This window comes from Penicillium subrubescens (assembly GCF_028828155.1).
Source record: "Penicillium subrubescens strain IBT 31985 chromosome Unknown utg000010l_segment0_segment0, whole genome shotgun sequence".
NCBI lineage: Eukaryota > Fungi > Ascomycota > Eurotiomycetes > Eurotiales > Aspergillaceae > Penicillium > Penicillium subrubescens.
Genome location: NW_026643160.1, coordinates 1142028 through 2211455, shown reverse-complemented (window position 1 = coordinate 2211455; position 1069428 = coordinate 1142028). Strand labels below are relative to the sequence as shown.

At 48.7% G+C, this 1069428-nt stretch overlaps 360 protein-coding genes across 360 annotated transcripts in view; 167 read left to right on the top strand and 193 right to left on the bottom strand.

Annotated features, from left to right (window-relative positions):
- The window catches only part of N7473_011958 (Zn(II)2Cys6 transcription factor), a 1889-nt gene extending 1152 nt beyond the window's left edge, over positions 1 to 737 (bottom strand). Inside the window, exons 1-2 of the mRNA XM_057157897.1 lie at positions 517 to 737; positions 1 to 461 (exon numbers count right to left, since the gene is read on the bottom strand). The exon at positions 1 to 461 is cut by the window's left edge and continues 856 nt beyond it. Coding sequence (XP_057003747.1) covers positions 1 to 461; positions 517 to 712 — 657 coding nt within the window. The 5' untranslated portion in view covers positions 713 to 737. The remainder of the gene's footprint in view (positions 462 to 516) is intronic.
- A 530-nt stretch (positions 738 to 1267) lies between these two features.
- N7473_011957 (H(+)-transporting V1 sector ATPase subunit H) lies at positions 1268 to 2817 on the bottom strand (the record flags this gene model as incomplete). Its single annotated transcript, XM_057157896.1, has 3 exons — positions 1268 to 1880; positions 1947 to 2463; positions 2523 to 2817. The coding sequence occupies 3 exons, from the start codon at positions 2815 to 2817 to the stop codon at positions 1268 to 1270; spliced, it is 1425 nt and encodes a 474-aa protein (XP_057003746.1).
- A 558-nt stretch (positions 2818 to 3375) lies between these two features.
- Positions 3376 to 6082, top strand: N7473_011956 (M protein repeat protein; the record flags this gene model as incomplete). The annotated part of the gene is made up of 3 exons (XM_057157895.1): positions 3376 to 3565; positions 3620 to 5070; positions 5129 to 6082. 3 exons carry the CDS (start codon positions 3376 to 3378, stop codon positions 6080 to 6082), a joined length of 2595 nt encoding a protein of 864 aa, XP_057003745.1.
- A 245-nt stretch (positions 6083 to 6327) lies between these two features.
- N7473_011955 (dynamin family protein) lies at positions 6328 to 8832 on the bottom strand (the record flags this gene model as incomplete). Its single annotated transcript, XM_057157894.1, has 4 exons — positions 6328 to 6388; positions 6447 to 6537; positions 6605 to 6851; positions 6925 to 8832. The coding sequence occupies 4 exons, from the start codon at positions 8830 to 8832 to the stop codon at positions 6328 to 6330; spliced, it is 2307 nt and encodes a 768-aa protein (XP_057003744.1).
- Positions 8833 to 10292: 1460 nt separating this feature from the next.
- On the top strand, positions 10293 to 10839 carry N7473_011954 (uncharacterized protein; the record flags this gene model as incomplete). The annotated part of the gene is made up of 2 exons (XM_057157893.1): positions 10293 to 10557; positions 10604 to 10839. 2 exons carry the CDS (start codon positions 10293 to 10295, stop codon positions 10837 to 10839), a joined length of 501 nt encoding a protein of 166 aa, XP_057003743.1.
- Positions 10840 to 11919: 1080 nt separating this feature from the next.
- On the top strand, positions 11920 to 14713 carry N7473_011953 (uncharacterized protein; the record flags this gene model as incomplete). The annotated part of the gene is made up of 3 exons (XM_057157892.1): positions 11920 to 13847; positions 13906 to 14019; positions 14074 to 14713. The coding sequence occupies 3 exons, from the start codon at positions 11920 to 11922 to the stop codon at positions 14711 to 14713; spliced, it is 2682 nt and encodes an 893-aa protein (XP_057003742.1).
- A 1204-nt stretch (positions 14714 to 15917) lies between these two features.
- On the bottom strand, positions 15918 to 16427 carry N7473_011952 (uncharacterized protein; the record flags this gene model as incomplete). Its single annotated transcript, XM_057157891.1, has 1 exon — positions 15918 to 16427. The coding sequence occupies one exon, from the start codon at positions 16425 to 16427 to the stop codon at positions 15918 to 15920; it is 510 nt and encodes a 169-aa protein (XP_057003741.1).
- Positions 16428 to 23583: 7156 nt separating this feature from the next.
- N7473_011951 (putative nuclear localization protein) lies at positions 23584 to 27314 on the top strand. Its single transcript, XM_057157890.1, has 3 exons — positions 23584 to 23940; positions 24206 to 24316; positions 24503 to 27314. The coding sequence occupies exons 1-3, from the start codon at positions 23844 to 23846 to the stop codon at positions 26368 to 26370; spliced, it is 2076 nt and encodes a 691-aa protein (XP_057003740.1). The 5' UTR covers positions 23584 to 23843; the 3' UTR covers positions 26371 to 27314.
- A 3288-nt stretch (positions 27315 to 30602) lies between these two features.
- On the top strand, positions 30603 to 31372 carry N7473_011950 (uncharacterized protein; the record flags this gene model as incomplete). The annotated part of the gene is made up of 3 exons (XM_057157889.1): positions 30603 to 30844; positions 30955 to 31262; positions 31360 to 31372. Exons 1-3 carry the CDS (start codon positions 30692 to 30694, stop codon positions 31370 to 31372), a joined length of 474 nt encoding a protein of 157 aa, XP_057003739.1. The 5' UTR covers positions 30603 to 30691.
- Positions 31373 to 31961: 589 nt separating this feature from the next.
- On the top strand, positions 31962 to 32270 carry N7473_011949 (tetratricopeptide repeat protein; the record flags this gene model as incomplete). The annotated part of the gene is made up of 1 exon (XM_057157888.1): positions 31962 to 32270. One exon carries the CDS (start codon positions 31962 to 31964, stop codon positions 32268 to 32270), a length of 309 nt encoding a protein of 102 aa, XP_057003738.1.
- Positions 32271 to 33055: 785 nt separating this feature from the next.
- tpcF (glutathione S-transferase tpcF) lies at positions 33056 to 33748 on the top strand (the record flags this gene model as incomplete). Its single annotated transcript, XM_057157887.1, has 1 exon — positions 33056 to 33748. The coding sequence occupies one exon, from the start codon at positions 33056 to 33058 to the stop codon at positions 33746 to 33748; it is 693 nt and encodes a 230-aa protein (XP_057003737.1).
- A 693-nt stretch (positions 33749 to 34441) lies between these two features.
- Positions 34442 to 35574, top strand: N7473_011947 (uncharacterized protein; the record flags this gene model as incomplete). The annotated part of the gene is made up of 4 exons (XM_057157886.1): positions 34442 to 34730; positions 34800 to 34875; positions 34935 to 35024; positions 35079 to 35574. 4 exons carry the CDS (start codon positions 34442 to 34444, stop codon positions 35572 to 35574), a joined length of 951 nt encoding a protein of 316 aa, XP_057003736.1.
- Positions 35575 to 35722: 148 nt separating this feature from the next.
- Positions 35723 to 37505, bottom strand: N7473_011946 (cytochrome P450; the record flags this gene model as incomplete). Its single annotated transcript, XM_057157885.1, has 4 exons — positions 35723 to 35895; positions 35950 to 36919; positions 36979 to 37251; positions 37314 to 37505. The coding sequence occupies 4 exons, from the start codon at positions 37503 to 37505 to the stop codon at positions 35723 to 35725; spliced, it is 1608 nt and encodes a 535-aa protein (XP_057003735.1).
- A 617-nt stretch (positions 37506 to 38122) lies between these two features.
- Positions 38123 to 39855, bottom strand: N7473_011945 (cytochrome P450; the record flags this gene model as incomplete). Its single annotated transcript, XM_057157884.1, has 5 exons — positions 38123 to 38279; positions 38351 to 38520; positions 38577 to 39194; positions 39246 to 39731; positions 39793 to 39855. The coding sequence occupies 5 exons, from the start codon at positions 39853 to 39855 to the stop codon at positions 38123 to 38125; spliced, it is 1494 nt and encodes a 497-aa protein (XP_057003734.1).
- Positions 39856 to 40732: 877 nt separating this feature from the next.
- On the top strand, positions 40733 to 43564 carry N7473_011944 (Phyllocladan-16-alpha-ol synthase; the record flags this gene model as incomplete). The annotated part of the gene is made up of 1 exon (XM_057157883.1): positions 40733 to 43564. The coding sequence occupies one exon, from the start codon at positions 40733 to 40735 to the stop codon at positions 43562 to 43564; it is 2832 nt and encodes a 943-aa protein (XP_057003733.1).
- A 161-nt stretch (positions 43565 to 43725) lies between these two features.
- Positions 43726 to 44598, bottom strand: N7473_011943 (tyrosine-protein phosphatase; the record flags this gene model as incomplete). The annotated part of the gene is made up of 1 exon (XM_057157882.1): positions 43726 to 44598. The coding sequence occupies one exon, from the start codon at positions 44596 to 44598 to the stop codon at positions 43726 to 43728; it is 873 nt and encodes a 290-aa protein (XP_057003732.1).
- A 742-nt stretch (positions 44599 to 45340) lies between these two features.
- On the top strand, positions 45341 to 47057 carry N7473_011942 (uncharacterized protein; the record flags this gene model as incomplete). Its single annotated transcript, XM_057157881.1, has 4 exons — positions 45341 to 46352; positions 46407 to 46491; positions 46542 to 46600; positions 46660 to 47057. The coding sequence occupies 4 exons, from the start codon at positions 45341 to 45343 to the stop codon at positions 47055 to 47057; spliced, it is 1554 nt and encodes a 517-aa protein (XP_057003731.1).
- Positions 47058 to 48974: 1917 nt separating this feature from the next.
- grg1 (putative glucose repressible protein Grg1) lies at positions 48975 to 49315 on the bottom strand (the record flags this gene model as incomplete). Its single annotated transcript, XM_057157880.1, has 3 exons — positions 48975 to 48991; positions 49048 to 49231; positions 49301 to 49315. The coding sequence occupies 3 exons, from the start codon at positions 49313 to 49315 to the stop codon at positions 48975 to 48977; spliced, it is 216 nt and encodes a 71-aa protein (XP_057003730.1).
- A 1619-nt stretch (positions 49316 to 50934) lies between these two features.
- Positions 50935 to 51691, bottom strand: N7473_011940 (uncharacterized protein; the record flags this gene model as incomplete). Its single annotated transcript, XM_057157879.1, has 2 exons — positions 50935 to 51232; positions 51339 to 51691. Coding segments are annotated over 2 exons (459 nt in total), but the record flags the coding sequence as incomplete, so codon positions are not given.
- Positions 51692 to 52831: 1140 nt separating this feature from the next.
- Positions 52832 to 54072, bottom strand: N7473_011939 (phosphoglycerate mutase; the record flags this gene model as incomplete). The annotated part of the gene is made up of 3 exons (XM_057157878.1): positions 52832 to 53557; positions 53629 to 53850; positions 53926 to 54072. The coding sequence occupies 3 exons, from the start codon at positions 54070 to 54072 to the stop codon at positions 52832 to 52834; spliced, it is 1095 nt and encodes a 364-aa protein (XP_057003728.1).
- A 493-nt stretch (positions 54073 to 54565) lies between these two features.
- N7473_011938 (homeobox domain-containing protein) lies at positions 54566 to 57863 on the bottom strand. The gene is made up of 2 exons (XM_057157877.1): positions 57102 to 57863; positions 54566 to 57030 (listed from the first exon to the last, which is right to left on the bottom strand). The coding sequence occupies exons 1-2, from the start codon at positions 57438 to 57440 to the stop codon at positions 55258 to 55260; spliced, it is 2112 nt and encodes a 703-aa protein (XP_057003727.1). The 5' UTR covers positions 57441 to 57863; the 3' UTR covers positions 54566 to 55257.
- Positions 57864 to 61352: 3489 nt separating this feature from the next.
- On the top strand, positions 61353 to 61706 carry N7473_011937 (uncharacterized protein; the record flags this gene model as incomplete). Its single annotated transcript, XM_057157876.1, has 1 exon — positions 61353 to 61706. The coding sequence occupies one exon, from the start codon at positions 61353 to 61355 to the stop codon at positions 61704 to 61706; it is 354 nt and encodes a 117-aa protein (XP_057003726.1).
- A 2642-nt stretch (positions 61707 to 64348) lies between these two features.
- Positions 64349 to 64582, top strand: N7473_011936 (uncharacterized protein; the record flags this gene model as incomplete). Its single annotated transcript, XM_057157875.1, has 2 exons — positions 64349 to 64526; positions 64548 to 64582. The coding sequence occupies 2 exons, from the start codon at positions 64349 to 64351 to the stop codon at positions 64580 to 64582; spliced, it is 213 nt and encodes a 70-aa protein (XP_057003725.1).
- Positions 64583 to 66524: 1942 nt separating this feature from the next.
- On the bottom strand, positions 66525 to 67440 carry N7473_011935 (HAD family hydrolase; the record flags this gene model as incomplete). The annotated part of the gene is made up of 4 exons (XM_057157874.1): positions 66525 to 67006; positions 67078 to 67187; positions 67252 to 67273; positions 67344 to 67440. The coding sequence occupies 4 exons, from the start codon at positions 67438 to 67440 to the stop codon at positions 66525 to 66527; spliced, it is 711 nt and encodes a 236-aa protein (XP_057003724.1).
- A 386-nt stretch (positions 67441 to 67826) lies between these two features.
- Positions 67827 to 69585, top strand: N7473_011934 (GNL3/Grn1 family GTP-binding protein; the record flags this gene model as incomplete). Its single annotated transcript, XM_057157873.1, has 3 exons — positions 67827 to 67839; positions 67903 to 67997; positions 68095 to 69585. The coding sequence occupies 3 exons, from the start codon at positions 67827 to 67829 to the stop codon at positions 69583 to 69585; spliced, it is 1599 nt and encodes a 532-aa protein (XP_057003723.1).
- A 399-nt stretch (positions 69586 to 69984) lies between these two features.
- Positions 69985 to 70313, top strand: N7473_011933 (uncharacterized protein; the record flags this gene model as incomplete). The annotated part of the gene is made up of 2 exons (XM_057157872.1): positions 69985 to 70100; positions 70151 to 70313. The coding sequence occupies 2 exons, from the start codon at positions 69985 to 69987 to the stop codon at positions 70311 to 70313; spliced, it is 279 nt and encodes a 92-aa protein (XP_057003722.1).
- A 480-nt stretch (positions 70314 to 70793) lies between these two features.
- Positions 70794 to 72442, top strand: cbfA (uncharacterized protein). The gene is made up of 3 exons (XM_057157871.1): positions 70794 to 71199; positions 71304 to 71437; positions 71597 to 72442. Exons 1-3 carry the CDS (start codon positions 71047 to 71049, stop codon positions 72141 to 72143), a joined length of 834 nt encoding a protein of 277 aa, XP_057003721.1. The 5' UTR covers positions 70794 to 71046; the 3' UTR covers positions 72144 to 72442.
- A 120-nt stretch (positions 72443 to 72562) lies between these two features.
- N7473_011931 (putative SIR2 family histone deacetylase (Hst4)) lies at positions 72563 to 74820 on the bottom strand (the record flags this gene model as incomplete). Its single annotated transcript, XM_057157870.1, has 2 exons — positions 72563 to 74420; positions 74496 to 74820. 2 exons carry the CDS (start codon positions 74818 to 74820, stop codon positions 73045 to 73047), a joined length of 1701 nt encoding a protein of 566 aa, XP_057003720.1. The 3' UTR covers positions 72563 to 73044.
- A 1505-nt stretch (positions 74821 to 76325) lies between these two features.
- On the top strand, positions 76326 to 79689 carry N7473_011930 (mediator of RNA polymerase II transcription subunit 16; the record flags this gene model as incomplete). Its single annotated transcript, XM_057157869.1, has 10 exons — positions 76326 to 76462; positions 76533 to 76878; positions 76949 to 77192; positions 77256 to 77725; positions 77781 to 78006; positions 78065 to 78184; positions 78239 to 78349; positions 78411 to 78677; positions 78736 to 78867; positions 78953 to 79689. 10 exons carry the CDS (start codon positions 76326 to 76328, stop codon positions 79687 to 79689), a joined length of 2790 nt encoding a protein of 929 aa, XP_057003719.1.
- Positions 79690 to 80006: 317 nt separating this feature from the next.
- N7473_011929 (60S ribosomal protein uL29) lies at positions 80007 to 81350 on the bottom strand. The gene is made up of 4 exons (XM_057157868.1): positions 81174 to 81350; positions 80975 to 81114; positions 80465 to 80690; positions 80007 to 80279 (listed from the first exon to the last, which is right to left on the bottom strand). Exons 1-4 carry the CDS (start codon positions 81174 to 81176, stop codon positions 80274 to 80276), a joined length of 375 nt encoding a protein of 124 aa, XP_057003718.1. The 5' UTR covers positions 81177 to 81350; the 3' UTR covers positions 80007 to 80273.
- A 209-nt stretch (positions 81351 to 81559) lies between these two features.
- Positions 81560 to 82395, top strand: N7473_011928 (putative vesicle transport v-SNARE protein Gos1; the record flags this gene model as incomplete). Its single annotated transcript, XM_057157867.1, has 3 exons — positions 81560 to 81622; positions 81696 to 81809; positions 81892 to 82395. The coding sequence occupies 3 exons, from the start codon at positions 81560 to 81562 to the stop codon at positions 82393 to 82395; spliced, it is 681 nt and encodes a 226-aa protein (XP_057003717.1).
- A 360-nt stretch (positions 82396 to 82755) lies between these two features.
- On the bottom strand, positions 82756 to 83901 carry N7473_011927 (mitochondrial ATPase complex subunit ATP10; the record flags this gene model as incomplete). The annotated part of the gene is made up of 2 exons (XM_057157866.1): positions 82756 to 83389; positions 83465 to 83901. 2 exons carry the CDS (start codon positions 83899 to 83901, stop codon positions 82756 to 82758), a joined length of 1071 nt encoding a protein of 356 aa, XP_057003716.1.
- A 711-nt stretch (positions 83902 to 84612) lies between these two features.
- Positions 84613 to 86931, top strand: N7473_011926 (DNA-directed DNA polymerase IV; the record flags this gene model as incomplete). The annotated part of the gene is made up of 4 exons (XM_057157865.1): positions 84613 to 85048; positions 85112 to 85284; positions 85342 to 85713; positions 85768 to 86931. 4 exons carry the CDS (start codon positions 84613 to 84615, stop codon positions 86929 to 86931), a joined length of 2145 nt encoding a protein of 714 aa, XP_057003715.1.
- Positions 86932 to 87985: 1054 nt separating this feature from the next.
- Positions 87986 to 90365, top strand: N7473_011925 (uncharacterized protein; the record flags this gene model as incomplete). Its single annotated transcript, XM_057157864.1, has 5 exons — positions 87986 to 88469; positions 88539 to 89032; positions 89095 to 89206; positions 89262 to 90016; positions 90072 to 90365. The coding sequence occupies 5 exons, from the start codon at positions 87986 to 87988 to the stop codon at positions 90363 to 90365; spliced, it is 2139 nt and encodes a 712-aa protein (XP_057003714.1).
- Positions 90366 to 92129: 1764 nt separating this feature from the next.
- Positions 92130 to 92333, bottom strand: N7473_011924 (uncharacterized protein; the record flags this gene model as incomplete). Its single annotated transcript, XM_057157863.1, has 1 exon — positions 92130 to 92333. The coding sequence occupies one exon, from the start codon at positions 92331 to 92333 to the stop codon at positions 92130 to 92132; it is 204 nt and encodes a 67-aa protein (XP_057003713.1).
- Positions 92334 to 92917: 584 nt separating this feature from the next.
- N7473_011923 (uncharacterized protein) lies at positions 92918 to 93861 on the top strand (the record flags this gene model as incomplete). Its single annotated transcript, XM_057157862.1, has 2 exons — positions 92918 to 93122; positions 93194 to 93861. The coding sequence occupies 2 exons, from the start codon at positions 92918 to 92920 to the stop codon at positions 93859 to 93861; spliced, it is 873 nt and encodes a 290-aa protein (XP_057003712.1).
- A 406-nt stretch (positions 93862 to 94267) lies between these two features.
- N7473_011922 (uncharacterized protein) lies at positions 94268 to 95339 on the bottom strand. The gene is made up of 3 exons (XM_057157861.1): positions 95084 to 95339; positions 94631 to 95019; positions 94268 to 94523 (listed from the first exon to the last, which is right to left on the bottom strand). Exons 2-3 carry the CDS (start codon positions 94843 to 94845, stop codon positions 94388 to 94390), a joined length of 351 nt encoding a protein of 116 aa, XP_057003711.1. The 5' UTR covers positions 94846 to 95019; positions 95084 to 95339; the 3' UTR covers positions 94268 to 94387.
- Positions 95340 to 95887: 548 nt separating this feature from the next.
- Positions 95888 to 98453, bottom strand: N7473_011921 (uncharacterized protein; the record flags this gene model as incomplete). The annotated part of the gene is made up of 2 exons (XM_057157860.1): positions 95888 to 97705; positions 97779 to 98453. The coding sequence occupies 2 exons, from the start codon at positions 98451 to 98453 to the stop codon at positions 95888 to 95890; spliced, it is 2493 nt and encodes an 830-aa protein (XP_057003710.1).
- Positions 98454 to 99377: 924 nt separating this feature from the next.
- On the bottom strand, positions 99378 to 101688 carry N7473_011920 (uncharacterized protein; the record flags this gene model as incomplete). The annotated part of the gene is made up of 2 exons (XM_057157859.1): positions 99378 to 101213; positions 101283 to 101688. 2 exons carry the CDS (start codon positions 101686 to 101688, stop codon positions 99511 to 99513), a joined length of 2109 nt encoding a protein of 702 aa, XP_057003709.1. The 3' UTR covers positions 99378 to 99510.
- Positions 101689 to 104657: 2969 nt separating this feature from the next.
- N7473_011919 (uncharacterized protein) lies at positions 104658 to 105578 on the bottom strand (the record flags this gene model as incomplete). Its single annotated transcript, XM_057157858.1, has 4 exons — positions 104658 to 105026; positions 105083 to 105220; positions 105295 to 105323; positions 105413 to 105578. 4 exons carry the CDS (start codon positions 105576 to 105578, stop codon positions 104658 to 104660), a joined length of 702 nt encoding a protein of 233 aa, XP_057003708.1.
- A 1862-nt stretch (positions 105579 to 107440) lies between these two features.
- Positions 107441 to 107683, top strand: N7473_011918 (uncharacterized protein; the record flags this gene model as incomplete). The annotated part of the gene is made up of 1 exon (XM_057157857.1): positions 107441 to 107683. One exon carries the CDS (start codon positions 107441 to 107443, stop codon positions 107681 to 107683), a length of 243 nt encoding a protein of 80 aa, XP_057003707.1.
- Positions 107684 to 108666: 983 nt separating this feature from the next.
- On the bottom strand, positions 108667 to 113126 carry N7473_011917 (putative ABC multidrug transporter; the record flags this gene model as incomplete). The annotated part of the gene is made up of 2 exons (XM_057157856.1): positions 108667 to 110083; positions 110134 to 113126. 2 exons carry the CDS (start codon positions 113124 to 113126, stop codon positions 108667 to 108669), a joined length of 4410 nt encoding a protein of 1469 aa, XP_057003706.1.
- Positions 113127 to 115568: 2442 nt separating this feature from the next.
- On the top strand, positions 115569 to 116376 carry N7473_011916 (uncharacterized protein; the record flags this gene model as incomplete). Its single annotated transcript, XM_057157855.1, has 3 exons — positions 115569 to 115584; positions 115646 to 115984; positions 116306 to 116376. 3 exons carry the CDS (start codon positions 115569 to 115571, stop codon positions 116374 to 116376), a joined length of 426 nt encoding a protein of 141 aa, XP_057003705.1.
- Positions 116377 to 117211: 835 nt separating this feature from the next.
- On the bottom strand, positions 117212 to 118367 carry N7473_011915 (SRPBCC domain-containing protein). Its single transcript, XM_057157854.1, has 3 exons — positions 118179 to 118367; positions 117963 to 118112; positions 117212 to 117882 (listed from the first exon to the last, which is right to left on the bottom strand). Exons 1-3 carry the CDS (start codon positions 118236 to 118238, stop codon positions 117649 to 117651), a joined length of 444 nt encoding a protein of 147 aa, XP_057003704.1. The 5' UTR covers positions 118239 to 118367; the 3' UTR covers positions 117212 to 117648.
- Positions 118368 to 118618: 251 nt separating this feature from the next.
- On the bottom strand, positions 118619 to 119678 carry N7473_011914 (enoyl-CoA hydratase/isomerase family protein; the record flags this gene model as incomplete). Its single annotated transcript, XM_057157853.1, has 5 exons — positions 118619 to 118641; positions 118694 to 119206; positions 119259 to 119339; positions 119411 to 119561; positions 119616 to 119678. 5 exons carry the CDS (start codon positions 119676 to 119678, stop codon positions 118619 to 118621), a joined length of 831 nt encoding a protein of 276 aa, XP_057003703.1.
- Positions 119679 to 120274: 596 nt separating this feature from the next.
- Positions 120275 to 121372, bottom strand: N7473_011913 (uncharacterized protein; the record flags this gene model as incomplete). Its single annotated transcript, XM_057157852.1, has 2 exons — positions 120275 to 120345; positions 120403 to 121372. The coding sequence occupies 2 exons, from the start codon at positions 121370 to 121372 to the stop codon at positions 120275 to 120277; spliced, it is 1041 nt and encodes a 346-aa protein (XP_057003702.1).
- A 1231-nt stretch (positions 121373 to 122603) lies between these two features.
- On the top strand, positions 122604 to 125032 carry N7473_011912 (OPT family oligopeptide transporter; the record flags this gene model as incomplete). Its single annotated transcript, XM_057157851.1, has 3 exons — positions 122604 to 122817; positions 122881 to 123048; positions 123102 to 125032. 3 exons carry the CDS (start codon positions 122604 to 122606, stop codon positions 125030 to 125032), a joined length of 2313 nt encoding a protein of 770 aa, XP_057003701.1.
- A 311-nt stretch (positions 125033 to 125343) lies between these two features.
- Positions 125344 to 126574, bottom strand: N7473_011911 (3-hydroxyacyl-CoA dehydrogenase family protein; the record flags this gene model as incomplete). Its single annotated transcript, XM_057157850.1, has 6 exons — positions 125344 to 125668; positions 125743 to 125869; positions 125935 to 125955; positions 126021 to 126186; positions 126251 to 126436; positions 126491 to 126574. The coding sequence occupies 6 exons, from the start codon at positions 126572 to 126574 to the stop codon at positions 125344 to 125346; spliced, it is 909 nt and encodes a 302-aa protein (XP_057003700.1).
- A 1606-nt stretch (positions 126575 to 128180) lies between these two features.
- Positions 128181 to 130367, top strand: N7473_011910 (Zn(II)2Cys6 transcription factor domain-containing protein; the record flags this gene model as incomplete). Its single annotated transcript, XM_057157849.1, has 5 exons — positions 128181 to 128345; positions 128416 to 128576; positions 128642 to 128803; positions 128869 to 129875; positions 129940 to 130367. The coding sequence occupies 5 exons, from the start codon at positions 128181 to 128183 to the stop codon at positions 130365 to 130367; spliced, it is 1923 nt and encodes a 640-aa protein (XP_057003699.1).
- A 231-nt stretch (positions 130368 to 130598) lies between these two features.
- N7473_011909 (uncharacterized protein) lies at positions 130599 to 131695 on the bottom strand (the record flags this gene model as incomplete). The annotated part of the gene is made up of 4 exons (XM_057157848.1): positions 130599 to 131254; positions 131305 to 131329; positions 131391 to 131494; positions 131554 to 131695. The coding sequence occupies 4 exons, from the start codon at positions 131693 to 131695 to the stop codon at positions 130599 to 130601; spliced, it is 927 nt and encodes a 308-aa protein (XP_057003698.1).
- A 1221-nt stretch (positions 131696 to 132916) lies between these two features.
- N7473_011908 (uncharacterized protein) lies at positions 132917 to 134032 on the top strand (the record flags this gene model as incomplete). The annotated part of the gene is made up of 1 exon (XM_057157847.1): positions 132917 to 134032. The coding sequence occupies one exon, from the start codon at positions 132917 to 132919 to the stop codon at positions 134030 to 134032; it is 1116 nt and encodes a 371-aa protein (XP_057003697.1).
- A 467-nt stretch (positions 134033 to 134499) lies between these two features.
- Positions 134500 to 137064, top strand: N7473_011907 (uncharacterized protein; the record flags this gene model as incomplete). The annotated part of the gene is made up of 6 exons (XM_057157846.1): positions 134500 to 134585; positions 134645 to 134658; positions 134716 to 135071; positions 135183 to 135630; positions 135684 to 136864; positions 136921 to 137064. The coding sequence occupies 6 exons, from the start codon at positions 134500 to 134502 to the stop codon at positions 137062 to 137064; spliced, it is 2229 nt and encodes a 742-aa protein (XP_057003696.1).
- A 230-nt stretch (positions 137065 to 137294) lies between these two features.
- On the bottom strand, positions 137295 to 138290 carry N7473_011906 (uncharacterized protein; the record flags this gene model as incomplete). Its single annotated transcript, XM_057157845.1, has 2 exons — positions 137295 to 137410; positions 137471 to 138290. The coding sequence occupies 2 exons, from the start codon at positions 138288 to 138290 to the stop codon at positions 137295 to 137297; spliced, it is 936 nt and encodes a 311-aa protein (XP_057003695.1).
- An 804-nt stretch (positions 138291 to 139094) lies between these two features.
- N7473_011905 (uncharacterized protein) lies at positions 139095 to 140548 on the bottom strand (the record flags this gene model as incomplete). The annotated part of the gene is made up of 2 exons (XM_057157844.1): positions 139095 to 139722; positions 139800 to 140548. 2 exons carry the CDS (start codon positions 140546 to 140548, stop codon positions 139095 to 139097), a joined length of 1377 nt encoding a protein of 458 aa, XP_057003694.1.
- Positions 140549 to 141454: 906 nt separating this feature from the next.
- Positions 141455 to 142108, top strand: N7473_011904 (uncharacterized protein; the record flags this gene model as incomplete). The annotated part of the gene is made up of 2 exons (XM_057157843.1): positions 141455 to 141473; positions 141543 to 142108. 2 exons carry the CDS (start codon positions 141455 to 141457, stop codon positions 142106 to 142108), a joined length of 585 nt encoding a protein of 194 aa, XP_057003693.1.
- A 2316-nt stretch (positions 142109 to 144424) lies between these two features.
- Positions 144425 to 146280, bottom strand: N7473_011903 (permease of the major facilitator superfamily; the record flags this gene model as incomplete). The annotated part of the gene is made up of 5 exons (XM_057157842.1): positions 144425 to 144649; positions 144704 to 144827; positions 144878 to 145124; positions 145173 to 145783; positions 145841 to 146280. 5 exons carry the CDS (start codon positions 146278 to 146280, stop codon positions 144425 to 144427), a joined length of 1647 nt encoding a protein of 548 aa, XP_057003692.1.
- Positions 146281 to 150921: 4641 nt separating this feature from the next.
- Positions 150922 to 152007, top strand: N7473_011902 (uncharacterized protein; the record flags this gene model as incomplete). The annotated part of the gene is made up of 4 exons (XM_057157841.1): positions 150922 to 150966; positions 151030 to 151047; positions 151106 to 151787; positions 151850 to 152007. The coding sequence occupies 4 exons, from the start codon at positions 150922 to 150924 to the stop codon at positions 152005 to 152007; spliced, it is 903 nt and encodes a 300-aa protein (XP_057003691.1).
- Positions 152008 to 152749: 742 nt separating this feature from the next.
- N7473_011901 (recombinase RAD51) lies at positions 152750 to 154040 on the top strand (the record flags this gene model as incomplete). Its single annotated transcript, XM_057157840.1, has 4 exons — positions 152750 to 152836; positions 152908 to 152987; positions 153090 to 153157; positions 153229 to 154040. The coding sequence occupies 4 exons, from the start codon at positions 152750 to 152752 to the stop codon at positions 154038 to 154040; spliced, it is 1047 nt and encodes a 348-aa protein (XP_057003690.1).
- A 375-nt stretch (positions 154041 to 154415) lies between these two features.
- Positions 154416 to 158770, top strand: N7473_011900 (nucleoporin Nup120/160). The gene is made up of 3 exons (XM_057157839.1): positions 154416 to 155111; positions 155174 to 157321; positions 157382 to 158770. The coding sequence occupies exons 1-3, from the start codon at positions 154469 to 154471 to the stop codon at positions 158494 to 158496; spliced, it is 3906 nt and encodes a 1301-aa protein (XP_057003689.1). The 5' UTR covers positions 154416 to 154468; the 3' UTR covers positions 158497 to 158770.
- Positions 158771 to 159413: 643 nt separating this feature from the next.
- Positions 159414 to 165152, bottom strand: abcB (uncharacterized protein). The gene is made up of 7 exons (XM_057157838.1): positions 164765 to 165152; positions 164123 to 164660; positions 163837 to 164063; positions 161049 to 163783; positions 160911 to 160991; positions 160473 to 160847; positions 159414 to 160178 (listed from the first exon to the last, which is right to left on the bottom strand). The coding sequence occupies exons 1-7, from the start codon at positions 164990 to 164992 to the stop codon at positions 159947 to 159949; spliced, it is 4416 nt and encodes a 1471-aa protein (XP_057003688.1). The 5' UTR covers positions 164993 to 165152; the 3' UTR covers positions 159414 to 159946.
- Positions 165153 to 166719: 1567 nt separating this feature from the next.
- On the top strand, positions 166720 to 166968 carry N7473_011898 (uncharacterized protein; the record flags this gene model as incomplete). Its single annotated transcript, XM_057157837.1, has 1 exon — positions 166720 to 166968. The coding sequence occupies one exon, from the start codon at positions 166720 to 166722 to the stop codon at positions 166966 to 166968; it is 249 nt and encodes an 82-aa protein (XP_057003687.1).
- Positions 166969 to 171138: 4170 nt separating this feature from the next.
- Positions 171139 to 189946, top strand: nrps1 (uncharacterized protein; the record flags this gene model as incomplete). Its single annotated transcript, XM_057157836.1, has 8 exons — positions 171139 to 171657; positions 171800 to 172216; positions 172357 to 172659; positions 172765 to 184348; positions 184416 to 184798; positions 184850 to 185510; positions 185574 to 187198; positions 187259 to 189946. 8 exons carry the CDS (start codon positions 171139 to 171141, stop codon positions 189944 to 189946), a joined length of 18180 nt encoding a protein of 6059 aa, XP_057003686.1.
- Positions 189947 to 190492: 546 nt separating this feature from the next.
- Positions 190493 to 191535, bottom strand: N7473_011896 (class I SAM-dependent methyltransferase; the record flags this gene model as incomplete). The annotated part of the gene is made up of 4 exons (XM_057157835.1): positions 190493 to 190926; positions 190977 to 191230; positions 191294 to 191404; positions 191480 to 191535. The coding sequence occupies 4 exons, from the start codon at positions 191533 to 191535 to the stop codon at positions 190493 to 190495; spliced, it is 855 nt and encodes a 284-aa protein (XP_057003685.1).
- A 3072-nt stretch (positions 191536 to 194607) lies between these two features.
- N7473_011895 (uncharacterized protein) lies at positions 194608 to 195355 on the top strand (the record flags this gene model as incomplete). Its single annotated transcript, XM_057157834.1, has 3 exons — positions 194608 to 194839; positions 194860 to 195215; positions 195332 to 195355. 3 exons carry the CDS (start codon positions 194608 to 194610, stop codon positions 195353 to 195355), a joined length of 612 nt encoding a protein of 203 aa, XP_057003684.1.
- A 2544-nt stretch (positions 195356 to 197899) lies between these two features.
- N7473_011894 (uncharacterized protein) lies at positions 197900 to 199048 on the top strand (the record flags this gene model as incomplete). Its single annotated transcript, XM_057157833.1, has 1 exon — positions 197900 to 199048. The coding sequence occupies one exon, from the start codon at positions 197900 to 197902 to the stop codon at positions 199046 to 199048; it is 1149 nt and encodes a 382-aa protein (XP_057003683.1).
- A 939-nt stretch (positions 199049 to 199987) lies between these two features.
- N7473_011893 (MFS transporter) lies at positions 199988 to 201872 on the bottom strand (the record flags this gene model as incomplete). Its single annotated transcript, XM_057157832.1, has 4 exons — positions 199988 to 200833; positions 200886 to 201309; positions 201371 to 201392; positions 201482 to 201872. The coding sequence occupies 4 exons, from the start codon at positions 201870 to 201872 to the stop codon at positions 199988 to 199990; spliced, it is 1683 nt and encodes a 560-aa protein (XP_057003682.1).
- A 638-nt stretch (positions 201873 to 202510) lies between these two features.
- On the bottom strand, positions 202511 to 205676 carry N7473_011892 (TTC39/IML2 family protein). Its single transcript, XM_057157831.1, has 5 exons — positions 205130 to 205676; positions 204840 to 204916; positions 204700 to 204766; positions 203580 to 204646; positions 202511 to 203513 (listed from the first exon to the last, which is right to left on the bottom strand). Exons 1-5 carry the CDS (start codon positions 205215 to 205217, stop codon positions 202707 to 202709), a joined length of 2106 nt encoding a protein of 701 aa, XP_057003681.1. The 5' UTR covers positions 205218 to 205676; the 3' UTR covers positions 202511 to 202706.
- Positions 205677 to 206069: 393 nt separating this feature from the next.
- N7473_011891 (proteasome regulatory particle lid subunit SEM1) lies at positions 206070 to 206584 on the top strand (the record flags this gene model as incomplete). Its single annotated transcript, XM_057157830.1, has 3 exons — positions 206070 to 206184; positions 206270 to 206390; positions 206551 to 206584. 3 exons carry the CDS (start codon positions 206070 to 206072, stop codon positions 206582 to 206584), a joined length of 270 nt encoding a protein of 89 aa, XP_057003680.1.
- Positions 206585 to 207115: 531 nt separating this feature from the next.
- Positions 207116 to 208970, bottom strand: pgkA (phosphoglycerate kinase pgkA; the record flags this gene model as incomplete). Its single annotated transcript, XM_057157829.1, has 6 exons — positions 207116 to 207135; positions 207339 to 208097; positions 208165 to 208588; positions 208652 to 208730; positions 208793 to 208832; positions 208904 to 208970. 6 exons carry the CDS (start codon positions 208968 to 208970, stop codon positions 207116 to 207118), a joined length of 1389 nt encoding a protein of 462 aa, XP_057003679.1.
- A 689-nt stretch (positions 208971 to 209659) lies between these two features.
- N7473_011889 (Mpv17/PMP22 family protein) lies at positions 209660 to 210769 on the bottom strand (the record flags this gene model as incomplete). Its single annotated transcript, XM_057157828.1, has 6 exons — positions 209660 to 209731; positions 209796 to 209962; positions 210022 to 210361; positions 210440 to 210465; positions 210535 to 210625; positions 210704 to 210769. 6 exons carry the CDS (start codon positions 210767 to 210769, stop codon positions 209660 to 209662), a joined length of 762 nt encoding a protein of 253 aa, XP_057003678.1.
- A 556-nt stretch (positions 210770 to 211325) lies between these two features.
- N7473_011888 (TRAPP trafficking subunit Trs65 domain-containing protein) lies at positions 211326 to 213251 on the bottom strand (the record flags this gene model as incomplete). The annotated part of the gene is made up of 4 exons (XM_057157827.1): positions 211326 to 211497; positions 211570 to 212689; positions 212742 to 213014; positions 213077 to 213251. The coding sequence occupies 4 exons, from the start codon at positions 213249 to 213251 to the stop codon at positions 211326 to 211328; spliced, it is 1740 nt and encodes a 579-aa protein (XP_057003677.1).
- Positions 213252 to 213421: 170 nt separating this feature from the next.
- On the top strand, positions 213422 to 216061 carry N7473_011887 (snoRNA-splicing protein PRP40; the record flags this gene model as incomplete). Its single annotated transcript, XM_057157826.1, has 4 exons — positions 213422 to 213577; positions 213644 to 213813; positions 213865 to 214996; positions 215048 to 216061. The coding sequence occupies exons 1-4, from the start codon at positions 213437 to 213439 to the stop codon at positions 216059 to 216061; spliced, it is 2457 nt and encodes an 818-aa protein (XP_057003676.1). The 5' UTR covers positions 213422 to 213436.
- An 837-nt stretch (positions 216062 to 216898) lies between these two features.
- Positions 216899 to 218289, top strand: N7473_011886 (glycoside hydrolase family 28 protein; the record flags this gene model as incomplete). The annotated part of the gene is made up of 5 exons (XM_057157825.1): positions 216899 to 217147; positions 217212 to 217637; positions 217700 to 217829; positions 217894 to 217978; positions 218040 to 218289. 5 exons carry the CDS (start codon positions 216899 to 216901, stop codon positions 218287 to 218289), a joined length of 1140 nt encoding a protein of 379 aa, XP_057003675.1.
- A 647-nt stretch (positions 218290 to 218936) lies between these two features.
- N7473_011885 (WD40 repeat domain-containing protein) lies at positions 218937 to 221435 on the bottom strand (the record flags this gene model as incomplete). Its single annotated transcript, XM_057157824.1, has 4 exons — positions 218937 to 218963; positions 219013 to 219648; positions 219706 to 219871; positions 221380 to 221435. 4 exons carry the CDS (start codon positions 221433 to 221435, stop codon positions 218937 to 218939), a joined length of 885 nt encoding a protein of 294 aa, XP_057003674.1.
- A 38-nt stretch (positions 221436 to 221473) lies between these two features.
- Positions 221474 to 223896, bottom strand: N7473_011884 (ATP-binding cassette domain-containing protein; the record flags this gene model as incomplete). Its single annotated transcript, XM_057157823.1, has 7 exons — positions 223650 to 223896; positions 223563 to 223587; positions 223460 to 223471; positions 222998 to 223400; positions 222779 to 222940; positions 222627 to 222723; positions 221474 to 222569 (listed from the first exon to the last, which is right to left on the bottom strand). Exons 1-7 carry the CDS (start codon positions 223667 to 223669, stop codon positions 221474 to 221476), a joined length of 1815 nt encoding a protein of 604 aa, XP_057003673.1. The 5' UTR covers positions 223670 to 223896.
- Positions 223897 to 224304: 408 nt separating this feature from the next.
- On the top strand, positions 224305 to 229289 carry N7473_011883 (chromatin-remodeling ATPase CHD1; the record flags this gene model as incomplete). The annotated part of the gene is made up of 3 exons (XM_057157822.1): positions 224305 to 224311; positions 224731 to 229105; positions 229160 to 229289. The coding sequence occupies 3 exons, from the start codon at positions 224305 to 224307 to the stop codon at positions 229287 to 229289; spliced, it is 4512 nt and encodes a 1503-aa protein (XP_057003672.1).
- Positions 229290 to 230229: 940 nt separating this feature from the next.
- Positions 230230 to 231897, bottom strand: N7473_011882 (C2H2-type zinc finger protein). Its single transcript, XM_057157821.1, has 2 exons — positions 231259 to 231897; positions 230230 to 231178 (listed from the first exon to the last, which is right to left on the bottom strand). The coding sequence occupies exons 1-2, from the start codon at positions 231803 to 231805 to the stop codon at positions 230541 to 230543; spliced, it is 1185 nt and encodes a 394-aa protein (XP_057003671.1). The 5' UTR covers positions 231806 to 231897; the 3' UTR covers positions 230230 to 230540.
- A 484-nt stretch (positions 231898 to 232381) lies between these two features.
- Positions 232382 to 233484, bottom strand: N7473_011881 (aldo/keto reductase family protein; the record flags this gene model as incomplete). The annotated part of the gene is made up of 3 exons (XM_057157820.1): positions 232382 to 232862; positions 232923 to 233355; positions 233433 to 233484. The coding sequence occupies 3 exons, from the start codon at positions 233482 to 233484 to the stop codon at positions 232382 to 232384; spliced, it is 966 nt and encodes a 321-aa protein (XP_057003670.1).
- A 739-nt stretch (positions 233485 to 234223) lies between these two features.
- N7473_011880 (uncharacterized protein) lies at positions 234224 to 234864 on the bottom strand (the record flags this gene model as incomplete). Its single annotated transcript, XM_057157819.1, has 2 exons — positions 234224 to 234655; positions 234718 to 234864. The coding sequence occupies 2 exons, from the start codon at positions 234862 to 234864 to the stop codon at positions 234224 to 234226; spliced, it is 579 nt and encodes a 192-aa protein (XP_057003669.1).
- Positions 234865 to 235643: 779 nt separating this feature from the next.
- N7473_011879 (uncharacterized protein) lies at positions 235644 to 236804 on the bottom strand (the record flags this gene model as incomplete). Its single annotated transcript, XM_057157818.1, has 4 exons — positions 235644 to 235682; positions 235743 to 235835; positions 235904 to 236118; positions 236177 to 236804. 4 exons carry the CDS (start codon positions 236802 to 236804, stop codon positions 235644 to 235646), a joined length of 975 nt encoding a protein of 324 aa, XP_057003668.1.
- Positions 236805 to 237932: 1128 nt separating this feature from the next.
- N7473_011878 (uncharacterized protein) lies at positions 237933 to 238768 on the bottom strand (the record flags this gene model as incomplete). The annotated part of the gene is made up of 2 exons (XM_057157817.1): positions 237933 to 238108; positions 238174 to 238768. 2 exons carry the CDS (start codon positions 238766 to 238768, stop codon positions 237933 to 237935), a joined length of 771 nt encoding a protein of 256 aa, XP_057003667.1.
- Positions 238769 to 239689: 921 nt separating this feature from the next.
- Positions 239690 to 241246, bottom strand: N7473_011877 (U4/U6-U5 snRNP complex subunit PRP31; the record flags this gene model as incomplete). The annotated part of the gene is made up of 1 exon (XM_057157816.1): positions 239690 to 241246. The coding sequence occupies one exon, from the start codon at positions 241244 to 241246 to the stop codon at positions 239690 to 239692; it is 1557 nt and encodes a 518-aa protein (XP_057003666.1).
- Positions 241247 to 241264: 18 nt separating this feature from the next.
- On the bottom strand, positions 241265 to 241557 carry N7473_011876 (uncharacterized protein; the record flags this gene model as incomplete). Its single annotated transcript, XM_057157815.1, has 2 exons — positions 241265 to 241529; positions 241550 to 241557. The coding sequence occupies 2 exons, from the start codon at positions 241555 to 241557 to the stop codon at positions 241265 to 241267; spliced, it is 273 nt and encodes a 90-aa protein (XP_057003665.1).
- Positions 241558 to 241712: 155 nt separating this feature from the next.
- On the top strand, positions 241713 to 243802 carry clf1 (putative cell cycle control protein (Cwf4); the record flags this gene model as incomplete). Its single annotated transcript, XM_057157814.1, has 2 exons — positions 241713 to 243497; positions 243572 to 243802. The coding sequence occupies 2 exons, from the start codon at positions 241713 to 241715 to the stop codon at positions 243800 to 243802; spliced, it is 2016 nt and encodes a 671-aa protein (XP_057003664.1).
- A 2790-nt stretch (positions 243803 to 246592) lies between these two features.
- Positions 246593 to 248728, top strand: N7473_011874 (uncharacterized protein; the record flags this gene model as incomplete). The annotated part of the gene is made up of 1 exon (XM_057157813.1): positions 246593 to 248728. The coding sequence occupies one exon, from the start codon at positions 246593 to 246595 to the stop codon at positions 248726 to 248728; it is 2136 nt and encodes a 711-aa protein (XP_057003663.1).
- Positions 248729 to 249478: 750 nt separating this feature from the next.
- On the top strand, positions 249479 to 250837 carry N7473_011873 (GAF domain-containing protein; the record flags this gene model as incomplete). The annotated part of the gene is made up of 2 exons (XM_057157812.1): positions 249479 to 249994; positions 250055 to 250837. 2 exons carry the CDS (start codon positions 249479 to 249481, stop codon positions 250835 to 250837), a joined length of 1299 nt encoding a protein of 432 aa, XP_057003662.1.
- Positions 250838 to 250959: 122 nt separating this feature from the next.
- Positions 250960 to 252570, top strand: N7473_011872 (ATP-binding response regulator; the record flags this gene model as incomplete). Its single annotated transcript, XM_057157811.1, has 1 exon — positions 250960 to 252570. The coding sequence occupies one exon, from the start codon at positions 250960 to 250962 to the stop codon at positions 252568 to 252570; it is 1611 nt and encodes a 536-aa protein (XP_057003661.1).
- Positions 252571 to 254919: 2349 nt separating this feature from the next.
- Positions 254920 to 256112, bottom strand: N7473_011871 (aromatic ring-hydroxylating oxygenase subunit alpha; the record flags this gene model as incomplete). The annotated part of the gene is made up of 2 exons (XM_057157810.1): positions 254920 to 255373; positions 255436 to 256112. 2 exons carry the CDS (start codon positions 256110 to 256112, stop codon positions 254920 to 254922), a joined length of 1131 nt encoding a protein of 376 aa, XP_057003660.1.
- Positions 256113 to 257389: 1277 nt separating this feature from the next.
- N7473_011870 (putative C6 transcription factor) lies at positions 257390 to 259140 on the bottom strand (the record flags this gene model as incomplete). Its single annotated transcript, XM_057157809.1, has 3 exons — positions 257390 to 257788; positions 257861 to 258857; positions 258911 to 259140. 3 exons carry the CDS (start codon positions 259138 to 259140, stop codon positions 257390 to 257392), a joined length of 1626 nt encoding a protein of 541 aa, XP_057003659.1.
- Positions 259141 to 259705: 565 nt separating this feature from the next.
- N7473_011869 (uncharacterized protein) lies at positions 259706 to 262274 on the bottom strand (the record flags this gene model as incomplete). The annotated part of the gene is made up of 2 exons (XM_057157808.1): positions 259706 to 261429; positions 261485 to 262274. The coding sequence occupies 2 exons, from the start codon at positions 262272 to 262274 to the stop codon at positions 259706 to 259708; spliced, it is 2514 nt and encodes an 837-aa protein (XP_057003658.1).
- Positions 262275 to 263158: 884 nt separating this feature from the next.
- Positions 263159 to 265209, bottom strand: N7473_011868 (transporter; the record flags this gene model as incomplete). Its single annotated transcript, XM_057157807.1, has 9 exons — positions 263159 to 263229; positions 263283 to 263388; positions 263448 to 263781; positions 263836 to 263966; positions 264027 to 264538; positions 264593 to 264690; positions 264748 to 264830; positions 264886 to 265022; positions 265083 to 265209. 9 exons carry the CDS (start codon positions 265207 to 265209, stop codon positions 263159 to 263161), a joined length of 1599 nt encoding a protein of 532 aa, XP_057003657.1.
- Positions 265210 to 266456: 1247 nt separating this feature from the next.
- On the bottom strand, positions 266457 to 268228 carry N7473_011867 (glycosyl hydrolase family 79 C-terminal domain-containing protein; the record flags this gene model as incomplete). The annotated part of the gene is made up of 5 exons (XM_057157806.1): positions 266457 to 266975; positions 267033 to 267229; positions 267281 to 267333; positions 267404 to 267901; positions 267963 to 268228. 5 exons carry the CDS (start codon positions 268226 to 268228, stop codon positions 266457 to 266459), a joined length of 1533 nt encoding a protein of 510 aa, XP_057003656.1.
- Positions 268229 to 269766: 1538 nt separating this feature from the next.
- Positions 269767 to 271106, top strand: N7473_011866 (uncharacterized protein; the record flags this gene model as incomplete). The annotated part of the gene is made up of 3 exons (XM_057157805.1): positions 269767 to 269875; positions 270056 to 270589; positions 270646 to 271106. The coding sequence occupies 3 exons, from the start codon at positions 269767 to 269769 to the stop codon at positions 271104 to 271106; spliced, it is 1104 nt and encodes a 367-aa protein (XP_057003655.1).
- A 533-nt stretch (positions 271107 to 271639) lies between these two features.
- Positions 271640 to 272365, bottom strand: N7473_011865 (uncharacterized protein; the record flags this gene model as incomplete). The annotated part of the gene is made up of 1 exon (XM_057157804.1): positions 271640 to 272365. The coding sequence occupies one exon, from the start codon at positions 272363 to 272365 to the stop codon at positions 271640 to 271642; it is 726 nt and encodes a 241-aa protein (XP_057003654.1).
- A 566-nt stretch (positions 272366 to 272931) lies between these two features.
- Positions 272932 to 273282, bottom strand: N7473_011864 (uncharacterized protein; the record flags this gene model as incomplete). The annotated part of the gene is made up of 1 exon (XM_057157803.1): positions 272932 to 273282. One exon carries the CDS (start codon positions 273280 to 273282, stop codon positions 272932 to 272934), a length of 351 nt encoding a protein of 116 aa, XP_057003653.1.
- Positions 273283 to 273905: 623 nt separating this feature from the next.
- On the bottom strand, positions 273906 to 274862 carry N7473_011863 (L-xylulose reductase; the record flags this gene model as incomplete). Its single annotated transcript, XM_057157802.1, has 2 exons — positions 273906 to 274741; positions 274802 to 274862. 2 exons carry the CDS (start codon positions 274860 to 274862, stop codon positions 273906 to 273908), a joined length of 897 nt encoding a protein of 298 aa, XP_057003652.1.
- Positions 274863 to 275331: 469 nt separating this feature from the next.
- N7473_011862 (uncharacterized protein) lies at positions 275332 to 275745 on the top strand (the record flags this gene model as incomplete). Its single annotated transcript, XM_057157801.1, has 1 exon — positions 275332 to 275745. One exon carries the CDS (start codon positions 275332 to 275334, stop codon positions 275743 to 275745), a length of 414 nt encoding a protein of 137 aa, XP_057003651.1.
- Positions 275746 to 276548: 803 nt separating this feature from the next.
- Positions 276549 to 276813, top strand: N7473_011861 (uncharacterized protein; the record flags this gene model as incomplete). The annotated part of the gene is made up of 2 exons (XM_057157800.1): positions 276549 to 276626; positions 276679 to 276813. The coding sequence occupies 2 exons, from the start codon at positions 276549 to 276551 to the stop codon at positions 276811 to 276813; spliced, it is 213 nt and encodes a 70-aa protein (XP_057003650.1).
- Positions 276814 to 286238: 9425 nt separating this feature from the next.
- On the top strand, positions 286239 to 287078 carry N7473_011860 (C2H2-type zinc finger protein; the record flags this gene model as incomplete). The annotated part of the gene is made up of 1 exon (XM_057157799.1): positions 286239 to 287078. One exon carries the CDS (start codon positions 286239 to 286241, stop codon positions 287076 to 287078), a length of 840 nt encoding a protein of 279 aa, XP_057003649.1.
- A 3231-nt stretch (positions 287079 to 290309) lies between these two features.
- Positions 290310 to 292307, top strand: N7473_011859 (uncharacterized protein; the record flags this gene model as incomplete). Its single annotated transcript, XM_057157798.1, has 2 exons — positions 290310 to 290655; positions 290737 to 292307. 2 exons carry the CDS (start codon positions 290310 to 290312, stop codon positions 292305 to 292307), a joined length of 1917 nt encoding a protein of 638 aa, XP_057003648.1.
- Positions 292308 to 292908: 601 nt separating this feature from the next.
- N7473_011858 (adenosylhomocysteinase) lies at positions 292909 to 295144 on the top strand. Its single transcript, XM_057157797.1, has 6 exons — positions 292909 to 292963; positions 293030 to 293092; positions 293168 to 293300; positions 293354 to 293480; positions 293544 to 294578; positions 294643 to 295144. Exons 2-6 carry the CDS (start codon positions 293054 to 293056, stop codon positions 294653 to 294655), a joined length of 1347 nt encoding a protein of 448 aa, XP_057003647.1. The 5' UTR covers positions 292909 to 292963; positions 293030 to 293053; the 3' UTR covers positions 294656 to 295144.
- A 732-nt stretch (positions 295145 to 295876) lies between these two features.
- On the top strand, positions 295877 to 297041 carry N7473_011857 (sodium:calcium antiporter; the record flags this gene model as incomplete). The annotated part of the gene is made up of 2 exons (XM_057157796.1): positions 295877 to 296044; positions 296124 to 297041. 2 exons carry the CDS (start codon positions 295877 to 295879, stop codon positions 297039 to 297041), a joined length of 1086 nt encoding a protein of 361 aa, XP_057003646.1.
- A 98-nt stretch (positions 297042 to 297139) lies between these two features.
- Positions 297140 to 299328, bottom strand: N7473_011856 (transient receptor potential ion channel family protein; the record flags this gene model as incomplete). Its single annotated transcript, XM_057157795.1, has 2 exons — positions 297140 to 298881; positions 298980 to 299328. Coding segments are annotated over 2 exons (2091 nt in total), but the record flags the coding sequence as incomplete, so codon positions are not given.
- Positions 299329 to 303062: 3734 nt separating this feature from the next.
- On the top strand, positions 303063 to 304873 carry cbhC (putative cellobiohydrolase; the record flags this gene model as incomplete). The annotated part of the gene is made up of 8 exons (XM_057157794.1): positions 303063 to 303138; positions 303194 to 303262; positions 303321 to 303627; positions 303679 to 303932; positions 303984 to 304121; positions 304195 to 304452; positions 304523 to 304764; positions 304829 to 304873. 8 exons carry the CDS (start codon positions 303063 to 303065, stop codon positions 304871 to 304873), a joined length of 1389 nt encoding a protein of 462 aa, XP_057003644.1.
- An 869-nt stretch (positions 304874 to 305742) lies between these two features.
- On the top strand, positions 305743 to 307211 carry N7473_011854 (uncharacterized protein; the record flags this gene model as incomplete). The annotated part of the gene is made up of 3 exons (XM_057157793.1): positions 305743 to 306007; positions 306336 to 306562; positions 306621 to 307211. 3 exons carry the CDS (start codon positions 305743 to 305745, stop codon positions 307209 to 307211), a joined length of 1083 nt encoding a protein of 360 aa, XP_057003643.1.
- Positions 307212 to 310718: 3507 nt separating this feature from the next.
- On the bottom strand, positions 310719 to 312184 carry N7473_011853 (uncharacterized protein; the record flags this gene model as incomplete). The annotated part of the gene is made up of 2 exons (XM_057157792.1): positions 310719 to 311574; positions 311625 to 312184. The coding sequence occupies 2 exons, from the start codon at positions 312182 to 312184 to the stop codon at positions 310719 to 310721; spliced, it is 1416 nt and encodes a 471-aa protein (XP_057003642.1).
- Positions 312185 to 318393: 6209 nt separating this feature from the next.
- On the top strand, positions 318394 to 318824 carry N7473_011852 (uncharacterized protein; the record flags this gene model as incomplete). Its single annotated transcript, XM_057157791.1, has 3 exons — positions 318394 to 318401; positions 318466 to 318529; positions 318579 to 318824. 3 exons carry the CDS (start codon positions 318394 to 318396, stop codon positions 318822 to 318824), a joined length of 318 nt encoding a protein of 105 aa, XP_057003641.1.
- A 1170-nt stretch (positions 318825 to 319994) lies between these two features.
- N7473_011851 (uncharacterized protein) lies at positions 319995 to 324056 on the bottom strand (the record flags this gene model as incomplete). The annotated part of the gene is made up of 1 exon (XM_057157790.1): positions 319995 to 324056. One exon carries the CDS (start codon positions 324054 to 324056, stop codon positions 319995 to 319997), a length of 4062 nt encoding a protein of 1353 aa, XP_057003640.1.
- A 921-nt stretch (positions 324057 to 324977) lies between these two features.
- On the top strand, positions 324978 to 326541 carry N7473_011850 (uncharacterized protein; the record flags this gene model as incomplete). Its single annotated transcript, XM_057157789.1, has 4 exons — positions 324978 to 325862; positions 325933 to 326013; positions 326070 to 326445; positions 326501 to 326541. The coding sequence occupies 4 exons, from the start codon at positions 324978 to 324980 to the stop codon at positions 326539 to 326541; spliced, it is 1383 nt and encodes a 460-aa protein (XP_057003639.1).
- A 1790-nt stretch (positions 326542 to 328331) lies between these two features.
- Positions 328332 to 329763, top strand: N7473_011849 (uncharacterized protein; the record flags this gene model as incomplete). Its single annotated transcript, XM_057157788.1, has 6 exons — positions 328332 to 328515; positions 328574 to 328593; positions 328648 to 328684; positions 328738 to 328805; positions 328872 to 329347; positions 329418 to 329763. 6 exons carry the CDS (start codon positions 328332 to 328334, stop codon positions 329761 to 329763), a joined length of 1131 nt encoding a protein of 376 aa, XP_057003638.1.
- Positions 329764 to 330964: 1201 nt separating this feature from the next.
- Positions 330965 to 332936, top strand: N7473_011848 (uncharacterized protein; the record flags this gene model as incomplete). The annotated part of the gene is made up of 8 exons (XM_057157787.1): positions 330965 to 331087; positions 331147 to 331217; positions 331276 to 331299; positions 331350 to 331439; positions 331489 to 331571; positions 331624 to 332021; positions 332075 to 332404; positions 332457 to 332936. 8 exons carry the CDS (start codon positions 330965 to 330967, stop codon positions 332934 to 332936), a joined length of 1599 nt encoding a protein of 532 aa, XP_057003637.1.
- Positions 332937 to 333022: 86 nt separating this feature from the next.
- N7473_011847 (uncharacterized protein) lies at positions 333023 to 334933 on the bottom strand (the record flags this gene model as incomplete). Its single annotated transcript, XM_057157786.1, has 8 exons — positions 333023 to 333235; positions 333302 to 333602; positions 333656 to 333756; positions 333814 to 334077; positions 334131 to 334389; positions 334438 to 334497; positions 334558 to 334716; positions 334779 to 334933. The coding sequence occupies 8 exons, from the start codon at positions 334931 to 334933 to the stop codon at positions 333023 to 333025; spliced, it is 1512 nt and encodes a 503-aa protein (XP_057003636.1).
- A 535-nt stretch (positions 334934 to 335468) lies between these two features.
- N7473_011846 (M20 family metallopeptidase) lies at positions 335469 to 336941 on the bottom strand (the record flags this gene model as incomplete). Its single annotated transcript, XM_057157785.1, has 5 exons — positions 335469 to 335683; positions 335740 to 335879; positions 335934 to 336555; positions 336612 to 336798; positions 336849 to 336941. 5 exons carry the CDS (start codon positions 336939 to 336941, stop codon positions 335469 to 335471), a joined length of 1257 nt encoding a protein of 418 aa, XP_057003635.1.
- Positions 336942 to 337296: 355 nt separating this feature from the next.
- N7473_011845 (uncharacterized protein) lies at positions 337297 to 339486 on the top strand (the record flags this gene model as incomplete). The annotated part of the gene is made up of 3 exons (XM_057157784.1): positions 337297 to 337501; positions 337585 to 338969; positions 339025 to 339486. The coding sequence occupies exons 1-3, from the start codon at positions 337450 to 337452 to the stop codon at positions 339484 to 339486; spliced, it is 1899 nt and encodes a 632-aa protein (XP_057003634.1). The 5' UTR covers positions 337297 to 337449.
- A 498-nt stretch (positions 339487 to 339984) lies between these two features.
- Positions 339985 to 342216, bottom strand: N7473_011844 (DUF3433 domain-containing protein; the record flags this gene model as incomplete). Its single annotated transcript, XM_057157783.1, has 3 exons — positions 339985 to 340928; positions 340983 to 341117; positions 341172 to 342216. 3 exons carry the CDS (start codon positions 342214 to 342216, stop codon positions 339985 to 339987), a joined length of 2124 nt encoding a protein of 707 aa, XP_057003633.1.
- A 2588-nt stretch (positions 342217 to 344804) lies between these two features.
- On the top strand, positions 344805 to 347680 carry N7473_011843 (uncharacterized protein; the record flags this gene model as incomplete). The annotated part of the gene is made up of 4 exons (XM_057157782.1): positions 344805 to 345503; positions 345564 to 346402; positions 346467 to 347154; positions 347450 to 347680. 4 exons carry the CDS (start codon positions 344805 to 344807, stop codon positions 347678 to 347680), a joined length of 2457 nt encoding a protein of 818 aa, XP_057003632.1.
- Positions 347681 to 348428: 748 nt separating this feature from the next.
- On the top strand, positions 348429 to 348719 carry N7473_011842 (ankyrin; the record flags this gene model as incomplete). The annotated part of the gene is made up of 1 exon (XM_057157781.1): positions 348429 to 348719. The coding sequence occupies one exon, from the start codon at positions 348429 to 348431 to the stop codon at positions 348717 to 348719; it is 291 nt and encodes a 96-aa protein (XP_057003631.1).
- Positions 348720 to 349085: 366 nt separating this feature from the next.
- N7473_011841 (ankyrin repeat domain-containing protein) lies at positions 349086 to 351937 on the bottom strand (the record flags this gene model as incomplete). Its single annotated transcript, XM_057157780.1, has 2 exons — positions 349086 to 351298; positions 351658 to 351937. 2 exons carry the CDS (start codon positions 351935 to 351937, stop codon positions 349086 to 349088), a joined length of 2493 nt encoding a protein of 830 aa, XP_057003630.1.
- Positions 351938 to 352687: 750 nt separating this feature from the next.
- N7473_011840 (glycoside hydrolase family 2 protein) lies at positions 352688 to 354762 on the top strand (the record flags this gene model as incomplete). The annotated part of the gene is made up of 3 exons (XM_057157779.1): positions 352688 to 354075; positions 354146 to 354553; positions 354609 to 354762. Coding segments are annotated over 3 exons (1950 nt in total), but the record flags the coding sequence as incomplete, so codon positions are not given.
- Positions 354763 to 355799: 1037 nt separating this feature from the next.
- On the top strand, positions 355800 to 358061 carry N7473_011839 (uncharacterized protein). The gene is made up of 5 exons (XM_057157778.1): positions 355800 to 356291; positions 356391 to 356654; positions 356713 to 356961; positions 357019 to 357325; positions 357377 to 358061. Exons 1-5 carry the CDS (start codon positions 356085 to 356087, stop codon positions 357955 to 357957), a joined length of 1608 nt encoding a protein of 535 aa, XP_057003628.1. The 5' UTR covers positions 355800 to 356084; the 3' UTR covers positions 357958 to 358061.
- A 587-nt stretch (positions 358062 to 358648) lies between these two features.
- On the top strand, positions 358649 to 361044 carry N7473_011838 (uncharacterized protein; the record flags this gene model as incomplete). Its single annotated transcript, XM_057157777.1, has 5 exons — positions 358649 to 358857; positions 358919 to 359570; positions 359626 to 360038; positions 360089 to 360412; positions 360468 to 361044. The coding sequence occupies 5 exons, from the start codon at positions 358649 to 358651 to the stop codon at positions 361042 to 361044; spliced, it is 2175 nt and encodes a 724-aa protein (XP_057003627.1).
- Positions 361045 to 361426: 382 nt separating this feature from the next.
- On the bottom strand, positions 361427 to 361867 carry N7473_011837 (uncharacterized protein; the record flags this gene model as incomplete). The annotated part of the gene is made up of 1 exon (XM_057157776.1): positions 361427 to 361867. The coding sequence occupies one exon, from the start codon at positions 361865 to 361867 to the stop codon at positions 361427 to 361429; it is 441 nt and encodes a 146-aa protein (XP_057003626.1).
- Positions 361868 to 363186: 1319 nt separating this feature from the next.
- On the bottom strand, positions 363187 to 365026 carry N7473_011836 (purine-cytosine permease family protein; the record flags this gene model as incomplete). Its single annotated transcript, XM_057157775.1, has 3 exons — positions 363187 to 364314; positions 364364 to 364943; positions 364995 to 365026. 3 exons carry the CDS (start codon positions 365024 to 365026, stop codon positions 363187 to 363189), a joined length of 1740 nt encoding a protein of 579 aa, XP_057003625.1.
- Positions 365027 to 365551: 525 nt separating this feature from the next.
- On the bottom strand, positions 365552 to 367093 carry N7473_011835 (uncharacterized protein; the record flags this gene model as incomplete). Its single annotated transcript, XM_057157774.1, has 1 exon — positions 365552 to 367093. The coding sequence occupies one exon, from the start codon at positions 367091 to 367093 to the stop codon at positions 365552 to 365554; it is 1542 nt and encodes a 513-aa protein (XP_057003624.1).
- Positions 367094 to 368722: 1629 nt separating this feature from the next.
- N7473_011834 (GNAT family N-acetyltransferase) lies at positions 368723 to 369352 on the top strand (the record flags this gene model as incomplete). Its single annotated transcript, XM_057157773.1, has 1 exon — positions 368723 to 369352. One exon carries the CDS (start codon positions 368723 to 368725, stop codon positions 369350 to 369352), a length of 630 nt encoding a protein of 209 aa, XP_057003623.1.
- Positions 369353 to 369694: 342 nt separating this feature from the next.
- On the top strand, positions 369695 to 371247 carry N7473_011833 (casein kinase II subunit beta family protein). Its single transcript, XM_057157772.1, has 3 exons — positions 369695 to 369974; positions 370206 to 370451; positions 370517 to 371247. The coding sequence occupies exons 1-3, from the start codon at positions 369906 to 369908 to the stop codon at positions 371006 to 371008; spliced, it is 807 nt and encodes a 268-aa protein (XP_057003622.1). The 5' UTR covers positions 369695 to 369905; the 3' UTR covers positions 371009 to 371247.
- Positions 371248 to 371409: 162 nt separating this feature from the next.
- N7473_011832 (arylformamidase) lies at positions 371410 to 372481 on the bottom strand (the record flags this gene model as incomplete). Its single annotated transcript, XM_057157771.1, has 2 exons — positions 371410 to 372289; positions 372375 to 372481. The coding sequence occupies 2 exons, from the start codon at positions 372479 to 372481 to the stop codon at positions 371410 to 371412; spliced, it is 987 nt and encodes a 328-aa protein (XP_057003621.1).
- A 457-nt stretch (positions 372482 to 372938) lies between these two features.
- N7473_011831 (putative eukaryotic translation initiation factor 3 subunit EifCh) lies at positions 372939 to 374224 on the top strand (the record flags this gene model as incomplete). Its single annotated transcript, XM_057157770.1, has 4 exons — positions 372939 to 372946; positions 372999 to 373038; positions 373111 to 373580; positions 373645 to 374224. 4 exons carry the CDS (start codon positions 372939 to 372941, stop codon positions 374222 to 374224), a joined length of 1098 nt encoding a protein of 365 aa, XP_057003620.1.
- A 1181-nt stretch (positions 374225 to 375405) lies between these two features.
- Positions 375406 to 376098, top strand: N7473_011830 (putative mitochondrial carrier protein; the record flags this gene model as incomplete). Its single annotated transcript, XM_057157769.1, is given in 2 exon segments — positions 375406 to 375495; positions 375514 to 376098. The coding sequence occupies 2 exon segments, from the start codon at positions 375406 to 375408 to the stop codon at positions 376096 to 376098; spliced, it is 675 nt and encodes a 224-aa protein (XP_057003619.1).
- A 381-nt stretch (positions 376099 to 376479) lies between these two features.
- On the bottom strand, positions 376480 to 382233 carry N7473_011829 (uncharacterized protein; the record flags this gene model as incomplete). The annotated part of the gene is given in 6 exon segments (XM_057157768.1): positions 376480 to 376977; positions 376995 to 377846; positions 377914 to 378032; positions 378101 to 380462; positions 380486 to 381346; positions 381406 to 382233. 6 exon segments carry the CDS (start codon positions 382231 to 382233, stop codon positions 376480 to 376482), a joined length of 5520 nt encoding a protein of 1839 aa, XP_057003618.1.
- Positions 382234 to 384644: 2411 nt separating this feature from the next.
- Positions 384645 to 385695, bottom strand: N7473_011828 (HMG-box domain-containing protein; the record flags this gene model as incomplete). The annotated part of the gene is made up of 3 exons (XM_057157767.1): positions 384645 to 384752; positions 384825 to 385127; positions 385186 to 385695. The coding sequence occupies 3 exons, from the start codon at positions 385693 to 385695 to the stop codon at positions 384645 to 384647; spliced, it is 921 nt and encodes a 306-aa protein (XP_057003617.1).
- A 488-nt stretch (positions 385696 to 386183) lies between these two features.
- N7473_011827 (uncharacterized protein) lies at positions 386184 to 389916 on the top strand (the record flags this gene model as incomplete). Its single annotated transcript, XM_057157766.1, has 4 exons — positions 386184 to 386327; positions 386397 to 386717; positions 386778 to 389571; positions 389642 to 389916. 4 exons carry the CDS (start codon positions 386184 to 386186, stop codon positions 389914 to 389916), a joined length of 3534 nt encoding a protein of 1177 aa, XP_057003616.1.
- A 338-nt stretch (positions 389917 to 390254) lies between these two features.
- On the bottom strand, positions 390255 to 390712 carry N7473_011826 (uncharacterized protein; the record flags this gene model as incomplete). The annotated part of the gene is made up of 2 exons (XM_057157765.1): positions 390255 to 390416; positions 390494 to 390712. 2 exons carry the CDS (start codon positions 390710 to 390712, stop codon positions 390255 to 390257), a joined length of 381 nt encoding a protein of 126 aa, XP_057003615.1.
- Positions 390713 to 392068: 1356 nt separating this feature from the next.
- N7473_011825 (C2H2-type zinc finger protein) lies at positions 392069 to 393995 on the top strand (the record flags this gene model as incomplete). Its single annotated transcript, XM_057157764.1, has 5 exons — positions 392069 to 393359; positions 393417 to 393557; positions 393607 to 393683; positions 393741 to 393831; positions 393889 to 393995. The coding sequence occupies 5 exons, from the start codon at positions 392069 to 392071 to the stop codon at positions 393993 to 393995; spliced, it is 1707 nt and encodes a 568-aa protein (XP_057003614.1).
- Positions 393996 to 394532: 537 nt separating this feature from the next.
- On the bottom strand, positions 394533 to 395180 carry N7473_011824 (uncharacterized protein; the record flags this gene model as incomplete). The annotated part of the gene is made up of 1 exon (XM_057157763.1): positions 394533 to 395180. One exon carries the CDS (start codon positions 395178 to 395180, stop codon positions 394533 to 394535), a length of 648 nt encoding a protein of 215 aa, XP_057003613.1.
- Positions 395181 to 395775: 595 nt separating this feature from the next.
- On the bottom strand, positions 395776 to 397655 carry N7473_011823 (serine hydrolase domain-containing protein; the record flags this gene model as incomplete). The annotated part of the gene is made up of 4 exons (XM_057157762.1): positions 395776 to 396565; positions 396630 to 396891; positions 396947 to 397072; positions 397127 to 397655. 4 exons carry the CDS (start codon positions 397653 to 397655, stop codon positions 395776 to 395778), a joined length of 1707 nt encoding a protein of 568 aa, XP_057003612.1.
- A 1584-nt stretch (positions 397656 to 399239) lies between these two features.
- Positions 399240 to 400517, top strand: N7473_011822 (glycoside hydrolase family 7 protein; the record flags this gene model as incomplete). The annotated part of the gene is made up of 1 exon (XM_057157761.1): positions 399240 to 400517. One exon carries the CDS (start codon positions 399240 to 399242, stop codon positions 400515 to 400517), a length of 1278 nt encoding a protein of 425 aa, XP_057003611.1.
- Positions 400518 to 400771: 254 nt separating this feature from the next.
- Positions 400772 to 401751, bottom strand: N7473_011821 (uncharacterized protein; the record flags this gene model as incomplete). Its single annotated transcript, XM_057157760.1, has 3 exons — positions 400772 to 401107; positions 401149 to 401529; positions 401578 to 401751. 3 exons carry the CDS (start codon positions 401749 to 401751, stop codon positions 400772 to 400774), a joined length of 891 nt encoding a protein of 296 aa, XP_057003610.1.
- Positions 401752 to 402889: 1138 nt separating this feature from the next.
- On the bottom strand, positions 402890 to 404477 carry N7473_011820 (glycoside hydrolase family 6 protein; the record flags this gene model as incomplete). The annotated part of the gene is made up of 6 exons (XM_057157759.1): positions 402890 to 402934; positions 403005 to 403246; positions 403348 to 403605; positions 403679 to 403816; positions 403884 to 404137; positions 404212 to 404477. 6 exons carry the CDS (start codon positions 404475 to 404477, stop codon positions 402890 to 402892), a joined length of 1203 nt encoding a protein of 400 aa, XP_057003609.1.
- Positions 404478 to 405391: 914 nt separating this feature from the next.
- Positions 405392 to 406835, bottom strand: N7473_011819 (uncharacterized protein; the record flags this gene model as incomplete). The annotated part of the gene is made up of 2 exons (XM_057157758.1): positions 405392 to 406706; positions 406783 to 406835. 2 exons carry the CDS (start codon positions 406833 to 406835, stop codon positions 405392 to 405394), a joined length of 1368 nt encoding a protein of 455 aa, XP_057003608.1.
- Positions 406836 to 407450: 615 nt separating this feature from the next.
- Positions 407451 to 408416, bottom strand: N7473_011818 (uncharacterized protein; the record flags this gene model as incomplete). Its single annotated transcript, XM_057157757.1, has 1 exon — positions 407451 to 408416. One exon carries the CDS (start codon positions 408414 to 408416, stop codon positions 407451 to 407453), a length of 966 nt encoding a protein of 321 aa, XP_057003607.1.
- Positions 408417 to 410810: 2394 nt separating this feature from the next.
- On the top strand, positions 410811 to 411917 carry N7473_011817 (2EXR domain-containing protein; the record flags this gene model as incomplete). Its single annotated transcript, XM_057157756.1, has 1 exon — positions 410811 to 411917. One exon carries the CDS (start codon positions 410811 to 410813, stop codon positions 411915 to 411917), a length of 1107 nt encoding a protein of 368 aa, XP_057003606.1.
- Positions 411918 to 412929: 1012 nt separating this feature from the next.
- gcy1 (putative glycerol dehydrogenase Gcy1) lies at positions 412930 to 414234 on the bottom strand. Its single transcript, XM_057157755.1, has 3 exons — positions 414065 to 414234; positions 413602 to 413979; positions 412930 to 413502 (listed from the first exon to the last, which is right to left on the bottom strand). Exons 1-3 carry the CDS (start codon positions 414082 to 414084, stop codon positions 413007 to 413009), a joined length of 894 nt encoding a protein of 297 aa, XP_057003605.1. The 5' UTR covers positions 414085 to 414234; the 3' UTR covers positions 412930 to 413006.
- Positions 414235 to 415061: 827 nt separating this feature from the next.
- N7473_011815 (PSME3-interacting protein) lies at positions 415062 to 416003 on the top strand (the record flags this gene model as incomplete). Its single annotated transcript, XM_057157754.1, has 2 exons — positions 415062 to 415227; positions 415450 to 416003. The coding sequence occupies 2 exons, from the start codon at positions 415062 to 415064 to the stop codon at positions 416001 to 416003; spliced, it is 720 nt and encodes a 239-aa protein (XP_057003604.1).
- Positions 416004 to 416154: 151 nt separating this feature from the next.
- N7473_011814 (sugar porter family MFS transporter) lies at positions 416155 to 418018 on the bottom strand (the record flags this gene model as incomplete). The annotated part of the gene is made up of 7 exons (XM_057157753.1): positions 416155 to 416812; positions 416883 to 417139; positions 417204 to 417447; positions 417512 to 417703; positions 417760 to 417835; positions 417888 to 417933; positions 417992 to 418018. The coding sequence occupies 7 exons, from the start codon at positions 418016 to 418018 to the stop codon at positions 416155 to 416157; spliced, it is 1500 nt and encodes a 499-aa protein (XP_057003603.1).
- A 1226-nt stretch (positions 418019 to 419244) lies between these two features.
- N7473_011813 (alpha-N-arabinofuranosidase) lies at positions 419245 to 421136 on the top strand (the record flags this gene model as incomplete). Its single annotated transcript, XM_057157752.1, has 6 exons — positions 419245 to 419351; positions 419475 to 419669; positions 419727 to 419854; positions 419928 to 420016; positions 420070 to 420169; positions 420235 to 421136. The coding sequence occupies 6 exons, from the start codon at positions 419245 to 419247 to the stop codon at positions 421134 to 421136; spliced, it is 1521 nt and encodes a 506-aa protein (XP_057003602.1).
- Positions 421137 to 421267: 131 nt separating this feature from the next.
- Positions 421268 to 421809, bottom strand: N7473_011812 (uncharacterized protein). Its single transcript, XM_057157751.1, has 3 exons — positions 421634 to 421809; positions 421479 to 421561; positions 421268 to 421410 (listed from the first exon to the last, which is right to left on the bottom strand). Exons 1-3 carry the CDS (start codon positions 421745 to 421747, stop codon positions 421356 to 421358), a joined length of 252 nt encoding a protein of 83 aa, XP_057003601.1. The 5' UTR covers positions 421748 to 421809; the 3' UTR covers positions 421268 to 421355.
- A 651-nt stretch (positions 421810 to 422460) lies between these two features.
- Positions 422461 to 423483, top strand: N7473_011811 (uncharacterized protein; the record flags this gene model as incomplete). The annotated part of the gene is made up of 1 exon (XM_057157750.1): positions 422461 to 423483. One exon carries the CDS (start codon positions 422461 to 422463, stop codon positions 423481 to 423483), a length of 1023 nt encoding a protein of 340 aa, XP_057003600.1.
- Positions 423484 to 423999: 516 nt separating this feature from the next.
- Positions 424000 to 428062, bottom strand: N7473_011810 (putative VPS9 domain protein; the record flags this gene model as incomplete). Its single annotated transcript, XM_057157749.1, has 3 exons — positions 424000 to 427598; positions 427666 to 427915; positions 427985 to 428062. The coding sequence occupies 3 exons, from the start codon at positions 428060 to 428062 to the stop codon at positions 424000 to 424002; spliced, it is 3927 nt and encodes a 1308-aa protein (XP_057003599.1).
- Positions 428063 to 428699: 637 nt separating this feature from the next.
- On the bottom strand, positions 428700 to 429401 carry N7473_011809 (mitochondrial 37S ribosomal protein uS11m; the record flags this gene model as incomplete). Its single annotated transcript, XM_057157748.1, has 1 exon — positions 428700 to 429401. The coding sequence occupies one exon, from the start codon at positions 429399 to 429401 to the stop codon at positions 428700 to 428702; it is 702 nt and encodes a 233-aa protein (XP_057003598.1).
- Positions 429402 to 429698: 297 nt separating this feature from the next.
- Positions 429699 to 432124, top strand: tim44 (protein translocase subunit TIM44). Its single transcript, XM_057157747.1, has 2 exons — positions 429699 to 430641; positions 430701 to 432124. Exons 1-2 carry the CDS (start codon positions 429788 to 429790, stop codon positions 431374 to 431376), a joined length of 1530 nt encoding a protein of 509 aa, XP_057003597.1. The 5' UTR covers positions 429699 to 429787; the 3' UTR covers positions 431377 to 432124.
- Positions 432125 to 433784: 1660 nt separating this feature from the next.
- Positions 433785 to 434825, bottom strand: N7473_011807 (NADP-dependent oxidoreductase; the record flags this gene model as incomplete). The annotated part of the gene is made up of 1 exon (XM_057157746.1): positions 433785 to 434825. The coding sequence occupies one exon, from the start codon at positions 434823 to 434825 to the stop codon at positions 433785 to 433787; it is 1041 nt and encodes a 346-aa protein (XP_057003596.1).
- Positions 434826 to 444536: 9711 nt separating this feature from the next.
- Positions 444537 to 444797, bottom strand: N7473_011806 (beta-lactamase-like protein; the record flags this gene model as incomplete). Its single annotated transcript, XM_057157745.1, has 2 exons — positions 444537 to 444725; positions 444777 to 444797. 2 exons carry the CDS (start codon positions 444795 to 444797, stop codon positions 444537 to 444539), a joined length of 210 nt encoding a protein of 69 aa, XP_057003595.1.
- Positions 444798 to 447841: 3044 nt separating this feature from the next.
- Positions 447842 to 448179, bottom strand: N7473_011805 (uncharacterized protein; the record flags this gene model as incomplete). The annotated part of the gene is made up of 2 exons (XM_057157744.1): positions 447842 to 448053; positions 448095 to 448179. 2 exons carry the CDS (start codon positions 448177 to 448179, stop codon positions 447842 to 447844), a joined length of 297 nt encoding a protein of 98 aa, XP_057003594.1.
- Positions 448180 to 449393: 1214 nt separating this feature from the next.
- On the top strand, positions 449394 to 451101 carry N7473_011804 (N-ethylmaleimide reductase; the record flags this gene model as incomplete). The annotated part of the gene is made up of 6 exons (XM_057157743.1): positions 449394 to 449421; positions 449484 to 449774; positions 449824 to 450110; positions 450167 to 450289; positions 450331 to 450720; positions 450772 to 451101. The coding sequence occupies 6 exons, from the start codon at positions 449394 to 449396 to the stop codon at positions 451099 to 451101; spliced, it is 1449 nt and encodes a 482-aa protein (XP_057003593.1).
- Positions 451102 to 451572: 471 nt separating this feature from the next.
- On the top strand, positions 451573 to 452685 carry N7473_011803 (alkene reductase; the record flags this gene model as incomplete). Its single annotated transcript, XM_057157742.1, has 1 exon — positions 451573 to 452685. The coding sequence occupies one exon, from the start codon at positions 451573 to 451575 to the stop codon at positions 452683 to 452685; it is 1113 nt and encodes a 370-aa protein (XP_057003592.1).
- A 101-nt stretch (positions 452686 to 452786) lies between these two features.
- Positions 452787 to 454186, bottom strand: N7473_011802 (uncharacterized protein). Its single transcript, XM_057157741.1, has 3 exons — positions 454130 to 454186; positions 453078 to 454066; positions 452787 to 453017 (listed from the first exon to the last, which is right to left on the bottom strand). The coding sequence occupies exons 1-3, from the start codon at positions 454130 to 454132 to the stop codon at positions 452954 to 452956; spliced, it is 1056 nt and encodes a 351-aa protein (XP_057003591.1). The 5' UTR covers positions 454133 to 454186; the 3' UTR covers positions 452787 to 452953.
- Positions 454187 to 454420: 234 nt separating this feature from the next.
- N7473_011801 (RIC1 family protein) lies at positions 454421 to 457926 on the top strand (the record flags this gene model as incomplete). The annotated part of the gene is made up of 5 exons (XM_057157740.1): positions 454421 to 454744; positions 454817 to 456211; positions 456264 to 456531; positions 456592 to 457067; positions 457117 to 457926. 5 exons carry the CDS (start codon positions 454421 to 454423, stop codon positions 457924 to 457926), a joined length of 3273 nt encoding a protein of 1090 aa, XP_057003590.1.
- A 408-nt stretch (positions 457927 to 458334) lies between these two features.
- On the bottom strand, positions 458335 to 459243 carry N7473_011800 (translation machinery-associated protein 20; the record flags this gene model as incomplete). Its single annotated transcript, XM_057157739.1, has 3 exons — positions 458335 to 458725; positions 458848 to 458988; positions 459230 to 459243. The coding sequence occupies 3 exons, from the start codon at positions 459241 to 459243 to the stop codon at positions 458335 to 458337; spliced, it is 546 nt and encodes a 181-aa protein (XP_057003589.1).
- A 297-nt stretch (positions 459244 to 459540) lies between these two features.
- N7473_011799 (YchF/Obg family ATPase) lies at positions 459541 to 461186 on the bottom strand (the record flags this gene model as incomplete). The annotated part of the gene is made up of 3 exons (XM_057157738.1): positions 459541 to 460092; positions 460357 to 460914; positions 461112 to 461186. 3 exons carry the CDS (start codon positions 461184 to 461186, stop codon positions 459541 to 459543), a joined length of 1185 nt encoding a protein of 394 aa, XP_057003588.1.
- Positions 461187 to 461890: 704 nt separating this feature from the next.
- hir1 (putative histone transcription regulator Hir1) lies at positions 461891 to 465477 on the bottom strand (the record flags this gene model as incomplete). Its single annotated transcript, XM_057157737.1, has 5 exons — positions 461891 to 461988; positions 462065 to 464818; positions 464882 to 465100; positions 465215 to 465289; positions 465441 to 465477. The coding sequence occupies 5 exons, from the start codon at positions 465475 to 465477 to the stop codon at positions 461891 to 461893; spliced, it is 3183 nt and encodes a 1060-aa protein (XP_057003587.1).
- A 486-nt stretch (positions 465478 to 465963) lies between these two features.
- N7473_011797 (SPFH domain-containing protein) lies at positions 465964 to 467756 on the bottom strand. Its single transcript, XM_057157736.1, has 2 exons — positions 467196 to 467756; positions 465964 to 467115 (listed from the first exon to the last, which is right to left on the bottom strand). Exons 1-2 carry the CDS (start codon positions 467690 to 467692, stop codon positions 466317 to 466319), a joined length of 1296 nt encoding a protein of 431 aa, XP_057003586.1. The 5' UTR covers positions 467693 to 467756; the 3' UTR covers positions 465964 to 466316.
- Positions 467757 to 468967: 1211 nt separating this feature from the next.
- N7473_011796 (La domain family) lies at positions 468968 to 472051 on the bottom strand (the record flags this gene model as incomplete). Its single annotated transcript, XM_057157735.1, has 2 exons — positions 468968 to 469541; positions 469617 to 472051. 2 exons carry the CDS (start codon positions 472049 to 472051, stop codon positions 468968 to 468970), a joined length of 3009 nt encoding a protein of 1002 aa, XP_057003585.1.
- A 3338-nt stretch (positions 472052 to 475389) lies between these two features.
- N7473_011795 (nitrogen permease regulator 3 family protein) lies at positions 475390 to 477945 on the bottom strand (the record flags this gene model as incomplete). The annotated part of the gene is made up of 2 exons (XM_057157734.1): positions 475390 to 476774; positions 476832 to 477945. 2 exons carry the CDS (start codon positions 477943 to 477945, stop codon positions 475390 to 475392), a joined length of 2499 nt encoding a protein of 832 aa, XP_057003584.1.
- A 169-nt stretch (positions 477946 to 478114) lies between these two features.
- N7473_011794 (coiled-coil-helix-coiled-coil-helix domain-containing protein) lies at positions 478115 to 478990 on the bottom strand. Its single transcript, XM_057157733.1, has 4 exons — positions 478854 to 478990; positions 478712 to 478746; positions 478505 to 478619; positions 478115 to 478384 (listed from the first exon to the last, which is right to left on the bottom strand). Exons 1-4 carry the CDS (start codon positions 478901 to 478903, stop codon positions 478264 to 478266), a joined length of 321 nt encoding a protein of 106 aa, XP_057003583.1. The 5' UTR covers positions 478904 to 478990; the 3' UTR covers positions 478115 to 478263.
- A 166-nt stretch (positions 478991 to 479156) lies between these two features.
- N7473_011793 (GFA family protein) lies at positions 479157 to 480146 on the top strand. Its single transcript, XM_057157732.1, has 4 exons — positions 479157 to 479305; positions 479381 to 479426; positions 479512 to 479691; positions 479786 to 480146. The coding sequence occupies exons 2-4, from the start codon at positions 479419 to 479421 to the stop codon at positions 480087 to 480089; spliced, it is 492 nt and encodes a 163-aa protein (XP_057003582.1). The 5' UTR covers positions 479157 to 479305; positions 479381 to 479418; the 3' UTR covers positions 480090 to 480146.
- A 2240-nt stretch (positions 480147 to 482386) lies between these two features.
- On the top strand, positions 482387 to 483175 carry N7473_011792 (uncharacterized protein; the record flags this gene model as incomplete). Its single annotated transcript, XM_057157731.1, has 1 exon — positions 482387 to 483175. The coding sequence occupies one exon, from the start codon at positions 482387 to 482389 to the stop codon at positions 483173 to 483175; it is 789 nt and encodes a 262-aa protein (XP_057003581.1).
- A 662-nt stretch (positions 483176 to 483837) lies between these two features.
- N7473_011791 (VIT1/CCC1 transporter family protein) lies at positions 483838 to 484724 on the bottom strand (the record flags this gene model as incomplete). The annotated part of the gene is made up of 3 exons (XM_057157730.1): positions 483838 to 484079; positions 484156 to 484246; positions 484299 to 484724. 3 exons carry the CDS (start codon positions 484722 to 484724, stop codon positions 483838 to 483840), a joined length of 759 nt encoding a protein of 252 aa, XP_057003580.1.
- Positions 484725 to 485633: 909 nt separating this feature from the next.
- N7473_011790 (glycosyltransferase family 32 protein) lies at positions 485634 to 486981 on the top strand (the record flags this gene model as incomplete). The annotated part of the gene is made up of 2 exons (XM_057157729.1): positions 485634 to 486187; positions 486289 to 486981. The coding sequence occupies exons 1-2, from the start codon at positions 485756 to 485758 to the stop codon at positions 486979 to 486981; spliced, it is 1125 nt and encodes a 374-aa protein (XP_057003579.1). The 5' UTR covers positions 485634 to 485755.
- A 505-nt stretch (positions 486982 to 487486) lies between these two features.
- Positions 487487 to 489021, top strand: N7473_011789 (flavin monoamine oxidase family protein; the record flags this gene model as incomplete). Its single annotated transcript, XM_057157728.1, has 3 exons — positions 487487 to 487816; positions 487876 to 488188; positions 488264 to 489021. 3 exons carry the CDS (start codon positions 487487 to 487489, stop codon positions 489019 to 489021), a joined length of 1401 nt encoding a protein of 466 aa, XP_057003578.1.
- A 677-nt stretch (positions 489022 to 489698) lies between these two features.
- N7473_011788 (uncharacterized protein) lies at positions 489699 to 490189 on the top strand (the record flags this gene model as incomplete). The annotated part of the gene is made up of 2 exons (XM_057157727.1): positions 489699 to 489872; positions 489965 to 490189. The coding sequence occupies 2 exons, from the start codon at positions 489699 to 489701 to the stop codon at positions 490187 to 490189; spliced, it is 399 nt and encodes a 132-aa protein (XP_057003577.1).
- Positions 490190 to 490235: 46 nt separating this feature from the next.
- On the bottom strand, positions 490236 to 490475 carry N7473_011787 (uncharacterized protein; the record flags this gene model as incomplete). The annotated part of the gene is made up of 1 exon (XM_057157726.1): positions 490236 to 490475. One exon carries the CDS (start codon positions 490473 to 490475, stop codon positions 490236 to 490238), a length of 240 nt encoding a protein of 79 aa, XP_057003576.1.
- A 2116-nt stretch (positions 490476 to 492591) lies between these two features.
- Positions 492592 to 493697, top strand: N7473_011786 (aldo/keto reductase; the record flags this gene model as incomplete). Its single annotated transcript, XM_057157725.1, has 4 exons — positions 492592 to 492731; positions 492792 to 493053; positions 493115 to 493442; positions 493501 to 493697. The coding sequence occupies 4 exons, from the start codon at positions 492592 to 492594 to the stop codon at positions 493695 to 493697; spliced, it is 927 nt and encodes a 308-aa protein (XP_057003575.1).
- Positions 493698 to 494097: 400 nt separating this feature from the next.
- N7473_011785 (COPI-interacting protein CEX1) lies at positions 494098 to 496942 on the bottom strand (the record flags this gene model as incomplete). Its single annotated transcript, XM_057157724.1, has 9 exons — positions 494098 to 494860; positions 494913 to 495085; positions 495136 to 495339; positions 495395 to 495689; positions 495749 to 496122; positions 496181 to 496327; positions 496391 to 496501; positions 496572 to 496709; positions 496820 to 496942. The coding sequence occupies 9 exons, from the start codon at positions 496940 to 496942 to the stop codon at positions 494098 to 494100; spliced, it is 2328 nt and encodes a 775-aa protein (XP_057003574.1).
- Positions 496943 to 497263: 321 nt separating this feature from the next.
- Positions 497264 to 503393, bottom strand: N7473_011784 (putative PAB1 binding protein (Pbp1)). The gene is made up of 6 exons (XM_057157723.1): positions 502956 to 503393; positions 502429 to 502612; positions 502086 to 502359; positions 499136 to 502015; positions 498356 to 499079; positions 497264 to 497359 (listed from the first exon to the last, which is right to left on the bottom strand). Exons 1-4 carry the CDS (start codon positions 503114 to 503116, stop codon positions 499371 to 499373), a joined length of 3264 nt encoding a protein of 1087 aa, XP_057003573.1. The 5' UTR covers positions 503117 to 503393; the 3' UTR covers positions 497264 to 497359; positions 498356 to 499079; positions 499136 to 499370.
- Positions 503394 to 504956: 1563 nt separating this feature from the next.
- Positions 504957 to 508161, top strand: N7473_011783 (formin-mediated actin nucleation enhancer; the record flags this gene model as incomplete). The annotated part of the gene is made up of 2 exons (XM_057157722.1): positions 504957 to 505112; positions 505222 to 508161. 2 exons carry the CDS (start codon positions 504957 to 504959, stop codon positions 508159 to 508161), a joined length of 3096 nt encoding a protein of 1031 aa, XP_057003572.1.
- Positions 508162 to 509161: 1000 nt separating this feature from the next.
- Positions 509162 to 510556, top strand: N7473_011782 (putative GPI anchored protein; the record flags this gene model as incomplete). The annotated part of the gene is made up of 2 exons (XM_057157721.1): positions 509162 to 509813; positions 509872 to 510556. 2 exons carry the CDS (start codon positions 509162 to 509164, stop codon positions 510492 to 510494), a joined length of 1275 nt encoding a protein of 424 aa, XP_057003571.1. The 3' UTR covers positions 510495 to 510556.
- A 220-nt stretch (positions 510557 to 510776) lies between these two features.
- On the bottom strand, positions 510777 to 512042 carry N7473_011781 (uncharacterized protein; the record flags this gene model as incomplete). The annotated part of the gene is made up of 1 exon (XM_057157720.1): positions 510777 to 512042. One exon carries the CDS (start codon positions 512040 to 512042, stop codon positions 510777 to 510779), a length of 1266 nt encoding a protein of 421 aa, XP_057003570.1.
- A 431-nt stretch (positions 512043 to 512473) lies between these two features.
- N7473_011780 (putative C6 transcription factor) lies at positions 512474 to 514564 on the top strand (the record flags this gene model as incomplete). The annotated part of the gene is made up of 2 exons (XM_057157719.1): positions 512474 to 512812; positions 512870 to 514564. 2 exons carry the CDS (start codon positions 512474 to 512476, stop codon positions 514562 to 514564), a joined length of 2034 nt encoding a protein of 677 aa, XP_057003569.1.
- A 524-nt stretch (positions 514565 to 515088) lies between these two features.
- On the top strand, positions 515089 to 516922 carry N7473_011779 (fungal specific transcription factor domain-containing protein; the record flags this gene model as incomplete). The annotated part of the gene is made up of 2 exons (XM_057157718.1): positions 515089 to 515577; positions 515639 to 516922. 2 exons carry the CDS (start codon positions 515089 to 515091, stop codon positions 516920 to 516922), a joined length of 1773 nt encoding a protein of 590 aa, XP_057003568.1.
- A 3947-nt stretch (positions 516923 to 520869) lies between these two features.
- Positions 520870 to 521076, bottom strand: N7473_011778 (uncharacterized protein; the record flags this gene model as incomplete). The annotated part of the gene is made up of 1 exon (XM_057157717.1): positions 520870 to 521076. One exon carries the CDS (start codon positions 521074 to 521076, stop codon positions 520870 to 520872), a length of 207 nt encoding a protein of 68 aa, XP_057003567.1.
- An 816-nt stretch (positions 521077 to 521892) lies between these two features.
- On the top strand, positions 521893 to 522786 carry N7473_011777 (uncharacterized protein; the record flags this gene model as incomplete). Its single annotated transcript, XM_057157716.1, has 2 exons — positions 521893 to 522106; positions 522188 to 522786. 2 exons carry the CDS (start codon positions 521893 to 521895, stop codon positions 522784 to 522786), a joined length of 813 nt encoding a protein of 270 aa, XP_057003566.1.
- Positions 522787 to 522900: 114 nt separating this feature from the next.
- N7473_011776 (flavin monoamine oxidase family protein) lies at positions 522901 to 524940 on the bottom strand (the record flags this gene model as incomplete). The annotated part of the gene is made up of 1 exon (XM_057157715.1): positions 522901 to 524940. One exon carries the CDS (start codon positions 524938 to 524940, stop codon positions 522901 to 522903), a length of 2040 nt encoding a protein of 679 aa, XP_057003565.1.
- A 2218-nt stretch (positions 524941 to 527158) lies between these two features.
- N7473_011775 (putative plasma membrane ammonium transporter (Ato3)) lies at positions 527159 to 528240 on the top strand (the record flags this gene model as incomplete). The annotated part of the gene is made up of 5 exons (XM_057157714.1): positions 527159 to 527430; positions 527502 to 527602; positions 527667 to 527786; positions 527844 to 528019; positions 528076 to 528240. 5 exons carry the CDS (start codon positions 527159 to 527161, stop codon positions 528238 to 528240), a joined length of 834 nt encoding a protein of 277 aa, XP_057003564.1.
- A 510-nt stretch (positions 528241 to 528750) lies between these two features.
- Positions 528751 to 529804, bottom strand: N7473_011774 (vacuolar protein sorting family 37 protein). Its single transcript, XM_057157713.1, has 2 exons — positions 529449 to 529804; positions 528751 to 529389 (listed from the first exon to the last, which is right to left on the bottom strand). Exons 1-2 carry the CDS (start codon positions 529610 to 529612, stop codon positions 528903 to 528905), a joined length of 651 nt encoding a protein of 216 aa, XP_057003563.1. The 5' UTR covers positions 529613 to 529804; the 3' UTR covers positions 528751 to 528902.
- Positions 529805 to 530308: 504 nt separating this feature from the next.
- N7473_011773 (ankyrin repeat protein) lies at positions 530309 to 530968 on the bottom strand (the record flags this gene model as incomplete). Its single annotated transcript, XM_057157712.1, has 1 exon — positions 530309 to 530968. The coding sequence occupies one exon, from the start codon at positions 530966 to 530968 to the stop codon at positions 530309 to 530311; it is 660 nt and encodes a 219-aa protein (XP_057003562.1).
- A 443-nt stretch (positions 530969 to 531411) lies between these two features.
- N7473_011772 (tRNA ligase) lies at positions 531412 to 533892 on the top strand (the record flags this gene model as incomplete). The annotated part of the gene is made up of 1 exon (XM_057157711.1): positions 531412 to 533892. The coding sequence occupies one exon, from the start codon at positions 531412 to 531414 to the stop codon at positions 533890 to 533892; it is 2481 nt and encodes an 826-aa protein (XP_057003561.1).
- A 387-nt stretch (positions 533893 to 534279) lies between these two features.
- N7473_011771 (putative Golgi traffic protein SFT2) lies at positions 534280 to 536450 on the bottom strand (the record flags this gene model as incomplete). The annotated part of the gene is made up of 4 exons (XM_057157710.1): positions 534280 to 534432; positions 535231 to 535381; positions 535831 to 535951; positions 536216 to 536450. The coding sequence occupies 4 exons, from the start codon at positions 536448 to 536450 to the stop codon at positions 534280 to 534282; spliced, it is 660 nt and encodes a 219-aa protein (XP_057003560.1).
- An 863-nt stretch (positions 536451 to 537313) lies between these two features.
- N7473_011770 (uncharacterized protein) lies at positions 537314 to 537701 on the bottom strand (the record flags this gene model as incomplete). The annotated part of the gene is made up of 2 exons (XM_057157709.1): positions 537314 to 537485; positions 537559 to 537701. The coding sequence occupies 2 exons, from the start codon at positions 537699 to 537701 to the stop codon at positions 537314 to 537316; spliced, it is 315 nt and encodes a 104-aa protein (XP_057003559.1).
- A 6224-nt stretch (positions 537702 to 543925) lies between these two features.
- On the top strand, positions 543926 to 545485 carry N7473_011769 (basic helix-loop-helix domain-containing protein; the record flags this gene model as incomplete). The annotated part of the gene is made up of 1 exon (XM_057157708.1): positions 543926 to 545485. One exon carries the CDS (start codon positions 543926 to 543928, stop codon positions 545483 to 545485), a length of 1560 nt encoding a protein of 519 aa, XP_057003558.1.
- Positions 545486 to 546613: 1128 nt separating this feature from the next.
- On the bottom strand, positions 546614 to 548271 carry N7473_011768 (pepsin-like aspartic protease; the record flags this gene model as incomplete). Its single annotated transcript, XM_057157707.1, has 3 exons — positions 546614 to 547611; positions 547694 to 548015; positions 548092 to 548271. The coding sequence occupies 3 exons, from the start codon at positions 548269 to 548271 to the stop codon at positions 546614 to 546616; spliced, it is 1500 nt and encodes a 499-aa protein (XP_057003557.1).
- A 3761-nt stretch (positions 548272 to 552032) lies between these two features.
- On the bottom strand, positions 552033 to 553135 carry N7473_011767 (uncharacterized protein; the record flags this gene model as incomplete). The annotated part of the gene is made up of 2 exons (XM_057157706.1): positions 552033 to 552143; positions 552224 to 553135. 2 exons carry the CDS (start codon positions 553133 to 553135, stop codon positions 552033 to 552035), a joined length of 1023 nt encoding a protein of 340 aa, XP_057003556.1.
- Positions 553136 to 554491: 1356 nt separating this feature from the next.
- N7473_011766 (uncharacterized protein) lies at positions 554492 to 556726 on the top strand (the record flags this gene model as incomplete). The annotated part of the gene is made up of 1 exon (XM_057157705.1): positions 554492 to 556726. The coding sequence occupies one exon, from the start codon at positions 554492 to 554494 to the stop codon at positions 556724 to 556726; it is 2235 nt and encodes a 744-aa protein (XP_057003555.1).
- Positions 556727 to 557029: 303 nt separating this feature from the next.
- Positions 557030 to 558178, bottom strand: N7473_011765 (peptide alpha-N-acetyltransferase complex A subunit ARD1; the record flags this gene model as incomplete). Its single annotated transcript, XM_057157704.1, has 2 exons — positions 557030 to 557412; positions 557545 to 558178. 2 exons carry the CDS (start codon positions 558176 to 558178, stop codon positions 557030 to 557032), a joined length of 1017 nt encoding a protein of 338 aa, XP_057003554.1.
- A 1001-nt stretch (positions 558179 to 559179) lies between these two features.
- N7473_011764 (SUR7/PalI family protein) lies at positions 559180 to 560279 on the bottom strand (the record flags this gene model as incomplete). The annotated part of the gene is made up of 2 exons (XM_057157703.1): positions 559180 to 559769; positions 559838 to 560279. 2 exons carry the CDS (start codon positions 560277 to 560279, stop codon positions 559180 to 559182), a joined length of 1032 nt encoding a protein of 343 aa, XP_057003553.1.
- Positions 560280 to 561308: 1029 nt separating this feature from the next.
- On the top strand, positions 561309 to 562824 carry N7473_011763 (uncharacterized protein; the record flags this gene model as incomplete). Its single annotated transcript, XM_057157702.1, has 3 exons — positions 561309 to 561867; positions 561932 to 562531; positions 562604 to 562824. The coding sequence occupies 3 exons, from the start codon at positions 561309 to 561311 to the stop codon at positions 562822 to 562824; spliced, it is 1380 nt and encodes a 459-aa protein (XP_057003552.1).
- Positions 562825 to 564394: 1570 nt separating this feature from the next.
- Positions 564395 to 566780, bottom strand: N7473_011762 (uncharacterized protein; the record flags this gene model as incomplete). The annotated part of the gene is made up of 2 exons (XM_057157701.1): positions 564395 to 564736; positions 564804 to 566780. The coding sequence occupies 2 exons, from the start codon at positions 566778 to 566780 to the stop codon at positions 564395 to 564397; spliced, it is 2319 nt and encodes a 772-aa protein (XP_057003551.1).
- A 768-nt stretch (positions 566781 to 567548) lies between these two features.
- On the top strand, positions 567549 to 569692 carry N7473_011761 (WD40 repeat domain-containing protein; the record flags this gene model as incomplete). The annotated part of the gene is made up of 4 exons (XM_057157700.1): positions 567549 to 568014; positions 568097 to 568118; positions 568225 to 568720; positions 568782 to 569692. 4 exons carry the CDS (start codon positions 567549 to 567551, stop codon positions 569412 to 569414), a joined length of 1617 nt encoding a protein of 538 aa, XP_057003550.1. The 3' UTR covers positions 569415 to 569692.
- A 422-nt stretch (positions 569693 to 570114) lies between these two features.
- On the bottom strand, positions 570115 to 570847 carry N7473_011760 (dynein light chain Tctex-type family protein; the record flags this gene model as incomplete). Its single annotated transcript, XM_057157699.1, has 4 exons — positions 570115 to 570399; positions 570513 to 570587; positions 570680 to 570718; positions 570821 to 570847. 4 exons carry the CDS (start codon positions 570845 to 570847, stop codon positions 570115 to 570117), a joined length of 426 nt encoding a protein of 141 aa, XP_057003549.1.
- A 1007-nt stretch (positions 570848 to 571854) lies between these two features.
- Positions 571855 to 573915, bottom strand: N7473_011759 (glycoside hydrolase family 32 protein; the record flags this gene model as incomplete). The annotated part of the gene is made up of 1 exon (XM_057157698.1): positions 571855 to 573915. The coding sequence occupies one exon, from the start codon at positions 573913 to 573915 to the stop codon at positions 571855 to 571857; it is 2061 nt and encodes a 686-aa protein (XP_057003548.1).
- A 1966-nt stretch (positions 573916 to 575881) lies between these two features.
- On the top strand, positions 575882 to 577597 carry N7473_011758 (sugar porter family MFS transporter; the record flags this gene model as incomplete). Its single annotated transcript, XM_057157697.1, has 3 exons — positions 575882 to 575979; positions 576052 to 576377; positions 576441 to 577597. The coding sequence occupies 3 exons, from the start codon at positions 575882 to 575884 to the stop codon at positions 577595 to 577597; spliced, it is 1581 nt and encodes a 526-aa protein (XP_057003547.1).
- Positions 577598 to 578887: 1290 nt separating this feature from the next.
- N7473_011757 (uncharacterized protein) lies at positions 578888 to 580369 on the top strand (the record flags this gene model as incomplete). Its single annotated transcript, XM_057157696.1, has 2 exons — positions 578888 to 579251; positions 579315 to 580369. The coding sequence occupies 2 exons, from the start codon at positions 578888 to 578890 to the stop codon at positions 580367 to 580369; spliced, it is 1419 nt and encodes a 472-aa protein (XP_057003546.1).
- A 63-nt stretch (positions 580370 to 580432) lies between these two features.
- Positions 580433 to 582249, bottom strand: N7473_011756 (Zn(II)2Cys6 transcription factor domain-containing protein; the record flags this gene model as incomplete). The annotated part of the gene is made up of 4 exons (XM_057157695.1): positions 580433 to 581227; positions 581283 to 581357; positions 581407 to 582017; positions 582072 to 582249. The coding sequence occupies 4 exons, from the start codon at positions 582247 to 582249 to the stop codon at positions 580433 to 580435; spliced, it is 1659 nt and encodes a 552-aa protein (XP_057003545.1).
- A 735-nt stretch (positions 582250 to 582984) lies between these two features.
- Positions 582985 to 583579, top strand: N7473_011755 (uncharacterized protein; the record flags this gene model as incomplete). Its single annotated transcript, XM_057157694.1, has 4 exons — positions 582985 to 583098; positions 583165 to 583248; positions 583270 to 583364; positions 583426 to 583579. The coding sequence occupies 4 exons, from the start codon at positions 582985 to 582987 to the stop codon at positions 583577 to 583579; spliced, it is 447 nt and encodes a 148-aa protein (XP_057003544.1).
- Positions 583580 to 585394: 1815 nt separating this feature from the next.
- On the bottom strand, positions 585395 to 587227 carry N7473_011754 (alkyl/aryl-sulfatase; the record flags this gene model as incomplete). The annotated part of the gene is made up of 1 exon (XM_057157693.1): positions 585395 to 587227. One exon carries the CDS (start codon positions 587225 to 587227, stop codon positions 585395 to 585397), a length of 1833 nt encoding a protein of 610 aa, XP_057003543.1.
- A 478-nt stretch (positions 587228 to 587705) lies between these two features.
- On the bottom strand, positions 587706 to 589432 carry N7473_011753 (MFS general substrate transporter; the record flags this gene model as incomplete). Its single annotated transcript, XM_057157692.1, has 6 exons — positions 587706 to 587975; positions 588033 to 588125; positions 588178 to 588675; positions 588725 to 588937; positions 588997 to 589122; positions 589175 to 589432. 6 exons carry the CDS (start codon positions 589430 to 589432, stop codon positions 587706 to 587708), a joined length of 1458 nt encoding a protein of 485 aa, XP_057003542.1.
- Positions 589433 to 590252: 820 nt separating this feature from the next.
- Positions 590253 to 591511, top strand: N7473_011752 (TauD/TfdA dioxygenase family protein; the record flags this gene model as incomplete). Its single annotated transcript, XM_057157691.1, has 5 exons — positions 590253 to 590421; positions 590484 to 591001; positions 591054 to 591102; positions 591156 to 591287; positions 591336 to 591511. 5 exons carry the CDS (start codon positions 590253 to 590255, stop codon positions 591509 to 591511), a joined length of 1044 nt encoding a protein of 347 aa, XP_057003541.1.
- A 172-nt stretch (positions 591512 to 591683) lies between these two features.
- On the bottom strand, positions 591684 to 593643 carry N7473_011751 (fungal specific transcription factor domain-containing protein; the record flags this gene model as incomplete). The annotated part of the gene is made up of 3 exons (XM_057157690.1): positions 591684 to 592191; positions 592248 to 593590; positions 593641 to 593643. The coding sequence occupies 3 exons, from the start codon at positions 593641 to 593643 to the stop codon at positions 591684 to 591686; spliced, it is 1854 nt and encodes a 617-aa protein (XP_057003540.1).
- A 971-nt stretch (positions 593644 to 594614) lies between these two features.
- On the top strand, positions 594615 to 598874 carry N7473_011750 (hybrid sensor histidine kinase/response regulator). The gene is made up of 6 exons (XM_057157689.1): positions 594615 to 594782; positions 594848 to 596026; positions 596085 to 596813; positions 596865 to 597911; positions 597967 to 598373; positions 598436 to 598874. The coding sequence occupies exons 1-6, from the start codon at positions 594691 to 594693 to the stop codon at positions 598645 to 598647; spliced, it is 3666 nt and encodes a 1221-aa protein (XP_057003539.1). The 5' UTR covers positions 594615 to 594690; the 3' UTR covers positions 598648 to 598874.
- Positions 598875 to 599480: 606 nt separating this feature from the next.
- Positions 599481 to 600524, top strand: N7473_011749 (uncharacterized protein; the record flags this gene model as incomplete). The annotated part of the gene is made up of 1 exon (XM_057157688.1): positions 599481 to 600524. One exon carries the CDS (start codon positions 599481 to 599483, stop codon positions 600522 to 600524), a length of 1044 nt encoding a protein of 347 aa, XP_057003538.1.
- A 1450-nt stretch (positions 600525 to 601974) lies between these two features.
- N7473_011748 (uncharacterized protein) lies at positions 601975 to 603009 on the top strand (the record flags this gene model as incomplete). Its single annotated transcript, XM_057157687.1, has 1 exon — positions 601975 to 603009. One exon carries the CDS (start codon positions 601975 to 601977, stop codon positions 603007 to 603009), a length of 1035 nt encoding a protein of 344 aa, XP_057003537.1.
- A 1612-nt stretch (positions 603010 to 604621) lies between these two features.
- On the bottom strand, positions 604622 to 607753 carry N7473_011747 (NEDD4 family E3 ubiquitin-protein ligase; the record flags this gene model as incomplete). The annotated part of the gene is made up of 8 exons (XM_057157686.1): positions 604622 to 605255; positions 605313 to 605606; positions 605660 to 606902; positions 607053 to 607186; positions 607259 to 607364; positions 607449 to 607487; positions 607601 to 607623; positions 607734 to 607753. 8 exons carry the CDS (start codon positions 607751 to 607753, stop codon positions 604622 to 604624), a joined length of 2493 nt encoding a protein of 830 aa, XP_057003536.1.
- Positions 607752 to 608150, top strand: N7473_011746 (uncharacterized protein; the record flags this gene model as incomplete). The annotated part of the gene is made up of 2 exons (XM_057157685.1): positions 607752 to 607930; positions 608123 to 608150. 2 exons carry the CDS (start codon positions 607752 to 607754, stop codon positions 608148 to 608150), a joined length of 207 nt encoding a protein of 68 aa, XP_057003535.1.
- Positions 608151 to 609444: 1294 nt separating this feature from the next.
- On the bottom strand, positions 609445 to 610252 carry N7473_011745 (polyadenylate-binding protein; the record flags this gene model as incomplete). The annotated part of the gene is made up of 4 exons (XM_057157684.1): positions 609445 to 609588; positions 609655 to 609742; positions 609810 to 610066; positions 610184 to 610252. 4 exons carry the CDS (start codon positions 610250 to 610252, stop codon positions 609445 to 609447), a joined length of 558 nt encoding a protein of 185 aa, XP_057003534.1.
- A 465-nt stretch (positions 610253 to 610717) lies between these two features.
- Positions 610718 to 611911, bottom strand: N7473_011744 (vacuolar protein sorting-associated protein 29). Its single transcript, XM_057157683.1, has 4 exons — positions 611759 to 611911; positions 611663 to 611677; positions 611174 to 611587; positions 610718 to 611114 (listed from the first exon to the last, which is right to left on the bottom strand). Exons 1-4 carry the CDS (start codon positions 611813 to 611815, stop codon positions 610980 to 610982), a joined length of 621 nt encoding a protein of 206 aa, XP_057003533.1. The 5' UTR covers positions 611816 to 611911; the 3' UTR covers positions 610718 to 610979.
- A 758-nt stretch (positions 611912 to 612669) lies between these two features.
- On the top strand, positions 612670 to 614479 carry N7473_011743 (alanine--glyoxylate transaminase). Its single transcript, XM_057157682.1, has 2 exons — positions 612670 to 613254; positions 613327 to 614479. The coding sequence occupies exons 1-2, from the start codon at positions 613163 to 613165 to the stop codon at positions 614396 to 614398; spliced, it is 1164 nt and encodes a 387-aa protein (XP_057003532.1). The 5' UTR covers positions 612670 to 613162; the 3' UTR covers positions 614399 to 614479.
- A 378-nt stretch (positions 614480 to 614857) lies between these two features.
- On the bottom strand, positions 614858 to 615648 carry N7473_011742 (GPI anchored serine-threonine rich protein; the record flags this gene model as incomplete). Its single annotated transcript, XM_057157681.1, has 3 exons — positions 614858 to 615245; positions 615330 to 615428; positions 615503 to 615648. The coding sequence occupies 3 exons, from the start codon at positions 615646 to 615648 to the stop codon at positions 614858 to 614860; spliced, it is 633 nt and encodes a 210-aa protein (XP_057003531.1).
- A 1575-nt stretch (positions 615649 to 617223) lies between these two features.
- On the bottom strand, positions 617224 to 618757 carry N7473_011741 (uncharacterized protein; the record flags this gene model as incomplete). Its single annotated transcript, XM_057157680.1, has 2 exons — positions 617224 to 618115; positions 618216 to 618757. 2 exons carry the CDS (start codon positions 618755 to 618757, stop codon positions 617224 to 617226), a joined length of 1434 nt encoding a protein of 477 aa, XP_057003530.1.
- A 1037-nt stretch (positions 618758 to 619794) lies between these two features.
- Positions 619795 to 621849, bottom strand: N7473_011740 (uncharacterized protein; the record flags this gene model as incomplete). Its single annotated transcript, XM_057157679.1, has 1 exon — positions 619795 to 621849. One exon carries the CDS (start codon positions 621847 to 621849, stop codon positions 619795 to 619797), a length of 2055 nt encoding a protein of 684 aa, XP_057003529.1.
- Positions 621850 to 625258: 3409 nt separating this feature from the next.
- Positions 625259 to 627214, bottom strand: N7473_011739 (beta-N-acetylhexosaminidase family protein; the record flags this gene model as incomplete). Its single annotated transcript, XM_057157678.1, has 1 exon — positions 625259 to 627214. One exon carries the CDS (start codon positions 627212 to 627214, stop codon positions 625259 to 625261), a length of 1956 nt encoding a protein of 651 aa, XP_057003528.1.
- Positions 627215 to 628918: 1704 nt separating this feature from the next.
- Positions 628919 to 630887, top strand: N7473_011738 (general substrate transporter; the record flags this gene model as incomplete). Its single annotated transcript, XM_057157677.1, has 5 exons — positions 628919 to 629266; positions 629351 to 629488; positions 629560 to 630067; positions 630213 to 630581; positions 630643 to 630887. 5 exons carry the CDS (start codon positions 628919 to 628921, stop codon positions 630885 to 630887), a joined length of 1608 nt encoding a protein of 535 aa, XP_057003527.1.
- A 2715-nt stretch (positions 630888 to 633602) lies between these two features.
- Positions 633603 to 634799, top strand: N7473_011737 (uncharacterized protein; the record flags this gene model as incomplete). Its single annotated transcript, XM_057157676.1, has 1 exon — positions 633603 to 634799. One exon carries the CDS (start codon positions 633603 to 633605, stop codon positions 634797 to 634799), a length of 1197 nt encoding a protein of 398 aa, XP_057003526.1.
- A 75-nt stretch (positions 634800 to 634874) lies between these two features.
- N7473_011736 (putative vacuolar transporter chaperon Vtc1) lies at positions 634875 to 636129 on the bottom strand. Its single transcript, XM_057157675.1, has 2 exons — positions 635865 to 636129; positions 634875 to 635752 (listed from the first exon to the last, which is right to left on the bottom strand). The coding sequence occupies exons 1-2, from the start codon at positions 635896 to 635898 to the stop codon at positions 635406 to 635408; spliced, it is 381 nt and encodes a 126-aa protein (XP_057003525.1). The 5' UTR covers positions 635899 to 636129; the 3' UTR covers positions 634875 to 635405.
- Positions 636130 to 637695: 1566 nt separating this feature from the next.
- On the bottom strand, positions 637696 to 639777 carry N7473_011735 (GMC family oxidoreductase; the record flags this gene model as incomplete). The annotated part of the gene is made up of 4 exons (XM_057157674.1): positions 637696 to 638120; positions 638194 to 639199; positions 639258 to 639437; positions 639508 to 639777. The coding sequence occupies 4 exons, from the start codon at positions 639775 to 639777 to the stop codon at positions 637696 to 637698; spliced, it is 1881 nt and encodes a 626-aa protein (XP_057003524.1).
- A 1625-nt stretch (positions 639778 to 641402) lies between these two features.
- N7473_011734 (sugar phosphate isomerase/epimerase family protein) lies at positions 641403 to 642497 on the bottom strand (the record flags this gene model as incomplete). Its single annotated transcript, XM_057157673.1, has 1 exon — positions 641403 to 642497. The coding sequence occupies one exon, from the start codon at positions 642495 to 642497 to the stop codon at positions 641403 to 641405; it is 1095 nt and encodes a 364-aa protein (XP_057003523.1).
- A 1773-nt stretch (positions 642498 to 644270) lies between these two features.
- On the bottom strand, positions 644271 to 645528 carry N7473_011733 (uncharacterized protein; the record flags this gene model as incomplete). Its single annotated transcript, XM_057157672.1, has 3 exons — positions 644271 to 644649; positions 644743 to 645398; positions 645457 to 645528. The coding sequence occupies 3 exons, from the start codon at positions 645526 to 645528 to the stop codon at positions 644271 to 644273; spliced, it is 1107 nt and encodes a 368-aa protein (XP_057003522.1).
- A 1303-nt stretch (positions 645529 to 646831) lies between these two features.
- N7473_011732 (uncharacterized protein) lies at positions 646832 to 647875 on the bottom strand (the record flags this gene model as incomplete). The annotated part of the gene is made up of 1 exon (XM_057157671.1): positions 646832 to 647875. The coding sequence occupies one exon, from the start codon at positions 647873 to 647875 to the stop codon at positions 646832 to 646834; it is 1044 nt and encodes a 347-aa protein (XP_057003521.1).
- Positions 647876 to 649629: 1754 nt separating this feature from the next.
- Positions 649630 to 651711, top strand: N7473_011731 (nonribosomal peptide synthase; the record flags this gene model as incomplete). The annotated part of the gene is made up of 3 exons (XM_057157670.1): positions 649630 to 650787; positions 650853 to 651246; positions 651362 to 651711. The coding sequence occupies 3 exons, from the start codon at positions 649630 to 649632 to the stop codon at positions 651709 to 651711; spliced, it is 1902 nt and encodes a 633-aa protein (XP_057003520.1).
- A 645-nt stretch (positions 651712 to 652356) lies between these two features.
- N7473_011730 (nonribosomal peptide synthase) lies at positions 652357 to 652959 on the top strand (the record flags this gene model as incomplete). The annotated part of the gene is made up of 3 exons (XM_057157669.1): positions 652357 to 652444; positions 652543 to 652856; positions 652888 to 652959. 3 exons carry the CDS (start codon positions 652357 to 652359, stop codon positions 652957 to 652959), a joined length of 474 nt encoding a protein of 157 aa, XP_057003519.1.
- Positions 652960 to 653579: 620 nt separating this feature from the next.
- Positions 653580 to 655044, top strand: N7473_011729 (uncharacterized protein; the record flags this gene model as incomplete). The annotated part of the gene is made up of 2 exons (XM_057157668.1): positions 653580 to 654066; positions 654122 to 655044. The coding sequence occupies 2 exons, from the start codon at positions 653580 to 653582 to the stop codon at positions 655042 to 655044; spliced, it is 1410 nt and encodes a 469-aa protein (XP_057003518.1).
- A 340-nt stretch (positions 655045 to 655384) lies between these two features.
- N7473_011728 (Zn(II)2Cys6 transcription factor domain-containing protein) lies at positions 655385 to 657150 on the bottom strand (the record flags this gene model as incomplete). The annotated part of the gene is made up of 2 exons (XM_057157667.1): positions 656890 to 657150; positions 655385 to 656836 (listed from the first exon to the last, which is right to left on the bottom strand). The coding sequence occupies exons 1-2, from the start codon at positions 657025 to 657027 to the stop codon at positions 655385 to 655387; spliced, it is 1590 nt and encodes a 529-aa protein (XP_057003517.1). The 5' UTR covers positions 657028 to 657150.
- A 264-nt stretch (positions 657151 to 657414) lies between these two features.
- N7473_011727 (RTA1 domain-containing protein) lies at positions 657415 to 658433 on the bottom strand (the record flags this gene model as incomplete). Its single annotated transcript, XM_057157666.1, has 3 exons — positions 657415 to 657884; positions 657936 to 658178; positions 658259 to 658433. 3 exons carry the CDS (start codon positions 658431 to 658433, stop codon positions 657415 to 657417), a joined length of 888 nt encoding a protein of 295 aa, XP_057003516.1.
- A 654-nt stretch (positions 658434 to 659087) lies between these two features.
- On the bottom strand, positions 659088 to 660323 carry N7473_011726 (calcium-dependent phosphotriesterase; the record flags this gene model as incomplete). The annotated part of the gene is made up of 1 exon (XM_057157665.1): positions 659088 to 660323. One exon carries the CDS (start codon positions 660321 to 660323, stop codon positions 659088 to 659090), a length of 1236 nt encoding a protein of 411 aa, XP_057003515.1.
- A 378-nt stretch (positions 660324 to 660701) lies between these two features.
- On the bottom strand, positions 660702 to 661105 carry N7473_011725 (uncharacterized protein; the record flags this gene model as incomplete). Its single annotated transcript, XM_057157664.1, has 3 exons — positions 660702 to 660748; positions 660807 to 660945; positions 661013 to 661105. 3 exons carry the CDS (start codon positions 661103 to 661105, stop codon positions 660702 to 660704), a joined length of 279 nt encoding a protein of 92 aa, XP_057003514.1.
- A 799-nt stretch (positions 661106 to 661904) lies between these two features.
- On the bottom strand, positions 661905 to 663993 carry N7473_011724 (C2H2-type zinc finger protein; the record flags this gene model as incomplete). Its single annotated transcript, XM_057157663.1, has 3 exons — positions 661905 to 663733; positions 663802 to 663865; positions 663913 to 663993. The coding sequence occupies 3 exons, from the start codon at positions 663991 to 663993 to the stop codon at positions 661905 to 661907; spliced, it is 1974 nt and encodes a 657-aa protein (XP_057003513.1).
- A 1310-nt stretch (positions 663994 to 665303) lies between these two features.
- N7473_011723 (N-terminal protein methyltransferase) lies at positions 665304 to 666050 on the top strand (the record flags this gene model as incomplete). The annotated part of the gene is made up of 1 exon (XM_057157662.1): positions 665304 to 666050. The coding sequence occupies one exon, from the start codon at positions 665304 to 665306 to the stop codon at positions 666048 to 666050; it is 747 nt and encodes a 248-aa protein (XP_057003512.1).
- Positions 666051 to 667263: 1213 nt separating this feature from the next.
- On the top strand, positions 667264 to 669348 carry N7473_011722 (glutamate--cysteine ligase; the record flags this gene model as incomplete). The annotated part of the gene is made up of 7 exons (XM_057157661.1): positions 667264 to 667274; positions 667328 to 667400; positions 667446 to 667541; positions 667567 to 667679; positions 667737 to 667847; positions 667898 to 668405; positions 668443 to 669348. 7 exons carry the CDS (start codon positions 667264 to 667266, stop codon positions 669346 to 669348), a joined length of 1818 nt encoding a protein of 605 aa, XP_057003511.1.
- A 257-nt stretch (positions 669349 to 669605) lies between these two features.
- On the bottom strand, positions 669606 to 671634 carry N7473_011721 (putative isoamyl alcohol oxidase; the record flags this gene model as incomplete). Its single annotated transcript, XM_057157660.1, has 5 exons — positions 669606 to 670081; positions 670136 to 670947; positions 671039 to 671271; positions 671295 to 671531; positions 671557 to 671634. 5 exons carry the CDS (start codon positions 671632 to 671634, stop codon positions 669606 to 669608), a joined length of 1836 nt encoding a protein of 611 aa, XP_057003510.1.
- Positions 671635 to 671786: 152 nt separating this feature from the next.
- Positions 671787 to 673450, bottom strand: N7473_011720 (proline-specific permease). Its single transcript, XM_057157659.1, has 5 exons — positions 673220 to 673450; positions 672429 to 673056; positions 672278 to 672366; positions 672017 to 672224; positions 671787 to 671949 (listed from the first exon to the last, which is right to left on the bottom strand). Exons 1-5 carry the CDS (start codon positions 673267 to 673269, stop codon positions 671809 to 671811), a joined length of 1116 nt encoding a protein of 371 aa, XP_057003509.1. The 5' UTR covers positions 673270 to 673450; the 3' UTR covers positions 671787 to 671808.
- Positions 673451 to 673577: 127 nt separating this feature from the next.
- On the top strand, positions 673578 to 674041 carry N7473_011719 (uncharacterized protein; the record flags this gene model as incomplete). Its single annotated transcript, XM_057157658.1, is given in 3 exon segments — positions 673578 to 673639; positions 673857 to 673989; positions 674006 to 674041. The coding sequence occupies 3 exon segments, from the start codon at positions 673578 to 673580 to the stop codon at positions 674039 to 674041; spliced, it is 231 nt and encodes a 76-aa protein (XP_057003508.1).
- Positions 674042 to 675903: 1862 nt separating this feature from the next.
- Positions 675904 to 677133, top strand: N7473_011718 (Mg2+ transporter protein CorA-like/Zinc transport protein ZntB; the record flags this gene model as incomplete). The annotated part of the gene is made up of 3 exons (XM_057157657.1): positions 675904 to 676042; positions 676110 to 676804; positions 676873 to 677133. 3 exons carry the CDS (start codon positions 675904 to 675906, stop codon positions 677131 to 677133), a joined length of 1095 nt encoding a protein of 364 aa, XP_057003507.1.
- A 178-nt stretch (positions 677134 to 677311) lies between these two features.
- N7473_011717 (protein kinase family protein) lies at positions 677312 to 680198 on the bottom strand (the record flags this gene model as incomplete). Its single annotated transcript, XM_057157656.1, has 3 exons — positions 677312 to 677746; positions 677810 to 678196; positions 678258 to 680198. 3 exons carry the CDS (start codon positions 680196 to 680198, stop codon positions 677312 to 677314), a joined length of 2763 nt encoding a protein of 920 aa, XP_057003506.1.
- Positions 680199 to 680736: 538 nt separating this feature from the next.
- On the bottom strand, positions 680737 to 682217 carry N7473_011716 (MFS transporter; the record flags this gene model as incomplete). Its single annotated transcript, XM_057157655.1, has 2 exons — positions 680737 to 681762; positions 681813 to 682217. 2 exons carry the CDS (start codon positions 682215 to 682217, stop codon positions 680737 to 680739), a joined length of 1431 nt encoding a protein of 476 aa, XP_057003505.1.
- Positions 682218 to 683192: 975 nt separating this feature from the next.
- N7473_011715 (FAD-dependent oxidoreductase) lies at positions 683193 to 684593 on the top strand. The gene is made up of 3 exons (XM_057157654.1): positions 683193 to 683309; positions 683404 to 684114; positions 684180 to 684593. Exons 1-3 carry the CDS (start codon positions 683281 to 683283, stop codon positions 684496 to 684498), a joined length of 1059 nt encoding a protein of 352 aa, XP_057003504.1. The 5' UTR covers positions 683193 to 683280; the 3' UTR covers positions 684499 to 684593.
- A 110-nt stretch (positions 684594 to 684703) lies between these two features.
- N7473_011714 (oleate delta-12 desaturase) lies at positions 684704 to 685962 on the bottom strand (the record flags this gene model as incomplete). The annotated part of the gene is made up of 2 exons (XM_057157653.1): positions 684704 to 685846; positions 685900 to 685962. 2 exons carry the CDS (start codon positions 685960 to 685962, stop codon positions 684704 to 684706), a joined length of 1206 nt encoding a protein of 401 aa, XP_057003503.1.
- Positions 685963 to 689219: 3257 nt separating this feature from the next.
- nemA (Nem1-Spo7 phosphatase catalytic subunit NEM1) lies at positions 689220 to 690824 on the bottom strand (the record flags this gene model as incomplete). Its single annotated transcript, XM_057157652.1, has 2 exons — positions 689220 to 689362; positions 689420 to 690824. The coding sequence occupies 2 exons, from the start codon at positions 690822 to 690824 to the stop codon at positions 689220 to 689222; spliced, it is 1548 nt and encodes a 515-aa protein (XP_057003502.1).
- A 635-nt stretch (positions 690825 to 691459) lies between these two features.
- Positions 691460 to 693001, top strand: N7473_011712 (translation initiation factor eIF2B subunit beta; the record flags this gene model as incomplete). The annotated part of the gene is made up of 4 exons (XM_057157651.1): positions 691460 to 691557; positions 691638 to 691933; positions 691997 to 692852; positions 692929 to 693001. 4 exons carry the CDS (start codon positions 691460 to 691462, stop codon positions 692999 to 693001), a joined length of 1323 nt encoding a protein of 440 aa, XP_057003501.1.
- A 5492-nt stretch (positions 693002 to 698493) lies between these two features.
- Positions 698494 to 699978, top strand: N7473_011711 (alpha/beta hydrolase; the record flags this gene model as incomplete). Its single annotated transcript, XM_057157650.1, has 1 exon — positions 698494 to 699978. One exon carries the CDS (start codon positions 698494 to 698496, stop codon positions 699976 to 699978), a length of 1485 nt encoding a protein of 494 aa, XP_057003500.1.
- An 866-nt stretch (positions 699979 to 700844) lies between these two features.
- N7473_011710 (class I SAM-dependent methyltransferase) lies at positions 700845 to 701534 on the top strand (the record flags this gene model as incomplete). Its single annotated transcript, XM_057157649.1, has 1 exon — positions 700845 to 701534. One exon carries the CDS (start codon positions 700845 to 700847, stop codon positions 701532 to 701534), a length of 690 nt encoding a protein of 229 aa, XP_057003499.1.
- Positions 701535 to 701805: 271 nt separating this feature from the next.
- N7473_011709 (alpha/beta hydrolase) lies at positions 701806 to 702872 on the top strand. The gene is made up of 2 exons (XM_057157648.1): positions 701806 to 702330; positions 702397 to 702872. Exons 1-2 carry the CDS (start codon positions 701827 to 701829, stop codon positions 702745 to 702747), a joined length of 855 nt encoding a protein of 284 aa, XP_057003498.1. The 5' UTR covers positions 701806 to 701826; the 3' UTR covers positions 702748 to 702872.
- A 69-nt stretch (positions 702873 to 702941) lies between these two features.
- On the bottom strand, positions 702942 to 704375 carry rps23 (40S ribosomal protein uS12). The gene is made up of 3 exons (XM_057157647.1): positions 704281 to 704375; positions 703721 to 703995; positions 702942 to 703581 (listed from the first exon to the last, which is right to left on the bottom strand). Exons 2-3 carry the CDS (start codon positions 703977 to 703979, stop codon positions 703403 to 703405), a joined length of 438 nt encoding a protein of 145 aa, XP_057003497.1. The 5' UTR covers positions 703980 to 703995; positions 704281 to 704375; the 3' UTR covers positions 702942 to 703402.
- A 222-nt stretch (positions 704376 to 704597) lies between these two features.
- On the top strand, positions 704598 to 705386 carry N7473_011707 (uncharacterized protein; the record flags this gene model as incomplete). Its single annotated transcript, XM_057157646.1, has 1 exon — positions 704598 to 705386. One exon carries the CDS (start codon positions 704598 to 704600, stop codon positions 705384 to 705386), a length of 789 nt encoding a protein of 262 aa, XP_057003496.1.
- A 334-nt stretch (positions 705387 to 705720) lies between these two features.
- N7473_011706 (MICOS complex subunit Mic12 family protein) lies at positions 705721 to 706160 on the bottom strand (the record flags this gene model as incomplete). Its single annotated transcript, XM_057157645.1, has 2 exons — positions 705721 to 706074; positions 706140 to 706160. 2 exons carry the CDS (start codon positions 706158 to 706160, stop codon positions 705721 to 705723), a joined length of 375 nt encoding a protein of 124 aa, XP_057003495.1.
- Positions 706161 to 706292: 132 nt separating this feature from the next.
- N7473_011705 (mitochondrial 54S ribosomal protein bL17m) lies at positions 706293 to 707642 on the top strand (the record flags this gene model as incomplete). The annotated part of the gene is made up of 2 exons (XM_057157644.1): positions 706293 to 706772; positions 706908 to 707642. The coding sequence occupies 2 exons, from the start codon at positions 706293 to 706295 to the stop codon at positions 707406 to 707408; spliced, it is 981 nt and encodes a 326-aa protein (XP_057003494.1). The 3' UTR covers positions 707409 to 707642.
- A 638-nt stretch (positions 707643 to 708280) lies between these two features.
- N7473_011704 (uncharacterized protein) lies at positions 708281 to 708807 on the bottom strand (the record flags this gene model as incomplete). The annotated part of the gene is made up of 2 exons (XM_057157643.1): positions 708281 to 708580; positions 708643 to 708807. 2 exons carry the CDS (start codon positions 708805 to 708807, stop codon positions 708281 to 708283), a joined length of 465 nt encoding a protein of 154 aa, XP_057003493.1.
- Positions 708808 to 708815: 8 nt separating this feature from the next.
- On the bottom strand, positions 708816 to 710911 carry N7473_011703 (putative R3H domain protein; the record flags this gene model as incomplete). Its single annotated transcript, XM_057157642.1, has 4 exons — positions 708816 to 709740; positions 709798 to 709938; positions 709997 to 710805; positions 710861 to 710911. The coding sequence occupies 4 exons, from the start codon at positions 710909 to 710911 to the stop codon at positions 708816 to 708818; spliced, it is 1926 nt and encodes a 641-aa protein (XP_057003492.1).
- Positions 710912 to 711757: 846 nt separating this feature from the next.
- On the top strand, positions 711758 to 712724 carry N7473_011702 (zinc finger CCHC-type containing 10; the record flags this gene model as incomplete). The annotated part of the gene is made up of 2 exons (XM_057157641.1): positions 711758 to 711957; positions 712028 to 712724. 2 exons carry the CDS (start codon positions 711758 to 711760, stop codon positions 712722 to 712724), a joined length of 897 nt encoding a protein of 298 aa, XP_057003491.1.
- A 384-nt stretch (positions 712725 to 713108) lies between these two features.
- On the bottom strand, positions 713109 to 713702 carry N7473_011701 (CCDC12/cwf18 family protein; the record flags this gene model as incomplete). The annotated part of the gene is made up of 1 exon (XM_057157640.1): positions 713109 to 713702. The coding sequence occupies one exon, from the start codon at positions 713700 to 713702 to the stop codon at positions 713109 to 713111; it is 594 nt and encodes a 197-aa protein (XP_057003490.1).
- A 312-nt stretch (positions 713703 to 714014) lies between these two features.
- On the top strand, positions 714015 to 716351 carry N7473_011700 (pentatricopeptide repeat protein; the record flags this gene model as incomplete). The annotated part of the gene is made up of 1 exon (XM_057157639.1): positions 714015 to 716351. The coding sequence occupies one exon, from the start codon at positions 714015 to 714017 to the stop codon at positions 716349 to 716351; it is 2337 nt and encodes a 778-aa protein (XP_057003489.1).
- A 322-nt stretch (positions 716352 to 716673) lies between these two features.
- On the bottom strand, positions 716674 to 717168 carry N7473_011699 (protein kish; the record flags this gene model as incomplete). The annotated part of the gene is made up of 4 exons (XM_057157638.1): positions 716674 to 716697; positions 716760 to 716841; positions 716919 to 717028; positions 717166 to 717168. The coding sequence occupies 4 exons, from the start codon at positions 717166 to 717168 to the stop codon at positions 716674 to 716676; spliced, it is 219 nt and encodes a 72-aa protein (XP_057003488.1).
- A 37-nt stretch (positions 717169 to 717205) lies between these two features.
- Positions 717206 to 718221, top strand: N7473_011698 (putative transcription initiation factor TFIID subunit 13; the record flags this gene model as incomplete). Its single annotated transcript, XM_057157637.1, has 2 exons — positions 717206 to 717689; positions 717746 to 718221. The coding sequence occupies 2 exons, from the start codon at positions 717206 to 717208 to the stop codon at positions 718219 to 718221; spliced, it is 960 nt and encodes a 319-aa protein (XP_057003487.1).
- Positions 718222 to 718843: 622 nt separating this feature from the next.
- On the top strand, positions 718844 to 720205 carry N7473_011697 (uncharacterized protein; the record flags this gene model as incomplete). The annotated part of the gene is made up of 1 exon (XM_057157636.1): positions 718844 to 720205. The coding sequence occupies one exon, from the start codon at positions 718844 to 718846 to the stop codon at positions 720203 to 720205; it is 1362 nt and encodes a 453-aa protein (XP_057003486.1).
- An 83-nt stretch (positions 720206 to 720288) lies between these two features.
- Positions 720289 to 721143, bottom strand: N7473_011696 (uncharacterized protein; the record flags this gene model as incomplete). Its single annotated transcript, XM_057157635.1, has 2 exons — positions 720816 to 721143; positions 720289 to 720743 (listed from the first exon to the last, which is right to left on the bottom strand). Exons 1-2 carry the CDS (start codon positions 720943 to 720945, stop codon positions 720289 to 720291), a joined length of 585 nt encoding a protein of 194 aa, XP_057003485.1. The 5' UTR covers positions 720946 to 721143.
- Positions 721144 to 724045: 2902 nt separating this feature from the next.
- N7473_011695 (eukaryotic translation initiation factor 3 subunit F) lies at positions 724046 to 725213 on the bottom strand (the record flags this gene model as incomplete). The annotated part of the gene is made up of 3 exons (XM_057157634.1): positions 724046 to 724265; positions 724327 to 725039; positions 725112 to 725213. 3 exons carry the CDS (start codon positions 725211 to 725213, stop codon positions 724046 to 724048), a joined length of 1035 nt encoding a protein of 344 aa, XP_057003484.1.
- Positions 725214 to 725467: 254 nt separating this feature from the next.
- Positions 725468 to 727814, top strand: N7473_011694 (UTP25 family protein; the record flags this gene model as incomplete). Its single annotated transcript, XM_057157633.1, has 4 exons — positions 725468 to 725617; positions 725675 to 726200; positions 726261 to 726838; positions 726899 to 727814. The coding sequence occupies exons 1-4, from the start codon at positions 725496 to 725498 to the stop codon at positions 727812 to 727814; spliced, it is 2142 nt and encodes a 713-aa protein (XP_057003483.1). The 5' UTR covers positions 725468 to 725495.
- A 982-nt stretch (positions 727815 to 728796) lies between these two features.
- Positions 728797 to 729924, top strand: N7473_011693 (uncharacterized protein; the record flags this gene model as incomplete). Its single annotated transcript, XM_057157632.1, has 3 exons — positions 728797 to 728833; positions 728905 to 729500; positions 729562 to 729924. The coding sequence occupies 3 exons, from the start codon at positions 728797 to 728799 to the stop codon at positions 729922 to 729924; spliced, it is 996 nt and encodes a 331-aa protein (XP_057003482.1).
- A 736-nt stretch (positions 729925 to 730660) lies between these two features.
- Positions 730661 to 731466, bottom strand: N7473_011692 (glycoside hydrolase family 11 protein; the record flags this gene model as incomplete). The annotated part of the gene is made up of 2 exons (XM_057157631.1): positions 731119 to 731466; positions 730661 to 731057 (listed from the first exon to the last, which is right to left on the bottom strand). Exons 1-2 carry the CDS (start codon positions 731460 to 731462, stop codon positions 730661 to 730663), a joined length of 741 nt encoding a protein of 246 aa, XP_057003481.1. The 5' UTR covers positions 731463 to 731466.
- A 1111-nt stretch (positions 731467 to 732577) lies between these two features.
- N7473_011691 (lytic polysaccharide monooxygenase auxiliary activity family 9 protein) lies at positions 732578 to 733776 on the top strand (the record flags this gene model as incomplete). Its single annotated transcript, XM_057157630.1, has 3 exons — positions 732578 to 733071; positions 733142 to 733385; positions 733455 to 733776. Coding segments are annotated over exons 1-3 (897 nt in total), but the record flags the coding sequence as incomplete, so codon positions are not given.
- A 776-nt stretch (positions 733777 to 734552) lies between these two features.
- N7473_011690 (DMT family transporter) lies at positions 734553 to 736553 on the top strand. The gene is made up of 2 exons (XM_057157629.1): positions 734553 to 735113; positions 735228 to 736553. The coding sequence occupies exons 1-2, from the start codon at positions 734682 to 734684 to the stop codon at positions 736233 to 736235; spliced, it is 1440 nt and encodes a 479-aa protein (XP_057003479.1). The 5' UTR covers positions 734553 to 734681; the 3' UTR covers positions 736236 to 736553.
- Positions 736554 to 737214: 661 nt separating this feature from the next.
- On the top strand, positions 737215 to 738456 carry N7473_011689 (uncharacterized protein; the record flags this gene model as incomplete). The annotated part of the gene is made up of 1 exon (XM_057157628.1): positions 737215 to 738456. One exon carries the CDS (start codon positions 737215 to 737217, stop codon positions 738454 to 738456), a length of 1242 nt encoding a protein of 413 aa, XP_057003478.1.
- A 1292-nt stretch (positions 738457 to 739748) lies between these two features.
- Positions 739749 to 741435, bottom strand: N7473_011688 (choline-phosphate cytidylyltransferase; the record flags this gene model as incomplete). The annotated part of the gene is made up of 4 exons (XM_057157627.1): positions 739749 to 739880; positions 739965 to 740370; positions 740457 to 740807; positions 740921 to 741435. The coding sequence occupies 4 exons, from the start codon at positions 741433 to 741435 to the stop codon at positions 739749 to 739751; spliced, it is 1404 nt and encodes a 467-aa protein (XP_057003477.1).
- Positions 741436 to 742947: 1512 nt separating this feature from the next.
- N7473_011687 (PP2C family serine/threonine-protein phosphatase) lies at positions 742948 to 745168 on the bottom strand (the record flags this gene model as incomplete). The annotated part of the gene is given in 7 exon segments (XM_057157626.1): positions 742948 to 743284; positions 743300 to 743597; positions 743664 to 743870; positions 743985 to 744069; positions 744135 to 744208; positions 744345 to 744666; positions 745062 to 745168. The coding sequence occupies 7 exon segments, from the start codon at positions 745095 to 745097 to the stop codon at positions 742948 to 742950; spliced, it is 1359 nt and encodes a 452-aa protein (XP_057003476.1). The 5' UTR covers positions 745098 to 745168.
- A 1556-nt stretch (positions 745169 to 746724) lies between these two features.
- Positions 746725 to 747102, top strand: N7473_011686 (mitotic-spindle organizing protein 1; the record flags this gene model as incomplete). Its single annotated transcript, XM_057157625.1, has 3 exons — positions 746725 to 746811; positions 746886 to 746963; positions 747025 to 747102. 3 exons carry the CDS (start codon positions 746725 to 746727, stop codon positions 747100 to 747102), a joined length of 243 nt encoding a protein of 80 aa, XP_057003475.1.
- Positions 747103 to 747486: 384 nt separating this feature from the next.
- Positions 747487 to 748986, bottom strand: N7473_011685 (CUE domain-containing protein; the record flags this gene model as incomplete). Its single annotated transcript, XM_057157624.1, has 5 exons — positions 747487 to 747869; positions 747922 to 748206; positions 748269 to 748526; positions 748584 to 748914; positions 748966 to 748986. The coding sequence occupies 5 exons, from the start codon at positions 748984 to 748986 to the stop codon at positions 747487 to 747489; spliced, it is 1278 nt and encodes a 425-aa protein (XP_057003474.1).
- A 378-nt stretch (positions 748987 to 749364) lies between these two features.
- On the top strand, positions 749365 to 751493 carry N7473_011684 (putative ATP dependent RNA helicase; the record flags this gene model as incomplete). The annotated part of the gene is made up of 3 exons (XM_057157623.1): positions 749365 to 749589; positions 749645 to 751303; positions 751362 to 751493. The coding sequence occupies 3 exons, from the start codon at positions 749365 to 749367 to the stop codon at positions 751491 to 751493; spliced, it is 2016 nt and encodes a 671-aa protein (XP_057003473.1).
- Positions 751494 to 751787: 294 nt separating this feature from the next.
- On the top strand, positions 751788 to 752825 carry N7473_011683 (PITH domain-containing protein). Its single transcript, XM_057157622.1, has 3 exons — positions 751788 to 752024; positions 752099 to 752210; positions 752345 to 752825. The coding sequence occupies exons 1-3, from the start codon at positions 751883 to 751885 to the stop codon at positions 752763 to 752765; spliced, it is 675 nt and encodes a 224-aa protein (XP_057003472.1). The 5' UTR covers positions 751788 to 751882; the 3' UTR covers positions 752766 to 752825.
- Positions 752826 to 752987: 162 nt separating this feature from the next.
- Positions 752988 to 753852, bottom strand: N7473_011682 (ESCRT-III subunit protein VPS20; the record flags this gene model as incomplete). Its single annotated transcript, XM_057157621.1, has 3 exons — positions 752988 to 753212; positions 753271 to 753634; positions 753809 to 753852. 3 exons carry the CDS (start codon positions 753850 to 753852, stop codon positions 752988 to 752990), a joined length of 633 nt encoding a protein of 210 aa, XP_057003471.1.
- A 189-nt stretch (positions 753853 to 754041) lies between these two features.
- N7473_011681 (putative AAA family ATPase/60S ribosome export protein Rix7) lies at positions 754042 to 756375 on the top strand (the record flags this gene model as incomplete). Its single annotated transcript, XM_057157620.1, has 3 exons — positions 754042 to 754098; positions 754152 to 754397; positions 754462 to 756375. 3 exons carry the CDS (start codon positions 754042 to 754044, stop codon positions 756373 to 756375), a joined length of 2217 nt encoding a protein of 738 aa, XP_057003470.1.
- A 354-nt stretch (positions 756376 to 756729) lies between these two features.
- Positions 756730 to 758345, bottom strand: N7473_011680 (glycoside hydrolase family 76 protein; the record flags this gene model as incomplete). The annotated part of the gene is made up of 4 exons (XM_057157619.1): positions 756730 to 757320; positions 757397 to 757849; positions 757913 to 758160; positions 758246 to 758345. 4 exons carry the CDS (start codon positions 758343 to 758345, stop codon positions 756730 to 756732), a joined length of 1392 nt encoding a protein of 463 aa, XP_057003469.1.
- A 1662-nt stretch (positions 758346 to 760007) lies between these two features.
- On the bottom strand, positions 760008 to 760757 carry N7473_011679 (alpha/beta fold hydrolase; the record flags this gene model as incomplete). Its single annotated transcript, XM_057157618.1, has 1 exon — positions 760008 to 760757. One exon carries the CDS (start codon positions 760755 to 760757, stop codon positions 760008 to 760010), a length of 750 nt encoding a protein of 249 aa, XP_057003468.1.
- Positions 760758 to 761168: 411 nt separating this feature from the next.
- Positions 761169 to 762347, top strand: N7473_011678 (putative lipase/esterase family protein; the record flags this gene model as incomplete). The annotated part of the gene is made up of 3 exons (XM_057157617.1): positions 761169 to 761762; positions 761825 to 762194; positions 762256 to 762347. The coding sequence occupies 3 exons, from the start codon at positions 761169 to 761171 to the stop codon at positions 762345 to 762347; spliced, it is 1056 nt and encodes a 351-aa protein (XP_057003467.1).
- Positions 762348 to 762499: 152 nt separating this feature from the next.
- erb1 (ribosome biogenesis protein ERB1) lies at positions 762500 to 764839 on the bottom strand (the record flags this gene model as incomplete). Its single annotated transcript, XM_057157616.1, has 1 exon — positions 762500 to 764839. One exon carries the CDS (start codon positions 764837 to 764839, stop codon positions 762500 to 762502), a length of 2340 nt encoding a protein of 779 aa, XP_057003466.1.
- Positions 764840 to 764954: 115 nt separating this feature from the next.
- On the top strand, positions 764955 to 766388 carry N7473_011676 (Zn(II)2Cys6 transcription factor rglT; the record flags this gene model as incomplete). Its single annotated transcript, XM_057157615.1, has 2 exons — positions 764955 to 765138; positions 765199 to 766388. The coding sequence occupies 2 exons, from the start codon at positions 764955 to 764957 to the stop codon at positions 766386 to 766388; spliced, it is 1374 nt and encodes a 457-aa protein (XP_057003465.1).
- Positions 766389 to 766865: 477 nt separating this feature from the next.
- On the bottom strand, positions 766866 to 768333 carry N7473_011675 (Paf1-complex subunit LEO1; the record flags this gene model as incomplete). The annotated part of the gene is made up of 3 exons (XM_057157614.1): positions 766866 to 767861; positions 767918 to 768089; positions 768146 to 768333. The coding sequence occupies 3 exons, from the start codon at positions 768331 to 768333 to the stop codon at positions 766866 to 766868; spliced, it is 1356 nt and encodes a 451-aa protein (XP_057003464.1).
- A 279-nt stretch (positions 768334 to 768612) lies between these two features.
- N7473_011674 (Mob1/phocein family protein) lies at positions 768613 to 770778 on the top strand. Its single transcript, XM_057157613.1, has 4 exons — positions 768613 to 768690; positions 768985 to 769253; positions 769323 to 769437; positions 769504 to 770778. The coding sequence occupies exons 1-4, from the start codon at positions 768668 to 768670 to the stop codon at positions 770054 to 770056; spliced, it is 960 nt and encodes a 319-aa protein (XP_057003463.1). The 5' UTR covers positions 768613 to 768667; the 3' UTR covers positions 770057 to 770778.
- A 294-nt stretch (positions 770779 to 771072) lies between these two features.
- Positions 771073 to 772353, bottom strand: N7473_011673 (HNH endonuclease signature motif containing protein; the record flags this gene model as incomplete). Its single annotated transcript, XM_057157612.1, has 1 exon — positions 771073 to 772353. One exon carries the CDS (start codon positions 772351 to 772353, stop codon positions 771073 to 771075), a length of 1281 nt encoding a protein of 426 aa, XP_057003462.1.
- A 2477-nt stretch (positions 772354 to 774830) lies between these two features.
- On the bottom strand, positions 774831 to 775235 carry N7473_011672 (uncharacterized protein; the record flags this gene model as incomplete). Its single annotated transcript, XM_057157611.1, has 1 exon — positions 774831 to 775235. One exon carries the CDS (start codon positions 775233 to 775235, stop codon positions 774831 to 774833), a length of 405 nt encoding a protein of 134 aa, XP_057003461.1.
- A 965-nt stretch (positions 775236 to 776200) lies between these two features.
- On the top strand, positions 776201 to 776742 carry N7473_011671 (uncharacterized protein; the record flags this gene model as incomplete). Its single annotated transcript, XM_057157610.1, has 2 exons — positions 776201 to 776569; positions 776641 to 776742. The coding sequence occupies 2 exons, from the start codon at positions 776201 to 776203 to the stop codon at positions 776740 to 776742; spliced, it is 471 nt and encodes a 156-aa protein (XP_057003460.1).
- Positions 776743 to 778868: 2126 nt separating this feature from the next.
- Positions 778869 to 779357, top strand: N7473_011670 (uncharacterized protein; the record flags this gene model as incomplete). The annotated part of the gene is made up of 1 exon (XM_057157609.1): positions 778869 to 779357. The coding sequence occupies one exon, from the start codon at positions 778869 to 778871 to the stop codon at positions 779355 to 779357; it is 489 nt and encodes a 162-aa protein (XP_057003459.1).
- A 2133-nt stretch (positions 779358 to 781490) lies between these two features.
- On the top strand, positions 781491 to 782699 carry N7473_011669 (uncharacterized protein; the record flags this gene model as incomplete). The annotated part of the gene is made up of 1 exon (XM_057157608.1): positions 781491 to 782699. The coding sequence occupies one exon, from the start codon at positions 781491 to 781493 to the stop codon at positions 782697 to 782699; it is 1209 nt and encodes a 402-aa protein (XP_057003458.1).
- Positions 782700 to 784310: 1611 nt separating this feature from the next.
- N7473_011668 (uncharacterized protein) lies at positions 784311 to 786653 on the top strand (the record flags this gene model as incomplete). Its single annotated transcript, XM_057157607.1, has 3 exons — positions 784311 to 784341; positions 784434 to 786452; positions 786535 to 786653. 3 exons carry the CDS (start codon positions 784311 to 784313, stop codon positions 786651 to 786653), a joined length of 2169 nt encoding a protein of 722 aa, XP_057003457.1.
- Positions 786654 to 788288: 1635 nt separating this feature from the next.
- On the top strand, positions 788289 to 789925 carry N7473_011667 (putative amino acid permease; the record flags this gene model as incomplete). The annotated part of the gene is made up of 3 exons (XM_057157606.1): positions 788289 to 789156; positions 789200 to 789814; positions 789891 to 789925. The coding sequence occupies 3 exons, from the start codon at positions 788289 to 788291 to the stop codon at positions 789923 to 789925; spliced, it is 1518 nt and encodes a 505-aa protein (XP_057003456.1).
- Positions 789926 to 790452: 527 nt separating this feature from the next.
- On the bottom strand, positions 790453 to 791139 carry N7473_011666 (uncharacterized protein; the record flags this gene model as incomplete). Its single annotated transcript, XM_057157605.1, has 1 exon — positions 790453 to 791139. One exon carries the CDS (start codon positions 791137 to 791139, stop codon positions 790453 to 790455), a length of 687 nt encoding a protein of 228 aa, XP_057003455.1.
- Positions 791140 to 792113: 974 nt separating this feature from the next.
- Positions 792114 to 793109, bottom strand: N7473_011665 (sulfotransferase family protein; the record flags this gene model as incomplete). Its single annotated transcript, XM_057157604.1, has 4 exons — positions 792114 to 792183; positions 792231 to 792715; positions 792789 to 792964; positions 793019 to 793109. 4 exons carry the CDS (start codon positions 793107 to 793109, stop codon positions 792114 to 792116), a joined length of 822 nt encoding a protein of 273 aa, XP_057003454.1.
- A 1316-nt stretch (positions 793110 to 794425) lies between these two features.
- N7473_011664 (Tetratricopeptide-like helical) lies at positions 794426 to 797662 on the top strand (the record flags this gene model as incomplete). Its single annotated transcript, XM_057157603.1, has 1 exon — positions 794426 to 797662. One exon carries the CDS (start codon positions 794426 to 794428, stop codon positions 797660 to 797662), a length of 3237 nt encoding a protein of 1078 aa, XP_057003453.1.
- A 1796-nt stretch (positions 797663 to 799458) lies between these two features.
- Positions 799459 to 801485, bottom strand: N7473_011663 (triacylglycerol lipase family protein; the record flags this gene model as incomplete). Its single annotated transcript, XM_057157602.1, has 4 exons — positions 799459 to 800187; positions 800262 to 801042; positions 801102 to 801232; positions 801402 to 801485. The coding sequence occupies 4 exons, from the start codon at positions 801483 to 801485 to the stop codon at positions 799459 to 799461; spliced, it is 1725 nt and encodes a 574-aa protein (XP_057003452.1).
- Positions 801486 to 802254: 769 nt separating this feature from the next.
- N7473_011662 (60S ribosomal uL6 domain-containing protein) lies at positions 802255 to 804727 on the bottom strand (the record flags this gene model as incomplete). Its single annotated transcript, XM_057157601.1, has 6 exons — positions 802255 to 802305; positions 802428 to 802909; positions 803291 to 803459; positions 803748 to 804055; positions 804140 to 804545; positions 804653 to 804727. The coding sequence occupies 6 exons, from the start codon at positions 804725 to 804727 to the stop codon at positions 802255 to 802257; spliced, it is 1491 nt and encodes a 496-aa protein (XP_057003451.1).
- Positions 804728 to 805421: 694 nt separating this feature from the next.
- On the bottom strand, positions 805422 to 808635 carry N7473_011661 (alpha/beta fold hydrolase; the record flags this gene model as incomplete). The annotated part of the gene is made up of 2 exons (XM_057157600.1): positions 805422 to 806758; positions 806814 to 808635. The coding sequence occupies 2 exons, from the start codon at positions 808633 to 808635 to the stop codon at positions 805839 to 805841; spliced, it is 2742 nt and encodes a 913-aa protein (XP_057003450.1). The 3' UTR covers positions 805422 to 805838.
- A 1621-nt stretch (positions 808636 to 810256) lies between these two features.
- On the top strand, positions 810257 to 814262 carry N7473_011660 (uncharacterized protein; the record flags this gene model as incomplete). Its single annotated transcript, XM_057157599.1, has 4 exons — positions 810257 to 810550; positions 810644 to 812261; positions 812322 to 812435; positions 812497 to 814262. 4 exons carry the CDS (start codon positions 810257 to 810259, stop codon positions 814260 to 814262), a joined length of 3792 nt encoding a protein of 1263 aa, XP_057003449.1.
- Positions 814263 to 815153: 891 nt separating this feature from the next.
- On the top strand, positions 815154 to 816865 carry N7473_011659 (cytochrome P450; the record flags this gene model as incomplete). The annotated part of the gene is made up of 3 exons (XM_057157598.1): positions 815154 to 816416; positions 816480 to 816646; positions 816703 to 816865. The coding sequence occupies 3 exons, from the start codon at positions 815154 to 815156 to the stop codon at positions 816863 to 816865; spliced, it is 1593 nt and encodes a 530-aa protein (XP_057003448.1).
- A 291-nt stretch (positions 816866 to 817156) lies between these two features.
- Positions 817157 to 819373, top strand: N7473_011658 (RXT2 domain-containing protein). Its single transcript, XM_057157597.1, has 3 exons — positions 817157 to 817395; positions 817467 to 817847; positions 817914 to 819373. Exons 1-3 carry the CDS (start codon positions 817323 to 817325, stop codon positions 819053 to 819055), a joined length of 1596 nt encoding a protein of 531 aa, XP_057003447.1. The 5' UTR covers positions 817157 to 817322; the 3' UTR covers positions 819056 to 819373.
- Positions 819374 to 819999: 626 nt separating this feature from the next.
- N7473_011657 (uncharacterized protein) lies at positions 820000 to 820795 on the bottom strand (the record flags this gene model as incomplete). Its single annotated transcript, XM_057157596.1, has 2 exons — positions 820000 to 820308; positions 820364 to 820795. The coding sequence occupies 2 exons, from the start codon at positions 820793 to 820795 to the stop codon at positions 820000 to 820002; spliced, it is 741 nt and encodes a 246-aa protein (XP_057003446.1).
- A 1848-nt stretch (positions 820796 to 822643) lies between these two features.
- On the bottom strand, positions 822644 to 823523 carry N7473_011656 (bifunctional phosphatidyl-N-methylethanolamine N-methyltransferase/phosphatidyl-N-dimethylethanolamine N-methyltransferase; the record flags this gene model as incomplete). The annotated part of the gene is made up of 5 exons (XM_057157595.1): positions 822644 to 822716; positions 822776 to 823202; positions 823270 to 823286; positions 823355 to 823394; positions 823475 to 823523. The coding sequence occupies 5 exons, from the start codon at positions 823521 to 823523 to the stop codon at positions 822644 to 822646; spliced, it is 606 nt and encodes a 201-aa protein (XP_057003445.1).
- A 407-nt stretch (positions 823524 to 823930) lies between these two features.
- rgsC (putative intermediate filament protein (Mdm1)) lies at positions 823931 to 827706 on the top strand (the record flags this gene model as incomplete). Its single annotated transcript, XM_057157594.1, has 2 exons — positions 823931 to 826610; positions 826670 to 827706. 2 exons carry the CDS (start codon positions 823931 to 823933, stop codon positions 827704 to 827706), a joined length of 3717 nt encoding a protein of 1238 aa, XP_057003444.1.
- Positions 827707 to 828811: 1105 nt separating this feature from the next.
- Positions 828812 to 829658, bottom strand: N7473_011654 (uncharacterized protein; the record flags this gene model as incomplete). The annotated part of the gene is made up of 4 exons (XM_057157593.1): positions 828812 to 828967; positions 829086 to 829269; positions 829382 to 829433; positions 829493 to 829658. The coding sequence occupies 4 exons, from the start codon at positions 829656 to 829658 to the stop codon at positions 828812 to 828814; spliced, it is 558 nt and encodes a 185-aa protein (XP_057003443.1).
- Positions 829659 to 834399: 4741 nt separating this feature from the next.
- Positions 834400 to 835097, top strand: N7473_011653 (DUF3759 domain-containing protein). Its single transcript, XM_057157592.1, has 3 exons — positions 834400 to 834507; positions 834650 to 834796; positions 834862 to 835097. The coding sequence occupies exons 1-3, from the start codon at positions 834492 to 834494 to the stop codon at positions 835029 to 835031; spliced, it is 333 nt and encodes a 110-aa protein (XP_057003442.1). The 5' UTR covers positions 834400 to 834491; the 3' UTR covers positions 835032 to 835097.
- Positions 835098 to 836447: 1350 nt separating this feature from the next.
- Positions 836448 to 836627, bottom strand: N7473_011652 (uncharacterized protein; the record flags this gene model as incomplete). Its single annotated transcript, XM_057157591.1, has 1 exon — positions 836448 to 836627. The coding sequence occupies one exon, from the start codon at positions 836625 to 836627 to the stop codon at positions 836448 to 836450; it is 180 nt and encodes a 59-aa protein (XP_057003441.1).
- Positions 836628 to 837996: 1369 nt separating this feature from the next.
- On the top strand, positions 837997 to 839458 carry N7473_011651 (DUF3712 domain-containing protein; the record flags this gene model as incomplete). The annotated part of the gene is made up of 3 exons (XM_057157590.1): positions 837997 to 838214; positions 838279 to 838703; positions 838797 to 839458. The coding sequence occupies 3 exons, from the start codon at positions 837997 to 837999 to the stop codon at positions 839456 to 839458; spliced, it is 1305 nt and encodes a 434-aa protein (XP_057003440.1).
- A 125-nt stretch (positions 839459 to 839583) lies between these two features.
- N7473_011650 (adenosine deaminase family protein) lies at positions 839584 to 840681 on the bottom strand (the record flags this gene model as incomplete). The annotated part of the gene is made up of 1 exon (XM_057157589.1): positions 839584 to 840681. One exon carries the CDS (start codon positions 840679 to 840681, stop codon positions 839584 to 839586), a length of 1098 nt encoding a protein of 365 aa, XP_057003439.1.
- A 474-nt stretch (positions 840682 to 841155) lies between these two features.
- N7473_011649 (uncharacterized protein) lies at positions 841156 to 843108 on the bottom strand (the record flags this gene model as incomplete). Its single annotated transcript, XM_057157588.1, has 7 exons — positions 841156 to 841280; positions 841330 to 841560; positions 841613 to 841920; positions 841986 to 842255; positions 842308 to 842569; positions 842625 to 842843; positions 842898 to 843108. The coding sequence occupies 7 exons, from the start codon at positions 843106 to 843108 to the stop codon at positions 841156 to 841158; spliced, it is 1626 nt and encodes a 541-aa protein (XP_057003438.1).
- A 641-nt stretch (positions 843109 to 843749) lies between these two features.
- Positions 843750 to 845356, bottom strand: N7473_011648 (fungal specific transcription factor domain-containing protein; the record flags this gene model as incomplete). Its single annotated transcript, XM_057157587.1, has 5 exons — positions 843750 to 844548; positions 844604 to 844646; positions 844698 to 844825; positions 844877 to 845267; positions 845317 to 845356. The coding sequence occupies 5 exons, from the start codon at positions 845354 to 845356 to the stop codon at positions 843750 to 843752; spliced, it is 1401 nt and encodes a 466-aa protein (XP_057003437.1).
- Positions 845357 to 846048: 692 nt separating this feature from the next.
- On the bottom strand, positions 846049 to 848633 carry N7473_011647 (beta-glucosidase; the record flags this gene model as incomplete). Its single annotated transcript, XM_057157586.1, has 3 exons — positions 846049 to 846451; positions 846499 to 848509; positions 848561 to 848633. 3 exons carry the CDS (start codon positions 848631 to 848633, stop codon positions 846049 to 846051), a joined length of 2487 nt encoding a protein of 828 aa, XP_057003436.1.
- A 1900-nt stretch (positions 848634 to 850533) lies between these two features.
- N7473_011646 (uncharacterized protein) lies at positions 850534 to 851123 on the top strand (the record flags this gene model as incomplete). The annotated part of the gene is made up of 2 exons (XM_057157585.1): positions 850534 to 850583; positions 850814 to 851123. The coding sequence occupies 2 exons, from the start codon at positions 850534 to 850536 to the stop codon at positions 851121 to 851123; spliced, it is 360 nt and encodes a 119-aa protein (XP_057003435.1).
- Positions 851124 to 851482: 359 nt separating this feature from the next.
- On the top strand, positions 851483 to 853115 carry N7473_011645 (uncharacterized protein; the record flags this gene model as incomplete). The annotated part of the gene is made up of 3 exons (XM_057157584.1): positions 851483 to 851671; positions 851726 to 852034; positions 852090 to 853115. 3 exons carry the CDS (start codon positions 851483 to 851485, stop codon positions 853113 to 853115), a joined length of 1524 nt encoding a protein of 507 aa, XP_057003434.1.
- A 1060-nt stretch (positions 853116 to 854175) lies between these two features.
- Positions 854176 to 855245, top strand: N7473_011644 (uncharacterized protein; the record flags this gene model as incomplete). Its single annotated transcript, XM_057157583.1, has 3 exons — positions 854176 to 854244; positions 854330 to 854573; positions 854644 to 855245. 3 exons carry the CDS (start codon positions 854176 to 854178, stop codon positions 855243 to 855245), a joined length of 915 nt encoding a protein of 304 aa, XP_057003433.1.
- Positions 855246 to 855601: 356 nt separating this feature from the next.
- Positions 855602 to 856915, top strand: N7473_011643 (alpha/beta hydrolase). The gene is made up of 3 exons (XM_057157582.1): positions 855602 to 855868; positions 855930 to 856092; positions 856160 to 856915. The coding sequence occupies exons 1-3, from the start codon at positions 855635 to 855637 to the stop codon at positions 856816 to 856818; spliced, it is 1056 nt and encodes a 351-aa protein (XP_057003432.1). The 5' UTR covers positions 855602 to 855634; the 3' UTR covers positions 856819 to 856915.
- A 122-nt stretch (positions 856916 to 857037) lies between these two features.
- Positions 857038 to 859437, bottom strand: N7473_011642 (uncharacterized protein; the record flags this gene model as incomplete). Its single annotated transcript, XM_057157581.1, has 1 exon — positions 857038 to 859437. The coding sequence occupies one exon, from the start codon at positions 859435 to 859437 to the stop codon at positions 857038 to 857040; it is 2400 nt and encodes a 799-aa protein (XP_057003431.1).
- A 1152-nt stretch (positions 859438 to 860589) lies between these two features.
- Positions 860590 to 862610, top strand: N7473_011641 (uncharacterized protein; the record flags this gene model as incomplete). Its single annotated transcript, XM_057157580.1, has 4 exons — positions 860590 to 861215; positions 861274 to 861384; positions 861502 to 861793; positions 861996 to 862610. The coding sequence occupies 4 exons, from the start codon at positions 860590 to 860592 to the stop codon at positions 862608 to 862610; spliced, it is 1644 nt and encodes a 547-aa protein (XP_057003430.1).
- A 1184-nt stretch (positions 862611 to 863794) lies between these two features.
- N7473_011640 (uncharacterized protein) lies at positions 863795 to 864073 on the top strand (the record flags this gene model as incomplete). Its single annotated transcript, XM_057157579.1, has 1 exon — positions 863795 to 864073. One exon carries the CDS (start codon positions 863795 to 863797, stop codon positions 864071 to 864073), a length of 279 nt encoding a protein of 92 aa, XP_057003429.1.
- A 1710-nt stretch (positions 864074 to 865783) lies between these two features.
- On the top strand, positions 865784 to 866385 carry N7473_011639 (uncharacterized protein; the record flags this gene model as incomplete). The annotated part of the gene is made up of 3 exons (XM_057157578.1): positions 865784 to 865941; positions 866035 to 866162; positions 866246 to 866385. The coding sequence occupies 3 exons, from the start codon at positions 865784 to 865786 to the stop codon at positions 866383 to 866385; spliced, it is 426 nt and encodes a 141-aa protein (XP_057003428.1).
- A 1309-nt stretch (positions 866386 to 867694) lies between these two features.
- Positions 867695 to 868468, top strand: N7473_011638 (uncharacterized protein; the record flags this gene model as incomplete). The annotated part of the gene is made up of 1 exon (XM_057157577.1): positions 867695 to 868468. One exon carries the CDS (start codon positions 867695 to 867697, stop codon positions 868466 to 868468), a length of 774 nt encoding a protein of 257 aa, XP_057003427.1.
- Positions 868469 to 869357: 889 nt separating this feature from the next.
- sonA (putative nuclear pore complex protein (SonA)) lies at positions 869358 to 870539 on the top strand (the record flags this gene model as incomplete). Its single annotated transcript, XM_057157576.1, has 2 exons — positions 869358 to 869627; positions 869709 to 870539. 2 exons carry the CDS (start codon positions 869358 to 869360, stop codon positions 870537 to 870539), a joined length of 1101 nt encoding a protein of 366 aa, XP_057003426.1.
- Positions 870540 to 871275: 736 nt separating this feature from the next.
- On the bottom strand, positions 871276 to 873292 carry N7473_011636 (methionine--tRNA ligase MES1; the record flags this gene model as incomplete). Its single annotated transcript, XM_057157575.1, has 2 exons — positions 871276 to 873085; positions 873159 to 873292. The coding sequence occupies 2 exons, from the start codon at positions 873290 to 873292 to the stop codon at positions 871276 to 871278; spliced, it is 1944 nt and encodes a 647-aa protein (XP_057003425.1).
- A 190-nt stretch (positions 873293 to 873482) lies between these two features.
- On the top strand, positions 873483 to 874055 carry N7473_011635 (Yae1 family protein; the record flags this gene model as incomplete). The annotated part of the gene is made up of 1 exon (XM_057157574.1): positions 873483 to 874055. The coding sequence occupies one exon, from the start codon at positions 873483 to 873485 to the stop codon at positions 874053 to 874055; it is 573 nt and encodes a 190-aa protein (XP_057003424.1).
- Positions 874056 to 874705: 650 nt separating this feature from the next.
- Positions 874706 to 875882, bottom strand: N7473_011634 (MYG1 family protein; the record flags this gene model as incomplete). Its single annotated transcript, XM_057157573.1, has 2 exons — positions 874706 to 875723; positions 875794 to 875882. 2 exons carry the CDS (start codon positions 875880 to 875882, stop codon positions 874706 to 874708), a joined length of 1107 nt encoding a protein of 368 aa, XP_057003423.1.
- A 1130-nt stretch (positions 875883 to 877012) lies between these two features.
- N7473_011633 (ICE2 family protein) lies at positions 877013 to 878404 on the top strand (the record flags this gene model as incomplete). Its single annotated transcript, XM_057157572.1, has 2 exons — positions 877013 to 877534; positions 877601 to 878404. The coding sequence occupies 2 exons, from the start codon at positions 877013 to 877015 to the stop codon at positions 878402 to 878404; spliced, it is 1326 nt and encodes a 441-aa protein (XP_057003422.1).
- A 1360-nt stretch (positions 878405 to 879764) lies between these two features.
- On the bottom strand, positions 879765 to 880304 carry N7473_011632 (uncharacterized protein; the record flags this gene model as incomplete). Its single annotated transcript, XM_057157571.1, has 1 exon — positions 879765 to 880304. One exon carries the CDS (start codon positions 880302 to 880304, stop codon positions 879765 to 879767), a length of 540 nt encoding a protein of 179 aa, XP_057003421.1.
- A 1182-nt stretch (positions 880305 to 881486) lies between these two features.
- N7473_011631 (endosulfine family protein) lies at positions 881487 to 883203 on the bottom strand. Its single transcript, XM_057157570.1, has 3 exons — positions 882931 to 883203; positions 882791 to 882874; positions 881487 to 882664 (listed from the first exon to the last, which is right to left on the bottom strand). The coding sequence occupies exons 1-3, from the start codon at positions 882964 to 882966 to the stop codon at positions 882266 to 882268; spliced, it is 519 nt and encodes a 172-aa protein (XP_057003420.1). The 5' UTR covers positions 882967 to 883203; the 3' UTR covers positions 881487 to 882265.
- Positions 883204 to 883851: 648 nt separating this feature from the next.
- Positions 883852 to 885314, top strand: N7473_011630 (SAM-dependent methyltransferase). Its single transcript, XM_057157569.1, has 5 exons — positions 883852 to 884293; positions 884436 to 884453; positions 884540 to 884650; positions 884733 to 884851; positions 884914 to 885314. The coding sequence occupies exons 1-5, from the start codon at positions 883963 to 883965 to the stop codon at positions 884968 to 884970; spliced, it is 636 nt and encodes a 211-aa protein (XP_057003419.1). The 5' UTR covers positions 883852 to 883962; the 3' UTR covers positions 884971 to 885314.
- A 562-nt stretch (positions 885315 to 885876) lies between these two features.
- On the top strand, positions 885877 to 887859 carry kexA (serine-type carboxypeptidase kexA; the record flags this gene model as incomplete). Its single annotated transcript, XM_057157568.1, has 3 exons — positions 885877 to 886001; positions 886079 to 886439; positions 886507 to 887859. The coding sequence occupies 3 exons, from the start codon at positions 885877 to 885879 to the stop codon at positions 887857 to 887859; spliced, it is 1839 nt and encodes a 612-aa protein (XP_057003418.1).
- A 1384-nt stretch (positions 887860 to 889243) lies between these two features.
- On the bottom strand, positions 889244 to 890560 carry cia1 (iron-sulfur cluster assembly protein CIA1; the record flags this gene model as incomplete). Its single annotated transcript, XM_057157567.1, has 1 exon — positions 889244 to 890560. One exon carries the CDS (start codon positions 890558 to 890560, stop codon positions 889244 to 889246), a length of 1317 nt encoding a protein of 438 aa, XP_057003417.1.
- A 517-nt stretch (positions 890561 to 891077) lies between these two features.
- On the bottom strand, positions 891078 to 894014 carry N7473_011627 (IQ calmodulin-binding motif domain protein; the record flags this gene model as incomplete). The annotated part of the gene is made up of 1 exon (XM_057157566.1): positions 891078 to 894014. The coding sequence occupies one exon, from the start codon at positions 894012 to 894014 to the stop codon at positions 891078 to 891080; it is 2937 nt and encodes a 978-aa protein (XP_057003416.1).
- Positions 894015 to 896471: 2457 nt separating this feature from the next.
- Positions 896472 to 897458, bottom strand: N7473_011626 (uncharacterized protein; the record flags this gene model as incomplete). Its single annotated transcript, XM_057157565.1, has 3 exons — positions 896472 to 896974; positions 897026 to 897387; positions 897439 to 897458. 3 exons carry the CDS (start codon positions 897456 to 897458, stop codon positions 896472 to 896474), a joined length of 885 nt encoding a protein of 294 aa, XP_057003415.1.
- Positions 897459 to 898144: 686 nt separating this feature from the next.
- Positions 898145 to 900353, bottom strand: N7473_011625 (glycoside hydrolase family 127 protein; the record flags this gene model as incomplete). Its single annotated transcript, XM_057157564.1, has 5 exons — positions 898145 to 898393; positions 898449 to 898670; positions 898727 to 899152; positions 899201 to 899885; positions 899947 to 900353. The coding sequence occupies 5 exons, from the start codon at positions 900351 to 900353 to the stop codon at positions 898145 to 898147; spliced, it is 1989 nt and encodes a 662-aa protein (XP_057003414.1).
- Positions 900354 to 901383: 1030 nt separating this feature from the next.
- Positions 901384 to 903718, bottom strand: N7473_011624 (RING finger and CHY zinc finger domain-containing protein; the record flags this gene model as incomplete). Its single annotated transcript, XM_057157563.1, has 3 exons — positions 901384 to 901981; positions 902036 to 902400; positions 902459 to 903718. 3 exons carry the CDS (start codon positions 903716 to 903718, stop codon positions 901384 to 901386), a joined length of 2223 nt encoding a protein of 740 aa, XP_057003413.1.
- Positions 903719 to 904452: 734 nt separating this feature from the next.
- N7473_011623 (uncharacterized protein) lies at positions 904453 to 904937 on the bottom strand (the record flags this gene model as incomplete). Its single annotated transcript, XM_057157562.1, has 2 exons — positions 904453 to 904567; positions 904633 to 904937. 2 exons carry the CDS (start codon positions 904935 to 904937, stop codon positions 904453 to 904455), a joined length of 420 nt encoding a protein of 139 aa, XP_057003412.1.
- A 454-nt stretch (positions 904938 to 905391) lies between these two features.
- N7473_011622 (DUF2293 domain-containing protein) lies at positions 905392 to 908530 on the top strand (the record flags this gene model as incomplete). The annotated part of the gene is made up of 5 exons (XM_057157561.1): positions 905392 to 905523; positions 905581 to 905700; positions 905763 to 906053; positions 906133 to 908330; positions 908401 to 908530. The coding sequence occupies 5 exons, from the start codon at positions 905392 to 905394 to the stop codon at positions 908528 to 908530; spliced, it is 2871 nt and encodes a 956-aa protein (XP_057003411.1).
- Positions 908531 to 908769: 239 nt separating this feature from the next.
- On the bottom strand, positions 908770 to 909580 carry N7473_011621 (copper metallochaperone ATX1). Its single transcript, XM_057157560.1, has 2 exons — positions 909303 to 909580; positions 908770 to 909188 (listed from the first exon to the last, which is right to left on the bottom strand). Exons 1-2 carry the CDS (start codon positions 909388 to 909390, stop codon positions 909037 to 909039), a joined length of 240 nt encoding a protein of 79 aa, XP_057003410.1. The 5' UTR covers positions 909391 to 909580; the 3' UTR covers positions 908770 to 909036.
- Positions 909581 to 910294: 714 nt separating this feature from the next.
- N7473_011620 (uncharacterized protein) lies at positions 910295 to 913531 on the bottom strand. Its single transcript, XM_057157559.1, has 3 exons — positions 912100 to 913531; positions 911371 to 912043; positions 910295 to 911313 (listed from the first exon to the last, which is right to left on the bottom strand). Exons 1-3 carry the CDS (start codon positions 913400 to 913402, stop codon positions 910329 to 910331), a joined length of 2961 nt encoding a protein of 986 aa, XP_057003409.1. The 5' UTR covers positions 913403 to 913531; the 3' UTR covers positions 910295 to 910328.
- A 209-nt stretch (positions 913532 to 913740) lies between these two features.
- On the top strand, positions 913741 to 914577 carry N7473_011619 (kinetochore Spc25 family protein; the record flags this gene model as incomplete). Its single annotated transcript, XM_057157558.1, has 2 exons — positions 913741 to 913972; positions 914033 to 914577. 2 exons carry the CDS (start codon positions 913741 to 913743, stop codon positions 914575 to 914577), a joined length of 777 nt encoding a protein of 258 aa, XP_057003408.1.
- A 149-nt stretch (positions 914578 to 914726) lies between these two features.
- N7473_011618 (SKI complex subunit WD repeat protein SKI8) lies at positions 914727 to 915988 on the bottom strand (the record flags this gene model as incomplete). The annotated part of the gene is made up of 7 exons (XM_057157557.1): positions 914727 to 914910; positions 914969 to 915155; positions 915209 to 915302; positions 915353 to 915519; positions 915585 to 915845; positions 915897 to 915933; positions 915986 to 915988. The coding sequence occupies 7 exons, from the start codon at positions 915986 to 915988 to the stop codon at positions 914727 to 914729; spliced, it is 933 nt and encodes a 310-aa protein (XP_057003407.1).
- Positions 915989 to 916451: 463 nt separating this feature from the next.
- Positions 916452 to 916916, bottom strand: N7473_011617 (mitochondrial 54S ribosomal protein bL32m; the record flags this gene model as incomplete). The annotated part of the gene is made up of 2 exons (XM_057157556.1): positions 916452 to 916489; positions 916631 to 916916. 2 exons carry the CDS (start codon positions 916914 to 916916, stop codon positions 916452 to 916454), a joined length of 324 nt encoding a protein of 107 aa, XP_057003406.1.
- A 326-nt stretch (positions 916917 to 917242) lies between these two features.
- Positions 917243 to 918646, top strand: aspD (septin aspD; the record flags this gene model as incomplete). The annotated part of the gene is made up of 6 exons (XM_057157555.1): positions 917243 to 917381; positions 917450 to 917578; positions 917647 to 917728; positions 917814 to 917951; positions 918036 to 918249; positions 918308 to 918646. The coding sequence occupies 6 exons, from the start codon at positions 917243 to 917245 to the stop codon at positions 918644 to 918646; spliced, it is 1041 nt and encodes a 346-aa protein (XP_057003405.1).
- A 582-nt stretch (positions 918647 to 919228) lies between these two features.
- Positions 919229 to 920259, bottom strand: N7473_011615 (guanylate kinase; the record flags this gene model as incomplete). Its single annotated transcript, XM_057157554.1, has 6 exons — positions 919229 to 919389; positions 919467 to 919673; positions 919758 to 919822; positions 919888 to 919954; positions 920027 to 920110; positions 920244 to 920259. The coding sequence occupies 6 exons, from the start codon at positions 920257 to 920259 to the stop codon at positions 919229 to 919231; spliced, it is 600 nt and encodes a 199-aa protein (XP_057003404.1).
- Positions 920260 to 920453: 194 nt separating this feature from the next.
- Positions 920454 to 922847, bottom strand: N7473_011614 (putative Golgi matrix protein). Its single transcript, XM_057157553.1, has 6 exons — positions 922423 to 922847; positions 922243 to 922352; positions 921824 to 922189; positions 921050 to 921765; positions 920870 to 920976; positions 920454 to 920811 (listed from the first exon to the last, which is right to left on the bottom strand). The coding sequence occupies exons 1-6, from the start codon at positions 922454 to 922456 to the stop codon at positions 920570 to 920572; spliced, it is 1575 nt and encodes a 524-aa protein (XP_057003403.1). The 5' UTR covers positions 922457 to 922847; the 3' UTR covers positions 920454 to 920569.
- Positions 922848 to 924166: 1319 nt separating this feature from the next.
- On the bottom strand, positions 924167 to 924454 carry N7473_011613 (uncharacterized protein; the record flags this gene model as incomplete). Its single annotated transcript, XM_057157552.1, has 1 exon — positions 924167 to 924454. The coding sequence occupies one exon, from the start codon at positions 924452 to 924454 to the stop codon at positions 924167 to 924169; it is 288 nt and encodes a 95-aa protein (XP_057003402.1).
- A 1203-nt stretch (positions 924455 to 925657) lies between these two features.
- On the top strand, positions 925658 to 926179 carry N7473_011612 (uncharacterized protein; the record flags this gene model as incomplete). Its single annotated transcript, XM_057157551.1, has 1 exon — positions 925658 to 926179. The coding sequence occupies one exon, from the start codon at positions 925658 to 925660 to the stop codon at positions 926177 to 926179; it is 522 nt and encodes a 173-aa protein (XP_057003401.1).
- Positions 926180 to 928575: 2396 nt separating this feature from the next.
- On the bottom strand, positions 928576 to 929441 carry N7473_011611 (uncharacterized protein; the record flags this gene model as incomplete). Its single annotated transcript, XM_057157550.1, has 3 exons — positions 928576 to 929026; positions 929090 to 929224; positions 929284 to 929441. 3 exons carry the CDS (start codon positions 929439 to 929441, stop codon positions 928576 to 928578), a joined length of 744 nt encoding a protein of 247 aa, XP_057003400.1.
- A 223-nt stretch (positions 929442 to 929664) lies between these two features.
- N7473_011610 (glycerol-3-phosphate dehydrogenase GUT2) lies at positions 929665 to 931992 on the bottom strand (the record flags this gene model as incomplete). The annotated part of the gene is made up of 4 exons (XM_057157549.1): positions 929665 to 929747; positions 929830 to 931158; positions 931212 to 931471; positions 931562 to 931992. The coding sequence occupies 4 exons, from the start codon at positions 931990 to 931992 to the stop codon at positions 929665 to 929667; spliced, it is 2103 nt and encodes a 700-aa protein (XP_057003399.1).
- A 997-nt stretch (positions 931993 to 932989) lies between these two features.
- Positions 932990 to 933229, bottom strand: N7473_011609 (uncharacterized protein; the record flags this gene model as incomplete). The annotated part of the gene is made up of 1 exon (XM_057157548.1): positions 932990 to 933229. The coding sequence occupies one exon, from the start codon at positions 933227 to 933229 to the stop codon at positions 932990 to 932992; it is 240 nt and encodes a 79-aa protein (XP_057003398.1).
- A 3276-nt stretch (positions 933230 to 936505) lies between these two features.
- On the bottom strand, positions 936506 to 936853 carry N7473_011608 (uncharacterized protein; the record flags this gene model as incomplete). Its single annotated transcript, XM_057157547.1, has 1 exon — positions 936506 to 936853. The coding sequence occupies one exon, from the start codon at positions 936851 to 936853 to the stop codon at positions 936506 to 936508; it is 348 nt and encodes a 115-aa protein (XP_057003397.1).
- A 2699-nt stretch (positions 936854 to 939552) lies between these two features.
- N7473_011607 (DASH complex subunit DAD2) lies at positions 939553 to 940094 on the bottom strand (the record flags this gene model as incomplete). Its single annotated transcript, XM_057157546.1, has 3 exons — positions 939553 to 939674; positions 939755 to 939814; positions 939884 to 940094. 3 exons carry the CDS (start codon positions 940092 to 940094, stop codon positions 939553 to 939555), a joined length of 393 nt encoding a protein of 130 aa, XP_057003396.1.
- Positions 940095 to 940383: 289 nt separating this feature from the next.
- On the top strand, positions 940384 to 942473 carry N7473_011606 (shugoshin family protein; the record flags this gene model as incomplete). The annotated part of the gene is made up of 4 exons (XM_057157545.1): positions 940384 to 940432; positions 940506 to 940926; positions 940987 to 941504; positions 941572 to 942473. The coding sequence occupies 4 exons, from the start codon at positions 940384 to 940386 to the stop codon at positions 942471 to 942473; spliced, it is 1890 nt and encodes a 629-aa protein (XP_057003395.1).
- A 253-nt stretch (positions 942474 to 942726) lies between these two features.
- On the bottom strand, positions 942727 to 942951 carry N7473_011605 (uncharacterized protein; the record flags this gene model as incomplete). Its single annotated transcript, XM_057157544.1, has 1 exon — positions 942727 to 942951. One exon carries the CDS (start codon positions 942949 to 942951, stop codon positions 942727 to 942729), a length of 225 nt encoding a protein of 74 aa, XP_057003394.1.
- A 75-nt stretch (positions 942952 to 943026) lies between these two features.
- N7473_011604 (PPP1R11/YPI1 family protein) lies at positions 943027 to 943646 on the bottom strand (the record flags this gene model as incomplete). The annotated part of the gene is made up of 2 exons (XM_057157543.1): positions 943027 to 943337; positions 943439 to 943646. The coding sequence occupies 2 exons, from the start codon at positions 943644 to 943646 to the stop codon at positions 943027 to 943029; spliced, it is 519 nt and encodes a 172-aa protein (XP_057003393.1).
- Positions 943647 to 945401: 1755 nt separating this feature from the next.
- Positions 945402 to 945965, top strand: N7473_011603 (uncharacterized protein; the record flags this gene model as incomplete). The annotated part of the gene is made up of 1 exon (XM_057157542.1): positions 945402 to 945965. One exon carries the CDS (start codon positions 945402 to 945404, stop codon positions 945963 to 945965), a length of 564 nt encoding a protein of 187 aa, XP_057003392.1.
- Positions 945966 to 946005: 40 nt separating this feature from the next.
- N7473_011602 (exportin CRM1) lies at positions 946006 to 950898 on the bottom strand. The gene is made up of 9 exons (XM_057157541.1): positions 950337 to 950898; positions 950230 to 950259; positions 950051 to 950123; positions 949893 to 949964; positions 949049 to 949761; positions 947717 to 948959; positions 947416 to 947645; positions 946777 to 947327; positions 946006 to 946688 (listed from the first exon to the last, which is right to left on the bottom strand). The coding sequence occupies exons 1-9, from the start codon at positions 950400 to 950402 to the stop codon at positions 946448 to 946450; spliced, it is 3219 nt and encodes a 1072-aa protein (XP_057003391.1). The 5' UTR covers positions 950403 to 950898; the 3' UTR covers positions 946006 to 946447.
- A 2395-nt stretch (positions 950899 to 953293) lies between these two features.
- On the top strand, positions 953294 to 955899 carry N7473_011601 (uncharacterized protein; the record flags this gene model as incomplete). Its single annotated transcript, XM_057157540.1, has 3 exons — positions 953294 to 954407; positions 954586 to 955514; positions 955579 to 955899. The coding sequence occupies exons 1-3, from the start codon at positions 953537 to 953539 to the stop codon at positions 955897 to 955899; spliced, it is 2121 nt and encodes a 706-aa protein (XP_057003390.1). The 5' UTR covers positions 953294 to 953536.
- A 370-nt stretch (positions 955900 to 956269) lies between these two features.
- N7473_011600 (porphobilinogen synthase HEM2) lies at positions 956270 to 957898 on the bottom strand. The gene is made up of 2 exons (XM_057157539.1): positions 957588 to 957898; positions 956270 to 957527 (listed from the first exon to the last, which is right to left on the bottom strand). Exons 1-2 carry the CDS (start codon positions 957804 to 957806, stop codon positions 956625 to 956627), a joined length of 1122 nt encoding a protein of 373 aa, XP_057003389.1. The 5' UTR covers positions 957807 to 957898; the 3' UTR covers positions 956270 to 956624.
- Positions 957899 to 958615: 717 nt separating this feature from the next.
- N7473_011599 (stress-activated MAP kinase) lies at positions 958616 to 960053 on the top strand (the record flags this gene model as incomplete). The annotated part of the gene is made up of 7 exons (XM_057157538.1): positions 958616 to 958668; positions 958696 to 958879; positions 959015 to 959131; positions 959181 to 959534; positions 959605 to 959670; positions 959693 to 959948; positions 959980 to 960053. 7 exons carry the CDS (start codon positions 958616 to 958618, stop codon positions 960051 to 960053), a joined length of 1104 nt encoding a protein of 367 aa, XP_057003388.1.
- Positions 960054 to 1069428: the final 109375 nt, after the last annotated feature.

The window sequence follows — 1069428 nt, the reverse complement described above, 5'->3', positions numbered from 1 at the left end:
CTCTGCCAAACAGAGAGTTCGGGCTGTCGCTACCAGCGCCTCCGAGTCCTTGGACGATGGATTCTGTAACTCTTTCCGGAAGTGTTCCAGGCTGAGCGCCATCAGACGGGCTATGTCTGGCGCCGATTTGACGCTTTCGGACTGGTTCTGAAGGGCTTGGATGTGTATTGCGGACAATGCGGTGGTGGCGTAGAGTAAGGATGGGGTCTGAAGGGCCATGGGCACAATCATCCGACAGATGTCTTGCTGCATGCCCGAGTGGCTCGCGGTGATTTGGGACGCATCGTTGATGAAATGGTGTAAAAGGGCTTTTTGGTCGGGCGAGAGGGAGGAAAAGGGATCGACGGGCTTGATTAAGGTCAATTCTGAGGCAGCCTGAGCTTGAGCCTGTGCTTGCGCTTGTGCTTGTGCTTGCGCCTGCGCCGACTTGGTGGTATAGATGAACTCCCCAGGTGAGTACTCTATCGGGTTAAGTTAGCATGTGGATATCCAGTCAAGTAACCTCCGGCATCATACCCAGTCTCTGCATGTTTCCTGTGTCCACGCAGGCCCCGAATCGCGATCTCGAAAACGCACGTCCTCCCCACTGCAGCTGCATGGCGTACTTGCATTGGACGCCAGCGGACTGGCAGCGCCCACATATGGGTCTTTGCTCGTCACATTTCTGGCGCCGCGCTTTACATCTTGTGCAGCCGGTAAAGGATCTCGACATGAGTGCTGGGGGTGGGTGTTCGTGGGTGGTGTGGAGAGAGAAATTATTCTGCGGGGAATGCACGATCTCCGGTCGGTCGAGTCCCGCGTGGCGAATCCGAGACGGCGTTTCTCGGGGAGTAAATAAGAACAGATTCTTTGCTTCTATCAAGGAGAGATGAGGGGTTTGAAGAAGAGAAGAATTATCAAATTAAACTTGATCTCTGGTTCCTCTTATCGGGGATTACTCTTCATGATTTGGATCCCAAATGTTCTAACAGTCTAGCGGCCAATCCTCATGAGGATCCACTGATCAGCGGGGCTTTATCAGTACAGTCCAACAGTGTACTGGACTGCTAGTTATTCAAGCCTCACTGAGCCGACTACTACAAAAGACACTGTAAATCATGTAGACAAAAGCTGGTCCGAGAAAGAAAAAGGACAAATGTGCGCTATGGCAGAGAATACACAGTACATGCCACCAGAGTATATGTTCATCCCAACTCAGGGAACCCACGAAATCCCCGACTGGAATATAAGAAAAAGAAAAAAGCCAGCGTCTTTGTATCTCCCTTCTTCAACCATCAAATGTATACCGGAGCCATTCACCCACTGCCCGAAGACTCTCCCATCGCACCGATTCGTCCTTATCGGCCATCAGCTCCATGACTCGCGTCTTCAAGCCGGTTCGTTCGAGTTGAGTGCGACGCTCGGGCAGCTCCTTCACCAAATGCCCCACGTCGTTACAGGCAATGGCCAAAACTTGCTTGTCATTCTCCCAGTCTTTGGAAAGAATCTCTGCCAGCTTCTTGGGCAATGCGCCATTTCCTTCATCCAGGATTCGGCGAGCATTTTCCTTCCAGAAGGTCGGGTTCTTATGTGGGGGCGACCAGCGCAGGTGACCGGACTGGACTTCGGCGGCGTATTGATCGAAGGTAGTCTGGGTCTTTGTGTATTCGTCTAGCATGGTAGAAAGTCCGTTCAGGTCTTCGAGGAGATCAGGATCCGTCAGGTGACGACCGGCGAGGTTAGTCAGCAGAGCTGGCAGTCGAACAAACACAGCGACCGGCAGGAGGGTCGTCCGGTTGCTGACACACAGGTTGTAGAGAGTGGCGAGGAGAAGGCGGGTCGTCTTTTCTTTTGGTGAAAGGCGGAGGAGCTGGGTGTAGAGTTGAATAATTTCGTAGCTCCTGCAGAACGTCAGTGGCCAGGTCCGAGGTTACATTCCTTCCTCCCGCCTTGGATATATCACTTACTCTTGGAGCTCGTCACCAACGAGCGAACTCTCAAATGTGAGCTGCCAAATCACCAAAAGAACGCGGTATAGCAGCTGAAGACCCACGCCTCCAGCAAGACCAGGCTCAATGCCACGTGTGCTGCTTCCCGTAGTACTACCGTTATCCTTAGTCCCCGCCGCGGCGCGGAGTGTCTCGATCAATGGGTCCAGAGTTTCCTTTCGGTGGTTCCAAAAGATCTCGCGAGAGTGCTTCTTCCGCAGAAGCTCGGAGAATCCTTGGACACCAATATCCTGCAGCCCGCTGTCATGGTTCTTGGTCAGGGTAGAGAGATAAAGGTATAATTGAGGTAGGGCCTCCTCATCCCGCTGAGCGGGTTTGGATGAGGTCACAAGGCTGTGTGACACGAGAGCCGTGAGGAAGGTAGATGTGAGCAGCGGGATCGGGTCTTCGGCGTTGGTAGAGATCTGGAAGAATGGAAGGAATGGCTTGTAGGGCTCGGGGTGCGAGACGAGTGAGTCGGCCAGCGCAGGGACATCTTTTGAAGTAAAATTGTTAGTAGGAAAAGAGGGAAGCTCCTTCAAATGTAACACATACCCTGAATCAAGTCTGATGCTAGCACCAAGATGTACTGCACGATATCGGTTCTCCGAGAGGCCAACTCCAGAACACTCTTGCCCTGTGAGCCACCAGCCAGCAAGCTTGTATACCCAGCAAGATCTGCCTCTATCGTCTGAATGCGCTGCTCCTTGCGCACTTTATCCACAGCCTTGATCTTCTTGAGGTGGTCATCCGTGATGTTGCCCGCACGGACGGCGCCCTCCCATGGAATTGGCCGAGCGCGGATGTTATTCTGCAGGGAGCTGAGGTATGTGGGCGGCTCCAGCGACATGGTGATCAAGTGGTACACCGGGCCAGAGGAAAGGAGTGCAGGCCGGAGTTGTAGTGGAGGTTGGTGATCGAGAAGGGAGGAGCTTGGGGGGGTGGAGATGACGGAAGCTGGCGACGCCAAGACCACATGTCGGCCCTCCCAACGGATCGTGGCTCATCGTTCCATCGTCAACTCTAAACTATTTCCTCTCGTCTCTTGACAACCTTTCGTCCAGGAACACCGTATTACGGACAAAAGCCACTCTGTGTGCGCTTGTCGTTTCCGCTCGCTTTTTGTGCCAGGGCTTCTTGTGCGACGTCCTTCTTGCAACGGGGTTGCTGGCTTGTACTTCGACTTTCACATTGGATCGTACTCCAAGTCGTTCGTTTACACACTCGCTGATCCCGCAGAGTTCCCTTTCTTTGACTTAGACTGCCCTCTCGAACTTCCGAGTCTAACGCATCGCAATCGCCGAGAACACCTTTGTCTGAGCACAGCCCCCACCGGACCTATGCAAACTGAACACGAGGCATTTGCTGCCTAGAAGCCGCGCCGCCCTCTGACAACACACTCTCCAACATGGCGCAAAACTCGCAGGCCCCCAAGTCCAAATGGGGCGTGGGAAATTTCTTCCAGCAAGCCGTTGCGGGCGTGGAATCTCGGTTGGACAATATATTGATGGACCAGGAGGAAGCACAAAAGGCCTCAAATACGAAACTCAAGGAAGCGGAACCCACAGCGTCGCCAATTTCAAGATCGCCCGCTGGCTGTAAGGCGCACCTCAAGACTACCCAATTTGGTATTAGCTAACAAAGGAAATTAGCAATTTCGCGAAGTTCGTCCAATGCGCGGAGAAATGATCGACTCCAAGAGCGCCTGGCACGAGCCGTGGTCAAGTCGAATACTGCGAACCGGAATTCACAGTCTTCACCCGGTCAGGCTTCCTCGACCGCGGGTAGTCCAGCGCCGAGCAATGGTGCACGATCAAGTATGGACATTGATATTAGTCTTGCAGCCGCTTCGAGCGTCACAGATGATCTGAAGAGCCCTCCGCCAGATGGTGAAAGCGTCACGAGTCATGCAAGTGCGGCTAGAACAAGCTACTATTCGGAAAGATCTATACGCAAATCTACCGAAATCTCCGGGACAGAATCCTTGCCTCGGGCTTCGAATGAGGTAGATGAGCAGGGTTCAAAATTAGGTAGACCGAGCTTGGATCTACCTAGTTCGCAACGAAGTGACGTATCAGTTAGACGTGCATCCGGAGAAAGTACTCGCTTAAGCGTCGATATTCCGTCTGAGTCTCGAACGAGTGAAGAAAATGGAGCTGAATCCCTGTGGCAACAAGAGAGATATGAGTATATGGCACGGATTGATGAGCTCCAGAGAAATCTAGAGAACCTGGCGGGAGAAGCTGCCAAGTCTGCAAAGGATGCCGCCGCCGCCGCTTCTCCGGGGAGCCGCGAGAAAGAGCTCGAAGAAATCAGGCAGAAGTACGCTTTACTGATGAAAGAAGGTCAAAAGCTCGAATCAGAGGCGTCGAATTCCCGTACTGCTGTTAGGAGATTGAGGCAACAACTTGCGGAAAATTCGAAATCACAGATCGAGATGAAGAAAAAGACCGAAAAGTTGGAGAGAGATCTGCTCAACACCGAAAGCAGAGCCAAGCGGGCTGAGGCGGCAGAGAAGCGAGCAAATGATTCATTATCAACGCATACCAAGACGGCTAAAGACCTAGAGGCCGTGACGAATGAGCGTGATGCCTTGAGCCAAACCGTTCGCGAGATGAAGGCACAAATTGGCCGAGCGATTGCGCGCGCCGAAGCTGCTGAAGCCAAGGCCCACTCAGATGCCTTGGAAAAGGAGAAGGGCAGAGCAGATGAGCTTGATGAGGAGTTGTCAAACACCAAAATCGAGCTTGATATCATTCAGGCAAAGTCGAAGAAAGAAATTGCCGATCTGAAGGAAAAGGTTGACCAGGAGAAAGAAAGGGCTCGCTTGCTTGAAACTGAGTTGAAGGGAGAGCAATCTGCCTTGGAAAGCAAAATGGAAAGCTTGCGCGCCCGTGCGGAGGAGGCCTCTTCTGGAGCCACTGGAGAGACGCAGGCGAAGTTGCTACGCCAAGTCGAGACCTTGCAGACTCAATATTCAGTCGCCAGCGAGAATTGGCACACCCTGGAAGGCTCCTACATCTCCCGGCTCGACGCCGCGGAGAAGGAACGCGACCAGGCTGGAGACAGAGAAAAGGAGCTGCGAAAGAAACTTCGGGAAATGGTATGGCTTCAAAGAACACCCTTGGAAAGACACCTCGGCTAACAGGATTGTCTCCCAGAGTCTCAAAGTTAAAGAGCTTGAAGAAGAATTAGAGAATGCCAAGGAGGCTGAGCATGACCTGGAAAGTCAGCTTGAGGCGCGCGTTCAAGAGCTTCAGAAGGTGCAGCAAAAACTCGAGCATGCAACGGACGAGGTCTCCTCTGCGCAAAAGGAGCTCGTCGAGCAGAAGAAGGTGTGGGACGCAAACTGGGCGCAAAAGCTCGAGGAGGAACGTGCCCGTTGGAGAGAGCAACTTAATACCTTGCAACAGCCTCGTGGAATCTCTCCCGTTCCATCCACTCGCCGGTCAAGCAACCTCGACGCTCTACCCTCTATTTTGTCAGACTACCGCCCTGGCAGCCGGCGCTCGTCTACACTTCCCCCAGGTTCGCCGGACATCGGCACACCACCGCGCCAGAATTCTTACCCAACTTCAATTGCTCAAGGGACTCTCTCCCCTCCCCCGATTAGCACCACCATGGGTCCTCCATCCATGATTCTGGAGACCCCTTCAATCACCTTTGAACCAGATGAGTTCTTCAGCTCTGGCGACCCTGCCACACCATCCGCCTATGGAGGCACACAAGCAGGTCCTCCTCGCGGTATCAACGACATCATTTCCGAATCAACTGTCGGTGCTGGTCCATCTGTACAGTTGGTTGAGCGCATGAGTGCTACTGTCCGCCGACTGGAGAGCGAGCGCGCTGGGTCCAAAGACGAACTTGCACGCGTCACAACTCAACGTGATGAGTCCAGACAGCAGGTCGTCGACCTCATGCGCGAGCTCGAAGAGAAGAAGACCGCTGATTCTCGAGTGGAGGAGCTCGAGGCTAAGCTTGCTGATATCGACCAGCGGTACTTGACAACTCTTGAAATGCTCGGCGAAAAGAGTGAACAGGTCGAGGAACTTCAGGCCGATATCGCTGATCTAAAGAAGATCTATCGGGAGCTGGTCGATAGCACGATGAAATGAGTGTATAGATTTTTTCACCCCTTTGTATATAGAGAACTTCATTGCTAGTGAATTGTTTAGAACGCAACCCAGAATAATACCCCGAAAGATAATTGGCTACGCATGCTATGGAGTGCCTTGCAAATTTTGATGTTATTGTTATGGCCTAGCTTATGAGCTTAGATGATGTGGTTTGAACGTGGGCTGGAATTTGCCGGTAAACTTCAAGTACAATGTAACCAAAAGACAGGAAACCAGACAGAAACTCAATAGCCCTCTCCAACTTCAATCTGTTCTGAGTGGCTCGTTCTATATGAATATCCGTTACTATTTCTCAAGTCAGTATATTCTTGCCCAGGTTTAAAGTGCCTTCTCAAATGCTTACATTTGGATGCTGGGGGAATTGCCCCTTTGGTGAGCGCTGCTCGCTCTGCGGGAGGGAGTTGGGCTTCTCGATGGAGAAGTCAAATGAGAGTCTATTCCCAATTCTTCGTTAGCCTGTGCCTATGCAAGTGTATCTCAGATATTCATAACACTACCTACCAACAACAGATGCCCGGCCCAAAGCAAAAGTACCGAGTGTTCGCATGCCAGCTTCTAGCTTCTTCAATTCTCCGCTCAATCGGTCGCGCTCTTCTCGAACTTCCTGGGATTCTCCGGCAAGCTTTTCGATCTCTTTGTCATCCATGTCGTTGATGACTTGGTTGGAAAAGATGTGTTCCAGGGGACGAAGTAGACAATTCTCGATTGCAAGAATTGCAACATTGTCGATGAAGATCACAATGGCAATCTAGATCGAGATTATTAGCATGTATTCCAGTATGAGGCCCAATGTTCAAATCTTTTGAATGTTTTAAACTTACTTCGTAGTATGCCTGCATCTGAATGACTATGTCAGTAACTGCAAATTGACCGTGCGACGTCTGAATTTGGTTGGCAGCCCTTTCCAAGTCCTGAAAAGTAAATTTTGCTTGGTCCCAGTCACTCGAGTTCTCGAAGATAGTGTTTTCCATGACCAGATTTCTTTGTAAGTTCTCCAGTTGGTTTTCAGCCCGACGCTGCTGAACTCTTTCAAGAAATGCTCTCCCCACGGGCAGAGGATGGCCAGTTGTCGTATAAGAGAGCAATTCATCAAGCTTTTTGTTCAATGAATCTCTAAGTTTCTCCAATTCTGGATGGATAATCCCGACCAATAGTGCATTCTTGGTACTATCATCGGTAAGATACCCAAAGGCCAGTTGGACAAAGTCGTCGACTGACTGCCAGGCTTGGTTCAGATGATGCTGGGCGATATGTTTCCACGGCACTACCTGATCTCGGAATAGCTCTCCAACGAGCAGCTGGTTGGGATTTCCTGGAAATTCAATGCCACGATTATTTGCCGCTTGTCTCATCAAGTGCTTCATCAGATCGTCTGCAGTGACCTTTTCCGGCACCCACTGGCTTAAGTAGGATTGGAACTTCGGGTTTGTCGAGTCCGAGAGGGGCTCCGAGACATTTTGTGCGAGATCTCGGCGGAAACCGCGTGTCGACATGGCATCTGCGAAATATTCATTCAGTTCGCGGATGACGGCGCGTAGTCGACGAGGATCTCCGCTTTCCGGGGTCTCATCGCTCAGCCCACCAAAGAAATCCTTGGAGCCTATGCCATTTAAAGCTTCGGCGGTAATTCGCTGGAATTTGGAGCTAATATTGAGTAAAAAGCCTCGCTGATCCCTGGTGGTTGGGCGTGCCGTTCCAAGCTTATCCAGGCTTTGTTTCCGATCATTAATTTTTTGTTCAATATCCTTGATCAACGTAGGCAGGCTGCCAGCGACATGTTTGAGTAAAATGGTACTCAGGCGATGTCGGAGACGGTCAATTCCGACGTGTGCCCGTGGAAGGGAGGCCCATCGCCCCTTCGCAAAGTGGTTTCTCTCTTCCTCATCACGCTCAGCATCAGAGACGTTGCGTGTCTTATGTGAGCGGTTGCGTAGAGCGTGCCATCCCAGCTTCAGCTTTATGCCTTCGTTTCTGATGTAGTGTAGCCATCGCTCTTCCTCATCCGAACCCTCGTCAAGTTTATCGGTTTGAGTGACGATGGCAAGAACCCTTTCATACTCCGGATCATAACCCTTTGCTATATTCAGGACTTCTTGTATGTGATAGTCCACCTTTGCACTAATGACAGCAAGGATAATACTGCGGTCTTTGGCCATGTATCTTTCCGTCAATTGTCGAACAATTTGAATTCCCTCTATGCTCTGTTCCTCACTCGGAGTATTATACAGACCGGGCAGATCCACAAGGGTAAGCTCCGGCTTATCTGGTCCAGAAATTTCAATCTTGAGAACGTCGTCGCAGAATCCGGCATCTTGGGCAACGTTATCACTGATTCCCATGCAAGCTCTGGCTTGATCGATCAGGTCCTGGAGATTGTTGTCACTCGAGAAGGCCTCCGAAGTGAAGTCTCGAAGTCTCTGTCTTTCCTGCTCATTCGTTCTCGAGTCTCCAGGCTCGATCGAAACTTTCACTCTTGTCTGCGGCTTCCGACGGAGGATGACCTCAGTCGCAAATCGCGTGCAGAGAGTGCTTTTTGTCGGAAAGCGTACTCTGGAGATGGCTTCAAGCACTGAGCTCTTGCCACTGGACTGACTACCACAAACGATGAGTTGAGGAAGCTCGACAAGACCGCCAACTCCGATACCACGTAGCTCATCAATCTTGTCAAGCAACTCAGATTGTTGAGACTGCAGCTGATGCATGGCCTTGTCTTCTGGCTTCGAAGGCATGATGAATTGTAGTTGTTGAGACAAGCAGGACGGGGTTTAATAAAAAGAAGATATCTTGTTGTTGATAAAAAATGTCTCTCGTAGCCGGCCTACGTCCACGTATTTAAGCACTTTTCCAACATCGCCTCGTCTCTCTGGCCCCCTGTACACAGGGCCCAGGTATAGTACTTTTTGACCGCATTAGCTTCCTGCCGCAGCACCGCAGCACCGCAGTTGCCTCTCACTGAACTAATGATGCACAGCCGGAAAAGCTGCTATTAGGTAGTCTCCTCTTGTTGGGAGATATTTTTATCCTGCCTTAGCCCTCTTTTCGTCTTGACTCGGATGATACCTGAACAGTTTTGAGTGCCTCGGTTTTATGATAATTGAAGTGCGTTGATAGATATCGCATCCTAAGTGCTTTTATTTATATAGATGCAGATACTTCGTGGTCGAATCAATTGTGGGCAGCCGAAACAATCTTGAGAGATCTGTAACTAGGTCCGCAGCCAGCGCCTCCTGACACATGGTACACATGTTTACCTCACGGGCCGGGCCTTTCGATCAACCTTGTCGGCAAAGTGATGAACTACATATGCCAAGACACTAAATCTATCAAATGACTGGGGCTATGCTAATGAGAAGATGCATGTCAATCTTGAGTGGGGAAATATGTCGGAGATTCAAAGCGCTTAGCTGCATGGCCCCTAAGCTTAGCGAACATGGTTAGATGGATGGGGCGGAACACCACAAAGCAAGGGCATGTCAGAGACCCAACACCTAGGGGAGTGATTGATTGGCGTAAATTTCAACTGACTCGAGTCATGCACATTGCGCAAGTTTGTGGCGTAATACTTAGTTAGCTGTGCTCGAGGTGGCTAATACCTATGTAAGGCACTCCGCAAGGCATCTAGACTATGTACGCCCAATACAGGACAACTTCGATTGAATTTAGTGGCAAGTTTACTGCGGGTTGCCTCCTAAATTGGTGTCATTGAGGACCTGAGTCGGCTGAATGATTTTAAGTTCGTTGGAATGGGTGCCCTCGATCCTATCTTTTCATTGTATGTGTAATAGAAGAGAAGCGCTACCAGGTGCGTTGTTCGGCTTTGCAATGTCAAGATGCTTCTGAGGACCATAGAAACTCGGTCAATGAGTATAGATGTACATACTTAAGGCTTCGTCCTCTTGAGACTTGCTTCCCTAGGTTTGATTCCAATTTCCTCCTTCTCTCTATTGGATTATTTCTCAGCCCCATCCCATTCACTATCTGGGTTCAAGCTCGAGAACCACGAAGTAAAAGAGAGTCACTCCAATTCCGATTAGGAAATTTCGAGACCAATTTGCCAAAAGAGGTCATATTACTTCAATAGACATGTCAAGTGGAGCGGTGACCCCCCACGTCACGTACCGCGTTGCCCCTGAAGGACGCGTCGCGCAAAATTCAGTCACTGCCATTGATCCAACCTACACACACCACCATGCCTCAAGGTCCTAGTACGCTTCATGGCCGCGTCGCTAAGACCTTTGCAAATCCCAAATCATTGAATGTGTCCAACATCGTCGCCCTGAAACGAGAGATCAATACATGTTCCCGTGGCCAGTTGCAACAAGCGAACAACACCCTGCCTGGCTCGACTGCTTACAATGCGCCTCGTGGTCTCCCAAAGGACGCGATTATCCAGTGGATTGGAGAAGTAACAGAGCTATGTGGTCTTCTGACGGACCGCGAGCGACCCCAAGAGGGTTCTTTGGCAGACCTGGGCTTCCCAGTGTCACAAACGACTCCTAGAGGACTTAGAGTCACCGCAATTACCCAAAAAATCGCGCCTTGATACATCTGATATCAAGACCTTGCAGCATTGGTTCGGACTTTTAAGGGCTTTGATGGCCGACATCCCCCCAGCAAAGATTTATAGTGCTGGTGAGACCATCTTCCAGACCGGCCGGGCGACTGAACCGCCAGTGCCTGTCACCGCAAACCCTGGCCTACCGACCTCTTCAAACACAAATCACGTCAATGGATAACCTCGCTCGAATGCATTGCTGCCGACGGATCCGATACCAAGGGACCAATCTTTGTTCAAGATTACAAGGTTGAGTACAATACGCTTGCCATCGTGCTTGGCCGTAGAATAACTTACCAGGCTCGTTTCATCAGCGCCCCCGGCTGGTCGACTTACTGAGGAGCATGGGTTAGATTGGCTGCAACGCTTCGACGACAGGACTGATCATAATCTTCCATACGGTCAATCACGTCTCCTGCTCGTCGAAGCCCATCCCGCTTTCTTGACTTTCGAGTGCCTTGAATTTTGTGAAAGTCGCCGAATCATTCCATTCTGCTTTCCACCTGATATCGGGCATCTCATGCAGCCCTTCGATGTGGAACATTTTCAGGATTACAAGACTTTTAAACCACAGCACGACTGTCTCGAGCAGAAGAAGAAGCACTAACTCTATTATCATTATGGTCCTACCCGCAAGAAAAGCTTTACGCGTCCAATTATCAAGCAGGCATTTGCCGACCGGGGCATATTTCCATTCGATCCGTATAGATTGATTCAACCGCTACAGGAAGAGATGGCATCCCATCCTGCAGTTGATGAGGATGGCGAATGATAAATTATTACGCCGATATTCCATGCAGGTAGCATCAGCCAGGATGGACATTTTGCACGAATGGTCAAAATTTGGGGGAATAAGCTTGGCGCAATCAAGGACGGGCTAGGGTCAGGTACGAATTTGAGTTTCTGTAAATACTATTCTCTGTATAATCTTGAACTTGATCTCTGAAAATTAAAGAATGTCTAGAATCAGGGAGCTGGACTCCCAGATCATCGGGGGAAAGGGTCCCGACTAGTTGAGGAGTAAACAGCTTCAATACGACGCTGCGGAGGAAGTGTGGGGTAAGTGATCAACATCCCTAACAAGAAAGTAATTCTCCGCTGGAGTTTTCCCATCAATGACGATGCCTTAGATTGTCTGTGTCCGGTGGGAAAAGACTATTTCGCTGTCAGTGTGGTTTTAAAGATGAAGCTTTTGCCGAGGGGGCTATCCACGATTTGTGGATGATCAAACAAACCCCCGAAACTGGTCATATATCTGATCATGAAGTTGTGGAGGCAGATTTCTATTATTCTGTTTGCCCTTGTGGTAAATGGACAAAATGACACTCTCGGTCTCAGCAATGGGTACACATCAGTATCAACAGCCAATTTCGATATCAAGTTTGTCAAGGATTCGCAGATTCTTGCTTCGCTGAAACCGACAGGCGATGGCTTTGATTTCTTGCCATTCGATTATATCACCTACCGAGCTTCCAATGGTCAATATCATAATGGCGACATCACATTCCGCTATCGTATTGCTGGCGCTACCAAATGGGTCTCAGCCGACTCCTCGACAGCGAGGAAACAAGTCAAGAGCGTCAAAGGTGGTCTCGCCGCTGCAGACCTTTCTGCTACGTTACCATCAAGTTCACCCATTCGTGTGGTCCGAAAATGGTCCGATGTCGATGGAGACTTGGGACTGGCATTCACTCTTACAAACACAGCCAAGCAAAGTCTGGAAATAGGTAGCCTTGGGTTTCCTACGGAGTTCAACAGCATCTTTACCAATCGCGCCGCAGAAGAAATGGCGGCAAAGTGTTCTCTTACAGACCCTTATATCGGAATGGATGCTGGCTATCTCCAAGTTACTCCGACATCTGGAACGGGAGCTGCATTGATTGTGACACCTCTCGTCAATACTAGTACGCCACTCGAGGCGTGGAGAAATCTCGATGAGCCCAGTACTGATCCTCTTTACTATGGGAGTCAGACTTTTGAAGGCTTTTATGAATGGCAGACCCATAGCAAGGCGTATGCGAACAACGAATGGACCGGTGTTACACCTTGGAATGAACCAAGCTCCAAGACTTTAAAGCCCGGCGAGTCGGTTACCTATGGTCTGCGATTCTCCATTGTTAAAGACGGCATACGTGGTATTCAAAAGGCTGTTCAATCAACAAATACACCTCTTACCATCGGCATTCCTGGTTATGTCGTTCCTGTTGACTTGACGGCTCAACTTTACGTGTTCCACGGGGATATCTCCGAGGTTGTATCCGATAACAATGCATTCAAGATCTCGCAAGTCTCGAAAGGCACCCTCAGCTTGACTCCCACCGGATCTGTCTGGGGTCGGACCAAGGTGACAATCACATATACCAATGGCAAGGTCCAGACAGTGCACTATTTCATCACCGATTCTGCGCCAGCAGTCATCAGTAAGCTTGGTAAATTCTCAACCACTTCTATGTGGTTTGACGATACCTCTGATCCCTTCGGCCGCGCACCCTCAGTCATGACTTGGGATCATTCAACCGGAGCACAGGCTTTACAAGACCCGCGAGTCTGGATCTCAGGACTCAGCGACGAAGGCGGCGTGATTTACCTAGCAACTGCAATGAAACAATCCGGTCTCAGCAATGCCGCGGAAATAGCCAAGCTGGAAACTTTCGCGAGAGATGTGCTTTCAGAGAAGATCCAGAACCCAGACTTCACTGTTCGCAAGAGTATCTTCTTCTATGAACCTGATCTAGTTCCTGGGTACCAGTACAGCCAATCTATTAATTGGGGCAACTGGTGGTCGTGGAATAGAGATGCAGCTTATGCGACAGATCGGGCCTACGATTATATCCATGTCATTGGGGCATATTGGGCACTGTATCGCGCAGGACGAGCGGATGAGTCGCTTCTCAAGGTCAACAATTGGCAGTGGTACCTTGGTCAGGCGTACAATACAACAATCACCTGTTTTGCAACCGACTCGAATGGCAATGGTTTGATCGGGTACTCGCGGCTGGGACTAATGGGAGAAAGTGTTGTTGGAGAGCTGCTAGCTGATCTTCGTCGGGAGAGCTGGATTGGTGAGGCCAATGCTGTAGAAGCTGCCATGAAGCTCCGAGCAGATGCGTGGGACACTGAAGCCGTGCCCTACGGAAGCGAGATGGCATGGGATTCGACGGGCCAAGAGGGAATTTATTACTGGAGCAAGTAAGTTCTTCTTTCTCGAAAAGTGACCAATAGATCCTAACCAACAATTTACTGTCAGTTACTTCAATCTCGCCCAGACGGCAACGAAGACGATCAACAGTATCATCGGGTACATGCCTACCGTTTCTCACTGGGGCTGGAATGGTAATGCCCGAAGATATTGGGACTTCATGTAAGCTCTCCTCCGATCAACAGTTCAACCCTTTTCTCATCATCCATAATCTAGCTACGGTGGCAAACTACAAAGAATCGAACGCATGATTCACCACTATGGCTCCGGCCTCAATTCACTCCCACTCCTTTCCCAATTCCGCCAAACCCCCAACGACACTTATCTTCTACGCGTTGGATACGGCGGTATAACAGGCCCACTAAGCAACATCCGACAAGACGGATCCATGTACAATGCCTTCCACTCGTTCCCGGATACCCTTCGCGGCGACGATTATTCGGGAGACTACGGGCCGAACTTCCTCGGCATGATGATCGGATCTGGTGTGTATGTTGTGCACGATCCGGATGTTGGCCTGGTGACTTATGGTGGAAATATGGATGTGTCGGGTAATTCTGTCACGGTTCAGCCGAGGGATGCTATTCGTCGTCGTGTCTATATTGCGCAGTTGGGTGTTTATGTGACGATCAGCGCGGGGCAGATTGAGGAGTTTACGTTTGATACGTCTGATTTGACCTCTTTGAAGCTGACTGCCGTACCTGGTCCGGCAAAGGCGTCATCTACTATTGTTTGGGTGGAGACACCTGGTACCACTAATAATTATGTTGTTTCTGGGAAGGCCGTGAAGCAGAGAGGTGGATGGGCGATTGAGCTAGGTACTGCAGGCGCCGATGTGACCATCTCCAAGGCGTAAAGTGCCTTGCCGCCATATCGATTTCTTCTACCCTGGTCAATCAAGGCTACTTTATTATTTCCATCATTCATAAGGCTTGGACTCGATTTCGCAAGATATGTGCGTACGCATTCAATCCTCTCGAGATTCCCAAGATAGCAGTTTCGAGCAACATCCCGACCATAGCAAGAATCAATCCAAACATCAGACATCATTGAAACGACATCATCGCTCAATTGTACTTTTTTCAATCAATGTGAAAATACCCATGCCAGAACAATAGGCCTTGAACTCGGATGCTATCCCAGCCAATGAATAGTAGTTTTCGTTCACGCTAACGGCCAGGATCTGGGGAAATGATGCAGCGTGGAGAGCTTGGACCTGTGCATTGGAGAGTCAAAAGTACTGTTATCTACTCTATCACAATAGAAAACTGGTATTCAATGAAATAATTAAATTCACTTGGCAAGGACTGGGGTGTCTTTGCCGCTAATGATGAGTAGAACAATAACCTTATCTAATTCGCAGGCGGCGGATGCCGGACGACCTTCAGTTGCATGATTGCGGGGTTCGCAATATGTCATAATAGAAGACTATCTGAGTATAATTTCATCAGGGCTCTAAAACTATCGCTTCTCAATAAAGAAAACATGACGGGCATGATGACATCCGTCGGGATCGGCGGTCGCCACTGCCCTGGCGGTACTGCGGATGCCAGCCATACCCAGTTACACAATAATCTTAGTACTGGGCAGCTTCGTGGAGGATCCACTGTTATCCGTTATCCGTATTTCTTGGTTCCTTCCAGAATGAGTCCCCATGTATGACATTGTTAAATTGGCCACGGACGATCGTTCGCTATGTTAGTGGCGAGCCCTAATCAGCCACGTGATGTGGAACTGAGTCACGAGTTGCCGAATATTTCCGCGAGATGGCTGAGAAATTAACGGCGAGAATTGTAGGCAATGATTAAATCATTGGTTTAGTTGCTGCATTTTCTGTTACAAGAAACAATAAAGATTGGCCAGCCAAAAGCTTTGTCATTATGATAGTGTGTGTAGCTATGTACAGGATTTGGTTTGATTGTATTGTCATGGTCGTCGTTGCATCGTAAGTCATCATGTCGGTTTGGAGATGGTTAAGATGAGTGTCGGAAGAGTAGAGTAGGAGGTGAAAATGGTAATATGGTGGTGGTGAGAGTAATCGAAATGAGACTGATCCCAGTTTAACCTGCAATGGGAGAAACAGAGATGCAGTAGAGGTTATTTTTTGAGGTCATTTCAATGCAGTGGCTCTGATCTGGGAATAGCCCATTATCGAGAGGTAGTTGAGATGATTGAGATGTGCCAATGTCCATGTCAATGGGTGTCTCAGTTGCTTCGACTCGGACAAAGGCATTTTTTGTCTCGGGTATCTTGATTTCGGGAAGGTCGTTCTCATCTTCTTCGTCCGTCTCCTCAAAGTCGAAGGAGCTAATGCGAGACTTCATATCATTCTCAGTCCAGAGGACAGATCCACAATGTAACCGGAAGTGAGCCACGCAGCGGCGGAGGTCGGGATCAGGCGCGGTGGCCTCCCGAGTGAGCTTCTCCTTGGAGATGACGGTGAGCTTATATGGAAGAGCGTTTCGGTTTGCCATGGGGGGCCACCGCTTGTTGGTGTTCTTTGTGAAATTGGGCACAGCAGGTACAGGCTTAGGAGTGGCAGGAGTTTGGAGGCCGCGAGCAACTGTCATTCTCGTCTGATCTGTGGCGAAGAGTGGTGTGACAGTGGAAGTATTTTGGATGGTTTGGTAATTGAGGCGTCGGCCGAAGATTGTGGATGAAGATTATGTTTCTTAATTGTAGTTGATATCGGGATAGTGTATTTCGTTTAGAGATCGATTGGACGGGAAAAGAGAGGGTAGAAAAAAAGAGGGAGGAGTCCAAGCGAGTCTTATACGGGACCGATCTGCAGGTATGGGGAACCTGGCCCAAGCACCCACTTTCAACTTTGTAAGAACGGCGCTAAGGGCTTCCCTAAAGCCTCTAAGGGGCCCTAACGACCGCCAACACTGTTGGCAAAAAGTCTGCCGTGCGACCCAGTGGTGTTAAGTCCCTCCACTTCCCTCCACTCTCTTGGTCACCACCGGTTCTAGACCTGCCCGCTCTGAAGGCGTGCTTTGTTGGCCTTTGCTGCATGGTCCATTCTCCGGTGCTTTCGGCCTTTCATGCGCTGACCAACTGGCAACCCTTGTCTTGCGTTAGGTGAGTCAACTACTAGAGGATATTTTCTTCCGACAGTTATTATTCGGAAATCAATGATGTTATGATCTCTATAATGATTCATCACTACGCTGGAATTTGCCATCCAGTGATCTATTCCATATTATAACAAAATATTTTCATTTTCATTCATAGACTTAGTGTTAAAAAGTACACAATAATTTCCAGTGTCTTTGTTCAACTACAGATCAGTCTACGTTCACGGTCAATTTTGTTGTACCGTGTGGTGGGCCGGGTAATCGGGCCAGAAAAGAGTGGAGATTTTTGATCAGTTGATGCTTCGAATTTTTTTTCTGTGGAGACCCTGCGGCGCAGCTTATCTTCCTTTATTCAACACTGCCAAATTGCTGGCAAACCACAATCCTCCATCCACCGGGCACACTCACGATCTTCGCGGATTACCTATCCAGGAAATCCGAACATCCTCAACATCGTGACGAACCCCCGCCGGGCTCCACGATAGTAATCAATCACACAAGCATTACTAAGAGAATAGTCGGTCGCATTTGAGCTGTTCTTTCTAACATTCTCATTGCATCTAAATCGCTATACACTCATGATCTTTACTTAAATCAAAGCCTTCTATCATACCACTCGACTGTCTAGGGATTCTCTCTTTGACTAATGGCGAATCCTCACCCTTAGGACTGAAGAGGCCCCGCCTTACATTCCTGCCGAGGCTTCACCTACTCCTTCGAGTGTTTCCGTAGGCCAAGGTCCACGGCGGAGACATCGTGACTTTTAACTGATTCTAACTTGTCAAACCCCCCAAACTACTACTGTCAAACAGTTGTCAATTGCGCCCCAAAGAACACACGTTACACAAAAGCACATGATTTCTGGAAAAACTCGCCCGATAACAGCAACTGGCCTCTTTGTTTTCGGACTTACGCCTCCCCGTAGATCTTCTCGCCACTGCCGCCCACTACCCCCACTTTCCCTTGTGTCCACTGTGTTCCGAATTCGCAACACCTTGCAGTCACGATCTTTTTTTGGATATGAGAGTCTCCTACACTTTTAGCACCGAAGACATGTGATCCTCTACCTTTATTTTTTTGCAATCAGTAGTAAATCAAACGGTCTCTTCGGAATTTGCTTGATGTTTTGCTTGATTTTTGCTTCAGAGTGAAAATAAGTAGAACTGTATCTGAGAAATTCTCAAACCCAGATGCCGGTTATATCTTCTGTTAAGTCCGTAATACTCGGTAGTGATATTTCTACTTAAAAGTGGATGTTAATCAGTAGCAGACCTCATTCAGCAGTTCTATTTCTTTCATCATTAATCTGCAAACGTGCTGGACCTACTATGAGCATGAAGAGAGAGAGAAATAAAAAGGCGGAGGCGGTTGTATAAACATTAAAGACTGAATAAACAAATGCGGTTCATCTAATACCTCCGCTACTTCAAGCCAAAGCCATATGTGATTTCTGCAGGGTACCAAGGACAAACTAACGGAAGGGAGAATGAAAAGATAGCAACCAGAACGTAGAGCAGTCCCTAAGTCCAAAAAATGGATTATTTGATCCGCTTGACTTTCCATCATTGAAGCTTCTCCATCCCGGATCATAAGGGCTGAAGGAGTAAGCTTGAATAACAACTTGTCGATTTGAATTGTCGTATGACACCGTTTAAGGTAAAGGGAAGTATATGTGTTTGATAAAGTCTTAACTAGCTAATTTTCAGTCAATATCTAGCCAGTCTACGAGGAATTTTAATTGCTACAACACTTTACTCCAGATTTGAATGTTATTGGGCCAAAGTCTTGCTCGTTTTTGAAGCCCTTACATAGTGGTTCATCGCCTTTCACAAGGCAAACATGAATGGAATGCCAATTGCCTTTAACTGACGCATACAGCATTTCTGCCTCAATCTGACTGATATAAATTTCCAGTTTTCAGTCGTTTTCGTATTATCAATCGAAAATTCCCCGCCCCGATTGATGCCCAGCTGACAGCAACCAACAAAAACAACGGGCATCTACAATTCAGCTTGTCTTTGGTTTTTCACTCTTTTATCCTTTCATCTCCCGGGAGACTGTCGATCTTGAAATCCAGCTAATTATTCCAGCGGGAACTACTGCACGATCGCGGATGACTCGGTTTAGGTCGCAACGCTGCGGATTCCGATCTATCGGTCATGGGTTCTGCCCCGCGCGCAACGTCTGGCACTGGCTCATCCTTCTGCAGTCTGAAACATGCCTGGCTTCGACTAATGCAAGAGTACGACCGACAATACCATAGGGCAGTCCCCAAGGATGACCTGAATCTATAACAGGCATTAATCTACATACTACATCGTAACCTTCATTCAAAGTTCTTTTGATCGGCGTTTCAATCTAGATACTCCGCTTCTCGCCTTCCATGATTTTCTTCCCTGCTATGGCCTGTCCCGTCATACTCATTACTCAAACATCTCCCTTCTATCCTTGGAGGTAAGCATTCAAACCCAATCCACGTATTCGGACCGCGGCGGTCCAGGCCGCCCGTCACTGGGTTTATCGTTACATTCGAGGAATGGAAAGACAACGCCACTGTGACGGCTGTTTCGACTGATGTCTATCACTGTGAAAGGTTTCCCAAAGTTAACAGAGAGAGTTGTATTGATCTACATGCTGTCAAGGCTGATTGGGTCCTCGCACCCTATGGAGCCTAGTGAAAATGTCTCAGAATGTAAGATGTCAGTCAAACACCCCCGCAATGCAGGGTTCAAACTCGGCAGTCGAGCCTGTTCCATCCCTCAGAACAGCAATCAACGAGCGAGATGTGATGAATCAGCGGCTATTGTCCATCACTGCCTGGGTTCGGATTCGGATTCGCTATTCTTCAAAAGGCACGCTGTGCAACGCGTGGCTTCCCCCCCGACACACAACGCTCCGAGTAATCAGGCTTCCTCGTTATGGAAACAAAGAAAGAAGATCGGGCTAGACTTGACCGATTCGCGACTTAGGTGCGCGTGATGCGCATGTCCACATGCCTCAGCTGTGCAGCCGCTTTGTCTGATGCTGGTCGAATCAGGGCTGAGCCTGCTCCTTACACATACCGCCCACAGTATATCAGACGCTTAGGATAGGCTGGATTTTGGCGCCTTGAATGTTGTTGTAAATAGAGATCTAGCTCTTCAGAGCAGTGCGTTCGGGAAGGAAGATATGATCCCCATTTTCATGTTGAGATCTAGGTGATGAACTCCCCGGTGCTGCCGTCGTATTCAAAGAGCAGATTTCCAAAGCTCACGTTGAGGTTGAATCAGAAGAGGTCGAGAAAAGATGTTGTGTTTGGCGGCTGTCAACCCATCACCGCTCATTATACCGAGCTGACGAATGTGGCTGACCGTTGTCTTTGTTCGTCAGTTGAAGACTCAGCGCAAGTCTTGGAAGAGATTTCCTGATTCTAGAGATTGGGCATACCGTTATGACGGATCTGCCAATCAGAGCCAGGTCTCAACTTGGTCTGGAGATTACAGCCATTTGATATGTTCTTTTTCCAGAGCAGAAATAGGATAAAGGCAAGGACATCCATTATACTTTATGATCAAGCAACTGCTGTATACAAAATAGCCAACGAATAGCAAACCTTCTAAACTGTACGCGCGTGCAGAACTATCCTATCAGTAGCGCGGACTATGCAGCAATACGTATTCCAACGTCCTGATCCGTCCATCAGAAATCCCCACATCAGATAATGCGTCTGACATGGTGTTCTAACATACAAGTTGCATCCAAACCCGGGAGACGCGTTGGGCTGCCTTGATGCCAAACTGGACATAGAGCCCCTCGCACTGCTATATCCCCACCATAGCCCGAATAGGAGCTGTAGAACCGTGCCTCATTGTTCATTGTAGTCCATTGTTGCGCCTCGCTCGTTCTGTGTGACCAAGACAAGGCAGAGAAAGTGGCTATCGAGTTCGAGCGTGTAAATGGCAACATAGCACTCCGTCCTGCTGTGAGACCTGGTAGAAGCCTACTTTGGGACCATTAGGCTCGCTTTCCATTTTGGACGGCGTACATTGTGTCCTGGCCCTGTTAAAGTGGGCCTGTAGTCGGTATTGTGCAACTCTGTACATCGCCGCCCTTGTACAGCCGTCGAGGAAGGGATTCTGCTCTTTCTTCTCAAGGCATATCAGACCCAAGGACGATCGCGCGTCAGTGGTATTTTGGGATATTTGGAATATGGAGATTGAGGCGAATGGGCCGTTGATCTTCTCAAGTGATCGGGTCTGGGTCATTATTCCAAGGTCATCTGCTCTGATCTGAGGAGAACCCACTTGAACCCACTCAGCCCGGCGGGGCTCCCGTGCAGATTACGAACAGGACTATCTCATCCCATAGAGCCTGTAAGGCATATATCTAGTTACAGTATTGATTGATTTTCTTACCTCTTTTATATAAAGTTTGATTCAGATCTATATACCAAGGGTCGCAAGTCTCAAACGCTCGATCAAATAAAAATCCCATCTGTACCCCGCGACTCGAGCCTCTTGAATCTCGACGGCATCGGAGCGCACGAGCATCATATCATGTTCATTCGTAACCCGCTAGGTCTAAAACGTTGTTAGCTCGTCTCGTCCGGCTGACAAGATGCGGCCTGAGCTCTTATGACTACTCGGCCCTTTTCAGTCCATGAATCTAATCAGCCTAGAACCCCTCATTGCCTATTTTTTCCGATGAATTTCGGCCAGCCAGGAAGAAAGGGTCGGTGCAGAAAACAAGACATATGCTTCGAGGACTTCACCTGAGGAAATTAAGTCCCCTAGTTATAGCGCCAGGACGTTGATATGCTAGATTCGCCGTTGGGTCCGATATAATCCGATTTGCATGTCGATGTCTCGACTGGCTATTGGCTGTAACTCTTAGCGCTGTTCTGCAGAGATGAGGCTGGATTTATGTATATCTTATCGCTTTTTGTTGTGAATATGCATGGCTAGCAGGATAAGGACATTGTATTCAGTTCCCATGGGACCGTAGCTTTCTCTGCCAGAACAGTATTCAGAGTCACCAACTATATCACAGCCCCCTTGTGACTCTAGAGCCTCTTTTTCTATCCATGCCTCTTCACTGAACTCGATTCGTGGCTAGGGGTATTGTTCTAAGACACCTCAAGTTACACAATTCAAACCGACCGGGCACGATCAAAGAAATCTAGAAGGCCTATCAGATCAAGCTCATTCTCTCACTGTGTGATGAAGGTGTGAAGGGACAGGGCAACTCGAAGAAAGGCAAGGAAATTTATAGACCATGATCTATTCAAGACCTGGGATGATTTCTAGCTCTCTGATATTTAGTAGCCAATTTCGTAGCGTTTTTCTATCTTATATCTCATAATACACAGTACGGAATTTCCATGCTTGTATCCCATTCTCCCCCTCCATTCGAGGATCTCGTGATAAGCCCCGCGAATTCAATTTGAAATCCAACTTGTACGACTATTACTTTTGCTTCTTTCCCCCTTTCTACACCTTATTTCTCTACCTCAATAACACTAGAATATGCTAAGTGCATAACTGTATGCAATCTTTGTCCACGCTGTTCGTGCCTATTCACGCAGGGTCTGCTATCTTACCATCCCCATCGATCACTGTACTACCTCGGGAAAATCGCCTTCCGCTCGAGCCATTTGCTGCAGGAGCGCGAGAGCAAGTTATCCACCGCAAAGCCTCTCATTTGTCTCTCTCGCCACCAATCCTGGGAGCCCCCAACCCCTGCCCGCGCCGTATCCGCGACGCCCCTCCCTAAGAGGATCAAAAAGAACTTTCAGTCCTTTTCCCGTCAGGCCTCCCCTCCTCGATCTGATCCCTCACCGTTGGACTATATCCGATCTTCACTATAATTCGAGGAATTCCACAGCGGACAGCGCACTGTGGCCTATAGAGTTCTCCGATGCTCAAATGATCTTCTAGGCCGATTATCATTATTCTATCCCTTCTCCATTTTATAGCCTATGCATTGCGGCCCCACGGCAGATCCCGAGCCGGAGAACTACAGTGTTTGTTATCATCGGCAAGGTTCCATCCATACTACTTTTTTACGATTATTCTCTTTTCGGCTCAAGATATCTCTTCCTGCTTTATATTGGATTATCCTTCTAATTTGATTCGGCTGATTCACATTTATCGTTTATGGTCCTCGATTATGATTGACTGATCATAATCTTGGGTTATTATTACTTTCCTGGTCGAATTTCTCTCCGACAATTGGCTTTATACCTCCCCGGTCTGTCCATTCCCGTGACTAATCACGCGACGCTGCATTCCACTTGCACTTGCGCATCTCACCTTCTCCCCCCTTGCCCCAAATCCCGTCATCCATTTTCCTACACCCCCTTGAGACCCGTCGTCCTGGGTCAACCGTCATTGTCTGGCTTTCTGGATTTGTGGATTTCTGGGCTTTTATTATCTCGTCACTTATCTGATTTGGGTGGTGTAGTTTGGCGCCTGTTGATCACCTATCAACCGACTTACTCCGGTCCACCCTTTGGGGAGTCCTGCATAGCGCCATCACGTGGCAGTTGTGGTCCTGATCCCTCAGGCGACACACAGTTGAACGATACTACGGTCAAAAATCAGGCACCAACCAGGCAGACAAACACTAGGCACCATTCAGGCATCCAAATCCATCACCCTACAACTTGGCTCACCGCCTCGCCCCTCTCGCAACTCCCAGCGCATCCCGACTCCCGAAGCTCCATCGTTCGACCACATCTAACCCAACCATTCCCGCCGATCGACCTCAGAGGCCCGACTCACCCCCCATCTGCATGCAAGCCTAGCATACCCGCCCACTTGCGCCACCGACTTCTTGTCGCAACTCGTTCGCGACTCGATCTCAACCTAACCCCCCGGGCGCGTTCCCTTGACGCGCCATTTCGCGGCCTCGCCGTTGGATCGCTTGACGATGTATGGCACGCCTCACTCTCACGCGACAATGAACGGACTAGGCGAGGTGGTCGATGGCTCGGGGACCATCGACCCGGCAAACCTCAGCAACTCGGGTATGTCTGAATTTTTCTTGTCTCGCCGTCTTTCTCTCGGTCGCATGGTTATCATTTCGTCGCTTTTTTTATGTTCCTTGCGCTTGCGCAATGTGTGTTTGCTGGCTATCCCGGTTGCACCTCTCGTCTTGTTGCGCAACTTGGCGCATGACGAGTTTGGTATCTTGCGACCGGTCGCTAATGGCACTCGACATTTCCTCTTCCCTTTCTTCATCCGCTCTGTCACACTCCTAATCACCTTCCTGTAAACTAATACCCCTCCTAGTCTCTACTATGCCGGCACCATCCACTGCTGAGCCAAGTCCCCGTGGTGTCAAGCGTAGTCGCACTCCAGATCACAGTGGGAATGGACTTGCAGATGGAGATCAAGATGATGGTACGTGCGCGATAAGAGGTGGAAGAAGAGGGACGGACTCTGGTCATCCTTGTGTCTTTTCGCCTGTTTCCTCACGGAGGTTACCTATGTTTCCTTCGCTCCGCTTGCGCCATCTTTTCTTCCAATCGCACCTGCGTTGTGCTTTGTTTCCTGCAGTTAGCTAACCTCTTTCGAACTTGATTGTAGAGGACCAAGGTCGTCGCAAACGCGGTCGTCCCCCCAAAACCCCTCGGGCCAGTTCCAACGACCATCCAGCAGGTACCCCGGTTCAAACGCCTCAAATGCAAACCCGGCCTCTTCCTCATCAGGGCGCCGGGTCCCCGCCGCTTGCATCACCGCCCGACAAACCCACTCCAACAAAGACGCTCGTCAAAGCGCTCCCCACTGTCAGGGACCATACATCTGATCAATTGAATGATGAGGGTGATGAATACATCCCTAAGGAGTTTGATGATGCTGGGGAAACAAAGGTGGATTCTATGGGTTATCCCCTAGGTGGCCGCGAATACAAATGCCGCACTTTCCGTGTCCCTCATCGAGGCACCAAGCTGTTCATGCTGGCGACAGAGTGCGCGAGAGTGTTGAATTATCGTGACTCGTACCTGCTTTTCAACAAGAATCGCTCTTTGCACAAGATTATTGCTTCTCAGGTCGAGAAGGACGACCTTATCCAGCAAGACATTCTCCCATACTCCTACCGCTCCCGCCAAATCGCCATCGTCTCCGCCAGGTCTATGTTCCGTCAATTTGGCAGTCGTGTGATAGTCAACGGCAGACGGGTTCGAGACGATTATTGGGAGAGCAAGGCCAGAAAACAGGGCTTTACCGAGGAAGACATGGCCGGGGAGAAACGTCCAGGAGCCGCCAAGGCTCGAGACCCTCCGGTAGAGACTCAGTCTTCGACTTTGCTGCCACTTCCTCACAACGATGTCATCTTTAGCAGTGCGGTGGAGCCTCTGCCGCCTGGTTTGTCTTTGGATGTTACGGATTCTACATCGCTGGCTCAACTCCCGATGATTCATATGGCGACGACAGACGATCCTCGGCTGCGGGATTACAACTCTATGCCGCGCTCACGCCAAGAGCTGACCGGTCAACCGTACCAGGACAATACGCGAACTAGCACTGGAGCCGAAATCATTCATCAGGCTCAGACCGCTGCCGATTTCAACAAGGCGTTGAATGCTCAAAGAAGCTTCCGTCTCAAGGGACTGGATGAGTTCTATGCTAAACCTCGAGAGGTACCTGAAATTGAGGGACAGGCCACTACTGCCCTCGATTCCGGCTTGTCCGTATCACAGCCTATCCAGCCCGTCCAAATACCACCAGCCGGAATGGCAACCTCTTCCCACACTCAACACATGATTCCTCCTCAACCTATGGTGCCTGGACAACAAGGTTTCCCTCAGCAGCCGCATCAGCAATCAATTGGACAGTCCCCCGTCAGAGGAATTCCTGCCGGCATGCAACCCAACCTCATGCACCAGCGATCCAACCCATCCATGTCGGCTGGTGTGCCCCAGGCTTCTTACGCGTATCCTTCTCAGCAGCCACAGCAGATGTGGGGTCAACCACCACCACAGCCCCAGCCGTCGCCTTTGTCCTCTTCGGGACCGCAAGGGGTCGGGATGCCTCAGTACGGTCAGCAAATGCCAGCGAACCCGCAACAAGCACCTTCGCCACTGCACCACGGTCAGCAGCCCCAGCAGTCTCCTCGCCAACATCGCCCTTCGGTGCCCCAAATTCCCCAGCAATTCCAGCAAATGCAACAGCATCCCCAGATGCAGCAACAAATGCAACAGCAAATGCAATATGCAGCAGCAGCTGGTTCTCCCGCTGGGTACCCTGCCATGGCACGGGCAATGTACCCCTCCCCGCAAGGCCCTGGCGGTCAACCTTTCATGGCAGGCAATCCCCAGCAAGCGGGTATGACGATGAGTATGGGTGCCGGCGGTATGCCTGGCTGGCCCGCGGGCGCCGGTGCCCCGATGCAACCTGGTCAACCTCAGCCAGGTCAGTCTGGCAGCCCATTGGGAGGATGGTCAGGCTACTAGATCGTGGTTTGGCGTTAACTAGAGTGGCGTTTATGGGACTCATTTTGCAGCATCAGAGACGCCATTTCCTTCTTTTCGTTTGTCGCTTTCTTGAGGTCCTCACAACTCTTTTCCGCTCTTCTTTCTGCTCCCTCCATTTCATGTTACGGTGACCAATCTGTTTTAACCTCTCACCCCTTGCATCTCGTGTCTGCTTGTGTGACAACCCCTCATCGAGGGGTTTTCGATAATGTTAATCTGGGCCAGCCTCCCTATACCCTTTGTTGTACTTGGTTCGGCTCGGGTCTTGATTGATGTCTTTGTGTGCTATTTTTTTTTTTGATTTTGATTCTCCTATCATGTTCATTTCAGTGGTTCGGGGCTCTCCCGGCGTTTCTTATTGCTTGGCTTTCCCGGCGTTGATGCTGCAGCCGCTTTATTATTTGTCATTACCGTCTATGAGTATGTATGCTTTTTCATCTTTCTCCACTATTCTTCCCCATACATGGTCGATAGAGAAGTTATTTCACTGCCGAGCTTTTCGGCGGACTTTTTTTCCAGGGGATTGAGATTTTATCTTCTATATTTCTATCTTGCGTCGTCTGTTCCTCTCCAATCATGCTTCTTCCTATGGAGCGTATCCGACAGCTGCCTTTGTGAGATTCCACCTTGCGTGTCTGTTCTGCTTCTTTTGCCTGTATTACCGTCTGCAATTTTTTTCTCAAGGGTTCTCCTCGGATTCCCCCTTTCTTGCTTTGCTGTCTATTTCCATTTGACCGACTTATGTGAATGACAATATTGATTTTGGATTATCCTTCATCTCCAATTCTGCTGTTCATATTTTTACAATGTGTTATCTTCTTTCCGGCGAGTTTGGTTTGTTCTATTTTTGCTCTCGATGTGCTTTCATATTCCCCTCTCTTGCTATGGGTAGCTTCAAATTGACAATGATACCTTGCTCTGCCATCTTTGGTTTCCATATCTTGTTTTACTAATTTGGTATCATCTCATTGGCTTGATGTGTTTGTTAGTGTAATGTCTGAACCGCTTGCATGGAGACTATTCCAGATAATGCAGGCATTTGAAGAAAGGCTTATCTCTGCGTTGATGTACTAAGTAAGACTTTCGACAAAGCAAATCATGTCTAGGAGGCAATAATAAGTATCCACCTTGCGTTTGTTGGGCGGGTATTTCATTTTCATACACAATTTGTTCAGACAATGGAGGCAACCTCCTTTCCCACAAAACAAATTTATCACCGCCTATTCATCTCGACTTCCCCTCGACTTGTGAAATCTTCTTCCTCGTCGTATTCTTAGTTCAATGATTAAAAATACACCCCCAATGAACCTCCAAAACTAGCAAAAAGCTATGAGCTCCGTCCCCGGGAAGGCTCGAACTTCCAACCTCCTGATTAACAGTCAGACGCGCTAACCAATTGCGCCACGGAGACGATTCATGGAATGTGGCTTGACTCTTGAAAATATATTGTAATCTAGATTTTTCTGCCATAATTTTGGGAAGTTTTGTTTGAGGGGCAGGTCAATTGCTCAAGTGATCCGATAGGTATTGACTCCGTACGTAGGACATACTTAGTTAAGTTACCATTCATTTGCATATTTTTGAGAGCAAAGGTATTTTCCTATCTTATTGCATGACGAATGCGCTAAGAATTTTGCGGAATGTTTAACCCCATTGTCTTCTATCGGTCGGGTCATACGCATGCTTGGTTAAGGTTAAGATGATATATTTCAGGTCAGGTTGCTTCCATGTCAGCCCGAATCCATCTCAACGACTTCACGGCATCGGGGCTGACCAAGGCTACCGCCCCAAATACTCGTAGATAATAAAACCCACAGATACCCCCAAGCTTCACAATAGGTAGTGTATCCCACCCAGAGCATAGCAACGAGACCAAAAAAGAAGAAGGGAAAGGTGAGTCAAGCCCAAGCACAGAATGAATAAATCCAAGCCGACCTAGTACCCCGAATAAGCGCGTATAGCGAGGACCAGCTTACATAGATCTTCCGAAATTTCTTGTATCGCCAGGCGAGCAACTGGTAGTCTCGTCAACCTCGACCGGCCAGTTCTATTACCTCCAAAGAGTACCGAGGACTGGGTCCTTCGTCGACAACTTCTAGAAGCCCATCAAACCCGTTTCTTCCCCCGAGACGTGAGAGTCATCTATTCTTCTTCTGCCTATGAAACAATAAAAAAGTCCAGAGACCAAGGTGATGCTTACTCCATACCGTAAATGAACGGTAGCAGTGCCTGGTCAATAGATCCAGATCAAAGAAAGACAGGTGCTTTTAATCCTACGCCGCCGTCAACGCCAATCATATAGACCGAATGTACAGGCCTCTCCCCAATAGTTGACATGAAGGATTCGATATAAACTCGAACTCTAGTTGATTCTAGTTTACGATTGATCACAAATCTATCCGGAACCAATTGATTTGGTGGCATGAACGACCCAAAACTGATTTTCTTCCATTTCCACAAAAGAAATTGAGGTTTTCCAACCGCGGTCCCCACCCACAACGCAAAGATTGTGCCTGTCAGCAACCACCTTCAAGTTTTTATGAATTTAGAGAGCAATTAGACTCCAAAAAGACAAAAAGAGACGTCCCCGGGAAGGCTCGAACTTCCAACCTCCTGATTAACAGTCAGACGCGCTAGCCGATTGCGCCACGGAGACCCGCTTGTGGCAAACGAGGTGAAATTAGTGTGCTATGGTACAGCATCCAGGGGATAGAGTCAGGTCGGACTAGACACATATGTACCATAGTAGTATGATAACCAAATTGAAGAGAAAAGGCCAATTGATCAGGCACGAATAGGGAAAAGTCTTTCCGGCGTCAAGCTCGTTTAGTTTTGTTAGAACCACCAAAGGGCCCTCGCTTCTATGAGTATTTGATAGCCAACCTTTACGCTAAGGACTCATTTTGAAATCAAGGATGTCACTCAGATCTCTCTGGACTAGATATCAGATCGATAGGAACGAGATTCACATATGCCCTTACCCTAGGATGTAGTAGAATAGAATAGAACAATTCCTTGTAAAGGAGCAAAGTAGCAAGTCCTCACGATCTTCATTGATCTGGTATTAACTACTCACGACTCACGTCATTGAATATAGAGAACGACCTAACGGCTTCCACAATTGGCGGACACGGTGACACCGAATGAAGAAAAATCCTGATGACGCCCCGGAGAATGTGTCGTAGAGATAGCGGGAAGAAGTAATTCATCAAAGTTTCGCCCCAGCACTTTATCGAGCATTTCGAATGATATTAGCCTAGGACATATGTGCTCGACACATTTTTGGTATGATGTGGAGAGAAGTGTACTGGCCTCGTAGGAGATATCAGCAAAATCTCTTCTAGTAATCTCAGTACTGTTTCCGTCCATAGATCTCATAATAGTGTCTTTAGACGTAGTGTAATGCATCTTTTGCCTCACGGATGCACTGTTCGGCGACCTAGATCGCTTCTACCCAGCCTTGATCATTATGGTACTCACTCAGATATTAAATTTCGTCTCATCTGCAAACTAATAGCCGTCAAATAATCTCGTTCTGGCTGGCTCTGAGCTCTGACTGTGTCAGTGTCACCAAGCAAATGAAGCTGGAAAATTTATACACCTATATCACATATAAATTTAGCGGAGACATGTCTACTATCTTCGTGGATAAAACCTCTACGGCCGAGGGCTATGATAATACCCTCAGTGATTTACCGGAGACGGAATACCGATACGTGGTAGTAAATCTTAATTACGAGAACAACGGGCCAAGACAAGAAAATTATCTTTATAGTCTGGTAGGTTCTTTAATCGTTATCAATCCCTCTTGGCCACTTAGTAGCTATTGAGTACAAGGAGAAGCTATCAATCACATTATTAAATGCACAATACCAATGATCTCATTGTATATGTGAATTATGGAGTATTTCAGGTACCTGTTATACCTCAAAAGAGTCAGAGAATCTAAGCCTGGTCCTCATTCAGCACAAAACCAAACCGTCGTATTCAACAAATACGAGATGATCAGCGCTCTTGGCAATCTTGGCCGTAAACCTTCAGCGCTTGGTGGCCGTTGATTGGCAGATAGGAACGGAAAAAAAGACTCCAAGATCCAGCCCCAGCAGTCGGTGGTCACAGTGCCAAGTTGCAAACCCTTATAAGCTAGCTAGCCTTAAAACAATACAACCACCCTAGCAAAATGGAAGAATTAAATTCGCCCCTGTCACTCAGGAGCCTGTTTCCGGCCCCCGGCCTCACTGCAAACATCAAATATTTGAGGATAGCAAGTCGGCTCACGTATCATAAGGGGCTGCCCATAATGCTCATAAAGCGTGTATACAGCCTTGGGAGGATATGCATCCTAGGCCAGTGGTTTTTTACCTTCTGGGTACTGGGCGTAACAGCCCAGTCGCTCCGTCTGTCGAATGGGCTGCCCTCTATTGTCCCGATGCTCGGATATGCTGTGTCCAGCGTAAGTAGTGAATTCCTGCAGACGGGCGACATAGAAGACACTTCTACCCGAAGAGGAGGCTGAGAACTACGAAATGTTTCACCCGAGAGCTAATATGAAAGCTCCTCTAGGCCGCCATCCACGTCGTTCTGACTTACTTTTTCATAAAAACCACAAAACCAGCTCCATCTACGGAGTCTCGACCGTCTTTATGGTATATTCTCACCTACGCTGTATCATCTCTCATGTGGTTTGCCACCATGGCCTGTGTGGTCCTTGTACTAGTCAGAACCATGCCATTTGCGGATGAGAAAGATAGGGAAGGGGGCCTCAAGAATTGCGGCACTAAGTATAACCATCATAAATGCTACTATTCCACGGGCAACGCGCAGTTAAACACCCTTGCAAAGATGAACACGGCGGTTACCGGCTTTATAGTGTAAGTTTAGTCGAAAGGCCCCCAGTACCTTCTACGAAGACCTAGAAAGAGCCTTTATACTAACCTGTAGCGAATACATCAAGAATTTTCATTTTAGTTCACTGGTTTGAGATATACAAGCTCTGGTGGCAGGAATTTACACTGGAAGAGTCTGAGGAAGCCTATGCTTTGAACGGCCGATCATTAGTCGATTCTTGATGATCACCAAGGGAGTCCCGGGATGTTTGAGTCGGTACACATGTCTCTGCCCTGCACCTAATGCTATCGAAGAAAAGAGGTTCTGATCAAGGTTCAAATGAATTATCGGTGGAGATCTACTTGAAATGTTCCATAACGGATCCTGGAGGTGACCTTTACTCTTGGTTATCTGATTCCAACCTTTGAAGCAACTAGTTGAGGACTTCATCATCTGAAGATTATCCTGAACTGCCCATGCATGAGGTCCAGTGCCAGTGAGTGTAAACTTAAGGTGCGGCTCAACACTGGTACAAGCAACAGTACAGTACCCTTCTAATGCCAAGATGGATTCACCAGTCTACGTCTACATCAGGGGGTGCATACCGTAATCCCTCAGTACCTGTTTACTGTACCAGTATCAGAACAGCACGTTTCCTCAACATAATATGTACGTGACTATTTGCGGAAACTTGCGGAATTCTGGAACGGAGCAAGAGGCATTTCCCCAGGCGTCAGCCGTCAATGCATACAAAGCGTCTTCCGCCGCCTCGACTGCAGTTCTACTGGCCCAACAATTCCAGGACTTTAACCCCAGCTTATGATCTGGGTGTGCTCTACTATAACCAAGATAGGATCGACGAGGCGATACCGCTAATAGACCGAGCCCTGGAGGGATATGAACGAACGCGAGGTGACGAGGACAAGGTGACGATCCACGCATTGGAGAATTTAGTGACAGTGTATGCGTCAAAGGGGCAATATCCGGCGGCTGAAGCAATCTTGAAGCGAGTGGTGCAAGGCTACGAGAAGCTCCATTGTATCGGACCATGATGGGGTATCTCGAAAGAAAGGAAACCTAGCCAAGAGTTATGCGCGACAAGAAGGCTGCCCGAGGCAGTGCAAGATACATTTTGGTGGTAGAAACACCTGCTACGCTAGGATTGCTCTACGCCAAAAATAGATTGAACATGGCGGAATTTATGTCGGAGACGCCTGTGCGAGGTTTCGAGGACACCAAAGGACTGAATCATCCATCAACACTAGGCCAGCTGCACTACCTGGGACGTGCATATAAGATGCAGAGGAAAGTATTGAGCGAGCATTTGAAAGGGTGATGTGAACTTTGGGCCCGGATGGTCCTATAGGTCGAGATCTAGCCCTCCTGTACCGGAATCTCGGGAAAATGGAGAAGGTGATGCAAGTCCACGAGCGGCTTACGAGCTGACCTCGAAGTAACGGTATAACACTTGATATTTTAGCCTTTTGACTCCATTAGCCTATGTAAGCGAATCTGCACAACTGTGCTATGTAGGATCATAGATTGGCCCGTCATCGGTCGCTCCAAAGCTCCAAAAGCCGAGAGTCCGAGAATTGTACATTCTTCATAATCCATTCATTAATAATGCTTGGTAATAAACAATGCTTCGTCATTTGATTAGTAAATCTCATAAAAGGTCTTGTACACTCGATGTCAATATGGCTTCATGTGCGGTATAGTACTTTCTACTCGATGATATAATGCTAGACAAATTCCAGCCATTGAACATTACTTTCAATTCCATCAAGTCTTCTAATATTTACGCTTTGAACCTTCCAGTTCAATTTAGTTCCCCCTAATGGCATCCAATATCCTTCCAATAAAAGTGTGGGGTAAAGGTGGTCCCAACCCACCTAAGGTAGCCATTATCCTTGAGGAACTCGATCTCCCCTATGAGTTCCAGCCTATCACAATCGCCGATGTCAAAAAGCCCGAGTACCTAGCTATCAACCCAAACGGTCGTCTCCCCGCCATCTACGATCCAAACACCGACTTGACCCTCTGGGAATCCGGCGCGATCGTCGAGTACTTGGTCGAGCGTTACGATACAAGTCGCAAGATCAGCTTCGAGCCGGGATCCAACGAATCTCAGCTTGCGCGACAGTGGCTCCTTTTCCAAGCCTCCGGTCAAGGCCCGTATTATGGACAAGCGGTTTGGTTCAAGAGGTTCCATCCCGAAAGCGTGCCTAGTGCAGTGGAGCGCTATGTGAATGAGATGAAGCGAGTGTCGGGAGTTGTGAATGATTTTTTGAGCAAGCAGGACGTTGGACAAGGAGGTCCGTGGTTGGTTGGGGGTCGAATTTCGTTTGCGGATTTGGCATGGGTTAGTTGGTCGCTTACTGTCGGCATGTTTATCAAGGAGGAGGATGGGTATGATGTTAATGAATTTTCCTATTTGAAGAACTGGCTGGATAGGATGATGGCCAGAGAGCCGGTGAGAAAGGTTATCGATGAGGGCCGGAAGGTGATTGAGGAGGCTCAGAAACTGTGAGATGTCAGACTGCCTATTAATTTCTGTTTTCTCGAGGCTCGATGAATTGATTTTTGGTGTGGGTTCGTACAACTCATGACTATACAAGAATGACGTGAAATGGTCCAGGATACTTTCTCAGCCCGATACTATTATTTCTCTCGTAATCAAATCTTCTAGGCAGTGTTGAAATGGTTTCGATATACAAGAGGGGCTGAAAACGCGAACTGGCTATCTGATCAAGAACCCCGCCATCAGCAACAATTAGTGTCGGCAATGAACTAGCTCGGAACTGGAACGGACAGCTGGTAAGACAGTCAATACCGAAGTCGTTCGCCTATGTTTGATTCCATTGACAGGGGGCGGTAGGTGGATCCAATCAGGATTCAAAGATCACCTTGTTAGTCTACGTGAGATGGTAATGTTGGTCAGCGCTACCTGGCCTGGTATAAGCACCAGCGGCTGATTCCGGCACCACTGGTGGTAATTTTCCTCCTCACTTGTTTTTAATGTTTCTGACTTTGTATCATCAATTACTGATTATTTCCAATTGGATTTATTCTGGGGTGTACCAGACCATATATTGTAATGCAACTCTCCGATTTACTCAGTATCTAGGATCTTATTATGGAATAACTATAAAACAATTTCCCCCTGCAACTGAAGAATCAGATCGTTCTGAAAGATCATCCATTGATCATTGCTTAGCCCACCATGACTTTCGACTTGCAGGCACTCATCTCTGAGTATTCCTCATGGCCACCAGCGACCGCCTGGAAGGTTGTTCCGCCCTTTACTCTCCTGTGGGCTGCTTATCACATCAACCAGTATCTCAACACCCGTGCTCTCAATAATGGTGTTCAAGCCACCTTCGATTGGAAAAAGGAAATTGTGCTTGTGACTGGGGGCTCAGATGGAATCGGGGCAGCGACGGTCCTGAAGTTGGCTGAGCGCGGGACTGCTGTGATTGTGCTCGACATCCGGCCGTTGAAGTTTGATGCTCGTAAGGAAATTGATGCCCAATCTAAGACTCTTCATATCGGAGGTGCCGCTTACTGATTCCACGATCCAGCAAAAAATGTGCACTATTATCGATGCGACTTGACAAACCAGTCAGAGCTAAAATCGGTCGCTGAGACTCTCCGTCGGTAGGATTCATTCGCCTATTCATTTTATTTTAAAATTACAAGAATTAACTTCTCTCTAGAGAGGTTGGTACGCCCACCTGCGTCGTGGCTAACGCAGGCATTTGTCGCGGCAAACCATTGCTCCACGCCACACCACGAGACATTGAATTGTAAATTGCTTTTAACCAAAACCACCAAAGCTGGAGACTTACGTTTTTCTGTAGAACATTTGCGGTGAACAATCTGGGTCTGGTTTGGGCGGCGCAGACTTTCCTTCCCGATATGGTCGCGCAAAACCATGGCCACTTCCTGATCATGGCATCACAGACAGCCCATCTAGCCACGGCCGGAGTGGTAGACTACGCTGCAACAAAATCCGCCGCGCTGGCAATCTACGAGGGTCTTCAAACTGAATTACGCCATATCTACCGTGCACCTGCGGTGCGAGTTTCTTGTGTCGCTCCCTCGGCCGTGCAGACCAAGATGTTCCGTGGCATTCAGACACCTGCCTCTGTCACGCTGTTGAAGCCTTCTGATGTTGGCTCACTTGTTGCGGAGATTCTTTGGAGCGGAAGAGCGCAGAATAGGATGACACCTGCCTTGGCTTATATTTCGCCCCCGACCAGAGCACTTCCAGATTGGATGCGGGTGGCATTTCAGGATCTTGGGAAGGATGTCATGTCGACTCTTTCTCCCCACCAGCCGATGGATGAGGAATAGTTTGGCTGCAAGATAGAAGCTTGTCATTTCTTTTATCATTTCTATCATATCTGTAAATCACGCTATGGAGCTCAGAATATAAATCAAATGCTGAGAAAATATTTATCACCAATACTCCCCTCCCCATTCCCTAGTCCCTGACAGTAAGTCACACTCGACGAAATTGCACTCGTAGTCCTCCCTTGGGCCGAGATGTCAATCCTGTCTCGATGAATATCTCAGACTCCTCGGCCAGCGTCATCTCGAACGTACCTGCCAGTGCTGCGAGTAGACTGGCAAACTCACCACGAGCGAAGCCCTGTCCAATACAAGAACGCGGACCTAAGAAACGAAATGAGCGGGACTCAATGATTAGAAATATCTCATTGTACTCACCATGAAGGAATGTCATGAAGGAGAAGTTAGTCAGGCCGCCACCAGTGTTGGCTTGACTCGGCTTGAGCCATCGGTTTGGATTGAAGATGCCCGCATCAGGGCCCCAAAGTTCCTGCGACACGTTCAGGGCACGCGGAGAGATCACGATCTCAGTACCCTTGGGGATGAATTGGCCCAGGATTGAAGTATTCTTCACTGCCACTCGTCGCGTAAGCCCTGCAGGGGGATATATACGGAAGACTTCGTTGCACACGGCATGCAGGTATGGCAGACTATCCAGAAGCTCGGCCGTCATCGGTGCCGCTGAGGCTTCGTCAAGAATATGCGACAGCCGGCTGCGAATTTCATCACGCAGCTTTTTTTGGACATCTGGATATAAGCACAATGCGTAAAGAGCCCATGTCATTGACGTGGCTGTTGTTTCGTGTCCCGCAGCCAGAAAAGTCAAGAGATGGTTCTCAAGCATAGAATCCGTAAAGCTGTCCGATGCCAGTGCAACGGAGATAATATCAAGACCTCCACCTTCAGATTCTTCGGTGCTGACTTTGGCCCTTTTGCCGGCAATCAATCGGCGTGCTACCCCAGTCAGAGTCTTCGTGGCCGCGGAGATGCTATCATTGCGTGGTAGACGGAGCGCCGTTGTGAGTGCCTCGCGTAATAAGAAGAGACCCATAGCCAGAATACCTTTAGGAGGTTTTTGCTCAAACACATTTCGATACGCACTGCATATCTCATTATCCGGATTATGGAGCGTGTCAAACTCCTCGCCAAGTCCAGCTGCGCCTAAGATATCCAGTGTCGCCCGCGCCAGCCAGTCTGCTACATCGAAGACCTTGGTCGATTGGCCCACATTTTGCGTGATACTCTCTTCCAAAACTCTGGCTAGTGCGACTGACTTGTCCCAGAATATGGGGTAGAGGTTCTTGATATGTCGATGTGAAAAGGCAGGCATCAGGAGTTTGCGTTGTCTCTGTGAGTATGGTCAGATCCCGTCTCTTCACTCCCCACCAGCAGATAAAAAGGGCATACCTTGTGCTCGTTACCCTCAGCAACAATTAGCCCAACTCCCAGAATGCGCCCCAGTCCGAGTCGCAACTTCGCAGGTTTTGCGAACTCATAGCTCTTCTGAACCAGAACCTCCGACAGGCCCTTGGGATTGGTGACAAAAATCACCTCCTTGTTGAATCGCATACGATATCTGATCAAACCCGAGTTTGGTACCTCATTGATCCAATCCTGTAGGGGCATGCCCGATCGTTCGTTTGGAACCAGTTTCACATGGCCGCGCAAACGGTGGCCACCCTAGTATATTCATCAGCATTTTTAGTTTTGGATCCCCTCACTTCACGCAACAGCAAACTAACCGGTGGCTCAGGCAAGTTGCGCAGAGGACTGAACCACAATGGCCACAAATAAAGCTTCCAGGTGGCCAGAAGGAAGAGAGAAGTGACCACCGACCAGCCTGCTATCACGGCTGTCGACTGAGAGGGATACAGCCGGCAGAGAATTGACGTCTGCAAAACGCAGCTCAATAGCGCCACCTCTGCGGCAGACATGACAGAAATTGGAGATTCGCTGTCCCTCAAATTTTTCTCCCCTGCTCCTCCCTTTTGAAGGCAGTGACTATCCTCTGCAAGTCACCGCAAAAGTCCATGGCGCATGCATTTACATGTTTGATCTCCACTGCGGGGCTACGGTATGGTGTGGTATCACTCCGATATTTCCGTGTATTACATACATTGCGACACTATGTATTTATGGGGATGGCGTCGCGCTGTTTATCCTTTCCTAGTCGTTGCATTGATCCCCGCATGGATCAGGAATCATATCTGTCAATGCATGGCCCCCACGAAGGTGGGCTCGGTTACATCGCTCGAGATATGGACCCATTGATTTTACTCACACCTGATCTAGAAATAAGCACACGATGAGACGAAACGCTTTAGTGTCACCCGCTGCAAGAAGGATGACCGTAGTTGGCTTTTACTAATCCAGAAATACTAATTCATCATAGAATGGGAACATTTCGTGCCCAATTTCTCATAGAGTAATATACTAGCTTATCTCACGTCTGTTTAGGAAAATCCTTCAATCTGTTGGTGACGTACCCCGCCACTCACCCCTAGCCTGGTCAAAGGCCCCAAAGATGCCGTAGTCCTATCTGACAGGATACTCACTCTCGTGCCGTGATTCTGACTTTCAAGGGAATTTTCTCCCACGATGTATAGATGTATTGATCCCTCGGCCAATTTTGACACTCGGGCATCAGTTCGAAATCGTAATGCCAGAGCATCTTTGCCAGGATCAATCTAAGCTCGATGTTTGCCAAACTAGAGAAATAGGACCTCGTAAGCACAATTCTGCTTCAATAATTAAATATAGTATATGAGGGAATCCGTACTTCCGGCCAATGCAGTTTCGAGGTCCAAAAGAAAAGGGCTGGAGAGCCTCCCGCCTATCGTTGACATATGGACCATCCGTATCCAGCCATCGCTCTGGGAGGTAGAGCTCCGGGTCTTTGAAGTTGGCAGGAGAACGGAAAACGGCATACTGGGCCATGCCCATCGAGGTCTGTAGCCTCCGTGTTAGATAAAATTGGCTGAAGGAAGGAGAGATTGATTGCATACATTACCGGGCAGCCACTTTCCCATGATCTTGGCCCCCTCGGGCGGCGTGATACGTGGGTGGCTGCCTGCAGCTGGTGGATAGAGACGGAAGGACTCGTCAATAACGGCATTGATGTACTTCAGTCCACTGATTCGCGCGATGTTGATCTCATCACTCGAGTCAAAAGAGGTGCGGACCTCGGCGAGTAGCTTTTGCATTACACGCGGATGAGTGCAAAGGTAGTAAACAGTGCCTGATAGAATTGTCGCTGTCGTCTCGCTACCGGCAATCACCATGAGATTTGCATTGGCCACGAGGTCAGGAGTTGTCAATTTGCCCTTCTCCTCAGCCTGGATAAGGTGGCTCATGAAATCGATGTAATCAGGATGCTGTTGTTTACGGCGCATGACCTTTTCTTCAACCAGGCCGATATGCCATTTGCGTCGCTCAACAATCCGCTTGGGTAAGATAGCCAAGATGATTGAGCGGACGTCGATGAATCGCTGGAAGGTCCGAATATAGTGCACGTACATGATTGCGTTGAAAATCATAGACATCCACGGGTGGTATTCTGTGTTTTTGAGACAATCGAACGATTCATAGAAGGCCAGATGTCCGATGATGTCGAAAGTCACATACTATTGCATGGTCAGGGATATGCTCTCAATAGATCAAGAAACAAAACGTACGTTGAACCATTTCACGATGTCGACTGGCTCCCCCTTATCCACCACCTCCTGCAGCCGAGTCACGAGAAGATCGATGTAGTGCAGTAAAACAGGCTCTTGGCCCTTCAGCACTTTATCAGAAAAGGCATTGGACAGTAACTTGCGCAAGTCACCATGGGTCTTGCGATCAGCATTAATGATCGTTGGATGCCTTTTGTCGGCGTCTGTGTTCTCGCCCGGGTCCTTTCGATTTTCAGGCAGGCCACTGCGGAATCCATAGATTTCCTTCCAGGCATCCGCCCCCGTGAATGACAGCTCGCTGGGGGCGATTCGCACAATTTCACCATATTTCAGGTGGAGTTCATGCACAGTCAAGGGGAATTTACCGCGCACCTGGTGCCATGTCCACCATAGACGGGTGGCAGCTGCCAGTTTGGGGCCTGGATACTTTGAGAGCGGATGAAAATAGATTCGATAGATCGCCACACCAAGCACATAGCTAGTGATCTATATTCAGAGTTAGATTTGGAATATCAGTCAACATTTATGCACATCTTGGGCGACTTACCACGCCTAGAAACAGCAGAGCTGTCTGAAGCAAAGATAGACTGAATATCCACGACAGAGCCATCATGTAAGTGATACGTCCTCTATCACTTCCCGACTTTTGAAAGGATGATAGGTTAATCCGTGATAATTTCTTGGACACGGCAAAGTAGAGTTCAACGCTGCAGGCCCACGTGGACTTCGGCTTGTATCTCAACAATCAGAGCGTGTTTAAAGTAAGACTCGCCAGGATTCCGGGGCTCTTCTATCTTCCGAACAATGACCGACTGAAAGCGAATACGATGAAACTCTACGAGAGAATTATAAACCCCGGTTCTGATGCAGATACACTTTCCCTCGGTGACCTTTTCAGTAAATGATCAAGGCCGGTGTGAAATCCTAGCCGGATCACACCTTTCCGTCGTCTCTGGTCCAATCGCTAAGTGAGTCTACTGCAGCCGTCAGCAATCTTGGGATCACTCAGACCGGGAATTCTTGAAGTTTCACGGGAGTTGGGCATCCCTGAAGATGGAGTTTGACGAATGGCAAGGTTCACGGAATAGTTAGCGAATTTCATGACCAAAAGACCACGTAAATACCAAACGATACACTGAATATAGCGTATGACAGATGGTGGATGGGGCATGTCTTAATTGTCTCTTGGCGCATTGCTTATCGCTTATGGCTTACTTGCAGGTCAGCACGCCTGGATGCAACCACAAAATCCCCGAATAGATGCGGCCAAATATCGGGACTCTCCAGGGAGTCTAGATGATTAGTGGGGGCCAACTTCCATGATTTACTCGATTTGGGAATGGGTGAAATACCACGAGTAAGTGCGGGGGACCCTCAAGTCGAATCCAACTTGGAATAAATCGTATAAATGTTTAAGTAGTAATTTCCGGGATTTCAGAATAGAATAGGACCCGTCTTCTGTCTCTGGGAGATCTGCCTGCCATACGATGGACTCTAAACTTCTACACCGTTCGGCGGAGGTGTTGCTTGATCAATTAACAGAACATCTGGAAGATCCCCATGGACTGGGCTTTATGAGCCCTGCTATTTACGACACTGCATGGGTTTCAATGATTCAGAAGGATGTGGGTGAGCAAAAGACGTGGTTGTTCCCTGAGTGCTTCGGATATCTTCTGCAAAACCAGCTCGAGGATGGGAGTTGGATCACATACGCCTCGCAGATTGACGGCATTCTTAACACTGCCGCTTCTCTGTTGGCAATGAAGCGTCACTTTACAACACCACTTCATATCAGTACCATCTCACAGGATGCTCTTTCAATGCGCATTGATCGAGCCACAAATGCCTTGCAGCAGCTACTACACGACTGGGATGTAGAATCTACCCTACATGTGGGGTTTGAGATTCTCGTCCCTGCGCTGCTAGGTTATTTGGCGGAGGAGAGCATCACCTTTGAGTTTCCTGGACGTGATCTGTTATTTTCCATACGCGACCAGAAATTGGCTCGATTCAAAGCCGAGTTTCTCTATGCGCCAGTCCAAACCACGGCCTTGCATTCTCTAGAGGCTTTCATCGGACTTATCAACTTTGATCTCGTTCTTCATCACAAAGTGAATGGCTCATATATGGCATCGCCATCGTCCACAGCTGCGGTGATGATGCATGCCACTGTATGGGACGACGAATGCGAGGAATATATCCGCCATGTTATCCAACATGCATCTGGAAAGAACTCTGGGGGTGTCCCTAGCGCCTTTCCTTCCACTATTTTTGAGATCACCTGGACGCTCTCTACCCTCCTCAAGGCCGGGTTCGACTTGGACGCAAAGTCTCTACCATCCGTTGAGAAGGCCCGTGCATACCTCTACGATGCGCTCATTGCGGACAAAGGAACCGTCGGGTTCACGCCTCGGGTTTGTGCCGATGCCGATGACACAGCCAAGTCCCTTCTCATACTGAACTTGCTACAATCCCACATATCGCCAGATGCAATGCTGGCAGCGTTTGAGGCCGAAAATCATTTCAAGACCTACCCCTTTGAGCGCGATCCCAGCTTCTCAGCCAACTGCAATGTTTTGCTGGCACTGCTCCACGCAGAAGACCCGTCTCAGTATTCGTCGCAAATCGAGAAAGCCTCGAGGTTTTTGCACAAACATTTCCGGGAGTCGCCCGGCCTCAAAGTTCAGGACAAATGGAACCTATCCCCCTTATACTCTTGGATGCTCATGACCCAGGCCATTGCCCGTTTGTACCATCTATACCAGAGCTCCCAATTGCCCTCTCTCCGAGACTTCCTCGAGGAAGAGCTCTCAGTGCTCCTAAAAGACATGGCGATCTCTATTCTACACCAACAAAATCCAAATGGTTCTTGGGGTACCAGAAGCTCCAAGGAAGAAACTGCCTATGCTGTTCTCATGCTCACATATGCGGCGCAATGTGAGCGACCCGACGTATCGCATCAAGAAATAAAAGCGGCCGCTCAAAAAGGCTGCATTTTCCTTCGCTCGGATACAACAGTGGGCTCGGAACGTCTGTGGGTGGAGAAAGTCACTTATGAGTCGGAAATTTTATCGCAAGCCTATATCTTGTCAGCACTGAACAACGCGGCGGGCTTGCAAACAGAGGTAGAGACTGATCCTCAACCAGTCTCTACCAACGGTGTCAATGGACATCATACCGAAAATGGTGAGAAAACCAATGGCACAAATGGAATACACACCAATGGTCACAGTCAGGGAGTGGCCGCAACAAATGAAATCGAAATCGTTGAGCCCGAGTCACTGGCGCCTATTCCTGAGGTAATGCCAATTCCCGAAGTGGTCATTTTGGATCACCAAAAGAACGGGAACGGCCATGAAAAGACCTTGGAGTCCACGCCAACTCGTACCAATCATGGTTCCAACCTCCGCAAACGACGCGAATGGACCAAGGAACAAGAGCAGATTGTCCTGGGACCTTTCGACTATCTCGAAAGTCTACCGGGGAAGAACATGCGATCCAAATTCATCCAGGCTTTCAACACCTGGCTCCAAGTACCGCAGGAGCACCTTGAAGTTGTCGAAAGGGTAATCACAATGCTGCACAATGCATCGCTTCTCGTCGACGATATTGAAGATAGCTCGGTACTTCGCCGGGGTCAGCCAGTAGCCCACAGCATTTTCGGCGTGGCGCAAACATTCAATTCTGGCAATTACGTCTATTTTCTGGCACTACGAGAGATTCAGAAACTGAACAACCCACGGGCAATCGATATATACGTCAATGCCCTCATTCAACTGCATCGTGGTCAAGGCATGGATGTTTTCTGGCGCGATTCACTCATCTGTCCCACAGAAGAGGAGTACTTAGACATGGTCGCTAACAAGACGGGCGCACTGTTCTGTCTTGCCATCGACTTGCTACAACTCGGTAGCAGAGTCCAGGTGGACTTGAACCCTCTCGTCCAACAATTTGGGATGATCTTCCAAATTTGTGACGATTATCTGAACTTGAAGTCGACGAGCTATCTGGAGAAGAAAGGCCTCTGTGAGGATCTTACGGAGGGCAAATTCTCATTCCCCATCATTCACAGCATCCGGTCAAATCCTGGCAACAGGCAACTGATCAATGTCTTGAAGCAGAAGTCCCAGGATGAGGATCTTAAACGGTTTGCAGTTTCATACATGGAAACAACCAAGACGTTCGAGTACATTCGACGCTTTGTGAAAAGCCTCACACTTGAAGCCTTGGATATGATTGGGGACTTGGAGAAGCAGGGATTGGGCGAGAACATTCACGTGCGAAAAATTCTGGCTCGGATGTCACTGGATGATCAATGAAGTATTCTTGAGTTTGGAAGGCGTTACACTATACTGGCTCCTGGGTTGCTATTTGAGATTATGGATATATGAGTTTCTATAAATCGCATTTTAGTTCAGAAGGTTCTCAATTCTAGCCGTGAATCGTTTCCACTACTTTCTATCAAACTTCTACCATTCCTCTATTTAGTAGTCTTTGGTACCACAAGCTTGGTGATAACCCGATCGACTTCGCCTTCCGGTAGTCCGCAGAGGTTGACGAAGTAGTTCCGAGCACCTCCAAATTCCCCTTCCACTACATTGCTCAAAAACGCCTTCATGTCTCTCGGGTCACTGCTGATTATGGCTTCGGCTTGTTCCTTGGTTGTGGCCTCCCCTCTCTGCAAGAGCCGTTGAATCAAATGCTCCCGCCACACACCTAAGCCTTGCGTGGTGAGTGCATAATCAGCGACAATGTCCTCATCGGCCACCCCGCACAGCTTGAGGATCAAAGCCGAAAAGACCCCTGTCCGGTCCTTGCCCACCGTGCAGTGGAAAAGTACCGGGCCGGCCGAATCCTGCAGAATGTGCTGTATGATTGCACGGAAGCTGCCCGCTTGAGCCGCGTTGCGCGCAATGGCCTCGTAGGCCTTGACGAATCCCGGTCTAAAGGACTGATCATTCGTGGATTCGTCCGCGGTGACTCCATACCGTTTTGCCAGTGAGATGGGAGAGTAATCACCTTCTTGGAAGACCGGTACTGCATGGCGAGTTGTCCCGGGAATATCGAGGAGGGAGTCTGGATAGCGCTTAGACACAAGCTGAATCTCACTCTCTGACCGAAAGTCAAAGATGGCTTGGATAGCAAGGGTCTTTTTCAGGATCTCAATCCCTGCAGGGGTGATTTGGGATGGCTGTGCCGCGCGGAAGACGAATCCTGGCCGAATGCACCACTGTTTCTCTGGGGTTTCGTCGACATTCGAGGGCAAGGAGGATAAACCAGCGGGATTCCGGCATACATAGCCTCCGATATCGCGGAAGTTGACGACTCCATCCACCGAGATGAATGGCTGCATAGCTGAGGCAAATGAAGTGATTGCAGACTTCTTCAGGTTTGATGGGATCGTCAGATCCAGCGGTTGGCAAATATAATTAGTTCAAAAAGAACTAAACAGGGACCTCCGTTATTTCCCTACGATGAGAGATATCTGGTATTCAAGGTTGCATTGCAGCAGTGCAGGATTCCTGTAGGCTTTGACCTTGCAACATGATCAAGGTCATATTCCTCAATTTCTCCGCAGATATGGAGATCTCCACATACTCATCTTGCTTGATCGGGACATTCTTCTCCGTCGTGGTAAGCACTAAGTTGGCTGCATATGCATACGCCCCGTTAGCCTACAAGCTCCGGTATCTTTTGGAGCCGAAGCCAATCCGAGCTCTCTCGGGAAGAACCTATCAACAAAGCTTACCGTGGGGTGGCTGAGGTGGGGCGGAAAAGTTGTCGACAATGTTTGATCAGCGATCTCCGCATCAGCTTCATCGGGTATAAGCAAATTGATGCGCGCAGAATTGGCTGAGTGGTAATAACAGGTAAGAACAGTGTTCGAACCGGTTTAAAACAATACGGAAATACAATGACCGCAATTCCTTCCGTACAAAACTAGCTAATCATGAGGGGTAAGCTATCGATTAATTGATGACAAGTCAGTAGCTGCAAGATGCTAACCTCGAATTTAGTGATGATTTCTTTTCTGTTCCTCTCCTCCACATAGCTCCTATCCAAGTGTGGTGTTATCTCGAATTTTATTCGGCACGATGGGTAGAGCAGACGACGGATATGAGAGCGTCGAAGAAATCAAAGCATTCCATTCCACGCTTGTGAGCACGTTTCGAACGGGTAAAACCAAGGATATCGCCTGGCGCAAATGGCAACTCAAGCAGCTCTGGTGGCTAGTCGACGAAAATGAACAGGCTATCGTGGACGCCATCAAAAGCGATCTGAATCGACCTGGTTTCGAAACCTATCTCACCGACCTCGCCGGCATTCGGAAGGATATCTTATACCACCTTGAGAACATAGACGCCTGGGCAGCAGACGAGCCTCTGGGTGACAGTTTTGTCGCAAGACGACTGGGTGTGGCACGAATCCGAAAAGAGCCTCTTGGCGTGGTTCTCATCATCGGTGCATGGAACTTTCCCGTTCTACTTGTGCTGCAACCTCTCATCGCGGCTATCACCGCAGGTTGCTGCGCTATAATCAAGCCATCGGAACTAACAACAGCTTGTCAAACTCTTCTTCGAGAACTTTTCACACAATATCTCGATTCATCTGCAATCAGGGTGGTCTGCGGTGGCGTTGACGAGACGACGAAGCTACTTGAATTTCCCTTCAACCACATCTTCTTTACTGGCTCTGCGAGTGTTGGTCGACACATCAGTGCTGCTGCAGCAAAACATCTGACCCCTGTGACTTTGGAACTAGGCGGCCAGTCTCCCGCGATCATAGGTAAATCAGCGGATCTAGACCGTGCAGCCAAAACTATCGCATTTTCCAAGTTCCTAAATGCCGGTCAAATTTGTTTAGCTGTCAACCATGTATTTGTGGATCCGGCGGTACATGATACATTTGTAGAGAGGTTGAAACACTGGAGCAGTCAATTCCTACATGGGGAGCGAAAAATCACCACTGCCATCGTCAATCAGCGACATTGGGATCGGCTCTCTGGCCTTTTGAAGCAGACAAAAGGGACAGTAGTCTGTGGTGGAGGTGAAAGTGATGAACTCTGTCGGATGAAGCCAACTGTGGTTACAGACCTTGATATAGACGGTAAATTACCCTCAACAACTCCTTGGTTCGGATAGTCCTAACAAACGTCGCTAGACCCGTTACTCGCAGAAGAAATCTTCGGACCAATCTGCCCCGTTCTGAGATCAGACGTCCGCCAAGCGTGTCAAACAATCAATGAGTGAGTCTTCTATTTCTGCTACTTGAAACACCAAGCTTACTAGCGGATAGGAAAGACAATCCATTAGCTCTCTACATATTCAGCTCCGATAAATCAGAAATCCAAGAGAGTATGTACGCTCATCAGCCCTTTCAATTCAAGATAGTTTCACTGACGAGAAGGAAACAGTACTTGACAACATTAATTCAGGAGGAGTGACAATCAACGATGTCATTCTTCACGCCGGTTTCCCAGGTGCCCCATTTGGTGGAGTCGGAGGGAGTGGACATGGCTACTATCACGGTCCATACGGATTCCAGACCTTCTCGCACCTGAGGACTATCATGAGTCCACCGAAGTGGTTCGATCGTCTACTGGCTTTCAGATACCCGCCGTATAGTGCGGCCAACAAAGCTAAGATGCCGAAGACAAAGGCAACGTTCAAACGGAATGAAACAATACAGGATCAACGAGTTAAGAAGTCTAGATTCCTGGGGCTCAAAATTGCGACTGGTGTGGCTCTGCTCGGGATTTTCTGGTATTCTCGCTCTTACGTTAATGAGAGCTTATATGCCTTCAAAATCTAGGCAGGCCAGCAGTCAAATAAATGCATGAGACTATTTTCTTCTTTCCGTTACTCATGATAGCAATCTTTCTAGGATACTAGGAGACAAACGTCTAGCAAATCATATTACAAAATATCCAATGCATAATTTCATTCTAGATCATTGGAAGGCAATTCTCGTCAATAAATTAGATAAAGTATGAGTATGAGTATCTTTGAAGACACCAAATGGACTTCATCACAAATCTCATGTTGTTGCAGCGTTAGAGTAGTCTTACAAAGTCCGTCAGGAAATTCACAACCCTCACTTAGCGGAAACTTCCAATGTAGCAAAATCCTGGAAAAATACTAAGCATGTTCCACTGCTGCGATATGCATCTGGTATCTTGTTGAGTATCCCCTCACTCAGATCAGAGCTATGGGTTGAATTACTCAATAAATCACTCCAATTGGATATCTTCGGGGTAAGACAACTCCAACCGAAAGAACCAGGCGGACACTTCAGCGGTTCGGTTTCTCGAAAATCAACCGCTAGCTGCAGCTTATTATCGGCCTAAAAGCAAACAAAATGTAATTGCATCGTTTGAACCCCAGATTTACCAACAACTTTTGAATTCGGTTCACCGAGTGTCTTGAACTAGTATTATGGCGAGCGAAGGATCAAACTCTAGATACTAAGCCTGATCCCCCAAACATCCGCGGGCTAGTGCTGACTGAGGGGTTGGTCAAGGCTACAATTGCTGACACTCTGCATATCAAGACCCTTAATCAGTAAGATCCCGCGGAGTGAGACGCTTGTCACGATGTTACAGCCGCCCCCGGCCCCGCCCCCAACAACACCAAGCCTTCTGAATACATTACCTTACAAGCCAAACACCAAATACTCTTCTTGGCTTAGGCTTAGAGCTAGCAGCATTTTCGGGGCGCTGGCAGTGCCAGCTGTTCGTCATCAATCTTGAAGGGTTTGATCGGCTATTGAATACACGGCGCCATAGTACATCATCCGGGCTAGTTAGTGCTGACGTCGCTCATCGAGTGAGTTGTTAAATCTTGATCCAACCTCAAAAAGCGCCTAGTTGTCCGATAATTGTCCGGTCTCACTTTCAAGGCACTGATCGGGAATGAGGAACAACACCGATGAAAACAAGACAAATTAATATGTGTTATCAAAACATCGCACTTCGTTCCGGTCTTCGGCGTGGAGATCTGTGCGCAGGGTAATGTCTACCCGATAATACCCTGGTTTTTACGTTGAAATCAAGTTAACAATTCATTCCCTGGAGGAAATGAATCGTTCCCATATACATGCTTGCATTGACGAAGCCTACTCTATAAAGGGCCTGAATAGAGACGCCATTTATAGAGATCGCGCAGTGCCTCAGACATTGCGGAGTGAGGACCATCATACGGCATCTACCGTCGATCAAATAAGCAAAGTGAAGATCTCCAACGCTATCTGTACGTCTCAGATCTGTGACGACGCATGTAGGTGATACAGCAGATATGTTGATGCCTGGTTCCGCAGGCATCATTTGGAGATTTGGGGTTTCCTGTCTCACGCGACTTCTTCTTCCCCGTGCTGGGTATGTCTTCCGTAACCGAGCCGTGACAATAATCAGTTCTTAAACGTGGTTTGAAAGATACTTTGGACTGCAATAAGTTGAGCCATACCCATCATTACAATGAAACTTCAAATTTAGGTATACCTTGTGGAGGTCCACCGGCCCATGAAGAGATACTACGAGTGAAGACATCTTGGAAGTTGAATATGTGTATTTACTATATATATAACGCCCGAGTGCCAATTTATATCCGATGGGGTATTCGTAAGGAAAGAGACGTGATGTATAGGCAACTCTAGGGAAGAGCTCGTCCTAGAAGCACCGCGTCTAGTCCATCGTGGTCATTATACGCCATTTCGTTTCGTTGATTGGTCGACTTAGTGCTTAGCGGCCTCTGTGACTTATATTAGAACCTATGCAAACGTAGATGAGAACACATGTATGGCTTACCCTTGTGGACATCGGCCTTGGTGTTGTGGACGTGCTCGTCCTTCTTGTCACCGAGGGCGTCAACGGCAGCGTTGGCGCGAGTGCCGAGGCTGGCGTCAGAGTCCTTGGCGACCTCCTTGTTGGCGGTCTTGGAGGCCTGGGCACCAGTACCCTGGACGGTCTCAGAGACGTAGTTGGCGGCGTTCTATTTGCAGGTATGTTAGCATGCTGTGTATAGGGAGAATGAGAGAAGGTCTAATCGATAGTCACGAACCTTGATGGTCTCCATTGTGAATTTGAAGATTGAAAGTGTTTGGAAAAGTTTGTTTGTTTGGTAGTTTGGTTATTGAGATTGTTGATGAAGAAGAAAAGTGTTCGAGGGCGATTCATGGGCTATTTAACCTCGAATTCATCGCCTTGGACATGCTGTGATGCACTACGTCATGGCCATCTAGACCCTCAGTGACGATTGCGGTCTTGATTTAGTTATTGTGGAGAAGTGTTCCGGGGTTTTTTGAGTTCAGGAGAATCAAGATTCTGCTAGCGCCAAGCCTCCAGGCCTAGTTCTCGCAGGGATTGAAGTTCTAGACAAGGCCCGTCCATATCGCGGAACAAGCTTTCTAAACAGTATGTAGATGAAACGCCTGCTACGGATTCAAACACAAGTGCTTGCATCTTGTTTTATTTTATTTATTTCGAATTTTATTGTGCAGTAACTAATTCGAAAGATCTAGATAGAATGTTCAATGTCCGGACTAAGTTAGGTGGGAGGGGTTTATTTCGGGAGGCTCCGGGGTTTTCTTTTTTCAGGAGAGCGGCGATACAGTACTACATACTATTGGGTTTACTACGGTACTCTTCAGATCTATGATCTACCGATCTACTAGGCACGTGCATCTGTTGCCTGTCTAACCTAGGAGGTGAACCAGGTTGGCGGGGCAGGGGAAGAGGATCTCCATGTACGTCATTCTCGCCTCAGTCGCCCACTGGTTTGAATCACAATGCAAGCCTTGGCAGCGACAGAGGAAACTGGGTCAGTTCATGTCGTAGGTGTTGGAAATGGTGACTGTTGACGTAGCTTGTGCCACTTAGCTACGTCTACGCGTACGGAGTACATCTCGGACAGGAGCCATATGGATAGTTGTGCATGTGAACAGAAGGCCTAACGTTGTGAAGCTGACTACTAGGAATATATACTCTTTGCACATATATTTCTTGGGTCCGACTAGCTAGCTATGTTCTAGGTACATTCTTACTTACCTAAGGTGATGCCGCCACCTCAGGCATGCTAAGCGCCTAGTTCACTGCCAACTTTGCTCGGTTGGTTTTGCTCATTTGCTGAATTATTCATATAGCATTAAGTGGAGCATAGTTCCAAGTAGTTGTCTCCGTGGCGCAATCGGCTAGCGCGTCTGACTGTTAATCAGGAGGTTGGAAGTTCGAGCCTTCCCGGGGACGCTTGACTTAACTTTTTGCAACTTTTTGTTGACGTAGTGTAGTTATTCACTGTTACCTATTTTTCACTAAGTTACCGACTTATTATCTTAGCTTAGCTATATATCAATTTGGTATTAGGGATGTACCCTATTCTATTTAATCTCATGAATTAAGATCATTTCTTTTGTACCTTATAGGTATGGGTTGTTGGACTTTCCCATCAATATTAGTCAAAATATATTTTCGGACCTGTTAGGTTACCCGCTCCCTCGATCTGCGCGCATTTCACGAAAAATAAGATCAGATTCAAGGCCTCATAGATAAGAAAATCATCCGAGTCACGGGAATACACAAAATCGCAAGTGGTAGGTAGGTACTTGACGATATCTACCTCTACTAAGTGGACATATGGTCATTTCCAGATACAGTCTTCGGGCATTCCTTCAACAGAAGTTGTAAGGATCTTCCATTCGCACATTTGTAAGAGGAAGAGAGAAACCACAGGGAAGTGAAGATTGACGGCAGAGTAAAGAGCATGGTTCAGAATATCACGAAGTAGACCTCTTCCACACCCACGCCCCTTACAAGCCTATTCAGATTAAACATCCCAAAGTACACCCTGTTCCCTACATGGCAACATCATCTGCCACAGATCGGCCTCGTCTATGTCTCCGAGTGAACAAGGGTCAATTCAGCATCACCGTAATCTTCAACACCATCCTTCTTCATAGTCATATGAATCTTATCGCCCGTAACGGTCCCAACGAACCTGAATTAAGGAATTTGCATTAGTGATATAAAAAACAAATAAGGACAACAGACAACATCGTCCCTGGAATTATTCATAGTATGTAGTACGTAGGAGCAAGACTCACCAGTAATACTGATTTTCACCCAGGAATAGCTGGAACCTATCATCACTAACATCGGTGATGGTACCAACCATGGAAAAGTTCGTCTTGGGATGACCGGTATAGGACACGGTGAATTGACCGGTTACAACGGCTGTTGAGCCAGTTCGGAAACCGCCGTTGGTGATCAGTGTGATCACTTCATCTTTGGTAGCGTAGCTGGTGTGAGTGTTGAGTTTGCCCTTGTAGACGCGCATTGTGGTGGAAAATTGTAAGTGATAGAATAGCGAAGGCGGGGACAGACGGATATTATTGTTGATTCTGAGCAAAGAATTGAGCAATGAAGGGAAGATATATTTGAGAGAATAGGATTGTTGACTTTATATGCCTTTTTTCAATAGCTTTTTCCCGTTGTCATGGACGTTCTTTCCATAAATGTCAACTGGACCAAAGCCGCTTGCCTATTTCTACATGCGGAGTCGCCGAAGGACTTTTCGAGATACAGTAGTCGCATACCAAAACGACTTCTTCAGCTCAGAGTGGATCTGAGGAGAACAAATAGTAACCTTCTTACAACGCCACGTTGGCGTTTTCACGACGAACTAGTCTGTCAAACCTGCCTATTTAGCTCCGATCTAAGGAGATTCTCAGTTTTCGACTGAATCTTAACCCCCGTACGCACTCGAGTCGAGTATATCACTGGAGTATATCGTATACTTAAGCGTCTAGTAGCTACATAGTCAGTCGCTAGGAAACCCATCTACCTGTGATGTAAATCCATCTACTTGCAGTGTACTCTCTCTCATCCGTGGACCCACTGTACTTAAGACAGGCGAAGAAGCCAACTCAATCTGCATGACAGCATGCAAATGTCTATCCAATGCGGGGTTGACAAAGTTGCAAGACATGGATCCTCTTCAGCTAGCCATGTCCACCTAGCTTCATGTCTAGAAACAAACCGCCAGCGCCACACATATTCTCAGCTAGCCATATCTATTAATCCAGAATTCCGATCAGAGACCGCTATTGCTTCATGCGTAGAGAAAATATAGTCCCAACAGCCTAATCTCTCAACCCCTCTCTGCAATGCCTGATAAAGGTTGGAACGCAGCGCTCTATTCAGCAAGGATATGAAAAGGCTTGTTGTTTTAACAACGGAAGACCTCGACTTTCCCGAGTAATGTTCATGTAACATGCGCGAATTCAACTGCACATACAAGATTCGGGGTACATACTACATACGTGGCGTGGCGTACTAACAGTGGAAATCTCTGCAACCACATCATTTCGCAGGCAGGATAGGTAGTTTCTTACTGGCCCAATCAGTGATGGGTTTATACATCACCCAGCCATAGCTCTCAGAACTCGAGCTGAGCTTTTGACGCACATTGAATACTCAGGCAGCCACACTGATCCATCAACACTAAGGAGTCCTATAGCTACACACAAGAACGCCATATTCATACACAGAAATATTAGAACCAACCACCCCCCTCCTCAATTAAAAATTACATAATCTAAACATCTGTCACCAAAGGGGTGGTAACAGGCGCCGCACTCGACGGGCAAACACAAGCCGTAACACTGGTCACAGGCGGCACGGTGCAGTGAGGGCTAGCAGTCCACGACACAGTAGTGGTAGTAGAAGTAGCACCCTTGACCTTCTCGGCCTTAACAAGCACAGGGATAACAGCACCAGTCTTCAGACTGAAAGAGCGGTGTCCCAGAACACGCAGTATAGACGAAATCTCGCCGGAGTGGCTAGTCACACTAACAAAGGCCTCCTCCTTGGTGCTCTTCGCGAAGAAAACCTCACCCAGCGCGGTAGCACTGCGAGCGTCCTGAGCTCCGCTGGTCTCGGCGGTGACGCCGTTCCACAACTCGTCGTCCTCGGTGAAACCCTTCTCGATGGGCCAGCCGGGGAACAGGTTCTTGATGTAGCTCTTGCTGCGGCGGTGGTCGCAGGTGTGGATGCTGATGCCCTCGCGGAAGAGCTCCTTGACCAGGGGTCTGAACTTCGCGGCATTGTGGGGCAGGTTCAGGCCGTTGAAGGTGTAGTTGGCGGTTTGGAGGGAGCGGGTCAGCGGGGAGGTGAAGTAGTTGTCTGGGGTGTGGATGTTCTGCTCGTCGATCTGCTTCTGCCAGAAGTTGTGGGCGATGAGCGCTTGGTTGACGCCGTTGGCGGTCAGGGCAGCGTCGTGCCAGGTGGAGGTGCCGTTGCCGTCGAGCTCGGCCCAGTAGCACTGGATGCGGGAAGGTTCATGGTTAGCTGGGTGGTTCGTGGGAGATGCTGAGAGAGTAAGTGTAGACTCACGTTCCAGGCAGGAGTGCCGTAGTAGGTCTCCGCGGCGTTGTGGTAACCCTCACCATGGCGGCCAAGGAAAAGCACCTTGTACTCGACATCATTGTCAGAGTCGGTGTTCAGCTTCTGGACCTGGTGGTAGAAGCGCTCCCACTGGGAGAGGTCCTTGCCCTGGTGCTTAAGCACCTGGTCAGCGGGGTAGGTGCGGTTGATGAGGCCGAAGTTGACAGCAGTCTATACGCCAAAGCCAAGAGTTAGATCATGATCATTGAATTTCCCCGTGAATCATAGCAAAGTCCAGTCACATACGTAGTCAAAAGTCGACGCATCAGTCGCAGTCTCATCCTGCAGGAAATATCCCGTCACGGTAGAGTACTGGATCGAAGATGCGACAGCAGCGGCCTGCGCGGACGCAACAAGACCCAAAAGGGCCGGGCTCAGAGCGGAAACCTTCATGATGCGGATCACTTATAATTCCACGATACCGAAGATGCCGGGAAGGTTGTCAGCGAGTGAAATCCCGAAAAGATCGGCAGAGCCATCGCTTTTTATACCACACGAGCGTGGGATGGCAAGAACGTTGAAGCTTTCCGCAGTGGATCGAGCAAACGGGCAACGGAAGAGCGACGGCCAACGGAGCGGCGCACGTGGCAGGGCAACACTATACGGGCAAACTCCGGAAGAATTCGGCTGGCCACTAACAACAAGCTAAACGTACACTAATCGGCTACTAACCATATCAACAATACTCACCATCGGCTAATTAGGAAGCGACGCCGAATTAGTCGTCGATTTAAGACTCGATTGCGTCGCCGTTCCTGAGGTGCGGCCAATCGCGATGGCCGGCAGACGTCGTGCGTCGGCAAAACAGCCTTTGGCTCATCTGTAAGCGCAGGGTTGGTCGGAAATGACATGCGAATGAAGAAAATTTCTCGAGAGATACTATATTGCAAGTTGAACCATGGCAGACACTAAGCCCCCCTTTTGATTATGTGACAGCCCTGGAGCTAGAGAGAAAGAGTAGGTATAGAAAGATAGGTACATTTCAGTATGTATCAGATAGCCAGTTGCTGCCAAATATGCAAGTCCAAAACCCATGTCCAAAAAAAAAAAAAAAAGATCCCAACCCATCCGCAAAAGAACAATAGGTGGTGTAAGAATAAACGGAGATAAAAAGGTAACAGGTGATCCAATAGGCCACAGAGAAGGTAGAAAGGTCTCGAGCATCGACGGCTCGGAAGAATTAAAAAAGTCATATCAGACACCCAAATAGAATATTCCAAGCCAATAACACAAATGCACAAGATGCTCCAAGTATGTAAAACCCCCCGGTGGGGCAACACCGAATAATAGAGAGACAGAAGAAGAAAAAGAAGATATGTAAGAGACAGCTTTCAACAGTGCCTGGTTTTCCACGCGTGGAGGCGGGATTTGAAGATAAACAGGGACCGCCCGTAGGTGGGAAAAGGTGATGATCAAAGCGGAAAAAATCAAGGTGGAAAACAAGTCGCGCGTGAGACGAAAAGGTGCGTAGCGGATCGTCCCAGACCAACAAAAGCATATTTATAGCAGCACATTTCTCATTCGTAGTCAACCGCCCCTGGTGTAAGGGAAGGAAGGCGGTGAAGGGAGTCAACCCCATCATTGAGGGTATTGACCCTGGGTCGTATTGTTTGCAAACGTGTAGGCCTTCGCCTTGTGCCCCATGTGGTGGGCGGCAAAGCGAGGGTCGTGCTGCTCGTAGTCGTGCATCATAAACTCAGGCTGCTTCCGCTCAATGGTGTCTGCCGAGCCCGTCAGATCCGCATCTTCAACCGAGTAGATCAAGGATGGGGAGCCAGACACGGACTCCGTCACCATCCTGTACGGGTGTCCAGAGTGGTCAACCGCTGACTCAAAGCCAATGGGCGAGACTGTACTCGAATGAGACACCTGGAGACCACTCTGGAAATCGGGGGAGGAAATTGGAGCAGTGTCTGCCCAGCTCCGAGCGGTCATGGGCACCGGGTCACAGGTCACATACTCAGGGAATGTAGAAACCTGTGCCGGAGCTGACATGGGAGGGGCGACTTGCTGGTACGGGAAGGGAGAATAGATATCCAATGGCGTGGTTGGAGGCGACGCGATGTTCACTTGCATCGGCTGAGAGGAAGGGAAGAACTGAGTAGTGGAGTGCGCAGACAAGCAGTAGTTGCTCTCCGTCGGCGAGGCGGGCAAGAAGTGCTGGAAGTCCTGGGGAGTCAACGGAGTTGGCGGAGCCAGGGTCGACGAAGACACGGACGGACGCAGCATCTCGGCCTTGCTGGCCTTCATGGACCCGGATTCGGCGAATGTGAAGTTCAGAGGAGAGCGCTGGGCAGCGGATGCCTTGCGGACACCGGCATACCGGGTGTTCAGACATTGGGCGGACTTGGAGTGCCTCATCGAGTTACCGGGACCGGCAGAGCTTGGGACGCGACTCGTGGGGGAAAGGGAAGACATGGAAGTGGAAGCAGCCAGAGAGCGAGTGTTGGAGGTGCCAATGGCGGCAGGACGGGGGCGCTTGCGACGTGCGGCAAGATCAAGCTCCTTTCCAGCCTCCTTCCACGAAGCTCCTCCGACACGGCCCAGGGATTGCGGCATCCCAGACTCACCAGTGTGAATCCCGATGCCGTCCAGGGCAGTGAGAGCACCACATGACTCGCGTCGAGTGACGGAGATATCTGGGGTCTGCAGGGCCATTGGGTACTGCATGTTACCATAGTCAAGGCTGCCATGTCTATGCTGATTCTTTGAATGTTCCGCCCATTCCTCGTGCTGACCAGGGTACTGAGCACCAGCAAAGGCGTCCATATTCTGCGATATGGAGTGCGAGGAGCTAGGCACCTCGGAAATCGTTTGGCATGACGACGACACTTCGTTGTTCTGCCACTCTGAGGAGCCAGTACCGTAGGCGGTTTGAGCCTTGCCCTCTGACTTGAAAGTAGTGCTAGGAGGGGCCATGGAGGTGGGAGAAATGGCCTCGTCCTCGTGCGTCGACTCCTGCTTGCTGCCTCGTCGGCCTGTGAAGCGGTCTCGGGCAGCGCATGCAGCATTCAAAGCCCGTTGCAGGGATGCGAAAGTTGCTTCCCGGGCTGTTTCACTATTTGTCTTCTGGTGCTTCTTTGTCTTGGTATCCTTCTTGCTGTTCTCCGATGTGGAAGGGGTGGCTGCGGACTCGGTGGTGGTAGTCTCTGGCTTGGGGGTTGTGGACTCCTCCGACTCCTCCGGCTCCTCCTTGACGGCTGACGCCTGGCGAGACTCGGACAGTTGATCGATAGTCTCTGACTTTTGTCGTGCAGCTTCCTCGGCCTCAGCCTTGGCTTTCTGCATCTTCTCAAACTCCTCCTGGCGTTTTTGTTGCTTGGCCTTGGCGCGTCGATTTTGGAACCAGTTCTAAGACAGAGATTAGCATTGGAGTCCATTCTACCGTGACCACCAACGAGATTAACACAGCTAAGACATACCGCAACTCGGGGAAGGCTCAGGTTGGTTTGAGCCGCCAATTGCCGCTTGACGTTGCTGCTGGGCTTGGGGTGAGCCTGGAACTGAGTTTCCAAGGTCTCGACCTGCTCCTTGGTCAAGCGAGGACGTGAGAGGTTCTCTGTGTATTCGTCGTAGTCCATGATGGGTTGGTGGTAGTAGTCGAGCATCTCCATGGGCGGATGGGGGTAAAGATAGCCGTCAATGGGGTGGTGGTGCATCATGGGCGGCGGCACCATGGTCGGGTCATAGGCCATGGCGTGGTCCATTGGGAGACCCGGGTGGGCTTGGTAGTTCCATGAGGGGTGGTGGATGTAGCTCATGGCTGTGAATGAGAGACAGGTAGAGAGAAGAGGAGGGAGGTGTTGTTGTAGGAGGTGGAGGTGGAGGGAGATGAATGAAGAGGGCGAACGGGGAGTTCTAAAGGAATGAAGGTCGCTGCACGAGGAGGGGGAGTGCAGGTACAATTGAGGAAGGCTATATCAGGTACAGCACCAAGTGTGATGAGTGGCAAGCTTGGAAGGAGTGTGGGTTGAAGTAGATAGAAAAAGAAAAGAGCCAAGTGAAGGCATACACGGTTGTTTAAGGAGAGACGCAGGCCTAGAAGGAGCGAGGCCGAGAATAGTAAATCAGAAAAAGGAAATAAGAAAGAATGTATAGGGGGGAGAATTAAAGAAAGTAGTAGTGTAGTGGGGAGGGAGTGATGGAGGAGGAGGAGAGAGGAGAGGAGAAGAGGGAGAGCAAAGTGATGGAGTGATGGAGCAGCGATCGGGGCTCAGCCAGAGGAGGAGGGTCGAAAATGAATTCCGGAGCATTGGCGTATGGTGGTGTTGTGGTAACTGGTAAGGGGCGGTACGCAAAGACTGGGGGAGCTGCGGTACGAGATCTGGTACGATCTGGTACACGTATTTTTATTTTATTCAGGTACACAGCAGAACAGATATCTCATTATCTTAGACTATGATACTATTTTCTACTATCTTTTTTCTGAATTTCCCTTTAAACAATCCTCTTGTTAGCTTCCACGCCATCTACAGCCAACGCTTCGTACGCCACTCCTCTGTTTAATCTATACGATCCACCACTATCCGGCACAGCTCATTACTCGTGTTCGTGAACCGCCAGGTGCCGGTATTGACGGAAGTTAAGCCGGCGCTCGAGCATTTCACACGGCACAAGGCCAAGCGATCGTCTCCAACCACCAGTCAAAGACAGTCATGAAGTTCCGGTCCCACCCAGCAGGCGGTAATAGGTAATATATGTCCGTAATACTAGAACCACAAGGTTCCAAACTCTCCTTTGCACTCGTATTTCCCCCGTTTTCTCGTGATGGGCCCTCAACTGGGCTGAAAAACCGAATATAACCCCCCTCCCCACTTGCTAACTTCGTGGAGTCCGCGCTACCACCCGCGCGGTTTCTAGGGGGTGGCGGCCTTGCTGGCTGCCGGAGGTACTCGGCGGTCTTGCAACTGCTTGATGCGGGCTGCGAAAGGTCACACACACGGATATCCACACACCTCATCGGGGGTCCAGAGTGAAAATTCCGATCTGGCCTGGGCCCTTGAACGGACTGGTGAGCGTGTACTGCACATAAGTCTTGACAGCGCTAGTTCGTAGGACATCATGTATAGAGCATAAACAGGGTATCCAGTACATAGCAGAAGTATAAAAACCTTGAATATAGTTTGGGGAATTCTGAACAACATCCCATTTAGGGTAGACAACTAAGTTAAAGACTGGGAGACCACAGCTAATCACCATGACAGATTTTCTTCAAAAAAGTGGACTTTTCTCCTCCCCGAGTATCGGGGTCTATCGGCAAGCCCTTAGCAACAAAAATGGAGAGATCCAAAATGAATCGCTGGCACCAATCAGCAGAGAGGGTCCGATCAACCGCTGTTTGAGGTTTAGGCTCCACAATGATGCGCTGCCCAGCCTGAACTCGGTATTGACGTATGGACGTATTTTGCAAGGCCACGGTATTTTATATCTTACGCTCTGTATTTCTCCATATAGGAGAATTTCATGATTTGTTCCCCGTACACTACTGGAGTGGATGTCAACCTAAATCAATAGTTAAATTTGTTCAGATTTTGGCTGGTGAAGAACAAGTAGTTAATCTTAGTTAATCTACAGCCATTCTGTCTATTCAAAAGGGGGCTTGGCGCTAAATTAGATAGGAAGAATAAGGGACACCCGTGACCATGCATTTTAGTCAGGCACAAGGTTTCCAAGTAAACAAACGATCCATGGTTCCAGTGTGGAGGAATGATAACCTCGACGGGTAGCGTTCCGTGGGTCTTTTTCACGAGTCAGGCTTGTATGGCGATATCTACATATGTACTCCGAAAAGTAAATTGTACCCATCGAAGCCTGAAGAAATGCCCATTCTGTTTATCCAGCCTATCCGAGTTGATACTCGAATCCTGCATGAACGGGAAGAACTCAAGGATACACTTGGAACTTATCTGGGTAAATTTGAGAACATCCGGTATCAAAAAATACCATGTCCGCTCCAGACCGAACCAGCCGCCTGTTGGACAGTTCCTGCATTAGCGCCATGTCTGATCCCCCAAAGTGGCTCATCGTGGAGCCAAGAATCATTACAAGGGATGAAATGGTACCCCAGTAACGAGGTATCGAAGAGACTGGATCACAGCTTTTAGATTCTAGAGTAGTATTGAAATACGTAGTGCTATCTCCGACAGTATTCTGCATAGAATGTAGCTTCATAGAGATTGTGACACACGTATAAACCCCGAAGTAATCGAGATTAGAGACGCGATACTTTTTGACGAGACAACCAGATAAGAATGCAACTACTGCTTTTGACTTGTCTGCCAAGATAAGCCCCGCAAATCCTTCTCTTCAAAGGCTCTTAGTTCAACTTTTGAACATGGGCTGCCATCAGCTTGGTGGTCCTGAGTACAGAGTACAGTATACAGAGTACTGGAGATACGAAGCAGAGATACTTGGCCATGCAGACTTGCAGGACGAAAGGGCGCATCCACACAGCCAAGACAGGCTCTTTGCCAGTGTTTCGAGATATTTCCTCATCCCGGACCAGCCTGTTGGGTCGGGTGATCGGACTATGCTCCCCGGTACTCGATTTGTACTACTTCATTCACTACACTATAACCGTGCCTCTCGAGTCTCGAGTCTCTCCAGTGCTTGGCGGAGACAGCATGTCCTCCACGTGACAAATTGGATGGGAGCTGGAAAGGGGAGAGGGGAACCAATTCTCACGATAATGCACCCTGACGATGTCGTCAACGCACTATTGAGATCTGAAGCTGGCCCTGCGAGTTTGTTATTCGAGCTGTGGCAGCCCCCTCTCAAGCCTCAAGACCCACTCTTCTCCCCCAAAAACATGCTAGCGAGGCAGACATGGGCAGGTCCCCGCCAAGACCAGCTAAACATCAATAGTCAACCGATCATGTCGATCATTCAGGATCTGCCGAGCTTTGTTTTCTGCTTCTTTCTCCGAGTGAGAGAAAATCCACAAATCCACAAATCCGCCTCGAGGCTTGGAGAACTGGAGTAATCACAATTCCTCACTAGCAGTCAGGACTCAGAACAGGCTCCAGTCATTGTTGAACGATACACCCATTCGCACCGCCTCCCGAGACCCTGGTTGGCCCTGGTCGCGGCGCTAAACGTCCTGGTCAGAGAGGCTCCATGCACCGCGGATCACGAGGCTGACGCCTCAAATCCACCCCCTTTGCTTCGTTTTCCTCGTCAACTCGTTGGCTCTCCGCCGATTTAGGCAGGACTCGGAAACATCTCTTTTCCCCAGACGATCGGGAGATCAGAGGATCGGAGGATCGAAGCTGTTTGGATTCGGGGGATCTCCTGATCCTCAACTTGCAGGCGCGCACGTCCGAGCTTGCAGCTGTCCTCCGGGTGACTCGGAAAGTACAGATCTTGACCTGCCCAGAGCTTTGCTGCGAGACTGACCGGAGAATCTGGCTCTGGAACAAGCTGCCGCTGAGGCTGCCAGTGTCTGCTGCACAGTACTGCACCACCCGTATCAAATGCCTTCTAAGCTTGAGGCGCCAAAACGCTCGAATCTGCAGCATCGCAGACATTCAAACTACAAAATCTACTACATCGTTCTTACCGGATGATCTTTTTTGACACCTGCATACTCCATCTTCTCCTCCCCATTCTTCAGACTAAAGCATACGGAGTACATACGCCCAAAAATCCCCAGCTGTTCCTGAAAGTGAGGGGAGATGCCTTTTGCCAAGGGTACCAATGCCTCCTCTACGCCGCCACGCAGGATGATGTTCTTGAAGGAGCATCCAGACTCCGGACAACGAGTCATGCCATCGAAGCCAAAACGTTTCACAGGCGATCCCTGCTGGCAAACCCTAAGTTATGGGGTCCTTCTCGTTCCAGAAACACATGCCTATCTCAAAAACTTTGATACCGTCGTACGGACGCCCTCTGTCCCCGCCCTGGCTCTCAAAAATCGTCCCAAGGCGTCTCCGTACTCCATAGATACTGGCTATCCACATCGCCACGAGCAGGCTAATCAGAAGAACACTTCCGGACCACCGGAAGAAACTCTCGCTCTCGTTCTCTAACTTCTCTGCCCAAGCCCCAGGCGTGGCACCCCTCTATCCAAGTATTCATCCCACTTCGCGCAGTGATCGACGAAGCACATTGCCCTGTTGAGCACAGGATCTGACTCGACTGCGGCAGGGATGTCCAACGCTTCAAGATTTCCGGGCGATCCCCTTTCTTGAGACAGTGAGGATCTACTCTGGGGACCTGCAAGTGGAGAGCAGGGACCCCCCAATCAGCCTTCTTTCGCTCAATCGCCGGAGATATGTAATTGTCATTGCGTAGCGTGGCCGGCCCAGCAATGAGAGGATTGACAATGGGGGCCTAATAGCGTGGGACATGGACCACGACTGAGTTCTCCGGACGAACCGCTACGTACTTCTGTGTAGGCTGGAGACGGGATCTACAGACTAGGGCAGTTCAGGCTCCGCACTCACGTCAATCGTCCTACAACGTGGCGTGCTTCTGCACCCGACAAACCTTGTTATCCTGTACGGGCGATCGTGGATCTGAATAAGTGAGGACCTTGTTAGACATACGATACGGTCTGTCACTGTCAGGTAGAAACCCCCAAAAATGCCGCGTCTGGCCTGGTGGTTATGCGGTGCTGATCGTGTGTCATGTCATCACCACCGTCATCACCAGCCAAGGTTTTCGTGATGAACTGAAAAGCTTCACGTGCATCAAGGCGCTTATCGGGGCCGCCAATCACGAGTTGCGTTCCTGTCTATTTGACTCTGTTCATTTTGGACCGTGGAAACTGGAAACACAGTTCTTCTGGGTCGGCAGCTATGGAGGTGGTCTCCACCGCATCCACAGCGCACATGGCGAGAACCAAGAAAAGAGGGAACGGAACAGTTGTGGGAAAAACTACTGTATCAGGCGTCGATAGTTACACTCTAACTATTGGTTTCAGCCAAGCCGAGAATCATCCGAGAAGCTCGAGTTCCTTCGCCTTGCCCACATGTTCGTGGAATTCCCCCATGTGATGCACAGTGCCACAGAGGAGTAGATTTACTAGATCTACTAGTATTGACTATGGATAACGCCAGTCCAAGACGGGATGGTCCAGGATACTTAGTTAGACTTGGATATGGCGCGCATGGGACCAATTGCACCCGGAACGGGGCCGACTATGATCTCCGTCATCTCCGTAATACTGGTAACTAACGTTAAGTTGAATAATACTCTCACGATGTCAGAAACTGGGGTGCAAATCAGTCAGGAGTTAGTCAATCGTACTGTAGTTCAAGGCCAAGCACGAAATGATCGACAGTGACAGTCCAATTTTGGGCCTAACTCGACTTGGTCAAGTTCCCCCCATTTTATGATTTTAGTGCTCTCCTTTTGTTTCTCCGTGCCTTGTGTAATCCCTCCTATTCTCCGTCCTTCACCCGCCAAAAGGTGATGGGTGAAATATCCCTCCCTCATTGGTTGATTGAGCAATGCTTCAACTTGGAGAGATCTGCAACGCCTCGCACGGATCCCTTAGCCTCCATCCGACTATTGATTCGATCTGGCGTGAACCGTTGTGCCGGAACGAAACAAAATCTCAAATCATTTCTAATACACTGTTTCTCAAATATACACACCTCTAAACCTCCGTATACATACCATACAGCACACTAAACAGTAACACTTGTATGGTATGTATTTCTATCGGCAAAAAAACTGACAACAGAAGAAGCACACACCATCATCATCACCAGAAAATTCCCCGATTTTTCGGGTTACTTACTGATCGACGTGTGACGGAAGCCACAGAACTGTATAGTACCTTTTTTTTTTTTCGTCTTCCTGTCGCTCCATCACTTCTCTCCACTATCTGCCCCCCCCTCCCCCTCTCCTTAGATCGTGTGTCTCAAGCGCGCTGGGCTTGGCTTGGTGCCTGGGCATATGGCTGAACCCAAGGGGATCTGAAGATCGACGTCCCACCAGAGAATGAGGAGATCCTCTAGGTCCCCGCGTAACACCTGGAGTACACCCCCTGGATCTCCAGACATTGTGTCATAGACTCATAAGCCTTCAAGCCTGGTGGCTCTGCAGGTGGACCCTGACTCGTCAGGACGAGTAACCACCCCCCTGCGCTCAATGCTCATGCGATGCAAGAGCGGACTCGGAGAGTTTCGGTGTACCCAGACTGGCAGACTGTTCTCGCTGGCAAGAGAGAAGAAAGGAGTGAGAAGGAAGATGGTGGCTGACTGAGGCTGAGAGACATGTCCCGTCTAGCAGGTCTAGAGACGCATCGAAGCCACAAATGGCCCTCGAAATGTGACTGGTATGCTGTTGTAGTTCAGGGCCTGAACCTACACCTTCTCCAGTATCGATTCTGCCTGACGATCTCCCCCTTCTACTTGGTGTGGCACGGCAACTTTCAAGCTTAATCTGTGGCGGTGCGTGATGCCCAGAATCCATCCTGCAGGCAGAAATTATGACACAGGACGCTAAGTTATTTGTCAAGGACGTGGACCAATAGTTGCCAATTCAGGGCTTGGGCGAAGTGCAAGGAATCCTTCAACGGGGACAAGGTAATCTGGTCTTGAGACTTGAAGGGTCTGCATGTAACAGCTTGAAATGATCGACCCAGGGTTTCTTTCTTTTCTGCTGCTCTGAAACAGGCAAGAGGAGAAAGACCCGCCACGCCACTGTCGGGAGCACCATCATGCATGCATCGCGCGAGGATCAGGGGAGGGTTGCTGTCGTACCGTTCGATCCAGCACGTCCCGATGCTGTGGTCGAGATCGGAACCAGGGCCAGCTGCAACAAGAAGGAAAAAGAAAAGAAAAGCACAACTCGGCCGCCGTACTCGCCCTATCAGTATCTCGGCCTCGAGTCTTCATGTACGTGCTGATATTGCATAGCCGCCACTCTCGCCGTCACATATCCCCAGGACTAAGTTGGGACCTTTGAATCAAGCACGATCGAGAGGAGTTAGCCTCCTCTCATTCGTGCTGCTTGGACTCACGAGCACTCATCCCAGTCCCAAGCTGTTTCCCGGGCTCTTGGATCGTGATGCGAGCTCTGACCCGCGCACTGGATCTGACAAGGTACCCAGATACCCCCCTTGCAGGATTTGCACACCGGGACTCGCTGCAGCAATCCTATAGAGGAAGCTTGATCGCATGCATCTACCTCTCTTTCCCACCCGGCGGCTGTTCAGCCCTTGATGTGACCTGGGCAAGCTAGTCCCAACTTGTCTCCGGCTTTCTCGGCCGGACCAGTAGCCCTGTCTTGTACTACATACTCGGCAGCTTGATCTAGATCTGCAACGAATATCAAGTTGCGATTAGTTAATGTCAATCGGACAATACGCTCCCTTGCCAAAGGTAATCCCCCTCGTGAGCTCGCGCCCTGTCACAGTTGCAGCCGTGCAGAAAACCGGGTGCACGATGCAGCTTGCTCGCTTTGTTTGGTAGCTGTACTGCACTCGCCCTTTGCCTCAGACAGTGTCACAAGTCCCCCTCTCTACTTTGTCATATGGTCTCTCGCAACACGTCTAGATCTTAACATCGGGGGATGGATCCTGGCAAAATTGTTCCTTGGACTGGACCCGCGTGCAGCTGTGGCCAAATTTGCATGAACTGCTGTTCGCAGCAATTGGCCGGGGTTGGTTGGTTGCCGGGTGGGTTTGCTTGGCTAGACGTTGCAGCTAGATACTGCTGCACATACATACAGTACATCCAGTACTGTATGTATGTAGTAAGCATTAACAACACTCCAGAGCTACAGCAACTGGCCACGACCAATTCCCCATCCATAGCAATCGGGCAACCGCCACTGGTGGTCCATCCTGCAAGGATCATGGCCCCTGCTGCTGCTGCTGCTGTTGCTGTTGCTGCTGCTGCTGCGCGCCACCCGACTCCTCGCCCGCGACGTTGTTTCAAGGGTCTCGATTGAAATTGACTCACGGCGAAGAAACTCCGAGCCTTAGTCGGACCCTGGTCTAGTATCACGTACAGTAGAGTCCAGGGTCCAGGGTCCAGGGTCCAGGGCTGACACGTCGTCATCATGTGCGGAGTAGTAAGTACTATGGCATATATAGTATAGCATGGCTATGATTATGCGGCATTTGTAGAATTACGTCTGTCGGGGTGTCCGGTTGGGACGGGACTCTTGCCTATGAGGGTAGGAGGGATTCAGCGCGCCCTTTGTGAGGACTGCATTTCTTTCAGCTGAATCGTGTTCGTGACGGTGTTGGAGGATGTTATTGGCAGGGTGTGGAGATGTATAGAGTCGGACGAGCTCGGGCTTGATCTCGGGAGGCATTGAAGGGTCGGTCCCCGGTGTGTGAAGGGCGTAGTCGTCGTGCTACCCTCTGACCTGACGGGTTGGAATGAAATACATCGTAGGTTTGGTTAGAGGTGAGTGATGCGAGTTCCTAACTAAGAGATATTCTAGGGTCTGTGTAGGGGAAGAACATTTTACGAAGGCTGAGGAAACCCAACCTCGCAATTCGAAGTGGCCATCTGTAGGGGGCTTGTTCTCTATCATGAATTGTGCTCGCTTTAGCCTGTATAGTATGTTCAGAAGTGTTGACACAGAATCAAGCCGAAAGCACAAGATAAAGAAGGCAAGGCCAAGTAGGGTACTGTGCAATATCGTCCACGAGAGAGACCATAGATAGAAAATGTAGGTACTGTGCAAGTGTTGAGAGATACCAACGTCCAGAGACTCGGTAACATGCCAAAAAGAAACAGCACAGCTGCTGTGCAACCTGCTGCGCACGCTTATCTCAAGCCAAAAGCATCATCTCCTGCTGTACAACTCACTCAGCAGCAACCCAATCTCCCTGGTCCCTGCATCTGTATCCCCAATACAACCCCAAAACCACTCTATACCTATTGCAGCGCATTCCGAATCTCAATCTGAACCTGCCCATCCACAACACCCTTGACCGAGACGCTGCGCAAGTCCTCAACAATCCAGTCTGCGCCAGCTTCCCGGATCTTCGCGATAGAATGCGTCGTAGCCAGTGCAATCACCTTGTATCCCGCCGCCTTACCAGCCTTGATTCCACTCGGCGCATCCTCCAGCACGACAATATTCGTCGAGCCCTCTAGTCCGATCTTCTTCGCTCCGAGCTGGTAGCACCGGGGGTCCGGCTTGCCCAGCTCGACGTCCTCGGCGACGACGAGGTACTTCGGGTGTGTGAGGCCCAGAACGCCGAGCCAGCCGTCAATCAGGGCGCGAGTACCGGATGTCACGACACCCCATTTCGCGGAGGAGCTGTCGAGGGCGTTGAGGAGGTCGCGGCCGCCGGGGATTTCGACGGCGTCGGAGCCCCACGTTTGGGGGATGCGGCCTTCGATGTAGTTGACGTCTATCAGAAAGGTGTTAGAAGACATATAGGCCGGATGGTTCGGGCAGGCGTGAGAGGGAGTGAAAGCGTACAGTCCCAGTTGGCCTTGGTCTTGTCGTATAGTCCCATAACATCAATGCTGCGACGACCGTGGGAGGTGGCTAGGATAGTCTTGGGGTCGACGCCCAGTTCGGCACCGATTCTGGCTGGAGTATTAGGGAAATTCATTTTGTGTAGATATCGGCAATTGTTGGCGATTGACTCACTGGTGCCAGTGCTTCACGATTGCTGTTCGGGAAAATATAGTTAGCCTCTGTGTCGCAATGGGGATTGTAGCCATGAGTAGAGATTGTCATACCATCTGTAGAGTCAACAATGGTACCATCAAAATCAGAGAGAAGGCCATCAAAGGTGTGTACCTCTGCAGGGGCAGAGAATGTTTCTGTCGCAGACATGGCGGGGGAGGGGTTCTGCGGGGAGATGAATCGGAGAGATTGGTGTTGAGAAGAGAGAGTTCGAGAAAGAGGTCGAACAGCAGATGTGATAATTGTAGTGTATGAAGCGTAATCAGAAGAAGCCAAAAGAAAGAAATCTATGTCTATGTGATTAGAAGAAAGGGAATGAACGAGAAAGATGATTTCCAGTCTCTCTAATCTGAGGCGGTTCCCCTACCGAATGGCGTAGTGGTCCCGCCGCCGCGGATCGGTGATCGGCATTAGTGTTTATCCGCTTATCGAAATCTTGGCGCTCAACTTTTTCGACTCAAGTTTGCGGAGCACTAGACACTGTCCCGGTGTGCCCTTTTTCGTCTCTAGTCAGTGAGAACAGGTATACAGGCAAAATGACCAAGCTCGGTAAGTCTCCTACCTCACTGAAAGAGTATTGGACTCTTGGATCATGCTTCTAACGTCTCACAGGCAAAAGTTCTAAGCGGGTTCCCGTTCGCTTGAGACACAAGATTGAGAAGGCTGCTGTTGCGAAGCAAAGGAAGCAGAAGAAGCTTGCGAAGAAGGTAATTGAACCATACATCTTTTTATCCCCTGGAATATTTGCCTGGCAAATTTCTGCACCTGGAAGCGATACTTACACTTCTTTTCCTCTTTACACAGAACCCCGAATGGCGGTCTAAGATTAAGAAGGACCCGGGTATCCCCAACCTTTTCCCGTTCAAGGATAAGCTCCTCCATGACATTGAAGAGAAGAAGCGTCTGAAGGCCGAGGAGCAAGAGCGCATGCGTGAGGAGGCCCGCGCTCGCAAGGTCGAGGCCAAGCAGACTTCAGGTGGCCCCCAGGCCGCCGTCGAGATTATGGAGGGTGATTTGCTGGACGATGATATGGACGCCGATGGCGACGACTCAAACCCCATGGCTGCGCTGCTTGCTTCTGCCCGGGCTCGTGCTCAGGAGTACGACGACGAGAACGAGAGCGAGGACGAGGAGATGGACGAGGACGACGACGATGAGATGGATGAGGACGAAGAGGAGGGCGGTGTGACATTCGAGGACGCTGCCACGCTTGGCAGCGCACAGAACACTACCAAGGAGAGCTCACGGCGTCAATTCGACAAGGTTTTCAAGACGGTTACGGATGCAGCTGATGTGGTGTTGTACGTGCTCGATGCACGCGACCCCGAAGGCACCCGGTCGAAGGAGATTGAGCGGGAGATCATGGCTGCCGACGCTGGTAACAAGCGTCTGATTCTCATCCTGAACAAGATCGATCTCGTTCCTCCACCAGTTCTCAAGGCCTGGTTGATTCACCTGCGCCGTTACTTCCCTACCCTCCCACTGAAGGCTTCCAATGGCGCCCCCAATGCCCACAGCTTCGACCACAAGCAATTGTCCGTCAAGGGTACCTCGGAGACCCTCTTCCGCGCGCTCAAGTCCTACGCCCACAGCAAGCAATTGAAGCGATCCATCTCCGTCGGTGTCATCGGCTACCCCAACGTCGGCAAGTCCTCCGTGATCAACGCCCTGACCGCTCGTCTCAACAAGGGCTCCAGCAATGCTTGCCCTACAGGTGCCGAGGCTGGTGTCACCACCTCTTTGCGCAGCGTCAAGCTCGACAACAAGCTCAAGCTGATCGACTCCCCCGGTATCGTCTTCCCCAGCGCTGCCGGCAAGACCAAGAAGTCCAAGGAGAACGAGCAGGCCCGTCTGGTCCTCCTCAACGCCATCCCTCCCAAGCAGATCGAGGACCCCGTTGCCGCTGTCAACCTGCTGATCAAGCGTCTTTCGTCCTCGGAGGCCCTGATTAACAAGATGCTTGAGGTGTACGGCATCACCACCCTCTTCCCGACCGGTGACAAGACCACCGATTTCCTGGTCCAGGTAGCCCGTAAGCGCGGTCGTCTCGGCAAGCGTGGTGTCCCCAATGTCGAGAGCGCCGCGATGACCGTCATCAACGACTGGCGCGACGGCCGCATCCAGGGCTGGGCTAATGCCCCTGTCCTGCCCGTTGCCGGGTCTGCGGCTGAGACTGCGGAGCCTTCCACCGGTCCTGTGGACAATGTGCAGGTTGTTACGGAGTGGGCCAAGGAATTCCAGATCGAGGGCCTTTGGGGTAATGGCGAGGGTGATGACGAGGAGATGGCCGAGTAAAAAGAGGTCGTCTGCTACTGGATGTTGCGAGACCCCCGCGTCACTGCTCCTGTTACGAAGTCCTCCGTTCTCGTTTTAGAATTCATGGATACCAAAAAGTGGGCGTTTAATCTTCCTGGATGATGGATGGTCTTTTTTTGTTTTCTGTCATTGTTTCTTTGTCGTTTGTCCTTGTCGCAGTTCAGGCATTTTTCCATACTCTATCTATGAGAGAAGTAGCGAATTCATGACAACTATTCCTATTCTACCTGCTGTGATAGGCTTATGAGCCCTGGCACGTTTCTAGTCGCAGACTAGTAAGCAGCCACTTGAAATAAAGCCAACATTCATTTACTGACTATCTGATGAATCCTTTCTCACTCCCCCACCGTAAGCCATCTAGACTTCCATAGAGACATCATGGTCCGAAGAGACATAGTCCGCGGTCACAACGATGCAACATACGACATTGTACCTAAACAAGATCAACTCTTTAATGTCGAGTTCCTCGAGATTGCGCCAACGCCTATCATCGCGTAAGATCCCCTAATACAACACTTAATGCCATCCTCCTAACATCGCAAAGCGACCGCGTCTTTTTCGTCTACCTACGCGGCTATCTACCCGAATCTACTAACACCCTCGCACTCTACGACAAGGGCCTCGTCGACGCAACCCTCACAGTGAGCGGCTCTGTCATCTACCCGGATGGTCGCTACGAGGACCCAAGGTCCCTTACAATACCATGAAAAACAACGCCCGTCAATGATTTAGCACATCTCGTAATTCGCGATGCCAGTGGCGCCCAGACTGACTACCTACCGAGTACCGGCCGCGGCGACGTATTACTGGATTTCCAGATTCCTACGGTGTTTTTGAGGAGTGGGATGTGGACTTTTAAGGTTGATGCGAGACTTGGAGATGAAGATAATACGTGTCTGTTGGCTATGTCGTTGACTCAATGGTTAGAGGGGGGCTGTGATATTGACTGTAGGGTATTGGTTTCTTATAATGGGTGTATATCAATACATACATGGGCATTTCACAAAGGGTTATTCTAGAAGTCAATGTACTAATCTACTACTTGCGAAGGCCCTTTCGTATGTGGATTAGCCAAATGCAGTTTCTGTGTCTAATGTTAGAGGTGATTTATGATAGTCCCTATACGGAGTACAGTATTCTAGTTGCAGTCCCCACACCGCGCTCCCCCGAACCTGCAACTCGCGTCACGGATTTCGCGTTCTCATCAACCCGCCACCCATCTAACCACCTCACAACTCAACACACCAAGTCAATACAATCCCAGCGACTATCGGGGACTACCTAATCCCTGCCCGACCTGGGCACAGATCCAGTGCGACATATATTCAATTCCAATCCCAAGAAACCAACAGCCACGATTGATCCACATCACTACCTACAAAGTCAGGCTCGACCAGCCCAAAAAAAAGGACACAACGTCCACTCCACAGCCAAATCACCATGCCACCACGCAAATCTACTTCCTCGGTGACACCGGCTGAAACAGATGAGCCGTCACAGCTATCCCCGCAAGCGCAGAGTACCGTCGACAAGCCCATTACCGCGACGGAGCAGCAGATCAAGGCGCGGGCAGAGTTGGGCGTCAGCGTTGATGTGAGCAGGTTTATACCCTTGCCTCGAGTCTTTCGGAAGAAAAAAAGAATGAGGTATTGTTTTGGAGGCAGCAGACTGACATGAATCCTCTCTTCGATGTATAGGACTACCTCCTCCCTCGCTCACTGACAATCCGACTGGCGAAAGCGGTGCTCCCGCCCAACACGACGATTCAAAAGGATGCAGTCCTGGCTATCCAGAAGGCAGCTACCGTTTTTATCTCCTACCTCTCGTCACAGTACGTACACTCCAGCCAGTTCAATCACGCCTATTGCCTTTCTACACCTACAATGTCATACGTCCTTGATCGAATGGACAAAGGAATTCTACAACCTACCCCATCTACGATTCCAACAAAGAATCAACCCCAAGCTAACCCATCTCCTCCCTCCCCTAGCGCCAACGACGCAACCCTCAAACGTACCGTCGCCCCCGCAGACGTCTTCAACGCCCTCTCCGAACTAGAATTCGACTCCTTCCGCCCTCGCCTCGAACAAGAACTCGAAGCCTTCACGGAAATCAAAGCCGGCAAGCGCAAGACCAAGAAGACAGATGCCAACGGTAATGCCGGGGAGGGTGATTCCACCGCTGCAGCGGGTGGCTCTGCATCTCGCGGCGAAGACGAGGATGTCGAGATGGTGGATAACCCTGCGAAGCGGGTGAAGCGTGATGGTGATGAGGTCGGTGCTGCTAGCGCGCAGGTTGATGGGGATGAGACGCAGGAGGAGGATGAGGAGGAGGAGGCTGAAGAGGAAGAGGAAGAGGGGGAGAGCGAGGAGGACGATGAGGAGGACGAGGAAGATGATGGGCGTAGGGGTGATGAGGATGTTGATCGGGTGGAGGATTTGGATGCGGCGCCTAGACGGATGGATCCTGATGCTGATGAGACGGATGATGATGATGGGCCTGCGAGTCAGCTGCGGGATGATCTGGAACTTGGATAAAGAAGCCCGAGGGAGAGGGATTGTTGAGATGTGAGGGTTGTTGGGTCTGGGTGTGTCTTGTTTGGACTTGGTGGTGATGTCTTTTGGCACTGTGGGCGAAGTCTTTGGAGAGCTTCGCCGTTGCTATAGAGGTGGATATACATAATGACGAATTGATTCATGCATTTTGCTTTGAAGGCTGGATTATCTATTTGTCAGTATATGAACGGTGTAGATATGCCTAACTATAGCGAGAAAGGTGACTGCTGGGCATTGAACTTGACCTGGGCCTGGATGGCCAAGTGAAAGCCTATATCTCTCCTGTATAACATGAATGGATCGATCGTGATCGTGGGTGCCGAAGCGAGTATACGACACATACATGCCTCACTTCAAACTTACGAGAAAATGTATCCAGATCAACTAGAGAAAATCGGAGCATTCGAGCTCACATGTATTGTCACAGACGAAGACTACCTCGTAATGCATACAATAAAAAGGAACAGGCATCTCCCACAACCCCGATGCCCGAAGAAAAGCACCACCTGAGTAGGATATGCTAGCTCCACAGCAACAGCAGCACATCATGAGAACATCCCACGGCTACCTAATGCACCCGGTAAACATAAATAAAACAAGTCAAGTGACCTCCAGACTGAAAACGCCAACGCCACCTCATGCAACTAATCCGTAGTCTATCGTTGGTATCTTCGCGAAGGACGGATGAATGGTAAAATAAAAAAGGACCGCTCAGCTGGTCCCGGTGGACGAAAAGAGCGGTCTAAGAAGGAAAACCCCACAGCGAAGGTGGGAGAAGAAGGTCAACACCAGGGCGCCATTCATTATGCATCCGATGACGCTGAGAAAAATAGAGGGTGGAAGAAGAATAAAAAGTCGATCAGAGTCGAAGAAGATGTAAAGATTAGGAAGATCCGGTGGTGGCTTCCTCGAATTGGTGTGTTTCCACGCCGGCTTTGAGTCCAGGGAAGAGAGGACCTGGTTTGGCCGAGCCATTGCCTCGAGCAGCACCAAGTGGCAGAGAGCGCGTTAGCTTGGCCGGGTCAGAATTCTTGTCGACAGTGACGGTGACCTTGTTTGCCTTGCTGACGGTGGCGAAGGAGGAAATCGGCTTCATAGCCGCAGGTGCTGTCTTGGGCTTGGTAGCACGCTTCCTGGGAACGGCGGGTTTCGCCGCAGGCTTGCGGCCACCCTTGGCTGGTGCGGTCGGCTTGCTGTCCGAACTCTTGAGTAAGCTGTTGATACTCTTACCGCTGCTGGCTGGGTTGATGATCTTTCGTTGGGTGAGCTTCTTAACCACGGGTTTCTCGTCGTGAGAGGAAGAAGGTGTCATCAAGCCAGTGTCGCTGCGAGGACGCTTCTTCGGTGTGGAGGTGATAACCACAGCCACCTTCTGCTCGGAGTCTGATGCGGAGAGCTCCTCGTCGGAGGCAGGCTTGATTCCAAAGACAGGCTCTGGCAGCGGCATGGCGTATGGCTCCGGGTCCTGCCAGCTCTTGAGCTTGACTAGATCGGCTACCTCGTCCGTAGAACCTTGTACAATCAGATCGAAACAGTTGTCAAACTCCTTGCCGGCGGGCGGCTCGTTGTTGATAAACATAGTCACGCCGTCCTTGCGGCTACGAATAACCGTACACAAACTCTTTACAAGACGTCGAACACCGGGAATCTTCAAACTCGTACCAGCAACCACTAGAACGCGAGGGCGGGACTTGATATCGGCATTCATGACGGAGGTGATCGCCTCCTCGTCGGGGTTGTGTTCGTTATAGAGGACGATCCGCGGGCGCATACGCCCGACGCCGTGACTCCGTTGACCAGCTACAAAGCGAGCCTTGTCGTTGTCCGCACATTCGTCACAATCGGGCGGGTCAGCTTCACAGAACTGCTCTGGATCTAGGTTCTTGAGATAACGACACTTTTGGCAGACCATCTTGGTGATACTGCCGTGGAGTTGGATTGTGACAGGCCAGCGACCCTTGACGCTGAGGGGGATCTCGGTCTCTAGGGGCTTCATGGAAGTTTCGAGGCCGTCGATGTTCTGGGTATACAATCGCTTGAGCCGGTTCTCCTTGCCGAGACTGGCCAGCATTTCGTGAAATTTGGTAGGCTGGCACTTGGCCGCCTCAACCGACAGCGACCGCACCAATTCATGGAAGGGGCCAGTTAGGGCATCATCTTGATAGACAGCAGCATCGAACAGCAGCTTTCCAGAAGCCCTGAGGTTGTGCTTCTTCTGCAAAGACTTAAATAAACCATCGGTGGAGCGGAAATCGGGAACTATCCAGGGCTGTTAGCTTAGGTTTTGGACGAGGTGAAACTCGGGTATCGGGGCAAAATGGGTGAAAAACTTACTACCCGCCGATGTGGAGATGCCCGCACCGGTGATAGCGACAATGTCCTTTTGGTGGCGGAGAGTGTCGACGAGCAATTTCACCTGATCTGGTTGCTCATAGGAAGACTTGGACAGATACAGATACTGCGTGGTGCGTTCTTTGGGCAGGGGATTGCGTCTCCGCTTCTTCGCGGGAGGCGGGCAGTCTTGGCGCGTCGAATCCTCAGAGTCCTGAGATGACGGCGTCAGGTACCGTTCAGGCGATGACCGCAGTGACGGGGGCGCGGAGCTCAGCTCCGTGAGCTCCGAGGTGTCAGACAGATCATTAGGATCTAGAGGTTCCATGACGGAGAGGGTTGTGAGTCTCCGTCTTGGAAGTAGGACGAAGTGGTAGGAGGAAAGAGAAAAAAAGGGTTGGGTGATGCCCGCCCTAGGGGAATTGGAACAGCTGGACAAAATCGGAAGAGGGGGGGCCAGAAGGGAGTGCGGATGGAAGGGATCAGGCCGCTCTTCAGAACACACAGATCGGAGTAATTGAGACAGAGAGAATCATGTAGAGATTTTAGAATCATGCACACGATCAATGGAGAGAATTCAGGAGACAGCGAGAGGTTGGGAGGTTGGTGGTAGAATGAAGAAGGGGAAGAGGGTAGAAAAGGGAGAAGTTGCAGCAGCAGACGATGAGGTCAGCTGTCGGTGCTCGATGATACTGAGGGAGTATCAGGAAATAGCGAAAAGATGGGGTAGGGGAAGGGAAAAAAAGGAAATGGAACACGGGCCCGTCGAGAACCACGAAAAAATTCCCTTCCTCTCTTTATTTTGGGACGGAAGAGTCGTACTGGTAGTTGGGAGCGGGGAGCAGTTGTGGAATGTGGTTGTTGCGAAGGAAAAGAAGATCACGGAGATTTGATTAAGAGAAAATGGCCCGGGATGGGCCAGTTGATGTTGGTTGTTGGTATGTGCTCACTACGACAGTACTACTACTCCTCCGGCGGGGACTCGATGATGCGCGCTTGTTTTGATGCACAGGCACATCGAACTGCTGGGGCTCGGGACGGGACTAGGAATATGACAGTGTTTCGGAGATTGGGGAGGATCAAGTCTCGGGGATCTTGGAGCCTGGTTGAATGAGATGCATATATAGATTATTATAGGAGATATACTTCGGATTTCCATTTGTTTTACATTTCCAGCCATCGATTGAAAGATTTCTATTTCTGGTCTGCATTTTCATTGATTTTTTGGCTGTGGTTTGTTTGTCGGGCGGCTCTTGTGTTTTCACTGCGTTGCTTTGTGCTTCGCCCGGCAGTTTTCATGTTGCAGACTGCTGATTGGCCTAACTGGATGTGGGTCTTATAGTCACTCTTGATTGGACAGAACTGGTTGGCAGGGCTACCATGATAGTCACGTGCTAAGTAGGTTACTTGGACCCGCCCGAATCTCGCTGAGTCAGCAGTAAAAGCCCGGCCGAGTCACGGGAGAGTCACGGGGAGGGTCACCACCCAAAATGGGCAGCAGCAGTGTGATGCTTCAAAGTCGATCAATACCAATCGGATCTGTACATCATCATCAGTCTACCTTGAGGAAACAGTCTCAATCTCCTCACTATAGATCTCAAACCTTACGCAGCCCTTGCCTGTGAGGGTCAATTGGGATCACTGTGGTCGGTCCCTGGCTACGCTTATTGATCCCGGTCCTCGCCATATCAACACCGACAACGGTCCCCGCAAGATATCGACATTCCCAGCATTGATCCCCTCTGCCATGCAGGGTGGGCTCCAGTGGCCCTCTGCATGATAGCTAGATCCTCTATAGTGGACCTTTTCCAAGTCTGAGAAATGCCATTGATCATGGAGGACGCTATCAATGTCGACGACCTCTTCGGTGAGGCCCATTCCTTGGATCTGGGGTTACCCCCGGCACCCGCCCCGCCCACCAAAGGGCTGGCCCAATGTCTCGACGAGATGCGCCTGCTGGGTTGTCGCCAGTAAGTGACTATCTGATGTATCTTTTGATAATCTTATCATCCAAAACTAATCATGTCTGCCCCTTCGCAGAAAGGTGGCCTGGTCCCGGCTAGGAGGCATAGCTTACATCGCCTCCGATGGAGTTCGAGTATTTGTGCGGAACCTTCAATCTCGTTCCTCAAATGGAAAATGGGTCTTGAGTGATGAGTTTCCACTGGGACCAGTCACTGAAGCTCACGGTGGCAATCAGCTGGTCCATCTTTCCTGGAATGATGCCGGGTCGGAGCTGGCTGTGGTCGACTGCCTGGGGCGAGTATCTATATATTCGGTCTTTATGGCCTTGAATAATATTACAGGCCTGCGTCAGGCAACGTATGACTCCAGTGATGATAGTAATCAGATTGTCGGTCTGATGTGGCTCAACCCTGGTCGTCAGGTATGTTCTGCTACTCGACGCTGATAAGCCCCTAGATGATCGGAATTATGTATTGACAGGTTCCAAATAGGTTCATGCTTTCCAACAGGCAGCAAAATTGAACAACAGATGGGCATATTCACCATTCCGATGGCGCCCAACCCATCCCTCTCATCCTGCCGGGAAAAGTTCACTCATTTCTGTCACCCGAGCAGGCCAGATTAAACTGATGTACCAAAATATGGATGGCAAGTGGGCAGAAGTCCCTGCAGAACTAAAAAATACCGGATATTCAGATCGGTTATTGACACATGCAGCCATGGTCGCCACACAAGGTTGGTCTCTCACGGTTTCTCCAGACCTTGACATACATGGAATGGCTAATAGATCCCACCTAGGAACCATTTTGCTGGCCACGTACTCTGTATGCCAGAAGATGTGCCTATACCGAGTGGAAGTCTCTTGGAATCCCAACAAATGGGACCCCGCCGCGATCAGAAGCCCTAATAAATGGCCGATCCCTTCCCTCCGCCTCCTCCATTACAAAATTGATATGCCGAGCTGCATCTTCAACGTCAACCCCGGTTCTGAAGAGCACTCAGATCACCCATTGCCATTCCCAAACTCTGTCTACACATTGACTCACCTCCAAGTCATCCCAGGACAGGTTGATAGTCCTACGGGCCCAACTACCACTAGTCCTTGGATTCTGGGAGTCTTCTCCAAACCCCTCCATGCCACTCCAGAACATCCAGACCAGCAAGGCCCTCTCAGTGTGATTGTTCGATGGCAATTAGATTCGGCACAGCAGACATTTCACCCCAAGTTCGACGAGGTTGCATCAAAAAAGATTAACGCACAGGCTAAGGTATGATACAAATATTACATTTTCTTGTGGTGAAATATACTAATAATCCTGATAGCCGAAAATTGAGATGCGTCGACTTGAAGACATTCATCTGCATAAATATATTATCTCGGTGGACCTGATGGAGCATGTTACGGCTCCTGCCCTGGCACTCACTCATGATGATAGTTCTGTTACCTTCTACGAGACAAAGACCATGACCATGTTCAATGGATTGGACGATGCCAACACGGTCAACTGCTTGGCCCAGGCGGGATTCCAATACCCAATGGATACACCAGGTATGTCCCCGCTTAGAACCAAGGCTCGTTTCACAGAATCTAAAGTTGATTTATATAGGACTTGCTATCGCGTTCTCTCCAAACTCCTGCGCTGCAGTGGCACTAGACAGCGAAGGACAGCCTCGATTGAGATGGATGGAACATACGTTTGGATCCAGTGGTGGTCTATACGATGAGAGTATGCAATTTCTATCGCCATCCACCGGGATCAAGTCTGACCAGGTACTTACAGGTAAATTCTCCGCCGCGATTGCGGCATTGACTCTGGCTTTCAGTCGAGGCTCTGGCAGTGATGCCAACACTGACGACATTCTGATGATCGTCCTGGGCCAGCTTTCTCCTGGTAATTTATGACACAATCCACCGAGATGGGCAGCCGAACAATCTTCTAACAGTGTCGACAGAAAACCAATCCACATTCCTCGGCGAAGTATATCGTGCATTGTCGGTCAACTGCAACTTCACTGTCGAACAGGAAAAGCTTTTGACGCATGCATATATCCCGCGAGCATTGAGCCTACAAGCGAGTCTGGGCTTCAAGGGAAGAAGCCATCCCCGAAATCTTTCCTCGGCTATTTCTTGGGCTATCCTGCAGCTCCGACATTCTTCAGTGCTCTATGCAGCCTATTTCCAGAACAGCAAGAACGTGCCCGCCGAGGCACATGATTCAGGTAAGCTAGGATCTAAGTTAATATCAATTGTACCGTCAAGTGTTAATATCACCTCTAGGAATTCTACATGCCCTCCTCGGAAACACGAGATGGGCTCTCGATTTCTCCCATTACATCCTAAGCGAGATCTTCGATCTAGCAGACGATTTCGAAAGTGTCCTACATGACTCGGAAGCATTCACTCAAAAGCGTAAGTCTCATACATCCCAAACCCCTTTATCTCTTCTATCTATCATCCCCAGTTCTCAACTAAAACCCCTCCTCTCCTTGTCCAGTGAAAACAACAACATCCCTCCCCCTCCTCATCCTCCTCTCCAGCATGTCCCGCGCCTTCATGCGCTTCATCTGCCGCGGCCTCCGCGGCGTCCGCAACGGCTTCGAACAACTAAACCCCGCCATGCTCGAACCCGAATCCCGCTTCTACTACATCGACATATGCCAAGCCCTCGAAACCTCTCCGGTGCGAGTAGACATCTACGAAAAATTCCTCGCAGGCGTCGACTCCGCCGTCAAACACGCCTACCAAGGCTCCGGCTTCGGCGACGCCGAACGACCAAGTCCCGAGAAAGAACTCCTCGTTAACGCGCGTATTCCGCCCGTGCTCATTTCCGCTGTGGAAACACTGCTCAGTCAAACTGTGCCTTCGATTCGAGCGGAGATTAATCGGAAGGATATCGTGCTTGGTGATTATACTTGGCTTGGGTTTGGGAATGATCCGCGGACGGCGGCGTATCGGAAGAGGAAGGATGTTGATATTTTGATGAAAATTCCGTTAAGGCCTGTGGCGCCTGGAGGGGATGCTTCGGGTGGTAGTGGTGGTGGTGGTGCGCAAATTTTGAGGAGACGGCGGTGTGTGCGTTGTTGTGAGGTTTCTGGGGATGGAGGAAGGCCTAGGACAGGGCCTTGGACGAAGATGATGCATCGGCTTAATTTGTTGAGGGCTTGTGCTTGTGGTGGTGCGTGGGTTATGGAGGTTCCTGAGCCTGGTGTTGAGGGTGGTCAGGGTAGGTAGGCCCCGGGTTGGGGTAGGGTTTACTTTTGGTAGACAGTAATAGAACAGTTAGTTTATGACCAGTTACGGAATCTTTGTGACTATTTCATGGGAGAATGTTACGATAATAGGTGTGGTGACACGATATAGAGATCACCTCTTGCATAGCCCTTAATTGAGGGTGTGTATCCTTGGACGGATAGGTAGGCACAACTAGGAGCCCGCCACGGGGACCCCCATAGTATACGACAATCCATTGTCAAGACAAGTCTAGACCAAATGGACCAGGGGAAAGAAAATTCAAGGCATCGAAGAGTCGGGGTACACCATTTTATACAGCCTCTACTCATTCACCGTACAGCAATTCCAGAACTGACCATCACAGCCCGGGGGAAACGAGAAAGACGTCTAAAGTGTCATGTCATGTCAAGAGTCGATTTGCATCGTTTTTTAAGATACACAATCAAGTTCCATTTTTTGGATGTAAAAAAAAGAGAAAATCGACCCTGCTCAGGTCCACACATCACACATCCTGCTTAATGTGTCCAAGGGCAAGCAACGTCTTTCCCCACCCACAAAACTCCAGATCCGATAAAGTTCTGCACTTAAGCCTGTTGATTGCCGAATGTTAGCGGAATATTCTGCGGATCACTGGCGTTCTTGATAAGGTGCAGTTGTGTCGAGTGTAGAATAGGCAGTGCACACTCCGTATCTGGGATGGATAGAAACCATCCATCCAGACAGGTAACAAAACCCACTCCACACTCGTCAACCACCGCCCGGATGTTCCTCATACCTTGACGGCGTACTTCCGCTGGGGGAAGTGGATCTGGCGCTTGCGCTGGCGCTCGGTGGTCCGGGTAGCCTCGAACTTGGTGAGACGGCGGCGGAGGTCACGGGTGAGCTTGGGGCGGAGGTCCAGAGGGATGTACTTCTTGTTCTTGTAGAACAAACGCAGCTGAGCGCGCTGGTTGGCGTTGATGACGGTGAGAACGCGAGCGATCGACTTGCGAACTTCGGAGCTGTAAATGAAAAAGAAATCACGGGTCAGTGTACGATCTTGAAAATTTTCGATGTTTTCCGTGGAGGCGAATTGCGATGGATTTTTTCTGTTTCTGCGACGTAGTTCCCGAGAGATGTGTGGTTGGTCGATGCGATTGTGTCGTCGGTGATTTTGGGCGTCTCGTGGAAATTTTCGTCGTGATCGTTCGTTGCCTTGATTCCTCCCAAATCCCGGTCGCTCGTCGCAGAAACCCATCCGTATAAAGTGTAGTGGTGTAGGGATGTCGATTATCGTTGTACGCACATTCTCTGGGTCTTGGTAGAAGCGCCGTTGGCGATCTTCTGGACGCGGAGCTGGTTAAGCTCGGTCTTCAACTCCTCGAGCTGCTTGGAGAGCTCCTCCTTGTTCTTGCCCCAGAGCTGAACAGCCTTGACCTTGGACGACTAGAGACGTAGATTCCATCAGCGCGAGTTTCACAGGGAGCGGTCGTAGTCGAACATACCATGGTGGCGTGTTGTGTGTGCTGGTTGTCGGCGTTGAGAATTGAAGATGTCCGATGGACCAAATTGTGGTTGTGGGACTAGGGCTAAGCGACTTGGTCGCACTAAGCGGGCACGTGATGATGGGCGAAAGTTGAAAAATTGTGTCGATGTCTGATTTTCAAGGCATAAACTTTGTGGCCCCTGGTGTTAAGGTGTCGAGGTGTTAAGGTGTCACGGCAGCCAGCCCCTTACCGGATTGGGTTAGCTCGCTGGCGGTGCACTTACGTCGACTGGCAGCGGGACCTTGTTCTGGCATGTCCGGGGTTTAAATGGGCGAGATAGAACGAGTGAATTAAGACGGTGTCGTTTTGATAGATTCCGTTTCACCATCTACCATCAAGACATCATGACGTCCACAGGTTCAGGATGGGCACAGCTCCGACAGCAGGCCCGATCGCTCGAAACTCAGGTACCGAATACCTCACCGAGGTTATGATCATATACACAAGATACGCAATACTAACATGAAATGCTATGACTAGACTGAGCAGCTCTTTCATACATACGCACAATTCAGCTCTCTCACTAAGCCACCACCATCTCCCACGGAGGAAGAGCTAAGGCTCGAATCCCAGTTGAAAGATCTCCTTGAACGAGTACGTCACACACCAGGCATCCCCCAAAGTCCAACTCCCTAAGAAGCGACCACGAAGTACCAGCGCTAACAATCTCGCACAGCGCGACTCCCTCATCTCACAACTCTCCCGCCTCCTCGACTCTGAAGCTACCCTCACCTCCTCCGCCCTCAAACAGAACAACCTCGCCCGCCACCGCGAGGTCCTAGCCGACCACCGCCGTGAACTCCAACGGTTGACATCCGCCATCGCCGAGTCGCGCGACCGCGCCAATCTACTCTCCAACGTGCGCTCCGACATCGATGCCTACCGCGCATCCAACCCCGACGCCGCCGAGGCAGACTACATGCTCGAAGAGCGGGGGCGCGTCGAGAACAGTCACAATATGATGGACGGCGTGCTCAGCCAGGCATATGCCATCAACGAGAACTTTGGAATTCAACGCGAAACCCTCGCCAGCATCAACCGGCGCATCGTCGGCGCTGCCAGCCAGGTACCCGGTATGAACTACTTGATTGGAAAGATTGGGACCAAGAAGCGGCGAGATGCTATCATCCTGGGTTGCTTTATTGGATTCTGCTTTTTGATGCTGGTGTTCTTCCGGTAGGCGGGCTGGGCTCGTCTTATGATTTCCTTCGTTGTCATTGCGCTGCTCTTCGTTTTCATTTTCATATATCTCTTGCGCGTCCTGCAGCCCGTACAGCGACTGTGTTTTATTTCTTGTGGTTTCATTGCGGCGTTTGAGGGTTGGGGCATCTCCTTGAGGACTCCCATGTTACAACGGGAATGAAGATAATACTTGCGCTTGGCTTTGCGGTGGCGTCTATGTTCTTTCTATTATACACATTCTCTATATATTATGTACAAATCCAATTTTTGAGAGGAGACTCCGTATCATACAGTGGTCCTTCGGGGCGTGAGCCCTGTTTGGAGGTCGGCTTCGGTTTCCGATTGTTGTTCGGTTGTTTTACTTGCGGCCGGCCATTTCAGCTTCATAAATGGCCTTTCTCTCCGCAATAAGCTTCTGCAACCCCGAGTTGAGTGTCTCCATTTCCGCTGGCTCGGCATTACCACTTCCAGCCCAGCGGATACGACACTCCGAATCCACAAGGTACACATAACCAACCTTGGAATTCATCATACCGACAGCTTCCTTGAGCGTCTCGGTAAAGCCCTTCTGCACGAGGAAGTACCGAGAGTGCTGCTGCTCGGGCAACTTGCGGCGCATGCTCCACATGAACATCTTCACCAGCGCCGCCTTCATCCGGTTCTCTTCCAGATTGATATCCACCATCTGTGCGAACTGCGGGTTCTTGGCCAGAGTCTCTGCCAGTCGGGGGTTCTGCGTGGGGCCTGTGAATGTTCCTACTTGGGTCTCTGCCCAGACGCTGGAGAACAATTTCACGACACTGATCTTGCCATACAGGGTTGATGTCGTGTGTTGCTTGTCTTTTGGCTCGGCGAGTGTAACGCCGGACATGTTGGGGAAGTATAAGGCCTTGTCGCCTTTGAAGAGTCGGGGGTTCGACAGGAATGTTTTACCTTCCAGGAATCGCAGGTTTGACCATTCTCGGAAGTAGGGTTTGGCGACTTGGCGAGTCCTATGAATTGGTTGGACTTATGATTAGCTTTCGAGTACCAATTCCGCATGCCCGGGGTAATAGACGAGAACGTACAATTCTTTCCGCCGCTCAAGATGCCGATCATAATCCACAAACTCGTCTCGTCTCTGCTTCAATGAACGTTTGTCCACTCCTGTATTCTGGCCCGCCATTGGAGGAGTGTTCGTTCCAATGGGACGGTCCAGCATCGGCGGTTTGAAGTCCGCATCCCCCGGCTGGGGCTTCATGTCCGGGTTTTGTTGGAACTGGGTGCCGCGCCGCACGGGCTGGGGCTCTCTGCGCGGCGGGGAGGTTATTGTCGCCTCGGAAGTGCTATTGCCGAGCTTCGATTCTTTTGCTCCAGTTGTAGAGGCATAGTGGCGTATCGCGGAGGTCTTCGCGCGGAGATGCGAAAGTGCTGCGTTGCTTCGGAATTGGCAGCTTAGACAGCGGCCACTGCGGAGGAGCGGGAGCTCAGACAGCATGTAGGTTGGCAATAATGACTTCCACATCTTGGTGGGTGTATGTGAGAGGATGTCTTGGTGCGACAGTTGAGTTCGGGCAAAAGCAGTCTTCGCCGGGTTCGTTTCATGATCTTCAAAATTGCCCGAATGGGGATGTTCAGGTCACATGACCTGTGTCTAATCCTGGGGTTGGACATGATCCAGACAGATTTTGAGAGCTGATGATGTAGCATTTTCAATCATGGATAGACATGGAGATTCAGTCAAATGCTGTAATCTATGTAATACATTCCTCATTGTCGAACTAAACCCTACGGATGAAATACATTAGGTATTGATGTTCACCGTGCATGCAAGCCGCTTGCTGAAATATATGTCGAAGGTATGAATGGAGTCTTCAGGTAGCCCCTACAACAACCAGGTATGTAATCTTGCTTAATTTCTAGTCAGCAAGTCTTAGCATGCAATCCAACTTGAAATAGATGCGTCTTCGCTATTTCTAATAATCCCGTTGCTCAATCAAATTCGGTTATATGGGCAGTCCCGTGACTTGGCGGCGTTTTCGCGCAACGCCGCGTCCACGGGTGCCTCAACTGTGGCTCCAGTACTTCACCCTGACAACTGCGTTGTCGGAGTTGCCTGAAGTAACACGGTAACTCTACCAATCCCACCAGACCTTGTACTTCCCTGCCAACTGCGATGACCCCTCTGTGGATCACACGCTGCTTTCGCTCTCGGGTGCCAGACTAGCCCGCCATCATGTCGGGAATGAGAAGCAAAGCAAGCTTCTTCCGCGCGCTTGATGACTTGGATCGCTCCGATGACTCCCAGGATGATGAAGACTCCCTGGAGCATCTTCTAGCTCGCGCAAAGCCCGCTGAAATTCCAAACTCGACTGCTGCCTTATCTAACACGGAGCGCATCACGCTTACCCGAGCAAATACGGCGCCCTCGCCCTCGTATACGGACAAAGAACTCCAAGAAGCCGTTGCTCAGGATGCCCATTCCAGAAGGCGACCACAGCCTTCTGAATCGAACCTGAGGACAGTGAAGCGCTCTCAAACTACCGGCACTATGCCCAGCACCACGTCAGGCCATAAGAGAGGAGGAGGCCCTGCTCTTAAGAAGAGGAGAACCAACAGTATAATCAAGCTGGTTCCCGAAGAGCAGCAGATATTCAAAGACCTCGTCTTCTGTGAGAAGCCTCTTTTTTATCAGCCCGACCTCACTTTGCTCCCTTACTAACCTCTTATACCAGTCTTTTTCCCAAATAACGATGTCTCTCCCTCTCGCCGACTGCGCATCCAGCGAGCCCGGGAATACGGTGCTCACTGGGCGCTAGATTGGACCGAGAACATCACGCATGTGGTTGTGGATAAGGATCTACAGTATTCGGATCTCATCAAACACCTCAACCTCGAGCCTTTTCCTGTTAGTTCGCTTCACCAGTGCCTATCTCAGCTCAGCTGATGCTGAACGTGGCTCTAGGACAATGTGGCTCTTGTCAACGAGACTTATCCCGCGGAATGCATCCGATTTCGCTCCATTTTGAGTCCATCCCAAGTGCGATTCCGCGTGGAAGGATCCACGACATTTGGACAGACAGATGCCCCGACTCCGGCTCCGGCAACCGTGCCAGCTTCGGCCGACTCACTACCATTGAAGGCACCAAGAAAAGAAAAGCAACAGACACCAGAGCTATCGCAGTCACCGATTCGGCAGGTTATACATGATAGTGAGCCTGCACCTGCGCCAGAGGTGGTTTCTACTCCTGCTGTCCCTGAGAACAGCTCCGAAGTGACTCGACAACGTGACGCCCTAGATGAGATAATCGCCGAGGCGAAAGCAACCAGTCTTTTGGTGAGTAGGACGCAATTTCCGCGAGTTTCATGATTCTCTAACGAGCTGGTCTAGCCGCTTGATCTGATCGATTCCTCCGACGAGGAACCTGGCGATTCTGATAGCGAGTCAGAATCATCAGACCCTGTCCCATCCCGATCAAAGCAAGAACCGCGAGGAGAGCCTGTCGTGGAGACATGGGCGCGCAATTTTGCCTGCATCCAAAAGTTCGACCCCAATAATAAGCACGACAATCCGAACAATCATACCATTGAAGTCTTGCAACAAATGCTGGACTACTACACGCGAACCGGAGATCTCTGGCGGACGCTGGCTTACCGCAAGGGCATCAACGCCCTGCGGAGGCAGACCAAGAAGGTCACGTCCAAAACTGAGGCACGATCTATTCCAGGCATTGGAGAACGGCTGGCGGACAAGATCGAAGAAATTGTGCTGACAGACCACCTGCGCCGACTGGACCATACCAACGAGACCGAAGCTGACAAAATTATCCAGGAGTTCCTTGGGATCTATGGGTGTGGCCTTGCCCAGGCATCCAAATGGGTGGCGCAAGGGTACCGCAGTCTCAGCGACCTTCGTGAGCGGGCACCATTGACCAAAAATCAGCGCATCGGCCTGGAGCGCTACCGCGACTTTGCACAGCGGATCCCGCGCAAGGAGGTAGAAGCCCACGGGGCAGTTGTGCGAAAGGCTATCCAGGCGGTGGACAAGGCTATGCAGGTGATCATTGGAGGTTCTTACCGCCGCGGGGCTCTGGACTCAGGTGATATTGACCTGCTCATCACCAAGCCAGATGCTACCCTGGAGCAGATCCGGTCGCTAATCCTGGATACCGTCGTGCCACAGCTGTTCCAAGACGGTTTCCTGCAGGTTGGTCTCCAGACCTCTCGCCGGAATGGAGACGGTTCTAAATGGCAAGGGGCATCTGTGATCCCAGGAAGCACGGTATGGCGGCGTCTCGATCTGTTGTTTGTTCCTGGAGCTGAATTTGGAGCCGCGATGGTATACTTCACGGGCAATGATATCTTCAATCGCAGTATGCGATTGCTTGCTCGTAAGAAAGGGATGTGCTTAAACCAGCGCGGGCTTTTCACGGATGTGCTGCGTAATGCACAGGTTAAGGTGAATCCAGGTCGACTGGTTGAGGGACGTGATGAGCGTCGGATCTTCGCATTGCTGGGGGTGCCTTGGAGACCTCCCGAGCAGCGGATTTGCTAGAAAGGAGAAAATTGCAGAATTATTATTCCTTAATATTCGGCATCACCGTTCTATGAAGCCACTAGAAAAGAAAGAAATTTAGGTGATTATGCATGTATGTAGACAATGGGATTGTATGAGGCAGCCAAAGTCAAATACCTACACTCCCAATAGAATGTACATAGTGTAGTTGCAAGGTTGCTGGAAGGTGCCGCCAGTCCGAGTGGTGACCTCCTGGGCAATTTTGACTTCTATCATCTTCCGTTGTTTTCTAATTCCTCCCCCTCGTCGCGGTGCCTTTTTCTATCTCCAGGTCCTCTTCGTTGCCTGGCTCTTCCCCTTTCTGCCTAGCTCCGTTTTTTTCCCTCCCGGTACTTTTAAACTTTTACAGACCCCGCCTTGTTCCATCACCGCCTTTCTTTTCTCCTCTCTTTTCCCACCGCCTTCGACTTCCCACAATTCCTCTTCCATACCATTTTCTCTTCACCGCCATCATCCCCATCAACCATCCTCACCGCCATCACCTTGCCCATCCCTCCATCCCCTTTTCATCATCTCCACCGCCTTTTCCATCCTCATCCATCACCGCCTTTCCCTCGCATCACCGCCTCGGGTGCGGTGAAGCCTCATCACCTTCTTTTCCCCCCTGCGACCGTGCAGACCGCCCTCTACTACTGCCCCCCCCTCAGTTTTGCCCGCATATCAAAAAAGACGACAACATCTGTAGGTCCCAAGTCGTTCTCGACGCCGACGACGACTCTGCACCTCGACTTGGGCTGTGCCTGGTTCCTTGGCCTGCCCTCGCCTGTCGAGGTCGTCGCCCCGCCACGTCGACCTGACGTGTTGTTGTGATCAGCTGGGTTTCTGCCTTTCCCCCTCTGATTCGTCCGGACCGCGTGCTGCTCTGTGGCCGAGGTCATCGCGCGTGTTACTCGATCACTGACGAGGACTCGAACGTGCCAACAAGGCAATTGGAGTCGTCGGTGAACGCTGGAAACTCACGCGTCTACGAACCTCATCTTTACCGCCCTCCACACCACATTCACCCAGTGACCACTCACAGTCACTCTTCAAAATGGGTCGCAAGCCCAATCAACTCATTCTCGAATTTTTTACTCGAGGTCCTAAGCTAGAGGACTCGAGCAACCGATACCAGCACACTTGCAAGGCCTGTGGCGAAAAGTTCCCCAAGGGTCGTATCGACAGTCTCACCAACCACCTGGTCAAGAAATGCCAGGCAATTCCACTTCGTGACCGCCAGCGCGTGCTCCTGCGCCTTCACGAACTTCCCGATCTTACAGAAGGCGAAGCCAACAAGGATCCAAATGCGCCTGCTGGAAAGAAGGGTGACGGTTCGTTCGGGAACCGCCCTAACTTCGATGGTCTCAACGTGCTTGCAGAGGCGTCCCGCCAGGTGGGTGCCTCGGATCATACCAAACGAGGCCCGGCATATACTCAGTCCGTGACTTCTGGTGGAAAGACCGTCGTAGTTGATCCAGCATTGGAAGCCGAGTTCACCGTCCAGTCTGACGTGAAGGAAGAGGACGAGAATGCACAGGGTAAGTGGCCATCAGGTCCTGGTTCGACTTACGACCAAAGATCACTCACTGACAAATGTTGTTCGCTAGGCAATGCTCAGCCTTCGGGTACTCCTACAATTCCTGCTCTGCCCAGCCATACCTCTGATCACCCTACCTCAATGTCGCCTCCCCTCGACCACTCCATGACCCCCGATTCGACCTCCAATGCGCGCCAGTCACAGCTCTCGATGATTGCCGCGTCAGCAAACGAGATGGTCCCTCAGGGGTTGACTATGGATGATGACGGAATGAAGATGGGTCAATGGAATCAGCAGCTGTCGACCCAGGAGCAGCTCTTGTTCGACAGTTTGCAGGAGCATGACCCGTCCCTGACCGCGGCCACACAGCGGGCTGCATCCTTCCCTCGACCCATTGCAATGAACCCCAATACCCAGGCCAAGGGATTCGTCAACGAATTTGGCAATTCCACCAAGCCTGCTAAGCCCAAGGTCCGGGGCCGCTTCTCTGCTGAGCGTCGCCGTGAGGTCCAAGAAGTTCGCAAGCGCGGAGCCTGCATTCGTTGTCGCATGCTTAAGAAACCAGTACGAAACCCCCTCTTTCAAACCCCCTGGTCTTTTCGAGAATATACTGACATTTCTTTCAGTGCTCTGGTGAGACCCCTTGTACCACCTGTGCTAGCGTCGAGAGTGCTCGTCTTTGGAAGCATCCTTGTATTCGGACTCGCCTGTCTGAAGAATTTGAACTTTACAACGCGAGTAAGTTTCGTCTCCTTCGGTATCTATTTGTTGACGTGATGACTGACTTGCAAAGACCTCCATGCCACTCTTGCATTCCATGACACCAATGCTATCAAGAGTCAGGTCAATTTTGAGCACTACGCTGGCCGCATTGAGGTCACCCACCTCGAGGAGACCATGGTCTATGTCACCATCAGCGGGCTGCAGGGCCACCGTGCCTCTGTCTCGGCTCTCGACCCGCAGCTTCAGGGCCTCGGTGACGACCAATTCTCTGCTCCTGCCCAGGAGATTTACCTCCTGGATCACGATGCCGATGACGTTCCAAGCAAGCTGGAACTGTACATCAAGAAGACTGCCCCTTTCTTCTTTGAGCGCGAGGAGTCCAATTTCATGAAGTCCACCCTGCAGCTGGCCTCGGAGCTGGGCCAGTCTAAGAAGGACACCCTGCTTGAGCGCGCTGTGGAGCTCTGGGTTGCTACTCACATCCTGGTTGACAATGAGCTTACTTGGAAGACTTTCTGCAACCCAACTCTTCCTCCCGCCTCGATGCACTCCCTGTCTCAGCCATCGGATGAGGGTCGTCTCCCCATCGAGGAAGCCTCGGACCCTGAGTCCTACGCCCTGCTGTGCAGCCAGCTGCGCGCTGCCACGGAGAAGCGTGCAATGCAGCTGAGCAAGTCTGTGATCAATGACCTCGAGCGTCGTCTCCTGCAGCGCCAGAAGTCTGGCTGGTTTGAAACCTTCCTCGTGGCCGTTGTCCTCCTGAACTGCATTGAGCGTACCTGCTGGCTGTTCCGGTCGTGGGATAACGAAACATTTGCGCAGCGTGTAAGTTTTGATCAACCTTCCTGGATTTGAGTATTCATTTGCTAACGTCTCACAGTGGCCCCTTGAGAAGCGTCCCCCATATTTCTACAGCCAGTCCGAGCGCTTTTCCGATATCCTGCACATGCTCCTCCGCATGCGCAGCCTTCCTCCCAAGTCCAATGTTCGCCCAGACAATGGCACCCTCAAGGCCGTCGATGGTAGCGAAGAGAACGCCATCCGCTGGTTCGATATGATCCAGGTCACCCCCTACTACCTCGAGGAGCGCACCAATGCTATCTTCGACCCCCAAGATTCGCGCTCGCTTGACCTTCGTCACAGCGCTGCCTTGCTCCTGCCACACAACGCCTAAACGCAAGAGCCAAACATCCAAGTTCGTCGCCAAGCACCTTGACAGGCGAGAACCTTGAGAATTGCCATGAGTGACAATGACTCGCTGACATTGTATGATTCAAGGAAATGGGAGGAGAATTGTAGAGGTGTTTTCGATTTTTGACACTGGTGGAATCCTCTACCGAGGGCTCTACCGAGGAGAAAATACCACCCGAAAAGAAAAAATAAAAATAAAAAAAGCGAAATTCATGTGTACGGATTCTGAGCGAGGAAGCGAATTTTGTGCTTTTCGAAATGGTGTCTCTGGGATGCAGGCGGTGTTTTGGGTTCGGGGGCGAATTTTGTTTGCCTAGGTTTCCTGTTATCTCTTGCTTCCTAGGATTATTTATTAGAATTAAATGTCCGATTTTTCAAACACGTTCTCCTGCAATTGATGATCGTAGGTCGTAAATTCTGGAAGAGATGGTGGCGTGTAAGGGCGTTTTGAGGGCATCTGGTATCACGTGATCTGATGTGCACCTACACCAGGAAAAACAAGCTGAGCATGGGAAGTGCTAAAACGACGATACAAGATGGTTGATCACACGATACACACCTATTTGGGGTTTAGTGCAGTAACTATATTACAATCTTCTAAGTAGGATATCCTGATAGTTGTTTAAAAGTACCAGTCTAGAAACCAGAGAAACGGACCAACTAGACATGCTTCAATTACTCTTTTTTGAAAGGTTTTCTAAATGTCTTTCGAATCATCTTTCTTAAGAGCATAGATACCGTTCAACTCGTTAGTGTAAGATGATTTTGAAAATTTGTTGGGATTTCAAACTAATGGAACCCCAATGTGGAAGAATGTAATACTATTACTACGCTCAACCAGAATAAGAGTTGTATCGTCGAATTAGCAATCGTGTATCATCGTTTTAGCAATTCCCGCTGAGCATCAAAGTTCTTGAGTTAAGTGATCGCGAGATTTCGAGTGGTATCAAATGCAACTATGCTAAAAATTGCAGGCGTTATATAAGGACGAAGCCGCCATTCAAATCCATCAACGCTATATCCTCATCCAGAGTCCCCAAAGTTGGAGACAGATGGTGTTCCTAGAACCGTCTATCCTGGATAAGTCCAAAACCCCAAAAACTCATAATAAAAAAAAAAAAAAAAAACCAGAAATGGGTATAGAAACTCCCAAGCCAAAACGAAAAACTCCGTGTCAAATGCACCACCAGTCCGTAAGTCACCGACTCCTCCCCGAATCGCTAATTGCTCATGTGCGGTTATCACCGTGGCCACGATAACGAAATCGCGAACGCGAGTCGCAGTGATGGCGCCCATTCTTCGACGATTCATGCCCAAGGCCCCGGCAGACCCGCTTTCTTCGACCATGGCTCGCTTCATCCTTCTTTGAAGATTTGGGAGTGCTGCGGCTCGACATGGAATTGGTATCCGAGCCCGAGCCCGATCCCGCGTTGCCTCGGGTACTCCAACCGCCAGAGGTAAAGCTTGTTGCACTCGATCCCCCCCTGGAACTACCCGGCCCGAATCCCAGCTGCTCCCCGAGTCCGATGACCTGGAACTTCCCGAAGTCGAAGACCTGGCGTGACTGCCGTTGAAGCTACCTCCGCTTGTGGTGGAAGAAGCCTCAGACGAGGAATGATTGAGCTCGACAAGGACCATGGCCTGATCGGTGTACCTATCTTGCCAGGTTTGCAAGAACTCACTAGATAATTGTTAGTGACATCAATGAAAATTTCGCATAAGAAGGAAGGAGGAGGGAAATAAAGATTCACAAGCCGTAGAAAGGACCGGATTCATTGTCCAACTTCTGGTCAATGGCTTCCATGAGAGCGGGTTGCATCAAGAGCATGTTGACCAAGCCAGAGTCAGCAGCGCGCGAATTGCGGGGCCATCTTTCGCCGGGGCTGTTGGTCAGGATATACTCGTCAAAGTCGTGGTCGTAGTTGGAGAAAGGCAGTCGGATGGACCGCATGGTGAGGGTTACTTGCGGAGACCTGGTGATCTGTGGCAGTGTTAAAAAATGTTGGAAAGTGATCAGTGGTGTAGGAAAGATTATAATGAGATCTTAGGGGATGTATGATGAGAAGGTAAGAGAGAGGTGAAGGATGATAAGTTTGATGGATGAGGAAGATGAAGCTTGATGAAGGTAGAAGATTGATGGAGGAAGAAGCTTGACGAAGGAAGAAGTTTGACCAAGGAAGGAACGAGAAGTTCGAAACCATTCCGGCTCCTGCCTTCTGGAAGTTTGCTGATATTCACATCCCACCATTCCATCTTCCTTTCTCTCCTCTCCTTCTCCTCCACTCTCAATTCTCATCCCATACGCCCTCCTCACATACCACCATATACACGTAAGAGACCATCTCATTACCTTACAACCTCGATTCTGACCTCTTAAGTCGAAAAGAATGAAGGCCCGCACCAACCAGCGTGGGGCCCTGACGACCCAGTCTCTCAACGAGAGCAGCAGTGAGACCGATACCAGCATGGACACCGACTCCTCCCAAAGCATCACGGAGAGTGTGGTTTGCTCTGTTGAGCCACCTTGCCCCAGTCATGGACGAAGGGCTCAAGCTGCCTCAAGGCAGTACCTCGGCCTCCACAGAGGATGTCGACTCCATGATCACCCTTTTCTCATCAAAGGCGGCTGAGCTACTTCAAAATACCCAGAGCCAAATTCTCGAGGTGAAGGAACTGCGTGACGAGATGAAAGACCTGGAAAACCGGGCTGAGGTCCAGGATCTTAAACTCAAAATCATAAGTTACAAGATCGACGCACACAATGCCTAGCTGGAGGCTCACCGTATGAAGCTCGAGGCACAGGGTGCCCAGTTGCGGACTCAGCAGTTCAAACTGGATACCCAGACTGCCCAGCTGGAGATGCAGAGTGCTCAGATCGCGCTCAGAATGCCCAGCTGGAGCTTCAGAACATGAAGCTGGATGCACAGAATGTCAAGCTGCAGGACCAGAAGAGCGAGATCACCGAACTGCATGGAATCGTCTTCCGCCTTGAGACCCGAGTTGACTCCCTGACCGAAGATTCCATCAAATGCTATAAGATGAGAATCCGTAACTTCCTCAGCTATGTAAAGGCCAAGAACATGACGCTCGATCGTGACTGCTTTTTGCAATTGAACCTCCTCAACCGCTTGGTCCATGGAGCGGACAGCGTCATTGATTCCAAGGCCATGCTGGAGCTCTACTTGCTCTCCGCGGAACCCGAGATGTCGGCCTTCATCCAGGTCTATGGACGAGTGTCTCATACCATCCTTGACATTCGTAAGTTGATACCCTACTTCTTCGATACCCTTCCCTTCTTCGATACCCTTCCCTTCTTCGATACCCTTCCCTTCTTCGATACCCTTCCCTTCTTCGATACCCTTCCCTTCTTCGATACCCTTCCCTTCTTCGATACCCTTCCCTTCTTCGATACCCTTCCCTTCTCCGATACCCTCCTCTTCTTTGATAACCCCACCCTTCTGCGTTTACTGGGGGCATAAGCTAAGATAATCTTGTTGGCGGAATGCTGCTCGACAGCAACGGCGGCGGGAACTACCTCTTTTGTTCTCCCGAAAAGTTGGACGCCGAAGAGATCAACATCCACAAGGAGATGCGCGACCTCGACTTTGGAAAGAGTAACCACGAGGCGATCAACAAGATGTGCAAGAAGTACTTCGGTGAACGAGTCTAATGTCGGTCATTAACTAGGGATAATCAATCCTTCAGTTTTGGTTCTGACTCTCGATTAAAAAGACATTTAGAAAGACATCTCAAATAACAGGAAGTGGAAGGATATCTAGTTAGGCCGTTTCTCTGGTCTCTAGATTGAGACTTTTGTACTGTCATAAACAGTGATAATATCTGAATAGTCAATATTTGCGCCAGAACTCAAATCTGTGAAATAGGAGATCGTACAGTCTTTATTCGCATGAATAATAAGACAAGAAAAAATGCATAATACAAAACCAGCCCTTCATAACCCGGATTCTAATCCCAATCGTAATTCCTATGTCTATGCCTACTTCCTCACGGCGACACAGTACCCAATTCCATCGTCCCTTGCCCCTGTACCTGCCCCGGCACAAAAGTCTGTTCCAAAACAACCGCATAGAACTTTCCTTCCTCGGATGTATCATGATAACGACCGGCCGAGAGAACAGCCCTACCAGCCAAGTAGAAGACTTGCGTTAGCTTGACGAAAAGATAGCAATGAAAGTAGCCCCCCGTATTAATGGAAGGAAAGGGAATATCCATGGATGTTGAACGTACCACCCCTTATACTTAGGCTGATTAAAAATATCCGTAAAAACCTTCAAGACACGCAACGGCAATTCCAAAATCGAGGGTTGATCTGGCCCATCGCCGCAGATGGGGAGTCCCAGTTTGTTGACGGGGAGGTAGACCACTTCGGCTGTGTTGTGCGGGTTACGCGCCTCCTGGAAGATGAGGAGGCGGCGGGATGGTTGGGGTTGGGATTTGGACATTGTGGTGATGGTGATGTATGATGAAAGATTGTCTCTAGGACAATATTGGATATTGGATATTGGATATCGGATATCAAATATCCCAGGTGGATGGATGTTGCGCGCTTTTCGATGTTTTTTTTTCTAGCGTCGGAAGTAGGTATTTCGCGCCTCGCGCTGGAGAGACTGGTTTATCTGTGAGATTTGTTAGTATATTCAAACAAAGCATCAACTATTTCATTTCTTCCTTATATCCTACCTTGATATCCGCAAACCCAACTGCCAGTCTCGTCGTTCAGAATCGCGATTCAATTCGCGACGAAGTTCTGCTTATCGCGTGGGATCGGCGTGGAGGGGAAAAACTGCGGGGCAAAAAAAAGGGGGCACAACAATGTAGTTTAATCTGCGCCACCACGAGGGAGGGGGTTTGGATAGATCGCGAGTAGATAATTTGGATCGCGGGGGGATGGAGAGATATTGTATGTGCTGTTGATGAGTCTCGAATTATGGGGGGCTGCTGGTGGACTGGTGCTGTGCTGCTGCTGCTGTTCATTTGCTGTACGCGTTTTATGGTGGTGGGGCTCCAGGGGGAGGGGGATATCCGCTATGAGCGCATGGATTCATTGATTGATTCGAGAGTGATTAGTAGAATAGGTTTCATATGATTTGGATCTTATATGCTGTGTGTATGCTGTTTACTAAAGCTCATCTGGAACACTGATTTTGATAGGGTATTATTGTGATACAGCCAGAGACGGAGATTCAAAGAAGTAGCTTCGACACAAATCGTTTAGTAGATAGAGAATACTATGGGTATGGATCAACCATGAATGAAAAAGAAAGAAAGAAAACCTGATAGATAGAAGAGAGAGGCATTGGGTATCATGGAAGGAAAAGAAGGTATCATGAAGGAAAGCAACAAGAAGATAACAAAAAAAGAATGGAACCCAAGTAAAATGTACAGAAGGGAGGGCTGCCAAACATCAGAAAAAAAGAAAGAAGAAACCTCAACACAGACAGTAATTACATAGCAGACATTATACTAAGATTAGATTAGTGTAAATCAAGCATCAAGCTCACCATCAAGAACTCTCCGTGCCGCATCCAGACGGCGCCGGAGTACACGCGCAGCCTTCAAATCTGGATCGGGTGAGGTCGTGATAGCTTGAAGATCGGTGCAGACTTGGCCAAGACTGGCAAAGAGTTGTTCCAGCATCTGGGTGTCGTCGTCGTTGATTCCACCGGAAGTGGGTGTTGCAGAGCCTGGGTGTGGACTGGATGCTGCACGTACTGTAGAGACAAGTGAAGAGACAAGAGATGTTGGCGTCGCAGAGCCGGCAGTAGAGCGGCTGTTCAAGTCGATACTTCGTGCGGGGGATTGCAAGACTCCAACTGGAGTGGCATTGCCATCTTCGCGTGGAACACGTGGTGTTGCAGAGCGGTCTTCGGCGACAGCATTGGCCTGGTGGCTATGGTGGCGGTGACGCAGTTCATGGTTGAACTTGCGATCCCAGTATAGAATATCGTCCTCGTCCTCGGGCATGGACTCGCCCTCAGTAGCCGTAGCAAATGTGGCATCCGTCGAGGCGGAAAGAGAGCTGTTGGTGCGCGAGTGTCGTACCGACTGGGTGGGTCGCGTCGTCTCAACGGAGCCATGGGAGCTAACACTGACACGACGCATTTGCTGCGAGAAGTTGCCCAGGGCACTGTGAAGAATGAAATGTTCATAGTCAAAGGCGTCTTCGCGTTCTTCATGGGGCGTGGCTAGGTCTGCATCGAGCGGTTCGCGTAGAATTTCATCCAGTGCTTCCCGATCAATATCCCCATCGTAATAGTAGTCGCCCTCTTCGGCATCCTCGTACATGGTCTCCGCAGCAGACTGGCGACCATCGTACTCGTTATGCTCATGTCCCTGCCATGATTCGCTCGTGTCATGCGAAAGGTTAGGGCTTTGCTCCACGGGGCTGTCATCCGCACGCTCTGGATTATAATGCCCATTCCGATCTTTCGAGTTTGTCTCCGTATACTGTCGAGACTGGGTCTCACGTGCATATTCCGCGCTCCCGTCCCGTCGAGGATTCGATCCACGACTGCTGCGGCCGTCGCGGACCTCCAGTCCATTCTGATACCAAGGGTCTGCGGCAGTCAAAGGACTAGGCGTCCGCAGGCTTTGCAAGCTGCGCCGCCGAAGATTGTCCTCTTGTGTCCGCACCTTAAGCGAGGAGATCTTGATGTGAAGACCCTTCATCTGGTACTGAAGGTCACGTACCTGCAGCTGTGACTGTGCACGGCTGGGCGGGCCGTACGAGCTGTAGACGGGGCTAAAGTCGCCCCCGTTAGATTTGGACTCGTCCTCCTCCGAAATGCCCAAGCCTCTTGGCGAAGAGCAGGACGAGCTATCTTCCCGGATCACGGGAGACTGGAGAACCGGAGATCCAACAGAGACTGGAGACTGTCCCGGCTGAGGCGATTGCATGTTTTGTAAATGCGGGGGTCGTATGGACGAGATCGATGCTCGATGCGTGAGGTATGACCGTGTAGGTTCATATTGGAAAGACCGGTCGTCATTGTGGAAATTGGAGCTACTTGATCCCATTGCCGACACCGATCGAGACACTCGCTTCGTATCACTCGACAAGCTTGATTCAGCCGGGAAATTGGTCTCGCTGTGCACGCGAGAATGCCGGTTGTTCGAGGAATCCTGCGCCGAGATGAAGGACTGGCGTCGTAGAGCGGATCCCTTGCGATCGGTTTTGGAAATCGACCGATACAGTCCGCCAGGGTGTAGACCCATGGGCGAAGTGCTGCCCGGCGCTGACGGCGAAGGCGAAGGTGTAAGTCGCACCGACGAGCGAGCACGATTCAAATTGCCTTCCATCAACTGCGAAACAAGTTAGCTTCTACTGGAACATTTCCAATGCTTCACCTCTATCTGGCGTGGGGTCTCTATATACCGTCAGACGCTTCTTTGCATTCTCAAGAATTCTCTCCGCCTCACTGCTCAAGATCGCAGACGAGAACTCCTCTCCAGGACCCTTGCCCTTGGCGGCAGACGCGACAATGCTACTATCAGGCACTCCCTTACCAACCTTAACCCCATCCCCACTACCACTCTTGCTTCCACCATCGACCGCATTGGAATTCGGCGACGACTCCGGCGCAGTCTGCGGCGAGGACGCCCCGGCCGAGGTGCGCCCGCTTCGCGCACTCACCGTCGAGCTCGAGCTACTACTCCACGCCGCATTGCCCGAATCCTGCTTCCCCGGCACAGCCAATTGATTCCTCGGCAAGGGTGACCCTGTCGACCCCTGCCTCTGCTGGAACTGATGCTGGCGCTGGTGCCGCGAAGCCTCAACATCAACATCGTCAAACTTCTCAGATCGCGCGGGCGACATCTCCTCCCCAATGTCCGACAGCCGTCGACTGGCATTCATATCGTCATGGGCGCGATGGCGGGAAAAATTTTTCTTGGGCCGACCAGAGCCAGCTTGGGGGTCGGCGGTGTTGTAGCGGGCGTTCAGGTTGGTCAAGTAGACGAGTTGGGAGGGTGGGGAGGGAGTTTGGGATTCGCGTTCGCTGCCGTCATACGGCAGGATCATGTCCGGGTCGGTCAGAGTGAGGGAGGGCATGCGTGATGATCTGGGTAAGGCCCGGGGCCTTCCTTTGGTTTCCAGTTGATAGGTGGGAGAGAGGAGAGAAGAGGGAAAAGGAGAAGAGAGAGAGGATATTCCCAGACTGGTTAATTATGAGTTAGTCTGTCGAGGCGGTTCGTTTGTTTGGTGGTACCCTGAAAAAGTGCCCCTAACGGGCGTGGTGGATGCGGTTTAGCGTGCTGTGATCATTGCCCGTTCGGGAAGAGTGCGTTTGAAGATATTCGTGTGCCGTTGGCTGAGACAGTTGGAAAGTCGGGTTTTTGGTGTAGATTGATGTGTTCGAAAAGCAGAATGGTTGGTGGGAGACGCAGATTAGGTTGTAAACAAGTACAGTTTGTAGTCGGCGGTGTGGTGGAGGGAAGGAGTAAGTATACAAGTCACTTTTTGGCCCAAAGTCAACCAAGTGAACAAGGCACTTGTGTTCGTGCAAGACTGTAAGAAGCTCATAGAGTTCTTAGCTCGTCCGGTGTTTAATTACACCTACCGAATAGAAGGCTAGGGAGTCTAGAGCGCCCGTGCTCTGCCTACAGTGGCCAATAGCAAATTGGAGTAGAAAGTGGTCATACCCCAGCTTCATACATGAGTAGCTCATTTATGGACTCAGGCCACAGTTGTACAAGGGGCGCTGCACGATGAACACCGCTTTACAGCTGCATACATGTTCCAAAAGCAAGGATTCTCTCTGTTTCAGTCATTGCTGGGCTCAATCTTCGGGCCGAAGAGATAATAACAACAATTGAATTTGATGGAACGAACCCCTGAGATCCCGCGGCTGCCATTCCACGGGAATCCACCAAGAAGTGGAGACTAATTTCATCGGGAATGATTGGAGGAACGAAAGGAAATGAACTACAGTTTTAAAACAGTGTCGTCCTGTCGGATATCATCAGAAGAGAAATGCTTTTATGATTTTGATTCGCGACTCCCTTTGTACATATTACAAAATAACATCATCCATGGAGAGAACAAAACGCCCTTCAAAACTGTAAATAAAAAGAGACATCATCAAGCAATGCCCAATGCCCAGACATATCTATAGCTTCTCAAGCAGCAGCTTAGCACCGCTAGCCGCAGGACCGGCCTTCTTCTCACCCTTACCAGACTCCGCGGCCTTGGTCAGAGCCTTCTTGTTTTTCTTCAGTGTCTTGAGCAGCTCAGCCTTGCCCTTGAAGTCATCGGACTCGGTCATGGCGACAATGACAAAGGTGTTGGGGCCAGTGGCCCATTCCACAACCTCGTCACGGATCTGCTCATACAGCAGATCGTGGAAGTTCAATGGTGGGGAGGTCTTCTCCACAGACTTGGTAGCTGGGTTATAACGACCGCCCTGCACCAGGGACTTGAGGAGGCGACCGAAGGCGGCAGAGTCACGCTGCTCGGACTGGGTCTTGGCGGCGTTGGCAACGGCCTCCAGGGCAGCGGTCTTGTCGCCGGTAGATTCGAACAGAATCTCACCGATAGCCTGGCAGCCGAAGGTGGTCTCTAGAAGAGTCTCCGCACGGGCGGCGATCAAGGCGAGGAGAGTGGGCGAGGCGACGGCAGCCAGCTCGCTGCGTCGAGTAGCGGGTTCCTTCTTCGAGGTCTCTTTCCGGATCTCACGAATCTCCTTCAACACCTCCACGTCGACCTCGGGCAGAAGCCACTTGACGCGGTCGCCGGCGAAGGGGAACAGGACAGCGACACGAGCGACCAGATCGTTCAGCTGGAGAAGCAGCTCTTCATTGCGAGCCTCCTCGCTGTCGTTCTGGTTAAGAAGTTCCGGGAAGATCGACTTGCCGCTCAGTTTTGTGTCGTCAATAACTTCGTATGCAGCGAGGATCACCATGTGACCGTTCACGTCACCAGCCATCGCCTTGATGGTATCTCTGTAGAATCGCAGAAGCAGCTTACGGTCCTTGGCGTTGGCATAAGCCAGACTCAGGGACATCAAGCGAGAGCCAGACGCAGTGAAAGCCAAGTTCTTCACCAAATCACCCTCCTCGTCACCCTTGAGCAGCTCGATGAACTCATTCGCCTCGGTGCTACCAGGCTTTGTGCTGAGGAAGTATTGCAACATGGCATCGTGCAAGAGAGTGAAACCGGTGGTCTTCTTCTGGACCATGTGGTTGATGAGCTCATGCAAGAAGTGCATGATAGGTCCGCGCTTCTCGGGGTGAGCCTCCAAGATCTTGGGCAGATCCGAAGTCTCCTTCTCATCCTCGAAGATGGCAAACTCGGGACCGTACCACTCACGCAGAATTCGTCGGCGCTGCTCCTTGGACGCCACTGTGCGGTAGATATCGTCGAGAATCCATGATGCCTCAGGGTGGCGGATCAGACGCTTGACGTGTCCGTAGAACTCGGGAATGATCATGTCGCGGGTCTCAGCATCACCGTGCACAATCAACTTGCCAACCAAGAACTTTGCGTAGCGGCTCTGCGCCAACTCCTTGTAGCTACCCTTCAACTCCTGCGCAATCAGCTTGCGCTGTTCCAGGTTACCGTACTTCAGAGCGGTCTGAACGACTCGCACGGAGTCGTGCTTGAAGACGAAATCACTGACACGACCGGTGATAATCTCAAACAGCTCCTTGATGAGCTTCTTACGTTGTTCCAGAGGGACGTGGGACTTGCGGCGGAGCTGCTCCCAGAGCTTCTTGGACCGGGCGATGGTGTCGGCGTTGGGCTTGGCGGCCTTGCGCTCCTGCTGGAGGATCTTTTGCTTTGCGTGGGATTCGCGAGAGTTGTTGTTATTGCCTATTCAGATAATGCGTGTTAGTCTCGTCCCAGTTCATTGCAGCAAGCATAACCTGTGAAGAAACATACTTTTCGCCTCCTCGCCATTTTGTTGCTTGCCATCCTTCTTGTCCGACTTGGCGCTCTTCTTCTCCTCAACCTCTTCACTGTCCTCGTCATCATCGCTCACATCATCCATATCAACATCATCGGGTGTGGCATCCAAGGTATCGAAGTCGTCGTCTCCAGAAGCCGAAGAAAGATCGTCCATATCAAAGTCGTCCTCGTCATCTTCAGACTCCTCCTGTTGAACCTTCTTCTTAGAGACCTTCTTATCGGACTTGCCAGATCTGGAGTCCTTTTTAGAAGAAGAAGCAGCACTCTTCTTGACCGGCGCAGCAGTGTTTGACTTCTTCACAGGTGCGGAGACCTGGCTCTTGCTCCGCTTTCCATTGCGGTCCTCAGCGGCGTCGACACGACGCTTAACACCAGCCATTCTCAATATAGATCACAGCGACTCTGTTTCAATCTCTGGGCCGGGTAGGGATTAAAAGGTGCGTGGGTTTCCGAGCTGCAGATGCTCGGCGTGCTGGTGGATAATTTTTTTGATTTGCAGGCGGAGGGAGATTTTTTGCCCGTTGTTTGCAGAGTTTGCACCGATAAGAGCCAACCACCGATTAGGCGGAATGAACATCAACCTTAGACATGAACAATTAATATTTGGGGAAATACTTTCTAAACTACACAACAACGCTGGGTAACTAGACAACGGTAGATTTGGCATCGAGAACGGCAAAACTTGACGCCATTGTAAGTGTTTTAAACCAAAATCTTGATCCTCGATCTCACACGTGATCTATCTCGGCCACTATTTCCGTTAAAGTGGTGATGAGAATTAACTGGACAGGCCATGACTACATGGGCATGAAAAAGTCAGGAACCCCCCAGTATTCTTCTTTATAAAAGACATTGATGGATGATTACATAGATACTAGCAATATCACCAACATAACTAGCTTGCTTACAGATCACGTTACTAAAAGTGCTAAAAGTAAGTCAGTCGCTCTAGTAAATATCCACCTTAGCACTCTCTGGATCGCGTCCCAGATGAAATCCTGAGGCTCATCTGCCTCTATGTACGTCGCCATGCAGTCAAATAGCTCGCCTTCATATAAATGCTGACTGATAATAATTAGCTTCGAGGCTCTGGACATGGCTCACGCAAAGACCTGTCGTCCTTCAGCCGGGTAAACCGCATCTGCTACAAGGCGGCGGCCCCAATTCTCTATCGGAATCTCACTCTCAAATTCTGGGACATGGAAAGCCTGCAGGTGGCCGTTTCGGAAGTGATACAGAATCCTTAAGGATGCTGTCTCACAGAACACGCCAGGAGATTATACATTATTTGTCTCATCAAAGGGGAGGGAAAGGGGCAGGAAAAGGCCTTTCAGTGGAAGTTAGAACCATGTGCACCCAGTCTAATCATCGACACGGAGCCGGCTACAAGAGATGGCTTTTTGGATTATTGGCTAACCACTTGCAATCCCTGTACAGGCGAGGCAGTTCTAGTCAACAACTCTGGTGGTCTTCGTTTCGACGAGAGAAACTGGGCACCAGTTGAGTCTCTTATCTCTCGATTGAGCCGCTTGGAACAGCTTCGCTTTGTCACGAGTAACGAGTCCACAAGTGGCCTACAGCAATCCATATTCAATCATCATCCTGATTGCAGGGTGAATATCGACTGGCGTCAGGAGGTGGCATATGGTGTGCTCGATAGAGCAGTTAAACACCAACTCCGCCCACATAACTATTGGGGTGAATATAATGCATTCGATGCCAAGATCCATCAACGACCGGGTCTCCATTCTCTCGCTGTTCAGCTAGTCTATCACGAAAGCCGATCAGCTGGACGTGAATATCTCGACGAGATGTTGCCTTTTCTCGTCAATGCCCAAGGGTTGAAGCATCTCGACTTACAGGACATAACTAGCACCTCTAGATTTCTAATATCTCGGTTAAGGGAAGAATGGCAGAACCTTACTCGCCTATCCCCGCAAATATCTTCACTAGAATCAGTTACGATTTCTGGCTGTGCACCGCATGAGAAAATCCTTTTTAAGTTAGCCGCCGCTGGCAATCTTTCTAACCTCCGCACACTCGTCCTTGCGCATGTCCATGATCCAGCGGGCTTAATGAAAATCGCGAGACTGATTCCTAACCTTGAGCGACTCTTCATACAGCCCAGTCCCAACGGTCGACCCTGGATGCATCTCAAAACCGATCACGACGACTCAATTGCCGCTATACGAGCATTTCCACCCTTGAGATACCTTTGTCTTCATAGTCTTTGTAGCGCTGGAAGCTTGCTTCGAATTGTCGAGCAGCACGGCCCGTCATTAAAGGGGCTCATTGTAGAGCCGTCTGGTCGGGCTCTGTCGGAATACCCTATACTCGATGTATCCGACATCTTCCAGCTAGCAGCTCACTGTGCGAACTTTGGAAGAGCTACGTCTCCAAATAAAGAAGTCAATGGGCAGCCGAGCAGAGTGTGAGCTATGCAACGCTCTTGGAAAGCTTACGAACCTACACAGCCTTGTGCTAGATCTTCATTTTGACGCGCGATCCGAGCCAGCACTGCGCCATGCCGACACGCCGGATCTAGTAGCTCTGCGGAAGATTTTCATCAATGCGGCCACTGATGATAACCTTGCCCTTGGGATTTGGAATCAAATCAAATACAATAAGTCTTCGTGCATGCAGTATCTTCGTATTGTGCCATTTGGAAAGGGATGGTTCTCTCGTGAAGAGAGTTGGCTTCTTGACTGTTTTGCGCGGTCAATTCTAGTCACACGATATAACTTTCAAAATCCTGGGTTACCAAATGTTGAGGAAATCGGAAAGAGGGCACGAGAGATACGACGGAATCAATTTGGATCGGTGAGACTTCCTGAGACTTACCCTGCTTCTCCATGATATTTGGCCACAACCACCGGGGAGAAACAACTGGTGGTGCTGTTGGACTAGCTATCCGCTTGAGGCAGAATCAATGTAAATGGGAGAACTCATCTTCTATCGCGAAGAGCTATATTATAGATAACTATTTTCACAATAATTAACTGCATAATCCATGTGGAAATGTATATAGCTTTCTAAACAAAATGGGGTGGAACGAGAGAACAAGGTCTTGCAGTACCGCCAGTATTCCCAGTCCTCGATCGATGAAGGAATCAAAAAAAAGATAGAATATACAAAGAAAGAACAAAACAACAAACGAGAGCTGTGTATCATCTCCCTCGATAGATACTTGCATCCATCAAGAACAGCCGCGTGCCCAGTGGTGAAACAAAGGAACATGGCGTGAGTCGATCACGCCGCCCGAATAACCTAAAACGCCCCGAGCGAACCATACCCATTGTCGAACCCAAAAAAAAGAAATCGTTTCATCATGCATGTTCAAGTCGTCCATTATTCACCATTCTCGAGAGCGGGCGCTACTGTAGTCGTCGGCGTCTTGACGGCGCCCAACTCCGATCCAACCCCACTCTGCCCACGCTTCCTACCGGGCATGTGGAACCCGAAGGATGTAGACGACTTGTTGGTGGATTGTTGCGTTTCATTGTATGAATCGCCGAACCGGGCAAAAATACTCTTTTTCTTCGGTTTGGCTTCGTCATTGAGACCGACATCCTCAAAAGCTTCTTCTTCCATGCGTTCGGGCCGGTCAAAACTGGTGGATCGCATAGAGGGGGAGTTCAGGCGGCAGAAGCGGGAGTCGAGGGATGTCCGGGAGGGCGCGGCTTCGGCGTATATGACTGGGGAGCGCGCAGAGATGTCCTGCAAGGAATTAGAATGGGTTTTGTATTCCGGGAATGGTCATGGGGAGCGTGTACAAAGGACCGGCGGTAGGAATCGAATGATTCGCGGGATATAGAGAAGGGCTCATTCTCATCGACCAGGTCACGATGGTTTGCTGATCGGGCTGAGCCGGGGTATCGGTGCCAGAAGCTTTGTTTTTCAGGGGGCGAGGGCTATGTGCTGTCAGTCGGTGTCTCTCTTCTACTTGGGTCTTGGTCCCATTGTTCGTGTCCGAGGAGGACTATACCGGAAGATAAACGCCGCTATCGTTCACGACTATAGGACCAGTAAAGATTAGCATGCAATTCTACCTGAGAGCATTGTTTGCTATCGCATAACGGAATCGGTATCCCATCGAGACGTACTACTCAATTTGTACTCGGGAGGCTGTTGGTCGTCACAACTCCGGCGCATCGTAATGGGAGCGGGCCGCGGGCGGTCATTCGGGGATAAATGGGCCTCGTTGAAGGCATCAGTGTCGAGGCCATTGGGCTGGGACTTGCGACCGAGAAGATTTCGAAAGGGAGGCATTGTGAAAACAGCACAAATCGGTTAAAGGAGGAAAGGGAAAAAAAGGAGGGAACCTAACCAGAGAATCGAGAGTCAGGGAACCCCGGAAAGAGAAGAGAAAGTGGAGGGGACCAACTGGACCAACTACCAACTGGAGACTGGCGGATTTCACATGATCTGCCCATCTGCCCGCCCCGATTTCTTGTCCCCAACGACGTCATGGCTGATCGTTCGTTTCCTTCTTCATTCGGCACTTGTGGATTTTTCTCCAACGAACCAGACTGCTTCTCTCATCATCCCCCGGTAATGATCGCAAATCAGCCAATCCGCGTGCAACTGGCTGTTCCTATCTTATCCCTGCTGTGGTCCGATGCCTCTACAATCCAGTTCCTGACTCCACCTTGTCTGTATGTACTCAGTACCTCCCCTCCTCCCCCACGATCCCCGATGAGGCAGTGCCCGCGTGAGCAACTGCTGATGCAATGCATTAAAGCTACGCTCAGGGCCGACTTCTAGTTCCTCTGAATGGCCAACTGAAAACTAGGCAAAAAAAGCAATTTGAGTAGTGAACTCCTAGCCAGTCTTAGCCTGATTGCTCCTACCAGGAAATCTCCCGACTTACAGGTACGTTCCCGGCGGGCAAAAACACTGAATTTTGTCCATATACGTAGTTGATCTGCTCCTCTACTTGATCGCATATATGTGAACTCGATTGCACTGCCCCAGTTGTTATTCTCAGGATCGTGACATCCTGAAGTATCCGGCGTTCGGTCGTGGGCACCTCGGCATGGTATTTGATCAACCGATGGATAAGCATTGAGGAGTCAATACAAAGCTCTGTGATAGTGTAGAGGCGCAAAATGTACTTTTACTTGACTCGGAAAATGCTATGGAGAAAAATGCTTCAGAAAAGCCTTTGCCCTGTATACTTCCGACATCGTCATAGTGTGAATGGTCGGATTCGTGGTAACCTCGTCCTTGGATACTGACAAGAGTGCTTAGTTCGAGGGAGAATATCTTAGGACATTCTATCTTGTTCTCATATTCCTGGAGGTCGATGGGCCTTCTACGACAAGAAGACCAGTACCTATAGCAGGGTTTGTTTTCCTTGCTTGAGAAGGAAAAGCTGTACGCGGTCTGTGGAATCAATAGCAGATTAATAGATTTTCTCTAGCCTAACTGGTGATGTAAACCATACCACTTCTATTCCTTTCCTAGAAGCAAAATCGCATGTATTAGGCAAGAACATGAGGCAGATGCACACCCCGACGCCCAATTCGTCTCGGAAAGGGGTATGAAGCCATGGATCTATATTCGGCTACGACCTCTTCTCATGATGAAAGCCTTTCCTTCCCAAGTACTCATAATTCTTCCACTCAACGTCAATATCTGATAGTCCTACTGTCAGTCCATTCACATTGAAAAGACAAAATGTGCGGAATAATCATGATGGATAACTCGATCGGTATACCTTTCAAAAGATTCTGGCAGGAGCTTAACACTGCACTCGCTAACCTAGAGATTTGTTAGACCAAGATCGTTTCAACCCTCCACCGTACCAACCACCCTCATATCCTCCATCCTACAAGTCCCGACCTTCCACGAGCAACTTACATGATACGCCCATGACTCAAGGAGCCACAGTCATTGATATCCCCACTGTTGAACCCCAGATCGTCACTGCCTTGGACTATGCTGAAACCAGGGGAAACCAAGGAGACGGTACATGTGCGATAATATTCTGTGGGCTGGGAAGATTCGTATGGAAAATTGTATCATTGCCGTGGAAGTTGCTCAAGGCATTGGGGAGGGTGTCATGTAGTGCATGGGTAGTGATCGTTATCATTGTTTTGTTCATCGGGGGAATAGGATTTGCGCTTCTGATGGTGGGATGTTTGTCGGCACTAAGTATCGTTCCCGTCGATCAATTCTCAGCGCCTGCTGCTCGTATGTGCCTGGTCAAGTCGGAACCAGTCGCAGAGGCAGTACCCAGCACAGAAGTTCAAACCGTCGAGGTCGAGGTCGTGCTCGTTGCTGAAGTGCCTGTTCCAAAAGTCCAAGAGGAAACTCCGAAGGCTCACGAAGAAGCTCCGAGCGCCGGCGAACAGGTTCCAATCGCACAGTAGCAAGAGCCTGTACAAGGAGAAGTACAGGAAGAAGACGAAGCTCAAATCACGCCAGGGCCCCCGCAAGATTGCTAAGTGTGCTTTACAACCTCGTGGGAAGTGTTTCCCACAGCACTTTTGGGTGAATACTCCATGATTATAGCTATATCTTGTTGACACCGCGACTAGCTTTGAGAAGTCTTCGCGATGCTTTGTACTATGAATTACGTTCCAGTTTGATTACTATGCCGTGTTGAAAATCCCGTTTTTGTAGTCTGCTCGGCAAATTAATTTAAAAAGACTGCTGGTTCTTTGGACCAACTTCCATTTACAAATTCAAAACCAAGCATGGAGACAAAGTCACAATGTAGAGTTCTAACGGTATCAATTCCCCAGCTTTTCCTGTCAAGGAATAGACATTTGACTGCATACCTGGGTTTTTGCTGATGTAGAGCATAATCAGACTGCCAATCGAATAGGGATGAGCAAACCCCTGCAGGTCTTCCACCGTATCCACCCTGTTCGCAGCCTCCATCGTACAAACCCAGAGACTCTACGCGCGGCTCGGTTATTTCATTATTTCACCCGTCAACCGAGGAACACACGGTCATTAAGATGCCCACTGTTGAGCCTCAAGCTACCACTGAACTCGAGCACGATGAGCAAAAAGCAGGTAGCTCCAATGAAGTGCTATGGGTCGACGTAATAGGGCCCATTTTTTGGAACCATTCTGGTCCTCGGAGTGCTGGGGTTTATAATTTATAAGATCGTGGAGGAGACCAATACCTATCCAGTCACGGAAGGATCCTCACTGTTCTTTAGTTTCATAACCATCATTTGGACATCCGATTGAGTATTTGAAAAGCATGGCTATATATCATTGACATCTCGATTCGCTGCTTCAGGAATCTCCCCCGGGATTGGCTTGTATAATGAAATGCGTCTCAAATTGATTGCTCTAAAATTCCAGTCTATATAGTCGATCCCAAAAAATTACATTCCAACTAAGCAGACTTCTGCTTCTTAGAACCAAAGTTCCACTTCTTGACACGGAAGCAGTAGTATAGTGCAACCGCAGCGGCAATGTCAAATACAATGTACACCCAGAAAATGCCGAAGTTACGCCATCGCTCATCCCAAACCATCCGCACAGAGCCCAGGTATTGGTCAGCCGTGGAAAGAGAGCAGTAGGCACAGGACTGGGTTGCATTGGGGTTCTCCAGATAACCCGGTGCCACGGAGAGATACTTCTGGAGGTATTGGCCACAGGTCACGCCAGACGGGGGGTTGAAAATTGACATCTCCGTGTCGCTGCACTTGATCTCCCGTCCATGCATTTGGTTGGCAGCGACACCGCCGACCCAGTATGTGAATGGGGAGGCGCGGTACATGAACTTCCAGAAGCCAGGGAGGGCGTCGGGGGTTTGCATGACACCGTTGAAAGTCAAGGCCATGGAGAACAAAAGAGTGACGATGGCGCCTGCGGTTTCAGCATCGGGTAAGGCTGCGATGACCATGTCTGCGAACGTGCCGGAATATACGAAGAATTGCAGGAAAAAGAGGAGAGCCAGTCCTTGTCGGGACGAGCTCTGTACACCATCCACGGCATAGTAGTAGCATGCATAAACGAGAATACCCATGATGATCTGGTATGGGATTTCAACCAGAATGGAGGAGGTCATGAAAGCGACCCAGGAGTACGTCTTTGAGGGACGTTCGCGGACTTCATATAGTGCACGCTGAGTGATGAACAGTGGAATGATTTGCTGGACCAAGGAAGAGAAGATTGCACAAATCATGAAAAGAGAGAAAATCTGGTTCTGCATACCCTGCTGGGAATGATCGGGTCTGAAAAAGGAGAAGCCGATGAAGAGGCCGGAGCAGAGACCCAGCATGATTTTCGCCATCACGTAGTCTGGCATACGCCAGTATTGCTGGAAAACTCTGGTGAAGACAATGGGCATTTGCTTCATGAGCGGCATGGCAAACTCAGACTGTTCCCTTGGGTCTGGGAGCTGATCCGGGTCGTGGGCAGGCTGGTTCTTCTTGCTCTCGTGAATACGATCAATTTCCTTTTGCACACCCGCGGCTTCGGCACTTCCATTCCAAAGGTCGAACCAGGTCTTACCTTCTGGGTTGGTGCCTGCATTGACAATTTCGAGCATATACTCGGCCGGGTTTTCGTCATCGGCACAGGTACGGGCTCCATGGTTTTCGAAGTAGTCGAGGAGAGTGCGAGAGTTGTCACCAATAGGTCCGAAATACACGGTCTTACCACCGCGAGCCAGGAACAGCAGCTGATCGAACTGTTCGAATAGAATGGCACTGGGTTGATGGATGGTGCACAGGATTGCTTGACCGGCGTCGGCGAGTTTGCGAAGGAAGTTACAGATTGCCCAAGAGCTTTGAGAGTCCAGACCACTAGATCCGGTTAGCAAGTCATTTCGAATGGAAGAAAAAGGTGGTCATACCTAGTTGGTTCGTCAAGGAAAAGCAGCAGCTTTGGTTTAGCAGCCAATTCAACACCAATAGTCAACAATTTTCTCTGTTCCACGTTGAGACCCTGACCCGGTACACCCACAACCGCTTCGGCGAATTCTTCCATGTTCAGCATTGAGATGACCTCTTCAACGTAGGCATACTTCTCTTCCTTTGAAACGGAAGCTGGTTGACGAAGCATTGCACTGAACCGAAGACTCTCACGCACTGTAGCGGTTTCAAGATGAAGATCCTGTTGCTGGACGTATCCAGTTTTCCGTTGGAAACTGGAGTCAAGAGGCTTTCCGTTGACGAACATATCACCAGTGATGACACCCATGGTGGTGCGGTGGGCTAGGACGTCCAGCAACGTAGTCTTGCCAGCACCACTGACACCCATCAGGGCAGTCAGTGTGCCCGGTTTGACCCAGCCGGAGACGTTGTCAAGTAACCTTCTGGGCTCGCCCTTGATCTTGATGTCATAAACCACATCACGCCAGGTGAAGAGATCTCGCTGCGGAGGCAGGTTTGGCAGATTGTATTCAGCCTTCTCATTAGCTGCCACGACCGATGTACCATTTGTGTCTTCTTCATCGACCCCACCGTCCTTCAAAGCCTTGGGCTCGTGTCCGCGCCGGAACACCAACACTTCAGCGGTACTCGTGGTCGATGAGTTGAGCTCCGTGCAGACGAAGTAGATTGCGAGGAATCCAATCAAGAAGGCAATCAGAATTCCAAAGTTACGCCAGACATGCGTGTAGGAATAGTGATAAGAATCCCAAATATACGCATCACCACTGACAGTAGTTTGACCAGCGATGGCACCTTTCGAGGAGCAGATAAATGTATCACCCTGCATGTTGGGGTATGCTGGGATCATCGAGGAACAGGCGAAATCGCGACCATGAAACTCGTTGGCCACTAGAATCTCAAATGCGTAGTAGATGGGGTTGAGATAGTGGATCCAACCAAACCAGGGATGCATGTATGGTACCGGCACGACGAATCCTGTGTAGATGACCAGTGCCAGAATCAGAATACCAGCGAGAGTCATGGCCTGGGAAACGGTTTTGGTGATGGCAGCCATAGTCCGGAAGACCGCACTCATGACAAACATGATGATGAAGTTGATTAGAAAGTAAATGAAAAATTGTGAGGGCTCTCGACGGAGATTGCTGAGGAAGTATAGAATGACGTTGAATGCGACCGCGAGCAAGAATTTGACGGGAATATCGCTCAGAATACCAGCGATGGCTTCAGTGAATGGATGGTAGAAAGCATACGTGTTATGCTTCTCGACAATCGGTCGCTGTGAGTATAGACTGTTGATTTCGGTCATGGCGGTCAAGGCGTTAAGAAGAACTGCATAGAAAAGCACGGCGCCTTTCTGGTAGAAGTTGCTCGTCTCCGACGGGGTGCCGTAGAAGACAGATCCGACAATCAATGCAATAATGCAATTTCCAATGAAACTGGTGATGGTGGATGTGCGCTCATTCCAGACACGCTGGTACGCACGCTTGGTGTTCATCTTAATCTGCATTGGAACACTAAGCAGATAGGGCGAAGCTGAACGAGTGTGATCTGCCTGCGCCTGAACCTTCTGCTCCTTGAGTTGGCGGACGTTGTTTTCCGAGTTCGAGGTGACTTCATCATTGTGCTCCTTCATCATGCGCTGAAGCTCTTGATATTCAGGGGAGCGATGCCAGTACGTCTCGAATTCATCTGGAGTTCGCGGGACTTGGCTCTCCATACCTTCGCGCGCTTGCCGCTCCACAGGGTTGGTGACAGAGGTTAGGAAATCGCCGGTTGTTTGACGGGACGGGCAGTACCAGCCTTGTCGCTCGAAGAAAGCCTTTGCAGCATTTGCAGGACCGAAATAGATTTGACGTCCTTCGTATAGAACCACGGTCTTGTCGAAGAGGTCATAGATAGCTTGACTAGCCTGGTAAATAGCCACAGCATGGGCCGAGTCGTCGATGTCTGCGGCAAGTCGTAGTGATTGAACGAAGCGCAAAGCAGTCGCCGAATCCAGGCCACGAGTTGAGTTATCCCATGCAGCGAGCGGAGCCCTCGCCAAGGCCATCTCTGCAATACTCACCCGCTTTCGCTCGCCACCAGATACACCTCGCACAGTGTCGTTGCCCACTTTGGTGTTGTAAGTATGAGAAAGTCCAAAGACTGCCATCATCACCTTGGTGAACGATCGGGCATATTCTTCGCGAGACAATCCCTCTCGACGAGCAGAGGGAGTGCGGGCGGCAGCAGCGAATTCAAGAGTCTGACCAACAGTCAAGTGAGGGAAATGCTTGTCTACCTCCTGATTGTAAACCATCTCACCCTTGAACTCCTTCTGCATTGTCTGCTGCGGAATGCCACTGTAGTGAACCTCGGAGGCCTCGTCCAGCTCCAAGCCATGCAACTCGCCGCATAGAGTCTTGAGGAAAGTACTACAGCCAGACCCCGGTCTTCCAAGCACAATGAGGAGCTCTCCACTGTCAAGAATGCCATCGAATTGCTTCAGGATCTGCTTCGGAGGTTTGGAGCCGATACTGAATGTCTCACGAGGGCGAAGAAGAGACGTGAAAATCCCGTCCACGGTCTGTTGAAGCTGCAAAGCAGCGCCTGTACCAGTGACATGGACATTGCGAAAATATACACTGGCTTTGGAATGAAGAATGCCTTCGTGATTCAGCTGACGCACAATATGGCGTAACCAGAGAGAGAGGTCGAAATCTTTGTTCTCGGGATCGAGTGCGGGATTATCGGCACCAATGACTCGAGATGCAATTTGAGATAGTTGCTGATCACAGCTCACCATTTGAGTGATAAATGCAGCATCAGCTGGGTCGATTTCGCCCCGTGGGCTAGTAGGAGATGCTAGGGTATCGGAAGAGGCTGAAGAAGAGGGCATATTGTGATGACCTTTTTCATTGTTGAGATGATGAGAAGCCCCCTCATGGGAGTCTTCCTCTTGCACGGCGTGCATGGTGAGGGAAAAGAGTGACGTAGGTTAGGAGTTCGGTAGAGAGTGAATGGAAATCTGCGTTCGGATGGGATATATTCGTGACTATATGGCCCGCGGGGTCCGCAACACTGGGATGCCTCGAATCCACTTTAAAACTATTGATATCCACCTGCCAGAGCTCTAGAAGGCTAGAAGGAATTGAGAAGGCCGATAATGGTGGCCTTGGATGCCTATTTAGTGCAGGGCGGATCCATATCACAATCCATGGCAAGAATTGGGAGCTTTAATTGACGCGGAACGGAAGGTAATCTTGACCCGAGCCGGAAGCCTTGAGGGGACGTGAATCACATCAAAACTTCTGTCATCATAATCATCGTAGATGTCAGCGAATTGCGTCGTCTGCCTCGTGGTATCAAAGCCATCTCGCAAGGTGTGGGCCGGACTAAAACTGGTCCATCCAATCGGAGACACGGGCTATCCACCGGTAGGATAACTTACTTGACCCGGCAAGGAACGATCGGTCTTGGAATAAATGGCCTTGGCAGCTGAGAAAACCTCGGCTTTCGGGTGAATAGTAATTTTCTCATAGTCGGATAACGTTAGCTTATTCACTAAACTAGATTGATGCATCACTATCTGCATAATAACTATCGTGAATAAATTGGGCTGACTAACAAATCTATGTCCGCCATGTTGGTCCTCAGTCGATGGGTCAATCGGGCTGATAATTGCTCCGTCGGCCAGACTCCACTAGAATTTTTCTCTGGGCATCCATGAATTATGACACTCAACAGATGTTAATTGATTATGCGCTCGCCACTGGTGCTTACCTGACGATATTTGCACCATAATTTAGGCTCAATCTCGCATCTTTGCATTTTTAGAGTTTAAATTTCGGGATCGGCTCTAGGATCTGCGCCTCTGAATATCATAACAATCGGCCGAAATTCGTCCGGAGCTGAATTTCCAATCAAAGTACATTAAACAGTCTGTCATTAGTAAAGCGCTTAGTTAACACAAATGCATAACTTGCGACATGTCTTGGCTATGCTCTCTAATCATGTATATCTGCACTTCTATCAGTACCGCCGTTTCAAGAAATCTTGTCGCATTCGGCTTTGAGACAAAGCTCTTGACGGGGTGCTTTCACAAGGAAGCCTTCGGTGGAATCGGATATGGCCGGGGTTCGAGCTTGCTCCGATCTCTGTATGATCTACGCTAGGTATTCAGCGTTCTATCGGCAGTGCCAAAGGTTGCCCGACAATCCGACTTTTTGAGCGAGGCGGGCCGAGACACATGGCCCAGACTCGAGTACATTCTCAGGCCGACAGCGAAGCCCCATATACGCAATCATTATCTTTAATCTTCAATCTCAGAGATAAAATGTAAGCCGAGGAAAGTTGTGCGTCCTTTTTGAATTTCGATAGGTAATAATAACCAATAAACTTGCCATCCTTTCTTGAATCAATGTCATGATAGTTGAAAAACGAAATGAGTCATTCAATTGGTTTGAGAATTTTGGGCAGTTCAGGATGTAGGCAGCTCTTCGAGCTACGGTAAAAGACATGCCCTTTAAGACAAGAGTTACATGTGATAGTGGGACCATAAGGGGCTGACGAAGATCTAAGGGAGACAACGTGCCCACCTTAATCTTGGCGATATCCTTGGCGAACAGTCCCACTGAATTATTTAGTCGGTCTAGGCGAGGTAACAGTGTACATACTCTGTTAGAAACACGCGGTTGACTTCGCCTATCATGAGAAGTTTATGATATGACTCCAAGAGACTGGATAGTCATGAAATAATAGCAAAGTGAGCTCTCGCGGTGCAGCCTATTGCCCATGTGATATTGAGACAACATCTGCTTTGGTATCTGATGGATTTTAAGAAAGAAATCGGTATTTTGTGCAGTCCGATATTCTTCCTCATTTTCCTCGGTCGGAGCATTCGTCTCATAAACAGAAGTCGGACTAACACCTCATAGATGATGCCAGGCTCTCGATTTGGGTAATACTAAGCCCAGATTAGATATTGCAACATTAATTTCCCAAGCGCAATGAATACGCAGCAAAAAGAAGCAGCATTAATGGGCTGATACTTTCTCACTATCGATAGGCTTTTGGTGTCCAATCGACCTACGTATCTAGCCCAAAGCAATAGTTGAGATGATTGAAAATCTGTGATTACTTTCTGCAATCCCGACATACTCCCATGATTCAAGTGACTTGAGGGTGACTTCCAAGATTGTATTGGAGTGGTACGAGATAGGAAAAGCTTTGTCCCTTTTGGGAAAGGCAAAAGCATCATGACCGTGGTTGTTGTGTCGAGTCCGTAAATGGACGCGGCCATGCCTATGATTCCCACGCTCTTTCTACAATCATTTCCCACTTGCAACCATCCAGGTTCCTCTCTGCGACCATACAAATTCCTCGTTGCTCCCAATTTCTGTGAGATTTATCGACCATGACCAACGAAAACAGTATGTTTGAGAAGCAAATGCCTCTTCCTTTCACTCGTTTCAAACGCTGATGTAGTATAAGGTATCGTCGACCTCGAGGCCGGAAATCCTCCACCACAGGAGTCGGCAGACGAGACTATCTTCGATATTGAGCATTGTTCAGACTTGGACGAAGAGAAGCGTACTTCACCTGGTGGCTTGATAGCATGCTCTATCTTCACCTGCACCGTTCTTTCAATTATCGCTGTCTTGGTTTGGGCAGTGGTCACCTCAATCCCCAAAGCAGATTCTGAGGGATCTGTTGAGCCAGCTGCGGCTGCTATGTACAATGTCACCACAAACATCTCCGATTCGACCCCAAACATGGTTGCGGGCGGAATTGGAAATAACTCTGCTACCAACTCCATGTTGAGCTTTGCCGGTACGGCAAATGTTACCACTTTCTCTTCTCCTGAGACGAGAGCCTTACCACCGACACGTTATTGTGACATCAATAAAGATTGCGACTGGGGCCATGTTTGCTCCGACGGAGTCTGCCAGCCCGGTTGCGATAACCAAGATGACTGCCGCCCTGGGCACCGTTGTAAGAAAGGGCTGTGTTATCGCCGAGCTTATTGCTTTCCCCGTAAATGTGAAAAGGAATGTTCCAAGCATTTCCATATCTGCAAGAAAAACCGGGAGTGCTGTTCGGGAATGTGTATGCGCAGTACCCGGGACAAAAGGTTTAAGTTGTGTCAGATAGGAACTCGTCGGGGCCGCAGGGAGGGAGTTGATGCCGAGGAGCAGGAGGAAGAGGGAGAACAGGTTGAGTGAGTGAGTGAGTATGTATGATTCGTTGTGTTTAGGTGTTTAGGTGCTGGAGTGTTGCTGTCTCGAGGCTGGCTTAGCTGTCTTCGGACATACTCTCTGTTATATTGTCAGGACTTATTGCTATTTTCAAGGGGTTTCGTTGCTCATATTTGTCTGTGTTGATTTGCTGTGATCGATTATTGTGGAAAATGAACATTATATGTTGCTGTGATGCGATCTCACCGGGTAGCCTCTACGGAATATATCGGCATGGGCTTTAACAGTACGTTGGAGATAATCAGTAAAAACGGGAAATCGTTTTAAAAGTGGCGTGAAATTCGAAGAACTAAATGATTTTGAAGTATTAACAGAGGAGATTCCCGAGACTATGTATACGAAGGGGATCATAAATAAACCAGTGGTGGTAGCCGGGTTCGAACCGGTGCCACTGAGATACCGGGGTAGGGGGTATAAAGGCAAACAATTTCTGAAACTCTTAATCTGTCATGGATAACCTAGTGGGAGGCCCACCGCCAAGCTAGCGACCTTGCTTCGACCTTCGGTCAGCGGGTACGCGTGCCCGGTACGAACCCTGGGGTCGCCGCCACACTCGTGCGAGTAATCCACGACGCTGTGAGGCGCTAAGCAATGGAAGTGAACCTTGAGGGAAGCAATTCTGCAGAGACACTTCCACCCTGGGGTGGCGTCGCCGGAATACATCGTCCCGTTACAGGGAAGCTGGCTGCTTGGTGAGACGACTGCACCTTTTTTTTCTTTTCTTTCATCATTTATAACCATATCTATCTCCCGGTTCCAGCGGTAAAATATTTTGACACAAATGTCTTTTACCTCTCTGCCATGTTTGTACTCATCGTGATCTTTCCACGGAGTGACATCACCGACGACCGATCGGTTTTTCATAATTCTCTATTTCTAACAAGTCATGTTCTGGCCTCTGCAGAGTGGAGAGCTAGTTTTTGGGGGCTGTAAGCTTCGTTGGTAAACAATCCTTGCAAGCCACAATTTTGAATGCTACACTCCTGAACAATTGTAAATGTAACATAAGTGGTATTCGCATTTATCTGAAAAAACAAAACTGCATTCAAAACGAACAGGGGCTGTTTTCAAAGCGAAAAACGTGAGGAGGGCTAGAAAATATATGCGACCGAGGTGCGTGTGCAGTAAATAAAAGATCGACGGGGCGTCTAGACCCACAGGCTTACAAGGCAATATGTATCATCATCCTCACAGACCGAGCTGATGGTGTCTGGCCTCGATGTCAGAGTCCAGTGCAACTCAAACGGCCTCTGCACGAGCCTTAAGATCTCTGTTGAACTCAGCAAAATGGGCCGCCATCTTCTTGCCCAGCAATGATGGGCCCATCAAGAATGCCAAGGGACCCTTGAGATCCTCCGACTGCGTGAAGATGGTGGCTGCTCCGTCCTTGGTGGGCTCGATACGGAACTGATGCAGGCCAGCGACGGTCAAGACGGGAGGACCCTGCCATGAGAACATGCCTTCGGAGTTTTCCTTTGCAAGAGAAGAGTCGTTAGCATTGGGTTGAAGCTGGAATAGTTAAACAACAATACGGCGCCAGGGCGGGTACCCACCCTGATCTCGGCGATGAATTTCCATCCTTCAATGTTGCACTCGACCTTGTCTCCATGGACGAGAGATTCGGATGTCTTGGACTCATCCTGGATCTTGATGCCCTTGATGAAATCGGTGTGCCATTCTGGGTAAGCGGAGAAGTTGAGGAGCTGTTACATGTATCAGTACCCAGGCTGTGGTCGCGTCGGATGGAAGACCTGGTGACAACGACGTACCACTTCTCGCACTTTGGCGGGTGGCGCAGATATCTCAATCTTGCTCTCGTTTCGAGGCATTTTGTCTAGGATCTGGAGTGAATGAGATGAGGTTGAGGGGGAGAAGGGGAGCTTCTGAAATTATTTGGAGAGAGGTGCGTATGCGGAAGGCGCGTTGCTTATCCAGTCCCACTCTCTAACTGTGATGGGCATCGAGCAGCGCTGATCGCAGCCTTTTTTATTGTCCAAATTGTTAGTCCATTTACCTATTTAGGCTATGCCGCCGGATTTACACTTTCGTTTCAGCAATTCTCACAATTTTTGACTTGCTGCAACTTTCCTGATTCCAAAGACATTTCGATTATGTCTATTGTATGATGTATTGCTCTCACTGAAGCTGCTGCTAATGCGCTACCATGATCAAAAAGCAAGATTTATGGAAATTTTCCAAACCCCCAACTTCAAAGCCGAGACTTGGATTTCGCTATCAGAAATAATTAGCCGGTGGACTGCACCAAAACATTATATTGTCATACCTTCAAGTTCAGCTTTCTTCGCTCGGAATCGCGCAGCTGGCGCTCCACTCGCAAGCCTCTCCGCAAGAGCATCGGTCGCATTGTAAACGGCCAAGATGCGCTCGCTTCTAAGAGGGAGATTTTGCAATCGCTTGGTCTCCATCATACTAATCCCATCGTTGACCTCGAGCTGCTTCTCCAAGAACTCAATGACCGAGTTATGGAAGCCTTCGACAGGGAAAACTCGGTTGACTAGCCCCCAATTCTCCAGTTCCTGGACTGTGAGCTTGCGACCAAACATTAAGAAGTCGTTTGCGCGATGAACGCCCATGTGTCTGGCTAGGTTGGTAGCCGATCCTGCTTCGGGAACCAAGGCCAATGAATTGAATGGGACTTGCAGATATGTGGTCTCAGATGCAAGGATGATATCGGCGAGGCCCTGGAACCAGGCTGCTCCTCCACCGACTCCGGGACCGTTCATGGCCAGGACAAACACCTTTTTGTGGTCGATGAGCGATTTCATTAATTCCATCACTGTCATAAGTTAGCTGATACCATGCTTCATTAGGAACGAGAGTCCACCTACTTGTAGTGAAGCGAGCCAAGTGGAGAAGCTTGAGTTGGATCTGCGTGAGATCGGCCATACCCTCGTCCAGTGGCCGCGAACCTACACTCCAATATTCAGCGACAGTGCCTCATAATTCTGGAACTATACTTTTGAACGAGGCTCAAACTGACCTCGCACATCAGCCCCGGCTGAAAAGAAACGCCCTTCACCCGTTAATACGGTGAAGACGGTATCGGGGTTTTCATCGAGTTCTTTCACAGCATGTAGAGTATCGACAAGCAGGTTCCCGCCAAATGAATTGAGTGATTTGGGTCGATTAAACTAATCCTCTGGTTAGTCACGATTACGAACGGGATCAAATAATTATCGACCTACTTTGATAACACCAATTTGACCCTTCATCTCCACTTTGATATCGGTATACTGGTAGGACGGCATGATGGTCTTGGTTCTATCAAAGTCTCATATCTTTCAACGCAAGGTATTCAGCCGCGATCTTATGTGATCTTGTAATCGGGATCACTCTGCGGGGCGCTGTGCTGTTTGCGGGTTATCAAATCGCATCGCAGGCTGGGTGACCCCGCACTACGGCCGTACCCGCAAGGCGTTTGGGGTTCACCTCGGGTGGTCCATTACAATATACTGCCGAGGTAAATATCCGATTAACAGTGACTAGGGAGTAGGAGAGAAAAAAACCAGGCGACTTGAATCGCCCATCATAAAGTCTTCTCGCTGGTACCGAGGGAAATGCTGTGAATTGCTCTCTCGCCTCTAGAGGCTGGCCGCTAGAAACAAGTGGTTACCTTTAGGTGGGCGAAGACTTTATTGTATATTGTATTCCCTTGATGTTAACAGGGAAGAAAAACTGAAGCCATAAGTGAGATAATTTGAATACGATGTGCATATTTATTCATGATAAGAACTGCGCGAAGTGGTGCTAGAGTAGATTATTTGACAGCATGATCACTGATAGAAAGCAAAAGTCGTCGCCCCAAGGCAATCCCAAATTCGATCAATGTGGCAAAAGTCTCAGATTAACCCAAGTTAAGTGGAGACACACAGGAGAACGAGGTCAACTGCGGAATCTTGAAGGCATCGACCAGACCTATTACAAAGAGTTAGAACTACGGAGAGAGGACTTTCAGCACAAAACACAACTTACCAACAATGGCTGCGTACATGCCTAGTCCACTCATGGCAAGAGCCGCTAAGAAGTATATAATGTGCCAGATGTTGATAGCCACTTGAAACGGGCCACCGGCCATGAATCCTCGGATCCAGCGTCTGGAGGCGGTATCAATCCTGGAAACGCGTCCAGTCACGGGATCGAACCCTTCGCCATCGGACCCCCGGAGAGCATTCTTCTGAATGTCAAAGCACAAGGCAAACAAGGGAGGAAAAGCGTATGTTAGGTTCAAAAGCATTGAAGCTGCGACAACACTGACAAATCCAAAGAAATCAGGAATGGCTGCAGCGATGATAAAAGCGATGATCCACCAAAGAGGAACCAAAGCAGCATAGATGAACTTTCCACGTGTAGTGGTAAGAGGAGGGACCTTGAAAATATCAAGCAAAACATTGTTGTAAAAAACCTTGATGCCAATGTTACCGTAAAGACCTCCTGAGATCAGAGCAGCCAGAAGGGAGACCATGTTACCCACAGTCTGCCATGCGTAAATGCTGACCCCTTGATAGCTCGGGTTGTAACTGTACTGTCCTTGAAGGTGATACACCACACAGCCAGACATAAGGTATACGGCATAAATAAAGAATTGAGCACCCCACATTGCCTTGATGAAGTCTCGGGGCCGTTTCATCTCAGCCAAAAACTCCACGAACAATTGGGCACCGGCATAGGCTGTCACACCAGAAAGCATGCCGTTGACAGCACCGATCAGCCCATCGGATGGGATGGTATTGTAGTGCATGATGGGAGGATAATTGCCCGCCTTGTCTGGCTTGATGGTTTCCGGATCAACTGCGCTACCGGCAGAGCCCAGGGTGGAGATGTGATAGTTGGGAGGCGAGTTGGCCATGACACCTATCGACATAAATATGACGAATAGATTCATAATATCCCTACCATAGAGGTACGACGAAGATGTGTCGCATCTAGCAGCCGAGTTCGCCATGGTTGTTGCTGATGCAGTTGTCTTCCGTTCAGGGTATGTGTAAGCGTTCTGTACATAACGCATACCTCGCTCATTGACCTCCGACATACTCACTAATATCAATGTGAGAAGGCACATATTTATGCTCCCCGTCGACGTTCTGGCATTGACATTCCAGATCAGTATGGCCTCGAAGACTGCAATTGATGCAAGATTCGGCAAAATTTACGCTGCTTTTGGGTTAGAGTTATAATGGCAGCAGCTATGCCGGGCTTTTGCTCACGCAACGATTGAGTGCCAATTCGGGGTCTTTGGGGGTTCTTGAGGGGAAGAGGAATAGTGGGGGTCATTCACGTAGATACGCTCGTTACGAAGATAGATCCTAGATCATGAACTGAATAATATGACAAGAATATGGCCTTGAACACATAGATTCAAACTCTAGAACTATCATGAGCTACGTATAGACGTGAGTATACTCGCATTTAAAAATGGTATTGTGATCCCGATCAACAGGCTCTGAAGCACCTTAGATGTAGGATTTATTAATTTACAAATGGGTGGGGGCACTGCTTGCTACTTAAGGTAAGCGTGAACCAGAAAGAAGTCATGACAGATAAGAGAAAATGCTATTGGAGACAAGCCTGTAACATTATACTGGAATAGGACGATGCAACCCAAATCTGCGGAGGTCATTCTGTGCCTCGAACATGGCCAATTGAGTGTAGTTAATTTTCCGCCACGTAAACCTCCCCGTTCTTAGCACGTTTTAAGCAGCCTGGGCGTTTTTAGTGTAGCTTTAGCGGCTAGACTGAGGTTTGGCTTTACTTCGGCATTGCCGAGCATAATTGCGCCATTCTCATTTGTCAAATCAGTGCACGATAACCAATCCATGCAGTTGAAAATGGCTGCGAGTCCCCAGTGTTCCAGTCTGCTTCGTTGGATTGGCGGCAAACTTTTCATCGCTAACGGAATAATGCGACCCGAGACAAAGCGACCGCTGTTAACTCACCATTGATGTTACAGATCGCATCATGACGCCTCAGAATAGCCGAGCCGAGTTGATCCATAGCAGACTAGATAAACTATAGAGCAGTCTCCTACGATGGGGATTTTTGTCACAAAAGATCCTGGGAGATTTCCTCCCAACTCATACCCCGCACCACCTGGCACATAGCTTAATTCGAGGCTTGGCTGGCGCTATTTGGCCCAAGCTCCCTTCGCAGACAGTCTCAGGCTTCCCGTCTGCAACATGTCAATTTCTGTGGAGGACAGCTCTGACAGGAGCGAAGTGCTGCAAAGCTCGGAAGGGAGTAAAACTGATGCCCTCACCAAAGACGCCTCAGTAACAGTGGGAGAAAAGCAGCGAGCCTCCTCACCTGATGAAGCAGAAGGTGATGGTTCTGCTGGACCTCAGGATGAAGCTGAAACCGTCTACGTCAATGGCCACCCTGTGATTGAAAATGGTATGACTACTACCGTGCTCAATAAATGATTCTTGCTTTCAGTTGCTGATCCAGGGAGAATAGGAGATGATGTTTCGAAATTCCTGATCTCCGATCGAGATGACGGCGATCCTTCGTTCACGTTTCGCTCGATAGTTTTGGGCACAGCTTTCACAGCCCTTTCTAGTGTCATCACCATGATCTACATCTTCAAGCCGACCATGATGCAAGTTTCGGCAGTTTTCCTCCAGCGTAAGCTAATCGCAAGCAAATATCCGGTGGCCTCTCATCTAACTCTATCTAAGTGCTGGTCTACGTCTTTGGCGAAGCGTGGGCAAGGTTCACCCCTCGACCTGACCGATTCAAACAGGGATGGGTGCAGAAAATACTTCGATTCCTTAACTCTGGACAGCCATTTGGAATCAAAGAACACGTTGTCGCGTCACTGATCGCTTCGTCAGGTAACAATGGTCTTTCCGGAGTCGAGGTCTATGCTGTTGAGCGACTCTTTTACGACCGAAGCGTTTCCGCGTCTACTGCTGTGCTAGCTACTTTCTCCATCTCCCTTTGTGGGTTTGTTGTGGCGGGTGTATTGCGACCACTCATCGTATACCCTGCAGAAATGGTGTACTGGAGCACTTTGCCACAAGTGGTGTTGTTCCAAAATCTCCACTTCGATGTCCGCGCGAACCGAGGCCGACTTATCAAGTTCGGCTGGGCCCTTGCTCTTGCTGCCATTTGGGAGTTCTTCCCATCATATATCATTACTTGGTTCAGTGGACTTTCCATCGTTTGCCTGGCGTCAATGAATGCCCCGACCAAGACTAGAACTATTCTCTCCACAATTTTCGGGGGTGCGTCATCCAACCAGGGATTGGGTCTGCTCAATTTCTCTCTGGATTGGCAATATATTCAGAGCACGTATCTATCCTTGCCCTTCAAGCAACAGGTGAACACTTGGATTGCGTATGTGATCTGGTACCCTGTCATGCTAGGTCTCTACTACAGCAACGCCTGGAATGCCAAAACCTTTCCATTCATGTCGAGCTCTCTGTTCAAGAGTGATGGGACCAAGCTAACCACGACTACAATCTTGAACGACGAGGGATTGATTGATGACGCCAAGCTTGCCAAAATTGGGCTGCCCTACTTGACTTCCAGCACCGTCTGGGGATATTTCACGCAGAATCTTGCAATTGGAGCTTTGATTACTCATGTTATTATCTTCTTTGGCAAAGATATGGTACTGGCATGGAAGCAGGCGCGAAGCAAGACTCAACCTGATCTACACTATCGGGCAATGCTCAAATACAAAGAGGTTCCAATGTGGTGGTACTTAGTTCTGTTCGTTCTCTGCTTCATTGCGGGAATCATCGTGACTGCCCGCGGCGAGACAACCCTTCCTGTTTGGGGTTATATTATCGCTCTTCTCCTTGGAGCATTCATTGCACCATTCTCATGTATTCTGTACGGACTCTATGGGTCTGGAGTTGGAACGAATCAAATCTCAAAGATGGTTGCAGGAGCAGTTCATCCGGGTCGGCCCTTGGCCAATCTTTACTTTGCTAGCTGGTCTCACCAAGTCATCCTGCTTGCAGTCAATTTGGCAAACTGGTTGAAGGTTGGACAGTACACAAAGGTGCCGCATCGGGTCATGTTTGGCACTCAAATATACGCAACTCTTCTGGGAGCTGGCCTGAACTACGCTGTTATGACCACCATCGTGACAAACCAGCGCGATATTCTTCTTGATCCTGAAGGTAACAGTGTTTGGAGTGGCTCTTTCGTGCAAAGTCTCAATTCTCAAGCCATTACCTGGGCTCTGGCCAAGGATATGTACGGTGCTAAGAGCCGATACTTCATTGTTCCCCTTGGTATTGTCATCGGTCTAGCTCTTCCAATTATCCACTGGGGCGTGGGTAGGATCTTCCCGCGAATTCGCAGGTGGCCTATCAACACTCCAATCATTGCTTTATATTCGGGCTACACTTATTATGGAAACACCTCCTGGATTTGGTCGTCGATTGCAGTGGGAGTCCTTTCTCAATTCTGGCTTCGCCGCAGACTGCCCCGAATCTACAACAAGTACAACTACCTCATCGGAGCTGCTATGGATGGAGGCTCTCAGATTGTCATTTTCATTCTGTCGTTTGCGGTCTTCGGAGCCAGTGGAACAGAACACCCATTCCCGACGTGGTGGGGATCGCCTTCTGGTAACCCAGATCACTGCTTATAGGCGAAAGCAAAATTCAGATGGATGGATTGAGATAAGTGTGAATGTTTGGGATAGCAATGCAGAGCCAATATGTTCGCTATGACGCGCTGTTCCGACTCGGCATAAACGAAAAGTCACTGTAGGTCGATGGCTGTCATGCTGGGTGATGGGAGTAGTGTTTCATCTGGCTCCAAATTACGAGCTGATCATAGTTCAAGACTTGGGTAAAGACTTTATTGAGAAATCAAGACACAGAAATAGGTTTAGTGCAATCGAGTCTATGTTCTCATGGCGATTCAACAGACAAGTATGGTATATGCAATCCAACCGAACTATAGATTCGGCGTACTCATCACATTGCAGGTCTCAGTAGTCTCGCTACCGTAGTTGTAAAAGCCTTCCCCATTCTTGACACCTAAGCGCCCATTCTGAATCATGTTCTGGAGGTACGCTCTCGGCTCGGCAGGGATACCCGCCCGGGAGTCGGCGTAGTGATTTTCAATGTCCAACACCACGTCGAGGCCAACAACATCCATCTGTTCACATGGGCCCTTGGGTGTCTTCAGAACATCCTTGAAGATTGCGTCAATCTCGCGAGGTGTGCAAACCCCTTCGGAAAGTGCTAGTAGCGTCTCACGCTTGATAGCGGCCCAAATTCTGTAAATCGAAATCAGTAAGCCTTGAACAAAAACCGGAATAAGCCCGGGTCATCTCAAAATTTTTCGTATTACCTGTTATAAATGTAACCAATAGAGTCTTTCTTCACATGGAATGGTGAGAAGCCATGAGCTCTGCATTGCTCCAAGAGTAGGGAAATTGCGGCAGGATCAGTGTTTTGATGTCCCATGATTTCGATTGCTGATAATTTCAACATTAGTCCTATGATATCCTGTTTGAATGAACTGCAACCCAGATTGATTTACCTGATGTCTCTGGAGGCCAGTCTGCATGAAATTGACACGTTAGTAAACATATTTCTAGCAAGTCGAGAAAATAGCGGGTCTCGTACAGCAATGTGCGCTCAATATCCTGTTTTTGTGCTTCAGATCTAGCCCCTCGATAATCTCGGAGATTCCATAACTGCTAGAGTTGGAAGCAATAATCGTATGTGCTGGAGCCAAATTGTCAAGCTGAGTGATGACTTTCTGCTTCAATGCCCAATTTTCGGGCACACACTTTTTTGCAAATGATGTTAGATCACCTTCACGGCGCAGGAAAACTTGAAAGGAAGGTTAATACCTCGACTACCAGCCATGCGTCCTGAAGAATGGATTCCAGAGAGTCAGGTTGGGAAACTGTGACATCACCCCAATTTCTGTCATGATCGACTGCTGCATTGCGAAGCTGATGCACATAACTTAGACCATCTTGCAATTGCTGCTCCTGGAGATCGACAAGACAAACAGAGCCACCTCTTCCCGACCACTTCGCATTGTTAGCCGAATGTGGCTGTTGGCAGGATTCGAAATATCTACTCACCATGAATGCAAGTCGTCTCCCTTGAGTTCCAGCACCGATAATGACCACAGACCCGGAGGGCCTTTGAGTAATGTCAATCGTCATCTTTTCACGGTAGAGCTTCTGCCAATTGACAAGGAAGAAGTCGGGTATCAAGCTTGTTTCGTTTGTTGGCAAAGAGAATTTGAAATAAGGGAAATTGCACTCCTCGCGTATCTATAACATGCGGCTAAATGTAGAATTCTTCAACACAACCGACCGAATGAAATTGCCGGCAACGGAGACAGATATAACATGACGGGCCGGTGACTCGGATCCGGTTTTTCCAAAAGTAGCATTTCGATCTGCAACTAACGACACGCCCTTAACCAGCTTTTGTCCGGCTTTGAACCCCTATGGGATGCTTAAGTCTCCACGCCATCTCTGTGTCGGCTCTGAGCCGAGGGACACAAACGTCTCTTCCTTTATCCAGCGAAAGGACTGGTTATTGGTGGAGATTGTACCCACATCGGATCAGAAGCGATGCCAAGGACAAGGGGCGCGTCATGACTGGGGATCTTGCGCTACCCCGGATCGTTTTCTAACTAATACACTCAAGACTTCTAGAAATAATGGATGAATGATAATCGACCAAAATCCCCGAGCAATAGGTACCGCATTCAAGATAGAAGTGGTGAACCCATATATGTCGTCGATTTTTCCCAAGCGGTCGCCGGTCGCTAGACAGGAGAACTAGATCTTCTGATAACATACAAATTAGGCATTGCAGCAGTGTCGACTCCATCTACTATCTATGAGCGCGATGGGCAGGCCCTACCTACTGACTGGCCAGGGACTAGAAGTTAAAATGCTTCTTATGGCTCCGCGAAGATGAGTAGAGGAGATCTCGCTGGTGAAGAGGAACAGAACAACAAGGACCCTAGGACGTGGACAATTAATAGAGGATTGAAGAAATACAAGAAGACCCAGTTGGCCTTGAGACCTGCAAGGTCTCCGAGGAGAAGTCCAGAATCCTCGCGATCAGATAAAGTGCACTAACAAGGAATCTGTTCTAAATAAACTTCTGGCGCCCTAACAGTCAAGGCATGGCCGTGTGCGCCTATCACCATTGTAAGCTGCAATGCTTCCACCAATTTGCCGAGCGTTTTGTGACTGAATTTAAGGTAGCTTAGTTAATGATGAAACTGGATAATCAACATCTTGGATGCTGGTGGGCCAAGACAGTGGAATTGGATGGCAAAGCCAGCTCTTGAAGATATTTGCTGAGTTCTGTCCGGAAAATCATACTAACCATGACATGATACTTCAGGCCTGAAAGTTCAAGTGTTAGATGGCATTCTCCTAGGGAGATATTGGGCGTGGTGGAGATACTAGACTGGGTTGACCGTGGTAGGGGAGAAGATATATGTAACCTCATAAAGTCAGTCTTGGTTAGGCGCTCTTCTTAGAGGCTTCCCCAGATTTCCAATCCCCCAGATTCTTTTCTTGCATGGAACAAATGAACTGTGGCATCTAGAGATCCGAGCGGGGAAGCTCGAAACGTCTCTATCGACACGGTGTGCCCAATGCCCATTCGTCCAACAGCCCGTGGCTCAGTGCCACTCGGTTAGCCTGCGGGGATGAGACCCTGACCCAGCCAATGCTCATATTACAGGGATGATTCCTCCCCCACAGCTGTATTCGACTTGCACTTTATCAAGCCATATTCATAATGCACACTGATCGGGTTCATCGACGCAAACAGTTTTCCAGCTGCGATGCATGTCGCAAGTCTCGCGTTGCCTGCGACGCTTTGCGAAGACGCTCTGCGACCGGAGAGTCGAGTGTCGCCACTTGTAGCCGCTGTGCGGCTCGGAACCGACACTGCAGCTTTGAGGTGCGGATAGTTGCTTTCACTGCGGTTGACTGCATATTTTAGGAGAGAAGCTGACCCAATATTTGTATAGTGGATGAAAAAGGTCGTTTCCAGAGCAGATGGGTCCAGTCCTTCATCAGATCGCTGGAATCCGCTTCTTTCCCCGCCGCCGTCGTATGGCAGGAGCCAGGAGGACGGATTCAATCTGTCTCCACATTTCAACGACCCTGGGGTAGATTCGCCTCGAACTGGGTAAGACTGTTCCCGCCATATTTTGCTTGTTTGTGATATTTATCGATTCTTGTTCATATTTCTAGTGTGGATGAGAGTCCAGTACCCGGCGACCATGGGACCCCTACACCCTCCGCCCGCTCCTCACTGATCAGTCTGGAAGTCTCGGACTGGCTTCGGTCAATGTATGAGGATGTATTTGAGCAGGTCTTTGGGTCTTGGCTGGGCAACTACAGCTGTCCATTCTCGTGAGTGACAAGCAGATCCTGAGACCGCGTAACATTTGTGTCGCCCGGGTACTAACCCAGGTCAGGTTCGGGGAGAACGGTCACTTAGAAGGCGGCGCAAGCGATCATCCAGGATTATCTCTATCAGTCAGCATTTCATCGCTGTGTAGACAATTCGACCAGTTGATGAAGGACCTGGAAAAGCAAGGGCCGACGGGTGCGAGGTCACACCCTCCAACACAAGCCGAATTGGTAAAGGAATGGCAGATCGAGACCACGCTGAACCAAGCAATTCAGACCTTTTCAGCCCGATGGCTTCCCTTGACATTTCACTCGACTGATCAAAAATTGGCGCAAACACCATTGATTCAGTCCCTCTGGAGGGAACTGAGACAAAACCTTCTCAAGTCCATGAATCGACCCTGTTATCGGTCTATGCTGAGCTTATACCTTTTTGCTATGGTCCCCGTACCGGTCGGAATACCCGAAGAAGAGGAGGAAAGTGGTGTACCGGCTCAAATATGCGTTCAAGCTGCTTTACAACAAGTGCAGTATCTTCGTGCGCGGCAAAGAAGTCTGGAATTCAATGGTTCGAAGGTCTCTCTTCTATCAGATCAAGCGACACCTATATCCACCCCGGAGCAGATTCGATCCGAGTTTATGCACATTGAAAGTATGATATACTGGGCTGCCATGACGTTTGATACTTCGTCGGCCTTGACTTTTAATACTAAGTCTGTCCTTTCCTCCGGCCTTTTGGGCTGGGAAGCGGAGTCCTCGTGGAGGATGGTCCAGACCTGCACGAACATATTCCATGAACAGTCTGAGAGATGGCGTACTCATGGAGTATTGGTCAATGAAGAAACAGCAAACCAAATCATTGGTGCAGCTCATTGCTGGAAGCTCCGTGTGTGGAAAATGGGCACAATTCTGAAGGAGGCGCTTCGCGAAGGTCATGGCGAAGACGCCGTATACCACGCACATACCTCCGCCGCAGAGGCAATCAGACAATTTAATGTCACTTATCGCCCCTTGCTGGCGGCGTGCGAGAGGCGACTTCAATTTTTGTCGCAGCATACAAAGCTTCGCTGGTGTGAGTTTATTCTCAGAAATCCAATCTGACCATGTAAACTGATGATACTAATTTGCAAAAACAGACGAGCTGATGGTGCATCACCACTTGAGCATCCTCATTATGATTGATGCCATTGAGATTGCTTCAAGAGAAGACATACTCGAGAAGATGAGTGTCACAAAGTCAGACGCACAGGGCAGTCTCCTCAACTGCCTCCAGTTCGGTCTCAGTAATCACTTCACGATTCCCACACGACAAGGCCAGGCCAGCAGTGCTGGCTCGTTCCCACTAGTGGCCATCGATCCTTATCCCCATCACCTTCTTGCTGGTGTCCAGCTATTGTGGAAAGGGATTGAACGAGACTTTGATGATGGTCAGATGGATCAGATGACGTGCGAGAATCTGCAGTCAATTCTTCTTCAAACGCTTGAACTTCTCCCACAGACGTCTAAGTCGGTTCGGAAAGGTACTGAGCAGGCTCAGCTGGCGTTCCTACGACGAGGACGATGAAGTTCATAGTCGAATAATAATTTAATTCTATAAGACCACTACTACTATCATCTTCAATGCCCGTCTAAGTCGAACCTGTATTTGTGTCGCAAAGAAAAAGACCCACCTGTTTCCAAAGAAAAAAGGAAACAAAACCGGAGCGGCCCATGACACCACAACCGAGGATGAACAGAACACATCCGTCGACAAATGAGTCTATGCGTTCCATTTGCAGTCAAACTTCCCTCATGATTAATCTCCACCACACTTGAAGATACGGTATATCCGCTTATGCTGCTCCAGTGCCACCAAGGTCGCAATGGTCTGGGGACCCAATCGCACAAAGCTAGGTGCCCAACCACGGAACACCCACCGATAACCCTCAGAGCGAGTCAAATCAGTCACAATCCTCAAAACCGACACTCGTTTGGAAGCACTCATCAGCTGCGTACGAATCACATCCATAGGACTAGAAATCGAAGTTGCAACGAGACTGGCCAATAACGAAGCAGAGATGTGAATGACCGGACTCTCTGCACTGACACTCGTCCATTTTCGCAGCAATGTCTTGAACGTATCATAAGATGCCAACTGACTTGCAGTCATGATTCCGCAGCGGAAGCAGTTTGGCCATAGCCCCTGGGTAAAAGATCTCCAACCTTCGTGGCGCTTCATTTGGACCCAGGCATCCAACACATGCTTGTAGTTCCGGCGATGTTGAATAGGTAAAGACCTGTCGTTTTGCATCCTGATATTGGCAATATCTGACGGTGTGCCGAATAGAGCTCCTACGAATCCCGACGCCGCTGCCATCATGGTTAGCATTGGTGTAGTGACAGGCTTCTCTGATTTCTTTGCTGAATATTTGAGCTCTTCGTATAGGGCGATACGAGAGGCTCCATATGTCACTGCGAGAATGTAAGGTTATTGTTTGAAGTCTAGATTTCTTAGTACTCACAAGATCTCATCAATCCAGCAGAAAGCTTAAATCGGTGTTAGTTTAGATGTATGCAAGTTCTAAATGTCACCACAGTAGATACTCACGCCGTGATAGAGACCTCTAACACCCTCATTCTGGATAATTTGTACTCCCGTTCGAACTGAGCCTTGTTTCGCACCGTCTGCGACAGTTTGCATGCGGACCTTAACTGCAGCAATTTTGCGTTAAATTGTCGTCTTCCTGAGATCTTGCCGAGTCAACACTTACTCAGATCAAACGGATGCGACACCATTACCGCCATGCAAGATGCCGAGCCACCGAACCATCTTGGGTAGCTGATTTCTGCTTGCTTTGAATTGGCTGGAGTGATGCGAGGCGCGGACAATGGAACTATCTTTGTTTCGGCCATGTGGTGCTGAATTATCTTGACGAATTCTGTTCGTAGAAAGGGAGCTCCTCTACTTATAACTCGGCAATTGCCGAGTGCTACTCTTATATCCGACTGCCGACCTTTAGCTGGCTGGTGATTACCCCAACTTTTGAGCTTCGGCGTGGGCTTTAAGAGCCCGAGGTGCTATTCTGCAGGTTTCGGGATAATCCTCAAGCGAGTTAATTGTCACCGTGATTCTTCGCTACCTTGGAACGGTTTACGTTATCAAGGACAATCTTCTTGCAAATGTTAGTCCTTATTTGGTCGATAAACAGAAACTAGGGAAGTTGCTCTATAGCTATCTAATCATATGAATCAATGGCCCTCCTGGTTGATCGTCCTCGCGGGGTCGCCAAGACGGCTATATGGTTACTTAACAAGCTTGGTTTAGTCCACAATATTCTCTCAGTCACTTGTCGCCTGAACTCATGTTCGATTTATTAGGCTGTTAGGGAGGATGCAAGATTTCGTTTTACACTTGAATACATCATCTATTTCTAGCCAAGTTTGAAATCAATCCCGACCGAATAGCATCGAAGATGTGCGCTGAAGGCCGATGAGGCCGATGCTGCTCCCCTAACTGAAGCTTGTCCAATTATCACAAAGCCAGAGTTGAACAGGATGGCTCTTTGCATCGCTATCATAGGAACATTTGGGTTTTGAGTTTAACAATATCCTCTAGAATATGCACGAATGCTTAGAGCAAGCCGCGAATTTTGGAAACTCCCGTCTGATGACCGAAGCCATTCCAACGATAGCGCATGCATGGAACAGCGATCCCACTTACAAAACAGCCTTGAAGAACGCAATGATCCCACTTCGAAGGAGAAATTTGTCCCAAGGGAGAATCATTTATGCATGAATAGAAATCGTGGCAGCCGCAAGGTGAAGAACGGAAAAATTTGACAGGACGCGCGCCAGCCAATCAGCATTTTTCCGACGGGTATTTACAGCGGAGAGATCCGCCGTTTACCTTGCTGTGTTGCTGTGTTGTCTCCTCGGCCTCAAGTCGGCTCGCGTCCAAAATGCAACCTACTGCCTAGGACCCAGAGGTCTATCGGATAAATGGCTAAGATTCGTAATGGGGGTAATGGGGGCAGCCTCATGGTTGCATTATTTGAATACATCGCACAATTCCCCGCGCTCTCCACGAAGCTTTCTACCACTCTTGTATAGTTTTCGCACAGACAAGTTCTCAGGATGAGTGTTGCCCAAGCCTCAACACCTTTATCGCATCTACTCCCTCCGCTCATTCTGGGTGGCGCTGGATTCAGTCACCAAATATACCGGAACCCCAACTCGGCACAGGCTCTGGAAGTTCTCAAGCGTGCTTTTCAATTAGGACTACGCGCCATCGACACCTCTGCGTATTATCATCCTTCGGAAATACTTCTTGGTGAAGCGTTGTCACATCCCGATATTGTGAGCCAGTACTCTCGCGACCAGTATCTGTTGATGACCAAAGTTGGTCGAATTACGGCGACACAGTTCGACTATTCTCCAACATGGGTTCGACAGTCAGTTTTGCGTTCACTCCAACGATTACACACGCGCTATTTAGATGTTGTGTTTTGCCATGACGTCGAGTTCGTCCCGGAAGAAGAGGTGATGGGGGCCATCGGGGTCTTACTCGAGATGGTACGCGAGGGCCATATCAGATACGTCGGTATCTCGGGGTACCGAATAGACATCCTCGCCCGAATTGCTCGCCGCGTTCAAATTCAATATTCTCGACCCCTTGATATTATCCAGAATTGGGCCCAGATGACTCTGCAGAATGACCGTCTTGCCCAAGAAGGCTTGGATGCCTTCCGGGAAGCTGGTGTTTCTTGTGTCTGTAACTCAAGTCCACTGGCTATTGGTCTTCTTCGCGCAAACAGCGTGCCAGTGGGAGATCTGGGGGACTGGCATCCGGCGCCTCCGGGTCTACGAAGTGCCGCTAAAGAAGCGGCCGACTATGTCGCAGAACAGGGAGAGTCTATGGCAGCGCTAGCGCTCCGGTATTCTATTCGCCGGGGCCAGTCTCTCTCAACTCCCGAGTTTCGTATTACAACCATCATGGGGATAACTTCCATATCTGAGCTGGAAGACAATATTGCAGCTGCTCGGCAGGTTCTACTCGTATCGACTGAGCCTCGCTGGCTTTGGGCAGACACTGGTTCGTCTACGGAGGTCAGCGTACGCAGAGCCAAGGAGGACGACCGACTCCGTGCCGCTGTTCACAACATTTTGGGGCCATGGTACGGTTACTGCTTCCCAAGCCCGGGTGATGACTGGGACGTGGCCACGAAACAGCCAGCTGCTGCTAGACTATGAGGCTAAATGCCATGAATCATGACGCCGATCACCCACAATAATACATGACTACCTGGACTCGTCCATCATTGCAAAGGCGCTAGTGGCAGAATTGGTTCAACGGATTTCTCCGAATTGCCTCAACTATCTGACTGGAGGTAACCTCAGTCTTCTCCGGCGCTTGCAAGGGATAGCTGTAAGTACATCTCCAATCAGTGGTAAATCAGCGTCCATGATTTCTTCCAGACGACAATATAATCAGTTGTAAAATGCTCGCAGGTCCAATTTAGGCAAAAAAGGTCGTAGATCTCTTAGTAAAGCCTGCAAGGGCAGGGTCGTAGTCTCGGATTAAAACGGTCATTGGCTGAGACGATCGGGGATTTAGCCTGTTGGTCGTGAGAATCCACCATATCTCCCCGCATTTTTGGTCTCCGCACTCGCGGCCCATTTTCAATCACTCCTGATTATCTGCAATGACAAGCCTCAACATGGCCCACCGGAGCCAAACTAGGGTCCTACGAGCTTGCGACTCGTGCACATACTCCAAACAAAGATGCGATGGGCAGCGACCATGGTAAGTGGACCAAGAGGGGGGATGTTTAGGCTTGTGCTAATTAGCCACGTCACATAAAGCCGTCGTTGCGCAGGTACAGAACAGATCTTTGGTCCATGTTCAAATTTGACCCACTGACCGATATTCTCAGAGCGCAAAGAAGAATGTCATTACACCAAGGCTGTCCGAAAGCGTGGTCGCCGTCCAAGGACAGATCCCGGTCGGAACCTGCAACGAGAGGACCAGGACTTTGGGAACAGTTCGCCTCAGAATCAGTCAAGGAGTCCTGGAGATACCGTGATTTCGAGTAATACTTCAAATCAGGATGCACCTTCGGTTATTTCTTCTTTGGAGAACAGATCGTACGGGCTCGATGCAAATGCAAATGCAAATGACACGGGGCATAACACAAGCCCTTCTAGTGCAGAGAAATTTGCGACCAACAATCCGCCATTCTCTGCGCAGAAAGATTCATTAAATACGCTTTTCCAGACTCCACTGAGCAATGTACGACTTGAAACAAGTCAAACAGCAATGTCCCCGAGTCGTGTAAGCCAAAACTCTTCTGGTTCTTGACTAGCATTCTGAGAATTCGAGCCGGCTAATCTTCGTTCAAAGATGTCACTCGATCATCGCGGTTCATTGGCAGGTCTTCATCAGAATCTCTTTGATGAAGTCCCCGGGTCAATGACGGACCAAATTTCAATGAAACCACCTTACCGCTGCCTCGATTCGATCCTCCCGCACTTGAATGGACTCCTGTCAGCAGAGGAGGCTTCAGAGATGCTCGAAATTTACTTCAATGAGAAGCACAATTCCATGTTCAAGTCAACCTCTCCCTACCTGCTTGCCCATGTCCTACACCCATCATCGGTCCTTCACCCTACTGATCCTCGGCCAACATCATCGGCTCTTCTCGCTGTGATTCTATTTTGTGTTGCGCAGACGGCCGACATGAAGATATTTGACACACCAGGAGCCCGAGAGCGCATGAGCGTGGATCTCTATCGTCTTTCATTAGACCTGCTTCAACCTGAAGATCCAGATAATTACTTTCGCACATCGGGTAAGCATTTTATGCACAGAAACAACGCAAAAGCACCTGCTGACTCGCAACAGACGGTTGGCAATTCCACCCCCATCCCAGCGGTGGCACACCAAGTAATTCACATTCAGCCCCAGATCGACAAGCGAGCGGCAAGGCTTTACTACCACGACAGCTAGGCTCCACCGATACGATTCTGGCCGTCACGATCCTGACGATAGTAATATCGGGTGGTCACTATAAAGCCGACTCGCTTAAATGGCGCGACAAGTTAATTCGGCTAGTGCGGGCTAGTGGACTCAGCATGGAGGACCAAGACATTGATCTCGGCCCTGTTTTCTATGGTCTATACAATGGTGATGCTACTTTCCGAAGATGGCTGGTCGCAAAGGAAGAGCGCAGGCGTCTGTTTTGGCTGGTCTACTGCCTAGACCGACATTTGGCTCTGTCTTTCAATATGCGAATAAGTATTGCTGAAGGCACTTTTTGCGTGCGAACGCCCCTGCCGGAGAAGCTTTGGCAATCACTTGATACGGCAGATCTGAACTGTATCCCGGCCTGTTCGTTGGGGCCTCCTACTCAAATATCGGGCTCTGGATTCTTTGAATATTTTCTGCCTTTGGCGAGAGTACTGGGCCATATCATCGATTTGCATCATGTTCGGGCCCATCCCACACTTGGACAGTTCATTCCCCATGAAGCTGTGCACCGTATAGAGACAATGATAGCACAGCGAGAGCAAGAGCTCGTTGACTTGGATGGTCAAGCGGAATCATATCTCGCCAATGACGGCGCCCTTCATTCTTTCTCTGGACAATCCAATGGAGGGCCCTCCCAGGGCGTGGACCAATTCGGTTCTCCCACGACAGGGACATCAAAGGATCCAAAGCTCCAACTTGTAAAGATCTACAGTACCTACCTACTGCATGTCTTCTACATATTGTTACATGGAAAATGGGACCCCATCTCAATGATCGAAGACAGAGACGACTGGATCACCTCCGAAAGCTTCTTAACCTGTGCCTCGCACGCCTTGAGTGCATCCGGGGTTGTTTCGCAAATTCTGACCATCGACCCGGAAATGACATTCATGCCTTACTTATTCGGAATTTACCTTCTCCAGGGCAGTTTCATCCTCCTTCTATTTGTGGATCGAATGCCAGAGCTTGGTCCAAATCGATCGGTGGAAGAGGTGTGCGAAACAATTATCAGAGCTCACGAGGTTAGCGTTGTTACTCTCGATACTACTTTCCAAGTAAGTTGATTTCTTGATCGCGGGTGGTTTGAGTCAAAGCTTATCATTTTCTGTAGAAAAACTTCCGCAAGGTATTCAGGTCGATGTTGTATGATGCCCAGCAGGCTGGGCCGCATTCTTGGGATGAGCATAAGGCTCGACGAAGAGAGTTGCTTTCTCTTTATCGCTGGACACCCTTGGCTCAGGGTTTGACCTATTGAAAAGAAAAATAATTTAATTGCCCAAGTAATACACCCCTGCAGATAATTTTGAAGCCTTTCACATAACGCCATGAAAATCGAAATGTACAATCAATCTCGCGTAAACAGTTCAGCCTTGAAAGATCATAAACGCGACCTCGCTCATCATAAACTCAAATAAAGAAGTCATATATACAATCAAGCACGCGCATGATAAGGGTATCTCAGTTTCGTTATTCCGTCAATCTCACTCAACGTGACTCAGGTAATTCGTGAACGAAGTTCTTCGACTGAGGATACCCTTCCGGTCTCTCAATTGTTGCAGGTAATTCCGCCGTGTACGATTTCCCTCGATAAGCCGATGGATCTAGGTTGAGACGTAAGCCAATGGCATTTCCGATCTCGGATTTCCCGCAACTATACATACCTATATTTTGCTGCGGATGATGGAAATCGGCAGGCAACTCTGCAGCGAAGCTCTTGCCTTCACCATACTGTGGCGGTGCAAGAGGGTGCTTTGATTGCGACGCCCCCGGCACAGAGCCCTGTCGCGAAGACACCGTCGGCGAACGAGGCAATTGGTAAGAATTGAGCGAGATTGTATCAGACTGTCTCCGGGATGCCAACGAGTCCGACCGGGCCATACTCGATAGATCGGCGGGATTAATCGTCTTAAGTCTCCCATCCTCCATAATCGCCTGCAAAACACCCGCATCAAGTAGCTCAGCCTTTTTAATCAGACGATCCACCAGCACCTTCGAAGCGGCCTTGAGCTGACTCTTGACGAAGGAGATCAACGTGATATTGCAGTTGATTTCGATATCTTCTTGGAGATACAGTCCGTTCTCGGGGGCTGCATCGTGGCGGAATTCATTGAATTTACGTTGTTCATCGGGTTGGTTGCCTGCAATGCGCCATTTGCTTTTAATATCGATTCCTAGCGGAACGAACGTATGCGTCTCCAGTCCCCATTCGGTATCGTGGAAACAGCCCTTGAAGCTGACCTTGCCTGATCCCATCTTGCCTAGACCCGGCAGATACTGGACGCGCTCGATGATCTCATACCACGTGGAGTAGTATTCATCTGCGGCGGCATCTCGTGGGGCCCTGATAGCGTGATATGAGAGCACGAGCGGGTTAAGCGTGATGATTTCGCCGTGGCTATGGAGAATGTCCAGGGCCAGTTGGCGGGGCACATTTGAGGGGATGGGTGTGATGTTGGTATAAGTTTCTTTCTTGCGCATCATCTTCGGGGATTTAAGTTAGGGTCAATCGGGGAATAAAAACAAGGATAGGTTGCAGTAGTGTGCAAAAAAGAGAGGAGGGGTGAGCGTCCGAGTGGATATCAAGATGGGATGATCAGGAAATAAGGACGATCATATCGGGAGTCGGGACTTTCAGTATTTCAGCTCTGCTTACGGGCGGGATGCTGACGCTATGACCAGAAAAAAGTATAATTGACCCCAGCAAGTTCCTAAAATAAAGTGAATTTGGAATTCACCGCTAAGTTCACCGCCTATCATTCGAGTGGCTGTGCACTGCCTGCTTTCATTATTCCCCAGAATATCAAAAGAGAGTTTGCACGTGGAGAGCAGTGCCGCATACACAGCCTTATACCGTTTTCTTTTTGGAAGCCTGGCGCTTGCTTACTATAAATATGCTCATGTCCTCACCACAATAAACTCAAGGTTGCTCGAGTTATCGAGCACCTAGACTCAAATCCAAAGGAATGGACTAGCCCCCTCACGTCAGCCTTGACTTGAAGGTCAAGATACTTCCTGGTGTTGTATAGTGGGGGGTTTAGGCGATGCTTAGACTTCAGGCGCCAAACCCAGCATCATCCTAGCCAATTTATGCAAAGGATGAATATTAATAAGATCAATCGTAATCCCCATCAGCATCAGTGGAACACAAATTGAGCAGTTGAAACCAGGATAGATTAAGTGCATCATCAGCACGATCCACGTGGCTCGGCTGCTTCAAGAGCCCTAAGCGTAGATAGCAAAAAGAAAAACCAAAGAGCTCGCTTTGATACCAGAATATTCACCCAATCAAGTATTAGCACCCCATCCCATGGTGAACCTCCAATCCTGTCCCACTTCGCTAATGCCGCGGGCCAATCCCACGACATTGTCGACAAAGCCACCTTCACCTCTGGCGACACGTCCCCGCCGCTCAAGCTCTGCCTCAGATTCCCGAGGGCGGAAGTTAATCAACTGCTCCGTGCTCATTCCCATCATCCGCTCAGCATCCAACCTCGTAACGAGATTATTGTCGCCAGACCGGCGCGTCCATGCAGCCTGCTTGACAGCTGGAGCCCACCATTCAGCCAGGGCTGACTCGTTGCGATGCTGCGCGTAGCACTTGACCAAGCTAGAGTCGGCTTGCGGGTCCAGCGAGGCGTTCCAACGCGCGAAGGCGATTTCGTATCGCTTTTCCATCAACCAGATAACTGGCCAGGTGATGATCCAGAGCTGAAGGAGGACCACAATCCACCAGATATACTTGTTGGTGCGTGCCCGGTTGATCCAGTGTGGGGAGTAGACGGTGACAGAGCTGTGGGCCTGTGTGAAATGCTGCTTGATGGTGCCACGATAGTTGAGCTCGCGGATGTGAGAGTCAAGGATATTCCGCATGGCCTGGTGATCGAAGCCCCTCAGCTCTCGGTAGATAGTGAAACTAGGAGTTTCCAGAAGTGTTAGTCAAGAATTGTAGAAATCCGAATTGGAGGATTCGGATGAGAGAGGAAGCCATACGATTTCACATGCGCTGGGTCGAGACAGAACCGCTCACACCAGAGCTTGAGGTTACCGCGGGCGCTCAGAACGGCCTCGCTTTCCTCCTCCTCTTCCTCCTCACCATCAAAATCAATGCCAGCCTCAGTATCCGGACCGAGAAGGGCAGCATCGCTATCCACGGCATGATCAAGAACCCGACGCGCCTTTGGAGCCTTGTACGCGCGCGACCGCAGAATCCCACCCCGGAACGCAGAAACTCCGTCTTCATCCCGGATCACATCGACTTCCATCCAATTTATATGCATGGGGCCGCCCTCCCATCCCGTCAGCATGGTCTCTGCAAGATCCAGGCGGAACTCAAAGTCGGTCACAGTGTTGCTCTTCTTCTGCTTGCCATCGTTGGAGGACTCGGAATGGGTGCCTTGGATGAGCAGCATGGGCCGCACAGGCAGATTCAACTGCCTGCGGATAACTTCGAAGAGCTCATCCTTATTGCTGGAGAGGTTCGGCGCGAGAGTCACGACACGCTTGTCGTAGGAGTGGATGCCCTTGGTGCCGGGGATCGCATAGGCTGCGTCGACGATGCGGAGGGGCCGGAATGTACCGGTCGGACGGGAAGAGGATGCGGCGATAGCACTGGAAGCAGGAACAGGATCAAGATCGGGCTCATCGGTGTAAGGAGGGGGCAGCTCGTCATCGTCGGCGATGGAATGCAGCGAGTGCGACGAGGCGGCGTCCGCGAGATCGTCGCGGTGGAGGCGGCCCATAGTTAATCCACGACGTAAATGGTAAAACGCAAACAAATACTCCAGGGACTCTTTGTAAGTAGATGGATATCAACTTTTCGGGTCTTCGAATGGGTAAAGGGGTTCCTGTGACGGAGTGAGATTTAGGAGAAGATAATTCTGGGGGCAGTGCCACAGTTGAGGCTCTAGGCTGACCCTCGTATCTCGTTTCGTATCCATCAGGCTAGATCAACTGTGGACCCTCGACTAGTAGACTAAGGGACTAGTCTGCCCAGCATCGGTTACAATTACCGGATGGTGCCATCGAAATAGACGGGACTAGTATAGAATATAACTGTCATCCAATATGCCATTGGTAGCAGGTAGATGTTGAATTGAGAATTGTATGGGATACGCGAAGCTGGACTAGACAAACGAGTTATGTCCGACAAGTTGGATACTTCTTTCTACAGACGCAATTAGCTTCAAATATTGAGTACAGTATGATCCATATAAGGACAAGCAGGTTGCAATCATGTTTTCGATAACTATTTTACTCAATTGCACTTCCTTTCTAAATCAATTCCCCAGAGCTAGACTTTGGTCATCTCTACCCACCAAGACAGGAGGACCGGAGACCCCAAAAGGGCAAGAAGGCGATTTTTCGACGCTTCAAGTAGAAATCAACACCCTTCATGTTTGAATGCCTGGCAGTAAGCATATTCAGTGCAACAGTGAAACGTCTTTCGTTGGAAAATCCCAGGCTTCTCGTTTGTCTCTTCCACAAACGCTCTTCAGTCATCCTCCTCTCCTCCCCCTCGCCAAGTTTCTTATTTCACCACTCAACACCCTTGTTTTCTTCCTTTCCAACCTTCTGCGCTTTGCAACGTCCGTCTACCCCAACTTCCACCTCTCCACACTCCCTGACTCCCGAACCAACCTCTTAAAATGGGTCGATGGGGATACCGTACGTCCCCCAACTAGCCCCCTTCTCATATCTCGAGCATCACTAACCTAGCTTCCCTCATTTCCCCAGGCCTCTTTGAGGGCGATATGGACATCGACCTTGCGTTCGATCTAGTCTCAAGTCTTGGAGTCAACACCAAGAAATGGGAATACCGCCCCGCCCAAACCGTCAACCAAACTGACATGCTCGCCCCACAAGACGCCCTCGCCCGCTACAAGACCGCGGACTATGCCAAGCATCTAGCCGATGTGATCATTCCCTCTGTCCGTGCCAATTTCGACAAGAACAATCTTGGCGAGCGTCTCAAGGCCAAGTCTCGAACCAAAGAGGGTAAACTAAATTGGGACAACCTCACCTCCGGCGAGTACAAGACCATCATTTTTGGTGCGCTCCTCATGGGTGTTGGAGCCAAGATCAAGGAAAAGGATCTTCAGCATTTCCGGGACTTGGTCCCTCAGGTTGTCTGTATTCCTGGAACGACCTGGGCCCTTGAGGATACTGGTTTCCGCAGCCCGGGTCAGGCTCAGTTCCTTGCTGCTCTTGACGCATATGAGCCTGGCAAGCCGCGTAAATCTTTTACGGAATATCCTTACGATGCATTCGGAATATCAAACCCAAAGGTATGGAACCTTTGAAGTCTGGTGGATTATCACTTAATCCTTTTAGAGAATCAAGGTTTTATCTTCAATTTCATTGCTTCCTATCTGCCCTATTTGCCTAGTCTCGCTCCAGGGAGCCACCGTTCCAGTCCATAGTTCATATAGGCTCAGTCCAATGCATCTCCATCGCGGATTCTCTTGTACCAAATCCATCCATCGACCTTGTAAGCATCCCGCCATTTAATTCCCATCGACTCAGCCTCTCCATCAATTCCAATACGAAACTCCACCGCAGCAAATTTATGCATCGATAGGGTCGGTGCATCCATCAAATCCATGTACATGATCCACTTCTCCGCAGACGCATGGAGGAAGTCGCACTTGATTCAGAATTTGGTGTCAGTCTTCTTTGCCTGAATTTCGGTAGCGAATCTCGCAGTCGCCGACTCAATGGTCACGATCTTCAAGTATTTGTATCCGGGGTGATAATACAGCCCGGCGTACTTTGACAGCCGAAGAGTAGGCTGTATGGGCCTCTCAGGACTCGTAGAACGTTGAATGGATTCCGTTCAGACCATTGCGGACCTTATGCTCAATTTTCTTCGCAAAGTTTGTCCACCTGGAGTGAGAACTTGGCGTTAGCAAGTCTTCAGGCTGCATTCTAAGATTGTATATGCGTACTTTTTCGTCCAGTCGAATCTTTCCCTGGGAGAAACACCAAGTCTGTTGTTAACCAAATGCCACGTTAGTATCTCAGCGACCGCATTGGTCGTCCAGGCCGTGTTCCCCATAATGGCGATCCCAAAGTCCAGTTCGGGGGAAAAGATGATCAATGCTCCAAAAGCATCCGTGCCTCCGCGCTTGGTCCAAAAGCGATGTCCTCGATAAGAAGAAGTGTTCCATGCTTGAGCACACATAATCGGCGTATCATAAGGGGTCGGATCTTCCTCTTGGATCACAATCCGTGGACGGCGAAGATTCCAGTGCGCTTCTGGGGTCAGTGGCTTCTCCTAAGGCAGAACAGGAAGGGAGAAGCAGAGGCCTCTTACAGGCTGACAGAACTGGACAAACAGGGAATCAGCCAGCCATCACGAGGGAATCTCCATCATAAACTCTCTATGTTTACCGGAATTATTAGGACTCTAACAAGATTATCCAAGGGTAGGTAAAGTTAACTAAACTCTTTTCTTCTTTTTTTCGCCTTTTCCTTTAACTCCGCAATGTTAAAAGGCCGGAGTCGTGGTGGGTGGCTTTGCATGCGGGAACAAGCTAACATTCATTTGGAAAGTGGGTATGGTTCGCAAATGACAAGAAACGAGAATCGAACACAAATTAAAACTCATGATGTTCACTAACAGCTTTCGAGCTCGTGGATGGAAATAAAAACTAGTGGCTTTGATTGCCCAAAAGCTCATCTCACGTTCTGGATGCCTTGATGGATTAGAAAGAAGCAGGTTATAGATCTGAGATACAGCACTAGCTCTCCTCTGGCTTCATTTGATCGGCTACGACTTTCTATAGGCAAAAGTCTTTTCAGATATGAAATTGAGGAGACTTTTGCCTCCTGTGATCTAAGTTGAGATAAGGACCCTGAGTGGGTAGGTAGTGGATGGCGAGAACCGTTGCAGACCAAGCTGTGGGTTCGAGCCAACACGCCAAATAATGAGAATCGCGATTAACAACGAAACCGCGTATTTTTTTTGGACTTCTCTTTTGCCAATTTTGAGATCGCATCATCAAGTCTTAGGTAAATTTGCGACCCTGTTTTCGGATTCATGATTCGCTTTTTGAATAATCCCTCGTGCTTTAGCCAACTCTCCCACTCGGCAAAGTTTCCCTTTGACTTTTTGGAAAAGCGGGCCGAAAGTATCTCAGACGGGCCGAGTGGGAACCGATCTTCGGGTGTGGCAGGGTACATATGGAGAACCCGTAGGGCGAAAGTCCATTTATTGCGGGTCTGAAATATTTGGCATGCATATTGCCACCGAGACCAGAGATTTGCAGCTCAATTTTTAGAGATAAGTGATGGGGGCAGGTCTGCCATAGGGCCACAGGGTGGTCTAGACAGTTCAGATTGGTCCAGTTCAGGGTGCACAAGCTTATCTGGATGGGTCGCGGTCGTGGTCGTGGGTCCAGCTCACCATTGACTTTATCTCCACTACGGGCACTTAGCAGTATCTGGCAGTACAATTCAATTTTTCATTCGTTACAGTGTGCAATGAACTTGTCGCGATTGTAATCAGGATCTATCCGTCATAAAAAGTGCCATAACCTCATTATCCAAACCAAAAACAACGCAGTCTAGTCTAAAATTGAATCAAAAACGCCAGTTGAGAATAGTTGCTAATGGTATTACAGGGCCACGGGGCCGCCAATCCTGTCCTTTGGACCAATTCCCCGTCGTCGGACGGCAATGAGCCCAATAATGAGACCAAGACCGGCAAGCCCGGTAGAGCACCAAAGTCCGGTAGAGTATTGCTGCGCGATGCCGTGCCCTTTTTCGATGTCGACTGCCTCTGTGGTGGCAGCAGAGATGGCCAACGCGACACCGGAGCCGATCTGGAATGCAGTGTTCAACTAAAGATGTGTCAGTTAACCAAGTTCAGCGATTCACAAGCAAAAATCGCTCACCATTCCACCACACAAACTTTTGACCTCGACTGGAACTGTCGTCAGAATTGTCGTGCTTGTCGTAACAAAAATAAGAGACACAGCAGAGATACTGATAAGTGACGTGGCAAGAACATTCACCCAACTGTTGAGGTTAGTTTCAAAAAGGAATGAAAGTCGGTTTGATGCACATACAAGTCGGTTGTTGAAGTCACAGTCAAAGCGCTCGGGATTGGGGCCACGACGGTGAGGATGAGTCCTGCTAAAAGCAAGTATTTTCCGTTCATGTACTCGAGAAGCTTTCCAGTACCAAGGGATACGATGAATCCAATAACACCCATCGGCAAGAATCGAAGCGCAGTATCTCCAGCGGATAGCTTATCCACTTGCTGGGCTGCCAGTACAATATAGTAAATGACGTTCTGATAACTTCCGTAGCAGGCTATGGTTTGTTAGTGAGATCCTCAATAAGTGTATAGAGACAACTTACTGAAGCCTGCGACCCAAAGACCAGCGAAGTTGCGAATCTTCCAGAGCGAAAGCGGCATCAACGGATTGCTGATGTATTTTTCCAGCAGGACGAACCCAACAAGCATGGCAACGGCAAGTATCAAAAGGACAATGATGAATGGCTGATCCCAACCATAGATACCTCCGCCAGAGAGAACAAACTGGAGCAAGATGAGTCCAGCTGTGGAAAGAACGGCCCCGAGGTAATCCATTCTAGCTCTCGCTTTGGTATTCACGCGATCGCGAGGCAGAACAATAAGACCTAACGTCCCCAAAGAGCCGGTGATGATGACAATGATGTAGAAGATATACCTCCATCCCAAAGACGACGTCAGGAAGCCACCAAAGATGAGGCCCGCACAAAAGCCTAAAGTACCAGAAGCGGCATAGATTGAGAGTGCCCGGGTACGGTCAACACCAGTGAAATAAGAACTGATGATCCCAATTGCGGATGGAACAGTCATTGCGGCGCCAATTCCCTGGATTCCACGGAAGACTGTGAGTTGAAAGAATGACTGTCCAAACCCAATGGCCAGTGTCCACACTGATAACCAGAATAAACCCAGACAAAGGATCCTCTTTCTGCCATAGCTACAGGAGGAAAGTCAGTTCTTGCTTCAGCATCATTGTCCGGGTTAGAAAACTCACCGATCCGACAAAGCTCCCGCCAACAAGAGGAAACCGCCAAATGTCAAGGTGTACGCAGAAATCATCCATTGCAAGTTGGAGCTAGTCACGTCGAATTCTTCTTGAATCGACGCCAGCGCCATGTTAGAACTCGTCATGAAAACGTTGTCAAGAAATTGGGAGCCTGAAGTCACCAGCAAGATCAAGGAGCCTCTCCAAGATGCCAGTCGGCCAAACTCCTCTGGAAGCTTCCCCAAAACTAAGGTTTGTTCACTCCCAGTAGGAGAAGCCACCGCAGTATTAGGAGTTTCTGGGAATGGTGTACTGGGACACGATGTTCCAGGAACAGAGAATACTGCGGGCTCAATAGTTTTGGGAAGAACATCCTTCGAAAAGTAGTCCTCGTCAGCCCGAGAGGCCTGTTGGCCACCGAATTGACGAAGCCAGCTGAAGATGGCCATTTCGAGTCTTGAATTCTTGTTCGATTGAAAGAAGTAACGATAGCATTTTAAACATTTATAGGATTCTTAGAAGGAATCTTAGGAAAAAAATCTGAACTATGGAGCAGGTCCAGTTTAAAAAGTGGGTGCGATTTTCTTCGGGTAGCGCCCACAGGTGGACCGGTTATCGCACGCAATGATCGAGACTTTTGAAGACACATGCAGTCACATATTTGAGGTTATCCTTGATTAAATTTGTCTTCTCTGGAGAATGTGCTGCATGAAAATGAGGTGGATTTAGGTATGGTAAGCAATATGCGCCTCGGGAGGGCAAAAACGCCGAAGTCCTACCACCAAGAGGCGAGGGGTATACCCATGAAAGATAAGCACCGTCTACTTAAACACGTGCGAGACGGCATTCTGATCTTCTCGGGATTCCTATTTGGGAATTTGAGACCCACGGTAGGGTCTCAGCGATTCTTAGTCGTAGATCCGAGCTCATCCCCGCAGAAAAATCTATTGAAAGGCTAGGAGTTCAATGTGAGTAGACCAATTTAGAATCTCTTATTCTGATCCACTACGGTATTACTTGGACTATCTCTATTCGATTGCATCGCAGTCCCAACTTTATATTGCGTTTTTATTCATCTATTGTTCTTCAAACGAAGCTCGGACATGTGTAGTGAGATTTTGGACGTCAGGACACATAAGTATCTTGGCTTTGGTGACCCAACTTGTGCATTGCTGTACTTGCTGAGAATCTTGTCTCGAGTTCTAGAAGGTACTGTTGAACACAGTTGAAATCCATCACTATCTACTGCTATACTGCTGTCGGTCCCAACTAAATCAAGGTGATGACGAGCTTTCTATCCCTGCGTGGCGTTCATCCACTGCGCTACCTTCCTCGAGCCCCAAGGATGTACTACCATATTCCCGGTACTAGTCTCCATGGCACTTTTGTAGAGTATGCCTCCCAGTATTTCCCATATTTCTTGGAGCATTTCGCCTCATCGCACAGACAGCGGTGGGTCAGTACAGCCGTCATAAGGATTGCATAGGATCACGGCAAGACATGGTTTAGACCACAGGTTGCGCACATGGCATACGACAGAAGCAGATCATCTAGATAATTGGGGTGTCGCGGAGATCCCCACCATCCTGATGATTTGGATATTTAAGTTACATCAAATCCTGTACACAAGGAGGCAGTGAGGTAACAAACCCGAGCATAGAAGAATTGCCTGGTGTATCTGCCCGCCCGCTGTTGTGTAAGAACACTTGATCACGTTCGATTCGTTCTATTTACCCCCTGATTTCCGAATGTTGCCTTTCTGGTTGTTGGCTGACCGGAATATTGCGTATCCTCCAATTCCTAGCCCAAAAATCAACACAACTGAAACAGGGTGTAGTTCCAGCGGAGACCGTACCAGGTATTGCGCTTGCAGCATGTACATAGTTGGCAGGATTTACGCAGCGGATCCCCAGGCAAGATAGAAACCGAAGTGGTCATGGGCGATATCGATAGTCCGGAGATACCATTCTCCGCATTAGTAAAGGGCGCCTAGAGGTCTCGATAACAGGGACGGTCATCTTTTCAAACAGTGCTTATGGTAGTGATGGTAAAGACTAGAACTGAGAAGCAAACTGGCTATTGCGCAGGATCAGAAAAGAGAAACAAGTTCCATCAGTGGAAAACAGCTACCAATAAAGATTCAGGATGTCAGTCTAACCAATCAGAAGCAACTAAATACTGGATTCAAAATCCCGTATATTACTGTAGTCCATACTGTATTTAACAAGAGATTTGCTACATATGCATGCATCACACAGACCTAAGATTGATCTGGTCACTGAGATACACATGGCAATATTGGACGCCACGATGGATATATCAATAAATCTGTGGCCACTGGCCAGGGACAGTATGTAAGATTTTGAAAGATTCATCGATTAATGAATAATCTCATCCAAAGGTGGATCAGTCTGCGAAGTTTAGCTCAAGATTCAAGTTTTCACACCGCTTGTTTGAAAAACTACAAATCTCGACTGATTCCACTTTTTGATCTGCACTAGCTATGTATCTACTGTAGTCCCTTCCCTGGCCTTAGAGGATGATCTCCCGATAAAATACCATATTTTGGACCCGCTTGAATCCCAGTTACCAGATCTATCTTACCGCTCTATGATGAATAGTAGACCCGCTGTCAAGTACGGGAAATCAAATTTTCAATTAAGCAACGCTATGCAGTGCACTGTGGAGTTATTGTATTTTTTGGCCAGAGAGGTTACAACTATACATGTATAGCGCATGATTTAACATATGACTGTACCTAGATCGAAGCAATAAACTGAATCAGGGTCTGACGTGAAGTCCATGTGACCCTTCTTAGGATTATATTAACCTTGTTAGAATCCTCCCTTTTGTCTCTGGTCCTTTCATACACTTAAACTTCTACCTCCGTTTCCGACCATGCGTTTCGAGCTTCCACTGCTCACGCTGTTAATTGCAGGATGTGAGGTTATAGCTAGTCCTCTGCTTGCACGTAGCGCCTGCTCAAAAGGAGCACTCGCATGCTGTGAAGGCGAAGCCTCCAATGGCCAAATTGATAGCAGTTTCTGTCAATTTAACGATGACCAAAGTCAATGTTACGGGATATCTGCATGTTGCCAAGGCTCTGAGGAGAGTCTAATCAGCTGCTAATTAGTAGAGGAAGATACCTAACGCTCTAGTAGGGCCAAATCAACACGGACGTCTTTTGCGATGTCATCTCTTGATTTTGTTCCGATACTTATCAGCCTTGTCGGGTAACATGGTCATTTCTCCATATTAATATCGCATTTGACCAAGATTTGGTCTCTATTTAGTGTACTTCCTACCCACAGATTGCAGAGCTACGTAAGGGATTGAGGACTGAGAGCCGAGGAGTAAATCGAAACGTTTGCACCGCAAACGCGAATTATCCTCGATTCCCATTTTGAGAGGAGACTGAGGCCACATTGCTCTGAATATCTTGAAGATTCAGTTTTGGTGCCCAGGACCCACTATGTTCTGGAATCTATCTTTTTTCTCGCCTGATCAAATGAACTCCCTGACTTGTAGATCCATAATAGCTGGGTAGCCATCTGATATCCAAGTTCAACCTGTGATCATCATACTGTGTCGATCTGTTCCAAAGAGGAACTTAAAGCGCCAGAAACAAGGTCGACGGCGTCTGTTGAGGCATAAGCTTCCGGGAAACATGCCTTTCATATCAAATGGGAATGAGTGAAGGGCATACTATCAGACCCTTCGCCGATTCTACCGTTGATTGGCCCATCGCTCTATACTCTTTACAAGTTTGTCATTACACATCAAGATATCAGTCCACGAAACCTGATCTTAAATCAACATGAAAATATGTGGTTGGTTGACAGGGCATATTCTGGGGCATATCCTCCTGGCTTTTAAAGTGTAGCATTGTTAATCCAACCGTCTTTCACTGATTTTAACGAAGCGGTATTATCCCTTATTCCACGTCACCGTGAGGAAGAAAGGCAACTTTTTCCATTGGATATAGGTTAACCACCGCGGCATTGGCATAATGGAGGCTAAAATGGAACCTTGGGCGCAAGTTTTTTGCACTCGTGGCGACGAAAATAGTTTGCTGGGGAATTTTCAGTTGGAAAACGATGATTATAAACTTTACCTCTTCGAAGAGGTCAAGTTCCTCGCGCACTCCGATATATGCTCATGATTTCAACTGACCCGGATATATATTTCGACAAAAAGAAAATGAATTATCGGCAAAACCACATTTGAGAAATATATATAGCACTCAAAAGGAATTATTTCCATTGAGGAAAAGGGTCCATTAAAGGGTTCTGCTCAGCGAAATTGACAAACGCTAAGATAAGTAGACAACAAGCTTCCAGTTTGGCATGAACAAAGTGAGATCTCCTGTTGGCCAAGAGACGACCGTATGAGTCAGGGTCATAAATTTAAAATCTGCGAATTCTTACACAGCACCAAGTGGTCGAGCGGTAACTCGGCTAATGTCTTCCTTGGTCTAGTGGTCATGATTTCCGCTTGTCATTAACACCGATAAGCGCGGGAGACCGGGGTTCGATTCCCCGAGGGAGAGTTTCTTTTTGTCCCTCTTTTTTGGGGAGGGGGCGCGTTGGGGGGCATTTCCTCGCTTGCCTTATCTTTTATTGTCCATTTTTGTCGTTCCCATATATGTACTGCCTGCCCATCTTCTAGAATTGAAACACCTCTGAATTGCCTGTCAATTTCAAACTGCGATCCGAAATGAACAAGGGTATCCAGAGTGGATGGTGAATGAGGCACTCAAACAAAAGGCAAACCGACGCCGGGGTTTGGCAAACAAAGACCGATTCTAGCATTGATGACATCACGATTAAATGCAAATTGTTTGCACCGTTATGGTCGACGGCTGAGGCAGTGGCCTTTGGTTGGGATATTTCCAAATCAGGCAGGCACTCCCTGCCATCAATCTCAAACCCTCACTATACCCATGAGTCCACATCAATCCTTCCCCAACAACGTAGCTACTCTCCTGAGACCTTTTTGGCATACACTTGCAGGCCATCAAAACCTCTTCCAAGTCCACACATTCTCCAGCATCACATTCCTTTTGGGGACGGGTAGTCCCTCAAGCTGCCATGGCGTTCTGGGTTGGCTGGGCGTTGTGGGAGCAGTTGAGCTTTGTATGTCGCCTGACGCCTGACTCCTTGGACTTCGTCTGCATGCTGACATTTGTTATGAAAAAGGTCCTGGCCCTTTTGATTGTGCGACAAGACCCGCTACTACGAAGAGATGGAGGGCAGACAGCTGACGGGGATACAGGTTGTTGTATTCATATATGCCTCTTTTGTTCTCGCATTCAACACCTGGATGACCCGCCGATATGCCAATGCCGAGTCGCGTCAGAAGGACCCAGAGGCAGAGCTTTACCCCATGCTATCGAAAGACGATGTGCCGTTTGGTGCCAAGGCTCTTGAACGAGGCGTGCAGGTCGAGGGCATCTGGGTCTCTAAAAACAACACTCCGCATTCGAGCACTGTCCATCCAGAAACCCCAATTACAGACCAACCACTCAGCCCTGACCTGAGAAAGTCCCCAGTTGCCCCCCCCTTTCCGGCCTCTCTGATGGCCATGGAGAGCGCAAAAAGAGAGAACCCTCTACGGGCAGATACTCCAAATACATTGAGTACCGAGGCAAGCCTTGTCACAGCTGACAAGTACGAAGAGAAACTTCATACCCCCGCTGAAGTCTACACTCCTCCGATGTCGTCCGAGGCCCCGAGCTTGCCCAGTACCTTCAACCGCCACAGCGAGGGCTTCGTTGGCGACAAGAAGAACCAGAAGCGTGCCAGTTTTCATTCCCGAATCTGGCATGCTGGCCACATCTTCGACACCAAGCCAGTGGCAAGTAACCGTGACCGAGATGAGTTGGGTTTAGCCCAAGCTGGCAATGTACCTGTTGCCCATTCACTAGACGAGCGGCGCCGGGCTTCACGGATCTCCAGTAAGTGCAAACCGCAGCCGGTACTAAGTCACTGGTCTAGTTGACCAACTCTGCAATCACAGGAGTTCTTCGCAAGCGGTCCTCCGAGGAGTTCCGACGAAAGATGAGCGCCATCTTCAACGAGCGAATCCACATGAACGAGCCGTCTGAGCGACTTGAGATTGATCCGATGTTTCAGAACACCCAAAGCCGAAACAAACGGAAGTCGATCCTCACGTAATCTCGTTCGTGGGACCATTGAGTTGCAGAGGATCAGAGCCGAGAGAAAAACGGGCGGGTTGAGGTTCTAGTTGTCATTCACGACATGATGGTTACTACCGGGAGATTTTGAGTGCATTATTGTTTTCGAGCGAAGGATGATGAAATTGCCTTGGGATCATGGTGGGCTGGAACGGAATGCTTTTGTTATACGTCATTTTCTGAGCGAGGTCGGTCATTAAGAAGTCTGGAGATTCGGGAAACACTCAGTAGATACTGAAATGCAAGCAGACATGTATTTATTATACCCCTGAAGATTAGCATTAGCACTGCCGTTCTTTGGAATGTCCCAATAATTAGCTTTCCGTATCAGACTTATCCTCATAGTTGTTTATGATTGTGTTGTCTCGAGCAACAGGCATCCCACTACTGCTTAGCCTGCTGTTGCCTGGTCCCTTTCAGTCGATGGGTGCCACGTGACCGCGCGACAGCCTCGACGCGTCTGGCACGAAGTCAAATGTTGACTTGTTGGAATAACACGGGTTTTGCCACAAACAAATCCAATTTGCAAGCCAGAGATTCCAGTGACTCATTACCTCCAAACCTTTGCTTCTTCGCCTTTCTGATTATCGGAAAGCACGGGAGCTGTGAGGGCCGTCATATCGAAACCGAACGCGTGCTGTCGTGTTGACAGAACCTCGCAAATCAAGACATTGCTTCGAAGAGCCTTGCGCTGCTAAAGGAAGACCGTTTCACTTGGAAATATGACCGCCGACACAGAGACCCAAGGCGAGTATGATGATGGTGGTTTGACTGGTCCTGGGGCTCCCACCCCGCTCTCTGCTCTGGAGGTGAGTAAGACCGAGATGTGAACTTGAACTACGGGCTTGATTTGGTATGGAGGGCTAATCTCACATCGCAGGGTATGGCCGGCTTGACTGCTCGAGATATCAAGTTGTTCCTGGATGCCGGATACCACACTGTCGAGCGAATTGCTTTCACGTACGTGTCGAGTCTTTCCTCCGCTCCTGCAGCCATTGCAACCGCATCAACAAATCCCTCATTCTTTGAATTGAAACGAGCTAACGCATGAAAAAATTACAGACCAAAGCGTCAGTTGGAGCAGATTAAGGGGATCTCAGAGCAAAAGGCTAGCAAGATCTTGGGCGAGGGTGAGTCACTGTCTGTGATGCTATGGGGCCCCCAACTCAGGATGAAAATGCTGACACTCTTCGTTGATTAGCCAACAAACTCGTTCCCCTTGGATTCACAACGGCCACCGAGATGCACGCCCGACGAAGTGAGCTTATCTCCATCACAACTGGATCCAAACAACTAGACACACTGCTTGGGGGTGGTATCGAAACGGGGTCAATCACGGAGATTTTTGGAGAATTCCGAACAGGAAAGAGTCAGATTTGCCATACTCTTGCAGTAACTTGCCAACTGCCCTTTGATATGGGCGGAGGCGAGGGCAAGTGTCTCTACATCGATACCGAGGGAACCTTCCGACCAGTTCGACTACTGGCAGTTGCCCAGCGATACGGGCTCGTCGGAGAGGAAGTCCTCGACAATGTGGCCTATGCTCGAGCTTACAATTCCGACCATCAGCTACAGCTGCTTAACCAGGCTTCCCAGATGATGTGTGAAACCCGATTCTCACTGCTGATCGTGGACTCGGCGACCTCGCTCTACCGTACAGACTTCAATGGACGTGGTGAGCTTGCATCACGGCAGACCCATCTGGCAAAGTTCTTGCGCACGTTGCAGCATCTTGCGGATGAGTTTGGCATCGCAGTCGTCATCACCAACCAGGTTGTCGCCCAAGTCGACGGTGGCCCCAGTGCTATGTTCAACCCCGACCCTAAGAAACCCATTGGAGGCAACATCATTGCCCATGCTAGCACAACACGGCTCAGCTTGAAGAAGGGCCGTGGTGAGACCCGTATTTGCAAGATCTATGACAGCCCTTGCCTGCCCGAAAGCGACTGTCTCTTTGCTATTAATGAGGATGGCATTGGTGATCCCAGTGAGAAGGATCTGGAGAAGGACTAAGCTCCTCCTCCAATTACTTATTCTTGACACGATGTTAGTGACGTTATGAGCCTGAATTGACCTGCTGTTTTAACCAATATCCTTCTTGTGGCTACTGTGGTAGCGAGCTATGTCTGAAATCCAGTTGTGAATTCTCTTGTTCATATGGTAGAATAATATCACTCAGCTCCAATTGTGTCCATTGAACAATCATTCTTGCCTAGACTTTCCAATACAGGTAATCGATGGTGGGGTGTTGTGTATTTTGTAGGTCCGAGGCGCTAGCAAACTGCCGTAGCTGGGTGAAAGAAGGTCGAAAGGTCGCGCGCCCGCGCCAAGACTTTGTTTTTTGAAGCTCCAGCTCTCCGCCCTGCAACCTTCCCGTCTGCCATCAGCCATGGAACTCTGAGTCGGCCCTGAATCTCGTACAGGCTTCGCAGTTGTTCACCATGGCGAAGATTTACAAAGACACAAGGGTCGACCTCCGGCCATTCTCGCCGGCCACGGTCGCCAACATCCAGGTCTCACCTCACGAGAGCGCGCCCCGTCGGACTCGCTTTTCGATCTCCTCCGCCACCGACCAGCCCGAAATTCCGATCGCGAAAGATGAAGACGAATTCGCCAGACGGTATCTTGCCACACAGGGCACAGTCTACTTCCGCAAACGCAAGCCTTACCCGAGGACCTTCGTGTGGAGGGTGGTCAATGACAACAAGGTGCTGGAGATCCAATGCGCGGACTTGACGAAAAGTGGAACTGAGCGCTTCGAATACAATGTCACCCTGCGACTGCACTTCCCAGAGCAAATTCTTCCATCTGGCGTGGCGCTGGCAGATGCGGAGGAGCATGAGATTCTCAGCGTCTTTGTCATTACGGCGTCCAAGCAGCTCCATACACTCTCACTTCGACCAGAGTTCTTCCGGAGGACAGAGTCAATCGATGACAATGTGAGCGAATGGTGCAAGACGTGCATTCCTGCACCTCTTTCTTTCTCGACCCCCCACAGACTTCACGCGAGCAGCCCGCAAGAGCTGTTCATCTCCCTTGATAACGGAGCGCTTCTGCGGTTGACCCGCCGAGCTGGAGATGATGGTAAGACCCTTGAAAAGATCTCGACAGTACTGAGATACAGGCTGACTTTGAAATTGAAACAGGCTCGCACTGGACACCCCTTACCTTCGACGAACGAACATGGGGCGCCTCCATTCGGGGCCTCGTAAAGTGGCACGCAACCTCCTCGATCAAGCACAATGGACGCAGTCTTGACTTGAATGTCGCCAATGCCATCGCTACAACCTCCGACGAGACCTACGTCTTCGCTATTTGCTTGAATCACACCTTGAAAATCTGGAACCTTGCTACGAACAAGCTTGCGGCGACAAAGGATCTTTTGGGCCGTCCAATGGACCCCGATGCGGTACCATATACCTTGAATCCTGCTGAAACCTCATTCATCCGGGTATTCAATGCAGAAAGGGCTATGGATGGTGGTCACCGGTTCTACGTCGTCACATACTCTCCATTCGAGGAAGGACGCTTTAAATTCTGGGCTGTCAAGGGTGGTTTGACGTCTGATCTTGTTATTGAGGACCTCTTTGCCGATGCAGTCTTCCGACCTGTTGACCCAGATGTGACGGGCAACATGTTCTGGAGCATTGCGGACTTCCAGGTCAAGCCGGTGGAGGAAGGAAAGGGAATGGAGTTGTGGGTATTATGGAGAAACCATGGTCTCTATCAACTTTATACCCTTCACTTTGATTTGCAAACCCTGGTGGCGGACTGGTCCAACAACTGGGTTTCAACAGCATTTGAAACTCACCGACAAGAGCCACTACCCGCGCCAACCCTTGAAGATGTCGAGGATCCGACAGAGAAGTGGCTTGCCTACCTCTTGCACCCAACTCGATACCTACCCGAAGTTCTCGAGACTGCTTTGGCGGTCTATCAGGAGGCGCTCAGGCCGTTGTCTTCAACCTCATCTGGAGTCCTGAAGAAGGATGTACCGCTGGCGGAGAGGCTTTGCTCTACCATTGCAGCGACCGTCTCCCTTCGCAAATACACCGAGGATGAGATGGACTATGCTCGATTCCGGATGGACACAGATGCCAAGTGGCGTCAATTCTGGCAAGTTGCCGAAGACCTCAACAAGCGCAGATTCGAACCTGTTTCCCTTGCTTACGACTCATTCAACGAAATGCCTTGGCTTCTTCTCTCCGATTCCTGCGCAGTGGTACGAGAGTGCAATACTGCCGAATTGCTCCTACACAACTCTAGCTCTGACCTACGCGAGGAAGCTCCCAAGATCGTGGATCGATGGAGACACCGCAATCTTCATACTGAGCTTGGCAACCTATATGAACAAGCTTCTTCATTGATGAAGGTGGCTGCGGAGTTCAGAAAGAAGTTCTCTGCGGAGCTCGATGCCGCATGCCGGGCTGCCCTCGAAGTCGAAATTTTCAGCGAACCCTCGTCATCTATTGTCGACCGCATGGATAGTTTCCGAGAGCGCTGCGAATTTGGTGACCGGATTTCCAACAAGACTTTTGAAGGTCTAGTTGCAGCGCTGAATGAGTACCTAGATGCTGAGAATTTGTCAGGGGACCCCTTCTATGCTATCATCGACACTATTCCTTCTGGGTTCAGTGCCAAGGACTCAGGACTTCTCTCCACATATTTCGGTTCTCGTGTCGCCGTGAGCGGTGCACTCGAGACAGTTGTGCTCACGCGTCAGATCCTCTATGAGTTGTTGATCTTGGTCACCTTTGTGGACGGCGAGATTGAACAGGGTGAACGCTCAAACTTCGACGCTGCCGATCTGTTTTCCACACTCATTCATTCACTCCGAGAGTACGAAATGATTTATTGGCTCATCTCGAACGTCCGGAAATGCCCGGACCGTGCCGCCAATACGGGCGCGGAGGCGTCGACCCCGGTCTTCTCTCTGAAGGAAAAGAAGTCAAACCAGAACAAAAATTTGCGGACGGCGACCATTTTGGAAGACCTCTTCGTCACAGACATCAAGCCACGTCAAGCGATTGGCGTGCCGCAGAGTTATACCCTGACTCTCGGGATCAGGGATGTCCTGGCTTGGGTTACGAGACCTGGTGAAGTGGCTTATCCGAACGCGTTGGCCTACATTCAGTGCGACCTTATTGCTAAGAACGATATTGATCTCGCATGGGACTTCCTGCGTTTCCAGGCAAGCACATCCTGGGCAACCTATGTCAAGGGCCGCCTGCATGTGGCGATGGCCGAGTTTGACATTGCAGCCATTTACTTCCGCAAGGCGGCTTATCTTCTGTGTAAGTTGAACTCCCTGGACCTGAACATGGATATTCCCCTTACTAACACTCCCTTTGTAGCTTGTGGCAAGCCCTTAGGTAACCTGCACGAAATGTCATCAACCCTCCTGGACCTTGTTTCCGTGAACTGCTTCCACAATGGTATCCCGAAGTATTACCAGCACATCCTTTCAGTCTTTGAGCAAGTACGCTCGTTCTCCCATGTCGCGGAATTTGCTAGCCTGGCGCTGCAGGCCCTCGATTCGGAGGCCTGGGCCGAGCACGACCCCGAGTACACGAGCATGCGAACCGATTTGCTCTCCCGCCTCTTCCACGCATCCATCAAGACCTGTCAGTTCGACCAGGCCTACTCCGCTCTGGCCCGGTACCAGGACCTTGCCCTACAGAGGTCCGCTCTAAGTTCTCTCATCACCAGCATTCTTGCCGTGTCTGGACCCGGCGCTGCTGGAATCAAGCAGATCCTCCGTTTCCCTACTGCGCTTGTGCCCAACATTGCTTCTCATGTTGATGAGGTTCTCGTCTCTCTTGCCCACAAGCAGATCGCTTTCACCTCGTGGACCGATATAGACAACAACGAGGTTGACGCCTCATCCACCGACTACACCCGCATCTTGCAAGCATATCGCATCGCGCGCAATGACTATCGCGGTGCTGCTGAGATTGCTTACCGGAACGTACAACGTCTGCGCAAGGCAAGAGACGCACCTTCATCCGCTCTTGTCCGCACAAGCAGGAGAGAAGTCGAGGTCACCGGTGTACCCGAAGATGACCTTGAGAGTAAGGAGATCCGCCACGAGCTACTGTCGCTGATCAACCTGCTCGCCTCCGTTGACAAGGGCGAAGCCTACATTCTTGTCGAAACTGGCCCACTCGCATCATTCTCTGCAGGCACGCCATCTCCACAGCAAAATCGCCGACAGGCAGATGATGACGGCAACGTCTTCATGGAAGATGCGGATGTGGCATCCCCCACTCCCTTTGAAGCTAGACGCAGATCCTCAAGCGGAGCCTCAATCAGACCCACCGTTCGCAGAGACAGTCGCTCCTCAATCAGCGGCAGACGCCCCAGCGTATCCTTCAAACCTCAAGTCGAGCCCCCCAAGAAAGGGTCATTGTTACCCTCGACCACCTTCGTCGCGAGTATCAATCCGAGCTCGACCGTGTCAGCCGTATAGAGCGCGGTGACTGGGAGTTTGGCCTTTTGGGGCGATGAAGACGAGGAAGTCGATAATGATGACACGATGGTTCTGTCATAGCGTTGACGGGGACCGCTAGGAGATTCTTTCCCATTTGTACTCTCTTTTCCTTTTTTGTCTTTTCGTGGCGGGAGGTCGAGGAGGAGTTTAGCGGGCATCATGCCTGATTAGTTTTTTGATCTTTTCTTCCATAGGGTAGTCTCATCTATACGGATGTGGTGCAAAATAGGATCTGGACTGTTTTCCCATCTTAGTTTTCTGTCTTGCCTGCCTAAATTTTTAAATATTTTACGCTAATGATTGAAGTATTCCTGCACCTACTGGTCTCCTAGGAGTCCTACCCAATAGGTAGCTCGGAGGTATTCGCCAAACCTTTTGGGTTAATTCCATCGAATGGAGATCCATCGAATGGAGATCCATCGAATGGAGATCCATCGAATGGAGATCCATTCCCATTTAGGTAGAGGCTGGTCGAGACTCGAGGCGGAATGCTAGTCTGTAGCCCTACGTCGGTAAGTAGCAGGGCTAGCCCATGTCTATCAAAATGCCATTTTCGCATTAGACATAAAAGTACATACGTTTAGACTGCTTCAATGGTACCCTGGTCCCTGGTGTTTGATAACCTGTGGGTCGATCCACTTAGATCGATTCCATGTGGTCTCAGTGGTAATGTGGTTGTGATGAGCCTGCATCCATGGTTCTGGTGCAAGATATATATCCCGGTGGTTCGGCAATACAGCTGAAGGCAGAGTGCCGAGTCCCCAAGCAACCAACATATTCTAGTTGAATGACCAGATAGTCAAAGAAACAAAAGCCTATAGGTAGAGGAGTCATCTTAATTCAACAACGAGAGAATTAATTTTTTTTCGACAGCTTTCTTGGCCAGCAGACTGAAAGCCTCATCCGTTGAAATTTGAAAATTGCAACCAAAAATTCCAAGACTACATCCACGTTGAGCTTAGACGTTTAGGAGATAGAACTTGAGTCGAATAATTTATTTGACATTCAAATTACTCCTTTGATTATCATTAAGAGTAAGAGGGCATGAGCATAATTATGCCTAATACAACGACAAACCACCCAATTCTATCCATCCGCCGTAGGTACGGCCCAAGTAAAAAATCAATAGGAGTCAAGGAGAGTAAGAAGTAACCAGACTTGCAACTGGGATGAACGAGAGTCAAGAAAAGGATCAAAATGATAGAAATCAAAAATAAGAGCATATAATCAAAAAGGCCTGGCAAACAAAATTCGTATGTTGAAGTCGATATGTACCATGAAGGATTGGAATTCGATAAGCGCGCCAGGGCAAACTTGGCCTTGGTCAATCAATGCCAAATGCTCAAACTGTGCAATGCAATGGGATAAAAGAGAGTAGACAGAAACAAAATAAACACAAGCCGAGGACGACTATCATTGGATCTACTTATTATGTGTCCTCGGTCGTAATAGAGCTGGCATATAGTCGACCGAAATGCGATTTCGGATCTGTGAGCAACGCGTATGGCTCTCCGGTCTCGACGATCCGGCCGGCATCTAGCACCACAACGCGGTCATAGTCGAGGATAGTGTCGAGCTTGTGCGCGACCGCGATGATGGTGTGGTTGCAGAACTTCTCGCGAATAACGCGTTGCATGATATCATCTGTTTTGGTGTCGATGCTGTTTGAAATTGACTTGTTAGTAAATTTCTTGGGTACCTGATGTGGCGTTGTTGTAAGGCTGCAAGGGGTGATCAAGGTACGTGTGCTCGACTCGTCGTCTCTTGGGTAGCGCGCCGTATAGTCGATCCGAGCGTAATGTGGCGCTCGGATCAGGCCGCTTATGCAGGGGGAGTGACAGGAGTGAAAAAAGAAAACAAGAAAAAAAATTCCGAAAAAAAGAAACAAGGTAGAGATGAGTCGATGCGAGGGAACCACGTCAGGGGGAAGATCAACAAATGGGATTTGTACTCACTTGCTGGTCGCCTCGTCGAGGATCAGGATGTTGCCCTGGCGAAGGAGCGCGCGGGCAAGACAGAATAGTTGTTTTTGCCCATGTGACAGGTAGATCTCATCCATGTCCGAGTCGAGGTCGCCCTTTTCGAGGATCACAGGGAGAAGTTGTACGCTCTTGAGCGCGTTGCGAATGTCTCGGTCGGTGCGCGAGCCTGTGGGGTCGGCATTGAGGCGAACACTGCCCTTGAAAAGCAGTGAGTCTTGCGAGACTCCGTTGATGCGTGAGCGTATTTCGCGACGAGGGAGGCTGGTGATGTCAACGCCGTCTACGGTGATAATGCCGCTTGTTAGTTCGATCATCCGGAAGAGGCTCATGATCATAGACGTTTTGCCGCTATAGTTTTGGTATAGTTAGGATGAGACAAATCGTGACTAATAGTGAGTAGAGGCTTCTTACCTTCCAGTTCGTCCACAAATTCCAACTTTCTCTCCTGCGGCGACGGATAGCGATACGTCATTAAGGACAGGCTCCGAGGGTCTAGATGAGCTGTTAGCATGATCGGATCTGACGAGAAAATTATGATGGAAAGCGTACCTGTAAGCCGCAGATACCGAATGGAAAGACACTGCTCCATTCGATGGCCAGTCGGGAGGGATATCACCGTCCTCTCCAGGCTGATCCTCGGAATCGACATTCTGAGTGAACTCTTTCACACGCATAATAGAGCCAATGTGGGTCTCCAAGTTGGTCCAGAAGGTCACCATCAGCTTGATGCTTTGACTGAACTGGATGACGTTGAGCAGGGCAACACCAACGGATCCAGCGCCTAGACTGGTTCCACGGAGGACAACCACCAAAACAATCAGCAGCACCGCAATACCGGCAACGACAAGATCCAAAGATAGTGTCAACCAGCGCTGGATCGCAAACATGAAGTAGAACGGCCGTTGCGAGTAATCCAGGAGCTCGATGTTTTTCATCTCCATGCCATGCTGCCAGCCAAAGGCTCGAAGTGTAACCAGGCCCTGCAGACAATCGGTGAAATGGGAGTACAAAGGCGCCTTAGCCTCAAGATCCAAGTAACGCAATTGCCGAGAAGTGCGCAGATACATCTTCTGGATGAGAAACAGAAGTCCAAGGACGAAGGGGAACGAGATCGCAGCATATTTAGAGCCGACGCCAATAAGGGCCATCTGAGCAAGACAGAGGAAGAAAGTGGCGACCGTATTGATGGCAGCAATCGGAAGTTCCATGTCGATCAGTTGCAGGTCCTGGCTGAATCGGTTGAGAATATTACCACTATCTGTTGTTGAGAAGAACAGCATCGGTGCGCTGAGAACAGTCTTCAACAACTTGCGGTGGAAGCTTTCACCAGACTTGGGAACCATGGTAATGATCATTTGCCAGCAGCCCACAATCAAAGCAATCATGGCGACACAGCCGAGCATAACGTAGATACCAAGGTAGAACCCAATGTGTTGCTTGGGCTCTGCAGTGTCGGAGTTGGCCCACCACTTCAGCCAGATGCTGGGGAACGAGATGCAGAAGACAAAGATGGCCATGGCAACCATGAAGACAAAAGCAGGTAGCCACCCAATTGCGTCGATGTAGTAAGTATAGATGGATAGATCGCCTCCACTGTCACGATGCTCAGGCTCAGGGATGATGGCCTCCTTCTCCTTCTCAACAGAGTCGACAGTGCTATAGCTCGGGGACGCGGAGAACCTCTTGGGCTTGTAGTCCCAGTCCGGTGCACCCAAGTCAAAGCTGGAGACGTATCCACCGGACTTGTTGAGTGCGCTGAAGCTGCCTTGCTCAGAGATGCGACCGGTCTTGTCCAATACAACGATGTGATCAGCATAGGGCAGACGCTTGACAGAAGATGAAGCGACGATCACAGAAGTACCGATCTCTCTCAAGAGACCCATGTTTCCGAACAGATGGTGGAAAATGTGACTCTCAGTCATGGCGTCAAGACCACTAAGAGCGTCATCCAAAATAATAATCTTTCTTCGGGCATAGACCGCACGGGCAAGCGCAATACGTTGGCTTTGGCCACCACTGAGAGCAACACCTTTGCTTCCAATGACACTTCGGTCACCACGAGGGAATTGTGAGAGATCTTCTTCCAGCGCACATGCTTGGATGACGGATGAGTACCACTTTGGATCGTATTCTGACATGGAGACAATACTGTCCTTGATAGTGCCGTTCATGTGCCAGGGCGTCTGGTCGCAGAAGGCCACGCTTGATGAAGTCAATTCCACCTTGCCTTCTTTACAACGGATCTCTCCCAGAAGGGCTTTCAGAAGCGTTGATTTACCACAGCCAGAAGGCCCAATGAGGATAGTGAAGCTGCCACGAGGAAGAGTCAAGTTAATGTCCTTCAAAATAGCCTCCTTTTCAGCATCCCATCCGAAGGTGGCATTTTGGATTATAGCGGCATTAGACGAGAAGGAAGAAGTGGAGCCGCGCTTCAAGGACTCAACTGAGCCGGAGTTGCTTGAAACCAAATCCAGATCACCAGATTTGGAAAGGAGCTTGGCATCGCCAAGATCTTCGAGAGATGGGATTTGAGGAGTATTGCGTCGCTGGTCAGAATGATCCTCCTTGTCGAGGAACTCCTGGATTCGAGCGAATGATCCAACTGAGCCTGCAAACGACATCAAGGCCATGACAAGCGTAAGAAGGGGATCAGACAGGAGTGAAAAGAGCGATAAGGAGGTGAAAACTCGAGAAACATTCAATGTAGAATCCGAGATGGCAACATACACGGCAAAGGTGAAGATCGGGGCGAAGATGCGAGTCAACCACGCGAAGCCCATGTTGTACACCAAAAGAGTACGGAACTTCTTCGAGATCTCCAGCTCGTCAATGCGAAGGCCGTGTACAAATTTCATGAATGAATCCTGCAGGCCGAGCATCTTGACGCCTTTGATGGAACCCAACATGCCCGAAGTAGACGAAATGCGCCGTTCGATGGCTTCGAGCCACTTGGCTTGTCGAGATACCACGAAAGACATTCCAATGAGAGATCCGACTAGTGCCACCAGAGCGACACAGACTGGAACAATGCAAGAAATTCCAAGTTGTCGCTCTAGCAGATAAATAGCCAGACCAATCTCAGCGGAGTTGGCCCAAATCTCGTGCATGGTCTGCCAGCCCTGAGTAATTCGTTCCACATCAGCGCTCATCAAAGTGAGAGAGCTGGCTGGGTCAGCTTCGTTGAGGTTCAGGCTGCTAGCTTTCTTGTAAAGCATCGTGACAAGGATACCACGGACCATGGTGATGCCTCGATACGTGTTGTGTTGGTATTGACCCATAGAGACCTTTTCATACTGTTAAGAACTGTCTATGAAGTGTTCGGACAGATAATACTCACAGCTAAGCCAGTGTAGACCAAGACGTAGGCGCCGATGAGCCCATATCCAACATTGTTGGTGGCGTTGTTCAAGGGCTCATCAAAGAAAGAGAGTGATCGAGCCAGAAGCAATGGCTGACAGAAGTTGAAAGCAACGACACATGCGCGAGCCGGAACAGCTGCCAAAAGGGGCGACTTGGCAGCCTTGAACGATTCGAATTGCAAGGTGTTTGGAGATTTGGATTTCACTGGAGACGGTTAGCCCACTTTGAATGATGAAATGTATCGATAGTCATATTGTCATTACCTTTGCTCCATCTCTCCTCAAACATAGCCAGAAGTCTCTCGGAGCTCAACTCCTTGTCCAGAACGAAAAGGTCTTCCACAGAAAGAATGTTGCTGAAGCCGTTCTTGAAGAGCGGGTTCAACCACCAAAAGAGCGATCGGTTGTAGAAGCCAGCTGTAGCTTCTGGTGGGTAACCGGCAAACTCAGTCTTCAGAATATGACGCTTCTCAATAGCTTCCAGAATTCCAAGAAGCAATTTGCATCCTACCGCAACGGTAGTGACAATTGCGATGACTTCATTAAACCCATCCGCAGCCCTGAGCCATAGCGTTCTGGCCCGCGCGATATCGAAAAGCAGACTGCAGAGCAGGTACGTATTTAAAATGAATGATGGTCGGACAGACCGCGTGTGCTCCGCATAAGAGAGAGTGCAGAGCATCAACGCCCCAACGGTGAGCACAGCATTAGTCGCAATGGAAGCTTTGCTTTTATCGGCGGTGGGCAAAGCCCACAGGACGGTTTGCGCAATTCCGAGTCCAACAAAAAACACCCAAGCGGCCTGCGACAAAGATCTCGTTAGAAATGCAATAAATCTCTAGATTGACCGCCACAAAGTTTGTAGGCGTTATAGTCTCAACCGGAATCAACAAGAGGCCGACTTACAAGTTTGATTGGAAGCAACCATGAGCCCACAACTTTACGTCGTTTCTGCGAAAGCTGCCATACTCGCAATGGAACCAGAATTGAGATCAATGCGATGGGAAGAAGACTGAGGATGGCCTCCTCGAACAAAAGCGAAAAGTCAAATCCCCCGCGACATGAACCCGCATCCACGCGCATTGTGTTGTCTAGATCGCGGCACGAAGGCCTCGAAGAACTAGAGGTGGCCATGACTATACCCTCCAGCTACCATCAATGCAGTCAAGAAGATGGGGGTTGGAGAGAAAGTAGTCAAAAAAGAGGGCCACGAATGTCGAGTAGTTAGATTAGTAGGATGGATGTTGGGTTGGAGAGATCATGACATTAGGGGGGTGAACTCGGGGAATCTTGGGGTCAAGATTTGATTCATCCAAAAAGGTGCTTTCTTAGGCACGGCATATGTACATAGGGACGGGCCAAGGTGCCAGGTCTTTGCTAGTACGCATCCCTCTGTGCAGGAGGAGCTTACTACTGCATCCAGGAGAATGGGTATACCTACGCTCCTGAGCTCCTATGGACCTTTCATCTCCCCTCCGCTCCTGTCTCGTCCTGGGTACCACTGGGTCCCTGCAAGCAAGTGGGCTTGTCCAGATGCAACCCTCTTACAATGTTGTTACTGGGCATGCCCTATGAGAGTCTCGAGGGTCTGGTCCCTCTGGTCGAAATCCGTGCCACCGATGGCATGGTTCCTACTTCTAATTTCCTTTTTTTACAATGGTGTAGTGCGTAATTCCATGTTATTTTCGCAGAAAACACCCGAGTGGGTAACCATTGGGTGTTTTTCTCATGCTAAATCATTCAAAGAACCAAGGTACTACTTTGATTTTATTTTTTTACCTTGATTTTATTTTTCCCATCTTGATTTTTTTTATATCATTTCGGGCAGCTAGTTCTGACCTTTCCCCTTTAGGGATGTGGGGGATGTAGCACCCTCAATAGAGCTTCGCCCCCTGGAGTCAAGTGAAAGCCCTCGCGACGCACCAGAGCGGATCGATCGACCGACCAACACGAGGGACAGACTGTGTAACATTACAGGGACAAATATACATAGAACAGAGCCAATGGCCTTAAAACGACTGTAAAGACGGTGAAATCTTTTTTTTCTACTTTAATTCTATTCTCCCTTTCGGGTTTACCCCCCAGGACCTACTGCTCCTCAGGCTCAAATGAGAACCTACCTTCATGCGAGGGCGCCTCCCATCTGTATGATGGAGGATCCCTGGGAAATGACTCTTGAAAGATGACTGCTGACGCGAATTTTTTTGAAACACTGCAGCTGACGGAAAATGATTCTTTTGTGAACCTTCCTTGACCGCATGGACTTGGAAGGGGAAGTCAGATAGAATGATGCCCAAGGCCATGGATCTGGCTGTCTGGCTGTACAACCGGTGAGAGACTTAGAGCTCATCTGAGATGGATATATCTTAGACTGCACAACGACAACTTCAGCCCTCGGGTAACTCGCAGACACGACATCTTGGACATGTAGGTCTCTCCTTGAAGGATAGTCTGGATAGGGTGGCATGTACGATATATTCTGGTAGTAATATGTTTGTTGAGAAACAACATTCCCGGCCAATGTCAGACTAGAATAATCATTGGCCTGTGGTAGTTTGCGGATACTGTCGTTATGTTGACGTCGGCCTCGCCTTCTACCATGCCTTCGTGCACAAATGAACTATACTTTAGTAGTGTATGCCCTCGGATCGTGTCCGGGCGCGTCTCCACTGGCCATCTCCACCTGTCATGTCCGGGTTTTGCTTTTGTCGCGACGGGAGAACTGACCACTATTTACTGGTTTTCATCCTCGAAGATTGGAGCCTCGTTGTGGGTTTTGCTATTTTAGTGTGAATATCGATGGATATAGCTCAATCGAAATGTTTTGCTGCTCGGCCACGGATCAACTCCTACTAGTCCAAATGCCTCCGGACAAGACCGTCGGACGAAAATTAAACCTGATCCATTTCAATGTCAACCGGCATGACGAGCGCCATGATTTCCTGACGACGTGGGAGGTTCCCCGTGGCAGTTCCCCGTGGAAAGTCAGCCCGCTGTGCATGTTCCAGGGCCTGTACCTACAGCAACCGTGCCGGAAGCAACCTGGCAAAGCGAGGGTTATGCAGCATGACCAGGATGAGCCGGTTTTTCTCGACAAGCAGCGAGGTTGATGGAGTGGCGAGGCTGGAAGTGGGTGCAGCTTCGTACTTTTTTTTTCATCCCAGAGGCCCAGAAAAAGACCCACCAGACACAGGAAATTCCAAATCTGCAATCCACAGCTTGCCCCTGACCCAGATTTTCTGATACCCTTTGAACAATGGAACAATATAAAGAAGGCTCTTGACCTATTTACCGAGTCCGCGAACAAGTTCATCTAATCAATAGCCGATAGCTTTAGCTCGGGTCGCGAACCGAGCGATAGATAGATCGGAGATGACCTGTCATGCTGGCGTGCCTCAGTCGATCATCATAACAATAGCATTTAGCGTCGGGCGCCTGCTGTCCTGTGCAAATTGTGGTGGTGCGCGACTAGTCTCTAGCTTGACTGGGATTCAGAGGCATTATTGGAGGAGCCCAACCGGTTGACGGGCATTAGACTCGTTAGTGGCGGGAGAGTCGGTCTAGTTGGCTTAGCTGGCGTTGGCCCTGGTCAGGGCTCGTCAAATTTGTTCTCTTTCCGTTTAGTTCGATCGTAGAGCCGGTGCCTCCACCGGAAATCCTCATCTTGAGTGGTTCATTCGATCTTGACGATTCACCACTAATGTCGGCGCTATCCTGGCTTAGCCCCCGGCAGCCACCATGGCACCCTCAGTGACTATCTCCACTTCTTCAGACAGTTCTTGAGTTTATCCGGTTGATGAGCGGACCCAGTGGATCGTGTTTGACCTGGCTCGGTTGTTCATCCACCGTCAAACGGCCAACCTGGCTATCCTTAGACGGTCGGCGTGTCTTCCCGGACAGGGGTTGGCCACTTTGCGGGAGGTAAATGGGGCTGGCATCGTTGAAGCCAATCATAGGATTCACAAGTGGGCGTTCTGGAACATCGGACCTTGTTTGCTTCATCGACGATCACACGAAGCGGGAAATTAGATCGTGAAAAACAAGGAAGCATGATCGATCAACCGGCAAACGATGGCCAAAAAGAAATACAAAACTACCGGCTGCCACACACATGGACGGAGAAATTTGCAGCGTATGACATTCTCTCCACTACTGAACCATGCTTTTGTCGCGTCTCTCGGAATGTTACGTGAAGAAGCAAAAACGATGGATCCCTGGTAAGCGAGGTGTTGCGACCGGGGAGAAGAACTCCTAGCTGCCCCGAGCTGTTGGGGCGGTATTGCTAGTGAGTCTTTAGCTGAATTAATCCTAAAGGTTTCACTGTTTACACAGTCCTCATAGGCTTACTCATGGGAAAATTTAAATTATAACTAATTGTAATGGACTATGGATCGTAGTGTGTGTATACATGTCCATTGTTCTGCTGTCATTTAGATCCCTTCACTAAAATGCACTATCGATTGATGGATAATCTGATAATCTGACGTGTAGTCCAAGGAGACCAGGAGAAACCATAATGCTAAAAAAGGGGGAACTTAGGCGTTATTGACAGACAGAAATCATGCGAGTCACTAATAATAATAATCATACTGTAAGTAAATGGTGCAAATTGATCGCAACTCAACAACAGCTTTCTCCACCACCCGAAGGTACAGTACTTGCTGCTTCCCCTTCGTCGACAAGTTTAGCATCCCTATCTGATAGGTCGATCCAAGCGGGTGGCCCCCATCGGATCGACCCGCGATCCTCCCTGTCTTGCCTTGACGAGCCCTTTTTTTGCTTTTTTCCCCTTGACCTCTTCCTTGGAAAATATCCCTTGCAGAATTCTCAACTGGGAAAGACTGGGCGCCACTGAGCAGTGAGCAGAGTCAGTGGCTTGAATACCTCCTCGTTTATGTCCGTTGGCGCCATGAATTTCGCCCTCATCTCCACCACAAAGCCTCGAGTCCATTGAGATACTACGAAAGAGACATGGAGACCTTGAAAGGCACAGGCGGTCGATATGCTTGAGAACAGTTGTATGAATCTAGATTTATGCTTTGTACTTCATTTGGTGGGACTAGCCCTCCACTCTGCCTTGGCACTGCGGCCAATCGCATTCATTGCTTGGCTTATGGTTACTTCATCCTGAATCTGATATCCTCCCAGGCTGGCTACATTATCCGAGTAATGTCCCGACTTGCTCGCCAACCACTAGTGTTGCCCCGAACCCGCTTTTGTTAGGGGCAAAAGAAAACATTACTGGATTTCGGCACTCGCTTTTCAACCCAAAGGAATAGACTTAGATCATTCAGAGTAACACTCCACTTAAAAATATCAGATTGCATCGCCGTATCGTATGTATGGTTCAGAAACACCCTAAAATAGAGAATTTTCATCAAGATTACAACCAAAGCCACGTACAAATCATCTCATCTAAGCGATTACAGCTCATGCTTACCGACTATCCACCGGTTTTCAGTCCGCACTGCAATTTCTCAGGCAGAAAGGGGAGGGAATGCGAGACAAAACGGAGACATAGCACGGAGCTCCCGATCGTGATCACCATCAGCCCCTCTTAACCCCGAGGCGCGGTGTGCGGAGTAGTAGTTCCTGAAATGCGCGGTAAATCGTTTGGTCAGTCTCCCCGTCCGGGCTCGAACCTTGCCGATTCTGATGAGCCTTATGCTTCGTGTACTGCACAGGCTGCAGCCGCAGCCACAGCAACTCTTGGGCCTGAAAGTCGCAGCTAAATTACTAATAAGCAAGTGAATGAGAGATCTCTGAGTTGGTGGAGGTTCGCCATGTGTGCAGGAATGCATCTTGGGCGCTTCCACCCAGTCGGTGTAACTTCAAGGGTCCAGGTAATAACCTCACGAGAACTCGTGAGGCCTCCCAGTGGACCCACGGACTGCAATGCAAAGTCTATATCAGACCCTGCTGATCGGGACAGGATGAGGTTATCCCGTCTCAATCTCGATCTCGAAGGAATGCTCTCCACGCTCAATGCCATGCACTAGCCGGTCTGTCATCATCCCTATGCGATCATCATCTGGCTGGCAATTACCGAAGTGGAATGAGCGAAGCACCCCTCAATTGCAAGGAAAATTTACCGATTCAGTAGAACATGCGGAGGGAATATTGCATCACAAATACCGCGCCCTTTGACATCAATTTTACGAGGCGGGTCCAATGGAGAGCGCGGCTTTGATGGCCTGGCAGAGCCACCTTGCTGAACCACGTTGGAGCGCCGTATTTAGGGCATCTGAATCGGGAAATTGCATATTGAATATAACTAATTGGAACATATTGGTGGCCAAAAGGATCGTAAAAAGGAACAAAAGTGTTCAGCGATGGTAGTAATCAGATCAGAGCCTGGCCCATGAAAAGAAGGCAGAACGTTCGCTAAACGGAACAGATGGAACTGTCCGTGTATTTTGCTTCTTTGGGCTATACTTCGGTATCATTTTCTCGGTGTAGGGCAAAGGCTGTCACTGGTAGTAGCAGTACGACCAAAAAGCAACCAGAGAAAACTTGTCACAAAAAATTCTCCTTGAAAAAAGAAAGAGAAGGCCGAGAGGATTCGTTCTGGTAGTGTCTGACCTGGTTCCACAGGGGGGGCCCAGCAGGATGAGATCCACTCAGCGTGGCGTCTCCAACCCTTCATCATCTAGATCCGAACCCATGCAAGGAAGATACATGGGGGATCCCGAAATTGCCAGTTGCCCACCCAGCGGTGTCATGCTATTGGGGGCTAATGAGAGTGATGTCTTGTCTGTATTACTGTAATGTTGCCCTCCCTTCGAGGCAATGTGCCCAACATGCACTGTATCTATTGGTACCTATGGTACCTGTACATCCGTAGACTGCGTAGCGACGTTTGTGAACGAGCTGGAGCATGGCCATGCATCTGTAGTCCCGATGACTGATGGCGTAACTATTTTGGTTGGCAGGCTGGGAAAAATACACCCGTCTGCTCTTTTAAAATATCTGAGACTATCCGACTTCGTGGGCCACTCAGTGCGAGATACCCTTCTTCCTCTTACTTGGATTTTTTTCTTAATTGATTCCTTCCCTAATTCCAATCTTAATTGAAGGCTCTCCACACGATTCCGTGTGTCTTTGTCCGTCCGTCTCTCGTTCTTGATCGAGCCACCGCGACGAACCTCCCTTTATACAGCGCTATCGTACAGCCAAAAGTCCAGACCGACCTTTAGCATTTTTCTTTCCCACACTCGCATTATTCTATCCGACAGCATAGCATCCAGCATTTATTTCTACGACTACCAAAAACCATCATTATGGCTAATTCTTCTCACTGCTATCTGCCTCGCTTCACTCCGGCGATCGACGGGCCAAAACGCCCGATTTCGATGAAGACGAGACCGACGCCTTCGCAACATGCGCAGTTATTAACCGCATGGCACGAAGGGCGACTGGAATCGCTATTGCAGACCACTTGGGCCCTGGTATTGCACTACTATATCCGCTCCGAGGATATCTGCTTCGGCTATCAACACATCGACGGCGACTCTATTTCTTCTCGACACCCTGTACAGCGGTCGAGTATCGCCAATCTGTTAGCTTTCCGGCTGGCCATCAACGAGAACGACTCCATTCAGGAAATTGTAGATAAAGTGCGAGACCACGATGGAGTCGACTCGCAGCGTGGGGGTGCGGGAAGCGATGAGGGCGCTTCTGAGGGAGGCTACTTGCCTTTCAACACCATCCTGATGCTGCGCACATATCGCAAGGCGAACGATACACCCTCATCGCCACTTTCCCAACAACCAATTTTGGCAACCGCTCTCCCCGACCAGGTTCGTTTGTATCTCTTTGTTTTTGATTGCTCATTTCGTGGTCGGCTTCCTGCATATGCTGGTCCGATATCGTACCGCTCCGATTCTGTATGCTGCATGTCAAGAGATCATATTTGCTAATCTTCGGTTGAATCGGGTGCAGTGCCAAGTTCGCCTCCATGTTAAGGTGTTGCGCCGCGACATCAGCCTCTTCCTGGAATGGCGGAACGGGGATATGTCTGGGGAGCAGATGAAAAGCGTTGCCAACATCTTTGAGCAGATGCTTGCGCAAGTGCTTTCACCTGGGAACACCGCTATTAGCCAGCTTAATTTGTTCTCGGAGAACGACTTGCAGCGCATCCGCCACTGGAATTCGCATACTCCAAAGCTGTACGATCGAACCATTCACGATGCCATTCATGACCAGGCCCTGAGCGGCCCTGATAGAGAGGCTGTGAGTGCGTGGGATGGAAGTTTGACGTTCTCAGAGCTCGATGGGTTGGCTTCGAAGCTCGCGTGCCATCTCCGCATGCAGGGTGTTGGCCCTGAAGTGCGTGTTGCGCTTTGCTTTGATAAATCGGTGAGTTCTGCCTTGGTTTTATCATCGTCGTTGTCATTGTCCCAAAGATCCCATGCAGGTCCGTCCAGAAGTACACAATGGGCTATGTGGGGGGAATATGTGTGTGATTGTGTGATGACTCGGGCGCTGACAGCTGCAAGAAATGGAACATCGTTGCGATGCTTGGCGTGATGAAGGCGGGCGGCGCCTTCGTCCCATTGGATCCGACCCACCCAACCTCGCGTTTGCAACGTTTAATTGAGTCTGTTAAGGCGGCAGTGGTTTTGTGTTCACCATCGCGCGCCGAGGCTCTTCGACCTATTGCGAACACTCTAATTCCACTCTGCGCTGATACTCTGGAAGGACTATCGGACCCTGCGGAGGGCGTCGACCTTGCATCGGGTGTTACCAGCCAGAATGCCGCCTATGTTTTGTTCACTTCCGGGTCAACGGGAGAGCCCAAGGTATGTTTTCAACTGGTTTCAGATATGGAACAGGATAACAAGATGCGCAGACCTCGTGAGAAGGTACATTTTTGAGGAACGCGAGCACTGACTTTGGCTTTGCAGGGCACCTTGTTGGAGCACCGCGCGTTCTTGTCAAGCGCAATGGTGCATGGCCCTGGTCTGCGTGTCTTCCGTGAGACACGAGCCCTCCAATTTGCGGCTCATACTTTCGACGCCAGTTTGGCTGAGTCGCTGACACCCCTGATCCACGGTGCATGTGTCTGCATTCCTAGCGAGGAACAACGATTGAATGACATTGTGGGGTTCATAAATGAGCACCGGGTCACTCAAGCATGCTTTACCCCGTCATTCATCGGCTTTATTGAAATCGACAGCGTGCCCGGATTGCAGAGTCTCGTTTTGGCCGGCGAGGCAATGTCCCAGTCCCAACTGGCGACATGGTCCAGAATCAAATTGGTCAATGGTTACGGCCCTACCGAGGCCAGTGTCGCATCCGTGCTGAACTCGAATGTCACACCTACCACCGATTGTAAAGATATCGGCCTACCCATCGGAGTTCGCTCATGGGTGGTCAATCCTGAAAACCATGATGAACTTGTGCCAGTGGGCTGTCCTGGAGAACTACTTCTTGAAGGGCCGACGCTCGCTCGTTGCTACGTGAACAGCCCCGAGAAAACGAACGACTCTTTCATCTACGATCCTGCCTGGGTGAAGCTTGATGCTGGAAGAGGGTCTAACCGCAGATTCTACAAGACCGGAGATTTGGTGAGGTACAACTCCGACACGGGTGCGCTCAACTACGTCGGTCGCAAAGACACCCAGGTGAAGGTTCATGGTCAACGAATCGAACTGGGCGAAATTGAGAATCAATTGAACAAGGACACTCTCGTGACGCATTGTTCTGTTTTCTTTCCCAAGTCCGGTTTCTCCAAGGGCAGGCTCGCAGCTGTCATTTCCTCGGTGGGGCTCCTTGCAGAACAATCGGACTCAGATTTAGAGCCCTTGCGTTTGCTATCATTGACACAGAAATCGAAAATCGTGCCGGAAATTCGCGAACGACTGTCTGCACGTCTACCTACGTATATGGTGCCCTCGGTCTGGCTCTGTGTCGAAGCCATGCCTTTGCTACCATCTGGCAAGCTTGATCGAAAGGGCATTGCAGGCTGGGTGGCCGAAATGGAGCAGGATCCCGATATTGCGCAGGCTGGTTCTGCGCCTCAACATCGAGGAGAATTATCTCAACCTTCTAATGAGAATGAAGAGGCTTTGGTCGCTGTCTACAGCCGCGTTCTCAATATCCCCCAGAATCACGTCAGCCTAGAAGAGAGCTTCCTCGCCATGGGTGGTGACTCGATTGCTGCCATGACTTGTATTGGAATGTGCAAGAAACGCGGCCTTGCTCTTTCAGTTCAAGAAGTTTTGCGCAGCAAGTCGATTCGGGATCTGGCGTCGCGGGCTCGAGCCATTGATCATGCGACCACATACCAGGAGGCTGTCGACCAACCATTTGAACTCTCTCCCATCCAGGTCCTGCATTTTGGTGTGCGGAAAGAAGGTCAGGGTCACTTCAACCAAGGCATTATCACTCGTCTCAATAAGCCTGTTGATGAACATACCCTACGCCAGGCGATTGAAACACTTGTCTCCCGTCACTCCATGCTCCGCGCTCGGTTCGATGATTCGGGTTCCGCAACGGCTTCAAAGCAGCGCATTACCCAAGACGTGAAGGGTTCCTTCCGTCTCCGAACTAATAGCGTCAACACCATTGAAGAGACAAAGACCTTCATTGCAAGCAGTCAAGGTTGCATCAACGCGTTTTCTGGGCCCCTATTGGCCGCTGATTACTTCCGCGTCAAGGGTCAGGAGAAGTGCCATGTATTGTCTTTGACTGCTCATCATCTTGTGGTCGACATCGTGTCATGGAGAATTATCCTAGAAGATCTGGAAGACTTCCTCGTCAATCCTGGAAAGGCCTCGAGCGAGAACGGATCTCTGCCTTTCCAGACTTGGTGCAAATTGCAGGAGGAACATTGCAAGGACTTGATCAAGGAGAGAAAGGCGGCAATCGATCAGCTGCCGGCTATCGACTTTGGATACTGGGGGTTGAAGAATAGCCAGACGACCTATGGCGATGTGGACTGCGCATCTTTCGAGATTGATGCTGTCCACTCAAACTCGATCATTATGGAATGCCACAAAGCCTTGAACACTGAGCCACTTGATCTGTTCCTGGCCGCGATGCTCCACTCATTTGGCAAGTCTTTCAACGATCGATCCTTGCCAACAATTTACAATGAAGGACATGGCAGAGAAGTCTGGGATCCCTCAATCGACATCTCTCACACTGTTGGCTGGTTCACTATTCTTCATCCGATCTTCATCTCGGATTACAAGCCGGATAGTGTAATCGACACTCTCATCCAGGTCAAGGACCTTCGCCGACGTGTCTCCGACAATGGCCGGGCGGAATTTGCTAGCCGTGTGCTTCAACTCGAAGGCAAGAAGAGTGGTCGCCACCCACACCCATTCGAGATGTCTTTCAACTATGTCGGCCAGCACCGTGACCTCCAGCGTACCGATGGGCTATTCCAGCTTGTGGATCAAATGGCCGGTGAAGCGGGTCAAGGTAGTGATGCTGCCGATTTCGGAAAGGACACGCCCCGGTTCGGTTTGTTTGAAATCTCAGCCATGGTTGTTGCTGGCAAGATTCGCTTCACCTTCTCTTTCAACAAGTTCATGCAGCACCAGAACCGCATCCATGATTGGGTCTCCAACTGCCAGCAGCAACTGGTTTCGCTGGCAGAGCAACTCACAGCAATGGCGCCTCATTTGACGCTGAGCTCTTTCCCAATGCTGTCTATGAACTACGAGAGCTTGGATAAGTTGCTGAACCAAAAGTTGCCTGCAATTGGTATCACTTCCCCAGATATGATGGAAGACATCTATCCTTGCTCTCGCATGCAGCAGGGTATACTCCTTGGTCGCACTAGGGACAGCTCTTACTATGCTGTGCATGATACATTCGAGATCCGTGGCAGCGGAGCAACTAAGCCAAACATGGATCGTCTGCTGGAGGCATGGCGACATGTCGTCTCCCACCACGCAATGCTCCGGACCATCTTTGCTGAGAACCTTACTCCTCGGGATCCCTTCTGCCAAGTCGTGCTGAAAGAGTATGATATTTCTCCAGTCATTCTCCAGTCTTCCAGCGAGAAGGATGTTTTGGCTACCTTCGATGCTCAGACACCCAAGGATTACAGTGAGATTTCCCCTGCATACAGGTTCAGTATTTGTCAGACCCCCTGTGGCAAGCTCTTCTGCCGCATTGAACTCAGCCATGCTGCCATGGATGGCAATTCGATTTCTATCCTGATGCGCGACCTGCAGCTGGCTTATTCTGGCAGGCTTGAGGAAAGCAGACGGCCATTGTTCAAGGGCTACATGCAATATCTGCTCGATGCGCCACAGGAAGCTAGCATTGATTACTGGCGCTCGTACCTTTCCGACGCCAAGCCGTGTCTATTCCCTGTTCTCACGGATGGCGAGAAGCCTGTCGAGAAGAGCCTCCGATCCGTTCCTGTTAACTTTGGCTCTCTGACTCAGTTGCAAAGCCTTTGTGAGAAGAAGGGAATCACGCTGTCCAATGTATTCAATGCGGCCTGGGGTGTCACCCTGCGTCTGTTCTGTGGCTCGGATGATGTTAGCTTCAGCTACATGGCTTCTCTTCGTGATGTGCCAGCCGATGGCGTTCAGTGGGTCGTTGGCCCTGTCATTAATCTCATGGTCTGTCGCATGAAAGTTTCCGGCGACTCCCTCCTCACGGATGTCCTGGAGCAAATCCAGAATGACTACATGGAGAGCCTCCCATACCGACACACTTCCCTCATCGACATCCAGCATGCACTTAAGCTGTCAGATGCGAACCTGTTCAACTCTGGCGTCTCATATCGCCGTCTACCTGGTGCCAAGGATGCTGTCAGCAGCGACATTGAGTGTGTGGAGATTGGCTCCATCCACGATCCAGCTGAGTTCCCGGTTTTCATCAACATTGAGGCGATGGACACCAATGCTCGGATTGACCTGAATTACTGGACTACCAATCTCTCCGATGCCCAAGCCAGCAATGTTGCGAACACATACCTCCGCTGCCTTGAGAGCATTTTGACCAATTCTGAGAGCCAGATCGGCCAACTCGACTGCGTCAGTGACTCCAACAAGGCTCAAATCCAGGCATGGAACAAGAAGACTCCCAAATACGTTGATCGGTGTACGTATGAAGTCATCCATAAGGTAGCTAAGCAAAAGCCGGACTCTTTGGCTGTCGCCGCTTGGGATGGAAATCTCACTTATTCCAAGTTGGACCAGTACTCGTCCAGACTGGCCAGCTATCTTGTGACCTTTGGAGTTGGTCCCGGAAGTCTGATCCCTACATGCTTTGAGAAATCTGTCTGGAATACTGTTGCCATGCTGGCTGTCATGAAGGCGGGTGGTGGGTGCATTCCTGTGGACGACATAAAGACCATGGGTCTCATCGAGAAGTGGGTTCTTGACAATGCTGTTCAAGTTGCTCTCGCCTCCCCTGAGAAGGCTCAGATTCTCGAGGAGACTATTCCATATGTCATCCCTGTCAGTGAGTCTCTTCTGGAGTATCTCAATGATGAGCCACTCCCTGTGACAGCTGGTTCGTCTGATCCGGGCTATGTTGCCTTCACCTCGGGCACTTCGCGCCGTGCTCGTGGCGTTGTGCTCGAGCATTGCACCATTATGACCCGCGCAGAGGCATTTGCATCTTGCCTCAACCTCTCGGATTCCTCACGGACCCTGCAGTTTGCTGCCCATACCTCAGATTTGTTCTTGCTTGAAACCATGGGAACTTTGAGCCGCGGCGGTTGTCTGTGCATCCCCGCCGATGTTGAGCCAGCCAACCTCGCTGCTTCTATGAGTGTTCTACATACCAACGTGGCTTGCATCACTCCAACTGTCGCCAATTTCATGACCCCGAAAGATGTTCCCAGTCTCAACACCGTGGCCTTTGTTGGAGAAGCAGCACCCGAAAGACTCTTGCAGAACTGGACGTCAGTAAGTCTCCGGGTCCATCTTCTGTATGGCAATACCGAAGCTTCAACGGCATCCATGCACTGCAAGGTTGTCGGCCAGGTGACAGAGGCTTGCATTGGATCGGCAATCTCTAGTGTCTCCTGGGTTGTTGATCCGACTAACCATAATGCCCTTGTTCCCATCGGTGCAATGGGCGAACTGGCTATCGAGGGCTCCGTTGTTGCTCGCGGCTACCTAGCTGGCACCAAGGATGGAGAGTCCGAGTTTTTCGAGAAGCCTGCATGGATTTCTGATTTCCCTGGTGCCAAGAACCGTAAGTTCCTCAAGACCGGTGACCTTGTCAGGTACAATGCCGATGGCTCTTTGGTCTTCCTTGGTCGAAAGAGTCCTCGCAGCATGTGTTCCGATCGCATGGTCACACAGCAAATTGTGGATGAATTCCTGGGACCAAAACGAACGTGTGCCGTGGACATCATGAGACTATCAGGAGATTCTTCAGACAGCATTGTCGCCTTCATCGGATCATTGCGATCCGCGACTGGGGCTCCTGATGAGGAACTCATCCCCAAGTCCGCGCCTGAGTTGAAGTCCATCATCGCCTCGCTGCATTCCCATCTGGCCAGCAAGCTCCCAGCCAGCAAGGTTCCAAGTGCCTATGTCCCTGTTTCCACCCTTCCCTTGACTGCATTTGGCAAGCTAAACTACCAGGCTCTGAGGGCTTCGCTTCAAGCTCTTCCCGACAGCGTGCTGCGATCATTCAGCATCAAACACTGGGCCGGCGTCAGGGCCGCAAACCGTGCATCCTTTGGTTCCGGCATCTCGAATAACCACATCAACTTCTGGAAAGAGTATCTCGCTGATGTCGAGCCGTGCAACTTCCCGCCCATCTCCCACGACACGACGGAATTAGAACGCTCAACCCGGACTCTCAACAAGCAGACGCAGAAGTTGCATGCATTCAGCAAAATGTCCGGTGTTCCTGTTCAAACATTGTTCCAGACTGCCTGGGGTATTGTCTTGCGATGCTACACCGGCTGTGACGATGTCTGCTTTGGCTTCTCCACGGAATCGGACGCACAATGCATCTCGGTCTGCCGTCTCATGCTGAGCAACGACCGTAAATTGGAAGAGACACTCCAGCAGTCCAAGGCCCAATTCGAGAAGGGTCGCGAGAACTTCGCTGATCTTGCTGTCATCAAGCATCACCTCGGTCTTGACGATGCTAGTCTTTTCAACACTCTCCTCACCTACCGCACTGCATCCTCCCTCCCCCAAGGCGATCCGGGCGACTCGGACACAATCAAGGATTTCAAGATCGCTGTAGCGGCTGTTGTTTCCACTACTGTTGCTGAGATCCATTTCACCTACTCCTCCGATACTCTCACCTCTGCCCAAATCACACACATTATTGATGCTTTCGACCACATTTTGAATGGCATGATGTCTTCCAGCCCCCGTTACCGCACCATCGGCGATCTGGATTTGTTCCCCGAAAGGTCCTGCCGTCAAATTCGTGACTGGAATGCTACTCTTCCACCTAGAATGGATAGGTGTGCGGACGAGCTCATCCAGCAGCAAGCTCTCCTTCATCCCCGCGCTGAAGCCGTTTGCTCCTGGGACAAAAACTTCACCTATGGCCAATTGGAAATAGTTGCTAGTCGTCTTGGACGCTTTTTGACAAACTCGGGAGTCAAGCCTGAAGTCTTTGTTGTTTTGTGTTTCGAGAAGTCGGCGTGGGCTGTTGTCGCTCAACTGGCTGTTCTGAAGGCTGGCGGTGCTTTTGTCTCTATTGATCCTTCTCACCCTGACTGTCGTTTGCAAATGTTGATCGATGAGATTGGCGCCGATCTCGTTCTCTGCTCCTCATCTCTTCAGCCAAAGCTTGCTAAGCTGTGCAAGAAGGCATTTGGCGTCTCCCAAAACTCCATCTCCCAGCTTCCCGAATCCCCTCTTGCTCTTTCTGGTGTCCGACCCACCCCCCAAAATGCCGCCTATGCTATCTTCACATCCGGTACCACCGGAAAGCCGAAAGCGACTGTGGTCGAGCATGTTGCCTTGAGTACGACCGCGATTGCCATGATGGACGCTCTTCACATGAACTCTGGCACTCGTGCACTTCAATTCTCCAACTATACCTTCGACGTCAGCGTTCTTGAGATTATAATGACTTTGATGACCGGTGGTTGTGTTTGTGTGCCCAGCGAGGAAGAACGGATGAACAACCTTGGTGGTGCCATTCGGCGCATGGAAGCCAACTACATGTCTTCACCTCCTGCAATCGTCAATACCTTGGAGCCGAAGACTGTCCCCACCTTGAAGACGATCATCACTGGTGGTGAAAAGATGCCCGCAAACCACATTGACCGCTGGCATGATCGGTTTGTTATCAACGCATACGGTCCATCTGAAGCCACTGTTGTCGCCACAGTCGGTGTCAAGGTCGATTGGGAGGGTAAACGCGTCAACGATGACCCAACCTCCATTGGTACCGCCGCTAACTGCAGAGTGTGGATTGTCGATCCCAACAACTACAACCGTCTGCTTCCCGTTGGTGCCGTCGGTGAGATGCTCCTTGAAGGAAGTAACATCGCTCGAGAATACCTTGGCAACCCAGAAAAGACCAAAGCCGCATTTGTGGATGATCCGACCTGGAGCCACCACAACGGGCTACTAGGGCTGTTTAAGCGCAAAGATCGCATGTACCGTACTGGTGATCTGGTCCGATACAATAGTGATGGTACTATTGCCTTCATCTCCCGCAAGGACACTCAGATCAAGTTCAATGGACAGCGCATCGAGTTGGAGGAGATTGAACACCAGTGTGTTCGCTGCCTGCCTGAGGGCTCTCAAGTTGCCGTTGACGTTGTTATTCCCCAGGAGCGAACCGTCGCTAAGGGTCTTGCAGCCTTCTTCACCATTCATGACCAAGATTCTTTCCAAGGTGGCAGCACCGATCAGTTCACTCCCACCATATCTGGCGATGATCCCCTCCTTCTGCCCATCTCCGTTTCCAACATGGATGCTATTCAGAAGTTGAAGAGCTCTTTGCCAGATCTTTTGCCTCAGAGTATGATGCCTCGCCTCTTCTTCCCTCTGCGAAACCTTCCGTTCACTTCGTCTGCCAAGATCGACCGCCGCAGACTGCGTGCCATGGTGCAGACCTTGTCCAAGGACACTCTCAAGTCATACATTACTTTCAATGCCTCCACCAGCCAAGAAGGGACCTCCACGGACGGTATCGACGCCAAGCTCCGCGACCTTTGGGAGAAGACCCTCGACCTTGAGGCCGGGTCTGTTACTAATGAAGACAGCTTCTTTGCTCTGGGTGGAGACTCCTTCTCTGCCATGAACCTCGTTGGTGCTGCCCAGGCGCAGGGAATTTCTCTCAACGTTGCCACTATTTTCAAGTCACCAGTTTTGATCGACATGGCAAAGAGCTGCTCTGAAACAACTCAAGCCCCTGTCCCCAAACCAGTTGCTCTTCAGCCCTTCTCACTTCTCCCATCATCTATCGACATCGACAGTCTCTTGGACGAAGTGACAGAGAACTGCGCCGTGTCAAGGGATACAATTTGTGATGTGTATCCATGCAGCGCTGTGCAGGAAGGTCTATTGACAATGTCTATTAAACACCACGGTGCGTACGTTGCGCAGCCAGTATTCCGCCTTGCCGATGGTGCCGACATCAACCGCTTCAAGGCTGCTTGGCAGCAGACGGTCGCAGATCTGGACATTCTTCGGACTCGAATCGTCCACACTGAAGCGATGAATTTTGCACAGGTCATTGTCAAGGAAACGCCCATCGAGTGGGTACATGCCGAGTCTTTTGATGAATTGCCCCACGATACCACTGAGCTTCCCAAGCACAACGGTGCTCCTCTGGCAGGATATGCAATAGTTCAGCCTCGAGGATCTTCAACTTGCTTCTTTGTTTGGTCAGTCCACCACGCGTTGTACGATGGCTGGAGTATTCCCCTTATCTACCGTAGGCTCGAGGAGAACTACACCGCCTCACAGAACAAGATGCCTGCAACTTCCTATGGCCTCTTCATCGAGTACATCAACAAGAAAGATATGGAGGAATCTGACGCATTTTGGAAGAATCACTTGGCGAGCATGTCGGCCACTCCTTTCCCTCAGAATAAGAACTCCGTGCCTGATGCTATTCGGGCTGGAAATACTCAACACCACTCCGTGGAGATTTCGCGACCAGCCAACAGTGTCGACTTCACTCTTCCAGTTCTTCTCCGCGCAGCTTGGGCCATCGTGGTCTCAACCCATACTGGCACCGGCGATGTATGCTTTGGTGAGACTTTGTCCGGTCGCAATATCGATCTGCCTGGGGTTGGTGACATTGCCGGACCCGTACTTTCAACCGTTCCTACTCGCATCATGGTTGACCAGGAGATGTCCATCGTCAAGTACCTCGACCAGATTCATCAATCTACTACCGACATGATTCCACATCTGCATGCTGGTCTTCAGCGTATCCGCTCGCTGAACAATGACGCCTCTGCTGGCTGCGATTTCCAGAACCTGTTGGTTATCCAGCCGACCGAAGGTGAGCTGAACAGCAAGATTTGGATTGATGAAAAACGTGAAACCAGCGAAGACTTTTTCACCCACCCACTGGTCATTGAATGTGGCATTTACAAGACACAAATTTCGTTCACTGTTCACCATGATGAGCTCGTCATCAATGGATGGCAGAGCAAGCACCTCACGGAGCAATTCGGTCATGTGCTGCGCCAGCTCATGGCAACCCCCAAGACCAGCACCGGCAAGCTTGCAGATTTGGAAGTTGTCAGCCCCGAGGACAAGATGGAGATTGCTCGCTGGAATCAACGTGAGATTCCGTCAGTTGACCGCTGTGTCCATGACTTCATCGAGGAGAAATGTCTGGCGACACCAAATGCGCCCGCAGTTTGTGCGTGGGATGGCGAGCTCACCTACAAGGAATTCTGGAGCCTGGCCTCTTCTTTCGGCAAATACCTTGTTTCTCGCGGTGTTGGCCCGGAGGTGTTCGTCCCTGTTTGTCTTGACAAATCTGCCTGGGCGATGGTGACCCTCATCAGTATCCTGATCGCTGGTGGTGGCTACGTTCCCTTGGATCCTCATCACCCCGTTTCTCGACATGAGGAGATCTTGAAAGATGTTGGTGCCAACATGATACTTTGCACGCCAAACTACACTAATCGGTACACTCGAGTGGTGAGAACAGTGATTCCAATCAGCAAGGACACTCTGAAGGCGTATGGCTCTCTCAATGTTCCAGCCAAAAACCGCACCAAGGTCCAGCCTTCCAATATGGCTTATACACTTTTCACTTCTGGATCGACTGGACGCGCAAAGGGTATCGTTGTTGAGCATCGCAACGCAGTCAGCAGTATCATGGCCTTTGCTCCAATGACTTTGATGGGACCCCATTCGCGGGTTTTCCAATTCGCTTCTCTGACTTTCGACGCCGCCATCATGGAAACATTGGCAATTTTGATGATGGGCGGTTGCATTTGTGTTCCAAGTGAGGATGAGCGGCTCAACGACGTGGCTGGTGCTATTCGCCGGTTGAATGTTACATGGACCTTCCTCACTCCATCGATTGCAAGCATCATTGAACCATCTTCGGTGCCTTCACTGGAAATTCTCATTGTGGGAGGTGAGAAGATGTCGCAGGAGGTCATTACCAAGTGGGCTAATGTCCTTCACTTGATGAATGGCTACGGTCCTACAGAGACTGTCGTGTTCGCTGTGGTTGATACTGCTGTCGCCGCCAGTCGTGATCCAGCTCGCATCGGTTATGGTATCCCCTGCACCTTGACTTGGATTGTCGATGCTGAGAACCACGACCGCCTCGCACCACTTGGCGCCGTTGGAGAGCTTGCGCTTGAAGGTCCAGCCTTGGCCCGGGAATACCTCAAGAATCCCGAGAAGAATGCAGAGTGTTTCATTCAGGATCCTGCCTGGGTCAAGGACTTCAAGTCCTCAATTCCATCGCCCCGACGAATCTACAAGACAGGCGATCTCTGCTATTACAACCCCGACGGCTCCATTGAGTACATCAGCCGCAAGGATCACCAAGTTAAACTACACGGACAGCGCATGGAGCTCGGCGAGATCGAGCACAGGCTTTCTGAACACGATGCCGTTCGCCACGCAGTTGTCATTCTGCCCAAGACTGGTCCTCTGAAGCAGCGCCTTGTAACTGTCATGTCCGCCAACAAGATCGCCGCTGACAACAAGTTGATCTCCGACAAACCCTGCGAGCTCCTTGACGAGGAAGAATTTGACAACAAGGGCCTGCCTATTCTTGTTGAGGTTCAGAAGACCCTTGAAGCCCAACTCCCTGTCTACATGGTTCCTCAGACATGGGCTCTGGTCAAGAAGCTTCCCATGCTCGTTTCTGGAAAACTGGATCGGAAGAAGATCTCCGCCTGGCTCGAGAACATTGATGAAGATTCATACGAGCGCATCATGCAAGATTTCGACCGGATGAAGCGTGGCGTTATCGAAAAGCCACAGCCAGAGCAGGACAAGACTGGCTCCCTCAAGATCATTCGTGAGATCTTTGCGCAGGTTCTCAACATCTCCCTGCAAAAGGTCAATGTGGATCGCTCTTTTGTCAGCCTGGGTAAGTTTCCAACCTGCATGCCCAAGTCCCAATCCAAATCGTGATTGACACTAACAAATTCATCCAGGCGGAGACAGTATTACCGGAATGGCCGTGATATCGAGAGCGCGAAAGCAGGGCCTGATTGTCACCCTGAATGATATCTTGCAGTCCAAGTCTGTCAAGGAACTGGCCCAGACTGCCACTTCAAAGACCCCAGCTGCCAGTCAGCGAGAGGAGAAGTCTGGGGAGGGCTTTGGGCTTTCGCCTGTTCAAAAGCTCTACATGCAGTCCTCAACATCTCTCATGGGTGCAGCTCGATTCAACCAGAGCATCACTGTGCGCGTCGCCCGGCCAGTTGAAGGCGAAGTGCTCCGCAGGGCAATTCAGGCTGTGACTAGCCAACATTCCATGCTGCAAGCCCGTTTCAGTAAAGGGAAGAACGCAATTTGGCAACAGAAAACCGTCGGAGTACGTACACCATCTTTCTCGCACCATTCCCAAGATACTTACAATACACAGGAGGTTGATGGATCTTACCGCTTCCGCGTGCACTCCGTGACCGACAGTCGTGCAATGGTCCCCAAGATTGCTGAAAGCCAGTCCTGCCTGGATCCGCTCAATGGACCTATCTTTGCAGCCGATCTGTTCAATCTCCGCAGTGGTGGCCAGGTTCTCTTCCTGGTTGCTCATCATCTGTGTGTTGACATGGTTTCTTGGCGAATCATCCTCCAGGACCTTGAGGAGCTCGTCGTCTCTGGATCCCTGTCTGATGAGAAGGCTTTGTCTTTCCAGAGCTGGTGCGCCATGCAGTTTGAGCGCGCAAAGACTCATGATTCCGATTTCTCTTTACCTTTCACCCCAGAGAAGCCAAACTTGGGCTACTGGGGCATGACCAATACAGCCAACCAATATGGTGACCTCAAAATCGAGTCTTTCAGCTTGAGTGAGGATACCACAAAATTCCTTCTTAACGACTGCCATGAGGTCTTCGGAACCGAGACTGTTGACATCCTGCTTGCTGCCATTGTTCACTCTTTCGGTCTGATTTTTACTGATCGCAATCTCCCTACCATTTACAATGAAGGCCACGGTCGCGAGCCTTGGGATGCAAGCATTGACCTTTCCAGAACCGTTGGCTGGTTCACAACCATGACTCCGCTTCTTGTCGACGGAAAACAAGGTGGGTGTTGTTCCATTTCCGACTCTAGACTTGCAGAATGCAGTTGCTCACAGATCTTGACAGGAACCGTTCTTGACACCATCAAGCGTGTCAAAGACACACGTCGCAAGATCACGGAAAACGGCCGCCCCTACTTTGCCAAGAGCCTTCTTGCATCCGATCAGCAGTCGTCTGATGATTTTGATGTCCCCTTGGAAATACTATTCAACTACCTCGGAAAGCTGCAGCAGCTTGAGCGGGCGGATTCTCTCTTCCGCCACCAGGGCAGCGTCTTTGACAGCTCGGACTTTGCTGTCGCTGGAGACATGGGGCCCGAGACAGACCGATTCGCTCTCTTTGAGCTCTCCGCTATCGTTGTGAAGGAGCGGCTCAACGTTTCATTTGCCTACAATCGCAAGATGTCCCGAGAGCCCCAAATCCGCCGCTGGATCCTGCAGTGCAAGCAGACGCTTGAAAAGGAGATGTCTGTCCTCAGAAATACCACCCCAGAGCCCACTCTCAGTGACTACCCTCTGCTGCCTATCAATTACAATGGGCTACAAATCCTCGCCACGAATACCTTCCGAAAGCTCAGCATTCGCAGCAAGAGGGAAGTGGAGGATATTTATCCTTGCTCGCCAATGCAAGAAGGTCTTTTGCTCAGCCAGCTCCGCGATCCCACCGCCTACATGTTCCACACTGTCTTTGAAATCACGGATACCCGCTCCGGAAGGGTTGATCCCGGCAGGCTTGCTCGCTCATGGCAAATGCTTGTGGATCGCCACCCAGTTCTTCGGACTGTCTTCATTGACAGCAATTATAGCGGCGGATCCTTCGACCAGCTTGTTTTCCAGAAACTGTCTGACAACGTTCTTCGTGTTGAGTGCCTCGATTCACAAGTCGAAGAGAAGTTGAAGGGCATCTCACTCCGGGATATAAACGCCATGCGACCAGCCAAGTTGTCACATCAGCTCACCGTCTGCAAAACTACCAGTGGGCGTGTGCTGGTTAAACTTGAAATCAACCACGCCATCATCGACGGTGGCGGCGTGGATGTTCTGCTCCGTGATTTGACTCTGGCTTATGATCGACGTCTTGCTGAGGGTTCAGGGCCCAAATTTAGCGAGTATATTCGCTACATCAGAACCCAGAGCCAGCATGCCGCCCTCGATCACTGGATGGAGTATCTTGGTGGTGTCCACCCATGCCACATTACTCCCGCGGCTGGTCTTCAAGCCAAGCGTGAGCTCAAGGGCGTTTTGATGGACTTCACGCGATACCCAGAACTCCTGAGCTTCTGCGAGCAGGCCTCGGTCACTCTGGCCAATCTGACTTTGTCGGCTTGGGCCATCGTTCTCCGAGAGGTCACCTGCTCCGACGATGTATGCTTTGGATACTTGTCCGCCGGACGCGATGCGCCCGTCAACGGAATCCAGGACATGGTCGGTATCTTCATCAACATGCTCTGCTGCAGAGTCAAATTTTCGGGTCATCAGACCCTCGCTGATGTCTCGAAGAGGGTCAACGGGGATTATATCCGCAGTATACCTCACCAGAGCTGCTCCCTCGCCAGCATCCAACATGCGCTTGGCTGGCAGGGCCAGTCTCTTTTCAACACTACCCTCTCCATTCAGAACCACACGGTCGCCGGTGGGAACAAGGAGAAAGGTCTGTCCTTTGAACTACAACATGCTCATGACCCTAGTGAGGTAAGTTTCGTCCCGGTTTCCTCTTTTCATCAATGCATTCCGCTGATTTTATTACAAAAGTATGCCGTTACAGTCAATGTGGACATCTCCCGAGGCGCCGAGGGTATCATGTTGCGCTACTGGAATGACATGGTGAGCGATGACCAAGCGCAGGGCTTGGTTGATAGCATTGCCAAGGTTTTCACCAGCTTTATCGAGTCGCCATCTGGAAGTCTTTCATCCTTGAAGCTCGGGAGCAGTCTTGTGGAGGAACAAAAGTCGGAATGGGCCAAGTCTCAGTCTACACTGAACGAGAAAGTGAAGTCGGGCATTGAAGGTTTGGACAGTGCTGCAATTCAGAAAATTATTGACAGCCGGGTGCATGAGATCATCGGTCAGATGTTAAGAGATGGAAAGTTGATGGTGCCGCATATGCAACCAGAGAGTTTGTCGCGCTATGGGCACCCTGATAATGGAGTTGATTCACCGTACCCATTGGAGGGTATTCAAGGAGCGGATGATTCTGGTGTTTGCTCTGCGACGTCGCGATCCAGTGAGGACGGATTTTTGGTGGATCTTGAGAGAAGATTATGGACTCTTTGGAGCACTGCCCTAGGCATCTCGCCGAACGTTGTCAGACATCAGGACAGTTTCTTCAAATTAGGTGGTGACAGTATCACTGCGATGAAGATGGTCAGCGCTGCCCGCGAGGACGGTTTGGTTCTTACTGTTGCAGATGTTTTCAACAACCCTGTTTTCGAGGACATGCTTGCGACCGTTCGTGCATCCAATGTCACTCAGCAAATCTTGGATGTCGATCTGAAGCCTCCTCACAAGGACGTCGATTCTTTCACCGACAGCAAACCCACCACATTGGCGCCAACTCCGTCTTCTGAAAGTATCTCCGTCCTGCGGCCGATGAGGGCTTTCGATGATGCTTCGGTGCAGACTGGTATCTGTCCAAAGATCGGTGTCTTCAAAGGTGGTATTGCAGATGTCCTGCCAGTCACCGATTTCCAGGCCATGTCCTTGACTGCAACTCTGTTCAAGTCGCGATGGATGTTGAACTATTTCTTCCTGGAAGGCAACGGACCTTTGGACCTGCGACGTCTCCGCGAGAGCTGCTTGAAGGTCGTTGACGCGTTCGATATCCTACGAACCGTCTTCGTTTGCTTCCACGACCAATTCTTCCAGGTCGTGCTTCGCAAGATTCGTCCCAGTATCTTTGTCTACGAGACTGACCGTGGAATGGACGAGTTTACGATGAACTTGCAGCAGCGTGACCGTGAATATGGTCCTCGCGAGGGAGAGCAGTACGTACAATTCTACGTCGTCAAGAAGAAGAACAGTGATGAGCACCGCATCATGATTCGCCTTTCTCACACCCAGTACGATGGTGTGTGTCTTTCAAAGATCATGTCCGCCATCAAGCTTGGATATGAAGGCAGCCCCCTCCCTCCTGTGACACCCTATGCTAGTTATCTGCGCCAACTTCCAGGTACAATCGGACCGGACCATTACAACCACTGGTCAAACCTCTTGAAGGACTCGCAAATGACGCAGGTTGTGCGTCGCAAGGGAACTTCCATGTTCCAGAATGTGGGTGCTTTCACTGAAATTCGCAAGAACATTGAGATTCCTCCCACCGCTCTTGGAAATGTCACTGTCGCAACTGTCATGCAGGCTGCTTGGGCTATCACCTTAGCCAAGCTGTCCGCCCAGTCTGATGTGGTCTTTGGCCTGACAATCAGCGGTCGCAACGCTACCGTTCCAGGCATTGAGACTACTGTTGGGCCCTGCGTCAACGTCATTCCAGTACGCGTCAAGTTTGATGAAAAATGGAATGGTCTTGAACTTTTCCGCTACCTTCAGGATCAGCAAGTTTCAAACATGCCGTTTGAGTCCCTTGGCTTCCGGGAGATTATCAAGCAGTGCACAGACTGGCCTGCATGGACGTATTTCACCACATCGGTGTTCCATCAGAACGTTGACTATGAGGGCTCCCTCGAGCTCGACAGCACAAAGTATCGCATGGGTGGTGCCGGAGTCAACGACAACTTTGCAGACTTGACTCTGGTTTCTCGTCCTGCAGACGATCGCAGCCTCAGCGTCACTCTTGGATACTCCGAGAAGGGTCCCATCATTCCAGCCTTTGCGAACAAGGTTCTCGACATGGTCTGCGAGATTGCACAGTCTCTAGTCGCAAACCCCTCCACTGCCCTGCCATCGCCAAGCATGTTGCGCTCTCTGCCCCCTCAGATTGTGGATGACCTACCACGGTCCTCGGATGAACACTTCCTCAGCGCTCACCTCAAGTCACGCTCCATTGCCGAGTTGCTTGTACACTCAGACATCTTGTCACGCTCATGGCATCAAGTTCTTCCCAGCCGTGCATCCACTATCACAGCGGATCCCGATGCTGGTGACAAACCCAATCACCAGGCTGCCTTCCAACTTGACTCATCATTCTTCGATCTTGGCGGTGACATCTTCAACATGGCTCAGCTCACATGGCTTCTCGAGCAAGAAGGTCTCAAAGTCCGACTCGAAGACCTTCTTGAGCATCCTTCATTCCTTGGCCAGATGGCTGTACTAGCACTACACAATGTAAAGCACCAGGATGACTTCCCTCCTGAGTTTGCTGCTAACGCAAACTCGCCTGACCCAGTCGCCAATACTCGTGGTGAAAAGAAGAAGACTTGGGAGAAAGCCATGATGCTCGCTCGCAAGCTGACGCGGCGAAACAACATGGTCTCAAGCCATGCCTGATACCATCGCACAACTTGGAATTCCTTCCAAAAAAGCGTTCCACATCCATTCCAACCAAAACACACAAACAAAAAAAGAAAGAAAAAAACAGCATCCTCCCACGGAAGGATCGCATATACAAAACAAAAAGTCCATCGTTGGATATCTCCTATTTCCTTTGTCTCTCTACGGCTCAATGTCTTTCCATATTTCCTTTGTCCTCAATTGGAGCTAATCAGGATATACGAATCTCGGTTAGATGTTCATGTCTTCTTGTATACTAATGTCATTGTGGTTGTCTTACCAGCCATCTCTCTTTCACTACCCACGCTCCCTCTCATGTTGTCATGTCGTGTTATCTAGTATAATGGAACTTGTCTGTACCAAACCCCATTCTTCCAGTCTCGCAGTAAGACGTAGTCATAATATCAAAGTAATCTCTTAAGCCGATACCTACCCTGCTTTAGGCCAGATTGTGTAAATTCCTCAGGTGGAAATTATTGTCTGCTTTCTCTAATCTTGAGCTCCCAATCAACCAACCAATCTCCCAACAGCAAACATTCAATTTCAAAGACGTGAGCTACGCAGTGGCTTCTGACCAACAACTCTCATCAATCTCAAAGGTGGAGAGTTTCCTTCATCACAGAGACGACGATGCTCCTCAATCAACTTCTTAGCTCGTAATGACGCCGTATCCTCATCAACCACCTGCCCGGATCGCAACAATAGACTTGCATAGAGGGTTTCAATGATCGCCGTCAGTCGTAGCTCTGTGTCAACACGGAGACTCATATTGGCGTCAGAGCTATATGCCCGTCGGATCACATCCAAGAACCCGGCTGCGATGCATTCGTCACGGACCTTGGCTGATGCTTGGAAACATTTACCCTCGGCTTTGAGTGATGAATTGAAGCATCTTCGGATCTCCCAAATGACGGGGTTGTTATTTGATATGTACGTTTCTTCGTCGATTTCTTCCCATTCAAGATAGCCTCCTGGCTCTGGAGGGGTGTTAGGATAGAAATACGATACAACGATATGGTGGACTTACTTAAAATCGAGTAGACGTTGGCTATGGCAGCTGGGTAACGCGTTTCATCGATAGCTGCGACCAGTAGCCTCACGTGGACCAGATCATACCGGTTCAAGTGTTCTTTTGGAAACGGCTTCGTGATATCATGAACAGAGAACTGGACGCGGCCCGAGTCTTTGGGGAATTGATCGGGTGAGATGTCAAACCCATGGTAATAACGCTGGATTTGGTTTGATTTTTCCAATTCCCGTGCGACATCTTTGAGCCAGATGCTTGTCGAATTGATCCGTTAGCTCTTTAGGAGATTATACGAGAGACACAGGCCACTGGCTTACCCAGTTCCCGTCGCTAAATCTGCAACCGAGATGATGTTCTCTTTAGGGATCGATGGGTGAATTAGGGTGTTTTGTGTTATTTTCGTTAGTAGATCGTGCTGCTTGTCGAGTCTGCATGTTGTGACGATCTGTTGATTAGATTTGTATCCTTTGCTTCTTTATTCATAATTTATGAATTGTGCTTACCGTTCTGTTTCCTTCGGACTTCTACCGAAAACGTATTTCTCATGAGTATGGAGCATGTTGAAAGTGGTTTCTGAATAATAGAGTAACGAAGTCGAAAGGTCTTGTAGTAGGCAGCTTCCAGATCTGGCGCGAATTCCAAAGCAGTAGCATAGAACCCGGACAGAAAGGCTGGGAGTGCTTATAAAATATCCAGGGCATCATAACAGGCTTCAAACCCCAGCAGAAATCATCCAGAGAAAATTGATGAGTTGGCATCCCCACCTCTTTCCAACGCTCAGGTCTTCTGAAAGGTGCCGAGAAGCCTTCTCGACTCCCATCTCTCAGAGGCAAGGGTCAGCTCCATCGGTGCATCCGAGCCAATGAGAGATGGACACTCAGCTGACAACTACCTTGCTCAAATATCATGATTTCACACTGTAGCAGATTACGGTGCTACTCGTGGAAGGAATCCCCCTCAAGCATCGGATATACCCCGTATACTCTTCAGCTTCTCGGTGCGACGCCACACCTACGCTCTTTGGCTAGCTTTGTTGCACCGCATTATGTACATAATGCAGGCTAGCCAGCCACATCAAGTTTTTCATCGGGTTTAGTTTCCATTCCCGGTGGCGTTCGTCAGTCAGATTTATCCTGGTTGATAGATTGAGAGGTGATTGGGCTGTTTGGTCGGGAATATTAACACGTAACGTGGGCTGCTGGTGTGTGGAAGAACTAGCATGCAGCACTTATTTGCGAGGATTAGCTTCAATGTACGGAGGTCCACGTGAAAAGAAATGAGCAGCGCATTGACAAGCAAAATTTTATCACTAGTCTTTTACCAAGCGAATACACACAATCTCTCTTATTCTCTCTCATCTCATTGCTTTTTCTACTACTACTACTACTACTACTACTACTACTACTACTACTACTACTACTACTACTACTACTACTACTACTACTACAGTACTACACGTCAATAATACTGCAAAGCAATCCACAATTGCTAAGCGCGCAACGGTAGTTGCCTTGAAATCCTACACTACCAAATGGTGTACCGAGATCACTATCCTAACAGAGCTATCCGTCCCCTCTGTGAATCGAATCTATGCAAAAGCAATCAAGCGAGGATTCGATCCGCATCGTACGGTGGTTGATAACGAATTCGTTGAAGATAAACCTCGTTCTGGTAAGCCTACCAAGCAAGATCCTTCTACGATTGATATTATCCTATCGAAGGTGCGCCTAGATCGATACGGTCGAGAAAAGACGTGCGCTGATCTAGCTAGCGATCTTAGCAAGCTAGAAATCAATATCTCTGCTTCCACGGTGCGCCGTATACTAAAGAAAGCTGGCTTTCGGAAGACGAAGCCGACGAGGAAGCCTGGATTAACGAAGAAGATGCGTGCTGAGCGTCTAGCTTAGTGTCTTGCACACGAGCTACGGAGGCTTAGAGCGGCCACCTCAGGAAATAATAATTATGAGCCGCCTTAACTACCGCCTATAGACGCCCTACATATCAAGCACGTCACTTCTTAATCGGGATATCCAGGCTGATTTAAAACAGTCACATTTTTCATCCCCTAAAATTAGCCTAAGGGGAAAGCTTGCTGATATTTATTATGTCTCACTGTTAATGTTACTAATATTGTTGCTTCTACTATCTCCAAGTAGGGTATCAATTGCAACTTATAAAGTAGTCGTTGATTCTTGTTAGTGATCCTGATTAGAAAATGGGCTAATTAGAAAACGGGCGGCGGTGTTATGATATACCCTGCATGAGGTTATTCCCAAGTGTTGGTGCCTCAGGCTTCCCGGACCTGATAAGCCGGCAGGCTTTCTGTGGAGGTTCGCTGGGGCTTCGTCATCAGTACGTGTACGAACTTCTGCAGGGAACACCCTTGACAGAGGTTACACAAGACCCCGCTCCTATCCTTCTACCAAGGATACATCTCCTTCCTGTTTGAGCGATGAGACTGTATATAAATTGACCCATGTTGAAGAGGTTTTACAATCCTCAAGAAACAGTCTTTGACCTTTCTACACTATTGACTTGGCTCCATTTCTCCTACCTGATTGACAGGCCTCTATCCTGACTTATAGAGTATATCCTTACAGAAACGAATATAAAGAGGGCAGGGAGAAGAAGCAGCAGGAGAGCGAGCAGGGTGATTGGGAGGATATGTAAGGTAACTAGTAGGGATTGGAAACCTCTAATACAGTATTTTAAATATTGCTGGTCAATGCGCTGCTCATTTCTTTTGACGTGGACCTCCGTACTGTGGTCAAAACGTTAGAAATCAAGATAACTTTTCTCATAAATCGCGTATATGCAGAAATGCTGATATAGTCACAGTCCAAATCGATTCTTCCAGCAAAAGGTGTCATGATGAAAGGCTTGGCAGTAATCAGTGAGAGGAAGGGAAACGTCCCGCACGTGACAAAAAAACTATAAAGTCTCGCGACCCAACAGACTGCCAAAAGTCCATACAAATTTGTGGCGAAATTCGTCCAAAATGACGATGATTGGCTTGTGTTATTCCCTATGATTGGATTTTGCGTTACTGTCTGATTGGTTCTACCTTGGCTTCACGCGCAAGTTTCCTTGCTTTCAGCCAAAGTTGGTGTGAGGATTGTTCTTCACTGCCATTGGCTTACTGAACCTGCCTTACTCTTACGTCGAAGATATTTTACTCTGGACTAATGTCGTGTGAGGTTGGGCCTACTTCCGTACTACTCACTAGCGCGGTGACTACTACCTTGTATAATCCTTCATCTGCTATGACGACGAACTAATAGTGATATGCTGTACTCCTCACTTACTATATTCACAACCTCGTATCAAGTTCGTGTCCTGTACGCTAACGATGCTCTATGTGCTTATATACCCTCTGGCTGTGAACATCTTATATTAAAGCTTCGTATTGCTCGTAACCTCTTAACTTTCATTTTCCACATCCTTATTTAATCTGTTGCCATCATGCCATCTCAGGCCAACTTGCCGGCTATTCTTCACTTAAGGGACTTTATAAACAGCGTGGGAACTAACACTTCTAACCCAACCAGGGACTTACTCTACAAATTGAGGCTTCCTTACACCCTCCGTTTCAAACGAACCTCTACTCCGACGATGTTGAATTGTCTGAGCTCTGACGACCATACATTTCTTTGCCTCGCCGGGGAATCCTCAACCCTACGGACCAGACAGATTCATATATGGTTGGGGCTCATTCTTAACTTCTGTCGATCAGGATGGGTCTCTACGTCTAATCTTGCACGCCCATGAAGTTGACTGGTACGATACGAATCATAACGACATCCTTGGTTCTCCGCTGCTAAATGATTCCTTAGCCATCCGGGCGACAATTCTGATTCTTATACGTATGAAATGCACTGACTAGAGGCCGCTCTCCCTACTGTTAGTTTACTAGGAATTGTCCGAAGCGGAGGGGGCCAGTTGAATAGTAGGTCTAATCTATTGCATTACGACCTCGAGACGAATGTCTATAACGTTTCCAACAAGGTATCTGTGACATTTACAGTTTCCATTTACTTCCGGAATGGCAACCGTTGGACAAATTTTCCCGTTCTTGCAAGGCAGTCCCGCATATTTATCACCGGACGCATTCTTGGTATCACAGCTGACACACCTCCACTGGCAATTGGCGTGGACGATGTTTACTTCATTCCAAATCTCGGCTCTATTACGACATCTCTAGTGACACCTACCTCTTCGGCGGGAACGCAGAAGCAAGCAGTCCGATGGAACAGTCGAGCTAACCCATTAACTCCAATGAAGAGACCACGGACGCCAACCTCCATCTCTGATAGCGAGCCACTAGACAACGGGCGCCAAACCTGTCCCTCTAATAGGTCCCACGCATCAGCAACGAATAGAAGCGGCAGTAGAAAGCAGGAACCATGGGCAACACAAACGAGAACCATATTGGCCTACCAGGGTTAGTCCTCTGCAACAATAGCACAGGCTTTGTCACGGAAGGTGCAAATGAAGATATTGAGTAATATGCTTATTCCTTTCTGAGTCCAAAGGAGCGTGGAAAAGTAATGAGAAAGCGTCGAAGCACGGGGTGAGATTGCACAGTAAGTGCATTGAAGTGCCATGAAGTGCCAGTTGTCATGAACCCAAAACTTTCCAAGTCCACATTCCGTCCCCATATTTTCCCACAAGCGATGCTGAATCCTGGGCCTTATAATTGAGCATCACAATGCCACGATCGCGACGAATAGCAACGACACCAACTATATACGGTACAAAATCGGAAGGCGGGAGTCATGCCATTTTAATTGGAAATTCTTGGGCGGTAGCTGAGTGTCGCGCCTTAATAGAGGCTCTGTTGTGGCGCGTATGGTATGCAGGTCGGTGGTTGAGCCCCTCTATTTCTGCAAGGTAAGTTCATAGGGCGAAAAATTTCCTATAGTAGGCGAGCACTAGGGAGTTCCCGCGCCCCCACCCATAATAGAGTTTATAGTTTCGAGCAGGCAGATCACATAATCACATCAATTTCACCGGAATTACGGAGTAGAAGTTTAAACAAGAAGTTGAGCTAACCGTGGTTCGCAGTCACGCAACACCTCCACTCCCAATAATTCGGTTCGGGTCACCCCGACTCAACCGTGCAGATCGTTTTACCGTCGATACGAGAGATCTGCCAAACCATTGGACAGATAAGTCTGATCCACGCTTCTAGCTAAATCATGGGATAACCCCAAAAATATTGCGTTCACTCCGAAAATGGGAGGGTATTCCACGGCAGCCCTAGATCCTACACAAAACAATGAGAGTGGGTCACTTAGTGTAACTCCATCTTCTTCCTACACGGCTGGAATACCTTTAAAAATGGGCTGGCCAGTGGTAATCACGTTTTCATGTTAGGTGGTTAATATAGCTAACTTTGTGATGTTTTGGAAATACGACGAAATGCGTGATGCGACCGAATGGTACATATGGCCAGATCTCAATCTGCTATGTAACTTCGAAGTCAACGATTCCACATAAGCGAGTTATAAAACCACGTACCCTGCGATCATCCTCATATTTTCTTACCGCGAACCGCGTGCCTATCACGTTTAGGGGCAAGGTCCATTTTGACCTAGAACCTTTTCAGTAATTGGCCCACAATTCAGCCACCAGCTCTGGGCCACGGCTGAATCACAAACTGCTCGACTCTGACACTAGTGGGGCACTTTTCTCTACATATGCTATTTTGAGCTAGTCAGTTGTAAGCATGCTAAGCTGACGCTGAACTAAGTAAACTAGTGAACTGGAACGCTTAAAGGAGACAATCAAGATCTGTATCCGGGGTTTAAAGGCTCACCCCATTCCCCAAACTTGTCGTCTATAGGAATTTCCTGATCTAAGAGCTCGCTATGATCGACATAACACAGCTCTTGATCCTCGGCGTTGTCGTAGCACTGAGGTACTTTTGTTTTTAATAGGTCGCAACACGATCCTCGTGAGCCACCGTTAGTTATTAGCGGTATTCCGATCCTAGGACACATATTTGGCATTTTGTGGCATGGAGTCGATCACAGGGGTAATCAGGCGTAGGTTTTCTCCGAGTTATCCGAAACGGTGGAGTTAGGATAATAACAGACGACTTGAACACCAAGGAAGATTGGATCGAGCTCGTCTGTATAGATATTATCCAATAGCCATCGCGTATTAAATACCGAGATCTAATAGATGAAGGCGTAAAAATGCTAGAATAGATTAATTTGCCGATTACTCTACGAATACATATTCGGAAACGGCTCCCCACTGCGCTGACCCGAGTTAACCCCCGTATACATCGCAAAACGACTACAATATATCGCGTTTAGTACGTGTTTTAGAGGTGGCCACTCGCTTGTGAAATACGTTATGTCATGACTATTTTCTTGAATTTTTGGGCAAAATTGCTTAACCGTCTTTCCTTTCTATCTGAACGTCCTGCTGCAAATCATTCTTTAACCTAAGTCATATTTCTGTTTTTCTCCCAAGCCTATATGCATCACCTCGGCTAGGATGTCCTATCCGCGATGTCGACACATTCCAAACCTTCCCTACATTGCCCGGTGTTCCTTCCGCCCTTCCAGTGCTGAAGACTTGCTATTGCTCTTCTGGCATTCTACAGTATTTCACGCACCGTAAAATCTATTGTGGCTTTAGAGAGTGCCCAGGCACACAAAAGGAACTATGTCAACACTAGACAACGATCCAAAACACAGCATCTGATTAGCCAAATGGCCAGCAATGGAATCTCTGAGCGACATGGGACAAGGTAGAGCGTCTCTGATGAATTTTCCCTAAATCGTATTTAATGCCCTCTGTGCCATACGCAAGCTCTGTCTATCCTCTGGAATCTAATTATCCACTCTGTCCCAATTTAACTGAGAACAAATCGCCTGGATTGACATCATTTCAAAACTGCGACAGTAGCTATGGCAGTTATATCTCTTCCCCCCGGTTTCCAGATCGAGCCGGTCCCATTCTTAGGGGAAGTGACTGCGCCTGAGCCACGATCGCGGCTAGGTGTGTTGGAGAACTTCAATGGAAGCTTTACTGGGTCAGGCTTCAACACAATCTTCCGCCCGCATAGCGGAACCAATACAACATTTCCCCGCGACAACATCTTGGAGCTAAATCTGATCGATGACGCCATAACGTTCTCCAAAGATTTTGGCGCCGTGCCGAACCGCGGGCTTATGTCGCAGAGCAACATCTTTCTGAATGGCATATCTTATGTACAGGCTGTCAGCGCTGTGACAAACGAGGAGACTGGGAAGGCTGATCATTCTCCCATTGGCATTCACTTCGAGACGGGATTGTGGATGAACGTCCCGCCCACGAACAATACTCCAGTTCTTGGTGAATCCCTTGTGCGCATGGGGTCCATTCCACATGGCACAACTATCAATGCTCAATGCCTGGCGCCTACTTCGAATACCTCAGGTCCACCCGAGATCCCACCAGCGAGTTTGGCGGTATTCCCTTTAAAGGGTGATGGTGGCGCAGTGCCGATTGATAGCGTAAATGCCTCAGTTATCTCCTCTCTTCGACGCCCGCAGGATCTCTCGAAATTCATTGCTGCCGGCACCATCACTCAAGAGATACTAGATGACCCGAACACCGTTTTGCGCAACGCCATCAAAGGACAGACTATTCTCCAGAACATCGCCTTCACAGTATCCACGGGGCCTCTGGTTCCGGTGTTCGGGGGTGGAACAGCGAACATCGCATTCTTAGAAGGCGACCCTGCTATCATGAATCCAAATGCTAATACAAGCCAAATGAATGCTACCTTCTGGATCGAAACGGTGCAACATAAGCTCCAAGTTCCAATCTTCAAGCGCGGACAAGCCCCGATGAAAATCTCCCCGGCTTCACCAGCACACCAGCCCGTGCCGGTGTTCCTCATTAGCCCACCGCATGACATCACTGTCCCCAAGACGATCACTGTCACTTCGATACAGATCCAGTACTCTCAAGTGGTTAATCTAGTATTCGACGGGTTGATCTGGCCGCATATATCAGTATCGACGCTGATTCCATCGGACCCAGTAACAGTACCAGACTCAGTCTGGAATTGAGAAACAATTGGAGCTGTAATGGGGATGTGAATTTTTGATAATTGTTGGATAGTGTTTTTGCTACGTATTAATACAAGATTTGTCGTCGTTGAATTGTGATGCTTTCACTGGCATTTGAACCACTTAACAAGCATACGACTACCCTACTGTCATATTCCCACGGGAAGGGTCGACCATTCCACGCTTTCCGTCCGTGCGCCCCATAATAGAGTTTTCGGTAGACTGCAGCGACCTGGTCTGCTATTACAGACGATTTTTCCGCGTCTCAACCAATCGGGGCGCTATATTTCCCGCTCTGCTATTCCGTACCATCTACTCCGTATTAACGAGAGCCTCTGGTCACAAGGTCGCGATCGCGTTCTCCCAAAAAAAAAAAGACGTCGCTTCATCCCCCGATGTTTTTTTCAATGATTTTGTATTCCCCAGCACTGGTGAAACAAGTTGAAAAGTCCACCTTGTCTTCCTTGTCGGACAATGTCGCTCGCTTACTCAGTACCTTCACCAAATGGCCTTCCCTTCCCATATATTTAGATTGGGGTGAACATGTTGTCATATGCACACGCTGCCAATACGCCATCTCCAGTGAAGGCTCCCAGCTGAGCCTTTACTTTCGAAAGAAACATGGCATTCCCCTCAGAGAAAGACAAGGGCTCGATCAATACCTTCATCGGCACCACTTCAAAAGCGGTAGCTTAGCATAGCCTCGGCCCAATGGATTCCTATGTCATTCTGCCCTTCGAATTCTCGACTAAGCTTATCCGTATCAGCTAGATCAGCATGAAACTTAGCTGCCTGAGGCTGTAAGGCATCAAATAGGCTATTAACTAGGGCTTTACTGCGGCAGAAGATAATCACCCTAGCCCTATCCCGCCGCCTAAAGGGCCGAAAGGCAGCCTTGAAGTCCTTAATAATTGCGTGAGGAAGCTAGGATAGTATACTCTATAGAGAGTCTCGTGACCACTTTCCCCGTGCTCGAATCCGCCTTCCATATGTATAGAACAGATATGGAATAGGAATCAGAGCAACGGAGATAAAGCCCAGAATACTAGCTGCCCAGGGTACACCAAGATTATGGAACATGGCGCTAGTGAACAGCGGGAAACAACCTGCGAAGACAGAGCGTAGAAAGGTGTTTGCAGCGATCGCACTGGCAGAAGCTTTCTGGAAGGTGTCAATCAGGTAGTTTAGTGCAGCCTGGAAGATAGTGAAGAAGCCGAAGCCCATCATGACGGCGCCGATGATAGGGCCTATCCAGTGTATATGCTTTGGGCTTGTCCAACCAAAGACAAACATGCCCGCGGCAAAGAGAACGGAACCGAGCATCATAGGTGGCAGTCTTGCCTCGGGGACTGGGCGGTTGTTGTTTGCCTTGAAGCGCTTGAGGTAGAAACGCTGGTTGGATAAGTTGATCACAGCGCCGATCAGGATGCCGACGAGGTAGGCGAGGAAAGGTAGTGCGCCGACAACCTGGTTCCATCCGCGGATTTCTTGGAAGACGATGGGGAATGCTGCTAGACTTAGGTAGAGGATACCGTAGACGAAGGAGGCATATAAGGCCACGAGGAAGCAGATTGGAGTGGCGAGGAGCTGGAAGGGTCGAATGAGATATTTGTTTCCCAGTTCTTTCAGGGTTACGTCCCACTCCTCGTGCCGGGCGTGGAGAGCCCAGTTGCCGCTTTCGAAACGAAGTCTTCGCGCCTTGTAGACGAGGAGGACGGGTGGGTAGCTCTCGTCGATGAAGATGAGGTCGAGTAGAAGGAAGAACATCATCATGATGCCGGTAATCTAGGAGTTATTAGAAGGAGAATGGAGATACAGAAGTAGAAGTTAGACGCACATATTCAGTCCATCGCCAGTGGAGGTAGCTCTGAACAATTGCACCGCCGACAATGGGACCTAGGACTGGTCCACCAACAACAGCCATAGCATATCCAACAATCGCAGCGCCCCGTTGCTCGGCTGTCCAAATATCGCTCAAAACACCACCAGTATTCGTCACAGGTGCTGAACCGAAGAAGCCCGTGAAGAATCGAGTCAACATGATCGTCTGCAGATCCTTTGCAGTTGCAGTACCGAACGACATGATCGCGGCAATGAAATAAGGAGCAAGCACAGCCGGCTTGCGACCATATACCTCCGACAGAGGTGCCCATACTAGGGGACCCAAGCCCAGACCGAAAAGTAGCAGTGAAGTTCCTAGAGTCGAAACCTCCAGGGAAACGCCGAAGTCATTGGAAATTTGTTGTTGGCCCGTGGAGTATCTATAGTTCCCTAATCAGTAAATTCTCACAGACACTCTTCCAAGTTCATGATAACTCTTACACAGAACTAGCCCACGTCGCACCTGCAATAGATGACTCCAATCAGTAAAGTCCTTGCACCTTTCGCCGCACGTAATTGGAGATAATGCCGGGGGAGTCCAATTCAACATACCCATCGTCGTCAACCCATACAACACCGTGGTCACAGCCTTCTTCCCAAAACTCCAATTCAACGGTCTATAGGGATCATCAGGACCCTCAAAATCAACAATCACATCTGGACTCGTCTTCGTATGCGTCAACGGATGCGTAAACTTGGCCGTCTGCCCTGGATCTCGACTGCGAATGCGCGATACAACCGATTGTGCGCGCTGCTCGAATACCGAAAGACCTGATGCCGCGGTACTTTGTTTCTCTAGCTGTGTAGAGGCCTGACCGATTTCCTCGTCAGCATGATGATGGTGCATATCGCGCGACTCGATGTCGTCCGTCGAGGTTGTAGAGTGATAATCGTGCTCTGGCTCGTGCTCTGGCTCGTGCTCGTGCTCTGTGTGCTCGGGCATGACTGCTGATTTCATGCGCACAAGTGCGACGAACTATGAGAATGTGGAAGATAGTTGTTTAAGAGTGAAAGGAATAGATTCTAGCTCCGACAGAAAAAAAAGTTGATTGCGACAAGAACTCCGAGCACCGAGCACGGGGATAAGGAATTGCCCGCCGATGAAGGACGCGGATTGGTACAAACTGGATCCGTGGGCCTGATTTAGACGTTTCAAAACGTCATGGGATCCATACACTAAGTCCACTGGAGATGCTTGGCTTGATGAGTCCACGAGATACGGGGCATATATGGAGAACTGGTTATTTTTTTTTTGTCGGGGTGGCGCCGATTGATTTGATCCTTTTTCTTTTGTAGACCTTTTAATCGGACGTCCGACGCCGACGAGCCGTCTTATCCGACGACGGAGCTGGTTCGACGAGATCGTGAGATGTGGGGCATCTTGACTCGGCGCTAGAGCCGAGCTCGGCGGTATAAAGTGTATGCCGAGAAGGGGAAGAGAGAGATTGCGGAGGACTGATGCTTATCTTGTAGATCTTGGGAGTGAAGATCGCGTTGTTGGATCTTCTGGTTGCAGTATCATCACTGTGCCATGACGAGCTACTGTCCTAGATTCTCATGAGCACCCAGAATGCTTGGCCAAGTCACTCTGCTGCTACTGTTATTACTACTCCGTGATTGACATCGTTGAAGAGAAGGTAAGAAAGAGGAGGATTCCATATGATCTTCCGCCCCATCTGCCAAAACGCCATTTAGTCTAATGGTTTTATGATACATCCCGCCTGGAGCTGCTATGAACAAATCAACGCCCCATATAAAACCCCCCATGAATAGCACCCTAGGCCGCAGGGTGCATATCCTCCCACTTCTGAACGGCCTCAAGAGCCGCAGTAACCTTCAATCCAATACGAGCATCAAGTTCGTAGCTCTCCCAACGCGCCGCATGATCCAGATGCTCCTTGCAAGTATGAACAAGCTTCCGGTCCTGCTCAGGCTTCTCAGAAACATCTGCCGAGAGCTTGTGCAGAGATTGGTACGTCGACCGCTCCATCCAGACATTCGCCGCCATTTCAAAGTGCGCAGCTGGAAGGACCCAGTCATCCTTCAGATTGCCCTTGAAGATGGACTTCTCATGGGTCAACACCTTGGTCTTGAGGATCTGTTTCGCGTCCTCGTGATTGTGCAGAGATCGTAGTACGGCGGCCCGGAGTAGCTCCAAGATAGCTTTCTCCTCTGGTCCCTCGCGAGACCAGGTTTTGTTCTCGCTGCTTTCACACCATGACAAGCAGCTTAGAGATTCTTCCAGCTGGCTGCGTGTCATGCGGCTATGTCCGTTCCAGAAGAAGATCATCTCCTCGATGGGGTCCACGCCAATCGCATCTACCAGCTCGACGTTCCATTCCTTGGCACGGGCTTCCCACTTGGCAATCTTGCGCGTGACGAACACGTCGAAGGGAAGTTGACGGGCCATGAAGCGCTTCTTGCCGGCCAAGGGAGGGGCTTTGCGGATATATTCTGCCGCCTTGCGCGCGTGCTCCTTTGCCTGTTTGGGGTCGTTCACGATAAATTGGCGGTAGAGCGCAACATGGCTGGAGCCGGCAATATAGTAGTACAGTGAGCGGGACCAGGAATTGAGATCCACGCACTGAGAAGTCAGCTTGGTACTGGGGCTGGTGCGGAGGGTAGAAGAAGCCGTGGACAAGAAACTTACCTCGATAAACGATGCCGAGCAAACGTCGTAATTGTGCAAGAACAGCGCATTCAAACTTCTCTCAAAAACGCACAGTGCCTCAACCTGCTTGAGAGCACTTTTGTTGTTTGAGCTAAGAAGGTTCAAAGCGCCTTCCAAATCCTTATTGGCACCCTTCATCCGCGACTCTTCCAAAAGCCAGAGACGACTATTCGGGAACCGGGATCGCATCTCGGTCAACAGTTCAGTCAACCTTTCTTGAGGGTAGCCCTCCACATCATCCTCGCCTGGAGATGGGTCAGGCATGATATCGCAATAACGTACAAACCCGTTATAATAGCCAAGCAATGCCAAGGCCGCCATGGCTCCGATAATATTGTGGAACTTGCTGGCTTGCCAGAGCATTCGCAGTCCGCGCTGCTTGTCGCCGTGGAATCCAATGATGGAGAGTAGCCTGCTGAAAGCAGGAGGGACCATGGAGATGAGGAGCAGAAGGATACCGAAGCAGAAGTTGGCGCCAGAGTGCACGAACACGTCGATCTCGTTCTGGAAGATGTCCGAGTCGGGGTCGTGGTTGATGATGTTGGAACCGCCGGGTGTGGAAGTACCAGATGCGAGCTCGGGCTCTGGACTCACTGTTAACCCGGATAATGATTTGGAGATATCCTTCTCATTGGGTATAACAGATTGAGCTGTCGCAGACGGAACCTTGTTGAGTACCTCGCTGGATGAGACTGGGGACTTGACGTCGGTGCTAGCACTACTAGCCGTGGAGAGGTCACTCGAGCTAGGAAGGAGAACTCGGCTAGGATCTCTCAATTCCATGAACTTCTCTTCCATCTTCAAAATAGCGTCCAGGGCAATATAAGCCTTGCGCAAGCGGTAAAAGGCCTTGATACTTTCCGTCAGACTCTCATTGAGGACACCCACAACGGCGCCCATCAGCTGTGCAATCGCCTGACATAGAGCATATTCACTACCCGCAGCATAAATCTCCGAGCGGAAGGCATTGGGGGCGTGGGAGTTATGTTGGGCGCGGTGTTGATCGCTGGCTGCTGAGGTTTCCGCTTCGCTCAATCGTTCGGAAGCTATGGACAGTTAGCGCGACGATCATCTCGCGATTCAATCAATTGTCTCAGACCTTGTCGCATAATCTCTTGTTCAAAGCCCAGCGTTGCCCGAACAAAAGCCACCATTCCTTTGCCCAGCTATTACTGATTGTCAGTATTGATTTCCTCATTCCTCCTGCGCTACGTCATCGCCTATGCCCGACACACGCACATTGTGGAAGGTAGAAGTTCCCTTGGCCAAGCCAGCTTCGGCGCTATCGACATCGTCGTTGAGGATGAACGTCGCCGCTGTTCAGATGATCATCCCATTAGTAAACGGCTCGGATAATCGAAGCTTTGGACATGGATAAGTTAGTTACCTTTCATCGCCTCATCCACTTTCCCGCTCGAAGAATTCACCGTCAGCACAAGGCACATCAAGGAAGAAGGGGCTGCGCCCGCACAGCCCATCTACCACATGGTATCTCCAAGTCCCATCCGCACTAGCAGGGTCCAACATACAGTCTTTCAACTCGGCCAGCGAGTCCAGCGATTGCGTCGAGGCATTGGCGGGCTTTTTGCCATACAACCAAGACCCCACTCGCAACATGATGATAGTCGCGCACCGCTAGGGTAGGTCGAAGAGGATTCACAAAGCCACAAAGACCTGGAAGATAATCGGAGTTGGCGCTATCGATATACTCTCCTCCGCCGCAACGACAGGCCAAAGCGATAGGGACGGATTGGGAAGAATGTCAACGATCCCATGCACGGAATCACAACGGATTACCGAGAACGGCCAGGTAGTGATAGCGCGGGGAGAAGGGAACCGGGGGAGGAAGAACGAGAGAAAGTGAGAGAGGAGAGAAGACGGAACTCCAGGATTGTCTCAGAATCAGGGAACCATGGTGATAACGAAATTGACCGTGGGGTAGAGAGAGCAAGACAAGTAATCGGTCGTGGAGTACTTGGCCCCAAAATCAGCAGTGTCGTTTCCATGGGCTTTTTCGTGGCGTGCCGATGGCTCCGGGAGGGGGGCGAAGCAGCCGCATAAAATGGGAGATATGCTCCTATGTTAAGGTCAAGGAGGAACTGGGAATAGCCGAAAAGGGTAGCATAATTAATGATAATACGAGAAGTAAACCCAAGCTCGTAAATCAACAACTAGTTAGTCTCATATTTATCGAATTAATATTTCATTGTCACGCTCTGTCTTCCACTGCGTAGTTATCTCCAATCACGCCGATGGCAGCCTGAGGCCGCCTCTCCGCCAAGGTGGGAAGCTCCCCATCCAGACAACAGCATCATCCATCACATTCCATCCTTCCCCCACTACTACCACCACCACCACGCTCTCCTCTCGTCTTCAACTCCCATCAATTCACGAGAGCATACAAATCCTCCAGGCAACCCGTGTCCTCCATCTTCTCTACACCCGCCCTCTCCATCCGCCACATACACCATGTCCAATTCCACCCAATCCCAGACCAAGGCCGATGCCTCCGAGCAGCCCCAACAACAGCAGAAGCCCCAAGTGCTCGAGGAAGATGACGAGTTTGAGGATTTCCCCGTCGAGGGTAAGCTAGGCCCCTCTATCCTGGAGTTACAATTCCCATGACGTGACAGAAGATGTGGACATGCCCTGACCGTTTCCCCCGCTAGATTGGCCCCAGGAGGAAGCCGAGCAGAACGCCGGGTCAGCAGCGAACGGGGGCAACGAGCATCTGTGGGAGGAGAGCTGGGATGATGACGATGCTGCGGAGGACTTCTCCAAGCAGCTGAGGTATGTTACAATCTACCCTGTTGGTGGCAACTACACTACGCCAGACGTGAGATACCTGGGACCTTGTCCAGCGTCGGGATTACATTCTCGCCCTGGCTGTGAAATCAGGATTTTATTATTATGTTTTGGACTCTGTAGCTAACCCTCATCCGTGTCACAGGGAGGAACTCAAGAAGGTCGAAGCATCGCACTAGACAAGATAATACAATGGAAAACATAATATACGAAAAGACCATCCCGCGTTTCCACACATGACATACCCCCTCCGAATCCGCTGAACGCCTCTCACGCTACAAACACTATACCCCCCTTGGAACCGATGGAAGACGATGTTGAACACAGTGGGCCCCGACACAAGCAGAGACGCCCAGGACTGCGGAGTGAAGCCGGGTCAGGTGAGATGATTAGTCCGGCTACCAACGCATTTGGTTCTACCTGATGATGTGGTAGAAGCACGTTTATTCGAGCAGCTTGTTTCATTGATGTCTGCGTTGCACTTCTGGAACTCGGTTATGGGCAACTGGGCGGGTGTAATTCGTGAAATGTCGAATAGCAAGTCGGTCAGAATAATGCAATTGGACTCTTGCTACACATTCTACAGCTTCTGCGCTTGTACATGTAGTAGCTGTGGTCTTAATCGTATATCTCGTAAAGCTAAGCATTCCACTGCAGTTACCTGCCACCAAGGTCTCCCTACATACCCTCATCTCCAATATCTTGCGCCATCAAAGCTTCGGTCTCGTATCTGACCAGAAACAGAGCTTAGTTACCAGTCATACATCCAAAGACAAAAAAACCGCCAAATTGAACGTAAAAATTTTGTGAATTTATATCGGAAAGGAAAATCTTGGCTGTGTACATTACAGTTTCGTGAAAATGTCGCAACTTGACATTAAAGGGGGGAGACGCAATCTTATTCTCTCCTCCGCTAGTATGCCATCTACTTACTGGACAGAGCGGCAACACCGGGCAGCTCCTTGCCCTCGAGGAGCTCGAGGGAAGCACCGCCGCCAGTGGAGACGTGGGAGAGCTTGTCCTCGACGCCGTACTTGGCAGCCACGGTGGCAGTGTCACCACCACCGATGATAACGATGGAGCCAGACTGGGCAGCCTTGACAGCGGCGTTGAGGGTCTTCTCGGTACCGTTGGCGAAGGGCTTCAGCTCGAAGACACCGGGGGGACCGTTCCAGAGGATGGTCTTGGCCTGGCCGATGACCTCCTCGTACTTCTCGACGGACTTGGGGCCGACGTCCAGACCCATGTAGCCGTCGGGGATACCCTCGGAATCGGTGGCAGCACCGACGGTGGCGTCTGCGGAGAACTTGTCCGCGGTCACGTAGTCGACGGGCAGGACAATCTCGACGTTGTTCTTCTTGGCCTTCTCGACGATCTCGGCGACGATCTTGCTGCCGGCCTCGTCGAAGAGGGAGTTACCAATCTTAACGTTCTCGAGGGTCTTCTTGAAGGTGAAGGCCATGCCGCCGGTGATGATCAAGCTGTTGACCTTGGGGAGCAGGTTGTCGATCAGCTGGATCTTGTCGGAGACCTTGGCACCACCGAGGATGGCAAGGAAGGGGCGTTGGGGGTTCTCAAGAGCCTTGGCGAAGTACTCCAGCTCCTTCTTAACGAGGAAACCGGCGGCCTTCTGGGGGAGGTCGACGCCGACCATGGAGCTGTGGCCACGGTGGGCAGTGCCGAAGGCGTCGTCTGGAAGGAAATGGAAGTTAGTATAAGGACTCTAGAGTTCAGCTGAAAGGACAAATTCGTCGCTTACTGATGTAGATGTCACCGAGGGCAGTCAGGCCCTTGCGGAACTCAGCAACCTTCTCCTTGTCGGCCTTGACCTTGTTGCCCTCGGCATCCTTGGAGGAACCCTCCTCCTCGGCGTGGAAGCGCAGGTTCTCCAGGAGGATGACTTGGCCACCGGTAGCCTTGTTAACGGTCTCCTCAACCTTGGGACCAACACAGTCCTCAGTGAAGATGACGTCCTTGCCGCCCAGGAGCTTGGAGAGCTCAGCAACGACGGGCTTGAGGCTGTACTTGGCGTTGACCTTGCCGTCGGGGCGGCCAAGGTGGGACATCAAGATGACGGCCTTAGCGCCGTTGTCAATGGCATACTTGATGGTGGGCAGAGCACCGACAATGCGCTGGTTGTTGGTAATGTTCTTGTCCGCATCGAGAGGGACGTTGAAGTCGACCTATGGCGGGGTAAAATGAGCCATTGACATCCATGACAAAGGGATTAGCATATTTTAACATACCCGGATCAGGACACGCTTATCCTTGAGGTCGACATCGGTGATGTTGAGCTTGTTAGAGAGAGACATTGTCGGCAGGATTCTGTGTCTGTGATGTCAGCGGGGGTGTTCTCCAGCTCTCAAGAATGGTTCACGCAGCAGTACCTCGACAATTGAAGACGGTTGATGCGAAGCAGAGACAGAGCTAGAGAGAAGGAGGGGGAAATACAGACAAAGAGAATCAGGAGTCTTAATCAGGCCACGGTGAGTCGCGACAAGAAGGATGGAGGGGCTCGTGGAGGGACGTGGTGGGGCTCGCCGGTGAAGAGGGCGACTGCCGCATTGAGCTGGGTAACAACGGGGTACGTTCCGATGATGTCTTCGAGTGCTTCAAGTGACTTGAACGTTATACTGTTTTCGTACAGCTTCTAGGTACTCCTATAGCTCACTCTACTTTGATTTTAGGTAACCCGACATCCTCCGGGCACATAGATCGGGCTGATGCGGGACTGATGTCAGAGCTCCCCGTCAACACGGAACAGTCCGGGCGTCCTGGGGTCCTCGATAGCCTCGGAGTCGGGGGATTCTGGGGATATCGCTAGACAATGGTGCTCTACTCGGATTCTAATTGGCTGGGCTGGAATTGTCCATAGCCGCTACGCTGATGACCGCGGGTGTTGTGATACAATCAGTTCCACTTGTGAAAAACGAGAGCTTCGTTGCAAAGCCGAAGGATTAAACACGTCAATATATCCCTAAGAAGACCTCGTTTGGTGATTTCCAAACACCCGCCGACAACGACAAACGAAAGAAAGTACTGTAAATGAATACTCCCAATGCGCAAAAACAAACCCAGTGTCCTTTTTGAATGCAACCATGTCCTTCCTCCTCGCGAAACGTGATATCCCCTGTACACAAAGCCAGAAACGATGACCAACCGAGACCAGAACGCCTAGACAGATAGACAGCGAGCAAAGACAATTATGGTGGCAGGGCAAATCATTAACGTGATATTCGCTGTCATGAGCGTACTCAAGACTCCTCAGCGGAGTTAGTGAGTGAGAGGTATGCGGTCCACGCAATACCAATAGACGAAACAAAAGGCTGGTTTGGATTGTCAGTACTGGGAAACAGTCGAAGAGACTGAAGAGGGAGTTTGGAAGCTCACAATTTGGAATTGAATGGGAATGACTCGGAAGTTGAGAATCTGTACTGCCGGCCAAAGTACAAAGTTGGCCTTCAACGTCGGCAAGTATACATCCCGGAACTTCTGGGTCAAAGCTCTCTTGCCGCCTCCTTCTGCAATGGTCATGAAGGTAAAGAAGCACGCCAGACCTAGAGAAGGCAGTGTCAGTTCGAAATTCGACTGGGGCGGCCGACAGACAAATCCATACCAAAAGGCGCAAAGATCAACTGGTCAAAGGCAACACGCTTGAACACCGGAACACTAGGGTTCACCTTGGTGAGAGGGAATGCCCGAGACAAGAAGCCAAACCACTGGAATTGGACTGGAGCCATGAAGAAACCGTATGCCATGAACCTCGTGACACGCTCAAAGTCGAATGGCGCCGGGGAGTATGTTCCAGCCCCAATCTCTCCGATCACAGGTGGCCTTCCCTTATCGAAATCGGGAATTTCTATCGAAATGAAGTCGTTCTCGTGGGACCGTTGAGCATTTCGAGACCGGAAGGCGGTAATCAACTGTGCAACGGTATCGGCGACGCCACCAAGCACCTATATGAACCATCCACCGTCAATCGTCGGATCCAATCATAGAGTATCGTGGGTATCTCAGGAACAGGGCGGGCTTACAGCGTTGGTGACCATCGTCGTGAGAACTATCGTAAAAAATTGGTTAGCACTCAACGTACATACCCTCAGGACCCCACGGGGGGTTGACGCCTTACCTGGCTTCTCAGCATAGTAAGAGTTGAATTTCGTGGCAATCCGCGTAGCAACAGCCATCTCGATGAGGAATATGATCGTGTGCAGGAGTGGCTATCATTAACGGAGCGGGTCAGCGCGGGCGTCTTGGAAGAGGACACACAAGCAACAAGATAGCGAGAGAAAACCAACCACGCGACCGTAGATATATCTTCTATTCAGTCCATCGAGGACTTTCCGCTTTGCAGAGGTAATCATGGCGACGGAGGGCGGAGTTGGAACCGGTTTATGATGGATGGGGTTGAAGGCAACAATTCCGCCGGGGAGGTGCTATCTCGCGTATGTATGACGCAAACTTCAAGTGAGAACCTGAAACGATGTTGAACCTGGACCGCCCGCTAGCCTTAAGTGTCGGAATACCCCTGGAAATGCCGATGGAAGAGGCGCGGACGGAAATATATCTAGTGAAGATCGAGGTCTACCCCAGATTGAAAGTGGGCAATCTTGACTCCGCTATGGCTGGACGGGAGAGGTTCATGACTAACGGGAATGGGGCCGAAGTCACGGGCTGCGGCAGACAACGGAGTCTTCGGGGGCGGTGACGTTCGGGCGGACTCAGCCTTGCGCGGTTAACTTCCACCCTATCATCTGTCTACTATAGGGTTGTACATCTTACATTTTGTTTCGTTCTTTTTTTAGACACCGGCTCATGGATTTTTGGTTCTTCAACCTGAACTGATTGAATTACAGCATATCGTACTCACTATACATACATACAAACATACAAACATATTTTATGCCACGCTCAATACAGTCATGCAGATACTCGAGGCTGGTCATCGGCTAGAATGTCTGGCAGGTCTCGAATATCGGTCGTTTCATTCGTATTCACATCCACGAGGCGTACCGCTTCCAACTGAAGGGGACCAGTCGCAAGGGGTAGGAGCTTGAGTTCGGTTGAGTGACACGTTCCAGGCAAGAGGGGCCTAATCGAGGGTGTTAGTTGGAAGTCGATCATCAATGATATATGATATCAAGAGCAGGTTAATAGAACTCACCCGACACGGATGTCAGTGCTCAAACTGATAAGTTCAGCCTCCTGGCCAGCAACACTCTTCTGCATCGCGTGCACGATATTGTCATCTGTGACAGCCTCCGCTACATGATCCTCCTTCCGGCTCGAGATGGATGATGACGAGGGGCGAGCCATATGGCCCCTCGGATCCACACGTTTCCGTCGGGGAATCGCAATCAGGGCAAATTTACGTGGGATGTTGGAGCGGTTGACAATGAAGACGTCCCAAGAGAATGGCGATCCAACCTGCACACGGGAAGGACCAGAGAATGAGATGGTGACTCCCACGTCAGTAACTGAATAAGCTCGCTCTCGCAGGGAGGACCGATTGTTAGGGTTCGGTCCTGTTTGAGAAAAGCCCTGAGGCATGGCTAGACTTGTAGGGCGGTTGCTTCTCTGTAATGCCTGGCTGGGACCGCCAAATGTTGGGTTAAGGGGCAACGAGAAATCGACATTGGTTCGCCATTGCATTGTGATGCGAGGCTTGCAATCGTCGGATAGGAGAATGACTGCTCCTAGCGAGATGTCCAGCATGCTCATCATGGCAGTCGATGATGGGTTGGTCTCGGGACCATATTCGGGTGTAAGTTTGTACATTAGGGTCACATCGTCTCGAGGCCGGCAGCTTATTGGGAGCTCAAGTCCTTGTACGGCCGACAGAGGCTCAAGCGTGCCCTCGGACAACTTTACATCCGCCTTATCAAAACAGACCTCACACATCAAAAATGGTGTCACTTCGAAGTCCAGACTGGCAACTGTAGTGGGAAGACCAGTGTAGGAATTCAATCGTGAGTAGCGAATCCTGGCACTGGCTGCAGGAACCACGCGAAAGGGGTGACCATGTTGCTGCTGGACGTTGTAAATGGGGTCCTCCTGATATGTTGTAGGCACGACCCGCAACAACCTTGATGCTGGAAGGAAGGGCTCTTTATGGGCGAGGGCTTTGTCTCCAGACAAGGGCTGGAACATGTTCGTCGACGCAGGGACGAGTGGAGGTAGGTAGTCGTCTTCAGGGTCTTCCTGTCGGCTTGATTCCGAAGGATTTAGGCTCGCGGAGGCGATGAACAGGAGGGATGGGTTCGGGATACGGTTTCGAGGGCGCTCTGAGGAATATTAGCATATGAGGTTTCCTGCATCTTCATATCGCGAACGCACTAAGGAATGTCTCCATGCTCCATATGAGGTAGACATGGTTGCCTGTCCCATCTTCGCCTTCGAACTCATTGAAGATCACCAATGGTTCCTCCCTTGTGTCCACAACTCCGGAGAAAATGATATCTCTAGCTGGAGTCGGATTCTCCGCCACGGTCTCTGCAGGGTCGACTGCGAATACATCTAATCGAATTTCGAGACGGGGTAAATTATGCTTCAAAATGGTATCTGTGCAATCGGAGAGGCGCAGGACAACGCGGACGGGAAGAGACTCGTCTGGAATACTATTAGTCAATCAATCCGGGATCGCAAATGGAAGCACAGAACCTCTTGCGTACCGAAAAATAGAAGGGACCTTTGGGGAATAGAGGAAAGTACTGAGGGTAGATCGTCTGCTCCGTCCTCCAGGGCCGAGGTCAATGACCCTTCAATATCGATTGCCGGAGCATGAGGCACCACTGTATCGAGTACAGCATGTCGTAGGAACTCGCCCGGGATTTCCAGGCCAGGCATTGCGACAGAGATTGTCGCATGCAACAGTTGTCAACGGATTCCCGCGTTTGGCGTGTCTGCGGGCAATAAGGAGATAGGACCAGTGCCCTGATAAGCTGATCGGTGCAAACAGCACAAACACCTGAGCTTAATTCCACGCGGATCTCTTTTTCATCTTGTCGACTCTTCACCCTTCAACAAGCATCATGAATCCAATGCCTGGCCAGCCGGGTGCTCCTGTCCTATGGCAGGAAGCCCGAAATGCTGAAGGAAGGGTCTACTATTACAATGTGCAGACCAAAGTGACGCAATGGGCAAAGCCAATTGAGCTGATGACCCCCGTGGAGGTTTGTTCCCAACTACAATCAAGCACAACTTTGAACTAAACTAACAATACTCCGGTGATTCTTTAGCGTGCCCTTTCCAATCAACCGTGGAAGGAATATACGGCAGAAGGAGGGCGCAAATACTGGTACAACACGGAGACCAAGGCGAGCACGTGGGAGATCCCTGAGGTTTACAAGAATGCGCTCGCACAGGCTCCAGCTGCCCCAGTGCCCGCAGCGCCGGCTCCTCCTGTTGCGTAAGTGAAATTGACTACCTATCTAGAAATTTCAGAACTAACATCTTGTAGCGCCCCCGCTTTCGTTGCAGGTGGTTTCGCGCAACACCCACATCGTGAGCGTGAACGAGACCGAGACCGAGACCACCGAGACCGTGACTACCGCGACCGTGATCGCGATCGTGACCGTGACCGTGACCGTGACCGTGACCGCGACGACTATGACCGGGGATATGGCGACCGTCGTGGAGGATACGGTTCCTATGATCCAAGCGGAATGGCAGCCGCCTCAGCTTTGGCCACACAGGCCGACCCCGAGTATGGCTCCCTTGAAGAGGCAGAAAGTGCCTTCATGAAAATGCTCAAGCGAAATAACGTTCAGCCCGAGTGGTCCTGGGAGCAGACGATGCGCGCGACTATTAAAGATCCCCAGTATCGTGCTCTGAAGAATCCGATTGATCGCAAGACAGCTTTTGAGAAATACGCGGCCGAGGTTCGCATGCAGGAGAAGGACCGGGCGAAAGAACGATTCGCTAAGCTCCGCGCAGATTTCAATACCATGCTGAAGCGGCATCCTGAAATCAAACACTACAGTCGTTGGAAGACTATCCGGCCCATTATCGAGGGCGAGACGACTTTCCGAGCTACCGACGATGAGAATGAACGGCGCCAACTCTTCGAGGAGTACGTCGTTGAGCTCAAGAAAGCACACGCTGAACAAGAGTCCGCAACGCGCAAGGCGGCTATGGACGAGCTCGTGAACATTCTCAACTCTCTCAACCTTGAGCCATATACGCGCTGGTCGGAGGCTGAAGCGGTCATTGAATCCAACGATAAAGTCAAAGCTGATGATAAGTTCAAGACACTGACCAAGTCTGACATTCTGACTGCTTTTGAAAACCACATCAAGACTTTGGAGCGTGCGTTTAATGACGCTCGCCAACAGCAAAAGGCAGTCAGGGCCCGAAAGGATCGCCGTAACCGTGAAGGATACTTGGAGCTGTTGAAGGAGCTCAAGTCCCAGGGGAAAATCAAGGCGGGCAGCAAATGGATGGACATTCGTCCCATAATCCAAGATGACTCCCGGTACCAGGCAATCCTCGGCCAGTCTGGATCAACCCCTCTTGATCTCTTCTGGGATATGGTTGAGGAAGAGGAGCGTTCTCTGCGTGGCCCTCGTAATGACGTTCTGGACGTCCTTGACGTAAGTTTACCCAAAGTTGAAATTATTCTTCAGATACTCATAAGCCTTTAGGACAAACACTACGAGGTTACTGCCAAGACTACGCTTGAGGAATTCACCGAGATCATGCTTTCTGATCGACGCACTTCTAAGATTGATTCCGATATCTTGAGTCTTCTCTTCCAGCGCATTCAAGAGAAGGCCGTCCGCCGTGATGAGGAGGAGAAACATGCAGCAGATCGACACCAACGCCGCGCAGTTGATGCACTTCGCTCTCGGATTAAGCGTCTGGAGCCCCCTGTGCGTCTGGCAGATACCTGGGACGAGGTCAAATCCCGCCTCGAGAAGTACGAAGAGTACAAGGCTGTGGAATCTGATGAACTGCGTGAGTCCGCGTTCGAGAAGGTCATTCGCCGTCTTAAGGAGAAGGAGGAAGACGAGAAGGACCGTGATCTCCGTGATCGTGATCGTGACCGCGACCGCGACCACAGCCGCCGTCGCGATTATGACCGCGGTGATCGCGACTACCGCAGCAGCCGTGGTGAGCGACGTGGTGGCAGTCGAGTCAGCCGTACTCCCGAGGCCGATGCGTACGAGGCCGACCGCCGCAAAGCCCAGGCGGACCGTGAACGATCCTACCGCAAGGTCAGCGCATTCTCCCCCTCTCGTGAGCGCCGTGAGGATCGTGAGCGTGATAGAGGAGACCGCGAACGCGAGCGTTACCGTGAACGTGAACGTGATCGAGGAGACCGTGATTTTGAGCGCCGTCCTGGCGACCGACGAGAAGACGAACGCGAGCGCCTGTATCGCACTCGTGGAGATCCCCGTGGTGGTCGCGACGAGCTCGATTACGGTGAAACTCGCAGCACGGCCAGTACAGATCGTCGTCGCCGTCGGGAGAGTGACTCTGAGAGTGTGGCGAGTCGGTCAACGAAGCGATATCGCCGTGATAGCCGTGAGCGGGATCGTAGCAAGGGTCCTCGACGCAGTGGGCGGGAACGCTCTGCGATCCCAGAAGAGCAGAGCAAGAAGGATGAGAAGGCTATTCACTCTGGCAGCGAGGAGGGAGAGATTGAGGAGGATTGAATTGGGTAGTGTGTATATCGACAGACTAGTTGGACATTTTCCCCTTGGATATGGTCCAGTACAGTTCAAATCAACAAGTATTGCCCTGTCCATTCATCGGGGTCCATTGACTTTCTTCCATCCCATGGCACTTCTGTGCACAAGTATCCTGCGTGTTCACAAACAACATAAATCACAGTCAAAGTGGCCGGATATCGGATGTGGGAGTTGTCTGTATACGACTACGGACTAGCAGTTTCAGACGGAATAATATACTCCGGAGGCAAAGATCTCCGCCTTGTAGAAACCAACCAGGTGGACCGTCCCCACGCCATCGTCCTCCTGTGCAGAATAATTCCGAGACTAGACTCCTCGGATGTGGAGGCCCAAATCTTATTTTCAACCTTGGAAACCCCGGTTCCTGCCCTGTAAGGGTATGGTGAAACGTATAAGTCCTGAAGAGTCCCTGCGCTAACCTAGAATGTTCAGGCTGATGAACCAAACATCCTGGTCTCCAAGGCATGAGACCCCTTTTCTCTGCCGTCGATTTCTCCGTCATAATGCGCCCCACGGAGTGATTAATCCTCGACAAAGTGCGGAGAAGAACCCCGTTTGCCAGGATGAGCATGACGATGGGAAAACTGCCGATTGGAAGGCATTTGAGCATGCAGCACTATGTTGGACCCTTTCTGATCCTGTTCAGGAATAACGTCCGAAGCATCATTTAGCTTGTTTCTACCTATGGAGCTGAGGAGCTCATATAAAAGGGAGCTCTTTCGTCGGTGGAGAGTGTCAAGAACTCAATCAAGGCTTTGAACATCAAGAAAAGATTCTGGAAATCGACTTCACACCATCAGCATGCCTCAAATTGTCAACTATCTCGCTATCGCAGCTCTGGCAGCTTGCGCGGCGGCCACGCCTGTTGCGGAGCCGGCCATCACCGCTGCTCCCAGTCTTGAGAAGCGTGCCACCTGTACCTTCTCCGGCTCCAATGGTGCTGCTTCTGCCAGCGCTTCTCAGAAGTCCTGCGCGACTATTGTTCTCTCCAACGTGGCCGTCCCCTCGGGTGTCCCATTGGACCTGAGCAACCTGAATGATGGAACCCATGTAAGATCTTTTGATACTCCAATATCTCCTTTATTAGCACATGGACTCATTGTATTCGCTTTAGGTTATCTTTGAAGGTACCACTACTTGGGGCTACAAGGAGTGGACAGGTCCTATGCTACAGATCCAGGGCAAGGATATCACTGTCACCGGTGCAAGCGGCGCGAAGCTCAACCCCGACGGTGCGCGCTGGTGGGATGGCCAGGGAGGTAACGGTGGCAAGACCAAGCCTAAGTTCTTCGCTGCCCACAGTTTGACCGGCGCGTCCGTTATCAACAACCTTTACATCGAGAACACCCCCGTTCAGGCCGTCAGTATCAATGGCTGCGATGGATTGACCATCAATAGCATGACAATCGACAACAAGGCCGGTGACTCCGCAGGCGGCCACAATACCGATGGTTTCGATATCGGTAGCAGTTCCAACGTTGTTATTAACGGTGCTACCGTGTACAACCAGGACGATTGTGTTGCTGTCAACTCTGGAACTGTAAGACAAGACCTGGCGAGAGAAGAACTTTTTGGGCGTGTAATTTCTAACTACATCGCTAGGACATCACCTTCAGCGGTGGTTACTGCTCTGGTGGTCACGGTCTGTCCATTGGCAGTGTTGGCGGCCGCTCGGACAACACCGTTGACAACGTTACCTTCAAGGACTCTACTGTCACCAAGTCTGACAATGGTAAGCACCCCTTATCACTGCTATTACGCGTAGGCGTCGACTCCAGATCTAACGAGGTTTCTAGGTATCCGTGTCAAGGCTACCGAGGGCACCACCGGTACCATCAAGGGCGTTACCTACTCTGGCATCACGCTGTCCTCTATCGCCAAGTAAGCTACACAACGCCACGACCTACTCCTATTGAATCATCGAACTAACAATTATCGATAGGTACGGTATCCTGATCGAGCAGAACTACAAGGGCGGTGACCTTAAGGGTTCCCCGACCAGCGGTGTCCCCATCACCGGCCTTACTATCTCCGGCATTTCCGGCACCGGTGCTGTCGCCTCCAGCGGCTATGACATTGCCATCGTCTGCGGCAGTGGTGCCTGCTCTGGCTGGACCTGGAGTAACGTCAAGGTCACTGGTGGTAAGACCTATGGCAGCTGCCAGAACGTTCCTAGCCCGGCTAGCTGCTAGATATCTCGATTTTCATTAGTCTTTAGAGCTAGTGGGTCAGAGGCAGAAGGGTAGATGGGCGCTCGTTTATCGCTGATTTTTTGTACTATTTCTCGAGTTTGATTGCGTGTGTTACTTAGTTTGAAATTATTTGTAGGAAATTAAAAGGCGGGCTTTACCTTTTTCCACGAATGGAGCAGAAGAACAGTAGACCACATTCCATGCTGCAGTCTTCAATGTGAAATACGATCTCAATCTAATTACGCCATCATCAAACCATCCATTTCATTTGAATATTCGTACACAAGAGTCTCTACCTCCCGTAGCAACCACACACCGCAACCCCGTTGCAGCTCCGTCTTGAGCTTCCAGATTGGGAACCCAACGAATGCAACTAACAAACCTCCTATGCGTCTGCTCATCCGTCATTACCAATCTTGCATCCTGGGATAAATCCCAACACCGAACAGTACAATCATCACCCACGCTGAGCAAGTACCTCCCGCCCGGATGAAAAACAAGATCTTGAACCCAGCTATCATGGCCAACCAAAGTCTTGATCAACCTGCCTCTGATATTCCACAGTTTCACGGTCTTATCCCGACCACCTGTAGCCACAAATTCTGCATCCGTATTTTTTCCAGGTGATGAGCTGACTTTCACTCCACTCATTGCAGCCAAGGATTGATAACTCGCTGCTGGCGCAAAAGCACAACATTCGATATGATGATCATGACCGCGTACAAGTGCTTTAGCCTGACCAGATGCAACATCCCAGATGGTCGCAGCTTGATCCCGACCACCCGTAACCAGCAATTCCCCATTTACAGAGGGCGAAAGACCATATATCCAATCGCCGTGCGAGTATATCGTCTTGATGCAGTATCCCATTGTCACATTCCATATCCGAATCGATGCATCTCGACTAGCTGAGACGAGACGATTCTCACCAAATTTCAGAAATCGTACAGATGTAACGGGTAGATCATGGCCTGCAAGAGTTCGAATATTGGCGTAGTCGTTGCTGGGGTCCCAGATTTTGATTTTCAAGTCATCTGAGCTCGATGCAAGTAGTATTTTGTCCTTTTGGCCACCGAAGTCGAGGTCTGTCACGGTTTGTGAATGGCCCTTGAGTGTTCTTTCGAGTTCGCCGAATTCCCAGTCCCAGATTTTGATAGTGCAGTCTTCTGATCCGGATGCTAGGGATGAGTGGACTGGATGGAAAGCGATGCACGTGATGGCTTCTCGGTGGGACTCCAAGGTATAAGTTGGAGTGCTTGGAAGCCATTTGTTTGGATCTTGAGTTGGTCTTGTGATAGCTGTTGAAGGGGATAATAGCTCTGACTCTAGACGGGCCTTTTCTACTACCAGCTTCGCGATCTGATGAGAGCGGGTCAGTATAGATATCTTGTCACTGTCGTGGTATTTTCAATTCACCTGAGCGTTGAGCTTGGTGACGCATGTCCATTTTGACTCCAATACCCGCTCGTACTTTTTGATCGATTCGTCGGGAAAGCAATCTTGTAATTCTAGCTCTTTCCACAAGATTTCGACACATTTCGAGGCATCGATCAATGATAGGTAGCCTATCATCGCTTTATGGCTACAGACCATATTAGTAAAGCATCGGCAAAAGAGTTCGAAGCAAGTACAGTTCGGTAGCCTGTTTTTTAGCCAATACGCTCATGACAGCGATCAAACATATAGTTCATTGATACACTTTGGTTTGGATCGCGGAATGTCTCCTCATAAGAGACGCATCCCTTTGTTCCTCTGGATCAGTGCATGGACCTGAAGCGGCTGCATGGAATCACATGATTAAGAGGTACAATGCGAGGAGAGACATATTGTTGAGTCACGCTATTGGAATACCTGCAATGATAAAGTCCCACCTATACCTACCAGGGAAGTGAGATTCTATCTGACAGCTTGTCAGACTGGAACCTAGAATTCACCTGGTCGCCCCGACCCGGCTAGGTCTCTGAGGTGGTGCGGGCGATCAGGATGCACATCCTTTGATTGTGAAGAAGTCCAGATTACTTTCTATATTTCCTCAGAATCCCCGTCCTGTTTCGCCTGATAGGCGATTATGGGGCAGGCTACTAGAGATTCTATTGTCTCGGTGGTTCATTCGTGGAAATAATGATGCAGGATATATATCTAGGGGCGGGATCCGCTGCCTCTTGGTAACAACCTCCAACCTCAATTCTGGCAAAACCTGAACGTCGCGTTCAAAATGACCAGTACCTAACTAATTATCCAGACTAGGTAGGTAGTGAGAGTCCTCTTTGTTGCAGCCTGATTGAAAACGGGAATGTCTCCTAGAATCTGGCCGACCTCCAGTGTCTTAAGAAAGGTATCTAAGTCTAGCCAACCTTAGGTGAGCTTCCTAACGCCACTAGGGTGAAGTAGAGACATCCATGGATGGCATCAGCTTACAAAATGATGACTGGGGGATCGTTTTTCGAGGAAAGATAACAATAACAATTTGCAAAAAATACTAGCAGGTCTGAAAACCATGTACATGATGGATCGACCAGATGCAAGAAAAACCCCAGCTATTCAACAATGACCATCTTCCCTCCTACTTGGCCTTCAACCACAACCCAAGAAGATATCCACCTCTATCAATCATCAAGTCATAGAAAGCTTTTTGGTAACCGAACCCTCAGCCCAGAATACAAAAGAATTAACTCCGATGAAAACAACCATGCCAATCAAAAAAGTCCCCCGACCATGTTATCGTAAAGAAAAAGTGTTGGGCGAGATCAGATGGCTGGTGTTCCCGTCTAAACGCCAGAAACTTCGGACCTAAACCGAAATCCCCAGAGCCATGAAAACGGAGAAAGGGCGGACAGATGATGACGAGGTGAAATGATGGATGATCTCGGGATGCGGAGAAGTACAGTGGAGCGAAGACTAACGGAACATGCCACTGTCTCCTAACCAATGTTCTCGTTCACATCCAACCCTCCATCATCCATCATCGTCGTCTTCGACATTCAAAAAATCCTCTCCATTCCCAGTGGAAACCCTGACCGGGCGACGGAGCTTTCTACCCAGCCCCGTCAAGGTCCTGCAAAGACCGGGAAACGCCATTCGCCAACTGACTCTTCTGTTGCTGCGTCGCCAGTTGCGCCGCTGCTCAGAATCGCGGCCATCACCATCGTGATGCCGGCGTTGGTGCTTGTGAGGGATGCCCTCTTCAGTTCTCTTCCTCCAGGAAGTAGAAGTTGCCGGCCAACTTCTGCTCCTGATCCATCTGACTGTTGTACTTGTTGATACGGGGACGGTAGCTGTTGGGGTCACGACGGAAAGTGACATCCAGATTCTTCAAAAACTTGTTGCAGCCAGTAACCAGAGACTCGGGAGTGTTGGCGTGAGCGTCCACGGAGGGCTGTCCGTCGAAGACAATAACGCGGTCAGCCAGGTAGGTAGCCATGATGAAATCGTGCTCGACGATGAAAGCAGTCTTCTTGGTGTGCATAATGAAACGCTTGATGACACGGGCAGCAACAATACGCTGCTCGGAGTCCAGGTAGGCACTGGGCTCGTCAATCAGGTAGATATCGGCGGGGATACCAAGGGCAAGGACGATGGCAACACGCTGCAACTCACCACCAGACAGGTTCTGAACCTCCTGGTCAATGAAGTCATCGAGCTTGAGCGGCTTGTAGACATCGGTCTGGAACTGCGGGGAAAGGAAAGCAGCCTTGATACGCTTGAAGAAGAGCTGGCGCACGGTACCCTGGAACTTGGGAGTGATCTTCTGGGGCTTCATGCTGATGTTCATCTTGGGAACCGAGCGGTTACCGTCGGGCTTCTCGGCACCAGCCAGCATCTTACAGAAGGTGGTCTTTCCGGTTCCGTTCTCACCCATCATGACGATAATCTCAGAGTCGGTGAACTGGCCAGCCTCGATGCTGAGGTGGAAGTTGCCGAGAGTCTTCTCCATGGCAGGATAACCATATGCGTGGGCCTTGTCGGCAATGAAATCGTCACCAGCCTCGGCCAGGCGGAAAGTCAGGGACTCCTCACGGAAACGCAGGTTCTCAGTGGGGATGTGACCGTCGAGGAAGATGTTGATACCCTCACGAACGGAAGAAGGCAGAGTAACGACACCATAGACAGCAGGACGACCGTAGAGAACGCAAATGAAATCGGAAAGATAATCGAGGACCGAAAGATCGTGCTCAACGACAATGACGTAATCATCAGGACGGAGGAGGCCACGGATGGTACGGGCAGCAGCCAGACGCTGCTTGACATCGAGATAAGACGAGGGCTCGTCAAACATGTACCTATAATTTCGGTAAGGGGGCGGTCATAAGCACAACTGGGGGTTCTCGTAAACTTACACATCAGCCTTCTGGACACAAACAAGACCAATAGCGAAACGCTGCAGCTCACCACCGGAAAGGTGGCCAATGTCACGGTCCGCAACCTGGTTCAGCTCTAAAATTTTTGGATTAGTTGACGCTCTAAAGCAGAGGGAACTCGAAATCCATACCGAGCACATCCATGATCTCCTTCATGTTGTCCAGCTGGACACGGGCCTTGATGATGTCCTTGACACCCTGAACGGGGCCCTTGACAGCGCGGGGAATCTGATCGACATACTGAGGCTTGACAACAGCCTTCAGGTTATCCTCCAAGACCTTGGTGAAGTAGTCTAGTTGTTTGGTCAGTCATGGCCTTTCATTGATCACATTTGTTTAGTTTCACGCACTCTGCAGCTCGGAACCACGGAAGTACTTCAGAATCTCCTCCCAGTCAGGAGGGTTGTCGTAGCGGCCCAAGTTAGGCTTGAGCTTGCCACTCAGAATCTTCAACGCGGTACTCTTGCCGATACCGTTGGTTCCGACGAGACCGAGGACCTGGCCGGGGCGGGGCATGGGCAGACGGTGAAGCTTGAAGCTGTTGGCGGAGTAACGGTGGGTGACCTGGCTCTCGAGGTTGGTGGGCAGGTTGATAATGTTGATGGCACCGAAAGGACACTTCTTGGGGCAGATACCACAACCGATGCAAAGGCTCTCGGAGATGAAGGCGATCTTCGACTCGTTGGTCACTTCAATGCAAAGCTTACCCGTGCGGACCACAGGGCAAGACTTCTTGCACTCCTGACGACATTTCTAGAGCAGACCAAATCAGCCATTGGAACCAACTTCCGTTTAGTTATCCAGATTCATACCTTCGGTTTGCACTGTATATCGAGGACGTTTCAGGTAAGCCGGTCATGAACGAGAGGATTCGAAGCGCGAGAAATGCAGTTAGCGGGGTAGTTGGAGACGAACCTTGTCACTGTTGACAATGGCAATACTAGAGACAAGATCACGGTTAGCATGGCGCACATTTTCTTTGACGAAGCTATCCAAACGTACCGAGTAAGCTTGTCGGACATGGTGGCGGCTTTGGGTTTTGAAAAACCACAATCAGGTATCAAAGGCGGGTATCAAGAGTTTGACAGCGAAGGTTGTCGCGTGCAAGAGCCGTCAGGTCGGGCGGAGAAAACCGGCGCAGACAAGAGAGTTGGGCGCAAAGTAGCACCAAGTTACTGCGCAGGCTCGAACTGACGTGTGAATGACAGGACAATCGCGACGACGAGAGGGGCAGAATTGAACGCTTCCTTTCTTATTGTGGGCTGGGCTGCCTGAGGCCAGCTACGCATCGACCGCCCTGAATGGGCGCATTATTTCGCATGACGCTGATTGGTGGGGCATTTCGGAGTGGAAGAAAGGTTCCTCCGGGTTCAACTCGAGCTGGTCCGACAACGTGACTCGGGACGGTCACGGGACTGCCAGCTGGTCAAGAAGCGAAGGCGCTAGTACCAAAGAAGACGAGGCTTGCTGCCTGAGGGCCGAGGCCGCCGAGCCGATCGTTCTGCAAACCAAACCAAACCGAATCAAACCTCCCCCAACTCTTCTCCCTCACTCGTCGTTACCTTCCACACCCGCTCGCCGTCATCGCAGCTTCCCACCCACCATTTTCTTTCCCACGTTGATACGCTAGTCTCCCCTCTTGCGGGGTCACCACGCTATGGAGTGTAAGTGATTTTTATATGCTTTCCCTCAAAGCGCGGTTGTATTGCTTGACCGGGTTGCCCGCGTACTTCTCCGCGTTGCTCGACCCACTGTCAGAATCCCCGATTTCACTATTGTCTCTCGGGATCGAGGGCGTTTTTTGACTCGGTTGACGCACGTCGGATGGGATAGTTCTCTGAGAGTGGGTTGTCGGATTCAATCTCCTCGTGGCTGCCTCCTCAGTCCTGCTCATGCCCATCCCACCCCGTTATCAAAAAACCATCGATCTTCATCAATCTGTATATGCTACCTGACTCCACCGATATCAAGCTCAATTGCTCTGCGGTCTGAGTCGCGCATCATTTCTCTACCGTCTCCCGTCTCTTTGGCGTGTCTCCCTCACGGAATTGAGCTTCAATGCTGACTGCCCCTCTCGTCATAGCCTCCAGCATGGTGATCCCATCGGGTCAAGGACCTCTTACTTCCTCAACAGTGCCAAATGGCTACTCGCATTCCACGGCGGATGAAGACGCACCGGCCGAGTTCGATATCACCACCAAAAGCGAACCCAATCCGTCCGAACTCCTCGAGTCGCATCCCGTCTCCGAGTCATCGTCCGAAGCCGAAGCCGCAGACGACTCATACGAGGCCGAGTCACAAGCTTCAGATGGAGAAGATGAAGATGTTGTGATGGAAAACAGTGGTGATGAGTTCGGCCAGTCTAGCCGTGAAAATTCTTCAGCACAAGAACCAGACCGCGGCGTCAAGCGAAAATCGTCGCCGCCAGATGAGGTCGAGTTCATGCGCCAAAACCCCGATCTGTATGGCCTCCGTCGCAGTGGTCGCGCGCGCCAAACCCGTCATCTTGTCGACTCGTCTGATTCCGATTCCGATGTAGTCGCGCCTCGCTCTAAGCGCCGCCGCAAGGAGCCGTCCCAACAACCCTCCAAGACCTCGCGGTCGGCCACAAATTCGTCCTTCTCTGAAACTGATAGTGACGAATATGGTGGAAAGGGCGCCCGCGCAAACAAGGCACGACGGCGTCGTCTAAAGCAGGCTACAGCCACAGAACCCTCTTTTGCTGAAGTCCGCTTCTCCACGCGAAACGCCTCGAAGGTGTCCAATTACAATGAAGATGAAGATGACGGGATCTTTGAGGAAGATGCAGATGAAGTCATGGATAACTACTGGGCGCAGAGCTACGTGGAGGACACCCGCCCTGCAGTTGATGTCGTTCTGAACCATCGGCTAAAGGAAGGCGTGGATCCTAAAAACCCAGATGTCGATCGCCAAGACTTCGAGTTCTACATTAAGTGGCAGGACAAGTCTCACGTTCATGCCACCTGGGAATCAAACGAGTCCCTCGCCAACTATCGCAGCACGCGTCGCGTGGACAACTATGTCCGCAAGGTGCTCAATGAGGAGCTTCGCCTGCTCCATGACCCTGACGCACCTCCAGAGGACCGAGAGAAGTGGAACCTCGATCGGGAACGAGACGTTGAGGCCATTGAAGACTACAAACACGTTGAACGCGTCATCGGTGTCCGAGAAGGCGAGGACGGCACGACCGAGTACCTCGTCAAGTGGAAACGGTTGTTCTATGATTCATGCACCTGGGAGGCCGAAGATCTGGTCAGTGATATTGCTCAGAGCGAGATCGACCGTTACATCGACCGCTCAGCTCGCGTGCCTGTTTCCGACAAGAACGAGTCGAACCCAGCTACGCGCCGGCCGTTTGAGCGCATTCAATCCTCGCCAGACTTCTTGCAGAATGGTGAACTGAAGGATTTCCAGATTAAAGGTCTGAATTTCTTGGCGTTCAACTGGGTCAAAGACCGCAACGTTGTGCTGGCAGATGAGATGGGACTTGGAAAAACGGTACAGACAGTCTCTTTTATCAACTGGATGCGCCATGTTCGGCGACAGCAAGGCCCCTTCATTGTCATTGTGCCGCTGTCAACCATGCCGGCATGGGCTGACACCTTCGATAACTGGACGCCGGACTTGAATTATGTTGTCTACAATGGCAGCGAGAAGGCGCGCTCTGTACTACGCGATTACGAGTTGATGGTGGATGGCAATCCCAAGCGGCCAAAGTTCCATGTCCTTCTCACTACATACGAATACGCCATGAACGACTCTCCATTCCTGGGTCAGTTCAAGTGGCAGTTCATGGGTGTTGACGAAGCTCATCGTCTCAAGAACCGTGACTCGCAGCTTTACGTCAAGCTCAACGAGTGGAAGTGTCAGGCACGTCTTCTTATCACGGGTACTCCCATTCAGAACAATCTGGCCGAGCTGTCTGCTCTTATGGATTTCCTCAATCCCGGCATGGTCCATGTGGATGTTGACATGGATCTTAACTCGGAGCACGCGTCACAGAAGTTGGCTGAGCTAACCAACGCCATTCAACCATTCATGCTGCGCCGTACCAAATCCAAGGTCGAGTCAGATCTTCCTCCAAAGACGGAGAAGATCATTCGTGTTGAACTTTCCGATATTCAGCTGGAATACTACAAGAATATTCTGACGAAGAACTACGCTGCCTTGAATGATGGTGCCAAAGGCGTGAAACAATCATTGTTGAACATCATGATGGAACTGAAGAAAGCGAGTAATCACCCGTTCATGTTCCCCAATGCAGAGGCGAGAATTCTGGAAGGTAGCACAAGGCGAGAGGACATCCTTCGTGCCATGATCACCAGCAGTGGCAAGATGATGCTGTTGGATCAACTACTCCGCAAGCTCAAGACTGACGGCCATCGTGTCCTCATTTTCTGCCAAATGGTCGGTATGCTCAATATTCTTAGTGAATACATGGAGTACCGTGGCTACAAGTATCAACGGCTCGATGGAACCATTCCTTCTGCTGCTCGTCGCCTGGCCATCGAACACTTCAATGCCCCGGAGAGTACCGATTTCGCTTTCCTCCTCTCCACGAGAGCCGGTGGTCTTGGAATCAACTTGATGACCGCTGACACCGTCGTTCTCTTCGATTCCGATTGGAACCCTCAAGCCGACTTGCAAGCCATGGCGCGAGCTCACCGAATTGGGCAAACCAGACCTGTCAGTGTCTACCGACTTGTATCCAAGGATACTATTGAGGAAGAAGTCATCGAGAGAGCTCGGAACAAGCTCATGCTGGAATTCATCACAATCCAGCGTGGTGTGACCGACAAGGAAGCATCCGAGATGCAGAACAAGATGGCTCGCGTGGTCAACGAACCCAACTCCACCGAAGACATATCTCGCATCCTCAAACGTCGTGGCCAGAGGATGTTCGAGCAAACTGATAACCAGAAGAAGCTTGAGCAGCTTGATATTGACTCCGTTCTTGCCAACGCTGAACTGCATCACACTGAGCAGGAGGAGTCGATCCAGGCGGACGGTGGTGAAGAATTCTTGAAAGCCTTTGACTTTGTCGACATCAAGGTCGATGATCTCACTTGGGATGACATTATCCCGCAAGAGCAGCTTGACGAGATCAAAGCGGAAGAGAAGCGCAAGGCTGATGAGAAATATCTCGCGGAGGTCATCGAGGAAAACCGTCCCCGAAAGCGCCACGCGCCCACTGAATCAAAAGAGACTCGCGGGGAGCGCCAAGCCAAGCGCCAGGCGAGGGCACAAGTCGCCATGGAAGATGATGAAGACGATAGCAGCTCCCTTGATCCAAAACGTCCACTCGAGGAGAAGGAATACCGCTCTCTTTCGCGAGCCTTCCTGCGTTACGGTGATTGGGCAGATTGCGAAGAGCTTATCGTCGAGGATGCCCGACTGCAAAATCGAGACCGGGACACGGTTTATGCGGCTCTCCGTGAAATCACAGGCAAGGCCGCCTCACTCGTTCAAGAGAATCTGGCCCAAATGGAAGCTATCAAGCAATCCGGCAAGAACTTGACGAAGAAAGAACAAAAGGCTGTCCTCTTTGACCATCACGGCGTCAAGCGCCTCAATGCCTGGACCATTGTCGACCGACCGCCCGATATGCGACTCGTGCGCAAAATCACAAGCGCTCTGCCCGATTTCAAGACTTTCCGTCTTCCAGAAGCTACCAAGTTGGCTGACTACAGCTGTCCATGGGGCGCTCGTGAGGATGGCATGCTTCTCGTCGGTATTGCACGCCATGGATTTGGTGCTTGGACTCAGATTCGCGATGACGTCGATCTGGGCCTTGGTGATAAGTTCTTCCTGGAGGAACACCGAGTGGAGCGAAAGACTCAGCGTGCTCAAGGAGAAGGGAAGACCACCAAATCCCCTGGGGCCGTTCATCTTGTCCGCCGCGCCGAATATCTGCTCTCTGTCATGAGGAACAAGCACAGCAATGGCAGCAATGTCAACGCGAAAAGGGCAGTTGAAAACCACCACCGGAACAACAAGCGGACATCGCGCGTTGGCAGTGGTAGTGTTTCTGCGTCTCCCGCTCCCTCTGCTCGCAAGGGTCACCGTGAGGCTGACCGGTCACGACCCCGCTCCTACACCCGTGATTCTGGTGACCGGCATCATACTCCAAGCCATGACCGGCACAGGTCAGGGCAGGATGGTGACCGTCCTCGGCACCGTCCCTCCGACGCTGCCGATGACCTTCGTCGCCGCAAGAGCCACGAGAATGGCAGCTCAAGCAAGGAGGACATGGCCAAGGTGTTCTTCCGGCCTATTGTGCCGAACCTCAAGCAGGTCTCCATGATTACCGCGAAGAACTATCCCAACAAGCATGAGCGAGCTCTTAAGCTCCGCAACACGATTGTGAAGATTGGGAAGTTCATTCGCAACACGCTTGAGGGGGAAGAATCCATGCCGTCCCTTGAGAGACGTCTATGGTAAGTATCAATTCATTCGATGTTGCTGGGTGTAAGATGCTGACATGGATTTAGGGACTATGTTTCCGCCAACTATTGGCCCAACAAGGAGGCCAGCGGATCCAAACTCCAGCTGATGTTCGACAAGGTCATGGAAGCCACCAACAAGGCCGAGAGCGAGAAGAAGGCTTCCAACGGGTCATGATCCTGAAAGATCCGGCCGCTCAACTACCTAGTTGGGCTTATCTCTTGTTTTGTTCGTGGATAGTGATACCACGATGAGCCTTCCGGCTCAAAATGAAGTGCATGTTCCCCCGGGCCCTCGATCTCTGGCACACCCGGGCCACCAGCTCCCTCCTTTCTCTCCCTTTCCCTCTCCCTCCCTCCCTCAGCTAGGTAGGCCGGTGTTAATCAACCAGATGAAATGTCAATGACCTCTCTTTTTGATTAAAAGTACAGTACATATGGATGCGAGGAGTTGCATGGCATTGCGACGGCGTCGGAATAGGTTGCCATTCGCGGAACCAAAAATGCTTACACGGCCCGAAAAGAAGATCTCCGATTTGACCTATCTGAATATGATTCAAACGTCAAGACGATGTTTTGCATGGCGTGCTTGGTGCTCTGTTTCTTCTAATTCCCTAGGAGTTGTTTCCTATTTCTTGTTTCTCACATTGCTTTCTGTTGGCAAATTACAGCCCACCCCCGACACGGTCTCTGCTGAGGTCTTGCTGAAACGGGTTAAACATGATCTGCCCTCAGTAATCTCTTAATTTCTTTTCTTTCTGGTTTCTGATTGTTCTCACATTTAAAGCATGGCCTGGTGCGCGTTTGAGGCGATGTTGTTATCGAGCCACGGCCGTTTCCTTTTCTTTTTCTGTTGCTTCTTTTTCTCATTTTCCAAGCACATGTATCCTATGAAGTGGCCGCCATGGCGTCGATTGACTTCTTTTATTTTAGCCTCTATAAGATCATTTAGCTGGTGGGAGCACTAGTCGTCTTTTACAGTTTGTTCATTGTCTTGTTAGATCAAATTGAATCGAGACTGGCTAGAGCCTTGCCGTTAGGTCTCGGCTTGAATTATCAACTCCTTCCTAGTTCTCTTCTAGATCTGGTGCTAGCATTCTAGTGTAGACTGGAAATGCGGCGGTTTGATTCAGTCATTAAGGAAATGCCCACTAAGTGACAGATAGAGCGAATTATATGGTCATTGGCATCGTATCCAAGAAAGATAAAACTTGACAAGTAAGAGTCCACGATCCAATGATTCACTAGAAAGCACATTCCCCGAAAGATATGGAGAGAAAATAAAGGATATATTCGTACAGATGTTCGTTCCGCTTTCCCTTCGCACTCCATTTTGAAACAGAAGCAGATATCAAAGGCTATCCTAACGCCAATCACGCCATAAGTAAAAGATTAAAAGAAATAGGAGACTCAGTCAGAGCCAGGAAGGTCAAGCAGCAGCATCGACATCACCTTCAGCAACCTCCGCCGACTTGGCCTGTAATTGCTCCTGCTGCTGCTTGAAGTGCAACTGCTGGTGTTGGAGCTTTTCCAAACTAGTAGCCAGGTTGCCAGGTACCGCTGAAGGACCGCTGATATCACCAACAATTGCGCTGAAGAGCCGCAGCTCAGCTTCAATCACATCGTCAAAGATAGCTTCCTTCTCCAGCCAGGCCTGTTCCCGCTTTGGTCGAAGCTCGTCCCACTCGGCCTTTAGCTGTGCGGTCTCCTTCTCTGCCCAGAAGATCTGGCGTCGCAGGAGCCGGTGTAGATCGCGTGGAGGAATGGCGAGCTCGCGTTCGTCGAAGCCGAGCTCAGGCCCGAACTCCGGCATGCTTGTGTCCTCGGTGTCATCGTGTGCGGTGATGGTCGTCAAGACGGGCTCATTGGGGTGCTCTGTTTCGCTGCCGGGTTCTCGTGCGGGCTGGGAGAGCTTGAGTCGGATGCGTTGGAGCTTCGAGGCTGGGGTACCGGTCACGCTGCCAACGGCCGCGGCCTTGACCTCGGTAGGGCGCAGGTTGTCGAGTTCATGGACAGAACGCATGTGCTTTGTGAGGGCGTCCGAGCGGGTGAAATTGCGGTCACACTCTATGAACGTATGTTAGAAAGTAGATACTAAAAAAAGGAGGTCATAGATCCCAGTCAGGAGGTGGTTGACGGTCACGTACCAGGTAGGGTACAGTAGAAAGGCTTCTCTCGAGTATGGCTCCTCATATGCGCACGCAAGGCATATGCGCTGGCATGCGTTTGACCTTTACGGGAGCAATCCATCCACTCGCACGAGTACCGCTTCTGCCGGGTCCCGATATGCTCGTTATGGATATGTTGCACCAAGCCATCCATATTGCCGAGGTCACCTGCCGTGCATCCATCCCACATACACACGGTTACTTGATCGCCGCTCTGGCCGCTGTAATCATCCTCTTGGGTGTTTCCGCCCAGCGCAGCACCAAAGAGGAGAGGCGAGTTCGGGATCTCACCGGAGGTATCGGAGGAGATGGAGGCTGTTGGTGAGGGTGGAGGAGGGATTTCATCTTGAAGAGAGGACATGGGGGTGTGCCGGTCCCAGGAAGCTACCCCTGTGCGACGGCGCTTTGATGGGGGCATAGTCGAAGCTGACGGCGATTGAGCGCGGCTCTCGTGCTTAACGGAGTCGTGATCTGAGTCGTCGGCGGTGCCGATGGAGGACAGGGGAGAAGCTTCACGGGATGCCATTGTGACGGTAGTTGACTGGAACCTTGTGTGTGTATAGCCAAGTCACCGACGGGAAGAGTCTAGCAATTGCTGCAACAATCGGGTGGAGAGAGTCGCGCAGGTTGTCGTCGCAAGGCGAGGGTCTGGCGATGGAAGATCACGTGAGGGTACTCCGAGCTCCAGTCGGTTTTCTTTTCTTGTTTCGTTTTCTCTTCTTCTTCTTTACCTCTCCTCCCCACAACAGGCCAATTGCCGGCAAAAATGGAGGAATCTCAACTAACATACTCAAATTGAGTCTAGGAGACTTTCTCCGAATATACTCTTATGGTAAGCCATCGCCTCCCTCGATCCTCCTTTTTCCCACAACCACCTCTCCTCTTAATGATGAACAACAAGAAGAATTCTGCAATGCAGACAATCTCCGTGCATTTCTCTCGGGTCTTGCTTTGTGAGATTGGTTGTTGACTCTTCTACACTTGATCTGACATATACAATACATACAATTGTATTCATGACATCAATCGCTATCGATTTTCAGAGCTAGAGCTGTTGGCTAACAAACTCTGAAGTATTTATTTATCCAATTAGGTCCTTCTCTTAATAGCGCGGCCCAGCAACCGTATGCCGCTTCAAGATGGCATCAATCTCAGCCATCTCCTCATCCGTGAGCTTGTCCACTCCAGTCATGTTCTGAACCAGCTTGTCAACAGTCGTACCGCCGGGAATGGGGATGATGGTGGGCATGCCGGGCTTGTTGCTGAGTGTGCGGATCCAAGCCAGGGCAATCTGGGAGGGAGCAACATTCTTGCGAGAAGCCAGGCTGTTGACCTCGCTGATAAGCATCAAGTTCTGCTGGAAGTTTATCTCTTGGAAGCGCGACATGTGTCGACGGATGTCACCCTCGGGAATGTCATCCAGCGAGGTCACTGCGCCTGTCAGGACACCGCGGCCAAGAGGCGAGTAGGCGACGATGGGGATGTTAAGCTCAGCACAGGTCTTTGCAACGTCATTCTCGAGAATGTCGGTTGACCAGAGGGACAATTCCACCTCGACAGCGGCAATAGGATGAACCTTGTGTCTAGACACGTAGTTAGCATATAGAAAATCCCCATCAGTAGAGCAAGATATTGCAACATACGCTCTCCGGATAGTCTCCGCATCCACTTCACTCAGACCAATGCCACCAATCTTGCCCTCCTTCACATACTGCGCAAGAACCCCGATGGTGTGTTCAACGGGATACTTGCTCTCTTGACGAGCGCACTCGAAAATATCAAGTTTCTTCTTTCCATCCAGCACACGCAAACTCTCGTCAACGCTGCGGCGGATATTCTCTTCCGAGCCATCCGGAATCAGCTGGCCGGGCTTCAATCCACCCTTGATGCTGAGAACGACCTTGTCTGCATTCTCAGGGTACATGGTGAAGTACTTGTTCAACAGGTGCAAGGAGTTGTACTCTGGTGTGCCGTACAGCTCACCACCGTTCCAGAAGTTAGCCCCGAGCTCGAGGGACTTGTTGAGAGTCTCGAAGCAGACTTCCTGGCTGGGCGGTTGAGCCTGCCAGGTCATTCCTAGAGTGATGTTAGTATGGACATACAATCTGATTCCCTGGAAGAGTCAATGGAAGCTGTGGAGGAAAAAGCCATACTCATAGTGCCATAGCCAGTGGGGCCGATCTCTTTTCCAACAAGGGTAGGCATTTTGTGCGTTGTAGGTGGTATTTAATGGTGTAAATCTAGTGAGGATCGAGGATGATAAACTTTGGCAGAGCTTGTTTTGTGGCGGGCGGGTCTCGTTTATACTTGAGAGTCAAGCTCTTCCCGACCCCACCCATGAACAAATAAGCACCTTAACCCCGTCTCCTGCAGAATCTCCGCTAGGGCCGTTCATATATCCCACCGGGGGAGAGATGAATATGCCCGTTCCGAATATGCTTTACGGGGTTATTCAGTGCGGTTTCTGCGACCATAGTGGGGACAAAGGTGACATATGTTATCGTAGATTGGTGCATCGGAGTTAAGATGGCGTAGACCGATGACTTCACCGACAGTTGAGCACCACCAGGGTGGGGATGCCGTCTAGATTTCAAATCCTGGGGACTACGGTGATAACCCTGTGGAAGTCGGCCTTTGCATCATCCGAGGAGAATATTGCTGACGATTCTTGAATCTTAGGGTGTTCTATACATAGCTGTCCTCAATCTTGCCGCTCAGATGGCTCGAGCTCAAATGACGTTCTTCTCTCGCTAGAAGCCAGTCTGATATTCTATCAAAAAGAACGTAGCGTAGGTGGACTAAACCAGCGACCATAAGGAGCTGATAAAATGGCTAAACCATCAAATATAACTTCTGTCAATGATTCAGAATGGCTAGGTACGCTACAGTAACTTCTCGTAATAAATCACATCCTATCATTTCCCTTTTCTTCCCTTTTCCCAATTCAAAAAGCAAATTCATCATCCAATCCAAGCTCATCCGAACTATCAATCACATCCCGCCATCGAGACGCAATCTCAGTCTCCACGGCAGCAAAAATAATCGGCAAGTCCGAGGCAGCCAGCTTCTTTCCACCATGATAACCTGATCCAATCTGGATGTTCTCAATAGGCTTCTGGTTTCCGTGCTTAATCGTAGCCGAGTAGGTAACACCACTGCCACTGACGACTGGCGTCGCGTCGACGTTTATCGGTTGCCCATGCTCGGCCTTGACAATGGGGCTGGGAACGCTAGTAGCAGAGGGTGTTTCTGAGGGTGTTTCTGAGGGTGTTTCTGAGGGTGTCTCTGTTGGTGTTGATTCTGTGGATTTTGGCTCTGTAACGCCCAGCAGATCGAAGACCTCGGAAAGGTAGTGTTCGGTATCGGGGATGAGTCTCTGTAGGCGAGAATCAGTATGCGCTGGGTATGATGCGAACAATAGGTCTAGGTTCAACACACCGGATCGCGAGGTAGTACAACAGGCATGGGTCGGGCTTGTTCTTCCATTGTCGACTCCTGGATTGGATGCGCGTAAACCGTGGAGATGGCTAGAAGTGCCATGACCCCAATGATTGACCAGGATGGCCTCAACGATGGTAGCGACATTTTGTAGAGTATTGATTTTTTTTTTCAGCCCTGATGCGCTTGAATTGTCTATTGATGAATCCTTTGGAGATGGGACGCGATGGAAGTACAGGACGGCTCGAGAGTCAAGTGGGATCTTCCGCACGCGAGGTAGATCAGGATCCACTAGTGATTCATATACCCTTATCCTTGAACCAGTGGAGCAATTTCCGTCCTCGTGTGGAATGAGGGCTTGCTACGCTAGGATGCCAATGTTCGGATAGTTTCACCAATTTCCAGCCCTGTGAATTTTGAACAAGCTCTGCTACTCCGTTTAATTCGCTGACTTGCCCTTAAAGTTTATCAACGCCTTTTTATTGTTACCATGGCATCTTCATCAGTTACTACATCTTGAGGGGGACATCTGCTCGATCTAGGGATGCCTCCGCGGGAGCGCGGATCCCTGGGAATGACAGTCTAACATTCCAGGAGTCAAACACGGCCCTGAATATAGATGGTCCTTGCTAGGTCATAATGACAAGGTTAGAAATGCATCAAGGGAAACTATTTTTGAAATGGCCAGAGTTCAAACAGACCAGGAATGATGGGGAGGCCCGCCTCTATGCGTGATGCAATCTTACCAGCAATAGGATAGACATCACGGCACAACGCCCCATGATTTTTCATCAAGACTTCATCGGCTGTGATTGCATTTAGAAATTATGGATTCCTGTGCGGCTGATATACTGAGCATCCTGATAAATGAATCTCCAATAGTAACATGTACAATCGTGTTTCTCCAAGCTATGAACTATTTGCCCTTATACACCATCATTGAAGCTGTAGTGGTTCATCCATCTCTGTGGTGGAGTCCTGTCAGTCACACTATAATGCAGTAAACACAAGCGGGAAGATTGTACCTCATCAAATGGCTTTGAGGAGTCGCAGAAACGAAGGTCAGTCGCCAGGCGAATCACATTATCAGGATCATGGTTGATAGTGGAAGCATGAATCTAGAACGTATATTTGTTAGCACAAGTCCAATCAAGCAATAGTTGACCTCCTAAAGTAGGATACATACCATATGAGGCTTGTGCAGAACAACATCACCAGCCTCATAGGCCGAGACCAGCCAGCGCCGGTCATGTTCCCGGGCAAACCCATCCGGGAACTCTGACAGCAGCCCCGTTGCCATCATGTTGGAGTTAAAAGCCGACCGTGCTTCCTCATCGGTTAACCCAGACTCCTTCGCCTTAGCGAAGAATGCTTCTTCCATCTCGACTCCGATGCGGTCACCTGTGGCACATAACTTAGAGACAGCCGGTAAATGCCAGGTTCAAAAGCGGAAACATACCATCTTCCAGATAGATCAGGCCTCCACCGTTTAGTTTAATGTCTCCCATGGGTACCCAGGCTGTAACACTGGTAGGGTCTCCATAGCGCAGGAAGATCTGGTCATAGTGTACGCCAATAGGCTTGGAGCCGGGGATGTTATTCCTCAAGAGAGTTCGGCGCAGATTGAGCGTGTTTTTGCCCCAGTCTGTGAATTTGGCGACGAAATCGTATAAAGCTGGGTGATTACAGAATTTCTCAGCATACCAATCTTGATAGTGGGCGTCCAGGGCAAGGTCGACGAAGGCTGCTGCACGATCACCTCCTGGCCTTCCGTTACCACCGATGTGTCCTGCGCCAATGCTGGGGTAATCTTCGTGAGACTTTGCTGGGTCAAAAACACCCTCCACGGGCTTGGTACCGGGCTTGAGAACACCGGTTGGCTCTAGGGAGGAGAAGTATGATTCACGGGCGGAGAGAACATCTTCGCGGGGGAGAACATGCTTGAGGAAGAGGTATCCGTCTTCGTCATATCTCTTGCGCAATTCTTCTAGGGGGAGTGAAGGGTCAGATGGGCGCAATAGAGCAGCATTCTCCGAGTTCAAAGGGCCGTCATAAACGGCTAGTTGATCTGCGATGATAGCGACCATATCTGGCAACTGTTCCAGGATACCAGGTTGGACAGATCTTGAAAATATTGACTGAAGTAGGAAAATATGTTGTAGGACACAGGGTCAAGAAATTTATATCTCGTCTGCGATCGGGTCTCTACGACGGCGGGGTAAACAAGGACCAATCTAGAGGCATGTCCAACCAAATCAACAAGATTGTCAGCTCTGCCCCGCATATCCAATATGTCCGGCATTGATCGTGGGCCCTGTGAAGCTCATGGGACATCTGATGACTGCATTATGTCTCGATGGTTGGAGACATTAGGCAAAAGTAGCAATATTCCCCGCATCTGGCGCGGAAAATATTTACCCTTTCGGGAGGAGTGGGGTGCAGAAGTTGGTCCACTTGCGGAAAAGAATACTCTTTCTCTTCTTGTAATGGCAAGAGGACACCCTGTGTGTAACGATAGCTCGAAGATTGTTTTTACTTGACCCCGTGATGATTGCGAAGTGTTATTAGCTTGTGTCGTGTTCCTGGCTACATAGGAGGTATATTGTGGATTGCATCCAGCCGGAAACCAGAATGGGAAGAAATGAATAGAATCATTGGAGTTGATATGAAGACTTTCGAGTGTAGTGATAAAGCGAAAACTTGTCTAAGGACATTGTAGTGGAATTAAGCTCTTTTATCTCTGTAACCCAATATGAGACTCATTATGGGCTAATACTAAGAAGGAAGTATGCCGAAGTCCATTCTCTACACCGAAAGGATAGAAATAGTTAGATTGCAGATTATGCTTTGATCATAAAATAAAATTTTTGCACACTTGCATTGCATCCAATCTTTAGATTCTCGTTCCTTTTGAAGGATATGGAGTTGAACAAGGACACGTCAGAAGCATGAAACTGTCTTGGGAGGTCTCTCAGCGTTCGTTCAATTGCGCAGCTTCCAACTCCATTCAAGATATCTGCAAATGTCGGCTCATTGATTCTGCTTTGTCAGTACATACCAACGAAGTGTCTATAAGATCAATACATTCAGAGGACTGTGTTGTATTCAGTACATCTGATTAGGACGTCTATGAATTTCAAACAAACAACTGCGGCAAATAAATAATGGCTCGATCGCTAACAAATGCAAATCAAATGGACTCAAAAAGACTACTTTCATGCGTGTCCATCTTTCCACTCGCCGATATGCCAAGACTTGACGCCATCCTCAATAACCAATTCCATCGTAGAAAAGACAATCGATTCATACAACTCCCTCGCCGCAGCTCTCGCCTTCGCATGCCAAGGTCCCCGACCCCCAAGTCTAGCGTCTTCTCTGGTGCGCCAAATGCCTATATCAAAATTAGCATCATTCTCCATCAAAATTCCCATTTCAATCAAGATAGGGAACACGTACAAGTTGCCAAATTTCGTCTCTCCTCATTCTTCGTACCGAACCAATACTTCAGCAAGCCCCCACTGGCAATAGCTTCCTGATGCGAATACGCGTCCAAAGCATGAAGATGACCATTATCCACGCCCGGCTGAAGTTTAGATCGGAAAGAGACAACATAGAACGACTGTCTCGTCCAGACATGACCCTCTGCTTGCGCAAAAGCTTTCACCAGGTCGAAGACCTCGTTCCAGTTGAATGACTCAAGATAATCACCCGTCGCATAGTCGTCTCGGACAGGTTTGAAAAATGACAGTGCTAGTGCTAGGAGACGACTCTGGGTGTCTAGGGTCTCTACATCTAGGAGATGGGGGGCGTCGTTGTATGGAGAGGCGATGAGTCGTGTATCTGCGATTGTTGAAGGGGTAGATAGCTGCTCTTCTTGTGACCATTGGAGTTGGAGGGATGCCGCGGCGTTGAATTTGAGGTCGTCGAAGTTTGATGAGATATGCGTGTGAGGTCGAAGGTGTTTAAGGTCCTTTTTCGTCTTTGATTGACCTTTGATAGGGCCGAAGTTGATGGATGCCTTGATGGCTGGAGTGACAGTCTCGACGGTCATGTTTGAAGAGGTGATAGAAAAGAACTGATTCTTCAAGAGTCTATCACAGTAATATGGACAGTTGGAAGTGGTGGCGCGATATGAGGGTATGCAATATAAAACAAGAAAGATTGCTGGATGCCAGGTACAGAATTGAATGCAGGGTACGTATGAAGTCAGGACCAAAAAATATCGAAAAAGCTCGCCACAGGATCAATCCTCTTTATAACATATATAAGAGCAAAGAAATTCGTGCTCACCGCTACCACGGTCTCTCCTTTTTGTACCACATTCCATCAGATTGCGAAAGAACCGCTGAGCAAAAGCTACGGCTGGAGCACGCCATATGGGACCGAGTGCCACCGCGGGCCCCCGAAGTTTGGGTCGAACAAAGATTTCGAAAAAAAAAAAAAGATAAGAAACTTAATGAACTCCGGGTCTCCATTGAAAATTGCCGGATACTCGACAGCATCGGAGGAAGATTGTACTCCGAACGATCTTTTTTAAAGTCAATTTCTCATTTTCAATAAATGAAGCCCACTTTCGTTGACGTGGTACTCCACGTGTATTGTTCATAGCGTGCAAACCCTAATTGAGATTGTGGCGCCGGGCGTGGATCAGGGGAATCGGTGTAGTATGAGGGTGATCCTGCAGGTCCAATGCTACGTCGATGGGTAAGCAGTTTCTTATATGAGCAAATATAATCCTGAATAGACTAAGAATGTTGTTTCATTTAGATTTGAATATCTTTGATTGGTCCTTTGTGGCCGATCTACTGTACAAGAAATGGTATCACGTGCTCGATGGAGTAAGGCAGCAAAATCTGCCTGAAAGCTGCTCTCCCCTGATCGTCACTCCCTTTTTAAACGCCCAAAATAAATGCTCAGACCAGCAAGTACATAGCAAAAATGAAAATCATGATGATGCACAATGAAACCCGCCTCACGGCTTGGGGGTTGGCCCCATCTTGCCATCCCCGGTGTCAACCTTCTTCTTAGGCGGAAGAGCGGGCACCTTGAATCCGTCGCGATCCTTTTGAATGTTGATGCTGCTCTGGCCGCCACCAACCTGGGTGAATGTTCCAGAGTTGAACCAGCGATCTTCATCGGCTTTGCGCTTGCGATTCATCTCAGCCTGCACCTTAGGATCGACAAGTTCCAGGCCTTGGACGGGAGTGAAAGCAATCGTACTGGCGGTACCTGCAGTGGCGGACAAGGATCCGACGCCTGATGAGCGGAGACCCTTAGATTGTAGCACACTAGCGGTGCCAGAGGGGCCACCCTGCCCAAAGCCACGCAGGGACGAGGCAGTGCCGCTGGAAGGGGTGGCAGTACCCCATCCCTTGTTGTTTTTGCTGAGTTTGGCACGGGTACGCTGGTCGATCTGTGTTGCGCGAATCCGGCCGTCGTTTTGTTGGCCGAGCATGCCCAGACCCACGGTACCTTCGCCAGTACCGTATCCAACTTCTGCCTCTTCCTTGCCAAAAGCAACACGATTCTGTGCCTTTCGTAGCTCGGTCATGGCGACGGCCTCCTTGGCCTTGCGTGCACGTCGTCCACCTCGTTTCCGAGATGGCTTGTCGTCTGGTGCAGGAAGTGCCTTGACTCCGGAGTTTGGTGCGGGCTCCGTAAGTTTCTCTAACCGCTTGAAACACTGCTCTTTAAGTTCCTCGCCCAGCGAGCCATCCTTGTTGTAGTTGGCAATATCCGCACGTGTGGCCAAAACCATCTTGGCAGCGACAATCCGAATAGCTTGTTTTTTCAGGTCGTTTGGCACCTCTTGGATAAGCGAAGAATCGTACAAGAAGCCCTGTGACCGAATGCCGATATTTGTAGCAAATCCAAGTCCTTCTTGCCTCCGTGAACCCTGCGCGCCCAAATTACACGCAGGAATCTTGGCAAGTTCGCGCAAACCACCGGTTTGATTTAGGAACTGCGCAGCCGTATGGGCCCCAATAAGCGCGGCCAAATTAGGTGCAATGGAGTTCACACGAGACCGAATGCTCTCCGTGAGAGCAGTGCGCTCGCGATCAAGCTTGAGAATCCTCTCACAGGTATCGAGGACAACCTTGAGCTCGGAGTCGGTCATCTCCCGGCCGCGAGTTGTTGTGCCCTCCACCGCAACGACCATGAGTGTAGGTCCATCCAACACAGACTTGAGTGGCTCGCCGGCCATATTGTCCGCCGAGTTCGAGATGGCTTTAATATCATCGAGGGGTCCATTTTTGAGGATGGCGACGGTTTTCGCATACTTGATCGAATTCGTGACGAGGGTTTCTAGTTCGGGGAATCGAATGGAATAGTGATCGCGCAAGACTTTGTGTAGACGGGTCAGTTCGTCGGCAGTCTCGACGGAGAGATCGAACTCGTTCGACGGCTTTGCGGCTTCTTGTGCGACTTGTTCCTCCAAGAGGTCTTCGTCCTGTTCGATCTGCTCGTCGTCCTGGAAGTCTTCTTCATCGTCCTCAAAGTCGCGCAGAAGCTCGTCAGCGGCGGACATGATGGCGGTAGCGTTTGATTATGAAGTAAATGCTGCGTTCACAAGATAGTGAAGTGTACCCAAGACGCCACCCGAGCCAGACGCAAGTTGGGATAATAATCGGAGCAACGACCGTGAAACTGCGGCAGAACAGCTGCGCTTAGTCATGGGAGAGCTTGAAAGTTTGCGGGTGGCGAGTTGGACCACAAGCGCAGGCCCGGCGATTTCATCGGCGACTCTTGGGACAATCGCCGCCGCAGCATCGATATCACTCAGTTCGGGTTGAGAGGGGCCATTGTGAGTTCTCTATCATTAGGAGCTTACCGTGACATTGTGCCCTCAAGATTCTTTTCTTGACTCTCACTGTCCCACCTCACGACTCAGTTCGGAAGCAAATCCCAGCTAAACCTCTCCAACACGATCTCCAAACTGCGGCACCTTTCTACGCAATCTTTCAAGTCGAGACACTCCAACAACAACCTTCACCATGGAGGCATCAAGAGGCCCTCCTCGGGTCAAAAACAAGGCCCCGGCGCCCATTCAAATCTCTGCAGAGCAGCTGCTGCGTGAGGCTGTTGATCGCCAGGAGCCCGGTCTTCAGGCGCCGACCCAGCGCTTCGCAGATCTCGAGGAATTGCACGAGTTCCAAGGCCGAAAGCGCAAGGAATTCGAGGACTATGTGCGGCGTAACCGCATTAACATGAACAACTGGATGCGCTATGCCGCCTGGGAATTGGAACAAAAGGAATTCCGTCGGGCGCGTTCGATCTTCGAGCGCGCACTGGACGTGGACTCGACCTCCGTCGTGCTATGGATTCGCTATATCGAAGCCGAGATGAAGACCCGCAACATCAATCATGCCCGCAACCTCCTCGACCGTGCCGTGACGATCCTACCCCGCGTGGACAAGCTTTGGTATAAGTATGTGTACATGGAGGAGACTTTGGGCAACATCCCCGGTACCCGACAGGTCTTTGAGCGGTGGATGTCATGGGAGCCCGAAGAGGGTGCGTGGAGTGCATATATCAAGCTGGAGAAGCGATACAATGAGTTTGAGCGAGCGCGCGCGATCTTCCAGCGCTTTACTATTGTTCATCCCGAGCCGAAGAATTGGATCAAGTGGGCTCGGTTTGAGGAGGAGTCTGGCACAAGCGATCTGGTCCGCGAAGTCTATGGGTTGGCCATTGAGACACTGGGAGAGGATTTCATGGATGAGAAGCTCTTCGTGGCTTATGCCAAGTTCGAGGCCAAGTTGAAGGAATATGAGCGTGCGCGGGCAATCTACAAATACGCCCTAGATCGTCTCCCACGGTCCAAGTCGATGACCCTACACAAGGCCTATACCACCTTTGAAAAGCAATTCGGTGATCGGGAAGGTGTGGAGGATGTCATTCTGTCCAAGCGCCGTGTTCATTATGAAGAGCAGCTCAAGGAGAACCCCCGCAATTACGATATCTGGTTCGACTTTGCACGACTTGAAGAAACGGCCGGCGACCCAGAGCGCGTACGTGACATTTACGAGCGAGCCATTGCTCAGATTCCACCATCACAAGAAAAGCGCCACTGGCGCCGATACATTTATCTTTGGATTTTCTACGCCATTTGGGAAGAGATGGAGGCCAAGGACATGGACCGCGCACGGCAGATCTACCAAGAATGCATCAAGCTGATCCCTCATAAGAAGTTCACCTTTGCCAAGGTGTGGCTCATGAAGGCCCAGTTTGAGATTCGGCAAATGGAGCTTCAGGCTGCGCGCAAGACGCTGGGCCAAGCGATCGGTATGTGTCCAAAGGATAAGCTCTTCCGCGGCTACATCGACCTCGAGCGACAATTGTTCGAGTTCGTGCGGTGCCGGACCCTGTACGAGAAGCAGATCGAGTGGAATTCCTCCAACAGCCAGGCCTGGATTCAGTATGCAGAACTTGAACGCGGGCTGGATGATTTGGAGCGGGCGCGGGGGCTCTTCGAACTCGGTGTCGAACAGCCGACGCTTGACATGCCTGAGCTTGTGTGGAAGTCCTACATTGAATTCGAGGAATACGAAGGCGAGTATGAACGTGTGCGCGCGCTATACGAACGCCTCCTCGCCAAGACCGACCATGTCAAGGTGTGGACCAACTATGCCAGATTCGAGATCAACATCCCCGAAGACGAGGAAGAGGAGGAAGAAGACGAAGAAACCCGGCCGGTCAGCGACGAAGCCAAGCGTCGGGCACGGGCAGTGTTCGAGCGGGCGCACAAGGTGTTCAAGGACAAGGAGCTCAAGGAAGAGGTATGTGCATTGCTACTCTATTTCAGTCATACATGCTATGATTCGTCTGGACTCAAGCTAACTTTTAACAACAGCGAGTGGAACTTCTCAATGCCTGGCGGTCCTTCGAGCACACGCACGGCTCACCCGAAGACATCGACAAGATCGAAAAACAGATGCCGCGGCGGGTCAAGAAGCGTCGCAAGTTGGAGGACGACCGGTACGAGGAATACATGGACTACGTGTTCCCGGCCGACGACAAATCCGCCGCGAACCTGTCTCGGCTGCTCCAACGGGCCCACCAGTGGAAGCAGACGCAGGGTTGAAGGGTGGAGGAGGGAATGGGTGTGTTTGTGTTTCGATATGGATGGTTGGATTTGGATCTGGGCCAGAATACTACTACTGTACTCGTTTGGTTCTGGGTTTGTCCTCCGTGTGTTATACCAAAGTAATTTCCGACTGCTTGGCAGTGCTTCAAAATTCGACGGGTTCTCCCGTGTTACCACTGCTTTGGATGAACGAGTATTTCCCTGGATTACTCTCTGCTTACCCCATGAATACCCTTCGTAGGATGATGGCTGTTCTCGATGACCATTTCTGAGGTTGCTTGGTCCCCTCTGAGATAGTAGTCTCCACCGGGGCAATTTAATCTGTCCTATGAGAGATACAGTAGTACTGCAGGGATAGTATGATGTCTATCCCCGCAACCCAGTCAAACTACGAGTACCATGCGTCAACACTATTTGCAGAATAGTACTGACTCGACTCGATCGTGATAGATGACCATCCGTTATCCTACAGTATTAATATGTATTAATATACCCTAGAAGGAAGGAATATGGACTACTGTACCGAGACCTTTGATCTCCACCTTCTACGTCGCGTAGCCCCCATGATCCATCCCCAAACGCCCGAACCGGGACCAAGTGGAGGCAACGAAACCCTTTTGAGGATGGGGCGAAACACGGGGGCTTGACTTCCATGAAAATTCTATGGGCCTAGGAAGTGCCGGGATAACATAGAAGATGATAATCGTTTACCTAGTTGACTATATCCCATCAAGTGACTATATAGCTCTCGTATGAGATTCAGCAATGGACGTATCTCGCACGCGATAGGACCGTATTTAGACGCTGCCTACAATATCATCATGTCAATTTCTTCAGCGTATCGAATGGAATTTCTCCGTTTCCCTTTTCGTCGGGCGATCGGCGCACAGGCCAAGTGTGATGGATTTGTTTCCCACTTTCCAAGGTTTCTGGCTCTCCACCGCGACCAACCGTGGATCGCGAGGGAGCGCAGAGGCTGGGAGAGAACTGGGAAAAGGGGGGAAAGAAGGGTTTGTTGACATTATTCAATGGATTGTGATTGATGTGTCTTCTGTGTATGTATTCCGTAAGGAGGGAGGAGGGTAAACCTTGCATTTGGATAACGTAGTTCCCGGCTTACCTGATAACCCGGTTAACCCGATAACCCCAAAACACCATACTAAATGGGATTTTTCATAATTTCATATTTCAACCCCAAAGGCCAAGAATGTCATCTTAGGGATACCGTAGTGTTTGATATACCATGCTAAGTATATTTATTAGGTCGAGAAATTTTTCCAAGTGGTATAATATTAATATATATATCTACATCACTGGACCGGAGTGTAATTTTGGTAATATAGGTAATTAACCCTTTTCAAAATATTTGAGTCATGCTACACCGTTTTTAGTGCTCAGAATTTATATGACACTAAAAATCAAAGAAAGAAATGCTTCTAGTTGTTGATATGCTATGACCTAAAAAATTGCATTTAGTATGGTGTTTTGGGGTTATCGGGTTAACCGGGTTATCAGGTAAGCCGGGAACTACGTTATCATTTCAGTCCAGAAAAGAAGAAGAAAAAAAAAGAGGGGAGCATGAGGCAGTTGGGCTGCTGTTGGTTCGATGGGTTGGTTCCTGCGCCCCACTAGACAAGGGGGCAAGAAGACAGGGGGGTTCGAGTCAGGAACAGGAACAGGAAATCAAACATACGAGTAATAGTATACGAGGTATACACTATACCGAGTATAAGAGATTAAGAATTTACCATAGCTATAGAGATTAATTAGATAGTAATTCTTCTATCTTATAGAAGTACTTGGATAGTATAGAATAAACAAACAATCATATCAACACAAATCCATTATTATTCACCATGAATCATGGTCGATCCATTCAAAAAGGAACTGAGCCCATGACGAAATGGGCGGGTTCAGGGGGGACGACAGTACGGAGTACTGTTAGTACAGTAGGTGTACTCCAGTACTGTACAGTGTAAAGTGACTTGGTGAACCTCCCGCCTGTTAGCCTGTTAGGGGGCTCAACGGGTGTCTTACCTGGTCTCCTGCTACGCTTCTCCCTCTCTTCCTGCTGCCCTTCCCTCCCCCCCCCCCCCCCCCCTCTCGATCCTGCTGGCCTTGTTGTTGTCATTGTTTTCAAATCTGTGCTGTGCACTCGTTCATTCGGTCAGTCTCTCCAGTTGTCTCTGATTTTCTGTGATGCTGTCCAATACTCATCCTCGTCCGACACAGCTTCCTGTTCGCCGCGACCTATCGCCTACCTCGTTCGCTACCACTCACTTTACTGTGCTTGCAACAGCTGATCTCCAATCATTCTCCCCCTCGACTATCGAAATCGCTTGTCCGATTCATTTCTGTGACTTTCGATTCCCATCAGTCGACATCATCCCGAAGCCAACAACCCAACCCACTCCAAGCCTCCCCCGACATTCCCGAGCTGGATGACTCGCGACAGCCCCGATATTTGACTTTAACCCCACAAACCACATTCTTGCACAAAGGAGTGACATCTATCGGATCTTTAACCAACATACCATACGTCAACTGCATTATCAGCCTCATTGGAATTGCGACCAACACTCACCGTTCCACTCCGGATGCCGGCATCTTCCAACGATTTTTCCCCAGCCGAAATGAGATAGTGCTCTGGTAGACACCCTCCATTCTCTACCCAGTGGTTCTTGGTTTGATTTAGGAATACCCTTCCTCTTCCCTGCCGGCTGGCCATCCGCCTTCTCTTGTTGGTCTGGTATCACCATTTTCGTTCATTTTCCTCACAACTTCGTCATGACCGTCCCCCAACCTCTAATCAACCTAGAGGGGCATTGCTCGGTGATTTCGGGTAACACACTTTACGTCTACACGCCCACTGGCTTTGTATCGATTGACCTAAAGGTCAATGGTACATGGAATCCGTTGCCCTCCGGCGTATCCGTCTCCAACCCGGTATGTCTGAAAGGCGGGATAGAGGGCAGCCAGAACGAAGACGAAGCCCTGTATGTGGTTGGCGGGACCACCACCAACTCAACCAGCCCATATACCGGCCTCCAGCGGTTTTCTTTCAAGGATTCAAAATGGGAAACTCTGGGATCTGGAACAACCTTGATGACCGACCTGACGGGCCATGGTGCTGGTTTTGTCGCGTCGAATTCTTCGATCATTATTTACGCTGGCACCACAGGCGCGAGCACCAGCACCGCGCTCTCTTCCCAAACCTATCTCATCTCGACTGTATCTCCCTATGTCTCGACTTCGGTGAACAACCAGGGAGCTCCATCGCTAAATAATCCCCAAATTCTCCACTGGAACTCGACTCACGTTGGCATGTTTAGTGGTAATGATGGCAGTGGCGGCAACAAAGCTGTCTGGACGTACAATCTCGCAACAGGATGGGAAAGCTCGCCTGTCAGCCTCCCGTCCGCCATTTCAACTTCCACTCCGCTCTCTCTCCTGTCTGGGTCCAGAGATAGCAAGGTGCTGCAATATTTCGACATGAATGCCTCTCCCAACTCTGTGACCAATCTCGAGCTCATCACCTCTGATGGAACGCCCGAAAGCCCTGCTGTGGCGGTCGGGTCTTCGTCGAAGAAGCGGAGCACGGGGAGTTATCCAACTTACAATGACACCCTTGCCCCCAGCTACAAGTGGTCAGATTATGGCCTGGCCCAGGGAAGCAATGGCCTGGTTGTTCTTTCCAGTGGCAAGAGCAATGACTCGCTCGCCATTTTCAACCAGACATCCAATAGCTGGGTGAATTCGACGGAATTGTTTTATGGCAAGAGTGTACAGCACGTTCTGACTACGAATACCACCACATCGACCACCATGACCCCTACGGCGACACCAACTCCTTCGACATCAACCAGCGCTACCCCTAGCTCGACTACCACTGCCGCTGCCGCTGCCGCTGGTGGTTCTGGCACGGACGTTAAAGTGATCATTGGTGCTGTCCTTGGTGCCGTGTGCGGTGTTGGTATCATCCTACTTCTGCTTCTCTGGCTGCTGAAACGCGAAAGAACAAAGAGAGAGCGAAACGGCCAGTCCCGTGGTATTGACAAGGACCGACTCAGCTTCCAGGACCAGGGTATAGAACCCCTGGCTGGTGGTGCGTACCCCATGGCAAAGAGTCCTGTTCCTGTTGCCTCGATGTCAGCCGATTCCCTCGCAATTATCTCAGGCAAGTATGCAGGAGAGAAGTCTCTCATGCCTCCTTCAAACTCTGGCTATGGCCTTTCTGCCACACCTCGCAAGAGCAGCCCGCTCTCACCGATTCCGTCCAGCGGTCTCGCGCCATCAAGCATGTACTCTGAAAGCGCGTACCGCGACAGCACCACCCCCTCGGAGCTGGGACATAAGCCTGGTGATCGCACCACCGATGAAGGCTGGGGCAAGTACTTCCAGGACAATAACACCACGAATCTCGGCGGAATGCCTGCGGACCGCTCCACCACCAGCTCGATTTACACGAAGTCCGACTACCGCGGCAGCGCCTGGCCCATGTCAAACCTGACACCGCTGAACCTCGGCTTCCTGGATCAGCCCAAGCCCCTGGGCCGTGTCTACAGCGGCAGCCCTACAACAGAGCACGCATCTTCGAGTCGCAGTCTCGCCATTCCAGAAGGGCAGAGCGCGCGGATCTCCAGCGCCGACTCGATCAGCGTGACCAGTGACGATGACCCACATGATACGAACTGGACTGGCGCGCATACCAGCTGGCTTGGCCGCCCGGCTAGCAGCAACTATAGTTTCTACAACAGTAGCTCGCGCGACTTGCCCAGTTCGAACCCGCAGTTCCCTCGACACTCGAAAGGCCGCCGCTCGAGCGTTGCGATAGCCGATGATATCGATGAATTGCCGATGCCGGGCCGCAGCACTAACGTCAACTCGGATATGAGCTGGTTGAATCTTCAAGCCGAGCGGTAACGCTAGGCCTGGCTATCTTGCATTGCATTGCATTGGCACACATCTCACTCTCTACACCATTCCCTACCTTGTCACTCATCCCCTCACCCTCCTTGATCTGTTCTACTCTCTCTACCATCTATTTTTCATTCCTTGCATGGCGTCCCGGCTACCGGTGTCTGTAAAAGTTGCGTGGCTTCGGGCGTTGCATCTCCTCTGCATATCGCTTTCTCATCCTCGCATCTATCGGACCAATATCTATCTCACCCCGCGTCTGTCTGTCAATCTTTTTCCTTGTCCTGTTCTGTTCGAGTGCAAGTCATTCTCATTCCCTAGCGTTGCCTCATTTTGGAATACCGTCTTGTCTTGTCTTGCTACGCGCTTGCGCTGTGCTTAGTTTGGCTTTGAAGCCGTCCTGTTTCGTCACTATTTCTATTGGACTCTTGTCTGTGACTTGCGAGTGCTTTTGTACATACTCCAATTTCATGGGTGCCTGGTTGCCCTGATCTCCGACCTTAAATCAGTGTTACTTCTTAGTTTATGGATGCTGGAGGCGAATTGGGTAAAATTGTAGAAATAAGGAACAATGACTACGGTCTAGACCGGCCTTTCTACCCGTCATCCACCTTGGCATCGTTCTGAACCCCAGAATCATGACTATGTCACGTGTTATGAGAAATGTCCAAAAACCGGTTACTGAGCCAGACAGACAAGGTGAGATTCTGTTTGCTCAGGAGGAATAAGAGGCTACGCGCCTTCACATAGCAGAAAATGGCATGCAGTATCCTTGATCCCAAGATATCCTTCTTCCCAAAGGCAGACGGGACAATCCTGCGATCAAAACATGTTGCACCGCCACCACTTTCACGCCCACAGACCGTTGGCCCGATCTTAGATCGGGACAATGTCGATCGACCGATCCAGGCCTGGTCGTCGAGCGTCAAATCAACATTTTACCCTAACACAGAGGCTAATGAACCCTCTGTGGTTCCGGAGAAGCCGCCTGATTTTGCGGAAAGATATGTACGCGCTTTTTTGGCGGAGCATGAGAGGCTGAGGCTTTCGGTGCTTTGGTATTATACTCGTGATGTGCTGCTAGAAGACGAGTTTTTGGCTGGGTTGCAGGAGAAAGCACAGTTGGCGCAGGAATCGACGGGTTGGGAGTTTGCGGTTATTGGCATTTTGGATGTGGATGTTTATGTGAGGTTGGCTACTGTTGGACTTGAGTTGGGGATTTTGCCAAGGGGGGAGACGCTTTGTGCGCATACGGTTACTCAACCTCCAGGTGTAAGTATAGGTAGTTCCTGTGCTGGGATATATCCATTTTGCTGATGATCCTGCGTCTAGGATGTGTTTCTCTTGCCAAGTCTTATGGAAGACTGGAGGTTTCAACAATGCCCCTATCTCGAGAGTGGTGGGCTCTATGCGTATGCTGGGGTACCGCTTCGCTTGAAAACAGAGTCCGGGCACACTGTTGGTCTTGGATCACTTTGTGTGGCTTCGAGTAAGAGCGAGGAACCATTGACGAAAGCACAGCATCAGGCGCTTGTTCGTCTGGCTGATTGGGTTGTTTCGGATCTCGTGCAATGTACGAGAGCGAGGCGGCAGCGAGAAAGACATCGGATGTCTGAGCTTCTTGCTAAAGCGCAGAAGGAGACTAATCAGGCCGTGGCTATGGAGCCAGTTCTCGAGATTTTGAAGACTATCTACCCCGATGCGATAATTCGTCTACAACCATCTAGAGCAACGCATGTCGAGTTTGAGGGATGCGATCCGATTCCGGTCTCTGAGCTTAGAGATGGTCTCTGGGAAGACGTGCAATACCTCGATGACTTTATTACGAATTCGAATCACCTCCCCACACCGACGAATAAACCAGTGCGCATCGTCGCTTCGCCATGCGAAAGTATATCAGGATCATCTCTACTGATAGTTGCAACAAAAGACTTCCACCTCGTCTTCGACGACGCAGATGCATGGTTCATTCAAGCCTGCGCAGACCTCATCTCCCAAATGTGGCGCCAAAGTCTTCTCGCAGAAGCAATGATAGCCAAAGAGAAATTCCTCCGCGCATTCTCGCATCACTACGAACTCCAATCCACGGCATCCTGGGTTCCGTGGAACTTCTAGCTGAAGAACTCAAATCACGGACCTTGAGCGAAGGAACCCTGCCTACGACTGTCATTGAAAAATCAGCAGCTGACTCGGAGATTAATTCGCGAGAGCCTTTCACGTACCTCAATATTATCAAGATGGCAGGTCGTGATCTCACGTCTATCATCAATAACCTGATTGCCCTTAACAAATGGTCTGATATTGCCATGGCAGAACGGCATTACGCTACGCATACCCTCGACGAACTGGAGACGGAAATTGGAAATGAGATTGCCAAGGTGACAATGGGTGATACGCGGTATAAATGTTCGATTTTCTTTACGCAAGACTCGGCACCTGTTTGCGAGAAGATTTGCATTGATATTGGTGTCCTTCGGGATACACTGCTTCCATTGGTGATTAACTCGATTCAGCATACCCCGCAGGGAAATGTGTCTGTTACCGCGTCGATTCAAGCAGATCGCAAGCAACTGATTGTTGATGTTGAAGATACGGGTCGTGGTATTCATGTCAATGATCAACAGCGCATCTTTGAGGCGTATGAGAAGGTTGATCCGCATTCGGCGGGTGCTGGATTGGGACTTACGCTTGCTTCGAAATTTGCGTCACTTATCCACGGCTCCGTTGAATTGGTTTCTTCGGAGATCGGTCGCGGTTCACATTTTAGAGCTATATTCCGTGAAGTCGAGTGTGATTTCTCGTCGCAACCGCCGCAGTCTCTAGCTGTGAAGTTCGATAGCCTTCCCTCGCGGCTCTTCAAGTTCCCAGCCGTGTCTGGTTCTTCCTCACTGAGTGACTATCTTGCATCGTTCCTAATTCGCAACGGCTTTACTCGCTCGGGAACAATAGAGAACAGCCTGGTCATTCTGGAAGCTGGACACGACATGGAAGAGCACCGTGAATCCCTCTCACAAATTCCGTCCGACCAAGTCGCCATCTGCCTCGTCCCAATATCAGAAGAGAAACACTTCCTCCAACAAACCGAGGATAACATCCTGTACATCAACGGTCCATTCTTAACGTCAACATTCCACTCCGCTCTCAAAAAAGTACACGACTTCCTCAAGAGTACCTCCAAACCACCTTTACACGAACCAAATGCACTCGAAAAACCCATCGTCACGCCAATAACGATACAAAAAAACCCAATTACAGACGAAAGCGCCGCACCAGTTTCATCAACTATCATCACGAATCATATCAGCACGAACACCACAAATTCACTAACACAAGCAGACATATCGGTTCCTGTCGAGATACAAATACCCAGCACATTACACCCACCGCTCCGGACCTCCCCACGACCAATGACATTGATAGTAGACGATAACGCTGTCAATCTGCGCGTGATGGAAACATACTGCACGAAACGAGGTCTACCCTATCTCTCCGCTATGAACGGCCGCCAAGCTGTTGAAATCTTTACTAAACATCAAAAACAATCAACCTCATCCTCAAACTCAAACTCAGCCTCAGACGAAATCACAGATTCCTCCATCCAACTAATCTTCATGGACCTCCAAATGCCCGTATGCGGCGGCATCGAGGCCACACAACAAATCCGGGCCCTTGAGAAATCTAACAATTGGCGAAATGCCTTCTTGTTCGTTATGACAGGCCAGGATAGTTCGGCGGATAGAAATGCTGCGGAAGAGGCGGGGGCTGATGAGTATTTTGTTAAACCGGTTGTTATTAAACAGTTGGATCGGGTTGTTAGGCAGTATTTTCCGGCTTTTGGGAGTGGGTAGGGGCAGTATGTATAGTGATAATGGTGTGTGTATAGCTGTGCTTGGCTTTTGACTTGCCGTACGCGTACTACCATGATAAATATTTACTGACTCTCATGAGTCGTTCGGCTTAGCGGTATTCCCGGAATATATACGATCGGATCCTCTTGTTTTCAACAATACTGTGTATTGCACTTGTAGATACCCTTGTAAATGCCAATGTTCTTGAAGGTCTTCATTTCCTGGATTCCCACACTACCAAAGGTCGGAAAGTCGAGGTCGTATGGGCCTGGGGATGCCAGTAGTGTAGCGAGTGACGGCTTTAGATGCCGAATTCTCATAGATGCCAGATTTAGAAAAACCTAACCGCATGTGTGTGAAGAATGAGGACTTTTGCCCAGATGCTTAGAGATGGTAGGAAGCGCTCCGCGCAAATAGCAATTTTTCAGACATCTCACGTCCAAGCAAATATTTGATAAATTCAGAAAATTCCATTGGCCTTCGCAATTCCGCGAAGCTGCGAGAGAATTGGACGGCGTCTGCGGCGAAAAGAAGTAATGCAGCCACGATCCCCCTGTGTCACTAACGTTGATGGTTCCTTGCTGCATCTGTGTAGATAATTGCTACAAAATTTCATTTCGGATTTCAAGCTCTAGCATAGCCTTCACTGCTGTGTAAGCTAGGATGGGTTCCGAGGGCTGAACGGTGTGAAGCATTTCTCGGTTATGGTTGATCCAAGTAATATAGCGCATCCAGTTTGAACCCGAGATATCATCTTCGGCATTGGTAACGTCATCAGCTCAGCGCACAAGGAGTGATACTTTCCATATGTAGGCCTGGGGCTGGGCTGAAGCAACAGTCTGGAGTCTTGCGGTCAAACTGGGTATGTCATGGACAAGAGATCCGGGGGAGGTTGATCCAGCAAGGGAGGGCGTGGTAGTAACATTTGAGGAAGCCATCGTGTTGACAGTGAGATGAGGATGAGATAATGAAGAGGCAGAGTGGAAGAAGAGAAAGAAAATATTGGGGGTGGAAAGTTGCGCTGGCGGTGGGAAAACAGCTTGCCTTCCTAAATGGGAAATTCCAGGATGGTCACGACACAGTCGTGTTCCGCCGTGTGTCATGTAGTTAACCCAGATGTTCTATCTCTTCCTTCGGAGATTCAGATAGACAGCTTGTGGAGTTGACAGTCAGCATGTCTGATATCACAACTCGTTCAAGGACCTCCGGGGTGTGGTGAAGAGAAGCCTTTATAGCTGTAATGGAGAGCAGTGGGTTCAAGGAGGAACACAGAGGAACATTCCGGAATGAATCTCAAGGTTATGACCGGTCAAAAACCTCCATTAATCAAATACAGCCACAGGTGGTGTAAGCTGGTAGCACGCTGGGTGTAACTCCCCGTTCGAGAGTCCCTCACTCGGAGACCCTTGAAACCCAACAGAGGTCCAGATTCGAATCCTGGCCTGAGGCGATTTCTTTTTTGTTCCTTTTTTGTTTATTCCCCTCTACACTTATATCCCAAATGTTTTTTTATACATCTCATCTCCAAGCTGGTTCCGTTGATCATCATGATTGCCCAGGCAGCTGATATATCAACCTTGCGAGTCTCCACTTTAAGCTGCGTGCGGGTGAGGGTCCACTGTGGTATAGAGATGAAATATCTGGATCGGTATTTTCTACATGGTGTAAGCAATGACTTGAGATGTCTAGGATCCTGACAGCGAAACTACGCTGCTACGCACAGGAAGCCAGAAAAGCGAGGGAACTTGATCATTCTTGGAATCTATAGGGATCTCTGGAGGAATCTTTTATGACGCAGAAGCAAAAGAAACAAGAAAGGGCCTTTTGAAGAGCCGATCCAGTAGAACAATCTAGAAAACAGGAGAACAACCAGGGAAATCCGGTCAACAATCTGCACGGAGGTCTTCTCGAGGGCGACCGAGGAATCTCCATCACAATGGTAGTATATTGAACATTGCTCCTACTTGAACCTCTCTAGTATCTGCCGACACTGACATACTCAGTACAGTAAGGTAGCATGGCTGATCTAGATACAGAGCGTATCCAGCTGAGTCCTCCCACAGAACTGGAAAACATAAGATTGTGCTACAGGATTTACACAAATAATCAAGTCAAGGTAGTCAAGGGCATCGATATAATAACATCTATCTAGCTATTAAGTAAATATAAATCGCCAAGGAAAAGGCAAAGAAGCGAAAAATCAAAAGCCAAAGCCAAAAAATGTCTTGTCAATCTCTACCTGTGAGGTCTAACAAAAATAATCCAACGCTAATTAACCAAAATCCAGTGCATCAGCACATTATACCCAATCTCAAGGGCATTATATCCTCCCAAGTTCCATCCAATATTCTAAACAGCAATCGCGGGGGCAAGGTTACTCGCCAACGACTCTTGCAAATTATCCGCATCCGCATAGGTGTCCATCCCCGTCCGGAACGTGATATCAGTCTCATCGACAGCCGCAGCATCAACGGAAACTGGTGGCTTGGCGGGCCAGATTTCATGGCCGGCGGCTTGCTCCTTGTTGAAGTGCTGGGTAACGACCTCGCGGACGGTGCTTTGGAAGTGCAGTGGGCCCTGCTCCATGTCTGGGTGGAGGAGACCGTTGACGAAGACGCCGGCGTTGAGGTTCTTCTGTGTGTGGATGCAGAGGTACTTGTCCTCGGACATGATGCGCTTGTACATGTCGCTGATGAGGGTGAAGGCCTCGTCGGTGGCGTCCTTGTGGCGGTAGACTTCGTAGCGCATGACGGACTTGGTTGGGCTGACAGGGGTGAAGCGCTGCATGAAGAAGAAGTTGGGACTGGAGGTGTGGGTTAGCTGATTATTCTTGATCAGAGTGGATAAATGTGTGGGAATACTCACGAGACGTTACAGGAAGCGTTGGGCCAGAAGTAGGTAGTGGCTATCCGGAAACCGTTGTCGATCTGGTCCTGGCGCTGGGCGCCGTAGTGCTGGATGTGGCCATCCTTGGTCTTGACGTAGTAGGAATTCAGGTCGGCGATGGTCGGGATATCGGGGTGTGCGACTAGGCAGTGGTAGCACTCGTTGTAGTTATCGGCCAGAATCTTCCAGTTGAAGTCACCCTCCATATCCCAAGTGTGGTCGAAGACGTATTCATCGAAATTGTAGTAGTCGAAACGGGGCTGTTCATCGACGCCATCAAAGTCGTCGGTCCAGGCGACCTCGGGGGTCTCGTTGGAGTCAAGGTTGACCCAGATGAAGCCATTGCGGTCGATGTGCACATGAACGGGAGAAAGGTTGTTGTCATGAAGGTAAGCCTTGATGTTTCCCTGCTCATCCTGGGAGACGATGAACTTGAAGCCAGCAGCATCGTACTCGACCCAGTCGCCGGCGTTGGGGACGCGGTGCTTGTGTGTAGTGAGGAGCCATTTGCGAGAGAAGATAGATCGTCGCTCAAGCTCGTACATGTCCTGGGAGGTATACCAAGAAGCAGGAAGGGCGCGAACAGGCGTCTTCTGTTCCTTCTGGACCTCAGGGGCCGTGGTGGTAGTGCCGAAGAAATTCCTCAGGAAAGACATTGTGAATACAAAGATATCTTGATAACCGGGGGTTATTAAGAAGAGATGAGAATGCTTAGAAAGTCTCTAAAAAGCTAGAATTCTTTGATCGTTGTCTGAGACCGATACCGACTACAAAGCTGGCGAAGGCAGCTTTTTTATGAAGCTATCGCGATCACCCCAACGCCACAGCTGACCACGGTTCACGGCGGACCCAAACCACGTCCGAACGATGTCAACGGGACGTAAACCTTCATGCCCGTTAGCCCACGATATTTTGGGAAGCACAACTACACAACTGCAAGCAGGTGGCCAACTGAAACAGGAAGTATACCTGGGGACCGGTCACCTGATCGGCTGGGCGTCCCCGTCGGGTCCGGATGGCTTCAAGCTTATCGACCTCACTATTCCGTAAATAGCTAAACAAACCAGCCTTCAGCCCGACCGCGTTTGTGGCAAGCTGACCAGCCAATGGTAGGTTCCACAGCAATCCACGTTCAGTCTAGAACACTGATATGTCTGAACCGTTCCAGACGATTCTTGAATTTGGGCTTTTCGAACCTGAATCCCTGAGAGGTGCTGGGCAAATAGGTCATACAAAACCGAGCCGACCCCAGAACCGACGGTGGAGTCGGTTATCAAGTCCGATATCTGGTCTCGATCCCCACCATCATTCACCCCGGATTTTGTAATTGAGAGGCGTTAAGCCCAGGTTCAATAGAATGGCCTTTACAGTTGTCACTATGACGTTGAGCAAGTTGGATATATGCTCGAGCTAACTAACTGCGTGAAAAGAGTCTGATCGGCGAAAATGATGAGAACCATTGTCCAATAGATAGCACGAGATGTCTGATTGAACGATATGTATATCACATGGTCGGCCCTGCACCACGATAGAACGGGGCCCGGGGTTGAACGGATAGATAAGTGGGTCGAGAACCCACCAGCTAGGCTGAAAATAGTTTGAAGCTCCTGATCTTATCACGAGGACGTTGTACAATTGAGCTTGTCGCGTTATTGAAACTAGTGGCGGTGGAAGTTCTCCGGCTGAGCGAAACCGAGAGCCTTTCACTCAAAACCACCCAGAGTCCCTCCGTCTCACCAAAGACTGATGGCTTGACACTTGACCAATGGGTGTGAGATAGGCAGCATGACCAGCGCCAATCAATAAAGGATGCCCCGGCGTGATATCTGAATCCAGTCCACCTGCCGGGGTTGCATCAAGCCGCTGAATTAACGCTCTTGGAGACACGGAATGCATGTAAATAGAGCGCAGCTTTTGGGTGATATCTCTCTGATCATGGCAATTGCTCCAATCTCAGATCATCTTCTAAAAGCCAATTCAGAGCGCTATTCACGATTGCCTCACCGCTCATGCCTCGACCATCTAGAAGTTGAGACAGGTCATTAAACTCCACTGCTGGATCCAGGGTAGGCTTGGTCCCGATAACCCCAGATTTGCCAGCAATTTCCATCTGGGAATCAGAGCTACTCCCAGATGGCACTCCGTCGTTGAGTCCAGATTGGTATGAAGATGGTTCATCAACACGGGCGGCGGGTGGATGAGCGCTGTTATCGCGCCTCTCCGAGAGCGCCGAGGAATGCTCGGTGAGGAATCGGGCCATCCAATTGTCCAGGACGAAGGCATCGGACATGGAGTCCCTACAATAATTCTGGAAGGATCGTAAATGAGTCACCTACAGAGTTAGCGATATTAGCAACGAAGGAAAGTTTGAGCTTATCTATGCGAAAAGCAAATGAAAACTTACATAATGTTCAACCACCGACCAGTAAGACTTCAGACCCATGAGAAACTGAAAGTTAAAAACAAGACGCTGTCGTGCCGAACTCAGATCTGATTGATCATCGCTGCAGAGGAGTGTATCCAGGTGGACACTAGAGCTGACGACCGCAATATGCCCATAAATGAAGTATTCCATCTTACACTGCGGTGTTGTTTGGGAATACTGTAGAATATCCGAAACAATAGTAGCGCTCTCCTTGCACTTGGCCGCTCGGTCCCGAGTAGTCCACCGTGCAAGTCGTGTGTCCAGGAATGGGAACAGGAGCATCTGTCGGAAATGATAATACCCGATATGCATGGACAAAAATGTTTTGCCAACTTTTTTGTCGATCATGAGCATGAAGTTGTCGTACGAATATGTCAAATTAGGCGGGAGATTTTTCGCCCACTGGTCAAGACCATGCTCCAGCACAGCAGCTTCCTTGCAAAATTCTTCGAAGGAGATTGCGTTCTGACTTAGACGCCGCAGTAAGACATTGATCCTCGTATATATATTCAGCGTCCGACCCATCTGGGCCCACATATCGCATCTTGAAGAAGGCGAAGTCCTCGACTCGACGAGCTGCTCAGGACCGAGCGTCTGAAAATCGGCGTCATCTATCTCTGGGAGAGGCGCCATGTCATGAAAGGGAGAGACAGGTTCTACTGCCATATCGGACGCAGACCAATGTACGGCAATGTAAATTGTGAGCCATGTCCGGCGACGTTCCTCTCGAAGAACCACCGTCGCAGTATCCGCAGGAGACAAGAGTTCGGCATGTAGGCGAGCCAGGCCTACGTATACATGCTTTCCTCGAATATCACCTTCGCCGCCAAAATAAAACCCGATTAAAAGAAAGCCTTGCACAGTTTCTAGGCCCCTGGCGACCATGTGCTGGTGGCATCGGCGGATTGCTTCTGTCGCATATATCTTCCCACGAGCGCATCGGGCAATGTTGTTGAATACCCGATTCTCGGAATATCTGCCAGCACGTCATTAGAGCTATTGGCCCAGAATAAAATAAAAGAAACTAACCGAGCAGCAAGCGCACACATCGCATAGACATGTGTCATAGATGCCTTGCCTTCATGAAGGCGATGCAGAAAACTCGGCTCATGAAAAATAGTGTGGGCAATGTTATGCACATATTGGAAATATAGGGGAACAAGTTCGAGCAGAACTTCCTGCGCGCCAAAAGCACCGAGTACATTCTCTTCGGCGCGTCGAACATTCTGTGTTGCTTCTTCTGGATTGGGCGTGGTCATGTTTACCCGCCGGCTAGGGCCTCGCCTTAGCGTGCATGGGATTGACAGTGCTTGACACAGCCGACATCCGTCCGATGTGGAAGATGGAATGCAACGCCTTTTGCGGGTGCTGGTAATATATCAGTACGATAATACATGATTGATCCTTTGAAGAAGCTTGACTCACCGACAAGCCGCACAGGCTCCAGCTCGCGCCCTTTTCGAGTCATTGGGTTTACTTGTCATAGGCGCCGGCAAATTGCCATGGAGTGGTGAGACCGTGAAATGTACTCCGAACGGTCGGGGAACCCCGGAAATATGGAGTATTGCACGTGACTGTCATAAGGTGGTTAGCCACAACGAATATCCTCAAGATGTATGATTAGGGGAGCCAGGATTCAAAGTAATCTATGGGCTACATTACCAACGAGTGCTTGGAATATGCAGAGAAGGATCACGGTGAGCGCTTATTAAGGCACTGGGGGGCCCAGGCTGACGTCAACTAACTAAGAAATGAATACAGTCATGGATGTCATTTAGAATGAAAAAGTGGCATGTTCCATCAAACATAGATATTAGTTACACATTAGTAGAGTTTCGCCAAAAAAGAAGATCGCTTCGAGACCCGACGAAATTCATCAATCGCCGGACTAATTGCCTTCATACTCCCACTCCCATCCTCAACCTCCATCTGTTCAGGCCCTTGATACGCCGTAGATCGAGCCTCCGTGTACGGGGTCTGTCCATCCTTTTTGGCTCGAATGTAATAGTGCGCATCAGCCTCGTCCATACCAATATACCATCTCTCCTTCATTTGTCGGCCGACAGGACCACCTCCACACGCCCCTTGCAACTGCGAAGACTGAGGGCTATTCACAGCGATCACGAACAGGTTCTGCGGCTCGGTGAAGTCTGTGATTTGATGGCCGCGCGCTTCGAAGATGACGAAACCCAGACAAATGAAAGAGGTCAGGAAGGCGAAGACGAGAATCACGTAGAACACCCCCTGCCAGCGCTCGGTACCGCCTGAAGCGTATCCTACTTCTTGCAGAGAGGCTGGGAAGTATTGATAGACCGGTTCGGGGAGAATGTCATCGGGAACAGTGTAATTGAAGTCGTGGATGAAGGGAGCGTTTTGGGAGGAAAGGACGAGGGTGCTGCCGGCCATTACGGCCAGAGCTTCACCGATGGAAGGAAGGGATGGATTCAGAGAATACGTTTTGGTTTGCGAGTCGTATGCGGGCATCATTTGCATGAGTAGACGCTCGTTGCTAGCTTGCGCGTTGGTAATGCCCGAGCCTAGACTGAGCGAGTTTGCCCATTCGCTGGCAACATTCTTCCAGTCCGCTTGCCAGACACCTTCAACGAAGTCTTTTTGCTTGCGGCTGTACTGAAGAAGATTCGTGCTATTCTCACAATTAGAGTTGAGGAATGCTCCGCTGGACGCTGCAACATAGCGTGTTGAGCATACTCCAGTCTGTTTGGCACGAATGGCACAGAGTACATATTCAGGATGCGACACGCTTGGTTTGCCGAGCAGGTAAAGTGAATTCGCTGGCCAGAGACCGGTCGTGTTCAAGATTGTATTGTTGGATCCCGGATACGTGCCGAAGATGGGAGGCCGCTGGCCATATTTCTCGCCAAATCCGAAGATGTCATCGACGACGGTGCGGTTGAGCCAGGATGGGGTTCGAGGAATGTCGTCTGGTGGTGTAGCACTCCATGTTGTGGCATTGAATTGCACATTTGGCCATGTAGAGTAGATCAAGGGTGAGAGCTCGGATTTATTCATGCCTACACAGAGAACGTTGACCGCGGGTGATGGCACTGAGGCCTCCAGACTGTATTTCCCCTCGCCCGAAGCATCCTGTGGTTGGCGGATATCATTATTCTCATCCATAGCCGCAATAGGTATTCCGCCATGTGGCATTGCCATTGTGATATTGTTGACCATACGGCCATGCTTCTGAGAAAGGTCGGTCAGGTTCATCGTTTCAATCCAGCTGCCTGTAATGGTGGTATTGTCCCACATCGAGCCGGTTGGCTTTGGCCGGGAGTCCAGACGATTCGACGTGTCGTTCCCACTGCCTATGAAATTTGTCCATGCAGTGATCCACTGCTCATAGTTGTGGTATGCTTGACCGACGTGAACCATTTGCAGGCAGGTCTCGTTGCGGGCCCAGGGGTCCATTGATTGTGGTATTGGGCTTTTGCAGTTCAACGAAAGATATTCAACGTTGCCAAAGCTGGTGTACACCTTACCCGAAAGAATGGTGTTCACTTTCGGGCCCATCGAGAGTTTTGGTGATACTATGGGGTAAAGGTCAGAACTGCAGAATCTTTTTATTTCTGCTCACAGACTTACCCAAAGCTTCAGCTGCCGTTGTGTAGAGCATTGCCACAAAGGTTGCAACCAACGCGATAGCGCCCAAGAAAGTCAAAGCCGAGTACCGAAGGGCCTCCCAATGCACGATCATTGATCCGGGCTGCATGATCCATGCTCTCATGTTCATGTCCGATATGCTGATTCCCCGCGAATCCTTCATCAAGGCCCGCCGGCTCAAAACCTGGCCTAAGAATGCGACACATATCGTAACATAGGCCAGTTCAATCGTTTTGGCAAAGAACGCGCACAGCAAATTAGCCGTCGAAGGGGCCAGGGATCCATCACTGCTGACATTGTTCCACCTCGGCTTCCGAATCGCGATGGCGAGGTATATGCCAGAGAAAACAGTCGCGTAGAAAGCCAGAACGAAGATAGTCACCGGGACCCACGAGAATCGGCTTTGAAGGACCGTCGCTCGAGTCGGGCAATTTCCCGGTTCATGGTGTGAATGTAAGATAGCTGGGGTTCCTTGAGGCGTTTTCAAGAAACCTGGAGTGGTTGTAGTAGTCTCGCTCTCAGCACTCGAGACTGAATCGCGTCTGCTTTGGGTAGGCAGCGTGTCGCCGGAGGGGTCCGTGATACCCAATCCCACCTCACGAAACACTTCCTCCGAGAAGCTTTCATGTGTGGAGGGTGGCGGAAGATAGGCGTACTCGCTGCTGATAGAGGCGCGACCGCCGAGTGGGTTCCACGAGCGCTGTGGTTTCGCAGTGACCAAGTCTTCCTCCGAGGGCAAAAGCGAGTGTTTTGACTCCCGCGACTCGGCCATGGTGGGGGCGATGAGAGACGGGGAGATCGTTGGGGAGAAGCTCGAAGGAGTAGGTGAAGCTGCCAGTCGCCATTGACTGGCTTTGACAAGGTGTGAAACTCGCCATGCTCCCCCGTCTACCGCGCGGATTTAAAAATAGGCCGAGGGTACAACACAGAGCGCGCTTCATCCCCTCATGCGGCTGTTGATTCTCTCAGCTCATTTTCCGAAGGGTGACAAGGGTCTGAGGGGCTGAGTAGTTAGGCCTAACCGCACTTCTTTGTCCTGCCCGCCGCTAAACCCTTAGCTGCTTTAGCGGCATACTTCGCCTACTGCGATTGGCGTTGCTCGGGCATGTTCATTAGTTCGTACGGCACTTCAGGGTAAAGCAGATCCACTCTCACAGGGTTCGCTGGCACAGGCTTGTGAGGTCGAATGGCCAGGGTCGTTGAGTGTTGGGGTACGAGAAGATCCAAATAAGGCTTGAATCTTGATGTGCCTATAATGCGCTCACCCGGCAGGAATCGCAAATACCATATAATAAGCACTAAAGCCGCGCTTATTTTCAAAGAACCAGACTCAAGTCCTATCGCGACCGAGTCATGGCGCCGACGGCCCCCACGGAAGCCCTGCAACGCTAGACAAGGATGCCACCTGGTCCCTGGTCGTAGGAATCGTTTTGATTGAGTGCTCTGGATTGAAAAGGACAAAGCTAAACAAGAAGAGATTACAACTACAGAGATGCCTTCAGATTGGCCAGTCATTTTCGCGCTATTCATAACGTTCAAATATGTGCAAATCACTTTTGTTCATACAAGCAAGGTCCATACTTGACTCCGGGGAGACGCGTGAAACACCTCGCTCGTGACGCGAGAGTCCAGCAAATAAAAAACAAGACGCGGGAATTATTCGAGAGATCGTTCGGGTAAATAGCAGAGGATCGGTAGAACCAATACCATGCTAATCGAGGTCATGACTATCACCCAGTTAATAGGAATGTAAAAATCGGTCCTGACGCTGAGAATTTACCTGGGACAGCCCTAAAGGCTTGGAAGAAACTGTCTTTCACCAGTGTTTGCAACGGTTCTGGCAAAGAAAATCCGAAGCGACTGTCACTCAACACATGATGGATGATCTACAGCATCAGATTGGCAATTAGCATCTTAGAGACCGGATATATCCAGGGAACCTCACCTGAATCGATCCGGCAAAGTCGGCAAGTTTCCGCTCAAGATATTCTTTGAATACCATCCGGCAGGTCACAGAGGTTGCGGTGATGCCCATCATCATTCCCAGCTGCTGCGCCAAGTAGTACACAGTCATCGCAGTGGCGGACATCTGATTGGGAATCGAGGCTGATAGTCCGACAAATGTTACGGAGAAGAACCCTCCCATGCCCACGCCTATGATGATGGTAAAGAGGATCTCCCAGTAATAAGGAGCTTGGGGCAGGCGGATTACTAAAAGCATATTTCCCAGGATCATGGCCATGCAGCATTTGATCGAGAGCGATTTGTATTTCCCCGTTCTGTGAGCCACGTTAATTGTCGATCCCACTATCTCGAACAGTGCAGCAACTTACCGACGAACAATGTTGCCGACTATCAGCCCACTCACGGTACTAGCCGCAGCCAGAGGAAGTATCGACAAGGCCGCTAGGCTAGCGGAGGCATTCTTGGTCCGGACCCAGAAGTCGGCGAAGTTACTGGAGAACTATAGCAATTGTCAGCTCGTGGGTATTCAACAAGCCGGAAGGCTCAAGGCAAAACTGACTCCACAGAAAGTGAACATCGCCAGGAACTGAGCGATATATGCAAGGCCGATGCCATTTGTCTTGAGGAGATACATCGGAACAAGAGCAGTTTTTGCCCAGTAGCGTTCGTTCAAGCCAAACAGAACTCCTCCGATGACGACTGTTGCGATTGCTAACGTCATGAGAATATCCTTTTGAGGCAGCTCTTCCGACAAAAGCTGGCATACTCCCATGATCGCGGCGATCACAGTACCCAACAGTGAGATGCCTGGCAAGTTGAGTTCTGGCTTCTCGTCGTCCACTTCCCCTCCTTCTTTCATGTCTGAATATCCATTGTTCGTAGCTGAAGGCAATCGCCATGCGGCCATAGCGAAGCAGAATAATCCCAGTGGGACTTTGATGAGGAAGGACCATCTCCAACCCAATAGATCGGTTAAGAGTCCACCGAGCGGCGATCCTACGGTGACACCAACAGTTCCAGACATCTGTATATAGCATCGAAGGACGGCGACTTCTCTCAACGGGGCCATTTCTGGAATAGGAACATCAGCAAACTTGATCTATCTGCACGCAGCGTTTAGTTTACCAGTGATAATCACGCTGATCAAATCGGTCATGCCAGCGCCACCGGCACCAGCAATAAATCGACCAGCGATTGCAACTCCGAGATAAGGCGCCAAGCCACTATGCAAAAGGTTAGTTGATTTCACTTGAAACCTTCTCAGGGTGGTGATAGGATACCTAATGACGCATCCAAGAGTAAATACAAGATAGGCTACCAACAAAGTCGTCTTGTAGCCATAAATCTCACAGACTCGTCCATACTGCGACTGTCAGCCTTCGAATCATTCAGCTTAGGGGAAACAAATCGCAACAAACCAGAGGAAGCGTGACAGAGTATCCCAGATTGTACGCCGTGATGAGCCAAGGTCCAAGGGAAAGACGGTGAAAGTCCGACGCGATATGGCCGCTGGTAGTGAAGACGAAGTATTCGTCGCCGATGGCAAGAAATACGCCTGACAATTTTCATATTAGTCGTGTCAGGACATCTGCATGATTGATGAGAGGCGCATTACCTAGAATAGCAATCACAAAGAAGACCATGTCTACTCCAGACTTGGTTTCGACTTTTGCCTCGGACAGCCTCTCGGGGTCATCCTCCGGTCGGCCGGACGACCTGATCAACGGTGTGCATTCATCCATGGCTGTCGGGTGCCGTCAAGATGTTAGAGAATCAGGGTCGTGGAATGCAGGCTGAGCGGAGAAATAAAGAGTCAGAAAAAAAGACTGCCAGTCTGCGCGAGAAAATTTCGGCAGTAGATCGATCGCATCGATCGCATGAACTATGATCGACATGGCAGGCCAGCCGCACAGGCTAGTGATGTATGGCTGGCTACGCCACTCGATGGAGCAATCTGTTCATACAATAACAATTACGGATCCTGCTTTCCGTCACCAATCATCACTGGCAGGCCTACCATATCGTGACTACTTTATTGATGGAATCAAGGCCATTTGGACCATCCTTGCATCGAGTGGATCGTGTTCTGCAAGTCGCCCCTTCTTTCTGTTTTGTTTCCCAGCGTGTAGGGTCGGGACGATCTCGGAGGGAGCGACCCCAGGACGGGGATTGCCTCCATATTGTCCCAATTGTATGGCAGCGATGCGTGGATCGTAATCATCGATCGTAAAAGTGGCAATTATTGGCCAATTTCCTGTCTCATTGGGGGGTTCCTCAGCTTCTCGTGGACCACGGCGCAGCTGGGTGTTGTTACACAACAGATCCCGCTAGTCCAAGTAGGTTAGGATCGTCAGCGCAGAGGTTTTGGTTGGAAAGAGATGACTGGCCAGTGAACTGGCCATGAACGATTCCAAGTATGGGCAGACAACCTTGCATTGTCATCACTCCAGGTTGCATCGATCCATGTGATGAGATTCCCTCTAGTTTTCGATTTGCATGCTTTCTTGCCTCCCGACTGGACGAACCCGTACGGGTCCACATTCTTATCCGAGGTTGTCATTCGTGTGTGCATCGGGGCCTTATATGTCGTGCTGGAGACATTGTGTAAAAATGCCCAATCGCTCGATTTTCCAGTGACTACATAGTATACCACTCGGCTTTTGATAGTTCCTCTCTCTACGAAGATCCTCAGTGGGGCATAGGCTAGTCAAGGGCTATCGGAGTGGTGGGGGTAGAAGGTGGGGACAGATCGTGGTCAGGCCTCCGAGCTCACGATGACATCCCTTGACAGGTCGCATCAGAGCTTATGGACTTGTGGCAAATTGGTGCAATCCAGGATTTCAAGTCACAAGACTTCATGCGCAACATAGGAAGATGTCTCAATTAAGCATACACATCTGCCTGTTCCAGGAAGCATAATTGACATGATTATTATTCTTTCTAGCGACTACCCCCTTCACTAATCCGCATCCAAGGTTCCCAACACGACTTAGGATATTGTCAACAGCACAGCAGAAGAGTCAGCAACACTGATCCGGAGTACCCCGTGATCTATGATGGCAGTATCCTCCTTCTCATCAACAACCACTGGCTTTCCCTCCAGGAGCTCATAATCGAACGAGACACCGCCGAAGGTAATGCTCTCCGCAGAATCGCTGCCTGGCGCAGACAGAATGTCTACTTTGGCATGCTTAAAGTGTTTCGGAACTTTGAACTCATACTCCCGACTGGGTCGGTTCCTCGACGCGGTCTGGTTGTAAGCACGGAGATTCAGGACCACAAGCTTGGATAGCACCTCTCCGTGATAAATTCCATATGCAGCCTCTGTGTCCTCGGTCAGTGGAATGTTCGCGATGCGAGTGTCTTGAGCGCTGCCAATCGCAGATGCGACCATGATCTGGCCGTAGTATGGCGCCCTTGTCTTCGGTGGTTGCCCCTTGCTGGCAATCGGTTGCCATGATGCATATCGATAGTTCAGACCTTGGTGGAAATGAAGGCGCTTGATGTTCTGTAGACCCATATTAGTGGTTTTTTTATACACTTGGTGTTGAAAATGAAGTCATACATTCGCGGCAGACCAAAGAGAAAAGTCAACAAGCCATAGAGCATCACCAAAGACATTGCTCTCCCCATTGCGGCCTTGGTTTGCGATCGAATTGGTCTCTCCAAGGGTATAGGGATGACCCAGGTAGGCAAGGTTCTTTGCACGCTGGATATGAGGTGCCAAGCTTTGCATAATATTCGTGTGGTTCATGAGGACGTCTAGTTCAGTTAGCTTTCATACACTCCAATTTTAGACAGAATGTGCCATACGTTGAAGGTCATAAGACACCGGAGCCAGGGGCGGTGCGAATACGCCCATATAGCTGCGAAATAAAAGGCGGTTAATCAGTATTCTGACAACATACCCAAAAGTGAGTAAATTGGCAGACTCACTTATGGAATGACAGATCCTTTGTCAGATTCTTCGGGTCATAACCAAGCTTGAAGAGTGCTTCAGCAGTCCAGTTGCTCTTGATTATATCCGCAATAACAAAGCTGGGTGACATGAAACCTAGGGAAGCACCCGGGCATGCCTTTTCGACAGCAGTCTTGATGGCTGCAGTCTTGTAATTCCATTCATTGACATAACTCTGAAGCGTATAGTTCGCAGGCCGATACTTTGGTGCCTCCATGTTGATCTCATTGCCCAATTCAAAAGAATCCAGGTTGGTACCCATTGAGCGGCAGGCAACCACGGCTGCATCCGTAAGTTGCTGGATAGTGCTATTTTGCTTCATGTTCAAGCCATGAATGTAATTCATGTCACCAAAGGCTTCGTATGACTCAAAGAACGCGGGGCCATAATTGATCTGGCTTGGCTGGTCGTCGGTTGGGTTTTTAAAGACAAGTTCAATACCGTCTTTTTGGTCAGAGACGTAGATAGAATTGTCTCTGCGATAAAGAAAAGAATAAGCAAATTTTCTTCCTAGTAATTGAAGGCAGTAGCTCATACTGGGAAGTACCCCCGACTCTGATCTTAGGGTAAACACCCGTAAGGTACTTGAAGTTTTCCATCAAGTTTTGAGAGAACACATTTGGAGAGGACTTGTTGCCAGCATAGTCTGGAAAGAACGCAAATTCCAAGGAGAAAGATTGCAGGTCCTTGGGAATAGGTTCACTGTTCTTCGCCGGCAGCGGAATAGCTATGGGATGGCTGGAACATTTGCCCACGGTGACATACAAGGCACTGGTGGCCAACAAAAGGGGGTAGGACCGCATATTTCCCAATACAGATCTTATTCTGCGATACTGATATCCAATCTAAAGTCCGGGGTCCTGTTCGATCTATTTATCCCATCCAAGTCATGGCTACCCCTATCATGTCGGCATTTGACCAGACTTTACGTGGAACCTAATATCGACAACAACACTCTCAGTCGACGCCAAAGCTATCTTCGCACACTCAGCGTGTAACGGCAATCGGTTCTCAAAAGCCGCCGACCTCTCGCCTGGCATACTAATGAAGCTATGATTCGTCTCTTAGTAGCCGATGTTATCCCGGTTCCCTGGACCCTGCCTCCACATTTCCCCCACGATACGTCCCCGCAAAAGGCCAAACTTTCTGGCTCCCCAATTCATTCAAAACACTGACAAGGCAATCTATAGCGCCCCTCCATTGATCGATCGGAAGACGTCTTAAGTTAGCTATCACAACCAAAGGTATAGTTAGAAATAGTTCAGGAGATCACTTTGACAGCTGATCGCAAGAATAATTAACGTGATCTAATGACTGTCGGGCTCCTATAGTGATGTATAGTCGCCGGGATGTGGTCCATCGAGTAAAGTCAGGCTCCTATAGTAATGTATAGTCGCCGGGATGTGGTCCATCGGGTAAAGTCTAGACTAACCAAACTAGGCCTCTTTCAACATGCAGACTTTTCGGGCTCCAACTACAGTGTGGGTAGAAGAGCACCCTGCTAACAAAGGGACTATGACGATGCTAATGTGTGCACACTAAAAAACCTACTGTATTTCCTATGCTGTTATGTCTCTCCATGACGTTTTTATACCCGCGCATCCCAACAAAACACGTTAGATCCCGCTCTGCTAGAATTATGTTCTAGGACAATCACTAGAGCCCTGGAGACAGCACTTGATTGAGTCGATGGGCAGGTAGAACCTAGGATGTTCCCAGAATCTATGTTCATTCGTGCATAATTAAAGATAGTGAGACCCTCGTCAGATTTCCCGACCATCTGTTGCTTTACATACAAACCTCGGCCTCCCCCGCATGGTGGAGCTTGGCTGAGACATCAAATGAACTCCACCTGGTCCGGGGCTAAGAGAATTTGTTGGCAGCATACTCAAATCTTAATGAGGCTGGAAATTTTTCAAAGGTGGAGATGAAGAGAGCAGTAGCGAGAAATGATCAATCAAATGGGCAAGTCGTGCCTTCTCTGGCATCATAATGCCTTCCTGGACAATCAATTAGGAGGGCGAAAATTATGCTCGAATTTGAGTTATGTCCCGCCCTCATTATGGCAGTTATGCGGTAGAAGGCGGTACAGTCTATGGAAGGCGGTAAAATAATAAACAGGCAGAATACTTCCATCGCTTGATAAGATAGTGCTTATCAGGGTGCTTTCAATCAGCCTGTCAACACTGTTCCACAACTCCTAACACCAAGTGCACCCGTTCGTTCAAGAAGTTGTGCAGGTTTGTCTATCTGTTTTCCAAGAAAAGGCTGCTCCATTCTACATGCTGACTTGGTAAAATTTGCTAGACACATCTCAATCAGGCTATTGTTAGCTACCGCGATGGATTCCAGCTCAGGGGACACGGAAACTTCCGCACCACCACCCGCACGCCTAAATCCTGCAGAGAAAACTTTCCATTCCCCTCAACTCGATGTCTTACAAGAAGAGGGTAAATCACACGGAGCATCCTGTTCCCGAAGAGCTCACAACGAAGCTTCTATCGCTCTTGAGAGCATGGACTATTCTGCGCTTCGAGGAATTCTCCAAACAGCTATTGAGACACATCCAGATATACGGGATCTAGTTAATACCATCGGGTTTCAAGCCGAGGGACAGAAATAGCTGACAGCGGTGGACTTCCCTCCTAGACCGGAGCTGATCGAAAAGCTGCGATCCTTGCCCAAACCCGGCACCCATTTCGAACAGGACAGCAAAGTGTCCAACGTCAGGCACGAGGTCCACGAGTACATTTCGACAATATTTGGGCAATGTTTAGAGCTCCCTAACCCGAAGACCCGTTCCGGTGCTCTACTCAGCCTATGTGATATCATCAGTGCATTGGCGCAGTCGCCAAATAACACGGTCGGACACCTGGCATGGGAACGGTTCGATGACAAGGATAAAATCGTTCTGATAATTTGGCATATCATCAGAGCCATGACCCCAAACGAGAAGAGTGAAATAATTCAAAGTTCCACAAACCCAGACTCTTTGATGTCGAAACTCCGACAGCTGGTTGAGCTCGGCCACCACTTCGACCCAGTACGACAGGCGCTGGAGGTTTTGAGGAACCTCAATCGGGATGAAGATCATGATGAATGGGATTCGTATGACTGGCAAGATTGGCGAGAATTCAATGAAAAGATCAGAGACAGAGAGACAGGTCCGATTTTGACCACCAATTCAGATCGACCTAGTTCCGACTCAACTCATACCTAGACAACACAGCGAGCGACTCCGAACTGTCCAGAAATGTTATTCAATTTCTGGAACATATTCAAGCAGCCATCAAGGCCATGGTGGCAAGGTGTGTGAAATTCCCAGTCCAAGGCACATTTTACGGTGCCCTCTCAACGCTCTGCAAGATTGGCGAGATGCTCGCAACCTCATCAAGTTCTTTGGTCCATGTTGCTGTGAGAAAGTGGTTCGCGTCCAACACCGTTCTCGAGCAGGCGATTTTTGACATCACCAACGCAATCGAGCTTCCTCAACTCGTACTGATCTTTGAGGACATGACTAACCAAGACGCTCTGGGACCCAGACTACGCGAGTTAGAGACTCTAGGAAGCAAGCACAACTTTTTCAGCGGCCTTGGGTCATTCCTGGATGGCGTGCTCAATGTCATGGATGGAGGTGCGATGGTGACCGTGCAAGTGATGGCGGAGAGGGAGGCTAGTTGATGGCATCTCGCTGCGTGAGATGCTATTCGCTAACCCGACACTTCTCCCCGAGGTTGTTGCTGGCTCACGTGTGAACTACAGTCCGGATACAAGCTGGCGAGGCTAGTTCCCATAGGCACCAAAACCAGTCACGTTCAATTTTTAGACTATCCTCTCCAGTGAACTAGTTATGGCCGACCATTGGTAAGATAAGAGGGGAAAAAAACAATGGCCATTTGATGAAATTCCGATTCCAAGCCCTCCTAGCAACATCCTGTCATGCCAGTCCTCTCATCACGGTTCGTCATGTATCGGAGTATCATCGTCGGTCGAGCTGCTTTGTCAACATGTCACGCTCGGTCATCTAGTTGTCATTTGGAAATTGATCAGACGCCGCGTGCATGATGGTAAGGAGAAGGCGAACAATGGCGATTTTCCGCTGGTCCCCTTCGCCCCGGCCCGGTAACCACCCTCTTCATCCTGCGCAGCATGTTAACTTTCCGCTTCGACAAACAGGTAAGCAAAGCCGTCTTCATACTCACTTCATGAATGCTTCAATTTTCATCGTCAGGTTCGTCGTCATCCGGCAGCGACGTGTCATGAAGGGCTTCAATCACCAAGTGCATGTTGTCGTAGAGCATACACCATCGGCCTTCATTTTGTAGCTCTTGGATCTTCGACAGCAGTGGGCTGTCATCCCATCGATCCACCCGCCCATTACAGATAGCCTGCTTTTCCACGGGGGTCATTTGGTCGACTACCCCCAGCATCGACCTTTCGAGTGCAGAGTTTCCATCAAAGTGGCCCCGCACTCGAAGGCCCAACTCGGTAGGCCCAGCCCATATGATCATATTTCCGATTTGGCGTAGGGCCGAGAGAGCTTGAAAGTGAGTCTCTGGGTTGGCATGTTCTTCACACAAAACGGGAATGATTCTGATGGTAGCCATGATTTCATTCGCGACTTCTTCGGCGAGCAGGAAATTTTCGTCAGAGCTGATGCCTTCCGATGGGCGGCCATGAATGGACTGCCAAACCGCGTTGATAAGATTGCGAAAGGGAGATGCGGATAGGCGGTTTCCCTCGACGCGGTGGATGGAGTGCAGGATCATGGCGCGGAGGTCAGGGTGGACCTCGTTTGCGCAGGCGATGAGGTATTCGAGGGCCATGTTGTCAAGACCGTGGATGCCGTCGAGGGCTTCCTGGCGATTCCGAGCTGCGGTGTAGTGAGCTTCCTCGCCACCAGGGTTTTCTGGAGCCTGTCCGTCGTATTGGGACGACATTTTCGGTGAGCAAAGGAGAATTTCGTAGATACTGGTGGAAATCTGAAGAGGATTGAGAAGAAACTGGTGGAAACCTGAGGAGGGCTAGTAGAGACTGGTGCAATGTAGGAGAGATGGCTGGTGAGCACGTCTCTAAGTGAGGTGCAGTGTGAAGAGGAAAAAAGAGTGGAGATGAAGTTGGAATGTATGAAGGCAGCCAGCAGGTTTTCAAGTGAGGTGTTGTGGGTGGAAAGAAAAGAAAGAGTGGAGGAGGAGTGTCAGAAACAAGAGAAGGCCGTAGACTTAGAACTCTGCCTATAGTGCATTTTTGCTCGAGCGGTATTTTGCCCCGGATTTGTTTGACAAGGAGAAATGGCCTAGGTGAGGCGTGCAAGACCGGAGCTACCTACGTGGCATAACGTCTTTCCTATTCTTCAACTAGATAACCTCTACCCAACAATGCCCGTTGTGAAATTTCATTGACCTGCGTCGTATATTAACTCTGAGGTTTGGCAGGAAGGTTATGCCGATATTCGTTACACATACCTCACTTCAGCTTCAATATCCAGCATCATCTGAGTGGTCGTTTAGGATGCATCCGATAGGTTTTGGAGTGCCTTTACCACCCAATGCATGTTATCGTAGAGTAGGCAATAGCGCCTTTCCTCCCTCAGCCGTAGTATTCTTGCCAGCACCGGGGGCTCATCTTCATAGATTGCGAGCTTTTCCTCTGGGCCCATCTCGTCCACGATCCTGAGCATCGCCCTCTCCAGTAGCGAATTGCAATCAAATTGCATCCGTACTTGCAAGCCCAGCTCGGTGGGTCCCGCCGACGAGATAACGTTGCCAATCTCTTCAAGAGCTGTGAGGCCTTCGAGTCGAGTCTCTGAACTGGGATGCTGTTGACAGATGATCGGGATCCATTTGATGATGGCCATGATTGCGTTGGCCACTGCCTCAGCGAGTTGGAATCTGGTCGGTATTCAGGTCTAGCGAGCCATACCCATGGATGAAGTGGTGAATCAGGTCGATGAGACGGTCGAAACGGAAGGCTGCCTGGTGCTCAGCAGCTGCCACATCGTGATTTTCATCACGGGCAGGGCTTGCAGGAATTTGTCTGTTGTGCGGAGGCGAGCGACATCTTCGGATTAGTTGCTGAGGATTGTGACTATGCAGAGACAGGTGGTATGCGTGGGGAGGATCAGCGGGCAGGTCTCTAGGTAAGTTGTGGTGGGATGAAAGGAGAGAGAGAGTTGTGAAGCAGGAAAAGAGCAGCGCAGATATAGGTGGGAAAACTTGAAGTAAGACGGAATGGGGAAGGAGAAGGAAGAAAGAAGCGGAAAGAGGATGGCAATTGGTTTGAGCCTATTCTAGGAACTTGTGGATGTGATAGAATGGCCGCGGGGTGGATCAGGCAAAGGACCGCAAGGCAAAAGCATCTTCTTCTACGAGCCTTGATCTTCTTTCCGTATATCCGTGGACCACGGAACAGTTCGTTGGAATCGGTTGAGTTCATTGCGGTAACTATCTGGACCGTTTTATTAATTTCCATGACGCATGCTCACATAACCATCTTCATGCCACCATTGGCGCAGACCAAGCTTCCTGTGCACCACTGGCCATCAGGAGTCGTCAACATGCCCACAACACCAGCAACCTCGCTGGTGAATGCCGGCCTCCGACCACCCATCTTCTCCTCGATCAATCGCTTCTGTTCATCGGTCAAGCGAGCCGTGGTCTCCGGGTCCGTCAAGTCCAGCTTGCTGCCAGGAGTATTATCCTGGAACCCTTGGATGTCCCGCCAGAAGTCCTCGCCCGCTGCAAAGTACATATCACCGACTACGGGGCCCGGGTTGACGGCGTTGACGGTAGCACGATCCGCCAGCTCGCGCGCCCAGGTGCGAGTCATTGACTCGAGCGCGGCCTTGGTACCACCATAGATCGACTGTCCCACGAAACCCATTTGAGACGAAACACTGGAGATATTGATGATGCGGCCGCTGCGATCGGTGGGCAGGTAGGGGGCGACGCCCTGTGTGAGGAGCAGTGGAGCAAGCACGTTGATCGTATAGATCCAGTTGAACTGCTCTGTACGGATAGGGCCGCGGACAGGGTCGTTCAGGTTGTTATCGCCTGCGACACCGGCGCAATTGATGAGAATATCGATTTGGAACTTGTTCGATGAGCTGAAGCTCTTCTTAGCCGCATCGAGAATGACCTGGGTAGCCTCCTCGGGCTTGCTCAGGTCGGCCTGGACATTATCGCAACGAATGCCATGTGTCGAGGCCAGCGAGGCGCTGAGCTCTTCTGTGTGTGCGCGCGAGGACTCGGATGTGTAATTCAGCAAGAGATTGCATCCCTTCGCAGCGAGATTGTGGGCAATGGCCTCGCCAATTCCTGTAAAAAGGGCGGTTGTTAGCGGATACTTTCTTATCGCAACCGAGGGGGTCTTCTTACCCCGCGATCCACCCGTGACAATGCCGAATTTGCCCTCCAACACACGATTTTGGTTTGCCATTTTGAAGGATATGTGAAGATGTCCTGGGAAGATGAAGAAGTGGAAGGAAAGCGCAAGCCTTTTTGTAACCACCTATGCTACGTTGTACTTCCAGAAGCAAAAGCTAATTTAGCCGACAGGCGACTTCGGAGATTCGGTCCTTTTTCTCCAGCTTGACTGCTTTCCCCCGCCGCTCCACTTGCGGACCAAACTTGCCCGTTGCGGCACAAATGGGGAAGCCCGGTTAAATAACTTGGGGCGCGTGACGTTGGATCATCCGGCAGTTCGTGGGGTTTGTCCCTGAGGGGAAAGAAAAGATCCCGATTGTTTACGCCTATCGCACCCTCAACCGCTTAAATTCCGCCCCATTCTCCTGGATTGCCATCTCCACTGGTAGCCGCTCTATACTGCTTGCTCCGAAGAATCCATGCACTCCTTTGGTTCTTGATAGAATATACTGCGCGTCTGATGGACGTACAATCGGCCCGCCATGGCAGAGCACCAGAATCTTTGGGTTAACACTGCATGCCGCATCACGAATCCTTTACCGACTAGTCTTCGCTCCAATCGAGCCAGAGGTTATGAAACCTGCATGAGCGACAACGATATCTGCGACAGCTTGGGCGATTTCGATGGCGTCTTTGGGAATGGAAACGGGCGGCGTGGCGACCTGCCCTTGCCGATGTGCGATCTTGATCGTTTCGACCTCCCGACAATAGCCCATATCTCTTTCTTCCAGGTGTTGGCGAAATTGATCACCGATCATACCAACAGTCGGGAAGTTCTGTATCCCGACAAAGCCGACTTTCTTCAATTCGGCAGGGAAGACAGGCAGGTCCCGGAAGGGATCGTTTCTGCAAACACCAGCGAGAACGTACAAGCCTCATGGAAGCCGACAAAATGAAGTTCCAGGCGATACGCCGACGATATGTATAGGCGGCTATGCATGTCGCGCGGCTAGACCAGGGGCAAGTACGTTCCCATCCATTGTATCCTTAGTAGGTATGAATTGAGCTAGGGCTAGAGAAACTGAGGTAGGACCTAAGCGCCGGGCGTGGCCTAGGTTTCAAAACACCAAGGGGATCTTCTGACAAACTATACAAAGCCTGTCCCAATCTTTTCCATCCGCGAATGACGCCCATGTCCCATTTACATAATTATGCTCTCCTGAAACTACTTGTCAAGAATCAGTTAGCGGATTTCAGGCCTTTGCCGCCGGCTTACAAAGTTCGTGTTTGTACCATAGATGGAGGCTCTATTCCAATGGAGAGAGGATCTGGGAGATATGAGTGAAGTTACCCTACCATGTCGAACTAATGTAAGAGCAGGGAGTTCGTGAGGGCCAATCTAACAGAATGACAAGTGATGAGAGGAAGCGCTGGACTATTTATTTGGTGTTACTTATTCCCACTTTTCTCATCCAAAATTTTCAATCGATCAATACCTAAACTCTCGAGATGGCCCAAATCTCGAATCTCATTCGTGACTCCCAACTAGACACTTATTTCCTTCCAGACTCGACCGTCCATACCTATTGCGAGTCCGACCCTACAGGTCAACAACGAGTCATCAATAGGTCAGAGCATTGGCAGCAGGAAAGGGAAGATAGTAGGAGGTGATTTTGGGGCCATTTGGTTGGGAAAATGCATCAGCGGCGGACAACCGGATGGCCCAATCCGAAACGGCAGCCTGCGAGCCGTGAAACAGATGACCGTGGACCAGCAATATGGACCCATTGACTATCGTCGTGAGCTGGAAGCCATTGCCAAGTTTTCGCACAAACGTGTTTGTCTCATGAAGGCACGATCTAATCAATTGACTTTACTGATTTGGATAGTATGAACGATGCTTCGTCAAGTCGTTTGGGTGGTACAAGGAAGGCGAGCAGCTGTATGTCGCCATGGCATGGCTTGAAGACCGCGATCATTTTACGTTCCTTTATAAAAACCGCACCTGCCAGAAGCCGAAGTGAAGGAAATTGCCTGCCAGATTCTCGAGGGATTGACCATGATGCACGAAAATGGGTTTGCCCATCGGGATGTAAAGCCTCACGTGAGTGTGATATTTTCTTAGCTGTTGGATGCGAGCAGTTGAACGAGAGAAAGAAAGGAAAGAAGCCTGCGAACTCTGACTTTCTGGAATTCATAGAACATTTTGATCAAGTCGCACCGTCCAAGCGGATGGTGGATCAAGATTACCGATTTTGGGATCTTGAGGCGTATTGAAAAAGGCAGTAGGTCTTCCATGACAACGTGCGGCACACAGGGATACATGGCCCCTGAGATCTACGGGCTTATCAAGCGAGAAAGTGTGTATACAACTGATATTTTGGCGCTTGGGGAGATCATATTTGAGCTTCTTACCAGAAAGCCAACATTCAAACACATTGGATCGCTTGCAAACTACGTGGCACATCCGGATACCTTTCCTTCTAATGGACTGGCAAATTTCAAAGTCAGCAGCCCGGCTGGGTATTGAGTTTGTCCTTGCACTTATGCATCCACAGCCTGCTGGGCGATTAACAGCCCCATCGGCATTGTCACACAGATGGGAAGAGAAATACAGAGACGGCAAACACATCTATGGTCAAGAGAAAGACAGAGACATCAAGCACGCCTAAAGCATTTGATATTCCACATACCAGCATGAGGGGAAAATCGGAGGTTTCCATAGGAGAGAGTTTTGCAGCTTGGAGCACAATTTCAATTCGCCGAAAAACAGAAAACACAGCTCCTGGCAAGAGGAAATAAAAGATGTTCTCGAATGGAAACAGCGCTGACAAAAGAGAAGTGCCCATACAGCGACTCATAGATGGCCTGAAACGGGAAGATTTTCGTTTGAAAATGAAATTCGAGACCCACGCACTCGGAGCTACATTTACACCAGATCGCACCTTGGTTGCAATTCCTGGGCCTAATCAAGATGTTCAGGTCAGGAGAGTTGAAGCTGGAAATTTACTCTATAAACCCAAGGAAACGTATTCCCCGGTATTTTCCCTGAATGGAAAATATCTGGCAGTCCTGAGCTCCAGCGCCGCACTGATCTTGCACCCTCGTAACGTGCCGCAGCGCAAGACCCTGCATTTCCCCCTCACTCATGCCAAATATCGCAGACCATGTCTGTACCTGACAGGCGTTGCCATTTCATAGCCTTCTCTCCGGGTGGTGAGCTTCTGGTGGCAGGCGGTTGGTCATCCCAGAACGATATACAGCTCTGGCACACCTCGACTGGCGAGGTATATACAAAGTTGGTACCCCGTTCAATAGTGCAATCACACGAGCACGATGAAATGGTCGGGCTGGCTTCCAGCTCTGACGCCTAACGGGTCTTGTGTGCCACGACATTTCATACATGGAGCTGGGATATTGCGACTGGCAACCTCGCCGACAAGCCTCCAACTAATGAAATGGGCAACCTGCTGAAGAAGGATACTTGCAAGTTCTCCTTGGATGGAGAGTCGATCGCCTTTGAAAGCCCGATAGGGTGTATTTACATTGGAAAAAGCTCAGGTGGCCGCATGACAAGATTGCAAGTCTGTGATAACCCGGGGCTTTGGGCATGGACGTTATCACCAGATGGAAGGGTTGTCGTAACCGTGACTTCCGCCGAAAGCAGGGAAAATATCCTCAAATTCTGGGATGCAATTTCTGGGAAAATTCTTTACTCGACCAACATGACCTCCGACTCTTTGATACGTGAAAATTGGTAGCTTCCCTTTGAAAACATCAAAGGCTTGTGTTTCTCGAACGACTCGCCATGGATGGCATTCTTTGGTCCTACTGGAGTCAGAATCGGTCCGCGTGGAGTAGAGGATTGTTGAAAGATCTGTATATATCACACCTGATGAACAGTGATCAGGAAATGTCATAATGCCTAGCTAGTCGTATCTCACTGTTAGTTCTGAATCATTTCTTGTTTGTGAGATATAGAGCAGAATGGTATTTTCATCGAACTACCAGTGTCCTTCAGGTGTTTGAACAAAGTCAGCTTTATATAGGTATTCGATTGAGGAGATATCACAACATAAGATCTCAACTACACCTTCGATGTCATTTCCCTATAGCATTTCCCATCATTGCTGTACCTACGAGCTCAGTATACATCGAGGATTTGAACTTATGGTTGTCTTGCTCAACAATGAGATTCTGCAAGAACTACAAACCTCCTCTTCAAATCTTGAAGCACCTCGCTTGGTTCTATGCGAGTGAAAAGCACGAAAGGAGTCACTCTCTGCGCAGAAACCGCTAGACCTAACTTAGCCCTATATCTTAAATTCACTCGAGATTAATCTAACAGTCCACGCAAAATGTGACATCCTTTATCGTATGAGATATCAGAAACTATTTATCTCTGCGTTCTCGGTCAGAGAAAGGTGATCGTTGTTTGCTCAAGTATAGCGGGTCTAATGCCTGTGACCCAGCACATATTGCCTCCACCCGCTATTCTGAGAAGCCCGCGCTGCTCGCATATGCAGGTCAACGGAAGTCCTCGAGACTTGCAACTCCCAATCTCGAATGTGCTTATGCGGTCCAATGTTCAAAACCTCTACCAGAAATGCAGAAATGCTCCGGTTTCCTATCCGGCAACTGTCCTGCCGCGAATAGCAGCCCCCATTCAAAGGCACACTCCACGTAATAGGCTTGTCGAAACCCTCACATCAATCCACTAAATATGCAGGGGCCAACCTATCAAGCCTATGGGTAATTTCCCACGGCTGGCGCTTAAATGATATATTGATGAATCGCGTGAAAGCCTGATAGTCCGACCCCCAATATGACGTTTCCGCTTACGCAGCCTTCATTCAGCACTGGACTCGAAAGAACTTTCGATTTGCCCAAACCACTCCCCACAGCGACTGGCCTAGACCATTGACAATAGCCTATTCGTCCATTTTGTTACGATTCAATTCAATATTGGGCCATTCGTGTTTTGTAAATTCCATGTCTGTATCTTTCAAGCTCCGTCAGTCCGTTTACATGCCTCGCCTTGCTCTTTTAATGAAACTTTACACTGACTCAGCCACATCCACCGAGTGGCCGTCCCAGATGGCTCTTGTTTGAAGGCTGGTGAAGTACGCACATGGCCTCGTCACCAGCTATATCCAGTTCCTGCTCTGCCACACAGGGTGCCGGGGGCGAAGTCTCTTCTTCCCAAACCTTCCACATCATCCCCACCTCCTCCACTTGAGCTTTGCTTCGGCCGGACCCTATAGGTGTTGGTTTAATCTGAAAGGACTCGTGGGCTCTTGGCATAGAATGATAGCAAATAGAGAGTGGATGCTCCAGAAGTCTACCAGTACCGAGGCAATTGTTGAAGGGACTGGAAGGCCTAATTTCCCTTCTTAGCCATACAAAGTGAGGAGTGCCCAGGCTAGCGATACATGGCTTGACCTTCTGATGAAACCAAAGCTGCGTATGTATCTGATAGCGCTTGGAGATCACTCGCTTCCAGCTCTTTGGCCCCACAAAAGACGTATGTATGTATTAGATCCAATCAATAGCTGGGTGCTTCCACAAAGTAAACTAGGGTCGTCGTACGTGGACGGTAACCCTGGGCCCATCAATGATGGCTGGCGATCCATTGTCTAAACGAGAATCAGGGCATGTCCTGCATCTGTCAGCGGCAAGCGTGGGTTTAGGGAAGGGTGCAATGCGCAATGCGTCGAACCAGGGACGGCGAAGCCCGAGTAGGTTCAACTATACAGTAATGCACCCTAGAAGGAAATGTTGCGCAGGGAAACAGATTAAAACACAACAGGTATGGGACGCATCTTCGATTTTGTCGTCAGCTCCTTGCAAAAACCCACAAAGCATATTATCGCCTAGCAAAGGGTCGTGAAACGTGCCACCGCGACGCAATCTGGCCGGCGGGAGCGATAGATTGATCCATTGACTAGTTAACCATAGCAACCTACGCAGTGCGAATACGTAGGCCGTCGAAAAAGCACTGACTTAAAAACGACAGGATCTTGATCGTGAACGAGATAGTAGGCGCCACGAGGAGATCGAGATTGAGTGGTGATGTATGCAGATACAGTAGTAAGAAGCTTGCATACGCAGGACGCCGTCTCATAAAAACCAATGTTTTGAAGGTCGGAGAGTCGGCTCCCGGATCGCCGATGGAGTCTCCAAAGTGCCGAGACACCTTGGCTTCAATAGTTTGGCGGGGTGTCTTCTAGAACTGCTAGGCAACACTGAAGAAAAGACGGGGCTGTGGCTGTGTCCGCTGTAATGCCATGCACAAAGCAGGATGAATGCTAGAGTATTGTGGGTGCCTAGAGAACGACTGGGGCTTAGCTAGTTAGTTGTGGATGATAGATCCAGTCGATGCAAGGCCTTTTATGCAGATTGTCGGTGATTGTTATCTCCGGTGTTGATGACAGCAGGATAGAAGGGTACGAATACGGAGTAAATAATACGTCGCTTGGCTAAAGGCAGCAGTAATTAGTGATGGAACCCCGACCATAGTACTGGATATTAGCAAGCTGGGTCCAAACTTCCACCACTACGGAGTACATAGCTACACCGAGGAGTCAGGCCAAATAGTCTCTGGACCCCAAACATTAAAAGGTCAGGATGACAAGTCAAAGGGCCATTCGATAAATCCCAAGCCACCTCGATCCTACCACAGAACGGTAGATAGCAAGCAAAAAGGCCGCGTGGGCTGGCGTGGCAAGTGCAGCGGTCGCAGCAGCCACAATTTAGTTGACCCCATCAGACTAGGCAGAATGAAGGTCTAGCGAGCGCCGGGACTAAGCAGTTGACGCCAAGCTAGGCTGCTCTGAGTATGCGGGAGGGGACTGGCCGCGAGTCCCTGCATTTTCAGGGTAAGATGGCTGAAATGGCGAAACCGAATCCGAGAAGGCGAGCTTCGGATTATCCGAACCAGAAGTTACAAGGAAATAGGCTCCGTGGGTAGGGATGTGCTCGCTAAAGGTGGCTGATTTACACACCAGAGGCCGACAACTCAAATACCAAAAAAAGAGTCGAAAGGGAAAGTAATCCAAAGAAACGAGGGAGAAAAAAAGGGTCCCGCCACCGCCGACCAGGAAAGTACACTAAGTCAAACCATAACCTTCCGTAGAAGTTAGACTAACTAAAACGAAACTACGGAGTAAAAAAAAAAGAAAAAAAGGGCCTTGAGTCCTGACAAGTTAAACATGTGGCATTAATCTCCCAGAGCCGGGCCATACGAAACCACGAATCAAAGGCCCCCGACCTAACCCTAGTTGAACCTAGTCAGGCTAAAGCCATGAAGCATAATCACTAGATCGGGCGCGGCTAGTCCCAGCGACGGAGTGGATATACGTAGACTGCATACGTATGCCCCGTCCCTCGTCGACGAAGAGCAAATCACCGCTCGGCTAGATACACCTTCCTTCCTTCTCTCTCACCTAAACGGTGCACGTCTTGAAAGGAGGGTCATGCACGAACCACAACCTTGCCGGTCAGGGTCGAGATCGGGATTACAGAAGCTTGGCTGATCGGCGTAGACTTCCATGTGTGGCTGGCTTATGGCTGATCGGGTGGTCAGCTTGACAGCCAAAGAAAACAGACTGTAACCACGGGATCCTGTTACAGTAGGAAGAGAGGGGAGGGGGCTGGCTGGCAGGAGAATAGAAAAATAAGAGTGGAGGCGGGTCTTATGGCGCTGTTCTGGGGCTTATTTCGAACATGGTAAAGCAGGCAGCGTTGGCTATAGACATAGGTTTGACTGGGGGCGTAGACGCTTTGTTCTTTCATACCATCATGGTGATGTTCTTTAAGGGGAGTGAACAGGGACGAGATGAAAAGCATCACTGATCATACGTTGCCCACTTACGTACGCTGGGCGGAGAGTCCCCGCGCGAGTTGATTTTCTCGGGGCGGGGCGGCATTGGACGCGTACGAGTACGAAGGGTTGCACGGGTGGCCCCCTGAGCCCTAAATAGTTTGTTGAGTTGTTGTTGGTATAACCATTGTAACTACGGAGTACAGTGTTATTGTTATGATCGATGATACAGAGGGATACAAGACGTAGGAGTATACGCCAGCAATATTAAGAGGACGCGGCAGGACTGGTATGTAACAGTTTTGTGGCTAGTACCGGGTGTATTCATACATTTAGCAGGGTTGGATTTGAGATTTATCTACAATTCTATCTTACAATAGTGTCAGAATCTAAATTTGTGTCCTAGTAGTGTGACCTTCAGAACTCGGTGCCGAAAGAGGTTTAAAGCAGATGCTGCGAAGATCGGGACGTAAGGGCGCCACGTTTTCTTGTCATCAAGCACATTTAGAGTTCCCTGGGCTGGACGGTCGAAAAAGGAAAAGAGATTAAGGGTTGCGAATTGAGGGGGAATAGTGCAGGGGACAGTCGACAAAGAGTACGGAGTAGTTGATCACTGGACGATCGATAATTGGGTATGTATTGAAACAGCTGATTTTATCTGATTTTTCCGACATTAGATTAATTCCTGATTTCTTGGCTTCTGATGCTGATTTGCGTGATCCTTCGCCCTACGGCCGCACGGCGATCTGGCCAAGGAGTCGTAATTAGAATACCAGAACAGAAACATACGTTGGCTCTGTATTATTACGCTTTTCACCACAGCCACAGGGGCTCTTAGGCTCTCAGGTATTTGTACCCTAAAGTACGGAGTATATCAATCTTCAATCAGTGGTTTATTACTCCCTGAATACTGACCATACCAACCAGTCATGACCTGTCAGTCATTAACAAAGGCCCTGCCAGAGCTCGTTCTTCGACGATTGAGAAATCAATTCTCCACCGCCTTAAGCTCGGAGCCGGAGGTTAGTTCCTAATGAGGCATAGCGACGAGCGCAACATCATCACTTACGTATGCCCCCAGACTCTGGCGCCTCGCCTTACGGCACTGGCCACAATTGATTCGACTGATAGATGGTTGACACTATTTACACGCCTTCATTTTCCAGTTGTATCGACGAGACTCGGTACAACGTATGTACCACGTCGAAGGTTCACGGGTTGATCAAGTGGCTAAAATATAGTCCGATCGAGTGGATTCCAAACAGGAAGTCCCTGCGCCGCTTAGTTAGCATTTCCTGGTTCTCAGGGTCCATGGATCCAGTGAGAAAAAAAAAGAAGTGGATGGTATAGACTAAATCATTTGCCCTGTAGAAGTTTGTCCGTAGTTTTACCGATAAGCTTGTTAGAGACAGGAAAATTTCTCTAGATTTTTTGCTTTTTTTTCACCATATCTTCCGGCTTCAGGTAGAGTGGAGTACATGTACAAGTTCGCTTTGGTCAACCGAAGCCCTAGTCACAGTGGTAATCCAGGTACATAGCTGGCCCAGTGGGAATTGGATACTGGCCGATTAATTGAAATAGGTAGCAAATGCCGTGCCAAGTAAAGTACAACGACGCGCTGCTCCAGAAGATTGCTTCAGCCACAATTCTCAGGTACCGCGTGGAGAGCGGAAAAAAAGATGAGGAGTAAAGGCTTGGATGGAGCGTCGTAAATCACTGGTTTCGAGGCATGAGATTACGAATAATACCAGACTAATTCCCTTTGTACCTCCATACAGAGCTCAGAACACGCCAGAGGAGATCTGGCTGACGAGTCTGTCCCCGCCAGGGTCGTGATGGGGCGGGCCGGAAGGAACGGAGCCCAAGAAAACGGGTCTGCACAGAAAACGCCGTAGTCCCAGGGGTGGATAGTCCGGTAGGGGTCCTCTTGGGATGTGAGCTCCGTATGGGGTGGGCACTGGGCCAGTGACTGGACTGATGGGACTTACGTGGTTTGTCGTTCACTAACAGTTTTATAAGATTGGATTTTTACAATTATTATTCTTGTGGCCATTGAGAGGGTCGGACTGCTGATGCTCATGAAGTGACTAATCGGAAGATTACAGTTCTGGGCGGTACATATACAGGTTTGGTACTCGGAGTACGGTACAGTATGTCTATAACGGAGTTAAGTACAGTTTATTCTCTTGATTCATGATTGATGGATTCAATTGCTTAATTAAATACCTCGTTGATATAAGTCTATCAGATATAACTCCAAGATGCTAGAATACAAGTAATGTACGGATCATAATCTCAATGACGCATTCATAATATCCAAGGAGAACTCAAAAATAATCCCAATAATACCCACGATGGAGTCGTGATAATAATAATTCTACGTGATCCGCCCGAGCTCCACTTCAACGGCTAGTACGATAGCCAACGCGGTATCGAATGGAAAATACCCTACGTCCTACACAGAGAGCTTGTGGGGAGCCTCGCCAGAGACAGACCCTGGAAGCTTGGCTTCGCATATTTAGTATGTATTCGTTCCTCAATCGGACTTGGCTGCGAAACTCGTCATCCTTTTTCTCCCCTTCTCTCTTCCTCAAATAACGTCCCATTTGTATTCTCTTATCTCTTAGGGTCTTTTCCCTCCAATCCCATCCTTTCCCATTTTCTCTTCAATTCTTCCCATCATTGAGGGCGCTCTTGAACTTTGCCTTCCAAACTCGACACGGGCTAAACTATCTCCCCTCCTGCCCCCCACCTGACGATCAATCATCTCTGTGCTCGCATCTCTTATCAAATATCGCATCATTTTCAGCCGGCTTTCACCAAATCGAGGAAAGGAGTTTAGATTCGACCTGGAACTCGCCAGCGACAAACCCCCTTTTACATTTGTTTAACAGGACCATACACAACAGTCCTGCCTTGTTCTCTGGAAGACGAGGTTACTAGTGTACCCGCAGAGAGTGGACGACCGGTGTTGAATTTCGACACACCACTCTACTTTCCCCTCCTTGGCCCCCTGGAAATTTCCCCAGTCCAGTTTGCAACTGTCGTAGACGATTGTGCTTCCCAAGTCGACTACTAAGAGCGCGGAACGAAGCACAGGAATTTCAGAAAGGAATGTTCTGAGAGGAACCAACGGTGTGGGAAGAACCGATTCGTCTCGAACCATTCAGCATCACTCCGACAAACCCTAGGGAGTCCCGAACCTTAAAGAGTCGTCTTCTTGATTATCGCCACTTTTTGAGGGGGCACAGGCTCGAGTCATCGGGCTTCTGGCAGATCTCTGGGCAAGTGCCAACTTAGGGTCTAATGTTGTCGACTTGTTACACAACGCGGGCGACAAACATCTTTCAAGAGCCGCTGGTACGTTTGCTGTACTATCCCTGGGGATGGACTGGAAGAGACCAGAGCTTTGTTCCTCTGTCTCTCTCTCCATTTTTCCTATTTTCCCCTTCTCTCTACACTTCAGGCCGTCACCCTCCCGGCTCAACACTACCCTATCAGCATGATCCCGCGGATCATTTCAAGCCTCTTCACCCAAAGCTGTAGGCAACCCAGACTGACCTGTGAACGTGCCCTTCTTAGTATAACTATCCAGCCTCGGTGACCGCATTTCGAGGCGTCGAGGAAATGTCTGGCGGTATGACGAGCATTGTATCAATCCTAAACAATGACGACCACCCGTCGTTTGCAGTCCGGTCCAATCCGAGACTGACCCGGACCAACACCTCGCCTTCGCATTACCACCAACAACAACATCCCCATCAACTTCCTCTCCCCATCAACGACCAGCAGTACGCCCGTCCGCATACTTCATCCAAGTCACCATCCGCATCACCACGAGGCACACAGCATCTCTTCAACCCTGTAGCAGAATCCGTACAGCCCACATCACCAGGCTCCTCGGACGGCTCAGCCTACGACTATCCTAGCAGCCAGCCCTCATCTTCAGCTTACCAGCCGTACGCCCGGCAGGACCTGCGACGGGATCCATTCCGCTACCCATCTCGCGGACCAGCCGGCCCACAAACACCACCTGAGATTCATGCAAGCACAGCAACCGACGCAAAGTCCTCGCACTCCCAGCCCGGTAACTCGCGCGGAACTGGGCGCAAGAACAAGTACCCCTGTCCATACGCCGCGAGCCATGGCTGCTCAGCGACATTCACGACATCCGGCCACGCAGCCCGCCACGGCAAGAAGCACACAGGCGAGAAGAGCGTATACTGCCCTATCTGCAAAAAGGCATTTACTCGCAAGGACAACATGAAGCAGCACATCCGCACTCACCGTACACATTCAGACGATATGCGATCTACACCTTCAGAGCCTGATGCCGAGTCTCGGTGGACACTGCCTCGACCTGATTCGGGTTATGCGCCCCAAGCTCATAGCCGGACGGTGAGCCAGTCTACAGACGCCAGTACGATAATACCTCATCCTAGCCGTGGGTCTCAAACGCCTTCGTGAAACGGGCAGGAAACGGAAAGCTGAAAACATTAAAACCAACTGGGCCCCCTCCGAGAGATGGGTACCACATGGTGGCAAATGCTTGCCGTAGCCCCGGAAACCTGTCTCTATATGACATGTCTCTTGTCTTGCATAGCGATGACCATTTCGATGACCCGCGCATGGCCCTGACCACTGCTGTGCAGTGAGCTGTATCATCATCAATTTTACAGCGCCCCATATTTTTGAGGAACCGTCGATACGACATGCACCAATGACCTGAATCAGGGCCATGGTATTGATACATCATGGCCCACCCCTCCGGATCCCATCTCAGAATTCGACGCGAGGTCGGCTCTAGGAGCCCTCAATCATACCATTTCATCCATGTCTTCTTTGTATTTTTTGCCATCATCCATGTTCTGTCTCTATCTGCATTTTCTTGTCTTCAGTTGTATACTCCCCCATGTATTAATGCACGTGCATGTCTTTGTTTTTTAAACTTAATCTTGCGAACGTCTTGGGTCAGGACCAAGACGTTTCGATATGGGGCGTGTCTGCCAAGTACCTACCTTTTTGTATAGTACTTAACTTGAGGAGGGATCTCCATGAATGGGATGACCTTGTGAATACTTCTGCTCTAAGTGTAGAGTTAAAGGGCGGTAGATATCCAAGTCAGGGCTGGTGGATGAAGCTGGGGGAACCCGTATAACGTGGCAGTTGCACGTTGCACATTACGTTGTAGATCTTATCAGACTTGCTGGTCCTGGGAATGGTAAGAGAAAAAGAGTTCTTGGGGCGACCTACACTCATCTCGTGTCTCTCTTGGCCCGCGGCGGTAATCATCATGGTGGTTTCATGTCAATTCCAATGTCAGTCACGCTCACCTCACTGAGTTTGGGGTATTCAAAATTTGTGCTCCATCGTATTATGTGGGTTTTATAGGGAACATTTGTGAGCCCGCGAGGCTCAATAAGCGAATGTTTATCCTTCTCATATCCATAGGAGTATATTTAAAATGAAATTACCGATCCTGTTGCCTATGGATACTCGAAATTCAATGTATTTTATACGTGATGTGAAATGTGATGAACATATGTGTGAGGCTTCATAAACTCCAAATTGTATGAAACCAGAGCTTTGCCTTTGGCCGAGTCTAGATCTATCAGTTTGAATCTAGAGCTGGTCACCGAGAAATTATTTCAGGGATCGGAGTGCGACTGTTCTTACAAGAAGTTTCAAGGCTACTGTTTCTGAGTTAAATACGGAAGGCAAATGTATCTCTCAATCGGGCCGGTCGAACACAGTCCGCGAGTGGAAGCTTCAAAGAGTGACTTGATCTTAACCAATTTCGTGAGACTAACATTCGCTCCATCATAGACCCCCATATAGAAACATCAGGGCCTCTCAGAGCTTGTTATCATGGCAAGGTATGCAAATTATTCCTCGCTGTGCACCATCGTTGCTCTGACTTAATTCTCTCATTTTACATGATCATTTAATCCAAAGGAGCATTTTTTCCGGGTATTCACTGAACCTCTAATGCGAGCACTTTTTATCTTGGAGATCAAATTGCATTCCTTTTAATTTTGGACTCCATCTCACTGATCAAAGTCCAGGGATGGTCAGGACCTCGTGGATGCCAGAAGTACTGCTTGCACTCTCCATGCGACGTTGGCTCCGCCTGGGATTTCGTTGGTGAATAAAGGCTACTTATGCCCCCTATGAACATGCTGTGTCAATTTTAATCATAAATAGTTAGTCTTACTATAGTCTTTTGTAAAATTCAACAATATTGTCAGAAGGAAAGGGAGCCCGGGTGGATAGTTGTGTTTTTTCAATCCACGTTGGTAATACTTCAGCTCATACTCGTTTGTTCGGTCCAGTCTGACACAACACCGAAAAGGTTTGGGGTTGGGTAGACATGTGGTTGTAAAGTCAAAACTTGCACCGCTAGAAAGCTACTGAGCGATTAAAAGGGGGAGGGGGGGGGGGGGGGGGGGGGTTGGTAATTTTGAGCCAATGCCCATAGGGCGTGCCATGCCAGATATAGTTTTCTATCCAGGCTCAAAGACTACGAATCAGTCAGTGAGGACAGCCACCGCCACCACCAGCCACCAAAGATAAATCGAAGAAGAAACAAACAAGAAAGATTGGCAGTGCTAGGGTATGGCTTGGTTGATGATCAGGCTGACCGTTCAAGGCTTGTTGGACTTTGGCATTGTAACTAAAGTCAGTCGTTAGTTGGTGTGCCTGAGCGGTCTCGGCCCGGCGATGAGTAAAGGTCCCGATCCATTCCATTCGATTTTCTGGGTTGGATGGAGACCAAAACCAAAACTCGACCCTGCCCAGCCCCGCGGGGCCAGCCGAGTCTTGACCCGTGGAACCTTTGTTGACTGTTGATATCAAGATGGAGAGAGCTGTCTTTCTAATAAAAATACACTCACTACCCTTCGACCGGGCATTGCAACCCCTCAGAATCATATCAGCGGTCAAGCGACCCTTCTCCGAAGGGTGCCAACGTGTGGCGTCTAGGCCCGGGCGCCCATGGTGGAGGGGTGGTGGAGGATACGTAGGGCTGGTCCCCTTTCCTTGATGGCCCATGCAACATGACGTCGGGCGCCATGACATGTTGATAGAACAATTCACGACTCGATCCGAGCGCTCCTCATTCGAGGGTAGAATTTCTCCCCCGGGGTTCCCTTGCGGACGCCAGCCTCTCCGGTCGTAACTCGTAAGTGGCACAACGTCATCGCGGAGACCCATACGGTTCATTATGGGGTAAAGAAGGCCAAAGGGTCAATATATTATAGAGGACATGGGCCCTGCGAGGGGAAGGGACTTTGCTGTAACCTTCTCCTTAACGATGGATGGAAGTTTGTCTTCAGCTCTCACCTCGTGTCTCTCAGCCACTGCCAAGTTGTCCTCAGCCTCACCAGATTCCTGCCTCTAACCATTCTAGTAATCGATTCTCTGCCTGTCTGTGTCTGTCAGTCGGTCCTCTGCTCTGCTCTGCTCCGCCCTTCTCGCCCCGTCGCCCGTCACCCAACGACGTCACGCCACCCTGCCCCGCCTCGCTCACTCCAGAAAGTCTCCCTGTTGCCTCATTACGATCTTTTCTTCTCCAACAACCTTCGTCCCCGTGAACGGTAGAAAGCTCACATAAGTCGACCTTTGATTTGATCTTTGCCTTTTACCTCCTCCCAACCTTTCATCGGTCTACGCTCCCATCCATTTCCCCCATCGCCCACGATGGCGTACTACGACGATCGTCGCCACTATGCGCCCCGCGACCGTGGCCGTCCAGCCGCCGGTTATGCTGCAGATTACTATGACGATCATCCACGGGGATTTAATGCAAGGAACGATCGAGAAGTCTACTCCCCTCGAGGGGGTGAGGGCTCGGTTGAGGAAATCCAGCGCGACTATCCCCCAGGCTCTGATTATGTCTATGAGCGCGGCTACGACTCTCGTCGCTCGCGACGCCCGGTCTATGAGAATGTGCGCCGCGCATCCTCTGTCGGTGGCTACGATCCGTACTACGATAATGGTTACTACCGTTCCCGAACCCGGCGAACCAGGCAGTCTGATGATCACCGTAAGTGGTCCTTCTTCCTCACGGAGGCTCTCGCCTCCTGTGCGACGCACTTCATCCTGGGGATACTAAACCCTGTCGCAGGCCCCCGTCGCTCTAGATACTCCTCTGCTTCTTCATCCAGCCCATCTCCATCCCGTCATAGACGCCGCAAGTCATTTGGCGAAACTGCCCTCGGCGCACTTGGCCTAGGCTCCGTTGCTTCCAGACAGTCAGACCGTACAGACCGCACAGATCGTGGCCGCGCCCGATCCTCTTCACGTCGCCGTGGTCGTGATTACTCGTCATCTCGATCTCGTAGCCGCAGTCGTGACCGTGATCGCAACCACCGTCAACGCAGTGAACAGCGCCTTGCTCAGGCCGCACGCGCTGCCTTGACAGCCGGTGCCGTGGAAGCCTTCAAGTCTCGCAAGGATCCGGGCGACTGGACTGGTGCCAAGGGTAAACGCATCCTCACTGCAGCTGTCACTGCGGCCGGTGCCGACGGTCTCATCGATAAGGACCCCAAAAAGCACTCTGGGCGTCACGTCGTGGAATCTACCCTCGCTGGTCTTGCCGCTAGCCATTTCGTCCGCGGTGGTTCCTCCTCCAAGGGACGTGATGGCCGTGGCCGTTCCGGCAGTGGCCTCAAAGACCTCGCCGCTACTGGCGCTCTTGCGGCTGCAGGCAAAGAGATCTATGACCGTATGTCGCGCTCGCGCTCTCGACCTCGCGGCCGAGATGATCGTGACCGAGACAGCGACGATGATCGACGTGGATCCAAGAAGCGCAGCAAGAGCGTTTCGGAGTACATTACCAAGGGCATGGCCGCCCTGGGCTTTGGAGAAGAAGCATCCGACCGTGGTCGCCACGACCGCAACCGTGATCGAGATGATGAGAGCCTGAATTATCGTTACGATCCTCGTCGGGAGCGGCGTCATCACCGGGACAGAGACTCACGATACGACTCCTATTCAGACTCAGACACAGAGACCGACTACCGCAGCAGGAATCACAGGCATGGCAGAGGCTCGAGAGATGTAGGTCGAAATCGTTCCTTGAACGGCAACAAAGCACCCCCCATTGCACCTACTAGTGCACCCCGTGGCGAGATGAAGGGCTTGGGATCTTCCAACCGGGGATCCCACTCTAGCTCCGAAAGTGATTCTGACTTGGGCGACAGTAGTGATGAAAAAGAAAAACGCAAGAAGCTGAAGCGGGACATGTTATTGACCTCTGGTCTGGCCACCGTGGCTACAATCCACGCCGCCCACGGAGTTTACGGCGGGATCCAGAAACGCAAAGAACGCATGCAACAGGTGAAGGATGGCGAGATTACACAGGAGGAGGCGCGCAAGCGGCGCATCAAGGCGAATACTATTGATGCGTTTAGCGTCGGGCTTGCGGCGCTGGGTATCAAGGGTGCGTACGGGGAGTGGAAAGAGGTTAATGAGAAACGCAAGGAAACGAAACACTTCCGGGATGAATGTGCGCAGCGTGCTATTAAACGGGAGATGCGTCGTTGTCGCAGTCAGGGTTCCGCTCCAAATAGTCGTCGCCGGTGGCCTGATGAGATTGAATACCCGGACTCTCATCATGGTCATGGCAGTGGTTTTTCTTATAATGATGGAAATCCTTATGGGGCAACGAGTGAGGCACCGGCGATCTCCTATTAGTGTTTTTTTTTTTTACCTACCCCTCCTGTTTTACCTTCATTCTTGTTTTTCGTACACTGGATGACATTTACGACTATTATGATGCATGATGATTCCCTTTCTCTATTCTCTCCTAGGATGGAAGTGTCTTATCTCCCTCTCCATTATTCTCTGCTTGTTGCTTATTACCGTCTCGGGGATCCTTTTCTAGCTAGACGGAGTTCCGATGGGGCCCGATGGGGCTGATCGGTTCTGCAGTGTTTGTTTTGCTGGGGCAATTATTGAAAGGGTGCAGTCTCCGTGATTTGATTCTTCATCGAAATAGAACTGAGCATATGAATGTGATATTACAGATGAGTGAATTGTTAAGTTCTCTCTCTTTCAGGGTCCTCAAGCATTCCCATCACCTCCAATCAATCTAGTCAACTCCTCCAAGGTCCCCGAGATGCGGCAACCGTAGACTGCCGATGATGATCTGACTAAGCGACCGAGTCCCACGCCCGACCCCGCTTACCCAAGATGACTAAGCCAGCCAGCACTGGCCGACCTGTGAAGTTGTGAGGTGGTGCACCGTGAAAGGCAGTAGGTGGGGCCAGAGACTTTTCCCCTCCTCAAAGATCTGCTTCTCCCTCCTTTTCTTTTCCTCCTTCTCTCATCTCTCTTATACCCCCCCTTTGGTTCGTTTTCCTGATTTCATCTTCTACAATCTTCATCATCCTTCATACTGACCTTCCTCTGCACAGTCTCTCTAATCACTTCCATACACAATGGCTGCCCCCGCTCAGAAGTTCAAGGTCGCTGACATCGTATGTATTTCCACCAAAACTCCATTCTGGTCTTGATTTCCGTGGTCAATGGCTAACCTGTCTCCTTCTTTCTAGTCCCTGGCCGCCTTCGGTCGCCGGGAGATCGAGCTCTCCGAGGTTGAGATGCCTGGTCTCATGGCCATCCGTGCCAAGTACGGTGCTGACCAGCCCCTCGCCGGTGCCCGCATCGCCGGTTGCCTGCACATGAGTAAGCTCCATTGATACAGACCACGTATGAGCTTTTTCTGATCCTTTCAATAGCCATCCAGACCGCTGTCCTCATCGAGACCCTCGTTGCCCTCGGTGCTGAGGTCACCTGGACCTCCTGCAACATCTTCTCCACCCAGGATCACGCCGCTGCCGCCATTGCCGCTGTCGGTGTCCCTGTGTAAGCCAAAATCACCTTATCTTTGTACCTGGAATATGCTTTTCTGACTTGTTTTATTTACAGCTTCGCCTGGAAGGGTGAGACCGAGGAGGAGTACCAGTGGTGCCTTGAGCAGCAGCTGTTCGCCTTCAAGGATGACAAGAAGCTCAACCTCATCCTCGATGATGGTGGTGACCTGACCTCCCTCGTCCACGCCAAGTACCCCGAGATGCTCGAGGACTGCTACGGTGTATCCGAGGAGACCACCACCGGTGTCCACCACCTGTACAAGATGATGAAGGAGGGCAAGCTGAAGGTCCCCGCCATCAACGTCAACGACTGTGTCACCAAGTCCAAGTTCGACAACCTGTACGGTTGCCGTGAGTCCCTCATTGACGGTATCAAGCGTGCCACCGATGTCATGATCGCTGGTAAGATCGGTGTCGTCGCCGGTTACGGTGATGTCGGCAAGGGTTGCGCCCAGGCTCTCCACTCCATGGGTGCCCGCGTCCTCGTTACTGAGGTCGACCCCATCAACGCCCTCCAGGCTGCCGTCCAGGGTTTCGAGGTCGTTACCATGGATGAGGCTGCTTCCCTCGGTCAGATCTTCGTCACCACCACTGGCTGCCGTGACATCCTGGTTGGCCGCCACTTCGAGGCCATGCGCAACGACGCCATCGTCTGCAACATTGGTCACTTCGACATTGAGATCGACGTTGCCTGGCTCAAGGCCAACGCTCAGTCCGTCCAGAACATCAAGCCCCAGGTTGACCGCTACCTCCTGAACGGCAAGCACATCATCCTGCTCGCCGAGGGCCGTCTGGTTAACCTTGGCTGTGCCACTGGTCACTCTTCCTTCGTCATGTCCTGCTCTTTCTCCAACCAGGTCCTGGCTCAGATCGCCCTCTACAAGGCCGAGGACGTTGCCTTCGGCAACAAGTACATCGAGTTCGGCTCCTCTGGCAAGAAGCCCGTCGGTGTCTACGTTCTGCCCAAGCAGCTTGATGAGCAGGTCGCTCGCTGCCACTTGGAGCACGTCAACGCTAAGCTGACTGAGCTCACCCCCGTCCAGGCTGAGTACCTCAGCCTTGACGTTAACGGCCCCTACAAGAGCGAGATGTAAGATCTACCCCCTTTCTTTCACCCCTCTCTGAGAACAACCTTGCTAACTTTTATTTCACAGCTACCGCTACTAAACAAACCACTTAATCTCTTCTTTTCCAATTGCGTCCGATATTCCATGAGCTTTCTTCTTGAGAAATAGACTTTCAACATGATTCGACGATGTTACGATTGGCATTTCGGGTTCTTTATCAACTTTGAACCCTAAAAGTGGTTGTCCTTCAACGGCATAAAAGTGGTCTCCACACTGGGAGTGGAGAAGGTGTGCTTGATGTGTTTTTGTTTCACTGGCGTGGGTCGACCTGGAATCTGGTCTTGCATTCAACACTGCGTACGGATGGGAATTTCCTTTTTTATTTTCTACGATTCTATTCTTACTTGATACCTTATCTCTGTGCTGGCTCTGACCTGACCTTTTGCTTCCTTTTGGAATGGTTAATACTGTTCCTGGGGTTGAGTGGCTTGCGTCGGATGTCTATGTGTAGCTGCACAGTTACTAAAAATATAATGACGCCGGGCGCGAAATTTGCTCTGCATCTTGTGGCATTTAGTGTAGACTAATGGACTTTTTGAGTTCATTTCCTGCGAAGTACTTGCGGAACTCTCTTTGATTCAGCCTTCAAAAACGCTGTCCGCGGCATCCCGTCTCGGTCACCTTCCAGACGTTGAGTTCTGACGAGGACCCCTCCTGCTTTGCAGGCCATACTATTTATTTAGCACTGTATTCTAGCCTTCAGTTCAACGTACCGTCCCTCTCATTTGATCAGAGATGCCGCTTAAGGTCCAAGTCATTCATGTGGTCCACCTAGCACCCGAGACTGGGGACACCTTGAATGAAACATTTGTTGTTTTTATTATCAATGCTGTGTCTTCGGAAAACCTGTGTACTTTTGTGAATGGCTAGCTAAAGGCTAGATGAGTCAAGTTTTCTTTCTAAATGGTGAAGCGTACCTCAGGGTATCGGTCAATCTGCCGGGGATATATCAAGGAGTACCTCCCCAGATGGACACGGGTGAAAATCAGCGAGATCGATGAGGAACATAGACCTTTGTTGAATTTGTGAATACAATTGAGCATCATAATAGAAGCACCCAATGGCCAGACAGTGAAACAAGCCAAACGATATTTAATTCTCAACTCTAGATTTCAAAATAGCCAAACACAATTAAGCTTTGATCATGTGACCGTCTCTGCCAACACCCAAGGCAGCATCCCTTTCAATCTACAAAGCTTGATTAACAGCTTGGCACTCACAGTTCGTGCAGGTATTCTTGATTCCATATTATCCCTCAGCCATGAATTGGGACAATATCTGCTTCAACGCCGCAACACTGATCGCAGGCGTTTTCGTCCTCGACTACGGCGCCGACAAATTCCTCGACCACACCGTCATCGTGGGCCAACGATTAGGCATTTCACCAACTCTAATTGCACTTTTAACAGCCGGTGCCGAATATGAAGAGGTATGCATCTCTCCTCCTCCTGCCTTCCAGTATTAAAATCAAAATTCTCCCAAACTCCACCACTGACGCGTATGCCAAGCTTGCCGTTGTCGTCGCAGCAATTGCGCAAGGCCACAGTCCCCTCGCGTTAGGCAATGTAGTTGGATCTGCGATTTCGAATGTCCTGGGCGCTTTCTCATTGGGTATTCTTTTTCATCCCGGTGCGATGGAATTTGATCGGAGTGCGAAGATTTACGCGGCGCTTTTGCTTTTCATCACGACGCTTTTTGTTGTCTTGGCGTTTTTTGATCAGTTGAATGTGGTTACTGGTTGGCTTCTTATTGGCGGGTTTGTGGTTTATATACTCTCTATTGGGTATGCGATTTATAAGGGTGTTACTGAAGCGCCGCAATTGTCGGATAGTGAGAGTGACAGTGATAGTGATGATGATCTGCCTATCGCACGCGATGATCGTGCGGTTGGCCAGGACGGGATGTCGGAGAACTCTCCACTCTTGCATGATCCAAGCTCCGTCCTGGAAGGTCATACTGTGAAGCCTACGATGTCACTCTTCTACCACCTGTGTCAACTGCTCTTCGGGCTCCTCGCACTCTCTCTATCCGGGTACATCATCGCACATAGCGCAGGTGCCCTAACCCAGTCTTTGGGGCTATCCGGTACTGTCTTCGGTTTGACAGTAATCGCTTTTGCGACCACCCTGCCGGAGAAGTTCATCTCAGTGCTAAGTGGTTCCAGAGGACAGGGTGGCATTGTGGTTGCTACCACGGCAGGAAGTAACATTTTCTTGTTGACTATCTGCATGGGGGTTGTTGCTGTTACTGGAATACCGGTCAACCATGCAGATAACTTTGTTCTGTTTGAATTGGCGACGGTTTGGGTATCTGCGCTGTGTTTGGTTGGTATTGTCTTCCTTGGATCGAGTCGAATTGCGGGGTTGGCGCTTCTGGCTGCGTACATTGTGTTTATAGTTCTTGAGTTCACGGTGTATAAACGTTGATTTCGTGAATAGTCAAGGGGGAAGCCGAATTTATATCAAAAAGTGATGGATATCCTTCGCTAGAAATATATTGTTCATAGGCCATGACGCAGTAAAAATCACTCCTTTACCCGACGGCCAGAGATCCCAGAACTGCTAGGAATCAACGGCAGCGTTGGTTCAATCGGGTCGTCAAACGGCGAAGGTGGCGCCGTGCTACGTCGCACATTATAGATACTCCCATCATGTCCGTGGTCGATATTCCAGCGCGACTCCGAGGACATATTGTTGCTCAAATCCAAATGAAGTCCCGAGCTTGATTTCGCACTGCCACCTAAGGGTGAGTATGGACGCTGTTGCTGATGGTACTCTTCCGCCGTGGCCACCACTTCCTGAAGAGCGAGGAGTTCATCTGGTTGTCGATTCTCCATCTCGATCAGTCCTTTTGTGGATTGATAGGAGGCGCGATTGTCGTAGAAACGCTGGGATCCTGGATTCGGTTCCTTGAGCCGAACGGCGTAGAAGAGCCCAATCAGCAGGAAGATGGTGAGGATGAGGGTGAATATCGCATTGTAGAGGAAGAATAAGACGCCCATGATCCCGGTCATGAGATCTGGCTGGTTGAAGATGTCGGAAAAGACTAGGATGAAGATAGCGTTGACGAAGTTGATGGCAGCGGCGGTTATGGCGAAGGTGTTGGATTTCTTGTCCATGTATGGTCGGATGACTGCAGTGCTGGCGAGGAATCCAGCCTCGAAGATGAGAAGAACTATGGCCTGCACCATGGCGTTATGTTGTGCAAATGCGATGATCATGCCTTTCACGATCGTGTAGACTAGAAGAGGAATGATGAAGTAGTACGTCTCGGCCTTGTAATGGACGTACAGACAGCCCCATTTCGTGAGGCACGCCGGATCAAAATAGAGCGGGTAAGTAAGGGTTCCCGACAACCCTTTCGAAGACCGTACATGTTGGAACACTCTGAATGTTGAACTGCCGAGGATGATAGTCAAGACGAGCCATATGGTGATGGCGAGGACGACTTCGGCTGCAGAATCTCGTCGATATAGTTCCCACATGCTAAAGACACAGAATTGGGGATAGCTAAGATATGCGATTCGGCAGAGGTTCCCTCGCATAAAGTTCTGCCAGTCAACCTGGGCACCAAAGGTGTGACGGGACTTTACTCTATTCGTCTTCAAAATTGGAGGCAAACCGAACTTGAGAGCCATAGTTGCCAGGAGCATAACTAGAGCAATAAAATAAAAGACCAGATATCCGGTCATAAAGATGTTGGTAGACTCAATGCCTGCAACGTATCCCATGCGAATGATGCCATAAAGTAGGACTTCTGAACCACCATCTGTTGTTGGCTCGCTTCTCTTTACGAGCATTTTTGTGGACCGTTTGAGGAGACCGACCGAAATATCGCCGGCTTCGGAAAATAAATCCGCGGCTGTACCTCCTGTCGCACGCTGAAACCAAGTCGTGATAGTGTTCAGAAAGTCTGCATGTGCAATGCTCATAGTCCATTGAAAATTCTGGGTCCAATTCTGGACCAGCGGCTTGAACTCCACCGCAGTGAGACCCGCCATGGCTTGACTCTGCATGAAGCCCAGAAACAGTAATGTGCGGAACGAGATTTGTGTCGCGATGTTGGAATAGCCGATAATCGAGAGGATTGTGCTTGCAAAAAGGGCCAGCCCGGTGATAATCGCAAGTGTCCAGCTTACTCCGGCCTGGTAGACTGTTGTGCTGTTGATAACGCGGGCCTCAATACATGTGACACTTTCATTTGTTGATTTGGATAATATGGTAATTCGGGCGACGGCATCGAGATCGGGGATGCTATACGCGATACCTATTAAATTGGTGCGTGTTAGCCAGAGCATCTCCCCAAGAGGTAATATTCGCTTCTGAGATTCACGCCTGAATCAAGAAAGAGAGAGAAAAACTCACTGGGAATGTCTGAGATTGTACTGTTTGAAAGGGAGAGAGTCGCAGATGGCACTGTCATATTTTCTGGTACCAACGGACAAAACCCAGATAATGTGTTGTAGTTGCACGGATCTACTTGCGTAGTCAAGAAACTGTAGCCGTAGACTAACAAATCAACATTCATTATGATTTTTCCGGAGTAGTTAATCTCGCCGTCGAATTCGATCGCAAGGCTGTAATTATCCGGCGTCAGCGTCATCTTAAATTTGTTGGTTTTGATGATACTGCTATCGGAGCATGGAATAAGGGCGGTAGATTCGAGTAGCTTGACGGCACCGATAAGCCGGGCGAAGTAAAGAAAAAGCAAGCCATCTCAGAATCGGCATCTTTGATGGGCAAACACCTCACAGTCAAAGCAATGCCTGTGGTGGGATTTGATGCTGATAACCGTAGAGATGGAAAGGCCATGTCCCGCCAGGAGACGGCGCCCCGCAGAACAAGGCAACCTAATTATTTTTCTTACGACCGGATAAGGAAGGATAATGGATATAAGGGGGTGGGTACATAGCTTCGTCATGGAATACTTAGTTAATCCAGTCATATCTCAGGTTATTTTTGACACTGCCACGATGGGACCGCGTTTCAGAAAGCGCGAAATCTCAGATGTGACTCCCGCTTCTAGGGATGGCTGATTTTCGACAGTATACAGGTAGGTTGTCTGATAAAATTACGTTGACTGTCCAGATCAATCGCAAACTTGGCAGAGCATATACCAGATTTGTATCCTTCGCTTCATGTACTGTGCACTACTGAATCCCTAATGTAGCTAGCTACACGTAAGACTGGGTTTTCACTTACGCGGGACACGCGGCATTGGAAATTTTTTGTTCAAATTCTTCTCTGCGGTATTATCCCCCTGGTGCCATGAGCTTCGGGTATATAAGTCGCTACAACGGCTCGGACAATCTTCTCGGTATAAATATTTAAGTAATGTTGTTTTGACCTCAGTAGTCTATCTGCAAGGTGGTCACCTAAGTTGGCGCCTACAGTTCATCATCACGCGAAGCTAACTGGACGACCGTGTTTTTTTCTTCGGATGTGCGCGGCATTACAGTAGTACAATAGTACATAGATGGATGTAAGATGCAAGTCTATCTTACTCTGCATAACGCCCGTGAAGGAGACTTCGAGTTTCAATGTCGCCAGTTGAGAGAGAAAATCATCGACTGGATCCGCTGAGATTAGCTTTCGAGCTTTCCAATATTATAGAGTTAGTCATAAAAAGCTTCCAGAATTGAGGACAAGCAATCGGCGCCGAGAGCGAGGAACGCCGATCTAATCCACTCGGAATGGCCTTTGAGGGGCTCTAGACCAGACAAGACCGGCGATGTGCTCGCCCGACTTACGGCTAGGAGCCGGCGGCCGGAAGAGCAGAATGCCGATAGGTGACAAGCATTTGAGGATCCATGATTCGATAGTGTGAATTCTGAGCAATAACTGACTCGAATGAGCTCATTGTTGTAGGCGGCGTTCCAGCAGTGGAAAACCTGGGATGCGTAGAATCCCTACTTCTATTCGCAACCTTGCTGGATGGACCTCGAATGGGAGTTGCTGGTATGCAAAACGAAGCGCTTGACTGATGTTCGCCGCTCGAGGAAACGGACGGGAAGAGGCAGGTGCTCTCTTGATATGTGAAGAGACGCATGTCGACATGAAAGACTCGCATTTCCTCCCAATTGAAGCGCATTAAGTTCTACACATAAGGTTATGTTTTCCCCTTTGCAAACCGCGGCGGGGAAGTTTACGCGTCCCGCCAAGAAACAATTCTAATTGCTCAAGTACAAACCCATCCTACCAGTCAACAAGGGGCGACCTGCTTCTGCACCAATCTGGAAATCGTTAGATGCGCCTTTTACTCTGTCATGTCGCTATCGTCGCTTTCATTGACTTCCAAGTACAAGAAACTCATTTCGGTCATCTACCAAAATTTATTCTTGCCTTCCTTGTACCAAAAACGTCCATATTCCTAACGAGCATCATGAAAGCTACTTGAGGAAGCCAGCCAAAAAGTAAACACGGAACCAATGGTAGGAAGCATCTACGGCTTTAAACCGTCCGTGGCGACTGCCATCTTCTGTCATATAGTTTCACTTGTGTGAAGACTGCATACCTCATTCAGTACCCTCGACTTTCCTTCCCAACAATAATTAGAGAGGGAGGCTCTTTAAGAAAGAATATATATTCAAAGACGCTCAGGTACCACCAAAATTATCCTCTCGGCGAAGTGAGCCTCGGCAGTCGCTAATAGGTACAAACGAAATAGAACAGATCAATCACGCGGTTTAGAATGTCAAATACTGCTAATATCAGCCAATTCTCCGCTCCCTGCCCCTGGCCGCTCGCGAATACCTGAGCAGGCGATCTGCCCCACACTCTCGAAATCCTCACGGTCGGCGTCCTCGATTCATGAGACCCTACATCACTACCCCGCTGATGCGATTTCGAAAGGTTAAAATCTTCAATGCACGGTCACCAGTTAGTACTCGGCAACCTTGACAATAGAAATTCCTCGGCAAACCAGATCATCGCTTGAATCATGTTACATTCACAGCAGAATATATATCTACACTACTACGCTTGCTCCTGGACGGGTTTTCAGCTTCGGTGTGAAAAGGAATCCTGACACGGGATACTAAAACTAGTCACGACAATATTTTTTTACTCGCATGGAGTATGAAACCGACGAGAATGACCCTAGTAGAGCGGTATGATCGCCATCGAAGCAACCCAAGCTCAATGAATCAGGGATTTGGGGGCTGATAGCCTTCACAAGCGATGTCACATTTGACTACCGGCCACAACTCCGCTCCATTTACAGTAACCCCTCACTCAAACAACAATGTTGGCGGCTAGGCAGTTCTTTCATTTCGTATCGAGGTGTCAGAATTTAACTAAAGTCATTTTATCGAGGGGTTACAGGACTGTATCCTTCATTATTCTTGTCGGGAGGCGCTCCGCCCCCGTGGCACCTGCAGAAATGCATCAGCCAGTCAGCGTAATGCCCGCACTTTGTACAGAGATTAGAGCCACCCTGACCGGAGAGTTTACCTGCTCCAGCTTTAACTAGAGCACATTATTATGGGTGGTTGGCACTTAGTAATTACTAAGTCACAGAACTTAACCTACATACTAGCGGAAAACTTGAAGAATACTCTTCGGAGAACGCCGCATTGTACAGGACAAGTCAAATACTACTTACACTGCCAACAGGACCCGAGAGCAAGATCAAGTTAATCTTTGTATGATACCCGGTTCCCTGAATCAGTCAAGGTGACTTTAGCTTTTAATGTGAAACGCCTAAAATTGTATAGAACTAACAAGGTGGACAGATGATTTTACTAGCAACTGTATCATAAAAACTTTATAATCATTACGGGATTCGTCCCGTAGCAGTAATACCCGGATGATTAGGCTATGTAGATCCCTCGAGTATGAGGATGGCTATACTATTGCTTGGTAGTGAAGAACCGGTGGTACTTTTTGGACTAGTGGCAAAGGGGTTCCGACGAGCCCTTCTTCCCCGCCTATCACACAACAAACTTTACCCTGCAAGCCGGGTGAAGAATGCCGGCTCCTCGTTTTTGGTATATACGCTTACTGCTTTCGACCTCCCCGTGATGTATAGGGCTTGCTCGACCGTGGCAACCACCCCTGATGATCCTGGGGTAACTTACAGCCATCGAACTGCCGGTAGTAATAAAGTCTTTGTTACCGGTAGGGGGTGCATGATTTGAAGTAAACCGATAGGTTTAACGATAGTTGATAATTTAACCAGTCTTCCACTCTGACGTAGTAATACAGTTCATCTGAAGGATACCTCGAACTAAGTTAGCCTGAAGACTCTCCATGTTCCGCGCCATTTTGAGATGTTGTTCCGTGGCCATTGCAGCTTTGAGATCCAGTATCATCGGAGAACCGGGTGACACTCCCGTCACATTCTAGGTCTCGTACGTATATATTTCCTTCAGAATCTCCTCTTTGTTCCTCTAGCACTGCATCCCAGCATTCTCGAGACAACATCAGAAAACCAAAGCTTCAGTTAACATGCAGCGTACATCAGGTTGGGCCTTGTTGGTCCTGGCTCATATCGCCACTGCTCAGCAGACTCTCTGGGGACAATGTAAGGATTGCTATTGCTGATTCTCCTGGATATAACATGCTCATTGTTTCTCTAGGTGGCGGTAGTGGATACATGGGATCGACGGTCTGCACAGCATCGGCAACTTGCAGCACTCAGAACCCCTGTATGTATCTTGGTTCTTCTCTTTGACCCCCAAAACAGAGCACTGATCTCTTGAAAAGACTATGCCCAATGTATCCCTGCCACTGCAGGAGGTGCAAGCACTACGAGCACCACCAGCACATCGAAGACTACTATGGTGACTACCACAGCCACCGTGACCACCAAGACATCTACCGGAGTTACCACCACAGCCCCGACTACCACAGCCCCCACTGTTACCAACAGTGGCAATCCCTTCAGCGGCTATCAGCTCTATGCAAACCCCTACTACTCCTCCGAGGTTATCAGTCTGGCGGTTCCATCCCTGTCAAGCTCTCTGGCGGCCAAGGCTAGCGCCGTCGCTAAGGTCCCATCTTTTGTCTGGCTGTAGGTCTGGGTAATGGCTCCTATACACGCCTTTACTAATACCTTCGTTAGTGACACTGCTGCCAAGGTTCCAACCATGGGAACTTATCTTGCCGACATTGAGGCTAAGAACAAGGCCGGTGCTAGCCCGCCAATTGCTGGTATCTTTGTGGTTTATGACTTGCCAGACCGTGACTGTGCTGCGCTTGCCAGCAATGGCGAGTACTCTATCGCCAACAACGGTGTTGCAAACTACAAGGCCTACATTGACTCGATCAGGGCTCAACTTCTCAAGTACTCTGACGTACACACTATCCTGGTTATTGGTTGGTGCCCCATGCCTTGATTTAGAAACTCACCATGCTAACTTTCACCAGAGCCCGACAGTCTTGCCAACCTTGTTACCAACATGAATGTGGCTAAATGTGCTAATGCTCATGATGCCTATCTGGAGTGCACTAACTATGCATTGGTCCAGCTGAACTTGCCCAACGTGTCCATGTATCTTGACGCTGGTATGTTTTTCTCCCATGGAGATCTTGGTTATTGATGGATGCCAGAGGATATGCTAACTTGAGGTGTGTCTAGGACATGCCGGCTGGCTCGGCTGGTCGGCTAACCTCGGACCGGCCGCTACTCTCTTCGCCAATGTGTACAAGAACGCGTCTTCCCCTGCCGCTGTTCGTGGATTGGCCACCAACGTTGCCAACTATAATGCCTGGAGCATCAGCACCTGCCCATCCTATACCCAGGGTGACTCTAACTGCGACGAGAAGCGTTACGTCAATGCCATTGCTCCTCTGCTCTCGGCTGCAGGTTTCAATGCCCACTTTATCACCGATACCTGTAAGTACTACATCCTTTGTACTTTTGTCTCGCGTGTAGGTGAAATTGGGATGTACTAACCTCTTAATAGCCCGTAACGGTGTCCAGCCAACCAAGCAACAGGCCTGGGGTGATTGGTGCAACGTCATTGGCACTGGATTCGGTGTTCGTGCCACCACGAATACTGGCGATGCTCTCGAGGATGCCTTTGTTTGGGTCAAGCCTGGTGGAGAATGTGACGGTACTTCAGACACCTCCTCGGCACGTTATGACGCCCACTGCGGATACAGTGATGCCTTGCAGCCTGCTCCTGAAGCCGGAACTTGGTTCCAGGTGAGCTTGAACCCATGCCTCTTTTGATGGTTATCATAAATGTTCTGTTGCTGATACTTTACAGGCCTACTTCGAGCAGTTGCTTTTGAACGCCAATCCCTCTTTCTAATGAGGTTGATGGTAGTGAAAACCCTTCCTCTAATTGAGGAAAGTCTTTTATAAAGCTTGAAAAACGAGATATGTGCGTGGTACGGTCTATGTTTAGAACTGATCAGTTACTACTGTGACTTTTCTAGCTTCTTATACAGAGATCAGAGTTGAGATTGAAGCTCTTAGTGAAAGAATTATTGAATTAAATTCAATTTAGCCTTACAGCCCTGTTGAGACTGACCCTAGATCCTAGCTGTCTTTAAGTTTATAGAGCTTTCAACTAAGTAGAATAAACTAAAATGCAGAATGTGTAAGCGAATCTCATTGCCTATTCAGAGTTTGAGCGATATTTACGTCGTTTGACAAAGCTTCGGAATCTAGCTAATATTGCACAGATTTGCCGCGCAAGAGCAGTTACATGTCCCTTGGGCCCCACTATCAGATTAACTAAGCTTCGGTTTGCCAAAAGAGGCGGATCAAGTCATCCAGTCTATCTTCTGCCCAAGATAGCTGACCAATCACAAGCTGAAGCAATCTTAACCTTAAGGAGACAGGGAAAATCGCAGCCAATCAAAGTCAATTACTATCAGCCACAGAGGCGCTAAGCCCGATACGGAAAGGCACCTGCCATTATTCTGTAGCTGTGGTGCGCAGAAAAGGCATAGATAGTACACAGGCAAAGAACTTCCATCTCACCCTCTCCATATTTTCTCTCCCCTCAATCTCCATATCATCAACCCTCATCTCACTTTTTCTCCTTTAAACCTTACAGCTCTGCCTTATCAACATGGAATCGCCGCGGTCCCTTCTTGCCCGGAAACTCCCAAACTTGATCCAGCTTCGAGGCGCCGGGCCATCGGTTTCAATAAGACACTCTGTGCGAGCTATATGCACCAGTGGCCCGGTTTTGAATCCCAAGTGTTTGCGGCATTGAGCTCGTTGACCTTTTCGGCCGATATCAGCCTGACGGACGAAGCGGAAGGCGATCGATATTTTGTTGGGAGCGAGTTGAGATTGACCACTCGATTTGTCCGTCACGTGTGCGATCCAGTCGCCAAAGCCCTCTCAGTTTCGAACATGCCGCTTCCATTTGGTGATTTCCGGGCGATTCATCCATACCACTTCAGTGTTCCCGAACTGACTCTGACAATGTGTGAGCATGGGGACTCATCAGGTTCAGAATCGGCCACCCTCGTGGCCGCTGGGGAGCTAAAGCGTGGTGGACCGTGGACCTGGGGACCGTCATAGTGAGGTATGATTTAGACGGGCGTGCGTACCTAGAGCCATATATCGGTATGTGCAAAGTGTGCCGATGAAATTGAGTTCTTCTAATATACAACCAACCCTTCACTGCTCACTTTGTCTCCGAGGTGCATTGCGCCTCAAATTCTGCTTTCCAGCTGTGTTTACAATCTTCTTCTACTTAAATTCTCCAAAGGTCTCACTAGCGCATGCCAGAAGACCATCTAACAATCTCAAAGGCCAGGTTGTCTCGTACATGCGATTGTCAAAGCTTCGTTACGGGTTTATATCTACCTTCGAGCCCACTGTGTTTATCAAAAGAGACCAGAATTATGCCTTTCACCTCTCTATGCCTACTAGCAAGGATGCCTCAACTACATCCCCGAGGGAATGCTTTGCGGGCTTCGCATTTATTGCTGCCCATAACCCAAATAACGAAGAGAAAGTGGGAATCGATTTAAGACTGGTAAGTGTACGTTCTGTCAAAATTGTACAGAGAACAGACATTAATGCCAAAAAAACAGCTCCACTCCCGAATTGAACCTTTTTTCAACGCTTCTCAGCCACCTTCAGCATATCGGAGCAGGGTCGGCGACTCGACCAAGTCACTTATAAACATCCGCGGCCTCACAGAAGACACGATCATTTTTGGTGACAATGGGGTGGCAACTGGCTTTGTTACGTGCACAACCCGGCTTTCAACCTCTACTTTGCGGCGGCAGGGGAATGCCGTGTACGAAGTTCAATCTGGCCATTTCCGGTATGTCGCAAAATGCTGGTCTCGCAATCATGAAATGAGGTATGCCGCGTCCGTTATCCGAGGCTTTTGGGATACTGATAGGAGGTTTGCAAAAAATAGTTTGCAGTATACCAACGGCTCGACCAGCTTCGAGCGGACGAATCCGGGCTTTTCCTTCGGATTTGGAGAGCAGCTGTTCGTGTTATGGAAGAGCCTGCCTGACATCTGCCGAGAAATCCCACATCTACAGCGAGTGCTCAAGGGCGATCCGAATCCTACAATCCCTCTCTATTCACCTAGTGGATCCTGGCAAGCACAACGTGATGTACGATCGGGAGACGCGGGCGGTGACTTTGGTGGACTTTCAGGCAGTTGAAGAGGTGAAATCAAATGAGCTAGCTGTGTCCCTACAACCAGATTTTGGTGCGATATTTTGGCCGGCAGATCTTAAAGAGTTTAGCACTGACGGATACCCTGGCCGCTTGCAACACTTTGCTCACATGTTCATTACGAACATACTGCATTTGTCCATGATGGGGGCTACTCGCCGCCGTATTTGGTAAAGTACTATGGTAGTTCCTTTCTAGAGCAAAATCTAAATCTATAGCACGACAAAACTGTAAGAGAAATAAGAAGCTCACTGGCTCCCCCATGCCGAAAGAATGGACAATCCGCGGTCACCGTTCCCAGCTATGCATAAATATTGCTATACATTAACCCGTGGTTTCGTTAGGATACATATCACTAGAACTTCCTCACCGTCCCCTTTGGGAGCAGACTACTACTTAACTGGCTCACCTCCTTTGATGTCGGGATTGACTTGCTCTCGAAAACTATGAGCCCTCACCAAGCTCCCGCTTGTGCCGAGTAATTGATTGGCCCGCAGAGTAGCAATGAGAGGCATTGGGCACCCTTGCCAAGCCTTCGCTATGACAAGATTCATCTTGCTTATCCGGAACTCGCTACCTGGAACTAAAGTCGTCAATTTACACTCAGTTGGAGAATGAGAACCAAGTAACCGACGTCTAGAGCTCTGCTCCGTTCGTGATACAGATCGAGGCAGAACAAGTGTCGATAGACATGTTGTCTGGCGCTTGCTACTCTCATCAAGACACAATCCCGTCAAGAATCGGTGCCGGTACTTCGGTCCGTCAAAATTGTCTCCGGGCGGAATATTGAGATTCCACTCCTCTTGCTCGGATGCAATTCTTCCAACCGCAACCCGCGTATGTTCAAAAAGCGAAAGCTCTTCCTGATACCGATGATCTGACCCGAGATGCCCCATGAATTCATCAAATGAGTCAAATGCCGGGGTGTAGGAGATCATCCCTCGTTGCAGCAAAATATACAGCCGAAGGATACAGACGAGCCAGTGTCACCAACTGAGACTTGCCTCTTACACTTCAAATGAGACTTGGCCAGAAATAGCCAGCGGTATCGGATACCGGTAGATTTGTGCACGAAAGCTTCTTGGCTGTACCTGGGGCCATACCTGTCACCTGATTTACTTAGTGGCATAGTGAAATAGCAACCGGAGCACTGCCATCTTGATACCATATAATTATAACCGATTGGTTCACTTCGCACTTTGAAACTCCCTATTCCAATGCAGAGTTTATAGGCCCCTTTGCAAAAACCTGAGTAGTTGTTGTCAATACTTGGAGGCCAGTTGCATTTGCTAGAAGACTGCGTTGAGCTATTTATGCTCATCGATGACCTTAGAGAGCCCCATTTGCTAGTACGAGATGACGACACCGATGATGTGTCGAGAGAGGGACGAATGAACCCTTTGGTCTGTGACATGAAATAATTAGTCACGAGAGTTCTTTGTGGCAAAGATAAGGGGGCTTGAGTTCGTTCGATGGGTTCGCCCTGTATCAGACTTTCCGTCTTCAGTTCGTGCTCAACCTCAAATCGGCCCTCGGAATCAAGAATTCCACGGATTTTCAGTTTGTGACAACACTGTTTCATATTTTTCAACAGGAAGCTTTCCTTTTCGTGTATCTTCATCCTTAACCTGTTTGGATGTAGGATCTGATATCGCGGAGGGCTTTGCCGATGGCCGCACGGTTGGGAAGTCGTCCACAAGCCGTAAGATAGATTCAACTTCTCTCAAAATATCTTTAAAAAGCTGATGGGTCATTCTTACATGCAAATTGTCCACTGAGGATTCTCCCTCGGGAGGTGGGAATAAGTCGGCCTCGGAAAAATACTCGAGTCTGACCAAGGACCAGCTTCAACAGGCCAGTGCTTGGCATCTGTGACCTGTAAAAGGAGCCACCCTTGAATGGTTCGAATTTGATTCTCGATACTCGAAGAGAAGTTGCTAGCGGGCAGACTCGTGGACATATCAAAGGAACTCGGAGTGCTCAAAAGTGCCACCTGCTCGAGACGCAGGCACATGTCACTTATGACCTCGATTGCACGTTCACGGCTAATATCGAAGGCCACTTTCAAATATTGCATTTCGCATATTTATTTTCACGATCGGAGTTGTGTAGATAGTTTCTGAGCTCCAGCTGCAGTTGCATAACAACGGCTTTCATCTGTTTGCGGGCGATAGCATCCCCCCTCATCAACGCCGGATACCCTCCGACTAGCATTTGTCCCCTGGGTGAAATATCCCCGGACCCACGTATCAGAGTCCACTCAAGGTCGCGAATCGAAATGTTTCCTGAACCAGGGTCTTTAACGCTGTCTCTCTTACCAGTCATCATAAGACGGTGTACATGCGATAGAGGCAGATGACTGTAGAGGGTTTAGCTTCTGAGTAGACTCCTCATAGACGCAATGAACTTCCAACATCTACCTACTGGCTGCAACTGACGTGACGAAAAGGGTATCACCCGCACCCGACATTCTCAGCCCGAGTCTTGGTTGACAACCTTGGGAATGAGAAATGAGGTCGGTATAATCGCTCTCCAATAACACCAGCTGGCAGAAATCAGATAGTGGAAGGATGAAAGGATACCCCAATAGAATAATCATGATCGTAGGATGCAGCCGATGACTTGAATGTGGGGCAGTGCCTGCGCCCTCGACACAGCCATCACAAAAGCCATTCCCGTAGCCTCAGGTGCGACAGGGTTGTGATTGGGCCTTTTTCCTGTGGCGGTCAAACTGTGAGGCTGGCGGCACCCACCTGACTACCTGCCGCACATAAGCCACACACACGCTGGCCAGTTAGTAGAGGGCGACAGTCGCTTCATCCACGTGGAGCAGGACCACAGGAAGCTGGCGCTGTCGATGTCGTTGGTTTCGCGTGAGATGGATGAACCGATGTTTTGTGACTCGAAAGTTGGACCAGACTGCGACACCCATCGAACGCTCGTGGACTGACCAGTTAAAGGACATTCGTACTCGTCCTAGCAATGGAATCCACTGTCCATGTTGTGTAGTTGTCGGCCACAGAGAAATGAGAATTTCATTCAGGAATAGGAGATAGCATCAAACTTTGCAGCTAGTCCTGCATACTCAATAGCTATCCTATCCTACTGGAAGATGTTCACGAGGGTCGACGCCCGTTGCAAGGAAGAAGAAGTATTAACTCATCGGATATAGATCTGCGAGATTCTTCGTCCTTGTGTTTTCCGCAGAGAAATGGTTCGATCCCACCGTTATAGGCGCCTTCAACATCTCGCTAGTCAACTAGTTAAAGAAGTATCCAAACATTCTTCTTAGCCTCACTATGGAGCAGAGTAGACCAATCACATGTCATTGTACTGTACGCAAAAAAACAAAGAATGAAAGAGAAAGACAAACACCTCAAGTCTGAGCTACGTTCGTCTCAGCTAACCTTCTGGACTCCGACCTTACCTCCAATACCCTGAGCTGAAACCTAGGCAAGAGTTCATTATCTTGTGAGATCTGAAATGCCGTTGCCTTAGGTTGCTGAAATCTTTGCTTTCCTGCGATTGGTTCTTCGTGCTTCCTGGCGGGCTCGGCGAGAGGAAATGGCATTTTCTTCACTTTTCGCAGGTTGCATCTGTTCCTCACTCAGAGCAAAACCTGGCCGCAAAAGTTCCAATTCTCCGGCTTCGGAAATAAAAAATGCAGGCCATACGACAAAGTTAGTTTGCATCATACTCAGCTTCGCCTCAGCTTTTTTCGGGTCTGGATCTTGCGGGAATTCCACATTGTTATTCATCGCTCGCTTTGGAAACAGGAATAACTTCCAATCACCAGCATCGTCGTTCAACTCAAAGTCTGGCTCTACTGCTGCCTCCAACTCTTGGAATTGCATCCATTGCTCGGTAATTTTCTTGCAAACTACAAGAAGGGCATCTTCAAAGAGGACCTGTCTTTTGGCCGATAAAAGTGGTTTCGTAAGCTTCAAAACCTCGGCTACAAGCCTTTTGGTACGTTTAAGGCTGTTTTCCTTTTGCTCCGTGATGAGAGATCGAAGGAGAACCGATCGTAGGTAACTCCCTTGGTTCCAGTCGTAGGACTGTAGCGCATCGATGAGTTCGTGGAGTTGACTTCCGTCCAAAAGATAGGTAGATTGGAAGATGTGCCGCGACATTGCTTCTGCGCAAATTCCAATAAGAGCAGCTACTCGCATATCCTTCGCAGATGTTGTATTTGATAAAGGCAAAGGAACAATACGCTTCAAAAGATCGTGGTTGCGGAGGTTTTCCCAAGTGGTTTGGTCTTGAAAAGCCGGATTTTCCAAATCATGACCGAAGAATTCAACAATCAGGCTATGGACAAGCTTGAACATATCTTGCAATTGATCTCGTCTATGCTGGTTAGCAATGTCAGTTATATACTTTTGCATGCTTGAACATACATTATATCCCTGTCCGGTTTTCTTAAGTCGACGGTGAACTGATTCAAACATTGCAGCCTTTCCGAAAGAGTTGATATCTCTCTTTTCAGCAGCGTCAAATCATGCTCAGTGGCTATTCTCGCATCCTTCTCTGTTTTGGAGTTCTCTCTTTCTTTGTTAAGACATTGCTTGAAATTAGCAAGCTCCGTCTCTCTCTGCTTCAAGTTTGCTGCAAGCTTAGTGGTTGACTTTTTATTCTCACGCAACTCTTCGTCCTTGATCTTCATGTTTCCCTGAGCATTATTGAGTGCGATTTGTAAACGCTGAATTTCCTGGGTCAAACCATCGACTTGGGTAGAATACTCGGCAATTTGTTCGGTTGCAGTCTCCAAGTTTTGCTGCAAGTGCCCAAGCGTCTTGAGATTCTGTTCATTGGTGATGTTAAGGTCTCTTTCATGTTGTCTTAATATGGCGTTCTCCTTAACAATCAATAACAACTCGCTGTAAGCGTCGCTTGTCATGAGCCGTTGGAGCTGTTGGATGAGGTCTTCGCACGAAGAAGCGGAACTCAATGAATCCATGGCTTTCTTTGGTGAACAATTTCAAATTAAAATAATTGCAGTTTTGAAGGAATTGTGCCGCATGAATATTCCAAAGGATCGAAGATCTCTCAATTAATTTATATAGCTCTCCCCTGGAACAGGTTATCTTTTTATCTTATCACAGAATAGGTGGCTTTAATGGCCCCAGTCTCCCAGAAATGGCATACATAATGCAAATGTTTAGATTCTCAGCTTTGTAGAAATGATAGGTTGACGCATCACCACGTCACTATATTATGTGCGTCGTTGCAAGAAATCTGCGGGCCGTCAATCACGAGAGCTTCGTGCGGGGCTGGAACCAATCACAATCATATAACTAGTCCAGAACAACACTGCCACATATAACACACTAACTTGGCAAAAGCCAAGCGGGTCGGGACGGCGGTGTGGCACCTACAGTGGATGGAAGCAGGCAATTTTGAGCATCTCGGTTGAGGCTCCTTGACTCAGCCTGACGGACCATCAAGCACGGAGCGTAAGTACCACCAACTGGGTTGGCTGCCTCATTGAGGCATGTAGGAAAAGAGAACGTCTTGAGAAATGCCTCGATGAGGCGGAAAACCCCCAAATCCTTCCTCATTGTCTACATGGGTCAAAAATTTGCCGCCGTCCTGATAGGTTGCCTCAGCATTCAGAGCCTCCTGGTGTTTTTTGTAGAAGTTCGGCAGGCTACCCCCATGGATCATCTGATTATAAGTTTTGTTGAAGCAGGTTCAAATGTAACCAACGTTAAGTTGACTTGTGGCTCGAATGTAAGGCTGGTCCCAGATCTGGAAATTTTATTTATGCCATACACCCCTTCCCCAGAGTCACTGATTGGTAAACACACTAGCTTTGGGGACTCGCATACAGATCAATTTTCTAGATTAGTCTTGCCTTCAATAAGATTGGCTCAGTATATTGGAGCAAATGCTATGAATCTGATCATCTGTCTTTCGTGGTTTTCCCTATCTATTGCCTGTCCTCATTGCTGAACCGAAGACCATTGCTCTTCAGCCCTGCGTCCCCATTGAGTGGTTACTGGTGCTTCCCACCCGATCCACTATCGAAGCATACTAAACCCTATGACAACCAGGAATGCTTTGGAAATGATTCATGAACTGAAAACCAAATAAAATTATTGCAAATGGGATCCAATTAATACGAGTATTGGTGCATACAGTTTTCTTATCGCCTGTTCTGTTATCTTCCTACAAAGAAAGCTGACTGTTAGTCTTCTCTACGATGTTGTCAACTTCAGAGCGTCCACTAGTCTTGCATGAAAATTTGTTAATTATCGACTCCATCTTGTGAGGTCTGCAAGCATCATTAATGCGAGGTCTGTAGCCTCAATCCAAGGCAGCCTTTATCATTTCGCGCTATATTTCAGCGTATCTTTCTCTCCAATCTTCAATGAATGCCTTGGCTTGGGCCATCGTTCTAAAGGGTTTATGGCATGAGCCTTTCTCTTTAGTGACTTCTTTCTCGGAGCCACTTTGGCCCCTAAATCTTGTAAGGTATCCTGAACACACCTGCACATCAGGAGACTCGGAATTATCTACGGAAAAAAGGGATAGGTGCCTAGGCTTCCCCATTCGCAACAGCATAAAATCCCTCCCCACATAATAGAATAGTTTTTCCCGCTCTAGGCTTAATAACTTCCTTCACTTTAGCAACTCTCATTTGTTCCATACAGGTGTGTGCTTCTTGAAGGGTCCTACAGCCTTCCATTCTGATTCGCACCCGGTTATGCGAGGATGAGCATCTCCCCTGCCATCTTTGGCAGATCAAGCTCGGAATTGTTACAGTACCAGTGCGAGGTTGAATCACCACGACGAATAAATTGTGGGCTCCTTGACACGCCCTGTAACGATCGCGTAGTGCTCTTTGTTCCCTTTCTGTCCGGGCACAGCTCGATTTGCCTGCCTGAAGCGCCTTTCTGAGATATGTTTTCGATGAGTGAGGACACTCTTATAATGAAAATAGGTTGTTAGCGGTAGTGCCCCGATCGGGTCAAACCTGATTGAGATCAGCTTGCACTGATGCTATGTATGTAAGACTCACAGAGTCTGCAATGCATCCACCGGGATAATTTCCGGGGCTTTTCTCTACGCGACATTTAAAACTATGAAGCTCCGCCGCTGTCAACTTCAGACTCCTAGGCAATAGAGGAATTTTGGAGAGTGGAACCAAATCAGCGGTGTTCGTTAATACAAGGCAGGCTGACCAAGCAGAAGCCAGTGCGCCACTATCCTGATCGGAAAGCGGGAATCAGACCGCATATTCTCGCCATACCTTGGCATAGTACTACATTAGACTCTTCTATATTCAGGCTGACCTATTCAGAGGGTGAGGTCTCTTAACTCCAATTGATCTTGGTAAAATCCTCACTTGGTACTTCGAGGTATTTATCACCCGGCAGGCGCGTCTGCGAGTAATGACTGTATACTTGAGACTGAGATAATTGTTCTTATTGGCTCTCGGGCTTTTTGGGTATTCATGCATCTAAGTGAGGCAAGACGGGTCACGCGCGTTGAATATGTCTCTGTCATGTTTTTCAAAGAAAACTTCTTCCGCACTCATAGATATCCTTTCAGTGTCATACATCTGATTTATCGCTATTCTCAGTATGGAAAAGACTGATTATTTCATCCGTTTCCCAGCCTTCAAGAGAAGCCCCAAGGTGTGTTTGAGTTCCGAATTCCATCTTCTCGCACGTCAAATGCATTGGAAAACAGACTCGAGAAAGTATAGAAAGGAAATGTCATTATTTCTTGCTTCCGAGTTCAAAGTCCATTATGGTTCCCATGCCACAAAGCTAGAAAACTGGCAGGCACTATGCATTGAGCTGGATATTTGTCGCTCAATTGAGAGCATCTCTAAATGCCGCAAGGTATTGCATCTCGCCATGCGTACCCCACAATATTTTCTGTTTATATGTCTAACTTCATAGGCACTTGCCAATGTGCACGTCAATCTGGTTGACTTAGTTGATTCTCGGCGAATCGGCAAAAAAGTCGATCAGTATCCAAATGTTACAGCTCTTCGGAACTATACTAGGGAAACAAACAAAATTTTCCCTAGATCGGCTGCTAAAGAAGATGGATTCCTGAAGGCTCTATTACGTGTGATATACTAGTTCATCGTGTGCTCTCAAGAGCACTGGTGAGGGGAGGTACATTACAGTAACATCGGGCCTATTTCGCAATTTGACTTCTATGCAATGAACACAAAGACATTAAATTTTATCTTTAAATAAATATTGTTCCCCAAAGATATATAGGAGTATGCGTGAAATCCTTTATCCTATTTCCTCACGGAAGATATGCAGGATACAAAACTACATATCCGTGTATATACATATAGAGTGTTCTAGTTCCTGAAATCGAATTTAGACCCTCGCCAGGGCCTCGTAGCCTAAATGCCGGTCCTATTGTTAAGCTGCCCTCCTGACACGCAACCGCAAAACCTTTGTGACGCCTCAGCGAAGTCCCACACGATTTTGACCGTCCTGGCTCGCGAAACGGGGTCTGGTTTACCTCTCTCACCTTGTTTTGCGCCTCCTAGCAGACTCGACACTCTATTGAATGCGTCTCCAACTTCTCTTCGTAACTCCCTTCGAATATCCCTTAAATACGCTTAATCCACATCGGTCACTGTCTCTTGCGCGCTGTATACGCACTCGAGATCGTTACTGTAGCTAACCTTCTTGCGGTAGCTAGATAGCCAATTGTGGACTGTGCGCAACTGTATTAAGAGGTATACTCGGTTCCGCAGGTTCCTGTATAGCCTCCTTATGTAACTAGCTGGTAGTGTGTTGTCGACTTTCCGTAAGCGGTTACTTGGTGGACGATTTCTATTCTTGCTCCCACTAAGCGTACATGTTCCGACGGATAAGGGCCCTCTCTCTAGTGAGAAGCGGGCGGAATGGGTGGGTTTTGCCCGGGCTGGTGGCGTTCTTGGCTAGTTGGTCGGCAGCGTTATTTCTAGGGTCGTTATATAATCTTGCTGCGGACGCCTTCACCTTGCAACAGCGTGAAATTTTCTGTATGTCGCTATTTTAAATAGCCTTATGTCTATCCAAAATGAGGTTTGCTGGAAGTTCCTTTACTAAGATCTGTTGAAGCAGCGATGCATTTCGTATCTTGATTCACCGACGTTTGTTCAAGCTTCAACCCTGTATCAACGACTACTATTTCAACACTTGAAACGATTCGTAGCGGATCACCGGTTTACCTCGATAGCGTGCTCTATTATCACCATCATTTTAGTTCTAGCACTAGCTTTATAGTTTGAAACTGAGACTGATAAGCGCGTTGTATTCTGAGTAAGTCTACGTCAACCCGCCCTCACTTGTTGAGTACGGTCGCGCGTGGATCTAGTTACTATCCATAGAGTCACCTCTGAGTGCACCTGTACTATGTTGGCTGTACAGTAGAATTGAGGAACTTGAAAGCTCCACTCTTGATTTTCTCCTTCGCCGGAAAGCGTCGACTATCGAAGATGAAGGAGTTGTATAGCCAGAAATGAGACTCGACGTGACGATACCATAGAGATACATTCCGATATGTATAGGAGCCGGAGACCAAGACCCATACGAACGATGGACTTCGGTACCCCCTTCCTCGTTGCGAGCAAACTCTTCGTAGATTGGGGTGGAGCCCCACACTACTTTAGGAGCCCCAGGGCTCATCCAAACTTAGATTCCTCATAGCTTCAATATCATCCAATTTTCCTGCTACTGCTTCACATTAAGACAAACATCGACGCTCACAAAGGCCCCTTTCTTCGACCGAGATGCTGCTCTCTCCGGTATAGCCTCTCACCGTTACTCATTGCGAATGTTTGAGTGAACCCCGAAGCCTGACGCCCAATCTCTGCATAGCCCACCGCTCTATCTTTTTCTATACAAGGCGTAGGCTTGGAGAAGAGGGCAGACACTCAGATTTGTGGCTTCTGCGGCCGTGCGAATGGGAATTGATGAATTCAATCATAAAATAGGATAACCTATTTGCGGCACGGTCGGTTTTAGGATCATCTTAACTAGCCCCGGGAGCTGCAGCGGTCCGAGAACGCTCATTCAAGATCCCAGGGCCAGATTTTCGCTTTTGAGGATCTAGGTGAGGCATTCCTGCTGCGGGGATTTTTGATTTACGCGCAGGCTTCCGGCCCGAGTGCGTTACGAGACGAAGGATCCTGGGATCTCAATCAGTGATCCTGTGAATGACTGATCCGAATTTGGGAATGCAACCACTTACCCTAGGAGCTATGTTACTCTTGGGGCTCTCGAGCTAGATCGTGGAGCCACTGTTCTCGGTCCCGAGGCAGGGAATGTGCTTTCGGGGATTCAAATAGAACAACTAGGACAGGTACTTTAAATCCCCATCCCGGCTTCTACGAGATTTCTAATGATTTCCTTGTTATTATCATACATGAAGCCTACAGGGAGGATGGAGATATGATATACGTGGAACCCACATCGATCATATGGTGTTGGCCCCTGAATATTCTTGTACCTGATATCTCTGTTCGACCGTACATTATCTAGGGGGGCACCATTTTACGGGCCATCCTCGTCGCTAGAGAGCCCCGCTGCATTGATCCCTCGCTCGTCCTGGCTGTTCGATGTGTAAGTTCTTGTTCCTGTTCTTTTTCTTACTCAATCTGTTGCAGGTTTGCCAGCCTGAAATTGGTATTTTCTTTTATTCTTAGCACGGGGTGCAAGTTCTGAATCTGGCCCAGCTACGTCTAAACTCGGAATGAATGCCGCCGCATTGGTCACCACGTTTGGCCTTTTTGCAAAACTATAGGTAGATGATTAGAGCAAGGCTCTTGAGATCCCTTGCAACATGGAATCAATCATGATGGAGAGATCCCTTCGGTAGCCCCCGAGAGAATTATGCAGGGCCAGCATGCAGATTATCTGCAGCTTATCCTTTCGTGCAGATTGTTGGCTGGAAGGTTCCTTGTTGCAGATTGTGGGCCGAATTGTGCCTTTCGATTCCTAGATACGAGATCTTATCCTCTCAATCTCGCTCCCACTTTGCAAACCTCGCATCTCCCAATCTTTTTCTATTCTGCATCATCTTGATCACTATTCTTTCCTTACTTCTTTCCAATCAAGTTTCCCCTTACAGCTTTACCCTCATCTCAAATTCACGTCATCTGTCCTTCTCGTTTTCGTTGACAAACATCCAATCTGACCAACCATGGCGGTGTAAGCTACTGCGGTTTTCCCTGGCTGTCGTCATAAAAACTGAAGACTGACAGAACATAAGCAGAAATGCCTCTGGCTACGAGCCTTCCCCCACCTGCTACCAAAACCAACCCAGTCGTTCTCGAGCCGTAACTCACCCTACCTGCCTGCCCTCTGACTTCAAAACTAATCAAATAGGAGCGAAAAGCTGCCGTTGAAGACTTCATGGGATTAGCTACGGCCATCCCTGCCTTAAGCACCAGCTCTTCCCTGACCCCGGCCGGGCCATGGGCTACATCTGTGAAGCGGTACAGGTCCGATGTTGCAGAAATCAATCTACACTCCAATACACCCCTTCTAAGGGAGCTTTACAAAAGGCGCTCTCAGTGGGAACTGATGATCCGCGTCAAATATGCAATGGACTGGAACCCCGTCTCCTTGTAGAACAGATGACCCTATTCACTACCAGAATGGAGGCCAGCTTCATTCCAATCGTTAGAACGCCGCAGCCAATTTCTTGTACTTAGTGTGAATCTGAAAACGGTATTTTTGCCCACTGCATCAGGGACCCTGCCACACGCCGGTGTGACCCTGGATCAATGCTTGCGCGAAAATTTTGAGAAGCCGCTGTTTTTTCGGGCAGCTTTCGCAAAAGACCCTCTCATTCCCCACCCCGAAGTAGGCATCGATGATTTATAGGAACAAAGCCTGGAGGAGGAGAACCCAGAGCAGCTAGTTGACGTCTATGACTCCACAGAGGCAGACCTAGACAATGGCACTAGCCAATGGACTTTGCAACTGCACCTAGCTCGGACTTTCCTGCTCGTTGGACCCGGATTCCGCCCCAGTACCTCTCAAGCGGACACGCATGCGTCACATCTCATGGAAAGTGCTGAAAAGCATAATTGAACACTTTGAAAGGGTCAATAAATTACGTAGGGTCATTCGAGCCCAACGGCGCGGGCTTGTCGCGGAGCGTCGCCGGGTCTCACAGAGCAACTCCGCCACCTTCCAATGCATGGCCGCCCAAAATTCGATCAGCAAGCCATCGATCTTGAGCGCCGTTTCTCCAACTACGAGTAGCTGCAGCAGGAACTTGAGGTTCTCAACCAGCTTGTGGACGAGTCTACAGGCACCTTATTGCTGACCTCGATACGATCTAAGGGCCCAACCATGTTAAATCATCATCGGAGAAGAGAAATACAGCAGGGTCGAGATGCGTATCCTGGTGATCCTTAAAGATTGTTTCATCAATTTTGGTACTTCGCTAGAAATGTTTGCAAATTCCACCTATTGTTCCATGACGCCATCACAGAGATCTACTCGCAGTGAGCAGTCATAGTTCGCATCGCAGTCTGCCTGTCCTTCTTAAAATACAAAAAACCACATTATTATCACAATTCTTTCTACTATTAAACCATCACAAGTAACGAGCGAGCATCTAGGTAGACTTTCGGATGCTCACCCCTTACAGTGGATTCATACTCCCAATCGATACAAAGCGATAGGCGGTATAATTTACACGCAGTGTGGATTTTCTCTCCCCACTCGTTTTTCCAATCATCATCTTCATGTCGAGTTCTTTTAATTCAACTCTACTCTTAGGTAAAATTTCTATTCAATCTTCCACCCTTTCTGAAATTTCATATCGGCGTACCACGTCTTGACATACTCCTTTCCTGCATGCGGCCCATAAAGTTCGACGTCCCATTGAGGCGAAGGGGGAGCAAGCCCTGTCTCTTCAAGGCATCTTTCCCGCAACTTCTCGATACTTCCACCACGATCATAAATCGAAAGATTACCCGACTGAGCACGCTCAATCTGCATCCTGGCCCGGAGCTGTTCAGTTGCTGAGCAGTCCACTGTAAAGTCACTATTCACAACAACACCGTACCCGTGGCGCGCTCCATCCAACGTAACAAGCTTTCGATGGACTTCGAGTGCGACCTTTTCAGCAGGTCGTGTCAAAGGATCGCCCAGCCCGCCTCCACCCCAAGTAACCCACTCGAGGAGATCACCAATGTCAACGCGGATGTGGTCGCATTTCGATGGAAGAATCTCAATAGGTGGATTTTCAGCTGAATTTGAGTACCTGTATAAGGTCTTTCGTGATCTCTGGCCTGGTTTGCCACCTTTCAAACCCCATGGCTTGGTGAACCACCGATCGTCGTGGAGACTGAATTCACCACGGCACAAAAACCGATATTCAGTGCGTTGGGCATTTCCACCCCGGTAGAACCCAGGACCGCCACTGTCGGCGACGCTTTCATTTGCTTCGATACGCAATGGATAGTTGAGCTCGATGCTTTCCGTGGGGATGGACTTGATCGCAGGGAAAAGGCAATGGCAATCAGGACCATCACCAGCCTGTCGTGCGGGGACGCCCCCGAATCCGATCTGGTAAAGCTGGAACCATTCGCCGTCAGGCTTGAAGCCGGAATAGAAGAAGTGAGGGGAGTCGCTGAATCCTGCTGCGGCCTGATATGCTTCGTTCTTCTGGCCGATCAAGGCCTGGATAATGTCCAGGGTACGACCCATGAGATGAGTGCGACAAGAGATTGGCGCAGGCCGGACGGGCTTGAGCACAGTGCCTTCGGGAATATACACATCAATAAGGTCGTGGAATCCGTCATTGATCACAGTGCCCGGTGCAGCAGCCGCGATGAGATAATACCCAATGAACATTTTGAACATGGTCTCCGAGAGATAAAAGTTGATACTGTGTTGACTTTGCGGAGAAGTCCCGTTCCAGTCAAACCGTAGCCTGTGGCCGTCAATCTTTTTCATAGAGCAGCAGAGAGCCCAGGGTCCAACTCCGTGACCATCGTCGTCAACAAAGTCCGTGAACTTGCTCTCCTTGTCGTCGAACTGGCGTTCAATGATCTTTGCGAATCCAGCACGATTCCGGTGCAATAGCTCATCTGAGGCAGCTAGGTAGACCTCACAGCCAAACCGAGTAGCCAATTCGCAAACTCGTCTAGCGGCCATAGAGCATGCTGCGACAATTGCTGTTAGGTCAGAGCGATACCAGTCGGGCTGACGAGAATTCCTGCACAAAAGCTCTACTAGATCAGAGTTCATGACACCGCGACTGTAGAGCTTAAGGCAGGGAATCTGGACACCATCATCGAACACGGACGTGGCGTTGATAGACATGCTTCCGGGAACAATACCACCGACGTCCGTGAGATGACCAAACTGTGAAGCCCAGCCAATGATTCGATGCTCGTAAAAGATAGGCAACAAAACGATAACGTCATTTAGATGGCTAATGGCCCCCTGCACCTGGTAGGTATCATTGGTGATGAATACGTCTCCTTCCTCGATAGTCCCTTTCCAAACCTCGAGGAACTGGGTGATGAAACTGCCAAACTGGCCAACCAGCATCTGTCCTTTGCTGTTCGTTATGACATTGAATTCGTCTTGTTGCTCTCGAATGGCTGGCGACATGCTGCACCGTAGCATCATCTTATCCATCTCGCCTCGGATAGAGGCGAGGGCAGCAGAGATTAGGGTGGGAAGCAGGGGAGTACTTTTGACGAGATCACTAGCAGACTGGGTCGTATGACTGGTCGCATCCGAGGACTTCTCTAATGGATTGATCAAAATGTTCCCCACGCTGTCAATCTCTCCATAATAGCCGGGGAGAATCAATGTGTTGCTGTCCATCTCCGTGATGATGCATGGTCCTGTTACCCGGACACCCTCTTGGCTGATCTTTGAGCGATCCCACAATATAGATTTTTGCTGTTGGCCTTGCACGATAACGGTCTGCTCCCCAACTTTCGCTGTCGGGGGTGGGTCATTGGATAACGCCTTTGCAATTTGTGGAACATCAACGACTGGCGAGTCATCAATGAGAATAACTCCCAGCCGGATCAGTTCCAACTCAAAGTTCGGTAGGCAGTAAGTGAAAAGTTGCTGGTGCTGGCGGTCGAACTTCTCCCGGAGCACGTTATGCCACGCTTCAGTGCTGAGAGCTAACTCATCTGCCTCCAGATCGACCGTAATTGTCAACGCTTGGCCCTTGTACCTGAGGTCTGCCTGGTACTGTGTCTTCCATGTGATGGACCAAGATGTACTTGTTGATCTCCCAAGGGTTTCCCGACCCCGTTTCTCTAGCAGAGAATACTGATCTCGCGCTATGGCTGCGGTCGTTTCGGACACTAGGTGGATAAAGGTGGCGGATTTTTCAAGGGTCATCTTGGTAGTGACATCACCTTGGGCGCAGAGAATACCCGGTGAAGGAGGGATAATTACTGGCCATGCCCCCAGTAGTTCACCAACGGCATTCGCATGCAGAGGTCCCGCACCGCCGAAAGCCACCAGAGCAAATTCTCGAGGGTCATAACCCTGCTCCACGGAGACGAGGCGGAGTGCGCCGTAAATGGTCTCGTTAGTGAGAGCGATGATATCCTCTGCGACCTGTGAGACGGGAAGGTTCATTTGCGATGCGATGTTCTCCATGGCCGCAATTGCCGCCTTCATATTCAACATGAAGTCTCCTCCCAACAGCGTTTGGGGTAAATACCCCAGCACTAAATTTGCATCCGTTACCGTCGCGTGGTTCCCGTTGTTCCCATAGCAGGCAGGTCCTGGTGATGCGCCTGCACTTTCGGGGCCCACACGTAACGTCTCTGTGAGTTCCATATATGTCGCGATCGAGCCTCCACCGGCTCCGACAGTGTGGATATCCACGGCAGGAGAGCGAACAGAGATGTTGTCGATGGTGGTTTCCCGTCGTAGCTGAGGCTGACCGTTGTAAATTAAAGCGCAGTCTGTCGAGGTGCCACCCATATCCAGAGTGATCAGGTTCTTGTACGGCGTACCACGAGCCACCACGTCCGCCACTCCAGTCACTCCTCCAGCTGGTCCTGACATGAGAATAGTGACGGGTAATTCACCGGCCAGCACCAAGCTTGTTAAGCCACCATCGCTTTTGAGTACCCGGATAGTATCACTTTCCACGGTGAGCTTATCGACAAGATTCTGAAGATATGTCTGGACCACCGGCTTGACGAGCGCATTTGTGCAGGTTGTGACTGTGCGTTCGTACTCGCCCACCTCGGGCAACACATCCGCAGAACAAATAATAGCCACATCGGAGCCAAGCTCCTCGCGAATGATTTCCTGGACCACGCGTTCGTGGGAGGCATTACTGTGTGAATTCAACAGTGAAATAGCAATAGCTTCGGGATTTTGACCTTTCAACACTCGGAGGCTCTGTCGAAGATCCTCAACATCCACTGCCTTGACCGGCACTCCATGCACCGACATCCGCTCCTTGCATTGTACTACCCGTTCTAAAGGTACGATGGGTTCTGGTGGTGTAAAGTGTAACCAGGCACCGAGACCACCGGGGATTTGAGAGCGACGTAAAGCCAGGATATCTTTGTGACCAGCCGTGACTACCAGCGCGGTACGGGCGCCTTTGCCTTCTAGGACAGCATTGGTGCCTGTCGTAGTACCATGGTGAATAAACTGGAACTTTCCAGACCAGTTGAATTGGGCTTTGAGTGTTTCGCGTGCTTTCTTGATGCCATTTTGAATACCAATGCTTTGGTCTGGGGTTGTGGTTGGGACTTTGGCTCGGACGGTTTGACCGTGGGGAGTGAGGACATATACATCGGTGAAAGTACCACCAACGTCAACACCGAGTTGGTATCCTCGATTCATAGCGACCGACTTCTTCGATGTTTGATGAGGATAAGATGGTGCTAGCTATAAGTCAATAAAGGGTTGGGGACTGGGATTTGAAGAAAGGATGAGGGGTAACGACTGTAATGAATAGGGTAGGCCCGTTTATCAGCGTTTCATCAGTCTTCGACCCCCTCCACCCTGATGATGACATAACATGCTACCAGTTTGAGCATTGTCCTCCAGATTGATTATTCCTTAAAAGTATATCCTGTTTACTAAACTTAAGATATTATATGCCTAGATAAGCCGATCTCTGTTTCTCTAACATATATCTGTACTGCTTCATGATCCCTAGGTTTCGAGGACACAATCTACACAAAGTTCGCGGGTGACTGGAAAGATATGACCAAACCTAGTCTTAGGAAACATCACACCCCATATGCCAAAGATGCTAAGACGGGCCAAATCTAATTGTTAGATTTCTCCCGTTGGGGATACGTGGAAGGGCGCTGAAGGTACGGAGTACAAACACCTTCCCACGACGAGCAAAATCGGCGAACGAGAGGATCCAGGGGGAGAGTGGCGACAGTCATTAGCATCGGAACAAAAGGTGGAGTACCGTAGTGGAGGGTGTTAACTCTATCCATGCAAGTGCATGTAGCTAGCCCTCTTTGGGGCCGAACAACGAACAAATTCGGGCCACGCGGGCGATCCCGTCGACCACCAAAAAAACAAAGCCACAAACAAAGAAAAGAGTCGGGAAAAAAAGCAAGGCGAAAATTCCAAAGAAATGCCCCTTTCTCTACCAATTCATGAGCAACAGGCTATGATTCCAATTGGTGCATTGACGCATGCATGCACCCCACCTAATTCACATTGCGAACGCAGAGTTGTAGCTTCCCTCCCTGGTTCAGATTCAATCTGGAAATTGTTCTGGAATTCTCAAATCATCAAATAATGACCAACAAGGAGCAAAGAGGCCTTGATACCTCCGATGCGGAGCATGCAAGCATTGCGGACTCGGCTGAAGAGTTTGAAGTCTTCAAGAAGACCGCAGATGGTGTGAGTTTTCGCGATGTGGGTTGGTTCAAAGCCTGCATTCTGTTTGTGAAAGTTCTTTTTGCGACAGGTGTGCTCTCTCTGCCTTCAGCACTACTCTCCCTCGGTGCTGTGGGTGGTGCCATCAGCATTGTGGCCTGGGGCGTACTCAACACATATGCCTTTGTGATCCTTGGGAACTTTCGCCTGCGTCGCCCTCACTGTCACTCCATTGCAGACATGGCAGAGGTGGTGGGCGGCGTGGTCGGCAAAGAAATCACTGGCCTATTATTTATCATCGGCTACGTTTTGGTCACAGGCAGTGGAATTGTTGGGGTATCCACGGCCTTGAACGCCCTCTCACATCATGCCGCCTGTACTGTCTGGTGGTCATTTCTGGCCATGGTGGTAGTGATCGCGACAGCCTCAATTCGCAAACTTACTCATGTTGGATGGCTCACATATGCCGGCTTCATCTCAATCTATGCTGCTGTGCTGATTGTGGTCATCGGTGTCACCACACGAGACCGACCAGCTGCCGCTCCACAGACAGGCCCCTACGACCTTGGTTATGTGGCTATCAACAACCCAGGTTTTGCTGCCGGCATGGTCGCATCCAGCACAATTTTCGTCTCCTCTGCCGGCACAAGCGCCTTTTTGCCCGTTATCTCGGAGATGCGTAACCCAAAGGACTACAAGAAAGCGCTGTACCCTTGCATGGTGCTAGTCACCGCGTCATATCTTGCCTTTAGCTTGGTTGTTTACCGTTGGTGTGGCCAGTGGGTCGCCAGCCCTTCATTAGGGGTAGGTCACCTTCATCTACCCCCTGCTAATCCAATCTTCACTATGTGAACTGACGAGAATTTCTGTATAGAGTGCTGGTCAAACGATCAAGATGGTATCCTACGGAGTCGCCTTACTAGGACTGATTGTGAGCGCCACGATTTATCTTCATGTAAGAAAATCTCCATTCCCCTCTATATGGACATTTGAGCTAAATTTAGTATTTAGGTTGGAGCAAAATATCTCTTTGTTCGGATTCTAGGCAAAACTCGTCACTTACAGGCAAATTCGATGATCCATTGGGGGACTTGGCTTGCCTGTACGGTTGTTCTGGGCGCCATATCTTTCATCCTCGCTGAAGCTATTCCCATTTTCAATTACTTGATCGCATTAGTCGGATCTCTATGCTTTGCGCCGCTCGCTATATCCCTCCCCGGGCTACTCTGGCTACACGACCATGGTCACTACTTGAAGGGATCTCTTGTGCAGAAGGTCAAGTTCGTCCTCCATATAGGAATGATCCTTCTCGGTATATTTTTCCTTGTTGGTGCAACATACGGCGTCATCATTCAAATCAAGGCGGCCTACGCCGATGGAACAATCGGTATGTTAGACATCTGTGGAGCACCACGCCAATTGCTAATCAATATCTACTAAAGGCTCAACATTCTCCTGTGCCGACAACTCGAATTCCTCCTGAAATACAAAGGTGCCTCTAGCAAATGATTCGTCGATAGATTGATAGACTGAACTGCAATCTCACAGTGATAGTGTGATATTGTGATGATTACTCTAGAGTGGAATCAGCACGGAAGCATAAAGGGGAGGCAATATGATTGTAGACCGAATAGGCGCCGAAGCCGGCATGAATCGGTCATAGAAAACGCCAAGTCCGGTCATCCACATCTGGTAACTCAGAGCCCCTTCCATTGGCTATCGTCTCAGTTTAATGATAGCATATTTTCCGAATTCGAAAAGCGAGCTTCGGTTAGCACGAAGAAGACCATCGCATGCACAGAATTAACTTTTCTATCCCTGTTGTTAGCGGAGAAGCCGCGTGCGATGGAGACCCACGTTCGGCCCCTGCAGGGGTCTAATACTGGAACTTGATTGAAAGAAACTCTTAAAGCATGCACAGCAGGAACGCGTTGAGCATATTTCAGCTCAACTCCCACTCACTGTTTGACGCGATAGGCTAACGCTTAAGCTCGGACGGCTAAGGAGTAGGCAACTGCCTACTGGCTATCAGCAACGCTGGGCAGCATCGACCCGCATCGTTCCCACCGTTGACTCGATACAGGAACTTCTCTCCTCAGTGGGAATTGCTGCCACTGCATAATCACGATCAGTGTTGCTCCACCGGTGAAAAGGTAACATCCGCTGGAAATTTTCTAAGTAGTTCGCCAAAAACCGCCCTACAATTAATGTGCAGTGTGCAGTCAGTGAAAGTGAGATTCGATGGAAAACGTTGCTTCTTCAAGCCTTTATCTCTTCCCCAGCACTGCGCACACATTATAGCCACTCCTAATTAGGCCTTCGACCTCGGCACCGAATGTCCAAGGTCAGCGAGAATCTCATCACAAACGATGAACCTTTCAGCCCGCTGTGGGTCTCCGGTGGTAAACTTTTAGGGCAAGGCTCGCTCGGCTTCGCTCCGCCCCGGATGATCTTGGACCAAGCCAGGCTGCCAGCCCCACTGGCTAAATTTCGTGATTCCTTCGCTGAACTTAATTTTTGCCTTAGTGGTGTAGCTCTGGGCACTCATTCACCCTCCAATATGAACTGGGTTGTGGCATTTAGTCATGGCCGGCCGAGCTCAGCTGCATCCATCCACTTGCGACTCGATAAGTCCGTTGTTGGTGGATATATCTCCGTCAAATCAACATCTTCGGATTTTGCTTCGTGTTGGGTCGTTCTAAGTTGCTCCACTCCCGACAAGCAGCTCTGGTCATAGAAAATTATGAAACTACTGTCGCTTGTTCTCCGCTAGGAATGTAACAACAAACTTCTAGCCCGCTGTGGGTCTTCTCGAGTACATTCTATGCGGACAAGTCTCGCGCGGCTTCGCAACGCTCCGAACTCCGACGATCTTCGACCTAACTAGCCTCCAGCTGGTCAAGTTGATTCCTTCGCTGAACTTAATTTTTCTGATAGCACTGCAGAATTAGCAGATTCCTCCTTTATTGATCTTTATCACAGCCGGGGCCGCAGATATCACCCTCAAGATGGAGGAGCTCAAGACAATGATATCGGTATTTAGCATACTCCGACCTACTTTAAGTGACACCATGGACTATCGAAGCCAATTGTGAGTGGACCCACTACCTGGTCTTCTCTGGCTTCTCCCTGGCCTTAGTTTTTTCAGCTATTCTGAACTGCTAATTCAGTGTGGAAGCTTCAAGGCGGCGTCAGGGTATTACATTGCTCGATTACTTCTATAGTGAATAGCCGACAAAGCTCAACCTACCACAGAAATTGTGAACTACGCGAATGACACAGCGACCAGCCGTCCCGCCACCGGAGGGGCAGAGTTCTAACTTTGCACATCCTAAAGATGTCTTGCACACAGTGAATCTCGCGACTCAACTGTTGTGTATTGTGGTCGTCACGATATTCGTGGTTATACGGATATGGATCAAAGCCCAATATCATCGAAACCTCAATGCAGAAGACTGTAGGAGGAGTCTTTCATCACTTTGAAATCCGTTCTGATACTGACTATCCTCTAACAGATTTGACAGTTGCTGGATGGGTATGGCTTCCTTCAGCCTTCTGTTGGTCGGTTCTAGGGCTGACTACTTCTAAGGCGTTATTTATGGGGTTTTGCGCATGCATGCTTATACGTGCGGATTTATTTTCCACGTAAACGACGTCGTCATTGCTAATCATAATATAGTCAATTCCTACGGTGGTGGATATAATGCTTGGGATGTCCCTGAAACCGAGTTCATCAAGTTCCAAAAAGTCTGAATGAACCCCTTCACTATCGTTTCTGCTCGCTGACTAGAAAGGAAATCATTTCGAACTCAGGCTTCATACGCAACTACGCTGATTTATGTTCCGATGGTTTTCATCATCAAGGTCGCGCTGCTAGCTGTCATGGGAAGAGTTTTCGCTCCACATCGCCGGAAGATTAAAGTCATCTACATCAGCATTGTCATCATGCTGTGCTACTACATTCCAGCACTATTTATCAAGATCTTCTTCTGTGAACCTATCTCAGCATACTGGCTGGGTACACTCAACGGCGGCAAATGTCTCGACCAGCGGAAGGTTATTATAGCCGACTCTGTTATCAGCATCGCTGGCGATTTATGGATTTTAGTCTTGCCCGTCCCATTGATCTGGTCACTCCAGATGACATCGGCCAAAAAGATGCGAGTCATTGGAATTTTGGGTGCTGGGGGACTTGCTACGGGCTTCAGTATTTGGCGACTGGTGATCATGGTGGTGGAAAGCAACACGACGAACACAACATGGTTTTGGATTCACTGCGTTCTGACTGCGTAAGGATGATCTATTCTTTTCCCGATATTTCCTATCACAGAGTCACCACTAACCAAATAGTTTCAATAGTAACGCCGAAGCAGGTATCGGTTTAATCTGTGCCTGCCTACCTGCGATGAACCATTTCTTCACCGCTGTGAAAAACATGCGAAGCAACACCAACAATACCGATTGTTCTAAAAGCCATGAGCTGGGAAGCTGGCAAATGCATTCCGGTCGCTCTGCTGCCCAACGAACTCCCGAAAACTTCTTCCTGCCTAGCCAAAACGATCAAGCACATCTTATCTCCACTGCTGCTGGTCCCGAACACCGCCAGAACTCCATTTCTAGTGTACGCTCTGAGCCAACTAGCACCAAACTGGATGGAATCAGCAGGAACGTCACTGTATCGCAAGTATTTGAGATCGTGAGATAACGATACCCCGGGCAGTACCTGCGCGGACTTTTGTTGCTGTCGTTACCATTTCCTTGTATCTCATATCAGCCGATGGACTTACAAGGACATGGTTGGACCGGTGTTGAAATTTGTCAACTTCCCAAAGACGGTTGGGCTTGTTACTCAGCTCAAAATGTTCCAAGTATCGTCCCAGAAACTTCAAGGTCGCGACACTGTTCCTTACGCTATCCATAATTGCGAAACACTTTACATTCCTCTTTTTTAAACTGATCCGCCAGCGGAATTTGCTGTCGCCTGTGAGTCGAGTCCCCACCGAGAGTGGGTGTTGCGCGAATTGTCAAACCCAACACTCATTAATGAGAATTGAGGTGTTTGTCTCGAAATTAGCGATTTCGAATGCGTTTCTATGTTGCCTTTCTTATTGCAAGCGGCTCCCATACAAGTGCAGGATTAGGTCCTGGAGGGAACGCAAAGGTTTCTTCATGTTAACGACCACAAGCAGGGGTTGAGAAAATTTTTGATTCCGCCTATTTCGAGTCAATCGAGCTCTAAATCCATTTTCCACGTGCCATAATTGCGGCCCCTGAATCTCCTTTGTATTATGCCCTTCTCAGGGGTTTTTTGCGCTATGTTAGGTTTTGAGATAGCGTAGGTCCAAAATCAGGTCCCCAATGTGACCATATGATTCAAATTTCATATTGCTTATTCATGACCCTAGCCACCCAAGCGGCGGACGATAGGTGCCCTTCAAGCTGACAAGTAATCCCTGTATAAACTCAGGTCAGCTCACTCCGGCCTTGCCGAGCTTGGAATGTGACCGCTTGGGGTACCGCCCTTACTTTAACCTTAAATCATAAGCATCACAGTAGGTTCACCTTCCTGATTAGGAAACTCATGCTAACTTTGGCTTACTAGCTGAACGGCATCACAAGCTGGTCACAAACCTCTCCCCTCAATCTGACCTCACTCTACCAGTCATCAGCAAGGTATAGTCTAGATGGTTATCTTCACAATAGTACATTTTGTAGTGGTAACTGCTAACTTGCCAAATAGTACAAGTTCCGGGATCATGCAGAAGCGAGCTCGGTCCTAGCCTAAATTCCCCTCTTTTCGCCCAGTCTCTTTGTTCTTCCTTTTTCTTCGACTCTGTTCTTTCACTCTCCCACGAAATTTATTCTCCCATTCTGTGAATTGAGTAAAAGCCAAATTATCTGCGAAAATGGTGTCTGATGATTTGAAGAATGCGCCAATATACAACGATCATGAGGCTTCGGATTGTCCTTCTGTTCGCGACCGAGATAATCTCCAGCTTCAAAGGCTAGGTAAAAACCCAGTGTTAAAGGTACGTTTGACTCTTGTTAAGAGTTAAGGTGATGGTTAATTACTGATTATACTCGGTAGAGAACTTTCGGTATTCTCTCCATTTTGGGTTTCAGCTGTACAATTATAGGAACATGGGAAGGAATCCTCGAGTGAGATGATCAACGACCACAACGCTGTTTGTGCCTCTGAAAGCTAACTATTCTATAGCACGTTTATCATTGCTTTGACTAAGTTCGTGCTGTTTATTGTTACCCTTACATTTCATCGCTGACAGAGAATAGTGGCGGTTCCGCGGGCGCTATATATGCTTTTATCTTCGCCTGGGTAGGAACTATCTCTTGTTTCCTGCTGCTGTCGGAACTGTCCTCAATGTAAGTTTTCCCACACATCAAAATCATTTCTTGGCTGACCCTAGTCTAGGGCTCCCACGTCTGGAGGCCAATATCATTGGTGTGCGATGCTTTCACCACGCAGTACGATGAAGTTCACCAGCTATATTACCGGTAAGCGTCAGATAAAAGTCTTCACTTACCTCCATATTGATAGATTCCATAGGTTGGCTGGCTGTCATTGGATGGCAAGCGGCGTTTGCATCGACGGCTTACCTTTCCGGGACACAGATTCAAGGCGCTGCAATACTTGCACACAAATACTACAAACCTGAGGCCTGGCATGGTACACTTATCATGTGGGCCAGTCTCCTTCTTGCGCTTGCGGTAAACTTAGTCGGAGGCAGGTTTTTACCACGAGTCGAAAATCTCATCTTGGTCGTTCATATTCTGGGATTCTTCGGTATTCTCATCCCGTTGACAACTTTGTCGGATCACAAGACAAAGGAAGAAGTTTTCACAGAATTCCTCAATGGAGGTAACTTTGCTAGCCAAGGTCTGTCCTGGTTCGTGGGCATGACTGGCTGTGTTTTTGCTTTCTCTGGCGGAGATGCTGCGGTACATGTAAGTGATAAGATTCCAGAGGTCCACTTGGGCAAAGACTAATGGTATTATAGATGGCTGAAGAGGTTTCCAATGCTTCACGAGTAATTCCGCGCGCTATCATGCTCAGTGTAGCAATCAATGGGTCTCTCGGATTTGGCATGTTGATAGCAATGCTTTTCTGCCTCGGTAATATCGACGATGCATTGAACACTCCGACCGGCTACCCTTACATCGAAATTTTCTATCAAGCAACGAACTCTATACCCGGGGCTTTGGCTATGGTCTCGATCAATCTTATCATGGCCGTTTGTATAGTTGTTGGTATGCTCACTGCAACATCACGCCAATTTTGGTCGTTTGCGCGTGATCGAGGTGTCCCAGGGTGGCGATTGTGGAGTCGGGTGAGTAGGCGCAACTGAGCTATTAATTTGGCACCAACTAAACTTGTCTAAGGTCTCTTCCAAACACCTTCCCGCATACTCCGTCTATCTTACCATGACCGTCGCCTGGCTTCTCGGCCTGATCAACATCGGCTCAGCCGTTGCGTTGAATGATATAACCTCAATGGCCGTGTCTGGTCTCTATGCATCATATCTTATCGTTGCAGTCCTACTTCTCTATCGCCGTTGTCGAGGTAATATTACCGAGTATGGTGAGAGTGAGGTAACTTTGATCAATGTTCCAGGCGCACCACTAGTTTGGGGACCGTTCCGCATGCCGGGTCTCCTAGGTATTTTGGTGAACATCTATGCCTGCATTTACATGGTCATAATCATCTTCTTTAGTTTCTGGCCTCCGTTGATGAATCCAAGCCTCGAGAACGTGAATTTCAGCGTGGTAGGAACCGTTGGCGTTGTCATCTTCGCCATTGCGTATTATGTTTTACGGGCTCGGAATGTATACCAGGGCCCTATCATGGAAGTGGCGTTGTGAGAAATTCATAGAATATATAGGGATTGAGCCTGATCTATGTATGGAAAAATATCCAATATTCAGAATTGATCCCTTTCCACGCGACACTAGTACACATAGCGGAACTCCACATTCTTCAAATCTGTGGTATCCATCAACTCCCTCTGAGTTGCTCCGCCGTACTTCTCCTCGTTACCGGTAGCCACGGCACCCACGCTCTTCTTATCTCGCCGACCGTTCTCCCATCGCAGATAAAACAGCAAGGCAAGTCCAACGATGACGCAGATGACGAGGCAGATGATTATAGCCATGAACCCGCTCTATAATGAACTTAGTATGAACATTCAGTGCAAAAAATGAATTATTGCTGAAACATATGAACTTACCTGGTATTTTGGGGCCTCACGTGCGAAAAAGAGCTGCGGTCCGACGATATTGCCAGTGCAATACATGATGAAGTAGATAGCGCTGACGGTTGTTTTTTTCGTGAAGCCACCCACGTTAGAACTGATCATTGCCAATGATACAGGCATACTAGCGGAGTAAACGCCCATCAGAAGAAGACCAGCATAGCGTGTGGCAGTAGAAGTCCCAGCATAGACCAATGCGCTTCCAAGGATACTGATCATTATCATGCCAACCATGACTAGGCATCGACTGTTGGGTACTCTTGAGGAAACAATGCCCCTACAATGATTGATGAGTAATTCTCGTTGGCAGGAAATTATAGATAAACTTACCCCAGCAACACGAATACAAACACAATAAAACCCCCAGGAAGTCCGAGTAGCAGTGTATGGAAAGTGTCGAAGCCAAACCCTTGCAAGACCAATCCGCTGAACTGAGGTCTCTTAGATTTTGATCTGTAGAAATATCTGAGGCGTGTAAAGTCACTCACAGTTGTGAACCCGCCATTGGGAATATTGCAAGCAAGAATCAAGGCTGCAAGGAGCCAGGTCTTAATGTCTGTGAAAGCTTCAACAATCTGACGGCGATCAATTTGTGAGTTTTTATACCCGGTTTGGTTTGCTTTCATCCGCTCAATCGCTATCACCCTCTCTTCTTCCGTTAGGAATTTAGCATCTGTAGGTGAATCCGGAAGTCGGAAAAGCATCAGCGTGCCCCACAGAAAAGTAGCGAGCCCAAAGATGATAAAAAGCCACTACGAATGGAATCAGCAAAGTTCTCACGGTTTTGAAGAAGTATCAAACACACTTGCCATGCCTTGAGGCTATTCTTAATTTGCAAAATACCGACTGCGATGAGGTTCCCGAAAATAAGAGAAAGCGAGTTTCCACAGAACCAGATACCGGCACGAAGGGGCTGTTCAGATGTGCGATACCAGAGAGAGGTGATTAGAGTGAACCCTGGCGATAAGCTTGCTTCAGTACATCCAAGCAAAAACCGAGCTACCATCATAGTGGCAAAGTTCTTCGTAGTCGCATGACAAGCAAGAACTATGGCCCATAAGATACTGTCATTTGTTAGCAAAGTTCAAGGCAGGGCTATGGAGAGGACCAACAAGTTGACGGCCAAAAATTTTCCCAGAGGAAACTTGATCATGAGCAATGAGGCCGGATATCTATTGGACCATAAACGTCAGAAACCCGTGACCAGATGAGGAGTGTTAATGTTGACTCACGAGAAAAACAGATATCCGAAATAGAAGATTCCAGATGTCCAGCTATACTGATTTCCAATCAAGTGAAGATCCTTTCGAACCCCCATGAGCGCAGCATGGCTTAGCGTCTGTTTATCCAAGAAGGCCATCATATAGGCCACGAGCATGATCGGGAGAATTCTGTTAAAAAACAGTGTCAGTATAGATGGGATTTCGCAGGCTTCTAAGGTATAGGTACGAACGTGAAGTCAATCTTACGCACAAGTCTTCTCTCTGCAGCAGAGGAGAAATGGGGTGATGAGGATTGGAGTTGCTCAAGCGCTCCATTGTCAACGCTTTGTTGGTCCATTTCTCTACCGGAAATGCCAAATTCCTTCTTAGCGAGTGTTCCTGCCATTGTCTCAGTCAACTATTTCATGGAGTTTTGAACAAGATGAAAGACTTAATTTCTTCAAGGAACCTGGCTCCCAGGGCCTTATTTATACATCATTAAGCTTGGACAATCGGTATCTCCTCATACCAACGTGACCTTTTGCTTGGCTTCCAAGATAATCATAGAACCCCGCAAAGTCAATCCTTAGATAAAGGTCTGTGCTCATGACTGGTTTCCTCGGGTCCATCATCATTGGTTCGGTCGGCAAGGCTACTTGTGGCTTGGCGAGTTTAAAGCCATGGCGGCCACGCAGATAGGGAGAAATAGATAGTCTAGGCTAGTCGTTCTGATAAGTTGATGGGGTCTAACAGAATTTAAGCTGGTTTCCCCAGATAACAAGGGTGGGTCTTAGGTAGCTCAGGCGGCTCCATTTGATGGGATCTTTTCTCATGTCTGGATCCTTAGATCTGATTATCAGGACCTCGGCCGGAGGAAAACTTGCACTATCAATTTCATTTGTCTCAGATTATCGGCTACACAGCTACAGTAAGTTATCCTATCATTCACGCTGGAAATCCTTCTTGACTGCCTCGGCAAATTTGTCATCAACCAGCACCTGGCATCCGACAACGGCCATTCCAGCAGCACAGGCGATAGCCCTTTCAAATCCCTCCGGGGAGCCCGCCCCACTTGTGAACTCGGGGGTATGGTTGACGCCCTTGGCTGGGATACAGAAAACGCCATGGAAGCCAGGTACGACATACGATACATTGCCTAATGTGCTGTTAGCCGCGGTAAATCAGAAACCCGGGGGAAGGGGGTTGACGAACCCATATCAGTTGAACCCCCCGCGAGTGCGCCCTTCTGCTCAGAGTTATCAAGCAGAGTGTGGTGACCCATTGCCCGCATTGCTGAGACATAGCTCTCACAAATGGGCATATTGGCCTTCAGGTCATCATACCCAACGCCCCTTAAAATTTCTATTAGACGAATGATAGTTGCTGATGATGTGTGGAGTTCATACCATTCATATTCCACTTTGCAGCCTGTCGCAGTGGCTGCAGCCTCAAAGCATTGCATCACCTTCTCCGTCAAAGGCTTCAGGGTTTTCTTCGTTGGAGAACGAATGTAGTAATCCACAGATGCGGACATCGGGATGATGTTCGGGCGAGCACCTCCATTAACAATGACACCGTGGATCTTTTGAGATGGCAAGATCTGTTGTCGGAGAAGAGAAATGTTCACGTATGCTGAGACCACCGCATCAAGGGCGTTGATTCCTTCCCAGGGCGCCGCTGCTGCGTGCGACGGTTTTCCAGTATATGTAACTTTGACTTTGTCGTTGGCCAAATATCCTCCTTCAACGACGGTCGCAACACCATGCACGTCAGGGCGATTAGGTGACATTGGAACTGGGTGCACCATCAGGCAAGCGTCTACGTCCTTGTAGGCTCCGGCCTCGATCAATTTCACTTTACCACCGCCAGATTCTTCAGCTGGAGTACCCAGAAGACGGACGGTGAATCCCGAGATGCCGGAAGACTGTGCCTGTGCCTTCATCGCCTCGCATGTTGCAATAAAAGCTGCGATAGAGCTTGTTGCAATCAAGTTATGGCCGCAGGCATGACCAATGCCAGGGAGGGCATCTAACTTGTGTCAATATATATTGGCCTGTTTGGGATGTTGGTCCAAAGCTCCCTACCATATTCCGCATTGTACACAACAACACGTCCGCCACTTCCGTGAGTAAACTCAATCTCAAGAGCCGTCTCGAGACCGTATGCCTTGGGACGGACTTGATAGCCACTCGATTTGAGGCTGTTGAAGAGCTCACAGACGTGATCGTGAGCCTGGTATTCTTGGTAGGCAAGTTCAGGATTCGACCAAATCTAAACGAGGTTAACTGTCAGGTAAGTCTACTTCCTACTGGACTGCATACCTTGTGGTTGATATCTTTCAGCTGCTCATCGTAACGTCGAAGTGCTTCCTGAACACTCTCCAGGAAGGGTCGTTGCGCCTCGGGAACATGCATTTTGCGTACTTTGATCAAAGTTGACAGGGATGAGAGGTACGCGCAATGATAAGATTGCGGCGTATAATTTTATAGGAAGGAAATGCTGGACTTATCAGGGTCTCGCGTTTGACTTTACATAATTTGGTATCTTTGAGCTCACCATTTCCCCGCTTGGCAGTCCAGTTCCACTCGGCAACGGCAACGCTTCGCCTTTCTTGATATGGTTAGCGATCCGTAGCCGACACAGCCAATCGGCAGCGTTGGTTCGGCAACTCTCTTTCTTATCGTCGTTAATTTTCAAGTCTGGTTGCCTCCACTCGGCAGATAAGGCACAGCACTTCCCTGGCCTCTACTGGACCATTTCTCCTTCGACATCTCCTGAAAGTGCCAGTCACCCTCCACTTTGGCGATAGGCTCGCCTAAGCTCGCGCAACAGAATTACCCCAGACTACTGAGCTGCATACCCGATATTGCTGAACGGACCCATAAAGATCCTCTAGCACCAGATGGGGTCCGGACGGCTGTCATGGTCGGTACCCAGAAGATGCATACGCAGGGCAAGACACGTTCCAAGACCGGTAGGGATCCACACGCCGCTTATCCCTTGATTAACCTTGGAGATTGTCCTTTAGCGAAGGGTATAGCTGATAGATTTGGCTAGGGTGCCGAACATGTCGCATCCGTAAAGTGAAATGCGACGAGGAGAAGCATCCAGTCGAAGGCCAGGAGCCTCAGTGCCGACGATGCACAGCAGCACGCATCAAATGCGAGTGGAAAGGCGGACCTATTCCGCGCAAGACTTCCTCTCCTGCATCATCCTCGACTTTGAGAATCAACCCCGAGAAACCATCCCCGCGTGATGCTGGCCGGTCCGACAAAGCTGGTCGAAAACGACTTCCCCCGCAGCAATCTGTCAATTCCTGCCAAGCGCCACTTCTTCCGTTGCATAGAATAGGAAATGGGGACCGTAATCAAGTCCTACAAGCGGCAAACTCTTTGACTCTATCTGCCTTTGACCGAGATTGTCTCAGTTACCTCCAAAATTCAACCCTCGTCATCGTCCTCGGCAAGCATTGGCCATGGTCTACGATCTCGTACGCGTACCACCGAATCGCCGTCAATGAGCCTATGGTCATGAGTATGATGCTGGCGAGTACTGCAAGGGAGGTACATCGATCACGACTTTATGATCAGGAGGCGCTTTCTATCAGCAGTTTGAACTCAGGTTCCGGGGCTAATAATGAATCCTGTGAGCTCGACGGGCGGATGCATTACGGTCGAGCATTATCAAGCCTTCGTCAAGCCCTGAGATCCGGTGTCAAATCGCCACAGAAAATCGAGGCTATTTTCATTACTTTGTGGTTGATGATCGACTACGAGAATCGCTTTGGAAGCGGTGCTGCGGCGATCAACATCCATATCAGAGGCATTGAGAGCCTCCTTCACAATCATGTTGTCCCATTTCTCAGGGGCCGCGCTCAGCAGCACTACGAACACTCTGGACCCCTGCAGAAGTCATCTCCTGCCCTCACCTTCCATAATGGGACCTCTTCTGTCCGTCCACCAGCGGATCTTATATCGCCAGCCACCGGTGAACAAGCTGCTGAAGCCAGCTCTGGTCCACTTATTTCACAGCCAGATTCTGCCGAGGGGCTTGGATGTACCTCAGTACCTCTCTTTCTCCTCTGGACGTTATATTTCTTCACCCCAGCAGCATTATTTTTCGGGCCTACGACTGGGCGTCTGGACTCGGATATATTTCACTTTTTCCTGGGCAACGACACCGATGAAACAATACCCTTGACACTGGCAGAACTATATCGAATTAGTAGACAGTCACCTTCTCGATTCTGGGGCGAGACATACCCAATGTCTGCCCGATTGGATGACATGGAGAATCTTCCGGCACTGACCCTTTACCATCGGAGTCATGTCATGCAATTCAAGATCACTGAACAATTCAAGCGAGGCGCACCTACTGAGACAACAGTGGACGAAGTATCCCCCTACCAGAAAATCATCAATGAGATCAACGTCATCGCGCTGGTAGGTCACCACCGGGCCCACACACCTTTCTTCTTCAGCATCTAACCAGTGACAGGAATATGACACCGTCCTTACAACCGTCAGATCTTCTCAGTCCTGCGATATTGGTGAAGTTCGCCGGGTTTTGGAGACAAGCCACTGGGCTGCAATTACATTCTACAGCACCATTGTCCTCTTCCACCTTTGTTTCCAGGACATCATCAACAAACATCCGGGAACTCAGGTCCACACCAAACTGATACCTCTTTCTTCCGCAGTATCGCTGGTTCTCGAGTTGAGCCTAAAGCTACATCGCTCCAGGCCGCACCTGATTGTTCGCATTACATGGCCTTTATTCCTAGCTGGCATTGCAACATCAGACCGAATATACCAAGATTGGGTGTCGATCAGATTGAAAGAACTCGGTCGCTTTGGACAAAACTATACTCGAATCGGTCGCCGGTTTGATGAAATCATACAGGGCGGGCATCCGTATGTCTCTGAAAAGGATTTTCACTTTCTGGCGAATGCGGAATAGAAAATATTCATCTTACTGTATCTTTCTATGAATTTTCAGCACCCGTCTCTCAGTAACATACAACACGTTTACGTTGATTTATATTGTAGAGAAACTATTACATGACCCAGAAGAGGTCTATCAAAAAGTCACCTTTTGTGGTACGGTGCTCTCCGAGCAGTAACTGGGCGATTGAGAGATCGACCAGAACCAGACAGATTGCAAGCGCCCATGGTATCTTAGCGAGGGTGTTCATATTTAAGATTTTTATGTATTTCCCTATGCCACCTCGCCTTTGCCTGGGCAGCTTCATGATAGAAGCCTCAGTTATAAAGACTGGGCGAGAACCGGTGTGATAACAAGTTGAATATACCATGAATATGACTAATTTCCTATATTTTCCATTCCTAAAATATAGTGACATATACCTGCAGTGATGTATTGCAAAGCGTAGTGGCCGTATATTCTAATGAAATATATTACAGGGGAACCCAAAACAGAGCCCACAAGTCAGAGGATCTATTCTCCATCTGAATATGACACATTCGGATATCGAAACCAGATTGGCTTGCCTGAAAGGTATATAGCCCTCCCAGGCCGAATCCCATATACCGGGGACACACCATTCTCGATCGCCTTTTCACTCGTTGCATCAAACCCCAGATGCCGTCTCCCATCTCGGCCCAAATAGAGGCCGAAATGATATTTGCGCTTCGCAAGATGCACTTTCGAGACAAGGTGGATTTCACGGTCCGACGGGTCCTGGGCATAGAACTCGTTGCTGTTCATTATATGACTATCATAGCAGAGGGTCAAGAGCTCCGCTAGAGTGGGGATAATGATGAGGGTGCGATACTCCGGTGGCGGTCTAGAGAAAACGAGGGAGATGCAGTAGACGACCAGCACGGCAAATAGCGTGTAAAAGCTGGCTGGGGCGACGGTCATATGCCAGCCACCGGGCGCTTCCTTGGCTGTAAATGTGCCTGCGATGAGGATCGGCGGAAGGCTGGATAGGGTGGCGAGAAGGGTAAACCATGCCACGCGCCAATGTTTGTTCAGTGTGGCTGTTAGGGTGACACTGGCTGCGTTTGGACCAATATAGTCGAGTAACACGCTCTCCTCGGCTGGGACAGGGGTCTCCATGCTGGCTATAGGTTGTAGGCAGCGGTAGAAATAGGACGAGGCATACATTTCCATGGAGAATAAACTGAAAAGTACGGAAGGCAGGAAGGCGAAGAGGATTTCTCGCACCAGTGCAATGCCGGCCATGGGGGCTGGGGGTGTGAAAGTAAACCCATCTTGAATGATGCCTCGAGACATGCCGAAAATACAGATGACGACAAAAGCCAACCCAATGGCGAGTATCAATGCCAGTACACTATCGATGTGATTTAAGTAGACGGTTCTATAGCGAAAGCGCTCTGGGTGGTCAACGTAGTATCCATCGGCGTGAAGTGGCGCTTCTGTATATTGTGAGTTCAAAATTATTCATTATTTGTCCAGATCTGTACTCTGACCATCGATGTTACGGGAGAACGTGACATTGTAGTCCCCCAGAAATGGTGATGCACTTCCTCCTTCCTCGTGTGTCCCTCGCTGTTCCAAGGTTGGGGTTTCAGCTTCGTCTCGTGGAGTTGGAGGTTGTTCAACGACTGAAGATCTTATCAGCATCTTTCTACCATTAATGATCATCTGAGTGATTGCACCTTCTGGTTTGTAGAATCTGACACCATGCCATATCGTCTCTTCTCCGTTGCGGAGAACCATCCAGTAGCCGAGACGCAGCACGCCATACTCCACATGCCAGGATCCCGCAATTCTGTAGAGGTGACTAGGGTCCTCAAATTCCAGTCCATAGAAAGGTTCGTAAATGTTGGAACCCTGCACGAGCGCCAATTGAGAGGCAATTGAGCTAGCCTCCCACTTCAAACCTGTGCGCACCGACCACAGCCGCACCAGTATGCTGATGGTGGTTCCCATTAGCAGACTGTATACCGTGATAGCAATATAGGCGACTTTATTTGAAACGGTGATTGACCATCCCGCGGGGTCTTGCGTGGTTTGGAACAGGGCGTTTTTCAGCGGCGTGAGAAAAGGGATCACCAGAAACGACGTTGAGAAAGTGACCATGGTGAGGATATGGCGTTCCTTGATGAGACGGGCCAAAGCGGCTGGTGTTGGGAAAAAAGCCAATAGATTGCTCACAGAGCGCAAGGTGAGTAGGCCTTGCGGCGCTCGGCCACTAAGGCCAGTCGATGCAGATGCCATGGTGATGTATGGGATGAGGCGGAGGTAGGATCGAGCCACGGACCCCCACCACACTGTCGTGACGGTGCCTGCGGCTGCGGGCACGTAGCGAAAGGCGAGCCGGCTAGAGGTCTGGGCAACGTGCAGCATTTCGGGTGCGATATTGTTTAAACAGACGATAATTACCAGTCCGGTCATGCATGCCCCAAAAAAAGCGGTGGCCAAAAAAAGACACCAGTTTTGTAGGACGAGTGGTTTCCAGTCTAGCTCCGGATAACCTGAAGGAGTCTCTTCCAGCGGTATGAACTTTTCCTCTTCTTCCTGAAATGAAATCCGAGTGTTTGTCGCATCGGGTCGCTGGTACGCAGCGTCCGTCTCATCGGCCGGTGGAGTCTCTTCTATTTGAAGCGATTGCCTTGTATCGTTTTCTTCCCCATGATGACAGAGGTCTTCTTGACTTTGCGGTGTTGGGTCATGAGGTGAAGGGATTTCGGTGCTCTCCATTTCGGTAGAAAGTGAATAGCCATGGGTTACCCCTGAGTATGCCTAGGGTCCTTTCTTATACGTGACCTAACCTTAGTGATCGAGTCATGCTGACTCTTCTTGTTATATCAGCCTCATCTTTTGTGGTACAGACTTGCTGAGGTGCAGAAGCTCAGGTGCCGCGCAGCCTCTGGCACAAGATGTGTTGTCCCAATCAGAGGATCTCTGCAACAGGTTGTATGCAAAGGCTGAGACCGGGCGGCTAATCCCTTCAAGTCTTGAGATCCACTTTTTTTGCTCTTTGCTTTGTCTTTTGAGGTATAATCATCGTGGGTGATTCGCCGACCGCATCCCAGCTCCTCTCACTGCTACTCACAGCCTCACCCACTGCACACCCTCTGCACACCATCTGCACACCCTCGGATCACCTTCTCCAGGCCCTTGTCGATCGGCCATGTTGGTATTTGAAGATTGGACCCCATAAATAGGCAAGAATAGTAGCAGGTGACACTATACCAGTTGCGTTCTATATTTGGCTTCCCGACGCGCTCGAAGTTCGAACGCTCATGGTCTTCTCCATATAACCCCTTGATAGGGTATGTCGGAATTTGCTCGACAAAAGGATCAAATCCAAGAGATAGAATAGTGATAAGAGCACCGATAGTCACGACGGAGTCGCCTTTATGCTGAATCAATATATGGACACGTCCGCGCTTCAACGGGGTGCAGGGCGTTCAGGTACAGATACAGAATAGAATGGTTTGTGTTTCAGACCGCTCATTTTGAACGCACTGAAGGGACTGGAAGGATAGGGCAGCAAGGGCACCGAATCCAACGAGTAAAAAAAAAGATGAAGCTAGACAAACAGCCGCTTTGGTTCTATCGAACCTGCATCTCGTGTGGTGGCTGTGTGTAAGTGCCAAGACTGGAGACTGGTTTTTTTTAGAATGCACAAGGCGACCAAATAATAATAATAAGAGTTCAACTAAGAGGGTCAGTGCGGCGGTCACGGGACAAGTGGTGTGAGCGAGGGTGAGTGCACAATAGACAGGGTGAAATGAGGGGTGAGAGCGGGTGAGACTGGGTGAGACTCACCGTCTGTCGCGCGACCATATTAAGAATTGTGATTTGAGAACATCCTACATTGGCCTGGTATGCTGCATTTATCCCTTTACATGGCCTCAGAATGAACCCTAATTTCGTTCGGCCGCTAAAGTGTGTAAGCCCGCTCTGAAGGCATTCCCTAACACGCTAGTATAGGGCAGCTCGAAATCAAATTCCACCGCTTTGCTCTTAAAGATCCTTTTCTGGAACCCTCTTTGGAAACACATAATCATGCTGCAGTTAGACTGCCACTGACCTCATAGTCTTCTTGCGTGACAGCTCTGTCTCGTGTCTTTATCAACATGGTGTGACGCCGCTTTGTATGCAGAAAGATGTGCACGTGAATAGGTTGAGGATGAATTGCTCGGTGGTGAAGACAGGCAAAGGACTCTAGAGTTTTTGCGAAAGTTGTAGGGAAGCATATTGATGGAAGACCAGATTGGACATTAAGGATTACATCCTATGCGATGGCTTTTGAACGAGCTAGTCTTAAATATTCAACAGAACTTTACCAAGATTATTAGTACTATATATCGTCGCAGGAAACTATTCAGAAGTAGCTCCGAAACTACTATAGACAACGTGGTGATGATTGCTAACAGTGCCGCGGGGGCCGAGATACTTTGAATAGGGGCATTCGGGCCTGGCTCGGTAATCTCGGAGCCGTCCTGGGGAGTCATGGTATATTACATCCCCGTAAAGTCCATGAATCTTACACTGAAAACGATGGCCGACTTCTCAACCGAACTGCTCAGACAGAACAATAAGGGCGAAGGTGCCAGGATCTAGTACTGTATATTGGCTGAGTGACGCGACCGGATGTTCGGGCTGAGGGCTCGATCCTGATCGAATTCGCCAGCCCAGTCGTGGTCAACCGTGCTATCATCACCGGTGTGGTATAGGAGAAGTAAATCCACAATACGTGGCGCTTTTGCCGCGAAGGCCGGACGAAGCTTTGCAGGAAATACCAAAAGCCGGGGCATATCCAGTCACACTGTTCCAACGTCTTCAAATGTGGCCACTTTGCAGTCGAGCACCAAGGTATAATTTGCTTTTTCTACACCTGGTCTCGCCGAACGCATTTAAAGCTAACTGCATAAGCAAACACGCTTGCTTGGACTGGGTATAAGCTGCGCCGATCAAAATGTTGTGGCTTTCTTTTTACACCCAGTAGGTCTTGGCACAGGAACAACGAGGCAAGCTAATACACCACCGTATGATATTCTGGTTGCCTTCGAGCGCCTCAGCTGCCCAAGGCCGGAGAGAGACGTGTGATGCAGTAAGAATGCTGGTCTATTCAGTGCACATGTGTGGCGCAAGGCAGAGCGTACTTTAGGAACTGGCCCATAAATAGAAGTACCCATATGGAACGGGCCCTAGCCTGTACTATGTAGCACAGTGGGTATATTGATGGAATACTTGGGGTATATAATCCTCAAGTACATGCCGCTGACTTCGACTTTGAAAGCGCGCCCCTCCCCCACCCCCCTAAAGAGGATGACACGATGAACGCCGGCCGATATTATAGTAGCAATATTTCGGCCATTGGGCTGCGAGCACGCGAGCCAGCACACGAGGAGGACGCGCTCCTTGAGCCTCCCAACGAGCACATTTACCATGATACCGACCCAAGGCTGGTAAATCTAGCAGCAACCCAAGAGCAAAGAGAATCCATCAGTACAATAAACCCAGGCGAAGATGAAGGGCCCCATACCAATGAGTCTACCAAGGGTTCGAGCCCGCTTTGCTACAAATTCGCCAACAAAGCAATGCTTGGTCAATACATTCCCGAGCTTGACGAGGCATCACCGCGGTCCAAAACACGGAAGAACGAGGCATCAAAAAGAGCGAAAATGGTCCGAAACCAGTTGATCACGGCAGTCGCTGTCAGTATCACCAACATAGTTGTGCTTGTTTGTTTCTCTGTTCTTTTCCCTCCAGACTCACTGGGTGTGGGGACCTTGCGCATAGGTGACTGCACCGACATTCGAACAATCGATAGTTCTGCACACGTCTTTCTCAATATCCTATCATCTCTTTTTCTGGGTGCCGGGAGCTATTGCATGCAGATCTTGGTGGCTCCATCCCGACGGGAAATGGATGCCGCACATACTCGTGGAGTCTCGCTAGACATTGGAGTACCGAGTCTGCGAAACCTGAAATACATAACAAGGGGCCGCATTCTTCAGTGGCTTGGATTGGGGGTACTTTCAGTATGCTTGCATTTGTTGTGAGTTCTGCTTTGTGACGTTGGGTCAATGAAGACCGCTGACCTTGGGCGCGTGTTCACTTCCAGTTGGAACTCTGTCATCTTCACTTCGACACCCGTTGTTAGCTATGCCCGAGCCATTCTTACAAGTGACTTCAGAGAGGCAGGTAGAGACTGGTCTCTAGACCCTTTGCCAGCGGTTCTTAACGGTAAGAACTGGGCCTCAGTGCATGCTCTGTACGCTGAAATGGACAACTTCACGCGACTGGACAAGCAAGGTTGCATAGATGCCTACATCGATCCGCTCACTTCCAAAGGTTCACTGGTTATTGTCGCCGCCAATATCACATCCGCTCAAAATAACAACAACACTCTCCTCCACGGCTGGAATACCGGTTGGGATGTGTGGAGCCGAGCACCCTGGTGGATCTGCGAAGCTTATAACCGAGACGAGATGACTTTGTTGTGTACTAGCGAGTGGGCAAACACACTGGTAGATGATTGGACGGTTTTTGCATGGACACAACACAAGGATCCGGGTTGGCCGTTCAGGGTCCAGGTCGATTACTGCATAGTCGGTGCTCAGAGCGACATTAGTCAACAATGCGGCTTGCACTATGGAGTGCAAGTACTCGCTGTCGTGAGCGTGTGCACATTGATACAATGCTTTCTCATCTCCGTGGTCTGGTTGGCATCTCGCTCGACCTCAGGACGATCCAAAGTGGAAAGAACTATGGTTTTGATGGGTGATGCCGTTGCGGAATATCTAGAGCATCGCAGCGATCTATCAAACCACCGGTCTGTGTCCGTTTACCCACAAGTCTGGAACCCTCGGCATCGGATTTCGTGGTTCAAGAGTGTGAGCAAGAAGGTGTGGGCAGTATCACTGTTATTGTGAGTGCTATAGGATACCTTCGACACTGTATTAAAGAGCCTAAGCTGACTTTGGTAACGCTAGATTCATCATCGGAATACTCGCCCCTTTGGTAGTTCTCATCCAAGCGGTGGTATCATGGAAGGCACGAGGCGTTGACTTAACTCCGCTAACCATCGCCAAACAAGGCTTTGGCGTCAATGCTGGCTTCCTCGGGATGAACAGCGAGAAGGGAGACTACAGTCTAATCACATGCGTGTTCCTTGCCAACATTGTCCAGCTTCTCGTCAGTTTCCTCTACCTTCTTTACAACAATATCTTGACACGCCAGCTTGTCGCCGACCAGTGGGTACGCTTTCTGAGACCAGATGGGAAGAAGCCACTACGTGTGTCCTTGCCCAGTGGCATGCAACGATCGTCCTACATACTCTCACTACCATTGACCTACTCAATTACACTGATGATTATCATGATTGTCTTGCATTGGCTCGTGTCTCAAAGCCTCTTTGTGGTTCAGACCATCGGCTTCGACACTGCAGGCGAACTGGTGCATTTTCCATCCTTTAATGGCTCAGCTGTTGGTTACTCACCGCTTGGAATGGTCTTGGCAACCGCTTGTGGAGTCATCATGATTTTGGGTCTACTTATTAACTCCTTGGTGCGGGGGCATGAGAACGTGCCAGCCGAATTCCCAACCTGGGGATCCAGCAGCGCGCATATCGAAGTTATGTGCCAGAGACCAGATCAGGATATTGATGCCCACTTGTTTCCTGTTAGTATAGGTGTCGTTTCGGACACTTCGGCGGGCTCAGATTCAGATAGTCTATCTAGCCTATCCAGGATAGCATTCTCAACACAGGTTGGTTTGCGACCTCCTGAGGATAAAGAGACATATTTATTCCCTGTAGCCCATAGGCATATCTAGGTAGCTAGGGCTAGCCACTTTGATTCGAACTTCCTTGCTATTTCCTTAACAGATCAAGAAATATTTCTTCTTCATACTGACAGTCTTTTGACTATTCAGAACACAACACAGCCTTCTCATAATGTCTTCTAATGCTCAAAAGTCTTCTACTTTTAATAGCGATGGCCTTCGGAGCTTCTTTAAGCAGTTTGCTGTGCTGGTGTCAAGTCCTGAAACCAAAGCCACGTCTGTCATATTTGAAGAAATCGATCATCAGCATGTGCAAATCCACGCTAGAGATGAAGAGCTGAAGAAAGCTCAAAATGAAATCCTCGATCTGAAGGAGAAAAAGCGAGTCGCCATTGGGGGAATGTCCCCTTGGATTCACGTTTAGTGTATTCATGTTTAACATAACTTAACTAATAAAGTGGAGAAGCTCAAGGCAGCTTGGTCGGTACAGGCAGGTCGAGGCACGAGAGAGAATAAGGGACAAAAGCTAGCCAGAACAAAACAACCACCAACAGGAAGCTGCCGCGACAGGAATGACTCCAAATTTTGCTGTCAGGCCTTGAACTCTAGAATAGACCATCCAACTAATGCTGTAGCACAGTACCACTACTCGTAAATGTGGGCGTTGGACCTATATATCCTTCAAACTTTTGAGATGAGGGGATAGCATCTAGGAGGAGCGATGACATACATGGAGTAATATTGACGATGTCTAAAGTAATCCCTGAATAGAAGCGTGCTTTATACACATCCCTAACTGTCCACTTTACCATATAAGACTTAGTGCGTCTCAGGGAGGATAGCAAGATAGTCATTAGAGTCCCAGTGGCATTGAAGCCTGCTGACACAAACTTGACGAGCGCTTTTCGATTTTGCTGCTGCCAAGAACGAGCTACAAAGAAAATCTATAGACTTGGAATAAGTAAGCTCCTGATGCAATACACCAAGACGGTATAAGACGGTTTCTTAAGCGCCAGTCCAAATATACCTACTGCCGTGGGATCACATAGGCGCGGTAGTCCTGAACAATCTTCCACCTCCATCGCAAGCAAGCTTTATCGGCACGGTGCCTCTGCACTGTGCATCATGGGATGGCCATTACGAAGTCTTCGAGTCTTTGATCGATCGCGACGATGTCGGTGTTAACTGAGTCGACAATGAATGCGGGCTGGACACCTTTGATGTGGGCGGCCTGTAACGGGCATGATGACCATGTGAAGTTGCTCTTGGCGGAATCTCGCGTCGACATCAACGCTCGCGATCACCATGGGATTACAGCACTGAGAGAGAAATTTGATGGGAAATGTCAACGCCAAGAGCAGAGTACGAGTGGCTGCCATACAAAGTTTCGCTGGACTGTCAGCATCCACTGGGGTTCGACGGATGCCTCCGTATTTGAGGATTATCGACTATACGACAACTAAAAAGTGATCATGCATACACACACCTGCAGACGCTGCGAAGTCAATATTTGGTCGTGATGAAGAGGAGAAATTATCAGGTTCAAGATGTTGACTAGAAACTGCAGCGGTAAATACATATTTTCTCACGCCACAAACGCCTAGATGGGACGAAAATAAGAAATGGGAGAACGGGTAGTAGTATAGGATGGTAGTCCGCTTTGTATAATTGGTACACATGGTGTGCGTAGGAAATCGTATAAAGAGTTCAAAAAGAATCTGGATTGTCTGGGCCGTGGCTGACCAATTCCCATAGAATATATGGTGTAGGCAGACTATGAAGCGAAGTCTGCTTGAAGAATGTACAGAGTATTGCCGCTGCCGTTCCCTTCAAGAAGCCTGAAGGGCATTCGCGTAAAAGCCATCCTGAGCGTCCGCATCGGCTCCATGGTCTCTCAGCATTTGTGCAACCTTGTCGTGTGTTTCAGAACAAGCAGCCTGGAGCGCATTCCCGTACTCTCCACCTTGGGCGATGACGTCAGCTCCAGACTCCAGCAGCATTCGCACAATCTCGCCGTGTCCTTCAGAACACGCCGCCTGTAGCGCATTTCCGTAGTAACCACCCTGGATATTGACATCGGCTCCGCGCTCTAACAGTAGCTGGACGATTTCATAGTGCCCTCGTTCAGAGGCAGCTTGGAGGGCATTTCCATACCGTCCACCTTGGACGTTGACATCGGCTCCTTTCTCTAGCAGTAGCTGCACGATATCATCGACCCCTCCAGAAGAGGCAGCTTGGAGAGCACTTCCATACCATCCACCTTGGGCGTTGATGTCGGCTCCTTTCTCTAGCAGCAATTGCACAATCTCATCATGTCCTCCATAAGAGGCCGCTTGGAGAGCATTCCCATACTCTCCACCTTGGGTGTTGACATCGGCTCCTTTCTCCAGAAGCAACTGGACGATCTCATCGTTTCCTTCGTAAGAGGCGGCTTGGAGGGCATTTCCATAATATCCACCTTGAGCATTGACATCGGCTCCTTTCTCTAGCAGTAACTGCACGGTATCAGAGTGCCCTCGTTCAGAGGCAGCTTGGAGGGCGTTTCCGTACTCTCCGCCTCGGGCGTTGACATCGGCTCCTTTCTCTAGCAGCAGGTGAACAATATCATCGTCTCCGCCGGAAGAGGCAGATTGGAGAGCATTTCCAGACAATCCACATCGGGCGTTGACATCGGCTCCTTCCTCTAGCAGTAACTGCACGATCTCATCATGTCCTCCATAAGAGCCAGCTTGGAGAGCATTTCCATACGCTCCACCTTGGGCATTGACATCAGCTCCGCTCTCTAGCAGTAACTGAACGATCCCATCGTGTCCTTCATAACAAGCAGCTTGGAGGGCATGTCCGGACCATCCACCTTGAGCGTTGACATCGGCTCCTTTCTCTAGTAGTAACTGCACGATATCAGAGTGCCCTCGTTCAGAGGCAGCATGGAGGGCGTTTCCGTACTCTCCGCCTCGGGCGTTGACATCGGCTCCTTTCTCGAGCAGTAAGTGCACGATCTCATCGTCTCCTTCGTAACAGGCAGCTTGGAGGGCATTTCCAGACAATCCACATCGGGCGTTGACATCGGCTCCTTTCTCTAGCAGTAACTGAACGATCTTCTTGTGTCCTTCATAGCAGGCAGCTTGGAGAGTATTTCCATACTCCCTACCTTGGGCGTTGACATTGGCTCTATGCTCTAGCAGTAGCTGCACGATCTTATCATGTCCTCCATAAGAGCTAGCTAGGAGGGCATTTCCATACTCTCCACCTTGGGCATTGACGTCGGCTCCTTGCTCTAGCAGTAGCTGCACGATCCTTTCGTGTCCTTTGTAAGAGGCAGCCTGGAGTGCATTTCCATACTCTCCGCCTTGGGCGTTGACGTCTGCTCCATGCTCTAGCAGTAGCTGCACAATATCATCGTATCCTTCGTAGGAGGCAGCTTGGAGAGCATTTCCACAGCGTCCACCTTGGGCGTTGACGTCGGCTCCTTGCTCTAGCAGTAGCTGCACGATCCTTTCGTGTCCGTCGTACGAGGCGGCTTGGAGTGCATTTCCATACCGTCCACCTTGGGCGTTGACATCGGCTCTATGCTCTAGCAGTAGCTGCACGATCCTTTCGTGTCCTTTGTAAGAGGCAGCTTGGAGGGCATTTCCATACTCTCCGCCCTGGGTGTTGACGTCGGCTCCTTTCTCTAGCAGTAGTTGCACGATATCACAGTAACCTCGTTCAGAGGCAGCTTGGAGGGCACTTCCATACCATCCACCTTGGGCGTTGATGTCAGCTCCTTCGTTTAGCAGCAGTTGTACCATCTCACTGTGTCCTCGAAAAGAGGCAGCTTGGAGGGCATTTCCACACCGTCCACCTTGGGCGTTGACATCGACTCCTTCCTCTAGCAGTACCTGTACGATATCACAGTAACCTCGTTCAGAGGCAGCTTGGAGAGCATCTCCATACCGTCGACCTTGAGCGTTGGCATCGACTCCTTCCTCTAGCAGTAGCTGCACGATATCATAGTGACCTCCTTCAGAGGCAGCTTGGAGAGCATTTCCATGCCGTCCACCTTGAGCGTTGACGTCAGAGAGACGTGTAATGCAGTAAGAATGCCGGTTTATTCAGTGCACATGTGTGGCGCAAGGCAGAGCGTATTTTAGGAACTGGCCCATAAATAAAAGTACCTATATGGAACGGGCCCCAGCCTGTACTATGTGGCGCAGTAGGTATATTGATGGAACACTTAGTGTATATAATCCTGTAATTCTTGTCCACGTGCTGTAAGCTTTATGAACAATTTCAATTCGGGGAAACATCGCGTAGCTCTGAATAACGCGGGGACCAATCATGGAAGCAACGCTTAATTCAGTGGGAGATGAATGAAACATGAGACTGGCCAATGACATAAGGAAGGTCAAGGGTAGGTACCATTAAACGGCCCTTGTTCTAATTTAGCTTCGGCTTCGGCTCTTGGTTGACGGTCATCGGGGGACGTCGGCATGATTATGAACTTAGGGTCATTGTTGAGAAAGATAGAGTCCATCTCGTTAGTCCAAAAGACATCCATTTTTCCCCGCGAAGGAATCCTGAGACGCTTTTGCGCGAACCCATCTCGGCCGCGTTCCGGGCCGTCAGGCCGAATGATGGCCTTGTCAATCCATAGGTCATAGAATCGGTATTGGGTGTATTTCGCAACGTGGGGCTTCATAGTGCACGGGTGTCTCTCGGGCTATTATCGGGTAATTGACAGCCAACTACGCCGACGGTCCCCGTACTCTCGTTCCTCGTTCCCCGCATTTCTCAAGTAAGTGGAGCCTTTCTGGGGAAAATGATTTTGGAATGAGGGCTTGTGACACGAGTCCGAGACAAATCAAACAATTCGCGTCGATGAACATTGAGATTAACGCAAGTTCTAGGTATTAGGCGCTCTCCGCGATTATTCCTCACTGATCCCTGCGGCTCGGTATTTCACGTCTAAAAGCACAAAAAGCCGGATAATTTTCGGCACTCGATCACTCCACCCGCGCCCCCATATCGGCTCTTGCATGACCACACTTGAGGTGGTCGCTTCTCCTACTTTGGCAGATTGAAGGTACAAGAGGCATCCCCACTACCCCAGTTGCTATGTGGAAGCTAGGTGGTCAATCTGTGGTCGCATGGTAGGACAAGGGAATAATACAGCCCGATGCATTGTTGGTGGGCCCCGGTCCACAACGGAAGTTGTGCTCTGCCCCGACGTTCCCCGATATTTGGGCCTACCATATCTGTAACTTCTGTTGGCACATTCTCAGCAATTGAATGACATTCTGGTAAATTATCTAATCAAAGATTTAAACGTAGTCTGCCCTTCCAAGCGCATTTATCTTCTTTCAATAACGTTCTAGTCATTTGACTTTTCCTTGTTTGATCAAACATCTCCCATCGCTCGTTTACCACGACCGTCTCAACCGCCACCAAGGCCATGGCATACCCACGACCCGATTTCGAAAGGAAGAATCTGAACTGGGCCTCCCTGAATGGCGCATGGAACTTCATCTTCGATGATTCTGATCTCGGTTTGTCAGAACTCTGGCAACTGAAGGGAATCCCCTGGGAGGCGGAAGCTCACTCTAAACGGGAAATCCAAGTCCCTTATGCATTTCAGACCCCTGCATCAGGAATCGACATCCAGGAAGCCCATGAGGTCCTTTGGTACGAGCGCATGATCAAGGATATTCGAACGTCGGAGGAGAAGGATAAGGGAAATCGTCTGGTTCTGCGCTTCGGAGCAGTTGATTACGAGTGCTCTGTATGGGTAGACGGAGAGCTTGTCGGTAGTCACCAGGGCGGACATGTTCCGTTTGATCTGGACATCTCAGATGCAGTTGCCGGCAAACACGAATGTCGTTTGACTATGCGCGTCCGCGATTCACCTACCGACCTTACCCAACCGCGCGGAAAGCAATACTGGGGTCCTGTTCCAGAGTCGATCTACTATACCCCGACCAGTGGAATCTGGCTCCCTGTTTGGTTGGAGAGTGTGCCTATCACCCGGCTAGGTTGCGGTAGCTATGGCACTGTGCTTCGCTCGGATGATATCGAGAATGGCCAGCTTCATGCGCGGGTTGCAGTGGTGGGCAAAAAATGGTGCACGGCTACATACCGGGTTGAAATTAAAGCCAGCCTTTCTGGTGTCCTTGTTAGCCAGGCCACAAGCGACGTCCCCGCCGACAAGGACTCTGTGAACCTCGACCTTGATGTGAAGATCCCGGCGTCACTGAAGCAAGAATTGCCACATAATTCCGACAAGTATACGCGTGATGGTGTTGCCCTTTGGGGACCGGATCACCCAATCCTGTATGACTTGACGCTGCGTCTGTATATCGGCGATCAACTGGTCGATGAAGTTTGCACCACAACAGGCATGCGAAGCATCTCCTGGAGAGCAGGAAACGGTACATTCCAAATCAACGGGAAGCCTTTCTTCCAGGCTTTAGTCCTCGACCAAGGTTATTGGCCCGAAACTGGAATGACACCTCCAAGCCCGGACGCATTGAAAGCCGACATAGAGATGTCGATGGCGATGGGCTTCAATGGCTGCCGAAAACATCAAAAGGTGGAGGACCCCGTCTTCCTCTACTGGGCGGACAAGTTAGGCTATCTAGTGTGGGGAGAAATCGCGAACGCTTACGAGTTCACGAACCATGCCGACCTTTTCAATAACGAATGGATCGCTGCCGTAAAAAGAGACATCAACCACCCGTGCATTGTGACTTGGACTCCCGGCAATGAAAGCTGGGGTTACACTTCGCTGAAAGATAGCGTTGAGCAGCGCAATCACATGCGATCCATATATTACATGACGAAGTAAGTAAGCTACTTGGGATGATTTCCATTGCATGCTTTGTCAATTCTCGGAGCTGACTATGGCACTTAGGACTCTTGACCCCAGCCGCCCAATCAATGACAACTGCGGTTGGGAACATGTCATAACTGATCTTACCACATATCACGACTACGCAGACTCGCCAGAGCTAACCATGTCATGCGCCAAGATGGAAGGGGGTATCCTGGATCAGAAGGCGAAGCATGACATGTTTACCCCACCAATTTACGAGGGGTCGACTCTTATCGATGCCGGCACCCAGCATACGCCAGGTGCTCCAGTAATTTGTACCGAGTTTGGTGGTGTCAATATTGCACCCCCGGATGGTACAACTGCGGGTGAACGGGATTGGGGTTATACCACCGCCACTGACTCCAAGGATCTTCTCGATCGACTGGAGAAGTTGATCATGGCTGTTGTGCGCGGTGGCCATTCGTGTGGATTTGTGTACACTCAGCTGTAAGTTTTTTTTGGACTTCTCTCCAACCTCGTCGCACGCTAACATCTGAGCCAGGTATGATGTGGAACAAGAGGTGAACGGATTATACTCTTATGGTCGCAAGGCAAAGATTCCCGCCGAAAAGGTCAAAGTGATCATTGATGGCGCGCAAGCGTACTATTATGCGCACGTCGTGCCTAAAGAAGCTGCGTTGGAAAACGGACATTAAGACAGCATACAAGATAGACTTTGACACGCGATCGGAATACATTCAGTCATAGAGTTTCTACTTTTTTTGTGATTGGCCATAGCTTCGCCGAGACTAGGTAATGCAAATGCAACATCTCGCATTCTGCTAGTATAGTAAATTCTGTAGATATTAGAGCTTTCGACACCCTTGGCCCAAACAAGGTGATTTTGAGTGAGATAGTGCGGGTTACAGCGTGGCGTGGTTAAACTTCTGGCTAGTCACGAATTTTTTGCACCGTTTCTAACGATGCTCAGCTCTCTATGTCCACTGGAACGTGGTTGTGAATATTTTTCATTAATGATCTGGGTTAAACTGTACTTATGCAATTGGTCCTTCGAACTTTATTGATGCTTTTCACATACCAGTATCTAATATAGTTATGTCGATAATCATACAATAGAACTCTTTTTGTTTCATGTCTTTTTTTATTGATTAAAACTACAAAACTCCACTCGGTCGCATAATTATTTTATGTCTTACGTCTCGAATATGATCGGTACAGATGAAATAAACATTCTTTTACCGCTAACCAACTAACTTAAGCTTTCAATATGACTTGATAATCAAGGATTTCTGGGCGACCACGGTAGGATTAAAAATCTGATCGTGGTTAGAAAGATAACGCTAGATTTGTAAACAAGCAAAGGTGTGATCATGTTACGCCGTATCCCTAATAGTGTCACTAACTTTCAATTCCACCGAATCATAGAGCGACTTTGCTTGTTCTAGGGAATTTGCTCCCATCAAAATCCCCTAATACAACGTCCCTGTCTTCTGAGAATGCAGAAGCCTCTTCGCTTCCAAGTGTAATGTAGTATGTCCAAGATCTGCTCCCTAGGGCGTCTTCTCCAGATTCGCATCGGGGAACGTCGGTGGCGGGACGTGTCGGGGAACGTCGGTGGAAGGCTCCGAAGAGCTAATGTATGTCGGCTACCCCCTTGGCGCGCTAAAAACGCCTTCTTTTTCTAACCCGCCACTCTTTTGCTGCTTTTGATTAATCGGATACAACCGTACTTTGCAATCCTATGTACTGACCTTGCCGACTAATCGGCTAGCTTAACCGGCCGCTGGAATGAGATGGACCGTCCGACCATGGCAGGCTGGCAGCCAAACAAGCTCCAATGCCAGCCCCACCCCCGACCTCCCCGCAGTCTCGGTCCTGGGGAAAGCTAGATGGTTCAAGGGTTTTAAGTTATCACTGGGTCGCCTCATATAAAATCTCCCAGCTGGCTTCGTTTTCACCGGGCTCAGTACCTGCTCCACGTTCACACATTGGATATCCCTGACTGCCACCCATCAAAATGTCCACGGACATCCAGAATACCCCCGACTCTGAGTCGGTTCGGGGCGAAAAGCACCATGTTCTTCATTCTGAGAAAGTGACCACCTCGGATCTCATGGGCGACGCCTTCGACGGTGAAAATCGCGAGCATGAGATGGGCGTATGGGAGGCGGCCAAAAGCCACCCTTGGGCTTGCTTATGGGCATTCGTTATGTGCTTTACCATTGTCCGTTTCCCTTCCCAGCTTTCAGGTTTGTCTTGCAGGGATTCATACTGCATATCATGGACGAAATATATGACATGAGTAAGCGCTGACTCGTTGCAGGTCATGGAGTCGTTTGATATGTTCCTGAATGGCAACTTTGTCGCGCTTGGCGCATTTCAACGGAAATACGGTGTCTTGCTCGATGCGGCAACCGATACTTACGCCATTCCCACTCGATGGCAAAGTGCTCTCTTCCAGGCAGGTCAATGCGGAGCCTTTGTCGGTGTTTTGGCCGCTGGACCCATCACGGACCGTCTCGGCTATCGCTGGACTACATTGCTGGCATTGGTCCTCATGAATGCGACAATCTTCATCTCCTTCTTTGTAAGTAGGGCGAGGCACCTGATGTTCCGTGGGCGATTTTCTAACCCAACTTTTCTAGGCCGATTCACTGGCTGTTCTGACAGTCGGACAAGCATTAGAAGGCGTCCCATGGGGGTTCTTCATTGCCAACAGTCCAGCTTACGCCAGTGAGATTGTGCCTCTTGCTCTTCGAGGTGCTTGCACAGCGACTCTGCAAATGAGTTGGTCAATTGGTGGAATTATTGTTGCTGCTGCCACCTATGGTTATAACCAGCGGAACGATGAGTGGGCTTGGCGAGTGCCTCTTGCTTTGCAATGGATCTTCCCAGTAAGTGATTAATTGAACGGTCTAGTGTAAGGGGATCACAATCACTGACCCGTTTAGACCCCACTTATGATCCTAGTCTTCCTCGCTCCAGAATCTCCCTGGTGGCTGATTCGTCATGGACGCAAGGATGAGGCCCTTCGTTCTATCAAACGTCTCGGTACTGGTGACCCAGAGAAGGCCCAACAGACGTTTGCCATGGTTCAGCGAACCGTTGAAATTGAAGCTCAGATGGGCGGCAATGCGAAATTCTTCGACATGTTCAAGGGTACTGATTTACGGCGAACAATTATTATCTGCTTAATGTACGCGTCGCAGAATTTGGCTGGAAACCTCATTGCCAACCAGGCAACATTTTTCTTCGAGCGTGAGTAGAATCCTGTTGTGAATATAGCACAGATAACTGACTCCCTTCTAGAGGCTGGAATTTCGTCCAATCGCTCTTTCGAGCTCAGCCTGATTAACTCCTGTTTGGGATTCGTTGCCAACGTCTGTTCGTGGCCTATTACGGCCTGGTTTGGCCGTCGAACTATCTACCTTTGGGGCACAGCTGCCAACATCCTTCTGCTGATTATTCTCGGCATCTGTGCTTCAATTCCGCAGAATTCTTCGACTAACTACGCTCAAGCCTGCCTGGGTATCATCATATCTTTTGTGTTTGCCGGTACCCTCGGTCCTATCTCGTACACCGTGATTTCCGAGACCTCATCGGTCCGTCTTCGAGCTTTGAGTACCGGTCTTGGACGTGCCGCTTACTATGTCGTGGAAATCCCTATGATTTACCTGGCCTCGCAGATGCTTAACACTACTGGTTGGGATCTTGCTGGCAAGTGCGGTTACGTCTGGGCCGGTACTGCTTGCGTCTGTTGGGTCGGGGCCTACCTCGGTCTCCCTGAGCTGAAGCATCGCACTTATCGTGAAAGTGACATTTTGTTCAACCGCAATATTTCTGCCAGGAAGTTCAAGTCGACGGTCATCAGTGTTACGGAGAATGAGTAGAGAGGAAGAATTATATGGTGGAACGCTACAATATTGTAGTAGGAAAGCGGGGAAGAGGAGGAGCCTGTAGACTATTCTAATTATTGCAGAGACATACTATGACGTGATATCAATGCAGGATCTTTAACGAAGAAGTAGATATGACAGCATCTTAGCTGTAGCTTTAAAATCAAAGTACTGAATTACGTCGCTGATTTGTCCTTCTAAGTTCGGCCCAAATAATAGTTTCGGAAGTAGGACTAGAACCTTGCGAATAGTCTCTAGAGCTCTAAGCCTTAACTGTTACGCTTACCAGATCCTTGTCTCTGTTGATTCTCGCGTGGCTTGCTTAACTACTTATAGCTCGTACACCGAAAGTCTATTTGAACTTTATGCGTTCAAATTGTTTCTGCCTATGGCTTTTCTGGTTCCAACCTCCCTTTTTATTCTACATTAGGAAGATTTAACATGCTCGCCACCTCCAGTCCAGGCACGTTTTTATATCACGTGACGATGTTTCGTGCCACGGGTGGCCTCCGCAGTATTTAGTGCTGCAGTCTGTAGTTCCCCCGATGCCGTCTCGTTGGTCCACGTTTAGTCGGCCCCGCGGCCTCCGTCCCCGCTCCCCACGCGATGGGACGTGTTGCTCGGTGAAGGCATTCGGACTGAATCAAGCTCCACGTCTAATTTGTCTCCTGTCGTCTCCCCTGAGATGGAGGAAGCACGCTCTGGGCGGAAGCGCAAATCACCAGAGAATGGTATTCCTGCTCGAGTTGCCGGTTCATACCAGCGCACCAAAGCAGGCAATGCCTGCTTGATTTGCCGCGCTCGAAAGACCAAATGTGACAATGTTTGGCCTGTCTGCGGCTTTTGCAAAAAGACCGGTGGAGAGTGCACTTATACCCAGCCAAGTCCTCAAAGGCAAGAAGAGCTACAATAGACCCTCTCTTATGTTTTGACATACCTGCTGACTGAAATATAGGTTCGATCAGGCTAGTATTGAGATACTGAAACGATTAGACAGCCTGGAAAGAGCGGTCTCAAATCAATCCCATGACTGCTGCGCTCGTCAGCTTTTGGAGCATATTAGCCCTGAGCAATCTGGGAGCTTCGGCTCGAGTGTTCATCAATCTCAGACGACCCAGCATGATGTCGTATCGCCGGTACTGCTAGACCCTGTTTCAAATCACTCAGCTCATCATGAAAATCTCCCCATGCTTTCGACGACCTCAAATCGAACTTCGCCAGGATCTGGCTCCAAAAACTATGTAGCAAGCATTCAGTCATTGCTTGATGTCCCTCCCGGGCCGGACGTTATGTATCGGGCCACGGAAGAAATGGGAATCGAGGCTATGTTACGATGGCCTGTGTGCAAAGAATCTCTTGATCAGTTAGGGATCTCAACTTCTGCCACCCTGGTGGAAATGTTAGGTCAAGTGTCAACTCACATCGCGCCTGCTACGCTGGGCCACGATTCCCAGAGTTTCAAACGGCAGACTATTCTTCATTTGGTGGAGAATTTTCTGATACATAACAATGTCAAAAATCCCATTATTGACCCTGTGGAGCTTCGACGTGACGCTGAGGAACTCCTGGACTCCTCATATAGGCATGGGGGGAGATTCTGTCGTCTGGTGAGTAAAACACCAATCTGCATGGAGACGAATCCTGACGGCCTGCTATTACAAGCTCCTTGTCCTTGCTATCAGCAGTATCTCCATATCTCTCACAGACCATGCGCCTGCAGGCCAAGTTATGGTTCCACGCGACGCGCCAGAGTTTCGATCTGCGGATCTTTACTTTCAAGGGGCTCAGCATCACATGGGCGCTCTGTACTGTGAGAACTCTTTGATTTCCGTGCAGTGTGCCTTCATGTCAGGTGTCTACTTGATGTATACCATGCGCATCATGGCAGCATGGAAAGCATTCGTCCAAGCCAGTACCCAGTGCCTGGGTTACTTTGCCTGTCGGCGACGACTCGGGTTTTCATACGAGCCCAATGCAGAAAGTGGAAACGGGGCCTTCGAAAACGGCGAAGACACTTCCGCCAACATGAGGGCTTTGGAAGATTCACTTTATTGGAGTTGCTTGAAGAGTGAGATGTAAGTACACTATCGTGGTTGGTATAATGGTGCTTACTTTTCCTTTTCAGTGAAGTTCGCCTGGAATTGGGACTCCCAGGATCTGGTATCAGCGGTATCCAATATCCGAATATCTTCCCAACTGTTCCCAGTTTCGATTGCTCCGAAAATAGCGCTCAATTAGGCCAATCACCATCAGAAGCTGATAGAGGATTCCTAGTCAACGGATGGCTTTTTTATTTGGGGGAAATTGCGTTGAAGAGAATGCAATATCGAGTCCTCACTTACCGCTATGATCACAGTGATGGCGGCAATGGTCAAGTGAAAAATACATCTGATAGAAACTCTGCTCTCTGGCAGAGCGTCATCGAATTCGATCTGCAGCTGCAAGAATGGTAAATTAGTCTTCATTCAAACAGGCACAAGATGTACGCTAATCGAAGAGTATAGGTTGCGATGGTTACCTCCCTCCATGCGTTTCTCCCCAACGTCTACAGAGCCTCTGTACGACATCTTGCCCTGGGTTCTGCGTGGACATCATATCGATGTTATTGAAATACTCCGCTTCCCTGCCATTTCAGAAATCCTGAACAACCGCCACCCCAATCCTTCAGCGGTGATCCCAAACCTATCATCTGTGTCCTCCGAGCCCACCTCGCAATTGTCCAAAGAGTACCTCGAGAATGCAGTCCGTCGAATCGAGGCAAATACAGAGGGACTTCTCCACCGGCATCAAGGTAGTTGGTTAACAATACGCAGCTGCACGCGTAGTGCCTTGGCTTTATTAGCTATGAAGCTGCATTACCAATCAGAATCTCACTATGGAAACAATGTACCAGAGGACAACCGGGCATATCAATCGACGCCCTCACCAGGGTCTTTGCAGGCTGACTCTAACCTACCATCTCGATGGAGAGACGCTGTAATGCTTGTGATCTCAATGCTGAAGGGGTGGGAACCAGAAAGCCCTGATATTTACCAATTGCGGCTGGTGGTTGAAGGATTGCTGGGTCTTTGCCATGTGTGATTGGGGTCAAGGCCTGAGAAACTTAGTGTACATTTTTACCTGGTCGCAGGTTTGGTAACAGGCTTCAAGGGTTTGTTGTCTGATTCGGTCCAGTTGCAGCTATAATAATAGGTGAGTCTATTAACCAGACTGTTGAGCCTAAGGCTACAAATTATATTCCACTCAAGCTACATTCTTTATATTGTAATTGTCGGAACATTTGCATCTGATTTATTGCGTATATTATGTCGCTGTGGGTTCAGCCTTGGCAGGCTCACTAATTATGTACACTTCAAGATTTGTGCAGTCCGTCAATCCAAAACTGGACGCCACAGCCGAAGATTCTCAGTGGGTCCCTCGGATCTCGCTATCCCAGTTCTGACTTTGTGATTATTTTGATCATTTAAGGGAGAGCAGCGGGGGCATAGCTCTGGTCAGGAGTGACAACATTGCCACCAGCAAGCTGCTTGTCGGTATAGGCGGGCCAGATGATCTGGCGAGACTTGTTGTTGACAACGGACAGGGTAGTGAAGCCGTTGCCTGGGCCGAACTGGCCACTCCAGCCAGAAGTAACGGTGTAGTCGCCGCATGATGAAGGACCGCCATTGGCCTGGGAGGCAGTGTTGGCAGTCACGACGAGTTTGCAGGCAGTAGCATCGCCGGAGCCGGGGTAGATGCCGAAGGTCCAGGTGCAAGAGGAATCATTGGTAGCGCAGACGCGCTTCATGCTCTGGATAGTCCACTCGGGACTAGCAGCCATCATGGACACGCTGGAAGCGACCGGGGCAGCGAGGGCCGCGGGAGCGGCGAGGATGGTGGCCAGAAGGAGCTGAGAGAGTTGCATGGTTGCGATTTTGTGGTTTTGGGTTGGAAGGTAGAGAGGTTTGTAAAGGGTTTGAATGGGATGGAAGCTGTTCTGTGTTGATCTAATAATAATGGAACTCAGAGGAGGAAGTATTGAAGCTATTTAAGGTATTTCTTAACACTCTGAAGTCATTGATCTTGGCCTCATCCCAACCGATTCAGCTCGTCGATCATCAGAGATGTTGCTCAAAACGGATGTTCCCTAAATTAGCAAATGTAACTGTACAGCATGACCTGGTGGCCTGGTAAGAAGACCGGAAGCCTACTCCTCCTCGGTCTGTTGGGCATGTCTTAGATGTGTATGTGTAAGTGAGACATCACCTGAAGAAGTGTTCAGTTCGGTGGTGACAACCCCACATCTACATTTAAGACATTTTCGAGACCCGTCCAATCAGATCCCGCTTGCTGCAGGGCTCCCCGCGTTGTACGCCCCAAGATCCACGTGCTGCCGAAAGTTACCAGGTTCTACCGTTATACGAGGGATTGTGGGAAGACATTAGGCGGATAAATGATTCTGTTAACGTCATGCCACCGTAGCTCGAGAAATCGGATCAGGCAGGATACATCTCAAACAAGTCATCTATTCTCGGCATCTCTCCGCCAAGCACCACATCTTCTTAATGCTACCTAATCTAATTTTAGATGCCATTGAGATGCGACTTGGGAAGACCCTCGTAGTTACATACTGCAAGAAAGTAAGCAACTTCGAAAGGCAGCGATCTAAGAATTATGGTGAATGTCCAACATTTGTTCGCTACGTATCAGTGTTTTCTCTCTCTTTCTCAATACTATATTCAACTTAGTGATTAAATAGTTAACTAAGTTAACTATCAGATCTATAGTTTAGTCATACCGAGAAATAACCAGAAAACCGGTTATGGGCCCTGTAGATCCCAACAAGGTGTAACAGAGGGAATTCCAATTCCCGATAGGTCAAAACACGGCTATGAACTCTGGGTTCAGAGGCCCTTCCACATAATTCTGAAGTCAGACACAGCCAGAGAAAAGATATGTTGGTAGTTAATCCAGGTTGTTCATCCTTGAGAGTGATCATCTAACAGACTTTGGACCTTTTTGCTTCGGATTAGACGCCCGTATTCATAGAATATTCCATGATAAATATAAGGGAGCTATAGCAGGGTATGGCTGTGGAGGGCCGCCACCCGGGCGGGAAGGATCGTGGCTGTTCTAGACTGGGCTAGGAAACTGAGTATTTTAAGACTACTAGCATCGCACAAAGAAGCAACATATAATGCTCCTCATAATATAGGACCGTCTATGTGTAACTACACAAACCGATCACCGGTGAAACCTCTTCAGCTCCACCCATCGGAGCGGCGGGTACACCAGCATCGCCCAAGCGACACCAACCCAAATACCCATGTCCGAGCCATCCTCGCCAACCATCTTCGCAATCGGTCCAACATACCATACCTGGTCCATCGATACAATAGCCCCAACCCAACCAATCAAAAAGGCCAACAGTGCCGCAATGCCGATCGGCAGTTTGGCCGGATCTGCCCACGCATCCCAGTCAAATCCAACCGATCGGCGATAAATAAGATGTTCTTCCACGGCGATGACTAGATAAATAGTCACCCAGTATCCCATCAGCGCTAGCCAATCGTCGAAAACTTCGTATAAGTGATTCCGCCCACCGAGTGCGCATGCTGTGTAGATGACAACGCCGACACAAGAGTAGAACCATCGCGGAAGCCTTGCCAGATGACGGCCCATAATCTGGAAGCCTAGGGAAGCTGAGTATGTACCGGGGATGTTGTTTGCAATAAGGCCCAAAGCGACGAGGACGCCCATAAATTTTCCGAATCCGCCAAGGCCCTCATAACCAGCGAGGATCAAGGCCCCCGATGAAGTGCTGTAGGCGTCCCCCCATGATGCATGGGTCAGAGTGCCTGACGCGAGCCCGACCCCCATCACGTTAGCGATGGTAAGAGCCAGTCCCACGCCCAGGAATGTCATTAGAAAAGTTTTCCATTTTGACGTGGTAGGCGGGAAGTAGACGTAAAAGTCTGCGCCTGCAGGTGCCCAAGCCACAGAAGCTGAGAGACAAAGTGAAAAGAACGACAATCGGTTTCCAGCAATGGTTTGAGATGAGCCGGTCGAAACAATCGAAGTGTCAAACTTGGGACCCGCACTACCGACCAGTACAAATACAGCGATGATCTGTGGGATCCACGCCCATCGCTCGTAGACATGGAACAAGCGCATGCCGAACAAAACTACCACCCAGGTAACGACGGCAATGATTATGATGCCCACGATGACGGTCATACGACCCCCGGCAACGGCAGATAGAACTTGCCCACCCACTACACAATCTATCATGCCATAACCTAGCATGATGATGATGTTCAGAAGACAAGCAATCTTGCTTGGGTAGTAACCCATGAAGTATCGTGCCACAACCTATTTCTTGTCAGCTGATGATATTCTTCCTAGCCACTGATTAACTTACCATGGTCCGATTTCCACTAGCTGGTCCAAACGTGCCCATATAGGCCACACCCGCAGCCCCAAGCAACGCGCCAAACGTTGCACAGAGAGCAGAATCAACAAACCCCAACGAAAAACCCAGTGGGCCCAGCATCCCGAGAGCCATATTGTTCGCCGTAATATTAGTACTGAACCACAGCAGACTCATCTGCAGGTAATCAGAGGCCTTAACTTCATGGCGTTCATGAAGCGGCACACGCTCGATACCACGAGACTCGAACAAATTCAGCGCTGTAAGACGCTCATTCAGCCGGCTGAGTATATTGCCCGACTTGGATGCTGGGGGGTTTGGAATGGATGGATCTCCAGGCGCAATGTCCGATGAAGATGATTGTACATCTGGAGAGAATCGCACCCCCTTCTCCTCGTCTCCCAAAGGCTGGGCCATGGCTGTGTGAGACTCGACAGTGTCCAGGGAGGAAAAAAAATGATCTTCTGGTCTGATGGGCGGGAGTGCCTCCACTACCCGGCCAATCTTATCGGGTTCGGCATTGCTTGGCTTGCTTGTCTCGCGCTGGCGACCCACCCAATTGGACTGTTCGCTAATGCAAGGCGACCAACGCAATCAGTCGGTTGTTTGCCTGTCAATGGACCATTGATCAGGGAGGGGTTGAGATTGGTGCATATGGTGGGACTAGAAATCGAGTAAGCCGAGGACTCCAGGTCTAGCAATGCATTATCGTAAGTTTATCCGCGACGAACGCCGGCGTCAGGGGTTCCCGCGTTGGTTTGGCAGGGCGGGGAGCATCCACTAATCAAACCCACTTATCCACATGCAGTGCATATAGAGCCCGTCCTAAATCTGCAGCTCTCTTTCCCAGCGTTCAATTCATCTGGTATCACATATGATAGGGCGATTTGCTCAACCCAAGCGAGTACCGAAGTGAGCGGGAATACAGGGGTGGACACAGCCGCAGAGACACATACACCGCTCCACGGGCACACACCCGCCCATACACATTGATTGAATCGACACCACACCGAGTCTTACAAAATATTGAACCTACACAGCATCTGGTCGCAGCTTAAAAAGAGGTCATTAAGTACTGCGGGAGAAGAAACTTAATTATTTGATAAATAGGTAATGAAGCCCTGAGAGAGACCTCGGTGATACTTTGCTGCCTTCGCAGCCTAGTCTTGGACATGGTACTTATTTTCCAAAGTACTTAAGCTCCAAGTATCTCGCCGGGATATAGCTCAGTGCCGTCACCACAAATGTAAACTCATTAGCAACATCACCGCCATAGTCACCAATCAACTTGGCCAATGGTCCAATGAACCAAGTCTCATCCATTCCCACAACCCATGCGATGACACCGAGAGCAAATGCCACAGATGCACCGATACCCATCGGGAGTCGTGCCGGGTCATTCCATCCTTCCAAGTCATAATTTTCAAAGTTACCCTTGCGGAAAACAAAGTGCTCCTCGAACAGAATCACGGCGTAGCTGGTGCACCAATATCCCAGTAAGCTCAAGAAGTCTTGCAGGTACGTGTTCAGCTTCTGCCGACCGCCAATGGCCAGTGCGAGAATGCAGACGAAGCAGAAGATAGTCCAAATGAATCGAGGAACCCGAGCAAAGGGGCGCGAAAGTTGCTGGAACGAGATCGCGGAGCTGTAAATACTGATGACGTTGACGTTGATTCCAGACAGGACAAGAAGGGTGAGGAGGAATTTGGCAAATCCACGGGGGTAGAGCATATCTTGGATAAGATAGCCCAATCCCTCCTCGTATGAGCTGGACCATTCGGGCTTGCTGTTCAGAGCAGAGGCGACAACGCAACCGGCCACCATACCGATCGACGTAGGAATCGCAATGCCGAAAGTGGTCATGAGGAAGACCTTGACACGACTCACATCGGCAGGATAGTGAACATAGTAATCACTTGCCATAGTGCACCACGATGCGCTGGATCCGTAAACAATAGCGATCAAGCTGAGAACAGCACCGGCAAAATTGGCACCGGTGGCAGTGGCCGGAGCCGCGTTATCCGCATACTTGCCAGTCTGGCCGAAGATGATCATGAAAATCACAAAGAAAATGATCCAGGCCCATCTCTCGTAGAAGAGAATAGCCTTCAATCCCACGAAGGAGATGACCAGCGCCACGACAGCCAGGATAACGATGCCGAGAATCAACGAGACATGGCCGTCAGAAACAGCAGTGAGCGCAAGACCGCCCGTGATGCATGAGACGGCAGCCCATCCCATCTGCTGAATAGCATTGAGTAGAGCGACGAGCTTGTTGGGCCACCAACCAAAACTATATCGACTAACACTGATCTGGCGCAGACCAGTCACAGCTCCAAAAGTAGCGCAGAATCCGCTAAGCGTCGCAGCCAGAATCGAGGCAAAGATGGTGATCAAAATGGACTGCTTCAAGCTGAGACCAAATTCCCATCCAAGGAAACCAGTCGCAAAGCAAGACGTGTTCATTGTACCACTAGCCCAGAGCAACGCCATTGATAGTTCCTCAATCCAATGCACCTTTTTCTTATCCTCTGGGCGCTTGCGAACGATAGCCTCCGACTCGATACCAAGTCTCTTGTCCATCCTGGCCTCCAGCGCCCGACACTTGGCCATCATGCCGGTTTGGTGCGAAAGGGCGGCATCGTTGTCGACATCCAGCGAGCTTTGCTCTGCTTCGGGGTACTTGGTCTCGGCAAGACCTTTCTCGGGATCGTACGCCATGCTAGGCTATCCGGGAAGCGTATAGCTAGGGAGAAAAAGAAGAAAAGGGCGATCGGAACGACCAAAAGGTAAACGGTGGGGACACTGGGGATTTAAACAAGGCTGTGGGGAAAAGATAAGGCTTGTCTTGTCTTGGATTGAATTAGTTATTAGTCTTGAATTATTACCTCGGAAATTCGCATCGGATAAAATGATAGGCGGATTAGAAGCGTAGCGTATGTCCGGCCCTGCTGAAAAGGCTGAACCAGTATCTACTTTCCTGTTCAGGCGATGGATTCAACGCAAATACACGCCACGCGAAGAGCCCATTGGATGGCACCGGGGTATCTGCGGAGTCCGCCTCCTAAAAAGTTAAATAGTGTAAAAGCCCACGTGAGCCGGGGCTAGAAGAGAAGGATTCGAAGAATTCTCTCGCTATTACGGAGTAGAGTTTGAGGGAACCGTCTGGTGGTCAGATCTTGGTGCCACGCCGTTTGTACCGCAATCGAGTGTTAAAAGCCAAGGTTTGCCCAGAACGCTTGGAAGAAGCTTCTTCCCATGTCCAGCCGGACCCGGAAAATATCCATCACAAATTGCAATGAAAATATTGACCAACGCGTGTTATACATTCTAGGTTCCCTGTTAATTGCCACTCTCACCTTCACGAGAGGTATAAATACAAATCTGATGATTACAATTTCTCCCAGTGTGCGTTGTGCCCGGTCGGAAATTTCCGTTGCTGGAGTCGGACTGACCTTATGTAAAGTTAGGTGATCTGAACCCATAATCGAGATAAGAGTGTAGCACTGGTTCAAACCAAAGGAACGGGGCGCCGGTAGGAAATCCAGATTTGGGGGGGGACGGCCGGGGGGCTGGGACTGGTGATAAACTTAGGCGATTCCACTCTTAGGAGTGATTGGCTTTCTAGGGGACATTGAAGGCTCACAGGTGGTATCTCACCCGCCACCTGGGGCTGGCAGCTGACTGAGTTGCCACACAATCAGTTAGAAGCCGATTATCAAATGTGAGATGTCGTTATAGAGTACTCTACTCCATAGATTTGAGTACATTTTACCACGAAAAACTATACCGTTTTTTTCTTAAGTTGTTAGAGTTTCCAAACCCGTTTTGCAAGAGGCGGAGTTTAAACAGATGTGCTGAGACTCAAGGCTCTAGGAATCAAGTACCAAGTACCATAAGGGTCGAAAAGCATGAGTTTAATTTTGTCTACCCCGGTGCCCGTGATGTATGCTTTAATAACTTGAACCAAAATTATCACTTTCTACCCTGGAGGTGACCTAGGGCTAGAGTAAGAACAGAGGAGAACGGAGTAGGAATCAAAGAGATCATTCAAAAAACGATTAGCAACGACAGTAGCAACAATCCAGGCCTTTCCAGTATCCATAGATCAAGCTCAACATCGGTTTGCTTATCAACGCTTATCAGTACATATAGAAGAATATTACGGAGTATTTGGTAACTGTGAACGCTGTTTTTCCAGTCTCTCATTTAGGTCATTCTGGCCCCCACTCCCGAATTATGGGGGTATATTTCCCCTCAACTACCATAGCATTCGGGTAATTCTCACCATAGAGGCAAGGTTTCGTAGACTAAGCATTGTTCGCACCCCTACACACTCATACAATAGCCATGACCACCGAGCCAGCCTCCTCCCCGTTCCCTTCGGAGTTTGCCATCTCGACTTCACGCCTACGCATCCATCCTTTTGACCCTGACAACCTTTCCCACTGCGAATTCCTGGTTCAATTATGGAATACAGATGACTTTACCAAATCATGTGGTCGGACCGGCATCGACACTCCCGAGAAAGCTGCGGCCTTTATCCGATGGCGCGTTTTTGCAGACTATGCTCGTAACCGACATGGCCAGTTCCTCGTATCTCTCGTCGAAGCCTCTCAGGCCCCGAAGCTTATCGGATGTGTCTCTCTGATGAAGGGAGCTCCGCCTGGCCCGCATTATCTCGCTCCGGATATTGGATACACGATACTACCTGATGAGAGTGGGAAAGGGTATGCGACTGAGGCGGCCAAGGGGCTGCTTGAATACGCACGGGTCGAGCTAGACATCCATACTGCTTTTGGATTCTGTTCTGCGACGGATTTGCGTAGTCGCAGGGTCTTGGAGAAAATTGGCATGGACTATCGAGGGGTGGCTGCTTTGTGGGTCTTTGGTGGGAAGGAGAGTGCCGTGTATGCTCTTCCTGGGATGGACAAGGATCTAGGTATTTATAATCTTACGGAAGACCTTCGTGATAAATGAGGGAGTAGTAAAAGCTTCGAGCGATTCAGATACATACAGAGATGGCATTGTAGAGAGATCCCTTTTGGATCTCATTTCAGGATATATTGACATAATATGCCATAAAAGGTCAATATGGTAGTAACTAGGAGCCCAATGAGTCCAACTCGACCAAAGTTACCTGGAAGCAAACTGCAAATAATCCTTTTATAAGTAGCACGGGAGAGTCAAGGATGCGAAGCCTCCAGTATGGTCGACCCCAAGGCGGTCAACCTCCACCAGCCCCAATGCCTGCAGAAAACGGCCCACCGCCCAGCCCACACTTTATCGAACGGCGGGCACACTTTAACCTTCCCCTCGAATCAGCTGCTCATCCACCCCCACCTTCGTCCACCGAGGATCGACCGTGAATCTCTGCTTGTCGAGATAAAACTCAGCACCTGAATTGCCCAGCCGTGTTGCAATCGGGGCTTCCAGCACCCCGGGGTTGATCCGCCCGAATTTCGGCGCTGCCACCTACCCACCCTCCGAAAACGAGGAAGCAGCCTGAGCGGATCGCGTCCCGACATACCCTATGGTCAACATGATGGAGGACTTCAACAGTGAGACTGATAGTGATTACACAAGCTACTGGAGAGACTGGGTAGGTTGACCCCCTTCTTGGATATTGCGCGATGCGTCTTCCGCCACCCCCGCAGGACGGTCTACACGTGAAACTGCCTCGTCGCCAATTGTTCCTTCGATATATGGCTTGACCATGGATTCTCGGCGTCCGGTGTACCAGTGGAAACTATGAAATCGCATATTAATTGAAACATGGGATCATAATTTCGACTTTTAGAACACCGCTAATCTGTCATCTCTTATCGTTTAGTTTGTCTCGTCGCGGGGAAATGAATACTTCTGCGAAATCGATGAGGATTACCTGACAGACCGGTTCAACCTCACGGGCTTGAACACCGAGGTCGCCTACTACCAATATGCTCTAGACCTGGTGACCGACGTTTTCGACCTTGATGCCGACGATGACCTGCGGGAGCAAATCGAGAAATCGGCTCGTCATCTCTATGGCCTAGTCCATGCTCGATACATCGTTACTACACGCGGTCTTGCAAAGATGGTAAGATCTTCCGCCTCTAGAGACTAGCGACGAATGCTGCAGGACCTCAATTAACACCTCTCTAGCTTGACAAATACAAGAAATGCGACTTTGGCAAGTGTCCCCGCGTGCTTTGCGACGGACACCCTCTCTTGCCCATGGGCCAACATGACCTCCCCAACATGAGCACTGTCAAGCTCTACTGCCCTAAATGTGAAGACATCTACAACCCCAAATCCTCCCGCCACGCCTCCATCGACGGTGCTTACTTCGGCACGTCCTTCCACTCCATCCTATTCCAGGTGTACCCTGCCCTCAACCCTGAGAAGAGCCTGCGCCGCTATGAACCCAGGATCTACGGCTTCAAGGTCCACGCCGCAGCCGCTCTCGCGCGCTGGCAAGATTGCTGCCGCGAGGACATGCAAGACCGCCTCGCTGAATTCGGCATGGCCCACAAGTTCGTCGAAGAAAGCGACAGCGAGGAGGAGAACTTCGAGTATGGCGAGGAGAACGAGCCCGTCAAGACTGAGAAGATCGCTGGCGACGCGGCATCGGGTCGCATGGATCTGGGCAACTGATTAGCGGCCCCATCATACAGTGGTACTGGATCTTACACGAGCAAACATTTTGGCGTAACGAGGAAATTCTTTTTTCCTGTGCTTTGATCTTCCGTGGTATGCTTAACGATTAATGGCGTTTCCAAGGCCCATATGGCGTGCCTTGTAGTTGTTCTTCCCGACAATGTATCTACATCATTCCCCCTACTCTTCCGTGTAAGCTCCCTTGTGGAGATACGAAATAAAGGAAATAAAGGAACTAAACTCAGACGGTATCTTCAGTAGAGTTCAATGCTTCTAAATGCTATTCTATATCCGGAAAAGGTGCCAGCTTTGAGAGAGACTCGCCGCTGACAACCATGTAGGTCTGTACATGATTTAGGGATGCTTTAATCTCAATTATTGCCACCCAGTAACTGAGACTAAGGCGATAATCCCATCTTCCGCAGCTCCTCAAAGGCGCACCTAACCGCACGGGCAAGTTCCTCGCCCTTGGACCAGGCCTCATCATGCTCTCCAGTAAGTGAGAGGACTTGCACACGGCGATCATTCGAAGTCAACTCTTGTTTCGAAACCTGCGCCTTCCTGTCCTCCCATGCACGAAGCGCCTCCCGCATCGTCTCAAGCTGACCTTGATCCACCAACTCATCATCCTTTGAATGCGCCAGCACAACCAATCGCCCAGTCTTCCAACCACCCTCTACCCCCCTTGACCCAACCATCTGAGCCGGCGACACCGCATCCCAAAGCAACTCATCCGCTCCAAAAGCCCCCTCAACAAACCTACGGTACTCTGAGATATCCCGGTGTGTTTCAACGATCTGCCGTAAGTCATAGATACCCGCGACACCGACGATAGCTGTTGGGTGCGCAGACAGACGCGGCGGAAGGGGTTCTGGAGACGAAGTCACCGGCTCGGTTTCTTGGTCGCTCTCATCTGCACTCCCGTTGAATAATTGTTCCCGATGTCCTGCTACCGCGCCCATGACCGCCTGGAAAGCTAGTGTTGCGCCGCAGCTGTGTCCGACAAGGATGTACCGCTGCCCGAAGTTGTATGTATTCTGCAGGAAGGCTAGCGCTGCTTCCACATCGCGGATGTGATCGGGGTGTTTGGCATTGCGGTATTGTTCGGGGGGTGTTGTGGCTTTGTCTTGGGGGTGGTTTGGGTGTGCACTGAGTCGGTACTCGATCGAGGCCAAGCCTGTGATGGGGAGCTCCGGTGAGGCTTGGAGATTGGATTGGGTTGGTTCAATTGATTCTGCTGTGATGGTTGGATCACGCCAGGCGCCACCGTGGATATAGCTGGAGTATTGGTATTATTAATAGCTGTTGTCTTGTTTTCTGAGATTGGTTGATTGCGGTGCGGGGATCGGATTGGAGGTCATACATTACCCAGTAACCATCTTTATGTTGCTCGAGAGGTGTTGCGGTGATGGTCTGTAGGGAGCTATGCCGTCCGTAGGTCAACGTTCTTTTGCTTGTCTGGGTCGCCATGGTGGAGTGTGTAGTTGTGTTGAGAGTTCTATGATGAAGCTGGGCGATGGACGCTTTCTATCGGGTCGGGTCATATCGATAAGGCGGCTCGGAAGTGGGACGGTCTCCGCGATTTATTACCAGGAACAGTTGGGAGAGACAAGCCTATCAGAGTTGTTCTAAGAGAATTATTTCTAGTTAACTAAGTGAAAGTATAGCTCAAATTAGTATATGCCAACCCTTTCTACTAAGAAGAGTGATAATACAGTATGGGTTATGGTCAAAGATGTAAGACTGGTAAAACCATTGTATCTGCCCCTCGCCGCCACTATTATCACCATACAGTATTACCACATCATTCATACGACGCTAAACCTAAAAGGAAATTGTTCGACGGGCTCCTTTCACACAAACCGTGCATCCGCCCCATCTCCAAGTCTAACCTCACCCCCTCCACACGGTGCAACCACCTTTCAATATGGCCGAGTATGTGATTTCTGATCTCTATATTGTTATGCTAGTACTAATCTCTCAATAGAGCACAAGCCCCCATCGCGGCCGTCAAGGTCGAGGCCTTGGTACGATCTCCCCGAATCTTGAAAATCTTCCCTACCCTCGCCAGCGAGAAATACTCATGCCCGACGCTTTAGGTGGTGATGAAAATCATCAAGCACTGCTCCCAGACTTTCCCGACTACCGCGACCGGTTCCCTCGTCGGTATGGATGTCGACAACACCCTTGAGATCACCAACACTTTCCCTTTCCCCGTTGTTGAGACGCCCACCGAGTCGCACTTCGATAACGCCGCTCCCAACCCGGCCGCTGCTGCCCCCCGCGCCAAGTCCAACGCCGCTTACCAGGCTGAGATGGTTCGGATGCTTCGTGAGGTCAACATCGATGCCAACAACGCCGGATGGTACACCAGCGCCAACATGGGCAACTTTGTCAACATGAACGTGATCGAGAACCAGTTTTTCTACCAGAAGGAATTGAACGAGCGGACAGTCGCCTTGGTGCACGATGTGTCCCGCAGCGCTCAGGGCAGCCTGAGCCTGCGTGCTTTCCGCCTTTCGGCCAAGTTCATGGAGGCGTTCAAGGATAACAAGTTCAACTCCGAGGAGTACGTTGAAAAAGCGCGCCATATACAGATACTGGCCGGTTATAACTGACTCTTCTCTCTACAGGCTGCAAAAGTCCAACCTCCGCCACCAAGATATCTTCGAGGAGCTGCCTGTCGAGATCCACAACTCCCACCTGATCACTTCGTTCATCCACCAGCTCCAATGCCCTACCCCTGCGGCGCCCACCGAACTCCCTGCCTCGCTCAGCGCTCTCGAGGCCAGCCCCTTCTCCAAGTCCACCACTCTCACCCCCAACCTTGACAACCTGTCTCTCAGCATCGACCCCTTCCTGGAGAAGAACTGCGACCTCCTGCTGGATAGCATCGAGGCCCACAACACCGAGGTCAACAACTACCAGTACTACCAGCGTGTGCTCGGCCGTGAGCAGCAGAAGATCAACAACTGGAAGCAGAAGCGCGCCCAAGAGAACGCCACCCGCGCCACGCTCAAGCAGCCCCTCCTCCCCGAGGACGAGTGGCAGCGTCTGTTCAAGCTCCCCACCGAGCCCAGCCGGTTGGAGAGCATGCTCAACACCCGCCAGGTGGAGCAGTTCTCTCGCCAGGTCGACAACTTTGTCTCCGCCACGACTGGCAAGATGTTTGCTGTGAAGGGCAACCTGCTGCCCGGGGAGACCGCTAATTAAATTACCAACTTCTTGATTTGGGTAGTGTGAGTGTGAGACGGGAGGAGATGAACCCTGACCGACCTCAGGGCTTTTGGGTATTGCATGAAACCTTATTACGGCGTAGGGAGGGAAAATGTTCTCTGGGATGTTAATACGACTTCCTCTTTTGTTTTCTTTGTTATCCGTGACGAGGTCGAGTCCGTTATGTGGTCGAGATATGGACTCGCCATCCGCCCATAGAACACAATGACTTTTCTAGACACGACTTTGAAAATACGTTCTTCTTTATGCGAGTTCTTTGAGATCTATTTTACTGCTTGTTTCCTTCGTAGCTTCACTTGCATCTAAGCTGATCTGGACCTCTCCTTTATCTAGCCCTAATCAAGATAGGGCAGAATATATCACGTGCGTACTATATGACCTCATGGGCTCATCATGGCATCCCGATTATCAGTTGCAGATAAGATCGCATTCTGGGCAGCTGTATAGACTGAGAGCTTTCTAAAGGGTCATTCTGCATTATCATTTGCATATACCCGGTATTGCCTTGACTATACTCATGTACAACACTCATTCAGATATTTGGGTAGTAAGTCTTACCGAGCTATATATCTTACCGCTGGGCAAAGCCTGTAAGCAAGTTCATTGGATTTATCCCGAAAAGCTTTCGTCTGGTCAAATCATCACGTACAAAAGTAGTAACTAAAAGTATTTCTCCAGGCTGGCGCATTTGCTGCAGTTGTCGTCGACTTCATCGTCTACCCAGTAGACACACTCAAAACTCGCATCCAATCTCCGAACTATGAGAGGATCTTCAAAGATGCACGTACAGGCGCGGTGAGACAAGACGTTCTCTTTCGCGGATTATATCAAGGTGTTTGGAGCGTTGTATTTTCAACAATACCCTCTTGTCAGTTATTAGCCACTCACTGACTGACGTACTCCACGTCGGGCTCTGTCATGGATGTCTGGAAGCTAACATCCATCACAAAACCATAGCGGGAGCATTCTTCACCACATACGAAGCAATAAAATGCGCATTACACGATTCATCCACGAGAATAAAACCCACTAGCGGCAAATCAGAATATTTCACCCAATCCTCAAAGACAGGCTTCCATCTCCCATTCACGCACTCCCTCCCAAGCCCGATTATCAATGGAATCGCCTCTTCAACCGCCGAGGCTGTATCATGCTTCATGCTCACGCCCGCAGAAGTACTTAAGCAAAATGCGCAAATGGTCAGCACTAGCCAAAGTGACTCAAATGCCAAAACACAAGGTACTAGTGTAAGTGCCATGCGTCAGGTATTTGCCCGATTTAAGGGCCATCCGTGGAGATTGTGGAATGGGTATTTTGCGTTACTTGGACGGAACCTGCCTTTTACGGGTATTCAATTCCCGATGTTTGAGTATATCCGGTCACATGTTATTGAGAGGTATAGGAGGCGCAAAGCTGTCAAGGCTGGTGCTGGTGCTTCTGCTTCTGCTTCTGCTTCTGGTGCTGGTGGTAATAAGGATGCGTCGGGCCAAAGAGACCAGCTCATCGAGCGAGCTGGTTTAACCGGGCTTTCAGCGTCTGTATCTGGATCTATAGCATCGGTTATTACCACACCTATAGATGTGATTAAGACGCGCGTTATGTTGTCTGCGAGTGACAATACAGGCGCAGAGTCGGTGCGACGGGCTGTGAAAGACTCGAGGAAAGGTACTTGGGCTGTTGGGAAGCAGATTGTACGCGATGAGGGTGTTCGTGGTTTGTTTAGGGGTGGGATGATTCGGGGTGTTTGGACGGCTGTGTCGTTGAGTTTGTATCTTGGGTTGTATGAGGGTGGACGGTTTTATCTTGAGAATCGGCGGCGCAGTTTGGAAGAGGGTGCTGAGCGTTTATAGGAAGATAATAGCCAGGAACATGGAGGGCTATTTAGTTTCAGGTCTTTTCATAGATAATTGATCAAATTAAGTCTCGGTTCAACGTGATTCATTTCATTTAGTGAGGGAGGTCATATAGTCATATCTGTCGTCAGAGTAGAGTAGGTGTGCTGGAGCAATGCATGTGCAGAGCCCTGTAGACAAAGAGAAAATGTAAATAACATAGAACAAAACAAAACAAACAATAGACAACGCTCCAACCGTTTACAAGGACTCACCAACCAAGGAACAATCTCCCAGCTGAGAGGTTGGAGGAATCCGTCAAATCAAAATGGTCAAAATGCACCAAATCAACTAACCCACCAAACAATTACCAGGCACCATTTATCCATTCCCAGTAACTTAGAAACTCGTAAGCTTCTTAAACCAACTCGACTTCTTCGCCCCCGAACTCGGCGGCGCAGGAGCTCCACCATGCCGACTCCCATGCTGAGACCGCATCCCCCTCTCACGCTCATAATCCCCACTCCCAGAACTACTCTTCACACCCTCGCGGCGCGACTCACGACGTCTCGAGCGTACATCATCAACCACCTCCCCATCGGGCATATCACCATACTTAGCTCTCTGGCGAGCCCTCCTCCTCGCGGCACGGCGCGCTTCTTCGTCCGAGGATAGCGAGTGAGCGTTCTCGGCGGCTGTGGCTGCGTCCGGTGGCATGTCGATGACGGTGGGCATGATGGGCGGCGGCTCAGGGGGTTCTTCAGCTTGTGAGTAGACCCACGTGGAGATCTTGTCTTTCTTGGGCCCACCTGTATTCCCATGATTGAGGCCACCCGTCATCAACGGCGCCCGCGTCTGCTCTGCCGCAGGCATAGCCTTCGATCTCCGTCGGCGGGCCTTGTCATCCGTAGTACGAGAGCCGCGACGGCCGTCGGGCTGGTCATCTGGTGCGTAGCCGTATCCGTCGACCGGGGGTCGTCAGCGCGGGAACGGCGGCGTTTGACTTTGGCGGCCATTTCTTCTTCGCGCTGGCGGCGGCGTTCGCGGCGCTCCAAGGCTTTCGCTTCTTCGGCTGCGGCGGCTTCGCGGGCGGCTTGTTCCTCGCGGGCTTTGCGTTCTTCGCGTGCGGCGCGGCGGACTCGTCGCTCTTCTTCTCGGCGTTGTTCTTCTTCTTCGCGGGCTCGTTGCTCGCGTGCTTCGCGCTCGCGGATCTTCTCTTTACGTCTGGCGCGTCGCTCTTCGGCCTCGCGAGCTTCGGCTTCACGGACTTCAGCTTCTCGTGTCTCGGATGGGGCTTGTCGGGATGTGCGCTTCGCCCGACGAGCTGCCCTTCGAGCTTCGGCGTCTTCGGGCTCGGTTTCGCCGCCTGCGGCAGCGCCAGCGGCGTCCGTGGTGAATCCTTCAACATCAGTATCGGGTTTCACGGACCGCCGGCGTCGATCATCACGGTCACGGTCACGGCGCACTCGGCGATCATCACGCTCTGGCTCGGTCATGTGTCTGGCCTCTTCGTCACGGTAGGAGCGAGACTTGCGACGGTCTGGCATCTCCGGACGCGCCGGTTTTCGCAGTGAACCAAAAATACCCATGAACCCACCGGTGTCTTGCTTCTTGGGTGTACTAGGCGGCGGGCGTTTCAGACGTCTCTCTCGAGGAGGCGCATCGACGAAAGCCATATCATCTGGTCCTGAAAGAAGGTCTGGACCACCGCGAGCTAGGTCAGCATCGACCATGACGGCATCGTCCTCCTCGGGTTTTGTGCGAGACTATATTGAGAAGAAAGGTTAGTTTGCTCTGCAAGGTCCCGATATGTTTGAGCTGCATGCAACGTACCTCTCTTTTGGACTTGCGCTTTGACCCTCTCGAGCCCTCTTTGGGTGACTGGCCATCAGCAACTTCCATATCGACCAAGACCATATCATCATCATCAATCGCATATGGGTCGCGGGGAGCTACATCAATACACGGTTAGTCAATAGTTCGGGGGTGGATACATTGATGCCTGGTGTTTGTTGCTTACTAGACTTCCGGCGCTCAGCACGTGGGCGGTCGCGTTTGGATTTAGACGCGTTGATGCCCATCAACTTGGCTGCCTTATCGGTTACCTCGAGTGTTTCATCTGGAGGCGGCGACGGCATGGCAGCTTCATCTTCCGGGTCAATCGAAGGACGCCGGGATACCGGCTTGGAGGAAGGTCTTTTGGATGAGGACTCCGGCTTGCGGGATGACTTGCTTCTTGGCGGGGGCTGACCAAATACGAAGTTGGACAGGGTGGTCGCACGCTGCTGCTTAGAAGAGCGCGCTTCGCGCTCTCGCTCTCGTTCTCGCTCACGCCGCTTTTCCCGGTCAGACGAAGATTTCTCAACCTCAGCATCTGATTCTTTGGGACGCGATTTCGTAGATTTGGAACGAACGGCTGCTACAGGGGAGCGGTCGCGATCCCGTTCACGTTCACGTTCACGGTCGCGAGTTGATTCCTTTCGCTCCTCTTTCTCCCGTTTCTTGGGAGACTCAACTTCCTCTGCAGATTTGCTTTCCTTGTCCCGTTTCTTGGGAGACTCAGCTTCCTCGACCGCTTTGGTTTCCTTAACTTCCTTAATTTCCTTGCTCTCCTTGCTCTCCTTCTTGATGGACTTTTTCGGTGGAGGTGCTGCGCCCCAGAAACCCCAACCAGTGCCGCTAGCAGCACGATCCACACGAGGACGTTCCTTTTTAGAAGATTTTGGAAGTTCTTCCACGTCTGGTGGTGGTGTTGGAGGCGCACCAGCATCTTCTGGCTCAGCCTCAGGTACAGGCTCAGCTTCGGGTTTAGGTGCGGGTTGGGGCTCGGCTGGCTTTTCAGAAGGAAGTTCGAAGTCTTTTCCAGGAATAGGGAGGCCCTTCTGGATCAATTTCTTCTCGCGCTTCTTCCGGTCTTTAGAGGAGAGATCATGCCAGTTTTCGTATAGAGGATCGTCGTGCACGGGGGCAGGTTCGGGAATGGGCTCGGGTTCAGGTTCAGGTTCAGCTGGGACTTCGATCTCAGGTTCGTCAGGGAAACTCCCGGGAACGGAATCTCTAGAGATATGCTTTCCCGCCTCAGGTTCGGGCTCAGGCTGGGGTTCAAGTTCGGGTTCGGGCGGTTTATCAGATGGTAGCTCGAAATCCTTGCCAGGAATGGGAAGTCCCTTCTGAATCAGCTTCTTCTCTCGCCTCTTCCGGTCCTTAGATGATAGAGTATGCCAGCCGTCGTAGAGAGGATCATCGTGAACGGGGGCAGGTTCCGGTTCGGGCTCAGGCTGGGGCTCAGGTTCGGGTTCTGGTTCAGGTATAGGCTCAACTTCAGGTTCAGGTTGAGGTTCGGGCTCGGGCTCGGGTTCTTTGGTCTTTGACTTAGAGCTTGCTTTGGCCTCTTTAAGCTTTTCCTTCTTGTTCTGCTCGAGTGCCTTGATACGCTCAGCGACAGATAGTTTGGCCGTAGACTTCTTCGATGACTTCTCGGGGGGAGGTTCCTCTTTGACTGGCTCTGGTACAATTTCAGGCTCGGGCTCGGGTTCTGGCTGAGGTTCGGGTTCATTTGGAGGATCATCTCCAACGTCGATGAGAAGATCTTCCTCTTCTGCGAGCGGTTCTTCCTTCGATTTGGATTTCTCCTTTGTTGACTTCGTTTTGGCAGCAGAACCTCCGGTTAACGATGCCCAGAATCCCTTTGCGGCTGGCTTTTCTTCCTTGATCGATTCGATTGCCTTTGTCTTCTTAGTACTCTTAGACTTGGCACCCAGGTCAGCCCAGATATCATCAGCGTTATCGAGGATCTCGGGCTCCGGAGTAAGGCCTTGTGCTGGAGGAGTGGGCGCAGGTGGAGGTGGTTCTTCAATGCCCTTCTTCTTTTTCTTCTTATCCTTAGTCGTGCCCCAGACACCTCCCCAGGCGTCATCTTCTGGCTTTGGAGGTTCTGGCTCGGGCTCGGGCTCAGGAATAGGCTCGGGCTCAGGTTCAGGTTCGGGTTCAGGTTCAGGAGCTGGGGGTTCGGGTTCAGGTTCGGGCTCGGCTGGCTTGTTAGAAGGAAGTTCGAAATCCTTTCCAGGGATAGGGAGGCGGCCCTTCTGGACTAATTTCTTCTCGCGCTTCTTCCGGTCTTTGGACGAGAGGTTATGCCAGTTGTCATATAGAGGATCGTCATGCACGGGGGCAGGTTCAGGTTCGGGCTCAGGTTCGGGCTCGGGTTCAGGTTCAGGAACTGGTTCGGGTTCAGGTTCAGGTTCGGGTATGGGCTCGGGCTCTTTGCCCTTTTTCTTCTTCTTGTCCTTAGTAGCCACACCCCAGGCACCCCAGGTCTCTTCGGGCTCCTTAGCTTTAGGAGGTTCCGGTGCCGGTTCTTCAATGACTAGTTCGGGTTCTTTCTGGGATTTCTTATCTTTCTTACCAGCAGTACCCCAACTACCTGCCCAGTCATCCTCTGGTGGAGGGTCAGGTGCAGGTGCAGGTACAGGCTCGGGGTCTGCCAGCAGATCGATCTTTTCTTCTTCTTGTCCTTCTTCGAAGGAACAGCCCATCCCCAGTCATTATCAGCTTCGGGTTCGGGTTTTGGAGCAGGCGGATCTGGGGCAGGTGGAGCTTCGGCCTCTTCTCTGGCTTTCACTGCCTCGTCGTAGGCGGTTTGTTTGGCTGCGTTGGACTCGCGGACCTTGGCAAGCTCGTCTTCTGCGTCTTTCACCTTCTTCTCCCAGTCCTTTTTAGCCTTGCGCTGTTCCTTCTTGGAAAGACCGATGTACCAGGCTTCGGTAAGGATAGACCCAGGGACCTCGGGCTCGGGCTCGAGATCCAATTCAGGTAACGGCTCTAATTCAACAGGCGCAGGCGCAGGTTCAGGTTGTGCTTCAGGGTCGGGTTCGGCGGCAGGTTCAGGATTAAGCAAGCTTTTCTTCTTCTTATCCTTCGTTGCGACACCCCAAGTGCTCCAATCGTCATCTGCTTTAGTCTCCTCGGCTGGAGGGGATCCCAAATCGCCAAAGTCGAATCCGCCTGCGGTGGTCTTGGTCGATTTTTTCTTAGCGGCTCCCCAGGGGTTGTTGTCTTTGGGTTCCTCTTTCGGGGGTGATTCTCCGATGGCTCCGAGGCCCCATTTGCTGGCAGCTGGAGCACCTCCAGTGCTCCAGTCTTTGCCCCATCCACCGAAACTGAAGCCAGTTCCTCCGGTTTTGGGACCAGTTTCGAAATTGAGATCTAGCTGGGGAGCTCCGCTATCCAGGCTTATATCCTGAAACGCTCCTGGAGGTGCCTCATCCTGCAAGGTAGAATAAGTATAAGAAACTTTGTAGAATTTCCGGATATATATGTACTTACCTTGCCTTTCTTCTTCTTTCCTGCTGTGGTAAAACCATCCCAGTCGTCGCCGCCGCCATCTTCTGCATCATCAGCCCAGCTGAGAGTGTTTTTAGCAGCCGCAGACGCCTCGGCAGCTTTTCGCTCTTCCTCTTCCTCCTCCTCCTGCTTCTTTGTCTTTTTCTTGGTGCTGGCGACGGTTCCCCAAGTATTCCAGTCATCACCGCCGCCATCACCACCACCACCTCCTCCATTTCCACTATCATCCCCGCCTCCGTCTCCTCCGCCTGCATCACCACCGCTGTTTGCGTCACCGCTCGCCTGATCATCTGGAGCGTCGTTCGAACTGCCTCCAGTATCAGCCGGAGGTGGGGGTGCAGTGGGTTTCTTCGCCGCACCGGCTCCACCACCCTTTTTCTTCTTGTGCTCGCGAACCCCGACCGTGCTCTCAAAATCAACATAGACATCTAAAGACTGATCTTTAAACAGCGAGCGGGACTGACTTCGCGACTTCGTAGCAGGTGTCGGCGGCGCAGCAGGCGATAGCGCAGTCTTGCGCTCCGCGAGCGGAGGTAGTGCAGGGTATTCCGGAGGCAAATCGTTCACGGCATCGTCGTAGGAAGGCGGAGGTTCGATGTACCACGGGAGCGCGGGGCAAAGTAAACCCAATTTCTCAGCACGTTTGTCCTTGCACGTCGTATCGAAGCCCGTCCGGCCTTGAACGAGAACCGCCCAGACATCGTCAATCAACTTTTCCACGGCATGTTCCCAGCGCGCGGGGCGATAGGCGATTTCCTCGGCGATCTTATCCACGCAGGTATGACAGGCCACGGGCGCGAGAACCTCCATTGTAAAAGCGCATGCGCTGATTCCACGGCTGGCCCGATCAGAGACCCGTCCACTGAATTATGGGGAGAGAACACATGGGGTTGCGGGTTGGTATCGAACCCCCCGCAGGAGAACGTCGCTTGGAGGTCGTAAGTCGAGTATAGCCCCGCGGCAAAGCAGAGGGATTGCAAGATAATAAAGGCGTGAATCGCTTGAGGATCGAGTGGATGTTCCAAGCAATCAAGGCGTTGAAAAACAAATTAACCACCCAACACGACCGGCGCGATTTCGAGGGACTCGAGTAGTAGATTCGGGAGAGCGTAAAACGCGGGCGATAGGAACGGCGATTAGATGGTTCGAGGTGGGTTGCGTTCAGGGATTCTGTGAGACTCAGAGGTTCAAGTATAGTGAATCACAAATCCTTGGAGAGGGAGAAGAAGAAGAAAGGATCTAAAGGAAAAGGGATTAGCTGGTGGAGGCAGGGATGGGAAAAGCATGGGGCGGTGGAGGGTAATCACAGATCATCGGTGATCTTAGCCCGCACTTCTGCACTTCGTACTCTGTACTCCGTACATACTTCTGTTCTCCGGTTCCTCCCTTTGCTATTGAATGTTTTGCTCTATAATGTAGGAGCAGTCGCGCAGGATTCTCTCCCTTTCTTCAACCAGTTCTTCGCAATGGTAGTTCCAGTCACTCACTCACTCCTGTTCAAGGCGACCCGAGATAATACCAATACCGCGAGAAAGAAAAAAAAAAAAGCTGCCGAATCAGAGAAAAGAAAAAGGCTGGGACGAACGACAGCGGGTAATCCGTATACCTCGCAATTATTCCTCCCCCACGCAGAAGAAAAGAAGAGAAAACATAAAAGTTTTTAGAGCAGATTATGGTTTCTTATTTCGTGCAATTTTTACTGACCCATGTGCTCACCTATCGATCTCCTGCAACCACCAAAGCACCGCACATCCCACCAACCAGTTACAGTAGGCGATTAGGAGACCGTAGCGCACTGGCAGACTTGGTCACTCCTATAGTTCTGACTATGTACTCATGTACTGTACATCCCTTCCCCCATCATTCACTACGCACAGGCGGCGTTGCCCCCCCCCCAGCCTATCGATAACCCGAATCCCCCTCCACCAGCGCACGTCCAAAGCAGGGGGATCGGAGTCCCGCCTCGAGACTGGATGGTATACGCCTGCATCCTGCATTCTGCAACTCTTTTTTCCTTTACTCTGGGCATAGGGGTTGTACACTACCTAAGAGTAAACTCGAGGTACTCCGTACATCATATGCAAATATGCAAAACAAACAGTATTGTATTGATTGTGTACAAATTGCCCATTTCACGGCATCAAGCCAGGGATCAACTGGCCCCTCAATCCACGGTACACCTCGTGGGCTTGATGGGGAAAATCATACCATGACCATGGATGCCCGACGAACTAGTCCACGGGTAGGCCCGTCTGCATACAATCCAACTACAATGAGTGCAGCTTGCAGCCGAAATAGTGGAGAGAGCGAGGCTATTGTATAGAAATTAGGACTATGTATAGTCCCGTCGAATCTGGCGGCCCAACACACCTACATAGAAGTATCGCCACTTGAATACTTACAAATTTACATACAAAGTACTACATTACCACAATGTATTCACTGTACGTACTTCTAACCATCTGCACGGGACTAACATACCTCAGGCAGTCCCTCCTTCAACATATAAGAGCCGCTTCATGCTCTGGCAGCTGCAATCACAATTCCTTATTCCCAGAGCAACATATTTCTCCCCATAATAATCCTAGCATCCAGACTGGGCAGAAAACCAAGTTCAAACATTCTTTTACCCCCTAACCCCCCTCTGCAGGGAAAAAAGGGTCTGTTCTGTTTTGGCGCCCTGCACGCCAAAAAATGCATCGGTGGTTTTTCTCACCGCCACTTTGCACCGGAGGAAATCGTCCACCCAGTGCGGGGAGGGGGCTCCGCTGTGGAGGACTATGTGCCCTTGACTCATAAGCGTGACCATCGAGTTTGGGTAGAAGAGAGTGATGGAATGATCGAGAAGTTCCGGCCTAATTGTGGAGGAATACAGTGAATTGGTAGTGGTCGTGTCCACGTGAAGAGATGACTCAAGCCAATCATTCTCTGGTCTGCTGCCATCTACAATTGATAGGAAATTCTCGAATTGAGTGTGAAATGGGTGGCATTGGGTAAACAAACACAGTACAATGGCGCATGGACAATAAGCTACAATACAGTGACAAAGGAAAAGGGAATCGAGCGACATAGGGGGGATTTCGAAACAACACAAAGACATTGGAAGGCCATACCAATCCAGATCCAAACCCTTTTCCATCCCAACCAGTTCTAAACACCATGACCACTATCACAGAATACACAGGAGAGAGCTCCCTTAGGTATACACATGACTCGAGCATCTAGGTGGACGACGCCTTGGGCTTCGGCAGAGGTGCGTCCTCACCATACGCCTCTCGGTATTCCTCGCGATAGCGCTCTTGGTCACGCTCGGCCTTCTCAATGTAGGGCTGTAATTGTGGTCAGCCTGTCTCCTCCCTACAATCGTGCCATGCATTGAAGGATGAAAGGGAAATGCTTACCTGCTTCTCCAAATCGGTCAAACCCTTCCATTCCTCAGCGATCCGCAGCGCCGCATCCTTCACGGGGAGATGCTTGAAGTCGCTGCTATCATGGCGCTCCTTCAAGAAAAACATGTAGGTATTGAGGGGAGCCTTGACCAACCGCTCATCTTGGATACCATAGAACTTGGAATGGCCCAGTCGGCGGAGGTGTTTGCGAGCACTGTTTGCCTGTTTGATCTGAAGAGGCGTGTATTCCTTGAGCCATGCTGCATAGGAGGCTTCGTTGGCTGCTCGGTTTTCCTCGGCTTGGTTGACATATCGCTGTTGCAGTATATTAGCATGACATACTCCCAATTCAAAACATTCTGATTTGACATACGTCAGCCTCGGCCAGTCGCTGGGAGTTGACCAACTCAACAGCCTCCTTGAAAATCTCCGCCTGAGGGCGCGAAGGGTTCTGCTCCCGAACTTCCTTGAGCTTGGCCTGGGTAGCAATAGTGCGGGCCGTTTGGGCCAGCTTCTTTGGTGGTTGGAGAGCAGTCTCCTTGAGCTGTTTGACAAGCTCGCGGCTCTCCTTCTTCTCCTTGGCCTCCTTCTGCTTCTCCGTCAACCCGCGCTTGGGTTTCTTCTTCTCCGCTTTGGGCTTCTTGGTTGTTGACTTCTTGGTCGACTTTTTAGGACTAGCGGTTTCTGTCGCAAAGGATCGCGACTGTTGAGAAGTAACAGCAGAGATAGATCCGGCCAGCGGAGTCGAGAATCGGGAATTGGTGGCGAGAGAAAGACGGCGAAGCTGATTCTGCACTCCGATCACGCGAGTCTGGTGAGACAAGACATCGCCGAGGCGCAGGTGTCGCAGCACATTCGCGCGAGCGACCCGTTGGAGAGACATTGTCGGCGATTGTAAATTTAGCTGTATTGAAAGTACAAACAAAGAATTTGCCTGCTGATGTACTTGTAAATTGACCGAGGGAGAAGCACAGATGGAGGTGTGGAAGGGGTTCCTGACGCAAGCGGGTAGGGGAGGCTGGAGCCACTTGGGTACTTGGGCGGGCTAAACCAAACAGCCAAAACAGCGGGCGCAACAAGCATGTCTGAGCTTCGTTTGGGTCCTCGCCGTTTTGGGGTTAGTGCCATGTCAGGTGATATTTAAGATCCGCCCCCACGTGACAGCGATCACCCCAGTCGCAAAAAGCGTAGCACAGTAGGAGCCTCACTTCCAAGTTTCAGTGTATTATCTCCCGACGACCACGACGGTGCCACTGACCACTCTCGAACGAGATTTCATGGAAGCGCGGTGATCCTTTTTAGGCTCTTTGTGCTCTAACGTCCCGGTGCTCTTGAGTTTCAGTAATACTCACTCATCGTTGGCCTGTGACAATGGCTCGCCACGGGGATCCTCGCTCACCATCTCCTGTAGGCAGCACATACTCCTCGTCTCGCCGGAATCGCAGAGAGGATGATCGCTTCGACAGAAACAGACGGGATGAAGGACGGGGTTATCGCAGGTCCCGCAGCCCAGAGGTGGGTAACACTCGAACTTACAAGCTATCATCTTCAGCTTCATCTCTAACCCATTTCTCAACGATGCAGCGGCGTTATCGTGATCGCGACCACGGCCGTGACAGAGATGGCTATCGCCGCCGAGACCGATCGATAGACCGACGCGAAGAAGACAGTTACCGCCCCAACCGACGAGATCGGTCTCGCGAACGCCGACGGTCCAGAGACAGAGACGATGATCGCGATCATCGCCGCAGGAGTCGCGACAGAGATTATCGACCTAGGAAAGATGATTCACGCGACCGAGATCGCAGGCGCACAGATGATTCTGCTGATTTGAAGCACAAGGCTAGACGGGGTGACAGCCGTGACCGTGGCGCCATTGGACGGTCCAGATCCCGCACTCAAGAGGTACGTTCCCATGACCACCCCTTCACCAGCGGAACGCATGATGCTTATTACGTTCGGCAGCCATCCAAACCCACTACCCCTGCCCCGGCCCCCGCCGCCCAGACAGACGAGCAGAAAAAGGCCGAGCGACTGGCAAAACTTGAACTGTGGAAGGCGAAGCAAGCTGCTGAGCGGGAAAAGAAGCAACAAGAACAGGCCGCAGCCGGTGGTGGACGTGGCATTCTGGATGAGATTGATCGGAGATCTGGCTTGTCTCCTGCCGTGGGTTCGCCACAGGCTCCCGTGACACCGACCGACACGGCGTCCCCAGCACCTTATGCTGGCAAGTTCGACCCCAAGGCCATTGCGAAGAGTGCGGCCTCGAATGGGACGGCAGTCACACCAGCTGTACTTGGAATTGATGTCGCGGTTCCGCAGACCACAAAGGCTCCGGTGCGACCACTTGCAGCGCCTTCTGCCCCAGCATCCGCTCCCCTAAAAGCCAAAGGCAATGTGAGTGGATTTGGTCTCGGTTCCAAACTGGCTTTTGAGACCGATAAACCCTCGGCTACTCGAACTCTAGGCTTCGGTGAGGAAGAGTCAACTCGCAAGAAATTGGAGAGGCTTCCAACTCCCCCGCTCGATGACGGCAAGGACACCATTGTCGGTGCGGATGACGCCGGTGATGACGATGATGTCGATATGCAAGACGGTGACAACGAGGAAGAAGCTGCGGCTGCTGCGCGCGCAGCCGCCGAGCGACGCGAGGAGCGACTTCAAATTCAGCAATCCGAAATGAACGCCGATATCCACATGGAAGATGCTTCCAACCAGCAGGCCGAGTCTACCGAGATGGAGGTTGATGAAGATGTTGATCCTCTGGATGCATTCATGTCAGAGCTTGCAGATACCGCTCCCCCGAAAAAGAAGATTGGCGCAACTTACGCTAAGAAGAAGGCCACGCAACCCCAGGCAATGTTCAGCGACGATGACGATGTCGATCTCACAGCTGTCGGTGGCGAAGATGCAGACGACGTTCTCGCCATGGCAAGCAAGAAAAAGAAGAAGGAAATCCCGACAGTCGACCACGCAAAGGTCGAATACGAGCCATTCCGTAAAGACTTTTACAACGAGCCCTCACATCTTGCCGATATGACTGAAGAGGAAGTGGCAAATCTACGCCATGAGTTGGATGGCATCAAAGTACGTGGACAGGATATTCCCAAGCCTGTACAGAAATGGGCACAGTGCGGATTGGGCGTGCAAACCTTGGATGTTGTCGAGCGCCTGGGCTACGAGGGCCTCACATCTGTGCAAGCCCAAGCCATCCCCTGTATAATGTCCGGTCGTGACGTGATCGGTGTTGCCAAAACTGGTTCCGGAAAGACCATGGCCTTCCTTGTTCCCATGTTCCGGCATATTAAAGATCAACGGCCTCTGGGTAACATGGAAGGTCCTATTAGTCTGATCATGACACCGACTCGTGAGTTGGCTACGCAAATCCACAAAGATTGCAAGCCGTTCTTGAAGGCACTCGGTCTTCGCGCAGTCTGTGCCTACGGTGGTGCTCCCATCAAAGATCAAATTGCGGAGCTGAAGCGTGGCGCCGAGGTTGTTGTTTGCACTCCCGGTCGAATGATTGATCTACTCGCTGCAAACGGTGGCCGAGTAACGAATCTTCACCGTGTGACTTACGTGGTTCTCGACGAGGCTGACCGTATGTTCGACATGGGCTTCGAGCCTCAGGTCATGAAGATCTTGGCCAACGTTCGACCGGATCGCCAGACCGTTCTTTTCTCGGCTACATTCCCCCGTAACATGGAGGCATTGGCCAGAAAGTCACTCAAGAAGCCTATTGAGATTGTGGTCGGCGGCAGGAGTGTTGTTGCTCCTGAAATCACCCAGGTGGTTGAGGTGCGCAACGAAGATCAAAAATTCGTTCGCCTCTTGGAACTGCTGGGCAATCTGTACTCTGACGATGCAAATGAGGATGCGCGGGCGCTGATCTTTGTCGATCGTCAGGAGTCTGCCGATAACCTGCTGAAGGAGTTGATGCGAAAGGGCTACCCGTGCATGTCTATTCACGGCGGAAAGGATCAAATCGACCGTGATTCTACCATTGAAGACTTCAAGGCTGGTATCTTCCCCGTCCTTGTTGCCACCTCGGTTGCTGCCCGTGGTCTCGACGTGAAGCAGTTGAAGTTGGTTGTCAACTACGATGCACCAAATCACTTGGAAGACTACGTCCACCGCGCTGGTCGGACTGGCCGTGCCGGAAATACCGGTACTGCAGTAACGTTCCTCACAGACACCCAGGAGAGATACTCTGTGGACATCGCAAAGGCACTCAAGCAGAGTGGACAGGAGATTCCCGAGCCGGTTCAGAAGATGGTTGACAACTTCCTGGAGAAGGTCAAGGCTGGTAAAGAAAAGGCCAGCGCATCTGGCTTCGGTGGTAAAGGTCTGGAGCGTCTTGACCAGGAACGAGAGACTGCGCGTATGCGTGAGCGCCGAACATACAAGACGGGCGAGGAGGGTGAGGAAGATGAGGAGAAGGATGAGAAGGAGAAGAAGGCCGATGACGAACGCTTCAACAAGGCGCTCTCTGCGGTGCAGTCTGCCGCTGCTCCAGCACCAGCACTTCTCGTCGGTGTTCCCAAGGGTATTGATCTGGACGGCAAGATTACAGTTCACAAGACCGAGAAGGATCCCAATGCTGCCTCGAAGAACCCTCTGGACAAGGTTGGATCTGCCGTGGCCGATATCCACGCTCGTCTCAGTCGCGCCGGTGTGATGAGATCAGGTGTCCCCATCGACAATCGTGGACCAGATGCAGGCGCATTCCATGCTACATTGGAGATCAACGACTTTCCCCGTAAGTTTACTTTTACCCCTAAACTCCTGATTGTTCATGAACTCTTACTAACATTTTTTTCCATGAACAGAAAAAGCTCGTTGGGCCGTTACCAACCGCACGAATGTCGCCAAAATCCTGGAAGCCACGGCCACATCTATCACCACCAAGGGCAGTTTCTATGCCGCTGGCAAGGAGCCTGGTCCCAACGAGAACCCCAAGCTGTACATTCTGGTTGAGGGCGACACTGAGATTTCCGTCACCAACGCGATGCGTGAGCTCATGCGTCTGCTGAAGGAGGGTACCGTTGCCGCTGCTGATAGCGACGCGCGTGCGCCAGCCAGTGGACGTTACAGCGTTGTTTAGGACGAATTTCGGTGGGCAAGGATTAATGATTGCGCTTGTGGTAGCTTGTATGAGGCGGTTGTATCATAGCATGGAAATGTGAAGCTTCTTTCCGAAGGGTCTCTTTTCATTCCCAGATAGATAGACCAATGTGAAACAAGGGGCGCTGATAAAAAGCGTCCTCTGTCATGAACGAAATGGAAAAAATAAGATGTAATCCAAACTGATCAATATATGACCCTAAAAGCATCGCCAAGCTCAACGCTCAAGAAGAAAGGTCCCGTGAATATGCAAATCCCAAACGCCAGCAACAATTAAAGCGCCGACAGCTACAGCGCACAGGCATGTACTCAACATACTCAATTCCACTGTCTCGCCTCCTCCGCCCCATCCGCATCCCGCACGGCCCGCTCCGTCTGACTGACCTCATTCAAGGTCTGCGTCTGAGTCTTGGCCTTTTGCGCCGCGAGTTTAGTGCCCAGTTTCCCTTTGCTGGAGGCGGATGCAGCCTCAGCTCGTTTCTGCAAGAACTAGTTTTAGCCATTGATCCATTACAATACCAGTGTTCAAATCCATAGTTCTTAGAAGCACGACTCACCTGCGCAGCTATCGCAGCATTAGACCGCGCCTCATCACCACCCCCTTGTTGCGGGGAGGACTCGCCGAGTGTCCGCCCCGGACTACTTTGCCAATTCCCTTTGGCAGGAACTGAGGCGCGCGGTGCAGTCGATTGGCCAGCTGGCGGGGCACCGACGACTCGACCGGGGCCCGCGAAGGCCTCGGGCTCGTTGGAGGAGCGGGAGCAGATGTTACCCATGTTGCTTTTGTTTGTGAGTGGGGTAGGTAGGTATAATTAGATGCAGGCAGATAGCCTTTTGGTTTTAGTCTTGTGCGGGAAGATAGCAGGGCAGAAGAGGCCTCCGGAGGTAATTGCCGAGTTGTGGGCTTGAGGTGAGACCAGCTCTGGTATGCACCTGGCCAATTTAAAAGGTGGTTTGGTTGGGTTGGTGATTTGAACTGGCCAGCGCGGTGCATGTTGGAATTAGCGTTGCGATTGCGATAACGCGATAGCCGGGGATGATCCGGGGCACGTGGGGTTACGTCAGCATGTACTTTGTTTGCGACTGGGGAAATGGCCTAAGGTTAGACGTGAGTTGGGATAAATTTCATGTTAGTGTAGTCGCATTTCTCATGCGATAATCATCTCGCTTTTTCCGAGTCTTCAAATATTCTCACTGCTTTGATATGCCTTCATGCTAGGATACACCAAAGGCGGTATACACGGGCAGAGCTATGTGTGGGTCGAGGGGTCTTCCCTTAGTCATCGACCAAATCGTCCAGATGGAAAACGAACAAAAAGAACAAACTTCCAATTCCACGGCCAGACCACATCGGAATGCTGGGGAATATCTTCTCTCGCGTGGTCCATTACCCCTCGGCCACAACTTGAATAAGCCCAGCTATGTTCCCAACGAGACCCGCCTTAACTGCTTGCCAACGAGCACATTACCATTCGCCGGCAGATCATGACGCCTAACCCCCAAGGTCCCCATCCTCCATCTGCGTCCCCAAAGGTCCTCACGAGAGTTCTGACCGTCCGCATAGGCTGCTAGCAAACCCCCCTAAACGAATCGCCCACATTTTCGACTCCCTCGCATATTCGCAAAGTCAAAATATTGCCTTGAATACATATCCTCGCCCGCGACATCTCACAAGGTCCTCGCTGCTCCCTGTTGAAATCTTGTGCTGCATGACGATCGTTCGCCAATTTCTCCGATTGCGTCGGTGATCCCCCGGTCAACGTTGTACACTCTCCTTGCCCACGGGCTTAGCATATGACACAATTGTGAGACTATTTGCAATTTACTGGCGCTTGGACCAGCGCTTGTGGAAATTCTACAGCGAAAACGGGTACTTCGTGGAGGGAATACGACGGCATTGAAACTTTTGCCGGTTACGTGATTTACTTTTGTCGAGGTAATATCGTTCTTGGCGGCCAACAAGTCTACCTGCGGTCGCATACTTTCCTAGGTCTCTCGGCTATTCCTCTTTGACCCTGGTTCCCCATCTCGGCGGGACGATATCGGATCCTGAGGTTTCTTTGCCGTACCAGAACGGACCCTTATCTTTCCTTTTTATTCCCCGTGGTCGTTCGCCCTGAACCGTGCCCAACATGACATCCCAACCCCAAGTAGGCGACTTCTGCCTTGAGTGCCGCTGGGAGGATTTACATATCGATACCAAGGCCCCTGAGGATTCCTCAGTCCCTCCATGCGAGCCCCAATGGGATTGCACTGATGTTGAGCATCATACATCGCTGGCTCGATGTGAGGTTGACGAGACCTGCTGTGATGAAGACGCCTGTGCCGATGACTGCCATATAGACTGTGGGTCAATCTGTGACGGCTTCGTGGATTGCGACGCCTCGACCGTGTGCTCCGTTGCGAATTGCGACGAAGACCATTGCGAGAGCACGGACCCCGTCTGCTTCGAGGATCACTGTTGTGACAGTACTGCCGACCAAGATTGCACGTTTGAGTCTATTTTCGGACTGACAACGCCGCTGTCGCTGGATACCTCTAGTATCCTACCGTCGGCCGCGATGGGCCATCATCCTGTCGGCGAACTCGGGAAACCCGCAGAATATACCTTGCCAAACATGATTGATCCATGCTATCAGTACGACTTCCTCTCCTCGTACCAGGCTCACGCAACCCATTGTGATGAGAATGTCCCCAACCACCTCGGATGTCAGGACTTCCGGAAAGATTGGGAGGGCATGCTCACGCATCAACACCAACCAATTCCTCAACCAGCAGATGTAAACCCAGCAGATGTCTTTCACATGCTTGGAATGTGCTCTGATTTTGCTGTCTGCCACGACCAAAACCTCCCCACACATCATCATCATCACCCACACCAACAACCTGACCTTAATACCATCGAGCAACCAAAAGAAGATCCTTTGAACTGTTTCCACACGGGGCACCATCATGTCCACAGCGAATTTAAAAACCCTAATGACCTCGACATTCACGTCCACGGCCCTCATCGGAACCACCACCGCTGCCGAGCCCATCACCACCACACTCATCCCTACTCCCCCTATTCGCGCCACTCCAGGTCCAGCGTTAGCTCGCACTTCATGTCAAGTCCGAGAGAGACACCTCCACCTCTAGAAAGAGACATCTCGTCAGTGTTGACCACACCAGAATTCTCTGCTGAGGATAACGAGTTGCACGTCTGCAAGTGGGTAACGTCGATTCACGGGATTCAAGCTCCCTGCGGCGCTACATTTGCGGATTCTGGCGCTCTTCAAGATCACCTTGTTTCCGCGCATATGAATACCGTTGATGGTGCGAAGGGTAATGGATACTATTGCTGCTGGCAAGGATGTCACCGTCCGGATGAACCTTTTTCACAAAAGTCGAAGCTTCAAGGCCATTTCCTGACACATAGTAATTGTGAGATTCCCACTGGTTATTCGAGAATTCGCATCACGCTAATCAATGATGAATTAGATAAAAACTTCAAGTGCTCTGTCTGTGGAAAGACCTTCGCCAGACAAGCAACCTTGGATCGCCACGAGCGCAGCCATCGTGGAGACAAACCATACAAGTGCAAAGACTGCGGGAAAACTTTCACCGATAGTAGCGAGCTGAGTATGTTCTTTCGCCCCTCTATATCTGTGTCGATTACTAATGACCTCAGAAACGCATTCGCGAACTCATACCGGCGAAAAGCCATTCAAATGCACTTATCCTGGATGCAAATTCGAGACTGGCGATGTGAGTATTCCAGATTGAAATTCTTGCGATAAGTTCGATCCCTAACAAACTCGACAGTCATCAAACATGTCCAGTCATAGGCTCACTCACGGCGAACGGAAACACAAATGTCATTACCCCGGCTGCACAAAAAGCTTTACTAGGCCTGGTATGTACGCCTGCTTGTTTCTCTAGTGACTTACGCTGACTCGCGTCTCCGCTTCAGACCAATTGAAACGCCACCAACGGACAACACACAAATCAGACATAACCTCAACACTCCCATCCCCTAGCCCCGACCATTTTACTCTATCTTCTTTCGCTGTTGTTTAACGAACCACCTGTCAAGAACTCGGATATTATACCCGACTATTATGTTTTTCACGACCTTGCGGCCTACGGCGGCGCTAAGGCGCAGCTCATCCTTCCTTGGATGGAAGGCAATTCAAAGGAAATTTGTGATGCCCCATGGAATTTCCCCCGGTGACTGGCGTTCTGATGATACGAAAATAAAACCAATCATTGATGCTGTCTGGACTCTGCTTCTCCGGACATATTATTACCAAATTTAATCTCTCACTGTTTAGTGCGGTGTGGCTCAGTGATGGTAGTTTATGGCTGAATCTAGTGCGGCGAGGAATTTCGCGCCTATCACTTCATTTTGATAGAATCATAATCGAATTGAATCCATGGTTAAAAACAATTCTAATTGTATTTACTGCAGTAGGATAATATTATCTTGACTATCTGACAGATGCTTGATAGCACTGAGTGATATATCAATCCGCCATCCATGGTAAACCCAAGTCTTAAACCCCCCCCTATGATACAAAACCCACATCTATCCCTCAACAACCCAGTAGGTACTCCCTACTCAGCATGAGCCCTCTCCTCAAGAACCTCAACCGCATTCCTCAACTCTCTAATCCGCTGCCCAACCCTCCTCCTAACCTCATCACGCACGTCTTTCCCAACATCCTCCGGATTAAAATTCGTCTCAACGACAGTTCTATCCTCCCCGGACCCATTCTCTCCCTCTCCTTCATTCCCAGCCAATCTAACACCACTATCAACATCCTCGCCCGGCCGAGCCGTGTACAAATGATACGCGGCGCAGAGCTGGTTCAACGCATCGCGCGCAGATTCGCGGTCCGACGCGGCGTAGATTGTTGCACCGTCTGTGCTGTCGGTGGCTATTTCGAATTCGTCTTTGGCGATTTCGTAGAGGTCTTGGATTTCTTCGATTAGGAGGTCTGCTGTTGGTTTGCGGGGTGTGCTTGAGTATGCTCTGGTCAGGAGTGGTTGTGGGTTTTGGATTGTGAGGGTTTGGAATTGAATAGAAGGGCGTGTAGTTTGGGCATTGCTTTTTCTGGTGCTATTTCTGCCAGTGTCCTTGGCCAGGGCGCTAGAAAGAGCGCGAGATGGTGCGGTGATGCGGGTAAATCGGGCTGATTGTAGGCTGCGGAGGCGGCGGAGGCACAGGGCAGGCGTGCCGGCGCGAAGAGAGATGTATACCATGTTTGAAAGGGTAGATATTTGCAATTGAGGAATAAAGACTGGGTATTAGAGAGCTGTTCAGTTTCTGCAAAGGTATTTGAGGAATGGACATCTCGGAGCATCTTGGTGGCCCCGGCCTCGGAGCTACCGATGACGTAGGGTCACGTGGCGATAAGAAGTATTGCTATATGGTTTGTACTGGCTGGGGTTTGTTTGAAAGTATCATTCGTTAATTTTGTGGAATAGAATAGTTGATTTGTTGGAGACTCGTTGAAATTGGTTTGGGTACATCAGTAAGAGTTTGCTCATTAACCTTATTGGAGAATTTCTGACGTTGCCTTCGAAGCTGTTAGTTAAATGAGCACAACATGGGATTCCATCTTCTCAATTGCTCAGTTGGTTTTTCAACTCTAGGATTGAGCTGTAGCAATCGTATGGCGGCTTTCAAATTTTCAGATCATAAAATAATTGTAATTTTGATCAAGATTAGAGTAAAGGGGGTAATAGTACAGAGTGACCCGCCCTCCTGCAGTGAGTCACAAAATTAGGTTCTTATAAACAGATGCGCTGCTCGTCAAGCAATGGAAAGACGTTCCATCGGAAGTAAAAGTATCATCTAGACCTTTGGAAGCGTAATGCGCAGCGCACGAGGAGTAACGCTGACCACATCACCCTCCTTGTTCAAATTGAACTCAAATTCCGGCATACCGACATTCCCATAGATATAGGAATCAAGCTCGAGCCAAGTAAGGCAGGCGGAAAGCATAGGTCCAGATGTTGTTTGTTCGCTCAGACCTTGAATGACTGCTGAAAATGAAACTCGGCCGGGACTTTTGAGACTGGTAGGTTGCAGACGCATACTAAGCAGAGAAGGGGTGTCCTGCAGCCCCGCTTTAGCTGCAAAGGCTTGACCCATGTTCACGGAATTGCTGATCCATTCTGTAATCTTCAATCCTGGTTCATCATCCGTAACAAGAGTGATTGACGAGTTGGAGATACCATCCTCCAGGGCATATGTCCCTGCGAACCTCTGGCCGGCCTGATTCTTGGCCATCTGCTCGAAGGCAGGAACCATAATGTCGACAACCTGCTCACTCAGCTTCAATGGTAATGAAAAGCTACCGTTGCCCGCGGTAAGAATCGCGAAGCCGGCATTGTGGTCTGGAGATAATGCCATGATGGAATTATACATTCCGATATTTCCAGCTTTGGTGTAGAGGTCGACAAGACGAGGCTCGTTAAAGGACATGATCTCCCATGGGTGTCCCACGGAGACTTGTAAAGATGCAGTATGGGTTGCCGGCTTCAGCCATCGTCTCGTCATGGCGGGGCTAACTAGAGTATTGGCTAGAATGGCGCGGCCAAGCGTGGAAATGTCTTTTGGTGAAGAGTAGATACCACCAGCGCTGATACTGCATTAGCAAGTCCTTACTCAGTTTTCTCAGAGAGAAAGGAAAATCCAGAACTTACGGAATTGCATCTCCAATATCCAGATTAAATTGACTGGAAGTCAGATCCGAGGGGACTACCGCCAAAGTTGGATTAGGCATGCTGTGACTAGAACGGGACAGGCTAAGGGGCTCGATAATACGCTCCCTGAGAATCTCATGGAAGGGCTTCTGAGCGATTGCTTCTAATGCATAGCCCAGAATCTGGTAGCCGGCATTTGAGTACAGCGGCGTAGAAGAAGTTGCCGCAATTGGCTGAGTATCAAGAATTCCGTTAAAAAACTCTGCATAGCTGTCAGTCAGCAAATCCATAGACACCATCTGACTCGATAAACTCACGTTGCCTGTTGCATGGTGGAAACGGAGCATTTCCACATGGTAGTCGCTCAGACTTGGGCAGCGATGGCAATCCCATTCTAGAAAGAGCCTGGGGAGGGGCCATTGCTGCCAAATCCATGAAAGCATCTGCAAGATACAGTCAGTAGAGAATTAGAAAAAATCAGATGGTGCGTAACCCACAATCCCTTGGAATACCAGCCTGGTGGCTAGCAAGTTCACCAATCGTTACTTCATCCCAGTTCACATATTCGATCTGATCAATCTGCTGGGAGCTGTTGTAGGGGCTTCGCAGCTCGGGCACATATTTGGATACTGGCTCTTCGAAATGTTTGGTGCCATTGAAGGTCATGTATAGCAACATGGTCCATAATTTCGAGATACTCCCAACACGAAATATAGTATTTTCGTCCACTTCCCGCACTCCGACGGATCCATTTCGCACCGAATGATCCGTGTGGGAAAGGCCATAAGCAGTGTATGAATCACTTCCACTGAATATTTGCACGGATATTGAGTTGCCAGCCAGTTCGCCAGATTCAATGGCTTGTTTTATTTGTGCAGTCAAATTTTGTGTTGCTGCGATGAATGTTGGGTCCCTGCCGATCTCTGTGGGAGCTGGGAAGGCTGGCCCGAGGATAGGACAGGCATTTGGTTTGGCCGTGACATACGCGCCCAAAGAAAGTAATGACAACAAGCATAAAGAATACATTGTTAAACTTCCGATATCTTCTGAAGTTTTTCAGAAGGAAGATTTCACCCAGACTCCTAATGAAGGGCCGAGTCGCGTACTTATAAGATAGCATTCCTAACCCTCTGGTCCCAAATTTTTGACAGCGGCATGGACATACGAGCCTTGAACGCGAAAAAGATCGCAAGAATCCAGTGACAGGTACATCTTAAGCTGTGAACCACATTTCCTTGGTTTGGCATATTACTTAGTGACTTGGCTCCCAAACTACATGCTCTCGACTGGGGCTCTGGTCTACAGCACCTCAACAGCGCTCAGGTACGTATACAGGTAATTTGCGTAACGTCCAATATTTTGAGAAACAACTCACCTTACCTCTAATTGAATAGTTCTTTTTCTCTCTAGTGGTGATTAACTAGGGATTTCGTAGTGTTTACGCCAGCCTTATTCCCAGACATCGAACTACGGCGAATTTTCACAATTCCTCACTCGGGCGCAACACGAAATCCATGTGGGTAAATCTCGGTCAACAAAATTTTTTTGCCTAGGTATCACGACCCTAGAAAGGCATTGATTATGCTCCTTCATCGTTGAATCCCTTGAGTGGAGAAACCGGCCAGTTGTTCGTGTTTCTGTGCCTACCCAGGGTTCAAGCGTTGGGATAATTGATCACTGATTTAACTACTCCCATTACTACGTCGATCCGTCTGATCAGTCAATCCCTTTTTGCAATGGATAGATATGGAAATCGAAAATATACCCTTACGGTTAGTGTACTCAACTGTCGGCAAAATTCAGGCTGAAATGGCAGGGACAAGAACCAGGGGGAGCACTTGTTAGAACTTGGCGCCCTTTCCCCCCTCTCTTCTCCTGCGGGGGATGCCATGCCAAGCGCGATATGGGGTTGAATAAACGTGTAAACATGTTATTTGTCCTCTCTAACCCTTGGGAAATTTCTACAAGCGCCTTTTTCATCTGTGTAGAATCTTGACGTTGATTGCTACACATGGGGTGTGCAGCGAGAACTATATAATCACTCGACCACGCTGAGGTTCAGGATAGGAGAATTCTTTCACCAGATGCAAAAATTACGGTACCTTCCAAATTTCTAACATTTGCTCTAGCATTGAAATGATCTACAGCCACAGCTTACAGAATTGTAATAGATGTCCTCTCTGAAAGTAGTTAGGTGGTGGACCCTGAGGCGGAAATGGGTGGATCTACTCCGTACGCGTTTTAAGGCGGCTAAATTCTTCAGGGGCATCCCGAAATGCGGGGGGAAGGAGAAGTAAACAGATCCTCGTTTCGGTCATTCCTCCATTCATCATGCTGAGACGCCTTTAGTCGGAGTATTGGCCCGTAATTTTTAAAGGATAGCGCATTTTTTTCCCTCGTGATGGGCCACTTGAAGACAGGCTCTATTCGAGCTAATGCCCCTTTTTCATTAACTTGAAACTGTCATCCAAAAGACTATTTACCCGCAAGCTAGAGGTTTAGCTATCGAAACCGTGCATTAGCCTCATATTCATCATCCATGATCTATATAATGATCTGAATTCTTCAACTCAAATCAACACTTCAATTATCCCCAATGCGATTAACATCATGACTCGAAGTCTTCTGGTCGCCGTCGCGGTCCTGGCCCAGCTAGCTGCTGCGCAACGAATTGGGTCAATTCCCGAAGTTCACCCGAAGCTGCAAACATGGAGATGCAGCACAAAAGGGGGCTGTGTGAAGCAAGATACCTCAGTCGTCTTGGATGCTTTATCGCACCCACTGCATCAAGTCGGAAACAGCAGCGTCTCTTGTGGAGACGGGAGTAATGGATTAAATCCAAACCTTTGCTCGACTGAAGAATCGTGCGCTAAAAACTGCGAGCTGGATGGAGTCGACTATGCATCTCACGGAGTGACTACCAAAGGGGATAATCTGATTCTCCATCAGTATTTGAAGTCCAATGGGGCTATCTCCTCCGTATCGCCTCGAGTGTACTTGCTCGACGAAAGTGGGAAGAACTATGACATGCTCAAACTCTTGAACCAAGAGCTGAGTTTTGACGTGGATGTGTCTTCCCTGGTGTGCGGAATGAATGGCGCCCTTTACCTCTCGGAGATGCTCAAATCTGGTGGTCGGAGCAAGCTCAACCCTGCTGGCGCACAATATGGTACAGGATACTGCGATGCACAGTGCTTTACGAACATCCCCTGGATCAACGGTGTGGCCAACGTTAATTCGTCTGGTACATGCTGCAACGAGATGGATATTTGGGAAGCCAATGCTCGTTCTACTAGCTATACGCCACACGCCTGCGATATCACTGGTCTCTATGAGTGCAGTGGCGATGAATGTGGGGGCAGTGGTGTCTGCGACAAGTCTGGTTGCAGTTTCAACTCATATGCACTGGGTGCACACGACTATTATGGATATCGGAAGAAGGTCGACACTACCAAGCGCTTCACCGTGGTGACACAATTTGTGACCGATGACAATACTTCGCGAGGCACACTGTCACAAATTCGAAGACTGTATGTGCAAAATGGAAAAGTGATTCAGAATGCCGTTGTCAACGTATCCGGCAGCGAGATCAATTCAATCACCGATGGGTACTGCGCAGAATCCGCCAGCTTTTTCCAGGAAAAGGGCGGCCTCAAGCAAATGGGCAAAGCGATTGGTCGTGGAATGGTTCTGATATTTAGTATTTGGAATGACTCCGGATCCTTCATGAACTGGTTGGATAGTGGGAGTGCCGGACCGTGCAATAGCACCGAAGGTGATCCCGCACTTATCCAGGCCCAGCATCCAGAGACTTCGGTGACTTTTTCGAATATCAAGTGGGGAGATATTGGATCTACCTACTCACGTTTGGACATCGATATTGAATGAAAACTGGTGGCATTTTCTTCGCAATGCTTTCTTTTAGCGATCAATAACTATTTCCCTCGCCATATTCCCAATTCCATTCCCATGCCAGAAGGTTTTCAACATTAATGAGCGTATGCAGTTCGGGTAATCATCAAAACATAAACATCAGCAACAGCATAAAAAGCATTAACAACCCCCACCCCCCACTGTCGTGTTCATCAAACTCAGTCTCCAGTCAATGTCATTCTTAATCAAGTCTCTGTTTGAAAATATATTCACTCCAACTTTTCATCAGTAGCATCGATGCCCTTGTCCTCGTGGTGATCCTTATTGTGGTGGTCATCATCATGGGCCTCATCGTTATAGTTTTCGACAGGGTTGGCCTGAGGGACATTGTGGTTCCAGCCATCGTTGTCGTTGTCGCTGTTGTTCCAGCTGTTATGATGCTGGGGGTAATTGCGAGCTACAACAGGACCGGGGAGCAGGGCAGAGGTAACGTCTTCAGCGGTTTCACGGTCCCCTTCATGCTCCTGGTGATGGTTTGCCTCCTCTTGCTCACAGTAGTTGTCATAGTGGTCAGGAGCGCCAACACCGGGAACGATATCGCGCTTCTGGTTCGCGTGCCACTGGTCATTGGCGTCAGTCCACCCACCCTGGTTTTGTTGTTCTGGTCGCTGTTGGAGTTCTTGTGCCACACACCATTTGCATCGGTCCAACCGCCTTGGTTGTTCTGATTAACCTGGTGCCATTGCCCGTTGGAATCAGTCCAGCAATCCTGGTTATTGTTTTGATCATAGGGCCAGTTGCGAGCATGAATGCCAGTACCGGGAATGTTCACATCAGGAGCACCGAAATTAGGATGACCGGATCCAAAGTTCCCGTACTTGCGAAGCTGATCGTCATTAAGAGATTGAGAAGGCAGAAAACGACGCTGCAAGTGGTTGTTGTTCTGACCATTGCGATTCCTGTCATTGTTCTGGTTCCACTGGCCATTTTGACCGTTCTGACCGTCTTGCCAGTTCTGACGATTCTGCTAGTTTTGACCGTTCTGGTAGTTCTGGCCGTTCTCATTCCCGCCAACTTGGTTACTGCCCTCCTCAGGGATGAAGTGGCCGTTTGAATCGTAGTGACCCTTTCGGTATTGGCCACTAGGATCCCACTGTCCACCTTGATTGTTGGGGTCGACAGGAAGTGCGAGGGACGTGAAAGGAGAAATGGCCAGAAGAAGAAGGCCGTTGATCAGAGTGTAGCGCATTTTGAGGATTGAACTTGAATGGAAAGGATGATTGAATATTCAGATTTGCCTTGAGCTCAAGATCTGTGAGTCTTTAGAGATGCTTTGGCTTGATGAAGAACAGTCAGAGAGGCTGCATTGAGCTGGTATTTCTATTCGAGCTGAGCTGAGCTCAAGAAGCTCCAAGACTGTGAGTTACGTATGCTACCAGAGCTCATCATGAAGCTCTCTCCAAGATTCTTGATTCTGATGTCTGATCGCGGCTTGTAAATGGCATCATTGAGCTTTGCTGAGGAGTATGTAGTCACTCATTGCAAGGGTCGATAGTCGAACGTGCAGTTCAGAATCGTTCTGCCTTGCGGTGGATAGAAAATCTCACGATGATTAACCCACAGTATGATTTCATTGATTCCGTGAAGATTGTATTTGTATGAGCGAAATTAAATTCCTTGCACGGGATCTTGACTAACCATGTCTCAACTAACCGCGCTTTGACTTCAGTCGGTGGATAAGACGAACCTCGCATGAAGCTGCATAAAATCGCCTGTCGGTCGATCATCCCTGGAAGCGGTTTAAGCGCATTCCAAGTGATCTTCTGTGCTGTGAGGTGGCTAGATCTCGCAGATCCTAGGGATTATGACACGATATTCTCTTGTCATTGCGAGTGTGAAAGTCGATTGTTCGCCCCGCGAATTTGCATGGCTGGCACCTCTCCGGGGGTGGCTTGCATCAACCACGCACCACGCTCTCGGCATGCACATGGGATCAAGAAAGAAAACGTGTAAGATATGCAGAACAAGATTGCGTCAACAGTGCTTGCAATGCTTGTGAGCTCCCAAGTGGATATTAGACATCAAGCTCAGCTGCACTGAGAATTGCGGTCTGGTAACTAGGATTTTTATGCAGAAATCAATGCACGGGTGATGTCCAGACACGGCTGCATTGATTGATGCTCCAGAGCGAACTGAAGATCATGGCCTTCTCAATCAATTCACCGCAAGGGCTCCCGTATCTACAGTAGAGATTCCTTTTACACTGAGAGAATATCAAGAGCGATGGCTTCTCATGAATTGTATGTAGCTCCCATTGATTCGAAGTTGTAACCAATATCCTCCCCCTCATCCCATCAATCCCTCCCAACCCCAACCCTATCACCCGCCTAGAAAGAGGGATTCGCATTCTCAACCAACTGCGCGAAATAAGCCTGCCCAAAAACCATTAGCAAAATTCAACTCACTCACACCCGTATTATCCAAGATTCTTTCTTCTCTTACCTGGAACCAAGTCCCCGCCTCAGGCGCCGGCTGAAGCGCATCACTATACCCACAATGCGCATCATACCTCGCCGAACTCGAATCCGAAGTCCCATCACTCTCACCACCGGGCTTCACCCACACAAAAGCGTCTTCGAGGGAGTCACCCGTGTCAGTGGTTGGTCTGACACCGAAACCGGTGCCTTTTACGTTGCACCAGTCTCCCCAGGCGGATTGTTGGGTTGGCTGGACGCCGTTTCGGCCTGGAACAGGAACATAAGCACACGTTAGTTTATCATCATGCTAGGGAAGAGTTTTTTGTGTAATGCGAGTCAAATCAAAAGATAGGGGGTTAGTGACGTACCGGTATCAGTAATAAAATGCGCATCCCAACCCGCACTCTTCAGCAAAGGGGCGATCGCATTGACGTATCTCTTTTCGTCACAGTTTGAATCACCGGATGTATATGACGGGCACGAAGACAGGGACCAGCCGTTGTAGTTTGCGACGTTGGTGGCTAGACCGCGGAGGGAGGCGGGTTGGGATGCGTTGTTGTAGACTTGGGCGAAGAGGGTTGCTGCAGGACTGAGGTTTGCGTCCCAGCCTAGCCAGCCGGCGTGTCCTAGGATGAGAATATTAGAATGGGGTGGAATCTAGCTTTAACAAGTGTCTGTAGGTATGATGTGTATGCTTACCGGCGTCAATGTACATAGCCACATTAGCAAGATTAAGTTGTGTCACGGCGTAATTGACGCCTTCGAGGTACGCGTCATGCGCATTTGCGCACTTAGCGACATTGAGGTTGGTGACTAGGTTAGCCAGACTGTCGGGTTCTATCATATATGTTAGAAAAGAAGATCTCCAACCGCAGGCAACGTTTAAATGTAATAAGATTCTCACCGATGACAAGAATAGTCTGAACATCAGAGTACTCCGTAAGAACAGCCTTAATACTATCAATATAAGCCTTATACTTCTCAACACCACCATCCGCAATCGAGTATTCGCCGTTACTCGCCAGCGCAGCACAGTCACGATCGGGGAGATCGTAGACCACGAATTGACCGGCGTACGGTGGACTTGCTCCCGCGGCGTTCTTGGATTGGATGTCAGCGAGGAATTCGCCCATGGTGGGGACTTTGGCGGCTGTGTCACTGCCATACAGAATCAGAATTAGCATAAAGCATGGGCTGGAGGCATTTCTATAGTAAAGGGTTATAGGGCATACAGCCAAAAGAAAGACGGAACAACAGCCGCCGAACTCGCAGCAGCCTGCGCCGCACCAGTCATAGATGGAATAGCAGAGGCATAAACCTCGGATGAATAGTAGGAGTTGGCGTAGAGTTGGTATCCAGAGAAGGGATTACCAGTTGACGCAGCAGCAGGGGCAGCAGTAACCGCTGCATTCGAGTCTGTTGCGCTTGCCCTCGCTTGGATTACTCCTGCTGCTGCCGAGTGGGCCAGCAGGGGTATCAAGGAGATGAAAGATTTCATGTTGGTGGTTGGACCGCCAGCGGAATGGATGAATGTACTGAAGGATTGTGTGTTTAGCTTCCAGGCCTGAGGCTGATGTGTTGAATGGAATGGATTTAAGGTGCTTTATATACTTCCACAATCCATCATGGCTTGACGCCATGCCGCCCGGTGGCCGACGCCCCCATGCCTAATTCAATCAGGGTTTAACGCCATGTACATCCATCCATATGTCTGGCTAAATTGAAATTGGGGTTAGATATCCTGCACAAGCATAGAACCTACATATTACTCAGGTACTCACATCTCATAAAACCCCCCTCTCCGAGACTAATAACTGAGCACGTTTCACGGACATACCTCCCCGCCGCAAAAGTGGACATATCCTGTCGATCTTCATCAGTTCTCTTGGCTACTGAAGAGGAGGACAAACATCAAGGCGGACAGGTGCATCAAGCACGGCGTATGGCCCGAACTGAGGAGAGTTTAGTCACGGAAAAACTCACAGTTATTGATTGTTTTTGTTTCAGGTTGTGTTCTACCTTAGATGTGACCATTCTATCTGCAGAGCGCCATGACTGCGTGGCTGGCGAAGTGGGGAAATCCGGGGAATTAGTTTCTTCAGGGACTTGAGGATATGGAGATTGCTTTGTACTGTACTGATTATTGGTGGGTCGTTACAGGGGAGATTTATTAGGAAAAGATAGGAAAGCTTTTGTAAATGTTTGGTATTTATCGATCACTGAGATAGACAGTTTAAAAAGAAAATATTCAAGGGAGTGGAGTGGTATCGCGCTACAGTATCATCAAGGGGGACCGGCCTAGCTTGAATCACAACAAAAAAACCAAGTAAAATGCAGTAAAGGCAGAAAGAAAAAGAAAGAAAGAAAAAACGGATGTAAAAACCCCAGACTCAAGTCTGAGTGTAGACCTCCTCAGCGTCGCGCACGTTCACATTCAGCCAGGAAATTGTAGATCCCCTCAACGTCATACTCCACCATAGCCTCCCGCTCCGGCAGACCCGCGCTAGAGATTTCTGGGAAGAACGGCCGATCCCCGAGCTCACTAATGTTAATGCTCGAGTAAGCAGAATGCGAGGATGTCCAGGGATTGCTGCCGAATAACTCCTTGTCTTCAAAACTGATCGCAGGTCCGGAGTCAAGGCCCGAATCTCCAGTGAAGGGGCTGCCGAATTCCGGTGTGAGCATGCCATGCCAGTCAATGTCATTGGATGGGTGGGTCTGCGGGTTGGAAGCCTTCTCAAAGAGATACTCTGTGTCTGAGGATGCGGCTACGCTGGGAGCGAAGGGGAATAGCAGTGCTAGATCAGCGCCAGTTCGAAGATTGAAGTCTTCGTCTTGGGTGATCCGGCCTCGTTGAACGCCGACTTCATCGCAAAGGCGTTCGACGGTCTCTGCATCGCAGCCTGGGAATCGGACTCGAATTGTTGAGCGATCGTGCAGGGAGATTGGCAAATCACCCAGCGTTGAGAGACGCTTCAAGTCGTTCAACACGGTAGCGAATTCCTTCAGAGCCCGCGCAAAATCAGCCGACAGCAGGTCCATGAGACAATCCGAGGTCAGCGTTTGAACAGCCTCAGATCCAGACTTCTTGTTCAAAGCGCTGAAAGCGCCGAACGCAGTGATGGTAGGGGAAAGCTGGAAATCAAGGCTGGAACCAGACACATTGCGAGGGACAGCGGTCATCTTGCGACCAGCCTGATCCTGCAAAACACTAACAGCCTTATACCGCTTCTCACCCGTGTTCGGATCAACCCCATCAAAGCGGACTTTCTGACCCGACAAGAAAAACGCACGAACACCCTGGGAAACATTCTGAATCACCTGAGCCGGGGCCGCAGGTCCATGAGAGAAATACCGGGCACCACCGAATCGCCCAGCCCCGATGGTATATCCACCCGCCGTACGACCCAGAGTTCCCCCCGTCAAGTTCGGACGAAGCGTAGACGCAAACGGAGCACGGCTGGTAATTTTGCTGATATTCGAAGCAACTCGGGTAGTCTTGTACGCATTGACATCGGCCTGGATACCAGATCGAATAGCAGAGACAAAGGCACCAGCGGCACGGGTCGAGAAGTACCGGCTGCGTGCCTGTCGGATAGCCGCGGCTCGATTGATGGGCTGGCGGGCATTGATGCGAGCATAGACAGGTTGGTATCGCAGTGAAGCATTTTGTGCCGGTTCTGGTAATTTGGCTCTTATAGCCTTGGAAGCCTTTTCATAGGCGAACCTGAAGAGAGTGATACGGTGTCAGCGGATGACTCAGATCGTCATCGGAGGGGTCCAGGGAGGGGTGAAGAACGTACCTTGCTGCTCTCCATATTTTGGGGAGCAACAGGTGCCCATTGGCAGGCGCCATACTGATGGTTTAATGATGGATGGACACGCTGGAGTGCGTGAAGAGGGATGGAAAGAGGAGATGCCTGATGACGAGGAGTCGGGGCTTATCAGGACGCCTCAGGCAGGATACCCCAGTGGCGGTGCATTGCCACACATGTGACCCCGCATGATTGGCGGAGTGGCTGGTGAGGATCCACTGTGGGTCAGCAGTATGGAATCTACGAAGGAGAGAATGTGGGAGTGAGATGAGGTTGGCGACTGATATCAGAGTTCCCATTAGAGGGTAAACTTGGAAAATGTGAGTTTGATGGGATTTACAGTTATTCAAGTTTACAATTCTCATCAAAATGGCAGGTTGTCGTTACCCGCAGACAGCCGTCAAGTCAAGTGTTTCTGTTATGAGGGACGAGATGAGAGCATTGACAGGTAAAAATCAAATCTCCTCGAGTCAATCTACTCTCGATACAAATTCAGACTGGTCTCAATTTTATGATAGTCAAAAGAAAGATCATTCATATCACATATCACGTATCAATACATTCCATAAGGGTTCACTAAAAAGGTAGACATTAAGTCATATCATTATTTCTCAGATAGATCATCTGCACCATATTCACAAAAATCCCCAACGCCATTATTTGAACGTATTATTAATCCTGACAACCTGTGTCCTAGGACTCCTCAACGTCGTAGTATCACAAGACTCCACTCGAGAAAACCCGCCATAATCCGTCAACTCATGGCCCAGTCCATTCGCGGCCCGAGGACTCGGACTCGGTGAGGGCTGCCAGTAGTCATCTGAAGTGACCTGATCAGGCCGAACCAGACAGATGAGGCGGTTGAGAACTGCAAACTCAAGTTTAAGTTTGATGCTATACACCAGCGACTTGAGCGCTGTTTGAATGGTGTAGCGATTGGTGAACTCCATGAGGAGGAGGACCACGTCCAAGAGGATGAGGAAGACGTTAATGGCCAGCACGTAGTAAAGCGTCTTGCGGTGGACCTTCTGGATGCGAGAATTTGGGGGTACGATGCGCAGGTTTCGAATGACCTGCACCACGTAGAGGTAAGAGATGACCATCTCTTGCACGGAAAAGCCGACGAGCTCGATGCGTTCCATGATGTCGTAAGCATGCTGCCAGACGGCATTATTTGATTTGGCGAAATTTGAGCCATAAGTGAGGATAGTGGTGGGGACGTGAAGAATAATGGCGTTTGTGATAATCATGATCAAGACGCGGCGCAAGACTCGAGGATCATTCACCAGTAGATTCAGCCGTGAGTAGAGCACGATGGCTTGGCCGGTGACCATGAAATACCAGCCGATAGTCGAAAGAGTCAGAGAAAACCATAGTGGCGCAAGGACGAGGTCTTTCAAGAGGAAGCTGACAGCCTGTGGAACCACGCCGAGCAAGCCGCTCAGCAGCAAACTCCAAAAGTACAGACCGTGCCAGTGTCGAAATGTGCAGAGGATGAGAATGACCAGCTCAATGGAGTTGTAGATGGCGAGACCGAGTAAAGTCACGATACTTAGGATCAGCACGAGATTTTGCCCCGAATAGGTGCCGACCCCATCATCGGCAAGTGGAGCGATGGGCATGGCGAGAGACGAACCAGGACGGTCGGATCCGATCAATGCCGAGTGACTGGGCGATTGGGCTCATGAGATGCGACGAGTCGAGATTTATCAAAGAAGCATATTTCGAGTCTGGGGGAGGGAAGGAGGGGGGTAAAAAGAAAAGCGCAACAGAGTAAGAAAAGAAGAAGCAGATGGCGCTAAAAAGGTGAAGGTTTAGAAAAATGGCCGCGTGTGAAAATACGGGGGGAGGGGAAGAGAGGACATAGTGGGATAGTGGGACAATAGTGGAATAATGGGGAAAGACTCAAGAGGGAATAGGGTCAGACCAGACTAGAAAGAATCAGAAAGTCCGAGACGGACCTTTCCACACGAAATGGGAAACTTGCCTCTTTGTTTTCCCTGTCAGGCCAGCTTCGAGATCTGACTCGCGCTGATGTCCTTTGCTTTTTCTCACTGCCTCTCTCACTTTGTCTCTGTCAGATCTGTGTAACCATTTCTCTATCCAGATACTGTACTGCATCTCTCTTCATGTTCCTCAAGAGTGTCAAATCCGATTTCCAATTCCCGCCTCGCTTCTTTTTGCTTTCGGGGACACTTCCATCCTAAACCAACAAAACCCCGCTTCCCTTCCCCAGCCGAGGCCTTTTAACTGGACGAGCGACCGACGGGGGGCGTTTAAATCGTCAAATCTCTGCGGCCGAAAACGTGTTCCCCCGCGAACCACGGGCCTCGTTTTAAATTTGCCATTCCCAGTTCCCAACCGCTGTGAACCAGATGTGGTTAGCCATTACCGTACCAGGTAGTTTAACAGAGTTTGCAACCCATATGGCCGCTTGTCAAAAGGGCTCTCCAAGCAACCGAGAGTCTAAGCGGATCCGGTGAGAGAGTTTCTTAGGCTCTCCGCATACCCGAGAAGGTCCGTGATGCAAAGGGATTCCTTAGTCTCTTCCCCTGAGACGGAAATCGGACATGACATCCAATCAGCAAGAGTATAACGAGCTCGCACTTACTTACCGAACGTGCTGAGGCTGGTTCTCCTTTCATGGATGTCAAGACCCCCATTTTTACCCCAGCTTCCCTTGCACGAGCAATCGTCTTGGCAAGTTTCGAACTCCAGACTAGTGATGCTATTTTCTTTTATCATCTGGGGAAGATCGCCTTTGTCTTTGACACAGACGCGACCAGGCGGAAAGAATGGCCCACTCTGACTCTGGGGGCTTGGGGGAAGCTCTGAGCTTTGAGCTTTGTCTAGACCTCCCCGATACTCCGCGATGCCGCTCGAGTCCTGTAGGCTGTAGCTCTCGTAACGATAATCCAATATGAAGGAGATGAGGCCGCGCATTGTCAGCCACTTGGTTCCCCCGCGCGAGTTTGTCATGTGAAATTGGCTTTTTGTTCACATTCCCTTTCTCATTTCACGGAAGTGTCTCCTGGAACAGTCACGCTAAAGGAAAGCCAAAAAAGGTTACATTAGTAATTGCTAATTGGGTGGATATTCCACGGTCGCATTCGCATCTTTAGTTCTTTTGGTCAGGTTCAAAGAGTTCAAACGCACTTCCCCCGTATTCTCGGGAGTCAGATCGATCCCGTTCAGTTGGTCCCTTGGCATTCCCTGACATTTGAGGATTTGGCCAGTATAGGTCCCGTGCATCACGGCATACATTCTACATCCTATGATATTGTAATCTCACTGGATGGACGGCCACGGTACCAGCCGGGCGAAAGCTCGGTACCCCTGGATCCACGTGGATTGGACAGACATCAGGGATGTGACTACGGAGTATTTTAATACAGCAGACCCTTCTAAGCAACTCAACGCACGGCGAATAATTCTAGTCTCAGCAACACCTCATGCGACTCGTTTGGTACATAACCTAGTGGCCCTATTCTGGTCCATTTGCCCATCCACTAATAAGTGACTAGCGCGAAAAAAAAAAGCTGAAAGCACATCCCGAGTTCCCTCCCCGGCCGATTCTATGGTCGGTGTTTTCATCCGAGAAGAATTGTTCACACTTGGCGACCCGTGTCTTACCCCCCGAGTCTTATAAGAAGGGAATCCAGCAATCTAGGCCGATGAAGACTACATTTTTCGCCACTCTCCCTACAACCGAGTCTCTATATCCTGGACATCGTGATGCATTATCAGCATGACCTTTGGCAAAATGGATCATTCGCCCAAGAACTAATCCTAATCCGGTAAAGTGCGGCCTGGTTTCTGGCATAAGTGGCGAGTAGCCGCAGTCGAGGCTTCGGCAGTCAGTCTATGTACAACAAGTTTGTATTTTTTTTTCTGAGTGTATATAGAATGATCCCAGAATCACCAGTAATGGAAATCTTTAGGGATTTGGATTTGGCTACGGCTCAGTCTTCGGGTCTCTGTCTCCTCCATTCCCCCATCCCCGATCCCCGCCTACCATGGCCGACGAATTCCAATTATTCCCTACTCTACCCTCCGAACTCCGCCGCATGATCTGGAAAGAATGTCTCCCGAAAACTCGCGTCTTCGACATCATGCTCCCATGCCTCGTCTATGAGGACTCCCGCTGTCACGGCAACAGCTGGGCATCACGGGAAAGTTGGAAACCACCTGTGGTCACGCGTGTATGTCGGGAATCCCGAGCCGTGGCCCATGAAACGGGCCGAGTGGTTTTCAAAGACGAGGACCCTAATGTCCCCGAGTACATTGAGAGTATGTGGTCTGATGCGAGCACGGATATTGTGGCGCAGTATTGGAGTCCGGGTCTTGATGATGTGATGTTTTGGGGTTTGGAGAATCCGGATCTGTATTTCTTTCATTATGCGGCGCAGTATCGGGGGGCGATGATTGCTGAGACGAGGTTGAGTAGTGCTTTGCGTTCTTCGTTGAGGGGTGATGATTGCGATTGGAAGATTCTTTCTCAATTGAGAGAGTGTTACGTTTGTCTGGAAGACCCCGTCATGATCCATCTATCCCGAAAAGAAATGCTTCTCTCAGGGTTATTCGGACACATCGGCGAAGAATATATCCAACTCGTCAATCCCACGGACACAGCCACACTCAAGAAATACGCTCACCTCGCCTTAACATCCAGCCAACAATTACCCGAAACACACACCTTCTTCGAACAACTCCACACATCAACATTCCAACACAAGATCCACAATTGGACCCGCGATACCATGACAAGATGGGTGTATCGGGAGTGGCTGAACGCCAAAGAGTCTAATTCTACATTCGCGGGGATCCCCCATCCAGAACGAATCTGGTTTGGGCCACGAGCTCCGGGGATAGATGGGAAACCGTTTGATCCGCTTGCGCCGGCGTCTTATAATAAGAGTAATTGGAAGAGTTTTGGCTTGGCTGTGGACCCGCTGCATTTCTCGTATAATGAGAAACATCCTTGGGTGGAGGAGAAGATTGCAACGGCGCCGAGGTTTTATCCGAGGATTATGATTCGGCCGTGTATTAGACGGTGTTGGATTCCGAGGACGCTGCCGAGACGGGGGAGACCGAGGGGGCATTACCGGGCTGGGTGGAGGTGAAAGATGTTGAAGTTTATGTTAATGCCGTCTCTCACGTGGGGTCGGAACACTCCACTGAGATGGAAATGCAAATAATGCCAATCATGTTTCATAAGACCTCTATCAAGTCCAGCACTTTGCTGTGCTGTTCATAATAGTCAGAGAGCATCTTCGTTGCTGAGGGGGATACTCGAATATAGAAACTCGAATATGTGGTGCTGTACAATGAAAGCCCCCAGGCCCGGTAAAAGCCACATGTATACACTTACACAGAATGCATCCAGGGGATAGCCTTTACCTTCCTTCTTCTATCTGGCAGTGAGCTATCTCTATCCAACTGGCCCCACACGCAAACATTCCAAAACTCAACCTGAATAAAATCCCCCTACATCCATGAATCAAACCGCCAACCTTGCCCTCCCCTATATACTTCACCTTGTTACTGCATCGCCATCCCCGCACATCGAAGAACATCGCCATCCACCCCAGTACCGCACTACAACCCACTTTCACCCTGTAATACTGCTTAATAAACTATTTACGAATAAGAATTAATATGTTATAATGGCCTTCGATACATCTTCCCATTAGAAAAATGGTATTACCGAAAAATCTCCAAAAAAATAAACTCCCCCCGCCTAGGGGTGTGCCCGGCCGTTCGTGGAGCTTCAAGCGTCAACACTGGCCCAGTAACTTTTCCTTCTTGTTTGCCCAATCCTCCAGGGCATACCAATGGTTCACCAATTTATGGTGGATACCAACTAGGCCATCGGAGGGGGGTTGATTGTTGGACCTGGAACCCGGTGATAACTTTGGGTATTGCCTAATTGGGATTCTGATATTAAGCTTGTACCTGATTCATTTCCTCCCTCTGTGTACTTGATTGTTCTAGTAGATCCTCTACTTCCTCTAATCCCTCTGTGTACTTGATTGTTCTAGTAGATCCTCTACTTCCTCTAATCCCTCTGTTTCTTCCACCTATCCTGGTGATTCGACCAATACTACACAATTGAAGATCATTAACCAAAGCTTTCTTCTATCAGAATCTCTTTTCATTCTCTATCATTCATAAAACCCATAATCAACACGTCTTATCCGCCCTCTTCTACTCTACTCATCATCCCCAAAGAAAACCTTAATAGGCAACCAAGCATCCCCACAAACCTTGAACCGATCCTTCAACCCATCCAACTGCTTCACCTCCTCCTCCTCCAAGCTCCACCCATCAATCTCAAAGTTCCCATCAATCCGTGCCTTGCTCACAGACTTGGGAATAACACTCCACCCCTTCTGAATACCCCACACCAGGAGCACCTGCTGCGGCGTCTTGCCCTTCTTCTCGGCAAGCGACAACAGCGTCGGATCCTTGTAGAGTGGGGAGTTGGTTGAGCCCAGGCAGGAGTAGCCGGTGGAGTGGATGCCCTTGGAGGTGTTGTAGGCGACTAGTTTGGGGGAGGGGTTGTTGGGGTGGAGCTCGATTTGGTTGACGGCGGGGATGATTTTGGTGGAGGGGTCGTTGAGGAGGATTTCGAGGTTTTTGATGCCGAAGTTGGAGACGCCGATGTTGCGGACTTTGCCTGTGGCGGGGAGTTTTTGGAGTTCTTGCCTGGAGGAAGGGGTTAGTGGCTGATTCATTTTGGTCTGTGTCAGGGAGACACCAATATGTGTTCGATGTATCTGTGTAGGAAGGGAGGTAGGTATTTACCATGTCTTGATAAAGTTCCAGTCAGGCAAATGCTTAGACTTATCCTCAGGATCAGTCGAGCTAGGCCAGTGCATCAAGTACAAATCGACATAATCAACACCCAAATCCTTAAGAGAAGACTCAATGCCCTTCTCAACCTGGTGGTGCCAAGTGTTGTCCAGCTTGGTGGTAAGCCAGATCTGTTCACGGGGCACGCCCGAGTCGCGAATACCAGCACCAACCTCGGCTTCGTTGCCGTAGGCCAGAGCTGTGTCGATGTGGCGGTAACCCTTCAGCAGGGCATTCTTGACAGCCTCGCGGACCTCATTGGGCTTGGATTGCCAAGTTCCCAGACCGATGGCGGGGATCTTGTCACCGGTGTTGAGGGTGTATGTCTTCCTGGAGAGGGGAAGAACGGGAAGGGTTAGCGATGGATCGCGTGAGCGGGGACTAGGATGATAACAGCGGAGAGAAGAGGGCTTACTTGGTGTGTTCGTTAGACATTATGGCGGTAATAGGTGGAATTGGGAGATTGGAGAGTAAAGTTGAAGGGAGGAGGTAGGAGGATCCATCGATGAATTTGCTGGCAAAGGGTCTTTTATGAGCAATGTATGGACCCTACAGCAGGTCAATCCGGGCATTGGTAAAGTGGGCAGGTCCAAGCCGCGATGATGTCGCAGTGGAGGGGCAGATCGCAGTCAATCACCGCAATCATATCAAATCAACGCGAGGCGTTGGTATCGGAGTGGGGAAGGGACTTGACCCATTTTGGATGCTTTTGGAGTATATTGCACGAATCAGACACGGGGTGTTAGGCGGGGAGTAGCGGGGATAACAGAGTAGGAAGGTGTGTAGTAGTATGACGATGGAATGGATTCGGTAGTTAGTTAGATTGAGAAGATTGATTACCAATATGAAGCATAATAACTAATGTAGGCTTTTTTTTATGCGTTCCACGTGTCTTATGAACTATACTGCTTAGCTATTACCATAATCATCTACTCCGTATGTATCCTCCAGTTAAGCCCGGGTAAATCCAGGGACCCAATCAACCCGATTCCGCCAAGATTCAATTGGCCCGACCTTCTCAACCTCTCGACAGTTGACACAATTCTGGAACAACCTCCACCATCCTCAGTCCCGACAAAGTTCAACTCCTCCTCCATCTTCTCTTCCCGAAATCACCTGACTCTCGGTCTCTCTCGGTCCAATACCTCCTCCCCGAATACACGCAACTCCCCACCGATCCTCCCCCGCCATTGCCTTGCGGATAATTCTTACGCGCGCTCCCCGAGCTCCCCCGACACATTATACCCGAGCTCAAGCTCAAGCTCAAGCTCCAGCTCACGCGCCCGGAGCCCCAAGCTCCTCCATCCCTCGGGAAATATACGAACGCAGATCAAATCAGATCAGATCAGATACCCCACACGCCACGCGCCCGCTCCCCTGCAAGTTCCCCGGCTTACTTTCCAGACCTCATCATGTCATCTGGTTTCGTGTCCGCCGGGACAAACGACGAGCCCGTGGAGCGCGATGATGCCTGGGTAAGAGCGCAGAAAGAGTTGGAGGAGGAGCGGCGGAAGAAGGCCGAGGCTGGGCAGCAGAAGGATGGGAAGAGTCTTTTTGAGGTGCTGCAGCAGAATAAAAGTGAGCTCGAACCTCTTCTTTGCTTCTCTTTTCTTGGCTCTCCGTGTGGCATTGGGAGTGGTGGTGCCCGGAAGCGACACTCTCGCCTACGGGTACGAGTCTTGGTCTACTGTACGGAGGAGTACCATGCCATCAGCTAGATGCTGGTCGAGGAGGAATGAACCGGAACCTTACACTAGGAACGCGCGGCTGACATGTCAGGATGACCTTCGTGATGGACAGTGGCGAAACAAGAACAATTCGAGGAGAAAATGCGATTGAAGAACCAATTCCGCGCGCTGGACGAGGACGAGGTGGACTTTCTAGATTCGGTCCTGGAATCGACTCGTGCACAGGAAGAGGCTGTGAAAAAGGATACAGCCGATCAACTGGAAGTCTTCCGGAAACAGCGCGAGGAGGCGGAGAAGGCCATGTTGGGGTCTACCACGTCGGAGTCGACACCTGCGCCTGCGGAGGAGGAGGATTGGGCGATTTCTGCAAGGAAGAGGAGGAGGGATAAGGGAAAGGATTTGTTGCTTCCGGGGAAGAAACGTAAGGCTTCGACTACGGAGGAGAGTGCCTCGCCGAAGACTGAGGGGGTAGCTACTAAGTCTACGTCTTCACCTGTGAATGATGCTCAAAGCGCGAAGGCGGCTGAAAACGCTGTCAAAAGTACATTGGCGACGCAGACACAGTCGAGTATACCGGATAAAACCACAGAGACCAAACAGCCAGGTAAACCAGCACCTGCAGGACTCGGACTGGTAGGATATGGATCAGACTCCGATTCAGATTGATTTGAAATATAATTCAATTAAACAACACTCTTATTCCATATATTAATCTCGTCAACCACAATCCAGACACCAACTCTCTCATTCCTTCCCTCCCCCTCATCAAGACCTCCACCTCAAACCTCAAACCCCAACAAAACAAACCCACCCTCATCTAATCATAATGCACCGCATTCTGCTTAACCTCCTGCTCCTCAACCTTCCTCTCCAAATCATGCGGCAAATAATCCTCCTTCTTACTCCCCGGCACAAACCAAGGCGCATGCGAGAACATATAATTCATCTCCTCAAGCGGCACCTTCTTGGTCTCCGGCAACAAGAAATAAAAGAACACCGCATTAGTAAAATTGCAAACCACAAACACAAAGTAATAATGATACTTGATATTCTCCATGGCGATAGGCGTAACCTGACCGATCATCGTGTTAAACGCAAACGAGATACCCGTCGCGATAGAAACACCCTTCGACCGAGTCCGCGTGTCGAATACTTCGGCCGGAATGATCCAGGACAGCGGACCGCAGGTTGCTGAGAAGGAGAAGTTGTAGAGCCAGGTCATGATGATGAAGCCCCAGTGGGCGCCGGAGTTGCTGGTTGTGGGGGGGAATTTGGCGAGGAGCACAGTGGCGATGATGAAGGTTACGCAGTTGCCGAGATTACCGCCGATAAGGGTCCAGCGACGGCCGAAGCGGTCGATGAAGAGGATGCAGAGGAATTGGGCGACGAGGGCGATGATGGAGTTGATGGCTTGGTAGCGGAGGGTGGCTTCGCCGGAGATGCCGATTTGCTTGTAGATGTCGACGGAGTAGTATCTAGGAGATGTTAGTGTTGTGTCTTGGGCGATAGGATGGACTAGGCATTGGTAGACTGGGATAGACTTACTGGATAGCAGAAACGCCGGTCATTTGCACGGAAGCCTGAATAGCACAGCAGAGGAAGAGTCGGCGGAAAGAAGAGCGGTTGGTGAACAGCTCAACGTAGGACTTGGCCTCGTTCTCGTGCTCAAAGGTGATGCTCTCCTGGATCTGGGCATACTCGGCCTGCACCCAGGGATCCAACTCGTTTCCGTGAGCGTGGAGCTTAGCAAGAGTCTTGAGACCCTCATCCGGGCGATTGTGGTCAATCAACCAACGGGGAGACTAGAAAGTGTTAGAGACTCGAGTATACATATACACGCTATGTAAAAAGGCAATTGATACATACCTCGGGGAAAACGACAATCAGCACACCCAGGCAGACAGCGGGGATAACCTGGATACCCAGGGGAACCTGCCACTGAGCATTGTTGGTGGAGGAGAACCCGATATAAGTGCCGTAGGAGATCCACGAAGCGCACAGGGCGCCGACACCGAGCATGAACTGCTGCAGCGCGGTGACTCGGCCACGGATCTTGGGGTGACAGATCTCAGCCTGGTACAGGGGAATAACCATGGTCAAGAAGCCGACACTGCGAAAGCAATTAGTTATGCTCATCCCCAAGATGAAAATATCCGATTGAAAGAAATGCTTACCCGAATCCAGCAAAGAATCGACCGCTGTAGAGATAAGGCAGGGTTCGGGCACCGGTTTGCAGAGCGCCTCCCAAGCAAAACATCAGACAACCCAAGGAGATGGTCTTGCGTCGTCCTAGGTAATCAGCACTGGGACCAGCGAAGCCAGCACCAAAGAAGGCACCGCAGGTAAACATGGAGACAACCAGACCACTGTTTGGATTGGTTAGTAGGAGGAATTGAGCAAAAGGGGTATACTGGAATCTGACCTCTGCGTAGAGTTGGCGGTGAACTTTTCAATGAAGGAGTCACAGGCGATGACCTCTGCAATAACACCGAGATCGTCTAGTTGGTGTGAGTATAGGATTTGACATGTATGGAGTGCGGAGGTACGTACATCCATAGAGGAATGAACCGAGGGAGGCGAACACGCCGACCAGGAACTAAATCATGAATTAGATCGTGGATAAAGATGATTGGAGATATAGTATGATCTCATACCTGGTACCACGACGGCGAGAGACGCATGTTGAACGACTTGCTCGTAGCACTTGATAGTCGAATAGTATAAATTCCACCAACACAAAGTAAAGACCCACGATCAGCAAGAAACCGGGGAGGGCAAAACAATCTGGGGAATCTCCACAGATAGCTCAAAGCTGAATCAACACTCCAAGAGGAGGGAAATAAGTCTACATATACTCACTCCTCTGCTCTGCCGCTCACCCGTTGCTCATCACATTGGGGAACTTCGGAAGAATCCCATCTTGCAAGCCACCATACTGATCCATCGCGTGGTCCACGCCCCCGACTAACCTCAACTAAAACCTCCGACCAACGACAACTAACCAAACCGCCGAACGTTTAATTCCTCAAACTCCCAAATTCACGAGTCATCGCCAAGGGTCTGGTCTGGGTCTCCAGATTCCCTCCAGTATCCCAAGAAACTGGGGCGGCTCGCTAACTCGGCTTTCCCGTACTTGTCTCTATGTGGGGAGGGGGAGGAAAGCACCAGCCAACAGCCCACTTCTACCACGCAATCACGCATGGTGATTGATGGGAAAAAACGCCCCGCCCCAATTCTACCATACAGATACCAGCCCTGCGAATTCAACTCATTGGCGAACATCCACCGTCTCTCGTTAAGCGTGGCTCTAAGCGGATTACTATTCCCGACCGGGTCTGGTGGTACAAGATGATATCCTCGGCATGATGGGGTCGAGACTCTGCCCCGCAGGAGATTTACTATTTCTAGGACTGCGAGCTCAAGGGCGTGAGATAAATTGGCAGCTGAGGTCGTGGGAAGCTTGGAACGAACTAGGACTTTTTGCTGTTTAGTTGTTCGACCAGTATTTCGCTTTGGCATTTTCGCCCTTTGACTCCAATTTCTCTTTTTAACCATAATCTAATCTCTCCTCGGGAGTGACAAAGTGAGTTGTTGGTTACTTTTTGCTATTTAACCGTTACAAGCGATCGGCTGGTTTTCTTTTTGGCTCTTGGCTCTTGGGGCGGGGCATTGGGTCTTGGTATTCGGGCCTTTAGCTTCGGTTGCTCTGTTGCTCGTTGCTCTATAAGTGGAAGCTAACCGGGGATTCGTGCTGTAAACCGGGACAAAAGATCCATTACTACTGAACGGACTTTTATTTTTTGTTCTCTCAAAGTAAAAAAGGATCGAAACTAAATTTTTCTACACATCTTCAAAGGATTCTCTCGTCTCGTCTGGCTTGGAATAGCTCTAGCCCCCCATCATCATCATGACTTCTTTCACTAAGCTCGGCGACCATGAGACCCCGGTCATCGCCGTTCATCCTTCTCGTCGCGTCTCGAAGATTAACCCCAATATCTATGCTGGCTTTACTGAGTGAGAATCTCCCTTGTCCTTTCTCAGAGTCTATATGGAGTAATGCTTGCTACTTGCTATGCTCTGCCGGAATTGATACTTCCTGGGTCCATTGGACAATGAACTAACTCTTTTACTCCATAGGCACATGGGCCGATGCATCTACGGCGGCATCTACGACCCCGGTAACCCACTGTCCGACGAGAATGGCTTCCGAAAGGACGTCATGGGTGCGCTGAAAGACCTCAACATTCCTGTTGTTCGGTATCCTGGAGGCAACTTCTGTGCTACCTATCACTGGCTCGATGGTGTTGGTCCTAAGGACCAGCGACCCTCGCGGTAAGATCCATGTCTATTGCTGCTTGATGGAAGGAAGGATAGCTGACCTATGATTAGCCCCGAGCTTGCCTGGCTGGGCACAGAGACCAACCAGTTTGGAACGGACGAGTTCATGAAGTGGTGCGAGGAGCTCGGCACTGAGCCCTATCTCTGCTTCAACTTTGGAACTGGTACTCTGGACGAAGGTATGCAGCTCTACAAGACACTCTCATCCTTCAACCTCCTTGAGAGATGTATAACTGATCATCAATATTGCAGCTCTTGCTTGGGTGGAATACTGCAACGGCACTGGCAACACATACTATGCCAACATGCGCCGCAAGAACGGCCGTGAGGAGCCATACAATGTATGTCATCCCCTATCATGAATCAGAGATCCCATCGTTAACCCACATATCAGGTCAAATACTGGGCCCTCGGAAACGAGGTTTGGGGTCCCTGGCAAGTCGAACAGATGACCAAGGAAGCATATGCCCACAAGGCACTGCAGTGGGCCAAAGGTGAGCCTCCTCCGTCTACACGATGCACCTATCTTTCGTTATATGCTAACCCATCTCTCTTCCAGCTCTCAAACTCCTCGACCCCAGCCTCATCCTCATCCTCTGCGGCCAAGACGGCACCGCAACCTGGGACTACTACACCCTAAAGCAATGCCTTCTCCCCGCGCACTCCGCCCTATCAACCAGCGCAGTCCCCCTCATCGACATGCACAGCATCCACATGTACACCTGCTCAAACAGCCACCTCCCCAACGCCACAGCCCCGCTGGCCGCCGAACGCGCCATCGAAATAACCTCCTCCCTCATCGACCTCGCCCGGATCGAAAACGGCGTACCCCCCTCCCAACCCCGCCCCACAATCTGCTTCGACGAATGGAACGTATGGGACCCCATCCGTGCCGAAGGCAGCCGCGGCGCCGAAGAAAGCTACACGCTCTCCGACGCACTCGCCGTCGCAATCTGGCTGAACGTATTCATCCGCAAATCCCGCGATGTAGGCATGGCTTGTATCGCGCAGACCGTGAATGTTATTTCCCCGCTTATGACTACTCCCGAGGGAATCGTTAAGCAGACGACTTGGTGGCCGTTGTATTTGTTTTCGCGGTTTATGCGTGGGTGGACGGTTGCTGCGCATGTTTCTTGTGGGACGTATGAGGGGGAGACGGCGCCTGTTTGGTTGAGGAGTGCGATGGAGACGCCTTGGTTAGATGTTAGTGCTTCGGTTGGGGAGGATGGGCATGCTAATCTTGTTGTTGTGAATATTCATGAGGAGAAGGGCTTTGAGACGAAGGTTGAGGGGGTTAGTGGGGAGGTCGAGGTGTTTACCGTTACTGGGGATGGGGTTGCCGCGACTAATATGAAGGGGAATGCGGAGGAGGTTGGTGTTAAGGAGTCGAAGTGGGATGGACAGGGGAACTATACTTTCCCTAAGTTGTCGATTACTTTGATGCGGTGGAAGGCCGAGTAGGGGATTACCTAGGTTTGGGCCTGATTGGGTTGTGGCTGGGGCAATTATAGAGGTTTCTGTGAATAGATTGAGATATTTTGAATATGTGAGGTTTTTGAGAGGATTATACATGGGTTCAATGAGTTTAATGAGTAAAATTCAAGAGTTATGCATTAGATCTAGATTATATTCTCGTAGCATCATGGATGTGGTCGAGATGAACAATTCTATGCCCAACGCTTAGCCGTAGGTCACATCTCGGACGGTGCCGTCGTGGTCAAGGTGGACATTCAATCTAGAAGATTTAGAACTCTCGTGTTAGATACCATCTCTGTCCAAAATATACTCCCAGGCTCTGCATACCTGTCAGGGTTATGATCCATCGTCTTCATATCATCGGGCTTCAGCACACGGTGGGACTTAGGAAGGTCTTTCTTCGCAAATGACTATTGAAAAGCAGAATCAGTGTTCAGTACACCCTGGACCTTTCTTGCTTCAAACAGAATCTCAAGACTTACCACCTCATCAGTTCCACCTTCGCTGATCTTCTTTCCCATCAGCTTATTGACCCACTCGGACTTATCGCCCATGGTAGAGTTGATACCGGGAACAACGAGAGGCATGGCGATCATTCAAAAAAGTCTAGATAATAAGAATAATTAAAAGTGATAATATGTTTGATGGTGTTGGAGCTTAGCAAGATGAATCTGCTACGTCAAGGTGGACAGGCAACTATATAAGCCCAGTTGGCCGATGACGTAGGTGTCCGATAAGGAAGATTAGTCAGTTTTGAACCTTTGGGACTGGAAGTGGAAGAGCCACTCAGAAACCGGGGGAGTTTATTTACAGATTAATGTACAGACGCATTAGCGGGGTATTCAATTGGTCTTACTGTGTCGTGTGCTCGGATTCTGGTTTCGGTCGTGCTTGCTCGTAAAAATGAGGCTGTGGCGCCACCATGCCTTATACTTCATACCTACCCTACGCAACACTCTGCACGTCATAATCGAAGATCGGGTCCATCGAGGGACGTACCTGCCATAACCATCTTTTATGTCAACATTGTCAGAAAACACACAACGGCAATCAGCTGAAGGAAGTTACAATGGGGCGCTATTTGCCGGAGCTGGGTAGGCAACTACCCTGCCATCGCTCTCGCTGCGCTGGTTTCCATGGCTGCCGCTCTTCCACCTTTGATTTCGTCAAGTCAATGCCTTGTACTTGATTCTCGAAATCACACCACAGGAGCTGTTGGTCTTGGATCACCAAGGACGGCACTGCAATGCCCCCGATCTTGCCCGCGCAGGCCTTGGCTAGGCCACAGCATCATGGAGTGTATTCAAAGATGGTGACCAAGATCGGGGTTGTTCTTAAAATCATCTGGCAGCCCGAGAAATCAGAACCGGACAAGACAAAAGAACCTGGAATCCACAATGGACAAGATGATCACCCCTTGAGCGAAAGAGCGTTCAAAGTCATCGCAGACCCGTCTTCGGCAAGAAACCCACCCTCAATCACCAGCAGATCCCCTTCGCTGTTCAACGGTAAACCCTCCATTGCCGCAGCCACCGTCCTGGGCGTCGTCACCTTTGCCGCACTACTCTTCCTCGCAATATGGTACATCCGACACAAAAGACGACACCGTCAACACAAATCCTGGAACCAAAACCAAGACTTCGGGCAGTCGGAGATAACTCTCGGCGAAGACACCAGCAAGACCTTGGACTATTTCCTCATGAAAGATATCCCGCACGAACGAACCTCGTTCATGTTCAGCCGCAGTGAGTCGCCGTCCATCACGTTTGTGGTTGAAGAGGCGGAGCGTTCGAGCTTGAACAAATGCTACAGTCCTTCGACCAATAGCTTGAGCAAGATCGAGACTATTACTCGGATCTCGACTGATGGAGCTCGGCCAAGTTTGCTTTCGTCGGAACTTACGGCGATGACTTCCTTGCAGAGTACAGCGGCGAACGACTCGTCGTCCAAACCGGCGTCGGCGACGCCCCGGACATCGATGTCCTCGTCGCAGCTGTGGACTACAATTACCAGCTCAACCGAGTGTCAGTCCCTGACTAGTCGGGAAACAACCGTACCGCCCACGGCTGAGTCGTCGCAGCTCTGGACAACAACTACCGGGTCAACTGAGACGGGCTCTGTTGCCAGTCGAGAGACCCAGTTTCGTTCGTCAAATGGCTCTCGGGCTTCCAGTCGACTGTCCGCGCAGGGACCAGCGCAAGCTGGTGTTAAGTTGAGTCAGGGTGATAACACCGGCTTGAGACGTTATCATGCTCGTGAGCGGAGCCAGTCTTCGCAGAGTACGGTTGTTGGGTCTCCAGTTGCTGAGTCGGGGTCTGACAGTTTGAGTTAGTTGCCTTCCGTTCAGTCGACTTCATCGGCTGTGTTTCGCTTGTTGGAGGGTTGATCGCTTTGGTTGGTGCTTTGGGGGTGTGTCTTTCCTCATTGATTATGGATGGTATGGTGTATTTTGGGAATCCCCTTCCAATGCCTAGCGATGCAGGATCGGTCGGGTTCGTGTTGTTCTTGGATGAAGGTTGTGAATGGGAGATATTGTATACACGGGTCAAAGTATATTTTCGATACTCGACCCTGCCAGTGACTGATTCTGTGTTTGTTAAGAGATAACCTATCATTGTCCAAACAAGGTATATTTCGTTTCATGTTCCTCTCCACTATCCAAGTATTGATGTCAGGTAAAAGAAGTAGAGTCATGAAATGTACAACGAAAAAAGCCAAGCACAAAGAAACCGATCAACCCACAACGAATCACGCTAAAAATGAAATATGAAAAGCACAAGTATCCATTGCAGATCTATCCAAACATGTCATGCCGAGAAGAAAAAACAAATAACCGCTTGGAAAAGACTCATGACTTCATCTCACGTACACTCCGCAAACAACGCTCAATTCTCTTCCCCCGCTCCCTTTCCCGAACAAGCGTATCCTTGACGAAAGCGCGGATCGCATCACGGCCAACCTTCTCCCGCCACGTCGTCCACCCAGCTAACTCGCCGACAACAACGTCCTTGTTCCAGGTGACTTCTTTCGCAAGACGAGAGGATTGGAGCTCGCCGTCACGGATCTTCTGTTCGAGATCGCGGACGGATTTTTGACGAGACTCTTCGAAGCCTGGGAGGTTGATGTTGAATTTGCGTGGGAGCGAGGATGAGAGGAGGGAAGAGCGGGAGCGGGAGATACTCCTGTTTGTGGAGGTAAGGGTGGACATGAGGGTAAGTGGGCGGGAGAGGGATGTGAGGATTGCGGCGGTGGTGTTGTCCATTGATGTGAGTGCGGCCAGGAATTGGAGGAGAGGGGAGGAGTCGGAGGTTGAGGTTGAGAGGTAGGAGCCGTAGCGGATAAAGGCATCTATGTAGGTCGAAGGAAGGGCGTTGGTAGGTTCTTTGAGGGTGGAGAGTACGCTCGAACAGAGAGTGACTGCATCCGCGAGGTCGGAGGCACTGTTTTGTAGTGCATGACCCCGTCGAATTAGGCTACGCGTGTTGACGTGTACACCGCGTACCATATCTTGGGCATGAGAGATGAACTGCTCTGTGTCGCGCATACCCTCGAGAGAAACGGGTGCGTACTCGTCGGCAATCGTCTCGGTGAGGACGGCTGCCTTGCGTCTGGATCGATCGGCCATCATCTCGGGTTGTAGCTCGGGGACTAGGAAGAACTCCCACAGCATTTCATGTGTGGAGAAGGTTGGATGGGTGAGGAGAATTTTCAGGAACCGATCTAGCTTTTCCTGAAGGTCGTGCAGGACGGAGCGAGATGGTTTTGAGTGGATTTGGAAGGGGTTGCGGAAATTCGACAGAGATGGCACATAGGAGGCAGGGTGCTCTACGGCAAGCCATTTGGCAAGATTCTCGAAATCGTTGAAGCTGCGACGACACGTGGTGACTGTGTATGTTGTCGAGCCTGGACGCGATGATGCTATTGATTCGGATGGTGGATAAGGTGCGCCAGACTTGAGGATAAAGCGTACCGTGGCATCTTCGACGAAGAATGATCGAACGACGGTAGTCACCCTGCCGGAAGGATCACCACATGCGGATGGCGGATGGGATAGCAGGATTAGATCATCGATGCGGTTCCGTACTTCATCATCCTTTGCCAGTTCGACGGCAGTCAATCCTCGGGCCTCCTTGACATGGACATCGACTCTGGGATCCATAAACAGTATGCGAACTTGATCCACTCGCCCGTATTTACTAGCCATCATCAATGGCGTGAACCTCTTGTCGTTAGTTGCATTCGGATCACAGTCGCTCTCTTGAAGAATCCGCGTTGTTACATCTGGATCGCCGACAATATGTAACAATGTGTTGCCTTTGGCGTCCACATGGTCATCGAGCTGAAGAGGTTTTCCATTTCCCTGGGCTCTCTGTGCTGCTGTCAAGCCGGCTTGAACCATCATTCTGTACTCGGGGTGGTCATATGACCGACAGAGAGCGAAGAGTGGAGTTTGGCCATGCTTATCACGCTGTCGCCAGGGAAGGAGTCTGCCAAGCCGGGATAGTAGAGAAGGCGTGCTGAACAAGTAATGACCCACTGTGCGACCATGGACATCAGATTTGGTCAGGTACTTGGCGACTACACTTTCGTCAGTCTTGCTGAAGAGAAAGTCGAGGATAACTTCAACACTCTCAGCATGAGCAAGCTGCACAGCTGCATTGAGAAGGGTTGTTCCATCCGCGTTTGTGTCTTCGAGAATGTCCTCCAAGGGGTAGAACTCTTCCAAACTGAGTAGATACTTCAACGACTCGGTCTGGCGGCTCTCCACTGCCATCATGGGAATTGAATCTCCGGCCGGATCCTGTGTTTTGGTCAGAGTCTCCAACGACGTATCGCCTTCGATGTTACTTGTCATCGATCCAATGGTGGGTGTTCTGGAAAGAAAAGAGACAGCCGATGACTCTGATAGACTGCGGAGATCCATAGAGACCTTCTTGATTGGCCGTTGGTAGTCCTTCGTAGGTGAGTCGCCACTCCACGTCTGGAAGGGGAAAACGTGGGCGAGAGGGGGCGCATCGGAGTCAATGGCCTCCTCCGGGATTTGTTGACCATTGGTGAAGAACGAGTGGCTGTACAGGGATGATGTCTCATGAGGTGATTCCTCTGGCTCTGACGAGCTATCAGTGCGGAAAAGCACAGACTTTCGCTCAGGCTCACGCGGGACAGCTTCGTCAATTGACTCATGATCTCCATTTGGTTCAAGGATGCTCCTCATATCAGATATGCGGCCTGCCTTGGTGGCTTGCCATAGCCGCCTATTTCGTGTACTCGCGCGATGCAGACCAGCCGAGTCGGTCACAAGGTACATCAAAACTGCTTCGAACGTGCTCAGTGCATACCCCATCTCACCACTATCCACATCGTCAATGTAGATGAAATGCTGCATGTACAGCAAACGAGCTTGAAGATGTCGAATCTGGGATCGAATGACCACAACTAGCAGCAACGAGACCAAGACATCAGCATTAATCGTCAGAGGAGATCGACCCTTCTCAGAGGCTGGCCCATCGACATTGTCATAGCTTCCGGGGTATGAGATCACTTTGACTGTCTCTAGCAGGGTATTAAGCATCTCATGAGGGCTCTTCGCATCAGCCATTTTGCGAAACTCTTCCACTCCACGTCCAAGCCGCCGGATGACTTCTCGTTTGCCTTGTTGTCCACCCTCCACTGAAATACCAACTTGGGTGACGTCAATGCTCTCCATATGCCGAATTCTAGAGTCCAGCTCTGAATCCTCCGGTTGTCGGAAAGCGCATAAGCGAGGGAAGAGAAGCGGTTCGTGTACTTGCTCTGCCACATATCGCTCAATGAGCCGCTCAACTAGAGGACCCGTAAGATCAGTAGTGGCTCCGAGAAGCGACAGTTGCTGTTTATCAACGAGCCTGAAGAGATCGATAGCGGCAGTCACTGCGGTCTCCAGGCTACGACGCATGAGATCCTCGTCATCCTCGAAATATTCTTCCGAATTGAAGGGCAGACGGCCTCGACGGGATGACCAGCTGCGGATAGACGAGCTTTCATCTTGTAGGGTGTGCACTCTGGACAGTCTAACTTCCGATTCGCTTCCGGATGCAGAAGGCGAGCGACATGGTGGTGGAGGTAACGGTTTGCCAAGCTCCTTGCCAAATTCGCGAAAAAGCCTTTCCAGCCCCGGCTGCATCTGCCTCGCAATCATCGGAAAGTTTGCAAGCAAATCACCAAATGACTTGATCTCCTGCTTCGGTGGCGTTATCGATCCTCCATTTGTCGCTCTCTTGTCGGAAGGGGTCGGTTCTATCTTCTTCACCATGGTCCCTGGTACTGCGGCCGGAATGACTCTGGCGGGATCGTACGACCCGACCAGTGGGCGCGAAATGTAGTAAATAAGCCATGGCCGGGACTCGCTTGACGAAGTATAGTACAGCGCATCCGAGAGAAGCTGGGCCTGGGTAAGGGACTTGAAGCCTGAAGAAAAATTGACTGTTAGCCAACACAATGATTTCCATGACGTCTCTATTCCGCTTATGCCCACCTTTGTTGCTGTAAACTGAGTTCTCTTTGATGATCACAGTCCTCCCATTAAACGTCGTCACTTGTTTGGCCTTCCCCCTGTTATCGCGCACATTGGATTCCTCCTTCCCATTTGTTGAGCCGGGGTTGATCGGGATGCGCAGCACATGGCTCCCTAGGAACTCCTCCGACGCGACAAGGTCCGAGTAGTACAGGCTGGACTCCCGGTCGCGTGAGCCGGTAAGGCATTCCGTCGTGGGAACGAGTAGAACCTAGGACACACATGTTAACATTAGTCGGCCACTCCGGTCGATCCGAAGGGGTGCAGGAGCTTGACTGACATGGTTCTCCACGGGTATACACTGCCCCGGAACAGTGCTTCGGAAGAAGGCACGGAGGAAAGGGTTTAGAGGGTGCATCCAAACGGTTTTGGACGGCCCGGTATAAGAGCTCCGGCAATCATCAAGTCGTGCGTATTAAAATGGAGTCGTGGGGGGAGATTGGTCTTCAATGTAGATGTTTCGCGGGGAAGAGCTCCGGCGCATTCAGCTGCAGGCAGCAATCCGGGGTAATCGAGGCGCCTGAATCTGCGGCTGACAAGTGGATGGGTGGCAATGCCGGTTTCTTGATGTCAATCGATAGCAGCAACGCAAGAAAAGACCACAGAAAGGAAATGCACGACAGCGGCGCAATGTGAATCGAGTAGAACAGGGAGTTCGAGAACGTGATCGCTGCGGGAGCTGGCAACGCTATGCCGTTTTAGGCAATACTAAGACATGTTCTATCAGCCAGGGTCTGGGCCTAGATGCCTTACAAACCGTAACGAATGAACATGGAAGAGATCAGAGAAATACATTTGGTATGCTTGTTGAGTAGTTAAACACATTTTGGCTATTGTACAGAGAATAATTCGGCAGACATGTATGCCGGTAAGACAATGGGGAAGACGATCCTCCGCATGCGATATACAGCGCTCCACATGAGAGATCAAAAAGAACAAGCCACACCTATCCCCTCCAATTCTGAAGAGATAAGAAGAACGGGAAAGAATTCCAATCAACCCAGTCTGCGAACCTTGCGGCTACGAGTACCACCAAACTTGATACGAGTCGAGTCGGTCACGCGGCTAACAAGACCCCGAATGTTGCGTCCCTCGTTACCAAGAAGCACCTTTGTGAATCCATCACGGCCCTTTCCAAAGCCCTGGAAGACAATCTCTAGCCGCTTGATATCCATCAGGAGGCCTCGCTCCTGGATTTGCGAAAGAACGTGGGAGGACAATTGGTATGCGGGATCGAAGCCAGCACGACCACCCTTGCGGAATCCAATCTGACCAGTTCCCATAGACAAGATAGGGTTGCCATTTGGCCGTGTCAGTGTGAGAATGGTATTGTGCTTGTGTGCGTAGACGTGGAGGTGGTGAGGAGGGGCGCGGTCGGCGTAGGGGTTCTTGATCATGTCGGCTTCCAGGCTTTCGGCCAGTCGAGCGTAGTCGGCACTGACACGCGAAGAGGAAGAGGATCGACCGCCAGTCATCATCTTGGAGATGGCAGAGAGGGGAGAAGAGTTCTCTGCAGATTCGGGCTGGCGATCAAGGATCTGGTTCTCAATTGTCCTGGTCTTCTCCTTCAGGCTGGAGGAGTCTTTCGGAGAGGAGGAGAAGGGTCGGATAGGACCCAGAGATGCAGTGCGCGGCTGACATTGTCGGCATACCGCTGGCAATGTCTTTGCGAGGGCGTTCATCGAGAAGGAGTTCATTGCGGCAACGGGGGCCGGTGCCGCGGCGAGGATGAGGCACGCGGAAGTAGGGACGCGGTGAAAGAATCGACCAGGAGTGTTCACTCCGGAAAGAAATATCACAATCGATTGAATTGATTCCGAATAAATCAATTGAGCAGAGTAAACGTCGTAGCCGGCCGGGAAATATCGCAAGAGCCGTGATCGGACCGACGTGGCGGAAAGGAAACACTGGAAGTTTTTCGAAAGTCTTGGCATTTCTCGACTTTTTCCCTTACTTCTCTCCTCGGTCCAACCTCCGCTTTTCAACTATCTCACCCCGAACATCCGGGCTAGGCTGGATATCTTTTGCTCTTCTTATTCCTGTTTTTCATATCCGTTTCCTTCGCGACAATTATTTCTAGAGCATGATTTCCGCCAAAATGTCCACCGCCGCGCGGGCGGCGACTTTGCGCTCCCAGGTCCCGGCCTTCAGAGCCGCCTCGCAAGGATCTCGGGCTCTTTCATATTCGGCATTGTCCGCTCAAACCTTGAAGCTGTCTGGTAACAGCCAAAGGAACGCTCTTCAGTTGACCCAGCTCGTCTCGCCTTTCGCCGCCATCCCCTTGACCCGATCTTTCCACGCCGCCACTCCCCTCTTCCAGCAACAGCAACAACCCAAGGACGAGAAGAAGACCGACGAATCCAAGTCCGAATCGCAAGGTGAGAAGGAAGAGTCAGGCAAGGACGAGGAGCAGAAGGAGAAGAAGGAAGAGGCGCCTCCACCACCCCATGGTGACAAGTCGCCCTGGCAAGTTTTCCGTGAGACCCTGAACTCCGAGTTCAAGGCCTCCAAGGAGTGGAACGAGTCCACCAAGGCACTGGCTTCCTCAGCACAAGAGTTCTCTGAAAATGAGAACATCAAGCGCGCACGTGCGGCTTACCAGGCCGCCTCGGGAGCCGCGACTAGCCGCACATCTGAAGCTCTCAAGACAACCGGTCAGGTAATTGGAAAGGGTGCTGCCTGGACTTGGAACACTCCTGTCGTCAAGGGTGTCCGCAAGGGTGTTAACGCTACTGGTGCTGGACTCGAGAAGGCCACCCGACCAGTGCGTGAGACCGAGGCCTTTAAGAGCGTGAAGGAGGCCATTGATGATGGCAGCAGCTCGCGCTACGGTGGATGGATTGAGAAAGAGGAGCGTCGCAAGCAGCGTCAACTCCGTGAGGAGATGGAGCTCAAGTCTGGCAAGCGCCCTCTGCAACCCATGGAGGAGGATCCCAAGTAAGTTTTGAATTATCATTAGACCCAGTTGATCTTTCACTAATCAATGATTCAACTAGTGCCGGTACCAACATTACTCTTCACAAGGATGCCGCTTGGAAGGAGTCATGGAACACTTTCCGCGACTCCAACCCTATGATGCAGAAACTCTTTGCCATGAGGGATGTCTACGATGAGTCTGAGAACCCGCTCATCAGCACTGCTCGCAGCATTACCGACCGGATTGGTGGATTCTTTGCTGAGAACGAGACTGCAATGGTTGTCAAGAAGTTCCGTGAGATTGATCCCAACTTCCAGATGGAGGAGTTCCTGCGTGAATTGCGTGAATACATACTTCCCGAGGTTCTGGATGCCTACGTGAAGGGTGATGTCGAGACTCTGAAGCTCTGGCTCTCTGATGCTCAGTTCTCCGTTTACGCCGCTCTTGCCAAGCAATACACTACTGCCGGTCTCAAATCTGACGGCCGTATTCTGGACATTCGCGGCGTCGACATTTCCAACGCCCGTCTGCTGGAGCCTGGCGAGATCCCCGTGTTCGTCGTCACTTGCCGTGCGCAGGAAGTCCACGTGTACCGCAATGTTAAGACCAGCGAGCTTGCCGCTGGTATGGAGGACAAGGTTCAGCTGGTTACCTACGCTATTGGTCTGACCCGTATACCCGAAGAAGTTAGCAACCCTGAGACCCGGGGTTGGAGATTGATCGAGCTGCAGAAGGCCGCTCGTGACTACATCTAAGCTTCTCCAGCGGATCTCCTCTCACTACGCGATTATCCGCCATTGTTCCTCCCAAGACTATATCCTCCAGTTGGGGCCATACCCTTTTCCCTACCACCTCTCACTTCTCGCCCTCTCGACTGTACAATATGACTGCTTGAAATCGAAACAGGCGGGATCTGGCGCTTGTTTACGGTTTGCCTGCCCACAGATGCCACGGTGTCGGCCATGTTCCCTTGCAGCCTTTTTTTCTCCCTCTTCATGTATTAATGTTCTTTTCTCCTTGTTTCATTATGTTTCATTACTATCTTGTGGACCTGTTGCTGTTACTGACCGAACGGATCTTGCAAGAAAAAAACACCCCTTCCATTTCCATAGACTCGGACTCGGCTGCGTTGGATTTTGAGCTGATCTGATGGGCATTTGGTCTTGAGGTGTTTTGTGGCGTCTTGTGCTTTTGCATTTTCACTCTCCCCTCGACACTGTTTGATTTGCATGTGGGCCATTCGGTTTGGCTGTTTAGGATTTCGTTGGCTGTATGCACTTGTACGTGATCTGTGATCTGGCGGGTGCAGAGATCAGCCAGATGGAGTTGCATCAAATTATGTGTAAATATCTCAAGGAAGAATATAATCTTCGCGACTGCCTATGATCAACAAAAAAATGTTGATTTTGTTTGTCTAGCGGGGTCCTGAGATTCTTGGCATGGAAGCTGGACTGGCCTCTTCTGATACTAGCCTGAAATACCATATCGTAAAGATCTCGTGACTAGCATGATCTTATACTACCAATGGCATGCTAGAGAGCCCGTGACTAGGAGTAATTTTATGTGGTATATTCAGAGTCCCCATGCTAGGAGAATGGCCTCGGCTGACCTACATGTGGCCTTTATCTGATTTCGTTGCTCTGCTTCATTCGCTCGCTTGAGCCTCTAACTTATCATCTATAACACTTTCTTACGACTTTTCGTATAAAACTTATCAAAATGCTATGCAAAGACCGCTACCTAACTAGATACTCTAGGAAAGCTAAGGCAAATCGCACGCCAACTTGTGCATTCGCATGACAGACTAATCTACTTTCGGATACGGTGGATAACAGGTGCACCAAGTACCTATATATTCTTATAATATCTACTAAGCCCTTCCCCGAAGCTATTAAAAATCAGTTCAAAAGACATGTAGAAAGACATTTAGAAAGACATTTAGAAAGACATTTAGAAAGACATTTAGAAAGACATTTAGAAAGATCTTTGATAAAAAGGCAAGTTAAAGTATGTATATTTACATTGTAATATTGGGACCTGTGACTTACTGAATCCGGTTAGTTTTGCCGTTCCCGGCCTAGCGACACACCCAGTCTTAAGTAGGAGATTCACTACCGCTGCTTGACTATGTTGAGCAGCTGCGAGCAGAGGTGTCTCACCTTTAGAGTCCCCGATATCCGCTTAAAGAAGTTCACTTTCTAGTAAAATTTGTACCACAGCCTCGTGGCCTTATATACAGCCCAGAACAGCGGTGCTCGGCCGTGAATATCAGTAACCTTAACATAACCTCTATTGTTTGATACTGATAACAGCTGTTGCCTCTATCCCCTGTTCGGCCGCCTATAGCAGAGCGGAACTTTCTTGGTTCAAGGCATTCTGCCGATAGAGAAAAGCGACGAGAGAGTTATAGCAGTAATTACAGGTCCGAGCTAACGAAGCGATATCCGTATCTACCTCCAGAAAGCTTGTAAGTAGCCGAAGTAATTCGTTCGGTAAATGAATCAATGTTACCGTATTCCCACTTTTGCTAGCCCGTGGTCGCGTGGTGAAGAGGAAATCTTGATTTATGATATAGTTCCTTAAAATCTATTTGCGAAGCGTCGACCGAAAGATTCTTGGAGACTTTATAATCGGGTTCTTAGATATCGGATGGGATGGTCTGGTAAGCGAAGAACTACGCCGGGTATAAGGAGATTACGCAACAAATCTTACTATCTAGCTTTGCCTATAAAATCTGGCCTGAGATAGACAACCAGGCAGCGCCAGTCCCTGCACTGAAGCAACTGAAAGAGGAGGAGAGAAGTTAGCGATTGCCAACGGTCGCCTAGATTGCTCAGTTTGTATAGAACCTAGTTGTACCGCCCTCTGGTGCTACAGTACATAGCATCTTGTATTCGTACCCGTATAAAGAAGGGTATTATTACTACGTACGTACGAAACACGAAACAAAGGCTTATAAATACTAACACCAAGCTGTCTTACACCTTTCCTTCACCCACCGTACACAAAAGTAGTCTCAACATTTGATCAGATCATCACATTTTTATATTCCATATCGCTACATGATTCAATTGGTTCATTGAGTGGCGAATCGACCCCGTCCTTTGCGTCTACTACTATAGCCTCTCGTCTCCACGGCCCAACCTCATCTACAGCCCGGCCGTCATGTCGTGATCTTGATCACCACCTTGCCCTTGGCATGCCTCGTCTCCACCTTGTCAAACGCCTTTTGGAAGTCCTCAAACTCTACGGCGCTGTCGATCCACGGCTTGCCTATACCCGCGTCGACTACCTTTGCGATCTCGGCGAGGTCGCTACCGCGCGGCTGGACGAGGAACCAGGTCGCCTTAGCGAGTTTCTTGGACGCCACGGACGCGGGCCTGACGCGGTCGGGCGAGTCGGAGACGCTGAGCAGCACGCCGCCCTCCCTGACGGCAGTCCAGCACCCGGCGAGAGAGTCGCCGCCGACGCAGTCGAGCGCCATGTCACACTGCGTCGAGGACGGGTCCTGGGCAGCCCAATCGGCGACCGACTGCTTAGTGTAGTCGATTATATCTGTGGCGCCGGCCTTGCGCACGTCGTCAACCTTGGAGGGCCCAGACATAGCGACGATAGCGCCAGCGCCTGCCGCGGCAGCGAGCTGCACAGCCCAGCTACCGACGCTGCCGCTCGCCGCCGTGATGAGTACCCTCACCTTGCCGTTAGCTTCACGAGCCTTAGCGTCGCCGCCCTGAGTGACGATAGCCCGTGGGTTGAGCAGGCCGTGCTCAAAGAGCCCCTGGTAGGCGGTCAGGGAGCTTAGCGGCGTGGCGGCGGCCTCGACCCAGCTCTGCGACTTAGGCTTGAGGGCGAGGCTGCTCTTATTGATAAGCGTGTAGTCGCTGAGGCAGCCACGGCGGTCGGCATGGTTGCGGAAGTAGACCTCATCGCCGGGCTTGAAGGGGGACCTAGCAGGGGCCGTGACGACGACGCCAGCGCCCTCGGTGCCGGGGACGCGCTCGCGGTCGGTGGTGAAGGCCTCCGGGAAGTAGCGCTCCCAAGTGAGCTCGCTGAGGCAGGGCGACGTAGCCTTGATCTGCACAAGGTGCTCTTCGGTGTCGCCTTCCTTGGGCATAGGGAGGGCCGTCTCGGTAAGGATAAGGGTGTCGACCTTAGGGTCCGGCTGGAGGACTGCTCTAACATTTTGGGGCAGGTTAGTAGCCATAGTTGCTTTGGTGTGGCCTTTTTGAGGGTGTTGGTGATATATCGCCGTTTGTTGTTCCGCCCGCCTCTACTGGTTGAGGTGGTCGATATGCTCGTCTGCGTGAGGATTGTTCCACTAATCCGGTCAACCCTTCCTTTCTATAGGAAAACAAGAAAAGCTCCAGGTCGGCCATCGGAGGTTACCATCACGCCGACGGTCCCGTTTTCGTCGTGTTTGGTAATAAAGACTGTGGCCGAACTGACAGCCATTACGGAGTATACGAGGCAAAGTCGGCGTTGTCGGAGGTCTGGACGCCGAGCTATACGGTAGTGACTACTCCGTACGGTCATACAGTTATTGACTACAAGTATTTGTACCGTAGTACATTTGCGTCCAGACCGCCCGATCTACACCGCCTACACACTATAGCGCGCTACGCATATAATTGATCTGGTTATACGAAGTATTTTATCAATCTACTGTAGCCTAAAGCTGTAAGGGGTTAGCCCGGAACTAAGATACGAAATAAGACCAGAAGCTGCCGTCCACTGACAGGTGATGCGATCACGAAAGAAATCTTACTGTCGAGCCTTAACTATCAAGATGACCTGAGATAAACACCCAAAGTTAGTCCACTATATTGCAGAACAACCCTCTTTCCCAGTTAGCTGCGTGGCGACGGATGATATGCTGCAGCGCGCCTTCATCTCCAGGGAGCATTACAGAAATGAAGAGGTAGTGTAGGATAAGCAACAGCTAATAGATCGTCCGCGGGACTAGACCTCGGCAGGAGTCGCGTGTTAGGATATACGCTATAAGTCAGGATAGAGGCCTGTCAATCAGGTAGGAGAAATGGGGCTAAGTCAATAGTGTGAGATAGTCAAAGACCGTTTCTTGAGGATCCTAAAACCTCTTCAACATGGGTCAATTTATATACAGTCTCATCGCTCAAACAGGAAGGAGATGTATCCTTGGTAGGGAAATGGGAGCGGGGTGAAACACGAGGCTTGTGTAACCTCTGTCAAGGGTGTTCCCTGCAGGAGTTCGTTCACATACTAATGACGAAGCCCCAGCGAACCTCCACAGAAAGCCTGCCGGCTTATCAGGTCCGGGAAGCCTGAGGCACTAACACTTAGGAATAACCTCATGCCAGGGTATATCATAACAACGAGAGAACATATCCGATAGGTACTGAAATTAAGGATAGTGGTAATACCTTGATACCAGCCGTGGGATTATATGATAAGCAGAGGTATCTCCGTGCGGACTAGTATTCATAAAAGCAATTGAATTGCTTAAGATGTGTGTAGGTGTAAGATCTATTGAGAGACTTCTAGTAGACTGCTAGGCTGTGTTACGACGCCGTACTTCTGAGATACTCCAGGGCGCTTTGCGGTTATTCTGCAGGGCCAGGCGAGATCCAGTATTACAATATCAAATGATACTATGCTACACATCACGTTCGAAAAGCTAAAGACAAACGTCTCTAAGAGCATGATCATTGTGGCTCCGAGATTCCTATGAGAGAACAGCAGAGGACGACATTACTTTAGTTATATTTAGTTTGTCTAAAGCTTAGCTGCCCTCTCCCTTTGGGAAGTGGGGGATATTGAAAATGGCGTCCATGGCTACCACACATTGTTTGCAGAGTTTGACTATCGCGCTGGCCACTTCTATACTACAGCATGATGTACTATGGAGCTATTGGTCAGGTACGGATCCATGGTATTCATCGTGACTATGATTTGCATTGTGGCACAGCGGCACAGGTTTAGTTTTCGAACTATCTTCTGGTGAAAGATTGAGTCTCTAGGTGTGGGAGAAATAAAATGGTTCAAGTTCTGCTTTGGGACGTTGCGTGGCGGAGATAGTCCCCTGGAAGTTCGGAATAGTGCTTCGAGGTCAACTATCCAGCTTTGGGAAGAAGTAGCAAGGGACACAACAACTTCCACGCCGAATCGAATTTTTGAAATATCTCAGGAACCACGCCAGTTGGCAACTTCTAAGCAACGGCAAATTCAATTTAACTCCCTGCGCTATCGTTTGATACCGGTCTCGAGCTTCCTCGACCGATATTGCCATGTTGCGCGCCTCCAGGGGGGTTGGGCCGGCCCCTGGGGCCTCCGGCGGTCCATTGAAAAATCTGCCATCGAACAGAGAGCGCGTACTGAACGTCAACCACGGCGCACGCGACCTTCTCAAAGAGCTGGGAAGGAGTCAGAATACTGCAAGACTAGCCCCTAAGGTCGTCAGCTTCCTCCGGCAGGTGGAAGATCTGACGAAGGACCTCCTGTCGACGCCATTGACGGATTGGCAGCAGGAGCTCGAGGCTCTACGCAGAGACCTCAAGCAGGAGATCACTACGGCCGTCAAAGCGGCTGTCGAGCCTCCAGCTAGACAGACGATTCGATCATTCGCCGAGGTAGCTGCGCGCGCGCCAGCGCCAGCGCACTTCCAATCCTCCTACAGCTCGTCGAGCAGCTCCCTAACGCGCCCGGCGGAGGTAGTACGTGACCGCGAGGTCGTGGTGTGTCTTGGCGATCGCTCGCAGGTCAGCGTATTCCGCCGTCTGACGAGCGCCGAGCTCACCAAGCGTGCGAACCAGGCCCGGGCGAAGGCGGCCAGAACCACAGATACGCCGGCCCTCGTATCGGTGAAGATCCTTGTATCGCGCCAGCTGAAATCAGGCGATCTCCGATTCACCGTGTGCGATGCGAAGGAAGCCGAGATCATGCGAATCTATCGAGAGAAATGGGCGAAGGGTCTCTGCAAAACGGCGTTCGTCCGTATGCCGACATAGGGTGATATTGTACACGATGTCAATGTGAGATCACTCGGTATCAATAAGGCCTCGGAGGAGATACTATAGGAGAGAGTCATCAAGGATCTCTTAGCGAACAACGTGCAGTCCTGGGGAGATAAGGCCGATATCGCGAAAGTTAGCTAGCTGCGTATCCCGTCCGGGAAGAGTGGCTTACTAGTCATCGAATTTACTTCTCTAGTGCTGGCTAACGTGGCGATTGATAAGGGGGTCCTCTGGGACTGTGATAACTTGGCGGTTGAGGTCTACGACCGATTAGCTTGTGTGCGGTAGTGCTTTAACTGTTAGCAATATAGACACATAGGAACCACCTGTGCTAACACCGTTAAATACGTGTACTGCGCTGAGGGCTATCAGTCTCGGGATTGCCCTCGCAAAGATACGTCGGAGAACAAGTGTGCTAATTGCGGGGGCGTATACGCTGCGTGGAGTACGGAGTGTGAGGCTCGTCAGCGAGAGGTGGAGCGTATGAGGGAACTATCGAAGTACCGTGGAAGATATTATTATGTCCCGGCCCTATACAGCATCGACTAACCGCAGCCGTCCTTATATTCCTCGTCCGCCAGCTCGTGGGGAACACCGAGGGATTTATCGAGCGAGGAGCTTACTAGCGGCGTCGAGAGTAGCGGTCTCGCGCCGGCCGCACGCCCTAGCAACGGGGGCAAGGGCACCGGCCCTACCACAAAAAGAACTGGGACTAGTATGCAGACTAGCCAGTATACAACTAACGAGAGCGATAAATCGGTGATAACAGCGTTATCCGGTAGGAAGAGAGGGAGACCACGAAAGGCACAGAGGTCTAAGCCTTAGCCGATAGAGACTAGCGAGGATAAAGCCTTACCGATAGAGGGCCGCTCCTAGAAGCAACCGATCGTCCTCGATTAACCGACAAGGGAAGATCAACCGATATTCCAATTTTCGACCGAACCGAGCGCGTTTCAATTCTCTGCAGGAAGCACCTTCGCCCTACTACCAACCGATACGATCAACTTCTAACCAGAAGGCTCCTAGGCTACTAGCAGTAGCACCCAGTCGAGAGCGGAAAGGGCTAGGGCCCGCACTGCTAAGGCACGCGAGGCCAGAGCTAGGAATATCGCCGAAAGGAAGACTAGCAGCAGTGACAGCAATAAGTCAGCACGTATGACGGAACTAGCGGAAACAGCGAGCCAGGAACGGGTCGAATCAGAACTTAGCTCCGAGCTAGATGAGGTCAATATACGAGACCTTGAACGCTAGCTAGAAACCCACAAAAACGATTAAGACTACCAGCCATCGTCACCGCTAGCGCGGGCAGGGGATAGGAAGCGCAAGCAGCCTCACAGTGAGAATCTATCTCTTAATATTCGCGCCGGCGGAAGACGCAGGGTGTATAGCAGGAAATCTTCTAGATCGAACCGCTAATGAATTACTACGACCACCGCTAACACATACTAAGGAAACCGACGAGCCGCGAGCTTAAGATATACTAGTATAACGTACACAGGTCGAAGGACATGGTTATAGCGCAATTCCTGCGTAAAGAGGAGGTTATCAGCGCCGATATTATCGCTATCCAGGAGCCCTGGGAGAATCCCTTCCAGGACAACACCTACCACCCGCTGAAACAGACGTATGAGCTATTGTATCCGGCGGCTGCCGAAATAGGCGGCAGGGCGAGGGTGTGTATGTTTATTTCGAAGAAGATAGGCGAACACACTCACTTGGCACACTCTCGAGACTGCCAGGAGATCCGTATTAAGACCGAGCTATCCGGGGAGCTTCGAATCGTCAACGTCTATAACGATCAGCAGCAAGGAGTAGCTCTCCGCCTGCTACAGGAGACGCTACCACCTACACGCGAGCAAAAGGGGGTTTCTTACCTAGTTCTTGGCGATTTCAACCTATATCATCTAGCCTAGGGCGGCGATGATACACCACGCGATGTGGGAGCGGAGGATCTTCTAGATCTTATGGAGATAGCCGGTCTAGATAACTGGTTAACACCCAGCACTGTTATACGCGACTAAGCAGGCCATCAATCAACGATCGACCTCGTTCTGGCGTTATACTCGCTGCGAGAGCAGATAATAGCGTGCGAGGTTGATGATAGCGTACACGCTGATTCCGATTACCTTCCAATACTTACCTTGCTTAAAATTAACGTGCCACCGGCCGCAGACCCTGTTAAACGGAGGAATTGGAAGGCTATAGACGTAGAGAAATTCCTTGCCCTCGTGTCAGCGAACCTCTAGAACAAAGGCTAGATGCGTTAAACAACATCCCCTTATGATATTGATCGTGCTGTTGACCACCTTCTCGATATCATTCAACAGGCCGCCTAGGTATCAACACCCTGGGCAAAGCCGTCAGCGTAGGCCCGCTAAGGCTGGACCCCCGAGTGCACAGAGGCAATCGGGGCGTTACGCAGGTAATATCGGTATTATATGCGAACGCACAGCGAGGAAGACTGGGATGAATATAAGTTAGTGAGAAACGCGAAGGGCAGGGTGATCGGGAAGGCGATGAAGCAGGGCTTCCGCTAGTGGGTACGTGATACGATTAATAAAGGCCCCCGTGGCCTTTGGAAAGTGTCAAAATGGGCCTGAATAAGGGATCAGTTAACTAGCAGCAATATCCCTGCCTTATACGCACAGGAAGGCCTAGCAGAAACGAACTAGCAGAAGGTCGACCTGCTCCGTCGAGTCTTCTTCCTATAGCCCCCGCAAGCCGACCTCTCGGATATCGAATTAACCTTACCTCCGAATCAACTTACCTTCCCAGCGATCTCACAGCAAGAGGTTACCGATGCGATTAAGCGTGCGCTACCTGATAAAGCGCCTGGCGAGGATAGTATCCCTAACCGCGTGTGGAAGATACTAGCAGATAACTGTTACGACTTCGTGGCAGTTTTGACGGCTATCTTCGATGCGTATATGCGAACGGGCTACAATCCTCGTCACTTTTAGGCCTCTATCACGGTGACGCTTCGTAAGGGCGGCCTACGCGATTTTCGGCAGCCGAAGTCGTATAGGCTAGTTGCCCTACTGAATACCCTTGGCAAGATCCTTGAATCTATTACCGCTACGCGTATTGTATAGGCCGTTGAAGAGTACGGGTTACTGCTAAAAACCTACCTCGGCGGCCGAAAGGGGATATTAGTAGATCATACAATCTAGTTGATTCTCGACCGCGTGCACTGCGTATAGGGGCGAGGCAAGAAGGTGTCGATGCTACTACTCGACGTAGCGGGTGCCTATAATAACGTCTCACACGAACGGCTACTAAATAACATTAAGCAGCTCCGGCTAGGCTAGTTCGCGCTATAGATTGCATCGTTCCTTCGTAATAGAAGTATACGCATTAAGCTACTAGGATATCTCTCGGACAGCTTCCCTACGCCCACCGGTATCCCACAAGGATCGCTAATCTCGCTAATCCTGTTCTTACTATTTAATGCCCCTCTGATTACTGCGTGCGGCCTTAGAACAGGTATTGCGTAGTCTGCTGGCTTTAGCTAGGTAGACGACGTGGCTGTCCTAGTCGAGTCGGAGTTATACTACAACAACACTATAACACTAGAGAAAATACTCGGTAAGGCGAATCGATAGGCCAGACGCTATACAGCAAGATTCGCACCCGATAAGTTCGAATTAATTCACTTCACTAACCTGAATAAGAACGAGACAGCCTAGGGGCCGGCGGCTAATAATACAACCTATATTGGATCCGATATCCTCGACTACGCGACACAGCACCCCGAGGGTAACGACTAGATGCCTGTCCAGTACAACGAATTATCAATACAACCGACACAGTCTGCTAAGTACCTAGGGGTTTGGCTCGATAAACACCTCGATTTCGATATACACCGCCGAAAGTTACTCGATAAGGCTAACAGTAGCCTGGAAGCCCTCCGGGCGATGACAGGGTCGGTTTGGGGTGCCTCACTAGCGGTAATGCGAAAGGTCTACTAAGCAGTCGTAGTGCCACAGATGCTCTACGGAATATCTGTATGGTACTGCCCTGCGGCTAGATCTATGCCTGTATAGGAGATAAAACGTACAGTCAACGAATTTACTAAAGTTCAACGATATACAGCGATTCTTATCAGCGGTGCCTTCAAATCCACTAGTGCGGCAGCACTCAACGTGGAGCTCTTTATCACACCAATACACCTACTTATAGACCAAATCATCCAGGAAACGGCAATACGAATCTAAACAGGAGCCGCGTGGGCTTAGCTAGACTCCCTTCGCTGTGCCCCCCCGATCCTTACAGGAGCGTAAGAAAGGTGGATGGAGCCCTCTCGAAGCCCTTAGATGGAAGAAAGATAGTATTTTGGACCCTAAAGGAAGCGTGTGGGAATCACGTAAAGCGCTCGTTCTAGCGCTATGGGAGGCACGGATCCTATGCGTCATCGACAAGAATGCAGAGGCTGCGCGAGCCTTGTATGACAAGATTGAGATAGAATCTCTGTTCTAGCAAGCCGCACTAGACCGAACCCTGACGGTCTTATTCTTCACAGATGGAAGTGGATATGAGGGTATGGTGGGTGCCTCGGCTGTTACCCCGCGTGAAGGTATCTTTAACCGAAGGCACCTTGGAACAACCGACGAATCCACAGTGTACGTTGCCGAGCTCAACAGTATTGAAATAGCGATCGCTAAATTCGTCGAACAACAGCAAAACAATAACAACAGGCCTACAAAGCTTGTTATTTTCTCCGATTGCTAGGCCGCTATCTAGGCGGTGCAAAACCCAAAGCGATCGTCGGGCCAGTTCGTGCTCACTACAATATACGATCACGTACGGGCCCTTCGATCGCTAACGCCTACGTTCGATCAGATTCCTATCGAGATCCGTTGGATCCCCGCACACGTGGGCGTTCCTGGCAATGAGACTGCCGACGTTGAAGCAAAGTTGGCGGCAACGGGAGGTGTGGAGAACGGAGCGGAACAACCCTACCCCGAGGGGTCCGCCGGTCGAGTCCTTCTAGCAGCGACCGCAAAGCGTCGAGTGCGGCGGCGCATTAAAGAGAGATGGGCACAAGAGTGGGCAAAGGAGCGAACTGGCAAACCGAACTAGCGGCTAGTCAAAGCTCCAGACAAGAAGGTACTTCGGCTATTCGAATCCCTTTCGAAGCCTTATACTTCAATTTTGATTCAAATGCGATCAATGCGCATTGCACTGAATCACTTTCTGTTCAAAATCAAGGCGGTCGAATCAGATGAGTGTTACTGTGGAGAAGGGTCTCAAACCCTGAGACACATCTTGATGCAGTGCCTGTTGTACGCTGATTTGAGGCAGACCTTCCTTGACAAGATCCGGATGACCGATCTTGGGGATTCGACCGATTACGATGCAATTGTATCGCACTCGCAGGCCACCCGCTACGTGGCCGAATTTATGTTACAAACAGGCCTCTTAGGGCAGTTCCGGCACGTCGAAGTCGAGCCAGAGCCGCCGAATGGAGGCAACGAAAACGATCTACCAGGATGATCTGGTAACGGCACAGGGGGTGAAGACGCTGGGTAGGAGGAACGCCAAAACCACGGCCGACCGAGAGGTCGTGGAAGAATACATCCAACATCAACAACGAACGCCACCAATTGAGAACGAAGCAGGAGAGATACCGGGGATGGAGATACTGGGAAGACAACAGGCCAATGTGAGGGCGAATTGAGTGATATATCGTGGGACTGAGGGCTTGGAGGGCGTTCTGATACTGTTTTGGACTGATTTTTGGGCTGATTTCTATGGCAAGACGCCGTTTTCCTATGTATTTACTGTTTCATGCGCGGGTCTGGCGTTCGGATCACTCTTGCTTCCGCCGGAGGGAGCGCCTGCATAGCCATTACGCCACTAGTTAGGCTGCAACAGGTTAATAGAGTGTTGATTGATTGATTGATTGATTGAAGAAGTAGCAATATGTTCAATATGAATTCAATCCGAACCATGTTGAAAACGAATAGGCCTCTCTATTAGACTGCCCCAGCAGAAGCGTCACATGGACATGCTTCCTTATAGTTTCTAAGTTGCCATAAAGCAACGCAGCATTTGGAAGAGCCAGTTAGTAGTTATTTCTTGCCGGATTTTTCTTATATCGATCTTGGGGAATAATGATTGTCGGCCATTTGTGGGAATGATGACGAGCCTTATTGCTGATTGGCAGCAGCTCAGCTCTTGTCCTAGTCTCCATCGATCCGAGGAGTATGGATGCTAGTTTCCAGGGCCTACGTAGAACCCAGGAACTTGCACACAGCTTTTAGGAAGGCACAATCGTTTTCCAGGACCCCGGCTTATGTTCCTGGAGACGTCATCTACGCGCCTGGGAATATATCTGCTGGCCCTGGGGGCTTCTGGGAATCCCTGCCTTGCATCCCTGGGTTGTTATACCAGAGGATCTATTGGAACTTGAAGAGTTATGTATATAGCAGGCAGCTATAATAGAAGAACCTGCGATACCAGAGGCCTGCACCACTATACGAGGTTGTTTTGAAGACGAGGGGGTTCAGCAGTTTTCTCCCTGGCTTCCTTGCGCGATATCTTGTATACAGCAGGAAATATAGTTCTTGACTCTGATTATTCATTTTGATGCTACTGGCCTCTAACAGACAATACAGGAGGATTTCAGAAAAAATTTCTGCTCCTGAGAGGCGATGCATAGGTACCCTAAACTGTATTTAAGGGCCTCGACACAGAATTTAGCCTATTCCCGATAGGAAATTGATAAGGAAGGAACAAGACAGGGCACTTAGAGGACAAATTCTGCATACACTGCTAGGGTAGCCACAGAAGAGCGGCAATTTTCCTAGTTGGTTTAAGAACTCTGTTCAATATAGGCCAGTATGAATTAGGGCTGCAACTGCAAATTGAATACAAACAATTAAAGAAAAAGGGACAGAAAAGAGGAGACGAAGTTCAATAGGCGGCTAGACTTCATTCAGCAACGGATGCTGTAGATGACCAGAAGCCCTAACAATGATTTTTGCGCTTTCAAGGACCATGGCTTTGCTGTTGCCTCTGATCTCTTGTCCTAAGAAGGCACCATGGGTATCCTCGAAGTCAAGATCCTTGATGGCTTTCCAAATACCATATATCTCGTCTGGGGCAAGAGGTATCTGCAACATAATTAGCTACATGTAATGCGCGGGTGAAAGAGGACAACCCACATAATTTGGATAGGACCACATGAACGTAAAAGAAGAAGTACCGGGAAGGCGATCGGTATGGTAAAGTCCGCTTGGAACAATCAAAATCGTGTCGGCAATAAGTAACTTCTTCATAGACTTCCACCAGAGAACGGAACTTCCGGGAAAATGCCCTCCCGTTTTAATCACAATCAAGTCCGATCCATGTGATATATCCTGAGCACAAGGGATATGGAGTTTATCTCCTTTCCAAAGTTTTAGCCTGTTATTGTCACCCCTATTTCCAAGCCATTGCTCGTCCTCTGCAGATATAAATAGGTCACAATTGAAGACCTCGGCCCATTGAGCACTGGTCGAAAAGTAATGGGGATGCGAAATTACAATTGCTCGGATACCGCCTAGTGCTTGCAGGTGTTGAACGGTTTCCTCGTCAAGATAAGTAATACAGTCCCACAAAACATTCCCAGACGCAGCATCCCCGAGACATAGGAAGGCTCTTTGACCGATTGCAAGCTTTGGGACGGTATGTATAGTAATCAAGTTAGGGTGGCTTTGATCAGTAGAGAAGACATTCCGATATTTCTCCGTCGATGACTGTAAGCTCCTAAGTGATGTCCAAGATTGGCTGAGTTCTACATTAGCTCTGGAGTAAATGGCAAAGGCAAGACGTATTCACCCGTTTGGAGGAACGTATTGACGTGGATCGTCACAGATCTTGCATGAGTTCAACCCTGCGCTAACGTCATACTGAACACCACAAGTAGAGCAAATCAAAAGATCTAGCGTTGAGAATTTCATTGCCGAGAATTTTCCGACAGGATGCAATAGGCTTGTTTGCTCGGCGCGAAGCTCCTCATTTATACACGGTCATCACTTATAACGTTCGTCATCACGTAATAGATGTGAGTCACATGCTGACGAACTCTGTAACGTATACGGTCGCTGGGTCTAGATCTAGATAACGTTTAACCATTGGCTCATAAAATAGAGCCACTCCTCGTGTTCGGCTTTCTATACAGTCTACACTCTCACCTCCACAAAAGCCATTACCGACTAGCACGTGAGAGTGGGAAGAGGATTTGAAATATCCAGGCTTCGGTCTTCTGAGACTTTTCGTCGCAGCCGACCCTGGTGATGATCCTTAATACTACGCTAATTAAATACGAACCCGTCTATTAGCCGACCACCACTGGGTACTAGAGTATCGTATTTGTTATCGCAATTTCTGAAATATGGTTGCAAGGTATTAGAGCGGAGATGCCGTCAAGAGCACTTTAAATCTACAGGTTTCATGCTTATATGGTAAAGCAAAAGCCTCGCCATCGCTGTACAGTACACTTAGGAAGGATAGGTCAGGGTTATACCCGTGGCACTGACCACCCTACCCCTACCGGGTTAGGGTGGTCCAACTTCCAATGAAAAAAAATCTTCCCATTTCCCACAATTTTTCCCTTTTACCAACCACCAATATGACCGATTCGTACGCTGAACAAGAGGCTCGCATCAGTCGCGCTCCAGAATACTATACCAGCGGTAAAAATCATAATTTTGAATGTTAGACGCACTAGTCTCCAAATTACCGGAGTTTTCTCAACAAATGTTCATAGTGATGTGCGAATAGTACTATATGTGCTGTATCTACATTATTTATCCATTTGTTCCGTCGGCCCGACTCTGTTGTCTCCTGTGGCATACTTTAAATGGTTGCTTCACCGGTGACGTTGAGCCCTCATGCAACAGCGGCTGTCCCCCAGAATTCGACACGCTGGTAGAGCACAAAACTACAGAGATTTTAGACAAAATGTCAGATATGTGAATGCATATGTATAGGAACTCGCGAATAGAGAGGGGAAACACGAGTGAATTGTCTTCTAAGTAAAGAGTGGAATGCGAGCCGGCGCACAAGGACAAACTGAAAGCCGCAGTACCTGCGAGATACTGGACAGTGTTGTCGCAGGATGCCAAAGTTACATCCAGAAAAAGCATGGAGTTACAAGAAGCAAAGAAAGATGGGGAGACGGAACAACCGAAACAAGTTACCCGCAAGTATCGGCTCCATCCCCTTGACATGTGGGTGCTCGATGAATAAGCATGTTGCTAGTGGTAACTAAGATACCACTCCTAAGTTCGACAATTTTCTCTATGTAGAGCAGGGACCCGGTCACGTCTTTGCCTGGCCCTCTTTCCTAGGCCTCGACCATGGGAATCAGCCGATTGTTGGAAAAAACCACCTGATTGCAGACAACGCGGAAGCGCCCGTCGGCTCCCGGGACGGACAAGCTAGGCCTAGGAGCTTTGTTGCCTCTTGTTTTCATGCAACAGGTATAGCTCAGACTGGTATTGCTCAGGGGCCCGGTTGGCGCCAGAACGTCGGAGGTGCGAGAAATCCTCCATATCTGCCTCTCAGAGATCCTCGAGTTTTTGAATGTCGATCTCACTCTGCCCTTCTATTCTCAGTTCAGCCCGTATGTGTTCTCGCCCGTTCTCAAAGTGGATCAGAAAGTTGCGAATGTCGGTATCAATCCAGCCTAAACCGCGGAAGCTATCGCATATATTCTGCTGGAAAGGAGTCAAGTTGGAAAGATATGCGATGACCTCGGGGGATGTGACGACTCGATCCCTTTGACCTCAAAGGTTTGCAGGGTTTGTCGTCTTCTTTGGCCCTGCATAAAGCAGGCCGGTGATTTCCTGCCAGGTCTAGGCCTGTTCCTTTCCTTTGTGCTTCAGGGCCTTATAGACCCTATTCTGTTCCCTTCTGCTTCTTCTTCCTTTCCTAGTCGTCTTCGTCTTCCTGTTCCTAGATAGACCAATTGACTCAGTCTCCCTTCTCTCTTCGCTTCCTGTGCCAGCAGCGCCGTGGGCGCTGTCAGGTTTGCTGGAACCGGCTATATCATCAGGAGGGGTTCTAGCTTTACGATCCAGTTGCTCTTGGGAGACAAATTTGAGTTTGAGGTGATTTCCTCTGAGATTGGGGGCCTTAATTCCTCTATCTGGCTCCTTTGATTGAGCGTTGGGAGCATCTATAATGGAACTGTCGAAGGCTAGACCGTTGAGTTGAGGGATCTGACTAGGGACTCCCTATGTCACTACTTGCTTGAGAAACCGTTGAAGAGCTGTAGGAGTTGCTCAGACACCTCAAAATCGACGACTAGTTGTCGTCCAATACCGAGATCTGCAGCCGCATGATCGGAGAAATAAAAGTGTCCTTGAGAATCCGAAAAGGAGACCTGCTCTAGCCCTCTACAATAACCGTTGTTGAAATAGTCGTCTGTTGAAGGATCACCCTTCCACGGGTCTCCTGCAGAGTGTGTCCGCTGGAACGTCATCACCAAGCCGAACCGTAGGCCCCTTCAGCAAAAAATGCCTCGAGAACATCGTAATACTCGTCAACTTCGCCGCCAGTAACTTTTGCAAGTAGATGCATTGCGGTGAGGGTCCTGTATTCTGGAATTCTGATTTTATTCCTAACTTTCTTGCTGATTGTGAAGGAACATAGACCAGTAATTCTCAAAAGCCAGGAGAGTAGGAAAATCGGAGGCCAATTTTTGCTTCAAAAAGGGGAACTTAATTCAGCCTTTCCCATGACACGTATTCATTATTTATTCGGTTTGACTCGTATACGGCCTCGGATATAAACGTTCCTTGGATCCATTTCTAAATTAAAATCATTAAGAAGGGTCCCAAAACAACCACGAACAGCTTCCAAACAAAAGCAGATTTAGAGTGTCCAATTTCGAAGGAGTTTTTTCATCAGGGACAGGATGAGATTGTGCCGAGAGATCACCCAATTTAAATGTTCAGGACATTTACGGTACTAGCTAGGAACACATTCTGTATCACGGCAGGCCGCAGCTTGATGTCGCAGGCCCACTGAATGACGCCAAGGCTACTTGGCAGTTGGGGCCACGAAAGAAAGTCTCAGTTAAGTAACTTATCCGTGCCTTCCAGCGCACCCATCTGCTTATACGAAAGGTACATCTATTATGAAAAGGTGGTTATGAAGATCGTGTGGCGCAGGAAGTGTATGGGTGCGCTGGAAGGCATGGATAAGTTTCGAGTATCACGGCACTCATCAAATTGACGTGGAGCGTTTCCAACACCCAGCGCCCCAATGGCTTCGTGTCGGAACTGAAGGAAACCATGACTGCGCAGAACAGAACCAAACGAAGAAGGATCAATCTTATAGTTGGTGGTTTTCTTTTGTTAAGCTCCCATAGCTACTTGATGTTCAGATTTCTTAGATACCTATAGTCCTTCAATCATTAAATCCAGAGGAGACATAGAAACTTTTGCCCACGGCGGGGTGGGGCTTCCAGATATGGCCCGAACAGTAGCTCGCATCTTAAACTTTGACATATCTCTACTGTGACATTTATTTGATCTCTATTTCTCTATTCCTGCATTTCGAAGATCGCCCCTTCTTCGTGCTAAAATATCCACTCGATGTGGTATCTAAGCAGTAAGCACACAATTCCGATTTGTAATCAAAAACCTACCGACGATCATCCATTCAACGCATCTCAATCAAGGTATGACCTTCGATCTTTTCTACAGTGAATGTGTTTTGTTTTGTGGGGGAAACTGCATTCCAGTACCAATAAAGGTCGCCCATCAAGCTCTGAGCGCCATTCCATTACGATGGTCGGTCCCCAGAAGCCCGGTATAGGTAAGTCAAAGCCGCAAGCCTTCAACGCCTAGTGTCCCACCGCTAAAATATTTACTGGGAAGGAGACCAGTATCATTTCATCACCATACATGATCCGCATGACCGCACAGCGAGTCGTCTAGCTCGATCGTATGCTGTAGCCCGAGGTCTCGAGAATAAGCGAAAGGCGCAGTCAAAACTGGGTGACAATTTTCGCATAGTATCACCCAAAAACGATAGTGAACGACCTATAAAAAGACGGGAATCGGAACAAACTCTTGTGAATCAACCAGGCATTCCCTGCTCAGCCCCACCTAGCTTTTTCCATTGGCTAGCTGCGGAGTCACCGAAGCTAAATGAATTGCTAAATCGAGGTAAGACGAGCTTTGCAAACACTCAACTTACACATGTCAATATTAATAGACGATGTAGAAATAACCACACCAGCTGGAAACGCAGTATTGAGTGTTCTGGATGAGCTTGTGCTCCAGAATTTCCGTCCAATTCTTCGAACAGGGCCAGATGATGATGTTCTCCTGAATGCCATCATGCTCACATTTTCCTTCTCAATTGCCGCTGGTCACTTGAACAGGCAGTGTCTTGAGTATCAAAGTGCAGCTTTGAGTTCCGTTCGCAAAAGGATTAATTCTCCGAACAAGTCTACCATGGAGTCGACGATGGGTGCTATTCTACTTCTCGCTGGTGTAGAGGTAGGTTGGAACGTAAATCCATAACAAGCAACGACCAAGATTTCTAAATTCGATAGGCTCAAAAAGGAGTGCCACGTCAGGTACGGCTTCACATGGGGGCAATCTATCAACTTCTCGAAATATGCCAAAGAAAAGGCGTTTATCTGAGCGACGGCATCAAGCGTGCAATATTCTGGTCGGTAATTCAATACATACCTATGCTATACTTCATTAACATAAGTCCAGGTCGGACTTGAACTCTGCAGTTATAGCAGGTTCGAGCCGGGTTTTCGATCACACAACCTTCTCGGAGCTTCAGTGGAGAAGAGACCCTCTTTCCCCCAAATTCTTCACATTACCACCTGGCTTCCAACCCCTATCTCATTTACTAGACGAAAGCTTTTCCGAGATACTCAAGGATATCCATGCCTTGCAATGCATTCGGGATTCTGCCCTATTTGGCGCAGTGGATGTAATATCGATGGCCCATATCGATAACCATCAGGCTTCTATCCAGTCAAGGCTAATAGATTTGCCCGATGGCTCACCGATCTCGGATTGTTGCCATATCGCGGCATATCTCTGCTCAACGATGCTGCGCTGCAAGGTTTGGCGCACTTCGACTATTCCTGTATGTGAATCACCCCAGTTCCATTATATATTGCTCTTCTGACGTTGGTAGTCACACCTTTCCTTACAATTACTCAGCAAGCTTCAGAAAGCAAAAGAGGATCCAACATGGAATAATCTACGTGAGCTTCTTATCTGGCTTCTGCACATCGGCGGGGCTTTTGCCCCCACGGGATCAATACGAACTGCTTACAAGAAACTGTTACATCTGAGCCTCAGCACCAGACTCGCAGGCCTGTATACCTCTTGGGCAGAGCTGTGTGCTATTCTTCGGCAGTTCATCTGGTCAGATAAAGCATTCATGTCGCAGATTAGGGCATTTTGGGAGGAATGTATTGTCGAATATAGGTTGGAGCAGACAAGTCGCACGCCAGAAGGTTAATCAGGCCTCTCCTAGCTCTAAGATTGGCCGAAACTTGCTGTGATTACCATGATAAAAATTTCCCATCTTATTGTGCTCGATTTGGATGGTAACAGAGAGAGTGCAATCATAGAATTAGCATAGACCCGGTCAACTGCTTCATACTGAACTATTTGTAATCGCCCTTCTTGAGCCTCTGTACCCACTCACCTGAGCAAGCCGTGTTGTGATTGGCCACATACCTAGTTTCCTGTCCCAAAATGGAATAGCGTACTGAACTAACCTTAACTGGAAGCATCTCATTTCCATTCCGGGAATTATCTCTGTGCCCTAAATGTACAGAGCAATTTACCAAACATCAACCAGGTGCCGAGAGCTCCCGCTTTGCGTTTAATGATGGCTATAAATACTCAGTTCAACTCCTGGCTGAATGAAAAATACTTCGCTCTATATTCCACATTTGAGACCAACTATCTAAAGAACCCATCGACTATGACTCCTCAATCCTGTCTTTTCAAGCCCCTCAAGATAGGCGACATGGACGTCCAACATCGCATCGGGATGGCTCCACTCACTCGCTGCCGTGCAAGTCATGAACGAGTACCGACGCCATTGATGAAGGAGTACTACGCTCAACGGTGTGCAGTTCCCGGAACCCTGATCATCTCCGAGGGAACCTTCGTGTCTCCAAATTGTGGTGGCTTCCCTTCCGCACCGGGAATTTGGCGTGAAGATCAAGTCGCCGCTTGGAAAACAATCACTGATGAAGTCCACAGCCGTGGATGCTTCATATTCTGCCAGGTTTTCGCAATGGGTCGTGCTGCGGATATTGAAGTAGCCCGCAAAGAAGGCATCGAAATCGTAGCACCTAGTGCTATCCCGATTGAAGAAGGCGCTGCAGTACCCCGTGCTATGACCATTGATGAGATCCAACAAATGATTCGAGACTTCGTGGAGGCTTCGAAGAATGCTATTCGCGCGGGCTTTGACGGCGTCGAAATCCATGGTGCCAATGGGTATCTCCTGGATCAATTCATTCAAGATGTCAGCAACAAACGCCACGATGAATATGGAGGCAGTGTGGAGAACAGAACCCGTATCCTCGACGAAATTATCAAGGCTGTCGTCGGTGCTATTGGTCTCAAGCGTGTTGGGCTTCGCCTGAGCCCTTGGAGTACATTCCAAGGTATGAGGATGGATGATCCGATTCCGCAATTTAGGGACGTCATCAAGAAAGCGAGTCAGTCGGATATCGCATACCTTCATCTCGTGGAGTCTCGGACATCCGGCGCTATGGACTCTGATGCCCACGATTCACTGGATTTTGCATATGATCTCTGGAATGGTCCTCTTCTTGTTGCTGGTGGCTATACACCTCTAGAGGCACAAAAGCTTGTGGATGAGAGTTATCCAGAAAAGGACATTATCGTCATCTTTGGGCGATTGTTCATCTCAAATCCGGACCTCATTTTCAGGGTGAAGGAGGGCCTGAAGCTGAGTCCGTATAATAGGGAAACTTTCTATGTCATGCAGTCAGCGGTGGGCTATGTGGATTATCCCTTGAGTAAGGAGTACCTGTTTAATGGACAGGAAGTGGCTCACTGAGTTTCAGCATGGAGATGCTCGTGCTTTTTTGTGTCCATTAGTTCGTGATCAGTGCGGTGCAATTTCAGTATATCGGTCAGACTTCCTATTTTCTCGTCACGGGGCCCGGTAGTCATGTATGCATAGAGATCAATAGGTATCGTTATAAGATTCAGTATAAGAATAGTTCATTTCTAAAGAACGCTGCTGAAACTTGGCATCGCCACAATAGCATCAAGATCGTGTCTTTTATTTTCAAATGTCATCCATTGGTCGTCCAAGCCATAAATTACTGGCCACGGCCAGCACCACCAGCACCATCAGCACCACCACCGCCCATCATGTTGCGAGCCCTAAAACCATTCCATTAGCATACTGCGGAGTAAAAATTCACCACACAAGACCAAACTTACATCTCAGCAATGTTGGGGTCGCTCATGAGGCTGGACATGTCGGGCATGCCGCCACCCTGGCCGAAGCTCTCAGCCATCTGACGAAGGCGAGGGTTGCTCATCAAGTTGCCCAGCATATCAGGGTTGCTCATGAGGTTCTGGGCCATGCTGGCGAACATGGGGTTGCTCATCATGGAACCCAGGTCGGGCATACCACCGCCACCGGCACCACCGCCCATCATGCCCGCCAGCGAAGACAAGTCGGGCATACCGCCAGCACCACGGGAAGCACCAGGAGCAGTATCCAGATCCTCCGCTGGGGGTTCAGTAGCACGGCTGGCCTCCTCGATCTTCTTGTTGCAGGTCTCCAGACCACGCTTCATAGCCTCACTGCCGCCGGTGCCCTCCGCCTCAATACCCTTCTCGTAGGCCTCCTTCGCAGCGTGGTAATCGCCCAAGTCGAAGCGAGCAAGACCAAGACGGCTCCAGGCCTTCGAGTACTTGGGATCAACAGCAACGGCCACCTCGGCATCGTCGGCGGCCTTCTCGTGCTGGCCAGAGGCGGAGTAAGCGGCAGCGCGGTTGGAGAGGTAGATGGGGTTGGCCGGAGCAATCTCGAGGGCCTTGGAGTAGGCGTCAATGGCCGCAGCGTAATCCTTCTTGGCCATAAGAGAGTTGCCCTCGGACTTCAGCTTGTCGGACTCCGCAGTAGGCGCACCAGCCTTGGGCTTCTGTTCCTGTGATTCCTGGGTTCCCGCGTCAGCCGCCTGGGGGGTAGACTTGCTTCGCAGCTTCTCGTAGACGCTGTAGATGTTGGCCAAAGACTGGCCACCCACGGCCTCCTTCACGGCGGCCTCATCACTGGGGTCGACCTTGAATGTATCCGCGATGCAGGACTGCGCGATCTCAATGGACTCGGCATCGTCGGCGGTGAGAGTGCCGTCCTTCAGGCTGGAGCCGAGGAAGTCGATGATGGCCAGAGCCAGGCGCTTCTTGCTTTCTGTGGGGGCCTACGAGAGTATATCGGGTCAGCTTGAAAGGAGCGTATACAATACGGGTATGCGAGTCCTTACCATGATGGCAGTTGTCTATGAAGAAAGAACAGAATGAGAATGGAGGGGCTGTCTACATCTCAGGGGAGGAAAAATGACAATGCGGGGGAGAAGTTCCTGCACGTGATACAGCTTATCGTCCCCGTTGACCAGACTGATTGTCTGTTTGGGAACTGCTCCTTTAGATTGTCTTCTTACTTTACCTCCGCGCCGGTGGAGTCTGGCCTTGAATTGCGACGGTTTATGGAGCGCAATGACTCCATGTGAGCTTCAGCGCCGGTCTTAATTCTCCCTCCCCCTGCGAGCCGAGCCATGTACTGGCCTAATGGAGTGCCCCGGGTCTATGCGGTCAACGGCCCCAACATTGCCCATGTCTCGGACGACGTGAATCGCCAGGGCAATAGCAATCCCTTGGCGGAAGAGCAGAGCTCTACAGATTCCCAAGAACCAACAGATGGCGCTCGCGAACGGGAGAACCCAGAAGGCCGGGGTGATGATCTTAAACCCGAACAACCCCCGTCCCAAGAGGATGCTTCCCACTGGGAGCAAGAAGCAATTGGTGGCCTGTGTGTCTCTCGGTCAGGCCATATGTTTGCGACCATAACTGAATCTTCAATTTCATTATGGCAGACCAGGGTATGTCTTGCAAGATGTCCATTATAGCTTGAGGTATTCGATGTTAAACTCGGTACTAAACTCCTTCGGCAGCCCACGGCAGTAGTAGCCGCGGTAGCTCGGTCCGCATACTCCATGACAACCTACGGACCAAATGTGGCAGTCCTTATGCATCCCGACTCGACAATCCTTGTGGTACAAACCCTCAATGGATATCTCCTCACCTATTCGGTCGCTTCGGACCCTGCGACGCGAGTCTACCAGCAAAGGTTCGACCACTCCACACATCCCCGCCGGCAGCAACTGGCACATTTCTCGGCCGTGGAAGAGGCGAACGTGGTTGGGGATATCAGTATCAGGTTTCGAATGGCGATTAAGATTGAGTCGGGGATTGTCAAGGCATTAGCGCTGGACCAGGAGCTCATCGTTGCCACGGTGAAGCCCCCTGCGATTCAGTGCATTCGTTGGGCTCCAGAGGCCAGTGGAACACAGACAAAATCCGAGTTGCTGACCCGGATATTGAATGTACCAAAAAAGGTCTCACTAGTCGATATGGTCTATGACCGCGCCATGAACCTCTTGATCTGGCTCACCAGCAACGGTCAGGCATATGCTGTGCAACGAGCACCTGGGGGTCAAGAGGAGTCCGAGGCGCCTAAAAAGCTATTCCATGGCCACTGCTTCCATGACCCCAAGAGCGATGGGGAAGAGGCCCTCAAAGTAGCAGTCAATGCTCGGTTTTCCTTACTTACAGTCAGTTGCGCAAATGGCGAGGTCTTGGTTTACACTGCCAAAGATTATACAGGGAACGTGCCTCTTTCCCAGAAGCTGGACCTTCCAGCATCTCCTTCATCAACCGGAGCATTGACATTCATGAACTACTCTCCTGATGGATATTGCTTGTTCGCCGGCTACGAAAATGGTTGGACAACATGGAGCGTTTTCGGGAAGCCTGGTGGTAACAGCTTCTTTGTTGACCCCAATTTGGCAACTTCCAATGGAGAGAACTGGCTCACGGGTGTCTCAAATGGGTCCTGGATAGGTGGTGGTTCCGACATCATTCTATCAGCACGAAATGATCGACGTCTTTGGATCCTAGAGACGGCGCGCAGCGCGTTGACAGGATGTTTTTCCGCCGCGAATTTGGCTCGAGGGTTGCTACAAACAGGGACTGAGTTCATACTGTATCGTGGACATGACTTGCCTGATCTGATGACCATCTCTGGCAAGGACTCACTCTGGCATCATGCCCAGTATCCTCCCGCATACCTTCACTCGCAGTGGCCGATTCGATCCTGTGTGGTGTCTCAGGATGGACGCTATGTGGCAATCGCGGGTCGGCGTGGATTGGCACATTACAGCATCAACAGTGGCCGATGGAAAGTCTTTGAGGACTCTAAAGTGGAAAACTCATTTGCGGTGCGAGGAGGCATGTGCTGGTACGGGCATATCCTGATTGCGGCTGTTGAGAGCGATGGCTCCTACGAGGTTCGTTCATCAAAACTTCAGTTGCATCAATGAATCTAACGGGCATAACTAGCTGCGTCTTTACTCGCGCGAAGATGCGCTGACCAACAGCTCTATCATGCACATCGAATACCTCCCGTCACCAGTGGTGTTTATCGGTCCCTCGGGGGAAGACTCACTCTTGGTCTACACCTACGACAACATTCTCTACCACTATATCATCAACTCAATGCAGACACAGATAACTCTTGTTCCAGTCGGACAGATTGCCTTTAACGGAATTGTCAGGGCACCTACTCGAGTCCGAGCAATCAGCTGGGTCTTGCCCGAGGATCAGATGCGTGAGTCTTTTCGTCATACGGCCTTTTGGTCTACGCATTTGTATCTAACATATTGAACAGGGAATGGCGATCCCTCGCAGGACGTGAAGGTAGCGTCAGTACTCCTACTGGTCGACGGTAACCTGGTTCTCCTCCAACCCACCGTGACGGAAAGTGGCGATCTCAAATATGACATGCGTGTCATTTCCCATGACGTGGAGTACTACATCTTGATGCGAGACCAACTCTCCTTCAATTTCTCGTCTCAAGTCGACGAGTCTCTACCGTCCAGCCCGTCGGCCGAGATGGCCCTCGAGCCATCATACAGCAGCCTGTCACTTCGGGACTCCTTGTGGATGTTCCGAGGTAAGGATCTTCTGGCTTGGAATGACGTTCAGGACATTCTGCAGCAAGAGACGGTGCCGACTCCTCTCAATATCCCGTTGGACTTTTATCCTTTGTCTGTGATCTTGAATAAGGGTGTCGTACTCGGAGTGGAATCCGAAATGACACAACGGCGAGATGTCACCTTCACCAGCTTGAAATTCGCCATCCGAGTATGTTTCGCTTGTCTTCTGTCCTCCATTATCCACTAACCCGTGACAGACACATCTTTTCCTTCCATACTTCCTACAGTACTGTCTCGTCCACCTTGGAACACCAGCTGCGCTCTCCTTGTGTCGACACTTCTCTCACTTATCCTATTTCGCCCACGGCCTCGAAATTCTACTCCATCACGTCCTAGACGACGAGGTAGACAACGAAAGCCGTGCCAACAAGGCCGATGGCCCGATAATCCGCGAAGAACCCCTTCTCCCCACCGTCATTGCCTTCCTCCAGGCATCCCTCCCCACGCCTGAATACCTCGACATCGTCGTACAATGTACACGCAAGACAGAACTCCGATTCTGGCGCACCCTCTTCACATACCTCCCCCCACCAAAGGTCCTATTCGAGCAAGCCCTCAGACTCGACGCGCTCAAGACAGCCGTCGGTTATCTGCTCGTGCTCCAGGCCTTTGAAGACGAAGAAGAACTTGGCCACGATGGGCACATTGAAGAATACGTCGTTCGTCTCATCGGCCTAGCATCTCAGAAGGCAGACTGGGAGCTTTGCGGCGAGCTTGCCCGATTCTTGATTGCACTTGATTCATCTGGCGAAATGCTGCGGCGTGCAATTGGTCGTGTTGGCTTGCGGCCTAGTCCACGACCGTCGCCCAATGGTGGCCATTCAGGCTTAGGTTCGAGAACTGCGTCGGCGGCAAGTGTGAGGGGCTTGGGGCTAAGTCTTCCGGTGCGCACGCCGTCTTGGTCATCTCTTTCTCCGACCTCGTCGCTCTCGCCACGCCTGAATGGGCGTGATGGAGAGGTGTCTGATGAATACGCGCGGTCTGTGGACAGCCGCGAGGGCTCATGAGTTACTATCGAGCATAATATCCCATCACCATGTCCGTTGGACTCTTTTGTATATAATTTTAATCTAGCGCACTATTCTGTTCATATGCCAAGCTACCTACCTACCCATCATCTTAGCTTGACAATCGAAATCAAGAATGCAGCCCAAACGACTAATGGGATTTGTCTTGGACCCTAAGAGCTATTGCCCTTGACCAAACTACACAGAGCCGGCCTCCTCTCCGGCACTTCTAGACCCTATAACATTCTGCACCAAACACATAAGACAATCCAATAATTCATAGCTTTTCTCATTTCATACCAACATAAAATAATCATCACCATCGGGGGTATATTCAACCAACCGATCCCAAATCCCAAAAAGTCATAACACATCTCTCCCATCCCATCCCCATTCCTCTCCCACTCTTTAATCCAACTGCATCTTCCAAAGCCCATCCCCCAAATAATGCCCCTCATCCATAACAACCCCCTTCCCCTTACTCTTCATCTCCTCCGTGCCCACCTTGAGCGCACCAACAAGACAAACCTCCTCTTTGCCCTCGGCCTTAACAGCAACGACCTGTCCCGCCTCAAGCGCATGCTCTGCATCAGGCAGGCGGCCGCCCGGGGACGTCAGGCCGGGAGCCATGAGTGTGGCACCCGAGAGGACAAAGCGGATTGCGCCGCGGTCGATTTGGATGGTTGGGAGGGCGGTGGGGTAGGCGTGGATTAGGCGGAGGTGGGGGATTGGAGGGTCGTCGAAACGTTGGAAGAAGAGGGGGGTTGATTCTATTGTGTAGAGGGTTGCGCGTTCGGGGCTGGTTGGGGATTAGTTTGATTGTCTGGTTTGGTATTGGGTTTGGGGAGGGCGGGGAGGTTGCTGGTGTAGGTTGACAAGAAAGGCTTGAGAGTGAGGAGTGAAGGTGCAAGGGGGGCGTACAGCTTGACAGCTTCCAGAGAGGCCTTCTTGGGCATGATCTCTTCAATGTAGGGCTCGAAACCGGGGTAAGTCTCCAGCAGCTTTTGCCGCAAGGCGCGAGCTGCGGAGGACTTGACCTTGGAGCGGTTGCTTGGTGGGATACTGCGAGGGAAAAAAACATGTCAGTAAATATATTCATTCAATTATTGAGGGTAGGGTCTCAAAGCTGCACACGTCGAGCATGCATGTATCTCTGGTGTGCTGAATAGCTGTCTTCGGAGATTGTGCTCTTGTGTGAGAGCTCTGATATTCCATTGCTCTGCCTTAATGGGCGGGATAGAGTCCGTGGACAAGACTGTAGTAGCTCCGACAGGCTAAATCGGGCCTCAAAGGTACCACTTACTCTTTCTTGAACATGATGCTAGTTGTTGGAGATAATTGATTGCTCCGGGTGGGTGAAGTGGGATGCGCGGTGAGAGTCACGTGATGGTGTTTACTGAGCGGCGAGAGATTTCGAGGAAAGAGGGAGGATGAAGGAGATATTGGATACCGAGCAAGGAAAATGGCCAACTTAAATGCAGAGATTGTATTGCTTTATGTAAGACCGAGCAGCATGAGTGATCTACTAAGGAAGAATACTCTTTACAATGGAAGGACTCATGTAGTGATGTGTACAGTGAACAAGATATCATTTATTGAACTACTGAAAAGCACTTAGGACTTGGCAGCACCAGCCTTGATGAGCATGATGTCACCATCCTCAACGACGTAGTCCTTGCCCTTGGTCATGACCTTACCGGCAGCCTTGACAGCAGCCTCGTCGCCGAGTTCCTTCAGGGTGCTGTAGTTGTACACAACAGCCTGAATGAAGGTCTTCTCAAAGTCGGTGTGGATAACACCAGCAGCGCTGGGGGCCTTGATGCCCTTGCGGATAGTCCACTGGCGAACCTCATCGGTACCGGTAGTGAAGAAGGAGGCCAGGTTTAGAGCCTGACGCATGGTGGTGATGACCTTGGGCAGACCAGAGGCGGTACCAAGCTTCTTGCACTCCTCCTCAGCGGCAGCGTCATCACCCATCTGGGTCAGACGCTCCTCGAACTGGGCAGAGATGGGCAGAATGGGCGAGTTGGGGGACTTCTCCTTAACCCACTCGAACAGCTTGGGGAGGTACTTGTTCTTCTTGCGGATGAAGTCCTTCTCGCTCAGGTTGACGAGGTAGACGACAGGCTTGGCAGTCAGAAGGAACAGAGGGTTGATGACTTCGACCTGGAGTTCAATTCTTGTCAGTATGAAAGAACTGAAAAGCGATTGAGATGATTTTTGGTTGTAATCAAAAAAACTCCAATGTTTTTTTTCAGTGCAGTACTTTAATTTCAAGATGCCCTCGAACGTGATATAAAAATGAGGGATTCAACGAGCTGGGATTATCGCGCTAGGCGCTTATTCATCATAAAAACATTGGAGTTTTTTTTTTTTTTTGGGGGAAGGGGTGGATGTAAGATGTGGGAAGGAAAAGATTTTCAAACGTACCTCCTTGGGGCCCCATTCACCCTCACGGATGTCCTTGCCATCCTTAAGCCACTCGAGGACCTTAGCAGTAGTAGCCTCCTCCTCCTTGAGCTTCTTCATCTCCAGCGACTGACCACCACGGCGGGTCTGCTTGGACAGAGCCTCGAGAGCCTTCTCGACGAACTCGATATCCTTGATGCGCAGCTCCTCACTGATGATGGTCAGATCACGGACAGGGTCGACGTCACCCTCGACGTGGATAATCTCGGCATCATCGAAGCAACGAACGACCTGGAAGATGGCATCGACGGCGCGAATGTGCGACAAGAAGGAGTTACCCAGACCAGCACCAGTGGAGGCACCACGGGTCAGACCGGCAATATCGTACACAGTCAAATTGGCGGGCACCTGGGACTTGGGCTTGTAGTGTTGGCAGAGCCAGTCGAACCGCTCATCGGGGACGATGACGCGGGCCTCTTCGGGGTCAATTGTGGCATAGGGGAAGTTGGCCGGGTTACCCAGAGAGGACTTGGTGATAGATTGGAAGAGCGTCGACTTGCCGACGTTGGCAAGACCAACCTAGATAGATCACATGGTGAGTCTTGGTTGTTGTGTGGTTGGGAAAGTGTGAAGGGAGGGAAAGAAAAAGAGAAGGGGAAAAGGGCGGAAGGAGGATTAAATAGTTTTTCGTGGAATTAAAAAGTGGACTGTGCTGTGCGAAAAAAAAAAACGACCACAGGGGGAAAAAATAGAGGGTGGGGTCGCTGCTCACATACGATACCGCTCTTCAAGTTGTTGCCGGGACGGCCCAGCAGGACCTTCTCTTGAACTTGGGCCTTCTTGGGAGGCATTTTACTGGACTTCTTCTTCTTGCTGGAGTAGAAGCGACAGAAGAGAGGTGGGAGGTGGGGTGAAGAGGAGGAGGAGTAAAGGCGGAAGCGGGCGCAGGGATGGCGCGCGGCAAAAGCAGGACCAGCTGCGGATCGATCGACGATACGAAGGAAAAAAACGGAAGAAGATGAAAGAGACGTGATGGCGGCGCCCACAGGAATAGTGGGCAAGGTCAATTGGCTTGGAAAAGAGCTGGAAACAGCAACAAAATGTCGATTGATCGCGTGGAAAAGGAACAAGCTACAGCTATTCATCCAAGTTTTCTGCCGGTCTGATATTAATACCGCCCACGTGATAATTGAGCCCTGCCCTTTTTCAACGACGTCACTACATCAACTAAAAGCATAACGTGGAATAGGACATGTAGAATGAAGACACCACTGCTAGAACGAATTCATATATTTCCTTTTTGGTAGAAGCATCCAAGCCCATCAGGCGCAAAGGAATAGGTATAATAAAAATACATAGCCTAGCAAGAAAAAGCCCACCTCACGTCCTGCCAGTAGTGGTAGACGCCCAGTAGTGGGAAAGAAAACAATCATGCAGAACAAAGCCCACCACCGTATCCAACCCTCAGAGCCCTAAACAAATCCAAATATAAAACGCCAATGGCAACATAGAGCATCAAGGCAAAGACAGAACCACAGGACGAGACAAGGTAACGTTATAGATCCATCGCGTCGCCAGCTTCAGACACGGTATCAACCATGTCCAGAAGCTTAGCGTAGGGGACCGTGACCCGCTGAAGTTCGCGATATTTACCTGCAGACGTACGTTAGTAAGACAAATCACCAAAAGGATGCTATGCTGTACGCATCAAAATAAGGAAGAAACATACCAAGAGCAAGAATGACCTCCTTCAACAAAGTCTCCCGTGGCCAGCCACACAAGTCATCCGAACCCTCCCGCCAATTACGACCCTCGCGCTCATTAGCCTGCAACCTGGAGGCAGTCTCTGACCCATCCTCATCGTCAAACAATCCACCAATCAACCCCTTAAGTAACTCTTCAACCTTCCCCTTCAACCCTTCCGCACCAATACGCTTGGCATACATGTTCAGGTACAACCGGAACTCCTCCTTAGCACCTAGTGACAGAGCAGCCGCCATGCGGTTCTCAAGATGGGCAATGGACACGCTGGACTCGAATGTTTCGTAGCCCTCGCGCGAGAGTAAGACCTTGATAAGACGTTGGAGGAAGTACGCACGGCCACGTAGGAGGGTTTCGTTGGTAGTGTTGCGTTCCAGGAAGGGGATTATACCGGCGGAGACGGCTGCTTTGGCATCTTTGGTATCTTGGTTGGCTTCTCTGGCTTGGAGGTTGCCCACCGGCGCATCGGTGGAGTTCCAATATTGGCTGCCGACGGCCCACCAAGCTTCTGAGACGCGTTGCCATGTGTACATTGCTGGTGAGTAGGAGTAGCCTTCGCCGTTTGTCAGCGATACAACTATCCGACCTTCGGAGTTGATGCGCGCGTCTGTGACGGCGGGGCCTGCGGTAGGATTTCCGCCGAGTGTGTGAATGGCCGCATCAAGAACGGGTTGCAGGGATACAGGTGGGTGGGGAGAGGATAGGTGCTTCACGTTCCAGACATAACACATTCCAACCGAAGAAATGCAGAGAATCCAGGGACCATTGCACTCCAAAATAACCGGCTGTGCTTCCAGGACCAGCGCGCTTACCAAGCGGCGACCTGCCGGCGTCCACAGATAGATAGAGCCATCTTCGCAAGCAGCTGCCCACAAATTCTGGTTACCCGTGACAAGGAGCACAGATTTGGGCAAGAAGTCTTGCCACAATGGCTGCTCGCCGCGGAACAAGGTCAAACGAACAGGCTCACGGTCCACTGCCCGTCCAGTCAGACTAGCCGGCGAGGGATTCCGCGCTTCAAACACGACGTCAATGCGGCCTTTATCTTTAGCATTTGAGTCACCAGCTTGGGCCGGCGGTTCTGTAGGTTTTCCATTGGGATCAAGTGCGCGCAAAATATGACTGCGAATCTTGGGCACCGCCAGCCGGACCTGACTAATCGACATGCACGGGTTCGTAACTGCAGGTCGAATAAAATCAGGAGTTGGTTGTTGGCCAGTAGCTGGGGGTTGCACGACTGCTGGAAGCAGGCCATCGAGAGTGTTTGCCATGATGGGAGTAGCGCCATTCTGACTGGCAACAGCCACACGCTTCTCGACCTGCCCTTCTTCATCGCCTTCCAGCTGTGCAAGTTTGCGCTTGTTTCCGAAGAGTAGAGCAGTCAGACCACCCTTTGGTAGGCCATCAAATGGTTTGGAAAGGTCAACGAGTGACGTAGGAGTATCTGCCTTCACCTGACTACTGACGGAAGCCATCAGTCGAGCCTGGGGGAGTGATGATTCTCCAGCTCCAGCTCCGGAAACGAGCAAAGGCGCAATACGTTTCTTGCCCTCTTTCGTGTACGTCGGCCGTTGCTTCAACCTCTCCAACTTTGCTAGATAAGGGTCTGGTTTCGGCGCTTCTGTGGCCGGCGTGGAGGTTCCATTCGTCTGAGTCTTGGTCGAATCTGGAGCTGGCGATGGGACTCGAGCAGGCGTAGTGCCATTCGACGGTTGTGGAGCGGATACTCCATTCACAGCGGGCTCTGCATGGCCATCACCCATTAGCGCGCCCATGCGGCCCTCAACGCCCTTCAGTTCACCAGCCTTGCTCTTCTCTTCTAGAAGAAGCCCATCGGTAGTCTCTGTGATACCGGCACCCTTGCGATTCGTTCCGAACTTGGTGAGCGATTTCTCGTTCTCTTCCATCTCCGCAGCCCAGCCTAGCTCGCCATCCTCGAAACGCACCGCCACAATAGCGCCGTCCAGGGCCGTAGCGTAGAGACACTTTCCATCAGGACTCCATGCCAGATCCGAGATGGACTTGGCCGCCATCTCCTGTGCAACCACGATTGGGCGTGCATTGCTCGTGATCCAGACACTGAGTGACTTGTCTGCACCTGCGCACGCAATCACAGTGATATGGTGCTGTGCGGCGTGGTTGTCGGGCTGATTTTTATTCACCGGCTCACGAGAGTAGAGGCGAGGAGAAAATGAGCAAACCTCGACGGGGGCTTCGTGACCAATGAGGTTGATATCTCCATCCCAGGACCCACGATTAATGATGGCCACGGAGCTGACCGGACCGTTGACGGCATTCGCAGCAGCAATATGCATACCGTCCGGTGACCACGAGCAGCGGCGGAAGTATGCAGTCAAGGGAGAGTTGGCGAAGGGCGCGGTGATGGTATGTTCCAAGACGAAATTGTTCATTTGGTCGTGGGAGGTGGAGTTCGGGGCAGGGGAGGTGAATCGGAAGATGCGCACAGTGCGATCATCGCTTGCCGTCGCAAAGTACTTATTCGCCGGGTCGAATGTGATTCCCTTGACATGACTCTGGTGCACAGCTATCGTCTTCAGCTTCTCGAAAGTATGACCCGACCATACGACGACCTTCGAGTCGAGTCCGACAGAGACTAGAATCGAAGAGTCGTGCGACCACCCAAGATCCTGCACATCATTATCGTGTCCAATCAATCGCCGAATCGTGCGCCAGTTCTCAACTGGAGGTGCCTCGTCTGAACCTGTATTTTTCAGACTCCATTAGTGTTCTGCCTGCCAAAAATCTCGCCAACCGCAAAACCTACCGAATGTGGAGTGTGTGGGAGGATTCGAATCAAGCGTGTACACGCAGACAATCTTGTCATCCGCCCCTGAGGCAAGGTATTTCCCATTTGGCGAGAAGCGAACCGTATGAATCGTGCCGGAATGATTGCTCATCGAGGCAAGCTGCTTAGGCTTGCTCGCGAATTCCGGGTTTCCGGTGTTGTGAATAGCCTCCGTGGACCAAATACGAACGTATCCATCTAAAGTGCATCGAAAGCGAAATGGTTAGCATCAAGCCTCGTCCTTCCGCCACCTCTTCATATAGCTTTCGTCCGAAGATGTTCCTCGTCCATCAGATATCCGGTAAATCTCACCTCCAGCAGCGGTCACAAGCCTCTTCCCATCGGGCGACACATCGCAACTGTAGACCTCGAAATCTTTCCGTTCACCTATCGAAGCACACGAGTTAGTCCCCGTATTCTCAAAAACTCTCCCACGGACTAGCCTAGCGGTAGCTCAAGTCTACCACCTAGCCCTCCAAGCCATCTTTCTCATTCCAAATCCCAACGAAAACCGATTTCGCCGAAGAGACAATCGTACCTCCATGCGTGAGCCAGACAGGCTTGATAATATGCATTGCGCAACGCGGGCAGTCAGTGCTGCTCCCTTATATCGTATGAAAACAATCCAAGTACAAAAACACGGCTCGTTATCGAAGATCCCAGCTCCAGATGAGCGAGCGGCAGCGGAGAAGGGTCGGTTGCGGATTGGCGGCAGTGTAGGATGAGCGTTAGGTGTTTATCAGGCTGGACATCGCAGGGCAGTCGGACAGCACCAGCACAACCCCTGTGGTGTTGGATCCCGGGCGAAATTGGGATGTGGCGGTGTTCAAATTGGCGCGGCGTCCGCAGATACCTTCGGGGTGGGTGGGAGGGATGATGATGGAAGTTGAGGTCCAAGGAGAGCGCGCCCGTTCGAAAAGTCGCGATCTCCAGATTTGGCGCCGTGGCCCGAGCTCCCTTTCGCGTTTGACTTTAATTCGGGTACAGAATTATCCCGCGGAGGGCACTATCTTCACTACTGTAATTCTAAACAAAAGATAATAATGTCAAGAATTGATTTACACACTTATCATACACTGGCCTTGTTTTTTATTTTCCTCTTTGGCTTCCCTGTCAATGCCGCAATACAATATCCTTATGTACAAGTACAAAGACCAATCGGGTTATCCCGCAGCGCAGACCAGAGACATCAGTGCGATTTTTGACCCCATGGGAATATGCCAAACGATTCAAATAGGCAGGCCAGAAGAGGAATATTCAACTGAAGGGAGTAATACAGCGGTAAAAGAGAGCCGGTTGGGACAGGATGCAGAACACAAGGGAAGAATGATATTAGCATACATCAGGAGAAGAGGAAGAATGAAAGGTGGAGAGAGGGAGAGGGGGTTGATCGTTTCGTTTCAGATGCGCTTATTTATTTCTTCTTGCTGGCCTCATCGAATCCATCCAGCACGCTCTGCGCAACACCGTCTGGCGACAGCTCATCAGCGATGGCCAAATCGACATCACTCTCCACCTCCTCAAACTCGTCTGACTTCCTGCTAGGACGGTTCTGGCCGAGAGCCTTAGCAGCGAGGCCCTTTGCCTGGGTCTCGTTGATCTTGCCATAGACGGACATGGCCGAGGCAATCATGCCACCCATGTCACCAACGTTACCAGGAACCACAACGGCAGTACCCTCGCGAGCCAATTTGGAGAAGGCATCGACGTACTGCTCAGCCACACGCAGGCTAAGGGCACCCTGGGCACTCTCCTGGCCATCCTGAATGGCGCCGGCAACCACCTCGATTCCGCGGGCAGTGGCCTCGGCCTTGAGCTTGATCGCCTCGGCCTCACCAGCAGCGCGGTTGATCTGCTCGGCGCGCAGGGCTTCGGAGGCAAGAATCACGGATTGCTTACGACCCTCGGCGATGTTGATCGCGCTCTGGCGCTGACCCTCGGAGTCGAGAATCTCGGCACGCTTCGATCGCTCTGCAGTGACCTGACGGTGCATGGCAGCCACGACGCCGTCGGGTGCGTGGATATCCCTAATCTCGTAACGCAGGCAGACAACGCCCCAGTCCTGCGCGGCCTCGTTGATGGCCTGAGTGATGTTGGTGTTCAGCGTGGCACGCTCCTTCAAAACGTGGTCCAGTGTCAGTTGACCAATCTCGGAACGCATCGTCGTCTGCGCAAGCTGGGAGATGGCGTATTCCGCATCCTCGACGCCGTAGCTAGTTGGAGCAGAGGCATCGGTTAGTCAATGGCCCATAACATCCATCCATACAAGCCATTGTTCACTAGAGCTACTCACCTAGCCTTATACGCATCAAAAACCCTCGTGTATAGCACACCGTCCAACTCCAAGGTAACGTTATCCGCCGTAATAGCATTCTGACTCGGAATCTCAGTAGCCGACTCCTTCAAACTCTTAACATAGGCAATCCGATCCACAAACGGAATCAGAATAGCAAGACCCGGTTCCAAAATCCGATGGAACTTTCCCATGCGCTCAACAATCCACGCCGTCTGTTGCGGAACGAATCGTACGACCGTGTTGGCAGGAAGAGTCTGGCGGTTTGAGAAGTAGGTAGTAGGACCGAGACCGGATCCCTGCGAGCCACCAGCTGCAGCAAAGTTGCTAAAGATGGACTCTGGGGCGAGATTTCGCGGGGAATTCGAGACCGCGCGGGTCTGTGTCGGTGTCACGCATGGTGCGGTGGTTGATCGGGGAAGGCGGCGCTGTTGGGGGAGGAGGCTGGCACCGCGAGACCGGAGCAGCCTTGATGTCTGGCGGGATGCACCCTCCATCTTGAGAGGTGTGGGGTTCGGGACGGAGGAGTAGGTATAGTGGAGGGAAGGACGAAGAGTAAGCTGGTTACGTCGAGCTGTCCGGACCTTGGCGAGGTTCGGGCTTTGTCGTTGCTCCGAGTGGATGACCTGTGGAAGCCTGAGGCATCAAGGTCACCTCCACATTTGCAGCTTGCGGCCAGGCACAAAAGAGCACATATTACATACTGTAGTGGCCAGTATTCATACTTGCGAGGTAACAGTCCGTCCTCATTCGCATTTAATATTTGTCAACTAAAAAGACCTAAGGCTTTAAACCTCCTACGCTGAGCCATAAAATTTTGTACTTAGAAATCCACACAATGCATGTCACATTTATCACATTAACCCCAGACAAAAGAACGAAACAACCTGATTTTGCACGTGAATACCAAACACTCCACATAAAAGACCCAAGCAATCCCAGCAAAACTCAGTACCCAATAAAGATGCTATGAAGATATGAACCTTCATCGAAGAAGTAATCAACTGGTCCGTGTATGCACCAGCGGCAAACAGCACGCCCTCCATGCAAGAATCCCCCAACTGCAAACGCATCCACCCAGCTTTGACAGCAGGAATGGACCAATTTAGATCTCAGGAGGAAAAAACGGTTGACATCATACAAGACACTTTTTCATTGCTGTTCTCGACCATTGCATTTGCTCGGGGTCGTTGCACCGTCATGTTGATAATCGCTGAGATCCAGGACAGAAGAGCCAGGCACCACCGGTCTGGATCAAAAGAATAGAATGGGCGAGAAAAGATAACAATAAGAAGAAGAAGCACACAAAGAATCTCTATGATCAGAAAGAATAACGTCATTTTTTGAGCCCGGGGTACCGATGGTATCAGGCAAGAAAGAAAGGGGATATTTGCCCAGTAATATCATGCCCGGACTCCGGATAACCATTTTGGTGAGAAAAACGAAAAAAAAAAAAAAAGCCCCATGATTTCGAAGCAAACAGCACGGATAGAGAGGAGACTCGCGATAAGAATAATAGATGGAAGAGAAGAACTCCGAGGCTTCGCGGTGAACCAGGAAACCCAGGGCGCCGAATTTTGAAATGGGATATGGAACCATTCGGCACTTGCGAAAGGAAGTGGGCGACAATGCATGCAAGACCTTTTAATCACAACAATGCTGATCATAATCTGAGACGAAACGCGCAAGGGGATAAAATAAAAAGATAAACAATATGACCCCAGAAAAAAGATAAACGTATTTGGAAACGAACAAGGAGACCGAGGATGAATTTAAGCAGTGAAGTTCCTCCACGCCGGTCGGCTCTGGCCATACACCCCCTTGTAGTAGTAGCCAAGCCTGCGACAGTTCGTGTCCTCCATCGCACCACTTGCCATAGACGAGCAGAGGAGTTCGAAAACCTCGTTGTTAAGCTTCGTTGTTCTGTCATCAGACAAGTTGACAATGTCGGAAAGGACCAGGTCGGGAGTAGGCATGGGACTGAGAAGAGAGGCTTCGTAGAAACTCATTAGAGCGTTGAATCCATAGTCGGTGTGTCGTGTGAAAAGATCATCAAGGGCTGATCGCCTAAATTCATTGTACAGTTGCAGATTGAAATCGCGCAGGAGGTACTGTGACCAGGTACGATAAGGGGTGCCGGTCTCAGCAGAATTGGCTGCTGGGGACCATCCCCAAGGGTGGTAGAATTGGGACATGTCGGGGGAGTAGTAGAGAGGTGGAGAACTTTTAGGGTCATAAGATCGCGTATCCTTCGCTTTGAACGGCCAGGCCTTCCTCTTCGGAAGCTTAATCGCTGAATGGGCAACGGAACTGGATGGAGAGCCCCATTCCTTGTCCATGTCAAAGCTAAGAGAGGAAAGAATCAAAAAGTCAGCCAACATTTGGAGCGTGCCACTTGCATGAACAAAAAAATCAACTCACCTAGAGGAAGGCCACTCCGTTTCACACTGAGGGGGATGCGACGTTTCCGGGGGCGAACTTAGTCCGCACGCTGAGGGATGATTGTCAATAACTGGGTTATCCATGGGGGGAGTAGAAGAGCCTGTCCACTGGGTGCTCTCTTCGGCGAGGGAGGAATGATCCTTGGGGAGTCCTACATTGGCAATTTCATTCAGTGCCGGCTGGAACTCTGGGGCAGTAGACGAAAGCGGCGTCCGATTTCCGCGAGATGCGGTTCCGTTGGGGACAAACTGGCGAGGTCCGTTGTGAATCGAGCTATTCGGGGCACCTTCGTTATGGTTGATCGGAGCGTTATCGTCGTTCTTGGCGTGCTTAACGACCGGAGCACCCTCATGCTGAGCCGAGGGGTCCCGCTGGTCAACGGGAAGAACCCACTGGGCCCAGCTCTCCTTCGGGCGGAGACGATCCACGCCATCCTCACCAATCTGGTAGTCGACGTTGCGAAGGCCACGGGAAACGTGACGGAGCATCTCAAAGTCCTCAGTCATGGACTTGACACGCTTGAAGCTGGCGATGACACCCAGAGGCACAAAGCCCTGAGAGTCCATGTGACGACGCAGGAACATGTCCTTACACATGTTGTCAACCGAGAAGTAGTACTCGAGTTGCATGGACAGCATACTCATGAGGCTGAAAGGCTCCATGTACTGCTGGTATGGCATGGCGCTCATAGGACCAGGAGCCACATTGGCAGGGTAGGAGGGGTACATAGTGTTGATCTCGGCGGGGAACTGGTAGACATTGTTGTACATGCCAGCAGTCGCGGGCAATGACGGTGAGCGCAGAGGAATCCGGTTGTTCTGTTGCTGACCGTTCGGAACTCCGGTGTGAGATCGCTGGCGGTCGTTGAAGCTGAACTTGCCAGGCACGAAGTTGTTGGCCATGGCGAACTGAGGGTTCTGAGCAAAGTTGGAGTAGGCTCCACGGCCGCGGTTGGCATTGCGGCCGCCACGCTCAGCGCGGGAGTCACCACGCTCGCGGTTGAAGTCCTGGAAACCAGAAGCATCACGGTTCACGTCCGCAGACTTGGGGCCCGACTCGACACGGCGCTCGTTAGCACGAGCAGCAGCCTGAGAGTCAACACCCAGGTGAGCATTCTTCGAGTTGCGGTCACCAGCCCGAGCATCCTGGTTACGTGGGAACTGCTTGCCATCACGTTGGGAGCGAGGGAAATGCTCGCCGCCGTTGACCTGCTTGCCGTTCGTGGTGGCATCTTCGGCACCACGGGGTCCACGGCCACGCTCTGCGGCCTGGCCCTTACGAGCCTCCTGGTTGGCAACGTCAGCGCTGGTGGAGCGTCTGGCATGCGCGGGAAGAGAAGCTGCGCGACCGCTGCCAGTCTCGTTCCGACCACGCTCACCGGGGGCCTGCTTGGCGGGAGCAGCTTGTCCAGAAGCAGTCTTGTCACCGGCGGCAGCACCGGCACCATGAGCACCTCCTCGTCCACCGTCACGTCCACCACGAGTGGGTTTGCGGCCACCACGGCCAGCCGGTGTTGGGAGAGGGGTGTTGAACACAGCAGTAGGGACGTAGTTGACAGGCATCCACTTTTCCTTGCCGTGGGATCGAGAGGCGGGGCTCTTATCAGTTCGCTCGGGCTTATCCGTCTTCTCTTGGGCCTTCTTCTTCTCCTCACCCAGAGCAACCTGGGGAGTCGGCCATGATGAAGCGTCCGCAACAGAGGACAAAGCCTCGTCACGGCCCTTGCCGTCGGACTTCTTGCCCTTGGTACCCTCAGATGCACCATCGGTACCCTTCTTCTTCGAGCTAGCCTTGCCAGACTCTTGTTGTCCCTCCTCGGATTTACCCTTGCCAGCAGCAGGTGCCGGGGTAGTCTTGGCCTTGGCTTCCTGAGCCTCTTTTCGTTGCTGCCAGATGTTCACGGAGGGGAGAGGAGCAGCCTTCAGCTCCTTGGGAGGGGTGGCCTTCTCGGCCTTCTCAGATTTCTCGGGCTTTTCAGACTTCTCTTTAGAGGTCTCCGAGCCATTCTCAGTCTTGTCAGCCTTGGCATCAGACTGAGCCTGCTTCTCAGAGGAAGCGTCAGTGGTTCCATTGGAGGTATTAGAGGCATCACCCTCCTTCGATTGTGCGACATTTGACCGAACACTTGGGGACGAAGTCCGGGAGTTGGTGGCCTTGGATCGATGAGCGTGCTTGCTGGTGACGGTAGTAAACTCAGCATCATTGTTCACACTTGTCGTGGCAGTCTCGGGCTCCTGCGGCGTCTCGGTCTCGGAAGCAGTGGTCACAGACTCAGTCGGGGCAGGAACACTCTCGCTGGGCTCCTCAGTCTTGGAATCCGACTTCTCTGGTTCTGTTGATGTAGACTTGCTGGGCACCACAGGGGTGGCAGAAACGCCCTTGGCGGCTTGCGCGTAGGAAAATGTAGCGCTCATTGTGTCTTTTGATGGGACGAAAATCGTCGATTTTGTGGTTGTGAATGGATCCGTTAAAGAACGGAGGTTTCCTTCGGCAAGTGTGGAGGTCTCTTCACACGCCCACGCGCGAGACAAACTCCAGCACCAGTATCACTTAAAGGAATTTCTTCCACCAAACGGCAACTTCCCGCTCACTCAGTGTTTGTCCAACGCGATATCGGTGATGTCCGGCAAATGAGCAGGATGGGACGAAACGGTAGGCGGAGTTCGGATGAATTTGAGAAAGAACCGAATGAACCGTCTAAACCACAGATCGCATCAGTAGCGTCGTTGGTGATGTATGGTGGAAGGGAGAGTGGTTTGGCAACGGAATGCACAAGACCACAAGCGGCGGAGGGTGAGTGAGGTGTTGGAGAAAACAAAAAGTCTGCGACGGCGATGGGAAGGCGCGGCCCTGTCAATGTCGTAACGCAAGCAGTGAGATATCGAACCAGTAGGTCCGAAGAGTCAATGCGCGTGAGAAGACGTGAACTCTGCGAAATTGTTCCTCGTAACTTGTCCAGACACGTTCGGTTCCTCCGACTTGCGGACTAGACGAGGAGATCTCGGGAGTTCGAAGGTAGGTAGAGGGTCGTGCACAGGGATGCGAACTGCACGTCGAGGGTATCGAACGTCGCGTTTGACCGGAATCTGAACTCGGGTGAGGCCCCTTGTGAGGTTCACAAAGTGCGGGAAAGTGCGAGTAGCGTCCGAGAACGGAATTGCACGACGCGGCTTCAGCGACAGACGATGAAAAATGTCTGTCACTCCGTTTACTCTGAAATCAGCGAAGACGAAGAGGTGCCGAGCAACGTAGTCCGAGGAACTTGCACGTGTGGGAAAAATCGCAGGTCGCGGGAAGGACGTCAAATCCACGGAGCAAATCCCGAGGATAGACACACGGCTGCAGATCGATCAGGTAAGCGTTAGAAACGAAGAAAATACGGTGGGAGGAGGGGGTTTGGAGAGTGGTAACGAACAGGCGAGAAGAGGGGAGGGGTTGGAGGTAGTAAGAGAGGGGAGGAGTGAAGAAGAGGGTAAGAGGAGAGGAGGAGGGACGGAGAACGCAAAATTATTATTTGGGTAATAATCAGGGCCAGGGTGTGGTAGCGGGGTGAGTCGCCCGCCTATAGTCCAGAGTCTCTAAAAGAGAAAGACGGGGAAGGTATTAAGGTAATGAAGGGCACAACGTAAAGATAGGTAATGGGTAATATGTAATTAAACATTCATAGCCAAGAATGGTACTTACTTGGACTTGGGTTTTCCTTTCCAAAAACACCCTAAGAATCGCAAGGAGGAGGGACTTTACTCGAGGAATTTCACGAAGGAAAAAAAAATCTCAACTATGGAGACCTTGTGGAATCCCTCGGTGCCGTAGCCGTACGCCCGCACGGAAAGATTTGGTCTACACACACAAACCGACTGAGGGCCCGCATCAAACGCCAGTCGCACAATGTACTGCCCCCCAAAAGTATAAGAGAGTATCATGCAGTCGTCGGCCAGCACTGCGTCTCTCTTCTTTTGGTCTAGCGGTTTGCTTCTAACTAACTACGTATGAGCTATATATCCCTAGAACCCTACAAATCTAGTCTGTTGCATTTATTACCGCCTGTTACTGCCATGTTATATACTTACCTGCAATCCTTAGTATAGATTCATCCACCATAGCATGATATAAGATTCACCGAGTCTGCATAAATTCCTAATGCTCTAATACTATCATAATTAAGATCCTAAGGTCAACGGTGCCCTCGACTCTACAACGAATGATAGCCGAACTATATCCGACGTCCAACCCGTAAACTTACACATGAGCCTCAACAATGCACTGATCCAATGGCATTATGACAGTGCCTGGAAAATAGACTCGGGCGTTATAACTGATCATTGATCCTCCCTACTTTATTCCATATACGGAGTACTTGATCACAGATAATCTGTATATAACCATCAGAAGTTGACTGGATCGTCCGTCACCGTATGTACTGTACTAGTTAGTTAGACAAACCGTTGGTGTCTAAGCGGCTGGTATCCGCTAAGAAGGCCCGAAGAACACTGTACAGCGTCCACGTCAGACACAAGAATAATTAAGAATAAATAACTGTACGGAGTACATCCGAGATTAATACCTAAGAACAATTCTCCTCCCCGGCACATTTTTTTCCTCCTTAATTACCATTACCCAACACCTGCCAACCCTCGCGGGGTCCACCGGAGTCGTGCTGCCCGACTATTGGTTTTCTGGGCGACACACTCCAGTCTTCTCGTTGGTTTCGGTGCAACGGGGCATGGGTTCGTATGATATGTTTTGCAGGACTGTCTGTCTATAGATGCATATTTTAGATCTACAATAAACTCTAGGTGCTACTAGAAAGAATTATACACAAACCTATTACTATGATGACATTTCAACGCCCAGCCGGTAATCTTCACATGTCGTGGAGAATTCGATATACGCACCATGAAAAGGTTCCTTCCTTCCTCGGGTACCTGACGGGGCCGTGCAAGATGGTCTTACCGGGGCCGCGGTATTCGTATTACCAGTTTGAAGATGAAGAGTTCCCAAGGTGGTAAGATGCTCCTTCCTCAAGGCAATTCGAGTTTGAAATATGATTCGCAGTATAACACGTGAATCTCTTCTTTTCTATCTGAAAGCAGGGACAACCTACAGTACCAGACTCCCTTGCTACCCAAGCCCAGTCCAGCCATCCCCGTGGTTATTCTGTGCAACTGCGACCGAAGGAATGTAAATGGCCCTGGCTTGGGCCTAGACCACGTGATCTGTCTGGCCCCGGCGCTGTCCGCAGCAGATCCGGAGAGAATGACAATGAAGTACATAAACCTACTGTCCCTAGTCCAGTATCAAGTATCAGGCCGTGGCCGAAACATTGGCGCACGTCAGATACGGCAGGCGAGCGATTAGGGCTGAAGGAGGGCACACGGAATCCATCGGAAGATGGGTGGAGATGGTAATTAAATTACAATTTACATTGAGCCATCGGGGTTTTGGGACTGGCTGGCCTTGTATTTGTATTACCACCAGCGTGCATAAGAGTGGAAAGAATGAGTTCTTATAGTGTATGCCCGTATTAACACGATTGTGGCTCGAAGTCACGGCCAAATGGATTGTCTATAATGTCTAGAATACTCAATTTGAAAGTATTACATAGTGGAATTTTAAGTATCAAAAACCCTGAGTGAGATGGTATACACATAAAATCCACACAAAGTCCTACGCGCCGACGACAAAATCCCAAACACCTAGCCCTTAAACCTTCCATATTCGCAAAGCAACCTGAATTGAAGCCAAACACCCCCTACCAATGTCTCACGCCTATGAGCACCTGTTCACGCGGATCCGGCTCAATAGAAATACCAGGCCCAGTCACGAACCCCAGCCGCATAAGCACCTGCCACACCAACTTTCTCTTCAAACTCTCCCGCACAGAAATCTTCTCCAACGCATCATACCCATTAAAGTATTTCAAAAACACAGGCCAATACCTCTTCAGCACGCCCTGGAGCTCATTCGGCGCAATATCTGGACTGGCACCTTCCAGTCCTTGCAAAGAACCCGGCTGATCCGGGAATCGGGCGACGATCTCATCGAGCCAGCGTGACTCGAGCGGGGATGCGCGGTGCGGGGAGAGAATGAGCGATGAGAGGCGGAGGGCGGTAGATCGGTCGAGGAGTTTGTGGGAGATGCGTAGGCGGGCGTGGGGGTCGAGACGACTGCCTGGGCCTTGCATGGGTGTCTCGTCGCCGCTGCCGTGGCTTGCGAGGGAAGAGGATGAGGAGGAGTTTGCGTCTTCGTCGTCTGAAGATGAGGAGGAGGAGTCTTCGTTGTCGGCGACGGAACTGACGCTGCCTTTGGCGAGGTATCGGTCTACTTCTTCTTTTCGGAGGGCCATTTCTACGGCTAGTTTGATTTCGGGCGTGACTTTGATGCGGGCGAAGGTTCGTAGTTGGGTTACCCAGCCGCCGCGGAGCAACCAGGCTAGGATGGAGAAGTAGGTTTCCTTGTGATCTTTGCTGGGGATGAAGCTGCCGTAGGGTCGAGGTGTGCCACTAAGAGCGGAGAGCATCTTTGGGAGACTGGGTAGCGTGGGGAATGTTGTTTGGTAGGCGATTGTGGCGATTTCGAGCTTGCTCAGGTCACAGTTTGGAGACACGATGTAGGTGTCTCGTTGGTGGATTGGAGGAATGGCACGGGCGCGACGCCAGTATACCAGGTGGCTTGCCAACATCTGGATCGTCGATAGTGGGATCCCTGATGCAGCTGATATTTGTGCAAATGATTTTGTAGGCTTGGAGCAACGGATGTAATGGGCTAGAGCGGGTGCTAGAGTGCCCCCGGAGGCCTCGACATCCTTGATAATCGCTGCTTCGCTGTCCAGGAGAAGCAAGGCAAAGTGCTTCGCAAGTACTTGGTGAGGAGCATTGTTTTCGTCGGTTCCGATATCATCAACTGGAGTCGCACTGTCCGCAGTTGTCAACCAAAGGCCGGGATATGCTTTGTCGGTAGGCCCAGCCAAGTACGGGGTGGAAGTCAATGGAGGAATCTGAAGCGAGATGGAGACATCAGGGCTGAGTGAAACCGATGCAATCTTTGACGCAGAGATGCTGGTGTAGACTGTGTACATTGCTCTAGCCAAAGACGATTGGTTAATCAACTCTGAATAGAGGTTATGAACCGATGTTTCTGATAACCTGCTGTCAGTACAAAGCATAACTATAAGAATATGGACGGTAGGCATACTCGTTTCTCGCGCTTTCCTCCTAACCTGCAAGATATGCTGCGACTCCCTCCAAACATAGTCAGTTCGAGCTTGTTCCCACTTCAGCGCCTTGGCAAATTTCTTAATGATATTCTCGTAGATCTCCTTGACTCGCATCGAGTACTCTAGCAGAGGAGGATCCATCACAAATACCACATTAAACATAGTCATTTGGTCCTTATCCTCCGGATCAAGACTATCTTCTTGCTGCTTGCCAAACTTCCCGCTCGCCGCTGAGGCCCGTTTAACCTCAGTAGGTGAAGCTGTCAGCGTCAACTCGGTGATCGTAGCAACACTTCCACCCAGATCAGGCGACATGGCTGGGTCTTCTTCACCCTGACCATCTTCAGCATTCTCATTGTGGCCCAGTTCCCCGCCATCCCATTCAGCACGAGGCTTCTTTTTCTTCTTGCGGCGCTGCTTACGCCATGTCCCATCTTCGCGCACGAATACCGGCCATCCGATCAAGGCGAGATCATTAATCCCAACCTCAAAGCGTCTCTTATGCCAGGACCGAGACGGGCTGAGTAGTTTCTCCCACACGCTACCGGGTAGGCCTAGAAGTGACTCCCAAGGCGGCCGCGACCCTCCAGTAGTCCCATCCTCAGGCCGATCCGATCCAGCATCTTCCTCCGGATCCGAGCATGCGCCACCCCTTTTCCTTAGCGAAGAAGCCCTGCCGGACCCCAAAGACCCGGGCCGTTGTGAATCTGTCCCACCGGGTGACGCAGCGTCCGGCGTAAGCGTAAGTGAGTCGATGCCGAAGTTGCTCGCCCGGCGGCCTAGCCCAGCATTCAAGTTCACACTCAGATTTGCGTTCGCGACCGTGTTCCCACCAACATGAGGTTCCCGCTCATCCTCATCTTCATCAGAGCTAAGACCACTCTCATCACTCGAGCTCGAGTCGGTACTCTTGGAGCCTTGTCGGCTGCGTGTGCGGGAGATGCGCCGGCCGCCCTTGGTCGTGGACTTCAAGCGGTTCTCGCTAAGCGGGTTCGGAGGGTAATGGAAAACGAGGCGCGGACCGGTGCGCGACCGAACGATGAGGATGATCGCGACTAGACAGGGGTCTGGGGGGCGTGCGATCGACGACATCGAGTGCGTTAGCAGTCGGGTCGGGCGCGACGTTGGAGAAGCTTGGTGGGAATGGCTGGGCGGAACCGCTTTCCCCGCATGACACAATTCAAGCTTGGAGATTCGAAGGCATCACGCCACGTGCAAGAAAGATTAATTGGAGGTTAATGCATATTTAGAGATGGTCTATTGAATGATGAGAATGAAATTGGTATATAGTACAATTTTTTATGTGCAATGCCCTCGTTGAACGCCAATATGAGGCCCCCGACTTATTGTCGGTGGGCTGATGTCTTCGGTATCGTACAAAGCCCTTCCACTAACTCTGTCTGCCTCCAATCAGCCTTTCTTTTCTGTATTTTGTGCCTGCGCTGTACTCGTAGTGGCATCATTGCCTTTTGGTTGGTCATCTTTGAATACCAGTCCCAAATTCTGGAAGTTATCGGGGGCCATAAGGTTCCTGAAGATAGAAGAGACTCTTGGTCAGTACGGTAATCTTCGACAACTGCTCTTTCTCCTCTCTTGGGTTTCGAGGGAGCCATTGTAGATATAAACTCGCGCGGGAATCGGCTGTACGTACTTATCCATTCGACAGGTGAGATATTCCTTAGCAAGCTTGCGGCACGCCTCGTCATTGGTGCCTCGATTGGACTTGATGCATTTCAAGTAACCGGAAATAATGTGTTTGCACTCTCCTAGACAGTGAGATTGATTGTTAGTCTTGTTCAAGTTCTGTGAATTATGCATCTGTGGGATAAAGCTGGATGTGCTGGAGTAACAAGCATACCTTCATGATCAAGAGGGAAGCTACCACGCTCAGGACTATATTAGAAGCATCGTCTCATCAGCAAAATATCTATGTCACAGATCCACGGGGCGCATCGCCGTCAAGTGGCAGGATAAAGATCACGGCACTGGCAAAGACTCACGGTGTGGGCTTGTAATTGACCGATCCACCTCCGGGGGCTCCGAAACTCATCTTGGGCAGTGACTTGAGAGCACTTCTGACAGGTATCGTTATCTCCTTCGTCAAACACTGGATTGTGCAGCACAGACAATTGCAACGATGGCGGAGTTGGATAATGTCTGTCGAGGCGATCACCAAAGTCCGAAGACAAACAGAGCAAAAGAGACAAACACATGCGCCAGCCAACCAGCGGGCGCCGGGAACGCAGGATGCTGCCGATGATGTAGGTCAATGGTCAAGTATCAGGACTCAAGCCTCTCGAGAAAGACAGTTGAGTGGACTAAAGATAACCGGAGCTACAGTTAAAACCGATCATTTACCCGTTCTTATTGAGACCTGCATGATTTGGGATTTTGCACTATTTGCTTCTTACGCACCAAAAGTATATATATCCGTGCGAGGTTGCTGGAGAGAGTAGGTTTCACCAACTCGTTTGTCTTTCTCCCACAGCTTCTACGAAACCCACCAAGTTGATACATTGTTGAAAAGCACTCCGCAAAAGGCCAGTCTGAAGATATTTCGCCAATATGCCCATGTAAGTCTGTTCTAAGTTCCAAACACGAACCGCACTCTATTGTCCATGATCTCCCCGCATCGCAACGCTAATACTTTCCCCACAGGAAACTCGACGGAAGCTGCCAATGTGGCGGCGTTGAATTCACCCTCCAATCCCAAACCCCAGTACCCTACCAGCTATGTGCCTGCAGCATCTGTCGCAAAGTCGGCGGCTATCCTGGCAGTGTGAACTTGGGCGGCATCGCGGATAGCCTGAAGGTGCTGAAAGGCCAAGACCTGATCAAGTATGCACAACCGCTTTCCACCACCAACCAACATCCAGTCTCCATCCATCCAATGATCGCCTATTGCAAAGCAGATGCTAACTCACGCCCGTAGGAAATACAATGGAATCAAAGATCGCGGAACTCCAAACGAGGAACGCTGCTCTTCCGAGCGCAACTTCTGCTCTAATTGCAGTACTATGCTTTGGCTATGGGATCATCATTGGCCGGAATTGATTCATCCATTCGCATCAGCTATTGATACCGAGCTGCCGGAGCCGGCTGAGATGGTCTGTATTATGGAGAGTTCTAAGCCGACGTGGATGCGGTGGCCTGAGGGTAAGAAGAGTACGCATACTCTTTACAATAAGGAGAGCTTGGAGGAATGGCACAAGAAACATGGATATTTTGTTGAGTGAAGGATGAAATGTTGTTGTTGGGGGTGTCTTTGAGCAAGGTCTTGGGAGAGTAACGGGTTTACGGGCTAGAGACGGGTGGGAGGGACTGTGTGGCTACGTTCTTTGAATGACTTCTGCTGGTAATATTGAGATATGAGCAATAAGTCTTGAGAAAAATTGTTTTCATTCAAATGATCTAGGCTAAAGGGTATCATAAAACCTGCATTGCGAATTAGCAATAGATCACAACGTATACTTAGTGAGACATTTTGTAGACAAGAACATAGATCAGTTCTCCAAGGTGAATATAATTTTTTATCTTCAATATGTATTCAGAAAGAACACAGCGAATAATTGGTGCTCATCAGGTAATGGGGAGGTTGGGTAGAGGAAGAACGGTAAGAACTTACACAAACGAATAGGGGTATCTACTAGGCAAAGTCGAACCTAGATGATTGATCAAGCGAGTCAGCAATGGCATTCATGGAAAATGCAAGCGTGAACATCAAGATCAAAACATGGCAACTAAGTCAGGCTTGTAGAAGTCAGCAAGAAAATTCAATGGTGGAGAAAACGGGTTCTCGAGAGCAACTCACCTCATTAAATCAGATTTTTGTATAAATGTTCATTGCCAGAATACCGAAGCATCCAGCTCAAACAGTGTGAATAACACATTCATCATAATAGATATGACCATGTAGAAAGGGGGGCATGCAATCAAGCAAGAAGAGAGCAGGATAGAATACCTAACACAAGCACAGTCAGACCAGGTTGTTCAAAGATTATCATCCAAGGCAACGTCAATGAGGTATGACAGTGGGCAAAGTATCAGGTGACGAATTCTCAACAAGTATTCCACCTCCCAGACACCCACAGAGTTTGTACGCTCTGGGTTTGTAGGGTGAAGGGACGAAGATACGTTTTGTCCGCCCGTTCGTTCAAGATTTCTTCATGCAAGGGACATGCCGCGACAGAGGGGAAAAGATTGACGAGGGAAGTTGTTTGAATTTACCTAAACCCGCAGCTTGTTAGCATTGAATTCACACAGGCAGAAAGCTGGTAGTATGGCAAAAAGTGATTTTTTGGTGTAGTCAGACAAGGCTGAAACTTAATAGTTGACAGATTCCACATGATAACTTCAGATTGAGGAATGCCTTTGCATGTCGTAGGGTCATCATCCAAAGGGGGAGGGGAGGGGAGGGTGCGTGTAAGAGGAAAATATGGCTTTGAGCTTACCTTTTGGGAAAAAAAAATTCAAAAGCGAATTTATGTCGAGGACCGAATGGCAGCATTAAGCGATCAGGTCCTCGACAAACGGCAGCCCGTTCAACGAGACATGCTGATTAGACACAGCCAAAGCTGCTCGTGATAAAATTGAGAAGAAAAAGACAGAGAAGGAAGGCTCAAAGCCCCCTGCTGTTGGACAAAAAGTCGCAGATATGGGAGAAAGAAAAAAATTTGCGGGTGGAGCGCGAAAATATAAATGGAGCTCCCGAATACGGCAGGCGCGGTGAGCTCCAGACGCAGTTTGTCGAAATAGCAAACATCCGCCCCACTCTAAGCTTCGCTTCTTTTCTGCTTCCTTCCTAAACAGAGTGGAGTATGTAGTCGAGCTGAATCTGTGCCGAAATAGATCTGACAAGTCGTTATTTTCTCACATAAAAATGGGGTAAGTGGGTCAGAGATAGGTTGGATATCAATAGCGGAATAGAGGACATCCAGGAAAGCTTTTCGCAGCTCATCACCATACTTTGAAGGCAGCTTCGGTCCCATTGACGAAGTTGGAAGATAGTCTTACTTGTAAGCTGATGAACCCCATGCTAGGCTTATTTAGTTTAGGAAGTTAAATAAGCTTTGTATCGTGACAGAGACGCCATATATTGACTATGTACTACATATCTAGTTCCGTTTTGGAGCTTCGGGACTCCGAACAGCTTGTTTTGAGATTCAAAGATTGGTTGTTTGACGAAAATCTTATGAATATAGCCCAGAATGATCGTGTAAGCCTATCAGCTTAGCAAAAATCCAGAAATGTAACGTTCCTCATAAATCAATCGTAGAGACAGGTCGCGTATGGTTAGCTTGCAGAATGATTCCAAACGATGGTCTCCACTGGCCAGGGCTACGGCTAGAACTGCCATCCACGTCACACAAGGCTAGAGTTGCCATCCTTCGCGGCTGGTATGCTTCGCCTTCTCCTCTCTAAAACCAGATTCTTAAATCAAAATTGATAATCAACAGATCACATATAAGATCCCAGTGCGACCCCCGAGAATTTTCAAATTAGAACTCATTGAGATAAACTCACTGCGATAAATATGACATCTTCTGTTCAAGGGCTTCCGGCTCTACCTGAGGTTGGCATTGTGCCTCCTTCATCCCCTCTTGCACTGAAAGCTTTCGAGTATGCAAAGCAACACTGTACAGAGACCGTCTACAGCCATGCTATCCGATCAGGCTACTGGGCAACCATAATTGCCAAGAAGCTTCCTGAATTCCGCGACAACACCAATCTTAGTCTAGAGATGGTGTTCGTCAGTTGCATTCTCCACGACATGGGTTGGGCAAATACTCCGGAGCTGTTGTCGACCGACAAGCGCTTTGAAGTCGACGGTGCCAACATCGCCCGAGACTTTTTGTTGAACGAGAAACAACATACCGATGACGGAAATCTCAATCAGGCCACTATACAGCGTATATGGGACTCTATCGCTCTGCATACCACCGCTTCCATCGCTCGTTATGCCGCACCTGAGGTTGCTCTCACTCATCTGGGTATTACAGCCGATTTCTTTGGCCCGAATTTTCCCGGACCTGATGGGAAGCCCTTAATCTCGCCTGAGGAGTATCGTGCCGTTATGAGCATATTCCCTCGTGCTGGGTTCAATACAGAGGGCTTCAAGAAAATCATGTGTGGGCTCTGTCGTACAAAGCCCGCGACCACTTACGACAATTTTGTGAGCGTGATAGGAAGGAAGTATGGCCTTGACGGAAATGGAGATGGAAGGGAGGAATATACCAAGGCTTGGGAAGAGTCTCAGACTCAGCTGGATAGCTTTTTGGTGCTTGGATTGGATGCACTGGAAGCGGCGCATGACCCCAAATGAGGGGGTTAGGGACGGGCCGTATATTGAAAACTAGTGGCTACGACTAGTACTCCTTGGAGTTACATTTTCTGAATTGTGGATGCGTTCTCAGAGATCATAGTCGTGTTTTGCATTTATCTAACGAGAAGGACTATTGATGCTTTTCCAACGGCTTCTCGCTTGTCCCGCTTTGTAGCCCCTCTCATTCGTCCTTTGTAATTCGACCCTTGTCTACACTGAGAAACCAGGGCAAGAAAATCCTCTTTTGTATATAGCTGACCCTGGTAGACAGGGATGACGTGTCATAACATCACGGCGTTGTCTCCGTTGGTTAGCATGCGATTGAACCCAAGTAGCATTCAACGAAGGTAAGCCGGCGCTCTCGAAGATTGTGATATGCATGGCATTCGCTATGTTTCTGCCTCCAAATCTTCGTATTGTTTCTTGAAAAAGAGGAGGTAATTAGCCGCTATATTGACTCTAGCCCGCAACAAGGCAAACTTTCCCTTTACCATCAAGAGACCTCATTATTGAATGAACCCTGGAACCAAAAAAGAAAGAGCATTTTCCTCGGCTATTTGGTCTTTATATTTTCCCTGGCCTACAATATCCTCAAAATACTAGCAGTACAATATTGAGATGCTTATGGTTCGTGTGCTGCCAATGAGTACATGTCTATGATTCTATGAAGCAAGACCACTATGATCTACCCCGTAAACGATACCATAACTCGTGCCCGCAGCAAGCGCACCCACGAGTAGTGTTTGTGCAGCGCCGTATAGACCTGCGCGTTTGGTTTTGAGGATCGCGTAATTCTTGAGGAAACCAAAAGTGATGCATACGACGACGGTGATGCCGATCGAAATGAAGAGAGCGTGGTTAGTATTCTTCGTAGCGAAGTATGGGATCATAGGGAGGAGGCCACCTGTTGGAGAGATTGAACCCAAGTCAGTAATGCAGGATTCATCTGGCCGGGAGAAGAGAAAAAGATTTTGAAATACCAATGAAGTATGAAATGCCCATGGTAGCTGCTGATATCCATGCTCGTGAGACGTTGGGCTTCTCAAGTTTCAATTCAAAGTCCATCATAAACTGCATTTTTGTGTTAGTGACCGTGGTCATCGACAGTTCATTCAGGACTTACCCGAATCCACTGCTCATTGTCCCGAGTGAGGCACTCAACCACAGACTGGCTTGCTTCTCTGGAGATGCCATAGCCGTCGAGAATCTCATAACACTCTTCTTTTTCCGCCCCGGGCTTCGTGAGAACTTCTTCTCGCTCGCGCGCTTCCTCACTTTTGTAGTGATCTCGGTCGGTGACAGCTGCTAGATAAGCACCAAGTCCCATTGATATAGCACCGCTAAACAATTCTGCGAGGCCACCGATGATAACAATTTTTGAGGATCCAAGACTTGATAAACCGGCCGTAAGGGCAAAAGGGACGGTCATGCCATCAGCAAAGCCAATGGTCATGTCCCGAATGATTGCACCTGATTCGGAATGGCGCTCAGAGGCTGCATGAGTTGGGATAGGAGCCTCGCTCATCGGCTCTGCTATTGAGGTAGACATCATGTAAAAGAAAAGGGTTTTTTGTTCTCAATGAGAGGAAAAAAGGGAAATAACACTAAGGTCATGAACTACCTTGGCCTTTAAAACAAAAAGCTTCTATGTGTAAAGTCCTGCCATACAAACAATACTCATACTTGGAATCCATGCGTATAGTTACCTTCCACCAATCAGTCCACACCTATTAACAATCATCCCAATAGTAAGCTCGACTTGCGCGATCCAGTTGTTGAATTGATACAGCCCACAACTAAGTAGTGGGACCAGAAATCTACAACTAGCCACTAGTGACTGACAAATTTCCTGGATTGTTTGGCAATCCGCCAATGAAAGAGTCTCCATTACTCATCGAGGCGGGAGATGGCAGTGGTGACCCTGCGTGGCAACAAGAAACGGGGTGGCTCCAAGCGCCTGTCATTACAAGGGCAGTTGGCACTGGAATCAGTTGACCTCCGCTCAGACAACAAGAACTTATGACGGATACGCCGCTGAGGTATTCGATTACGATCGATCCAAAACAGCCTGTATGTGGCTTCGGAGAAATGAACTGGTCTTACGATGGAAAGATCGTAAGACTACAAGGTCATGTGGGGCTGACCGAATTAAAGCTCATTTAGCGTCGCTAAAAATCCCCGATCTCATAGGGTCTTCCCCGAGCAAGCCTTTCCAAGAACCCGGAACGAGGACCATGGAGAGGATCCGCATCTGGGTCTACCAGTTAAAAGATTTGCCCTTCTTGAAGACCTTGGTTGACAGTGCTACCCGCCCCATATGAGGTTACACTACGGCCGCCTACGTCCACGATGACGCGTGCAGGACGACAAACGCCCAACTGGAACATGTTGAACGAAACTTCTATATCTCCGATAGAAATCTAGTGTGGTTCTCTAGGACTTCTGACGATGAATAGCTACGTGATCTGACATCTCCCCTTGATTGCTCGCCGAGTCGCCGCAAGGTCGGATATTCCTGGGCTACCCACTGGCCGATTATTCTGGGTGTCACCCAATGAACAATTGGTTTTGCAGGCGACCATGAGACCTTGGCAAGATCTACGATGGTCGTTATTTCCAGGCTTTCGACCTACCTATGATAAACTACATGACGAAGAGCGTCTGGATCACGAATCCGACTCCGGGTCAAATCAGCGACATGAAAGCTCTTGTAATGCATGGCCGACGAAAGCAACCGGATGGCTTGTCTTATTGGTGGTCAACTTGGCAATTGTCCTGCTACTGCTGCATACTTTGGAGCCTTTGATCACTCTGCTCCGCCTGAATGAGCAACTTTTCAGCCCTAGAGTCACGTTGCCAAGCCCTAGTATCCTATCTCATGGAAATGGAACAGCTCGGTCGAGTCGGATTCCTCTGATTCTACACCAGACGACCGCAACCGAAGAAATTCCAGAACGTTGGATTCAGCCGCAGAAAAGTTGCAAGAAAGCTTATTCGGAATTTGAGTATAAGGTATGTTTTTTTAGGTTCATTGCCAGTCGTGATAATCTACAAAGAAGACAATCGTCATCTATGCTTAATCATATTCACAGATCACTGACAGATACTTCTAGCTATGGACTGACGAATCAGCGCGCAACTTTCTGTCCGAGCACTACTCATGGTTCATACCACTCTGGGACAATTATGCATTCCCAATCCAACGGGCCGACTCGATTCGCTATTTTGTATTATATCACTATGGAGGTATCTACCTAGACATGGATACAGTGTGCAACAACACTCTTCCTCTGCACAGACTTGGATCCCCTAAAGTGAAAGACTATGCTCTGTTCAAATCAACACATCCCACGGGTATCACAAATGACCTCCTGGTCGCGTCTGCGAGACACCCTATCTACGCATCGGCAATCTCAAAACTACCCGCCTACAATGCATTGACTCGAAGCTGGGCTCGACTGCAACCATACTGTGCTATCATGATATCTGCCGGACCGTTGTTTCTAACCATGGTAGTGAAGGACTACTTACTTGAATCTAGTGCACTTCATTCAAAGGCCGCGGGGGTCGTCAATCAAACCGAGTTGGCCCCTTACATCACTGATCTTCAGAGCAACTCGTGGCACCGAGCAGATGCACAAATGCTCATGTGGATTGGAGAACGACCGTGGTTATGGTTCACTATGGGAACGTTTGTCCTCCTGGCAGGTCTTTACGTTGTCGATCGTCTGTTACTGCTTTTCTATAGTCATTTTCGGAAAGTTCCATCGGATATCTATGGTACCAAGTTGGATAAGGAGGCATAACCGTGACGTGACTCCATATTTGTACAGTAAGATCTTTTTATGTATATTCTGGAAAACGTGAATGTTTGCTCCATCTCCCGAGCCAGATGCAAGTATGTTCGAGGACTCGGCGAACTGTACCAGTCTCACATGAGGTTTCTCGTAATTCTATGAGGTGCAGGGTCCCAACCTTGGAAGTTCCCCGAGATTAATTTCTTTATGGATACCTTGCTCTTGATCTCGAAGCTTTTCCAACTGTTATACATAATTAGTCGAAAGAATTGAGTCAGCTCGCTGGGTAAATCAAATGCGGGGCCCCGATGAGCCTAACAGGGGTTCTTCGGTACCCGCGGGGCCGAGCCAAGCCACGATCGAGTGTAACATGGACACCCAACCACCTACTTTATTCGATCATCTCTCCTAGAACACCACCGTTGTAAATATCTTATGGCATACCGAAGCCACCCAATTAAATATTACATCTAGTGCCCCTTGTGAAATTTTGCCACGATTCTTGAGATACAGAATGACTGCCTCCAAGAAGGTCTATGACGTGGTCGTCGTCGGGGCTGGCCTAAGTGGCCTGCAAGCAGCCGTTGTAATTCGAGCTGCGGGGTTCACCGTCTGTGTTTTAGAAGCCACTAATCGTGTCGGTGGGAAGACACTCACTGTCCAATCCACTGAGAAGGGATACAATGACCTGGGTGCAGCATGGATCAATGACACGAATCAAAGCGAGATGTTCAAGCTCTTCCAAAAGTACGGCTTTGATACCGAGGTTCAACGTGCATGCGGGGATACGATTATTCACCTCGCTGATGGTTCTTTGGAGAAAGTACCATACGGTCAACTCTCGGTAAGTAATTTTTGGATTTCGACTTGAAATTACGATTCTAATGGTTCGGGCTTTTGAAGGGAGACCCGGAATTTCTCTTGGAGCTCGTGGGAATTCTAAGGGACGAATCCTCGGGTGTAGATCTCAATGATCCCCTCAAATCACACAATGCCGCTGAGATCGACCAATTGACTCTCAAGGAGTTTTGTGTCCAAAGAACGAAGAATGAACAGGCAATTAGAATTGCTGATCTCATTTCAACTGCGCTACTTGGGGTAGAAAGTGATGAAGTTAGCGCTCTGTACATGCTGCATTATTTCAAGAGTGGCTTTGGCATTGATAATCTCTTGTCGGATGGAAAAGATGGAGGTCAATATCTGCGGAATCGACAAGGTATGCTTCTACATTCCATATCTTGTGTAATCTGATCGCATTCGCCTATTCCCTGGAACCATGCTGATGAACTAGGAAACCAAACCATCTCGAAGAAACTGGCAGAGGAGCTTGGTTGGAAGTCTGTCTTTTTATCAAAGCCGGTTGCCTCAGTGAGCCAATATGAAGGTGGCCACGGCGTTGTCGTCGTCACCCAGTCCGAGGAATCCTTCTACGGTCGAAAGGCAATCATTTCTGTCCCTACAACACTATACCCGACTATCACTTTCAACCCTCCATTGCCACCGAAGAAGACAGCACTAAGTGATAACACCGTCATGGGTTACTATAGCAAGACTGTATTCGTCTTCAAAGAGCCTTGGTGGCAAACGGCCGGCCTATCAGGAATCATTGACTCGGAGGTCGGACCGATCAGTTTCACAAGAGATACCAGTATACCAGCAGATGACCAGTGGTCTATCACCTGCTTTATTGTCGGCGAAAGGGGTCGGCAATGGTCAAAATTGTCTAGGGCGGCTCGTCACAAACAAGCCTGGGACCAATTCAGCCAGACGTTTGGCAAGTATGTGAATAACATCCCTGTGCCGACAAATTCGCTCGAAATGGAGTGGACCAAACAAGGGTTCTTCCTGGGAGCTCCTTGCCCAGTCATGACGCCGGGTATATTGACCACGGTGGGCACCGAGCTTGCGACGCCCTTCGGAGATGTCCATTTTGTGGGTACTGAGACGTCGACTGTATGGCGAGGATATATGGAAGGTGCTGTGCGATCGGGTCAAAGAGGAGGCACTGAAGTTGTGAAGGAGCTGGTGGATGAGCTTTCGGCCAGTTAAAGTGCTGCATACATCAGGTTTTTCCCACAGTCAGCCAGATACGGGATATGGGATGCAGCCAAGCCCTGGCAGCTGGCTGCCTTTACATACTTGCAACATCCATGAGACCATGATGGATATAGAGGGAAGCCTCTTATTGTATGAAGCTGGGCTCGGAACATATGCTTTAGTGCTTGATTAAATCCCCTTTGAAGGATTTAGTTACTCGCACGACACGAATGTCAAGTCGACAGTAGGCGCGATTGTCTAATGTGCCAATACCGTGATCTCATTGATAGCAGAACAGTATAAATAACACAGGAAGAGCCATACAGAACTTGAATCAAAGGGTATGGATTAAGTCTACGATTTTTGTATGTCGGAAGTCCCGATACATACTCCAGAAGGACGACAGGCGCCGTGTGGGTCAGGGTTCCTCCCTTAAACTCCCATTTCTCCACCAAACAGATCCCATATATCTTCGACTGTATAGAAGCTATGTTAGAAAAGATTCCTCTTTACCCTCGTCGGCTTTTTTTTCTGTTCTTCTCGTCCCTTATTCTTTGGCTCGCTCCATTGAAAGGCAGCATTTATTTTCATATTCATTTTACCAACTACAGTCCTTCCTTATCCCCACCATGCTCACGACAGCGATCGTGGGGCTTCTAGCCGCCGCTGGACCGGGGTAGGGGTACACCATGGTGAACTCTGGGTACACCATGCGCAAGAATATCGACTCAATTGTACTGCCGGGCAGGTACACCAGCCACGTGCACAGCTTCTTCGGTAACGACGCCGTCAACGCGACCACTTCCACCACCGAAGCGCTTCTCGATGGCTGTGCCACGAACAGCAATCCGAAAGATCTGTCCGTTCACTGTCCGTTCTATCCCCAGTGCCCAGAGCGATCACCATCGCCTGGAACATACTTATGCAATCGTGCGCAGGGCACCCGACTCTCTAGGCCAACAACGGCACCGCCCTCGTCCCGATCGAGGCCCGATATTTCAAGGCCGATTACAATAAAATTGACACCGCGGAGATTCCCTTCCCCACCGACTTCAAAGTGGTGGCTGGTAACGCCAGCGCGACGGCGGCCGAGCAGGTCGATGAACTGTGGAACATGACCTGGTGGTGCGAGTATGGATCAGAGACGACGCCCAACGCCAACGGATGGCCCGATGCATGATGCAACCTGGGCCGCCTGCAGACGCAGCTTCGGTTTCCCGATTGTGTCAACCCGACAACCCTGGAGAGCGGGCACTCCAGCCGCGCGTGGCTGGTGAACGCGAACCGATGCCCTGATGGGATGAAAACGCATCCCCCAGTTGCGGTTCTCGGTCCGCTTTCGACACGTCCGATGTCCTGCCCGACGGCTGGTCTGGCGATGCGCCGCTCCGGTTGTCCAGCGGGAATGCATAGAGCTTCCATGGCGATTTTATCAACGGCTGGCTTTCCGAGGCAGCCGAGAACATGCTGCTGGCTACCGACAAGAGGGAGTTTTAGGTCGTCACTGGCCCACTCGTCGGAGCTGGCAACATGTGTCCCGAAGGACGTCGATCCGGGCCACGGGACGAGCGACTATGAAGAGAGCCTTCGTTTGATGGCGGCGGCCGTGATATCTGATCCCTCCCACGATTAGTCAATGTCCCTGCTATTGAGGTTCCCTCCAGCATCCTGCTCAGCAGCCCTGGTGGCTCCCAGCACGATTTTTAGTACTGTAGACCTCCCCAGCGTGCATGGCATGTAATAGAGATGAGTGAACAAACTGTACGTATAGGGCGATCTTGGGATGCCCGCGAACAGTCTCCTAAGTGGTTATCTAGCGTTAGTAGCAGGCATATAATGCTGCTGTATCCTTCCTTCTACATGTAAGACCGTAGTGTCCTCTCCAGGACCTAGTCTTTGAATTGGATAGAACGAGGTTTTTTATTCGAGGAATATGAATACGATGCTGATTCCTCGACGCATGTAATGTGAAACTTTCCAGAGTTTCTCCTCCATATACCCCCGCTAGCAAGAATAATGTAGCTTCATATTAGAGTGATAGTTAAAATCATTGTCCTCGTTATAACCAATCCCAATATCCACTCCCACAATAATCTAGCACTGAAAACAGTAGCCAAGAATCAATAAGGCATATCGAGCATAAACAAGGGAGTAGATGAATTAGGGACACGGTTAGCATCAGAATCCCAATTAGGCAATAGCCAAGCTTATCACGGGATTCCAGGACAAACAATCACCCCCCCTCTCCGATGGCCTAGTTGGTATCCACCATAAATTGGTGAACCATAGGTGTGCCCTGGAGGATTGGGCAAACAGAAGAAAAAAGTACCGGGCCAGTGTTGACGCTTCGAGCTCCACGGACGGCCGGGCACACCGCTAGGCGGGGGGAGTTCGTTTTTTTGTCGAGTTTTTGTTAAGAATATTATGTTTTTAATGGGGGCCTGTCTTAGAGGTTTAAACTCTATTAATCTTCATTCTTTAATCGCCTTTTTGACTATCTTAGAGGGTGTAAAGGGGGTGTTGTATATCAGGGGTAGCACTGGCGATGTTCTTCGGTTTCCGGGGATGGCGATCCAGTAATACGGGCGAAGTATATAGGGAACACCAAGGTTGGCGGTTCGATTTATGGGACTGGGGACATTTTTGGTTTTATCGGGATAGGTCTACCCATGACGTCCGCCTTTTCAGAGTACAGAATCTCTGGCTTTGCTGATAGAACTTAGTTCGCTGGCCATGATATACAAAACTAGCTATCACTATGCATTTCCTAGTATAGGCTTTCCTCGTGCACCAAACAATGGTTCTCTACTATTTCTATATCTGCGCGTTGCATCGTTGCATAGGATGATTGATTCGAGGTCAGAAGTATGGAAAAATAGGGTGGTTGTAAATATCTATCTGTTTAAGCAAGAGGATCAAAACACCCCACACAAACCCACACTTTAGCTAAAGCTGTGCTTCCAAAGATCGACAGTCATCGAACACACTTAGCTATAGGGTGGGGAAGTTCTTGGGAAATGACCTTGAGCGCTACTTTAGGAAAAAGATGCTTCTTTTAAATGCATCCGCTGTTGTTTGTCGGAAGTTGATTTCGGCTGGTGAGGCAGAGCGCAGTGCATCGTGGAGTATTGGAAACTTCCTGCAATCGAATGCCAAGATGGCTCCGTCGATTGAGTTGATTGCCTAACAATACAATGTGGATACCCAAAATCGAATGCTTCAGAAATACTCTCCTGCTAGTAGTACTATACTAGCTTCCCTCTCGCCTTGCCTCGGGAAGAATCATCCTGTGCTTGTCCAGAACATGTGTTTGTATCGATGGATGGATAAACTCTCGATCTTTCAAATGAATGGCCCATTTGAAAGTCTCGTTCTTTCAATAAACCCAGAGCTAAGTAGATCGACTTGTATCTAGGGTAGGACCTCATCTGAACGTCATCCCAGCTGTCCAAACTCAACTGGAAATCAACCTCGTCAACCTGACGTTTCATGAGACCCCCACTTAATCCTCTCGTCTCAACTGTCACTTACAGCTCAAAAACATCTTGCTTGATTCTCTGTGAGATGAGGTCTGCCATCAATATGCCCACCAAGTTCAAACTCAACACTGGCGCGGAAATTCCAGGCATTGGCTTCGGGACATGGCAGGACGAGGCGGCCCAGGAAGACGCCGTGACCGAGGCGCTCAAAGCCGGTTATCGACACATTGATACTGCACGAGTGTGAGTAGCCCTCTTTGAAAGAAATATAGATGATCTATAGCTTTATTAACTAAGCAACAGATATCTCACCGAGAAACCGGTCGGCAAAGCAATCAAGAAAAGCGGAATTCCACGTGAAGAGCTTTTCATCACGACCAAATTATGGAACAACAAGCATCATCCAGATGATGTAGCGCCAGCACTGCGGCAATCACTCGATGATCTGGCAATGGAATATGTGGACTTGTATCTGATACATTGGCCGGTCGCTTGGAAACGCGGAGATGAGCTCTTCCCCAAGAGGAATGGTAATATGATTCTTGAGGATATCGATATCGTCGACGTAAGACATACATACCGCTCTGAATTTGATCTCTCTTTGAGTTCTGCTGACCTTCTTTTAGACGTACAAGGCCATGGAGAAGCTACTCAGCACCGGAAAAGTCAAAGCCATCGGCGTCTCAAATTTCTCCAAAGCCGAGATGGAGCGACTTCTACAGAATACCTCCGTCGTCCCGGCAGTTCACCAGATGGAGTGTCATCCCTGGCTCCAGCAGCGTGAATTCACAACATGGCACCGCAAGAAAGGTATCCATGTCACGCACTACTCTCCGTTCGGTAATCAGAATCAGTTCTACGGGGAGAAGGGCTCGATTGGAAAGTTGATTGATGAGCCTGTCCTCGCTGAAGTTGGCAAGCAGTACAATAAGAGTGCTCCTCAAGTCACACTAGGTGAGTGAAATGGTTCAAAGAAGGCATCGAAATTGTGCTAATATTGGATCTCGTTCAGCTTGGGGAATTACTCAGGGTCATTCCGTCCTTCCGAAGTCGAAAACGCCGTCGCGGATTCAGGCGAATCTTAAGGGCGACTTTAGATTGTCGCCTCGTGATATGGAGAAGATTCAGTATATCGACAAGAAGCTGCGCTTCAACGATAGTAGTGGAGAGTTTGGGCGAGAGTTCTTTACGGACCTGGAAGGGAAATAAGCTCGACTAGCTGAGAAGTCTGCTTTTTACACTCACCTGCATATCTTCTAGGGTACCCTTTTGTCCTCTTCTAAAGACCACGTTCCTAGACCAATCGATAATTAATTCTGTGACATGGGCGCATTTACCTGCGAATCATGCTGTTTGGTTTCGAAAAGTTAGCCTCTTGGGGCATAGCCTGTCGAATGCCGGATGTAGCCAACTACCTAAGTTGACAAGCAAAGTCGGGCTGAGCGCTGTCCTCACCGATCAAGTGTAGTACAGAATATCCTATGAAATCTCCATACACATCAGGTGGCGGTGCTGGGGACTTTATATTATGTACGGCCCATCTCAAAAATCAAAATAACATCCCAAATCATCCAATCTATTACCAAAGACTCAACCCCAACTCCAACATCTAATCCCACGCATCACCCCACCCATCATCCTCATCCGCATCTTTGGGTTTCGTATCAATCTTCTTAGCTGGCGCCACAACCCTAGGCTTAGCAACCGCTTTCGCGGCAGGCATACTCTTAGTCAACCCCTTCGGTAGAGGATTCTTCGACTTAGCCTGATTCTTAGCCGCCAACCAGCCAGCGAAATCAGGTTCACCGCCGTCATCGTAGGGGACAGCAGATGCTTTGCTTGCTGTCGGTTCTGGCGAGGAGGGATTGGGAGATGTCACGGCTGCGGTGAAGGGATCGACGCCTTTGTCGTCGTCTTCGTCAATGGCGCCCCATGCGTCGAAGACATCGTCTCCTTCTTCGGCGTCGTGCCATTCGTCCTGGACTATGGGCACAGGTCTATCGGATTGGGATCTGGAGAGAGGGTGCGCTGCTGCGCGGAGGATTTTGTTGGTAGGCTCGGGTTGAATGGAGGGGGAGGATGTGGTGGGGCGTGGGACGGAGGCTGGACGGGGAATGTTTTCGGATGGCTTGTTGGCGGTTACTGTGGGTGCGATCTCGCCGTCTGCGGCGGCGAGTTTGTTGGTAAATGAGGAGATAGCCCAGCCGGCCCAAGACTTGTCGTTTGAGTTCCCGATGCGGGCATCTGACTTGTTGGGTTCGGGGGTTGAGCTGGTAGGTGGTTGTATAACTGTGTCGGCCATCGTGCCGCCGAATTTACGGACTCGTTGGAGGTAGAGATCAAGTGTTTTATTCGCTTGGTCGCGGACCAGCCTGTTTTATGGTTAGAAGTGGCGGTTGGAGTGGTCATCGAAAGAGTACTCACTTCTCCTTGTCCAAGAGTGCTGGGCAAATAGCTGGCAGGATCTTGCCAGCGCAATCTTCCTCCGTAAATGTATCGATTGTGGCAGCTAATGCGAGCAAACCGGCATTTCGAGCATGCACGAACGGATCCCTGATGGATCTCGTAAAGGCAGCAATAAGCACCTTGGAGCGGGTCTGAAGGAAGGTTAGCACAGAGCCTTCACCATCCAAAGATTGAGACTTACGCCTGGTCCCAGGTTCTTCGCAATCTTGCCCAGACAAATGGTGGTGTTAGTACGAATACCAGGTTGCTCATCATTGGCTGTACGCGCTAGGAACTTCAGCAGCTCTCCATTGACAACTCTATCACTTAGTTTGTTAACGACAGACAGAACAGCCTTGACCGTCTGTTCTCGAACTACGGGAGCAATATCCGTAAAGCCAGAGGTCTAAATAATCGAGATTAGTCGGAACAAACAATAATCAAGGTGCTGGGCCACTTACCATCTGCGGGAAGATCTTGTCATTGACAATCTTCTGTGGCAGATTATCAATCATCAACGGCAGGTTATCCAACAGACACACTCGCAGCGCACGGTCAGGGTTGCCAAAGAGCCGTACGATTACAGGTGTCAATTTGGCATTGAACTCGTCTGCCGATAGCTTTGAGCCAATCTTCAATGTGGCACTGAGGACCTTAGGCCCACCACCGCCAAACTCGACGGACTTGAGAAGCTCGGGGAGAACTTTCATTTTGAAGAAGTCTTCAGGGAAATCATCGGAGAGATTATCAAGCTCACTTTAAACAAGGTTAGCATTGATGAAAAGAAGTGGAATGTGCCACCAAAAGGATCATACTTGATAAACTCCTCGCGCTCAGCATCATCTTTAAGTCCCAGGCTCTCCATATCTTCCGTCAAGCGGATTAAAGGTGTCTGGAAGAAGCCACCCTGCTTCTTCCCTTGCTCAACAAAATGCGCCGCACTAAGTCGCAGCTTAGGATTTGCTGTGCAGAGACGCTTGTAGCTCTGCTGCATGGAAGGCGGTATATTCGTTGTCTTGCCGACTTGATCCCCGCCAGAGAAATGACCATTAAAGACCTCAAAGATCAAGATGCCGAGTCCATATGCATCAACTGCCGCCAGTGGGTGGCGCTTAATAGCATCCCAGCCACCCTTGACGACTTCTGGAGGTGTGTAGCGAGCTGCATCGGGCACTAGACTTCCGTAGGTCTGCTTCTTATTTAGTATGTCGTTTTTATTGATCGAGAGCTTTCCACATATAACTTACATATATGATAGCATCGTCTTCTTTCATGGAGCTCAGAATATCGAACCCGCCCAGCTTCCACTCTCCACTTTCACTCGTGTAGACAGAGGATGCGCGCACAGCGCCGTGAACGGAGGACGCATCGTCGTTGATGAATTTAAGAGTAGACTAGACATTTATCCCATATTAATAAACGCTCATTACCCAACGCCCAGGAATAAGAATTCTTACCGACACCGTGTATAACCCCCACTTCGCAGTTTCCTCGCTCAAGCTCCGTCGCTTGACATGCCACTCGAGAGGGACGACTCGCTCAGTAACGATATAAAGGTTCGTCTCATTCTGACAGATATCAGCATCAACTATCCAAACCGTAAAACCTCATTTAGCATCTCCATATCGCTGCGCATACCTCGATCGTATCCAAAACCTTGATCACACCAGGATGTCTCAACGTCCTCGACTTGCGCACCGCATTCTTCGCTAAGGGAAGTCGAGACTTATTCGCCGCAATATCGAATGTGAAAACACTACACGCCGAGCCGTCTTCCTAAGTATAGTAAAAAAGACCATGTCAGCACCTTATTCAACGTGTCAAGTAGTAACATCCACATCCCCACCAGAAACCTAACAACAAAACCACAAGAACTAGTGACATACCCTTCTCGTCCCATTATGAAGTGTCCATATCGAATCGCCAATATCCACTCTATCACCCATAGAAACGGGAAACGAGCTCCCCTTCGCGATCGCGGACGCGACGGCCGACTTGAGAAAGTCCATCGTGGCGCTGCGCTGGCCACTTCGACTCCGAGGTTTGTTTGTGAATACCACGCGGGGGCTTTCAGACGCTCAATGGCCGGGGTGGAGGGTTTCAAAGGAAGGCGTTCGAGGTAGATCAACGGACACTACCTAGACCCTAGCGAATTTCTAGGATCCGATGCTTTGAAGTTGTTTGGAACTAGCTGAACGGGGGAATTGCGGTGATTAATGCGGCCCCGCCTTATCGCGGAAGCCCTGGGCGGCCTCAGGCCTAAAGGGGGTCCACCGCGTTTATTTGGTGTTCAGCTGCTGCCGGACCTTACTCTACTTCACACATCTCTGCCTGTCGTGGTCAAGATATGGACTCGCCATGGACGGATAGAATTTTGACATTCACACCCAATAGCTTCGCCGAAGCTTTACTCGGATACACTCGAAAGGTAGGTGATCTCTTTTCTCACTGCTACACCCCCACACCAACAGACAAGCGCAACGCGCTCTCTCCGATGATGCGAACCTGGTAAAAGGTCAGACCGCGCACCCTCGAAGCCAACAACCCCCTCGCCAGCAAAAGCCGAAGGTACTCGTCTCTCCAGCTCCAGCATCTCTCCATGAGCACCAGCCAAACCAGACATCGCCTTAAGCAACACGTCCCCGACCTTCATCACCTCAATCCAGCCATGTCCAGGTTCCCAACCTGACCTCCAGCTTCCCAGCTGGGGCACTCAACACCCATCCACTCGTTTCTCTGATCCTGTCGACGCTCGACACCCCGTTCCACTCGGACCTGAATCATCCCTCTTCCACGCAGACACACGGCCAAGGCAAGAAGGTCTAAGCCCAAGACTATGGCTTCCCCCACCACAGGGCACAACACTCTTTTCCCACCCACGGAATCGATACTGTTATGACCTTGGGAACAAAGATGCACATTGCTTCGGTAATTTGTATCACCCGTGTGCACATCTACGCAAAACTATGGCGAGCTAACCATGGCTTGCTATGGGTATGCGCGGCCGTCTTCTGGGGTTCCTGGGCTCGCTTTGCCTCCATGAGGGCCTACTAGGAACCAATGGCAACGGTCGAAAGTGGGAATTTGTCTACTGCTGCATTGGAAAGGGGGTGCTTTAGGGCCGGCGCGGGGTTTGGATTGGAGAGACTCTTATGAGTGGATTGGGTTTTGTTGGGTGTGGATGGGCGGAGAGAGTTGGGGGTCGTGTGGACGGGTGGCTTTTGGTGTGTTTGGCGCGGTTGGTGTGGGGGGTTGTTGTTGGAGGGTTTGAAGCACCGCGGTTGGGCGGGGAGTGGGTGTACTTTTGGGGTTTTGGATGACGACCAATTTGAAACTGAAAAGACCTGAGGAGATGTACTTTGTTTTTGGTTCCCTTGTTCAGATGATGCCTATCGGATATGATGCTGATGATTATCCTTTACAGAGATACCGAAGTCGAACAGAAGGTTCGATTTGTACTTGTTGGTTGATTTATACTCCAGGTCATGACGCCAAGGCTATGGCAGGTCCCAGCTGAGCGTCTCCTGTCGAAGTCATGTTTATTTATCTATTTAGCGCATAATAGAAAACTACGCTACAGGTTGGAACTTTGACATTGAGTATAATCATTCATTGCATCCCGTAGGACTGTAGCAAAGACCAATCACATATCGGCCACAACGTCTCACTCACCCACCCTCGCAACAACCTCTCCACCTCCATATCCGATCATCCGATCATTCACTCATGTCAGTTCCTGAAGCGTAGCCCATCACGATCCCATACCACCCTGAGGAGGCACAGACGGAAAATGGAAAAAAAAGAAGAGGGAAAAGAAGCAGATGAATCATCTGCAACCTTGAAGGCGCTTGATGTCACAATTGGTAGAAGGCAAAACAAATCTCGAGCACGGCAGTAGAAAAAAAGGGAAGATGGGAATTCTGACGGAGGGCCTCGTGTCCAGATGCTTGTCATATTGTTGCAAGTGGAAGGGAATGCCGGTTTAAGGAAGCTCCGTTGAGGAAATGTGACCGATGTGGCAGTTCATGGGACGTCTAGGACAGTGGCTAACAAACAGAAAATCCGAGGAATATGTTTGTCAGGTATATCGCCAAGCCCAGAGTAGAGTGGTCAAAGACATCTAAATATGTCCACTCCTCCATTTTACTATTCACATGGGTGAGTAAACCATGAAATTATTGATAGACCAGCTGGAGTCTTACCTGCCAAGTATCGTGCCGACATGTCGTTGACCAAACGGTACACTGGGGGATGAATACCCAATGATAGCGGAGAGGTGAAGGCAGAGATAGATCGCGAATCCCGGGGATCAGACAAATGACGAGAGTGCACGCAAAGCTGCAAATCTCGAGTCACGGCGCAGGAGAGCGAGAATCATCTACATCGTAAACAGAACAGGACGCGCGCTCCGTAAATTCATATACGAATTGTGGCGGCTCATTTGCCCTCGTCGGAAGGCTCAGCAGCGTGAGAGCCAGCTCCAGCGTTGGCCGGGGCGTTGGTCGACATTTGAGGAGGCATCTGAGGAGTTTGGTTATAGCCGTTGCTAGGCGTCCGGTGGTTAGGCGGGAAATGGTGTGCCTGGTGGGGACTAGACGAGAAGTGAGGTTGCTGCTGGGGGTAACCACCACGACCCGTGGGCACTAAGCGAGGAGGAGAATGAGCGACGAAGGCGATCCCGACTGAGTGGGGAGACTCACTGTGGCCCGGTTGAGTCCCGAATCCGGGTTGTCCTGGCTGACCCGGAGACATGAACATCATTGGCTGTGGTGGCTGACCAGACTGCGAGTTCTGGTGCATCATCATGGGGGCGCCACGGCTGGGGCTGGGATAGCCGCTGTGGGGCTGGGGTGGGGGCGCATGCTGGGGATAAGCATGGCCGGGGGAAGGTGAGTACATCTGCATCTGCGGGGTATAAGGAGACATGCCCTGAGGGACACCCATATAGGGTCCGTTGGAGGGGTTCTGCACCATCATGGGTGCTCCCATGTTACCTTGCGGCCCAGAAAATTGAGGACCATTCTGATAATGCCTCATATGTCCTGGCTGAGGACCCCCGTAGAACTGAGGCATCGGCTGTCCGAAAGCTAGCTGAGCGTGAGGAGCCATGGGTGAGGGATAACCGACGTGGCTCTGGCTCATGCGAGGCGAGGGGAAAACCTGCGACGAAGATGCAGACAGCTGCATGCGATGATGGTCTTCCATATGAGGGCCAGGACCATGAGGGCCCTGGTGGACATGAGGACCGTTGGGAGGTCCAGAGGAGGGAGGCATGCCAGGGTTTCCTTGCTGGAAGTGGAAGGGCAGCTGATGTTGCTGGGGCAGGTTTGGGTTGCTAGAAACAGACCGACCCTGAGGCGAGACGGATGGCACACCACCCGGCTGCTTGAACATCGCCTCGAAGTTTTTCTCTTCGTTTCCTTGAGGAACATCCCATGTAGGCGCCGTCTTGTAGGGAGGGGGGATGCCTCCGGTAGACGGATAAGGCTTGTTCTCTGCAACTTCAGCACTTTCCTTCTTCATCCGCTTGATTGGGTTGAATTGATCATCGATGGACGGGCGTTCCGAGGCTGACTGCGGTTTTCTGATGCCAAAGAACGCAGATGGGGTGGTTGCGCGAGACACGGAACGGTTTCGAGAGAATGAACTAGGGCTGGCCGCACTCACAGCGCTAGCAGCGGCAGCCGGGGCAGTAGGAGGTGCAGGAGCAGCACCGCCGGGGGTGAAGGTGCTGGCAGCTGGGTTAGGCTTGAACTCCATGGCACGGACGTTGAATTTCGAAGCTGCAGCAGTGGTGGGAGTTTGGCTCTTGATGGGGCTTGTCACACGAGGCTGCTCACTAGCAGGGCCAGTAGGAGGGGGTCCACGAGCATCCTGAATAGGGAGGGGGGCAGGAACAGGGCCCATGCCTGCACCCTTACGCTGCTGGAGATTGTCTGCCAAACGATGGCTGAGCATACCAGTTCCCGGGCGACCTGCCTGCATGGGTTGCTGGGGGTATCGGCCACCTGGACCAGCGAGGGGACCCGTCGGCAGATAGCCCTGGCGGCCACGAGGATAGTTCTGGCGATCAGATGGAGCTACAGGGGAAGTTGTGCCGGTTGGCCCAGCGGGGCGCACAGGTGCCTTCTGCTCAGGGACCTGCGCAGCAGCCTTCGGGGAAGGCTTGTCGTCAGACTGGTGAACTCGGCTGATGATTGCTTCTTGCTTGTGAGGATCCTTGGCCAGAATAGGCACCAAGTCCTTAGGCACTGGAGTTGAAAGCTTGAAGTTCTTTGAGAATTTCATCAGTTCGTTCAATTTGACTGTCCGATCATAAGACGCCTGGTTCCGGCGGCGTTCCTGCATCTTCAACTTTTCACTGTTGGCGAACTGACGGAAGTGGTCGAGCACCTCTGTCTCGACATTGGCAGTGGCATTCTCAGGAATCGTGCGCTGTGGCTTGGCGACAGGAGCAGTAAGAGCAGTGGGGGCGGGCTTAATAGACTCGACCTTTTGCTGAATCTCCGAAGCAGCTTTGGGAGCTGGCACAGGTTGTTGCTTCTCCGCCGGGGGGACCTCGTTGGCCTGAGCAGCAGCAGCAGCAGGAGTTGTCGAGGCCTGCTTGGCCGGGACATTAGGTTGAGCTCCAGCCTGGCGGCGACCAGGAGGAGTGTATTTGTTGGGTTGCCCAGACACCAAGGGCGGGAAGACCTTGTTCTCACGTTGCACACCACTGTACTTGTCTTCCTCGTCTTGATCACCGGTGTCTGGAGCGACCAGACCTCGCTCCTCACGCATGTGCGCATTGTCAACATCAGTGCCCTCAATTTCAGCCGCAATGCGAGCTGCCTCGACCTGCTTTTGGCGGTAGGTTGGGTCCGAACGATCAATGCGGGTTGTGTAAATGTGCTCGTCATAGCTGGTCTTTGCGCCGAACAGGCGCTCGTTTGTCTCGAATTGGTCCCACCCCTTCGAGTCGCCAGCCGCACTCTCCAGAGACATATCCACCTCATGCTCGGCCGGCTCCCAGCGCTTCAAAGTGCGCTCTCGCATCGCAAGATTTCCAGAGATATCAGCATCAGTTCTGAAACCAGCGCCTCCTGCAAAAGAAAGGGTTGTTAGCCAAAGATATCTCCGTCGATGACGAAGTGATCTGAGAGCATCTCTTACCGTTTGATTCCTTGACAGTGACCTCGGCCGGGACCACCTTCGGCACAAATATATCGGCCACATCCTTGATATCAAATGCCATGCCGTGCTCTGGAGCGGACCCAACGTATGGAGTCGTCGTGTCACTCACACCGTTGGTCTTTCCCTGGTTCTCTTGGGAGATGCGCTGCACCATCTTCAGAAGAAACGAGGAATCACTCGCTTCCAGGCTGGAGGAAGAAAAGATACCAGTGAACTTCTCCCCGCTCTTAGTGGTGATGGTAGTGTTCAGGCCCTGTACATCAAGATATCCAAATCAGCTCTGCATCCCCCCTCATTGCAAAATTTCCCGGGTAGTCCTTACAATGAAGCTGGCGAACAAGAATACCAGTCGGTCATGAGCATGGCTGTCGGGGGTGTTGGACTCCTTCTGGCCCGGTCGAGGGGAGCCAGTCTGTCGAGTCACATTGCCATTCGGAGAAGCGTACGAGGAACGTTGGGTAATGGGGTTGGTCCCTTGGGTCCAAGCCTTGTGGGAGTTTGTGCGCCTGTGCAGTATCACATTGCGTGGGTCAGTGAGGGGTCCAACCAAGTATCATGGAATAGAGATAAGAAGAGCGATTGCAGCAACCAAATCCGAGGAAAACAATTGGTCCTTTCTGGACACACGATTACAAGCACAGCTGCGCTCCAGCTCGCGCAGCTTGAATGCACGTGCGCCAAGTTTACACATTGGCTGGAGAGGAGTGCGGAAAGGACCAAAAGGCAAACATCGCCCAGCTCGAGTGCGAACCAGGAAGCATTGATCCAGGCGGTGGAATGAGATCGGGTTTTGGGGGGCAAAAGAAGAAGAGGAGCAAGATGAGGGGGGCAGTTGTGGTTGATGCATACCGTTGACCACCATCCACGGGACTGCCAGACTGTCGGCGACCGTCCCCCTTGGAGTTGGCGCTCGATCTCAAAGAAGGTCGGCCAGAGTTCTGTGCAGAGCTGTTGACCGCATTGCCAGCGGCGCTGTTTCCAGCTGGCACAGAATTCAAAGTGGAAGCCATTGATTGACTTGGTGTGCGTCAGTCAGGGCAGGCTGGTGTCGTGGAACTTACACGGCGGAAAGCCGCGAGGATGGGCACAACCACAACACACCGCCTGCACAAACAGGACGTGGGAGAGGATGAGGGGGGAGGAGGAGCCGTTGACTATCAGCACGCCGATAGACAGCTCAAGAGTCCCGGATCAGAGATCGGGGCGGAGAAAAGGGTAAATGAGAAAAGGAAAGGACGATGGGAGGTGGAGAGGAATCTTTTGAGGAGTTGAGGTTGGTGAAATGGGGGAAATTGTTTGGGGAAAGGTGGAAGTCGTCACGGGGGTGGAGGTTTCAAGTGGTAATCGTACGGTACCGTGTGCGACCCTTGGCTGGCTGGTGGTTGACAGGTGTTCTGGACTCTTTGATCGATCTACAACTCAAATAAGACTTGATCTAGACAATGGATATCTTGTTTAATCTGTCTAGAGAAAGGTTGATACTTGATCGGAGTGTTTTATCTTTTGATTTACAATGACTGTCCAGAAACATTCTGTCGATCAACTTCATCTGTATAAGTTGCTTGCCACTTTCTAATCCCATAGATCAAACTTCTTATGTTCTCACTATTTGGGCCTCCAACCCTGCCTCAGCCCGGTTGTAAATGTATTATCGGTACGACTGCGCCCACCGATCAGTATTGTGCGTTACTGTTGCACTCCGTGGGCGATTGTGTGTGGTGGAAACCTGACTATACCTCAAATCGAGTATCTACATACTACGATAGGGTCTACTACTAGTCTACTTTGTACACTAGGGATCTTGATGATCTGTGGGGCGGTTTTTATCCGAACACACGATGGATCCAGGGTCCTAGACTTTGTCCACCGTATTATTATCTATCAACTCTGGAAGAGCCATCAGAGAGCAGAAAAAGAAAATAATTGACACAGTTTCCGAGACAACGCTCATGATAAGTATTATATCAGATAGGCACCTCGCATCACAACCACCTTGATTCCATTGTGGATATACCTATTTCCTCAGTCACTAATTTGATCTATAGCGGGCGGGCTTCAAAGATGTACGGGCTGTACAACTACGTGTGGCAAGGGTGTAGTAGCGAACCTTCCTTATTACCGATACAGTTACAAAGCTATGAATGAATCAAAAAATTCAAATGACGAAGAGTCGGTCTAGCTAGGAGCTTTGCAAAATTTAGAGGCTTGTGAGACTAGAGACGGTGACGCCCAACGGCTTTGAGTCGAACCTTGAGTTTATCCAGGGTACCCTGAGTTCGTATAGGGCACGGTGAGATAGCTAAGGGCCACTCATGAGTTGGGTATAGCAGGATATATAATTTGGATATAACGTCAATCATGCACCAGACAAAAAATGGAGGCGGGAACAGCCGAGGGTGAGCAGGCAATAAGAAGGCTTGCAGAGGCGCTAGAGATGAAGGGGGCAATAATCAGACTGACCTCAAGACTAGGTGGTGCTGTAGTCTGGTACGGATCAAATAGCGTTGCATAGTCGTCCAGTAGTGAGCAGGTCCCGTGCTTGCTGCAGTCAGTGCCTAAGGCTTGAACTCCAGAGGCCTGAGGCTGTAAATGACAATACGGTTTTGCCGTTACTGCAGATCCCCGACCTCCCATCAGTTCAATGTCATTTCGCTGTCATTCCCTCCCTACTAAGCCCTGTATGGATGGTTATGACGATACACAGTCCAAAACGATACCCTCAGTTGGTGGTTCGCTACCCCCCTACCACACTTAAGCTAAGTCACTAATTAACGCGCTGGGAGGCTGGGCGTCATCTGTTTGCTTGGCACCCAACTCTTCCCCCCATCACCTTCGCTTATCCACACTTCCATGCAGTCCCCTACAACTGCGCGGCCTCATCCACCCTTTGGAGACCCGGCCCTTTCTCCTCAACAATCCTCTACTGTCGCCAACTCTACCATGGCATCGGCTTCCGGTCGCAGTTCCTCCGCCGCCTCGGGGCGCTCCCAACCCGCCAAAAGTGTTGTAAGTCGTTTATCGGGGATCGTGGATTTGCTTCCAGAATATCCCTTCGCGAGCCAGTGTAACGCAAGTTGTCAACGCCCCGGACGCTAATGCTGTAACTCCTCTATAGCCCGATAAGCAAATATCTCAGATCGAAAAGAGTGTCACGCACCTCTTGGTAGCAACGAAACAACTCCTCGAAACCTTGACCCAGTGGTCGCGAAAGCAGGCCTCCGAGACCGACGTATCCGATGTTTATGTACGCCTAGGGTATGAGTTCAACTTGGCATGCCGGGCCTTTAATGCTATCGGTGTCGAAACTTCCGACCTCGGCCCCGTGCCCGACGTCCTGCGCAGCATCCTCGAGGACACTCTAAGCCAGGATGCATCCTCACAAAGCCTCGACCGGTACCTGCCGCAAATTCGGGATATCATTATCAACCTCCTACATGGCCTCAAGAAGAAGCAGGCTCGTCTACGGTCTCGACAGCAGCGGGAGGATGGTCGGGCTGGCATGCCGGGTCGACAGGCAAGCGCCGGAAGCTTGCCCAGCGGCCCATCAAATATTGGACAGTTATATGACGAGGCGGCTGCTTCGACGATACCTCAAAACACGGTGACTTCACCGAGGCGGTCGGCTCGTCGATATGGGAGTAACGGATCCCTCGAGGATACACCCGCGGGCCAGCGCGCCTCTCCTACGCATGAGCCACGGGGCACGAGTTACTCTGAGCGCGAGGCGTCCAGGCGGGAAACGCAACAGATTCTCTCTCAGCCGTCCCCCCAGGAAAGCGAACCGGCTCCACGACCCGCCGCATCTTCAGCCTCGTCAACTCCTACGGCCTTTCCCGCTCCACCACCACCCCCGAAGGAGGATGATGCGCTGGGCGCATTGCAGCGGAGCGGCGAGCTGGAACGCCGTGCATCTCGCCGATTCTCAGCTTATCAGATACAGAAACACCTAGGTACCTCTTCCAACGGAGTCCCTGTTCTCCCTACTCAGAACTCCCCCATTCCCAACAGGGGACGGGACGTTCGAGAGTCTCTCAACGCTGTTCGCCTCCGAGGCTCGTATACGCATACAAGGCAACGCTCCTCCAACCGTCCCCAGGAAAGTTCCAAAAGTGGTTCGTCGCAAGCAGCGGCAAATGTCCCCCAGGCGGTGGCAGAAGAACAAAGCACCCAAATTGAAACACCCGCGGCGGAACCCGAGAGCGTCCAACCACCAGCACCTTTGGCTGATCAACCTCCACCCCCCATTGAAAAGGAGCTGCCGGACGCACCGGCTACTATTGAACCAGCACCGGTCTTCCCGCAGCCGCCGAAGCGCCCTTCCCTTGGCGATGCCTTTGATCCCGAGAAAACTGCATCGCAAATTCCCATGCCGGTCCCGGAAACACCGAAAGGGGATCGCTTTGCCTCTGCCAATATCTCAACTCCCCCTTCTATCCCACACTTCCCTGTTGACCAGCCATCTCCCGGTAAGGAGTTGACCCTGTTCTTGCAGTACAAGAGCAAGATCAAGAAGTATGTGCTGCCCGAAGGTACGGCGGACCTGACTATTGGACGGTTGCAACTCGCTTTCATTGAAAAGTTCGCTTGGAATACTCACAACAACGGCGTCGACCTGCCTGAAATTTATATTCAAGATCCCATTTCTGGGATCCGACATGAGTTGGAGGACTTGAATGATGTTAAGGACCGTTCAGTCCTCGTTCTGAATGTCGACACTTTGGACGAAGTGAAGAAGCACTTTGATGAGAGCTTTGGTGGTGTGCGCAGTCTGGTGGAAGGTGTCAAGGAGGCCCTGGTGGGTCAAGGGACGGCCATCCAACGAGTTTCAGACCGTCAGCTTGAGGCTGCGAAGGAGATGGCTCGTCTCGCTGCTTCTCCGCCCGCATCTATTGCAGGCTCCGCCAGCGCCAGCGGCACCCCAAAGACCCCCATTGCTGGAAGTCGCACACAGATTGCCGAGCTTCAGAGTCTGCGCCGGGACCTTGCCGTACTTCGGCAGACCTATTCCAACTTTACGTCGGATATTACCAGTTCGATGACTGCCGTCCGCGCCAAGGCTACTAAGGTTAAGTCTGCCGCCGATACTGCCGCCAATGCTACCTATGAGGGCGATGCTGGCCGTGCGCGTGTTAACAAGGGCAAGAAGGAGCTTGCCGATGAGTCGGAGCGCCTTGTCTCTCGCGTCGATGACTTGCAGGATCTCGTTGAGGACCTTCGCAAGGATGTGGTCCAGCGTGGTGTTCGCCCCCTGCCACGCCAGCTGGAGGGTGTCAACCGCGATATCAGCACCGCTATGAAGGAGATCAAGAAGATGCAGGACTTCCTGGGTCGCGAGAAGCCCATCTGGACCAAGATCTGGGAGAAGGAACTCCAGCTGGTCTGCGAAGAGCGTGATCAGCTTACCATGCAGGAAGATCTCGCAGCCGACCTTCAGGATGATCTCGAGAAAGCTGCTCAGACTTTCGCACTGGTCGAGCAAGCTACCAAGGAGCAGGCTTTGGAGAAGGCTGCCAATCCAGGAGGAGTCACTTTGCGTGCTACCTCCCGCACTCTTGGTATTGACCCAACCATTGACCCTATGAAAGCCAAGGACAACCTCCTCGGTGAAGTGCGTGCACTGCAGCCAAACCACGAAAGCCGTCTTGAAGCCATCGAGCGAGCTGAGAAGAATCGTAAGAAAGAGCTTGAGACCCGGCGGATCGGCCTCTTCCAGAAGGAACTCGGCTCTTTCGTCCAAGAGGGGAAGCTGAAGAAGAGTGGTGGCGTGGAAGAGGCGGAGCGATTGCGCAACGCCAAGGATGATCGCATCCGAAAGGAGGTTTGGGATAGACAGCAAGCTCGCAATGCGGAGATGGAGAAGGCTGAGGCGGAAGCTGCCGCCGCCGCTGCTGCTGCTGCTGAAGAGAAGCCCGAAGGTGATGGAGCGGGTGATTCTACAGCGGCTCCGGATGCTGAAGCCGCTGCCACCCCCACCGAAGGGGAATCTCCCAAAGATGAAACCGCCTCGGCAGAAGTCGCGGAGAAGAAGGATGCCTCTCCTGACGAAGCCAGCTAATTCAACTGGTCCAGCCAGGCTCCATCTTCTATCGGCACGTCTCCCTCGAGACACCCCTCGACACAACCTCATGATGAAAGATTGACTGCTCTTCCCACTCGTGCGAATCGTTTTCAAATATCCTGCTATTTCTATTTCCCCTCACATGTCCCCCTATACCAATGTCCTGTTTTTCCTTACCATCTCTGTCTGTTTTTGCTTCGCTTTTGCACCTTGCATTCCGTATTTGATGGCACTTATTGACGATACCCTGCCACGATCTCTGCGGTGGCTTGTTTCCAGTTTCAATATGTCTTGCTTTTTGTCATATTTGATTCTATTTTGATTTTGTCCCTCGTTCTTTCTTGATCTCTCGCTTGCATATGTAGCATGGAGTTGGCCCGGGTAGGGTTGGACCATTAGGCAGTTGATAGCGATCTAGTCCTTTTTTTTTTCTTTTTGACCATTGCATTACTCAAGTTTTTGTATAGGATATTTAGAAGTAGATATTTTTTAGATTGTTAGAGAGGATGTAAGACTTGGGAATGGCTTTAAGGGTCCTTACAAACCGTGGGGAGATCAATCAGAACAAAGGTCGCTTTCGTTTGTCTCGGACGTCTCAGCCCCAGCCATCGCATTTAATCACAACACAACCTACCAACCTCCAACTTTCAACCTGTCACTCTTTTCCATTTCCATAAGTTATGATCGTCACGATCAAATCCCATTCAACGAAAATTCAAATAATTGTCGGGTTTACGTGAAAATACCAGTCGCAATAATTGGACTGTTTCAGCCTGCCACTATTCCGCCAGTCAGGCCCGCATCAGCCTCTCCAACTCGACTACCGACCCAGGACATTCAATTTAACCCACTCTTTGTACGACCCTGCTTGGGCCTTGCTGGTGCTTTATGCTGAGTGATTCAGCCCATGCTAATCAACTCCCAGGCCTCTACTCCGTATCTCGTTCCAGTAAAACCTCAGAGCAAACGACAGGTACTCTGGGAGACTTGCCAAAACATGCGGGTGTCTCAAGCGCTCGGGGCTTTGGCCTTGGCCTCACTCTCCACAGCTCTTGACCATGAAAACACAAATTCACAATCCGCCAACACCATTCAACGCCGCAATGCCGAGATCGAAGCGCGTCTCGCGGATGAGCCCGTCTACGGCGTGCGAAAGATGAGTACCGACCAAGGCGAAAAGTTTTACCTTGACTATTGGCATTTCGAAGATGCTGTGCAGGACGGGTTATCAGAGAGGCATCTCGCAGAGGTCAATACTACCACTGCGAGCGAAGGGAAAATTCAGAAGACACCCGTCGAGAATACGGGGACTGGATTTTCTCCGGCACAGTTCGTGGCTAGATCATACGCCTTTAATCCGTCCTTTGGACCTGCATTTGGAGTTCTTGGGAGTTCACTGGAATCGCGGGATTTCAAGTGTCCATCGGACACGATCGCGTGTACATCTATCAACCGATCTGATCGGTGTTGCAGCACGGGCGATACGTGTGTTATTGTGACGGACACGGGCTCTGGCGATGTCGGTTGCTGTCCCAAAGGGCAAACCTGCTCTGGCACGATAGGGTCTTGCCAGAGCGGATACACGACGTGTTCGAAGGCGTTGGGTGGTGGCTGTTGTATTCCCGGTTACGAATGTGTCGAAGGCGGATGTAAGTACCTTCTTCCCACCGAACAAACCATTTCCACATCTAATCGAATCCAAAATAGGTGCATATATCTCCGTGGTTACCGTGACGATTGACTCAACCGTGACCGTCTCTACAGTAACACACACTACATCCCAACAAACAACCCACTCTACATCATCCAGCTCGAGTCCCAGCTCCAGCAGCAGCTCAACATCAACTTCAAAAACCACTAGCACAGAAAGTCTCACCCCACCAGCCCGCGGAACAAGCATAACGACAACAACCCACTCATTAACAACTCGCGTCGACGTCTGCCCAACAGGATTCTACGCCTGCTCGGCCATCTACAACGGAGGCTGTTGTCAAACAAACCGAAACTGCGACACAACATCGTGTCCGGCGACGGCCTCGACGACTTTCACCTCTGATGGTAAAACGATAGCTATTCCCGTTACTACGGGATTGTCGGGGTCTTCTAGTCAGGCGGGGAAATGCCCGGGTGGTTGGTTTAGTTGTGCGGATACGGCGGGTGGGGGTTGTTGTCCGAGTGGGTATGTGTGTGGCGCGAGTATTTGTACTGCGACGGGGTCGGTGGCTACAACTGTTGCTAAGGAGGCGCCGACGAGTAATGGGGCTGGCGTTAATGGTGTTTCGGGGGTGATGCTTGGTGTTAGTCTGGTTGTTTTGATGTGGGGTTTGTGATCGAGTTACTTACCCCGGAGATGCATGAAATCTTATGGGTTATGTTGAATGAATTTATGAATGAATATGATATTCCAAATCAGTTCACTGAATGGATGTTGTTGATGTCAACTCTGATTTCAAGAAAAGGTGAGATTTATCTTTGCTAAGATTAGAACTAAATACACGATGTTAAACGTAGAAATACATGTAATACAAAGTCTCTCTGGCACTAGAACAAGACGCCAACATAAATACTGCACGTCTCTATCCCAAAGTCTCTCCGCCGAGCTCCCCAGATCATTATGGGAGATTCAATTCGGGATATTTTGGGAGACGCTCATCATGGTTATCGTAATCCCCTTTTTGGGACTGCGGGAAGAGTCCAGCGACCTTCGACACAGCCCAAATCAGATTATGCATAGCCCAAATGCCAAGTCGCGAAGATGGGAAGAGAGCCCCCATGGTCTTGGAAGAGAATTGCTGACACTTGTCAATGAAGGGCCGCATTTTTTCTTCATAGCATCTGAGCGCCCCCTCAACGTCGTTCCCCTGGCGTGCCAATTCTCCCGCAAGCACGTATGCACCCACGAGGCACAGGTTAGTCCCCAGGCCAGTGAAAGGACTGGGGCAGTATCCTGCATCTCCAAGAAGTACGACGCGGCCAGCGGATAGTCGGTCCAGTTTGATCTGCCCCAGCTCGTTTGCGTAAAAGTCATCGGAGTGCTTCAACCCACTAATGAACCGGTCGGTCTGCCAGTCCATATCCTTGAAGACCTCGACAAATGCCTCTCTTTGGTTTTCCACCGATTCTTTGTAAGATGCCTTCAATCTCGGCGATTCGTCCATGGTAAAAAGAAGTGCTCCCGTAACGGGACGATCGCTCGTCCGAGTGTAGATCATTTTTCTTCCTGGAGCTAGGTGACCTCTAGCCAAAGTGCCTTCCCCGTCAATTCGAGGAATGCTAAAGTATGCGGCGTGGACTCCAAGAGATTTGAACGCGGCATCGCTAACTTCCTGACCAAAGGCAAGTCGTCGAGTCCGCGAGTACTGTCCGTCGGCCCCAATGACGAGATCATATCGGTGCTCCCTTCCATCTGAGAAAGTAACGTCCACGCCCTGAGCGCTCTGGCCCAGACATGTGATAGTCTGGCCGAATAAATATGTTATCCCTTGGCCTGGACTCGCTTTGAAATCCGAGTTTTGCTTGATGCTGGCATCGTACAGGGCCCGTACTATATCCCCACGCATGATTTCATGCTCACTGGTCAAACCAATACGACGTTCGCCAGAGGCAGCGGCACCGAAGTAGGCTATTTGCTTCCCTGCGGAATCCACCACCTCAAGACCTGTTTCATTCACACAAAGTGCCTTGATCTCGTCTAACAGACCCATCTTCCTTAGGATATGGGGAGCTTGGTTCTTCAAGTCGATTTGCTGGCCTGTGGATCGTAACGTAGGAGAACGCTCCACAATCGTAATGTTGTGTTGTGGATTAGACCCTTGGAGAAGCATGGCGACAGCTGGGCCACAGACTCCAGCACCGACAATGAGCACATTGAGAGGCATTTTCTGTGATGGTAGAATTGACCGATTTGAGGAGCTGAGATTGCGTTTCAGGCCGTTGAAAGCTGAAGAGACTGTAAAAGGGTTTCCTAGATAGGATGGGTATTTTTCGAGTCGACGCAAGAGCATAACACAGGATCGAAATTATTGGCAGGGAAAAGAAATCGCCGTACAGCCAGGTAGACGTTGATTCTATTTTATAGAGGTTGAAGTATGGAACGGCTATATCGGGCGTATCGGGATATTCCTCGTTCGGCCCGAACCCGACCCAAAGCCTTCACTCTATTTGGACTCCCTCCCGCCAATCAACGTGGATTTCTGCCTCGGCCGTATCGGAGCAACCGCAGCTATCGGTCACGCCCGCTCCAAGGACTGCTTCGTCAATCAACCCCGTACTACTGATACAAGGCATCAGGGAACAACAGAAAGCCGAAATGGACTCTGAATTTCCTTCGGGTGTCCGAAAGCGCCGCCGTCCCGCCGTTTCTTGCATCGAATGCCGACGCCGCAAAGTCCGCTGTGACCGGGCAAAACCCTGTGGGCAGTGCACAGCTCACAATACGCCTTCGTGTACATATGAGGAACGTCCTCGTGCTTCCCAACATGCAGAACAATTCCCAGAAGTTAGTGAACGATGGCATAGAACTCCAGAACGAGCAATTCAGCCTAACGATGCCCTGTCTCGTACTTCCGCCGTCCCGACTCGGATTCACGGCGCCTTGAACAAGACTCGGGTTTTCGGCTACGGGCATTGGATGAACTCGATGTCTAAGGTATGATAAATATACAGATCTTGTTGGATCGTTCTCCCTCGCTAACAATTTAAACAGTTGGACGGTCTGCCGACACTAGAGCCTCTTTTGAAGTGCTATGGATCGATCTTTCACGGTGATGGCCACGGCGCACAAGATTCCGCTGCAAAAACTGTGGCTGAATGCAAGCAGTTGGCACGAGACGCGAAGAGGCAGCGTCCTAGTCGAAAGTGTCTCCCTCCTGACATCTACTCCTCGTTCCCTGACGGTGCGGTGATGGATGATCTGGTACGGTTATACTTTGCAACATTTGAATCCTGCTATCGCATTCTATACTACCCGTCTTTCATCGGAGAGTATAGGAGATATAAGGACGACCGGGAGAATGCAAAGAGTTCGTTCGTCGTTGAATTACTCCTCATCTTGTCTGTGACGGGTATATTGCATGCTGATGCTACCATCCGTGACGAACTCGCCACCAGATCGAGGGACTGGATTAATATTGCACAGACATGGCTCTCCGGTCCCTTGGAAAAGGATCGTCTCACTTTGAATGGAATCCAGATTCACTGTTTGCTCCTTCTTGCACGGCAGGTGATTCGGCTGGGGGCCGATCTGGTTTGGATCTCAGCGGGCTCTCTAATGCGCATGGCAATGCAGATGGGCTTACATCATGATCCGAACCGTATGGAGGAGATGAGTCTGCAAGAAAAGGAAATCCGAAGACGACTGTGGTACACTATCCTCGAAATGAATGTCCAGGCGGCGCTGGATTCCGGGATGTCGCCCATGATCTCAACAGGAGACTTCAATACCCTGCCACCATCCAGGATGAGCGACGAAGAGCTTGAGCTCGGAGGAACGCAGGTGGAAGCTCAGAGCGAAATACATGGGCCACCATCACAGAAACAACTTCTCCCTTTACTAGCCGCCTCTCTCCCTCTGAGACTAGATGTGACCAAGGTTATCAACAGCCTACAGGAGGAACCGTCATACGAAGAAGTCCTCCGTTTAGAAAAGGAACTAGCAACAGCCTGTCGCACTGCAACGACCGCCCTTGGCAGCACTCCGCCGCTCAATGTTATCTCGCACACCTCCCGATTTGCACTCAGTCACTTCACCCATCTCCTCCGCCGCTTCACACTCTGCCTCCACTTCCCTTACGCAATCCAAGCCAAGAAGAATCCACTCTACACCTACTCGCAAAAGCATTGCCTCGACGCTACCCAAGATATCGTCTCCATCATCGACGACGAACTATACGCTCGCCTTCTCCTCACCGGAGGTGGTATGTTCCGCGACCTGATCACCCGCGGCGCCTTCATCCTCTACCTAGAATTGACATCCGACATCGACGCAGATGCCTCCCTGGTCTCACGCAGCCGGAATCGCGCCCGGCAGGAGCCGATTCTTCGTGACGCTCGACGGGTAGCACAGTATGCAAAGGAGAGGATGCGCCATGGTGAGACCAATGTCAAAGGGTATGTGTTTATTAGTATGGCGACGGCGCAGGTTGAGGCCTTGTTTGATGGGTCGTCACCGGAGGAGGCGGCGATGAATGCGGCGAGGGAGAGTTTGGAAACGTGCCGTGAGATTTTGGAGGCGATGGCTGTGAAAGCTTCGGGTGTTGAAACTGAGTGTGGGGTGTCGGATGGGGCTACGCCTTTGTTTGGCGATCTAGATGGACAGTTTGACTTTTTGGATGATGGAAGTTGGGACTTTGATTTTGGGGAGTTTATTTTCTCTCATCATGGTGGGGAGGTTTCGTTGTAGTTATCGTTTCTTTCATTGGAGAGATCAAGTACAGCAGTACGTATATCATGTACTCGGGTATAGGATATTCATCGGTCATCTTCCTCCTGCTCTCGGTGCTTTTTATCTCCTAAGCTCGTACCTTAATTTTACCTTAATTTTCATAAAAGACACACTGAACTAGGACCCCGTTCAAGCTAGTGATATTAATCAAAACCAGTAGTGAAGGAGTCCTCGACTTTTGTAGACCCGTAAATTGAGGCCATGGAACGCTCCTTTCCCAGTCCATATTCAGCAACAATTCCAAAAACTCGTATATCAATCATCTATCATCATAATCAAAACCGAGATAACAAGACAACCGATCAATCAAAGAGGCGCTGTACATTTTGTAATGAACCTAAACTGATGCCCACCCCGCATAAACAACACTATGCCGAAAAGCGCCGAGGTCCGTCCACACACAATAGCCGACGGTCATCACGGTCTACCACTATTGATTTCCACATCACCTCTCGCCATCACGAGACAAGTCAAGTGCAACCATGAAAGAACGCATGGCCGTCACACGCCGGCCCACTCGGGGTATGACCCGAAAGCCCGGCGTCTTATCGACCTTCCCACTGGACAATCTAGTAACCGAAGTACATCGGTTATTAGGCCCGACGTGGGCCTTGCCTCCTTACAATAACATCTTACCATCCTACCTGCGCGAACCTTCTTCACGGCTGACTAAAGAAGATTTGGACTTCTTGGTGCTAAAGGGTGCTTTGGATATTCCGGACCCGGGGTTTGCAAGGGAGATTTTGAAGGGATATATTCGGCATATTCATCCACATATTCCGTTTTTGAATTTGGAGCTCTTTTCGAGGGCGATTTTTGATGATCAACATGACTCTCAAGGTTCGATTAGCTTGTTATTGTACCAGGCTGTTATGTTTGCGGGGGCGATCTTTGTGGACTTGAAGTTTCTTTATGCTGCTGGTTTTCTGTCGCGGCGACATGCATTGGAGACGCTCTTTCAACGCGTACGGGTGAGTAAAGCTTCTTGAGAAGAGGTTACAGAGGGCAAGGATGGAATGCTAATAATAGCAGGCACTCTACGACTTTGACGTCGAAGACGACAATCTCATCGTCATACAAAGCCTGCTACTCATGACATATTGGTACGAGGATCCCGACAGACACAAAGATGGCCGTCATTGGATTTCCGTGTGTATTTCCCTCGCATGCAAAACCGGTCTTCATCTCGACCATACCGAAGAGCCAAAACCAGACCATAAACTTCGAAACATGCTCTGGTGGAGCGTCTTCACCCGCGATCGACTAATAGCCCTGGGCCTCCAACAACCACCAGTAATCAAAGACGAAGTCCATTCACCAATACCCATGCTCACACTAGAAAACTTGGACATCACCACTCAGAAATACGCCAAAGCCTGTTATGGCATCAACGAGCGAAACCTTGCCCGCATCTTCCTTGAAAAAGTCAAACTTTGCCGATGCGTCAAAGACGACCTCTACTCATGGGACTGCCAACCAATCCACCACAACATACCCACCATCGCCCCAAAACCCCGCCAAACAAGTCTCTGGCTATCCAAACTCGAACTAGACGACTGGCTCCAAGATCTCCCTGAAACCATATCTTTCCGTCCAAAACCATTCCTCCCAGCGCACAACGCAGACCTGATATTCCACTCGCACTGCGCATGGCTGAAAATGGTTTATCTGGAAATATACTCCACAATCCACCGCCAACTAGACTTTCTTTCTGAAAAGTATAGCCCCAGTCAACCACTTTCACTAGACGGTCCCGAATGCCCCATTCTCCGCGCCGCCGTCGAAATCACCCTCATCCTGCAAGATCTCTACCAAAAACAGCTCATCTACTACCTACCCACAACGAGCGTGGCAATGATCCTGCGAGCGGGTATTATCCACATCCAAGAGATGTTCTCGGGGGATCCGCACGTTGGGGCGGCCAGTTTCCGCAGATTGTCGCAGTGTATCCTCGCACTCCAACAATTGGGGCGGAGGTATGGCTCGGCATTCTTTTTGGCGACGTTGTTGGGTGCGCCCAAGGGTTCTTCAGTCATAACTTGTTCTCCAGACGAGATTTTGGCGCATGTGGATATCGAGTCTTTGGATAAACTGACAGTGAGTTATGCTGAGTCTTCGGTTTCCACCATTTTGAAGATCCGGGAGCCGTATGATCGGGATATTATATCGGGATTGAAGTCGCGGAAGGTGGAGAGGGCTGGTGGTGACTGTGGGCAGAACGGATCTGGGACGGGGTCTAGTTTGAAATGTGATTCTTCCCCGGATGATCCTTTTGAGATTCGGGATCTGGACTTTGCGGACTACAGTCTGAAATAGAATGATAATGATAGAGTGAATGATGCTGCTCGCTTTGCATAAATTTCAGTTGATGATACGAGTAGCGTACAGTAACAACTAGGGCTACCCTTTAAAGGAAAGGAGGTAGAAATATCTCTGGCAGGGTGATAATGGCCACCCTTAATCCGCCACCTAATCACTTTGTAATTTTTGTTTGAAAGAAGTACCAAATCAGAAACCATAAAGGACGATGGTGATTGCTGATTCGTGAAGGGCAGGGTGCTTCCTGTCCAATCCTTTGGCGCCGTCCTCTTGAGCTGCATGAGATACTTGACTTCTATCCTAATGCACTGCCAGCACATACGCCGTGTGAGTGGCCCCTAACCCGCTGTAGTGTTCTCGACAGTTTAATACGACCACCCTTTCACCTCCTCGGACTCGCCATCTCTTCATTTTTGAGAGTCTTGTATTATCTTGAGTTAGAGATGGATAGGCCATCGCGTAAGGCCATTCATGAAGTTGCCAAGGTTGTTTAGGCATCTCATATTCTATCCTATTGGAATCCTTACACTACTCCCGTGTCAGATAAGCGGTTGCACCCCAAATATTCACCATCTGATGACGAGACAATCGATGACGACGAGGACGTTGATGATGACATCCCTGACATTAATAACACAAGTACAGACGCTGCAAATTTGGCACTTGGCGATGAATTCCTTCGGGAAAAGTTTCTAAATTGTATCAGTGAGCGACTTGCCCGCACAAAGCGCGGGAACCATGTTACTGCTGCCGGTTCAAGAGAGAAAGAGAATTCGACCGAAACACTGGTTTAGGTCCAAAGACGATGGTTATCTTTCCTTAATGACCAAGTTCCTTGCTAGGCGAGGCGAAAGTAAGTAATATATTACCGAGCAGTGAATTTATTGCAGGTTTTGACCAGCTGTCAAGGGGTTTCGCGTCAAAATGCCACGGATGACCACTATTTTCTGCGCGAAACGATAGTATATAATACTAGTCACTTGAAAGACAATATAGCAACGGCAGTGAAGCTTGTAAAAGGGTCACCGTTCCGTCCTATCTCTCGCTCATCTAGTAAAAGCCAGCCTAGAGATTCGACCTGTCTCCTTGGCTGCTGTTCCGAACCACACCCATTAGCCTTGACCGTGATTGAGCGTCTCATACCAGAGTTCCGTAATTTTGAGTCCAAATTGGTTCTATGAGAGACGGACGATGAACTACGTCAAATCGTGAAACTTGCAGCTCTCGCTCACACTGCACTCACCACAGCAAGAAACGATGTTTAAGCTGAAAGATATACTTCATTGGGCGAATCCACCTAAAGTCATGAAGACATGGCAAACTCTGGCAAGGATAGTGACTGATATTCGGATCCTATCTCACATTGCCCAGCTACTGCCTAGCCTTCGATCGGTCATCTTTATCAAATTGTCACCGCCAGATCCTGTCCGACTTGAAAAACGACATAAGCAAACGGTATTCCAAGCTTGGAATAAGCTTGAACTTCCGGATAATGATGGAAAGTTGCCCAAAGGTGTAGTTAAAAAGGATGACCAGTTAAAAAGTGATTGTTTTCTCCTTCCCTCAATTCACTGCGAAATACAGCTCCTGGCACGCTACGAGGCGGAACCTTCACTGACACCGATACGTTTGTACCTTGGGTGTAGCAAGAAGGCATGTTTTCTCTGTGAGCACTTTCTAGCTTTGTCGTCACTGAAGCTCAGAGTTCGTGGCTGTCACGGTCGGTGTCACCCTTCCTGGGGTATTCCCTTCCGCAGTTTAAGCATTATGCAACCGCGAATGAGGTCACTATGTGAGAGAATCAAGGAGAGAATAAAAGTACTTATGGAGCCAGCACGATGTCCGAAAACAGTTGCCGTCCAACAATCGTCAGCGGTCTCGGAGATGAAGTCTACCGATATGCTTGTGATCAGGCGGCAGCATAAATATAGAGAAAAATTCGAGAGACAAGGCCAGAAACTCCGGGAAGATATGCAGATACTGGATCGGCACCTATATTCTATGCTTTGAAGAGGGTACGCCTAACAGTGCTCCAGGCTAAATCCCAGATGTATCCGCGCACCGAAAATATTCTATCAAGACTTGAAGAGTCTTTGCGTTATTTGCAAAATGACCCGTCCCGAGGAGGGTTTGTGTTATCGCTGTTACTCTACCTGGTGCTGTTCCAAAAGATGTCGGGAACTGGACTGGCCAGCGCACAAGCTTTAGACAGTACCTTGACTTCCGAACTAACCGCCCATCAGACACGCACAAGATCGGCGTCTGGTTTCCTAGAGATGAAAAAGAGCCACTACTTGTATGGGTGCCTATCGTTTTGAAAATGGGCGAATACCATCCCGATTTCGATGCGTTTCTAGGCCCAAAGCATGCTGTCTTGTTCACCCTGCCGTTCGACGAAAATAAGAGGAGGGGTTTGATTTTGGACCACCTAATCACGATACACTATCAAGACTGGGACGAAAGACCACCTAAGTTCAACGAATCTATTCAGAATGCGGTAACAGCCTGCCACGGTATGCGAGTGCCTCAAAACCTCTGCGGTGATTATGTTGCATTGAGTGGCAGGCGTGGAGACCCACCATCTGGATATCTTGATCTAGACTGTGCCGATTTTCGACACATTCTCGATTCTTCAGCAGATATTTCGATGAAACTATCAGCGAGACACCCAGTGGCAGCTCTGTGTGGGCTGTCCAAATTAATTGCCCCCTTGAGCAGAAGCTCAAGAGCTGTGAACTGATTCAACCGGTTGTTGTCGATCGTGATTTCCCAAGCACTAGGATGGTTTCCGGCCTGTCCACGGTACTTAAAGATCCGGTATGGATATGTCACATCGATAATGATGAGCTGAAGGATGGAATCGCGCTACTGGATGAGCCGCCGAGGAATTCTTGGCGAAATATTCATGCTGAAATTCTAGCGACTGAGATGGATCCAGAATCTGACAGGTGGGGTACGTTTAAGAGTTCCCAATGATTCGACGGGAGCTTTATAGTGATGCGGCGATGTGGAAAGGATCTGGATGTCCAATGGGTGCAGCGTATATGCGCTTACTTTCTCGAGATTCTTCAACCACTCATTAAAAGGTCACTATTTGGGGAAGAACACGCGACGATGTCCTAGCAGAGGTTACACGTGAGAAGATAATGGCATGGAGACATTAGAAATGCATCATTCATTTATAGATATCAGGACACCACGTAAATCTTTTTGAAAGGTAGTGATGAGGGAAGAATTTAGGAACGTTTCGTATTATATGGAGGTTGTGCGTGGGATAGAAACGTCTGACGCAGGTGCTGAGTACCAGCTGCTTCTTCGAGTATTGCCCTCGGTATTCTCCCTCACTTAGGAGGTGACAATACGAACACGTTCTACATAGTATCCAGCAGTAAGGCCGCGAGCCAGGTCGAACCCGGAAAATCACGCTCGGTAATGCGGTAAATCATAAACCGGAGCACTAAAATACTAGGCAATTACCTCGCCGGTAGCATCTTGACTTCCAATGCCACAAACGAAGTCGTCCGGGGTGTGTTGAGCCCTGTGTCGCATCACACCAATAGTCTAGTTGCGGGCCTTCCTCTTTAGGTCATTCGCCACGGCATTCCATGTCATCCTCCCCAGGTTTTGTAAGATCTGAGAGTGGCGTTATATATCTGGCGTTGTCTAAAGCTGGATCAAGTGCCATGTACCGGACGTCGACGACCATGATCCCAATTGAAAAAGTTTCTGCCCCAATGATGATTTCCTTTTCTCCACCCAGCCCTTGCCCGGAACAAGAATGGGAAGCAACCATGACTGACCGCTGCAGTGATGTTCCCGTTGGAAAATAGCGATACATGCATCATAAAATTCACTAGGGCATAAAGAACTTCCGCCAACTCCCAAGGCAGAACCCGCACCTAGATCATACCTGCTGAGAGGTGCGGAGAATGTCACAGGCGACCTCACGGACGGTGTTTCCCGTTATCTTCTTCGAGCAGGCTGAGATACTCATAGAACTCGGCAGCTCCGTTCCACACCGGGGTTCCGGTAAGCCCAGTAGCCGGGACTTGGGTTGCGCGTGAGCAGGGCAATACGCTGGTGTTGCCTCGTTCGAATAGAATTGATGTATTGGCGCTCGTCGAGTACCACATGCTCAAACCAGTGGTCATAGACACTGTGATATTTCTGGAGGATCTTGGCCTTGAAATGTGTCACTTTGGCTTCAGGATTCTTGACGAACTCATCGCCACCGGTTTATGAACGGATCCGGCATCATTGAGGAGATAGGCCGTTAGGGGTCACGCTTATACGCAAAAAGAAGCACATATAGCAGCAGGTATAAAAAGAGCGAGCTCTGATCTATGTTCTCCCGAGAGAGATAGAGAAGGGAAGAGCAGGAGAGAAGAGGAAGTATATCGTATAGACCACAAGAACAAATGTTTGCGGTAATCTGCATTGCAGCAAGCGGAAAATACCACCAAGTAGCTTGCAAGGCCAAGCAGAAAGAGAAAAGACGGAGCAATCCGCAGAGGGAGGCATCTCCAACACGGTCTTAATTCCGTTGTATCATTCAACAGACTGCATAATAAGCGAATCAAAGAGACCTAGGCATCTTGCTTAGTCCACACCCATCGAAAAGATTCAATCATGGAGTAGTCCGATATCGAGTTGACCGATCAGCCTTGCATGGCCGATGGTTGCCACGACTGTCGTCGCATCGAGGGGTCGATAGATCGGCAATAAAAAGCTCCATCCAAAACGTGAGCTGAAAGCACCACAGCGCCAAGTTTTGCTCAAGAATTGTATCGGCAAGAAATTTCCGGCTGTGAACATGGCCTCGACGCCTGCGTGGTTCAGGATAGGGTATCCGTTAGCAGTTGATATCAATGACGTCATATTTGATACACGAGCATGCATACCTTAAATCGACCAGTCACTTCTCTACCCCTTCCAAAACCAAAATCCAACATCCAATCGGTCTTGATATGGCAGCAGCCACGCATGGATTTGCTTTAGTGACGCCCGCGTCTCGCGGAATAGGCTTTGCTTTCGCGCAGCAACTACTCTCGCAAACCAATGTCCCTGTTGTGGCTACGGCGCGGAAGAACTGTGATGAACTCCGCGGAAAACTACTATCTGGCAAGGGGGTACCTTCAGATGCGGAGAAAAGACTGCGGATAATGGAGGTTGATGTTAAAGGTAAACAAATTTGATTCCCTCCTATAATTTTGATCCTACGTTTTTCTACTTCAGAACAATTGATCTAACGTGCTGCCGCAGACGAATCAACAATATCATCAATGGCGGATAAAATTCGCAAAGAATTACCGGAGACACCACTTCGTCTAGCTCTCACAATTCCGGGAATTTTGCATGTCGAGAAATCTCCATCTCAAATCGACGCCGCCAATGCACTTGATAGTTTCAAAGTGAACGCGCTAGGCCCACTCCTTCTCATGAAACACCTATCCCCATTCCTCCCAACCAAATCCGCGTCTGGATTCCCAATTTCGGAAGGAAATCTACAGCTACCATCCCACGCCATCTATGCCATGATGGCGGCACGCGTCGGATCTATTTCTGACAACGCGTCTGGCGGATGGTACTCGTACCGCGCGAGCAAAGCTTCCGTATATCAGATTGCCAAGACGTTTGATTTGTATCTGCGTGGCCGCTGTACTGAGAGGGCTATTGCGGTTGCATTGCATCCTGGTACTGTGAAGACGGATTTTACGAAGGAGTTTTGGAAGGGGAGGGATTTGCTGGAGCCGTTGGATGCGGCGGATAGACTTTTGAGGGTTATTGCGGGATTGCGACCGGATGTTGATGGTGGGAGGGGGAGGTGTTGGGATTGGAAGGGTAAAGAGGTTCTACCATAACGTGGAATAGAAAAGGGGAATTCCCGAAGCAGCAAGGATGTGCTGATCATGTCATTATACGTGTCTATCATCATTTCTCCATAGAGACTATATACAACTCACGGCAAACGCCGCTTACAACTTGATCCACCTACCCATCCAAGTCTCCACGATAGACTTGGCCTCATCAACAAGGCCAAGGTCAAGCAGCAGCTGAGTCGTTCCACGCACCGCGGAGTCAAGAGCCGAAAAGATCCAAGCATGTGTATAACTCGTGTGCTCACCGATGAAGATTGTCTTGAACTCTGTCTGATAGTACGCCGGCAGGTACAGCTCCTGCTGGCCAACAAGCGGATCCGCCCAAGCACCAGCCTGATGACGGTCAAACTCCCAGCACTGTCGATCGTAAATACCAGTGAACTGCTCAGCAGCAATATCACCATGCACTTCGACCATGGTACGCTGAATGAGAGCGACGTGCTCTTCGGGGTTGAGAGCTGCGGTCGAGCGCGCCGCTGTGCCGGAGATATACGAGGCGAGAATAACACCGGGTCCGGTGCCGTTCATGTTGTAGGAAGGATAGCAGACACTTCCTACGCCAGAAACATCGACAGAACCGCATCCACCAAAGATGGGATTCTCCATGTGTTCCCAAAATCGGGTCTTGTACAGCAGTGCCATTTTGCAAGCAGGATCGTAGTTCAGCGAGGAAATGGCACGACTCAACAGGGAGGAGTATCTGGGCAGATCCCAGAGCCGGACCTTGCTGAATGGTGCTGCAACGACTGCGTAATCAAATTCGGCTGTTTTGGGGATCATCTGCAGCGGGTCGTCTCTCCATGCGACAGAAATTTTCTCGGTCGTCTCGTTGTAGATAAGACTTTGAATGGTGCGGTTGAAAGTGACCTTGTCAGCGACATGAGGATAGAAAGCACGAGGCAGGGATTCAAGACCCTTGTCAATGGTGCGCCACTTGGTTGCGGCAAAGTAGACGTCGTCGTAAAAGTCACCCCAAATGGGAGAGTCGGTGGTTCCTGCAACATAATCGCTGATGTTTGCGTTGTAACCCAGGGCATAGCGCAGATACCCAGCTTCAGACCAGTGGAACATGCCATCTTCCACGGCTTTCTTGTGAGCTTGGTACATATTGGTTGCGATTGCTTGGATGGTGGCACGATCTTCCAGTTTGGTATAGTTTGCATACGCAGCCTCGGCATCAGCGACGGCAGTTGCATTAGATGATGCCGCTGTGTATACAAGAGACGAGTTGGCTTTGACTTCTGCTGCAGTGGGAATACGGCCATTTGGTAGGCGATTGCCACCTGATGAAGCGGGAACATTGGGACTACTTTGCACCCAAGGAATGAAGTTGACTTGCAGATCAGGTCGATCAGAGTTCATCTCGTTGAGCACGCCAGCCAGCTGGAAGACCATGCGGTGATCCATAATCTCGAGGGTCTCGTTGGTGTCTGCATAGTTGATGCTGACAGGGAAACGCATCGGTCCCATTTCCTGGTATTGGTATTGGTCCGGCCGAGTGTTGTTGAGGTATTTGGTGCGAATACGTCCGCCAACTCGCTCCGAGGACTCGAAGATGTGCCAGTTGTGGATGCCGACGGACTCTAGTAGGTGACTTGTCATGAGGCCAGACATGCCTCCGCCCAGGATAGCAACTGAGGTGTTCTTTGCCTTGGTGATAAAGGCCTTATTATTCTTCTTGGACTTCATATAGGCGACACCGTCGAACCAGGGACCCATTGCATCGGCCACATCGGCGATACTCTCGCGCTTGGCGATGGGCGAGGCCACGCTGACTGGTGAAGAACGACCAAGCAGGGTCGATCCAGAGAATGCATGGAGACAGTGCGCATGAGGCGCATCTTCGGGAGTTATCCAGACAAAACGGTCTGGCTTTGCCTCTCGTTTGATAAAGAGGCTGCCAATGTCATGGTGACTGTGCATGGGACTTTCCATGCCACAGTCTCCATATACCAGCTTCAAGTGTCCCTCAAAGGAGTCATCGAGGAATTCGACATGAATATTGTGCAGAGAGTCGGCTGTCACAGGGCCAAGATCATGAAACCGGACGATCTCGATATCGCGTTGTACGGCAGCTGTGAGGCCAAGACCCGAGATGCTTAGCCCGACTAGGGCGTGGCCAATAGAGCCTCGCATTGTGAGATTATGCAGGGGCCAATTACTTGGTTATAGTGAATGATTGATAGTCAATACCATATCCCATCGCTTCGTATTCAAGCCTTTTATACCACAACAGATCGCTATCTCGACAGCATTGGAAGCCCATTGGTATTCCGGTCCTCATTCCGGCACTATCATGCTCTTATCACAACCATAGCACTGAATAGAGGCCAAAATAGGCCGTAATCACGATCCTCAGGGTCCTCGCTAAGCCTACGCGACATCGTATACGAATCTATGGCTTGATAGTTACGTAAATGGGAACAAGCGAGAGAGCAAACAGCTATCGCAATCAACAATCGCGGCCGAGCAAAGGAGTCGATAGGACTTTGGATTCGTCCAGGCAGCCGATAAAAGTGTTATCAAGAGTGGGAGGAGGCTATCTTATCAACAAACGAGGGGTAGCTCGACCGAAGATGACCAAGCAGCTCGTCTCGCATTTCTTCACCAGAACTGGGGGAATGAATTCCGGGGTATACACGTTGCTGCGGGATCAACCGCGGCCTCCTTCCTGATCAGGTTAGTCCCAGCTACTAGGTCGATGCCACTCGGCAATTCTGCACCCGACAGATAAGTAGAGCAGATAATCTATCTTATCGTCAACGGCTTTAGTTTAACAGGCGCGCCCTACGGAGTACATCCTTATATACAAATGCGACCACGGCTCGGCTAGTCAGTCTTGGCGGGAGATTCTTATCGTAGAAGCTGTCGGGGCTCGGGATGTTGCGCTAACTACCGAGAAACGCTGACTAAGTACCGTGGTTGATCGTTGCTTGAATTTTGACAGTTTTATGGATTTGCCGGGGGGGGGGGTTTGTCCGGGTCTCGGGGAACGACGATATCCGACGGAGTTAAAATGGTGTTTAAACCCGAACATAAAGACTGTCGTATGCATGATGACACTTGTTGGCCAGTGGGTTGTGCTCGGATGCATACTTTATGTATATATCCGGCCACGGATTAGCTCCGCGGAGGTAGTAGCGGGCATGACTCTTTGGAAACTACTGGCATTGGAATATGGTCGAGGCCTTGATGCATTTATGTTAGGTAGCCATGACGCTTGGAAAACGGAGTTAACCCGAAACTTTTCTGCTTAGTTAAGATGATTTGGGATCAATAAACGGTCCATCGTTGTATCAACTTCCTTCCTTCTATCCTTTAGAAGAAAGAACTGTGTGTGAGTTTCCAATAATTCTTGATCGTTAGGCTGAGAATATGGTTTGAACTCCGTCGGGGCTTGAACCTAGGTGACGCCACTGTAGATTTCTCCTTCCAACCGGCTAAGCAGACCGAGGTCCCTTTTCACCAGATTAACGCCAAGATGCATAGTCAATGAAACGCAAACCAGTGCGGAATGCCAATCTGCAATTTCGAGCAAGGCATAACTCGGAGATATACATATCAGACCAGAATTGTGCACTCATACCCAACTTCCTGAGACAAAGTAAGCAAGGCAAAGCTTTTCAATAGACTTTCGCCCAGCGCCACAAAAGCCATGAAAAGTTTGGGCGCGTTGTAACCTTTTATACTTCCAAGCATCGAACCACTCACAGAGTCAATCTCCCCCTAGAAGCCGAGGCAGCTAACCATGCAGCCGATTTGGCCCCCGAATAACCCTGCATTTCCTCGGTTCTCCGGGGTGCTTTCGCGTGGGGAGACCCTCTTCGGGGGGCGAAGATGACTAGTCCCCGCAGTTTATCTCCGCAAAAAAACGTGTCCGGGACCCGCTTGCCTCTGGAGGCGGGCTGGCGCGCTGGTGTATTGTTGCACTAGCGAATGATAGTGCCCAATGGCCTCCTTTCTTGCTCCATAGATGACTCTGATGTAGGCTATGCAAGGCACTTTGGATTGGATCTGGATCTCGGTTTGACTCTCGGGGCTGGGGCCTAGTCTAGAGGTATTCCGAGATTGGAATAGCTAGGGGTCCCGATTTGGAGTCTGGGGTCAAGATTTTGTGGGGATGGAACACGGGGGAATCGAATTTGGAATTGTTGAGGGGAGCTGGGGTAATGCTGGAATGAAAACCTGGAATATAAGATCGGGGTTTCCCCGATGTTGATCATGATATAATTGGGATATTCCAGGCTTCTTCTCTACTTTTCTTCGTTGCTCTAATACGGGACCATTTTGCGGTCACCTTGATTAACCCTTTTCACATATATTCTTACATTGGATAAATATTTCTTCGCCCAGTATGTCGGACGAGAACATCAGCGAGAAGCATGACGCCGCGACTGTTGAGATGCTGCGTCGCTACCAAACAGCTGAGAGTGTATTGCTTCCGATTCCCCGCGATGCCTTTGAAAAGCTCTATCTGAGCCCCAAGACACCGGCGGCCGGTAACCTTCGTCGTACCTTTGGTAACCCGACTCCCATCTCGCTACTGGGCTTCTTGCTCGCTGCGACACCGGCTGCGATGTTGACTATGGGCTGGGGTAACTCGGGCGGAAATGGCGGCGCTATCCTGTGAGTTCTGAAAATGACAGTTGCCAAAGGGGGTTTGAATATTTTCTAACTATCTTTGATCTCTTTGACAGACCCGTCTATATTTTCTTCGGTGGTATGGTCCAGATCTTCGGAGCAGTGGGCGAGTGGATTCTCGGAAATACCTTCTCGAGCGCCCTCTTCTTCACATACGGTATGTTAGCAATGAACTTTCACAAGAAAGGAGGACAAAGCAAGTATTAATTGAAGTTATGCAGGAACCTTCTGGATTGTCCAGGGTACATCTCAAATTCCCTGGTACGGCGTTGGAACCAATTACTCCCCCACTGGCAATTCCCTTGAGGGCATGCAGACACCGGAATTTGCTGCAACCACCGGTTCGTCAATTCTTGTACTTTCTTTCCATGAGAATCAGTAACTAACAATATATACAGGTCTGTACTATGCTATCCTTGCCATCCTAACATTCGTCTACCTCATCTGTTCCATCCGAACAAACGTCTGCCTCTTCCTCGCCCTATTCCTGCTGGTCATCACATTTGCCTTGACCGCTGCGACATTTTTCCAGATGTCCGTGGGCAATCTCGCTCATGCCGCAACACTAGAGAAGGTATGGAATATTCAAGTCTATTAATGTCTGTTTGTACTTGCTAATTGTTTGAACAGACCGCCGGTGGTTTCAACTTTGCTCTGTGTCTACCAATCTGGTGGATCTTCATTGCTCAGATCTTTGAGGCTGTCGATTTCCCGATTACGATCCCGGTCGGTGACCTGAGCACGGTGATTCTCGGAAAGAGCCAGAAGGCGAAGAAACGTGAGGCTGAGGGCTAGTAGTTGAAGTTGGCTGATCAGAAGTTGGAATGGTTAGTTAATGTTATGACTAGCCCGCTGGCTGCTGGACATCTAGGGCAGTGTTTATGAAAAAGAAATAGTTTCAGGCAATGACATCCAGTATGAGAGTCTGGAAAAGACGAGCAACGTTTCAAGACTTGGCAATAAGCGTAGATTTGGCAACTGTGGACTCAGTCATAGAACTGTAGTTGAATATGATCGATCAGCTGCATGCCCTTAAAGAGCGTCTTCACCACATCCTGGTTAAACCCATACTCGGGAGACTGGAAACCCTGAATGACCACCCTGTCTAAAGATTTATTCCGTAGGTCTTATCGCCGGTACTCGAATTTGAGCTTCACACAGTCTCCTCAATACTTGATTCTCGCAAATATCATAGGGGAGAATTGTGTCGGCCGGTGGATAGGGGCATCTACCATGGACATTCCTGGTTACAACCCCTAGTCCGACGATTATGATTAGTTTGAAGTCCCGTAAGAACGTGTTTGGGATCCCGTTCAGGACTCTACTGTTCAGTGACATAGTAGTGTCCTGGTATATCCACGGTAAATATAGATTCGGAGGCAACACGGCGTTACCAGAGAGCGAGGAATGATGAATGGGTATATCAAAGTTTATACATGACTAGTCCAAATATTCAATCACCGCCAACCACCAACCCTCCCCTCATCCCACCGCGCCTTCGCCTCCTTCCTCGCCGCCAACTTCGACGCCTCCACCCTAATCCGTCTCACCCAATCCGTAATCTCCTTCTCCGTCGCCCGTCCATGATGATCCTCATCCAAGAAACTCTCCTCCACAGCCTGACAAACCGCCTCCTGTTCCGTAATCGCCGCACTAAGCCGTTGATACAACGCCTTGGGCGACCACGGCGCCAACGCAGCGTCCATCTCAGTCTGCTTCTTGCGCCAGGAGACTTCCAGAGACTGGTGCGTGAGGAGCATTGTTTCTGTTTGGCTGCGTAGGTCGGATACGTGGGATTGTAGCTCGAGGAGACGGGCTGCTAGGTCTTTGTTTACCTGGAGCAGGGATTCGAGGTTTTGTTGGCGGGTTGTGTGGGAGGGGTGTTGGGCTGAGAGGGCGGAGATGAGGGTTGGGTTTTGGAGGATTGATTGGAGGTCGGTTGTTCTGGGAGGATAGAGTTAGGAGGATTGTGTTGTGGGGGGGGAGGGAGGGGTGCGTCTTACGATTTGTCCTTTACGATGTCTGGTAGCCAGCCCTCTTCGATTGTAGGCGGTGCGGGGAGGGATAGTTGAGCGTTGACTTGATACTGCGCTTGTTGACTGTTTGCTGAATGAGGATCGGGTCGGTAGCCAGGCTGTGGTTGTTGCGGCGTCGGCATAGAGGACATGTTCTGAGGGGTGCCTCGTCGGCTGGCTTCATGGCTACTTGGCTTGGGTGGTGGTGGGGGGAGGTGTGTCGGGATTAATGGATGGGTTCATGATTGTCGTGGTCGAGTAGAAGGAGGATTGCGTGGGATATGGGGAGGCTGGTTGAGACATGATGCCGGTGAGGTGTAGAACGTGTAGTGTAAGAAGTGTGGGGTTAAGAGAAAGTTGGAGATGCGGGCACCTTAAGTTAAGCTTGGCGGCTCGTTGATTAGACTCCTGATAAGATTAAGACTAAGCTTATCGGATAAAAAGAATGATTGATAGATGAACATGGATCATAGAAAGGAGAATACTCGTTAGATATCTTCTATATTGTATTTATCATTCATCTCGTTATATTCATTCTTCCACTGAAGCCCAGCCTTGCGAATAGTGCTCCTCGCGAAGGCGGCTAACAACAGGCTCCTATGCCGGTCTGCAATCCGACGCTGCTCCTAGATCTCCAATTCGCCAAAACACGGTCACCAGGGACTGCGTATTTGGGCACAATGCCCCGAATCTCAGGAATCCGGTTGAGTGTGATAGAGATCTCGAAGGCATGTCGGGCCTTGCAGCATGGCTTCATGAATTGTGGAGGCTCAGCTCGCAGGTACAAGTCCTGACGGAACGGCACCAGGGTATAGGAAGTAAAACCATCAAAACAACATGCCCTCCATCTACTCCGTCCTCCTCCGAATTTCACGTTCCACAGTCTCAATGCTGGAACCAGAAATGGCATCCATGACCAATGCCCGCAATTGCTCTTGTGTAGCAGCGCTGTTGAAGTCTTCGCGAGCTGCCAACTCGTCGATACGGCGTTTGAACTCGGGATCAACCTCCATTTCACTAGCATTGACTTCTTGCTCTGACATTGTACCAATGTTCACCTGCATGTTGCCAGGAATGGGCGGCGGAGCGTTCAATGGCCCCTCCGGACCGTCTGCGGGCGCTGTGGCAGGAGCGCCGGCGACTTCACGGAGGTAGGCGACCACTTGAGGGAACTCTTCATCGGCCTCCATCTTCTCATAGGCCTTGAGGCCATCATCGTTGGTCTTGTTATAATCCACGCCGAGTTCCTCGACCAGGCATCGCGCGATCCTGGGAACCTCGGCCACGAACAGGCAGGTCTCGCCGTCTTCGTCGAGGAGGTTGACATCCACATTGAACTCCTTCACTAGCGCACGGAGGAGATCGACATGGCCGTATGAAGAGGCGGCGTGAAGCAGGGAGTACCCGTTTTCGTCTTGGGAAGAAGCGATCGCAGGATTGGCACGCAAGAGTTCGAGTAGCGCTGACGGGTTGTCGCAGGCCAACAGGTAAGGATTAGGCTGAGCCATGCTTGTGCCCCACAATGAGTCACTGAAAGTTGTAGGAAGGGGATAGAGTGACTAGAATTGACGGTTTGAGGCGAAGTAACGAGTGGGCTGAGCTTTAAAAAAAGTTGCCAGGCGGAGCTCGAAGAATTTTGGCGGGGAAAAAAAGAGCGATAAGGCTGGCCGCCTTACCGTTTTGGCTCCCCGCAGGTTGTGACTCTTCACGAATGACTCGCTTCTTTACGAGCTTGGAAGTTGCTTGTTCCACCGCTTCGAGGCTGGTGCGATCGACTTCTTTGTTTAAAATACCTTGTTTGCCAGCTACCAAGACCAAGACATAACCAGCGCTCTTTGTCCCTGCCCTTTTCCTGCCGTCCACCACACCCCACCTCGCGTGTCCCCCCTCCATCTCACCCTCGATTACGATTCCTCCTCACACAAATCGCAACCACGATAAAATTTTGATCATGGCGACGCAGGATCCGTCAGTGATCGCACAGCTTGTGCGCGACCTCGATGACGCCCGCAAGCAGTCTAAGAGCGAAAAGAAGCGAAGCTACACCTGCAAAAAGACCACTTTCGATGTCGCGGGCGCTAAGGGCGTCACCGTAGATTCTTGGAAGTTCATGGACTGGGATTACAAACGACCTGACCTGCCTACATATGCCCGTGGTCTGTTCACAACGCGGCGGAAAGACAACATCCCCGAGATTGCGGTGCGCGGCTACGACAAGTTCTTCAATGTCAACGAGACCACCGACACACAGTGGCGAAATATTGAGAACAAGACCCGGGGTCCCTATGAGCTGAGCGTGAAGGAAAATGGCTGCATTATCTTCATTTCCGCTCTCGAGGGAGACAAACTGCTAGTGTGTAGCAAGCACTCTACTGGCGTCCGCTCTGATACCAACATGAGCCATGCTCAGGCCGGTGAGCAGTGGGTGGAGCGACATGTTGCGACAGTCGGAAAGTCCTCCAAGGAATTGGCCCGCACATTGCGCGAGATGAATGTCACGGCAGTTGGAGAGCTTTGCGATGACAGCTTCGAGGAACATGTCTTGGCCTATGATGAGGCAGCCGCCGGCATCTACATTCACGGCCTGAACTACAACCAGCCGGAGTTTGCTACCATGTCAGGAGACAAGGTCCACGAATTTGCAGACGCCTGGGGCTTCAAAAAGGCAAAGTTTGTGGTTTACGATGACATTGAGTCTGTGAAGAAGTTCCTCGAGGGCTGCGCGGAAACTGGTACATGGGACGGCCGCGAGACTGAAGGGTTCGTGGTTCGATGCCAGATCAGTGACCGTGATAGCGGCTACCGGGACTGGTTTTTCAAGTACAAGTTTGAAGAGCCATACTTGATGTACCGGCAGTGGCGTGAATGCACCAAGGCAGTTATCTCTGGAAAGCTGCCCAAAATTAAGAAGCATCACAAGATCACAGAGGAGTATCTCCAGTTTGCACGAAGGGAGTTCATCAGGAATCCTAAGCTTACAACGGAGTACAATCACAACCATGGTATCATCTCTCTACGGGAGAAATTCTTGCAGGAGCGTGGTTTGAAGGGCTCTGAAATCATCGCCATGGAGGAGGCGAACGACAAAGTTAATGGGGCCACCAACAACATTATCATCGCCCCAATCGCCTCTTTGGGATGCGGAAAGACAACTATTGCGCTTGCCCTGGTTCATCTCTTTGGGTGGGGTCATGTTCAGAATGACAATATCCCCAAGCAGAAGGGTAAGCCGAAGCAGTTTGCCTTTGAGATCACTCAGGCCATGGCGATGCATCCCGTTGTAATTGCAGACCGCAACAACCACCAGCGTCGGGAGCGCAAGCAGCTCATGGAGGACATTTTCCCCGTCATTGCCGAGACTCAGTTTGTTGCTCTGCACTACGTTCATGAGCCTAAGGCTGAGCTTCTCCCTGCGATCCAGGAGGTTACTCGGAAGCGGGTTCTTGAACGCGGTGACAATCACCAGACAATTCGCGCCGGCTCCAAAAACAAACACGAAATCGTCGGCATCATGGACGGATTTCTACATCGTTTTGAGGGTGTTGATGTCGAACGGGATCCCGACATGCACTTCCAGCATGTTATCGATCTGGACGTGTGCGCCTCCTCCCGCCAGAACCTCGAGACCGTCGTTACTGCCTTGCATGCCGCCTACCCTCGTGTGATCCCCACTATGCCTACCTCAGAAGAGCTCGACGCTGCCATCGATGCCGCCATCAGCAACTACGAGGTCATGGAGGATCTGAGCAAAGGCTACAGCACCCACAAACCCAACAAGCAGAAGAACCTGCCCGTGGCTGTAGCCCAGCAGAAGCCCGGGCCAGTGGCGACTCCCGCCATGCTCGCCCGCAAGATCGAATACTTCAGCATCTCGGTCCCAACATCTGAAATCACCTCCACCCTTAAATCCCTCTTCACCAACACATCCCCCGAGACAGCCCGCCTGTACAACCAACTTCACAACTCACGCCGAATCCAGGCAGCCTTCCACGTCACGCTGATCCACCGCGCCGCATCCAAAGATAACACCGAGATCTGGGACCGGTACGCGAAGCAGTACATCGACGTGTTGACCGCTAACCCCGGCAACGACCCCATCGCTACCCCACCTAAGCTCGGCCCTGTACGAGTCCGTCTCGAACGACTAGTATGGGATAACCGGATCATGGCGTTCGTCGTGCGGATCGTACCCGCCGAAAGCGAAAACGAGGGTGCCGCGGACTCGACCTTCCCGTGCGCGAACGCTATCCCTCATATCACTGTCGGCACGGCCTCGCCGGATGTCAAGCCCAAGGAGAGCAATGATTTGTTGCAGCGGTGGCACGAGGTTGGATCGGGTGGGGAGACGGGGATCTTTGAGGCGGAGGTGCCGGGTGTTAAGCTTGTTGATGGGTTGGTTGGTGTTGTTATGATGCGGGGGAAGCATCAATGATGATGAAGTGTTTGCAGGTATTAGTGATCGGATGGCTTTTGTGGTTTGAGTTTATTTTTTGCATTAGCATTTTAGCTGCATGCTTGTAGCTGTTGAATAATAGCTTTGGATAGCTTCTACATGAAATTAACGAGAGAAATATTGCATACTTCTATCCAGGTTTAGTACTCAGCTATCCTTCTTTAGATTGAAGATAGATTCACAAATCAAGTCCGATAATGCATAGTGATTAGACGGGAGTATTCAATTCTATCTACCATCAACCTACATATACAATACACAAACTCAGAGGAGAGACTGATCAATCAACACTCCCAGCCACCTGAATAGAATAGGGAATCCGAATCCTACTTTGTAGCTCCCACGACGTATTTACCTCTTCGGTGTTCACCCACTAACCCAAGCAGAAACCCGGGACACACCGAAGCGACCCATGAATTGCAATCCCGTGCTGCCCATGGGGAAGTAACTGACGAGATACCAGACGAGGGCGGCGAGTTGGAAGATGGATGAGATGAGGGTTAGGAAGAGGTTTTGGAGCTGGGAGGGGTGTTAGTATGTTTCTTGAGAAAAGACGGGACAGCAATAGTAATAGCGCGACGGTAGAAAGTGCAGAAGGCAATAACGGGGTAGGGGTATAGGGGAAGGGATAGGCAGCTGAAGATATCCGGTCTAATCTGGATTATTGAGGATCAACCTCGACATCGCTATCGACATCAATATCAAGATCATACACCACCGGCGCAGACAGCAAGCATAGAAACACTGGCAGTATCAAAGTATCAGATGCGCAGGTACAGTGAAACCTGTCTCAGGAGTGTGGACAGTCCCGCCTTACAGACGTAGCACGGCGTTGTTGGGTGGTGAGCCCATTCCATATCAGTCTCGCGGCTGTAACGCAGAATCCTGATAACGTTGCACGGAAGAACGGCAAGGTGATCTTGCGCCAATTGCCGGCTCCTGCATGGGTCTCTTTTTGTCTTGATGCTGTCCTGCAGGTATCCCTTTTTCTGTTGCTGGGTGGAGGAGGGGGTGGTGGTTATCAAGCTCATCGGGGTGACGGGTATAGTCACGTCGTACTGCAAGATGGATTTGCAGGATGCAAGATTCCCCTTGCTTTTGCTTTTGCAAGCTTTTACGGTGCAACCATCGTACTAGGATGATGATAGGGCAAGTGGCGATAAGGGGAGGGGGAGGGTGGTGTGGAACAAGAGGAGGAGAGGGAGAGGGCGAAGATGATCGACAGCCCAACTCGACTCGACGATACCAGAAGCAGATAATGGGAATAGGTAAAACTTCGAAAAAACGAAACTTCGAGAAAAAATTGAAAGTACATACCCCGATAGCAAAGTATAATGTCAGGGCAATCGACCCGAAATAGGCGGCCGTAAACGGCAGCCGTGATCCCGAGACCAAATGTCTAGCGTAGGACCAGGGTCCCATGAGGACCGCCCATGATAACAAAAACAGGACTGAGCCGACAGACCATCTATGCGAAAGAAGAAGGGAAACAAGTTAGTAAACAAGTTCGATCGCGAAGTTGGATAGAGGACGCGCGCATCTTGCGTGGATTTTGGGGGCTTGGCTTAAGGCGTAGGTAGGCGTGATGGTTCGATGAAGGCGACGAATAGAATGCGTCAAGCGCGGCCACACGAACTTGCACATGGCCCGAGCGAGACGGCGCGAGTGACCGGGGTAAGGGTGTCGGGATTTGAATGGGAGGGGAGAAAGTGTGGCTATGCAGGACAGAACGCGAATGCGAGAGGGAAGAACATGGTGAGATGTATGGAATGTATGGAGGTAGAGAGGTAGAGGGTGGCGATTGGGGGAAGGGGGATGGAAGGCTAAAGCGAGGCTGAACTTGATAGCACTAAGGGTAGGGTAGGGCAGAGTTTGGCTGAAGTGTGGGAGGTGAAAAGGACTAGCACAGACACTTACAGGACGGCGAATTTGCGAGGCTTGAGCGTAAGCACTGGGAAGAGGAAGAAGCAAATCATGAAGCAAACGGCGGCGCCCAGGTTGCAGGCGCCGAAGATGAGCATTCGATCCCATCGACTCACTGTATTCAAATCGGTTAGCCTGTACTCTATAGTAACGATGTATGATCGTTGCTCCTGTCGGATGTCGACACTGTGGACAAGCATGGTGTAGGTAATGGTGGAATCCTTCCCGGCGCAGGAACTGCGCGCTCGTCACCTGCATCTCATGTACAGACATGCTCAACGGTAAGATCGGGGGATGGGGTCACGAGTCATGCTTGACTCATATCAAATCAAGGAACAGGAAGATAAATGACCAAGAACAAACACAACATCCAACTTACAAGCAAAGAAGCCCTCTTCCTCCTCGCGTCGAGTAGCCGCAGGTAGCGGTGCACCGGGGCCTTCATTATGCGTGGGAAGCTGAACGTATCCACCTTGACTGAATGGGTTCAACGACTGCAGACGCGAGAGGAACGGCGTCTCCGCAGAGCTATTGTTAGTGCGGACGGGAAAATCCGGGTCTCTACGCGACCAGCCCAGCGAGTTGACCGAGTCGCGGAACGAGTTGTTCGCCATAGTTTCCTCAAAACTACTGTGACTTTGGGCTAAGACTTGGATCAACGGGTTTCCAATCGACCGGGAAAGGAAAAGTAGAGAGTAGGCAACGACGAGCAGGCAAAGCGTGCACGGCCTCAATCTATCGGCAAGACAGGCCCGTGGCTGAGGAAAGACCTAGAAAGAACAAATGGCGAGGAGCTGTACGACACGGCTCTAGCCAAAAGAGAAAAAACGTCTGCAGGGACTATGCACGATGAAGTGCAGGATGATCTGCGCCAGATGATGCGCGGCGGTCTAGCAGATTGGCTAGACTGGGGAAGCTAGCGACTAGACCCAAGCCTGTGAGGAGCAGATGACGCGGATCCGGCTTCCGACCTATTCCCAGCGTTCTGGCACAGAGACTGACTCTGCCTAGCGGGAATCGCAGGTACCCAGAGGGGGAGGGTGCTCGTGCCGAGTGAATACGGGGGTCTGAACGACCAACGTCAACGTCCTTCGCAGTGCCGTGATAGGAGGGACCGATGCCGATACGATGTGTGGACTGGTAGTAGGCCGCGTAGCTGAAAAGCGATTATGCGCGAGCCGATCGAAAAACCTTCTTGGTGGGCGATCCTCCCGATCAGCTCGTGGTTAAGATTCCTGGACGGTTGCCTTGCCCGATGCCCCAGACTGGATGCCCTGTTTGGCGCCTGAGCTACTCGGATCTTTCAAAGCGAGTTTCCGGTTAGGGCTAGGCTTGTTAGGGCGAGCTGCGATACTGCTGAAGCGGGGGTTATGCAGGAGGGTTTCTTTCCGATGCGGCAGGGGCGGATCGAAGAGCGTACGACGTCAACAGAGGGATGGAGGCGGCTGGAATCGTCAAGCGGATAGACGTTGAACCTTCAACTTGGAAGAGGGATGGAGTGGGCGATCGTAGCTGAGACAGTGGTTTGAAGTGATTGGACCAGGAAGCGCTGGGCTAGGAATGGTCGAAGGTTGAAGAGGGGGGGGAGGAGGATGGAGGGCGGATGACGAGATGGCGTGAAGCTACCGATGCGACCAACCCTGATCGGCCTGTGGGGGAAAGACGAAGCTGTCAGATGACGGTATTATCGGACCGAGCCAGGCCCGGGCTTTGGTTGATTACCTTAGTGTAGATGTTAGTGGTTGGGTCCTAAGGTGCTGGTATCTCTTGACTATGCGGAGTTCGATGAGAGAATCCGGAGGTGATGAAGTTGGGTCCAGGGGGTCTAAGCCGAAGCGGGGCACAGACCACTCCGCATTTCCCATTATTGTTTTGGTATACTTCAAATCCAGAGATACTCTCTACTTTCTTGTTTAACCCTGGAATACTTCTCTCATGACTGCTTGTCTATGGGTCATGGATTTTTTCTACATTATTACTTATCATGAGAACAGACTCTTTTCCTTTTCATTGGCCTCATTCCCAACTAGCGTCAACAGTTCAAGCTCTACCTGGTCGAGTTGCTCATGCGGTATGCCCAGCTGGGACTTTCCGTGCCCTCCACCTAGATTAAACCAATCATAGTGTCCTTAGTATAGAGTACTAAATTATACATTGTATTGTATGCAATATGGGTATCCCACTATCGATTTCAAACCTATCACACCCTCTCCATGTCGATCCTCTGGCTGGTGCACACCCTGTGGCGATCGGTGGAAGAATCACCGATGCGATCAACTTTCTGTTAGTCTGCAGAAGTCCATCTTATCAATATATTGCATGGAAAAAGTATATTGCAAAGTATATTACCACGTATACTATCGTAGATTATCTTGCCTCGCCCCTCTTTTCTTTTTCTACTTCCCCTCTCCCCCCATTACGTCCACTCCTCCCCGCAACTTCCTCCACCCTCGTATCGGAAACACTCCCTGGTTCTGCCTAGCCCATTCATCTAGACGCAGAATACTAAAGTTTTAGTCGATGCGTAGCCGATGTGATGTTGCATAAGCCCGTCCTGTAGCTACCCGACCTGTGCAACACTGTCGAATTGTCCGATAGCCGAACAGGGCTTGCCCGCCGCGCCGCGCCGCCCTTGGGTAACATCCTGCCTTCTTGCTTGACTGCTAGCCTCATTCTTGATTTCTTGCTTTTTTCCGCATTTTTTTTTTTAACTTTTTTGGTGAGATGGAGGGGTGTGTGGTTTCCTGGGAATGGGGAAACGGCGATATTCCTCCGTAGTATGTCTGATGCACATGCAGCCGGAACTCTCGCCTAAAGGATGGACCTGCTTACAATTTGAAAGTATTATATTGTGGTAAAGTGGGAGAAGTAACTTGCTTCCACTGCATGAGCGGCAACACCCGGATGCTCTCGACGTCATCGTAGGGCTGTGTACAATCGATGCGGCCGCGTTTAGGACCGTGTGGATGTGGATTTGGAATGGGAGGACGATGATATGCCTACTATAGTATAGTAGTACTGACCACTACAAGTGCTATCTATACATGCATGTGCCCTGGAGTGGATATCATTTCCATGCTCCCTCATCTTTCTCATCCACGGTCGAGCACCGAGCACCTCCTTGCATTACCATGGGAGTACCGGCGATACCCTCCGAACCTTGACGGGACGGGACGTGAAGTGATCCACGGCCTTTCTGCTTGTAAAAAACGGAGATCCACCGTGTTTATCATGCAAGTTGACGATTTAGTTACAATAGAAACGGACATTATGACCTACTCAGGAATGAAGCAAGTGTGTTAGCATTGGAGCTAGTGTTTAGACCTCCCGCTTAGCATGAAAGTCCTCGGATACTACGGCTTCGATTATGATAAAACTGCCAAGTTATATCATCATCCTCCCGGGATGGCACTAGGGTGGCTTAGACACATTCCGATGATGCGCATGGTGCATGGGAATGTTCTCGCGTTCTCTTGTGGCTCAGTCTTTTGCAAGGAAGTAAAAGCCAGCCAACCGGTTTTTGTATCGAGCTGCACTAAAAGAGTTGAAAAGGTGTGGTTGACAGACGCCATCTATTGGCCGCTCATCTCAGACACATTCCATCCTGACCCCCCTCCTCCTTCTTCTTTTCTATCACGCCGCCACATTCTCGGTATTCATTTGTGCCCGACACACACCTAGAAATATGTATTTGTCAACTTCAGAGTCAGGATGAAGACGCGGCAGCTACGCAGTCATCTTGATTTTTTATCAGCCCTCTAGGGCCCACTAGTGCAGGAGACGACATATCATGTCTTTTATCGCGTCACTGGAGCCTGCAGGTCACGGACCACCGTTTTGCGGCGTCAGGCTTCGAAAGGGTCGGGGCTGGAGAGTCAAATGGGTGAAACGGGTGGAAATGGACAAATAGGGTTGGCGGGGTTGAAACTTCCACACCCCCTCCTTCTTCTTGATGCTCTCTTCTGCTTCTCCTCTTCATCATCAAAGCTCAAGGGCTCCTGCGCCGGGCTGCACCTGCACGGCTGCACGGTCCAAGCTCTCGTCGATCCGCGCCCGACATGATCGCCACCACTCTGCACTCTGCAGTCTGCACGACATCGTCGAGCAGACTCGCGCATTGACGACTTGTAATAGCGTTGGTTTTTGTTCTCGCTCTCGCTCTTCATCTTTGTCCCGATTATCTTCAGGACCCGATATCCCCGTGCCGTTGATATTCTCCGGTTGATATATGCCCCGTGCTCCGTATTCCGCGTATTCGATTCTATATGTTTCGCCCGTCACCCAGATATGTTTACACTACAAGCACGAAGGCATCGAACAAACAATATAACAGACGTCATATCATATTGTCGGCATCTGAATATGTACATGAATATCCCGCAAGTCCTCCTCTAAATAACCTGTCGATCCCCCCCCACCCCCCACATTTCCGGTACCCTACCCCAAATTCACTATCTACTATACTACTAACTCCTCCTACTACTCTCCCGCGCTCTAGCGTCTCTAGTGCCCTTTGGTACGGGTACATCTTCTGCATGCCTGCGGGCGATCGTCCTCATCGTCTCCATCCACCTTTGCCAACCCACATGGTCTCATTGGCGGATCTCTCATCTGATGTTCTCCCAGGATGGTCAACCCCCCTTTTCGCTGGCTCATCGCTGATGTCAACCCTGGAACCCTCGGGGACGCTAATGCACCTTCAACCTGCGAGATGGATCGAAATAGGGTTTCGTTTCCGCACCGGATGACGGACTACTGGTAGGTCTCAGTGTGGTAAGATGGGTAATAATGGGTTCGGAAAGGGTGTAAGATGTGAAAGATTTGTAAATAAAAAGAAGAAATGTAAACTTGTACCCTACAGTAGCTCGCGTTAACTCCCTCTGTGTCTTTCGCTCGTGTCGCGTTTTCTCTGGTATGTCTGTAACCCTAAACCGTTCCAGCGCGGTTGGGGTTGGCATCTGATACATTCCTCTGGCCTGTGCTGCCTTGACACTCTTACAAAGTTAGGTCCTGGTTTTTGGAGGTTTCTCCTTCTCGTCTTCTGAGTCATGACTCGTGCACAGGTGACAAACACAGACTTGGTAACTAATCATGGGATTAGCCCGTTTTACTAAATCCGGCTGTATCACCCTTCCCCCCTTTTTGCTGTTTGAATCTTTCACGGTCCTGGTCATTTTGGTGTCTTGGGTCATTTTTCGTGTTGAAATGATCTTTCCAGATTATACAGACTGTAGTCTGATTATTGTTTTTATCTTTTTGATATCATCGGAATGATTAGTATTATCTTTTCTAGTCCCATCGTCATCGTCTTTATCTCCTTGTGATGCTTTTCTTCTTTGCTAGATTGGAAGAGGCTCGGGGGTTAAACCGGTCGCCACTTTTCTACTATCCCTCTATCTAACCCTAACACAAGCCAGTACGATCTACATGTTTACATTGGACTCTACACAATTATACTTCTCCCCCCTCCCATCCACCAGAGAAGCCTAAAATAGATCAATGACACAGGCAGCAAAATCCCAAGCCCTAGAATTCCCAGTCAATAAATTACTAAATTATTCAGAATCAAATCACGCTTACCCAAAATGAACTATCCAACCCACACCATAGACACCCACACCCCTCTGCCTACACCTACACACACTACACACCACCACCATCTGATCAACGTCCCAGCAAAAACAGGAAACAAAAACTTAAAAATAAACACCCAAAGAGTCAAGGATAAGAATAAATCAAATAAAAATCATTATTTATATTCATATTCTACATTTTCTATCTAAAATAAATCCCCCACACCCCCCCTTAACCTCTCCCAAAACAAGCGTAGTATGTCCGATGCCGAAGGCCGGCAAGCCTCATCGATTCCCACCGATCGACGGGCTGCATGACCGATGTTGTAATATATCAAATGAGAGGTGCAGGACGAGAGTCTGTGGGAGCAGAGTTCTTAAAGTCTCCTTCCCTCGCAATCTGCAAGTGCTTTTTTTGAATTCTTTCCCCCCTCTCTACGCTTGCTGTGTTGGCACTGCATCACTGGTCCATCGAGAAATCATCCGCTCTTCTAGGGCTTCGAAGATTGTTCTGTGCTGTAAGCTTCGCTCGACTCGACTCGTTCCACGTCACCGTCACGGTTTTGTGTCGCGCCTCATGATTCGCATAGCTTGGCTTGTGGATCTTGTAGGTTGGCTTTTACCAAGAGGATCGTGAGATCTTCTTCGATTCTTCTATTGCAGGTACGTATGTGGATCCTCAGTTGGTGTTCCTTGCCTTGACCCTTTCCTTTCCTCTTTCCCCCTTTCCCCTTCTGGTGCTTGTTCCTGCATGGATGATTGCTGCCTGCACGAGCTGGCTGCCACGTGCTGGGGCTCTGCGGTTGTTGACGTGGTGATATGTCGATGGACTGCACTCTTGCTTCTTGTCTTGATGCTGTTTACTGTTGAATGCCTTTGTGTTGATGCGAGGCCATCACATCCTATTGCTCGATATACTTTGGTCCTTTACTTGCAACGGTTGGAGAAAATTTCTAACACTGTCCTAGTCTCGGTCTCTCCGACCAGCAGACTATTGCTCAGACCTTCAAACCAGCCTTGAGAACAAACCTTGGAAGGTTGTTCAGCTTGGTAAGCCTACATTTCTATACTTTACTACACTTTGCCTTTCTACCCGAGCACCATCCCCATTTGTCTGCCCCAGAAAATCAAAGAGCAAAGGAGAGGAGAGAAGACAGACGAAGAACTCGATTACGTGGATGGCTTCGTATTCTGCATTGCAAAGCGAACGGTGGGGCCTCTGCTGTAAGACGACTATTCGGGGCTTGAGACCCGGGGGCCCTCCTCGGGAGCTGTGATCCTGTGGAGAGGCTGAATGCGCAGGGTCAAGGCGCACTCAGACCGGCGCAAAGGACATTTTCAGCCGAGGAGAGAACAGACACACTTTGGTCAGATCCAAGTTGGCAGGTTCACAGAGTTTCCAGCTTGTCCAGTGGACTGGTAACTTGCCAAGTGTGATTTATTCTATACTTTCATACATACCAACAAGTGAAAGTGTCAACCAACTGGTGAATCATCCCAGTGATCGCCACCACTCACCGCCCGCCCTTTTTTCTTTCTCTCCACCGCTTGTTTCTCCCCCCCCCCGCCTCTCTCCACTCTTCGGGTCTCGGGCACATCAAACTATCAAGCTATCAAGACATCGAGTCTCCTTGGGGTCTTCCCTTTTTGGTGCAGAATTGATACCAGCTGTTGATCTGAGAGAGGCAGGATAGTCATCTATCTATCTGAACTCCTCTTTCACTTCACCCGGGCTTCGTTGCTGTTCCACTGCTCTTGCGACTCGAGGCTTGATTCTCTCCTGCGCTGTTCCCTTGAGGGCCCGCGCTTATCTGCACCCGCCCTTTTTCCCCCTCTCCCTTTCTTTTCTGACTCGCCACGTTTCCGCATCTCCTACCCATCTGCCCTGGGCCTTTGGTTGCTTACAATTGGTGTCTTCTCTATTTCTAGACTGCACTATCTTATTCTTCCATTTATCTTCTGCGCGATCGCCTCAGCGTGGTTGCGAATCCGCATTCCCCCCCCCCCCGATAATTCTCCCCGAGACTGTCGACTCATCCCACCGACCCTTGGCCTCGAACTTTTCCCCTCCTGTCAACGCGAGCGCATATCAACCATAGACATCTTGTCGCTTCTCCTCCGCTCTTGACTCGGAAGGTATGAATATTCCCGCATTCTTTCCGCTGATCTCATCCCCTCAAACCCTCGTGGCGGGCCACCTCGGTTGCCTCGTTGCGTCTGGCTGGATGAAGCGAGCCAGCGCATCTTATTTGCCGACCCGATCCTCGCTGCCACCTACCTCTCCTTTCAATCGCATGTCGAGCTAACATTTCTTTTCACCCTCGCAGATATCATCTTATCTCCGATACCATCCATACTTGCTTTATTAATCCCGCATTGACGGCTGCCTGACTGGGCCCATCACTACATCAGAGAGAGGGTCAGTAATAATTCAGCAAGACGACCTCGTCACCCTTCCTCGCCAATTCCACGTTCGTTCCCCACACTATCTACTGGGTTAAGGTCTAGTCTGCACAATGGCAGGAGCAAGTCTCTTCATCAAGCACGAATCTGACGATCACAGCAACCCTTTCATGATGTCTCACTCCGGTTACATGGGTAATCACTTCGGGAACCCCAATGAGGGGGTTGACCCATCCGACTTGACGATGCAGCAGAGCGGTTTCATGCCTTTCTCTTACGGCTCGCAGCAGAACATGTCCTCCAGCTTCAACTTCGGTAACTCCGGAATCGACACCGATGAACTACTGGATCTCGAGATCAGCGGCCAGAACGGAGTCCAGCGTGACAACAACATCAACTATCTCCAGGATCAGTCCGGAGGCATCGCCATGAGTCACCAAAGCCAAATGTCACAGATGTACTCGAATACCCCGGACAACGCCCCGATGGCTAGCCCTTTCGTCAACAGCAGTTTCAACTACGAGCAGTTCCGCATGAACCAGCAGAACCATAACCATCACTTGCAGAATGCGAGCTCCTTTGATCAGAACTACTTGAATGCCAAATCTCGCCCGAGCTTGGCCAACATGGATCGTACTTCATCTGACACACGAAGCCCGATGACCCCGAAGACACCCGCCTTGGGTTCCTTGACTCTGGGTACCCCGGAATCCGGCAGCTTCCCCGGCCAGCCGATCCGAACATCCGGGATTCAGCACCGCCACCAGAAGACACTCTCCAATCAATGGGACGGAACCCCCGGCAGTGCACACTCATATGTCGAGTCTCCGATTGGATCACCAAACCATCACGCACAGCAGCTTGGCATTTCGGAGATTCTCAAGTCGGGCAAGCATGCGTCATTGCCTGCCAAGGTTGACAATCACCTTCCTGGTAGCGCCCAGGATCTCGAGTCTCAAGAGGCCAAGCGCCGACGACGCCGTGCGTCACACAACCTAGTCGAGCGCCGTCGTCGCGACAACATCAATGAGCGTATCCAGGACCTCTCCCATCTCGTACCACAACACCGACTTGAAGATGACAAGGTCCGCAAGCAACTCGTCAACAACACCGCTCTCTCCATGGCCGGCGCCGGCAGCAATGCCGCAACCTCTCTTCTGGCTGGTGGCAATGGCCGCCGCGCCACACCCGGCAACATTACGTTGGGCCTGCCCATCGAAGAGAAAGAGAAGGGCCCGAACAAGGGTGATATTCTCAACGGTGCAGTCAGCTGGATGCGCGATTTGATGTGGGCCCTGCACGTCAAGTACCAACAAGAAGCGGAGCTCGCCGAGATGATCAGCAGCCTAGGTGGAACATGGCCATTCGAGCCTACAGAGGAAGAGAAGCGCATGCGCAGCGAGATCCTTGACGCCCTCGAGAAGAACGACCCCACCTCCTTCAGCTACACCCGCGGGCCGGGCAGTGGTCTCCGCGTTCCCAAGCACACCAACTTGGCTGGCGACCCCGTCCAGGGTGGCAGTGATGGCTTGACACCACCCGGCATGAGCCCCTCGTTCCATAGCGGAGCGAGCAGCGCTAATGGTGCGGGTCAACCCCAGTACTGGAATAGCGCCGGCCATGCGGCTATGAGCTTCAAGGAGGAGGATGAGTATGGCATGGAAATGAGCTAGACTAGACGTTTTGTCTGGTTCTATTGTGCTATGCTGTGCTGTGTTGTGGCCGGTTGGATTCCTGGCCTGCATTATGGAATGACTTCGATTTGCATACTCGGCGTCTGGAGGAACCGATTACTCGGCGTATCGGGAGTGAGAGGGATGTCGCCTCTTTTTTCATAGGGATTTATTGTTATAGTTTTTGCATTGTTGTCATTTGAATCGTCATTTGCTGTGTTTTATTCCCTCTGCCGTGCTCTGCGAATCGATGCCGTGGCTGGACCTGACGGACTTGGATGTCATCCATTTCCTGTCCCCGTTCTTCGATGACTCGATCCGATCTTTGTCTTTTACCTGGACTTTTTGCACTGATCTCGGCTCGGATATATTCCGCTTTGTTTTATGATTTACTTTTCTCATATTCCATCGATACCCTGTCTTTCTTTTTGGATTTTTGTTCTGCTTGTCTCCTATGATTGAATCTGAACTTGTTTTCACCTACCCACACTCCGTTCTTACACTTGCTATCACCGCGCTTCTGTCCGTGCTTCTGTCCGTGCTTCTGTCCGTGCTTCCGGCCTTTGGATCATCTCTTTACTTGATGATTCTCTCGGTTTGAGATTGCTCACTTGGGCTTGAATTTTCTCTCCCCCTCTCCCCCCTCTGGTGTCCGTGCCATGTATCTTGGTCCAAGATCAACTCTGCCCTTGTGCGTGTGTTTCGGGCGCTTGTTTCTTTCTTTCCCTTGCGCTCGGCCTTTTACACTAATACCCCTCTTCTTTTCACCATGTTCTCGCATTCTGTTTGGCAGTTACTTGGTTGGGTTTTTTTGGTTGGCTGTGCAGGTAGTAATTTACTGGCTATGCCACTTTCCTCTTGTGAACCGGGTCTTGGTCCGTTTCGAGGTTGTAATGTAGAACCCCTGCGCTCTTGCATGGTGGCGTCGACTTGTATATCTTTCTAAAGGTCCTTTGAATCGCCCTACATGGACGAGTCTGCCGGGGTGGATTATCTACCCGTTACAGTAGATCCGGAAATTGGGTAAAAATTATGTCCATTAACTCTAAATCGAGCAATTGAGATACAAATGTAATCAAATCATTTCTCTAGGATACTGATGACCGGTAACATTGGCAGTCCCTTAACCTACAATGCCAGAAGCAAACCCGCACCCAAGAGCCCAGGCAACAGATGGCCAGGATTGCTAGTCTGCACCGCAGCCCATCCCTTCGAGGTACTAGTAGCGGCGGCACCACCCTTCGCCGTCCCAGTCGCCGTCCCAGTGGCAGTCCCAGTGGCAGTCCCCGTCCCAGTAACATAAATCGTAGTCCCCGGCGCCGCAGCCGCACCCCCAGTAGCAACAGCCCCATTCCCCGTCGCCGAAGTAACAGGATCACGCATCAGGGTCGCACCAGGAACCGCATCAGATCCCGTCCCAATCTCAAGAATATCATCATCGCCCCCATCGTAGTTAGTATTCGCGAGCGAAATCTCATTATTGGCCAGATCGTACACGATATATGCGCTACGCATGAACGAATCACCCATCAGGTTCACGCCCGGTTGACTATATGTCAGACCCAAGATACAATTTCCCTTGGGAAAACCGGGTTGAGCGTAGCCATCGAGCACGAGTTCGCTGAGCGGGACATTGACCTTAGCGCCGGAGAAGGAGAATGTCACGTTATAATCGGGCGTGGGCTTTGTACAGTCGATATAAGCGACATCATCACTCTTGGAATATCCAGCGCCGACTTCTTTCAAAATCGGATCGATTATTTCTTGCGGGAGCGCGATGAAGGCACTTCCGTTATCGAGTGTTACGGCGATGGGAAGCCCGGTTGCGAAATCCTTGGTTCCGCTGGATGTTTTCACGGATATATCTGTGAGCGCGATGGCGAGGGAATAGTATTTGCCATAGAGAGGTAAGACGGGGACGGTCTGCAGTTCGCCCTGGTATCTTGCTTTGTTTACGCCGCCGAAGAGGAGGTTTCCGGTGCCGTCGAATTTGTTTAGCCAGAGGCTGTAGGCGGGGGATTTGATGGCGCCGCTGTTGACGAGTGCTTCGGGGAGGTTGGCGTAGTTGTGGCCTTGGCTGGTTGCGGCGTCGGTGTTAATTGCGTAGCCGATTCCGAGGATACCGTCTGTACGCGGTTCATGGTTAGCACGCTAAAACAGATGCCACATTCTCACAGCAAATCAATTAAAAACCCCGATTGAACGTACGAGGATTCTGACTCTCCTCAGCAACCGCAAACTCCATATCCTTCACCTTAACACCCCCAATAACCAACGTATCGGTCGCATAGTGACCCGCAGCCAAAAAGGCACTGACATAGGTCGCGTTCATCTTATAATCTAATTGCTTGAAAGTAGACGAGTCTTTGCTGTTGAATAAGCCGGTCGATGAGCAGGGATCGTCCTTTGCGGAGCAATAATCGGAGCTGGGGACATTGACCCAGATGTCACTGCTGCCGATGTCGAGACTCAGGGAGAGATTTTGGGGTGGGGTGCCTATGGTGATGTTCACCATATAGTACAGGTTTTGCTATTAGAAGTTTAGTTTATCTCTCTTTTTTAATCATGTGTTTTGCCATTTGCGGCTGCTTGTCTTTCTCTCATACCTCATTGTATAAATCCGTGCTGGCAACTTTAGAACTCCGTTTCTGTAAAGCTTGGGACCGTTCACTACGGGTAACTGGGAGCGCAAAGACAGCCGGATCATCCCGCTTGTGTAGTGTAATTGCATTGGCGCATGGCAGAGCAGCCAAGGTAGCCAGGGACAAGATTGAGGCTCCCCACATCGTTGCCGTCGTACAGATTGCCGATCGTCGTGAAATTCTCCGGATCGTCACGGATCTGCAGCAGGAGGAGTGAACAGTGAAGATCGTTCGTATGTAATTTTTCTAGATGTAGAAAAAGATGAACAGGAACAGGAACAGGGACGATAATAGGGGTAATAGGATAAATAATAAGCGACCCTTTTACCCTGCTTGATCAGCCTCCTGTCCGTGGCCTGCCTATTATTATTTCGGACTTGAGTCATTACTGGCGCTAACGGCTCTTCTAATGATCTTGATCCTACCTTTCAGCAACCCTCCAGTGAATTTGTGGAGTTCGATGTCGAATTATCCACCACTAAGCGCCAATCACCGTCTAGCATAATTTCCCACGCCACCCTAGAGGCAGACTAAGACTCTGGAAAGTTGGAAACCCAGGAACTGCACGGTCCGTGCAAAAGCTTTTCAGTGTTCGGACGATCCTTCCACCGGGTATAATGGATTTTAGATCTAAGTTTACATACAAAGTCTAGACTCTGGTGTCGTTCATGTGCTCAGAGAAAAGGAGTTCGGAAGGAAATCTAAAATACATTCCGGAGTCTGGATGTGTAGAACTCCGGGGAGCCTACCCTAGAGGAGGATGGTACCCGAGGGGGACCGGGGAGGCTGAGCGTGGGGGCGAAATCATCTACAGCCTCTTCTACTGTAATAGCGAGCGCATTATTTTGTGTCTTGGTATGCACTCCGTGCACCACGCTTAGATCTTGTGGCCAATTGTATTGATCTATTCTGGCTTACTTGATTAATCATGCCCCGCTACATGCAAAGGCATGGGAATAACCTATCATCGTCGTCTAGTTTATAGCTAAACTAACCGGGGATTAATCCCTCAGTACATATAACCCCTGTCCTAGCCGTAAGTTGCCGCTCCATGACTCGACTGTCCTCAACTAAGGAAAAGGGTTCGGCTACTTTTGGAGTCCGAGCCTCCCAGGCTGTCTCTCCCTTTGCCGCAAATCTTGACCTTGAAATTGGCTGGTTAAGGTATTGAACAATTAAGAGGGCCCTTATGGCCTACACAGATTACCACGGACGTGGTAGAGGGACGCTTCGAGAGATGTCTGCGTTTGAATTATGAGTAGCAGCGTGAGACATCTGCCTGTGCGTCCGGGATGACAGCCCTATCTCATTTATGTGGATGATATTCTCATCATGAGTCCACAAGGTGCCCCGGAAAAAAGAGACGCTGTTACCAAAGGCCTTGATTATGGTTGTGAAATGCACCTTGCGGAGGAATAATATTGTTTCTGAGGTATTCGTATCCTCGGGCCAAACCAAAAAGGTTAGTGTGGCTACGCGAGGATACTCATCTCTCAGCCATGGCACACCCATCCCATATAGTTTACCTACAAGTTCAGACTCAATGATTCCTGCGACTTACCAAACATCATGCCGATAGAACATACTTACTAACTAGTCACCTAATCGTAAATCTTTGATGCTTAACTAATTACGAACGGCCTCGGGTTGGATTATGTGCCCATCCCATAACCATATTTTCGTTCGCTTTAGATAATTGAGTCTCAATTACGACACAACTAGAACGGCAAAAATACGGATAACAAATCTGCTTTGATCAGCACATTGGGTGCCTTGGCATTAAATTTAGGCAAAATGGAATCCTATGAGTAGAGGTTATCTAATGATGGTCTGTGGCCAGGGCCTGGGGGTAAAGTCCTCGGCCCATTCGTAGGCCCTGGTTAGGTAGAACCAAACAGGACTTCGCGCGAAGCCTTCGCTCAACCGCTTTGAAACCACCTCCAATTTTGTGTAGACTGCTAAATGCATTGGATTTGGATTAACCAAGTATTGACTCAGGGAAGAGAATAGCATCTCTTCTCAGAGCCGCCCAGGAGATTGGAGTGCGTCTTCTCTGAGTGGCGCGAAAGGTCCAAAAAGAGTCCACACAAACAGACATCAGGACAAGAAATGAGCGGAACTTCTCGCTGAAATTTTCGAGGGCTATACAGCTTAGTCTCAACTGTCTCCTTCCTTACAGGTCTATAGTATATGCCCACTCGGTGATCTATAATTAACGTCCTGTTTGAGAGGTTTGAAGAATTTGGGTGGTTCCACAAGCGGAGGGAACGTGCGGCGTTAGAAGTTGTCTCAACAAACACCCTAAATCTGAAACGAAGTATAGCGATCGCGAGAATTCCGGAATTCTCACCTCCAGTTCTTGATAACATTACTCGACCGTGCATGTTCTGCTATGCTCTAGTATGTTGGTCGCAGCCTGTCTCATCCCGCTAATTCACGGATACTCATGATGTTTGGGTTATGTCGTTTGTCCGTGCTTGCAAAGGAATCCTAATAGGGTGAGATACTACTCCTAAATCTTTCTAGTTAGACGTGACTTCAACTTCTGTAGCCCATAATGTCCGGATACAGATCCCCAAAACTATGCATTGAAGCTCTATCTCCAACTTGAAGATCAATGAAGGCTGTGTCCATAGACTGCATCATCCACGGTAAGTCAATAATGCTCGTTAATGTTCTTGCACCTGCCGTGAGATGGATAAGACTAATGCCGGATGAACACTTGATCAGCGAGAGATCTACAATAAACCCATTTCTCCTTAATATGTCTCGAACACCATGACCACCTAAAAATAAGCATCTTCTGCATAAATTGAGTTTGTGATGAACGGTTCGGTGTTCGGGATGCTCAGGCACTAGGGCGAACAACCCCCAGGACCCACTCGGCTAAACACCCGAAACGCCTCATTTTTCGGTCCATCCTGAGGCTGATCTTCTCAATTATTTCCGTACACTATTCAAGAGATATTTTCTGGGCTATATGAAGACGATTCAGAAGGCATTTGGAGAAATCTTGTGAGAGATAGGAAGTTGAAGACTCAAACTTTGAGACTACTGACTATAGTATAAAGTACATCTACTCTAACGCTGTATAATTTTTGATTCAACTTATTTTGAATCCTAGGATGGAAGCATTATCTACGAATTCCGAGCCATGAGTTATTTAAAAATAACATGGAATGAAGAGACAATAGGGGAACCGGTTCTGCAAATCGCGGCAAAATTGATTTCCCAGGTTTGAGTGTGAGACCGCTGAGCTGCGAGCCGTAGTCTTCCCCGGTTGAATACAGGGTGCTGGCTCTCGAAACCGACTAGTTCCACGAATATGCACATAGGTTGGTGGGCCCATTTTTTAGCTTATGGGAGAAGGGTGCTAAGCCTGGTTTATGTTTATGTACCTTTGGATATGTATGCTACTAACGATGTTTACCTCAACCTTCATGTTTGTTTGCATAACTTCATGATGACATACTAGAGATCCAACCTCTGATGGATGAAATTGATCCTTTTCGTCAAGTACCATGTCACCTTCTGAATCCTCGGGTACAGGATGATCGGAGTGAACGGGAAAATATGTCAACCACGGTTCCTTGAAACAGGATGCCATGAGACATGGGGACATTCGTTTCACTAAATTAGCACGACACAAAATCAGTTTCTTCGACATCACGTACAGGCTTAGATTTCCGAGCCATCACGGAATCATCTCTCAGACCGGGCACTTCGAGAACTATAAAGATGGTCATCTATCCACGGTCAATTGTAATCATCATCACCAACCGTCTTTCGCTTCAGTTGACTGGCTCAACTTGACAATCTTTCAATTTCTTTCTTCTCATACCTTCTTTCATTCTTTTCGATCTCTCAGAGTTGACTCTCGCTCTCTTCCCCTCAAATTTTATCTTTCAATCAACATGAAAAATACCGTCATTCTCATGCTCGCGGGCACTGCCCTCGCGATGCCCGTCACCAAGACCCTCGAGGCTCGCAAGCCCTGCCTGTTCCTTGATGGACTCCTCAATGGTGAGGGTAGCGGCTCTGGAAGCGCTGAATCTTCCGCGAGCGGTGGCCTTAGCGGTGGCCTCAGCGGTCTTACGTCCATCTTCGGCGAAGGCAGTGCCTCTGGAAGTGGCTCGGCTGATTCTTCTGGTGAGGCGTCGGGCGAGGCCTCTGGCGAGGCTTCGGCTTCCGGCTCGGGATCTGGGTCTGCGAGTGCTGGACTCAGCGGTGGTCTGAGCGGACTTGGTGGACTTGGATGGGGTGGTTTCGGCAGTGGATCGTCAGGCCTGGGCGCTACCGGGACTGGTTCAGTTGGTGCTAGTGCAACTGGTGGTGCCTCGGGATCAGGCAGCGCTTCCGGCGGTATTTCTGGTGGCGCATCAGGTGGTTTAGGCGCTTCGGGTACTGGCTCTCTTGGTGCCTCGGGGTCGGGAGCTGCTTCTGGCGGTGCTTCTGGCGGCGCATCCGGTGGCATTTCTGGAGGATCTAGCGGCACTACTACCGGTGGTGCTTCGAGTACTGGTTCTCTTGGTGCTTCGGGATCAGGAACCGCCTCAGGCGGCGCATCCGGTGGTGTTTCCGGAGGAGCCAGTGGCACCACTTCGGGTGGCCTGGGTGCTTCGGGCAGTAGTTCTCTTGGTGCATCTGGATCAGGCACTGCTTCAGGCGGTATTTCTGGTGGCTCGTCCGGCGGTGCATCCGGTGGTGTTTCTGGTGGAGCCAGCGGCACTACTTCCGGTGGCCTAGGTGCTTCGGGTAGTGGCTCTCTTGGTGCCTCTGGTTCGGGAACTGCTTCAGGTGGTGTTTCTGGAGGGGCATCTGGCGAGGCATCTGGCGAAAACTCTGGTGAAGGCTCTGGTGAATCCGGAGTGAGCGCAACTGGTACAGGTGGTGCTGAGGGTAGCACATCTGACACTGGCTCTCTCGGCGCGAGTTCTTCGAGCACCTCCTCAACCTCGGACTCCACGGGCTCCGGTGATTCCACCTCGGGCTCTGCTGGCTCTGGCATTTCTGGCTCTGGCTCCACTGGTGTTAGCGGTTCCGGATCTGGTCAAACTGGCTCAAGCGTCTCTGGTAGTGTAGGCGCTGGAGCCGGCACTGGTACGGGCACTGCCCCGGAGACATGGAGCACCAGCATCAGCATTTCTTTCCCTGGCGTGACGGGCTCAATCAGTGGTTCGGCATCTGCACAGGCTGAGGCATCTGCTCAGGCTGAAGCTTCCGCTTCTGCCAATGCAAGTGCTAATGCGAGTGCCAACGCCTCTGCGAATGCCAACGCTTCGGGCTCGGCCTCTGCGGATGCTTCCGCGAATGCCTCCGCTAATGCATCTGCGTAAAATTCGCGATCTCGACGTGGATATGCAGCTGTTGGCTTGATAATAAATTATCTTCAAATGAAACAGGCCGCTGCTTGGTGGAAATGCCCTTGGCAATCGATCGACCTTGTCTTGGAAGAATGTTTTGGATTTCCTGTTGGTTTTGTCACCGTGTATTTAGTATCAGATATTCGGGTGCGATTGACGCACATATACGCTCATTATGTTTTGCAAGTCAGACTGAACTAGTCTGCTCAATTAATAAATCATCAATTTTCTTCTTTGAGCACTGTGTTTAGTAGGGATCGGACTAACAGAGGGTGGGTGGTTATGGAGTATGAGGATGTCAAAACAGGGTTGCGTGGATTGATTGGTTGATGGGTTCTAGAAGGGCGGTCTGGAGATCTCCTTCCAGCAAATCAACGATTGGCCAATCAGGTGCCACCTGAGCAACAGCGGAAATTTGACAGGCAATTCGGCTTGATATCTTTCAGAGGATATTTCTAAATAGCTCTGATATTATCCTCGGGCTATCAGTCTACTCGGGACAAGTGGAACGAGCTTGAAGTTTTGTTGTGACATCAAACTTCTGGGGTAATTCTGCCGGTCAAATTATGCTTATATCCACATGGAATAGATCATGTGACTTTACAGATATCGACAATCAAGACTCCAATAACCATGTGAACTGATGCAATCATGTTCAAATTTCGTTTAAATCTGCATTGGATAAGAGATATTTACATGAGATTAAATACCCTTCAAAATCTCTCGCTAATTGCTGAAGATCCCTTCTTATGGTGTTTTATTTGATTTCGGACACCGCCAAGGGTGGAAATTCTGCTGCCTTCGACTCCAATTCCCCCCTCCACGTTATCTTATCGTCTTACTACCGTTTGAGTCTCGCCCATCTCACTCGACTATGGAAGATCCGCTGTGATTGTCGGATGTTTCAAGATTCCCGGCTTCCTCACTTGCTTCTAATCTAACCTTGGTGTCTCTGCTTGATCGACAATCTAAAGAGAGGGCCCCCTCGCGCCTCTCGCGCAATGGACCAAGAGGAGGCTCCACCGCCTTACTCGGCCGTTGACCCGTTGCTGGCGCCTGCGAATAGTCGCAGTGGCAACCCCTCGGCACCTTTGCGTGGGAATGTTTCATCTTCGCCAGGTGCTGGCAGCTCCAGCGCTAGTCAATCTGTAGCACCATCCAGGCCAGCTGTTGTGCCTACCCACTTTACTTCCGCCGTGACTTATTTCGAGGAACGGCCGCCAACGGCTTTGGACGAGACTCGGGATCTCCTCCACCATCATATGACGATATACCCCCGCAGCTCAGCAAAAGATTTTCCTCGACGGCCTCGATGCTGGACCTCGGGCGTGGACGATGTTGCCCAGCAGGACTGGGACACCTTCCTGCGATATCTGTTTCCTCCACAATTAGGTTTGGCGGCTGCCTCGCAGCATCTTCCTCGACAGCTGCGCGCTGAGATTCAGCGAGATCGCAAGGACCGACCGCAAGAGACAGATGAGCAGCGACAAGCCCGGATTGCAGCCGTGGTAGAGGAATGGAATCAATGCTTTTTTGAACCACGCGCCGCTCGCATTGACTTTGTCTATGTCGGCGAATCTGATGCAGCGCCCTCATCTGCTCTTTGTCCTCGGTGCTACCCAGCTGCAACTAGGGCTACACAGAGTCCTAGCGCTGCTGGGGTTCTGGAAGGCCAACATGCGGCGAATCCGAATGCGCCGTCACCTGTGCCAGGGCAGCACACACCATCGCCGACTGCCTGGCCTGTCCCTCCAAACCAACACTACCCTTACCCCCCGATGCCGGGTCACTATGGGCCATTTGGAGTGATGCCTCCATTCCCAGCACATGGTCCACCTCCTAATCATCAGCCTCCTCAATACTATCCCCCTCCACCGCCGCCACCTCCAGGTGTTCCGCCATGGCAATGGAACCAGTGGGCTTATACTCAGCCGCAATATGGTAATTCTGGAACACAAAAGACGGGTGGTCCATTGGGGTGGATCTCTTCACTCACATCACAGGCGCAAAAGTACGGTGAACGTTTCGCCGAGCAGGCTCAGCATTATGGGGACCAAATAAGTACACAGGCCATGCACTATGGCCGACAGGTCGAGGAACAAGCATTGGCGCATGGACGCTGGCTTGAGGAGCAGGCACGGCTTCATGGACGCAAGCAAGGTGTACAACCGTCGGCCCCGTACACTTACCAGCAGCCTCCACAGAACCCGGGCCACGCCACAAGCCCTACGCAAAACACAACACCTCCAAACAATCCAAGCCCTCCGGCCCAGCCCCAAGGAAATCAATCTCCAGCCCAAACACCAAGCCAAACCACTTTTGGCACAAACTCAAATCAGACCCGCGACCAGTCCAGCAGTGAAACCAAGGCCGATAACAAAGATCCTATCGTTGGTCGCTCCCGTCGTGACTCCATCAGTTCCATCTCTTCCGAATCCTCACTCAGCTCCATCGACTCCATCTCAACAACTTCCGACCTCGGCCCCTCAGATCTAGCAACCGTTCGTACGCAATTACAAGATCTACACGATAGGCACGACCGCACATTATACGAAGCAGCAGTCGACCTCCGACGACAGCTAGACATCCTGCAAGAATCCCGCCGTGAGGCCAGGGCATCTGGCCGGCAGAACTGGCGCAGTGTTTTGTGCCGACAGCAACCGAACGCCACAGACAGCACTGACTGGGGTCGCTGGGAATCCCCCGAGCAACAAGAACGTCAATCGACAGAGCGCCGCGCCATGAAGGAAGAGATGCGCGCTACCAAGAAAGCATTCCGCGACATCGTGCGTCGCGCGCGTGATGAACAGCGTGATAGGAGGCGTGCGAAATGGAATCATCGGCGCCAGGCCCTGGCTAGCGCAGAGAACAATGCGAAAGATAACACCTTGCTAGACAACCGTATGGGAAATTTGGCGCTTGCCGATACACCCAACCCACTCCCAGTCCGCTCGCAGACGGAACCTGTTTCCTCGCAGATGTCGCAACGAAATCTACCTTCTCGGCCCAATCTAAGCTCGGATGTCAGTGCGCAGGGTACTGTGAATTCATCATCGTCTGCATCGCAGCCACAGTCGCAAATTAGTGTGAACGAATTTTCAGCCGAGCTTCCTGGCAGGAAGGCTAGGCCGCAAGATCGGTTTAAAGAGATGCTGAAGCCGCGGAGTGCGAAGAAGCAGCACAAGCCTTCGGATTCGAAAGATGGGAAGGATTCGAAGAAGGATCCTAGTGGTTGAGGTAGAGCTTTTTGGCCTGGGAATTAATACTTTCTATCTTTTGTATGTATATATTGAAGCATTCGGCGCATATTACGTTTTTACGAGGGTAGGTATCTCGTTGGATGAATTGGGGTGAATGATGTTACGAGTCCATGGCAGGCAGATTGGTATAATCTTCATATTGCACATTCAGCATCATGTACTTCCATTTTTGTAATTTCAAGGTTCAGTGAGGTTCAGTGTCGCGGACATTGTATACCAGCACCATCCTAACTCCACACAAGCTCCCCATCATCCACAATAGATTCCCACACTCCAAGCCTATGACTGCTGACTCTCATTCCTCTCAACCAAATCACCAACACCCAACCCACGACCAACCTTAACCTTAACCAACTTCTCCCCCTCCTTGACATCCTCCTTCTTGCCCAACTCACCAACCTCATCACCCTCATCAGCGTTCTCGTCATCCTTGGCCTTGTCATTCTCCCGGTCCCGCTTTTCGATAGCCTTCCAGTCCAGCCACTGCTTCTGCAGGTCCAATTTCATGGCGTAGGCATCCTCGCCGTCGGCGTAGTACTTGCTCTCGACCTTTTCGACCTCGAAGCCCAGCGTGTCGCGGTATAGACGGAGGGCGGCGGTGTTGGAGACGCGCACGTGCAGGGAGACGTAGTTGGCGCGGTGGGATTCGGCCATTGCGCGCTCTGTGATGAATGTTAGTAAATCAAAATCAAATACCACTCGAAGATGATCTGAGATATGCACGATCAAGCTCGCAATAGCAATCGCAAGCCCCGCAACCCCAGACAAAAAAAAGGATCCGGAAAAAAACTCACGACTCATCCGCATCAACCTCTCCGCAATTCCCAACCTCCGATGCGTCCGCATAACCGACAAACTAGTAATATGCCCATGCTGCAACCCATCCGACGGTTCCTCCTCCATCTTCGCCAACACATACCCGACAACCTTAGGATACTGGCCAGAGATATCGCCCGCCATACCGGGCCCGGAGCCACCGCTCTTGTACCCATTCTTGGGCCGGACGACGGCGACAAAGCTCAGTTGCGGCCATGTCAGGGCGTGGTAGAGGTAGTATTTCAGGAAGTAGTTTTCGGGGAGGTTGGTGATGTTGCAAGTTTGGATGGAGGGGAGGAGGTCGATGTAGGAGGGGTAGGAGGAGAGGGGGACGATGTCGACCATCTTGGCGGTGGAGGTTTTTTGGTGCGTTGGACACGGGAGGGAGGGATTGGGTGTTGCGATTCCTCCCAGGTTGGTGGAGGGTGGCGGGGTGAGATTGAGGTTGGAGGGCAAGGGAGAGTAGGTGGTGTTGAATTGGAGGCTTTTGCGGTTTCGGTGGTGTTCCGATGGCCGCGGGATTATGGGGTCATGTGATTGGTGGGTGTGGGCTGAGCTTGTTACTGTAAGTAAGATAGGGTTGGATGGACAATACTTGGACTGTTTTAGCATTAATTTGATTTTCTTCTGAGAGTAAATTTTTGATTAGAAATGGGATATCCTGGACTAAATTCTAGAATATCATGAAATGGATCACCGGGTATCGTCTCAGGGGTAACAAATTTCAACCCGAGTCTATAAAAAAAATGCATCAAGTTCAGAGATATAACGCCTGGAATTAGTGACAGCTACAGCCGTCCATTAGTTGGGTGTCTCAAAATTTGCTCTCGTTATGGCAGAATCAAGATTTACTACGGAAAGCTTTGCAGTTATTGGGTTTATCCCGAGGAGGCTTCATCATGAAGTATGTATGTATCTTCTTTTGAGATCCATCATATTCACCAGATCCGGTGCCCCTACACATCAAAAAACGTAGCAATGGAGTCGATATAAAAAATTGGTCACCCGCAGGATTCGAACCTGCTCTCGCACCTGGCTAGTTCTCGGATCCTGCGTCAGGTACACCCGTCGCCGCAATGGCAGGAGCGCGCCTTTACCACTAGGCCAAGATTTGCTGAAAATACAGAGGTTTTGACCCCTTATAACCCCTCCCAGTTTCCTTGTTATGCTTCATCCTACCGAAGGAAGGACTAGAGCGGGTAAACTACACAGCACCTACCTCCAGGTGGAAGGGCCTAGACGAGACGAGACTGACAATGCTCCTTCCTGTATTGGAAGAATAAACGATAAGGTTGTACTGTAGTCGGTATGGCTTGAGGTAATATGATCGAACGATGGCTGCCACGCTAATTTCAAGTATGAATATGGTATGATTTTCTCTATGTATAGATCATGAATTTTGCACTTGGGTATGTATCTAAATGGAGTCATGAGAACTGAAGCCCATAAGAGGGCCGGCACGCTGTCAAACCTTGCTACCCAAAGAAAAACAAACATAAATCCAACCAAGAGGGAAATGGAATACACCAAACCTGACAAAACACTAATGGCAGACTCGACTGGGACATCACGTCGAGTCCGCAATTATGGACATGCACAAAAACCCCCAAGAATTAATCCCTAGTTATGGCGTGAGGCGCCTGAGCATCCACCGGTGTGTCAGAGGCACTGTGCTGCACAGAGCTCTTCTCCCGCAAATCAATACCCTGAGCCTTGAGCTGCCTCCGAGCCTTGTGACCACCACAGCACGCCGCACAGCAGGAGCCGAACTGAACGATGAATGCCACCAAGCTGAAGCCCGAGGCAATCCACATAAAAACCAGCATCTGCTTGCCGACGTGTGCCTTGATGTTGAGGCTGGGGTCGGCGTTGGTGAAGACGTTGGCGAAGATGATGAACATGACTGTTGCAACAGCGGAGGCGACGATAGTGACTAGCGCAGTGAAGAAAGCTAGAATTAGGAAGGGGAATGCTCGCAACAGGACGAATGTGCGACGTCGGTGGGGTGGGTTTCCTGAGGGTGTAACCTGGCCACCGGAGACCCATGACTTGATGGATTGCGGGGGTCGAGAGGAGACGGCGAAGGGACTGAGGAAAATCATGACAAAGTTTAAGACTGCTGCTGCAAGGAAGAGGCCGAACATCCAGTGTGATGCGACCTTTGCAAGGTGAAGAGGTTCTTGGATGTCGCTGGGCAGGGCGACTGTTGGAAGAGCGGTTAGCATCAATTGAACCTTTCAATCTCAAGATAGAAGATAGAAGTAAACATACTACTTGCGCCTGCCAGCAGCTCATTCAAAATAATATCAACCGGGTTAAATGCATACAGGGTCTTCGGTTTCGAGCAAGCAGTAATCCCCTCATCGTTATAGCCCTCGCAGAAACCCCACAGGCCAACCTGGTAGAAATCATGCAAGCCAATGGATCGGGCAATGGAATTGATCAAGACGGCATTGGGCACGGATAATGGGATAATGTTGGAAAGGTCGAGGTAGAGGAAGTATGTACTGCGCAAAACCGGCTTATTGGCGACATTGCCAATAACCACCAGCACCAGAAAGATCCAGGCGATTAGGTATAGCAGGGAACGTAAAGCGCGGTGCCAATGAACGGTAGATTGGCGTCGACGAGCCACGGGCCGATCTGGAGAGGCGCGACGGAAGAAAGGAAGGTGCCGTTTGCCATTGACGGGAGCATCCGTCCCGTCGGCCATGATTGAGTCGACTGAAGAGGACGGTGCGATGAAGAGCGAAAAGAAGAGAAGGGGGAGAGATTCAGGGAGAGTCTGCGATCGGTTAGGATAGTGGTAAAGAAGAAAAGAGGCAGTGATAAGAATGACGTTTAGGCACCCATAAACTTGGGAAAGCAAAAGAAGGTAAAGCGAAACAAAAAAGCCAGAGTCTGGGCCGGAGATTTTTACCAGATCGCAGCAGGCCAGCAGCCGCAGCTTCTGTATGGAGTCGAAAGTTTTTCACTGCCTTGCCAGCTTGCAGAGAAGAGGGCCCAGGTCGATCTGATCCGCAGCAAATCGTTACCCGTACGAGTACGGGTGTCGAGATCCACCAAATCCCTGAAGCCCAAAGCTCCCGTGGGATCGTCAGTGGCTTGTCGCTAGTCTCCGTATGCCCCGGCGATCATGCAAGCGTGTTTGCCGACCGGAGGCTATTTGGACCTTGTCGCAAGGACGTTGAATATGAATTGGCATAGAATCATAACAGAAATCGCTGGATCCAAATACGTCAGTAAGATTGACTCTGGGTAAACAGGGATTGCCGTACCTTTGGGTACCATTCACATGGATAATAACCCTTAACGCCGAGACCCCCAGAACATCTCCAAGGGAGCGTGTCTCAATGTCTCAATGCGCCGTGGTGGAGATCCGCAAGCCTCAACTCAATTGGCCCATCACCCAGCAACACTGGCTGGCAACGTCATCAAACACTGCGCCCTTCCCCACCAGACCCTGGTTGGGCCAAAAATTGGAGACTGGGTCGAGAGGGTTCCGCTGATAGTCCGGATTATTAGTTGTACTGATTGCACCTGGCAAGTTGTTGGAGGATCTGGGCGGAGAAAAGAATCAAGTCGGCACTTTCCTGCTCGCTAGGCAGAGAGACAAAAAAACATTGTCCATTGAAATCCTCCCACTCACTGGGAATATCACTCGCTTTCTTCTCTAGATACTTACCAAAACAATCCCTCCCCCTTCCGCCTCATTCTCGTCGTACACGCGACACCCTTCACCATGAGGTGGTCATCATTAGCCCTGGCCCTCCTCGCAGGAGTGGTCACTGCGGCCGACACAACAACTTCCGAATCATCTACTACCAGCAAGTCCGATTCTTCGACATCAATTGACCTCTCGAGTGCATCTACCGTGACCAACCCATCCACAGTCGCCTTGCCCTCTGGCAATTATATCACCTATAGCACCACAATTACCCTGGACAATGGCAATTCCTCCGTCCTGGTATCCACGACAGCCGCGCCGAATGCGACGACGACCTCGGGCAACCAAACCATGACTACCACATCCGACTCCCTCACAGTTCTGATAGGCGGCGGACACACAACAACCCTCGGCAATGGAACTATGAATGCGACGGCCACCGCGTCGTCCACCTCGACTCAGACACCAGTCGTCAATACTCGCCCGTGCAACAACTATGCCGAATTTTGCGCGCGCAACTATTCCAACATCACCATGGTCGCAGCTCACAACAGCCCATTCGTGCGCAAAGGCAATGCTGCCGCTAACCAGGAACTGGATGTGACGGCGCAACTCGACGATGGCATTCGCATGCGTAAGAATCCTCTCAAGAAAAGCTTCCCGACTTTCAGGAACTGCCCTTGCTAACATCTTCACAGTTCAATTCCAAACCCACTACCAAAACGGCACCATGATGCTCTGCCACACCTCCTGCGATATCCTCAACGTCGGCACCCTCGAAGCCTACCTCACAACCGTCGCCCAATGGATGCGCAAAAACCCCTACGACGTCGTCACCATCCTAATCGGAAATTACGACTACGTCTCCCCGCAAAACTTCACCGACCCAATCAAGAACTCCGGCCTCTACGATCTAGCCTACACGCCCCCCAAGATCCCAATGGGTCTGGACGACTGGCCCACCCTGTCAGAGATGATTCTCACCGGCAAGCGAGCCGTCTTCTTTATGGATTACCAGGCAAATCAAACAGCCGTCCCGTGGTTGATGGATGAATTCTCGCAGATTTGGGAGACGCCTTTTTCGCCGACGGATGCTAGCTTCCCGTGCACGGAACAGCGACCTCCTAATTTGTCGGAGAAGGATGCGAAGAGTCGCATGTATATGGCGAATCATAATTTGAATTTGGAGCTTAATTTGGGCTCGTTTAGCATGTTGATTCCTAACACTGCTACGATTAACCAGACTAATGCTGTGAATGGCAATGGAAGTCTGGGGTGGATGGCGAATAACTGTACCCGTGAGTCTCTCCGCCATCCTTCTTCTTCCATACACCCGTTCTTGAACCTGGTTTTTACTAACGCTGTTACAGGTGACTGGAACCGCCCACCCAACTTCCTACTCGTCGACTACTACAACTACGGCAACTTCAACGGCTCCGTTTTCGAAGTCGCCGCGGAGATGAATAACGTTACTTATAACCGTACTTGCTGTGGCCAAGAATCTGCCGCTGTGCCGGGTATGTCGACAGCTAGCTTCTCAACGATGTTGGCGATTGCGGCTGGTGTACAGATCTTCCTATCTGCATTCTGATCTTGGATGACCTTTTATGACATAATTTTTGTTTTCTTTGTGAATCTCATTTTTGGGTGGGATTGACTGCTCATTGGCGCTTGATTATGCTTTGGGACTGTGTAAATACATAATTTAGATTTGAATGTCGTGAATAACTTGGACTCGTCTTTTATTTTTTTCAATTGTGCCCAATAGGTATTAGGTTTAGCAGACCCAAGTCAACCGTTGTGGAGGCCATCCGAGATAGTTTTTGAGGACCTCGCTCTGGGTATGGCCGGAAAGAAACAGTGGCTGATTTGCAGGTGTGTTTGTTGAGTATGTAAATTCCCAAGGAAACTGACTGTCAATTGGATGAAGTAGGAATGGTGGTTTCATCCGTGGTTCCTGAAACGGGTAAGACCCATGGACGGACGAGATATGCACGTTCCCAAATGGGAGCTTAAAATAGGCAATGTGATTATGGGCCAACCTTATCTTCGATAACCTTATTACATTACCGCGCCGGTACCTAGTCTGTTGATAAAGATTCACTACATCAGCCATAGCAATTACTACGAGTGGCATATGCTGGACGCCCAAGTGTACCCACTGGTAGCCATGAGAGAGGACTGTGGGAGCACCCATATAAAACCAGTGGGTATAAGTCCGGGGTACACCAACCACCTCACGAACCACAATAAGAGCAACGACAATCCCTTACAAAGACTAATCAATATACAAAGTGAAGAAACAAAAAAAAAGAGACCCATCCAAATCCTCGAATGGCAAACCACTACCCCCTCAAAGAGGTGGCACCTGCAGGTAAACGTCGTGGCCCCAGGGACACTTGCGAACGGTCGTGGGGCCTTGTGCTATTAAGGTCTCGAATCCACGCCTACTTGGAAGGGATGATACATCAGGTACGTTAGGTATCAGCAAACCAAGCGCTCTCCCGTTCGAGCTTAGACTACTTGAGGGATTGGTTAGTATTTTGGGGGTTGTTGTATCGCTATTCTGTTTGATGATTGCTTATTTGGGAAGGGGTGTGTGTAAGACTCGATGTTTTGTGTTTTATGTAGGCCCTTAGGTCTAGCTTCGAGGGATGGGGGATTTGGGCCTATATTGAACTCAGGTTTTACCAGATATTGCTGATATTGTGGGTCGTAGGTAACGGCTATTGCTGTGAGATGTAATGGTAGCGCTGACGGTGAAGATGAGGCATATGTTGGGTTATTATCGCTGATTTTTCGCAAAGTATAGATCAAAGGTTCTAATCGATGGTACTACAAGCATAGTCTCAACATAATACTCAGGACCAGATGACTCGCAAAGTGACGGGATTGATTATTAGGTCGTTGTGCCCGCCAGAAGTGCACAACTATGGAGGATTTGCTATGATGCCCTTCCACCCTCTCTGTGCATCACGGTTGTCTTTTTGGTTTTTTTTTCCCCTTTGATCAAGCCTCCCTCCCACCCTCCCACCCTCCCAGCACAGCAAAACGATGACGAGCCTCCGACAGTATCCCTATCCCCCTCCCGCCCTCCATCCCTCTCTCCAGCCCGCTCCCCTCTCTTGTCTCCACCAGTCTCGACCCCTTCAAGCACCCCCCTACTCCGGCGTCTTGCCGCGGGCGAGGGACTCCTCCAGCATCCGAGCGAACTCATCAAAGTCATCGTCATCAGAGATGCTGTGTGGGGGAGTATCACTCTTGGCCTCGATGTCGGGGCAGGAAGGGCCCGAAGGGGGCGAGGTGGTGCTGTTGGCGGCGATACCCTCCTCCTCCGGGGTCTTGCCGCGGGCCAGGGGCTCCTCCAGCATCCGAGCGAACTCATCAAAGTCATCGTCATCGGTGATGCTGTGTGAGGGAGTATTGCCCTCGGCGGCAACCGGGGAAGAGGAGGGCACACAGGTGAGCGGGGACAACGGCCCCCCCAGGACCCAGCGCACGTGCTAGACAGAAAACATCTCAGGTTAATGCAACAAGATCAGACGAACACGGCGAACAGGACAAAAGTACCTTCTTGGCTTGGACGTGCCCGTAGCACTGTGCCCAGGTGGTCTCGACGAACTTCTTGCCGAGTTTGCGCTTGCGCTTGCGCGAATTGAGGGTTTTGCAGAGCGAGTCTGCAATCTCGTAGTCCTCGTCTTGGCTGTTGTTCTCATGGAGCCAGGTCAGCTTCTTCTTGCGGAAGCGGGGGCGGAAGTCGGTCAACGGGCTAGGGTCTTGGGTCAGCAGGGGGGTTGGAGATTGGGTATGGGATCCTTGGGGGCTCACTTCTGTGTCTGAGTCGCCGGTCAGGTCGATGACCACGATGTCCTTGGGAGGCACATTAGGAGCAGGCGGGGTGGCGGCGGTGGTGGTGGTGATGGCGGCGGTGGCAGGCGGCGAGGTGGTAGTCATGGTGGGGCCCGTTGCCTGATGAGAAGCAACAAGGTTCCGGGACGGCAGAAAGAAGGGGATGCCGGCCTGCTGTAGGAGGATGGCCGCTTCCTCAGGGGACATTGGCGGCAAGTAGCCGCGGGGGCTAGAGAGGATGGAGTTGGTGTAGTTGGTGGCCATTGTAGCGGGCTCACCAGGTGGAGAAGGAGCGGAAAGAGGTGTTGGAAGATTTGGTGGAAGGTCTTCCAAAAGAGTCGAGGGAAGATCTGTGGGACGATCTTCCATAAGAGTAGGTGGTGAGAGAAGAGGTGGCGCGTTGGTAGGTGGTGAGTGAGTAGGCGGCGCGAGAGTAGGTGATGAGACAGTAGGTGGTGCGGTAGGTGGTAAGCAGGTATGAGTAGGTGGTGAACAGGTATCCGAGTCAGGAGATTTTTCAGATTGTTCACAGTGGTAGGTAGGGGCTTTGAAGTTTTGGTTGCCAGATCTGAAGGTTTGGGTTGGAGAAGAGATGGAAAGAGGAGAAGACGGGGAGGGGATGGAAGTATTTGAGTTGGAGGGCCGGGTCGCTCGAAGGTAGGCAGCATACAAGACATTGAATGCCTGGGACAATTGCTCGTAGCTGCTTTGGATATTGTTTGGAGGTGAGGTGAAGGCAGCCGTGGGTACCTCTGGGGGTGCCTGTCCAGTGGAGGGTGGGGGGAACGTGGTCGCTTGAAGTGTTTGATAGTCCCGAATTAGGCAATTGTGAGTCGTTCCCAAGGCAGCGTATCTATCTTTCCACTCCTGAGCTTCTGCCTTGAGCTGGTCCATCCGATATCGATGATTCGAGGCCAGGCGACGCAACCGTAGGGCTTCTGACTCCAACTTTTGAACTCCCAGCATGCCAGTCTCAGGGTCTACCTGTTCGTACTTGAGCAAGGCATCACGGTACTTGTTCCGCTCGGCGATGACAACATTGAGGCGACGTCGGGAACTGTCCAGGCGGCTTTTGAGAGCTTCATTCGAGTCTGTCTCTCCACCAATCATGCAGTGTAGATTAGGTGTTGATGGATAATACCCGACAGGGGCATATGGCGAGATGTGCTTTGCACTCGACTTGCGTTGAGCGAAAGCCTCGACAGCTGCAACGCGAGCCAAACTCTCTTGGTTGAGTTTGAATGTATTCTTGATCGTAGAGCTAGCTGACGCAGGGGCTTCAGATGTAAGAAAAGGGGAATGGGATGGGATAGACGGAATGGAGCCTCGACTGGTGGGGTGAATATCGGGTGGCTGCGTGAACGTCTCTGCCGCCACCGAGACGTGCTGCTCCTGGTTCTGTCTCTTGCTTGGAGATAGCTCGATATCTCCTTCGAATGCCGCATCGCTGGTGCGCTTCTTCGAGGCATGTTTTGGATCTGTTTGGTGGGCGAGCTTACCAAAGTCGCTGAATGGGTCGAAGTCGTCATCCATCTCGAACAGGGAGGCTAGATCATCCACATCCTCCTCGTTGTTGTTGGAAAAGGGCACCGCCAGCTGAGGCTGAGACCCGGGGGAAAGTGTAAGCCCCAGATCATGATGTGGCTTGCTGGTGGGATCCAAGGAAATAGACTCACGAAGGCCCACGGTATTCTCCATCTTGAGGTAAGATCAAACAGGTGGCGCTGTAGCCGCCCGGCACGGTCTGATAATCAGAATGGTTGAAGGGTTGAATCAGAAGTTCATGAAGTTAAGAGAGGTCTTCAGGGTGGGTGTGTCTGAAAAAGTGTAGAGACGAGTAGGGATGTTATTGTGGTGAAGTTCATTAAGTCTAGCAGTTTGTCTAGAGGTAGGTTGCACTTGCCTGTAGTGATCTTTTTTGTTTACCTGCTCATGTTCTGCCAGCAAAAATGTTTACCGCCTTTACCGTTATCTATAGCACTAAATTGATGACTGGAGCTAGTTTTGAGGCATGATTCCTAAAACTAATGTAATGAACAGGGTTTCTCAATATAATACCATAGCTTGATCGTAGGCACATGATCTTGATAATATGAAGACCCTCGGCTTGCTTGGCAGCTCATACTTTTGTGAATTGTCGTGCTACGTGTATGGTGTATCTCCTTTTAACTGTCTAACCACGCCAACGCGGCACCACTGCCATCTAATATGATTTTACCTCAGCTATGCTACTACACTGCACCCGCCCTTTTTGGACTCATATCCCTTTAGCTACTTCCTATTTAGCTTACCGCCCACCTATTTAAACTGATTTTCTTTGGATCTGATCTTTTCCTCCTGCATCTACCTTACCGCCTCGCCGACCGCCTGCCCATCTAATCTCGGGCGCATTTTATCTAGTTTTATCTATACTATCTGCCCCACTCACCGCCTTCCACGCTTGGTCACGTGATCTCCTTGGCAAACATGGCCAACCCGGCAAAAAAAGGGCGGGATGTCCGCATGCTTGGTGGCTCGGCAAGTAACATCAGTTTCCCCGAGTCTGCTCCAACTCTCCAACCTCTCCACTCCCCACCTCCTGCTTCCGCTCCTTTCTTTGCCAGGCCTGCTCCGATTGACATTGTCACTCCTGCAGCCAACGCTCGTCAAGCCCGTCACCATTTGCCAGTGATTCCAGACCATATCCTTCGCAATACAGCTCCCTCCCGTCCTGATTCCGATTTCTACCTTCTTCCTCGTCGTCCAACCGAACCCTTCGACACCACCAAGCACTTCTACTCCCTCGTCGCGAGTGCTGTGGCTGCGACTGCTCCGATTCGTCGACCCGTCACTCCTGAACTCCCCGACGACCCGATCAAAGACCTTCTCGAGAAAACACCTCCAAAGTGCGAGGTGCCTTTCTGTCCCATCATGAGTGTCCTCCTTACTACCGGTAAGTTATCGCAACCGTATCCAGCGGACTTCACCTCCCCGCATTCCTTGCCGAATATTTGCTAATCCCTTGCGATCTGCAGCGGGGTACGACCATACCATCCGGTGAGTAATTGTTTGACAAGCTTACTGCTGCTACTCTTCGCCTCTCTCTCCTGTGCTTCAAAATTGTCACCTTTTACAGCAGCTAATCCGAGTTTGATCAAAACAGCTTCTGGGAAGCTCTCTCTGGCATCTGCTCCCGCACCATTCAACACCCGGACTCTCAGGTCAATCGACTCTGCATTACCCCCGACAAGAAGTACCTCGCCGTTGCGGGTCACCACAATGTCAAGCTGTTTGACGCCAAGTCGAGCAACCCGAACCCGCTCATGACTTTTGAGGGCCACACTGGCAACATCACCGGAGTCGCATTCCACTGTGAGGGCAAATGGATGGTCACTAGCTCTGAGGACTGCTCCATCAAGGTCTGGGACGTCCGCAGCGGCAGCCTTCAGCGCGACTACAGACACGAGTTCCCCGTCAATGACGTCGTTATCCACCCCAACCAAGCTGAACTGATCAGTGGTGATCGTGGTGGCATGGTTCGCGTCTGGGACCTGGGTGAGAGCAAATGCATTCACCAGCTGGAGCCTGAGGAGAACAGCTCTGTTACAAGTGTCAGTGTCGCAACCGATGGATCGTTGCTGTGCGCTGGAAGCAAGAAGGTATGATTCCTTTGGACATTGTTCGTCTGCGGGTCGAGTATTAACTAATCTCTCTCTCAAGGGAAATGTCTACATTTGGCGCATGGTCCAGACCGAAGAAAAGGCGCTGATGATCCCAATTGCGACCTTCCAAGCCCACATGGACTACCTCAATCGCGTCCTCCTGTCCCCCGATGTCAAGCACCTGGCTACCTGCTCCGCCGACCACACTGCCAAGGTGTGGAACCTTGACCCAGAATACCCTCCGGCCAAGGCCGCCCTCAAGGAGTGGAAGGAGAAGCAGGAGAAGCGGGCGCAGGCGGGTGAGACGGAGAACCCGAACGAAGCCCTGGCCGACGCAAATAGCAATGCCCACGACCTCCTCCGTGTCTTCGAGCAGGACCGTCACCTGCTACGCCTGACCGACAACGCGCCCCGAGAGGAGACCACGCAGCAGACCTTCGCTGCGCAGCCCGATGGTCCGCCCATGGACCCGGTCAACAACACCCTCTTCCTCGAGACCACCCTGGCTGGTCACCAGCGGTGGGTCTGGGACTGTGCGTTCTCGGCCGACTCGGCGTACCTGGTGACGGTGTCGAGCGACCACTATGCCCGCCTGTGGGAGCTGAGTACTGGCACCATCATCCGTCAGTACAGCGGCCACCACCGTGGCGCGGTGTGTGTGGCGCTCAACGACTACTCGGAGCCACGTTGAAGAGGTCTTTGTGGTACTGGGTTCGTTCTGGCTTTTGCCAGACCCTGGTTTTTCCATTTTTCTTTATTTTTGTTTTGTTTCGCGGCGTTTGGGGGGACATAGCGCGGCGTGGGACGGGCATTCGACATTTTTAGCATAGCGACTGGGCCCGGGTCGCCTTTTATGATTTATGGAGCGCATGAGAGATACCACTCAGTAGTGAATTCGCCGTTTGTCTCTTAAATCAATATCATTTACTCTCATGCATTGGTTACATTCCTCTCAACCTGGCCTTGAACGATCCTCTATCTTCGGGATTCGCTATCGCATCGAAAAATTGTTTAATTGTACCTCTCAAGTCTACGGCTCGCAGAATACTAAGCTCTTGTGAATGACTGCCTACATTAGACCAGACTAAGCAATTACTCAACGTTTGAAACAATCATAGACACAGCCCATCGCTCAAAAAGTTCACATGAAAACGATAAATCGGGTCTCAAAATACATCACAATAGAATCGGACCGATCACAGCAACTAACTCGAATCCATATCGGAGATACCCTTCCACTACCAAGAATAGAACGAGTTCTGCCGGTCCAACATCTGATCCAGCCTATACCCAATCCCTATACCATCCAATTTACCCATCAGTCTCACAAATTCAAATTCTCAAACCGCCAATAAAATTCAGAGTAAAAATGAAAACACATCTGCTTAGGCTTAGTTCACAGAAAACCACGTCACGCTAACAACGATATCCAATCCCCGCTCCTCAGCACCGGGGTACTTGAACGTCCACATGCCGTCACGGTTGACGTCCCAGAAAGCGCCGGAGGCGGAGTGCATACCGCGCTTGCCGGCGTTGCTCTGCGAGCCGTCTGCGGCGGCGGTCTTGTCGATGACGCCCTGCTGCACGATGGTGCTGTTCACGGTGAAGCGGTAGGGGGTGGGTTTGGTGGATTCGCTGGGGGCGGTGGCGGTGATGAGGGACTTGAGGACGCCGTTCTGGGGGTGGAGGGTGGTGTTAGTTTGAGATGGGAGGGAGATAAAGATGTGCGGGGGTGGTGTTGGTGTTGGGTTGGGTTTTAGGGGGAGGGGAGGGAGGGGAGTTTGCTTACGATGATTTGCGAGTTCCAGGTTCCGACGTTGTCGTGCTCGTACTCGGTGACGTCCTTCAGGGCGGCGTCGCAGGCCTATTTTATAGGTTAGTTAGGAACGGTCAGGTCATGGCTGGTGAGTGCAGGTCGGTCTGGATTGGGCGCATGGTCAGGGAGAAGAGACGTACATCAGTGATGATCTTGCTCAGCTCCGAGGTGGGAACAGGCTGAAAGTCGAGTTATATTAGCGAATGTTGTTCATAAGACTAGAAGTATCAAATTCGCAGCTGGACAGCCATAGTTTGCGACAGAATATCGGGTTCGCGTACGAAAACGGGAGAGGCCTCGACAGCCATTGTGCTTGATTCGTGGAGGGGTATTTATTTATAGTCTAGAAATATGAAGCCAGTCAGCTTTGAAAACACTGGTGGCATGTCTTGGTCAAGCCCAGTGCCCAATCGAGGCCGATATCGCGGCCAGGACATTCGTTGGCGAAGCGCGTTCCGGAGATAATGCGGGGGGTGTCGGGGGTGGAATGTAGGCGTAAGAGGCACGCAGCTTAGATAGACGACTGCCAAGAGGAGTGTAGCACTGACAGATGTGGTTATTTCTAGAAAGAGCTTCTTGAACTGGGAGAATGGGCGATCGTGACGACTGGCAGAGCGACTGATTGTTTTGGGAGAGTGGCATCATCGCGTGGGCGCAGTTGGCTCTGGTTGGTCGGGCCTTAGCGCAGTGCTTAGTAAGGGAGATACTGCACCGCGGTTATCGCGATAAACTTGTGACTTGGATGAGTAATCATGTTCATGTTGTGCTACAATTTTCTTGTGTCGAGGTAAGCAATGCATAAACTCTTATGGTCTAGAACAGTAACATTTCATTCTTCTACCGGGTGGTGGATGTAGCTTTTTAGCCTTAATCATGGAACGTGTTTATCTACTTCGATGTACTAGATGCTTATTTGGCGAGCTCTAATAAGCGCTGATTTAATTTTCGACCCAGGAATTCTTTGAAGAGTCCCATCAGAAATGAACATCCAGTTACTTTAGTATCCTTCGCAGGTTCTTCTGTTAAGCACGCATTTGTAGGTCAGAAGGTAATCAAGTACTTCGGATTTTGTAGGTAAGTAGCATTGTGGCGTAGAGGCGTAGACCCACTTCGTTCCAATACAAGCCAGTCTAACCGTACTAACTCGAGCAGACCAGACTGATTGCTACCACCAACATGAGAACACTTTCATCTCCTTACTCTTGGTTGACGAGATTCTCATGGAGATGACCTTGATCACATTTATAATTGTACCTTCATAGGGGATTCCGTCTCGAGATTGTTTCTACGATAATCTAATCCGTCCTGCTAAGTTCTAACACCAACTCGACCCCAAAGGCGTCAGTGAAATGCTATCAAACACAATATGCCCACTCGCTTCGATCGTAATGTCCTGCGACTCCTGGTACCGCGGATAGACACGCGCGCTAGTGACGACGCCATCGGACGAAAAAATCTCAAGCGTGCTACGGTCAAGGAAAATATCCAGCGACAACTTGCCGTCACTTCCGGGTACCACCACAGGCTGCCACTGCCCTGTCTGACCGTAGCCGGCGTTGGAGGTGTCGAGGGTGAGGATCCTCGTGGCGAAGTTGTAGGACACGAGAACGAACTCAGCGGATGATGAGAACAGCCGAATAGAGAAGGAGGTCGCGGAAGCAGAAGGGACATCGACGGTGAGTCGGAGACGAGCGGTGGTGGTATGGCCCAGAACGATTGCGGTATCGCCGACGGTCTTCTGTGTCCAGGATTTGGCATTTCCTGACTGTTCGAGGCTAGCCAGCTCGGGGATCGGGCGACTGCCCAGGCCACCGTCGGGACGGATGAAGAGCTCGCGGGTGATTGACTGCTGTCCAGCCCAGCCGTTCAAGCGACTCGGCCACTTAGAGGTCGGCCAGTTGCCCAGCCAGGTGATGGCGAGGTTGCGGCCGGCGGCGTCTTGATACCACTGCATGGCGTAGCTGTCGGGGCCGGCGTCCAGTAGGCCGCGTGTCTCGCTGGTGAAAGAGGTACCATTGTAGGTTCCTACTTCGAACCAGCCAAGGCTGCGGCCACCGTAGAAGAGCACCCATTTGTTGCCCACCGGGAAGAAGTTCGGACACTCCCACATCGAGCCTGTGAAACCGTCACCCTCAAACAGCACCCCGACGTACGTCCATGACAGCAGGTCCGTCGACCGGTATAGATGCACCTTGCCTTGGCTACCATCACCAGAGCCCACCACTAGCTTCCAACTGTTATCCGTCGGGTCATGGAAGACCTTGGGGTCACGGAAACCGTTACCAGAGTTTGGGGGGACGGTACCGATGACGGGGTTTTGTGGGTATAGAGAGTAGGATGTACCGTCGCTGCTTGTCGCCGTTGAGACAACTTGTTCCGTGGCACCAGGGTGGAATGCAAGGTCGGTGAAGTCTGTGAAGACGAGATGAAGCCGGTTCTGGCTGTCGTTGACGGCGCTACCCGTCCAGCGGCCGCTGGTATCTTGTGGATTGTTTGGATATGGTGGATACAGCGCGGCAGGGAGCTCGGCCCAATGTACGGCGTCTGGGCTGGTAGCATGAGACCAGTGCATAGGGCCCCAGAGGGGGGCATCTGGGTAGAACTGGCTGAAGAGATGATGCTGGCCATTCCACTGGATGAGACCAGCTGGGTCATTGATCCAGCCCTGGTAGGGAGTATAATGGTATTGGGGACGCACGACATCGGCAGCGTAAAGGTTGCAGGAGGGCGAGCTGCCCGTGGCGGGCTGGTTGGCCTCGCCGAACACCGTAAAGGTAAGGCCATTGTCGTCCTGGAGGGCATTGCATCCAGTGCGGACATCATCGATGTTTATGTGAGCCCACGATGAGCCGCTGTTGTTGTCGTACACGAGCAGATGCACGTTCTGGCCGGCCCACGCCGAGGTGTCCCAGATGATTCGAATAAGTGCTTCATCGTTCATACCAGTTTGGCTAACCAGAAGGGCCCCGTCACTGTCGCGCACTAGGCCAACGTAGAGATTAACGGGGTCATAGCCGCCGCCAATGAGGAAGCTGAGATACGAGCTCGCACGAAAAGATTCAGACCGGAGCTGCCCAATGGCAGGGTCCCCAGAGGCGACGAAGCTATCGACAAAGTACTTCCCCTTCTGGTTGAAGGGGCCTCCCCAGTACGAGGTCAGAGCAGTGACGGAGCTATTGCCAAAGGCGGTGCCGCTCAGCACCTGCCATCCAGTGAGATCGCCTGTCTCAAAGCTGGGGTTACTAGGCCCAGGATGCTGAGCCTGAGTACACTTAGTGGTGCGAGAAATTGGTTTTCCAAACACCCCTGGTGGGACAAAGGACAGCGATAACGCAGGAAGGATATACGATAGAGAAGAAGAAGTTGGACGCTTCATCTTGGCAGGTTCTGCTGGAAGACACAATGAATTTGTGGTACATATTATCATTTGTGCTTCCACAAAACTCCCCCTCTTATATACTCCAGTTGGGATTCTCCTCTCATCCATCGTACTACAGCATACTTTACTCCACAATTGACTGCCGTTAGTGAATGCGGGGTGACAGGAAATGCCGCGTTTAGACTTTTGAAATTCTAGCAAAAGGAAGACATTCCTTCCTCAACGGACCCCACGAATTCGTTCTCCCTTCGACGGACAAACACCAGGACGGACTGTCGGACTTGGCCCGAGAACCTGCTTACAAGGGGTCTGTGGCTTCTCTGGACCTAGGAAGCGGCTGATGTATGGTATTTCACGCTCTTCTTCCATGCATGGCGCTCGTATCTAAGTGCACAATCAATCTTAATGCTGCATATGCAACGAAGGAATCCTCCATGATCGATCCACTTACTCCGCACTTCCTCCTTCTTCAGACCAGCTAATTGGCTACAGCTGTTCATATCACATTCAAAGTCTGAATCAATTTATTAACCAGCCCCTTATCGCTGGCTTTATGAGGTTGGCCCTGCATGGCGCCATAAGACATTCGGATCCGATTGTATATCCCTGTCGAGGGATATCGGATGCGAGAAACTCTGCACGAACACAACTCCGACGCGGACGGTAAGAGCGTGCAACAAAAGTTCCACTTTCCCTGGACTTCTCTCAGACCATACGAGAGTTGACCATACGTTGAGACTGAGGTGGAGACATCGATACCACCCAAAGCGTCTTTTACGTCGAGCCTTATGACGGAGCTTTTACCTGTCAATGGACCGCTTCGTGGTAAACAATCACTCTATCTAACTATCCGATCACCGTATAGAATGGCGAAGGTAGGAGGTCGAAATCAGAGAAGGGCAGAGAGAAGCCGAGCAGGGCTCGGGTCATGGATCTACATTGGCCATTACAGACAAGGATTACGCCGGAGCAGTCTCATCCGTGCCTACTGCATGACAGCTGGGCGAAGGAGATCAAGTGTTACCAATAGAGCAGAGATCAATTCGGTACACAATGCCCATTTCAGTATTGCGGCATCATTGGGCGGACATGGCGGGTCGATAGAGCGCCGGACTAGGGTTCTCACTGAAACGGCAAGAGAAGAACGATGTTTGGAGCCTGCGAATCATGCCCAAGATGAACGAAAAAGCCCTCGGGATGTACTGTAGGTCCGAGCCATATTTCGGACCGGGGGCTGAATAATCCCCCTTAGGACAAGTCGGGCCGGGGGTTTATCGGCAGGGGAATACTTCGGCGATTTCAGGGCGCCACCAAAGCTTCCTGTGACCGGTTCATAGTTCACAGTCATGATGGTCAGCGCTAAATGCATTCTCCATGATCCATTCTCGAGTTCTAGCAAATTCATGAGCTTGTATATCGTTGAGCTAACCTCAGCAGGAGTGTCGGGTCCGCCAGCAAAGCATGGTGCCTTGGAATATAGCAACTTTCTCATTCTCATTTGTTCCTGGACCACTAGTCAGTGGGCAGTTACTGTAAGAAACTTTGAGCTAAAATCTGAATGCGGGGAATGTGATTACTACCCTGCGAGTTCCTCGCTCAGGCCCCCTCCTCAATACTACATACCCCAAGGGCTCACCGGTCTTACTCCGTTACCCCATGGGGCGTCCACACGCAAGACGGTGAGTTTCTGAAGGATTCACAAGAGCAATTGTCCGTGTCTGTACGAGCCGCCGGAAGAGAAAGTCAATATTGCTAGTTGCGCGTGGAAGATAACGTCGTTGGCGTCTATGGTTTTCGACCGAACGAACAACAAGGAAGACGGCTGGCGAGTCAGCGTGGATTTGTATAAATACCGCTGTCCTGCTATCCCTCCCCCTCTATGCTAGGATACCCTTGAAAGTGTGGTCCACCCTCGATACACAACGACTCTCCCGCTACATCCCTACCACTACTGTCCAAGACAATGGGCTTTCTGATTCAGAAGCCAGAAGGCACGCCAGGATCGGCATGGCCGGCCATTGCCATTGGCCTCTTCGTAGCCTTTGGAGGTGTCCTGTTTGGGTACGCTTCTTTACTTCTCTTGTGGCATGATCGATGAAATGATACTCACTCTGACCAAACCATCTATTGTAGGTATGATACCGGAACCATCAGTGGCATTCTCGCCATGCCCTACTGGCAGGATACCTTCTCCACTGGCTATCGTGACAGTACGGGCCATCTCAACGTCTCTTCGTCGCAATCTGCCTCCATCGTCTCTATCCTCTCTGCTGGCACGTTCTTCGGCGCACTGGGTGCCGCCCCAATTGCCGACCGCATTGGCCGTCGTTGGAGCTTAATCGCTTCCACTCATGTCTTTATTCTGGGTGTAATTCTTCAAACGGCCGCGACTGCGATTCCAATGTTTCTCGCTGGGCGGTTCTTTGCTGGATTGGGCGTGGGGTTAGTTTCTGCCTTGAGTAAGTCTACTCTCGCGAACAAAATAAGAGACAGAAAGTGCCCACTTCTTACCTACTAAATAGTCCCCTTGTATCAGTCGGAGACTGCTCCCTCCTGGATCCGTGGTTCCATCGTTGGCTCCTACCAGCTATCTATTACTATCGGTCTTTTACTGGCCTCGATCGTCAACAACTCCACCCAGAACCGCAAAGACACCGGTAGCTACCGTATTCCTATTGCTATCCAGTTCGCCTGGGCCATCATACTTATCACTGGCATGCTCGTGCTGCCTGACACTCCGCGCTATCTTATACGCAAGGGTGATCGCGCCGCCGCGGCGCAGGCTCTCGGCCGCCTCCGCCGCCTACCAGCTGACGACTTGGCAGTGCAGGACGAGCTGGCTGAGATCCAGGCCAACCATGAGTATGAGCTGACCTTGGGCAAGTCGACATACCTCGAATGCTTTAAGGGCAACCTACTTAAGCGGCTGGCAACAGGCTGCGGCCTCCAGGCCCTACAGCAGCTAACCGGTATCAACTTTATCTTCTACTACGGCACCCAGTTCTTCAAGAACTCAGGCTTCCACAACTCCTTCGTCATCAGCCTAATAACCAACTGTGTCAATGTTGGCTCAACATTTCCTGGTCTCTGGGCCGTCGAGAAATGGGGCCGTCGGCCAGTCCTTTTATGGGGTGCCATCGGTATGTGCGTGTCGCAGTTCATTGTCGCCATACTTGGCACCACAACCACAGGCCAGGATACAGCCGGCAACATCGTTGTCCATAACGAGCCCGCTCAAAAGGCCGCGATTGCCTTTATCTGTTTCTATATCTTCTTCTTCGCTGCCAGTTGGGGGCCTTGTGCATGGGTTGTCACTGGCGAAATCTTCCCCCTTAAGGTCCGCGCCAAGTCTCTTTCCATGACCACCGCAACCAACTGGCTTCTTAATTGGGCGATTGCATACTCTACCCCCTACCTGGTTGACTACGGCCCAGGTAACGCCAACCTGCAGTCCAAAATCTTCTTTGTCTGGGGCGCCTGTTGCTTCCTTTGTATATCGTTCGTCTACTTCTTCATCTACGAGACTAAAGGGCTCTCCCTCGAGCAGGTCGATGAGCTCTATGCCGAGGTCAGCAGTGCTAGGCATTCCACCTCCTGGACCCCGACCATTACCTTCCTTGCTATCCAGGAAGGCAAGGCTACTGCTGCGCATGAGGAGAAGGCTGCCGAAGCTGCTTAAGTGTTCAACCTGGTTTTGTGTGGAAGGAATAGGTTATTCCTGTAGTTCGGATCCTGATTACTTTATTCATTGGCTGATGACTTAGATGTCCGTCTGATTGGGTTCTTGCAAAGCTCTGGTAAATTCACGTGTGACTGTACCCACAGAGATCGAGCGTTAAATTTGAAAGATGTGGTGCTTTTGCGAGCGGACACAAGCTGATACAGAACAAATAAAATCCCTCGATAGCAGATCTCTGTTTCTAGTCTTTCGGCTCCACAGGTGGCGACTATTTCTTGCACCAGAGGCTGTTATTTTCTGCATCAATCCCACAAGTTCCTATATTCCAGTTGCAAACATCAAGCTTACCTTTGTCTTATAATATCATTGTAATAGCGAGCATGCAGGGGAAGATGTCATATTGAAGTAGTGTGTGGAGGACGTTAAAAGTCATATCGAATCTCAAAACATTATCTAACTATTCGGGCCATACGAAGAGCCCTAGCGGATTTCAATATTTTATTTTTGAATTATGACTTGGTCGAACAAATAGCTTGCTGATGATTTCCCATGGGCTCTGGGTTGAGATAAACAAGGCATCATTGGAAAGCAAAAGGGAAACCTCGTTTCACAATCGAGATAACACCCTTGTCTATTTACCTATCCACAGCAGCTCCATATTTCATTCAACGCGGTGCTGATGAATTATTCTCGTAGGTAGCATTTACCATATCTAGTATAGCGACAAGATAGGCTCTTCATTGGGCTCGATTAGGTTGAAGCCACGAACCTATCCCTGCGCGACTGTGATCAGGCGAAGCCCGGCAGTTAATATTATAGGCTGGATCTTGTCTATGTTAGGGCTGAGAGGCTGAGAGGCTGAGCTGGGCGTTCCATTGCATGAATCACACCCTGACAGGGCTGCTAGGTCTAGAAGTTTTGAAGAACCCAACCAGGATATTTCCCAAGCTTTGTGGAATTTAACGCTAAACCATTCTCAGTGCATTCCGCGAGCTGTAGATGCGTATCATTGGCTGTTGATTTGGACCCGTAATAGTGGGGCCTATACTTGGCACTTGTGGGTCCGTTGATCGCTCGCGGATTACACCAAAAACGGTAATTCGACTGGAGGGGAGCTGCGCAAACGCGAGATGATGATTTTTGAGGTTTAGTGTATTAAGGATATAAAAGGTAGCATCTCTGAAGAAATAGAGATACTCAGTGGATTGTCTCCGGTACAAAGTTTATTTCTTCTTCGTTGCGCTAGAAAAGGAAATGTCAATGAACGGTGATAAACACAAGTTGGCCACAATGGAGGCTGCATCTCCTCAATATGTGGTTTCACCACCGCCATACGAGGAGAAGTTTCAATCTTCCAGAGGATACCCAACACAGCAGAGTCTACCACCCATACACCACCAGCAGTCGAACTATACACCCTTCCGGCCCCGCGCCTACCCTCATCCTCCCTATGATCAGCCGCAACATCCATCACAGCCCCAGCAATGGAACATTCAATCGGCTTATACCCACTATAATCCAATTCAGCAACACCCTCAGGATCAATGGCAGCCTGCGCCGTATGTTGCTCCCTCGAGCAGTCAGCCATATCTGCCACCATCCCAGCCAGATACCCAACAGCGATCTCCTAGACAACGGCCATGTGTTATTCCCCGTGAGATAGCCTTTTCCCCAACGAAACGATTCTAGCAAAACAAGAAGTTCTGACAGGGTACAGAAATCATGAGCGTCGGAGGAGGTGAATACATGAGCCCCTTTGTTCGCACTCGTGCACCCGAACTCGAAAAACAATACGGCCTTTCCTCATCCGAGTTACTCGCATTCATTGATGGCCTCAACGAAGCATTCATGGCCAATCCAGCCTTGAAAGTCACAGATGCTATCGGAACGATAGTGGGCTTTGTTCCCCTGCAGACCACCCAAATTGTCGGCGCCAGTCTCAACGTTGCTGCTGGCATAGGAACTGCCGGGGTGTCCATTGTCCGAACAAACCGGTACATGAAGAAGGCGAATGAAACCATTTTCAAGCCAAAGGGCCTACATGCGCAGATATGCAAGACGGAGCGGATGCTTACCCAGATTGGAATGGAAGGCGATACTGTTGTTTTTGCGAAGAGCCAGTTTCAGGCGATGATTGGTAGTTCGCAGGCTCAGGAGCCTAGTGGGAATACTATCGCAAGAAGGATGGAGTCTCTAGGCGATCGGGTTATGAAGTTGTCGTTTGATAGTATTGCGGCACCCGTGTCACCAGATAATTGGGCGAAGAAGCTTGGCTCATATGCTGCTCAACATGCGGAAAAGAAACAACTCAAGGAGCTTGAGAAGAAACAGACCAAGGCCCAAGAAAAAGCCGCTAAAGCTGAGCAGAAACTTACGAAAGCTGAGAAGAAGCATGGCGTTGATGATGGGCAGCTTGATAAGATCAGGCGGGATATGGAAGGCGTTCAGAACCAGATACAATATCTGGATCTGACCGAACGGCGCTATAAAAAACATCTTAAAGAGCTTCAGCGTGAACATGGGGAGCTCGAGCGAAAACTCAAACAGCTTGATGCGCAGAGATCTCGCAAAAGTGAGCGGGTGGAGAAAAGTACCCGGAAGCGAGACGCAAAGAATGCAAAGCGGGATGTCAAGGAGGCGAAGAAGATCAAAAAGATCTATTGGATTCTCATCACTACCGAGGAGGAAAGTCCACAGGGCGATGATGACTGGGCCGCGGATGACTCGAACGAAGAGTCAATCAACAGTGATACAAAGCGTTATGAGCTTTGATAGGCGAATTTTGTAACGTTAGAGTTGTGCTTATAGATAGCGTGTATCGTTAGATTTATGGTCTTAGAAATCCACCCTTCCCATATTTCTCGAGAAAAGGGAACGCACCTTCACACTTTGACGTGGCATATTCTCCCTCCGGCCAAGCTCAAAACCGTGCAAGTCTGCAACAACGGATATTACAGCCTCAAGCCACGGCTTAATCTGACCACTATCTTGACTCAAATGAAGATAGGCAACATTGAGTGGGAATATGAGCATAAATGCCCCGGAGCTCTGACGGAACGCGTGAAGATGATAGTCTGCCATTCGGCATATCTCGACGGCAACATCATGTCTGTTCCCTTCCATGGGCAGAAGGGGATCACTGATTGGGATATCGGAAGAAGGCATGTCAATTTGTACACCCACCACCTCAAGGGCTCTGGTAGCTATCAATCGGATCACGTTGTAACTCATCAGCTCTGCAGCACGATGGGGACTGGTAAACCAGATGATGCTTTTGAACGGGCTCGGGGGTAGACGCAGAGATGTCTCGTGGTCGAGGTCCGCGGGTGAGATCAGGGATGTGGAACTGGGAAATTTATGCTCCCAGTCCCAGCGCCAGGAATAGAGTGCTTCCAGTGTTGCAAGGACTCGCGAGCAGAAGGATCCCTTGAACTTTTCCATTCCCGACTCATTCGAGTTCCACTTTAATATCCTGTCGGCATCTTCCGTAATCCCAGGAAGATCGCACAGGAAATCGTGAAGCTCGTCTGAGGGCGTTCTGGTGGTTAAGTCGCACTTGGCCCAGGGGATGGTTTTCCATTCTGGAGATTCAAGAAAGCAATGCTTTCGTTCGACGAGGTATCCAACGGCCTGCAGTATTTAGTATAAGCTCCTTCAATCTCAAGCTCGACATCATTTGACTCACAAAACATGGCCTTAGAGTCGGAAGTAACGCCAATGAAACGCCCGATTGGTGACGATATGGGCCTCTCATGGCTGTCTGAATTAAGTTAGCAGATGTGAAAGAGCAAAGAAACATAAATGTTTACCAGTCGTGCCAAGCCCTTATAATGATGCAGCCACCCTGTGGGCTGCGTGAAAGTCACCATCTCGTAGATGGACATACAAATAATTGAAACTATCAAATCATCCTCTAAGACGAGATTCGGGTCTTCCAAATCTGAACGAAGAGCCCGGAGCGCTCTGGAGTAGAAGCCCGCGCCCTTTCGCATCAGTTCACTGTTGTGATTGACCTTTGCAAAATAGGTTGTAGCCAGTGCACGGACCGACGTAAAAGATAGTGCGGCTTGGTCTTCTGTGCGTGAAAACAGTCTTTCGATCCACGATGCCGCCTGTGATGAGCTTGCATCATCATGCCAGGTGAACAATCTGCTCACCAAATGCGATGTGAAGATACTGTGCTCGTTCCATGCTGGATTGACTGATATGGGCATCACCGGTAGCTCGAGGACTGAGCCTTCCGAGCTCGGGCTGGCAGTGCTAGCACTGGGACGTAGGCTGGGCCCATTATTCCTTTTAGGTTTCAGCGACTCTTTGCCTGTCAATTGGCTTGTTACATCGACAAACTCGGCAAACTGTACATAGCCTTCGCATTCATAGCCGGCTTTTCGACAGCGCTCGCAGCCTGGCTTTGCTTCGTCTAAGTCATGTCAGCACAGCTTGGAGACGAGGATGGGGCATAATATGATCGCACCGCATTTGACTCTTCGGCGCCGACAGGTCTTGCAGCCCTTGCTACGACCACCAACACCTACCATTTCCTCGTCAGCGTAAAGGCCGAGGCGGGTGGCTTGGTACTTGCAGAAGCATCGAGGGATACGAGATCGCGCATTGGGACAATCTGCTGGTGGGTCAAAGTGGGGGCGAATCATGGGCCTTCTAGATCGGCTACATCGGGCCCTGATAAGGTTAGATTCTTTATAAAGCATGGCAACAAGATGACTGAGATGAGGAGCTTTATCAAATGTGTTAGGCGGGGAGGAAAAGTTGAGAATTCGGTTACTGAGAAGCAAAAGTGGGCTGATAATTTGCAGTGTCGTGTTAGATGTTTGTGGCCACTATTCCTCACCTTACAAGGGCATCCAGAATCTTAGAGTAGTAAATGACTTTTTTTTACTCGAACAGGTTGATTGTGGTGTGTAGAATGAGGAAAGCCAGAATGAATACTTTCCCTTTGTGTAGAGGGAAATTCCAGACCCAGTGACCAACATCCTCCACCTTCTTTCCATGTTTCCTTCTGCCCACTTCCCTTCTCCTTCCCGAACTCTCTCACCCATCTCCATTTCCTGACTTCTCATTACCTTTTCTTCCAACACCCCAAACCTCAGCCACCTCGCAAAGTTCTTTGGGTCCTCCGCCTCTCCGCATTTCACTGACAGCTGTGGCTGAGAGGAAATCAAGGTGCAGCCAACGCAGCCGGGCCTTCCAGGCCTGACTCTCCCATTAGACTACACCCCTGACACCAAGGTAAGGTGGACTGACTGGTCATGCAATATGGGGGGATGTGTAGTTGACCGGCTTTTCTTCTCGAAAACAGATCATGTTTCTTAGTGGTGTCGACGCAATAATGGTGAAAGAAGGAGCTTGCAAGTATGTGGCTGGACTGAATGCCGCCCATCCTTGTTGTTAACTTGATGAATAGTCGGTTCCATACACTTCGAGAGCTAGTCATGATTAGATGGATCAACTCCATTGCCGAGAAGAAGAACTGGCATGAAAATGTTTGTACTCATACAGAACTACCACAAGACCTTGACCGAATCTCACACATCACTCTTTAAATCCAGATCTCAAACGCTACGTGGGTTCACCAGTCCAAACAGTCATTCAAAAGCAACGAGAAGGATGTTACTGAATCTATGATCAAATGGGTGATTGATGAATATCGCTAGCGGGCGTTTCTTTTCAAGCAGTCGGGACTCACGCTCGTTTTCGACGCTATCATAAAGTCCGACGCCGTGATTTCGAGCGAGCTTCACCAGAAGTTGTAGGCGCTGGCTCTACCACTCGAGGAAACGAGGGACATGAGCCAGTCATCCAACAGCCAGAAGATCGTTGATCCAGACAAGACACCCCTTGGCCTACGGCGTCACGAGAGTGGTTCAGAACGAGGTTATCAACATGGATGACTGCCTCAAATCGATCGGACGAGGAGCTCCTCTGTCCTTGCATGAGGCGGATCCTCTCGCCGCACCAGAATAAATTAATCAAAGATCCAAAACCACACCCGAATGTCCAGGACCACCACAACCACCACCGAGGGTCGACCCATGTGGCAGCCCACCGGAACTTTCGCCCTACAGGTGGTGTGATGAGAAGTTCAATTTCTACCCAGTGACTTGTCACTACACCAGGATCGATGGCGTATCACATCTTACGTCAATGACTTGCACCCCGCCCATCATCGAGAGCTCTATACCGTAATAGAAGAGATCATCAATCAGTGTGTGCAGCCATGGAATGAGTGTCTGGCAGGACCGCCAGATGGAGTCGCATTCCACTTCGACGAGTTGTATTCCAGCCTCCGTTGAGAAATGTAGGGTACCAGAAGGCTTCTTTGACAACAGGGCATTGGACTGGATTGAGTGGAAAGTTGACAGGTGGAGAAAACGTCGATCTATCAAGCTCCCCGAGCCCGCCGAATTCGATAGCTCCAAATTTCCCCGACCAAAGCTCGATCTGGTTCAGTAGTCTGGGCCCACTGAGATTCAAGTTCTCGTTCGGCTAGAAACTGTTTCTCTTAACCCAGCGAAAGTCGGAGCAAAATCACACCTGGTCATCAAGAAAGATTGGCATTTACAAGGGCACATGGTGTGTCTTGCAAACCGAGCTTCCTTCTGCATGGCTCTCGGCAACACTAACTCCGATAGAACGAGCATATCTGTGCAACTGCCGTTTACTGCTACGGTCATGAGGATGTTGAGTTCTATTGCCTGCAGTTTCGGCAGCGATCCGATGAAAAACAGGGACTGTTCTCAATAGCGAACATACGAGCATCAACCAATCTGGGCCGATATTTGCCGAGAGGTATTTTGGTATCAGATGAAGCAGCAAAAGATTACTGTCTTCAGCGCCTCGGAAATGTCCCACTTCATGAGGGCCGACTCTTGGCTTTCCCAAACACTTTGGAGATGCGAAGCCTATACTCCATAAAGGATCAATTAGAGCCCGGCTGCTGCAAGATTCTCACCCTTTCGCTCGTCGACCCACACATGCGCATCCTATCTACCGCCAACGTTCCTCCCTAGCAAGTGGAATGGTGGACACCCAGACAACGACTGATCAACGTGTTTCTGCAATCGAAGCTCCCCCAGGAACTCGTGGATATGGTGCAAAATTATCTCGTTGAGCCAAGAGATGGCCCTTTGTCTCCGGAGGAACACAGTTCGCTCATGAACGACTTTAAGGCAAGAAGAGTTGTGGAGACGAACCAACGGCAGAATTTTGGACTTCCCCAAACGCATAAGTGGTGGCGTGATTGGTGCGAGCCTGACGGGGAAGGTACTTGGGTCTTTTGATTCACTTTATCATGATATTTATCATGATATTGATATATGTACGCGTTCCGTCACACATTCTAACAACATCAATATGGCTATGTTATATGAGTCGTCACAGATATGGGATACAAGGCGATGATTTTCTAGACGAGAATTGTGGAGATTGATGGAATGATATTTCTTAGAATCCTCCCAGAAACAATATGACTTAACTCAATCCTCCAAATTGCATTTTCTGCCTTGTAGATGAGATCTGCTAACTAAATATACATTCTTACCTGAAATTCCAGTTCCGCACCCATTAGTACATGAGACAGCAAACGTGAAGAACTTCAACAGGCAGTATGAAGGTAGTACGACAAGACAATGATGCCACTACTCCCTATCCGTATCGAGTCTAAAGTCAGATCAAGTCAATTTGGGAAACGATATTCTTTGGCACCATAAACTGCTCAATAATCCAGGTCTCCTTCTTCACCAGTAAAATTCGGACCAACCTCCATCGCTTGTTGAAAATCTATAAACGCATCTGCCCGGGCTTCTCAGAGCCCTCCATCAATGACAGAAGCTTGTTGATCAAGTCCACGTCTCCTTCATACGAGGTACCCTCCAGATTGCCCCGACTCAAAACTTGCAAGAGCTCAAGTCTCGTCAAGTGCACAGTCAGATTCGCTTCACCGTGGATGCCCTCATTACTGTCAGCTTCTCTATAAGTCAAGGCTCCATTGCTAATATTCACCCGCCACCATCGCTGGTCGTCTGTCAGGTGGAAGTGAATGGAGAAACACTCTTCAGCTGCCTTGATTCCATCCAACCGAATGGACAACAAAGTGAGCCATTGTTCAACACTTTGCTCCGGTCTCAGTCCTGTACTCATGCTCTGTCGAGGGTCGGGTCTGTTTCCTGCAAGCAAGGCCAGAGCACCGGTGAGATAGAAATTGCGCCAAGTGCCATTCTCCGAGCCATGACCGAGTTTTGTGAAGACGGACGCTAATGCTGTCTTTGCACCAGTATGTGATGGGTCGAATGTGACGGCATGGTCCAACAGTGTCGCTGCGAATCGCATATCGCCGTCTTCGGCAAAGCTTTTTGCTTTTTGCACGACCTCTTCAATTCCGCCCATGCACTCGACATATCTTTTGGCACTTTGCTTTGGCGGATGTTCCCAGAGATGAGCGGGGTTCCCGTCAAACCAGCCCAGGTACCGTTGGTAAATGCCTTTGACATTGTGACTAACAGATCCATAGAATCCCTGCGCAAACCATGACTTCTGCAGTGAAGGTGGCAGACTTAGGTGCTCCGCGATTTCAATGCCTGTCATGCCGTGATTCATCAGTCGAACCGTTTGGTCGTGGATATAGGCATACAGGTCTCGCTGATCCCCGATAAACTTTGCGATATCTTCATGGCCCCAGGTCGGCCAAGCATGACCAGCCAGCATCACATCTGATTCCTTTCCAAAGAGAACTAGAGACTCATCCAGATATTGAGACCAAGCTTTCGCATCCCGGACTTGAGCTCCACGCAAGGTGATGATGTTGTGTAGAGAATGCACTGCGCATTCGGCGATGTACAAAGCTCGGTGATCCGGGAAATAAAAGTTCATCTCTGAAGGAGCTTCCGACTCGGGCACCATTTGGAATACGATTCGTACCCCATCGACCACACGTTCTTCGCCGGTTTTATAAATGATCGTGTTTGGTGGGACCAAGGAATTGACACCGCTAGGAACACACATTCCAAGCCCACAACCAATTTGCCCAGCTGGGCCCTTTGGAAGCCGATTACCATACATGTATCCGGCACGCCGACGCATTGCATTTCCAAGATACAGGTTTTCACTGGTTGCCTCCTCCATAAAGCCTTCGGGGGCGATCAGCGGAATAGAGTGGGACTTCGCGACCGGGAGTATCCCTTGAGCACCACCAAAGTGATCAATATGCGAGTGGGAATAGATGACCGCGGTCACTTTGCGATCACCACGGTGCTTTCTATACAGTGCCAGGGCCGCGGCAGCAGTTTCCACCGAGGTCAGAGGATCGATAACAATGACACCCTCCTTTCCTTCGACGATCGTCATGTTGGACAGATCTAATCCACGGACTTGGTAGATACCATTGGTCGACTTGAATAGTCCTTGAATGCTGAGCAATTGACCCTGTCGCCAGAGTTTCGAGTTGGCCGTTGGAGGACACTCTTCGGCGAGGAAGTTGTATTCATCATTATTCCACACGACCCGGCCGTCGGCAGAGCGAATGATGCAAGGATCAAGGGCGCCAATGAAACCCCGCTTTGCATTTTCAAAGTCGGTTGTGTCGGCGAAGGAAGGTTGGAATTGTTGGGTTGCCATGACTGGGTATGAGGTTTGTTAAGGATGTACTAAAGGTACGGGTCAAAGCAAGGAAGGTTGGCTACACTTATATATTTTCAGGCCAATGGACGGAGCATCATCGCCGACCTTCCGTTAATTCGCCATCGCGACATCTACTCCATTTTGCCTAGTTCATACGGGCTCCACTTAGTCTTTTATTCAAACCATGTACGCCATTATCCTAGGTCTCCGTCTACGTTTATTGGTAAACTCCGACTGCCGATGGGCGTGTGGCAGTGTGCTAGTCTCCATCAGCTAGCCTAAGCGGCTGCGGGGGCGAATTAACCTCTTTAGGAAGTGGTTTCGTGGTCAGCCGAGGTCACGCAAGAACAAACTATCTAAGAGTCCGAGGCAAAGCAAACTTCATTCTATTGAGGTCAATGTTTCGTGATTCTCAAAGTTAATTGTGGTTCACAGCCCGAGCGCAATCTCTCCGCCATCGTCTCCCTCCGCTAATTTAGTAGGTATACCTGAACCCTGGAAGGTTTGCAATGACGATCTCACCACGAGCCATCTTTCGGTTCAGAATATAGAAGCGAATTGACAAGAGCGAGACCAGAATGATTACCAGACAAGATAGTCCTACACAGGTCAGAATGCCCGGGTGGTAGAATGGCGCATCTTGCGATCGGTATACTAAAGATCCAGTCATGCCGCCTGAAGCACCCAATCCGACGAAAATAGCGCTGCAAATGGCTCGTTTCCATTGGCCTCGAATGTTGTTTGCCTAAAAATTCCACGTCAGACCGGGAAGCGTCTTCGTATGGCTTTTATAAACACTCACCTGGTATGCCATTGCCGCAGGGACGTTTGAATTCGCGCCCATGGTGGTCAAAAAGGCGCCCAATAGACGAGTCCCATTGTTGGTTGTGAATCCCTGGTTGAAAGTCAGCTCAGATACCCTTCTTTCGTTTTGAGACGACACTGACCATCAAGGGCAGACCAATTATGGTGAGTATCGCGTTAAAAATCAAAATTGGGCCACGGAGGTGATATTTATCTCCAATCCATGATGTGGCGAACATGAGAATTCCAGCTGCAGCATAGGGAGGCGCAAACAAACACAGCGAAGCCCCCATGGAGAAACCCATTCCCTGGCGATAAATAATTGGCAAGAAGTAGGATATGGCGTAGGCAGTGGTAGTGGTAGAATAATAGATGAAGCCGAAAGCCCAAATGTTTATGTCCAGCCCAGCACTGAGGTATTTCTTTAGGTTGAAGGGTTCAATGGTAACATCGGCTCGATCCTTGGTGATTCGTCGGATGATGAATTCGTATTCGCCCTCTGACAAGAACTTTTGCTTGTTGTTTTTCATGCGATCAGGGAAGTCGATGAGAACGAAATAGCCAATGATGGCCACGACACAGGTAAGAAGTCCCTGGATAACATAGATCCAACGCCACGCAGTGAGGCCTCCAAGTCCGTGCTGTAACATGTCAGCTCGTTCCGCGGTGATTTATGAGCTCACTACTTACCATGAAGGTGATACCATAGGACAGGATTCCGGTAAAGGCTGAAGCCACACATCCAAGAAGGTAGAAAATGGCATATCGCTTCTGAATGTCATATCTTGTGTACCAAGTGGATATCAAGTATACCGCCGCAGGGAAGAAGCCTGCCTCCAGAGCACCAATGATCACGCGGATACCTACCATTTCAGTCCATTTCTTGATAAAGCCCGCAGATAGCTAAATCTGTTAGTAGAGTGCCCCGGATTTTAAAGTGGATACTGTCAGACAGGACTTACCATGACAACTCCCCACAGAAAACAAACTCCCGAGAGATACCGGGTTGGACCGATCTTACGAACTAGAATGGGGCCGAATATCTGCAAACAGATGTAAGGAGGGAAAAAGGCTACCGCGATTGTGCTCTAGAATGATGTTAGTCTCGCCCTCGAGTGGAACTGTACCCAGCAAGCCTACATATTGCGTTCCCCTGAGCTTCAGCTCCTTTTCCATTCCAGCCACAGATGCAGTACCCAGGTTTCCCCGGTCGATAAGAGAAACCGTGTGGAGAAATCCAAGCATCACTATCAGACGAGCATCGATGCGACGAATAATCTTGCGCTGCTCCCGATAAGAGTAGACTGGGTCATCGTCGATGTTGTTCAACATCGGCTTCTGAGACTCGACAGGCTCAACCTGAGCCTCCGAGATCTTTGAGTCCTCTACTGTGGTCATAATGAAATCAAGAGTCAAAAATCACAAAAGAGTTTGATTCATTCAGAAAGATGAGATATGGTCCTCGACAGGTAAATATAGGGGACATCGCTTGCTATACTCAAGGCCAAGATGGTGAAAGACAAAGCGGTTATGTTGCAATACGTGCTCTTCGCCAACACAACCGATCTTAGCGAGAGTTGGTGTGGATTTTGCGGGGAAGTTGATGAAGCTATGAAGCTCCAAGCTTGGATTTAGATTATGATAGTTACCATTGGTTGATTGAAAGTCTATTGACCCGCACTGCGGCGGGGATGGCGTTTCGGCCCATCGGCGTTAAGCTTGCTCACAGTCAAAATTTCTGCTATCGCCGATTTCCCGCGCCGCTTGGCTCAATATGAGTTTGAGGATGGAATAATAGACATTTTCCTGGGGAAGTCAATTGAACACATGATTCTGGGGATCCGCAGGCCGTTCAATCCATTCGTCTACAAAGGCATAGGAGAGTCTCCCGCATCAATTCAAGAGCATACCTCGGCGGCAATGACACACAAAGGGAATATGTTCTCATGAGTCCTTCGAGCTGATCTTCTCTGATGTGGAGCAATTCGCCCAGCACTTCTGCGTAACGCCGAAAGCCCGAAGGGAGACAACCATCACGATCCACTACCTTTCTCTTTGCGCTTCAAGATAATAAAAAGCCATCAGATTCGCAATATGAAGGTCAACTCACGACATCAAGTTTGGCTCGAGATTCAACTTCTTCGGTGTCCTTTCCAATTGATATATTTAGAGTGATACTCCAGAGCACTTTTATCCGACAACACATTGACCAGTCACGATGCATCCTCCGGCACGTCAACACTCAACAGGCTCACTGGATCAATTTGATCCGGTGATGGTAACTCCGGTCATCGGAAACGAGTTTACCAAAGGGAGCTGCAACATTGTCGATGACATCCTGCGCGCTCCAGATGCCGACAAGCGCATTCGTGATTTGGCCATCATGAGTATGGAGCACTCAACCCCCTGATAACAAGACAGCTAATAACTGGAAACAAAAATCTAACAGTCGCTGAGCGAGGTGTTGTCTTCTTCCGCGCTCAAGACAACCTTACCAATGATCTCCAAAAGGAATTGGTCCTCCGCATGGGTCAATTGACTGGTCGCCCATCAGACCATGGCCTGCACATCCACCCAGTTACCAATGATGCTCGCGAGTTCGGTGACCCAGACCCTGCGATCAGCACCATCAACTCCGAAGGACGCAAGAAGTTGTACAAAGGATCCAACTACACCAAGATGGCAGCTGTTTGGCACAGCGATATTTCATTCGAGCCAGCCCCGGCTGACTTCTCGTCGCTGCGGCTAGTACAGTTGCCGAAGACTGGCGGTGACACCCTTTGGGCATCGGGATACGAGGTCTACGATCGAATCAGCAAGCCTTATCAGAAGTTCCTGGAAACTTTGACTGCGACTCACGACGGCGAGGGTTTCAGGCGCATGGCTCAGTCTGGTAAATTCCAGATCTATGATAAAGAGAGAGGATCGCCTAAGAATGTTGGTGGGGACCTTTATGCAGTTCACCCTGTGAGTTTATCTGATTTTTTACTTCGGAGTTGCTCGACTGATGGAAATGCAGGTTGTGCGAACCAACCCTATTACAGGCTGGAAATCCATTTTCCCAATTGGTAAATATTCACGTCTTCACACAACGAAGCCCGGACGCTGATCCACTTACTAGGCTCGTTCCCCTCTTGCATTAATGGTCTCAACCGACGAGAGAGCGCAAATATGCTGCAGTGGTTCCATGACCTTATCACTTATGGCCACGATCTCCAGGTCCGCTTCAAGTGGAACTCGCCTAACGACATAGGTAAGTACAAGTCTCTATCTCAAATGGATTTCAGCTAACGGCCACTAGCTATTTGGGACAACCGCAGTGTCTTCCACACCGCAACAGGCGACCACGAAGGCTTTGGACCACGCAGTGGAAACCGAGCGGTCGGTGTTGGCGAAGTTCCTTACTTTGATCCTGAGAGCAAGTCGCGTCGGGAGGACTTGGGTATCGTGGAGGACCTTGCTCCTTGCCATTTGTAGACAATACAAATCAGTTATAGGAGTCTTCGATATGAATGTAGGGAATCGAGAACTACCGTGATGATATAGCTTGAATTATTCAAATTTTTGGGACAAGATATCTGTAAAAGTGTAATTCGTGTCTTTTATGACTACCATTTTGATTAGAATTTGCTTCGCCAAGCCAGGTAGATCAAGACCGCCATCCAAAACCATCAAAGGTAGGCAGATTAAATGCATCAGCAGCCCAGAAATCCTCTGTGAAGATGCCATGAAAAGGAAGGACGCCATCCATATCATTGCCGCACATATCGCCTTGTAAGTTGAGAATTTCGTGAAGATCCGAGAACATGTCTGCGTTGATCGAGTCAAACCGCTGGGTAGTTGTCTCAGGGAGAGTATTATCTTGCAATGGCTGCGTCTGAGGGCCTGGTCCTGGAAGTGGTTCCGTAGAAATGGCTGTCTCTGGCATCAGTCCGTGGTCTGTTCTTGGTGTGGGCAATCCGCCTTGGTTTGCTTGTCGTGGTACAGAGGCCTCTTGAACGTAATCCATTGCTCGGTTAATGATTGTCTCGAGTCCATCGCGGTATGTTTTCAGACGCGGATTATGCTCTGCCATGAGAAATAGCGCCGAAGAGCAGGCACGTAAATCGTTGGATACCGCGGGTGTCCACAAACCTGGAGACCGGAATAAACAATAGCTTTTATCATATTAGCTTTCAATCGTCGTCTCTCAACCCATTTTAGGGCGACCTACCACATTGTGATGCCAGCCATGAAAACCGAGTTCACGAGTAGGAAGGAAGATCCAGAAGATGTCTCCCGCTGCCTAAGCTTCTTGAAGAACTGACACATTTGGCCCGATGCAAAGAGACAGGTTCCTATCAAGCTATCTTGTGGATGCAAGAAACTGAGGAACGGCTGAAGTAGAATTCGAATCGAGTTGTTCCAATGCATATGCAGAAAGTCGCCTTCGTCCACATCAAGCGCTGCTAACGTGGCTTTGAATTCTTGCAGTGATGACAGCAAGGGATGAATCTCTGAGGTAAGGGCAGAAATCTGTGCGTCAACGCGGTAGATGCGCGTGTGAATCCGAGACACGATCCTTTGCAACTGAATCGAAGCGATAAATCTTCCAAGCGTTCCCTTGTGCGGCCTCCCACGGCCAACCGCCCGGTTTTGTAGGATCCTTTCAATCGCGGTGTCATTGGTGATGGAATCATCGATATTGGAAGGAGGGGCCGCATCGATTTCCTCTTCTGCAACGCTGAATGGTCTGCCCAGAGACCACGCTGTATATCTCTCGATAATATAAACACTCCAGAAAAGACGTCGTCGCAATTCTGTCTCGTGTTGTGATAGTCTTCGATAGCTTGTTTCTCTATGAAACCCGAAGTCCAAGCAGGTTCTCATAGCCAGACCAATCATATACCAAACACTTGAGTTGGAGGTGGTTCGTAGATTGTATAAAACAAGTAGCAACATTGCCTCAATACTAGCGATAGAGATTGACTCTCTTAGAGTAGGATCAAAATCCAACGCAGTCAGAAGAAATTGATTCGGCAAAGTTGAGTTATCACCGTCTATCGTTTGACGAATTGCGCTTCCGATCGCATAAACCATGAATAATTTGAATCGTCCAAATTGCGCCTCGGGCGTATTATTAGGCGATTCATGCCTCTTCGCATGCAATTTCAGGATCTCCGTACGATCGAGAAACGGGAGTCTCACATGCATATTCAGGAAATAGGCATCGAGAATTTGGGACCCTATTGCATCGTCTGGTGGCGCGGCCTTGGCCTGCACGGTCTCTTGCAGTGCTTCTGGTTGTTGGTTGTTGCCAATGATTGGCAATAGCCTAGACCCGACCGAGTTATGGACAATTCGACTGACATTCTCAGCCATAGAAAGCCCTGACGATGGTCCCAGATATGCCGGTTCGCCATTTCCATCGTGACCCAGTGTAAGAAAGCGAACCACACCCTTGAGATGTGCCTTTCTCGCGATGGAGGCTTGTGGGCTCTTTTGTTGGGGCGCTGTAGGAACGCACCGGGGTTCCTCTCCAGTGTCAGGTACTGTTCCCTCCAACGCAGTGGCCAGCTGGGCTTCTAGAATCTCGATCCTATGGACAAGCGCCCCTTTCGACATACCATGGTGCCATGACGGCGCGCTTTCGGACCGCGAACAGGGTTGATTGGCTGATTCACAGTTTGAGCACGTGGGGGACCCGACACATTTCTGTTTACGTCGGTGGCAGCGCCTACACGACTTCGGGATGCGCTTGCGGATTCTGAATTCTGGATCCATAGAGTTGGTGCATGATAGACTAGGGGGATTTGGCGCGAAAATAAAGCTTTTTCATCTTCCCCGCATCTTCTTAGTTAGGGCCGAGGTTCGCTTTATGGGCTTTGTGGGATTCAGTAATTGCGTTTGCAAAGCACGCCATACTTTAATTAGTACGGATGAAAATGGTATATGAACCACCACAACTTGACAATTTTATAGAGCTATGTATATGATCTGTTCAGGGTTGCTCAGATCTCTACTCCATCCAAGCCTCAACTTTGTTATTATGTCACGCATCAAAGAATATCGAAACCGTCCCCTGGTACCCGCTCATGCACTGCTAGGGTAGGTTTCAAGCAGTAGAGGGAGGGGTAAACAAACCAAGCCTATCAAACCGTGAGATTTGCTTCTAGCGTTTTCTCCATTGCCTTAGTTTGGAATTGCCAAGAGAATGAAGAACAGAACGAGGACCTATAAGAGCCTTTCAACAGTTTAGAACTTGGGCTGGAAAGCCTCTAGTAGACTCGGACGACATCTCCGTTCTGATCACAGGCTAAACGCTATCAAGAAATGATCAGAACAGTCATAGAACCACCGAGACTCTTCTCACCACGGTGACCACGCATAGTTGGGCGGCGCCTGGACCGCAACGGATCCCAACGTCCAAATCGGCTGATCTAGCCGAGGCCTTGTACAGTATAGTTTCCACCCATTCCGCCAATAGCATAGCGTCAGTGGGGGCCCGCGACGGAAAGCAGGTTTTTGGGCGTTTTTGACAAGTCGACTCGCTTGTGGCACGTTTCTCCGGGAATTTATCTCCCCTTCTTTTTGTATACCCTTCAAACATTCCATCTCACTCCGCAGTGTCACTCCACACATCAAAAATATACACCACCCTCTTTTTGTAGGAATGCATGGGACTCCAAGTCATGGATCAGCCGGGCTCTCTCGCCTTTCATCCGTCCACATGTAGTACTGAGCGCGAGAGAATCCGGGAATTATCCAGGTGAGAGGGGTTTATTGATGTTGATCTCCCCGCCGGTTTATTATTCGCTGACCGCTGCCGGGTAGGTACTACTGTGCCTTAGATCGCCCATTGACACTATCGACCCCGACCAACGATGATGATGATGATGATGATGGATTCGAGTGTGCTCAAAATTCCCCGCGGGGAGACGAACAGCAGTCGGTCGGCAATCTTTCTACCGATATTACTTTGACGGCACTGGCGCAACTGGGAGTACATCGTTTAGCGTGCAATCGGTCGTTTGTCTCCATAATCGACGGCGGTAATCAACACATCATCGCGGAAGCTACAGGATCGATGTCTCTACGAGATAAAGACAAGCATCTGCCCAATGACGGAATCTACCTTGGAACGCGAAGTTTAGACTTGATATGGGGGATATGCCCACATGCAATCAGTCTTTTCACGGGACGAGACATGTCTTACGCCATCGATAACGACAACATGACCGCCAATCGTACCCGCTATATTATCCGAGATCTTAAGCAAGAGGAAATTTTCAAAGACCGACCGTACGTGCGAGCATGGCCATATATGCGATTCTATGCGGAGGTACCGCTGTATAGTCCCTCCGGTTTCGTCCTGGGATCATACTGTGTGATTGATGATAAGCCTCGGACGATATTCAGCGAAGATGAAGTGAACACATTGAGAGAGGTTGCAGATGCTGTGGCTCGGCATTTAGAGCATGTTCGCATAGTCCACTGTCACCGTCGATCCGAGCGTCTGATCAAGGGATTAACGAATTTTGTGAAAGACCATGCAGACTTTGACCCGCGCGAAGTGTCGAATGATCACCGACTCGAAGCAATGGCCGTCGCATCCAACGTCAATACCTCGCCGCCAGATGATAGCCCGAGCCCTATGGAAGCCACATTCGACCAGCAGTTCGGCTTCGTGACGTCTTCCTCCACCAGCCTCTCGGAACAACCATCTCCGATGTTCTTTGCTGGCCCTGCGTCGGGGTCAACCGAGCCGTCATCTCTCAATTCCGACCGTCGTTCCTCCCCCGGAGAAGAGAAGTCCATTGATGAGGTTCTCAAATCCGGTTCTCAGCCGCTAGACGAGGTATCAAACAATGCCTCTCAACTTTCTCTGGCGGAAAGTACATCGTTGGGAGAACGTATCGAACGCATCTTCCAGAGGGCCAGTGTCTTGCTTAGGAAGTCAATGGACCTTGACGGCGTAGTTTTCCTCGATGCTGCCCGTACCAACCCTTCATTGTGAGTAGTCACCATCTCTTCATTGACCTTCTTGAAGATTTTGCTGACATTTAAGTAGTTTGCCTGCTGACGATCAAACTGGCTGGGAGCCCTTGCCCAAGACCGCTGTTCCTGAGTTTCCCATTGCACCATATCCTAGTCCCCTAGGCCGTTCTCCAACATCATCAAAGACATCGGAGTTGTGTTGCGATGTGTTAAGCAAGTCTTTGAAAGTACGAAAAGGCGAGACACTCGATTCCAAGGCCGATATCACGTTCCGTGAGGACCTTCTCAACTTGCTGGTCACTTCCTTTCCACAGGGTCAAATCTTCAACCTGGACGACTCTGTGGACAGCGACGATTACTTGTCTTACGAGTCCGGCCTGAATGATTCGGAGACCCAGAATAAACTGATGCAGATGGCCACGCGACAGCTCAGCCAAATCCTACCTGCCGCTAATTCGGTTCTGTTTTTCCCACTATGGGATCACAATAAATCCCGTTGGATGGCAGGTACCCTTGTTTGGACGCAAGACAACCACCGAGCTCTTGGCATTGAGGAACTTCACTACTTCAAGATCTTCGGTGATTCTATAGTCTCTGAAGTTTCTCGAGCGCATTGGGCGACAACCGAGAAGTCCAAATTTGACTTCATATCTTCGATCAGTCATGAGCTTCGATCGCCGCTCCATGGAATTTTGGCTAGTGCGGAACTCTTGCAGGCAACTTCCCTAGAGCCCGCGCAGGAGGAAATGCTCAAGATGATCGAAGCATCTGGGTTGACTTTGTTGGACACCACTGATCATTTGTGAGTATGTCCCAAAGCATGTTTCCCAATAAGGTGCTAATCAATTCACAGGCTTGAATTCTGCAAGATCAACAACCTGACTCAAGTCAAGATGTCTCGAAAGAAGAAGAGCAAAAGTGAAGAGTCCAGTCTGGTCTCCGACTTCCATCTTGGACAGTTAGTAGAAGAGGTTGCCGACATTTTGTATACGGGACAAAACGCCTCCGAAATTGTCTCCCAGACAGTGCAGACCTCTTCGCCCGATCGTACACGGACAAATCCATTCCCCCACGACAACCCGACAGAGATGTCCGTGGTTGTCCGGATTGAGCAGCGCAATTCTTGGCTCATTCGATCCTTGCCTGGGGCATGGCGGAGAATCGTGATGAACCTTCTTGGCAATGCCATCAAATGGACAAAGTCAGGATTTGTCGAAGTATCTTTGTCAAGGATGAGAAACCCGATCGAGCCGCGTACGCCAATTGCACATCTGTCAGTCACCGACACCGGCAGCGGTATTGCGCCCGACTTCCTTCGACACAAGCTATTCTCTCCATTTTCTCAAGAAGATTCCCTTTCTGAGGGAGTTGGGCTGGGCCTCAGCATCGTTCGTCAACTAGTCGCTTCGTTCAATGGTCATGTCAATGTTAGGAGTGAGGTTGGTATCGGAACACAAGTCGACGTCTACATTCCAGTGGATCTTGTTGACAGCCCAGAAGCAAGCCCAGCATCCTCTCCATCCCCTTTGAGGGCCCAAGGCGGCTCAGGGCCACCGTTACGGGCGTGCTTGGTCGCATTCAATGGATATCCGGATTTGCAAGAAACGCCAACTGGAATGCTGAGTGTTGAGTCAAAGAGAAAATTATCCATACAGAGCACACTTGCCGATGTATTCATGGCCCATTTCGGTTGGACTGTGTCTTTGGCGGAGTCTCTCGGCAAGGGAAAGGGAGATATTGCAGTGATTGAGGAGGCGGTTTTGAGAAAGGAAGCAGAAGGTCTTGAATCACTGGATCAACTGGCGTCGATGCATGGTTTCAGGTTCTTCATTGTGTTGGGAAGCAACGCTTCCTTCTTCGAAACTTTCCTCGCGCCGAATTTTGTTTGGGTCTCGCAGCCGTATGTTATTATCCCCCCACGGTGATTTCTGGAGTTACTGACAAAACGAAAATAGATTTGGACCGCAGAAGATTCAAAGCGCTATTCAAAAGATCCTCGACTTGGGCCCTTCCCGCCTTGAGTCTGCGCCAACCGCCACACCTCCGACTTCAATACTCCTCGGACCTCTGCTTTCCCGTCCTGAAGCTCAACCTTCTCCGACCCGCGACAATTTCCCCATGGCGATGCCGGTCTCTCCAGTGGCACGTCGCAATCTCGCGCCCTCCCACGCCCTTCCGATTAGCCCATCTCACGAGCCGCAGGATATCCACGTTCTCGTCGTCGATGACAACAACATCAACCTCAAGATCCTGGCCACCTTCATGCGCAAAATCGGCTGCAGCTACGATACAGCCTCGAATGGCCTAATTGCCCTAGAGAAGTACAAAGCCTCGGAACGGCGATTCGACTTTGTTCTCATGGGTTAGTCAATCCTCATCACCCTAACCTCAGATCCCCGGGCTCCAGCTGACGCCATATTTTAGATATCTCAATGCCTGTCATGGACGGCCTAGTTTCCACGAGCAAGATCCGCCAACATGAGAAAGAAAACGGCCTCAAACCTTCTTGCATCATGGCCATCACTGGTGTCGCCTCGGACGCTATGCAACAACAAGCCCTCGCAGCAGGGATTAACGACTATTTGATCAAGCCCCTTTCACTTCAAGAGTTGAAGAAGATTATGAGCATTACATGATACCATTTTAGTGCGTTTAGCGAATTCTAAGATCTTGATTTGAGACTCGGTGTTTTGGTGTCTTTGAGTTTCTTTTTTTCGATTAGTATTAATTTATATTGTGATCCCACAAATTCTAATGAAGAGATGTGAGGTTTATCAGACCAACTGTTGGGACTGAAACCCGTGTATGTACTTTGATACATCTTTGATGTCCTCCCTCTTGCTCGTTTGCTGGTTGTTAGTGCTCGCCGTTTGCTATATTACATTTAACAACCGGAAGAGTCCTTCCTGCCTTCTAGAAAATTATTGATTCTCGGAGATCAATTCGCTGTTTCTAGGAATTGTGGTAGGTTCTGGTACGTCCGTGGTAGACTTCCTCCGGCTCAGGCAGGCAAAGAGTGCCGGAATATTGCAGGAATATATCACTGAGATTTCAGGTAAATTCCCCAACCTTGATTGTCCTTAGGTTGGTTTTCCCCTAAGGCAGTAGGTAAGCTCCTGACTCCCCTTCCGACAGGTTCTTTCTTTTCAGCTTAGTTTCTCTTAGTGATGACTTCTGCCTTCTAGATACGACCCTTCTGCCTAGACGCCACTTGACGCACGTCGATCATTGCCACTTTTGTCAAATCCCAAACAGGAGAGCGAACTGCCCCAACCAAGCCCTTGCTTGCTTCTCACCCGACGTCTATATCTTCAAAGTCAAGCTTGATTTTAGATTCTTCCCTCCTCAACTCCAAATATCGAATCCTTGACTGATTCTGTTTCGGTGACTGATCGTTGCGATTTGGCGCCAGTTTGAACTCGTTTCCCCGCGCCCGAGGGTGTTATCGACTCTCTACATCCGCTCCGCTATGGCGTCACAGGTACAAACCGGTGTCTTCCAAACCATCGAGACGGTCGACAAAAACAAAATCATTATCAGAGATGAGCTTTACGGAGAGCATGTCATAGCCGAGCCCGTGCTCATAGAACTCCTCCAAAGCCCAGAGCTGTCGCGTCTAAAAGGCGTCTGTCAACATGGAGTAACAGGTCTCCTTGGCTTTGGCCCCAAAGTCACCCGCTTCGAGCACTCAGTCGGTGCATTCTTGCTCGTACGAAAGGTCGGCGCAAGTGTTGAGGAGCAGGTGGCTGCCCTTCTGCATGATATCAGCCATACTAGTCTCAGTCATGTTGTCGATTACGCGTTGTCTCAGCCCGGAGAAGACAGTTACCACGAGGTCCACAAGTCTCGATATCTGAAGACTACTCAACTACCTCAGATTCTCACTCGACATGACTTTGGAGATCTCAAAGCCCTTGACGAGGAACTATTCCCGTTGGTAGAACAGCCGTCGCCTCATTTGTGTGCCGACCGGCTGGACTACTCGCTCCGTGACTCACTCGCTTTTGGAAAATTCAGTCTGAAGAAGATTCACCAGGTCTTTGATTCATTGAAGGCAGCTCCAGATCCCACCTCTTCCAATCGTCTACTTGTCTTGGATAACCCCCAGCTCGCATTAGCTCTTGCTCGCGCGTACCTGGCCACCGATCGAGACGTCTGGTCAAATCGATCGCATGCAAATATTTACAAGAGGACAGGCCGAGTTATCAAAGAGTTGGTTGAATCCGGGCGCGTTAAGGAAGAAGCACTCTGGACTCTATCAGACGCTGATTTTTGGGTCTTGATGCGCCAGGAGGCAACCCCGGAGATTCTGAGTGAATTGGATAGGCTCGAGACAGAAGGCCTACCTGACGAGAACAGGCTACGGCTTCCTCGAGAAACCAGGATTAGATCGTTGGATCCAGATATCTGCCAAGGCACTCAAGGTGAGCCCTTGCCTTTGTCGGTCGTTCTTCCCGAGTGGGCTGCCGAGCGCCAGCAGTACATTCTTAGCCGTGAATCAACAAGAGAATAGTTGTCGCACAGGCTCAGCCTGAGCATTGCAATCAACTGTGATGGCTCAAGATATTTTTAAATCACGCTTTGAACCTACAAAGAATAGAGATTCTTCGTTTTGCATTGCTTTCCGTGGAGACTTGGGAATTTGTTTGCGGAAGTGTCTGAATGAGGGCACGAAATTCAACATTGCAAGGTGCGAAGTCATATGGAGCAGATTTCTTGTATGGTAGCTCTGATAGTTTAGTTATGAAGACAAAACCATCATAAATTCCCAATTTTCCAATTGGTACACATGGTATGGTCGAGCTGTACCACGTTGAAGGCAAATTTTGAGGACCGGCTCATAGAACGTGTAGCGGATAAGATATCTGAAAACCCGATTGACGCACGACCTATCAATGTGATCTATTGATCCAAGTCGATTGACTTTCAAAAGGGATCAGGAAACTGGAAGACTTGGAGGGCTCGAATTCAGTATGGTATCTCCCGCCGCTCCATTCTGTTTGCCATAGATATCATATCATATGACCCATGCCTAGGCCCCCTAGACTCCAAGATTTTTCTACTCCCTTCGTTCCTTTTCCTTCCTTCTACAATTCAGTGGCCGGTGATTTTCGCGATAAGAGATCATCCTGACAGATGCACCCTCCTGGCGGTCTTTAGACCCCAGTGACGGACGCGCTCTCTTATACCTTCTTACCTTGTCTAGTATCTCCACCAAGATTCGAGTTTCCTTAACACATAGATGTTCAATTCTCTCCCTGTGGACAAGCTAGCCACTGGAGAGACTCTCCTGCATGTCAGCTTTGACCTAATCTACCCCATATATTATGATTGTCCTCGTTGTTTGGGCTCTTCGTTTAGGTTGTGGTAGTTCCTCTCGCATGAAATAGGCAGTAGCTGGGAGGCTCTGGCTTTCAAAGTCGGACATTTCTTCTTGGCGCGCACTGCAAAGCCTCATCCTGGCGGGTGTATCTACAGATGAACCAACCTCGGATGGCACCTGTCCAGGACACGTTCTCCTCCGTCGAATAACCCGGTTTCCTTTCTGTGGTGAGGGCCAAAGCTGGGTCTCATCGCAGCAGGAGTTAATCAACACATGCTCGGAGTTTTTCAATTCAGGCTGGGTTTTGCGCATCCAAAACCCAGGCCCCTGGTGGCCTGGTTCTCGTGAATATTACAAGGGGATTTATGGAGTAGCTCGTGGTGCGGAGGTACTATCCCAAAATTTAACTTGTGTCGAGTTCTACGGTGGGTTCTTGTTCTCTGAGTTTGAGTTTCTGCTTCCTGACTTCTTCGAAACCCAGATATCACAGACTTTGATATACCAGAGCCTATAGTTCCTCTTGTTCTGCGCTCCCAACCCAAGTTGGAGAGACTTCTAAAAAGAGGTGTCGATTTTCGAGCAGAACTTGAGCTCTACACTGTGTGGCTAGAAGGGCTTGCAACGCTCCTTCAAGCAGGGTATGAGGCTGATGGAAGGACTATGTGGAGCGCCCTGTGATCAGGCTCCTACGCCTCCGTCAAGCTTCTCCAGGATACTGGGAATCTGGATCCCGAACAATGCGTTCCTGATCTGGCAGCCTGTCATAATTCGGACGTCAGGGAGACATTATTCAAGAACTGGCCGAAAGGCGAAGAAATTATGGGCTGTTGCAATGACCCATTTACCCCGGGAGACGATTTTACCGCTCAAAGTTCGACCAGATACTCTGTTGGGGTACAAGGCCGCCCAGGTTCATGGGCTCTTGAAAGACAACGGCATTGAGACCGGCGATGTTGATTGTAAGCAGGGATGCCTCGTTTATGGAGCTGCAGCTCTTGATACAGAGCTTGCAGATCAGTTTTGGGATATCGGGTTTCAAGACGTGGATGACACGGATGACCAGGGCCTAACTGCTCTGATAAAACTCAGATACTCCACTGATCATTCAAGAACAACGCCTTTCGGTCACCTTGAGATGGCGTCGTGGCTCATTGACAAAGGTACTGATACTGCTCTCTGTCCCATCATATACGACTTCTTGGCGCTGCATCTTCTGGGCGCCACCCTCGGCTGGTCCATAGCTGAGTGGGCTGAGTCAAGTTCTCAACTTACGTCGAGCTACGAGGCCGTGGTGCATTCGATATTTTTGGCCGACTCTCACGATTCATGTGACTGTCATTGCTCCTCCGGTGGATGCACTCCCCTCACGACGTTTCTTGGTAGGCTTATCGATACAGATCGTGATGTTGACTTCATTAGAAGAAGGGCCATCACCGTCAAGGCAAATGTGTTTGCAACGCTGCGATCAAAAATCCCTGAAACTTTTGAGAGAAAGGTCGTTCAAGAGGTACTTCGATTCGTTGCATCCAGGGCCCTAGGACTCACCGATACGTGCGCCCATCCTGAATCTATAGACTCGGAGACACTTTTATTCCAGCCCTTCGACCCAGAAGAAGCCAGGGAAGTTCACGAAGAAGAGAGAGATTCGATTCAAGAACTGAAATGCCTTGTTTGAGACTTCATTTCCGACTACCAGAGACTGTCTCTACCATTTGAAACATTCCTACAAAAGCACTGGTGTGTTCGCATGCACGAAGTTCTTTCGAAGAAGAAACCCCTAAGCGAGGAAGAAAAGAACGAGAACCGTGAGATTGGGTTGATCTTTGAGCCCGAGAGTGAGGAATGACCCGACTCGGAGACCGAGGCCTATATTCAATGACTGTTTGATATGTAGTAGTGCAATTGATGGTCTTAAATCATTTTATCCGACAAGATACCTGTCAGTAACTATATGGGGAGTGATGGTAGTTGCGTCAACTTACATGTAGACTTGAATGCTACCTATGGTTTCAAGTTAGGAGGAGTCAAGGGACCTTTTTCATAGCTAGTCGCTATGAAGCCGTTCCTGTTCTTCATCATTCCCGTTTACATAGACCTTTCCCAGCCCTGGAAACATCACACACTAGAAATCCCCTGCTTAAACACCCCAGCCTCAAACAAACGCCTATCCATTCGAAGCCCTGGAGGACAGCCTAGAACTAGGGCTATCTCAATCTTGACTTAGGCAGATATCTTCTAATCGATACCAACAATACCTCTGACGTCGACCACAGAAACCAAAACGGGCCCTCACTAGCAAACGAACCATACAGAACTGTCCCACAGAAAGAACGCCCGACACTAGCGCATCGCGAAAAGCGGAAGAACTTAAGAAGCCCGCAAAATGCAGCAAATGCCAATGAAAAAGACTATTCCTTCCGCGAACTCCGTAAGGCTGACCACGCTACAACGGCCCTACAAGGCTCAAAGCAGATACTCCCAATAGAATATAGGAAAGATCTAAAGTCAATACATGACAAGGAAAGAGACGACTAGGAAAGTAAGCTACAAAAACCCCGCTATCCACGGGCATAATTCAGCAGTACGTGCACATCACAGTTGAGGATGATACAAAGAAGAAAGAAACGAAACACACCCAACCAGCTCAAACTCAGACCTATGTACAGACAGACAGAGAACAACTTGCGCAAAGAAGAGAAACTGGAGTAACAAAAACAAAACCAGGCGGAACTATTCAACTAGCACTAAACTAGCACTAAACTTAAACACACAGCACCCACCTAGCACGCAATAAGCATTTGGAAAGGAAAAGAAAAGAGAAGAGAATCTGGTGCGAGCGAAAAGCAAGCACGCAACAAGCCAAAGCGAAGAGTAATGACGAGCAGAGCATGCATCATAGCCTCGCCAGTCACTGCCGCTAACGGACGGTGCGGTGTGGGCAGGAGTGGTAGGCGGAGAAAGGTAGGAGGAGCAACGATTGGAAGGACGGTGGGTGGAATATTTGGAATTGAGGATGAACAGACGCGAGATGGAGAGGTGAGAATGAGAATGAGAAGAGAATGAGGAATCGCGTATGATGGATAAGGATGAGAGGATGAGACCAAGATTGGTGGTGGTGAGCGAGAGTTGAATTGGAGGGGTTGGGTATTGGAAGGAAGAAAGAAGAGAGTTACTAGAGCTAGGCAGGGATGCAAGACGAGGAAGAAGCCCGGAAAAGAATTTATCTGCATTGCATTGTACAGCGGCGCAGAACGTAGTTGCAGGTTGGGGGGTAGGGTATCATCTCTCTATTCCTGTCCGAATCCGAGTGTCTCCTCCACGGCGATGGACATCTTGTGCTCCAAGGCGTCATGGGTCTTGTACGGGGGCAGATCCAGACGGTTGAAGCAAGTGTGCGACTTCGGCAGAGCCGCAGGGTCACCCGACTTCTCAATGGTGAACCGTCTGGGTCCATCCGAACCCTGCAGATCCTTGAAGCCGTTGACGGGGATACGCGAGGTACCAGTCGTGAACTGAAGGAGACGCGACTTCTGCTCGGCGTCCCAGCTGCGGACAATCTTCCAGAAGTTCTGAATGACCTCGTCCTGCTCCTGGTAACCACGGTAGTCGGTGTGCTTCTTCCAGTCGTCGACATCGATATCGGCGATACCACCAATTAGCAGCTCCAGTTCACGCTCGTCGAAGACGTTCACAAGGTCAGCCGGGATCAACTCGTTGAATCCGGACATGAATGCGTTGAATTGCTCCTCGACCCGCTTCATGATCTTCCACTCTGTCACCAGCTCGATGTACTGCGGCTTGTTCTCGTTGGTGACGGGAATGTCCCGACCACCGGGTATCAAATCAATAGTGCGACGCTCGCCGAACTTCTCATCATCCACGGAGAAAGTGAGCTCAACAATTCCCTCAATATCATTATCCCTGCGCCAAAAGTCAGTACCATGTCAAGCGTCAAATGTGAAAGGCAGTAAAGCTTACAAGGTCCACGCCAAGTTGCGATGCAAATCCTCATCGACACCCTCCATGTCTTGGAGAGTCACCTTCTTCCGCAACATCATCTTGTAGAAAGCGCCGATGAAGAAAGAATCCAGGAAACGACGGTGGAAAATCGCGAGACCGACTACTCGGCCGATGAACTTGAAGTAGTTCAAATGCTCAGGGTTGACGCCAGAGTGAGGATTAATTTGCAGGGTGTAGTTGTCGTGAGCGGAGTATTCGAAGAGACAGTAGAAGGGATTGAACATTTCGTGGGAAAGGAGGAAGAAGAATTCACTGTGAAAGAGTTAGAAGTCACACAACCAAGGGAATGCAGATAATTGACATACCGAGAAAGACCACCGTAGTCGAGACCATCTTCACCGTCAAACTTGATCATCAGACGCTTCTTCAGGTCGGAAGCACTCTGGCGCATAATCTCGGCATACGAGTCCTCGAAAATGTTATTACGGCGGACCTTGACGTGGCACTGTCCAGACATAATCCGCAGGGCAGGCTGAGAGCGGAAGTAGATCAACTTGCGACGGAAGTCACGCTTGTACTGCGGAACACCCTGATCAAGCGACGAAGGCAAACGGGGATCATCCCAAGTAGTTGTCTTGGTATTGTGATCCACAAAGTACACCCGAGCAGTATTGGTGAGGCGCATTTCCCAGCCGCTGGGCAAAGGTCCGAGCTGGGAGACAGGCTGTTGCTGGATCGTGGTGTTGTTTCCACCCTGGTTCTGGTTCTGGCCGTACATGCGGATGTACTGCTGTCGGCGAGGATCAACCCAGGTCGTGGTTCGTGTATTATGATCAACAAAGTATGCTCGTCCTTCGGGTGTATGCCGTTGTTCCCATCCTGGGGGAAGCTCTCCGGTGCCCGCAGTGGTCGCTCCTGTAGCCATCATGGAAACCGCGTTGGCATGAGAGCCTGCACCGCCGGCAGCACCAGCAGCGGGTGCGGCAGCGGAGGGGACGGCGGCACCAGGTGGCGGCGTGGAAGGCTGTTGGCTATCAGACGGGTTGGGGGAGTTGGCACCGGTACGGTCCTCGGGTAGCATTCGACTCTGGTGAGCGCGACGTTCCAGCTGCATGTTCGCTTCACGCTGATTGCGTTGGGTCTGTTCGTTGTAGTTGGCGGAAGGTCGCGACCAGGTTGTGGTGCGCGTGTTGTGGTCCACGTAGTATGTCCGTCCTAAGTTATCCTCTCGCCGTTCCCACCCTGCAGGTAGTCGACCTTGACTGTCCTCGAATGAACTCAAGTTGGCGCGGGAAGGAGCGTTAGCACCAGGAGGCGCAGAGCCGTTGGGAGCTCCAGGCGGGGGTTGAATTGCGGAAGACCGGTTGTTGAGCGAAGAGCTAGAAGCAGCGGCAGGTGTATCCAGAAGGCTGGAGCCAGGTTGCGGGGTGGAGGATGAAGCCGCAACCTGCGGCACAAGACCACTTGAGGTAGAAGACTGTGCCTGCTGACGTTGGAGGCCGTTCTGGTTCTGGGTCGTCGCGGTGAGGTTGGTCGACAGGTTGATGATTAGTTTTCCATGGACGACGAGGTTGTCGTTTGATTTTTTGAGGTCCCGGGTGAGCATCTCTAGAGTGAAGCGAGAGAAGGAGTTAGCCTATGCGTGGGTCCAGCTCGAAGATAAGATCGAAGCAAACAAATCGTGCTAATCTGATCGTAAAGATCGGATCGTAACAATCGTATCGTGGATATGAGATCGAAGGATTGGTCCCAACTTACCATCACCGCCCATCTGAAGATCAATGACATCGCCAATGCGCACATTGATCACACCCAGGAAACCCTGGTCCTTCTTCTTGAATTTCTTTTGGTCGAAGATCTGAATCGCAAGAATACTGTCCTCGTTGACTCGGCTGTACCAAAACCCGTTAATCAACACGATCTTTCAATCCCCAAACGAAAAGCGGGGTCGTCCATCAACATACAGGTCGAAAGGCTCATTCCAGTATGGGTTCAAGGTCTTCTTAATCACAGAGGTCGTATGAGTTTGCTCGCCACCGACAGTAGCCACAGCGAAGGGATCGGGGAAACCTATGAGGAGGAGGTGGACTGGGTCAGCAATGCAAACCCGCCTGAGACCTTGAATCAAGGCGCTTTGAAAGGAAAACCACATACGGAAGACATCGCGCTTGTAAAGACCGTCTGCAGCGATAACTATATCAAGAAAACATAAGACGTTAATATCATGTTTCGAGGGTTGCCGGCTGCCAGCCCCGCAACCATCCCGCCATGGGATGCAGGGCGACAAGGGAACGAGGTAATCTTACTCGTGACTCGGAGATTTGGCTGGCTACAATTCGTGATAATCAGCATTGAGCTTGTGTGTATAATTTTCCGATCGGAAAATGAAACAATACTTGGTATACAAGTAAATAGGGATTGTTGTTGTGAGAAACGTACGCTGGCAGATTGGACGCCATGTTGCTTCACAGCACACCGTTCGGTGCGAAAGGCCGATCAATCAAGCCCAAGCCGAGAGACGCAAAGCGCACATCCACAAGCGGTGGAGTGGCGGGGATAGAGTCGCAGGTTTTGGATATTGCCCTGGAGGGAAAAAAAGGCGGTGATGTAGACGGAGAGGAGGAGAGAGAGAGGGGGTGAGAAAGTGCGTGTGCAGTGGTGATGTTTGATGAAGATCGAAGGAGGAGGAGGAGAGGGAGGCTTAGCTGCCAGTGACTGGTAAGTTCTGGTATGATTAGTCGTACTTTGGCGTATTCGAGGCGTCTATACGCTGTGATTAGCGGTCGTATTAGTGGTAAGGTATGGTAATTGATACCAGTCTCCCGCAGGTACTCCGCCTACACTCCGCCTACGTAACGACTATGAAATGCGGCCGTATGAGGTACTTGACGGGTACATCACTGAGTTTTCAGTTTGATTATGGAGAGTAAGAATTAGTCAGTTCGTTTACTTGATGCTATTTGATCACTTGTACAACTATTGGGGCTGAGCAACGAGCAACAGAGGAGACTCCTCGCTATCGGCTGGACCAAGTTGGGCATCTGTCGAGTCCCGACTAAGCCACAATTGAATGCGATCTCAGCCACTGATGTAGCATCAAGATATCGCATAGCATGTTCTATGCATATGGTGTCCATGTATAACTACCCAAAAAATTCAAGATACATTGACGAGAAGCCTCTATCTTGCCCTAATTCGATTCCAAAAGTCTACGTACTTTATTAGGCTTAGCCCGCGGTCAGATCAGGATTCAAGGGTCACATTGACCGAAACAGAAAGTATCTGGTAACTAAGCATTTAACAATCTCAAAAACCAACCCATAAACATACATCATGAAGCAAATACCAGTTCAGTCTTCCTACGTGGAAAAATCAGTTCCGACGGGTGCGTGCGGGAAGAGCCAGTGGCAAGTTCTGATAATAATAGAGCAAATGCCATCATACAACAAACGACTTCGGACTTTTTCTTGTATGTACGGAGTACCTGTTCGGGCACTAGTTCGAACATAACAACTGAGTCTAGGCAGCGAAATTAAATGCTGACTACGAAATACCTACCACATCTAGCAGGTACTACTGATGCTAAGCGCCTAGACCAATTACTAGGTACTAGTCTCTTAACACCGATGACATGCAGTTAGATACTCGACTGATGATGATATCCATGTCAGCAAGTCACTACCTAATGTACCGTGGTCTACTCCCCGTGTCTCTATCCACATCCAAGCACAATCTAATCTCAGCTGATATATCTGATTGTCAATTATCCGATGCCAGAAAATAATGATAGAGAGAAAAAAAAGAAAAATTCCCATGATTACAAAACCTGCCAGCCCTCCCCCTAACTAGAAGGGGGCTGCGCTTGATGTGCACCAGGCGGTTATTGTACATCCCATTTGACCCACAACTCCAAAGCCGCGCATACACAACTCAGATGTGACTGTACCCAGTGGCAGACAGAAACCAACCAAATTCGTGTTCCTTTTGGGAAAGGTAGGAGAAAAGAGAAATTCGGAAGCCAAGTGCCGCGGGACATTCGGAAGAGGGTTGTGGGGTTCGACACGCCCGCCCAATCCCCATTTACCCCTGCGGATTGACGGCATCGAGATGTGGACTTCTTCGAGAAAGATGCATTGCTGAGCCACCGCGCTTAGTACGGAGCAAAGCCACGACCCCGACCGCGATATCCACCACGGTAGCTGCCACGGGGACCACCACGCCCACGGCCGCCACGGAATCCACCCCGTCCACGACCGCGGGTCATACCAGGGACGTTGGTGCGCTTAGGGGTAACCTATGAAGAGAAGCAGATATATGTTAGTCTGATGAATCATGGCAGCGCGAGCATCGCCGAACTCACCTTCAAGTTGCGACCACGGAAGACACTCTCATTCAAGACCAAAGCCTGAGCAACAAGACTGGGCTCCGCAAATTCGACGTAGGCATAACTGTAGAGTAAGAAGATCAGCTTCTGCAGTCTTGATGTAGCGTCTTCAATCCGGGTATAAAACGCACCCCTTCGGCTGGCCCGAAAACTTATCCAGCAGAATAGTCACACGGTTGATAGAACCACAGCTCTGGAAGTGAGCCTGGATCTCCTCAGGCGAAGCACCATAGTCCACATTTCCGACGAATATACTCCGCGCATCAATATCCTCTTTGTTTTCCTGGAGACCCTCAGTCTGCTGGTCCAGCGTCTCTTGCATGTCGCGCAACTTGGCAGCCTCGGATTCCATCTCAGCGACTCGGCGCTTCATCGCGGCAATCTCCTCCTGTGAAACGAAAATATCCCATGTCAGCTCATGCTAAAAAGATGGGTTTTTTGTGACGGAAGCATGGAGCTTCGTTGCGCCGAAGCTGCTGCAGAGCGGCGCAGGTTCTTCACGTACCTCATCGTCGACACCCTCATCGTGAGGGGGGATCTGCTCCGGCTTCAGCTCTGTGCTCTCGGTAGCCATATTGGCGGCGGTTGTATATGTGGTGAGTGAGGTGTTAGCTCTGCTGAAGAAAGCTTCTCGGAGATGAGAGAAGCAGTCGGAGCTCTAGGATAAGGCGATCGAACGAATGCGCAAGAGCTGGACGAGAAATTTGGAGCGTAGTAAGAATAAGAGAATAGAGGCAGCTCTAAAATGGACTGAACAAAGGATTGTCGGGTACAAAGAAGATTCAATCAATGGAGATATTTGCGGGGCGGAAGGAGATATGAGGCGCGCGGTGAAATTGGGACTTGGACGATTACCGCATCGGGACTAGTGGGACTCTGCCTGCTCTGTGACGAACGCCTACCGGCACCTAATGTCTCCCGATGAAACCAAACATGATTGACTCGGGTTGTGTATAAGGTCAAGACATTGAGATAACTAGAATCTTTTGAGTTTCAATTTATGGAAAACTGTATCAATTACAACGATAAAACACAAAACGAGCTATTTCCTAAGCCTACCGGCGCATCTCATGACAAGGAAGCCCAAGAGTAGATATCAAGATACACAAGGAATTCATATAGACAGATCTATAAATACTGGGGAAACCCAATCAATCTTGAGGTATCAGAAAATGGAATTGAAGCAAAGAAACCGGGCTTGCTAGAATGAAACAAACATGAGGGACGGATAGGAAGATGACTATATACACGTGAGGTAGAAGGAGTAGGGAAAGGTAAGGAAAGGAGGAGATAGAGTGAGATCAAGATACCGGCGCTGCTTCTGGTGCAGGAGCGTGGTTCTTGCGGTATGAGACCTTCTCAACTGACACGTTCTCGACGCCATTAGCATCTGTCTTCAGTTGATACACATAGAGCACCAAAACATCTCCCTGAATCTGTTTTCCTTTGTCAGCTGACACGCAATCACTCCACGGACACAGCAACTATCACTTACATCCATCAAGCAGAAGCTCGGGGTAGGTTCTTCGCCCTCCGGCCAGAAGCCCGGGCTCATCGCGCCCGTAGCACTGCCTGGATTAATGAAGAAACGGCCCTCCATCTCAAACGCCTCGAACCGGTGGGTACCGCCCCAAAGCAAGATATCAACATCCATCTGTCGCGCCGCAATCAGCAGCGCATCTGCATCGCCGGGCGGGATGATGGTATGTCCGTGAGTGAAACCGATGCGCAGGCTGCCGTGATTTACGACCTTGGAGAGCGGAAGGTTGGGGGAGTCGACATCGAAGTCGCCCTTGACCATTTGCAGGTCCGGCGCGACCTGGCGGAGGAAGTCATATGTATCGCGATCGGTCAGGTTACCCAGACAGAGGATTTGGCCAATCTTGCCGGGGGTTAGGAGTTTCCGGAACTGGGCAGGATAGCTGGGTCAGCTGGGTTTGAAGCGATTTTGATAGAATTATCATGGGAGGGTGTTGTGGTATACCTTGGCGGGGAGGTCCTAAGAGATATGGGTTAGCTGTCATTGTCTGGGAAGCTCTGATATCACGGGTGCCTGAGCTTATGAACTGGGGGAACTCACGGGAGCTCGGTCAGGGATGAACAGGTCACCAATGACCAGGACCAGACGGGCGGTCATGCTGGGGGTTGGTGGGGGGAGGGGTTAGAAGATCGGAAGTGATTCAATGGGCCATTCCAATTATGGGGGTCCAAGCAGATCGAAGCAGGTCCAGACAAGAGCAAGTGACAGGCGCGGCGATAACCTGACGGGGGGAAGCTTCGCGGGGAAGCCACGAGCCCAGCCCTGAGCCCTATGTGATGCCCCAATTGGGGATAGCGTCATCAACGGATGCTCTCCCGATCCGCGTGAAGCATCCCGATTATCGCTGATGCGCATTGGTTCGCGAGGCCGAATCTCTCGCCCGATTGCCATGCGGGTTGATTAGTCCAATCCACGATTCTAGAATGGTATAAAAGGCATGGTTTAGCGTTGATGATATTCCGTGCGGAGGTCGCCGTGTTGCTGGACGATAATTAGTAGGGTTGATACAGAGTAGCATCACATAATAGAACTGGGCAGGACATCGATTACGGTGAATGTTATAGACTGCAGAATGGAGTCAATGGCAGAGGAGGTCATACCTGGATATACTATAGAGCATCCGAACAACAGTAGACCCAGGTAATTAATCGATATCTAGTAGAATAGATACTATTCAACGGTACATATAACTAACTATACATTGTACTCGTAGCTTTTGGTCTGGACTTTGCACTGCTAAACCAAGTTGTATGGAATAGCTGCTAGCTGCTACAATTCAGTTCCAAAAAAGATCAAATTACTTTCCCGTTCTAGCTACCCCAGATTCAACCTCTCACCGAGATCTTCTCTGAGAATAGGCTCTACCGCGTAGGCTGTGGCATCCCCGTCCTCATTGTAGACTCACGAGAATCGCCCGGCCGGTAGGGTCCGGCCGTCAACTCTCCGCGACGGACAAAGGAAAACAAAAATTTGTTGAGGAGGCAAGAATAGCCAGGATCTCATCTTCATAAATATCTCCCCAGATTCCTCTCCATTTTGATCATCATCACCTTGAGATCCCACTTTCAAGCTACACTCCTCCTTCTATTCTTCATACCCCCTCTGCAGCCAATCGCTGCCCTCCCATCGATCCCCCTATCGGCGGCGATCCCCGAACCTTCAAGCATTCTACTGTGTTTCCCTCGGGAATTCACAAGCAAGCCAAACCCCCTCCAACCAGAATTGTAACCCCGCGGCTCACCCCGCCGCAAATCGGAAAAGCTGGCGCCCCCATCGACGACGCAGCGCCTCAGCCTGATCTCCAGACACCTGGACCAGCGCCTGCCGTTGCCTGAGCTTAACACACCCTTCTCGACCGAGAGAAACTCCCTGGCTCCTGACGACGTCGAATATAAACCCATTGATCGTTCCATTCCATCTTCTCCCACTACCAAGTCGCCCACCATGTCGTCTATCCAGGCCCCTCACAACACTCTGCTCATCCCGGGCCCCATTGAGTTTGACGATGCTGTTCTGCAGTCCATGTCCCACTATGCGTGAGTCACTAGTCGTTACTACTACTATTCAATATCAATTGGAACTAACCATTGCCCCTCTCTGATATACAGTGAGAGCCATGTCGCTCCCGGCTTCGTCAAGGTCTTCGGCGAGACGTTGACCCTCCTTCGCAAGCTCTTCCAGTCCACCAACCCCTCCGCTCAGCCCTTCCTCATCGCCGGCTCCGGTACCCTCGGTTGGGACCTGGTCGCTGCCAACCTGATCGAGCGTGGCGAGAATGCCCTCGTCCTGAACACCGGTTACTTCGGCGACTCCTTCGGCACCTGCCTGACCACCTACGGCGCCGAGGTGACTCACCTGCGCGCCCCGGTCGGTGAGCGCCCCTCCCTCGGCGAGATCGAGGCCGCCCTCAAGCAAAAGCCCTACAAGCTGCTCACCGTCACGCACGTTGACACCTCCACGGGTGTCCTGAACGACATCAAGGCCGTGACCGCGGTTGTCCGCCGCGTCAGCCCTGACACCCTCGTCATCGTCGATGGTGTCTGCAGTGTGGGATCTGAGGAAATCGCCTTCGACGAGTGGGACCTCGACGCGGTCGTTACCGCCTCGCAAAAGGCCATCGGCTGCCCTCCCGGTCTGAGCATCGTCTACTGCTCCGGCCGCGCCATTCAGCGCGCCCAGTCCCGCCAGACCCCTCCCGCCTCTTACTACGCCTCCATCGCCAACTGGCTCCCCATCATGCAGAACTACGAGGCCTGCAAGCCCTCGTACTTTGCTACCCCGCCCACCCAGCTCGTTCACGCCCTGCACACCACCCTCAGCCAGATCACCTCCCGCCCCATGTCTGAGCGCATCGCTATCCACACCGCCGCTTCTGATAAGGTCAAGGCTGCCATTGCCGAGCTCGGTCTGTCCCAGGTTGCCCCTAACCCGGACGCCCAGGCTCACGGCATGACTGCCATGTACTTGCCCGACGGCTTGACCCCGCCCGATGTCCTGCCCGGTCTGCTGAAGCGGGGTGTTATCTTCGCAGCTGGTCTGCACAAGGAGATTGCTACCAAGTATATCCGCTTCGGTCACATGGGTGTCAGTATCTCGGACCCTAACCGCAATGATATTGATAAGGCTTTGGCGGCGCTGAAGGAGGCTTTGGCTGAGGCTAAGCAGGCTAAGGGTCTGTAGATGGGAGTGTTGTGTATACCCGTGGAATTGTGATAGGTTACGTGTCCATAGATTGCAATGAATGACCTGACTATAGATCAACGTTTTATGTAATGACTGCTGCGTAGTAGACAAAAGATCGAAATAAGCTTCAACTGGCACGGATATCAACTTTCAGATATCGAGGTATTTTCCTGGCACAAGCATCTAGATGTCACGACCCTCTGTTCTCCATGAAGCTTTTTGTGAAATCCCATCAGTAAACTCACCAGTATATTGGAACCTCTACTTGACTACAATCAACCTTATAGGCTGGCACATAAAAGCCCGAGTACACCACAGTGAGGTCTACCTCGATCAAGAACCAGTTCAAATGCAACATTTAAATTAAAATTAACAGGCCCTATAAGACCCAACGCAATGCTATGCCCACATCCCCTACCCATTCCCTCCATCCCAATTACTCCAACAGATATTAATCTAGAACAAAACCCCCAACGCCAACCCCAAAAACGCAACCCACCCGCCAGCAACCCTAACCCCCTTCACCGCAGCACCCGCCGACGGACTCGAACTCGCCTCCAGCCCAGTCAACGACTTCGTCGGCTCACTGCTAGAGCCACTATCACTCTCCTCATCAGTGCTCTTGTTATGACTCTGCAGGCCGCTAGGCGTGCTGGTTGAACCGGACGCATACGCAGACGAACTGGCGGACATGCTGGACGAGTCCGAGTCCTTGTCTGTGGCTGTGGAGGAGGGGCTGGATGCTGTGGTGCTGGGGCTGTAGGCGCGGGCGTTGGCGCAGTTTTGCTGGCGGATTGTTTGGGCGCCGATTCGGTCGGGGTGTTCGGGGCAGTTGTTGTAGCAGCTATAAGGAGAAGGGAGGTGGTTAGATTATAGAGTTGGATGTTTGGAGTGATGGGGGTGGATAGTTGCAAGGGAAGAAACATACTCGACGACATTCGTGCTACTGATGCATTGACAGTCCCAGTCATATGTAGCGCAGTTTTCGAGTTGGAATTTCATGTTTTGGATGCATTGGTCGACGACCCTGTACATGACTTGTTAGCATCCACTCATACCCTTTCGGTGTAGATACGTTGGACTTGGGGATATCAAACATACTTTTGCGCAGCACATTTACTCGAAGAGCCCGGGCTAACAGAACCGGTGCTCACAGAGCCAGTTCCTGTAGTAGTCGGATCCTGGCCGACGACGATAGTGGCCGAGGCAGCGAGGAGGAGGGGGAGCTTTGTGGCGATGAAGCGCATGTTGGTGGTTGATGTAGAAGTATATGGAGTAGGTATAGATAGCTGGGATGGATAGACGATTGGATGGATTGATGGAGTGACTGTGAAAACAAAAGATGCAAAATTCTACGGAGGGGGAGGTGTTTATTATAGTATTCTAGGTCTAGTAGCTTTTTAGTTCAAGGGCAGGTTTAGTATAGTTAGACATTCCATTCCTAGTCTGTGGAAAAGAACATATAGCTACTTCTAGGTGATCACGCTTAATTCGGTAAATAGTTTGACAGGGGCTAATCCTGAACACATGGACATACACTCCGAATTTGTCCGTTTCTGGGAAACAGCTAGAATTGTTTATATCGGAATTTGCTACTTTTGCACATATTCATCAAAGTTATCGATGGGTGAAAGTAGATCAGGACGGGAGCATCAATGGCTAGGGGTGGCTGGTGATGTTGGATAGCTTCATTCTACCATGAAGGAAAGGGGAATTCTTTCGGACATATCTACGCGAGGCTGTCAGCTATTGAAGGGACCTCTCCAGCAGAGGAGGAACATGTTGGAAATTAGTTGTTCGCGTTCTTTAGACATTCCTAGATGAGTCTGGGGATTACATTCCAGAAGGGTTTTTACCCCTGGCTAGTCAACCTATGATGTATCTTCTAGACAGCCTTAAGAATGTCAAGCTCTGGACTACCAATACGATCGCAGGGAGCTAGATTCCAGTAGATAAATAAGATTGTACGGGGGCAATAACGCTTGCAATGAAGGGTTCCGCGGTCAGTTGGACCGAGATTGTTCTGAATGCGTGCACACCTCCGGATTTCTAGTGCAGTACCTTGACCTAGTAACTACACTTCAATACCACACAGATGGTGCATTATTAAGGCCGATTACAATATTCCCCCTCAATATATCACATAGAGACAGCTGGTGTCCTTTCCAGATCAGTTAGCTATCATAAGGGTATCGAGTTTCGCTAACCTCCACAAAGTGACTGGTGTGAGTTGACGGGGTTAGGGCTGGTTGACACCTCATCCCTTGCTAAGGTTCAGACCAAAATGATTCTTCCATTTGGACTCATCCAAGGACCACGAGTTTTCTATCAACATCTGTATGTAGAGCTCAAGGCATAGGGTTAGCCAATGTTACTATAAATAAGCACGTATCTCGGAGCAAACTTGTCGCCCATTGTTGTGATGCAAAATACGTAGAAACTTAGTAGAAGCGATCCCACTCGCAAGAGGTGTCCTTACTAAGATGATTGAGACTTGGGATGATGTTTCCTAAGCTGGAAATCTGCTCGGGGGTACGGGAGGAAAGACTAGTTCCAGTGGTTGGATTGCGAAAGACTATAAAAGACGGATATATCGAATACCTACAGTTTCACGGAACTCATACTTGACCTACTAGACAATCCAGAATCATTCAAGAAAGTGTGCAGATGATAACTCTACCAGACTATACTAAACTATACAAGACTCATCCACCAACAAATTCAAATCCACATCGATATCGATATACATTTCCACCATCCATCACCTCCCATCCCCCCATCCATCTCATCTCACCCCAATCCAATCCCCCTCATCTCTCTACCTACTCAACCTTCCTCCTCTTAACATTCCTCCCCCCATTAGCAATCTTCCTCTTCTCCTCCTTCTCCTTCTTCGTCTGCTTCTTCGCCGCAAGTTTCTTCTCCCCTGCCGCAGTCTCACCCGAAGCATCAGCCCGCGCCTTCTGAGCCTTCATCGCAGCATCAACGCGTGTCTTTTGCGGAGCTGCGGTTCGCAGGATATCCTCGGGATCTTGGCCTTCTAGGTAGCCCGAGACGGCGATGTTGCGGAGGACGTAGGCGGCTTTTTCAATGTCGTTGTGGGAGATGCGCGCCGAAGAGGAGGGAGAGGTAGAAGGGGAAGAGGAGGAATATGCAAGGTCCACGGCGCGGTTGAGTCGCTCGCGGAGCTCCCAGCATGCGTCCCAGAGTTTGCGGTATTCGGCGATGTTGTACCTGACGTTTAGTTCGCCGTTGGGACACTTGAATTTGGAGATTTTGCGCTTGAGTTTGAACTTTGGTGGGCGGGGAGTCTTCTTCTTGTCCTTGGTTTCAGCGTCGGCGTCGGCGTCAGCATCAGCGTCTGGCTGCTCCTCTTGCTCGGCGGTGTGTTCTTCTTCGTATTCCTCGTACTCTGGCTCCGGGAAGTCCTTCAGACACAACCACAGATACACATCGTCACTGTAGAAGGGGACCTGCTGCTTGGGATCGCCGGTAGCAGTAGCGATGGAGAGGATGAGCGATGCAGTGGCTACACCGACGCCGCGGAGGGGACCGAAGGCGTCGATGCTGGGCTTGGGGAAAGCTTCGTTTGGCGCGAGCATAGGGTCTTTAGTGGACAGCGCGGCCATGGCGGTGGAAGAACACTTGATCACGTTCTTGTCCTGGTTGGACTTGACCATACCCATGAGAGTTGGGCGGGGGATACCATGTTTCCTGGTTTGTTTTATATCAGCCATCGTCCCGTCCCATCCCATCCCATCCCATCCCATCCCATTCACAATGACAATTCAAGCAAAGCGAGAGCGAAACTCACGTCTTCCAATCCATAACAGTAATCAAATCATCCTTAGTCAACACCTCCCCCTTCCCCTCTTCCTTCACCCTCCTCTCCCCCATAGTTTTCGGCATATCCTCATACCGCCACTTATCCAAGTTCAAAAACTTCTCCGTCTCCTCCTTAATATACTTCTGCTCCGAAGCATTAAACTCCGTCTTCGTGAGCAACATCGCACCACGCAGATTCGCCGATGCGGAGCCCGCTTTTTTCTCAGGTTTACGCTTGGAACCCTTCTCCGGCTTCGGTTGCAGCTTTAGCATGGCTTTGCGCCGGTGCACTTGCTCGACTGTTGTTGGGTAGCAGGAGAGGAGGCGGCGGAATGTAGAGAGTGTCATGCGGTGGGGGTGGAAGATTTCTTCGTCGGAGGTTGTGTCTTCTTCGTCGGAGTCGTCTGAGGAGAGATCTGAGGCTGCCTCCATGGTGAAGTCGTCTGCGTCGCCGATGAATTCCTCGGCGGGTTTGATGGTTTTTTCGGGGGCATCAGCCTCGGCGGCGACAGAAGAGTTATCAATGGCCATGATGTGGGATTTTCTAATTTCAAACCGTGGGAGCTCGATGGTAGAAGATGTAGCAAAAGGTCCAGATGTCTAGTTGATCGCGACAATCCTAGGAAGTCTGATTGATCGCGTTACGGCTTGCCGTAGTAATTTGCAAGCTCAGTTAAGGCTGTTAGGGAAGTTCAATTGGCAATAGTTTCTAATTGACCGCCTCACGGTTGTGAGGAATCTGGAGATCGCGGTGGAACCAAACTCAGTACTCGGATGTCGCAGAAAAACAGCAGAGAAGATGATGTTATCGCGATAAGCTACTACCATCAACTGCAAACACTGCAAACTTGATGCCTCAGGAATCCAATACTCCAGCTCCACTCCCACTATTCTCACTATAACTACCGAGTTGGTACGACATCTTCAAAATAGAACTACTGGCACAGTGAATAGTGCCACGCATGAACAATTACTAGCTTACGTATTCCCTATTCGCATACTACCATACGCTAGAAACCCTCCCCTCAAAGAGAAGTGTTGGTAATCAAATCCTCTTAATTCTATGCCTCAAGCTATCAAATTTTGAATCTTTCCATTCCAAGTCTTCACCAGAGGAAAGAAAAAAACAGGGAAAATCACCTATGTACAAACCCCCGACCTCATCCAAACCATAAACCAAACCAGCCGTAAAACAGGTCTTCACGAAGAGAAAAGGTGTAGAAGGGGAAGAAAGGGTGAGGAACTCAGACAGGAAGGGAAAAGAAGTAGAAGAGGAGGTTAAGAACATAATATCAAAATACAGACACGTCATGAAGGGGGCAGTCAAGTCAGGGGGAAGTGTGTAGTCATCATCCGTTTCTCGCGCATGCGCTCTTTGCCAGGTCGGAACCAGCCATCGTCAAGATGGGGGTTGTAGATGACCAGGCGAGAACGAATAGGGAAATTAAAATCAACAAGTGTAATGGTGTAAACAGGGTTTTATCGAATAGAAATGCCGAATTCGCACGGTGTGTACCGCGCTCAGGGGCAGAGAGGGGAGTTTGTGGGTAAAGCAGTGCAGGACAGCATCACTGATTCGACGGGGGTGGCCTCTGTCCGTTCGGGCGCTTCAGTTGAGCATCCTCCTTGCTAGAGTGCATAAAGTTGATTTGCTGGTCATCGCGTCTGCGGTCGCCGAATGTCGCCACCTTGGACATCTTCTTGGATCGGCTTTGCTTCAGCGGGTTGGACAGCGTAGGTGCAGCTTGGGGGCCAGGGTTGGTCAACGAGGGACCGGGCTTGGGCTCAGTAGTAGTAGCAGAGGGAGCACCAGCACGCTCGTCATCCTCGACTTCGATATGCCGGAACTCTTGCTCTTCCTCATCAGCCTCGGAAGAGCTTGGGCTGTCCGAGTCCGAGGCCGCTTCGTAGTCGTCCTCATCGTCGCTAACGAGGCTGGGAGCCTGGTTGGACTCCAGCGCGTTCGGGCTCAGGTTAGCCGAGTGATCCAGGCTGTCACTTTCACGAGACACATCGGTCAGCGAATGACGAGGCCTACTACCAAGCGAGGAAAGGTCGAGGAAAGACTGTTGATAAGGCGGACGAGAAGGAGTCATGTCGGGCAGGTGGTGAGGACCTCTGTCGATACCCTTGCGACTCTCCGATCGCTGGAGGGCAGCTTGTGTGGTGGGCATGCGCATGGGCTGGCGAGCAACGGGGATGCCCTGCTGGGATGGTGCCTGGCTGGTTGATTCGTCGGCATCCGAGTCATCGTCGGAAAATGCACTCAGGTCGACGGGAGTCTTGGCCTCTGCCACAAGCTTGTCCATGTTCAGACCGAGGCCGCGATCGCGCATAAGCGCAGACAAATGCGGCGTGGCGGGCGAAGCGAGAAACGAGGGGTTCATCGTAGCCTTCACAGGCTCGAGCTGGCGACGGGGCTCGGGTGCGGGCTTTGGCTGGACAGTAGCGGGCGGGGTGGCAACTGCAGTAGGCAACTTGACCAGAGTAGGCTTCTGAGGGGTAACAGCCTCTTTTGAAGGAGTAGGAAGTTGAGTGGAGCGGTTCAGCGAATGCACCAGGCCGGTTGCCTGAACACTGCTCATCGACTCGCTGCGAGGAGCAGAACCTCCAATGATAGTACCCGCATCATCAACTTCAACAGGCTCACCCGAGGCCATCGCAGCGGCGTCATGACTGGCAAAGTTGCGGTTGTGCGCGATACGGCAGTGATTGATGAAACCCTGGGTGCTCGAGAAATTATCCCGACGACAGTCTAGACAAACCAACTTGACCAAGACCTGATCCGACTTGCGCCGGATGAGCATCGGTCCAGGCTTCTCCTTAGGAACAGGATACCCCGAAGACAATGACTGAAACTTCGCTTGGGGAGTCCCACGCGACGGCCGAGTCTTGCCCGCCAGCGAGCTGAAGTCCATTGGATTCCCACGCGTTGACCGACCTTCTGGAACCATAAAGCCGTCACGAACCGCCAGCGATCCCGTCTCGACCTCGCCACCGTCGAACCGAGGGTCCGGAAGGAGCCATCGCGCGTAGTGTCGGGAGTAGGGACCTTCCGCGACACCCCAGGGCGCAGGCGAAATCGGTGCTGAGCCATTTCCAGGAAGCAGCACCGATGCGCCCGTGCCAGCGCTCACATCGGCCGACACACCAGAGACTGCCGATCCCGGATAAGGAATCTCAGCGCAGCGTCGCAACTGTTCCAGCGCAACCTGACACTTTGCAATTTCCTGGTCGATCAGACGCAGCTCGTTGTGCTTGAGGAGAACCTCGAGGCTGAGCTGGGCGGTGATGGTCTCGCGCAGGCGATTCACATCGGGGCGCACACTCGCGACCGGCGCCGGCGCCGGCTCGCGCGCTGTCGTGACCGATGGTGGTGATGGCGCTATGGGCGCTGTCACAGGATTTGAGGCAGGTACGACGGTCGGAGTCGGTGTCGACAGCGTTGGCGCAACAACAGACGGTTCAGGGCGAGGCTTGGTCGAGGCGGGGGCCTCAGTCACGGAGGAATCGGAACGTTTTCGCTTGAGCAAGGGCGGTAGCGACTGCGATAGAGCGTTGACATTCATATTCATGCCCGGAGCGCAGCCAGCCGGGGCCAGCATCTTGACTTCCTCCGTCATTACCTTGTTCCCTCCTATGGGAGCGGGCCAGGGTAATAGGCGAAACATGCCATGCGAGGTGGGCAGGCGAACCGAGTTGGGCTGGGATGGGCCGAACGAGGGAGGATTAGTATCGGCGATAGACGACTGGGTCCATGCGCGAGGAGACGGTCGGTCAGACAGGTTGATGAGGTAAGGGTGTTTTTGTTTTGATTGGAGGTTTGTGATGGCAGTTGGAAAATGGTTTTTTGTTTTCTTGTTTCTGGAAATCTTTTTTGTTTGGTCGAGACAAAAACGGGAATTACAAGATAGTGGTGAGGGTTGTGGTTGGGGGAGAGAGAGAGGCCCGTGAAGGGGAAGGGAAAGGGGAAGGAATGGACGTCGACGACGAGGAAGAGTGTCGCGCGACCGTGTCAAGTTGGGCCAACTTGTGGAGTTGGGGCCTGGTGGAGAGGGATTACGGAAGGTGGCGAAAATCTATTAAGGGGAGGCGAAGAGGAGAGTAGAGGTGGAGGAGAGTAGAGGTGGAGGAGAGTAGAGGTGGAGAAGAGTAGAAAGAGAAGAGGAAGAGAAAGAAGGGAGGAGAGGAGAGGGTAAAAAGGGGGGGAGAGAAGAAAGAGAAAATATGAAGAAGATGAAGCTGGTAGAGAGAAGAAGGAAGGAAGGAAGACTGGAAAATGGGCAGACCAGCCAAAATGGTGCGAGTGCGAGATGGAGAAGAGTTTTGGGTGGTGGAAGGCGTGGAAGGTGTGGAAAGAGAAGAAAGGGGGGGGGGAGGGGAAGGGAATCCAAACACCCCTGGAGAGACTACGAGAATCATACGAATTACGGATTACGAGGACGGAGAACTCCATTCGTTAGTGCCGATAGGATCAAGACGATTCACAGGCTACAGTGCTGACGCAGTCCACTGGGAGGTGGAGCCCATGATGTGATTCACTGTTGAACTAGAAAAACTCTCCTATCAACTATCGATTCACTGTATACAAACTCCGAACGATTATCGAGACAGAGTTCTCACAGAGAGAGAATGAGACACATACCTCTTTCTGACGTGGAGGGCTCTCCATCTACGACACGTCATGCACTTATATCGTCCTTTTTATACTTTCAAAAGTACAGAGTAGACAAGATAGCCATATTCATCTTAAGTATAGACAAAATAACTACGATAAACAACAAAGATCTATGTAAATGACAATAACCATCAACCCACAAATCCAAATCCTTCCAACTACCTATTTCGGTCAAAAAATGATCCATCACAATGTGCATTCTTTGCTCGTCTTCTAACTTCTCTCCAAGCCGGATGCGTGCGGCTCCCACCCATGTCCGGGCGATGTATCCAGCCCACACACAAGAAAAGAAGAGACCCAACCCACTGAATCGTTAATCAGCCATGCACCAAACCAGTCAATGATCTCCCTTGCTAGACTTCCTGGCTCCACCAGTCGGTTCTCTTGCCCCCAAGACCTGCCAAGGATAAGGTGTGGTCTGGGCCTCACTCAAGCCGATCCGGCTCGTTGATTGGAGGGAATGCTGTTTGTATCCAATCAAGGGAGAGTTTGACCATGATGCTCTGCCGCGCGGGACTGGGAGAAGTCCCCCCGCGACCGGGGTAAATTGAAGATTGAGGGTGTTAGTGTCAGTGGCAAGTGCTGAATGGATGCCCTGTGTGGCAGTGTGCAGCTTCATGCAGATGTGGGCTGTGGGAGAGAGATTGGGCTGTGCTTTGTATCAACCCAAGAACAACTACTCCGTACTGTGGGAGGGACAGACTGTATGTTTTTCATCCACTCAGAACCCTGGTCGACATGCTCGGAGTGGGAGCCTTGTCTGGAAGCTGTGCGAAACACATGGAATCGGGTCGAATCGGTCGGACCCTGATGTCTGTGACGGCCCTGAGACGAGGAGACGAGGGTCAGTGCTCAGTCTCTGTTGTTGACTTGTCGTTGGTTGGATCTTTTGGTGGCTCTCGGGTAGTTGCGTTGGGTCTGGGACTTTGGGTCGTGGTTCTTGATTTCCTGTTTCTTGGTCGGAAGTGTTGCTGACTGTACTTTTTATCCTTTTTTATCGTGGAGCTTGGCACAGGGCTTGTCAGTTGACGATACAGTCACGTGATATACTGATATGTTGATATGTCGATGTCAGCAGCATCTATTGAACCGGAACTAAAGCTGGCAAGACTAGTGAGTGGGTAGTCATTGAAATAAAAATGGGGTAGCAGGATTGGAGATTGGGGAATTGATCTCTTAACTCCGGAGTTGATTTGAAATGATGTTTTAGGGTTCTCCTAGTAACAATCTCCATACTATATTTTGCGATAGCCCGTCTACTTTAACAGTCATGCATTTGATCTGAACTCACCGATAAATGGTATCAATTTCCCGGGAACTCTGACCCCTTGGTCTGGTGCTAACTTGAGCCTTACAGATTCTCCCAAAAAAAATACAATGTCTGATAAAAAACTCCAAATCCTCACAATCAGTCTAAGCCGCCATCTAACCGGCCACCCAATCAACGACATAATCACCAAAAATTGGTCCCAAGCCCCAGATAACCAAGCCAATCGCTTCAATAACGTTGGATTCGATTTTGATGGAAAGAATGTGACTGGGGCATTGGACCAGTTGAAAGAGACACTCGCTGGACATCCGTGGGATGGTATACTTGTCGGATGGTGTATTCGAGGGAAACCTGAGCATACGGCCATTTTTGAACGTATAATGGCTGTCTGCATTGGATTTAGTCGTGGGCATCCTGAGGCTAAGGTGTTGTTCTGTACGGGGCCGGATAATCTTGTTGAGGCTACTCTTAGGAACTTTCCTTGAGTTGAGGTAAATATAACTTCCAGACTATGAATTGAGTAAGAACCTATGTAAACATTTCATAAGTGGACAAAAATACGTCTATTCTTTATTCAGAGTACAGTACCGTGCAATGTCAGGATTGACTATGTGAGTTACTCTACTCAGGGTTGTGTTGTTGATAGATCACATTCTTATCACGAACCGTATCGGAAATCACTTTCTCGCTTAAAACACTCCAGCTGGCCAGTTTAAACCCCTCAATTAAGAATTGAATCCCGCTGCAGATGCCACAGAGGGCAAACATCTGAATTCGCTATAGATTCCCAAATGGACTCCCTCGCGGAACCTATGAGATCCACCCGGTTAAGGGATCAAACTCAAGAGCTGAAGTCACAAGAACCGAAGTTATTACCTTCCAAACCAAACTCCGATAGCGAAATCAAAGTTAGTCCTTGAATTATGCTCCCGTATTAATGTGCACTAAAATTAAAGGTTCCTTAATTTGATGACTGGCTCGATGTGTATCTGTTGCTATTTCGTCAAGTCACTACACTATATACAATCAATGCTCACGTCTTAAATGAACGACCATCAACCTATCCCTAAACTCCGCCGCGTATCTACTGACCCTCGTAAATGGTCGTAGCATTCGCCAAAAACGCATCAAACGACCCATCACCAGTAATAGGAGTGATCGAATTGGGGAGCTCCTGACCAGCATCATTGCGGTCATTGACAGTCTTCGCCTTGGTCTTATTCACCCACTCCTGAGCGAGATTAAACTCGCTATCAGCCTTTGTCTTGTCTCCGTCATCAATAGCGCCTAGCATGGTAATCAAGTGCTGACATGCCTTTGCCCACTGCATGGCAACGGTCGCCCAAGGTGCCACATCGTCAGCAAAGCCTTTCATGGCCATGCGTGGAAGGACGTTCGGAAGAGTCGTGAGCAGTGCGAGGCGTTTCTCTAATGCTGACTGCCCATCACCGGGTCCAGGTTTGATCTTGGAAGAAGCCTGACGGGCAGCCCAAAAAGCCGCAATGTCTTTGCTCAGCTCAGGGGAATGGACCTCCGGAGTGCGATACGGCCAGTTCTGGTTGATGTCGACGAATGCAAGAAGGGCGTCGTGAACGGTCTTGTCACTTCCCGAGAGTTCCCATAGAATTGCAGCCATTGAGTTATCTGCGTTATACTTTGGCCCATTCCACATATAGTCGCCGTAGTTGGCGAGCGCAGGCATGGAGGCGTACGCCTGCTCCATCGGATTAGATGTGAAACCGAGCAAGTACTTGTACAAGTCGGGAGAACGGCCAGTAAGCGGGTTGAGGAATAGACGGTTACGATTTCCATCGTTCACGGGGAAGTTATCCCACAAGAATAATTTGTCAGTAACATATGTCGAGTCTGCTTGCTGGACGCTTGTGTCATTGATCTGATCACTGAATACTCCTTCGCCTGTCCACTGGATACTGATATTCTTGTTCAACATGGTGCCGAATTCTTCCTTGTATGGGTCGGGTTTACTGCCAGCATAGTTGGTAGGGACAGTCTCGAGATCTTTGAGGCCATTCGGAATCACATATTCTGTTTGAATGCGATTCAGATAATAAGCCTGGGCGTCGGCAAGCCAGTGCCAGTTGCCCGTATCGATCCACTTCTGCTTGTCTGAATCACAGTGAAACTGAGTAGGGATATCATCGAAAGCAATATAAAAGCTCTGAACGCCGAGTTTGCGTGCCTGATCAAACTTGGTGATCGTAGAGTTAAAGTCGGTGTCGGACGAATAGCACAAGTCCAGACCAGGCGATAGAGCAAAGGTGAAATCGACATGGTTCGTGTTAGCAGTGTCGATGAGTTCCTGAAGCTGGGTCAGGGCATCACCTGTGTAAAGTGTGCGCCAATTTGCGCGTAGCAGCGGGTCATCCTTGGGGGTGTAGATGTATGTGTTCATTTTGTGCTTTCCATAAAATACAAACTGGTCCAGGCGTGCCTGGTGAGACCACGGTTCACCGTAGAAGCCCTCGATAGAGCCACGAATTGGCATGAGCGGCCAGTCACGTATCTTGATACCGGGGACCTTGTGACTGCTACCAAGCTGACGAAGGGTCTGGGCCGCATAGAAAGTGCCACGCTTGTCGACACCGTTGAGTACGATACTCGGCTGGCCTAGGTAATCACCAGATGCGAGGACGTACCCGTCGGCATCAAGGCCGTCCGCAGACTTGCCGGTAAGAACCTTTGCAATTGTAGTAGCAAGGTTGTTCTCGGACTCTGTGCCAATGACTATCTGCGTGCCATGACCGGTGGGTTTCGATGAGACAATGGCGTTTCCACCGGCAGCGGATACGATCGCTTTGATTGTATCAATCGTGGCCGAGTCTGTGGCATTGCCCGTCACGATGGTAACAGCTCCACCGGCCAGGGAGACTCCCTTGCCGGACGAGGAGATTTGTTGAGGGGTAGGTGATACAACAGGCAGGCTGTTGTCGGGGCCAGTAGGTGCAGCATTGACTGATCCAAGACCGAGGAGAGCTACAAGCAAAGCCCGGAGGCATGGGGTACAACCGGGATAGAACATGATTGTTGGATGAGTAGGTGGCTGGATGAATGCCGTGAGGACGGACCTGAGATCCATTATATATCGTCGTCCGATGCAGATTATGCTTGTGCCCCCCTTGCAGGTTACCATAAACGGTTACATCATGCTACCTAGAGACATCTATCACCGTATGATAATCCCAGAAGGCCCTAGCAATAGACAATAGGCAGGGGTAACATCAAAAACAAACTTCATCTTGCGGCTATCGTCCCGCGTGCAACGCTACCTAGGATCACTAAGCGTCGACGCGATAGCGACTTCCGGACCATCTTAACTAGCTTACTTCATGGAGGCACTTTCTGACAAACTATACGGATTTCTAGATTAACCGTGTGCTTGAAAGAAAGTGATCGCATGTCTTTACCCCGAAAGTTCATATTCCGGTTCAGCATTTCCAAGGGTATGAATCGCACCACCTTTCTCGTGGAACTCTGTTACCTCAAGAGGATCACCGACAATTCTTCCGAAGTTTTACCCAAGTGAGAAAAAGATCAACAGTTGCATTTTTGGCTAACATTAATTGCGGGCCCATTTATGACTTGGTGCGGGGTTCATGTCAAAGCCATCAGTCCCCGCACCTATACGCAGGATGCATCTTCATCAGCGGCTGCTCGGTGCAAAGCCGAAGATACATCAGCATGCAGCTTATCTACTCTTCTATTTTATTTCAAGATAGTTCTAAGGAATACAGTTGCATCTACCTGGTTTAATGCAAAATGCAAATGCCATTTACGGATTCTAGACTATCAATCGTGGTATCTAAATTGCGTAACCAATGACGAGATATTGCATGTTTTGAATGGTCTTTGGAATTACCCGAAGTCAAGCTTGAAAAATTTCCGAGAGATCAAATCTATGCAGAACGTGCTGGTCGGTATTTGCCGTACATTGCGAACGTTAGCGTCGGCAATTTCTTTCGATACCCGAACGTCATGGGCAGTGAGATCTTAGTTTGAAACTGTATCCGGGAGGCCTTGGAGAAGGTGACTGTAATGTGGTGAAGTTCTTCGCCGATGCAACTAAACATCAACTCTCAAGAGTGGACATTGCAGCGAGTTTCTTTGTGCTTTGTCTTTCGAGTTACCTCTACATTGGGGCATGGGGCACACTGTGATTAGCAAAGGGCCTGCTTTCAGGGCAACCTCGGAAGAGAGGAGATAAGCTGTCAAGAAGGTGTCATTTGTCTTCCACTATCTATCGATAGCTCGCCTCAAAGAGCTTCGCTGCTTGCAATCTCTGATTCATCCTTCATGTAGGCCCGGCATAGATTGGCTAGGTACGCCGTCCAGGTGGCCGAAATATATATTATACTCAACTTTGTCTTGAACGTCTTTCAATGTTACTTTGACAAAACCACTGGAGATGAAACCATCCTGATTCAAAGAATGCATACGCAAAAGGCTCATGCATAGAACTTCAAAAGGTGACAAAAATTGAGCCCAGATCCAGCATCCGCCAGTTCGGTAGTGGTAAAGCCCAAGAAACCTTAATTTGTGGCTGTCGTGGAGACGAATCAAAAACTGGACAGACGACACAGGACGAGTAGAATTCATCACAAGATATTTCCACGCACGCAATGTCGGAATGAGATACCGAACGAACGTCGCATGATGATATTTGTCTTCTCTTGGTGATTTCAACAGCCAACGGGAGAGCAAGCTCCTCTCCAGACCGCGCGCAACTATGAAGCCGTGGCTGTCGGGGCATCTCCACGCACAGAAGCGTATTCGCTCCAACGCCGAAGAACAGTGCCACGACGATGAAGGTTCCCAAGCGCTGGAGCTGGAGCATGTCGAGACTCCCTTCTACACACCGGTTTATTCGCGAAAGTATGTGTGGACCTGTGTTCTCTCCGCGTCAATTGGAGGTATCCTGTTCGGATACGACACCGGTGTTATCTCGAGTGCTTTGGTGTTATTCCGGACTGATCTGGGACATGCTCTCCATAATTCTGAAAAGCAGCTTTTGACGAGTCTCACTGGGGGAGGTGCTTTTGTGGGTGCACTGTTGGCAGCTTTGGTGACCGATGCGGTAGGCTGGCCTTTCATTGAAAATTATTGTCGCCCTCTAGCAGGAGATTTGGCTATAATACTGAATCTAATAATCTCACGATAGGTCGGACGAAAGATGGTGATCGGGATCGGCTGCATTTGGTTCACCGTTGGCTCGGTAGTTGCCGCGTCAGCATATTCGGTTCTTCTGATGGGTATTGCTCGGTTCATCATTGGAGTTGGGATCGGCTTTGAGACTATGGTATTGCCCCCGTTTAGCCAGGGATTTGAGGCTCTGTTTTATTAACCTCGCTTATGAGTGACTTGGGATAGGTCACACCTATCTACATCGCAGAACTTTCGCCATCTTCGCTCCGAGGTCGCATGATTACCGTCTACTCCATGGCCGTCACTGGAGGGCAGGCTTTGGCATACGCAGGTGGCACTGCATTCAGTCATGTTGAGCTAGGATGGCGATACCTTTTCGCGCTCGGAGCACTCCCAGCATTGGCACAGGTTGCGCTGTTTCCGGTGTACCCAGAGACACCCCGGCATCTCATATATCGCGGTCGCATTGAGGACTCAGTGGTGGTTTTGCAGCAACTCTATCCTCAGAGCCCACCGTCAGATATTCAGAGAATAGGCCAGATCATTCGTGATGATATCAGTTGTTCTGTTTCCTTTGATCAAGGGGCTCGCCGGCTGCTCTGGTCGTGGAAGCAGCTTTGGTTGATCCCTTCTAACCTTCGATCCTTGATATCTGCCTGCGGATTGATGGCAGTGCAACAGCTCTGTGGGTTCAACTCTTTGATGTATTATTCTGCGACACTCTTTGCAGCTGGTAAGATATCCAATCCCGACCACCTTTTTTGTCGAGTGATATATAAAGAAATAAACACTGGTGCAAGAGGCACAGACTGAAATCACACATACATTGGATTGGCTTCCAAGAATTAACTCGTGACATTTGATTACCGCTATTCTAGTCGGCCTCACCAATCCTACCGCCGCTAGCCTCATCGTCTCCGGAACGAATTTCTTCTTCACCATTGTTGCCCTTTTCTTCGTCGACCTTGGCCGCCGTCGAATGCTCGTATGGACGATATGGGGGCTTCCGATTTCCCTAGCCATGGCCGCTGTGGCATTCTCACATATCCCATTGAACGCGGATTTGGAACTGGAAGGCGAGGCACCATCATGGGCCAAGGCTCTCGCTCTTGCCTCTTTATCCATCTTTGTGTCGTTCTACGCTATAGCGCTGGGAAATATTCCCTGGACAGCGAATGAGCTTCTCGCTCTAGAGGTTCGCGCAGTTGGTACCTCTTTGCTAACAATGGTTTGCTGTACGTTGCCGAGTCGGGTCCCTCGCCAATTTTACAAGAAGCGCTGACAAACTGGTACCTATCGCTGATATAGGGGGCTGCAATATCATCGTATCCGCGACCTTTCTCTCTCTAGTAGGCAGCTTGACTGCTGCAGGAGCATTTGGACTATATGCTGGACTATGCTTTGCGGGTTGGCTGCTTGTTATATTCACTTATCCAGAAACTGCGGGACTAGGGCTAGAAAGTATCCGAGAAGTTTTCAAAGACGGGTTTGGAATCCGCTTTGCGAACCAGACGCAGCCCACAAGGCGGCACGGGTCCCATAGTCGAATGTGAGGTGAGCCGTGAGATGTTCAAGCCACCGTACGAGAAATGGGACTCGTTGGGATACAAGAACCACAGTCGTAGTATGAATATCGGGGTCAATACTTTTCAATTACTCTGTCTTTGGCCTGATAGTACCAAGTTGTTGGCCTCAATTATTCCTTTGCCTCAGCTCTGCCAGAGAAGAGGGTGGTGATGAGTTAATTCCACGCCCAAAGTTTATGAGCGTATAGAATCGCCCCGTTGGTTACTTCCCCGCAACGAGGATCCACCCAAGGGAAGGAAGTTAACGGTCACCAGTCTCGTGACTGATGACTAGTAACCGTGGGCAGGTTTCAGCAATTGAGCTATATTCGTGGCGGGAGACTTTTTCTTCTAAAAGCTTTTCCGTACTCATAACGATGTCATGCATACAATCTCACGAGATCAATATTGAATGAAGCAATGGAAGGAGGGCGCGAATATGTAAGATTTACTGACTAGCTTCATCAGTTCTATACGGCTTTCTAAAGGCATCTTTCTTCAAGGCGCTACTATGGAGCCTCTACGCCTTAGCACTGCTCCTTATCATCGGCCGCATTCACTCGCGTATCGCGATTCGTGAGGGATTAAAGATCGATGACTATTTCTCTATCCTGTCATTCGTCCTTCTTACGGCGCAGACAATTTTACACACTATAATCATTCCACCTTACCTTGAAGCACAGTCAGTATTTCACAGCAACTCTCACGTTATGGGGACCTGGATCGCGAATCCGTCTCTGGAAGATAGTGTGTCCACGGTGCTGCGCTATTCGTTTGTATGTGCAAATACCGGGATGCTCACAAGATAGCACAATTTCTCGTTATGATTACTGATGTGCTGATACGACGAATACAGGCATCGCTGGTCATATTTTGGCTTGCGGTATGGAGTGTCAAATTCTCCATGTTGTTCTTCTTTCGAAGATTTCTGCTGCCGATTCCCACTTATATGGAGGGGTAAATCTGCTTTCCGATTACACCAAACTCTGTGTGTTGACAGAACTTCCAAGAATAGTTTACTAATCCAGTCATTAGCTGGTATATCGTGTTCGGTTTCACGACAATGAATCTATTGGGTTGCCTTTTGATCCAGTTTCTGGGCTGTTTACCTTTTGCAGATAACTTTTCAGTCACTACAGGTAATTGAGCGGGTCCTCATGTTCTTCTCATAACAAACCAAATACTCACCGAGACTTTAAAGGAACTTTCGTTTTAGGCCAGTCGAGAGAGCTGGGGAAACTCGCTGGACCTACTGCCTTGGATATAGTCTCCGATGTTATGAGTAAGTAATCCCAGCACAGATACCGGGAAATACAAATTTCTGATCGAATCCTATAGTTGTCATCCTTCCCACACGAATCCTATTTGAATTGCATGCGACCAAAAAGCAAAAGGCGGGGCTTGTGGCTCTCTTTTCTTTGGGTTGGATAGTTGTATGTCTATATTCCCATCGAAGGAGCTGAACTAAATTCTGATTTTAGATCGCATTCTCTCTGATACGGGCAATTCATGCTTCGCTCTCTGGACGCAACCATCTCGGTGCTATCAATTTTGTGAGCCGATCCTCCCTCGTCTGGCGCAGCCTCAATGCTTAGTCTATTCAGTGACTGATAACTTTCTAGTCATGGCTTTGGATATGGAGTCAGGTAGAGTGTGTTGTAGGTTAGTCTTTCTTGATCAAGTATTTCCAGCTTGAATTGAATCTGATGATAGCTAGCAGTCAGTGTGGCTTGTTTACCGCCGATATGGGCCGGTTACAAGAAGAAAAGTCAAATGTCGCAACCTGCCATGTTGACAACTAGATAATGATGAAGTGAGCAGGAGATGGGATCAATGTCCCTATTTTTGGACTCAATAATTAGATCCGAGGTTCGCAAAGACCGCGGACATGTACTCATTAAACACGTCCACTGGAGATATTAAGCCGCGTAACCAACGGTAACGCTTAAGCTTCTTCTTTCTCCACCGACGTTTAGCCGAACTCGGGCCTCAGAACTTGACACCATCCGGGGATGTTCGTCAGCACACAAAAATGATGGATTCGGACACACTGATGAAACACTCCATGCAGTATGCCTTTATAACAACGATTATGAGAACAACAGCGAGAGTCAAAACGCAAACCTATCTTCTCTTCAATTGTCCGGGAGATTTACAAACTCGAAACTCTCGCAAGGCTCGCTTTCCCGTCACGGCATACAAGCATCAACCATCTCGGAATTCCCGACCGGCTCGGCTATTATTCGGCAAGCCAAGAACTCAATTCTCCATCACCATCACTCGCACCGTCAATCTGGAATGTCCGAGCAAATCAACTCAAAGTCTAACGGTCAACTAAATGCATTGCTCGTCATAGCGTGTTCCCCACAGGCAACTCTCCCTGCCACCCACCGGTTGAGCATGCCCCTTTTGCACGGCGCACATTCTCCATGTGGAAGCTGGGATATCCGGGGCGTCTCCACATTTTGAGAATATGGGGAAGACGAACCGGCGATGTCCTCCTCGGTCGGTGATTTGTGGAAGCAAAGTTTTTTTCCCTGGATTCGCCTGTCAGGCTGGGGGTATATAAGGGTGACAGTACCGGCAGGGATGTACCATCTACCTCCAGAGTGATCTTTGTTCGAGTTTGAGGGACATTCGCCATTCTACAACTCCCGCCAAGCATCATCTTATAGATCTATCTTCTTCTGTACCTCACACATCATGCGCTCCCTTACCTGGCTCGCCACCCTGGCGTCCCTCTCCACCGCCATCGCCTCCCCAGTCTCCTCCAACGGCCACGACTCCAAGAGTACTGGCTACACCAACTGGCGCACCTTTTCCGGTTACGGCGTCAACCTGGGCGGCTGGCTTGAGCAAGAATCCACCATCGATACCTGGTGGTGGGCGACCTATGGCGCCAATGCCTCCGACGAATGGACCATCTGCGAGAACCTAGGTTCCGGCTGCTCGGCCGTTTTCGAGGAGCGCTACGCAACGTACATCACCACCGCTGATATCGACAACCTCGCTTCTGCTGGTGTCTCCATCCTGCGTATCCCGACTACCTACGCTGCCTGGATTCATCTGCCAGGCTCGCAGATGCACTCGGGTCACCAGCAGAAGTACCTGCGCCGTATCACCGAGCATGCAACCCAGAAGCACGGCATGCGTGTCGTGATCGACCTCCACTCCCTGCCTGGCGGTACAAACGGCCTCGATATCGGCGAGAAGGTCGGGAACTGGGGGTGGTGGCATAACGAGACCGCGTTGGAGTGGTCGCTTCGTGCCGTCGATGAAGTCGCTGCTTTCATCCAGTCCTCCAGCAGTCCGCAGAGCTACACTCTCGAGCCCATCAACGAGCCCGCGGATAACCATGATCTCTCTCAATTCGGCACAGCCGCCGCGCTGACCGAAGACGGAGCAACTTGGTTATTGAAGTACTTCAACGCTGTCATTGCGCATGTGAAGAAGATCAACCCCAAGATCCCCGTTATGTTGCAGGGAAGTTTCAAGACGGAGCAGTACTGGTCTCCCCATTTCGATGCTTCGGAGAACATTGTCTTTGACCTGCACCACTATTACTTCCAGTATCCTGAGGCCACCAGTGCGAATGTTACCGAGTACATTTGCAAGGATGCCAAGGCTTCAGCTGGTGATGGCAAGTTCCCTACTTTTGTAGGTGAGTGGGCTATGGAGACTGGTGGGGAGAATAAACTTGGTCTGCGGAAGAAGAATCTGCAGGCTGGGTTGTCGGCGTGGGCTCAGTATACTCGTGGTAGTTCGTACTGGACTGCTAAGTTTTTGAGCAATGCTACTATTGTTGGGGAGGGTGTGAAGCAGGATTATTGGAACTTTAAGGAGTATATCGCGGATGGATTTTTGAAGGGGGATGTTTTGGTGAAGAATTATTGTCAATAGAGTGTCTAGCGTTATTGGGGGAGTGTAAGCTTGTGAATAATATCCTGTGATTATCATCATATACCACATTTTCAGGGCTGAGACTGAGAGACGTGACTGGCTTGACTTCGTAAGAAGGCAGTCCTATGCGTCGACCTTGGATCCACGCCGAACACTCAAAATTAGGAGTAGCTGGACCAAATTCCTACGTAAATATACGAAGTAACAACAAGCATGGCGAGAGAGGCATAACCTGCTTCAATTGAGGTATAAAAACCGTCAAATCTTAGTAACATATCACATGCGATAGATAAGTGACATCCCGATGTACACAAAACCCAAAGCGCCAGAATAAACCCAGTTTGGACGGATGAAAGTCATAGACAGAAGTAACAGTAGATAGCAGACAGCAGGCCGAAGTGATGACTGCTATGCGAACGGCAAACTGGGTCAAAAAAATCCGCAATAAGAAGACACGAAAAAAAAGAGATGAGAACGCTAGGCAAAGCGAGGTGACATATATGGGGCGGAGCAGGAGTGATATCGAAGTGGGTGGTAGATCGTTCATAGAAGGACAAGGCCAGAAATCTGGCGCAGCGAAAAACATGTGCCCAGCCAAGCTTAAGCTCAGTTCAGCTCGTTGTCACGCATGCGGAGGATAAAGTTGACCACAACGGCAGCCAACAAGGCAATAGCAAGGACTGTAGGTCCAAAGCGGTCGTCGAAACCGCTCTGCCCCCTCCGCCGGATACTCTGTGCACGCCAATGGAATGTCACTACGGCGTAGATCATGGCTGCCATGGCAATGATCGTGAACAAGGCGGCGGAGATACGACCGATACGGTCACCGAAGTTGAGCAGACCCACGGCGAGGCCGCCGAGGATCACGGTGAAGTTCAGCCATGAGAGGAAGGTACGCTCGTTGGCGAAGAAGACTTTGGGCTCGACGCGGGTGGGGAGGGCGATGCGCTTGCCTGGGTGAGGTGTTAGCAATGCAGTCTCGGTGAAGCTTTGCGGCCCCGGCGACCATTGGGAGGATTGGAATTGAATGCTGTGATGAGAAAAATAATGCAGTGTATCGCTTACCTGGGGCAGTCTGGAGGAGGGGTTGGCTAGACATGGTGAAGATTGAGAGATGAGGTCGGTGGCCGCAATTGGAACGGGCAGATGTTGGATTGGGATTGGGTGTGGAATTGAGGATCACGACGAGGCGCAGGGCGAGAAGAACAGATCAGCGATAACAGACGAGTCGGGCTCGAGGCTGGAAGATGTGAAGGATTTTTTTCCTCGAGTTCTCTTAAGGCTGTCAAGCGAAGCGAGGTCAGACCGAAGAGAAAAGAAGCGATCGAGGTGCAGTCGGGCGGAGCCAATAATCCCCCCGATGACGAGGGAAGTCGAGAGCTGCACGCTAATGTTAGCACGCTATCCCAAGTTCGGCCTAGGGCGGTGTAGCTCTGCCAGACACAGATGCACGTGCTTCGTTCGTTTGCTGCGATGCAACTGCAGTCACCTGACCATCGGCCAGACCCTCGAAAGTGTAATTCGGCGCCGTCAAACTCTGTCCAACTAAGATGGATCCATCCAACATCTAGAGCTCTTTTGAGCCTTGATACAGCTTCAAATCATGTTGCAACGCCCTTTGATGGTGCAAAATACTTTAAATTTCCACCATCTTTCCTGGTCTGAATCATACCTCGCACGCCGTTGCAGCATGTCACCCCCACAATGGAATTGGTCGAATTTCTCCCAAGCTTGCGGCTAGCCATTTAGACTTGAAACTAGCTCGCACCAATGGGAGAATCCACGGCTGAATTGACGAGCCCGCTATCACGACACGGCGGACACGCTACGACTCTTCCAGCCGACCAGGCGTCCAAAATTCAATATCAAGCAAGAGTTTGCGGTCTGATCACCAGTCCTTTATACTTACATCTTCGACTCCCTATGCACTGACGCATAATAGGGCTGAGCCACGTCCTATCGGGTGCCTCCCATCACCAAGCCTTTGTTTCTTTCGGGATGGTATTCGTGGAGTAGCGGCTGGTCGGTTCCCAATCTCCTCCACCCCCAAAGGGCCGCGGAGGGGCAACCGTGACACTTGTTACTGCCTGCCCAATCATGCTACTTTCAGTGTCGCCCACTGGCCAGCGGGCAGAGGCGGGTTTTCCGAAACCCCCACAATATCCCGCGAAAATTGACGGCCCCGTTGTTTGCCAGTGAGAGATGCTTACGATCGGGTCGAGACTTGGATAGAAGTGTGCCTTGGCCGACCAGTGCCTGCAGGCGGCAGCCGTGTGCTCGGACACCCAATATCGGACTCGGCATGCCGTGGATTTACCTCGATGCCGATATAATCGTTTTCCAGAGCAGAGGCCTCCTGATCGCTGAGAAGCTGAGTAGTATCATAGCCATCGGCGTTGTACAAGAGGCTGTGCTGCTTAGTGATGCTGATTACAATTGTTGAACCCACCCGGGTGGAGCCCTGGATTGACGGAAGATTGATCTGGACCACTCAAGGCCGTGGTTATAAATGCCTAAAATCGACCGTTGTCTGGGAAAGAGTGAAACACTGCAGGCAGCGACGAAATTTTCACATCGAAGGGTCTCGATCTGCATATGCTGGTCATGCTACGACATCGGATACACGTGGATGCTCGGCTAAAATTGCAGACTGCGAGTCACTAAAAAGCCGCACTCAACGAAATTCTGATTCATTGCTTACTTTTCAATGTGAGATGCTAACTAACAAGCATTAATACAACAGCGAAATCGGCACACATACAGTACTTTGCTTCGCTTCCGGCTGTGATATCCCCACTCACATCGTACCCGTCACGAGCCATCCTTCCTAATAAGGCAACGGGATAACAAACGCAGACAGCGAGAGAGGCAATGATTACATATCAAGCGCAGTCCTTCAAACCATTGTGTCTTTCAGCGGAGCAAAATCCCAGTCGGCCCTGATCATGTCCGCCGCCTTCTCCGCGACCGCATAAACACTGCTGACGATGTTTCCACTCACGTTGTTCGGGAAGACCGAGGCATCGGCGACCCGCAGGCCCTCAACACCCTTAACACGCAGTCGGGAGTCCAGCGCATCACCCATTGCGACAGACCCGCAAACGTGGTACTCGCCCAAGATAGCGTCATGCACTGATTCTTTGGCAGCAGCGATGTCACTGAGGTCGACGCTCGGCTCGGGGAATGATCGCTCCGCCAGAGATGATTTAAGATGCTCGGACTGTCGAACTTTGTCGACCCAGCGGAAGGCTGCGCCTAGGATGGTGACGTCTGCATCATGACCTCCATAGTTGGGTTGGATGACAGGGGGTTTGGTCGGGTCTGGAGGCAAGGTTAGTCTCCCATTTCACTATGTTTTGGAGGTTGTCAAATGTCGCGTGGGCAGGGGACATACCTGCACTGTTGATGTGTACATAACCTCGGGCTACAGGGTACTGCAAGCAAAGCGCGAATGTCAGACCCGCAGGCCTGTCTGCCGATGCGGGCGGGAAAATGTATTTCTGGTGCTCGATTCCATCCACATTCGCAGTCGCGGGAACTAAGACCACTTGGATATTCGCGGACACGTCACTCTCAATATGACTGATGATCTGCTTGAGCTGACGAGCATGGAATTCGCTTGTTGGCTTGATATCCCGGATACTCTGGACAACAGCCTCGAGCTCGGCTTCGGACAAGACCGATTTAGCCGGGAAGAATCCTTGCATCGTCGACGTGCAACTCAACGGACCGCCACCCGTCTCGACGTACTGCTTCTGTGCGCCCTGCATTATTTCCGGGTTCTGATAGAAAGAATCCAGCGTGATGGTGCCAGGCTGCGTCTCATATACGGCAAAGGTGATGCTGTGGTCCTGGAAGTTGGCGCCGATGGCCGGATTGGCAACCTTGCACTCCACACCTGCGGCCTTGAGAACTTCAGGGTCTCCAATACCCGAGAGCTCGAGGATCTGCGGTGATTTGAGTGTGCCACCGCAGACGACGACCTCGCGCTTGGCGGTGACTTCGTAGTCCTTGCCATCGTGTGAGATGCTGACTCCAGTGGCTTTGTTGCCGTCGAGGATTACCTTGTTGACTAGCGTCGAGCAGAGAACTTTAAGGTTAGGCCTGGCTTTGTTCGCCTCGTAGTATCCGCGAGCTGCATAGCTACGCTTGCCCTTGTTAGGGCCTGTTCGGATGATGGAGCCAAGAGTGTGGTAGAAACCAATGTGGTCGCCGCTCCAGGGATCAGTGGGTTTCTTCGTGAATCCGGTGACTTCGTCGCAAGCTTTGATGACATCGTTCTCGATGGGCAGGATCGAGTCGTTGAAGCTAGTTCGGACTGGTCCGCTGGTGCCGTGGAATTCGCCTACAAACGGCATGGTCGAGCGGTCGGTGATCGCTTCGTCGTAAGGCTCGAGGGTCTGCCATTGATGTTAGATGATTATAGAGCCAGTGGAGGTTTTCAGGGAGAGGTTTTACCTGGTGCTTGCGCATATATTGCTGCATGGTATCGGCAGACCAACCCTTGTCATCGACCAGCTCGGCCCAGTCATCGTAGTCCTGTCGAGATCCGCGGACATACATCATGTAGTTGATGCCACTGGAGCCACCAAGCAACTTTCCGCGGGGGATATGGTGAACTTTTCCTCGATTCCCTTCCTATTTTCGTAGCAAATATCGTCAGATTCGAGATTCATCCATACTTCCATCTTCTATCGAGCGACCTTACCTGCGGTGCACTATACAAACACCAATCATACTCCGGATCCTCAAACATCTGGAAGAAAGCCGCAGGCGTATCCACCAAAGGATCACCGATGCGATACTTTCCAGCTTCAACAAGACCAACAGTCACATCGGGATTCTCAGTTAGCCGCGCAGCGATGACACACCCCGCAGTTCCACCTCCACAAATAATATAGTCGAACGAGGTGTTCGTGAACTCCTCAATCGAGCAAGTAGGCGACTCCGCGCCCGGTGCAGGGCCTTGTTCACCCATGATTCGTATAGATAGATATTCTCAACAAAAAGCAAGTTAAATACTGCAATCACACAGGATCAAAATTCAAGCAACGAAGCGCAGGGGCGACGTGGAAATGTCCCCTCTTATTTGTACTCGCATTGCATATGCTGTGCAACATCATTGTTTCGAACGTGGCCAAGTTGGGCCTCCAGAGTGCGGGGGTTAAAGTCAAAAAGTGGTACGCCTGAGCTTGGCTGACATCTGGACAGGTATCTTAACCTGTATAAATGTAGCGACATCTTACGATTGGTGCATCGGTGTAGGTATCCATGGAGCTAAACATAGAGCTGCTTTCCCCGCTCCGCGGACCTCGGTGATCGCCTATGTACTCTAACAGCACTTGTCAGGAGTACGGACAAGGCTACACACATATAGTCTACAGGTGTAGGTGAAAGGTGGATCGGGCGGAATCTATAGGCTACGAGTGTGGAAGGCTGTGGTTGGTCTCGAAATTGGGTCGGGAAAATTTATAATTGCCAGCACTACAGCTACTAGAGTGTTTCTCTCTTGGTTGAAGGATCTTTTTCAGGTCCAGCCAAGAGACTCCCATCCCTTGTCCATTGTGAATTCGGGCCTTCAATGTTTGAGATACGTCTAGTAGTCTGCTTGACCCTCCAAGCAGCTCAAAGTTTTCCACGATGGGAAGTGGGCATGTAGCTGACACTATTCTTAACCACCTGCAGAAGGGGCGGTTACAGTTCAGAGGCAACCCCACTTTTTCCGACCCCTCACAGCTACGGTCGAGAATGCAAGAAGCTTGAAAGATAAGAATCGCGTGGTGAATTGCATAGACTTGCATACTAGAGAACAGATAATGAATACCTTTCTAGCACCTCTGAGCCTACGGTAGCCGGGCGAGCTTAGAAGTAGTGGGAAAAAATCGGTGGAGCCCCTCTGAGCTATAACCCGATGGAAAATATCTCTATACGTGGCAGCTTAGACGATCACGCAAGGGTAATTTCCAAGTTCCTTTGACAACATGACTAGATCATCCAAACTCCCGAAACTGGTGGTCCGGCGTATAGTAGTGACCCTATCTCCTTCTGATATTGGGTGATAGTTTGATTTTCGGCCTGCTAATCGTTCTTTTTCGGACGAATACCGGCATCTCCGGGGGTCTTTTTAGGCCGTTTGCCGGTGCCGATACAATCTTTTTGAGAAGTGTGATTGCTTCTGATTCATTCAAGGGTGAGACTTCTTTGAACCTTCCTAACTTCTGCTGATTGCTTCTACTACCTACGTCGATTATAGATAGCCGGTGCGAAGGGCTTCAGCTGAGTTGGTTTGATTATACTAGGCCAACATGCTTTCTACATCAATTTTGGAGAGAGGAAATGTTGGGCAAAGCGGTGGTGGGACAGGAGCGTGCGGGGAAAGGCTCCATTGCCGGGGCTTATGATAAGAAGTGAGTCTAAACCATTACAATATTAAGATAATTGGTAAGCGAATTGATGGGCTTGTTAAAACATTCATTCTGGATATATGCCGAATGAGCATCCACTCAAGCTCTAAAGGTGGGCTGAAATCGGCAGCGAAACTTCTCTGTACCAGAGTCCTCGGTCCACTCCACTCTATATCTCATGAGCCACACTTCCAACAAATCAAATTCTGGATAACTCGAAGCTATCAGGGCTTTTTAGCTGCTTGTTCTGGCGCCATTCGATCTGGCTGAGTAGTTGCCAAGATCGCCTTGCTCTCTCCGCATGCCTCGCTGGTGTCTGTGGATCACTGTCTGTCAATGAACGCGAGAATACCTCATAAGCAAAATACCCCGTCCAGCCAAGATCAAGTATAGTCTGGATTATACTGGTGACAGGCAGGAAGCCTCCACGGTCGTACTCGCAAGGGAAGAGCCGACAGTTACGAGACCAGGTCAGTCGACTGGGTTGGCCAGCGACGTACAAAGGGTGGCCTGGAAGAAGGGGCTGGCTGAGTCGCTCGCCATCGGCTATCTGGACGATAAAGAGTCTATTGAGGTCAATTGTAGAGGCCATGCGGCTCAATGAGTTGCGCAGATCGGCCTCGGATGTATGTGTAACGCGGCCGTCCTCTGTTGTGGGATCGGCGTAGATAGAACCAGCGATATTGAAGGTGTCGAGGGCGATACCTAAGTTGGACCGATCGACAGCCTGCACGATTTTCCAGGATTGTTCCCATGTGTTGACATGCGTGCCCCAGGCCAGCGCCTCGTAGGCAAACTTGATGGGAGGCTCGTGTTTGGCGCCTCGTGCGGCCAGTTCGCGGAGATCCTCGACGATAGTGTCGAAGTCGCCGGTGGTCTGAGGGAGGTCGGTCTCAGAGCTCGGAGGTAGAAAATTGGAAGGAACCAGAATCGTGTCTGCGCCAAGAATCTTGACTGCGTCGATCCATGTGGGAATGATTTCGTCAAGAATATGGTTGCGCTTTTCCCGATCAACGAGGCCCTCGTAAAAGCGCAGCGGTTGCAGGTTGAGAATGGTAACCTCTAAGCTGTCGCACTGCTGGCGGATCTGATGGGCGGCAGCTAGCAAAGCGTCACGGGAAGGGGCAGAGTCGACGGGTAAGTTGGCGTTGGCCCTGGCGAGGGACTCAAGGTCATCGATGAAAAGCTCGATCGCGCCGAAGCCATGTCGTGCGACTTCGTCAATTTTGTCGGTGATGCTATGAAAATTGCATGAACCAAAGGAGACGGTTGTGATAGCTGGCATGCACTCCATTTTAGTTTTCAATGGAAAGAGTCAAGCGATAAAGATGTCGGCTAAGGAAAAGATTAAATTACCACGCTCGAGGGGCATGCGCCGCGTCTATATGGCCTTCTAATGTGTTTATGAAAAACCATTGATTGCCCTACCTGCAGTTTGGACCTGGTGGAGATTGAGTGTTAGCTGAGCTCGCGTCAAACATCATGCAGCATGCAACTCGTATCACCTCCAGCTACACTTCTTGGCCACAACATTCCTGACATCTCCACCGTGGCGTCCAATGGCGCCACGTGTATCTCAGCCACCACATCAATCTTACCTCTCTATTATGCGTAGTAAACCCTTGTTAAGAACCATGAAATTTCAATAATTTTAATAATCCAATGACCATGCACTATTGGGCTATCAGAAACGTTTGGGCCAGATGGTGTATACGTCCACAACAACATTGGCGAGCTGAATTTAAGCAAAAGCAAAGAAATGTCCACACGATTTCTCAACCGGGCCGGGATCCGCGACCGGGAATCGCGTTACAGTATCCAGAATCCTGTATCCGAATTGGATCGTCACAGAGAGCGAGATTCTTATGACAATACGGGCTGTAACTACTCCATCCTGCAGGATGGAGTAGAGTTGAAAGTTTAATGCCAAAGCTTTAAAGTCTTGTGGGACCTCGCTACACACACTTCTCCCAGCCCTTAATCGACAGGCTTCTACCCTGATGAGTAGTCTTCTGCACACTACCCCCCTCCGAACCGCCTTTGTTCGGTTATCCTACAACGTGAGGTTCCTTAGTTCCTGGAAACTCAGTTGGCTCTCGGTGAGCTCAAGCATTCAATAAAATTTCATACCTACGGCGAGTCATAATACAATGACAGCGATTATTTCTAATCCTGCAAATCGTCAATGCTATGGCTTTTCTACGGGCCTATTGAACACTCCTATTGATGGATGATTGTGGAATTGGAAGAAGTAACCTAGTGATACAATATTGTGATCAATCTGGATGCTTCAGACAGAGTACTCCGAAGCTCTGCGCAATACACGCAATTGGAAGCCCTATGCAGAACGAACGGCGCGTGTACAAATTTTCGGCGGTTGATAGGAAAATTTATTGATTCGCTATTCGCTATCTTTTGATGTTGATTTAGGAATGTTAAGCCCTATGCGTATACCTCCAGAGACACTAGTTGAGAGGGAGGTGGTGAGATTAGTTATCGGAGGTTGGGTCCAGACTTTCAATAGGCCCTTTCTCTTCGCGTATTTAGTTCTGAGGTTCTTTCACCATGTGCCTTCATTGATCTCTAGATCAATCTTGCATTCTCCCCAGCTCAAGATAGCTTCGAGAGACATCAGGGGCCTGACAAACATGGCGGAGCCTACAAAGCCAGTTCAACCTGTTTTCCTCTTGTCGCATCCCGAACGGCATCTAACTTGCTCATGCAAATGCTTCGAACGCACCCGGAAATTGAGGCAATTGAATGCCCTTTTATCGACACCTACTACTTCAGAAAGGAGTTATTAACGCTCCGCCGCACTGCCCAGTTGGATGCCGCAAAACAGAGATTGCAATCTGACCCCGATCTTCCCCAAACCTTCCAAGATGCCTTTGATCAGATGGAGCAGTCAATTCAGAACATACAAGCAACGGTATGTGTCTCCTGTTTGTCTGTTCAACGACAATGCTGTCCTCTGACATTAACACATGGCGGGACAGGGAAAACCCCCCTTCATCAAGGAACACTCATTTACAATCATGAAGGCGGAAACGATTTCGCAGAATCTCTCTCAGCCTCGTCCGTTCATGAAGTCTCCGCATATCGAAACACGGACAGCCCGAGAACAGGAGGCAGTGGCCGAAAATACCGACAATGATGCTGTCAATGGTAAGCATGGCAAAAGAATATCAACGTTCACGAAGGTGCCCAAGGTCTCGCCGCACGCCACCACAAATCCGTAGTTATCTGCGAGTCGCCTGATCCGATCTAAATCAGGTGACGTGAGTTGTGGGTTACTGGGCAGCTCGCAAAACAACACCTGGATCCGTTCCCCTGCCACCAGTTTCTTTTCCAGATCGTCCAGGTCCGCCTCAGTTCCTTTGCCATAGAGGATCACACGGCCCCATCCACTGCGCTCGACACATTTCACTGTCTCGGCGTATGGCCATCTAATAGTTCACAAGACCAGTTAGTCATCGTCATATATGTTCTTTCAAGAGTACAGCGTGTAGAGGAATAAGATGAAAGGGATGACAACTCACCCGTAGATCACTACTTGTGATTCCGCCGCTAGACCGTCAGGGACCAGGCACCTGGCAACTGCATATATGCCACATAGCCCTTTGGGATACAGGAATACATCGCGTGGAAAAACAGGGGTCTGGCCAGGAATATCCGATGCCGCGGACTTTGCAAGCAGAGCCTTTATTGCATCTACCTCCTTAGCTGTAGTGGCAGCTGGCGGTAGGGATGGTAGGTCCTTCCCCAGCGCCTCGTCTTGGATGAGGTCGGGTCTTGCGCAAAATGAGTCATTGATACACCGGGACTCAAGAAATTGAAACCATTCAAGCGCGAATTCTGCATGGCGACTTGTAATTCCATCGCCTGTCTCGCGCCAGACACTCATTGCCTCATGTGTTAGATCACTGTGGTATAGCATAGCGTAGAATGTTGCCCAGCGGCAATCAGCATCATCTTCCTCCCGTCCATTGTTCTTATCGCGTGTAGCAGTGGAGGGAACAAAAAGTTGAATATAAGGGGACACAAAGTGGCCCGTACCCTTGACGGTCAAACTGGTGATCAAACGCTGCGCAGCAGGAATTGATGGCAAGAGCGCACACGCCGTATTAGTATTCAGCACTTGAAACCGTTCGAGAACTGATGCGCCCAACTCCTGAATTATTCGATTGATAAAAGTCTGGTTTTCGCCGTAAGCCTTCAATTCTATGTGGTCTGTACTACATAGAGGCACTTACCGTGGATAACCGGCGCTCATCTGTGAGACCACCCATGGCTCCCGTCGCGACCAGCTTACGATGGAATGCCATGTTGGAAGTGAGACACTCACAGCCTACTCGAGAAACCATCATTAACAACATTCTCATGATCTCCTTTTTTAGAGATGGTGAGGCAGCTGACATGATGTTCATTCGGGGTTGGGACACCCCAAGGGGAAGTTCGTGCGGTGAAGAAGGCCGCATCGGACTAAACAATTGAAGGGCTTCTCAAAATATTGTTTGTAGGGCTTTTCAAATGGAACCTCCAACAGGTTTATATTTAAAAGCTGGGTTCGTGCAAGGTTTTGCTGCGTGTATCTTGAAAGGTTTACCAGTCAACAAAGCTGCCACTTTTTTCGGGTTCATCTGTTACCTGCTAGCGAATCCCGACCTCCCCGAATAACCCCGAAAGTCCACTCATCGTATATAGCGCTCGCCTACTTACAGTACACAGTATTAGTAAAGTTTGAATATCATTTTTACAGGGTATTAAATACAGCGTTCTAAGTTGCTTGACATCAGAAAGGGTTTTAAAGTGTCGGCCAAGAGGGTAGATATCGACCCACTTTTGAGTACATAATGATCAGTCAGAGCTCATTCGTATCTGGTACATTAGTACTAATCAGGATCGAGTGGTAAGAAGCAAAAGTACTGTGTTTCAAATACTTCTGAATGACCGTCGTAAATACGCTAGGCTTCAGTTAGCGTATGAAGCACTGCAATAACACGCACTAACTGCTTGATAAAAATCCGGGTTCCATGTCGATCTGTCTTATATTCCCTATGTATGTATGTAGCAGTCTTGAGGCATATCATGTGCATTCCGTCAAAACTACCTGCCGTGTTCCCTCTGAAGAGATGTATCTAGCTCGGCCTCTTCCCATCCTCGTCACACCGCTGTTCCGTATTCCGGATAGCCTATTTTTTTCATTCCAGGCTCAAGTTGATCTTATCTGCGCATCACTTGGACGCTGGTAGGCTCCCATCCGTATTATGTAGCCCTGTTAAGGTAAGATGTCTGTAAGACCACGCATCGAAATATTATCTGCGATATGCTGCAGAATTTGCGGGGCATTGAAGTCGTCTGCAGGAATACCAAAACTTCGCACCAATGGGGTGATTGAGACTTTTTCCGCTCCTGAGACAAGCGTAAGGACCAGTAAGCTGAGACTCGTTTTTGCTTGAATTCCCTGCCTTTTTTGAGGAGTGCAAATAAAGGTAGACCTAGTGGTAATTATTAGAATTTAATTGATAATTTAGGTACATCAAAATCGTGAGCCATTAACAGCGGAAGCAGTCAAGGGCCCTCCTCACAAGGGTGTTTGTATCCCAAGTAATCATGCACGGGCTGTATTCATTCTCTTACCAAATCCACCGTGGCACAGTGGAAAGAGCCCCCGATGCTATTGACGTGTTTGAAAGGGCATCGAATACAAGTCATTCCTAGTTGCTCGTACCACTCGACTGTTATATCGTCACTGGCTTCCACAACGATGCGCAGCCCATCCAGCACCAGTGCATTGAGTGACAACCACGGGCTTGTCATGTAAAGTGGAGGCTCCGTTGGTTCTTGCGGGATGAAGGGATAAGGTCGCAGATCCCAGTTCTTCAGTACTTCATGCGCTCGGAGAGCTGCTTCGGTGATTTTTTTGGGGTTATACACAAGAAGACCCTTACGAAGGGGAAGGATGGTCGCATCGATATGCATGGCATTTGGGTCGTTGACTTCCAACATCTCGACCCGATATCCTTCCGGGAGATGCTTTTGCAGATAATCCACGCCAGCCTGATTTGTGACATGGCTGTATTGACCCAGTATGACTGTCCCAAATCGCATGAAATCCGCTGCGTCGAATGCAGGGCGGCTGTTATTGATAACCCATGGGCCTTTCTCATCTGATTCGTCCTCGTCGAGTAGAGTATTGGCAAATGTCTCTTCCGGTCGACGGACGATGCGAGCGTGGCTGTCCTCCGCTGCCAATTCCTTGAGGATATCTCCATACGCCAACTCGATCTCCCGCGACCGACAAGGCCAGGCGAAGGGAGCTTCAATCAGCGTTTTGCCCACGCTGATGAGTCCGTCTCGTGGCATGGCACCTGTGTAGCCATTCTCGGCCAACCAGTCAATGCCTTTGGGTGGTCGGTATACCCGAATACCCTCAGCCTTGAGGATTGCTGCAAAGCAGTCCAGCTCCGCCTCTGCCTTTTCTATGATGTTATCAGGGAAGGGTGATTTTGGTTTGAAGCGGTGGATATGAGCTTCAGGCATCGTCGCTGCGATCATAGCCGGTGGCGCTGCTGGAAAGCAGGCGCGACCTGCACGACCGACAATGACAGCCTTCAAAGGAGAAACTTCATCGTCGGCATGAACAGACGGTGTGCTCGAGGAGGGGTGCATTATTGCGAAAAAGAGTGTTATGTATTAAGAGAAGTGAAAAAAAAGTCTTTCTGCTTGTGTCGGTTCAATGTTGCTACTCCCAGCTTGTTAACAGATCTTATACCTTACGTTACATCCCACGGATTTGCGGTGAAGACCGAATATTTTTCCTATTGGATATTTCATGAATAAGTGTATTCGATATTCATTTCTCGAGGTCTGCTCACAAGTTACCTAATGGGATTGTTCAATTTCCTCTCGTAAGATAAGTGGGCCCTGCAGAGATACATACTGGAATGATCAGGGGTTGACATCCCGCTTGATCTGCAAACTACTCTGAGGGAACCAAAGAAAAGCGGAGCGACAAAGCAAGCTCCACATGACTAGGCCTCAGCCCCGAGCTTGACCGAACAAATAGAAGTAGAGACAGGTTTCACGGGGTCTGATGTAACTTAATGTACGCTCCCTGATACAGTAGACAGTTTGAGCCCCACTATGTTTTGCACTCCAAAAATCATCGTATTTTAAACATACTGTACCGAACGTCTCTGGCCACCCAAGGAACGGGGCTAAATACAATTTTGAGCTCTTGGTACATATATCAACAACGAGAAAGCTTTTTGACTTGGAACCCAGCCGTCTGTAGTTAGGTATTAGCCAAAAACAATTTCCAATGTCTAAAATTTACGTATGTCGAGTTGATTAAACACTGCTTCCACTAAAAAATACAGACTGACTGATCAAGGTGTATATGTATCTACGGTGTGATGCCCTGTGATATCTAACTCTCGACTAATAGAAATACCCCACACAATTTTCTCAACACGAATATATTCTAAGACAATTCATCACCTAGATATGAGTATTGAACTCCAGTATGAAGTTGTGAAATATTGGATTTGGTATAGTGTTTTGCGGAGCCCAGGTGGCCGCAATCATGTTACACAGCATTTGCCACGTCATCAAAAGCCTGTATCCCCGGCCGGGTACCTACCTACCGGAGACATTATTCAGGTCGTATTCAAACTTTTCTCTGCATCTTCTGCAGTATCCATTGTATGTACATACAACGGGCATACACCCTGGCAACAGGTGAGTTGATGTCCCTAGCGTGACGCCTACAGTAATAGAGCCACGTGTATCTTAGTTTTAGATCGATTGACTCTCTGGGTAAATACCGTGGACTTTCAAAAATTCCAATTATGCAGCACTAATGCACTGTGGGGTATCAACTCATGAACCTGTGGCCCGTGTATGTATGAGTAGACTAAATCTTACCATACCCAAAGATACTGTAATGTACAATAGCGCGGTGCTAATGCACTGTAGGGCGACATAGTTTGGCCCTCGCATGCACTTCCGGTACAGAAAACTAAATTCTTTACGGAGTAAACATTATCGGAACACGATTGACGAACATGAAGAAGGCGAATGACATATTTTTCCTTGGTCGTAATGCGGTACCGTCGCGACGATACAAGACTGCCAATTTCAAATCTTGTCAGAGTGCTAGGTCGGGTTTCAAAGGGCTTGCCAGTAGCAGTAACCCCTAGTGGAGTTCGAAGGTTAGGTAAGTTGGGCCATACTGGACCATTGGAGGTTTCTGTTGCTTGCTTGGTTGATCAGCGAAAGATACAAAACACTACGCACTTGTAAACGAGAGGCTGTGCAAAATAGGTAGCTCTTGAGTCCTCGACAATGAGAGATCAATGTGGATTTGAGGGCGATTTACCCTCAGGTCGGCAACGCCTCGACAACAAGTGCACCTCTATGCAATGGAAATCACTGAACCTGTCCCTGGAAATCCTGAGTGGCGAGATCAGGAAACTGCCGTTGCAGATATTGATCTTGTTGATGTAATTGAGGTGTTGTGGGCGATTGTGCTACAAAAATACACCGGATCTGATCGAATTGCCTTGAATCGTGTCGTTGATGGGAAGGAAGCGGTTCCTTATGTTTTGATGGATCTCAATCAAGACGAAGGAGCAAAATCATCAGACTTTCCGTGTCTCGCGTCTTTCATCGAAGCCAAAAGAGATGGCACACGAGAGCCGTTCATTTTAGGAGCGGGCAGCGATAACGCTAATTACGAGACGACAACCTGGATCACTAACAACAATATTAACGGCAATCATCCGTCCCCCACGACGGCAACTGCCTGCGATATCTTTATCGAAGTGAAGGAGGATACGCTAAAAAGTGAGACTTTGGCGACGACTTGGTACCGGTTTCCCAGGTTCAGTGACTGGGAAGTATACAATCTTTCTAGCACTCTTAAACAGAGTATGCGCTGTCTCCCTGCTGCCTACCACAGTGACATCCGTGAGCTTGATCTGTTCAGTCCAGAGAACAGAGAAGATCTTCGGCGATGGATGCCTTCGCGAGCTTGCTCGCAGGACCCAGCCTTGTCAGTGCCGGATATTCTGAAGAGAAAAGCGCAGACGCAAGCAAACGCGTGCGCGGTCAAGGCTTGGGACGGCCTTTGGACCTACTACGAGCTTGAAGAAGCATGTAAGTGGCTGGCAGTCTATCTCTATGAGGTGGGAGTCAGATACAGGAACAGAGTGCTACTTCGAAGAGAGAAGTCCAAATGGACCGTTGTGGCAATGATTGCTACCCTGATGGCCGGAGGTGTATGCGTACTTGTCGATATTCATCAACCAAAGGAACGAGTAAATTCTATCAACCAGTCAACAGGGGCTCGATTTCTCTTGACTAGTGAAGCTATGGCTCGGAAGGGTGATGCGTGGACTCCGACAACGTCAATTCAGGAGATTTGTGTGCCCGTCTCTCCATCGCTGTCACTTCAATCAAGCACGAATTCACTCCCAACCGTTACCCACGATACGATCGCTTTCATCTTCTTCACGTTTGGCAGCACTGGAATACCCAAAGGTGTTGTCCAAGAACATGGGCCCGTAGCCATGACGGCAGTACAGATATCCAAAGCTATGCGAATGAATTTTAACTCGAGAACATTCCAGTATTCGTCGTACAGTTTCGATGTCAGGACACCTTCGCCACATTCTTTGATGGTGATTGCCTGTGTGTGCCGTCAGAAGAACAACGCCTTGACGATCTCTCATGGACGATTAATACAATGAAAGCCACCCACATCTGTATCACCCCAACCATACTTGCAAAGCTGGCCCCTAAAGATGTTCCCTTCCTGTGCCAGGTGACAGTGGGCGGAGAATCGCTCACAAAAGAGCGATTGCAAGAATGGTGCCCTCGAATTGCAACAATCTACGGCACAACTGAATCGGTTATCTGGGATACATACCATGCAGATCTGACCGTTGATGACTCGCTAAGGGATATTGGGCGTGGCATGGGACCTACGACCACATGGATTGTCGATCCAAGGAACACAACAAAGCTGATGCCCGTCGGTGCAATTGGGAGCTCCTTGTTGGCGGGCCCCTCTTGTCCAGGGGATATCTAAACATGAGGATCGGACGAAGGTGGCGTTTCTGGAGAGGCCTTTGTGGCTCGAGGAATTTTTAGTGGAGGGCGAAGCAACACAGCTCTACCGAACTGGAGACTTGGTTCGCTACAACTTCGACGGTACCATTCAGTACATCGGGAGAAAAGACTGCCAGATTAAGGTCAATGGCCAGCGTGTCGAGCTCGGAGATATTGAATACGCCTTGCGACAAACCTTCCCGGATGGAACGCTTTGTGCGGCAGAGATGATTCATCCCGAGTTCCGCCAAGGCCCAGGAAGTACTGGCTGCTTTTATCAGTGTCCATCCTCCTGCACCGACAGTATCCAGTTGGTCGTTGGCCAGCGTCCGCAAGCGAATGTCGGAATTGCTTCCTATGTACATGGTCCCGTCTCTCTTCATCCCGCTTGAAGGTGGAATTCCCACTACATCAACAGGAAAGGTTGATCGATCTAGACTTCGCCAGCTAGGGTCCTCCATATCGCCTGCACACGTTCTACAGAGCCCCAAAGAATTTGAAAAGCATCGAGAGCCAATGACGCCAAAGGAGGCACTTGTTCAACGTCTGTGTGGTGAGGCGTTAGGCGTCACGGACTCTACCTCCATCGACATGAACTCCAATTTTTTCCAATACGAGAGCACGTCAATTCACGCGATGCATATTGTTGCTCTCGCCCGCAGCTGTGGCTGACATTCTACGGCCATCACTGGAGTCCATAACCGATGTCTCACGCCTTATATGATGGAATCAGCCTCGACACCCTACTCCAAGCCCTATCAGCAGCTATTGAAGGGAGACCATTGACTCCCAGCGGGTCACTTGCGTCGTTTATTCGGCATTCAATTTCAATCAAAAACGAGGCTTCTCGGTAATGGGGTCGACTCTTGGCTGGATCGTCAATGACGAAAATTTCTAGCGATTCCCCCGCCGACAAGGTCAGCAAAAGTACCCCACACATAGTTAGGAAAACCGTGAGCTTGCTTGCGCCTTTACCGAAAGGGATCACAGCGGCAACGTTTTTCACGGCTTGTTGGGCCGCGGTCGTAGCTTCCACGATGCAGCAAACCGACATTGTTTTCGGGCGTCTCGTCTCCGGACGAGGAGCAACTCTCAATATAATTACGGAGCCTGTCGCGGGTCCATGTTTGAATGTGATCCCTCTACGGGTAACATGGCCCAGGAACAGTGGCCACAAGTTGTTTTCTCCCCATGAGGTCTTCGCCACTATCCAACAGCAACAGCTCAATGGGATGCCGTTCGAATCCACCGGCCTGTCAGACATCACGTCGTGTGCCGACTGGCCGCAAACACAACCTTCGGCTCCGTTTTCCAGTACCAAAATATCGATGAGACACCTGAAGTCACTTTCTTCGGAGCACAGACTCACTTCGGTGTCATACCCATGGAGTTCCGACCTGAGCAGCTTTGGGTGCTGGTGAAGCCGCTTGGACACACAATTGAAGTGACCCTGTTTGGAACTACAGCCATTATGACCCAAGAGAACGCGCGATTCCTTGGGGATGAGTTTTGCAATTATGTGGCCATGGGAGGCATGGTAAGAGAAGGATAGATGATCATGTACGTAGATCGAAGTTCCTGCGTTGGGGCCAACGAAAACCTCGGAACTAGTATTCGCAGCTATTCTAGAGCGCACTTGAACAAACACACTAGTTGGCTCTGCATGTAACCCTGTATCTCCACTCCAGCTGATTTCAATCATCTGTATGACTCTTCATTCCAATCGAGATCGCAAGGGCCGAACTCGGCCCGATAGGCGAGATTTGGCCGGCTGAAAATTTGACTCACCCGGCCCGAAATATACGTGGCGGCAGGCGAAAATTAAGCTTGTTTCGCCACATGGTCGGCACCTCGAGAGCTAATCCCTGCAGCTGATGAAGGATACCGAGCTACCTTTTAACTAAATAACGTCAAGGAAAACTGCCATATCTTCGTCAAGACTTAATCTCCTTAGTTACATCTTGGCTGCTGAGCACTAGATCTTACCCCACTACTGTAGCACGCCAGGAAGCCAAGCGACTCCGCGAAAATAATTTCCCCAGGGCCTTTTGGACTTGGCATCTCGTAAAAACTTCAACACAGTGTCCCGAGCTGCGAATCACGCCATGGCCCCACTTTATCTGCTTACGGAAAATTTTCTTTTGAAATAATAATGCAGTAGTCACACTTGTATCTCTTTCCATATATCCTTGTTGAATTTTGAGCGCCATCTGCAGGTAGAATCCTTCAGTCACTAGGGTCTGCAGACTCCATCACGATTATGGCAGCCACAAATTCCCACCCGGAGGTGGTGGATGAGCATGAAGCTCGGTCAGTGGTTGAGTCAACTCAACCCAGCACTCGCCGATCGATCTTTCGATCAATTCCATTCCAGATTGCCGTTGCTAGCGCTGTGTCTTTCACTGCACCTGGTATGTGGGATGCCTTGAACAATCTGGGTGCGGGTGGTGCGGCAGAGCCCTATGCTGTTTCTGCAGCAAATGCTTTGGTCTATGGTTTGTTCGCGATTGTGTGTGTTGCAGCTGGAGCTATCAACAACCGCATCGGCCTCCGTTATGGATTGACGCTTGGAGCTATTGGCTACCCCATCTATGGTGCCGGTCTTTACACCAACAACAACTCGGCAAACACATGGTTCATGCTCTTCGGCAGTGCCTTGTGTGGTATCTCTGCCGGTTTCTTCTGGGCTGCTGAGGCTGCCATCATTATTGGATATCCTAGCCCCCACGAGCGTGCATTCTACCTTGGTACGTTTCAAAAATTGTCACATCGTTATCATTCTATAACTGACATCTTGAATAGCAATCTGGCAAACTGCAAAGGCCGCTGGCCCAATTGTGGGAGGTGCGATTAACTTGGGCCTCAACGCACAAACTTCGACAACAGGATCCGTCAGCTCCAGCACATACATCGTGTTCATCGTCATCATGTGTCTTGGATTCCCCATCGCCCTCCTACTTAGCCCTGCTGAGAAGGTGCAGCGCAAGGACCGAACCTTGGTCCTTGTGCACAAGCAAGCCTCCTGGGCTGCTGAGTTCAAGGCTGCGCTTTCTCTGATTGCTACTCGCCGTGTCCTCCTCCTCCTACCCTCCTTCTTCATCAGCTACTTCTACAACGGCTTCCTCAGCACGTGGCTCACCACCTACTTCACCGTCCGAGCTCGCGCATTCTCCTCCTTCTTCACCAACTTCGCCGGCATTGCCTCCTCATTCATCATCGCCGGACTTCTCGATCGCCAGGGTATCCACATCAAGACCCGCGCCAAGATCGCCTTCATCTCTATTGTGACCATTCTCACCGGCACCTGGATCTGGGCTTCGATTCTTCAGAACCAATTCTACAGTGCCCCCGAATCGCCCGTCTTCGACTGGTTCACCGGCGGATTCGGAAAATCCTACGCTCTCGTCTTCTTCTGGACTTTCGGCGGCCAGGCATTTCAACAATTCCTGTACTGGCTTATCGGTCAATACAGCACCGATATCTCGTCATTGTCCTACCACTGCGGTATTCTGCGTGGATTCGAGGCCCTGGGTCAAACTGTTGCCTGGGCTATGCAGTCTGAGGGTGGTGCCAACCACTTTGTCAGCATTGGTCTCAACTTTGGAATCACGCTTCTTGCTGTGGTTCCGACCTGGATCGTCTTGTCCGAACTTGAGCACAGCCATGAGGTTCAAGTGACAGCGGAGGATGTTAACTCCAAGATTCAGGATGAGAACCAAGCTTAGACGACTGTTTAAAAAGCAGATTTTTGCATGACTGCATACTAGCGATGGGCATTTATATAATTTCAACATGACTTATGACATACATTCAACATAATACAATTCTTCCGCTTCGTCTGACGACGAGCTGATAATTTTTATATACCGTTCATGGTTTCAGATTTCAAATAATTCTATCAGCTGATAGACTCATTAAGATTTTCAACGGTACCAAATGTCTTTTTTTGGCTAACGCCTGATGAATAATGTGACCCCGTGCCATTATAGAAGAGATTGATCTAGGTTTTGAGCAAGATCTTGGTATTCAACTTCAGTAGCCTATCTAACATGTCTTCGGATCTCATCACAGAATGACATCGATTGGCCATTCCATCAAGGACATAAGTCTCTCATCACCAAGACCAACAACAAGGGTATTAATCTTCTGGATTTCTATGTCCCATCTCTTCCCAAAGTACCAGAGCTCGTCCAGAATAGCGATAGGCACATACAGATGTGCCAAAATCACCAAGCTCACCCCCTGTAGCGTGTCAAAAGTCCCGTGCGAGTCCAAGGACGAGATGAATTCCTCCGAAAGAAGATGAGGCCAGCCTGAAACTGCTGCATCTTCGAGACCAGTCTGGAGCTCAAGGTCGGATGATGAGTGAGATTCGAGCGGATTCATTTGCATGACATAGAGGATCCTCATGTAAAGATCCTCGACCACTCCTATAGTTTGTCCGTATGTCTCCAGATAAGCCTTACTCCCATTGCCAGTTTCATCAGAGCGAGGGGTTGCGCTCGATGGCGAGCCCTCGGAGCCTTCTTCAAGATCACTGCGTAAACGGAGGCTTGCATGTAGGTCCCATAAATGCGAGACCGCATGATTGGCGCCCGTGGCGAACTCCCGCAGCCTCTTTGATCGGATATGCCGACTACGCACCATAATCGAGCGCACCTGTGCTTCACACATCTTCCAGTCCTCATTGGCATTGTTGCAAATTAACAGCGCCCTGAGGCGACATTTCCTCAGGGTCGGCCAAAATTGTTTCAGGATAGAAGTGACACCACGAACAAGGCGAAGCCATTGTATGTGGAGTATACCGACATCAGAGGGAGGATATGGTGAGCCAAGCCCAGAATTTGACGTATGCTGATGCGTAGGTATTGATGGATCCAAACCATTGATCCCCAAAGATGCAAACGCAAAGCTAACCACCAGCAGGGACCCAGCTAGCAAGGCTTCCGCATCTGGTTCACTGGTGGCGCAAAGCGCTTCCTGTAGTCCGGCCAGCCCTTGTTGATGATGTTCCACGATAGACTGAAGATGAGGTACATTTACAGACATGGAAGCACTAGAAGGATCTTGGGTATCCTGGGCACAAGCGTCTGCAGTAGTCAAAATATCCAAGCCAGCCAGGGCCAAGACTAGGTGCATCAAGAATTCATTTGCTGCTGCCATTTCAGGAATGACACGCTCCCAGACCACCGTTTTCATCTTGTGCAGTGTCATCTTTTTCGCGGTATGCAAGATAAAGTGTTGGAGTAAATTGAGATCAGTCATGTTGAGGCTGGATTTCGGTTGACCTCCAACATTTTGGGATTTCTCGGAAGGAGGCACATTGAAATTTAATGGACGAAACGGTATTTCCCGTATATTTTCACGCGCCTGGAGATGGATACTTTCCGACGATACTCTGTGTCGAAGGAAGGGTCGTTGTCTCCTTGTCTGGTCACGTGTGCCTCCTGGATTGGGGAAGACGCAGTCTTCCCCCCGAATGAGACATGAACCGCACGTTGGCCGCTCCTCATCGCACTGGTTGTGTCAGTCATGACCGATCGAGAATATCTCCTGGTGGAATTAATTACCTTCACGCGACGCTGCTTACAGGTATAGCAACCATTTCGCGACTTGGTGTGGCTGATTCGTTGCTTGGGGCGAAAGCGCGACTTGGCTGCGCTTCTAGACGGGTCCTCAACTTGTATCGGGTGTAGCGGCGTCATCATTGGCGATTTGGACGGGCAGTGGTGAGCTCACATAGTCTCCGGCACATATGGCTGTCCCGATAAGTAGGCTACACAATGGTAGGTGCGTAAAAGGTAGTGTAAAGTCAGGTGTGAGAAGCGGAGGGAGAATTTAAGGTTGCACTCGCGGCTGCAAATTCGGTGCAGTACCGTGAAAATAATTTACTCCAAATAGAACAGAACAGCTGAAAATTGTCATCTCATCCACTGCAAGCCTAATTGAATTTTTTGACCTACTTAGTTTTAGACAGTAGACAGCAGAGACAAAAGAAAGGTAGTGAATGCATTCTCTGTGGTATAATAAAATCTATATAGTTTCGCCCGACGCCATGGATGAGTTGCTATTATGCCGACATGTAGGCTTATTCTTCAAGCTTCATAATCCTTTGATCTCTGTGGTCTATAGCCTTCATCTGTAGACATAAGCTGGAGCTCACTATCTCGCTTGTTACCATTGCGACCGAGAAAAGAACCGGGGTAGATGACTACCAACACAATCCCACTCAAAGCCATGAGACAAGCATCGAAAATGTACAAGAGATATTCTCTTCTCATGATAAACCCATCATTTCCCTCGACAAATTCGGCCACACGGAAAATGGATCGAACCAGGATGAGGAAGCAAGCAGCGTAGAGAGCCCACATTATGGGTTCCCACTTCTTGCTATGCTCCAAACAATGTGAAATATTTCGCGAGTTTCTCTTAACGCGCCAGTGGAACACCGCGGAAACGATGACGAAGAACCCGAAGAAAAGAAGCTGAATAGCAAGACCGCCAATGACGATATTCGCACCGATATTCATGGCGGAAAGACTTCCAGCGGCCATATAGCCACCCCCTGGGACAAAGTTAGTGTCAATAAAAAGAGCGTCGTAGAACCGGCACATACCTCCACACTGGAGAAGGAAAGAGATCACATCTCCGACCACAAATATTTTTGTAAGAAATCGAACTGGTACGACTGAATACTGGTGACAGTTGAGTGCAACAATGACTCTGCCCAGAGTCATATAGATTGAGGCAGCGAAAAGTGGCGGCGCGACCAAAATCAGCATCGTCTGAACGATGTATGGACCGAGGGCTTTGGTGTCGAAGTGTGAGAAGATTCGGGCGATGTAGCCAGCGCATTCAACTATTGCATGTAAAATATTATTATTAGTTTTCCTGGCCAATTTCAGGCTGTTTCGAGCCACTGATCTGGGGGATACTCACAGAGTAGACCAATGATGAAGGGAACGAAGAAATAAGTGCGGTATCGCCATAGTTGAATACCATGCAGAATTGTGACAATTAGGAAAATCGCTGCAAAAACCACTGCCGCCGGAATCGAAGGAGTGTAACGGTAAAGAGCGAAGTCGATACCTCCATCACTAGTATTGGTGCTCATGGTAGGCAGGTTGACAAAGTGAGTACAAATTATGTAGGGACAACGATGTCAAATAAAGTTATTCTAAAGCATTGCGAAATGAGGCTTGCTTTATAGCGAATCCATACTGAAGGCAACATCGATATTATGCTGAAAATAGCTCTCTTATCCTTCAACATGAAATATCTTTCCCCCGAAACTTGGATCTGAACGACTGAGGGTCATGCGAAACCGGGGATGCGAGAATGCGAGAATGCGAGCGAAGAAATACGAGAATACGAGCGGGGCCAACCAAAAACCTTAAAAACTCTAGTTTTGGAGTGGCGATGACCTCGGGACTTCACCGAAGTCGATAATGGATTCCATGGTACCTATAATTTGTATTCTATGCCTACTATGTGCTCACGAGTTAGAAGAATTGACAGGAAGTTAGTGCTTTCATCTAATTTCTCACCAGTGAACAAGACTTGCTTTACTCAATTTTGTACATGTTACAGCTGACTGACGCTTTCTAGATCTGTTAGAGTATATGAGAAGAGCCAAAGACACGAGGGGAGATTCAAGAGATAACGGAGGATGGTGGGCAAGCTTCGGACTCCAACACGGATGCCATGCGAGTCAAGATGCTCAATCGCCGTCTAGCAATATACCCGATCCCCCAACATGATCACTCATTCAACTGCCCCTTTGACAAATGCTGAGGAATGGGGAAAATCCTCCCGCCAAAAACAACCGATTGGTTTGGACATCATGCACTGCCACCGTTGTTGTAGGAAGGAACTTGCCATCTCTATCTTCAATAACTTTGATGACCTCATAGTTATTCTCTCCCAAGCCCGCATGTTTCTGGTCTCGCTTCCTGACCATGAAGACGCTTGCCGCTGCAACTCGGTTATATGGGTCATCGGCAGCTTGCATAAAGCCCACTGAATGCGGAATAGCAGCAACCACTATGTTTCCTTCCTTGTCGACGGTAATATTATCAAGGGGAACATCCAGAGGAATCTTGTCAACTTCAACAAAGCCATCGTCGGAGTTTTCATGGACAGTAATCACGCCCGATGCCGAATGGGAGACATAAAACAGCCCATCTCGCCCACGTACGACACCATTAGGGAACGAGCAGCCTTCATTGGTGGCCATCTCACATCTGCCAGTATCCGACCGACAGTAGGTCAAGCTTCCGCCTCCAAAAAATATGACGCGATCGCGAAACATTCCAGCCTTCTCCTCGTGGTCATTCGTCACCAAAAAACCAACTCCATCATTATCGACCGCAATGTTATTAGGGGAGATAATCGCCTCGCTAGCGATAGTCTTAACGTGTACTAAAGTATTCGATGGTGCATCAAGATTGAATATTTCCACCGTGGAGTTTGCGCCCACTTTGCGGGGATCAAGCGGTTCTCCCGTGGCTGGATCCACAGGGGGTCGATGGTTGATGAGCCAAAACCGCTGTCGATCACCGACGCGACTAACATCAAAGCCATGCAGGTCGAGGTCTCCAAGATAATCGGTCTTTAGTTGGTGCAGCCCGTATAATCCATCAGGACCTGGCTCGTCGATATTCAGCACAGAAATGTGGTCTGTCCGCGACCTCGCGGAAACATTAAACAAGCTCCCGCTCGGATTCCATCCCGTTCGAGAGGTAAGGCTGGTGCATGCACCGTATAGCTTTCGGTTGTTGTGGTCTAGCCAAATATCTTCGCACCCTTCGAGAAGTGGGTGTTGAATGCGCTTGCAGTCCCAAGGGAAGTCCTCAATAGGCTGAATCACCCGGCCAAAGCCGAATATCAGGGCGAAAGTGTCATGGAGGTAAATACGGTATGCGATAGCGCTGATAAGTACTGCGGTCGCTAATGACAACAACCGGCGGTTGCCATGATTTGATGTCCCGTTGACCCGCGCCATGTCTGGTTGACGCATCTCAGGGAGGAGGTTAAAGAAGCTGCGACATGTCAGCCTTATCAGCGTAATTGTAGTCGGGTTTAGCTGTGCCTCCGGGGCCGACCTGTCCCGCGAACTCTGTTGGGCAGAACCCCGCCTACTACAAATGGATGGCGCCATTTCATGTGACGGGTCAAAGGTGCATCATAAATGCCACCATACGTTGTTTGTCAAGGATGAATGTAATCAGATTAGGATTTATCAATGAGGTGGTCAGCAATTACCATCTTCCTACGATTGTAAAAAGATCAAGGTACCCCAGGAATGGCATGTTCCTCTACCTAAGAATGGCCCCCACGAAGCAGCACGGATAACCCCGAAAAGCCTTCAATAATGTCTGCTTCACACAGGGGTTCCGTGGCAAATCTTCACATGTAAATCCTTCGACACTATTCAAAGTTAGGAATGATGCTGTAGAGTCAAATCGGAATAATCAACCGTGCTTACTTTTAACATCAGTCGCATCACATCCTGCCGACAGACAGGTGTTGAGAGCAAGCACGAAAGGATCACTGGCACATGTGCAATCGGTGTTAAGGTAAGTGCCACAGCCAACTTGCTCGGCTGCTTGCTGGTTGCATTTAAGCTACATTCATCCAGTCATTCAATGCTTCAGAATCCCGTACTGAGACTCTTTGATTGCGGACACATACCAAGCATGGTGTCATGTTCTCGGGATTATCGGGAGTGCCAGCTATAGCGACTGAGAGAAAAATTGCAATAGGGGCTAGAATCGAGGCTTTCATTTTGGGGATCCTTGTTAGACAAGGCAAGTCGATGGAAGTTTGGATGCAGAGCGTGTAGATACTAGAGCAACGAAGGCAAACTTCCGCCTTTAAGAACTAATTCCAGGTCAATAGACTGGCATAGACTTGATAGATTAAATCTACCCATGAATGCATAGATCAGTTACTTGATATCGTCTTACGTACCCTGCAGTCTCCGCCCAGATACCAATACCGTTATCTACATATCTCTCCGAGACCTGATTCTTTCAAGCCATATGTAGAAGTCTCACTGTAATAAAACATCTCATAGTTCCCTGTAACTTTGTATCCTGAGTGGATAAAGCGAACTAGTTCTGGCTTTCCTAGTTAGGAAGTAGATATGTTATGTCTTTGACATTCACCTTGGAAACGCCATCTATGTGGTATGAGGCATTGATTCTGCCATCATGCAAGTACAGTAATCATTGATCAACAAGCCCTGTTCATTGCATACTCGCTGCTCATAAAGTACCAATTAACCTGTAGTAACATCATCCGAGAAGCCCGAGAATACACAAGACATGTCAATGACATGCGGATTATCTGTATGTCTTTGATCCATACAGTTTTGAGTTTTGTGTGACTTCTAGAAGTGACTCAGTAGTCTAGAGCATAATTTCCCCAATAGTGTCAAATTCGCAACGCAAATATGCTCTCCACTATACGTTTAAAATTACCTGATAGTTCTGAAGATTGCATGAGGTGAAAGTTTCGCAACGTATGAAGTAGCATGGAGTGTCCTTAGACATTAGATTTAGAAGACGCAAATTCTAGCTCATTATTGCTTGACGCTAAACCCAGCCATCGTAGCTTCTATATCATCAGTTCCTCCCGTTGCACCATTGTTGGGATGGACTTGGAGTTGTTGTCTGAATGCAGAAATCCAGGCAGGATTATCCGCAATCGACTGGTTCCAAGAGTCCTCCGAATCATAAAGTAGCTTCCTCGATTCCTGTTGGAACATCTCATCCGTAGGAATAATACCAAGACTCATTTGCTGACGAGCATAGCGGCTGAGGTGTTGTGTCAAGATACCTGTAAAAGTATTCAATGGCACCATTGTCTCACCCCTCGGCGCCAATTGCAATGGAGGTTCCGGTACGGCTGATGGTTCATTTGGATTTTGAGCGCTCGCATTGGCAACAATCCAATCCGCCCGTGCAGAGATCTGAGCTAGGTGATCCTGGGCACTCCTACTTGATGCTGAGAATGGTACCATTGTCTTTGACTCCCAGCTCAGCAGATAAGGCGGTAAAGAATTTATAACCTTTGCTGCAATATCTGGTGGAAAGTCATGATCTCCGTGCCAGTCACTCATTGTCATTCCTTGGCGAAAATGATTGGTCAAATGGTCCGCTCTTTCGTCCCAGCTTTCGAGTCGTTGGTCACAGAAGCCGCAGCGCGAGGTGACGGTTGGGCCCTGGATTTTCCAGTCGTCTATCAGGGGTAAGGTTTCCAGGTTATGCACAAGCCTGAGATGCTGAACTAGGTGGTCTTTCCGTCGAAAGATACGAGTCGAGTCAGAACATTGGAAATGGTTGTGCCCATCAAGATGCTCGGGGGATGGCTCCAGAAAATTGCAGTAGACACAATGTAACCTTCCTGTCACAGTTGATACCACCGCACCTCCATGTGGAGAGCATGCCCAGCCTCCCAGGTTGAGATGTAGGGACTTTTCATGGCGCGACCAGTCAAACTTGTTTTTGAATGTATCACAGCAAAATGTGCAACAGAATATTCGGTCGCTTTCCAGTCCACTTGGTTTTTTGGGTTTTCTTTTGCTCTTGCCGACTCGCGTACTCCCAGGTTGTGACTGAGAATTCCTAGGCGTTGACACTGCAGATCGTGTTGAGGCCGAAGACTGCCATGATGATGCGCTGGTGCCACTCTTAGAACTTGCCAGTGAGGCTGGCCGGCGATGATGTCGGAATGAAATGTTGATTCTGTTCGAAACCTCTTCACAGAAAGACAATCCCTCCCCAGCCTGTTCCGACTTATTGACGGCCTGCATGATCGCTGATAATGATGCCGGTTCATCCTCCGGTGGTGATTCCTGCCATCTCTGCATTGGATCAAGAGAGTTTGTGATGTCTGGGCTATATCTTGGACTCATTGTCTGTCCGAGCCTGCCCAGAGAATAGCGGCTTCTTCTCCTGGGCAGACTTGAAGGACGATTCAAATTTTGTATTGGAATGACGTTTGTCTTCGGTTCCACCGTTCGCTCGCGGAACGATGACTCTCCACTGTCCAAAAAAGGCATATATGCACTCTCGTCCTGTTCGACTGGTTGGGTATTGTAGAGGGAAGAAGGCGATATTCCAGGGTGGTGCAGTTCAGTCTGGTCAAATTGAGCCTGTTGGCTGTCCAAGGGAGGTGTTAGGTCTACATGATGCTCCTTGAAACCATAGTTGGCCAATTCCAATGGACCCTGGAAATCATCGGGGACCCACGGACTAGTTGGCCAGTCCGATATGACTGGAAGTCCACCATCATTCATCGACGGGACGAACTCAAAGTTAGAGCCATCGTGTAAAAATCCTATTTCAGGATTTGCATTCCCGTCTTGAATGCAATCATAGTGGGCAATTCCACTCAGATCGTCGTTGACTGGCGGCATGTTAGTATTTCAACTTCTAAGCCTTGACGGCAAACTCCGAAGCCCATGATTGACTCACTAAAGGGTGAGGCTCTTTGGAGGTCTTCGGAGATCGGAAGTAGCTGGGGCGTTGGCGTGAGCGCCTGGAAATCCCAAGAGCGTCTTTTATCAGACATGGATCGATTCCCACGTATTGTGTAGCCTTTGGGTCTGGAGCGACTTGAATCGAGAAGGTGAGAGTGTCGTCGGGTTCGTCCCCGAAGTCGGCCATCGGACCGGTCGGGCCAATCTACCTTACTAAAAGGGTCACGGCGTTGTGGGGCAGCCCCCGTCCAGTCATATATACCAATCTTGACTTATAGGACATCACATCCTCACACGATTAGAAAGAATAATCAGAGATTTGATCAAAAGGCCTGTTTACACTGAATTCCTAGATTCAATACCTATCAATCCCTCCTCCAAATATGGAACCCTATACCTGCTAACCACTATCCGTAACAAGGATCACTATCTCCGCTTTCGCAGGGATAGTGGTTGTTCAGAATTGATCTAACACATTAAGCATCCACTTCGCTTCCTTGTGGCTGTCAGTTGCACGCTGACCCTCTCCTTGATCCATTGCTAGTAAGCTTCGAAGACCATCCATTCGTGTGTCTAGTTCTGGTGTGCCCATGAATAAAACACCGTATGTTGATTCCCTTATACTGTGGAGGTGTTTGAGAGACTCATCGCATAATAAGTTGGAGTAGTTCAGGGCCTATCAAACATAAATTAACACTGCTCTTCACAGGCAAAATTTAGATGCCAGGACCAAGTACATTCTTCACGATAGTGCCGCCTAAGCTATGTGTAACAAATATTATCGGTCGATTCTGGCTCTACGATGCGTATTAGCAAATGTAGATGCTAATCTATATTGGAGGAGGGGAGAGGGGGGCTGCTTTCAATACATTGGTCGGTTCTTTTGCTTGCCATAGCGCTGAAATCAAGTCCTCGGAAACCGCCTCTTGCCAGAACTTACTAGCATTAGTTTTCTCGGTCGGTGCACTATAGCCCCAGGTATAGATTCTCGAGCTAGGTAAATCAACTGGAAGTAAACTTCGAAGCCAATTGGTTCTATTTGGCGCTGTCCACGATTTTTTCGCGGTGGCCGTTCAGCCCATGCACAGCAACAATACTATCGACGATCGTCAGTAGGTTTTAGATTTCAATTTAATTCATTGCTCTTTTCATACTCTACTCGGGCATCTACTTCTTCATATAAAAGTTTCAGTCCTTGTTCACTAGGTCCCTGGGAGACATCACGGCCGGTTTTAAAAGAAAGTCAATAACAACGGTAATATCTCTTCGGCTCACCCTCTGACCCCGGCATAAAAGGCCTTTACATAATTTCCAGTCCTGGAATAGCGGCATTTTCCAATGTTGGTGATGTTTGCTTCTTGAGGAGATCAGGGACTCTCAACTATTGCGGGGGAACGCCCCGCCCGCCGCCAATCTGATTATGTAAGCATATCTTTATCATCAAAAATTTCCTGGCCTTTGTGTTTGATTCACTTCATCTCTCAAATCATTCCAATCATGTCTCAGAATACACAAAATCCCGATGAGGCCTCCCGAGATTCGTCAGCACCAGCCGACTCCAAGATCGACCACGCCGCTTCCATCAGGTACTGGAGCAGTCTTCCGAGCACCACTAGCAATATGTTAGGCATGCTTGGCACCTATCCATGGTATTCGCGCATTGAATTGCAAGGTTCCAAGAACTTCTTGAGCAAAGTTCGCCGCCTTGTACCTGCGCTCCAAACAGATGGCAAGTTCAGCCTCGGAGTCGATTGTGGTGCAGGCGTTGGACGCGTCACTGAGGGCTTTCTGCGTCACGTTTGCACGGTGGTAGACGCGGTAGAGCCGGTGCAAAAGTTCACTCAAGTCCTCGAGGACGGGCAACTCAAGAAAGATGGTGTCATCGGAGACATCTTTACCCTCGGCCTTGAGGATTGGTCTCCGGAGAAGAAATATGACTTGATCTGGACCCAATGGTGTGTGGGTCATCTCACAGATTCACAGTTGATTCAGTACGTGTCACGATGCCGTGATTCATTGACAGAGAGCGGAATCATGGTGATCAAAGAAAACCTATCCACCGACGCTGGCGATCAAGACATGTACGACGATGAGGACAGCAGCGTGACAAGGACAGATGCGAAATTCAAGCAGATCTTTGACCAGGCTGGAATGAACGTGATAAAGTCGGAGATTCAGACCGGATTTCCCAAACAATTCAAACTCCTTCCTGTCAAGTCTTACGCGTTACGGCCGAAAATATGAGAATCCTTTCTTCTTGGCGAATCCACTGGGATTCTGATTTTCATGCCCATCGTCATTGTCAACTACTTTACTTGCCAAGACGATTGTCTTTGCAAATCAAGCCCTACGAATAATAATTGCATATTCTTCGGAGTGAACCGACCTTGCATTCAACGGGTCCAATGCATAAACCGAAAGAACCAAGATATGTCGTCAATCCTGACCTGTCGGTCCCTGAAACCTTCGTCAGGAAGTTTATTTTTCAGGATCTACGTTGGTCTTCCAATGACGGCGAGCGGGCCGCATAATAAGCAATGGTGCTACATGGTCTGACACAGTGCCTTCCACACTTCCAACTGGGGAGAAGGTCAAGAGAACGGCTTCAATTGAGAGATAGTTCGTTCTACAGCAACCGATCTTCGGTTCTCTCGGTTAGGTAGACCTACGGGTAAATTTAATCTATCTGCTGGGGTTGTGTTGAGGGAATTGATTGATTGATTGATTAGCGACTTCGTGCTGACGAACATCATCATATTGAAAATCACAATCAATTTTGAAAATCAAGAAACGCTTCAAGGGATTATCTTCATCTGAGTCATGTGGAGATGAACGCGTGGTGCCTTGCCACGTCCATTTTTCTAGGCTTGGCACTTTGGAATTTATCATGCTATTCAACCACATGGTATACATATAATTTTTGGCTGCGGAGTTCGTAATGAGAAGATGTCTCTTCCTTTCATTATTTTCAGGTCTGCGAGATTTTTCTCGCCGGTTAGTAGTAAATTGGTACCGGGGTTGTGTGGCCATGTTCGTTTTTGGGACCCTGTAGATCTCCCGACAGATCTATATTTTGGTTCAAGCAGACCAATCTTCTTGGGATGTCTTCTATTTTGAAATAGACAACGCGCAATGAAGCATGAGACAAGGTCCACTTGCCAGATCAGCTCGCCATCCCTGGATTGCTGGCCCTTTGTTCTGGACTCACTTCCGAGAACGGGCGGGATGGAGAATAAGGTTAGCTAGAGCCCGCTGCTCCTAAACCAAAATCCCTTGCGTCATAGTCCATACCCCTGCCGATGATCGTCCTGCGGATCTATGATGATCATCGAAATTGAGGCTTTCTGAAGGGCTCGTGAAAATCTTTGTACATGATCCATCTAGTATTTAAACCGTCGAGGCCTGGAAGAGCGATTGAGTATTCCATTCAGTGTCAGTGTTTACTTTCATCGCGAGGATGGGTCGAGCGTGAGTAATGTTGTTACAAAAATTTCCTGTGAAGCAACTAATCGGGGTGCCAGGATTGACGGCTCCGCATTAAGCTGGGCTCAAGCCGAAGAGGTTGCTCCTATCATCCGCAAATGGGCCACAGAGGTATTTACCACTCGTATCTACCGATGTTCTAAGCTAAATGAATAGCAACTCCTTCGAGTATGGCATCAACAGAAGAATCGATATGACCCTGATCCATTGTGGGGGGATGAAGTTGGTTTTGACAAACAAACCTTGAAGAAGGTTATTTACTAACTCGATAACCTAGATCGAATATGCTTTAGTCAACTTGGACCGCAAGAATTCGCGGGCCACAATGTTACTGGAGCAAGAGAGGGTTATACGGCAGTGGGAAGCAAGAAATTGTTGCACAAGTGATGGGTACGACCAGAGTTCCTCATAAGAACCGAATAGCTTACAGCTAACAGCGTTTGATAGGGCTACGTTACAATGGGAGTGGGCAACTTATGTGGTTGAGACCACACCTGAAGCTCCGTACCACGACAGGGCAACAGATCTATTGGAAGTTGAAACAAATATGCGTCAAAGGTAATGGTGTCGCTTCTCCTGCCATAATATGAGCTAACAATCCGATTTAGGAGACATTTGATAAATCGGTTCCTCTTGCCTCATCAACAAGCCATGTCTCTCTGTGTTTTCCCTCGAGTCGGGGTGGAAGGCACATGGACTACTCCCAACCAACCCAATCGTCTTATTTGTCCGCTGCCTCGATATCAACTGTTGGCAAAGAATGTCCAGAGTCGCCCTCAAGGTCGAATGAGAACTTATTTCCCAATCTATCGGGATGTTTTGACATCAAGTCCATTTCATGATGACCCACCAACGGGGAAAGGAATTCCTGACCATATTTGCTTGGACGAGCTAGATATTGGCACCGGGTGCTGCAGTATTCAGACAACCTTTCAAGCCGCCAACGAAACCGAAGCACGATGGTTATACGATCAACTCATTCCTCTCGGCCATGTTCTTCTTGCCATGACAGCTGCAACCCCGATATGGAAAGGATATCTAGTTGATACAGACATTCGATGGCAAAGATTCGGAGACTTGGTGGACGATCGTCGACCAGGAGAAATGGACTTCTTGGTACGTGAATCATATCTCACAGACAGATACCGTGTAGAAAGCTAACATCGAAAAGCCACCTCGTTGGACATGGAATCGAACATACCTCTCTCGAGAGAAGCCTCCGATGCTGGAAGGGAGCACCCCTCTGCAGCCCATGGACAAAACCATCAAGAGCCGGCTACTCGAAGGTGGCATGGATGACGCACTCGCCGAGCATTTTGCATCAATCCTTACCCGCGACCCTCTCCTGCTGACTCGAGCAGATCTGGACAATCTGAATGACTCAAACACAAGACTCTTTGAGCTTCTTCACGGTTGCGTCTGGCATCATGTCCGCTTCAAACCACCTCTCACTGATAATGGTCCTGGATGGTGTGTGGAATTCCGACCGATGGAGGTGCAACTGACCGATTTCGAGAACGCTGCGTTCGCAATCTTCATGTACCTGCTTTCGCGAGCAATCACCACCTTCCATTTGAACTTCTATCTCCCATTTGACATGATCGGTGAGTCATGGGAAACGGCCCAGAAGCGCAATGCTGCGGTAGAAGGGCGCTTCTGGTTTCGTCGATCTGGGTGGTCTTCCAAATATCATCGGAATGATCATTCAGTCAAGTCTATGTGCAAGGACTCGGCCGATCATCAAGACGCCGAGAAGGAATGCAAACTCATGACTGTGGATGAGATCGTCAATGGCGAAGGAAATTCTGGAAGTTTCCCAGGTTTGTTGGCCATGGTTTGGGAGTATCTTGACTACACCAATGTTCCTTCAGTCGAAAAGGCCAAGCTTGCTCCTTACTTGGATCTCATTCAGCAGCGTGCGAACAGTACCAACCCGACTCCAGCATCTTGGATGCGTCAGTTTGTCCGTCAACATGAGGATTACCATCGTGACAGCTATGTCAGTGAGAAGGTCTGCTATGATATGATGGAAGAAATATCTGTTTTGAACAAAATATAGATTACAAATTCAAACTTCACTTTTCTTATCAATCGTGGAAAAACACCTCTGCTCCAGATCTACTCTGAGGTCCATTTCCACGGTCCGCATTCTTCTAATATCCAACCTATGTTGCTGTAGATCTGATGGAAATGAAAACATGAATCTCTTTTAATTTAGCATTAAACTAAACACTCGGTAAAGAAGAAAGAAACTTTTCAAATGCTCTTCCAGCAATATCCGAAATTGTAACCGCCTCGGCTGGCCTGACATTTCTCTCACGACTTGCCTGCTTGACAAAGCAGACCACTGTGTAAATCATACTGCCACTTTTCACTCCCAACTCCACTATAAGACCACAAACTCTCCGTTGGATCATACTTCTCTTTGATTTTTAGCAGCTTACCATACTTGTCACCGTAGAAGTCATGTTTCCAAGAGCGACTGAACCCATTTGCTGCATTCAGATATGCCCCGGCGTCTGGAGCCCACTTTCTCCAGACAGCTTCCTGGTTTTCCTCATACCAGTCTATTGCAGACTTCAATGCATTGCTGGCATCTTCAGTCGCGTTGATGTGCGCTCCCCACGCCATCGCCAGGACATACGCCTTGCGCCAGTACCAGTTTTCACTGGCCCGTCGTTCCTTAGGGACTTTGGCCGGGCCAGACCCAGCCTGGAGATCGAAGCGTAACATATTTCCATCATCGGGACGTTGGGCGACAAAGATTTTTCGAAGATACTTGTCCAGGTCTTCTTTTGGAAGGTCGGATAGCTCAGTTCACCCTAGTAGTCGCCCGCTGAAGACACGAGATGATCCTGCAAAATTCCTAGAGCGGAATTCGGGCTTCCCCCATGACCAGAAACCTTCAGAATATAGCTCTGTCACAAGTATACTCAGATTCCCCTTGCTTGCGTCTTCAATGCTGTTGACCAGCTTTCGAATTTTGTGTCGCATACTTTCGACGGTAGTATTAAAGGCGAAGAGCTTGGCTGACACTGCTGGACCAGCTACAGCATGGGGCAAGGGGAGGTATTTCTTAGCCATCTGCCCGGTCATCGTATCAACCGTGCCGGTCACGCCCGTGTCTATCAGATCTGGGAATTGCGAGGTAAGTTCAGCAATAGCCGCCCACGCAGCATCTTCCATAGGGCGGAATGAATCGCGAGCGTAGAAAGTCAACGCGGCGCTAACCGCATTCTCAGGCCTGGGTTTGGTATTAATGACAAGCTCGGTAACAACTCCGAACACACCACCACCTGCTCCACGAATTGCCCAGAACATGTCTTGATTTTGCTCGTCATTTACGACAAGACGGCATCCCTTGGTGGTGATAACAGTGGCTTGGTAGAGGTGATCCGACACAAGGCCGTGGTAGCTAGATAAAACACCGTGACCACCGTTGGTTAATTGTCCACCTATACCAACTGTGACATCCTCCGCGCCGACAACCGATCTATTTGCTGCGTTGGCAGCAATGTATGCGGAGCCCCAGTTGGTACCCCCACCGCATATCAGGACATTTGCCGTGTCTTTGCTTCCAGGGATACGCCAGTCTGGCTTGTGCTCAATGTCGCGGAAGTTGTGCGTCCAGATAGACAAAGAGTATGCACCGGTTGCCCTGGAGATAGTGCGGTTAGCATCATTTCATCGAGGTGATGGGACTGCCAGGCTGGTTCAATCACAGTTTCAACGCGTCAATAAATACATACCGGCCATTGAAGTCATGTCCCGTGGATTTGATGACAATACGAATGTTTCTCTTCGAAGCCCATTCCATAGCCGTCACAATTTGCTCCTCTTTCGTGGCATTGACAACATACTGAGGCAGTCCACCAATGCTGATCCTTTCTCCTTGGTGTACCCAGTCTCGCCAGGGGGAATACAAGAGTTGTTGGTGAACACATAGTAGCTGATCCTTTCCGGCTACGATGCGTGGAATACACTGAGATTCCATCGTTCTTTCACTTCAGTACAATTGTACGGCGAGTTCAGAGGGCTTCCGTCATAGCAGGATGACGCTGCGGGAGCAGTACGTATTAAACATCCGTCGATAGACTTGTTGAGAGCATTCCAATCGTCATGGGATGGCCATGTATCACTCTGTGGGGAGGATTTGCATTTTGGTAATAGGTTGGTGAATATGCTGGACTGGTGACGAGCGAAAGCGGAAAGGAAAGAGCATGAAGAATTAGCTGATACATACTGAGCGAAGCTCGTTCTCAATCACCGCAACTTGAGAAGTTTCTCTTGTTTCACGGATGTGGGCAAACTCTTTGTTCTGAGCCTGACGTGGAAAGTCACCCATATATTTGCTATCTAAATGGAATAATTATTCTTTATATGGTTTGACAAATAGTTCTTTGTCTCCTCTACCTTCTCGGGCTTGATGGCTTTGGCGTTTTGCTACTAGCAGCGAGATGAAGCTGTTCGTTGTTTATCCAGATAGATGGTTTTATTGGCTAGGAACACTTCAATCAATTTAAGTTTGTGTCGCGCCACGGATCTCGTGGAGCCTTTGCAATTTCTTGGCAACCATATGCCCATCAGAAAGATCTACGAAGGCCCATGGAGCCTTCCGGGCGATCTTGAGCAATATCCAAAGTCCGAAGAAGACAAATATCTAGAAAATAGCGACCAATGTTAGCGCCAATAAAGCGGCCACCAATCTACATAGTATGCGATCTTACAGTCAAGTAGGGAGCGAGAAAAGGGAGGCGATGGAAACCCTTCCATAAAGCAGCTCCGCCTGCCACGACTAGAATAAAAAGACAGCCAGAGAAGGCTATGTAAGCCAGGAGCGGCTGCCCATGACTGCGATATGGATATTCGTTATAATCATCACGCTCAACTTGGAACACACCCTTTTCCCTGAGGACGGTCTGATGGGTCGAGATGCTGCAAAGTTCCTCGTCAGTATACTAATCAAACGCCATTGGAACACGACTCACCAGTGATAATATCGAATGAAAGCCAGACATTCGCAAGCCCAGACAATAAGAACCGCCATAGAGGCCATTTCGCTCAGGACCTCAACAAACTAAATACAAGTGTAAGTTGCCATATCACACCGATGTCGTGTCCCGTGAAAGCAGGCCTTACCATATTGATAGAGTTACGGGTCTCGGGTTTTCCGATCAATTGTAGAAATAGAACCCACCAAAACGCAATAGCCGAGAACAGAACGGACCGAATGGGAACTTTGTGACGGTTCGTTTTTCCGAACCACGCAAGGATCCGCAAATACCAACGCTGTCCTTTGCCGCCCTCCAGTCCACTTGTGAGACCGAATAAAGTCCTCGAGGCGACGTAGAGGTTTGTGCTGGTACAAGTGAGGCAGGTGAAAATTAAGAAAACATTGAAAATGTCCGCAAGATGTGGGATACCTGAATTCAAAGCAATAGCAACGAATGCAGCTTTACTGCCAGGTGAAGGACAACGGTCTTTGACTTCCTTTGGCAGCCAACTCACTCGAGGAAGCTCACAATCTCCTCGGTATATGTCTAGAGTGACCAAAAATCCTGCAAGAGTGTAGGCAACTGCGGCAAGGATTGATATGAAGATTGCAGAAAATTTCACACTGTTTCCGATCAGGGTAGCATTCGGGCGAGGTGTCACATTCGACGGTGTTCTTGACCCTGGGCTCTGGTGGGGCCATTTAGCCTCCAGCGCAGATGCCGCGACGATCTCGATGCCGACATATGAAAAGGTCGAGATGGACATCCCCATTCTACAGATCTATCAGTCCGCCTGGAAACACAAAGATAAGCTATGTTACTTACAGCAGAGCAGTGAACCAGTTTTCGGCGGCATCAGAGTCAAATGCGGTTGGCGAGCTCCAATCTGCTTCAGTTAGTACTAGACATTAATGGCCATGACTTGACTTGACATACATTTGAACCCGAGTGGAGAGGAATTTTGTTGCCCAGCTTTCAAATGCCATGTTAATCTTCTTTTCGTGAAAGCAAGAAAAGGCTGGAGGCAGTAGCCAAATCGGTCCGCACTCACCACCTCTATTAATGGCAATCAAGGCGCATATTATTATCGCAAGACATGTCAGCTTGATGAACCCTGTGATGACTTCTATCGTGCCGTAAATCTTGATGATTATCAACACTGACTCTGCCAAGGTACTCAACGGATTGAAGATAATGATTGAACTGTACCTCGATTTTAAATGCATTGGCGCAGACGAGTATGAGAGGGATAAGAAGATACAGAATACCCGCGTGTATACCAGTACTATTGCTGATGCCAGGCCAGAAATTAAACTCGGCAGCTGAGGTTGCAAGAAGTGTGGAGAACGACATCGAGTATGTGAACCTATCAGAAATATGAGTGAGTTGACTTTTCCTGATCAAACAGTTTCTTTCTTTGCTACTTTTGAGCCGCTTCAACGAAGGTTTCCATACCAATATGCAACCCCAACAGCGATGCCCAATTCAACATCGACAAACTCGCTGACATAGACCGACAATGCGCCAGGTATAGGCCAGATGCAAAGCATCTCTGACACGCATTGCATGACAGACCAGGCGAGCAGTCCTACAAGGAGGAACGACAAAATGACGGCCAAGGGGCCACCAAGTTCAAGCACTTGGCCTCCTCGCCAATAGAGGCCAGTTCCAAGGACCGCATTTATCGTGATCATCTATATTGGTACGTTAGCTCGACTCTAGCATTTGTTCAAGATTTTCTGGGATGCGATGTTCTAAAGCGATCAAGTCCTCACGTGGAGACTAGTGACATACAAAAATGTGAATGCCTTTTAGACTGCGCTTCACAGTTCTATCAGGACTTGGAGTGACGGTGATCAGCTTCGGAGGCACTATGTGAAACTTGGTGGTTTCTGCTGGGCATGAAGAAACTGCTTGGCTAGAGACACTTCGGATATCGGATTCATTGTCGCTATGTTGCCGTGTGTCTTGCACTAATAAGGGTGAATCGAAATTCTCGGTCTGTGTGGATATGCTTTTGGTCTGTGGTTCGCTCAAGAGGATTTGCGGTGTAGGAGGGGTCAGTTGAATGGAAACTAGTCTTCGATTGCCGTTGCCCTGTTGTCCACCTTCAGAGGAGTCTGATGCTTCCGTCGATGGGCTGGTTAGGGGAATCCAGAAAGGCACCTGTAAGGCCGGCATTTTGTCGCGGCGAGTGCTCATTCGCCTTGGTTGACAGACTACAAAAGACTAAGACTAATCCCCATTTCAAAATGCAAGTTCTGAGCCGCATCAAGCGAGCGCATGTATGTGGAAATGCGTGCGCTTGAATCAAACTCTTCTGGTAGGCAACAGCAGCCTACGAGGTCCTTGAGGCGGCTCGGGCGCATAATGCCCTTAGATAGCAACCGTAATGTACCCTGAACAAAGGTACAAACCCGTGAAAAGCCTAATCGTGCTGTAATATCTGATAGGTGAGAGCTGCAGTGGCCGAACCTCGCCACGATGCACGCGACCGTGTGCAACCCCGTTACCCCTGCTCACTGCGGTCCGTGCCAGGGTTGTGTTGACGTGGTCATTGGCAAGTTGCTTCACATTCAGCCGCAGGACTGGAGCGGGGCAGTCCCAGGCCCCCTTTCTACATATCTAGGATGCAGACACTGCAGCTTGACAGATTCGATCAAAATATCATTCGCATTGCGTGCTCATATTCCACTTTTGGCACGATGGCTGACCAAGGACAAACCCCCCAAAACACCACCAAGAAATACCTCAAAAAGGAATGCCTTCAAGCACTGCTAGAGCGCTTGTTTCCAGGGCAAACAGAGTTCAATATTCGAGTACGGAATAGTCTGATGGGATTTTCTTTGCGCAGTATACAAGGCTAAATTCTGGGCACAGTTGAGAGAGGACCAATGGTACTTTGAGGCACCGAGGATGGTGAGCGATGTAAGTGTGGAGATATGTCTTACCAGCCACGGTAGCAAGCTTCTACTGACTGATAAAACTCGTTCTGAAGGCTGAGATCGAGTAAGAAGCGACTCGAGAGGGGGCGAGGGTTGTAACACCAGGTACTGATCGTCGATATTTAGTGCCGCCCGAGATTAGTAGCCGACCAATCGATTCAAAGTGCTAGCGCCAAGGCAATGCGAAGAATACGAGGCAGATTAGGATGATCTCACAGAAGGGGGCTGGGCCAGAGGATATGAGGCGCAGGGGGGCAATCGAATTTTCGAGGCATCTTCACAGGGTGCCTTGCGTTATCTGAACATTTGGGCTTGTTTATAACGGTTCACAACGGAACTAATTCCAATTATTTTTAGCGATAACGGACTTGAAACCAAACCCCCTTGCAATGTTGTCTTTAGATCACTGCCTTGTTAATCATTTGACCGAGGCTGTTCGGATTCTTGATGTCGGGTTAGACACAACGGCTACTTCCTTGGAAGTGCCTTATCAACGGGCGGAAATTTCAAACATTGAAGAACTCTCAGCGCATTTTCAAAGTTCCAGTCAAAACGACCAAACATGCCGTATTATGTTAGTGGTCCCTAAGGCTTTAGCCCACTACGGTTGTGGCTGATGTCAACAGATCAATCTGCCAGAAGAACTCGTGGCGCCCCTTACAAGTCACCCGGCCCATGCTTGATGCCGTTGTCGCTGAGTATGGTATTGATTCCTCATTTTGGGAAATTCCCTCTTGTTTCTATCAACGTAACGATGATATTGAGGAAGCCTTCTGTGTTCCATACACCTTCATTCGCACAGAATCAGTCATAGGTAGCGGGCCTATTCCCAAAACTCATCAGCATAAGGCATACTAATATTTGACATTCTGCATGGGCAGAGGTTTCATATACCCTAAGATACCCAGAATACAAAGAAAGTGAGGACAGATGGACCATCAGACAAAGTGGAATCTACCACCGGTTTGATATCGCAACGTCCAAAAGCCTATTCGTTCTTTTCAACCCCACACCTCGGTCTCGCGCACACGATGAGGTAGAAAGGTTCCTGCGTGGCTCTCCCTCATTGACAAAGAGAGAGCCCTTCTGGCTACATCGGATCCTGTTCTCCATATATACGCCGGCTTGGAGGGGTTACATCGGGTCATTAGAGCGTCGATTTCTGCCTATTGCCAACACTGCATTTGCGACTTTCATCGAGGAGCCATTGCGTCTGAACTATGATAATCTCAGCACACTGAGTAACTTGGAAATTCGCTTTCTCCAAGTTCCAGCCATGATTACATCTACGACAGAAGTCATCGACGAGCTATGTACACTTTTTGAGGCCATATCACGCCCCGATTTTGAAAGCCAGGACTTGCAGAATCATCGTCGCAAGTGCCTGGTCTCTTCTCGAACTGCGACACATCTCAAGGAGCGAGTGCAAACAATTGCCCGCTTGCTTGCAGATACACTGCTACTCCGCGATCAAATAGTCGCAAGGGAGCAAAACAAGAATATCTTTCAGCTGAATAAGTCGGCTGTCTTCATCACTACTCTGACATTGCTCTACCTTCCGGCTTCGTTTCTGGGCGTGAGTGTGTCTCCTCCAGCATTCATACAATCTGCTCTAATAGTCCAACTAATGGTTCTCCGGTTTAGACTTTCTTCGGTATGAATTTCTTTGCCATGGACCAAACCAATAATCGCATTGTCGGAACTCCTATGGTGTGGATATATGTGGTCGCTTCAGCTGGACTCACCGCGTTCACGTTCCTGTTCTACTACTGGCTATTGCATCGCGATGGGTTTGTGTTCCGCAAGCTGGTGCCAAAAGTTCCTGAGTGGAATATCCAAAATTTGAGACGGCAATGGACAAGTCGCATGAAGGGCGATGTTGAACTGCAAGGCTTTCAAATGTGAGGCTGTTGTGGGCTCCCTACCAATTTTGACGTCGCCGATATAAACCCGGATAATCCTCGCTATCGGTGCTTCAGCTTCATCATTCCGAGAATTTCTTTTCAAGTATCTGATTCAATGGGTTTATTTAAATCTATCTGTCCATGACTAACTTTATGATTCATGGGGAGGCACAAAAGAGTCACTTTATCTGTACTTTGTAAATGGCCCGCTGGTTGGCACTCATCAAGGCCGCAAGAAGAACGTATTTTTCCCCTTGTATGTTGCCCAGTGTCGCGACAAATTGGTCATTGTAGGAAAGACCCGGGAATTGAGCCAACTCTGTTATGGACAAATCACCAACTCCTGGTCCAGGCAAGTGTACCTCAAGTAGAATCATGTTATGACTCGCCACATGTCTTCCAATCGCAAACATTTTCCATTTATCCCACCCGGTCATCAATTTGAGTATACGATAACTCTTGATGTCTACCTGGATGGCGAGGGCGCGGTTTGCTTCTTCCAAGCCCTGTATGTACAGTCGCTTCTCTTTAGTTACAACTGCACATCTACTAGGCTGTTGGTAGAGGGGCGCAAAAGTGGTAAAAAGGCCAACATTGGCGCCGCTGTCAAGACCCTTTACCATGCAATTGTCAGGGTCGTAAGCATTTCAAGGCGGTTTCATAGAATGACCACTTACCTGTGAATTGATGATGACCGATTCTATCCGCTTAGATGCAAGGCATATATGCACAAGGGTGGCTCTTTCCTCTCGACTATGAATGTTGACTCTCGGGCGGATGACGAAATAAATGTCATGGTTCGTCGGGAAAGACAACTCGACGATATCTGTGGCTGGCCATTCGAGCTTCTCCATCCACGTGTACTGATCTGGAGTTGCGACAGGCGCAATGTACAATGACCCTGGGTGTTGTGGTCCCTCTTGGCTTTGCAATACACACGCCATCACTTTGCTATCAGACGAAATAGCAAGGTCCGCTATTTCCGGTAGTTTTGAGAAGTAACGCTTCCGATGGGCAAAGCTGGCATCCACCGATGTGCCCTTCTTCAAATCGAAGACATAACACTTCGGCCGATGCTACGTTAGCCAGGGAGTCTTGCCAAGATGAATATAGAGGACCTCTTACCTGGAAGGTGCCTCCCGACGTAGAAGCTAGTAAATGACGATTTGTCAATCGAATATTTTTCCAAAACCAGTTTGAGTCTTCCCTTTCTAAAGACCACTGGTCTTGCGGCCTTGCTTCGATATCTCCGTTCGTGAGCGATAGCGACGTAAAAAGCGTTAACTCTCTGTCAGTCCAGAACACAGCAAGAGACCCATCACTGGAAATCTCGCAATTTTTGAAAGGATTTGCCGTTCTAAGCATCCATCTGCCAATGAGTCTTCCGTTTTCACGAACCGCTCTGCGCCTTAAAAGACGGTTAAGTACTCTTTCCTTTATCGGTGGATCCTGGTCGGGCTCATCTGTGCTTGATATCAGTCTGTCGAAGTTTTCCAATATTGAGTAAATCTGATATGTTTCCCGCAGCATGTTCCCAACTTCTGCAACACCACATCGCTTAGATTGGTCCCGAAAAACGTTATCCTCGAGAAAGTGCAACATCCCTTTTAGAGCTTTTCCTTCTTGGGGATCCCGTCGCTTGGCGGACGAAATCAGACGTTCGTGCCAATCCTTGACGACAGGATGTCCATTAAATGGCCCAAATCCTTTATCGCGAAGGAAAAAGCGATCAACACCGTCTGCTTTGGCGTGATCCGACCGTGCCTCCGAGTACCTAGTCACACCCTCTGCGCCCGTCTCCAGGTAGACAAACAAAACACTCATCACACACCCAAGGGACCAGACATCACTGCTTGTCTTCATGGTTGAGATTGACGCAAGAGATTCGGGCGCTAAGTATGTACCCTCTCCATGCAAAGCCAAAGTAGGTGTTGGAGTCGGCTCAGGCCCAGGCTTCGAGCGCTTCACGAACCAACTGTTGAAATCTTTCTCCTTTTCAATTTTGTCGCCTTTTTTCTTCAATTTCGCTCGTGCCATGCCAAAATCACTTATCTTCCAAACCTTCCTGTCGTCCTCACCCTGAAATATCAGGATGTTGCTCGGCTTCAGGTCCATATGATAACAGACCAGGTCTTCCCCTTGTGGTGTCTTCATTTCATGGTGAAGGAAATGCAGTCCCCGAGCTAACCCTAGGGCAGAGAGAATGATTGCAGCCTTCTCCTGGGTAGTGCTGGGCTTGATTGGATGGTAATCCATCATGTACGCACTTAGGTCACAAATAGCAAGCGGCATGAAGAGGCTGTACTTTTCTGGGCCGATTGCAAGGCTGCCAAAATTTTCGACGATGTTCTCACACGATCTGTCAGAGGCGAGGATCTTCTCGAGGACTTCATGCTCCTTGCTTGCGGCAGGGAATTGACTGCTGATGACATAGTCCTTTCTTGCAACCTCCAAAGGCACTGAGTTTGATGTTCGATTGCGATGATCATGAAAATGTCCCTTGGCAATTTTGACCTTATAAACAGTTCCATAGCCTCCTTGTGCCAATCGTTTTTCCTCTAGATAAGGGAGGCGCCGTCGTCCCGTATCTTCAACGCGCTGTTCTCTTCCCTGGTGAATAACAACAGGGCAAAAGATAGATTGCTTTGCGAGAAACTTATCACGGGTGACTTTCTCCTTGAACAATAATTTAAGAGTCCGGCTTTGGGTAGGTAGGGCGAAAGTATCGGTCGCAAATGTGTCTTTGGCCAAAAACTCTGTGGCAAATGTACGCACGTCGTCGACAGTGCAACTGCTGAATATCAAAACTGCAAGAAAATCGAAGAGGTCTCTTTCATTAACTCTTTCAATTAGTTCCTCCTCACTGATATCACTCTCTGTGGGGTTCGACCAATCTAGACTCCTGAAGAGACAACGCAAAACATCAGGTTGCAGCACCTCCTTCGAGGTCCCAATCGGCGCAAATCTATGTTGATCCTCTTTCCGTCGCTCAAATTTCTTCAGAAACCTCAAATATAGATCATTCGACAGCTCATCGAAGGACTTTGGCGAGTCGGTTGTTGCCATAGTAGTGGTCGCTCTCGCGTGGTCGGATGGCTGCGAATAGGAGCATTCCGGGCACTCCTTATCACCAATAATCAGGATGAGGCTCGGCTTGCCGCCCTCAGTCCGCGTGACTCGATTTCTTCGGGCTCGATGATTAGCTTCTTCTCCTGCCTCGCATGCTCGCTTACATGAGTTACAGACGGCTGTGCGATGGTTGGCTGGATGGGTGCTTCGCCCCTGCGTTCTCACCCGGGCGAAGGGGGACCGAGCGCTAGCCGTCACTTGACGATCAAGGCGAAGTCATATTTGCTTTTTTGAATGCCATGCATTACAAATGCGGGGTTTCTCGATTCTGGTAGGTTTACCAGCCGGTAAGAGTTTGGCATAGACGACTTTAAGATAGACTTGCTTCGCGTCAGGAAGTTTGGGAAATATTGGAAGCGAAGGCTTCAAAGAGCTCATTGTCGGTATCAATTTCACGACGAACTCAAGGTGTCGCTTCTTCATATTTGAGCTTGCGCACAATCTGAAATGGCGTATCTAGTTATAGATTGTCTGTCTATTTCGCTTGATCGGCATAACTGCTCCTCGCTCGAAAACGTTCCCCGTATTTCCACAAGATGAACGGAATGGGACATCCAACGACCAATGCTACCAATGCCAAAACACTGTTTCCCCATCCATATCCTAAGCTCGAGTACATCTCTGGACTGAATAGAGGGAAACCGAACCCAGTCAATCCCCGCAGGATATAAACTGCTCCATTTGCACTGGCGGCATATACGGGAAAGGTGTCCAAGAGATACGCGCTGACACACTGAAAAACGATAGTAGCTCCCATCAATGGCAGGGCAATACCAAAATCGGGAATGATCCAGTGCGCCTTGTACTCTGCGCTCCATCCAAACCACAAAAGGCCGATCGGTACGAGCAAGGATGCGGGGACCATCATCGGTAGGCGGAACTCAGGCTTGCCGACACCGTTGTTCTTTGCCACTTGAAATCGGTAGACTCGGTCAGTAAGAAAAGCACAGACTGCTGCTCCAAATAGATAACCGATGCAGGGGGCAATGTAGTTGAGCGTGCCTATGCTGAGCTTGCTATGGTATTGGTCTTTCCACAAGTTGGAGAAGCTGGAAAGAAGCAGATACACAATCCCATAGAGATATCCGTAGTAACAAGCCAGGGCTTGTACAATGGGTTGGGTGCAGAGAAAGTAGAGAGACCTGAATAGTGTTCGTCGGTAGCGCTGTCCAAGAGTTTCGTCCTCTTTTTCATACGGAGTCTTCCATATTAGCTCGGTTCCCTCTTTCTCCCGTATATGTTCCTTCACTGCTTTCTGCTTCTTGCGCTGGAGAAGAACTGGAGCGTAGCTTTCTCGAGACATAGTGGCACACAGAACTAGAAATGACCCTGATGCAATGGATGTTGCGTAGAATGCCCAACGCCAGGTCGAATAGTCGGCAATGAATCCGCCAACTATAGGACCTAAGCATGATCCCAGAACGGGGCCCATGCTGACCAAAGCCACGGGGAGGCCACGCTCTTCCTTTTGGAAGACATCTCCAATCATACTCGCTCCGACCTGGAAAAATGTTAGCATTAAGACATTCACTTCACTTCATGGACACGTACCGCCAACGAAGCACTAGCACCCGTTCCGCTCAGTAATCGGAAGAGTAGGAGCTGGGGCATATTTCTCGAGAAGCCAGCTGCAAGATTGAAGGCAAAATAAAACAGGTTGCCTGCCTGTAGCACTGGCAGTCGTCCATAGAGTTCACTTAAGGGACCAAGAAGAATAGGTCCCAGGCAGTACATCAAAAGAAACAAGGATAGTGCTAGCGGCCCGGTGACAGAGGAAGTGACATTGAACTCTGCTGCAATAGCCTCTTCCGCGGGAGTAGTGATTGTTGAGGAAAGAGGCATCAAGAATAATGGGATAGCCACTGTGACCATGATAAGCCATTTTTGACCCTGTGGCCAATCTTGAGGGTGGTCCCCTTCAAAATCCACCATGACGATGCTTTTCTCGGATGACATATTGACTGGGCAGTCGAACGTGAAAGACAAACGATGGCAAATTGTCGAATTTCCTCAATGTCAGATAAACGGCATCAAATAAGGCTCGCGGGTACCTGCGCTCAACAGAGACAACTGGCAATCATTTGAGCCCTCCTTCTCCCTATATCTTGGCCGGTGGGTATAGAACACGTAAACCACCCGAGGGACATATTTCTGAGGCACTTGATTGTATTTGATCGACATGGATTTGCAAGATCGCGAACTTGGGGTGTACCTGAATTATGGGTCTCGTGAAGAACAGACCTACTATGCTTAATATTGAGATATGGGCGATATCTGGATCTGATGTCATTGTATGGGGGGCCCTTCGGACCCCTGCCTCCATCTGATACTCCACCTTACGGCGATAGTCAATACTGCGGGCCCTTGACGTGTTCAAGGAGCAGGATCATATAATGTATTTGGAATATTATTATCCCTTGAATTGACATGGCTCATGAAACAAAAGTTGCACACGCGTTTGTCGCAGTTCGGTTTAACTAGGCAGGTTATGATCGGCATTCTTCTGAAGGGCTCCAAGAACGAGAGCCATCAGAGTTCACGAGGAATGAGATTGCGCACTTGTTGAAGATTCTAGGCAGATACAAGGCAAGTTTATGGGCCTTATTTGGATGGTTAGTCGAATAGTCGAAGAAGAACAACGAGGCGTGTCCTTTGAGTTTCTGGATGAACGGAAAGTCTAAATCAGAAACTTGAGGCTCTGGGTTTCACTCCTGTTCTTTCAGGCATCAATCCAGCTTTTCAAAAATGACTCGTTTGTACGAGTAAGAAGCAGGATGTAGTCAAGGCATGACACTTCTGGAACAAACTTTTCGAGCATCATATCAGTATCGGTTCACCGAAGTGCAGGAAGTTTGCCCGGTCGCGGAGAAACGCTCGATGAGTCACTTGCATCATTAGTTAGTCAACTCGCCAGTATCCATCCCAATGATATAACAGACCCATTTTCCTTGACGGTACAATATTCTTCCTACAGATATCTTCAGCTTTGATTGATTGGGTCTTCGATCGTGCTATCACCATGAGTAAAAGCCATGTGATCATTGTCGGGTGAGTATACCCATACCTCGTTCTCAAACTTCAAACTAAACATTTACAACTCCGTACCAGCGCCGGGGTCTTAGGCCTCAGCTGTGCCGTCCAGCTATCTCGATCCGGTCACAGCATCACAGTCATCGCTCGAGATCTTCCTGGCGATTCCCACATCGACTACGCCTCCCCATGGGCTGGTGCCCACTTCCGCCCCTCCCCCCGCAAAAACGCCTGCAGAGGAACTCGAACAACAACTTATGCGAGATACATACAGCGAACTTGAGGTCCTGGCAAAGCAGCATCCTGAATCTGGCGTGAAGATTGTACCAGCCATCGAGTACTTTGACTCCGCTGATGCGAAATCATTTCTCGCCAAGGAGAACGGCTATATTGACTGGCCCGATTTTCGGATCCTAAAGTCGGAGGAATATCCTGCTCATCATGACTCGATCCAATTGGGTGTCACCTACCGCAGTTGGGTCTTGAATTCTCCTGTTTACTTGCAGTGGTGCCGGAAGCAGGCTGAAGAGCAGGGTGTCCAGTTTGTTCGTGCGAATGTAGCGTCCATGGACGAAGCAGTTCCCGTGTTCCAGCAAAGGGTGCAAGAATGTGAAAACAGTGACATCCGAGCTGTTATCAACGCGACAGGTCGTGGATTAAATGATCCAGACTCTTTTCCCTCTCGAGGTCAGTTCATCATTGTGTCTAATCAGTGCGACAAGACGATCAGTCACCATTGGGCAGATGACTCGTCGACTGTGATCATTCCCCGGCCTTTGGGTGGAGGTACAGTCATTGGTGGGACAAAGGAACCTAACAATTGGTCAGTCGCTTGTGTAGTTCCATTGCCTTATAACCTTAAAATATCTACATGACTAACCAGCGCAGGTCTGAGGACATATCTGACACTGCAACTGAAACAATCCTCAAAAGGGTTGCAGGCATCTGCCCTGAGCTAATCAACCAAGAGAACTCCGCTACTGAAAATTCTCATGGATTCGACATTCGGCAGGTTTATATAGCTCGTCGACCAATGCGACGAGGCGGTTTGCGCCTGGAAAGGGATAAAACGAGCGGAGGCATTCCTCTGATACACTGTTACGGTGCTGGTGCAAGTGGCTTCAAAATAAGCTGGGGTGTAGCCAGACAAGTCGAGTTCCTGGTTGCTAATACAGACCTGCTTGTGAACGAGCCCTTGGAGACATAATGAGCTTGCCAGCCATATCTTCCGCTTTCGTGCCATCCCGCTCGCTCCCTCGGGGTTACTCTATCAGGTTTGACGTTCTTGGATGTTTTTGTTTAGATCCAAATCAATTCTTTCGCTTCTAGCATCTATGTCTAAACTTCTAATATACAGCAAAGCTTTTGATCAGAGCACATCAACGCTCTCTCTAGATGATGGGTATCAAAGTCTAGTTCTGCTTCTTGGCTCCATCCTCGGGGAACTTCCAGTGCAGAACACCGTCCGAGTTGACGTCGGAGACAACCTTGCAGGTGGTGAAGGTGTCGACCAGGGACTTCAGGAAAAGGCCCTCGTCGAGGTGGTACTGGTCACCGAGGTAGGGGACGATCGCATTGGTGGCCTCCTCGGCGTGGTAGAAGGGAATCTTGGGGAACAGGTGGTGAACAACGTGGTAGTCGATGATCTCGTGGAAGAAGTGACGACCGATGAAGCCGAAGCGGCGGTCAACGGTGGAGAGGGCACCCTTGACGAAGGTCCATGCATCCGCATCGTAGTGGGGCACAGACGGGTGAGTGTGGTGCAGGTAGGTAATGGCAACAAGCCAGTGGTGAACCCAGAAGTAGGGCACAACGTAGAGCAGGGCAATCTTCCAAGCTCCCATCTGAGTGGCCAGGTAGTAGAGAGTACCACCGACAATCAGAAGACCAATATCAGTGATGGCAATAAGGTGAGCCTGGGAATCGGTGAAGAGGGAGCCGAGAGGGTCGAAGTGGCTGTTACGGAGCGGCTTGGGGGCAGACGCCTTCTCGGGCAGACTCTTGCTACCAGCGCTGACGTTGAACATCAGGTACAATTGCCATCCAAGAACCTGGTGGCCTAGAAGAGCGACGGCATTGTAGAAAGGAGTCTCCTCGAAGAGCTCCTTCAGCTTCTCAAGCACGGTGGGCACGCGGTCCTTGCGCTCCTCCTCAGTAGGAGGAACGAAAACGGTGTCCTTCTCAATGTGGCAGTGGTAACGGTGGTGTCTGGCGTGGCTGATCTTCCACGAGAAGTACGGCACCATAAGCAGGGAGTGAACAGCCCAGCCAACGACATCGTTCAGCATGGGGAACGCAGAGAAAGCACCATGTCCACACTCGTGGCCGATAATCCAAATTCCAACGCCAACGCAGCCCTGGAGGAAAGTATAGGCAATCCAAGCACAGACCTGCTGTGTGGTAGTCGGCAAGAGATCGATGTGAAGAGCTGCATAGACGAGCACAGCAGAGTAGACGAAGTCACGGAAAAGGTAGGCGAGGGACTTGATCGCAGAGCGCTCAAAGCAATGAGCAGGGATCTTGCTTCTCAAGAATCCATAGGTGATCTCCTCAGGCTTCGCAAGGTCAGCGCAACTGCAATTGACATTCTCGAAGTACAAGATCTTACCTTGGCTTCAGCCTTCAGGCGATATGTCACCGGCTCGACCGTCTGAATTGTTGACGATGCCATTTTTGCGTACAATGTTGCTTCAAACACAATTGAATTGAATCAACCGAATTAAATACAAAAGAGAACCTCGCCCCCTGTCAAAGAAAAAATTAATCTAGTACGATAAACGCATGGTCCAATGATTGGTTCCTGAATTACCCTAATCATGGAGCCCTACGCGGAGCCATATTTTGCCCCTTTCCAGACTGTGGCGCAGCAATTCCCATGGATGGAGTCAAGGAACGCACCAATGCGATAGGTAGACTTGATCACTTCCGAGACGCGTTCCAAAGACTCGCTTAGTGATCCAACAGAACCGTTGAAACTCGTTGAGTTTCGCGGAATTTACGTGGAAAGCATTAAATTCTCTAATCTTGGCGCTAAATTTAATTTCTTTTCTTGGGCTCCGATTGGATCCGGTCTGTCTCTAGGTTTGAGCCTAATCGCTAGCGTTGATGGAGACGCCTCAGTAGCGTTGGATTTTTTTTTCTTCCCCTTTTTCTAGATGAAGTTAGTCCATTGGTTTTGCTGATCCTGGGCTATTATTATTATTACAACAAGCAGGGATATAGTTACACAGTACAGTGCTATTCTTCCAGAAAGCCCAGAAGCTGTCTACGTGAAGTTGAGCCTCATGGCTCGGCCTACAGCCATTTTATGGCATTCTATTCATGAAAGGGTCGAAAAGTGGCTAGAAGAGAAAGACAAACGGCGGGGAAAATCGGACAGGGGGAATCGTTGAGAATTTCATTGAAAGAGGAAAGAATCCACCGCGGAGAGCTCCTGACATATGGAGAAACTAGTCCGGATGGAGCATGTGGATCTAGCCCCCGAACTCAACAATTGAAAAACGAACAAAAAAAATTGGAGACAAGAAGATCAATCGCATGTGAAAGGGGTATGTATGTGTGTTTCTGGAGTCAGGAACAGAAGAACATGAGATATCAAACTATCGTTCGTTCTACGGAGTACAATCGTGCCGCGTATCAGGCGTTGATTGTGTAATTCAGGCCCAAAGTAGGGGCTATATCAACCAATGACTAGGCCCCTCATCTCTTCTCCATGAACCAAAATTTCCACTTGAATGAAAAATGTCGTGATCCCTCGCGACGGGGATGCAAGGCCGCAGTGTCTCGTTGACCCGAGCAGCGTGAAAACATCTCCTTCGATGTTAGCCATTGAGATATCAGATATCGAAATCTACCGCCAATTTCCTGGAAGCTCCCAACTTGCCCCCGTGGCGAATGCTGTCCATGTCAAATCCGGACTTCTCGCCGTCTTTCCAATTCCATGTTGGACAATTAATCTGTTACATCCACAGTTTAACAATGCCTGGTTGTCATGATCCTGTGACGATCGTTGCTGCCCCAATTTCTGCACCAATCGCTGCTTTCATATCCGAAGCAGTGGACAGACCAGCATTCATCATGAATCTTCTTCTCTGATCAGGATACTATCATGACTGGGTGCTTGAAGCGGAATTGGGCCGTTGTGATGAGCCTATCAGGCTCTACCAAGATTCGAGGCAGATATTGTCTACCGAAAAGAATATCAAGGAAAACCGTACGATGGGAAAAAGAGAGATATGTCCTCGTCACAGAACTCGAGCCTTCCAAAATATTCAAATTCAACCCTCCTTCATCCACCTCCATTAGAGAGTCGAAGCTCTAGTATTTCCATCATGGCCACGATGACTGAGACATATCTTGTTCCCATGTGATCAGGCCTACAGGAGCGAATGCCTCCAACGCTAGTTCCAATTCGTAAGCGAAGGTCAACCAGGCTTGTTGCAACAGTCCACTTGATCATTGAACATAGCACCCTATTGGAGGAGCATCTTCTCCACCTAATCGTGACCACCATGAGATGCAGCTGCTACATACAGTACCGTAGTGCCTTACCATATACTCCGTACACCTGCCAAATATTTCGGACCCGCTCACTTACCCAGCAGTAGAAGTAGAGGGTCTGCAGTCACACGATAAAATGATAAAATGACAAAATGAGACTTACAAGATTGTTTAAGCGAGTGTAGTCTTTCCAGTGAGGGTAAACCTTGCCAATATCATTCGACTCGCAGTAACTGTTTTCAATCAACTTGTTTTGACATGCTACGTGTATGTACGAGCGAGACAACCCGATCAGGAGAATGGCTACGGAGAAACCTTTAAATTGATACTGTATCAGGGAGATTTATTAAAAAAGGACGGGCTAGTACCGGGAATAGATTTTAATTGATTCTATTGAATATACCGATCGATTTTGAGATAGTATCGCATTCTTCATTGTAACTCAAGAAAGCCTATCTCCTTGAAATAACTCTCTTATCGGCATCTAGTTTCAATCCTCATTGGACTAGGGTTGAGATCAAGGTCCGTATCAATGATCTATCAACCCGAGTAAGTGGATAAGTTCGGCGCCTTCCTAGGTCGTGCCTTCCCCATAGTTACGGCCCGAGAAGGTCGAGTACTCATAAGTCTACTTGAATTGGACTCTTGGAAGAATGTACTGTCCCTCTATAGATCCTGCGACTTCTTAGCCCATATAACGCGCACCTTTAAGGTGCACGGTATTCACTAGGATTCCTTACCTTTCGAGATATCAGAGTATTTATGTAGATCCTTCCACATGGTTCATGACAGCTTCGCGCTCCATTGTCAATTCAAACCGAGGGTTAGGGCTGGGTAAGCCTCAACTATAACGTACTAAGCGCTGGCGATTGGTCACTACATAAAAAGCCAACGCAAAAAGCGGCCCAGGTGGTCACATGCTAGTCAAAACACTAGCCGCTCTCTTCTAAGACATTATTGGGTCTTACTATTTTAGACCAATTCTGAGGTTGCACGGTTGACGAGTCCTGGAGGAAACTGGACCGAGGTGAGGGGCGGGTGTGATGGCCGATCAAAATACACGTGCTAATCTGATAAACCCACACTGAGATTACCTACGAGATGCTCACAAGAATGCAATAATGACTGCGTTCCACGGCCAATATAAACTCTATGCAGATTAGTATGTATGGAGCATTCGTCTCCAATAAACAAGACACCTCATGCCATTAAAAATAAACTGCGCTTCGATGATATAGCTTCATTCCTCGTCCGTATATTCTCTTCTCCAGTCCGCGTAACCAAGGTATAATTTTTTAGTCAATGGTCTCTCTTGTGAATTGGAACGTGGCTTCGCTTATTGAGGAACACTGGCAAAAATCATAAACTCCCTTTACACCTACAATGTGCATCCATAGTTACAAAGTGCGAATAAAAGACCGGTAGCGACTATGTCTCTGTCTCACCGCGACGAAGTGCCAACAGGGCCCGGACGTCGGTGACATACTGCAAAGCTTCCAGGACTGGTACTAGATGTAGCAGACCGTTGTCCGTGGGGTCGTTGATCCAGCCTTCGATGGGAATAGCGTTATCTAGAAAAGAATGTTAGAGGTCGGTATATAGAGTAGCTGCCATCGCATGTTACACACCCTCATGGAAAAGATAGCTCATCGGGCTATTGTCCAAAATCATAACCTTGCTCAGATCCGGTTCAACAGAACTCAGATCTTTGATATACGCGCCGTTCCGAAACGTGCAGTGCTGTCGGTAATACCGTGCCTGGAAGTACTTGCGTTCCTGTTCGAGCCAGTCGATCACAGGGTCGGCGTATTCCTGTACAGATGCGGTGAATATCACAAGTTTATACCACTTGGAGATCTTTCGCAAAAAGTCATCACAGTGTGGCCGCTTGTGAACATAGTACAGAATTGGGTGCTGCGGACCCAACGTGGTCTGTGGTCCTCCAGGCGTCAAAGCTGTGGACACGGGCATGGAGAGCTTCACCTCGACCATGTGCCCGCTAGACATGCGACCACCTTTGGCGAGAGAGTGGATGAGCGTCTCATCAAGATCCAGCACCAACGTCTTCTGCGGAAGCCTCGCATTGCGCGGTGCAGCTGTATATGAAGGCAGTCGCGGGGGGAGAAGAGGACGTGGAGGAGCTGGAGAGTGGGGGTATTTCGTAATGCGATGAACGGATGGGGAAGTGGGAGACTTCAAGCTATCCAAATTAACGGCCCCCTGGACTCGAGTCACGCCCTCGGGCATCAGTTGCCCCAGATCTGCGCTCTGGGTCCGTCGCTGTTGCCTCTGTTTTTTCAAAGATTCCTCGTTATGCAGCTTGATCCGTATCGACCGGCGCGGTGTATTCTCATCATGGTTGGGGTCTTGGTCGGGAGCTTGGTTGTTGCTTGATCGAGTCTTCCCGCTGGTGAGACCTTTAATAGATCCGCGGTCTGTCTCTGATTCGGATGTATTGGAATGAAGAGATTCACGAGATGCCTGGGGTCTGGGCTTGCGAGTGGAGCCACTTCGTCGCCGCGTTTCTACCCGAGAAGGCCCCTTATCCGGCCGATTCCTTGTATCAACAGACGTTCTCCAGATCTTCCTCACTGGGGCCAGAAGCGAATAATGCCCGTCACTGTTTTGGAAGCACTGAGCCACGAAGAATCCAGGGGCAGCAAGCGTAGATAGAATGAATTTAATCGTCTCGGCTATCGCATCGAAGATCCGTTTGGTGAGGAGCCGCCAAGTGCTCTTCGTTGCGAAGGAACCATCTTTATGAACACCGTGGAGTAAAGTCGTCTTCTCGTCAAATGAATTATGCGTGTCCTCATAGCCTTCGTCTTCCACGTACGGTGCAGGGTGCTCGTAGCTCGGCTCGGGAGTGGCGCTTGACCGGAAGTTATCTTCGCTGTAGGACCGGTGCTTGCCAAAGTCAAAGTCACCCCGCGCAGTCGCGCGCCGTTTATCGCTCTGGGATTGCGATCTTGGACGCGGAGAGGTGGAAGACTGCCCGATGACTCGCGAGGAGAGGATGTTCAGCGAGTTCATCTTCCCACGAGGCTCACGGGAGACAGGGGCACTGGGATTCTATAAAACAGGGATTATCGTGAGCGAATCGTCAAATTTACTTGGAGCGGTCCATCTGGGATGCGAATCGTAGGGTCGTGGGAGGTTCTCAAGGACAGGAGAGGGGCATCTCAAGGAGGTGTAAGCTGGATTCACGACTGGGTTCAACGGACCTCAATGCGCCAGTCTCACCCGTGCCTCGGAAGTATTTCCGCGCTCAACTCCAGACCGAATGTTGCTGCGGAACCAAGGGACGACTGCACGAGATCGAAGAGGACGATGGGTATCGGATTGAAGGAACAAAGAGAGCAACGTCACGGGCGCGAAAAGGAGAAGGAAGCAGGGCCGTGACGAGGACCCAAAGTGTGGGGAAGCGGACAGCCGGCGAACGGCAGAAAATCGAATTGAATGCTTTGTCGCCCACTTCACCCTCACTGGAGTCACTGTCAACTACAGCAGTTTCCTCTTTCCTTTCTCCTCGAAGATCTTCTGAATAGTAAGTTGGTCTACATGAAACCTGAGATTATCTTGCACTACCGACCCGGAAATCAGCTTGCTAATCCCTCACCTACAGACTGTTCTTTACTCCCATATCATCTCAGACATCCCACTTTCTCATGCCGTCGACGTCGCTTGCCCTGACGCCAGGGCTGGGGTCATTCCTCAAATCCCTCAAGACTCACCCGGTCGAGACCTCTATTGAGAACCTGATTTCGTGCGCTGCCCTCCGTCTTTCTTTTTGAGCTGTCCCCCGGCAGGTGACTCCGTTGCTAATACAAAGACTTCCGTTTTCAGATTGCTCAAGCGACGACAAATCCGCCATTCGCGATCATGCGCTACAGCAACCGCCTACCTCCTTCGCCATGTTGTTTCGGTGTGCAAGACATCCGACCCTCTGAAGCTCATTGAGCGGGTGCAGACCGTGGGAAGGCGGCTCGTAGCGGCCCAGCCGCGCGAGATGGTGGTGGGCAACGTTGTGCGACGAGTGCTCGGCCTTATTCGCGACGAGGCGGAAGATGATCATGAAGCTGAGTTTGCTCTGAGTGAAGCTGGATCAGAGAGCCAGCCTCAGACTCCTCGGGCTTTTGACGGTTAGTCTCCCGATCTTCATGACTCACACGATGTGATAGGTAACTAACCAAAATCTGAACTAGATCCGTCTTCGTCATTGCCCTTGGATAGAGATATGCTTTCTCTCCGTGCAGAGGGTGCAGAGCGCTCTTCATCTCGGCCTACTCTTCATTCCATGTTCAGTCTCCTCTCCCACCCCGAAGCAGAATTCTCGCCCATAAGCACTCCCGGCACACAATCTCCAAATGGGCGGATGCCCGGCCACGGTCCCGGATCCAAAGATGTCAAGGCCGAGGTGTTGGAAGGTATTGGTGAGATTATCGATGAGCTGGGTCAGGTCGACGATCAGATTGCATCATACGCGTTGGAACACATCCATTCCAACGAGATCATCCTCACACATACTTCATCCACGACGGTGCAAAAGTTCCTTCTCAAGGCCGCTACCAAGCGCAAGTTCACTGTCATTCACGCCGAATCCTTCCCCAACAACCATGAAAACACCCACGCCACTGTCAGCGGCAACCCGCTCGGCGATGATGACGAGCTGAGTGCCGAAGCATTCCAGAAGCCTCTAATTGCCCTCGGCATCACCGTCATTCTCATCCCAGACTCTGCCGTCTTTGCTCTCATGTCTCGTGTCAACAAGGTCATCTTGGGCACACATTCTGTCCTCGCAAACGGCGGTCTCGTCGCTGCTGCGGGCACGCGGGTCATTGCCCGCGCTGCCAAGGTTCACCAAACTCCCGTCGTCGTTGTGAGCGGTGTTTACAAATTGAGCCCGGTCTATCCTTTCGATTTCGACTCTCTCATCGAGTATGGTGACGCCAGCAAGGTCCTTCCCTATGAGGATGGTGATCTCGTCGACCAGATTGACGTCCAGAACCCGAATTATGATTACGTCCCAGCCGAGCTGGTCGATCTTTACATCACTAACTTGTGAGTTTACTTCCATACGATTTTCCCCTGATTTATCCGCGCATACCCTTTGCTAACGATTGGATCCTTCTCACAGAGGTGGACATGCCCCATCATACCTCTACCGCATTGTCTCCGACCACTACCGGAAGGAAGATATCAGCTTCTAAACGACAAGCTGGTTGACCTAAAAGTCATAATGGATAGAGCTTCCTGACTCTGTCATTGAGATGATGGGCCACGTTGAAAACGATACCCGAGGAATAGTGTGCCATGATCTTATGGAGGAGTCTTGCTAGGGTTTTCCATGTGGGTTAGATATAGAGATCAAAAACTTCATGATTCGACGCCAAATGACTTTTTCCGTGTAATCCTCGGAATATGAGAACCTAAGAAGTCTTGTCTGTCTACTGATCGCTAAAAGGGGTGCGCATAACAGAAACCGCCCTGATCATCTTAGACCTTAGACAGATGCTACCCCGCCAGGCGCGGTAGAAACAACGGTGGAGGCCCGGCGTAGTTAGGTCATGATGAATATTTCGAGCATAATCCTGGATCTCCATCACTGGGCATTAGGTACCGGATTTTCTTTGTCTGGGCAATTCTTGGCTTTTCCCTTCCGGATTGGTACTCAGCGGCTGGTAGATATTCATTACTGGGAACTCCAATCCCAATTAGGCAATAACAAAGGTTATCACCGGATTCAAGGTCAAGCAATCACTCCCCCCTCTCCGATGGCCTAGTTGGTATCCACCATGAATTGGTGAACCATTGGTCTGCCCTGGAGGAATGGGCAAGTAAAAGAAGAAAACAAAATACTGGGCCAGTGTTGACGCTTCGAGTTCCACGGACGGCCGGGCACACCCCTAGGCGGGGGGAGTTCATTTTTTTCGAGATTTTCTTAAGCAATGTTGTTTTTTTAGGGGAGATTAGTATCATTATACCTTTTTATATATTATTCCAATTGTTCAATAGCATTTTTGACGGTAGGAGGGTGTAAAGGTGTATATCGGGTGCGGGGTGGGACTGGCAATGTTCTTCAGTGTCCGTGGCTGGCGACGCAGTAACAAGACGAAGTATATAGGGAACGACAAGATTGAGGGTTCGATTCGTGGACGTGGAGAGTTTATCATTTTCATATTTTGGGGATTTCAGCCTACGGGCAGTTGGTAATGGCTCGATATCAGTGCTAGATATACAGACCTTACGTCGCACTCACACCGTTGTATCTACTTTAGACACGATGACGCTTCAGGCTTCCAGGCACACCGCATGGCGCTGCAAGAGATGCGCATGGCACTGCAAGATCCGCAAAGGGCAACTGGAGATGGCCGTCTGGCCCCTCTTCGGATGTTCCGCTTTTACGAGGTGGGTGTTTCTTTCTTGTGTCAGTCTGGGAATAAGGGTCATCATGCTCATGTTACAATATTATCTATGGCGCTGAGTCAAATGGACAGCGCCAGCCAAATCCGATCCCCCAGATCAATGGTTATTACGCCCATATAGACGGCATAATGGCCCTATTCATGAACAGAGGATACCATAAGAAATGGAGCGAGCCGGGAAGGTGCCTACTCGCAAGCGGTCGGATTGTATCGGTGCGTCTTCAACATCCAAAAGTATTTACGGACCATCTATATTGATCCTTCTACATGTAGTTCATCCGTGGTGCTGGCCGAAGGAAGCGTTCTCCTTTTAGTGACGCTCGATGGGTGACAGCTCCCTGGAGAGACGCTAAAAAATCCCCTCTGGAGGAACTGACCGATATTATGATCCAAATCCCGGGTTTATTGGAGGATCTGGACACCATTCGAGAACTTCCTGCTGCGGAACGTTGCCCAAACGCCTGGAACGACCTACTCAACCAGTGCTACCAAAAAGAGCAAGGATTAATCGCTTGGAAATTCGGAATGGAGGATGATCTACAGGTCTATGATTTCATTTATTCAGGCGATTCCCTCACGATGCCACTAGTTGATAGAGACTTCGCCGTGCTGCATGTAAGCTTCTTCTACTGGAGCAGCTCTATTGTGCTATATACTACTATTTATATGGCCGCAAATGAGGCGGATCGAGATCAACCAATTGCACGCCAGTCTCCGATTCTGTTTTCCTCGCATGGATGCCCCAACTACCGGGATGAACGGAATCCTACTTTGCACGCCGACAGAATCATGCACGCCATACCGCTATCATATACTGCGCACGCGGGTGGCTATGCAGCCCTTAGTTCCACTTTTCCCTTAGGCATAGCCCGTCGGTACCTTTTGGTGGCCCATCTTTTCCCACACGAGGGTGGCTGTCTGGGTGCACAAAGAAATTCTACAAAAGGCGTTGTTGCAACCATTCATGCGGTCATATAGCGCACAATTCATTGACCATTAGCACAAGGTAGACACACCCGCGGAAAGTCTGAAGGACTTGACAGGGTGGTGCGGCATGGAATTGAGGCCGACTAAATGGTGGTTTGGACCAGCATGCTAAGGAAATTGGAGGACAAAATAGAGAGGTCATTAGAAGGCTGGAGGGTGCGAAGTGGTATTACATCGTACCGATAAATCACGCCAAGTGGCGTATCTTGATCATCTACATTCAATTTAAGGGTAGATAACGGAGAGAGAGCATCGGGGAAGTACTGATAACTTTCTCATTCGCACCTGACTCGCTGTGAAATTAACATGGGTCACATACATCAGACAGAAGAGGAACATGAGCCGTAGTAGAAGGAGCGTGAATTATTCTATCTCAATCACTGATTCGTCAAACTATACGATCGAATCCCAATTCTGCTATTGACAACGCTCTTATGAAGTAAAAAGATTATTGTGCTCCCCGCTGATCTCCTGTGAAAAAAGATTCTGGGAGGCCTTGTATTTGATAGCATAGCTGTTCAATGCCTCCCATAACGTGTACCAGCACTTCCGTGATACGTTGCGGAATAACGAAAGCTTCGGCAGAATCAAAAAAATTCGTTTACGTTGACTAGTATGCTGGCGTGGCGATCCTTTTTGGGAAAGAATCAGTCGTAACCACCCCAACAGCAGCGTTTCCTCAAATACATACGATACAGCGCGAAGTTGCACCGACACAAACCCTCCAGAGTTCAAACACCTTCTTCTTTGTCAAGGGTAGATCTAAATATGGTAACCCTCTCCCCATCATCCATCAGAATGACTTCGAAGGGAACGGTCTACACCGCGTTCTCCCTTTGACTCGCAGACCAGGTACGTTTCTTTCTCCTCAGCGCAGACTTGATCCAGTAGGTGGTAATAACAGCCCAAACACCGGCCCAAATCCACGGAATCGACCATCCTGTCAGATAGAGACAAAAAGTGTCAGGTCGGGTCATGATAGTGACATGAAATAAGATTTGAGGGCTAATTCGGGGGTAAGGGGACAACCGGGACAATGGAATTGGGAATGGATCAATAATAAGCTTACCAAGTCCCTAAGCGAAGGTTGGGGCATGAACTGAAGAAAGGATACTTATCAACAGAATGCCCATAAGGAGTCCACCGAATCCCCAAAATCAATTCAATCTTTCAATCAGGCGTCGAAACTTCACACTGGCTGTATACCTCTCCATCAGGGCTGAACGATACAATATCCTCAATGATCACTCGCACCCCTGGTCGGAAAATTGCGCCTGTGGGAATGGAGGAGACCGGGAATGGCTGTCGTACACCATGTTTGGCCAAAATTCCGACAACCGCCAGGGTAAAGCCCACTTGTGTGAGAAAAAGAGACGGAGGCAAAGACTCCATTTGTACGCTGGGAGGCTCTTTAGTCAAGCCAATCACGAGTACAATCGTGACAAGTATAAAGCCCACAAGATAGTTCAGTGGAAGAAGTCAAACTACATGAAGAAGAGAGGAAATGAGATTTTGCGTTAGCATGTCGCCGTTCACCCTTCGTTCTTTTTCTGCCCCGGAAGCCAATGGGATGCTGGATGACAAAAGAAATAGAAGAAATGCCTAATTTCCAGCGGCTTTCAGATGTAAGTGGTCGGCAGTCCGATGTCGCTTTGAGCAGTCGCCATGTTCGTAAGCCTAGCGAATATACAGTCGTCACTCCCAGGATGGCACTTTCTACACTCAAAGCTGATCATAGATATCTCTGTCAGTTTGCATGATAGAAAGTGAAATATTTGGAAACGGACCAATCTTATCGGACAGATTCGCCCCCCAGTGGAGGCTTGGGTAGTTCACGAATGGGGCTATACAGGAAGTGAATAGAATAATTCCTCATTGCAGGCATATATGAGATTTGTGGTCATGGAGATTAAGAGGCAAGGCAGGGGGGCCATTGAGGCCCCCCCCCCCCCCCCCCCCGCTGATGACTGTCCAGGTCGATCATGTTGTAGTCCTCGCTCTGGATAGATTTGTCACCGGACTGCATGTTGAAAGGAAGAGTAGTTTGATCTCCTCAGGGTTGGTATATGGTCCCTTTTATACATGATAATTCTGCTTCTCATAGTAAGCATAGGATTGATTCCACCACAGCTATTTTTGTAGCTTTCAACACAATAAACTAGTGGAACTTGGTAAGCGATGTTGGATTCATACTCCATGCCAGCTGAACTATCGGATAGCGAAACTCAGCCTGTCCAAGCTATACTTGATCAGGGCATATTCAGCGCGGATTGATGAAACTTTACTCTTGGCAATTAATCCCCAGATATGATGCTAGGGTCCAAGCAAGTCATTGGATCTTCCCAAATAAAGTAACCCAACAAGCAAAAACAAACAGTATGCAAATAGTAGGAAATAGAGGTACATCTCAAAAATATGGCGATTCCCCTCAAGTGGCGAATATTCGTATTGTTTATTATATGGCTGTATAGTTCTATGTGATAGCGGTCACTACTACTAGATTCAAAAATAAGCGTTGTGAGGATTCCCATTGATCTGGGCCGGTTCATTCAGAGCAGAATATTCCTCGCTATGCGTTCTCTATCTAGATCTTACTGTGAGTGCATATTTCTATTTTTGTTTTTGTTGCCCAAATCCGCACAAGGAACATACTAAAGTAAATAATATACTTTCCCTCTGAAGTTCAAGTCAACCTTGAACGCATGGCGAACTGGTCTGGGACGGGAGCTATTCCTCATAGGGAATCAAAGTGCGCCAAGTTCGAGCTTGGCGGGTCGGGCGTACCGGCGTGGCGCAAAAGTATATGTCTCCACACATGCAAGTTCAGCCCCCAAGCCCACCGATCATCTCATTTGGATATGAATCATTACGCGGTGCAGCGCCCGGGGTCGTTCTCCGAGCCATATTCTGCCTTGTTGGGGTTGGTGCTGAGGATCTGATCGGCGAGCCAGGCGGCGGTCCATGTAACTTGGCCGATCTTCCGTTTACGTGGCTTCACTTTCGGGGGCCAACAACTCAATTGCTGAATATGGACTAGTGGAAGAAGTAGGCTCAGCGAACATCCCTCACGACTGGCCAATCAAATCGACTCGTTGTATTCATTTTAGGACATGAGCGCGAGCCCCAGATCCAGATTCCAAGGATCAGTAGCTTCGCCTTTGGAGGCGATCATACATCTATTGTTGCCAGAGAGCCCTATTTAATGCGACTCCTTTCCCGGAGATATCATCTTCCAGGTTATACCAGCTAAGACAGCGAGAAAAGTTTCAAAAGAGACTCCCTCGTCAGTCATGTTTTCATTACATATCTTCTCCGCATTGATGGCCATTCCAGCCATCTGGACCGTCGCTAATGCTCGCTCTGTCCCCGCTAGTACATCCTTTTCGCAAGTTCAGTTCGCGAAATGCCCATCCAGCTTCGGTGATCTTGGCTCTGGATTCGACTGCGGGGCTCTCGAGGTACCAATTGACTGGGACAACCCGTATGGCGAGAAGATCCAACTTGCAATGCTCCGCCATAATGCGACAAAACCAGAGCAAAGAATTGGTACCCTGTTCTTTAATCCTGGTGGACCAGGCTACAGTTCAGTTTCATACATCGAAGGTGCAGTCAAGTTATTTGGCGATGAAGTTTCCGACCGTTTCGACATCATCGGTCTTGATCCCCGTGGTGTCGGCATCAGTTCTCCTATCAAATGCGATCCCGAGTACTACAACCAGCGTGTTTCCCTCTGGCCATCCAACCAGATCGAATTTGATGCACTGGTCAACAAGTATGCGAGATTCGGAGAAAGTTGTTACAATATGACTGGACCCCTGGTGAAACACATGGATTCAGTCAGTGTTGCCAAGGATATTGAAGCAATTCGCCAGGGGCTAGGTGATGAGAAGCTCAACTATCTTGGTTTGTCGTACGGAACATTGATCGGTCAGACATACGCCGAACTTTTCCCCCAGAATATCCGCACGATGGTTCTCGACGGAAATATGGACCACAGCACCGATCATATTTCATACCTCACCGTCAAGTCATTCACCTATGAGACCGAGCTGGTTCGGTTTACTGAGTGGTGTGGCCCCAGCAAGGAATGCCCGTTCAATGGAACTTCTGCCGCCATTCTGAAGATATGGGATGATCTGCTCGCGAAAGCAGACAAGAAGCCCCTCCCTGCACCTTCATGCAAAGTCAGTGGTACCTGTCGTGCCGATGTGACTAGCGAAGAGATCCTCAACAGTGTCAACTCGATGCTGTGGTTCAAGTCAGGACCTTTCGAAACATGGAACAAGCTTGGTAAAGCTCTGTACTCTGCCACCAAGGGAGATGCATCTGGATTTTCCGACACACTTGCCTTGAACTCTTCGTCAACATCTTTCCAGGATCAGCCCGTCAGCTGCCTTGATTGGGACCATCCCGAGGAATCTCTGGTCGCCCTGAAGTACCAGCACGAGCTTGCCAGCTCCCAGTGGCCCCATGTCAAGATTGGCGATGATGGACGCAACAAGTGTATCGGATGGCCCTTCCCTGCGGTCAACAAAGTGCGGCGAGCGAACATTATCGGGACCCCTCGGATTCTCTTGATCAACTCGCAGTTTGATCCTTCGTGCTCCTATATCTGGGCCAATGGACTGCGTGATCAGATTCAGAACAGCACTCTTCTCACGCGGAAGGGGGATGGTCATACCTCATACATGGTGTTTGGGGAATCGAGGGACATTGCGAACAACTACTTTGTCAATCTGACTCTCCCAACCGACAACACTATTGTTAACAGCTAATCATTTGATATACTCGGAAGATCAACAGCTAGAGTAAGTTTATCTCGGTGCCTGTTGGAGAAATAGCTTTGGGCAACTGGGAAAATCACATAGCCTTGTCTAGTGTATAATTGATAGAACATGATTGTCTTTGAAATTAGTTCGTATTCATTGAAATGGGTTTATTGTAAGTCTAGAGCACTATGTGTCTTTCGCATCTGTTAACCGAGTAATTTAGTTGTAGTTTGTTCCACCAACAATACTTGGGTTTGCAACCATGGCTACTAGGCTACCCTGGTTAAGAAGTATAATCGTTTTTTTTTTCTTTCTTTTTACATTTCTCTCTTCTTCATATTTTCGAGGTGCTCCGAAATTATCGCTGCGAGCCTACTAGGGATCGTTGGCCCGTTAGCGGTGTTGGTTTCGGCTATTGCAGGCTTAATCTGGAACTTGACGATGGCACAACCTTCGACGAGTCAGAAGACTAATGGTACTTTTGATCCATTACACCAAGCCCGGTCAACAAGCCCATATCGCTCTAACTGGGCCATGGGCGACGCCATCCCCTCCTGCGCCACCTCGCTGTTGGAATTCATGTTGGTAGCGACTTGCAGGCGGGCAGCTATCACAATCTAATCCTATCTGGCTAATACTACCCGGCTCAGTGCAACTCCACCTCGAAAGTCATATCAACTCACTGGATCCCAAATCCTTTCATCTCCCCTACATCGAGTAGCGAAGACTTAGATACTGAGCTCATGTCAGCTGACTACCGATAAGGCGAGGCTCCAGTTAACAATCTCTGCACATCTCCACAGCCTTGTCTCCTACCACGATATATCAAATTTCTCCTTCCTGCCAATCTCTACTTCTGCTCCTCCGGAAAAATGTCTGACACGCCCGAAGGTATTATTGAGTATACCTACGACAAGATTGCAGAACAGTACCTGCAGTGGGTCGAAAGCCAGACACTACTGCGACAAAGATACGCCAAGATCCTCCTAGACAAACTACAACCATCACCTTCCATCCTAGAGCTCGGTTGTGGTCCCGGAATCCCAATTGTGAAAATGCTTCTCAACGAAGGCGCTCAAGTGGTCGGAAATGACCTTTCAACCAAGCAAATCGAGATGGCCAAGGCCCGTTGCCCAGGAGCCAAGCTGATTGCTGGTGACATGACTTCTCTCACTTTTGAGCCTGCGACCTTCCATGGCGTAATCAGCTTCTATACCCTGTTCCACCTTCCGCGGTCGAAGCTCAAGGCCATGCTCACCGAGATTTATGGCTGGTTGAAGCCCGGGGGTGTCTTCGTTTTCAATCTCGCGACTTTCGATGAAGAAGAAATCCATGGCGAACACTTAGGATATGGGATGTTCTGGAGCAGCTATGGCGTGGATGAGAATCGGACAATGATATCAGAAATTGGATTTGATGTATTGCAGGAGGATGTCTTGTCGGAAGAAGTATTGCCGGAGGAAATATTGCAGGCACGAGATGGGAAGCTGGAGGAGACTGATTCAGATGATGCCAAGTTTATGTGGGTGGTAGCACGAAAGAAAGAATTGCAAAGATTATGAAGTTAGGCGAATGTGGGCAGGCAAATATGATCAAATAATAGTTTCAAAATTCTCGAACGGAGATCTATCAAAAGATGCCCATCAAAGTCCTAATACCCTTTTCTTGTGTTTTTACACGGTCACGACAGAAGGCATCGAAGCCAGAATGGATATATCTATTGGACGGCCAAGTATGAGTGCATGTGCGGGCGGGTTAGCGCCAGTTAGCGCATGGTTAGCCTCTCAATACCAATTCTTTTCATTCCTCCTCCCCCCTTTTTCATCAATATCATCATCATCCTCGACTTCATTAATGTGCTCACGTGGAGCTTGTTTAGGCTATTCATGCGCAAAACACCTCTTCCTCAACCAATTCCATCTCTCCACGATGGTGAAGCCAATAATCCTGATCGTGCCAGGAGGCTTCACACTACCCGAACTATACAGCGATGTGATCACTCATGTCGCGAGTAAAGGATACCCCATCGAAGCTCTTCATCTCCCAAGTGTAGGCTATAAAACCAGCGTTCCAGGGACTATGCAAGACGACGCCGCTTTCATCGCTTCAGAAATCTCAAAGCATGCAGACGAAGGCAAGGACGTCGTACTTATCGCCCACTCTTACGGCGGTCTACCTGCTACAGAAAGTGCGAAGGAGCTGAGCAAAGCCGATAGACAGCGACAGGGCAAATCGGGCGGTCTAGTGAGACTAGCTTATATTTCATGCATTATTCTACCAGTTGGAGAATCTGATGCTAGCGTTATTATGCCGGATGATATGCTTCCCCGGGCTGCTCCGTTCGAGATTAGGATTGATGTCTGTCTTATCCCTCTAAGCCTTGCTTTATGAATTTAATATGTCTGGAACTAACATGAACTATAGGACGATGGATGGTTACATCAGACCGATATCTCGACTGCTGTTTCCTATGTCTTCAACGACTTACCGAAGAAACAAGCCGAAAAGTGGGCAAAGATGAGTACTCGTCATTCAGGCTCCACGTTTCCTGCTAGTCTAAGTCATGCTGGATTCAAAGATGTGCCAGTCTCATATTTGCTGTGTACGAAGGACCTTGCGCAGGAGCCTGAGCTCCAGAGAGCGAGTATCGCGATGATGGAAAGGCAGGGTGGTAAGGTTGATGTTACGGAAATCGATGCTGGACATGCGCCAAATGCATCTCGGCCTAAGGAAGTTGCAGATTGGATCATTTCTATCGCCGAGCGGTCGTCTTGAATAATGTCGATTGCATTTTGGCATGGCTTGCAAGAGTTTTGGTTGCGTAGAGCACGGTACCTATTGACAGGGTGATGACTTATAGGTACATAGTAGGTGGCATACTTCGTACCATTCGAACTTTATACAGATTGTCTTCGGCAGACATATCCATGTTGTAGGGGGGTATGAAGGAAGAGGAAGTTATTTCTTATGTCAAACGTATGATCTGAAACTAAACATCCGAGTCCAATGTAGCGCAGGTCGAGGTAGGAATAAGGATGCATAGACAGCCTTGTTGGGCGAAGCGAGTCAGGCAGGGTTCTGAGCTGGCCTGCGCAAGAGGCCGAAGCCTTTTAAGATACAACCGAGTTCACGTATACACTTCGAACCGGAATTCTACGTGTGGTTCGAATCACGAAGCTCAAAGCAGGCCATATATAGCCCTCAGGTAAGAAAAGATCATAGCGCCATCTTTTTGGAATTGTATCTCAAATCGTGTTAATTCGCACACATGAATCCAGACGAAAGCCCGCCCGGGATAGTTATTCCCAAAAAAAAGTTCTCATGAAATCCCGGCGCTGATGAAGACGGGCTTTCTGTCCGGCACCGACCCCGCAAGACTCCATTTCCCCTTCCCCATCCACCACATTTTGCTTTTGATGGAGCTCTCCGTTTAAGAGCGAGGCTTCTCCTTCTTCTCCTTCCACAGAGCGGCGAGACCGACACCGGAGACCTTGACGACCTTGAAACGGACACCGGGAATATCACCCTTGGCCTTGCCCTTACGACCGAAACCGGCCAGGAGAACCTCGTCGTTCTCGTCGATGAAGTTCAAGCAACCGTCATTGGGGACTGTAGGGAAGAGAAAGTAATTAGTGCGATGTTCTTGTTGGTAGAGATCGATTGCCAGAGAAACCATGTTGAAAGCGCGAAAGTCGCTCAAACATGGCCAGGCCTCGACCAGGCGTAGATTGAATAAGGGATTACCCACCGAAAGCAGCGACCTTCTTGCCGTTCTTGATGAGCTGGACCTTGACACACTTGCGGATAGCGGAGTTGGGCTGCTTGGCCTCAACACCGACCTTCTCCAGGACGATACCCTTGGCGTGGGAAGCACCACCGAAGGGAGAGGACTTGAAGGCAGTTCCGAGGAGGCGCTTCTTGAAGTGGAGATCGGCCCAGCGCTGCTCCTTGCGGTGCGCCTCGAGCTTGCGGGCGGCGTTGAGACCACGGGGCTTTCCTTTACCCATCTTGGATTATTCTTGTCTGAGGCGGTAGAAAACGAAGGTTAGTTTTGCGGTTCTGGGATAATTGTTCTCAACGATGGCGAGAGTGAATTTGTGCGGGCTCGATGGGATAAATAGAGGTGGTGATTGGGGTGATGATGGCTGGGATTCTGGAATTTTCGTGCGTGTTGCCGGGATGGTTGATTTGAGAGTCGAAGATTTGGTGTCGAGTCGCCCACAACCACCAGACAACACGAAAAAGAATTCCAGATGTTGTATGTGCGAAGAGGATCACAGGGAGAATGCTCAGGGGCCGAATACGTACCGACTGAGAATGGGTGTTGTCGAAAGGGTGAGCGTCGTGGGGTGTCGAAAAGTCGAAGGTTTCGGATTACCCTTGAACGCCGGCGCACTCGCTTGGATTGGGACTCTGCCTCACCTGACTTGTGTGCGCGTGCCCTAAGCGAGTCACGGGATCGGACAAACCCCACCCGTCTTATGTCATCTGTTTTGTCCCTCCCGTCCGATAAGATAACATGTTTATCGCTTATCGGCTGGTAAGCTGCAACAGCCACTTTTATCATTATATCATTGCTTTGCTACTCCGCCTTTCTTGCATTCATCCCCGAGGGCGTCCCCGCGATGGATTCCTCCAGGAAACCTCCCAGCTCTCAGCGGCTTCCGCCGCCCGCTCTGTTTCAAGGTCCACCATCCCATAATGCATCCAATATTTCCCTCGCCGTACCTCCGTCTGGACCGACCCTCCCCACTCCATCTGGTAGCCAGCCTCCACCCCTCCACCGCAATCGTTCTACTCGTGGCAACGATGCCGGCTCTCCAGATAACCGCAGCTCACTCTCTCCATTTCTCTCACGACGACCATCTAAACACGATGTTGATGGTTCCGACGTTATCTGGCAAGAAATGCAAAGTGCCCTGTCCGAGGTAGAACTAAGCGCGGTTACCAGCGAGCATGTCTTCGGCGAAAAACACGCCGAGGCTCTTGAGGATCTCCGCATGAAGCAATTGAGACTTGCTCAAGCATGGGCTCGCAGTGAGGCAGATGATGAAGTCGTCGGTTCCAGCAGCAATACTGCTGATGGCAATGCCTCCGCGACGAGTGCACAACGTCGAGGGTCGGGAGATGGCAACGCCACAGATGCCACGAATAATACCCAAGCATCTGGTAGAGACCGTGTCTCTTATCGAACTCTTGATGAAGAAACGGAAAAGGATATTATACTTGCGCGCAGGCGCCGTGAGGCTAATGACCGCTACTTTGATCGAGTCAACCAGGGTGTGCTGGATGTGGTCGCCAAGCTAGAGGAAGTCTCTCAGGCCATGCGCACAGTTGAACGAGAGAGCAAGGATATCTGGAGTGACTCGGAGAGTGTGACCACACCTGCACCCTCTACTGCCCACTCTGGTTAACGGGCATCGATAACTCGAAGGGTCCATTGTTCTTATTCCTTTGCACATACGCTATACGTCACGCCTTTACGAACCTGCGCTGGACGCTCTCATGACCTACGTTTGCATCGTACCTCAGTCCAGGTATCTTGAACCATAGCCATACTAATTCATGTATAATACCACAATGTCAAGAGAAAGCCGTTTTCGAGTAGATATAAAGCTCATTGAATGTAATATCAAAGGGTATCCTAACGCCGCTCACCATGCAAGGCCCAGTCAGCCATAATGATGCATCATAAAGAGACATCTCATCCATGCAGCCCAAAAATAACAAGATAGGCCATGGATATCCTCAATCCTTCTTCACCCATCGCATTATATCGTTCCACCCATGACACGCCGTCTCCTTCACACTCTCCCAGCGATTCCCATGTGCATTGCGAGCAAAGTTCCCAACCTCCTGGTTCCATCTGTGCTTCAAAACATCCTTAAGGGTGATCTGGTCTTCCTTCTGGCTTTTCCTTTCTTCGAGGCTTCGAGGCTTATGTTCTGGGAAGAAGCGTCGGTCGTATGCACCAGCAGAAGCGGCGAGCCAGTTTATTTGATCAACCTGTTCACGGATTTGTCGGCGCTGTTCGAGCCGTGTTGCGCGGTGGACTGTGATGGTGATGTAGAGAACGGAGGTAGTAAGGGCGAAGCCACTGAACTGTTTATTTGAAGAAGCGTTAGACAATAGCTTTCAAGGTGTTCGACCTGCCAACTTGGACATACAAATCCAGAAACGAAGTTCATTGCGGATACGGGTTGAACGGTGTTTCCCGCGACTGAATCAAGGAGAGCGTGTCAAATGAGAGAGGGATTATGACACAAGATATTCCGTGTAAAGCACCTCTGCTACTAGCAGTAGTAAGAAGACAAGAGCAAATGAGTGCGTCGCAAAGTGATTCTCGTTGTCGTTGCGAAAGGAAAAAGGGAAGTCGGACAAGGCGGTGGAAGCTCTCCGATTGGCTGGACATCCCCGTCGAATCTTTTGATCCGAACTTCCTCCCTCGCGACCTCCGACAGACTGACACTTGCAATTCCTGGGGACAATTGAACCAGCCTGTCCGAGATACCTGGCTCCAATTGGATCTCACTTTTGACTTCACCACCTACTTTCACCCTCCCCGCTTCACAGTCTCTTCCACCATGGCCGGCGGAGGAGGAAAATACCGGCACCTGGGCCGCAAGTCCTCGCATCGACAGGCCCTGCTCCGCAACCTGGTTACCTCGCTTTTTGAGAATGAATCGATCACGACAACATGGGCTAAGGCTAAGGAGGCACAGCGGTTGGCGGACAAGTTGATCACGCTGGGCAAAAAGAACTCGGAGGCTAGTCGGAGACGAGCACTGGAGATTTTCTATGTACGTGATTATATCCCCAGATGCTCCCATTTTCTCAGCCATCCAAGCCGTAATCCTGCTAGGAGGAGTGAATTGGACGGCCTCAGAACACGCTATATCTCACTACAGACCAATTACTAACCCCTTCCTACCCAGAAACCCCACGACATCCTCCCCAAGCTCTTCGGTCCCCTCCGCGAACGCTACGCCGATCGACCAGGTGGTTACACCCGCGTACTCCGCGTCGAGTCCAAGGAGAAATACGAATACTACTCCGTCCGCCGGAGCGACAAGAACGCCGTCCCCGAACGCAAGCCAGCCGACCAAGCACCCAGCGCTATCCTCGAACTCGTCGACGGACCCAAGGACATGCGCTTCGCGATGACGGCACGTGCGATCGCGCGCCAACGCGAAGAGGGTCTGAAAGAGCACGAGCTCACGGCTTTGAATAAGAAGAAGGTCACGCAGTTCCGGAAGGACGGCGTTGATGCGCTGGAGGCTGCTGTTCAGAAGTTGCAGATCCGGGACTCGGAGAGTGAGGGTGTTTCTGCCCTTGACGGGGAGGAGTCCAAGTCTGCGCAGGAGGAGGCGCAGCGGAGTGCGGCTCAGGCTGGACGTTTGGCTAAGAAGATTGGTGGTCTTAACAAGTCCACGTAGTGGGTGGGTAGTCAGGGTGGCTTCGCTTGCATTTCCTTGAGTTGATGCAAATGGATGGGGGGCTATTTGTGGATTTTGTTGGTCCTTGATTGGTGGATGACTATTCATCTCCCGTTTTTTCTTGTCTGTTCTTATAGGAGTTTTTTGCTGCTTTTGGTATCTTGTCCTCCATCCGTTGTGACCGCATCCAGGTGTGACATAGCCTGTGTACAGTATAAAATATTTCGATACCTCTTCTTCAACTTCTTCATCCACTAAAATTCGTACTTGGAGATAATTTAGTTTTTTATGCTATTTGAGATATCTGCTCTATATGTTGGTGTTCCCAGCGGAAGACATCGGCAGTCGAAGATATATCTTTACGGACACCTACCCACCCGACCACACTCAACATATGGAGGCGGTTAACGATGGTCATCCCCAATGTACCAAGCCTGCCAAATACATGGAACCTGGATCTGTCAGTGTTCATGGACCGGAGTATTTCAAGACACCTTCGATACCTAGACGGGAAGCTATCCATCTCTACCTATCTATTCCAAGGCCATCTACGGATATACTGACAATAATGCGGGCTACATCTATTTCAAAATACTTGCAGTCATTGTTTAATTTAGGTGGGAACTTATGCACCGGTGGTAGAGATTCAAATATGTAATTTCTTAGCTAACAATGAGCTAGACTTCGAGCGCCCAGATCACCATACGCCTTGCCAACTGTACAATCCAACCGGGCCGACACGCTTGAAGCTCTGACAAAACGCCTCTTGACCAATCCCAATCACACCTACACAGGACCCAATGCACAGATATGGGCTCAAAGAGAAAGGGGGGAAAACGTTTGTTCGCTGTGTCTAATCATCATCCACAGACCTAGTTCATCTTCGAAGTGGTCGTACCTCCGGATACGACCAGAGGCCCATTCTTGGGGGCGCTAGGAAGGCCGTTACTGGGGACTGCTGGAGCGGGGAGGCTGGCAGACCCGGCGCGATGTTTGATCTCAAAGCCAGAGGGGACTTCAGATGGAGGGGGTTTAGGAGGTAAGTGGGATGGGGTGCCCCATTTAGCAATAGAAGTTTGTGAGGGTGTGCTTGGGTTGCGAGCTGCATTGGTAGCCGGGGAGTGCTCGAAGGTGTGATTGGGCACAGACTCGGGGAACCTAGGCCAGTTGGGCTGGACAGTGGGAGGTCTATTTCCGTACGACTGCATAGGGTGCTGAGGTGGTTGCTGCGCACCTTTGCCTGGGTGCCGCTGTGGCCCAGCACCCCCGGAACAAATGAGCGTGTCTGGGGGTTGAAGTGGGACCTGGGGAAATTGCCTGCCATCGCCGGGTTCCCAACATTGTGCATGGCAGAGTTCATATGTTGCCCGGGGTACTGAGCATAGGAATAGGTTGCCATGTTGGGGGTCATGGCCTGGGGTTGGTAGTTGGGCCATGGTGCCTGGGCTTGGGTACGCTGATGCGGAGGTTGCTGAAAATTGCCGGGGAAAGGGCCCGAGTTCCAACCAGCCTGTTGGAATTGCGGCGAATGAGGGGGGGGAAGTTGTTCATCGCCGGCGAGGATTTGGTGGATGGCTGCTGGCCTATCATACCAGGCTGGTTCATGGAAGAGTAACCAGGGAATGGCGATTGCTGCTGTCCATTTGCGCCCTGCCATGGGGCAGCAGAGCCCATCTGGGGCGACATTGCCGCTGGAAACTGCGGCACGTTGTTCATGTTGTTCATGTTCATTCCTACCTGCCCGGAGTACATTGCGTTGTTCTGACCAGGAGGAGACATGTAACCACCGCTAGGAGGAGCGACACCTGGTCCAACCATGTACGGAACTTGCTGGGTATATGTGCCATCATTCGCAGATGGATTATACGCCGGGGAAACGTTGTTGCTGTACTGCATCCCGGGGTAGTAGGGATTGAACTGGGAGCGAGCTTCAAAGCCGTCATCATTAGGAGTGCGCTGTTTCTGTGGTTTCTTGCGTCCAGTGGTCGAGCTTGAACGAGACATGTTGGTGGTAGAGTCACCGCTAGCCTCTGATTTGGCACTTTCAGGGAAGTCACGGAAAATGCGCTCACGCACTTCTGCGTATTTGGCTTCTCGTTCTTCCCGTGTCATAGCCATACGATCCTTAGCTGACATTGAGCCTGCCGAGCCTGTGCGGTCTCCGTCTTGACCTTCATCGGTCTCCGATGCCGCCTTGGATGGGACAGATGAACTTGCCGCCACACTACCCTCGGCGGAGGGCCGTCCATCTGCCCGACGCATGATTTTTGTGGGCATAGGATGAGATGGTTTTTCGCTTGAAGCTGGAAAAAGTTCGGACAATGGTGTGGGACTAGCCAGGTTAGTTATCCAGCAGGACAGAGACTAGCAAACAAGGCAAGGGACTTACAGTCTGGAGAAAGGCGTTCGGTGGAGGCGCACTGAAGTCACATTGTTGTCCACAAAATGAGTCAAGTGGTAGTAATCTCCCAGTCTATGTGCGAGAAGTCGGCCATATGAATTGTTGGGGGGAAGTTCCAAGGATTGTTCACTTTATCGAGTCGTTAGTTGTGAGACAGTAGCTAGATAAGGGTGATGATCGGTCTTACCTAGAATATTGAATGAATGCGCGGACCTTGTCCTCTATCGTGAGGACCATCAATCGATCTTTAGGATTTTCCATGGCCGTTATGAGTTTCTCATCTGGATGGAGAGGGAATGAATGGAGACTCTGTGCGCTTTGCGGGTCATCAGGGTTGACCGGAACCACAAAGTTGTTCGCTACTGAGTCTGGAGAAATGATGACAGGACCTTGCAGATTGCTGTCGTTGAATCCAGGGACAGGCGTAGGAAGAATTCCACGTGGGCGTAGAGCAATGTTATCACGGAATTGGTCACGGAATGCACGACCACCGGCCTCCGAACCTGTCACGGAGTTTGGAGCGCCAGAAGCAGCCCCGGACAAAGACTCTTCCTCGTCAATAGCTTGTACACTGGCACTGTCGTCAGGCCGAACTGAATCTTTCTCATCCATAGCGAAGGTTGTCACTGAGGCCAAGCTCTTAGAGTCGAAGTTGGTCATTTTCGTAGAGGAAGTAGAGAGATGAGTGCGGTCATCATCGAAAGAGTTTTCACGCTTCAAAAGGCCATTTTCCTGACCATCGATTGAAGATCCAGATCCCTGACGATCCTTCTGTGGGCTGAGATCGAGACCTTGCACAGCTCTCGCCAGATCGTTGCCACTGGGGCCAGTGAGAGGGAGTCGCTCGTTGATGGTGTTCAGGTTGTGTGGACCAGGCCCCAAAGCACTGGGATCCAATGTTTCGGCATAAACGGTGACATTGGCGGGCTGGGCCGTATCATCCTGGTTGGATGCCACAGGCGAGTGGGGAGTGGGGGGTGCAGGCATGGCGGCAATCTAGTATTCGGTGTTAGGTCATGAAGCCAAGGAAAAGTCCACCGGACCAGCTCACCTTGGCAAAGGAGAAGTGTGCATCCCCGGCTGAGGTATTCTGAGACGCCATGTCCACTATACCCGGCGATCGTCGTCGGGAAGGGTGGTGCAACGAGGTAGGGAAGAATGCACGCGAGTTTCAAAAATCGAAGCCAAAGCCGCGGCAAAACTCAATACGTCTCCCGAGTCAGACGGATCGAAAAATAAGATTGAGTCGCAAGCAAGTCACTGGAGAATCCCGGTTCACACGAGCCAAAAAAAAAAGACATATCTCTGTTGCAGGGCTTTCGCCATCGGGAAAAGCTATGAGACGGCAACGTATTAGAAATGATTCCTCATGCAGCCGAAAAAGGCTCGTCTTCTTATGTTCCCACCACAGGCAGCTCTATCGGCGGGGAAATCGACTTGGGGGAAGCGGGTCTCACAGGATGTTAAAGCTGGTTCATAGTCAATGCAAGATAGACCTCAATTGGAGATAGGTGGCTGGTCCCGGACAGGGCGGCGAAGGACTAAGTGTACTGTATCGCTCTGTGAGTCGGTCACGAGTAAACCCCACGCCGAAGCCGAAGAGAGCCAACACGATTATTCTGTTGGAGAGAAGGAGCGTTGGGTGTCGGAGCTTCTGATTATTCTTCGAACGCCTAAAGGTTCGTGGGTACCATTTTGCCACGACCGACCGCTTTTCCCGCGTGCCTACAACTTCCTTTTCATCAGAAGAGCAGCAGAGAACAAAGCATCTTGCTAATCGCTGAGACCGACTTGTTAATACTGGATTCTGGATCTTTACTTCCGCTTGAAATTCATATCACCTTGATTTGGCCGATCCATACCCCGACAGCGCCATGAACCGTTATCGAAATGCGCCAGGACTCCGAGCCGGGCCTAGCACAGCTTCTCCGACGACTTTATGCCAAAAATGCCTGAAACGAGATATGTAACCCTGGATGATCTGTTGATCAGTAATTTTGCTGACTCCTTTGCACGACATTATAGCTATGAGTGCAAAGCAACGACCCAGGAACGGCCATATACGGCTCGGCCCTCAAGGACCCAACAATTGCTGAATCCCCGGCTGGTGCCCAAGCTCTCGGAGGACGTGCCTACCGATGTGCAGACGTATGTTTCTAACGAGTCTTTAATCAATTTTTTATTGGTACCATTGGATGAATTCTAACAACGTGACTAGGACCGGTATAGCAGACGAGATCCTAGCAAAACGCGAGGCAGAGCGTGGCCGGAAGAGAGACCATGATAAAGATGACGAAGACCGCTACGGCCAGTCTCCAAAGCGAGCAAGGTCTCTCTCTACAGATTCTGCAGATTCAATTTCAACAATATCGACAAATCGATCTGCATCTGCGTCACCAAAGCGCCACAGCAGACATAGCTCACGTGCCAATGGCCGCCGCAGCTCGGCATCACCACCCCCAGGTGAAACTCGCAAGAGGAGGTACAGCGATGCTTCGGATGGTTCTTCCGCAAAATCGTACTCTTCAGGTGATAGGCAACGATCGAGATCGAGATCCAGGTCCAGGGAATGGACCGAGGATAGGAATATTCGACGACGACGCCGGGAGAGCAGCCCAGAGGAACGCGGAAGGAACCGTGATTCAAAGAAGCATGAGCCTCGGAAAACCGACCGACGCAGCCAGAGCGCGGATAAGAGTCGAATCGCAAAAGCGCGCCGTTCTATGACACCGGATGCCACCTATGATCATTCGGAAAAACGCTCATACCGAGACCGAGAACCTCTACAAGGGCCATCTCAATCAGGACGGTCTAGGCAGGATCCCAGGGTTCGTGGAGGGCCACCCCGTGAACGAAGTATGAGTCCTTACAGCAAACGTCTTGCGTTGACGCAATCCATGAATCTGGGACGGTAGAACAGGCATCGCAAGGAGCGGGCCCTTCTCTCATTTCCCCCATTTGAAGCTTACGAGGATCGTTCTTGATCATTGATGCGAGCAAATATGGTTCGTGGCGAGCAGATATTGCCAACTTTCTGGTTTCATTGACCCCATTGGAACAACTTTGTATTAATAGCATATCCATGCATCCCAACGTGCAAACCCTTTTCAACGCCCCTTTTTCTGTCTGTAACAGTGCCTTTGGCCCCAAATCAGACGCCCCAGACCAAGACAACAGAAAACCAGCCTGACTTGGTAAACATAGTAGACAATCAAAATGAAAATCCAAGATAATCAAAAAAATTTACAGGAGCACGAGAGCCAAAGAATGCCGGTAACTCGGCAGTATAGGGTATCACTTCAAATCACATCCTCATCGTTGCTGACTTCCTGCTCCCGCATATGAATTCCCTCCACAAGCGCATCTCCCTCGATGCCGACTTCCTCCCCTCCTTCACCGTTGGTAGTTGCGCCCCGTTCCTTCGCCGCGCGTTGTGCAGTCTCTATCCGTTGTCGTACTAGGCGGGCAATAGCGTTCTCTGTCCGCACGTTGAGAATCTTGAGTTTCTCATCCAAATCCCGCCGAAGGTCCCAATTAGGCTTCTTCGGTTGCAGCTTGAATAAATCGACTGGTTGATCGCCATCTTCGTCCTTTTGAGCTTGTTCTTTCACAGCTTCTGCGATTTCGGCGGCTTGAGCTTCCACCGTCACTTGCCCCTCTTGCGGACCTTGCTCGAAGCCCAATTTTGGCCCGCGGGTTTCGGCATCGTAATTGCGGCCGGAGAGGAATTTTGTTGTCACTTCGGAAGTGGATTTGTCTGCCTTTTCACTATCGAGACTGGCATCTGTCGGTTCTTCGGGCTCGGGTTGTTTGCGCTTAAGTGCGGCGAGCTTGGCCAGGCGGGCTTTTCGGTCGTTAGAGGCCGCATCTAGCGAGGCGTGGTTGGAGGACATGGTGTGGGGTGGGCAGGAAAGAGAGGAAGGAAATGAGACAAATTGGAATATCGTATCGGGAGGGCAAATCGCAAAGGCAATGCAAGAAAATGACCCCAAAGTCCTCCGCGCTTTGAAAAAGTTGGAGGAGGGCGATGATGTTGAAGCGATAACGACGTGGTGCGCCACACTTCAGCCACAGCAAAATCGGGCGGTTCTCCGCCTTCAAACTTTCGAGATTACCGCGTTGTCCACCCTCAAGCTGCTCTCAACAACGTGCGCCTCGATATTTGCTCTTTCCAGTCTTCGATGAAGGCGATTACCGGATCCTGAATGTTGTTTTGTCCGCAGCAGCTCGTCCGAGCCCGTTTCCAGGCTCTGCTGTCGGCGCCATATAGGAGCCCCGGGCAGTGGCATCGGAGGTCGTGGCCACCGAACACTCGACATGCGCTACAATATGCTTTGAATCATACTTCAACAATCCCACAGCGAGGCGCCGACGAACACACAGTCGGAGAAACCGCCTCAGAACCCACGGAATGCGAACCCAAGCAAGATGCAGCTATAGACTGTTCGAACCAGGTGGCCAGCAACCCTCGCCGTTCTTACAAGAGTGCTGGCCCGCGGCAAGTGTCTAAAAGGGCCGTCAAGCGTGCCCTATTTTCGGAAGGCCTCAGACAGTCAGACGCAACGTCTGTGCATGAACGACTCAACCATGAGATTCAGCGCGAGAAGAGAACCCTGAGCGACAAATCGATCGCCATTTCGACAATCTCCCGAGGAAGGTCGATATACAACGCGAAGGGCAAAGGGCTTCAAGCGTGGCAACATGCCTATGAAGAATTCTACAAAGCCAAGCATTACCAGCGCAAAGTCAACGACCAAAGCATAATACCATCATTGAATCAATCTGGGGAAGCTGTTCTGGCAAAGATTCAAGAAGACTGCAACGGGACCTTTCGAAAATTCTGGGAGGGTACTGATCGGGAGTTCAAAGCTCGGCATTGGCAAGCCCTGGCTTTCTGGCTGCTCGAGAATGACCCAAAATTGTTTTTGAACTTTTTGATTGTCACAATGAAAGGTAAGGAGACGCCAGACTTTACAATGGTCGCGGATTGTCTCTTGTACGTGGACAACTTCTACTACGAGGAACTGAAGGACTGGACAACTGGTCCTCGCGCACATGGATACTCGTGGATTATCGAGTATTGCCTGCGCCCGGCCACATGGCCTATAGTCGCCCCGCCACACAAGGGTATCCGGCTTTACATTCGGCGCGCTAGGCCTTATGGTGTCCGCTTGGCCTTCCGCACGATGAAAGCTAGGGCGGTCCAGTGGAAGGCTGAAACGCAGTTGTGTTTCGTGAACCGGTTCGTTCAGCTTGGGGATATTGATAGGGCGTTGAATGCGTTGAAGCTCATTCCGCGTCTCAACGATCCCATCTTTACAATGAACTCGCAAGGAGTTCTCCGGCACTGCTGCAAACTGTTGACCCTGGACACCGTCGAGGATGGCGAATCCGGGCGCAACTTTAGAATCCTGCCACAACTTCTGGAGATGGGTGTGAAGCCTGATCGAGACATGATGAATGTGGTGCTTGCCAATGCCTATAAAACCGGCGATCACCAACTTGGTGCCGATATGCTTCAGTTCATGACAAATCAGGACTACGATTTTGACTCGTACACCTACGTCACTCTTCTCACTAATGCCGTCTCTCGGGGAGACCAAGCTCGTGTCCACGAGTTGATCCGTGAGGTGGATGCGCAAGAAGAAATTCGCAAGAATCCACACGTGGCAAACAAGATCTTTCACTCCCACTACGTCTTTACCGCCAAGCATATGGATATCGATGCCGATCCCACCGGTGTTTTCTATTCGATGCTTGACATGTACAATAACCTTCACGACATCACGCCCCTCAAAGACCTGCTCATCATCCCCCCTCACTACAAGGCGCGGGAAGACGGCGCCAAAATGCCTCCCACACCTATGGCACTGTATATTATGATTGCAACCTACTTCCGCTGCGGCAGCCGTGTTTCGAATGTGCAGCGTATCTACCAGCGTTTCCATGAGCTTGTCAGACAGGGCCATCCAACCATCGCCCCGCTGGCAGCGACAGATCACACCTACAACGAATTCCTCATTGCTCTCCGCAAAAGCTCACGTGCTATGCATTCTTGCGTTCGGATCGTTGAAGATATGCTTCAGCCCCCAGCCCGCTTGACCATCGAGCACGCCAAGCCGAGTTATCGCACCTGGGCAATTCTTCTCAGTGTTTTCATCTGGCACCGGCGACCCGCTGCAGCTGAGAAAATCAAGGAGATGATGGCGAAGCACCAGGTGCCCTATAACGACGTGACCTGGAATCTTATCATCAACGGTTACGCCAACGCGCAGAAAGTGCCAGAGACTGCTGCTGCTATGAAGGCGATGGAAGCTCAAGGATTCGCCCTCGACTCGTACACTATGAAGTCCCTACGGTATCTCCGTGACCCAGAGCGTCTCTGGGTTGCCGTGGATGAGCTTGACCGTGCGGCCCATGAAGCGGACTCTGTCCGATCCTCCACGACGCAGGATTCTGCCGCTGTCGAAGACGCCCTGCGTGATGAGATGATTGAGAAAGGTCTGCAAAAACTTGGAGACAAAAACAAGCCCAAGGATTGAGGTTGGATACCCTTTTGATTTTGTTCACTTTCGTGTATTATAGAACACTTTGCATACATGGCCCTTCTGGGCCTGGGGTTGGGAGCAAGCGTTGGTGTTACCATTTGCGTAAATTTTGGCGCTCATGTACTATACATAGAATCATTATGAATTTTGAAAATTGCCGTGCGCTGAAAGAATAGGTCATCGCTGCAAATGGTTCGAAGACCTCTGATCCGTAAACACCCAGTCCTATCACCCTTGGTAGGACTTGTCAACCTCTCTTGCTCTCAATTCATTTCTTCACTCCCTCTTCAAGCAAAGTGAGAGCGAGGCGAGACACTTAACCACCGAAGAAGATTGAGCACTGCGTAAGAGATCCAAGTGTCAGTACCTAATTGCATGAACAGGGCTGCGGGAGGATCTTACAGCCATCAGGAAGCAACATATGCTGACATATGGGCTTAGCCGTTCTCCTACTCGAGCGCATTTCCAAAATATCCCGAACAACCTATCACAAAGGGTCAGCCGTCTAGTTCCTTGCTCTTCCTACTCATCTCCGTGATCACCCCGAAGCAAGAGTCGTACCCATTCTGGTTCCGGTCCATGATACCCGGCATAATCGAGTGCGCATAGGTGCTCGTACAAATGATGAGCAGGATCACCAAGAGCAGTGACTGAAAGTTGAACAGGGCGGACTAAGGTACGTCTTGCGGTTAGCTATGATGTCGTGGATGCGAAAGTACACAGTATGCTGATATGGGAGAGGTAGAGGGGGAGCCCGAAACAGCTTTCTGCGACATCTTCCTCGAAATCAAAATTGTATTAAGCTTACCATCTTGAATCACGATTCGCGATTCCCTGCCAGCCTCGTAATGGGTTTCGAAAGAGGACAAGAGCTGGGCAGCGAGAGGGTTGTCCAGAGCCACGAGCTCGCCCGTATTCTGCCCGGGATGTCCGCCAGACGCACGGTTCGCCTGGTTTGGGGCTTTCCTCATCGCTCCAACAGGCGCCCGTCACCAAGTTCTCCGATCAATTCACCTCCTCCAACTCCACCGCGCCTTCCTCCTCGAAGGGCATCAACAACTCCTTCGACACCTTCAAGCTTATCGAACTCGGTCCATCTTCCTCCAGAACTCAGCCCGCCGTGGCCGTGGAATCCATCGGAAACACAGCTTATCCGCGCGGGCTATCAACCCGCCTACAAACCTCCAACACCTCCAACCCCAGCACCATCTCCACCCGAACCAGAAGCTTCCTCCTCCAAGAAACGCGCACCTAAACCCGAAAAGCCCGTCATGGCGGAACCTCGTGCCCGTGCCGCCCGGCACAAGGGTCAGATGAATTTCTCATCAGAGCGTTAGTCCCCCCCGAATCCCCATATCAAGACAAATCCAGCTAACAACTACTCCCAGTGCGCTTGCTCCTTCTTGCCTACGGCGACCCAAGCCCCCCCCCTTCATTCCCCTCCGAACCCCTCCCCGAAACAGTCCGCGTCCTGGATGAAATAGTCACAGACTTCATCCTGGAACTCTGCCACGGCGCCGCACAAGTCGCGCACCACGCGCGCCGACAAAAGATCAAGGTCGATGACTTTCGGTTCGCGCTGCGCCGGGACCCGAATAAGCTTGGTCGTGTGCAGGAGCTGCTTCGTATGGAGCGCGAGTTGAAAGAGGCGCGGAAGGCGTTTGATCAGAATGATGATCAGGTTGCTAAGGATGCGGGGAAGAAGGGTGCTGCGCCGCCGGAGGATCTTGATACGGAGAGTGTAGCTGGTACGACTACCACGGCGAAGAAGGGGAAGGGTAAGGGGAAGAGAGCTGCTGCGCCGAGGAGGGAGTCTGATGCCACTGAGGAGTCGGTTCCGAAGAAGAGGAAGACTATTGGATGATTGGGAATGGGTGCATTGGGTGGCTACAACACTTCATTATTGGCGTTTGGGACTTGGTGGTGATTGCTTGCTTCACTTTCGATCGGGAGTTACGGCGGTTGCATATGGACAGACAGGAAATACCCATGGATAATCTATCAATGAAATCAATTTTTAAAGAAATGACTTTGGGAGGAAGGAGCGGGTTAGCGCTGTGAATGAAGATCATGTTTGATCATAAGACACTGCGGTAAATGAGTACTATGTAGACAGTGGCTTTTGAGCTTTTGGCCGTCCCCCCTCAGCTTTGAATCCAAAATCCAAGGCCATAATCTGTCTGGCATGAAGGGAGAAAAGATTCTAATTTGAGGTTGACTGTACACATTTCTGTACTTGTACATTCCGGGATGCCATCTGTTTGGTGCCTTACCATGCACCCGGCTGCCTGTCGGCAAGGAGGAGTCTTCGCAGGTTCGTACTCGTCCAAAAGCCACCCCTCGCTTTGTACAAGCACTTCTTTCGGGGGTCTCACATGCCTTTTGCATTTTATATAGGACTGGATATCGACCTTAACCTTTTGACTGTCCGAATACAAATACCTTGCTGTGCTTAGGACGAAGTTTTGATTCCAGATTCAACTACCATGCATAAGCTGTCCATGTCAACACTGATTAGGAAACTTCATCTCCCAGCCTCCAAACCTGGAGAGTATACGAATCCCAAGAAGAACCTGCCCGCGAATTGTGCTATAATCGGCATGGAGACGCCATTACACGAACTATCACTCCTGTCAGCAGCTTCTACCGGCGACGACACGGTGGTAAGCCTGCTCCTTGACGCAGGTGCCAATATCAACGAGAAAGATATTACATCAGGGAAAACACCACTGGCATTAGCCGTCGAGCGAGGCCACAAATCCACCATAGCACTATTACTGGATAGCGGCGCCAACCTCGAATGCAAAGATTATCTCAGTCGTGCGCCGCTCTTTTACGCCAGACAGCCAAATATCGCTGAGCTTTTACTCGATGAAGGTGCAGATGTTGATCCTCGAGATATGAACGGCCGAACACCTCTATCAGTAGCAGCAGAATTCGGGGATGAAGAAATAGCCAGACTCCTCCTAGATCATGGTGCCAACCCTACCAGCAAGGACCTGTTGAATTGGACACCTCTAACATGGGCCTTCGAACAAAACCAAACCCATCTAGTCAAACTACTCCTTCAAAACGGCGCCGATCCCGAACAACAAGATACTTTCGGCCGAACACTATTACTAGTAGCAGCCGAGACAAAACGAGAATCAATGGCCGACGTCCTCATCACCCAAGGCTGCAATCTAGAAGTTCACGACCACGAAAACCGAACCCCGCTCCTCTGGGCCGCACACAATGAACACGAAGAAACGGCCAACCTCCTAATCCGCAAGCATGCCAACCTCGAAGCGCGCGATGAAAACGGCCGAACAGCATTATTACTAGCCGCCGAAGCTCGACACGTCACCATGGCACAGGTCCTAGTTATATCCGGTGCTATACTCGACGTCCAAGATGAATATGGACGAACACCATTATTATGGAGTGTCCAGTACGGCGAAGAGGGGCTGATAAGATTATTACTTGAAAAGGGTGCTTGTTTAGAGGTTGAAGATGGGAAGTACGGGCGTACGGCGCTTTCTTGGGCTGCGAGGAGAAATGATGTTGCTGTTGTGAGGGTTTTACTTGATTTTGGTGCTGATATTGAGGCGGAGGATTATAGTGGTCAGACTGCCTTGTCGGTGGCTGCGAGGGCGGGGAATGGGGATGTTGTTAGGCTTTTGTTGGAGAGAGGTGCTTGTGTGGAGGGGGAGGATTGTTATGGGAGGACTGCGGCGCAGTGGGCTTCTAGGGGTGGTTATTCGGGGATTACGAGACTTCTTGGTGGGTTAGGTGTTGGTAGGGATAGGGATGATAGGTTGGAGATGGGTGGGATAGCTAGTAGGACGGTGGTAGCTGGTAATTCGTAAATTGTAACTTTTAGTGGCTTATTAAGCATTATATAGCCAAAACATGAAAATATGTTGTCTCATTCAATTGCTTCCAAATAACCTCAGAACCGAAGCAGAGCATCAAGTTCCCAGAACATCCCAGCGCTGGTATTGCGAGCTATTGACATGATATCGTCTCGAGGTGTGATGGAGGACGTCACGTACGACGAGTGATTAAGAGCTGATATCGTGGCATCCGTCTCGTGTGTCGTTGTCGTGATACTCGATTCGTATGATTCGCGTTTAACATCTCCAGCTCGTATATCACGATCAGACAGAGCATTGCTGGTCGAACAACTCTTCTTCCTTTCAGGACTCTGCTCTCTCTCCGTCGAAACAGCCCGCTTCCTCTTATCCCTCATCTGATATCCTTCTGGAGGAATAAGTCTCAACGCCTCCGAGAACATCGAATAGATTGCGCTCCATCGTGGTACTTCGTGGTCGATACCTTGTGGCAAAGGAAGATCATATTTCGGGCGGGATTGTTCAGATGTGCTCTCAGGGATGTATTTTCGTACTGGTCTGTGGATTCACGAATAGGCTCAAGATTAATATTATTCTCCTGACAGGATGGTCAGGTGAAACATACCTAGCCGGTCGCTCTCTCGGTACACAGCGTTGACCTTCTCTGAAGCAATAGGTACATTGATGATGACTGGGGCTCGTAACGCATCGCTTCTTTCTCGCATAACAAGCTTGACAGGCTTGGAACGCGGCATTCCTTGACGGTGAATTGCAATCGTTGCTTGATTTGTGTACTCCGAGAGGCATTTTGAGTTTCCTCAATTCTTTGCGTGTTGTCTCCATACTGTCTCTGTGTATGACTGTATGTAAGTATAGCTAAACTGAGCTAGGCCGGGATTGTGTGAAGTAGTAAAATTATAAAAGAAGGGGAGTAAGATTCAAAAAGAAATATAGGAAACAATCCATTCTTTATTATTATGTATTATAGGGACCAACTTGAAACTCCCCCAATTAAGGTTTGTCTATTCGGGGGCGTAGCGCGCCTTTTCGAAGAATTCCTATTACCAGGGAAGTTACCTAATGCAGAGTTGGGTCAGACCCGGGGATGTCTGATTTATTTGCTTGGCAATGTACACTTTGTACAGTACGGAGTACATAGCAAAAGCTTCCGCGGGTTCTTGCGGGGCCCGCGGACGGAGTTCATAGTTGCCGCAAACTTCCGACTATAAACCCGCCGAGGTGTGTAGCCCCCGGACTCGGGATGATTATTAAATGAGTCCGGAATACGGGGGGTTAGCCCTTGACTATAGCATTGAAGTTAGGAGTAAGGTTTGAAAGTCCGACGGAGTTGGTGAGTATCCTCGGCATCTCGACGCCACATTTTATGTGGAACCTATCCAGGATCCACGATGAATCCGCTAGGTCAGTTCAGGGAATGTACCGCGGGGATTAGGAATATAAAGTGAGTGAGCGCGCTTGGAGATTACCGTAGGAATTTAAATTCTTATCGGTAATGCTATTAGCTCCTTAGCTAGGCTTCTTTCTGCGTTTGATGTTAAGTTTCAAACTTACCACTCCCGACCTTGACTCTGTCTATTAAAAACGCAACCTCAAGAAGGGTCGGTCCCTGTAAACTCTCGAAGGAGTAAAAATTTTAGGCAAATCCTTGGCGCTCTCTTTGTGTGTTCTTGCTCACCCCTCGAAGCTTTTGCTTATTGAGTAGAATTAAGCACGCCCCAGGAGACCTGAGCTGCCTATGCCTCAAGCACAGTACAGTAAGGCATTAGCAAGCTGTGCGATGAGGGCCAACTGGCAGAAATTAGAGCTCCCGTGAGCAGTTTGGACCACCCTTTTCTCACATGGTCCTGATTGGCTGAAAAAAAGAATAACGGAGCCTGACTAGCGGAGCCATACACAACTTCAGGTCCGATAGCAGTGCGAGATAGACCAATCTGTTTGAAATTATCCAATATCTCTTCACAACACTGCTTCAGTCTGCCCTCCGAGCAATCAAGGTTTTGTTATCCTGGTCCTCTCTCCAGACATATCCAGCGTCCTTGGGCTAGCAGGGTATACACCCTATCCAAGTCCCGAGTGACGGCATCCCTCAGCCCTACGAAACTCTAATCGCCATCCCGATCCCCATAAACACTTCCAATCTATCAACTCGTCTTGCACTATGCAATTCCTTCGCCATCACCAATATCGACGACATGTTCGTCTTAGCCACCTTCTTCGCAGAAGCATCCCCTAGCAAAAGTTACAACCCCGCTCAAAATTACCATCGGTCAATATATCGGATTCACAGTAATCATCGTCGTCAGCATGATTGGTTTCGGTGTATCGCTAGAGCTTCCCTCCGACCCTATCGGTTTCCTCGGCCTACTGCCAATGCTACTCGGAATATGGAAATTATTCGATCTTATTTTCCCGACTAAGGAAGAGGACTCGGAGAAAGTCCAATCTCGTCTTTCCGGGGCGAAGAGCGTATTAAAAGTCTCAATCATCACAGTGATGAACGGCGGAGATAATATCGGGACGTACATACCGTTATTTTCGCAAGCGAAGGGCGCAGAAATAACGGTTTATGTTGTTACATATTATATTTTACTTGGGGTGTGGTGTTTGATTGCGTTTCTGGTTATGAAGCAGAAACTTGTGCGGCTGGCTCAGAAATATGCGGATGCTGTCGTGCCTTTTCTTTATGTGGGACTTGGTGTGTACGTTGTTGTCAAGTCGGAGTGTTACCCGTGGCCCTTCGAACGGATTGATAATTCGGCCTCGAAACTTCCTGGTAGGACGGTCATGGCTCTTGTGACGAAGTTTTTGTTTTTGATTTGCATACTCGGTATGTTATGGTTCAAGCTGCGAAAAAGAGCAGCCCCAGCACAGCCTGCTCCTAATGACGAAAATTGTGAACCAACCGTTGAAAACGCGGAGGCTTCTATTTCGGATGACGCTTCCCCTGAGCAAAGGCATGCTTTAGCTTGATGGGGAGGATGCTCCGCTATATGCTCTATATTATATATCAGAAGTCTCTGAGATATCCCCCCCCACCCTTTACTTAGCCTTAAATTAAAGGAGAAGACAAAATAATGGTTCGAAATGATACAGAGTGATCTATCGGTACTATTGAACTTTTTGGGTACATTTTCGTCCAAGTCCGACGGGTTCATAGAGCCTCACTCTGTGACTTAGGGTAATGGAAAGGAGCTGACGAACGGCAGTATTCGATCGACTTTACACATACCCTACAATTCTGTGAAACAGCTCAGGCTCTAGCATTTTTATGTCCATTTCATCATAACTAAACGCCGCGCCCAGGTAAGATGCGACTTCGTGAGAACCGGGTCTAGGCAGCCCGGATAATCCTGCCTCTCGAACATGTCTTCTGCAGCAGGCCAAATCTGCTTTTTCGTGCAGTACTCCAAGCCCCATCTCCACCTCCCAACGACTGATTCTATCTGAGCGAAAGCCAGATCGACTCCGATGCGCCATAGAGCTTTGGATTTTTCAGACACATAGCTGCCCGTGGAAATCAGACAGCCTGGGAAACAAAGACAGAAAATGCGAGGGAGAGGAGAGAGGGCAGATGGTGTGTATGCTCGAACTTTTTTTTTCTGTCCTGTCTCGCAAAGGGGGGAAGAATATAGGGAGGAGGGAAAAGCATGCGAGATAGAAAAGTGGGAGAAGAGGGAGGAAAATGGTAGATAGAGAGACAAAACGAGAAAACGAACCCAAAAAAGTGTCTGAAAGGAAGAAAAAATGAGACATAAGAAACATCAACGGGATAAGGTTGTGGCTTTACGGGAAAATTGGTCACATCATGCATCATTTCTCCGTCGTTATTACCCATTATGCGCGGGCCTCCTCGGGAGCAGCGCGCTCCTGGCGCTGCTGACGGCCACCCTTGCCGCCGCGCTGGTTGCGCTGGTTGCCCTCGCCGGAGGCACCGGTGGCCTCGCCGCCGCCAAGGGTGAGTTGGGCGGTTGCTAGCCGGTTGGACAGCTCCATCTGTGTACGGACGGTGTTGGCCAAGTAAGAGACGACCAGGACGTCCTGGATGTGGTTGTTGCTGCGAGAAGTCAGTCAAAAGGGATCCAGAGCGCAAATGTGGTAAATGGGACGAAACATACAAATCCCGCTCAATATCTGCGGGCTCGACCTTGGGAGCAAGAGCTAGGGCGTTCAGCAGGAACTGACCCATGGCGGTGGAGGCGGGGGCCTCCTCATCAATAACCGCCTCGACATATCGCGACACACGGTCAATCATAGCCAGAACCTCCTCAATCGCGCGCTCGAGCGCCTCAACGTCAGACATCACGCTGGTAGAGCGCTCCTCGGCATCCTTAGCGTTGGCAATGGCCTCGAGACCGCTCTTATCAGCCTCGCCATATCGGAGTTCGTAGGGTACGGGAATGAAGGCGGCGCTGTCGGCAGCCCGCTCAGCGGTGACACCGACGGGGGCGGAGATGTAGGCCCGGGTCTCGAGATCCTTGCCGGCCTCGGTGGAAACGGTCAAGTGAACGGCGGGGTGAGGCCATGTGCCGTCACCCTGGCCGCTGTAGAAGTTCTGGATCAAGGCGGAGAAAGTGTTGAGCTCGGAAGCGGTGGCGTACCAACCGACAAGAACCTCGCGCGGGTTGGCCTTAAGGTGCAGGGCGAGCATCTGCTTGTGGTATTCCATGTCGACCTCGACCTGGTCCTCGGCCTCAGAGTGGCCCACGGCGAACGCGGAGCGCACTTCGACCTCACCTCCATCCTCCGATCGTGTTCCGAGCAGGGTACCGATGACACGTTCCTGGTCGGCGTTGCGGCGCAGCGAGTGGTCGAGAATAGAGAAGATAGCCTGTCAAAGGAAGATGAAACGTTAGGAGGCTACCTTGAAGTAGAAGATATATGATCGCCTTTGAGATCGTACCTGCGGCTGGATGACCACGTTAAGAGGGGCAGTGGTGGGAGCGGTCCCCACAGAGACGGGGCCCAGGGGACGGGCGAGGTGCAGGAAAGAATCTTCGGCCATGATGGAATTAAGGAGGGGAGGGGGGGAGAGGGGGGAGGAGGAGGATTTGAGAATTGGAGGTGATGAGAGGCTAAGACTCTCTCCAAGGGCAGACTCGACTTCGGAGGGACAATTTTTCCAGCGAAGAAAGTGGAGAGCCCGCGACTGATGGCCGATTCTCTTTGTGTGTGGGAATTTTCGCGCTAAGATAAGATAAGCACTCCCGGTCACTTTTTGCCTGCCAAAAAAAAAGATGAGAGAACCAACTCCGTTCAACTCAAACCACATTCATTCACTGCACAAATGGCTCCTCCACGAGGAAGAGGAAGAGGAAGAGGACGTGGTGGTCGTGGAATGAGAGGTGGGAGTGGCCGTGGATTTGGCAGAAGAAATGATTTCGCTGCTTCGCGACTGCGGGAAGTGGAGTGAGTGCACTGTGGAGAGCTGCGCAAACGGGGGAAGTGAAGCTAACCATGATACAGTTCGGATGAATCCTCTGGTGAAGATGCGCCCATCAATCAGGAAGTTGAGGATGTTGACATGGGTGACGATACCTTGATGGGTGATGCTTCATCTAGCAGCGACGAAGAGGAGAGTGCTGGTCGCCCGTACAACGAACTACTCGAACTACTACACGCCAACTCCGACTCAAAGGGACCCGCTCGAAAGAAGAGAAAGCTTGCTAGTGATAAAGATATGGAGGAAGACCCTGCAACTATCGAAAATGAAGAACAGGTCGACGATGCGCTACAAGATCGAGCTCCATCCGACGACGAGGAAGAGGCACAGGAAGCTGACGATGACGAGGATGAAGTTGTTGGACCGTTCGAAAAGCACTTCAATCCCGCCGAAGGTGACCTCTCCAAAAAGATTCAGTCCATCGAGTCTAACAAGTGGACATCGGTGAAGAAGGAGGTCGATGGCTTGCGAGTGGTGCAATCCATTCCTGAAGTAGGAGACTGCAAGGCGGCACTGCTCCCAGCGATGAAGAGCACGGCCAACTTGAAGGTGAACTCCATCTCAACCATCGCAACATAAATACAACCACTGACAATGATGAAAATTCAGCTCAAGAATAAGCTGAAGCCCCGTGCAGCAGAGCTCCTCCCCACCATCAACGGCCCTGCCCAGCAGGTGGCTCCATATGTATTCGACTATCAAGATATTCTCTATGGCGCGCGCACTGCATCCATCGCAGAGGACATGCGCGATATCATGGCTCTTCACGCCGTCAACCATATTATCAAGACCCGAGACCAGGTTCTCAAGAACAATGCACGCCTAGCAAAAGATCCAGACACCGATGTCGAATGCCGTGACCAGGGTTTCACTCGTCCCAAGATCCTGTACATCCTCCCGACTCGCCAAGCATGTGTGCGTGCTATCAATGCGATCACCCGGTTCTACCAGGTCGAGCAGCAGGAGAACAAAAAGCGATTTATCGATACCTTCTCCGGCCCCGAGGATGCAGGGTGGGAGAACAAGCCCGAAGACTTCCGTGACCTGTTTGGTGGCAATGACGATGACATGTTCCGACTAGGATTGAAGTTTACTCGCAAGACTGTCAAGTACTTTGCGCAATTCTACAGCTCTGACATCATCCTATGCAGTCCACTTGGTCTGCGGACGATCATGGACCAATCTGAGTGCGTTACTCTTCCAATGGATGTACCTTACCAAACATATCTAACTAGTCTCTTTTACAGTGAGAAAAAGCGAGACCATGACTTCCTCTCCTCCATTGAAGTCGTCCTTGTCGATCATGTCGATGCTCTCCTCATGCAAGTCTGGGACAACGTCCCCTACATCTTCAAGCACCTCAACCTACAGCCCAAGGAAGCCCACGGGTGCGACTTCAGCCGTGTACGCAATTGGTACCTCGACAACCACGCACGTTACCTGCGACAAACCATTGTGTTGACCTCTCACATCACCCCCGAGATCAACTCCCTTTTCTCAACACAGATGCAAAACGTAGCCGGCCGGATCAAATTCACACCAACATACGCCGGCGCCATCACCGAGCTCCCACTCCCAGTCTCAGTCAAGCAGACCTTCTCGCGCATCGACAGTCTATCTCCCGCAAAGGACCCCGATGCCCGATTCAAGCACTTCACCACAACGGTCCTCTCCACACTCGTCAAAAACATTGCCAACGGCCGTGGCAAAGGAGGCGCCGGCACAGTCATTTTCATCCCCTCATATCTCGACTTTGTCCGCGTGCGCAACCACTTTGCTCAATCCGCGCAGACCACGAATGTCTCCTTTGGTGCAATCTCCGAGTACACCGAGGCACGGGAAGTTAGCCGGGCTCGCAGTTACTTCATGACCGGTCGCTACTCGGTGCTGTTGTATACCGAGCGTGCGCATCATTTCCGCCGATACCAGATTCGTGGTGTCCGCCGGGTAATTATGTACGGTCTACCCGAGAACCCGACGTTCTATGGGGAGATTGCAGGATTCTTGGGACTGGACCCTGCGGCTGTGGTTGAGGCTGCGGAGGGTGGTGTTCGGGCTCTGTTCTCGAGGTGGGATGCGCTCAAGTTGGAGCGTATTGTTGGGACTTCGCGAGTTGGGAATATGCTGCGGGAGAAGGGGGGTGATACCTTTACCTTTGTATAGAATTTGGCCCATCTTCATAGAGATGGTGAAGGCTATCTTGGCAGATTGTATTGTACATACTACCTTCCTCAGGAAGCTCACAAAGTTCAATGTGGAAGTTCGATTCAAAGTTCGTTACAAACGGTCAAGAGGATGGCAGTGTAACTTTGCCTTCCCCAAATTAAAGTCTAGGTGTATTTGCTCTCATCTCGGCCTATGTGATTCGTTGCTATAGGCCCGATTGAGACTAGCCAAACCCTTAGTGTAAGCCAATGAGGCTTTCCCCCTCTCTTGTCCAGGGCCCCTTGATCTCGCCCTCAACCATACATTCATTCCCAGGCAACCTTCTACGATAAATGTTTGTTCCAACATGTTTGAATTGAATCTACACTTATGGTATCTCGTTGTCCACGAAGTAAGCCTCAATGAACTCACACCGCAATTGCACTACAAGTATCTCTCCGCTAAGAGCATCAAATCATAGTTAGATACCCGTCATGACTTGCAGAATGCCTGTTTAGTATCAAAGTCATTCAATGAACTAGCTACGCCTATTCTCTACAGATCGATTATCCTGCGCACTCCAACGCCCTCCAAGGAATGGAGAAGAGGAAAGGGCTGGTTCAGGTTTGATTATGAGTGCAAAGTTCTTGAAAGAGATGAGATTCTGTTTTCCTACAGTCTGCTTGAGCGCCTTCTAGACGATTCAAACGTGCAACTGCGAAGATACGTACGCGAAGTGATATTAGAAAAGCCGAGGTACTCAGGTCCACGAAACTTGGACTATTTCCTCGCGAGGTATGGTGAGCCAGACCTTGTCATGGCTAGACTGGTGGAGGTTTTGCCGAATCTCCGAGCCTTGTTGTGAGTATTTAAGAGCTGACTTTCAATGCGTAGTACTGACCGTCCATCCTTCTAAGTCTTCACCAAACCATTCCATTATCAGAGTCTTTCCGAGATGCGTTAAACAATCACAAGAACGCACCGGTCCTTCATTTACTCAATGAAAATGGCCAAACTCTTACCACGCGGGAAATGCCGTGTGTCCGGAGTATCAGGACTAGCTTTGCAAGTCGTTCTGCTTCTTTAAACCGTGCACTGCAGCGATCAGTGGACCTCCCTAAATGGTTCAAAACCTTCCCAAACTTGGCAAGCCTATCAATTGAGCTCACCAGAGACCATGGCCGGCCGACAGAAGGTGAACCCTGGTACATTGCTAGGATTGAGCCGCTCGAGCTAGGAGAAAAAGTGACCTTTCCTCCTCTTGAAAACCTCTCTTTGAGTGGGTATCGCCTATCGGAGGTGGAATTGCTATTCTGGAAGGAAAACTTCCCTTGGTCTGGACTGAAGTCGCTGTCCATGGGACCGATACCTACTCCGGGCTTTCTCACGGCGATTACAGGCTGTGTGAAAAATTTATCTTTCTTTACAATCTCGGCCTATAACGGCTCTGTGGATGGTCAGCTTCCGGAACTAGTGGCATTTATTATGTCTTTTGCTACGTTGGAATCTCTGACTGTCAAGGGATTACCACTCTCCATGGGTGCAGTAGGTTATCATTCAAACCTACAGAGACTCATCCTGCATTCGGTTGAGAACGACAAAAAAGAACGAAAAATCCTAGATGCGGATGATATAATGTACCTCGATGAACAATGTCCTAAACTTCAATTTTTGGAGATCGACATCCGTCGAAAGGATGAATGGGTGAGCTTATTCAAAAAATATTATTCCCTCCGTCAAAACTGACCCAAACCGATGTTTATAGCCTGAGGAAATAATCGATGCCCTAACTGAAGGCTTTGACAATCTCCGTCAACTCCGTCTACACGTCGGACTAGAAATCTATGAGAAAACCAGAGCAAATCCCCGAGCCAAATTAGAGCCAACACTGAATCTTGTTTCCGCCCACGAGTTTGGCCAGACTTTCTTCCGTCAAAGAAAGTCTTTGACAAAGCTCGAACTCATCGCCCTAAAGACGGGCGAAAAGTTGCGTCATTACCCAGAGGTGGCTCCAGACTATACACATGAAGAGAATCGGGTCTCTCGGATGTTTCACATTTGGCCTTCTCAATGCCTGAATAGTGGGTTTGAAATCAAAGATATGGATGTTGAAGTCGATGATTTCTGAGGTTCTTCAATCTCCGCACTTGCCTCAATTATCTGTTATGTTATTGTCGGGTATAATGTTTTCTAAGGCAACAAGTCTACAAGACAATTGAGGCGTATCTTTTCCATAGAACCATGCATACTGACCCGGATATACTCCAAAAAGGCTTCATGCAAGTTGATTTACTTCGTGGGGAAGGGTCTCATAATCACGAAAAGAAAGCGTTATCCTTAATTTGAGATTATATTTCAGCCTATTTCACTAGGCGACTCCATTCGGATCCTCGCGTTCTCGCGTTCTCGTATTTCACCTTAGCTCCATGGCCAAGGTGAAACTCGTACCCTCATTAATCCACTCGTCAGATACCTAGCCTATCGTCAAATTTAAAAGGGTATTTCAAAGAAGGTGGATTAAAGCGTATCTAGCTGGACCCTTTCTCCAATCTCTAGATTTGGATTCCGGATTGCTACTACCATCACTTGTTAATTTCAATTAGCAGATCTCAAGAACGAACTAGCGTATAGATTATTCTTTACCTTGCTGCGGAAAAGTTTAGGTACATCATTTTATGCCAAGTTACTGCTTGTTAAGCTATACGCAGTGTAATATGGAAATAATGTAATCTAAAACAACAGGATCTCCCGGTCTATCTTCTGTAATTGCGATAAATACAAAGCGTCCTCTTTTGCGACTCTTACATGTGAAATAATGATCTTACAGCCCCCTATTCTCCTTCCTCCCTCCCCCTTTCAACCTCTCACCGCACAGTAAAATCAAGATAACCCTTGCCCTTGAAGCCCTCGAGAGTAATCATCTGGAAAACAGGATTACCCGGCTTAAGTCCCAATTTCTTCCAGCCATTAAAATGGGCAGCGACATTGACCGTGCCGGTCGTGCGATGAGTACGTCGAACCGACCAGTACTGCTTGAAGCTAGTCGCACCATAAATCTTAGGCACATTATCGTAAGAAAGACTGTACACGTCGTAGATACCGCCATCACTTTCAACCTGGCCGAGGATCTTTCCATTGCCCGGAGTGCCAGTGCCGTGGGACTCGACGATATACCACTCGGTGACGGGGTCGGTAGTCCATCCGTAGATAGCCAAAGTCCAATCACCGGAAGCAGTAAAGTAGCCGTCCCATGTAATGGAGCTATCACTCATGAATTAGCGTGAACTGGTACTGGCCTGGATACTATATCCATGAAACTCACCGAGGACTGCCTCCCTTGTAGCCCTTTCCGCCAAGGAATTCCTTCTCGCTGGACATATCCCATCCAACTTGGAACTGGCCACTATTGGGGAACTCGGTGTAACCAGCAGAGGCCTTGTTGTCGTTGTAGAGCGAGTAATAGAATCCAGCAGCGTTCACGCCATCTTTGCTGTTGCTGAAAACAGTCGAGCGTCGTTCGATTCCTTCGGTCAAGGTGACATTGCCGAGGATTTCGGCGTGTCTTTCATGGGTGCTGACGGGCTTGGACAGAGTCGGTGTTGCAAGTCCTAGAAGGGCCGGTACGAGAGTAACGAGATACCTGAGAGACAACATATTCGCAGTCATTCACTTTGAATATCCTGATCATGAGGTGGGACTACAAGCTGGGAGTTTCAGTCTTTTGTACCTGGCCAAGAACTATGTGTGTCTGATCACGATATCCTGTGGAAATTAGACTGAGACCCTCGGTAAGAGTCAAATTGCATATTTCTCCATTAGGCACCTTCCGGTAGGAGTCAAATTGCATATTCTGCATTAGGCACCTTCCTAGCTTCAAGCTTCGTATAACTTTATTTCCCTTTCTATAGACGGATTCCCATCTCCTCCGATCTATGTAGCGGTCGAGATCGCTCAATCATAAACACGTGCAGGCCACACACTGATAAAGAATGAGTAATAACGCAAATAAGGATTTCATCTCATGTATCTGAAACGTGCCGAAAGCCGTGTCGCCGACATTCGACCGATTCGGTAACGATCCCGTTTTGAGTAGTAGTATGGACCCTTTCTGAATAGATAGGGCGATAGCTTTTCGGTGAGGATAATAGCCTAAATCTGGCGCTTAAATCAAACTAATTAAACTAGTCCTTTTATCCGTCGACTAGGGGTAGTTAATTTCTTTTGCTGAAACATGGCAGGATGATCTGAGGCATGCACGGTCCAGCCAGAGATCTTTTAAGGCTGCCCCATATGTCTAAGAAAACTCCGTACAGGAGCTTTCTAGGCGAAGTCAGATTAAGAGCTCGGCAAGTCATGCATACCGAACTGCCGAATACCGACCATGTTCGAAGCTATTGCTGTACATATCCTTTCTCGTTAGGTCAAGCTTTGGGCACCAAGTAGCTAAGCTTCGCCAACGCTTACAGCCCTCTTGATTGGTTAGTGAAAAAGTGTCTATAATCCGCATGTCGAGTCCAGTCACGAAGCAAGGCTTCATCAATCCAGATATTTACTCCATTACTTTCAAGAATAAGATTCTAGCAGACGATAAAGTGCGACAGATCGGTTAATCGTTTGAACACAAACTGAAACTCCTTGGCCTTGGCAACCAGCTAACCGCCCCACTACTACACTTGATAGCTGGGCAGGACCCTGCATGAGCTGGCTCGACTGAATTGGTTTCAGGTGTTTTTTTATAGAGCCAAGCGTCTATGTACGAGAATTAGAAATGTATCCAGGATGACAGACAAGAATATAAATACTCATATCTAACCGCCCCGAGCTTAAGAGTTATCTTGCAACAGCATTTCATTCTTTTCTTCTTTTCACTTCATATCCTGCTGGCAGGAATTCGTTAACACTATTTCTCAACCATATTTACCTTCTTTTTTGTTTTCCTTCAAGATGAAGCATTTCGCAAGCCTTCTCGGAATAGCCGCTGTGCTGGCCCAATCCGCTTCGGCACACTATATTTTCAGCAAACTCGTCCTGAACAACGAAGCCTCCAAGGACTGGCAGTATATCCGCGAGACTACTCGCCAAACGATCTACATGCCCACCAAGTTCACCAAGACATTCGACAATCTGACTCCCAACGATGCTGATTTCCGCTGCAACTTGGGCTCTTTCAGCAATGCTGCCAAGACGGAGGTTGCTACTGTCGCTGCGGGTGATACTATTGGCATGAAGCTCTTTTATGATACTAGTATCGCGCACCCTGGACCTGGTCAAGTTTGTATGTTGACACCTACCTATTTCCGGTTAAGCATGTTTAGAGAGGTGAAGGACTGACCAATTTCATCTAGGGATGTCCAAGGCACCCACCGGTAACGTCAAGGAGTACGAGGGTGATGGCGAATGGTTCAAGATCTGGGAAAAGACTCTTTGCAATGAGAACGCTGATCTCACTACGAATGCTTGGTGTACTTGGGGTATGTCGCAGTTCGACTTCCAAATTCCCAAGGACACCCCACCTGGCGAGTATCTTGTTCGTGCCGAGCATATGGGTCTTCATGGTGCGCAGGCCAATGAGGCCGAGTTCTTTTACAGGTAAGAGATTCACAGCTTCGCGGCTTCACCTCGTTACTCGTTTGACAGTGATCTAATGATCATGTACAGCTGCGCTCAAGTCAAGGTCACCGGCTCTGGCACTGGCTCTCCCAAGACCACTTACAAGATTCCGGGTCTTTACAATGACAACATGACATTGTTCAATGGGCTCAATCTTTGGGTGGATAAGGCGAAGGATGTCGAGGCGGATATTGCGCAGACTCCGATTGGCGATGAACCATGGACTGGTGGGAACAGTGGCAGCTCCTCTGCTTCCAGCTCCTCTGCTTCCAGCTCCTCTGCTTCCAGCTCCTCTGCTTCCAGCTCGTCGTCAGTTGCTTCATCCACTTTCTCAGCTTCATCTGCCTCGTCTACTCCAGCTTATGACTGGGGTTCGTCCTCCTGCGATGAATACTAGGCCAATCCGGATGCTCTGAATGAGCAATCCCATTTTCTAAACTGTTATTCAAGTCGCACGTCTTCAAGGCCTTTGAATTACAGCAATGGAGCCCTGAGAGCGGTGCTTTATGCTAAATATGTCTGGGAAATATGGGATGTGGATCTGTCCACCTTTACGGGGCTCAAATTGGAGATACGGGTCTTGAGCAATAATTTATCTTCGTCAGCAGTCATAAATTCATCGTGACACTTTCTCCTAGACATCTTCCATATATACTCATTTAGTTTGCTATTGCTATTGTATTTCCTCATATGTGTATTCATGGATACCACTACGTAGGTAATTCGTACCAGCAATCCTCATAATTAGAGATTAGATCTCTTGGATAGTAATCGGTCCAATTATAAGTTACAGTATTCCTAACAAGATCACTAGGGCACAAACAGCCGCTCAGCCTCAGCCTCAGCCTCTTCCTCTTTCGCCATACATGCTGTAGCCTGCACAGGTACTCCGTACATGCTGAATAGTAGTTATTTGAAATCGCATCAATACTAACCATGCAAGACTAAAGCCACATTCCGAATCTCGTCTCGAACCTAGTATTTGATTTAATTTGTATTTATTGCAGGCAACTTTTCCCCAGAAACGGTGTACAGTTCGTGGTTCGTCTCCACTCTTCTCAACTCTCTCTCCACTCCACTTTTCCCGATGTCATGCGCGATCCCCGACTCGGTATCCTAATTTTCATTTTCATTTCAGACCTCTTTCTTCACCTACCTCGCCTCCCTCTCTCCTTCTCTCTCAACCAGGGTCCTTTTTCTTTGTTATTATCCATGTCTCGTATATAAAGACCCCCGCATATAGACACACGACCACGACCGCCCCCCAGTATCGCCATGACACATTCACAACCCCTGCCCGTCTCCGACACCGGGTCCCCACCACTCCTCCCCGAAATCACCAATAACCAACCCCAGATTCATATTCTCCAACCTGGATCAGGATCTGAACCTGGCTCTGACCCCGACCAAAACCACCCCGATGCCCCCCTGCCGATCATCCAGCCCTACCGTGATGACCCCGATTCCGACCAAAGACCCGATTATCTCGTCCAGTACGAGCCACGGCCCATCGATGACGATGAGGGTGAGGATGAGGATGCTGCGGCGGAGATGGCGCGGCCCAGGAAAGCGTGGCGGGCTAGGCTTAGGGTGTTCTGGTTGAGGAATATGGGCATGTTCTTGGTTCTGCTGGCGCAGATGTTTGGGGCGAGTATGAATGTTATGACGCAGATTTTGGAGATTCATAGTTCCATGCATCCGTTTCAGGTATGTACAAGAGGAGAAGAGATCTGGGGGATTCTAGATCTAGATTCCGTGCTACGCGATCATCATCCTTGTCGTATAGCTCGTCTCAAGCTAACCCTCCCTCTACCTATCTAGGTCCTGTTCGCCCGCATGTCCATCACAGCCGTCGCCAGTTACTTCTACATGTGGTATGCCAAAGTGCCCGCCCCCTTCGGCACCCGTCCCGTCCGAAAACTCCTCCTCCTCCGTGCAACATTCGGTTTCCTAGGCGTCTACGGTCTCTACTACTCCGTACAATACCTACCCCTCTCCGAAGCAACGGTGATCACCTTCCTCGCCCCAATTCTCACCTGCTACGCCTGTTCACTCCTCATCCCCGGCGAAACATTCTCACGACGACAGCAACTCGCCGCACTCGTCTCGCTAGCCGGTGTAGTCCTTATCGCCAGACCGTTCTCAAAGCGTGATGGCGCGGGGACAGGCACGGGCGATAACGCGGGTACCACAGCCGAAGACGAGAGTCCCGAAGACGCAGATGCATTCCACCATGTGTTGGCCACGATTGTCGCGTTCGTGGGTGTCCTGGGTGCAGCGGGTGCATACACTACTATCCGAATGATCGGACGACGGGCGCACCCGCTCGTCTCGGTGACTTATTTCTCCAGCGTGACGACGGTGATTTCATTAGTAGCCATGCTCACCGCGCCCTGGGTGCCGTTCCGACTACCCTCGACGGCGATGGAATGGACGCTCCTGACCGGACTGGGTGTCTGTGGATTCCTGTTACAATTCCTGTTGACGACGGGCCTGAGTTATGTCCCGCCGGCTAGTGTGCGCGTACCCGGGGCGAAGGCCAGTCAGGGATCCAAGGCGACGAATATGGTGTACATGCAGATGCTGTTTGCCTTGTTTTATGACAAGGTTGTTTGGGGCAGTACGTTGTCGCCGGTGAGTTTGGCGGGGTCTGTGCTGATTCTGGCATGTGCGATTTATGTGGCTGTTGCGCAGGAGGAGCGGAAGGAGGAGAAAAAGCCCAAGGCGGAGGTCGAGGAGGAGGAAAATGCTGAAGATGAAGATGATCGGCGATTCAAGGACCGGGATGACGAGGAGACGGAGGGAGTGGCTGCACGGGAGAGAGACTAAAATATGCAGTTCGGGAGAGGAGGTGAGATGTGCAGGATCGTCGGGAGGGGAGAGCAGTGAAGTACAGAGGACCTGGACAAATAGTGGTGGAGGTGGAGATGTGCATTGAGTTTTGGGCGTTCTGGGCATATTGGCTAGAGCATTTATCACCTAGTGAGTGCTATGGCTCGAGCATTGGCATGCCATTGCACATGCAATGAGCTGAGCTGAGTACAGTACCTCATTTCCACAGTACAGTAGACGGAGTACATATTCCTCCAGGTTGTGGTATATATTATGACTATGAGCATATGATAATAAGAATGATCATGATTTGACTGCCTATGGAGATACTATCTCAATAGATTGATAGCATTCCCTTCTCTACTCTAAGTAATACCATCTAACCATTAACTATCGGAGCACACTGCTCCATCCTCCCCCTTCCAATTCATCCAATTCCCGCAATTTAATCCAATAATCTTCTTCTCCCTCGACGTCATAACGTTGCACCATCCCGCAACAGCCTCCCCCGGGATCGCCCGAGGCTCGTCATTGGTGAAACTATTCGTGATCGTCCCGGTGGATCTGTGATCCAGACCGGAAATGAAAGCCTACCGCAATAGGTATACCGAAGTCGTGGGTGGTAAGGTACAGTCGTAGACTGTACCTGTAGGAGATTGAAGTACCTCTTGATAACTAATCTCGGTTTTGAGGTGCGAGGTGGATCAACTCCATAAAAGAGTCCACTGGCCCCGGTTTTGGGTGGGTTTGTCTCCCCGGATTTCCTTTTTTTTTGATCTTTATCTTTGATCTTTTATCTGAAGTGATTAGATTGGTGTGGATGTTGATAGATCCAAGTACTTCTACAAGGACGACTATATCAAGCCATACTATACCGAGTACTATATACTCGAGAGTACTACTTCCGCAACGCCACCGAACTATACAACTCCCCTTCTATAAAACCCAATCTAGACATCCCTGTCACTCCCCAATCATGCGCCACTTCGACGCCTGGGTCATTCGTGATCCCTACTCCATCTTCCACTACTACACAACCGGTCAACGCTGGAAAGACACCGTCCGCGATCTAATTCACGATCGCAAGATCTGTGCTCCATCTCTCAACTCCAATCCTCAATTACCATCTCCACCATCAACTTCATCTTCGTCTACTTCGACTTCTACTCCCACATTCATCCAACAAACCAAAAGCCCTCTCTTCACACGCCTCCCGCCCGAAATCCGCGCTATAATCTGGTCCTACGTCTTCGGCAATGATACACTGCACCTCGTCACCGTCAAGAATAAAGTCCGCCACGTCCGGTGTTCTTCTTCTGGATCATCCTCATCATCTACGAAAGCACTAACCCACCACCGACACTGTTGTCCAACAACACTCGCCCGTTGGCGGAATTCCTCCTCTCCTAATAATACCACCACCATCAACTCCAACGATAATAATCTCCTCTACCCACACACAAACCCTCACCTCCCATCAACCCTATCCTCCTCATCCCCATCGCTCCTCCTTACCTGCCGCGCAATCTACACCGAAACATCCACCCTCATCTACAAAAACTCAACCTTCGACATAGACGACCTCTACACATTCATCGCATTCACGCAATCCCTCCCATTGCACGCCCTCTCTCACATCCACCGGCTAACAATCCAATGGAGCCCCATATGGACCCCCCTCTCAGGCCAAGACCACAAAAACTCCATCTACGCACATACCCACAGCGACGCCCTCTGGCTCCAATTCTGGGCGCGCGTAGCATCCCTACCCTCGCTTAGAGAAATTAAGCTCAGTATTGATCTGGGCTCGTTTACGGGTACTGTTACCCCCTCGGGTGGGGTTGTGCTGGGCGGGAGTGGAGTGAGATTGCCGCTTGGTGTGGGCGAGTTGTGGACTGTGCCTTTGCTGGGGGTTAGGGGGCTGGAGACGTTTGAGATGGCTGTTACGGCGAGGTGTGATGTTGTTGCGAGGGGGGTTTTGGAGGAGAGTGTTTGCGGGGGGGCGGGGAGGTTGAGGGATTGGTTGAGGGGGGTTATGTGTTCCGCCAGAGATGTTGGGTTGAGTGACATATTAGGTGAAAGGGAGGGAGATGGGTTTGGGTTGGACAGGGGGAGGTTGAGGGTTTTGGAGGAGTGGATGAGGAGGGAGGAGGAGGAGAAGGAGAAGGATGTTATTGGGAAGAGAAGTGGGCAGAGGTTGGCCATCATGGCGGCTTGAAAGAAGGAAAGAAGGTGATTATTATTAGATTGAATGGTGCCATGTTTTATGTGTTATAGATACCCATTGCATTGTCTTTGCTTTTGATGTGTTCTTCTTTTTCAGTTGCTAAAGATAGAGCACGAGTCGAAACCTCCATAGAGTGATTCCAAGAATGATATACCAGACTTGACTTTGCACTTGCTGTATCAGTATCAATTCAACCTACATGCAGACACTACAGGAGTCCTTACTCTGTACTTCATAGTATATCAGGCAAACAGGAAGGCATCGATTCTCGATTCACGAGCAAATTTTAAAATTCCCATCCAGAATCCAAAGCCCGGCAAGCCAAAGCCAGGCCAATCTATGCATCTAACTATCCCAAGACGCAGCGCAGCGGTCAGACATATTCATGGCTGCAATCCTAAGCAGCTTTCTTGTCATTCAGTAGCATCAATAGCAACTCATCCTTTTTGCTGGTAAAGGAGGCTAAACAGCTCTAGCTCTGTGTTCAACATATACCCCAACCATCCTTGAAACAACCTCCCCCCATTTGATCAATAACAACAAGCTCGAAGCAAAAACAGAAAATAATTCACCCGAGTGAAGATCAAGACTCGATAGGTGCACCGAACCAGCCAAGCGAGAGCCACAAGCAAACCACCACACAAGTCAGGACCAGGACCAGTCAGTCACAAAATAATTCATCACACAGCAAAGAAAAGAATAAAGATTCAATTTCACAGAGTATTAGGGGCATCAATTTTTTGGCGCAAAGGTTCCCAAAAAAACCAACCATATCTATTTTCATCAGACAAGAGGCCAAAATCAAACAAGGCCTAGTCATGTAGGGAAGAGGGGGGAAAGCAGGGAGGATGGGGGTAAAGCAGGATTATCCCATTGACAGAAACAGCGATACCAGGAGAGAGAAAGAGGAGGGAAACACCAAGCGCCGAGACAAAAGAAAAGAAAAGGAAATGTGCCTGCAATTTGAGGGCAATCGGGAAAAGTCAAAGTCAAAGCGAGATGGTAACGGTAAGACGGTAAGACAAGTCAAGAAGTATAACACACGAATTGAATGCAAGGTGAAGGGCGAACGTAAAGGGTGCAGGTGCGAGTGTAATGCAATTGTCCATCCCAAAATGAACCGAATCCAAACTCAATCCAAACTGATCTTCCAATATCGTTCTTCTTTTCTTCTCTTCTTTTGACCCGTCCAAGACCAGATTTCTCAGATCGGGTCAGATCAGCGGGATCAAGACATATCAACCCGAAGCAAATACGAGATCAACGGCAACGACAACGAGCAATTAAGGTGCAACGACACCCTTGCGGCCACGGGTCTCGTTATCCTCGTACCCGTTTTGCTCGGACTCGTCCTCGTCTGTGGGCGAGTGGGGGTGACTGGGTGGTTCTGTGAGGGAGAGACGGCTGCGAGCCATCTAGACATTAAAGAATACAGTTAGCAAACACCATTCACTTCCAAACATCCATGCTCGGTATTCAAGACAAATAACTCAACTCACCCATGCACGAACACCACCAATCAACCCCAGACTATAACCGGTTGCGAAATCCTCATTCCGGCCTACACCAGGACTATCGGGCCGATTGAGCGCCTCCACACGCGAAAGATGACTCTTGCTACCACCCGTCGGGCTGGCCAGCGGCCCACGGGCACTGCCGTAATCGACGCTGTTGCGGGCACTGGGCGCGGGGCTACCGGGTCGGCTGTTCTGCCAGATCTGACGCAGCTCACGGCCGAGTTCCTGGCCGGTCATGGTCCAGTTGCTGCGGATATTGTCGCGGATTTCTGCGACGTGGCGTTTGATTTCAAGTTCGTTTTTCTTCAACCATGAGACGTTGAGTTCTTGGCGGGAGGCACCGCGCTTGAATTGTCGGGAGATGTACTGGTCGTAATCACGGACGATCCTGGATAGCGGGAGTAAACAGGTTAGTCTTAAATCGAGATGAAAAGGTAACGGGTCAGGCTTGGGATTTTGGGGCCCTCTACTTACCGAGTAATGATGCCAGTTGTGCTAACACCCTCCGTCCGCTGGGTGACCAGGAACTTGCCCTGCGCCTTGATAGGCTCGTAGATATCATCACCCTCGTCCGCCTGGTACGGCAGATCGTCATGCGCGACATAGTCGATCTGATGCTCGGACAAGAACTCGGGAGTAACGATCCACGGGCAATTGGGAATAACCTCGTCCACCCACTTGCAATGCCGGATAGTCTCCGCGCGCTCGGCACCACTCAGCACAGTCAGACCCTTCCGCTGATGCGTTTCTTCGTCGCCAGTGACACCAACAATCAGGTACACTTCGGGGAAAGCCTTTTTGGCCTGCTCGAGCTGTCTCATGTGGCTGTGTTGAGAATCAAATTTAGCGACTTCCGATCATTTGTATTTTGTGTCCTTCCGCATCTCCGCAATCCCCAAAACCCAATTCAAAGCCAATTGCAATTGCCATGTACATACCCAAGATGGAACAAATCAAACACACCATCCGCATACACTCGCACGGCCCGCCCTTCAGGCGGGGGATTCGTCTTATATCCAACCGGGTCCTGTAACCCCCCACGCTGCGGCGGCAACATAGCCGCGCGACGCTGCTCCTCCTCCGAATCAGGCAGATTAATATGCAAGCCCGGCCGACTCCGCGGCCGAGTCTCGATATCACTGCTCGCGACAGTCGTCTCGGATGGCTCGCCGGGATCCTCTTGGTGGATGGTAGTGCCGTTGGGAGTCCCGGTCGCGGTGGCTTCGGAGCTCTTGCGGGCGCGCTTGGTTGGGGGCACAGCCTCGCTGGTACTAATGCTGGATTGCTTCTTGTGTCGGGCAATGGCTGCACTGGCGGGGCCGGTGGATTCTTCGCCTTCTTCGCCGGACGCGTCGCGCGAGGATGGTTGGAGCTCGGCCGGGATGGGTTGAGGTGCTGGCAGATGCGAGGCGCTGCGCTTGCGCTTGCTGGAGGGGGAGGAGGGAGATGTCATTGTGAGAGAGGGATGTGTGTGAGTGACACGGGATGTGTCGGGGGTTTGGAGGAAAGAGGAAAAAGAAAGAGGTGTGTTGTTGAAATTGGGCTGATCCCCTGGATGGGCGGGTTTGAGCTGAGGAGAGAGACTCCGCCGTGGCCCGGATTAGGGGCCCGGGTAATTTTCTGGTAGTGGAGACTGACAACTGGGCAGTTGGGACTTGGGGCGTGGGACTTGTCGTGCACTGACGTATCGTATCAGGGTCTCGGCAAGGCTGGGCAGGGATTTTCCCTGATTTATTATTTACTGGAGGGATTGACTGTCTCGTACTCGTACATCAGTTGCTATCATGATAGTACAGTAGTGGTCTATTTCCTATGGGCTTTAGGTGTAAAGTACACCTCCATCAGATCAACTCAGCTCGATCAAAACAATACCCGCAGAACTAATCCAACCCACCAAACGAAATCCACTTCCATTGCTATGACTAGCGCATGTTTCACCACTAGAGGTATCATCACTAGAGAGTAAACAGTCAAGGATAGCCCATTCCAAAACTCCACTACTGAAACAATCCAAATATCTGTCTACCAATGTACAAAGTACCTTCTGTCCGGAAAAGGGAAATACCAACTATCGCAAACACCGATGAATGATACGCCATGGAAGTCGTGCGCTTTGCTCAGTCCCTGAGGCTTGGATATTCTATCGCTTCCAGCTTCACCTTGGCTTCGGTCTGTGTGGTGGTTGTAATTCTACCGGGTCAACTGTGTCCACAGTGTAGGTCCAGTCAAGTAGTGGCCATAATCAGGACCATAACAAACCCCATTTGACATCAATAGGAAGGGTCAATGATCACGAATCATCAAAGGAACAAGGATAAAGACCCAGTAGAACGTAGGAGTACAGAGAGAAGAGGTGGAAGTGGTAATGGTTCGTCAATAGCGGGGCATTTTCTGCGGTATCTCGTGGGGGCATAAAAAAGAAGACAAAAGCTCGTGAAGGGCCCAGTTGGCTCCCGGCGAATTGGGCCTTTCTCATACTTCCTAAATCTTCCAACCTCGAATGCCTTCCAATCCCCCCATATCCACACCCCCAAGCTATTCTCGTCGCTTCCCCCATCTCTCCTCCTCCTCCTCCTCCTCCTCTTTCATGGCTCCTTCGTTGGCGAAAAAAATCCCACTCTGACTTGGACACGTATTCCATCTCAAGGTTCCAGGCGAGCGCCGCACTCGAGGGGGGGGAGGCCCCGAAATGACTAAAGAGAAAAAGAGATGATGAAAAAGGGACGAAAACAAGGACATGGTTCGTAACATCGGGGCGACGGTGTCGAAGCAGGGGTGTAAAGCAGGGAGGAGCAGAAGGAGGGAGAAAGATCAGATCGTTCATAGGGACAAAAACGGAGGCAGGAGACGGAATCAAGGAAAAGAATAGGAAAGAAGACCAAGCCAAATAGATGAGGGATGCGGGGGGAGAGGGAGGGGAGTGGGTGAGTGGGACAGACCCAGGACAACCAAGGCGTATCAGAAACTATGCAGAGGTGGACCTCTCCTTGTCGTCCGTAGAAGCTGGGGATTCGGATATTTGAGTGGCCCCGTCCTGCTTGCCCTGAGGTCCGGGGGTACCCTCACGCTCATTCCGGGAACCGGTCGGATGCACCTGGTTGGCCAAATCCTGCTCCTCCGTCTGATTGAACAGCTCTTCCTCGTTCTGGTCCGAGACGACCTCGGTGCCGTCGCCCAAGAGAATAATCCGACCCTGGCGCACGCTAAACGCCCGCGATCGCTCCATCTCCAGCTCATAATCATCGGTCTGGTCCTCGAATTGGTTCCGGATTCCAGGGCCGCGGAACTCGGCTGCTCGCACACTTGACCGTCAGCACGACGAAGGGCTTCCTTCGGGTTCCTCGTGAGACTTGCCATACTCGGGAGGAGCACAAGGCCCGTCTCCGTTCGCAACCCGCTCTGCGATCTTGTTGTACCACTCCTCCTTGGTCTGGCCGTTGAGCAGGCCGATAACGGTCATGGTCATGTTGTCACAGCCAACACCACCAGTCTCGCTGTTGGATGCCAGGCAGTTGTCCATCATGTTCTCACAGATCTGGTACAGGTCCTGCTTGGCGGCAATTCCTCTCCGCACGAACTCCACGACTGCTTGGGAGGACTGGCAATCCCAGATACCTGGAAAGAAGTTTGTGAGCATTCACAGTCCCTGCATTCGGTCATCAAAGTGGGAATAAGACATACCGTCGCAAGCAATAACCAAGAACTCATCGTCATCGGTCAGCTCATGCACTGTCACATCGGGGTAGGCAGTCACGATCTGTTGCTCGGGGGAGAGCTCGGGGCTCTTCTTGAACTCAAAGTCACCGATGGCACGGGACAGAGCGAGGTTACCGTTGACACGGCCGAAGTCGACGAAGCCACCCGCGGCACTAATGCGAGCCTTCTCGCCTGTAATGGGGAGTTAGCGTACCACCCTCATGGGATGAAACAGAGCCTCTCTTCCTGCTCTTGTGCTAACTGCAGCAGAGAGGGAAAGTAGTCAAGGAATATTGGGGCACAAACCTTCGTTCTGAGGCTTGTGGTCGAAAGAGAGGGGCTTAGCGCGGCCCTTGACACCCAATACTGATCGAGAATCACCGGCATTCGCCTGGTCGGGGATTAGCTTCACCCTTGGGTTTCTTTGTCTCTCGCAATGCCTCTGTTTCAACGTACCACCCAGATCTTGTGCTTGGAGATGATTGCTGTGGAAGCGGTGCAACCAGACACTTCCTCCTCGTACTTCGGGTCTGCAGGAGATCACTTGGTCAGTATGGTGGATCTTGAAGAATATGTGATGTTTTCTCTGCATCTTCCTCGAATGGAGAGAGAAACAGTGGTCGTTTCTCTTTGTTTCTCTCTCGCGACAACAGGTGGACCACGAACCTTCCAAAATAGCCCGATCGGTAGCCAAGAAGCCATCCTTCAGAGCCTGCTCGATGTCGCCCTTGGCAAACGACTCCTGCTTGGAGACGATCTTATGGAGATTCTCCCCAGTGAACAGCGCTACCTTGTCTCCACCGTGGCCATCATATACACCAAAGAAGGCCAGACGCTGGGCCGGATCGGTCGGTTTCTCATCGGTAGGACCCGTGTATTTCGCGTGAAGGTCAAGGATAGCGGCGTGGGCATCCTCCATGCTGATACGCCAGCCCTGCATGGCAGAGACACCATAGATACAGCACTCATCACCACCCTCGGCCGAGGTCTAGAAAATGGGAAACACCACAGGTCAGTTATTGAGTTCTCTTAAGCTAAACGTGTCCAAATCGGAAGTTGACAGCTTGTTGGGGGGTAAGTGCTGATTGTGAACGCCCCCGTAACCGGGATAGCCTCCTTTCCACCCGACTGCTCCTCGACCCCTCCAGGGTCAGCAGCAACCCCGCATATCCGATCGTGACAGCTAAAAAAGCACAGTCCGATCAAAAGGCAGAAAACATTCCTCTTGAGAGAAAGCATCGCTCCAGATCGTACAAATCCAGCCGCGGCGACAGGGTGGTGGACCGAGGCCTCGTGAAAAGGGACATCTCCGGGCGACTGGCGTCACATCGCAGTGTGGGGAGGGGCAAGGGCGGAACAAAATGGGAAATTCGGGCGACTCACCTTCTCGACCACCGGCTCCGACAAGGTCTGACCCATAATGGCACGGATTGAATAAGTATTTGAGGGGAGAACGAAGGGGATGGGAGGTCAAGCACCAGATGAATGGTAGAAGGAGAGGAGAGAAAGGAAGGTCAGGTGAGGTGCGCAGGCCTTTCAGCGCGTCTCTCGTCTGTCCTTTGGGTCCCGCGATAAGTCGCCAGCCAAAAGTGGGGAATCAATGACGATCTAAGTTAGGGCTCGTCCAGGAGATTGGGGGAATGATTTATGGGGGAGAGAGATGAGAGAAGGAGTAATAGTTGAGGAAGATAAAATCAAGAGTAAAATCAAAGACCAGGATATTATCTGGTCAAGGGGAAATTCAATTTTGATCTGGCCAAATCCGACCGGCCAGACAGAGATTTCTGCGTAATCTCGTTACTTTTCTTACCTTACCACTGTTCTATCGCAGTCACCTGACTCTGGATGAGGTGAGCATTCAGCTGCACCTGAAACAGTAATAATAAGAACAACATATTATTGCATTACAATGTTTTATTATTCTTAACACTTCTTATATCTTCCATTCTTCACAATACAGCCACTGCTGACATCTCTGTCCCGAGGCTCTGTGTAAGATCCGACGCCTCATCCAGGCTCCAGTCCCCTCGCTGCCTGCGATCGTCACGCAAGGGCCCAAAGCCCATCCGGGGCTGGTACGGGCGAACACTGGAAAAGGTAATGGCTCATACAGAAAATATTATCCCCCGCTTAGCTCAGTCGGTGAAGGATCTTCTGAAGACATTCCGAGCTGCCTTGTGCTTTGACTAGATATGCCTGTCACCCTGTCAACTGTCAAGTGCCGAGTTGCCAACTGTTGGGTCTTTTTCCTGCACGTGCCACTCTCTGCCCTGAGCGGGATAGACGCTGATGCTTAAATTACATACAGTAAAGAGAGCAACCTTAGCTGTCTATATATCGAGTATCGTAGCTTAAAGATAATATATTTTTTTTAAGAAAAAATCTAACAAACAATATCTGCAGTCATTGGAAACAATAGTAAGATCACTTGACCTAGTTGGAAGGAAGGGCAACATCCATACTGGACACCACCCATGGATGAGATGGTGTATATATATTGCCGGCATTGACTACCCCCTTACCACCACTACAGTGCATCCAACTCTAAGTAGGAGGACCCTAGCAGCTTGAGAAGAGCAAGCCACACAAATTCAATAAAACATGATATTTCCTTAAAGACAAGTTGCGTGCATGCGCCACGTATTGAATAAACCAAGGATTGAGACTCATGCCTTAGTACCCGAACAAAGATCATAGGAATAGAAGAAGAATGTAATTAACGGTAACCCCCATGAAATCCACACAAAAATATCTTTAGAACAGACAATCTAAAAAAAAAAAATGAATAACAAGGAACAAAGAAACATGTCTGGCCATCTCTTTGTATCACGTCGTACGGTATACTGTACCTCAAGCACCTCCGGTACCCAGTGGAGCCGCAAGGTCGAGCTCTTCAGCCAGACAAACCCCACAACAAACCACCCCGAACACCCAACATCGAACCACCTCACAACCGTACGGCTATTCTCCAATCCACACAAAAGCCTTGATTAAACCATTGTACCACCATCCATACCAACACCTCTAAACCAAAAACACACTCAATATGCCACCCCCCCAACTCGACCCCGTCGACAAGCGCCAAGCCGCCCGTGAAGTCATCGACATCCTCCAAGAGATCTCCGACCTGCTGGTACGTAACAAGCCTACCCTACCCTACTCAGCTTGACTAACAAACTAACCAACTAACCGTCGTCATCACCCCAGAATACAAATCTCGACCGCACAGAACTATCCCTCTGTGTATCGCTGATTGAAAATGGGGTGAACCCCGATGCACTTGCGGTACGCGTCTTCGTCCCCGGCCGCGTTGGACGCGAATTGAACTTCCACTAATGGTTTGCAGACTGTTATTAAGGATTTGCGTAAGGAGGCTGCTAGTAATAAGCGGGTGTCTAATGCGCCCCCGGCTTCGGCGGAGTAATTGGTTTCGGCCGGGATCGATTGGAGAGGAGAGTGTTGATGTTGGGATGGATGAGATGTTGGATGTATGGGGTTGGGATATGGCGTTAGGTGGTCAAATGACCTTATTTGATAGATACCCTCTTTGCTGCTTTTATGCGGCTTGTTTTGTTTGAAGTTGAGAATTCAGGACTTGATTGGTTTGTTTCGTGATGCCCAAATCCTACGTAGGTGACTAGATTGGAGGATCATACTTAGTAGAAGCTGGAGAAGATGACGAATACCCAAGACAGGCATGGAATTGAAAGTGTAACTCGAGGGGGAATTTCGGGGCACGAGAAGCAACTATTACAGATCCATAAAGGCAGGAAAAAGAGAAACGCAAGAGTCGGTCCGTCCATTCAATTTACTTGGACGAATCACCCGTTTTCTTATCATCCGTAGACGACCCGATCTCCCCGGACATGGCCTCGGCGGTAGCCTTCTTGAGCTGCTCGCTTTCAGGAACGGTGGTCTGCTCCTTGGCCTTGGTATCCTTCTCATCATCGCTGTCGCCGAGGCTGAACGGGTCGTTCTCGGCTACTGGGGACGGTTCAACAGTGGCCAGGGGCTGCCACTTGCTGGACTTGCCGCTGGCCGGGGCGCTGCGCTTGTTCGGAGTAGATGCGTCGTAGAGGTTATCGATTTCGACGGGAGGGCCGTCTTGGAAGGAAACCCTCCTACCGGGGGAGGGCGACGAGGACTTCTTTAGGTTGGTGTTGCCGGGACGAGGAGGGCGTGGGGGTGCGACTAGTACTACAATTAGCGGTGACAGACAAATCCACGGGTTTGAATCACTCACCCTCGCCATCCCTCAGCTCAAGTGCGGAGAAATCATCACCCAGCACTTGAGGGTCTGCATCATAACGCTCACGATCCCCACTGCGACGGCCCATCTCGCCGCTACGCCGTGGGCGGCCAAACGCTGAGGTCTGCTGCTCATATCGCTGGCTGGACCGTCCCTGCTCCTCCTCTTCCTCCTCATCACCGTTTAGCTGCTTCTTTAGGTTTCCGAACCACGAGTTGACTTTCGTTTGTGTCTCCAAGAATCCCTTCTTGAAGTTCTCGCGGATCACCGGTAGATCATCTATAGATAGGACCGTGGTCAGTACCCAGCACGCCCTTTTCAAGAATGTCGTTATTGGTTACCTTCGAAGAAATTGTAATCCTTATCTTCCGAGTCCTCACTTCCACGTGGCTGGCGATACCGAGGGTCGTTCTCCCATCCTGGAGCCGGACCCCGGCGTCCGGCGCCAGGGGCATTGTAGTGCTCGGCCAATTGGCGCGCATATTGCTCGTCGGCTTCCAATTGTCGCTGCGTGGTAGAGGTGGCTGCCGCGGTTTGAGACGGACGAGGAGGCTTTGGGGGAGGGACCATATCCTCCTGAGCGGTGGGATCGGTCATGCCTGGAAACTGGGGGTTAGCTCTTAACCATTAAAGTATTTCTAGGGTTCTTTACGAACCCAGCAGGGCATTGAATGCGCGCTCGACATTCCAATTGCTAGCATTCAAAATGGCCTTGACGACTGCGAGCTCAACTGTTGGGAAAGCCTCCTTCAGTGTGTTCACCGACTGTTCTCGGGGGCTCATGGGCCGCGGCGGCTTTGGCGGGGCAGCGGGAGGTGTCTCGGTGGCAGTCTGCTGGGCCTGCTGAGTCGAAGGTGCGTTGTTGCTAGTGGAAGTGACGCCAGACTCTTGCGGCTCATCGTCAAAGTCCAGAGGTCGTGCAGTAGTAGGCGACTCAGCGCGAGGGCTGGTTGGCGCAACCGCAGCCGAGGGCTTGCTAGGAGTGGACTGTGAAAGTGAGCCTCCGCTCTAGAGTTGCAGGCCAGGGTCTACACATACAGTCTTGTCTTCCTCCGACATGTTGTTGGGTATGCTTGTGCAAAGTAGGTCAACTAGCAAAAGCAACCGCAGATAATATTTCGAAAATAGTGCTGCCTGTAGGACAAAAGGGAAGATGCGGCGAAGCAGGCAGAACACATTTGGGGAAGCTCCGAACAAGTGACGTGGGGGTGCACGTGATGTGCGGGTAACTTTTATAGAGGCGTCCTGCATCGAGGTTGAACATTGCAGAGCCTCCTCGGTTGAATCGGATCAACAATCAAATAGCAGCATAATCAGATCTTCCAGAATGATGATGCTATGCTGCCCACAGATATTGTTCCCATGAGCTAGGGATTTAACCAGGAAGAACCAAGTCATAACCCTTCATCCCCAGACACTCGTTTTCTCTTTCTAAAGATGGCCTCCGAGCTGGAACTCTCGAGTGGCTATATCCCTGCGTTGTACAAACCAGCGGCTTTACTGCCAATTGCAAGACACAAGAAAAGTCTGCTCTACCTGGTCGAGACATATCAGGTCACCATAGTGGTTGGTCAGACAGGAAGTGGAAAAACAACACAGCTTCCACAGTATCTTGATCAGGCTGGTTGGTGTGAGAATGGCAAGTCCATCGCCGTGACACAGGTATGTCACTCACAACTCTATCTCATGATTCTTATCACTAATCACAAATTGACAGCCCCGGCGAGTGGCTGCCACCACAGTTGCAACTCGAGTCGCAGAGGAGATGCGCTGTAAAATTGGCGAAGAAGTGGGATATTCCATCCGCTTCGAAGATGTGACTTCTGCTGCCACCAGGATCAAATTCTTGACCGATGGAATGCTTCTCAGAGAAGCACTAGTAGACCCTCTGCTATCACGATATTCCGTGATTATGGTCGATGAAGCCCACGAGCGGTCTCTCAGCACCGACGTCCTCCTGGGAATTCTCAAAAAGATCATGAAGAAACGCCCCGAACTTCGCATAATCATCAGTAGTGCGACACTGCAAGCGGAAGATTTTCTCCGGTTCTTCGCTGGTGATGAATACAAGCCAGATGCCGAGCCAGCTGACTTGGGTGGCAGCATCGGGAGAATCATCAGCTTGGAGGGTAGAATGTATCCTGTTGACACGCTATTCCTTGAAAATCCCGCAGAAGACTACGTTGAGCGGGCAATCAAGACTGTTTTTGACATTCACACCCAGGAATCTGAGGGTGACGTGCTTCTGTTCTTGACTGGCCGCGAGGAGATTGACCGTGCAATTCAATTGATATCCGAGCGCGCTGCAAATCTCAACCCAAATGCCCCTTCACTGCTCACACTGCCACTTTATGCGGGCCTCACTACGGACCAGCAAATGTACGTCTTCGAACCGGCACCAGAGAATACAAGAAAGGTCATCGTGTCGACGAACATCGCAGAAGCATCAGTCACAATCGATGGCATTGTCTATGTGATCGACTGCGGCTTTGCCAAGCTGAGAGCTTACAATCCTACCACTGGAATTGAGACCTTGACAGCTGTACCCATATCGAGGGCATCGGCAACTCAACGCGCTGGACGTGCCGGTCGAACGAAACCGGGCAAATGCTTCCGTCTATACACCCAACAGACATACGAGCAACTCCCCGAGGCTACAGTCCCGGAGATTCAGAGGTCAAACCTGGCACCGATTGTGATGCAGCTCAAGGCACTGGGCATTGACAATATTGTTCGCTTCGACTTCTTGACATCACCACCAGCAGAGCTCGTGATTCGTGCCTTCGAGCTTTTGTATTCCCTTGGTGCAGTCGATGATTATGCCAAACTCACCAAGCCCATGGGCACACGAATGGCCGAGCTTGCTGTTGACCCAATGATGGGAAAGGTTCTCCTCGCTGCACCCTCCTTCAAATGCTTGAGCGAGATTCTCTCCATTGCAGCCATGGTAAGCCTTCAAGGGACGGTGTGGGTGCAGCATGACGGCGATAAGAAAGCCGCGGAGAGCCACCGTCGGAAATTTGCCGTCGAGGAAGGTGACCATCTTACCTACCTCAATGTGTACCAAGCATTTGTCACAAAGGGCAAAAAGGACTCGAAGTGGTGTCGTGATCACCTCTTGAACTACCGAGCCCTCGTGCGTGCCGTCAGTATCCGCGGCCAACTCAAACGCTACTTGGAGCGCTTTGGCATTCAGGTTGAAGAGAGTCTCTCGACTCGTCATGGTGGTGCTGGTGCGACTACCTCGCCAGAGCAGATCCAACGGTGCCTTACAACGGGCTACTTTGCCCATGCAGCAAAGATGCAGCCCGACGGAACTTTCAAGACAGTTAGTGGAGGGTTGACCCTCCATGCTCACCCTAGCTCTTTGATGTTTGTGAGTGCTCTCGATTCTTTATATCTTTTGGATTCCTGACTAATATGTTGGCAAACAGAATCGAAAAGCAGACTGGGTGATATTCCATGAGATCATGCAAACTGGCAGCAAGACCTACATTCGCGACGTCACAAAGATCGAGAAAAGCTACTTGCTAGAATATGCTCCAGAATATTACAGGGTTACATAGAAGGAAGGGGGACATTTTTTAATCCAGAGATACCATTGCATAGAATATGATACGTGGTTTGTTTACTTGATGGTGGTCTATTCCCACTATTGTCACGGGAGGCCAGTTCTAGTCAATATGGTGCGAGAAGAGACGGGGGACTCAGGAGTACTAAAGAAACCTAAAGATAAATAAGTAGCCCCTCTTCATATTTTTCCAATTCTACGATCAAACTTCTTTATAGATCGTGGGGGATCGACGTCACGGGTGCGGAGAAACGCCGCGCGGATAATTCCGAACTTTCTTCTCTTCTCTCTGATTGTTATTCACCACCGCGTCTCGCGTCTCCAACTCTCCATTTACACGCTTACAGCATCTTCCAAGTATATTGCTCAACAACCTCACTCATCATGTCTGGCCACCACCATCACCATGGCGGTGACGGACATGGTCACTGTCATGATGAGCACGATCACTCTAACGACATAACCCCCGCGCTTCAGTCGCTGCTCTACACCCAGATCAACTTTGATTCGATCACGACCTTGAATGGTATGTGGGACCTTGCTTGAACTTGTGCTTATCATTCATCATTCCGTACGGGAAGAACTAACAGCTCTATTTAGAGGCGACTGCTAAGAGCGGCGCCGCCATTGTCAAGAAGACCTGGGCTGAGCGACTGAATGACCAGCCCGAGCTTGAGAGCGATTGCGACGAGCAGCTCCTCATGCATATTCCGTAAGTTTCTTTGTGAATCTTCCAGCATCTGCCTTGTTCATTCTTCTCTTCGCCTGTTACACACTCCAAATACCCCACTATGCCCCTCACCTTATCGCGGAACTACCAAAACTAACACATTAAACATACACTAGCTTCACTGGCCAGGTCAAACTCCACTCAATCCTCATCTACACCGCACCCACCTCCGCTGCCCCCAAGACTCTCAAGCTATTCAAGAATCGCGACGACCTGGACTTCTCTATTGCCTCCGACCTTCCCCCGACCCAGACCATCGAGGTCCCACAGCCCGTTCCTGGCGAGGACGTCTTCGAAATTCCATTGAATCGTGCCCACTGGAACACCACCACCTCCATCACCATCTTCATCGAGGACAATTGGAGTGACGGTGAGGAGGATGTCACTAAGGTTGGCTACATTGGCTTCAAGGGCCAGTTCATGGCACTGAACCGAGAGCCGATCAGCTTCTTGTACGAGGCTGCTGCTAATCCCAGTGATCATGTTGCGATTCCTGGAATCAGCGATGTGGGATCTCGCACCATGCCCGGTCAGTAAGGTGTGACTTTTGATTCCGGATCTAAAGGTTGGGCGCTTAGAGAAGAATGTGATACCAGAATGGAAAGGGAAATTTCCAATGTATTAATGATTTCTACATGAAGAATAACGAATCATGAGCAAAACGCAATTTCCAAAATGCCAACAACGCCTTCCAATGCTTTGCGATCAACCAATGCAAGTGATCGATCTTGTTTAAACAAAAGCTCCGACAGAGTATCTTCAAGATGCCAGGATAGGTGTTCGGGTCTTGGCTTTGTCCTTGGCCCTAGCCTGTTCTTGCGCCGGCTCTTCCACGACTTCGTCGCTGCGTTCTGGAAGAAGAGCTTGGGGAACAGTAGGTAGGTCGACAGGCCCAACAATCTCCCGTTGTAGAGCCTCGAGTTCATCCTCAACATCCTCTTCGTCCTGCGTCGACAAATTGCCCTCTAGCATCTGGCTCACCTCCTGAAATTGACCATTAGCCACTCCAACTTTGCAAAAAGAATACCTGCTCTATACATACCTCTTGATAAGCTCGAGCCTCAGCCGTCTCCTCCATCAACCGATCCACAGCCTCAATCCCACCCATCTCCTTATTGATAGCCTGCAACACCTGGGTACCCTGTTGCAATCCAAACAGCACATCCTTCTGTACGAGTGCGAACTCGACCTGGCCGGTCAACTGTTCTAGCTGTGCAAGTTGACTATCGGTCTTGGAGAGTAGTGATTCTTGGTACTTCTTGCGCCGGAGAGCGAGTAGTGCCCGCCGCCGATCATTGCGCGCGAGACATTCCTTTGCGATTTCGGTTTCCCGGTCGGTGAGGACGGTGATGCGTTTCTGATACTGGTAAATCTTATCGCGCTGATTTTTGAGGTCGAGAATCGCCCTGTTTTATAAGGAAGTGAATGTTAGCCAGTGAATTATGCTGCTCGTGCTTGTAGATGCCGTCGGGAGGGGTCCATCGGTCTCGTGAGGGGCAACAATGCATATATGGTTCTGTCTCTGTGGAGATTCCCAGATATGTGTGCCAGAGACGACACTTCAAAAATTCAAGACTCACCGATCCTGCGACGAGATCTTCTGCGAACTACCGGAGTTCCCCATCGCGCATCTGCGGTGTTGACAAGGACGCAGTCCAGCGGACAGTCAATCGGCGGATGACGTTGGTTGTAATGCCGCTACCGCCCCGATACCGATAGATACCGATACGCGTATTTTTCACCATCTTCCGCTTCCCCATTTTTTTTTGCGGACTTGCGATATCGCACTTCGAAAGATTCGAAGACACACATCATGGCGCCCAGATACCGTGGGGGTAGACCGACGCTCAGCCAAGGTTTGGACCGTGAGGTAAGAATTGTTCTTCAATGGTGCTCTCTGAATGTTGCTAACTCTACGTGCAGGTCTACCAGGTTGTGCGCAAAATTATCGACGACCAGCCCGACGGCGTTGACCGTGTTCGCCTTACGGTTCCTGTTATCCATGCGCGGATCCGGGGATCGAATTCGAGTTTGAACCGGAAGCCGAAGAAATTGTTGGAGGATAGTTTGGAGCGAGTTTTGGAGGTTGTGAAGAGTGATCTGTTCGGGGAGGAGGAGGAAGACTCCGTGGAGGGAGACTTTGAGGGCTTGGAAGAGCCCCCCGCTGCGGTATGCAAGAGAAGTGATGAGAAACTCGGTCGCACTGGTATACTTACACCGGTCTCAAATCTAGGAGCCCAATGGCGTGAATCAAAGCATTGTCGGCGCATGGACAACGACAACGGCCTCGAAATCTACTCCAGCCCCGAAATCCGAGTCTACGAGTACATCCAAAACCACTTCCAAGCGGCGGACACACGGCGGTGAATCTGTATCTAAGCGACGAAAGGCCGACGCTGCGGTTGACCGGTCCCCGCCGACACACGTTAGTCTCGCAGATTTGGGCGGCTTGGACGATGTCGTCCAGGAACTGGGTGACATGGTTATCCTGCCCATGACCCGGCCACAGGTGTACCTCTCATCCAACGTGCAACCTCCGCGAGGTGTTTTGCTGCATGGACCGCCTGGTTGCGGTAAAACCATGATTGCGAATGCTTTTGCGGCGGAGCTCGGCGTTCCCTTCATTGCCATCTCTGCTCCCTCGATTGTGTCGGGCATGTCTGGGGAATCAGAGAAGGCCTTGCGCGAGCACTTTGAGGAGGCTAAGCGACTTGCGCCTTGTCTGATCTTCATTGACGAGATCGATGCGATTACGCCCAAGCGTGAAAGTGCGCAGAGAGAAATGGAGAAGCGAATTGTTGCTCAACTTTTGACTTGCATGGATGAAATTGCTCTTGAGAAGACGGATGGCAAGCCCGTTATTGTTCTTGCGGCTACAAACCGTCCCGACAGCTTGGATGCAGCACTGCGTCGTGGTGGGCGATTCGATAAGGAAATCAACATGACTGTGCCCTCAGAGCCGGTCAGAGAGCAGATCTTACGGGCTCTTACACGGAAGCTGCGTTTGGCAGATGACCTGGACTTTAAGACTCTGGCTAAGCGGACTCCTGGTTTCGTCGGAGCTGATCTTAACGACCTTGTCTCGACTGCTGGTGCTGCCGCTATCAAGCGGTACCTCGATATTCTCAAATCCAACAGCGGGGAGGAGATGGAGATGGAGGTTGAGAACGAAGAAGGGGACGACATTATCAGTCCTAAGGTTCGAGAATTGCGCCGTTTAATCACACATGCCAGGGAGAACCCCATTGGTGAAGAGACAGAAACCGTCCTCGTCTCCAACGCCGACTTTTTCACTGCACTCCCCAAGATTCAGCCCTCATCCAAGCGTGAAGGCTTCGCTACCATCCCCGACACGACGTGGTCAGACATTGGTGCCCTTGGTGGTATCCGCGAAGAACTCACCACCGCCATTGTCGAACCCATCAAGAACCCCGAAATCTACGCTCAAGTCGGCATCACCGCGCCTACCGGTGTTCTCCTCTGGGGTCCGCCAGGTTGCGGTAAGACACTACTGGCCAAGGCCGTGGCCAACGAGTCGCGCGCCAACTTCATCAGCGTCAAGGGTCCAGAGCTGCTTAACAAATTCGTCGGAGAATCCGAACGCGCCGTGCGCCAGGTCTTCGTCCGCGCTCGCTCGTCCATCCCCTGCGTCATCTTCTTCGACGAGCTGGACGCCCTCGTGCCCCGCCGTGACGATACCCTCTCCGAAGCCTCCGCCCGCGTCGTCAACACCCTCCTCACCGAGCTGGACGGTCTCGGCAGCAGTCGCCAGGGTATCTATGTCATCGCAGCTACCAACCGGCCCGACATCATCGATCCGGCTATGCTTCGTCCCGGTCGTCTGGAGACCCTGCTGTTCGTCAACCTGCCCTCCCCGCTCGAGCGCGTGGATATTCTCCGGACGCTGTTGCGCAAGTTGCCCATCGAGTTCAACGAGGACATGCGCCGACTTGCGGAGGAGTGCGAGGGCTACAGTGGTGCGGATCTGGGAAGCTTGCTGCGCCGGGCGGGTTACTCGGCTATTAAGCGCCGCGATACTATTCGTCTGGAAGACTTTGTTACTGCCAAGGCGTTTATCAGGCCAAGTGTTACGGATATGAAGAAGTATGAGCGGCTTAGGAGGGATTGGGGGACTGGTACGGTTTGATACTGCCTTGTCTAGCGATGGGGAGTTTGATATAAAGTGTTGAATGCTTTTAGTAATTGGAGTCATTGATGATGGACATCGTATATACACTTGGAGAGAAGATTGTGCTTTTTTTGGGCACCACATTTATAGAGGTGGTGTTGTGGAGACGAATCATACATATGAGATTTATGAGACAGATGAGGCGTCGCCAGAGTATCTCTGCCTGTGAGCTTTCCAGATATTGCACATTTCAAGCATGATGGGCTCTATTGTTTCATGTCAAAGATGCATTGTGTGTACCTAGCAGAAATACCCAAAAATCGCTAAAACTCCCCAACTCCACCAATGATCATCAACATTCCATTCATGACATCAAACCCCCGACGATCCCATAATCGCAAAAGCCATCAACGCAGCCCAAAATCCAACAAGCACCAAAGTCAAAATCCCAGCACCCGCCTTATCCCCCGTCGTAATCGGCTTCGGAGTATCACCCTCCTTATTACTATCCAGTCCCGCATTCGGATTACTCGAACTATTCCCGCCAGTGTTCGACGTAACCGGCGCCACAGCAGCTTTCTCCGCGACAAACGGCAACAAGTTCGCACTGAACACTTGACTAACGCTGATCTGTTCTTCCATTCCTGTCCATCCGTCCCATTGCGATTTATACCACTGCACACCGCAGGTGTTGTTGTTATTGCCTGTGCAGGACTTTGCGGCTGCGATGGCGGAGGTTTGCAGTTTTGGCATGATCAGGTCGTAGGTTTTTGGGACGACGAGGGCGACGTAGGAGAGCCAGGTTGAGAGGAGGCCTTTGAAGAGGACTTCGTTGTTGTTGCAGATTTCGCGCGGTTCGCAGGTTATGTCTTCCATTACGTAGCCGCTTTCTTTTTGGAAGAAGGTTTGCAAGGTCATGTTTAGGAGGCCGTTAGTTGCGTCGAGCCATTTGGAATCTTCGGTCTGGTGGGTTGAGAATTAGTTTTGTCTGATTCCCTCGATATCCAAAGCTGGAATGGGGTGGGAAGTCGGTACTCACGGAGTTATACATATAAGCAGCACCCATTAGATACGTGCCATAGTTGTATGTCCAAGGGATATTAGCTCCATCTTTGCAGTTCTCTGTACCCTCGGTCGAGTCCTGTACAACCCAAGTCTTATTGTTCACTAGAGGCGTATTGACCGACCAATCCCAGATTTTGTTCGCCCAGTCCTTATACTCCTGGTTCTCGGTATATCGGGCAAGTCGTGCAGCAAGTTGGAAGAAGCCGCCGTTCGAAATAGCGTTCTTCATGGTATATCCAGTTCCCTGGTATGGGAACATCTGCCAAGTCAAACCTCCGCCGCACATGCTCGTCTCCCATCGACCTTTTTGTGAGTTGAAAACGCCTTGCGCTAGCGAAAGCCACGAGAATCCGTTCGAAACATCGGGGAACTTTAATTCGGCAGCTGTCATCGCTGCAAGGCCCCAGAACACTTGGTCGTCGTTTCCCTGCGCGTGTAACGTCGTTAGCCTCGATGCAAACGCTTGATACGATCGAAATAGCTGTCATACCAGGAAATGACTATAGTTACTGGGAAGGTAGTCTCCATTCGTGCCCGACTGCCATTGTAGCCCCAGGCTCAGTTGGTCATTGTAGGTGGTGTCGCCAGTGAAGTGCCAGTAGTTGAGAAGCGCATAGAACAAAGCGGATCCTTCCCACCACTTTGAGGGGAAAGCTCCAGGGATTTGTCCGGGCTCGCTGCCGTGATACCAGACCATCATCCCCTGGGTAGCGGTCTTAGCGGCATCTTTGATCGATTCTGTGAGAGTGACCAGGCATGATTAGCCAGGGAACTTGAAGGCCATAAAGGGAGATCAAATCGATCAGTATGCAGCACTACTCACGTTCATTATTGATATCGAGCTCGATCGCATGAGCTTGATAGCCCAGTGTCAGCACATAAAGAATGACTGCACATATTGAGCTTATCCCGCTTATAAGCATCGCCAAGGAAGGATATCGAGTCGAAGCCGACCACTTGAAAGAAAGACGTCAAAGGGCCGTTAATATCCGTTCCACCTGGTATCAATCATTTGACTTGGGAATATGTCGACCGGCGTTGAGAAACCAGAATGACTAGTCTGCGAGTGGTCTGCTACCGACTTGAAATGTCTTCTCGAGCCTTGTTATGTCATTAGTGCCTCAAAAAAAAATTAAGATGAACATCAGCAGCAACTGGGCCTGGAAAAAGTGGGATTTCCCACTGTACTAATGTCCGTGGATTCGGTCACAGCCGCATTAGCAGGGTCTGAATCGACCCACGCCAGATGGACGGAGTCACGAAGCCATTGGTTGGAGGACATGCTATGCTTTCGGTGGTTGGTTACATGGTCTGGATGTACATATGGGGTAGGGTGGGGTATGCTGTAACATGCTGACTTTGCTCTAGCCAGTTGATTTTCGGGGGCTATATATGATCGCGTCAAGTTGTTGGATCCAGGGATCGTCAGGAGTGTCATAAGCCATACATATCATGATGTGGCATGTTAGTGGAGATTGGGAGCTAACTACTACACTGCCACTGTACTAAGGACTAAGGATGAGACATGAAATGGAGAAGAGTAAAAAGTCCTTTGTCTGGAATTTTAGTCGAATCCTTCCCAGCCACTAAGGCACTTTTTATCATTTTAACCGGGGCCATGGCCATGCGCCCTGCGACCCTGCGTGAATTAATCGACTTGTGTCATTGAAACCTCGAGGCTAGAAGCTCCACTAAAGAACATCCTTCCGGCCTAAACGACAGGATCGGGGGCCATATGAACCGTTCGACTATTTTTGTCCTCGTCGATCATTTGCCGGATTCATCCATGACCCTTGACATCATCGAGGACGGACCCTTAAATGCTGACTGGATCCACTCACTCACTGGCGGGTCTGTCTTGGCGCTTGCGGAAGCGTACGTGTTCAGCCAGCGCTTATTTTTCTGGAGCACAGTTGTTAAACAATAATAATAATAATAATTATCACTGGCGGCAGGAGGATTAGGAGAGCGGGATTTCGTCCTTAGAAGATGGGGTCTGGTTAACTCCGAAGCTACTGTAGCTCATGCTTATGTAGTTGCCTAGCCGTAAGCTGGAGTTCGTTTTTCGTTGAAGTAATGTAGCCGTGGCCTTCCGAAATTCTTAGAAGCCTGAAAGACGTTCAAATATAGACGGTGAATACGGGATTTTGAATCAGAAAGATAGTCATGTAGATACATGTGGACCCTAAAGGCCCATGCGTTGATAAGATCGCGTTCTTGCATACAAATGACATCTCGCTGCAAGATCTGATTCAAGACCGGCTTGAAATCTAAACTCTAAAAACATGGACAAACATCTATGAAAATTGTTGCTTTCTTTTATCAACACCTGAATGGGTGCTCTATACATAGAAGAGTACAAAAATCTGGGAAAGGGGGACGAATATGACAAATTACAGCTCTCTGAGAAGCCTTCACGATCATAAAGCTTGATCTCGTTCGCGGAGTCACCTTGAAGTCTGAACCATATCATTAGATTGACAAACTCCGGTTCATTATGCATGTAGATTGCCATTCGATTGGTCCCGGATACCTTGTGCCTCACAAGCTAAGGATCTAAACTTGATAACCAAGCAACGAACCCCTCAGAGACGCTCAAAGCCCACTGGCACACTATAATCCCCCCCAATCCACCCTCGAACGGTATTCGCAAACAACAGCGGATTTTGCCGATTCCACGGATGCCTCATCAGAGGATGAGTGACAGCCAACGTCTTATCATTCATCTCATGACCAATAGAAGCCAATTTCTTAGCATCTTCAGGATGGTCATAAGAAGGAACCAGCCCTCCCCGACCCGCAGCAATGATCAACGTAGGCGCAGGCCAAGCAGCCGGATACCTGGCTATCTTCATATTCTCCGCAACCTGACGACAAAGCTCCAGCGAGGGCGAATGCCGGCCTATGTCCGTCCCATCCATGAGCCATCTAATCACCGGTCGTGGGACGAGATTCTCTACACGACTCATCGTCCATAGAATATAAGATAGTCGGTCGCTTGATGGTAGTGATGGGTATATCTCGAATCCGGAGACAGCCATATGATCGACTACGCTGGGGTATTTTTCGGCGAGTCGGATGGCGACTTGAGCTCCTAGGCTGTGACCGACAATGTGGGCTTTTTTGCTAACCGCTGATTTTTGGATCAGCGTGTATAGTGCGTCGGCTGCGTTGTCGAGAGTAAATGTTCCACCGGCTGATCCATGACCGGGGAGATCGGGGGCTAGAATGTGGAAGGACTGGCCGAGGTGGGATATCACAGATTGCCAGTCGGCGGCTGTAGTGAAAGCCCCGTGGATGAGGAGGATGGTTGGTTTGTTGACTATGTCGGTCATTCTTAAGTGTCACTCCTGTGCCAAGGTACCTAGAAAGAAGTGAGATGCGACTAGGTTCAGGTGGATACATTACCACCAAGGTGTACCCCCTAGTTTATCTCTGTTCTTTGGGGGCCGTTTCTGGCTCGAAAGCCTGGACGGGATGATAGCCTCCACTACTGTATTCCTATACAGCTGTATAGTAGTGACATACGCGAGATACAGTATAAAAGCAATAAATATATGACCCATGTTTATACACTGGAAAGTAATGCATTAGGACTTTGTCACGAGCTTCGTATTCCCAGTATGAGTTGCCTCTTCCGGTTCGTGTCCTCGTATAAAGTCCCAACCCCTCCCGTACCACCCAAGACATCACCTGTACCTCAACTTCTCATCCCGATGTCGACGCCGTCGTAGAGCTCAACAACGATGTCTTTCCTATATAGATGGATCAGCCCTCTATGTGATGCCTTCTTCTGCCCCTCCCTCCCTTTCACAATCCGCTGGCGCCTCGTCGCGTTCCAACCTCTAGTCTTCCTCACAAACACGATCCAATACTTCCAGGGATCAACTCTGTTCTCAAAGAATCGGGAGACTGTTATATGGATCCCGTTAAAGCGATCTCCTGGCCACTCAGTCCGTGCAATCGTTTACCACCCAACAGGACAAACATCTCAATCAGAGGGAAGACCTCTCCATCTCAACATCCATGGTGGTGGTTTTCTCGGTGGTCTACCAGAAGGCAACGCACCATTCTGTCGTAAAATCTCGGCGGAGACTGGGGCGGTGGTGGTCTCGACTTCGTATCGATATGCTCCACGCTATACATTCCCGGTCGCTCATGAGGATGTCCAAGATGTGGCAGATTGGTTAATCGAGAATTCCGAGAAACTCTGGGATGCAGATCCGACTTTGATGAGTGTTAGTGGGTTCTCAGTTGGGGGTAATCTTGTATTGGGGATTGCGCAACGATTGTGTCCTTCGGAGTATAGGGTTAAAGCAGCTGTGCTGTTTTATACACCGGTAAGTGATGCCCGCTCTTCCTTTGGTGAAAGACTATACTGATACGTAGTCTGTCATACTAGGTTGATTTTCGTCTACCCCCATGGGATAAACCAAAGCCAGCAGGGTTTCCGGAAAAGGACCCCTTGTCATGGATATTGCCACTAATGGATGCATATGCCGGCCCGGAAAGGGCCAAGTACATCAAAAACCCCTTACTACATCCTATACTCGCGGATATCGAGACTCTCCCACGAAACATGTCTATCGTTGGAGGCAAGGTCGACATTCTACTCCATGAGCAGACAGTCTTTGCCAAAAGGTTGGAAGAGGAGGCTGAGGCTATCAATCAGGGAGCCAAGTCTTCGATCAACTCCAAGGGAGAGACAGTGGATGATTTGTACCACATTGAGAGCGAATTCTTTGACAATCAGATACATGGATGGCTTGAACGTATGATAATCCGACTCTTTGCCGTTACCGATCTAGTGCTAACCTGGATATGCATGCTTAGTTCCATCGATGTTCATTGACGCCAAATTGCGAGATAGGATCTTTGATGATGCCATACATTTCCTGAATAATGTCTACAATACTCGTAAATAAGGCAGAATGACATATATCCTACGTATATCTAGCTTTGAAATGTTTAAAAACGACTTTTATAGAAGTATGGCTATACAGAAATACTATGCACACACACATACAGCAAAAACGCCTGAAAGAGTATCATGCAAAACAAAGAACAAAAGAAATGATTACATCCACAAACGACACGTGCCATCAGCACCGGCACTGACACACCAAGCTTCCTTCGGGTGCCAATCGATATCGAGGACACCCAACTCGCCGGTAATCTTGTGGCCCTTGAGGACCTTGAGGGGAACGATGCTGGCGTTGCTGAGCATGTCTCCCGTGACGCTGCCGTGGAAGATCTGCAGGGAACCATCGTCACTGGCGTCGGCGAACAGTGGGTAGCGGCCACCAGGGTGGAACTTGACGGCACGGATAGCCTTGCGGTGGTACCGCAGTGTCTTGTAAGGGCGCTGCGACAGATCCAGATCGTGCCAGAGAAGGCGGCGGTCGTAAGATCCGACGATAATGTTGTCACCGCCAGAGGCAGTGGACGAAGTCGGGTGAATATCGAAGGACGAAATCCAGCGGGCACCGGGCTGGACAATCTTGACCAGAAGTTGGCGGGAGAGATCATAACCACGGATAGAGCGCTGGTTGGCCACGAACAGAATCGGTTTCGAGGGGTGGAAGTGGGCGGTCTGAGGGGGACCACCGCCCTTGAGGCGTCGGCGGAAGGGATACTGGGTAAGGTGCTTGGAGACGGTGTGGATGGCAATAGCCACGGAGGCAGGGGTCGAGGCACCCGAGCACACAGTGACAAAGTAGTCTCCGCGGCGGTGCCAGGAGATCGACTTGGGAATGTAGCGAAGAGGAATGACCACGCACACACCGGCATCCGCGAGCTCGGAAGACGGTCGGATCCATTGGGGAGGAGTGTTCTTCTTGTTGGCTTCCGCAGCACTTGGGGGAGGGTTGGAGGCGGCGTAACCCCAGCCAGCGTCGATAATATCCAAGCTGGCCTTCTCCATCTCGGGGTCGGCAATCATAGGAGGAACGGCAAGGAAGAGGTCATCGCCCGCAGCAGCAGCGAGAATAATGGCATCCTTGCCAGGGCGCCAGCGAACCACGTTGACAGCATCCTCGTCGCTGAGCTTGACACTCCAGAGCTGACGACCAGTAAGGATTTCCCAAACGCGGACCGTACCGTCGTCACCACCAGTTGCAAGCCAGATTCCGGTAGGGTCAACATTGAGCGAACGGACACGGCCCTTGTGACCACGGAACACCGTCGCACAAGTAGTAGGGAACGGCTTCAATTCCTCAGGGCTGGGCAGCTTGGGCAACAGACTCTCGGGGTCGATGTTCAGCTTGCTGCGGCGCACACGAGGAGCAAGGTAGAGATCCAAGCAACGCTCGAACTTCTCCTGGACAAAGTTCTCATAACCAGGAACCCTGCGAAGAGAACCAAAGTCATTGGGCAAGAACTCCTTCTCACGGTCCTCGGGGTCTGTCTGCTCCCACTCCTTGCGCTCCTTCTTATCGGGCAGATACTCGGGAGGCGGGTGATAACTCTCCTCGTATCCGGGCGGCGGCAGCTTGGGTGCGGGAATGTGCATGATGTGATCGGGACGCTCAGCCTCATCGGCCCAAAGGTCGTAGTTGATGATATCCTCGTCCTTCTCCTCACGCTCCTCTGGGGGACGATAAGGAAGGATACGGCCTTCGCGGATAGCCTTGACGATCTTCATCACACGCTTGGCTTCATGCTTAGACGGAACGAATCGGCGCTTCGGTTCGGGAGCAGCGCTGAGAGGCATGATCTCAAGCTGGCTGGAGAAGGACTCCACCAAGGGCTCGTAGGGATTGTAGCCATCGATGGTGGACTCGTTCATCTGCACCTTCTTCAGCAGCTCCAGCTCCTCCTGGCTCAACTCCAATGGCTTGCCAGTGGAGGGATCGGTAAGACCGGTCCAGCCCTTGGGGATCTCGATACTGTCAAGGAGAGCATCCAGAGCCTCGCCCTTGGCTGGGCGCATGATCCTTTTACCATTGATGTCGTAACCAATGTGAGGGTATTGATCGTAGAATGTCAGCGGGATATCACCAATGGTATTGGCATTCTCCTCCACATCCGAGTAGTCCGAGTTGTCGTCCGGGTTAATCTCATCGTAGAGGTAGCGCTCGTTTCCATTGGCGTCCTTAACGATGCGGAAATTCGGTTCGTTGTCGGTAGGGGTAGACTTCAGGGTCTTTTTCGTCGCGACAGGCTCGGTATCAGAAGGAATCTCATCACTGTCCAGTTCCTCCTCCTCATCTTCATCGTCCTCGTCGCTGAAGTCGTCAATCAGCTCGATTTCGGAATCGCTATCTTCTTCCTCGCTCTCCGACAGATCGTTGTTGTTGTCTGAGAGAGCTCCGTCCAAATTTTCCCCACTCAGCTCATCGCCGGAAAAGACACCAGCTTCTCCCTCCACATCGCGGGTAACCGCCTTGCGCTTCTTCGAAGCCTTCCTTGCGTCCATTGTTGCTGGCCGTTGAACTTGGAATTCTTGTCGATCTCCACGATTTTTTTTCTTCTCCGTTCAATTGCGCTCACCGCTCACATGACTTACCGCCCCCAGTCCTTATCGCCTATCGATGACGGCCAAAGCGCCCCTCCATTTATCTCCAAAACAATTATCACCAATTCTTTCTGTGGTTGTATGGAATGTCGATAAGGTGATGGCAGCAGTCATGGCAGAGCCTATGGGGGCTCATTATACAAACGAAATATCTTCGTCCGCATCCGAACCGAAAAGACATTCGGCATGCGACGAGTGCAGTGAGTTTTCGGTCACTTGAAGCCGTGGCTGATCTATGCTGATCACATACCCTCCTCTAGGGAAACGAAAGCTCAAATGCTCAGGGGAGCTTAGCGGTTGCTCCCGCTGCTTGAAGCAGTCGATAACATGCAACTATTCAGTACAGAAGCCGATGGGTCGACCACCCAAGAAGAGAGCGCGGGCGGACGATGATGGCGGCGATATTTCTATGCAAGGCAACAATATGTGGCCCACCCCAGAAGATACACCACCGGAGTCTTTCACCATGGCACAGGAGCCGGCTGCAATGACCGACGCTCAGTATCTGTGTCCACAGTTCTTCGTTCACCACCGTGGCACAACACAGTCATCGGAATCGGATCTGCTCACTGGCGACGAAGACCACAACCACAGCTGGCGCCCTGATCGTCTAAGGAATTCCAACATGCCAGTTTACGAGACTTCAAGTCCCTGGCCGGACTTTGCAACAGTCTCCGAATCATCATCGATGCCATTACCACCTCCAACAAACTTCCTCAGCGCTCATTCTTTACCTCTGACACCTCCAATGACCAACCTCGCCGATCCCACCACTCCTCAATGTACATGCCTGTCATATCTTTACCTCTGCCTCAGTCACATATCCTCCATCGCCTCTTTTCCCGTCAATTCTCATACGCTATGCTCTTTATACATCGCAGCCAGAACCGCGCAGGACGTGATCCGCTGCGAAGCGTGTCCCAAAAATTTTGCTACGGGCGTTCAGAACGTCATGTTCACTGGTACCCTACTTACAGTCGTCGCAGACGCTTGGCTGCGAGTTTACAACAGCGACGCTGCCGAACTGGGGGCACAGTCCGCACCACCAGAGTTTGCGACCAAAGTGATGCAATCCCCCAACCCCGCAGAGGGGTGGAAGAGTTGGCTCCGTCAGATCGTCCGCCGTGCTGTCGTCGGCGGATCTCTGAGTCCAGAGGCCGGGACCCGCTGTTCCGGACAGCGCGACCTTCTCTCCTTGATCAGAGAAGTTGAAAATCGCCAACGGCGCTGGCATGCACCTGGACAGCACCCGATGACAGGATACAACCCCATGCATTCCTCGGCTGTCGGGCTCAATCAGAATGATGAAGAGTGTACCGATGAAAAGGAGCTGTTGTGTATGCGCGTGGTTGGGAGCGCGCGAGCTGTTCTCTCGAAATTCAATTTCGAGCCTTCTGACTTCCCTGAAGGGGTTATACCTGATGATATGAAACGAATACCGCATCCATGATAAAAACAATGAATAACGGATTGGAGTTTGGTGTATTTCCTCCATATTTACAATGGTGATTCCATGCTGGTTGATATCAGGAGGTCGATGAAACGTATCGGATCGAACATAGTTGCTGCTTTAAGCCCACCTGAGACTTGTATTAACTAGCCCGGGGTCAACTCGTTTAAATGTTCAATCGAACAGATTCTGTTCTACATCTTTTCAAAGACCGCAATAAGATATCGTTAGAATAAATTGCAAAGATGTCTAGGAAGATGGTCCCCATTTATGCCAGTTTTAGCTCTAGTTTCGATCATAGACCATTTCATTATTTTTGCTAGAGAAAATGTACTATGCCAGCCTGAAGGTCAAGCTAAAAAACAGAACTACCCCCCCACTAAAATGCCAGCCCTTGTGGATGTGACGCCTAAGCCATGTTCAGACCGAATTGTAAAAGGAGAATAAACAGGAAAGGAAATTGATATGTTTTAGAGATCACTCATCCTCGTCATCATCATCAACCACGTAGCGGTTCTTCTTCCGGGCTGGTGGTGTTCCATCCCCCCGGGGAGCCTCCTCTTTCCGGGCTGGCTTGGAGGGAGCGACCTCATCGTCGACCTCGCCTTCAGCATCCATGTCCTCGTCTTCAAGCTCTTCCTCGTCATCGTCGTCATCGCCTTCCTCCTCGATCTCCTCGTCACTTCTGACCAGGAAGCCATCATCCTCGTCATACTCGTCCTCACGGGTGCGGCCACCACGACCATAATCCTCGTCCTCGTCCGTCATAATTTCACCACGGCGGTTGGGTCGGCGTGGCTTAGCGCGAGGGCGGGTAGTGCGTAGACCGTCATCTTCCAAACCGCCAACGCTGAGACCATTGGCCATTGTACGAGGCGCGGCAACGCGGCGAGTGCGGTCTGCCTCGCGATCTGCCAGCTGTTGGCGGCGACGCTCAGCGCGCATAGCCTCCTTCTCCATGAGCTCTGCCTTGCGGGCGGCCAGCTCGGGGTCTTCCTTCACATTGATCATTGGGACACCGCCGTCTGCGGTCTGCTTGTTGCCGCGCGCGGCAGCGGCCAGAGACTCTTGGAGCCGTTGGACGGCATCGTCAGATTCTAGGGCTGTGGGAAGAACGGTGAGACCGTGTGTGACGTGCGAAGTCAGGCGGAAAAGCTCGGCTTGCTCCAGGCCAGCGCCGAGGTAGACGTGGGAGTCGAGCTTTGTGGTGTACTCGCCAGACTTGGAAAGAGGAGCTAGAGGTTTGGATGAAATGCGGTATTGTTCGAGGGGTGCGGAGGCGAGCTGGAGTGTGATGGAGCCGTCTTCCCATTGAATGATTCGCGCGTTTGACTGTAGTTTTTCCTCGTCAGCGGGATCTCGGCGCCAGCAGAGAGATGTCGCGGCCGTGGAATAGGCCGGCGCAATGTATGTCTCGGGGTTGAACTCTTCCGATTCGATGGAGAGGAAGTCGGGGACGCGCATTGTGTAGACCTAAAGACTCATTGTAAGCATGTATTCGTCGCATCCAGTACCGCATGATCGCATACCTCGGGGTCATTCGTGGCTGGCACCGGGGCGCGCGCAATTGTCATTTCGGCAATGGTGAGACTCTCGGTCTCGCCATCTGGCGCCTCGTCCATGCGGTCTTCACGTCGGTCATAGCGGCCCTCATCGTCTCCCGAGTCAAGTTGCTCGTCATCCAAGCTACGGTGAGGTCGACTAGAGAGAATTAGTATGTGCTTCGCCTCTGGATAGCTTCTAAAGTGAGGACTTACTCAATATTGTCAAATCCACCGTCTGAGCCGTCAGACCCGAAGAGATCAGCGTCGTCGTCCATCAGATCATCACCACCAGCACCATGGTTCTCAGCACCAGAGTCATTGCCAGCATCACTCGGGTCAGGACTTTGGTTTGCGGCGGTGCGTCCGGGGCGGCGGACAGCCTCCTCGTCGGAGGAGGACATGATTGTGAGGGTGGTTGAGGGGCGACAGGAGAGTGTAGGAAGAACTGAAGAGCTCCAGAAAAATCGGAAAGGAGGGAAAAATCAATCGGTCTTATCGAGTAATGACTGGGAGCTCCCTAATGCAAGCATCCATCCGAACTAAACTGGGTCAAAACGGGCTTCACATTCACATTCACGCGGACGGCCGGATTAACTAAATAATCCGATCCCGGGCCGCCAATGGAGTTAAGTCAGCGGGCCAGACCAAAAGGGGATTCCCTGGACATCTTCACCGTCTCTCTCTTGCTTCGTGTTTAATTGCTTTTTCGTCAAGGAATTGGTCTTTGTGTTCAGTATGGCGACCTTCTTTCAGAGCGTGTAAGTCTACTGTGCAATGGGGGCCTCATGGAGCCCCTTCCCCTTCACTGTTTACGTCCCCTCGACCCTGTGCGATTGCCCCCCCTCCATACTGCATCGTTCAAGCAGTACCCCGGCGCCACAAACGCGACGCAGCATTCCCGGCTTCCAAAGTTTATTAGCCCGCGCTGTGTTTTGCGCTGGGCTTGTTTTCTATCCCCTTGTTCTATTTCAATGTCGTCTGCTTTGCCCTGAAACGCATCTTCCTTACCCCTCAACTGTCATGTCTGGAGCTAACATGCCCGCCTCCAACAGTCGTCAAGGGTTCGGCCGCGGGGGAAACAACAAGAACCAACCTCCCAAGAGCCCGGCACAAACTCCCCAAGCTCCTCAGCCTGGCGCCATTCCCAACTCTCAGTCGCTCACTAACAGTCTCACGATGGACAACCTCGCCGCGAATGACCCCGATGCCCCCAAGTACTTCTTCCAGGAGAAGTACGCTCCGCTGAACGTGAGGGGCAACTTCTTGACCCTGTGTGCTTGTCCCAAGAATGTCGAACTTGGCGAGTGGCTGGCTCATCAGAGTAAGTTATCCTGAGGGTGATGCGCCGTTCGCGATAAGAAGTCGAATTGCTGATCTGGCGGGCGTATAGTCGTTGAACAATATCGCCTGCTCCACGGCATGCTCCAGGTCATCCAGGAAACGAACAGCATCACCGGTCTCCCCATTTGCAATGAAAGCACATGCCCGACTATGTCGGCTGGTCGGTACGTGGAACAGGCGGGGTAAACTGAATTATCTGGGGTTGCGGCTGACGAAGATCACTTCAACAGTTTGACCTACACTTGGCTGGTGGACGGCCGCGCAGCCAAGATTTCCGCTCCGAAGTTCATCAACCGCGTCGAGAAGTGGATTGTCAGCAAGATCCATGACCCAGTCATGTTCCCCACCGAGAAGGTGAACGGCACCCCTGAGACTGCCTCCATGAGAGATGCCAACGGCGCCACTGCGCCCTCTGCCACTTCCACGGATCCCGCCAGCCCAGCGGCCACGAGTGGCGCATCTGCCGACGAGTGGGTTGGCCAGTCCAGCGGCTTCCCTCAGACATTCTACAAGGACTGCCAGGGTATCATGAAGCAGATGTTCCGTTGCTATGCCCACCTGTACCACGCACACTGGCTGAACCCATTCTGGCACCTCAACAAGCACGACATCCTGAACATGTGCTTCGTGCACTTTGTCACCGTCGCCAAGTACTACCAGCTCGTCTCGGACAAGGAGATGGAGCCAATGCAGCCATTGATCGACCTGTTCATTAAGCAGCAGCGGGTGCCCCCAGAGGCCCTGAACGGTGGCCACTGGGCTCAGCAGCCAGCAGCCAACTAAGCCGGCGACATGATCATACCGAAACGAAACACTCCGCAGGTCCAGGAGTACAGCGACTCTCTTTTCTTTCTACACGTGACGACACATGACATGTTTTTCAACCGGGCGTTGGGCTACAGCAGCTGTCTTATGTTCGTGTTTTTGCTTTCTACTGATGCCCGGAAGATGTGCCGAATTCAATCTGCGACTGATTGTCGATGATAGATGATTCGACACATTTCCAGGGCTTTGAGCATTTAGCATGGGGTGTGAATATTCTTTTTTTTATCTTGTTATCTGCCATGATTCTTGCATATCTTCCATCAGCTAGTCATAGGGACATATCCTCGCAATGGAACCGTATCCTTCTGGGTGCATATTAGATGTTTCTGGGTAGCACAATGGGATAGAGTGTGTCCAATGGGGAATAAAGGGTGATAATTGTCCATCCTTTGGAAACCAGACACGGAATTTCTTGCTCTAGCTTCCAGAGCTGACAGTATTGATAAGTTCCTGTGACAAGCGCTCTCCGATACTCTGAAGTATATCAAATTCTCAGAGGACTTAGGTCTCGAGGACACCCTACAACTGCTACGTGATGCCGCCTGCGATTGCATGCTCCCTCCGGACTCGTCGGCAGTCACCATACGGGGCGAACGGAGTACCACCGACAACAAACCAAGAATTACCGTTGAAGCCTGGGACAACTTGTAGCAGTATTTTCCTGCTAATTTATAATGGACAACCATCGAATTCTTCAGCTCCAGCTTCCAAGACGTTCTTCTTCTCATCAAGAGACTCATCGCACCAAAGAGATACTACCCATAATGGCATGGGGGCGCATGCGAAGAACAACTTTTGCACCGGGTTCAACGAGAAGAGTTTTGATTCCAATTGGTTCATGCTCTTTAGAGATATAGTATTGCGGAGAATATAAGTAGTCTAGTCCATAATAGAGGGACAAAGAAACAGGAGACCGTGAGCAATAATAATACATAGAGGACGGTAGGATACAACAACACTAGCCACTAGTCATCCTAAAAAGAATCATCACAGTCTGAGTCCAATCTCAAGTCTTCCTGAAAAGAATCATCACAGTCTGAGTCCAATCCCAAGTCTTCCTGCTCCCAAGACTTAACTAAAATAGACGGACGCGATTTCACCTGATTCGCAGCAATATTCAAAAGGAGGTCAGAGTCCCCTTTCTTGATGGAGGCTGCTCCATCGAGAAGAGATTTGTACTCGTGCCCAAGCTCTTCAACAAATGCCAAGAGCATGTTCTTTGGCAGATATCTACCAGGTGTGCCCCAAAATGGCTTGCCGTTCTCATCCTTTAGAGCATCTGCAGCTTTTCTACCACTCTTTGCTTCATTATGTTGCCAAGCAAGTCGCAGCACCTGGATGCAGTAATGGAAATAAACATATCGTGCTGCTGGTCGGAATGAAGAGAGGAACTGTAACTTGCGGCCATCGAGGTCTCTGAACGTAAGTGAGCTGAAGCTGTAAATGCGAGTATCCAGTCTGTCCCATTTTGGATCCAAGATCTTAACCTGGTATTCTCTTTGCTGGTTCGCGATCCAGCTTTTGATATTGTCCAAGCAAAAGCCCGTGCTTTCAGAAATGTACGGGACAATGGCCAATTTGCCGATATCCAAGACTTTCTCGATGTGCTGAGCAATAAGTAGCCCATTGCGTGGTGAAAAAAGCTCAGGTTCAGCTTGTTCTCCGAAGATCGCATCCATATTCTTTTGCCCATGTTTCCAGGGAAAAAGATGTCCTGCGATAACAGCGTCATCGTCGAGGTATTCCCCCATAATAGGACACCAGAGATAATCGGTGACTGGTTGTTTGGCTTGGTGTGACTCGATTAGGGCTTCTCTGAATTTTGACTGTTCTTGCGGGTTTCTTGCGCCGGCGCCCGTGGTTGAGATATCGAGCCCAAGCTTTGAGGTCGTAAAGAGCCTCATAAATGTCGCTCGAATCGGATTCCGCTGGTGACCAAATTGCTCAATGCGCTTTTCGTAGCTTCGCTTCGTCTGCTCGGAGGCTCTGGTCTGCTCAAAAATTCGCTGGGCTTGAGGAGTGTCCCTCCATTGTGATTCGCTGACGCCAGACATGGAAATGGAGATTCTTCTGTCGATATCATGGCGTTTAAGCTCAAGCTCTTCGATTTTAACCGCTTGCGTCCAGAATACCATGTCGAACGAAGCTTGTGCCCTCCATTCTTTCCGTCCGTCTTTGATCCGGTCCTGAATGGCAATTTTGCGTTTTTTCAACACCACAATTTGGTCAAGTATTTCAGGCTGGACTGACTCCATTGAGAAGTGACGGCTAAACGGAGATTTGTCGCGTTGATTGGGATTCATTGTAGGTTCAAGCAAGGAGACTCGTAATTCGAAGACAGCGATAGCGATATCAAGCAGTAGAATGATAGACTGTTTTCCAGGGCGCCAGGAATTACAATATAGAAGGAAAAAGTATGGAAAGAGCTACTGTAATACAACATCTGGACGTAACTACAGTTACGGAAAGGCTTAGCTGATTCGCGAACCATGGATATAGTAGCCCTTTAAGGTTAAGAAGTCTATTACATAAGATTCTGCTGAGAGCAGAATTCCGCATCAAAGCAATAGAAGCGTATGCTGAACTAGCAAGAACGTGCATCAATTACATTGAGGAGAGCGGCCTGCGTCATGAGTCTCTGGATATTGAAGATGCATGCGTTCTGCAGAATCGCCACTCTTGAGCTACGCAGCACTGCACTGGCTGGAACATGCAAGATTTTCTTCAAACTACGCGGACAAGGATTATGACCTTTCACGGCCTCTCTTCCAGGAGAAGTCACTTGTGCGGGTAAACTGGTGGGAGGCCTTCAGAGAAGCTCGACGACACTTCATATTCGACGACCAAAGCCCTAATTACCTTTGCTTTATATCGCTTGCTACTACGGGATCGATGCATTAGCTTGGAAGCTGCTAACTAAGACTTTTCATCTTAAGTTTCTGCAGCTTCTACATCGGAACGATAAGCAAGTGAGCACTGCACTGAAGTTTGCCGCTTCAGGAGGACACGAAGCGCTGGTGCAGCTGCTCCTCGCGAAGGGTGCCGACGTTAATGCGAAGGATCGGGGCGATATCACAGCCTTAACCGTGCCGCACAGAGAGGGCACGAGACTATCGTGCAGCTGCTACTCGCGAATGGTGCCGATGTTACCGCGAAAGACTTATCAGGCAGGACAGCGCTGAGTGTGGCCGCGGAGGAAGGACACAAGACTATCTTGCAGCTGTTGGAAAATCTGCTGGTGCATCTTGAATCGTCTAGCAGCCTTGCTCTAACGTAAAACACGATTCCCGTATGTGCCAACATGGTGATAGATTTGTGTGTCACTGATTCAATTCGAACTTCCGTGGAACCTTAAAGTCTCTATATCTAGCTCGCAATCTCATCTGATGTATGAGAGCTTGTCAGCAGAACAGAGAATTTCCATGTTTGTCCCTCGGCGCAAAGGTGATTAGTAGTAGATATAGATTAGGAAAATCGGCGAATCGAGTGGATGCCGTTTACTGTAGCATGTTACCGCGTGTGAAATGAGCTTCAATCTAAGAAACTTTTGTAGAACCTGTTCGACCTCCCATGTGATGGTATTTTGTCTACTACGACTAACAATAGGGCTGGTGCAAATTTTCATTGTGTTGTGTAGTCATGACTCAGATTCATGCCACTGTCTATGACTGTGATTGCCTCAATGCCGGGCGAAGTGTGTTCAAATCTCGGACTTTCTTTTGCATCTAGACTGCTTAGGGTGAAGGAAAACCCTATCAATCTAAACGGCAGAATTTGTATCTACAAAACTACTAGGGGAGAATGGTAATGCTTAAAGCGTTTCCCACATACGGATCTATACAGTATGAGCGCTTTAGCAGCAATCCTCGAGTTTCATGCAATATACAGTATTGGGTTCCACGCTCTCATACTAGTAGCAGAAGGGGCCATTATTCATGATCCTTATTTGCCAACTATAAACTAAACATGCTTTGATGGTGTGTGTAGGGGTATGTTCTCGAAGCAAACTATATCCAATTATAAACTGTCATGAGATGCAAGAAAGAACTAACTGGACGGCTAGATGGGAGAAAGATGACGATGACTGTGTGCTAAGCAGCAATAGATGGCGGAGAAGAAAAATTCTTGAGCTGCTGATGCAGCAGGCTTAAACGAGTTGGAATCTTGAGGAAAGCGCTGACGCGCCAAGAAAGTGAAGGACTGCATCCGAACGAGGCCCAGCGGTCCCTCAGCAACCCTCGGGCATCACGGAGATGCTAACGGGAGAACTTCTGTCCTGAGTCTATCCAGCCTCTGCTATGAACAATCCCATCAGAATCACAGGCTTGAGAACCCCCGTCTACACGAGAGGTGCAAGTCGCAGGGATTGGTACACGCGATCCGTTTCAAAGACTCATCGTCGGCTGAGGTGGCTCGCAACAATACGGAATGGCTGCATAAGCTAGATAGCGTTCCAAACGAGACGAAGGCGCGATTCAGAGTGGCCCGAATATCTGGTCTTGCTTTCACAGCAGTCCTCTCGTAGAATTTCATCTCATAGTATGGCGTTGCGTGGACAATGGACTTGTGTTTTCTTCAGCCCAGCCTGGCAGCCACACTCATCCGATCATAAATCAAAGCCGTAATATGGAGAAAAGGAGCTGACCTCTAACTAGAGATCCGATGCTGAGGTTTTGAAATCTTCCGTCGATTCATGTATTCGTAAATCGTAGCCAGTGTTCACTATCACCCCTCAAAGATATACCCCATCGTCGGTACTCTCATCCCGTTGCTCACCAGCACCAGCATGACCACTCCCATTCACAATCGGAGTTTGCCCCTTATCCTGATCCTTCTCATCTTTCTTCCCAGGCTCAATCCACACCTGCCCTCGATTCTCCACCTCGACCTTCAACAGCGCAATCCGCTCCTCCTTGCTCTTCACCACGCCTTCATTCTCAGCAATAACCTCGTCGAGAAATTTGATGCCTTCTTCCGTCTCCACAGCCTTTTCTGCTTCTAGGGCTGCGTTGGACTCGAGCAGTTTATTGATGTCGTTGTGTAATTTTGCGGCTTCGGCGTGGAGGGATTCGAGGGAAAGCTCTGTTATGGCTTCTGCGAAGGCTGTAAGGCTTATGGGCTGACTTGAGGCAGACATCCTGGTAGCCGAGGTGCTTCGAGATGGAATCTGATGTCAGTGGGTGTTGAGAGAGTGTGAGATGTTTGGGATAAGGTTGTGAGGGGTGGTTTGGGCAAAGTTGGAGATGGTCCGAGCTTCTGTTGGTTCCCCACTCAAGGACTTTATGCTTAGTTAAATAATGAACTAGGTCAACTCTGATGACAAAGGCACGCGGATGCAGTAGGTAAGATGTTGTATGTATATGGATCAAGAGAATGAAACTTCGGAACCTCCCTTCTCATCGTTCTTTTTGGGCGTTAATCTGAAGCCTAATATTTGCAAGTAGGATATTGGGACCTCAGCCTTTAGGTCTGAAAAATATGTTTAGGTTTAGCTGCCTATGGACAATACTACTTCCCCCGTTACATCTTCTTCTCCTTACCGAGTTAATTGGTACTATTCTGTTATATAACCCTTTACCCAATATCTCTGATAGGGATCTTATCCGACGCATATTTTCGGTGGCGCATGCTTTACCGAAGTCTTTGAGCGGTACCCCCCTAAAGCCGAGTTTACCTTTACTCCCATCGCCCTTCGGTTATTTGACTAATTTACTTGATGCTGCAAAGCAAATTTTCGCGCTTACTACCCTAGGTTAAGTATGCGTGTTTACTATCAACTAGTTACTCGCGAGGGCTATGAAATGTCCCTCATTTCAATAAATTAAAGACAAGAAACTACGAGATCTGTGAATCACAGATTTTAATTTCAGGAGGTCCGGTGCAGAGGTACACGACCCTGATAGCAAACAGCCAATTAGGGACTTTACCGATAGCTATCGGCAATAGGCCCCTAAGCAGTTATCCGAGTGCGGAACTAAAACCCGCTATGCAGGTCGAACCTACAGGAGAAGTACTATAATTGAGCAAACGTCGCCCCAAGTAGTTGCACTCCTCTGAAGCCCAAACCAAAAATATCTAGTATACCCTCGTTGTTTTCTCGGGATGTTTTTGTGTTCTCTTCTTACTGTATGCCTTATCTGGGTATGTTTTGTACCTGCTGTAAGAGCAGAGCATGATGGGACAACACATCCCTTAATCACTGTTGTCAATGGCACCTATTATGGGCTCCATAATTCGCAATATAACCAAGACATATTTCTTGATATGTCAGTCGCGCAGCAGCCGGTCGGTGATCTTCGTTTTCACGTTCCTCTGCCGTTGAATACATCCTGGTCTCTTCCAAGAAACGCAACGGAATACTCACCCGCCTGTCGCGGCTATAACCAGAAAAATGGTGCTTCTGAAGCATGTCTCACTCTGAACGTCGTGCGGCCACGAGGCTTCAGCCCCAAGAAAAACTCCCGGTTGCTGGTGAGTACATGCTGGTTTCTTTCCACAAAAAAATCAAAAGAAAAGGTGGCCTAACGTTTACCACTTCCCAGTCTGGATTTATGGCGGAGGGTTTACCTCCGGCTCTTCATCAGACTCACGATATAACTTGTCTTAAATCGTCGATCAATCAGTCAAAATCGGAAAGCCTATGATAGCAACCAGCATAAACTATCGTCTCCATTGCGGGGGATTTATGTGGAGCAAAGAGATTCAACAAGCAGGAGCTGGGAATCTTGGATTTAGAGACCAACGCTTGGCGCTGCATTGGATACAAGAAAGTACGTCTAATGTGGAACCAATCGGTTGAGATTCTGTTCTGACTGTGCTTAGACATTGCTGCGTTTGGTGGCGACCCATCGCAGGTCACAATTTGGGGTGAAAGCGCCAGAGCTAATAGTGCTGGTACGCATTTGGTCGCTTATGGGGGTCGTGATGACGGCCTTTTCCGTGCAGCCATTAGCGAAAGTGGAGCTCCAAGCGTTTATGCACGCTATCAACTATTGTTAGTGCGGCGGGCTGCAGTTCGGCAACAGATACTCTCGCTTGTCTTCAAACCATTCCAGAAGAAACATTACATGGAATATTCGATAACTCTTCTATCGTGCCTGTCCATACGTTGACTGGACTTGGTGGACCACAATTCATCCCTGTCATCGATGGAGACTTTCTTGAAGAGAGCGCCACTATTCAACTTCGAGAGGGCAGATTTGTTAAAGTTCCTTATCTTATAGGTGGTAATGCCGACGAAGGAACAAGTTTTGCCGTTAGGGGGTATAAACACGGACGCCGAATTTCAGAAGATAGTCACCAATTGGGGTTTCGACAATGCTACCGCAGAAACCTTACAGGCACTCTATCCAGATATTCCTGATATAGGAATACCTGCCACAATGGTTGGGAGACCTCCATCTCAATATGGGGATCAATATAAGCGAGTGGCGGCATTCCAAGGCGATATGAACATCCATGCACCCCGCAAACTGGCTAGTCAGGCCTGGTCAGTTCATAATGTGTCAGCGTGTAGCTACGTGTTTGACATGATCACGCCCGGGGCCCCATTTGCTGGGGCCAATCACCGTTAAGAGGTCCCCTATGTGTTCCACAACGTTGACAACGAATTGCCACTTACAAGCAGCCGCCAACGCTTGAGCACTATAATGTCGAGAATGTGGGTCAGTTTCGTGACGATGCTGGATCCAAATATCCCCGGAGGTATGTTTCCGTTCATATTGATATAACATAACCGCACTGCGTTCGAGAATCTCCGAAATCTAAACTGACTAACTATTGAACAGAATATGCTACCAGATGACCCGTATACGACAAGAACGACCCGGAAATCATCTTCTTCAACACCAATGTTACGAGCCTTGCGTATGTAGACTTGGATGTCTATCGTGCAGAAGGCATAAAGTACATTAGCGATCGACTTGAAAGTATTGGGCGTTGAGATTTTGCTGGTTTAGTGTCGTGAAATTTGGAGTGGTACTTACCACCACAATATTCTGGGTCGTGGCCAACCCACTTTTGTATGTAGATTTGTGACCCTGTGGAAATCCTTTGATAGCAGAATAGTATTCCTTTACGTAGCGTTGTAAAGTGAATAAAACTAGATCCCTTTATATCCAATCCAATGAGCAGGATCTCTGACTGGGTCTTCTACCTACAGTGGGAAAATTTTGTACGTAATCCAAGTCCATTCGCGCATACGGCGCTAAGGATCAGGATCAAGATCGCCACAACGAGAATTCGGAGGCTAGCACTCCCGACGACAGTCATGACTCTGAATTCGATGGACCTAGAGCAGGGTCCAAGAGGGTCGAGCCGAAGCGAATACGTCTAATCCTCCCATCGAATCAGCAACTCTTGGCCCCAAATCGCCACCTCCACCATTCCCCAATCCATGCTAGAGCCTCTTGGACTTTGCGCGCGACGGCGTTCATAACTCTGATTGGATGGGCCGGCGCTAACGCTGATGACATCTTTTAGTGGTGGGTAGTTAGGTTACGGGGTAGCAGGCAGACCTTGGCAGAACAACAGAAGAATACTTAAACAGTCATCTGCATGACCGTGACTCCGTGAGAGCAGCGCTCATGAGCTTAAGATGTCGGGTCACTTGATATCCAAGATTGGTATCTTCCTGTTTGCACTCGTCGCCATTGTCGCTATGATCTTTAACTTTCTATCAACTGGCATCTTTCTTCCTCTTAACATTGACCTTTTTTTGCCCCGACGAATAATAATGGACGACGACCTACATCGCGTCTCGTGTCCCACAATGGATCCTTTGCCGACGACTGAACGGACCGTGTTCGGCAACACCCGAGGATGCTTTGTTTACTGCTATCCCTCCACTGGTGGGGTTCTCATCAAAGAGGCTGACCTTCTCGACATGCTTTTCCTATCGCTCCCCCGCTCCCACGTATCGCACCGGTCATCTAGTGCCGAAGAAGAGGACAAATTCTGTAATCTCTTGCGACGGATTGGTGCAACTTGGTGGCCGAGTAAGGAGGATGAGATAGAAGTGCTGGTTGGCATGAGGGAGGCCACGGAGGAAGAAGAAAAGGTGGTAGTATTTGGTTGGCCGACGGATGGAGTTGGTGTGTGGGTGTTGAGGTATAAGAGTGACAGGGAAATGCCAAGAGATTTTGGGAGGATCAGTTTAGCGATGAATATGGAGGAAAAGATACAGATGATGAAAGAGTATGGTGCTACTTTTATGGAAGATGTCACACAGGTGAAGGAACTTTATGATACCAGTGGCTAGATATGTGTTAAAGGCCTACTAGTCTCGGGATGGGTACTAGTGCTTGTGGAGGGGAGTTTCAATATGCTTCATACAGTGCTATGGGAGAGTTTCTAGTTAGAGTTATCTGGGATGCGTTTCTGTCGAAGCAAATTTCTCGGTGAACGTCCGGTTGACGAACGCCAGAGAAAGTCCTGCGACTGCTTCTGGGTGGCAGCCCGGTCGACTCGCCGCGAGCTTGCCGCTTCATCAGCTGTCTTATTTCCCTCAATTCCGGCGTGGCCGGGTACCCTAGAGCTATTCGGGCCCTGCCCCGGAGGGAGGGACTCATAGTTAAGAAAGTCTTGGCAGGGGAGGGGCCGTGAATCTTGCCCCCTAAGTACCCGAAATCTTGATGCTGTATTTCTTGATCGGATCTTTTGCATCTTCTCATCTAATAACCATAATCGCTCGGCCACGGAAACTCGGGGCTTCAGGTGGGGATCAATTATAGGCCGATATATCTTTCATCAGGTAAGTAAGCAAGGTCCCTGAAATGGGTCTGAGAGAAATTAACTGACCGCGACTTCCTCTTTTTAGAGCGACTATGGGCGACGAAAATAAGTGGGCGAGAAGTTGTGTTGCAAGACTCTCGATTCATAGTAAGCTTATTTAGAAGGCTGGTCGCATAATTGCCAAGTCGATGCGACGAAGCGACAAAGCTCCCGACAACGTAGGCATCGTAGCAAAAGGTCAAAATGCGAGCTTGTTGAAGCCTCGGCGGGAGCAATGCTTTTTGGCCAAGGGTCTGGCTGGCCATCTGCTGTCCATGTCCACTCACGATCGCCTATAAGTCCATGAACAAAGCAGATTTCAACCAAAGCGTTGGCACAGCCATGCAAGACTTTGATTCCATCTAGAAATAAAGCGATTGAAGGAGGGGCGGGACTTTCAGCCTTACGGCGGTCGGCGGTGCCTCGTCGTCTTGGACGTGCTTCTTCAAGCCACGGCTTCGTAGTGGGAATGGACTCTTCCATGGACTCATAGTTTAACGAGAAGCATGATTCAATGGTGCTGATGGAATTTTTTTAGATTTCAAGTTTAGAGCACACCGAGCCTTGACTATGGGTGAGCCGACGTAACAGCCGACCCTCTCATGTTTCCTTCACGTATTGCCAAATCAGAACTGGAAGAGCGCTGAAGACAGGGTGAAAGACGACCAAAAGGGGCAGGTATGAAGATCGGTCCAATCATTCATTTGAATACCTCATCTAGATAATCAACTGTAATTCTATCAGCGGAATTTACTCTTTGACTATTTTCTAAGATTACATGTAGTGATATACCGGTTTCCCGAGGGGGGCTGTGGATGAAGCTGGTCGACAGACCAAAAACCCAGGAAAATCCTCGCAGACATCATACTGCTCTATGTATCTGCATAGAATCACTGGATTTTTTTAGATTCCAAGCTTTGAGTCTGACCTGCATCTGGGTTGCAGGCTTTCTCCAGTTGTCTGAAGTTCTTTGTCGGCTCCCTTGGCGAGATAAAGCCATTGTCTCGACGAATTTAGTACTTCGTGTCACTCAAGTCCAGAATGCCTTGGTCTGATTCTTATTTTAACTCGAGTAATAATGGACTTCATTGAGTCTCTTCCCTTCTCTTTCATGGTTCCGAAGAACCATTATATCCCATTGTACTTTGAGAGCCTGCCCCATCGAGAACAAGGCATTACGGGTCTTCATACAAAGAACACGTTTAGAAACAAATTCGGTTCTTTCTACAAACAACACATTAGTATCAAGGGCATAATGCGAGGTTTATTATTGGAGTTACTGTTAGACAATGCCTTTGCCTCGCTTTTGAGGCCATATCCTCCTCGACAATGAGATGGTGGGATTGTCATGCTATTTTCGTCTCTTGCAGGAAACTTCCTGCAACTGGAGATGCGTGTCGTAGACCGACCGAAAGATATAAAAATGATCAATTTCCGCTTCTGGGATGACCTTTTCCTCTGTATATTCGCCTTTCGCATCCATTCTACCAAACCTTATCTGTTCAGTATCTTTTGCCCGTGTTGCATATAGCACATACCTGTCCTACACTTTCTCAGTACGTTACCTGCCACTCATCTCATTTCCACTGCACACAATCAGCCCGAAGTCATTCGTCGTTTAATGGCTTCGTATGAAATTGACCTTAAGATGGAGAAGTTGTCCATTACATCAGCGCCCACCATCAATTGGAGCACATGGGTCCAGCTTTTGGATAAGCTCCCCCATGAACCAAACCCACAACGCCGCTCCAGATGTGAAGGAGATTCAAATGCCTATGACGCATTCTGGAAATCGCGACACCCTTGGGATCTAGTTGATTATTATCTTTACCTCATCGCCATCGAAGGGAAGTACCGGAACTGGGGCGTCCGTCTCTCAGACAGCTGGCTGATTCAGAGCGACGGGTCCCGCTGGGATAACTTTGGATATGCCATCGACTCAGACGACCGTGAGTGTCAGACTGGCTGGAAAGATCCTCTTTTGCTCTTCTCCTCCCTTCCCGTTCCACATGCAACCGAATGCCCAGACCGCAGGATCGTTTTGGGCGTTAATCTTCGCACTCATCACCTCGTTGGCTATCTATTTGAATCTGCACCTGAGAGTATCTCCGAGCTGGACTCGGTCTGGGGTCGGAGGGAACTCATCATCAATGTGAGCCTCAAGCGATTCACTCACATTCTTAAATACAGCGTCAATGAGAACCAGTCTATTTTGAAGAAGGGCGTTTTCAACTTCTTCCGCGAGAGTAGCCGACATCTGCACGCTGGTATGGACGCGGTGATCACCATCAAATACATTCAATTCCTCCAGGATGCTCTTTCCGGCGCAAGACTTAGCGCTCCTTGCAGAGTGGGAGAGGAACCACAAAATTGGTTCGATATGGAGGAACATCTCCGCAACTTTCTGTGTCGGGGCTCAGCTAGTGGCTGGATGAGCTCGCACGAGGGGATGACAGCGGAGGAGGTCCGTAAGCACGTTACTGCTAACACCTCTTCGTCCTGTATTTTCGGTGACCAACTCTTTCCACCTGATATTGTCAATGATGAGAAGAGAGTCGGGCGTAACTCCTGGTCTCAAATTGAGCCGGATATGTCGCTGCTGATGTGGTGCGAGGTAGAGCTGCCACAATCAGGGCTAACATCGTTGGAGAAGATCAGGCAATCCACATCTGACATGGTTATTCTGTTGGGAATTTTCGTTATCGAGTGCTCCAGTCTTGTTAAGGATGAGGATGATTGTGAGATTGCGCCGTGGGTCGAGAAGATCATTGAGCGGCGGTGTAAACCACAGGGGAGTTCCCCAAGTGACAAATGGAGACGGGCTTATTAACTTGAGTGTCCAAGTGGGATACTGTACATGCATGGTGGTGCATATAGGGTTATAGTTTGCTACGGACATAGTTTGATACGGCGTTTATAGAAGTTTATTGGGATCCTAGAGGTATAGAACCAAACAAAAGAATAAAAACTTAATCAAAACTCTCTCCTCCCTAATTATAGATTGAGAACATTCCTCACACTACAGTAGAATGTAAATATATTTGATGGAGATTCCTCCTTCGCACTCGGTATTCGCCCTCGAAGAGCATTATGTAGGGCCAGCATGCAGATTGCCTGCAGGATTTCCTTCGTGCAGATTGTTGACCGGATTTCTCCGGGCATTATTATTCTCCTGTTTCCTAGATTACTTTGCTGGATTGGCCGTTTATAGGCCCTTTCTTGTTTCTTCTGCTTCTGCTTCCTCGGAGATCTCTAGAGATTCGAAGATGATCGATCATGTTCCTTTGCTTTCCAAGTTTCCTGCGCGTAGTAGCGTAGTTTCTTTCCCTATCAGAATTTGACTCCATAAACCTATCGGTCAGATTGAGAACCTTGAGTTGTATATCGTGACCAATCAGGATACTGGGTCATTCTTCTAGTTTTCTTGTTTATGGTGCCTAGTTTTCCCAACATACAATGCAGTTAAGTTAGCAATATTTGTACCTGACTATGACTAAGTTGAGTTTAATCAAGCTTGTGCCACTCGAAACGGTTGGGTAAAGTCAATTGTATTCTTAATCGTTGCCTTGGGACAGTTCGCTTCCTTCATCCTTGGGTTTGCTGTCGTTTCTATGATGTATCATATTGGATGTCGATCGGCGATCGACGATCGATTCATAAGTTACTTCGCTTCCTTCTAACATAACAAAACATCCCCTTTTTATACGCAAATCACATCCTACATAGCTGCACGGTCGTACACGTAGTCATGCATGAGCATCCGCTCATCTCCGAAGACCTCTCCAATATTTCTTCCATGCAAGGTTTCAACCTGCATGATCGGAGCTCAGTTTAGCACCGCCACGCCGTGTAACCAATGGCAACGCCTCCAAATCCGGTCTGTGTGGCGCTACGTGGCTGTTCCTCTGCACGAGCTCCAATGATGACCCATCAGCCCCGAATTGAGATGATCTGATTGGACACATCATCGAAAACAGACCCTCTCCCCGCGGACGGCGGATCTTGGCAGCGTCATGATCGGATTACGATTGGCAATGAAAGTCGCGAGTACCCAGCGGGCATCCACTGGTTCAGCGGAAGGTCCCAATTTCCCAAGTTCCCGAGCTTGAACACTGGAACTGCGAAGGCTGGGCAAAGTACTAAGTACGGACCTGTCTCGCTTGGCCTCAGCCCTGCAGCCCTACCATCCTGCGCTGCACCTGCTCATCTCACTTCCTCACAATTTTTCGAGTCTGCCTAATAGTCCTGTCCCTTTTTCTGTTTGTTACGTTCCCTGGCTTCCCCTTTCTGGAGTTCCCTCAATTGCGCTCCTTCCAAGACTTCCGCCCTTCCGCTCTCCCCCCGTGCGACAGCTCGTCCACGGTCCTTTTCACCACTTCTCACTCCCCTTTTCCTCTCCATCTGACGCCGTCCGTGAGATCGCGTCAATTATCTGCTGACAATGGCTGAATTTGCTGCTCCTCCGGTCAATGGTAGGTGAAACTGGCGAAGCTACTGCGAATGCGATCAAAACAATAAGCGACCAGCTATTGCGCATGATGCTGACCAGATACTGCTTCAACAGGGATCGTTACCAATGGCGAGACCTCGGCACCAGGGATGCGCAGCGCCAGCGACCGCTTCGAACTCATCTCCGGCCCCCTGATCAACCTCAAGAACATGCACTATCAGCCTCCCACCCCAGTCTGGCAAGGCAGTGTATTGATCGTTACAAAGCCTGGTCAAGACCAGCCCCAGCTCCACTTGCGCCAGATCGGCCCCGTTGCCGCCGAGGGACAACTTCCCCAAACGCAAACAGATCAGACTATCCGGGGCTTGAAGCTCTACGAGGACCCCAAGAAGGCCTTCTGGCGCTTCTCCCTGAACGTACCTGTCGAGACCTACGAGGCGCGCTGGGAGTACGATATCCCGGGTCTATACAATGAGTCTGCGGAACCAGTCAAGGCGCCCTGGAACTTTGTCGTCCCTGCAGAGGATCAGTCCATGCGCATCATGTTCCACTCCTGCAACGGCTTCTCAGTTGGTACAGACATGGACGCCTGGGTCGGCCCTAATCTGTGGAATGACGCCCTGCGTGTCCACGGCGAGAAGCCCTTCCATGTCATGGTTGGCGGTGGTGACCAGATCTACAATGACGGAATTCGCGTTGATGGGCCTCTGAAGGCCTGGACAGCCATTGCCAATCCTCACAAGCGCCGTACTCATGACTTCAACAACCAGATGCGCGCCGACTGCGATGAATATTACTACGCCAACTACGTGCGCTGGTACAACACCGAGCCCTTCCGCGCGGCGAACGGCCGTATCCCCCAGGTTAACATTTGGGATGACCATGACATCATTGATGGCTTTGGCTCTTACACGGATCACTTCATGAAGTGCCCTGTGTTCCGCGGTATTGGTGGTGTCGCGTTCAAGTACTACTGCCTGTTCCAGCATCATATCGCCCCGCCCAAGTCGACTTTCACCACTGATTCGCCCGAGACCATGCACGCGGTGAATGGAACCTCTGGCATAGACCCGCGCCAGGTCGAGAACACCTACGTTCTCGAGAACCAGCCCGAGGACGACAGCTGGATCATTGGCAAGCGACCTGGTCCGTACGTCGAGGAGCGCAGTCGCAGTTTGTACATGCGCTTTGGCAAGCGTATTGGATTCGTGGGTTTGGATGCCCGCACTGAGCGCACCCGTCACCAGGTCAATTATCCCGAAACATACGACCTGATCTTCCGACGACTGCAGCAGGAGATGGACGCCGCCAATGGAGAGCTGAAGCATCTAGTCGTCCTGCTCGGCGTTCCCATTGCGTACCCTCGTCTCGCCTGGCTCGAGAACATCCTCACCTCGCCCATCATTGCGCCCATTCGCTTGTTGAACAAGCGATTCGGCTTGGCAGGTGGTCTTTTCAACGAGTTTGACGGGCAGGTTGATCTGCTGGATGACTTGGACGACCATTACACGGCGCGACAGCACAAGCGCGAGCGTAAGATGCTCGTGCAGCGGCTGCAGGAGCTGGCGCGCGCCAACTCCATCCGTGTCACCATTCTTGGCGGCGACGTGCATCTTGCGGCAATTGGTCGCTTCTACTCGCACCCGAAGCTGAATCTCGCGGGTGAGAACGACCATCGCTTCATCGTCAACGTCGTTAGTTCCGCTATCACAAATAAGCCCCCTCCCAAGGCAGTCGCGAACCTCCTCGCTCGTCGCAACAAGATCCACCACCTCGACCGTGAGTGTGACGAAACGCTCATGCCGTTCTTCGACAAGCAGCCCGGTGGTGTGGAGAAGAGCGCGATTTGGAATAAGGTGACCATGCCGTCGCGCAACTTTGCCACGTTGACCGAGGTAGTGGCGCCCGTTGCCAACGGCGATGCTGTTCAACCGGTGACCGCGAAGCTCGAGCGTCTGCCAAAGGATGGCCACGCGCCTCTGCACAAGGGCGAGGTCAATGCCGGCTCGACGCACAGTGCGGCAGATGGATTCAGCGCCCACAGCGGCATGTACGGTGGTCTGGACGTTGCTATTCGCGTGGAGATTGATCCCCATGATCGGAAGGGAACGACGGAGGGCTATGGATTCGGCAGTAAGTCATAATCTCCCACGGAAGCGTGGTTTTTATGTCGATGATATCGATGATGTTGTGGCTAACCTCTTTTTTTTTCTAGTTCCCCCACTGTTGGCTACAGAAGGCCCGCCCCAGTCGTCTCGTATGAGCATCCGGTCGCGAGTTTCTCGCCAAAACTCCCATCAGGAGCAGCCCGGACGACCTTCGACTGCGCTGTAATCGTAATGTTTATTCCTTCTCTTAAGGATTTATAATATTCCCTTGTTATTGTTCCCACACCCCCTTGTCTTTGTCTTGATACCTCTTTACGTCATGTTTCTCTGGTTGCGTTTTGGTTTTTTTTCCCACATTCTACGCTACTTCAATGTTCACTTTAGTGTATATGACATATGTACTTGGACGTGTATTGAAGTATGTATGTTGAAATAATGTCCCTCGGTTCAGGTACATAGTACCGAGTACTGGTGGTCTAGTTAGTTCTAGATATGCAAATGCGATCGCGTTTAAATCATTTTACTCAGTACAGTAGATTATGTGGAGAATCAATTTTATCTTCTAGTGAGAATAATGTATGTCTGCCTGCGATTAGTGTACTACTATCATTGGTCGTGGCGTGAAAAGTATGACCAGTAGACTTCCAGTATACTTTCCAACTTCCCCTCGCAAGGAAGTAGTTACTACTTCGGGTTTAGAGGGGTGCTTATCAAGCCCGCCTGATTGACTGATTGACTGATTGACTGGTCGATTGTGTTTTTTTCTCCACTTAAGCTGTCTTGTCCACGAGCTCGGATAAGATGATAATAAGAGTGATTGCTTACAGCTGTTCTGTTCTTCTTAATACTTGATCCGTCTTGTCTACCGAGGCTATGATTCCCGGCAGGGTATTGACGGTGATAAGAAAGTACTCCACTTCCCCGAAGTCAACTGACTGGAACTAACTGGAATTGACTAGTGAATTAACCAAGTTAATCAACTAATGTAGCAAGCTGATAAACTGCCTCTATGTAACACCTGATCCTATAAGATTCTACCAATCAATCACTCCCCTGCCACAACAGGAATATTACTCGAATAAACCAACCCCTCTCCCCTCCTTACATACTCCTAGGTACAGTACTAACTAAATCCAGCAACTCCCCAGCCCATCCCCAATCCAGCCCCAAATCAAGTAGCTTCGCTGCCCCCCATCCCTAATTAAGCAACTCTCTTGCCCATTCCCAATCCGTACACGGGATCCTGCATGTCCTGCGGACGGTAGTGGGCAAAGCTAAAGCCTAAGTTTCCAAGCTTCGCGTTTCGCGTCCACTTGCTTATCTCCTGCTTGTTGATGCGATGCGATGCGAGATCGCTTATAGGTTTTTGGCCCTGCCGAATCTAGTCCACTCCACCGGTTTCATTTGGTTTGGCAGGATGGGGATTTCCTGTGGCCTGTGCGTGTGAGTAATGTTTAGGAGGTATTATCTAGAGAGGGGGAGATTGAGATTAGGATGGTACCTATATAAGGAGAGGGGAGGTCGGGTTTGGCGGGTGAGGAGATTGGTGATTTGATCTGAATTCTTGTACGACCATACGATAGTACAGCACAACATTGCAATATTGGACTTTTGTCCTGCATGCTGCTAGTGCTCGTGTGTTTATTCGGAATATGACTGGATACATTTCTTACTTGAAATTCTATTGCAGCTGTTGATCGCTGTTATCTGCTTCTTTTCTACTTCTTGAGCTTACATACTCATCGCTATACCCTGTTCTCGCCTGATAACTGACCTCGACGCATTTTGCTATCCTCGTCGCAGTATCATTCGGTCCTAATCTCCTCCTTCTTCCCCCTTCCCTCCTAGGACAATCGCAACGATGGGATCCGACACGCCCACCGAAAAAGATATACAAACGAGCAGCAGCTCACCGAGTCATGACCAAGAAGCCGGCGAGATCGCCAGCGTCGGCGAAAGCGACGAGCTCCACCATCTTGGCTACGAGCAGGAGATGCACCGCAACCGATCGGTGATTACTCTACTCTTCCAATCGCTCGCCATCGCAGCTATTCCCTACGGTGAAGGCAGTGCCCTACTCAGCGCTATCTACGGCGGGGGTCCACTCTCCATCTTCGTCGGATGGATTGTCGTCTGTGTACTCGATCAATGTGTCGCAATGTCTCTCGCCGAACTAGCTTCACGCTATCCAACCTCCGCAGGACCGTACTACTGGTCCTTCCAAATCGCCCGCAGCAGCAAAACAACTGTCTCCTTTATCAATGCCTGGATCTGGCTAATCGGCAACTGGACCATCACACTATCCGTCAACTTCGGCTTCGCATCTATGCTCTCCGCCACTATATCAATGTACCATCCAGACTGGAGCGCTAACTCCTGGCAACTCCTCCTAATATTCTACGCCGTCTGCCTGGGCAGTCTAGTGATCTGCACATTCGCAAATAAATACCTCCCACAAGTAGACATCGCCTGCGCAACCTGGACAGCCCTCACAATCATCGTCATTCTCATCGCCGTCTCCGTCAAAGCAGATACAGGCCGACACTCCGCCTCCTACGCTCTAGCACACTACGACACCTCCTTCGCCGGCTGGGGCAACTTCACCTTCTTCATCGGCCTCCTCCCAGCCGCCTACACCTTCTCCGCCATCGGAATGGTCTCCTCCATGGCCGAAGAAGTAGCCCAACCAGCCATCAAAGTTCCCCGAGCAATCTCCCCTCGCCGTACCAGTCGGTTTTATCGCCGGCCTCTTCTTCATCATCCCACTAACAGTCACCCTCCCCCCACTGGAAGACATCATCAACTCCCCCGGCGGCCAAGCTCTCCCCTACATCCTCCACGCCGTCATGGGCTCCCCAGGCGGCGGTCTAGCCCTCGTCTTCCTCGTCCTCGTAATCACCCTCTTCTGCAGCATAAGCATAACCGTCGCCGCAAGCCGCGCAACCTGGGCCGCAGCCCGCGACGACGCAATTCCGCTCGCGAAACTCTGGGCCCGTGTACACCCCCGTCTCGGCGTGCCTGTCTGGTCCCTCGTTCTCCTGACAATAATACAAATGCTCCTGGGATTAATCAATCTCGGCTCGACGAGTGCGTTTACCGCGTTCGTGTCTGTGGGTGTTATTGCGCTTGCGGCGGCTTATGCGGTGCCTATTGCGTTGAGTTTGTATCATGGTCGTGAGGAAGTTTCAAGGGCGCCGTGGAATTGCGGGAAGTTTGTGGGTGTTACGGTTAATGTGCTTGCGTTGGCGTGGATTGCGTTTGAGTTGGTGCTTTTTAGTATGCCCATGGTTTTGCCGGTTACGCCGGTTTCGATGAATTATGCCTCTGTGGTATTTGTCGGGTTTATGGCTATTTCGGCCGTTTGGTATGCTGTTTATGCTAGGAAGCGTAAGTTCTTTCCCTCGGTGCTTCAATTTTCAGTGGAAGACCTCCTTTTTGTGTGGATGCTAATGCGAGAAAACAGATTACAAGGGTCCGCCAGAGTCAGATGCGTTGTAGGTTGTGTGGGATCTGGATTTAGTTATTTTGTGTATGCACTTTTGGGTGGCTATTTTGGTATATCAAGACCGAATATAATGTTTCATATGATGTTCCCTCCCCCACAAGGTTTTATTAAAGGTTAACTTGTTGCCGTGATCTTTCAGTACATTCACGCTATCAATCCAAGGCCAAATATACTCTGTATCCACCGAGTGGATGAGAGAATAAGCTTGTGGGGGTAAGTGGAGCCTCCACTTGGAGCGGTTGACTGGTGTGAGTCTAAAACAGGCGAAGTTGTACTCACGTGTAGTCGAGTCCAATACCATCAAATATTCAGAATCAGAGGCTACGTAGACATACAAATTGTGAGTCTTGTTGTACGATGAGTAGGGAAAGTATATAGATCAATGGCCTTTAATATTTTCCAGCAGGCTCCCATAGGGCCAATCAAATGATCAGGTATCAAGTCAATTGATAAAGATAGAGACTCGTTCATCTGCCAAAGCAAAGTGTGGTTTCTGTCTAGCGGTTGTTTCACCATGTGTCTAGTTCTCAGAATAGCGATACTTTTTAGCATCAATTTCCCATCCAAGATTGTGCAAAAATTCTTTAAATTCTGGGCTCAAAACGACATTTTCGCCGGTGTAGACGATGATGTTCCTCAGTGGTGCGATACCCCTGACCAATCCGTTGATTTCTGCCAATACCGCACTGACGGACGAGGGATTTCTCTGATATTGATCGAAGACCTTCCTAGAGTAGATGCAATTCCAGAATCGTAGTCGAGTTAGTCCAGGACATCTTGCTTTAAGATGACAAAGTGTTTGCACGCTAGGAGCTTCGAGTTCCAAATCTCCATCAGGCCTCTTAACCGTCGCAGGGAACGAAATGTCTACCCGACAGAGAAGGGCCGCATTGTGGCAGCCAATACGATCTGTGAAAGCAACCAGAGAACTGGGATTGCCTGGTACAAACTCGGGAGACACGTGGAGAGTAATTATCCTGAAGAAAACTGCAATTGCCTCCATGTTAATCTGCTGGTTGGTGTACAGTAATGCGAAAAGATGAGACCCTGGGTAGGTCGGGAAGATCTTCCGAGCCCATCTATCCATTTCCTCGTCGGAAAAATAGATCCAGTATGACCCCAACAGGGCGAAAAAATGCTCATAAATCTTCACGCGAATCTCAAGGGGTACGCCGAGAAAATGGGCACGCGGTAAGGGAGGTGCCATCTTGCCAGGAAACGTTGGTATTCATAGGAGGAGGTAGATAGGGAAGTGGAGAATTGGAAGAAGAAGAGAGAGAAGATATCCAATCTTGATACCCTTTTCTACGTGTTTCACTAAACGATTCTTTGGCGGTAAAAAGCGAGAAAGTATATGAAAACTATTCAGGTTTAGTGGGATATTCCGCCAGGAAATTACCTAGGTAACTCTATGTAGAGGATTTCCTCTGCCGGGTGTGGATTGAATTCCCAAGAATCTGCCCAAGGGGCACAAGGTTGATATTATCGAGGTGAATAATCCAAATTTCATACGCATACACGCAACTATCCTTTCTCTTCGCCAGGGGCTCCTGGTCTATAACCCGAACAAGGGTCACCGAGCAGGCCTTGAGGAAGCATACGGTGTTAGCTGAATGGGAGCTGCGGCCATACCTATTCACACCACAAAACCGGGTGGAGCCTCCATGATATATGACCAGTCCATGGGTCTGATTGAATGCGTAAGCGTTGGATGGGCAGATGATGGTCGTCGAGGCTAATTAATTGAAAAGTCGTGAATTTGAGTCGCTGGCAATGAAATGCATACCCTGTTCATTTCAACATGTCAACACTATTGAAGGATCTTTTCATTACGCAACGGCTGATTTGGTGAGACGGATCTAGTTGATTCCTTTCGCATGATACCAAGATGAAGCGAGCTATGTCGACCGAAGGACCATAAGATCCAGATGGTGGCGTTTTGAAGCTCAAGCCCTGAAGCCCTCAGTCAATTTTTCCAATCAAACCAGCTTGCCAGAGCAGTGTTCAAGACCGAGCCCTAATGCTCAAACAGTTCTTGGAAATGTAGAAAAGAACTACATACCTTTTGCGTGGCCCATCAAGATAACATAGATTTTCTTAGGATAGCTATCAATCCTAGACATGAGCTCATATCATATCGATTGTTGTGCGGCTTTGTTTATGATCTCCACCAGCCCTGTATCAGATCCCAATCTTATCTTGCTCCACCACCACGGCGTTCTCATCGATGATCATTAACGACGTGCGAGAACTAACAAGCCGCAAAATGCCAGCAAAAATACTGCCCTCCTAACAAACCGTCTTCCAACAACAGCCCACCTATCCCAATAAAGTTCAACCTCGAGTTCCATAGCCTCAGATCCTGAATTCAAATGCGGAAACGCCACCTCAGGCACCTCCACACCTAGAAACCCACACAGTGGGTCCCACCCCATTCCAGGATGAAACTCCAGCAGCTGATCCGGTGGGACAGCAGCTCGCACACGCTCATAGTGCGAATCAAACGACGCCAGTAACGCCGGAACAGAGGACGGAGCACACGGTGGCTGACCCCCAGACAGAACGGTGGTCGTCCGATTGAGCAAGGCCTGATACGGACCCGTGAACTCAGGATCTAGGTACGAGAGGAGGCGCATCGACCGCCAGGACAGAATCTCCAGGATGAATCTCTGCATAGAGCGTAGCCAGGCGGCGCGGTCGCGAGTTGTCAGGATGATCTTTGCGTTGGGATAGGCGGAGAGCAGCTCCTCAACAAAAAGGCAGCAGGGGTCGTCAGATAGGGCCTTCTTCGTGTTAGCTATCTTCACAATATTCTATACGCCACCATACACCGGAGGATAGAATCAAGGGCAGTACATCATAGTTCCAAAGAATCCGATCAAAGTCCTCTCCCTGAAAACGGGTCCCAATCCCATCATATTTGGCCCGCACGGCCTGAAGCCAGAGCTGGAAGTGCTCGTTGTTCTTATTCTTAGAGGCTTCGCTGAAGTGGTAGGGGTTTAGCCCCAGGTGTCTGAGGGCTGCACATATGGCTGGTCTGTATTAGCTCAGTTGCAAGATCATGATGAAGGCTGGGTCGGGTGTACATGTTGTTCCTGTTCGTGGGAGTGATAGGACGAGGACCTTCATTGGCTTTGGGCGGGGGATTACTGGGGCGGCCTTTTCGTAGAATTCCATTTTCTTCTGATGTGATTGAGGAGTTTGTTTGTTTGATAGAGAGAGAGAGACCAAAGTTGATTAGAATTATCTTGAATATATTGATCGGCTGTTGGGAAGTAGGGTAGCACCAGGAATATTTCTATCGCCGATATCGATACCTTTTGACCGCTACTCTGTCGAATACTGTGCATGTCCAACTCTTCCGCGAAGCCTATTTTGAGAGATTGTGTAATGCCTATACTAAAAACGGGAATCACTAGGGAAAAACTTGGAACTCTCCACTCAGTCTTAGTGGTGAATAGTACGAATCACAAATTGTTTATTGGACAATGGCTACAGTTATCCACCGCGGTGGGGCAAGGCGGCCCTTTCTAGCTGCGTGAGCGCCCGAATCTGGGCGCTTATTTGAAGATCACTGATCAGGTCAGGCCACTCCCAGGCTTGCTAAGTTCTACTCAGTGAGCAAAAAGCGGCAAGGTCTGAGCACTAAAACGGAAGGGGAAAGCCAGAAGCGGCAGAGGAAATCCGCTACGTAGGTAAGATCCAGCTTATAGTCTTTATGAGGGATATCACATTATGGATGCTATATTGAAGGCAGTCTCCAGATAATTGCCAGTGTTTCAAGCGATAATGAAAGCACATTGTGAATTGATGATTTAGTAGATATTAGTATCATGTCATGTTTCCACTCTTTAAGGAATGAATGAAAGATGCACTAGATAAGTCAAAAAAGAGGTTCTACTTGCCTACAGATAATACATTCTCGTCTAAAGCGAAAATAATATCTATAAGCAAAAGAATTGACTACTCCATCGACACCTTTAATGAATACAAATTGCATGATATTTTGCACATTGGTCACGCTCGTATCATAGCGATAACGGAGTCTTTAGAATTCATAACAATGAGAAGCAGACTAGACCTGATCAAGTGGAGAGCAACACAAAGTTTGAGTAATGAGTATCTAATCATGCAAATTTTATTCACTAGCCAATAGGTATTGTCAATAGTTACACAGCTATGAAGTACATGGAAATGGGTCAATCAGAGCAGCGGAATCAAAATATGAGTGATGTACTCATTGATACAGAATGTGATTCTGAATAAAAGAAAACATTAGATGAGTGCTTCACTGAATACAGAGTACTAGCTCCAAGGGGGTGGAAACAAGTCAACACGAGGAGCTGAACAGCCTGAACTTCAGCTGGAGTGGGCCCCTCTTTTTCAACCTTGGCACTTCGAGGGGCTCCCGTATATCGTGGGCTACTCTAAGCACAGTTGTTCAATAACAAGGACACTGGGCTTTTATTTTCTGATCGCCGATGACAGCAAGAATGGCATTGTCACATGATGACTACACGGTCGCGTGGATTTGCGCCTTGCCCCTGGAAATGGCTGCGGCCAAGACGATGCTGGACAAGCTCCACCCCCCACTATCTCAGCCCAAATCCGACCATAACGCCTACACATTTGGTAGTATTAGTGGACATAACATAGTGGTAGCCTGCCTACCGTCAGGCGTTTACGGAACCACCTCTGCAGCAGTGGTACTCGCTCATATGCTTCCGACGTTTTCGTCTCTTCGATTTGGGCTGATGGTGGGCATTGGGGGTGGTGTGCCGAGTAAAGATGCCGATATTCGCTTAGGCGACGTGGTTGTCAGCATGCCAACTGCGACCTTTGGGGGTGTAGTTCAGTATGACTATGGGAAGACACTTCGTGATGGACGTTTCGAACGCACCGGGTCGCTCAACAAGCCACCACAATACTTGCTAACTGCAATATCTCAAATGCGCAGCAATATCACGGGTGGAAGCACATCGATTGAAGAAATCACATCAGAGATACTTCAGAAACAAGGAAAGCTTCCACAACATTTTTCACGCCCAGATAAGGATTGGCTGTTCCAGGCAAATTATGACCATCAAGACAAGAGTGCCGACTGCTCCAAGTGTGAACCGGACCAACTAGTTACGCGCACGACACGAGACAAAGAACCCGTCATTCATTACGGTCTGATCGCGTCTGGAAACCAAGTCATGAAAAGTGCTACAACAAGAGACGCTGTTGCCCGAGAGCTGAATATCCTCTGTTTTGAAATGGAAGCAGCTGGACTGATGGACCAGTTGCCATGTCTGGTCATTAGAGGAGTATGCGACTATTGCGACTCGCATAAGCACAAACAATGGCAAGAATACGCCGCTCTCACTGCCGCTGCTTACACCAGAGTTCTTCTGGGGGTAGTTCCTCTATACAACGATAGCCAGAACAGCAAAACAAAAGAAACGCCCCACTGGATGGTACCGTTCGCTCGAAATACTCGATTTGTTGGCCGTCAACTGGAGATAGATCATCTTGAAAAGCTCATCATTCATGCAACAAGCCCGACCAAGGTTTCTATTCATGGACTGGGAGGGATTGGGAAGACACAAATTGCCCTGGAGCTGGCCTACCGCATGCGAGAAAAGGTTCCTGAATGCTCTATCTTTTGGGTTCCATGCATCAGTTACGAGAGTGTGCAACAAGCCTATACGAACATTGCCTCGGCCTTGGGCATTTCGGACACAGAGCCAGCGAAGATAAACGAACAAGTCAAAGCTCGGCTTAGTCAAGACAGCGCCGGAAAGTGGCTTTTGATTTTTGACAATGCAGATGATATGGAAATGTGGACCAAGGGGAGCGCAACTGCGCCACCGCTCAAAGATAACCTTCCCCGCAGTGAGAATGGTCATGTTCTCTTTACCTCTCGGAATCGAAAGCTAGCTGTGAGAGTGGCATCGCCTAATGTTCTCTCCATTTCAAATGTCGATCAAATCACTGCCACGAAGATCTTCGAAAAGTCACTCATCCAAAAAGATCTGCTGCATGACAGCGATACAACTACCGCTCTTCTAGAGCAGCTGGAATTTCTACCTCTCGCAATCAACCAAGCCGCTGCTTACATAAATGAAAACGAGATCATGCTATCTGACTATCTGTCATTATTGAAACAGCGAGAAACGGACGCAGCTGAGCTATTGAGTGAGGATTTCCAGGATGACGGACGATACGACGAGACTCGAAACCCTGTGCTTACTACCTGGTTGATCTCCTTCCAGCAGATCCGCGATTTGGATACATTGGCAGCGGACTATCTGTCATTCATGGCCTGCATCAACCCACGAGATATCCCTCAGTCAATTCTTCCAACTCCAACTTCGGCAAAAAAGAAAATCGATGCACTTGGTCTTTTGAGCGCGTATTCCTTTATCAGTAATCACGCTGGTGGAAGTTCATTCAGTCTTCATCGACTTGTGCATCTCGCAACACGGAATTGGATGAGGCGGATCAAGGTTTTTGATCTTTGGGTACGCAGAACAACTCAACAATTAGATGATATCTTCCCTCATGATGACCACAACAACCGAGTCTTATGGAGGAAGTACCTACCACACGCACTCTATTTGATGAATAGTGAAGAGTTCAATAATATTCACTGTGAGTATGTTGATCTGTCTTCAAGAGTAGGACTATCTTTACAGAGTGATGGAAGATATAATGAAGCCAGGGTTTTACTCGCTGATTGTCTGAAAGTCTACGAGAAGGAGCTAGGATCAGGACATCCCGACACTCTCACCGGTTTTAGTCGTCTTGGGTCAGTGCTTACCCAACTGGGCAAGTACGAAGAGGCCGAAACTATGCTCCGCCACGCACTAGAAAGTATAGAGAAAGCTCTAGGACTAGAGCATCCCGACACTCTCACTAGTGTTAGCCTTCTTGGTTTAGTGCTTGAGCGACAGGATAAGTACGAAGAGGCCGAAACTATGCTCCGCCACGTACTAGAAAGTAGAGAGAAAGCTCTAGGACTAGAGCATCCCGACACTCTCACTAGTTTTAGCCATCTTGGTTTCGTGCTTTATCAACAGGGCAAGTACGAAGAGGCCGAAGCTATGCACCACCGAGCACTAGAAGGCAGCGAGAAAGCTCTAGGACTAGAGCATCCCTACACTCTCGCCAGTGTTATCCATCTTGGTTTAGTGCTTTATCAACAAGGCAAGTACGAAGAGGCCGAAGCTATGCACCACCGAGCACTAGAAGGCAGCGAGAAAGCTCTAGGGCGAGATCATCCCTACACTCTCGCCGGTGTTAGCATTCTTGGTTCAGTACTTGCACAACAGGGCAAGTACGAAGAGGCCGAAGCTATGCACCGCCGAGCACTAGAAGGCTATAAGAAGGCTCTAGGACGAGATCATCCCTACACTCTCACTGGTGTTAGCCATCTTGGTTTAGTGCTTGAGCGACAGGCTAAGCACGAAGAGGCCGAAACTATGCTCCGCCACGTACTAGAAAGTAGAGAGAAAGCTCTAGGACTAGAGCATCCCGACACTCTCACTAGTGTTAGCCATCTTGGTTTAGTGCTTGAGCGACAGGCTAAGCACGAAGAGGCCGAAACTATGCTCCGCCACGTACTAGAAAGTAGAGAGAAAGCTCTAGGACTAGAGCATCCCGACACTCTCACTAGTTTTAGCCATCTTGGTTTCATGCTTTATCAACAGGGCAAGTACAGAGAGGCCGAAGCCATGCACCGCTGAGCACTGGAAAGTAAGAACGCTCTTGGACTAGAGCATCCAGCAACGAAAGCATTGCCCTATCTGCCGTCCGAAATTTATCAAGAGATCCCGCTCAAACGTTTGTTGCAAATCACCGTCATTTCAGATTCTCCCCCGATACTTCCTCCATGGTGCCGCCCCAATATGACGTGAACGAGGTTGATTGAAGAAGTCCATCTTCATCTGGTCTTTGTGGCTAATTGCCATTTGGAAGAAAGTGGTCAAAGTTTCGCTGGTCTTCTACATTAGCTTGAGATGGATGGAGTCGGCTGGGTAATATAAATGTGTTCTTACCATCTCAATCCAGTTGTTTCATGACTGCTTAGTGGGAGACAAATACAATATGACCCTCATCGCGCAGGATTCGTCAGAGTGTTTTCGAAATAGCCTAGCAAGTCTCGATCAGAGAACAGTCAAATCTCACAAGAGTTCGTTGAGTGGAGAACTTTCATAGGCAAAAAAGGCAACCGGTAAAGGCAATATATCCACAATTGATTCTTGAACTTGATTTGGATCATTGATCGAGCGAGCAATACCCCTCTATATTGCTAGAGCCAATGACGGAGGATGCTCTGCGCCACCTGGTATTCCAGCATTATGGAAGTGCTTGACATTAAGAATTGCAGGCTGAGAATAAAAGAACTTGCTGCCCACGCGTCTTCTGAGTCAGACACAATAAAGACGAATTGTATTTCAAGGGTACCACCTCCCACTTTTTAGCATGCCTGAATCTCTAAAGGGCTCACTCACTATTCAGTTCCAGACGAGCCATAGGCAACTTGTAATCATCAACCGAGGACACTAATAAAGTCTTGCGCATCTAGTGGCGAAACCTCTACCTATAATTCCCACGATCTAATGTCTGATTCGATCGATTTAGTATCCTGTTGGGTGCATCACTACATACCACGATCCACTACATACTAGCCCACCTTAGATCCCCGCATCAACTCGAATTTACGATAGACCACAATTCTAGCCCTCTAAACGAACCCCAAAAAGCCAACCATTTACGCAATCGATCACCTATTCCAATCAATCATAAATCGTATGTGGGAACATCCACTTCCCGCGACCCGCGTTTCGTGCCAAATAAATACCCCTCCTTCGTCCCATCCCGACGCGTTGACTACTTCGTTTCTTCGGAATTCACTCACTCTTTCATCTCAATAAGCTCTGAATCGTTTATTTTTGATTGTTGACCATCATGCCGGAGGGAAAGGATATAACGTTACTCGCTCCGGCACTAACAGCCAGGCATATCGCTGACTCTTCCCCGCCTTCTAGTGCAGAATTCTCTACCATGATGATCACTTGAAAAGATTATTTGGACGAGATACTAATCAAGGAAACCACTACTGCTCCTGCAATTACGGTTCCAGTGCCTCCAATTCGACCAGTTACCACTACTCCAACACGTGAGACTCCCACTTCTCTTTCTGGAGTCTGTCAACCTATCTATGAGACTATATGCTAACTTTCCTGCCAGCAATGGATCGTACTACTACTCCAACCCCAGTGGAAGCACCTACTACAACAGTGGAAGTGGCAGCTCGACTTATACCCCTCCCTCCTCGGGCTCCTCCGGCAAGAAATAAGTGCTACACAAGCGTGTCATAGCTATTCTACACGCAATCCTGAATGAATCCAATGCAAATTGTGCTTCATTGATAGTAACTCCACGGTTTCTGTGGGTAGTCTATATGTATACTCCGCAGCAATCAAGCGAGCCCATATAACAAGGATCATCTATCCTGATAAGTGACTGTTCTATGTCATTACTTCCCATCACCAAGTGTCCCATCCTCAAATTCACTCTTAAGACACCCCCGTCGCTGACGAGCAACAGCCTCATTAGGAAAATACCTCGGCGTCGGAAGAGCGGCATCACTCGGTCGCCGACGACGAACAAGTTGATACCCCCGATCCAATTCGATTTCGATTGCCTCACGAACCTTCAACGCACTAATCGCAGGCCAAACACCTCGCTCACCCTTCAGCGTCCAATCTGCCACCCTAGCGCGGGTGGGTTGTTGGAAGAGCTTAGCTAGATCATTGAACGATAAATCCGGAACGAGAGTCAGATTAGGTCCGGGTATGGTTTCGTCAATGAGGAGTCTGCTTAGAGAACCAGGGAGGAACCCGATGTAATCGAGTTGGCGGAGTCGATGGCGGAGTTCAACTAGGGCGAAACGCGTGAGAGAGCGGGTGAGGTTGCTCCAGCCTGTTTGGTGGCGGTCTAGGAGATTGAGTTCGGAGCGTAGGAAGGGGATTAGGTAGGGGCGGGCTTGGGAGACGATGAAGTGGTTTACGTTGAAGAGTTCGGCGATTCGGGAGAGGGGGGATTCGCCATCGTTGTAGGTGACGTGGCGCCAGGGTTGGAAGATGGCTTCCTTTGTGTGTGGCCAGGGAACTATTGAGCCGGTTTCGTCTTTGCAGTAGATTGTGACGGGTGAGAGTGTTGAGGCGGATGAGGCGTTGGAAGCGGCCGCGGCGGACCAGATCAGCTTTTGAATATGTTAGACAATGGTTTCATCGTACAGACAAAGTAAGAAAGATCCCAAGAAAGAAGAGAACATACCACATTCGGCGTAGTCAGATAATTCAGCAAATTCGGTGTCCCAGTCTTCCCAGCCGTGGCAATCGTGATATTCAAAATCCGTTTCGACCGGGCATACGCCTCTTCAAAGGTCAAATCCCCCACATTCGCTCGAACACACTCCTCCAACAACTCCATATCATACAAATGTCCCTTCTGAAGCAACCGCTTCATTCGCCGAACGAAAGTCCGCACCCAACTCTCCTCCGCATGGTCTTTACGCCGTTGGTCAAAAGCCGATAAATCAATCGTATCGCCTTCCAACAGCGCAAGCAGTTCACTCTCAGGATGAATACCCACCAGGGCGGCAATCATAGCCCCTGTCGCGGTACCGGTGATAATCCGAGGCAAGAGACCCTGTAAATGCAGCGCCTTGACAACACCTAGATGACACAGTCCGAAAGCCGAGCCACCCTGTAACAATAGTGTCGTGCGTCCAAAGGCCTGACGAGTATCGTGTAGCAACTCCAGCTTCGCCTGTGACGTGAATCCGCTCGTCTGCATGGGTGCAGGTTGAAGCGAGGCCACGTACTGAATCGATAACGCGACTTGCGTGATATAGTCATCAATTAGGAGTTTCGTTCCGGCGTACGCATGGGTGAATAGTTTTGTGGATGTGATATTGCCTAGATTGCGCACAAGACCGGAGCGAAGGAGATTTGCCAATGTGAGAATGTCCTCGCTTTCGCGAGCACTCATAAGTGCCTCCAGCCGCCCGAGGATGAGCCGGTAGTCATAGTGTCGACTGACTGGATTCTGACGCCTGGATTGTATGCGATTAGTCGGTTTCGTTTCTGAGGGCTCTCTTAGTTAGAGCCATACCATAGATCTTTGCTCAGACGCTCATCCAGCTCAAACGCAGCCTCCTCCCATCGCTCATAGCTCTGCGCCGTGGCCAGGGTGTGGAATAGCCGTTTCTTCGGGGACTTTGATTTCCACCATGAGAACAATTTCTATACTCATTTGTAAGTCTTTCACTCCAGGAATTCAACCAGATTTCAGACCGTCCGCGGGGTTTGACACTGCTGTTCTGTTCGTTGTTGGGAGTCGCCCAACACAGTCCATCTCTCTCTTCCCGGCGGAGGTAGCTACCCAGCTGGCCCTAGGATAAAACCAACTCACCTGTTTCCAAAACTGAGCAACATCCAGCATCATACCGAAAACTGCGGAGATGATACCCCACAGAGCGAGCATCCAGGACGCCATTGCGCGATCAGAAGAAATTCCAGCTCGTGGGGTGGGAAACCGGGGCTGGTGGACTCGTGGGAGCGGCGCTTTCACATGCTATTTATGGCGTCACGCGCTGGGCTGGACTTGACCAGTTGCAAAAGCAAAAGGTAACCAGCGATAAGCCTGGTTCGAGGGTGTGATTGCAGTGCAGCCGATAAATAATTAAATATACCTAGTTAGTGTTGACAGGGAGGTTCTAGCTTGGATAGCATGCAGGAGGGTCAATGCGGTTTTGCTGTTGGGAGTTGTTAGTTTTGGCGGACGGAATGCCGAGAGTTGGAAGTTGTGGTGCCGGAAATGGCCAGTTGGTTCACCCGTAGCAGAAGAATATACCAACACAGAGAGATAGACGCCCGTGTGTTTGAGTCTGCAGTGATAAAAATCGGCGATACAACTCTTTCTACAATGCTCTACAAAATGGTAGATCTACTCAGATCATCGGCATCATCAACAGGAGTAAATCCCATCTCCAGTACTTGGGCGGACTTGACTCGACCGACCATCACCAGGATCATAGATCATTCAAGGAACATCATGAATAGAAGGATATAATCGACAATACAATTGCACTTTCGTTACATGCCTCATTACAAAGCCTGACGCGTGAAGTGGAAAGGGAAATTGTGAATTTTGCAAGGTCGTTTGTTTTTTGTCATTTCGCTTTGCTTCCCTAATATGCAAGTAGGCGAAATTAAAAAAGAAAGCTTCTCCCGGACACCCGAACCCCATTCAAGGCGACATTTCTTTACTCCTCAATGATGTTGGTCCGCTCGGACACGTACAGACCGTCCAAGAACTAGAGAGAGAAGAGAAGAATTAGCATATAAGTTGGGGTAGAGAATAGGGTAGTCCCGTCAATGCCGGATCTTTCCTGACAGAAAGATAGCAGGGGAAATGGCTGCGCATTCTATAACTCACCTTACGAATATCCTTGTTCCGGACACGGCAGATCTGCTGAATGTCGGCGGCGCTCTGGGAGACGTCCTCCAGGGAGTTACCGGAGAGCTGGAGCTCATCCTTGACGTTGGTAGAGGTGACGATGTCGACGCCGGGGCGGGCAGACACACGGCGGACGTACTTCTCACCCAAGAAGTTGCGGATCTCGATGTCGGTGCCGCCGGTCTCAGCGTTCTTCTCGATGTTGACGTTGATGGGGAAATGGGCGTAGACGTAGCGCATCTTGTACAGGAAGCCGCGGGTAACACCGATGATCAGGTTGTTGATGATGGTGCGGACGGTGCGGAGGGTAGCGACACCCTTGCGAGCACCGTGGTGCAGCTCGATCGAGATAACGTCCTTCTCGGGGAGACCGAAGGTAACGGCAATGTGGGACAGGTCCTTGACGAGCTTGCCGCGGGGGCCCTCGACGGTCACAACCCGCGAACGAATGTGAACCTTCACTGTAGAGAAAAAAAATAGATAATCAGCCGGGTTTGTTCCAGAGTAAAATTTCTGTTGCGCTGTGCATAATTTTCCCTAGCCAGGGAAGATATTCCAGTCCAGATTGTAGATTCCAAAAGGAATCATCAGATCCTAGGGAAATTTTTCCTCCTCTTGCTGGTGGATGATAGCGGCGTTGTCGAAGTCGATGTAGAGATTTTTTTCGTTGCTTTCTCTTTTCGTGCCTGTTCCTCTCTGTAATCATAGTCATGGTCGTTCCCATGTCCACGTAGAGAGGCGCAACTATCTCCCACCACCTTCCCACACACACATCATCACCACCATCCCCGACCCCCCAAATCTCCTTTCCTCCGAAAAGCAAGAAAAAGTCGATTGCTCACCATTGTCCGGAATGGGCAGCCGTTCCTCGGAGTGAATGTACCGCATCTTGACTGCGTGGGTGGAATTGGCCGAGGGGGTTGAATTGTCGATGTCGGGAGGATCAAAATTCGGGTTGGAGTTGATGGTGGAGCGAAATTGAACGTCACGGGATTGTGCGTCGCTTAGGGCCTGTTCGGGGTTAGTGTAGGGTTGCTTATCGAGATCTTTATCATCACGTGATATATGTGGGTATCTGGGATTGTGGATTTTGAAGCCTGATAAATATGGCAATAAGTTTGGCTGGTTTGGTCAAGAGGTATTATATAATAGTCACGTGTTGAAAGCTCACGGCCCAGCTATCACATACAAATTATGTACACAAAACCAAGATTCGAAAAACGCCGGTCCTTGTCCAGGACATGGATATGACAAAGATAGTCCCAAAAAAGCAGAACAGCCATTCCCTCACGATTACACAGATTCCGGAGTCTTATGCTTGACCTCCGAAAGCCAGTTGCCGCCCAATTGTCGTAGCTTCGATACCAGCTCGTCGCTCTGATCCAGGGCAGCCACATCATCTCCACCTCCAATACTCCTGCCATTGACAAGAACATTTGGAACGGTACCTCGTCCAGTGTTCTCCCTCAGAAGCTGTTGAAGTGCCGGTCCGATCGGGTGCTGGTCTAGTTCGACGACGTAAGGCGCCGGTGTGATATCGTAGTGGCCGAGCAGGATGTTCTTGGCTCTCTTGCTGTGCGGGCAGTAGGATTTGGAGAATATAATGACTAGACGAACGGAAGAAGTCAGCATCGGATGATCTCTCCGGAGATGCGTAGCAGTTAAACCCAAGGAGAACATCGCAATCATACCTGGAGCTCTCTTCAAAATCGAATTCAACTCGCTCTTCGCATCCATCTGCTCAGGCGTCTCTTTCTCTTTTCCCTCCTCTTTCTCGTTCTCTTCTTCCACCTTCTTCTTTTCATCCGAAACCCCCGTAATCAAAGACGAATCCTGAGCGCCCTTAACCTTAGGTACCGTCATCTTCGTCCGCCCCGCAATAGATATCTCCTCCATTTCCTCACTCTTGCTCTTGTCCTCCGCCGCTTTCGCCACAGGCACCGCAGGTCGCTCGACATCAGCGCTGCCAACCTGCGCACCGGCGCCGGGCTTGACAATGGTATCCTTCGGTTTCGCATGTTTCGCTTCTTCCTTGGCCCGCATTGCCTCTAGTGTAGATCGGTAGAATTTCTGGTTTTGGATCTTGCTTGCTTCGCCCTATAGCAAGAAAACCGGTTAGAATCACACTCGGAAGACAGTCTCGAGATTATAAGGAAAGTGCCGAAGACAAGAGTCAAGAATCAAAGGTATTCGCAGGTCCGTACCGAGTAATAAAACGTCAAGACCAACATCGCGATCACAGCGACGACAAGCAGTCGCACACGCCGTTGGGAAGGCATTTTGATTGCAGCGTTGCGCCCGTTCCTTTCTCACGGACTCCTTATTTCGTTGCTGAATGTCGCTGTCGCTCAGGGGGTTGTAGGAACAGTACTAGGTTGTACAGTAGTGGTCGGTCTGGAACTGCGACGCCCCCGAACCGAGGTGACCGTGACCCTAACCTAGAGTCTAGTCTCTAGGGGTCCAATCTGGTCGCGCAACGTAACCAGTTCCCGGGCGCCAAGAAATCGGCCGATCAAGCTTCAAGCGCCGGGCTTGGCTGGGGCATGGAGCGCTGGAAATTGATGAATTGGTTTGATTCTGTTACGGGAGTAGTAATAATTACAGTAGGAGACGGTTTTCGTGTTGATTATTTCAAGAATGTGCTGGATTTGGTAGTGTCTCGTGTGAGACATTCATGGTGGTCTGGGGGGTTAGATGTGGGGGTGGTTTGACGGACTTTCCAGGGGCTCGGCCAGAATTGTCCACTCTTGTCAAGGTAAATTGTTCTTGTCTTGTCATCCCTGAATGCGGGCGGGGCTGGGACCGGTCTGAGCGTGATGCTTGGCGTTGGTTAAGCTTGGTGTGGAATGGGTGGGATGAGGAATTTAAGCGAGCTACTTCATACTACAGTACTACTACTGTAAAGACTGCTTTGCTTTATGTGATTATGGATTTTATCAATTGACATTATCGATTATAAGCATGGACGATGTTGTTTGGAAGGATATGAAAATTAGTTCAAAAAAGCTGACATGGGTATTATGCTAAATCACAGGGTTTTGGTCCAGGCGCGACTCCACATGAATCCAGAGACGGGGCGTACATCGGCCACTATTAAATTTATGTATGATGCTGGTAGGGTGTGTATATGTGTAGGTACGGGGGAGGAAAGTGAGGGAGGCCACTGGTGAGGACCGCAGAGCCTGCTGTGGTACCTGATGCCAGAAGCTGGGGATGATTATGGTGATTAGGGGGTGGAGGTAGACCACGGGGGTAAGGATGATGGGGAGGGGTAACGTAACGCGTATGAGTGAGGAGAATGAGGGTTGAAGGGAAGGAAGAAAAGAAGGAGTCGAAGAGTGGTGTCCAATATCATGAAAGACGAAAGAAGGGATGGCTGACCATCACTGATCAGGCTTGGAGGGAGAGACTTGGTCGTGTAGCTTGTTGAGCAGTCGCCCGACGTCGGCCTTGGACGATGGTCGTCCAGTCCTCCCACTCTTTGGCAATCTCAGTCAGAACACTGCCCATAACACTCGCAGAAGCCATAAGACCGTGACCTTCACCCTCGAGGATGCGCACCTCGCAGCGACGCATCGTCTTACCCAGCCACTGGACATTTTCGACGGGCACACGAGTGTCCTTGCTTCCGTGGTGGATCACGGCTGCTCGTGTAATATCCACGTAGCGGAATCCGATGGTCTGACGACGTTCCAAGCAGATCAAGAGATCAACGGCAGGGTTGGCATTGGCAGTGGCCAGCGCCCAGATCTTATGAGTGAGTCGGGTGTCATAGTCCCGCTGCCTCTCCAGCTCTTCCTCGGGAGACTTGGCCCGCGATCCGAGAGTTGCATCGCTTTTCCTATACGCTGCATGGGTGACATTCGATGGCTTGGTTGGTTCGGGGGGTGGGACTCCGGGAGACTTGGGCTCGATGTTGGAAGTAGCAACCGGGAGGGCAGGCACCTCTTCCTTGACAGTCTCCTTGGTGGTCTTCTTCTTTGCTCGCCGTGGAGACTTTGGTAGACTAGTAGTGATGCTAGCACTAGTAGCACTCATGAAGCTGGTGTTGGCCACCTTGAGAAGGGAGGTGGGAAGAGCGCGGAGGATTCGTTGGGAGTAGGGAACGGCATTGGTAGGCACGGGTTCTTTCTGAGAGCCGATGCTGGAAAGTTGAGAGGGAGGGATCCAGGGAGCCAGGAGATGGATGCGTCCGCGAATATGCTGAGGGATTCGAAGGGCAGTGGCAAGAGCGTAGATGGCACCGGCCGAGTGAGCCAGGATGGAGAATTTGGTCACCCGGAGATGATTACACACAATGGCAACATCATCTAGTCGTTCGTTAGTTGGAGAGACTCTGATGGGGAAAACGAATGCAAAACTTACCCGGCCAACTGAGAGGAGTGTTGGGTTCATCCAGTTGATGTGGCCCACTTTCACCAACTCCAGGACGGTCGAGAGTGACCAGACGCAGGTTTAATGTCCGAGCCAGCTCATCATAGAATGCCATAAGATACCGAGTGAGACCCATTCCGAGACAGCATAGAACAACGTGACCCTTGGGATCACCCACCTCGGAAAAGGCGATCATACGGCCCGTGGTTGGATGGGGTACTTTCTGGGTCAGTTTCGGAGAGAAGACATAATCGTCGACAGCCAAGTCGATCGAGTCTGCACTGGACGGTCTTTCAGAATTCAGTGATTGACGGCCGACCAGTGTAGGGCCAGATGGCGTGCGGCGATGGGACGGGGTGGGAGAGATCGGTTCCAAGGACCGTCTGAACCGGCCTTGGTCATGCTCGAGCTTGTCAGAGGATTGTCTCTGCATCTGGGGAGAGAAGTTGGTAGGCTTGGGTGACAAAGGTGCTCCTGGCTTTCCAGTACGGTTCTTACCCGTCATGACGGATGGTGATGGGGCACTTTCATTTATGGCAGAACGTTCATAAGAGCCGTTCTGGAGTTTGGGAGTGCGGCTTTGGTCGGTTTGGCTGGTGGTGCGCGACGGCTTCGACGGTCTCGCAGGGGTTGTCCCTGTTGACTTGCCGGGCCCGTCATCAGCTTCCAGCTCAGTCTTGATCCTCTGTTGCTGGTCTTTCAACTCTTGGATCCTCCGAGTCACCTGTTCGGCGTCGTTGCTTGTCCCTGGCAATCCATTCTCTGCAAGAGTCGACTCTCGGCTGGCAGTTGACGAGTATCGGCTGTGCCGAGCAGACCTCCGCTTCCCGGAAGATTGGCTGTGTCGGTGACGTAGAGAAGAGTCCCTCGTGGGAATGATTCGACCGCTACCAATACCACCAGGGTTATGGTGCGCGTCAGGAGTGTTCTGAATTGAAGGCTGTTCCCGGGTCGGCGGGGTGCTGGCAACCAAGCCCTCACTTGGTTCCTCCATCAGAGCCAACCCACTCGGCCCTTTCTCCTCGGCTACATCTGCCATGGAGTACATAGAGCGCAAACTTGCTCGACTCCGCGGGGTATTGTGTCGCAAACTCTCGGTATGGCTAGTGGTCCGACGCAGGCGATCAGCCTGCGTTTCCTTGTCGTTGTTGAACTCGCGCGATGACTTTGACTTCAGCAGACTAAAGTGGCCCTTCAAACTTTTCGTTCGTCCAGAACTATTCGAGGCAATGCTAGGGGCCTTTGAGAGACGCGGGGCGGGCTCCGCGCTAATCGTCCCGAATGCAGTATCCTCCGGCGCAGCCCTTACCGACGTATACGAGTCTCTTGATTCCGGCCGGACGGATGAATCGGCTGCTTTGAATGGTTTGAATCTTGGGGATTTTGGCGATTTGGGGGATGGGGGCGCTCTGGCCATACGAATGACAGGCGACGAGGCGGCATCATCTGGATGCAAGAGACTATGCGGGGGTTCTTCGGCGGTTGCATAAGAGCCAAAGCTCATTCCAAATCCATTCTGCTTGGAAGGGGGGATGGTAAAGCACGGTGCGGTTTGCGGAACCTCTGGGAGGCCAGGGTCGGAGGAATCTTTAGAATCGATGCGCGGCACGTTGTCGAAATGCGAGTTCAGGGGCACCGAGATGGCGGACAAGGATGAGATCAGCGACGAGATGACCTCCGGCGACGTTGGATCGGTCGAGGAATTGGGAGCTTGGCCGCGACCACCAGGGAGAGACTTGCGACGTCGACGACGATTGAGTAAGGCGGAGTTCGCCTGCTGGGGTGGTGCCGGGAAGCGCTCGTCGAGATGCATGGCGTTCAATAGTTCGAGTCGTCTCAGGGATGGTTTTACCCGCCCGCGAGTCTTGGAAGGTCAGACACGGGGGAGGAAGATCAACAAGAGATGCAGGGAGAGAGTCGAATGGCCGCGCGCATATTCTGCAGTAGTACAGAGTCGATGGATAACTGCAGGTTTGGACTCTGTCCAGGCGCAATTGGAAAAGAGAGGGGCGCAAACCTAGTTTATCGATAGGTTTTGCTTTGGCCCTAGTGAAAACACCCCTTACTTGCGAGGACTCTTGACAGCGGGAGGAGAAACTGATAAGGAAAATTTAAGGAGAGAAGAGAAAAAATAATGATAGAGGGAGAGACAGTAGACGATGACGACTAAGAAAAAAAAGAAAGGAGAGGCTGCAGAGAAAGCTAAAGGAGGGGGAAAGGGAGTGATAGTAGCCCTTATGACTTGAAGACGAAGATGATCTCGTTCTGTTTTTTTCTTATGACTGAATAATCATAAATATGGGGGGGAAGAGGAATTTAGCGTTCGCGTGTTCAGCTCCACCGATGGGAGGGCCCAATTTCCCACTCGTTTGTGTACAAAATCCGATTTCTACACTGTCGTTGGCTGAAATGGCGGAGGTTCATAAAGTTAACTAAGTTAGTTTGACTCCGTCGAGCTCAATCCCGTTTGGGAAGCTTTGCCATCCGATCCATGGGTCATTCCTCCGAGCAAAAAAGTGCAATTATCCGAGAGATATACAGAGTTCCATATCTACAACTCAGACACTTATACTTTGTACTTTGAATAATAATACCAAAGATTATCTGATTCCATGTGGAGCCCCCCAGGTCTGATTCCACCAAAAATGATGGCTCGTTTTCTAGAAGACCACTACGAGGCCAGAGCACATTCTGGAGTCTTATCCATGCCAAGTGATCGGCGCGATCTCGGAGATGAGCGCGGCCGGCATTCGAGGTGCAGAGACGAACTGCATGCGTGATCTGACAGAAAAGTAGAGCTCAGATGTGCGTCATAACTGTATCTGATTGTAGATGAAATGAATTATGGGAGAAATGTGTGTGATTTCATGCTTATTTGAATAAATATATAGTCTTTTTTCGAGAAAAGAGTCTCTGCAGCGGAACAGTCCCATAGTTAGTCTACAAAGTATATATATATCCACACTCCATGCAACAGATAGTCACTATGCTAAAGAAAGGCAATACTAACTTCCCACAAATAAATATATCCTACTATATCCTTTTGAATACCCTAAATATAAATTCAATATATCTCTTGAATCAATTTCGATTCCATTCAAGTCAACACCCAGACTGGCACTGATGACAGCTCCTCCCACTCTGCCTGAAACGCGTCCCGTGGACCTGTGGAGAGACGCTGACCGCCCGCCAGACACGCGGCAGTATAGCTGGCCCCAACCAGTACTACCACCGTTATACAAATAGTCAACAGCTGCGCTGAGACCATTTTCCCACTGACGAATCCAGAGCCTTTCGAAATTGAGCTGCGGAACGACTGGAATACTTGAATATCGTTGATTCTCTCTTTCCACCCCACCGGTTCGGACCACATTGGACTTATTTGACCGGAGATGCGGTGACCGAATTGACCCTGCACCATCGACTTGTCCGCAATGGACGCCTACCCGCAAGACTACGTCAACCATAATCTCCCTTTAGTCCTGCTCTCGGGGCTAGAGGCAGATGCTGAAGATGGCTCAAACCCGACGGTGGACTACCCACTCCTAGCAGAGAAGGGTCCCAAGATCTTCTCCGACTTCCCACCGCTGAGCGGGTCTGTCGCGGAGGAGCTGCGGAGAGTGCTGCTAGAGGAGGATGGCTCTCAGATGCCCTGGAAAGCGGGCCTCGCCTCAAGTGGAAATCCATCATCACCGCATATAACATATCGTGTTAGGAGTTCTGGTCGGGTAAGCTCCCCCTCTGGTACAACTGCAGCACGAACACGCCGATGTGGCATATGTCTTGTGCGGAGGATGCTAATATACGACCTTATATCCTAGTCTTACCAACTTCCTCCGCGCAAAGCCAACCCTCCTAAGACCTCTGCTCCCACAAGCCCTACGATTGACTCGGACGGAACTCCCTCCGGTTCAACAACGCCATATGTTCTCCACTCGCCCATCTCTCCATTATCCCCGGGCTCCCCCACCTTCCCAGATGGCCTCCTCACGCCGTGGTGGGTGACCAAGCACCAAGAGCTAGTTCCCGCAGCGGTCATCAATTTCTTTCCATTCTCGCTAGATCCTAATATGAACTCGCTACGCGACAATCAGCTGAAGATTGAGATCAACAGCTTGAAAAAGGAATGGGCATCCTCCGGGTTCAAGACGCGTTTCCTCGTTGTTCTGATCTCGGAAGACGGCGATGGGGGCTATGAGGGGGAAATTGATGACCGTGTGGCTGGTATTCGACGGGCGACGAACTTGGACCAGAAGTCGATTTTTGTCATTCCGCCGGACGCGACTCCGTCAGAACTCAAGGATTTCGTCAAGTCCTTGTTTTCTCTACTGCAACCATCGGTTGTAGAGTACTACCGGGACTTGTCGAAGCATGCTCGTCGCAAGCGCAATCGCAGCAGTATTCCTCCTCCAACAGCACCACCGACGACCGGTACCTCCCAGACACTATCATTACAAGGGTGGAACGTGCGGTATGAATTCAAGCTCGGAATATTTGCCGAGTTTCGCCAGGAGATGGATGCTGCTTGCCGAAACTATGAGAGTGCATACGAGACCCTGTTTGGACAGGAGGTCTTTGAGAACATTGCAGGGTGGGATCCTCGGTTCAACGATGCGCGACTTTTGGGTGACGCACTCGCGATTCGGATCATTCGCTGTTTGATGTGGACAGGCCAGACCACCTCTGCGACCCGATTCTGGGTTGACCATAGAATCCGCACAAAAGACATTGTCAATCGTCGGGGCAAGGGTAGTAAGAACTACGGCTGGGAGGCTTGGGAGGCACGGTGGTCTTCGGTCATGGCTCAGCTCATCCGCCGCGCGGAAATATCTCTGCCATCACCCGAAGCCTCGGGCGACCAATCGATGGCGATGTCTTCAATCTTCCACCCTCCCGAGAAGTCTATTCCTACCGGCGAACGGGTCAACCCGTGGGAGCATCTACACCATGAAGGATATTGGCTTTATCGGTCAGCCAAGCACACCATGGTCCGACGAGAATTTGCTCTACAGATCCCCAATGAAGACCGCATGTCGCCTGGACAATCCCCTGCATCTCAGATCGCCAACAAATCCTACTTGTACGATACCTACCTCGCGCCTGAGACACATATTGAAGCTCCACAATCGGGCGAGGGAGGCTTTAACCACTCAGAATTGATCTTGAGCTCATTGAAGGCTGCTCTTGCTGAATTCTCCAAGCGCCAACAGACGCGGCAAGTTGAAAGACTCAGTCTTGAGATTGCTGAAGAGTACATGCGTATTGGCTCGTGGTCCGAGGCATATAGCATTCTTGAGCCACTATGGTCGACGCTCAGTTGGCGCAAATCAGGCTGGTGGTTCCTAATGGAAAACTTTGGACGGGTATTGAGGGAGAGTGCTGTTCGTAAGCAAGAGAGTGAGACTGTTCTGCGAGTCGACTGGGAGCTGCTCAACAAGGGTAAGAAGGCACCATCTTGGCGGTAGTGTCACCGCTTGTGCTAATGGTATGCTTGTACAGTGTTCCCATCTAGACCTGCATGGCACTATGATATCCACAAGAGCCTTGAAAATCTCCCTGCCGAGAAGCCCAAACCATGCGTGGTTCTTCGCGCAGAGGATGTCATGACAAGTCGTAAGCTTTCTATTCACCGAAAAAGAAACAAAAATTGACTAAAACTGACATTCTATAACAGTAACTGCATCAATCGTGTTTGAAAAATCCGAGGGTAACGTCGGTGAACCACTGCAAGCTCAACTTATCATCTCGTCTTGCGCGCAAAAGGCATCGGCGCCTATCCGGCTATCGGAGGTGAAGCTCGTTTTCGAGGGTTGTCTTCGACCTGTGAAGCTGCAATCTGACCAAAATGAAGACGCTGATACTTCATCACCCTGCTGTATCTCTTCGTTATCACTTCGCGAAGCGAGCTCCGCCGGTGATATTCAATCCCCCACGGGTGTGTTGGCTACCCTAGTTGGGGTGGCAGACCTGACAATCGGACCATCGCAAACCAAAGTCTACAACCTCACTTGCATCCCCCGCGAAGCCGGAGAGGCCCAGGTTGCCTCCATAACGATGTCGGTTGACGAAGAAAAGTTCAACTTGGCTTATGTGATAACCGACCATGGCTTGCGAGATGCCTACTGGTGGCAAGAAACCAAGAAAGGCCTGTCACGACGACGCGTTGGTAAAGATCGGGACACAGGCAAGTGCAAGATCATGCCGAAGCCGCCAAAGATCCGTATTTCCACTCCGAACCTAAGGGAGACTTACTATACCAATGAGCGGGTGGCTTTGAAAATCGGTATTCATAACGAAGAGGATGAAGGTGCCGATGTCTCGGCAGAGATCAGACTATTCGGCAGCCCTGAATCCACAGCCAAGTTACAATGGCTTGATGGCAGCTCGAATCCACCAAGTTCGGGGACCAGTTCACCAACTGAGGGTCCCTCACATTTCCTGAAACAGACCATCGGAGTGATGGAGCGCGCTTCTGACAAAGAGCTTATCGTTGTCCTTGCCGATACCCAAGATGCCGCGAAGTATTCATTGGAGATTTCTGCGGTATACCACGTCGTTTCCGACGTTCAAACCCCCATTATGAAGGTCATAACCGTGGATCTCTCGTTCATTCGGCCGTTCGAAGCCAATTACGACTTCAAGCCTTCCATCCACCCCTTCCCTTGGCCGGACTTTTTCTCCGTCAGCGATGAGCTGATCCGCGACGATCCTGTTTCGGCGCCGGGCGGCTTGTCGCAGAGATGGTGCCTCAACTCAAAGGTGGTCTCCTTCGCCCTGGAACCTCTCATCATCGACCAAATGTCTCTGAAACTCCTCACTCTAACCGGCGGCGCCGTATCAACAATCAACCCGGAAGTCCTCGTCAGCCCCGAAACCCCACACATCAGCCCCGAAGAATTGCGCGAATCCAACTTCTTCCTCGACATTCAGAAAATCACCCTCGGCGACCGCAGACCCGCCGCACTCAACGTAGCCCTCGAAATAATCTGGCGCCGCCTCTCCGACGAGTCCACCGCCCCGTCCGAATCTGACCCCGAAGTCAACACCACAACCACAATCCTTGAAATCCCCCGCTTCGTGGTCCCAATGGGCGAACCCCGCGTCCTCGCCTCATCAACCCCCTCCACCTCTTTCCCGGGCTTACTTCACCTGGAGTATACACTCGAGAACCCATCAACCCACTTTTTGACCTTCAACCTGATGATGGAAGCAAGTGAGCACTTTGCCTTTAGCGGATCTAAGACCACGGTTGTTCAGTTGGTGCCGTTGTCCAGGCATACGGTGCGGTATAATATTCTTCCTGCGAAACGCGGGCTTTGGATCCAGCCGCAGCTTGTTGTTGTGGATACGTACTTTAATAAGTCGTTAAGGGTGCTTCCTACTGGGGAGATGAGGGCGGATAAGAAGGGGATTTTGGTGTGGGTTGATGCGGATGATTAGATGGTGGTGCTCGGCGTGTGTGATGGTTTTGGATTTAGGCTTGGTGTGTCATGTCCCTGATGAGGATGTCATGAGATATGTATGTAATTAGTTTGCATCTGGCGAATACAGATAATGCTTTTCTTTGTGGGCGTGTCTAGGCTAACTACCGTGTGACGATTTTAGTCATAAATATCTCACCCAGAAAAGGATCAAGGTTACTACTGATGCGCCTTTCCTATGCACATAAAATTGCTCCTATGCATAAAGCGATGCGATGCGGACATTCCCTTACGGTGTTCATATCTTCATAAGGACCTGCTTTATCCATCATATGAATAGTATAACTAAGTAGGGCCCTAGCCACATGAAGAAGGGAGGGTGGGGTATCCAGTAGCCTTGCATTGATTAGCGTTGTGGAAACCCTGCTTCGAGACAGTAAGACACGTCCTTGCCGAGTCTGACGTGAGTTATTTTCATACTTTATGGTTCTTACTTGAGTAGCTCCCGAGTCTGACGATGCTTAAAGTGACCAAGTCAATGCCGAGGACTGATATATCGGATTTATTAGTAGACTATCGAAAACTTTCGCTAGTGGCGAGAAGGACTAGGTTAGGGATCCATCTCTTGTGGGACTCTCCTGCATAGCTGGCCTGTCAATAACGGGGATGTGCCGTGCAGAGTGCGGGGTCCTACCTACCTTAGTATAGCACAAACACAAATGTATGTTATGCAGAATTTTTGAGGCATTATTGTGATTGTTTCATGCGTCATGAGCTTGGCCGGGGTCTAAACGGCAAGTTGGTAGCGGGGTATTTCCTACCATATGGGCTGTTTAAAGGTGGAAGTAAATCGCCTAAGCCCCCGGAATTGAATGGATTAAGAAAAGAGCTTTAGTTTTTATCAAAGATCATGGCTGTCATTCATAGTTCCTTGTCTGCAGAGGGTGTATTCCCGAGCTTGGCTTTGGCTCTATTCATTGTGGGCTTAGCGTTGGTCAGTACTTTCTGTCTGAGTATCGTATCTCTCGAAAAGCAAGCTAATATCCTATCTACCGGGATAAAGACAATCCTTTATCCCATCAGCATCCTCACTTACAATGTCTACTTCCACCCTTTGGCCAAATACCCCGGCCCAAAGCTCATGGCAGCTACTCGCGTGCCCTACATGCGAATGATAATCAGTGGCCGATTCGCCCAAAGAACGAAAACCCTACACGAGAAATACGGCAATATAGTTCGTATCGCCCCTAATGAACTCTCATTCACCGACGCCGATGCCTGGAAAATTATCTACGGTACTCGTACCGGTCACGGTCAAAAGCAGAAAGACCTTCGATTCTACCCTCCCACCCCCGGCGGCGCCCCCAGTATCATATACTCTGATGATGCAGACCATTCTCGGTTCCGCCGTTTATTGTCTCATGCCTTCTCTGATAGTTCATTGCGCGGGCAAGAACCTATTATCAAAAGCTACGTTGATCTCCTCATGCAACGTCTAAACGAGAATATCGCTACCGGAAAGAACGTGCTCGATATGGTGTCGTGGTATAATTTCACTACATTCGATATCATCGGCGACCTAGCCTTCGGCGAACCATTCGATTGTTTGAAAAACTCCACTTACCATCAATGGGTGCACATCTTATTCAGTCATATGAAGATGAGTGCCTATGCAAATGTAGCTCGGCGTTTACCCGGATCAGGTCGGTTATTGAAACTAATTACACCCAAGCGGGTCACTACCCAGCGAGACTGGCATTTTGAAATGACGAAAGAGAAAGTCCAGGCTCGACTGGGCAAGTCAAATGAAAGACCCGATTTCTTCGGGAATATCTTGAAACATAATCATACTGAGAAGGGGTTTAGTTTTCCCGAGATGGTTTCGAATGGGAGTACGCTTATCATTGCGGGTTCGGAGACGACGGCTACGTTACTTTCTGGTGTGACTTATTTGTTGCTGAGGAATCCGCGTGTGCTGGCGAAGCTTCAGGATGAGATTCGATCTGCGTTTGAGAAGGAGGTGGAGATTAATTTGGACTCGTGCAATAAGTTGGAGTATTGTCTTGCGACTCTGACTGAAGCGCTGCGAATGTACCCTCCTGTTTCGCCGGGATTGCCTCGGATTGTTGATGCACAGGGTGACTTGATTGCTGGAAATTGGATTCCAGGAGGTGTAAGTACCTACCCACTTCATTTTTCTACAGGAGCTTTTCTCACATCTACTGACTTTTGTTAGACCATCGTTTCCGTCTGTCACTTGGCCGCCAGCTCTTCCCCCTCCAATTTCACCGACGCGGAGCAATTCGTGCCTGAGCGCCATCTCAATGACCTCCGCTATAAGAATGATAACAGGCATGCGATGCAGCCATTTAGCTTTGGGCCTAGGAACTGCATTGGACGAAAGTAAGTTTTCTGTGCGTCGAATAAAATGTACCTTGCTGATGGGAATCTTCGTTTAGTCTGGCCTATGTTGAGATGCGCATTATTCTCGCTCGCATGATATTTAACTTTGATATGGAGTTGGCTGAGCCTGAGAAAGATTGGCTGGATCAGGATGCGTTTGTGCTTTGGGATAAACCGGCTTTGAATGTCAAGTTGACGCCTCGAACTAAGCAGGGATGATTGGGGAGGTCAATGGTTTATGCGGCACAGAAGCAGAACTATTGGTGAAATCCTATATTGAGCAAATTCAGATAGCATAGCAAGTATTTGATGACTTTTAGCATACGTGACCTCGGGAAACTGCATTCCAGACATATGCATGTTAATGTAGTGGTGCTCCCCACTTCTTATTGTAAGGGCTATCGAGTCACGTGAACACTTATCACAATCAGCCCCAAAGCGGTTAGCGGCGATCGGCCGTCGCAGCTCTCTCCGCGAGCTTTCGTCACATCCTCGCTCATTCTGCCTCTTGCAGTTGACAATCCCTTTCAGACCTTCGTTTGAGACTGCTTACGACCAGCCCACTGGTGCCTTCTTTGTCAAAACCCGAGCCACCCCGAGTCCTCTCCTCCAAGACCCCTCACAACGCGACCCCCGGACGTGTCTAAACCGACGGCTCAGTCGCAGACCCGTAGCCATGGCGACCCAAGCAGCGCTGATTGCCGATACAATCGTTGGCATGAAGCGGGCACTACGCAGAGAGCGTGAGGGTAAGCAGGAGTCCCCGGGTCGTCTATGGACCTCGAGGAACATGTCTTTCTAACGTACCATCCTCTGCTAGATTCGGGCCCGGACGACGCCATCACTCAGCCGACGAATCGCGGTAATAAAATGAGGGCAAACGCGAAATATGTCCGTGAAGGGGCATTGGGATACATCAATGCTGAGGAATTCTACAAAGAGGTGCGTGGTTCTCTTTCGGACAAAAGAGCGGCGGGCGGCTGTTGGCTCCGCTGCGCCTATTTGGAAGGCGTGCAGACTAACGCCGAGGATCTTGACTGCATACAGAAAATCGAGCACGCTGGTTACACACGTCATATCTTGCAGCGGAACCCGATTCGCTACGACTCCGAGGGCGAGGAACTCGACGAAGAGGATGAAGATTCTGAGGCCGATGTTGCGGCTGCAGAAGAGAATCCGTTCTCGGGAATCGCGTTAGAGAGTAGGCCATTTACGAATCTTCTGCAATATCGTTACGAGGCACTGACTTTTCAATTTTCTCTTGCAGCGCTGCTATGCCCTCTCAAACACCCCTCCGAACTACCCGTTCATCCTTCGTTGTCTCATCCATACACATCACAGGCCCTTGAGCAAATGACACAAGCTGTCGAGGAAAAATTACGGCAGGAAAAAGCTCTTCTCTGGCGGGCAAGGAATTTGCATCGTAAATTCCTTGGCGATGGTAGTTGGATGCCCTGCGGTCTTGTGGAAATGCCTGACGATCGTTACATTTTCCAGCCTTGGCTCGTGGATGACAATAAAGCCGCGTCTGCAGGGCAGCAAAGGCAAAGTGTGCTCGGGACGTCGTCTGCCGGTGGTGATCTGAATGGGGCACAAGAGGTGCTTTCCACGGCAGTTCCAATAGAGGGCCAGGTTGGAGAGGGTGATGTCGAGATGGCTGAAGTCCCTACAGCGGGAAACATTGAACCTCAGGAACCAGTCACAGAATTCAAGTCGGAAGAGACCGACGCCATGGTCAAGGACCTTCCCCAGCACCCTGCCGAAGAGCCAGACCAAGGAAGCGAGAAAAATACTACGATTGTACGGAATGGGGTTGCTGAAACGCAGGAGATGATCACTACCAAGGATGGAGCCCAGACAAACGGAGAGCATCCACAGCACAACGAGGACAACGAAGACGAGAACGAACAAGATACCGAAATGCATGACGGATCCTCGCCGGAACCGCCTCGCAGGATGACGACCCGAGCTCAAGCCAACGCGAACAACGATGGCAACCAGTCTCCGCTGTCTGCCGATCACTCCAGCTTCCTCCAAACCCCCCATCCTCTCTTCGTCATTCCAGAGAACGTCCGTCCGGACGCGAACTTCGGCCTTCCCCCTGGCGAAGCAGAGGAGACCCGTCGCCTGTTGTGGTCATATATTCAGAAGCAGGAAGAAACCGTGCGGGGCTTCGAGCACATGCTCGAATCCCTATTTCGAGCCTCTCACATGAAGGCTGACGTGCTGGAATGGTGCAAGGCTGAGGGTCACGTCGGGGAGATGAGTGACGGCGAGGACTGGTACGACCGAGAGAAGTGGGGTCTTGCCGAGGGCGAAGATCTGAAGAAGGGTACCGACGAAGATGAAGTCGAGACTGTCGATGAGAGTCGAACGACGGCGAAGAGGGGCCGTGGCCGGCGACAGTGATGGACTCCAGGGATGCTGTATCTGTCGAGTCTTAACACTCCAGATCTGGATCTGATTTTTTGGATCTACGCCGGCCTGGCCATCTTATATCTTTTATGTTTGGTTTTCATTTCCTCGCCGTACCCTTTTTACTTCCTCATAGCGTGGTGTTGGTGGTGTTCAGTCCTTGCGTGGGTACTCATCTCCCCCCATATACCACATACTTTTTACCCTCGGCGACTTTGCCTTGGACCATGCGGTGTCAATATACCCTCTGGAGAATGAAAATAGTGTTTTATTTCCTTCGTTCTAGCGCTTGCAATATACAGATCTATGTGCAATTGTAACTATTTTTCCAACCCCTAGGTTACCCAAACATGCTTCAACTTACAGGTTTTCGAAAATGTCTTTTCATATAACTTTCTAATTGTTTTTCTAAATGTCCTTTGGACTACCATCCTTGATGGCCTAGATCCCTTGTCGTTTAAACTCGTGACTGATAAGATAATTTTGAAAAGCTGTCGGGGTTTCAAACTTAAAGAATCATACTGTCATACTGCAAGAGTCTAGCATAATTATGCAAAAAACCTCATGTAGGATTTTGTGCGTTATTTCTAGTCTCGAGCTCAGTGGTTGGAAGGAGTTCCTATCGGAGCCATTTAAAAGAGCGTTCAAGATAGGACCTTTAGGGTTTAAGCATCTTTGTTTGGACCATTCTTTGGGGTCTACTCCGGTCTCTAGATTCAGACTGTTGACCTGCTACTGTAGACACATTCATGAACGGGTAGGTACTACGCAGTGCACATAATCCCAAAAATGAAACAAGTATATTGAAAGATCTATTCAGAATGACAAGAAAGAAAAACCAGGAAAGAAAGTCAATATATCACAAAAAATCCAAAAGAAAAATAAAAGCTCTTAGACTGAAAAACTCCCAGATATAAGCATATCCACAAGATACTCATCTAAATACCACCAGCATTGCAAATCTTCTCAGCCTCAGCGACACGCTCAGCATAGCGAGTAGGATAAGCAGAGCCCTGCACCTTCTGGCAAAGGGTTCCAACAGCCATAGACTTCCAGCCGCTAATGTTCTTCATCTTCTTGAAGAACTGGGCGGCAGACTTGGCGGCATCCATATCAGCGGCGATGTCGGGGTAGAACATGGCGCGCTGCTGGAAGATACCGACACTGTCGTGGTCAGAGCCAACAGCGTCGTGGGGGTAGTTCAGGGACTTGGGGACATCCTTGTTGGCGTAGATCAGGATGTTGGACTAAAGAATTTGTTAGTTAATTATTGCATGAGGGGGGATTATGATCAGGACCTACCTCGACAAGGGCAGTCGCAATACCAGCAGCGCAACCGTGCAGACCCAAATCCTCACTCTTGGCCTCGCCGATGATAGCACGGGCGTGCTTGGACTGGGTAGCACTCAGACCGGGCAGGTTACCACCGCTGCTGCCGCCACCGGTGGAGCCACCATCGCAGTGCTTGGTAACGTAGCTGCTGGAGCCGGTCTTGACGTAGTAGTCGCTCACGTAGCAGCCGTCGGAGGTCTTGTCCCAGAGCTGGTCACCCTTGACATCGGTGCCGGCGGCCTGGCAGGTGATGCTGAGGTCGGTTCCGCGCTTGTAAGACTTGACAATCCCGTAGCTGGTGCCAGGACCAGAGCGGCAGTGGAGATCGTCAGCGTTGACGGGATAGGCGCTGGCCAGGGGCAGAGCGATGGCAGCGGACAGGGCGAGAAGAGAGAAGTGCATTGTGAATGTGGTTGGTTGGTTGAACTTGAAGAAGTTTGAAAAGTTGAAAAGAGGCTCGGAAGAAAGCTTGGTTCTTGTTTGCTTGTTGGAGAGGAAGTTGTGATGTTGTTGTTGATGGAGAAAAAGTTAGCTATCGAGGGGAATGTAGGGGGACTTTATAGTTTTTGTCCTCACTGATCTTCCATGAAGTCGAAATTGCTTGATGAATGTTCTATACAGTTGGCCCCACATTCATGCCGTCCTGGTGCTAACTTGAATAGGCTTCATTTGGCTTGCTTGGGGGTCCCTTACATGCATCAGAGTGTCGATCACCATGAGGCTCGTATAGATCAAAGTAGAGATGAAGAGGCGAGACTATTTTTGCATCGTATCCGGAGGTTAGCACCTTATTCGTATTCAAGCTTGGGATAGTTGATATGGCCAGTGGGAAGTTTTTGGCCCCAAGGTGGGATTGTCAGAAGCCTCATTTCGTATGCGTGATGGTGATGGGGCGATATGGCAAATACGGGGAAGTATAGCAGGGATAACACAGATGCTCTTCTAGTTTTTTCCGAGACTACGGCGAGAAGAAGGCACAATAATTGAATACAACGGGATTAAGAGAGACAGATATTAAGGACTATAGAATTTCTAGAAGCTGGAAAACATGGACAGATTTCGCTGTTGCTTGGAGTCGGATATGAAGCTATAGCTCCGCTCTTATTCGATCGCGACCAAGTATGTGAGCATCCCTTCTATCCACGCAAAACACTCAGATACGATCTTTCCCCGCCAAAAATATTAAGATCGTCACCATACAATCCCAGAAGAATTGCCCGAGTATCCTCCCAAAACTGCCAATACCACACTGCGGCCCCCAAACGTGCTCCCAAAACCTCGTGTTCCTGGCATAATGGGCCTCTCCTAAAAATAGATCCTAGGCCAAACTTCCTACACTAACAAACCTGCAGCGACCTGCCGATCCCCCGTATTCAGTGGAACAGCCACGCCCGTTGACTGCGCCAATCAGATCTATCCGGGCCTGACGAACAAGAGCTTATCCTACACCCTAATTTCCGTACAGGGCTGATTTCTCCGAGTTTGTGAGGATTGGGGAAGGTGGGATATACGATGTGACGATGATGGGCATGGTCGTGATGATCGGCCATGCTAAGAATAGTTGGATCTTCGTGTTTATACGGAGTTCCTAGTTCTTAGTTCGAGGCTAACTTGAAGGGAATCGTCAAGTCGCATCTCTCATGGAGCTAAAACGAAGTTCTGTGTCTGCGGGCTATGACCTATTTGTGAACACGAGATACATGAATAGAACATGCTTGAAGCAAGGAATCGAAGAGCCATAAAATCTCACTTCGAGGCGGCTACACCGCCAGTCCGTCTCCAGCAAACAAAATTAGATAGATGGTATAATAAGTGTGAGCAAGTGGCTCATATTTACAATGAACAGGGGTGGCCAACGTATGGTATACTGGTCGCATTGGGTGGAGGTAACTTTTCTTGTAGTCGCGTAGGGGAAGTGGTAAATGAGGATGGTGCGCTCGTTCAGCAAAACGGTCATGGCCTGGCCGCAGTTGCGCTCGCTCGGTTGTCTGTAATTTCTGCCCGGTGGGTGGGCAAAATGAGGTTTATCGTCTACTCTGCCAGCTTCGTTGAAGATTGGGACTCGGGGACATTTGTGTGCTGGGTGAACATGCCATCTTCCAGTTCGGAACAGATGTATCCGGACCGGGATTGGCGTGGTCGTACGGAGTTTTGTTGTCTTGTCTCTCGACCTCAGTCTAGGTCCGAAACTTATCAAGCGAGTTGTGGATGTTGAACGTCCCAGACAAACTCGCTATCACGTTGAGTAATTTACTGCTTCTTGCCGCCAGCCTTCTTGGCGCGCTCACGCTCGCGCTTGGCATAAATCTCGGCAGTGAAGGGGCTGGAGAGATCGTCGTTAGCTTGGATCGGAAAATCTCGGCATGGAGAGAGTACACATACTCCTCCCACTTAAGGGCAAACCAGTACAGCACAAAGACCTGAGCCGTCAGAAGAATACCAGCGACCTTGCCCTTGTATAGAGCAACGCCGAGGAAGTTCAGAGTGCTACCCCAGTACATGGGTGAGCCGGTCACGTTGAACGGGAAGCCAGTGACGGGGGCATCCATGAGGATACCAAAGTAGTCACCGAGATAAGTGCCAGTCACGCCCAGAGCCCACATGCTGGACAGCACCAGAACCGAGCCGATGGCGAACAAAGCACCGCCGACGAGGGGCTGGTGCACCGGTGCGTAGAAGGGCTGCTCATCGAGGGCGACCTGGTACAGATGGTCACGCAGAATACCCAGAGAGAAGATGGTAAAGGCCAGGAAGTAGCATCCTCTGTAAGGACCACCGAAGATGCGCGTCAAGATGTGGTTGTTGTACTCTGTGATGATCCGTTGTTAGCCGAGTTGGCAAAAGTACCGTTTGTTGTTCTCGGGTAGTCGACGAACCTGCGCGGGCAACGATACTATTCAAACAATACCGGTTAGCGCTCTGGAGCTTGGATTGAAAAATTTTGACAGACAGCTAACTCACTTCCAGAAAATCGGGTTAAACGCGATCGTCGCCGCGGACACTGTTAAGAGGGTTAGTACCAATCACATGCAAAATGCGGAGAGAGAACCAAGGTTGACGAAAGGTTGAAGGTCAACTTACAAGCCAGGGACGTGGAGGAGAAATCGACAAAATCAGTGAGACTGGCCATGACGCAGAAATCGTTTGTGTGAGGTCGAGAGGGTGTAGAAGAACAAAGAGGGGGGAGGAAGTTTAGTTTTGGGCAAGTTGGTCAATCGAGCTTAAGTAAACAAATGACGTTCAGGTCCACCTCTCGGTAGTCACGGGATCTGTATGCGGGTTGTCGCAAGTCCGTTCGACTCGCCGAAGAGTTTCTGCTCGTCGGCAGACAGCCCCTCGGCATCCGTTGTCCTTTTTGATTTCTTCATCACGTCCTTGAAAGGCGACTTTCCAAACAACTTGCCCTTTCACCGGTCGTCCTCGCTCGAAAGCCCCTGTTATCGCGCCGCAAATCGCAACTGCCGGGGAGCTCCTCGCTCCTGAGCTTCGCTGGGTGATCGACATGCGACGTGGAGCTTTGAAACCTGCACGGGGAGAATGGTCCTTCAACGTCGTGATCTAATACTAGCAGGCGTCGGCGGATTCATCGCCTGGGGTCTGTTGGTACGCTGGTTGCCGATCCTTCGATATCTCGGATATGCGTTGGCGTCGGGGGCTGTTTTGGCTTCGGCTGGTTTCCTCGGCCTGATTGTTTTGACAACCCGACCTCGAAATGACAAGACCAAGAGCTCGAAGGAGGTCTCGGTCGCCTTCATCAACCCAAATCACTGGCGGAAAGAAGTGTTGAATGCTCGAAAAGTCGCTCGATACCGGCCCAGACCGCTATACCCACAATCTTTTGTCGTTTCAGAGGGGATCGATGAACTCTTGTCTCTTGTGAATCGCCAATTCGTCACCTCGTGGTATCACAATATCACTCCGAATCCTACATTTGCCAATGAAATCGATCGAGTAACGCGCGTGGCCCTGGACAACCTTCGAGATACACTGCTGGCAGAAGACCTGATTTCACTGATTGTGTCGCGTATCTTTCCGGTTTTGACGGCCCATTTACGGGAGTTTGATGTTGCGGAGCGCTCAGTGCGTGGGAAAAACCTCAATCGAAATGTGACGGAGTCTGAGGAGCTCGATCTGGCTATTGCCAACAAGTTCCGTGAGGGTCGGCTGCACCCTGCGGTGGGACTTTCAGCCTCTGACCAGAAGGTGGTTCAGCAGGAGTACCTACGAAAGATTGCAACGGGACTACTTCCACAGCTGTTTCCCGAGAGTGTGCTCAAGAGCAGAATCGTGTCAGTGTTGCTCCGAGAGATCATAGCATGTGCAGTTTTACTACCAATCGTGAACGCACTCTCAGACCCCGATACATGGAATCAGTTGACGGAAGCGTATGGGCGGACGGCTCTGCAGGATCGGAAAACCGTGCGCAAATTGCGAGCTGCTCTAGACGAGCATGCTTCCCCTGCGCCAAAGCATAAACGTACACAATCGTTCCCGAAACTGTCGCCTCAAGATAGTGAACGTGCTTTTGAGCGGTTCGTTCGAACCATCAGACGCTGCAATAATCTCTCTGATGCTCGCCGGTTTCGCGCCCTGGTTTCCAGCCAGTTGAAGCGGGAGAGCATGGTCGAAGGACAAGACCAGGTTTATCTCAGGCGGCTGGAAACGGGGAAACGGGTCTTGGATCAAAAAGTTGCCAAGCTTTCCTTGCCTGGAGAAGCTGCTTCGTCGACACCTGCGCCAGTACAACCTCGCCGTGACAGCGTCCCTGCTCCTCAGGAAACATCGCTCGTGGAGGTCATGCACAGTGCGTCCGGTCTATCGTACTTCATGGAGTTCATGGACCGTCAAGGTCTTATGTCTCTCGTGCAATACTGGATTGTGGTAGATGGTTTCCGAAACCCACTGGAGGATGACTTTGGTGACGAGACAACCTCTGGTACGGTGACATGGACCGCTGCAGACAGGAATGATCTGGCGCTTCTGAGCGAGACCTATCTCACCAAAGCCGAGCTGAAAGTTTCTCAAGACTCCCGCCGAACGGTCAAGAATTTCTTGAGTGCCGGGAAGCGTGCAACCCCTGAGCAGTACCGCAAAGCTCGAACAGTCGTCTTTACCACGCAGTCGGCTGTGTTGGAGGAGCTAGAGAGCACTTACTATCCAAAGTTCAAAGAGTCAGATCTTTACTGGAAGTATCTTGCATCAGACGAGGCTTCAGGTGGCCAGCTACCTGCTCCTCGACAGACTCCACCAACGATCACCTTTGAGGCCCCGGAGAGACGACCCCTGCCGCCGCTCATTGTGCGAACCAGCTCACAGCCTGGTACCAAGCCGCCGAGGGATCTCAGGCGAGCTGCAGTATCATCAAGTGATGTGCGCAGCATGGGCAAACTATTTGACGATGAAGACTCCCCGAGACGATCTATTGACTCTGAACGATCTGCACCTTTATTTGACGACGATTACGACACTGATAACCTTGCCATGTCCACAGCCAGTCTGGGTAAGGACTCACATAATGGCGAGAACGATGCCACTCAGAGCAAGGTCCTGGAGACCATGGGAGCAGCTCTAAATGATATAATCACCAATGAGCCGAAGAACGGCAAGGTGGATGATTTACGGAATAGTGACCTGAGAAGCAGCGACGGTGCCTCCTCGTCGTCTCTGTTTGGTTCAGAGCGTCCTGAAATGGCATTGCACGCTTCATCCGATGGCTCGCGCTTAGATAGCCATCTTCCACTGGACAGGACCAAGAAAAGTATCGCCTCGTTGGGCCTGGTAGATCACGGTTCCCGCCTTGGTGTCTTTGAAGATGATCTCTTTCCAGATCAACAAAAGTTCATCGAGGACGAGTACGAGGAACCTGTTGGCACGGATGAGAAGGACCCGGCAGATGAGGTCCATGAAGCTGCGCCCGGAGATCTTGGTCTGACAGAAGCGATCGAAGTTCTCACTGTCGATATCGACAAGCTCACTGCGCAAGACTCGGTGGTCGAGGCACTTACCCGCAAGGCCGAGCTGACCAATAATACCGCTGAGCTGCGAATCCTGCGCAAGTCGAAGGCCAGCATTCAGCGTGAGATCCATCGCAAAGAGATGCAACGCCAGCAGTACATTATCCAAGAGAGCGATAACAGTTTGTACGGTCGCTCCACGGTGCGAATCAAGTCTATCGTGGTGGGCAAGGAGGAGGATGACGGGCGCGAGTTCGCAATGTGTAAGAGAATCTCCCCACTCCAACACCAGAATTCATCCACTGATGCTTCTACTACACAGATGTCATTGAAGTTCAACGCAATGCTGGCGAACAAATGCCTGCCGCTTCCTGGGCCGTTGCACGCCGATACAGCGAATTCCACGAGCTCCACCAGAAGCTACGAATGAGCTATCCCTCCGTCCGACACCTTGAATTCCCACGCCGGCGCATGGTCATGAAGCTGCAAAAAGAGTTCCTCCAAAAGCGCCGTCTCGCCTTAGAATCATACCTACAAAAACTCCTCCTACTCCCCGAAGTCTGCCGCAGCCGCGATCTACGAGCATTCCTCTCCCAGCGCGCCATCCTCCCCCGCGAAGAAGTCAACGCCCGCGGCACAGAAGGCGAAACCAAAGACCTCGTCACACGCATCTACAATTCCGTTGCCGACGGCATGGACGATTTCCTAGGCAATTTCGGCGTCCTCGATCAACTTTCCACAGCAGGACAAAACCTCATCTCCGCCGCAACCGCACAAGCAAATACCAGCACTGTGAACGATCCCGCCCTCGCCACCGAAGACGCAGTTACAACCGCCGAAGCCGAAGCAGAACTCAACGCCTTCGAAGACCGCGAACTAGAACCCTTCATCAAACCAATCTGCGACCTGTTCCTCGAAGCCTTCGAGCTCAACCGCGGAAATAACTGGCTTCGCGGCCGCGCCGTCGTCGTCGTCCTCCACCAACTCCTCGGCGGGACAATCGAGCGTAAAGTCCGCGATAGCGCGCGTTCTTTGTTCCAGGATGACTCGCTGCTGCGATATCTCACCCTCGCTCGGGATAATCTCTTCCCCGACGGCGTCTTGCGGAAATTCGAGTCCCGATCTATGCAGGAGAGACTTAAGAGTCGTGCGGAGGCGACTGTTGTCCTTGCGACGCTTCTCCCGGATTTGGCGGGGAATGTGGTTGGGAGGGCGAATGCGCAGGCTGCGGCGAGACGGATTTTTGCGACGCTTAATAATCGGCCGTTGAATACGCATCTGGCGTTTACCGTGTTGGATGAGATTGTGTTGGTTTTGTTTGGTGGTGGTGGTAGTCGGGAGAGTGGTCGCTCTCGATGATGCATTGCATCCATCGCCCCATTCGACAGTTTCCTTTTTCTTTTTGTTGTTATGATTGTTGACTATGAGTATTCTTTTGCCTTGAAGCGTTGAGTAGCATAGCATTTTGCCATTAGGGTATTTCGCGTTGTGTTTTTTCTTTTTTCTTTTTTTTCCCCCCCTTTGCGTTTTCTTTTGTTACTGGTGGTATCACGAGCGTTTGACTCTTGACTCGAGAGCCACTGATGTATATATTCATAATGTCTGCACATGATATTATATTTTCTTTTTACATTCTTAGTCAATCTGAGCCATTGTCTATCGTCAATCGAGATTTAGGTCCTTGTCTCGTATACACCCCAGTTCTTTTTCACATGTAGCTGTTGTTGAAGATTGTGGGAATCGCTGATCGAGGCTAATGCACGGGTTGTGGGCCTGGGGGTGGGTACAGCTTCGTTAGCGCGACGCCCATTCCGACGTCGGATTTAGTGCATAGAACTACATTTCTACATATACTGGAATTGCTACGAAAGTACAGTAGAATGAAAACATCCCCTTGGAAAATTAATAGATTGGATAATCCCCGAGTATGAGAAACGACTGAAACGGAGAGGCCTGGACACGCTGTGTCCCCGACAAAACCGGGTTTGACTCACATCCCGCAGGAAACGGCATATACCCATAGACCCACGTTCAACTTCCCTTTCTGATGAAAACACCAGAAAAAGAAACAGCATGTGGAGACTGTGTGAAGCCGCTGGTACAGCCCGCTGGGCTTAAAGATAAAGCACAGAAATAGGCAGAAATACAGCACGATCATAAAGATAGAAGATAAATGTCACTCCTGCGCCTCTGTTAAATCCATGTTTCTACGTTCCCGGAACCGAAATAGAAACGCGCGGTGTGGTGGAAATCCCGTAGGAAGAAAGCGGCAAGGAGAGAGACAAGAGAAGAGTGTTGTATTGGATATGGGTGATGGAAGGCGTGACAACCCTTGTCGTTTCACCGTGGCAGAGACCGTGGGAGGGAAGAAAGTAAAAATAGTAAGAATGTAAGAGGGTGATCGTAGAAGGGGAAGGGGGAAGCCAGAGAGAAAGGAGTCTAGCTGATGGTGATGAGAACCAGTCTATGCCTCGTCCTTGTTCTTCTTCTTGGACTTCTTGCTGCTGGGTTCTTTGGGGATTGTGCTGATGCTGGTCTGGTGGACGATGAGGCGTGTCCAGCACTCCTCCTTGTCCCACTCGAAGCCGGCGAGGTAGGGCTTCTCTAGTTCGTCATCGGCCTGGGTGGTGTTAGTGATTTGGTAGCGACGATGAGAAGGGATGATGGGTGCGAGGGAGTAAGTGGAGGAAGGGAGTAAGTAGTGGAATGGAGAGGGAGGAGGGTGTGTATGTATGTACCTTCTTCTTGAATTGCTTGTGGATGGCATCTAGTGCGTCCTTGATCGTGACACCCTTTGAATTCCGGGCGGTGACTTCCAAACCCAGGGGGAAGTGCAGGTCGATCCTCTTGACGGGCGGGTTAACGAGGTGCATCTTGAGGATGTCCTTGTCGTCAATTGTTGATGGTGATGAGTTGAGTTTCCTGGATGGAAGGTTAGTAAGTGGTGTTGTGTTGCAGGGATGGGCTTGTTGATTTAGGGGTGGGGTGATGCAGTTTGGGATTGGGAATGAGAGAGGGGTCGATTGTCACTTACCAGCCAGTCTTTTGTGTTTCAATGGGAAGGGTGATTTCGATTTTCTTCTCCTCTGCAAGATGAAGAGGATGATGTGAGTATATGATATGATGTATCATTGGGGGAACATACCTAGGTCCTTGATGTTGTATACCCCCTCAGCCGTCGATGAGGCGCGACGATGGCCCTTCGTCTCCTTCTTGTCCTTGACCTCTTTCTCAGTGGAGGCAGGGGGTTTCTCGTCATGTATGGAGAGACCGGCGATGGCCGAATCAACTTTGGTGAGAGGGACAGTCATAGTGAAGAGTGGATTGGTGAAGCTCAAGATGGAATTTCTTGGATAGATCAGATGATTGATGGAGAGAAGAAGAGAAGAGAGAAGAGGAGAAGAAGAAGAATCTGGGGGGGGGGGAAGAAAAGGATAAGAAGGGCCGAGAGAGAGGGGGAAGAGCAGGTGACTTGTGCCTGTTTGGTGTTCAGCAGAAAGAGGAGAACCCAAAGTCATGGATGTCATTCCGCGTCCAGCATAAACCCAAAAAAGTAGACTGTAAGTACCTAATGTACCACGAATGTACCCCCTCAGGAGGTTACCAAGTAACCACGTACTACTAGTACCCAGTGAGAGGTTACTTTTGGCTAAAGCCTCTTTTCCTTCTTGTACCTGTGGGAACGGGCTCGACCTTGTTTCATGGCCACGGGACTTGGGAGAGTTATGATTCGATTTCTCCTGATTCTAGTTCATAGATCCAACTTCGAGCCTCATTGACTGAGATAGCTATAGCTATACATACAGACTCTACATCACTACAGTGTATAGCTACCGGCACCTTCGGATCACACGAGCAACTGACATCAGAGAGGCGATGGATTGGCGCTAGTTCGGACCAATCTGGAGCTGCACCCCGCATTCTGCTCCACTCGACTTTATTTCAGACCACGGCCCCCCTCAAGAGTCATGATGATGATGATAGTCATGAAGATGAGTTGTCTCAAGGCTCGTCAATCCTGGAGATAGACTAGAATTGAATAAATCACTGTTAGATATACATTCTTTCTTTGTCTACTAACTGAATAATTTCTAGAGTGTAGAGTGGCCTGTTCCAATGCAGCCAACAGATCCCCGGATCACCTGATGTCATGAGCACACGCGACCCTCCGAATCAGCCCACGTCCCTTGTCAACTCGCAACATCCAACTTGCAACATGCCATCCCCCATCCCCGTCTTGAATTATTCTGCTTGATCTTTACTCCCATTACTATCTCTAATTTGTATTTGAATTCATATCATTGATCTCGGGCTTTCCAAGTCAACCCGATCGCACCATCTAACTCTCATCACCCATGCAGCAACGCCCTTCCCCACACCCGCAGCTTATACGGGGCCCGGAAGATCGTCTAGGATGGGCCAAAGTGGATCCCTCTTTACCCCACGCTGAGCTTCCACTCGCCAGCCACACAATGGTGATGGTGACATTGCTGCCCCCTTCCATTGACTCAATTCAGGAAGATCTGGACATGGAACTGACTGTCAAAGAAATAACTGAAGAGCCGACGCGATTGATTGAACGTCCTGACCACACTTCTCAAGATTCGAAAGAATATCCCACCGCCAACTTACCAACGGACAACACGAGACCATGCGATGCACCCGACCGTGCATCATTCGTTGGTCAAAGAGAGTACGACCTTGATCGGCGATCCTCAAAGTCTCCCTCTGCAAGCTCATTGAGTTTGCTACCGGGAATGCCAGCCCAACATTTCCCCAGAAATTCCTGACACATTCTGAACTTCCCCATTGCCTAGAAACGGAAGCAAAAAAAGACAAGGGCTGACATCGTTTAATAGCATTCTTGACAACCCCGACCAATTCTCCGATTGGACATGTTGCATCGCGGACATTAGAAGAAAAAAAAGGGTTGTACGGTCGGCAATTCACTTCTCGCTACCGTGTCGAGCATACCGCCAAATCGCATGATAGATTCAAATGAAGACATGTGGTGTGTTACTGGCTGCCTCGTCTCATAGTCCTTGTTCCCCCTGGGCACGACAAAGTTCTGCCGTCCTGGGGACCGCATGCCATGCCCTTCTCGCTTTTAATTGATTGACCCTTCCACCCAGGAAACATCAACGTGTTGAGATCTGTGTCCAAAAGCAAATCTCAACTATATGACTTCTTTACCTTGCAATTTCTGTCAAGCAGACCCTCGAGCGGAATTCAAGGGTTTTCTCTCCCCACTCCATCATATCAGAGGGTCTTGGTGATGCAGAGCAATCTACTCGAGGGCCTGGCTAGTAGTAATTGCAAAGTGACTAGTCATATGGGTGAAATTTGCTATTTTCTTAAAATCGTTTCTCTTTGTTTTTTTCTTGTTATCCTTCTTACGAGATTGAAGTTCCCATCCATGAAGGCATAAGCTTCGCGCCGGGCTCGTATGAATGTCACTAACTCGACTAGAACCCTATCCAACTATATGAAACAGCTAGGATCATCATTTCCCCGTAGAATCTGGCACCAATCGCACTAAAAATGACTTAGGCTTAATCGCCTTGGGTATGCATGCACTAGCTGATGGTTTAAAGGGCCATTCTAGGCCGAGAACGACAGGAGGCGCAATCTATGATTCTTGTACCTTTAGTGGTGTAAGTTTTGCTGACGGTAGACAGTGGGTCTAGCGACTGTAGTCTCTTATCGACCAGTAGGACCTGTACACACCTACCTGTACTGGCTTATAGTAACTATACCGCGGCTAATTCTGACTAAACGCGTTCTACTGTACATTCTTCATGTGGATCGTAACGGGGTCTAGTTTACCTAGCTAGTCTTTGGCTTGGGGCGTCGACCATTGACTTAAATCAGAGTTCGAAAAGATCATGTATGCAAAGTATTTTCTTGATACGAGAACTGCTGAGATTCCCTCCAGGCTTATAAGGTTCTGGGGCCTTTGGTATGGTTTTCCCGATCTGAATAGCCTCGATCTCAAGTCCCAATCTGTTCCGTACAACCAAGCATCTTACTAAAAGTTAATCCTGGAATAGCATGGAATATTGCCAAATGAGAACAACGAATAGGAGAATGCAGGGCGTCGATGTGTCGATGTCTCGCTGATATACTTTATTTCAATGTCATTTTCCAACCGCGTCTTGGTGAGCCATGATCTCCTCGACTCCCTAGAAATGGAATGGTCTTGGGACACAGACGCCAAGTTTCGAGGGACTGGGTGTAAGAAGACATTCATGTCTCTCGCCAACTCGTCATCCCCTAAGATCCGAGCCGAAACTTTTTCGAATCATTATGGAAGATTTAGCGCTTTAGCTGCGATCGGCCTTTGACAGGTAAAGCACTGTCACCAGGCGGACAAGCTCCTATGTAGTCGCTTGAGCGTCTACGAACTTGCCGGCAAGAACACAATTAAAGAACATGGTGTGAATCGAAATTGTCAATGGTTTCTACAATAGTTCCCTTTTCGAGTCCCTACAATCAATCTGGTCTGTACCTGTGTTTACCCCGCGCCCCTATTATGATCCAGGGGCGGTGCGTATACCAGCCATGAGGAGGGTGCTATTAATAGTATGGGCTAGATTCTCTTAATTGTGATTAGACACTTGGACTACCGTATGCACTCATTACTGCATCATAGGTTGACACAATAAACTAGGATTATTGACTCTGGCTGATCCAGAGGGTGTACCTCGGTGATTGTGATGACATCATCTCGGATCACTCAAGCGAGAGCCCGCTGGTGGGGTAAGCTGAGCTGTAATCCGCCGAGTTTACAAACAGTATGTAGCTTGTTTAGTCAGTTAACGTTAACCACGCAACAGGGGATATACAATAAAAGTGGCGATGAATTTAGGCAACAGAAATTCATGAATAGTATAACTCTCAATTGATGAGCACAATTGACCCCTGAGAGGTACTGGGCGCATCCTGAAACACGGAACCAGCTAACCGTGGGAGGGGTAAGTGTCCGCAGGTTGCAGCGACAGCAACCAAGCTTCGGTATGCCGCAGGATGCATACAGACTGACATATAATATGGAAAATCCGCTATATGGTGATCAACACTGTTTACCTCCCCTTGTCTGATTCCGGTTCAAAACCGTAGCTGTCTCAAGTCTGGCAAAAAAAATGACACACCACTGAGTATGAGCAGTGAGCGGTGTACAAGGCTGGCGGGGGAGAAGATACCCTCGTCCGTACTAGCTGCGTATCCTCTTCTCCTTTTCCAGCTCTACGGAGCAGTGCAGTCCCTATTGTTCCTCATTACTCGCTAGTAACACCTTAGCTTCATACTGGGTGGTATTAAATACATAGCCCATCGAAACGCCCCACTTAGCAGGCTGCAGTACCGAACTGGAAAACGGAAAAATGGAACGAATGGATCCCCGAGAGAGGTCTCTCCTTTGGACCTGTGGTGGACACAAAAAGACTTGGCTTTATCGCCAAGCAGTGATCAGAGAGCTTAACATCTTGGCAGGCAACAATACTTTCCATAGGGCTACTGTATTAAATACTTTGCGATAGTACATCTTCATGATGGTCAACTATCACTGTCTCTCGACCTCTTCTGCTTAAATACTACCGATGACGCCCTGCAACACCCCGCTCCTCCTAATCTCGGTTCCGGGGGGCAGCTGAAACGGAGCAACAGACTGATTGGTCCAGGAGTGGGTTTTTGGTGTAAAAATGGAAAACAAAAACAGAGGCGAAGTCAATGGGGTCACCGCCAATGATAGCTGTAAATTCAGCACAACTCGCGCCTCATCCACTAGGAGGGAGGATCTCAGCCCTCTCAGCCCTCTCAGGAGTCTCAGCATACACCTTGTGGAGCGGCCACAGTGGCAGCTCCATGCCTGACTGGGAAAAGTGGCGGCCAATTCGACCAACTCGACTACACCAGCCACGTAGCCGTGACTCGCCCTCGTGGGGTTGGGTGAGTTTCTTGTGTTTCCACCGCGCGCTATTTAGATGCCACCCTCTCCCCCTTGTCAGATCCTCTCCTCTTCTCTTTTTTTCCTTCATCTCACACTCTACTTCTTCTTCTTCTTCTTCTTCTTCTTCTTCTTCTTCTTCTTCTTCTTCTTCTTCTTCTTCTTCATCTACCTATACACATCAATCTAAACCGTCACAATGGGCTGGTTCTCTGGTATGTGCTCCAATGGCCGGGCTACTACTCAGTCATGCCATCCCCCTCTCTATACATCTATACTCCACTCCGCATGATACCTTATCCCTTCCACGACTACTAAGAACCCCTCACTAACAACCCCTTTTCTTCCTTCGTCTAGACGACTCTCCTCAGTCCGACTCGTACAACCAGTACCAGGAGGGCGGTGTCACCCGCGAGCACGAGGCTTCCTTCGCCCACGAGCTGATCGCCGGCGCTGCCTCTTACGAGGCCGCCAAGGCCTACGAGGATCACTGTGAGCGCAACGGTAAGCTTCCTTAGACATCATTCTCCGTCTAGGAACACCCAGACTAAAATCCCTCCCTACACCAGGCCAGCCCCCGAGCCACGAGAAGGCCAAGGAGATCATGGCCGGTTTCGCTGGTGCCTTCATCGACCGTGAGGTTGAGACCCGCGGTCTGGACTTCATTGACCGTGAGCGCGCTAAGCGTCATGCCCAGGAGCACATTGAGCAGGTTGAGGAGAGCCGCTTCAACTACTAAGTGCGTCTCTTCGATTGAGAGTTGCAATTGTCTATACCAATATCTCTAAATGTGATTATGTCTGCTACGTACCTTGATGAATGTTGTACTGGATGATCTCGGTGTTTAAGGTGACGGTGATGTTCATTGATAGTAGTGCGTAGAATGCATGGAGCAGTCGATAAGCTTATAGCTTTGCATTATACTTGGGAAGTAATATAGGCACTGTTAGCCCAAATCTCAAGTTTGATGAGCAGACCATTTCAATGAGCTCGAGCACGCAGCTTGAGACTCACTTGTATGTATGTGGCTAGAATGAGAGCTCTTGTCTCCGGCTCCATGTTGAGAAAATGCCATTGCAACTAGGTCTACTTATTCTGATATGTTTCGATGTAATAATTACGACAATTTTCTGTCCTCTGCCGGTCTGTTCAGGTTTAATCTCTTCAGATCTCCTAGACTCTGCCTATGATGAGCTCACCTGACTAGGACTATATAGTAAATGATTCTCTTTATGCGCTGTAAAGCATCATGCTACCGTAGGGCTGTATCTAATCTATTTTTTTGTAGTCGAATAATCTTTTCCAGTCTATTATTGTCTAGTTATTTATTTTGGATCTTACTGCAGTAAAGGCCCTGGATCCAAAGAAGTGCCGCCTGCTGGCTGATTAGTTGGTCACGTGATGGATTGATGTAACTGGAAGTATTGGCGTAACTGGTCAGGATTTGTAAATGAGCCGCTTCCTTCTCGACCGGTTGAATTTCAATCGTTTCAATTTCATACTTCAAGTTCAATTTCAAGCATTTCAACGTCGAATAACTCAATCAAACCTGTTTCAATTTTATTAATTATGGTTTGGAAAGATTCCGTTTACCTCATTCTCATTTACTTCAACTTGAAAGAATTATATCTCAATCGTTTCTGGTTTATTCTTTTACTTTTCAATCATTTCATTTCAATTTCAATGTCACGTGTTTCAATTCCGACATTCACCTTAATCACGTGGGTTGTAGGATTTTCAATTTTCAAATTATTGGATTTACAGATAAATAAATTTTTAGATACACTCTACAGTAGGGGCTAATAGGTTTGAACTCCCAATGAATCTTCAAAATCATCTGTTCAGCCACGAGTCAAATAAATATCTCAGTAGAGAGGATTTTAAGATATAACTGATTCGACTGTTATTGTACACCGACTCCACCATCAGTGCCGTGGTCTCCATGGATCTGCATGATTTCGGCAGTATTAACTCAGAACATGTTGCAACCACTACATAATGTCTAGGCTCATCCAAGTACCTCTCGCAGCCTCAAAGAGAGCGAATATGGGGTTTCTAGCTACATTCAAGGGTAGAAATTGAATATTTGGAAGCCGAGGATTAGGTATATGCTCCTAAATCGACTGTTATAGGTGATTATATTCCGTGCTTTTGTTTACTTCGACCCACGATCTTGCTCCGAGGTATCACGCAGCATAGATGCGGGGAAACGAGCGGAGATATGCCGGTCGCGAGGACCTTGTTTATCAAAGTTATCGTTATCCAAGCTTCCCACTTCGAGATAGTGTGGAGCTAAAGGACCGGAAGTATGTGAGCCAAACCAGCCATGTGCCATGGTTAGTTCGACCTTCAGCTTGACTTTCAGAAAATTTACTTGATATTTGTACGATGTTTGACTCTGGGAGAATCAATGAAATTTTCCCTAATAGTCCCGGGCCCCTTGATTGTGGTTCAGTTTAATCAAAAGTGATGATCGTTCGAATAACCTTTCCTATCATTGTGGACCTTCCACTTATAGAATGCAACTTTCTCTTCCACCGAGCTCGGCTTTGTGGGTTATCACTGAATACCTGTGGCGCTAGATTTAACATGGGCGAGGTATTCTTTCAAGAAAGCCAGCGAAGATTAGTTGGAGATGCCCTATGTTGTGATTGGTCACATCTCGGGGCTATCTTCGGTCTGGGTAGATTCTAAAGATTATTAAGGCTCAAAAAGGTAAGCTTGACGTGCTCTATTAAGCCCTTCCTTCTGGCTTTAGTGTTTTTATGTTTTTACTTCAGTGAAAGAGACGAGCGATTTTCATCAAATCTGATTGCCTTGGCAATTCGCAGAGCTATGGCCTCTAGAGGCAAGGGAGGACAGTGCTTCTTTGTTGAAATAGCCGAGGTCTTTGGACGATCCCTACCTACCACTAGTAAGAGGTTGTTGCGTTGGAATTATCAATCCAGCCTTCAGAGTTCCGACTACATGTGTACTACCGGGTTGAAACTATGTTGGCAGAGCATGCACAGATATAATCAAATAACGTCACCGTGAAGGGAAATGCGGCACGCGATAACATTCAAGGACAGCTCCGATAAAGATCCCTAAACTTGAGAAAACAAGACACTTAAATGGTAAGCGACCTCATTTTGAAGCATTCTGGTTATATGCTCTGGCTATATGGTGATCGATATGTATACCCCGCATAAGTCACTCAACCTCCAAGAAGTCTGTGCGTAGGGGCGAACGAATCACAAAGGTCAGTGCCTGCAACAATGCGATAGCTTAACGGAATATCACAAGCAATTGAATTTTTGCGCTCAATGATCCGAGCAACCGAGGAGGCGAAGCTGATAATCTAGCATGGACCTCTCAGAGCCTCGACCTTTCCCCGGGATAGAGTTCCTCAGCGGGTGCCTGCCTTGAAGTTGCACTTCTTTGAACCTTCTACCACCCCCGCATCCCCGCAATATGTTGTAGATCGTGGATTGATGATGGGGAACCCCACTGAACTAACGATCTGCTCTCCACTTTCCTGATATAGAACTATAGCTGTGCGCTCGAATCATGCGCTCGGCAATGTTACTAGCAGGACTACCAAGACTCTTGTCTTTTCTTGCTACTGTAGCTATTTCACATGGACTAGCTCCGGGCTCCTTTATAATGGGGGTTCCTGCCGAGCGTCACCGTTTTCATTCAATCATACTAGCAATCTAGGAAATATGCCGAAAACGAAAGATTTCGTGATCGGAGCTCATCGTGGACCATTATTCTCACGACAGGAGGAGGATGAAGGACTCGCAAAGACCGAGTCTGCAAGTGGTATCTCCTTGACCAAAACACCAACGCGCGGGGAAAAGTGGCGCCGTCACTGGCGTCGTTTCTGGCTCGTCTATCTCGTTGGAAATGTGATTTTTCTGGCAATATTGCTTCCCATATTGTGAGTCTCCACCAGCAACCTTTTTGACCATGCTTTGCTCCACTGTTAGCTAACCCATTCAAAGCTTCCTAGTTGTTATCCCTGCCGTGGCACAACTGGTAGTCAACAAATCAGACTTATGGCTTGTCAACGCCCAGGTGGAGCAGCCAAAAGCAGACTCTATCATTTTGACCTTGCAAGCCAACGTGAACTTGAAGCTTGCAATTCCTGTCCGTATCGAGCCTGTGACACTGTATCTCTTCGAGCGAGAGTATGGCCATGACAATCCATATGCCGCAGTCAATATTCCAGGTTCAACGATCAAAGGCAACTACACCCTTGGGGTCTCTGACCAGTTTACACCAATACAGAACCAGACAGTCTGGGAGAAATTCGTCAAGCAAGTCCTTTTTCAGGAAGAAACATCTTTAGCCATGTACGGCAAGATGACTGCTTATTTGGGGGTGCTAAAGTCTCATGTCACGATGGACAAGGACGTTGTCGCACCAAGTAAGTCTTGCCTCTCAACTCTTCGTCAACTCAATCCTCTATTTTTGATTCTTTTTTTAAACCCCCTCTTGGATTGTTGCTAACAGCTTCCAGCCTTGAATAAGTTCGCAGGTTTCTCCATGTCCGACGCGACACTCCTCCTTCCCGCGAGAGATGACGGCACAAACCTCATCGGAAACATTACACTTCCCAATCCCACCGTCCTGCATTTCGAGGTCGGCACTTTGAATTTGGACATTAAGAGTGGTGATATTCTCATTGGCAACGTCACCATCAAGGGAGTGACCCTTGTACCAGGAGACAACACTTACCCACTTACTGGGGTTCTCGACCTGAAGGCTATACTTAGCAACCTAGGAGCCGTGCTCAAAGCCGAAGCTTCTGCTTTGAAGACTGGGAATCTTAGCCTCCAAGCAACCACCTCGTCAGTTGTCTGGAATGGCACAGTGGTGAAATATTATACAGACATCTTGAAGCAGCTCACTCTCAATGCGGACATTGGCCTCGCGGATACTTTGAAGAATACACTGAAGAACTTTGCCAATGGGAAAAACCTGACCGGGATCTTATCTAGTCTCTCTGGAAATAGCGGCAATACGAGCACTGCCGTTAGCCGTCGTGACGAGAGGGATAGTAAAGCGAGGTTTGAGTTGGCGCAACTGCTTAAGGAGGATCAAGATGTTCAAGAAGCCTTCCATGATATAACCCCGGAAAGGCGAGACGGGATGATCGATTCCTTGATTGCGATGTATTAGATGATTAATGTTGACCCTTAACGACCCTATTAATGAACGATACCTTGATGCCGTCTCAGATAATCTAATACAGAGTAGAGTAGACAGCCTTGTTGAACAGCACAAAAGATCCAGTATTTGGTCATTCATTCAAGGACATTAATCTCATCTAGTTCTTTATAGATAGCACTCTTCACATCTTCCTCAGCCCAGCACATATCCACCGCATTCCTTACCAACTGTACCATTTCAGCTTTACTGAACTCACAGTAAGTATATACTTTCTGCATATTCCCATCAATCCAAACATCATGCATAAGGGTCGGATCGTCGCTGTTGATACACATCTTCACCCCTCTATCTCGCAGTCTTCGAATCTTAGGAAACAGAACATCCGTCGCTGTCCTCCGATGATAAGCATGAGGGCACAAAGTCAAGCCAATCTTTCTATCAACCAGGCCTTGCCATAACTCTTCTTTATCTTCAGCATCAAGTCCATGATCGATGCGCTCTGACCCGTGGCCATCGCATACCTGAAAGATAGCTTCATGCATATGCTCGTGCGTATCTTTCTGGCCAAAATCACAATGCATCGTAACGTGTAAACCATCGGCTTTCGCAAGGGCAAAACCCTCTTCAAACAACATTGGCGGTCTCTCGTATGCATTACTGGCGAGCCCAACAGCATGGAAAAGCCCCTTCCCACCTTCAACGGTACCAGCAGCCCAGGGTCTCGCCTCAACATACGCCGCTAACCCCTTTGCAACAGGCTCGTCGCGAAGGAAACACAAAATCCAGCGCGAGCGCACACCAAATTGACATTTTGCATCGCCTTGCGCGCGCAGATACCCATCCAGAACCGCGGTCGCAGCCACACCCCGACGTGTATGTGCTTGAATATCAAAAAAAGGCTCAGTATATCGTACGTTCATCTCCGCACAGCGACGGAGATATGCCATTGCCAGATCATAAAAGTCCTCCTCTGTGCGAAGGACTTCGCACCCTGCGAAATAGGCCTCCAGAAAGGTCGGGATACCGGGCTGCCGTCCATTAAGCTCGGGTCGATGATTGAGGGTCACTGCGTAAGAAGCCTTGAGGTCTTCGAATGTCGCATATGGTAGAGTGATTTTGTTGCGGTGCGCTAGCTCCCAGCGGAGAGATGGTGTGAGTGTTCCTTCGATGTGGAGGTGGAGTTCTACCTTAGGTAGCGCCGCTATGAAGGGACTGATGGCTAGGCCGTTCATGGTTGGTTGAAGTGAGAATCTTGATCAATTTGAGAAAAATGCGACCGATAGAGGATGACAAGGTGTGGCCTATCCTAGGAAAATGAGTTCGAACGATTGTCGGGACTTTTAGTGTTGAAAAGAGGGGAGTGTAGTTTGACAATGGCGGCAATTTCCGACAGGTCGTGGAGCGCTCCCTTGATCACGGACATCTTCCGGTTGGATTACTGCTTTATCTTTATGGGGCTGGCTTCACTTATCGACATTCTCGACCAATAATCAGCTCCCTTTAGACTACACCATGACGCCAGATAAGAGCTACACTTGACACTGTGTTTAAGGTGTATCACCCCAGGGCTAGTACATCCCTATCCATTTGAGGCTCTTCAAGCCCAGCGTTGCATGGTACAATAACGTAGAATTGAGATAGACTACCTATCAGATAAGTTTGTTCCACACATTCATCCTACCATCCTTGACCAGAGCCTTCACTCATCAAGCAGCACTCTTAGTCTCCTGAATTTCCAGGTGGGCGGTATCCTGCTTCTTGTCGTCATCGTCCTCGAGCTTTTTGTGAACAGCCGCAGCGACCTCCTTAGCCTTGTCCTTGTCCTCGAACACTGCTTAGGTTAGCGCTGTTTCTTATAGCTGCGTTGGAAGACCACTTACGGAATGACAGTTCCTCAAGAGTGCGGCCCTGAGTTTCGGGGAAGAAGAAGTAGATAAACACCACCTCAAAGACAAGCCAGCAGCAGTACACCAGGAGCCACTTCCAGGTGATGCGTGCCAGACCAATGGGGTTCACGTAGGTGGCGAAGAAGCTTGCGCCGCGGCCGTAGAACTGGAACCAGGAGAGACCGCGGGAGCGACCCATGTAAGGGAACAGCTCGATCAGATACGCTGGTTCATGTTAGCATATGATAATAAAACGGAAGGGATATGGGGTACACACTATAGGTAAGGGCGTTATAGCCGAGGTTGTAGGCGGGCGAGTAGGCGAAGATGAAGAAAATTGTCAGACCAGCTGCGGACTTAGCCTTTGTGCTAATGAAGCGCTCCATGGAGATAGTCCATGCGACATAGACGCATAGCAGGCAGCATGCGCAGGTGAGATACATCGGGCGGCGCTTGAAGCGCGGCGCTGTCAGCGCTAGCGCGGTACCAGAGACGAGACCCCAGCAGGCGATGCCGATGTTGATCTTGGACTTGACCACGCTGTTGGTGATTCCGACCAGGTTCAGGAGATCGCTCAGATAGTACCTATCACACGGATTAGCAAAGACGAAACGCTCATATAGTGCAGATGCCACAGGTGGGGTACTTACGAAATGAGAGTGTTGCCGGACCATTGCGTGAATAGGCCAAGGAAAGCGGAGATGAACAGACGACGGCGCATACCGGCCGTGCGGAACATGTCCCACCAGGATTGTTTTGATTCCTCGAGCTCCATCTTGATAGTGCGTTCGATCTGTGCGATCTCGGCCTTGACGATGACTGAGGTGCGGTCGCCCTCCGCGTGGTACTTGGTGAGAATGTCGAAGGCTTCATCGTAGCGGTCTTTACTGATCAGGTATCGGGGGCTTTCGGGGAGGAACCTAGGCTTGTGTTAATAATAGTAGTAGGGATAGCGATAAGACCTTGTCTTACAGCACAGTCGAGATCTGGATCAAGGCGGGCGCAATCTGAAGCAGGGATGGGATTCGCCAGGCCCAGTTGGACGTAATGGTCACCGTCCCTAGACCCACAGATGCTGCAATAATCTGGCCGATAAAGTACGAGGAGTTGAAGAGCGAGGTGAGAATCGGTCGTTCCTTGGGGTGACCCAATTCTCCCAGCAATGACGATCCAGCGACGATACAGAACGGGATTCCGAAACCAAGAATGATACGCGCGACAATGTACATAGCCACTGGGAGCTATTAGAGATGTCATAGAATTGATAAAGGAGAGGAAGGAGTGAATACCTCCATTAGCGAAGCCCTGGATAAGGGCCCCAACCAAGCTCACGCAGGAACCGAACATAATAGTCCATCGGCGTCCGAATTTCTGGTTGACCCATGGGACAAAAGGGAGGGAGAGAATAGCTCCGAGGGAGTATGCAGCACCTAGGAAGCCCTTCAGGTTCGCTTCAATCGCGTACTGGGGGAGTCCATTCACGGTCTTCCCAGTTGGTTTACCGAAATCTTTATCGCACCGTTAGCCTCCTGCCGAGCTCATCCTGGATCGGGAATACATACACTTGTTCCATGTATACACAATCTGGACCGTGTTGATAATCTGCGAGTCGAATCCAGACGTGATCTCGATACCCATACACGCGGGGAACAAGATGAAATAGAGTGCCCTCAGATTCGGCTTCTTGTACCAAGGCGTATGGTCATCGGCCAGCAAGTTAGCCAGGACTGGCTCGGCCACATTCTCCTCGCGCTGTTTTCCCACGACAACCATTTTGAAAGACTGATGTTCGGATGCTCACAACAGTGCTGATTGACCTGTGTACCCCTTGCAGATTCGCCGGGACTGAATCATGGTTATATATCCCATCCATTCTTTGCTCTTTATCCAGCGGGAGACCTACCAGCCCGGCACGCTGACCCAAGTCCCAGACAGCCAAGAACCGTCTTACCCATTAGGTTCTGCACAGACACACTGGAAGGTATTCATTTTATCAACTTGAGTAAGAAAATCCCGGGTACGATCCCCGCTGGGGGGATTATAGTTTCAGCACCCCACGGGGAAACTGGAAACGGGCGGTGCCACCGGGGTGGGGGGACAAAAGACTAGGATAGGCTGAGGAATCTGGGTTGTAAGCTTGTGGATGTGGTCGCTCCAAGCCAATCCCACGAGAGTCTTGGCATTCTATCTTAGCCTAAAATGGGCTAGTTGGATACAAGGTCTTCGCGGAGTCTCCCCGAGAGCCTCGGGCCAAGAGTAAGACGACAGTTGCCGGCAGTTGCAAGTAAGACTAGCGTGGGGATATGCGGTGCGGTCCGCGGATAGCTACTCGAAGAGAAACGGGGCTGTAGCAGCTCTTCTGTACGGAGTAATTCAGATGAGATAAACAGATGCACATCTTACGTTGTTTTATACTACATTTCCAAACTGTTATGCATCAGCCACTCCAGGAGCACACTTAACTCCTTAATCCCACCACCTTCCTCGCCCCAGATCTTCAACCGCTCAATCACCGCCCGCACACAGTCCGCCCAGTCAGGAGGAACAGTCACATATTCAGCTGAGGGGCGATGCGTCAGCTTTGCGCGAAATCCCGCAATCAGGCAAAGCGCATGGTTGAACCGGACTCGGCATGCTCCCCATGATCCCGGATGCCGGAAGAATGGCACTTCAGTCTGGATGCGATAAACTGCCAAAAGAAGTGCTTCGCTCGCTTTGACCCCATATAGCGCTGCCATCCCTGGGTCCAGCGGTACATGGATGCACAGGTATAGATACGCGCGGCAAAGCAGTTCGCGCACCTCGACGTATCGCTCACGGCTTAGCTTCATCAGCTCACCCTCCTTCGGCCCCGGGGCAGATTCAAGAGGCATGTTGAACCGGAGTGTATGTGGCAGACAGTCTACCCACTGCTGGAGTTGACCTTCGAGCTGCGTTAGAGTTTCTGCCAGAACTTTGATGGTCGGTAGATCGATATCTGGAGAGAGCACACGCACGGCATTGCGGGCCCGGTTGAGAAGCCTGCGCAAGAATATCTCGGCTAGGTAATAGTAGGAAGATACTGCTTCGAGGTCTATAGATGAGGGTTTGGAAAACTGCCACCCAGGGCTATTCTCGGATGGTTGCCTCGTGGGGAAGCTCGGGAGAGAATAAGGAAAGTCGGAGAGGCTGAGGTCACAGGGTGGTAGATCCGTTAGTTCATATCGAACCTCGCTGATATATGTCAGTCATGTGCGTTGGGACTTGGAGATCTATGGCGTATATATACCATTCGGATTTTAAGCATGTCCAATAGAGCCGCTGCTCCAAACCTGTAGAGGAGTTAGACATATTCCCGGGTTGGAGAGATTCAGACCACCCACTCTCTTCCTGTGCGCTTCTTATAGTCTTTCCATCGCGGTGCTTCAAGCGATACGTTTGCCACAGCATGGATGCTGTCCGGAACATTTTCCAGCCCGGAATCGGCTCGATATTATATTGATACCAAATCCTACAAAGGAGTTAGACATTCGTCTTCCGTAGCAGTAAAGATGGAGCTTACCCGAATAAACAGAGACACTGCACTCCCAGTAAGGTATCATCGAGGTACGCAGTAGAGATGCGCTTCCGCGCCATAGAAAGGAAGGTCAACGACTCCTTCATTCGGTGCTCCGGAACTGACATCGTCACGTAGGTGAGCGGCGGACTGAAAGATGGTGCATTAGAAGAGAGCTCTCTGGTTTCGTCGTCAGGATAATTCCCCCAGATCGCTGCAAGCGCAAGGATAAGCAGCACCAAGCACGACGAGGCGGACCAGTCAATGCCATTTTCCAGCACTCGAGCGATATAAAAGTCCAGCTGGTCTGGTTCAACGATCGGATTCTTGGTCCAGATCTTGGTCATAAAAATTTCGCGTAGTTCGAGGAGCCTTTGAGGATCTAAGCTTGGTAGAGCTGCAAGAGCCATTAGTATCTAATTCCGGGATAGCATGCAACCACATACCCGTCTGAAAGCGATCTGGCTTCTCGGAATACGATGTCATTGGAAAGGTCGATACAGGCTTCTCTTTCGGAAAGATAGGCCAGCTAAGAATCATGTCCGACCCGGTAATAGGCGTATTGGGCGCATCATTGCGTGAGATTGACTCGGGATCTACTTCATCCACTGGTGATGGCGATGCCTGTTGCGAAAAGAGAGGAGGACCCCGCTTCAACGATAGATTCTCTGACAGAAGCCGTTCTTGACGTTCTACTGCCTCTAGGATTCTTGCTCCCCATGTCTCTAGACTTTAGATCGAATTGATGGTTATTAAATGCATCGGCTAGTGGGAAGAAATCATCTCTATGGGAACCGACACTGAGATGGCATCCGTATCGGGATACTCGCACGCTACACCCCGCTGGATACATTTGGCACACACCGGCCGTGCCGAGTCGCATCGAGTCTTGCTAAGACGACAGGCATCGCATGCGGTGAGCACCCGCGTATGCTTGCGAGGTCGCGCAGTTGACGAAGTGTCCATTCTTCCGGGCTGGGGCTTCCTGCAGTTGGACACCGGGATACTCAGATGAGATGATTATGTTGGTAAAACGGCCAAGAGAAAAAACGACGATGTCGGTGATTGGTGATATCGCTAGCCGAATCATGGCTGAATCATTCCTCCAATCAAGCCAAGGCGGCCTCATTTTAGCCGGGCAATTGACCCAAACGAAGCGGGATGTCATCCTTTAGACTCTAGAGTCCCCGCCAATAGGTGGTGCGATCCACTTGGAACTTACCCCGGGCCACCACTTCCTGGCTGGAGGTTCCAATCAACACTTCGTACGTTCCTTGCTCACTCTTCCACATGTCCTCGATCTCGTCCCAGAAGCTGGTCGCATATCGGTCCAGCTGGATGTCAACCGTCTTTTCTTCCCCAGGTTGTAGGAATACTTTTTCGAAACCGTGTAGTTCCTTGCTTGGGCGCGGCGTTGGGGATTCGGGGGCAGAGATGTACAGCTGGAGAATCTGGGCGCCCGCTAGTTTCCCCGTGTTTTTGATTTGTACGGTGGCGACCGTAGGACTGTCCATATTGAAGATATCTGGGGCGATAGTCACACTCGGTGAGACCTTGAAGGTCGTGTATGAGAGGCCGTGACTATAATATGGTTAGATGAGAAATAGGAGACGAAGGAACGAACTCACCCGAATGGAAAGAGGACTTCTCGTCCGGTCTTCTCATAAAATCGATAGCCTGCATATATGTCCTCGCCGTACAGCACTCGGCCACCCACGCTGGCGTAGTTCAGATAGGCTGGGTTATGTTTCAGATCCACCGGCCAGGACAAGGGCAGCTTTCCGCATGGATTGACCTCTCCGAACAGGACATCGACAATTCCATGACCTGTCTCATTACCTCCGTACCAGGCCTGCACAATGCATTGGGCCTGATCGGCCCACGGCATAGTAACTGGTGTACCAGACTGATTGACGATGACGGTCTTGTCTGCGGCGGCCTTCAACACCTTCGAGATCAACCGGTCAACCCCCGGGGGCAGATCCATGTGCTCACGATCGAACCCTTCAGATTCCCAGTCCTTATTGAGGCCAGTGCAAAGAATGGTATAGTCGGCCTCCGTGGCTGCTTTCACGGCGTTCTCGATCATTTCATCCCGGTCCATTCGTAGACAGGCCCCAAGACTTGCGGCGCCACCACCGAAATTCACCATACCCACTGTTTTCATTGTGGTGGTGTTGGCAGAGCCGAACTCGATCCGAATTTTGTATGTAGTCCCGGCGACTAATTCCTTCGAGCCCGGTTCCTCAACGGTGCCTTTGCCGAAGAAGGCTGTCCCGCGCGTCTGGCTCGTAGTGTTGTCGATCACAAGCTCATCATCAATGTAGAGATTGGCGGTACCAAAGACACTCAGGCCAAAGTCCCAGATCCCGGATGCGTCGGGAGTGAAGTCGCCAATAAGTGTGGCCCAGAAGAGCCCTCGGTTGAGGCCTGGAGCATAATAGTCCATGAACTGGAAGGCCGTCGTCGATACAGGCTCAGTGCTGATCAGATATCGTTCCTTGCCCATCGGCTCGTTGTAGAAATGAATAACAGCATTGCCCAGGAGACGGTCGATCACGGGGAGCATCCTATGGGCGTATGCGCCCGCTTCATAGAGCACCTCTGCGTTGGGAAGTACTTCTTTGCAGGCGTCGTATAATGAGACCGAGTAATATGGCTCAAGTGACGCACTACCACCCCCCGATATGGCGGGAGTCTTCATGTGCGATCCGATCAGGGCGATCTTTTTAATCTCCCTCGGAAGGGGCAAGATGCCTTCGTTCTTGAGGAGGACGATGCTGTTCGCACAGATTTTGCGATTCAACGCTCTATCCTCTGGGAAATCCCGTCCTCGTTCCTCTTCTGACACCTGGGCACGACTCGCCTGCTTCACGAATTCCAACACCTTTCGCGCTCGTGCATCGATCGTTGACTGCTTGATCAATCGAGCCTGTATGGCGGACTCGAGGTATTTCCCCCGATATCTAGACACACCCGGCATTTCCAGGTCCAGGCCCGCATTCATGGAGTCGATGGTTGTATAGGTCCCGTACCAATCGCTCATAACCAATGGATTCCACTTCCACTCTTCACGGATCAGATTGAGCATGCGCGCATCTTCCACCACATGCTTCCCGTTGATCTTATTATACGAGGTCATGAGCGCACCGGGCTTCGCATCTCTGGCCACAATCTGGAAGGGTCGTAAATAGATCTCGCGCAAGGCTCGCTGAGTGACAAGCACATCCACCGCCCGGCGTTCATGTTCCTGGTCATTGCCCACGAAATGTTTCACCGTGGAAATGACCCCTTTGCTTTCGCATCCGAGGATGATTGACTTTGCCAGAATGCCCGAGAGATGCGGATCTTCCGCGAACGATTCGAATCCGCGCCCACCGGTAGGAGCTCGTTGCATATTGATTGTTGGACCTAGCCAACAATGCGCGCCTTTCGCAATGCATTCCTCGCCTAACAGCTGCCCGGCCTTGTATATCAGATCTCGGTCCCAGGTAGCTCCCAGAGCTGTGCCACAGGGCAGACATGCGGCGGGGATGCCGGCAAAGAATTTCGTGCCCCGGATACCATTGGGACCGTCGGTGGCGCGAATCGAGGGGACGTTCAGTTCGGGGATAGGATGTGTATGCCAGAAATCAATCCCTGCTTTGTGTTAGCTGATGAGAGCTTCAAAAGAATCCGTCTCTGACTTACCGGATAAAAGAGCGATCTTGTCCTGGTCGCTGATGTTTGCTAGAACATGCTCTACATCGAATGTCTCCGGCATGATGAACATTGAAAAAAACAGTTTCAATAAAGAAAGAAATCTATGCCTGTAACCTCTACGCAGAGCGAACAGGAGCAGACTATGTATTGACTACATATAAATACTTGCTAATTCCACCGCTTCGATCTTGTTTCACCTCCAACTAATGTTTTGATGGAACCTATGCACGCTATTCCCCCGAGTCTCCGACATCCCGAGACGTTCAGTGTGGCAGCGACGCGTTGACGGCGGAGACTCCCCGGCTTGGTGGGGACCTGCGAGTATCCCCGCAATAATGACCCCTCCCAGCTCTTATCCACGGATTCCACGCGCTCTATCAGGGTGGGCCCGTGGGGGAATCATGTGCTTTTACAGTGGCTCGCCATGGCTCACTGTGGACTCATGGAGCGTGACCACCTTCAAATCTTCCCTTTTGTATTCTATTCAGTTGGCTTCATTCCTTTTTCTATGGAACTACTTGCGACTTTATTTGGCTTTGATACTGCAATTGGCCCTCCAGGCATCAACAGGTGAGAGGCCTCAGGCAACTAAAGTTGAGAATTGATCACATGACTGGTTGTCCCGAAGTCGCAATGATCAGCACTGACTCACTAAACACGTGCCATGCACCATGCCCCATTTCACGGCATGTTGGATCCCGAAGAAGAACAATTACAAAGTTCGGTCAATTTCCGTCAGGTTGTGTACTCGAACTCGAAAGACGAATTTGTTCTAGCCATGCTGGAACCGGAGATGGAACCTGTATGTTGTCAACGCGGTGAATCAAATTCCTACAGGACTAATCTATTTAGATAAGCAAATCAACATGCAACTTGAATAACTGCCCTGCAGAAATCTTACGTCTGATATTCAATTGACTGTCACATTCTGATTTCTACGCACTTTGCCTTGTGAATAAAACATTCCGAATAATCGCTGAGCCGCTACTGTACTTGAAAATTTAGTTTATCTGGCATAAAAACCCTGACTACTACTCTCGCCTTGAGGACCTCCCGCCAATCACCCAGCTGCTACGAACGCTGCTTTCTAACCTCAGCTAGCGACTTGATGGCGATCTATCGCCACTACGCAAGGAAGCAGGAGAGAGGAACAACCTAGTTCGAATACTTGGAGAACTATCTCTGCAGAAGAAAAAAAAACAAAGGAAGGGGGGCCTAAATAGGCCGAAGCAGAACAATCAACTTGGCCCTGGAATCATCCTCTAGGAAAATCCCGACCGGGGATTCCCTCGAGGGAGATCCCTATCGGATCTCCATCACGACTCACACTAGAAGCCTATACTTGGACAGTAAGGCCTGGGCCTTACATTCTATTCGATTCAAACTTCCTAGGATTCACGTTCCTACGGATCAACTGGATGAACTGACCGCGTTCATCCGACGGACTGGACTCCCAGTCTCATGCAAAGACTGGTGGATTCGGGAGCTCCATGATGGCTCAGTCGATGCTCTTGTCGCGCTACTGTTAGCACAGCTCTCAAGCCTAAGATATCTGCATCTTGGCATTTCTTTTATATGACAGAGTGCTCTCATTGGTACAGTGCTCCGATCAGCAATCTGCGAGCCTAGCACTCGTAAGCTGGGCACTTCCAAGCTAGCCAATTTTAGCATCTTCAAGAACTATCTTTTGTTCGTTGTGAGTCTCGAGATTATGCATACGACCGGAAGGCTAAGAATACTGCGAATATCCTACCATTCTTCTATCTACCAAATCTTCAACACATATCCCCTTCAATCGATAACCTAGAGAAATGGTCATGGCCTACACCACACGCACACGCACCTATCCCATCAAAGCTTAAATCCCTTGATCTAAAGAATATTCGCGAAGGATATCTAGGGGAAATCCTCGCTGTGACAAAGAACCTTGAAACCCAACGCTGGAAGTGGGTATTAAGACAATGGCGTTTGGGATGGCCATGCTGTTACCTAGACCTTGGACCTTGATAAGGTCGGTACGGCTCTGTCTCACGTCCAAGAAACTCTAACGAATTTGACTATCACGGCCGATGTCCAGCCTGCAGCTGCAGTTGGTGATCAATTTTACCCTGGGTTACAAGCAGTGGGCTCATTAACAGCTTTGTCAAAATTTGACCGGATCAAGAAACTCCAAATCCCTCTAGCATTTCTAGTTGGACTCGCAGAGGATAGAACGAAACGGTTACAGGATGTTATCTCTAGAAACGTTGAGTTCCTGACCATTACGGATGACTTAGGGCTGCAAAACTGCGATTACCTGGAAGAATGGCTTCTGTGGGAATGGAAGAATTACACCATCCTGGAGCTTCTGGAGTCATTCATGAGGGAGGGGACAACACCATATCTAAAACGCATTACTCTGCTGCTCGAATGGATTGATTCGGACACTAATCAATGGTCAACTAGAGCGAAGGAGCAGCTCCAGGGTTTGAGTGTTCAAACGGGGATTCCACTCGAGATCGTCGAAACAACTGAGATTCCACTTGATTTCGTCGAAATAGAGCAGTATTAAAATTACTGGTCGTTGGTGAGAGCTGGTTCTCTCATCATGGCATCCACAATCGATCCCTAGCTTCTGCCAATATAATGACTTTTCGGCCGATTGAATACTTTACGCTGTGCTCTCAGAGCCGATCACTTCCCGAGTGAGCAGCTTTACTATCATCTTGATTACTACTGCGTACTCTATCTGTGATAATGTTCAGTGGGACGCGCGGGGTTCGACCGAGCCAATGGAAGTGCGGGGAAAGATAAGACAGGGATAGGCATTCAGAGAAATAACACAAACAAGTCTCCCACCTTTCTTTTTAATCCGAGAGACTTGTGAAGTCATCTGTTGAATATTTTCTGCAGTTATAGCGCCTTCTCATCATGGCAGAGTCCAGCGCTGCCGTCGACCAGTCCACGGCGGAACAGGGAACTGACATCGCCATGGCGAAGCGAGTGTTACGCAAGATCGACATGCGACTCGTGCCCTTGTTATTCTTCACGTACATGCTCAACTTCATGGACAAGACAATTCTCTCCAGCGCCTCTGTCTTTGGTCTATCCGAAGATACGGTAAGATCCTCGTTCACGATTTGAAAGTTCAAGTGCTGACTGTTGATGTATCAGGGCCTAGTGGGGCAACAGTATAGCTGGGTCTCTTCAATCTTCTACTTTGGCTATCTAGCATGGGCATATCCGACTACGCTGCTGATTGCCCGCCTGCCGACTGCCAAATATTTGACTGCCAACACCCTGTTCTGGGGCGCTGTGGTTGCGCTCACTGCGGCGTGTACCAACTTTGCTGGCCTCATGACGGTTCGCTTTCTACTTGGAGTCGCCGAGGCAACTATTACTCCGGCATTTATGTTCATCACGTCGACTTGGTATACGCGCGATGAGATCCCCACGAGGACGGGCATGTGGTTTGCTGGCAACGTACGTGTTTTCGGTCTTATTAGGCTCATGATGTAAACTGATTGGTCGCTTTCAGAGTGTTGGCGGGATTGCTGCTAGTCTTATTGCATATGGACTGGGACATGCCGATGATCATGTCAGGCCCTGGAGGTGGATGTTCATCGTCCTCGGGATTATGACCTTCCTCTGGGCATTCGCCATCTGGATGTTGCTCCCGGATTCCATTTCGAGTGCCAAATTTCTCACAGAAGAGGAGCGTCAGTTCGCAGCTAATCGAGCTGTCATCGCTGGCACGGGTGCGACCGAGAAGACTGCGTGGAAATGGGATCAGGTTGTCGAATGCCTTATGGATCCAAAAACCTGGCTCCTTTTCGGATTGGAAATTCTTACGCAGATTCCGAATGGAGGGACCCAAAACTTTGCAAACCTGGTGATCAAATCTTTTGGATTTACGAGTCTCCAGTCGACGTTGATCACTATCCCTTACTCTCTTATCACTGTGACCGCGATCACTGGCTCCGGCTGGCTTGCTGGTCGTTTCCGCCAAATGAACTGTCTGTTAATCATTGCAGTCATCCTTCCATGTGTCATTGGCAGTGCGATCATTTACTCTCGTTCTCACGTTGTGCTGGGGGTTCAATTATTTGGCTACTTCCTTCTTTCAACTGGCCCAGCCGCAATGCCACTCACAATGTCGCTAGTACAGGCCAATTATCGCGGAGTGACGAAGAAAATGACCATGACAGCTTTGCTTTTCCTGGCATACTGTGCAGGAAATATTTCAGGACCCCAATTCTTCCTCAGCCGTGAAGCCCCCACATATAACACCGCGTTCCGGGCAATCATGATTTGCTATTCACTGGCTGTGCTTCTTGCACTGGCGTTGCGCTTTTATTTGCAGTGGATGAATGCTCAGCGCGTGCGAGTGGAGGGCTTTGAAGGAAGTGCTGGGAATGCCGGCGCAGTCGGTGGTGGTAAGGTTTTAGATGTTGATCCGAACGCGAAGAACGTTGGCCAAATGGTGAATCAGGTTCAATTGGTTTCAAACGACTATGAAGATATCACGGACTGGAAAACGCCAGGGTTTAGGTATCGATTCTGACTGGATGAATTACGGCCCCAGAGAGCGCCGAGTGCTTTGATTTAATCGAATTTGAATGACTGCTCTGCTCCACAGCGTCTCCAGTCTCCATTTGGTGCCTGCCTACAAATATGTCTAGCTTAATCTCCAAAGAAAGATTAGACTTAGGCGGGATCTTCTCGCACGACATGCTATACCCCCAAATACGCTTCAAATTCTATTTTTCAAAGGTCTTTCTAGATGTCTTTTGAGCCATCATCCTTCATGGGCCGAGTTTTTTTCTCGGTCTATTGTTCAAACTTCGTGACGGATAAGATAATTTTGGAAATCTGTCGGGGTCCAAAATTATAGAACTCCACTGCAAGAGTCTGGCATGTATGATGCAAAGGATTCGATGTTTGTGTTCCTGGCATTATCCCAAAGGGGTAAATTTAGCGTGTCATGCGAGAAGCCTCAATCTAGAGACACCTGGATTACGAAGATACCCTCTATTCAGAAACTGGATTCTTTCATATTGTAGCCCGATTGTACCTAGTCAACATCTCGAAGGAGGTTTAGCCGGACTCAAATGACCTTTACCCTAACATTCAAGCCTGCAGCTTTTTTCGCTAGGAGATATTCATGACCACATTCTAGAGAATCCGAATTGATCATGCTGACGACTGAACAAACCGTTAGTCTCCGCCGGTGGGTCTTCCACTATACTATTTACATGCCAGAGTAGAGTATGTAAAATTTCGAAAATAACGATTCTATATTATTTCATACATTGACTGCTGGAGTTTCAGGCTTCGAAACCAATGTCGCTATAGATCATTCCCCACAGGGTCCTGTCAAAGTGGAATCTCACGCCCTTCGTGAAAGATTTGGTGCAAGATTGGTAAGCATCCCCGCAAGGGGGGTGGCTATGTTGACTATTTTTGACCTCTACCCGAAGAGATACAGTAGTTGAGACCCGCAAAGTGAGTCAGTTTGCGCGTACTGGGAAATTAGGCTTGGCATTGGAAGTATAACATACCTCAGTGACCTAAGTAGACAGAAGGCCTATAGCAAAGACACAAAGTTATATTCCGCAGTCAGCATGGCTACCCCGTCAATCTCAGCAGACAATCCCTTCCAGGTATTGATTGCGGAGTCGAATGATGATCCGGTGAGTTAGTTCCTACATTTCATAAGTTTGGTCTATATCTCCGGCATGACTGGCGCTGAGTGTTAGTCACGTCCGGACTTGAAAGGCTCAATTGCAATCGCGCTATGAAACCCATCGCACGAATCGGAATGCGCAACAAAATGCAAAGATCCTGGCGGAAGACTTCCCAGGCTGGTCTATAGATGAGATTCTGCGTCGACTTGACGGTCCTGCAAAGGAAGAGGGATATCTCGATCCTCGCAATTGCCTCGTTATTTGGGCTAGGCCCTCTCCTCATATTCGAGGCTTGATCGCTTTTGTTCAAAGCGAATTAAGAGATGTTGCTCCATGTAAGTAAATTGCGTACACTCTCGTCAAATCCCCGAAGTCAAAGTATATCGACTGATTCGCCGCCGATAGCTCTTTGGTTGATGCCATCTGGAAATCTTCACACCACCGTCCTGGAAGTAGCCCATTCTTTAACAGAGGACCAGATCGAGGAAATTGTCCAAACCTTGAAATCGTCAAAGAATGTCACCGAGGCAGACATTTCAGAATATCCCCTGAAACATCAAACCCGGCTCCTGAAGCCCATGGTGAGCTTTGACTCTTCGGCACTTGCCCTCAGTTTCGCCCCCGCTGCAGGCGAAGGAGCCTCTGACGGCCATGATGACCAATATACTTATCATCACCTCCGCCGGGATATTTTCGACTTGGTGCGACAAACTGGTCTCCCCGTTGCGTCACGGTATATCGTTCCATCCGCTCATGTTACCATTGCACGGTTCATCAACCAGGATGGATTTTTTGTCAAGAATGCGGAGGGAGGAGATGAGCTCGATCCATCGCAAGTCAAATTACTTGTTGAGAAGATTGGTCAGATCAACGACACCTTGGAAAGTCGTTATTGGCCAAAGGCTGATGGTAGCTATCCGAAGGAGGGTGAATGGGTTGTTGGGCAGGATAAGGGACTTGTAATTCGGAGGGGTCGTCTTTGGTATGGAGGAGGCCAGGATGTTTAAGACGACCATTTATTTTCTCCGGTCCCTTGCCGTCGTTGGATTATAGATTTGGGATTATCTCGATACCTTGAATTCCATGAATTGCCTGCCTTAGCTCGTGAGTCACAGACATTTCCTGGTTATAGTAATGATTTGACTGACTTGTTGAGGCCAAGCAAACTACACAAACTAAACAAACAATGCTTATCACTGATTTCATGGCGGGATAATGTTCTGAATCAGACTAGTCGGGGTGTAACTGTTCTCCTGTATGGCCCAATTTCCCTAAGAACCCCACTCCCCCGCTTTTACGAGGATGTTTGGAACACGAGGATTGCTTACCTAGTGATAAGATGAAATGCAACCTTAACTGGAGTGTTGAGGATGCGTTTCGTATATAAAGTAGCTGCATGATTCTGGTGTCCATCTCATCTTTGAGTTCATCAAACACTGTTGAGGACAAAGTCATCAAAATGGAACCACTTCGAAAGATCACATACCAGTATGCGCACCATGGCATACCGCTCGAATGCGATGTATATGATGCCATCAATTATGCAAATGATGCACCTGTCTTTCTTTTCTTTCATGCCGGTGGCCTTGTAGGAGGGAATCGGACCTGCGTCCCTCCTTGGCTTGTGCAGGTGAGAAGCATATTCTGTACTTAGGAAAGGTACATCGAGACTGACCTTCTCAATCTCTTAGACATGTTATGATCAAAAGTGGCCGTTGATTAGCGCCAGCTATCGACTTGTCCCTCCGATCGGAGGCAAGGAGTTGCTCGAGGATGTCACGGCCGCATATCAATTTGCCAGGAAGCTGGGTGACGGTGTAGACAGACAGGTCATTGTTGGCGGTGCCAGTGCCGGTAAAAAGAATCCCTCCAAGATGTTGAGTTTCCGAAAATTTGAGAGTGAGGACTAATTATGATAAAGGACTGTTCATGGCGAGTTTGGTACCCCATCATCTTCAACCTCCACCCTTGGCTTTACTCTCTATCAGTGGAATCGCCACATTTCACCACCCCTTCTTCCACTCGTCTACTCAACTCACACCACATCCAATCCCAAAGAGTGAAGTAGAACACTTCTTCAATGGCCCCGTCATCGTTGGATCCGTACCAGAATACGAGCCCTGGGCTTTCTATCCCGCGATGCTATTGCCTTCATCCACAGCCAAGAATTCGGACTATGTTCACCCAAAGGCCCCTGCAGAGAAATCTGCGTTTGAAAAGGAAATTGAGAAGCGGGATACTCTCTATGACTATTTCCTCTACGAGAATGCGTTCGGTGGTATAGTCGGCGATGTTGACCCTGGGTTTGACTGGGCTTTGGAAAGGGGTGAAAAGTGGGAGGCATGGCCTCCGACTATCTATATTCAAGGTGATGCTGATGTGGATGTTGATAAGGATGTGTGTGTCTCAGCTGCAAGCAAGCTTGGTGAAAAGGCGAGATTCTTCATGTCTGAAGGACAACCGCATTTGTTTGAAGCGAACAGTTTTCTGGAAGAGGAGACTCCGGCGATGGATCAGGTTCGGGCTGCAATTGCTGAGCTAAAGGTTATCGTCAGTCAGGCGTTAGGAGAGACTAAATAGTCTCAAATCTCAATACAACGTCAGAACTTAATAACTATGGCAGGACAATCAACTTGAAAAACAATTCATTGTGTAAGAATATGTCTCGTGATGCGGTAAATATTATAATACTATTATGTACAGCGATTCAATCAAGTCGAACCGCCTTCGCCTCTCAAAAGAGAGCTCGAAAGATAGTCGATGGAATATCAACAAAGGAACATCAGGAAATGATGCACCCTAAGAAAGGAAGAAAATAGAAACAACAAACACCAACAACATGTCATAGACGGGAATCGTCTTCAATACCGAGAATCCAGAACCGGTGAAGACTGGCCCAGAAACAGCAGTGGTTCCACTTGCCGCGCCAGTCTTCTGCGAAGCGGACGAGGCGGTTGAAGTGGAACGCAGGGTTGACGCCACTGGAGTAGAGGAGACACGGTGCAAAGTTGTAGCCGAGCTCGATGCCCCCGCCTGGATGTGCGCGACACCAGTGTTCTTGCTTCCTGAAGCGCCAACTCCAGTACCGTTGGAACCATTGCTGTTTGAGCCAGAGGCTGCGCCGGTAGCCACGGCAGGAATTGAGGTCGCAGTCGGCTTGGTCTCAATTGTCACAATGATAGTGGACGCAACCAAGGTCTCTGTGGTGACAAATGTGCTCTTTGCAGTGGCGGGGCAGTTGGTGACTGTTGATGGGCATGCGGTCACCGTGGCCGTACGGGTAGTCAATACAGTTGAGGTGACAACATCCCCGGAGGAACCGTTTGGCTTTGAACCAACACTAGCTGTGGATGTGACCTCGGAAGCAGCGACAGGGCAAATTGTGGTAGAGACTAGGATGATTTCGGTAGTGACATATGTGGTCTTTTGTCTTGCTGGGCAGTCAACAACGCTGGAGGGGCATGCAGTGATCGTGGAAGTGCGAGTGCTGAAGACAGTGGAAGTAGTCAATTCTCCACCATTGTTCTGACTAATTGTGGCCGTAGGTTGGGGAGCGCTGGTCTCGGTGATAGGGCAAACGGTGGTCGAGACGGCAATAGTCTGGGTTGTCACGAAGGTAGTCTTGTCAGATGCAGGGCAGTCCGTAACTGTCGATGGGCAAGCAGTAATGGTTGCGGTGCTAGTGCTGTAAACTGTAGAAGTCGTGAATGCCGGCGGGGTAACCGCAGATGATGGAGACGATCCTCCGGGAACCGAGGAGGGAATTGAGGAGCTCGAGAAATCGACTGTGGTAGAAGACTGCACAGGCTTAGACGAAGAAGTGGTCGATGGAATAGTAGACGAGGGAAGGGCAGACGAGGGTGGCGTGGAGATTGGCCTCCTTGACACAGGCGGGGTGCTAATCGGAGACCACGTCGACGATGGCACGTCCGAGGATGAGGGCGCTGATGACGGGACCACTGACGAAGGAACCACTGACGAAGGAACCACTGACGAAGGAACCACTGACGAAGGAACCACTGACGAAGGAACCACTGACGAAGGAACCACTGACGAAGGAACCACTGACGAAGGAACCACTGACGAAGGAACCACTGACGAAGGAACCACTGACGAAGGAACCACTGACGAAGGAACCACTGACGAAGGAACCACTGACGAAGGAACCACTGACGAAGGAACCACTGACGAAGGAACCACTGACGAAGGAACCACTGACGAAGGAACCACTGACGAAGGAACCACTGACGAAGGAACCACTGACGAAGGAACCACCGACGACGGGATCGCTGATGACGGGGGAGCCGATGGGCTCGCCGAAGGAGACGACGATGGCACTGACACCGGAATTTGAGTATAGGAGATAGGGCTAGACGATGGAATGATCTGCGACGAAGGAATAGTCGAAGAAGTGATCGTCACCAATGGGGTGGATGACAGTACCACAGGCGTGGAGGTAGGCACCACGACTGGGATAGACTGGAAAGGCGAAGAAGATGCCACCACGGTGCTTGAGGAGGCAACTTGAGCAGGGGTAGTGGATGGCGCAACCGATGAAGGAATGGCCGAGGAGGTCGGAGCGACTGTCGGGGTTGAGCTGATAGTGTTGGTCGTGCACACCTGGGTGGTCTCAGGACCGATAAACTTGGCATTGTCGACTTCGAGAGTTCCACCCCGGGAGCTGATCAAGATCACCATCGTATGCGATTTGGAAGTCGCCTTGAAGGTAGCGGAGAGGGTCTTCCAGCCTGCACCGGGGGTATAACGGGAGACTGTAGTCGCCAGCAGATGGTCATCGAGCTCAAGGAATAGATCAAAGGATGTTCCAGATGTAGGCTTGTAGTCAAAAGACAGTGTGTATGTCGTGCCAATCTTCAATCCCTTCACGGTTTGTTGAACTGCCCAGTAGCCGGGGAGAGGCCCAATCTTCATGGCGTAGTTGCCATCATCCGACGAGTCGCTAACAACAACGAGGGGAAGCGAGCAAACTGAGCTAGAATGCTTCTCCCAAGGGTTAATCTTGCCAGTCTCATAGGATGGATTGATGAGGAGATTCTGTGGGATTGTGTGGCAATCAACGCCGGTGCTGGCACTGGTGGTGGTGGTGGTGCAGGGTTTGGTATCGACTGGCTTGTGGGCCACTGCGGATTGTCCCTGAAGCAAAGCGCCCAGAAGGACGGCGACCCATGCGGTCTTCATAGTGAATGTGGGGATAGCCTAAAGACTATCGATTTAATGAGTGTGAGCGAAAGAGTGGATGGACGATGTCCAATAAAAAAGAATGGACGGCGATTAAGCCTAAGGAATGAAAATGAAGGTATACAGCTATACTTCCAAGCAAAGCATAGATGACAACGACACACTGCTTTTTCCACTCTCAAAGCGATATCGTTTAATTATATACCAAATCTTGAATTATCCCCTTACAACTTGTCGCCGTTTTCTCCACAACATCCTATTGGCGGGTTGTCTATTTGTGTCTGGGACTTGGGGCTTACGCTTAGCTTTCATGGAAGAAATTGGCGATGGCTTCAACTTTAGCAGCACAGAAAAAGGGAACACTAGCCACAACTACGCGATGTGGAAATCAATAGTTCCTGACTCGTGCACACTAGTCACTAGCGGTCCTCTGGGAGGATAACGTGGTAAAAGATAGCGGAGCCAAGCGCCTATCACCATGCGGCCTCGCGTGTTTGTTCCTGATATTTTCGGGCATTTCCTAGCGAGGAAGTGGATCTTCCGCGCCCCCAGGAACGCGCTACGCCACGAGGGTCCAATACAGCATCTAAGTCTACTTCGGTAAGCACGATGAGGCTCTCGCGTTTTTGTTCTAAGCGAGTTTGAGTCAGCGTTCTCGAATTGAAGGATGTGTGGTGACTAGGTGGTGGAAATGGGATGTACAGGAACGGCCTAAAGGCCCGGAATCCGAGCACGGAGAATGATGTGTCTCTTTCAAACAGCGTGACTGAGAACCCAAAATGCGCATCGACACCCCGGACCATGAGAGTCAAAGAATGCATGTGGAGCCTCTACAAGAAACTTTCGCACTCCAGTTTATTCTCTTTCATTGAGAAAGAAAGGTTTCCGGAGCATGGTTGAGGGTTTGCTCGATCCTGGCCGATCGAGTACTTTCTTTGTTTGGCTGGGACCTGCCGTGATGCTCGAAGCTTCCTGTCTCTTCTTTGTCTATGTTTTGCTATAAGGATTTCCTACTTCGCTCCGCAATTCCATCTTCTTCTTTTCTCTTCAATCAAACCGAGACTCACTTTGTTTTGAAACCTTGGGTCTGAGTCTCCTCAAAGATCATATCTTTCAAGTCTAAAGGCTGCCAAGTCAATCATCTTTTGCAAAATGCCCAGACCACGCAGAGAAGCTCCCGCAACCTCAGAGCGAAAGCGAAGAGCTTTGTCCAGCGATGAAGCTGAGCAATCCAGTTCCTCCAAACGGGCAAAGGAGCCGGGGTCGGAGCCAGTCGAGACGTCCGGGGATGAAGAGGAGCAAGCTGCTCCTCCAACGTCACTTCAACAGGCGCAGGCACAAGTCCTAACTCCATATCCCAATATGGGAATAGGAATGGGTTTCAATCCCCTTTCCAACGATTTACCTGGGGACTTTAGACTCAGCCCCTTTCCGAATTCATCGCTGTTTTTAAAAAAAGGTCCCACCACAGACCCCGACCCTGAGCCTTTTGTACCGTTCAATTCCGGGGGTCCAGGTACAGAAACACCGGTTCAAGGCGAAAAAATCGAGCTCCCAGGTACGAGAGGGCCTTTGACAGATCCGACTGTTGGCAGAGACATCATTCTCGAACGATTGGATTTGGATGTCTCATACGTGGAGCTCTACAAGCGCGGTGCACGGAAACCAACAAGACCCCAGAGGCAGCCAAGATGGCAACACCCAGGGGATGAGCCTCTAGTTGATCCCCTGAAGTTTCCGACTGGATGGAACTCTAATGAGCCTGATCTTGATCCTGAGTAAGATTTTTGAAAGATGACAAGCTTCATTTGACGGAGACTAACGATTTTGGTACAGCGATTACGATGCGCAGATCGCTCGATGTGATGAGAGAATTCAGGACAACATCAACCCTCACTTCTTTGAGGTGAGAAAGAGAGAGTACATGGACGTGAAGCATGCTGTTGAGTAAGTGTTTGTTTTTGAATCTTTCAAATTTTGCAGATATTTTCTCCATGTCTTGACATGAAAACAATATATCTCACGGCGTCCTTGGTGATCATTGCTAACTCACCCACTCCACAGGAAATGGATGCAAGGCGAGCCCAAGAGTCTCAGCAGAGCCACCTACGAGCGACTTGATACACTCAAGTTTATCAAGAAAGCAATTGATGGGGGCCATGATCCTCTCGCGGAGAAGGAAAATGTGGATGCCATTCTCAACGCTTACCGAACAGGTAAGCTTGAGTGGATTCCGGATCTTGTTACCTACTGGTCCAATGGGAAACAGCTCTGTGAGCCTCGTCGATTTGATTGGGACGAGTTTGAAGTCATCAACAAGGCTAATTCTGGCCACAAGTCATTCTGGGTTGAAGGCGTAAGTAAGCCATTCCAAGCACTCAACGACACGAGACTAACAGTAATTCACTTGAGATCGGGGCTCCCAACGGATCGAGCAGAAATGATCGAGTCACCATCTGGCCCTATCGCTATCAGAAGTACTTGAAATTTGTATGCCATTCTCTTGGATCTGTCCATTCAATTCACTTTTACTAAGAAGCTGATTTCTATCAGCATAGTACAAGTTCCATGTTCGATTCCCAGGCTACAGATACTACTCGGAACTCGAGTTCCTCCACGACACCGGGGCAAGCGACATGAGTATTTTTGAAGACGATATTCAAGGAATCATGGGGCCAGGTGGGTATGATTTCCCATTCCTCAAGGTCGCAGGCTACGTCAAAATAACAGGTGCGGGCCACGAAGAAACGCCACTCAACACTACTATTGTTCCTTTGGTCGCCATCGAGGCCACTATTGTAACCGAGGAGGAAGATCCAGCAAAGGAGCGCCTGCGCATGACACTGTGGACTCGGGCATGGACAACCGTGAACAAAGGCCGCGCGAACCTGTCTCTTGGAAATTACAGAGTCGACGGCCCTTGGCTGCGTCATCGCTTGTACATGGGATCTGCGCCAGATGGGACTGACCAGATACATGCCGCTAATTTTAAGGGTGATCTTGCCTTGAAGAGAGTTCATCCGAGGAATACACCGGGCTTGGTTAATGATCCTCCGCCAATTCTCCCTACGCCAGGAACCTTTATTTCTGTCACGGGAAGACGTGATAAAGTGCCGTTGCCAAACTTGGGTTCTGTCAAGCGATTCGGAAGGCCTGTCTTCACTGATGTTTAGATTGACTTTTTTTTGAGGAGTGCGTCTTTATGTGGATTTTTCTTGCTGCTTATGGGTGACAATTTGGTTCTTGTTTTACTTTTCATCTTGCTTCGTGTTTCTCATCTTTTTCGATTTGTTGGTTATCGATGTCACTTTTCAAAGGGCCGTCGGTTGCGTCCTCGTCGTACTACATTCCCTTTCCCTGAAAGACCTCAATTCCATTGTTCTTCAAACCTCTGGTGTTTGTTCTGCCGGACATCACAATTTTACAGTAGAGTATATCTTCTGTCTCACTTCATACCAACAACAGCAAAATCAAGCGCTCTGGCTTTCACCGGACTCCCAGAGACACTACCAGAACTACCATCACCTCTGTTGAACATTTCCCGATGTGTACTTATAACGTACGTTGTATTGAAGATATAAGCAATGTAGAAAGAAAAGAGTGTGCCCAAGATAGTGTATACGATTGGACAAAACGCCAATGAATCTCTGTAGGAGCTACGGATATCTATAAGAACAACAGGAAAAAAGAAAAAAAAAATACACCGGACACAGGACAAGGCCAGACCGGGAAGAAACACCAAACCGCACGAAGAATCCAAACAGAACCCAAACAAATGACTCCACAAAAGGACATTCACGCCATCCTGGTCAGCTCCAGGGCAGGCGGGGACTGTATACATGGGCAGCAGGGGGTGACAGCCTGCATGAGGAAGATCAGAAGGCGAATCCACCATTCCGGCCGGCTCCGGGGTAGGTGGGAGAACCAGGAAGAAAGAAACAACATGAGAACGCCCAAAATGACCCGTCTACTCCTTGCTTGCTTTGCCAACTAGGGCTCTAATGAAAGAAGCCAGAAACTCGTTAGTGGCGGGGGCGGCAGGGCCAGAGATCTTCCCAGGCAGTTGAAATACGACCAGAGGGGGGCTCCCCGGGACATCCATCGTCTATGCTCGAGGCTTAGCATGCCCATCACTCGGGTTCTCAATCACTATCGGCAACCGAGGGGTGTCCTTGCTCCAATCCCGGTTTACTGGCACTTCAGCTATGGCTGCTATGCCTGCTGTGCCGCCTTCCAGCTCGGCCGGCGTGGGCGTCACGCCCTCCCCGCCCGTGCCGCCCGTAGTGCTGGTTTCGGCTGTAGACAAACAATGTTAGTATATACATCTTTGACAAGTCGAAGAAACATCCCAAAGGACATGACAAAGGACATGACAAAGGACATGACAAAGGACATGACAAAGGACATGACAAAGGACATGACAAAGGACATGACAAAGGACATGACAAAGGACATGACAAAGGACATGACAAAGGACATGACAAAGGACATGACAAAGGACATGACAAAGGACATGACAAAGGACATGATAAAGGACATGACAAAGGACATCCCAAAGGTCATCACAAAGAAATTACTTACTATCCTTCTTCCCGAAAGGCCACCACCATTTTCTAGGCTTCGCAGCTTCCTCTAACTTCTTCATCCTTTTTTGGTAGAGGTGCGACATGTACTTGGCAGGGTTGTTTTCCAGGGCGTCTTCGTGCTTTTGGCTACAAGACGCGAATTAATACAATCTTACTGGCACAGGGGACATCTTCAAAGACATCTCCAAAGACATCTCCAAAGACATCTCCAAAGACATCTCCAAAGACATCTCCAAAAATAGGACGAGACTTTACGTACCGAACGTTCCACATAAAGAGCCAAGCGCCAACCAACACAACCAACAACGTAGGAAGTCCCAAGGCCAGCCCTGTCGTCCAGTGCATGGCCGCGCCCTTCGCCGCATCGGCGGCACGAATCTCAATAGGCGCCATTTCGAGGAATCCTTCGAAAAAGGTTTCAAATGAGCTTCGTGAAGAGGTTTTAGAATAGGTTTCGAGGGCGATCAGGCAAACATTCAGAAAGACGTTCAGAAAGACGAGTCGGCGCAGTGAAAGTTGGGGGAGTTTACAGAACTACGATCCTGGGGGGGTCTACTGATGGACTTGGAAGCCAGCACAGGGCAGGTACGCCTGGGTTCCTAGATCACGGCGGTAACTTCGCTTATTTTAAGGTGAGCATGGGTTGTTTTGATTGTTCTTACGTCTGATGTGACCGATCTGGTCAAATTCTGGTCGATTTGTATGGATCTTGAATCTACATGTAGCTCGCATTGCGAATGTCTTAAATTTCAGATTCAATTGGGGTCTCCCTTCTATAAGGAATGAGATCTCAACGAGAATTAGTTGAAAATGTTCTAATCAAACGGCCGAGTCGTTACAAAGGATCCATGGATCCATGAAGCTGAAAAGTAAACAAACCTGAGGAATCTACAGGTACGTCAGCGGGTATTTTAGGGCTTGATCCTGGCGCCTCTACTGTGATTGGCAGGTTGATGCTTGACAGCCGACCTTATCTCAACCTCATATCTACGGTAAAATGGTCCATCCAGATTCGATCTCAATGATGCGTGGGGGATCAGAGACACTGTTTGTTGGTTACTTTTATTTTGTAAATGGAGTGCGGCCGCCGACACTTTGGGTTGGGTCGTGGAGGTTGCGTTCCTTCCACTTCCACTTCGGTGTCAATTTTTCAACTTCCGTGGCAGAACGGTGACGTAAATCCCTCAACTGCAGGTCCCTGCACGGAAGGCACATCTCTTTCGAGGTCACGATTTCACAACCCGAGGTATGGAAACTCCCTGTTGAATTTGCTTCGAGAAGGTCATTTGCCGTGAACCCTTTCACTGTTACCTCCTGCCGATTCCGCAACCCTTCATCAAGATAAGTCCAGCGCATGTGGGTCCGTAGACATGGGGATATTTGACAGCGTAGGGTTACCTGGTGTAGACAGACCGAGTTGCGTATTCGCCCTGTTGCGGCCGCAAAGAAAATGGAGCCCTTTTGACTTTCTGCCCTAGGCCTGTCTATGAAAATTTCCATATTTGTTTGGCTTGCTAATTGCACCATCTGTTCAGCATAGAATGGCAAGGGTGTCCTATGGTTCGTTTTCCTTCTAACTTCGGTGTGGTGGTTCCTTCCCCTTTCCCATTTTTTTCCATAGTCTGCGCGGTGATCCGTTAACATTTCCTTTTGTAGTGTAATTGTCCTTGGGAGTTTTGTTTCTTTCTTCACTCTTCACATGTTCCTTCCTCGGTGCCTTTCGAAAGCTCTTTTAAACCTCTTTCGAAAGCTCTTCTACAATGGCTCCTACACCCACTGTTTCCCGGTTCACCGCTCATACGAGCACCCTCGCCAAGCGGGGCGTTTCGATAGACGGCTGGAGAGGCACATTGATCAAGACATGCATCGTACTCGCCGCGCTGTTTGTTTTCTTCCGTTTGCTTGCGTGGCTCTTCTGGTAAGTCGAAATTATTGTCATTCGAGATTCATTCGAGATGTTCTTCGAGACGTCTTTCAAGTCGAGATCGTCACGCTGATTTGATGCATACAGTAAACGGCAAAAGCAAGCTCGCGAGAGCTACCCTTGGAGCATGCTCCATGACCACTGGTATCGTGCCGACCAAAAGTGGCGCAAAGCCCACGGCAAGAAGTGGTGGTGGCCTTTGGTCAACAAGAAAGGTAAGTGATTCGACACCCGCTCGTCTGAAGTATGCCTTGGCTTGAGAAGCATGAATAAGTTAACCAAGATTGTCTGTCTGTAGTTCCAAAGGACCTGGGCCCTCGGCCCCGCATGATCATACCCCTCGCGTCCTCGGAGGATTCCCCGGTGGACTTGGAGATCGAGAATGTGGATATCCCCGGGCTTCCACCCATGGCCCTTGTGCGCTTACCGCGTCTGTGAAGATTGAAAGGTGATGCTTTTGGTTGTTCGCGTTGTTTGGTCTGGTCTCTTTGCTCGGTTCCCTGTTACCTTCCTCTTTTTCTTTTGATTTTACAGATATTCAACGTCCCTACGGGGTTTTGTTGGCATCATTCTCACCAGTATGCCCTGCCTTGGAGAACTTTCTTTCATTCTTCATTCATCATCTAGATGTAGCCCGAATTGCGGGTTTCGTTGTATGACGCGGCTCACCATTCTGGCCATTAAGGTTTCAGGAGTCGCTTGATTTGCGCCTCCTTCAAGAGTGGACTCGAGGGCCTCCGGAACCAGCAATATTAGCTTATCCAGTTAATCTATCCAGTTGAATGCATGCTGATTGCTGGATTTGACGTAAAGTTAGGGAGTCAGAAGCACATGTTCTTTTTGCAGCGGATAATGAACATGTGCAAGCGGAACGAGTTCGCTAGACACCAAAAGAAGGACCCAAAGAAAATGAGGAAGATGGAAAACAACATGCCATGCACCCAGATCGGCGTCAGTGGGTGTCTCCAGCTCAGGGTGTCTCCTGCGTCATGAGTTAGTTCTCAAGTTGCTAGGGCTTCGAAAAGAGGGCTACCTCACCGGTTATAGCGATACCAAGGTTGAAGACGCCAATGATGATGGAAAGCATGAAATTGAATCGAGCCTTTGTTTTTAGTTCGCGATCGCCTCGTCGAGAACCCGGGATTCTGCGGAGTTGGAGCTCATATGGAATCAAGTGTTCTTAGGTCGTAACAACGTGACAATGTGGGTAAGATGAATACGCGCAACGGCTGGTGAAGAATAGAAAAGATGCAGTAGAAATTGTGGACAAAGTAGAGATGGAGAGAAGAAGGAAAATGGGACAGCAATAGGGAGGAAAGTTTCCTCTTCAAGTTGGGCCTTCCTTTGATAAGATTTCAAATTCCATCGAGAGTTAATTGAAAATGTTCTCAATAATTAAACTATCAAGTCGTTAAAATGGAACCCTGTATCCATAGAGCAAGAAAGTAAACATCGCTTTGCATTGCTGTAACTATCCCCTAAGTTTCGTCATTTTCATCAGACAGATATCCATGGTTGACTATTCTCGATAGGATACGTCATCCCCTCAGTTCGAGGCGGCGGCGGTTTTGTAGCTTGGCCATATTCAGAGCTTCGGAATAGGGAAAGTAGTGGAGAGTTCATTCTTCCGTCATCACAGCTTTGTTTCTACACTTACTCATTCCTCAACAACCATACCCATCAAGGGGCTGTTCTTGTCTTTTCGTCATTCTCATCCTTCCAAAACAAAATTAACGGAGTTTCCAAGATGCTTACGTGGTTTGAATGGGGTTCCTATCGCAATCGTGACCTCCTCTACTACAGGTCAGACACCGTTGGCCCAAGAGAAATCATTGAACTACTTCTTGCTGAGCACGCGTTACGTGAACTCAAACAGCGCGAGGAAGCGCTGAAGCAGCGCTCGATTGCTTTACAAAAGGCCAAGGCTATTGAGTCAGACAGTTCCGAGCTTGAAGACGCCAATGCACAACTTGACGAGACCCGAAAGCAAATTCCAAGAAAAGAGCACGACCTATATGGAGCAGTTTCTATGCTGACCTCCGTTCTGAGAAAAGATTATGATAGCTTGAGGCGCAATACAAAATGGTTTATGCGCAAAGAAATGGTCCAGGATTGCTCGGATCGCGGTGGGTGTTGCAGTCGAGGATGCGGATGCTGCTCACAGCGACATTTATCCAAAGGGACTAAGGGTGATGGCCACTGCACTACCGAGTGCTGGTGCTGTACTGCCTTTCGCGGCTTTGAGATCTCCAAAGAAGATAAGATCGATATGGTCAAAGATTTTCAAAGCAGACTGGAACGCAATAGATCGGGATATTTAATCGATATGGCCGATTGGTTTTTTAGCCCATTGCCGGAGCCCCCGGCCGTGGCTCCGAAGCTTTCAACTGTAGCCTCGCAGACTATGACTGTGATCGCAAAGACTCCGACTAAGGACATGAAGACTCCTACCGTGACCGTGACCACGAAGCCATTAAAGCCTAGATCTAGGTGGCAGAAAATCTTTGGACGGAACAAGTGACGGGAGCCCCGTGTTCCGTTTTGCTTGATAGTTTTTACTCGACAATCGTTGAAGGGCTTGTTTGATCTCAACAGACTGCCTTACACAGAATTGTGGATGATCTGAGTGTCTTTCTCTATGTCAATCTGTCGTATTGAGACATTCAAGCATAAGGGTCCTCCATTATTCCCTTGGCTACTCCTCGGTTACATGCTTCCTTTGTTGCTACTCGAGCAAGTCTAGCTAGATATCCTCTGTTGATTGCATATGATAATGTTGATTTTTAGAGACTCAAATCAAGCAATATGATGTTGAATTAGATAGCCCGTACCTGTATTGTAAAATCGAAACCCATCATGCTACGCATTTGTGTTAAGATTTGTTTGCTTTGCGTGAAGTTCGCCTAGTCTCGATATGCCGACATTTCTCCCAAGTTGTGCAGTACAATGATCGTAAAAGTCAGCTAATCAAAATCTGGAATTTTACCTCTTTTACTCATGCTTGAAAAGCCGCCTCAACAGTAGTGGGAGCTCTAGTAAGCATTATTTTGCCGTCACTTAAGCCTCTCTTCTACCTCATCCCCTGCTTTTCGCTATTCCATAGCCCATCCATCGAGATATACATCATTGTGCCTTATCAGGAAGGCGGTGAGTGACCGTTTTTCTGCCTGAGGACGCAAGCACATCGCGCATCCAAAACGCATCTCGAGGCAAAAGCCATCGCGGATTCCTTTATTTTTCATTTCCTCTCCAACCCACCCACCTTGACACCTCTCTCCCCGTTTCCACAAGCTCGGACCTGCATATCATTCAGTCCACTCTGAACCAGACATTTGCAACTTCCCTCGACACACCTCTCTCTCTGTTTACGACAGTATCCTTCCACCCAGCTCTCTGGCGCGCCCTTTCCGATGTCCCTCTTCGGTAGCGTTGGCGGTGCCACCACCACCACGGCGGCAGGCCAGACCAACACCACGGGCGACATCTCCAAGGATGTTGCGCTCAACCAGCCCCCAGAGGACAGCATCTCTGACCTTCGGTTCTCCCCAGCCAGTGAGCATCTAGCTGTCGCATCGTGGGACAAGAAGGTCCGCATCTACGAGATCAACGAGCAGGGTCAGAGTGAAGGAAAGGCACTTTTTGAACATGAAGCTCCAGTGCTAAGCTGCTGCTGGTCTCCGGTAAGCTCCATATCTATTCTCCAAGTCCCGCAAGAGGTATCCATGTCCCCAAGCTAACCTGTGACTCTTTTTCATTTCCAGGACGGAACTAAGGTCGTCGGTGCCGGTGCCGATAAAGCTGCTCGTCTTCTGGATCTCGGTTCCGGTGCGACTACTGCCACTCAAGTTGCTGCCCACGATGCTCCTATCCGCAGCTGCCACATGATCCCCAATCCTTCCGTCGGTGGCTCTCCACTTCTCATCACAGGCTCATGGGACAAGACTGTCAAGTACTGGGACCTGCGGCAATCGAACCCAATCGCGTCCATCGAGTGCCAGGAGCGTGTGTACACAATGGACGTCAAGAACAAGCTCCTTGTCATCGGCACTGCGGACCGCTACATCAATGTCGTGAACCTCGACACCCCGACTAAATTCTACAAGACCATGCAATCCCCCCTCAAGTGGCAGACGCGGGTAGTCAGCTGCTTCGCCGATGCCTCCGGCTTTGCCGTCGGCAGTATTGAAGGTCGCTGCGCCATCCAGTACGTCGAGGACAAGGATTCCGCCTCCAACTTCTCCTTCAAGTGCCACCGCGAAACTCCCCCCGCCAATCGTGACGTCTGCAACATCTACTCTGTCAATTCCATCTGCTTCCACCCTGTTCACGGAACATTTAGTACTGCCGGTAGTGACGGCACCTTCCACTTCTGGGACAAGGACGCGAAGCACCGCCTGAAGGGATACCCGGCTGTTGGCGGACCGATCTCCAGCACCGCCTTCAACCGTAACGGAAACATCTTCGCCTATGCTGTCAGCTACGATTGGAGCAAGGGCTACTCTGCCAACACCCAGCAGACTCCTAACAAGGTCATGCTCCACCCCGTGGGGCCTGATGAGTGCAAGCCTCGACCGGGTACCCGCAAGCGGTGATCGGGGTAAACAAAGAATCGAGGAGGATGGACGCATGGGATCGTGCCCAGCGAGCATCGCGGCGTGATTGGCGCAACGAGCATCTAATGAACCCTTTTTTTACCATGTCGGCGTGTGCTTTTATCTACTTTTCATTTTTAAAAGAGATCTGCAAATGGGACTCACTTTCACTCTATTCCGTTCTGAGGTTATTCCTTTCGTATCCCGTGGTTCAGATTCGAGTACCCACGGCACGAAGGTCGAGGCAGGTCAAAGAAAAGAGCTGGAACAAGTGGGAACAAGACAAAGAAAGGAGGAAGGACTACGGGGGATCTCTTTCGGATGGCATGCGGGAATCTGAGGTCTACAATTTCGAAAAACAGAATGGAGGAGGAACTGCCCAGACCCACAGCAAGTAGCTACAGACTAGGGAGATAGATCGAACAGACAATCAAATCAGCGAAGAATCAAATGCAAATGCAACTCCAACTCTTTCTTCCAGAACACCTATTCTCGTGGATTCATGTGTATGATAAACAAAAAAAAGGAAGAAATGCCAAAATCCAACGTCCAGTATATCAGGATCAGTTCCGAAAAACCCACGTCGCTCATCTCAATCATCATAACATATGACATATGACCGTAACATACCCTCACCCCTATGTCTGCGCCACTTGGAAACTCGCACTTCTGTTGAAGACTCCTGACACTTGCCCAATACCCTCTACACTTGTCCCTTTCTCATGGATTAAACCATTTAAGAGGTGGGGAGGGTGACCTGGGCAACACCGTCGGCGATCTTCTCAACTGCCTCATCGTTGGGCCCGTCAGCCGTCACGCTGGGGCTCTCGGCACCACCCTTGGCAGTAGCCTCGACCCCACCAGGGGCCTTGCCCTTCTCCTTCTTCTCCTTCTTCTTAGCCTTGGCGGCGGCCTTCTTAGCCGCAAGCTTAGCAGCCTCCTCGGCCTTCTTGGCGCGCTCAGCCTGAGAGCCGCCGAAAGCCTCACGCCACTCATCAGCCTTCTTGGGGTCGATGCGCGAGAAGAGGTAGGCAGCCTTGCCAATCTTGTGACCAGCCTTCAGGCTGTCGGCCTTCCAGCCGTTCTCGAGAGCCTCGATAGAGGGAATGGTGAGGAAAGGAGCGTTGAGCTGCTCCAGGATAGAGTCGGAGGTGCCGGGCATGTAGGGCGCGAAGACACTGGCGAGCAGGTGGATCAGGTTCAGGACGGAACCGACGACGGCCGCGGCGCGCTCGGGCTCGTTGGCGATCAGGGAGTTGTCCAGACGGTTGGCCTGGATGAGACCGTTACCGGCCTCGGCGAGGCGCATGGCGGTGTTGACACCGGCGCGCAGGTGGACGCTCTCCATTTCCTCGATGTACTGCTTCAGGAGGCCGTTGACTTCCTCCTCGAAGGGCTTGAAGCTCTCGGGAACGGTGTACTCGGGGATGATGCCGCCGAAGGAGGCGTTGACGAGCTTGATGACACGATTGACGAGGTTACCCAGCTTGGCAAGCAGCTCGCTGTTGTTGGCGTCCACGAAGGGGCGCCACTCGAACTGGGTGTCACCGGTCTCGGGGCGGTTCTTCAGCAGGTAGTAACGCCACACATCGGGGCCAACGCCGGTCTCCTTGGCGTTGGTTCCGAAGACACCAATGCCGCGAGACTTGCTGAACTTGCCGCTCTCGTAGTTGAGGTACTCGGTAGCGCTGAGATGGTGGAGCATGGTCCACTTATCCCGGGTACCGATCTGGGTAGCGGGGAAGATGACACTGTGGAAGGGAACGTTGTCCTTGCCCAGGAACTGGTACAGCTGGACGTTCTCCGGGTTGCGCCACCACTTCTCCCAGTCCTTGGTGTAGTTGGCAGTGATGGAAGGGTAGCCAATGCAGGCCTCGAACCAAACGTACAGCACCTTGTTCTCAAACCCCTCCAGGGGAACGGGGACACCCCACTTGAGGTCACGAGTAATACCACGGTCCTTCAGACCCTCCTTCAACCAGGACTCAGTGATAATCTTGGAGTTTTTGGGCCAGTCACCCTTGCTGATAGCCTCGGTGGCCCACTTCTCAACCTCCGGCTGGAGCTTGTCCAAAAGCAGGTGAATGTGTTTCGTCTCACGACGGACCGGGGTGGCTCCGTCGAGCTTGCAGCGGGGGTTGATAAGATCGAAGGGGTCGAGGAGGTGACCACACTTGTCACACTGGTCTCCACGGGCATCGTCGTAGTGGCAGCGAGGGCATTCTCCCTCGACGTAACGATCAGCCAGGAATGAGCCGTGCGCCTCACAGAAGGGTTGCTCGGCGGTGCGCTCGCCAAGGAATCCATTTTCATGGAGGCGCTTGAAGACAGCCTGGGAGATCTCGGTGTGGTGCTGAGTAGGGGTGCGGCCGAAGTGATCGAATCCGATGTTGAACCACTTGTAAACCTCCTGGTGGATCTTGTTATACTTTGCGCAAAGCTCCTCCGGCGTGACCTTCTCCTCTAGCGCCTTGGTCTCTGTCGCTGTGCCATATTCGTCCGTTCCGCAAATGTACAGGGTTGGTCGGCCGCAAGCCTTGTGGTACCTATCATTCACTCTCGTTAGCTTGGGTCGTCGGATTTATCACAGTGGGGTGATAGTGCGATTTTGAGTCATACCTCGAGAATACATCCGCACTCAGCACAGAGCCGACGACATTGCCCAAATGGGGAACATTGTTCACGTAGGGAAGCGCACTAGTAATGAGGATATTGCGCTCGCCCTCCTTGGGCAAGATTGGGTCTGAAGCCATTGTGGTTGAGGGATTGAAAGAGCGTAGATGGAGGGGTTCGGCGGAAAATAGATAAAGTGGGCATCTCGTGACATGCCCGAACGCCCCGCATATCAAAAATTATGAGAGCTCTCTTTGTTTCTTACCCCAATTCTTGACTCATACCCTTTTCCCGTCCCCCTTGCATTTTCCAATCGCTTCTTTCCTCCCGATGGAATCCAATCTTCTAGATAGTCTCCTCGACATTGAGGAGCAATTCTATAATGAAGGTTATAATCTTGGTGTTGCCGATGGTGCCGAGGCGGGCTACACTGAAGGTAGCGTCTTCGCTGTCGAGAAGGGCTTCGAGAAATTTGTGGAGATGGGGCGATTGTATGGCAAGGCGCTAGTCTGGGCCCAGCGACTAACCGATTCCAATCCATCGGAGACATCCGAACAGTCATTGGACCAGTCGGGGGCCAGTGCCGATGCTATCGCTCTCGATCCGTCAATCTGCAAAAAGATGTCTACGTTGCCGGCGCATAGTGCGCGCTTGACTAAGAATCTTTCTACCTTGCTGGAGCTTGTTGATCCGGCCTCTCTGGATATGACCAACACGGAGGAAGCTGTCAACGATGCAGATGAGCGTCTGAAAGGTGCTGCGGTCAAGGCGAAGCTCATTCAACGGGCAATGGGTGAAGGCGAAGACTCGTTGGATGCTCGACCGGGTATGAAAGAAGGCCAGAGGCCCGGAGATGGAACCGGTAGCATTGAAGACATCAGTGCGCTCAATGTCCGTCACTGAAGTGTCTCACATCGTGTACGATCATCATATCACTACGTCGGTGGCATCCTGCCGAAAGTGGCAAATATATGCATCCGGATCCTCCAACATTAGGATGTCTCGGACGAGCAGGGTTCTCGACGTCAGCAATGTTGGATGTGAAAGCTTGCCCCCGGTCCCGGGAACAGGCAATTCGAGAAACTTCATCGATGTGGCCCGCTCGTCTTCCATGAACACTTACACGCCAGTCAAGTCTCGCATACGCCCATTGCCGTCAAACAATCACCACGTCAAGTCGCGATTGGTGTTGAAGATAAAGCGACCAGAAAACACTGGGGTGCTGACAACAAAGTACTCGAGGATAGGAGCCGGATTGAAAGTACGATCATTTCTACACTCTGGCTCTGAGAAAGAGATTTCTATTTCGAAAGATCTCAAAGGCTACCATGCCACGCATCAAGTACGGGATGCGAAGAATTTTTGGAAAGCAAAGCAAATCACCAGCTATATAGTGCTAATGCTTCATGCACGGAGCTAGTCATTAGGATCCCAGTAGGATACTGGAGATCAAGATTCTTCATTTCAAAATCGTCATCATGTATGAATCAACCCGATTACTTCCCATAACCCGGCGTAACTTTTGATGCTCCGTTTACTTTTGCCTTTACTGTTTACTCCAGGCTGCGCACAGCCATGGCCATAGCGCCCTCCTTAGTCTTGTGGCCACCAATAAAGCCACTAGCGTGCACGAAGATCGCGCCTTCGGGAAGCTTGGGTTGACCGTTCTTCTCAGCCTCTGCGGCCAACACACCATCCAAATCCTGATCACGGACACCGCGCCACGTCTCGGGGAGCGGCTTGCGGGACTCGAAGCTGCTCTCGGAGACTGACACACACTGCACGCGCCACTTGGAGTCCTCGGCCGCGCTCTCGGGGTAGAGGACATAGTAAACCTGGGACTCCGGGGTGGCCGAAGCCTCACGCTCAAAGTTGTACAGGTGCTCCTTCCAGGGAACGCCACCTTGGGGCAGGACCATGATGCGGCCGGAGGGGTGGGCCTCGGTGCGGGAGGCGTAGGCGTTGCCCACAATGGTGCGGGCAGGCAACCAAGAGGTGGTAGAGTGGTGGAGCTTGCGGGCAAACACGTTTCCGATGAGAGTACTGGCGCGGCCGAAGAGGCTGTCCTCATCCTGGGGCTCGCCGGGAGGGCTGGTCGGGTCTGGGTTGTTCATGTCGTTGACGATGGAGGCGAGAGTGACGCCGTAGTCCTTGAAGCGCTTCTCCAGGTTGGCGGCAGCCACGGCGGTCTGGTCGTAAGCTGAGATTCCGTTGTCGTTGGCATCAATGGCCTCGATGAAGTCCGTGTACAGCTTCTTGTACAGCAGGTCGACATCGGCGTGGTCCTCGGGCAGGGACATGTGCTGGGCGATGATGGCACGGCCAAAGTGCATGTATACTAGACCAGCGGAGGACAGCTTGGTATTGTGCTTGGGGAAGACGGTGTTGAAGGTGCGCTGGTGATGATCATAGCGGTTGATGGCGGCATCGTACACGCCGCCCACATCCACAACGGTGTGGCATTGCTCCAGCTCGGCCGGGTCGCGTGTGCGAATGAGGGGAGAAGAAGCGTAGGTGGGCAGGAGGCGCAGGAGGTAGACGGCCAAGGCCTCGTCGGCGTGGAAGTGGCCGCTAGAGTAGCAAGTTAGAGATAGAACACTCTCGGAAATTCTTCCGTCGCATTGGATGGCGGGGTACGTACTTGTGGGTGCCAATCAAGGGCGAGGAGGTCTTGAGCTTCTTAGCAGCAGTTTCTTCGGCCATTTTGAACAGTTGGCGCAAACGTAGCATCCACGGGAAGGTAAATATCAAAAGTGAGGTAACCAGCTTTTGAAGCTCTTACGATTTGCTCTGCTCTGGCTGGCTGCCCGGTCTTATCAGTGCCATATCGGGAAAGTAGGGCTGGCGGCCAGGGCCTAGCCAAGTCACCTGATGGAGCGGAGCTGTTAAGCTTAACCGTTTCCGGCACCGTGGAATACGATTGATTGTATGGAGAATGTACTCGATAGTAGTACAGTACAGTATACTGTTGGAGTAACGGTGAGTTACTAAGTAATTGTATCTCGTTTGTTATTATTGCCGGAGGACTGATGTGGATAACTGTTGCCATACTGTCCTGACTAGGAATACAAAAGCCCTGGCTAGACCTCTTCATTTCCTTGTACAGTTACATCAAGGACTATGCTCCACCCACTCCAGTCCCAAGTACTGGGTACTTAAATCAGCCATCGGCACTCGCCTCTATTATGGCGTTATCGACTCGACATTATCACGTCGGATGAATAGCTCAAATCGCCATTAGAATAGCAAAATAGACCATGATAGAGCTCTTGAACGCCTTTCTACTAAGTAAACATGGTTTGACAGTCTGTGGCACCCCGGCCCCAGGTTGGAAAGCCCATCACGATACGGTGCTTTGACCGCCAGTCTTGCCCCTTGTGGGTGCCTTGACCTAATTACTGTTACTGAACACACAATAATACTGGCAAGGTTGCCAGTCAAAGAGTAGAAAGTAACAGAAAGCGTATCCGGTCAACTCATGCAGGGGGAGTATATCCTACAGTACTGCAAGAGTTTAGAAGTATACCTATCATAAACTATCAAATTATATGATCTACCAAATACTCCCACCGCCTGGAGAACAAACAACCACTTATTTTCTTGGTGTGTCAGTCTCCAGAAAATAATAATCAACCCAAAGCCGAAGAGCCCAAATTTCCACATCTCCTGCATTGCTGGTCGCCCCCCGAATTTAGCGGGCCCACGTGAAAGGGCGATAAGCTCGAGAAGAGAAAAAGAAAAACAGTCGTGTGCCCTCCCACCCCTCCTCTCTTTCAACCTCACCCCCTTCATCCTCTTTCCATCATCACCCTCCAACTCGATCCTCACCTCGGTCGCGCGCTGCGCGTCTCCCACTCCCGATGTGGCTCTTCCGCGTCTTCTCGTCGGCCGTCTTCCTCACCGTGGTCGTCTCCTCGATCCCTCTAGCCTTCGATGTGGGCGGCAAAGTATGCGGTCTGGCCTTTTCGCTATCACTCGCCACGTTCTATTTCCTCTTCTCGTTATTGAAGGTCTCCACCCCCGAGCGCTCGTGGTTCCGGTCCTCTCTGGTTGTCGTGGTTGGCTCCACCCAATGGATCCTGATCCCGATTCTGTTGATCTGGTCGTTGAATCGCTTCTCGGTCGATGGGGATAGTACCGGTGGATGGCTCGAGCGCACGTTCACGGGGCAGAGGGCGGCGGATAGTTCAATCCAGGAGTGGCTCTTTGGTCGGGATGGTTTGGTGGAGTCGGTGACTCTAGGCAACTGGGATCGACTGCTGCGCTGGTCCACCCCCGTGTTCCAGCTCGTAGAGGGCTTCTGCAGTTTACTGGTTATTCAAGCCGCGGGTCAAATTACTCGATGGCTGGTAAATCGAGGCGGGCGAAGTGACAGCTGGATGGTACGTGTTTCTTTTTCTCGGTGTTGACCCGTTCCCCTGCACCGCGATCGCTAACTTTTACCCAAGATTGGCCTCCTTGTTCTCTCCGCGACCGTCATCTCCAGCTCGGTATACTTCCTCTGGCGCGTTCTCCAGTTCCCCGAAATTTCCAATGTCGATGCGGCCCTGATTGGTGTTTCAATCACATGTGCGGTCATTTTGTGTGCGTGGGGTATTGGCAGTGGACGCGGAAACCCCGTGGAGAGCTCTCTGCTCTTCGCCTACATTGTCCTCTGCATCTATCAGATCTTTACGGATTACCAGCCCTCGTACCCGATCGAGCAGGTTCCTTCGCCTGCGCAGGCGGGTGATTTCCCTCCACTTCCTCCGATTATCATGGCATCGTATACCACCCTCATGCATGCGCTGTCTCTGCTACCTTCGATCATCCACGCCGCGTTCAACGTCATCACTGCCGTCTTCAGCGCCGTTACCCCGTCAGTTTTGATCTCTCTCGCATACCGGTTACTCGTGTTGTATGCGTCGACGCGCATCATTCCCGCCGTGCGAGAATCTGGAGCCCGCGCGCTCTCGCAGGAGGCCTCTCTGGATGATACCGATGCAGCGGGCCAGGTTCTAGGCTACCTGAGCTATTTCGCCCCGACTATTCTCATTGCTGTCTACACCAGTCTGCTGATGCAGCACTTCTCATCTGCATCGCAAGCCATGGGTGGCAGTGGTGAGTGGTGGAGCAGCCAAGGAGGCGGCGGGGGCAACCTTTGGAGGTGGATCAACCTTGCCTGTACAATGGGTCTCTATGCCGTTGAGCTTTGGCTCGGAGAGAATGACGATCTCGATAATGGTCTGGCCGGTCATTGGAAGACTGATTGAATTGAATAAATCTTATGGAACTCGATCAAAGTGTGCACTCTTGAGGTATCCATGCTCACGGGAGATCTCAATGCGTTTCGATCGCTTCTACAAAAGACCATTTCCTTCCGTGACCAGGGCGCTATCTTCGATCTGGAGCAGCGAGCCGCATCCCTGTTTCCAGATCAGCTCATCCGACCCCCTATCACGCTCCCGCAGACATCAATATCACATGGGAGTCGTATCAGTTTGGCCATCGCATGATCGGCCTAGAAAAAAAGCTGGGGCCACCAAAATTGCCATCGCATGGTGCCTGGTCTCATTTCAAATAGAGATTCTCTCCTTGCTCTCTGTCCCCGCACCTTCAATGCAAAGCTCCCAGTCCGACGTTATACTCGCGCACACTTGGATTCAGCCAATATTCAGGCTTTCCCAGTGTCAACGGGACCTTTTTTCTCCTCGCGCGCATGTATAAGTCACTTACCCATATTCCCCCAATCCTGGAGACGTTTACCTTTCTACCCGGGAGTCTCCGTTCCCTTTCTCCTCCAGGGTTGTTCCCCAATCCTCCTGTACAGCTTTGCTTGTACTATCGCAGGTTGTTACCAAACCTGCATTCCAGCCCATTCCATCCTCTCATGACGCCCCCATGATACCAATTGCAATGTTTCCTTACTATGTCTTGCATTCTTGTCATGTCTGTCTTTCTCCACGCCACGTGTCTGGCACTTTTATACCCTCTGTCGCCTGTGATCTTGTCTGGCTCGTTCTCGTTCCTTCAATGCAAGCTTGCTCCGTCTTATTTCTCTTTTTTTGCTTCACCAGTAATATCCATTGTCCCGCACTTGGCATCGGGCTTTTCCATCTTTATCCTTGTACTTGTACATACAACATATTGTGGGTGGTGGGTGCTTTCCTGGATATGATGCGCGTAATTAGAGACCATGTTCTGTTCGCACACCCTGTGGTCCTTCCTTAGGAGGAATACTTTTTGGGTGGTTCAAGTTCTGTTTTTTAGTCAATGGAATAAGAAGGGGAATCAAAAAAATTCGAAATCCTGTCTTTGGAGGCAAAGGATGATCATATTACTATGTAGCTGCTCCGTAAGATATGGAGATAACTAGTTCAGTCATCTCTCTCAGCTATCCATATGAGCCACAACACAGGTGCATCCCATATAAAGAAAACGCCGCTGCCCTCGGTAGCAACGACGAGAAGAGGAAAAGAGAGGGAGAGGAAAAGCGCGATGTGCATAGACCAGCACTGTCAGGCAAGGGGCATCACTGGAAAAAACTGTCGGTCACCTCATCCAGTGGAGACGGCGGGGGAGGTCGTAGGGCGTTAGCGAGGCTCTCCACTGCTTCCTTCAACGCTGGGTCCGTTATGGTCTGTAGGTAGTGTTCGAGGTGTTGAAACCCTTTGGAAAACGCAACGGCGTCCCAAACGAGGTCATCGGGGGAAGGCAAACGCGAATTAGGGCCAGCAAATGCGGAGGAGCCTCGGTAAGGAGTGTGCGAACTCCGATGAGGCCGGCATGATCTAGGGCCGCAATGGGCCACGCCTCAGGGTTTTCGGAAATGCACTGATGCAGGGCCTCGACGTTGTAGAGGAGGTTCATGACAGGTCCGACTTGGTCGGGAGGTCCCTGGAGCATGCTGATTTTGGAGCGTAGTTCCGTATCCTTGATAGATGCCGAACGAGGAGGTGGGATTGCAAAGTGTCCCGGAGCTGGTATGTCGGTATTCACGGTTAGGTTCATCATACGCCCTGTCACGGCGCTCACGCTGCTCTCGGTATTGCTGGTGTCAGTGGTGTCCTGGTCAGTATTGGTGGTGTCCATGTCAGTGTCGGTTGGGATGTCAAGCGAGGTGGTGCGAGGAACGATCCTGCCGCGACGGGGGTCGGTGGCTTGATCCGCCATATTTGGTGGAGTAGCTCGGTAGCGGAGAGGAAGGACGAAAGATGAAGCAGGGTAAGCAAGGTATTCTGAGAGTAAAGAGGAGATGAAGAGGTAGCGAAAAGGGGAAGTTAAGGATGAGGCAGAGAGGGAAGGAGAATAAATAGTACAGTGGTAAGGGAATAGACGCGAGCAAACAGGTGGAAAAGGAAAAAGGCAATGGCATGTAGGCAATAGATATGATCTGGAGGCGCAAAAGAGAGTGGTACGAAGTATGAAATATCGATATCAACAAGCCCGCGTCAGACGTAGGGTTGATTGTTGGAGTCCTGCCCATGATGCAGGACGTCTTGAAGGTCTTCCAAGACCTTCTCTTCGGCTTCGAGCAGGCTATGTTCGTCGGGCCAGTCGAGGTGTTCGTTACCTAGTTCGGACCATCAAGCCAGGTACGGATGGATATGCACGTCTAACGCAGGGTCTAGAGTGAACTAGCCGGTCCAACATCTAGTAAGCATCACCTTATGGTGCGTCGTGGCTATCACGGCTAGCTAGGCCACACAATTCATCACGACAGGCTGCGATAAGTTTGTCGATAATGTCTCGTATTTCACGTCGGCTGTAAGTGGCGTGGTGGCATCATCGATAACTCCAGCTAGGTACTTGGTGTCTTCGGCTGCGTAAGACGGAAGCTGGAGTCCAAAAAATGGCCGTCAGAAGCAGAGAGCTCATCAACAACTTTGAGGAAGTCGCGAATAAGCCAATCAGCAGGATGAGGATTATTCTATGAAAGGTATAGGGCTTTGAAAGAGGTAGCAGCAGCAAGATCTCGACTGCGGAGGTCGTGATAGGCCTTGACTGTTGAAAGAAGCCCCACGACTGCAACAGTCCGGCAGACAGAGATAGGGGAAGACTGCTGTGTATGATGCAGGAGTCCGGGGTTTGCTACCTGTGTGTTACGGAACAAACTTAGGAGGCAGAAGATGATCTTATTACTAGTACTAGTACTAGGTGATATAGCTGCTACGTAGGTAAGATACTTATCTGTTAGGTACCTATGGAGATAACTTGCCTAGTCATCCATCTTATAGGTAGGCCTATCCATGGTATGAGCCACCACATATCATGGAATGAAATCAAAGAAAATTGAAAATAACATGTTACATTCAAACCAGATGTTATACGATTTGAGTAAGATAAGATAACAAAGGAAACTAAAAGAAACAGAAGCATGACTAGTGCAACAAAGCAGATCAACTCGAGAAGGAGAAACGAGAAACAGATACAGCGTAAGCGTAAGCGTAATATGCAAATTGTTTAGAAAAGAAAACGTCCGAGATGGAATGACAGTAACGAGTAACAATAATACAGATGAAGATGGAGATGGAGATGAATATCGCATGAACTCAAGTATAAACAAGCTGAAGAAAGTAAGGAAATAATAAGAATTGAATCGATGACCTGGGCACAAGGACGTTCCGGGTGTTGGGCGAATATACTTCTTCAAGTATGCATGAGTACCTCGGCCTTGATATCCCATACCCATACCCGTGTCCAGTCCCAGTAGTCTCTCTCCTTCCAGGTAATTTCTTCTCATTCCCTTTCAATATGTGTTTTCAAGATGAGTTTTTCACTTGCTTTGTTTTCCCAGCTGTCCAACAATTGCCCTGTCCCGCAGTGCACCACCTCGCAAAAGTAAAAAAACCTAACAATCCCATAGCGCCAGGCTTTTGAACCCGAAAAGACCAAAAAAAGAGAAACATAGTATCATATCGCAGATAGCAGATCGAGATAAACCCTCAATCCCTCCCAGACCCAACCTAAAACAGTGGGAATCCACAAAAGAAAAACAAAAATCAAAGCGGGGTACCAAAGAAGCCATGCAATGTAAATGCTCCATCAGGAACAAATCAAGTCTCAAGTCTGAACCAGGTTCTACCCGGTAACAGCTCAGACAATACACCTCATCTGTCCTCTCCATCCCTACATCACTGGCGGATGGGGACACCTTCCCTTGCGGGTGGTGGGCTGACACTGGGATCCTTGCCCTCATTGCTACTACCAGCGCCATTGTCATCCATACCCATCGAGCCCTCACTGAGACTCGATCCACGGTGCAGGTAACTACCCTCCTTCACGGGCGAGCGGCTCTGGAAGCCGATCGAGCCTGGGTGTCCGCTGATGCTGCCGGGGATCTGTTGGCCGATGCCTGCCATGCTACCTCCATTGCCGGAGCCACCGGGGTTCGCGGCACCTGGCGAAGTCGCAGTGAGATGGGGGATGTTCTCCGGGACCGGGTGGCGGGAGCCAATGCTGGTGACGCCGACATCCGAGGCTTTGCCAGCTTTGCTGAGGGCGTAGTCGCCCGAGTCGAAGTATTTGCGCTCCTGTTTGTGGGAAGAGTGGGTGTGTTAGTTGGGCGTGGATTTGGTAATGTTTGGGTGTGAAAGTGGGTTCGATGGGAAGAGGATGGGTGGTTGGGTACGATTGGAGAGGGCCCGGCTGGGACACACCTTGAGCTTGTTCTGGAGGAGATCTTTCTTGGTGGGCATTTTGCCGTAGAGACGCAGCAGACGCTGCTCCTCTGGGCTCATCGACTGGGGGAGATTGTTAGTGAGAGTTCATGGAGGTTGGAGGTTAGGCGTGGGCTCACGTTGATATCGACTTTGTTCTGCTGGTGGGGATTCATGGTGGATGGTGTTGGGGGAGTGGAAGTGCCACAAAGCGGGAGGGGGCAGAAATGGTAAAGTAGATGTTTGTGTGTGGATGAGCAAAGACCGATGGTTGAGAGAAATCGATAATCAAGAGTGAAGGAGAGAAGAAGTTGGGAGATAGGAAGAAGAGGAAGTGGATGAAGTTGAGTTGGCGGTGCGGAAATCCAAACGGAGTCGGGGGACTGTCGATAACGCGGGGCTTCGAAAGACACTGGAAGACTGGAGGATATCCGGTACTCGTCTCGTACACTTGGTACTGTACTGGTAATCCTACGGGGAAGTTTACCTTTTTAGCTTATTGTTTCATTTCCTTACTCGTGAATAATGTTTCTAGTTATCCCTCTATCAGACTGTGTTCTCTCTTCTAGCAAAATCACTCTCCTCGATAACCCACCCACCCCTAGTACGTCATCAAGGAGACTGTGACGAGTGCGGCGGTGGCATAGGCAGTAGCAGCAGCCGAAGCAGCAGCAACGTAGCTAAGCTTTCAATCGTCGGGATCCGAATTTCTGACGTGGTTCAGGAATTAACCTCGAGAACCTATCATTATTAGTTACAGTATTCATTTAGTCTTCTAGTCAGGCGGACCTTCTCCGAACGCAAAAAGTCGCCGCATCCGCACATTTTTGGGACCCAACGGCAACTGACCAAAATGACGGCACAAAAAGAGGCAAAAATTAAGTTCTGATTTCATGTCTGTTTGAATCCAAAGGTGGGGTATAGATATTGAGTATGTAGACTATGTGAATGAAAATAGTTTCCTTAGATGTTGTAGACTATAGAGTACGATAAAAAAACAATTCTGTAGTAGTAGCCATTCTAATGCCCTCTCTCTTCCCTCCAGTTGATCCACGGGGCACCGCCAAACTCTGCTTCGTCCTTCCGCTTCTTCAACTCGACGACGACTTTCCCCCCCACGCCGACATCCCTCAGCTCAAAAGGAATCAATTATCAATTCCAGGTTTCTTATCATGACTGACCAGAAGACCCAACAGCCCAAGGCCTTTGTGGTCGAGCACCTGGATCCCGAACTGGGGCCATGGTCCGCCTTGGAATACGCTGCTATTGCCCGCGAGTCCCATGCCAACGGCGCTCGCTTCTTGCTCAGTTCGGTGCCCGCCGAACTGCAGATGCCCGCCGAGCTGGCCGCTACGAAGGGCTTGGAGGTTGAGCAGCGTGGTGTCGAGGAGATTTTTGCGGATCGGAAGGACAAGGTCTGTCTGTTGGATCCTTCTGCGAAGACGGAGTTGAGCCCGGAGGATGGTGATGTTTTTGAGGTGTTTTTGTTTGGTGGTATTCTCGGTATGAAGCTCTCTACTCATTTTCACTTATAATGCCCATTGGGTGCATTTTCACCCCCGCCGTCTGGTTAATCTACGTGGGTTGCGGGGGACATGATTGAATTTGGGCTAACACGGCATACTTCATTTCTGTGGGCATATAGGTGATGATCCGCCTCGGGGTATGTAAAATGATCTATATTTCCCCAATCGCTGCACTGCTGCATAGCGAAGTAGCGGATTGGCCTCGGATACTAACATTTGGTAGATCGCACTTCCGAACTACGGAAGAAGGGCTACAATGGCCGTCGCCTTGGACCCAAGCAGATGACGACTGATACTGCCGTGCGAGTGACCCGCATGGTGGTGCACGAACGAGGTAGGCAATCTTCATGGACTCTGAATTATGACTGAACTCTGGAGGAGCTCGCTAACTAACCACCCCTCCTCGTGTACTGTAGTACCCCTCGAGAAGATCTCCTACGTGGATTACCCAGAGATTTTGATCAATGAGCACGAACGGACCGAAATGCCATTCCGCTACGTGGTAGACGCCAAGGGTGAGCCTATCATGCCTGATGTAAGTCAATCCTTTTCTTCGTTACTTTCCGCAGTGGCTCGTTAGCTTACCAGTTTCTTCAGGGGATGGTGGATCTGATTAAGAACGACGCCGACAAGGGCGTCGGTGATCTTTTCTGAGCTGGGACGGGCTCCACGTCGAACCCCCCTCTAAAAAATACCAATTCATCAAGGTCAAAACGCCTCGCGGTTTCAGATGATGATCCCGATTTATATGCTTGTAGTTCTGGAATTATGATTGTTCCATGCCTTCCCAGGGCAGGTTTCGTCTTATCTTGGCTTTCTGGGTTGCTGGACATGGAATAGTTCCAGACCAAGTTAAAGTACTCTCCAACAAAGGGGGATCGAGACAATTCGAACCACGGGTTGTACTGGCCGTAAATAGATGTCAATAGGAAAAAATAACCTCTCTTCTGCCAATGAATGATGAGCTTCTTCACGGACTAGCTTCACTAGCTTGCGACTCCTATTCTTCCTGCTAATCATCGGTTGGTGGCGTATCTTATAGACCTACGAAATAGGCAACGGGCCATCCGACAGTGGTATTGTTTGTAATGTTTTGGAATTGGTAAAACATGGATTATTTCACGAAAGTGTGCGGAAAGAGTGTGTAATATACATGTAATACAATTACCATATATACTCCCGTGCCGAGTCGAGGCCACGCCAGCAGTTCGTGCCGTCATTGGGATTCTTCTTCTGACTGTGCTGTACTTTTCGGAGGGCCTGCGACCATCCCTCCGATTCTATTCTTTCTTTCATTTCTAGCTCTGGAGAGCTTCTCATCCTCATCTTCCTCTCCAACTTCCGCCCTTTCTGCGACTCGCTCTCTGCTTCAGTTCGGCTTCCGATGGTTGTTTAAGCCGCGCCTGTCCGTGGCGGCCCTGACTGACCGGCTCCCAGTGACCGACACTGCCACGTTTCGTCGCAATTCTTTGTTGGATCACCGACCGAAGAGCTTACGAATATACCTACCTCCCTTCCGTATCCGTCCTCACTCGCTCAAATAAGGGTGTCGCCCTCGCCATGCTCTCATGGTCGCTATCCCTGCTGCTAGCCCCGGCGCTGGCAGCAGCCAGCTCCGCGGCTGATTATTATGTTCATTCGCTGCCTGGCGCTCCAGAGGGCCCGCTGTTGAAGATGCATGCTGGGTGAGTTCATGCGGTTGATGAGATAATTCGTGGAGATATCAAAAAGGAGCATTTGCTGATACTTGAATTCTGGCTAGACACATCGAGGTGGACCCTGAGAACAATGGTAATCTGTTCTTTTGGCATTATCAGAACCGTCACATCGCGAACAGACAACGGACTGTCATTTGGTTGAACGGCGGTCCTGGATGTAGCTCGATGGATGGCGCGTTGATGGAGGTGGGACCTTATCGGCTGAAGGACGACCATACATTGGAATACAATAAGGGCTCGTGGGACGAGTTTGCCAACTTGCTGTTCGTCGATCAGCCGATTGGTACGGGGTTCAGCTATGTGAACACGAATAGCTATATCCATGAGCTGCCAGAGATGTCGGCCCAGTTTATGGTCTTCTTGGAAAAGTTCTTCCAGCTGTTCCCGGAGTATGAGAGAGACGATGTAAGTGGTCGCGTGCTACACCTGCAAACTTCGGCTTTGAAGGAAGGGATTGCTGATGGAATTACAGATCTACATAGCTGGCGAATCTTACGCGGGCATGTATATCCCCCACATTGCCACAGCTATTCAGATGCGCAACAAGGCCGCCGAGCAGGAAGGAAAGACGAAATGGCCCTTGAAGGGAGTGTTGATTGGCAACGGCTGGATCTCCCCCTATGATCAGTCGCCCGCCTATTTCGAGTTCGCTCAACGCATGGGTTTGATTAACGAGGGAACCCAGTCCTACCGCGAAATCGACGCCCTGAACTCGATCTGCCTGGCTGCGCTTGAGGACCCGCGTAGCAAGGAGATGGTCAACATTCGTCAGTGCGAGGAAGTCTTGCAGGGATTGACTAGATTGACTACTAAGGATGGCAAATGTGTCAACACCTACGACATTCGCTTGCAGGATACATACCCCGAGTGCGGTATGAACTGGCCCCCAGACTTGGCCAATATTACGCCTTACCTCCGTCGCCAGGATGTGAGACAAGCCTTGAATATCAACCCCGCCAAAACGGCCGGCTGGACCGAGTGTAATTCGGCTGTTAGCCAGACTTTCCTTGCCACCCACTCCATCCCGGGTGTCAAGCTGCTTCCCGCCCTGCTTGAATCGGACGTCAACGTGCTCCTGTTCAGTGGTGACCAGGATCTGATCTGTAACCATCTCGGCACAGAGACTCTTATCCACAACATGAAGTGGAAAGGTGCGACAGGTTTCGAGACGGACCCGGGCGTGTGGGCTCCGCGTCACGATTGGACCTTCGAGGGTGAACCCGCTGGTATCTACCAATACGCCCGCAACCTGACCTACGTCCTCTTCTACAACTCCAGCCACATGGTCCCCTTCGACCAACCCCGCCAAACCCGCGACATGCTCGACCGCTTCATGAGAGTCGACATCGCCAGCATCGGCGGCCGCCCCGCCGACTCGCGCATCGACGGCGAAAAACTCCCCCAGACCTCCGTCGGCGGCCACCCCAACAGCACCGCAGCCGAGGAACAAGAAAACAAAAAGCTCAAGGAAACCGAAATGCACGCCTACACCAAATCCGGCGAGGCCATCCTTGTCGTCGTCATCATCGGCGTTACCGTCTGGGGCTTCTTCATCTGGCGTTCTCGTCGTTCTCACAAGGGTTACCGCGGCGTGAAGAACCCGGATCTACGGGGTGGATCATCTGTCCTCGATCGCTTCCATAATAAACGGTCTGCGGCGGATGTCGAGGCTGGTGATTTCGATGAGTCTGAGCTTGATGCGCTGCATTCGCCTGGCCTTGATCGTGAGCATTATGTTGTTGGGGATGATTTGAGTGGAGATGAGGATGAGGGGGCTGGGAAGAATGGGAATCACCGTCAACCGTCGGCGTCATCATCTTCGTGATGTTGAATGATGCATCTTTTGGCGTGGGGGGTTGGTTCGGTTTTCCTCTTGGTTGGGTCTACTCGTTGGGGTTGTTTGTTTGTTTTGTTGTTTGATAAGGTTGCGTGCATCTGTGCATAGTTGGGCGTATACGTTAAGTATCCATTTTTTTAATAGACTAAATATATTCAGTCATTGGTTCTGCTTTGATTTTCTCTTACTTCCAAGTCAAAATAGTCCAATCATAAGTTTCGACATTTATAACGGCTATATATCCAATTTCTCTGAACCGGTAGAACTGATACCGTTCACCACAGTATGCCAGGTTCATCAATCTGAACCACAATTGGAAATTCGAAATCCTCGTTACAATCACAGGTTTGAATGACACATCAAGAAAGACGACTCAAAAGACATCTAGAAAGATGTTTCGAAAACGAGCAAGTTGAAGCATATGGATCTGGTTGGAACGGACTGTAAAGCGTCTCTGGTCCTATAGGTAGGTTCTAGCTTTTGAACTGCGATTATACTCACTGGAAATCATTTACCAGATACTCAATACTAGGACCTGTATCTGAAGCTGAGTTACATATGCGTAGTGACTTCTTGATTCCTGCTGAACGTGACCGCGTCAAGAGCTGCCGGGACATCTTCCTTGGTGCCACCATCAGGAACTTGGACGGTTGCAACGATCGCGTGCGTTCCCTTTTCGTGCCTTTGCCTCCACTGCTTTTAGGAAGCTGGAATTTTGGTACCTGCATTCACCTGAACCCTAAACCTGGAATCTATGGGACTTGTTCCCATTCTCCTCGATAGTGCCCGCGAAATCGAAACACACTCCTAGACTCTCAAGCTCTGCCGCTGTCTTGGGGTAGGTGGTTTAGTGGACCGCAACACTTGGTCGCGCTAGCTTTTTGTTGGCATATTTGAGGATGGTGCCCTTGACCTTGCTCCACTTGTTAGGCATGTAGACGATGGTGCCGGTTGCCGTCAACACGCGTTTCTGTTCCCTCCGAGAGCTGTTATAGAAGATTAATCGAAGAAACCGGGGAAGGTGACCGTATGAAGAGGGGTTTGTGGTGGAGGCTGTAGAGCGTTCGTGATCTCTGCCAGGGCCGTCTTCAGCGGTCCATCCTCCAGAGTCTGCAAAGAGAGCTCTCTCCAAAGTTGGGACTGATACCTTTCATGAGAATAATAGTATCATGAATTGTACTCATAAACATGCTTTCTAGCTATATTGTGATCAATATACATTTCTTTTCGGTCATTGACCGCTGTCTACATGTAAGCCCCAAACCCCTCCGGTATGAACCCTCACTCCATACTAAGTATAGCTCTTTGGATGGATGGATGGAGGGGTGGATATCATATCACATCGTTTCCTGCCGTTTTTCATGTATAGACTTCACCGCTGAAGCGTCCACACCTTCACACTCCCATCATCCGCAGTTGTCACCAAAACCTCTTCCTCCTGACCCTCCGTAGACCCTCGATCCGCTCGCTTCGCCCAAGCAGCATGGTTGATCTCATAGATGCCATGTGCGCCATCCACAACCGCAAGAATAGACCATTCTGTCTGCACGGATGGCTTCTTCGTAGACTCGGTTTCCATGGCATCTGCGTCAGACGCGGGTGCGTTGACGATTCGCTCGTCGTATAGCACAATTCGTCCATCGGCGCCGACGGATGCGACGATTCCGGTGCGTCGACTCCACGCCACGGCGTATACGGCCAGTTCGTGTGCGTGGGGCAGCACTGCGTCTTCCTCCCATGTCTCATCTGATCCAGTTGGCCGGATGATACTCGGGATTCCGGTTGATGCAGACGAGTTCAAGCCAGGGCTTCCGTTTTCTTTTGGCAAGCGGCGCCAGATCCGGACGGTTCGGTCATCTGAGCAAGAAAGCAAACGGGGGCCAGATAAGGCATGCTGCTCGCGCCACTGGTTCACTAGCTCTGCGCCCTCATCTGCTGATGATGAAGAAGAAGTCAATGGCACATTGTCCACACTCTCCCAATCCAGGAACCACACCGTGCCACTATGCGCTTTAATACACGCAACTTGACCCCAATCATCCAAATCCTCCCGCCAAACCCGGATCGTATCATCATAGCCACCACTCGCAAGACACTCCTCCGCGGGATGCCACGCAACACACTTCACATCACCCCCATGCTCCTGCATAACCGCTACCGTCTCGAAATTGTTATCTCCGTCATCGAGATCCTCCCAGATCCAAATTGACTTGTCCCGCGCACACGTCGCAAGCAACATCCCCGACGCAGACCACGACACAGACTTGACCTCGCTATCGTGGCCATCCAGCAACACGGCGAACCGCCATTCCTCATCTTCCTCGTCATTATCCCCTGCATCGGGGTTAGACGCGGATGCATCATCGGCACCGGCGCTGGCACTACCGCCTTCCGTCCGCCCATAACTATCCCATCGTCGCCAGACGCCGACTGTGGCGTCGAAGGAGCCCGTTGCAAGCACGCTTTCACCTTGTACGTGCGGCTTCCAGGCGGCGGTGCGGACACTGCGCTTATGGCCGCCTGTGATTGTGGAGAGGAGCTTGAAGTTCGTGAGCGAGTATACTCGCACGGTCTTGTCGGAGCTGCAGGTTGCGACGATGGGGAGGGTGGGGTGCGGGGCTGAGAGCCATGCTCGTTCGAGGGAGGGTGGTGTGAGGTCTGAGAGGAGGGAGAGGGTTGGCGGGGCCATTGTGTATGTTTTTTGCGAGGCAGGAGAGATTCACTCTTGCTGCAGGTTGGTTGGTGGTGGAGGGAGGAATTTGAGGTTGAGGGTGGTAGGGTTAAGAATGTGGTGGATGTGGGGTGGATGGGAAGAAGGTTGTAGATAAGATAGCGGATATGCTTAGTTATATCATTTTATCTACAAAGATATGTATCAGATAGTGAGGAGTAGATGTATAGAACGAAGATGAAAAGTTCAAATTGGTCTCATTGCATTGGTTCAAACTCCAAGAATCTCAAGTCATGGCCTCAAATTACAAGCAATTCCTCCATTCCCATCCCAATCCCAAAGCCAGTCATAGTCCTGCCAGTCTGCCCATATTGCGAGCGTCCCAAGCAAACAAAGTCAAATGCAAATGCGTAGAAATGAGCAAAGGAACAAGACACTGATACTACCACTCAAGCTGGCAAAAGAAAACAGAAAAGGCAATTAACTCCAAAAGTCATGATATAATAATATAATTAGAACACGTCGAGGACGCCTCTCACTGTGGAGGAACACTCTCCTCACACAGACGCTCATACACGCTGTTGTGACAGAGCCAGTCGACCTCGCGCACTTTCTCTAGCTCATCGACCAACTTGCCCACTTCACTGACAAATTCAGGCATACCTGCCGCGGCGAGGCTCTGACTTGCGGTCGTGGTGGCTCGGACTCGCTCGGAGGCACTTGATGCACTAAGACGAGAGAGCACATGGCTCCGCAGACGGGAGAGGATGAGTTTGGCCACCGGGTCCGAGAAGCTTAACGCGGAAGGCCCATTTGCAGTGTGCTCGGTTGGCACCTGGGAGGATGTCTCAGCATGAACCTGCACGGTAGGCTGAGATGCGGCGGAGGAACTTGCAGTTGCGACGGGTGTAAGCACTCGTCTAATCGTGGCGGCAAGCTGGGCACTTGCAGCGGGCGGCATTGGATGTGTGGACTCAAGAATAGAGTGTACACGTTCGGCGCTAATCTCGTTGAAGTTCAGAGACAGAATCCGATCAGCCTCTGGCTTCCATTGAGACCGCGCATCCCGCTTCAGCAAATTCTTGGCAGTCAGTAAGATCGACGCCGTCGCCACAATTTGGAACGCTTTCGCGTGTAGTCGCTCCAATCGCTGCTGGTCAAGTGCTAGGGTTTCCGGGATCAAATCCTCAGATACGATAGCATTGCTTAGCACCAAGTCTGCGAGGCCATGTGCATAGACCCGCGACGCAGGGGGGCGAGGCTCTCCATGGATGCTCTCCGGGTCTCGCTTCTTCATTTCATCGACGATAATCTTTCGATTTGTGCGCCAGAAACGGCGGGTCTTTCCGAGTGTAATTGTGCCATCAGTCATACCCTTGTTGAAGGTCCGCTGCTCATAGCCTGGCGCCTCCTGGATAAGCTGTGGTGCGGCTACCTGAATCATAAAGTTCGTGTGATCCAGCGACAACAGGTCAATTATACTCATCAATCTTGCCAATCGATCGATGGCATCGCCGGAGGTATCCTCAGCGAATGCTTTGACAACTGGGTCTCGGTATGGCGCGCAGAGGCGAGGCAAAATATTGTTCATAAAGTCGAAGAAGTTCTCATAAGAGAATGAGCCCGCCTTGCACTGACTCTCAACCAACTTTGGATCCAAAACGTCGCTAATAAGGACGTAAAGGGAGTTGCCCGGTTGAAGCGAGCGTAATAACCGGTCTTGAATCACAGTGGCCATGGCAACAGTCCAGCCAGTGCCATGCCCTGATTCCACATCTCGTCTCATCTGTTCGCACATATGCTCCATAATTTGCCGTCTAGGATCTGTATATGATGCTTCTTCTATCTTGTATTCTTTGTTAAGCAGAAGTTCGTGTACCAAAACCCGATTCTCGGGAAGCGCCGTGAGGATCTTGGTGAATCGTTCATGTGGAGACGCGCGCTGCTTATCCAGCTCTTGGAGAACGGCGGCATCCACGTTGTTAAAGGACTCGCTAATGGGAGATGTAACACTCTCGGTCAGGGCATCCGTTGACGAAGCTGCGGCAACCTCGGTAGAACGAGGAATGGCCTGCTTCGAGGCAGAGCGTTTCTTCTCTCGCTTGGCTTTCTTGAGAGTCTCTCTGATCATCTGCATGGCTTTATCCGAGCCTGCAAGTCGCTTGAGTCGGGCCAGGAGGAGAATCTGATTCTGCCGGATGCCTTGACGATAATCATCAGCCGCGCCACCGGCTTCGTCGTCTTTGACGGTCTGCCAGATAAGTTCTAGTTCAACAAACTGCGCAAGCATGATTTCAATCAAAACACTCGAGTCATGAGACTTCCATGCATGGAACGTTGAGAAAAAGACATTATGCGATTCGCACAAGGATTGCAGATCGGCGGTGATCACAGTTGGCGAGCAGCAACCGGACGAAAGCAAAGCCGTGACTTGGTCAAACACGACTAGAAGCTCACGCGCCTTGCTGATCAGGTCCTGCTCCTGTTCCCCATCGCCGCTCAAAACCTCGGTCGGATGGGTAACAATTAAATAGCTGCTGAGGAATGTGCGTACTGCACCTTGCTCGCCCATGGCTCCGCCTTCCATGTCCTGTAGTCCGCATAGGCGGAGAACCTTGGTCATGGTCTCCAGCACGCCCTTGTTGGACAGAAGGGCTCCCACTGTCTCGAAGGACATCTCGCGCACTTGGTTGACTGACAAATTCAACGAGCGAAATTCTCCCATCACCGCTTTCGCGTGATGCGTTCTCCAGACTCGCTGGATCTTTCTCGCCGCGGTGTCCCGTGTCTGAGACTTGGTGACCGCTCGGGCCATCTTCTTCTCCTCCGCAGCCGGCAAGCTGCTTGTGCGCTGGCGACGATGGGTTTGCTGATAAAGTGCCCGTCGCTTCTCTGCCTCTGCAAACTTCTCAGCCATTTCAAGCCGGAGACGTGCGTGCTCTGCGGCCTTCTTCTCCCGCTGATCCTCGGCCTTCTTCTTTGCTCGCTTGACCTGATCCTCGCACTTGGCGGCAATGTCGGCCAGGAGACGCTCCCGGGCTTGCTGCGCTGCCAACGCACGCTCCTCGCTGTGTAAGTTTCTGGTTGTTGCCTTGGCCAGGGCGGCGCGCAGTCGCACCTTCTCGGCGTGCAGCGCGCGATCGGCTAGTCGGGCTTTGCGGGTTTCGAGGATAGAAGTGCGACGGAGATGCTGGGCAATATGATCCGTGCTGGTAGAGCCATTTGAGGATGCGTTGGAATGATGTGAGTGCAGCGAAGAAACGGAGCTACGCCGCGAAGAAGCCGCAGACGAGCGCCGGGCCTTGCTGTTTCGGCGGTAAAAGCGAGCGGCGATGTGCGGCGGGAGAGTCAACGGCGGTGCGGGCTCCTCGGATGTCATTTCCACGTCCGGTTCGCTCACGGAGTCGGGAGAAAGGGGGGTTGGCCCCGCATCAGGGAGCTGAATCTCGATGTCGGAGTTGCGGCGCAGCATCGTCGAGGCAAGACCGGACCAGTGCGACACACCGTAGGGGCGGGGCAGGTCTGAACTGATAAGCGATTAGACGAGGCCGTGAGCTCGGAACGAAAGGCACTTTTAACCAACCTGATCACTGTCGCGCTCTTTATGAAGTCAGGAGCTCAAAATGAGGGGGCGAGCAATCTGGAGGCCTGAAACTAAAGACGGAGGAGCAAGTTCATGCCAGGGCAATGGCTGGGGTTGCGGAGGGATCCGTGCTTCGTTTCAGAGTAAAGGAGAGGATTCATTCCATGTTGGAAAAGGAAGAAAGAAGAGGAGGAGAGGAGGCAGTACAAGAATAAAAAGAATGGTATAGATTTGCCTTGCCCATCCACGAAACCGGGCAGGACTGCGAGTCGATTGCTGATCCGATGGAATCGCATGGCCGCAAGCAGAAAGACGTCAACGCGGCTTAGCTAAGCTGCAGCATGCATGGGGATCCCTCGATGGCACTTGACCTTCTTGGGCATCACCAGCCTTACTTCGAAGCTTATTAGGAATTTGATATCAACTGCATGTAGGTAAAGTCTATCCTGCTGATAGTTTGGATTTATTGCATAATAGTTTGGTTGGCGTTTGTGTATTGATTCCAATACCAAAGTTATCTTCCCGTATCTTTGTGTATATTTGACCCGGAGCTCCAACAAAATAAGATGAAACTTAGAATTATATATACACAAGAAACTGCAAGCGGAAACTGCAGACCTACCTAGTGTCAACCGAATTAATATAGGTCAGTAGGCTCCCACTGACTGCTCAATAGCATGTGAGGGGCACTACCACATGGCTACGCCCCCAACAGAGGTTTGTCCATGTGACCATTCGTAGTTAACCCAACCAGACCCAGACAAGCATATTCCAGCGAGGCACATGAATCTAGTCAGTCCTATTTCTGCAGATACACCATCAGAATAAAGTCGAGTAGGTATGCCTCCTTGAGCCCTTGTGATAAGAGCCACGAGTTACCCATCCATGATCAACTCACCATCCGACAAATATCGCCAGTGTCGATATGAAACAGATCGCGTAACCCTAAGTGGAAATTGCTAATTCAACAATACACCCTTTAGTCTGGTTTAGGGTAGTAATGGTATCCAGTATAATCCTCCAAGTAGGATATCGTTATAGTAGTTCAAAAGTCTGAGTCTAGAAACCAGAGAAACAGACCAACTAGACATGCTTCAGTCACTCTTTTTCGAAAGGTCTTTCTGACTGTCTTTCTACGTCTGCAGGCGCGGATCAATAACATAAACCCGTTGATGCCACTCGTCTCAGCCATTTCGATATGCCGATAGGCGATGACTTGCTCGAAATAGGATTACCAACCCCAATTTGATCCTGGTTGCACACGTCGGCGAGCATCACGCCTTTGAATCCGCGCATAGATTGTAGCCGGAAAAAGGGAGCAATTTTGTATAATCGAGATAGAGAACCCCAGCTGAACGGTACTCATACAGTTTTCTTGCTAAAACACTGGAAACCCATTATTTAGGGCGATAAAAGCCAGAGATCATTTGGAGACATCGATGTCTCCTCCCCGCTCCATACCTAGCGACTGTATGTTGGGCAATTAGCCGAGCAGCATCGTCAGCCAGAGGTCCCGATCCAATAGCTGCATTCCTCTTTAATGATAGCCGCGGCCATCCATCCTTCATATTCGACATCGGAAGTTGTGAAATTCTGCATGAGGGACTCTTTCATGGAAAATTGCATAAGATGTGAGCTGAAAAAATGACACTTGCCAGCAGGGTTCTTTGATTTGGTAACAGAGATGCGGGTAACTTGCTGTGCATGGTCTCGCATATCTACGGGAATCTCCGTAAGAGTCCGGAGGGATTTCTCACAGATATAATGGATATTGATCGAGATGTATGCCTCTTGGAGGGTAGTTCCTTGGAGTCGAGGGCAACAGCTTGCCAAGTGAAGCCTCTCCGAAGAATAAGGGTGACATATTACAATCAGAGCGAAGAGTTCGGCGGGCAAATTGAGAGGCTTGGTTGAATAAAGGCTCACGAGACTGTTGACGGTTAGATCATTAAAAAAAGAACAACTCAATGCGGGACAAAGGGGCGAATATGTAGCTTGCACTAACGATACTAGCATCAAAAAAGCACTTTGTCTGTACGGTATACTTCCTAGTAACATCCTTTAGACACTAAATACAACAAACAAAAGCTGATACTGGGATACTGAGGCTTCTGAATATTAATATTAAATGTACACTAATGAACAACCCTGTTTTTCACAGGGAAGAAGCAATGACACTCTCATCTTCCTAATTCCCACTTCTGACCTCCACCTCTCCACCACTCCACAGCCCAATACCTATTCGTCAGGCATGATTGAATGACAAGAAGAGCAGAAAACGCCCAGGGTGAGAGAATTAAGGACACAAAGGTAACGAAAGTCAGTCTGAGCTCAGCGCTGTAGAAATCACTCGCCTCTCAGCTGCTTGCTGTAGGAAGATCGACGATAGACATAGTCCTCGTCCAAGTGATCCTCCATCCCACGTCCGAGCCACCCTTCTTCATCCTCATCTACGCGCCACTGTCTCCACTCTTCCTCATCCTTGGCCTCTGCGCGGAACCTGCAGATGGCAAGGTCAATCATGAAGGGCTTGTAGTGATTTGCTCTGAGCTTCTTCACGATGACATTTCTGACCTGAAAATCCAGGTTCAGGATTCCGCGCTCGCCCGTAGCCCGGAGAAGTTGCATGGCATCCTGACAGATGCTATTCCAGAGCTCCTTTGGGGCGTGCCTGCCAAGGTCCTTCAGCTGGAACCCCCTGATATACTGGAGGAGGATCCCAGGGATGACAGTGGGCTGATTGAGCGGGCCTGGGGATACTGAGGAAGAGCTGGATGCGGTGGCAAGTCCAATCAGCCGCGGGACGACGGCTCCCTGCACGTCGCTCAAAGTGTCGTATGCTTTGACTTCTGTATTGTAGAAATCAAGCTATGCTTGATTCATCCATGCTTCACTTTGACCGGCGCTCATCTTCATGTCAAAAGAAGACATGTTGACCTTGTCACGCTGAATGTCGGCGAGGAACTTGGAAGAACGAGAATCGTTCACAAACTGATGGAACTTATTCTCAGCCTCTGGGGTCCAGACGTCGACATTCCAAACCCGCCTGAACTCTGTGACAAAACGGCGGTCAAAAAGCTTCAGCACCATGTTGCCTTCGGATGCAAGCTTAGGGTGCTTGTCGATGCTGACTTTCATGGTGCAGGAAAGAGTGAACGGTTGGAAGAGATCAAGGATTGTTGCTTCGATCTGACCCGGTTGCTGTGGATCGTGCGATCTGAGCAGATGTAAATTGAGGATTTCTCCCTCCTTGTAAGGACAACTACGATGATCAGTATCCTTCGGACAGAAAGTCTCTTGCACAAGGACTCACGTGTCACTGACGAAATCCATGGTGCTCGGGAGTTAGAATTCAGTCGACTAACGTTGTGAACTACAGGGATGTGGGAGATTTCCTGTTTCTGAGCTTTACAATCGTGTGTTGAGTCCTCGAGCGAGTGTGTGATGTAGGTCGCGATGGCTTTTCAGATGAAAAAAAGGGTATTGAATGATGAGGAATCGGGATTAGATGAGCTGTCGTTGTGAGCTACAGGAATGTAAGAGATCTCCTGTGTTTGAGCTTCACAATCGTGTGTTGAGTCCTCGAGAGAGTGTGTGTGATGTAGGTTGTGATGGTTTTTCAGACGAAAAGAAGGATTGGAGAGGCAAAGAAGATGCAGGTGTCTTTGTCCAAAATATTCGCAGATAGTCATGTATGCATGTGAATAGCGACATTTCCGCTCAACGGAGAAGGCGCACTCGACTATCCATCAACGCTGTCATGGCAGAGGATGCGCTCGTTGACTCGGCGACTAGGGGTTGGCTAGAATCTTCCGACATGTGTGGACATGTATGAGCCTGAGATCCAGGAATTCGGCACTATGATTCAACTCGAGTAAAGTGATACTAGTTGTAATACCCGATAAATGAAGAGCTTTTGTTGCTTCATGTAAAACCGCATTGATTTAGCTGTGTATGTGGACTTGGGCACATAAAGAAGTCATATCGCGGGATCAACTCGCTAGCATGTACACACTGCTTCAGAGCACTCGCAGACCGACTCTCATCTGGCCCCTTCCGCCCCGATTCGCTCTGAGATAGTAAGGAATAAAGGTCAAGTTCTTTGAGCCGTTAGAAACTTCATCCTTTGGCTCGGCCACAATCTGACCGTCCCAGGCTGACGTATCGAGTTCGCCCTTTGAGCCATTCTCGGCCACAATAGCGATATAAGAGTCTGGCTCGGACCGCAGCTCCTCTTTCAAAGATGCGTTCAGATCGAGAATTGTACGCTGTATTCATGTTAGTGTGCTTCTTATTTCTATGATTTTGCATCTCGGGACATACCTTGAAATGCTGCTGCTCCCATGGGTGATCGACATCCTCAACACAATAGACAATTGGGCCTCGAGTAACATATGCCACAGGCTGCATAGTCAGAGGATTCGGGCGAACGAATCGTGGCTTCATAGGGCAGGATAGGCGGAACTTCGAATGTTCTCGAAGCCACTCAGCGCTGAGATGCAGATAGCCATTTGCGATCTTCAGATTGTCGGGTCGAGGAGCAATCTGGTTCGATCTTGGTTAGTCTCTGGAGACAAAGACAGGTATGGGGTTCTACTTACCTCCCATGATGTCGCCCAGCTAGGGATTCTTAGACGTAGCTCAAGTTCAACAGGTGGTCCATCAGTGCAAGTCTCAAATTCTACGTCTCCATTCCAGGGCCACTCGGTCTTTTGTGTAACCGTGACTGTTGAGTCGGAGACCTTGAGATTCAAAGTGGCTGAGGTGTACATGTGCACATTGACCACAGCACGTTTATGGCTCGTAGTGTGAGTCCAAAAGTATCCTCCGAGGAAACCCAAAGTGCGGGTGACATTCGGCGGGCAACAAGCACACTCAAACCATTCATAGCGCTCTGAGAGATCTTCGTTTGAGGAGGCCAAGTGGTTGACGTAGGTGAATGCTTTTCCATCCAGACTCATACCGGTCAGAACAGCATTGTACATGCACAGCTCCATGATATCGGCATATTGACTGTTTAGTTCAAGCTAATACCTTGTCAGCAGCCATAAATTTGCAATGCGGGTGTAACTCACACGAAGCAACCGCTCAGCAAGCATCATAACTCCGATAGCTGCACATGTCTCCGCATAGCAACCGCCTTCATCAGTACCGTGGGGCAAGAAGTAGTCGATACCAAACCCTTCCCATTTCTTGATGGCACCAATCCCACCAGTCACATAAGACTTCTGCTCGATCATATTCGACCACAGTCTATGGAGGGCAGGTAGAAATTTCGCTCCAGTCTCACTAGTAGGTTGGTGGATCCGAACCAGATCGGCGACTGCGGTGAGGAGATACATAGCTCGAACCGAGTGGCCCTCAATTGTCTCCTGTTCGGCAATCGGCTTGTGGGCTTGTTGATACCAGTAGCTTCTTGCGGCGGGATAGCACGTGGGTAGTTCATGTTCGTTTTCACCTCTCGCTTCTGCTTCCACGTCGTAGTAATGGCGTTTCCCTTTGCCGCCTTGATGATTGCCTCTTTCCTCGATGAAGAATTTCGCCAACTTCAGGTGCTCTGGATTTCCAGTGACCTTGTACAATCGCAGTAGAGCAAGCTCGATCTCGGGGTGGCCAGGGTACCCAAGTAGCTGACCATCCTGGTCGCCAAAAGTGGCCACGAAAAGATCTACATATTTGAGAATCGGGGACAGCAGCTCATCGTTCTTATAGTAAAGGTGATGAGCAAGAGCCGCTTCAATGAGATGACCTGCGTTGTATCTAGATGAACCACTCGTTTAGCAGAACTTCGGCGTAGGATAGCGTGTCAGCGGTGACCTACAACTCATGCATGTCTCGCAAGTTGGTAAACCTCTTTCCTGGTTCCACAACAGTGTAATGAATATTCAAATATCCATCTGCTTGCTGTGCGCCCTGGATCATTTGCACCATCTCTTTCACTGCGGCATCTATCTCCGAATCAAACGAGTCCATCAGCAAATAACAGGCTCCCTCGATCCACTTGGCCACGTCAGAATCCCAAAACTGATGATTAGGAACCGGATAGACGGTGGGAGGATCCGAATAGCTAGGATGCCATTTCAGCTTGAAAGCATCATAGCGACCAGTATCCTTGAGCATTTTCAGCTGGTGTCGAAGCGTCTGCTTTCGCACGACTTCACGTCGGCGCGCCCAAAAGGACCCCGTTGTAAAGGTCGTGGCGGCAAAGCTCTCCTGAGGGTATTCCATGGCAGACAACAGTGTTTCAGGTTCAGACTAGAGTATTCGGATATGTGAGTATACCTTGAAGCTATCGAGCAGATCCCGCTCCTTATAGCACTATCGAGGATCGGGGACTCCCTATCCCGAAATCTAAGAATCGGAGATTGAGCGAACGATATCCCACATGTTCGGACTTCATCATTAGTAAAGGAGCCCGTGAAAGCTTTCTGCCGATTGTGTCCATACGGCCTCCGAAGCGGGATGCCCAGTGGGATGCCCGAAGCCAAACGCTCCGGTGGAGTCATTCCGGCGGGGTGAACCCTACCGAAGATGGATTTGAAGGCCAAAGACACAGAGCACTGTAGGCGTAATTGACTAGCAATGAAAGTTGGATTGGTTCCGTGAAATAGGTTTTGGGCAATCAAATTCCAAATGGTCTAGAAGAAGGTCTACAAAGAGATTTATAAGGAAATTTAGAGGAAGATTTAAAAGGAGATCTGGAAAGAGATTTGGAAAGATTCAGAAAGAGGGTAGTCAAGGGAGCTCCATTATGTCCAAGAGAACAATCTTCATTTCGCCGTAATGCTAACGCTTATATATGAGAGATATGCAAGTGCCACGCCGGTAAAGACCAGCCCCCTTCTAATGCAAGATAACGGACTGCAACGTCCGATGTTCGCCATTCAGCATTTGATGAACTCGAACGGCTAGGAGATTTTCCAATATGAGTGTGTTGTTGCCAAGATGCAACTTTGGAGAGGAAATAAAATGCTCCTCGCTGCCATGCATAGCTGTTTCGCTCCTAATCTCAAACCATGCGCTGCTAGTCTTTGCAGACAGGAGTATCCACGCCCGTATCACATTTCCTTGAGAGCACAAGTTTGAGGTCCCCAAGAATGAAGAGATGGCGCAGGGTATCGTAAGGCACATTGTGCAGCCCAATATATTCGGCAAGAGAGAGCAACAGAAGCATCTGCAAACAGACACAGGAGTCGAAGCACTCAATGTTTTCGAATCGCTTGTTAAATTTATTCGTAGAGGGAAAGGGAGCGTGAAATCATCGATGGCCGAAAAGGTCGATGTCTTCCCCGCCGTCATCATCGTCATCATCTTCCTCATGATCTTCCTCGTCTGCGTCTGACGAGTCCGATGATTCCGATGATTCCGCGTCTTCATCGTCTTCATCCTCCTCGACAGCCGAGGCGGCCTCGGCAGTAGCCGTATCACCCGCGAGGAATCCATATCGATCTCGAAGCTTCTTGCTCAGGAAATTCAAGGCACCGTATTCCGTCTCGCCCTCAGCCCGGGATGCGCCACCGAAGAAAGGCATTGAAGACGGCTTCTCCGATTCGCGCTCAGTGGGTAGGCCGAAGTAATTGCTTACCACCGGCGAAATCGCACGTCCATGGGTCATATTGTAGGACACAAATCGCCTGTCCTCGCCGGCGCCAGCAGATATTGGAACGCTCAGGCGTGAAGAAGCAGGATTGGTATTGAGATGAAGTGCTGCCAATGAAGTTGCAGTTTCACCATCCGGGTTCAGAGAGGCTGAGCGTGGGCGAGATGCAAGTTCTCCAACGCCTTCCTCCTCGAGCACTTCGGAGATGTCACCTCCTTGTAGTACCCGGAGCTGAGCGGTATTATAGGATTCACATCTGCTGATGTCAGTGTACTGCCCCATAGGTTATTGACACCCACTTGGTACTCACAAGTCACATTTTAAGCCCAACCAGTGGTATTTGACAACAGACTTGGCGCCACAATCATTACAATATATGAGCCCTTTCGTGTCTTTGAACTCAGCGGGCATTGGTTGGCTTTCAATCGTGCGATCTAGATTTCTGAAGGTCGATTCCATGTTCGTTATAGTCTTGCTGCAAATCGGACAGCGGAAGGAGGTCTTTGAATATTCCGACAGACATTTGTGATGAAGACTATGACCACACCGCATCACGACCACAGTCTCCGGGGAGGTGAACATGTAGTCTCCGCAAATGGGACAATCGCATTGAGTTGATCGTTCGATACACCGATGAGTGTCTTCAATTGAGATGGGCAAGCAAACGGAGCATGTCTGGGTATCATTAATACTGGAGTCATGTATTCGCAAAAGCGTCCAACTGTGGAAATACCTTGCAGTGGAAGAAGTCCTTGCCAAGTCCCTGGCCAATCCGGCAAATTCCACAATCATAACAGTGATATATGCTTTTCTTGCTGTCATTATCCCAAAGCTTGCAAATATCGCAGTAGTATTGGGCAGTCTGCTCCTCGCACTGCCTGCAATTCTGTGCCGCAGGTTGAGCATGTCCACACAGCATACATAGCATATTCTCAGTGTCTCGGCGAATGAGAGGATGGTCTTCAACTACATCATGGCAGAATCGACAAGTGTACCATTTTTTGCAAGTATGGCACTGCAATTTGACATTTCGATGATAGTGCTGGCAGCCTAAAATAGCTTCGTCACACTCTTCCGTATCTGCATCATCGTCCGCAGTATCGACAACTTCAGCCACAGGCGATTCAGGCTCAACTTTTGGAACGTATGTTGGTTGTAGATCGTCGGGTGTTAATGAGAATTGAATCTCATATTGGGGGATCGACGCTGTAAATGTGGGGCTCATCGGAGTTGGGTCTGAAAGCTGTCTCATCTCCCGGGCGGGAGAACTAGCGGGATCGTTCAGACCTGGAGGGCTCAGCATTGGGGACAGCATTGAGGGAGATAGTGGCGGTAGAGTTTTGGAAGAGTTGTAGCTCTCTGTCATCAACTCATGAATCATGTGGGCCTTTTCGTTATTGTTGAGGTCCAGGTCCCGGATGGCGTGAATCTTCTTCCTCAGCCAACCCATTCCATCATCCGCCGGCAGGGACATCTGGCCGAGCTCACCCATATTCAATGTACCGCTTGGTGATCGCCCAACAGCATCTTGCCTCAATCCTAAGTCTGTTCCCGATGGCCGCGCTTGTTGCCGCGGTGTCTCCTCTTGTTGAGGTCTTTGACCCTCAGAGGCCGCTGAAAGTACGGTGAGGCCATTCTGCGCAGTAATGCCAGCTGTAAGGGCGTTGGTAGGAAGTATGTTTTGGTTATCGGCAATCAGAGCATGACGAGGTCCTGTTCGAGTGCCTTCCGGCTCCGGGGTTCGGCCATCCATCTCTTTCGGTAAGGTTGCAAAGAAGGGAGGCACAGGTAAAGATCCTGCATCTCCGCTAGTCCGTTGTAGTACCCCAGTATCCTTTCCAATACCAAGACTCGTGGGATCACTGTTTTGACTCGACGGTGGGGTTGTCTGTCCTTTCGGCGATGCCTGCGCTTCGCCCCGAGGCTGGGAGGTGCGGGGAAGGGGTGTGCGGAACCCTAACTCAGTTAGCAGCGAAGTGATAAAGCTGCTCATCTCATGGAGGGCTAAGGCTAATCAGATTGAATGCAATCACAATCACCTTCGGCCTCTTTCCTTGTAGTGGAGGAGGCAGTTCGAGGTGTGGAGGTTAGAGGCATGTGACGTGGGCTGCTGAATCATCATTATCACATGGCCCCCGCCATGGCTTTGGAAGTATGAGTCCAACCAACATTTTACATGCAAATTTCACTAAGAACACTGGAAATCTTTAGTCTATGGTAGAGTCCGTTTCCAATTTGGTAATCTATGAAGCTTCTGCAAATATTGAATCTTGTACATTTGACTGGACTATCTCTCCACAAATCACAGACCTGCGGCAGCCTGTGTCAAATCTGATTGCATCTTCTTGGCCATCGCCCCTGGGGGTAGGGCGGAACTCTCGGCAGCAGAGAGCTCTTAGAGGTGGCAGGGTTGCATACGCTGCATTGGCCATCTCCAACTGATTGCTGAGGAGTAGTGAAAGGCGAAGATAGTAGGATGACAATCAGCCTTGGACAGGCAGTCAACCCGGGAGTCTCCCGGCAATCCAGACGCAACGGAGTAAGGCGACTCGATTGCAGAAGGGAGAGATTGATGCTCGATTCCCATTCCGGAAAGCTGCCTCGTGGGTCTATATCCTTCAGTGTCTGCCCAAACTGAAGTACGGAGGCCCAACGTAGCATTACACCGGTGGTGCGGCGAATCAGATGTGTATCATGCCTCCGTTCCGTTCACTGTAAGGGTTCATTTCACTTGAGACATATTCCTAGGCTCTCATTCAAACGCTCGACTGTCAAATCGAGTTGGTCATAGGCGCTCTTCCGTAGTTGGTGCTCTGCGCTGCCAAGTCCGAGGCTTCGTAGACTAATTCGCAAGTCAGCAATGTCTTCTCCACTTTTATGCTGGCAAGGTGTGATGGGGTAACTGACATGCGACTCTCTTTGGCAATCTGCGGCAGTTCCCAATACCGAGATAACAGTAAGTTCTTGAGAATCTTATGTTCCAGGCCCGTCATGTCGGTGGCACGTTCGAGAAAGCGGAGGGTATTGGCGATTCTTGACGGGTTGAACTCCGCGGGTGGAGAAGCGCGAAATGAAGTCCGCAAAGTAGTTCGAAGGACATGTCGGCTAGGGGTGGCATATCCGATGGCCTTTAGACCTTGTCGGTAAAGATGACGGTATGCATGAACGACCTCCTGCTGGTTGACCAGCGGTCTGATGTGAGAAGCGCACATGGTGGAGTTGAACTGTAGCTTGATTAGCGTTTGGCTCGTTGGGCGGTGACAGCTTCACTTTCGCGCCTCAGGCAGCGCTAGTCCCATTTGGGACAGGTGACTTTGGGCCGCAATCGCTTCGTCTTCGCATTTCCCCCGCCTCCACTACTTGGGATGAGATCCTGCAGTATTCGTGCTTTACTCATCTTCTGTCGACCTGGCTCCAATAGCTAATAAGACGTGTTCTTCTGCAACGTGCGGTGCTCCTCCATTCCTATCGCGCGCCTGCCCCGAACCTTTAGCACCCAGAGTACCTAGAGGAACCCAACCCCAGTTTTATGAACTGACCGCCCGTTCCTGCGGATTTACACTCCCCTCCGACTCGTTCTTCCCTCGAGCTGCCTGTGACGATCTGGAAGATATGTGTTGAACGGAACTAGTTGTCAGGCTGCCTCGAAAGCCAACCTGAGAAGAAATGGCTCGGGTCGTGAGAAGGGTCATGTCAGCTTCGGCTCGGCGCGCGCCCAGTCGCGCTGTCAGGCGAGCTCGCAAGCATAAGGTGATCATGGAGACGATCACTCAAGAGAAGAAAAAACTGCGGAGCGTGGTACGTGTCTGGGAATCAGTTGTATATGATGGAAGCTCTCTAAACATGCAACAATAGATCTGTTTCGAGGCGCAGGCGCCGAGTGGTTATACGTTCATCCCAGCGGGGAATCCTCTTCTGACCACATCTTGCAAGGAGCGGTGTCGAAAAGATGGACTCCAGGTCTACGCAGTCTCGGTAAGACATACATGTTCCCTTCCCAGGCCTTTCCTTCGAACGTTGTTGCTCAACTCGACCAGACCACACCTCATATGAGCACCCATAACCTGTCCCAACATGTCCATAGAATAGGGTATCACTTCCCAAGTACAGTGGTTGCGGCGGCTTGCTCAGAGCTAGGCCTGTACCTTACGAGTGCTGGAAAAGCCGTGCCCTTCCACACACTGGGTGCTCTACAAGAAAATCCCCCTGCAAACTCCGAGGTTGATCAAATTACAATCAACACCGAAGCAAGAGATGCAATCAGGGATCTCTTCCCTAACATTCCTGATAACGATATTAACCAAATTATCAAAACGGCTTTTCAAAAGGTAAGTCCGCTGAGAATGTTAATGGAGCAAACGCGTGAGAAAGATCGGAGGTACCTGATATCTATGTCTACGGTGTCAGGGTCAACGAAAAGTCGGCACAGCATCCGAATTGCCTTTGGCTCGCAGAGCCCAGCTGGCAGTGGTGGCACACATTCGCCACCTCTACACTGATTATGATCGCCTTTTGAAGCAGAAATCCTTCCATGAAGCTAGGTCGGAGGTCGAGCAAGTGACCCTGGCCAAGGTTATCGCATGGCGTGGGGACGATGAGAATGGCCAGACAGCCCTTGAGGACGTCTTCCGCGAGGTAATCGTTATTTCAGATGACGATGACAGCGAAACCGAAGAAGAAGAAGGGCTCGCGCCAGCCGGCACTAGGGACCACAATGTGGAGATCCTCTCCAGCAATTCCCGGACCCACGAGATTCAAACTCAACCCATCAGTGCTGTGCATGTCACAACCCAGGATCCTTTGCGAGAGCAGTCCGAGGAAGCCCCGCCTGGGTTCCGGATTGTCACCCGTGTGCCCGCCCGGAGTGCCATCAACCGCCGTGGATTCAACAGATACCAAGCCTGGAACCGCGCCTTGAATCGCTATCGAGCTGAAGCCAATGGTACTCAACAGGTCCCGATCGGTGGTGTCACCTCCGGTGAAAAGCAGAGCCCGCAATATGGGAATCGTCCTGTTGTTGTTCATGAGATGCCAGATCCTAGACGCCGACAAGTTCCACTTTCGTCCATGGAGATTGTCCCCGAGAGCAGAGTTCTAGCAGTTTATGCTGAAAAGCCTGGACAGCGATTGCTAGCCAATCCACCAACGGATCCCCTGGCTGGGAAGAGCCACGTAGGTGCTCAAGAAAGACGTCCTCCTTTGGAGCCTCAGCCGATGGTTGCCCAGTATGAATCCAGAGGGCGACCACCGCCACCACTAACCACCCAGAAACCACATGAAATTCGTCATTTGGAAGTCAGACCCTATCCTGCTGCTAATACTGGCTACTCTCAGGGTATATCCTACCCGAACACGAGCACTCATGCTCGGTCGGAGAGGTTCCCCATATCGCTCAACAATGGATCAAACGCGCCGGTGTTTGTGAGCGGGCCACAGGAACTACACCTAAACCGGGAGAGCCAATTTGGACATCGGACTGATCTTCACAGCCCCTTTCATCCCAGGACAGCACCAAGCCGTGAGGATGCAATCCCTTCAATTGAATTGATGGACTCCTCGAGCCTTGCAGAAAAGCGCCATGCAGATGGCCGCCTAGTACACCTGACCAACAGGATGTCGCTTCGTTCCGTAACCCCAGGTCATTCACAGGGTGAGACGTCCCGGCATGCCCATGCCGTTGCCCCGGACAGCCCGGATGATCAGAGCTCCAAGAGGAGACGATTGGCACACCATGCCGCGAGCGCTGTAAACCCTCGCCTCAATGACTGGAACACAAGACCCATTGGAAATCCAATTCCCGAAGGACGGGGCCCATACCGCCGCGATGAGATTGTCCTGCCGGAGCCTCATTCGTCAGATCGGTTCCACCTCCGTCGGGAGCCTCCCCCGCCTGCAGAGCAGCCTCTAGCCATAGGACACCCGCGTCAGAGAAACCCTGCCCACTTGGTTCCGTCTCAAGCCACCTCGAATGCCGGGCCCCCTCTAGACCGGACACATATTGCCGACCCGTATGGGCCAGTTCCCATGCATACCCAGTCAGGCCATCCTGGCTACAGTGGCACTGTCACCTCTAGTGATCGGACTATCGGGCCACCAACAGATGCTACTTACGCGCAAGTCCGTCCAGCTTACTATGATGATCGTAGTCCCCGTTTGGACCGTGTATGGCCCACGAAGCCTGAAGAACAACGATTGCCTGTTTGGACCTCTTATGCTGATGCCGGACACTCCGTGGTCCATTCTGCTCCCTCCAACGGGAAGCTGTACGCCGACGACTTTGTTCGTCCTGTTGACTACCGCGAGGCTCGTCCAGCTCCAGTGGTTTACCACGTTCCGCGGCCGAGACACCAACATATCCCGCGTGTGGAAGAGGACCGTGGCCATCCGGCACGGGCGAGGATTTCCGACCCTCATACCTGTCAAGATCTACCTCACTCCCAGGGCCCCCCAGAAACCCGTCATCCTCGAAGTCCACGGGTAGCTTTGGTCTCTCATGACCAGGCACCTCGTCACCTCAATGCCGGATCTAGCCCGCGCGAATCACACAGTAAACCCAGCGGCGCTTCTCGTGATAGACGCCCTGGTAGCGGGCTTGGCGCGCCGCGGTAAGCCCTCACGGGACATACTCACACATCTAGTCTTTCCTTGCCTTTGCTGGAACTAACATGATTGCAGACGCGTCCATGACCCGCGGTCTTTCCAGATGGTCGAGCAAAACCGCCCAATTTATGTGCAACGAGTCGAGTCGCATCCCCCGTCGCAGTATGCCGTCCCCGATGGCCGGCCCATTGTTATTGTGGATTGAAGAAGAGGAAGGAAAGGATTTTTCGGGCGTTTTGAGAGTTCCCAGATCAGGATTGATGCATTTGTTATGACGCACGCATTTGTCTACGATACTATGATACCCATCTGCCCATTCTTGCACTTAGATCGCCTGTTATTATGATCATAGGATGCCAAGTTCAAGACATTATCTTCGGCATGTTAATACCAACCTATTTTATCCTCTTAATATACTTCCGTATCGAAATTTGTATATCAAGGATCAAGGTAATATTCTATATGCCTGGGCAAATGTAAAACGTTCTTTCAAAAGTAGTTATCAAATGCTCTCATGAAGAAATGCGAAAGGTACATTGCGCTTGTAAGACCGTCCTTCACCAGGAAGCACGCGAGGCCATCATTCTAGTATATCTGGTAATACAGCACCCTGATACGACTATCCAGCCTCCTTGTCCTTTAATGCGCCATCGCTCCTTATTCCGGCCCTACTGAAACAGTCCATGCCGATATAACCCAGAAAAGGTAGTCTTAAACGGCCATAGTCTGCCCGTCAGCCTCGCCGCTATTCACCGTCTTGCCGGTCTTCTTGATCGCGGCCAGCACGGTATCGTATGAGACGGTAGGTTCGGTGGTAATATTCGCAGTCTGGGTCTCGAGGCTGACATCGAAGGCTTTGACACCTATAAGTCTTGAGTGTGAGTAAAATAGGCATCAAAGGCAGGGCAAGATAGCACTGCGGATCGACGGGGATCGACGGAAGAGCAGGCGCAAGAGGGAATTCGGGATATGCTGACCATCCAGACGCTTCAGAATTCGCTCGACGGCTCCGGAGCAGCCGCCGCAGCTCATGGACACGTTGAACTTGTACTGGTGATCGGACATGGCTGTGTTGAGTGGGATGTTGTAGATGGAAATGTCCGCGGGGCTGGCGGGGAGATTCAAAAAGGCGGAAGTGGGCGACGTAAGAAGGGGGACCAAGGGAGGTTGATTACGACGATGAGACCAGCTGGCCTGATCTAGATTATATATATTTAGATAGCACAGTATAGGTGTACTACAGGGGTGGTTTGGCTTTAATAATGTTTGTTCTTCTGTTTACATATTTTGTGTTAGTTTATATTATCGATGGCATTCCCCGAGCTCCAATTTGTCATAAATCTACTTTTCGAGTCATTTCCGCGATTGGCCCGACTTCCCGACAGGACTGGCTAGTGGGTTCATCAGATTCACGGGATTCGTGCAGGGTCAGTCGCACGTCATTTTTATTGAATTGATCGTAGTAGATCAAAGGGATTTTGCTTTTTGTTATGAACTTTATGTACAGTAATCAACGCAATAATCGCGCCTAGCTTGGCGCTAAAAACCGGGTATTCTACGCTCAGCTCCTGTAGATTCAGTGTGGTTAGAATAGCTAAATCAGGTCATCAGAATTCTGGCGATGCTACTTGTTTCATTTAGCCCATAAATTGGCCTTGACGCGTTTGAAGAGCTTTTTTATAATTGGCTTGGCACCTTAGAACAGCATCAAGGCGAAGAGCGTAGATGTGGTAAGATCTTGCAACCGTGTAAATTTCGCTGATTTTGATTGACCAAGAAACGCGTTAAAAAGAGATGTCGAAAGAGTTGTCGAAAGTGATCGAAAAGGATATTCCGAAAGAGATGTAGAAAAAGATGAAGATACTAGTGCTGTATCATCATTCATAAGATTACATTCGATGCTAGTTTAAAAGCATCTATAAAGATCTAAAGACTCTCTACATAAAGAAGGTATACGAAGATGATTATTGCATAGATTTCTAACCACATTCCGCTATGACCCTCTAAAATCCCGCGGCCCGCCGCTTCTTCTTAGGTTTCAGGTTCGTCCTCACCTCACGTGCTCCAAACATTCCGCGCTCCATCTGGGTCATCGGTAGTTCATCCAGAGTCGGTTGGCTGCTGGGCAGTGGGAACGCGGGTAGTGCGTCTGCAGGCTGACTGCCCCAGGTTCGGATTGAGGGTGCAATGGGAGTCCCAGGCATGGATGTGGCCTCGGGCAAAGTTGGCGGCTGCGATCTCCTTCGTGACCGGCTTCTTCTTCGGGGTAGACTCGGGCCTCCTGTGCGCCGCGCCTCTTCTTCCTCTAGCATGTTTGAAGTCTTTTGCCATTCGTATTCTGCTGGATCCGCGCCTGGTTTCCAGTGAGATAGCAGGTTGGCCACGTTCCGGGCCATAGGGCGAGGCTGTTTGAACGTGGTAAATGCGGATAGACCACTGTAGGGACGGTTCGTAGTGTCCTTCGAGGACGTTTCTGATGTTCCCTGGGAGTTATCTACTTGGGTGGCTGTTATTTGACTGCTGGGCAGTTGTGAGGATGATAATGTCATAGGGAGATTCTGTGAGGACATCTGTTCCACTTCCGCAGGGTGGGCTTCGTCTGTGGTTTCCACTGGTTGTAGCGCAGCTTTGGAGCTTGGTGGATTGGATATCCGGACGAGGCTTGATAAAAGTAGATCAAGAGCAATCCCACGGACGACTCTCTCTTTCATGACACATGTAAATCGAGGGATGTCGTGCGAGACGCTGGTCACCCATTGTTCCACCAGCTGGTCATAAGTTCTCACGAAATCCAACGGTGGCGGCTCATCTGAGGAAATCAATGGCATGCCATGCAAGACATCTGAGAATCTTTGCGGCAGGATCATGTATCGATAAGGAGCCTGTTCATTGGGAGTCTCGGGTATGATGGTAGAGACTAGACGTGTCAGATGAAGGGCAGTGTCATCAATATCCTCTAGTACGGGTCGGCCATGGTTCAACTCAAGCCTGTTATACGTTTGCGTTAGTCTGTTTGTGTTGTAAACACTGAGACAGCCTGCTTACATGGTTTCAGTTACCATCCAGCCCTCCGAGGTGTCCACCAGGTCAGTCTCCCGATCGAGGATGAGCTGGTCAAACGTGGATCCCAACGGACCATTGTTGTCGGGGCTCCTGCCAACTGCCAATTTTGCCACGGCAGAGGCATATATAGACGTCAAGTCCAAGGTCCACTGGAGATCTAGATCATCTTCGCTGGAGAGCTTTTGTCGAACAGCCGCGAGGGGACGTGCGACTGTCTCGTCCCAGTCATCCACAATGAAGTTTTCATCATTGTCTATGTTCTTCTTCGGGACATGGTGTCGCTTCTTCAGTTGTAGGACCTTGCTAGTCTCCAGGTGCATCTCATCTTCGGTCTCTGGCTTTCCATCTGGAAGCCTGAAAAGGCTCTCATGAACAGCAAACGATGAGTCGATCCAGAATAGCTTTGCGAGCTTCATATCAGGGTTGTAATGCGATTTACCAACAGTCGCAGGAGTGTGGGCGATTTCACGGAAAAGCAAGGTTGAGTAGTGAACAGACATTCCTTTCTCGGTCAAAGAATCACCGAGTTCCGATGGCACATCGAGCAGAAAAGGATCTGGCACAGGCACTAACTCTGTCGGCTCGTCTGCAAGGAACGGACATGGGAAAACCTGGACAAGCTCAGTAAGCTTGGAATATAGCACCATGTGCAAGTCTAGTTCATTTAGTATATATTCAAATCAACAGTCATATACAAGATCATTCGCATACCTCCATCAATGAGCAAATCACTCATACGTAGTGTTGAGTCTTCAGAGTCTCGGAAATGACGCCAGGCTAGGCGGGGCCGTAGCGCCGTTCTTGAACCATATTCGTTTGATGTTGCCGTAGTGAGATCAAACCAGAGTAGCCGAGATGTGGTCAAGACAAAAAAGTGAGAAACATTCTGAGAACTTCGTTGCACATCAAGAATCCACTCGGACTGCCTCGTCATACCAAGCTCAACGATACTGCTTCCATTCTCACCCTCCGCTAGCCAGTACAACATAAGGGAACGTCGATCGGCGACCAGAAGGGTTGAATAATCAGCGACCCATTCAATAGACGCCCAGCCATCATGCCGTGGGCGAGTGGAATCAGGTTTATCATTCGTGTCGGGCAATGTGCCTTTCTTCGAACATGTAGCGGACCAGTTGGCTCTTCGTCGTCGTTGTCGACCGGATATATCCCAAATGCTCCAGTTACCTCTGATATCGACAATAGCGAGCTGTCGCGGATACCATGGATTAAAGGTCACATCAGCATGTGGAAACCCGCCGGTATGCGAGTTCGATATGTCCACTACGGGATTCGCATCAAGCCGGGAATTTCGAAGGGTCGGGGTGAATGCAGCCGGGTCATCGTCTGGGATGTACATAGGTACCGAGTCTCGATGGTATAGAGGCCGGAATATGGTGGTGGCCTCTTGCAGGCGAGCAGCCATCCATACACTCTTCTCTTCCAGCGGCCGCGCGAAGCAAATGTGCTGAATTGGGGCTCCCCGCTTGGACCATTCAGTGACTTCTGTCTGGCCAATGCATGGCACACGCAATGCAAAGCCATCCAATGGTAGCTCAGCCGTCTCATCTGTCAAGGCTCGAAATGAGATCGTATTGCCGCACTCCCCCGTTACTGATGCCGCGATAGCGACTGGCACTCGACCCCTTGTGTCTTCCGCGCCATGATATGTTGCATACCCTAGATCAAGAAGAGAGGATACTTGTGGGTCGCAGATATTGCTTGCGGTCAGAACCACTTTAGAAAATGCGTCATCTTGAAGAGATGACCATTGAGAGGCGAGTTCGGGAAGAACATGTGGAATGAGTTGCGGATCTGCCGTTCGAACAGGTTTCGATGAGTTTTGGGTCTGAGAAGCAGGAGTAGGTGCCGGTACGGTCGTCTTCGTCACCCCGGTATATGAGATGGGAATATTCCCAGCGAAAGAGCGCGAAAATGTCCAGGTTTGTGTCTCCGGGAGGTAGATAGCTCTTCCTACGTGCCCATAGAGTAGAGCACCCTGGGGATGTTCATCCATCGGATCTCGTTTTGCTCCTTGCAGTGTGCGCAAGACCGAGCCGGAGCATATCGAAAAGCTCTCGCAACTCCAACCGTACTAAATCAATGCGAAAATCGAGAGCGATGAGTATGCTATCGCATCTCTGACGTGACGGTCGAGGTTGATCCGGTTCAAGTCCGAAAGTTTTTTGGCTGCTTATCGATAAGGCCATTTGTCTGCGCCCGTTGCGCCGCCAACCCAAAACAACCACCGATCATCAACGCGTCAAAGTTCCTTCTCGTCACCCACCACGTCGCAAACTTTGTACATCAGACCGTACCAACACCATAATACTATAACTGTGGTGATAATTCGTCATGGCTGCTTCATTTGAGCCCTCCCTTTCCACGAGTGGCATGCGCCCTCCCCTCGCCTCGGCAGATGCCCCCTCCATGGCCGACTCGCTGCCCAGCATCAATTTCGGATTCGAAGACCTGCGCAATCGCATGGCGCAATTTACCGCCAAGTTTGACGCATTCATTGAGCGAGGTCGCAAGCGGGTTCTTGAGGAGCGAAACCAGTTTCATATCAATCTCGCCGAGCTGCAAGGTATGGAAAAGGGATTCTTAGGCGCATGCCCCTTGGGGTATAAGCTAACTAGGCATGCAGAGGACGAGCGAATGCGCCAGCGAGATATTGAAATCACCAGCCTCAAGGTCCAAACCCACGACCAAACCCTCCAAAAGGAAGCCGCCGAGGCCGCCGAAATGCACGCCGCGATCGCCTCTATCACCATGGAGCGCGATGCTCGACTCGCCAAGCGCGATCGCCTCAAGCAACAGATCGCAGAAACGCAAAAGGCGATCAATCAGAAGTTGGAGGCACAAAAGACACATGCAAAGCACTTGGATGCCCAATCTCGACTGAATTTCCCCGAGTTGGAATTTTGGCAGGATTACCTTTGTTTACGGATCGAGGGTGCTGGACGAGAGGACCGCTTGAAGTTTGTTTACAGCCATCTGTTGGAGAAAGATTGGGAGGCAGAAGCTTGGTTTGAACTGGGCACTGCCAGTCGTGACTACGAGGTATTCCACACGAAACCCAAGGTAGATAGGGATGCCTTGGAGCGAGTGGTGGATCTGGTCAACGACGACCGAGATTTCGGGGCATTCCTCAAGCGGATGCGCAAGTTGTTTATGGAGACGATGAACTAAAATTATGTGGATCGGGTTGTAAAGATATTTGGTTATGACTTTCATGAGGTAAATTAATGCACAGGGATAATTGTGTTCATTGAGGTCATCAAAAAAATACGTAGACCAGCACAGGCACCGATGCGATATGTGATATCGTTAAACCCTGCTCAACCACCCGTTGCCTCGCGGTAGAAAGCGACACTCCTATTGGCACCTCCGGTAGCGAAGCATTCGGACCGGGCAGTCTTGGGAAGCCACTTGACACTCCAGACTGCCTTCTCAGTCTCGGAGTGTGTAGCAACACACATCTTAGTATCAATTGACCAGACCTTGACCTTGCCATCGAAAGAGCTGCCAAGCTGATTAGTGTCCTGGTTTCTTGGTCCTTCATTGAACTGTATGCACTTACCTGCTCAGAAGATACTCGCCTGAACTGCTCCATGAAAGAGACAGAACCCAAGCACTGTGGCCAGAGAGATTGGCAATCTGTTCACCAGAAGAAGTGTCGTAGAGAACAATAACCTTGGAATCTCCAGCTGCCGCAAGAATTCTTCCACCGGGAGAGAAAGCCACCGCCCGCACCGGCTTCACCAGACCTGAATTTCTGGTTAGATTTGGCGGGGTCACGAAAGCTCAAAGTGGTGCGTACCAGATAGAGAGAACGGCATGCGGCCAGTATCGGTAAGGAAGATGTAGACAGCACCATTTTCATGGCCACTGGCAATAAAACGGCCATCGGCGGACTAGAAGTGTCAGCAGAAGTCATGGCCTAGCAATATCACGGAGGACCTACCAGGTCGATGCATGTGCCGAAGCTGCCTTTGGTTTCATGGTCTCGTATTTGGGCACCACCAGCATTCAAGTCCCAAACGCCAACACGGCCACTCTCCGAGACACCTGCAAGATACTGACCATCTCCAGACAAGGCAATGGCCCACGGATGAACATCCTTCACGGAGGCTGTCGACTTCGTATTAGCACCAATGAAACCCCTCCTCATGGATGCATGGATGTCTGATCTGTACCTGTAGTCGCGGCATCTGCCGACCAATAGCCCTCCTGGCTGTGCCAAACCTTGAGGTTCCCGTCGAATCCGGCTGTGATGGCGCGAGAGCCATTGGCATCGGTCACGATGTGGTGGCAGCCCAGTGGGTGAGCTCCATCGATGGACTGGACCAGTGGAAATTCCGTATCTGTAGTCGAATGTACCTTGATGGATGGTGCCCCTGACACGGACAGGACCTGCTTCTCAGTCACTGCCAGGGAGAAGATGTCGACCGGGTGCGCTGGGCCTCGGTCAGCTTATATCAGTTGAGTTTGAGATCTCGCCAACCCACCATTTTCGGCTGAGCCCCACGCAAGATATTGTCTCGACTAGATGGGGTTAGCAGTGATACGGGCTCGTGGGTTTCGATATGGACAATACCATGCTGGGTAGGCTCTCAACTTGAGAGACTGTTGTTCCAGATTCAGAGTGCAGTCACACTCTCTCTGTTATGACGTTGGGAGCCCGCAACTTCGGGCAAGCTTGTGGTTCCGCCTTTGCGCCTCAGGCGAAAACAGAAGATGCTGAACAAAGCCGCGTCTACAATCTACCAGTGGATTCAGATCTATACTAGCCAGTTGAAATTATGCCAATTTACTCCAAACTCATAATAATTGAACAGAAATAGAATTTTCAAATAGGTCATTACGACCAAGATATTCGAATATAGCGAATTCACGCTTTTTTCCCACGTAACCAGACGCCAGATGCCATGCAGCAGATATATCCACAACCCAATTCCTAGAAATACACAATGCGCTTCGTGTCTCCTCCGCGAAGTCCGCTCTAACTCGCTTCTCAAAAATGAAAAGAGAATTCCCGCTCCTGTTTAATGTTCGGTCGCATCTCATGCGACTTGCGCCGACTTCCAAGACTGCTTGATATCTAAGAAACCGTTAGCCTTTCAATGTTCGCAACAAGTCCAGGGAGCGCATTCGCTGTAGTCTGTCCCTCGACATCTTCCCAAACAGATAATACCGAGAGTCCCGGACTCTGATATGAGGGGAAAGAGGTGCCTTGTTGTACCTTTCACGCAAGTGGGACACAACACATGAGCCCGCTTGACCTGACCGCAGCCGGGGCACTTGTTCAGATTCTGTGCGTCCTTCAAGGCTTTGCCGGCCATTTGACGATGGCGCTTCTTCATGTGCGAGGTCTTCTTCTTGGGAACGGCGCGAAGCACAGACTCCCAGAGGTCGGCGAGCAGCGGAGGAATCGTAATGGAGATGGGCAGAGCGAACGAGGCGGTAGAGAGGAAGCCCAGCGGAGGCAATTGGGGCAGAGCCCGTCGGAGAGGAAGAGCCAGAGCCATTGTTCGACTTGGACAGAGGGGGGTGAGGGTGGTGAGGGTGGTGGAGATTTGCGGAGAAATCGACGAAGCTTTTGAAGGTCGAGCCTGCCTCTTTTGTCTTTTGGGCGGACTGCGTTTTGCACAGTTCGGGGCAGCCACGCTAGTCCAAATCGGGAATAGCGCACCCCTGAGTTCAATAGGGAAATAACAACGCCGAACTTAAGGGGCTCTCCAGCATCTTCACCTTGGGGAATTAGTTCACCTATCTTGATTTCTGGTTTCGGTCTTGGTCCTTTCTCATCCCACCTTCTTTTTCCCGTTGCTCTTCAATCTCTCAATCTCCAAAGATGGCCGCCGCTACCAGCGCTGCTTCCTCTCAGCAGCCCACTGTCTTCCCTCACAGCCATGTCGGTTTCGACAGCATCACGTCTCAGATCGAGCGGAAGCTGTTGAAGCGTGGTTTCCAGTTCAATGTCATGTGTGTTGGTATGTATGCACTTGTTTTCTAGCTTTAAGAGCTCTGGCTGACTTATCCTTCTTCTCCTTGCGTACAGGACAAACTGGCCTCGGTAAATCGACTCTGGTCAACACCATCTTCGCATCCCACTTGATCGACTCCAAGGGTCGTCTTACCCCCAACGAGCCCGTGCGCTCCACCACCGAGATTCAGACTGTTTCGCATAGTATGTGTACCCCGGGAAGGATGCTTCAGACGTGAGGGGGATAGCAATGGCTGACGACGTGGCTTTAGTCATTGAGGAGAACGGTGTGCGTCTCCGCCTGAACATTGTCGACACACCTGGTTACGGTGACCAGGTCAACAACGACCGCTGGTACGAACAACCCCCGGATATGCTATTCGATTCATATTGGAATTCTGGAATGCCTGGTATAGATTGGAAACTGACATGGCACTAGCTGGGACCCTATTGTCAAGTACATCAAGGATCAGCACTCGGCATACCTTCGCAAGGAGCTTACTGCTCAGCGTGAGCGCTATATCCAAGACACCCGTATTCACTGCTGCTTGTTCTTCATCCAGCCTTCCGGTCATGCGTGAGTCCTGCCCTGCTTGCTCAGCTAACAAGCTACTACCATTGATCTGACTCCCTGTACTAACTGAATCCCCGCACTATTCAGTCTCAAGCCCATCGATATCGTTGTCCTGAAGAAGCTGTCCGATGTCGTCAATGTCGTCCCCGTCATCGCCAAGTCCGATTCCCTCACCCTCGAAGAGCGCCTGGCTTTCAAGGAGCGCATCAAGGAGGAGTTCTCCTTCCATAACCTGAAGATGTACCCCTACGATAACGATGAGCTGGACGATGAGGAGCGCGCCATCAACGCTCAGATTAAGGTATGCGACTATACCGCGCATTTTCCCCCACTATCCATGTCTAATCAGTTTCTTGCAGGATATTATCCCCTTCTCCGTTGTCGGCAGTGAGAAGACCATCGTTGTCAACGGCAAGCAGGTGCGCGGTCGCCAGAACCGCTGGGGTGTCATCAACGTTGAGGACGAGAACCACTGCGAGTTCGTTTACCTGCGCAACTTCCTGACCCGCACCCACCTTCAGGACCTGGTTGAGACCACCAGCCAGATCCACTACGAGACCTTCCGTGCCAAGCAGTTGTTGGCCCTGAAGGAGAGCAGCGCCGCCGGTGGCCACTCTGGCGGCAGCCGGCCCATCAGTCCCTCTGCTGACCGTGAGCTCAGCCGTAACTCCCAACGGGCGGCCATGAACGGCTACTAATTTCCCTTTCTCCTTCTCTCTTCGGATGGTGTTGCGGTCGTCCCATGTTTTAGTGGAGTGAGTGCTTCCTGATAAGTATTCGGCGGTAGCAAACAGACCTCCTCTCTCCCCTTCACGGGCAAGGCTCTCATTTTCCCCTTCTCCGAAAATTTACTGTCCTTTCGACGCCAGCAGGCCCTTGCAGATATCCCCTTTTCCTCTTTTGCGTCTCCCTGTTTTTCTGTCCTCAACATGTTGTATTACCTCGAAGAACTCGAAACGCTTCGATTTCCATTGGGCTTCTCTTTTTTTTCTCTTTGTTCTCTAGGATTTTGTATTGCCGGGAAAAAGAGTCTGGCATCCAGCGCTCGTGCCACTTGGTCTTTTCCATGTACTTAGTTTCCTTAATTATCCCTGATGAGAAACTCTTATTCTTGGACTTGTGTTTCTAGTTTCGGTGGCCATGCACTGGCCTTGTATTATTTGTATTGCACAATGCTCTCCAACATAATGCATCATTGGGCCGTTTCAGCTCAGTTTGTACGAAGATTCAAACGCTTGACAATACTATGTTCTATACGGAAAATCGGAGTGACCGCCTCTTTATTGCGGCGCACCGAAGCGACCACCATCCACAACCCAGTCCCGCAGCTCAGCGTAGGCCTTCTCCAGATCGTCGTTCACAACGATCTTATCGTGGGCACCAGGCTGCTTGGAGAACTCGAGCTCGTTAACAGCCTGGTCCAGGCGCTGGCGCAGACTGTCTATAGTTCAGAATATACAATATTAGCGCATGAACATAACGAATCATTTGATCTAATCTTTCTGGGCGCATGATTACCTTCAGTCTCAGTTCCACGAGAACGCAGCCGACGCTCCAACTCCTCCATGGAAGGGGGAGCCAGGAAGAGGAATCGAGCGTTGAGATCGCTGTTCTTCACTTGCTTGACACCCTCCATCTCGATATCCAGGACGCAGATGCGCTCCTTTTCGGCGACGGCCTTGACTGCTTGCTTGGATGTGCCGTAGTAGTTGCTGCCGAATTGAGCTGGAGAAGGGTTTTGTGTTAGTCTTGTAAAGAGTATTGTAGAAACCAGGGTAATCGATTGTGGGGTAGTGCATAGTCACGTACCGTGCTCAATGAATCCGTTCTGTGCGACAAGCTCGAGGAAAGCTTCCTTGGTCACGAAGTTGTATCTTGACGGGCATTAGCATGCGATCAATGCTTCTTCTTGTCTGTACTTGGGGTTATGCTCGCTCACTCTCGTCCATCTTGCTCGCCGGGACGGGGAGCCCGAGTAGTATTGGAGACGCTGAAACCGAAGCGATCTATACAATTGAAAGATCCGTTAGAAGGTGACAGAGGTCAAGTGGAGGGAGGGCATTGAATCCTTGACTTACCAGGGTACTCCGCAAACAAGCGCTTGAGGAGTGTGGACTTTCCACAGCCTGAAGGGCCGCTGATCACGACTGGGCGGAATTGGGCTATATAAAGCCAAGAAATTAGTATTCATTCTCAGCCTTGTTTGGTAGAATCGTGAGAGAGAAGGCGAATGGTTGGGATGAGTAGGAGGGGCATGTATGCGCCAGATGGAAAAAGGGGGCCAGGATATCGTACCAGCGTTGGAAGCCATGGTGGAAGCGAAGCGATTCGTAACAGATAAAGATCTAGAAGCTGAAAGGGCACGGAGAGCTGCCAAATGATTCATATGAAAATAATTGCAAAAGTTGCGACAGAGTCAAAGACACAGAAAGTGGACTACGAAAACGATTGTCCGGCAGAATACAGGCGGTGTGGATGATAGTGGGTGTGGATCTTCTCTATTGGTGGCGATTTCTATACAACAGTGTGTGCTAGAGACAACAAAATACAATATTACCACCCTGGATAACCCCACAGTTGGATAGTAGAAAGAATAAAACACTGCACACTAGACGATATCGCTATGACTTCGCTGGACCTGGGTGACTTCCACGTCTCATCGTGTTCCTGTCTCCAGCCTCTGCTTCTTGTTCCAGAAAATTGGACCATAGCTCGGCGAGCGTTTCCTTACTGGATGCTCCATTGTCCATGAACTCGGCAAGGTTCGGTGTGCTGGGTGTGCGTAAGGGTGTACCAGGAACTCGAAGCTTTCCGGTAAAGCTGGAGGTTCCTGGTCGAGCCAGACCAGCTTGCTCGCGTTGTTCTATAAGGATGGGTTAGCAACTTGCAAATCAAGAATGGATATCAGTGGAGAAACTCACCATCGTCCCAGCCCAGTAGAGCCGCGATGAGCTGGAGAATCTGGAATTTTTTGGGATCTGACCGGTCCAGTGCAAGGAAATGTAGTAGATGGTTTGTTACAATTTGCCTAGAAACCCCAGATTGTTAGCAAGAACTTGTTCTTCCCCACAGAGCAGAGTTAGACAAGAAAGATAGCTTACCGGTCTACGTTGTCTTCCGGTTTGCCCTTCTTCAGGAACCGAAGTGCTTTGGTTAAGTGGTCATTCAACGTGACCGCTTCATGTCGTAGCTTGCCGATGAGAAGATTCTTCTCCTTCACCTCCTTCTCGAATGGCCGCATCCGCTCCAATTCCTCTTGCGCCGTGAGGAGATTCTTGTCAGCGTTCTTGGCTTGCTCCTGGGCTTCTCGCAAGGACTTTCTCAGATCCTCGAGCTGAGTGTCGGAGCTCTCAATCAGTTCTCGAAGCTCCTGCTTCCGCGCCAATTGAATTTCTTGTAGTGCTCGCTGAAGACCATCCACCGTGGATTGTTGGCTATCGCGCTCGCCAGATGCCCTTTCGTAGGCATCCCGCAGGTTGGCAAGCTGGTCCTCGAGATCGCTTGTTTTCTCGGCCAAGTTCTCACGGACAGATCGCTCCTCCATGGCCAACACCTCCCAATTGTGCATGGCATCCTTGGCTTGTTCGAACTCGGACTGGAGGTATGCGTTTTGCTCGATTAGCTCCTCCTTCTCTTGGATCCAGTTTTGCTGGGACAAATTCGTTCGATCTCGAAGGGTGTCGATCTCCTTGGTCTTTTGCGCCGATTCTTCGGAAAGCTCTGCTAGTTCTGTAGACTTTGATTCCAGCTGTGACTTGAGTGTAGCGTTCTCATCCTCCAGCTCTTCGATTTGGGATCGCGCTTGAGCCAATTCCTCCTGTTTCATTCCGTGAGTATGGTTTCCTCAAGGCAAATATGAAAGCAGTGTCACGCACCTCGTCCTCCTTAAGGCGCTGCCCTAGTTGCGACTTGATTGCATTCACCCGCTCCATGAGTTTCTGGAACTGCGTTTCTGCCTGCTCCTTTTTAGATTCTGAATCGTCCAATTTCTGCTGTAAGGCTTCCATGTCGGCCCGGTGTTTGGATTGTATCTCTTCCAGGGATTTGCGCATGTCGGTCACTTCGGCTCGGAGGGAGTCGCGGTCTCGAACGAGGGCATCGAAGCGGTCTTTGGGCTCGGCATCGTCTGAGTTGGGGTTGTCGACATTCTGCTCGGGTGTAGTCTTCTCAGTTGTTTCTTGCTTGACGATATCGGCGTCTGGGGTCTCGACAGGGTCGCTGCGGTCCTCTTCGGCCTCGTCCTAAGTTCCTTAGCAACGGTTGCGATGGCCGGGCGGGGAGTGGCAGCACCTACCTGAACTGTACCATCGTGGTTCTCGGAGGTTTCTAATTGTTCCGGGTCGGCCTGTTGTGCATTTTCCTTGGCCTTTGCGTTCTTCTTCCTGTTCTTCTTGGATTTCGCGCCTGGGTAGTTTGAGCGGGGTGAGCGGGTAAGTCAGGAAATCAGGGGAGGATATGTCGAGGTTCTCCGCACCTTGAGCAGTAGACGGGGAATTATCTCCAGGCATATTGGCCGCTGTATGAATTGTGCCCCGTCAGGTGAGGGGACGTGGGAGAGATGGCGGGCTGGCGGGTTCCTGAGGGTTTCCAACGTTCTCAAGGTTCGCAAGTTCCAAGCTGTCAACACCTCCACTAGCGCGCGGGCTGCCCGTTCCGCCCTGTGATCACGATGATTAATCGAAGGACAGCATCCAGCTCTGCAGTGGTTCTGATGTTGGGAAATGATGATCGGAGAAGTTGTTAGGTTTATCAAAATGCAAGTCGTCCTCCTCGCAGTTCAATTGGGGGTTTGCTTGGCATCCTTCCTCCTTCTCTCCTCTCTTGTGGCTGGTCCTATTGGGGCCTTGCGTCGGCCCCCAGCCACACATACAGACAGACATGGCGACGTATACTTGGTACATAGTCTGGAAAAGAAATCCAAACAGATTGATTCCCAGTAAAGAAATCGTAATATGGCATTGTCTTTCCAGTCGATAGGCAATAAAAGGGCCTAAGCTCCTTCTAGCGGGCTTCCATCCCAGACTTGTCCATTGCTTCTATAAATAGCATCTAATAGTCCGTGGTCTACATGGAGTACAGTCAATAGTCCACCATGATGCGGAGGATATAGTCTGTAGAACAATTAACTAAAAATCATGACTATTGCAACAAAAGCTCTCCAGGATACCAATAAGAGAATTATCAACCACGTACTCAGTGGATTGCATAAAGTCTCCAATTTGTAAGAACACGGGGGTTATGACATCAAGTGCAACAGCTTCGGCTTATCTTCATCGTGTTGCTGCCGCTCTCACCTATGTTATGTTCATGCTGTTCACTTTATTGAATCTTCTAGAAAACCCATGTTGGGCTTTCAAGAACCTGATAGGCGCTCGTGCAACACGTTCGAGTTAACATCTAGCTTATAATAAGAAACAAAGATTGATCGAGGTATAGCGGGATGTGTATATAGTCAAGCATACGTCTTGCAGAAGAATGGCATAAAACTCCATTCGTATGAACCATGAATGTCTATCAAGTTCACGGTTCTTGTAGTTTGGTAGACTCTGTGGTTTGGATGAGTTTGTGGAACGAGTAGTGGACAGCAACTCTAATTCCTCTCCTCTTTCAACTCCCCAGTCTCTCTTCAATTCCCTTTTTTTCGTCCGACTTGCATTCAGAATCGCATAACCGAGATTTGAATGAATTAAAGTTTCCTCTAAACTCCCAATTTTCGGCTTTTCCGCGCAGCGTTGCCGTGGAGAAACTCTATGGACTGTCATTCCGGCGCAATAACCTCTCTGGGAGTTCTACCGACATCGCGTCAGTGCGAAGCTTTCCAGCTTCACTACGACTCTCCTCCACCTCCCCGTTTCGTCTAACATGCGCGCTGGCCCGCAACGGCATGGTCGATTCCTTTGAGAATTCCGAAACGCAGTTGCCGATCTACGAGCTCCCTTGCCCATACAGACTCGGATGATGGCCGGGAAAGGTTTCGGAAGCTCTTTTAAGGGCACTCACTCAGCACAACATTTATATCCACCATTCGCGCTGGCACGGCGAGACATTCTGAAACGGCTGGAAAGCACGAGATTATCACTGTGGTGCGAAATCAGATGGCCAAGATGCAAGGCCCCAGAGTCAAAAAGTACAAAAAATCGGACAATACTGATCTAAGCGACGCTAGGTGGAGAGCATTCGCATTTGATGTCGAGGACTGATTTTTCTTGCTGGATCCTTCAATTCCTCCGGCATGACGAGGAAATGGAGCCAACCGTTACGCGGCCGGCAATTATCTCAAAAAGCTCGTCCCCAGGACCAGCTCTAGCTCCAGCAATCGGTACCGGCAATGGAGACAGCCAGAACTGCGTGAGATCAGCACTGACTCCTGAATTGCCGAGCTCGCCTGTGCACAGTCTTTCCACCTGAGTCGGGATAATAGTCACGGCCAATCTTCGGGCGAGAGCGATCATCTTTTCCTGAGCCGAAGCACCCGAAACAAACACGAACCATTGCTCTCTGCCCATCTTGGACAAGGGCTGAAAGCCGCCCGGAGACAACAACTGTATGTGATGACAGGGCTGGAAATGCGGCCCCAGTTGGGGGAGCCCGGAACCAGTGAAAGCGAAGCCCTAAGACTGGCTAAGGGTGGCTCTCAACGGGAGCCTCACGGCCCCAAGTACAGCCAAAATTGCTAAATGTTCCCACCTCTGGGCCGCCTCTGGAACCACCACCGATGCTTTTTCCCTCTTCCACTTCTTCTTCCAAGTTTCCACCCCCCTGGCGGGCCCCCACCCAACTGATGCGCCGGACCTCCTATGCACCATGCCGGGATGTCCACTCGTGAGTCGGATTGGCCCTTCAATCTAAATGGACTTAAGCGATGTGTCCGACCCTTGAACCCTATATCTCCGCGGCGAATCAGCTTCCTGTCTACGTGGTCTCGTCTCGATCCTCCCCGGCTAGCTCGATCCTAGCCGGAGCATGTCATTTTTCTCTTCCGAAAAAACCGTTACGCCAAGGGCGTTGGTTGCATAAGGAACGTTTGCCCACCACGGGCGAGCCCGTGGGTAAATTTGGCAAACTACGGAGATACCAATACGCCTATACGTTGCTCTGTCAGTCTCCCCCCTCCCTCCTCCACTCTTCCTCCGGTCCTTTTTTGGTTTTATTTTCAAGGTCCGGTGTTCCTTTGATACCTTTCCGGACTTCCCGTTGGCTCCTGGCCTCTTGGCTTATGTCCATTTGGGTGATGCTGGTCAATTGGGTTGTCTTTGAAAGTTTGAGAGTTTGAGTCCTAAACCATTGAGGCGGCTCTCGTCATCTTCTCCTCCCTCTTTTTACTCTTGTGAATACTACTTGATTATTTCCGTTTCTCCGTATATATCCTTCTACCACATGTCATGATACTCTATCCAAGTTCTCTCTCTATACTACTACGTTGCCCCCCTGGCCCCCTTTGACTCGCTTCTTCCCCAGTCGGCATGAAGGCCGACTTATGCCTAGCCTTGTCTAACGAGGTTTCTTAAGTTCCATTGAAACTTCCAATTTTCTTCTCCCGTCTTACTATTATTATTATTTTTCAGCATCTCGGGGACTACTGAACTGGGTCCCTCACTCACACACACACTCCATCCACACACCAACTCCCCTTTCCCACTTAATCCCACCCCCTGCTCCACCTCGGCTCCATTATTCATTATATTATTATTGCATTATTGTCTTATTCCATGATTGAAAAGATTCCCAGTTCCCCATCTGGTCGTGTGCAGAAATCCTTCCTCTGTCTTTGTTTCACGCTTGATCTTCTTCTTCCCTCCGCTCTCGCCGCTACAGGCCATTTCCATTTCCATTTCCGCTCGTCAGCAGCGATTTTCTCTCGTTTAGCGAATCTCGAAGCTATCAGCTTTCTTCCTCTCCTTCTCTTTTTCTCTCTCTCTCGTCACGTTCTAGGCAATCAGTCTACCGCCATGTCCAAGGACCTAGCGGGTATCCGACAAGCGTTGGAACGTGCGCGCAACTGTGAGGATGGCACCGTGGACCCGCAAACCACCGCCATCCTCGAAGCCGCCATCACCGAACTATGGACGCGCATTCAGGCCGATCCGGATAGCTATGTGCTTACCCGCGACGAGTTCGCCCTCTTCAATTACTTCCTCGAGCGCTACCGCGGCTCGCCTGTCGCCCAGCGGGCTGTGGCGCGATTTTGGAACAACTTTCAGGCCTCCCCCAACGCTGGGGCCAAGAAATAGTCTGGACCACTGCAAATAAAGTGGTTCGCGATCTGCAACTGGGCTGAACCTGAACGGGGGCACTACGTCACTCTCATTCTTATTTTTTGTCTTTCATCTCTTTCCAATTCTCTCTTTCCCTGTCGCTTGTCTACAACCCTTTCCTCTGCTCATTCCTTGTCCATCTGGGATGGTGGGGCAGAGGAAAGGAATAGAGAGAGGAACGAGGGACCTATCCATTACAATCCAGGACGTGGCTGGAAATGACCGGTCTGCTCTGCATGATGCAAGCCCTGGCTACTGCCGCTGCCGCTATTCATCGTGTATGCCGATGCAGTCCAAGACAAGAGCAGAGCTGCAAGAATTGGAAGAACCCCCCTCCCCCCGGTGCGCGTGCCCATGATGAAAATAACCCACATGTGACCACACACCGACAATCAGTCTTCCCCAATAGCAAGCTTGGCCTTGGCCTTCCTCCAATGGACCGGTCCATAAGACTATGGGGTAACTACCGGGGGACGGGAGGAAGAAGAGGGCAGAAGGGCGCGAGAACAAAAGGACCGAAACAGAAATACCCAAACAGCGACAACTCGCCCTCCTCTGGCTGGTTGGATTGTTCGCTCACCGGTTTGCCTTGCCTTGCCCCCGCCAGCAATCCAACAGTCCAACAGTCTAACGAGGACTCGAGAAATCAACAAGCGACCAATAGTGAGACGAAGAGAGAGGGAAGGGGCAAAGGCAAGCATGATGCAAGAAGATTGCGCTTCCTGCGGGAGTGGAGATGTGCGGTCAGGGAAATTAGCCCTGAAATCCCTGCCCTCTCAGGTCGGGACTGCATGCATTGGGCAGGGCAGGGCAGGGCATCTCCGCATTATTGCCTGGCCACCCGGAGTCCTCTGATTGAATGGAGGAATTAAAAAATTCACTCTTTCTCTCTGCCAGCTGGAACCACTTGGTTCGAGAGAAGAGGACCCTGGAGAACATCCACTTTGTCCTTCTTCCTTGTGCATTACTACTACTACTACAACTACTATTCCTGGCATGGTCAGGCAGAGACAGACCACAGGGAACAAAAAGATCCTCATTTGTTCACACAAATGATTGGATCCATGGTCTATCCTATCCTATTCTCGAGTTTATTTCATACTATATCCTGTATTATTATCTAACTCTTTTCTTTATTTTTACCCGGCATATGTATACCTACATTCTAATTTCAATCTGCTAGTGGAGAGCAGCCGCCGTATGACACACAGCTACACGGCCCCGTCAGCAATTCTCCGACTGGCTCGGCTCCGACGGGGCCTGACCGCCGTTGGAACTAGTCTTGATAAATTGATGAAATTAATCTTTCATTGCGTGCACTTAATCTAATGAACTTTTACACTTTTCCTCTTAGGATTTTAGGATATTTAAGTAGTGGTCGGTAGTACCCGTGGTGGGGAGATGACGCCGAGACGTTACAATGAACTATAGACATTAGACTCTGTCTAAAACGTATACGGAGCACGAGCACACTATGGGGTTCTAAATCACGTCGGTACAGTTTTTTTGATTTAAGAGAAGGGCTTGGGCTTGCGTCGGCTGAGGCTATCCCAGTTTGGTCATGGTATCGGCCGGAGGATGAGTGAGGGTATGCCACTAGTGTCTTGTGTTTGTCCTTACTGGGTGGGATACCTTTGATTCCCCGTTGCGTAAGGCGTCAAGTTGCGGATGGGCTACGAGAATCAAGCCTTACAGCCTTGATGACACATCAAATATCAAATGTCAAGACGAATAATACATTCCTCGCTGATCTCGAACCTGCAAACCTGAAAGAACGCCATCCGTGTGCCTGTTAATAATGCAAATCAAGCCCTAATGGGAAACCCTCAAGCTCTCCTCCTTTATCAAGAAACAATAAACGTCATGTTGCAATTCACCATGGAAACAAAGAACAAACCGCTCAATAGTATGAATTATCTGCACAGGAGAAACTGCCTCCTCTCACTCCTTCGCTCAGGTTATGGATGATGGACCGAATCGATGAATACACGCCGATGGAGCACTGCCGCAAGTCAGTCTCTTCAGAACATTGAAGTTTAAGAATAGTGAAATTTACAATAATCGCTCCCACAAAAACCAGACCAATGTTGATGCAGAAAAAGACCATCTGATTCCTGGTCGTGAACCAACGATGCCGATTGATGTAGAGCCAGAACATCCCCGGCAGACCGAAGGTGAACCAACTGGCAAACAGCGAGCTCTGGAGAAAGGTTAGTGAGAAGTTCCCTCTGCTGACAGGTCCAGGCTAATGAATACGTACCGCAAGGCCCAGGACATCATTGAAGACAGGAATCGCCTCTGCAATAATCCATGAAATGATCCACAGAACAAAACCGAGGGCTGCCCATTTGACCCGGCTCACCATTGATTTGCTATACATCGCTTTGGTGCCTCGGAGCAGGAGAGAAAAGCGGTATAATGCCGGGGTCCCCTTTGGAAATGACTATGCTGATCATAGTCACCAGAACTGCCATAACAATGCTGATAAAGCTGACCGTTGACAAGTGTGAGAGCTTCTCCAGTCGCCGTGGGAGTGTCAAAATAAATGAGACCACTAACCCGAGGGCAGAGTACAACAGTGTGCAGCTGCCATGGTCGGTGAGAACATTCATCATGATGGAAAAAGTCAGCACGTGGCTGCCCATGACGAACACGTAAAATACAAGCTGGGCAATTCCCAAGAACTGCCGGCCATATCGCCCAAACAGGAGGTCTCCTGCATCTGCCATGCTGTGGATTTGCATGTAGCGGCTTTTGAGGGTACCAATCGTATAGCCCGTGTAGGTGGAGATGATGCCAACAACAAGGATAGTGATCACGCCCCTGAGGAATGAAGTCAGCAATGATGTTTGGGAGAAAGGTGAATGTCGCAGGAGAAGAGGATACGGAATGAGTCCCAATGTCGACAGAACCTTTGGTAGAGCCAGAATCCCAAGTGATATGGTCTCAGCAATCATGACTGGTCTTGTCAGCTTTGGCATCTGTTTCGAGGGAGACCGTAGCCTACGCATTCCGGCTTGCCTGAAGGGGATATATCAGCTTCCGGATGCTTCTGTCATATCGAATGGGAGAAGACTTACCACCAGATCATCGTCTTATACTTCACACCCGCATCGCTTTCGTCGCCGAACGGGTCCTGATTCACCGTGGACGGCTCTGGGGCGACAGTGTCCTTCCCAACTGGCGTGACCAGTTCAAAGCTGACTGGGTCAGTTGTGCTGGAATTATGAGGGTTCATACTGGATAAAAGGATGAATAAGTGTAGTTCGGGGAAGACACGCTTACAGTCACTAATTGGTGTTGGTGGACAAGGTACCCGCTCAAGGGCGCGCTTGCCATTTTAGCAAACAGTCTTCTATACGGAAGGCCAGAGGCAAGATAGGGACAAAAAGTGCCATTGAAGATTAAAGAAACATTTCTATTTGTACAAGATCGCTCTAATTTATTTACCACACACATGTCTATTTGTTAGCCGGAGAATCCGGGGAAATCAAGGGATCATCATTGGGGTTTGCATCGCCCTTGAGAATGTCGGCCGGAGGATCTGGAAAGAGAAGAACCTCAGGTCAGTCATTGAACATTTCAACAGTCCCAACCCGTAATCATGGATGGAAGAAATCACTTACCAGTTCGAGAAAAGTGCTTGCGCTCTTCATTATCGAGCTCCTTGACCCGTCCACTTGAAACCTCCTGGCGAGACAGGCCCAAGAGGCTCTTGGGAAGACCCATGGAAGACAGATAAGAGACGGACTCCTTCCACTCCAGGTCCTTGCGCTTGTTGGACCACTTCAGCTCCTCCGCCATGAGATCAATCACATTGGGGAGGGCCTCCAGGGCGGCCTCGGCATTCAGGAAGGCCAGTCGAGTACGACGGGCGATGACATCGACCGCAGTCTGGGCATACTCGTGGCGGATGGCATAGCGCACCTCACCATCGATGAAGGGGTACAGGGCGGAGATACGGCAACCGCGCACGGGGTAGCGGGCATTGGTGGGGGACGAGAGAGCAGCGACCTGCCAGGCACGGTCACCGTAGGATTGGGTCAGGTGCTGGGCCACGTCGGTCTCGAGACCGAAGTGCTGGATCAGGTTGATAAAGAGGGTCTTGGAGTAACCGTGGGCACCGATCAGGCGCACCTGGTGGGTCTGGCAGCTACCGTCGAGAACGGCGCCATCAGCCACCAAGCCACTGCCGCCAGCACCACTAATGTCTGGCATATCCGTGAGCTCACGGGTCTTCAACTGGAAGGAGTTGATCGCCTCGTCGACCGCCTCCTCGGCCATCTGGCGGTAGGTGGTCCACTTGCCACCGGCACAGGTCAACAGACCTGCGGGGGAGACGGTGATCAAGTGGTTGCGGACGAGGGCCTGGGAGCTGGTCTTGGCGGGGTCGCGAACCAAGGGACGAATACCAGACCAAGCGGCCAGGACGTCCTTGCGGTCGACCGTGATGTCGGGGGCCAAATAACCACGAATCTCCTTCAGAATCCAGTTGATATCGGCCTCGGAGGGCTCGGGCTGGGTGGTGATCTCGGTGGGGGCGTCGGTAGTACCGGCGATGGTGTTGCCCTGCCAGGGCAGGAAGAAGATCACACGGCCGTCGGAAGTCGATGGATCAATCAGACCCATGTTGGAGGGGCTGTAGTATCCGGGGAGGATAATGTGGACACCGGAGCTAGGAGCGACAATCTCCTGAGTGCTGGGCTCGTCCATCTTGCGGATTGAGTCGGTGAAAGGACCAGTGGCGTTGATAATACCCTTGGCGCGAATCGTGAACTCCTCGGTCTGCTCTCCATCCTTGCCGGGAATCACATCCTTCAGACGCGCACCGTTCAGCTTACCGTCTGGACCCTTAGTGAGACCAGTGACTTCCATGTGGTTGACCACAGTGCTGCCGTAGAGGGCCGCGGTCATAGCGAGAGAAACGTTCATACGGGAATCATTGTGGGCGCCATCTACACAAGTCAGATTAACCAAAACCGAGAACAATCGAGAATCAAAGACATACCATAGTAGACCATAGCACCGATCACATTATCGCGCTTGAGCATAGGGAATGCATCAATGGCCTTGCTCTTGGTCAGGAAGTAAGAGCTCTCAATGCCCTCGGAACCAGCCAGAAGGTCATAAGCCTTGCAACCCGCCCAGAAATAAGGAGCCTGCCACAATTTCTGCACGGGCACCATAATTGGAAGCCATTGGGACAAATGGGGAGCAGTGTTCAAAAAGTACTTGCGCTCGCGGAGAGCTTCCTTGACCAGCGCATACCTGCGATGACATCACCGGTTAGAAAAAAAACCAATGTTCCAAAAGATCCAAAAAAATCAGCAATCTGGCAAGGTAGTAGAAAGAACTAACTGGTTGTAATCCAATTCCCAAAAGGCCTTTTCCAAATAACGCACACCACCGTGTACCAACTTGGTACTTTTACTGCTGGTGCCAGCACTGAAATCATCGCGCTCCACTACCGCCACCCGCAAGCCTCGGGTCGCCGCGTCCAACGCAATACCGGATCCTGTCGCACCGCCACCAATGACCAATAGATCATAAGGCTCTTCAGTCTGGCTGCGCTTCAGGTCCTTGATCTGATCAATGCGACCCTTGATGGCCGGGAAGCTGGGAGGAACCAGCTTACCCTCATGGTAACCGGGAGGAGGGACCGCGGGGGCTTCCAAGCCGGGGATATTGCGAGGACGGTAGGAAATGTAGAGAACTCCCGCTCCGGCAGCCGCGGCCGCCGAAGTATAGAGAAGAGGTCGCAGGAACTTGCGCGAATGACGAGCGGCCATTATCCGATCGGGGGGATATTTCTGTTGGGAGATGAGAGGGAGGGAGGGATGGTGAAGTCTCTAGTCTAGAAATCACGGTTAAGCTCTGCTTCGCTGCGCCAATTGCAGGTTGAAGTATGACGAGTCCCAGTGATCAATTGGGGAGTTTTGACGGAGAGAAAGTGAGAAAGTCGAGGATGATGCTTGCTCGGAGAAACACTCGGAGAAAGATGAAGGCGGAGAGTGAGAGAGGGTCTGAGGGGAAGAAAGCGGAGTGGGGGGGTGAATGGGGAGAGTGGTGGAAGAGCAGAAAGGGCAATTCCTAGGATAGACGGAGGAGAGAAGGGATAATGATGAAGATGGAAGAGAGGAAGAGGAAGAGGAGGAGTTATGCCGGATGATTGAGAGGCGATTGATCTTACTTCTTCTAGTCCCTGAATTCCTTTTTTTATCCACGTCGTTCAATTGAGTTAACACCGTGAGTCAAGGGTAAAAAAAGAAGCTGACCGAGGCAAGAATCGCGGTGCTAAAAGATCAACGTGATCGGGATACCTTCCACTTTTCCACCTCCTCCAATCTTTTCCACCAAACCGGTTCCCCGACGTCATTCCAGGCCTGGGCTGGATAACGCCTTCACCTATCCTCAATTCTCTCCAATTATCCCCATTGGCGGCGGATTCCCAGTGGATCCAACATGACGGGGTGCCACCAAACTGGCATTCTCCCACCAATCACTACCTCGGCAGCCATCCCATGCCCACAAATTATCACCAGTCCGGATTTGCACCCCGATCTGCGAGACTGGCACCACTGTGACTACTGCTGGGCCTGCGATGGAGTCTTCGAGTCTTCGAGTCTTCGACTGCTTCGAAATCTTGGCGGATCTACGACTCCATGTGACATGCAGAGATTTCGATATCTTCTGACTATACTGGGTCCATCCCTTCTCAAGCATATACGCCCCCTTCCTTTTTATGTGCAACCGTGCATTCGGCATACCTGACTAGACAACCCTTTGTTAATTTTTTTTGCTTCCCAATCCCGACCCTCTGAACACCGGTCCGGGGTACACCACTCCGTATACATTTCTCGAGCTGAGGCCCAGCTGGACCAGCTGGCTGAGGTTCGCGACAGTCTCTGCATGAGCAGCTGACTTGCGGCTCGATCCACCCAGATCGCGGCCCCAGTTTTCAGGGGCGCAAATGCCTTGTTTGGAGCTCCACTCAAAGCCAACATTCAAATCATCAATGATCATCATGGTGTCATGGTGGTCACTCAAAAACCTGCCCTTTCCCCCGTAAGTTGCGCTGCAGGTTTCGAGTGTTTCTTTTCTCTTGATTGTTGCAGGCTCTCCCAGGGACAGAGACAGGGCAAGATTCATACTTTAAAGCTTGTTAAATCCGGACCTGATCCACTTGCTCTCCACCAAGTTTCCTGGTTCCCTCCGTGTGCCTTGCAGGTTAAGGGAGAGGAAGGTGAGATATGTTGTCATCCGATCGATTCCAGGCATTCTTGCCTACTTGGTGCAGGTCGTAGAGTCTATCTATCATTTGCTGCATAACTCCGGAGTACTGCTGGATGAACTATGCTTGATTATCTATTCTGGCGTTGGGACTATGGACCGCGGGTGGGGATTCCACGTATACTTAACTAGGGTTATCCCTTCTATTGATTTCGGCCTCTTTGCTCTCCTGCTTTGAGCCTTATTCATGGCACACGAGTCCTGTAGACACCATTAGACTGGTGGAAAAGACATACCAAGTTGCCGAACCCCACCAACAGATATCTTTGTAAGGTGAACCCCCAACTAAGTACTGTAGTTCGATGGCGCCCCCACGCTCTTTGCTCGACGGAAAAATCAAAGTCTACAGTGGCGTTTTATAAGGTTGAAACCTCAGGGGAAATTTCAAAAGCCAAGTACAGTGCGGCATGGACAATACGTCCGAGCTTTGATCAAAAAGGAGACTACCATCATCTTACCCTCACCTGATCGTCAGGCAGTTCAGAGAAAGGACATTGCTGTCATTCTGCATAACTGCCCTCTCCCGGCAATATCAGCGCCCTGTTGAAAGGTGATAATAGAAACACGACCAAGGCTATCGAGAAAGATGATTGAAAATCAATCCGGAGAGACCTTTAAAAAGAAAGAAGATTGAAGCCTATCTATAGCTTGAAGCTATTTATTCTCCGGTCCATGTTCAGACTTCCGAGCTGTCATCACCATCGTAGACTAATAAGGCATCAAGGCCCCAAAGTGACCCTCGAGCGATAATTGGGTTTTCCATCAACTATAGATTCGTGCTTCAAAAAATAAATCGTATAAGTTTCTTAAGAAACCAGGGTGGGAATACATCAGTTTATGTATACAAGCTGCTTGCTGATCGGGTGATTTATATTCTTCCGAGCCGTCACCCCAACCCTGATCCTGTGAGCATTTAGCCTACGTTACTAAGAATATATCTGAATGCATGCCATAGCAGTCACTGGTGCATGGTTACATTTGGACCCTAGTTTCGTCCAACTCCAAGTCAACCCCTGCCCAATCCCGTTAATTGAAACAGATAATGAGCTATGATACAGCCTAGCCTAACATACTCCACGCGCCCTTCCAAACAAATTCCAAATCAATTGAATTAGTTCCTCACTCTGTTATCTATCTATAGATAGCGCTAGAAAACTACAAAGTAATCAAGGATTCAGGGTACATACATCTATTCAGCCCCGGCTATCGCGGCCGGAGAGGCCCGGGTGTTCCAGGATAAGACTGGGTATCTACCAGGTACTTACAGTATGTATGTGCTATCTGCAGTATCAACGGAGTATATCCCTCCGTGCATCTTTTACCCCGAACTACCCCCCTCGAGATAAGAACCCTAGGTTCACTACACCCACGCAGGGTAACTCGGGTTCTCCCGTCATTCTTCCCCCACTCCAACACATGCATAATCCCGACGCTTGTGCAGCGCTAGGCTTCGGAAGACTGTATCTCCTCTATGACGAAGTAAAGGGATGCATGAAGTGAAGTGAAGTTTGTATGGAGAGATAAGGTGTCGTACAGGGTCACAATGCAGTACCCCCTCCCTCCTCCCTCTCTCTATCTCATTCCTCCACTAGTCCTCGTCTGCGGGGGGAACTGCCAATACGCTTCTGGGTCAGACAGTAATACATAATTGAGAAAATTTCCCAACGACAGAATTTTCATCAACATTGGCCACTTCGCGAACAGACATCCATATCGAATCCCACGATGACACACGGACTCAGACGATAGGCGATCATGGTGGGGTGGCAATGCCGATCGAGCCGCCGTCTTATGCAAGTCGATCGGGTGTCAAGTCGTGGAGCGGCGGTGCCTACAGTAGTAGCCTCCAATACGGAGACTTAAGGAGATGACTGCATGGTGTAAATGGGTCCAAGCACCCACACACCATAGGGGAAAAGGCCAAAGCCAAGGCTAAAGGATGATGCCTGAGGTACATACAGTAAGCCCAAGCCCGGGTTCGCATAGCCTGGGTAGACTATGAAAAACTTAGTCTATACGATGTACTGTGTATGTAGTAGGCTATGTACAGTTAGTGCTTAGTACGACTGTTATAAGCTGGCTTACTGGGGTGGTGGCTGGAAGAAGAATCCCTTATGATCGACCAGTTTGACAGGTGGAGCGGAGTGATGCTGGGTTCAACGGGAGATCAAACCACCTGGGTGGAGAACAGTGGGCTTCAAGACCCAATGTACATTGTACCCGAGAGCATATCACCCCCACTACGGATGATATACCCTGTAGATAGGAAGATCGTTGATAATTGACTACAGACTGTGGCACCGACGTTGGCAGATTACATTCTGGGCAATATGCAGAGGGGCGCTGACGAAGAGATGTGTACAAAAGTATTGGAAAGTTTGGACAAATTTCAATCAATCATCGCTCCATTGAGCAATTTATTCCAGTTCTGTCATAGTTTGTGCTTCACTTCGAGCATCCAGTCTTCAGTATAGAGTATTCTACATTCTGCATTACTGTGAACGCAGTCCAGGTCGAAAACAAAAGGAAAAAGCAAAAAGAGAAAATTTGACAGGCAAATCTCAGCCTTCAAAAGGCAAAAGCATTCCTTCCAAATAGGCGAGCATCGTAACATTCTGGTGTGAGGACATCGTAGGCCCATGAGAATCCCAAAACAAAACTCCAGATATATATCACAAGGTAAACGGAAGGGGGGGTATAGATGTCGTGATGAGCGGGAGTGAAGGGTTCCAAAAAACAATTTCCAAGTCCATAATCCATAAGTTCCATATTCCAAAAAAAAAAAAGTGTGCAAGGTATCTTTCTGCACAGAGACGCCTGATTCGTTTTTCCCGATGGTATGCAAAAATGTGTCGCTGAGAGTGGGAGAGAGAAGGAGCAAGAGAGATCAAGAATGCGGGGTATAGCGGGAGACCAGAGGAGTCATCCCGCTCCCGCGAGAGAAGTGATCATTATGGTAGCGGAAAGGTCGGGAGGAGAGGAGAGAGGAGAGAGGAGAGATATCGAGGTCATTTAAGAGGAAGTCATTCGTCGCTTGAGATCCCGGACATGATCGAAGCAGCTGGCATAATCCCGCAGCTCATCTTGAAGCTGACCGGAGAGGGCGGCATTGGAGGCATGACTCCGCAGGGAAGACAATGAGGTTTGCGACGATGAGGCGGACAGACTGCGGCCCGATCGGGAATCGATGGAATCAAGAGTGGACGAACGAGAGTGCGATGAGCCCTTGGATGAGGATTGCTCGTCCTCGGTCGATGTGCGATCCAACTCGGCGAGTCGGCAGGTCTGGGAGCAGTAGGGACCGCCGGAGGTCTGGCGATCACAGACGAGGCAAAAGTCGAGGGACCAGTCGGTAGACATGATGAGATGATGGTTGGTTTGAGACTGGATGGATGGATGGATAGAGGAAAGAGGTAGATAGAGAGGATGGGGAAGGTGGATGTATATAAAGGTTGAGAGAGAGAAGTAATGAAGAGGATTAGAGAGGATAATATATTTCCGAAGGATTCAAGGTTGATGAAATGTCGACGCCTTATAGGAAGTGGCAGGCGCCAATGTTATCAAGTCGGCAGAAATGACGAAGAATGGGAAGTGGATGAGGGAAAGAATAAGAAAGAATAAGAATGCGAGGAGAAAGAGAGAGTTCCCAACTAAAGAGAGCAGCAGCAAGAAGGTGCAGGTTGCAGACAGTCAGAGACTAGAGACTAACAGAGACTAGTACTGTCAAGAGAGAGTCCGATCACCTCATTAGGGGGAAAGATGGGGGGATCCACACTGTCACAATCATGCCACACCCGGGTGAGAGAGCTGAGGCAAATTTAGAGGGAAAATTCAAAATTTAAAATTCAAGGATCAGGAGATACCTGGTGATAGAGTGACTTACAGTCATAAAGTTTAGGTACCTACCCAAGTGCAGGAAAAAAGAGGACTAAGTAACCTAGTGGAGGGGGGGGGGGGGGGGGGAAGAGAAGCGACGAAGCCTAAAGAGGAGATCGTCGCACGGATGACCCCTGGTGAACAGCCAACCACCGTGGACCACACGAGGGAAGTGCGGGGAGGGGCGAAGACATGAACACAATGTGGTAATGTTACCCTAGTTGGTCTAGGTACACCAGAAAGGACCTGAGTAGGACTAGTACTGGACATACTAACAGTAAGTATTCGGCATACTCCGTAAGGTACCCAGTGTACCTGATGTACCTGGTGGTGGCTCTGGTCAGAGCTGAGGAGAAATGATGAGATGATGAGATTATGAGATTCTAGGAGATTATGGCGTGGCTCGGGCGCTTAAACCAAAAACTATGAGAAAAAATAAAATAAAAAAAGTCAAAACGCACACCATCACCAATTTGAGAGCATGCCATCCACTGTCCAGATAACATGCTTCGGCAGTCCGATAGAGTGATAGCAAAATATTGATAGAAGACTGAAAAAGAAAAATTAGATGTTCACAATAATGTGACTCCATCCCCGACCAGGTAACTAGTAGTCAGGACCTTGGAAAAGCAAACATTGGGAATTGTGGATAACTAGGCACTGACTCTAATCAACTGGATCCGGGGTAGAAAAGGCCCCTCCTAGTAATTTCCTGTACCACAACTCCACCAATTTCTCAACTTGGAAAATAGTTATACGAGAGAATATACGAACGAGCATAGACAATAATATTTGATTGAATAATGACTCCAATAATAATAGTATCATAGTAGGACAGTGATCACCCTATTTACTACGTTAATGACACAAACTAGACGTTAGACGCAAGAGACGCACGAAATTACCACATCTCCTCTCTATGCATATACTCTATGAGCGAATTTGAGGGCCACGAATTCCAACTACTGTACCCTCGTGGACTGGCTCTCTGGTATGGACAGAGACGCCATTAGGTACAGGATGACGAGGCTCACTCAAGACTAGTTGCCTGCGCGTCGCCTGCAGGAACCTCGAACGGGTAGTCATCGACCTGCTGCTGCTCCACTTGGTGCCCTCTGCGGTGGCTTGCCAGCCCGTCATCTGCGCACGGTCCCTGGGCGTTGACTGTCCAGTAGTGAACTGCGTAAGTTATGTAGTTAGCACGGTGCCTGATTCATGCAAACTAGGGGGCCTGCCCAGCTGGACCTAATTATGCTGACGGAAAGCTGATGATAAACTTGGTTCACTATTATTGGGAGGGATGACTATATCATAAGATTATAAGATATCGTTCATAGCATAGCTTCATAGCCCAGGTGGACTTAATAGAGGGTGGCTATTGTAGGGTCACTCTCGGTTCTAAATCAAACATTTGAAGAATGCCTACTAGAGCAATTACTGTCATTCTATTTAATCATTAATGTGCTCAAGTAATTGAGGGTGTCTAAGGAGTACATAGCTTAATTGAGCACCTTGGTTATTATCTGTACTCCATACACTGTGGTGTTTCATTTTGCTAGTCTTCTCCATACAGTAGTGCCTGAGACCTTAGCTCCTTAGCTGCCCCCTCTCCAACCTCTCGCCCTTCCACCATATGCACCATATGCACGTTCCCCCCTCCGATAAACTTAGCTGCAGTTTTGCATTTTTGGCGCTAACGAGTCACGCGAGGAACGCGTGAGGAATGCTAATCCCGTCTCGCAAAATGCGGGGAAAGAATCGTGCTCGGTCCTCAAGTCCTGGGGCCGCAACCTTGACACCTTGCCTGTTTAGGGGGAGCACCCCAGTGGCAGATCCCGTGGAACGTTCTCCTTCTTCTCGCTTTCGGCAAGCTTTCTCCGAGCAAGGCCATTCAGCACCAGATGCACCATGATTGGATGGAGATTTGGCTCTCCCGGGCAGGTGCAGCGGGTGATCAGGGACCCAACGGAGTGGGAATGGAGGGGATTTGAGGAACGGAACAGGACAGTAGACTTTGCTTGGGACTTGATAAGACCGGGAAGCAGGAAGCGAGAGAGATTGTGTGGGGTGCCGTATTCCATCTTTTTTTTCAAGTCAAGAGGTCCAAAAAAAGGTTAATAGATCAACGGGCCATGACGATGTTCCTGCTGCTGCTGCTGCTGCTGCTCGCGGTCCTTGCTGTTTCACTCGCCAGTCTTCTCCCGTGGTTCGGCCGGGATGCGAACCAAAGTGGCTGGCAAGCGAGTTTCGCGCGCGGGGTCCTTCCCCTCGTCGGGACTGGCATCGTGAAGGCCACTAGCTTTAGCTGTGTGAGAGAAGACCCGTAGTGTTAGTCGAAAAAGAACTGCACTGGTGCGATAAGGAATTGGGTTCTCTCAAGCTTACTGGAGGCCAGACTGATGGCACGAAGCACATTGTCCCAATTGGCAAGCACGCATGCAACCGCTGGTTCGAATCAGTTTGGACGCCCTTTGCGAACAAGCAGCAGGGGGGTGGGCAAGAGATAGAAACCACCTTCAGTGCCATCCTTCAACGTGGCAATCTTGCTCTCGAGCGCCTGCATTTGCATAGCCAATGTTCCACTCAAATCCCGCAGCTGCCGGAGGTTTTCGAGTTCGGCCTTTTTCGCGGCGATGCGCGTGGAGAGCGCGGACGAGGGTTGCGAGACTGGCTGGCGGAGCCCGGCACCGGGTAACATGGAGGTTGGGCGTGAGGAGTATGCCATGGCAAAAGATGAAAGTGCTGGCGAAGACAATAGGAAGAACAAGGCGCTGTCTAAATAGAAGATTGATGACGAATAATCAGAGTCCTGTTCTCTCTCTCTCTCTCTCTCTCTCTCTTTCACCAGTTCCGCGTGTTGCCCAAACACCAAAAGTGTCCCGCCGAGGGGTGCTGAGTCAGCCAGAAATGGGACTAGTCCCAATCAGGACAAACATCAACACTCCTGTTTACACTTTACACTTCAGCTCAACTTGCGACCGTCCAACTCCACTTCTTCGCCGCCATCCCACAACATGGCCAGGCTTAACGACTATGCTGCACCGGCAGAGTCTGTCGAGGCTTGTAAGTTGACCTCTTATCCTGTCTAGGATTTCTCCCCTCCCTCTGAAGTAGAGATTGACGCGGTGATGGCTAGTGAAACGGCGATTCGTGCGACAAAACCGTGACATCGTGCGAGTGAATTCCATGCAATCCCTTCGCATCCGCAGCTTAGAATCGGAAGTCTCACATCTACTGGCCGAAAATGTATCCCTACGCGAACAGATCATCAATCTCACTCAGGAGAATGAACGATACGAGTCCGCCAGAATGCTCCACGAGGGTATCAATGAGATCAAGTCTCGCCTGGATGCGAAACTGGCGGAACTGAGTACCCTGGCTTCGGATCTGGGAATGTTGCCTCGCAAAGCAGGCAAGACTGGAGCAGACTCTGATCGGCCCAAAGCGACTGCGGAGTCAAGACCTCGAACCACGGACTCGGAGTTCAATGCAGGTCCCGAGGATGGAAGGCTTCCGGCGATTGTGGAGGACAAATACTACCCCCGAAGAACACTCGAGTGAGTTCGGCGATCCCTTTCCCTGGTCGATGGAGAGAGGGCCTTTACTGATCCCCGCAGACAACAAGAAATTCAGAACCTCGTTCACGCCGATCCCAGCTTCGAATCCCCACAGCACAATCGCTCAATGCGCGAAGAACGCGACCTGAACATGGAAAGTCCGAGGCACGAGCAGAATGATATACCATCGGAAAGTCGCATAGACAGCGATCCTGCACACGATGAAGCGGCCTTGCCACCAACGCTTGAGACTCGGAAGAAGAAAAAGAAGACCGACACGGCGGCGCCCGTATATAAAGAAGTGCAACAGGACGAAGAAACAATCACAAATAATCAACTCCGTGAGCCGACAAAATCAGGATCGAAGCGCAAATTTAGTCCAGATGAAGATGGGTTTTTGTCGGATCCAGTGCGAGAGGATGACGACTTCCAATTTAGCCGCCCTGGTGGAAGCCCTCAGAAGAAGACAGATCCCTTTGATTTTATGCGCCAGGACTGCTCGCCTAGCAAAACGCCCGTGAGCGTGAAACGGGGATCTGCCAACGCTGGAACCACAAAGAGGAAGGTCCTTGAGCCGAGTATGCAACCTCTCTCTCAATTATACCCTCTTCGGGTTTATTTACATTGGCTAACACCATCGAACAGAAATCTCAAACTCCAATCTGGGCTCCCCTAAGAAGATGCGCGCCTCTCTGAATTCAGACAAAAAAGTCCTTTCTAGACCCGGTACAGACGAGAACACATCTTCGCCCCAGAAACCCAAGGCAATTGATATTCCAAGCGGGGGGACCTTAAACCAGAAACCCCGTGTTGCTCGACTCGGTCTTGGCTCGCAGAAACCAAAGCGCTCTGGTCGGCCTATTGAAACGGAAGGCCATCTCGATGTCGAGTCGATACCCCTATTAAAGGACTCCCCGGTGGCCAAGGCAGGGGATCAACCCTTTGGAATGTCAGATATGAGCGCTGCTTCTCGTCCTTCACGGCGTCGTGGGGCCGTGGTCAGCTACGCAGAGCCCAACTTGCGAGACAAGATGCGTCGCCCATCTAAGACCATGCTTGATGCCGTGGCTGGAGCTGGTCCACGCCGGTCCTCGAGTTTCCAACTTGCGCGGGATAGTCTCGGCAACGAAGTCGAGGCCTCGCAATCGGGCTCCAGCCCTCATCCATCCTTGAACATGACCCGTTCTACTGATCAAGCGGCCGACCCGTTCAGTCAGGATGGAACCTCGGATCAGTTACTGGCGACGGTATCCCGGCGGAGGCGAAAGGTATCATCGTCAGCCAAGGATCTTGACTACGATCACCCCAGCTCGATGTCCACGTCGGGTGCTTCAAACCTGAACGATCTGTCAACGGCTCTGAGGGAGAAGCTTGGTACAAGTGGCCCATCACGGCGGCATTCTTCGAACCCAAAGAGCAGCACTCGCGACACGTTACGCGGGGAGGCTGATGTGGCTAGCGACCTAGACAGCAGCTTCGAAGCAGATGATATAGTCTCCCGGCGAGAGACTCGGGTTGCAGCGAGGAGAAGGAGTATGATGGTTTAACAGGTGGTGGTATGGGATGGGGCGCGGTTTTTTAAGTTAATACTGTATTTACATTTTAGCCTGCATTGGTTGCAGTCCTCGTACAGATACCCTTTTCTTTTTCTTTTTTATCTCTGTTCGCGAAATTTGCGAGTCAATTGAACTTCTTGGATTTGTCTTGAAACCCCGTGATGTATTGCAGACGATGAGTGAGAACAATAATGAGTAAGACCTAGACCCTCTAGGTTGAGCACAGTGATGATCCATCTACCAATCAAGGCATGCTCTTGTCCTTTGTTTCTCTGATCTCCTCGCTGCCTGAAGACTGCATGGTTGTCATCTGGCCGTGCCCAACCCGTGGCAGGGGAGTGGTTCGGTTTGTGGACAATGTAGCCCTGATGTCGCTTTCAATGGTGGATATATACACATTGGGGTAGTAGCAAGCTGCATTGCCAGCTGGATACCCTTTGAGACTCTCAGAAGACGAGATGTTAGCCATGGCCACGAGTCAAGCATACAGCATAAGACTCCTACGTCATCCGGCCCTGATCTGAAAGGCGGGGGAGCAAATCATTCAGGAACCCCGCGGCTGACTCTTCGACGGCTTGGGCATCTTCTCATACGCATTCGGACTGGGCTTCCTCCGTCTGCGCTTGATCTTCTGAGGATGGTGATTATCGGAACAACATCCCTCTGTGGCTGCTGCATCGGCAGACTGGTCAGCCTGATTCTCGCCCGACGGCCTGCGTCCTCGTGCATGGGCATGGCGGGCCATGTGGTTTCGGCGATCGGTGTCGCTTTCGCTATCTGAGTCGGAGGAGCTGGAGGAGGACTCTTCAGAACTGCTTTCGCCGACGGGTCGGGCTTTGTGGTAGATGCAGCAAACTGGTGGTGGGGTGGTCTCGTTAGTAATCGAAGTCTGTTGTGAGTAAGATGGGTAATGAAGGAGAGGAGAGGAGAGGAGAGGAGAGGAGAGGGGTGTTTACCCTTAGAGCTTTTCTTGCCCATGCCTTCATTGTCCACGACGTCTTCGCTCCATCGAATGCGGCGAGATGGGGATGGTTCGGCGGTGGTGTCAGGTGTGTCTTCGGCTCTTAATCGGAGGGTGCCTGTGAGTCGAAGGGTGGATGATTCACGGGAGGTTTCTGTTGTAGATTGGGGCTGGAGATTCACTGGCTGACGAGTTCGAGACATCGTGGAGCAGCGAGTCTGATTGTTGTGGAAGTGGGAGGGTTACAAAGGACGCGGTTCAGTTGGGCGATGGCACCACTGGAAATAATGATGCAACTGATAAGCCGATAGAACCTCTCACCGCCTAGCCCATTGAAAGTCTATTAAAGCAGCCTTGTATTAGATCAAGATAGCAAATAAGATATAATTTCTCTCTGGGCTCTTCATCAGGCCACATGCAAAACCACTCCAAATAATTAATCAATTAAACTCGAAACCTGCAAGAATCGAACCCTCAACCTTGTCATTCCCCGTATACTTCGCCCTGTTAGTACATCGCCATCCGAGGACATTGAAAAACATCGCCAGCCCCTAGTGCCACCTGATATAGCCCTTTACACCCTCTACCCTCTAACATCGTCTAAAGGGCTATTAAAGAATTGAGATGATTAATACAGTAGGTTAAGCTATATTTCACTATTAGAAACAATCATCACATAAAAAAAATCTCTAAAAAAATGAACTCCCCCCGCCTAGCGGTGTGCCCGGCCGTCCGTGGAGCTTGAAGTGTCAACACTGGCCCAGTATTTTGTATTCTTCTTTATTTGGTTGCTCCTTCCTCCAGGGCACACCTATGGTTCACCAATTTATGGTGGATACCAACTAGGCCATCGGAAGGGGGGAGTTGTTTGCTTGGCCTAAAACATGGTCATAACCTTCGATTGACTCCCAACCGGATCTAATTAATTATTTCCTCTAACCCTCCCTACAGCGGCAGATTCGTATCTCGTATCCTTATACGAATTTAATCTGTGATGCAAGTATGTACAAGGCTATAGTTATGGTATCATTGTAGTTCACGGGGAAGTATAGAAGTATACACTGGTCATGCATGGCTCGTAGCCCTCATCCATTTGATTACTGCTTCTGACTCGTATGTGGACTTACCCACCATCAAGATAAGATTGATATCAGATGTTCTCAAGATCACCGCATACTCTCACATCTAGTATTATAGAAGTATGATCAAAAATAATACTGATTGTGTGGTTTTGGAGGCCTTTCCTGTCTAACACGAGTGGAATGGTAAGCCTCCTGGGCAATTACTTAGGACCATGTGTCAAGATGCGCTGTTATTATAATAAGCGAACGTGTAACCAGGACATTTCGGCTATGTATATAGAAAAGCTCGGGGTCAAAATACTTGACTATAAACCCACTAGATGTGGGGGCCGAAGTCGGCAATGTTTTCTGAGAGTTCAACCTGTCACTTCTTTCACTTACACTATTGATATGCCCTATGAAACTCGGAAAATGCTCTAGTATACCTTTACGAGAAACAAGACTCGAGGCAATACTTTACATCTATGCAGGTAGATTCATGAAGAAAGTCGCCTCGTGTCTCCTCGAAAATGTCAAAATATCGCAAGTCGTTAACCACGCTAGAGGCATACTACTGAGGCGTCGGCCTTGCCAGCCAAATTAGGCGGCTTTTAATGAGGTTTACTATCATCTACTCCCGAATTATGGCTTGGAAAAGAGCCGAGAAGTTCAGCGAAGGGCTACAATTTCCGAATTTCGTGCCTCGATCATGCTAAGCGATGATGATCAAGGCTTGTCTTGTATTAATTGAGTCACTGGTAAGGCAGATCCGGCGAAAGCCGATAATAGTATCGGAGTATTTCATAAATTGTGTCTTTTTTTCTGCTACCATTGAAAAGAGTTTCTGTTGCATCAGATCCCAAAAGACATCAACTCGCCCTCTTCAAACAACCCGCCATGTTCATTCAAACTCTCGTTGTGACTCTCTTCCCAGCCATAGCCCTAGCGGTCCCAGCTACACAAACAACCTCCAACAGCGAAGAAGATGCCAGCGGAATATTCAATATCCCAGCCCCAATTGAATCCGCCTGCATCCAAGCTATCCCGACTGCCTGGATCTCATCTCTAGCAGACCCTGCATTTGCATCCGCCGTACTTGCTGAAGAGGAACCAGGCATTGAACCGTCATGGTACAGCAACGAGCCTGACAGTGTGAAGGAATATTTAACAACACGCAGTGAAGCTATTGATGCATACTACGCTAGCGCATCTTCAGTCTATTGTGCTACGGCTACTGTCTTGGATATCTCTGGAACCGCCCTTGCACTTTGTACTGCTGGCAGTGGTGCGGATAGTAACTCGGGATCAATTATCACCTCTACTCCGGTCTCTGCCAAAGCTTCTACCTCGAGTGCTCAGCTGGGTTCGACTTCCACTGGTGGTGTTCCCGCTGCCACTGCGGGCATTGCCATGAGCCTTGCTGGTACCATGGCCCTTTTGGGTCTCGCTGTCGCCTTGTGAGGAAGCCATAGATCAATGTTTTGTTATAGCATGAGAGGTGCCTACGTTCTACAGGACTACTTTGTACATGATAGATTATACTCCAGTTGTACGTGTGTCATATCATGGTGAACAGATTCCTTGGCGCGAATTTCCCCTTTTTTTCCTTCCAAAGAGCTATGATAAGAGAAAAAACAGATATCAAATATGACCGCTCTCGACAAATCAAGAGCAGTCCAAAATACATAAAGTGGAGGAAAGGAGACCGGTTGCATCGTTGCATAATCTTTGCGCCAAACAAACGTCTGGAAGGAGAAGGCCGGTTCTATGCTGCGATATATGCGCGTTCCGGCTCTCATATGCATGCCCCTTCCAATCATCTAGAGCTCGTAAAGAGACCAGCCGTCAAGGCTATCGTTCCTCGTCGAGCTCGGGTCCCCCAACCTTCCAGAAGAGCCAGCCGACGCCGTTGGGGGGAATTCAGTGCGCAATTCCTGCTCCAGTCATAGCTCGTCCTCCTGGTCCATCTCAGATGGCTTCAGCAAGCCTCCCACCTTCATAGCCCGAGTCCGCTCGGCGGCTTGCGCATCACGCACAGCCTGCTCGCGTTCTTCCGCATAGAGATCAGCGTTGTCGTCGGAGAACTCCTTGAGGGAGATCAAGAAATCACGCAGGTGAGTCTTGAACTTGTTCAGGTCATTAGTGTATGTGAACAGGCCAAGAACAAACTGCTTGATTTGCGCTCTACAATAGAAATAAAATTAGCAATTGACCTCATTTCACGAGTGATCTCCACTGAGATTCCCAAGGGAGGGAAAGGTTAATGGCTTACTCTTGCAGATTCTTGAAAGCATTATGGAGCAGGTTCGCGACGTATTCCTGCAGGAACTGCTTGTTGGAAGTGCCTGCCGGTGCTTGATCTGCGGCGTAGATCGGTTCCTGGATCTTGCCGGTTTCGACGAATTCGAACATGCGAGACAAGAGCATGGCCTGGGACTTGAAACCAGCCTTGTGGTCACTGTCTGTGAGGACAAAGAAGACATCCTGGAGAATGGGGATGTAGAACTGGCGGAAGAAGATGCTTGAGGTCTGCACATCCGCTTCGGCCATGTTGTTCATGAGCTCAAAGCACATGGTAAGACCTGTGTTCTCCACCTCACGGTTGTCGTGCTTGGAGGCCCACATGCAAGAATCGATGACGAACTTGAACTGGGTACCATCCAGCTTGAGGAGGGCCTGGAAGCAGTACAAGTTGATGGCCTGAAGGAGCTTGAAGAATTGGACGCGATGCTCGGGATATTCGTGGAAATCCTTGTTAATCATCTCCAAGGTGCAGCTGAAAACGCTGTCCATAATGGCGGGAATCTTATCCTCCATCAGGGTCTATAAACACACATTGTTAGCCACGTCTGATCCAGAGCAGTGAGGGGGAAGAATCAGGAGAGAAAAATGATGCATGGTCAAAACGTACATGAAGCTTATGGATGATGGTAGTCATGACATTCAGAACCTCGGCTTCTCGTGCATCGGGCACGTTCCGGTGGTAGTCGATCAAAACCGCTTCAAGAAGTGGCGGGACCATATTCGCATTCACCATATCGGTATCGTCCGACTTCTCCACGTAAGTATCGATCAACTTCAGAATCTCCTTCTTGATAGTGCGAAGACCGCGGACTTTGGGGGTCTTGGGGGCAATGGTCCCTAGGGTGTAACATGTTAGTATCTAGGATGGCAATGAGGGGCAATTGAATGGGTGGAGAAAAGGGACATACCATCGTTGGCCACCGCATCGTTGATGAGTTGACTAGAGGCTCGATACATGTTCAGCATGTCGTGGTAGATGCGGCCAATCTGAGAATAGAAGTATGTTCCAATAGATGAGCATGCCGCAACATTCGTCTTCATGATGTTGCCAATGATCTTGATCGTGTTACCATCCTGAAGAATGGCGGCGTTCTGGTTGGCTTCCGCAATAATTTGATCCCAAGCGGAATTGGGCAGCGCCATTAAATTCTCAATCAATCGATCTTGAAGTGTCTTCTGACCCTGGGCAGAGATCATGTAGCCACATGCTTCGTAGAAAGTGTGAATCTGCTGGGGTGAGAGGTCCATGGTAATCTTGCGCATGTTGCGGACAATCTCCTCGATGAACGGCTCATTCTCACCCGGTTGGAGTGCCACGAAATGCCGTCGGCACTTGTTGGCGATCTTAATGAACGTGTCGCAGGCCATATCCTGGACACCTTCGTGGGTCTCGTGCATGAATTCGAAGAGCTTGTTGACCACGGTCTTCAGGAACTTCCAGTGCGCCTTCAAGAATCGGGGGTACTGGCCCACAATGTACATGATGTTACTGGCCACCACGGCCTTGTTGTCTTTACCACGCTTCTGCTCTGTCAGGCCGAGAAGATCCTTGATGACGGTGACCAAGAACCGCTTTTCGGTCTCCTCGTTCATAGCACCTGAAATGGAGCCAATGGCCCAGCACAGGGTGTTACAATTAGCCCAGGACCACTCAGTTCCATCCACCTGCTTCGCGAGCTTGTCAATCATGATCGTCTCGGTGTCGACCACATCCAAGTGGGTGAGGTAAACCAAGCACTCCCGAATCGTCTTGTAAAGCTGGATGGTATCGCTCTCCTTGACGAATTCACGCACAATCTCACCCTCGTCGTTCTCGACGATCAGAACCTCCTCGGGGCGGACCATCTTCTCAATCATGACCGTGCGCAGATTTGACAGGACAGTTTCGTATTTGTGCTTGCGAAGAGGGTAGTTGGCCAGGGTGCTCGGGTGCGGTGCGCCGCCGTTGGACAGACCACTAACCCCCATGGTTACGAGAGGGTTGATGTCGGTGATGGGTAGCTGCTGCATTTCCTCGTAGAGTTCCTGAACCAGTCGAGTCCAGTAGTCCAGGCAGATCTTGAATACCTCACGGTCGTCAATTTGGCTGATGCGAATGAGGTAGAAATGGGCATGCGTGAGGAAATCTTGGTTGGGCAACTTTTCAATGAGCTAGACAGGAAAGAACAGTCAAAGTCAGTATCCCCTAAAAACCGACGAACAAAAAAGGATAAGGGAAAGGGGCGGACGGCTAAACCTACATCCAAATGGGCACTGAAGAAGCTGGAAAGGAAAAGAGCCAGATTGGCAACGAACTCTTGGTCGCGTCCATTGCTTCGAGCATAGGTTTCCTTCAAGTCCAAAGACAAGGGAATAACGTTCGAGACCGTTGTGAGCGTCTCCGTGAACATGTGCACAAGCCTCTCGTCATAGTTATACGGAGTGCCAATTTGCAAACCACCAATCTCCGTGAGGCACTTGAGGGTGACGTTTCGGAAGTCGGGAACATCCAAGAATCGGGTCAGGAGAGTATTAATGATGGGTGTTTCGAAGATATAACCCAGTGGGATCCAATTCAGGAAGCGGAGCAGGGTCTCGAGGGTCGCCTTGACGAGGCTGGGCTGGTTGGCGGTGTTGAGAACTTCGGAGCACAGTTGGAAGATGGAGGCAAACTCCTGGGTCATGGAGGTCTTCAGGTTGCGGGCCTTGACCGAAGTCATCTGATCCTGGGAAAAGTCAAAGACCTCCTCGGACAACAGGCGCAGGATGGCCATGTTGTTTTCACAGATGGAAAGGCTGGCGTGGCAGGAGGAGACGATCTCATTGATGAATGTGGGCCAGTTGTGCGGCCATTCCTGCTTGAGAATGGAGACCAGAACCAAGTTGAGCTTGTTCAAGAAGGCGCGCTCAGTTCGGAGCTTCTCTTCGGATCCGGAATTTTCGATGATGAAGTTAACGATGAAGTTGCGAATACCTGGAGAGGAAGTATATAGGTCAGCGCATATTCATTCGCTTCTAGCTTTTGACGACAAAAAACAGTAGGGCTCGATTCTGGGAGAGTCGAGGGGACGGCATGGGAACATTGCTAGAGCAGCCCGTCGTTACCTTGACACTGATCTCTTGGCAAGACCTTCCACCGGGTCATGATCACATCGTCGAGAACTTGCAGGGCAATATCTAAAATTTTGGTCAGCATATCCATGAGGAATTTTTCCCTTCGATAAGGGCGGCGGAGGATGATAGGGTATCTGATATCAACCCACATTTGGTTTGGGGGTATGTAGCCTCCTGGAGAATGTTGCCTACGGTGACCCAGGCATCGGGGTTTTGCTTGAACTGAAAGAAAACAAATCTGTGAGCCGGCAATCCATGATCGATCTGTCGCGTCATCGTCGTCGTCGTCGATAGGGGAATGGAAACGTGGAGATAGTGACGAGCTTACCTCGGTCAAGGTCTGCTGGGCTTGTTTTTGCTGTGTATTGTTGTTAGCGTCAGGTTTTGGGAGCAATCCATAGCGAGAAGCAAAAGACGGAGAAGAAGAATACATACCACATCGCCCTTGCCTTCGAAAAAGGCGCGGACCGTGTTGTCCAGCTCTTGTACGGAAACAGACATGTCGCCGCAGAGATTGGCGCTTTCGCCCTCACGAAGTGGCCGTCACCGAGACTTGTCGGAATGAAAGGATGGGACCCGGGAAGGAGGGGGGAGCGGGAGAATGGTAAATTGAGCGAAGCAGAAGCCAAATCACGGTTGGGCGATGGAAGGTGAGGGTAGTGAAGAAAGAAGGCCAGGAAGGGAAGCCGAAGGTGGATTGATGGTAGTTCGTCGACTGGTGGGGCAAGCAAAGGGAACGGAGTTGGAGGGGCTTGGGTCAGCAAAACACCTGAGCTCTGACCGCGGACCAAGAAACCCAAATGGCAACGGGAAGGGGAAGCTCTCTCGAAGGAGTGGAACAGACGGAATCGAGATCGAGATCGAGAATAGCCTAGCAGCAGCAGCCGGGGTGGTGGGGGGTAGGAGAGGAGAGGGAAAGGGAAAAGTTCTGGAAGTTGGTTAAAACACTGGCGGTGAAGGCGCGTCGGGGATTGTTGGTACTGTAGTAACAACGTCTTTTTTGGGAGGGTCCCGCAAACTGAAGTGAAGAAAGAGAGAGAGAGAGAGACTGAGGGGAAGCTTAGTCAGCCCGAGCTGGCAGAGCTGGAAACCCAAACAACTCTATGCATGCGGTATACTATTGTATGTTAACCAGAAGGCAGGAATAGAATATGATATGTGAATCTATGTCTAGCTCACTTCCCAAAGACAAAGAGAGAGCAAGGTGATGATAGCATATACCATTTAATTAATTAGGTCATTAAATACCACACTGTATCACTAGCATAGTCTGACTCCAATCTGGTCCTCATCGATAGTAATTCATACTCACAACCTAAAGAGGAAGAGACATGGAATTGAAGACTCATTTGTAGATCTGATTTCAATCTATACTGGGTCGGTTTTACATGCTGATCACCTCTGTCTATTAAGGGTGTGACGCACATCAGCCTTGGTTGGGCGAGGCCTGTTGGATGGAGCTAAACCCGAGGAATGCCCATTATATTATGCAATGTAACAGGTATCACCATCGGAATCGACCAACATATAACTATGAATATAGACAGAGGTAGTAAAATGAATACTACATATTTAATGAACATTTTGATATATACATAGTAGGCTAATACTCCCGCACGTTCTGCAAATCCAACCAACTCCTCAGAGGTATGTAATTTTTTTAGTTTTAGTCTGCGACCGAGATGGCGGTTGAAAGGTTGAGTTTGGTACATCTCTACAGGGTATGATAGTATTATATATAGACCATACATAGCCCAGAGATCAAGAAAAGTATATCTCTTTGTTTGGTGGATGCCTGTGGTCATGCTGTTCACTCAGAAGGCAGAGGAACAGTTTGGACCAGGATCACTGGCAGATTTGGACGGACATGCTGGTATTTTTGTTGTTGAACAAGCACTCATCATAAGTGCTCTAGAGGATGACTGACTTATTTTTGTTAACGCTGCAACAGGATAATGGGATCGTATTCATATTAAATAGCTTGGTCGGGGGCATCATATCATTGTCGTCTTCTATTCTTACCGCCATGGATGTGGGACTAGAGTCAATCATCCAGGAGCAAGTCCGTGGGGAGAAAGAAAGACTGATAGGGGCGCTTTAGTGCCGCGCGCGGGCCCGAGGGAAAGGTGACCAGCTGATAAGCGATGCATAACCGCCCAACCCGCGCGGCGCCACCGTAGGCGTCACGCCCCACCCAAAGCCGGCGCATGCGAGGGACAAAGACTCGAGCGAAAACGAGCGCGAGCGCGTGAGAATGTAAGGTGGGGAGATTTTGCAGGTACAGGGCGAGACCTCCAATGGCCATAGGATAATGGGGGTAGGGGTAGGGGGTGTCACTGTCTAGACCTTCTTGTGAGAGTCGCAAGAAAACAGCTATAGGACCGAAGGAGGAGGGGGGCGCAGGAACGCCATTGACGCTAGCTGTCGGTTGTCGCCAGTCGGGAAATGAGCAAAATAAGAGAGGATGTCTCAGACCCGCGCAGCTTTCACCAGACGGGCGCGCTTTGCTCTTCCGATTGGCGGCCGCAGTGACGCCGGCCGTGCCGATCGCGCGCTAACTCCTCTTTCGCGCCCTTTTTTTTTGTTTTTGTTCCCTGTTCCGCCCAGGCTTCGGGGAGGAAATAATCGAGAGTCATGAGGGAGGGGGATGGGGGCCATTGAGAGGAGGAGGATGTTTTGGATGTTAGAGGGGGAGCAACGTAGAGGTAAGATGGCGTCAGAAGAAGTAAACTACTTACACCATCACTAGAAAAACGTGACTAGCTTTTGAGTACTCAAAAGAAAGAAGAACCTAACTAAAAAGGCTGCTGGCCTTAGGGCCTAAGGAACAAAGTCCTTTGCCCTCAGTCACTCCAATCACTCGCATCACCCCCCATCACCTTCCTCCTCCTCCTCCCCCCATCACATCCTCTCTTCTTCTACACTTCCCTCCTCCTCTTCCTCTCGTCCATCTCCCTCCCTAAATCCTCCACTTCCTACTTCTTTATTTCGATACCTCTCCATAATTGGGCCCCCCCCTCTTCCTTCCCTGTCTCTCTCTGTGTACTCCGTACATCCCGTTTTATTAGACCCCATCCTATTCCGGGCCTTGCTGCGTTGAAGCGCTACCCGTCCTCCCAACTCTCCCTCACACGCCCCACCCCCAGGCGAGGTTACCGCGATCTTCTCCCAGACTCCCACCTCCCCCAAAATCAAGGAATCGCCTATCCAGACAAAATAAAGAAAGTCATCATTCTCTTCTACTTTACACAGTCTCTCTCCAGCCCTTTTGGTCCATCAAGTCGGACACACCCCCTGATTCTCCATTTTATCCGCCTCGGCAACTTTCCGCGCGTCTCTGCGTTGCTCTCTCAGGCACGTCCCGACTTTCCCCCCCCTCTCCATCTGCGGCTGAGACTGAGACTGGGGGCCGCTTTCTGGGATTATTTCCCACCCCCTCCTCTGATCAATAAAGACAGAGGTCTGTTGTAAGCCTTTTCTTTTCTTTATTTTTTCCTTTTTCTTTTTTCCCCTTTCTGTTCGGTGGGGAGGGAAACCCACCACGTTATTTCTTCTTTCTATTTCTCTTTGTCCTTGTCCCCTCTCTTCCGCGAGGATCATTACTCGTGGGGAATACCCGCCCACGTTTCTCAATCATGACGGCTGTCGCAACCGCTCCCGTGATGAGTAACCATGATTCCGGGACCGAGCCTCGAACAGAGCACAGCCCATCCCGCTTTACCGCGGTCAATGGCAGAGATTCGGTCACATCCACCCCCCATGGAGGACCGACTGCGGTTTCGGGAACGCTCATGAACCAAGGGGAAAGGGCCGCTGCGGCTGCGCCAGGGCCAGCGGCACCATTGAGCGACCATTCGGAACCGTCGCGCGACAGCCTGGGCACTCGAAGGGATCCCTACGACGACTCACAACGATCCTCACCATCGGGGCCTAACAAGCATAAGCGGAAGCGATCAGGGTCGGGGGATCAGGAAGCCCAGCCACCATCAGAGCCTAGCTATCATCACCATCACCACCATCACCATGTCAGTCGCGGCTCGATCGGCCATTCAGAGGAACCATCCCCTCTCCATGCGAATGGAGCTGGGCCTGGGTCGGTCTCCTCCGACATGGATTCGATCAACCCGGTCGCTGGCTCGGGCCACCGATCGGATACCAATGAAGCGTCGCAGCCTCCCTCCACGGGTCCTTGGCCCGATTATGATACCCATTTGATCAGTCAGGCCCAGCGGGCGCAACAGATCGACCCCTCGGATGCACACTTGGCCGATGCCCTTCAGCGAGATGCGCAAGGCCAGGAGCACTCCCGAAACGGAAGCACCGACCGTTCCGTTCCGCCAGCCCCCAATGTGCAGCCAGCCTCGTCCCCGACCTATGTGTCCGAGCGTGGTGCTGGGGCAGTTCAAGTCGCACCCAAGCGGAAGCGTGTCTTTAGCAACCGCACCAAGACGGGATGTATGACTTGTCGCCGCCGGAAGAAGAAATGTGATGAGCAACACCCTGCGTGTGAGTCGACATGATGCCCTTTTTTATGCCGTCCCTTTTCCCTTCCCCTCCTTGTCCTCTGGGTGTGACCTCAGCCATGATCCATCATACATCCAGGAGCTCATCGTTTTCAGCATTCGCCCCCGATAATCGTGATCGAGTTGGGAAAATGTGTCTAACTAACATGTCGCCATTCCAGGTAATAATTGTATTCGTGGTGGATTCTTGTGTGAAGGATACACCTCTCGAAGTACCTGGCAGAAGCCGTCAACAACGAAACCACCTGTTCCATTACAGTCCAAGGAAGGTTATGCCGATATGAGTGGCCAATACCTTCCAGAACCCACTGCCCATCATGACCGGCCACCCCCAGGGTTGCCCGATCATATGGATTCGCGGAAAATGAGACCGTTGGGGGAGGAGAATGAGCGGGTCGCTCAACCATATACTACCAGCCCATCTAATAACACAGCTCCTAATCATGCGGCATCCTCATCCTCGTCATCATCATGGTCAAAACGCACCTGGTCGGGCCCTGGTCATTCAGCGTACGCGCCGCCGGACCATTTGGCCAAACCTGATTATCGAGAGGTGGCCCCCATTCACGAGCTTCCTCCACGAGAGTCACATCCAAAGCCGGACTACCCTATGGTCCCTCCCATTCGGGAATTCTCCCATGCACCCCCGCCGCCACCACCGCCAAAACCTAACAGTTTACCCCTGTTTCATGGAACAACCGCAGAGCAGCAGCGTCCCATGCCTCCGGCACCCGCCCCCGCCCCAGCGCCGACTCCCATGCCGACGTCCGCGATGGACACCAGTAGTCCTCAAACACAGGCGCGCATGGCCCTCAAAATTGAGCATCAATTATCGGCCCGTGCAATCAACGTGGAAGAAACCGAGAAGGACAAGATGATTCGCGGCGAACTTTATCGGCCTTTCGATCTGCAACTGGTGGAGGAGAGGGATCGATGCAAGCGCGCTCTTTGGCGATTCAACAATGCCTGTAACCCTCACTACGGGTTAAGCTCGAAGGAGCAGAATCGACTTCTCAAGGAAATCCTAGTCCCCCCCTTCGGGCTCGGTCGCCAACTCTCCATCCGGAGTTGCAGTGCCTCATTCCTCCGGGTCTATCGGACAGGGAGCGGTCGTGGAATCGCCCTTCAACTGCCATTATGGATACAACATTCAGATTGGAGAAGATGTGATGATACACCAGAATTGTCTTTTTGTCGACGATTGCGGCATCAGCATCGGCGCGCATAGCTGGATCGGCCCAAATGTCACGTTGCTGAGTTCGATGGCCCACTCCAGTATGCAGGAGCGGAAAGGGTCTCAGAGTCGTTATCAAGGTCGGCCCGTCATCATCGAGGAGGACTGTTATCTAGGCGCGGGCTGTACCATCTATCCCGGAGTTCACCTCAACCGGGGTGCCTATGTTGCGCCTGGCGAGGTGGTGAAGACCGACATTGTTGCTTATGGGTTCCAAGGATACAAACCCAGTTATATGTGAATACCCCTTTTTGTATGAATGACCAAGTTCCTCCGTTTTGGAACTCATCCGTTTTGCCCGGGCTTTTCTTCCCCTCAACCATTTTTCGATCCACTTTAGCCTGTCTCTTTTTCCAGCCTTGGCGGTCCCTGTTGGCGAAACGAATCATCGCCGCATATGACCCTAAGGCTTGGACAATCATGTTTTGAAATGACGTCTTCCAATTTTTTTTTTTTTTTTTCATGTGGGTTGCCTGGGTCTTTTTTTGCTGTGATATATTTTTATCTCTCTTGTTTGTCCTCTTTGATGTCTTCATCTTTTTATCTACCATGGTGACCTAGGCATTGATGCGATTTATGCATGATATAGATAATCATTGATTATAAATGATCTCCAGGCATGATTCTTGGCAGGCATATGGATTCGCTGCAGTACCCTTCCGATTATAGACACTAGTAGAGACGCGGCTGATTCGGATGGAGAGGAGGAGAAAGACAGGGCTTCTGAAGAAGCTTGAGGTGTGGTGACCACATTTTAGTACGAGACGAAACTCGAATGCAGACGAAAATGCGAAAGATTTGATTTGGTCGAATTGTGGGTATCTTTTTGCTTGAGTGGAGTAATTGATGTCGAAGCTCTTCAAAGTGCTCCCTCCACTCTTCGGACATGAAATGATATACTACAGAATAATGCCGGACAGCGATGGCTTTTTCTCCCTCCTCACCCCCTCTCTTTTATGAATATGTTCACAGCCAGTCCAGGAATTCTGGGGCAAAATAGGTCAACACAATTCCTGCACCAGCTCGTAGGATTCCCTCCGTGCTCTCGAAAGCCATCGCTTTCAAGTCAAACACGCCGGCCTTAGCACCAGCGTGAATCATTGCAAATTCGCCGCTGACTTGGTATGCTGCAACTGGCATGTCCTGCGCTAGCTCCTTGGCATCACGGATAATGTCTAGGTAGCTACTTGCAGGCTTAACCATAATGATATCAGCACCCTCGGCAATGTCTCTTTGGATCGCACGCCGGGCGAGACCACGGCCTCCGGGGGGAAGTTGATAGCAACGACGGTCTCCAAATGATGGACATGAGCCAGCTGCGTCACGGAAGGGTCCGTACAGGCAGCCGCTGAATTTAGCGCTATAAGACATCAGCAGCACGCGATGGGCGATTCCAGCTTCAATCAGTTTGAGCTTGATAGCGCGGACTCGTCCATCGTTCATATCCGACGGCGCAACACAGTGAGCGCCGGCCACCGCATAAGCTAGCGCCACGTCGGAAATCCGATCCACCGATTGTTCATTATCGAGGGTTCCATCTTCCCGGAGAATACCACAGTGCCCATGTGATGTATACTCACAGAGGCAGACGTCGGTTGTAATATAGAGCTGAGGGAAACGAGATCGGAGAAGACGAATGGCCTGAATGACTGGGCCCGCTGGGTCGTCGGCTGCAGTTCCTAGGGCATCCTTGGCCGAGGGATGGAGCGGGACTCCAAAGAGAATCACGGAGCGCAATCCCTTCCGGACCAGCGGGGCCAGGAACGGCACAAGGCGATTGACGCCACGACGGTACTGATTTGGTAGAGATGGGATGGGTGTTTCTTCGTCGGGGTTATCCGTGATAAAAAGCGGGTAGATGAGCATATCCTAGATGCGACCGTCAACGACAATTCCGGTGGTGGAGGGAAAGAAGTGGACAATCGGTACCTTAGTCAGTTGCCTCTCTGCCTGCCATGATCTGCTCAGGGGGTGGCTGTATCCGGCATGGAGCTGGCTAGAAATATCCCCGGAGATGCTGACACTGGTCGCGGTGGTGCTGGTATAGGATCGGGCAGTGCGAGATTGAGCATGCGAGATCTGCGAGGCACGATCGTCCGGGTTGGAGTCTCGAAAGGCGATATCAGAAACCAAATTCGAGAACGACATGGTGAGAAGGGTTGTTGAGTGTAATTGTGGCGGATAGGGGATGTTGTTTGCACCAGGACCGAGGGCGGCGTGGTTTTATGGTTTCTGGGATTTTGTGGGGAGAAGAGGAGACGAGAGAAGAGGCGGGCACGAGAAGGGAAAAAATGATATGCCGAGGATCCGGGCGGGTAAGGCGAATGCCACTCGTTGTGATTGGGCCGAGGCAACCAATAAGATAATCACGATCTGTATTTGTGAGATATCATGTTATGCAAGAATCCTTCTGGCAGAAATAATCTAACATGGAAAAGGCTTTTTGGATGTTGTCCACAGAAAGATTATTAATGAAGCAATCTTATTTCTTTTGGAGTTCTAGGGTATTGAGATTGTCTGCAAACTAATTGGTCAGACCGTAAGAGTCAATATCGGAGTTCTGGTTTGACACTGGTCCCAGAAGGCCCCTAAAATCCGAAGGACTGGAATACTCATCGAAGAGGCAATATTGGTTGCAAGCATGTTTGTGATTATGGTAAAAGGAGGGCAGCTTGTTCCGGCAGTGGATCGATTTTCCACACAAGCCTCTATCACGTGTCCTTTATGCGGAGTATCGTTCTAGTTCTGGTCTAGCGTCCTCAATTTAGGCAAGTGCTCTATTACGCGGGCCATTTCTATGGCTGGAAATTTTTTCCCCGAATAGTGTATGTTTCTTTGAGTTCAACGGCGTGTTAAAAAAAGAAACAGGCAGGTTGTCTCACTTCGTTGAGCAAGCCAACCGTTTCCTTCCCTCCTACCGATGCCCACTACCTGGGAATTGAGCGATTATTACAACAATGAGCTACGACCGTCAGCGCACTTGGTTTTCTTTCGAAGGAATCTTCTCAAAGTAGGCCATTGAGCCTCACCTAGTTAGTCTTGCAGCCTTGCAGTCCTACAACTCTGCCGTCTTAGGAATGCGTACTGCAACCTTTGCTAGAAACGAAGCATGTCAGCAGTCAGTCACGATAAAAAGGTTCTTTGAGCCGTTCGCAACTTCAAGCATGGCTAGGAATATCTTCAGAGAGATCAAGTTGTTGAGGTTTTTGAAACATGAAAATGTTCGTCTAACGATAATTAAGCTATCACTATGGCCTACCTTATGCTAACAGAAAAGCTTGCGAAATTACTCCATATATCTATATCACCTACAGGGGAGTTGTATGCATATTTCTTAACGAACACCGCTACGAAAGATTTCTGATATATACAGATATATTGCTACAGAATTAATGGAGACAAATCTTCAAACGCTTCTGGACACTAGGTTTATCCATGGCGAATTTGTTCAGTTCTTCCTATATCAAATAATGGTTGGGCTGTCCACCAATATCGACAGATCTGCGCTAATAAGCTGTTTAGCGTGGGCTCAAATATATTCATTCGGCGGGTATATTCCACTGTGACCTCAAGCCAAGCAACATATTGGTTGACAGAAACTGCGACCTCAAGATATGCAACATTGTCTACGCAGAATTAAAGCCTTGGACAGCGAACGACGTCTCCACCAAATACTACAAGGCTCCAGAAGCCATCATTGAGCGGCATATTTGTGATGAATACATAGATATCTGGGGTGCGGGTTGTATCTTTGCGGAGTTACTGCACGGGAAGGTGCTTTTCCCGGGTCAAAACTCTATCCACCAGCTTCATGTCATTACAAAGCCGCTGGGGACCCCGTCAGAGATTGCCATTAACAGTATGTTCAGCAAAAATGTGCGTATATAGGTTTTCTCGTCTGCGAATTTTGTTGGTCTGACATTCGCTTAGCAGGGCTCTGATCTAGTCCGGTCTCTTCCAAGGAGTCAAGGCCACCTGCTGTCCGATATCATCACGAACGTTGATCCAGAAGGTATGACATGCGATTCATCCAGAATATTTACTTCTGTTCACGACGCACCTTGCTTACAACAGCAGCTATCCACTTATTAGAGAAGCTGCTTGTTTTTGACCCACAGGGGCGCGTGTCAGCATGCGAAGCTCTAGCCTTCGCCTACCTAGCACCTTACCATGACCTGACCGATGAACCGGAGGCTGAACGGAAATTTGATTGGAAATCAGGCAAAGATGACGATGTGGTTGAAGTTTGGAAGACGAAATTGTATGGCCGACGAAATGGACGGAACGGACGTTTAAGCTTACCAGACTGACCTTTGTGCAGACACGCTGAAGTGCTCGAACATCGTGAGAGAGCAGAGTTACAGCAAACTATCGAGAAATGGCTTCTTGAAGTGAGGCCTGGAAATCCCACGATTTTAGATTAGCACGGCCATTGAAGCTCGAGTCCTCCGATGTGGTCCGGCAAAATAGCACTCTATATGTACAAGAGAACGAGTGAGAATCACCAAACTAAGCTTTAAGCTACGATGAAAGCCTTGTCCCTCGTGCACCTTCGCTTTTTGATCAAAAATAACGAGCTTTACCCCGCGTGTCTCCTGTCTGCAGCCCTCTGGTCCTGGTTAGCTAAGATTGAAGCGATGTTGAATCTTACAGAGTGGCGGTGAGAAGTGAGGCAGGCTGGTTAGTTAATTAGTCAGTCAACTAACGTAATCCTGGCCATGTCGTACACCCTGTGGTCCTGCACACCCTTCATACCATAGATAGTAACTGCAATATTTTAAAATGTGATTCTCCACCCATCAGGGTTTGTGGAATCTTAAATGAAGTGCAAGTGTAAGATATGTCACGCCAAAAATATCATCTGTCAGAAATATTTTGAGGCCATATTGAATTTATGTAAACATACAGCATCTTATCTGCGTAAAACTTTTGTAATTCAGTTAAATAAATTCTCATTCTATTTACCAATATATTAGTATTATCAAGTCTCAATCGTCGGCCAAGGGCTGTATTCCCTCGTATAATATTATCAGTCCTCTTTTATCTATTCCAAGAAGGAGCTAGGCGGTTGAGTTAGGTCTTGTTTTGTATCCTTGACAATAACTCGATGTTTAGTTTAGTCCTCTACTCAATCTGGTAATGGATACGGTCAGAAGATTGTTTATCCTGTGCACTTCTATCTGCACGTTCAACTATAAGATTAAAGCCCTGCTAGTCGGACGGATATTAATGCAAGGAAGTGAATATTAACTGCTATATCATAGGAGTCAGGTGAAGGCCAGATTACTGATAGTATCTATTCGCGGTCCGGGTAAATGAGGGTGGGGGCATACGAGGGAGTCCGTTCGTATTGATTAGGCAATTTAGCTTAGAGAGTATTATTATCGTTAAAAGGAGTGTAAATTATCCCCCGGAGACAGAAGGTGCCACTGTGGAGTCTATTAACACAGTTGTGTATTAGCTTCGACCAAGTGTGTTACAGCGAGTCAAGAAGAGAGGACAGTGGCTGGCAGCTGATTATGGTGAATGAGCAGGTTTATGAGTAATCTGGGTACAGTACACAAGTAATGAAAGCCACTTTTTTGCAAATTCTGACGCCGAGTAAGACTCCCAGCCCGTGGCTTGGACATAGGAGTGGCAGAGGGAAGTGTCAGGTTGCTAGACTCTTAAAATAATCCCCGGATCCAGTGTTTGACATATTTGCATTTCCTTGGAAATTCTAGTTCCGTTGGTCGCCAATACTGTTAATATTGATATTCCGAAACTATTCCTAATACGTTCTAGCGTCTGCTGGCAGTGAGCCAGAGAGTCATGTTATGATATACCCTGGCATGAGGTTATTCCCAAGTGTTGGTGCCTCAGACTTCCCGGACCTGATAAGCCGGCAGGCTTTCTGTGGAGGTTCGCTGGGGCTTCGTCATCAGTACGTGTACGAACTCCTGCAGGGAACACCCTTAACAGAGGTTACATAAGCCTTGTGTTTCACCCCGCTCCTATTTCCCTACTAAGGATATATCTCCTTCCTGTTTAAGCGATAAGACTATATATAAATTGACCTATATTAAAGAGGTTTTACGATCCTTAAGAAACAGTCTTTAACTATCTTACACTATTAACTTAGCCCTATTTCTCTTACCTAATTAATAGGCCTCTATCCTGACTTATAGAGTATATCCTTATAATTTCTGTTTCTTCTTCTTCGATTACCTAGGGGAAATAGTATTAAGGACCTATTCTACTCCCTTTACTAAAGAGGTACTAAACTCTCCCTGTATCGTAGAAGAAATCCTAATTGCGACTAACTAGGGTTTAACCCTAACTAATCTTAATACTAACCTTATAACTACTTAAGCTACTATAGAAAAGCTATAGAGGCTTAAAGATTTATAAGATTAAGCTAAAACGCTTAGATTATAGCTTATCGGATAAAACCTAGATAAAACTCTATCGAACCTATACTAGGACCTTTATAAATTATTAGGAAAGGGTTAGGATATTAAGCTTAAAAATATTCCTATATTTACTCTTAACTCCTTATTATAATAATAATAAGAATAGCTCTTAGACCTCTAATAATAATTCGAAGGAGATCTAAGGTAGTATTATAATAGTTAAACCTAAATCCTTAAAGTATTAAGCTATATAGATATAACTTATTGATAGAGATAGTATTAATATATTAATAAAAAAGTATTAATTATTAATTAAAACTTTAAAGAAGATTAGCCTTACTTTAAGGATTAAACCTTAACCCTTATTAAGAATATAGCTAGTCTTTAATTTAAAATAATAGGCTAGCTTAAAAGGGCTTATTAGCTAAAAGATAAGGACTTATAAGAGTTTTATATTTATTTAGATACTTTAAAACGCTACTTCTTAAGGGTAGTTAAGAAAGAGAGAGCCCTTTCCTTCTTTACAAAACTTCTATATAATCTCTAAAATAATATCTATTACTATATTATAAAACTCTTAAAGACTTATAAGAAGATAATTAATATTATATATTACTTTTAAGACTTATAGCGATTAAAGATAAATTAAAAGCAAAAGTATATAAAGACTATAAATCAACTCTTATAAAAGAGGAATTTAATTAAGAGAACTTAAGATAATAAAAAATCCTAAAAGCCTTAGACTAATAAGAATATACTAATAAAGGATTTACCTAAACCTTATTAAAGAGGATAAGAAATATAATTAATACTTTAATTATAAGAGCGAAAAGTATTATTTTAATAAATACCCTAATCTATTAAAGGATAAACTTACTATTACTATATAATTTATCTTATAAGGAAATAATAGTAAAATAGATTAAATCCTATACCCGTGGCACTGACCACCCTACCCCTACCGGGTTAGGGTGGTCCAACTTCCAATGAAAAAAACTTTCCAATATAAAAATCTTCCTATTTCCCACCAATTTACCCTCTTTACCAACCACCAATATAGCCGATTCGTACGCTGAACAAGAGGCTCGCATTAGTCGCGCTCTAGAAGACTATACCAGCGGTAAAAATCAAAATTTATCTGTATTAACGCACGAGTATCGCGTAAACTACCAACGCCTGCGGCGACGATTAATCGGTCTTCTATCAAAGATTAGTAACTAGAACCGCCTACGCCTGCTTACTGGAGCTTAAGAGGATACGATTATACGTACAATTAATAGCTTAAGACGCTATAATATTAAGCTAAATAGTAAGGATATCGAGGATCTTACAAACCTGCTTCTTTAGCGCTAATACGAAAGGGATTATCCCGATACGACTGTACCAAAAACCTTAGCAATCCTTCCGCGGTTAGCTAACGCTAAAACCCTTCCTCCTAGGCTTAAGCTAGTTAATCACTAATAGGTCTATTCGTTTATTAAGCGAATTAACCCTAAAATCCGTCTAATTGCTAATAAGCAGATTAGCTTAGATAGAGCAACGGTGTCTGTAGTAATAATACAAAACTAGTTTAATACGCTTAAACTAGTAATTAAACAGATAAAATACTATAATATCTACAATTTTAATAAAACTAGCTTTATCCTTAGGTAGCAATCCTCTCGTATAAGCTTAATTAGGCGTAAGAGAGCGCGCGCAGAGCTTATTAATATATAGAAGAGTCTTACTATAATTAAATATATCTCCCCTAACAGGTTCGTATTACCGCCCTTCTTTATCTTTATAGGCAGTATTATTCTTAAGAGATAGTTCGACGAGTCACTAGATCCTAACTAGGTTGTCTCTGTAGCTAAGACTAGCTATATTAATTTAGATATTGTATTTAAATAGCTTCAATATTTCGATAAATACACCCAAAAACGCGCAGAAAATAGTTAGTATTATAATTTCACTATAATTTTAAAGGAAGGGTTAGCTAATAAAATAACTTATATCTAAAAGATCTACGCTTATTACTCTTTAATAGGTATACTACGCACTTAACTACCGAATTCCTTAAGTACTATAGGCAAGCTAAAATCCTACCCTTCTGTCTTATTTTATACGCTATATACCTTATCTAGCCTCTAGATAGCGATACGTTCCTTACGTATAAGACTAAATTTAGAAGCTAGAATCGTATAGTATCCTAATAGGGTAGTAATCCGACTAATAAATCAGTCTTCTTATAAGGGATTCGTAAGATTCGTGACGAGACTTTTACTAAGAAGATTATTAAGGGAAGCTTTAGGAAGCAGGGGATTTATCTATTCAATCCTAACCTAGTAGTCAAACTGCTAACTAAACAAGAGGACTAAGAGTTTATACCTCTTAAGGGCTTCGATTAGCCCTTTAGTGATAATATATACAGAATAGTACTTAAAGCTTCACAGGATAGTTAGGAGCTCTCGCCTGTTCTATTATTAAGCTCTATTAAGCAACCGGAAACGCCTCGGAGTATAAAAAGAAGCCTCCGGAAGCTACTAAACGCTATCAATAGTCCACTAGATAATACGTAGAAAGTTGAAAAGGTTGAAAGGCGATTTACGCGTATTAAAACTACTACTATCACCAAATTCGAAGAGTGTATTATTAAGGATTCGATTATTTCTAAGGTAAATAAGGTCCGTAGCGAGTACACTAATTCCAATCGCTCGAAGAGGCAGATCACTAAGGTCACAGTCCTTACTACTAGGGATACTAATACACGAATTATTACTCGTACTGAAAAAGAGAACGAGTAATAGGTTCGACGGGTACGCAGGGAGAATACAAAAAAGCTCGCTGAACAGGAGAAATTGGAGAGACTAAGGGAAAAGGCCCGAAATAGTAGTGATATTGAACGTCTATTTAAACCCTTTGACCTCTTTTACGTCGATACCGAAGGGGATAGCTCGCTAAGGGTGTAATTAGTTCGAGGATAGGCGGATTAGCTGCCCGGTCGCGCGGGTAGTAAACGCTATACTCGCGCGCTAACGCAAAAGTTTTTGATTTCTACTATAATTAATTGCTTCTAAGGGGTTACTAATGGGAGCCTCTTCATCAGCGTACGAATTAGCTATATTAGTGGTTGGTAAAGAGGGTAGATTGGTGGGAAATAGGAAGATTTTTTTCATTAGAAAGTTTTTTTCATTAGAAGTTGGACCACCCTAACCCGGTAGGGGTAGGGTGGTCAGTGCCACAGGTAGATTTATCTCTCTCTATAATAGGAACCTAAACTTAATTTTATATCTTAATTACTATCTAAAATAATCTTAAACCCTATATTAACCTTAATAATTATATTAAGGTTAACCTTATAAGCTTTAAATTTATTAAAAAATATAAGCTTAATTAAGTAAAACTTACTATACCCCTTATTAACGCTATTAATAAATAAGTAACCCTTACTTATAGAGTATAGAATACCCCTTTAAAGGCTATTAATTCTAAGGGTATAACCTATTAATTTACTTACTTATATATAGTAATTAACTAAGACCCTTAATTAAAAGGGAGCTTTATACTTCTTTTTATAACTATAATTTATAACTTATATATCTATATTATAAAGAATAGTAACTATTTTATAAACCTATTAATAATAACTAGGATTATATTAACTAGCTTCCCTTCGTAGGTTATTAATAGTAAGCCTATTATAAAGTCTATTAAGATTTCTAAGAATAGCTTTATAGGAATTAGGAGTAGCTATAGCTTTTTATATAGCTTATATCTTTTTACTATAATACCCTAGTAGATCTAATAAGCCCGGATATATTTAGTAGTATTTATATAGATATTTAGCTAATAATATTTCCTTTTTATTAGCTTAAGGGTTCTTATATAACTAAAGTAGCTAATAAGAAGGTTATTATAATATATAATTATTAGTATATTTCTTAAGTTACTCCCTATAAAGATATAAATATATTCTTTAAACTATATAAGACTTTTAAGTCTAATACTCTAACCCTTAAACCTTAGAGTTAATAACTATATAATAGTCTTTTAATATTAGGTCTCTAGGTCTTTACCTTAAAGTTACTTAATAAGCTCTTTAAGATCTATACTTATCTTAATAAGGTATACCTACTTAAAGGTATAAGTAGGCTTTACTTATACGTTAAAAAGATAGTATATATATTTAAGCTCCCTTTAATCGATTATACTAATTAATTTATCCCTATCTTTATTCTCTTCAAAGTATAGGATATTTAAGGTAAGCGTACTTATAATTAACGATTAAATTATAATAAAATAGTAATTAATTATCTATAATTCGCTAGCTATTTAGTAGCTTAATAGCGAAATTAAGTTAACCTTATAATTACTTAAGAGTTAATACTAAGAGGATTTATCTATAGGATTATTCTTCTTAGTATAATAGTTTATTATAAAATTAAATAGTATAAGGGCTAAGTACTACTATACTTACTTACTATTAAGCTTTAGTTACTTTATAAAAGCTTAAAGATTTAAATAGTCTAAGAATACTTTAATTAGGTATATACTTCTCTTAAAGTAGTACTACTAATATTTAAATAAATATATAATAGTAAATAGCTCTTAATCTAGTATTTTATAGAGAGTCTCTACCCTATTAAACTTTTATAATTAGAATATTATTAGATATTATATCCTACTCTTATTAGGTTAAGAGAGGATCCCTATTTTAGCGCTATTAGATATATTAGTCTTTAACTAAATAGGCTTTAATAGATTCAAGTATTAAAGAAGAGGTATAGATTAAAAGGTAATAATTAGGTAGCGAAACGTTACTTTCTTATTAAGAGTTAAGTTAACCTAATCTAGCTTTTACTTATTTTTATTTCCTTTTAATAGGGCTATAAGAGGTAATATAATATAAAAGTAATTCTTAATAAACCTATAATAGAAATTACAAAATCCTAAGAATACCTAGATATCCCTATATATTTTAGGAATCTCTTATAAAGTAATATTGCTAACCTAATAAGAGTCTATCGAAATACCTTTAAGGGATATAATAAAACCTAGGAATTTAATCTAGTCTTAATAGAAGGCGTACTTACTAAGCTTAATATATAAGCCTACTTTTTATAGCTATTCGACTATTCGAGTACCTAGTAAAGGTAACTTATATATAAATCCTAGTCTACTAAAAAGATTAAGATATTATTAAGATAAGCTACTATAAATATATTAAGAATATTATAAAGTATAATATAGATATAGTTCTAAAAGGTTATAAGTATATTTATAGTACCTATATGTTACGAACCTCAAAGAGGCGCGGGGGCCGCAACTATTTAAGGGGCAACCGAGAACTAATCATTCCACAGACGCTAGGCACTAGCGTTATCACGTACGTTTCAGTATACTTAGGTATGCTTAGAGGGGGCTCTAAGGCAGGCACTCGAGGCGGGAGCCAGAAACGGCCTGCGGCTAACCATCACAACCAATACCCACTTACCTGACGGGACGGTTAGCGCGGTGCAGGAAGCGGCCACCCCGCACGTGACCTAGGTGGTAGAAGGGTAGATAGGTATACGGGTAGAATATGCTAAGAGTTATCTACCACTATACTATCTACCAACTTATTATATATACTATCGGGAAGGACTGGATATATAAGGACACTCATTCAGCATCATATATTTAGTTCTTCGCGATCAATCTCACATTGTTACTTAGTTACTACCTTTAGTACTTTGCACTTCACAGTTTACCTTTAAGACAACCCAACCTACAAGTAGGGGATTCACTTAGTAGCAACACTTAGTGATTGACTTACTTAGCGCGCACTTCTAGCACGTTCTGCAAGTTACTCAACAGGACCCGAACCCGACGTAAGGCTTTGTATAGCATCGGTACGGTTGCGAGCTACTCTTCGAATCCGCAGTTAGAATCAGGCAAGTATAACCCGTAGACATTCTAACTCACAGTGACTAGTCGGCTACGCGTAACACATTGATCGCCCTGTCTTTGAACCGTAAAGCAAAGTTATCATAGCAGGCAATAACAGCACTTGTAGTAACGTGTCTTCCTCGACGGAGAAACCATCGGTATCTCCTAGGGAACTTATAGATATAGTTACCTAGCTCTAGGAGCACATCGTTAACCTAGAAGCTAAACAATCTCGTAACTCCGTGAAGTTACCTAAACCGGAATTCTTTGACGGAGCTCGCACCAAGCTTCGCAGTTTCCTCACTTAGATAGAAATGCAGCTTCGTATAAACCCTCAGATTGCAAATAAGGACGACAAAGTGGTCTTTGTGTTAACCTACCTTCGCGGATAAGCCTTTGAATAGTTTGAATTATTTATCCGTGAATACTAGGAAGAAGCCGATAAGGACAAATAGAGTGACACGACCTAAGAAATATTCGTATTATACACTGTATTTAAGAAGAAGCTCGAACAGACCTTCGGTGATATCGATGCTACCTGTAGCGCTGAACGACGCCTGCGATGACTTAAGCAGACTGGATCGGCTAGTACGTATACCGCCGAGTTCTAACAAATTATATCTTATCTAGATTAGGATAAGGACGCCTATATCGCTATCTTCGAAGACGGACTAAAGGACGATATTAAGGACGAATTAGTTCGGATTGACCGACCTAAGACTATCAGCGATATAATCGAAATAGCGGTTTGTATCGATAACTGACTATACGAACGGTACCTCTAGCGTAAGGAAGCACGCTAGTAGAGAGGCTAAGGACAGAGGACCTTCGGATATACACGCTGCTACGAGGGCAGGCGCGGACAATAGCAACGATAGTTAAGGGAGACGTACAGCGATCCCTATAGGCCACGACCGATAGAGCTTAACGCAGCGAGACTCCTAGCCGAAGAAGAAAAACGACGAAAAGACAATAACCTATGCTTCGAATACAGAAAGCTAGGATATCGGGCGCGTGAGTGCAATAAGCGCAACAACGCAAAGCTATAGGCGCGCGAGCGTAACAACGGGCGCAACAACGCGAAACTATAATAGCTACGGGCGACTCAGAGCAGCGAAGTTCGACCCTAGCAGCTACGAGCCACTAACGACAAGGAATAGATAGCGACATAGGACGAGAAATCCAAGAAGGAATCGTAAACTACTAGCGACAAAGGATAGTTAGTGATTAACGACTTAACACCGCACTAATAACAGACAAAGGATCTTTATAAGGAAAGGGAAGACCTAGCTAACGCAATAGAACAACTCGAGACACACCGAGCACAGAAGGGTAAAACTATAGACACCTTCACAGACGATACTGAATACTGCAGCCTGAACAGCGCAGAGCACGCGACGGAATTCCCCGAGATAGACTAGGAAAACATCGAGAGTTAAGGGTAGACCTAGTATAGTCCCTAGAACACTACCGACTCGCGGGAACTATCCGACGACTCCTAGGAGTAGGGAACAGGAATCCTAAAGACACTAATCGAGATTCTAGGAACCCCGGAGATCCTAGAGACTCTACCCTAGCTCCTAGGCACAGATACTACTAAACAGCCTTAAGAAGACTTAAACAACGACCTAATCATCAAATATCTAAATTAGGTACTCTAGGTGTAAGGATTAGTTAAGACTAACCTCCTACTAGCTAATTCGCTACAAGAGCTTATCGATATCCTTAATAAAGTTCAGGAAGTAAGTAACGAATTACTATTAGAAGGACGGTGCCCTTACGATAGCAAAAGATATACGTATAAAGGATACGTATAATACCCCGAATATAATCTAAGAACTATATCGGGATATTACAACGATAACTATATAACGTACTATATAGGAAAGATCGAACGAAGCCTAGAGCTAAAGCCGCTACGATAGGAAAGAAAACTAGACTAGAAACTAGAATACGCAGGACTCTAGCACAGAAACCGGAGGATAAATACCGAATAACAGCACCTCGTAGCTACTATATAGGGCGCGTATATAAAGATTACTACTAACATCGCGTTTCGATTAACTAAAGTAATACTCGACTCAGGAGCAGCAGGGAACTTTATAAGCCTATAGTATAGGCACTAATATAAGATCTAAGGTATAGAGAAGCTATAACCTACGCCTATTATCAGACTTAACGGAGAAAGTCTCGGACTAGGGATTACGTACGAAAGCGGACCTATACTAATAGTTATTAGAGACTACTTCGAGGTAATTAATTTCGATATTACGAGCCTCGGAGAGTACGACGTAGTACTCGGAGTACCCTAGCTAAGGAAGTATAACCTAGTTATCGACTAGTAAGCGGGATATATACTTTTCGACAGATATAACTATTAACAGACTAGCGAGGTCTAGACCGGAAAGACTAAACTAACAACGCTAAAGAGACCTAGCTCTAGGTTAATAGGTACTTAGGGGAACCCTCACGAAGGAGAACTTAAGAGGAGTTTTTAGCTAGGAGGTAGGTTAAATAAACAAATAACTAATATTAGGGATATTGCTACTACAGAACAGCGACTAGATATAACAGATAAGGAACTTAGAGAATATATTCTTGTTAGTGATAAGGAGATATCTCTCTACGCTATAGGGGCGCTAGAAGAAGGATATAAGATCCCTAAGGAATACGCAGAATTCCAGGATATATTTACGCTACTACTAGATAGTAAGCTACTAGAATATAGTCTATTCGACTACAAAATTAAGATTAAAGACAGCTAAGAACCGAAGTTTATATTAATCTACCTACTATTATAAAAGGAGTTAGCGGTACTAGAGGAATATATTAAGGATAACCTTAAGAAAGGAAATATTTAACACTCAAAATCGTTAATAGGATATCTAATCCTATTTATACTAAAGAAAGGAGGAGAACTTAGAATATACGTTGATTACCGATAACTTAACGATATTACTATTAAAGACCGGTATCTACTACTATTAATCAACAAAATTTAAGATATTATTTAAGAAGCGAAATACTATAGTAAGTACAATATTACTAACGTATACAACCGACTTAGGATTAAGGAGAGGGATAAGTAGAAAACAGTATTTAGGACTAAGTTTAAGCACTTCGAATACAAGGTTATACTATTCGGACTTACTAACGCACCTATATTATTCTAACGGTTTATCTTTACTGTTTTGAACGGATACCTCAATAAATTCGTTATCGTATACCTCGACGATATCCTCGTATTCTCTAAAACAGAGGCTGAATATATCGAATATAACAAGAAGGTACTGTAATAGTTAAGAGAGGCGAAGGTTATACTTAAACTCAAGAAATATAAGTTCTACGTTCAGAAAACGAGCTTTCTCGGATACACTATTAATCCCGACGGACTTAAAATAGAACAAGACAAGGTTAAAAGTATACTCGAATAGCTGATACTAATATACGTTAAGGACGTACAGAGCTTTCTTAGACTCGCTAATTACTATCGGAGGTTAGTACTATAATACTTAAAATATATAGCAGGGCTTTACTAATTCACTAAGAAGGTAATACTATTTAAATAGGACAACGAAGCGGAAAAGTTGTTTACTACACTTAAGGAAATATACAACAAAGAGGCAGGAGAAGCAATTATTGCGATATTTAACTACAATACACTAATTATTATAGAAACCGACGTATCGGATTTTACACTTAGGGATTAACTTATATAACTAGGATAAGATAATAAGCTCAGACCTATCGCTTTCTAGTTACGCAAAATAATCCTAGCAGAGCTAAACTACAATATCTACGATAAGGAACTATTAGCTATAGTGTTAGTATTCTAGATATAGAGAGTATACTTAAAAGGAGCTAAGTGTGAAAGGCTGAAGCAAGACTTGATTCAATCTAACTAGGCCAACATGCTGTTTACAAAAAGCTTGGAGAAGAGAAGGAGTGGATCAAGCGGAACAACAATAGAAGTAAGCAGACAGGGCGGTGGCAGAACGGAACGTGCGGGGAAGGCTATGTGGCAGGGCCACATAGTAAGAAGCGGGTCTAACCCGTGACATTACCCCCCTCCTAGGTCAGAAGGGTGATCTGAGTTGTAACCGTCTGAATTCCAAAACGGCGACGAATCGGGGTCGTTTCGGGACTGGTCCGTTGCTGAATCTAAACTGAGGGATTTAGACCGTTTATTCGCGGCAAGTCGAAAAGGACACGCAGATATCCAGTGACTACATGCACCGCAGTAGTAGCAAAGCCCGTGCTTCGCGCGCTCGGCGATATTAGCGGGGTTATTAAAGCCTAGTGGGAGTGGCGGTTTTGATAGGCGCACGCGGTTTGATTTCACTCGAACTGGTGATGATTGGGCGGCGTTTATACGAACTGGGTCAAGGTCCATTAGGTCTAGCTGGCTTTGGCGAGTCTGAGTCTGGCGAGTTTGGTTCTGGCTAGTCTGGTTCTGGCTAATCTGGTTCTGGCTAATCTGGTTCTGGCGTTGGGTGACCGGGCGCTGCTGGCGGCGGTCATGACGTTGGAGTAGTTCTATATAATCATCGTATTCGAGATCGAATAGAGTGTCATACGACTGCTCAAGAATCTGGCGTAACGCGGGGCGTAGTCCGCGGTGTAGCGTAATCGTACGAAGTAGATCCTGCTGGTGAACCTTAGCTTCGTGCGATAGACGTTCGAATCGGGCGAGGTAGGCAACTAGGCTTTCGTCGTCTTTCTGGCGGATATTGGCGAATCGGAGAACTGCATCTTGTTTCTCACGAGGATTATGACAAAGACGTTCGAAATACTGGAAGACTGCTTCGGGTGTCGGGTTGGTTTCGCGAAGATGTAAGACTGAGGCTTGCTGGGGTGGCTCAAGGCGATCGTATACGTAGTCGAATGCTTGTTGACCGGCTAAGCCGTCCGACCGTAGCTTTGCTTGAACAGCTGGAAGCCACGTCTTTAGACTATGTGAGCAGGCTATGACGTATAGGAAGCAGGGTTGAGTAGGTAGAAGAAGAATTACTATCCTTAGTAAGATAGTATATATTCAGATTAGAGAATAACAAGAGACTTAGAATTCAATTCACTCTGCTCAGGGATTTAGATTCCTTATATAATTGAGAAAGCGGGAGATTTAGGCAGATTATATTGATGTCATCTAGTTCTGCTAGATTCTATATGACCTAGTTATAGTATCATATAGATCAGCTGATATCTAGTCTTGACATCATGAATATCTTAGTAGAATCTTCTAGGGTTGCCACATAGAAGATTCTAGCAGATTCTATCAGTTGCCACATAGAAGATTCTAGTAGATTCTATTAGTCTATATACGATAGACTAAATGGTCGGCCGTCGAATCTAGGCGGGTCTGGTAGTCTGAAATGCGAGCGAGTAGGCGCGAGGGTCTCTAGCTGGCGTTGCTGGTCGACGAGTTGTTGCTGGAGTTGCTGAATTAAAGCAAAAAGGGGCTGGTTCTGGTCCATTTCGGCGGGGAATCGGGGGTCTGGCTAGGGGAAAACGAAAGTCTGGCTGGCTGGCTAGTACGACTCGATCACGAGAAGGAAGCTTTTTGTATGTGAAAGGCTGAAGCAAGACTTGATTCAATCTAACTAGGCCAACATGCTGTTTACAAAAAGCTTGGAGAAGAGAAGGAGTGGATCAAGCGGAACAACAATAGAAGTAAGCAGACAGGGCGGTGGCAGAACGGAACGTGCGGGGAAGGCTATGTGGCAGGGCCACATAGTAAGAAGCGGGTCTAACCCGTGACACTAAGTACACCGTAACTGTTAGAACAGATTACTATAACCTTACTTACTTCACGACGACAAAGAAGCTTATACAACGATAAGCTAGATAGGCAGAAACACTAGCCTAATACGACTTTAAGATTATACACTGTAAGGGGACTAAGAACGTAGTAGCGGACGCGCTAAGTCGACGACTAGACTACGAACTCAGAACTAAGGAGGTAGTACCCGCTATCCTAACTACGGACAGCGAAGGGTATATTATTTATAATTACTAAATCCTTATAGCGACTAGCGAATTACAGAACGACGAATAGCTTAAGAAGATTCGAGTTAATATTAAAACTAATAAGTCACTTTAGAAGGTTCTAGGCAACAACAAAGCCCTAATAAAAAACGGCCTAGTCTATATCTACGGCTTAATATATGTTCCTAGGAACCTCCAGAACGAGATTATCTAATTAAACTACGACGAACCTATACAGGGACACCTCGGAATTGAAAAAATAATCGAAAAGATTATACAGAATTATTATATTCCGGTATTACATAGAAAAGTCAAAAATTATATTCGGTAATACGATTTATACTAACAGAACAAATTATCACGATATACACTATACGGAGAAATAGAACTACCGGAAGTACTAAAACAGCTATAGGAATATATTACAATAGATTTCATCACGAAACTACCTATCTCGGAGGGTAACGATATAATTATAGTAGTCGTCGATAGACTAACTAAATACGCCTATATAATCCCAACAATAGAGACTATCGACGCACGATAGATAGCTAACCTGTTACTTAGATATATATTCACTAATCACGGAACACTAACCAAGATTACCTCGGATAGAGACAAACTGTTTATATTTAATATATAGCAATCACTTGCGGATCAACTTGGCATTAAGTATAGACTCTCTACCGCGTATTACCTGCAGACTAACGGATAGACTAAACAAGTTAACTAGACCCTAGAGTAATACCTTCGACACTACGTAAACTTCTAGCAGGACGACTAGGCAGGATTGCTACTAATAGCGTAGTTCGTATACAACAACGCGATACACGTAATAACAAAAGAAACACTATTCTTCGTAAATTATAGGTTTAATCCTACTATTATCGGAGAGCCGATCGGAAGATAACCGCTCGTAGAGTTATCCTGACTACTAGCGACTAGTTTAAAGCAGTTATACCTATAACTATCTAGAGACATCGAGTTTCTTAATATACGTATAAAATTTTATTACGACTAATCGCGCTAGGAGGCGCCAGACTTTCAAAAGGGGGAGAAAGTTTACCTTTTATAACGAAATATCTGTATTAGGCGACCTAGTGCAAAACTCGACTACCTTAAACTAGGACTATTTGAAATTACAGAAAAAACAGGACTACTTAATTATTGTCTAAAGCTACCCGATAGTATATAACGTATCTATACAATATTTTATGTCTTATTATTAGAGAAAGCACCTAGAAACGCTGAAATCGCTACTAACGTAGAAATAGAGGAGGAAACAGAAAACAAATACAAGGTCGAAGAAATCCTAGACACCAATAAAATCAGCAGGAAACCTTACTACCTAGTAAAATAGAGGGGATACGATACCTTAGAAAATACCTAGGAACCTATCGAGAACCTAATAGACTACTACTAGCTAGTTTAATAATTCTATTAACGGGAGACAGGGAATCGCTACCTAAACTAGAGACGTTCAGACTGTCCTAGAAGGAAGAAGGGAACTAAGCGATCTCCTGAAATATCTAATCAAAGTTCGGATTCTTAGTAGTAGAAGCTAACTATTAAATATCGACAGCAGAAGAGGAAGTCTGCTTAGGGGACGTCGTCTTTTTATCTAAGATTCGCAATAGTTTAGTATCATTTTCCGATATTTTGAAACCTTTTTACTTTAGGAAAGCTATCTGCTTCCGCAGCCGACGCTGCTGTAATATAGCCTCCTAATATTGTTTTTGTTTATTTAACAACTATTAATACAGCTCCGCGAGGCGAGACTGTAAATTATTTAACTCGGGTTCTAACAAATCGAGTTTATCCTTATTCTTTTCAATATCGGAAGACAGCTTGTCTTCTGTACAACGCAATAAATCCTATTCGCGACTAGTATAGAAATCCTGTTTATATACCCGGCTAGCACGAGTACACAACGTATACTTCGAATAACGACGACTCCGATCTATTACGCACTCTTCACCTAACTCACGATAACAATCACAAGGAACTAAAGCGACGAAACTGTTAGCAACAATATACTTAGCCTAACGAACGCGACCGGCGACTTAGTTACAACTAGCAGGAAGTTTCGGGGTACCTTCGAGAAATAAGTTAGCCTTACGTTTAGGTATAGTAAGGGAGCATATCGAGAAAATACGAAAACAGAAAAGCAGCACTTACCTAAGGGGGAACCGGTGTTTAAATCCTTTAAGGACAAAGGACAGGGAAGGAGGGGATAATATTACAAACCTCAAAGAGGCGCGGGGGCCGCAACTATTTAAGGGGCAACCGAGAACTAATCATTCCACAGACGCTAGGCACTAGCGTTATCACGTACGTTTCAGTATACTTAGGTATGCTTAGAGGGGGCTCTAAGGCAGGCACTCGAGGCGGGAGCCAGAAACAGCCTGCGGCTAACCATCACAACTAATACCTACTTACCTAACAGGACGGTTAGCGCGGTGCAGGAAGCGGCCACCCCGCACGTGACCTAGGTGGTAGAAGGGTAGATAGGTATACGGGTAGAATATGCTAAGAGTTATCTACCACTATACTATCTACCAACTTATTATATATACTATCGGGAAGGACTGGATATATAAGGACACTCATTCAGCATCATATATTTAGTTCTTCGCGATCAATCTCACATTGTTACTTAGTTACTACCTTTAGTACTTTGCACTTCACAGTTTACCTTTAAGACAACCCAACCTACAAGTAGGGGATTCACTTAGTAGCAACACTTAGTGATTGACTTACTTAGCGCGCACTTCTGGCACGTTCTGCAAGTTACTCAACAGGACCCGAACCCGACGTAAGGCTTTGTATAGCATCGGTACGGTTGCGAGCTACTCTCAGAATCCGTAGTTGGAATCAGGCAAGTATAACCCGTAGACATTCTAACTCACAGTGACCAGTCGGCTACGCGTAACACTATAATAAGTATAGAAGGCTATTTTCTATTTATTACCTTCCTTAATATAAATTTAGTAATAGGTATCTTAGATATTAATCTTATTAAAGACCTTTAAGCTAGTAAGTTAGTCTAAGATCTCTAAAATAAGGGGTAAAGAGTAATAATTCTTTACTAAAACCTTATTAAATCCTTAATAGTCGATATAAAGGTAGAGGTCTCTATTATTTTTTAGTATAAATAAAATAGGGGCTTTAGCTAGATTTTTAGATTTATAGATTTAGCTATTCTTAAGATTCTTATTAATATATTTATATAATTCTATAAGCTCCTTTTATAATAGAGAGTAAATAAGCTTATATAAGACCTTTACTCTAAGTATAAGGTTAATAGTGTAATTATATTTATTTAATAAAGGTAAGGTCTTTAAGTTTTAAGATAGGAGGAACTTATCAAACTTTAATAATTTAGGAGATAATTAGTAAGGTTCTAGTATAATTTTATTAATATTATAGTTAATTAGAAGCTGTCGGATTTACAGGGTCGGCATAAATCCTTCTGCGTGCACAAGCAAGCGAGTGTGCACAGTTGGTTAAATCAGTATACGATTAGCGAAGAATCGTATAGGTTAGGTTAAGCGATAGAGGGAGGGGGGTCAGCAGTATTAGATTGATAGTAGTTAGGTAGGCAGCGTACAGTATTAGACTACTATACAATCAGGTAGGCCTAGAGCTCTCTCTTGATAAGGTCAGGTCAGGTCGGACGGTCTAATCGTAGAACGTCGGGATTGTGATTGTGCGATTCAGCCAAGAACCCACAATCATAGAAGAATGACTATCCACAAGAAAGGGGGTCGGCAGTCTTAGATAGGTAGTAATTAGGTAGGCAACATACAGTATTAGACTAGAGCTACACCATCAGGTAGGCCTTAGTCTCTCATGTGAATGAAAAGAGTGTCAGACTTAATTCAATTTAGCTATGGAAAACAGGTAGTATTTATAACTTCATGAAATCGAGGCAATACGTCAGAATAGAATCTTATAGAAATCAGAAGAAATAGAGTGTTGAAGCTCTTTCGTCATATGTGCAAGTTGTTGATGTCAATCGTTAAAGATCGTCGTCACGTATACGTTCCGTCGCATTCTGTCACGTTCGATAGCTTTCATAGGGGCTTATGCACTCACTCATGTTGACAGGGGCTTATACACCCACTTATATTAACAGAAGCTATATTTCCTTAAGTAATTTAATAATAGTAAAGATATATATATAGTTTCTAGCTCCTTAATAAAGCGTATAAGTAAAAGGATTTCAATAAATAATATTCTAAACTATTAAAGGCTATTTTACCTAAACTATAATTATTACTAACTATATAAGTTTATAATACCTATAGACTACTATAACTTATAGTAAGCGTTTAGCTTATTAGGTTAATAAGTTTTAAGAGTATAATCTAAAGATTTAGCATTAAAAGGGATTAGATATAATAACCCCGGATATATTAAGTAAGAGGCTAGATTTTATTAAAGATAGCCCTATTAATATATCCTAATCCTAGCTAATTTAGGGTATTACTCTTACTATAACTTTAACAGAATCGCTAACTATTAATAAAGTCCCTAAAAACGAATAGTTAGGGGCGGTTATGTAGTTCCTTGGTATAGGGGAGCTACTATCTTATATATCTATTACTAGGGCTATCTAATAGTATATAGCTTATTTAAGCTTTTATAGCTATCCGGATAAGAATATAATAGACTAATAACTTATTTTTACCTATAATGATAAGCTTATTATATTATATTTAAAGCCTATCTTTTATAGAGACTTTATAAACTATATATATTTAGAATTTAGCTACTTAAGGTAGCCTAGCCTAAATAGAGTTATCTAACTATAGGCGTAGTAGCTATAAATATAAAGAGATATTGTCAATATAAGTGGGTGCATAAGCCCATGAGAGCTATCGAACTTGACAGAATACGACGGAACGTACACGTGACGACGATCAACGATTGACATCAACAACTTGCATACATAACGAAAGAGCTTCAACACTCTATTTCTCTGATTTCTATGAGATTCCATTCTGACGTATTGCCTCGATTTCATAAAGTTATAAATACTGCCTGTTTTCCATAGCTAGTTGAATCAAGTTTGATGATTGTGATGAAGTTGGAGCATTCTTCTATTATAAGTTAACTTCCGATTCTGAGCCGAATCGTACGACCTGACCTAACCTATACGATTCTTCGCCAATCGTATCCTGATTTGACCAACCGTGCACACTCGCTTGCTTGTGCACGACGGAAGGATTTATGCTGACCCTGTATACCCGACAGATATTATAAATATAGTATATTCGTACCTAAATTATTAAGTTTTATAGGGTTCTAAATAGTCTTTAAAGAGAGAAACCCCTTAATATATAATAGCCTTAAGGATCTATCTATTCTAATATTAAGGGATTAACCTAATTAATATCCTACTAGTAACCCCTAATAGTAATAGATAGATTATTATAGTAATTAATGTCGACATGAGTGGGTGCATAAGCCCCAAGAGAGTGGGTGCATAAGCCCATGAGAGCGATCGAACTTGACAGAATGCGACGGAACGACCACGTGACGACGATCTTCAACGATTGACATCAACAGATTGCACACATGACGAAAGAGCTTCAACACTCTATATTTCTATTGATTTCTATGAGATTCTAGTCTGATGTATTGCCTCGATTTCATGAAGTTATAAATATTGCCTGTTTTCCATAGCTAGTTAAATCAAGTTTAATGATTGTGATGAAGTTGGAGCATTCTTCTATCATAAGTTAACTTCCGATTCTGAGCCGAATCGTACGACCTAACCTGACCTATACGATTCTTCGCCAATCGTATACTGATTTGACCAATCGTGCACACTCGCTTGCTTGTGCACGACCGAAGGATTTATGCTGACCCCGTAAATCCGACAGTTATGAGCCCGATCGCTGCAGCCTGTTGCTAAAGCTTTCGGATTCACTCTTCTCTGATCTATCTCTTACTTTCGTCTCACCTGTCTATCACTTTCGCTTCATAAGTGATGGATTCGACCAATATTCAAGCCACCTGGCTTAACTACCCTTTGAAGTGCCACGCGCACTGGATCCCCTGGTACACTGCTGTGCAAGATTATGCACTGTCGAATGGTGTGTGGAAATACACCAATCCTGATGAACAGCCTGCTACACCTCCGCAGGAGCCGATAAAGCCACAGATATCCGATGTGGTTAAACGACCATCGAATACGTTCACATCTGACGAACCCTCACCTACACGCCTGATTGATCTCACACCTGATCAGCTATCAATCTACAAGATTCTGCTAAGCGAGTATGAGTCGTCGAAATCAGACTACCTTCGCTATATGCGCGCAATTGAATTGCTAAAGCAAGGTATTCGCTCATCACTCACGCCTGAGGGAAGGCAAATCGTCAACGGCCTATCCCCACGCGAAGCTATCATAAAGCTACGTGCTACATTCGCTCTATCCAGCCAATCGAAGAACCGCCAAATCCTACGCGATTGGGATGCATGGAAGCGCCAAACGCCGCCTACAAAGCCTTCCAACCTAGCTATATGGTGCCAGAAATGGGTGATTTGCCAAGCCGACGGCGAACAGGCCAATATTGCCCAGTTCCAAGATCCCTTATCACCAATTTATGACTTCCTAGAGGCTATTCAACCTTGCGATCAAAGCTTCTACACGTTCTGGCATAACACTATCCTTCAGGGGATAAAGCAGCCTACTTTGACAGAGCTAGTCAATCAATTTATCGACCAATATCGATCAGCCCCGCCGTCTACTAGCGGAAGCAGACGGCAGATTGCTCACACGACCTATCAGGGCCGAAATCCTGATGACGACGATGATAGTAACGAAAAGCCACCGAAACCACGCCGAAAGGGCACCTGCCCTTGCCAGGGTCCACCTAATGACGGTAACCACGATTTCAACAGATGCCCATACATCAACCCACGCGCTAGGCCTAAGAGCTGGCAGCCAGACGAAGAAATTCAACAGACCTTCCAAAGGATTTGCGAATCATCACCTGCATTCAAGACTGCATACGACTTTGCGGTCAAAAGACACCAAAAGCCAGCTAAATCAGGCAATCAGAAGCGTACGCGCGAGCTAGAGCAAGCTCCACTAGACAAAGAAACGACGACTAGGGATGCTTTCTCTGCCTATATCCCGAAACAGCAAGCTGAAGACCTCTTCCGAGCCGATGATGGGAAAGCCATGAGCACGATTTGGATCCCAGCTAAGAAAAATGACACCTGGTGCTATGATACTGGAGCATCTATCCATGTCACGAACAACAGAGATCTACTATCAAACTATAGGCCAGTTGTTTCCTCCGTCATGGTAGGAAATACTGAGACCACTATCCTCGGATATGGAGAGCTTATCTTGAAGCCAACACAATCTCTTGATGGAACCAGTTTTCCCTTAAAGCACGTCGCATATTGCCCTGGATTCCATATCAACCTAATCTCTGCAGAAAGAGCTGCAAGCGCTGGAATCTATCTGAATGGCAAAGACTACACGCTAGAGGAGAAGGATGGCACGCCAATATGCCGATTGAATGCGAAATCAGGCATTTATTTGATCAAATGGGACGAAATGTCTACTACCGGACACTCTGCCAATCACGTTTCCCTTCCTTCACCTATCTCTCAGCTATCTCTCACTTCCGATTCACTTGATGATGATATTGCTAGCCAATTCGACAAGATTGCCCTATCTTCACACACGAAGAAGCCGCTGGATAGAACCATCGACCAATGGCACCGACGATTAGGCCATATCAGCCACGACGTTATAGCACGACTACCAGAGCACTCATCAAATATCACTGTCAAAGATATATCCTCGCCTATCAGCCATTGCGAAGCATGCAAACTGGCTAATTCACCACGTCAAATCTCTCGATTACCGATGCGATATAATCGACCGTTCGAATCGCTGCACTGGGACCTTATTCACTTCGAGCAATCGCTCACGAAAACTTCCTACCTATCACATTCGGTCGATCCAGTGACTAAATATCAGCTAGCGCAAGACCTTCCTTCGAAAACCGATTCAACACAATCGCTGTCTGACCAAATCGACTTCGTACGAAACCAATTCAACCTAAGCGTCCTTACAGTGCATTCAGATAACGAAAAGACACTATCCGACTTCTTCAACCAGCAAGCAACCGCTCGCGGAATCAAGCTAGAGACTACTCCGCCCTATCAGCCTGACCAAAATGGCTACGCCGAACGATATGGTGCATTGATATCAAAGATGGCTAGGCAGATGACGATTGATGCAAATCTACCAAGCTATCTATAGCCTGAAGCAGCTAAGACAGCTGTTTATATTCAAAATCGCATACCACACCGATCAATCAACTGGCAATCGCCACATGAAGCACTCGCAGCCTATCTAGGCGATAATGCACCACATTGGCTACAAGCCAAACCTGACCTTTCGAATATACGAATCTTCGGATGCAAAGCGTACGTGCGCATCAACAAGCTTCCTAGACTAGCTAAGCTAGCGCCACGCGCGGCTATCGGTTACCTAGTAGGCTATGAAGCACACAATATTTGGCGAATTTGGATACCCTCTAATCGCCGAGTGATTCGTGCACGGGACGTGCAATTCAACGAAGACGAATTCTACGATTCCTTATTGCCTAATCAGAGGATTCGCATCTATGAAGATAGCAATCTATCGCAGCCGATTACCACTCTTGATGATGAAGAAACGCTCAAGATCCTTGACGATATCGATATACCAATTACCTCCCAACAGACGATGCAGTATGATCTAGGGGGTGGAAGCCCTAGTACGACGGCTAATTTAGATCCTGCTGCACCCTCTCAGCCTTCCGAAACTTCATTTTCGCCTCACTTTCAGCTCACTTCTGATCCTGACGATCATGACGAAATCCTTGGAGACCAACCGCCTACCCCTCCACTGGATCCAAAAGCAGACGAATTTGACCAATCTGACCAATCAGACCCTTCTGATACTGAAGATACTGGCCAATCTAGCCAGATGCAGCCTTTCGTGCTTATTGATAACACCGATTTCGACCCTTCCGGTTACGAACCACTGATATCGACTAAACGCCCACGTTCTGATTCAGATGCTAGCCAAGACCATGGTGAAGCTAAGCGCCCTCATATCAACCTCACAGCGTTTATGCAGGCCTTCCTGCTAGACCAAAGCATACAAAAGCAGCCAAAAATTCTGATATCCTCTATTCCACCTGCACCATCCGGCTACAATCAGCTAGCTAGCCACCCTTTCGAGAGCCAATTTCGTCAAGCTATGCAGATTGAATTCAACAAGCTTATAGATATGCATGCATTTGAACCAATAAGCGCACATCTAGTCACATACGCACACCAGACGAATTGCAAAGGAATTGACCAGTCAGACTGCCCCCGCCACCAGTTCATCCCAATGCGATGGGTATTCGCTTATAAATCAGACGAATCAGGCTATCTCACACGCTTCAAAGCCCGCTTATGTGTGCGTGGAGACACCCAAGTTCCTGACGACCAAGACGCTCGCACTAGCACACTCGCGGCTAGAACGTTTCGCACGCTTATCGCGATTATCACACGATTTGACCTTGAGACCTTTCAGATGGATGCTGTCAACGCCTTCCTAAACAGCTCGCTAAAGGAAGAAGTTTACTGCCGATATCCCCCAGGATTAGGCAGGAAATCGATGGTTTTACGCTTGCATAAAGCAGTATATGGCCTACGAATCGCTGGTAAGCGATGGGAAGATGATATTAAAGAGATGCTGCTCTCACTTGGATTCAAACCTTGCCCTGATGACCCTGCCCTTTATACCGATAATCGCATGATTATTATGGTATTCGTCGACGATTTCCTTGCTGCCTATCACAAAAGTGAGAGTTCGCACGCTCAGCAAATCAAAAGACTACTCTCAGAACGATTCGAAATGAAGGATTGCGGCGAACTGACACAGTTCATTGGTATTCGAATCGTACGTGATCGATCAAAACGAAAGACCTGGCTAAATCAAGCAGCCTACATTGAAAAGATAGCTGCTAGATTCAACCTGCTAAACAGCCAGAAAGCCCCAAAACTGCCACTTCCAGCCACACAAAAGCTTGATCCAATTCTGACAGAACCAATTGACCCGAAAATCGTCAAGCTATATCAACAAAAGTGTGGATCTACCCTTTTCCCTGCTGTTTGGACCCGACCAGATACTGCATTCGCCAACCAATTGCTAGCTAAATCGCTTACTCGCTGCAATGAGAAGCATTTAGCAGCTGTCGACTATCTGATATTGTATCTCTATGCGACGAGATACCTTTCGCTCTGCTTTGACAGCGAAATGAGAGCTTCTATCTTCACTGCCGCCTCAGATGCAAGCTTTGCTGACAATCCTGACCGAAAGAGCTCTGAAGGATTTATCTTCTGCTTATTTGGTGGCCCAATTGAATGGAAATCGCGCAAGCAGAAGACTATCACCACATCGACCACAGAAGCCGAATTGCTAGCTATTAGCCACGCGGCTAAGCAGCTATACTGGATCAAACGCCTCTTTTCCTTCATCCAATTCGAAACTGACCAATTGGATGTGATCGAATGCGATAATCAGCAGACAGTTGATTTGCTCACGCGCGAGAAATCAACATTTCAGACCAAACTTCGTCATGTTGATATCCACCAGCTTTGGATTCGCCAGGAAGTCCAAGCTAGACGATTGCGAATTGAATGGGTTAAATCGGCCGAAATGATAGCCGACGGCCTCACAAAGCGTTTATCTGCAGAAAAACATGCTGCCTTTGTTCAACAGCTAGGCATGGAGATCTTACCTGCAGAGAAATCCCCTTCCTTCTGATATCTCTCATTCAGCTCTCACTTTGACCTCACATTGAGAGCTGAGGGGGTGTGTCGACATGAGTGGGTGCATAAGCCCCAAGAGAGTGGGTGCATAAGCCCATGAGAGCGATCGAACTTGACAGAATGCGACGGAACGACCACGTGACGACGATCTTCAACGATTGACATCAACAGATTGCACACATGACGAAAGAGCTTCAACACTCTATATTTCTATTGATTTCTATGAGATTCTAGTCTGATGTATTGCCTCGATTTCATGAAGTTATAAATATTGCCTGTTTTCCATAGCTAGTTAAATCAAGTTTAATGATTGTGATGAAGTTGGAGCATTCTTCTATCATAAGTTAACTTCCGATTCTGAGCCGAATCGTACGACCTAACCTGACCTATACGATTCTTCGCCAATCGTATACTGATTTGACCAATCGTGCACACTCGCTTGCTTGTGCACGACCGAAGGATTTATGCTGACCCCGTAAATCCGACAATTAATTATACTATCTACTAGCTAGTTACTAAAGCTATCCTTAAGGCTACTAAAAAAGCATTAGGTAAGTTCTTATATAAATAAATAGAAAGGTAGAAAACCTAAATAGACTATTAGGTTATATATTAATAAAATACCTAATAGGAAAGCTAATAAAAGTATAGGATCTCTGCTTAATATAAGTAGTTACTACTCTTAAGATCCGCGAATATATTATAACTAGCCTTAGTCTATTTTATCTTATATATAGAATTTACTATTTACTATTAAGTAATAATTTATTAAAAGATACTTTATCTTTTATAGAAAGAATTAGAGAGCTCTAGAATCTTAGTAATACCTATAAGAAAGCGAATAAACTCTTACTTACGTATAGTATACTATTAGAATAAATTATATATATATAAGTTTAGTTATAAAGATAAGCTTTAAAAAGGATACCTAGGTTTTAATCTAAAATAAATAGCTATAAAAGTATAAAAGTAAATAGCTTAGGCCTTTTAAAATTATTAAAGCTTACTTGCTTAATACTTATACGTTAATAAAGCTAAATAGCTACGTTCTCTATTATTTAATTAATAGATCTTACCTTATTAAAGCTAATATAAAGGACTTATAAGCGTTATAGATATCCTAAGCTACTTAGAGCGCTCTCTATAAGAAAGATCTATAGTTAAAAAGGCTTAAAGAGATCCTAAAAGTCCTTACTTAAGATAACTCTTCCCTTACCTATTACAAATTATCTATATTTACTTATAAAAAATAGAAGGCTTTTTAGGCTAATAGTATATATTAATAGTAAGTAAGGAAGAGTAATAATCTTATAAATAAAGTTAATAGTAGTTTTATAGAAAATACTCTTAAATATTACTAAAAGTAATTAATAGCGAAGGATAAAAGATTATAAAAGCTAATAAGAGATTAAGAGAAGCTCTAATCGCTTACCTTTAAAGGGAATAGTAACTAAGAGAGTTTAAAGGAATACTCTCCCTAATTAATCTAAAATAAGCTATAAGATACTAATATTTATAAAAAGACTCTTTTTAATAGCCCTATAATTATTATAATTTAGGCTATAGGCCTATAGAAAGAAAGTCAAAGCTAGAACTTAATAGATAAATTAATAAATATTATAGATAGAAGTTTATTGTCACGGGTTAGACCCGCTTCTTACTATGTGGCCCTGCCACATAGCCTTCCCCGCACGTTCCGTTCTGCCACCGCCCTGTCTGCTTACTTCTATTGTTGTTCCGCTTGATCCACTCCTTCTCTTCTCCAAGCTTTTTGTAAACAGCATGTTGGCCTAGTTAGATTGAATCAAGTCTTGCTTCAGCCTTTCACATACAAAAAGCTTCCTTCTCGTGATCGAGTCGTACTAGCCAGCCAGCCAGACTTTCGTTTTCCCCTAGCCAGACCCCCGATTCCCCGCCGAAATGGACCAGAACCAGCCCCTTTTTGCTTTAATTCAGCAACTCCAGCAACAACTCGTCGACCAGCAACGCCAGCTAGAGACCCTCGCGCCTACTCGCTCGCATTTCAGACTACCAGACCCGCCTAGATTCGACGGCCGACCATTTAGTCTAAAGACGTGGCTTCCAGCTGTTCAAGCAAAGCTACGGTCGGACGGCTTAGCCGGTCAACAAGCATTCGACTACGTATACGATCGCCTTGAGCCACCCCAGCAAGCCTCAGTCTTACATCTTCGCGAAACCAACCCGACACCCGAAGCAGTCTTCCAGTATTTCGAACGTCTTTGTCATAATCCTCGTGAGAAACAAGATGCAGTTCTCCGATTCGCCAATATCCGCCAGAAAGACGACGAAAGCCTAGTTGCCTACCTCGCCCGATTCGAACGTCTATCGCACGAAGCTAAGGTTCACCAGCAGGATCTACTTCGTACGATTACGCTACACCGCGGACTACGCCCCGCGTTACGCCAGATTCTTGAGCAGTCGTATGACACTCTATTCGATCTCGAATACGATGATTATATAGAACTACTCCAACGTCATGACCGCCGCCAGCAGCGCCCGGTCACCCAACGCCAGAACCAGATTAGCCAGAACCAGATTAGCCAGAACCAGACTAGCCAGAACCAAACTCGCCAGACTCAGACTCGCCAAAGCCAGCTAGACCTAATGGACCTTGACCCAGTTCGTATAAACGCCGCCCAATCATCACCAGTTCGAGTGAAATCAAACCGCGTGCGCCTATCAAAACCGCCACTCCCACTAGGCTTTAATAACCCCGCTAATATCGCCGAGCGCGCGAAGCACGGGCTTTGCTACTACTGCGGTGCATGTAGTCACTGGATATCTGCGTGTCCTTTTCGACTTGCCGCGAATAAACGGTCTAAATCCCTCAGTTTAGATTCAGCAACGGACCAGTCCCGAAACGACCCCGATTCGTCGCCGTTTTGGAATTCAGACGGTTACAACTCAGATCACCCTTCTGACCTAGGAGGGGGGTAATGTCACGGGTTAGACCCGCTTCTTACTATGTGGCCCTGCCACATAGCCTTCCCCGCACGTTCCGTTCTGCCACCGCCCTGTCTGCTTACTTCTATTGTTGTTCCGCTTGATCCACTCCTTCTCTTCTCCAAGCTTTTTGTAAACAGTATGTTGGCCTAGTTAGATTGAATCAAGTCTTGCTTCAGCCTTTCACATTTATAGTCTATTAAAGAATATTAGATAAAGTCTAAAAAGAGGTTCTTCTTATTACTCTTATTATCTTTCTTCTTCTTTATAGGTATATCTTTAAGCTTAAGGACCTCTTTACTTATAAGATACTTACTTAGAACTTATTAATCGCTTTTAAGATAAGCTATTATTAATATATAGATATGCGATACCCCGCACTAAGCGTGTAGATAAGCAATACACATCGGACTAATCGGATATCTACCACTACACGATACGATAATAAGATATCAACTATCTTATTAAATAGAAAGAACAACAAGTTTCCTAACACTCTTGTATCCCCTATATTACTCTAAGAGTTTTATCAGTCTTTTTCCTTAACATTCTGCTATATACCTAAAGTTATAAATACTACCTGTTTCCCTAGTTAAATAGAACAAGTTTAACACTATTTTCACTTACTAATAGAGCTTAAGGCAATTCTAATTAAACTACGTTAACCCTCTACTATTTAACCTGTTCGCTACCGACCTACCTCTATTACACTTTCGTCACTCTTCTATAATCGTAGTATTCGATCGACCTATATACGCCTCTAAGCACACTCTAGGGTTTATATATACAGCGTAAATCCGATAGTTATAAGCCCGATTGCTGTAGCCCTTTACTAAAGCTTTCGGATATCTCACTTTACCTTCACTTTTACCTTATCTTTCTATTACTTATATCTTATAAGTAATAGATTTAACTAATCTATAAGCTACCTAGCTTAAATATCCACTAAAAAGCCACGTACACTAGATCTCCTAGATTACTACTGTGTAAGACTATATAGTAGAAAATAGTGTATAGCAATATACTAATCCTAATTAACCGCCTGCTACGCCGTTGTAGGAACCGATAAAGCCGTAGATATCTGATATAGCTAGGTAGCTGTCTAATACCTTTATATCTAATGAACTATTACCTATACGCCTGATTAATCTTATACTAAATCAAGTATCTATCTATAGAATCCTTCTTAATAAATACAATTCGTCTAGATCTAATTTTAAGTAATATATACGATTAATTTAGTCTCTTAAGCAAGGTATTTAATTATCTCTTACACCTAAGGGAAGAAAGATAATTAATAGCCTATTACTATATAACGTAATTATATAGCTACGCACTATATTCGCCCGATTAGACTAATTAAAGAATCAGTAAATCCTACGTGATTAGGATAAAATTAAGCGCTAAGCGCTATTATCTAAATCCTCTTAACTTACTATATAGGGCTAAAGGTAGATTATTTGTAAATCACAAGGAAGTTAGGCTAATATCTCTTACTTCTAAGACCCTCTTACTTTAGTTTACGACTTCTTAGAAGCTACTTAATTAAGTAACTTAAGCTTCTATACTTTCTAGTATAATACAATCCTTTAGGGCTTATAGTAGCCTATACTTACTAAATTAGTTAATCTCTTTATTAAATAATATCGACTAATTATACTAGCTATAAATAATAGGTAATAGATTATATATTAAACCTATTAGGGCAGAAATCCTAATAACGAATTAAAAGAAATACTAATAAAACTAGGCTAAAAGAGTAAGGGTACCTACCTATATAAGGGTCTATTAAGTAATAGCTATCACGATTTTGATTAATATAGCTATATTAACCCGCTAGTTAGGCTAAAGGATTAGAAGCCTAGTAGAAAGGCCTAATAAGTATTTAAATAGCGATATAAAGCCTTACTAGGATTTAAAAGGCCTACTAATATATAATCTAAAAGTATTAAATATTAGATAAATCTAATCAGACAAAATAGCTAAATTAGATAAATTACCTAAACTAGCTAAAAGAGATATATTTTTAGTATATATTCCGAGAGAGTAAATTAACGATATCTTCCGAAGTAATAATAGTAAGGTAATAAGTATAATTTAGGTCTCTATAAAGAAAAACGATATATAGTGCTATAATACTAGAGTATTAATCTATATTACGAATAATAGAGATCTACTATTAAACTATAGGCTAGTTATTTCCTCTATTATAGTAAGAAATACTAAAACTATAATCCTTAGCTATAGAGAGCTTATAGTTACTGTCAACATGTGGATGTGCAATACCCCGCACTAAGTGTTGATAAGCAATACACATCGGACCAATCGGATAAGCACCCCAGTGCACGACTATAAGCAATACGGTCGGACCAATCATATCAACACCACAGAGCACGACTATACAATACGATGAAAGATATCAACTATCACATCATAACGCAAAGAACAACAAGTTTCCTAACACTCTTGTATGCCCCCATGTTATTCTGAGATTTTATCAGTCTTTTCCTGTGACATTCTGCCATGTACCTAAAGTTATAAATACTGCCTGTTTCCCTAGTTAAATTGAACAAGTTTGACACCATTTTCACTCACCAATAGAGCTCAAGGCAATTCTGATTTAACTGTGTTGACCCTCCACTGTTCAACCTGTTCGCTGCCGACCCACCTCTATTGCACTTTCGTCACTCTTCCATAATCGTGGTATTCGATCGACCTGTGTGCGCCTACAAGCACACGCCTCAGGGTTTATGCACACGGCGTAAATCCGACAGTTATGAGCCCGATTGCCGCAGCCCTTTGCTAAAGCTTTCGGATATCTCACTTTACCTTCACTTTCACCTTACCTTTCTATCACTTACATCTTACAAGTGATGGATTCAACCGATCTACAAGCCACATGGCTTAAATATCCACTGAAAAGCCACGCACACTGGACCTCCTGGATTACTGCTGTGCAAGACTATGCAGTAGAAAATAGTGTGTGGCAATACACTAATCCTGATCAACCGCCTGCTACGCCGCCGCAGGAACCGATAAAGCCGCAGATATCTGATGTAGCTAGGCAGCCGTCTAATACCTTCACATCTGATGAACCATCACCTACACGCCTGATTGATCTTACACCAAATCAAGTATCTATCTATAGAATCCTTCTTGACGAATACAATTCGTCTAGATCTGATTTTAAGCAATACATACGATCAATTCAGTCTCTTAAGCAAGGTATTCAATCATCTCTCACACCTGAGGGAAGAAAGATAATCAACGGCCTATCACCACGCGACGCAATCATACAGCTACGCGCTACATTCGCCCGATCAGACCAATCGAAGAATCGGCAAATCCTGCGTGATTGGGATGAAATCAAGCGCCAAGCACCACCATCTAAATCCTCTCAACTCACCACATGGGGCCAAAGGTGGATTATTTGCAAATCACAAGGAAGTCAGGCCAATATCTCTCACTTCCAAGACCCTCTCGCTTCAGTCTACGACTTCCTAGAGGCTATTCAACCAAGCGACCAAGGCTTCTACACATTCTGGTGCAATACAATCCTTCAGGGCTTACAGCAGCCTACACTCACTGAATTGGTTAATCTCTTTGTTGAACAATATCGACCAATTGCACCATCTACACACAATAGGCGACAGATTGCACACCAAACCTATCAGGGCAAAAATCCTGATGACGAACCGGAAGAAACACCAACGAAACCAGGCCGAAAGGGTAAGGGCACCTGCCCATGCAAGGGTCCACCAAGCAACGGCTATCACGATTTTGATCAATGCAGCTATATCAACCCGCTAGTCAGGCCAAAGGATTGGAAGCCTAGCAGAAAGGCCCAGCAAGCATTCAAACAACGATGTGAATACTCACTGGGATTTAAGAAGGCCTACCAGCATGCAATCAAAAAGCATCAAAAATCAGATGAACCTGAATCAGACGAAATAGTCGAATCAGACGAATCGCCCGAATCGACTAAAAGAGATGCATTTTCAGCATATATTCCGAGAGAGCAAACCAATGACATCTTCCGAAGCAACGATAGCAAGGCAATGAGCACAATTTGGGTCTCTGCTAAGAAAAACGATATATGGTGCTATGATACTGGAGCATCAATCCATGTCACGAACAACAGAGATCTACTGTCAAACTATAGGCCAGTCGTTTCCTCCGTCATGGTGGGAAATACTGAGACCACAATCCTTGGCTACGGAGAGCTTACTGTCACCCCAACGAAATCTCTTGATGGAAGCACCTTTCCTTTAAAGCATGTCGCATACTGCCCTGGATTCCATATCAACCTTATCTCAGCAGAACGTGCTGCAAGCGCTGGAATCTATCATAATGGCAAGAATTCTACTCTAGAAGAGGGTGATGGAACACCAATTTGCCAATTGAATGCGAAATCAGGTATTTATCTGATCAAATGGGATGAAGTGATAGACACAGGGCGCCACACTGCTAATCATGTCTCTCTTCCTTCACCTATCTCTCACTTATCTCTCACTTATGCTACACACAATCATGTATCTCCCCTTACTGACCAATTTAGCAAAATTGTGCTATCTTCACACACAAAGAAACAACTTGATGGCACGATTGATCAGTGGCACCGAAGATTAGGCCATATTAGCCACGATATCATATCACGCCTACCAGAGCATGCATCAAACGTCACAATCAAAGATATATCTTCGCCTATCAGCCATTGCGAAGCATGCAAACTGGCTAATTCACCACGTCAAGTCTCTCGATTACCAATGCGATATAATCGACCATTCGAATCTCTGCACTGGGACCTTATTCATTTCGAGCAATCGCTCACGAAGACTTCCTACCTATCACATTCGGTCGATCCTGTGACTAAATATCAGCTAGCGCAAGACCTTTCTTCAAAGACTGATTCAACACAATCCCTTTCCGATCAAATCGATTTCGTACGAAACCAATTCAACCTAAGCGTCCTTATAGTGCATTCAGATGACGAAAAAGCACTATCCGACTTCTTCAATCAGCAAGCAACCGCTCGCGGAATCAAGCTAGAGACTACTCCGCCCTATCAGCCTGATCAAAATGGCTATGCTGAACGATATGGTGCATTGATATCAAAGATGGCTAGGCAGATGACGATTGATGCAAACCTACCAAGCTATCTTTGGCCTGAGGCAGCGAAGACAGCTGTTTACATTCAAAACCGCATACCGCACCGCTCAATCAACTGGCAATCGCCACATGAAGCACTTGCAGCCTATCTAGGCGACAATACCCCACATTGGCTACAAGCTAAACCTGACCTTTCGAATATACGAATCTTCGGATGCAAAGCGTACGTGCGTATCAACAAGCTTCCTAGACTAGCTAAGCTAGCGCCACGCGCGGCTATCGGCTATCTAGTAGGCTATGAAGCACACAATATTTGGCGAATTTGGATACCCTCTAATCGTCGAGTGATTCGTGCACGAGACGTTCAATTCAACGAAAACGAATTCTACGATTCCTCATTGCCTAATCAAAGGATTCGCGTCTATGAAGAAGACCTATCACAGCCGATTGATACACTCGATGATGAAGAAACGCTGAAGATCCTTGACGATATCGAACAGACGATACAGCACGATCTAGGGGGTGGAAGCCCTAGTACAACGGCTAATATAGATCCTGCTACACCCTCGCAACCTACTGAAACCTCACTTTCACCTCACATTCAGCTCACTTCCAATTCGAATGAGCTAGACGACGAAATCCTTGGAGACCAACCGCTTACTCCTCCACTTGATCCAAAAGCAGACGAATTCGACCAATCAGACCAATCTGATTCTATCGATAATACTGGCCAATTTAGCCAGATGCAGCCTTTTGTGCTAATTGATAACACTAACTTCGACCCTTCCGGCTACGAACCCCTATCTATACCAAAGCGACAACGATCCGATTCAGATGCTAGCCGAGACCTAGATGAGGTTAAGCGCCCTCACATCAACCTCACTTCACTTACGCAGGCCTTCCTGCTAGACCAAAGCAAACAACCAAAGGTGCTGATTTCATCAATTCCTCCGCCACCTTCTGGCTATCATCACCTAGTCAGCCACCCTTTCGAAAGCCAATTTCGTCAAGCTATGCAAATTGAATTCAACAAGCTACTAGATATGCATGCATTTGAACCAATCAATGCAAACCTCATCACACACACACATCAGACGAATTGTAAAGGTTTAGACCAATCAGAGTGTCCTCGCCACCAATTGATCCCAATGAGATGGGTATTTGCCTATAAATCGGATGAATCAGGCTACCTTACACGATTCAAAGCACGCTTATGCGTACGAGGTGACACCCAAATCCCTGACGATCAAGACGCTCGCACTAGTACCCTTGCTGCTAGAACCTTTCGCACACTGATTGCGATTATCACACGATATGACCTTGAAACCTTTCAGATGGATGCAGTCAATGCGTTCCTGAATAGCTCGCTAAAAGAAGAAGTTTACTGCCGATATCCGCCTGGATTAGGCAAGAAATCGACGATTCTTCGCCTACACAAAGCAGTATATGGTCTACGAATCGCTGGTAAGAGATGGGAAGATGATATCAAAGAGATGCTTCTCTCACTTGGATTTCAATCGTGCCCTGATGACCCTGCTCTTTACACTGATAATCGTATGGTTATTATGGTATTCGTTGACGATTTCCTTGCTGCCTATCATCGAAGTGAGAGCACACACGCTCAGCAAATCAAAGACCTTCTCTCACAACGATTTGAAATGAAAGACTGTGGCGAATTGACCTAATTTATTGGTATTCGGATTGTACGAGACCGATTGAAACGAAAGACCTGGCTTAATCAAGCAGCGTATATTGAAAAGATAGCTGCCCGATTCAACCTGCTAAACAACAACAAGCCTATCAACACACCACTGCCAATTACCCAAAAACTTGATCCAATCTTGTCAGGACTAATTAATCCGAAGCACGTTAAGCTATATCAACAAGAATGTGGATCAACCTTGTTCCCTGCTGTTTGGACCCGGCCGGATACTGCATTCGCCAACCAATTGCTAGCAAAATCGCTTACTCGCTGCAACGAGAAGCACTTAGAAGCTGTTAATCATCTGATTTCCTACCTATATCAGACAAAATACCTTTCCCTCTGTTTTGACAGCGAAATGAGAGCTTCTGTCTTCACTGCCGCTTCAGATGCAAGCTTTGCCGATAATCCTGATCGGAAGAGCTCTGAAGGATTCATCTTTTGCCTATTCGGAGGCCCAATTGAATGGAAATCACGCAAGCAGAAGACCATCACCACATCAACAACCGAAGCCGAATTGCTTGCGATTAGCCACGCGGCTAAGCAGCTATATTGGATTAAACGCCTCTTTTCCTTTATCCAATTTGACCCTGACCAATTGGATACGATTCAATGTGACAATAAGCAGACAGTTGACCTGCTTACGCGAGAGAAATCCTCCTTCCAAACTAAGCTTCGCCACGTTGATATTCATCAACTTTGGATTCGCCAGGAAGTTCAGGCGAAACGGCTGCGAATTGAATGGATCAAATCAGCCGAAATGCTAGCTGATGGACTCACTAAGCGCTTTACTGCCGAAAAACATGCTGTTTTCGTTCAACAGCTAGGTATGGAAATCCTCCCTATTCATTAGAAGGACCCTTTCATCCCTTCTTCCTCTGTTTTATCTCATTCAGCTCTCACTTTGCCTTCACATCGAGAGCTGAGGGGGTGTGTCAACATGTGGATGTGCAATACCCCGCACTAAGTGTTGATAAGCAATACACATCGGACCAATCGGATAAGCACCCCAGTGCACGACTATAAGCAATACGGTCGGACCAATCATATCAACACCACAGAGCACGACTATACAATACGATGAAAGATATCAACTATCACATCATAACGCAAAGAACAACAAGTTTCCTAACACTCTTGTATGCCCCCATGTTATTCTGAGATTTTATCAGTCTTTTCCTGTGACATTCTGCCATGTACCTAAAGTTATAAATACTGCCTGTTTCCCTAGTTAAATTGAACAAGTTTGACACCATTTTCACTCACCAATAGAGCTCAAGGCAATTCTGATTTAACTGTGTTGACCCTCCACTGTTCAACCTGTTCGCTGCCGACCCACCTCTATTGCACTTTCGTCACTCTTCCATAATCGTGGTATTCGATCGACCTGTGTGCGCCTACAAGCACACGCCTCAGGGTTTATGCACACGGCGTAAATCCGACAGTTACCCTAATAAAATCTCTTAATAGGAGTACCTTTCCTTTAAAATATATTATATATTACCCTAGATTCTATATTAACCTTATATTAGCGGAATATACTATAAGCGCTAGAATCTATTATAATAGTAGGAATTTAATGCTAGAAGAGAGTAATAGGGTATAATTTACTAATTAAATACGAAATCTAGTATATCTAATTAAATAGGATAAAATAATAGATATAGGGTATTACACTACTAATTATATCTCTCTTTCTTTATCTATCTCTTACTTATATCTTACTTATACTTTATATAATTATATATCTCCCCTTACTAACTAATTTAGTAAAATTATGCTATCTTTATATACAAAGAAATAGCTAGATAGTATAATTAATTAGTAGCACTAAAGATTAGGCTATATTAGCTATAACGTTATATTACGCTTACTAGAGTATATATTAAACGTTATAATTAAAGATATATCTTTACTAATTAGCTATTACGAAGTATATAAACTAGCTACTTTACTATATTAAATCTCTTATTTACTAATATAGTATAGTTAACTATTTGAATTAATACACTAGGACCTTATACACTTTAAGTAATCGCTTATAAAAACCTTACACCTATTATACTTAGTTAATCCTATTATTAAATATTAACTAGCTAAAGATCTCTCTTCTAAAACTAATTTAACATAATCTCTCTATAATTAGATTAATTTTGTCTAAAATTAATTTAACCTTTATATCCTTACTATCTATTCTAATAATAAGTAATCCCTATCTAATTTCTTTAGCTACAAAGTATATTCACGTAAAATTAACCTAGAAACTATACTACCCTATTAATATAATTAAAATAGCTACGCTAAGCGATATAGTGTATTAATATTAAAGATAGCTAGGTAGATAACGATTAATTTAAACCTATTAAGCTATCTCTAGACTAAGGTAGCTATAATAGCTATTTATATTTAAAATCGTATTCCTTACCGATCTCTTAATTAGTAGTTACTATATAAAGCACTTATAGCTTACCTAGGTAATAATACACTATATTAGCTTTAGACTAAACCTAATCTATCTAATATTAGAATCTTTAGATACAAAGCTTATATACGTATTATTAAGCTACTAAGGCTAGCTAGGCTTATACTACGTATAGCTATTAGCTACCTAATAAGCTATAAAGTATATAATATTTAGTGTATTTAGATACCTACGAATCGCCGAATTATTCGTATATAAGACGTATAATTTAACGAAGAAGAATTCTATAATCCCTCCTTAATAAATCAAAAAATACGTATCTACAAAGACACTAACCTATTATAGCTAATTACTACTCTTAATAAAGAGGAAACTATATAAATCCTTAACGATATTAATATATAATTAGACTAGCTATAGCAAGATCTAAGGGGTAGAAGTACTATTACTACTAAATTAGACCCTATTATATCCTTATAACCTTCTAAAACCTTACTTTTACCTTATATTTAGCTTACTTCTAATTTAAATAAGCTAGATAACGAAATCCTTAGAGACTAATTACTTACTCCTCTACTTAATCTAAAAGTAAACAAATTTAATTAACCTAACTAATCTAATCTATCTAATATCAACGATACTAGCTAATCTAGCTAGATATAGCCTTTTATACTAATTAATAATATTAACTTCGACCCTTCTAGCTACGAACCCCTATCTATATTAAAGCGACTACGATCTGATTTAGATACTAGCTAAGACCTAGATAATGTAAAACGCCCTTATATTAACCTTACTTTACTTACAAAAGCCTTTCTGCTAGACTAAAGTAAGTAACTAAATATACTAATTTTATTAATTCCCCTATTACCCTCTAGCTATTATGTCAACACAAGTGGGTGTATAAGCCCCTGTCAATATGAGTAGGTGTATAAGCCCCTATAAGAGCTATCGAACGTGACAGAATGCGACGGAACGTACACGTAACGACGATCTTCAACGATTGACATCAACAACTTACACACATAACGAAAGAGCTTTAACACTCTATTTCTGCTGATTTCTATAAGATTCTATTCTGACGTATTGCCTCGATTTCATGAAGTTATAAATACTACCTGTTTTCCATAGCTAAATTGAATTAAGTCTGACACTCTTTTCATTCACATGAGAGACTAAGGCCTACCTGATGGTGTAGCTCTAGTCTAATACTGTATGTTGCCTACCTAATTACTACCTATCTAAGACTGCCGACCCCCTTTCTTGTGGATAGTCATTCTTCTATGATTGTGGGTTCTTGGCTGAATCGCACAATCACAATCCCGACGTTCTACGATTAGACCGTCCGACCTGACCTGACCTTATCAAGAGAGAGCTCTAGGCCTACCTGATTGTATAGTAGTCTAATACTGCACGCTGCCTACCTGACTACTATCAATCTAATACTGCCGACCCCCCTCCCTCTATCGCTTGACCTGACCTATACGATTCTTCGCCAATCGTATACTGATTTGACCAACCGTGCACACTTGCTTGCTTGTGCACGCAGAAGGATTTATGCCGACCTCGTAAATCCGATATATTATTAATTAGTTAGCTACCCTTTCGAAAGCTAATTTCGTTAAGCTATATAAATCGAATTTAATAAACCTCTAGATATATATATATTTAAATTAAGGGTCGTGCTAGAACAACCCCCCCTCGGTCTACAGCGACCCCCCCTTGGCTACAGCGACCCCCCTTTGGCTGTAGCGACCCCCCTATGCCTGATTCTTTAGGCAGAACTTCCTATTCGGGTTTAGTGTAGTCACATAGTTGCTGAGTAATAGAACACTAATTTTTCTGCCGTTTTTTCTGCTATATTTTCTCGAATTCTGCTAACCTTTCTGCTATCTTAGTCTCTACAGTCTACTATTTTGATTTATATAGTAAAAACTACACAATTTCTATAGGTAAAACCATATATTTTCTAACAATTTAACTGTATTAAATTAACCGCTTTTCTAGCTGCAATTTAGCAGTACGCTCTTATATATCTGCTTGGGTAGCCGTATTAGCTGCCTAGCTGCTGCGCGGCCTACGCCTACGCCTACGTCTACGTCTACGCCCTGCGTTACTATTACTATTATTGTTATCCCTATTTCCTCGGCCACGCCCTCGGCCTTATTTACGCCCTCGACCTCGTCCGCGGCTACGGCTAGTGACCTCCGCTAAAATATACTTATATACCGAAGGCTTGCGCTAGGTAGACCGCTCGAATAGGGTAAGGGGCTTATCGTTATCGGGAATCTGTGTTGAAGGGATAACAGACTAAGAGGAAGGAACTTGCGTCGATAGAACCTGTGTTAGCACTATATCAGACTAAGTCGCTAATACCTAGGTTGCCGGTCGGAGATTATTCCGTGCACTGCGCGGGCGACCTCGCTAGCGTATAGGGAGAGGATCTTGCACAAGGAGTATAGGGTTAATAGGAGGCGTATTATTAAGCTTATAGAGATACTAGTGCTAATAAAACAGCGAAGGAGAAAGCTACCGGTTCTTATTAAGATGCTACTTAATTATATAGATACAGGGGTATCTAGCGGTATCTTTCGAATTGCAGTCGTATGTTAGTAGGATAGGCGGTTTATTGTCTAAAGGTAGAAGGAAGTTGTTATAAATAGCCTGTACGTACTCGATAGCCTTAATAGATATATAGTTTATAAGAAGTTAGTAGAGATATAGGAGATTTATTAGCCTTTTTACTCTCTCTATCGCAATCTATACTTTATTCCTGTTATACTAACGCTTGACTACTAGCTAGAAATTATCTATAACGATAAGGAGATACTTAGTCGAAACGTAAAGATCTTGCTTTAGTAGCTAGTATAAAGCCTCTATAGTAGTAAATATTAGCTTAGTTATTCCGTAGGCGCTTCTTTCTATACCTATACAAGATATTACAGCCTCTCTAAGATAGAGATATTTCTGAGTGTGATAACGGAGAAAGCTTTCTAGATAATTGTCTAGCTATTTAGACTAGATATAAGTAATAAGATTAGTGAAGGTTAGCGTATTATATTTTTCCTAGAAGTAAGCCTAGGCTATATTAAAAGCTTCCTCTGTATCTGTATAAATTATATAGTTCTAGCACCTAAGTATCCGGTTCTAACCTCTATTAAGGATCTTTTAAAGCTCTTACTTAAGCTCCTTCTTATTAAGGTTAATAGCTAGTACAGGGGGGATCCTTTAGGGAGGGGGAGACTATCTCTATAGGCAATATTAATCTGCTCCTAGAGGATAGGAAGAGCCTTCTTTATAAGATTTATATTAATATACTATATACAGATAATTATATCTGTATTAGGGAAAACAGTATAAATCGCGTTAATAAGAGCTTCCTCCTTATCTATTGAAATCGTTCGGGAGTAATTAAGCTTGAGTTTATTATACGTATCTGTAATAAAGTTAAGCACTACTTCGTAAGTTAGCTATTATTCGTTCTAAATAAACGTAAAGCTAAGATACGCTAATATACTAGCCGCTATAAAGCCTACGATATCTAGGAGGGGTAATCTAAATTAATTAGTCTTATATATACAATCTATAGAAAGCACGTAGGGGTAATACTTTAAAATCTTAATTAAAGCCTAGTATATAGCAAAGAGAACTGTAATATACTTATTATTATCGAGTTAATATCTAAATACCATAAGCAACGATAACACTAGCCTTAATATCGATAATATATACCTAAAAACCTACTTCCTATCCTTCGGAAACTCTATTAGTAAGGCTTAGATTAGTGTTCGGCTAGCTAAAAACTCTTAGTTTAATCGTTGGCGTACGTTGTTAATATCCTTTAGCGTAAGATATATTTTGCTGTCTTTAGACTTAAGGATTAATATAATCTGATACGTAGGATATATAAGGCGGAACTAGGTTTAGATTTAATTAGCCTTCCGGTTAAGCTTAAGTCTTCGCTAGGCTCGATAGGTAGTAGGGGGGAGGCTTCGTGATTATAGGAGTTATTATTAACGGTAAGAACCTAGTATCTAGATTAAAGCCGGAGAGCGATACTAAATAGATAGTTAACTAAGATACTAGACGTCTTTCGCTTACGCTCTTTATTACTAATCCTAGCTTAGTAGACTCCGCTACGATCGCACTTAAGCTATACCCTTTTTAATATAGGGTTATTTTTGCTCTTAGTTATCTTACTCCTACGCTTAACTACGGTATAACTGTAGTCGAGTACAAAACTATTAATAGTATTAAGAGCTTACTCCGCGGAAGTGTAATAGTTCTCGAGGGGTAGGAGAGGCAAGACGATATAGATAGCGCTATCTTCTGTTTCCGTAGTGTCTTTAGTAGCGCCTATAGTAGCTCCTTAGTTAGTCAGGGGATCTTCGGTAGGTTATTCGGTAGGTAGGATTTCGGTATATAGGTCGCTACGGGTAGCTATACTAGGGATATCCTTGTCTAACGAGTAATATAGCTCTAGGCCTAGGCTAGCTATATTAAGCGCGAATTTGATAATGATATTTAACGATAAATCAGCTAAGGGGGTAAAAGAGGAAGATACAGAGAAGATAAAGAGGGGGGAGATTAGAGATAGAGAAATTCGAGAGCGAAACTAGAGAAGATTAGGTAGGTAGTAGGGGGAAGCTTTAGGGTAGTAGGTGGTGACGGGTGTAGGGTAGAAGGCAGTGAGGAAGGTAGTAGGATCTATAACTAATTATGCCTGAGGTATATATTGTTTTGTTATATTCTGCCTTACACTAAACCCGAATAGGAAGTTCTGCCTAAGGAATCAGGTATAGGGGGGTCGTTGTAGACCGAGGGGGGTCGTTCTAGCACGACCCTAAATTAATTAGTGTAAACCTTATTATATACGTATATTAGACAAATTGTAAAGACTTTAATTAATTAGATTGCCCTCGCTACTAATTAATCCTAATAAGATAGGTATTCACCTATAAATCAGATAAATTAGGTTACCTTACACAATTTAAAGTGTGAAAGGGCTGAAGCAAGACTTAGATTCAATCTAACTAGGCCAACATGCTGTTTACAAAAAGCTTAAGGAGGGGAAGTTAATCCCGCGCGTTCCCTACGTCAACATACCAAGGTCCCGTGATATACGTGACCAACATCGGGCACTGGCCCGTGACAATACCCCCCTCCTAGTCGAGCTCGCTAGGGGTGCGACGATATAGGTTTCGGTGCTGATTTGCTGGCGAATCATATCCGAAACGGGGCCGTACTGCTCTTCAAAGGTATCCAAGGCGCTACAATCCTGCACTAAGTCCAATGTTTACTACGTCTGTTCTGCCTATCCTCTCTATTTCACTAGCGCTTCGTCACGATATCCTCGCCTAATCTTCCTCCGTCGTACAGCTAGGATTTGCTCTATATTGTATTCCTCTTCTCTATCAACTAGTAGTAGTAGTAGCTGCGAATCGTCTACTAGCTAAGATAGGAACAGGTCCGTTGCTGCTAGGCGAACTAACTCGATATAGAATACTAGGTATATACTAGTAGGTATATTAAGTCGGATAGTAAACGGTGACGGAACGTCTACTACTCGGTACCGAGTATATAGTTAATCTAACTTCTTTAATAGTCGTTGTGTGCGTATATTCCGAAGGTTTAGCTAAACCTAGTCGTCTGTTTTATAGATAGGCGCGGCCTGTTAACGTCGGTTCGCTTGTTCTTCTTAAAGGGCCTATACCGAAGCGATAGCGGCCTAGGCCTAATCGGTAGCTTCTCGTAAGCGATTCACGAACGTTTCGCCTGCCTTTCGCGGTAGGGTTAGGGCGTCTTCTAGCTGCCCTGCTTTGTTAATACTAATTAGGTTAATATAGTAGCTATAGGTAAAGAAGAATAGCGAGATTCTAACGTGATTCACAAGCGAGCGGATCACACAAGCGAGCGGATCACCTACCCCCATTGCAAAATTTCAAAATTGATTATCTTCACCAAGACCCATTAATTTAACTAGATAATTCGATTTTTACATGAAGTAATCCTATGCCCTGTCACTCCACATCCACTGCAGGTAGGCGGAGCCCTCCTGGCCGGTTGAATCGGCTGATTAGGCAGATCGACCTCCTCATGCGATACTACCTTATTAGCTTCTACTGGCTGAATTGGCTGCTGAGCTAGCTGTAGGCCCTCTTCAATTGTTAGGCCCCCTTCGTGTGTAATCCGTCTAGTCGATCGAGTGCGCTTTTGGCGTTTCTTTTCATTTGATGCGCGCAGATCGGCGTTCTCCTTCAGTAGTAGCGCAGTGTGGTGTAACGCTCGATAGTGGCCCTTAAGAATCTGATCAACCACTAATTTTAACGGGCTTGGAGGGCTTTTTGACCGCCGATCTATTAGATCTTTCATCATTTTAGCCTGCTTTTGTAGCTGGGCTACTGTTTTAGGCGTTTCTGGTGTGAATTCGCTAGATCTGCTGCTTGGTCGGCTTGATGGTGGTGAAGGCGTTCGGAGGGAAATATTTAGCTTAGAAAGCACTCTGTCAGCATCAACTGGTACGATACCAGTAGCTGCAAAGCTGCTTTGAACGATATTCGGCTGAAAAGCTTCTGCCCTTGCGCGTGGATAGTCTGCAAGAAAATCAAGCTTATCGATGTGATTATAGCTAGTACGGGCTAAATCGCTCACAAAGCAACCGTAGGCACGCTTTAGCACTGCAAAGCACCCAATATTAAGCGGTTGAAGCAAGTGAGACGAATGCGAAGGCATACAGAGTGGTATAATATCATTTTCGGCACAGATTCGATCGAATTGAGGTGTAAGATAGCTACCGTGCCCGTCAAGGATCAATAGCCGAAATCGCCCTCGTACACGCGAATTAGTGTATGGAATAAAGATCTTTTGGAGCCAGCGAAGGCCGATGTCATTGGTAGTCCAGCCATTACTCGATGCCTCGATTCGCCAATCCCTAGGGAGATTTGTTTCAAACCAACCAGCGATATAAACGGAGCCTTTGAATATAATGCAGGGCGGCAGCGAATAGCCGTCAGCGCATATCGTTTCGATCGCAGTGACCCATTCGCGATTACCTGGCTGGAGGATTGATCGCCGACCGTAGTATTCTGCTCGTGTAACCACCGTTTGCGATGATATAAGGCCTATTGCGAATCCAGTCTCGTCAAAGTTGTAGATATCCTCAGGTTGGATACCGTTCTCATCAATCGCGCGTTGCACCGTCAAAAACCACTCTTTTATAGCCTTTGGATCCTCGTTAAGAGCGCGCTGGTAGTCATATTGCCTAGAGAAGCGTGTTCGAATCTCATCACGTCGTTTAATAAAATTTGATACCCAATTGATACCAACGGTCGGCGGAGGGGTAATTCCACGCGCTGCAAGAAGAATATCGGCCATTTCTCGTACAGTAGCACGCCTAGGCGCTGCTCCACGCGAATCCATTGAGAAAATCCATTGAATAAGCGAATCTTCTTCTGATTCGGTCAATTTATGCGAGTTTGCGCGTGTGTCATCGCGCGATACTCGGTGATTAAGACGCGCATGTAGTGTGCTGTAGGGTATATCGTATAGCTTCGCTGCTGCACGAATAGATTTGACACGGCTATTTTTAATATCATCAAGGGCTAGTAGGATCCTGCCCTCCTGATTGGCCGATTTCTGCGAAGATTCAGTTCGAATTGGTGGCATGGTAGGCGGTTGAATTAGGTAGGGTGGTAGGAAGACGCGATTTTGGGTGGGGTGATCCGCTCGCTTGTGTGATCCGCTCGCTTGTGTGATCCGCTCGCTTGTGAATCACGTTAGTTAAAGTAGTATCACGATTATTAATTATTATAGTAACTATTAGTAGTAGATCCTTTTAATTATCCTATACGTACGTCGTGAATATATATAGGATTCGTTCGATCTCTTAATTAGCACGCTCTATTACGCTATCGGTCTAGGGGTAAAAAGCAGTAGATAATCGGCGTTGAATCAATAGCCTTTCGTATACTATTTCCTAGAAAAAGCTTACGAATTAAGGGCCGCGGTCGCTTATAATCGCTAATAGTACCCTATTATATATATAGAAGTGTGTAAGGAACGCCTCTGCTATATATTTTGCTATTATATTCTTTATTCTGATTAGAATTACGCCCTTTGTTAACCGGTCTATTATTGCTATATAGTTTGTTACTCCTATAGGTCTAAAGGGTAGTAACTTAGTAATAAAGTCTACTAATATTTCAGCTTAGATTCGCTAGGGGATTAGTAGTAGTTTTAATAACCTATATTTCGTGTCTTGCTATACAGAGCTTTGTCTATAAACTATACAGTTCTTAAGGAAACGTTATATATCTTTCGCCGCTTCTAGCTAGAAGAACTGTTAAGACAGTATCGAATAGGTAGTGTCTTACTTAGGATATACTATAATGTATAAATCGTGGATTTTCTGTATAATCCCTATACATAGAACCTCGTTATTAAGAATCTAGACCTATTACCTAAAATAGAGTACCCCTTAATTATCTAAATAGCACTCTAATAGACTTATCTTAATATTCGTTTCAGTAGCAATTTAGCGCTCCCCTATTAGCAAAGTGTAGGTAATTCGTTAATAGATCGAGTCAGACGCCCTTATCCTTTTCTATTCTACTTAGAGTTCTTCTTCTTTAAAGAGAGGGATATTTCTCTCGAAATCGATCTCTTCGTTAGGTTAATCGTCGGCTAATTAAGGGTCCAGCTATCCTATTTTAACCTTAACCCTTTTAAGTAGCACTCAGAAGTAATTCGATAACCTTTTGTCGGTAATACTCTATAGTATATCCTAGCTTCGTTATAATAGTGCGTCTAGCCTTACTATAAGCTTATTAAGGCGATAACAGAGATCGAAATCGAACTCTGTTAAGAGGTCTGCCTAATATATCTACTATTCGTTAAGGTATTATACTTTACTAAAGTATCGAAGGTTCTTATAGTCTGTTACGATAGTAAATTAGGGTACTATCTTTAGTTCCGGTCTCTATTTACGTAGGGCCTATATAATCGCTAGGAGCTCCTTATCGTAGATCTCGTAATTCGATTCTATTAAGGATAGCTTCTAGGATAGATAGGCGTATAGCCGTAGTTACCTATTAGGCCTATATTACAATAGAACTACTCTAATAGCCTAGCTAGAGGTATTAGTTTCTATAACTATTTAACAATCCTCTTCGAAGTAAGCTAGGATTAGTATATTTATAAAGAGTTCCTTTAATTCTATAAAGGCTAGTTAGTAGTTATTGTCCTATTTAAAGAAAGTGTCTTTCTTTATAAGCTATATTAATAGTACTAAAAGGTCGGCGAATTAAGGTATAAATAGCTAGTAGAAGTTCGCGAATCTAATAAAGCTTTGTATATCCTGTATAGACTTTAGCCTCTCCTATACTCTAATAGCCTCTACCTTCTTTAGATTAATATAGATCCCCTTTCTAGCTTCGACGATAAAGCTAAGGTATTTTACTAACTCCTGTTTAAACTCCGACTTCGTAATATTATATTATAGGCTAGTATCTATTAGTTTCTATAGTATATCGCTAACCTTTCGGCGGTAATCCGTTAGCGTTCTGTTAGTGTAGATAATTATATTGTCTACGTATACTAACACAAAGTCGTCTAGGTACTCTTATAAAGTTTAATTAATATACCTCTAGAACGTTACTAGTATACTAGTTAGCCTAAAGGGAGTTACGTTCTACTTATAGAGCCTATATTACGTCCGAAATACTATCTTCTATTCTTCTCTAGGGTAAACATAAATCTTATAGAAGGCTACAATAATATTAAGCTTCGTAAACTAGCGGGTATAGCCTATATTCTGTAATATCTCTCGAATTAGTAGTAGAGGGTAGCGATCCTTTACTATTTGTTTATTTAACCCTTAGTAATCTACGTAGAATCGTACGCTACTACCTAGCTTCCTAACTAGTAGGATTAGTGCTATTACAGGCGATTAGCTTACGCGTATAAAGTTTTTCTTAAGTAGGTCTATTAATATTTTTCGTAGGTAAAGAAGCTCTTCCTTATTTATACTATAAAGTAGACTATATAGTAGTAGCTCTTCGATACTATTTCGGTTACGTTTTAGAGGGATCTTATAGTTAATTCCTAGTCTATATAGAGGTAGCTAGTCGGCTAGCTATTAGCTAAAAGCGGCTAACTATCGTTAGTAGTGTTTTAGTAGCTTATCCTTTAGGTTAATATACTTCTTAAGGCAGAGTGCTCTCTTAATGTTATTTAATAAAACCTTGCTAATTCGTAGGCGATCTATATCTAATACGCTCTGTATAAGATATTAGATATATAATACCTCGGCCTATATAACGCGTAGTCTCTTTACTCTAATAGGCCTAATAGTACGATCTGCGTAGTTCTAATATCTAGTTCGCTCTCTAGACTTCGTAAAGATATTTAGGTATCCTTTCTTTACTAAATATTGTCTGTTTACCTTATATAGCTATAGGTCCCTAAGTATTATACTATTACTTTACGGTTCGATAATATACGCGAATACCCGGCCTTATTACTAGCTATAGATATCGAGGTCGAAATAGGTAATATAGGTGATTTAGTACTAATTTAGTACTACTCCGTTAAGGATTTATAGCTATATCTTAATACGCAGGAGGTTAAACGCCTAGACTAAGGACTTATTTACTATTATATAATAGTAGTAACTACTATCAATAAGAGCTTATATAAATTAAATTCTATTTACTCTAGTATTAACTATAAATAGTAGTGTCTTACGTTCTAGTAGCTTTTCGACCCCCTTTCGCTCCTACTCGTAGCTAAGAATAGGAGCTACTCTTTTTCCGAATTGTTCTTAGTAGTTATACTCTCGTCGTCGGAAGTTATTAGATTTAAGTTACTCGTAGGCTTCGACCTCTTTACTTTAACTAAGCGCCCTTTTTCTTTCTTACTTAAGGAAGTAGCGATACGTATACTATTCAGCTATTATACTAGTAGTAACGTATACCTCGCGATAAGGTATCTAGATCTCCTGTATCGTAAGTATTTCCCTTCAGCCTATCGCTAATCTATCTTATCCTAGCTAACCTATTAAGCTTACTTTAGTATTCTACTTTTAGGTTAGTAGTGTTTTATATATAGTTCGGTATAATTTACTAATATAGTTAATACTTAATCTATTTCGTCGCTATTCTGCCTAGTCGAGCGCAGATAACGTATTTATTCCTCTCTATTAATATTAAGGGTATCTATATCCGAGCTAATCTCGTAGAGCCGGGAGATTAGGCCCGACGAGGTAGTAAGGATACCTTAATTTATTAATACGTTTATTATAGTCTTATTAAGCGCGTTAAGAAGGATCTGCCTTTTTGCTTCGTTATACTATTTAAGAGCGTCTGTATCCGCGAACTCCTTCTCTAATTAGGGAAGGAATCTAGAAAAGCTTATATCCTCTAATTATTAAATCTAGTAGAGTCGTCTTACTACGTATACCTTAATATTCAGGTCTCCGTAGATACTCTTAAGGAAATCGAGTAAGGCCTATAGTTCGCTAGTGTTTTAGTAGAGTTTTATAAAGGTTCTAGTGTTCTTCTATACTAGCTTCTCTAATCTAAAGAATACGTAGATAAATTAATCCTAGGGAGAACTAATAGCTTTACTGTCTACGCTAAGCTTATTCTTAATCGAAATTCGCTAGGTTAGCTAGTCGCTCGTACTTCTACTAAATGGTTTTAGGTCTAATAGGCATAGCTTTAGTCGGTGAATCGTCTCTATTTAGGGGGAATCAGTACCGATTTAACAGCCGATCGCGCTAGTGTTGCCTGCTCTTCGTTCGTTGTGGTTATCGTTGCGGCTAGTAAGGCCTACTACTCTAGTATTACCTTAAGGTAACGTATCCGCTCCTCTTAAGCAGTATCTTACTAGTAACGCTACTCCCTTTCTTCGTTCTGTATAGCCTAGGTCTATACTATCTGCTATAGTAGCGTTTGCGCCTACCCGGGAGGGCTTATCGATTCCTGTTACTATATTACTACTAGGGGTTACGTAGCGTGCCGGTAATACTTTAGTCGCTTTTCGTTTAATATTCTAATATACCTAGGAATTAGGATCTTCTAGGGCTTTCTAATACGTCTCGAGCGCTAAGAGATCTATACGCGAGGATTCCGTTCCGATGTATATTCGTCGCTAAATCGCTAGGGATTCAGGGGTATTCTAATAAGTGCCTAGGTCGCTTTCCTAGGGCTTTTCTAATGACCAATAATACTTCTAGGTATAGAAGGAAGCTTTTTGTATATAAAAGGGCTAAAGCAAGACTTAGATTTAATCTAACTAGGCTAACATACTGTTTACAAAAAGCTTAAGGAGAGGAAGTTAATCCCGCGCGTTCCCCACGTCAACATACCAAGGTCCCGTGATATACGTAACTAACATCGGGCACTGGCCCGTGATAAAAGTACGCTTATATATACAAGGTAATACCTAAATCCCTAATAATTAAGACACTCGTATTAGTACTCTTACTACTAGAACCTTTTATACGCTTATTACAATTATTATATAATATAACCTCGAAACCTTTTAAATAGATATAGTTAATACGTTCTTAAATAGCTTACTAAAAGAAGAAGTTTACTACTAATATCTACTTAGATTAGGCAAGAGATTAATAATTCTTCGCCTATATAAAGTAGTATATAGTCTACGGATTGCTAATAAGAGATAGGAAGATAATATTAAAGAGATACCTCTCTTACTTAAATTTTAATTATACCCTAATAACCCTACTCTTTATATTAATAATTATATAGTTATTATAGTATTCGTTAATAATTTCCTTACTGCCTATTATCGAAGTAAGAGTATATACGCTTAGTAAATCAAAGACCTTCTCTTATAATAATTTAAAATAAAAGACTATAGCGAATTAACCTAATTTATTAATATTCGAATTATATAAAACTAATTAAAACGAAAGACCTAGCTTAACTAAGTAGTATATATTAAAAAAATAGCTACTAGATTTAACCTACTAAACAGTAAACCTATTAAAATACTACTACTAATTACCTGAAGGCTTAATCTAATACTATTAGGACTAATTGTCGGATTTACGCTGTGTACATAAACCCTAAGGCGTGTGCTTGTAGGCGCACACAGGTCGATCGAATACCACGATTATAGAAGAGTAACGAAAGTGCAATAGAGGTAGGTCGGCAGCGAACAGGTTGAACAGTGGAAGGTCAACACAGTTAAATCAGAATTGCCTTAAGCTCTACTCGTAAGTGAAAATAGTGTTAAACTTATAACATTGTCGTTAAACTTATTCAATTTAACTAGGGAAACAGGCAGTATTTATAACTTTGGGTACATAGCAGAATATCACAGGAAAAGAGTTATAAAAGTCCGAAATAATATAGGGGCATACAAGAGTATTAGGAAACTCGTTGCTTTTTCTATTTAATATAGTAGTTAATAATTAATATTGTATATTATGAAGCAGTGTATATAGATACAGATTTATGTATCCGATTATATTAGCGCGCGTATATATATATACGCTCGCTTATTGCGGGGATACGTATATATATATATATTGATACACCCCCTCAGCTCTCGATGTGAGGGCAGAATAAAATCAAAGTGAGAGCTGAATAAGATAAAACAGAAAAGATAGGATAAAAGGGCTTTACAAGAAAGAAGGTAAGCATTTTATATAGTTTTCAGGAGGTTTTTAAGGTCGATTCGCCTAGTAATTGTGATTGATCCGAAAGATATTGTATAAAGGTAATCAGGAGGCTTAATATAGTGAATTGACTAGTTTGTATACTTTAGAATAGCTAATTAGCGAAGATATATTTTTGATAGTAGCGTTTAGTAAGTAAGTAGGGTTTCTATCCCCTAGGTTTTGTGAAATTAGTTAACATAATAAGGCAGTATTGTGTGAAGCAGTATCGTGTAAAGCAGTATTGTATAAAGCAGTATCGTATAAAGTAGTATCGTGTGAAGCAGTATTGTATAAAGCAGTATCGTGTGAAGCAGTATCGTGTGAAGCAGTATCGTATAAAGCAGTATTATATAAAGTAGTAGTGTGTAAAGCAGTGTTATATGAAATAGTATTGTGTGAAGCAGTGGTAAGGGCTAGGTAAGCAATAGGTGAAGATAGGGTAGTGTGATTAGCAGTAGGGTGCCCTGTTAGAGTTGATTCGTCCTATTTAATCAAGTAAATACCTGATTTCGTATTTAATTAACAGATTAGTATACTATTTTCTTCTTCTAGCGTATAATTTCTACCGTTATAATAGATTCTAGCGTTTGCAGCACGTTCAGCAGAGATTAGGTTAATATAGAATCCTAGGCAGTATATAACGTTTTTTAAGGGAAAGGTAGTTCTGTCAAGAGATTTCGTTAGGGTAACTATAAGCTCTCCGTATCCAAGGATTATAGTCTCAGTGTTTCTAACTATAACTAAGGAAACGATTAGTGTATAGTTTAATAGTAGATCTCTGTTATTCGTAATATAGATTAAAGCTCTAGTATTATAGCACTAGGTATCGTTTTTCTTAGCAGGAATCTAAATTGTACTTATTACTTTACCGTTATCGTCTCGGAAGATATCTTTTGCTTATTCCTTTAAAATATATACTACGAATATATTCCTACTAGCTAATTTAGTCGAATCAGTTAATTCGTCTGTTAGTTCTTTAGTTAATAATTCGTCTGATTCTTCTAATTCGTCTGATTTTTAATACTTTTTAATTGTATAATTATAGGCTGTTTTGAATCTCGGTGATAATTTGTATCGTTCTTTAAAAGCTTATTAGGCCTTCTTATTAGGCTTCTAATTATTCGGTCTAACTAGTAGATTAATATAGCTATATTAATCGAAATCGTGATTGCCGTTACTTAGTGGACCCCTGTATAGATAGGTACCCTTTCGGCCTAGTTTCGATAGCTTTTCGTTGTATTCGTTATTAGGGTTTCGGCTCTAATAGGTCTAGTGTGCTATTCGCCTACGGCTAGGCAATACGATTAGTTAATATTAGTTAACAAAGAGATTAACTAGTTCAGTAAGTATAGGCTGCTGTAAGCCCTAAAGGATAATATTATACTAGAAAGTGTAGAAGCCTTAGTCGCTTAGTTGAATAGCTTCGAGGAAGTCGTAGACTAAAGCAAGAGGGTCTTAGAAGTAAGAGATATTAGCCTGAATTCCTTCCGATTAGCAGATAATCTATTTCTAGCCCTATATAGCTAATTCAGATAAATCGATTAATAGATTCTCGCGTTTTATCGTATCCTAATTGCGTAGGATTTAGCGATTCTTTGATTAGTCTAATCGAGCGAATATAGCGCGTAGCTATAGGATTGTATTACGTAGTGATAGGCCGTTAATGATTCTTCTTCGTTCTAGTGTAACAGATACTTGAATACTATACTTAAGTAATTGAATTGATCGTATATATTACTTAAAATCAGATCTAGACGAATTATATTCGTCAAGAAGGATTCTATAGATCGATATTTAATTTAGTGTAAGATTAATCAGGTGTGTAGGGGTCTTTTAGTCTGTATCAACTATATCTAATAGCTATAGCTTTATCAGCTCCTGCAGCAGCGTAGCAGGTTGTTGATCAGGATTAGCGTATTACCACACACTGTTTTCTACTGTATAGTCTTATACAGCAGTAATCCAGGAGGTCTAGTGTGCGTGGCTTTTTAGTGGATATTTAAGTCAGGTAGCTTGTATTTCAGTTGAATCTATCACTTATAAGACGAAAGTAATAGAAAGATAAGGTGAAAGTGAAGGTAAAGTGAGATATCCGAAAGCTTTAGCAAAGGGCTGCAGCGATCGGGCTCATAACTGTCGGATTTACGCCGTGTGCATAAACCCTAAGGCGTGTGCTTGTAGGCGCACACAGGTCGATCGAATACCACGATTATGGAAGAGTGACGAAAGTGCAATAGAGGTGGGTCGGCAGCGAACGGGTTGAACAGTGGAAGGTCAACACAGTTAAATCAGAATTGCCTTAAGCTCTACTCGTGAGTATGTCGGACTAAAGTAGTGGATCGAAAAGGACGGAACGGTCACATGATAATTCTAATAGGCCAAAAATGCACTATAGGCGGTATCTTCAGCTTTCTTAGAATTATATGTTCGCGTTGTTCAGGGTCCGATGTATTTCTCATTCATATATGCTGACACTAATTAATTTAGGGTGACGCTGTTAGCCCCTAGTAGGGCCTGATTTCTGCCTGATTTTTGCCAAGCCTTTCACTCCCGTTAATTACCAATTTAACCACACTCTCCTTTCTTATACACACGGATCCTTTCCTTTCTCTCTTCTATCTTCTACTACTATAGGCCTATCATATAACCTTCTACTAGCCCTACTAGAATCACATAACCCACACACTAATCTAATTTAATTTATCTACTAACTAGGCCTACTACCTACCACCTACTACCTACTACCAACTATAGATCCTTTACACTCTATAATCCCACCTACCTTACCACCAGACCCGCCACAATTCTATAAGAGCTTTGACCTTGCAAAGGAAGCCCTTCAGCAATCTGCTAGAGGGCAAGGGTTTACCCTAGTAACTAGAAGATCTGCTAAGTAGCGAATTAACCTATCTTGCTCCCTTTAGCCGAAGCCTACTAAGAAAACCCCTTTAGTCTTATCTAAGGCTAAATCTCGCGGGATTATTAAAATTAGGACTAATTACCTATACGCAATTTAAATCTGCCTACGGAAGGCTAGGAATAATATTATTCCTGACTGTTATAAGGTTGTAGTTAAATATAGTAAACATAATTATATACTAACTCTACTTAATCTCCTAGTTCCACTACAGCAATAAGAGAGGAAACAAAAGGAAGGGCGACTCCTTGATTACTTCGAAAAAGGCCTAAAACCTATAGAAATTTCGATACTTTTAGAGCCTGAGAAGAGTCTCTTAAACTTAAATAACCTCCGAGACCTCCGCGCCCGAACAAGATCAATTTTCCTTGCCGGTCGTATATCGATTAAAGCAGTAATAGAGAGCCTACCTAGGTGGATTATACAACACGAATTAGATAATAGGCAGTAGCTAATCAGAATCCTTTTTATCTTAAGGATTAGCCTTTAGTTTCTTTGTACTTATCTAAATATTCTTTAGATAGATACTATATACAAGATAAATCGGTAAGATAGGATAAATAAGAGAAAGATAAGAGGAAAGTAAGAGGAAAGTGAGAGAAAGATAAGATAAAACTAATTTACTTCGGATAACTAGGTATAATATACCAATAATTAATATTATTAGACAAACCTTAACAAGAAAGACCTTCTGTCAGCATATAGTAGGGGGTATATCGGCCCCTGAACGACCTGATCTCTTATATCTCCAAATAAAGCCTGAAGACTGTGCTTAAGTACGCCTTTTTGGCCTAATGGAAATATGACCCGCTTTTCTAGCCGACACCTTCTATATAGCCTATTACTTTGTTAATAATAAGTAAGAATTGTTGTATCTCTAGATACTTTAAGCTCTTTAAAAATAGCTTATACAGGCAAAGATTTAAGCTCTACGTGTTATCTTCTCTAATAATACAGACGCTCTTTTAAATATATACAGGGAGGTCTTTAAAGATTTAGCTTATATACTCTGTCTCTAGTATATTATAAAAATATCGAAATATACGTACAGCTATTGATTTCGAAGTAATTACTCTTATAAGACCCTAGTTTAGATACTTCAAAGAAAGCTATCAAGGAATAACGATCTGTTAAGGCTAGATTTATATAGATTATCCTTAAGCCTATTAAAGATAGGATAAAAGCAAGAAAGGCCTCTTTTCTTAAAGTGCTAAGCTACCTAATCTACTAATTAGCAATCGAATATATTCAAAAGCAGTAGTTTATTAATAGAGTATAGTAATTTATATGCTACTATCTTAACGGAATTCTCTATTATAATAAGCTTACTTCTTCTTGTGTAGAAGGAGCCTACGTAAAGCTTAAACAAGAACTTCGTACCTTAACTAGCGATATTCTTACGACTATATAAGTCGTTTCTCGAGTTGTTTCCTATACAAATTCGTACGTTTTTAACTCGATCTAAGACAAAATATACTATTACCCTGTCTCGCTTTAAGTACTAATATTGCGCAATCTCCTCAGTCGAATCTTAAGAAGCGCAATTCGAAAGGTTTATAATATATAGCAGAATTTTAGCTAAGCAGGGAAGCTACTACCCTCTTACACCTAATACTATTAGAAATCTCTTAGTCTCCTATACAATCATATAATCAAAGATCTTATAGATAGTGGCTAATCTCTCCTTCCGTCCTATTTTAACCAACAACACTAGCTAATCCTGCTAAATCGGGTAATTCAGACGAATCGGCAGCAAATCAGACAGATAGGAAGGGTTCGGATCAATAAGCCGGCGTAGGTAAAGGGGGTTAGACAGCCGAAACTGCTTGAGACTATAAAGCGTTAGCAACGATAGGGGGGGAAGCATTTTACCGGTCGGAAATTTAGGGCAAAGCGAAGCTAAGGTACCTATGTTTCTATAGATAAAACCATAGGAATTGTAGCACCACCGGCTTCAATGAGAACCGACACATCGATAAGGCGAATACTATCAAACTAGGAGACGAAACTTCAGTAAGGGCGTAGGGCTGGCCGCGGTCGGAAGGCTAAGAAATTGGTGATAGCGGAGAAGGAATCTAAGAGAAGGGCACAGCAGATTACTAAGTGGCGAATTGGCCTACTAACTAGTTAGTAGATAGGTTGAATTAGATTAGTGTATAGGCCATGTGATTCTAGTAGGGCTAGTAGAAGGTCATATAAAAGGCCTATAGTAGTAGAAGATAGAAGAGAGAAAGGAAAGGATCCGTGTGTGTAAGAAAGGAGAGGGTGGTTAAATTGGTAATTGTAAGGTCTGTAAGGCTTAGCAAAAATCAGGCAAAAATCAGGCAAAAATCAGGCTCCACTAGGTGCGGCCAGCATTTCCACTAGGTGCCAACAGCGTCACCCAAAATTAATCTATAGTCATTAATTATTAATAGATCCTCTTAATTAGTTATTAAATATATACTACTAGTTTAATAGGATTCTTCCTCTTCTTCTTTATAAACAGAGTTAACTACTTAAATAATTTTATACTACTACCCCTATAGCTATTTAAGTTTAACAATTAAACTATTTAGTAAAGCCCTAAATATTACTTTATAATAATAATAATTAAAACTAATAAATAATTTAATAATCTAATCCTTATAGGGGATAAAAAATATAATTTTGATTTCGATAAGGATAGAGTAAACCCTTATATACTTAATGCTATTAAAGTAGACTAAAGAATACTATTTCCTTTATCCCTAGCTACTACTGTATATTCTATTAGCGAATAGATAATTAACTCTAAGGCCTTACGCTTAATTTATATTAATAGAGATATAATTATTTACTTTAAACTATATAAACTAAATAAGGCTTATACTTATTGTCGGATTTACGGGGTCAGCATAAATCCTTCGGCGTGCACAAGCAAGCGAGTGTGCACGGTTGGTCAAATCAGTATACGATTAGCGAAGAATCGTATAGGTCAGGTCAAGGGTCAAGCGATAGAGGGAGGGGGGTCGGCAGTATTAGATTGATAGTAGTCAGGTAGGCAGCGTGCAGTATTAGACTACTATACAATCAGGTAGGCCTAGAACTCTCTCTTGATAAGGTCAGGTCGGACGGTCTAATCGTAGAACGCCGGGATCGTGATTGTGCGATTCAGCCAAGAACCCACAATCATAGAAGAATGACTATCCACAAGAAAGGGGGGTCGGCAGTCTTAGATAGGTAGTAGTCAGGTAGGCAACATGCAGTATTAGACTAGAGCTACACTATCAGGTAGGCCTTAGTCTCTCATGTGAATGAAAAGAGTGTCAGACTTAATTCAATTTAGCTATGGAAAACAGGTAGTATTTATAACTTCATGAAATCGAGGCAATACGTCAGAGTGGAATCTTATAGAAATCAGCAGAAATAGAGTGTTGAAGCTCTTTCGTCATGTGTGTAAGTTGTTGATGTCAATCGTTGAAGATCGTCGTCACGTGTACGTTCCATAAGGTGGAACGGATGCGTGTGTGTAAGAAGAAAAAGGGTGGTTGAATTGGTAATTGTAAGGCTTGAAAGGCTTGGCAGTAATCAGGCAGAAATCAGGCCCCGGGTGGTGCCGCCAGCGTTTTGGGGTGGTGCCAGCAGCGTCGCCCATTTATAATTACTTTACACTTTATTACTAATTCGATAATAATTAATTTTAGCTATAGTTTAACTAATATAACTTAAACGAAAGTGTCTAAGCTTTAGCGAAATTATTATAAGTAAAAAGGCTTAAGAAACATACTTTAGTATGATTAATTTAGTTAATAATAATAGTCGAATTAAAATTATATATAAAAATAGGATAATATTAATAGCACGACAAGAGCGTTTATAACACGATATACTAAGCCCCTTTCGGTTAGCTCCTAACCGCTGCTAAAATATACCCTCGACCCCTACAAAAAAACTGCTAAGCTATTAATACTACGTTACAACAGAGCACTATTTATAAAAGTAGCAGAAACTTTGTAATTACTAATAGTTAAGTAGTTATATACTTAAGGTAGAACTAATATTTAGGCTTATATAGAGAGATATAGATATATACCTAAGGCCTTAGCTATATTTATAGAGAAGTCGAAGGTACCTTTTTGTTAGTGGGTAGGAGTTAACCTAAAAGGGGTTTAGTTTGTTGTGTTATAAATGTTCTTGTTATACTATTAATATAGTCCTAAAAATAGTATACCCTATCAGCGAAATATATATACCTTAATAATAGATTTATCTTAAGGGTCTACTATTATATTCCTCTAATCTTTCTAAGCTAAAACGTTATTATAGTAGGCCCTAGTTATCGATAGTAAGTTAAATAGTCCTTCTAATATATACTTATATTATATATTTAAATTAATAATTCGATTAGGAAGAACTAAATTAATTCTTATAATTACTTTCCTCTTAGTAGTTAGGATTCTACTCTTAAAGATTTAATAAGTGTCAACATAAGTGGGTGCATAAGCCCCTGTCAACATGAGTGGGTGCATAAGCCCCCATGAGAGCTATCGAACGTGACAGAATGCGACCTTCTATCTTCTACTACTAGGCCTATCACATGACCTTATACTAGCCCTACTATAATCACATTCCCTTAAGTATATTCAGGCTATACACCTGGGGGTACACGATTTTTTTCGCACCCCCTAAGTACCCGAAATCTTGATATTCTTCGGTCGGATCTTTTACATCTTTTAATCTGATAGCTAGTTCTACCTAAATGTCATATAATATCCTAGAATTATCACGTGGAAGACCCTTGCCCGATGGGGTTTGGTTAAGCCTGGATTTTTTTTGATGGGGGATGCTAAGGCTAAGGCCTGCGGGTAGGCTAAAGGATATGTGTGTGTAAGAAGAAAGAGGGTGGTTGAATTGGTAATTAACAGGCGTGAAAGGCTTGGCAGTAATCAGGCAGAAATCAGGCCCCGGGTGGTGCCGCCAGCGTTTTGGGGTGGTGCCAGCAGCGTCGCCCTTATAAATTTAATTATAAAGCTTACTAATTAGCTAAGTTAAAGAATATTATTTTATATATACCTTAGAAGCGTATAACTAAACTATTTTAATTTCTTTAATTAATCTTTAGCCTTATAAGTTAATAGGGATTAGAGAAATTAATTATAACTTAATTATTTACGATAATATAACTTAACAAAGATAGGTAATACTAATCAAGATAAAGAGTAGTTCCTCTAACGTCTTAGTTAATTAAGTAACCTGAATCTTTAATATTATAGGCTATTAGCTATTTAAAATACGAATTAATAGCGACCTAAGTTTTTTGAGATTTATTGTATAGATTAAACCGAAAGGTACTACGTTTATAATCTCTCCCTTAGCTACTTACGAATATAATAGTGTTACTAAATCCTCTAGGTATATTATAATATAAGGAGTAATAACCCTTATAATTTTTATACTTAATACGCCTACCTATCTTTAGCTAGAAGTAGTAATAGCGATAACTTACGTATTAAATCAAATTTACTAATTAGGTAAAATTAAACCTCTAATAGAGAAGTGGAATAACGGTTTATAACTTTGTAAAGCTAGCCTAATTAACCTAGGTTTCCTATATATATAGTTTTCTAAAGCTTATATTTATATCCCTAAAGAACAGAGGGTATATTAGTCCGAATTATTAGCAGATTTATCTAATTTTAGGTTAAGTAGAGAAGTGATTAGCTAATCCCCTAGGATTTTATTATTTAGCTCCTTTGAATTAGAAGTAAGCTAAAAGTAAGGTGAATCTAACGATTAAGAGAGTATACTATTTTAGTAGTAGTATTGCTTTTACCCCCTAGGTCTTACTATATCTAATCTAATTATATTAGAATATTAATATCGTTAAGGATTTATATAGTTTCCTTGTCATTAAGAGTAGTAATTAGCTATAATAGGTTAGTGTCTTCGTAGATACGTATTTTTTAATTAGGTAAAGTGGGGTTATAGAACTCTTCTTTGTTGAATTATATATCTTATATATAAATAATTTAGTGACTAATAGGTACCTAAATACGCTAAATATTATATACTTTATAGCCTACTAGGTAGCTAATAGCTACGCGTAATATAAGCCTAGCTAGCCTTAGTAGTTTAGTAATACGTACATAGGTTTTATATCCGAAGACTCTAATATTAGGTAGATTAGGTTTAGTCTGAAGCTAATATAGTGTACTATTACCTAAGTAAGCTGTAAGTGATTTATATAGTGATTGCTAATTAAGAGATCTATAAGGAATATAATTTTAAATATAAATAGCTGTCGGATTTATAGGGTCGGTATAAATCCTTCGGCGTACATAAGCAAGCAAATATACATAGTTATTTAAATTAGTATACGATCCGGCAAATAGTTGTATAGATTAGGTCGGATAATCTAATCGTAGAACGTCTGGATTGTGATTATACGATTCAGCTAAGTGCCTATAATTATAGAAGAATTACTATCTACAGGAAAGGGGGTTAGTAGTCTTAGATAGGTAGTAGTTAGGTAGGCAATATACAGTATTAGACTAGAGCTACACTATTAGGTAGGCTACGATCTCTCTTATAAATAAAAAAAGTGTTAGACTTGATTCAATTTAGCTATAGAAAACAGGAAGTATTTATAACTTCATAAAATCGAAGCAATATGTTAGAATGGAATCTTATAGAAATCAGGAGAAATAGAGTGTTGAAGCTCTTTCGTTATATATATAATCTGTTGATATCAATTGTTGAAGATCGTCGTTACGTGTATGTTCTGTCGTATTCTGTTAAGTTCGATAGCTCCTAGGGGCTTATACACTTACTTATATTGACAATAGCTATTGTAGCTACCTTAGGTTAGAGATAGCTTAGTTAGTTTAAATTAACTATTATCTACTTAGCTATCTTTAATATTAATACACAATATCGCTTAGCGTAGCTATTTTGATTAGGTTAATAGGGCAGAGTAGTTTTTAGGTTAATTCTACGTAAAGGTACTTCGTAGCTAAAGAAATTAGATAGGGATTACTTGTTATTAGAATAGATAGTAAGGACGTAAAGGTTATATTAATTCTAGACGAAATCGATCTAATTATAGAGGAATCAGGATAAGTAGATATTAGAGGAAAGATCTTTAGCTAATTAATATTTAATAATAGGATTAACTAAGTATAATAGGTATAAGGTTTTTATAAGCGATTACTTAAAGTGTACAAGGTCCTAGTGTATTAATTCGAATAGTCGACTATACTATATTAGTAGCCAAGAGATTTAATATAGTAAATTAGCTAGTTTATATATTTCGTAATAGCTAATTAATAAAGATATATCTTTAATTATAATATTTAATATATACTCTAATAAGTGTAATATAATATCGTAGCTAATATAGCCTAATCTTTAGTACTACTAATTAATTATACTATTAAGCTATTTCTTTATATAAGAAGAGAGTATAATCTCGCTAAATTAGTTAGTAAGGGGAGATATATAATTATATAAAGTATAAGTAAGAGATAAGTAAGAGATAGGTAAAGAAAGAGAGATAATAATTAGTAGTATAGCGCCCTCTATTATTTTATCCTATATAATTAGATAGATACCTAATTTCGAATATAATCTATAGATAGGCGTTCTATCTTTCTCTTCTAGTATATAGTTCTTACTATTAAGATAGATTCTAGCACTTACTATACGCTCTACTAATATAAGGTTAATATAGAATCTAGGGTAATATATAATATACTTTAAAGGAAGGGTACTTCTATTAAGAGATTTTGTTAGGTAGATTATAAGCTCTCTATAGCTAAGGATTATAGTCTTAGTATTTATTATAACAGCAGAAATAACTAGCCTATAATTTAATAGTAGATCTCTGTTATTTATAGTATAGATTAATACTCTAGTATTATAGTATTATATATCGTTTTTCTTAGTAGAGATTTAAATTATACTTATTACCTCACTATCGTCGTTACTTTAGAAGATATTATTAATTTACTCTCTTAGAATATATACTAAAAATATATCTCTTTTAGTTAATTTAGGTAATTCGTCTAATTTAGCTATTTTGTCTAATTCGTTTATTTTTAATACTTTTTGATTATATTCTAGTAAGCCTTCTTAAATCCTAGTAAGGATTTATATTGTTATTTAAATACTTATTAGGCCTTTCTGCTAGGCTTTTAATCCTTTAGTCTAACCAGTAGATTAATATAATTATATTAATTCAAATTACAATAGCTATTACTTGGTAGACTCTTATATAGGTAGGTACCCTTACTCTTTCGGCCTAGTTTTCTTAGCGTTTTATTTAATTCTAATTCTTTATTATTATTAGGATTTTAGCCTTAATAGGTTTAGTATATAATTTGTTACGTATTATATATAGACAATATAATTAGGGTAAGACTCTAGGGACCCCCCCTTGACTAGAGGGACCCCCCTATACCTAAGGAACTAGGTATGATTTCCTATTTTAGTTTAGCGTAAGGTAGAAATAAATAAATAATTATATACCTTAGGTATTATTAGTTATAGATCCTACTACCTTCCTTACTGCCTTCCACCCTATACTTTAAGCCCCCTACTACTTACCTAATCTTCTAATTTCCCTATCTCGAATTTCTCTACCTCTAACCTCCCCCTCTATATCTTCTTCTTGTTTACCCCCTTAGCAGATTTATCGTTGAATATTATTATTTAAGTCACTGCTTAATATAGCAGGCCTAGGCCTAGAGCTATATTACTCGTTAGATAAGGATATCCCTAGTATAGCTACCCGCTGCGACCTACCTATTGAAAGCTTATTCGCTGCTACTGTAGATCCCCTAACTACTAAAGACCCCCTATTCGCATAGAATTTAAACCTTACTAAGGATCTCTGTATCACCCTACTGCTTCTACTACTCAATCGCCGATATAACACACTAGAGGAGGCTGTCGAGGCTATTAATAAGCTTTGCTTAGAGTATAACTACGTAGTAGTTAAGTAGAGAAGCAAGAAGATTAAGGGTTAAGTACTAAGTCTTAAGAAGGTATAGCTACAGTGTGATCGTAGGGGTATTTACGCTTTAGGTATATTAGGGCAGCCCGAATAGGTACTAATAGCAGATTCGGCTCTATCTAAAAAGCGGAAGACCTATACCTTAGTAGTTAATTACCTATTTAATATCTCTCTTCGCCTATAGATCAACGATAAGTAGATTCTTACTATCGCTAACGATACCTATAACTATAAGCTCCCCTACGACTACCTATATAGCCTATCGGAAGCTTAAGCTTACCTAAAAGGAAGAACAGCTTAAGAACTAGTTTAAACAGAATCTACTGACTAGGCAGATCCTTAAGCTATTGAAAGGGGAGGATAAGCGCTTATATCTTATAGCAAAAGATATTAATAACGCTTGTATAAGGATAAATACTAAGTTCTTAGCTAGTCGAACGCCTATTTAGGCCTTACTAATAGAACTTCCGACCGACAGGGAATAGTTATTTAGGTATATTTATTATCTCTATCGCGATCCCTATTATCCTTATCGCTAATATTAATTTAGATACTACTTAGATTAGGATAAGTATATTATTATACTATTTGCAATACACCGAAACTCTATTGAGATACTTAAGCGTTACTCCTTCGTTATCTCTATATATTATACGTACAAGATAAATTAATATGGCCTTCCTCTCCTTAATATCGTTAGCTTTACCGTACTTAGATCCTCTGCCTTCCTTAGATTTACCTTTATATAAAATAAACAGTAGCTTATATATAATAACAGCGCCTACGGTACTGCTGGTATAGGAAGCGAAGAGAGAGAGGGAGACTGTGTCAAATTAGTCTATCTAGAACAGGAAGACGAAGACGAATAGGAGAAGAAGAAGAAGCAGAAGGGAATAGAACAGGGTCTATAAGGCCTTAAAGCACAAAGGAAAAGAATAAGGCCTAGTCCTGACAGGAAAAACCCGGCCTACTTTATATAGGGCCAAAGAAGACGACAAACCCTATAAACCCCCGAGGTCAAAGGGATTGAGTTATTATATCCCCTACAGGGCCTAGGCCGAAGAAGTCAAAATATACAATCGCAAGATTTCACTAGAACTTTCTTATAACAGAAGCAATTTGAACACAGTCTTCTTAGTGATAGAATTAAGTAAACAGGCTTAAGAAATAGCATCTTTTAATAGGAAATAATAGTAGGAAATTATACAGGAAAATATTCAAAATTAACAATTCTGTAAACATAAAATATATAAAAGGTTATAATTGAGTTAAATATAATAATCACTAAGGAAATTAATTCGTTAAGGAGATCAATTTGTATAGTCTAGGGGTTTCGTTATATATAACAATTTATCACGATTATCTTCAAAAGTATTATATAGCTTTACCTTCGTCAGAATATCCGCTGTATTCTTTTTGCTAGGAATATTAATTAATATAATAAGATTCTTTTTCACTAAATCGTGTATTAAGTAATATTAAGTATTGATCTATAATACTTTAGTGCTTACTTTGCTATTAGTGATAATTCTTATTGTATTATCGGAGTTATAATAGAGCAGGAGTAGATTCGTTTTAAGGTTATCTTTATTCTATAGTAGAGAGAGTGTTAAATTAGTAGCTAATTTAGCTAATATAATACCCTCTTTAATAGTAGTGCTTATTATATAGTATTTAGCTATTATAGAAGATATTATAATAATATCCTATTTATAGAAAGACTATAAAACTACTACGCCTACAAAGAACTAAATATAGGCCTCAGTAGATTTACTACGTTTAGTATTAGTGTATAACTGATGACTCGATCCCTTTGACCTCGAGGGTTTGCAGGGTTTGTCGTCTTCTTTGGCCCTGCATGAAGCAGGCCGGGGTTTTCCTGTCAGAACCAGGCCTTGTTCCTTTCCTTTGTGCTTCAGGGCCTTATAGACCCTGTTCTGTTCCCTTCTGCTTTTTCTTCTTCCTTTTTCCTAGTCGTCTTCGTCTTGATGCTCTAGATAGACCAATTTTGACTCAGTCTCCCTCTCTCTCTCCGCTTCCTGTGCCAGCAGTGCCGTGGGCGCTGTTAATAACGAATTAACAAACCCTTCTAGTCCCCGGGTAGGGTCTCTTTTAAATAGTATTCTAAGGTTAATTGTACCTAAGAGATAGCGAAGAAGATCTTTATATATATTAGTATCTTCTTTTTATAAAAGAGATTTATTACGGCTTTATAATTTTAATATAGGGGCTATAATATCTAATTGTATTTTGATTAGTAACTATCCGACTTTACCTATTTTCCTTATATAGTTAAGCTTATTAATATTATTAACTATATTATTATTAATTATTCTCTAAGAGGGATCTATTAGAATTAAAGTAGGGGAAGTATTAGTAAAGCCTTTATTAAAAATTAATATTAAAAGGTAAATCTATTAGTTTATAAAGATACTACCTTTCTCTTAGTTATAGAAAATATTATATCCTAAGAATCTTTTAAATAGTAGGATCTTTAGCTTACACTTTAAAGCTATTATATTACGAATTCGCTTAATTTCACTATTAAGGCTAGTAGAGAGTATATTATTAATATAGATTAATACGAATATATTTTTCTTATAATTCGTATAGATATATAGTTTAGTTAATAATAGTATTAAACTAATATCTTTTAAATCCTTATCGAATACGTTATACTATAGGTAGCCTACTTATTATACGCTATATAGTCCTTACTATAGTAATACAACGTATTTAATACTATTCGGGCTTTAATATTTATAGTTAATAGGTTATTTTATAAAATTACCCGATTATTTAATATAGTATTCAGATATATACTTGTAATATCCTATTAATAAATAGTCTACTTTCTAGTAGCTACTAATATAAAAAACAATTTAGTGGTAGTATTAGAAACAACTAGAGTAAATCTCTTATCTAATTAAAAATCAATTCCTAATACTTAACGATTACTATATATAACCTATCCAGCACGAAATTCTAAAATATAGCTATCGCTATTAGATTTTAAATTATAAACCTATTTCCCTAGTAAGATTAATATACCCTTTAGAGGATAAAGAACAAAGACTATTATATTTAAAGCAGTAATCTTATCTAATTAGACTTTTTCGGCTTATAGCTAATAGTCTACAAAATCGGATTTTATTACTTCTATATAGATATTAGGGATCTTTATTATTCCTATACGAAAGCGCTCTGCTATAAGTAATCCTATTACCTACTATTACCTTTTTAATTATAATTAATAAAGGATCTAATACTATTAGACCTTTTATAGGATATTTAACTATACTAGGGTTAAGATCGGCTAGTTTTCTTTCTCTAGCAGATTGTCTAGGTTAAGGTTATTATATTAGTTATTTTAAAATAATTATGATTAGGTTAATAGAAGATATTTCTCGAATTAAATAACTAATTATTGATTAAATGGAGTATAGAATTAGGGATTAAGGGGATCTTTGTTTATATTTAATTAGAAACTTATCTTTCTTTCTCGAAATTATTAAAGAGTAGCGTTCGTAAGGTTTATAAGGTTTTTGCTAGTTAATGAGAATTAGATCTTCTAACTTTAGTAAATAGCGAATTAGCAATAGTTCTTAAAATACAATATCACAGCAGAGAACTACCTATCTTTTTAAAGGATTATAGATTCTATAGATATAGCTACTATTACTCTTATAGCTAACTAAATAGCTAATCTATATATATAGTTCTATCTTTTTACCTTATACTATTAATTCAGACTAATCACAGCTATTCGTGCTAATTAATAACACTAACTTCGACTTTTCTAGCTACGAACCTCTCTCTATACTAAAGCAACTATAATCCGATTTAGATACTAGCTAAGACCTAGACAAGGTTAAACGCCATTATATTAACCTTACTTTACTTACGCAGGCCTTCCTACTAGATTAAAGTAAGTAATTAAAGGCACTATCAATATAAGTAGGTGTATAAGCCTACAAGAGCTATCGAACTTGACAGAATACGACGGAACGTATATATAACAACGATCTTCAACGATTGATATCAACAGATTATATATATAACGAAAGAGCTTCTACACTCTATATTTCTCCTGATTTCTATAAGATTCTATTTTAACGTATTGCCTCGATCTTATAAAGTTATAAACACTGCCTGTTTTCTATAGCTAGTTAAATTAAGTTTAATTATTGTAATAAAATTAGAGTATTCTTCTATTATAAGTTAACTTCCGATTCTAAGCCGAATCGTACAACCTTATACGATCTACGACTAGATCGTTCAACCTAACTTATACGATTCTTTACCGGATCGTATACTAATTTAACTAACTGTGTATATTTACTTACTTATATACGCAGAAGGTTTTATACCGACCCCGTAAATCCGATAAGTACTAATTTTGTTAATCCCTCTACTACCTTCTAGCTATTATTATCTAGTTAGCTACCCTTTCGAAAGCTAATTTCGCTAAGCTATACAGATCGAATTTAATAAGCTACTAGATATATATATATTTAAACTAATCAATACAAACCTTATTATACGTATATATTAGACGAGTTATAAAGATTTAGACTAATCAGATTGCCCTCGCTATTAATTGATTCTAATAAGATAGGTATTTAGCTATAAATCAGATAAATCGGGCTACCTTATACGTTTCAAAGTACGCTTATATATAAGGTAACACCTAAATCCCTAACGATTAAGACGCTCGCATTAGTACTCTTACTACTAGAACCTTTTGTATACGTATTGCGTATATTATATAGTATAACCTTAAAACCCTTTAGATAGATATAGTTAATACGTTCTTAAATAGCTTACTAAAAGAAGAAGTTTACTACTAATATCTACTAGGATTAGGCTATAGGAAATCAATAATTCTTCGCCTATATAAAGTAATATATAGTCTGCGAATCGCTAGTAAGAGATAGGAAGATAATATCAATATATAGAGATACAATACCCTACCTATACTAAGCGTATTAATAAGCAATACATATCGGACCAATTAGGTTAATATCCTAAAGCATAACTACACAATACAATAATAAGATATTAACTATCAGGTTATAACGTAAAGAATAATAAGCTTCCTAACACTCTTGTATACTCCTATATTATTCTAAGATTTTTATTAGTCTTTTCCTATAACATTCTGCTATATACCTAAAGTTATAAGTACTGCCTGTTTCCCTAGTTAAATAAAATAAGATTAACAACAATATTATAAGTTTAACACTATTTTCACTCACGAGTAGAGCTTAAGGTAATTCTAATTAAACTGTATTCACTTTCTACTGTTTAACCTGTTCGCTACCGATTTACCTCTATTACACTCTTGTCTCTCTTCTATAATCGTAGTATTCGATCGACCTATGTACGCCTCTAAGGATACCCTAGGGTTTATATATACAGCGTAAATCCGACAGATAATATTAAAGAGATACTTCTCTTACTTAGATTTTAATCTTGCCCTAATAACCCTACTCTTTACACTAATAATTGTATAGTTATTATAGTATTCGTTAACGATTTCTTTACTGCGTATTATCGAAGTAAGAGTATATACGCTTAATAAATTAAAGACCTTCTCTTATAACGATTTAAAATAAAAGACTATAGCGAATTAACCTAATTTATTAGTATTCGAATTGTACGAGACTAATTAAAATAAAAGACCTAGTTTAATTAAGCAATATATATTAAATAAAATAGCTACTTAATTTAACCTACTAAACAATAAGCCTATTAATACACTACTACTAATTACCTAAAAGCTTAATCTAATCTTATTAGAACTAATTATCTGAAGTATATTAAGCTATATTAATAAGAGTATAAATTAATCTTATTCTCTACTGTTTAGACCCGGCCGGATATTGTATTCGCTAATTAATTACTAGCAAAATCCCTTACTCGCTACTACAAAAAGCACTTAGAAGCTATTAATTATCTGATTTCTTACCTATATTAGACAAAACACTTTTCTCTCTATTTTAATAGCGAAGCAAGAGCTTTTATCTTTACTACTACCTTAGATATAAGCTTTAATAATAATCCTAATCAAAAAAGCTCTAAAGGATTTATCTTTTGCCTATTCAGAGGCCTATTAAATAGAAATTATATAAGCAAAAGACTATTACTATATCAACGACCGAAGCCGAAGTACTTATAATTAGCGATATAGCTAAGTAGCTATATTAGATTAAGTACCTTTTTTACTTTATCTAATTTAATACTAACTAATTAAATACAATTTAATATAATAATAAGCAGATAGTAAACCTGCTTATATAAGGGAAATCCTCCTTCTAAACTAAGCTTCGCTACGTTAATGTTCAACTTTAGATTCGCTAGGAAGTTTAGGCGAAACAGCTACGAATTGAATAGGTTAAATTAAGTGAAATACTAGCTAATAGACTTATTAAGCGCTTTCCTGCTAAAGAATATACCGATTTTTGTTTAGTAGCTAGGTATAGAAATCCTCCCTGTTTAATAGAGGGACCTGTTTATCCCTTCTTCCTCTGTTTTATCTTATTCAGCTCTTACTTTGATCTTATTCTGCCCATATATCGAGAGCTAAGGGGGTATATTAATATACTAGTATAAGCGTCTTAATTATTAGGGATTTAGGTGTTACCTTGTATATATAAGCGTACTTTAAATTGTATACGGTAGCCTAATTTATCTGATCTATAGGTAAATACCTATCTTATTAGAATTAATTAGTAGCGAGGGTACTCTAATTAGTCTAAATCTTTGTAATTTATCTAATATATATATATAGGGTCAGGTTAATGGCACTACATGAACGTTACTCGCACTACATACTAAACCTTTTTGGGTCCGTACCCGCCTTGGCAACTTTTCACCACCAAAAAGGTACATCCGACACCTAAAAAACCAACTACGGTCTACCAAGGCTTCCGTCTAGATATTTCTATGAATAATAAGCCCTTTTTTGCGGTCGCTCTTAGGGTCAGTATTTACTTCGAGCACGTCACGATATGTTTACCTATTATTCGGTAATTATTATGGCTATTTATCATAAGAACCAGAGGAATATGACTACACATAAAGACAGCGATATTTCTGTAGGTCTTAAATGTACCTTTTAGTGGTGGGGCGGACGTTAACCGAAAAGGGCCTAGTTTGTAGTGCGAGTAACGTTCATGTAGTGCCATTAACCTCACCCTATATATATATATTAGTAGCTTATTAGATTTGATCTATATAGCTTAGCGAAATTAGTTTTCGAAAGGGTAGCTAATTAGATAATAATAGCTGCAAGGTAGTAGAGGGACTAATAAAATTAGTACCTCTAGTTACTTACTTTAGTCTAGTAGGAAGGCCTGCGTAAGTAAAGTAAGGTTAATATAATGGCGTTTAACCTTGTCTAGGTCTTAGCTAGTATTTTAATCGGATTATAGTTGCTTTAGTATAGAGAGGGGTTTATAGCTAGAAGGGTCGAAGTTAGTGTTATTAATTAGTACGAATAGCTGTGATTAAGCTATTTAGCTTAGTTAGTCTGAATTATTAGCAGATTTATCTAATATATCTAATTTTGGATTAAGTAAAGGAGTAATTAGTTAATCTCCTAGGATTTCGTTATCTAGCTTATTTGAATTAGAAGTAAGCTAAATATAAGGTAAAAGTAAGGTTCTAGAAGGTTGTAAGGATATATTAGGGTCTAATTTAGTAGTAGTAGTGCTTCTACCCCCTGGATCTTACTATATCTAGTCTGATTATATTAGAATATCGATATCGGTAAGGATTCGTATAGTTTCCTCTGTATTAAGAGTAGTAATTAGCTATAATAGGTTAGTATCTTTATAAATACGTATTTTTTGATTTAGTAAGGAAGGGTTATAAAATTCTTCTTTATTAAATTATATATCTTGTGTACGAATAATTTAGCAAGTCGTAGGTATCTTAATAACTCGATCTATTTAACCTCGATAGGGTTTATAGGGTTTGTCGTCTTCTTTAGCCCTATATAAAGCAGGCCGGGGTTTTCCTGTTAGGACTAGGCCTTATTACTTCCCTTCATACTTCAGAGCCTTACAGACCCTGTTCTGTTCCCTTCTGCTTCTTCTTCCTTTCCTAGTAGTCTTCGTCTTCCTGTTCCTAGATAGAAATTAACTTAGTCTCCCTCTTCTCTTCTCGCTTCCTGTGCTAGTAGTACTATAGGCGCTGTTAGGTTATACAGCCCTTTTTAATTCGTCTTCTAATTTAACTAACTTACTACTATAGTATAACGCTAGGATCCTACATTCGCTAAGTCTGTAGCAGCATAAATTAACTATAGTAACTACGCTTCTACTAATATAGCTTCGTAAGGTAACCTAAACTAGGCAACTAATACCCCTAATAAGTATTAACTTAATCCTCTTAACGAATTAGAAAATATCAACAACTTTAACACTTAGCTTAATAATATATGTTATATTCTTCGTTAGAAAGGCCTTTAGTGCTTTATTAATTTAACAATTTCTCGACCTTTAAGAGACTCCCTGCTAGCTAATCGCTAGGTAAAGATCTTACAAGATATACAAACTTAGATATACTAATCTGTTACACAGGATATTAACTAAATAGTAACCTATTATAAATTTCGGATTAAATTCGCTAACAAACATATTAAAAACCTTAAAAATATATTAAACGTTATAGGCTATAATACAATAAACAAGGATTGTATAACTTAGTAGTCTCTTCGTAGATCGTAGTACACTTTAGTAGTTAATTACGTCAATTCTTTTTTAGAGATATAGTCACTAAAATCTTAAAGAGAGTTAAAATTAATCTAATTCTCCTACGTTAAGTTCTCTTATATACAATCTATAATAATAATCTAATAATACTTACTTTGAAGCACTCCTCTTTTGATAAAAAATATATAAAAGTAACAGACTTAAATATTACTTCGTGTAATTGTTGGATTCGAAATTCGTGTAGCTATTAGGGTAGTGTAGGCTATTTCATAGCTACTCGATACTGTTAAGTTTAGTCGATTCGATTTTGACAGCGCCCACGGCACTGCTGGCACAGGAAGCGGAGAGACAGAGGGAGACTGAGTCAAATTGGTCTATCTAGAGCATGAAGACGAAGACGACTAGGAGAAGAAGAAGAAGAAGCAGAAGGGAACAGAACAGGGTCTATAAGGCCCTGAAGCACAAAGGAAAGGAACAAGGCCTGGCCCTGACAGGAAAACCCCGGCCTGCTTCATGCAGGGCTAAAGAAGACGACAAACCCTGCAAACCCTCGAGGTCAAAGGGATCGAGTCATCAATTATGCACAACAATTTATCACGATCGTCTTCAAAAACACTATATAGCTTTACCTTCGTTAAGATATCCGCTGTATTCTTTTTGCTAGGAATATTGATTAATATAATAAGGTTCTTTTTCACTAAATCGCGTATTAAGTGATATCGAGTATTGATCTATAACACTTTAGTGCTTAACTTGCCGTTAGTGACGATTCTTATCGTATTGTCGGAGTCACAATAGAGTAGGGGTGGATTTGTTTCAGGGTTATCTTTATTCTATAGTGGGGAGAGTGTTAAATCGGCAGCTAATTTAGCTAATACAATACCCTCTTTAACAGTAGTGCTTATTGCACAGTATTTAGCCATTGCAGAGGATATTATAACGATATCCTGTCTATAGGAGGACTATAAAACCGGTGCGCCTGCAAAGAACTAAATATAGGCCTCTATAGATTTACTACGTTTAGTATTAGCGTATAAAGAATTAACAAAACCTTCTAATCCCCGGGTTAGGTCTCTTCTAAATAGTATTCTAAGGTCAATTGTGCCTAAGAGATAGCGGGGACCTCTCTTTGTATATATTAGCATCTTCTTTTCGTAGAGATTTATTGCGCCTTTGCAATTTTGATACAGGGGCTGCAATATCTAGTTATATTTTGATTGACAACTATCCGACCTTACCTATTTTCCTCGTATAGTTAAGCTTATTAATATTGTCGTTAGTTGTTCTCTAAGAGGGTTCTATTAGAATTAAAGCAGGGGAAGCATTCGCAAAGCCTTCGTCAGGAATTAATATTAAAAGGTAAATCTGTTAGTTTATAAAGATAATACCTTTCTCCTAGTTATAGAAAATATTATATCCCAAAAATCTTTTGAATAGTAGCATCTTTAGTTTACGCTTTAAAGCTATTGCATCGCGAATTCGCTTAATTTCACTATTAAGGCTAGTAGAGAGTATATTATCAACGTAGATTAACACAAACAAATTTTTCTTATAATTCGTGTAGATATATAGTTTAGTCGGTAATAGTGTTAAGCTAATATCTTTTAAATCCTTATCGAATACGTTGTGCTATAGGTAGCCTGCTTATCGTAAGTTATATAGTACCTGCTGTAGTAATATAATATATTTAACACTATTAGGGCTTTGGTATTCGTAGATAGTAGGTTGTTTTATAAAAATCACTCGGTTATCTAATGTAATATTGAGATATACGCCTATAATATCCTATTAATTAATAGTCTACTTCCTGGTAGCTGCTAATATAAGAAACAATTTGGTAGTAGTATCAGAAACGACTAGGGCAAATCTCTTATCTAGTTAAAAATCAATTCCTAGTACTTAACGATTGCTATATATAACCTATCTAGCACGAAATTCCAAAACGTAGCTATCGCTGTTAAATTTTAACCTATAGACCTATTTCCCTAGTAAAATTGATATACCCTTTAAAGGATAAGGAATAAGGACTATTGTATTTGAAGTAGTAATTTTATCTAATTAGACTTTTTCGGCTTATAGCTAATAGTCTGCAAAATCGGATTTTATTACTTTTATATATATCAGGGATCTTCACTATTCCTGTGCGAAAGCGCTCTCCTATATAATAAGCAATCCTATTACCTACTATTACCTCTTTAATTGCAATTGATAAAGGATCTAATACTATTAGACCTTTCGCAGGATATTTAACTACACTAGGACTAAGATCGGCTAGTTTTTTTCTCTAGCAGATCGTCTAGGTTAAGTTTGTTGTGTTATGTTGAAACAATTATAATTAGGTTAACAGAAGATATTTCTTAAATCGAACGACTAATTAGTGATTAAATAGAGTATAGAATTACCCGTGGCACTGACCACCCAACCCCTACCGGGATTGGGTGGTCCAACTTCCAATGAAAAAAACTTTCCAACGATAAAAATCAACCCATTTCCTTCTAATCTACTCTCTTCGCCAGCCACCACCATGGCTAATTCTTATTCTGAAGAGGAAGACCGCATTATTAGTGCCTTAGAAGCCTATAGAAGTGGTAAAAATCGAAATCTCTCTGCATTAGCGCGCGAGTATGGCGTTCCTTACCAGCGCCTACGAAGACGATCTCTCGGCACTCCGTCAAAAATTGGCAATCAGAATCGCCCACGCCTACTTACAAAGGCCCAAGAGGGTGCAATTTTGAGTACTATTGATAGCTTAAGCCGCTTCAATATTAAACTGAATGGGAAGGATATCGAGGATCTTGCAAATCTCCTTCTTTGGCGGCAGTACGAAAGGGATCATCCTGATGCGACCGCGCCAAAAACCTCAGCAATCCTCCCACGGCTAGCTAAAGCTCAAAATATCCCTTCTGAGCTAAAGCTAGTCAATCACCAGTGGGCTTATTCGTTTATTAAGCGGATTGACCCTAGTCTTCTCCCAATTGCTGATGAGCAGATTGAATCGGAGAGAGCGAAGGTATCCGCTGCTATGATGCAGCACTGGTTTGACGGCTTAGAACCGGTGATTAAGCAGATTAAGCACTGCAATATCTACAATTTCGATGAAACCGGTTTTATATTAGGGCAGCAGCCCTCTCGTACTCGCTCAATTGGGCGCAGGAGGGCTCGCGCTGAGGTTGACGAACGGGAGAGTCTTACCTCGATCGAATGCATCTCTGCTAGCGGCTTCGCATTACCACCCTTCTTTATCTTTCGAGGCAGTGTATTGCTCGAGAGATGGTTTGACGAGTCGCTAGATCCAGATTGGGTCGTATCAGTAGCTAAGACTGGCTATGTGAATTCGGATCTTGCATTTGAATGGCTTCAGCATTTTGATAAACACACTATAAATCGCGCTGAAAAGAGTAAGTAATATGTAATCGCTGTACTTTTGAAGGCAATATCATACTAATAAACGACTAATTATTAGACGAGCCACGCTTATTACTCTTTGACGGGCACACCACGCACTTAACTGCTGAATTCCTCGAATACTGCGGGCAAGCTAAAATCTTACCCTTCTGCTTTATTTCGCACGCTACGCATCTCGTCCAGCCTCTAGATGGTGATACGTTCCTCACGTATAAGACCAAATTTAGAAGCTGGAATCGTATGGTATCCCAATGGGGTGGAGATCCGACTGATAAATCAGTATTCCTACGAGGGATTCGTGAAATTCGTGACGAGACCTTTACCCCCCATATCATTCGTGGGAGCTTCAGGAAGCGAGGGATTTACCCATTTAATCCCGATTTAGTGGTAAAGCCACTTACTGAGCGGGAGGAGAGGGAATTCGTACCACTTACAGGCTTCGATGGGATCCTTAGTGATAATGCGCGCGGTATTCAGCCGCAGCCTCCGCAGGGTGATCGGGTTACCTCGCCTGCTCTATCATCAAGCTCAATTGAGCAACCGGAAACCCCAAGAAGTGTTAAAAAATGCTGGCAGAAGCTACGGAAGGCTATAGATAGCCCACTAGATCGACCTGGCAGGGTTGAGAAAGTCGAACGGCGATGGACGCGCTTAGAAACGAAGACTGTCACTAAATATGAGGAGGTTATTATCCAGCATAACCTCCTTGCTAAGGCCACCAAGGTCCGCAGCAGTTACACGACCACTAATCGCACTAAGCGCCAGATTACCAAGGTCAAAGTGCTTACTACCAAGGATGCTAATGCGCGCATCGCTATGCGTACTGAAAAGGAGAATCAGCAGTGGGTTCAGCGGGTGCGCAGGGAGAATGCGAAGAAGCTTGCTGAAGAAGAAGCTGCAGCAGTAAAATTGGCCGAACTGAGGAGAAAGGCCCTTGCTGGCAGTGATATTGATCGCCTTTTTGAGCCTTTTGATATTTTTGAAGATAGAGAAGGGGATAGCTCACTAAGGGTGTAAATAGTCAGCTAATGGGCAGATTTGCTGCCGGGCGCGCGGGTTGTAAACGCGATTCTCGCGCGCTAATACCAAAAGTTTTCTTATTTTTTTACTTCTATAGGCTTCTAAGGCACTAATAATGTGGTCTCCCTCTTCAGAATAAGAATTAGCCATGGTGGTGGCTGGCGAAGAGAGTAGATTAGAAGGAAATGGGGTGATTTTTATCGTTGGAAAGTTTTTTTCATTGGAAGTTGGACCACCCAATCCCGGTAGGGGTTGGGTGGTCAGTGCCACGGGTAGGGATTTAATTAGTAATAAGGAACTTCTTAGAAATCTACCTAGGGTAATTAGTGTAGTTAAACTTTTAATGCTTAGAATTAGTAAGTCGGGATCTTGCTTACGCACAACTTTACTAAACACTCTTTTTTTGCTAGCGTATTTAGCGGTAATCTACGAACTGTATAAGGTCGAAGTTGTTTAGTTAAGGGTAATAAAGCTGATGACTCGATCCCTTTGACCTCGAGGGTTTGCAGGGTTTGTCGTCTTCTTTGGCCCTGCATGAAGCAGGCCGGGGTTTTCCTGTCAGGACCAGGCCTTGTTCCTTTCCTTTGTGCTTCAGGGCCTTATAGACCCTGTTCTGTTCCCTTCTGCTTCTTCTTCTTCCTTTTTTTTCCTAGTCGTCTTCGTCTTCATGCTCCAGATAGACCAATTTGACTCAGTCTCCCTCTCTCTCTCTCTTCGCTTCCTGTGCCAGCAGTGCCGTGGGCGCTGTCAAAAGCTAATAGAATAGCTAGACGAGTTTATTGAATTAGTAAAAATAAAGATTCACGAGAAGATAATTGAATTTGTAGAGATAGAGGATTTTAGGTTTCTGAAGTAGGTAGAGATAGTTAACAATACTGAATCCTTACCTTTAGTAATATAATTAGTCTTATAGTAGTCTGAAGTAGTAGGGTAATTACTCTTTAATATATTAGTGTATTTAGTTGTGACGGTTTTATTAATATTAGTGTTATACTTAATTAATTTTAGTAGAGTGTGTTCTGCTTATAGTCGGGAATTAGGGTATTCGGGTTAATATATTTATATTCAATTAGAATCTTAACTTTCTTCCTCGAAATTGTTAAGGGGTAGCGTTCGTGAGGTTTATAAGGTTTTTGCTAGTTAATTAGAATTAGATCTTCTAACTTCGGTAAATAGCAAATTAGCAATAGTTGTTCCTAAAATATAATATTACGACAGAGAACTACCTGTCTTTTTGAAGGATTGTAGATTCTATAGATATAGCTATTATTGCCCTCGTAGCTAACTAAATAGCTAATCTATACGTGTAGTTCTATCTTTTTACCTCATACTATCTGTTCTTTAGGGATACAAATATAGGCTTTAGAAAACTATGTACGTAGGAAACCTAAGTTAATTAAGCTAGCTTTATAAAGTTATAAACTGTTATTCTATTTCTCTATTAGAGATTTAATATTACCTAATCAGCGAATTCGATTTAATACGTAGGTTATCGCTATTACTACTTTTAGCTAAAGATAGGTAGGCGTGTTTGGTACAGAAATTATAAGGGTTATTACTCCTTATATTATAATATACCTAGAGGATGTAATAATACTGGCCTATTCGTAAGTAGCCGGGGGAGAGATTATAAATATAGTACCTTTCTATTTAATCTATATAATAAGTCTTATAAAGCTTAGATCGCTATTAGTTATATTTTAAACAGCTAATAGCCTATAATATTAAAGATTTAGGTTACCTATTTAATTAAGATATTAGAGGAACTACTCTTTGTCTTAATTAGTATTACCTATTATCGTTAAGTTATATTATCGTAAATAGTTAAGGTATAATCGATTCCTTTAATCCCTATTAGCTTATAAGGTCAAAGTTTAATATAAAGAAATTTATGTATTTTAATTATACGCTTCTAAGGTATATATAAAATAATTTTCTTTCACTTAGCTAATCGGTAGGGTTTATACTTAAATTTAGGGTCGTGCTAGAACGACCCCCCCCCCCTCGGTCTACAACGACCCCCCCTTGGCTACAGCGACCCCCCTTTGGCTGTAGCGACCCCCTATACCTGATTCCTTAGGCAGAACTTCCTATTCGGGTTTAGTGTAAGGTAGAATATAATAAAATAATATATATCGGATTTACGCCGTGTGCATAAACCCTGGTGTGGTGTGCTTGTAGGCGCACACAGGTCGATCGAATACCACGATTATGGAAGAGCGACGAAAGTGCAATAGAGGTGGGTCGGCAGCGAACAGGTTGAACAGTGGAGGGTCAACACAGTTTAATCAGAATTGCCTTGAGCTCTATTCGTAAGTGGAAAGGGTGTCAAACTTGTTCAATTTAACTAGGGAAACAGGCAGTATTTATAACTTTGGGTACATAGCAGAATGTCACAGGAAAAGAGTCATGAAAGTCCGAAATAACATGGGGGCATACGAGAGTGTTAGGAAACTCGTTGCTTTTTCCATTTGATGCAGTAGTTGATAATTAGCATCGTATATCATGAAGCGGTGTATAGGGATGCAGATTTATGCATCCGATTGCATTAGCGCGCGCATACATGCATACGCTCGCTTATTGCGGGGATACGCACACACACACATGTTGACAATATATACCTCAGGTATAATTAGTTATAGATCCCACTACCTTCCTCACCGCCTTCTACCCTACACCCGTCACTACCTACTGCCCTGAAGCTTCCCCTACCGCCTACCTAATCTTCTCTAGTTTCGCTCTCGAATTTCTCTATCTCTAATCTTCCCCCTCTTTATCTTCTCTGTATCTTCCTCTTTTACCCCCTTAGCTGATTTATCGTTGAATATCATTATTAAATTCGCGCTTAATATAGCTAGCCTAGGCCTAGAGCTATATTACTCGTTAGACAAGGATATCCCTAGTATAGCTACCCGTAGCGACCTATATACCGAAATCCTACCTACCGAATAACCTACCGAAGATCCCCTGACTAACTAAGGAGCTACTATAGGCGCTACTAAAGACACTACGGAAACAGAAGATAGCGCTATCTATATCGTCTTGCCTCTCTTACCTCTCGAGAACTATTACACTTCCGCAGAGTAAGCTCTTAATACTATTAATAATTTTGTACTCGACTATAGTTATACCGTAGTTAAGCGCAGGAGTAAGATAACTAAGAGCAAAAATAACCCTGTGTTAAAAAAGGTGTAGCTTAAGTGCGGTTATAGCGGAGTCTACTAAGCTATAATTAGCAACAAAGAGCGTAAGCGAAAGACGTCTAGTATCTTAGTTAACTATCTATTTAGTATCACTCTCCGGCTTTAATCTAGATACTAGGTTCTCACTGTTAATAATAACTCCTATAATTATAAAGCCTCCCCTCCTACTACCTATCGAGCCTAGCGAAGACTTAAGCTTAACCGGAAGGCTAATTAAATCTAAACCTAGTTCCGCCTTGTATATCCTACGTATCAGATTATATTAATCCTTAAGTCCGAAGACAGCAAAATATATCTTACGCTAAAGGATATTAACAACGTACGCCAACGATTAAACTAAGAGTTTTTAGCTAGCCGAACACTAATCTAAGCCTTACTAATAGAGTTTCCGAAGGATAGGAAGTAGGTTTTTAGGTATATATTATCGATATTAAGGCTAGTGTTATCGTCGCTTATAGTATTTAGATACTAACTTAATAATAAGTATATCACAGTTCTCTTTACTATACTAACAGCGCCCACGGCACTGCTAGCACAGGAAGCGAGAAAAGAACAGGGAGACTGAGTCAATTGGTCTATCTAGAGCAGGAAGACGAAGACGACTAGGAGAAGACAAAGAAGAAGAAGCAAAAGGGAACAGAACAGGGTCTATAAGGCCCTGAAGCACAAAGGAAAGGAACAAGGCCTGGTCCTGACAGGAAAACCCTGGCCTGCATCATGCAGGGCTAAAGAAGACGATAAACCCTGCAAACCCTGGAGGTCAAAGGGATCGAGTTATTATATACACTAGGCTTTAATTAAGATTTTGAAGTATTACCCCTACGTGCTTTCTATAGATTATATATATAAGACTAATTAATTTAGATTACCCCTCCTAGATATCGTAGGCTTTATAGTAGCTAGTGTATTAGCGTATCTTAGCTTTACGTTTATTCAGAACAAACAACAGCCGACTTACGAAGTAGTGCTTGACTTTATTGTAGATACGTACGATAAACTTAAGCTTAATTACCCCCGAACGATTTTAATAGATAAGGAGGAAGCTCTTATTAACGCGATTTATACTATTTTCCCTGATACAGATACGATTATCTGTATATAGTATATTAATATAAATCTTATAAAGAAGGCTCTTCCTATCCTCCGGGAGTAGATTAGTATTACCTACAGAGATAGTCTTCTCCTCACTAAAGGATCCCCCCTATACTAGCTGCTAACCTTAACAAGAAGGAGCTTAAGTAAGAGCGTTAAATGATCCTTAATAGAGGCTAGAACCGGATACTTAGGCGCTAGAACTATATGATTTATACGGATACAGAGGAAGCTTTTAATACGGCCTAGGCTTCTAGGAAAAATACAATACGCTAATCTTCACTAATCTTATTACTTATATCTAGTCTGAATAGCTAGACAATTATCTAGAAAGCTTTCTCTGTTATTACACTCGGAAATATCTCTATCTTAGAGAGGCTGCAATATCTCGTATAGGTATAGAAAGAAGCGCCTATAGAAAAACCAAGCTAACATTTACTACTATAGAGGCTGATGACTCGATCCCTTTGACCTCGAGGGTTTGCAGGGTTTGCCGTCTTCTTTGGCCCTGCATGAAGCAGGCCGGGGTTTTCCTGTCAGGACCAGGCCTTGTTCCTTTCCTTTGTGCTTCAGGGCCTTATAGACCCTATTCTGTTCCCTTCTGCTTCTTCTTCTTCTCCTAGTCGTCTTCGTCTTTATACTCTAGATAGACTAATTTGACTTAGTCTCCCTCTCTCTCTCCGCTTCCTGTGCTAGTAGTGCCGTAGGCGCTGTTAGGTTATGCAGCCCTTTTTGATTTTTCTTCTGATTTGATTAACCTGTTACTATAGCACAACGCTAGGATCCTGTATTTGCTGTCTGTAGCGGCATAGGTCGACTACAGTGACTACATTTCTACTAATGCGGCTTCGCAGGGTAATCTAAACTAGGTAACTGATGCCCCTGATAAATATCAACTTAGTCCTCTTAATGATTTGGAAAATGTTAACGACTTTAACACTTAGCTTAACGATGTCTATCGCGTTCTTCGTCAAAAGGGCCTTTAGCGGTTTTATTGACTCTTTAATTCCTTGACCTCTAAGAGACTCCCTACTTGCTGACTACTAGGTAAAGATCTTACGAGATATACAAATTTAGATGTATTAATCTGTTACAAAGGATATCAACCGAATAGTAACCTCTCGCAATTTTCGGATTGAATTCGCTGACGAATATATTGAAAACCTCAAAAATGTGTTGATCGTCACCGGCTATAATACAATAAATAAGGATTGTGTGACTTAGTAGTCTCTTCGCAGATCCTAGTATACTTTAGCGGTTGACTATATTAATTCTTTTAGAGATACAGTTACTAAAATTTCAAAGAAAGTAAAATTCAATCTAATTCTCCTACGGTAAGTTCTGTTATATAAAATTCGTGATAACAATCTAACAATAGTTGCTTCGAAATACTTTTCTTTTAATAAAAAATATACAAAAGCGATAAGACTTTAATATTAGTGAGTTCTATAAGCTTTGCACTAACCTTACAACCGAATTAGAAACGTTTTAATCTATCTAGTTAGTTGCACTTGCGTTAAGGGCTAATCTAAATTCTAATCTAGGTAGTTCTAATTTCGAATTTTAGCCTTTAAAGAATAAACCTCCTGGCGGTGTTAGAGCTGCTAGTAAATAGGTTAAGGACTAGATTAAAGGCCTAAACTAAGTTACCCTCTAAGGTTGCTGTTCGTTTTATAGTAAGTATAGCTATCTAGTAAAGGATTATATACACTTAGTGTATAAAAAGCGTCTACCTATATAGAAACCTATAAGAGGCCTTTCGATTAATTTCCTATAGAGGAATAGAAATAATTTGGATAGCTAAAAACCCTAAGGTTAGAACTATAACAACCGAATCCGAAAGGATAGCACTACTCTACTAATAGTTCTACCTATCCTAGACTATAATAAACAAAATCCTTCTTCGAAACTAAACAAAACACTAATTTCCTCTTTAAACAAGATTCAACCTTAGTCGTTAATTGTTAATAGATCCTCTTAACTAGTTATTAGATATTCACTACTAGTTTAACAGGATTCTTCTTCTTTATAAACAGAAATAACTACCTAGATAATTTTATATTACTACCCCTATAGCTACTTAAGCTTAATAGTCGAACTAATAGCCCTAAATACTATTTTATAATAGCAATAGTTGAAACTAACGAATAGTTTAATAATATAATCCCTGTAGGAGATAATGTCAACATGTGTGTGTGTGCGTATCCCCGCAATAAGCGAGCGCATGCATGCATGCGCGCGCTAATGCAATTGGATGCATAAATCTGCATCCCTATACACCGCTTCATGATATACGATGCTGATTATCAACTACTGCATCAAATGGGAAAAGCAACGAGTTTCCTAACACTCTCGTATGCCCCCATGTTATTTCGGATTCTCATCAGTCTTTTCCTGTGACATCCTGCCATGTACCCAAAGTTATAAATACTGCCTGTTTTCCTAGCAAAATAAAACAAGTTTGACACCCTTTCCACTCACGAATAGAGCTCAAGGCAATTCTGATTAAACTGTGTTGACCCTCCACTGTTCAACCTGTTCGCTGCCGACCCACCTCTATTGCACTTTCGTCGCTCTTCCATAATCGTGGTATTCGATCGACCTGTGTGCGCCTACAAGCACACCACACCAGGGTTTATGCACACGGCGTAAATCCGACAGATAAGAATAATTTTGATATAGGTAGAATAGACTCCTGTACACTAAATACCCTTAAAGTTAACTAAAGATTCCCCTTTCCCTTATTCTTAGCTATAATTACTCATTCTACTAGCGAATAGATAGTTAACTTAGGTGCCTTACACTTAATTTGTGTTAATAGCGATGCAATTATCTACTTTAAACCTTATAAACTAAATAACGGTTATACTTACTAAACCTTAAAAGGCAGAACTTTAGTTGCTAAGGGACAGGCAATTATAAGAATTAATTTAGTTCTCCCTAATCGAATTATTAATTTAAACGTACAATATAAGTATATACTAGAAGGACTATTTAACTTACTTTCGATAACTAGGGCCTACTATAACAACGTATTAGCTTAAAAAGATTAGAAGAATATAATAGTAGACCCTTAGGATAAATCTATTATTAAGGTATATATATTTCGTTAACGGGGTATACTATTATTATACACAATTTCAATTCGACTATTATTATTAACTAAATTAATTACACTAAAGTATATTTCTTAAGCCTTTTCACTTACGATAATTTCGCTAGAACTCGTATACTTTCGTTTAAGTTATATTAGTTAACCTATAGCTAAAATTAATTATTATCGAATTAGTGATAAAGTATAAGGCGACTATAAATTCAATTACGAACCCTACTAATTAGCTAAGTTAAAGAAGATTATTTTATATATACCTTAGAAGCGTATAACTAAAACTATTTGAATTTTTTTATATTAATCTTTAGCCTTATAAGCTAACAGGGATTAGAGGAATTGATTATACCCTGATTATTTGCGATAATACAACTCGACGAAGATAGGCAATACTAATTAAGACGAAGGGTAGTTCTTCTAACGTCTTAATTAATTAGGCAACCTAAATCTTTAATATTGTAGGTTATTAGCCGCTTAAAATACGAACTAATAGCAATCTAAGCTTTTTGAGATTTATTATATAGATTAAGTAGAAAGGTACTGCGTTTACAATCTCTCCCCCGGCTACTTACGAATAGAATAGTGTTACCGAACCCTCTAGGTATATTATGATATAAGGAGTAAGGACCCTTATAATTTCCGCACCTAATACGCCTGCCTATTTTAGCTAGAAGCAGTAATAGCGATAACCTACGTGTTAAATCGAATTCGCTGACTAGGTAATATTAAATCTCTGATAGAGAAATAGAACAACAGTTTGTAACTTCGTAAAGCTAGCCTAATTGACTTAGGTTTCCTGCGTATGTAGTTTTCTAAAGCCTATATTTATATCCCTAAAGAATAGAGGGTATAAGGTAAAAAGATAGAGCTACGCGTATAGATTAGCTATATCTATAGAATCTACAATCCTTCGAAAAGACAGGTAGTTCTCCGTCGTGATATTGCGTTTTAGGAAGAACTATTACTAATTCGCTATTTACTAAAGTTGGAAGATCTAAATCTAATTTTAATTAACTAGTAAAAACCTTATAAACCTCGCGAACGCCACCCTTTGATAATTTCGAGGAAGAAAGATAAGATTCTAATTAAACATAAACAAAGATCCCCTTAATCCTCAATTCAACCTTTAATTCAAAGCTAATTACATTTAAACCCTGCTCTTCACGAGTATATTAACCCGATTACCCTAATTCCCGACCGTAAGAAGAATATATTCTACTAAAATTAATTATAACACTAATACTAATTAAAGCGTTATAACTAGATACACTAATATATTAAAGAGAAATTACCCTACTACTTTAGACCACGACGAGACTAATTGTACTACTAAATGCAAGGATTTAGTATCTTTAACCTTCTCTACGTACTTCAGAAACCTAAATTAATCTATCTCCACTAATTTAATTATCTTCTTGTGAATCTTTATTTTCAGGAAATTTGAATATTTTAAATATTTTATTTTTACTAATTCAACAAACTCGTCTAGCTATTCTATTAGCTTTATTACCCTTAATTAAACAACTTCGACCTTATACAGTTCGGGGATTGCTACTAAATACACTAGTAAAAAGATTGTTTAGTGAAGTTATATATCAGCAAGATCCCGACTTACTAATTCTAAGCATTAAAAGTTCAACTACACTAATTACCCTAGGTAGATTTCTAAAAAGCTCCTTATTACTAATTAAATCCCTAATTACATACTCTGTTTAATTACTAATTAGTCGTCTAATTCGAGAAATATCTTCTGTTAACCTAATTATAATTATTTTTATTTTAATATAACTAATATAGCTAATATAATAAACTTAACCTAGACGTTCTGTTAGAGAAAGAAAACTGATGGCGATCTATCGCCACTACGCAAGGAAGCAGGAGAGGAACAATCTAGTTCGAATACTTGGAGAACTATCTCTGCAGAAGAAAGGAAACAAAGGAAGGGAAAGGCCTATATAGGCCGAAGCAATCAACCTGGCCCTGGAATCAACCTCCAGGAGATCCCTATCGGATCTCTATTACACCCCCTGCAGGGCCAGCACAGGAAAACAACAGGAATAGGGGAAAATCAGTTAATCTAATCAATCGCTCAGCTCGCTTAGCATTCTAGTTTGGCCAATAGGGGCACCTGAATCACTGGGGATCGTATGTATAGTAAATCCCTTCTGTTCTCTTCGAAAACAGGGTGAGGCTTCGCCTTTGTTAGGATATCGGCGGGATTAGCTTTGCTGGGTATGTTCACTAGGGTAATCAAATTCTTTCGTATGCAATCGCGTATCAAATGGTAGCGAGTGCTAATCCAATTCATTTTGGGTGTAATCTTTGAATTTATAATAGTTGTAATCGTATTGTCGGAGTCGCTGTGAAGCAGTAATAGGGTGTTCTTTTCAAAATCCTTATTCTGATTCAATAGGTCCCTTAGGCCAAGGTTAGCGCACAATTTAGCTAGGTAAAGACCTTCCTTTAGGGCAGGTGTTATTGCGTAGTATTTAGCTATTGTAGACGATACGGCTACTATCTCCTGTCTATTCGAAGACTAGGAGATCGGGGCGCCTGCGAAGAACTAAATATAGGCTTCTGTGGATTTACTATCTTCTGTATCACTGTATAAAGAATCGATATAGCCTTCGAGGCCTTTCGTAGGATCTCTTCCGAATAGGATTCCTGTCGGATTTACGGGGTCAGCATAAATCCTTCGGTCGTGCACAAGCAAGCGAGTGTGCACGATTGGTCAAATCAGTATACGATTGGCGAAGAATCGTATAGGTCAGGTTAGGTCGTACGATTCGGCTCAGAATCGGAAGTTAACTTATGATAGAAGAATGCTCCAACTTCATCACAATCATTAAACTTGATTCAACTAGCTATGGAAAACAGGCAATATTTATAACTTCATGAAATCAAGGCAATACGTCAGACTAGAATCTCATAGAAATCAGAAGAAATAGAGTGTTGAAGCTCTTTCGTCATGTGTGCAATCTGTTGATGTCAATCGTTGAAGATCGTCGTCACGTGGACGTTCCGTCGCATTCTGTCAAGTTCGATAGCTCTCATGGGCTTATGCACCCACTTATGTCGACAATTCCTAAGTCAATTGTGCCAGCAAGGTATTGCAAAAGGTCTTTATAGGCCAATATATCTGCTTCCCTTAGGGAACCACTTCGCCTTTGCAATTTAGAAACAGCTGAAGTAATATTAGGGCGTATTTTGATAGACAGCTAGCCGACCTTACCTATCTTCTGTGCGTATTTCAATTTATCGACGCAATCGACTGGTTTTTCAATAGGGGTCTTCTATGATAGGTTTATTGGAATTGATGCAGGATTAGTGTTTTGTAAGCCTTCATCGCGAATAAGGTGTATCAAATAGGCCTGTTAGTTAGCAATAATCACACTTCCTTCTTGTGTGATATTATATCCTAAGAATCTGTTGAATGGTAGCTCTTTTAGCTTTCTCTTACTCGTAAGACCTTGTCTAATAGCAGCAACTTCTGCTTCTTCACTAGTCGTATATCGTTAACGTAAATCAGAATGTAGACTGAAAAATCTGGGTTAGTGTAAATATACGGCTCTGATTCTAGTAGCTCAAGACCTAATTCGTCGAGGTCTTTTGTGCACACTTCGTGCTAAAGGTAGCCCGCTTAACGCAATCCGTAGAGGGCCTGATTCAACAGACAAACGAAGTCGGTTCTATTAGGGCTGTAATATTCGTGGCTAGTAGGCTGTTTTATGAAAATTGCCCGATTGTCGAGTGCTGCATTAAGGTAGGCAGCCACTATATCCTATTACTACACTCTATAGCTACTAATTATAGCTATTAATAGGAAAAGCTTCGCTATAGTATCTGATGCGACCGGTGTATATCGTTTATTAGGTTGGAAATCAACTCCTAGGGTTTAGCGGTTGCCACAAACCACCTATCTAGCGCAGAATTCTAGGATATATCCTTCGCTATCTTGTTTTAAGTCATAGACCTATTTACTAGGGAGGATCGATATGCCTTTAAGTAGCCGTGGAACCAAAGTTATAGTATTAGCCGCCGCAATCTTTCCTAATTAAACTTTTTCTGCTTACAACTAATACTCTGCGTAGGGTGTTTTCATTGCCTAGAGGTAAGTATAGGGGATTTCTACTATCCCGGATCTGATTCTCTCGGTCGCAGTGCAAATCAATCCTAGGCTGATTATATTATCATTATCTTCTTCAATATTGCTAGTGTAGTATAATCTATCGTCTTCCCGCAGCACTATTGTACCTTTAGTAGGGTAAGTTGTTATACCTAGCGTCAATTGGCGTAGCTGTGGTGCCCTTTATGATCTGCGGGTTAGTTCTAGTGAAGATGATTTTCTAGTTCTTTGATTCGGTGCAATTAGAGGATTCGCAGAAATTGTTGATATTAGGTCAACCGAAGATATTTCTCTTTCTAAGGTAGATCGATTTAATACAGGCAATAGTTCTGTATTTAACGATATAATCGTTTCTGTAATTTATTTAGTAGTGGTTAGGGTAGGTATATATTAATAATATTCAGAGTGTTGTTTATATAGATCTTCGTCGGGTAGATTCTCTACAGTCGGTAATAGTATATCGGGATTATACAAATCACCAAATAACCTCTTTATTAGCGTCCTCGGCTGCAATCCTCGCACTGTATATAGTTCAATCTGTCGAGGCGAAGGTATTATAGCCCTTTGAATACTAGGCTAATATAGTTAAAAGGAGATTAAGGTAGTATTTTGATTTTGTTAAAATAGTCGAAGTTACGAAGTTAGTAGATTTAGTAAATAAGGAAGAATTAGTAATTGCCTCTCTACCACCAGTGCTATCCTTGGTACGACCGGTGTAGTAGATACTATTGTCTATATATTACTTCGTGCAATTATTAGATTCGAAATTCGTGCAGCTATTAGGGTAGTGTGGGCTATTTTATAGCTACTCGATACTGTCAAGTTTAGTCGATTCGGTCTACTTAGTGCAATTAGTAGCATTAGTGCAATCGGTGCTGTTAGTTATATATATACGAGGTTGTTTCCTACGCCTTTGGGGGTTTATCGGTAGCTCTTATAATCGTTCCTAGGCTAATACGGGTGGTGTTCTTATTCGTGGGATAGGTTTAATAACCTTTTCTCTATAAATCGTTATCTAGGTCGGTAATTAGGATTTCGGTGCCTCTTATACAATTTTATTAGGTTCAATTAGCTTAGGGATCTTTCGCAATAGTAGTAGTTCTTCCTAAAATACAACATCCCTTCGTGGCACTACTTGCTTCTTCGAAGGATCGTAGATTCGGTAAATATAGCTATTTTCACCTTTATAACCGACAAGATAGCCTATCTATACGCGTAGAGCTATTTTATTCCCTTACACTCTTCGCTCCTTTAGAATATAAACCTATACTTTGGAGTACTACACTCGTAGAAAGCCTAGGTCGATTGGACCCGATTAATATAAATTTAATTCTCTGTTCTCTATTTTAATTAGTGATTCTTCTTGATTTAGGCGTCGAATTCTATTAAGGATATATATTAATACGATTACAGCTTCGGGCTATAGAAATACAGGTGCTTCAGGAGTAGAAATTATAAGGGTTTGTGCTAATTGTATAATAATATAGCTAGTAAACTCCGCAACACTGTTCTGTTCGTGTGTATACAGGGCTAATAGGGATATTAATATACCTTTCCCTTTAATCTACACTATCCACGCGCGAAATACGAGGTCGCTATCTATTCTAACCTCAATTAGCCAATATCCTGTGACATTAAAGATAATAGTAGCCTACTTAATTAGGGCTTAAGAGGAAGTATCTCTTATCTTGATTAGGAGAGCCTATTATATTCTTGTAGTATTTTTATAGATTACCACTATATAATTCGTTCTATTAATTCCTGTTAGCTTATATAGTTGTATATTAATATAGATAAAGTACTATAGTTTACTCGCTCTCTTCTGAGGAGTATATAAAACGATTTTGCGTAACTTCGCCTGTCTACAAGGCTTACAATCGAATAATTCGTTACTGTGTACCTTATCACCAATTCGATAATAATTAATTCTAGCCGTCGGTTAACTAATATAGCCTAGTCTAAAGTGTGCTAGTTCTAGTGTAATTGTTACTAGTGAGTATATATAGGAAACGCTTAATAGAACAAGTGCCTCTGTTAATTATAATAGTCGAATTAATGTTGTCTGCAAAAATAGTATACCTCTCTTTCGGTATACGTATACTATAATAATTAATTTATTAAGTAGATTAACGAATATATTCTTCTAGTCCTTTCCTTCTAACTTATACTATACTCGTAGTAGGTTCTTATAATTAACAGTAGATTAAATAGGCTTTCAGGAATATATTCGCATCGAATATCTAGGTTTATTACCCGGTCGGGGAACACTAAGTTAATTCTAGCGACTGCTTTGCCTTTCGCAACTAGTGTTCGACCCTCTAAGGTCTGACATTTATACGTATTGTCTTTGTACGGCTCGAAATAGATAATTGTATCGCTATCCACGTATATCGTGCGTAAAGCACCTGAATTAACAATCCATTCACCTCGCGAACGGGCAACTATAGCTATTGAAAGTAGAATCGGTATATATTAGTCTACACTACTAGTGTATATAATTGTTTAAGAGATTCTTCCTTATTCGAAGTTATAATCCCCTTCTAATTGTAGTGTCTAGTCATCGTTATTAAACTAATTATTATTATCAATTATTGTTGTCGCAAAGTAATCGCTTATATATTCGTCAATGTTAGGTTCTAGTGTTAATAAGGCAAAACCTATTGTATTTAAGTATTAGGGGTAAAGATCGTCTTTATAAATTGCTACAGCTGATGGATTCTGATTGGTTGGTTTTGGTAGGGTAGTAGAAATTAATAGTAGCTATAGTAGTGTCGTGGATAGTTAGGTTGATACTGTAGTAGATAGTTTCGGAGCTATTAGAGTAGGTAATAGTGGTACAGTAGCTGCAGGGGTTGTATTCGTAGCGCTTATGTTCGGATATAGCTTTAACGTGCTATCCTTTCGAATTCGATTATTATAGATAAGGTGCTAATTATCAGGTTTTAGGCTATTTATGTTATTACGGTGCTTCTATAGGTAACTAACCTATATTCCCTTTACTAGCTTTTAATCTGGAGCTCGATGTTTAATGGATATGTGTGTACACACACGAACTATATGTAGCCTGCTATAAAAGGTGCAATAGCTATTTAGTGTAGTTTAAGGTTCGCTGTTCTTCTATTCCTTGATCTATTTTCCGATATTAGCACCTTTTCCCCTTAGGGGTATATTCTTTAAGGGCTAGTATTCGCTGTTGTTGAATCGGCCTAGGTTACTAGTATTTAAATTACTAGTATTTAGATTTGGATTGTTAGATAAAGCTTTATTAATCGATACAGTAGTAATCGAGTAGAGTTCTGCTAATTTAAGTTATTCTCGAGTTCATTAAAGAGCTTATATAAGTCTATATCTTTGAAATCCTCTGGGTTTGTATAGATTCTGTTATTGTTTGTATACCTTACTACGATTATAGTAGGAATATCTTCGCGGATTTTATAGAGCACACTAGCGATTAGAAATAGTGGAGTAACTATCTTTTAGGCAGTCTTCGTATATCGGTTACGGAAAGCTTTTAGGAATTTAATACTAGATATAAATTAGGAACGTCTTGTTTCCTACTATACAACGCAGTCCTTGATAGCTGTATAATATCCAGTTTTATTAAGGCTTTCTTTTAATACACCGATAAACTTATCGGCGAATTAGGTAGGTGTACAGCGTAAGAGCATTAATCTGTTAATCTCCTTCGAAACCGATTAGTACAGCTACGATTAAATATCCTTTGATACTCGGAACTATTGTGCTGTATATAGTAAAGTGGTAGGTAGGCGCTTAATTTACGTATTAATTAGCCTATATAAATTCTTTTGCTGCAGGATTCGTGTTATATTATCTAGCCAGGTATCAAAATCGTTAGCGTTAGTAAGCTTATTATCAATTGTATAAAGTGTGTAGGATTCAGGAATATTAGTGATCTAAGTAACTATACCCCCTGCAGCAGTAGATAGGTCTGCAATAAAGTTACTATAATCAACCCTCGCAGCAGGTGATTTGGCAAAAGAAGAGTTGTGTTATAGACTTATTGTGAAGTTAACTCTCGAGTAGTCTCTCGAGTAGCGTCAAAGTTAGTCAAAAATCATTAAAATATCAAATCAGGCTGTATAACCTGATAGCGATCTATCGCCACTACGTAAGGAAGCAGGAGAGGAACAATCTAGTTCGAATACTTAGAGAACTATCTCTGCAGAAGAAAGGAAACAAAGGAAGGGAAGGCCTATATAGGCCGAAGCAATTAACCTAGCCCTGGAATTAACCTCCAGGAGAATCCCCGGTCAGGGATTCTCCTAAGGGAGATCCCTATCGGATCTCCATCAAAAACTAGCCGACCTTAGCCCTAGTATAGTTAAATACCCTGCGAAAGGTCTAATAGTATTAGATCCTTTATTAATTGTAATTGAAGAAGTAAGAGTAGGTAATAGGATTGCTTGTTGTGCAGCAGAGCGCTTTCGTACAGGAAAAGTAAAGATCCCTAACACCTATATACTATAAGCAATAAAATCCGATTTTGCAGACTATTAGCTATAAGCCGAAAAAGTCTAATTAGATAAAATTGCTGCTTCAAATACAATAGTCCTTGTTCCTTATCCTCTAAAGGGCACGTTAATTTTGTTAGGGAAATAGGTCTATAATTTAAAATCTAACAGCGATAGCTACGTTTTAGAATTTCGTGCTAGATAGGTTGTATATAGTAATCGCTAAGCACTAGGAATTAACTTTTAATTAGATAAGAGATTTACCCTAGTCGTTTCTGATACTGCTACTAGATTGTTTCTTATATTAGCAGCTACTAGGAAGTAGACTATTAATTAATAGGATATTATAGGCGTATATCTTAATACTGTATTAGATTACCGAGTGATTTTTGTAAAACAACCTACTAGCCACGAATACTAAAGCCCTAATAGTGTTAAATATATTGTATTACTATAGCAGGCACTGTATAGCTTACGACAAGCAGGCTACCTATAGCACAACGTATTCGATAAGGATTTAAAAGATATTAGCTTAACACTATTACCGACTAAATTATATATCTACACGAATTATAAGAAAAATTTGTTCGTGTTAATCTACGTTAATAATATACTCTCTACTAGTCTTAATAGTGAAATTAAGCGAATTCGCGATACAATAGCTTTAAAGCGTAAACTAAAGATCCTACTATTCAAAAGATTTTTAGGATATAATATTTTTTATAACTAGGAGAAAGGTATTATCTTTATAAACTAACAGATTCACCTTTTAATATTAATTTCTGACGAAGGCTTTGCTAATGCTTCCCCTACTTTAATTCTAATAGATCCCTCTTAGAGAATAACTAACGACGATATAGTTGATAATATCGATAAGCTTAACTATACAAGGAAAATAGGTAAGGTCGGATAGTTGTTAATCAAAATACGACTAGATATTACAGCCCCTGTATTAAAATTGCAAAGGCGTAATAAATCCTTACAAAAGGAAGATACTAATATATACAAAGACCTCCTCCGCTATCTCTCAGGCACAATTAACCTTAGAATACTATTTAGAAAAGACCTAACCTAGGGACTAGAAGGTTTTGTTAATTCGTTATACGCTAATACTAAACGTAGTAAATCTACCGAGGCCTATATTTCTTTGCAGGCGTACCGGTTTTATAGTCCTCCTATAGACAGGATATCGTTGCAATATCCTCTACAATAGCTAAATACTATACAATAAGCACTGCTGTCAAAGAGGGTATTGCATTAGCTAAATTAGCTGCCGATTTGACACTCTCCCTACTATAGAATAAAGATAAACCTGAAACAAATCCACTCCTGCTCTATTGTGACTCCGACAATACGATAAGAATCGTCACTAACGGCAAGTTAAGCTAAGTGTTATAGATTAATACTCGATATCACTTAGTGCGCGATTTAGTGAAAAAGAATCTTGTTGCATTAATCAATATTCATAGCAAAAAGAATACAGCGGATATCTTAACGAAGGCAAAGCTATATAGTGTTTTTGAAGACGATCGTGATAAATTGCTGTGTATAACGAAACCCCCAGACTGTACGAATTGATTTCCTTAGCGATTATTATATTTGACCAAATTGCAACCTTTCACACATTTCATGTTTACAAAATTGTTGATTTTGAATGCTCTCCTATCTGATTTTCTACTGTTGTTTCCTATCAAAAGATGCTATTCCCTACGCCTGTTTACTTAATTCTATCACTAAGAAGACTGTGTTCAAATTGCTTCTGTTACAAAAAAGGTTTAGTGAAATCTCGTCTGTTTTGACTTCGGCCTAGGCCCTGTGGGGGATATGATAACTCGATCCCTTTGACCTCGATAGGGTTTGCAGGGTTTGTCGTCTTCTTTGGCCCTGCATGAAGCAGGCCGGGTTTTTCCTGTCAGGACCAGGCCTTGTTCCTTTCCTTTGTGCTTCAGGGCCTTATAGACCCTGTTCTGTTCCCTTCTGCTTCTGCTTCTTCTTCTTCTCCTAGTCGTCTTCGTCTTCATGCTCTAGATAGACCAATTTGACTTAGTCTCCCTCTCCCTCTCCGCTTCCTGTGCCAGCAGTGCCGTGGGCGCTGTCACTTTACTAGGTAGCCCTATTTACTATAGAACGAATAATAACCTTAAGAGGTAACTTTATTTAGACCTTTAAACTAGTCCTTAACCTATTTACTAGTAGGTTTAATACTACTAGGAGGTTTATTCTTTAAAAGCTAAAATTCTAAATTAGAGCTTAATAGATTTAAATTACCTCTTGATATAAGTACGACTAGTTAAATTAACTAAAATATTTCTAATTTAGTTATAAGGTTAATACAAAGCTTATAGAACTTACTAATATTAAAGTCTATTGCTTCTATATATTTTTTATTAAAGAAGAGTGCTTCGAAGTAACTATCGTTAGATTGTTATTACGAATTTTATATAACAGAACTTAATATAGGAGAATTAGATTAATTTTAACTCTCTTTAAGATCTTTGTGACTATATCTCTAAAATAATTACTATAGTTAGCCACTAAAGTGTACTAGGATTTATAAAGAGACTATTAAGTTTTATAATCTGTCACAGGCTAGTGCCCGATATTAGTTACGTATATCACGGGACTTTAGTATATCGATATAGGGAACGCGTGGGATTAACTTCCCCTCCTTAAGCTTTTTGTAAACAGTATGTTTGCCTAGTTGGATTGAATTAAGTCTTGCTTTAGCCTTTTATATACAAAAGTACAAAAAGCTTCATTCTACATCTAGAAGTATTATTAGTTATTAGAAAAGCCCTAGGAAAGCGACCTAAGCACTTATTAGAAAGTCCTAGAAGATCCTAATTCCTAGGTATATTAGAATATTAGACAAAAAGCGACTAAAGTATTACCGGTACGCTACGTACCCCCTAGAAGTAATATAGTAACAGGAATCCATAAGCCCTCCTAGGTAAGCGTAAACGCTACTATAGTAGATGGTATAGACTTAAGCTATATAGAATAAAGAAAGGGAGCGGCGTTACTAGTAAGATACTACTTAAGAGGAGCGGATATATTACCTTAAGGTAACGTTAGAGTAGTAGGCCTTACTAGCTATAATAATAACTATAATAAACGAAGAGTAGGTAATACTAGCGTAATTAGCTATTCAATTAATATTAATTCCCTTACGACTAGAGATAATTCACTAATTAAAGCTACGCCTATTAGACTTAAAACTATTCGGTAAAAGTATAAGCGACTAGCTAACCTAACAAATTTCGATTAAGAATAAGCTTAGCGTAGATAGCGAAGCTATTAGTTCTCCTTAAGATTCATTTATCTCTAAAGAAGCTGTCAACATGTGGATATGCGATACCCCGCACTGAGCGTGTAGATAAGCAATACACATCGGACCAATCGGATATCCACCACTACACGATACGATGGTAAGATATCAACTATCTTATCAAATGGAAAGAACAACGAGTTTCCTAACACTCTCGTAACCCCCATATTACTCTGAGAGTTTTATCAGTCTTTTTCCTTGATATTCTGCTATATACCCAAAGTTATAAATACTGCCTATTTCCCTAGTTAAATAGAACAAGTTTGACACTGTTTTCACTCACTAATAGAGCTTATTAAGAGGCAATTCTGATTAAACTGTGTTGACCTTCTACTGTTCAACCTGTTCGCTACCGACCTACCTCTATTACACTTTCGTCTCTCTTCTATAATCGTGGTATTCGATCGACCTGTGTGCGCCTCTAAGCACACCACACCTTAGGGTTTATGCACACGGCGTAAATCCGACAGAAGCTAATATAGAAGATTACTAGAATCTTTATAAGACTCTACTAAAATACTAACAAACTATAGGCCTTACTTGATTTCCTTAAGAGTATCTATAAAGACTAAAATATTAAGGTATATATAGTAAGATAACTCTATTAGATTCGATAACTAGAGGATATAAGCTTTTTAGATTCTTTCTCTAATTAGAGAAGGAGTTCGCTAATATAGACACTCTTAAATAGAATAATAAAGTAAAAAGGTAGATCCTTCTTAGCGCGCTTAATAAGACTATAATAAACGTATTAATAAATTAAGGTATCCCTATTACCTTATTAAGCTTAATCTCCCGGCTCTATAAGATTAGCTTAGATATAGATACCCTTAATATTAATAAAAAGGAATAAATATATCGTTTACGCTTAATTACAGTGCCCACCAGATAATTGTCAACCCACTGATCGCGCTAGCGATTTCTTATGACAAAACAGTATTTTATACGCCTAAATACATTTCCAAAAATCAAATATTATAATTACACGCATGTGGCGATAGCCACTACTAAATACACACGCGAGAGATCTTCCTTCTTACACACACACACCCATCTAGCTAGCTAGGGGCAATCTAGCTAGCTAGCACCTACCACACACACACACACACCAATTTGATCCTAACACTGTGTTGAATAGGCAGATTAACCGCCCTACCACTTAGTAGGGCCCCCCCCTCAGCAGTAATCACATCCTGCATACGCTGCGGCATACTGGCTAGATTACGCGCCAAGACCTCCCTACCTACCTCATCCCACGCGCGCTGAACAATCCATCGAATCTCATCGCGATCTGTGAGGATCTCTGGATACCACCGTTGTATCCAATCTTTCATTACCTTCCATACTGGTTCAATTGGATTGAGATCTGGCGAATAGGGCGGCCAGTCAAGTAGGTGGATACCCATGCTTCAAAGGTCTCGCGAGTGATTTTCGCGCGATACGCAGGTGCGTTGTCTTGCATAACGATTGTACCAGGATTCGCTCTGCAATAGTCATATAGCAGTGGACCAATTTGGGTAATATACCGCGCACTGTTAATCCCAGCGCCTTTCTCCCAGAAGAAGGTTGGTCCTTTTGAATCGCCACGAAACGACCCCTAGAACATCTATCTAACCTTCTTACCAACAGTTTGGTCGATACAGTCCTCATTCAGATCTTCATCCTGCGTACGTGTAACATATACACGCCCATTAGACCTAGTCCCAACCCAGGTCTCATCAGTCCATAGGATTCGTGACCAATCCTTGACTGTCCAGTGCATATGCGTACGCGCGAATCTTAGTCGCTTATTCTTGTTTGTTTGAGTGATCTTTGGCTTCTTCCGGGCAACATACCGGCGGTGGCCATAGAGACCAAGAAAGTAGCGAAGCTTTGTGGTTGAGCAATTAAGACGAAGATGAGCGATAATATCCTCAAGTTTCATCCACCGGGCCTTCCAATCTTGTGTAATAAAGTTTTGAATTGCTTCGAAATCAAGCTGATCTCTAGTCTGCTGAGCTAGCCGGCGACCTGGCTGAAACCCTAGCCGCTGAGATCGCCGGATAATACGATAGACTGTATGATAGTCTTGGCCAAGAGATCTTGCAATCTCTACATGAGATTGATTTCTTCTATGAAGAAGGATGATAGTAGCAATCAATGCAGGTGAAAGAGATTGGCCACGATTGCGAATTATTGGATGTGGCATATATTCGAAAAATCTCTCCTGGTCAACTTCAAAGTTTCTAGCAGATAAGGTAGATAGATCGAATGCTATTAGATTGAATTGGTGGTTGAATTGGTGGTTGAATTGATAGAGAGCGTATGATAGAGAGCGAATGATAGAGATCGAATGATAGAGAGCGAATGATAGAGAGCGAATGATAGAGAGCGAATAAAAGAGAGCGAATAAAAGAGTGATTGGCAAAGATTGGTAGGCCTATTGGTTTGGCCGTCAGCTATCTATCTATTTAGATATATATATCTATCCTGTGAGCTTTCCAGATCACGCACTCTAACCAATCAGCTTCAAGACCAGTAGGCAGTGCGTGCTGATTCTACTACCATGCGTGTATATAATATTTCGGTAGGGAATAGGGGTAAATCCTTCGAATCACCTGATTACTGCCTAATTCGGTCGTTTTCAATACACATCCGTTACCAGCTTGACTAGATAGTAAGCGGCTAGCGCCAAAAGTGGGTTGAACAATTAGATAGTGAGCACTGTATTTAAAATAGCGATAAAATAGATTAGGTACTAATTATATTAATAAACTATACTAAATTATATATAAAACACTACTAACCTAAAAGTAGAATACTAAAGTAAGCTTAATAGGTTAACTAGGATAAGATAGACTAGTAATAGGCTAAAGGGAAATACTTACGATATAAGAGATCTAGATACCTTATTATAAAATATATATTACTATTAATATAATAGCTAAATAGTATATATATTATTACTTCCTTAAGTAAGAAGGAAAAGGGGTGTATAGTTAAAGTAAAGAGGTTAAAGCCTATAAGTAACCTAAATCTAATAACTTTTAATAATAAGAGTATAATTATTAAGAATAATTTAGAAAAAGAATAGCTTCTATTTTAAGGTATAAGTAGGAGTAAAAGAGGGTTTAAAAGCTATTAAAACATAAGATACTACTATTTATAGTTAATACTAGAGTAAATAGAATTTAATTTATATAAGCTCTTATCGATAGTAGTTACTACTATTATATAATAGTAAATAAGTCCTTAGTCGAGGTATTTAATCTCCTATATATTAAGATATAATTATAAATCCTTAACAGAGTAGTACTAAATTAATACTAAATTACTTATATTACCTATTTTAACCTTAACATCTATAGCTAATAATAAGGCTAGATATTTATATATATTATCGAACTATAAAGTAATAGTATAATACTTAAGGACCTATAGCTATATAAAGTAAATAGATAATATTTAGTAAAGAAAGGATACCTAGATATCTTTGTAAAGTCTAGAGAGCGAACTAGATATTAAAACTATATAGATTATACTATTAAGCATATTAAAGTAAAGAGACTATATATTATATAGGTAGAAATACTATATATCTAATAACTTATATAGAGTATACTAAATATAGATCGCTTATAAATTAGTAAGGTTTTATTAGATAATATTAAGAGAGTACTTTGTCTTAAGAAGTATATTAATCTAAAGGATAAGCTACTAAAACGCTATTAGCGATAATTAGCTACTTCTAGCTAATAGCTAGCTAACTAGCTACCTTTATATAGATTAGGAATTAACTATAAGAGCCCTTTAAAACGTAACCGAAATAGTATCGAAGAGCTATTACTATATAGTCTACTCTATAGTATAAATAAAGAAGAGCTTCTTTACTTACAAAAAACGTTAATAGACCTACTTAAGAAAAACTTTATATATATAAGCTAATCGCCTATAGTAGTATTAATCCTACTAGTTAAGAAGCTAGGTAATAGTATATAATTCTATATTAATTACTAAGGGTTAAATAAACGAATAATAAAGGATTACTACTTTCTACTACTAATTTAAGAGACGTTATAGAATATAGGCTATACCCGCTAGTTATAAAGCTTAATATTATTTTAGCCTTTTATAAGATTTATATTTACCTTAGAGAAGAATAGAAGATAGTATTTCGGACGTAATATAGGCTCTATAAGTAGAATATAACTCCTTTTAGGCTAACTAATACGCTAGTAACGTTTTAGAGGTATATTAATTAAACTCTATAGTAGTACCTAAATAACTTTATATTAGTATATATTAATAATATAATTATCTATATTAATAGAATACTAACGGATTACTATTAAAAGGTTAGTAACGTACTATAGAAACTAATAGTTACTAGCCTATAATATATCATTAAGAAGGGTCGGAGTTCGAATAGGACTTAGTAAAATACCTTTACTTTATTATTAAAGCTAGAAAAGGGATCTATATTAATCTAAAAAAGGTAGAGGCTATTAGAGTATAGGAGAGACTAAAGTCTATATAGGATATATAAAGCTTTATTAGATTTGCGAACTTCTACTAGCTGTTTATACACTAATTCGCTAACCTTTTAGTACTATTAATATAGCCTATAAAAAAGGACGCGTTCTTTAAATAAGACAATAACTATTAATTAGCCTTTATAGAATTAAACTCTTTATAAATATATTAATCCTAGCTTACTTCGAAAAGGATTATTAAATAGTTATAGAAACTAACGCCTCTAGTTAGGCTATTAGAGTAGTTCTATTATAATATAGGCTTAATAAGTAACTATAACTATACGCCTATCTATTCTAAAAGCTATCCCTAATAGAATCAAATTATAAGATTTACGATAAGGAGCTCCTAGCGATTATATAAGCCTTATATAAATAGAGACTAGAATTAAAGATAGTACCCTAATTCACTATTATAATAGATTATAAGAACCTTGAATACTTTAATAAAGTATAATACCTTAACGAATAGTAGATATATTAGGTAGACCTCTTAATAGAGTTCGATTTCGATCTCTATTATTACCCTAGTAAGCTTATAGTATAGCTAGATATATTATTATTATAATAAAGCTAGGATATATTGTCGGATTTACGAGGTCAGCATAAATCCTTCGGCGTGCACAAGCAAGCGAGTGTGCACGGTTGGTCAAATCAGTATACGATTGGCGAAGAATCGTATAGGTCAGGTCGTCGTACGATTCGGCTTAGAATCGGAAGTTAACTTATGATAGAAGAATGCTCTAACTTCATCACAATCATTAAACTTGATTCAACTAGCTATGGAAAACAGGCAGTATTTATAACTTCATGAAATCGAGGCAATACGTCAGACTAGAATCTCATAGAAATCAAGAGAAATATAGAGTGTTGAAGCTCTTTTGTTATGTGTGCAAGTTGTTGATGTCAATCGTTGAAGATCGTCGTCACGTGGACGTTCCGTCGCATTCTGTCAAGTTCGATAGCATGGGCTTATGCACCCACTCATGTCGACATATATTATAGAGTATTATTAACAAAAGGCTATCGAATTACTTTTAAGTTCTACTTAAAAGAGTTAAGATTAAAATAGGATAGCTAGACCCTTAATTAGCTAATAACTAACCTAATAAAGAGGTTGACTTTAAGAGAAATATACCTCTCTTTAAAGAAGAAGAGCTCTAAGTAAAATAGAAAAGGGTAAGGACGTTTAAATTAATCTATTAATAAATCACCTACGCTTTATTAATAGGGGAGCGCTAAATTACTACTAAAACGAATATTAAAATAAGTCTATTAAAGTACTATTTAGATAATTAAGGGGTACTCTATTTTAGGTAATAGGTCTAGATTCCTAATAATAAGATTCTATATATAGGGATTATTTATATAGAAGATTTACGATTTATACGTTATAGTATATCCTAGGTAAGACACTACACTACCTATTTCGATATTATCTCGATAGTTCTTCAAGCTAGAAGCAGCGAAAGACGTATAACGTTTCCTTTAGAACTATATAGTCTATAGATAAAGCTCTATATAGTAAGATACGAAGTATAAGTTATTAAAACTACTACTAATCTCTTAGCGAATCTAGGCCGAAATATTAATAGACTTTATTACTAAGTTACTACTCTCTAAACCTATAGGAGTAATAAACTATATAGTAATAACAGACTAGTTAACGAAGGGCGTAATTTTAATCAGAATAAAGAATATAATAGTAAAAGATATAGTAGAGATATCCCTTATACACTTCTATATATATTATAAGGTATTACTAGCGATTATAAGTAACTATAGCCCTTAATTCGTAAGCTCTTTCTAGAAAATAGTATACAAAAGGCTATCGATTTAACGCTAATTATTTACTACTTTTTACCCTTTAGCTAACAGTGTAATAGAGTATACTAATTAAGGGATCGAACGAATCCTACGTATATTTACAACGTACGTATAGGACAACTTAAAGGACCTACTACTAATAGTTACTATAGTAATTAATAATCGTAATACTACTTAATAGCGATCTATCGCTACTATGCAAGGAAGCAGGAGAGAGAGGAACAAACTAGTTCGAATACTTAGAGAACTATCTCTGCAGAAGAAGAAAGGAAACAAAGAAGGGGAAGGCCTAAATAGGCCGAAGCAGAACAATCAACCTGGCCCTGGAACCATCCTCTAGGAGAATCCCGACTAGGGGATTCCCTCGAGGGAGATCCCTATCGGATCTCTATCACTATTTTAACTAAAATCTCGCTATTCTTCTTTATCTATGGCTATTATATTAACCCGATTAATATTAAAGAAGTAGGGTAGCTAGAAGACGCCTTAATACTACTACAAAAGGTAGGCGAAATATTCGTAAATTGCCTACAAGAAGCTACTGATTAAGCCTAGGCCGCTATTGCTTCGGTATAGGCCCTTTAAGAAGAGTAAGCGAACTAACGTCGATAGGCTACGCCTATCTATAAAAAGGATAACTAGGTTTAGCTAAACCTTTGGAACATACGCACACAACGACTATTAAAGAAGTTAGATTAGCTATATACTTAGTACTAAGTAGTAGACGTTCTATTACTGTTCACTATCCGACTTAATATACCTACTAGTATACTCCCGGTGTTCTATATCGAGTTAGTTCGCCTAGCAACAACAGACCTATTCCTATCTTAGCTAGTAGACGATTCGCAGCTACTACTACTACTAGTTAATAGAGAAGAGGATACGATATAGAGCAAATCCTAGCCGTACGACGGAGGAAGATTAGGCGAGGATATCGTAACAAAGCGTTAGTGAAATAGAGAGGATAGGCAGACAGACGTGGCAAACATTAGACTCAGTGCGAGATTGTAGCGCCTTAGATGCCTTTGAAGAGCAGTACGGCCCTGTTTCGGAAGTGATTCGCCAGCAAATCGGCACCGAAACCCATATCGTCGCACCCCTAGCGAGCTTGAGACTAGGAGGGAGTATTGTCACAGGCTAGTGTCACGGGTTAGACCCGCTTCTTACTATGTGGCCCTGCCACATAGCCTTCCCCGCACGTTCCGTTCTGCCACCGCCCTGTCTGCTTACTTCTATTGTTGTTCCGCTTGATCCACTCCTTCTCTTCTCCAAGCTTTTTGTAAACAGCATGTTGGCCTAGTTAGATTGAATCAAGTCTTGCTTCAGCCTTTCACATACAAAAAGCTTCCTTCTCGTGATCGAGTCGTACTAGCCAGCCAGCCAGACTTTCGTTTTCCCCTAGCCAGACCCCCGATTCCCCGCCGAAATGGACCAGAACCAGCCCCTTTTTGCTTTAATTCAGCAACTCCAGCAACAACTCGTCGACCAGCAACGCCAGCTAGAGACCCTCGCGCCTACTCGCTCGCATTTCAGACTACCAGACCCGCCTAGATTCGACGGCCGACCATTTAGTCTAAAGACGTGGCTTCCAGCTGTTCAAGCAAAGCTACGGTCGGACGGCTTAGCCGGTCAACAAGCATTCGACTACGTATACGATCGCCTTGAGCCACCCCAGCAAGCCTCAGTCTTACATCTTCGCGAAACCAACCCGACACCCGAAGCAGTCTTCCAGTATTTCGAACGTCTTTGTCATAATCCTCGTGAGAAACAAGATGCAGTTCTCCGATTCGCCAATATCCGCCAGAAAGACGACGAAAGCCTAGTTGCCTACCTCGCCCGATTCGAACGTCTATCGCACGAAGCTAAGGTTCACCAGCAGGATCTACTTCGTACGATTACGCTACACCGCGGACTACGCCCCGCGTTACGCCAGATTCTTGAGCAGTCGTATGACACTCTATTCGATCTCGAATACGATGATTATATAGAACTACTCCAACGTCATGACCGCCGCCAGCAGCGCCCGGTCACCCAACGCCAGAACCAGATTAGCCAGAACCAGATTAGCCAGAACCAGACTAGCCAGAACCAAACTCGCCAGACTCAGACTCGCCAAAGCCAGCTAGACCTAATGGACCTTGACCCAGTTCGTATAAACGCCGCCCAATCATCACCAGTTCGAGTGAAATCAAACCGCGTGCGCCTATCAAAACCGCCACTCCCACTAGGCTTTAATAACCCCGCTAATATCGCCGAGCGCGCGAAGCACGGGCTTTGCTACTACTGCGGTGCATGTAGTCACTGGATATCTGCGTGTCCTTTTCGACTTGCCGCGAATAAACGGTCTAAATCCCTCAGTTTAGATTCAGCAACGGACCAGTCCCGAAACGACCCCGATTCGTCGCCGTTTTGGAATTCAGACGGTTACGACTCAGATCACCCTTCTGACCTAGGAGGGGGTAATGTCACGGGTTAGACCCGCTTCTTACTATGTGGCCCTGCCACATAGCCTTCCCCGCACGTTCCGTTCTGCCACCGCCCTGTCTGCTTACTTCTATTGTTGTTCCGCTTGATCCACTCCTTCTCTTCTCCAAGCTTTTTGTAAACAGCATGTTGGCCTAGTTAGATTGAATCAAGTCTTGCTTCAGCCTTTCACAGCTAGTGCCTGATGTTGGTCACGTGTATTACGGGACCTTGGTATGTCGACGTAGGGAACGCGCGGGATTAACTTCCCCTCCTTAAGCTTTTTGTAAACAGCTTGTTGGCCTAGTTAGATTGAATCAAGTCTTGCTTTAGCCTTTCACATAAACCTTATTTATTATATTATAGCTAATAACGTTTAATATATTTTTAAGGTTTTTAATATATTCGTTAATGAATTTAATCCGAAAGTTACTAGAGGTTACTATTTAGTTAATATCCTTTAAAACAGATTAGTATATCTAAATTTGTATATCTCGTAAGATCTTTACCTAGCGGTTAGTAAGTAGAGAGTCTCTTAGGGATCGAGAAATTAAAGAATCAATAAAACGCTAAAGGCCTTTTTAACGAAGAATATAATAGATATTATTAAGCTAAGTATCAAAGTTATTAACATTTTCCAAATTATTAAGAGGATTAAGTTAATACTTATTAGGGGTATTAGTTACCTAGTTTAGATTACCTTACGAAGCTATATTAGTAGAAATATAATCACTATAGTTAATTTATACTACTACAGACTTAGCGAACAAAGGATCCTAGCGTTGTGCTATAGTAATAAGTTAAGATAGAAGAAGAATCAAAAAGGGCTATATAACCTAACAGTGCCTACAGCACTACTAGTATAGGAAGCGACAAGAGAAGAGGGAGTCTGAGTCGATTAGTCTATCTAGAACAGGAAGATAAAGACGACTGAGAAGAAGAAGAAGGAGATAGGAAAGGAAGAAGGCCTATAAGTCCTAAAGCACAAAGAGAACGAACAGGCCAAGACCTAATAGGAAATCCCCGGCCTGCTTTATACAGGGCTAAAGAAGATAACAAACCCTACAAACCCTCGAGGTTAAAGGGATTAAGTTATTAATTACTTAAAATAAATAAGGTCCTAGTGCAAAGATTTAAATAGTTAATTATATTGTATTAAAAATTAAGAGGTTTAATATAATAAATTAGCTCGTTTGTATACTTCGTAATAGCTAATAGGCGAAGATATATCTTTAATAGTGATATTTAATAAGTACTCTAGTAGTCGTGCTATAATATTATAGCTAATATAGCCTAATCGTTAGTGCTATTAGTTAATAGTTCTATCTAGATACTTTCTAGTATAGGAGGATAGGGTAATATTATCGAATTAGTTAGTAATCTTATCGAATAAAGCGGAAGTAAGAGATAATTAAGAGGTAGGTAAAGGAGGGGAAACGTGATTAGCAGAGCGTCCGGTAGTAGACCTTTTATCCTATTTAATTAGATATCTCTGATTTCGTATTTAATTAGTAAATTAGTGTACTATCCTTCTCCTCTAGCGTATAATCCTTACTATTTAGAGGTAGTCTTAGTATTTCCTACTATAACAGAGGAAATAACTAGCCTATAGTTTAATAGTAGATCTTAGTTATTCGTGATATAAATAAATACTCTAATATTATAGTACTAGGTATCGTTTTTCTTAGCTAGGATCTAAATTATACTTATAGCTTTCCTATTATTAGCTTAGAAGGGGTCTTTAGCTTACTGTTTAGCAGAGAATATATCCCGTGTCGTCGTTTTGTCTGATTAAGATTACTCTAGCTTACGGGTATACTTCTAGTTACCTAATTTAGCTAGCTTTTAATATCTTTTGATTATATAATCGTATATAGTTCTAAATATAGGTAAGGATTTATAGGTCTATTAAATTTCTTTATCTAACTACTAGCCCCTAGGCCTAGCGTATAGATTAATATATAAGTATCTATTAAAATCGTAGTTGCTATTATTAGGTAGACCCTAATAAGGGTAGGTACCCTTTTAGCGTAGTTTTAGTGGCTTTTCGTTATTATCGTTATTAGGCTTTTAGCCCTAATAGATTATATAAGCAATCTATTACCTACTATTACTAGTAGACAATAGAGTTAATCGATACTAATTAATAAAATTAATCAACTAGCTCTATTAAAGTAGGCTTCTTTATCCTCTAGAGGATAGTATTATACTAGAACATATAAAAGCTTTAATTATATAGTTGAATAGCTTCTAGGAAATTATAACCTAGTAATAAAGGATCTTAGAACTATATAATATTAGCCTATTCACTATTAGATTAGTAAATCACCTATTTCTAGCACTATATAGCTAGATCATAGGGATTAATAGGTAGCGTTTAGCGCTTTAATATATCCTAATCGCGTAGGGTCTAGCAATTCTTTAATTAACTTAACAGGGCGAATATAGCACGAAGCGTAATAATAGTATTGCGTAGGGATAGGCTATTAACAATCTGCCTTCCCTTAAGTATAAGTAAGGATCGAATACCTTACTTAAGCAATTTAATCGCGCGTATAAGAAGATAGTCTAATTTTAACGATTTATATTCGCTAAGCAGAATCTTATAGATTAATTAGGCGTATAGATAAGGGTTCATTAGATATAGAGGTATTAGAAAGCTATTTGACTATATTAGATATCTATAGCTTTATCAGTTCCTAGTAGTATAGCAGGCTATTTATCAGGATTAAGATATTTCTATACACTATTCGATAGTGTATAGTCTTATATAGTAGTATACTAAGGGATCTAATACGCGTAATATTTTAAAGGGTGGCTAAGCTAGGTAGCTCGAATATCGGTCGAATCTATGACTTATAGGACAAAGGTGAGAGATAGATAAGACGAAAGTAAGCAAAAGATCAGAGAAGAGTGAAACCGAAAGCTTTAGCAACAGGCTACAGCGATCAGGCTTATAACTATCGTATTTACAGGGCCGGCATAAATCCTTCGGCGTATATAAGCAAGCAATTGTATATAATTGGTTAAATCAGTATACGATCCGGCAAGGAATCGTATAAGTCAGGTCAAAAGGGTCGTATAATTCGGCTTAGAATCGGAAGTCAACTTATGATAGAATAATGCTCTAGCTTCGTCACAATGATTAGACTTGATTCAACTAGCTATAGGACAACAGGCAGTATTTATAATAGTAAGATATCACAGCATAGAATCTCATAGAAATTAGGAGAAATATAGAGTGTTGAAGCTCTTTCGTTATGTATAGAATCAATCGTTGAAGATCATCGTCACGTGTACGTTCCGTCGCATTCTGTCAAGTTCGATAGCTCTCGGGGACTTATGCACCCACTTACGTTGACATTTTGTCTATAGCTTGTGCGCTTAGTCAAACTAGGAATCTAAATAACGTTAACGTAGTTCACGGCCGACCGAGCCACACGGCCATGCGGGCCACCCCAAAACGCCGCCATACTAAATGCGATTTTTCAGGTATCAATATATCAACAACGAGAAGGTATTTATACTAATGTTTTTGGAATGCTATAATTCCCTGGTATCAGAAATAGTTTAGAATAGCTAACATATTCAGAAACGATTCTTTACTGGCATTACTAAAAATACGCTCCGACCGAGTGACGTAGATATATATATTGACATTGTTATATCTGAAAATACTTCCCGAGCTTCCAAAGGTACCAAGGATGACATATGTAACACTAAGATACACTAAGACTATATAATTGGCCTTAAGCGGTGAAATATGAAGTTGTGAAAATCGCATTTAGTATGGTGTTTTGGGTGGCCCGCATGACCGTGTGGCCCGCATGGCCGTGAAGTACGTTAGACTGGATCGGAATTATTGGTTAACTATACTAAGGATCCCTAATTAATATAAGATAAAATATAACTTCTAGTATTAAGCTAAATAAGTCTCCGATAAATAAAAAAGCAAAATAACTTGCACGCCATAGATTTATGTAGTACTAGTCTAGTGTATTCTAGTTTAGTTATACGTTTAAGCGAGCAAACTCTCAATCCCTAGCCACTATAATAGAAAGACATAATCAAACGTACTTTAAAAATTTCGCCTATTTAGGTCGAAAGGTACTAAATAACCTCTACACCTAGAAGTACTCCTATAACCTCAGACTATTCTATACGTTCTTTATAGTTAGTAATATTAATCAGAGAGCCTCTAACTACGGTTTAAATAGTATTTTATAGTTTCTTACTCTAGGAGAGCCTTTTTATTTAATTTTGTATAGATATAAAGAAGTACGATATATTAGCCCTACTACTCAAAACGAAATTACCCGAATTTAGACTTATTATTCTACTTTAGCTAGCTTAGTCGTTCCTCAGCGAAGGAATAGGGATTCTTGTATTCAAGAGATTTAATAAGCTATATTAATCTATTACACTATATATCCCCTACTTATCGTGTATCCTAGTAGATCCTTCACCCACAGCTTCGAACAAATTTTAAGAACGCGTTATATTTTATAATCTATGCAGTCTACCTATATCCCTATAGGGATTTACTTTGATTTACACATAACAACGCGTCCTAATTATCGAATGGCGCCTAGGTGGCAATAGGCAAACAACGGCCTTGAAAACATTGACGAGCACGCTATATACCTTAAAAGAAGCATACAATCAACTACGAGCGCTGGATAGAGGACGACAGAATCAGGATGCTATAGAATATAGTGCAGTAGTATGTAGCCTCGACCGTTGCACTCATCAGCAAGGTCCTAAGACAGCTTGCGATCAGCGATATCCTCCAGCACGTCCAAGACACGGCTAAGTGCACATAGAACACCCAAAAAAGACATTACAATTATCAAGAACTCTGTCGGACTAAGCACGACTCTGATAAATGCGGCCAATTTCAGTGGTGGATGAGCTACTACTACGACCTAGGCGTAGATTACGGCTCAGGCCAAAGACGCGCTAGCTCCCCCTCCCCCCCTCAAGTACCACAGGGAGCACCGGCCACTAAGGCCTATTCCACGGTCACAGTATACAAAGACGGAGGCGTTATAGTCAAACTCACGAAGGAACTGAGGTACCCCGCCGCGGAATTGCACTAGCGCCACTCTCTGTGTGTCACTTTCATAGCATGAAGGCACGATGGTAATCTCAGCCTAGATCTGCGATCTCTCCCCGTCGGTGAGGTTGTTGCTGATTGCCTCTTGCAATGCGGTCTTGAGTTCCTTATCGCGCCGTTCCCTCGACAGGCCCGTGACCCGGAAGGTATGCGGCTTCTTCTTGCTAGCCATCGTGACTTGTCTTCAATCGAGTGGTACGTCAGGTGAGAGCAGACTGTGCGCTGTCGTTGACCTTGCCAGCGAGGCTAAATCTACTAGCAGGTGCGGGGTATCCAGTACTGCCGTGATCGAAATCACAGTCCCCTTCGTCCACTCAGAAAACAATTCCCCAACCTATTGTGAAGTGCGCTAGTCTCTATCTAGGTAAGCTACAGGCGTGACTTATATATAATGCAGTCACCGTTCGTAATTGTTTGGAAAATAGTGCCTACCCTACCTATCCTTATGCCCGTGGACTGAAGTACCACGTT

Bases quoted from the DNA above. Each gene is read 5' to 3' on its own strand.
- N7473_011600 (XM_057157539.1), bottom strand. From the start codon at position 957,806: ATGTCGTTCTCGAATTTGGTTTCTGATATCGCCTTTCGAGACTCCAAC. The intron at 957,528-957,587 runs GTACCGATTGTC...GGTCGCATCTAG, and splicing joins CAGAGAGGCAACTGACTAAG to GATATGCTCATCTACCCGCT.
- N7473_011951 (XM_057157890.1), top strand. From the start codon at position 23,844: ATGTATGGCACGCCTCACTCTCACGCGACAATGAACGGACTAGGCGAG. The intron at 23,941-24,205 runs GTATGTCTGAAT...TACCCCTCCTAG, and splicing joins GGCAAACCTCAGCAACTCGG to TCTCTACTATGCCGGCACCA. The intron at 24,317-24,502 runs GTACGTGCGCGA...ACTTGATTGTAG, and splicing joins AGATGGAGATCAAGATGATG to AGGACCAAGGTCGTCGCAAA.
- N7473_011620 (XM_057157559.1), bottom strand. From the start codon at position 913,402: ATGGATGAACATCCCCAGGGTGCTCTACTCTATGGGCACGTAGGAAGA. The intron at 912,044-912,099 runs GTATGCGAATGA...TAAATGAACTAG, and splicing joins TGATTTGCTCATTGATGGAG to ACTTGCACATGGTGCTATAT. The intron at 911,314-911,370 runs GTAAGCAGGCTG...AACGTATAACAG, and splicing joins TGGATGGTAACTGAAACCAT to GCTTGAGTTGAACCATGGCC.
- N7473_011653 (XM_057157592.1), top strand. The intron at 834,797-834,861 runs GTAAGCTTCCTT...TCCCTACACCAG, and splicing joins GGATCACTGTGAGCGCAACG to GCCAGCCCCCGAGCCACGAG.
- N7473_011833 (XM_057157772.1), top strand. From the start codon at position 369,906: ATGGTCAACATGATGGAGGACTTCAACAGTGAGACTGATAGTGATTAC. The intron at 369,975-370,205 runs GTAGGTTGACCC...CTTATCGTTTAG, and splicing joins CAAGCTACTGGAGAGACTGG to TTTGTCTCGTCGCGGGGAAA. The intron at 370,452-370,516 runs GTAAGATCTTCC...ACACCTCTCTAG, and splicing joins CACGCGGTCTTGCAAAGATG to CTTGACAAATACAAGAAATG.
- N7473_011750 (XM_057157689.1), top strand. From the start codon at position 594,691: ATGGGACTCCAAGTCATGGATCAGCCGGGCTCTCTCGCCTTTCATCCG. The intron at 594,783-594,847 runs GTGAGAGGGGTT...GCTGCCGGGTAG, and splicing joins AGAATCCGGGAATTATCCAG to GTACTACTGTGCCTTAGATC. The intron at 596,027-596,084 runs GTGAGTAGTCAC...ACATTTAAGTAG, and splicing joins GCCCGTACCAACCCTTCATT to TTTGCCTGCTGACGATCAAA.
- N7473_011715 (XM_057157654.1), top strand. From the start codon at position 683,281: ATGAGTAAAAGCCATGTGATCATTGTCGG. The intron at 683,310-683,403 runs GTGAGTATACCC...TGTGCCGTCCAG, and splicing joins AGCCATGTGATCATTGTCGG to CTATCTCGATCCGGTCACAG. The intron at 684,115-684,179 runs GTCAGTCGCTTG...TAACCAGCGCAG, and splicing joins ACAAAGGAACCTAACAATTG to GTCTGAGGACATATCTGACA.
- gcy1 (XM_057157755.1), bottom strand. From the start codon at position 414,084: ATGTCTAACGAACACACCAA. The intron at 413,980-414,064 runs GTAAGCCCTCTT...TCCCCTCTCCAG, and splicing joins ATGTCTAACGAACACACCAA to GAAGACATACACCCTCAACA. The intron at 413,503-413,601 runs GTAAATACCTAC...CCCTTCCTCCAG, and splicing joins TGGAACTTTATCAAGACATG to GCAAGAACTCCAAAAACTCC.
- N7473_011690 (XM_057157629.1), top strand. From the start codon at position 734,682: ATGACACATTCACAACCCCTGCCCGTCTCCGACACCGGGTCCCCACCA. The intron at 735,114-735,227 runs GTATGTACAAGA...CTACCTATCTAG, and splicing joins GTTCCATGCATCCGTTTCAG to GTCCTGTTCGCCCGCATGTC.
- N7473_011774 (XM_057157713.1), bottom strand. From the start codon at position 529,612: ATGTCCTCTATGCCGACGCCGCAACAACCACAGCCTGGCTACCGACCC. The intron at 529,390-529,448 runs GTAAGACGCACC...CTATCCTCCCAG, and splicing joins GACATCGTAAAGGACAAATC to AACAACCGACCTCCAATCAA.
- N7473_011736 (XM_057157675.1), bottom strand. From the start codon at position 635,898: ATGTCTAGCCAACCCCTCCTCCAGACTGCCCCAG. The intron at 635,753-635,864 runs GTAAGCGATACA...CACCTCACCCAG, and splicing joins CCTCCTCCAGACTGCCCCAG to GCAAGCGCATCGCCCTCCCC.
- N7473_011643 (XM_057157582.1), top strand. From the start codon at position 855,635: ATGATTCTGGTGTCCATCTCATCTTTGAGTTCATCAAACACTGTTGAG. The intron at 855,869-855,929 runs GTGAGAAGCATA...TCAATCTCTTAG, and splicing joins TCCCTCCTTGGCTTGTGCAG to ACATGTTATGATCAAAAGTG. The intron at 856,093-856,159 runs GTAAAAAGAATC...ATTATGATAAAG, and splicing joins TGTTGGCGGTGCCAGTGCCG to GACTGTTCATGGCGAGTTTG.
- cbfA (XM_057157871.1), top strand. From the start codon at position 71,047: ATGCCACCACGCAAATCTACTTCCTCGGTGACACCGGCTGAAACAGAT. The intron at 71,200-71,303 runs GTGAGCAGGTTT...TTCGATGTATAG, and splicing joins AGTTGGGCGTCAGCGTTGAT to GACTACCTCCTCCCTCGCTC. The intron at 71,438-71,596 runs GTACGTACACTC...TCCCTCCCCTAG, and splicing joins ATCTCCTACCTCTCGTCACA to CGCCAACGACGCAACCCTCA.
- N7473_011915 (XM_057157854.1), bottom strand. From the start codon at position 118,238: ATGCCTCGAAACGAGAGCAAGATTGAGATATCTGCGCCACCCGCCAAA. The intron at 118,113-118,178 runs GTACGTCGTTGT...TACATGTAACAG, and splicing joins CCGCCAAAGTGCGAGAAGTG to CTCCTCAACTTCTCCGCTTA. The intron at 117,883-117,962 runs GTGGGTACCCGC...TCTCTTGCAAAG, and splicing joins AATTCATCGCCGAGATCAGG to GAAAACTCCGAAGGCATGTT.
- N7473_011658 (XM_057157597.1), top strand. From the start codon at position 817,323: ATGGCGACCCAAGCAGCGCTGATTGCCGATACAATCGTTGGCATGAAG. The intron at 817,396-817,466 runs GTAAGCAGGAGT...ATCCTCTGCTAG, and splicing joins ACTACGCAGAGAGCGTGAGG to ATTCGGGCCCGGACGACGCC. The intron at 817,848-817,913 runs GTAGGCCATTTA...TTTCTCTTGCAG, and splicing joins CTCGGGAATCGCGTTAGAGA to CGCTGCTATGCCCTCTCAAA.
- N7473_011802 (XM_057157741.1), bottom strand. The intron at 453,018-453,077 runs GTAAGTTTGGTC...GAATGGTTTTAG, and splicing joins GACCCCAACATTGCTGAGAT to GGCTCGCAACATGATGGGCG.
- N7473_011602 (XM_057157541.1), bottom strand. From the start codon at position 950,402: ATGTCTGTTTCCGTACAAGAGCTGGACAACACGGTCCGCGCCTTTTTC. The intron at 950,124-950,229 runs GTAAGCTCGTCA...GTTTTCTTTCAG, and splicing joins CCCAGCAGACCTTGACCGAG to TTCAAGCAAAACCCCGATGC. The intron at 946,689-946,776 runs GTAAGCCATTAA...TTTCTATTGTAG, and splicing joins GCTTTCAAGAATCTGCAAGA to AGCGCAAATCAAGCAGTTTG.
- N7473_011744 (XM_057157683.1), bottom strand. From the start codon at position 611,815: ATGACCGCCCGTCTGGTCCTGGTCATTGGTGACCTGTTCATCCCTGAC. The intron at 611,115-611,173 runs GTAAGTGATAGT...AAAGGAAAACAG, and splicing joins CGAGCTTCTGCTTGATGGAT to ATTCAGGGAGATGTTTTGGT.
- N7473_011858 (XM_057157797.1), top strand. From the start codon at position 293,054: ATGGCTGCCCCCGCTCAGAAGTTCAAGGTCGCTGACATC. The intron at 293,093-293,167 runs GTATGTATTTCC...CCTTCTTTCTAG, and splicing joins AGTTCAAGGTCGCTGACATC to TCCCTGGCCGCCTTCGGTCG. The intron at 293,481-293,543 runs GTAAGCCAAAAT...TTTTATTTACAG, and splicing joins GCCGCTGTCGGTGTCCCTGT to CTTCGCCTGGAAGGGTGAGA.
- N7473_011683 (XM_057157622.1), top strand. From the start codon at position 751,883: ATGTCTGGCCACCACCATCACCATGGCGGTGACGGACATGGTCACTGT. The intron at 752,025-752,098 runs GTATGTGGGACC...AGCTCTATTTAG, and splicing joins TTCGATCACGACCTTGAATG to AGGCGACTGCTAAGAGCGGC. The intron at 752,211-752,344 runs GTAAGTTTCTTT...AACATACACTAG, and splicing joins CAGCTCCTCATGCATATTCC to CTTCACTGGCCAGGTCAAAC.
- N7473_011674 (XM_057157613.1), top strand. From the start codon at position 768,668: ATGGCGACCTTCTTTCAGAGCGT. The intron at 768,691-768,984 runs GTAAGTCTACTG...CGCCTCCAACAG, and splicing joins GCGACCTTCTTTCAGAGCGT to TCGTCAAGGGTTCGGCCGCG. The intron at 769,438-769,503 runs GTACGTGGAACA...TCACTTCAACAG, and splicing joins CCGACTATGTCGGCTGGTCG to TTTGACCTACACTTGGCTGG.
- N7473_011630 (XM_057157569.1), top strand. From the start codon at position 883,963: ATGACTGACCAGAAGACCCAACAGCCCAAGGCCTTTGTGGTCGAGCAC. The intron at 884,651-884,732 runs GTAGGCAATCTT...CGTGTACTGTAG, and splicing joins CATGGTGGTGCACGAACGAG to TACCCCTCGAGAAGATCTCC. The intron at 884,852-884,913 runs GTAAGTCAATCC...CAGTTTCTTCAG, and splicing joins GTGAGCCTATCATGCCTGAT to GGGATGGTGGATCTGATTAA.
- N7473_011882 (XM_057157821.1), bottom strand. From the start codon at position 231,805: ATGGCATCCCGTGAAGCTTCTCCCCTGTCCTCCATCGGCACCGCCGAC. The intron at 231,179-231,258 runs GTACGTGACCGT...ATACGTTCATAG, and splicing joins TTTCTACTGTACCCTACCTG to AGTGTGACCGCAATTTCACC.
- N7473_011929 (XM_057157868.1), bottom strand. The intron at 80,691-80,974 runs GTGCGTACAACG...TTTCATTTACAG, and splicing joins TCTACCAAGACCCAGAGAAT to CTCCGAAGTTCGCAAGTCGA.
- N7473_011720 (XM_057157659.1), bottom strand. From the start codon at position 673,269: ATGGCATTTGAAAGCTGGGCAACAAAATTCCTCTCCACTCGGGTTCAA. The intron at 673,057-673,219 runs GTATGTCAAGTC...ATAGATCTGTAG, and splicing joins CTCTCCACTCGGGTTCAAAT to AATGGGGATGTCCATCTCGA. The intron at 671,950-672,016 runs GTAAGATCGCAT...GCTATTTTCTAG, and splicing joins TTCTCGCTCCCTACTTGACT to ATATTTGTCTTCTTCGGACT.
- N7473_011614 (XM_057157553.1), bottom strand. From the start codon at position 922,456: ATGCCTGGAGATAATTCCCCGTCTACTGCTCAAG. The intron at 922,353-922,422 runs GTGCGGAGAACC...CAAACTACCCAG, and splicing joins TTCCCCGTCTACTGCTCAAG to GCGCGAAATCCAAGAAGAAC. The intron at 922,190-922,242 runs GTAGGTGCTGCC...TAAGGAACTTAG, and splicing joins ACCACGATGGTACAGTTCAG to GACGAGGCCGAAGAGGACCG.
- N7473_011839 (XM_057157778.1), top strand. From the start codon at position 356,085: ATGTCCACGGACATCCAGAATACCCCCGACTCTGAGTCGGTTCGGGGC. The intron at 356,962-357,018 runs GTAAGTGATTAA...TGACCCGTTTAG, and splicing joins CTTTGCAATGGATCTTCCCA to ACCCCACTTATGATCCTAGT. The intron at 357,326-357,376 runs GTGAGTAGAATC...ACTCCCTTCTAG, and splicing joins GGCAACATTTTTCTTCGAGC to AGGCTGGAATTTCGTCCAAT.
- rps23 (XM_057157647.1), bottom strand. From the start codon at position 703,979: ATGGGTAAAGGAAAGCCCCGTGGTCTCAACGCCGCCCGCAAGCTCGAG. The intron at 703,582-703,720 runs GTGGGTAATCCC...TCTTCCCTACAG, and splicing joins CAAGAAGGTCGCTGCTTTCG to TCCCCAATGACGGTTGCTTG.
- N7473_011938 (XM_057157877.1), bottom strand. From the start codon at position 57,440: ATGAGCTACATCCACCACCCCTCATGGAACTACCAAGCCCACCCGGGT. The intron at 57,031-57,101 runs GTATGTCTTAGC...TCTCTGTCTTAG, and splicing joins TGAGCCTTCCCCGAGTTGCG to AACTGGTTCCAAAATCGACG.
- tim44 (XM_057157747.1), top strand. From the start codon at position 429,788: ATGATTTCCGCCAAAATGTCCACCGCCGCGCGGGCGGCGACTTTGCGC. The intron at 430,642-430,700 runs GTAAGTTTTGAA...TGATTCAACTAG, and splicing joins CCCATGGAGGAGGATCCCAA to TGCCGGTACCAACATTACTC.
- N7473_011900 (XM_057157839.1), top strand. From the start codon at position 154,469: ATGGCGAAGATTTACAAAGACACAAGGGTCGACCTCCGGCCATTCTCG. The intron at 155,112-155,173 runs GTAAGACCCTTG...AAATTGAAACAG, and splicing joins CCGCCGAGCTGGAGATGATG to GCTCGCACTGGACACCCCTT. The intron at 157,322-157,381 runs GTAAGTTGAACT...CTCCCTTTGTAG, and splicing joins CAAGGCGGCTTATCTTCTGT to CTTGTGGCAAGCCCTTAGGT.
- N7473_011922 (XM_057157861.1), bottom strand. From the start codon at position 94,845: ATGTCCAAATCCCAACCCCAACCATCCCGCCGCCTCCTCATCTTCCAG. The intron at 94,524-94,630 runs GTACGTTCAACA...CTTGGCTGGTAG, and splicing joins CAGCCTAAGTATAAGGGGTG to GGCTGTTCTCTCGGCCGGTC.
- N7473_011784 (XM_057157723.1), bottom strand. From the start codon at position 503,116: ATGGCTTCCACTTTGAATTCTGTGCCAGCTGGAAACAGCGCCGCTGGC. The intron at 502,360-502,428 runs GTAAGGACTACC...CTTGATGTACAG, and splicing joins TCTTGTTCGCCAGCTTCATT to GGCCTGAACACTACCATCAC. The intron at 502,016-502,085 runs GTAAGAGATGCT...TTTCTTTTGCAG, and splicing joins CACTGTCAAGGAATCAAACG to GAGGCGCTGGTTTCAGAACT.
- N7473_011892 (XM_057157831.1), bottom strand. From the start codon at position 205,217: ATGTTGCGAGTGGGGTCTTGGTTGTATGGCAAAAAGCCCGCCAATGCC. The intron at 204,767-204,839 runs GTGCGTGTGTCG...AATCAGTAATAG, and splicing joins GAACTTCTACCTTCCACAAT to CTGGGCAAAGGAATGGTGGC. The intron at 204,647-204,699 runs GTCTGAGACAAT...AACTGTCCATAG, and splicing joins ACAAGAGATTATGCGACAAG to CTTCCGAACGATTGAGCGAA.
- N7473_011631 (XM_057157570.1), bottom strand. From the start codon at position 882,966: ATGAATCCCCACCAGCAGAACAAAGTCGATATCAAC. The intron at 882,875-882,930 runs GTGAGCCCACGC...AATCTCCCCCAG, and splicing joins AGAACAAAGTCGATATCAAC to TCGATGAGCCCAGAGGAGCA. The intron at 882,665-882,790 runs GTGTGTCCCAGC...TCCCACAAACAG, and splicing joins TCCTCCAGAACAAGCTCAAG to GAGCGCAAATACTTCGACTC.
- N7473_011621 (XM_057157560.1), bottom strand. From the start codon at position 909,390: ATGTCCGATCACCAGTACAAGTTCAACGTGTCCATGAGCTGCGGCGGC. The intron at 909,189-909,302 runs GTCAGCATATCC...CAAGACTTATAG, and splicing joins AATTCTGAAGCGTCTGGATG to GTGTCAAAGCCTTCGATGTC.
- N7473_011797 (XM_057157736.1), bottom strand. From the start codon at position 467,692: ATGGAGGGTGCATCCCGCCAGACATCAAGGCTGCTCCGGTCTCGCGGT. The intron at 467,116-467,195 runs GTGAGTAGCTCT...TGCTCCAACTAG, and splicing joins TTTGATGCGTATAAGGCTAG to CTACGGCGTCGAGGATGCGG.
- N7473_011812 (XM_057157751.1), bottom strand. From the start codon at position 421,747: ATGATCGCCATGCCTCTCGTTGTTCCCGGTATCAACTCTACCATGGGC. The intron at 421,562-421,633 runs GTAAGTCTTGAG...GCTTTTCAATAG, and splicing joins AAGGTGGAACTGATGAGGTG to TCATTTGCGAAGAAAGACCT. The intron at 421,411-421,478 runs GTATGCAGAGCC...TAAATCTTCTAG, and splicing joins ATGGATCATAACCCTGACAG to ATTGAATGTCCACCTTGACC.
- N7473_011794 (XM_057157733.1), bottom strand. From the start codon at position 478,903: ATGAGTTTCGGAGCCCCCGGAGGTGGATCGGTCAATTACAAGCCCACA. The intron at 478,747-478,853 runs GTGAGTCTTTGC...CTTCTAATATAG, and splicing joins GTCAATTACAAGCCCACACC to TCCTGAGCGTGGTAGCTTCC. The intron at 478,620-478,711 runs GTATGCTTGTTA...CTCACTGTCTAG, and splicing joins CTTCCCTCTTGATCATGAAG to GAGAGTGCAAACACATTATT.
- N7473_011743 (XM_057157682.1), top strand. From the start codon at position 613,163: ATGTCGTCTATCCAGGCCCCTCACAACACTCTGCTCATCCCGGGCCCC. The intron at 613,255-613,326 runs GTGAGTCACTAG...TCTGATATACAG, and splicing joins CAGTCCATGTCCCACTATGC to TGAGAGCCATGTCGCTCCCG.
- N7473_011793 (XM_057157732.1), top strand. The intron at 479,692-479,785 runs GTATGCACAACC...TCACGCCCGTAG, and splicing joins AAAGGCCAAGACCTGATCAA to GAAATACAATGGAATCAAAG.
- abcB (XM_057157838.1), bottom strand. From the start codon at position 164,992: ATGGCCACCTCTAGTTCTTCGAGGCCTTCGTGCCGCGATCTAGACAAC. The intron at 163,784-163,836 runs GTGAGTATTATC...CAGTATGAAAAG, and splicing joins TGGTCTACACTGGCTTAGCT to GTCTCTATGGGTCAATACCA. The intron at 160,848-160,910 runs GTAAGAAGCCTC...CCAAAACTATAG, and splicing joins ATTTGTGGACGAACTGGAAG to CGGCAAAACGTCTATGATCA.
- N7473_011709 (XM_057157648.1), top strand. From the start codon at position 701,827: ATGTGCTCACGTGGAGCTTGTTTAGGCTATTCATGCGCAAAACACCTC. The intron at 702,331-702,396 runs GTCTGTCTTATC...CATGAACTATAG, and splicing joins CGTTCGAGATTAGGATTGAT to GACGATGGATGGTTACATCA.